Source organism: Dromiciops gliroides, chromosome 2, assembly GCF_019393635.1.
Source record: "Dromiciops gliroides isolate mDroGli1 chromosome 2, mDroGli1.pri, whole genome shotgun sequence".
NCBI classification, from domain to species: Eukaryota; Metazoa; Chordata; class Mammalia; order Microbiotheria; family Microbiotheriidae; genus Dromiciops; species Dromiciops gliroides.
Window position 1 is genome coordinate 355,767,957 of NC_057862.1, and position 1,153,433 is coordinate 356,921,389.

At 42.9% G+C, this 1,153,433-nt stretch overlaps 18 protein-coding genes across 32 annotated transcripts in view; 9 read left to right on the forward strand and 9 right to left on the reverse strand.

Moving 5' to 3' along the window:
• Positions 1-25,890: 25,890 nt before the first annotated feature.
• F12 (coagulation factor XII) lies at positions 25,891-38,119 on the forward strand. Of its 2 annotated transcripts, none has more exons than XM_043987374.1 (14): positions 25,891-25,987; positions 27,584-27,626; positions 29,722-29,818; positions 30,270-30,340; positions 30,651-30,758; positions 31,194-31,328; positions 32,714-32,818; positions 33,270-33,435; positions 33,682-33,836; positions 35,655-35,889; positions 36,217-36,353; positions 36,516-36,659; positions 37,633-37,781; positions 37,856-38,119. In XM_043987374.1, exons 1-14 carry the CDS (start codon positions 25,931-25,933, stop codon positions 37,928-37,930), a joined length of 1,677 nt encoding a protein of 558 aa, XP_043843309.1. In that variant the 5' UTR covers positions 25,891-25,930; the 3' UTR covers positions 37,931-38,119. The 2 variants fall into 2 exon arrangements, with proteins under 2 accessions (XP_043843309.1, XP_043843308.1); XM_043987373.1 differs by having other exon boundaries at positions 37,864-38,119.
• A 136-nt stretch (positions 38,120-38,255) lies between these two features.
• Positions 38,256-107,711, forward strand: PFN3 (profilin 3). 2 transcript variants are annotated; one of them, XM_043987377.1, is made up of 2 exons: positions 38,256-38,639; positions 107,612-107,711. In XM_043987377.1, the coding sequence occupies exons 1-2, from the start codon at positions 38,347-38,349 to the stop codon at positions 107,655-107,657; spliced, it is 339 nt and encodes a 112-aa protein (XP_043843312.1). In that variant the 5' UTR covers positions 38,256-38,346; the 3' UTR covers positions 107,658-107,711. The 2 variants fall into 2 exon arrangements, with proteins under 2 accessions (XP_043843312.1, XP_043843311.1); XM_043987376.1 differs by lacking the exon at positions 107,612-107,711 and having other exon boundaries at positions 38,256-39,117.
• SLC34A1 (solute carrier family 34 member 1) lies at positions 55,991-72,094 on the reverse strand. The gene is made up of 13 exons (XM_043987375.1): positions 72,050-72,094; positions 71,479-71,591; positions 71,060-71,215; positions 70,675-70,803; positions 70,274-70,417; positions 68,094-68,205; positions 67,055-67,250; positions 66,095-66,190; positions 62,111-62,180; positions 61,544-61,711; positions 57,314-57,430; positions 57,040-57,164; positions 55,991-56,494 (listed from the first exon to the last, which is right to left on the reverse strand). Exons 2-13 carry the CDS (start codon positions 71,588-71,590, stop codon positions 55,991-55,993), a joined length of 1,929 nt encoding a protein of 642 aa, XP_043843310.1. The 5' UTR covers position 71,591; positions 72,050-72,094.
• A 15,708-nt stretch (positions 107,712-123,419) lies between the features above and the next one.
• On the reverse strand, positions 123,420-150,353 carry RGS14 (regulator of G protein signaling 14). Its single transcript, XM_043989641.1, has 16 exons — positions 150,215-150,353; positions 149,813-150,029; positions 137,169-137,190; positions 136,658-136,836; positions 136,475-136,567; positions 136,199-136,342; positions 135,602-135,748; positions 135,100-135,211; positions 133,884-133,996; positions 133,410-133,619; positions 132,064-132,140; positions 131,552-131,678; positions 130,587-130,668; positions 124,728-124,774; positions 124,532-124,643; positions 123,420-124,297 (listed from the first exon to the last, which is right to left on the reverse strand). Exons 2-16 carry the CDS (start codon positions 149,855-149,857, stop codon positions 124,059-124,061), a joined length of 1,749 nt encoding a protein of 582 aa, XP_043845576.1. The 5' UTR covers positions 149,858-150,029; positions 150,215-150,353; the 3' UTR covers positions 123,420-124,058.
• A 6,540-nt stretch (positions 150,354-156,893) lies between these two features.
• On the forward strand, positions 156,894-166,892 carry LMAN2 (lectin, mannose binding 2). Its single transcript, XM_043988341.1, has 8 exons — positions 156,894-157,392; positions 157,732-157,850; positions 162,370-162,487; positions 162,839-162,918; positions 163,358-163,519; positions 163,662-163,776; positions 164,940-165,059; positions 166,056-166,892. Exons 1-8 carry the CDS (start codon positions 157,173-157,175, stop codon positions 166,214-166,216), a joined length of 1,095 nt encoding a protein of 364 aa, XP_043844276.1. The 5' UTR covers positions 156,894-157,172; the 3' UTR covers positions 166,217-166,892.
• A 2,328-nt stretch (positions 166,893-169,220) lies between these two features.
• On the forward strand, positions 169,221-172,431 carry TMED9 (transmembrane p24 trafficking protein 9). The gene is made up of 5 exons (XM_043988487.1): positions 169,221-169,457; positions 169,607-169,707; positions 170,280-170,405; positions 170,983-171,129; positions 171,346-172,431. The coding sequence occupies exons 1-5, from the start codon at positions 169,253-169,255 to the stop codon at positions 171,493-171,495; spliced, it is 729 nt and encodes a 242-aa protein (XP_043844422.1). The 5' UTR covers positions 169,221-169,252; the 3' UTR covers positions 171,496-172,431.
• Positions 172,432-176,949: 4,518 nt separating this feature from the next.
• Positions 176,950-190,938, forward strand: B4GALT7 (beta-1,4-galactosyltransferase 7). 3 transcript variants are annotated; one of them, XM_043989846.1, is made up of 7 exons: positions 176,996-177,134; positions 178,521-178,633; positions 186,461-186,811; positions 187,547-187,820; positions 188,031-188,114; positions 188,910-189,014; positions 189,591-190,938. In XM_043989846.1, exons 3-7 carry the CDS (start codon positions 186,564-186,566, stop codon positions 189,744-189,746), a joined length of 867 nt encoding a protein of 288 aa, XP_043845781.1. In that variant the 5' UTR covers positions 176,996-177,134; positions 178,521-178,633; positions 186,461-186,563; the 3' UTR covers positions 189,747-190,938. The 3 variants fall into 3 exon arrangements, with proteins under 3 accessions (XP_043845779.1, XP_043845780.1, XP_043845781.1); XM_043989844.1 differs by lacking the exon at positions 178,521-178,633 and having other exon boundaries at positions 176,950-177,134; XM_043989845.1 differs by lacking the exon at positions 178,521-178,633 and having other exon boundaries at positions 176,950-177,134; positions 187,595-187,820.
• An 8,684-nt stretch (positions 190,939-199,622) lies between these two features.
• Positions 199,623-203,691, forward strand: LOC122744377 (homeobox protein EMX1-like). The gene is made up of 3 exons (XM_043989847.1): positions 199,623-199,953; positions 201,821-202,005; positions 202,525-203,691. The coding sequence occupies exons 1-3, from the start codon at positions 199,623-199,625 to the stop codon at positions 202,690-202,692; spliced, it is 684 nt and encodes a 227-aa protein (XP_043845782.1). The 3' UTR covers positions 202,693-203,691.
• A 9,744-nt stretch (positions 203,692-213,435) lies between these two features.
• On the reverse strand, positions 213,436-220,274 carry LOC122744375 (rab11 family-interacting protein 1-like). 2 transcript variants are annotated; one of them, XM_043989843.1, is made up of 5 exons: positions 220,188-220,222; positions 218,907-219,248; positions 217,393-217,597; positions 216,682-216,775; positions 213,436-213,923 (listed from the first exon to the last, which is right to left on the reverse strand). In XM_043989843.1, the coding sequence occupies exons 1-5, from the start codon at positions 220,220-220,222 to the stop codon at positions 213,436-213,438; spliced, it is 1,164 nt and encodes a 387-aa protein (XP_043845778.1). The 2 variants fall into 2 exon arrangements, 1 of the variants encoding a protein (XP_043845778.1); XR_006355074.1 differs by lacking the exons at positions 213,436-213,923; positions 216,682-216,775; positions 217,393-217,597 and having other exon boundaries at positions 219,130-219,245; positions 220,188-220,274.
• A 76,524-nt stretch (positions 220,275-296,798) lies between these two features.
• N4BP3 (NEDD4 binding protein 3) lies at positions 296,799-308,414 on the forward strand. Its single transcript, XM_043990091.1, has 5 exons — positions 296,799-297,276; positions 303,441-303,836; positions 304,066-304,608; positions 304,840-305,082; positions 306,267-308,414. The coding sequence occupies exons 2-5, from the start codon at positions 303,471-303,473 to the stop codon at positions 306,798-306,800; spliced, it is 1,686 nt and encodes a 561-aa protein (XP_043846026.1). The 5' UTR covers positions 296,799-297,276; positions 303,441-303,470; the 3' UTR covers positions 306,801-308,414.
• Positions 308,415-317,760: 9,346 nt separating this feature from the next.
• RMND5B (required for meiotic nuclear division 5 homolog B) lies at positions 317,761-327,560 on the forward strand. Its single transcript, XM_043989380.1, has 10 exons — positions 317,761-318,102; positions 319,946-320,099; positions 322,959-323,104; positions 323,434-323,574; positions 323,996-324,096; positions 324,591-324,757; positions 325,225-325,390; positions 325,909-326,011; positions 326,093-326,247; positions 326,859-327,560. The coding sequence occupies exons 2-10, from the start codon at positions 319,961-319,963 to the stop codon at positions 326,920-326,922; spliced, it is 1,182 nt and encodes a 393-aa protein (XP_043845315.1). The 5' UTR covers positions 317,761-318,102; positions 319,946-319,960; the 3' UTR covers positions 326,923-327,560.
• Positions 327,561-328,247: 687 nt separating this feature from the next.
• NHP2 (NHP2 ribonucleoprotein) lies at positions 328,248-331,309 on the reverse strand. The gene is made up of 4 exons (XM_043985510.1): positions 331,033-331,309; positions 330,786-330,855; positions 329,048-329,153; positions 328,248-328,618 (listed from the first exon to the last, which is right to left on the reverse strand). The coding sequence occupies exons 1-4, from the start codon at positions 331,193-331,195 to the stop codon at positions 328,493-328,495; spliced, it is 465 nt and encodes a 154-aa protein (XP_043841445.1). The 5' UTR covers positions 331,196-331,309; the 3' UTR covers positions 328,248-328,492.
• Positions 331,310-393,571: 62,262 nt separating this feature from the next.
• Positions 393,572-404,356, forward strand: HNRNPAB (heterogeneous nuclear ribonucleoprotein A/B). Of its 2 annotated transcripts, XM_043986941.1 has the most exons (8): positions 393,572-393,732; positions 393,866-394,216; positions 395,829-395,997; positions 397,684-397,842; positions 399,073-399,204; positions 401,641-401,794; positions 403,927-404,079; positions 404,163-404,356. In XM_043986941.1, exons 2-8 carry the CDS (start codon positions 393,897-393,899, stop codon positions 404,234-404,236), a joined length of 1,161 nt encoding a protein of 386 aa, XP_043842876.1. In that variant the 5' UTR covers positions 393,572-393,732; positions 393,866-393,896; the 3' UTR covers positions 404,237-404,356. The 2 variants fall into 2 exon arrangements, with proteins under 2 accessions (XP_043842876.1, XP_043842877.1); XM_043986942.1 differs by lacking the exon at positions 403,927-404,079.
• An 824-nt stretch (positions 404,357-405,180) lies between these two features.
• PHYKPL (5-phosphohydroxy-L-lysine phospho-lyase) lies at positions 405,181-432,719 on the reverse strand. Its single transcript, XM_043986940.1, has 13 exons — positions 432,607-432,719; positions 426,376-426,494; positions 425,389-425,548; positions 420,914-420,988; positions 420,066-420,153; positions 419,636-419,752; positions 419,295-419,377; positions 417,914-418,139; positions 411,097-411,251; positions 410,401-410,490; positions 407,507-407,637; positions 406,484-406,559; positions 405,181-405,571 (listed from the first exon to the last, which is right to left on the reverse strand). The coding sequence occupies exons 1-12, from the start codon at positions 432,663-432,665 to the stop codon at positions 406,513-406,515; spliced, it is 1,350 nt and encodes a 449-aa protein (XP_043842875.1). The 5' UTR covers positions 432,666-432,719; the 3' UTR covers positions 405,181-405,571; positions 406,484-406,512.
• Positions 432,720-445,956: 13,237 nt separating this feature from the next.
• Positions 445,957-940,654, reverse strand: COL23A1 (collagen type XXIII alpha 1 chain). Of its 6 annotated transcripts, XM_043985180.1 has the most exons (31): positions 940,048-940,654; positions 917,106-917,172; positions 573,167-573,211; positions 558,910-558,917; positions 556,605-556,631; positions 495,121-495,147; positions 492,466-492,492; positions 491,321-491,347; positions 482,847-482,918; positions 479,753-479,869; positions 479,130-479,165; positions 478,010-478,036; positions 473,300-473,326; positions 472,075-472,128; positions 469,314-469,376; positions 468,568-468,612; positions 467,262-467,339; positions 464,293-464,346; positions 462,488-462,532; positions 462,021-462,110; positions 461,287-461,349; positions 460,621-460,677; positions 457,669-457,695; positions 456,857-456,919; positions 456,702-456,755; positions 455,143-455,169; positions 454,293-454,346; positions 454,068-454,154; positions 449,988-450,065; positions 447,188-447,226; positions 445,957-446,707 (listed from the first exon to the last, which is right to left on the reverse strand). In XM_043985180.1, exons 1-31 carry the CDS (start codon positions 940,339-940,341, stop codon positions 446,705-446,707), a joined length of 1,782 nt encoding a protein of 593 aa, XP_043841115.1. In that variant the 5' UTR covers positions 940,342-940,654; the 3' UTR covers positions 445,957-446,704. The 6 variants fall into 6 exon arrangements, with proteins under 6 accessions (XP_043841115.1, XP_043841116.1, XP_043841117.1 ...); XM_043985181.1 differs by lacking the exon at positions 556,605-556,631; XM_043985182.1 differs by lacking the exon at positions 482,847-482,918.
• Positions 940,655-948,213: 7,559 nt separating this feature from the next.
• CLK4 (CDC like kinase 4) lies at positions 948,214-969,734 on the reverse strand. 3 transcript variants are annotated; one of them, XM_043986324.1, is made up of 13 exons: positions 969,578-969,734; positions 965,280-965,440; positions 962,677-962,896; positions 961,427-961,517; positions 960,961-961,027; positions 959,493-959,609; positions 959,221-959,387; positions 959,040-959,134; positions 958,824-958,953; positions 957,594-957,676; positions 954,237-954,316; positions 950,655-950,745; positions 948,214-950,573 (listed from the first exon to the last, which is right to left on the reverse strand). In XM_043986324.1, exons 2-13 carry the CDS (start codon positions 965,438-965,440, stop codon positions 950,433-950,435), a joined length of 1,443 nt encoding a protein of 480 aa, XP_043842259.1. In that variant the 5' UTR covers positions 969,578-969,734; the 3' UTR covers positions 948,214-950,432. The 3 variants fall into 3 exon arrangements, with proteins under 3 accessions (XP_043842259.1, XP_043842260.1, XP_043842261.1); XM_043986325.1 differs by lacking the exons at positions 961,427-961,517; positions 962,677-962,896; XM_043986326.1 differs by lacking the exons at positions 961,427-961,517; positions 965,280-965,440; positions 969,578-969,734 and having other exon boundaries at positions 962,677-962,813.
• A 43,126-nt stretch (positions 969,735-1,012,860) lies between these two features.
• RASGEF1C (RasGEF domain family member 1C) overlaps positions 1,012,861-1,153,433 on the reverse strand; it is a 214,854-nt gene continuing 74,281 nt past the window's right edge. For both annotated transcript variants that reach the window (XM_043983159.1, XM_043983158.1), the window contains 13 exons: positions 1,093,914-1,094,090; positions 1,090,559-1,090,681; positions 1,086,833-1,086,970; positions 1,050,115-1,050,330; positions 1,045,781-1,045,855; positions 1,039,639-1,039,734; positions 1,039,130-1,039,232; positions 1,038,943-1,039,022; positions 1,038,711-1,038,806; positions 1,028,982-1,029,077; positions 1,025,053-1,025,176; positions 1,018,475-1,018,547; positions 1,012,861-1,018,060 (listed from right to left, as the gene is read on the reverse strand). In XM_043983159.1, coding sequence (XP_043839094.1) covers positions 1,018,036-1,018,060; positions 1,018,475-1,018,547; positions 1,025,053-1,025,176; positions 1,028,982-1,029,077; positions 1,038,711-1,038,806; positions 1,038,943-1,039,022; positions 1,039,130-1,039,232; positions 1,039,639-1,039,734; positions 1,045,781-1,045,855; positions 1,050,115-1,050,330; positions 1,086,833-1,086,970; positions 1,090,559-1,090,681; positions 1,093,914-1,094,084 — 1,416 coding nt within the window. In that variant the 5' untranslated portion in view covers positions 1,094,085-1,094,090 and the 3' untranslated portion in view covers positions 1,012,861-1,018,035. The remainder of the gene's footprint in view (positions 1,018,061-1,018,474; positions 1,018,548-1,025,052; positions 1,025,177-1,028,981; positions 1,029,078-1,038,710; positions 1,038,807-1,038,942; positions 1,039,023-1,039,129; positions 1,039,233-1,039,638; positions 1,039,735-1,045,780; positions 1,045,856-1,050,114; positions 1,050,331-1,086,832; positions 1,086,971-1,090,558; positions 1,090,682-1,093,913; positions 1,094,091-1,153,433) is intronic.
• LOC122740667 (olfactory receptor 11H6-like) lies at positions 1,116,539-1,117,318 on the reverse strand. Its single transcript, XM_043983160.1, has one exon. The coding sequence runs from the start codon at positions 1,117,316-1,117,318 to the stop codon at positions 1,116,539-1,116,541; it is 780 nt and encodes a 259-aa protein (XP_043839095.1).

Consider the following 1,153,433-nt stretch of genomic DNA (forward strand, 5'->3'; position numbering starts at 1 on the left):
CGAGCACAGGGCGCGGCGGCCTGGGTTCCGGATTCCAGGGTCCTGGTTGGCCGCGGGTCTGCCAATTACGGACGAGCCCTTCGCCTTCGGAATGTGGTTGGGAACCAGAGAAGTCCCGCCCATGATTTAATTCCCGCCCCTTGAGCTGGATTGGCATCCTGATTGGAAAGTGGAATTTCACTCAGTCTCAGATCAGCATTCCAATTAGAGATTTTAGTTAGGGGGTGGGGCAACTGGAAGGCACACCCCCGAGCGGTGGCTCCTTTGCCCCGGGGGTGGCTTTTCCGAGGGCTGGGGCGGCGCCCGCCTGGCACCTGGGGGAGTTCCTCTTGCCGCTCACCTCCGGATCCTCGGAGTCCCCGCGGGAGGTGGCTACGCTTCTAGGAGCTGAACCTCCCCAATCTAGTACCCTGGGCTCTGGGGGACCCTCTGCAGTGAGAGTCTCAGGGCACTGCATTGGGCATGCCTCTACTCCATCAGCTGCAGAGCAGCTCCCACCCGCTGCAGAGGGATCCTCTTTGTTCCTGGCGCTCTGCACAAGCCTTTCTTCCCTGTGGCAGAAGAGTGAGTTTCTCATGCCTCTCTCGCCTGCCCATAATGCATTTCCCAGGACACACCCTGGCCTCTCCTGTTCTGCCCAGCCCCGGAGCTCCAGCCCCGGGAGGTCCGGGGGCTGAAGCCCAAAGCTGTTGCACCGTGGGTGGTAGTTGCGGGGATAGGGGAGCCTTACTCTGGCGGTCTGGGCCCAGAGCCAGAATTTAGCAGGGACTAAAGTATAGCTCGGAGGGGGAAGGGAGGTCGTTCTCAGATTGGCCCCCCATGACGTCATGAAGTATCTTATCTTTTCTGCTTTCAGCCTCTACTAGAGGTCTCTTACTGGATAGAACTCTCCCTACCTACAGGCTTTCGTGAACATCCGGGGTGGTAGGTAGGCAGGGGCGCGCTTCTCCCTCCATCTGTGAACTGGGCATGATGAGCTCATCAGAGTGGGTGGTCCCAAGGCTCTATTCTAGAAGGGTCAAAGAATTATTGCAGCTGGAATAATTAGAGATCTCTGCCTCCCCCCTCCCCCCATTCTTTGTACAAATGGGAAAATGGAGTCTCTGAGATGTAGATTTGTCCAAAGGCCCATGTCTAGCTCTCCAGTTAGATTTGTGAGCACCATGAGAACATGGCTATGTTCAGTAGGGACTTTAGAGTGGAAAGAGCATTGAACTTGGAGTCAGGAGAACTGGTTTCCACTGAGCTCTCTGAGCCTCAGTGAGCCTTGTTTGCAAAATAAGAATGAAGCTTGAACTATCAACTTCATAGAGGTATCATGAAGTCTTAAAAACCCTATATAAATGAGATTCTATTATTACCGTTTGTACACAAAGCTTAGTTCAAATAGGTGAACAATAAATGTTTGCTGCTGATGATTAGAGCCTTGGGTTTCATAATATCAGTGTTAGAGTTGGAAGGGACCTTGGAGGCTACATAGTCCAACCTCTTACAAATGGAGGAATTCAGTCCCACAGATGTCAAGTGGCTTTGCCAAAGATCATTCAGGTACTGGTAGCAAAGCCAGGTTTCAAATCAAAGTTCTGTGTCATTCAGTTAACAAATATTCATTAAGTGCCTTTGTTGTTCAGTCTTGTCCAACTCTTCCTGACCCCGTTGGGGTTTTCTTGGTAGAGATACTGGAGTGGTTTGCCATTTCCTTCTCCAAGTCATTTTTACAGATGAGAAAACCGAGACAAGCAAGGTTAAGCCCAGGGTTACACTGCTAGTAAGTATCTGAGGGTAGATTTGAACTCTTCTTCCTGACTCCAGGCCAGGTGCTTTACCCACTCTGCCACCTAGCGGCTGGTGCTGAGATTACAACGAAAGGTAAAAGTCCCAGCTCTCAAGTTTTACTGTCTGATGGGGGAGACAACATGCAAGCAACTATAAACAGAGCCTGGGAAAGATCTTAGCTAAAAAAAGGCCAAGGTCTCCCACTGCATCCGGGGCCATCTCCAGTCATCCTCGTGTATATCTTGCCACTGAACCCAGATGGTTCTAGAGGAGAGAGTGAGGCTGGTGACTTTGCACAGCCCTCCCACATTTACATCCAATTCACTGCAAGTCATGACATCATCTCCCAATGTCATGGTCCTCTTGGAGAACGACGGACAAACACAACTATAAATAAACAAGCTATATACAAGATGAACTGGAGATGGTCAATGAAGGGAAAGTGCTAGAATTAAGAGGGATTGGTTAAGGCTTCTTGCAGAAAGTGGGACTTTGGCTTAGACTTGAAGGAAGAGAGAGTTCCTGGCTTGAGAGACAGTCAGTGAAAATGCCTGGATGGAGCGCTCAAACTCCAAATCCAGTGTGCTATGCTGCCTCTAGAAATAGGTTTGCAGTCTACTTCTTTCTCCACTCAGTATCTGGCTCTGCTTGGTCCCTTTGCTCAAAGAGGGAGAGAAGAGGACCACTGGGTTCTGGATCCTTAGAGTGCTTGAGGGCCTGGGTGAATGAGGCCAGCTGCTGACTTGAAAATTTACTTCTCCCTGTCCTATAGAAAGAACTCAGCGTATCCTTCCTTATGCTTAAGGTGAATTTTTTTTTTTTTTTTTTTTTTTTGCTGGGCAATGAGGGTTAAGTCACATGGCTAGTAAATGTCAAGTGTCTGAAGTCGCATTTGAACTCAGGTCCTCTGGAATCCAGGGCTGGTGCTTTATCTACCGTGCCACCTAGCTGCCCTCTCCAGGTTCTTCTTATTGTACTCATCACCAGTTCATATAAACCTTTCCATGCTACTCTGAATTCTTATTTGTCACTTCTTACTGCTATCCTAAATCTTTAACCCTTCACTCCCTAGAGGCAGAGTCATCTTCCTTCCTTATCTGGATGGACTAGTTTTTGTAAAATCATGGAAGGTGAGAGCCAGGCTATAACTTAGAGCTTGATGAAACAGAATATAAAAGCTGGGAGGGACCCTAAGACCATAGGATTTCAGAGGGAACTTGAGTAGGAGCTCCTGGACCTTAGAAATCCTCTAAGCCCCATAACAGATAAGGAAATAGATCCAAAAAGGGAAATTATTTTCCCAAGTCTTAGAGCTAATATGTGGTAGAGGTAAACCAAGACCTTTTTTTTTTTTTTTGGTGGGGCAATGGGGGTTAAGTGACTTGCCTAGGGTCACACAGCTAGTAAGTGTCAAGTGTCTGAGGTTGGATTTGAACTCAGGTCTTCCTGAAACCAGGGCCAGTGCTTTATCCACTAGTGACACCTAGCTGTCCCTAACCAAGACCTTTTTCCTTCAAATCCAGTGTTCTCTGATTAGACCAGGCTGCCTTTTTATTCTTTCTAATATACCAAGCTGCTTTTCCTCTGAGAGAGGAGCTAAGATCTCATAGGAATGTAGAGAAGGGGCCTGTGTTAGGTAGTGTGTTTGAGATGGAATGTTAATAGTAGAAAAAGTACTGGATTTGGAGTCAGAAGATAAGTTAAAATCTTGGCTCTACCACTTACTACCTCTGTGACCTTGGGCAAGTCACCTAATCTCTCTGAGCATCATATTTCTCCTCAATAAAACTGAATTGGGATTGGAGTCCTCTCTGATTCCACTGTTCTACAATTCTATGACCAAAAGGTAGAGTTAAAAAAGAACACCAGGGCTGGATTGAATATATCTTGTTCCAAGCAGGCCTCTGTTTGTTGGTTCTAAGGCCTGGCTTTGTCTATCAAGCACTGTCCTCCCTAACACTCCTTTCTTCAAAGCTCAGAATATATCTGGTGTAACTTGTGGCTCATGACCACCATCACCTCCTACAAGTTCTGTGCTCATATGGACCAGGAGCTAATTGTAAAAGTTGTCTTTGGCTTATCTGCCCCCACCAAAATTTACTCTTGGAAATCTCCAAATATAGCCTATGTATAGTTCCTGTCTAGGTTGCCACATGTAGCAGGGTCTACCACCTAAGTGGGAACTTAAGGAAGGAATGGAGCTACCCAAGGGGTCAGAAGATAGGGTGCACAATCAAGGCTCCTCTTCCATTTTGGTCTCTGTCCTTGGAAAGAACTTCCTATTCAGATGTTTCAGTTCAACCTTTCAGGATTTTCTTACATGTAGATCAGAGAGAAAATATCTCAGAGACTGGGAGCTCTTGGCTGAGCTAGGTGGTAGGACATGTGCAGCCTTTCACTGGTGCTGCTGCCACCACTCAAACTGCTGCCACCCACAGCCAAGGAGGAACTGGCATAGACTTGGAGAGCTGTTGTAGCCAGGTGGGAATGTAGAGGAATGTAGGGGAACAGCAAGATGGCCCCAGGAATTTCAGTACAGACCAGAGGCTACAGATGATATTGGAGGCCACTGTGAAGCTGTGCTGTGAGACCAGGAAGAGGAGTAGTAACTTCCAGTTTTCTCTCCCCAATTTTTCCCAAGTGCTTGTTGGGTCAACCCCTTCTCTTACCCTAATCCCTATGCCCCAGGGATTTGAAGGTGGAGAGTAAAGAGTATCAGAAGGGAGTCTATCTCTTACCTTTTCAGGTTTCAGAAAGTATCATGGGCATTAAAAATTAAACTGGGGTTGGTTAGTCACAGAATGTTTTCCTACTGTGATTTTCTTATTTTTTGCAATTCTTTATTGCATTCTGGATATTCTGCATTTATATAGAACCTGGGGCTACCTTCAGTCCTCAGGGCCTCAGGAAAACTCAGGGCAATGGGGGAGTAACCTACTTGTGTAGGCTAAGTACCCTCTATAACCTTTGAAAAAAAAGCCACATATGCACACTATCATTTCACAGAACTACCAGAGTTGTGGCTGGAATCTGGCACTACCTGGTGTTAAATATACAATACTCCCTAGTTGGTTAACTATTGATTAATTAATCAATTTTATCATTACATGCTTCTACCTAGAGGCAGCTTAGGTGGTCAAGTGGATAGAGTGCTGGGCTTGGAGTCAGGACAACCTGAGTTCAAACACAACTTCAGACACTTACTAGCTATGTGACCCTGGGGAAATCACTTTACCCTGTTTTCCTCATTTTCCTCATCTGTAAAATGAACTAGAGAAGGAAATGGCCAACCACTCCAGCATCTTTGCCAAGAAAACCCCAAATGGTGTCATGAAGAGTTGAGTGCAACTAAACAACAACAACAAATGCTTCTACATAGGCTGCAGAAAGCAGAACAAATCAAATGTGGATGCTTAAAATTTTGGTAACATCACTAAATATACTCCTGGTCCATAATACCTGTTACACACAAATCTGGGTAATATGGTCCCCAACTCCTGTAAAAGCTCTTAGGAAAATACATATATATCAGGTAGAGGACAGCCTACAGAAATGGCAGAATTTGTAAAGGGCTCAAAAGGGCCCATAAAAAAGTAAGGAAAACACATAAATCACTCATAACTCACAAATTCCTATTAATAGGGGATTGAACTTGGGGTTCCCAGAAGGACAACATCTTGATATTCTAGTGTATTTCTAGGTCTCCTATCATGTACTATGCAGTCCCTTCTAGACTCAGTGCTATTTTATGAAGAAATCTACTTTGGGGCTGTTCCTTTCCTATCCTGCATGCACTGTTCAAATAATTCACAGTAATATCAGGTCTTTGGCCCTCTCATTGCCCCTCCAGTCAAAGGGTTACTTGGGCAATCTTCTTCTTCCTCTAAGAGTACCCCTTCTCTTCATAGAAGTCAGGTCCCTTGACTCTCAAACTTGGGGTTACTTGTGAGACAACCCTGAAAGTTTGCATTGTCCCCCAAATTTCCCTTTTTCTGATGGAAAGGTAGACTCTGGGATCAAGTTTTCCAGAATATTTAAACATATATTCTTCTTCACAGCAGGCTGGGGTTTAGGAGCTTTGCTCATGAGCTCTTTTTGGATAACCTGGCCAAGCACATGCTTGCTTCTGCCATGTTGTTCTGTGGGAACTCTTGATATGCTAATCCTGCCCTGTTTGCTACCATTTCTTGAGTTAGGAGATCAACATCTCAGATTAAAAATTTAGACTGGGGGACGGATAGTCAGGCAGTTGGTCCTTGGGGTCCAAGAATTTTCCTCTTGGGCCACATAGGCCCATGTATCTCACCATATGCATCTGCCCCAAGGCACCATTAGCTGCTTCTGGTGAGGAGAGGAGAGGATGAAGAAGTCCCCTATGCCCCTGGCCCCTTTCCAGACTATGCTACAGAATAAAGGTACAAGGGAAAGGTAGAAGAAAGTACTATGTTAGCTCTCTTTTGTACAGAGGGGTGGCTACTATTCTAAAAGCATAGTCTTCTAAGAATTCTAGTTGACCAAATCATCTTGAGGGCAGTATTAGTGATAGGAAATTAAACAGGAGTTATCATTTGTCCTCTTACACATGGTGCCAATGTGGATGTCAATACTCTCCATAGGGAAGTGCCTTCCTCATCACAGACTCATCCTATTAGTTGGAGGGAAATCCCCTAACCCTTTCCCCATCTCAGTTAAATATTTACTGTCCCAACACATCAAACCAGGGTGATTTGGGGCACATTTGGTCTACAGGCCCTATTCTGGAGAACTTCCTGGGGACTTGAGGGAAGGCTAGCTGTTGTCCTCTTCTTGACTGCCTCCCTCAGGGCTTTGCACTGAGTCCTAGCAACGTGCAGAAGTGTTCTGGCAGTGTTCACTGACACACTCCAAATTAACCATCTTCTGTGTGATTCTATGCCTCCCTGGTTGAGTGGGCCTGGAGCTTATGCTGACCCCCTAAACACATAATTGTACAAATTCAACAGTTGATTTTTTGTTGTTGTTTGTTTGGTTTTTTTTACAAAGTTCTTACATTTTCACACCTTCAAGAGTGCTTGCCAGAGTCTGTCCCAACTCACCACAATAAAGAACAGGAAAAAAAAAGTTTAAAAAACCCCCCTAAATCCTAAAAGTAGCCAAAAAGCAAACCCCCTAAAGCTAAGCTTCCATCTGCAGAGGTAAAACCCTCAGGTAAACTCCACAGATTTAATCGTGTAATGAGACTTTGGGGTTTTTGCCTGAGCTGTCTGAACTCATGCCACAGGGATAGGAAAGCAACTCAGGCCTAAAAACCCCAAATTAGCCCGTTTGACCTACATGTCAGGACAAGTAGTCTAGCTCCAAAAGAATCTGCTCAATTGAATCCTTAAGATGTATAGCACTTCTCCCCAGAGGAATTTGAAAGCTGGCACCAAAGAAGAGATAGAAGACAACAACTTCCCTTCCTTTGCAGACGTGGGGCCCCACAGGTGTTGAACATGACAATAATGGCGGGGTTTTTTTAGCTATATTGATTGGTTTTACTGAATTTTAAAATCTTTTTTCCTCTTGAAATTTTTTTGCTACAAGGGATGACGCTCTTGGAGGAATAGTTTGAAGGCAGAATGTGAGATTGTATGTATGTGTGTACACACATATGCACACAGATATGCATACATATACATATGTATGTATATAATCTCACAAAAATCCCTTCTTTATATAAAAGTGACATTTTAAAAATAGGTTTTAATTGGGATCTTTTACTTTTACATTGACTTAATTTCCCTCATGTATCCTCCCCCTACCCAGAAAACTATTCTATAATTAAAATTTTTTTAAAAAAAGAAAAAGAGGAAGAAAGAAAAGAAATTCTTCAAAATCAATCAATTCATCACAAGCATCTGCCATTATGTGCAATGTTCCACATCCATGGATTTCCCTCCTCCTTACTTCTGCAAAGGACTGGGTGGGTGGCAGAAATGTTGTTAAAGAGGACTTTCTAACCCTAAGTCAGATAGAAGTCTGGAATAGAAAAGTTGCTTCTGGAGAGAAGGAAGTAGCTACAAAAATAGATTAAATGCCTGTAGACTTTACATAGCACAGGCAGTCTGTTTTATAGTCCAAAAGAGCTTAGTCCCTGGAGACAAGACTCTTCTGGTGAGAAAAGCACACACAGCTAAGACTGAAAACTGGCAGAAGTAACTTTCTACAGAGAAAAAACAGCTGAGGGTTTTTAATCTAGTCCCATAACTGGATGTAGAAAGGCCTGCCCCCCCCCTCACTAAAAGAACCAAAGCTTAAATTTTTAGTTTCTAAGTCTAAGAAAGTTGGTCAAGCCCACTCATCCTCTCATGTGAAAGAGGTAGCACCTCAGCTGAAGACTTTAGCTGAAGCTGGAATCAATCAATCAATAATCAGGCTCCACGTAAAATGCTGGGAAACAAAGGTAGGGAATGGGTAATAGTCTCTGGCCTTGAGGAGCTTATAATATTGTCAGGGGAGACAATATAGTATCACAGATTTAGAGATGGAAGAGACCTTCCAGTTCCCTAGTCCAACCCCCTCATTTTGTAGATGAGAAGGAACTGAGACCTATAGGGGTGAAGTGAGTTGCTCAAGGTCATACATGTAGTGAGCAGAGGAGCCAGCATTAAAACCCAGATCTGCTGTCTCCATAGCTAGCATTCTTCCCACAGTACTCCTCACAATATGTATATATGTATGTGTGTGTGTATATATATATATATATATATATATATGCACACTCGTACATGTGTACAATATGGCAAAGCTTTGTTATGCTTGTGTGTATATATGCCCACAATACACAGATAATAACATATTTTATTTTTGTTTTGTTTTGTTTTGTTTTTGGTGAGGCAATTGGGGTTAAGTGACTTGCCCAGGATCACACAGCTAGTAAGTGTCAAGTGTCTGAGGTTGGATTTGAACTCAGGTCCTCCTGAATCCAAGGCCGCTGCTCTATCTATTGTGCCACCTAGCTGCCCCGACATATTTTATATAATCTCACATATATACCCACAATTACATGTGTGTATGTCAATGTCTCATTATATATGTGTATATATCCATGTAGCATACACATATATAATGTCACACGGTACATTGCATATATGTGCACACACATGTACACATGACACATTTTCCTTATATGTATATATTCACACAATAATATGACATGATTTATTATATGTGTGTGCTTACATACACACATACAATCCATTTACATTGTTGTAATCATTGTGCATATATATATATATACACACATATATACTGACATATACTTAATTGCTGTTCAGTTTTTTCAGGTGTGTCTGACTCTTCGTGACCCCATTTGGGGTTTTCTTGGCAAAGATATTGAAGTGGTTTGCCATTTCCTTCTCCAACTCATTTTACAGATGAGGAAACTAAGGCAAACAGGGTTAAGTGACTTGCTCAGGGTCACACAGTGTCTGAGGCTGGATTTGAACTCAGGAAGATGAGTATTCCTGATTACAGGCCCAGCACTCTATCCACTGCACCACCTAGCTGCTCTATATTTTATTTAATGTGTGTATATGTTTATACATACATCATGAAAAGCTTTATGTAGAAGGATTGTTTGATCTGAGTCTTAAGGGAAAGTAAGGAGAAAAGCTCTACAATGCAGAGCTCTGCATTGGGTAGAGACTACACACCACATGAGACCGGCTCAGAACAGACCAAGGAGGAGCAATTCTATGCTACCCAAGCCACTGGTGACTGTAGCATCAGAGATGTGAATTGTACCTCCTCTCCACACGTGCCCTAGAATGTTTGCCCTTCTGTGAATGTTCCCTAGGCAAGTACCCTCTTCCCACTGGTAGGGTGTTTTTTGTAAGAGTGTGGTATGCTATAGGGACATAGTGCTACTTTTCTTATAATCCTATTTTATTCAAAAGCTTTTACTTTGAACTGTCTTTTAACTAACCAGCCAAAGTAAAAACACCCATGGGGGCTCATGAATCAGAGTTTTTTTCAGTTTTTTTCAGATTACCTTGGATAGAAGGTAGATTTCCTTGGGGTTTCATATACCAAGGATTGCCCACAGGGCTATATTCTTTGCATTCCTCAAACCAAGCTGGGTGCCTTGCATGTAGAAGGAACCTAATAAATATATATGGAATGGAAAGGAATGAAATTTTTAAAAATGATACACTTTTGTTTTGACACAGTAGATATATCCAAGTAAACAATGACACGAAGTACAATTCTCCCCAAAAGTTAAAATGTCCGGTAGAGTGATTGGGATCAATAGTAAATACATGACACTTCACTTTTTAAGTTTACCATGCATTTAAAAATAATAACTTTTTATGGATGCCCTTAAAAAGTATCACCAAAATTTTCTCCAGGCTCTCTTCTCCCACCTCCTTCCCAGAAAGTGACCCCTTATAAAAATGTTTTTTAAAGAGAAAAAAGTCAGAAAAACTCATGAATACATTGAAAAAATTCTGAAAATATGTGCAATGTTTTGCACTTGTGTACCTCCTACTTTTGTAAAGGAGTCATTGAGGGTATTTTCTCATAATTAGTGTGTGTGTGTGTGTGTGTGTGTGTGTGTGTGGCAGTTGGGGTTAAGTGACTTGCTCAGGGTCACACAGCTAGTAAGTGGGTTTTTTTGTTTGTTTTTTTAGCTAGTAAGTGTTAAGTGTCTGAGGCTGGATTTGAACTCAGGTCCTCCTGAATCCAGGGTTGGTGCTCTATCCACTGTGCCACCTAGCTGCCCATAGCTGTTTTTTTTTTTAAAGCAATGTTTGTTCTTTATAATTTTGCACTGTTCACTTTGGATTTTTTTGGTGGTTCTTTCCATTTACATTGTTGTAATCATTGTGCATATTGTCTCCTTAGCTGTGTTGCTTCATATAGATCTTCACATAGAAGAATTATATCATATAGATCTTTCTGTGCTACTCTGTGTTTATAATATTATATTCATCATTTTTTACAGCACAGTAATATAAAAGTAATGTGATATATGTTGACATGCTACAATTTGTTCAACCATTCCCCAATAGATGTTCCTAAATTCTTTGGTATAAATATTTTGCTATACATGAGGACTTCTTATCAATAGCCTCCTTACAGTATAAGCCTAGTTCCAGATTCTCTAGACCAAAGGACAGGGACTTTTCAGTCACTTTATTTGCATAATTCCAAATTGCTTTCCAAAATGGTTGTACTAAAAATATTTATAGAAGCTCTTTTTGTGATGACTAAGAATTGGAAATCAAAGGGATACCCACCAATTGGGAAATGGCTAAATGAGCTGTGGTATATGATTGTAATGGAATATTCTTATGCTATAAGAAATGACAAGCAGGATGATTTCAGAAAACCCTGGAAAGACATATGCATTGATGTATAGTGAAGTGAACAGAACCAGGAGAACATTGTATACTATAACAGCATTATTGTTCAATGAAGAACTGTGAATGACTTAGCTATTCTTAGCAATACAGTGATCTAAGACAATCCCAAAAAACTAATGATGAAGCATACTCTGCCTCCAGAGAAATTACTGATATAAGATGGAACACAGACTGAAATATGCTGTTTCTTACTTTCTTTCATTTTTCCCTTTTGAGTATTCTTATACAAAATGACTAATATGGAAATGCTTTACATAATTGTACATTATAACCTATATCTGATTGTTTACTGCCTCAGGGAGGAGGGAGGGGAGGAAGGGAAAGGAGGGATAGAATTTGAAATTCAAAACTTTAAATAAAAATGTTAATTAATAAATTTAAAAATTAAAACAAAATGGTTGTATTGATTTAGAATTCCACTAACAATGCAATAGTGTGACTAACCTCCCAGCCAACCCCTCTACCAATGACTTTTTTTTTTTAGTGAGGCAATTGGGGTTAAGTGACTTGCCCAGGGTCACACAGCTAGTAAGTGCTAAGTGTCTGAGGCTGGATTTGAACTCAGGTACTCCTGACTCCAAGGCCAGTGCTCTATTCACTGCACCACCTAGCTACCCCTACTAATGACTTTTTTCTTCTGCAGGTTTACCATGTGATAACGGAAAGAAATGTAATAACTAGTTGCAAAAGAAAAGATATGTACTTTAATATTTTGGTGCCAACTTTGTCCATTGTATTTAACTGGAAATTTTGGTGTTGTCTTCATTAAAAAAAATTTTTTTTGTATCTGCTGTCTCCACTCTGCATCAGTTCAGACAGTTCTTCCAATGATTCTTTGATTATTTCATATTTGTTGTTCCTTATGGCACAATAATGCAAAAGAGAATTGTTATCAAAGACTTCAAGGAATAGATAGTATACTTATAAAATTCTCAGATAACATGCATTTGGAAGGGATAATTAATGAGTTCAATGATAAAATCAAGACTCCCTCCAACACCCCTTTTCCCCCAAAGCCCAATAGGCAAAAATGCTCTCCTTAAAATTGCCAATGACCACTTAATTGCTTGATATTATGGCCTTTTTCTCAGTTCTCTTTTGGGTCTCTTGAGACAAGTGATACTGTTGGCCACACCCTCCTGGAGAAGAGCCAGCTACATAACTGAATGGCCTGCTTGACCCAGCATGGCAATTGATTGACCCATCCAACTAAGATACTATCCTCTTTAAAGAGCCAACTAGAGTGACTCATCCATCACTGATGTTACACTCCAGAGTTAACTTAATGAGGTTCCTCTAGAGAAAGAAAGTACATCAAGGCCCTGTAGTTCATGAGCTGTGAATTTCATTGGTCATATTTCTTACCTACATATATGTATCAGTACCACTGAACTTTTAAAAAATATATTTTATGACATGTATGAACTGATGTATAGTGAAGTGAGCAGAACCAAGAGAACATTGTGCAGAGAGACAGCAATATTGTTTGATGAAGAACTGTGAATGACTTGACTATTCTCAACAATATAATGATCCAAGACAATCCCAAAGGACAATTGAAACATACCATCCACCTGCAAAGAAAGAACTGATATTGATGGAACAGACTGAAACGTGCTATTTTTCACTTTCTTTCATTTTTTCTTTTACTCAAGTTTCCTTGTACAAAATGACTAATATGGTAATGTGTTACATAATCATACATGTATAACCCATATCTGATCGCTTGCCATCTTAGGGAGGGGAGAGGGAATGGAGGGAAGGAGGGATAAAAATTGGAAGTCAAAACTATAAATAAAAATGTTTATTACTTTAAATATATATATGTATATATATTTATAATTTACATCTTTAGTCTTTTTTACATTACCATAATTTCCCCAGTATACTTCCCCCTCCTCCTTAGAGTCCTCCAATATAACAAATAACATTTTATAAGACAAATTAAAAAGAAAAAGAAGAGAAAATCATTATAACTGTTTAATACATTGAAAAGGTATGAAAATATACATAATGTACACTTGTAGATCTCCAAATCTCTCCAAAGGGATGGGGTGGGAATGTCTTCTATCTCTTCTTTCAAGTCATGCTTATTCTTTATAACTATGCTACATTCACTTTTGATTTTTTGTTGTGGTTCTTCTTTCTGTTTACATCATTGAAGTCATTGTGTATATTCTTTTCTTTTCTCTGCATACACACTGCATGAGTTTATGTAGTTCATCATTTCTTATAGAATAGTAATATTCCATTATGTTTATGTATCATAATTTGTTTAGCCATTCCCCAATCAATAAGTATTTACTTTGTTTCCAAATATTTGCTATCACAAAAAGTGCTACTATAAATATTTGGGAGTATATGGAGACTTTCTTCATTGATAAAATGGCCTTGGAATATAAACTTAATAAGGCAATCTCTGGGTCATAGAGTATTGGCCTTTAAGCCATTTTATTTGTACAATTCTAAATTGTTTTCCAAAATGATTGTACTTATTCCCCACTCTGGCAACAATATACCAGTGTGCCTATTTTCCTACAACCCCTCCAACATTAGCTATTCCCATTTCCCCCCCTAATTTTCAGGGTATAAAGCTAAACCTCAAGGTTTTAATTTGTGTTTTTCTTATTATTAGTGGTTTGAGAACTGTGTTTTTTTAATACCTTTTGACTACTTATCTATTGAGGAATAGCTTTTGGCATCACACACATGCACACACATTTCTATTTTATATTGTGAGAATTGGAATGGCACCCCCTGCTGGGAAAGATATTGCAGGGAAGCTCTGCTATGAGGAGAAAGCATGCGATTTAGAAACCATGTGACTTTAGTGTCTGGAAGTTAACCGGCGTCCGGAAGTTACCCAGCATCCAGAACTTACATCTACAGAACTGCCTGTTAGTTGTGTCAATCAAAGTTACCAGCCAATTAGCTTGGAGCTGTGTGTGTGTGTGGACGGCCCTGTTTCTTGTAGGACAGGAGGCTTTTGGGAGGAGGAAGGAGGAAGGAGGAATGAGCTTTTTCGGCCCCAGACCTCGGTGTGACTGGAGGAGAGATGCTGGCTCTCTTAGATAGATAGATGAAGGAGTCTTGGCCTCTTTCTCTCTGATCACTAGCTTCTGATTGCACCTTAATAAATGCTTAAAAGTCTAAATTCTTGCTAAAGCTTCTAATTTGGGGTGACCACTCATTAGATTTTAGACATCATAGCTAGAATTTTAGCCCCTTACAATATATAAAATCATTACCAAAGAAATTTGATGCAAATATTTTTAATTCATCCTATTCTTTTCTTTTTATTTAGGTGCATTAATTTTACCTGTGAAGAAGCTTTTGTTTTCTCTAATCCAAGTTATCTACTTTAATCTTTTGTGATTGTATTTATCTCTCATTTGGTTAAGAATACATTTCTTAGGGCAAAATAGAAATTGAAAGATTCCACTGATCACCTCCTGAAAGAGATCCCAAAATGAGAACTCCCAGGAATACTATAGCCAAATTCCAGAGCTCCCAGGAGAAAATATTGCAAGCAGTCAGAAAGAAACAATTAGAATATCATGGATCCAGAGTTAGGATAGCACAAGATTTAGCAGCTTTTACATTATAGGATCAGAGGGCATGGAATATGATATTCCAGAGGGCAAAGGAGCTGGATTACAACCAAGAATCAGCTATCCAGAAAAAATCAGTATAATCCTTCAGGGGGAAAAATGGGCATTCAATGAAAGAGAGAAGTTTCAGACATTCTTGGAACTGAAAACAAAATTTGACTTTCAAATACAAGACTCAAGAGAAGCATAAAAAGGTAAACAGGAAAAAGAAATCATAAGGAATTTTATAATGTAAAACTGTTTACATTACTACATGGGAAGATGATATTTGTAATTCATAAGAGCTTTCTCATTATTAGGGCAGTGGGATGGAGCATATATAAACAGAGGGTACAGGTGTGAGTTAATATGGAGGGATGATAGCTAAAAAAAATAAAATTAAGGGATGAAAGAAGAATGCACTAGGAGGAAGGGAGGGAGAGGTGGAATGGGGTAAATTATCTCACCTAAAAGAGGCAAGGAAAAAAAAGAGGCAAGAAGATTATACAGTGGAGGGGAAGATGGGGGAGGGGAAGGGGAGTGAATGAACCTTTCTCTAATCAGAAGTGGCTCAAAGAGAGAATAACATACACACTCAATTGGGTATAGAAATCTATCTTACCCTGCAGCAAAGTAGAAGGGGAAGGGGACAAGGCAGGGTGATAAAAGAGAGGGAAGATAGGGGGAGGGGATAGTCAGAAGCAAAACACTTTTGAGAAGGGACAGGGTGAAAGGAGATAGAGGATAGAATAAATGGGTGGGAAGGGAATAGAATGGAGGAAATACAGTTAGCAATTGTAAGTGAAAATTTTTTTGAAGTATTTCTTTGAAAAAGGGCTCATTTCTCAAACATATAGAAAACTGAGTCAAATTTGTTAAAATCGGGGTAGCTAGGTGGCGCAGTGGATAGAACACCGGCCCTGGAGTCAGGAGTACCTGAGTTCAAATCCGGTCTCAGACACTTAACACTTACTAGCTGTGTGACCCTGGGCAAGTCACTTAACCCCAATTGCCTCACTAAAAAAAAAAATTGTTAAAATAAGAGCCATTCCCCAGTTGAGAAATGATCATAAGATATGAATAGTTTTCAGATGAAATGATAAAAAGCTATCTATAGTCATATGAAAAAAAATGCTCTATCTCACTATTGATTGGAAAGATACAAATCAAAGCAATTCTGGGGTATATCTCATTCCTATTAGATTGGCTAATAGAACAGAAGAGGAAAATGACAAATATTGGAGGGGATGTGGGAAAAACGAGACATTAATGCACTGTTGGTGGCTGTGAACTGATTCAACCATTCTGTATGAGGAATTTGTAACTATGCCCAAAGAGCTATAAAACCATGCATACCCTTTGACCTAGCAATACCACTACTAGATTTGTATCTGAAAAGAGATAAAAAACAAAAAGGAAACGGACATATAGGTACAAAAACATTTATAGCAGCTCTTTTCTGGTGGCAAAGAATTGGAAATTAAGGAGATGCCTGTCAATTGGTGGATGGCTGTACAAATTGTGGTATGTAATTATGGTGATATACTATATTGTGCTATAAGAAATGATGAGCAAAATGCTCTTGAAAGAACATGGAAAGACTTACATGAGCTGATACAAAGTGAAATGTACTGTGTACAAAGTAACAGCATTATTGTAAGATGATCAGGTGCAAATGACTTAGCTGTTCTCAGCAATACAATGCCCCCAGACAACTCTGAAGGACTTATGATGAAAGATGCCATCCATTTTCAGAGAAAGCACTAATGGTGTCTGAATACAGCTTGAATCGTATTTTAAAATGTTATTTTTCTTGAGTTTTTTTCATGTTTTCTTTCACAACATGGGTAATATGGAAATCTTTTGCATGTACACATGTACAACATATTGATTGAATTGCTTGCCTTCTCAAAAGTGGGTAGGAAGGGAAGAAGGAAGAGAATTTGGAACGCAAAGTTTAAAAATGGATGTAAAAATTGTTTTTACATGTAATTGGGGAAATATAAAATGCTAAATATAAAAAATAAAATAACTTAAAAAAAGAACACATCTCCTAGAAATATTAATTGCCATGGGTAGGCCAAGCCAATATAATACAAATAACAATTCTACATGTTAATTTAGTTATACAGTGACATATCAATTAAATTATCAAAGAATTATTTCATAGAACTAGAAAAATAACAAAATCCATCTGGAACAAAAATAGGTTAAGAACATCAAGGGAATCAATGAAAAAAGTGAAAGAAGGCAGCCTAGCAATATCTGATTTCAAACTATATTACAAAATAGTAATCATGAAAACAATCCGGTACTGGCTAAGAAATAGTGTGATGAATCAGTGAAATAGATTAAATATTGAATACACAATAGTAAATCCACAATACATAGTAGTAAATGACCATAGTAACCTAGTGTTTGATAAACCTAAAAATCCAAGTCTTGGGGGTAAGAACTTACTATCTGATGAAAATTGCTGGGAAAACTAGAAAGCCGTTTGGAAGAAACCATGTATAGACCAATATCTCACACCATATACCAAGATAAGATCAAAATAGATAAATGAGTTAGACATAAAGGGTGATATCATAAGTAAATTAGGGGGGGCAGCTAGGTGGCGCAGTGGATAGAGCACCAGCCCTGGAGTCAGGAGTACCTGGGTTCAAATCCAGCCTCAGACACTTAACACTTACTAGCTGTGTGACCCTGGGCAAGTCACTTAACCCCAATTGCCTCACTAAAAAAAAGAAAAAGAAAAAAAAGAAAGATAAATAAATTAGGGGAACATGGGAAAATGTACTTGTTAGATCTATGGGTAAGTGAAGAGATTATGACCAAATAAGAAATAGAGAGGATGACAGGAAAGAAAATAGATAATTTGATTACATGAAATTTAAATTTTTTTGCATAAATAAAAGTAGTGCAGGAATAATTAGAAGGAAAACAGGAAACTGGGGGAAAATTTACAGCAAGTTTCTCTGATAAATGCTTCATTTAAATATATAGAGTGAGCCATTTCCCAGTTCATAAATGGTCAAAGGATGATTATGAATTAAACAACTCTGAGATTCCACCTCACATCTATCATATTGGCTAATGTGAGAAAAAAGAAAAATGACAAATGCTGGAGGGAATGTGGAAAAATTGAGACACTAATGCATTGTTGGAGGAATTGTGAATTAGTCCAGCCATTCTGGAAAACGATTTGAAACTATTCCCCAAGGGCTGTAAAACTGTGCACACCCTTTGACCTAGCAATAATCACTATTAGGTCTGTATCTCAAAGAGACCAAAGATAAGAGGAAAGGACATTCTCTTTGTGGTGGCAAAGAATTAGAAATCAAGGGGATGCCCATCAACTGGGAATGACTGAACAAGTTATGGTATATGATTATGATAGAACACTATTGTGCTATCAGGATGAACAGAAAAACTTGGGAAGACTTATATGAACTGACACAGCAACAGCAATATTGCAATGATCAAATGTGAAAGACTTAGTTACTCTGATTAAGACAATGATCCAAGGCAATTCTAAAGGATGTATGATGAAAAATGCTATCTATTTCCAGAGAGAGAACTGATGAACTCTGAAGTATACTTTTTTCCTTTATTCTTCTTGCGCCTTTTTTTTTGGGGGGGGGGGCGTCTTCTTTTGTAACAAGGCTAATACGGAAATGTTTTGCATGACTTTACATGTATAATCAAGATCACATTGCTTGTTTTCTCAAGGGATGACAGAGGGGAGGGAAGAAGAGAATTTGGAACTCAAAATTTTAAAAAATGAATGTTAAAAATATTTTACATGTAATTGAGAACTATTTAGTGAAATAAAAAAAATACATAATACATTTCGTCCACAGCTGTGAGATGTATATAATCTGCTTCTCTTCTAATTTTTTTTTATTGTATGATCTTTGATGTCAAGTTCTTGTATCCATTTAGAATACATTGTGGAATATTGTATAAGATGTTGGATTAAATTTCTTTCAGATTGCTTTCTAGCTTTACTAGCAGTTTTTATCAAATAGAGAATTCTTTCCTAATTAGTAAATGTTTTCTGCCTAATTGTGCACTGAGTTATTGAGTTCTATTGTTTCTGATTCTCTCTTGATGTTTCTCTATTTTTTTTTTGTTTCTCTATTTTTTAATCAATACTAGATCATTTTGATGGTTGTTGCTTTATTATATAATTTGAGTTCTGGAAGGGCTAGTTCCCCATTATACCTACATTTTTTCTTTATTTCCCTTGATATTTTTCTTTTCTTTTCTTTTTTTGGTGAGGCAGACAGGGCCAAGTAACTTGCCCAGGGTCACACAGCCAGCAAGTGTCAAGTGTCTGAGGTAGGATTCACACCCAGGTCCTCCTGAATCCAGGGCCAGTGCCTTATCCACTGTGCCACCTAGCTGCCCCTCCCTTGATATTTTATTTTTATTCCCTTTATCTTTTATTTTCCCCAAGTGAATTTGTTGAGTATGCCCTTTGACAATTTGATTGGTATAACCGTAAAACTGTAAATAAACTTTGGTATTGTTATTTTTATCAAATTGGCGAGGCACAGCTATGACCACTGACTATTCCTCAAGCTATTTAAGTTATTTCTTTAAAGAGTACTTAAAAATTAATTTAATTTAATTTTTAGTTCCAAATTCTCTCCCTAATTCTATTAATTGAGAAAGCAAGAAAAATAGAACTTATTACAAATGTGTTTAGTCATGCAAAACAAATGTCCATATTAGCCATGTTCCAGAAAGAAAAAAAAGAAAGAAATAGATGAAAATATACTTTGATCTGCACCCTGAGTCTATTGGTTCTCTATTTGGAGATGGATAGCATGTTTCATCATGAATCCTTGAGATTGTGGTCGGTCATCGTATTGTTCAGAGTTACTAAGTTTTTAAAGGTTGATTATCTTTACAATATTGTTGTTACTGTGTAAATTGTTCTCCTGGTTCCACTCACTTCACTCTGTGTCAGTGTTCATACAAGACTTCTCAGGTTTTTCTGAAGCCATCCCCTTTATCATTTCTTACAGTACAATAGTAGTCCATCATATTCATATACCATAATTTGTTCAGCCATTTCCCAGTTGATGGGCATCCCCTTAATTTCCAATTTTTTGCCACCACAAAAAGAGCTATTATAAATATATTTGTAAATATGGGTCTTTTTCTACTTTGATTTCTTTCAATACCTTTCTATTAAAGGTATTGCTGGATCAAACGGCATGTATGTCTTAATAGCTTTGGGGGCCTTGTTCCAAATTGTTTTCCAGAATGGTTGGACTAGTTCACAATCCTACCACCTCTTTACTCACACCCCCTCTATCATTTGTTATCTTCCCTTTTTGTCATCTTAGTCAATCTGGTGGGAGCTTTTTTTGAGGGGCAATGAGGGTTAAGTGACTTGCCCAGGGTCACACAGCTAGTAAATGTCAAGTGTCTGAGTCCGGATTTGAACTCAGGTTGTCCTGAATCCAGGGCCAGTGCTTTATCCACTGTGCCACCTAGCTGCCCCTAAGGAGCACTTTTAAATTGAATTTCTACAAGTATTTTGTGTGCTTCGGTAGATTGATACTCAGATATTTTATGGGTTTTATAGTCATTTGGAATGGAATTTCCCTTTCTATCACTGCCTCCTAGATTTTGTTATTATTATATAGAAATACTTTTGATTTTTGAGAATTTATTTTTGTAGCCTGCAATTCTGTTGAAGTTATTATTTTAATTACTATCTTCGCTCATTCCCTAGGATTTTCTAAGGAAATCATGTTATCAGCAAACATAGATTATTTTGTTTCCTCTTTATCTATCTTTACACCTTTAATTTCTTCCTCTTGTACTGCACTTGCAAGCATTTAAAGAATTATATCAAGTAATAGTGCAGAGAGCACACAAATCATTAGTATTTCTATATATTACCTACAAAATCCAGAAGGAAGAGATAAAAGAGAAATTCCAATTAAAATAACCATAGATAATATAAAATACTTGGATGTCTACTTGCCAAGACACACAGGAACTATATGAGCACAATTATAAACCACTCCACACAAACAAAGGTGTCTCTAAATAATTGGAGAAATACTAATTGCTCATGGGTAGGTCAAGCCAATATAATAAAAATGACAATAATACCTAAATTTACTTATTCAGTACCATACCAATCAAACTACCAAATAATAACTTTATGGAGCTAGAAAAAAAATAACAAAACTCATATGGAGGAACAACAACAAAAAAATAGTATCAGGTGAATAAATGGAAAAAGAATGCAAAGGGAGGGGCCTAACAGTACCAGATCTCAAACTATACTACAAAGCTATAATCATCAAAACAATTTAGTACTGGGTAAGAAATAGATTGATTGGGGCAGTTAGGTGGCTCAGTGGATAGAGCACCGGCCCTGGAGTCAGGAGTACCTGAGTTCAAATCCGGCCTCAGACACTTAACACTTACTAGCTGTGTGACCTTGGGCAAGTCACTTAACCCCAATTGCCTCACTAAAAAAAAAGAAAAAAAAAGAAATAGATTGATTAGTGGAACAGATTAGGTACACAATATACAATAATAGTGTGAAGAATAGTCATCCTTGTTTTACTCCTATATTTATTTATTAGGAAAATTTCTAGTGTATCTCTATTGCATATGATATTTGATTTTGGTTCTAGGTAGATAATTTTTATGTTATTTATAAAACATCTATTTACTCCTATACTTCGTATTTTTTTTAGCATGTGAGTGTTGTATTTGATCAAAGCCTCCACCCACCCATATATATGTGTGTATATATACATACATACATACATACATCTATACACACACACACACACACACACACACACACACACATATATATATACACACACACACATAATGTAGTTTGGATTTTTTTTAAAGTAAAGCTAGGTCTCAATGAATTCAAATAATTAATTCATTGAAGTGGTTCCATGTACTCAAACTCATCCTACCTGAAGTTATAATTCTGTAAAATATAGTAATTTGTTCTAACCATATGGAAATATGCAATCTCCCTGTGCCATAGATATGATATGATATTTAATATGATCATTTAAGGGGATTCATTATTTGTACTAATCAGGAACTAGATGTATGATCTTTTTTGGTGGGGCAATGAGGGTTAAGTGACTTGCCCAGGGTCATAAGCTACTTAGTGTCAAGTGTCTGAGGTCCTCCTGAATCCAGGGTCGGTGCTTTATCCACTGTGTCACCTAGCTTCCCCCTAGATGTATGATTAATTGTGTTTTCCCAATGTTGAATCATCCTTACATCCCTGGTTTAAATCCAACTTGGTCATGATGAATGATTTCTTGGATAAATCACTGTAGTCTGTTTGACAGGATTTTCTTTAACTTTTTAAAAAATTAATTAATGACATAGGTCTATAGCTCTCCTTTTATACTTTATCCTTCCTTACTTTAGGTATTGGGACTATATTTGTCTCATAAAAGGAACCTGATATGATGATCCTCAGTTTTTGAAAACAATTTATGTACCATTATGCCACTAACTATTTCTGCTGTGCAGGTTATAAATTCTGCTTTCACAATTCTTATTTCACTTTTAACCTATTCTGTAATAACCTACTGTGGTTCTGTGCTCTCTTGGAAATCTACAGGGTTCTCTGTCTCAAAAGGTATTAATTTTCCTTTGTCTTATAATATTTATTTAAAGATGTCTGGACTCTTTTAGTTAATCTGGGTGGCCATATTTCTGTCTGTTACTAAAATCTTCCTTTTTTATTTATCTGCTAATGTTCATGGTCTTTAATTGAGTTTACTTTCCCCTTAGATATTTTATAATTTTGGTCTTTTATATGCCTATTGCTCATTTTTTGACTCCTTCCTCTTTAATGATGGTTTCCCTGGTGTCTGGACCTCAAAGCTATATCAGGCTCCTCCTACATTAGACAATTCACCTTTCACTGACTTCATTCTCTGCCTCAAGTGACTTATGGGGGAACAAAACTGGCCCCAACTGAACCTGGCTTCTTTCCCTCAGGCATAGCAGAGTGCCACACAGCAAAACACTTGTGCCTTTCATCAGTTCCATGTGTTCCTTAATTCTTGGTTGAGCTCTGTTGCATCATAGAACACTGCCATGCTCTTGCCCCAAAAATGCCTTTTGGTTTTCTGTGGCACATGGAAATGGGAGAGGGAGGTTGTGGGTAATTGAGTTATGTGGTAAGCCCTTGGGTATACTTGTTTAGCCCTGCCCAGGCATGGTGAGTGATGGGGAAGGGGTATTAAGTGAGGGCATTAGGGGTTAGGGATTAGCCTTCCTTATCCATTGGATTGTTGCCTCATTAGGGTTCTTGGCATCCTGGACCATAGAGGCAGCTGAAATTGTTTTATCTCTCTTGTGTATAAACCTATTTTGAAGAGGTTTCACAGGTCATTAGCATTGGATAAACTGTTAGGTCTATCTTGTTGGTCAAATGACCCAGAAGCCTACCACTGTATTCTGTTTGTGCCCACTCTTCCCCTCATGGACTCTGTATTTGTGGGAGATTGTGCCTCAAATTTGGGAAGTAATGCTTTGTAAGTATTGCTTTTATTCTATTTAAGCAAGTGTCATTGTTACCCTCTTCTAGACACACTACAGCTTGCCACTGTCCTTCCTCAAATGTATCTAGAACTGACCACAGTACTCCAGATGTAATCTGACAATGATGGAGAACAGCAGGGCTATCATCTCATTTGTTCTGGATCCATTATGTGAAGTAGAATCCCTTCAGGGCTTGCCTCTGGTTCTGGCAAATGAGTTCCTCCAGGGGTGACTTTCAACTCAGGGTTCCAAGGCTAATCCAGCAGGTAATTATCCTAATACTGAATCTCATGAGCCCATGGTTTGTTTCCCTTTAAAAATCATTCAGTAGGGGGGTGGCTAGGTGGCGCAGTAGATAGAGCACCGGCCCTGGATTCAGGAGTACCTGAGTTCAAATCCAGCCTCAGACACTTGACACTTACTAGCTGTGTGACCCTGGGCAAGTCACTTAACCCCCATTGCCCCGCAAAAAAAAAAAAATCATTTAGTAGGCTCGATTCTTTAGCAAGAGGGGAATTCAAGCTAGATCTCATGAAGATAGATGAAAGGAATTAGGAATGTTTAGCCTGATAACTTGTCATTCTAAGAAACAATTTAGGAATGACACGAACACAATCTAAAAACATTTGAAGTGCCTGGCACCAGAAATCAGAATTAGGAGCAATGGGTAGAAAGGTAGCAAGATAGATTTGTTGTTTCCTATAAGGAAAAACTTTCTATCAATTAGAAGTCTGCTATAATGGAGTGGACTGAAGGAATGAGTTCACAGGATGTCAAATTAGAAGGGCTTTTAAAAAATCATCTCTTCATAAGTTCCTAGATCTACAACTGGAAGGAACTTTGGAGTCTGACCTCCTTACTTTATAGGAAAGGAAAATGAGGCTGAGGGAGGTTAAATGACTTGCTCAGAGAGTCACATTAGAAGGTAAACATTAGAAGTATTAGAAGCCAAATCCTTGGTGGAATTCCAGAGTTAGTGTTCTTTCTCCTCCACCATGCTATCTCCTTACCAACTCTTTATTTTTACAGATGGATGAAAAAAGGCAAAGTAACTTTCCTAAGGTCCAACAGGTATTGAGTGGCAGAATTAGAATTTGGCCATTATCCAGAAAGGATTAGAGCCCAAGGCAGGGGATCCAGAAAGCCTAATTTTCCTACCTGTCCTCTTCACTGGAGTCCATCCATGACTCACACCCTCAGGGTAAGGAGTCCCAGAGATCCTATGCCATGGCCCCTTCCTTATTCACTCTCTCTAGACAAACCTAGTCCTGCCTCTTCCAGGAAGGCTGGTTTTTCTCTCTGTCAAGAATACACTGGTTATCACTGATAAAGGCCTCATTTCTCAAATATATAGAAAACTGAGTCAAATTTATAAAAATATAAGTCATTCCCCAATTGATAAATGGCCAAAGGATATGAACAGGCAGTTTTTAGACAGAGAAATGCATATTAAAACAACTCTGAGGTATCACCTCACACCTATCAGAGTGGCAAATATAATTTTAAAAAAAGGAAAATGTTGCATGTTGGAGGGCATGTGGGAAAACTGGGACACTAATCCACTGTTGGTGGAACTGTGAACTGATCTAACTATTCTGGAGAGCAATTTGGAACTATGCCCAAAGGGCTATAAAACTGCACATACCCTTTGATCCAGCAATACCACTGCTAGGTTTATATCCCAAAGACATTACAAAGAAGAGAAAAAGACCCATTTGTACAGAAATATTTATAGCAGCTCTTTTTGTGGTGGTCAAGAATTTGAAATCAAAGGAATTCCTATCAATTGGGGAATGGCTGAACAAGCTGAAGTATGTGATTGTAATGGAATATTATTGTGCTGTAAGAAATGATGAGCAGGATGACTTCAGAAAGGGCTGGAAAGACTTGTATGAACTGATATATAGTGAAGTGAGCAGAACCAAGCTGTGCACTGTGCACAGAGTCAGCAATATTGTTTGTTGAAGAATTGTGAATGACTTAGCTGTTCTCAGAAATATGATGATCAGGGGCAGCTAGGTTGTACAGTGGATAAAGCACTGGCCCCGGATTCAGAAGGACCTGAGTTCAAATCTTGCCTCAGACACTTGACACTTACTAGTTGTGTGACCTTGGGCAAGTCACTTAACCCTCATTGTCCCGCAAAAAAGAAAAAAAAAAGAAATACAATGATCCAAGACAATCCCAAAGGACTAATGATGAAACATACTATCTACCTCCAAAGAAAGAACCGATATTGATTGAACACAGACTGAAGCATACTATTTTTCACTCTTTCATTTTTTTCTTTTATTTGAGTTTTCTTATACAAAATGACAAATATGTAATGTTTTACATAATTGTATATGTATAACCGATATCTGCTTACTGCCTGGGAAGAGGGGAGGAAGGGAAGGAAGGATAGAATTTGGAACTCAAAACTTTGAATAAAAATGTTTATTATCCAAAAAAAAAAAAAGAAGAAAGAAAGAATAAACTGGCCCTGGGCCCTGAACTTGGGTCAGGGTCAGGGGGAGGGGGTTCAGCCTAGCTGGAGTTTACCTTTCTTTGACCCCAACTCTTCCCTTGGACCTTACCCCATCATATTGATCCAAACACACAGACACCATGCAGTTCCTACTGTTACTGGGAGCCCTAATGTTGGGCCTGGGGCCGGCACTTCTGGTGAGAGAGACCTGGTGGTGAACAGGGTCTAGGGGACCTTGTGAAAGTAGAAGAGTTGAGGGAGGGTGGGATTTTCAGGTTCTGGGAGAAAGGGATGCCTGGAGGGCAGGGTTAGGGTGGTTCCAAGAGAGATGAGAGTTGGGTTAAGGGCTCCTTTAGGGAGGGGAAAAGGAACTATAAGGAAAGGATTTCGGGTAGTCCCAGAGGAAATCAAATAGGGGCAGAGTTATGGTTTCAGAGGGAGCAGTTTGGGGGCTGGGTTAGGGGGTCCTGAGTTAAGGAAGCAGGCCTGTGTTATAGGGTCCCCAGTGGAAAGGAATCATGGTTTCAGGAGATCCCTAAGGGAAAGCATTCCTTTTTGGCCACAGGTCCCTAGATAGGCCCCTGCATCTGGCTGATTAGTTGCTGACTAGGGAGGGAGGAGAAGCAGGGTTCCCAATCCTCCCTTCCCCTCCCCTCCTTTTTCCAAGTGTCTGGTCCCCCCTGGGTTGGAAAGGCTTCTGCTCTGGTCCCATTCCCAGCTGAGCACCTCCAGGCACTTCACTTTTCTAGGAATGCAAGGTGTCTCCCAGTGGGAGACATAAGAAGACACAAAATGGCAAGATGGAAGAAATATATGGCTAAACAACAATCAAAAAGCTCTGGGGTTTTTAGTTCCCGGAAACGCAACATGAGTCAATAGTGTGATATAGCCGCCATAGGAAGTTAATATGATCTCAGGTTGTGTTAAGATATACAAAGTATCCTGAGATAAGGAAGTAGCCCTGATCCAATGAGATAATGTTTGTAAAGCACTTTGCAAACCTTAAAGAGATAAATGTGAGTTGTTTATTGTTATTATTTATTATTAATGTACTCTGCTCTGTTTAGACTACATCTGGAGTATTGTAAATACTCGGACTATTTAGCTACCCTGGAGAGGAAGGGAAAAAAAGACTGGGGGTGGAGACTAAGACAGCTATAGATTCAGTTATTTGAGGGGCTACCACCTGAAAGGATTAGATTTGTTCTGCTTTATCACCAGAGAAATGGGTAGAAATTGCAGAGGCAAATTCAGCTTTGATATAAGATACAGCTTCCTATCAGTTTGAGCAGTCTCAAAGTAGAATGGGTGGTCTCTGGAGGTAGCAAGTCCAATCTTATTGAAGTTCTAGCAAAATCTATAGAACCATTTGTCAGATGTGTTATAGAGAAGATTTTGTTCAGGTATGAGTAGGACTAGACAACTAGATAAGATAACTAGAAACCCTCCTGGGGGTGAAGAAGGGAAAGGGTTGGGTTTGGGCTCATGTTCCCCACACTGGGCCTCCTGAACATGGGGTAGAGGTCAAGAATGGGAACTGAGAAATATGATTCAGAGCCTAGTGGGAGAAAAAGAAATGGGGAAGCTCGGGGTCCTGACCCGGGTGATAGGGCTATGTGTGAAGAGGGTGGGCTGGGAGGGTGGTCTCTGGATCTCTGAGCTGGTGGAGAGAAAGGACAAAAGGAAAGTATATACAGAGAACACAATGAAGAGAGGATTTAGGGTACAGTAGGAGACCTGGGGGGGGGAGGCAAGGAGGTGGCACAACCTCCTCTCATCCTAACTTCCCATAGGCCCCACCCTGGAAAACTCCAAAAGAACCCATGACCACAGAAGGTGAGTCTTCTCAGCTGGACTTTTGGCCAAGTGGCCAAGGGTGAGGTGGTGGTGGGGAAGGGATAGTGGTTGGGGCTCTACAAGGATCATCCCTTCATTGGGAAAGTACAAAAGGACAGGTTGGGATAGAGACCCAGGGGGTGAATCTGGCTGTCTAGGGATACTCTAGCCCCAGTCTTTGATTGAAGGCCCAGCTCTGGAGGCGGTATGTAAATTAGTTGTTGCTATTATTGTAATTATGAGTGGGGAGGGAGGATGACTTTATACTTCCTCAGCAACAAACACCCACGTCCCTCAAGTCCCTTCTTAATGCCTCTTGCATTCCTAATACCTCCCTCCCTTCCTTCCTTCTGGGTGTCCCACTCCCTTCCCCCAAACTGGGGCCACCAATTTGTGAAGTGGAAAACACCAAAAACCTCCTTTGTGTAGGCAATTGTGTCAGGCACTCTGCGGGGCACACATTGGATGGAGAAGCATCACCAGCCCCTGGAGACCCACATTCCAGTCTTAGCACAATTACTAGTTAAGTGAAAATGACCAAATCATTTAACCTTCTGAGCTATACTCAGTTTCCTCATTTGTGATCAGTCCATCAATCAATAAGCATTTACTTAGTGCCTATTAGAGTCATGTAATAAATCAATCAACAAGCATTTATTAAGCTCCTACTATATGCCTCACTGTGCTAGGCACTGGGTAATACTTGTGCTATCTTGAAGTTGTGAGGGAAATATGTAAACTGTTAAGCACTGTGGGAACTGGAGCTTTTATTATTGTATGTAATATGCCTTTGGAGAATGAATGAATGAAGAGGCAGTGAAGTACAATGGAAAAGGCCTTATAACCCCCTGCCACCACCCTACCTTTCCAGCCCCATCAGCCATCACTCTTCTTTGATGTCTGTATAACAGAACCAAATCAGCTATGATAGCCCATATTCTGTGTTATAAAGATCCTGTCCTGTTCTGACATCCAATATTGTAAGGGTTCTCCCAGCTCTGACATTCTATATGGAGTCATGCAGAGTTGGACATGACTGAAACTCATCTCTCCTGGCTCCATTCAACAAACTCCAGTGGCTTCCTATTCCTTTTTTTTGGGGGGAATGGGGGTTAAGTGACTTGCCCAGGGTCACACAGCTAGCAAGTGTCAAGTGTCTGAGGTTGGATTTGAACTCAGGTCCTCCTGAATCCAAGCCAGTGCTTTATCCACTGCGCCACCTAGCTGTCCCTCCCTATTACTTCCAGAACATAATATAAAAACCTGTTTGACTTTTAAAGGTCTTCATAATTTAGTCCCCTCCCATCCTTCCAATTTTCTGCAAGAGACCTGACCTAATCTACCTTCCTTCCTTCCTTTCTTTCTTCCTTCCTTTCTTTCTTTCTTTCTTTCTTTCTTTCTTTCTTTCTTTCTTTCTTTCTTTCTTTCTTTCTTTCTTTCTTTCTTTCTTTCTTTCTTTCTCTCTTTCTCTCTTTCTCTCTCTTTCTTTCTTCCTTCCTTCCATTCTTTCTTCCTTTCATCCTTCCTTTTCCTTCCTTCCTTTCTTTCTTTCTTCCTTTCTTTCTTCCTTTCTCTCTCTCTCTTTCTTTCTTCCTTCCTTCCATTCTTTCTTCCTTTCATCCTTTTCCTTCCTTCCTTCCTTCCTTTCTTTCTTTCAGAGGCAATTGGAGTTAAATGACTTACTCAGGGTCATACAGCTTGTAAATGTCTGAATCTGGATTTGAACTCAGGTCCTTCTGATTCCAGGGCCAGTGCTCTATCTACTGCATCACCTAGCTGCCCCAAGCTAGTCTTCCTTAATCTTAGTGCCTTCCCCAATATTATTTCCAATTTATCCTGTATGTGTATTGTTTATATATATTTGTTTGCATGTTGTTGTGAGCTCCTTGAGAACAGGGACTGTTTTTATTTTTTGTGTTTCTTTGTATCCCCAGCACTTAGTATAATGCCTATCACAGGCACAGTTTGTTAGTGCTTACTAATGTTTGTTGATTTATGTCCTGCCCCATTAACTAGACTTCTAGTCCCTGGATAGTAGATCTGGGATCTGCTGTATGTTCTTGGGCCTCATGACATGTTTGTGGGTTAATTGCAGTTCTCACCAACGGGGATCCCTGTTACTTTCCCTTCCAATATCGAGGCCAGCTGCACCACAAATGTACCAAGAGGGGCCGTCCAGGACCCCATGCCTGGTAAGCTCCTGGCTTCCTTTCCCCTGCTAGGCTGCATTGTCTTAATTACAATATTCTACAAGGCTCCCAAATGAGAATATTACTCCACTCAAATAAACTACTTTGTTTCCCCTTGGCAAGATGGGGGAAGGTGGAATGTTACTTTGACATTGTACTAGTTGTGTGAACCTGTGTGAATAGTCTGAACCTGTTTCCTTACCTGTAAAACAGAGATGACATTTACATTCCCTTGACATTATAAAGATTTGTAAATCTTTAAGTTCTATGGAAGTGAGAAGGTACTGTCTTTATTTCCCTGTCCCAGGCCAGCAGCCTCAGAAGACCAGGAAGGCCACCTCCCCTAAGTTTAATAGTGGTGGTGATATCCTCTGGTAGGATCTGGGGGGAGATGGGGTTTTTAGGTATAGACCATCTGGCTCTGCAGAGCAGGGACGACCCTCTCTTTCTGCAGGTGTGCAACCACTGACAACTATGACCGGGATCAGCAGTGGGCCTATTGCCTGGAGTCCAAGAAAGTGAAAGGTACCTTGGGTGGAGTCTCTCCTCCTCTCTTCCCTCCCATTCCATTCCAAAAAGTCCTTGGGTACCTCCCTCACCCTACCCCCAAGCTAGGAATTTGGATACAGTTCAGGGCTTATTGCCTCACTTCTCCAATAAGAAGGGCCCTAGGGGTGACCATCCCCAATCTTAACCCTTAGGCAGAGACAAACCTCCAGGGCTACTGTCGCCCAGATTTCATTCTTCCTGTCATTACCCTTCCCCAGCCTCTCTCCTACCCTATTCAGAGACTCTGGATCCTCAGTGGTCATGTAAAAGGGCCTTCTGTCCACAGATCACTGCAAGCACAATCCATGCCAGAATGGAGGGATCTGCTTCAACTCTTTTCTTGGACCCCGCTGCCTCTGTGCCCCACACCTCACCGGGCAGCACTGCCAAAAAGGTGCCGTTTCACTGGAGATCTACTTTGTCTGACTCTGGATCCTGAGTTTCTGAGTACTCAATATAATCACCCCCACCGGGAGGCTGGCCCCAAGGCCTAGGTTTGGGGAGGGGATTCTACCCTTTGGAGCCTCAGTCTGTCAGAATCTAGATGATAATAGCATAAATTATATTATATATAATATATAGTATAAATGATATATTAGTAAATATACTACTAAACTTTATATACTTTGTATATAATAGCATTATATATTATAATATTATATATAATAGTATAAATTATATACACACACATATACATACACACACTTATGGTGTCGCAAAATATATACTTATATTTGCATATATTTCTAATTTACATATATACTTTAAAATATATACACATACTAAACACTAACCACCTGTTATTAAGCAGCGTGCTTTCTGTCCCCAGAAAAGTGCTACCAGTCTCATCTGAGGAAGTTCTTTGATGAAGATGAGACATGGCTTCGTGCAGAGCCACCAAGAGTGGCCAAGTGCCAGTGTAAAGGCCCAAGGGTTGACTGCAAGTGGTTGCCAAGCAGTCGGGGTAAGTGTTGGCCGGCACAGCCACAGAGAGACTGGAGGGAGGGCAAGGAAGGGACAAAGCCCTAAATCCAAAGACTTGGGTTTGAGTTGCAGAATGGTTACTGAATCACTTGGTGTGACTTCCTATTCACTTCTGTCTGAAGCTTCTGAGCTCTCATTTTCCCAGTGGTAAAATGGGATTTGACTATAGGGTTTCTAAGGGACCTTTTAGCTCTGACACTAATCTTTTATTTCCCAAGATCTCTTTGGAAGGCCCTTCCAGCTCTGACATTCCATGTTCTATGCCCTATTCTTTTGGATCTCTTCCACTTCTGCGTATACATTCTAAGGTCTCTTCAAGCTCTGAGATTATATTTTCTATGTTCTGTTCTGTGTCCTATAATTTAATCTCCCTTTCACTTCTGACTCTGTGTTCTAAGGTCCCTTCCAGCTCTGATGTTATGTGTTCTATGCCCCACTTTGTGTTCTCTTATCTAATCTCCCTTTTACTTCTAAGTCTATGTTCTAAGGTCTCTTGTAGCTTTGACATTTTATTTCCTAGGACTTATGGTCTCTTTAAGGTCTAACATTCTTTGTATATCTTCTCCAGTATTCTAAATTTCTTGCCCATTTTAATGGTCTTTCATCTAAGGTTCCTTTAAGTTCTAAGGTTCCAAAGGTTCCTTTGTTCTAAGATTCCAACATTCTATACTCTGAGGCACCTTTCAGCTCTAATAGTGTGTGTTCTTTTTCTTGATCCCTTCTAGCTCTAAACATCTTATGTTCTATGATTTCTATCTTCCAGATATCTGTGTTCTGTTCTAAGGTCTCTTCCACTCTAAGATTCAAAGTTCTATGTCTGACACTATGTTTTTCTGGGTCTGACATGTATGTATAAGGTCCTCTCTAGCCCTAACATTCTGCATCCTGAGTTCTAAGGGCTTTTCCAACTTTTAACTTCAGCAATTCATATTCTAAGATACCATCTACCTCTCAGGTTCTATGTTCTTGAATTGTTTCTAAATCTAACACTATGTTCTAAGGGCCCTTCCAATTCTTTTTTGTTTTTTTGCGGGACAATGAGGGTTAAGTGACTTGCCCAGGGTCACATGGCTAGTAAGTGTCAAGTGTCTGAGGTCATATTTGAACTCAGATCTTCCTGAATCCAGAGCTGGTGCTCTATCCACTGCGCCACCTAGCTGCCCGGCCCTTCCAATTCTAGACATTCTATGTTCAGGGGTCCTGTCCAGGTCTGACATTGTGCTCTGGCCTGGCCATTGTGAAAATGAGACCTATTTCAGGAATCTGGAGGAGTTGTTGGTAGAGGGAGGTTGGTTGGGGCTGGAGAGGGACACAACTTACCCTTTCTTCCAAATGATTATACTCAGAACTCTATCTTCTCCCCAGCCTGCCTGGACAACCCCTGTCTCAATGGAGGGAAGTGCTTGGAGGCAGAGGGCCAACCTGTCTGCCATTGTCCTCCAAGTTATGCAGGATACTTTTGTGAAATAGGTAGGTCCAGGTCCCTTTGAGGTCATGGCACTTGAGGTGGGTTTGAGGGGAGATATGATCACTAGGGTGTACAGAAAGGGAGCAGCACAGGGAGATGTCTGCTCCCCCTTCCCACACACACTTTAGAAGTTGACAAAGGGGGAGGAGAGAGGAAGTATGGTATAGGGGAATGAATTTTTCTCATTTGCCAAATAGGGGATTTAAACTAGATGATTTTTAAGGTTCTTTCCAGCTTGCAATTCTATCATCTTAACTTATGAAACCCACCAGATTCTAGTCTCAGTTCCTGCTGAATACATGTTACTTCTCTCCCCAAGGAAGGAAAAAAGTGGCTGGGAATGGGGGGAGAGGGAGAAATGATAAAAGTTGGGTGGGCCAGTGGAAGAAGAGAGCCCAGTTTGGGGAAGCAACCCCAGCACTTCTATCTCCAGATGACCCCTCTTTATACTAGACACCAGTGCGAGATGTTACAATGGCCGGGGACTCACCTACCGGGGAACAGCCCAGACCACATTGTCAGGAAAGCTATGCGAACCCTGGTCCTCAGAAGCCACATTCCGACATCTGCCCATGGAACAGGCGCTGACCAGGGGTTTGGGCCATCACCCCTACTGCAGGTGAGGAAGACGTGGGGTTGAGTAGGGCTTTCATGAAAAGCTGGGAGTAGGCTAGGAAATGAGGAGATGGGGAGGAAGAGGCAGGCTTGGGTAAAGTTAAGGAAGAAAAGGGAAGTGAGGATTTGAAGAGGAGCCTGTGTGGGGCCCAAACCAGGAAAGAGGTGAGAAAGGGTACTGAAGAGACTGTCGATTATGAGATGGGGAGGACCCTCACCTGTACTGAATACCATTTATATATGGTTTCAGGAACCCAGACAATGACACCAGCCCCTGGTGCTTTGTTCTCTCTGGGACCCGGATGAGCTGGGAGCACTGTAGTCTGCCCATATGCCAGGATCCAACTCAGAGTCCAGACATTGCATCACAGCACCCAACTACTCCTGCTTCAACATATTCGAAAGGTAGGATAGAGGCCAAGTGTTACCATACTAGGAAGGGACAGAAGGGAGGAGAGGGGGGAGAGCCTCCTCTCAGGTAAAAAGGGTGATCATTCACATAGAAACAGGGTCATGGAGGGTGTGGAGTGGTACATGGCAATGGATGGGCACAGACAGGCGGTAAAGAACTGTCACAAAGGACAGGGTAGGCAGACAAGATCTGAACAAATTTGGGTGGAGGCAGAGGATATAGCACAAGTACACAGGGATGTAGTGGGCACAGCAAGGCATAGATGGGCAAGGCTCCAGAAGTCATGACACTGAAAACAGCCAGGTTATGATGTAGGGTACCAGATTGAGTACAGGGCAAGCATAGTGAGCATAGATTGGGTGTAGAGGGCATGGAATGAATACAGAAACAACTCTTTAGAGGTGCTCCATGGTGGACCAAAGAATAATAAAGGCTGTGCAAAGAAAGAAGGCAGGCATATATTATGGAATGAGATGCCATATGGAAAAGGTAGAACACTGGCTCCAATACAGGGCACAAAGTGTGCATAGGTTTTGGAACAAAGAAAAAAGTATGGTGCTTATTGATAGTGTTCAGACAGAGGGCATCAATGGGCACAAGGTGAGCAAAGAGGGGATGGATACAGGTAAGAGGGCAGGAATGATACAGAGATAGTGCTAATAGAAGATACTGATTGAGCCAGACAGGAGGGACAGATACACTGACAACAAAATGGGCAGGCAGGCAGATGTCACTGGATGAGTACAGGCAGATGGAATGGAACACTGAGTGGGCATAGAAAATACACGAAATAGGAACAGAACAATACAAAGGGGTCAGCACTGACAGATGGCACAGGATGGGCGCAAGAGGACATTGGTGGGCACCAAGAGAAGTGAGGGGGTTATCATGGGAACAAACATGGACAGAAGGCATGAGATAGGCATTGGCATGAGGCTATCATTGATAGAAGGTATGAGGATAACACAAATGGATATGATGTGGACATAACTAGGGTAGTCAAAAAGAGAGGCATGGGTTGGCACAGTGTGAGTGCTAAGAGGGCAAGGTTGACAAAGAGAAGGGGGATGGGTATGAACAAAAATAAGTACCAAGATTGGATATGGTCAGGCACTGGCAGAGAGCACAAGGAATAGAATATACGTTCTGTGACAGGCCAGAGACCTTTTCATTTTATCTTTGTAACTCCCTGGCACCTAGTAAGTGCTTAATAAATACTTGTTGAATTGGATTCAATTGAAGATATAGTTGTCAGAAGAAATGGCACCATCACAAAATAGTGATTGAAAGAATAGAGCATGCCACGACATAGGATGGAGACAGGAGAAGAGGGAACTGAGTGTGCACAAGCAGAGGACAGGCACAATGAAGGGAATGGACAGGCAAAGGGTACCAACCTCAAATCATAACCGATTTCAAAGATCCCTTTCTGTTGTAGCGTTTGTTGTGACGGCTATTCCCAGTTAGGAGAGGGTTAGACTGCATTACAGTGGCTTCTGAAGGATGAAAAAAGACTAGGAAAGATAAAATTATGGGAATGGGAAATTATAGATTAAGTATAGATTAATGGATCCATTAGATCAAGAGTTCACGGTTGGGGAGAAGGCAGGGAGCGCAATTTGGGGGGCTCCCCCCTATCTAAGGGCATGGGGCAGGGACAAGCAGTATAGAGTGCCTGGCAAGTATAGTTAGTTTAGACGACAGGCTGGTCAAGGGATACATACAGAGAGCACAAATTAGGCATAGATTAAGGGAATATAAATGTCTCTGGTGGGCATCAGTCATCAGTCTTGTGCTTCGGTCACTCCCAGGATTGAGCAGAGAGAGCCTCGGGACTCGGAAGAGTCTTCGGAAGGATAGCTCTGTGACCTGCGGCCAGAGACAAAAGAAGAGGCTCTCTGGGCTGAGTCGCGTTGTGGGAGGATTGGTGGCATTCCCAGGGGCACACCCCTACATAGCAGCGCTCTACCTGGACGATATCTTCTGCGCTGGCAGCCTCATTAGCTCGTGCTGGGTTGTCACAGCAGCACACTGCCTGGAGAACAGGTGAGTGACCCAGGGCTGCTCGGCCCGAACCACTCTAAGATTTAGTTCTTCCTTTGGGGGAGGTAATACAGAGGAGGAGACCTGGGCAGCAGCGAGTTTGAGCTTGGGATGGGAAAAGCTAGATCCCTTTGTGGACACGGAAAGAGAAGGTTTAGGGTTTCCTTGCTCTCACCCTTGTCCCTCCCAACCAGGGACATTCAGGGATTTGCGTTTGAAGATCAGACTTGGAGGCCCAACTGAGAAGGTGGGGGTCGGGAGGTTGTGTAGGAGTAGGGACCTGGGGTATGTAACGGCGCTCTGCGTAGCTGCCAGCCAGTGCTCCCACAGGCCTGCCCCAGAACTGCTGAAGGTGGTCCTGGGCCAAGAGCGATACAATGAGAGCTGTCAGCAGTGCCAGGAATTCTCGGTGAGCGAATACCTGCTGCACGAGCACTTCCGGACCGACACGTTCCAGCATGACATTGGTAGGTGAGGGGGAGCCGTGCCCGGGGCCAAGAGGATAGCCTCCGCCCAAAGCGGTGCCCCAGTGCTCCGCTTAGCCAGGGAAAAGGTACTGGAGACGCGGGGACCCCTGCCCGAACCCCAATAACACTTAAAACTGTCTTGGTCGATTTCTGGGGTGTTAGCGCTGGTGCGGCTGCAGGAGACGAAGGACGGCGGTTGTGCCCAGTTCTCGCCCTACGTCCAGCCGGTCTGCCTCCCCGATACTCCAGAGCCTCCGAGTAACGTCTCGAGCTGCCAAGTCGCCGGCTGGGGTCACCAGTATGAAGGTAGTAAGCGGAGGGCAGTGAAGATGACTTTCGTTTGCCCTCACCTGGGTCTGCGCGGGACCGGGCCAGGAAGGGGCCTTGCAGGGGGCTAACGGAAAGGTCAAATTAGTGAGAGGATAGATGGCAAAAGATGCGTTGTAGGGCGGTAGGCCGGATTGAGTTGGCTTTGAAAACCAGATTCATCTCCTGTCTGCTCTGTACCACTAGGCTGTGTGACCTCGGGCACACAGTCATCTGCAGAGCAGCAACTTTCTGAGACTGTAAGGTGCAGAGCAGATGCTAATCTCCGTTGGTGGAAGGAGTGTCCTTACTGGGAGTTCTCTGGGCTGACGAAATCTAAGGTCTGGTTTGAAAAAAAAAAAAGGATGGCAAAGAGCTTTGGTTATGTAAACGTGGACCGTGGTAACCTAATGTAGTGGGAATGTTTCAGATTTGAAGTAAGAGAACTCTGAGGCCTCTCTGGCTCTGACTTCTATTAACTTAGTGTTCTTGGGCAAGTCACTTTCCCTCTCTAGTCCTCAGTTTCCCCACGTGTAAAATAAGGGGATTAGGTTAAGGTTGTTCTAAGGTCCCTTGCTGGCTCAGAATCCTATGATCCTTTGGGAGAGGAGCAAAAGGGGTCATAGATCGTGAAGAGCCATATGAGTTTCCCACATGATTTGGGGGGCCTTGCTCTAGTGCAGGGAAATTCCAGCGTTTGTTTGAGTCTTTAAGAGTCCTTGGCTCCCTATAGATTCAAACGGGTCTGGGAGAGATCCCCGCAATGCTGCTCACAACCTAACTCAGCTTCCAATCTGGGAATGACTTCTTTGGGCACAGGACTCAGAATAAGGGGGAAGGGGAAGGGGAGATGATAAGAGTAGGAAGAAAGTGAATCCCAAACACAACTAGGGGGTTCCGATTGGGCCCTCCACCCCATCCCCCCACTAAAGACCACAGTCTGGTCACCTCTCCTCGCCTTACCCCTCCGCAGGGGCCGAGGACTATTCCAGTTATCTGCAGGAGGCTCAGCTTCCGATCATTTCCTACGAACTCTGCTCAGCTCCAGACCTGCACGGGACAGCTGTCACGCAGGACATGCTGTGCGCCGGTTTCTTGGAAGGGGGCACAGATGCCTGTCAGGTGAGAGGAGAAACAGGTCACATGAAAAGGGGAGCGGGGAGGCAAGAGGCAGGGGTAAGGATCTGACATCTCAGTGGTCCAGGGCGACTCCGGTGGACCGCTTGTGTGCGAAGAGACGAAGGATCAGCTCACTCTTCGTGGAGTTGTAAGCTGGGGCACAGGATGTGGGAATCAAAACAAGCCTGGAGTCTACGCCAATGTAGCCAATTACGTAGGATGGATCCGGGAGCACACTGCATCGTGACAGACCCTGGGCTTAACTCCCCTTGGCTCGGGCACTCAGGGCCAGTGGGAGGTTGGTAAGGGGGCGGGTCTAGAATGAAGAGTGTGAGATTGCATTACCTTGGCTCCTGAGTCCTCTGTCAGCGCCGTGAGGGCAATAAAGGGGTTTGTCTATTCTCTGGCCCCACGCAAGTCCTGGAAAGTGGAGGAGACGCGAGTTCAGAACAAATTTTGGCGTCACAGAGGGCGCTGACGTCACAGGGGTCATTGAGAGAGCAGCAGCGGGTGCTAGGACACCCCCGGGGGCTGGAAACGCAGAGCAGGGGTCCTCTATCTCCGTGGAATGGGCGACTGGAAGACATACATCAGCTCTGTACTGCGCGACCAACGCATAGATGACGTGGCGGTGGTGGGGCATTCGGACAACCGCTGCGTGTGGGCCTCGAGGCCGGGAGGCCTGCTGGCTGCCATCTCCCCGCAGGAGGTGGGCATACTGACAGGCTCTGACCGTCGCAGCTTCCTGCAGTCTGGGATCAGCCTGGCAGGTCGACGCTGCTGCGTCATCCGCGACCACCTGCTAGAAGACGGCGATGGTGTTCTGGACGCCCGGACCAAGGGACTGGACGGTCGCTCTGTGTGCGTAGGTCTCACGCCCAAAGCCCTGATCGTGCTCATGGGCCGACGGGGCGTGCACGGGGGCACACTCAACAAAACTACTCACCATCTTATCAGGGGCCTGCGGTTCCAGGGTATCTAGGATGCTGGGGGCCAGCATCGAGTGGCGGGGAATAAATATGCACATAATGGAGCCTAAGCCCTGTTCTGGGAAGTGGGACAAGAGGAGGGTGGGTTTTGGGTGAGGGATTGTCCAGGGTCTCGCTCCCTGAGCTCAGAGGGGATGACCCTCCGCACTTAGAGCGTTGCCTGGAGCAGGTGCCTATTTAGAATGATGGTGCTGGAGGTCAGGGACGCTCATCCATTTGACCCAGGGATTAGAGCCATGGAAGTTCTGGGCAATCCCACAGCCAAGGCAGGATTCTGATCAAGCCTCTCACGCACAATTAGATTCATAGCTGCCTCTAGAACAAATAAATGCTAGTGATCCCAGGATCAATCCTAGTCCTGTCTTTCCAGAATGTAACCGGGTTGTGAGGTGCTCCAGAAAACAAGCTTTCTTGTAGAAGCCTTATTATATATGCCAGGCACATCCTGCCAGGCACATCCTACCAGGCGCTGTTTGTTTGTTTGTTTGTTTTGTTTTTGGTTTTTTTAAGGGGAGGCAAAAACTGTTTTCAAGGAGTTCACATTCTATGGGAAGGGAGAGGGAAAATGTTAAAATAAGCACATATGTACAAGGTATGTGTAGTGCAGAGGGTAATCTGAGAAGGAGGATATTAACTAGTACGGGGTGAAGGGTGGGGGTGGAAAGAGACTGTGAAAAGCCTCTTGGAGAAGGTAGAATTTAAGCTGTCTGAAAGGAAGCTAGGAAAACCAGGAGCCCCAGGTAAGGAGGAAGAGCATTCTAGGTATAGGTATTGTTGTTGTTTGTCCTTCATTCTCGATGAGGACCTTGACATGGGGAGGTGATGGCATGACTTGCAGTGAATTGGATTTAAGTGAGGGGGACTGTGCAAAGTCACCAGCCTCACTGTCTCCTTCAGAGCCATCTGGGTCCAGTGGCAAGATATACATCAGGACTGGAGATGCCCTGATGTTTGAGGCAATTGGGGTTAAATGACTTGCCCAGGGTCACACAGCCTAGTAGTATCAAGTGTCTGAGGCTGGATTTGAACTCAGGCCCTCCTGACTCCAGAGTCAGTGTGCTATCCACTGCACCACCTAGCTGCCCCAGGTATAGGGGATAGGGAGTTGGAGTTGGGAGCTCTAGTCAAGCTAGGCAGGCCCTGTTTGCCTCCATTGGCTCCCCCGAACTGTCTGTGGTGAATCACAAACTCAGTGGGGATCCCAGCTAAGGCTAGGACTGGGAATCCCCTGGCCACCCCAGAAGATGGATTTCTCTCTTCTGGCCTTTGAAGTCATCAGTCCTTTCTCAGCAAAAACTTCTCCCATTGGTAAGGCTCCTATATCTATCCTCACAACAACCTATTGAGGAAGGAAGGGCCAGGATCATTTTGCCCACATTCCTCAGAGAAGGGAAACTACTCAGAAAATGTCAGTGTTTTACTCAAGGTCACACAGCCAGCAAATGTCAGTAACAGGATAAAAATCTGGGACTCTCAATTCCAAAAGTCCAGAACTTTTTTTCTCTCCACACGCCAGCTCTTTTTGGAGGGGACAAGCTGGAGACTGCCAAACTTGTCCCAGTCCTTTCCTGGCACTGGGTGCTCCATCCCTTTCCTCTCATTCCTCCTTTTCTTCTTCTCCACTTCCCCTTCTTTCCCCTCCATTCCTCAAACATTTTTATTACATTCCTTTCTCTCAACTCTTTCTCCTCTCCCTCTCCTCCTCTCCTTCTCCATCCTTTCCTCCTCTTCTCCCTTCACTCACCTGGCCCTCACTTTTTTCTACCTTTCCTGTATTCCTTTTCTTCTACTTTTCCTTCTTTTTCTTTTCCTAGGGGGAAAAGGCACGAGACTTGCAGGGATTGGGTTTCTTGTAAAGGGGTCTTAGCTCATAAGTTTGGTGCCTCTTCTGACTGAGCCTGAGAGAGAGGATTGAGTGAGGGGTGTCCTGAGGCAAAGGATGCAGGGCCCAAAGTTCTAGGTGGGATGAGATGGTGAAGAGCCACCTCTTCCAGCATACAAGTCCTCTGGAGACCTGCATCAGGCTGTGAATAAGTTGCCCTGGGGACAAGGAAGAATCTGGTGAACAAGGATTTGATTAAGCTTCTACTATGTTTCAGGGACTGTGCTAAACTCTAGGGATAGCCTGCCCTCAAGGAGCTCACAGTCTACTGTGGGAGAGGACATACAAATAACTCTATACAAACAATCTCTATACAAGCATATATGTAAATTCAGGTGCATACAGATAAATTGGAGGTAATTAACAGAAGGAAGACACTAGCATTAAGGAGGAGGGGGAAAGGCTTCTTGCAGAAAGTGGGATTTTAGCTATGGAAGCAGCTTCCTTCACCCCCAGGCTCCAGGACTCTGAAGTTCCCTCTCATCTCTTTGCCCCAAGTCCCCTTCTGGGGGTGGGGAGGAGCTTGGATGTTTTATTCTGGGGGGGGGGATTCCTAATTAAGCCTTTGCTTCTCTCTCTCCTTTTTCCTAAGTTTCTTCTACTTTCCTTCTTTCATCTTCAGGGTAAGGGCTGCAAAGCATTGGGATGAGAAGGATATTGGAACTCCTGGTTTCCCATTTCTACTAAATGAAACTGCTTTATTTACTATTTACTAGTACATCTGACTAGTCTGACTATGCTTAGCCTCCCAACCCGTTTCCCTTGTTCTTTTTTCTTTTTCTTTTTCTTTTTTTTGCAGGGTCATGAGGGTTGTGACTTGCCCAGGATCACATAGCTAGTAAGTGTCAAGTGTCTGAGGCTCAGGTCCTCCTGAATCCAGGGCCAGTGCTTTATCCACTGTGCCACCTAGCTGTCCCTTTCCCTTGTTTCTTGAAATGACCTGGTGGCAGCTCCTCCTTCCCTGCCTTGCTCCACAACCTTACTAGGAACCTCTGTGGTCTGAGCAACAGGGAATATGAAGGTTGGTGCTGCCACTCAGGTCTCCAAACCCAGTTTTCCTTTGGGGAAACTTTCATAGCACCTTAGAGTTGTAATGGCACTTGAATGTTACCTAGTTCAACCTTTACCTGAATAGGAACTCATTTTCCAGTGACCCTAATAAGTAGTCATCCAGCTATACTTATGCGAACAGGAAGCCCACTGTCTTTTGTGTATGTGTGTGCGTGTGTGTGGGCAATTGGGGTCAAGTGACTTGCCCAAGGTCACACAGCTAGTAAGTGTCAAGTGTCTGTGGCCGGATCTGGACTCAGGTTTTCTTGACTCCAGGGCTGGTACTCTATCCACCGCACCACCCAGATGCCCCAAGCCCACTGCCTTCTGATGCTACCCATGTCAGTGTCTGTGGTGGGGCAGCCCCAATGGTTAGGAAGTTCTTGTGATGAACAGCTGATTTCCTCCTTTTAACCTTTACCTTTCCTCAGTTGGTCTGAGTTCTGCTGCAGGGCTAGGTAGTGTTGGCAGCACGGTGGTTCTGGACTTGGTTATACTGTTTCTTGATCTGGTCACCCCCAATCTGAGGATCAAAGAATTTAGAGCTGGAAAGAATCCTCTTTTTTATAAAGGAAGAAACTAAGTTCTAGAAAAGGGAAGGACTTTTCCGGGGTTACATAAAATTAGTTCCTGAATTGTCCCTCATAGTCCTTACATCTTATTGACACGTTGTCCTAAGATCACTCAATTCTGAAGGGAAAATCCTCCTGTTCTTCAAGTTGAATCTTCTCTTGTCACAAAGAGTAACAATTGAGCAAAAACTGCTGATGCTGTGACTCTATCTAACAATACATACAACATCCTGTCCCCAGTAGGTCCCATCTCTCAGCTAAGAGTTACTCACAACTTATTTTTTAAAATAATCAATTTTTTGCTATTTTGAATTTGACAAACATCAGTTTGCATTTCTCTCTATAAAGAACAGAAAAAGAAAATTATGCTATGAAATAACAAATATCCATTATGCACAGCTTAGTTTTTTTTAATGAAGTATTTTATTTTTTTCCCGTTACATGTAAAGATAGTTCTCAACTTTTGTTTATACAAGCTTTCCAATTTCAGATTTTTCTCCCTCCCTCCCCCCTCCCCTAGACAGCAGGTAATCTGAAATCTGATATAGGTTATATATATACACACACACACACACACACACACACACACATAATAACATTAAATGTATTTCTGCATTAGTCATGTTATAAGAGAAAAACCAGAGCAATGACAAAAAACCTCAAAATAGAAAAACAACAGCACCAAAACCAAAAGAAATAGTATGGTTTATTCAGCATCTATACTCCACAGTTTGTTTGTTTTTTCCCTGGATTTGGAGATCCTCTTCTATCATGAGTTCCCTGGAACTCTTCTGTACCATTGCATTGGTGAGAAGAATATAGTCCATCACAGTAGATCAACACACAATGTTGATGATACTGTGTACAATGTTCTTCTGGTTCTGCTCATCTCACTCATCATCAGCCCACGCAAGACCCTCCAGGTTTCTCTGAACTCCTCCTGCTCATCATTTCTTACAGCACAATAGTATTCCATTGCATTCATATACCACAACTTGTCCAGCCATTCCCCAATTGATGGGCATCCCCTCAACTTCCAATTCCTTGCCACCACGTACAGAGCAGCTATAAATCTTTTTGTACATGTGGGTCCCTCTCCCCTTTCCATGATCTCTTTGGGAAAAAGACCCAAAAGTGTTATTGCTGGGTCAAAGGGTATGCACAGCTTTATAGCCCTTTGGGAATAATTCCAAATTGCTCTCCAGAATGGTTGGATCAGTTCACAGCTCCACCAACAATGCATTAGTGTTCCAATTTTTCCACAGCGCCAACATTTATTATTTTCCTTCTTTGTCATTTTAGCCAATCTGATAGGTGTCAGGTGGTACCTCAGAGTTGTTTTAATTTGCATCTCTCTAATCATTAGAGATTTAGAGCATTTTTTCATATGGGAATAGATAGCTTTGGTTTCTTCATCAGAAAACTGCCTGTTCATATCCTTTGACCATTTCTCAATTGGGGAATGACTTGGATTCTTATAAATTTGATTTAGTTCCCTATATATTTTAGAAATGAAGCCTTTATCAGAAGTACTGACCATAAAAATTGTTTCCCAGCTTTCTGCCTCCCTTCTAATTTTGGATGCATTGCTTCTGTTTGTACAATTTTTTTTTAATTTAATGTAATCAAAATCATCCATTTTACAGCTTAGTTTTTAAAAGTATATAATGACATTTAACATGTTCCAAAGCTGTCCCATCTGTCTTCTGAACCAATTTCCACTCAGCTTTGGGCACTTTTAAAAATGCTTCATTGATGCTCTTAATTTTTTCTGTCTTAATATCTTTGCCCCTCTTGTTACCAATACTCCCCCAAATTAAAAAAAAACCACCTTGTAACTAATAAGCATAGTATCTTTAAAAATTCATTTTATTTCATTAAATATTTCTCAATTACAAATAAAAATTTTAATTCATTAAAAAAATTTTACTTCCAAATTCTTTACCTCATCCTTGCCTTACCCTACTGTTTGAGAAGGCAAGCAATATGACATCAATTATACATGTGAAATCGTGCAAAACATTACCATGTTATTCATGTTGCAAAGTAAAACATACACATACAAACAAGAAAAATAAAGCAAGAAAAGTATGCTTGCCTGCCCTCAGAATTCATCAGTTCTCTCTCTGGAGATGGCTAGCATTTTTCATCCTGGGTTCTTTGGAATTGTATTGGATCATTGTCTTGATCAGAGTAGCTGATTTTCACTGTTGATCATCCTTACAATATTGCTATTACTGTGTACAATAGTTTCCTGGTTCTGCTCACTTCACTTTACATCAGTTCATATAAGTCTTCCCAGGTTTTTTGGAACCACTGTCATTTCTTATAGCACAATGTTTTCCACCGCAATCATATACCAAAACTCCAACAAGCATAATATCTTTAAAAATATTCTGAAATTAGCACCAAATAAAATGAACATTTCCATATACATAGCAGAATAGAAAAGAAAGCACTGGATGTGAAACTTGTGAATCTCTACTCTGATAGCTTGCCTTTTCTTTTAGGTATATAATATCTATTCATTCATCAATTCATTTATTAATTTTTATTTATCTATCTATTAATTAATTAATCAATCAATTAATTAATTTGCAGGGCAATGAGGGTTAAATGACTTGCCCAGGGTCACACAGTTAGTAAGTGTCAAGTGTCTGAGGCTGGATCTGAACTCAGGTCCTCCTGAATCCAGGGCCAGTGCTTTATCCACTGTGCCACCTAGCTGTCCCCTTTTTAGGTATATAATAAATTCAACATGTGACTTTCAAAGCCAGGTTGGAGACAGAGATATCCAAACTGACAATAGTCCTCTGTGCCTTCTGACATGACTCTGCCCCAAGAAAATTTTGGTTAACATTTATAGGAATATTCAGACATCTCTTCATTTCCTACCCACTGTACTCATTTTAGATTTCTTTGACTTCTCCACCAAATCCCCAGTAAATTTATCAATAAGAAATTTCATCAGTTTGCAAGATCCAATCAGCTTGGCTACTCACATCCCATCAGTACCTTCTGTCCCTCTGATTGGAGGGTGAAGTCATAAACTACATTTAAGAACAAAGAATAGGACAGACATCTCAGAATTCACTTCATTTCCCACCCAGCTGTACTCATTTTGGATTTCTTTGAATTCTCCAGCATTCCCCTACACCAAACACCTCCCTCACCCCACACTTTTCAGCTTTCTTTTGGGTGTTATTTTCCCCCATTAGATTGTAAGCTTGAGGGTGGGGACAGGCATTTCTTTTTTTGTATTTGTGTCCCTTAACTTAGCACAATGTGACACGTTGTATTGTTGTTGTTCAGTCATTTTATTGGTGTCTAACTCTTCATGACCCATTGTCAGTTTTTTTGTTTTGTTTTGTTTTTGGCAAAGATACTGGCATACTTGCCATTTCCTTCTCTGGGTTTATTTTACAGGTGAGGAAACTGAGACAAACAGGAATAAATGACTTGCCCAGGGTCACACAATTGTATGAGGCTAGATTTGAACTCATGAAGATGAGTGTTCCTGACTGGAGGCCCAGTGCTCTATCTACTGCACCACCCAATTTCCCTTGGCATATAGCAAGTGCTTAATAAATGTTTATTGACCATTGGCTATCTTGCATGAGATAAAATATCTTGAAATACCGGATGGATTAACATTTCAGAATTGGGCAAACAAGTCACTATTCATTTCACTTGGACTACTCATTTATAGGAATTCATGGAATCCCTCACAGAGAGCTGTATCAAGAATATAAATTAAATAGGAGCCCACAAGAGTGCACACAGCATGGAGTAGACCTTAGTCTAATCACTTTCAGGGGGTAAAAAGAGGAGACTACCTTTTAAGCCAGTCAACAATTGTAAGGCTGTTTTGGCCTCTATCACAAGGCTTTCCAAAGGACTTTTCCCAGGAATCTGGAAAGGACCTTAGGCAGAATAATGTTTTTTGTCATTTACTTTTTTTTTTTTGGTAAGGCAATTGGGGTTAAGTGACTTGCCCAGGGTCACACAGCTAGTAAGTGTCAAGTGTCTGAGGTCAGATTTGAATTCAGGTCCTCCTGAATCCAGGGCTGGTGCTTTATCTACTGTGCCATCTAGCTGCCCCAAGGGTATGGATTTTAGAAACTTTATTTGCAAATTCCAAATTACTTTCCCAAATGATTGTACTAATTCACAGTTCTACCAACAATGTACCAATGTGTCAGTCTTTCTACTTCCCTTTCAACATTGACTATCTCCATTTTGGGTAATCTTTGCTAATTTGCTGGTTGTAAGGTAAAACTTCGGGGTTGTTATTTCTCTTAATATTAGTGTAGAAAGTACTCTCTCTGGCTTCACTCTCTTAAAGTAAGACCAATTATATCTTACCCTCAAAATTCAAGGAGTACCCCTGAGAAGTGTCAAGTGTCTGAGACTGGATTTGAACTCAGGTCCTCCTGAATCCAGGGTCGGTGCTCTATCCACTGGGCTACCTAGCTGCCCCCAGCTTGCAATATTCTTTCACGTGACTGTTAATAGTTTGCAATTCTTTTTTTGAGAACTGTTCATATACTTTGGTACCTCATCTATCGCGGAATGGTCTTCTATATTTCTGTTGATGGTCTATATATCTTGGACATCAAGCCATTATCTAAGAAATACGATACAAAGATTTTGCCCCTTGTTGACTGTTTTTCCTCTTATCCTAGGAACATTAATTTTGTGTCTTCTGTGTGCTCTAAAAATGCTTCAATCAGTCTCTTTTCTTTATTTTCTCTTTCTCGGCTATTCTATTGTTATTCTCTCTCCTTCTCCCCCCACCTAAATTCATTCCCCAAACAGCTGCTTTCCTGTACTTTCTCCAGAAAGTCATCATTCCAAAAGATGAAATCAACTCTGAAACTCACACCTCTTCAGCACTCTCTCTAGTTGAAGAGGGCAGGTGGGTGGACATCTAGGAGCTCCTCTCAGATCTTCAGTTTGAAGAAGGCACCCTGGGATTTCACCTCTTCATTTCCTATTTGGTTGCTTTCTTGGACTTCATGATCTCCAGAAAGTCATCGTCTGCAACATTAAATCAACTCTAAAACTTGCACTTCCAGGAACTGTCTTATGCTTCTCTTTATATATAGCTCTTAGCACAGTGCCTGACAAATACCAGGTGCTTAATAAATGTTTATTGACGCTGACTCTTGAATATTCCTCTTATCTCTATTCCCCCAACTGGAAAAAAAAAAGAAACCAAAACACTTGTAAAATATGCAGTGAGACAAAACCTGTTATTATCATATTGACAATATCTAAAAATATGTTTTGTTCGGCACCTTGAATCCATCACTTCTCATCGGTAAATATAGTCAAGCAGAACAAATCCATAGTTGGCCATGTATGAAAAAAAATGTATGTCAAGAGGTCAGAAGCATATTTCACCTTCCTTCCTTGGAATTGTGGTTGGTCATTGAATCGAACAGAGTTCTCAAGTCTTTTCAAGTTGTTTTTCTTTGTAGTTCTGTAGTTTTTTTTTAAAATAGATTTTTTGTGGGGCAATGAGGGTTAAGTGACTTGCCCAGGGTCACACAGCTAGTGTCAAGTGTTTGAGGTCAGATTTGAACTCAGGTCCTCCTGAATCCAGGGCTTGTACTTTATCCACTGCACCACCTAGCTACCCCTTGTGCCACCTAGCTGCCCTGTGCTGTAGTTATAACATACCTTATTCTCCTGGTTCTGTGCATGTCACTCTGTATCAATGTTCATACCAGGACAGTTTTTCCTGGAACTGTCCCTTTAATAATTTTCTTATAGTATGAAAATATTCCATTAAAATTCATATACTACAATAAGTTAAGCCATTCTTCAACTGATGGGCACACCCTAGTTTCCACATCTTTGCTACAACAAAAAGTGTTTCTATGAATATTTTTTATATATTGGTCCTTTCCCTCCTTATTTTAACTCCTTGGGATATAAGCCTAGTCATGGCATCATTTCCCACCTTGCTGCTCTGCTGGACTTGATCGTGGTTTCCAGAAATTCATCCTACTGAAAGATCACTTCAACTTGAAATTCTTACCTCCTTAGTCCTTCTTAGCCCTTCCTTCCTCTGGTTGGTTGGTTGTTGTCCTTTGTGCTGGAAGAAGACCAAAATGACTTCAATATGTTGGGATAAAAGTACATTGTGTCCAACTCTGGTTGATCAGACCAATGCTAGCTCAGAAGGCTCTAACGCAGGTCAGGCACAATTACTCCATAAGAACATTTGGAATGGAGATGTCTCTAAATATGCTCATCTCACATTTCTTTTGAGCTACTACAATTTTGCTTTTCTCACAGAGCATAATGGCACCTTCTTCAATGTAGGCATGCCATGCTAGGTGGTCCTGTACCAATGTCTCACAATCAATTCCAAAGTCCTTCAGGGAGTCATAGAGAGTGTGCTTGAATTGCTTCTTCTGACCTATGTGTGAGTACTTGCCTTGTTTGAGTTCTCTGTAAAATAGTTTTTTTTAGGCAAACATGTTTGTGGGCAACCCATCAGAGTTTGGTTCTCTTGAGGAGAGTTTGAATGCTTGGCAGTTCAGCTTGAGAAAGGACATTAGTGTCTGGTACCTTTTCTTGTCCAGTGATGATCAGAATTTTCCCAAGATAATTCAGATAAAAGCACTGTTAGACATGGTCCAGGTTTCACAGGCATACAACAATGAGGTCAACATAATGGCTCTGTAGACCTTTAGTTTGGTAGGCAGTCTAATACCACACTTTCCTTCAGAGCCTCCCAGACACTGAACCAGTTCTGGCAATGTGCATGAGTCAATCTCATCATCTATGTGGATATCCCTGGAAAATGTATTGCCAAGGTAAGTGAACTTATCCACAGCATTCAGAATGTCTCCATTTGCTGTAACTGATATTTCCACATATGGATGGTATAGTACTGGCTGCTGGAGAACCTCTGTCATGCACTGACTCTCCCTTCGCTTTAGTCTTTGTAGCCTTTCCAAGGTAAATCATTTATTGTCAGTGCAGTAGCTGACCTTGGTGCAGTTTTTGTACCCATTGAAGGCACCCCACAACATCACTGAAAACATGCTGAAAAGCATGGGAGCAAGCACAGAGCCCTGCTTCACTCCATTGGTGACTGGGAAAGCAGGAGAGCATTGTCCATTATCCAGAAAATATGCAAGCATGACATCATGAAAATGATGTACAATATAAAATGATGTACAACTTCTCTTGGCAGCCAAATTTTCCCTCTATTTCGAGAGGGTAGAATATAGATGTTAGATCCTCCATTTAAGGCAGGGGTGCAGAGCAGCTACCTCACCATTTTCCATTTGGCTCCAGATCTTCATCATTCCCCCCACCTCATTCTCTTCCCCCTTCCTTCCCTCCCAAACATGCCCTCCCTCTTTTCAGTTTCTTTTTTTGACATCTCCATTAAATTGTGAACTCCTTGAGGGCAGGCCTTTTGTCTTTCTTTGTATTCCCAATACTTAGTAAAATGCCTGGCATATAGTAGTTGCTTAATAAATGTTTATTGAATGACTGACTATGGTATTGCTGGGTCAAAGGGAATGCATAGTTCAGTGATTTAGAGGGTATAGTTCCAAATTGCTTTCCAGAATGGTTAGATCATTTTAGAGCTCCATCAGCAATGCATTAGTGTATCTGTTCTCCCATATCACCTTAAACAATTTTCACCTTCCTTATTTGTCATCTTTGCTAACCTGAAGGGAAATCTCAGAGTTGTCTAAATGTACATATTGTCTTATAAGTAATTTAGAATCTTTTTTATATGGTTGGTGATAGCTTACTTTTCTTTTGCAAACTGTTCATATTATGCCCAAAGGCTTATAGACTTCTGCATTCCCTTTGATCCAGCAATACCACTGGTTTATATCCCAAAGACATCTCCCAAAAGAGAAAAAGATCTATTTGTACAAAAATATTTATAGCAGCTCTTTTTGTAGTGGCTATGAATTGGAAATCAAAGGAATACCCATCAATTGGGGAATGGCTAAACAATGTGTGGTATGTGATGGTGAGGGAATATTATTGTGCTATGAGAAATGATGAGCAGGATGATTTCAGAAAGGGCTGGAAAGATTTGTATGAACTGATATATAGTGTAGTGAGCAGAATCAAGAGAACATTGTGTACAGTGGCAGCAATATTGTTTGATGAAGAACTGTGAAAGACTTAACTATTCTCAGCAATACAATGATCCAAGACAATCCCAAAGGACTATTGATGAAACATTCTATCCACTTCCAAAGAAAGAACTGATATTGATTAAACACAGAATGAAGCATGCTATTTTTCACATTCTTTCATTTTTCGTATTCAAGTTTTCTTATACAAGATGACTAATGTGGTAATGTTTTGCATAATTGCATATGTATAACCTATAATCTGATTGCTTACTGCCTCAGGGAGGGGTGGGGGAGGTAGGGAAGGAGGAATAAAATTTGGAACTCAAACTTTTAAATAAAAATGTTTATTTTTCCAAAAAGAAAAGAAAACTGTTCATATCCTTTTAACACTTATCCTTTTTTCTTATATATTTGAATCACTTCTCTGTATATCTTGAATATTAGACCTTCATTAGAAAAACTCACTTCAAAGATTCCCTCCCCACAACTGTTTTCCTTAAAAATTTAATTATACTGATTTTGTTTGTGCCAAAGCTTTTCAATTTTATGTAATTAAAATTGATTTCTGTAACTTTTATATTCCTCTCAGTCACTTGTTTAGTCAAGAATTCTTTTCCCATTTGCAATTGCAAAAGACAGCTCCATTTTCAATCCTCTAATTTGTTTATAATATGACCTTTTATGTCTAGGTCATGTAGCCATTTGGACCTTATTGTGATATATGTGGTAAATGTTTTTCTAATCCCTATTTTCTGCCAGACAGCTTTCCAGTTTGCCCTGAGAATTTTTCCTCTAGTAGTTGGGTTCTTTGGCTTTATGAAATGCTATTCTACTATTTTCATTTGCTTTTATCGGCCACTATTCTATTATTTTCATTGGCTTCATTTGCTCATTTAATTATTACCAAATAGTTTTGACAATTACTGTTCATCATAGTTTGAGATCTGGCATTACCACCACCCTTCCTTCCCACTTTTTTTCTATCATTTGCTTTGAGATCCTTGGACTTTTTTTTTCTTTCAGATGAATTTTGTTATCTTTTTCTAGCTCTGTGAAGTAATTCTTATCTAGTTAGATTGCTATGGCAACGAATAAGTAAGTTAGTTTAGATTAACAGTCATTTTTATTATATTGGCACAGTCCAATCATGAGCAATTTTATGTCTGTTTTCATTTCTGTACAGAGAGGTGTGTGTGTGTGTGTGGTTGTGTTCATATAATTATTGTGTGTGTCTTGGTAGGTGGACTCCCAAGGTAGATTTGGGAGCATACTCACCCACCACAAATTACGAGTAATTAATATTTTCCAAGGCTGAGTGGGAGACAGGGTTGCTGTTCCTCCCTCACCTGATTCTCAGGAACAGCTGTAAATAGTCCTGCCTCCTCACAGCTGTAAAGTGACACACGGGCCAGCTGCCCCTTTGTAGACCCACTCAGTTATAGCTCAACAGTCATTGGTTATTCCAGCTCCATGGCCAATGAGAAGACTTTTTGTTATCATATGGTACACTCTCCTCTGTCACATGCAGCCAGAAACAGGCTCTCTAGTCTGTCCCCAGCCCTCAGAGTTTTCATGTGGCTGCTTGGACTAGAACCAAACCTCCAAATACCATATACTAGCATTCAGGTTGTTTCCTGAAACCCATAAACACCTCTGTCCTCTCCCCCCAACTGAAAATCGCTTGCTGCTCTTTCACTGGGGAGAGATGGGAAGAAATCTTTCTTCAGAAGGATTACACCTGTGCTTCTCTTTCTCACCCGTCTCTATATCATCCAAGTTCCTGCCAAACTTGGGGTGAGGCAGATACCTGGGGGAGAGTAAAGGTAGAGAGGGAGGAGGATTTGGTGGGGGAAGAGGTGGGTGGGAATGTTGCACAAATTGGCACTCAATGCACCTGTGTCTGGGCTTTAAATGTAAGACTGATTTATTGTCTCAAAGTGAGGTGAGATTATATAGAAGTAAAGGCTTCTGTATATTCATAGAATCACATAATCTCATGGGAAAGTACTTGACAGGTCAGCCTGTTCCAACCATCTGCCCCCTCCCTTCCAGTCCTCTTTACAGCTCTTATGATAGCCCCAGTCTCTCTTTGGATACCTTTGGTGACAAGTTGCTCACTACCTCATGGAAACAACCTGTCAGGAAGACTTTTGTTACTTGGACATCCACTCTTGCAGATGTACAAGGTCAATCATGGTGTGTTCAATGGAGAAGTACCTGAGGGTGATGCCCATCCCTTATCCCAGATTCTCTGTTTGGACAGTCAGGGAATGTGTGTGTGTGTGTGTGTGTGTGTGTGTGTGTGCGCGCGCGCGCACATGCTTACCCCGTCTCAAACCCTGGGTGACAGGGATGTCAATACTATAAAAGCATCCTAAAATCCCTGTAGGAGAGCATGCCAGCCCCTGTGGAATAGCAGTATCTCAGTGCAGCTTCTCTTGGGATGATCAGGTCATTTCCTGAAATTTTTGGTTGCTTTCTAATGTTTCTGATGTCTTTACAGACATATTATTTAACCTGTATATCCTCCACAGAAACCATCTCTCTGTCTCTCTCTCTCTGTCTCTCTCTCTCTCTGTCTCTCTCTCTCTCTGTCTCTCTCTCTCTGTCTCTCTCTCTCTCTCACCCTCTCCCTCGCCCTCACCCTCACCTCACCCTCTCCCTTTCTCTCTGCCATCTTTTCCCCTCTCCCCCACTTCAAATTCTACCTGTCCTTCAAGGCTCAGCTGCCTCCTCCAAGAAGCCCTTCTTCATATTCCAAACCAGAAACGATTCCTCAGTGATCAGATCTTATAGCACTTTAAACTCCTCTTTTGCATTTAGGACATGCTAATTTGTATTATATTTATCTAATATGTGTCTTATCTCTCTGACTAGCCCCATGAGGGTCCAAACTGTCTTATTTATCTTTTTCCCTAGGAGCCTTGTGCATGTTTTTGATAGATGTCTATTAATGAATAAAAAAACAAGGATGGCTAAGTGGAATATTCAATAAGAATGCTGGTCCTAGAGTCAGGAAGAACAGAGTTTAGAGCTGGCCTTAGACACTTAGATCTTAGCAGTGACCTTGGGCAAGTCACTTAACTTCAGTTTCCGAAACTAAGATGGGGATAATAATAGCACCCACCTTGAAATGATCAAATGAGATAATTATAAAGTATGTAGCACAGTGCCTGACATATAGTAGGTACTATATAAATGCTAGCTATTATTAATCTTATTATTAAGAATAAAAATGAATCTTCTATAATATTGATCATAATCTTTAACAATTCGAGGAAGATGGAAACTTAGGGAAGTCCTGGGAGGAGTTGGTATGGGCCAGATATTGGAATGAGGGGGAAGGAGGGGAAATGAGGGTAGAGGTTGGAGAGGTAAAGACTAGGGGAAATAGGGAGAGAAGGGGAGTTGGAAATTAGAGGAACATTGGGATGGGATATTCAGAAACCTCTCATATGGGGACCCCCATCGGCAGTAAGACCCAGAGAGGCAGAGACTGGGAAGCTGTGCATCTGAGTTGTGCCCTTTCCCCTGTCTGGAAGGAGGGGCCAGGGGGACATGAGCTATGATGGAAGAACAGCAGGGCAGCCAGGGGTACGGAGCAGAGGCTGCCAGTGTTCCTAAGGGAATTGAGGCCTCAGTCTGAACTAGCTCTTCCCTTAGAGGCTCAGCTTTGATCTGCAGGGCTGTAGACAACTTTCTAAGTGTATCTATGGCAAAGAAGGTCATAGTCTGGATTGGGAGAGGCCGTATTCTCATCTGGGAATTCCCTACAGAAATGAAACCAACAGACTAGTCCCTATCCTGTAGTGGCCCGCAAGTGTCACCTCCATTTGGGGAGCCTCCTTGGCAAAGGTCCCCTGGGCTGTCTTCTTGGTGCCCTTGGTGCCCTGGCCAGTGAGATCTGGGGTCCAGGGCTAGGCTTTGCACAGGGCCAGAGAGGGTTAAAAGAGAATCTATTTCTGTGCCTCTGTAAACATATATAAACCATCAAAGCCTTGTGCCTTTTTCCTGTTCTTTCCTTCCTTAATTCCCTACTAAAGTTTTGTTTTTAACCCAGCTGCAGTTTAGGGAAATGATGGGAAGGGATTTCATTTCCCCCTTGGGCCAAACAAGCTGGGAAAATTGGAGGGAGGGAGGCCAACTGGACCAAGACTTGAGCACTGTAGACCCAAGGACCTTCCCCCTGTGGATCCTGGTTCAGGACAATTAGAAATGAAAGAAAACCTATGGGGGGCAGGGAGGGAATACAGAGCCAATTGTGGGGCCCTTCCTTCTCATCTGGAGACCTTTACATCCTTTCAAGGAATCTCCCACACCTGAGTGATTGCTGACACTCTGGTCCTGTCTGTCATTGGTCAACCTAGTCTTCTCTACTCCAACCTGGTGGGGTGAGGGCAGTAAGGATGCGATAAAAGGAAGTGAGGCCCCAGCCCTGAGCAGGGAAGCACTGGGTGCTGAGGGGGGCAGTAGTCTGATGGGTTGGCAACAGTATCTGAAGTCTCGTCATGAGCAGAAGCATGAGAAAGCAGCTTCCATAGCCCAACTCCCAGCTCTGTTCACCCTCACACAGGCCCAAACTCTCCTTAAGACAGCCCTTAGAGGGCAGATTTGGTCATTTGGGCCAATCCTGGGACTGGAGTGGGGAGGGGTCTGGTGAAGCATTGGCCAGAAACATAAATTGGGGAGAACTCCCAACCTAGCTCCTTCAGTGTGTGTGGGCACAATCTTAGATTAATTAGGAGCCAAGAGGGAAATGATGGAGGAGAGGGAGGGGAGAAGGGGGAGGAGTCTGGAGGTGATGCCAAGTCTCTTCAAAGCCCTTCCCTCCCATCTCCACATCCCATTCCCTGTCTCTAGCCCCTCCTGGACTGACTCCTTCCTGAGAGTAGGATACCAGGGTATAGGGCCTTGAGGGTGGAGAAAGTCAGAACCAAAGACACTGGGTGGGTGAGGACCAATGTTCTGGTCTCCAGAAGCCATCCTCCAGCCCTACCTCAGGTTCTCTGAGAGGTCACAAAAATCACCTTTGCAGCATCTTTCTCATGAAATGCAGAAGGTCTCTCCTCCCCTGGGCCCCCCAGCTTACAAGGACACACAGCTGTACAGATATAAAAGCTAAGGTACATGTGCACACAGATGCACAGAAGTAGATGCATGTAGATACTCATCTAGCACCAAGTCTACCAGGTGCATATACATACATGCATACCTGTGGATTCCATGCACGGACATACATGAACACTGACACAGAACACACACAGAGAGGCAGAAACATCTGTGGAAGTGTGATGGACTGGGCTGAGGCAGAAGACCTAGCTTTGAATGGTGCCTCTACCACTAACCAGTTGGGGGACTTTGGGCAAGTCTCTCTTTCCTTCTCTGGGCCTTGGTTTCCCCATCTATAAAAAGAGGTGGTGGGACTCTGGGAAATCTCTTCCAGTTCTAATATTTTATGAGTATGCGTGTGCACACAGACACTAACCATGCCCCCAATACAGACACACACCCAAACATTCATATACACACATAGACACACTTTGGCATGAGCCCCTTGGAAGAATGGCTCCCCGGACTTCCCCTTGGACTCCCATTAGAGCCTGGTGGCATTGTGCTGGGGGAGCACCCCAAGCCGTGGGGAGGGTGTGCCTGGGGGGAGCTCCTCGAGATAAACTCGGGCTGGCAGTGGGGGGGAGCGTGGCTCAGGGTGGGTGCAGCAGAGGGTGGCACGAGTGATTAGTCGGTCAAGGGGTTTCAGCGAGTGCATCCATTGGGGAAGGAAGTCCCAAGTCTGGAGCCACTTGGGCAGCCGGGCAGGGCTCCGGGTTTGGAGTAGGTTGATCAGGGTAACACAGGCCAGTAAGGCCCCAAAAGGGGCCCCTACACCCACCATGGCTCTCCAGCCTGCCATAGAAACACCGAACACCAGTGAGGGCAGCAGCAGGAAGCAGACCAGCAAGTAGAGCACAGCAAACCAGCGGTACTTGGCAGTGCGCCGGCCCAGGGCCTTGGCCATGTGGATGGGCAGCCGTGTGCACGGCAGCGGGTACCACAGCAAGATGCCCGAAATATTGAAAAAGAAGTGGCACAGGGCAATCTGAAGGCGAGGGAGGAGTGGAGCACAGATCAGCAACATCTTCCTTCAAGCACCATTCCCCCATCAGCTCCAAAAGGACCATATGCCTGGACCTAGGGGGCCTGGATTCTAATCCCAGCTCTACCCCTGACTAGCTGTGTACTCTTGGTTTACTCACTGACCCTCTCTGGGCCTCAGTTCCCTCATCTGAAAAATGCTTAGGGAGGGGAGGTCACACCCGATGGAAGGACCCTTCCAATTCTGATGTTGTATGTCTACATAAGTTCTATGTTCTAAGGTTCCTTCTGGATCTGATATTCTATCTTATAAGGACCGTTCTAGATCTGATTGCCTATGTTCCAAGGATCCTTCAAGCTCTGACATTTTATGTTGTTAGTGTAAGTTTCTTCTCCCTCTGATGGTTTCTGGCATTTACTCTCTAAGCTTCAGCTGCCCTGGGCCACTGTGTGCAGGATAGCTAGTACCCATCATCAATGTCTAGAGGACCCCATTCCTCCTTTATCTGCCCTGCTCCCAGCCCTACCTCCACTTCCCCCAACAGGTACCTGGAAGGCACTGGAGAGTTTTTCTTTGGGGCTGGCCAGGGCAGCAAGGATGGCAGTGGTGGTGGTACCAATGTTGGAACCCAAGGTGAGGGGATAGGCTCGTTCGATGCTGATCACACCCAGGCCTAGGGATGAGGGCGGTGCAGAAGGGTCCATTTCTGAGGGGTCCTGGGCCACCTCAGTGTTTCCAGCCCCTCCCATCCAGGGCTCCCTTTTAAAATTCCCTTCCCTAATTCCACAGCCTTGCCCACCCTCCCAATGCGGGAACACTCACCAATGAGTGGGGTGATGGCTGAGGTGAACACGGAGCTACTCTGGACCACAAAAGTCATGCCAGCACCCACCACCATGGCGAAGTAGCCCGTCACCCAGGTGAAGGGATGTGGGAAATCTGTAATAAGGTGCCCAAAGCCTGTGTTAGTGGGAGAGGAGCTTTCTGTGTGTCAGCCTATATCAACATTAAAGATCATGGGGAGAGGCTCATGTGGATAGGATTTAGAGTATGAAGAAACTTAGAGTTGAACTGGTCCAGTCTCTTTGACTTACAGATGAAGAAACTGAGACTTTGCAGAGGTCAAGTGACTTGCCCCAGGTCACACAGCATTCAAATACATGTCTTTTCATTCCAAATCCAATCTCTTTCCCCTAGACTATGTTTGGTTGGTAGAGTAGAGGCATCCCAGAGATAACCTAAAGAACATTCTGGCATTTGGTTGGTAACTCAGGACTCCACAGAAGACACATAGCTGGTGGCTGTTAAATTGGCACCCATACCTCACAAAGTGTTGGTGGGGGGCAGCTAGGTGGCTCAGTGGATAAAGCACCGGCCTTGGATTCAGGAGTACCTGAGTTCAAATCCGGCCTCAGACACTTGACATTTACTAGCTGTGTGACCCTGGGCAAGTCACTTAACCCCCATTGCCCTGCAAAAAAAACAAAAAAAAAAAAACCAAAGTGTTGGTGGGTTCATACCTGGAAATTGGATGGGGAGATGGGAAGCTATGATAATATCTTATGTTTCCATAATGGCCTAGGGTTTACTTAGTGCTGGGTAGCCATGAGGATCATTGGAAAGTGACCACTAAGTGTCACTGAGATGATTGGCTCCAGTCAGACTAACCTTATTTTCTTTTTTCAATAGGGTTACTAGGCCAAGGGAACACCATGAACATGGGATTCCTGGACATCAGCAAAGCATTTGACAAAGTCTCATGGTATAGCTGAGGACAAATTAGAGCAGTAGAGGCTTGATGGACAAAGAGTAAGATATAATTACAAGGGGGCATCTAGATGGCACAGTGAATAAAGCACTGGCCCTGGATTCAGGAGGACCTGAGTTCAAATCCAGCCTTAGATACTTGATAGTTACTAGCTGTGTGACCCTGGGAAAGTCACTTAACCCTCATTGCCCCACAAAAATAATAATAATTATTTATATATATATAATTACAACTGGTTGAATGATCAGAGTAGCCAAGTAGTAGTAATTACAGGACCAAAGTCAGTCCAGCCACACTTAGTACAATGTCTGACATCTCTGTTGTTATTGCGACTGTGTCCCGCACCTATGATTTCATTGGTGAATGGAACTTCTCACAGGGAAATTCTCTCTACTAATAGATATGCATATAGACAACTTGTCAGTAACCTGTGCTTTTATACAAACATATTCTTATCTCTTGATAATATAAGGAGATCAGCAAAAAGAACTAATCGAGATGCTCTATAACCAGGAAAGTTGCAGACTATAAAATAAACCCACAAAAAATCAATAGCATTTCTATGTAATAATCCTCAAATCCAAGAAACAATATTAGAAAGGGAAATTCCATTCAAAATAACAACAACAAAAAAAGCATAAGACATTTGGAGGCCAAACGTATGATTTTTGTAAAGTCGACCGGGGCATTGGAAAATTCAGTGATTAGCTTGTTGTCAGTTAGCATGTTTAAGAGGAGGATCTCAACCCAGGTTGTTTTGACTTCATGGGCAGCTCTCTCTCCTCTGTGTTATGCTGCCTCTTTCCCTAGAACAGAGTAGGGCCTTAATAAATGCTTGTTGAATCAAATGGAATTGAAGCTAAAAGGAATCTCTAGTTAAGCACCTCAGGGAACCTGTCCTTGCAGTGGTTCTGATGGCATTTTTCTCAGATGACGAAAAACTAATCTAGATAGTCAATGTGTCAGATGATGGTGTTAGTATCCAAAGAGATGTTCACAGGTTAGAAAGATGGTCAAAATATAAAGATAAAAATAACCCCCTACATTTTGGTTTCAAAAAATCAAGTACAGAATGGAAAAGTTCTAGCTTGAAAACAGTTCATATGAAAAAGAGTTGAGGGGTTTTTGTTTTTGTTGTTTTTTTTTTTTAGTAAGGCAATTGGGGTTAAGTGACTTGCCCAGGGTCACACAGCTAGTAAGTGTTAAGTGTCTGAGGCCAGATTTGAACTCAGGTCCTCCTGACTCCAGGGCTGGTGCTCTATCCACTGTGCCACCTAGCTGTCAGGAGGACCTGAGTTCAAATCTGGCCTCAGACACTTAACACTTACTAGCTGTGTGACCCTGGGCAAGTCACTTAACGCTCATTGCCCCGCAAAACAAAAACAAAACAAAACAAACAAAAAAATAGACTATAAGTCAACAGTGTAATTTGGTAGCCACAGAGCAATATTCAGAACAATGGAGTTCATAGTCCCATTGGACTTGCCTTTATTCAGAACATATCTGCATTATTGTGTCCAGTTCTGGCTTTTAGGAAGGACATCAAACAACTTGAGGACCTCTAGTGTTTGCTTCAAGGCACTAATCTTGGGGGGGGGGGCATGCAATGAACCTCTATTGAACTATCTCAGTAGCTCACAGTTATTCTTCCTGATCCTGTCCTGTGCATTGCAATCACACCCCCCCCATCTACTTTTGCCTGACCCAGACCACCACATTGTAAGAGAAGTTCCACCCTACCCCCATCTTCTGAGATGCCTTTCTCCTCTATGGCCTCCTTTGCCGTCCCTCCCTCCTCCTATGGATAGAGGGGTTAGGAATTCTTATTTATTTATATTTATTTAGCTCAGGGATTACAGAAAGATTTTCTTGGGGAATTAGCCTTCTCCTCTTCTGACTCAATTGTACTAGACCAGAGTGGATGGTTTTCTACCCTATCCCTGCCCCTAACTGAATCTGCCCTGGGCATCAAAGTTACTAGCGATAGCTCTCTTTAGAGAGTGAGACACAGACTTTCAGAGCTAAAAGAGTCCTTAAACCATTGAACATCAGAGTTGGACATGCCAAATATAAAATGTTAGTGTGAGAATAAAATTCATAAATCCCTTTATTTTATAGAGGAGGAAATTGAGGCTAAAAGAGGGGAGAGTGGCTTGCTTAAAGTCAGATAGGGCAAGAGGGGCAGAGTGGGCACTAGAATTCAAGCCTCCCTCCCAATATGAGCCATCAGAACCATGTTTCATTGGGTCTGAGATCTAGACCTATAAGAAATGTCAGAGGTCACCCAGTCCAATGCCTTCATTTTACAGATAAGGAAATGGTGAAGTGTCTTTCCTAAGGTTATACAGGACATAAGTAGCAGGATCAGAATCCAAACTCAGGTCCTCTGCTTTTAAATGTTCTGCTGCCCCATATTGCCTCTCAGTTTTGACCTCCAAGGAGTTTTAGTGAGGAGGATTAGGCAGCCTTCATTCAGGGGTGGGAACTACAAGTGAATGCTGGGGGACCATACAGACTAGAGGGTCATGTGGCCCATGCAAGGGAACATGGACTGACAGTAGATGACACCCAATCTCACTTGACCTGAGGTTCTGGTCCAGAGTATTCAGCAAGGGAAGGGAGGGGTACCTAGGAGAGCTTCAGTTTAGCCACCAGGTTGATGCAGCTAGGTGGTTCAGTGGATAGAGCATTAGGTCTGGAGCTAGGAAGATCTGTGTTCAAATGTAGCCTCAGATGCTTACTATTTGTGTGACCCATAGCCAAGTCACTAAACTCTGCCTCAATTTCCTCAACTGTAAAATGGGAATAATAACGACATTAACTTCCACACTTTTTTTTTTTTGGTGAGGCAATTGGGGTCAATGACTTGCCCAAGGTCACACAGCTAGTAAGCATCAAGTGTCTGAGGCCAGATTTGAACTCAGATTCTCCTGACTCCAGGGCTGGTGCTCTATCCACTGCGCCACCTAGCTGCCCGACATTAACTTCCCATGGTTGTTGTGAGGATCAAATAAGATAGTATTTGTCCAGTACATAGCAGGCACCATATAATTCCCTTCCCTTAGGTTGTTGGGGAATGGAGGGACTAGGCCTGCCAGAGCCTGTCATGAGGCTGAGTGTACCTGTTCTCTCCACCCCCACCCCATCCCAGGCTCTCCTTTCACTACCTTATCAATCCCCTGACCTTGGACTGTTCTCTGTGATACTGAGGCACATCTCTACCTCACCCAACTGAATTTGCCCTGTTCCCACTTTCCCCGAAGTCTCAGCCAATGCCTGCTCACCAGTGTTGATGACCTTCTGGACGACCTTGGCTACCTGTCCCTGGAGCACAGAGTTCAGCAGCTTCACCAGGAGGATGAGGCAGGTGCAGAGCACAGTAAGGGAGCCAGCGAGCAGGATCAGGCCCACGGCCAGGTCGGGCAGTGAGGTGTCCACAAACAGATGCTGACCTGAAGGAGGAGAGGGGAGGACTACTGAGAGGCTGCCCCCACCGCTGGAAACCTCCCTTCAGGAAAAGCCCTTGAGGCTCCATAGCTGGCCATCACCCTCAGCCCCCCAAGCCTTATACCCCCAACCCAGATTTTAAACCTGAACCCACAGACAGGCCTCCAACCTGAATTCCCAACTGTCTAGGAGGCAGCAGTGAAGGGGAGAATCAGTCGATAGTGCTTTCTAAGAGTCCTAAGGGAAGGATTTATGCCCTTCTTTTTGCTCTCCCAGATCGGGGAGCATCAGGGGCCTGTGGTCCAGCCTCCTGGGGATGGGCTTTAGGGATGACCCTCCTCCCCACCCTTCCCTCTGCCCATACCCATCCCCCACCAGAATCTCCCCACAATTAAATGACCTACATTTCTCCCCAGTGGTGTTCCCCAGGGTCCAGCTGATATTGGCCTCTGCCTGGGGCATGTCAGTAGTAACCTGGAGAAGGGGTGAGGGGCAAAGTCAGGGAGCTAAGGAGAGACCGGCTCAGCCAAGGATTTGTATCTTGTTCCCTCCTTGCTGGGCCAAGTCTGTGTTCTTCAGCTCTTCTCAGGGAGCCTGGGGAGCAGAAGGGAGCAGAAGGTGCCAATAAGGTGATGGAAAATAAGGTTGGAAAAGAGTAATATTGGGGGTGAGACATGGTGAAAAATAGGCTGGGGGAATGAGGGTGAGTAGGAAGATGGAGATGTGTTGTTGGATAGGAATGTGAATTAGATGAATGATGGGGTGAAGAGGGAGGTGAGGGAGTAACACCTGTTTTATGTGGGCTAAGCTGGTCCTCTGAGAGGATAGGGAGGTCATCTGGCTTCTTGGCTGCCTGTAGCATAAAAGGCCAAGCCTTGGAGTAGTTGCTGTTAGAGGCTTTACTGGGCAATGGACAAAGCCTTCCTGACCTGATCAACCATGGCTGATTGCTGTGGTAACCTGAGGCAGAGGGGCGTGACATTTAATTTGAGTCACTATCCTTTTTAACTTTAGAAATTGTATTCTTGGGGCAGCTAGGTGGCACAGTGGATAGAGCACCGGCCCTGGAGTCAGAAGTACCTGAGTTCAAATGCAGCCTCAGACATTTAACACTTACTAGCTGTGTGACCCTGGGCAAGTCACTTAACCCCAATTGCCTCACTAAAAAAAAAAAAAAAAGAAAAAAAGAAATTGTATTCTTTTAATCTCTTGTTATTAGTACAGTTGTCTTTGTTACATTTTATGGACCATGGGTGCCTCTTTGCATTCAAATCCCTGAGACTGAATCACTAGACTGCCCCAGATTTGACTTGGTCCAGAATATAGTGAAATGGAAGGTGGAGATCATATAAAGGATGGGAATGATATGGGAATAAGATGCTGGCACAATGAGAATTAGGGTGGGGTGAGATGGGGTACAGGGTTGATTTGGAAGAATAGGGGTAAGATGGGGATGACAGGGGTTCAGAACTGAATGGGGAAAATGGAGGCTAGGGATGAATTCAGGGTGGGGGGATATGGGAGTCCAAGGGTTAATTGGAGAGAGCCTTTCTTTACTATGGTACCCACTAATCATTGAGCCCTAAGTCTATGCTCTCATGAACTCCCTTTATCTATATTCATTAGCGATAAGTTATCCCCTCAGGTTGTGATTTTAATAAAAGGCATTCTTTTCATGGAAAGAGTATCATCAGGGGGCAGCTAGATGGCACAGTGGATAGAGCACCAGCCCTGGAGTCGGGAGTACCTGAGTTCAAATCTGACCTCAGACACTTAACACTTACTAGCTGTGTGACCCTGGGCAAGTCACTTAACCCCAATTGCCTCACTAAAAAAAAAAAAGAAAGAAAACTTCATCTTTAACATCCCCAGATAGTCTGGTCTAGGAAAACTTGGGTGTTTGGGCCACAAGGCCAGAGCCCTGGTGCCCTCTGGAGGCAGGCCTAAGAATTACAAGCGTGGAACCCACAAGGGACTGAACTGCCTTCTGCTGGTTTCTCAGCAAAATGGAAAAAAATGGTTCCTACTTACTGTCTGAATCACTTGTTTGAGCACCCGACATTCTGTTTACTTTCTCCCCTCTGCCATGCTTGTTGATGCTTCCATAGATCTGAATCTGGTTCTTAGACCAGCTCCTTAAGGGGAGGAGGTGTCTCCTCCTCTTTCTTCTCCTCCTACTGCCTAGTAGAACCCATTCCTAGCACTGGGCTCCTCATACAGTACAGCCTCAGTAAAGATCAGGCAATCAGTGTATGGACCGAACCCAACCTGACCTTGAGTGGTCAGGCTGGGACTCTGGAACAGGGGTAACAATGTGGGGTGTACACCTCCAAGAGGCAAAGTCAAATGGTCCTCAATGCTGAGAGACCTTCTAATTACATTTTTTTTTGTTTGTAGGGCAATGAGGGTTCAGTGACTTGCCCAAGGTCACACAGCTAGTAAGTGTCAAGTGTCTGAGGCCGGATTTGAACTCAGATCCTCCTGAATCCAGGGTCTGTGCTTTATCCACTGTACCACGTAGTTGCCCCCTGAGAGACCTTCAATTCTGGGGGTTGTGGACTCACCCCCCCCCCCCGCTGCCTTCTTCTGGACACTTTCCACCTTTGGCCAGGGTATCTTTCTCTTGGATTTCCTCCCACCTCTTGGATCATTCCTCCTGTCTGCTGGGGGATGGGTATCCCTTATCTTTTCTATTTCTATACTCTGTCTTTTGGTGATCTTGTCAGTAGTTCCCATGAGTTCAGTCACCATCTCTATGCATATGAGTGTCAAATTTCTATATCCAGCCCTAATTATTCTCCTTTATTCCCACATGACCAACTGTTTGTTAGACAGCTTTACCTGGGTATCCTGTGGGAATCTGAAATTCTACATGTACAGAAGACAATTCATATTTTCTTCCTGATCCATTCCTCCTATAAACTTCCCTATTTCTGTTGAGAGAATTACCATTCCAATTACCCCGGTGCACAACCCTGGAGTCAGCCTGGACTCTTTCCTCTCCCTCACAATTCAACTATTGCCAAGTCTTTTTCACTTTACCTCCATAATACCTTTTGCAATCATTCACTTCTCTTTACTCATAACAATAATTGCTAGCATTTATATAGCACTTTGATGTTTGCAAAGAACTTTACAAATGTGACTTCATTTTATCCTCACAACAATCCTGGGATGTAGATGCCATTATTATCCGCATTTTACAGACGAGGAAGCTGAGGGAGACAGAGATTAGGTAATTTACCCAAGAGCTACACCTAGTTGGAAGTGTTGGATTTGAACTCAGTTCTTCCTGACTCTGGACCTAGCACTTTATCCACCACACCACCTAGCTGCCTCTGCCCTAGTTCAGGACATCTTTCATCTCTACTAATAGATTAGCCTCTTAATAGTTTCTTTGCTTCCATGCATTCCTCCTTCTAATCTCTTCTCCACACAGCTTCCAAATTGCTTTTAAAAAATTGGGTTTTTGCTGGACAATGGGGATTTAGTGACTTGTCCAGGGTCACACAACCAGTAAGTGTCAAGTGTCTGAGGTTGGATTTGAACTCAGGTCTTCCTGAATCCAGGGCTGGTGCTTTATCCACTGTGCCATCTAGCTGCCCCCCAAGTAACAAATTCTTAAAATACATATCTAGTTATACCATCCTCTGACTAAAAAATTGTCAATACTCCCTATTGCCTCTATGAAAAAAATACAAAATCATCAGCCTGGCATTGAAAGTCATGGATAATATGGCTCCTGATCTCTTTCCCAGCATTGTTTTCTATTCAACATTATTCCTGCATGCTCCTCTCCAGTCAAACGGGTATGCTAAGCTGTTTCCTGAACACAATGATAGATTTCCTACCTCTGCACCTTTGCCCAGATGATGCCCTTTGTCTGGAGAGTCCTCCCTCCTCACCTCTGCCTTGTAGAATCCCCAACTTCTTTCAAGGTACAGCTCATGTGCCACAGTCTAGACAAGGACTTTTCTGATCACTTCTCCCCAGCGGTTAGCACTCTCTCCCTTGAGGAATGACTTTGTACTACTTGGTACTTACTTATCTTGATACCAGCTGTATCACCTCATGATCTGTGAGTGCAGAGATCACTTCTGGTTTTGTCTTTGCATTCCCAGGACCTAAAGCAGTGCTTAGCACAAGGCAGTGCTTAATAAATGAGTTAAATTGACTTGAGGATTCACTGCCTGGAGTCTTGGGATTCACCTTGAGCTAGACTTTACCCCTGGTATCCACTTTCTGGTCTTTACCTCCAAAGGGTCAGGAATTTATCTCTGGGTGAAAGAAGGGATTGGAGTTCTGATTTATGGTGGGATAGGGCTGGGACTCATCTAGAAGGGGGGATTGGGGGCTAAGTCTTACCTGTGGAGGGCTTGAGGACTCACCTGTGAGGGGCTGGGATCACACCAAATCCGGATGAGGCTGTGGTTTCGAAGTGACTCATCTCCAGTGGCAATGCTGTTGATCACTGATTTATCCAACTGGGGTGGGGAAGTTAGGGACAGTAAGAGAATGCTATGAGAAAATTTGCCCCTAGGTAAAAAAAAGACCTTGGACAAGTGTCAGAGGTAAGATTTGAGCCCAGCTTAGCTGACTCAGTTGAGTTAGTGTTCTTTCCCCTATATCATCCTACCTCCCAATCCTCTCTTTTTTTTTTCTTTTTTTTCTTCCAGGGCAATGGAGGTTAAGTGACTTGTCCAGGGTCACACAGCTAGTAAGTGTCTGAGGCTGGGTTTGAACTCAGGTCCTCTTGAATCCAAGGCTGGTGCCTTATCCACTGTGCCACCTAGCTGCCCCCCCCAATCCTCTCATTTTACGGGGCAGGACACAAGCCCAAAGAGGTACATGATTAACACGAGTTAGAAAGTAGTAGAACTGGAATTCAAATCCAGTTTAAATTCAAACCTGGCTCCATTTTCACCATACCATGGATGGTGAATATCTTATAGCTAAGGTTTACAAAGCCCTTGCCTCACAATTTCCCATTTTACATATTAGAAAACTGAGGCTCATTGAGGTTAAGTGTGTGGCAGTTAGGACTAGAAACAAGAGTTCCTATCTTCCACCTACACCTAGTGAAAAAAGCCTCCCACCAACACCCGGTAAAGGGAGATTTCTTTCTTTTTTTCAGTAGGGTAATGAGGATCAAATGACTTGCCCAGGGTCACACAACTAGTAAGTATCAAGTGTCTGAGGCTGGATTTGAACTCAGGTCCTCCTGAATCTAGGGCTGGTACTTTATCCACTGCACCATCTAGCTGTTCTGGGAGATTTCTTTGGAGGGGAAAGAGAGAAGAAGAGACCCTCTCTTAGCCCAAGAATAGCCTAGGCATTTCCAATCCCACCTGGATAATGAGTCTGGTGAAGGGCTCAGTGATGATCTTGAGCAGGTCTGGAGCATCCCGGCCACCTCGGATTTTGAAGGAAGTGACCACCAGGTGGGTGATGTAGTGCAGATATCCGGTGGCTACCTCCAGGGGCAGTAGGACAAGAACTGACAGCCAGTTAAAGCAGTCATGGACTGTGGCCCCTGCAAAGGCCCTGGGGTGAAGGAATGGGGAAGGACTTTGAGTCCAGAACCAGAACTGAAGAGGGAGGGAAGAAGTGGATCAGGCTAAAATTTCAGGGAGTATGTGGGCCAAGGGTAGGATGGGAGAATTTAGGGAATGGGTAATGATAGAGAAGTTTGGGAGTCTATCTTAGATGGGCAAACTGTTAAAGTCAAGGTCAGAAGCGGGATTCAGGGAGCAAGGCGAGGCTGGGAGGGAGTTTGGGGAATCACTTGTATATATTTCAGAGGCTAGGATTAATCTGAATTAAATTGGGGATTGGGAAAGTGTGTGGATTGAGTTAGAATGGGGAAGCTTGAGGGTTGACTAAAGAGTCAGGAATTTAGGGGCCAGAGTTAAGATGAAATGAGTTTGGGGAATGAGGATTAAGATAATGGGAATTTGGGGATCAGAGTTTTGATGGAAGAATTTGGATGAGATAAAGGCAATTTATTGGTCAGAATTAGGCTGGGAAAATAGAGGTGGTCGGAGCTATTCCATGAATATTTGGGATTAGGGTTAGGACAGAGGGAGTTTGGGACAAGGATCAGGGTTAACAAAGAGAAGTTGGGGGGCTAGGATTATGATATGGTAGTCAGCAGATGGGTAATGACAGTGAAGATTGGAGGTCAGTGTTAGGAGGAGCTAGCTGGGATAAGGTTTAGGGTAGAGGAGTCTGGGAAATAGATAAGGAGGTGGCTTAGAAGTGGGTCAGAGTAAGAACAGAGCCCAGAATTAGCCCTGCTGTGGTCACATCAGTCAGAAGAGCCCCAAACCCGCATTTGATCACACGACTCTCACCCCACCCAGTCAGTCTGTCCCTGTCCTTCCTCACCTTCGGAAGTCACTCCTGTCTCCAGACTGCATTAATGCCACAATGGTGTTGGTGACAGATGTACCAATGTTAGAGCCCATGACAATGGGAATGGCAGACTTGACCTCCAGCACTGTGGGCAGTAGGGGAGAAAAATCTTAGTTGCCACCTCCAGTGCTGTCATTGGCCCCCTCCCAACCTCTGTGGATGATAAAGATGCCAGACTACTCCTCCCTGTGTTGCTGGATCTGACACTTCTCCCTACTTCCAACCCACCCCAACACAGGGCTCTGAGTGTGTATGTGGGGAAGGCTACATTCCTGCCCCTCCAAGAGCTCCCTAGCTAGACCCTAGGAAGCTAGCATTTTGAGCCTTCAGTCCCTTTATTCTTTTTGTCAATCCTGTTTCCCAGCAGAAATGAAATTAATCAAAGTGTTGGGTTGAAATGTTCCCATTTGGTTTTGAGGTGATGGGGATCCTGTTTGTACCTGTTTTAGATTTCCTTGTTTTTGTCTTGGGCAGGAAGAGGATAAGGGAAAGAGGAGGGGAAATTAGCTAACAAGGCATTAAGAGAATGTGGGTTGAACCCACCATACCAGAGGAGCTTTTCTGATTGGCTGAGAGTGAGCTAAGGATGTGTTGGTGAGCATATCCCATAATGCCCAGATGGGCAGATTCCTAATTGAGGACATGGTGGGTGTGAGTTAAAAAAATGCTCTTCTCTGGGAGAAGCTAGATGCCCCTGGAATGATTCATGAGCAGGAGAAGATCATGAGCCAAGATCATGAGCTGAGGGAATCACAGCTTGATAAAATCGCTTAGGAAATTTAAGGAGATCCTTTAATGATCCCTGATTATTATTTCTGAAGTTATAGACTAGTTTGTTGAGTCATTTTTTAGTCATGTCTCACTCTTTGTGACCCCATTTGGGGTTTTCTTGGCAAAGATAGTGGAGTTGTTTGCAATTTCCTTCTCCAGCTCATTTTACAGATGAGAAAACGGAGGCAAACAGGGTTAAGTGACTTGCCCAGGGTCACACAGCTAGTAAGTTTCTGAGACCAGATTTGACCTCAGTAAGATGGGTCTTCCTGATTCCAGGCCCAGAGCTCTGTCTACTACATGACCTAGCTGCCCTATACATTACTCCTTCACATAAACTTTAGAAAATATCTTTTTCTCTCCCTCTTTTCTTCTCAGAAGTTGGGAGGTCATGGATGTGGAACACTGGATATACTGTCAGACTTAGTTAATGTGTTAGCTAACTTTGATGAACTGCTTTTTTCTTTTTTTTTTTTAATTTCTTGTTAAAAGGGATATCTCTTTGGATATAGCTGGTAGGTGAGGGACATATTGGGAAATTACAGTGAAGTAAAAGCAAAAGATATTAATAAAAGGGTTTGTGTGTTTGTTGCTGTTGTTGTTGTTTTTTAAAGAAAATACCCTTTTCTAGGAAAAAGAAGGAAGAGAGAGCAGATCCCAGAATCTGATGTTCAGTATCAATGGAAGGAGAAAGGGAAGGAGAGAAGTTAGGAATCAAGGGCAGCAGATCTCCGAGACCAAGGGCTAAACAGGCTCAGGGAGAAAGGAGCTCTGGAAGGCACAGGGCCTTGAGTCAAGGTCACTGACCAGGGACTTTTAGAAAAAAGGAAGAAGTCAAGGTCCTGGGGAGAATGGATTAGGTGTCACCTGGAGGACTCCAAGGAGGAGCTGGAATCCCAGGAAGGTGACTATATCAGTGAAGGCTGAGGGCAGATTCTTTTTTTTTTTTTTTTTGCAGGGCAATGAAGGTCAAGTGACTTGCCCAGGGTCACAGAGCTAGTAAGTGTCAAGTGTCTGAGGCCAGATTTGAACTCAGGTACTCCTGAATCCAGGGCTGGTGCTTTACTACTGCGCCATCTAGCTGCCTCCTGAGGGCAAATTCTTTTTTTGTTTGTTTGTTTGTTTGTTTTTTGTTTTTTTAGTGAGGCAATTGGGGTTAAGTGACTTGCCCAGGGTCACACAGCTAGTAAATGTTATGTGTCTGAGGCCAGATTTGAACTCAGGTACTCCTGAATCCAGGGCCCGTGCTTTACCACTGCGCCATCTAGCTGCCCCATGAGGACAGATTCTTAACACTGACTCTCTCCTCCTCCCTGTGGCCTCAGTGCTTGGGCTCACTCCCTGTTACCCACAGGCCCTCCTCCCCGCCTCCCCAGACTCACAGCCCGAGGAGACCATGCTGACGATGATGGAGGTGGACGTGCTTGAGCTCTGCACAAGGACAGTCACCAGAATCCCCACCACCAGCCCCGCCACAGGATTGGACAGGATGGCATTGTCCTTGAAGATGTCACCAGCCACCTTCCCTGGGAGGGAAAGAAGGGGGAAAAGGGATGGGGGCAAGGCCCTAGAGCACAATGACCAGCATCAGACACCCGCCGTCTGCTCCCAGTCCCCTCAACTTCCCAAACCTTCCTGGCCAAAAGATGGCCCCGTGCCCACTGAGGCCCAGTCCATGTCCTGGTTCTCTGAGCCAGAGGCTCTGTCTCTCTTGGCCCAGTCCCATGGGTTTCCTAGCCCTCTCTTCCAACCCTGCTTTCCCTCCCCTTCCTCTTCTACATACCCCCGGCAAGCTGGAAGGCTGAGCTGAGCACATCCAAGGAGCAGACAAAGAGGTAGAGGAAGACAAGCATCATGGGGACCTTGAGGAGAGTGACACAAGCCGAGTGGAGCCTCTGGGATAGTCCTGGTTCTGGGGAGACACAACCCCAGGGTGAGTCCCTCCCCTCCTCCTGCTCCTTTCCTCCCCCACCAACATTTTCAGATGGCCTGGGTCCTTCCACAGGCCACTTATTTTGTATCCACTTCCCTGGGACTCACCCCTATAGACGCCAATGATATGGGCCCCCTCTCATTTCTATCCAGAGGGCCAGCCTGGCCAGCTGTCTTCCTTACTCCCTTGCCGAAACAGTCCCATTCCTACCCCTAGCCCCTTCACATCCTTGCACCTGGCTTCTGTGCGTCCTCCAGGACCAGCTTGGGGGGCAGTGGTTCAGGCTCATAGCGTTCCAGGGTCTCTCCACACAGACAGCCACACTCAGGAAGGCTCCCTGGTCCCATGGCGGGGAAGGCGTAGGCTGGGGCTCCAGGAATCCGATGTAGAACTAGGGAGAAATACTGAGGGCTGAGTGACTTTGCTACCCCTTGGGGTCCGAGGCTCTGGGGGACTGGAGTGTAAGTGGGGGGACAGTGGAAAACAGCATGCTGACTCCAGACAGACCCTTGGAGGAGACCCCTGGTTCACTGAGAGGCGCTTGGACTAAGGCAAGATCTATGACCAGGGACCCTCACCATCCTTCCCACCACCCCAATAGGTGGACCCTCTACCAGATCAGGAAGGCTGGGCTCAGATGTATTCTGTCCTTACCCTGAGGACTGGGTGTGTAGGCAAAGGCTGCACCTCGAATCACGCAGCGAGGACTGGCAGCTGGCAGTGGGGATAGGCCAGGGCCCATGTGTCTCTCTCTATAAGGCATCATCCTGGGTACAGACACCAGAGAGGTCTCTAAGACCAGATATTCCAGCCTTCAGGTTTTCCTCTCCCCAGTGGAGATCCCCAATCTCCCCCGCCTCTGCCCCTTCCTTTTCCTTGATGTGCTTCCCACCCTCCCAACACACACATTTCCTGGGAGCTAGGGCAGGGGCCTCTTGGGACTGGAACAGTCTGGGGTTGGGGATTGATGGACTTTGGGACTGAGGTGGGGATCGAAGTTATGTGGAAGTCCTAGTTGTCTGGGATTGAGGGCCAGGAATCAGGGGACTGAAGTGAAGGGGCATTGAGAGGCTAAAAGACTGGGAAGCCAGGGCAAGGGGACTGGAGAGTGGGAGAAGGGGGCAAAGGGGAGGAGTGGGGCCTGGGTCTGCAAACTGGGAGGAAGTGCTGATGGGGAGCCTGGGGAGCCAAAGCCAACGGAGCTGCAGCCTCCTCAGCCACTCACCTGACTGCCCAGAAGCGGTCCCTGACTCCAGAAAGCTGACCGTGAAAATGCTTGGGGCCAAAGTAGAAGGGTTGGGGGGAAGCTGAGATTTTTTATAGTTTCAGGTCAAGATCAAAGTCCCTCAGAGCCTAGCCACCTTCTACAGTTACCTAATTAATCTCCTCCCTGAAATTCTTCCCAGTTAATTGCTAATCATCAGGAGGAGTCTTTCCCTATGGGGGTGTTAACCCCTGGGTTCTTTCTGAACAATCTTCCCACTCCTCTCCATGACCAGAACTGCCTGCAGAGTAACTCTCCCCAGGCCTACAGTCTTCTGTTACTGGAGTTTGAGACAATGAGGATCCTCCTGACCTTGGAAGCTCCCAGTTTCAGCATCTTTCAGTTCCTACCTCTCACCCTTCCCACAGAGAGCCCCTGTGCACTCCCTCCCCTCTCTCCTATCACCAGCCCCCCATTTCTCCAAGAAATTCTCCAAATTGACTGTCCCTTGCAACAAAGATTGTGTAAGAGAGAGAAAAAACAATTCATTCAAATTAAATATTCAGGAGGACCTGAGTTCAAATCTGACCTCAGACACTTGCCATTTACTAACTGTGTGACCCTGGGCAAGTCACTTAATCCTCATTGCCCTGCTCCTCTCCCCCCCCACCCCCCCCCCCACCAATAGCTAAAACAACCTGCCTAAGAGAAATCCTATACCTAGAAAGGAGTTTTTTGGGGCAGCTAGGTGACTCAGTAGATGAAGCACCAGCCCTGGATTCAGGAGGACCTGAGTTCAAATCCAGCCTCAGACACTTGACACTTACTAGTTGTGTGACCCTAGGCAAGTCACTTAACCCTAATTGCCCTGCAAAAAAAAAATTAACTGATCAATACATTTTAAAAGTCCAAAACCACATGTAATGTGTTACATCTGTGGCCTTACCAGCTCCACAAAGGGCTGGTTTGGGGGTTTCCTCTCATGCCTCTTCACTTGAGTCTTATTTGATTTTGTTTGTTTGTTTGTTTGTTTGTTTGTTTTTGGTGAGGCAATTGGAGTTAAGTGACTTGCCCAGGGTCACACAGCTAGTAAGTGTTAAGTGTCTGAGGCTGGATTTGAACTCAGATCCTCCTGACTCCAGGGCCAGTGCTCTATCCACTGCACCACCTAGCTGCCCCTTATTTGATTTTTATAATTTTGTTATATTTACTTTTAATTTTTTTGGTATGTCATTATTTTCATTTTTATTGTTGTAGTTACTGTATATATTGTTTCCTTGGCTCTGTTTACTTTACTCTGCATCAGTTCGTATAGATCTTTCCATGTTTCACTGTACTCCTCATCCACATAATTTCTTACAAGCACAATTATATTCCATTACATTCATGTACCACAATTTGTTTAGCCATTCTCCAATTGATTGGCATCTACTTTGTGTCCAATTCTTAGCTATCACAAAAATGCTGCTATAAATATTTTATAGTAAATATAGATTTTCTTCTTCTTGATTATTTCCTTGGGGTATGACCCCAGTAATGGGGTCTCTGGTTCAACATAAATGGACATTTTAATTACTTTCTTTGCATTTGCAAATTGCTTTTCAGAATGGCTGGACCACTTCATACCTTCACAAATAATATATCAATGTGCCTGTCTCCCCACAGCCCCTCCAACATTGACTATTTCCATTTCATGTCCTTTTTGCCACTTTACTAAGTGGAAAGTGAAACCTCAGAGGTATTTTGATTTGCCTGTCTCCTATTATTAGCAATCTGGCACAATCTTCCATATGATTACTAATAATTTGTAAGTCTTCTTTTGAGATCTGTTCATATCCTTTGACCACTTATAATATTCACTCTAATAGCAGCATGTGGGAGGTAGAAAAATACTTAGAACAGAAATATGAGCTACATATTTTAGGAAAGACATTGACACTAGAGAGTGTCCAGGAGTGGGTTACCAGGAGTATAAGGGAACCAGAGACACTATTATATGGAAGGAGTTGGGAATGTTTATCTGGAAGAAGGAAAGACTTAGAGGAGAAAGGATAACTACCTGTCTCCAAGCATTTTTCGTTAAGAAGAGCTCTTTGAAGAAAGGAATTTGATTTGTTTTTCTTGGTTCTAGAGGGTAGAACTTGGAACACAGAATGGAAGTTAGAGGGAAGCAGAGTTGGGTTCAGTTTTAAGAAAATCCTCCAAACCATCAGAGCTCTCTAAAAGTGGAATGAGCTGCCTCACTAAGTAATGAGTTCCCCACTGATGGAGGGGTTGAATTATAAGGGAAAGATAGTAGAGGTAGGAAGACCTACTAGGAGATTCTATAACTGGAAACACTCCAGCAGGGCTGGGAACCTTGTTTGGATGATCAGTTTGCTTCTGAGAAATGTATGAAGCAGCCTCAGCTAATTTTGGCTGGGGACTTTAGCCCCAAGATACATCAGCCCATCTGTGGGGCCAAGCTGGATTAATGATTGCATGGGTCTTACCAAGGGGACCCAGGGCAGAGAGATCCCATAACAGCTTCTCTGTACACAGAAAGAGCATCCAGGGGCAGCTAGGTGGCACAGTGCATAGAGCACCGGCCCTGGATTCAAGAGGATCTGAGTTCAAATCCGGCCTCAGACACTTAACACTTACTAGCTGTGTGACCCTGGGCAAGTCACTTAACCCCAATTGCCTCACAAAAAGAAAGAAAGAAAGAAAGAAAGAAAGAAAGAAAGAAAGAAAGAAAGAAAGAAAGAAAGAAAGAAAGGAAGGAAGGAAGGAAGGAAGGAAGGAAGGAAGGAAGGAAGGAAGGAAGGAAGGAAGGAAGGAAGGAAGGAAGAAAGAAAGAAAGAAAGAAAGAAAGAAAGAAAGAAAGAAAGAAAGAAAGAAAGAAAGAAAGGGCATCCACTGCATACCTGGAGCCAGGTTCAGTCCCTGAGGAGGACGTTTAGGTAGATAGGTGAAGGGAGTGTCCCCATGTCCCTATGGGGAGGGATATAGAAATAGAAAAGGAGGTAAGGCAAGTTCCTCCTATGAAATCTGCATGGAAGGTACTTTTTTTTTATTCTGAATTTTGAAATATCTTTATTGATGCCTTTTGTCATTCAAATAATATTCATTTCCCACTACTCCCCTTTCATATTGAATTCTCCTTTGTGACAAAGGAAAACAAGCAAAAACATCTAATAAAGAGACCATGTGTGACAGTGAATAGACAGGAGCCTAAAGCCAATTGAACCCATATGCACCCTAATTCTAAACCTCTACCATATTCTATCACTAAACCTTTTTTATGTTTAGAATTTTTATTTTCCAAATTACATGTAAAAACAAATTTTGACATCAATGTTTTAAAACTTTGTGTTACAACTTCCCTTCCTCCCTCCCTTCCCACCCCCCACCCCAAGAACTCAAGTAATTCAATATAAGTTATACATGAGTAGTCATGGAAAACATCCATTAGCTAGGTTGTGAGAGAAAACAGATAAAAACAAAACTTCAGATTAAGGAATTGTCAAAAAAAATGTGTTTCAATCTGTTTTCAGATACCATCAGTTCTTTCTCTGTAGATGGATTGCAATTTTCATAAGTCCTTCAGAGTTATATTGGATCATTGCCTTGCTGAAAATAACCACGTGCTTCCCAGCAGATCATCTTACACTATTGCTGTTATTTTGTATATAATACATTTCTCTCTGCTTCAGTTTATGTAGGTCTTTCCAGGTTTTTCTGATAGCATCCTGTTCATCATAACTTTTATATAGTACCTTAAACTTGACAAAGAATTTTCTTCACAATAGCCCAGCAGAGTAGGTACCATACGTTTTGCCATTATAGTCAATCATCATAACTATTTCCCTCCATCCTGTTCCCTTCCCGATATTTACTCTATTTTCTATCTTCTTTTACCCTATTCCTCCTCAAAAGTGTTTTGCTTCTGACTGCCCCCTCCCCCACTCTGCCCTCCCTTCTTTCACCCTTCCCTCCTTATCATCTTCCCCTCCTAACCTGTAGGGTTAAATAGATTACTCCTCCCAAATGGGTGTGTATGCTATTCCCTCCTTGAGTCTACTCTGATGAGGTTAAGGTCTTTGAACTAATTCTCTGTTCTAAATTTTTCTTCCTCCCTCCTTCCTCAACTCTCCCTATGAAATCAAGCAATTCAATATGTCATACATGTGCAGTTATGCAGAACATCTTCATCTTCCTCTAAAGTGTTTTGCTTTTTACTGCTCCCTCCCTTCCCTCCTTGCCCTCTTCCCCACCCCCCCCATCTCCTTCCCCTCCCACTTTCCCTCAGGGCAAAAATATATTACTATACCCACTTGAATATGTTTGTTATTCCCTCTTTGAGCCAATTCTGATGATAGTAAGGTTCACTCGCTCCCCCACTCCTTTCCCCTCTTCCCCTCCCCTCCATAAGCTTTTTTCTTGTTTCCTTCATGTGAGCTACCTCTCCCCAGTCCACCTTTCCCCTTCCCCCTCCCCCAGTGCATTCCTCCTACCCCTCAACCCTATTTTAAAGATGTCATCTTGTCATGGGTTAGCTAGGTGGCACAGTGGACAAAGAACCAGCCATGGACCCAGGAGTTCCTTGAGCCCAAATCTGGCCCCAGACATAAGACACCACACCCTACTTGCCCCACAAAGAACAAGGATAAGCCAAAAATAAATGCTTTACAAATATAATCCCTTCATATTCAGTTCAGACCTGTGTCCTCTGTCTAACTGTATTCCTTTCAGCTACCCTAATACTGAGAAAGTTCTTATGAGTTAGAAGTATTATCTTCCCATGTAGGAATGTAAACAGTTTAATCTTTTAATATCCCTCATGATTTCTTTTTCCTGTTTACCTTTCTGTGTTCTCTAGGGTCTTATATTTGAAAGTCAAATTTTTTATTCAGTTCAGGTCTTTCCATTACAAATGTCTGAAAGTCCTCTTTTTCATTGAAGTCCCATTTTTTCCTCTGAAAGATTATACTCAGTTTTGCTGGGTACATGATTCTTGGCTGTAGTCCCAGTTCCTTTGCCCTCTGGAATATCATATTCCATGCCCTCTTGTCCTTTAATGTAGATGCTGCTAGATCTTGTTTTATCCTTATTGTAGCTCCAAAGTATTTGTATTCTTTTTTTCTAGTTGCTTGAAATATTTTCTCCGTGACCTGGGAGCTCTGGAATTTGGCTATAATATTCCTTTTGGGATCTCTTTCAGGAGGTTATCAGTGGATTCTTTAAATTTCTATTTTACATTCTGCTTCTAGATTATCAGAGCAATTTCCCCTGATAATCTCTTGGAAGATGCTATCTAAACTCTCATTTTGGTCATGGTTTTCAGGTAGTCCAATGATTTTCAAATTAACTCTCCTGGATCTATTCCAGGTCAGCTGTTTTTTACAAGGAGATATTTCATATTGCCCTCTATTTTTTATTCAGTTGGATTTGCTTTACTGTGTCTTGGTGTGTAATTTAAGATTCTAAATGTGGATTCTAATCTGTTCCCCCAGTTTTGGGGGAAACTGACTAAAATCACTGATATAATGAGTTTAGGTTTTTAAGGGTTTATTGGAAAATAGAAAGAAAAAGATTAAGAACAGAATTCCAACAGCCTGGCATTCCTATCTTTCCTCAAATTTCCTGTGAAGTCCTCTGCCGCCACCACCATCAAGTTAGGAACCCAAAAAGCCCCAGAGCTCTCCGCGCAGGCTCCCTTTCCTCCTTCCTGTCTCCTCCCAAACCATAGGAGGCTCCTCAAGTTGATTGGCTGGTAGCCTTGATAGACAGCCCCCATGAGCAAACGTCATTTCCTGACGCCAAGGAAAAGCCACAATGCCTCTGAGGCATTTTCCTCATGGTGGAGCTTTCCCACAGCAAGTCTCCAGTAGGTGGCATCATTCCAATCATTACATTGGTTTCTCATAAAGTCACTAGCTTCCATTTGTTTAATCCTAATTCTTAGGCAATAATTTTCTTCAGAGAGCTTTTGTATCTCCTTTTCCATTTTGCTTTTCAGGCTATTGACTTTTTTCTCATGACTGTCCTGCATCACTCTTATGTCTCTTTCCATTCTTTCCTCCATCTCTCTAAATCTTCCTTCTATCTCTCTTACTTTCTCTTCAGAGTCCTTTTGAGTACTTCCATGGCCTGAGACCAATTCATACTTTTCTTGGAAGCTTTGGATGTAGGGGCCCTGAAATTGTTATCCTCTTCTGAGGGTGCACCTCAATCTTCCTTAACACTAAAGAAACTTTCTATAGTTTTCAACTTTCTTTGCTTGCTCATCTTGCTGTCTTTTACTTGACTTTTAACTCCCTCTTACAGTGGGGCCCTACTTCCAAGCTACACTGTCCCAAGCTTCAGAGGGTCCCAAGTGTTTTGGTTTGAGGGAGGGCAGGTTTTTCTCTCACCTGGCCTGTTCTCTGGTCTGAAGATAACTTCAAGCCAACTTGCTAATTAACCAGCCAGCAGAACTTTGTGTGCTGTGATGGTTCTTAGCTTTCCATGAGCTTGTGCCCCTCCCCCACCTGGACCTCCCACAGCTCAAGATTACTTCCTGGTTCCCTGCTGGGGTGGGATAGCTGAATTCCTCCTTAGGTCCCGAAGACACCCTTGTATTCCTCCCCCTTCCCCCAACCAGCCGTTCAGCCCTCTCACCAGACCATAAGCTTAGTTCCAGAAGATGCTGGTGCTGCAGCTGATTCAGAGGCTCGGGGGGGGGGGGGGGGGCCCGCGGGGAATTCTTTTGGCACATCATGCCTGGGGTCTGTGTTGGCATGATCGGGTTGGACTCTTCTTGCCACTCAGCATGGCCCCCTTTAATCTGTCTTTGGCTGGAAATATAATCTCAGCTGTCTTTCTGTGGGTTTTCTGCTCCAGGGGTTCTTTTATTGCTGTTTTGGGGGTAATTGTATCAGGAACTCTATGCCTGTAATGTCTTTCCTGGGGCTAACCTCAATTCTACACCCTTATGTTAGCATTCATCCTAACCCCCAAGCAAAATGGAGTAAGCAGAGCCAGAAGAACAATTTATATAGCAATAACATTGTAAAGACAAACACCTTTGGGAGACTCGAGAGCTCTGTTCAACACAGTGACTAACCATCATGGTGAAACATGCTGGCCACCTTGGGACAGAGAGATGATGGCCTCAGAGCACAGACTGGAACATTTCCCCCTCTCTGACCCTCTGTCTCCTCATCCATAAAATATGGAAAGGAATACTTGTATTCCTCATTCACAGGACTAAGAAGGAAACTTTGTTGCAAATATGTAAGCATATAAATATGAATTCTTCTTTTATTATGTAATGGGCAACTGAATAAGAAAAATGGGAAAGGGAGTCCTGAGTGAAACTGTGAGAAGAGTCTTAAGTCCTGGGTATGGACTTTATCCTTGAGGTGATGAGGAATCATGAAGAGCTTTTGAGCAGAAGAGTCACAGGATCAGAGCTGAATCTTAGCAAGATTACTCCTGGGTTCATTGAATCATAGGATTCAGAGCCAGAAGGAACCCTGGAGAGCATCGACTCCAACCATCTCTCCTGATAGATGAGAAAAGAGAGGTTCAGGGAAGGGAAACCATTTGCCTCTGATCACTCAGGGAGTAAATAATAGAGCTCGCGGCAGTGTATTCAACAGGAATGAAGGGGGAGGACTGGAGGCAGGAAGGCCAGTTAGAAGGCACTGAGGGCCTTGATTAGGATTGGGGCCCTGGGAATGGACAGGAGGACAGAGACTTCAGAAGGAAGAATGGAGAAGACTGGATGACTTGGTCAATCATTCAGCAAGCCTTTATTATACATTTGCTATGTGGTCGGCATAGTAGATGCTGAGATGCTTAGATGGTGGAACAAGGAAAAGATGTTAGGGGTGACGCTAAGGTTTCCCACTTGGGGGGCTAGGAGAGCAGCGATGCTTTTGATATGACAGGCAAGTCTAGAGGAGGAGCAGGTTTTGGATGAGTGGAAGAGGGAGACATTATGAGCTAAGTCTGCTTCCTGTGTTCAGAAGTCCCCAGCTCCTGGGTAAAGTCCCCTCAAGAAATCTATACTATTGGCCACCTGCCTGGCTGAACTGATGGGGTGCTCTCTATCTATCCCTGCCTCCTCCACTGCCAGCTTAAAAGGCTAGAGGCCGGGGCAGCTAGGTGGCGCAGTGGATAGAGCACCGGCCCTGGAGTCAGGACTACCTGAGTTCAAATCCGGCCTCAGACACTTAACACTTACTAGCTGTGTGACCCTGGGCAAGTCACTTAACCCCAATTGCCTCATTAAAAAAAAAAAGAAAGAAAAGGCTAGAGGCCGCTTGATCAGGGGTACAGACAGGAATGTTCTCCACATGGCTCTGTGTCAAGCCCTGCAACGTTCAGGATGAAGTCTTACTAGAGGTCCAGTTCTTCCCCACACCTTCCCCCAAACAAAATTCACAGTTCTTTGAGGCCTCATAGGTAAATGCTTGTCCTTAGCTCTAGGTGCTGTGTTAGGACACCAGTGCCCTGAGGAAGCACCCCAGCTGCCTGATGTTATTGGGTGAGGTCCCTCCCTGTGCCAAAGGCGTGATCTCCTTGAGTAGAAATTGAGGAATTCATCCATCCTCAACCCCACCTCAGAGCTGCTTCCTGTTCCTGGTCCCTGAGTTCAGCATGGACTTGGAGAAAAAAGACACAGAGTCTAATCCTGTCACTTCACTTATAAACTTATACAGTATAACTACAAATCACTGTCTCTTTGGCCTTAGTTTCCCTATTTGTACAGAAGATTGGACTAGAAACTTCTGGGGTCCTCTCCAGAATAACCGTCTATGATTTTTCTCTTCTCTTCTCTTCTCTTCTCTTCTCTTCTCTTCTCTTCTCTTCTCTTCTCTTCTCTTCTCTTCTCTTCTCTTCTCTTCTCTTCTCTTCTCTTCTCTTCTCTTCTCTTCTCTTCTCTCCTCTCCTTTTCTTTCCTCTCCTTTCCTGTCCTTTCCTCTAGTCCTCTCCTTCCTTTCTTTTCCATTTCCATTTCCACTTCCTTCTCCTCAATTCTACTCCTTTCTTTCTGGATTTTGCCACCATTCCTTAGCTGCCCCCTCACTCTGGGACTTTCTCAGCACCTGGGACCTTCTAATCCTGGGACATTATTCTGTCATGCCAACCACCTTTTCCTACTGAGAGGTTCCTTCTGGGGGTTCCATTTTGGGGACAGTACCAGGCCAATCACATACCATTCCCCTCTCAACTGTGCTTCTCATTCTCAAGACTTTGCCACCATCCCATCCTGGTAGATACCTTTTTTTTCTTTCTTTCTTTTTGTGGGCAATGGGGGTTAAGTGACTTGCCCAAGGTCACACAGCTAGTAATGTCAAGTGTCTGAGGCCGGATTTGAACATAGGTCCTCCTGAATCCAGGGCCAGTGCTTTATCTACTGCACTACCTAGCTGCCCCCTACCCCCTCCCCGGAGAATTACAGACTCTCAAAGCTAGAACATATGTAGCTCAGAGGTCATCTGGTTTTGCTCCTACCTCAGCACAAATGAGATCACCATCAATAGCTTGTCTGGACTTCACTGCAAAAATTTCCAATGATGGGGAGCTCACTCATCGAGGCAGCCCATTCTAACTTTGGTCAGTTCTAATCTTTGGGTGTTTTTCATCCTCTCAAACTGAACTCCTCTCAAGGCTTTGCCACCATCCCATCCTGGTAGATACTTTTCTTTCTTTCTTTCTTTCTTTCTTTCTTTCTTTCTTTCTTTCTTTCTTTCTTTCTTTCTTTCTTTCTTTCTTTTTTTTGTGGGGCAATGGGGGTTAAGTGACTCACCCAAGGTCACACAGCTAGTAAGTGTCAGAGGCAGAATTTGAACTCAGGTCCTCCTGAATCCAGGGTTTGTGCTTTATCCACTGTGCCACCTAGCTGCTCCCTGGTAGATACCTTTCTGCCCTATCCCCTTTCTTCTCCCTTTTATGTGTTGTCTTCCCTCATTAGAATATAAGCCTCTTGAGGACAGGGCATGTCTTTCTTTTTGCTTGTATTTGTATCTGCTGAGCTTAGCACAGTATCTGGCACACAGTAAGCATTTAACAAATGTTTATTGTCTTTTTTTTTTCCTTTTTTCAATTAAAAAACATTTACTTTCTCTCCCTCCCAACTCTTACCCCACTGGGGAAAAAAATAAAACAAAACCATTGTAACAAATACGTAGAGTTTAGCAAAACAAATTCCCACATTATCCGTGTCCAAAAATGTGTATCTCAGTCTGCATAGTCAATTGCCTCCTAGGTGTGAGGCGGGTGCTGTTGTCCTTCTACTGATATTTGGTGGGATTATCCCCGGGTCAGAGAACTTCACACCCAAGAGGGACTTCAGCGATCACCTTGCCCATCTCTTTCTTACCCAATGCATGCATCTACCTTACAAAACCCCCAAACAAGTGGTTGTGTTTCTGGGTCCAGTCCTAGGGTCCCTAAACAACAGCTTACCCCTCCACCAAAGGTCCCCAGGAATGGGACGAAGGCAATTTAGATGGCCTCTATGTCATGGGAGGGAAAGCCTGCTGACCTCTTGCTCTGACTCCAGAGAGGTTTGCCAGGCTTCAATGATTCTCTCAGCCTGGGCAGTAGGCCAGCAGCCTGTGTTCCCCCATTGTGGGGCAGAGTTCATAGATCAACCCTCTGAACACTATATTAGTCCTCAGATAGTGTCCTTACCACTCCCCATGGGCAGCCAGAAGGCATCCCTTGCTTTCTTCCATGTTGTACCTTGGGCCCAAGGAAAACTATCATGGTAGGCTTTTAAGACCCATTCTAGCCTTCAGTAATTGCCTGCTGCTCCATCTCAGAATTGCAAGATGCTCCACTTTATGAAATGCTGAACAAAACCCCTGAATGAATGCTGACATATTTGGGGTACCTACATAGGTAATATACTTGCATGGAGAGGTCAGAGTTAAGCCAGAAATTGAAATGATGAAAAAACTTAATTGTCCCTCTTTTCTTTGTTTTTGCCAAATTTTGTATTCCCTGAGGTTCAAAGTCCCCTTTCTAATAAGCTATAGTCATCTGTCTGGAAGAACGAACCCCCTGAACTACAAGAAAAACCTTTTTAGATAGAGACAAGGCGGGGCAACTGGGTGGCGCAGTGGGTGGAGCACTGGCCCTGGATTCAGGAGGACCTGGGTTCAAATCCGGCCTCAGACACTTGACACTTGCTGGCTGTGTGACCCTGGGCAAGTCACTTGGCCCCAGCTGCCTCACCAAAAAAAAAAAAAAGATATAGACAAGGCCATGAAAAAAAGGCTCAATAAATCTGCAAAGTCCCTTTGCCCCCTCAACCAACTACAATGCTCAAAGATCCCAAAGTGTAGATCTGGTCATGGAAGCAACAGATAACAACTTACCTCCTCACCAATCACTGCCCTAGAATCCCAGGGAAGTAAGGACAACTCTTAAAATATCACCGGCACACATCAGCCATAAAACCTTTCATGTCTAAGCAGGAAAAAACTGGTACCAGCCTTGGCACCCCCATTTTTACTATTGTGGGGTGTTGCAATCCCTAGGAACCATCTGGGTTGCTGCCACCTTTCATGAGCTAATGACTCTGCAGTGCAGAGTTCTACCCAGAAACTCAGCTCAGGGTGTTAGATGTGAGAGCTCTTCACTGCTGAATAATAATGAAAATGTTCAGGAGAGCCTTTCCAATTGCCCTCATGAAGCCCGGAAGAGAATGAATTTGGGGCCCAGTGAGAATGAGTGCCCCCTTCATATGTACCCTTTATCCTTTCCCTTTTGTCTCTTTGCACAGGGTCAACACCTTGGAGTCATTTAAAGAAATAATAGTAAATATTATTATTTATAGCTTTGAGTTCCAAATTCTATCCCTCCTTCCCTTCCTCCCCTCCCCTCTCCCCGAGGCAGTAAGTAATCAGATGTGGGTTATACATGTGCAATTATATAAAACCTTTCCATGTTAGTCATTTGGAGTCACTTTTTTTTTGAGTCACTTTTGACTCCACTCCCCACATCCAGTCAGTTGCAAAATTCTGTCCACTGCACACAGTCACCGTGTTTCTTATATCTGTCTCTGTCCACTAGTCCCATCCTATATGAGACCCAAAAAACTCTCCAAGACTATAAATTGCAAAGCAGGTGTCGACCAATGTCAGTAGAGGAATGTACTCACTGGGAGTTCCCTGTCCTCCTGACCCCCATCAGGTGAAAGGTCTGTCACTACCACAACCCAGTAGCAGCAGCTGCCATACTACTAAAAGATGAATTGCAATGTCACTTCCCTGTTCCCAGTTTGTACCAGTTGTCCTTAGGCTGGCCAGAATGCTCTGGTGAGGGAAGCCTTCCTGGGCCCCCCCAAGCCAAAGGCTAAAAGTAAGGAATTCTCTCACCAGCAGCAACTTCGAGTCCTGCAGTCTGGGCTCATACAAACAGGCTGCTGGCTCAGCATCCCTGCCAGATCTCTCTCTGGTGGGCTCTCATCCAGGCGGCCACAATGCTATCTTCAACAAGAGACAGAGACAGAGATAAAGAGAGAGATAGAGATAGAGATGATAGAGAAAGAGATAGAGAGAGAGAGAAAGAGACAGAGAGACAGAGAAGCAGAGGCAGATAGACATGGATAGAGACAGAGATGGAGACAGACAGACAGACAGACAGACAGACAGACAGACAGACAGACACACACACACACACACACACACAAGGACAGCTAGGTGGCACAGTGAATAAAGCACCAGCCCTGGATTCAGGAGACCCTGAGTTCAAATCTGGCCTCAGACACTTGACACTTACTAGATGTGTGACCCTAGGTAAGTCACTTAACCCTCATAGCCCTGCCAAAAAAAGAGGGGGGGAAGAAAAGAAGAGAGGAGTGAGTGAGGAGAGAGGGGAGAGGAGAGGAGAGAGAGAGAGAGAGAGAGAGAGAGAGAGAGAGAGAGAGAGAGAGAGAGAGAGGGAGGGAGGGAGGGAGGAGAGGAAAAAGAGAAAGAAAGAGGGAGAGAGAAAGAAAGGGAGAAAGAGGAGAGAGAGAGAGAGAAAAGCAAAATAGGTGGTTCTGCTATCTGATCAATGGGGCAACCTCCACTGGCACATTGAGCTGGTTACATAGTCTCTTTCTGACATCTCTCTGGTGTGGTGCCATCAAGCTGACCAGTCTCCTTGAATTTCTTTTATTTGAATTCTTAATTTTTGATGATGTCTTTGTTTTTACATCATTGTTCTCAGGTATATAGTCCTCTCTTCTCTGCCCAGTGAGCCAATCCTGGCAATGAAGAATAAGAAAGAAAGAAAGAAAGAAAGAAAGAAAGAAAGAAAGAAAGAAAGAAAGAAAGAAAGAAAGAAAGAAAGAAAGAAAGAAAGAAAGAAAGAAAGAAAGAAAGAAAGAAAGGAAGGAAGGAAGGAAGGAAGGAAGGAAGGAAGAAAGAAAGAAAGAAAGAAAGAAAGAAAGAAAGAAAGAAAGAAAGAAAGAAAGAAAGAAAGAAAGAAGGGAAAGAAAGAAGGAAGGGAAAGAAAGAGAAAGAGGAAGGAAGGAGAGAAAGAGAAAGAGGAAGGAAGGAGAGAAAGAGAAAGAAAAAGAAGGAAGGAGAGAAAGAGAAAGAAAGAAGGAAGGAAGGAGAAAGGAAGAGAGAAAGAAAAAGGGAAAAAGCCTTTTCAGCAAAAATAACCAACACATTAACCTCGTCTGGCAGTGGGTACAATGTTATGTAGGCACTTCTCACTCAACATCTCCAAAACTGAACTCATTATGCCCCCCACCCCAAGCTCTCCCCTCTTCTGAACTTTCCTATTACTGTTGAGGACACCTCCATATTCCAAGTCACTCATGCTTGAAACCTTTTTATACCGTCCTCCACTTTTCGCTCTCACACATCAGTGTCCTGGTAAACGTTTAACAACCTGTTCTTACAAAAGTACACAGGCCACACTTCTAAGTTTAATCCATAATAATTGATGTTTTCTCCATCACTTTTCTAAGTCTACATAATCAATAAAAGAATAAATCAAGCCCTGATTACTGATTTCTGAGGTATAAATGGTCACCCTGAAAATTTCTTTTTTTTTTCTTTTTTTTTTTTTTTTTAGGCAATGGGGGTTAAGTGACTTGCCCATGGTCACACAGCTAGTAAGTGTCAAGTGTCTGAGGCCAGACTTGAACTCAGGTACTCCTGAATCCAGGGCCGGTGCTTTAACCACTGCACCATCTAGTTGCCCCCCCACCCTGAAAATTTAACGATCAGCTCTGGCCAGTTTGCACCAGCACACTCCTGCTCTCACTCAGCCCACATACCCGAGTTGCCCAATATTGTGGTTTCTGTCCTCAAAACTTCTCTTGCCTCTTGCATTCTCTGTACTTAAATGACCACCCTTGTCCCCCTTCTGTAGGCTCTCATCACCTCTCGCTTGGATTATTACAATAGCTTTCTAATAGGGTTCCCTTCCTCAAACTTCTCCATAATCCAGCCCAGCTACCACTCTTCTGACAACGTGATTGTCCTAAAGTATATGTGTGCTGGGCTTTGGCCAGGCCCTGCTGCAACCCTTATAGAGATACATATGCTGACTGCAGGGGCCAGAGTAAGAATTTAACTAGGTGGTGGCAGGAAAAAACAAGACTGTAAAATTTAAATAGACATGCTTCAAGTCACATAGATCCTATCTTGACTTACCCTAGTAACTTTCAAGGGCTGATGCTCCAGTCTCTGGGGATAAAAGCAAATGCAGGGAGAGAAGTCATAGCTCTTCTGACTAGATAAGACCCTCGGCTTGGGCAGGCTGCTGGGAGATCTGGACAGGGGAATGAGGGAGCCTCCCAGTGGGGGAACAGAGAAGCATCAAGGGAGCTAGCCATCGATCACAGCTGTTCCTGGGCCTGATGTTGCAGCACGTATCTCTGCCCTGTGTTGGACGTTACATGCTTAACTATAGTAAAGACTCTTTGCTTGTTTTGGATTAGTCGTTTTTGTTATCTGGGTACCTGAGGTTAGGGTGGCTGCCTCAGCCTCCTACAATAGTAGATCTGCCCTTGTCACTCCCTTCAGATTTCTGTGACCTCCAAGATCAAATATCAACTCCTCTGTTTGTCATTCAAAGGTCATCACAACCTGGCCCCTTCCTATTTTTCCCAGACTTCCCGGAAGTGGGTTGTCTATCTACATTTCTTCTTTTTTTATATGTGTTGTAGGACTTTGCTGATCACACAATTGCTCGATTATGTCTTTTATGCCATTTCTTGTGTGAAAAGAATAAGTGGCAATATGCTACAGCCTACTTATGCCCATCATGAGTCACCTATAATTAGGTCACCTATAATTTTGATTCTTTGGAGATTGTGGTATTCCATGATTCATAGGCATATAGCATCAGCAAGAGAACAGTGGTGTTAAATAGAGCATTGAAGGTGCTATGCAGTGTCTCAAAAGCAATTGAATACACTGCTCAAATTCTCTTCAATTATAGATCCTGTTCATTATCCATCTGTAGTGTCTGTCCAAGTTGTACCAATCGACTAACTCAACAATGTGTCTACCCAACTCTATGTCAGTCTTGCAACAGGCATTCTTTATCCATTTAGTTTCTTCTATGTGAATTTTAGTCCAATCTCCTTTGATTATTCTCATTGAAGGAACCCTGAGTTGTAATTCAAATAGCATGGTGCCCTAACCACCTCACACCTATAAGACTGTCTAATGTGACACAAAAGAAAAATGATAAATGTTGGAAGGCATGTGGGAAAATGGAGACATTAATGAACTGTTGGTGGTGTGAACTGATCCAACCATTTTGGAGAGCAATTTGATATTATGCCCAAAATATTATCAAACTGTGTATACCCTTTGATCTAGCAATACCACTGCTAGGTCTGTATCCTAAAGAGATTTTTTTTTTTAAAGGGAAAAGGAGGGCAGCTAGGTGGCGCAGTGGATAAAGCACTGGCCCTGGATTCAGGAGGACCTGAGTTCAAATATGACCTCAGACACTTGACACTAGCTGTGTGACCCTGGGCAAGTCACTTAACCTCCATTGCCCCATTTTAAAAAAAGGGAAAAGAATGTATTTATACAAAAATATTTATAGCGGCTCTTTTTGTGGTGGCTAAGAATTGGAAATCAAATCATCAATTGGGGAATGGCTGAACAAGTTGTGGTATATGATTGCAATGGAATATTATGTCATAAGAAATGACAAGCAGAATGATTTCAGAAAAACCTGGAAAGACTTATGTGAATTGATACAAAGTGAAGTGAGCAGAATCAGAACATAATAGCATAGCAATATTGTATGATGAATAACTGTGAATGACTTGGCTATTCTCAGCAATACGACGGTCCAAAACAATCCCAAAAGACTCATGATGAAAAATGCTATCTGCCTTTAGAGAAAGAACTGATGTCTGAATACAGACTGAAGCATACTATTTTTCACTTCCTTTCTTTCTGTCTCTCTTTTTTGTTTGAGTCTTCTTGTACAAAATGACTAATGTGTAGATGTTTTACATGATTGCACATGTATAACCTATATCACATTGCTTACCATCTTAGGGAGGGGGAAGAGAAGGAGGGAGGGATAGAATTTGGAACTCAAAACTTTAAAAAGAAACAACAAATGTTAAAAAAATATTTTTACATGTAATTGGGGGGAAATATATATATATATATATATATATATATATATATATATATATATATATTTAGTGAGACAATTGGGGTTAAGTGACTTGCCCAGGGTCACACAGCTAGTAAGTGTTAAGTGTCTGAGGTCAGATTTGAACTCAGGTCCTCCTGAATCCAGGGCCAGTGCTTTATCCACTGTGCCACCTAGCTGCCCCTGGATGCACTGGATATCCTCCATAACAGAGGCTAATACTTTGATGAACATTCATCTCCCTTTTTTATGTATTGCTTAATATTTATAGTCATAAAATCATTGAATGAATTTCTCTTTGTGGTTATATCCATTAATGAATTTTGCATGTCTAGCATTAAAACCTTTACTGAGGGCAGCTAGGTGGTGCAGTGGATAGAGCACTGGCCCCGGAGTCAGGAGGTCCCGAGTTCAAATCCAGCCTCAGTCACTTGACACATACTAGCTGTGTGACCCTGGGCAAGTCACTTAACTCCAATTGCCTCACCAAAACCAAACCAAACCAAAACAAACAAAAAAACCCTTTACTGAGTCCAAGGAGACTATGATATGTACGGTACCCTTTCCTTCTCCCTAAGGGATCCCTCTGCTCTGGACCCATAAATATGGTCTTTATACTCTTCAGTCCTAGAGGATCATGACCACTTAAATAAATGGTAAGCTTTTTTTTCTCACACTCTTCAACTTGTTAACCTCCCACCCAGACATCTTGTTTTTGTTTTTGTTTTTGCAGGGCAATGAGCGTTAAGTGACTTGCCCGGGGTCACACAGCTAGTAGGGCCACCCTGACATCTTAAAGAAAAAATAATTAAGGATTAGATTTTGGCTTATGTCTAGGTTTCCTCAAAGGAAGAAAAAAATTACTCAATGTTCATCTCATAGCAGATGTGGGACAGATATTATATTTTCTATATACAAGAGAAATACTAACAGATACAAAAGACTCAAGTACACATTGACAGAACAACTTAAAACAGGCTTCTAAAACAATAACTAAACATAACTATTACAATCTGTTGGAAGTCTGATACTTAAACCACATGTAAATAAGAAGTAATGAGCAGGGGCAGCTAGGTGGCACAGTAGATAGAGCACTGGCCATGGATTCAGGCGGACCTGAGTTCAAATCCATCCTCAGACCCTTGACACTTACCCTGGGCCAGTCACTTAACCCCCATTGCCCTGAAACAAACAAAAAGAAGTAATTAGCAGAACTGCTGATTAGATTTCCATTTCACTTCATCTCTGCACTGTTTCCCTCAAAGTTCATGTCTTCTGGTAAGCCAGTCCAGGAGCTTGGGGTCCTTCTAGTGTTAGTGGTTGTCTTTTCATATACAGAAGTTTCCTTTACTGTCAGTCAGGTACAACCAATGGATTCAAGGCTTCTGAGTCTTTTAAATTTGAAAGGTGGGGCAGCTGGGTGGCGCAGTGGATAGAGCACTGGCCCTGGAGTCGGGAGTACCTGAGTTCAAATCCAACCTCAGAACATTGACACTTACTAGCTGTGTGACCCTGGGCAAGTCACTTAACCCCAATTGCCTCACCAAAAAAAAAAAGAGAGAAAAATTTGAAAGGTGACCTCTGAGCCCACAGAAATTCCTCTCCATGCCATTTGGCCACTGACTCAGGAAAGGAAACACAATGGAAAAGGCAGTTGGTAGTCTAGTCACAAACTCACCTCGTTGATTCCATGCTCCATGTGGGAGTGGTGGTGGGATAGGGTGAAAGAAAACAATCTATCTCTCCATCCTCTCATAGGGAGTGTAGTGAAAGAGCACGTTACTTGCCATGTGAGAGACTTGAAGAAAGAAACTGACTGGAAGCTTGTCTTCTTTTAAAAGGTCCTCAAAATCATTAAGTCTTCTGGCTTAACAACCAACAGTCACTTCAATGTCTCCATGGCCCATATGGCTAGAAGCAGCTAAGGAATTATTTTCCAGTGTCCTCAAGTGCTAAACCAGTATACTTGGTAAGTCAATACCCAAAAGGGCAATTATGAGCATGCTCCGTGAGATGACTCTCCTGACAAAATCTTTATCTGTACAAGGAGATATCTTGTTGCAGAAAAATCTCCAAGGCTGTGTTTTGATCTGCTGAATCAAACAGTAGACACAGAATATATTCTCCACACATCAAATCAACACTACCGCTTCTGGAAAGGACATCTCATCAATTGCTACTTTCAGCATCCTTATAACTTTCCAGGTCAAAATCCTTCTTCCTGCCCATGACTCCCCTACATATGTTGCTTTCTCCTATTAGAATGTAAGCTCCTAGAGCACAGTGGCTGTATTACTTTTTGTATTTGTATCTCCAGTTGGAGCAGCTAGGTAGAACAGTGGATAGAACACTAGCCCTGGAATCAAGAGGACCTGAGTTCAAATCTCACCTCAGCTACTTACTAGCTGTGTGACCCTGGGCAAGTGACTTAACCCCAATTGTCTTAAACATCTGGGGCCATCTTCAGTCATCCTGATACATGTAGCTTGCCACTGGACCCAGATTGCTCTGGAGGAGACAGTGAGGTTGGTGAGCTTGCCCAGACCTCCCTCATTTAAATCCAATTCAGTGCAAGTCGTGACATCACCTGATGTGATGGTTCTCTTGGAGAACAAAGGACAAACAATGCCACATGGTAAGCATTTAATAAATTCTTTGTCATTCATTCATTTCAGTGTTTGTATAGGATGGGCCAAAAGTTACAAAGGAGTCTGATATTTTAATGTGGTTTTTTTTGGGGGGGGAGGTGAGGCAATTGGGGTTAAGTGACTTGCCCAGGGTCACACAGCTAGTAAGTGTTAAGTGTCTGAGGCCAGATTTGAACTCAGGTCCTCCTGACTCCAGGGCCAGTGCTCTATCCACTACACCACCTAGCTGCCCCGTTTTAATAACTTTAAAGAAAAATACCAGTTGCTTTATTTTCAAGTTGAACTCTCAGCTTTCATGTTGACATCGAATCACTTAAATATAGGAGACTTGAGCCTAAGGAAAATTGTTGCCCTCAGGTCCTGGAACAGTCCTGCCTAAGCACCCTTCATTTAAATAAATATCCCTCCAGAGATAAGAACACATCAAAATAGTATTTTGAATAATTTCAAGCATATTGAACAGAGGAAACTATGAAAGTCAAATTTTTTCTCATATTTTTGGGTTGGGTTTTTTTGTTTGTTTGTTTTGTGTGGGTTGGGTTTGTTTGTTTTTTTGGTGAGGCAATTGGGGTTAAGTGACTTGCCCAGGGTCACACGGCTAGTAAGTGTCAAGGGTCTGAGGCTGGATTTGAACTCAGGTCCTCCTGAATCTAGGACCAGTGCTTTATCCACTGTGCCACCTAGCTGCCCCCTTAGTTACACTTTAAAAAATATTACTAAAAACAAAAAAACAAAAACAAAAACAAAAAAATATTACAGGGGACCGGCTAAGTTTTGGCTCAGCAGCCAATTGAAAAGCTTTTCCTTACCACATAGTAAGTGAACAGGAAACAGTCATTAGATACATATGCATGATCCTAAGTAAAAAGCAGGACCCTCACTATGCATGCTTGGAAGCAGGCTCACCAAACATCCACGTTGGAGATTGTATCAGGGAGAGTGCACCATGAATGCTCCTAAAAACTGGCTTATCATTGGCCAGTTCTTCATGAAATGAATATGATTTCTTCATGTTATTTTGACAATTTTTTTTCTTTAAGCAATTTCAAAAACTGGTCCCTGAGTACCTTCAAAATAGTGTTACTTCTGCATGTATTTCTTCTACATGTGTTCAGTTAGTTCTAGCTGTTCTTCCCAATTTAAGTTATTATAGTATTATTTCCCATATTTTCATGCAGTGCTTAGGTGTTAGAATCCAAATGTGATGTGCTTATTGTAATTGATAGTGAAAATAGATTGCTATAAAATTCTGGCAAATCTCTGTCCTTCTTGTTTCCTCCATAAAGATTTTATTATAACCTGGTTTAGCTGGGTCTCATGCTGAGTTCTATGCATATATGTTTTCCCCTCCACTCCTTTTTGCTATTTTGTGAGGTGATATTGCTTGTAATCTTAAGCCATTTTGCTCTGTGCTGTTTCATAAGTGAATTTTCCTTCTAAAATCAGTGTTTCCCTTGGCTACCACATCTTTCCACTTGGCAAGGAGATCATGTTTTGTTTGTTTGTTTGTTTTGCTGGATGGGGCAGTTTCTGGGCTCTTTTCACCTCTTGATTATGATGGCTATTGTTTGTTCAGTTTTCTTATTAGGTGATGACAATCAATCAATGCCATTACTTTTCATTCATTTCCCATTTTTGTTAGTCAACAGTTGGCTTAAGTAGAGTAAGTGGGAGCTGTTAATTGTACACAGTGTCTCCTCACCTTTAACCTTTCCTCTAATGCGGTATTGATTTTGACCTTTGCTCTAACTAGTCAATGGTCCAACTATACACAGACAGCTGATTCAGGGATGACTTCAATGTAAGTAACCAGTCATTTCTTGTCTGCCTAATCCTTTTTTTTCCTTTGGTGCTGTTCTTTGGTACTCACCATGTCACATATCCTCTGGTTGAACCAAAGGAAGTATTCATGACAGTGAAGTGAGAGACTTTGGATTAGTCTACAAGTTTTTGGATGGTTTCCTTAATTCTGAACTATATTTTGTGACATATTTCTCCATCCTTCCTCGTGTCCACCTTCACACTGAAGTCACTGAGCATCAAAGTATCTGCTGATTTGGCTGTGTGGCGTTTTGAAAGTTTGAGACATAATTTCTGGTTAATTTAATAATTTTATTAATAATGCCAGCATGCTTATTAATAAAAGGATGGTCATTTGATCATTTCTCTCAGACCAAAGACAATCATGGTGGCAGGCTCATGGGTTAGATAACCATTAGAACAAGGGTATTTTTGAGGGCAGCAATCAACTTTGATTGGTTAACAATTAATGAGAGAATGAACATTACAATGAGTGACTCAACCTATGCAAATGAACTTTGATTATGCCATTTACTTCTTTTTAAAAAATTTTTTAAAATAATAAACATTTTTATTTATAGTTTGAGGTTCCAATTATTGTCCCTCCTTCCCTTCCTCCCTCCCCTCACCCCTCCCTGAGGCAGTAAGCAATCAGATATGGGTTATACATGTGAGATTATGTAAAACATTACCATATTAGTCAATTTTTACAAAAAAACTTGAATAAAAGAAAAAAATGAAAGAAAGTGAAAAATAAAATGCTTCAGTCTGTATTCAATCAATATCAGTTCTTTCTTTGGAGGTGGTTAGTATATTTATCAATAGTCCTTTGGGATTGTCTTGGATCATTGTATTGTTGAGAATAGTTAAGTCTTCCACAGTTCTTCATCAAACAATATTGCTGTCACTGTGCCCAGTGTTCTCTTGGTTCTGCTCACTTCACTATATATCAGTTCATACAAGTCTTTCCAGGCCTTTCTGAAATCATCCTGCCTGTCATTTCTTATAGCGCAGTAATTTTCTATCACCATCATATACCACAGCTTGTATACCATCTACTTCTAAGTTACCCCAAGCCTTGGGCAATCTATTCAAAGTATTTATCCCCACTCAAACCTGAGTAGAGCACAATGGCTTCCCCACCTGACTGGGGTCTGAACAAGACAATTAAGAAAGTTCGTTCAATTTAATTATCAGTAACGTCCTTCAAGAGGTTGAACTTTTGAAATCAGGACATTAGAAAAAGGAGGAAACTCTGGATATCCCCAAATCATTGGTTGTTAATAATCATTTCTGGCATGTCAGAGGATCTTGGTGAGTTCTGTACATAAATTCTCTTCTGTAACAGGTCCATGGGCTGCAATGATCTTTATGGGGATCTTTTTTTGCACTCGTTATGAGCAACACAAGGCAAGATGACTAATTTTCCCATGAAACGATACTTTTCTTCCTTTGGGGTTCCTGACAAAACCAACTCCAACAAATCTTTCATTTGTTTCTTTGACTAGAACCTCCATCTAGCTGCAACTTTTTTAATGTCCCCAGTTTCAGTTGTAGCAAGAATCAATGAACAAAGCAAAGAGCTGTCCCAGGGGTGTGGGGGGCAGGAGGGGACAGACGTTTTTGTCAGGCCCCTATGTAAAAAAAATTTTTTTTTTGTTAAAAACTGTATTACAAGACTGATGGACCCATGTAAGTTATACTTGTTTATTGATGAAGACTTAGAATAATTGGCATAGAACTTTTACCTTTTTATAATTATATTGTGATTTAAACACTGAAATGTAGAGACAAAATGACTGTCTAAATGTCAATTACTATTGTAGACCATGTAACACTCACATTACAATTCTATGCATTGAGAGTAAAGAATGAATCCCTCCCACTCATTGCACCAGCTATTCGAAATATGACAGCTCACTGCAATCCCTCAAAATGCTGTAGTCATAGCTTCATATTCAGAACGTGTTTTCAACACCAATCAATGGCCAATAGCCAGAAATTAGAATACATCCACTAGCCTGCTTTCTTGTTCATTCATTTCAGTAGTGTTCAACTCTTTGTGACCCCATTTGAAGTTTTCATGGTAAATGTACTGGAGTAGTTTGCCATTTCCTTCTCCAGCTCATTTTACAGATGAGGAAATGGAGGCAAACAAGGTTAAGTGACTTTCCCAGGTTCACACAGCTGGTAAGTATCTGAGACCAGATTTGAACTCAGGAAGATGAGTCTTCCTGAATACAGCCCAGTGCTCTATCCACTGCACCACCTAGCTAACCCCTAGTAGCCTGCTATCTCTCCCCAATAAAACATAGTTCAAGAAAAAATGAAAATAATAATATTAACTAACATATATATAGCACCTAGTATAATGCTTTACAAATATTATTGCAATCGATCCTCACAACAACTCTGGGAGTTATCCCCATCTTACAGATGAGAAAACTGAGGCAAACAGAGGTTAAGCCCCTTGCCCAGGTTCACACAGTGAGTAAAGCATCTGATAGATTTGAACTCAGGTCTTCCTGATTCCAGACTTGGTGCTCTATCCACTGAACCAACTAGCTGTCAAAATGTTGCCCTTTTCATAAAAATTTGTGTCAAAAAATAAAACAAAGTGAATAAAACCTTTTTTGTTGCCACGACTCTGTTTTGGCATGGTTTTCTTGGGGGGAGAGGGGGAAGGCCCTTCTGGGAAGGCCCTTATCATGGTATTTATTTTCTTTTTCTTTCTTTCTTTCTTTCTTTTTTTTTTTTGGTGACGCAATTGGGGTTAAGTGACTTGCCCAGGGTCACACAGCTAGTAAGTGTCAAGTGTCTGAGGCTGTATTTGAACTCAGGTCCTCCTGAATCCAGGGCCAGTGCTCTATACACTGCGCCACCTAGCTGCCCCCATGGTATTTATTTTCAAGAAATAGATAATTTAAAAGATAATTCTTATTGCATCTTACACTAAAATTTAAATTGTTATTTTAAAATATTCTTCGGTGTGTTTTCAGTACAAATAAACCAGAGAGTGAAATATCACAGTACCCTGTTTTTTAAAGCTTCAGATATAAAATTTCTTGCTTGAAATTAAAATAATAATCTCTTTCTATCAAATATAAATCAAAATTATAATTTAAGAAAATGAAATCAAGTGGAGCTTACATTTCCATTGCTGATACAAACACATAACAATATTCTCATTTTTAAAATGTCACCATACATTTTCCTCACTATTGTATATGTCAGTTTAAACACATACCAAACATGGAAAGTGCAAAATTAAAATATTTCAGTCTACAAACTATCCAGCCTTTAACATAATGTTACATAACAGAAGACATTATTTTATACCATATGATGAGCTAGTGAGCATTCACACTTTAATGTTGACTGTCAATCTGCCCCTTCTTTAGACAAGAGAACTTTTCAATTCAAATTCATTATGGTTACAGTCATAACATTCCTGATTACAATATATTTTAAAGAAAAATTTGAAGAAATAGTGACTTGATTGTGAATTATTAAGAATTTTGGTAAAACTACCAGCATTTTTAAGCAGGCAATGAGTTACATACTATAAATTCTAAGAAGCAAATACAAGACTTCAAAAGCTGATCAGAACAATGAGAGTATGCTAAAATTTTAAATCTTTAAAAATATTTTAGTTGGAGCAAAAAGCATTTTGTACTACTAATAAATTCAATATTTAAAATAGTTGATTTTATTTTTCATTCCTTAATATTGATTTTTGTGTGGCATCATAACATCACTGATTATAATATATTTTAAAGGCAAATTTGAAGAAATAGTGACTTGATTTGGGAATTATTAAGAATTTGGCTGGGGGGGCAGCTAGGTGGCTCAGTGGATAGAGCACTGGCCCTGGAGTCAGGAGTACCTGAGTTCAAATCCGGCCTCAGACACTTAACACTTATTAGCTGTGTGACCCTGGGCAAGTCACTTAACCCCAATTGCCTCACTTAAAAAAAAAAAATTTGGCTGGGGCAGGATAACTAGGTGGCACAGTGGATAAAACACCGGTCCTGGATTTAGGAATACCTGAGTTCAAATCCGGCCTCAGACTCTTGACACTTACTAGCTGTATGATCCTAGGCAAGTCACTTAACCCTCACTGCCCTGCAAAAAAAAAAAGAAAAGAAAAGAAAGAAAAATAAAAATAATAATTTTGGTAACACTTCCAGAATTTTCAAGCAGGCAATGTGGTACATATTATAAATTCTAAGAAGTAAATACATGATATCCCAGGTAGTTATCCACTCAGAACAAAGAGAGTATGCTATTAATATCAAAATTTAAAGATTAAAAATATTTTAGTTAGAACAAAAAGGGTTTGTACCATTAATAAATAAAATAAAATATGTTAAAATTATTGATTTTACCTTTAGCTCCTTAATGTCTTTTTTGTGTGTGTCAGTTTCATAATATGACACATTAGTACAGTAGCATATGCATGCAATTTATAAATAAACACACTTTTTTTACTGATAAGGATGCATATTAGCCCAGGGCACCAAGAATCAAAGTGACTTGTCCATGGTCACATCACTAGAGTATGTGAGGGGCCAATCTGTTCTGTGAACCAGCTTTTAGGCAGCTCCTTACATTGAACTGAAACTTGTTTCTTTACAGATTATCTCTCTACTTCTAGTTCCCCACCTCCCTTCCACTGCCCCTCCCCTTGCCATTGAAGCAACAGAGAAGGGAAAAGGGTATTTCCAAATCCAAATTTACTATTCTAAAGTTTCAATGCTAATAACTGAGATGTGTCCAATAAGTGGTTTAGTGGAGAAAGCAATGGTGTCAGGAAGACCTGAGTTAGAATACTACTCATACCGTTATTGGTTGTGTGACCTTGGGCAAGTCACTTAACCTCTGTATGCCTCAGGTTCCTCGACTGTCAAATGGAGATAATAAATGCACCTACCTCCCTGGGTTGTTGTAAGGATCAAATAAGGTAATATTTGTAAAGCACTTAGCACAATGTCTATTGTTTCTTCTTCTTCTTCTTCTTCTTCTTCTTCTTCTTCTTCTTCTTCTTCTTCTCCTCCTCCTCCTCTTCCTCCCCCTCCTCCTCCTCCTCCTCCTTCTCCTTCTCCTCCTCTTTCTCCTCCTCCTCCTCCTCCTCCTCCTTCTTCTTCTTTTTTTGGTGAGGCAATTGGGGTTAACTGACTTGCCCAGGGTCACACAGCTAGTAAGTGTTAAGTGTCTGAGGCCAGATTTGAATTCAGGTCCTCCTGACTCCAGGACCAGTGCTCTATCCACTGTGTCACCTAGCTGCCCCATTCCTTCATTTTTGAAGAGGACCAAGAATATCATGAAAGTGATATCCTGACATGCACATAGTAGGTGCTTAATATGTGCTTGTTTCTTTCCTTTCTTCCTGTGTATGGTTGATCCATCCCATGGTGTTTTGGGGGTGGGAGCATGATGTTGGCAGGTCATTCCTATACTTACTCACTCCATCTTGCTGTTGGAGAGAATATCCTCAATGTTTTAGGATGTCATTTTTTCTCATCCATACAGGGGATTTTGTGAATTCAAAGAAAAGCCACCTGGATAGAGTTCTCAGACAGGGGGTAGCTCTGCAGCCAAGGCAGGCTCTGGAGGAGGGCTCTAGGGGTTGCTGGGAAAATCATGCAAATATAGCAGCCTGTTCTATCACTCCCTGCTTATGGTCCCCTCAGCCACTAGTCTGGCCCCAGGATTCCTGGACAGTGTGAAGGTCCTGGAACACTGTGGAAAATCCCAACAACTCATTCTTATGCAGGAAATGGAGACATCCCTCCTGCCCATATGCAGCTCACTACCTTAGCTCCCAACTGGGAGCTTTTCCCATATGGTGGTCTTTTACCACCAGCCTGCATGCTATATTTCCCCAGCCTTTGTAGAACCTTCATGTAATAGAACCCAGGACAGATGGCTGGCTTAATTTAGGTGTATTTGGATATTCCCATATTCTATTACCATGTAGTCCATATAAATAAGGTAACGTTTGCTTGTTTGCACAGGTTACTCATAATTGATGTTTTAGTCTACACATTTCATTTATATTTTGTTTTGTGGTGGGGTTTTTTTTGGTTGGGCAATGAGGGTTAAGTGACTTGTCCAGGGTCACACAGCTAGTAAGTGTCAAGTGTCTGAGGCTGGATTTGAACTTCAGGTCCTCCTGACTCCAGGGCCAGTGCTCTATCCACTGCACCACCTAGCTGCCCCCTTTTCATTTATATTGGGGCCAAGTGACTTGCCCAGGGTCACACAGCTAGTAAGTGTCAAGGGTATGAGGTCAGATTTGAACTCAGGTCCTCCTGAATCCAGGGCCAGTGCTTTATCCACTGCGCCACCTAGCTGCCCCTCATTTATATAAATATATTTTTTGAGTGAGGCAATTGGGGTTAAGTGACTTGCCCAGGGTCACACAGCTAGTAAGTGTTAAGTGTCTGAGGCCGGATTTGAACTCAGGTACTCCTGATTCCAGGGCCGGTGCTCTATCCACTGCACCACCTAGCTGCCCCCCTCATTTATATTTTAATAATTTTTTGTGCAGGGTCTTACAAAGCTCTCCCAGGTCTAAGGGTGGTATTAAACAAGCATTTGTTAAGTTTCTACTGAGTGCCAAAACTGTGCTAGATGTAGAATAGGAAGACAAAGATGAAATGGTCCCTGCCCTCTGGAAGCTTACAGTCTGTCTGGGGGGAGCAACAGTAGTGACAGTATGGCTGAGTTCCAGAGGATGGAGGCTGTAGAGATGGAGAGCAAGAGAGAGGCTGGAGATTCAGCAGGTGGTGGCTGTGGAGACCAGCAGCAGTAGGTGTGGCACAGGATGGCTTCAGTGATAACAATCACAGATGCTGAATACAGTAGCAAAACCGTGAACTTCTAAGTCTCAAATAGCATTTATACCATGCTTTAAGGTTTGCAAAACACTTCACAAATATCCTCTCGTTTTACAGTAATCCTAAAGTCAGGTGCTGCTATCACCCCCATTTTGCATATAAGGAAAATGATTCCATTCTTCTATCCCCACTATGGTTCCATATTTCTTTTGCCCTTTATGCTAAAATTTGAGAAATCCATCTACAATGGTTACCTCCCCTTCCTCTCCTTTCACCATCTTCTTTTTCATTCTTTTTTTGTGTGTGGGGCATTGAGGGTTAAGTGACTTACCCAGGGTCACACAGCCAGTAAGTGTCAAGTGTCTGTGGCCAGATTTGAACTCAGGTCCTCCTGAATGCAGGGCCAGTGCTTTATCCACTGAGCCACCTAGCTGACCCCTCTCACTATCTTCTTAACTCCTTATAAGTGACTCCCAACATTATTATTCCACTGACACTGATCTTTCCAAAGTCACCAATGATCCCCTAGCTACCAAATCTAGTGGCCTTTTTTCAATCTTCAATCTTCTTGATCTCCCTGCAGCCTTTGATGCTCAATCACCCTCCTCTCTGTGATTCTCTCTTCTCTCTACCTCTTCTGCTTCTCCTGCCTATCTGAATGATCCTTCTCCGTCTCCTTTGCTGGATCGTCATCCAGGCCATGCTCATTAATCACGAGTATCCCGCAGGCCTCTGTCCTGGGCTGGTTTCTCTTCCTCCTCTATATTATGTCACTTTGCGATCTCATCAGATCTCATGGATTGAATTATTATCTTTATGCTAATAATTCTCAAATTGACCAATCCAGCCCTAACCTTTCTCCTGTCCTCTAGCCTCACATCTCCAAATACCTTTCAGATATCTCAAACTGGATGTTCAGTAGACAAATTCCACATGTCCAAAACTGAACTCATTATCTTTCCCCCTAAACCTTTCCCACACCCAAACTTCCTTTTATTGTCAAGGACGCCGCCATCTTCCCGGTCTCTCAGGTTCACTACCTAGGAATCATCCTGAATTCCTCACTATCTCACCCCATCCCCATAATCCATCTGTTGCCAAGGCCTGCGGGTTTCACCTTTGCCACATCTCTTCTGTCTCCTTCTCTCTCCTCTGATATTGCCACCACTTTATTGCAGGCCCACATCACCTCATGCCTGGACTGTTACATTAGCCTGCTGATGGATCTGCCTGTCTCAAGTCTTTCCCCCACTCCAATCCATCCTCTATACAGCTACCAAAGTGATTTTCCTAAAGCATGGGTCTGAGCAGGTAGTTACCCAACCTAGGAAACTCCGGGATCAAATACAAAATGCTCTTTTTGGTGTTCAAAGTCCTTCATAACCTAGCAACCCCCCAAACCTCACACTGCCCCCGATATTCTTCAATCCAGTCACATTGGCCTCCTAACCACTCCATCTCTCAGCCCCCTGGTATTTTCTCTGACTGTCCCCCATGCTAGAGTGCTCTCTCTCCTCATCTCTTTTCTCCTTGGTTTTCCTGACTTAGAGTCCCAATAAAAACCCTCTCCGCTCAGGAAGCCTTTCTCAATTCCTCTTAATTCTAGGGCACCCCCTCTCAATTATCTCCTATTTCTCCTATATATAGATTGCTGTGGCATGATCACTTGTTGTCTCACCTATTAGACTAGACCTCCCTGAGGGTTAGGAGTATCTTTTGCCTCTTTGTATCCCCAGTACTTAGCACAGTGCAGAAGCTTATTGATTGACTGACTGAAACAGAAAGAAATGACAAGCCAAGGGTTATGCAGCCAGTATAGGTCTGAGGTTGGATTTGAACTCAGATCTTACTGATCCCAGATCTTGAACTCTTGTACTGTACCCAGATCTCGTATCTGCTGCGCCACCCAGCTTCCTTGAGATTCTAGGCAAAGCACTAACGACAAGGGGGTTCTTGGGCCACACTAAAGAGCTTCAAGAGGTGGAGCCAACTAGCATCGAGATTTCTGGAAGATGAAACCTCAAGGACTCAGGTAGGAGAAATTTTCTAAGTGTGACGTGAGATGGTTACCATGGAAGCCTCACTACTCTCCCACCTTGGAGTATGACTTTTCTGGGAAAATGTTTGTGGAGGCAGGTCCCAAACCCTTCCTAAGCAGTGTGTTTGTCAGTGGGAGATCTGTCCTCATTTGTATAAAAGAAGGGATGAAAACAATTCTACTGCTTGCCTTTTCCCTTTATTCACGTTCGAATTCCATCTCAATTAAATGTGTTGCTATTTGACGTGTGGTTGCTGCCTGGTCTATTAATAGAACAGGCACTGGATGGGGGCTTTAGGAATACATTAGCCCCACGTCAATCCCAGGGACATGTGGGAATTATGGAGTAAGTGGAGCATATGCATCGCATACGCATTATACTCCAACAGGCCATGGAGAAACAATTTTATTGTGGTATCTGCGTATCAAAAAGAAAATAGATGGCACTCATGTTTCTGTGGCATCCCCTCTGTTGGGAGTCTTCCATGGGCTTTAATTTGTTTCTGTGCTTGTACATATTTTAAAGTTCCATATGAGTCAGTCAATAAATCAGTCAGTCACCAAGCCGTCAGCAGCTAGGATGTGGCAGGCAACAAACCTCCTGCAATCTTAGACTGCATTAAGAGCATCTCAGGGGGGCAGCTAGGTGGTGCAGTGGATAGAGCACTGGCCCTGGAGTCAGGAGGACCTGAATTCAAAATCTGGCCTCAGACACTTAACACTTACCAGCTGTGTGACCCTGGGCAAGTCACTTAACCCTAATTGCCTCACAAAAAAAAAAAAAAGAGCATCTCAGGTTCCAAAATAAGGATGATGAAAGTCCTGTTGTCTGTGACCATTATTACTTGGATCGGACCTCAGAGTACCCAAGTATCCAGTTCGTTTTTGGCACCACATTTTAAGTACATTGACAATCTGGAGAACATCCAAAGCAGGGAAGTTGAGATGGTGAGAGGATTAGAGAGGACACCAGGACAAGAATTGGCTAATGAAGCTGGGTATGCTTAGCCTGGAGAAGACAGTGAGAACATGCTAGCTGCCTTTAAGTATGTGAAAGGTTGCCAAGTGCAAGAGGGATTAGGCTTGTTCTCTTTTGGCTCCAGAGGGCAGAACTAGGGGCAGGGGGTGAAATCTAGAGGAAGGGAAGTTTCAGCTCAATCAAAGGAAGATATTTCTAATGGAGCTGATGAATGATAGGATGGACCATTCCAGGAGGCGGTGAATTCCGGATATGGGGGGAGGGGGAGTATAGTTGTGCTCTGCTTCCACTCCCACAGCTGATGGGTGGTCCAAGTAGCAGAGGACAATCAAGGGTGGAGGAGGTGAGAGGTCAGAGAGAAGGAGTGAGCCCAGAAGGAATGTCACACTCTCCTCTCCTCAATGCATTGATCAGAGGATGACCTAGTATGTGTCAAAAAGTCAGAATTTGGGGGCTTCCCTTCCCAGCTGATTCCTATGTTTCAGGAATAATGGTAGCCCAAGGACAACTAGACATTCCAAGGAAAGGCAGCTTTAGGAAGCACAACCTCTTTAGGGTTAAAAGAATTGTAGCTGGGGCAGCTAGGTGGCTCAGTGGATAGAGCACCGGCCCTGGAGTCAGGAGTACCTGGTTCAAATCCGGCCTCAGACACTTAACATTTACTAGCTGTGTGACCCTGGGCAAGTCACTTAACTCCAATTGCCTCACTAAAAAAAAAAAAAAAAAGAGAATTGTAGTTATAGACTCTACAGAAATGCTCACCCTCTGAGACCAACAGAAAACTATCCCTCAGGGAGTTATATGAGGACTCTATTAAGAGAGAAAAGAACTTCTAATCATCAGGAATTTTGAGTTACTACTTTGCCACACATACTCCCTAAATTTGAGTCCCATTTCCCCTTGAACTCTGTATATATTTATGGGAGATTGTATCCCAGACTCTTAACTATTAACTATTCTGATTATGCCTTCTTAGTAAATATACCTAACTAAAAGGTAATTAAGACTCACTGGCTAACTGCACCACAAAGAGCGCAACAGATGGGGGCTTGTGAGCAAAAGTACTAGGACTCCGCCCTTCCAGACCCTCCCACAGGCCCCTCAGGGACACTTCCAGAACTTTGAAGGGAGGAAGAGTCAGTTGCTTTCTGGGGACATGAGGTGCCAGTGTGTGTGGAAATTGAGAAGTAGCCCTAGAGGGGAATGCTATAAAGTAACCAGAAAATATGTGGTAGGAAAAGCTGCTGGCATGTCCAGAGCTGAGCATTGGCTAGCAGTGGGGGAGGCCAGCATGGCTGGCCGAGAAATCAGTATCCAAGAGACTAGCCAAGGTTTGCCAAGTACTAAGTCTCTCAATTGACAGGACACTGACCCTCTGGAAAGAGTGGCTATAAGTAAAAAAAAAAAAAAAAAAGCCTTGGGGGATACCTGTGGAGAAATACCAGATGTTAATCTGAGGGAAAGGTCTGAGTCTAAGCATTCAATGTTCTTGAGAGTCCTGGATTTGGGCCATTCCTATAGACAGCTTTGGGTTGCTTGAGTCTGGGAGGAACCATGAGTGGGCCTCCTTATACTTGTTTAGTGAGTCAACCTTATAGTTGTTTTAATTTTGATTTTTATTATTTTTTGCTTCTTTCTTTATGAGTAAAGGACCATATGTAGTTAAACTATATTGGCATGAATGACTCTGTGGAAATATACAAAAGAAAAAGGATGGAGTCTCTTGTGGATGGAGGCACCACAAGGCCTCCAACTCTAATTAGATAAATCTACACAGCACATCTCTAAAGCCACAAGATGAGCACTGGCATCCATAAAAAGCGTGAACCGAGGAGACAGAGGCAGCCTGAGACCCATAGAGAGTTTGTTTGGCACGTCCCCAGAGAGCCCTCTGGTTTTGGTGGCATACTGTTCAGGTGAATTCGTGACTGCCGGTGTTTGGGCTTATTGTTGAACAAGATCAGTCAACTGGGCATCAGCACCCTCTGGTGGTTAAATGTGGAGGCCTGTTAGAATATAATACTTAGGGAACACATGAGTCCAAAATATTTTAGAATCCTCAGAGATCACTGAATTCAATGTGACAGATAATATATGTCTCAAGCCACTAGCCACTACTCTACCAAGAGACGAGGAAAAAGTTGTAAATAAAAGGCAGCGAGGAATGTAGTTAGGCTTTATTTCAATCCTCCCCATCCCTGTCCTCACCCAGGTCAGCTTTACCCATAAAACTTCTGAAAGTGGGCTTGACCACCTTTCTACCATAGGCGCTTGAAAGACGAGAAGAGTCTATTTGGAAGACAGTGAGGATGCACCCAGCATGCAGATGTGTACAAGGGGAGAGGGAGGAGTGGTGGGTGTAGGGGGAGTCTCTCCTCACTCCTGGCCCTGCCCTTGATCCCAGTTTCACTGTTCCATAAATGGTGAGCTTTCAGTGAGGAATGAGAAGGGTTTTGTTGAAGACAGCTGGTGAACCAGCCATTCAGGCAAGGAGTTGGAGGGCAGATTTAGAAATGGTGATCAAAAAACCCATGGGAGATGTCTCACATCCTTAGTCCTTCGAATAGATGTTGACTTTCTGGGAACTTTGACCATTAATGAAAAAGCTTGGGGTGGGAATGGAGAGGAAGCCTCCTCCCTCTCTGTGGACCTTGCTAAAAGGGAAGCTGGGGCCCTACTACCTGAACTGTATTTCTTGAATTCCTGGGTTTTCTTTGGGCATCATTAACAGACAATGGGGAGGTTTGAATCTAAGCACTAGACATATATCCCTTTAAATTCTTGGGCTGGCTTGCTTATAGACCAAAAAGTGCCTGGATTGCCAGTTCTGGGAAAAGTACGTGCATATATGTTGTGACTTGGAGGTGAGGTGGGGCAGACTGTATGGTAGTTGTTTTAATATCTTTTAATATATTTAGTTTTTTTATATTTTTATCATGTTTTATAGTATTATATTAGATATGATTATATATATGTATATATAGGTGGCACAATGGGCAGAGTGTGCCAAGCCTGGGGTCAGGAAGACCTGATTTCAAATTTGGCCTCAGACACTTACTAGTTGTGTGAACCTGGGCAAGTTACTCAAGTCCATTTACCTCAGTTTCCTCATCTGTAAAATGAGCTAGAGAAGGACATGGGAAACCACTCCAGTATCTTTAACAAGAAAATCCTAGATGTGGTCACAAAGAGTCAGACATGACTAAAATGACTGAACATATATATTCATATTTTGCATTTTAATATATTTTTTCATTCCTTCTGCTTATAAGTAAAGAATTTCTATACTTAAGCCATTCTTGCTTGCTTGACTTCATTATGTCATGCTTTGTATTAGATTAAGTGGAAATGCAGAAAGGAGGGAAGGCATTGCAATTTTCTGATGGGTGGGAGCACTATAAGCCATAAAAGTCTAATTGTATAATGCGCATGTAGCCACCCCACACACACATTCCCCCACTAAAAAAGTAAGCAGTACCACCAACACAGGGGCTACAGATCAGAGACAGAACTTGCTGGCTTTCTGAGAGCTGCAGATCTTTTGGCATTATCCCCTGCACCCTCTGGTGCTCAGCAGACTGATTTAGCTGTCAGGATGACCGTGGGACTGCCCAGCATCTGACAGATAGAGGGGAGACATGGGTGGATAAAGAATTGATTCCCACCAAGTCCAAGAATTCATTTCTGGCCTTTGCCATAGGAGCAAAGTATGTTTGGGATTATAAGTAACCTGAGATTCACTTTGGATTAAAAATTGATCCATCAAGGATATATATCTCTTTTGTTTTCTGCCTTTGAATAAACCTTTATCCTATAACACTGTGAATACTATTCCTGTCAGTGAGGCTTGCATCTCAGTAGGCCAAAGACTGGTGTCATCATGCCTCAGGAGTGAGAAAAACCTCCAAAAGGCACCTGGATTCTACATGTCATGAAAGCATCTTTTGCACAAGCGTCATGGTCCCACTTTACAAAAAAAGGTAGCTAAGCGATTCTCAGAGGAAGTGATGTGACTTGATCAAAGCCCTACAACTTTTTTTTTTTTTTTTTAGCGAGGCAATTGGGGTTAAGTGACTTGCCCAGTGTCACACAGCTAGTAAGTGTTAAGTGTCTGAGGCCGGATTTGAACTCAGGTACTCCTGACTCCAGGGCCTGTGCTCTATCCACTGCGCCACCTAGCTGCCCCAGCCCTACAACTTTTAATGCCAGACCCCAGGTCTTGGGTTCTAAGACTCTTCTCTTTCCATTTCACAGTGCCTAAGAAAACCAAATGTCTACTTAGTTTGGACTGGAGAGGTGGCGAGGGAACTTAGGACTGGTCCCTCTACTCTCTCCAGCCCCACGGGGTGCCCATGTGGGAGATGCCAGGGATCTGCTTCTGGGAAAAGACATTCCGTGTTCCACTACCATGTAGGTGGGAGAAGCTTTTCCCACTGGCCACAGAGCTAGAACAGGCTATATCTTTAAAACTGTCAGACCGGGACAGGCTGCTCCTCTTTCCCGCTGTGTCCAGAAGGAGTGAATGTCCCATTTACACACAGCACAGGTGCCACAAACTTCACTGGGTGAGGGGAAGGGCTACCTTCCTTCCCCTCTTTTACCCCCATGAACCCAAGAATCAGGCTTGGACTTATGGTCTGCTTCCTTTGCTTTTTTCAATTTTAGGCACAGACAGTTGAGTTCCCAGACGACAGAGCTTGAGCTATGGTGACCTTGAAGGCAGGATTCCAGGCTGGATGATGCTGCCAGCCCAGCAGGGAAGCCCAGAGAATCCGGAGCACCAGGACACAGGCCAAAGGGGTTTTTGGACTTGTTACTTGATGTGATTGTGCTATCTAGGAACTGTGTTAAACCATAAACCCTCTTCCCTCTTCCCTCCCTAGAGACTGAGGTGGTGTAAGTAGGTGTCATGCCCCTGCACATTGAGAGGGATGTTTGTATATTTCTTCTTACAAAGGAAATATTCCTTTGTAAAAGTGACAGTTGACTCTTATGTGGTTAAACTGGAACTAGGGTACAAGGGACTCTTAAAACTGAGGAAATAACATCGGTGGGGTCTTGAGTTAATGGCAGAGAAACTGGATACTGCCAAACTCTGTGAAAAGTAATGGAGAAGCCTGAAATAGAGGTGAGATGTAACCTTCGGGAAGTAGGAGCCAGAGTAGTCACTATTAGACATGCTAACAAAGCGGTGATGGATCTGGGGTGGGAAATGAGACATACACATATATATGTATGTATATACACATATATGTATATACACATATTTGTGTACAGTTATTGGGGGATTTATCTTGCTTAGTAATATGTATTTGTTACAAGAAATTTGCTTCTCCCTTTTCCATTTTATTTTTTGTCTGTGGGGTAGGAGTGGGAAGACAGAAAATATATTTCCATTAATTTTTTTTCAAATGGGGGGGTCACTTATATATATGAAAGGCTACCTTCAGACCAGGTCACTATATTAGTTTTACCAATATACTAAATAAATGATTTACTCTATTTACTCATATTAAATATATTTATGAATATATTAAATAAATCATTAGTTCTATTTACCTGGCCTACTTTTTACAGGAGACCTCTTATGAAGTAGGAGCACTCTGTAACTATTTATAATAGAAAACTAAAACATCAAGAAAACTGAGAGTGTAAAACTGAAGTAACAACAACAAAAGGCAGGTGCAGCTGAGACAATGTGCCCAGTGAGATCAGCACACTCATATTGCATTGCTACCAGTGGGAGATTTCTTTCCCCCATAGATTCCCCACACTTGGGCCCCTCATGCAGGATCCCTTTTCATAGTCCATTGCCCCACTATTGGTGTATATGCCAGTGAGAGAGAGTGCTCTATGCTTCATTAAATGTCCTTCCTTAAAAAAAACAAGGGGGAAGCTAGGTGGCGCAGTGGATGGAGCACCGGCCCTGGAGTCAGGAGGACCTGAGTTCAAATCCGGCTTCAGACACTTATCACTTACTAGCTGTGTGACCCTGGGCAAGTCACTTAACCCCAACTGCCCTGCAAAAAAAAAAAAAAAAGGAAAAAACCAGATTTTTGTTCACTGAGAAAATAAAATTGTTTGGTATAATTTAAAACAAAAGATTGGGGGCGGCTAGGTGGAACAATGTGTAAAGCACCAGCCCTGGATTCAGGAGGATGTGAGTTCTAATCTGGCCTCAGACACTTGACACTTACTAGCTGTGTGACCCTGGGCAAGTCACTTAACCCTCATTGCCCCGAAAAAAAAAGCTAAAATTAAAGATTGACATAGTAAAATGGATGTCTCTACAGGAGATTCCTGGTCATCAGTGCTTGCTTCCCAAGAACAGCAGGCAGGACCATAAAATCAAAGGAAGCATCTCTCTGTGGACCTTTTGACTGGTAGAGTTATTCTTGTTTTTCTGAGCTCTGGGCACACTGATGATTTTACATGTTGAACTATTGGAATCTAGTGGACAGAATACTAGGTTTGGAGTCAGAAGACTTGGATTCAAATCTCAGTTCTGTCATTTACTACCTTTGTGACCTTGGGCTAATCCTTGAGCTTCAGTTTCCTGAGGACTGGTCTGCAAGGTCTCTTGTTCAGTTGTATCCAACTCTTCGTGACCCCATTTTGGGGTTTTCTTGGCAAAGATACTAAAGTGGTTTCTCATTTCCTTCTCCAGCTCATTTTACAGATTAGGAAACTGAGGCAAACAAGGTTAAGTGACTTGCCCAGGGTCACACAGCTAGTTAAGTGTCTGAGGTTGGATTTGAACTCAAGTCTTGCTGACTCTAGGCCCTGCTCTCTACCCACTGTGCCCCCTAGCTGCCCAAATATAAATTCTCCAATTCTAGGGTCTTCCTTGGGCTTTTCTTCTCAGTCCCTTGGGAGGAACTGAGTGGAAAGAATATTTGATGTTTTTGGAGTCCAAGGACCTTGGTTCAAATCTCAGCCCTGCTTCTTACGGTCTCTGGAATCTTGGCCAGCTCCCATGCCTTCCTTAAGGTTCAGTTCCTCATCTGTACAAAGATGGGGGGGGGTGGGCAGACTCAGTGATCTCTAAGGTTTCTTTCAGTTCTAAATCTACGATTGTAGGAGGAAGAAGCAGTTGGTTAATAATTACCTAGGAACGTGGGTGGATTGCCAGAAGTCTGCCAACAATCAGCAGACTTCCTAATTGGCTGACAGGGAGTTTGTCATTCTAAACTGGGAAAGGAGCTTGGCCCAGGTGAACAGGGCCCAAGTCAGAGCCTGGGATCTTCTGGGGCCAAGGTCAACATTCTGTTTGAGAGGCAATAAGAGAAATGGATACAGGACAAAGATTCTAAGCCCATGGGGAAATCCTGCTGGGCCGGCACATACTTGGCCAGGAGAATCTGAGGGAAATAGGACGGAGAAGTAGAAATAGCACTAGATTTGGAACCAGAGGACTTGAATGGGAGTCTCAGTTCTGTCACTTACTGTGTGTGTGGCATTGATTAGGTGCAATGGAAAGAGTGCTGAGTTTGAGGTCAGATCCTGGTCCTTATTACTGTGACCTTGAACAAGTCATTTGACTTCTCTGGGCCTCAGTTTCTTGATATGTAAATCTTGGACTAGATGACCTCTAAGGTCACATCTAGACCTAAATCTTATGATGAACCAATGGCCACTCTGGTCCTGTTTCTTCATTTGTAAAATGGAGTTATTGGTCTAGGTACCTCTTTAACTTCCTTCCAAATTTAAATCTGTGCTTCTCTATGAGAGCCACCCACTTAGCCTGAATAAAAAAAATCATTTAAACCCACTTTCAGTTTCATGATTCATAGACTTGACAGAGCTGGAAGGACCCTTAGTGATCATTTAGTCTAAATCCCTCATTTTACAGAAGAGGGAACTGAGGCATAGAAAAAGGAATTGACTCACCCGTGGTCACAGAAAGAAAATGGCAAAACAATGGTTCAAGGTCATGCCCTCTGATTCCCAGTTCAGAATTCTCTCTAATGCAATATGCTTTAAGTGCCTTTCCGTCATGTTCTATTTCCAAATCAATATTATTTTTACTCTTGTAAATAAATATCCTCCCTAACACGTAAGATAGCTGGGATGTGGTAAGGAAAAGGAATAGAGGCCAGACTCTGGTATCTGCTTATAGTGGCTGCAGCTGAAGAAGGGGGAAGGTCATTCTGCATAGCAGAGGGGCGGAAGATCACTGAATTTCACAAGGTCAAAGAGTGCCCGAGAAGCCTCTTCCCTCCAAGGAGGACTTGGCTGGGAGACAGATTAAACACACAGACTTAGAGTTTGAGGGGGGTCATAATAGGTCATCCGAGGAGCCAAGAAGATTTGGGGCTGGCAAAGTCAAAGGGGCTGATCCCTCAAGCCAGGGGCTAGAGATTGGTGTAAGGTTTAGAAAATGGTAAAGGGGAAAAAGCCTGGGGCAAAATCCCCTAGATTGGTTCTGAGAGGGAAATCTGTTCTTTAGAAACTGATGGTGTTCAGCAAGGTCTGGGTCCCTCCCAATGGTTAATCTGGATATGATGGGTGTAAATAGAGAAAGTCACCTATCCAGCTTTAGAGGTATCACTCAGAGGTGGAAGCAACTGAAAGAATAAGGAAGGAACCCCTCTACCTCACTCCCAACCTCCTTCTGTAAGCACTAAGAGAGAAGATGCATAGAGGGGAGATCAAGGTAGGCAGTTTCCTCATCTGTAAAATGAGTTGGAGAAGGAAATAGCTAACCACCCCAGTCTCTTAGCCAAGGAAACCCCAAATGAGGTCGAGAAGAGTTGGAAGCAACTGAACAACAATGAGGATAATCTTATGCAAATGGACCAGACCCGAACCCCAGGTTATATTCTAATAGTTGATATTGTCTTTTTAAAATAGTTGATATTTACATAACATTTTATATACATAATCTCATTTACTCCTCAATTGCTCTACAAGTGTTACTATTTTTATAATTATTTCATATTAGTTTATACTTGAGGAAACTGAGACTTAGATGTGTCACTTGATTTGGATTTAAAAGATCAATTTTGGTTTCAAATCTTGGCTCTAACATTTGCTCTCTGTATGACCTTGGGCAAGTCACTTAACCTCTATGGACCTCAGTTTTCCTCACATGTTAAAATGAAGGGATTGAACTAAATGATTTATAAAGTTCCTTCCAGCTCTAAATAGATGATAAAAAGTTGCCCATAATCACACAGCTAGTATCAAGAGGTAAGCCTCAAACTCAGTCTCTCCTAAACCCAAATCTAGTATTCTTTCCACTAAAATAACAATCCCACCTCTAAACTCAAGCAGTGGATAATTGAAGCATTGACAAAGTTAGACCAGGACTAATTAGTTAAATGGTTGCTCTGGGAACTTGGGGGACAACTAGGTGATACAGTGGGTAGAACACTGCACTTAAAACCAGGAAGACTCACCTTCCTGAGGTCAAGTCCACTCTCAAACACTATCAATGTGACCCTGGGCAAGTCATTTAAACCTGTTTGCCTCAGTTTCCTTATCTGTAAAATGAGCTGGAGAAGGAAATGGTAAACTACTCCAACATCATTGTCAGGAAAACCCCAAAATGGGATCACAAAGAATTAGATACAATTGAAAAGTGGGCATTTAGGAGGGTGGCAACAGCTGTGAGAGCTATCCACTTGGCCTTGTAAGTTTGAAATGGTCAGGAAAATGAGCTAAATGAAGTCCAGGAGGGTGAGAATTGGGATTTTTACAGCCATTCCAGCAGCAATGACCCATAGAGGTGCTAGATGGTACAGCAGATAGAGTGCTGGTCCTGGAATTAAGAAAACTAGTTCCAATAGGACTTCAAACACAAACTGTTTGGGTTTATCATTTAACTTCTGTCTGCCTCAATTCCCTCATCTATAAAATGGAAGTAATGATAACACCTACTTCCCAGGGTGGTTGTGAGGATCAGTGAATATTTGCAAAGTGCTTGACACATAGTATGTTCTTGATAAATTATTCCTTCCTTCCTTCCTTCCTTCTTTCTTCCCTTCCTTCTTTCCTTCCATCTTTCCTTCCTTCTTTTCATCCTTCTTTCCAAGAAGCAACTATTGGGACTTATCCCAGTGGTAGTTGAGACCAGGACTCATCTGCATTTGGACATGAACTTGATAGGACCAATCCTATACAGAAACCATGTTAAATCTGAACCTCCCATCCACAGGTGACACAGGCTAGTATGTGTTGGGGGATGGGAGACATGGAGAATGATTGATTTCTGCTTTCACTACATCTATGAAGTAAATATTGCTTTGTAAAAGCTAATTGTTGCTAAGTGCTTAAATGGAACTGGAGTACTAGGCTAACAGTGAAGAGAAACAACATAGGTAGGAAGTCTTGAGCCAATGGCATTTCAGTCATCTTAGCCCCTCAGGGGTACCCTTAGAACTCTGAGGGAGTGATTTTGCCTGCTTTTTTCTGGGATGGAGAGACCAGAGAGTATTTGGTATATATAAAAATAAAACCAATGAAGTCAGAATTAGAAGAGAAGCAGTTAACTGGGGGGAAGATCTTTGCACAAATATCAAATATCTTTAATACTACATAGGATATATAATTGATACAAATGCATAAAAACGAAAGCCATCCTCCAATAGATAAATGGTCAAAGGATATAAACAGGTAGCTTTCAAAAGAATATTCAGATATAGGGAGTTCTAGAAAAGGAAAAGGCCAGGAGTAACAGCCAGAAGGAGGGGGACAGAGAGGAACAGAGAAAAAGTAGTCCCCAGGAAACCAGAGTTTTTTCACCATTATCATAATTTTCCAATAGGAATAGAAATAGCAAGATAGGAGTTGAGTAGTTCTGCCTTCTCTCTATTGTCTGTTATTGTTCCATTCACTTCGAGGAATAATCCCAAAAGAATAAATGCAAGCTATCAACAATTCTATGAAAAGATTACCCCAAATCACTAATAATAAAACAATTCTGGGGTTTCACGTCATACTCAGGGGGTTAATAAAGATGAGAAAAGATAAAAAATGGCAAATATTAGAAGTCTTTTGGAGGAAAGGAACTGTAATGGCCTGCTGGTGAAAGTATGAATTGGTCCAACCATTCAGAAAAATAATTTGCAATTATACTTTCGGAGACACTAATTAGCACTAAGCCTCTGACCTAGCAATACTACTATTAGGAATATACCTCGGGACAGCTAGGTGGCGCAGTAGATAAAGCACCAGCCCTGGATTAAGGAGGACCTGAGTTCAAATTTGACTTCAGGCACTTGACACTAGCTGTGTGACTCTGGGCAAGTCACTTAACCCCCATTGCCCCACAAAAACAAAAAACAAAAACAAAAAAAACCAAACAAAACAAAAGGAATATACCTCAAAGATATCAAAGAGGGAGAGAAAGGGTCTTTATTTACAAAAATATTTATAGTGGGGCAGCTAGGTGGTGCAGTGGATAGAGCACTGGCCCTGGATTCAGGAGGACTTGAGTTCAAATCTGACCTCAGACACTTGACACTTACTAGCTGTGTGACCCTGGGCAAGTCACTTAACCCCAATTGCCTCACCAAAAAAAAATATATATATATATATATATATATATATGTAATCAGTAATTTTTGATGCCTAAGGATGAGAAACAAAGTAGGTGCTCATCAATTGGGAAATGGCAGAACAAATGGTCATATATCAATGTAATAGGCTATTATTATATCATAAGAAAGAACAATCACGAAGAATTCAATGAAACTTGGGAAGACATATATCAGCTGATTCACAGCGAAATAAGCAGAACCAGGAGTACAACTTATATGATAATTACAATAATATAAAGGAAAACAACTTTGAAAGCCTTCAGAATTCCAATCAAAGCAGTAGCCAATTGTGGTCATCATAGGACTGATGAAAGTATGTTCTTCATTTCTCAGCAAAGAGGTAAGGGATTAGGCATGCTTTTTTTTTTTTTCGGGGCTATGAGGGTTAAGTGACTTGTGCAGAGTCACACAGCTAATAAGTGTCAAGTGTCTGAGGCCAGATTTGAACTCAGGCCCTCCTGAATCCAGGGCCAGTGCTTTATCCACTGTGCCACCTAGCTGCCCCCGAGGCATACATTTTTGGCATAGCCAATGTAGTGATTTGTTTTATTTGACTATATTCATTATTTTCAATGAAACTGCTCTTTGGTATGGATTAATAAGATGTGGCAGAGATTCAAAAAGAAATCAATAAAACATTTAAAAACAAGAAAAAAATTTAGGCAAGAATACAAATAAACAGAACAATATTGCTACTGTTGTGTTAAAATTAACATATACTTTAAAAAACTGTATGTAACAGAAATTCCTGGCTTCATATAAAATCCTTTTTGCTGGTTTTTGTGTGTTTGAATGTTTGTGTTTGTTGATAATTAAGTTCATAATGAGAAAGAAAAATTTTCATTAAAAAACTTTAAATTCAAATGAAAAATTTTGGGGGGGGAATTTGCTTGCACCTAAAGATGTTAGTGTGATAAATGGGAATCCTTGCCTAAGTCAATGCCCTGTTGCTTTCCCAGGACCAAACTCTTGATTCCTGAGCCCTGCACTTTGACTCCTGTCATTACTCTAGGATTTGGTTATGGTTTTGGCTTTTATTGATTTTCCTCAGTCACCACAATGGAATCAACAGCCCTAACCAGACATCTTGGCTTCCTCCTCAGACATCATGACTATCTGGTCCCATCAGTTGTAAGATTGGCATCACCAGGGCAGCTAGGTGGCACAGTGGATAGAGCACTGGCCCTGGATTCAGGAGTACCTGAGTTCAAATCTGGCCTCAGACACTTAACACTTACTAGTTGTGTGACCCTGGACAAGTCACTTAACCCCAATTGCCTCACTAAAAAAACCAACCAAACAAACAAACAAAAGATTGGCATCACCAGTCACCAAACCTCTGCATATTCCTATTGTGATCTTACCCATACTCTCATGCTATAGCCTGGCCCAGAACATCTGGTGTGAAACTTATCCCTTGGTCAACAATGTGGGAAGGGCTAGCACCAAGAAATCTCTGGAACTGTAACCTCTATTAGGGAAACAATACCAGGGTAGCCTGAATTCAGAAAAGTTACCTTGGAACCCTGATAAGACATTTCCTTTCTCTTTCAGAGGCCAAGAACAAGTATAGGCTCCTGAGAAGACAAGTTGACTAGTGTGAATATATCAAGGGTCTGAAACAAAAGGGAAAACCAGGGGCTGGAGTAGAGCAGAGCCTCTTTGAGAGACGCCAAATGAAAGACCACAGAAGTTAGCTTTGTCTGGGACTAAAGAATATCTTATAGTGGAAAAACTCGGGAAACCTGGTTTTTCTACTTGCTATGTGATCTATTCTATTGTGTTTACTATATACACTTATCATAGCAATATTATAATAGATTAATATTATAGACCAATTGACCAGAAGGAGGATATGAATGATGCCTTCTAGAAGAAGATCACAAAGGTAGTATAGAAGCAGACCCCACTAGTAATAGAAGATTTCAACTATACAAGAATGTTTTGTTGTTCAGCCATTTCAGTCATGTTCAACTTTTCATGATCCCGTTTGGGGTTTTCTTGGCAAAGATACTGGAGCGGTTTGCCATTTCCTTCTCGAACTCATTTTACAGATGATGAAACTGAAGCAAACGGGATTAAGTAATTTGCCCAGGATCACCCAGCTAGTAAATTGTCTGAGTCTAGATTTGAACTCATGAAGATGAGTCCGCCTGACTCCAGGCCCATTGCTTGTTGCACTATGGTGCCACCTAGCTGCTCATTCATTATTACCTATACAAGAACAGGGAGAGTCAAAAAAAATCTTAGGGATAATTAAGTCCAAACCTGCCAGTTTACATTTAACCTCAAAAGGTTAAATGATTTGCCCAAAGTCAAATAGATGGTATGTAAATATCAGAACCTGGATTCTAATCCAGGTTGTCTGACTCAGATCTCACATTCTTTACACAGTACTGTATCTGTTTCTCTGAATCTGTCTGTGTCTGTCTTTCTCTTTCTTCCTCTCTGTCTCTATATGTCTTTTGTAAAAACAGAGTAGTTAATAAATTCTTGTTACCTTGAGGATCACTTCATTCTTCCATAGGTAAAGGGAGTGACAAGGAGAACCACTCTTCTGGACCTAATTGCGACCAATAAAGAGAGACTAGTTGCTGAAGCAAAAATAATGGGAAATTTGAGGGAAAGTGAATATGCCACTTTGAAATTCTTAATGAATAAGGAGGAGAAGGCCAGGCAGAGTCTGATCTGCACCCTAGAGTTTGGGAAGTTGATTCCCAAAAGGTTCAGCAAAAGTCTAGGTAGAATTCTAGGGTCCAAAGTTCCGAAGAGGATGGAAGCTTCTTAAGAATAAAATTCTTATGTCATAAACACAGACAATTCCAAAGAGGAATAAAATGGAGAACTATCTAAAGAGACCAGCATGGTTTACCCAAGAAAGTCATTGAACCACTTGCATTTTAAAAAGACCTATATGGAAGATGGAAGCAAGGACAAGTAACTGAGGATGAATGCAAGGGTCTTGTAAGAACAATGTCAGGAAGCCCAGAATGAGTTGAAGCTTAGAATTATTAGAATTAATGTTAGGGGGGGCAGCTAGGTGGCACAGTGGATAGAGCACCGGCCCTGGAGTCAGGAGGACCTGAGTTCAAATCCATCCTCAGACACTTAACACTTACTAGCTGTGTGACCCTGGGCAAGTCACTTAACCCCCATTGCCCCACAAAAAAAAAAAAAAAGAATGTTAGGGGTGGAGGGGGGTGGAGAAGCTTTTAAAAGTCATTTAGGAGAGAGAGGCAAAAAAGGAAGACCAAGGAAAGGTTTGGGGTTACTCCTCAAAGTGAATGGGACAATAATAGAAAATAGAAGGCAGAACTACTCAACTCCTATCTTGCCAGTTCTATTCCTATTGGGAAGTTGTGGTCATTTTAAAAAACCTCTGGTTTCCTGGAGACTAGTTTTTCTCTTTTCCACTCTGTCCCCCTCCTTCTGGCTGTTACTCCTGGCCTTTTCCTTCTCTAGAACTCCTATATAGAACTCCTTCTCTAGAATCTACATTTCTGGAAACTTTTAGCTTCCCAGAAAATTATTACCTATCTGTCTATAACAGTAGAGGTGGGAAGTCAAACAAATATGACTAGACAGGATCAGCTATTCTCTATAAAGTGCTGGTCTCATGGAGCAGCCCTCTTGTGCAGCCCTGAACAGAAAAGGGGGAGTGGTGAAATCCTGGCATAATTTGGATGTTAAATAATTGATTCTTCTGCCATGATCTGAAGGTTATCTTACCCAAGGCCGAGATGCCCACTGCTGGTTGGCATACAAATGTAATTCTCCCTCTCTAGTGACTTTAATCCAACAGTGTATATATAGGGTGTCCCAAAAGTCTTACTGTGGTTTTAAACTATAAGTTTATAACTAAGACTTGGAAAGTGGGGGGTTGGTAGAGCCAAGATGGTGGAATAGAGGAAGCAGCTGAGCTCTCTCAATATTTTCCTCCAAACAACTTTAAAACAATGCCACAAAATGGCTAACCAAGTTGTATAAATTATGAATATATGGAATACTATTGTGCCATAAGAAATGATAAGCAGATGGATTTCAGAAAAACCTGGAAAGACTTATAAAAACTGATGCTGAGGGGCAGCTAGGTGGTGCAGTGGATAAAGCACCGGCCCTGGATTCAGGAGTACCTGAGTTCAAATCCGGCCTCAGACACTTGACACTTATTAGCTGTGTGACCCTGGGCAAGTCACTTAACCCCCATTGCCCCGCAAAAACTAACAACAACAACAACAAAAACCCAAAACTGATGCTGAGTGAAATGAGCAGAACCAAGAGAATATTGTACACAGTATCAACAACATTGTATGATGATCAACTGCAACAGACTTAACTCTTCTTAGCAGTACAATGATTTAAGACAATGCCAAAAGAATGAAAAATACTCTCCACAATTCAGAAAAAGAACTATGGAGTCTGAATGCAGATTAAAGCATACTATTTTCTTTTTTGTTGTTGCTTTTTTGTTGTTTATTTTTTCTTGCATTTTTCCTTTTGTTGTGCTTCTCTTTCAACATGACTAATGTGGAAATATGTTTAACATGATCGTAATGTATAACCTATATCAGATTGCTTGCTGGCTTCAGGAGGGAGGAGTGAGATGGGGGAGAAAAATTTGGAACTCAAAATAATCTTTACATGTAAGTGGAAAAAAAATTTTTTTAAAACAATGCATCAAATCAAATTCTGGAATGACAGAGCCAACAAAAGGTCAAAGATATATTCCAGACTAAGAAGCTGAGAAGGTTAGAAGGAAAGAGCTGTAAGACTGGGGTGGGGACTGGCCTGGAGTGACAACACCAGCTGTGGGCCTTTAACGTGGCAAGACAACCAGCAGCAGCTTCAAGAGCTCTCAAGCTAAAGTTGTAAGGAGATCTGGCAAATGGTAAGAAAGAGATTCCAGGGGACCACCTTAGAGAAATGAAGATTAAAACAACTTTGAAGTACCACCTCACACCTATCAGAAATGACAAATGCTGGAGGGGATGAGGGAAAATAGGTGTACTAATGAACTGATGATGGAGTTGTGAACTGGTCCAACCATTCAGAAGAGCAATTAGGAACTATGCCTAAACTCTGTATACACTTTGACCTGGCAATAGCACTGGTAGGTCTATACCCCAAAGAGGTCAAAGAAAAAGGAAAAGGACCTAAATGTACAAATATATTTACAACAGAGTTTTTTTGTGTGTGTGTGGTGGGAAAGAATTGGAAAATGAGGGGATGCTCAGTAATTGGGGAATGGCTGAACAAGTTGTGGTATATGATTGTGATAGAATACTGTTTTGCTATAAGAAATGATGGGCAGGATAGTTTCAGAAAAGCCTGGGAAGATTTATATGAACTAAGGCAAAGTGAAGTGAGAAGAACCAGGAGAACATTGTACACAGTAACTGCAATATGGTAATGATTATCAACTATGAAAGACTTAACTACTCTAATCAAGATAACCATTCAAGACAATTCCAGAGGACCTAGGATGAAAAATGCTATCCACCTCCAGAGAGAGAAATGATGAATTCTGAGTGCACATTAAACCATACCTCCTCCTCCTCCTCCTTCTTCTCTTTCTCCATCTTCTCCTTCTCCTCCTCCTCCTCATTTCTCTTCTTTCTCCTCTTTGTCCTCATTCTTCACTAATATGGAAATATATTTTGTATGACTTTCGTATGTATAGCAAGTATCTTGTTTGCCTTTTCAGTGGGTGGGGAAGGGGCGGGAGAGAGAATTTGGAATGCAAATTTTTTAAAACAATGTTTAAAATGAGTGAATGAACAAAAGAAATTGAGATTTGGAAGAAAAAAAATAGCTGATTTTTGTTCTTGCCCTTACACCCTTCACATGGCAGTCTGAAGAGAAGCACCTTCCCTTGTGTAAATTCAAACTTGCCAAACAAAAGCCTATTGCTTTTAACATCATTAGCTAGTTTGCTCCTTCTTTAAGTACCCCCAAAGTGCCCACAACACACTGGCTTAGAGTTCTAGAACAAAAATCATTGACGGTGTGTTGAATCACAAGATCAATGAGAGGATAGTTAGAGGGCACTGAATTGCTTCCAATGAGCTCAAGTCATGAGGCCCAGATGAACCACATCCCAGGGCAGCAAAAACTTGTGGTTATGATGTCACATCTATTCTTAGCAAAATTCTAGGATATATTATTAAGTAGGAGAAAATCGAATTTGTAAGATCCCTTGCTATCCAGGGATGGTTTTTAGCTATGACTTAGATGAAACAATAAAGACCGTGCTCACCAGATTTCCCAATGACATAAAACGGAAAAGAGTGATGGAATTGTGGATTCTTTTTTTTTTTTTGATGGGGCAATGAGGGTTGAGTGACTTGCCCAGGGTCACACAACTAGTGTAAAGGGCTAAAATTCTAGCTAGTCTGTCTAAAATCTAATGAGTGGTCACCAATAAATTATAAGCTTTAGCAAGAGTTAGACTTTTAAGCATTTATTAAGGAGAATAAGAATTTGGTGAAGAGAAAGAGAAAGGCCTAGATTCATCTATCTATTAAAAGGGAGAGAGTATTCTTAGCTCCCTTCTCCACCAGAGTCCTCCAGAAAAGAGAGAGAGCCAGCACGCCAGCCTCCCCCTTCCTCCTCCCACAATCAAATATCACTTCCTGATGCCAAAGAAAAGACGCATGGTCCTGCCCTCAGAGGCCCTCTCCTCATGTTGGAGCTTTCCTACAGTAAGTCTCCAGCAGGTGGCGTCATTCCAATCATTACACTAGTAAGTGTCAAGTGTCTAAGGTCGGATTTGAACTCAGGTCCTCCTGAATCCAGGGCCAGTGTTTTATCCACTGAGCCACCTAGCTGTCCCAGAATTGTGAATGCAAAAACATATTGACAGGTTGGAATAATCCAGTAAGATAAAATATCATACAGATTATATGAAGTCATACATTTAGCTCAAAAAAATCAATTACACAAATACAGGATCAGGGACACAAGTCTAGACAATAGCTGTGAAAAATATTTGTGGGTTTGAGTAGATTCAAAGTTACTATGGGTCAAAAGTGTTGTGTGGAAGCTAGAATTTAGGCACCGTTAGGAAGGAAGGAAGGAAGCATTTATTAAACATCCACTATATGCCAGGCAGTGTGGTAAATGCTGTACAAATATATATAGAATTAAATTCAAAGAAGCAGGATATGTGTGTGTGTGTGTGTATGTGTAAAACTGGAGATGGCCCCAGATGTTTAAGGCAATTGGGGTTAAGTGACTTGCCCAGGGTCACACAGCTAGTAAGTACATGAGGTGAGATTTTGAATTCAGGTCCTCCCAACTTCAGGGCCAATGCTCTATCTACTGTACCACCTAGCTGCTCCTAGCAAGCAACATAGTCAGAATTTGAACCCAGGTCCTTTGGCTCTAAATCCAGTTCTCTTTCCAGGATATCACTGTCTCCCATTACTCTGGTTGTGTTTATGCTGTTCCTTCCATCTATAATAACTTCCTCCCATCTCTATCTATTTAAATCCTCCCCAACCATTAAGTTACAGATCTGCCATGATCTCTTCTTCCAGCAACTTCTCATAGTGTCTTATCACTTTGTATTTCAGTTACGTGTGTTCATGTCATATCTCTTTTGATGATAAGTTTCCATGAGGGTAGATACAAGGTCTTATTTACCTGTGGCTCCCCTCAATACTAAGCCCTACTTACAAGAAATCCTTAAATGAAAATTCACTTCATGAATTAAGCAACTAATCAAGGGTGATGAACACACACACACACACACACACAGAGTCAAATCAGGGTCACAGTTCCAGTTATGCAGGGACACTGGACATAGAGAAGCGGCCAGTTGCCATACAGTGAGCTGTCAGCACCAGACACATTCTGTACACAGGAATGTTAGTCACATCCCAAGATTCCTGCAGTGCCACTTCCTGGTTCTAATGCCAGTGATCTAAGCTTAGGGGCAGATGGGGATGGGGGGACGTTCCTAGCAGTTTGGTGGGGTGCTCTACTGCTAAATCATGGAGCTGCAATGAGGACTGAGATGTTAGCACTGGAACTCGGAGAATTTCACAGGACTAGGTGAAATACATGGGACACACAACATCGCCCCTATCATGACAGTGAGGCATAGGAAGGCCATGCTAGCAGAGCCATCTAAGAAAGAAGGCAAATGACCAGTTGCCAGTGGACAATTAGGTGGATCACAAGCTTGATGTTTTTTTGTTTGGTTGGGTTTTTTTCCTTTTTAGTGAGGCAATTGGGGTTAAGTGACTTGCCCAGAGTCACACAGCTAGTAAGTGTTAAGTGTCTGAGGCCGGATTTGAACTCAGGTACTCCTGACTCCAGGGCTGGTGCTCTATCCACTGCACCACCTAGCTGCCCCAAGATTGATGTTTTTAGGGGACTCGTTTGAGCAGCAAAGATCAAAGCCAGGTAAGCTTCAGCCCTCAAAAAGGACATGGCCCCACGGTATGAGCTTCATGGAGAGTTTCCCTGATGTGAGTATGTCTCCAGTAACAGGAAGGCAACACAAGGTGTATTTGGTCTCCTTTCCTAGGCATCTTGTGCTCTTTGGCTGTATTACTGAGTCATTTCAGTTGTGTTTGAGTCTTCATGACCCCATTTAGAGTTTTCTTGGCAAAGATATTGGAGCGGGTTGCCATTTCCTTCTCCAGCTCATTTTACAGATGAGGAACCTGAGGCAAACAGAATTAAGTGACTTGTCCAGGGTCACACTGCTAGTAAGTGTCTGAGGCCAGATTTGAACTCAGGAAGATGAGTCTTCCTGACTCCAGGCCTGGCACTCTATTCACTGTACCAATTAGGGGCTCCTGAGACTCTGCACCAGAGTCCTAAAAAGCATTTTCGAGAGTTCCCCCCGAGTACCGCCATCACACGGGTGTTCACTGTTCAACAAGCATGGAGGTCTCTTGTCATAAACACAACACCACACATCATGGCAGAAGAATAATAATTATTATAATAACACTATTTTACATCTAGGTCCACACCTACCTGCCTGAAGCATCCACAAACTACATATTTACAGTATATATAAGTAGGGTGGTGACCTTCCACCCCAGCCCCTCAAAGCCCCCTGGGTTGAGGGGCAAGTCCGTGCTGGCGACCCACTCCTCCAGGCCAGCCTGCTGGGAAGGAGAGGGGTGGCAGGGGTCGAATGGAGGTTGCACAGCTTCCTGCACCTCCCTGTGGACCCTCCCTCTCACCCAAATAACTAGATGACTACTATCATTCCAGATATTAGCAAGTGCCTATCCTAAGCGGGAAGGATGACCTGGGAGGGAGGGTAGATGTGCAAATGAGGGATGAAGTAGGGGGACTTTGGTGGCCTCCCTCGCTCTAGTTTATCCTAGCTTGTCTCCTAGAGGCTGGTGAAGATGGGGCATCACACACACATGGGATGCATGCGCACACAGATGCGGGAGCTCATGCTGTGCCCCATACAGCGTGCCCACAATGGCATGCACAGCCAGCCAGGGGCACAGCCCTGGGCCTGGCCCCATGCAGTAGCAAAGGTGGAGAGAAGCAGCCCAGGCCCTGCCTGGGGAACGGGAGGGGAGGCTGGCTGGAGGTCAGAGGGCAAGGGAAGTTGAGGAGTCTGCTGGATCCCCCTGGGCAGGGGCAGGGGCAGGGGGCTCAGTCTGTGGTGGATGGCTCTGTGGAGCCTTAGCATGGGATTGTTCCTCAGGCAGGCTCAGCTCTTGGGCCGGCAGCTGCAGGAAGTCCGGGAGCACCAGGTCCTCTTTGCGGAGCAGCCCCCGCTGGTCATCAGCTCTGCTGCTCTGGACCCTGTTAAGCAGCTCCACCAAACCTGGTAGGGCCAAAGGAACAGGGACTCAGGAGGGGCTGGCACAATACCGCATCCCCTTATCCTCCAGCCTCCCCCTCCTCTCTTTCCTCTCCAGCTCAGCACATACTGCTCCCCTGGGTGTGTTCCCCTTCAGCCCCCCCAGTCCCAGGCCCCTGCCCCCTTACTCCCTCAGAGAGGGCCCAGAAGCTCCTTCCCTGCCCCCAGCTGTTCCCAGAACTAAGGGTGGCCTGGCACCTTCAATGTCACACGTGTGACGCTTCCCGGTGTTTCTGGTCCCCTCGGCCAGCGAGTTGGTGAGCAGGGAGGGAGGCTGTGACGTCTTTCCCTCAGTCTGGAGGGGGCCGCCCTGCAAGGACACTGCATTAGTGCCTTCTGGGGAGGTGTCAGCTTCCTAGGGGAGAGAGAAGAAATGGGCCTGGCCCAGCCTTACCTGACTCTGACTAGGAGAGGCAGATTCAGTTCTCGTGATCTTCACACCTGCAATAAAGTGGCTTTGTTGAGATCCACCATACTTTCCCCTGCCTGATCCCACCTCCCTGTGAACCCCAAGAGAGTGAATCAGGTGTGACACTCTCCCCCATTCTGGTGGCAATACAAGAGGAAAAGGAAGGAGCTTTGGGTCTCAGTTGTTCCCGGCAGACTAGAAAGATTTTTTTATATGCTACACCCTCCTCTCCCCAAATCCCCACTCCTCCTGCCCCTGGCTATGGAATGGATGACTTTGACTCCCGCTTTCTCCCCCAGCCCCCCCACCCCAAACATGTTTTAACTAGAACTATGATTTCATTGGTGTAGCAAATTCCCAGTGGGGAAACTCTACCTACCTGCACAAATTGGTACCTGCTCTACAATTTATATTATAGGGAGAGTTTCCAGGGATACTGAGGCCTGACATGATTTACCCAGGAGCACACAACCAGTATGGGAACTCAGATCTTCCTGACTCCAAGGTTGGCTGTCTAGTCACTATGCTGCCTCTTACTTTACCTACATAGAAGACTTAGAGCGGGAAGACACATTCAAAACATCTAGTTCAATTCCTGCATTTTACAGAGAAACTGAGGTCCAGAGAGGTTAAGTGATAGATAAAAAAATATTTAAATAGATAGAAAGATATAGACATATATAGATAGATAGAAAAATAGCTATAGGTACAGATAGACAGAAAGATGGAAACAGAAAGAAAGACAGAAACAGAAAGATGAAAGAGAGAAAGAAGGATGGATAGATGGATGGATGGATGGATAGATGCATAGATAGAGAGAGATAGAGAGCTATAGATAGATAGATAGATAGATAGATAGATAGATAGATAGATAGATAGATAGATAGATGATAGATAGATAGATGATAGATAGATAGATAGATAGATAGATAGATAGATAGATAGATAGATAGATAGATAGATAGATAGATAGATAGATAGTATCAGAGCTATGATTCAAACCCAAGTCTTCTGACTCTAAATCCAGTGTTCTCTCTTAAAACCCATCAAATCAAATTCATCGAGGTGGCACGGTGGCTGAAGCATTGGACCTGAAGTCTGGTAATTCCAATGTAGCCTCAGATAACTTCCTAACTGTAACCTTGGGCAAGTTCCTTGTAACCTCTGTCTGCCTCGATGCTTTTCTCTTCTGTAAAAAGAGGATAATAACAACACCTACGCCTCAGGGTTGTTGTGAGGATAAAATCAGACAATGTGCTTGGCACACCTTCAAGTGCTATCTAAATGCTAGCTTTTATTACTCTGCCTCACTTCCAGCATAGGACCTTGCTAGGGGCAGGCACACACTAAATAATGGGCACTGGGTGGATCAAATTTAATTTAAGAATCACCCACTATGGGCAGAGCCCTGTGCCCTGTGAGAGACTCAGAAATGAAAACGACATAATTCTTATCCTCTAGGAGCTCATAGTCAGAGAAGATAGAATATCACAGATCCAATTTTTATTTGTTGCTGTTTAGTCATTTTAAAAATACTAAAGAGTTATATAACAATTCAAGATTTAACACCTGACAGTTAAATAATACTAAGAGATTTAATAGGTAACTGTTCAAGATAGCACTAGAGAAGATGAGAAGCCACACCTGATTAAGGGTCAAATGAGTGGGACAGTCAGCAAGTGCCATATTTAATTGTTTTTTAGTGGTGTTCGACTCTGTGACCCCTTTTTGGGAGGGTCTTATTGGCAAAGACACTGTGGAGTGGTTTGCCATTTCCTTCTCTATTCGTTTTACAGATGAGGAAACCAAGGCAAACCGGGTCAAGTGACTTGCCCAGGGTCACACAACTACTAAGTGTCTGAGGCTGGATTTGAACTCAGGTCCTCCTGACTCCAGCCTCTGGTGTTCTATTCACTGTACCACCTAGCTGCCTAGCAGCTACCATAAGAGGGTCAAAATAAAGGCTGTTGAGACACAGTCTGGCACCAGAGAAGGAGCTTGGAGTCAGAAGGTCATTGATAAGAAGAAAGTCCTCATATACACCAAAACATTTATAGCAGCATGTGTGGTGCTGGCAAAGAATTGTAAAAGAAGGGGTAGCTAGGTGGTGCAGTGGCTTTGGATTCAGGAGAACCTGAGTTCAAATCCATCCTCAGACACTTGACACTTACTAGCTGTGTGACCCTGGGCAAGTCACTTAACCCTCATTGCCCCACACCCCAAAAGAAGAAAAAGAAAAAGAATTATAAAAGAAGTAGATGCTCATCCATCAGGGCATGGCTAAACAAGGCGTGGGACATGGACATCATGGAGTATGACACTGTACTGTAAGAAAGGATGAATGGGGGCAGCTAGATGGCGCAGTGGATAGAGCACCGGCCCTGGAGTCAGGAGGACCTGAGTTCAAATGCGGCCTCAGACACTTAACACTTACTAGCTGTGTGACCCTGGGCAAGTCACTTAACCCCAATTGCCTCACTAAAAAAAGAAAGAAAGGATGAATGTTATGAATATAGAGAAGCTTGGACAGATCAATGTGAACTGATACAGAGTGAAGTAAGCAAAGCCCAGAAAACAATATACACAGTAACAACAATGTAAATGGAAAGAACAACCATACATCAAAAAAATTAAAAATTAATGTTGCTGGGGCAGCTAGGTGGCACAGTAGATAGAGCACCGGCCCTGGAGTCAGGAGTACCTGAGTTCAAATCTGGCCTCAGACACTTAACACTTACTAGCTGTGTGACCCTGGGCAAGTCACTTAACCCCAATTGCCTCACTAAAAAAAAAAAAATTAATGTTGCAAAATTACAAAGAACAAGGAGGGGCCCTAAAGAAGAGAAATAAGAAGACACTCTGTTCCCACTCCTTTCTCCTTTGTAAAGGTAGAACCACCAGTGTGGAGCACTGCACATATTTCTAGACTTTTTTGATGTATTGATTGTTTTTTCTCATTTTTTTCCTCTTCTTCCTTTTTTTTTTTTCTTAAAAAATATTCTTTGTTATATGAGATGGCTTACTGGGAGGGGAAAGGGAAGGCTACTGGGAGACATTTTGGCAGAGTTAAAAACAAAAGATATCAATAAGAATAATTTAATTAAAAAGTACTTAGTCATGAAGAATGGGTTTGAATCCTAACTCTGACCTTTACTAACTGTCTGACATGGAACAAATGGCTTAATCTCTCTGAGACAGCTTCCTCATGTATAAAATGAGGGTAATAATAACTACACTGTCTACCTCACAGAACTATTGTGAGAAAAGTGCTTTGTAAATCTTAAAGGTTTAGGGAAATGGGAGCTATTATTATTTGGGGTGGACTGTGTATATATGTTCATGTGTGTACATGTGTATCAATATGTTCATGTATGTATATGCATGTGTGTTTAGGGGGAAACATTTCAGGCCTGGACTCCCTTACTTCTGCTTCTTCACCTCCACATATTTCTCTCTATCCTTTTCATCTTTTCCTCCATTCTCTCTCTCTCTCTCTCTCTCTCTCTCTCTCTCTCTCTCTCTCTCTCTCTCTCTCTTTTTTTTGGTTTTGCTGAGGCAATTGAGTTTAAGTGACTTGCCCAGGGTCACAGAGCTAGTAAGTGTCAAGTGTCTGAGGTCGGATTTGAACTCAGGTCCTCCTGACTCCAGGGCTGCTGCTTTATCCACTGCGCCACCTAGCTGCCCGCTTTCCTCCATTCTCAAAGGAAAGATTGTCTTTTGCTTCCTTTCCAAGGCTAATTTCTCGATGTGTGCCCCAGATCCCATCCCTCTTGTCTTTTGAGGTCTCACTGCCCCAATCATCCATCCCTTTCTTCTCCAGTCTCTTCCACCTCCCTCTCTATTATCTACAGAAAGTCCCCCTTTGACCCCCGCTACCTCTTCTAGCCACCATCCTATTTTTCTTCTTCTTTTCACTGTCAAACATCTCAAATAAGGCATCTACGACCACTGCTTCCCCTTGCTCAGCACTGTGCTTATCAAAGTGCCTAGCAAACAGTAGGGGCTTAATAAATGTTTATTGACTGCCTACCTGACCTACTCCCTTCTTAAGCTCCTCTAAACTGGCCTCTATTCCCACACTCCACTGATGTGGCTCTTTGAGGTCTTGCCAAACCCACTAGGCTTTTCTCAGTCTTCAGCTTCCTTGCCCTCCCTGTGGCATGTGACCAGTTCCTCCTGCTAGAAACTCGATTCCTTTGGCTTCCATGATACTGTTCCTCCTTGGTCTCTCTCCTACCCTTCTGATTGTTCCTTCCCTTTTCCCTTTATTGTGTCACTTCATTCCTGCTGACCCCTCACTGTGGGCATCCTCCAGAGCTGGCCCAATGACCTCCTCCTTCTCTGCCTTCTGCCTCTCTAAACTGGCCTTGCACCGTGACCGCTACCAATACCTCTGTCATGACGACTCTTAGGTGAACAAGGGACCTGGAGGTCACAACGTTATGTGGTTCAGATGAAAGGAGAGAGGATGCTGAGCCTCTGGACTAGAAGCCCTCATGGGGACACAGCCTTTTTTTAGTCAAGTGCAACTCTCTGTGACCCCATTTGGGATTTTCTTGGCAGAAATACTGGAGTGCTTTGCTGTTTCCTTCTCCAACTCAGACTGTAAAAAAGCCTTCAGGGGCAGCTAGGTGGCGCAGTGGATAGAGCATCGGCCCTGGATTCAGGAGGACCTGAGTTCAAATCCGGCCTCAGACACTTAACACTTACTAGCTGTGTGACCCTGGGCAAGTCACTTAACCCTAATTGCCCCTCAAATAAATAAATAAATTAAATTAAAAAGCCTTCAGCTTTTACAGATGAGGAAACTGAGGCCAACAGGGTGAAGTGAGTTGCTCAGGGTCATACAGCTAGTGAGTGTCTGAGGCCAGATTTGAACTCAGGAAGAGGAGTCTTCCTGACACTCTGTCCACTGTGCTGCCCTCAGGGACACAATCGCTATCTTTAAGTATTTGAAGAGGTATCCTAGGAAAATGGGTCTAGAGTTGCTTTAATCAGCCCCAGAATGTAGAAATAGAGAAGAAATCTCAGAGAGACATAAGGATGAAAAGGAAAACTTTCTTATGACTTGAGCTACCTAAAAACTAGAGAGCTTTTCCATTGGAAAAGCCAGAAAGCCCCAGGAGATAGTGAGGTCACCATGACCGGGAGTCTTTAAGCCAAGGGTGGATAGATTTGTTTGGAACGTTGCAGAGAAGATTCCTGATCAGGGAGGAGTTAGACTAGGCCCTTGCTGGTTCCGAGATGCTCTGCTGCCCATTATCTATCAAGTACAACTTTGTAAGCTGACATTCAAGGCCTTCCACCATCTAGTCCCCCCCCTTAGGATATCCTTCCAGATTCATCAAAGCCTGCCTCTCCTGTGAGACCTTCCACAACTACTTCAGCTCACATAGGTCAGAGTTTAAGTGTTGGAAAGGATCTTAAAAGTTATCTGGTTCAAGGTCCTCATTTCACAGATGAGGAAACAAGCAGAGTAAGATGAAGCGTGACTTCTTGACCAGTGATTAAATGTCAAAGCCAAGCCTTGAACCTGGCTCCAAGTCTGGTGTTCTTCCCATCACACCAAGCTGCCCCTAGCAGTAAAGCTCTTGCTTCCCTTCAACACCCCAAACCTGGCAATGACCCTAGATGACTGGCACGGTAACAAGGCCTTGAACAAAACAGGTACTTAATAATATCATTGTTGTTGTTGTTCTTGTTGACTTGAATAGATTTAAATGGAATTCCGTTAGTGCCCTGCTGGTGTCTCCCACTTCTGCACTCCCTCTGGAAGCAGCACAGGGCTTGGGCAGATTATGAGTGACAGAACCTTGGGGGCGCAGAGCCTGTGGGCCCCTGTACCTGGAAGAGTGTCCAAGACGAGTCTCTGGGCGGATACAGAGCTCACAAGCTTCTCCAGATCTAGAGTCCGCTTCTCGCCTGACTGTAGGGGCACAGGGTCAGGGGTTGGCAGAGATCATAGCTCCCTCTGGGGCTCAGCTCAAGTGCCACCTCCTACAGGGGGTCTTCCTGAATGCCCATAAGTGCTAGTGCCCTCCCCACCCCACCCCTTATCAGAATTGCTCCCCCAGCCCCACCCCCATCTAAACCTGTGATTTAATTGCCTACCTGTGTGTGTGTGTGTGTGTGTGTGTGTGTGTGTGAGGTGGGGGGTGGGGAGTGGAGGGGGTTGGGAGAATCAAATGAGATGATATATGTAAAGTGCTTAGGATGGTGCCTGGCACATAGTGGGTGCTTAATTAATGCTCATTCCCTCCTCCTTCTCTAATCACCAGAGGGAATCCTTTCTGCCAGTGTGGTTCTGAAAGGGTTTGGTCGTTTGTAATCTAGAAGAACATCCCGAGGGTTTGAGTGCTTTGTCCAGAGAGGGGACTTGCAGCCAGCCTCTGACGCCAGCTTTCTGTCCAGCACAGCTCACTGCCTGCCTGCTTGGCTTTTACTTTGGGCAGCTTTGGCATGCACTTATCTCAGCACAGGTGTGTGCCCCATTTCCTTTATAATGTGGGTTTCTTACACAGGAGCCGCTTTGAGGTTTTTGATCTCTTTATTCCTAGTGCCAGGCATGTCGGAGGCCTCAGTGCCTCCTTACCCTTCCGTCTGAATTTCCTCCCTCAGTGTCCCACGTACCTCCTCTCTCTCAGCCTCCCCCCGCCCACCCCTTCTGTTCCTTCTCCCCTGAAGTCCTTGTCTGTCTCTCCTGAGCAGGGAGGGCAGAGGAAAGATAGGGGACAATGCCCTAGGTGAGGGTTGGGCCAATACAAGCACAGGTGAGTGTGGGGATTGTTAGGGGTGGGGAGTGACCTCACCAGATGTACTGATATCTGCTGCAGGCTCAGGCCGTGTTTTCCCAGGATGGGGAGTAGGGCTTCCTTCAGCCGTTTGGAAGATTTGCTTGTGATCCTGACCACTTTGCCCAGAGCTGTGATCTCCAGCCTAGAGCACAGAATGTCGCAGCTGGAAGCAACCTCGGAGGCCTTGTCTTCCAAACTCCCCCTTTGACCCAGAAAGTATAGGTGACTTATCCCAGGTCACAGCTAGCTGATAGCAGAGACAGGCCTTGAATTCAGGTGTTCCATTCTTCAGGAAGATGGAAAAGGGTCTCTCTGTCTCTGTCTTTTCTCTCTGATTCTCCTTATCTATCCCCCAATCCCTTGGGATCTGTTTCTCTGTCTCTCTCCCATCCCCAAACACACATAGAATCCTTACCCTCACCCTGCCCCCTCCCACCCCAAAGATCCAGAGTTGGTCTTGTCTGGCAAGGCAAGGGGAAGAGATGGAGGCCTTGGGCTCCACCGTCACAGAAGGGAAGGGCACTCACTCAAAGCTGATCCTGTTCTCCAGTTTCACCTCCTGGTCAGCCAGCACCGAGCAGTCCTGATCCAGGACCAAGGCCTTCTGTGGACACAGTCCCAGGGGCTCAGTAACACACTGGAGGCCCCCTCCCTAGGCCCTGGAGAACCCAAAGGAAGAACCCTACCCCCTACTCTCTCTCTCTCTCTCTCTCTCTCTCTCTCTCTCTCTCTCTGTGTCTCTCTCTCTCTCTTTCTCCAGGAATAACTTCTAAAGGCCAGAGGACTTGGGAAAACATAAAATCCTGGTGTCTAGGTCTGATATTGTGAACCTTCTGATACCTTCAAGAACAGACAGTCCAGGGGCTCTGAGCCCTGGCATATGGAGGGTGGGGGTTAGTATTAGGAACAAGGAGAAGAATAGACCTAAGTTGTTAAGAATGGATGGAGAGGGGCAGCGAGGTGGCACAGTGGATAGAGCACCGGCCCTGGAGTCAGGAGTACCTGAGTTCAAATCCTGCCTTAGACACTTAACACTTACTAGCTGTGTGACCCTAGGCAAGTTACTTAACCCCAATTGCCTCACTAAAAAAAAAAAAAAAAAAGAATGGATGGAGAGACTGGGACGAAGGTTAGCGTTAGTTGCACTAAGCCCTGAAGTCTTTCAAATCCTTCACACCTGCCTCTCCCACAATTCTGTTTCTTCCACACCCACAGTCACGCCCAGTCTTACCATCACCTGATGCCCCCACTCATCTTCCTACCATCCATCTGCCATTCAGCCTAGTTGGCCTTGTTTTGTCAGCTATTCATTTTGTCGTTGCCCTGCGTGTGACCCATGATAGATTATAAATTCCTGGAAGGCTGGGCAAGGTGGTGTGCCAGTTGTTAACTCCTATGATCATAGAATGTTGGAGGTGGAAGACCCCCTTAGGTATCATCTTGTCCAATCCTTTTTTGTTTGTTTGTTTGGTTTTGGCAAGGCAATTGGGGTTAAGTGACTTGCCCAGGGTCACACAGCTAGTAAGTGTTAAGTGTCCGAGGTCTGATTTGATCTCAGGTACTCCTGAATCCAGGGCTGGTGCTCTATCCACTGCACCATCTAGCTGCCCCTCAGTCCTTCATTTTTATAGATGAACAAAGTGAGGCCGAGGGAGGGAAAGGAATGTGCCCAGGGTCACACACACAGTAAGAAAGTGGCAAATGCAGGATCCCAAGGATGCCGACTTTCAGAGTAGGGCTCTTTATCTCTACCACAGACCAGATCAGTAGCAGGGGCATGACTAGGGATCAGGTTTACAATTGGGGTTAGGGTTGGTATTGTGCTTGGGGGGAGGTCGGGTGTTCAGGTTGATATTTAGGGCTCAGTTCCTACCTGTTCGTTGCCCACCAGGTAAACCTTGATATCAGGCAGGGACAGGCCTCGTTTCTCGCAGATGCTGGCCAGCATAGAGCGGATGGTTAAGCCAGGGCGCACCAGTGCCAAGGATGCCGTGCCATCTGGCAGATACACGCAGCAATAACGTCCAACCCGACCCTCACCTTCTCCTTCACTGCCCCCCAGGCTCTTCCGGTGACTCTGAGTCTGGGTAGATGACAAAAACACACAGACACGCACAGACATACATAAATACACTGTGAGTAAGAGCAGGGAAATACATGGGATCACACCATGGAGAAGAGAGGGTCTGTTTACCGGGGGGAAAGGAGAGGAGAAATCACTGGGGGAGGGGAGGGCTTGCAGGTGACCAGGGCAGAGAGCCAGGGCAGAGGATATGGAGCAGAAAGCTGCCCACCCTAGGTCATTGGCAGAAGAGGTAAAGGGCAGTGGGAGGAGAGAGACCCTCACCTCAGATTTGCTACTGACAAATGCAAGGAAACCGAGGTCAAGGCTGGCAGAAGAGTTGAGGGAGCCCTGGGACTCTCGGCGAAGGGCTGAGCTCCCATTGGTGGTGCCTAACTCTGAAGGGAAGAGAGATAAGGTGTTTAAATAAGCCCCTTCCCAGCTGCCTCCTCACATGTAGCAACTTCCTATAGCTTCTTTTCCAGTTCTGCTCAGAGATGGAGGCCAAGATGTAGAGACAGGTCAGGATTATTCAAGAAAACACACATATATATGTATACACAAGCATACATATAACACAATACAGAAACATAATTATATACACAAACATCTCTGCGTTAAAGCAACTGGGGTTAAGTGATTTGTCCAAGGTCGCATAGCTAGTAAGTGTCTAAGGCTGGATTTGAACTCAGGTCCTCCCAATTCTAAGGCTGGTACTCTATCTACTGCGCCACCTAGCTGCCCCTCAGAGGTGACTTCTGAGAGAGGCCAAGAGCTTCTCTGAGGTCCTGTCATACTCAGGTACTGAGAGGCTACTTAGCACCTGAACTCTCACTAGGTGGAGGCCTTCCTTGATTTCTCCAGAAAACTGGGAGGTCGCTCTATGGTGAACTTGTGGGAGAACATAGACAAGAGTACTGAAGGATGGGCAAGAGTAGATGGGTTACTATCTGTATTATCGGAGGGAATTGTTCTAAATTGATGGGATTGCCAATCCATGGTTGCTCAGGCTAGCATCCTGTACTCTGGCCCTGTGATGACTCAGCCCAGGGGTTTGGCAGGCCCTACCCTGCTTTGAGCAGCAGCCAAGAATGGACCTGTGTCTGTCCTCTGAGGACCACTATGGCTAGGATCACAGATGGGTAATAGCAATTCCCAGAACCATCTACTAGAGCACAGAGAGGCAAAGATCTCTGCCTGTGGAGGGAGCAGAAGTCACAGTAGCTAGCATTTCTATGGCACCCTAAGCACTTTATAAATATTATCCCATTTGATCCTCACAACAACCCTGAGAGGTAGGTGACTGGCCCAGGGTCACACAGCTAGTAAGTGCTTTAGGCTGGATTTGAGCACTCAGGCCTTGGGGACTCCAAGTCTAGCACCAATCATCCATTTATAGAAACTCAGAATGTTAGAACTAGAAGAGACCTTTAAAACCACGGCTCCACCATCCCACCCTGACCCCCTATTGTCCCACCGGCCCAGGCTTTCCTTTGCTCACCCCTTCGGAAGGACTTCCTGGGCCCTCGGCCCCCAAGACCCTCAGCATTCGGCAGCTGGCCCAGCTCCTCCACTCCCAATGGTAGCGACTTTCCAGGCTTCAGCTTTGGCTTCTGAGAGAGAGCCTCATATTCAGGACCCTCCCCCTCCAACCCATTCCCAACTTCCCAATTCCTATGCAGAGGGTTGAGGGCACCAGGCGTGGTCCAACCCTTCCCATTTTTCATACTGGTCCACCCTAACACTCAGAGCTGGGGCTGGGAGGTTGGTGCATTTCTGTGCCCATGGGAAGGAAAGAAGCTGCCTGGAAAGTGGGGAACTGGGTGCAGGCCCAGGCTTCTTCTGTACTCCAGGTGGCTTTTTGTATTTAAGTGTTTTCGTGTGTGTGTGTGTGTGTGTGTGTGTGTGTGTGTTACTCAAATCAGAGCTGAGGCTCTGGGCACACTTGGATGGCAATGGAGATTCATTCTCCCCACCCAGACCCTCCCTCCCCACATGGGCACCTTCCGGAATGTGGTATTGGGGCTGGCGGGGTCCGAGTTGCCTGGCTCACAAAGGGGCCTCCCTTCTGCTTCTGCCAGGAGACATTCCCGGTACATGGGGGACTTGACGAAGCGGGCATAGCTGTCAAACTTCATCAGGTTGAAGATCTGAAGGGAGGAGGGAAAGAACAAAGAGGAGTCATGTGAAGGGAGGAGAACAAGAAAGGGATGAGGGGGAGGACAGCAGCATAGGATCCGAGGCTGGAAGGTAACTTCGAGATTATTGAGTACAGGCATTCTCAAGCTGGGGGCCACAGACCCCCAGGAGGCCCAGGGAGCCCGAGGTCCATTGACGGTGCCCAGCTCTGGGATCTTCTAGTCCAGGTCTTATCGATCTGGGGTTCATGGACTCCTACAAAGTCTATGGATAGATTTCCAGGGGGCAATGAAATAAAATGGGGAAAAAAATTACATCTTTATTTTTATGAAGGGAAAATATTTTCACTAGGGAAAAGGAAGAGAGGGAAGATGGAGAGGACGAATGAAGAGTGAGGGAGAGAGGGAAGGGAAGGGAGCCATCAGCCATCCCCCATACTAGGCCTCTCCTTAGGCCCATACCTGCAACTGCTGGACCCGGAACATGTCAGGGTTGGGGGTGGCCAGCACCTCCTCCCCAAGCCAGGCCTGCCGGTCAATATTCACAGGGCTCAGAGCCTTACTGGACAGGAACTCTTCATAGATGCACCGAGCTTCCCGAGACAACTGGAGTGGGGAGGGTGGAGGTAGCAGGGCCGTTACCAGGAGCAGCCTGTCAGCCCTGCACCTCCATCCTCTCCTTGCCCCTCTCCCTCCATCCTCAGCACCCCTACCCCCTCAGAGCCCCAAGCTTCCAACCTGTTGGGTGTCACTGGCTGGAATCTGCTGGAATTGCTCACAAGCTTTCCAGAAGGACAGATTTTCTGCACTGAACTCCTTCTTCAAGAACTCCTAGACATGGGAACAGAGAGGTAGACAGGGAAAGAGAAGGGGCCACCACAGCCACATGCCCCTCCTCACTTTCGCAGCTCCCTCACTCACCGTGAAGTAGGCAAGACCCAGGGGATCCTGAAGCAGCCGCTCAAAGGACAGTGCCCAGCTGGCCACAGGCTGTTCCTCAGGGGTAAAGGGACTGCTGGGGCCATTGGGCAGGCTGTGGACACTGAGGCTGCTTCCTCGGCCCTCCCCGGCCCCCTCCGGCCCCACCACACTGCTCAGCTCTAGGGACAGGGAGGAGAGGGAGAGAGAAACGTATCAACCCTAGCTAGGATCCAGGAAGCCAGGAAGCCCCCTCCCTCATCATACATGCATTCATTCATTCAATAAACATTTATTATTCCCCACCCACCCCAGTCAAACCTCTAATTTCCCCCTCAGCCATGCCCCTAATTCTATACACACACACACACACACACACACACACAAAATGCTTCTGGAGGAAAGCCAGACACAAGCTAGGCTGTTCTTTCCTCTCTAACCCAAACATGGGATCTGAGTTCCTCCTCTTGATCCTTTAACCAGGATCCAGGCTGGGTCCCTTCCTCTGACTCACCTCCATCGGAAACAGCCAGGACCTGTGGGAGAGAAGAGGGAAGAGGCTAGAGAATGGCCTAGGCTAGGAGAGGTGGGTAGATCTTATCCCTACTTACAGAACCTCAGGTTAGCCAGTGTTCATTGTTGTTACTCAGTTGTGTCCGACTCTGTTACCCCATTTGGGATTTTCTTGGCAAAGATACTGGAGTCGGGGCAGCTAGGTGGCGCAGTGGATAGAGAACCGGCCCTGGATTCAGGAGGACCTGAGTTCAAATCTGACCTCAGACACTTAACAATTACTAGCTGTATGACCCTAGGCAAGTCACTTAACCCCAATTGCCTCACTAAAAAACAAAAAAAGATACTGGAGTGGTTTGCCATTTCCTTCTTCAGCTCATTTTACAGACAAGGAAATTGAGTCAAACAGGATTAAGTGACTCGTCCAAGGTCACACAGCTAGTAAGTGTCTGAGGTCAAATTTGAACTCGAGTCATCCTGACTCCAGGGTCAGTGTTCTATCCACTGTACCAACTAGCTGCCCATTTAGCTGGTGTACCCAAAGTACAAAACCATTGAATGCCTGGTCACTGATGGAAGAGGTGGGGATGGGATGGAGAGAGATGGAAATGGATATGGCGCCAGACTTAGCTCATCTTGTCCTTTCTTGACCTCTCTGTAGCATCTGACATTGAATTAATCCCATGCACCGCACTCTCTCCTATCTTTAGCTACATTCAAATTCCAGGAATCCCTTAAACTCTTGAGTGGAAGCCAAACTAGATGGATCTGGAGAGAGCTTCCCCACCCATAGCAACTTCTCTCAGCCACACCTACATCCTGTAGAAAAAGCCCTACGCTCAGTAACAACTCTCTAGTTCTGACCCTCCCCTAATGCCAGACCTGACTATTGTGGTCTCCCATTACCCTGCTCACAAGACTCAAGACTTGTTCAAATACTTATACAAATGGCTCCTCGCGGGGGGCAGCTAAGTGGCACAGTGGATAAAGCACCAGCTCTGGATTCAGGAGTACCTGAGTTCAAATCCGGCCTCAGACACTTGACACTTACTAACTGTGTGACCCTGGGCAAGTCACTTAACCCCCATTGCCCTGCAAAAACAACAAAAAAAAGCTCCTCCCCACCAAAAGTTCAGGGGGCCCTGCACTATGCTATCTTGGCTTTCCTCCTATCTCTCTGACTGTTCCTGTGTCTCATTCACTGGCTTCCATTCTTCTTCTTCTTCTTCTTCTTTTTTTAAGTGAGGCAATTAGGGTTAAGTGACTTTCCCAGGGTCACAGAGCTAGTAAGTGTTAAGTGTCTGAGGCCAGATTTGAACTCAGGTACTCCTGACTCCAGGGCTGGTACTCTATCCACTGTGCCACCTAGCTGCCCCTGCTTCCATGCTTCTTGACCTTTAAGCATGGGTCCTCCCCTAACCTTCTGCTTCTTTTTTTCTCTGACCTTTGGGTATCAACTGTTGCCTCTATATGCGGAGGAATCCTCAGGTCTTTTACCCTATCTCCAGCCCCTCTCCTGAACTCCAGTCCCAAAATTCCATCTTCCTGTTGGATCTCTCCACCTGGATGGACATTCCCCTAGTACATCCAGCCTAACATGCCTATAACCATGACATGTACAGTGGATGAAAGAGTGCTAGATTGGAATCAGAGAACCAAACTTTGAATCTCAGGTCTCACCCTTACTGGCCTTGTGACCCTAAGAAAGCCACATAACCTTCTGAGACTCAGTTTTCTACTTTGTCAAATGGTGATAAAATATTACTCAAAGATGTTTAAATGGCTATACCAGGCACCACCTTTCTCCCAGGGTAGTTGTGAGGAAAGCATGTTGTAAACATTAAAGCTTTTTGAAATGCGACCTTTTGTTTGTTTTTTGTTTCTGTTTTTAAATCACAGGCCATGATTACACTGTTATAGGGAATCTCAGATGAGAAACTCCCTCTACCAATGCACATAATTGATGTTTGTCAAATTGAATTGGATAGAAATTGGGATAAGGTGGAAATAAGGAAAGTGGAAGGTAGCAATGCAGGAAGGAGAAGGGGTGAGCAGGAAGATGGTAGAGAGAACATAATGAATGATAAAGTCCAGTGTTTCACAGATTTTGAACTTCCCAAGTCATCTTCCCGTAGAGATGCATTCCCAACAACATACCTGTCCCTGAGTCTCCTAGACCTCCGGGGCTGCTTTTTATGGCCTGTTGCAGGGGAAGTGAGGACCAAAGAGACCTCACTCCACCCTGCCCAGTGGGAGGAGAAATGTGCATGAAGAGAAAGGGGAAGGAAGAGTCAGTGGAGACATTGAGGTTGGAAGGTCTGTGGCCCTAGGACACTTCCCCCACCCTCACCCAGCCTCCATACACAACTGAGCCTCAGTTTCTCCACATTCAGGAGAAGAGAATGACACTTCTCTCCTATCTGAGATGAGCTCTACAAGAACCTTGGACCCTTGGGGCAAAGATGGCAAAATGGAGGTGACAATTTTGGGGATTGAAACTATCAGTGACGACCTATGGAGACTTCCTAGGCTGTTCCAGTTTCTTCATAGCAGTCTAAACTCATTAATTGGTATTAAGGGCCCTCCACAGTCTGACTTTTAGTACCTCATACATATCCAGACACTCCCTAGTGATGCTCATAGACTCCCTGAATTCCTGACCCAGGAAACTGCCAATGCTAGCTCCATCTTGATACCATGCCATCTTATGAGGCTGAGGCAATGGCTTTTTTTTTCTTTTGGAGGCTATTGGGGTTAAGTGACTTGTCCAGGGTCACACAGCTAGTTAGTGTCTAAAGCCAGATTTGAACTCAGGTCGTCCTGACTCCAGGGCCGGTGCTCCATATGCCGTGCCACCTAGCTGCCCCAGATTCAGGCAATGGAGAGAGTGTTGATTTAGAGTTAGAGGACCTGGGTTCAAATCCCACCAGTCATTTGATCTCTTTGGGCCTACCTATTTCCTTATTTATAAGATGACTGAGTTGGGCTGGATTACTTCCATGTTTCCTCCAGCTTCAATCTATGACCAGCATCCTTGGACTGTGAAATATTGAAGGGGATAAGGCTCGGTAGGAATAAATATCACTTATAGCTGGGACACACAGGAAAGTCCCAGTGTGCCTAGAAAGAGAAATGGTGACCCTGGACTCTGCAGCAACTGCAGCCTCACCCCAAAGAATGCAGGTGCTACTTACTAGCTATGTGACCCTGGGCAGGTCATGTAACCCCTATTGCCCCGCAAAAAAAAAAAAGAATGCAGGTGCTGATCATTGTAGGACTTTGATTGTGGGGCCATCTCTGTGGACCTGGGACTGAAGCTCTGTATGTTGGGAAGAGTGACAGTGACTGTATCTGTGTGCCGTAACTTTAGGACTGTCATCCTGAGATTGTGTCTGTGAGCCTGTCGCTCTGGGTCTGTGACTGGGAGGCTATCTTTAGGAAACTGTTTCCTAAGTAACAAGTTTGGTTTTAGATGCCACTGACATCCAGGGTTTCATAAGGACAAACTGAAAAGATGAAGTCTCTTCATTCTGGAAGGGTCAGAAAAGATCTATAAAATTATGAAGGAGATCATAGAACACCTGTGTTAGAAACAACCTAACAGATAGATTATCTAATCCAATACCCACATTTTAAGCAGCAATTAGTAAGCATTATTTAAGCAGTCAGGCAATAATTTTTATTAAGCACCTACTATGCCAGGCACTGGATAAACAAAGGTCAAATACAGCTCCATGAGTCAAGGAGTTCTCGATGTAGTGAAAGAAACAACATACAAACAACTACATGAAAATAAACCATATACAGGATAAATTAGAAATAATCAACAGAGGGAAGTTGAAAAAGACTTCCTGTAGGAGCTGGGATGTTAGCTGGTATCTGAAGCAAAGTGGCAGAGATGGAGAGGGAGAGCACCTATCATGTAGCAAGTGCTGGGGATATGAAGATTAAAATGTTTTTTCCTTTTTGTGTGTATGTGTTATATTTGTCATTCTGATAGGTGTGAGGTGATACCCTCAGAGTTGTTTTCTTTTGCATTTCTTTGATCAATAGTCATCTAGAGCATTTTTTCATATGATTATAGATAGCTTTAATTTCTTTGTCTGAAAGCTGCCTGTTCCTATCCTTTGGTCATTTATCAATTGAGGAATGGTTTGTATTTTTATAAATTTGACTCAGTTCTCTATTTTTTGAGAAATGAAGCCTTTATCAGAGATAGGTGTTTCAAAAACCCTTTCCTAGTTTTCTGCTTCCTTTATAATCTTGGGTACATTAGTTTTGTTTCTGCAAAAACTTTTTCATTTTATGTAATCAAAATTATCTATTTTACATTTTGTATTGCTTTCTATACCAAAGATAAAAATGAAATAGTCCCTGCCTCTTGAGAGGCTTACGTGCTATCATGGAAAACAACATGTACCTATATGAGTACATAAAATATATACAAATTAAATACAAAACTATTTCCAAGTGGTACTGACAGTTTGAGGAGCAGGGAAAGCTTCATGTAGGAAGTGGCCTTGGGACTTAGCTCTGAAGAAAGCTATGGGATTCTAAGAAGTAAAGGCAAAGAGAAATTTAAGGAATGAGGGATAGCCGGCAGGAAGGCATACAGAAGGGAGCTGAATTTGTAAAATGAAAGACAAGAAGGACAGGACCAAAGAGGGTGTTGTGTAATAAGCCTGGAAAGTTAAAATCGACAAGACTTGGCAACTGACTGGATATGTGGAGTGAGGGAAGGAGAGAAGTGGAAGATGACTCCAAGACTGGAAGCTTGGGTACCCATGAGGACAGGGAAGTGTAGAAGATGGGTAGGTTTTGGGGGAAAGATAACAAGTTCGGTTTTGGACATGTTAAGTGTAAGATATCTACCACAAAAATCCAGGGTGAGATGTCCAATAGGATTACCCCCCTGTTACAGTTGAGGAAACTGAGGCCAAGAGAGATGAGTGACTTGCCTAGGGTCACACAGCTTGTAAATATCTGAGGTCAGATTTAAACTCAGGTCTTCCTGAATCCAGATCTAGTGCTCTACCCACAGCACCACCTACTGAACTCTTATGAAAGCTGATGAGGTTGCTATATGAAAAAAATAGAGAGAGAAGAGGTCCCAGGTTGTCCCTCAAGGTTACACTCACAGTTAGGGCTCAGGACATTCGTGACGATCCTGCAGAGGCACTGAGACAGAGCAGTTAGGCAGGAAGAGAACCAGGAGAGAGTAAAGTCATAAAAACCAGAGAGGAAAGTGTATGAAGGAGACGGGGACTAACAATATCAAACACTACAAAGGTCATAAATGATAAGCATTGAGAAAAGGCCATTGGGATTTGGCAATTAAGAGTGCAATGATAACTTTGTAGGGAACACTTTCAGCAAGTAATGAAGTTGGAATTCATATTGTAAAGGTTGGAGAAGTCATTGATGGGAGGGGAATTGGGAAAAGATAATGGGCAACTTTTTCTAGGAGTTTGGCTATGAAGGGAGAGGGGCCATGGGATGAGAGCTCTTTAGGGTGGCAAGGTCGAGTGAGGGTCATTTTACCCATGAAGAACAACAGGAGGCCCAGAAAAAGGAAGTAAGTTACCCAACGTTACACTATTTAAATTTAAGTGACAGTCAGGACACAAACGTAGGTCCCCTGACTCCAAATCTAGAGAACCTTCCACTAGACCACATTGGCTCCTCATATAAAAGGCGAAAGATGACAGCCTGCTTCTAGTAAATCCAAGTCACTAGGATGCCCTGGCTGCACTCTCCTCACCCTCACCCCCAGGAAGCTTGAGAGAGGCAAGTTTAAGATGAATAAAAGTCTACTCTAGTTTACATGTTATTAAACTCATGTAACTTACCATTCCTAGACTAATAGGGTACAACAAAAAAAGAGAAAAGGGAGCTAGGTGGCACAGTAGGTAGAGTGCTGGGCCTGTAGTCAGGAAAACTCATCTTTCTGAGTTTAAATCTAGACTCAAACACTTACTAGCTATGTGACCCTGGGCAAGTCACTTTACCCTATTTGCCTTGGTTTCTTTATCTGTAAAATGAACTAGAGAAGTAAATGGCAAACCACTCCAGTATCTTTGCAAAAAAAAAAGAAAAAAGAAAGAAAGAAAGAAATACCAAATGGGATCACAAAGAATCATACATAACTGAACAACAATGACCCTGGGCAAGTCACTTAACCCTGTTTGCTTCAGTTTCTTCATCTGTAAAGTGAGCTGGAGAAGGAAATGGCAAATCACTCTAGTATCTTTGCCCAGAAAACCCCAGATGAGGTCACAAAGAATTAGACACAACTGAAAATGACAACAACAACAACAACAAGAAAAGAGAGTTTCAAGAAAGATGTCATTAAATTAATGGATGGCAGGCACACAATCAGTCACTAAGAATGGGTGCATTGTTAGGAAGGATTGCCAGGGCTGCTGTAAACCACTCATGGGAGACATCAGAAATATATTCTTGGACTGTTGAGACCACACAGCTGACCCCAGAGGGCGCTATCACTATTTTTTCTTTTTTAGTGAGGCAATTGGGGTTAAGTGACTTGCCCAGGGTCACACAGCTAGTGTTAAGTGTCTGAGGCTAGATTTGAACTCAGGTACTCCTGACTCCAGGGCTGGTGCTCTATCCACTGCGCCACCTAGCTGCCCCCTGGAGCTATCACTATTACTATGAATGACCTAAGGCCTGTGCCTTGGTTTCTCCTTGTATGAGATAGGAGGGTCACCCTTCCCTGCCCAGCGCAGCCTTTGCAGGGTATAGGGCCAGGGCCAGGCAGGATCAGCAGCCTCTGAGAGCACAAAGTGGGGAGGGTGGCTCTGTCATGACTTTTTTAAAAAGACATGTGGAAAACTAGAAAAACCCACAGGGTTCTTAGGCATTTTTTTTTTTTTTGGTGAGGCAATTGGGGTTAAGTGACTTGCCTAGGGTCACACAGCTAGTAAGTGTTAAGTGTCTGAGGCAGGATTTGAACTCAGGTCCTCCTGACTCCAGGGCCAGTGCTTTATCCACTGTGCCACCTAGCTGCCCCATGGCATTTATTTTGCATAAGTGTTGAACTAGAGGTTCACATTTCTGGAAAGACGATAACAGACCTGCTTTTTAAAGAGGTGGCAAAATTGCATTTAAATTTTGGAGGACAGAAGTTTGGAGAGCCTGTCCAAGGTGCAAATGTGTAGTACACTTGTGTGTGTGTGTGTGTGTGTGTGTGTGTGTGTGTGACAGGCATGTATGGAAGTCATGCTATATTTAACAATAATGATAGCTAGACTTAATTTAAAGTTAGCTTCATATACATTCTCTTGTTTGATCCAGTGTCACAACCCAATGAAGCAAATGCTATGGTTCTTCCCATTTCACAGATGGGTAAATGGAAACTGAAAAGAGTTAAGTGATTTGTCCAGGGTCCCATAGCTAGTAAGTATCTGAGGCAGGATTCAAATTCAGATCTTCCTGAGTACTCCATCCACTGAGCCCGGTAATAGCTTCTAGGGTTAGGGACTATGAAGTATATGTAGGGTGTGCAATGTATGGATTATATAGCATACCTAAGGTAGGAATTTCGATGTGTCCAAGATATATAGTGAGCGGACACAGATTTTGAGAATGGTGTATCTTGCACAGATTGTCCAGATTACGCAGAGTTGCTGAGTATAAGGTTGATAGGTGGTCATGGAGTATGGGGTGTCTGTCAGTTGTGGCATGTGTAGGGGCTGTTCAGTACATGCAGGTGTAGGATGTGTACGTCTGCACTGGGCACATCAGGACTGCAGGCTGTTGGGTAGTGTGTGTCTGCCCCCCCCCCCCAGGATGTACAGGAGGCATGGGCCATGTATGCGGTGTACACGAGGTGTGTGCAGCTTATGAGAACTGTGCGGCATGTACAGGGCATAAACTACAGAGCAGTGAGCACAGGAAAAGAAGCAGGGGGGGGCCTGTTTTGGTAGCACTCTTCTGGGCTACAGAGACTTGTTATGACGTAGTAGCTTTTCTTTGGGCTGTGACTACATGGTTGTTTTGAGGAGCTGTGGTTTAAAGGGGGTTAACCAGGGCTCCCCACAGACCAGCGAGGGATTTCCAGGTTATATGTGTGTAGGAAGGGGTGACTGACTGGGAGAGAGATGTGTTAAAAGAGGTCTTCCTCACTTTGCAATAGGATGCCCTGCCTCAGAGGAAGGCCCCACCCATGCCAAGAGTTTACTCTGGCCCTCTCTGTGGGCCACTCTCCCAATTCCCAGAGCCCCAGCCCCTTCTCTACTCCTCTCTTCAAACTAAAGGAGGCTTAGCTTTCTTTAGTGAAATGCTGGTTTCCTTTCTCTTGAGTCCAGCCTTATTCAAATGGCCTGATTGTCTGAACCCAAAAGCTAAGGAACCTATTAATTCCCGGATGAAGCCCGGAGGCCAGCATCTGACTCCACCCCGACTCTGGGTGGGGCGGGGCATACTATTTACCTAGCATCCTTTATCCAACGCCTCTCAAGCTGAAAGGGCCTTTAAAAGACCTACAGGCAGGGGCAAGGGCTCTGCTGAGACCTGGCTGCTGCAAAGAGTCCCTAGAACAGGGACTCTTAAGATCAGAGTAGTAGAAGGATCAAAGACTCTTAAGATCATAGATTTAGAGCTAGAAGGAACCTTTGAGGTTATCTATTACAAATGAGGATAGTGAGGCGTAGAGCAGGTAAGTGACTTGTCCTAGGTCACTCAGAAGTGGTAGAGGAAAGGAAAAAGGCAGGCGCAGAGGAAGCTCATTTCCTGGCCTCTGCCCTCTCGTGCATATACTGAACAGGAAATCCCAGCTCAGTCACTCACTAGCTGTATGACCTTGGACAAATCACTTGCTCCCTCCCTTTGGGCCTCACTTCCTTAACCTATAAAGGAAGGGGGTGGGTGCCATCAGGAGTGTGCTGGTGAACAATTTACAGCTGCTATTGGGGCTGAGTGTTAGGACATTATTATTATTGTCTCCATCACTTCCTTTTTTTTTTCTTTTTCTTTTTTTTGTGGGGCAATGAGGGTTAAGTGACTTGCCCAAGGTCACACAGCTAGTAAGTGTCAAGTATCTGAGTCTGGATGTGAACTCAGGTTCTCCTGAATCCAGGGCCAGTGCTTTATCCACTGCACCACCTAGCTGCCACTATCACTTTCTTAAGTCTAGACAATCAACCAGACAGTAAACCAAGTCCAGATTTGTGTCATTTGCCAGTTTAGGAGGGGTCAGTGTTCACACTGAAAATGTAATATTTGGCTCTTCCTGGCCTCAGGAGTTGGCTCCAGCATCCTCCTGGGCACTTTGAATTCTAAGGCCCCTCCCCTCTAGCTCTAACGTTCTTTGACTCTAATATTCCCCTTGACCTAACTGTTAGTAACCAATGGTTCACTCTGTCCTTGAACGTTTCCATGCATGCACAACCTCCCCAGGTGGCTCACAGCCTCCTGGAGGACAAGGATGATTCTACCCCTTCTCTCGTCTTTCCCTAAACCCCCAAGCAAAGGGTGGGCTACGGAGTCCTTGCTGACTTACTTGACTCATCCTGCTTGCCTGGATGCGCCAGGCACTGGCCCAGCTGCCAGCTCCCATCCCCTACTGTTACACCAGGTGCTGACATTCTGCAGGAATAAATCTCTCTGAACCCAGAGTGTTCTCTCTTCTTCTGAGTGTTGGATGGTTGGAGAGGGGGGGATGCTTGGCTTCATTAGTAAACTTTGAAAGTTTGGTAGGAAGTCAGGGGAAGGACAGAAGTGAGCTCAGTTAGCTTTTGGAGGTATAGTATGTGTATTTTCGATGTCACATTCTATCCTCCCCCACCCCCACTGGGAAACATGTCACTTGGGGTGCCATCCTATACCATCTAACTCAGGGGGTCCTCCTCACACCTAAGCTAGAAGAGAAAGGGGCATGGGGAGAGAAAGGAGAGGAGGCTTGGTCAGTAGAGATGAGAGTTAAGGTTGTAGCTCTTCAGAAAGGATTCAGAACTAGGGACAAGATGGGGCTCACTAGGCCGTTCTCTAAGAGACCGAAGGAGGGGAAAGGAAGACACACAGCTCTGTCCTCAGGAGCTGAGATGCCTGCTGGTCAGGAGCCAAACAATGGGGTCAGTGTGGAGGGGGCTGTGTGGGAGTTGGGGATGTGAAGCATAATGGACATCTCTGCTCCCAGCTGAGTAATGCCAAATTTGCCCCGCCTCCCCAAGGGGGAACCAGGATAGATGACAAGAAACTGGCCCAGGAGGCTAGTTCTATTCTCAAGTCAATCACTTCAGTGATCTGCTGGAGCAGACCTCCCAGCTCCTGTCTCTGTTCTTGTTGATTCTTTTTAGTCCCATTTGGCAGATGGAAAAATCGAGGCCTGGAATGAGATGAAGCCAGATTGGAGAGAGAGAATAGCTGAAGGCATCGTGCAGGCATAGGCACCTGGCCATGGTGAAATGTTCCTGCTAATGGGACATTGTGTCTAGGACCCACCTCCTGGTGAAGCTAGGAATAGAGGAAGGAGCTGAACCAAGGCCCACCCCCACCGCAGCCAGCCCTATGGGCCACCCCTTTCTCACTTGTCCTCCAGTTTGGCTGCCCCAAACTTATCTAGCTACCCCACCTCCTTCCCCCTCCTGATGCTCTACAAACCCATCCCTCATGGCTGCATGTCTTTAGGACGTTGTCCCTAGAGAATCATAGTTCTAGACCTGGAAAGGATCTGAGAGTCTGTCTAGCCCAACCCTCTCATTTTACAGATGAGCAAACTGAGGAGCAGTTCGGTAGCACAGTGGGTAGAGTGCAGGGCCCGGAGTTAGGAAAGCTACTCTTCCTGAGTACAACTCTAGCCTCAGGCATTTACTTAGCTGTGTGACCCTGGGCGATTTGCTTCATCCTGTTTGCCTCAGTTTCCTCATCTGTCAAATGAGCTGGAGGAGGAAATGGAAAACCACTCCAGTCTCTTTGCCAAGAAAAACCTCAAATGGGGTCACAAAGAATCGCATGCGACTGAAAGTGACTCAACAACAACGATGATGAGAACAAATCGAGGCTTGGGGAAATTAAATGAATGGACCCAGGGCACATAGTTAAGCATCAGAGATGGGATTTGGAATTAGGCCCTCTGACTCCAGAAGCAGTGGTCTTTTCATTCTTGGTAGCCTTGAATTTGTAAAATCATGGCAAGCAGAGATAAAAGGAAGATGAGAGTCCACCCAAAAGGGATGGCGTGAGATAATTTACGTAAAAGCTTTTGCGAATTGCACAGAGCACCATAGAAATGTTTGCAATTACTATTGTTACTACTCCAATCCTATGCCCACATCGCTACATTTTACAGATGAGTAAACTAAGGGAATGACTAGTCACACAGGTAACAAGTAACTGATGTCTAACTCTGTGCTTGGATCATTGAGTCTGATTGCTCCATTCTACAAAAAGGAAGAAACTGAGGCCCAGAGATCTTTAGATGACAAAGTTAGTAAGTGGTAGAAGCAGATTTAAACCCATCTCTTGACTTCAAATCTATTGCTCATCAGTCCAGTCCAATAAAATCCAATCTAACGAGCATTTATCAAGTACCTGCTGCATTTGAGGTATTGCCTTTGGCGCTGTGTAGACAGATACAAAACTCCACAGGACACCATGCTAAGAAGTCTTGACACATTGGCTTGAGTCCATCCCACCCAACCCTAACCCTGGAGGAGGTCCTACAGCAGGACAGAGGCACAAGTCACTGAAGGGAGTTCCCAAGACCCATGGGAGGTATGGTGCACTCCATTCCCCCAGGAAGGAGGCAGGTAGTTCAGGACAGTGCCCTGTCAGGATGATCAAACTTCCGTTTTCTCCCAGGCCCTCCCTTGCCTTCCTTCCAAGAGCCTAGAGAGAAGAGAGGGAGGAGGTGCCTTCCCCCTGGTGCTATGGAGAGGTGGGCGGGGGGCATCAGGGCTCCTGGTGCGCATGGCAGCCAGGCAGGCAGCTCCCAATAACAAAGGGGGAGGAGAGGAATGAACATCAGGTAACAGAGCAACAAGATGGCATCTAGGGCATTTAGGGAGGGTGGCATTTGAGGTGAGGGTATAGCAGTTTTGTAAGGTAAACAAGATAAGGCTTTAAGGGGTATTCCGGGGACAGGGAAGCATCCTGAATGGTGCCCTGACCTATGATCATAATAATGAGGGGCACTCCCACTGAAGGGGTGGGAGGGAGGTAAAGCCCTGTGCCCACTCACCCAGGGGGTGCCCAGTGATGGGGAGGGGATAGAGACAGAGAGACAGAGAGAGAAAAACAGAGAGACACAGGAAGACAGAGAGAGAGAGAGAGAGAGAGAGAGAGAGAGAGAGAGAGAGAAGGGCGGTGGCTGTCTCCCCCCAGATCCACAGGCAGCCAAGGTTGACGGTTCCTGGGCTAAACAGCAATACCACACTGTGCCAGCCAATACAGAAGGAGTTGTTCTGGACTCTCTGAGAAGAGATGCCAACCTTCTTGCCAGCCACTGCCACCTCTTAGCTTCTCAAACCCTAAACAGAAGCCCAGCACTGTTTCTGCTGGTCCCGGATCCCTGGGCCAAGTGGCTCAGCTCGGTCCTCTTGTCCCAGGCACCGGGTCCCTCCCTGGGTGTGTCTCAGACCTTCCCTCCCACAGGCTGCTGGCCCCAGAGGCCATGTGGTCACTCACCATGCGCCCGTTGGGGACGCCCAGGTGCTTGGCTTTTCCTGGCATCCCTCCTGTCACGGGGCCCCGACGATGCGGGCAGAGACCATGGGTCCCTGGAGGGGTAGCTGGCACAGTCAAAAGGGGGAGCGCGGCAGGGCAGGCACGGGGCGACTGCTCCGAATCCCTCACATCCTGAAACAGCGCTCACTACCTCTTTTCTTTGCCACAGGAAGTGTATCTATGGAGACGAAAACCACAGAAAGAAGTAGGCTCTGAAGAGAATGCCTCTTCCTACACACTCACTCACACACACTCACTCACACACACACTCACACACACACTCACTCACACACACACACTCACACTCACTCACACACTCACACACACACTCACTCACACACACACACACACACTCATACTTACTCAGATCAAGTCCCCTTCTGTATTCACGGGCACACACTCAGGCAAGCCCCACTCCCCCTTCCCACACACATACACATTTAGCAACTTCTAGCGAACCCAAACCTAACCAGAGCCAAGGGAACATTCCCTGCCCTTCCCGTCCTGAGCGACCCCTCCCCGCCAGCTCCCAAAAGCGCACATCTGTCTTTCTGCACTTGCACAGACGCGGATGCAGACACACAAGTGTGCACATCCCAGACAGGGACAGCCACATGGAGGCTTCCTGGATATTCCATGAACTCATCAGAATATCCAGGCCAACCCTCTCATTATTCCGACAGAACAGAGATGCACAGAGGTCAAGGGACTTGTTCAAAGTCACTTAGGAAGTGCAGAATCCCAGACCTTCTAATCCTCTCTCCAGTGTAGCACACGCACACGTGGGTGTAGGCATGTACAAACACGGGCACACAGGGCCACACAGAGGCTCACGGAAAAAAACTTAGGGTACAAGTGGACATTTCACTCCCCCAAGGCAATAGAGCCTCCCAGCCCCCTAAAGCCTGGAGCAGGCTCTCAGCCCAGAGCCTCTCCTTTCCTCTACACACCCCCCTCCCCCCAGCAGTTTCCTGGCCTTTGACCTGTACCACAGCCAGGAAACAACACCCTGCTCAGTCCCCCATGGCCTCCTGTCCTTCCATGGTGGTCCAAAGCCTGCTGGAAGTCTGTGTGAGACAGCTAACCGGCAAGGGAGGCTCCCACTCACCTGGCCCAGTGCAGAGCCTTTCTCTTTTCCTTTTCCTCTGGCCCCTTCCACAGCCTTGGCAAAGACTTTTCATAAAGCACCCCTCCCCCTCTGTTACTGGAAAATCCATCCCCTTAGGAGAGAGCTCTGCTAGGCCCTCAGTACTTCTGGGTCTGCCTTCTACTCTACCCTCCAGGATAGGGGGAGAGGGACTTGCCTTAAAATGTCATTGATGTTAGGAATTCCCCAGTGAGGAAACTCCTCACTAATGATACAAGGCAGTACCTTCTGTAACTTAGAGTCTTAGAGAGTTGTCTGGAGCACAGAAGTTTTAAGTGACTTACCCAGGGTCACACAGCCAGTATGTGTCAGAGGTGGTTCAAGGTCAGCTCTCTGTCCACTACATGGTTCTACCAAAGGGCTTTTACCATGCTTCTTTTTTATCTGCCCCATATCTCATTCTCCACAACTATCCCAAACCTTTTTCTCCTCTTCCCTCCTCACTAACTATATCCACAACCCCAATATTTATCACAAATGATCCAGGATCTTACTTTACTGAGAAGACTGAGGCCTTCCAACATGAATTCCCTTAACTTCCTATCATCAAGCCTTCTCCACATTATCAATCTTTTGTTCACCCTTCCAGCATACCACAGGAGAAGAGACATTAACTGCTTTCTGGGGCCAATCCCTCTAACTGGGACCTTGATCCCCTCTAGGACCTCACTAGTCAAGCCATTTCTGTTATGCATCTTTTTTTTTTTTTTAGTGAGGCAATTGGGGTTAAGTGACTTGCTCAGGGTCACACAGCTAGTAAGTGTTAATTGTCTGACGCCAGATTTGAACTCAGGTACTCCTGACTCCAGGGCCGGTGCTCTATCCACTGCGCCACCTAGCTGCCCCTCTGTTATGCATCTTTAAGGTCTCTCACAACTGACTCATTCTTATCTATCTTCAAGTAAACATACTAAGTCCCAACAATACCTTTCCTTGACCCTTCTAACCTCCTTCATCATTCTACCCCATCCTTTTTCTCCTCCCCTTTACAGATAAACTAGCTGACAAAAAAAAGCCTTCTATGCACGATGCCTCCACTTTGCAGACTCACTCAATCCCTTGTCACCTTTCCCTATACTACTGAAATAACTCTCCTGAAAATTACAAATGAAAATGACTTCCTAATGGCTAAATCCAATGTCTTTTTTTTTCTTTAATTTCTCTTGGAAATTTCTGCAGCCTCTGACACTGGACCATCTTGATCTGCTGAATATTCTCTCCTCCCTTAATTATCCAGTTCTTGTACTTCTCCAAGCAAGTCTTCAGTTTCCTTGCCAGGCTCATCATTCTTTTCCTTATCCCTTAAGGTGGACAAGTCCCCAAGGATCTTTCCTTGGTCCTCTTCTCTTCCCTATCCTCAGTGGTTAGCACAGTTATGTACCTAAAAAATGGTTGTCGGCTGACTCACTGACTACACTCCCTTCCTCAGAAATTTTACTCACACCCACGGCTTCAACCCATGACCTCTCTTCAAATGAATCCTAAATTTCTTTCTCTAGTCCTTTCTTCTTTAGAGCTCTGAACTAATCTCTACTGCCTTCAGGACCTCTGAACGTGGATATGCCACCTATACTTCAAATTCAATGTGTTCAAAATAGACCACCTTTTCCTTTCCCCCCAATCTGCTCCTCCTTCCAACTTACCTTTGGTTTGTGGTGCCACCATTCACTCAATCTCTCGTATCCCTAACTTTAGGGCTATCATTTGCTCTCCCACTGCACTTTTCCTGTGTGTGCAGTCCATTCCCAAGTTCTATTGATTTTACTTTGCAACCTCTTTAAATCTGTCCCCTTCCTCTCTGTTCCAGACACCAGGATCCCAGCATCAGTCCTCATTTCCACCCACCTAAAACTATTGCAATAATTTCCTTATAGGTCTTCCCCTCTTTACCCTCTCCCCTCCCCCACTCCAAATGTAGTCTTCATCATACTTACAGAATAATATTTCTCATATATAGATTTAGTCTTGTGACTCCTCTGCTTAAAAAACTTTTCTGTAGCTTCCTGAATTATTTCTTTTCTTTTCTTTTCTTTTTTTTTGCTGGGCAATGAGGATTAAGTGACTTGCCCAGGGTCACACAGATAGTAAGTGTCAAGTGTCTGAGGCTGGATTTGAACTCAGGTCCTCCTGAATCCAAGGCCAGTGCTTTATTCACTGTGCCACCTAGCTGCCCCCTTACTGAATTATTTCAAATTGCTTGTTGGTATTTAAGGAACTGTGTGTTATGGTACTACCCTACCTTTCCAACCCATTTTATGTTACTCCCTGCATTCATTCTATACTTCAGCCAAATTGAACAACTCTCTGCCTTCTGAACACATCCTAGACTCTCATATTTTTGAAATTGTTCACTATACCTGGAATGCCCTCCCTTGGACTCTTGTCAATTGAATTCTTGCCTTTTTTTTAATTTTTTAATTAATTATTATTATTATTATTTTGACGAGGTAATTGGGGTTAACTGACTTGCCCAGGATCACACAGCTAGTAATTGTTACCAATCTTTTTTTTTTTTTTAGTGAGGCAATTGGGGTCAAGTGACTTGCCCAGGGTCACACAGCTAATAAGTGTTAAGTGTCTGAGGCTAGATTTGAACTCAGGTACTCCTGACTCCAGGTCCAGTGCTCTATCCACTACACCACCTAGCTGCCCCTTGCCTATCTTTTAAAGTCTAATTCAAATACCATCTCCTAATTCAAACAGCCTTCCCTGATTCTCCGAGTCAGTAATGACCTTCTCCTGCAGACTGCATCCATTATTTTGTTTGATAATTCTCTACTGCAATTAAGAAGTAGCAAGGTGGTACAGTGGATAGAGGCTAGATCTGTAGTCAAGATCAGTTCAAATCTAGCCTTAGGCACTTACTAGCTGTGTGACTCTGGGCAAGTCACTTAACCTCCGTTTGCTTCAGTAGGGTTTTCGAGAGGATCAAATAAGATAACATTTATATGGTGCTTTGATAGCTATTATTAAGTTATTATGCTACACTGCATATTATAAGAATCTGTGTTGCTATCCTATCTTCTTTACACTACTATCAACTGTAAGCCATAAGCTTACTGCAAGCTCTTTGAGAGCAGGACTTGTGTCTTTATCTAAGCTTTAAATCTTTCCTAGTACCTAGTATGATTCTCTGCACATAGTAAGCCCCTAATTTTGATCATATTATTGTACTGGACCCACCAAGCAGACCTATTCTTCCTTTAAAAACATTTTATTGATGCCCTTTTCAACATCACTGCCATTTCCTAATGACTTACCATCCCCCTCCTTTATAACAAAGGAGTACTACTAAGCAAAACAAACAAACCTATTGGCAACATCTAAAAATGTATGTCTCGTTCTTCACTGTCTGCCCTCTGAAGTCAGGATTTGTCAGTTGTGTCTAACTCTCTGTGACCCTATTTGGAGTTTTCTTGGCAAAGATGCTAGAATGGTTTGCCATTTTCTTTTCCAGGTAGTTTTACAGATGAGGAAACTGAGGTAAACTGGGTTAAGTGACTCGCCCAAGGTCACACAGTTAAGTAAGTGTCCTAAGTCAAATGTGAACTCAGGTCCTCCTGACTCAAGGGCCTATACTCTATCTACTGGGCCACTTAGATGCCTGAAGTCAAGCTTAGTCAACTGCCTTGATCAGATTCTGAAGTCTTCAAAGTTGCTTTCCTTAGAACTATTATGATAATCATATAAATTGTTCTACAGGTTCTATTCACTCAGCTTTGTATTAGTTCATACAGATCTTTTCAAGTTTCTCTGAATTCTTCATACTCATCATCTCAGTCCTCATTCTTGATCACTCTCTCCTTCTTGGTACTCTCTTCTCTCTAGGTCTTTTGGATGCCGGTTCCCCCCCACCCTTACCCCCCTCCCCTTTTCCTCCTCCTATCTGACCACTCCCTCTCTGTCTTTGCTGGATCTGCTTCCAGATTGTTCCCTCTAACCCTAGGTGTCCCGCAAGGTTCTGTTTTAGGCCCTCTTCTCTTCTATCTTTCTTCACTTGATGATCTCATCAGCTTCCACGGATTTAATTATGGTCTCTCTGCTGATGATTCTCAAATCTACCTAACCTCTTTGCTGAACTCCATCTCCAACTGATTTTTGGACGTCTCAAACTAGTTGTCCCGTGGGCATCTTTAAACTTATCCAAAACTGAACTCATTATCTCCCCCCACCTGTCTATTTCACCTTTGCAATATCCCTCAATACACCCCTTTCTCTCCCATGACACTGCCACCATTTTAGTGCAAGCCCTCATCACCTCAGGGCTGGATTACAGAAGTGGCCTACTAGTGAGTCTACCTGCCTCAATCTCTCCCTACTCCAATCCACCCTCTATTCAGCCATCAAAGTGATTTTTAAAAAATTAAATCACAAGGTCCAACCATGTCACCCTACAGCTTGCTAATTACCTTCAGAATGAAATGCAAAATTCTCTGTTTAGTGTTCAAAGCCCTTCCCCTCCTACATTTGCAGTCTTTTTATACCTTACTCCCCACTATGTATTCTTCAATCCAGTAACACTGGCTGTTCCATGAACAAGACATTCCATCTTTCAGCTCCAGGGCATTTTCTTATGCTGCTCTCCATGACTGAATGCTCCCCTTCTCAGCCTACTAACCCCTCTTTATCATAATACTTCCCCTCTTTAAATTATGTCCTAATAATCCTGTACATAGCTTGTTTTACATATTTGTTTGCTATGTCTCCATTAGATTGTGAACTCCTTGAAGGGAGGCGTTGTCTTTGGCCTCTTTTTGTTTTTGCAGGGCAATGAGGGTTAAGTGACTTGCCCAGGGCCACACAGCTAGTAAGTGTCAAGTGTCTGAGGCTGGATTTGAACTCAGGTCCTTCTAAATTCAGGGCCGGTGCTTTATCCACTGTGACACCTAGCTGCCTCCTTTGGCCTCTTTTTGCACCCCTAGCTCCTAGCACAGGGCCTGCTACATAATAGATAATAAATGCTTAATGTTTATTGACTGACTTACACATTACAATCATATACCAGTTTGTTCAGACATTCTCCAGCTTATATGGGCACTCACTTTCCTTTGACACTACAAAAATTGTTGCTAAATTTTTTTTAATGAATTAATTCCCTTTTCTGCCATCTCTGCCAGTGATTAGCCCAGTTTCCACGTTCTTACTGCATTGAGACTGGTAAAATAAACTACTAAAGAACAGCGTGATTGGGGGATGCTGAGTATACCTAAGGGCTCATTGGATGAACCGGGTGAAGGATGAGTTTGCGGAGGACCTGGAGGCAAGCAGAGTGAGTTTGGTGCTGAAGGAAGGCAGGAAGGCAGAAGAACAGTAATGATACTGGGAAGGGCGGGACCTAGGTTAGGGGCGGGGCCAGGATGGAACTGACAAGGTTTGTGGGTGTGGCGGAGGTGGAGCTGGAGGGGGCTAAACTACCGAGGTGGAACTAGGGGCGAGACTGAAATACGAGGGTGGGGCTAGAGGCGGGACTAAGGGAGCCAAAAAACGGGAGTGGAGCAACGGGGCGGGGAGGGGGCGGAGCTAAAGAGCCGCAGTTGGGCTAAGGGCGGGGCTGGAGCACGGAGGTGGAACTAAGGATTGGGAGACGAGAAGACTAGGGATTTCGTTTGACGGGCTCATCCTCGATTCTGGGCCGCTCAGAGAAGCGATCCTATTCAGCATTCGAGAGAGAGGTGGTAGACTGAGGTTCGGCGGAGTCTTAAGCCACCTGGAGAACGTATGCTGTTCTTCCTGCCACTTCATAGGAGAACGCCTCTCATTAGGACTACAAATCCCAAAATGCCCCGGTCAGCGTGCTGCCTACTGGGAGCAAGAGTCCTCTGTAGTCCGGAACTTAAGGCTCAAAGGACTCTGAAGACACACCTTCTGATTCTTTATTGGATTCGGGCCCAAACGTGCTCCTCCATGATTGGCTAACGCTTTTGTCTTGTAGGGGTTCCTCCCTCACTCCCTCGAGAAGCCGAAAGGGCTAGATTTCCAAACTACTTTGGGAGATGAAGGAAACTTGAAACATCAGAGAAATTCAACCGGCTAGGTTTTTGGCTTATAGCTGCGGAACCTGCCCATTCTGTTTTCCATCAGCACCTCTTCCTTTTGTTTCTGGCCGGAAGTTATTGGAAAATGCTCCCGGAAGGCGGAAGTAAAGCTGACGGAAGTTAGGGAGAGGCGAGGAGGATGGCGGCTGGGGTAACAGCCGGACTCCGTACAGTTTGGGGCTGGCGCTGGGGATGCCATAGCTTGAGGATGGAAGGGAGCCTGAGCCCTTTCCCTCCAATTCTCCTGTTGCTGCTGATTTTATTGGTCGCACCCGCTCCCCAACCAGCGGCCTCTGACATCACCAATGGCAACAATGAGCACCTGAAGCGCGAGCACTCTCTGATTAAACCCTACCAGGGTGAGCGAGGGGGGAGGGGGTGGGGGCGTAGCCCGAGGCGGGGGAGGGGGCAAAGGGGAGACCCTGGGGCCGCCGGATCTGACCTCGGAGCTTGGTGGAGGGGACGGGACGGAATCCCAGTATTGCTAAGAAAGTTTCCATGGACTGCCAAACTTGCCTGCGCCAGCGTTCTCCTGGCCAGCTTCTCTTTAGCTCTCTCTTAGGACTTTTAGCCATCACTCCGTCTTCAGACTTGCCCATGGAGAGAGACCCGGACCAGCAGGGTCCTTCTCTCCTCGCCCCCACCCCCGGATTCCCCATGTTTGGCAATTCTGAACCTACTTTCTTTTGCCCTTGTAGGGGTTGGATCCAGCTCCATGCCCCTCTGGGATTTCCAAGGCAGCACCATGCTAACCAGCCAGTACATCCGCCTGACCCCGGATGAGCCTAGCAAAGAGGGCTCTATCTGGAACCACCAGGTAATTTTCAGCAGGTAGCACGTGGGTTTTACTTTTGACGTCATGCAGTTTCCATGGATCAAAGAAAGTGCTCTCTTCCGTTTTCCCTTTTCTGGGTCGCCCAAGAGACATCACTCACAAAGGAGGAGTTCTCTGACTTGGGGGGAGCTTGTACAGTATAGAAATCCCTTAGGAAGGACAGGCTCAGAAAATGTTTGAAGTCTTCCTGTTAGGGTGACATTACTTAAGGGAAGGATGCCAAATATATAAATAAAGTTGTTTGTGGTGATGAGGGCCTGGCTTAGCATGTATCTCTTTTATAAAACTGGTACCATATCATGGTTCCCTGTGATCATATTTCCGACATTTCCTTGTCAGGGTAAGACCTCAAAATGAGCATTCGTAAACAGTGCTTTGAGGATACTGGAGAGTGAAACGAGAACTTTGTGGCAGGGCAGAGTTGGGCTGGGGCTCCACTTTGAGAAGAGCTGACTCTTCCTAATCCTTTGATCCCTGTACTGGAACTTTGGCTACCTGCCTAGTTTCCTCCCTCTACTTCATCTTCTATCTCTTCTCCTCTGAGTTCAAACATAACCATGAGTGCCCTGCTGTTCCTGTCTCTCTGCCTTCAGTTACAACTCATCTCATTCATCCCTTTCACATCCAGGTTTCCTCTAGAGAACATTCATAATAGCTTCCCTGCTTGAAGTTAGAATGTAGAATGACAGGGCTATAAAGGAATTTTAGATATCAGGCAGTCTAATCTCACAACAGAGTAGGAGGCTAAGTGGCCTCCTTAAGGTCATCTCCCTTTGATCCAGTCTGTTCCCCACACTTTCTACTCCAGAGATAGTGTCACTTAAAAGGGAACCTCTTTCCTCACCTTCTACTGACTTTAGTGAGGTGTATAAAGCACCTACTATGTGCCATGTACTAGGAATACAGTAAAGGTGAAAACAAAACAATTCCTTCTTATAGCCTACTGGGGAAAACAACATGTTTACAGGTAAATAAATAAACAAAACTAAAAAAATGCAAAGTAAAGGGGAGAGTACTAACAAGATCAGGAAAGGTGGTATATAGAAAGTAACACCTGAGTTCATTCATGAAGGGAGCTGGAAATTCTGAGAGATTGAGTTGAGAAGGGAGAGCATTCCAAGCATGTCAGCCAGCTCATGCGAAGGAACAGAGATAGAGATGGTATGCTACCTCTAGGGAGCAGCAGCAGGTAGCCCATTTGACTATAATGCCAATTGTGTAGGTATAGGTGGAAGGAATAATATATCAGGCTAAAATGTTAGTCTTGGGCCAGGATATGAGGGGTCTAAAATACTAAACAAACAAACAAAAAAATACCAAACCAAGGAGTTTGTAGAATCAATACAGAGCCAATGAAGCTTTTTGAGCAGAGAAGTGGCATGTGCTTTAGAAATATCAGTTTGGGGGCAGCTAGGTGGCGCAGTGGATAAAGGAGGACCTGAGTTCAAATCTGGCCTCAGACCCTTGACACTTACTAGCTGTGTGACCCTGGGCAAGTCACTTAACCCTCATCCCCCCCCATATATATATATATTAGAATAGAATTGAATATAGTAGAATAGAAAAGGAATATCAGCTTGGCAGCTGTATGGAGGGATGGATTGGAAGAGAAGAAATTACTGGCAGAGAGACCCTTTGGAGGCTGTTGCAGTAGTCCAGGCAAAAGGTGTTCCGAACCTTAATTGGAGCGATGACCTTGTGAGTGTAGACATAGGAATGGACTCCAGAAGTGTGATGAAGGTAGTAGCAACCAGGGGCTTTGGAGGCAAAGGATAGCAGAGAAGTGAACGTGACTCAAGCAGGGTGGCGCTTCCTTTTGGACATAGTGAATCTGAGATGCCTGTGGTATATCTGGGTAGATCTGTCCAGTATGAATTTGATGATGTGGGAATGGAGCTCAGTAATGAAATGAAATGAAGGCTATGTAGAAATGATATTTGAACCTGTGGGAAATGACGATGATGGGAAAGAGGAGGGAGGAGAGAGATCCTTTCCTTGAGGAAAACTCATACAGGAGGAGACACATGCTCTTTCCCTCAGCTTTATTCCACATCATGCTTTATTTACAGTGGGTGTTATATTACATATTTGATCTACATGTGGTGAAGTCAACAGATTAGTCTCTCTGGATACCTCCTTCCAATTCCCCTTCCCCATTCACCTTCTGGGAAAGGCAGTGGGAAGGCATTCTGGGCCTCTGGGGCTCAGCCCTAACTCGAATTAGCTCCATGACCATGGCCAAATCCTCTTTATGGACCACAGTATTTTTCTCCGTGTGATGAGAATATTGGACTAGATGATTTCTTTTATGCTCTTTAGCTCTGGAATTCTAGCCTCTTCTTCCTGCATTGTCTGTTCTTAATGCTTAAATGCTTTGCCATTTTTCTTTCCTAGCAGCGCCTCAGCATATCGTTGTTCAGTCGCGTCCAACTCTTTATGACCCTATTATGAGGTTTTCTTGGCAAAGATACTGGAGTGGTTTGCCATTTCCTTCTCTAGTGGATTAAGGCAAATAGAGGTTAAGTGACTTCGCCAAGGTCACACAGCTAGTGAGTGTCTGAAGCCATATTTGAACTCAGGTCTTCTTGACTCCAGGCCCAGAGCTATATCCACTGAACCCACTAGTTGCCTCTGCCTCTACATTAGCTCCCTTCAAAATTTGTAGTAGGCCTTGCATATTAACCAATTACCAATTAACACCTCAAAGTTTCAGAGATCAGCATGAGGTCATTTCCAGGGACTTCAGCATGTCCTCTCATACCATTCCCCATCCCCAAAACACCCTTGTCCTTCAAGTTCCTACTCCTCTGAAGAAACCCATAAGGCATCTTCCCCCAGGCTTCCATGACCCTCCCTCCTATCCCAGAGCTTACCCAGTAGTCTATTCTGTACCAGTGCTTCTCAATTCAGTCTGTGTACTGAGGACCAGTAAAGTAAAATCATATATATAAATACCTCCACCTTTGTATTAGAACTGAAACTTAAAACTGGGTGTGGAAGAAGCAAGATTTAGGGAAGATGAAGAAGAGTTGTCAAGTTTTGCTTCTTTTTTTAAAGTTTTGAGTTTTGAGAAATTAGGGAGTACTAGTTTTGTAGGCGAGCATAATTTATCTGTTAGCTAGATCCCTTAAACAGCATTTAGAAAACACTGTCCTGGGGCAGCTAGGTGGTGCAGTGGATTCAGAACCGGCCCTGGAGTCAGAAGGACCTGAGTTCAAATCTGGCCTCAGACACTTGACACTAGCTGTGTGACCCTGGGCAAGTCACTTAACCCCAATTGCCTCACACAAAAAGAAAAAAGAAAACACTGCCTTTCCCCCCTCCTCCCCAAATAAAAGGATAATTTACTTAAAATAGAAGCTCTGAGTAAAACAATCAGGAACAAACAATAAAACAGGAAATACTTTTTCTAGCCATTTTCCAAATAACTTCTGGAGATTTAAGTTCTAAGTTTTCACTGCCCCTGTCTCATGAGGCTATTATCTGTCTGGCACTCAGTCTAGGAGTGGAGGAAATTCAGTAATGGCATTGCTGAGTCAAAGGGTATGCATAGTTTTATTATCCTTTGGGCATAGCTCCACGTTGTTCTCCAGAATGGTTGGAGTAGTTTGCAACTCTACCTGCAAACACTGTCTTATACAACAGACACCTAAATTGTTAAAGAACATCAGTTTCAATTAACTCATTGCTTTGTAGTTGTGCCTCAATTTGTTCCTCTGTGTGTTTACATTTGTAAACATATCTCTGTGTTGCCACATTGGTTTCAGTATGCAATTTCCTGATGGCTAGAGAGGACTTTAAGTATTTCCCAGCTCGTTTCTGTATGCCTGTGGGCTCTGCTTTATATGACAGTTATATAAACTGAGCAGTCCTCCCAGAGCATGGGCTCTTTAACCCTAAGGCCTTGTCAAGCATGAATTTTGGGCAGTTCATGCTGTCACTTGTGAACTTCCGGGCACACAGGTGACATAGTTTGGCCCTCCTGGTGTTATACAAGCATTTGAAGCCAGAATCACAGACATTAAACTAAGAAGAGACCTTAAGAATTCAAAATTCACCTGAATGAAGAAGCTAAGGCCCTAAGAAGCTGTACAACTTGTCTAAAGTCAGAGAACCTTGGGGTTTAGAACTAGGAGGGATGTTTAGGGGTATCTAATCTAACCCCCTGGTTAATTTGACAGCTGGGAAAACTGAGGCCACAGGAGGAAAGTGACCGGTTGTTGTTTTGCACAAAATCATGCCCCATCCTTCTGCATGCTATCATTTTTGTGGGGGTAGAACAGAGTAGTTGTGAGGCCCAGTTTTGGTTTGGTTATGGTCCAGAACCATCCCTGTATACAGAGGTATCTGGGATTAGGGGCAGTAGATCCACCGAGCAAGTTATTGCAAGAGTGGGAGGGGAAGTAAAAAACAGTAGAAATGACTGCCTCCTGCAAAGATAGGACAAAGTCCAGCGGTTTGTGGGATGTGGCCAGCACTGACAGTCTCTGTTCTCTGCCAGCCCTGCTTCCTAAAGGATTGGGAGATGCACGTACATTTTAAAGTCCACGGCCTTGGGAAGAAGAGCCTTCATGGAGATGGCTTTGCTCTGTGGTACACCAGGGACCGCCTTATGCCAGGTAGGCTTAAGACATCCAGACCCTCCCCACTGGGTATTGCAGCAAGCATGTCATTCCTTTACCTTTGACCCCTGGGAATGAGGATCCTCCCCAGATAAGCCCAAAGCTCACAGCTGTCCACTCATTTGTATCAGTAGAGGCCAGTCCAATATAATGGCCCAACATCCCAGGAGGGAGGAGTGATATGGGGGAGGATTTGCTGGCAACTGGTGAGTGAATTCCTTGCTGGTTGGGAACCATAGAAAGTCATAGATAGGATCATCTCCATACTCTGTTAGTAACTTCTATTCTTGGGGGATAAGGAATATTTTTAAACTATGGAACTGGAATCCTCCTTACTCCCTGCTCTAGGTCCTGTGTTTGGAAGCAAGGACAATTTCCATGGATTGGCCATCTTCTTGGACACATACCCAAATGATGAAGCTACCGAGGTATGACCCTAGATATACTTGAGGAGTAGAACTAGGCTATGTTGTGGGAGAGCCAGGCCCCAAATCAGTCAGTCCTGACCTTCTACCTAATCTCTGAGTAGAACTGTTGTTTCCTATTTGATCACAGGATTTTAAACCAGAAGGGCCTTTGGAAATCCATCTAGTCCAGCCTCTTACAGGCTTCTAGATTTTGAGCTGAAGGGGCTTCTCTTCATGTTATAGGTGAGGAAACTGAGGCCCAGAGAGATTAATGACTTGGCCGTACTTACACTGGTGCCAAGTGTTAGAGCAGATATGACAGTCCATGTCCTTTGTGAATCCAGTTCTCTTTCCACCATGCTGGTGCCTTGACTTTGGACTGAACTCTCAATTTCCTTTTTGGGTAGGGAATCAATGGCTCAGGCATTGCAATGATAGGCGTCTCTGTCTCTGCCTCCAGCGTGTATTTCCTTATATATCGGTGATGGTCAACAATGGCTCCCTGACATATGATCACAGCAAGGACGGAAGATGGACAGAGCTGGCAGGCTGCACAGCTGACTTCCGCAACCAAAATCACGATACCTTCTTGGCTGTGCGCTATTCTCGAGGCCGCCTGACGGTGAGCAGGACGTGACCCCATGGACTTCCTTTTAGGAGCTGGGCATTGGCAGCTTGAGCCTGGGGCTGGGATTAGAAAGCTAAGGGAGGGCTGTGACAGGATGCCAGCCAGTTTTTCCTTATGTTTCATTTCTACACCCCAGGTGATGACAGATGTGGAAGATAAGAATGAATGGAAGAACTGTATTGACATTTCTGGAGTACAGTTACCCACTGGCTACTACTTTGGTGCCTCGGCTGGCACGGGTGACCTTTCTGGTGAGAACCTTGGAGACTGAGTGGACTGAGAGGTGTTTGGGAGAACTACTTCCAGTGAGGCATGGGGCACCTTAAGGCAGCTTCACTGTCTGGTTCCCTTGTCTCTGTGGGGGCAGGGGAAGGGGAGGTGACCTTGGTCAGCATAAAGGACCATAAAAAGTCAAGCATCCAGGCTGAGAGAGTCCCAGCTTCTACCTAAGTACAGGATAGAGGAGACGCAAGCTAGACATTTGTTTGTGTGGAAAAGACCTGGGAGTTTTAGTGCCTGTTGAGGCCAGCTTCATTTGAGTCTGGGTGACGGGGCAGCAACTTGACTGAGTCTTGTTCTTCTGCAGTTGATATCTTGATAGCAAGTCCGGCCTCTGGGAGAATGTGCTCAGTAGTAACTCATGTGGGAAAGGTCAGGAGGTTTCAGTGCATTGTAAGTTGGCTCAGTTTGGGCCAGTACTGTGGCAGAGCTGAATTACAGAGAGGGAAAGTGTTGAAAATCTGGGGGTGATCTTGCCTCTGTTTTCCTGTTAGCTGACAGTCTAATGGATGGATTATACTTATTCTGCTTGATCCCAGAGAACAGGAGCAGTGCCAATGAGGATAGTAACAGGGAGGCAGAGTTCAGTTTTGTAGATAGGAGCAACTTTATTATTAAAACTGTCAAAAAACCCTAAACACAGCTAGCTTTTTAGGAAGGTAGTGAGTTCTCGGTGAAATTATCGGAGCAGAGGCCAGAGAAACTGCCATCAGAGAAGCTTGTAGACCAGATTTATGCTCAGCGGTGGGGCTTGTACAAGATGAGCTCCTCTGAGATCCCCTCCAGCTGTGGAATTCTACTCCCTAGAGATTCTCTTTGGGGAGGTATCTGGTTGACTTTGGAATTCTTATGCTGGGAGAAAGAATGAAGGGCTTCAGGGGCTAGGCTTCATGGGAACTCAAAAGATAACATCTGAAAGAAGGGTGGAAATTCCAGCATGTGGAGGAAAATGGGATGGGGAACTGTTAATGAAGGCGTGGCAGTAGCATTGCTGAGTGTGTTCTGGTGTGCAGTGAAAGGCTCTGCAGGGCTTTCTCCTTGGCTCTTGCTCTCCTGAGCCTATTAGATGGGTAGCTAGGTACATTTATGGGAAAGCTCTTCAGATGGATTGTCACTGTCTGCCCTTATTCTCTAGATAATCATGATATCATCTCAATGAAGTTATTCCAGCTGATGGTAGAGCACACTCCAGATGAGGACAACATTGACTGGACCAAGATTGAGCCCAGTGTCAGCTTCCTCAAGTCTCCCAAAGGTACGTCTCCAGTATGCTCCTGGAACTGTTAGCTGAGAAGCTGTAGCTTTGGCTATAATAAGAGAAGCTCATGGGTGCAGCTAGGTGGCGCAGTGGATAGAGCACTGGCCCTGGATTCAGGAGGACCTGAGTTCAAATCCAGCCTCAGACACTTTACACTTACTAGCTGTGTGACCCTGGGCAAGTCACTTAACCCCAATTGCCTCACCCCCCCCCCCAAAAAAAAAAAAAGAGAGAGAGAGCTCATGTGACCACTGAGGGGAGCTTGGCACTATAGTTCCAAAGAGGACATGGGGGGTGGGGGCTGAGCGAGAGCAGGGATGCTAGCTCATGAGGTAATAGCAAGGACCCTGTATTTGGAGTCAGAGGGTCTGGTTCAATTATTGTCTCTGCTGCTTACTTACTACCTGTGTGAACTTGGGTGAACCACTCTGTGTGCCTCAGTTTCCTCATCTGTAAAATGAGAAGGTCGATCCAGAGAGCCTCTGAGGTCCCTTCTAGCTCCAAATCTATGATTTTGTTATTTATTCTAAAAGGATCCATGGCCTTATGGGGGCAGGGGTGGGGATTGCTTCCCTCAGTGACAGGATCCAATTCCCCTGTCCCCTTCCTGTTCAACCCAGCCTTAGTACATGGATTGAATTGCTTTGGTCAGAAAATTGTATCCCACCATAGCCAGCCCTCTGGCCATGAGCCTCTCCACATTTACCCACGCTCATTCTTGAGTGACGGCACAGTCCATCACTGGGCCCATCCTTGAAACCTTTCCATTGGCATTGGTAGCCTTCAGTAAGTTACGGTCATGTCCATGTCATGGCCACTGGAGGAAAACTTTAGTGGAGGGTCCTGTGCCTCTTGTGCCCCTCAAGAAAACCCAGTTCCAGCCTCCAGCAGTGTGATCTGGCCTGGCTCAGCTTTCATCTTGGGGGCTTGGGGGGCGCTGGGGAATGGCCTCCTCCTGGTGCCTGGCTCTCATTCTCTCCTCTACTTCCTCAGACAACGTGGACGACCCCACAGGAAACTTCCGCAGTAGCCCCCTGACTGGGTGGAAGGTGTTCCTGCTACTGCTCTGTGCCCTTTTGGGCATCATCGTGTGTGCCGTGGTAGGAGCTGTGGTATTTCAGAAGCGACAGGAGAGGAACAAGCGTTTCTACTGATTTGGTGTGGGGAAAGAGGATTGGGTGAGGGAGAAGGGAAGCCTGCCCCAGGGGTTCAGGCAGTAATGTGAACTTTTCTACTTGGGGATTGTATAAAAAAAAAAGACAAAACAACCCAACAACCTTATTTCTTAATCTATTTGAAAGAAATAATTTTAAAGTATTTTCGTACATTTCATTTCTAGCCCAACTTGGGGCAAGTTACAAGAACTCGGGGACTATGGCCTGGAGTCAACTCAGCTTGGAGAGTGGAGTAGAGAGAGGGAAGGAGAAAAGCCTGGCTTATCTGGTCTGTGACTGGGCCTGAGTTGCTGTCTCCTGCCCATGGATAAGGCTTCCCCATCCCAGCTCTGAGCCCAGCAACAGTGAAAGTGCTTATCCCTGCTTTTGTCCTCTGCTTGGGCTTGGGGCAGTAGGGGCACTCAGAGGAAAAACATGAATGTTGGTGACTCACCTCCGCTTGTAGGGCCTAGTAACAGAGTAGGGGGTCTATGTGCCAGCAAGGATTCCTGGTTCTGAGATGGCTTTTCCATCTACCTCCTGAACCAGGCCGAGGGCCAAGGGAAGGTGGTCAGGGCTGCAGCCCTGGAAGTGAAACAGTACAGTTAAGTGAGGCTGCAGCTCTGGAAAGCAAAGGACTGTGAAGTTTTGCATAATAAAGTGAATAACCAAACCACCTGCTTGTTAAAAAGGCCTTTCTTCCTCTGTGTCATTGTGGTATTATGACACCGTCTCCTCATTTCATTGAGCAAACACTTCTTATGTACCTACTGTGGGCAAAACATTGTCCTCGAACCTTAGAGAGATATGGTTTAAATGGACTTTTCCCTCTTAGAGTTCATCATGTCATAGGGGGAACGTGCACACACACAACTGGGGTATACGTTCAGTGCTTTTAAAACATTGCAGAAGAGGTTTCCCAGTAGGGCATAACAGCAAGCTTCCTGCAAGGAAAGACATTTGAATTGGATTATTGAAGATGGGTAGAAATTCCAGCAGTGAAGAAGGGAATGAGTTACATTTCAGGCATGTAGAACTATTAATAAAAGTGTATCAGTAACAGTGCAGAATTGTTCTGGTGAGTTCGCACAAAATAGCCAAGTTTGGCTGGAAGTGGAAGCAGAAGTGGAGGGAAGTAGTGTGACATCCAGCTGAAAAGGTAGAGTGGGCAAGGGAATTGCCAAAGAGTTTGGAGAGGAGGAATATTTAGTAAGATTGATGGTTTGGAGAAAAGAGAATATGGAGAGAAATACTTACATGGTCCAGAACTATTATTTCATTGATATAGGAAACTAATGCTGAAAAAAAATGTCCTCTATTGATGGTCAGCAATTGCTTTACAACACCTGTTAGTCTAGTGCAATTGTTCACATCGGAAACTGAAGACAATTAGATCCTTTGGGATTCATCAAATATGATTGAAATAAAATTGTAGGGGTCCAGCTAGGTGGTGCAGTGAATAGAGTACCAGCCCTGGAGTCAGGAGGACCTGAGTTCAAATGCGGCCTCAGACACTCAACACTAGCTGTGTGACCTTGGGCAAGTCACTTAACCCCAATTTCGTCACCAAAGAAAAAGAAATAAAAGTTGTAGGCTCTCAGCATTTCTGAAAACCAAAGTGGCTCATTTCCTCAGGGTTCCAGCAAACTGAAGTGCTAGTGCATTTGTAAAGCATTTTTAATTTTATAAAGCATATTCACATCTGTTCACTCATTACAGCCTTATGATTAGAGGCAGTGTAGCAGAGTGGATGGGGGTAGTTCTTGAGTAAAAAGCTTCTCTTGAGTCATCCCTGATACTGTGTACCTGCCAATAAGTTATTTAGCCTCTCAAGTGTCTCATGACTAAGTTATAGAAAGGCATCCAGGTATTTCCATGTTAGAAATTCCCAACACTGAAATCTAGTTCAGAAAAAAATAAACACTAGTGTGATCCTCTGTTAAAATAGAGGAAGTAGCAAGTTCTGGGGTTGTGACTGGACCCAGGATCACACTGCTAAGGGTTAGTGGTCAGTACTCTAACATTTCCTCTGCTCTTTTGTTGGGTTTCAGGGTTCCTTATATGCTTATATGCTTTTCCTTGTATGTAATTCCAATAACCGTAGCAATTTCCACATTTCTTTTCCCTCCCAAGTCATCCGAAGCCTGAGAATTATAGACTCTCAGCCTTGGAAAAGACCTTAAATATCACTTAGTCCCAATCTATAAATAAATTCTTGTTGAATCCATGCGAACGAAAGCTGTAATTCTCCCTAGATTGTAGTTTACAGCATCCTGCTTGAAGACCACTAGAAGGAGCCGATCCACTTTTGGAGAGGTTCTGTTTGTCAGAAACATTTTACTGACCTGAAACCTGCCGGATTACTATGGGGCCAAGTGAAATAAATATAATCCTTCAAAACACCTATAACGGTTTGTCCCAACTCGTTAACTTCACCCTTGTCTTTATGTTAATTACTTCCAATTCCTTCATTTGATTCCCACGTGGCATGAGCTCAGGTCACTTTACCATCCTGATGGCCCTCTAGAACTACTCCAACTTGTTGGGGTTTTTTGTTTGTTTGTTTTTGCAGGGCAATGAGGGTTAAGTGACTTGCCCAGGGTCACACAGCTAGTAAGTGTGTCAAGTGTCTGAGGCCGGATTTGAAATCAGGTCCTCCTGAATCCAGGGCCGGTGCTTTATCCACTGCGCCACCATTACAAGCCTGTTCTCAAACAGCATCTTGAGACAGTAATTAAAGTAGTAAAATCTCCACGCTGGTGCCAGAATTGAGTCGATAACCCGAGCTTGCAGACATCTACTCCAGTGCCGTGCCCTACCACCTCTACGTTCAACATAGCCCACTGCGAGCCAAGTATGGATTACGGACTCCTAGAGGAGCCCCGGAAACGGAATCCTAAACGGGGCGGTGCTCGGAGAACCCAAGCGCTAGGCCTCTCGGGCGTTGTAGTCCTGAGCCGCGAGACTCGCCGTCCCACAAGGCTGCGCGGCGGCGCAAGGACAGGACGTGGCAGAACGGCCGGCTGGTGGGGGAAGATGGCGGCGGAGCGAAGCGGGCTGGGGGCCGGACCCGGGCTCTGGGTCGGGGTAAGAGGCGGGAGCCGGCGCGGGCCGGCCCGCTTGTTCCCGCTGTTGCTCCTGCTCGGGTTGGCGGCCCGGAGCTCCGCTCTGTACTTCCACATCGGGGAGACGGAGAAGAAATGCTTCATCGAGGAGATTCCGGACGAGACCATGGTCATAGGTACGAGGGTCTTAGGGGTGGGTGAGGGTGAAGAGGAATTACTGGGACTGGGCGGGGTCATGTGACCCTGCAGGGCCCGGGGGGCGGGCTGGCCTAGTTGGGAGCCGCGACCACGCTTCCCCAGCGAAGCCCCTCTCCTCCTCCCGTAGGGAATTACCGGACCCAGCTGTATGACAAGCAGCGGGAGGAGTACCAGCCCGCCACCCCCGGCCTGGGCATGTTCGTGGAAGTTAAGGACCCGGATGACAAGGTGAGCCGCGAGGGCTCCGGGGGCGGGCGGGCGGGCTGGGGAGGAAGCCCCACCCAGCATCCGCTTTTGGAACCAGCTGAATGGGCCAGGATGGACAGTGCCCTAGAGGGGCCCGCCCAGATGCTCTTGTCCACCACCTTCCCCATTACGTGTGGAGCTCTGCCCCGTCCCGGCCCCCATCCCACTTCTGTATGTAGAGCTGTGCCTTCTTTTTTGGATTAAATCCCTCACCAGGGCAGAACTGCTCAGATGTATGAGCTTGGACTAGTCACTTCTCTGGACTTTAGTTTGCTCATCCTAAAGTGGGAAAGGTGGACTACCTGGTGTTCAGGCATTCCACGATTTGAACACTTTGGGAAATCAGCAGATTGGATGCTGCCCAAGACTCCTTTGCTCCCCTGCAGGTCTAAAATCTCACACTGCCTTTTCCAAATTTTTCTTTTCCCACCTGTGAGATGGGCTATGAGTATCAGCCTCTTCAAGCTTCCCAAGAGCAGGCTGATACTACAGCATATTATGAAGTTAGTAAGTCAAGTTTTTATTGTTACTACAAAAGCCTTTCCCCCTCTCAGGTTATTCTTTCTAGGCAATATGGCTCAGAAGGCAGATTCACTTTCACTTCTCACACTCCTGGCGAGCACCAGATCTGCCTGCACTCCAATTCCACCAAGTTTTCCCTCTTTGCTGGAGGCATGCTGGTAAGTGTCAGGAAGGGGCATTATCCAACTTGGCAAAAGGGGCAGGATGAAATATGGGCAATCAGGGAAAGAGTACAGAACTGGTAGATAGGAGGCTCAAGTTCTAACCCAGGTTTTATCACTGACTCACTGCTCTTGGTTAAATTGCTTTCTAGACCTCAGTTTCCCCATTTGTAAAATAAGGCATTTATTTAGCTCATCTTTTAAGCAGGTTCTCCATCAGCTCTGACATTGTATGATTCAAAGTTATTTTCTCCTTCTGCTGCCCATTTTCCTCCTTTATAAAATGAAGACATCAGATGATCTCTCTGGTTCCCTCCAGCTCTGACATTATGTAGTTGTAGGATCTTTGTACTCTTAGGACAAGTATCTGGTGGTCTCTGCGAGGGTAAAGAAATCAAGGGAGACTGAGATAGTTTTCAGACGATGACATGACATAAGAGACTGAGTAATTAGGGGGTGAACAGTTTTAGAGTACTTGGAGAGTGCATGTCCTGGACCAGTTCTGGGTGTCTTAAGTGTCTGGTGTGTGAATGGGGCTACATAATGGAGCTATTGTTTCCTCTCCCCCTACCAGAGGGTTCACCTGGACATTCAGGTTGGTGAACACGCTAACGACTATGCAGAGATTGCTGCCAAAGACAAGTTGAGTGAGCTGCAGCTGCGAGTTCGGCAGCTCGTGGAGCAAGTAGAACAGATCCAGAAGGAGCAGAATTACCAGAGGGTAAGGGACTTGCTAGAGGGTGGGAGTTGGGGTTCTTGAATGGAAAGCACTAAGTACTTAGTAGAAAGAAGTACTGTTCCTTTTTCATGGTTGGCTTACTTCTCTCACCATTGGCCCCTGGGACCTAGATTAACGCTAAAAATCCTGGGCCTCTGGGACGCAGATAAGAGGTACTGAGTATGACTATTAGCTTAAGTCCTTTTCCCTTTCCTACAGTGGCGGGAAGAGCGGTTTCGCCAGACCAGTGAGAGCACTAATCAGCGAGTTTTGTGGTGGTCCATCGTCCAGACTCTCATCCTTGTGGCCATTGGTGTCTGGCAGATGAGACACCTCAAGAGCTTCTTTGAAGCCAAGAAGCTGGTGTGAAGGGCCCAGGACACAGGGGCAAGTGGAGTTTCTTCCCAGAATGCAGGACTCATGGGACTCTTTGGCTTATCCTGCCCCTTCATCCAGCCACAGCTGATGCCCCTTCCAGCTGGCTCTCATGGGAAGTGGAAAGCCTGGGACATTTTCCTGCCTCCCAGGGCAGTCTCCCTTGTTCCCACACAAGATGGAGGGGCTTGGAGATCAGTTTCTTTCTGTCAGTGCTGGGAAGAGAATGGGTTTCCAACCAAGGGAAACCCATTCTCTTCCCCTGGCTAACTTTGCCTCTGCCTTTGACCACCACCTCTTTGGAGAGTGAATCTGAAGGCAGCTGGCATCCTCACCCTGGAGGATGCTTGCAGATAGCTTTATTGTCTTGCTGAGTAGGTGCCTGGACTGAGTGTAGCCCTTCCCACTTGGGCTTTTTGTGCCCTTTACTAGGGTTCTTTGCAGTAATGCCCCTGGGGAATGGGCCTAAGAGAAATTGCCACTGGTGAAAGGGACTATGGGCCATTCAGCACTTCAGAACACCAGTGTTAACTTTTCAGGGATTGAGAGTTAGCTTTTGATTTTCCTTTTGTCTTCCTTTGTTGGCTTGAGACTTTGAAATTGGGCTGGAGTACAGACAGCTTGGGGGCTTTCTTATTTTCTCATCTTGATCTCTTGGGTCTGGACTCTCCCTAGTGGGATCCTTCTGTCAGGTAGAGTTCCACCCCAGTGGGAAAATGGACCTTTGGCATGGGTGAATTAATTTCCTTCACCTGTTTCAGAGTTCAGTTTATCCTCTCTAGGTTCTGGGCTAGAGGGAATGGAGTCAGGCCATGTGGCTTAAGCACTGGGTGAAAGGGGATGGGGTTGCAGGAATTTTCGTTACAGATTTCATTGTGAATACCTCCTGATTTGTTACATGGATTTCCCAATAAAAACATTTTTGGCCTGGTGTCCTGTCAATCTCAACATTTACTAAGGTTTAGAAAAGCCTGTGCTGTGCTTACTTATGCTGGTGGGGGGTAATGAAGATCAATACAAACCAGTGGGCTTTCAAGGAACTTACTCTATTTGGAGACAAGAACTCTGAAAAGTTAATTAACACTCATTACAAATGCATGCTTATAGTTTTTTATATATACGCCTACAGAGAAAAAAATGACTAAGTAGGATTTAGAATTGCAAATGCTCTCATTGGGAAGGAATTGACAGCTTTTTGGAAATGTACGCAAGGAAGGCTGTAACTCCTTAAAGTTAAAGTCCTTTTATAAAAATGCCTCAATGCCATTCTCCTTGGCTTGGATCAAACTAGAGATGAATACAAAGAGGCTTGGATTGTTTTCCCCTATTTCTACAATTTCTGTATATATCCCTTCTATCCCTAAACTGTTGGGGGAAGATCTTGTTTTCACGATGGTGTTAGTGCTTAGTCCAAATAAGGTCCCACACTAAGGTGCTCCATATCCCCTTGACCCTCGTAGGTTTCCAGTTCCATAACCAGCTTTATCCTCGAGTCTCTCCCCTTGCTCGCCAGTTGTCAAATCTTGCAGTTTTCCTCCACAGCTCTGAAGCGGGACCCCTTCTCTTTTCACATAGCTTTCACTTAGATTTAGGTCCTTGTCCCCTCTATCCTGGCTCACACAGCCTCCTAATCGTCCCCAATTCAAATCTCACTCCACTCTGGTCCATCCTACAGGTCGCTGCTGACGGTTTTTCTCTGACCATGTGCCTCCCCATCTCAATCAACTCCTGTGGTTTCCTATTGCCACTAGGATAAAATAGAAACTCTAATTTAGTTTTTAAAGTCCTCCTAGTTATTGCCCCTCCTCCCAAGCTCAGTAAGCCAACCAAACTGAACTGCTCTATTCCTCTCATGTGACACTCTACCTCCCATCTCTGCACAAGTGATCCTTCATGTCCGGAAAGCATATTCTGCTGACCTCATGGAAAGCCCCTTGTCCTTCAAGCAGAAAATACTCAGCTCAAACGCCACCTCATGCATGAAGCCTTTTCTTACACCATCAACCTCCCTGTCTTACATGAACTTATTTGGTATATAATTACATAAGTACTTGTCTTCCCTATTCCCACATAAGCTCATGTGTAGGAATTATTACATTGATTGTACTTGTATTCCTGGTGCCAGGCACCTATTAGGTCCTTAAATAGTTACTGATTATTTTTCTTCTAAGCGATGAGAGGATGTCTTCTGATCCTGTACTGGCAATTATATTCAGCCAAGGACTCACCTAGAAATCCCAGGAACTAAAAAGTTGAAATATCCCTAATATGTTTCAGGCATGGGACCTTTTTTTGTACAGAGACCTGGGTTAACATGAGTATTGTTACCATCTTTACCCCACCAGCTGATGCCTCTACACTGTTCAGATAGCAAGTGGAGTCCCAACTTGAGAGACTTGAGTATCCTTTCTCATCCTTAGCTTTCTTACAGCCTACTTGCCATGAAGAATAAATCCTTAAGGATTGTATTATTTATTGCATCTGAATTCCCGGTGCTTAGCAAATGTTTGGTATATAAGGCACTTGATAAACACTTGGTAATAGGTGAACCTTAGAATTCATCAGTTCTATCCCCATGGGCTGTTTCTTCCCTGTTTGATCACTAAACCATTCATTTAGAGGAAAATTGCTGCTAAAGGTAGGAAATGAGTAGGAGAATCCGATCAATTCCCCTTATCCATTTTCTGTAAATGCCCAAAGTAACCCTAATTCATTTGGGAAAGTGAGTAAGGTACTAATGCACATACACAGTACATTCAGTGACTGAGGCTAAGGATCTGTTTCCATTTTGGTCAGAGATCCCAATTTCCTCCCTTGGTGAGAGGAAATGTCTAATCCTCTTCTGCTAATAGTGCTGTCATCCCAATGACCTAGTCAGTCTCTCAACTTCTGTATCAGCTCTGGCTCTTCTCCCTCATCACCCATAATCATTGTCACCAAATCTTATCCCTTCAGTCTTTGCAATATTGCAAATAACATCTTGGGCCAGTACTGCCACCTGCTACCATGCCAGGAAACTTTCCTCAATTGAAATCCCACTGCCCAGTTCCCAGCAGGTCCTAGACACCTCATCTCAGCTGACTGCTGAGACACACATCCCCACCTCTGCCAGAGATATTCCTGAGCCAACCTCTACTCTTTTGTTTTTATGGGTTTTTTTTTTTTTGGCAGGGGCAATGAGGGTTAAGTGACTTGCCCAGGGTCACACAGCTAGTAAGTGTCAAGTATCTGAAGCCAGATTTGAACTCAGGTCCTCCTGAATCCAGGGCGGGTGCTCTATCTACTGCGCCACCTAGCTGCCCCCTACATCCTCTACTCTGACTATAGGACTCACTATATTACCGATGGAGATCATCTTTTTTTTTTTTTTAGTGAGGCAATTGGGGTTAAGTGACTTGCCCAAGGTCACACAGCTAGTAAGTGTTAAGTGTCTGAGGCCAGATTTGAACTCAGGTACTCCTGACTCCAGGGCTGGTGCTCTATCCACTGCGCCACCTAGCTGCCCCTCCGATGGGGATCATCTTACCCTGCCATTATTCCTCAAGATCCCTGGGACTTTGTTACTGGCCCTCTCACTTTGTACTCACAGAAACTAAGTACTACTGTTTTTATCATGGCATTTCCATCTGGCATAGGGTAGCACATGTTTATGTTGCCTCATCCAATAAGAATGTGAGCTCCAGGGGCCAGCTAGGTGGCACAGTGGATAAAGCACCGGCCCTGGATTCAGGAGGACCCAAGTTCAAATCTGGCCTCACACACTTGACACTTACTAGCTGTGTGACCCTGGGCAAGTCACTTAACCCCCACTGCCCTGCTCCCCCCCAAAAAGAAAAAAATGTGAGCTCCTTGAGGGCAGAGATAATCTTGATTTTACTGTTTGTATTTCAAGCCCTTAGCACAGTCCTTGGAAAACAGAACATATTAATAAATGCTCTTCCACTTAATTATACTGTCACACACCCCACGAACACCCCACCATCTTTGCAACAGCCTCATAACCAATGTGCCCTACCTACAATGTCCCCAACCAACCTGTTCCTGTTCCTAAAGGTGCAGTGAAAAAGCGTAGGATTTGAGTTCAAACCTCAGCTTTCATTTATCTTTGTAACCTTGGGCAAGTCACTTAACCTTTATGGGGTTCAATTTTCTCATTTGTAAAGTAAGGAAATTGGTTGAGGTCCCTTCCAACTCTAAATCTGTGGACTTAATGATCTTCCTAAAATAGGTCTCATTTGCCTGCTCAGAAATTTTCAAGGTTCCCCCTTGCTTACAAGGAAATTGTCAAAATGCCTTTGTCTGGCATTCCAGGCCCTCCACAACCTGGTCCCAACCTACCATGCCAACTTTCTCTCCCATTGCTCCCCTCTTCACATGTTATCCTACAGCAAAACTGGGTTCTGGACCTCTGCTTTTTCCATTTCCTTCCCTTGAATGCCTCTTCCCCACTTCTGCCTTCTTAGATTAATTCAACAAGCATTTATTAAGCACCTACAGTTTTCAAAGCACTATGTCTAAGTTGGTGCTGGAGACACACCCACGGGAGACCTGCCTGAGAGGTGCTCCGTGGAAGTCCTGGACCCAGCACATAAAGATTTATACATCAATGGAAATACAACCAATTTAAGGAGACAGAGTTCCATGGTATCCAGATTGGACAACTTTCTGCTCACCAAATATATCTGGTGTGTAAGGACGTTTGATTAGGAGCTCTGCTGGTCAGTATAAGCAGGAAGGGGGCTTAAACTTGCTCTGTAACCTGAGGGTCTAGTCTCTCCCTCCCAAGCCTTTTTGTCTGCTTAAGTCCTAACCATCTCTTTTTGGTATTTATTATTATTATTGGGGGGAGGGGCGGGCAAGGCAATGAGGGTTAAGCGACTTGCCCAGGGTCACACAGCTAGTAAGTGTCAAGTGTCTGAGGTCTCATTTGAATTCAGGTCTTCCTAAATCCAGGGCCGGTGTTTTATCCACTGCGCCACCTAGCTGTCCCCAAGTCCTAACCATCTTTTACTTCACTCCAATGCCCCTTTCCCAGACTCTTGTCACCATTAACACGTTTCCCCTTTCTCTTTAAGTGCCCTTACGACGTCCCGCGGGCTAAATTTGGTTCTCATTCCCCTACTGAGCTGCGGGAGGTCGGGCACCAGGCTTTCCCTAAAGGCGTTTGGCAGACGTTCGCTGAATGAACGAAAGAATGAATGAATAGCCTGGGGCTGCAGTTTTTGACACCCGGAACGGGCCCTGCCACCTGCCGCTCTGTCCGGGACGGGACCGGGGGGGGGGGGGGGGGGGAGCGCTTCCCGCGCCTTCCCTCGGGCTCCCCGGGAAGCACCGGGCTCTGGCTCCGGGCGAGCCATGCCCACGTGGCTCCCCGGGCCCACTTCCGGGCGGAACCTTTGTGCCGGTGCCCGGGGGTAGCCGACGCGGGCGGACAAACGGACCGAGGGGTCCGGGGGCGGGGCAGCCGCGGTAACGTAGTGGCTTCGAGGTGGGCGGGCGTTGGAGGGGCCGGGCCAGGCCGGGGCGGGAAGAGGAGACCCCGGGGCCTCCCCTCCCTCCCTCGGAGCGCCACGGCCGCTCAGGATGTTCCCCTCCCGGAGGAAGGCGACCCAGCTCCCCTGGGGAGACAGTAGGTGAGCGCCCCGAATCCGCCCCGGACTCGGTTAGACTCAAGTGTGCGTGACTTGCCCGATGGTCTGTGTCACACTCCGCGTCTCTCGTGGGTCCGTGTCTCTGAACCTGTCAGATTCCACCCCGCTCCCTCTCCGCCAGAAGCTCCCCTCTCGTTCAGATTCTCGTTCAGATTCTCGCCGCCTCTCTCCCGGCCTCCCTGCTTTCCACTGTGGGTCGGGCGCATCGGGTCTCGGCCGTGTCTCCGTTAGATCTCTTCTGCGTCTCCCCCGCCCCCTCCTCTCTGGCATCTCTTGGATCCTGCCCCTTTCGCCGTCTCACTCCCTGTCTTGCCTCTCTCTCCGTGTCTGGCCGGCTCTTTGTATCTTCTCTGCCTCCCCTCTCCTTTCTCCCCTTCTCCCACGCTCTTGAGTGTCTCTCTTCTCTGCCTCTGTTTCTTTTTTCTCTGTTTCTATGTCCGTCTCTCTCTTTTGCTGCGTCTCTCTGTTTCATGTATCTCTCTGTTTGGTTTTAGCTTCCCACCCCCTTTTTTTAAATGGCAGGCTCAGGCCTAGCGCTTGGGTCTTTTGACTCGGGTCTGTACAGCCAAATGATCCTCCTGCATCATCATACTATCATTCAGAGAATAAGCGATAGGGATTCTTTCTCCACTTCCTTCCTTGGGGCATAACTGAGACCACAGTCATCCCATAACTCTAGTTTGATTTGTTTTCCCCTGAATACCTTACCATTTGTCTTCGTTAAAGGTGGGGATTTTGTGGAGGTCGGCATGCAGGCACTTAAAGCTGACAGCATCTGGCAGCAAACGGCACTTTACCTGGGGAAGAGAAGCAGGGTTTAGGAATCTGGCCCTCCAGTATAGGTCCTTAAGGGAGAGTCTGCCTAGGCCTCATCTCTTGCTTCTGGAAGTCATTAGGACCACAGTGTCTTCAGGAGAAGGGGGAACGTAGGGATGTTTTACTTGTCCTTTCCCCATCCCACTTCTTTGTAGTTGCAGGAAAGACTGCACATTCAGGGTCTGCCAAGAGGCTGGAACAGTTGTTAGTGGTCTTAGACCCAGGCAATTGAGGAAATTGCCAGTTTTTTAACCTGCAAAATGAGAAGGTTAGATTAGGTGATTTCTAGGCCCCTTCCTAGTTCTCACAGTCTCTGAAGCTTTGTATGTTCAGAACTCCTGCCCTCAGTGAGGAAAGTACCCAGTAGTATGTTTATGGTCCTAGAATTGGAGGTGTAGTAGGGTGGGTAGCTCAGCAGTGTTTTAGCTTACATGGTCCCCTCAGGCCCCGGGATAAGTGAGCTATGTTCTGTATAACAGCTGCTCGATTCTTTCCGCCCAAAGGTGGGGAAGGCTTCTATGTTCCTCTCCTCTCTCCCCTCCCTGCCCCCAGAAAGAGCCTCAAGTGCTGAGGAGATACAGTAGAAGTGCCAACCTTCCTAGGCAACACTCAGGACCTGCATATGCTCCTCCATATTGGAGGCCAGTTCAGCATGACGGCAGGGGGTAAGTCAGTGCCTCTTCCCAGGGGCCATTGCTTGGCCTTTCCCTAGATTGCATGTGGTGGAGCCTCACTCTTTGCTTCAGGGGCCACCGGTGTCCACAGAGTCAGCTGGGCCTGTCAGGAAGATTTACAGTTGATGTGGCTTTTAAGGCAGGAGGCACCTAATTAAAACCAACTTTGTATTGGCTCATTTTCCTTAAAGGTGACCGGCATTGTTGTTAGTCCCTTGGGCTTGAAGTCAGGAAAGCCTGGGGATTCAAATCCTGTCCCCAGTCCTTATTAGCTGTGTAAATCTGGGCAAGTCTCATAACCTCTCTGACCTTCAACTCTTAATCTTTATACAGGGGTGGTAATCATATCTGCATTATAGGGTTGTTTTGAGAATGAAATGAGATAATGTATGTAAAGTACTTCACAAACTTTAGAGCTTTATATAAATATGAGATATTTAATTAATGTATTATAGTGGAAGTAGCAGGAAGAACTGCCTTTGTCCTTGAAAGATATGTCAATCATGACATCTTAATATTAAGTCATAATTGTATACATATTACTATTTTAGGTACCTAGTAAGGAAAGTATAGGGGTGGAAATGAGAACAATAAGGCACTATGGTATAGTGCAAAGTACATACAATCTGGAGGCAAGAAGGCCTAAGTTTGAAATCTAGCTCTTCTACTTGCTGTCAGTGTGACCATGGGCAAGTCCCTTTTCCTACTCTGGGCCTTGGTTTCCTGATCTGTAAGGCTCCTTCCAGCTCTAAATTTTATGACTCAATCTCTGACAAGCAATTTATAATCTGGCTAGGAAGATAGACACAAGAAACAATAAGAAAATTGTTAGGAATTGAACTGTGGGAATTTTATTAAGTATAGCAGATAATTGAACATTTGCTAGATCCTTAAGCCCTAATAGAATCCCAGAATCTCAGGGTTGGAAGGAAGTCTCTTTTTTAGGCTAAATGTTGTCAGTTCCTTTAAGCCAAATTTATGTTATATGATATCAAATTCCTTCACCAAACTAATTGTTTGTCAGCATCCTTCCTAAATTTTGGCACCTTGAACCGAACACATTGGTCCAGGTGTGGTCTTACCAGGGCAGAGACTGACAGGACCAGCAACTTGTCCTGTAGACTGTGCTTTTAAAATAAAACCTGGGGCAGCTAGATGGTGCAGTGGATAAAGCACCAGCCCTGGATTCAGGAGTATCTGATTTCAAATCCGGCCTCAGACACTTGACACTTACTAGCTGTGTGACCCTGGGCAAGTCACTTAACCCCCATTGCTCCACAAAAATAAATAAATAAATAAATGAAACCTAAGGTCACATTAGCTTTTTAGGTTTCCATGTCATGTACTAGGGTCTCACCGACATTGTCCTCCACTAAGGCCCCCAGATCTGTTTCAGGTCAGAACTTCTTTCTAGCCACACTTTCGCCATTTTGCATTTGGGAAGTTAATTTTTTGAATGTATGTATGCTATTTTACATTTCTTCTTTTAAAATTTTGTCTTAAGACCTTAGGGTTAATGATGGAAGGGGACTCTTTAGGTCATTAGGCTCAACTTCCTCATTAGGTTTGGCCCAGGATTCTAGTCTGTTGAAATCACTTACTTGTGTAAGTTGCCTACCTGGGATCCATGCCTTAAATCCAAGTCATTAATTAAAATGTTAAACACCATAGGGACAAGGACAAGCCCCTGGAATAGTCCACTAAAGACCTTCTGTCTTGACATCAAACCATTAATAACCATTCTTTGGCTCTAGCCATTCGACTGCTTCTGAATCCACCTAATTATGCTGTTATTTAGCCCACATTTACCTCTTTTGTCCACAAGGATACCACAAGAGACTTTATAAAGCACTTTGTTAAAGTGTAGGTCAACCAAGTCTAGAGCATTCCTTTGAGTGACCAGTCTTAATAAACTTGTCAAAAAGGATATGAGTTAGGGGGCAGCTAGGAGGCGCAGTGGATAAAGCACCGGCCCTGAATTCAGGAGGACTTGAGTTCAAATCCAGCCTCAGACACTTGACACTTACTAGCTGTGTGACCCTGGGCAAGTCACTTAACCCTCATTGCCCTGCCCCCCCCCCAAAAAAAAAAACACACAAAAAAGGATATGAGGTTAGTCTGGGATGACCTGTTCTTGACAAAGCCATTCTGGCTCTTTGTGATCAGTTTCCTTTTCTAGATATCTATTAATTAATCTCTTTGATAATAAGTTCTATAATTTTTCCGGAAAGCTTACCTGCCTATAGTTTGCAGACTACATTTTTTCCTTTTTTTGAAAAGTCGAAATGTTTATTCTTCTGCAATCCTGCCACATCTCTCCTGTCTGTATGATCTTTCAGAGATCATTTACAGTGAGGGCAGTGATTTTTAAGAGTTTTGTTTTTGGATGTTTTTTCTGTATGTTATTTGTCATGGCCTGGTGACTTAAACTCAAGGAAAGTTAGACATTTCTATTCTGACCCTTCCAAGGCAAAAACTATATTTCTTTGGAAAAGAAGATGAAAACAAAATTAGAGTTGAATCATTATCTTCTCTCTGTTGTTCATTATCACCCATCTACCCCAAGCAGTGATCTCATACCTTCTTTGTAGTGCTCCCCACTGGACTTAGCTTGTTTTGAACTTTAGAGCTCTTGACATTATTCTCATAGAACCCTGCTAACAATTGTTTCCATACATCGCCTTGTCTTTCCTCTCTCTCTCTCTCTCTCTCTCTTTTTTGTCTGCATACAAAAATTCCCCGTGTATCCACCGCATAGATTTTTAGGACTGTGTAAAGTAGGACTTGCACAGCAATGGCTGCCGTCATGCTGGTAGTTCTGGAGGCCCCAGAGATGGGCCCACCATTCTGACCTTTGCTATTTTACTTCTGGTGCTTGCTGCTCTCCTGCTGGACATACCCACTCCTCTTCCGTTCTCATACTGATGATGAGGCAGTGACAAGATCCAATTCACAGTATCCCTTAATGGGACAGAAAAAGGATTATGCTGTTGTAAGTGATGAGCAATCCCCCAAGCTGGAAAACTGCCAGGCTTTCCAGAGCTTCAAGGGACAGGGAATTTTGCTTTGTCCAGGCACCTCCCAGCCTTTTCTTCCTGCAGAGCAGCAGACATCTGGTGGCTCACTTGGTAGTTCACTGGTCCTGGAGTTAGGAAGCCCTGAGTTCGAATTTGGCCTCAGGCACTTACTGGTTGTATGACCCAGCACAAGTCACTTAACCTGTGTTTGCCTCAGTTTCCTCAACTATAAAATGGGGGTGATAACAACATCTACTTCAAAGGGTTCTTGTGAGGATCAAATGGGATAATATTTGTAAAAAAGCACTTAGCACAGTACCTAGCACATAGTAGGCACTATATAAATGCCTATTCCCTTCCCTCCCTCAAAGCAAAGCTCACAGCAAAACTTCTCAGGCTGGTTTTCTGAACAATGCAAAAAACCCCAGCAAGCTCTTCATTCAACAGGATTCTTTGTGGTTCATTCAGCTTTCAGTTAATCTAGCCTATTCTCACTGCAAAGTATTCTTTCCCCCTCTCTTTTCCCCCTCTCAAATCAGAACTAGGAACCTCTTCAATTTCACCTTTTTCAAGCTATGGGTGGTGGAGGAGGGCAATAGCTCAAATTGGAGCAGATCTCAACTCTTTTTCAATCAGCTGGCTCCTGGCCTTTACTCTAGCAAAGCCACAGAACAATGCCTCTCTTCCAGTCTGCAGACTCCCAGCAAGGCAGCTGAAGCCTTCCTGTCAGCGGATTCTCCTCTGGGCTTCTTAGCTCAGTTCCTTACAGCTGGCTTTTTTCAGTACTTCTCCAGTCTTCTTAACTGCCTGTAATGCTTCAAATCAGAGCCTCCCAGTAGTAAGTGACTCTTCCTTCCCTTAGGACACAGACAGGAAATCTGCCTTTCTGTCAGTTTTGAACTCTACAATTCTTCTTTAAGCATGTCATAGTCTTCTGTCATTTAACTTAACTACTTTGTGAGTTAGAACTTTCCAAACTTTAAAAACAGCCGCATCCCAATGAACTGAAGGATCATGGTGCCCTGTGGCCTTGGGCATTTCTCTGCCCTTAACTAGGTCCTCTCTTAGTTCAACCATCTGAGTCTTTCTCTTCCCCTAAACAATCTTCTATGTCTCTCCTTCACGTTTATCTTAAAACTGTTTCTTCAAAATTGGATTTGTTTGTTTTTTCATATACAAAAGTTCTTTTTTTGCCCGTTTCAGCAACCAAACTGTTCACCTGTGAAAGGAGAAGTACTAAAATAATGATGTTTCTGTCTACTTCCATCAAATTAGTCACAATTGTGTTTGTGGTAAGGGAAAAATTATACAGGGCAGACTTGGGTAGTTCAATTCAATGAACATCTAATTAAAACATTCAATTCATTAAACATTTATTAAGTACCCACTGTGTGCCAAGCACTTGTGCTAAGCACTGGGGATACAAAAAGAGGCAAAAACCAGGCCCTGTCCCTAAGATGCTTACAACCTGAGTATATCCAACCAGTATATTAAAAGAAAGCTATATACCAGATAAATAGAATATAATGAACAGAGGGAAGGCACTAGAATGAAGAGGGATTTATGAACGCTTCCTGTAGAAGGTGGGATTTCAGTTGGGACTTAAAGGAAGTGGGGAAGGTCAGAAGTCAGAGACACCAGAGAGAAGGTCCAGAAATAAGAGATGGAACTGCCAGGAGACCAGTGTCACTGGGGGGGGGGGGAGGCAGATATGGTCTAAGGAGACTGGAAAGGCAGGAGGGGACTAGGCTATGAAGGGCTTTGAAGGCCAAACAGCATTTTGTATTTGCTCCTGAAGACATTAGGGAGCTAGTGGAGTTCAATGGGGGTGGGGGGGTGACATGATCAGATCTGCACTTCAGGAAAATCACTTTAGTGGCTGAATGGAGGAAGAATTGGAGTGGGGAGAGACTTGAGGCAGGCAGACCCCTAGCAGGTTATTGCAGTAATAAAGGTGTGAAGGCCTGTGCCAGAGTGGTGGTGGAGTCAGAGCAGGGAAGAGACCATATTTGGGAGATGAGGCAAAGGTGAGATTGAAAATCCTTGGCAATGGCTTGGATATAGGGGTATCAGTGGTAAGAGATAATGAGGAGTCCAGCATGAATCCTGGGTGAAAAGTTTAAGGGACTGGGAGGGTGGTGTTTCCCTCTATAGAATTTGGGAAGCTAGGAAGAGTGAGGTGGGTATTTAGGGGGAAAGACAATGAATTTTGTTTGGGACATATTGAGTTTAAGATGTATATTGGACATCCAGTTAAAGATATTTGAAAGGCAGTTGGAAATGCAAGATTGGAGGTCAGATGAGAGATTGAGGGAAGAAGAGTAGGTATGAGGATTATCTGCATAAAGCTGATAATTAAATCCATGGGAGCTGATGAGATTACCAAGGGAAGGAATAGAGAGAGAAGAAAGGAGGACCCAGAACAGAACCCAGAGGATACCTACAGTTTGAGGGTATGATCTGGAGAATTCAGCAAAGAAGGCAGAGAAGTATTGGCTGGAGAGGTAAGAGGAAGCCAGGAGAGGGTGGTGGGTATCTTGAGAGAAGAGTGTCAAAGAAGAGAGAGTGATCAGCAGTCAGAGGTCACAGAAAGGTCAAGGAGAATGAGGACGGAGAAAGGCCTTTGGATTTGGCAACTAGGAGATCATTAGTAACTTTGGACAGCATGAAGCACTGTCTTGGACACACAGGATTTGAGACAGATCCAACAAAGACCCTGTTTTCAAGTCACTTATAGTGGGGTGGGGGAAGACACCCAAATAAAAGCAATATAAGAGAGAGATCCAAGCAAAGTGGTCTGAGGAATTTAAGGGGAGTGAGATCACTTTTAACTAGAATCAGAGAAAGATTCATGGAGAATGTCATACCTGAATGGGGTCTTGAAGAAGGGACTTATAACAGATGAAGAGAGGCCTTGAGCAAAAGCAGAAAGAGCCGATTTTTGGCTAAGAAGTAGTAGGGGTGGAAAACAAGTCGTTTTCCTGGTTAGTTAGAACTTAGAGAACTTATGTGTGGAGCAGCAAGCATATGAGATAAGACTGGAAGGTTGGAACAAGAATGTGGAAGGCCGTGACTGCCCTGTTTATAGTTTGTTTGGTAGACCATGGGAGGCCACCTAGGGGTTTTAAATTGATTAGTGACATGATCAAAGGAGTAAATGAAGAAGCCGAGATTGGAGAGAGATTGCATAGGAGGCTATTATCACAGTAGTCTATGAGAGAGGGAATGGGGCCTTGAACTAGGATGGTTGCTATGAAATCAGAAAGTAGGAACCAGATATGAGTTATTTTGGTAGTAGAATCAATAAGACTTGCCAACTGATTAGATGTAAGGGATTGGGAAGAGTTAAATGTGACTAAACTGTTTTATTTTGTTTTGGCAGGGCATTGGGGGTTAAGTGACTTGCCCAGGGTCACACAGCTAGTAAGTGCCAACTGTCTGAGGCCGGATTTGAACTCAGGTACTCCTGAATCCAGGGCTGGTGCTTTATCCACTGCGCCACCTAGCTGCCCCTTGACTAAACTTTTAAAGCTGCATGACAGGAAAAACAGCAAGAAGTTGAAGGATGGTTAAGTCTTGGGGGGAAAGATGGTGAGTTCAGTTTTGTATTGAGTTCGTACTCAGTTTATACTGAGTTTGAGGGGTCCAAAGGACCTTTAGGAGGTGATGTTCAGCAGGCAAGTGTCAGAAGGCATGTCCCTATGCAATGGGATTTCACAGACAAGATCATTTATAGTTGCTGAAAATCAGAAGACCTCACTAAGAAAGGTGCATTCGAACTTGGCTTTGAAGCAAGGGAAGTATTTTGGTTTTTTGGGTGTGTTTTTTTTTTTTACTTTTTTTTGCAGGGCAATCAGGGTTAAGTGACTTGCCCAGGGTCACACAGTTAGTAAGTGTTAATTGTCTGAGGCTGAATTTGAACTCACGTCCTCCTGAATCCAGGGCTGGTGCTTTATCCACTGCATCACCTAGCTGCCCTCAAGGGAAGTATTTTGACAAGTGGAAGAGTATTCTGGGTGGAAGTTATGCCAAACACTCTGAGGGACTTAGAGAGTATGAGGCTAGGATAGTGTGAGACAATAGTGGAAAGGTAAATTGAGACCAGATCATGAAGAGATTTGAATCCTCATTTGAAGGGTTTGGACTCTTGGGAAGCACTGAAGGTTTTTCAGTAGGAGAATGACATGGTTCAGACTTTGGATGAAGAAGATGACTCTGGCATCATGCTCAGAATAGAGTGGAGGAAGAAAGACTAGAGGACAATTGGAAAGCTGTCATCATAATAATAATAATCGATGTCATCGTTGTCGTCATCTAATCAGGGCCTGGACCATTTGGGGAGCCATGGGAAAAGATGGGCTAGATTTGAGAGACACGGTTGAGGCAGAGCCTTTGCCATAATTAGTTCTGAGCAGGGAGAGCGTGTTATAAGCTGGTGTGTTTGGAGATCACTGTGTGAAGGAGGTAACCCTTGAAGGGTTGCTGTGTCTTAAAGGCTAGGTAGGAGTCACATGGGTGTTCTGAGCTGGAGGGAGCGCATGAGCAAAAGTATTTGAAGCTGTTTTGCACTAACCTCCCAAAGCCTCCTGAGCAAGCGTGTGTTACTAAGGCATCTTCCTGCAGTTGGTATCCATGGAGCAGGAAAGCCGGTGGTGGTGGTGCTGCTGATGTCCTGAGGCCTGAGGACGCAGATCCCCAGGCTCCAGGTTCCCATCCCTGATGGTCCATCCCCGCCTCTTGAGGCCCAATTCCTCTGTTCAGCCACCTCTCCCCTGATTCGAGCCTTTACTCCTCATCCCAGGTCTTTCCTGCCTCGGAAGTACAGCGTGTTCCAGCTCTTCTTTGCATGCCTGTTCCTGGCCTTCCTCTCCTTGCTCTGGCTGCAGCTCAGTTGCTCAGGTGACATGAGCCAGGCAGGGCAGGGGCAGGGGCAGGGGCAGGAGCTTGTCAGCCCTCCAAAGGCCTGCCCCCTTGAGCCTCCAGTCTCTTTGGAGGAGGAGCCTTCCTGGGGGCCCCACCGCCTGGCAGTGCTGGTGCCATTCCGTGAGCGCTTCGAGGAGCTCCTGGTCTTTGTGCCCCACATGCACCACTTCCTGCACAAGAAGAAGATCCGCCACCACATCTATGTGCTCAACCAAGTGGATCACTTCAGGTAGAACAAGGAGGCTGGTCCTTCTGCCCTGTGGTGGGGAGAGTGTGGAGCCAGGAAAAGGGAGACAGAGGCAGAGGGGCCGGCTTAGCGGTCGCCTTGGATTTGTGGCTGCAGTGGTCATCTCCTTTTTCCTCAGACCCTTCTCTGGGCCTAAGCTGCTCCCCCAGCTCTGACTTGGGCCAGGTCCCCACCACTCAGCACCTGCAGGAGCCATTTCGAGGCTCACAGGGGAGATGGGAGAGGCAGCCTGATGTTGGGGGAAGGCCAGGACTCTAGGAGTGAGGGGAACTGATGGCTAGGCCCGGCTCTGCTGGCGTAGTGGGGAAAATTAGATGTAGAGTTGGAAGACTAGGAATGAAATCCTGGCTCTGTAACTGGATACTTAAGTCCCTTAACCTTTCTGGGACTCAATCTTCTCATCTGTAACATGAGTGGAGTGGACTAGATTGTGTCACAGGTCCCTTCCTGGCATCACTGTTCTCTGGTTGTGTGTCTAAGGCCCCTTATAGCTCTAAAGCCTGTGATCCTGTGAGCTTACTGATGATGTGACCTTGGGCAAGTCACTAACCTCCCTTACCTGGTTTCTTCATAAGTTAACTAGGGATAATAAGCCTTGGCTTACCTCTCCGTTGGGATTGCCAGAAGGATTCAATGAAATATTGAATGTGAAAGCACTCTGAAAACTATAAAGTACTCTTATACAAATGATGGTTATAGTGTGCCTCCCTCCCCCAGGGAGTGCCCACAGTTTAGCTGCTTACATGCCCTCCTGTCCCCTGGAAGGTTTAACCGGGCATCGCTGATCAATGTGGGCTTCCTGGAGAGTGGCAACAGCACTGACTACATAGCCATGCATGATGTGGACCTGCTGCCCCTCAATGAGGAGCTGAACTACAGCTTTCCTGAGAGAGGGCCCTTCCATGTGGCCTCCCCAGAGCTGCATCCCCTCTATCACTACAAGACCTATGTGGGTGGCATTCTGCTTCTCACCAAGCAGCATTACCAGTCGGTGAGGCCTGGGCCCATCCCTGGGGAGGCAGTGGGGGAGACCAGGCTGTGATACATGGGGGCCCGGGAGGTGGGGGCCCCTGTAAGCAACTTGGAGATTCCCAGCACGCAGGGCTTTAAGTCCTCCTAGCTATGCGGGGGAGGAAGACCAGAGCTGTGGTCAGCAAAGCAAGGAAAGTCAAGCTGAGTGATACCATCTTGTTTCTGTCAGTGCAACGGGATGTCCAATCGCTTCTGGGGCTGGGGCCGGGAAGATGACGAGTTTTACCGGCGCATTCAAAGAGCCGGTCTCCAGGTAATTGCCCAAGTCCAGGCTCTCTTATTCCCCAGTCTTTATCCTCAGCAAAGTGCTGCTGGCTTGAGGCCTTGTTTCTGCCCTCATCTAGGATAGCCCTTCTTTCCCTTGAGATAGCTGCATGGCTAAAAAAAAAATTGGGGGGGGCGGGGGGGGGGGCAAGGAGTCACTCATAGCTGTGTGACCTTGGACTAATCACTTACACTCCTGGAACCTCTAAGTTCCTTTCTGATTTCAGCATTCTCTCATTCTCTAGTGGGGGTCCCTGTCTTGCCCCTCCCCCCTGGACTTTTGTCCATTTGATCTAATGAAATATTATTTATGAAAGCAAAGTGATATGATAATCATAACCATAACTCCCATTTATACAGATAATTTTTCTCACAATACTCCTGTGACGTAGTTAGTATTTGTTATTCCCACCCTAAAGATAAAGAAATTGAGGCTCACAGAGGTTAGTTGAGTTGCCCAGGAGTAGCTCCCTGGCAAGCACAGAGCTCTCACTTGAAGCCAAGTCACATGATCATAGGATTCAGAGCTGGGAAGGCCCTTTGGAGGTGACCTGACATAGCCACCCTCATTTTAGAGATGAGAGAACCAAGCTTGAGCCTGAGATTGTCCAGGGGCACTCACCTCCTCTGACTGTCCACACTCAGTGCTCTTTCCCCCAAGTCCATTGCACTTCCTTCGACATAGACATAATGCCTGATGTCTAGGACAGGGTTTCATGAAGGAGATTGTGCAGAAGTGGGGGAGGAGCCAAATTTGAAATCACTCTTTCTTCGTCTTCTCTAGATTTTCCGTCCCTCAGGAATCAAAACTGGTTATAAAACATTCCGTCACCTACATGACCCTGCCTGGCGGAAGAGAGACCAGAAACGCATTGCAGCTCAAAAGCAGGTACTCTGGGCTCCTGAAGAGGAGAGACAATGTCAGGGCGAGGGGCATGGCTGGGGGAGGCAGCTGCCTGGCAGAGACCCCCCACCCCCGCCCTGAGCTAGGAGGGGCCCAGATGGCTTTCCGTATCTTTTGCTTCTCACTCACAGCATATAGGCTCTTAGATCTGGGAGGGGTCTTAGAGATCATCTTGTCCAGCTTCCTGCCTCCTTATTTTACAGATGAGAAACTGAGGCCCAGAAAGATCACTTGACTTTTGAAGGCCTCACAGATAGTAAATTGCAGAGCTCAGTTGTTAATGTGAGTCCACTGATGCTAAATCCACTATTTTTCCATTAAACGACTTCCAAAGCCAAGTTAATTTCCCCCTCTCTTGACCATAAAGCCTGGACCTTCTTGGCCTCAAGGAAGGAAATGGATCCTTCCCTAGAAACCCCTGTGCTCTCCTTTTCCGCTCTGGGGTAGTTGAGTGCCACCTGTGCATGGTCCCAATAGCTCAGACCCCTTGGGAAACTGGAAGAGTCCCAGTAGGGCTCGTTATCCAGGTCAGGAATTTGAGCAGCTCTTCTTTCTCTCCAGGAACAGTTCAAGTTGGACCGGGAAGGGGGGCTGAACAGCGTGCGGTACCATATCGATTCTCGTACCCTGGTGTCAGTAGCTGGAGCACCCTGCACAGTTCTCAACATTGCTCTGGAGTGTGATGCAGCTGACACACCCTGGTGTGCATTTGACTGAGAGGAACATGGCTGGCACCATCTCAGTCGGCTCGGCTGGTGTCTGGCCCCAAGAGAGTGTCCTTACTGCTGGAGGGAGACCTTCAGTGCACGGGGCTGAAGCTGAGGTGCTCAGGACCCAGCACCCAGTTAGATGTGGCCCAGCTTCAGGCAATGGGAGGAGATCTGAGCCACCTAGGCCAAGCTACATAGCTGTGCTTCTTCTGGAGACCCTGCAGCCTGACGTAAAGGTCCATAAGTACTCTTGGACCAAACACCAAGTTGTTATCCCTGCCCTATGGGCAGTCAAAAGAGACTGGAGATCGGAAAGAGGCTGGGGTGTGGAATCTTTGACCCTGGTTCCGTGGGCTGCTTACACCTGGCTGCCCTCCCCAGCAGGAGGCTCCTTCTGCCTTTCGGCCTCTGCCCTTGTGCCCACTACAGGTCGTTGCACATGATAGTGGTTAATAAACATTTGAGTTTGGGATTGTCAGCCTCATTTTCCTATTAACTCAGCGATCCTCCTGCTGGGCTGTGCACAGGCTCCCCTTGCCTCCATCCCACTTTCTGGTTCTGGGAGCCCCTTCAGCCAGACTGAGTGAAAGCACACACTGTGAGGAGAGGATGGAGGGGACCAGGATCAGGGTAGCCCCTCAAGTCAACCTGGCCTCCCCTCTTTACCCACTGCGAAACTTCCAAAGACATCCTGAAGACCATCGCTGTCCTCTATCTGGGGGGGAGGGGGAGAGGCAGATGGAAAGTGCTCCCTCCTCTCTCCCAGGGCTGTCGCCTTGTAGCCTGGAGTTGGTGCCTGGCCTTGGGGAAATTTCTTAAGAAAGAGGGCAGTTGATTGGCGGCCCAGCATCATAAGAGTGGGGGGCACACACTGCTCAGGCCTCCTCCCTGGGACAACTTGAACTGCTCCTGGAAAGAAAGAAGAATTGGCAAACCCTTGGCCTGATAGCTGCAGTCAGAAGACCCTGGCTGGGAGCTCTCCAGGGTCCTAAGAGGGATGAGATCATGACACTCACCAGGGCCCAGCCTACCAACCACAATGCTTAGGTTCATTTGAGTGTGAATCCCAGCCCTTCCCTTTAGTAACTGTTTGAGCCTGAGCAAATCACTTAACCTCTCTGAGACGCAGCTTTCTCGTCTGTGAAATGAGAGCAATAATATTTGCTCTGCCTACCTCACCGGGTGTTTGTGGGGGAAAAAAGCACTTTATTAAATCTTTTTAAATAGTTATTATTATTATTACATAGGTCCTGTCTGCTTTATACTCCAAAAGACTTCTTTCTACATTACATTCTCAGCATTGGTTAGTATATGGATGATAGTATTCAAAGGAGTCTATTTTACCCTGTTTTATAGAAGTAGGGGACCAAGACTCAGGGCAGGAGAAATGAATTGCCTAGGATCCAGTATTCAGGTCACCAAGTAGCATTTATCGATTAGTTTGTGGTGATAAAAAAAAAATAGGAGACATTGTCTCTACCCTCTGTGGGTGCTCATTATCTCCTCAAGGAAACCAGGAGGTGGAATATGGTCATGTGCTGGGGAGGGGGGTACGCACAATGAAGTGATATGGGAGATCCATAAGAAGGAGGATCAGTGTGGACTAGAATAGCCCATTGAGGAAGAGAGACTAGGATTAACAATTCGATTATATACAACACCTGGGTATTTTAAAGGTTCTTGGGAGGATACAAGAATAAGTAAGATCTATGACTTACTCTGACAGAGCTCCATAGTTTAGTGAGTGTGCAAGACATGGGTACTAATAACAACAACAAGAAGCAACTAACATTTCTATGGCACTTACTACATGTCAGGCATTGTACCAAGCACTTTATAATTATCTCATTTAATTTTCACAACCACCTAGGGAGATAGGTGCTATGATTATCCCCATCTTACAGATGAGGAAACTGAGGCAAGCAGAGGTTATATGATTTGCCCCAGGTCACACAGCTAGTAAGTGTCTGATACAAATAGTTGGAATACAAAAGAAGAGGGTATTCTAAGCAAGGGGAAGGGTGGATGTGAGCATAAGTGCAGGAAAAGGAACGAGCATATTTTTGGGGCAGTAAGGAGACTCCTTGGTAGAGTAGAGAATCATGCTGAGGAGTTTGGCAATGGAGGGAGGTGACTGGAATTAGGGAAACCTTTCAAGAGACTTGCAGGTGTGGTGATAAGTCCTGAACTACAGTGGAGCCCCTGGGGGTGGGGAGGAGGGTTTGAACCTGAGAGACATCAGAAGTCAAAAATGGACAGGATTTGAGGACAGATTTAGGTTTAAAGGAGAAAGGAGAAAGAACAACTCAGCGACAACTGAAGATATGTCTGGGGAGGGGGAGTGGACTGCAATTGGTCATGGGAAGAGGAGGAGGCAATGAAGGGGACAAGAATACCCTTAGAAGTAGTTCAGAGAGGGAGGAGGAGGGAGCAATGTCATCATGGAGGCCAAGGGAGCAAAAGTGGGGGCTGGTCAGTGGTGTCAGCTGCAGTAGAAACATCAGTGAGGATAATGACTGGGAAAGGTCATGCATGAGAGCAGTTACAGGTGGATGGTGGAGGCAGAGAGCAGATCAGAGGTGACCAAGGAGGAAATAGGAAGTGGAGGTGGTGGAATTAAATAACATTAGCAGGGGGCACAGTGGATAAAGCACCGGCCCTGGATTCAAGAGGATCTGAGTTCAAATCCGGCCTCAGCCACTTGACCCTTGCTAGCTGTGTGACCCTAGGCAAGTCACTTAACCCTTATTGCCCCACAAAACAAAAACATTAGCAGCAAAATAAATTTAAAAATAGGATGAAAGCTTGGATGGACAACAGCCAAATGATTTTTTTAAAGGTAAAGCGGATATGTATTTTTCTTTTCTTTTTTTTTTTTTTCAGTGAGGCAATTGGGGTTAAGTGACTTGCCCAGGGTCACACAGCTAGTAAGTGTTAAATGTCTGAGGCCGGATTTGAACTCAGGTACTCCTGACTCCAGGGCTGGTGCTCTATCCACTGCGCCATCTAGCTGCCCCTCGGATATGTATTTTTAAGGGAAGAGGGAGATGCTGAAAAGAGGTGTGGGAAATGAATGATGGAAGGAATTTCAAAGCATTGACCGATACTTACTATGCACCAAACACAATGTTAGGTGCCTGGATGAAAATATAAAAACCAAGACCATCCTTACTCTCAAGAAGCTTATTTCTTAATAGGGGAGGAGAGCATGTATGGGAGAGGGGTCTTTTGGTTTAGGAAGTCACAGGTATGATAAGTAGAGCCAGTAGGACAGTTGATCGACAAATGGTAGTATTGTTTGATATCATTAGAAGAGCAAGAGAGGGAGGTGGTAAAGGGGAGGTATGATGAGGTGGCTTGGTGGAGAGATAGCTAGAGTGCATCACAGATGAGTCTGGGGGTGGATAGAAATAGACTCTTCAGTGAGGTGAAGAGGAGTAGGGTGGGTGCTGCTGTACAGGATTTAAGACGAAGGCTGAAGCTCAGCAATGGCAGGGAGATGGTCCTTGAGGTCAAGGTTCTGAAGAGATGGCAAAGGACAGGATCTTAGGCTCAGGTGGAAGGATCTTAGCCTTGGAGTGGAGAAAGCTTTTCCTGATGTTCATGGTTGTTTAGTGCAATCTCCCTTCTCAGACTATTTTGTGCCCATTCTCTGTGTAAATTTTTACTTTTCCCAGTGAAAGGTAAACTTTTTGAGGATAGTGTTGTTTTTATCTTTGTATCCCCAGCATCTAGCATAGTACTTTGCACATAGTAGGTGTTTAATAAATGCTTATTGAATAGAATTTTGCATTCTACTTCTGACCCTGGAGAGATGGATGCTGCTGCTCTGCTGTTAATACCTTACATGTTTAGATCACAGCAGCATTCATTACTTACTTGATTGTCACAATGACTTGTTGGATAGACAGGGCAGGGATTTGTGACTGATAGAAAACTGAGGCATAGCAAGGTTTGTGCCCAAGATTACACAGCTGGTATAAGGCACAGCTAGGATGAAGCCCCAGACCTTCCTCTTTCTGCTACTCCACATTGTTTCACAATATTTGTTGTTTGTCCTTCATTCTCAAAGAGGACCATGATATCAGAGTGATGTCACGACTTGCACTGACCAGCCTCACTCTCTCCTCCAGACACATCTGGATCCAGTGGCAAGATATATATCAGGATGACTGGAGATGGTCTCAGATGTTTAAGGCAATTGGAGTTAAGCATCTTGCCCAGGGACACACAGCTAATGTCTGACGTGAGATTTGAACTCACGTCCTCCCAACTTCAGGACCAGTGCTCTGTCCATTGCACCACCTAGCTGCCCCTTCACAATACTAACATATAGACCAAAAGCTTTAATCTCTGGCTTTCTGGTTCTTTCAACACAACTGAAGGAAAAACTTAATGCACTCTTTTTCTGTTGTGCCTTTATCCCAAATAATGCCTGTGTGTCCTTTCTGGTAGAGGCTGCTAGGTGGCACAGTGGAGGGAAATGGATCTGAATTTAAATGTGGCCTTTGACACTTGCTTCCTCTACAACTCAGGGCTGCTAGGTGGCCAGCTGTGGATAAAGCACTGGGCCTAGAGTCAGAAAAACTTGAGTTCAAATCCAGCTTCAGACACTAGCTGTGTGTCCCTGGGCAAGTCACTTAACCCTCTTTACCTCATCTGTAAAATGAACTGGACAAGGAAATGGCAAACAACTTAAGTATCTTTCCTAAGAAAACCATAAGTGGGAGCATGAAGAGTTGGACACAACTGAACAAGCCACCTCACCTCTGTCTGCCTCAGTTTTCTAGCTGTAAAATGGAGATAATAACAGCACCAACTACCAGGCCTGTTGTGAGGATTAAATGAGACAATATTTGTAAAGTGCTTAGCACAGAGTAGGTACTTAATAATTTTTTTATTTCTAGGGGGCAGCTAGGTGGTGCAGTGGATAAAGCATTGGTCCTGGATTCAGGAGGACCTGAGTTCAAATGCAGCCTCAGACACTTGATACTTATTAGCTGTGTGACCTTGGGCAAGTCACTTAACCCTCATTACCCCACAAAAAAATAAATGTTTATTTCTTCCCTTCTCCCTTCTGTGCCCAAACCTAGCAAACTCCTTAGCCTTTTCTCTTTACTCTTCTCAGCACAAGAAGTATTTCCAACACCAGATCGCCCCACTACCACCCTCTTTCTCTACATATTCCAGCTGAATGCCTTTTGAAGAAGTTCTATCACCAGGCCAACTGGGTTTATTACAAATTCATGTTCTCTACTCTCAAATGAACCCTCATTGCTGAATGACAACATTTTTATTCTCCTTGTATTGACCTTCTATATCACTTCATTAAATGGCTTTTCCAAGCCTCTTCTCAAACCCTCAATATCTCCCCGCATCACTTCTGTGAGCACAAGTCCTTATCTGCTACATCACTCAGAAAACAAAAGCCATCCATCAGGAGCCCCCTCTTTCCCCCTAATCCACACTCCCAAGCTTCTTTACGTTGTCACCTATCCCCTCCTTTATCCCTGTGTCTCAGGCAGAGGAGTCCTCGATCCCTGCCAAGACCAACCCTTCTGGCTACTCCCTCAATCCCCATACTCTCCAGTTTCCCCTAGTGGCTTTCCGGATCAACTATTCTCTTTCTGGATCTCTCTCTGACCCAACATTGCTCTTGTGTGACTGTCAGCCTTTTATACTTCTATTTCTAGTCACATTTAAAATATTCCTTTCTCAGGACAAAGCACATGACATAGGGAGTGCAAGCAGCATTATCCACACTTTACAGGTGAAGAATACAGAGCTCAGAGAGGAAAAGTTCATATGGAAAAGTGGAAAGGCCAGAGAATCAGCTTCACTCCTCACCACCCATGTGACCTTGAGTAAGTCATTTATTTAACCTCAATGGGACTGGTTCCTCCCAAATGAAGAAATTAGACTTAATGACCTCTAAGGTCCCACCCAGCTCTAACTCTTATGATCTAAGTGACTTGTCCAGCCTCCACACATCCTGCCTTGACTTCCACTTTCTATACATGTATTCTTGAAATCCAGGTTGGTTAATGACTTCCTTCAGTGCCCATACAGCCTTCCTTAGACAACTTCCTCTTTCTTCCTCTTCAGAACTGTTTGTATTGTCAGAGTTTCATTCTTTGGAGCATCACATCTCTCTGGGCTGACTTCCCCTGTAGTATTTTTTTTTAAATTTTTTTGGTGAGGCAATTGGGGTTAAGTGACTTGCCCAAGATCACACGGCTAGTAAGTGTCAAGTGTCTGAGGCCGGATTTGAACTCAGGTCTTCCTGACTCCAGGGCCAGTGCTCTATCCACTGTGCCACCTAACTGTTCCCCCCCTACACCCCCCACAGTATTTTAAACCACGGAAGCCCACCTATCTTTTCTCTGAACTCTGAAAGCTGTTCTCATCGCAAAGTATCAGACCATGCCCAGTTTTCTCCCCTATATTTATTACTTACTCTAGACTACAAGGTACCTCCACCAAAAAAAAAAACCAAAACACTTAAAGAACCTCTAGATGTGTTCCATCTTTTGGCAGACAGTGAGTTTTGGAAAAATTATAGGGAATGGGAGAGGAACAGACAGATCCCCTGGTTTTCAAAAAAAAGGAAAATGGGAGATTTAAAAAAAAACTTTAAACTGGTGAACTTGACTTCAAATCTGGACAAAATTCTAGGATATGTTTTTTAAAGGATGGTTTCTAATCATTTAGAAGAGAGTGATTGCTAAGAGTCATTATTTGTCCTTCCTTTTTTTTGTGTGTGGGGCAATGAGGGTTAAGTGACTTGCCCAGGGTCACACAGCTAGTAAGTGTCAAGTGTCTGAGTCTGGATCTGAACTCAGGTCCTCCTGAATTCAGGGCCAGTGCTTTATTCTCTGTGCCACCTAGCTGCCCCTTTTTGTTTATCTATCTATCTATCTATCTATCTATCTATCTATCTATCTATCTATCTATCTATCTATCATCCATCTATCTATCTATCTATCTATCTATCTATCTATCTATCTATCTATCTATCTGTCTGTCTGTCTGTCTGTCTGTCTGTCTGTCTGTCTGTCTGTCTATCTATCCGTTCCTTCGTTTGTTTGTTTGTTTATTTGTTTGTTTTTCTGGGCAATGAGGTTAAGTGACTTGCCCAGGGTCACACAGCTAGTAAGTGTCAAGTGTCTGAGGCCGGATTTGAACTCAGGTCCTTCTGAATCCAGGGCTGGTGCTCTATCCACTGCACCACCTAACTGCCCCATGTCCTTCCTTCTTAAAGAGGACCATGACATCAGGGTGATGTCATGACTTGCAGTGAATTGGATTTAAGGGTGAGCTGTGCAAAGTCACCAGCCTTACTCCTCCAGAGCCACTTGAGTCCAGTGGTAGATATACATCAGGACAACTGGAGATGGCCCCAGATATTTAAGGCAATTGGGGTTAGGTGACTTGCCCAGGGTTGCACAGCTAGTAAGTGTCTGAGATCAGATTTGAATTCAGGTCTTCCCAATTTCAGGGTCAGTGTTCTATCCACCTAGCTGCCCAATAGGTTGAGCAGGCTAACTGGTTAGTTCATGCCAGGCTAATCTCATTTCCTTTTTGAGTTGAGTTTGAGGGTTATTACAGGAGTATTGTTGCTATCCTCATTTCAGTTGTGTTCAACTCTTATCTTGGCAAAGATACTGGAGTGGTTTGCCATTTCTTTCTCCAGCAATTATTTTACAGAGGAGGAAACTGAGGCAAATAGGGTTAAGTGACTTGCTCAGGGTCACACAGCTAGGAAATATCTGAGGTCATATTTGAACTCAGGTCTTCCTGAGTCCAGGTCTGGCAATCTATCCCCTGGGCCACCTGTGACTATAGCAGTGGCTAGAGAGCATGCCATATCCTGTATTTTAGAAAAGTGATAAGCAAAAGTTTCTTATGATGTCCTTTGGATTAGAGACTGGATGATACTAATACAGTTATGAGACTTTGGATCTAGTTGAATTACCAGGTCACTACAAGTCAGTGATTAATGAATCTGTTCTTATCCATCTCGGTAATGTTTCCATGGGGACAGAAGAAAGTACCAAGGACCAAGCCCATTATGAATGAGCTCCAAGTGATAATGAAGCATTGCCTGGGCCAGCAACAGCAGCAGTAGCAGTGGGAGAGCAAGGCAGCAGTAGCATCTGGGGGTGCAAAACCCTAGGAGTCCTGCTTGTCTGGGATGGTAGACACCTAATTAGAGTTGAGGCTGAGTCCCTTGGGAATGTATTGAGGACTCCAGGCTTCATGCCAAACAACCAGGCAACATCAGTGAAGAGCACAGCCCAGAGCTGCTCAGCCATCCATATACCACCACCTGAGCCCAAGGGAGCTAATTAAGCTGTCCCCCTCCCCACCAAACACCAGTCTTTCTTTTTCCTTCTTTTTTCCTTCATTTGCTTTTAAAAAGTGATAATTTGGGTGTTAGGCCAGGAAAATCTCAACCCTCAGGTGGGTCGTTAGAGGACTGTCCCAATGATGGCCCTTGGCCCTGCTTTGTTCATTGGAGGGAAGAATATAGATGGCAAGTTTATCAAATTTGCCAGGGACATGAAGCTGAGAGCTATAGGGGACACATTGGATAATAGAATCCCCATCCAAAAAGCTAAAATGATGAACTGAATCTAGTGGGATTATCTTTAATAGAGATAAATATTAAGTCCTCCATTCGGCTTAAAACAATTGCCTGAGTACAAGATTCACTGTGTCATGGGGAAAATGGGGTAAGGTCTGTCCTTTGGTTTAGTTTCTCAAGGAGAAGGTTCTTTGATGTGCCCCAGAGAACTTTTGGGGTGCTATGGGCCCATAACAACTGTTCAGGTAGGGGTAGGTGATGGGGTATGGATCATAACTGCAAATTCAATATGTCAATTGTGTAACATAGCAACAAGACAAACAATCGAACAAAACAACTTTGCTCTTCCAGAATGACAGAAATGAGGGTCTTCCTGTCGTGGGTCCTGATCAGGCCACACCTGGAATGCCGTGGGGACCCGTATTAGGAAGGTCTTTGGGGGCAGCTAGGTGGCACACTGGATAAAACACCCGCCCTGGAGTCAGGAGGACCTGAGTTCAAATCCGGCCTCAGACACTTGACACTAGCTGTGTGATCCTGGGCAAGTCACTTAACCCTCATTGCCCTGCAAAAACAAAAACAAAAAAGGAAGGTCATTGACAAACTGGAGGTGGAAGGGAGGTGTTGACCATCATCTGGAGAAGAGGCCCGGAAAACACAGTATGAGGATCGTTGATGAAACTGGGGATGAAAAGCTGAGATGGGGGAGACAGGCGCGGTCATTGCCTTCAAGTGCTTGGAGGCCATTATGTGAAAGACCTAGTAGAAGTGTTTTCCTTGGCTCCACAGGGCAGAGCCTCCCATGGGCTGAAAGTTTCAGAAAGACAGGCCTAGCGGAGCTGGGCGAGAAAAGGTTCCCTCACAATCAGAGGTGCCCTAGGGCGGAATGGAGCGCTTTGCGGGGCGGTCGCCTCGAACCAGGACGTTGTAGAAAGTTGTGCAGGTTGGACTAAGTTTACCTCTGCTGTTGCTTCCAGCCGGGAGAGGCTGAGGTTCTGCACTCTGGGACGGTCTCAGAGGAAGGGAAGGAAGGAAGGAAGGTCCTTGTCAGGATGAACTGTGGCAGGACAACGTGGTGCTTGTAGGATGGAGGTGGTGGTGGCCGCTGGGATCTGAGGGGAGGGGCCCCAAGGGAGAGGGAGTAGCTGTCAAGGATGGGGCTGGGAAAAGACTGGAGAGCCTGGTTGTGTGTATGGGGGGGGGGGACCCTGGGGTGGATGGGCGGGCAGTAACCATTCCCTTCCCCTCCCTCGGGGCGGGCTGCGCATGCCCCCAAACCCGAGGTGCTGAGTGCGGATGCAGCGCAGTGGCGGCTCCGGAGTCCCGAGGGAGGTGGCGCGTGTCAGTCGGCCCTTCCCGGGCTCCGGCATGTTCACCTCCGCCCGAAGAGGCTTCTCCATCGAAGCGCTCGTGGGCACCTCCACAGAGCCCCTGCTGCGCCCGGCGCCCGCCAGACCCTGTGCCTCACCCGCCTGGGGGGCTGCCCGCTTGCTGGTCCCGGAGCCTCCTGCTGCTCCGGACCGCGGAGCCGGGGGTCGCCTGGGCCCGCCCCCGCCCTGCCCCCGGGACTTGTGCCGCTGCTGCCCCTGGCTTCTCCGAAGCCGCTTGTGGACGCCGAGCTTCCCGGGTGAGTGCGGCCGAGCCTCGGGGAGTGCGCGCCGTCGGGGAGGCAGCTCTAGGGGGAAGCGCTGGACTAGCATCGTCCCGCCTCGCCCCCTCATCATGGGACCGTGGGCAAGTCACAGCTCCTCTTTGCGCCTTAGCTTCCCCAGCCGTAAAATGCGAACAGTGGGATGGGGATTGCGTATGGAAGGCGGGTGGGGGGGGGGGAAGGGGGAGGAGGAGAAGGGGTTTGGGCTAGATGACCTAAAGGCGAGCTCTTCCATCTAAAACAGTCTGCTTCTGGTTATGGGCGCAGTGCTGACGCGATAGGGAGAGAAGGGAAGGGAGCCTGGCTTAGGTGGGGACGGGGAGAGTTGAGTCGGACCTATCCTGTTGCCCCTCGGATCTGGAGCTAGGCGCTTTGGACGGGGCGGGGCCGTACGAATAGCGCGTAGAATTTTAGCTCCAGCTGCCCGAGAGCAACTTAATTTCCTTTTCTAGCTCCGATCCTGCCGGGGAGGCAGTTCCACGGTTACCATTCCCATTTTACAGACGAGGTAACTGAGTTTCAGAGAAGGGACTATACTTGCTCAAGGTCACAAAATGAACCAAGGAACCGGTCGCGACTCAGTCTCCTCATTCAAAATCAGGTCGTCATTCCAGCTCCCTCGACCCTGTCCCACAGAACAGAAGAACCGGTAGTGGTTCTGCGGTCCACTTTGGGGATGCCAAGTTTCACCTAGGAGCTGGCTTTACCCTTGGGTAGCGGGAAGTTTATTTGTATCTACATAGCTCCCGGGTGGGAGTGGGGGGAGTTGGGGAGGAAGAAAGGCAAGAAATAAATGTGATCCAGGAAGGGAGCTGGAGATCCGGGTCCTGGACGGGGGCGGTTCCAGAAAGGAGGCAGTTGCCTTTCTTTTTCAGTTATAGAAAGGCTGGTGTGACAACTGGTTATGGAATCTGGGGGGAGGGGAGTACTAGTTTTGGAAGAGCCTGTTTCCAAGGCTCCCTCTTTCAGGACACCGAAATAGCCTTCGGTCTGAGCCACAGTCTGGGCTCCGACAAGAGCACTGGTCACCCACCACACTGATCCTTCTGTGACCTGCTAACTCCGGAGGGAAGAATACACCTTTCTAGGAACTGAAGGCAATGCTTAAGCGTCGCCTGCTACCATGGCTCTGTACTAATTCCTAGTTCTATCGTTAAACATTTAAGGAGAGCAAATAAGATACCCATTTCACAGATGAGGAAAGTTTCAGCGATGTTAAGTGACTCGTTCAGGAATACAAAGCTTGTATCAGAACCAGGATTCTTTCCCTGAGATTAAGGAGGCACTAAGGAGGGAAGAAGCAACTGTCCAGGTATATGCATACACAGACCGGTAGACCAGGGTCCTGGAGCAGCCTGAACTCCCACCAGCATCGGCAGAAGCTGGGAACTTCCATTCTCATTCTGTACCTCTCCTCCTGTGTCCTACGTTTTCCTTTGTGGAAGCAGTAAAAATGGGGGCCAAGAACTAGCTGACAGGAGTGCTCATGGGACTTGGAACTGAAAGGGTTCTTAGAGACCCTCTGGTCTAACACCCTTATTTCACAGACGAGGAAACCAAGGTTTAGGGAGCTCAAAGGGCCTTCAAGGTCACGCAGCTCAGGAATGAGACTGCTCCTCGTCAGGGCCTCAGGACTCCAGATCTAGTGCTCTGAAGTTCTATAGAAATGGGAGCTATTAATAACTATTATTGTTCCACCTAAACTTCAGGGCCAGGATGGGCATCAACGTACTGGGGAACTGGGGAGAAAGGATGGGGCTGCTACTCTACACTACCCTGGTCTCTTGGACCCTGGCTGGGAAAGGTTAACCAGCGAATACTGGAGGCTTTTCATTTTAAACAGGAGAAGTTCATTCTGCTGAGAATCTGCTGATCTGTGGGCCCTTTACTCGAAAGCCTAAAAGGATCCGGACAGCCTTCTCCCCATCCCAGCTCCTGCGGCTGGAAAGAGCCTTTGAGAAAAACCACTATGTGGTGGGAGCAGAGAGGAAACAGCTTGCAAACAGCTTGTGTCTAACGGAAACTCAGGTATTGTTTTTTGGGAGGGTGAGGAGGGGGAGAAGAGGGAAGTAATTTCTCCACCACACACATCTTCCTCTGGTTCCTCTGCTATGTCCAGGAACAAGGACTTGAATGAAAAGGAGCAAACTCGTGTCTGACACATGAGTAATGAGCACAAACTCCAGCCTGTCTGGGCACAGGCACGTAAGCTTCTGGTTTCCCAGAGGTCAGAAACAGTATTTGATTAGGGAAAAGGAAGGGATGAGAATGGTGGAAGAATTCAGAAAGGCTGTTCCAGGCACCAGGCACCAAAAAGACAATGTGGTGAGAGCAGGGAAGTACAGTCCAAGAACTGAGGGCAGAATTCCCTGGGAAGTAGAGCTGAAGTGCCCCGGATTACCCTTTTTAGGCAGAGACTAACTTCTGACACAGAAGCTACAGGCTTCTCATTGAATGCAAGAAAGGGGATGGAGGACATCTTGTCTGTTAGAGGCAGGTTAGACTATCAGGCCAGGAAGGTGTGATCTCACTGGACTCCTCCTGCAGGTGAAAGTATGGTTCCAAAATCGTCGGACAAAACACAAACGGCAGAAGATGGAGGAGGAATGCCCAACAGCAGAGGAGAAGAGGAAGAGTGGAATGCTCAGGAGTCAGTGGCAGGTGGCTGCTAGGCAGGGCATCGATGAGGACATTGATGTGACATCTGAGGATTAGACATGCTCTTGGGGACTGGAAAGTGCCTTCTCATGAAAGAATGCTTGAAGCCTTGCCCTGGGACAGGTTTGATGGCTGAGGCAGGGCCCTCTTTCATGAGGCTGATGGAGTTTAGGAATTTTCCAATGGTGTCTTAAAAAGCAACAGCCAGGGGGGCAGCTAGGTGGTTCAGTGGATAAAGCACCAGCCCTGGATTCAGGGGTCCCTGAGTTCAAATCTGGACTCAGACACTTGACACTTACTAGCTGTGTGACCCTGGGCAAGTCACTTAACCCCCATTGCCCCGACAAAATCCAAACAAAAAAAAAACAAAAAACAAAAAAACCACACACACATACAGAGCCAGGAATCTGGATTTGAGACTAACAGACACCACCCATTCAAGACTTCTAGGTAACAAAGTGGAAAAATTGATGAAAATTTTCTTCAGAGATGGGCATGAGCGTGGTGGTACATGGTGGCACAACTGACACCTTTGAGAGGCAGTGTGCCACCAATCAAGTGTCCACACTAAATCTGGCACCAATATGGTGAGTCTCCAGTACTTAGAGACCACCAGGCCAGAAACAGTAGGTCACAGCTCCCATGCTGATCAGTAGTGGGATTGGGCCTATGAATGACCACTGCACTTTTCATCCTGGATGAGATAAGGAGACCCTGCCTCAAAAAAAAAATTGTTTTCACAGGGAATTTACATTGCAAGTGAGCTGGAGCTCCAAATGAGTACACTGACATAGGAGATAGAGCTACTTCATTTAGCAGATACTCCTGTAGTGTACAAAGGTTGGAGAAAAGGCCTAGAAGAGACTGTTAGAGGAAGCTGATTCATTTCTAGGCTTGGCCTCTCTGATCCATCCTTACCTGTTTGAGCTGGGTTCTCTCAGCCATGCTCACTCACTTCCCTTCATTCTATCCATTACTTCAGGTTTGTGGTTAAGGAGTCAGAATGGGAAGAGGACACCCTGAATCTCCTCAGAGAACCCCATCATTTTTTTTTAACTGGCATATAGACACAGGAGCATCCTGGTGTTTTATTACATACATACATACATACATACATATGTATATATTTATATATGTATATCCATTGACTCTGTGACCGTGTGTATGTGTGTGCACGTGCATGTTCGCGTATGGATCCTATGCCCAGTGGGCTGCCTGTCCATTGCGGCAGATCCTTCTACTATTCTACATGTCTTTTCATCTTGTGTGACACTTCTCCGTATTCCTCCATAGATCCTCCTCAGAGTTATTTTTCAGTGTGCTTTTGCTAGGTCTCCTTTCAGGGATACCAGTGCACCACTTGGGTTGGCTATTCTGTCTTGCTGTACAACCAGACTCTGCTTCTTTTCCAAACATCATATCATCCTACATGCCACTTGGAAATGTGTGGAAATACAGCATGGCCTACGTACACCCACCACGTGTCTATACACTGAACTGTAACTCTGATTCTTTTGTTCCCAGCTTTTCAACTTTACAGCATAGCCAGAGGAATGTGTTAAAAAAAAGATGGGCTTTTGTGGCAGGGAGCTGCATTAAAAGCACTGTGCATCTATCCAACCTTCTCTCTTCCTCCTGTTGAATTCTAGGCCCAACACATCTATATGCAGTACCAGTAGCTTCCCTACTATTTCACTACCTAGATGAGATGGATACCATTCTCTGCTTATCCATTTTCTTGACTCACAGTTAGCACTTAATAAGTGCTTTTTCACTCTTTCGTAGCCTTCTGTTGCTGTGTGGGCCACGGCTAGGGAAGCAAGCTTGGATTTCATGACGTTCGTAATATTCTCTCAGGAAGTTTCTGACAATAAATCCCTCTCCCACTTGGGGATGAGTAGAAGGAGTGGTTGCCAATAATCCCTCTGCTGTATTACTGACTTTACCTCCTTCAGGCTGACAAGGAAGATGGAACAAATCTGCCTGGTTGCCTATATGAATTATACCTCACCTGTAAACAATGTTTGGCCTGTGAATTCCTCTCAAAACCATAATGCTTGAATCAGAAAGGAGTATTTTATTCCATTTAATGGAAAAATTAAATATTTTGGTGCATAAATTGATTGTCATGTCTCTTCTATGCTGGGATAATGAGGAAAGTATTTGGGGGGAAATGGTGATTTTATTGATTTAATTTGGCACTGGAGGGACAGTGTCCATTTTCAAAGATGCCTTGGGGGCAGCTAGGTGGTGCAGTGGATAAAACACTGGCCCTGGATTCAAGAGGACCAGAGTTCAAATCCAGCCTCAGACACTTGACATTTACTAGCTGTGTGACCCTGGGCAAGTCACTTAACCCTCATTGCCCCCCACACACACAAAGATGCTTTGGTATTGCCAAGAACCCCCTTACTGGTGGACACTACTTTCCAAGAGGTTTCTGATGTATATTTTCTATTCTGCTCTTGCCTTACTCCCAACCTGTGAGTGATACCTGTATGAAATAACACTTCCAGATTTAGAACCATTTCCCCCAATTTGCAATGACTGACACGTGTCAGGAACAGTTATTCACACACCTGAGTTTTTCTTTCCTTTAATCGGATGCTATTCCAATCATGTTTGCTTGTCTGCCAACAGCTGGAGTGCTCTCTACACCAGCCTCTCCTCCTTAATACCCTATTAATTAGAGCTCTGGCTCTTTGCAGAATCTCTTTTTTTTTTTTCCTTAAAAATAACCCCTCCTGGGGCAGCTAGGTGGCGCAGTGGATAAATCACTGGCCCTGGATTCATGAGGACCTGAGTTCAGATCCGGCCTCAGACACTTGACACCAGCTGTGTGACCCTGGGCAAGTCACTTAACCCCCATTGCCCTGAAAAAAAAATAACCCCTCCTTATCTCCTTAAGAGGTAGAAGCCAAGTTATTGTCTTCTCCCTCATCTTGTTAACTATCTCTGCTGAGGGAAGTCAGTTCTCTTAACTCATAGGGGTTAAATTCAGTTTTCAAGTCTGATATTGTAATTCTTGAAAGGCCATTCTTTCAGTTTACTATTTTAATACATGTTCTTGATGCCCTTTGTCATTCTATTACTGTCATTCCTGGAAACTACCCCCTGCCACACACAACCAGACTGCATCCTCCCTGATAACAAAGAAAAACAATTGAGCAAAACTGTCACTGACCAAATCTGACAATATATACAACACTTGGCCTGTGTTGTCTCCTTTCTTCCATGCTCAGAGGAGGAAGGTGTGTTTCATTATCTTTTCTCCAGGACCATATTGTTCTTTTGGTTTTGCTTATTTTATTCTGCATCAGTTTATCAAAATCTTCCCATATTGGGGCAGCTAGGTGGCGCAGTGGATAGACTACCGGCCCTAGAGTCAGGAGTACCTGAGTTCAAATCCTGCCTCAGACACTTAACACTTACTAGCTGTGTGACCCTGGGCAAGTCACTTAACCCCAATTGCCTCACTAAAAAGAAATCTTCCCATATTTTTCTGAATTCTTCATATTAGTCATTTCTTATTGCACAATCATATTTCTACTTTCATATGCCACAGGTTTTTTGACATATCTCAACTGTACCCACTTCATTTCTAGTACTTTGATACAACAACATTGCTACTGTGAATATTTTGGAATATACTGGACTTTTGTTTCTATCTTTGATTGTCTTGTGGTATAAGCCTAGTAGTGAAGTTAGGATCAAAACATATGGATTAGAGGCAGCTAGGTGGTGCAGTGGATAAAGCACTGGCCCTGGATTCAGGAGGACCTGAGTTCAAATCCAGACTCAGACACTTGACACTTACTAGCTGTGTGACCCTGGGCAAGTCACTTAACCCTCATTTCCCTGCAAAAATTAAAAAAAGAAAAAGAAATAAAACTTATGGACTTACTACTCTTACATAACTCCAAACTGAGATCTAAGATAGTTGGAAAAGTTAACTTCGACAACACTGTATTAGTGTGCCTGTCTTCCCATAGCCTCTGAACATTAATTATCTATTTTTGGTTACCTTTGCTAAATTACACAGTTGTTTTGAGTTACATTTCTCTTACTATTAGCAATGTATTTTCAAATGGTCATTTATTATTTGTAGTACCTCAAAACAGTTTCTTCACTAGACTACTTATCTATTGGAGAATGGTTCTTAGTATTTTATACTTTTGTCAATTTCCTATGCATTCTGCACTTTTACCGTTGATATTTTGTGTGTGTGTGTGTGTGTGTGTGTGTATGTGTGTGTGTGTGTGTGTGAGGCAATGGGGGTTAAGTGACTTGCCCAGGGTCACACAGCTAGTAATTATTAAGTGTCTGACGCCGGATTTGAACTCAGGTACTCCTGAATCCAGGGCCGGTGCTTTATCCACTGCGCCATCTAGCTGCCCCTGCAGTTGATATTTGATGTGATTTTTTTCCAGCTACAATTTATCTTATTATATCTTATTTCATTTTGTTTATGCAAAAGATTTTTAAATTTTCTGTAATCAAAATTTTCCATTTTATCTTTCATCATTTCCTCTATCCCTTATTTGATAAGAACTCTTCCCCTAGATTCTTTTGGAGGGGCAGGGCAATGGGGGTTAAGTGACTTGCCCAGGATCACACAACTAGTAAGTGTCAAGTGTCTGAAGCTGAATTTGAACTCAGGTACTCCTGAATCCAGGGCTGGTGCTTTATCCACTGCGCTACCTAGCTGCTCTCTCTTCCCCTCGTTTCTTAACCAAACATAGGATAGAGGTGATTACAAAAGATAAGATGTAATTTCTGTTATATGGGAGTGAAAGCTTTCATACTAACCAAATTAATGCAACTAGGATAAGGGAAGTTGTTGATAAGGAAAAATATTTTAAAATCAAATACCTCTGATAATTATCTAATAACCAAATATATAAGAAACTAACAACCATATAAGGTCAAAAGTCACTCCCCAACTGATGTGATAAAAGGATATATGAACAGTTTTAGAAAAACTGCAGTTAACAAAAACAAGAGTGATTACTCCAAATCACTGATAATAAATGCAAATCAAAATAACTCTGGGGGCAGCTAGGTGGCGCAGTGGATAGAACACTGGCCCTGAAGTCAGGAGGACCTGAGTTCAAATCCGGCCTCAGACACTTAACACTTACTAGCTGTGTGACCCTAGGCAAGTCACTTAACCCCAATTGCCTCACCAAAAAACAAACAAACAAACAAAAAACTCTGAAGTGTCATTCCATACCCAGGAAATTGGCAAAATGACAAAAATAGGAATAAGGAATGTTGCAGAGACTGTGAAAAGAGAGGCATATTTGGTGGAGCTGTGAATTGGTTCAACTATTCTGGAAAACAGTTTGGAATTATGCTAAGAAAATTACTAAAATATCCATAAATTTTGACTCAAGGATACCAGTGCTAGAAATATGTTGTAAGGAAGTCAAAGATAGAAATAAAATTAACATCCACCAAAATACTTATAATAACACTTTTTATATTAGCAAAGATCTGGAAACAATGTAGACATCATCAGCTGGGAAATAACTAAATAAATGATGGCACATGATTGTAATAGATTATTACTCCACCATAAGAAATTATGAATATTTACCAAAAATAGATAAATGGAAATTAGAACAACTCTAAGGTTTCACCTTATAGTCATCATACTGGCAAAATTAACCAAAAAAGGAAAATGACAAGTGTTGGCTTCAGGAAAATAGGCACAGTAATGCACCCTTTGACCCAGTTATACTCTATTACTAGGCCAATATTCCAAAGAGATCAAGGAAAGAGGAAAAGAACACACACACACACCACATATATATATATACACACACAAATGTTGATAGCAGCTATATATATATATATATACACACACACAAATGTTGATAGCAGCTCTTTTCATAGTGGCAAAAAAAACCCCAAACAAACCTGGAAACTAAGTAGGAGCTGATCTCTTAGGGTATGGATAAAAAAAATATGGTATGTCAATGTAATGGAATATTATTACATTCAGAGAAAACTGGGAAGATTTGTGGAAAATGAGTGAAACAAAGAGAACATTAAAAAGAAAACCACTATAAAGAAGACTTGAGAACTCTGATTAATTTGATGAACAACTATGATTCCAGAGGACTGATGAAGCAATATACCTAGTTCCTTGTCAAAGAGGTGATAGACTTCAGATGCAGAATCAAACAGGGTTAATATGTAGAGTTGTTTTACTAGGCTATGCTAATTTGTTACAAGGGCTTTTTCTTTTTCCAATGGGAAAAATTGTAGGAGGGTGAGGGAGATTAGAGATAGAATAGCAAAAAAAAAAAAAAAAAAAGATACAGCGTTGAGGTATCTTTTTTAAAAAAATGCAAAAAAGGCCAGAAAGAAATATACACAAGCCAGATATCTTTGAAAGCTACAAGTTAAAACTTATATCCTTAAAAAGAAAAGCAAGTAATAATAGAGATCTGCAATTTCTTGTTCAATCCTCTTTTTCTATTCTACTATGTATATATAAATGCCCATTTTATTTTATTTTATTTGGGGAGGGGTAGGTCAATGGGGGTTAAGTGACTTGCCCAGGGTCACACAGCTAGTAAGTGTCAAGTGTCTGAGGCTACATTTGAACTCAGGTCCTCCTGAATCCAAGGCTGGTGCTTTATCCACTGCACCACCTAGCTGATGCCCATTTTATTTAGTGTTTAGTAAGTTCTGAATAGAAATAAATTTTTATAAAGAAAAATATTAAGGATTCAGAGAAGCATGGGAAGACTTATATGAATTGATGCCAAATAAGCAGATCTAAAGACATTACAATGATTAAGATTATGTAAATATAAAGAACAAAAAAGGCAATCAGTAACAAAGTTAGACCCAGAAGAAGACATGAAAAAATAAAATTTCCCTCCTATTATCTGCAGAGGTAAGGAACTATATAGGTGTGCAAAGTTGCATGCAAAATCAGATACTAGATGTAGTTTTAATTGCTTTTTTCCCTTATGTATTTTGATATAGGGGAGAATGCTCCAGGTGAGGGGGAGGGGATAGAGGCTATATTTTAAAATGGAAGAGAAAAAACAAAAAATATCAGTAAATAAAATTGAGTTCTCCTACCCATAGTAGTAAAAGATACTTCCTCCCCATTTGCCTTTAATATTTTCATGAAAGTATCTTTTATATTCAGGTTACATATCCAATTTAAGCCTATGTTGTAAAATGCTGGTCTAACCTTAATTTCTTTCTTTCTTTCTTTTTTATTATTGAGTGGGAGATTGACATGGCCAAATCTGTGCTTAAGGAAAATCTTTAGCCACTGTATGGCAGATGGGTCAGATTAGGAAAAGACATGAGGCAGGAAGACCAGTTAGGAGGGCATCGCAATATTCCAGGACAGAGGTGATGAAGGCCTAAACTAAGCATGTGGTTGTGTGAGTAGAAAGAAAGGGTAAGATGTGAAAGATGTTGTGGAGGAAGAAAAAACAAAATCCAGCAACTGATTGGATACATGGGATGAGGCACAGGAAGGAGTCAAGGGTAAATGGCAACTTTGTGCAGCTATAACCTTAATTTCTGTTGTCTGTTTTCCCTTTAAAAAAGAAGTCCCTCCCTAACTAATTTATCTTCCCAAGTTTATCAAATACTAGAGTACCATGTTCAATTACCCCTTTTGTTTGATTTTCTGATCTGTTCCTTTAAAGAATTTTTCTGTTTTTTAACCGGTAACAACTAAACTCCTTTAATAACTGTTTAGATTCCTAGAATGCAATCGAGACTAGGTTCCTCCCTTAGTACTTTTTGTCATTTCTCTTAGAATTCTACACCTTTTGTTCCTCCAAATGAATTATTGTTTTGTCTAATGCTGTAGTTTCTCCCTTTGAATTACCAAAGGGTGACTGCTATAGCATTAAATCAGTAAGTTGATTTACATAGTATCATTTTTATTATATCACCACAGTCCAACCTGAGATTATCTCTTCAATTATTCCTGTAAAATGTTATTTCAGGGCAGCTAGGTGGCGCAGTGGATAGAGCACCGGCCCTGGAGTCAGGAGTACCTGAGTTCAAATCCGGCCTCAGACACATAACACTTACTAGCTGTGTGACCCTGGGCAAGTCACTTAACCCCAATTGCCTCACTAAAAAAACAAACAAAACAAAACAAAAATGTTATTTCAGTAAAGTGTTTTCTAGTTGTAATTATGTCTTGTGTTGACAAATCCCCATTTTATGCATTCTGTAATTTTGAATTTTTTTTTGTTAGTACCACATAGAAATGCAGATGATTTTTGTATCTTGCTACTTAACTCAAACTGTTAAGTCTTACTTTACAAATTCTCTGCGGTTTTCTATGTATATTATGTCCTTTGCATGTATCCTCTGCTATTTTTTTAAACCTTCAATTTTGTTCTCTTATATTATTGCCATAGCTAGCAGTTCTAAAATTATGTCAAATGATAGTAAGGACAGGAAACATCCTTACTTTTCTCATTTGTACTGGGAAAGCTTCTAGTGTTTCCCTATTGTAAATACTAGCTCTTACTTTCATAGATAAGCTTTTGATCATATTAAAGAAGAACCTTCTAAGGTCATCCTTGTGGGGCAGAGGAAATATAAAAGGAAACAGCAAGTTATTCAGATTGCAATATGGCACAGTATAAACATTTCATTTAGAGGACCTAGGTTTAAAGTTATGGTCTGCTACTTACTACCCATGTCACCTTGAGCAAGTTATTTCTTATAAAACAAAAGTTCTGCACTATACGGATTGTAAATTCATTATTACTAGTTCTGCCCTTTGAGGCCAAGAACAGATCTCTTAATCCCTTTGCACTGGCTTGATCTTTCTCAATCTTTAAGCTTTCTTCTTATCCCCCAAGAACCCCAGAACAGTGAACATACTGATCTTATTAGCTTCTGATAGCCACATCCCAGAGGCTTTTTGTTTGTTTTCTAAAGGCTATAGGGTGAAAGCAATTGAGAAATTTAGTGTAATATTGAGGGGATAATTTGCATATTTCCTACCTTTCCTGCCAGTAACACTACAAGGCAGATCTGGAAAGCAAGGTGAGCCAACTTATTTTCAGCTTGGGCTCTCCTTCCAGTTTAGTTGCCATGTTTGGAAATTCACTCCAGAAATGTAATACAAGAAAATTTCTGTCATATCATACCTACCTTCCTTCCTGCTGCTGTCCAAGCATTAATACATATTTTCATTTTCCTAAGTATTAACATTTCTATTTTCACAGGAATAAACCAATGGATGATGGGAATTGGGGGAAGGCTGTTAAAGTCACATCCACACACCATTCTCTGTTCCCTAGAGTCTTGAAAGGGTCTAGGAAACCTTTCTTCATCTTGCTAAAGTATAGATCATTTCCCATGAAATTTTGTGCCATTGTGTTACATACCACTGATTTCATCAATTTGGACATAAATGAGGGTTGGTAGGATTCTTGATTCAACCTTGCAGACTTCATGTCATTACACCATTTCTACAACCTGTTGTGGATAGAATGGGACAAATGATCTAAATTCAGTGACCGATATTTCTTTATAACCTTGATGTATTCTCTGTAGATTTGGCCTAGAAAAGTGGTCTAAGCAGTGGTGTCAAGCTCAAATAGAAAAGAGACCACAATTCTGTACATAAGGATCCTTGCTGGTGCATAAGGACTTAAGTTTAAAAATGTAAATTATTGATGTTTTATTTTTATTTTGTTAAAATTTTCCAATTGCATTTTCATTTGGTTTGGACTCTGGAGCATTGTAGGCCACAAAGAGCAGCACGTTCAACCCCTCTGGTCTAGGCTACAGGAAATGGATGTTTCTGAGCTAAGTGTAAATCAGTCAGAAAAATACACTGTGGCTCACAAAGAATGTGTAGTTTCTTTCCAGTGCTGGCTACTGGGTGTGATCTGGCTCATTATTATGAAACTCTTTAAGGTTACAGAGACTCTGAAATGGTCCTTGGTCCAATAAGCCAAGAAAATTTGCTGTCTTTTCAGAAAAGAAGCAAAGTAAAAATGGCCACATGAAATGACACACTAAGAAAATCCTGCATAAGTCAGAGAATTACAGATTTAGGGCTGGGTGAGATCCTAGATGTTATTTAAATCAATGCCCTTTTTAAAGATGAGGAAACTGAGGCACAGAGAGGCCAAGTAATGTACCCAAAATCACAAAGGTAGTACAGTCACTCAGATCAGGTCCTCCTTTTTATTAAACCACAAGTTGTGAACAGTACTATTGAGGACCATAGTCTGTCTGACAATGTGCTTTAGATCCATATGCATGCAGACTATATATAGATATATATGCACATACATATCCCTATCATAAAGTCAAAAGGGCTGTGTGTGCATAAAATACCCCCTACCTCTTTTCCCTGTGTGGTATTAGAATGCCAGATCAAACATACTTCTCACTTTCATGGACCAGCATTGTGTTCTGCACCCTATAACTGCATAATAAATGAATTACAGAATTCAATGTGTTTTAGGGAAATCATTAAGTTGATCTCTCCCTTACAGAGGGAGTCAGAGAACCCTGAGAGAAAATTAATAAACTCTTTTTCGTAGTTGTGCATCTTAAGTATGTAACATGGAGAACTTATGAGTCAGTAGCCCACAGTCTATACAGAAAGAACTAAGCCTGTACCAACCATGAATAGCAGTAGCATGATGATCGAAGGAACAGACATTTTCATCTACATGAAATATGGTGCATTTTAAAGACATTTAGTATGTATATACGGGTCAAGCTTTTTTTTTAAACATAGGCCAGTAATTAAAAAGGCTGTTACAGCAGGAACAGTCATGCATGAGAGGATAAACCTAAACAGCTAAGACATGAACCATAGCAACTACAGAAGCCCTTTGGTGAACTCTGCTGCTTCTTTGAAGCGGGCTCTTTAGGAAGCGGCTGCTCTGTAGAGAAGGAAGGGGCAGAGGAACAGTATGTCTTGTTAGTATGTAGACTATTCTGGGATGTACAGTCTAAGTTCTCTGAAAAGATCTCCCAAAAGTCTTCACAGTCCCTTTCCTTTGGGAGGCTTGACTTCTTTTTGTTGAATGGAGTAAGTGCCTTGCTGGCCAGGTCCGGAGGCTCTTGGTGTGGCAGCCGGAGTAAGGAAGGTGACATGGTTGGATAGCTACTTGAATGCTTTGGTATTGAACTGATACCATCTGTGCACTGATTTAAATCCTGGAATATCTCTTGGCAGGAATGAAGTCTGAACCCCAAGCCTTGAGTACTGTCTGGTGTGTTGACATCTGTTTCCCGGGCCAGCATAGCAGGTGATGCTAATGGATTTAACAAAAAAGAAAAAAAAAACACAGAAAAACTAGAGGCATAATTCACCCACTCCAAAGTTAGCTGGTTTGGAATAAAGACCTTCTGAAAACTCAAAAAGTTAGTAGAGCTTGTCGACGGTAAAATGCTGTAGAAACAACAAGCATTTGTTACGTGCCTACTATGGACAATGCAGTTTATTGGATATGGGGGTTACAAAAACAAAATGAAAAATTAACCCTTGTCCTCAGGGAACTTATGTTCTACTGGAGAAATACAATATATACCTAGAAAAGTAACTATAAAATAAGCTGGTGGGTGTGGGGGAAGGTGTAAGAGATTAATCAATTAGGGGGAATCACAAACACTTCTCCTAAGAGGTGGCACCTTGGTTATCTCAGATTCTAAGAGGCAGAAGTGAGGAGGGAATGCACTGCCAGCATAGAGGATTGCCTATGCAACGATAAAGCAGTGGGAGATGAAATGCTAAGTCTGGGTAACAAAAAGATAACTGTCTGGCTAGACTGGAGAGTACTTTATGAAGAGTAATGTGAAATAAGGCAGGAAAGGTAGACTAGAGCCAGGTTGTGAGAACCTCTGAATGCCAAACTAAAGAGTTGTTATGTTATCCCAGAGGCAACAGGGACCACTGAAGATTACTGACAAAGGAGTGGCATGGTGAGACCTGTGCTATAGAAAACTGACTTTGGCATCTTTGGATATGGCATGCAGTGGAAGCTGGAATGGATGGCTAAGGGATTTCAAGTAGGGAGACCCATCAGGAGGTGATTGCAGTAGTCCAGTTGAGAGGTGATGAAGGCCTGAAAACAAGGGTGGTAACCTTGTGAGAGGAAAGAAGGGGACCAATTTGGGAGATATATTGTGGAGAGAGAACTGAAAATATTTGTCAGCTGACTAGTTATAATGAGTGAGAGAAAGTGAAGAGTCACTGACTCCAAGATTACAAAGTTGGGTGGCAGGGAGGATGGAGATGCACTTATTAGAAACAAGGAAAGAAGCTTTGGAGGAGGCCCCTTCTCCAAAGATATAGGTTCAGTTTGAATGTGTTGAGTTTGAGGTGCCAAGGGATATAAAGGCAGAAATAACTGGTAGGCAGTTGATGAAGTGGAACTCAGGAGAGAAATTAGGGTTGGATATATACATTTGGGAGTCATCTCTACAGCAATGATGATTAAACCTGTGGGAACTAATGAAATCACCACCAAGAAAGAATGTGGGGGGTAGCTAGGTGGAGCAGTGGTTAAAGCGCTGGCCCTGGATTCAGGAGTACCTGAGTTCTAATCCAGCCTCAGACACTTGACATTTACTAGCTGTGTGGCCCTGGGCAAGTCACTTAACCCCCATTGCCCCGCAAAAAAAAAAAGAATGAATGACTGAATGAATGAATGTGGAAAAGAAGAAGGCTCAAGACAGATCCTTGGTGGATACCATTCCATGACCCCCATATCCCCAAGGGAGCAGGACATGCAAAGGAGACGAGATGGAGTACCAGAAGGACAAATAGGAGAACCAGATGAAAGTAGTATCAAGAATGCCAAAGGAGAAGTTTTCAGGAGGAGGAGGTGGAAGGTGGGTCAACAATATCAAAAGCTACAAATAGATAAAAGGATGAGACAGAGAAAAGGCCATCATATTTATCAACAAAGTGATCACCAGCAACCATCGTTTCACTGTAGTAATAGTATAAGATTGCTAAGAAGCAAATGGGAAAGTAAGAAAGTAGAGACAAATGTAGATACTTTTCCTAGGAAACTGGCTATGAAATGAAGGCAAGATATATAATGATACTTGAAGGGATAGCAGGGTCAAGTAAATGTTTTTTAATGATGTGGAGAATTTGATCATGTTTACAGGCAGCAGGAAAGGAGTCAATAGATAAGGAAAAGATTCCTATGCACTAGTGCTATCCAAGTTGAGATTAGATTAACATCAATTTGTAATGGGCCCAGTCAGCACCACTATGACTTCCTCAACTAGTGTCCTGCAGCATGAGAAGGAAAAGAGAAGGCAGATAATCAGAGTAATTCATGATTGGGGCTGGGTAAGGTACGAGAGTCAAAAGGACAAGAGTATAAGGAAGGCACAAAAGTCCTTGAAACACAGAAGCAACTAACTATAGGGTCAAGCATGGGAAGGGACAGAAATGAGAATAGAACCAGGGGATGGGTTGGAAAAGCAGGTAGGGGGCAATTAAACGGAGTACTGGGTGTACACACAGAAAAGGACTAAGAGAAGTGAAACAGAGAGAGAGAGATGGAATGAAAAGAGTTTTCAGTAACAGAGAGGAATTTGAGAGTTCTGATCAGAGATACATCTGTCAGCTCATGAGACCAAAGACGTGCTCATCTCTGTGTGTGGTGGCAGTAAAGGAATAAATCATCAGAGTTGAGGAGGTTGTTAAACTAGAGGGCCAGGGTTTTTGAGAGGGCATCAATACTCATATTCCTAATCCCCAAGTAAGTAGGTAGGGATTAAGGTAGAGATGAAGGCTTGTACTGAACTCCTTGAGAAAGGAGGAGAAATGATCTAGGGGTCACTAGATGACTGCAACAAACATTTGGATAGAGTGATACAGATGGAAGGAATAAACTTCAAAAGAGAAAAGGTTCCTGGATGACAGCGGCAGAGGGATGGTATTGCAGGGGCAGAGAGGAACAAGTAGTAAACCCCTAACCTGAGGTTAAGTTCAGTCCTTATCAGTATCAAATTAGATACTGTTCTCTTCCAACCCTCTCAGTAACAACTCACCTCGAGCTGGATATGAATATCCTGAAGAACTGGGGGCAATAATTGATGATGACTTCTCTGATTCATTCACATGGCTGTAGTCACCAATACTGGGCTGGAAACAAGGAACAAACAGAGGGTAATGGATCTTGTAGGTGTGTCATCCCTAGAGTTTCATGTGAGGTACAAAGTATATTTCATAACCATCTGGCAGGTTCCCTAAGCTGAAATCTAGCAAATTAATAAGGCTCAAGCCTGAGCGATCTGAAGTCCTAGCAACTATTAACTGAAATTTACCCACATTTTGGTCCTAAAAGAAATTCTGTCCCTGTATATGAGGATCAATGTTGCAGTGACTTAGGGGCTTCTTAAGACTGCCACATCCCCATAATACCTATACTGTGTCTTTAAAGAGTGAGCCCTTCCATATTTCAATCTTCCTTGGTACTGGTCAGAATCATATCATTCTTTTTTTTTTTTTCCTCTTGGTGAGGCAATTGGGGTTAAGTGACTTGCCCAGGGTCACATAGCTAGTAAGTGTCAAATGTCTGAGGCCAGATTTGAACTCAGATCCTCCTGAATCCAGGGCCAGTGCTCTATCCACCGTGCCACCTAGCTGTCCCAGAATCATATCATTCTTAAAGAGATTTATGTGTAACGGGTTCTTTAAAACAAGGGGAAAACTATGAAAAAAGAAAACAAAGATGTCAGGAGACACAGATTCTTTCTTACCATAGGAAAGGGATTTGCTTTATAAATCTTGCTTCTCTTGCTCATTAATCTGCTGTGTAGTTTGCCAAAGGATGACCATGACCCACTATCTCTTGGAAAAACTGGCTCCTTGTCCTGGCCTGAAATCTCCATGAATTGAATACTGAGTTGTAGACGCCCAAGGTACTTGTTGGTCTTCCTGCTTTTGGGCTGCAAGATGAACCACCTACGAGAAGGAAATTCCCAAGAAGTCACTGAAAGCTAGTACAGCCACACTACCTTACTGCCCACATACTATGCCAGTGATACCACAGCCACTGAAATCTCACCCTACACATAAAATAGCCCTTTTCTCAGGCAGCTAAAATAGAATTTCCTCCTAGCTCCATGAAACCCAGCTTCCTCTTTCACCTTCATTTCCCTTCTATGTTTTGGGTCTGCTACCAAACACATTCTCTATCTTGGTAAAAGTATATTTTGGTTTAAAGGATATGAGTAACATGTTGCTCAACAAAAGATTCCTTCATACCACGTGATCCTATAGAAATTGAACTTAATGAGAAATTAAAGAAATAGTTGATGTGCTAAATTGCCTCTTTTATTCTTTCTTTACACAAGGGTATTCTTACAGAAAGTTCTAGAAGTAAAAAGCCTGAGCTACTCTTTTTCTTTCCTCTACCTTGATCACCAGGAATCTGTTTCTCCTTCCATTAATTTCATTGTTTTACCCTTTCAATGGCCCGATCCCACCCCTCATTTTCTTCTATTTAACAGGTTCTCCTTTTGCTAAAAATGCAATTTTTAGGTTGTTTTTTCTTCTATTGTTCAAATATATTCCCAATAATATTTATAGCCCACTCTTGGTTACCCATGGTAATGGGAAACTGAAACTCATGAAGCTGTAGTCTAAACATTTCATTAAAGCTGATAATTTCAGCTTCTTCCCTCATTTAACCTTTTACCAGCCCAGATAACATTAGACTCAATTGAATTTCATCTGGTAGAGAAATTGTTAATGGGCAAGGAGTAAAGGACCTAAATAATTTACAAACTGAAAAATAATTCCCTAAATTACTTTCTTGGTCTTATGTAAATATTTTCCCATTGCTAGGATTATATAGCCATTTTCTAAAGGGATTACAGCTTCCCTCAAGCCTTCAAGGAAGGGAAAAAGATTCATGGGTCCAAGAGAGTGATACAGTTTAATATTTTATGATGTTTATTTAAAGTAGTCCTTGTATACTAGGGGTCCCCTCATATAAAATGTCCATTTTACCTTTGAAGGGGAGAGTTGATGAGAATGAAAGATTATTCTAGAGGGATGGCCCTACTAATTCACAAGGTCTTCATCCTAGACTGACAGATACCCTTGCAGAGGACAGTGACCTTGGGATGATGATGCATCCCTGTTCATTCATCTACTACCTTCCTCCCTCATGCTTCAGCAGAATGAGGAAGAGTTCAGAAATCCTGAATCTGTCCTTAAGTGTGTGGGAATCCCTTGGTTGTGTGTGGGAAAAGCCAACTCTGCTCACTCATTGTTCCTCTTGGTTTTGTCTTGGAAAAGCTGCTTCAGAGAAATGCAAATCTGGCCCAGGAACTGGTCTGCGAACCACTGTGAATGATGCTTGACTGTTAAGACGAGGTTAGGATCCTCCCAAATATCCAGTTTACCAGGCAACTGAAGGATGCAATCCTCTTTCCACTCAGGACTCAGGTTGTGACGCACCACTGAGGTCATATATTTCTGTTTCTGGAGCCGGATGATCACATAAGCATTGCTGAACCCAGAGCGTCCTTTGGCCTGTAGATTCTGAGCTCGAAGGATTGTCAACTGAACATGAGTTGGGTACCATTCTTTTTCCTTGACTGCCCTGCTGAGGAAAGAACCAGTGACCACCCCAACCACTTACCCATCCATGTTAATTAGACCCTTTATGCCAAGAAATGCCAGGTAGTGGAGACCAGCAGATTCTGATATACTTACAGATGATGTAAGGTCACTAGTGGCTCCACTTAGAGCCACTGGAGAGAGAAGGGACAGACCTTCTCCCTCTTCAGACAAGTGCTAGGAGCAGAAGCTTTCAAAAGGGAGGCCAGTCTGTGGCAAGAAGAAGGAATGGTACCTTTTGCTAAGGAAAGTTGGATGGAAGCAGAGGCCAGGGGCAAGGTACTCCCCTGGCATGAAAGAGAACAGGCCCTCAGTTCTGTTCTCTATGGCAAGGAGACATTGGGGAAGCGCTCTGAGGGGGATTGCCCTGGGGTGAAAGCAGGGGTCCCCTCGGGGGATTCTCCTTGTGAAGAAGCAAAGACGCCCGGGGGACCCTCTTGTATGAAAGCAGAGACCCCAAGGTAGGGGGGGCTCTTGGGTGGAAAGACGAATACACCCCTTTTGGAAAAGTAGAGACACACTCTTTGTGGGGAAGGAGTGTCCCTGGGGTCCCCCTTGTGAGGAAATAGAGATTCCCAAGGGTTCCCCTTGGGGGGGAGCTGAGACTTCCCCCATACCTTTGTAGCAATGCACTGACTCTCCCTCCCCCCAACCGAGGTGTTGCCCTTTGGGGAAGCAGAGACCCCCTTGGGGGGTGTCCTTTGTGGGGAAGCAGCGGCCCCACTCACTCCCCATGTGGGGAAGTAGAGACCCCCTCCAGGGGACTCTCCTTGTGGGGAAGCGGAGACGTGGGGGGGACACCCCTTGCGTGAACGTGGAGATGCTGGGGGGCCCCCTCCTAAGGACAAGGGCCAGGGGCCAGGGGCAGGTCCCTCCCGGGTGGGTGTGTTAGCGGCGGGGACTCGAGCGGCGTAGCATCCGTTACCCCTCGTGGGGCGCGCGCTCCTCGCCCTGTTCCATTCGCTCTCACGCCGGCAGCGCGCGCTCCGCCCGCGGAGGCTCGAGCTCTTCCTCCCGCCCATCCCCCCGCGCACGCGCACAAGGAGGCTCTCCGAGAGGCCTGGCCACGCGCACGTGCGCGGCGCAAGGAGCTACGCGATCTTTTTCTGAATTCCCCAGGCCACGCCAGGGACTGGAACGCCAGCATTGTAGATGGGCAAGAGCAGCAGGCCCACCGCACCCAGGGGTCAAGTGGAACGGGCCACTCGCCATAATGATTTAGATTCGGGCCTGGGTTGCTTTGCTCAAGAGGGCGTCGCATCATAACTTTCTAGTTGGAAAAGACCAGAGAGGCCATCTAGTGTGACCTCATTGTACAGATGAGGAAACTGAGGCCCAGAGGGGGAATTGCCCAAAGCCAGAGTGGGAGTGCAGGAGAGAAGAAGTGGAGTTAGGATCCAGCTCCCCACCCAAAGCCAGCACATTTCCCCTACATACTAGGCAGCCTCTTGAGGTCTTTCATAATTAGAAAGCAAGTGTCGGGAAAACAATATTAGCCTTGAAATCATGGACTCCTAGATCCCCTGGGGCTATTAATTTACAAAGTGAGCTGCAGCAAGTCCCTTAGCAGCAGTGGTTTAGTACAGAGGTATCCAACATAAGCCCAATGGCTGCGGCTGCTTGTGGCCAGCAACACGCCACAAGCGTTCCTGTAATCAGATTAAAATGTAATTGGGGGACAGCTAGGTGGCACAGTGGATAGAGCACCAGCCCTGGAGTCAGGAGGACCTGAGTTCAAATATGGCCTCAGACACTTAACACTTACTAGCTGTGTGACCCTGGGCAAGTCACTTAACCCCAGTTGCCTCAGAAACAAACAAACAAAAAATGTAATTGGGAAGGGGCAGCTAGGTGGAGCAGTGGATAGAGTACTGACCCTGGATTCAGGAGGACCTGAATTCAAATCTGGCCTCAGACACTTGACTCTAGCTGTGTGATCCTGGGCAAGTTACTTAACCCCAATTGCCTCATCAAAAAAAAAATGTAATTGGGAAGTACTTAACAAAATAAAATACAAAAAACCCCATAGATAATATTACGTTTAAAAACTATGTCAATATAACCCCTGTAAGAATCTTTATGTACTTGGTGGCTCTCCCCTACAACCCCGTTTCTATTTTGAGTTTGACACCACTGATTTTAGTGAATAGAACCTGGAACTTGGAGTTAGGAAGACCCGGGTTAAAATACTGATTCATATCTACTTTCTGTGTAACCCTGAGCAAATCACTTAGTTTCTCTAGGTCTCGGTTTCCTCATCTGTAAAATAGATTCGGCGGCCTCTAAGGTCTCCTCCAGCTCTAAATCTATAATTCTATGATTCCTCTCTGGGGCCTCAGTTAAGGGTTAGACTAAAAATTCACTAAAAGCCCTCTCAGCTCAATTTAAGATTATACAAGATCTGGAGTCAATTAATTGCCTAAATCCTGGCTTCTTCAACTGTGGGTCCCCTGAATGTGGGGGGAAGGTCTCAAAACTTTTGGCAATGGTAAAAGGTCATGTAAACCTAATTTATATACCTATATAGCCAGGGCCACATAAAAATTTCTTGGCCAAAAAGGAGTCTTGAGTGGCAAAAGTTTAGGAAGAAGCCCTGAGCTTGATAAATCCTAGTTTACAACAGGATGTAGAGAGGATTATTTAGCCAGAGGCAGCAAAACAAACCAGCCTGGGACTTGCATCCTTCCACTTTCCCATTGGCTTCTGTGAGTACAGGAGCTATCTCTCTGTTGAGTGTACACAAAGGCTCAAGTTCCCCAGCTAATGAAAGCTTTCAAAGCTCCTGGTTCTGGTAACAGATAAGAATCTGGATGCCCCCATCTGAGTCAGGAGATTAAATTGCACCAAGCCAAGAATGGAGTGCAAGGAATAAAATAGGGTCTACCCATGAATAGAGAGGAGGAATGCTCTCAAGGTTGAGTTTGGGTACCTAGGATGGTGTTGTGACATTTCCTTGGTCTTTAGTCTGTGGGGGAGAAGCAAATTGCAGGTCACCCATTAAACATTTCCTTTACTCTGCTGTTTTGGAGAAGACAGGCTTCTTCCGTTAGAGATGAGAAGTATCCTCCTGGTGCTCAGGTTTAAGCAATAAAATTTAGATCTGAGCAGAGACTTGAGAGATCAACTGATCCAGCCTTTTCCTTTTTTCTTTGATTATGCTCCTGTTTCTTTTTAATCCGGGCTTCATGTAGTGGGGTGGGTAAAACTAGAGTCAAGAAAATATGAACTTTACAGAGAAAAAGAACAAAGCAGTAGGAATTCAAGTGTTTATCAGTGTGTGTGAGTTCCTTCTCGCTCAACAGATTTCAAAAAACACATTACAGCTCCAGCTACCATTCTTAGTGCAAAGTTAACACTGCTTGTGATGATCACACATCCTCAGTGCCACTAATGAGCATATTAGCAAAAGGAGCCTTGGTAACTAGATGGAGCATCAGAACTGTAAGCAGAGGGTGTCCTGAAATGAGGCCTTCTGTGCAAAACTGACTCCTGGTGGTGTGGTCCTCAGACATAAACCAGGTCCTGATCTTGACCCCAGGCAGCCAAAGAGGCCCCATCCATTTCCTGTGCCCGGCCTTGAGGAGCATTTCTGGGAGTTGAGACAAGCTGAAAGAGAGGGAAAGGATTCATGATTTTTTATGTTTTTTCCTATCTCCTTTCCATCCTCCTTCTCTCACCTCCCACTAGATCAATGTGTATTAGCGGAGTTTAGACACTATTGATATTGGTTGTTTTTAACTTGCTAAAGCAAAATAGCTCATTTCTGCAATTCTTGCTCCTTACCCACTTGTCCCCCTGGAACAGATTGGCTCAGATTAATTGATTTCTCAGAGGTAAGAAGGTTGGATGAATTCTAGGTTTTAATCAAGGCTACTTCTGCCTCTTAGCTCTGAGTCAGGAGAATTTTCATTCATTGGTATAAGGAGAAAGAGTATAGAATTTGAAGGTAGGAAATGTGGCACAGGATCTTGGCTCAAACACTTGTTAGTTCTATGACCATTGGCAAGTCATTTCGCCTATTTGAGCCTCAGTTTCCTGATCTGTCAAGTGGGGATAATAATGCTTTCATTTTCCCTAGCTCAAAGGCAGGGATGATGTGAGTAGAATGCTTTGCAAACATTAACATGCTACAAAAATGGGTAATTATTATCATGCTGTTAATTCCAACACACTCTTATTGATCCTTTGAGTTGAATTAAATTATTTGTGTAGAGCAGTGCTCTAGGCACTGTATTCAATTCTGTTGTATGATAAACTCAGTGATAGCAATAGTAGGGGTTGCTAGGTGTCGACATAGTGCACAGAGTACTGGGCCTGGAGTCAGGAAGACTTCTTCCTGAATTCAAATCTGGCCTCAGATACTTAGTGGCTGTGTGACCTTGGGCAAGTCACTTAACCCCGTTTGTCTCAGTTTCCTCATCTGTAAAATGGGCTGGAGAAGGAACTGGCAGACCACTCATATCTCTGCCAAGAAAATCCCAAATGGGGTCACGAAGAGTCGGACATGATTGAAATGACCAAATAACAATTGTTGATAACATGGGTCTGTCTATGTTGGCATTGTTCTTCCTGTGATAACCTTCCTCTCTTCAGGACTTCCCTCTTCACAGCCTTTGACTTTTGCATCCTGTCTTCCCACCCAAAGGGGATACCTGATGGGACTGAACATATACCCCGAGAGGAAGTAACTCAGGAAGGATTTGTTTTTTCAGTCACAAATGGAAAAGACATTCCATTTATCTTGGTTAAAATTAAATTCTCCCAGTGGAGGCCCAAGGTCTAGACCAATCCTCTGCTTCCTGAGGAGTTGCAGTTATTCCCTGCAGGGCTGAATTTTTGTTCATTCATTTATTAATTTAACAAATTTATGAAGTACTTTCATGTACACTGTGGGAAATAACTTTATAAAAGACATAGCCTCTGACCTCATGGAGTTCATAGTTCGATATGAATTAGGATCCAAATAAATACGTGAACAAATCAAAGATGCTCCCTTTCCCCACTATTACTTGACAAAGTTCTACAAGAAATGCTAGCATTAGACAAAAGAAAGAAATGAAAGGCATAAATGTAGGCAAAGACAAAGATTTTCTCTATTTGCTGAAGGCAATATAGCCTCTCTCTCCCTTCTCCCATTGAATTCTGACATGACCTTTAGTGGCTAAATGGAGGATGGATCGGAGAGGGGAGACACTTAAGGCAGGAAAACCAATAAAGCTTTAATAATAGTCCCAGAAAAATTCAAGGAAGACCCAATCTAAAGTAGTGGTTGTGTGGGAGGAGAGAAGGGGACACATGAGAGATGTTCTGAAGGTAACAAGATTTGACAACAGATTAATTATGTGGAGAAAGTTCAAATGAATGGTTGAGGATGACATCAAAGTTTTGATCCTGGATGACTGGGTGGTTGACAGTGCTCTTCAGGGTAATAATGACATTCTGAAGACAGCAGGGTTTGGGCCAGGATGCAGGGGAAGATGATGAATTCTCTGCACCTACAGCCCATCTAATTTGAGCTCGGAAGAGAGACAGGGCAAGATGTATAGATCTGAGATTCATTGGCAAAGAGATGATATGTGAACCCAGGAGAGCTGATTCAATCATCAAGAGGGAAACGAAAAGAGTTGCCAGGACAGAACTTTGGAGGGTACCCATGGTTAGTGGTCATGACCCACATGAAGATCCAGGGAAGGAGAAAAAGAAGGAACAGTCAGAGTAGAGGGTGGTCAGTGATCAACAGTGTCAAAGAGAAGTCATTGAAGATTAAGAAAAGTCCATTAAACTTGGTAATTAAGAGCTCATAGGTACCTTTGGACAGAGAAATTCCAATTGAATAGTGAAGTCAGAAGTCAAATTGTAGAGGATTTAGAATAGAGTGAGAAGATAGGAAGTGGAGGCACCTAGTGCCTATACAGCTTTCTCAAGTGGTTTAGCTGAGAAAGGGAGGAGACATAGGACCACAGTTGCTTAGGTTTAAACTCTGTGACATGATCTATATTAGACATATATTCATGTGTATAGGTGTTGCATCCCCCTTTAGAATATAAGCTTCTTGGGGGCAGCTAGGTGGAGCAGTGGATAAAGCACTGGCCCTGGGTTTAGGAGGACCTGAGTTCAAATCCGGCCTCAGACACTTGACACTTACTAGCTGTGTGACCCTGGGCAAGTCACTTAACCCTCATTGCCCCGCAAAAACCAAAAACAATAGAATGTAAGCTTCTTGAGGGCACGGACTGTTTCATTTATCTCTTTGGTTTGCTGGTAGCTGTAGAAGTGAAGAGCACATAGTAGGCACTTAACAATTTTTGTTGATTGACTGAACAAAAATCAAACATTTTATACAATTCCAAAGCACTGCTTTCAGAAGCAAACTCAATATGAAAAACCACTTTTTTTTTTTTTGGTTTTTGGGGGGGTGAGGCAATTGGGGTTAAGTGACTTGCCCAGGGTCACACAACTAGTACATGTCAAGTGTCTGAGGCCGGATTTGAACTCAGGTCTTCCTGACTCCAGGGCTGGTGTTCTATCCACTTCATCACCTAGCTGTCCCCAAAACCACCTTTCTTATCTTGGATTCCCTGGCTGCAGACTTGCATCTCTTTGCATGCAAAGGCCATAGAGAGAATGGGTGACTATGGAATCTAGGCAAGACCTCCTTTCCCACCCCGCAGCAAGCAACGTGATCCCAGCTTCCTCCTCTCTGCATGCTCTAGTGTCTCAGCTAGCTCAGCTCAGTCCCCAAAGGTCAGAGGCTGCCTGGTTGATGCCAGGCACTTTGAGACCTTAACACTTCATATTCACAGGCACAAAGTCAGATGGGAACTGAAGACGCGAAATCTGGAGCAGAGGGAGAGGCGGTGGAATTCTCACCCCAGCTGCTGCCCAGATTTGTACAAGAGAGGTGTGGGTGCCATTCGATAATGAGCGTGGCAGCACGGGGAGCCTCCAGCAGGTGGCTAGCTCTTCGGAGAGGCCCCCTTCACCCTTCATCCTTCCTGCTGACATGTGAGGAAGCAAAGCTGACTTCTTTGCAGGCCCCTTTTCTTCCTGCTCACCGAGGACAGAGCCTCAGAGGCTTTTAAAAGGAGGTGAGAGGAGGATTTGTTTTGACTGTCACATCCTGGTTAATTACAATTCTAGTCCCCTGGAGGCCCAGGCAGGCTAAGACACACAAAGAAGGAAGCTGTTTGGGTTGTATGCACAGGATCAGAGCATTTATTTTATTTTATTTTATTTTTACATTGACTTTTTGTTACACTTTTTCTCAATTACATGTAAATAAACATTTTTAACATTCTTTTTTAAAAATTTGTGTTCCCTATTCTCTCTCTCCCTTCCTCCCTCCTCTCCCCCCTCTTTGAGAAGGCAAGCAATTTGATACAGATTATATACAAATCAGAGCATTTAGAGTTAGAAAGAATTGTAGATGTCATCTAGTCTCTCTGTGTGTGTATACATATACATATACACATACACATATACATATATGCATATATATATATATGTGTCCACACAGAGATTATGTGTATACATACATACATACATACATACACACACACAGGTAGGAAAACTGAAACCTAAAGACATTGGGTGACTTGCCCAAGGTTACAGAAGAAAGAGATGGTGATGCTGGAATTTGAACCCTGCTCTTTTTACTATCCAAGACTGCCACATTTTCCTCCTAATAATACTACAAAGTAGTTAGTCTTTTCCAGAGTCTGCTCTCCCAGAGTCCCCTGGCTTTACTCTCAGAGGGTCTGAACTTCCCCAGAGATCAATGTCTCTTTGGCTCGTTGCCCCTTAGAATTACCCTGGGAAAATCTCCAAATATAGTTTATATTTAGGCTTCCACAAAAGTGGGTAACAGGGTATCTAACTCCTCCTGTAAAAGTACTCAAGGTAACAAATGGTATCAGAGAAGTCAACAAGCATTTTTTAAAAAATACATTTTATTTCATCAAATCTTTCCCAATTATATGTAAAGACATTTTTTAACATTCTTTTTTTTTTTTTTTTTTTACATTTTGAGATCCAAATTCTCTCCCTCCCTAACCCTTGGAGAAGGCAAGCAATGCGATATTGATTATACATCAGTAAGCATTTTTTTTTTGCAGGGCAATGGGGGTTAAGTGACTTGCCCAGGGTCACACAGCTAGTATGTGTCAAGTATCTGAGGCCAGATTTGAACTCAGGTACTCCTGAATCCAGGACCGTGCTTTATCCACTGCGCCATCTAGCTGCCCCTTAATCAGCAAGCATTTATTAAGTGCTTACTGTATACCATGTACTGTACTAGCTACTAGGAAATAGAAATACAAATACAAATACTGACTTGGGGTGCACAGCTGCTATTCAAAGCCATCAAAACCATAAACTTGGGGCAGCTAGGTGGCGCAGTGGATAGAGCACCGGCCCTGGAGTCAGGAGTACCTGAGTTCAAATCCGGCCTCAGACGCTTAATACTTACTAGCTGTGTGACCCTGGGCAAGTCACTTAACCCCAATTGCCTCACTAAAAAAAAACAAAAACAAAAACAAAAAAGCATAAACTTGGGGCTCTTCTGTGCATCCATGCACAGTCGAGCCCTGTTGTTCTCCATTGTCTCTGACAAAAAGGAGCCAGTTCCAGTTAGGGTTGCCCTAGGAAAACCCTCTCTAACTAGGAAGCAGAGCCTCAGGAGTAACATGGTCTATGAACTCCCTTCGCAGGTAGGTGTAACTCTTTATTCCTGACATTCTCTTTGCCCAGACACCAAGCCCCCAAAGGCTTAACTATTTCATTCTAAGGCCCCTCGCCATTGATTGGTGGTTCCCTCAGGCACCAGCTCTAGCTATGCCTGGCTCCCACCATGTTTTGCTTCACTTTATCAGTCTCCATTCTGCCCTGTGTATTGTTTCGTCCCCTACCCGGCCGGCTCCTACCCCTTCCAGTTCTGGAGCCATAATTAAACCAACTCTGTCCATGGAAAGGATGTTTCAATCTGTGAGAAACTCCATGGCTCCACCATCCGTCTTCTAACTTTCCATACCAAAATCTCCCTCCCTGTGTACCACTTCCTATCTGTGCTTTTTCCCCATTAGACTATAAACTTCTTGAGGGCAGGGATATCCCCAGGCTTAGTACAGTGCATGGAACAACCCCTCGATAAATGATTTTTCATTTATCATGTACCAGTCTGGGCCATAACCCTTCCAGCTGCTGCCATCTCTTGGGCCAGGAAAGTCCACTTTTAGGTCTCTGACCCATGTTCAGAATGGGAAAAGGAAATGTAAAAGATGACTAAGATCTCTCATCTTCAGTTTTAATGCCAAGAACGTGTAGCTCCCATGGGCTTCTGCTCTGAGCCATTAATAGCTAAGCATCTGCTAAGCTTTCTCTAGAAGAAAAGAAGGGGGAAAGGTGAAAAAGAAGCCAAAAGGTATTGATAAGGTGAGTTCCCTAATCAATCCCTACAGTAGTCACTGCACCATTTACAAATAAGGAAACAAAAGCCTGGAGAAGTCATAAAACCATAGGCTTATGGCAGTTAGAGATGGAAGGGACTTTAGCCCTGAAATTCCTTAAACAAAGTTACAACCTGGTTCTGTCCTTGGAAATAGCTCTGGTGTAACACTCATAGCTAAGTCAGAGGATCTGAGTTCATATCCTGAATCTAACACTTATTATCTGTGTAATCTTGTGAAAATCACTTAAACTCTTTGGCTATCAGTTACCTCATGTATAAAAAGAGAGGATCGGACAGGATGACTTTGAATGTCTTTTCTGGGCCTAAAAAGCCTCTCCTCACTTCTCGTCCCAAGGTGCTCTGTGGGTCACGGCTATACACATAGGAAGAAGATCCTAAGGGTGGGCAATGTGGGAGCTAGGTTGTCTAATATGGGGAAATGATGCACAGTACAGTTAGGTGAGGGTTTTTCAAGGTCAAAGAGAAAGATAAAGATAGGCATCAACATGGAGACGGCCAGACCCTTGCCCTGCTGCTGCCTTTCATGATAAGACTTGGATGGTAAGTAAAGCTGTGGGATATAAGCAATTGATGTGAATGGCAGCAAGAGACTGGAGGGGAAATCAGCATCAAATCCAGATTACTGGTGTATGCCTCTCAAGGAGGTTTTCATTCAAAGGTGGCTCAGTGGATAGAGTACTGGCCCTGGATTCAGGAGGACCTGAGTTCAAATCTGGCCTCAGACACTTGACATTTACTAGCTGTGTGACCCTGGGCAAGTCACTTGACCCTCATTGCCTCACAAAAAACCCCCACAAAAACAAAAACAAAGTACTTGAACAATATTTCTCTGAACTTTTGGATTTTTTGGAGGGGGCAAGATAGATTGCTTGCAAACAATGGAAATTTTTCATCTCAGCACCTGAACTCTGTTCTTTGAACTCCTAGATTTTGTCTTGCCTACAATCCAAAACTTGCCTTCATTGTAGGGTATCTGGTCTGGAAAGCAGTCATATGTACCCAGTTTGGGCTGTACTAAATATGTTTGGGTTTTTGTTGTTCTTTTTTCTTCTAAAATTGTTAGTTAAATAACTATATATAGATGCCATCCTTACATGAACAGGGAAGGTTAGAAGGTGAAGTTTCCCATGGTTGAAAGCTGAAAGCTCAATCAAGAATCTAATTGGTTAAAGCTACTCTGACCTCTTAGACTAGCAAGAGGAATGCTGTACTTCATAAAAGATAAAGCAAAAGAATACCATACTGAATGAGGGCTAAGAAAATAAAAGGAGAAAGAAAAATAGTAAATACCTTCATCCAGCCTAGATTGGCAAAAGGGGACACCCAGAAGGCTACAGTCTACTCAGGAGGGGTCCCAGCCATAGGTACTAGAGTGAGGCAAGCACAATGCTCCAGCCAGAAAGCCCCTAGGCAGTCAAACACGACCAGCCAAACAATCTTTGAGAAGGCCCCAGCATGGTTAAGCAATTACAGAACTCTGGGCCCAGACAGAACCAGAACTTGCAAAACAACAAAGCTCTCACTGACAGGACATATTTTTTTATGAATTCAGGGACACCTAGGACACAAACCCTAGAGGAATATAATATCTTCACAATTACTATAGGCAGAGCCTCAGATAAATGCAGGGCTTACCCACAAGGCCAATTAGAATTCTTGGAAAAGATGAAACAAGAGATTAAGAAGAATATTATAAAAGAAATGAGGGCTCTATAGGAAAGATTTAGAAGGAGAATAAACAGTTTTGTACAAGTCATATAAAATGAATTTCTTGAAAATTGGAATTGACCAAACAGAATTTATTGACTCCATAAGACAATAAGAAATGTGAGAACTGGGACAGCTAGGTGGCACAGTGTATAGAGCACCGCCCTGGAGTCAGGAGTACCCGAGTTCAAATCCAGCCTCAGACACTTGACACTTACTAGCTGTGTGAACCTGGGCAAGTCACTTAACCCCAATTGCTGCACTTAAAAATAAATAAACAAACAAACAAACAAATAAATAAATGTGAGAGCAGAATCAAAAGACTGAAAAAAAATGTAAAGAAGCTTTTATCACAAACAATTCTTAGTGATTTATATGTATCTTTTCTTTCCTGTAGGATTATACTAAAGTTTTCTGGGCAAGTTATTCTTGGACGTAAGCTCTTATTTTTTTACTTTTGCAACATCATGTTTCAAGCCCTCTTGTCCTTTATTAGGGTGGCTGCCAAATCTTGTGTGATCCTGATTATTTTTCTTTAGTACTTGGACTCCTTCTTTCTGGCTGCTCACAGATTCAAAAAACAAATTCACCAGGAAGCTCTAGATTTTGACTATGACATTCCCGGCAGTTTTTGTTTTAGGTATCTTTCAGGATATGAACAGTAGATTCTTTCTATTTTCACTTTGCCTTCTGGTTCTAATAGTTCTGAACAATTTTCACTTATGATTTCTTAAAATATGATAACCGAGCTTTCTTTGATTGTGGTTTTCAGATAGTTCAAGGATTCTTAAGTTATTTCTCTTTGACCTGTTTTCTAAGTTGGTTGTTTGTGATAAGAGGTTACTTACATTTTTTTTCTATTTTTTCAGTCTTTTGATTCTGCTCTCTGTTGGCTAGAAACAGAGTAGCTCTAATTTTTGGACTTGCTTTAATCATCATTCTAAATTCCAGAAGATGTAGGAACCAACAAGGAGAAATTTAATTTTGGATCTGATTCTTGTCAGCAAGAAGGAACTGGACAAGAAATTATTGGAAAGTGGCCACTCTAATTTGTGATAACAAAAGGAGAAAACCAGAAATAATCTGACAAATATCCTAGATTTTCTTTTTTTCCTTCCTTCCTTCCTTCCTTCCTTCCTTCCTTCCTTCCTTCCTTCCTTCCTTCCTTCCTTCCTTCCTTCCTTCCTTCCTTCCTTCCTTCCTTCCTTCTTTCCTTCCATCCTTCTTTCCTTCTTTCCTTCCTTCCATCCACCTATCTATTCATCCATCTATCTATCTATCTATCTATCTATCTATCTATCTATCTATCTATCTTTGGATACTGGGTCTTCCTATTTTGTCTGACCTGGAAGTTCAGCCAGCTAACTGGTCCAATCCCAGTGCTAATTGGCATGGAAACATTGACCTGCTTAGTTTCTTTTTTCTTTCTTTTCTTTTCTTTTCTTTTCTTTTCTTTCTTTCTTTCTTTCTTTCCTTCCTTCTTTCCTTTTTTTTTTTTTTTTTTGCAGGGCAATGAGGGCTATGTGACTTGCCCAGGGTCACGCAGCTAGTAAGTGTCAATTGTCTGTGGCTGGATTTAAACTCAGTTCCTCCTGAATCCAAGGCTGGTGCTTTATCCATTGCACCACCTAGCTGCCCCCTACCTGCTTAGTTTCTAACCAGTGCCAATTCATCCCTCTTTAGGCCTCATAGTCTCTTTCTCCCAGTGCCCTGACATTATTGGTGCCAGACTTAGTGCAGATACCTGATCCACTTTAGTCCCACTACAGCTCAGAACTTCTGAATTTAAGCAATCTACCAACCTCAGCCTCCCTGTAGCAGAGATTACAGGCATGGGCCACTATACCAGGCTACCCTATCTTTTTTTTATCATAAAAGTATTTTATTATTTTCTAGTTACATGTAGAGATAGTTTTCAACATTTGTTTTTATAAGAGTTCTAGTTCTAATTTTTTTACCCTATCTTTTAGTAGACAATATTTCAAGGATTCCAAGAAAAGGATAGGTAGGATTCCACTGACTAAAATTCTACAGGGCAAGTCAACCCAGGAAAGATGGGGAAAATGAAATTTTTAAGATACAAAAAGAAACATTTTTTCCTGAGGAGGCAAAGGGGGAGTTGTTTACTTTTTTTATTTTAATTTTTTGCAGGGCAGTGAGGGTTAAATGATTTGCCCAGGGTCATACAGCTAGTTAAGTGTCAAGTGTCTGAGGCCAAATTTGAACTCAGGTCCTCCTGATTCCAGGGCCAGTGCTTTATCCACTGTGACACCCAGCTGCCCCTGGGGGAGTTGTTTAAAGAACACAATATAGAAGCGTGGGAACTCACCAACCAGCTAGGATTTTTAAAAGACATGTACAAGGAGACAGTGAGAGGAGAATATTGTCTACAGTCAGAAACAGCTGTTTCTTCAGGTGGTTTTGCTTTATTTTTTCTTGCTGAATCTGCCTTCACAATAACTTTTGCATCTGTCTCCTACTCTCCACTTAAGTGACCACCACCCTAATTTAGGCCCCCATCAACCTGTCACTGGACCACTGCAATAACCTCCCACTTGTTCACCTTTTGTCTGCTTTCTCTCCTCTGCAATCCATCCTCCTCTCAGCTGTAAAACTGATATTCCCAAAGCAAAGTTCTGACTATATATCACTTCCTTTTCCACAAAACCTTAGCAGCTTCCTATTGTCTCTAGATAAAGGACTAACTCCTCTGTTTGGCATTTAAAGCACTTCACAATATTCTCCAACCTGGCTTTCCACAGTGATTTCCCATTGTTCCTTCCTCACACACTCTATGTTCCACCCAAACTTGCTGTTCCCCATGTGCGACATGAATCCTTGGAAGCTTTGTGTCTGTGCATAGTCTGGCTGGTCTCCATGCTTGGAATGTTCTCCATCCTCGCCTCTCCCTCCTGAAATCTCTGACTTCTTTCAAGTTTGGGCCACTTCCTATATTAGGCCTCTCCTTTTTTTTTTTTTTTAAGTGAGGCAATTTGGGTTAGGTAACTTGCCCAGGGTCACACAGCTAGTAAGTGTTAAGTGTCTGAGGCCAGATTTGAACTCAGGTATTCCTGATTCCAGGGCCAGTGCTCTATCCACTATTAGGCCTCTCCTAATTCCCCCAGGGTTCTCCACTTCCACGTTCCTTTGTATTTCTTTTGCATATGTTTGATGCATACTTATCTATGTACTCTGCAGTAGTGGAAAAAGCACTGGCTTTGGACTCAAAGGACCTGTCTCTGAATCCTGGCTTTACCACTTTCTACTGCTGCGGCCTTTGGCAGAGTCACTAGTAATAATAAAGTTGTTGTTGTTGTTATTGTTATTATTATTTTTTTTTTCTTGGTGAGGCAGTTGGGGTTGAGTGACTTGCCCAGGGTCACACAGGAAAGGAAACATAAAATGGAAAAGGCATTCACAGGCCCAGCCATATGCTTGCTTCATTGAGTCCATCCCAATTAACCACCCTCACAAGGAGTCTAGAGAAAGAAAGAATTCCTTGCAACATATGAGTGTTGAAGCAAAGAGACAGAGCTGGGAGCGATCTCTGATTCAGCATCTTGTCTCCCTGGCTGCCGTTGGAGGTAGGGGAGGAACAAGGGACAAGTGTTATACTACACTTCAGGTCATCCCACCACCCCGGCAAAACCAGGCACCAAAGTTTCCAGGTCAGTTGGAACTAGGAAGAGTGGCTCCCACCCTCTCCATGAGATGGTCTTTGAAACAATAAAAATCGTGGGTTCTTAGATCTAGATCTGGAAAGAACTTTAAAGACCATCTAACCAACTTCCTCATTTTCCAGTTGAGGAAACTGAGGTGGATAAGAGGTGAATTGACTTATCCAAGGTCATACAGGTGGACAAGCTGAGATTTGATCCAGACCCTTAGAAGATGAAGGTACCAAGCAGGGGGACTAAGGCAGAAAGTCAGGCAAAGAAATGAGACAGGAACCTAGGTATTGGAGCCTGGAATTCAAACCCAAGTCTTCTGATTCCTTCAGGTGTGCTGCACTGCCTTACCAATCTCAAGGCCCTTCATCAATCCTCCTAGTTCATTTCTAAATGTGCTCTCGCTTCTAAATAAATAAAGCAGTTGGCATTCGTTTCCATGGTGATACCCAGCCTGATTGGCAGAAAGAGCCACTCATGGCCTCTGTTTGAGGATCTTCATTCTTTCCCTTGTTCCTATTGTCTCCCACCCTTTCTTTGGTTGAGCAGCATTGTGAGGAGGAACAGCTTCTTAGTCTCCCTCCTTTCTTTTTTTTTTTTTTTTTTGGTGAGGCAATTGGGGTTAAGTGACTTGCCCAGGGTCACACAACTAGTGTTAAGTGTCTGAGGCCGGATTTGAACTCAGGTCCTCCTGAATCCAGGACCAGTGCTCTATCCACTGCACCACCTAGCTGCCCCCTCCCTCCTTTCTTTCTACCGTTGGTGGGTTGTCATTGTCTCATGGTACTTTGTTCTGGTCAGATGACCTCTGGCATGTGGTGAAATCCACTTCCGGACTCCATGTTTTAGAGAGGAGATTGACAAGCCGGAGAGCATCCTGGGACCAGGATGGTGAGAGCCCTCCAGACCATGCCCTCCAAGGGAGGCGGAAGGAAATGGGGGCGTTGATCTTGGAGAAAAGAAGACTTGTTTGGGGGAGGGGAAAGAATAACTCACTTCAAGCATCTGAAGGCCCATCATAAAGATGGGAGATTAGACTTTTCTTGTCTCACTCCAAAGATCAGAACTATGAGCTGGGTAGAAAATGCAGAGAGGCAGATGTAGGCTCAACACAAGGGAAACTTCCGAACAGTCATAGCTGTCCAATAAGTGGAAGTCTTCTAGTGGTGGCTGAGGGACAACATGGGGGTGCTGTTGAGAGGATCCCAGCACAGGTACTGGTATGACTGGATGATCTCTGAGGCTCTATCAAACGCTAAATCTAGGGTCTTAAACGTTGTGATCTTAACAGTTTCCTCATCTGAAAAATAGGCGCGATAACACTTGTACAGGTTTACCTTGCAAAGTCCTTGGGAGGAGAGTGGGACAGCTGGTATGGGGGAAATGTGTGGGATTTGGAGGTAGGAAACCTCAGTCCAAATTCCTGCTCTGCCACTTAATGTTGCCTTCTTTGAGCCTTAGTTTTCCCAATTAAAAAAAGAGGGGGGATTGACTTCCCTACGTGATCTTTTAAAGTCCCTGTCACCTCTGACTCCTATGATGCTAAATTGACAAGTGAGCTTTAAGGCACCCCCATCTGGCCTGCAGCTCAAGAACCTGCAATGTTCCCATAGCTTTTAAACCCTGCTGTAGTGGAAAAAGCACTGGCTTTGGGCTCAAAGGACCTGTCTCTGAATCCTGGCTTTACTACACGCTACTGCTGTGGCCTTTGGCAGAGTCACTCAGTAATAATAAAGCTAATTTTTTTTTTTTTTGGTGAGGCAGTTGGGGTTGAGTGACTTGCCCAGGGTCACACAGCTAGTAAGTGTCACGTGTCCGAGGTCGGATTTGAACTCAGGTCCTCCTGACTCCAGGACTTTCTACTGTGCCACCTAGCTGCCCCTAGTTCACATTTTTTTAAATATAGCTTTAACTTTTGTAAAACACTTTATTATCTAATTTGATGACAAATCTATAAAGAAGGTACTACAGGTATTATGCCCACTTTACAGATGAGGAAACTGAGGCAAACATCGATTCAGTGACTTACTCAGGGCCACCTAGCTCATAACAGTCTGAGGCAGGATTCGAACCTAGGCCTCCCTGACTCCAAGTCTAACACTCTATCTACTATCACAGGATGCCTTTCACTGAATTCTCTCTGGGCCCAGTCCTTAAAACGAAGGGGGGTTGGGCTAGTTGATTTTTAAGGTCCCTTCAGGCTCTAAATCCCCTGATGAATGCTTTGAAAAAGTGGAAAGTGCTATAGAAAGGTGTATTAGTATCATGGCAAGGAGCCAGGAATTACAAAGAGCTAAACATAGATTAGCCAAGATGCCATCTGTGAGTGAAAAGGCATTAGGAAATAAACACCTTCCCAGTTGCTCGGGTGACCTCAAAAGAGGTAAGAGAGACGTAGGTGTTGGGATGATCTCATCGGTGAACGTTAGGCTTTGTACTTCTCTGCTTTCTGTTGAGGAACTTGCAGTCCTTTTGCAGGCGTTTTCCCATGAACCTTCTTCAAGCGCCCTTCTAGAATAGGTGGGTGGTGGATTTTCTTTCCCCATTTTACAAACAGGAGGATTGAGTCACCAATTGTGGGAGTGGGACGCCTAAAATCTGAGTCAGGGGTGGAGCTAAGAATAGAACCCAGGGATCTGGATGTCCTGTTTAGCAGTCAAGCCTCCTGAAATCGGGGTTTAGTGATGTCTTTAACCCCAAAGAGGGAGGAGAGATTTTCAAGGAGTTTTAAGTGATGCCAATCATGCCCTTGGCAGGCCTAAGGCTTAGCCCAGAAAAGGAAATAAGGGAGAAGAAGAAAGGGAGGAGGTTGTTCTAGTGTTTCCAGTGTCACAGAATCAGAATCACGGGATCTAAAAGATGGAAGGCCATCCAATCTAACCAGTATCTGCAGAAGACCCCCCCCCCAAAGAACAGGGAACACACACAACCGCCCCTCTCCCCCACCATTGGTCAGTGTATGAAAACCTCCAATGAAGAGGAATCCACTTTGTGCTGGGGCACAAAGAAACACAACAGTTCCTGCCCTGGAGGAGTTTCCAATCTAATGGAGCAGACTATATGTAGATAACTAGGTACATACAAGACATAGAGAGAGCCTGTGGAAGACATTCCAAGAGCAGAGGCACCAGTAGGTGGGAAAGGACTCTTTCACCAGGAAGAACTCAAGATAGGTTTTAGAAGAAGCCAAGGAAATTAAGAGGAGATAGCCCGATTCCTCTTTTTGCCTGCTTTAACTGCTTTTTCCTGACCACAAGCCTAATTCTATCTCTTTGAAACCTATAGCTGGGGGCAACTAGGTGGCACAGGGGATAAAGCACTGGCCCTAGATTCAGGAAGACCTGAGTTCAAATCCAGCCTCAGACACTTGACACTTACCAGCTGTGTGACCCTGGGCAAGTTACTTAACCTTTATTGCTCCACAAAAAAAGAAACCTATAGCCATTACTCCTACTTCTGCTCTCTGGGCCAAACAGAATACTTCCACCAGCCTGATATCATCTTCCCTTGGCACTTCAAATCCAATATAGCCCCATCCGGACTCATCATCTCTCACCCCACCTCCCCCACTCCATCACTAGGAGGCTTCAGCGAAGTTGGTTGGCCGACCACTTGTCAGGGACATGAGGGAGGCGAATGATGCTACCAGCTGGGACTGATGCTGTGGAAAGGGTGCTGGACCGGAGTCTCTTCCAAGTTTAAGATTAAATTCTATTCTAAGATCTGTCCCTGTCAAGCCTTCCTTTGAAATGTCCCACTTCTGGTCTCATGGCCACCAACCTTTTCCTGTCCCTTAATAGCTCATGACTAAAAAAACAAAAGGCCCAGTTTCCTTGCCTCAAACCTACAGCCCAGCCCCCTGAGGTTCTGCACACTGCCAATTACTTTAAAATATCAAAGATTTGTGATTTCATGAGTTGGGGGACCTGTTTTCCCACCTTCCTCCATGAGCACCTCAGCAGCAGAGGAAACAACACAAGCACAGTAATGTGGCTGAGGTTGGTAGCACCTTGGTGATGGAGGTTTGATAGAGCCAGATCCATGGGCCTCTACTGCCCTCTGGTGGCCACAGAAATGCCCTGTCCTAGAAAAGTTCTAACTATCTTCTGGGAAAGTTTCCCCACTCACAAGCTGTCGGGTACCAGTTAGGACTACCAGATGGAGGACCTCAGAGCCAATCTTTCTTCTCTAAAACTAGAAAAAAGACCAAGCATTTATTTGGGTGGGTACTCGGAAAACCTAGTGACAATCGTGTTCTGTGTTTAAAGAGAAAGAGAGATGGTGCCTTAAACAAATTCCTTTGTAGGATCCTCTGAGAACTGGGACTCTACTCCCTAGTCCAATATGCGTTCCTTCATTCATGCATGTGTAAATGCATTCATTCATTCTTCCTTCTAGCAAACTGAAGTACTCTTCCCGCAACAAGCACTCTGCTCTCTCATCTCATATGATTTTCTCTGCATTATTCACTATGACTTAGAATGACCTTCCTCTCCTACTCCAGATCTTGAATTCTTACCCATCCTTTTATTTTTTGTTTGTTTGGGGTTTTTTTGTTTGTTTTTTGTTTTTTGGTGAGGCAATTGGGGTTAAGTGACTTGCCCAGGGTCATACAGCTAGTAAGTGTTAAGTGTCTGAGGCTGAATTTGAACTCAGGTCCTCCTGACTCCAGGACCGGTGCTCTATCCACTGCGCCACCTAGCTGCCCCTTACCCATCCTTTAAAAAAAAAGTCCTTTTTATGATGAACTTAATGAACATGAAGATTTCACCAGAGGTCGACAGAAAAGAGAATTGTGAAATTCTGTTGTAAACAGCTTGAGTTTTTTTTTAAGTGTTTCTTAAATCTGACATGATAGAAACAAAACTGCCCTGTTTTGTCTCCTCAAGTCAATGCATTTTTAAAATCTTTCATGGACACTTCCCACTTCTTTTCTCCTTCTGTGTATCACTATCACTACATGCCAGTCTCCCCTTCTCCCAACTTATTTATCAACTACTCACCAAGTAGAAGTCTTCTCTTGTAACAAGTATTTTATCATTCAGTCATTTTCAATAATGTCTACCTCTTCATGACCCCATCTGTTGTTGTTGTTGTTGTTGTTTTTAGGGAGGCAATTGGGGTTAAGTGACTTGCCCAGGGTCACACGGCTAGTAAGTGTTAAGTGTCTGAGGCTGGATTTGAACTCAGGTACTCCTGACTCCAGGGCCGGTGCTCTATCCACTGCGCCACCTAGCTGCCCCTCATGACCCCATTTGGGAAAGATATTGGAACAGTTTGCCATTTCCTTATCCAACTCATTTTACAGATGAGGAAACTGAGGCAAACAGGGTTAAGTGACTTGCCCAGGGTCTCCCAGCTAGTAAGTGTCTGAGGCCAAACTCAAGTCTTCCTGACTCCAGGCCCAGTGCTCTATCCACTTCACTATCTAGGTGCCCAACAAGTAAGTATAGTCAAGCAAAATAAATATACACCTTGACTGTGTCTGAAAATATTCATCTCATTCTGCACCTCCAGACCATCTGTTCTCTGCCAAGAGGGAGGAAGAAGCTTGCTTCATCTTCAGTCTGCTGTCCATCACAATGCTCAGAGTTCTTAAGTCTTTCAAAGCTGCTTCCATTTAAACTTTTGTAATCATTGTGTAAAGTGTTTGCCTGGTTCTGCTTACTTCATTGTTCATCACTTTCCAAGTTTCTTGGAATCAGTAGTCATTTCTTACAGTACAATCATATTCCATTCCAATGTTTGCCATGATTTATTTAACCATCCCCCAACCATTTCCTTCTTTTGTTTTGTTGTCTAGTTCTTTGCTAGCAAAAGGGGAGGGGGGAGCTGCTGTAAATATTTTTGTGCATATAGATCCTTTGCTCTCTTTGGAGTTTAGAACAGTAGTAGTGTCACTGGATCAAAGGGGAAACACAATCCAGTGACTTTTCCCAGCCATCCTTTAAAGCCCAACTTGAGTCCCACCTCCTCTAGGAAGATTCTCCAGATACCTCCTGTCCAAAATAGTCCCTTTGTTTATCAGTCCTCTAAGGTACCTGGAGGTAATTGAGGAGGCCTGATGCTCTGGAAAGGGTGCTGGACTGGAGTCAGAGGAACTGGGTTTGAATCCCTGAATTGCTTTTTATCACCCAGATGACATTGGACAAGTTATCAAAACTCTCTTGGGCTCAGTTTCATCATTTGTAAAGTGAAGAGGTTCATGATTCCAGGGAGCTGGTTATGAAATGTGCTAACCCCCCTCCTAACAGTGAAGCCAGTATTTAATGAGACATTTTTTGGATACAGTTAATAAGGGTTGTAAGGGTTGTTTCTTTTGTTTTGTTTTGTTTGTTTAATGGCAGAGGGTAGAGGGAGTGAGAAGTAGGAGGGAGAAAGAATAAATGCTTGTAAATAAAGAAAAAATCAAATTAGATTGGACTGGATGGTCTCTAAATCCTTTCTATTTCTACATCTCTGATTAGATGTAATATTTTGCATAATGGTTACCTGAGTTTCATGATTGGAACCACATATGATTAAAATTTAAAAAAAATACTTAGCATGTAAATGTTTATTAATCTGTATTTGTAAGTGTAACTCTTTTGTAAGAGACACGTAAGGGGCAGCTAGGTGGCGCAGTGGATAGAGCACCGGCCCTGGATTCAGGAGTACCTGAGTTCAAATTCGGCCTCAGACACTTAACACTTACTAGCCGTGTGACCCTGGGCAAGTCACTTAACCCCCATTGCCCCGCACAAAACAAAACAACAACAACAACAACAACAACAACAAAAGAGACACTTAAGACAGGACAGATCCAGGAAAGGGATTTTCTCACTCTCTTGGCTTGTAGATGTAATAGTAGTAATAGCTAACATTTGTATAGTGTTAAGATTTGCAAAGTACTTTACACGTTTTATCTCTTTTAATTCTCAAAACAACCTTAGTAGACACAATCATTATTCCCATTTTACAGATGACAAAACTGAGGCTGAAAGATTGTTAATTTGCCCAGAATCACACACCTCATAAGCATGTCTGAGGGGTGAGTGTCTGAAGGGTGATTTGAACTCAGGTCTTCCTGACTTGGTCTGTTTTATCTACAATTCCACTTAGCTGCCAGATAGATAGATAGATATAGATAAATAGATAGATGATAGATGATAAATGATAGATAGATGATAGATATACACACATATATACACATACACACACACACTGTACTGAAATTTAATCGCTACTTGCAATCACAGAGTTAAAAATATTATAGAAGAAAGTTTTATTAAAAGGAAGAAAACAAAATTGATACACTTAAATGAACAACCCAAAGATGTATGTAAAGTGCCAGGCACCTACAGTCCTGGATGTGGCGGAGTCTACTTCCCACAAAACTTGTCTTGGCTTCCTAATTTCTTAGGCTCAAAAAGTGTGGTGGTTGGGAGATGGGCACATGTGTGGCAGTCATGTGCATGTCTGTCTATCTCTGCCTCTGTCTCTGTTTCTCTCTCCCCTGCAATGTCTCGCTGCCATTCATTTCCCCATGCAGCTGCCACTTGTTCCCTCAACTTCTCAGACCAGAAAAAGGTAAGGCTCTAGGGTCTCCAGGCTTTCCAAATAATCTTATAGGATCATAAATTAGGGTTGGAAAGGACATTAGAGACTGTTACATGCGTTGTCTTCTCCTTGGTAGATGAGGAAAATGAGACCCAGAAAGGTTAAGTGATTTGTTCCAAGGTATGACCAAGTAGTCTGAGGTCTCTGGGACCTTGTTGGAAGAAGAGTTGGGGGTGGGGAGCTTCACGAGGAGTCCAAGGTATGATCCTGGGCAAATCACTTACTTAACCTCCCAGTGCCTCACTTTCTTCATCTGCAAAGTGGGTGCAATGGAAGTCTCTTCCAGCTCTAAATCTCTGATCCTCTAAGATGTCATCGAAAGATAGAAGAGATTTATCTTTGTCTGGCTTGAGTAACTGGGTAGCAGTACTATGAAGCCATGCAGAGCAGCATGAAGAGAGAATCATAGAGAGACAGAGACAGAGACATAGATGGAGACTGAGATAGATAGAGATGGAGACAAAGACAAAGAGACAAAACAGAGAAAGAGTCGATAAAAATCCAGAGAGACAGAAAAACAGAAGGAAAGAGAGAAAGAGGCAGAGAGACAGAAGAGAGTCAGAGAAAGAGGCAGAGAGAGAATTATTCCCTAAACTTCCCTCTGTAGCCAACCAAGACAGTTTTTGTGGTAGGGACCTTTGCCAGCAGACATCTTGCATTCTGGACCATAAGTGTCTAGTGGAGGGGGAGGGAAGTAACATTAATCCCCTTGAAGACCCTTGCTTTCTTCTTCTATCTCCAATCCCTTCTAGTTACCAGACTGATACAGTATCATGCATTATTGGAGGCCATATTTTTTATCTCTCCTATCACTCAAAGAGGAGAGGGAGGGAAAAGGGTATATTATAGAGAGGCAAGGTTTTATAGTGGATAGAGGATTGACCTTGGGTTGGCCCAGGAAGACCTGGGTTTGAATCCTGCCTCTGATATATGCTCCCTGAATAACCCTGAACAAGTCATTTCTCTTCTCAGTGACTCGGGCAAGATCCAGAGCAGGTGCTAATGTGAATTGATAGAGGGAGTTTCCTTACTAGGAATAACTTAAATGAACAAAATCACGGGTCCAGTTTAGGAAAATCCCAACTCTAGCTACATTTTCCTCCTCATCAAAAAATTTGCAGTCTCTGAAAATTACATCAAACACCTATATACTCTTTGGACAAAATACATTTGCATATTGTCCATGACATACATTCTATGGTATTCACACACAGCCAGTGAGCTCCATCCTCCCAGAAGGCACTATACCATCCTTTGCCCGGAGACACTGATATACCATGTAGGTAACATCCTTACTCCTAGCTCCCCTGCTCCCTAAGTAAGCTTAGGCACCATTTGTATAGTTCAGTATACTGGTAAATGTTTAACACCCCACTCTCGGGGTGGGGGGCAGAAATAACTGCACAGTTTTAAAATTTGATCTGCGCTATTCACATTTTCTCCATCATTCACTTAAGACTAGACAATCAACAAAACAATAAGTCAAGCCCCAATTTGTAGCATCTGAGATGTAAATGCTTCCACTGAAAATTTAACAACTGGCCCTCTGGAACCAGCTCCAGCATACCCACACTCTTTAGCAAGTCACAGGTTTTCCAGACTCAGTTAAGACTATGGAATTGGGGGGGCAGCTAGGTGGTACGGTGGATAAAGCACTGGCCCTGGATTCAGGAGGACCTGAGTTCAAATCTGGTCTCAGACACTTGACACTTACTAGTTGTGTGACCCTGGGCAAGTCACTTAACCCTCATTGCCCTGAAAAAAAAAAGACTATAGAATTGGGATCCCTCTGAGTCCAGAAGATTCCTAGTGAGGTTGTAAGTGGCTTCTCCTGTGGCCCCTCTATCACACAAGGACACAGCATGCCAGCAGACAAGCATTTATTAAGTTCCTGCTACACACTAGGCACTGTACGAGGCACTTGACAAATACCATCTCGTAACTGATGAACTCTGAGTGCAGATTAAAGCATGCTTCTTCCACTTTATTTTTCTTTGTGTGTGTGTGTCTGTGTGTGTTCTTTTGAACGAGACTAATAGCGAAATGTTTTGCATGACTTCATATTATGACTGATATTATATTGTTTGTGTGTTCAAGAGGTGGGGGAGAGGCAGGAGGAAGGGAGAGAATCTAGAACTCAAAAATTTTAAAAAGGAATGTTAAATTTGTTTTTGGTTATAATTGGGAAATATTTAATGAAATAGATTAAAAGATATTATCTCATTTGTTGTTTTTGGGGGGTTTTGCTGGGCAATGAGGGTTAAGTGACTTGCCCAAGGTCACACAGTTAGTGAGTGTCAAGTGTCTGAGGCTGGATTTGAACTCAGGTCCTCCTGAATCCAGGGCTGGTGCTTTATCCATCTAGCTGCCCCCAAAAGATATTATCTCATTTTATCTCAATAACCTTAGGAGATAGATACTATATTTAATCCCCATTTTACATTTGAGGAAACTGAGGCAAACAGAGGTGAAGTGACTTTGCCTAGAGTCACACAGCTGCTAGTAAGTGTCTGAGGTCACATTTGAACTCAGGTCTTCCTTATTCCAGGCCCAGTGCTCTACCCATTGTGCCACCTAATTACTTAGAAGGCTTGTAAGGATGTCTGCTCTCCCTCTGCTTTCCGTTTTTCTGCCTCTCTGAGACTACCGTTGGGGCCACAGCAGCCGTGATGCAGCCTCAACATTCAGTTTTTGTCCCCTGCCAGGCTGCTGTTTCCCACAAGCAAAGCCAACCTTAGTGGATTTCCACGTAGCCTAATGTTCTCTCTAGAATCTGACTCCTCTTTGTCATGATCCTCCTTTGAGTCACCTCCACACTGGGTTGTATTTGGAAAGAAGTATCTGGCTATAACTTCCATATGGGAGCCTCCATGAGGCCCAATTCCTTTAGTCTAATATAGTCTTGTGTTCCTGCTTTCTTTGTGGTCCAACCGGTTCCCCTGTAGGCAGCTAGTGGTTGTGATTCATTATCTTTGTAAAGCTTGAGCTGATTTCCTGTGCTGTTCTAAAGTCTGACAGACTTCCTAGTCTCTCCTTTATTTTTTTCTAGTTTTATTGATGTTTTTTAAAATATCACTACCTAATTTCATTGACATCCCACCACCCCTACCTCCACAGAACTCTCTTTTGTAATAAATAAAGAGTCAAGCAAAACATATCAGCACATTGGCTCGTGTTTGAAAATGTACAGCTCAGGGCGGCTAGGTGGCACAGTGGATAAAGCACTGGCCCTGGATTCAGGAGGACCTGAGTTCAAATATGGCCTCAGACACTTGACACTTACTAGCTGTGTGACCCTGGGCATTGCCCCGCCCCCCCCCAAAGAAAATGTACAGCTTACTTCCCTCCCTTCTTTGCAGAGGTGGGACACTGTGGACACAGAGCACCACATATCCTATCATATGCTCAGTTGATGCACTGGATGCTTTTCCTGAATTGCTTTTTTCCCTCCTTCTTCCTGGTCTCCCCACTCCCTTGTTAGAACCTTTCCTTCCACGGTTCTCTTGCTTGTTGTTGTTTAGTCATTTCAGTCATGTCTGACTCTTTGTGACCCCATTTGGGGTTTTCTAGGCAAAGATACTGGAGTGCTTTGCCATTTCCTTCTCCAGCTCATTGTACAGATGAGAAAACTGAGGCAAACAGGGTTAAGTGACTTGCCCAGGATCACACAGCTAGTAAATGTTTGAGGCTAGATTTGAACTCAGGAAGACTCATCTTCATGATTCCAGGCCTAGTGCTTTATCCATTGCACCACCCAGCTGCCCCATGGTTCTCTCGTAGTTGACTTACATATGCCTTGTATAACAGTGTGATGGAGGGAATGGAAGCAGTATTTATTAAGTGCCTACTATGTGCTAGACACTCTGCTAAGTGCTTTATAAATATGATCTCACTCGAGATAATGAATAGATAGCCAGCTTTGGAGCCAAAAAACCCGAGTTCAAATTCTGCTCAAAGGCAGAATTGGTGGTATAACGCCAGACAAATCAATTAATGCTCGATCCTCTAGACAACTCTCTAAGCTATAAGTTTCAGAGAAGGTGATCATTTGCATTAGTGGAGGGAGTTTCTTCATCCAGGAGAACCTAATACCAATGAAATCAGAGTCCCTCTCTCTCTCCTACCCTTTCTCTATCTCTATCTAGCTTAAAAGGCCAAAGTCTCCCATTGCCATCCTGGGCCTTCTCCAGTTGTCCTGATCTATATCCTGCCATTGGACCCAGAGGGCTCTGGAGGAGAGAGTGAGGCTGGTGACTTTGCACAGCCCTCCTCCACTTAAATCCAGTTCACTATAAGTTGTGACATCACCTCCTGATGTCACGGTCCTCTTCAAGAGGTCTTTCTATTCCCAGGGCAGTGCTTGGCCTGTAGTAAGTAGGTACTTAATAAATGCTGATTGATTAAAGGGATGGCTCTCTGGGCAGGGGAGTAGTAAAGGATGTATTTAGAAAAGAATTTTATGTACAAAATAAATATACCATTTAAGCCCTGAAAAAAGAAAGCGTAGGCCACCTTTCTGTACCTCTTTGTCAGGGCAGGAGGCAGGCAAGCTTCATTCACCACCAATTCCTCTCAAGTCAGGAGTATCCCCTGGATCAATCAGAGTTTCTGAAGTCTTTGTATGGTTTTCCTTCACATTATTGTGGCCATTGTGTAAATTGTTCTCCTGGTTCCAGTTCCTTTGTTCTTCACCTGTTAATACAACAGACTACCTAGTGTCTTAGTTACCTGGTATAGTGTTTCCCAGTGGCACAAAGACTGAAGGGCAGGATTTTGATAATATGTTCAAGCACTGTGCCTCAAACATCATTTTGTTCCTCCCTGTGATCTTTGTAGGAATGTCGAGGGTTTGCAGGGAATTAGTCTTTCTCAACTGCCCCCTCTAGTGGTGTGATGTTCTGGTCTCAGGCATCTAGAGATTCTCTCCAAAGTGCAGGTCAATGGGCATGTGGAGGTCTCATCCAAACATCAATAGATCTGATGCAGAAGCTAGAGTACTGGATTCAGAATGGGGAAGAATGGGGTTCAAATTCCACCTCAAACACTTATTAGCAGTATGACCTTGGGGAAGTCACTTATCCTCTCTAGGACTCAGTTTCCCAACTGTTAAAATGGAGGGTCTGTGTTAAGTGACCTTCTAAGTTCCCTTCCAGCTCTGAAACTATGATGCTATGAAATATGGAAGAAGAAATCTATATCCGTGGCAGGATTCCTGGAGTCATTATTAGCATCCATTAGAAATGTTATAGTTACATGCTGACTGCACTTAGCCTTCTGTTCTGGCCCAGACATTCCTAGTACATCTAATGAAGTGAGATTAAAATGTTCTGGTTGAGAAAATCTCAGCAGGTGGGTGGGGGTGGGATATGGGTCACAGTACCACAAGATCATGAACTTAAAGTTATGGAGGCAGATGGTGGCACAGTGGATGAAGCATTAGACCTGCAGTCAGAAAGATCTTCAAATCCTTCCTCAGACACTTACTAGCTGTGTGACCCTGGGCAAGTCACTTAACCTCTGTCTGCCTAAGTTTCTTCATCTGTAAAACAGGGAGAATAATATCATCTGCTTCTCAGGGTTGTTGTGAGGATAAAATGAGAAAAGATTGGTAAAGCTCTTTGCAAACCTTGAAAAGTTATATAAATGTCATAGTTGTTGGGGGCAGCTAAGTGGCACAATGGATAAAGCACTGGCCCTGGATTCAGGAGGACCTGAGTTCAAATCCAGAATCAGACACTCACTAGCTGTGTGACCCTGGGTAAGTCACTTAACCCTCATTGCCCCACCCAAAAAAATGTCATAGTTGTTGTTTATTGTTGTTATTGTTGTTATTTCCTTAGAGATCATATAGTCCAATTCTCTTGTTTTACAAGTGAGGCAATCAAGGCACAGAGAAGGGAAATGTCCTGCCCAAAGTCCCACAGCTAATAAGTATCCAGGTCCTCTGACTACAAATTCAAAGTTCTCTCTACCACAGAGGGATAAAACATAGTTCTGTCCTTTTAAATTCCTCTCATGTGAGTAACTTGATCTAAAAAAAAAGAAAATGGCACTCCTGAGCAGAATGGATCCCAGCAGTAAAACTATCTACTGAGAAATACTTCTCTCACAAAGCTATGGCCACTGTAGAGGTCCCCCCCAAAACCTGGTTGGGTGGGTCTGCCCCTATCTGGGAATATAATCAGTCTAGTTTCTAGGGTGCAGGTCATGCTCCCTGATTCCTACCAAAGACAATGGCTGTGCACATCAATTCCATTAATGGCTAAGGCTCTTGACTTCCAAGTAAGTGGCTTGAGGTGGCAAGTTTCTGCTAGACAAAGTCTTCTATTTCTTTTTCTTTTCTTTTCTTTTTTTGGTGAGGCAGTTGGGGTTAAGTGACTTGCCCAGGGTCACAGAGGCTGGATTTGAACTCAGGTCCTCCTGACTCTAGGGCCGGTGCTCTATCCACTAAAGTCTTCTATTTCTTATGTGTATCAGCTGCCCATCAGGTCCAGCAGATTCTATTCCTCATAAGCTTTACAATTTTCTCTTGCCTTTGGTGTCCAAAGTCACCAGAGAAGGCTCTCTTTCATAGTTATTGATAAGTGACTATTGGAGGGGCACTATTTGCCTGCATATGCCTTCCTGGATGCCTCTATTTAATATAAGGTTCTGCTAATAATTTCTAGTTTCTGCTACTCCTGTAACAGTCACTTGGCTTTTAGGAAGGTCAATTTTCTTGTTAGCATCATCTCTGGTCATTAGCACAACTTAGAAGTCATCACCCAACTTTATTATCCAGCAACCATGGTCTACTTGAAGTTCCTTGAACACAGCTCTCCATCTCTCCCATCTCCATGTCTTTGCACTGGTTGTGCCCCACGTCTGGAATGCTCTCTCTCATCACCTCCACCTCCTAGCTTCTCTGGCTTCCTTTAAGATTAAGCCTGGGGGCAGCTAGGTGGCACAGTGGATAGAGCACCGACCCTGGATTCAGGAGGACCTGAGTTCAAATACGGCCTTAGACACTTTACACACTTACTAGCTGTGTGACCCTGGGCAAGTCACTTAACCCCCATTGCCCTGCCAAAAAAGAAAAGAAAAGAAAAGAAAAAGATTCAGCTCAACAATTTGGAACTGTGCCCAAAGAACAAACTGAGCACCCTTTGATCCAGCAATACCACTACTTAGGTCTATATCCCAAAGAGATAAAACAAGAAAAGAATCTACCTGTACAAAATATTTATAGCAGTTCTTTTTGTGGTGGCAAAGAATTGGAAATTGAAGGGATGCCCATAAATTGGTAAATGGCTAAATAAGTTGTGGTATATGAATAGAATGGAATATGTTGTGCTCTAAGAAATGATGAGCAGGCATATTTCAGAAAAAAAATTGAAAAGGCTTACATGAACTGTTGCAAAGTGAAGTGAGAAGAACCAGGAGAACATTGTACACAGTAACAGCAACATTGTATCAACTATGAAAGACTTAGCTCATCTTAGCAACACAATGATCCAAGACAATTCCAAAGGACTCATGATGAAAAATGCTATCCACTTCCAGAGAAAGAACTGATGGAGTCTGAATGCAGATCAGAGCATTTTTTTCACTTTCTATATTTTTTTCATAGCTTTTTTTCTTTTGCTCAGTTTCTTTTTTCACAAAATGACTAATATGGAAATATGTCTTACATGATTACACATATATAACCTGTATCAAATTGCTTACCATCTTAAGGAGGGGGAAGATGAGGGAAGGAGGGAGAAAATTTGAAACTCAAGATTTTCAAAAAATGAATGTTAAAAAAAGATTTAGTTCAAGTTCCCACCTTCTGCAGAAGGAGAAGATAACGGGTTTAGACAGAAGTATGTTGAATTTGAAGTGCAACTGGGACAACTACATGAAGATGACAGTGGGCAGCTGAAAGAGATTTTGTTGTTGAGTCATGTCCAACTGTTCGTGACCCCATTTGGGGTTTTCTTGGGAAAGATACTGGAGTTTGCCATTTCTTTCTCCAGCTCATTTTACAGATGAGGAAACTGAAACAGAGTTAGGTGACTTGCCTAGGGTCACACAAATAGTAAGTGTCTGAGGTGGATCTGAGCCATAGGTCTTCCTGATGCCAGGGTGGGGGTGGGAGGGGAACTCTATCCACAGTACCACCTACCTGTCCTGAAAGAGGGATTAGGTTGTTCCATTTGGCCCCAGAGAGCAGAAGGAGAAGCAATGGTTGGAAGTTATAAAAAAAGACAGAATTAGACCTGATGTTTGGGAAAACTTTCCAACAATTGGAACTGTCTAAAAGTAGAATTAGGCTGTCTCCCACTCTTAGTGTCCCTAGCTTCCTTCAAGACTCAGCTCAAAACTCACCTTCTTCAAAAGGCCTTTCCTGGTACCCTTTCCCCTCTCCTCTTCCTCCCCTCTGCCTTTCAGTAGGTGATGTCTTCCCCTCTCAGATGATCCATGACATACATAAATAGATAGGTTGCCATATATATGCATATACATCTTGTATGTACCCAGGTATTTATACGTTATCTCCCCCATTAGAACATATATTCTTTGACTGTAGGGGCTATTTTGTGTGTCCCCCCTTGCTTAACACAATGTATGGTGTATAATAAATAAGTGCTTAATAAATGCTTGTTGACTGACTGCCCGATTCATTCATTCTGTAACTGATCCCAGGGCCGAGTATTCCTGTTCAGTCTGGGTATGGGGAGTTGGCTCATGGCTATGTACTTTCCTTCCACTGTCTAGAGAAGCTGACTTCCACCCTTTCCTGTGTCAGCCATTGATCTCCTTCAACCCCCCTGTAGAAACTGCTATGGCCTCTGAAGCTGGAGGCCTCTGGGATGGACATCTTGTTCCTCATTGGTTCTTCCTGGCTATGTTGTACATTGAATTGTAGGGCACAACGGAAAGAATGGCACATCTAAAGTCGGAGGACCCGATTTTGAATCCTAGCTCTACCATAAGCTCTCTTTATGACTGTGGGCAAATCACTTAAGTGGACCTAAGTTTTGTCATATATATAATATGAGTGTTTAACTTTTGTTGTTCAGTCATGTCAGCCCCTACGTGACCCTATTTGGGGTGTTCTTGGCATGAATACTGGAGTGGTTTGACATTTCCTTCTCCAGCTCCTTTTATAGATGAAGGAACTGAGGCCAACAAGGTTAAGTGACTTGCCCAGGGTCACATAGCTAGTAGGTGTCTGAGGCCAGATTTGAACTCAGGAAGATGTCTTCCTGACTCCAGGCTGGACACTGTATCCACTGCACCACCTAGTTGACTTCTAAGGCCCTTTCAGCTCTAAATCTTTAATTTGTGATAGCCCTATTAGGTCATAGGGTCGGCTGGTTCATTGGGCCTGAAGTCAGGAAGACCCAAGTTCAAACCCAGCCTCAGACACTTACTAGCTTTGTGTCCTTGGGCAAGTCACATAAGTCACTTATTCCCTCTGTTTGCTTCAGTTTCCTCATCCATAAAGTGAGGATCATAGTAGTACCTACCTCAATGTATCTTGAGTATCGAATGAGATGATATTTGTAAAGTATTTAGCACAGCACCTGGCACATAGGAGGCCCTATTTAAATGCTAGATATCATTATTATAACCAACTATGTATCTTTGGATGGTCATTTCCAACTCGACAGGCATCAGAATATGGACTGAATGTGTTGATTTATTTTGCTCATCTGTGCTTTTTTTTGCTAAGGGAGGAGGAGCTTCTATCTGGGATGAAAGGAATCATCAAGAAGTGACAGTGATGTGAAAAGAGTGTCAATAACACATTTCAAAAGAAAAAAGAAGTATAGGCCGAGGGGCCTGTCGAAACCTGAAACTGTGCTCCATCTCAGTCTCAAAATTTTTCAGTGACAGCTCATTTCAGGCCCTAAAGCTCCAACTGTAAAATCTGATAATGGGTCTCACTTTCAGTGAGTTTTCAGCAGGGGCTGGAAGAGACTTCTGGTAGCTTAATGCTTTCCTGAGACAAAACTGCTCCCAGGCCGTCCAGCATGCCATCTGTGTGAAACAGGAAGGACTTACTTGCATCAACAAAAACCAACACCCCGTGCATGTGTGAGGCAGAGAGGCAGGTCCCTGAAGGACTGCTTGCGTCTCTCATCCCACTGACTTCCAAAATGGTGCCAAAAACCCAGTCCCTACTGCTCCTTTTGTCTGGGCTGCCATTTCTGAGTTTTTGCTCCATTTTTTTGGCTTGGGATTTCTTCCAAAAAGATATTCATGGGTGAGATCATCAGAAAGCTTTTTGAAGATTACATCTTGTCTTCCTCACATAGCTCTGATAATAATCTTCAAACCACAGAAATGTCTTCAGTTCATAGTAGTTCTTCAGATGTAACAGGGAAGAGAAGACTTAAGCCTTTTCAGGGTCAATACTGTCTCCCTGTTGAACTACTATTTGGGTGGGGATTGGGATGAGGGTGTAGGTGTTCTAAACCTGTGATTTCATCTATAAGGGGAACTTCTAGTATGGAAAATCCCTCAAGGAGTCAAGTGGGCAACTTGCCTCTAGCTTGCTCATACAGCCAGTCTTTACATGTCAGACATAAAATATGGACCCTGGTCTTCCTAACTGTTAGCCACTACTCCACACTGCCTCTCTAGGGTACTCTGTGGTCCAAATATTTTAACAGCTGCCCTACAGGACTGATACTCATCAATGGACAGCTTTAGATCAGCAATTTCCAGGCTTACACATTAGGTTTTTCTTTACATTCTTTTGATCTCTATCCCCAGCCTAAATGAGGTCGTGCAGGTAGATCATAAGCTCTAACTGGTTCTTATCACCTCTAACATTTTCTACTATTTGATGAAAAGTAGTATCCCAGAAATCCACTGGGACACACGTGCAAGTTGGTAGATCCATGTTGACCAGTTGAAGTAATCTTTTCCTTATCTTCCCTTGCCAAGGAAATCTGTGAGTACTCACTGAGAGACTCTAATATTGTTTGTTTGTTTTTTTTTTTTTTTGGAGAAGCAGCCACCTAGCTGCCCCGAGAGACTAATATTAATGTAATAAGGGGACGGGGACTGTGATAATGAGCTGAACCTGTACACTGGTTCCCTTCCAGTGGGCCTTAAGTTTGGATCTGTTATTAAAAGATATGTGTAGGGGCAGCTAGGTGGTGCAGTGGATAGAGCACCAGCCCTGGATTCAGGAGGACCTGAATTCAAATCCGACCTCAGACACTTAACACTTATCAGCTGTGTACCCCTAGGCAAGTCACTTAACCCCAATTGCCTCACTAAAAAAAAGATATGTGTGACCAGAGGCTCCTGGTTGGTCTCCATGGTTCCCATTGCTTAAGGCAGCATTGAAGATGACTAGCAACTGAGCAGAGAGAGCTGCCCACTCAGTAGGCCTTAAAAAAGAGAAACAACTTCTGTTCTGTCTCCTTCTTTCCCTCTTTTGAACCTGTGGTTTGGGACTGGGACTTCCTCACATGGGGAGGGGATTTCTCTTCCCTCTTCCTCCATGGCAGCAATCCTGAGTCTGGATTTCAAATCCATAGCTGCCTCATCTGCTTTGTGTTTCTTTCTCTGGGCATAAGTGACTGAACAGTGAGCCTGAGATGCATGATTATACCTTTGGCACCTATTTCATGAGCTTGAGAGTTCAGGAGGTCAAGAATTGGGTCCTGGTTACTTAGCATGAAGTGTTTTCTCCAGCTATACTCAGACAAGAAAATGACCATTGGGGCAGCTAGGTGGAGCAGTGGATAAAGCACCAGCCCTGGATTCAGGAGGACCTGAGTTCAAATCCAGCCTTAGACACTTGACACTTACTAGCTGTGTGACCCTGGGCAAGTCACTTAACCCTCATTGCCCTGCAAAAAAAAAGGAAAGAAAAGAAAAAAAGAAAATGACCACTGCCAGGAGAATAAGAGATAACTCAGCTGACCAGAAGACATGCGCCAAGACTTTCTGTGCTTTTATAAGTTACTGCTCAGACAGGACTGACTAAGGTAAAAGTAAAATCTGTTCATCCTTCCCCAAAGCCTCCTGAGAGCCTTTCCTACCTCCAAGGAGAATATAAAAGGAGTAATTGGTTATTGTTTCATGTTTTAAGTCTATGCCAATGTATGTTTAAGCATTTTCTTATGATGGAAAAAAATGAATAGCTGTCTTATACTTGATATCTACTTCTTTGTACACTGAGTAACTTTTCCAGAAGTGATCCTGTTAATCCATTTTGGGAGAACCTGAGACATGAGCCAAACCAAAGATTTATGTAAGAGATTTTCTCTAGGACTCTGGGGACAAGGTACAATGATCCAGAAAACGTGAGTTATTGTTGTTCAGTTGTGTCTAATTCTTTGTGACCTTCATGGGATTTTCTTGGCAAAGATACTGGAGTGGTTTGCCATTTCCTTCTCCAGCTCATTTTACAGATGAGGAGCTGAGACAAACAGGGTTAAATGACTTGCCCAGGGTCACACAGCTAGTAAGACTGTATTTGAACTCAGGGAGATGAGTCTTCCTGACTCCAGGTCCAGTGCTCTATCCACTGTGCCACCTAGCTGCCTATTCAATGTGAGACAAATCCTCAATTCTATCTACTTGGGGACAGCTCCCTCCAGTCCACATTAGCCCAGAACTGGGGCCCCTTTGTGGGAGGGGGTATCCCTTGGGCTATGAGTTACATTAAGAACCATTGACTGTTCAGCAGAAAATTCAGGGCATATAGAACTTATACCAAGCACAGTACACAGGTTGTTCCCTTTATCCAGGGTTCAATAACATATGCAGGTTGTCATGGAAAAAGTGCTGGCGTTGGAATCAGAGGACCTTGGTTCAAATCCTAGTCCTGCCACTTCTACCCATGTGACCCTGGGTATGATCACTTTATTTTTTCTGGGCGTTGGTTTCTTCATCTGTGAAATAAAAGGGTTCAACTCAGTGGCTTTATGGGTCCCTTCTAACTCTTAATCTACCATCATAATTCTCCTAGCCTTTCTGATAAATTGAATTTAAGCTCCTTGAGGAGATGGACTGGTTTTTTTTTTTGCTTAGTCTGTACCCTCACCATGTAGTACAGTCCCTTGTACACAGTAAGTATTTAATAAATGATTTTGGGATTAGATTGGATGACTGAGACTAGAGGCAAAACCTAAGGACTATGAGTCTCTAATATTGCCATTGGCTGTCAGCTGTTTCAGGCTTTTACTTAAGTAACACTACACCCACTCTCCTCCTAACTCTATGGTCTGACTTCTAATTTCATCATTCAGTAGAATTGCTCTCTTTAGAGTTAACTGAGGATCTGTTAATTGCCCAATCTAGTTGCCTCGTCTCATTCCTCATATCCTTCTTGACCTCTCTGCAGCCTTTAATCCATCGATCCATCGCTTTCTTTTCCTTGGTTCTTTCTTCTCTCTAGGTTTTCAGGACACGGGTTTTCTCCTGTTTCTCCTCCACCCCTATGTACTCTGGGATGCAATGATAATGGTCCCCTTGCTGTTCCATCTCCCCAGTGGGCATTTTCACTGGCTGTCCCCCATGCCTGGAATGCCTTCCCTCTTCATCTTAGCTTTCTGGCTTCACTGGCTTCTGTCAAATCTCAACTAAGATCTCACCTTCTTCAGGAAGTCTTTCTGAATTCCCCTTCATTCTAGTGCTTTCCCCTCAGTTATTTCCTTTTATTCTGCATAGAGATTGTTTGCACATAGATGTTTACTTGTGGTCTCCCCCATTAGATTGTGAGCTCCTTGAGGACAGGGAGTCTTTTGCCTCTTTTTGTACTCCCAGTATTTAGCATGGTGCCTGGCGCATATTAAGGACCTAATAAATATTTATTGACTGACTGATGGCTCCCCCTCATCCAAGAGTATTTTGTTGTGTACCCTTTCACCTAAGAGTCCCCAACAACTAGAGCTGAGGAAAGCGTCCTTTAGGGGAAGAGGAGTCCTGGATCCCAGCATTCCTACCCATAGGTTGCCCTGCCCTCCCCTCCTCCCCAACCTTAGATTCCCTCTCCTTCCAACCTTCCTAGACAAACTCTAGCAAAGAAGAAGGCTCTTATATCATACTAAAGGCCCAAACTCTAGAATGAGGTCAACCCAGAACCTCAGGGATGCCCCCTCTACCTCCTGTGGATTGGGCCATATTACCTCTAAGATAATTTCCAGTTATAGATCTATGATGCTATGGAAATCCCATGAACTAGGGGCAAAACTAGGGACAAAAAAGAAGTTTCCCAAGTCCACTGGCAGGGTTCCTTCATCCCACTCTAGCCCCAGGGGGACAGGTGCTCCAGAAGAGCAAGGCAACTCAATATGAAAATGGATCTGTGCTGGAGGAGGGACCACAGGCACAAAGCAGGGAGAGCCACTGGAATAAAATTCCCCTCAAACCCCCAAGTGCTCAGTTGGGAGCTATCAGCTTCCTATAGTGGCCAAACCTCCTGGGGGCAGGGGGTGGGGAAGGAGGGGCAAAGCCTGATTAAACTAAACTCTGGGAGGAGAAAGGGGATCCAAAACAGGCTCCACCTTAGGACTGGCCCTAATATTAGACTATGTCTTTAGTTGTCATTTTCTGTAATTTTTTTTCTAACATCTGTACACAGCTGAAACCTTTTACATTTTAATAATATAGTATTGTCTTTAAATAATATATCATTAATAAATACATGTTATTAAGATATATTAATATGTATATTGTTAATAATTTATTATTTAATAATACTATTTAATAATATTTATGTGTATGGTCTTTTCAGCAATCTGGCAACCATAGCTTTTGACCTCGTGTAGGAGATGAGTCAGAGGAAAAAGCAGGGATGGTGTGGAAAGTCACTAATTAGAAAAAATGGAAAGAGGGAGATCACTCTTGACTCTTCTTTTTTTTCCTTGAGGCAATCACAGTTAAGTGACTTGCCCAGGGTCACACACCTAGTAAGTTTCTGAGGGTAGCTTTGAACTCAGGTCCTCCTGATTCCAGAGCTGATGCTCTAGCCACTTCTCCACCTAGTTGTCTCGTCTTTGCCTCTGCCTCTTCTGATGAGCCACTTAGAGGAAGTGATACAACATAATACATATCTTTGTGACAGTGATATTAAGAGAACAAAGAATAGCTCTCTACTGCCTAGGGTATCTGAGAGTAGCAGTTAGTTTTCTTGAGAGATGTAGATGGGTGAATTCAAGCCATTAATTAATGTTCAGTAACTGTTGGGCATGGAGATGCCTTATCCTCTAAGTAATATGCCTCTTAGAATTTTATTCCTTTCTTAAAAATTATGATTTTTTGCAATAAAGAATTCTTAGATTAGGATGTGGGTCTGTTTCCTTGCACAGCGGAGAGAAGGATCTTAGATTATAGGAACATAGTTTTAGAACAAGAAGAGATCTTGGAGATCATTTAGTTCAACTCCCTCATTTTATAGTTGAGGAAACAAAGAAGTTAGGTGACTTACCCAAAGTCACATAAGAGCATTAGAGGTAGGATTTGAACCCAGCACCCTTGCTCTCCTCATGATATTAGTGTGTAATGTTGATTAGTATATAAACATCTCAATAGGAAATTAGAGAGGAGCTATTACCAAGCTATATTTGGGGGCTTTCCAAGAGCAAACTCCAAATGGTGATATTTATGAAATGATATATGTGAATGAGGTTTGACTTTTAAAATCCTGGATTGAGCTGAGAGAAACTGAGGCCAATGTTGGGAGAGTGTGAGTGGGCAGGCAGGTGCTTGATGCCATTAGGACAATTTCCTAAACCATTTCAAGTCACATCAACTCTTCCTTATTCTGGAGAACCAACCCTGGGGGCACCTAACAGGTGATGGATATTTTCCCTCCTAACTTCTAGAAGAAGGGGTCAGTCACAATCTCCTCCCTCTCCCATAAACTTTCCACATTATATATATAAATTTTTTTTTTTGGTGAGGCAATTGGGGTTAAGTGACTTGCCTAGGGTCACACAGCTAGTAAGTGTTAAGTGTCTGGGGTTGGATTTGAACTTATGTTCCAGTGAGGCATTTTAGCCTAGTGTGTAGAGAGCTGGTCTTGAAGCCAAAAAGACCTGGGTTCAAGTTGTACTTCTACATTTTTGTTGTGCGATCCTAAGCAAATCATAACATCGATTGAGAGTTGGAAGAGATATTAGTGACCATCCAGTCCAATCACTTCATTTTATAAATGAGGACCCTAAGCTTAAATCACTTGTCTAGTCACATGGCTAGCAAGAGCTGAGGTAGGATTTGAACTCACATCTTTCTGACTTGGAGTTCACCCTACCATGCTGCCTATCATAATTTAATACCTCAGGCAACTCTTTAAGACTAGAGGTTGCTGGGGCAGCTAGGTGGCGCAGTGGATAGAGCACCAGCCCTGAATTCAGGAGGACCTGAGTTCAAATCCGGCCTCAGACACTTAACACTTACTAGCTGTGTGACCCTGGGCAAGTCACTTAACCCCAATTGCCTCACCAAAAAAAAAAAAAAAAAGACTAGAGGTTGCAGAAAAAGTGCTGACCTGCATTAACAGAGGGAGTCTCCTCACCCAGGAGTTCTTTATATCAATGAAATCACAGGTTCATTCCCTGTCTCCTTTCCCTTATATTACGTTCTTCTTTTGGGACTTTTAGTATTTGGTGGATACCAATGTAACATCAGACTGTCCATCTGTTAGCCTTCTGTTAGTTTCAACTTCTTAATGTGTTCTGCTTTCACTTATAGCAACAATATCAATATGGATGTGGTTTAGTCCCTCCACTAATGTCAGAGACATCACTAGGAATTCTGGTGCCTAGGGCAGAGTGCAGAGGAAGCTGGGAAGAGATCAGAGAGTAGGAAGGTGCAGGCTGGGAAAGGGCTTACCCAGGGTACTAGAGGGCTTTTGGATGGTGATCTGGCCTCCAACTTCACTGTATTTTGGATGACTTTTCTGCAAGCCATTGGTGGTTAAGTATTGTCATGCTCAGGAAGGGTTGGCCCACCCCCCTGGGAATTTAGCCTGTGTCTTCTGAAGCACAACCTAGGCCCCTCAATGACCCTCAATCACCCAACCCTCCTGAAGAAGATGGGTGTGACAAGCGCAGTCATTTCCCTCACCCCAGGATTCAGGGTTCAGTTTCATCATCTGTAAAATGAGAACTTTAGACTAGATGACCTTTAGAGTCCCTCTCAGCTCCAAGTCTATGATCGTATAATCTTTTTTTTTTTTTTGATGAGGCAATTGGGGTTAAGTGACTTGCCCAGGATCACACAGCTAGTGAGTGTTAAGTGTCTGAGGCCGGATTTGAACTCAGGTCCTCCTGAATTCAGGGCTGGTGCTCTATCCACCTCACCACCTAGCTGCCCCGATCATATAATCTTATGGTTGTATGAGGAGTACCTGAAGCAGGTAACAGGCCACAGGCCCTCTCCCTGACTTGGGGATGACAGCCAGGCCTGAATACAGAGGCACAGCGCTGGGGACAGTTCAATGGGAGCTAGGAGGATTGGTCTCTTGGTTTGTTCCCAGAGTCCTCAGCCTCCTCAGCTCTCCCTCTCTGAGCTCCAGACTCTTCTGGCCCCCTTCCATGTTTCTATGGTAACCCTCTCTCATGGAGGTATCTTGAGCAGTCCCTGAATACTCAAGGTTCTAAAGCTATTCCAAAAATCTTTCCCTCCCCTCTGCTGGCCTGGGATTCTAGGAGTCAGTAGGGTGGCTGGAAGGGAATGGTTTTGGCAGCAGAGGCCTGGGCCTTGCCAAGGTCTAGGGAGGAGTTGAGGCAGAGGGCTTTATATGAATAATGTTTTCCACACCTTAGCAGGCACCCCTCCTGGGCTGGTTCACTTGGGAGGGTGGGGCTTGCTGATTCCAGGTAAATGAGGCTGCAAGGTCTAGAGCAGAATCTTTGGAGGAGTTGAGTGAAATATAGCCATGAATCTCTATTGTGACTTAAACATGACAAGGCTTTGCCTCCAAAAAGCTTTACTGGGAGATCTGCTCATAAACTGCAATGGGTTTTTTTGGGGGGGAAATGCACTGTTTTAACCCGCGAGTGGAGAAAACGTGTTTTAAAGGGTAATCTGAGCAGAGGAAGTCAGGGCCAAGCTGGAGGAACCTCTGCTCATGTCAGCCAAATAATTTGGGAGAAACAGAAGAACAATGTCCTTGGTTTTTAGGGCTGGTCTTTGCATCTGATGTCACTAAATTGCAAAGCAGCCCCCTCTAAAGTCAATGCCCCAGCAAAGCACTGTTTGCTCTCTCTTGGTTCCAGCACCAAGTAGGGAGTTTGCAAATATGCTGTTTTCCTGGGCTTTGCCCTAAAGAGAGAATCCAGTCTACCATTCCATTTCTTCTCCATTTCTTCCATGTGGCTGGGAGCAGAGAAGCTTCTGACCCCGGGGAGATCTCTGTGGGGCAGGAGATCTGCAGCTGCTCGCTATTTTTATCTCCTGCCCCAGGCGCTGAGCTGTTGGAGCCTGAGTTGACAGCCTTAAGGGACTAACCGGGACAGACTCTGGACAGCTGTGATGGTCAAAGCGGAGGCCTGAAGCAGAGGGAGAGCCTGGGCCGCAGCGGCAATACAAGCCAGACTAGCAGCCAGAGGCAAAGACAGAGGAAGATTGAGCTGGATTGGCCCCCGTGAAACCTCTACCCAGCATCCCAGTGAGGAGAAGGGCTGAGGAAGAAGGTGGGGACAAACAGCTTCTTTACTGTTCTAAAGAGATCTCAGGATCGTAGATAAAGATCTGAGAGGGACCTTAGAGGCCACCTAATCCAGCCCCCTCCTTTAACATAAGAGGAAACTGGGGGGCAGCTAGGTGGCGCAGTGGATAAAGCACCGGCCCTGGATTCAGGAGTACCTGAGTTCAAATTCAGCCTCAGACACTTGACACTTACTAGCTGTGTGACCCTGGGCAAGTCACTTAACCCCCATTGCCCTGCAAAAAAAAAAAAACAAAAACAAAAACATAAGAGGAAACTGAGGCCTAGGGAGGTTCACTGATTTGCCCAAGGTTAGACTGGTAGTCAAAATCTGAGGCAGTATTTACACTCAGGTCCTACTATGTGGAAATTCCATTTATGGTTATTTAATGTTATTGTTCTTTAATAAATCATTACTATAGAAAGTCGACTGTCTGAGTCTTGTGAATAAGCTTGGTCAATGGGATCAGGAGATTTCCTAAACTGGGGGGAGGCGAATTGAGATTTTCATAGTTCTCCTATTTCAAAGCAATATGCCATTTGTAGAGAGGCAGGCAGTGTGGCATGGCGCATGGGAGAGAGCTGGTGGAGAAAATTTGGATTCAAATACTCCCTCTGGGGCAGCTAGGTGGAGCAGTGGATAGAGCACTGGCCCTGGAGTCAGGAGTACCTGAGTTTCAAATCCGGCCTCAGACACTTAACACTTACTAACTGTGTGACCCTGGGCAAGTCATTTAACCCCAATTGCCTCACTTTAAAAAAAAAGAAAGGGAGAGAGAGAACAAATACTCCCTCTGACACATTCTGTCTTTGTGACCCGGGGAACGTCATTCAACCTGGCCAAGACCATAAGTTGAAAAGGAGGTTCCAACCCTGTGCTGGAGGGGAGAGTTTCCTACCCAGGGGTTTTCTCTTCTAAATGAAATCATAGGCACAGAAGCCATCCCCAATTCCATTCTCATACTAAGCAACCAAGCACCTTGGGGGAGAGACAAGTGGAAGCAAGCGCCAGGCATGTCAAACCATTGCTTCCACCTCCACCGCCACCTCCCACCTCCCATCAGACAGACATGGAGACAGCCCAGGGCCAGGAGCCAAAGAACCCTGGGAACATGCCAAGATTCCAGACTCTGCTTTCAGCCCAGCCTCCATACCCGTCATCTAGGGAATCAGCTCTTGCGGAGATGTGACCAGGCAATCACTGCTTTTGCGCCCCTACCTCTTCAACAGCCACAGCTACGGAAGACCAGAAAAAGAAAGTTCTCCCTACCGAAGTCCTCGGTGTTCTCAAATGATCTGTAATAATGACTACCCTGGCCCCCACTGATGAAGACCTGTATGTCACATTTCACCCCTCCCTCTGGATTTTCCGGTACCCTTAGGAAGGTCTGAGGTGTGTGTCTGTGTTCTCTGCCAAGGGCTCTCGTCCCCACTGATGGTGTTCCTCAAGTATAGGGGGGTGGGGTCTCCTATGCCCCAGTTCCATTTAACCACTAACAGTGAGAGTAGCTTCTACAAAGGAATATTTACTTCAGAAATATGTTTTAAAATATGCAGGGGGCAGCTAGACGGCGCAGTGGATAGAGCACTGGCCCTGGATTCAGGAGTACCTGAGTTCAAATCCGGCCTCAGACACTTAACACTTACTAGCTGCGTGACCCTGGGCAAGTCACTTAACCCCCATTGCCTCACTAATAAATAAATGAATAAATAAATAAATAGATAGATAGATAGATAGATAAATATGCAGACATACTGTTCCAATACATGGAGCTTAATTACCCGCCCCCCCCACACACACACACACAACTATGGCAGTCTCTGGGGAAGGGATTAGATTCATAGCTTAGCTCAATTCCTATATAGCACAGTCCCAAGTTCCAAGTCCAAAGCCGTCTTTAGGCTTGAGTCCCAGACACCTTGGCTTCTGTGGACTTCCCCGCAGAACTGACTGGCTGCAACCTCCTGTGTGCAAACCTGGCTTCAGAGTAATCGTGACATGAAATCCTGGGTCTAACAGAGATCACCATTGGCTCCTGAAACTGGGAAGGACAAATGATGCAGAATAGAAACAAACACCTCAAGGCCAGGAGAGACCTTGGAGCCAAGGGCTAAGAGGCAGTTCAGGAGAAGGAAGTCCTTGCCCTCTCACTGGTTCAGTTCATAGCAACCTGAACTGTGTGTGATCTTCACCCTCTGGGTGCAGGAGGAAAGAGAATGCAGGAAAGAGAGAAAATGTCCTAGTTTTGCCAGTTTTAAAAATTCAGTCTTTCCAGCTACGCAGTCAATCTAGGGAGGCTACCCCCACCCCCATACAGTAGGAAATGCAGAGAGCCTTCATGTTAGGTGATATTTGCATGCCAAAGACAAGCCCTGCTACACATCCAACATCATACATGGATCAGGTTTTATTAGTATAAACATATTAAAGAAGATGCATTAGCAACAGCTTTGCCACTGCACCAAGGACCATGAGACCTTTCCACATGACTTGCCGCAGAAACCTCCTATATGTGTTTTCTTTGGTTTTACATTCTGATAGAGAATGTGAATTCCTTGAGATCAGGGAATAGCTTGCTTTTCCATTTGTATCCCCAGGGTTTTGCACATACTAAGGATGAAATATGTGTTTTTTCATTTATTCGTTCATTCAGTCATGCCTCTGGATCAATATTGAATTGAAAGGCCAGTGTCTAGGGCCACAAGTAATATAAGCTTTTAGTGATGGAAGGGGAAATGCTTAAAGACCAAAGTTCTCAAATGTTTTGGTCTCAGGACCTCTTTGTACTCTTTTTTTTTTAATTTAATTTATTTATTTTTGCGGGGCAATGGGGGTTAAGTGACTTGCCCAGGGTCACACAGCTAGTGAGTGTTAAGTGTCTGAGGCCGGATTTGAACTCAGGTACTCCTGACTCCAGGGCCGGTGCTCTATCCACTGCACCATCTAGCTGCCCCCTACCCCTGTACTCTTTTTTTTTTTCCTTTTTTTTTTGCGGGGCAATGGGGGTTAAGTGACTTGCCCGGGGTCACACAGCTAGTAAGTGTCAAGTGTCTGAGGCCGGATTTGAACTCAGGTATTCCTGAATCCAGGGCCGGTGCTTTATCCACTGCGCCACCTAGCCGCCCCCTACCCCTGTACTCTTAAAAATAATTGAGGGGGGCAGCTAGATGGCGCAGTGGATAGAGCACTGGCCCTGGATTCAGGAGTACCTGAGTTCAAATCTGGCCTCAGTCACTTAACACTCACTAGCTGTGTGACCCTGGGCAAGTCATTTAACCCCAATTACCTCACTAAAAAAAAGAAAATAATTGAGGACCAGGGGAAGCTAGGTGGTGCAGTGGATAAAGCACTGGCCCTGGATTCAGGAGGACCTGAGTTCAAATCTGACTTCAGACACTTGACACTTACTAGCTGTGTGACCCTGGGCAAGTCACTTAACCCTCATTGCCCTGCAAAAAAAAATAAGAATAAAAATAATTGAGGACCGTAAAGAGGTTTTGATCATGTTGGTCATGCCCATTAATATTTACTAAATTAGGGGCAGCTAGGTGGAGCAGTGGATAGAGCACTGGCCCTGGAGTCAGGAGTACCTGAGTTCAAATCCAGCCTTAGACACTTAACACTTACTAGCTGTGTGACCCTGGGCAAGTCACTTAATCCCAATTGCCTCACTAAAAAAAAAAAACAACCCAATATTTACTAAATTAGAAATTAAAACTGATGAAATTTTAAAATATTTATTTATTCATTTATTTTAAAATAACAATAACAAACCCTGTACAAATTAACATAAATAACACATTTTTTTAAACTATGTTTTTAAAAAATTAATAAGAAGAGCATTATTGTTTTCCGTTTTATAAATGTAAATTACAAATTGCTTCTGCACCAACAGTGCAAATTTCAACACAATTTGTTCCAGAATAAACCATGAGATTCAAAAAAGTTATTCAGCACTTTGATTATTTCAGCACTACTTGTGTTTGTGCTCAAGCATTCCCATAAAAGATCTTTGATGATTAGTTAGCGCTGATACTGGATGAACAACCGAAACTGTGGGTCTAACTATGTCAGTAGATTCATCCATTCATTTGTAAAGCAAAAATATAATTCTGCAGATGAGATATTAACTCAGGCTTCATGTTTGCAGCTAAACACTTAATTTATAAGATATATAACCTCTGGAAAATATACACTAGTGAAAAAGGCAAACAATATCTCAGTATTGTTATGAAAATAGTTTTGACCTTATGATTTTCTGAGTTTCCAGGACCTTTAGGGATCCCTGGGCCAGTATGAGAACTGCAGGTCTAAGAGTTTGTAAGTCCAGCACTCTCTTACGACCCATGAGAATAGTTGGTCTTTGAGAAAGTCAACGCATGCCCATTGAATACCTTGAGTAGAACCCTTTACTGGTGGATTGAGAATTGCACCACCTAGTGATCAAATCACATACCTTACTTCAACACTGGTTGATTAATTGATTCATTAATTGACCGCCTGCTTTTCTCTAAGTTTCAGAAAAGAAGAAAAAGAACCAATTGTAGGGGATTATTACTTCTGCAGAAACTCCACGTGTACACCAAGCCCACACCAACTGTCATATTTATCAGTTTGCTGGTCATCAGAAAAGATCTCACATTTAGAGTGCCAACTGCTAACTTGATGCTTATAACTTGTTTAACAACTGTATGATTTCTAGCACTCTCTGATCCCATAGGGCAAGGATCGTTAACTTTTTCGGTATCATGAACCCCTTTGAAAGTTTGATAAGGACTTAATGGACTCCTCAGAATAATGTTTCTAAATGCATAAAATAAAATATATAGGACTAAAAAAAGAAATCGATATATTGAGTTATCAAAATATTAAAAAAAAAAAAAAGAAGTTCACAAGGGGCAGCTAGGTGGTGCAGTGGATAGAATACTGGCTCGAGTCAGGGAGACCTGAGTTCAAATCCAGCCTCAGACTCTTGACACTTACTAGCTGTGTGACCCTGGGCAAGTCACTTAACCCTCATTGCCCCCCCCCAAAAAAAAACCACCACAAAAAACACCCAAAAAAAACCAAACCCAAGTTCACAGACCTCAGGATGAGACCCTTGCCCTAAGGGTCCCCCGCCCAGTCTTATAATCTGTTTCATGTATTTTTTTATCCTTTGTGTGTATGTGTGTTTGTGACACACCTATGAGTTCATCTTTGTAGGGGACTCACAGCATGGAGATTCCCTATGGGTACCTGTTCTACAACTAAGATTCAGTTATCTGGAACACTGAGAGTTTAGGTAACTTGCCCCAGATAAGGGAGCAGCTAGGTGGCACAGTGGATAAATCACTGGCCCTGGATTCAGGAGAACCTGAGTTCAAATCTGAACTCAGACACTTGATACTACCTGTGTGACCCTGGGCAAGTCACTTCACCCCCATTGCTCCACAAAAAAAACCCCAAAAAAACCAAAACACAACACAAAAAAAACTAGCCCCAGATAACATAGCCAACAATGTATTGGAAGTGGGAATTAAATATAGCTCTTTTTTTACTCCAAGACCAGCTCTCTTTCCACTATACTATACTGCCTTAACTTAATTTTATTTGTTACAGAAAAAAGTTTTATTAAAAGGAAGAAAACAAAGCAGACACCCTTGATTTAAGAACTATTGGTTCTAAACCTGTGTCCCTTAGAGTTCCACAGTGCTGTCTTGGTGTCCTGCTCCTTCCCACTTCACCAGCCCTAAGATGGGGAGTGGGGATGGGGACCCCACTCTTAACTTCTGTTCCTCATAGCAACATGCTTGGGGTTCCCCTTCCCATTTTCTCCAGTCAGGTGAATCACCAGAATCCTCCAGATTGCTTGTGGGGATGGAGAGGAAAGTGTGAATCCAGGGGACATTTTGAAGGGGATAAATGATTACAAGACTTTTGGGTCAGTTAGGGAGCTATGTGGTAGGGGAGGTGAGAAAGGAGAACAGGGTCAGAGGAGCATTTAACAGCATTTTCCTTCTTTTTACTCCCTCTCTAAGAGCTGAAAGGGACCTTAAGGAATCTTCTCTATAATATGCCTGACAAGTAGTCATTTAGCTTCTACCTAAAAACTTCCAGTGATGAAGAACCCATGAGTCCTTGAGGGACTCATTCTATCTTCTTTTTTTTGGTGAGGCATTTGGTATTAAGTGACTTGCCCAGGGTCACACAGCTAGTAAGTGTCAAGTGTCTGAGGCTGGATTTGAACTCAGATCCTCCTGACTCCAGGGCTGGTACTCTATCCATTGTGCCACCTAGCTGCCCCTGGCTCATTCCATCTTAGGCCAGTATGAATTGTTTTAAAGTTTGTCCTATGGAACCTTAGTCTGATTCTCTTCAACTTCCATCAGGCAACCAACCTTTTAATCAGCAAGCATACAGAGACAAACAGGAAACGGTTCCTGCTTTTAAGGAGCTTTCATTCTAGGGGAAAAGGTGGACAACATTTATATATGACTATGGACAAAATCAATAGAATTTTTACCCATTGCTCCTAGTTCTGACTTCTGGGGTCAAGCAGAACAAATCATGTAATCCCTCTTTCACAGGAGGTCCCTTATTATCATTGTTATTGTCATAATTATTAAGAAATAGAAACCATTAAAATAATGGAATTATAGTTCACATTCTTTAAAGTTTACAAAGTGCTTTGCATAAACAATCTTAGTTGATCTTGATCTCTCATCTCCAGCTGCCTTTTAAAAAACAGTATCTTGTTTTTCCAATTGTATGTAAAGAGGGCAGCTAGGTTGTGTGGTGGATAAACCTCCAGCCCTGGATTCAGGAGGGCCCGAGTTCAAATCCAACCTCAGACACTTGACACTTAAGTAGCTGTGTGACCCTGGGCAAGTCACTTAACCCTCGTTGCCCGGCCAAAAAAAAAAAAAAGATAGTCACCAATTATATGTAAAGACAATTTTAAACATTCATTTCTAAAAAATGAATGTTATAGTAATGTTTTACATAATCATACATGTATAACCTATATCTGATTGTTTGCTGCCTCAGGGAGGGGAGGGGGAATGGAAAGAGGGATAATAATTGGAACCCAAAACTATAAATAAAAAAGTTTATTTAAAAAAAACATTCATTTCTACAAAATTTTTCTCCCTCCTTCCCTCCCCTCCCCTCTTCCTTAAACTGTAAGCAATTTGATGTAGGTTATATATATATACAATCATGTAAAACATATTTCCCTATTAGTCATCCTGTGAAAGAAGAAACAGACCAAAAGAAAAAAAACATGACAAAATAGTGAGAATAGTATGCTTCCATCTGCATTCAGAGGCCAAGAATTCTTTCTCTGGATTCCAAATGCCTTTTAGACATCTTAAACTCAAAATGTCCAAAGCAGAATTCATTATCTCTCCCCCTAAATCCTCCCACCCTCCTACCTTCCCTATTACTTTCTAGTCCCCCAGGCTTGAAATCTAGGAGTTATCCTCAATTCCTCATGCTCTCTCACCCTCATAACCAGTCTATTGCCAAGCTCTGTGGATTTCACCTTTGCAATACTTCGTGAATACAACCCCTTCTCTCCTCTCCTCTGGCACTGCCACTTCTCTGGTGCAGGCCCTCATCACCTCACACCCAGACTATTGCAATAACCTGCTAGTGGTTCTGCCTCTCTCTCAAAACTCTCCCCACCCCAATACATCCATCTTCTTCTTCTTTTTCTTTTGGTGAGGCAATTGGGGTTAAGTGACTTGCCCAGGGTCACACAGCTAGTAAGTGTTAAGTGTCTGAGGCCAGATTTGAACTCAGGTCCTCTTGAATCCAGAGTTGGTGCTCTATCCACTACGCCACCTAGCTGCCCCCATACATCCATCTTCTATTCAGCCACCAAAGTGATTTTCCCAAAATGCAGGTCCGACCATGTCATCCCTTCCAATAGCCTCCAGGATGAAATACAAAATCCTCTACGTTGGCATTCAAAGCCCTTCATAGCCTGGCCCCCTCTAACTGTTCTAGTCTTCTTACACCTTACTCTCCACCACACAATCTTCCATCCAGCGACACTGGCCTCCTGGCTATTCCATGAATAAGACACTCCATCTCTTGGCTCTGGGCTTTTTCTCTGGTTGTCCCCCATCTCTTGAATGCTTTCCCTCCTCAACTCTGCCTACTGTCTTCCCTGGCTTTAAGTCCCGACTAAAATCCCACCTTTTACAAGAAGCCTTTCCCAATCCCTCTTTTTTTTTGGGGGGGGGGTGGCAGGGCAATCAGGGTTAAGTGACTTGCCAGGGTCACACAGCTAGTAAGTGTCAAGTGTCTGAGGTCAAATTTGAACTCAGGTCCTCCTGAATCCAGGTTGGTGCTTTATCCACTGCTCCACCTAGCTCCCCGCCCCCCAATCCGTCTTAATTCTAATGCCCTCCTGTTAATTTTATCCTGTATGTAGCTTGTTTGTATATATATATATATGTTTACATGTTTTCTACCACATCAGATTGTAAACTCCTCGAGGGCAGGGATTGTCTTTGCTTCTTTTTGTACCCTCAGTGCTTAGCACAGTGCCTGGCCCATAGTAGGCACTTAATATGTTTATTGATTTATTGATCTTCACAACCACTCTGTGAGGCAGGTAAATTAGGGGGTCAGACTAGATGATTTCTACACTTCCTGCTCTAAATCTATAATCCTATTATCCTATCTTACAAAGGAGGAAACTGGGGTTCAGAGGGTTTTAGTGATTCTTCTGTTGGATTGTGGATTGGATTTCTTTCCTTAGAGAAAAGCCTTTTTCAGTGGGTCTGTTTATATATGTAACCCATTGTTCAGTCCCCAAACTCTGGGGGCTTGATTTTGGGGAACACCCCTCTCAATAAAATTCCAATAACCCCCACCAGAAGACTCCTTCAGAATCTCAAACAATTAATTGCTCACTACTTCTCTAGGATAAACCCACTGGGTAGAGGAGGAAACTCCCTTGGATCAACCCTTTGCAAACAAGAAGGCCAATTATGGGATGTACAAGTCTCCATTGCTTAAATGGAAATGAGCACAGGACTCCAATAGGTTCTAATTCTGAAAGAAGTTTTGAGTGATCCAGGGCAAGTGATTGCCCCTCTTTAGGCCTCAGTTTCCACATCTGTAAAAGGGTGCTCATAAGATTTGCAGTTCCTACCCTCACCGGGTTATTAACAAAACATTTTACCACTGAGTATCCGGGAAGCCCAAGAGCCCCAGGAGTGGCAGCTCTGCCCAATCACCAGTCCTTCTCCCAGCACTATGGCCATCACCCTTGGAAGCAACCCCTGTGGACATTAGGTCTCGCAGTTGCTTCTCTTGGTGCTACAGCTTTGCACATAGCAAATCCTCAATAAATGCTTTTCCATTCATTCATTCATTGTAGACGTGAGACTTACTATTATATAAATCACAACGTGCAGACGACGGCAACAATGACTCCTTTTGTCCTCCAGGGGGTGCCAAGCTGCTGGTGAACCCATGGCCTCTGATCAGATGAATTCCATTGTCTCTGATGGAGAATCCTGTTTCTTCAGCTCGCTCCTCTTTCCTCTGCTTTCTTTCCCTGAGAAGACTCATCTGTTCTTAGAGTTGTGGCTGCTACCTCTGTGGGTAACTCCCAAATCCATCTTTTGCATAACCTTGGAAGGATGGGCCACACCAAGGATAGTTGGGACCAGACAGGTCCACGGGGGCAAGTTTAGGGGCAGGTTAGGTCTCCTTCGCTGGGTCCTAATCCCCTTCACAACTCCTTAAAGTGAAGGACACTCAGTCCTCTTTAGAGTTTCTAACTCTCTCTTGTCAATTTCATTCCCTCACTTGCTTCCTCTACAATGATTTTTTTTTTTAGCCAGTCAATTGGGGTTAAGTGACTTGCCCAGGGTCACACAGCCAGTAAGTGTTAAGTGTCTGAGGCCGGATCCGAACTCAGATATTCCTGACTCCAGGGCCAATGCTCTGTCTACTGCGCCATCCAGCTGCCCCGTAAATGATTTCTAAATGGATGAAGGATTCACAAACTTTAAAGGGCCACTATTTTTTTTTTTTTTTAGTGAGGCAATTGGGGTTAAGTGACTTGCCCAGGATCACACAGCTAGTAAATGTTAAGTGTCTGAGGTCAGATTTGAACTCAGGTACTCCTGACTCTAGGGCCGGTGCTCTATCCACTGGGTCACCTAGCCGCCCCAAAGGGCCACTATTAATGTCTATTTTTATTATTGTACAAGTGGGAGTCACCTGTTTCAGACTGTGATGGGGATTCCAAAAGGGGAAGGAACAAGTTAAGTGACTTGATGAGGGTCACCCATCTAGTAAGTGTCTTAGGCTGGATTTGAATTCAAGTCTTCCTGATTCTGGTGCTTTGTACTCTACATCACCCAGCTGCTTCTGAAGTTGACCAGAGATCAGAACTCTGAGAAGTGTGGAAAACTGAGTTGGGTCCCAATGCATGTATACGGTGAGTCAAGGAAACCTACAGTCTCAGAGATGATAGGCCTGCCTGGAGGAGAAGGCCAGAACTGGAAGGAAATCCTCTTAACACCACAATTAGGATTTTGTTTTTGTTTTTGTTTTTTTGGTGAGGCAATGGGGGTTAAGTGACTTGCCCAGGGTCACACAGCTAGTAAGTGTCAAGTGTCTGAGGCTGGATTTGAACTCAGGTACTCCTGAATCCAGGGCCAGTGCTTTATCCACTGCGCAACCTAGCTGCCCCCACAATTAGGATTTTGATGGTGTCCATGAGACCTTGTCATCTGCCCTATTGTGGAAGCTTTCTGGGAGAGTTAGTCCTCTTGGCTCTTAAACTCTTGCTCTGGGCCCCATACCACACTAATCAGTGAGCCACAGGGCCCCAGGTTCCACATTCCACCTAGTAATCCTCTTGCTATTTTCCCTACTGCTCTAGAACCTTTCCTTCATCTCCCTTCCTGCCCACCTTTCATGTTTGGGACCACAATCAAGTCATTCCAGCCATGGCTGCTTGAAAGTGTCAACCAACTCCCCAGAGGCTCCACTTACCACACTTATGACTTCCCAAACTAAAATCCCCCTTCCTATCCACCACTCCCTACAGTGTCTTCTTCCCCATTAGCATTTAAGCTCCTTCAGGACAGGTATTCTCTCAATTTTGCTTTTGAATCCCTTGGAGCTACCTAGATTATAAATTGCAGAGAAGGTACTAACCTGTGGTGGCAGAGTTTCCTCCTCTGAGTTCTGTCTTGAAATCATGAGACCCATCCATCCCAATCCCCAAGACTTAGCATAAAGCTTAGCATATAGTAAGCACTTAGTAAGTGCTTTTTCATTCTTTCATTGATTCAAAGACTACTTGTTTGCACCCTATCAAAGAGATTTCATCAATGCCTTGTTTAGGGAGTGTTTAGGGAGGAACAATATTATTCCTTAATATTGTCCAATTGACTGTTATACTGTATGTATGCACAGTCCTGACTTCAAATCTGAACCACAGACTTGAACAAGTGACTCAAACCACCTCCCCTCCGATTAGCGTGTTGTCTGTCTCATTAAATTGTGAGCTTCAAAAAAAATAAATTGTCAGCTTCTTGAGAGAAGGGACTGGCTTTTTACTTTCTTTCCCAACTCTTATTACAGTGCCTGGCCCATAGTAGCCACTTAATAAAAACCCTAGTTGACTTGACTGACTCTTTGTTGTCCTCCCAGTAAAGGTGAATCTCCCTTGGCAATCCATAGGCAATCTGACAACAACAACCTAGCTTCCTAGCCTTATCTCATACCATAGGAGTCCAACCATCATCCCCTCTAGCATTAATTGCACCCTCTTATTACTCCCACACACTTCTCTGGGACTTCTTATCAGGTACTTCTTTCCTCCCCATGCTGGATTTTTCAGCTTCCTCTGGTGTGTTGTCTTCATTCACTACATCCCAGTGCTTAGCACAGTGCCTGATACGAAGTAAGAGCTTAATAAATGTTTAGCTGTTGGTAACATTAAAGGAGCATTTATTAACTACCATCTATATGTCAAGCACTATCAACTGGGGAAGCAGGATAGATTTCCTGTAGGAGATGGCACTGGAGCTAAGCTTTGCAGGAAGTTAGGGATGCTCCAAGGGACGAGGCTGGGGGGAGGGGGGAAGGAGGGAATGTTGCATTCTAAGAATAAAAAGAAGGATACTTTGGTTGGAATGTAGAGTTCATGAAGGCATTTGATGTGAACGAATACTCAAAAACTGGGAAGAGAACAGATGGTGAAGGGCTTTAAAAGCCAAACAGAGGGGCAGCTAGGTGGCGCAAGTACCGGCCCTGGAGTCAGGAGTAGCTGAGTTCAAATCCGGCCTCAGACATTTAACACTTACTAGCTGTGTGACCCTGGGCAAGTCACTCAACCCCAATTGCCTCACTAAAAAAAAAAAAAAAAAGCCAAACGCCAAACAGGAGTTTGTACATATGCTAGATGCAAGAAGCTACTGGATCTTCTCGAGCTGGGTTATGATGAGGTCAAACTTGTGCTTTAGGAATACAATTTGGTAGCTATGTGGAGAATGGATTGGGAAGGGAATACAATTAAATGCAGGGAATACAATTAGGAGGTCATTGCTACAGTCCCTACAAGAGGTGATGAGGATCTGAGCAAGAGTGGTGGCTGTGAGTACGAATAGAGAGAAGGACAGGCAATACTAACACTTTCTCCATCACTTTCTTAAGTCTAGATCATCCATAAAACAGTACATCAAATTCTGATTTGTTGTATTCGATTTCTAGGCATAAATGCTCACACTGAAAATTTAACAATTGGCTTGTGACTGTAAGAAATGGCTTCAGCACACCAGACATTTGTTAATGTGTGAGACTGGAGTTCTGGCTGCATATAGAGAGCTGAATGTTGTCTATATAGAGTTGATAGTTGGACCCATGGGTGTTGGTGAGGAGAGAAAGACAGAGAGAGAGAGAGAATGGGAAGTGAGAGAGAGTTCAGGACAGAGATCAGGGAAACCACCCCCTTCAGAATTTTGCCCCTGAACCCTTTACTGCCTTCCATTGCCCTCACTAGTAACCTTGTCCACTTGAAGATGTCTCCCGGGGCATGCTCGCCTGATTGGCAAATCCCTGTGCCAACCTCCCTTATTCCCCCAACCCCTCTCCTTTATGTTTTGTTTTCCCCTATTAAAATGTAGTGTGTGTGTGTGTGTGTGTGTGTGTGTGTGTGTGTGTGTGTGTATGAGGCAATTGGGGTTAAATGACTTGCCTAGGGTCACACAGCTAGTAATTGTTAAGTGTCTGAGGCTGGATTTGAACTCAGGTCCTCCTGAATCCAGGGCCAGTGCTCTATCCACTGTGCCACCTAGCTTCCCCCTTAAATGTAGTCTTAAGAGTAAGAGACCATTACTGTATTTGAAGCACTCAATCCATGGTAAACATTTAATAAACATGCTCTCTCTCGCTCTCTCTCTCCTCTCTCTCTCTCAAATCAGATGAATGGAATCTCAGCATTAGAAGACACTCCAGAAGTCATACAACAACCCACCCATCCACCCACCCAACAAATCAATCAACAAAGCATTTATTAAGGACATGCATGACAGATACCATACAAGGCTCTAGAGATACAAGTACAAAAATGAAATTCCTGCCCTCAGAGAGCTTACATTCTCTAAAAGGGGAAACACAAAACAAGGGATTGGTGTTTTGGAAGGGGTGTTTTGGTTGGGAAGCCACCTGGTTAGCCTGTGAAGTCAAGGGGTATTAGATTGGTTCAGCCTTCCCAGGATCAATGGAATCATTGATTTAATTAAGGTTAAATAAGGTTGATTTAGTTAAGTGGAAAACAGGGGTGGGGAGAAGGGGAGCATACCTTGGCTGGAGGGTGGATGGCAAGGTCCAGGGGTCTGGAGGGTACAGCTGCAGGAAGGGCAGAGGTCAACAAAATGACCCCCAAAAAATGGCCATGGTGATTAGGAAGTTCTTCCTTGCATTGAGCCAAAGTCTGGCTCTCTAGAATTTCCATCTGTTCCTTCTAGCTCTGCCCTCTGGAGCCACACAGAGGAAGTCTACTCCTTTTACCCCACAACAACTCTTCTGAAGGCAATGGTGGCTCCCAGAAGGCTTTGTGGTCCCCTTGTCATCCCAATCATCCTTCTGTGACTGGGCTAGAGCCAATGAACTAAGTTCCTCCTGAAATGTGAACAAGGATTATAAAATTAACTCAGGATCCTCCATGAGCTCTAATGGAGACAAAGGCCACTCACCAACCTGAATCTAATCAAATTTTCTTTTCTAAATACTTGTTGTTAAACATTATCATCTCTTTTTTGAAAATCAGCTCAAAAGGTAGTGAAGCTTGGATTGGTAGATTTCTCACTAGGCAGGGACAGGAATCCGTCTTAGACTACTGCAAGAAAGATAATTATAATTCACCTTTCTATATTATATAAGGTTCACAGAGCCCTTTTCTTACAATAATCCTTGAAGTTGTTAGGATAAAAGTTATTAGATGAGAAAATGTAAAGGAGGAAGAGTCACTTGCCAAGGAATAGGAAGGAACAAATAATAATAATGATAATAGCTAGCCTTTCTTTTGCCTTTTAGAGTTTGCGAAGAGCTTTACAAATATCATCTCATTTGATCTTCACAACAACCTTGGGTGGTAGATACTATTTATCATCTCCATTTTAGAAAGGAGGAAACTGAGAATGAAAGAGATAAGATGACTTGCCCAGGGAAATGGAGCTAGGAAGTATCTGAGCCAGGATTTGAACTCAAGTATTCTTGATTTCCAATCCAACACTCTATATCCTCTGTGCCACCTAAGAACAAAGATGGGAAAGTGGCCAGGATGAACAACCCAATGGAATTTTAAGAGATCCACCTTGAGTGGAACCCAGAACCCAGAACTGAGAGTAATAGGGAAGCAGGGGGGGGGCAAATTTTGATTTTGCTTATTGATTGTAAAAATTGGTCTTGGGCTCTTGGGGTACCTGTTGATGTTTTCAGGATTGGACAGATACTGCAATTTCCATTTCTAGTAAAATCCATTCAATCCACTGATGCTTGAGTGACGTGAGCAGAACCAGAAGAACATTATAGACACTAACAGCAACATTATGTGATGATCAACTTTGATGGACTTAGCTCTTCTTAGCAGTATAATCATCCAAGACAATTCCAAATGGCTCATGATGGAAAATGCTCTCCACATCCAGAAAAAGAATCATGGAATCTGAATGCAGATCAAAGCATACTGTTTTCACTTTTTTGGGGGGAAGGGGGTAGCTTTTCCTTGACAAAAGCAATCGATTGAGAACTGACTGACTTGTTCTCAAACCTGGGGTGGACCAGACTTTGTCAATTCCAGTCTCTGATTATTTTGTAGATCTCTCAAACTCTCTCCACCAGAGTACCCAGCTTCCTCTGCGTACATTTGCTTGTTATATAAAACAGCTTACCTTATGAAACTATTTGATACTGAAGTTCCCCCTCCCCCCCCCCCACTCTCAGCTTGTTATGTAAAAGAACTTACCTGGTGAAACCTAAGAGGTAATTTACCCTCTCAAAGGAAGTCCCTTGACTCTCTCTGTTCTGGTACCCCATATAAACCCTGTACCCAGTTCCCATCTTTGGGTACTCCTAGCATTTGCTATGGCAGTATCAGGAGTTATAACTCCTCTGCCACAATTAAAGACCTTAATTTTGTCAGATTGATTGTTTTATGAATTTTCAGGTTGACATCCCTTTTCTTCTGTTTCTTCCTTCACAATATGACTAATGTGGAAATATGTTTACATGATTGCACATGTATAACCTATATCAGATTGTTTGCTGTCTTGAGGAGGGGGGATGGGAAGGGAGGGAAGGAGGGAGAAAAAATACGAAACTCAAAATCTTATAAAAAATGAATGTTGAAAACTATCTTTAACATGTAATTGGAAAAAATAAAATACTATTTATAAAAAATAATTAATTTAAAAACAGTTTAATTTTAAAAATCAATTCAATCACCAAGCATTTATTAAGTACCTATTATATGCCAAGCACCATGCTAGGCAAGTGGGATATAAAGTCAAAAAGAAAACAGTCCCTGACCTTAAAGAGCTTGCATTCTACTGAAGTGAAACAACATGTACACGGGCATTACATAAAAAGTAAATACAGGGGGGCAGCTAGGTGGCGCAGTGGATAGAGCGCCGGCCCTGGATTCAGGAGTACCTGAGTTCAAATCCGGCCTCAGACACTTGACACTTACTAGCTGTATGACCCTGGGCAAGTCACTTAACCCTCATTGCTGGACAAAAAAAAAAAAAAAGTAAACATAATGTAAAGGGGGGTGGGGCAGGGCAAGACCACTAACTACTGTACTAGGAGTTCTTAACCTTTTTTTTTTTTTTTGGTAACATGAAGCCCTTTGATGGTCTAGAGAAGTGTATAGATCCCTTTTCAGAATAATGTGTGTTGTTTCAATTCACAATGGAAGGAAATGCTAAATTCCAGTTAGAGGTAACAAAATATATCATTTTTTTCCTATCCAAGTTTATGGACGTCTCTGAAATCCGTCCGTGGACCTGAGGTTAAGAACCCCTGAACTAGTGGGGTCAGGAAAGGTCCCTTGTAAGAGGTGGCACTGAACTGAACCCTAAGGAAGTGCCTTATTCTGAGAGAAGTGAGAAAGGAACACTTCAGACTTGGGGACCAAGGCATAGAGGTGTGAGATGAATGCTGAATTCAGGAATAGGCCAATCTGGCAGCAAAGTAGAGTATGTGAGGGGGTGTGATGTGAAATAAGCCTGGCAAGGTAGGCTGGAGCCACATTATGAAAGGCTTTTCATGCCAAGCTGAGCTTTTATTTTATCCTAGAGGCATACACGAGGAAGTCACTGAAGGTTCTTGGGGGAAGGGGGAGATTATGTAGTACAATACAATATGTATTTATTAAGTGCCTACTATGTACCAAGTACTGGAGATACTTGTTGCTTGTCCTTTGTTCTGGAAGAGGACCATGACATCAGGGTGATGTCATGACTTGCAGTGAATTGGAATTAAATTAGGGAGGACTGTGTAAGGTCACCAATCTCATTCTCTCCTCCAGAGCCATCTGGTTCCAGTGGCAAGATATAGATCAGGATGACTGGAGATGGCACCAGATGTGTAAGTGACTTACCCAGGGTCACACAGCTAGTAAGTGTCTGAGGTGACACTTTTAACTCAGGTTCTTCTGACTCCAGGGTCAGTGCTCTATTCACTGTGCCACCTAGCCACCTGGGAATACTAATATGAAAAAGCAAAGAGGAGGGGTAGACATGATGAAATCTGTGCTTTAGAAAGATTATTTTGGTATCTCACTGATAGATTGTCAAGAGAAGAACCTGGGAACAAGGAGGACAATTAGGAGGCTGTGGTAGTAGTCCATATGAGAATGAATAAATGAATGAATGAAGCATCCCACCCAATCCCAGCCAATTAATCAACAAACATTTATTAAACACTTATTTATGTGCCAGACACAGCCTGGGGATACGAGGACAAAAATGTAATAATCCCTATCCTCGAGGAGCTTACATTCTACAAGGAGGAAACAATACACACACAGGAGACTAGACTGGTGATTGAGGGTGGAGTGTTTGGTTTTGGAAGTGATTCGTACTCAACACACATGGAGTCAAGAAGGCCTGGGCAGGTTATTTACCCCCTGCTTGCCTCAATTTCCTTATCTGTAAAATGGAGCTAATAATATTTACTTCCTAGGGTTGTTGTGAAGCTTAAATGAGATTTTATATATATAAAGAAATAAAGTACTTTGAAAATCTCAAAATATTAAATAAATGCTAGCTATTATTGTTATTTAACAAGAAAGTTTGGAGGAGGGGATATATTTAAGAAAGAATGAATTACATTGTGGGCATGTTGAGTTTGAGATATATATGGGACACTGAGGGAGAGATTGCTAGCAGTCAGTTACTGATGTCGACTGTTCTATAGAAGAGAGGTGAGAGCTGTACGTGTAGCTCTGAGAAATATCTCCATAGGAAGATGACTGAAGCCATGGAAGCTAATGAGATCACCAAGAGAGAGTACAGAATGAGAAGGAACAACATCCCAGGACACCCACTTTTGGGGGAGGGAAAGGGATAATGAGCCAAACATCAAAACATTTGAGAAGGAGCAGTCAGACTGGTAGGAGAAGAGCATCTAGGAGGAATGGCTGGCCAACAGTATCAAGAGCTCAAGGAGGAGGATTGAACAAAAGCCATGGCATCTGATATCTAAGAGACTGTGAGTAACCATGGAGTGCACAGCTTCAGTCCAGCTGTGGGGCTGGAAGCCAAAACAGAAGATAAATGGTTGAGAAGTGGGCAGGGCTTCAGCTGAGTAAGGGACTGTAGCCATTGGAGATGAGAAGGGAATGCATTCCAGGTAATGGTGCAAAGGCGTAGCTATATCATGTGCCACGTCTAAGGACCAAGCACAGAGAGGTGAGGAGTGTTTGCAGTGTGCCTAATTTGTGTACTCCTCAAGAATGAAATTCTGATGACACAAAAAAGGACAGTTCTGATGAAGAAGACCAAGGAGGGTTGTCTAAAAAGTTCCATTTGGATACAAAGGGCACTCACCAACCTAGTCTTTTCTATAATACTATTGCTTTGGTGGCAGGTAGGTGGTGCAGTGGATAAAGCACTAGTCCTGGATTCAGGAGGTCCTGAATTCAAATCCGACCTCACACACTTGACACTTACTAGCTGTGTGACCCTGGGCAAGTCATTTAACACTCATTGCTACACAAAACAAAACAAAACAAAAACAAGAGAGAGAGAGAGAGCGCGCGAGCGAGCAAGGGAAGGTAAGAGAACATCAATAGAGTCCTGGCACAGTCCTTGACACAGTCCTGCGGGGATAATGTCAGACCGCTAAAGTTCAGAATGAGCTGAGTCTGTCAAAAACAAGTACATTATCCCCAAAACGGGGGGTTTGTCTCTGTTTTTAGCTGTATTGTGGAAGAAAGGGAGATCCAAGAAGGCATAGCCCTGCTGTGTGGAGGGGGATGAGAAAGCGACCTCAGAGAGAAAGCAGAACTTTCCAACTCTTTATTTCACTTCTGTTTTCTCTGCCAAAGAAAGAAAGGAACTAGAAAGGACAGAACAAACATGGCTAATAGAGGGCTGATGTGCTGGATAATTAAGGAGATAGTAATAAAGCACCTAATTAAAGTGCTATTTTTTTTAAAGGCAGCATGGCAGGGGTTAGAGAACTGGCTTCAGGGTCAGGGTGATCTGGGTTCAGAAGTCCTCTCTAACACACACTGGAAAAATCACTTAACTTCTCTGTGACCCAGGAAACTTTCTAAGACTCTAAATGGTAGGAGAATTGCTGATTTGCATTGACAGAGGAACTTTCCTCAACAGGAGAATGATTCTATCCCTCTAAGGATGGCATCACAGGTCCACCCTTTTTTTTTTTTTTAGTGAGGCAATGGGGGTTAAGTGACTTGCCCAGGGTCACACAGCTAGTAAGTGTTAAGTGTCTGAGGCCAGATTTGAACTCAGGTACTCCTGACTCCAGGGCCGGTGCTCTATCTACTGTGCCACCTAGCTGCCCCAGGTCCACACTTTAAAAAAAAAAAAAAGAATCAAAGAGAGCTTAGTGAACATTTTAAAAAGGAAGTGGTGATCCCAGCTCGGCGATCTGCTTCATCAAGAACAGGTCATGCCAGACTAACCTTATTTCTTTTTTTGACAGTGTTACTAAACTGGTAGAACAGGGTATATTACTGTATATACACATTACCTACATTTTAGCAAAGAATTTGATAACATGTCATTATCATTTTCTTTTGGAAAAAATGTGTGGTAGATGATAGCATAATTAGATGGATTTGAAAATGGTTGAATGGTCAGACCCTCAAAGTAGGCATTGGTAGTGAGATATCACCTTGGGGGAGGGGAGCTTAGAAGTAGAGTGACCCCCAAGGATCTCTACTTCGTTCTCTACTGATGGCCACTTTAACTATGTTTTATCAATGACATGAATAAAGGAATGGATGGAATAGAATAAAGGAATTTGATAATATTTTGTTGTTGTTGAGTCATGAGTGACTCTGTGTCCCCATTCGGGGTTATCTTGGCAAAGATACTAGAATGGTTTGGCATTTCCTTCTCCAGCTCATTTTACAGATGAGGAAACTGAGGCAAACAGGCTGACGTGATTTGCTCAGGGTCACACAGCTAGTAAGTGTCTGGCACTGGATTTGAACTCAGGAAGAGGAGTCAGGCCCCCTTGGTCACATACAACAGTGTAACAAATCAAATAAGAGAAGTCTAACAGAGACTTGCACTTGGAGTCGAAAAATCAACTTCACAAGTACAAGATGAGACAAACATAACTTGAAAGAAACTCATAATAAAAAGGTCAGGGTTCTAATTAATCTGGGATGTTTAAAAACATTTTTACCACAATTAATCAAGCATTTCTTTTCTCTCCTTCCCTTTTTCTCTCACCTCCACCCCCCTGCACCCCCCAAAACCAAAACAAAACAAAACAAAAAAACCTTTATAACAAATATGCATAGCCACACAAAACAAATTCTCATATTGGCCATGTCCAAAAATATCTGTTGCATTCTGCACTGAGTCCAGCACCTCTCTGACAAGAGGAAAGTAGTATTCTCTGGAATTAGGATTGATCATTGCATTGCATTGATAAGAGTTTGTAAGTCTTTCAAAACTGCTCCTTTTTTTAAAAAAAATAGTATACTTAATGTATAAGTTGTAGATACCAATTAAAAAAAAAAAACCCAGTCCCTGCCCTCAAGGAGCTTATATTTTAGAGGGGAAGACAACCTGTAAATAACGAGCTACACATACAAGGTATATAAAGAATAGATAGGGGCAGCTAGGTGGTGCAGTGGATAAAGCACCAGCCCTGGATTCAGGAGGACCTGAGTTTAAATTTGGCCTCAGACACTTGACACTTACTAGCTGTGTGACCCTGGGCAAGTCACTTAACCCTCATTGCCACCCCCCACAAAAAATTTAAAATAAATAAAAAATAAAAATAAAGCAAGAATAGATGGAAGGCAATAGGAAGAAAGGTCCAAACTGCTGGGGGGTACCAGGAAGGGCCTCCTGCACAAGGTGGGATTTGAGAAAATAGAAGCAGGGGGGCGGGGTGCTTGTGTGGTTTGTGCATGGTGTATTTGCTGGAATGTTGTATGTGTGTGGTGTATGTGTGTATACAGCATGTGTGTGCTGTATATATGTACAGAACGTGTGTGTTTAGAGTGTGTTCACTTGGAGGTGTGTATGGAGGTGTGTGCAATGCAGCCATGCTGGAACATTTGTATATTAGGAGCTAGTTGGTAAATAGCGGGGGTGTGGCTTTGTCAGGTGTGTGCCTTGTGCCAGGGCATGGGGGGTTGGGGTGCCCCACCTGTCTGGTTCTCCTGGGCTGGAAGATGCAGCCAATGGGCGGGTATCACATGGGTCCTGTTTGTGGGATAGAAGCCAAGGCAGGGCGGGCTCTGCGTCAAGTCTTGCCATTCCATCCCTGGCACGTCTGTCCTACCCCTAGCCTCGGGAGGCGGATCCAGCTAGAGGTAGGCTGTGGAGGTAAGGCTGATCCACAAAGGGGACACAAAGTGACAGCCACACTGGTGGAGTTTTACTAGCTGGGTTACCAGGGCTGGGTCAGGTCAGGAGAGGGACTCCAGGCTACCTGGCTCAGTGAGTAGCTGGGTGGGGTACTCCCGGATGTCAGGCAGTAACTGGTCTAGGCTGTGGTTTCCCTATTCCCATATAAGCCTCTTAAAACCCAGGACTCTCCCTTCCTCTTCTTGGGGACTCTTTGCCAGGGTGTGGTGTTGAGGGGGTCTTCCTGCCACACTGAGCCTTCCCCTTTCCATTGGATGTGTCCCTGGATGGAGCTGAATAAGAACAACAAAGGGAATTTTCAGAATGTTAGAACCAAAAGGCACTTTGTTTATGTTTTTTGTATTTTGTTTTGTTTTGTTTTGTTTTTGCGGGTGTTATGGGCCTAGCACCCCAGAAGTTTTCTGGGACACATCAAAGAACCTTCTCCTTGAGAAACTAAACCAAAGGACAGACACACCTAAAGAGATAAGTGGCACCAGATGGGACTGAGCTAGCCCCAGGACCACCACCCTTCATTCCAGTCTCCCCCACCCCTGGGGAGATAAGATTAGATGTGGCTGCTGCCTTTGTGGCAGGAGGAGGAGATGGCTTGAGAGATCTGAAGCCACCCCTCACCCAACTCCTCCAGCCACCACCAATGAGGGAGGGTCCTCCCTCAATAATGGAACTTTCCACAGTCAGATGATCACCCCCATCAGTTCTCTATAAAAGTATCTGCTTGTCTCCTGCTCGAGGAGATTGGTATCTCAGAGCCACACTCTGTGCCATGCCTTCTTCCCATGAGAAGTTCAAGGATTTCTCTCTTGGTTTCCCTTCCCCAGCTCCTAAATAAACTATTATCTTATTCTATTGGATTTGTGTGCAAGAGGATGTAATTTTTTTTTTTTTTGGTGAGGCAATTGGGGTTAAGTGACTTGCCCAGGGTCACACAGCTAATAAGTGTTAAGTGTCTGAGGCCGAATTTGAACTCAGGTCCTCCTGACTTCAGGGCTGGTGCTCTATCCACTGCGCCACCTAGCTGCCCGAGGGTGTAATTCTTTAAAGAGGTATTCCTAAGGACCCCAAATCCCTAACCCCTATCCCAAACCCCCTACCCTATTTCCCCATAACATGGGGCAATGAGGGTTAAGTGACTTGCCCAGGGTCACACAGCTAGTAAGTGTGAAGTGTCTGAGGCTGGATTTGAACTCTGGTCCTCCTGAATCCAGGGACAGTGCTTTATCCACTTCACCACCTAGCTACACTGAAAGGCACTTTGGACGTCATCATTGTACAGCTGGAAAAAGTAAGAGAGAAGCAAAGTGACTTCTTTCCCAAGATCACACAGCTAACAAGTGTCAGAACCAACGTCAAAACCCAGATCCCTTGACAGATATTACAGTGTTCTCTCTACTAATGTGGGGGGAAATAGGGTAAGGGGTTCAGGATAGGGGTTGGGGGTCCTTAGGAATTCCTCTTTAAAGAATTATACCCGGGGGCAACTAGGTAGCACAGTGGATAAAGCACTGGCCCTGGATTCAGGAGGACCTGAGTTCAAATCCAGCCTCAGACACTTGACACTAGCTGTATGACCCCGGGAAAGTCACTTAACCCTCATTTCCCCGCCCCCCCCCAAAAGAATTATACCCTCTAGGGGCAGCTAGGTGGTACAGTGGATAAAGCACCAGCCCTGAATTCAGGAGTACCTGAGTTCAAATCCAGCCTCAGACACTTGACACTTACTAGCTGTGTGACCCTGGGAAAGTCACTTAACCCCCATTGCCCTGCCAAAAAACAACAACAAACACCAACAAGAATTATACCCTCTTGCACAGAAAAGCCATTAGAATAAGATAGTAGTTTATTTAGGGGCTGGGGAAGGGAAACCAAGAGAGAAATCCTTGGACTTCTCATGGGGAGAAGGCATGACACAGAGCGTGGCTCTGAGACACCAATCTCCTCGAGCAGGAATCGGGCAGATACTTTTATAGAAGACTGATGGGGGTCATCATCTAACTGTGGAAAGTTCCCTTGTTGAGGGAGGACCATCCCCCACTGGTGGTGGGGGGCTGGAGGAGTTGGGTGAGGGGTGGCTGGGATCTCTCAAGCCATCTCTCTGCTCCTCAGGCCACAAAGGCAGCAGCCATGCCTTATCTTATCTCCCCAGGGGTGAGAAGGACTAGAATGAAGGGTGGGGGTCCCAAAACTAGCTCTGCTGGGCTGCAATCCGGTTCCACTTATCTCTCTAGGTGTGTCTGTCCTTTGGATTAGTTTCTCAAGGAGAAGGTTCTTTGATGTGTCCCAGAGAACTTCTGGGGTGCTCTGGGCCCATAACACTACTATATTGATAAAGTGAGGGTGCATTGGTACCTAGCTTTCCTTCCTTCTTCCCTCCTTTCCCTTCCTTCCTTCCCTCCCTTGCTTGCATCTTTCCTTCCTTCCACCCTTCCTTTTTTTTTTTTTTTTTAAGTGAGGCAATTGGAATTAAGTGACTTGCCCAGGGTCACACAGCTAGTAAGTGTTAAGTGTCTGAGGCCGAATTTGAACTCAGGTACTCCTGACTCCAGGGCCGATGCTCTATCCACTGCGCTATCTAGCTGCCCCTCACCCTTCCTTTTTCTCTCTCTCCCTCCTTCCTTCCTTCCTTCCTCTTTCCCCTTCTCTGTCCCTCCCTCTTTCCTTCCTTCCCTCCCTTCCTTGCTTCTTTCTTTCCTTCCTTTTTCCTCCTCCCCTCCTTTTCCTTCCTTTCTTTCTTCTTTCTTTCCTCCCCTCCCTCCTGCGGCAACCCTGGGTGGCAGTTAATTCAATGATTACTGTACCGCACTGTTTTTACAAATGAGGAAAGCCAGGGCAGTTAAATGACCCAGCCAAAGCCATCCTTTCAAGGAAGGGGGGTGGGATTCAAACCCAGGACCTTTCCACAGGGCCGAAGGAGCCATCCAAGGTGTTTGAACAGAACAATGACCCTCCCAGCTCTGGACCCAGGGCTCCTGGCTTTCCTTACTCCCCAGTGACCTGTAGCTGACTTGGCAAACCTTGTTGGCTCACTCCTCCAGTCTGGCTCACTGGGCTTCCTGTTGTCTGCCCCCAGTGGGTTTCACAATGGGAATCCCAGCTCCAACAGGGCTGATAAATCTTTCAAGGTACTTACTTAGAGCTGACCTCCGGGCCCCAGGGCCAGGTGCTGGAGCAAGTCCTGGCAGGGTTTTGCAATCGGAGCTCCCTCCCACCTCCCCACCCCCACCCCTTGCTGGGAGCTGCCCACTCACCTCCTGGAGGGGTACATGCAAAGCAGCTTCAGCAGAGGGCTAGGGTTTATGAAGGTTGCTTAGGATCATAGTATCCAATTTGAATTCAGATCTACCAGACCATGAGGAACACCATAGTATCTTAATATTTAAGGCTGGAAAGAACCTCAAAGATCATCTGGAAAGGACGTCAGTTCTAGCATCAGGGGTCTTGAGTTCAAATCCTACCTCTGCTGATTACTCCCTAATACAGGCCCCTGGGCAAATCACTTCCTGTGTTTGGAGCTCAGTTTTCTGAACTATAAAATGAGGAAATGGGATGAGATGGCCTCTGAGGTCTCTTCCTTCTCTAGAGCTATGATGCTCTGCCTAGTCTGACCCTCTGCCTTGAAAGATGGGGAAACTGAGGCTCAGAAGGGAAGTAAGGTTCACCTCACACAGGAGTCCATAGCGACTCAATTTCCTTTTGTAGTCCAGTTCAGTGAAGGTCTCACAGCTCAGCAAGGGCAGACTTGAGTTCTCTGGATGTGCACTAGAAGAAGAGATTTTCCCATTAGGTGCCTGCCCCTTCTCTTTCCTCCCCTTCTATCCTACCTGGCCTGGATGTGTCCCTGATGCCTCCATCAGTACAGCCTGGGTACTCCCTCAGGAGTCCAGTTCCAGAGAGAGAGTGGAGAATGGGCTTCCTTAAGCATTTCCTGGGACTTCGGGGTGCCCAAGTATTGTGCAAGGAGGTTGATGGAGTTCCATGGGAAGGACTATTGTAGCATCAGAATCTCAAAATGGCAAGGAAGCCCAGATCCAACTCCCCACCACAATAGTCCCACCAAATGGTCATCTTGTCTCCAAACAAACATTTTCATCTTTGGGGAACTCACTACCTCCCAAGGAAACTCATTATCCTTTTCGGTGGCTCTTTGATCAGGTGAAAAGGTCTCCTTTAGGTGGAATGGGTTCATTTGTGACTTTTCCTCACTGATCCTTGTTCTGCCCTCTGGTGCCTCACAGAATAACCTCTTTCCACTTTCCCGTGAAGCACTTTGGATGTGTGAAGACAAGGCTCATGTTTCCTCAAATCTTCCCTTCTCCATAGTCAACAGCCTGATTTCCTTTGACTGAGCTTTGTATGATGTGGTATCCAGTCCCCTTCTCATCTCGGCCATCCTTCATTGGCCAAGCTCAGGCTTATCAGTGCCCCTGTTCAAATTCAGTACCCAGATGTGATCTGACCAAGACAGAACTATTACCCACACACATACACACACACCTTATTTAGGATTATTACACCTTTATCAAAGCAGTCCAAGACTGCAGCTGGTAGGGCAATCAAGTGGTGCAGTAGATAGAGCACCAGCCCTGGACTTAGGATGACCTAAATTCAAATTTGACCTCAGAAATTTACTAGCTGTGTGACCCTGGGCAAGTCATTTAACCCTGTTTGCCTCAGTTTCCTCATCTGTAAAATGGGGTCACGAAGAGTCTGCCATGACAGAAACAATTCAACAACAACAACAAAATTGCAGTAACGTTTCTAGCTGCCACATCACACAGTTGAGTCACAATAGGCTCTCACTTCACCAGAACCTCCAGGTCTTTTCTTCTGAACTATTGCTTAGCCATAGTTTCCCCATTCTTTACTTGTGCAATTGATTTTTTTGAACCTAAGTGGAAGAGGTAGGATGGTGTAATCAGAACAGCATGAAGATTAAAGAGTCAGAAGATCTGGGTTCAAATCTAGGCCCTATCACTTACTTCCTGTGCAACCACTGGCAAGTTGCTTGCTGTGTCTGGGGCCTCAGTTTCCTCCTCTGTAAAATGAGGGGGTTGGGTTAGATGATATCTTGGGTCTTGAAGATCCTGTGATTTTTACCTTAATCACAGTTAAGTTTGTTTGTTTGTTTTGTTTTTTGGTGGTTTTTTTCTTTGTTTTTGGTGAGGCAGTTGGGGTTAAGTGACTTGCCCAGGGTTACACACCTAGTAAATGTTAAGTGTCTGAGGTCGGATTTGAACTCAGGTCCTCCTGAATCCAGGGCCAGTGCTCTATCTACTAAGCCACCTAGCTGCCCCTCAATCCCAGTTAAGTTTTACCTTAGAGGAGACCTTGGGAGATATTGATTCTCTCATGCTACCTTGCTAATTCTCCCTTCTAACTTTCAACTCAGCAAAGTCATTATGTGTGCATTACGTGCAAAAGTTTCTGAGTAAGATACAGGTAAGGAAGCAAAGACAAGTCCTTGTCCCTAAGGAGCCCGCTATTTAGCTGATAGAGGACTGAGCCTGCAATCAGGAAGATCTGAGTTCAAATCTATCCTCAATCACTTACTAGTTACTCCACCCTGGGCAAGTCACTTAACCTCTTTTGCCTTAGTTTCCTCAACTGTAAAATGCAGATAAGGCTAGCACCCACCTCCCAGGGCCATCTGAGATCAAATCAGATACTATCTGTGAAGCATTGAACACAGTGTCTGGTATATAGTAGGATGCTTAGCGAATGCTTCTTTCATCCTTCCTTAGTGGGAGAGAAAAGATATAGGTCAAATAAACATAACACAAAAAAGAATGTGATATGGGAAGATCTACCAAAGTGCAAAGGATGCATTCTGACTCATGTGGGAGCTGAAGTCAGAGAGCCTGCATTCAAATCCTGGCTCTGTTCCTTATTTTGTATGACCTTGGTCAAGTCATACAACTTCTATGGTTTTCTCTTCCCCCACTTTGTATAATGAAAGAATTGGGCCAGATGTCCTCTAGAACCCCTTGCAACTATCAATCTTATGATTTATGTCGAAAAGAATTAGAGCCAGGGTCAGATTCCTAGAGTTGTCCCAGAGGGGACACTCTTGGGTGACATTGGTTTACGAATTAACTCTCTTTAAATGTAGTTGTTCAATCAGCCACAAAATAAGTAACAATTGCCTTTGAATGCTGCCTTTTCCCATAGGATGCAAAAATCTGGAAGTGAGAGAGCCTGAGATTGAAGTGATTGACAAGCCCTTTGGGGTTGGCAGAGGTGAGGGAGGTTCTTGGCTAATATAGAACTGTATTTCTCATTCCCCCTCCTTCCCCTTGGGATGGGCAGCAATCCCAGAGTTCTTGGCCCACACACATTATACCATCTTGCCCCTTGCTCCCCTATGGGGATTAGCGATGCCTCAGCCATCCAAGTGTTCATTCTGTGATTCTCTGACTTCCATCTAACTCTGATTGCAAGCAGGGCTAAGAGCAGGGAGGGGGCAGAGAAGAAAAGGGAGAGAGAAGAGGAAAAGGAAGGGGGGAAGAAGAGGATGGGGAGAGGAAAGGGGAAGAGTGGGAAGGTGAAGAGAAAGCAAGAGGGAGAAGGGGAAGGTTATGGGGAAAAAAGGGAGAGATAGAGGGAGAAAAGGGGAGAGGGGGAGAGAGGGGAGAGGAAGAGTAGGAGAGGAAGACAGGAAGGGAGAAGGGAAAGGGAAAGAAAGAGAGATGGAGGGGGGCAGAGTGGAGAGGAAGAGGAGAGGAAGAGTAGGGAAGGGGGAGGAGGGAGGGAAAGAGAGATGGAGAGGGGGAGAAGAGAGAGAGAGAGGAAGAGAGGGGAAGGGAGGAGAAGAAAGGGACAGGGAGGAGAGGGAGGAAGAAAGGGAGACAGGGAGGAAAAGAGAGAAAGGGAAAGACAGAGACAGAAAGGAAGGCAGAGACAAATTCTCTGAGTTTCAATTTTCTCATCAATAAACTGAGGAAGTTAGACTAGATGATCCCTAAAGCCCCCTTTCAGTCCTGAGAACCCATAGTTCTTTGAGGTAGGGGTCTGGTTGAGTCTTGAAGGAAGAGTAGATGAGAATTTTTGAGTAGATAAAGAAGGAGGGGAGAGGTATTTTAAGTTGTGAGAAAAACATGAGCCAGTTCATGAAGACAGGAGACTGGGATGCCAAAGATAACAAGGTCTCCCTTTCCCAGGACCTTGTTGAGCAAGGTGGGCTGGCTACAGTGGTTTCTGAATTCTCTGATTGCTGCCTGTGACTATTCGAGGGACCAGAAGAACATTGGCTGGCTTTTTTTGGGGGGTGAGGCAATTGGGGTTAAGTGACTTGCCCAAGGTCACACAGATAGTAAGTGTCAAGTGTCTGAGGCAGGATTTGAACTCAGGTCTTCCTGACTCCAGGACCAGGGCTTTACATTGGCTGGCTTTTTCGGTGGGCAGGATGATGAAGATGGGAGTACTGCAGAGAAGATCTGAGTGAGTTTGCCTCCCCTTCCATCCTACCACTCCCTGCACATAGCTAGCCATGTTCTCTCATCACAAGGCCCTCTGAAAGTTAGTAGGTTGTTCACAGGCTTGATGAGAAACTCAGGTAGGCCCAGGCAGGGTGAATGGACACCATTCCTTTTCCTTTCTACCCTGCCTTCCTGTACTCTGGCCAAGCATAATATCTGGATGTTAGGGTCTTGGCTCGTGTGAAGGGGAGGCTGCCACTGGATGCAGCTTTCCCACAAGGTTTCCTCCCTTGCCTTTGCTGTCAGTTGACAGCCTGTGTTTTGGCTCTCCTGGACCCTCTTACCCCAGGGGGTAAGAGTTCTCCCTGAGGCAGCGAGCCTGATCCATTGTGGGAGCAGACAAAGCACTGAGCCAGGAATTAGAAAGCCCCAGGTGCATTTCTTCCCCTGGCTTTGGCCTGCCAAGTTCCTTGACCCTTTGCTCTTCTTCTCTAGACCTTACTTTCTCTCCCTCTGTAAAATGGAGGTCATGGTCTCTACCTTTTCTCTCTGTTTTTCAGAAATATCAGGGCTGGGAGGTCCCTCTGGTTGAGTGATTTTCAGAGCATCACCCTGGCTTTAAAGCTGGTCTGGGAGGGTCTTCTAGACACTGGACTGATCATAGCAACGATTACATAATGGCATGCTTCAAACTTCTGTCTCTGGCATGAATTAACTCAGTTGGGAAGAGTTCAGGAGTCTGAAATCCGAGGCCCTGGGTTCCAATCTGTCCCCATTTCCTATGTGACTGACTTTGGGCAAGCCACTTAACCTTTCTAGGTCTCGGTGTCTTCATCTACAAAATGAGGTAGATAGATTCAATGATCTCTAGGGTTCCTGGTGGTTCTAAGTCATCTGAGCCTACAAGACAAAGGAAGAGAGACAGAGATAATGACAGATGGAGACAAGGACAGGAAAAAAGAAAGATACAAAAAACAAGTGGGGCTGTCCATATTGCATTCTGCTGTAACCTTAGGTGTCCTTTGACCTCTCAGTTTTAGATTCCCCTCTCCCCCCCATAACAGGGAACTCAGAGTTGAACTGCTTTCCCAGGTGCTAAAGGAGTAGCCATTACTGCTCAAACCTCTGGCCCACCTAGGGAGGCTCCAGCCAGAGCAGAATAAGGCCTGAGGAGGGGGGAATGTTATATTTAGCTCGTTTTTATCTCCTTTTGTCCCTTGCCCTAAAATCCAGAGTGTTTCCTCTATGTCTAATGTCTTAAATTCCTCTAGGTCCTTCCCTCCCTTCTCTAGGAGGCCTTGAGGTCCTGTAGTTCATACCTGGAGCCTTTCCTGACTTCTCTCTGTTCCATGTCCCCTCACATTCATGCATTTCAGAATCCTGTCAATTCAATTCTTCAAAAAAAAACCTAATAATTTTTAGCAGGAAGGGTGGAGGTAAAGAAGGAAACAAGCATTTATTAAATGCCAGGTAATGCACTAGTACTTTACAAATGCTATCTCATTTGATTCTACCTGTGAGGTAGGTACTATTATTATCCCCATTTTACGGTTGAGGAAACTGAGGCAGACAGGCCAAATAACCTGCCCAAGGGTTACAAAGCTATTAAGTGTCCGAGGCTGGATTTGAACTCAGGTCTTCCTGATACCAGGTCCAGCTGGTCTACTATACCACCTAGCTGCCCCTAAAAGGAGTCTTAGAGATCATCTAGACTAGCTCCTGGGCAGCTAGGTGGCGCACTGGATAAAGCACCAGCCCTGGATTCAGGAGGACCTGAGTTCGAATCTGACCTCAGACACTTGACACTTACTAGCTGTGCGACCCTGGGCAAGTCACTTAACCCCCATTGCCCTGCAAAAGAAAAAGAAAGAAAAAAAAATAGACTAGCTCCTTCATTGTATTGTTGGGGAAACTGAGGTTCAAACAGTTGAAGTGACTTATTCAAGGTCATACAGATAGTAATTCTAACACTGATCTTCTGACTCCAAATTCAGTGCCCTTCCATCATGCCATCCTTTGAAATGTTTATCCCAGCTATTTCCTCCTTTCTACTGCCTTGATGATCACCCTAGTACAGGTTCCCATGATCTCTAGCCTAGACCATTGCAACAGCATCTTAACCAATTCCCCCGCCTTTAGCCTCTTCCTGTCCAATCCATCCCACACAGACTACAGCGTTCAACTTCAGAAAGCACAGGTCCGTGCAGTGCCATTCAATTCAACAAGCTTTTATCAAATGTCTGTCATGTGAGAGGCATCCTGGCTCCAGATCGGGAGCTGGCCTCACAGTCAGGAACACCTGGGTTTCAGACCCTGCTCTGATCCATCCTGGCTGTGTGTGACCCTAGGCCAGACCCTGCGCCTCAGTTCCCCTTCTGTCAAATGCGGGGGCGGGGCTGAACTCGCTGCCCTCTAAGGTCTCTTCCATCTTTTTTTTTTTTTTTGGGAGCTCCTTCCATCAATGACATCACAGGTCTGGTCCAAAACACTACCACCACCATGCTAGACATCGACTCCGTGGCTCTCCTGTTCACTCCCCTCTCGTCTCCTTTCTGAATTTTCCCATTGCCCACAGGATGAAATCCAAAGTCCATAGCCCGGCATTCCAGCCCTTCCCCAATTGGGGGCCAACTTCCCTTTCTAGCCTTATTTTCCACTGCCCCCTGGCACATACCCTATATACCCAGCCACCCCACCCCAGCCAAACTTTATTACTCACCATTATCTGAGCATGGGGCCCAAAACTTGGAATAGGAAACTTTAGTTGAGGGGTTTGATTGAGGAGGAGGCAGGCAGAGGAGGGTGTGTAAGGTATCAGCACTTTTATGTATGGTTATGGTAGACTGGAGACAGAGGTAAAAGTTGTTGAGGTGGTTTTGGAACTGAGAGGTCAAGGTGTTTAATGAGGGCAGGGTTAGGGTGGGAAAGAATGAACTTAATGAGGAGGAAGGAGATTCAACCGGAGATGCCCAGAGGACAGCAGCAAGGATCAGGACAGACTGCGGTGAACAACAGTCCAGTGAGGAGAGGTGATGCTGAGGGGTGGGCAGAAGGAGGGTCTGAAAGGTACTGTGATGTATAAGAAGTATGCCAACACTTCCTTATGACCCTGATTGTCAGGGGGGCTTGTGAGAGAGGGAGCAGCCCACCTTGGAGAGAATGCCATGAGGTGTGATGTCTTCAGGGGAAAGATGTATTTTCCATGAACACCAGGTGATGAATCAAAAGTGTGAGGAAGGAAGCAAAAGGTGACTGGGAGCTTGTTGACAATAAGGAAGCTTCTTGAAGTTTCAGTGGCAGGGTGGAGCAGAGGAGACTCAGGCCTGGGGAGAGATAAGGCTGGCTGGGATAAGGACGATTGTGTAGGGAGAGGGTGACAGAGGAAAATGTTTCTCTTAGGCAGAGGGTGGTTTTGAATCACAGGGATGGGGGGAAGGGGAGTCCCCAGAGGCAGACATTTGCTAACCATGGTGCTTGGGGCATGCTCAGTCCACTCCAAGGTTTTAATTAGAATGGTATGCAACAAGGCTTTCAGTACCCCCTCACTTTGAGCTGACATTATAGTGGAAGAGGGAGAGGATTATTTGTTTGACAGGAAACCTATCAACTCTTGTCAATCATTGACAAATATTTACTGAATGTTTATTCTGCTCGGGACACTGTACTTAGTGCCAGTCCAAGAAAGAGCTATGAGGCACAGTCATTTCCCTCACACAGTTTACTTTAGAGGAGGGGAATGCTTTTTCTGTGCTTCCCATTTGGCACAGGTTCCCAGGGTCAGGTAGCATCAATAATTGCAGTCCATTGCAGTGGAAAGGCAGTCCTGAGAGTGACCAACATGGAACCCTGGGAGAAAGCAGTCTGGGGCTAATTGAATGGCTGGTGTTTCCCTAAAGAGGGTGAAAAATTCTGCCTCCTTTGGATATCAGGGCCAGGGACAAAGCCCTGATTGCCTAATGCTAGTTCTGACTTTATTTGAACAGGCTTCTCCCTGTCCTGCTTCTGTGCCTTGCTCATATTGTGCATTCTGTTTGGAATGAACCTCCAACTTTCAAGGCCAAGCTCAGGTGCCATCTCTGACAGGTGGCTGTCTCTGGTCCCCCATGGTATATATATATTAGATATATATCATTCTCTACTTTTCTTCTGCCTTATGACCCCTAACCCTGTTCTTCATCCTCAATGTGATCCCCAATCCTTCCACCCCTCGGGATTTCCTAGGCCATTACTCCTGCTCTGGCTATATTCTTTTTCCTTTCCAATCTTCAGGATGGTGAACCGGCTCAACTCTGTGCTATTTTCTGCACTTGCCCCTTTATTTATCCATTCATTAATCAAGCCTTGCCAAGTCCCAACCTAGGGTTACTCTAACCACAACCTGCCTTTATGCCTATTCACATGTTGCTGACCAAAACTGGAGGAAAGAGTGAAATGATGTGGACTGGGAATAGTATGAATTTATATTATATAATCTCAACCAGGCCCTTATTGTGGTAATACAATCCTTTTTTATCTCCCTAATTGATTCACTCTCCCATCCACCATTCCTTTTTACCCCATCAGTCCTAAACTTCTCTTACACCTTCATCTCAGTTGAGGACTGTGCCAAATATTTAACCAAAAAGTGTGAAATCATTTGCTGAACGCTCCCTCTCTTCCCTCCTCCTCATCTTATATCACTCAAATATCTTCCTCTATCTCCTTTTTCACCTGTCTCATATGAAGAGGTGGTCCTTCTCCATGCCAAGACAAATACCTCTACATGCATTCTTAATCCCATTTCTTTGGAAATGAATCTCCAGGAGATTGTTCCCCCACTCTCTCACTAATCTTCAATCTCTCCCTATCTACTGGTTGTTTTTCTTCTGCCTAACAAGTGGGCCTATCCTTCTCCATCCTTAAAAGACAAAACAAAACAAAACAAACAAAACCCTACCACACTACAGGCAGGTAGGTGGGGAAGTAGATAGCATTCTGAGCCTGGAGTCAAGAAGACTTGAGTTCAAATCTGGTCTTAGATACTTATTATTGGTGTGACCCCGGGCAAGTAACTTAGCCTCCATTGACCTGTTTCCTCAACCTTTTGAGGTAGGTGCTGTTATTAAACCCATTTCACAGGGAGAGAGGGGATCCAAAGGCCTACCAGGCAGGCTTGTGAAGATCAAAGGAGATAGTATTTGTAACAACACTTAGCAGAGTGCTTGGCACACAGTAAGTGATATATAAATGCTTATTCCTTCTCCTCATCTCCACCCTAACCCATCTTGCTTCTCTTTGTGGTTAATCTCCTTGAGAATTTCATCTACAAGTGATGCCTCCACTTCCTGGTCTTTCACTTGCCAGCCCTCTGAAATCTTCCTCCTGACTTCAATTATCCAACCAAAACTTTCTCCCAATTTACCAGCAATCTCCTAATTGCCAGATCTAATGGCCTTTTCTTGACCTCTCTACGGCTCTGAAAGGGTCATGTACTTTCTCTAGGTTTTCTTGACATTTCTCACTCCTTCTGCCTGTCTGATCACTCCTCAGTCTTCTTTGCTGGATCTTCATCCCTGTCACAATGGCTAACTGTAGGTGTTCTGGCCTTGGCCTTCTTCTCTCTTCCCTCTGAACTACCTTGCTTGTTGATCTCATCAGCTCCCATGGGTTCAATTATAACCACTATGGAGATGATTCTGAGATCTACTAACTCAGGGCTTCTTAAACTTTTTCTACTCAAGATCCCTTTTTACCAAAAAAATTTTCATGTGACCCTGCTTATATAGGTATACATGACCTTTTACTGTTGCCAAATTTTTCAGGACCCCCACATTCAGTGGGGTTGCCACCCACAGTTTTAAGAAACTCAGTACTAACCCCCTACTCAGATCTGACCTCAGATCTATGGGGTTCTAGATTCGGAGAGTGGGAAGTAGGGGATGCCCTGGTTCACAGCTTCCTCACAATGAGGGGCAATGAGGGAGATGGTGCTGCCAGACCTCAATTGTCCTAGACCTCTTATCCAGCCTTAACCTCTTTCTTGACCTCCATCATTAACTACCTGTTAACCATCTCAAATTAGATGTCCCCTAGACAACTCAAACTCAACATGTCCAAAGCTGAATTTGTTATCTTCCTCCCTGACCCTTCCCCATCCTCCCTTCTTCTGAACTTTCCTAGTATTTCCAATTACATCTTCACAGTATCTCTGGCTAACCACCTAGCTTCCTAACTCTGTGTACAAGTGTGTATATTTGGGAAAGTATACACTGGCTTTATTTTATTTTATTTTATTTTGCAGGGCAATGAGGGTTAAGTGACTTGCCCAGGGTCACACAGAATCTGAGGCTGGATTTGAACTCAGGTCCTCCCAAATTCAGGACCTGTGCTTTATCCACTGTGCCACCTAGCTGCCCCTACACTGACTTAGAAAGTATTCACTGGCCTCCAAGAAACCCGTCTGGAGTTCCAGTTCTTCCACCTCCTTGTCAAGTGACTATAAGAAAGACAACCCCTCTGAGCCTCAGACTTTTTTTCCCCCACCTCTAGAATTGGGAGAGGAATATTAGTACTAGCTACCTAACAATGTTATTGTAAGAAAGCACTTGTAATCCTTAAAATGTAAAGTGTTGGGTCAGCTAGGTGGCACAGTGGATGGAGCACAGGCCCTGGAGTCAGGAGTACCTGAGTTCAAATCCTGTCTCAGACACTTAACACTTACTAGCTGTATGACCCTGGGCAAGTCACTTAGCCCCAATTGCCTCACTAAAAAAAAAATGTAAAGTGTTATTATATGGACTGCCAACTTCTGAGTCAGGAAAACTTGGGCTCATATTCCTTCTCTGCCCCATGCTAACTGTGAATGTGTGACCTTAGATAAGTCACTCTCTCAGTTCCTTAGGCTCTCTCGGACACCGGGAGTTAGAGAAGGTCTCGCAATATGCATTGGTTAGAGGGCGTTTGTATCAAGAATACCACCAGACAAGCAAATGTTCCAATGGCTCTGAGATCTCTCCAACAAAGCAGATGCCAAATGCATATATATATATATATATATATATATATATATATATATATATATATACATACATACATACATACATACATACATATGCATGTATATTTATGTATGGGTGTGTGAGACTTGTGTATTTTTTGAGCTTGTACGCCTGTAGGGTTCTTTTCAGAATCTCAAAGAAAATCATCTTTGTTTCATATGCAGTATTACTGGGTGGAAGAGGGAAGAAAAAATAATAAAGAGGTAGGCTAAGGAGTACTTTACTTTTAATAGCCGGTTCTGCCAGGCGTACAACTCAGAAATTCACAACTCCCAAGCATGGGCTCTGTCCCACCCACCTCCTGCAGCTGGGTCAGGAGGGGTGTGCCTAGGGCGCGCCATGGGGGCAGCCGGATGGGGCAGGAGCAGCACTTGAATCAGTATATTCGGAAGAGGAGGGGTGAAGGAGATGGTTCTAGGAATCTGCCTCGGCTCGGAGAGTGGGAGGCGGGGGATCCCTTGGCCCACAGCTTCCGGACAAGGGGGGCGGTGGTGTTGCCGGACTTCGCTTTCTCCATTCTCGCTTTCCCGGAGAGGCTGGCTGGCTGCCTATTCTGGGACGGGTCCAGGTCTCAAATTCTGGGACTGAGTCAGGCCGGGTTTTCCCTCTGCCTCTGGGAGCAGAGCAAACGACTCGAATCACTGGCTTTGGCTCCGGTTCCTGAGCCGGACCGCGTTTTCTCAGTGCCCCTGCGGCAGAGCCGGTGGCAGGGGTTTCAGTGCCTTCTAAAGCCGGGAGCCTGGAGCAAAGAGGGTTCGAATCTCGGAGAGGGAAGAGGCTGCTCCGCGGTTTGGGAACTGGGATCCCGAAGCCTGGTCCCAGGTCTAGGACCCGACGAGCTGGCAAGGAACGAATGCCGGCGCCAACATGGTGAGGACTGTGGGGCAGGGCAGGAGCTGGGGGGAACCGTGCGCAGCAACTTATCCCGCCCTGTCCCCGGGACCCCCAAGGAAGACAGAGCTTTCTGTGTGACCTTGGGCAAATCGCCCCTCCTCTTGGGGTCTCAGTTTCCCCGTCTGTAAAATGGGGTTGGCGGGGAAGGAGGAGGCTAGATTTAAGAAATCTCCAAGTGCCCTTCCAGAATTCTTGCTTATTGAGGGTTTTCAGTGGCTCCGTCCCGCGACACCAGCGGGATGCTGCGGAAAGGGGGTTTGGGATTCTGGGCTACAGGACTCGGTTGGGGTTTTCCTTTGCAGCCTCGCCAGCCTCCAGCCCCCAGCCGTACTTGGCTTCTAAGAGCTCTGGCAGGATGATGGTTCAATCTGGCCGGTCAACCTTGGGACTCAAAGGCCAGCGCCCCCTCCTCCCTTCCTCAGTCCCAGCCCTGGCTCAGCCCTTAGGACCATGGAAGGTGGGAGGGGCAGGGAAGGGCTTTATTATACCCCAGGTCTGTTCAGAGGGAGCAGCTGCTCCAAGAATGCAGGCTGGCGATCTGGGGTGGCCCGTCTCATCTGCCCTACCCATGGTCAAGTCTATTTGCATCCTGTGAGACAGCCTCTGGGGGAGCCCCACGCCTGACCTTGCCTTGCTTCCCCATACCCCCGCCGGCTTGCCCCCAGCTCCCCAGACTGACCGGGAGGGAAGACACCCCCCCCATCCCTCACCCCAGGCATAGTTGCCGAGAACCTCTTTGAGAGTTCTAGGTGACCTCGACCTAGACCTAGGTAGGTCACCTTCACCGGCATGTAAGTGATAGCTGTAGCGCAAGGTTGGGTGGGCTGGGACAGGTGGCCTGGCACGCTGACCAAAATCTGGTCTCCCAGTGTAGGAAGGTTTGTGAGGTTGTCCTGGGCTGGGCGCCTCCTAAAGCGGCGCAGACATGGGTGGGGACTGTTCCCTCCCCTGCCTCTTGGGGCTGGCCGTTTGGCTGGGTTACCTGCTGGGGACTGGACTTGCCTGCTGAGCCACCCCTTCCTTCTGACTATCGGAGAAGGGGAGTGGAGGCTGGAAGGGGTTGGAATTTCCTGGTGTGGGGTGTGTGCGTATGTATATGTGTGTATGTACACTACACATATACAAACATACACATACATATGCATATATATACCACGCTTATGCACGCATATGAGTATGTATGTACAAGTGTATCTGTAGGCATATAAACGTTCCCCAAATGGTATTGCATGCATAAAGGCATATATGTGTGTATATATATGTTTGTATATATATATATATGCACAAACATACATGTATAAATATATGCCTATTTCCTCCAAAAGCTGTTTTCCCCTTCCTGCAGGTAGGTAGCCCAGGATTTCACAGGTGAGGCTTTCTGGTTTTGCCTTGAGGCTCTGGCCTGTGAGGGAGGTATTTGGACTTTAGGGTCAGAGTGGGATATGGTCTCTGTTCACTACAGGAGCCCAGCCAGAGCTCTCGGAGCCCAGGGAACTTTATTGACCCCATTGTTCAGATGGGGAAAGTTAAGGTCCTGCATAATGGGACTGGTGGAAGATGGAATTAGAATTCTGGGAGTCCCCTTCCTCCTGCCCCCCCCTACATTCCGAAGCTAGAGACCCTGGGGACTAGAAGTCCCCCAGGGAATTTTTCCATCTCCCTCCTGGGGCCTCAGCCTTCCCTGGCTGAGCAATGGATAAATAAATGGAGCCGTCCCACTTCAGAAGCTCTGAAGGCTTTGGCTGGGTGCCTGAAGGATAGGAGAGGACCATACCCAGCCCGGGGCCTGGAATTTCAATTTAGTTTGTCAGTGATCCATAGAATCGTCCTGGAAGGGACCTTGATATTTAATCAATAGCCCTCTCAACCTTCTCCAGAGAGACCTGTAGGGAGGGAAAGCTTGCATTCTCTGCATCAAAAGGATGTCTCTTCCCTCTGTCTTCATTCCTGTCCCGACTTGGGGGGGGGTGGCTCCTATCCCCTCCAGTCGTGGCCTCAGCTTCAGAGTCTGAGGTGGGGATGTAGTGTGAGGGAGATGAGGCGGCTGGTTGTTGGGATCAATGTCCCTTTGAAGGGGTCCTGCCCCCTCCCTAGCCCCAGCCTCATATCTGGAGCCACGGTGACATTCTGGACCCCTGCCCAACCCCATTCCTCTGGAAAGTTGCATTCCCAGTTTCTTCTCTCAGCTTTGCCCTCTTCCCCTCAGGCCAGAGCTGTCTTTACAAAACAATCCGTCCAGCAGGTGGTGGGGCCCTTCCCTGACTGAGACCCCCAGCCTTCTGGAGTTAAGGGGCTGGCCTCCTCCTATCCCATCCCCCTAACCCAACTTCATCTCCCTGCTCACTAAGGCTTAGCTAGGAGTTGGGGTGGGGGTGGAAAGACTAACTGAACAGTCTGTGATCCTCAAGAGCTAGATCTGATTGGTCTTCAGGTTTGGGGGATCTCGCCCCTGGAGTGGAGCCACACTCCCCCAGGGAGTGAGTTCTGTGGGTCAGCTGTTGTGTCTCAGCCTGTAGAAAGGAGCTAGCATGGGACGTGAAGGTGGCCCTGTTGGGCTCAGATGTTATGGGGCCCTGTCCTATATAGAATCATGCAAGGATGTCATCTCAGAGCTGGAAGGAATCCTGGACACCATTCAGTCCAGCCCCTTCCCTTTGCAGAGGAGGAAACCGAGGGCCGGGAGGGATCGGGCCTGGGCAATACCGGGAATGAGGAGCAGAGTTTTAGTCTGGGGAGGGTAGAGGGGACACTGGATTTGCCCTACCCAAGGAAGCTCCCTCTGGCTGCCTTTGGAGGTGGTGAGGAGGCCCTGATTCACCTCCACCGCTCCAGTTCACTCATCCTAATCCCAGGAGCTGGTCAGGAAGTTCCTTTCTTTCCTTCTTCCCTCCCTGCCCCCCTGGGTGGCTAATCCCAGGTTGTTCCCCTTCCTGCCCTACCCAGAGTTTTTTTTTGCTCTGATGCCTCTAGGCAACAGCCTGGAATGTGTGTGTGGGAGGTTTAGGGGGTGGAAGGTGGACCTCCGAAAGCAGCTGAAGGCTTGGGGGAGGGGCTGAGGAACTGGCCCCCTGAGCTCCGCATTCCTTGGAGTTCCGTCTGCCCCAGGACCAGCCTGGGAACTTGGACCACTCCTCGAGCAGGACCAGTTGGGGGTCCTGGGGGAAGACTGAGATTAGAGGATGGGCCTGAGATGGGCTCTTTCCTTCTCCAGCCAGCCCAGCCCAGTTCAAGTCACCAGACCTTTATAGAATTCATGGTGCAGTGGAATGGGGACTGGATTTGGAGTTAGAGGACCTGAGTTCAAATCCAGCTCTGCTACTTACTACCTGAATGACCTTGAGTAAGTCACTTACCATCTCTAGGTCTCATTTATCTCTGAAACGCAGGGATGAGAGAACCCTGCTTTCTTCCCTTGTCTATAGCACTGGGGTGTGTGTGTGTGTGTGTGTGTGTGTGTGTGTGTGTGTTAGTATGAATGTGCACTCATGTTACCCTGTGTGTGCTTGGAGCTTCAACCAAAGGACTCTCCCTTCTGCTGCGGCTGTCCTACCTCTCATTTCCAGGCTCTGGGACTCCTGGGAAGACAGTCTGGCTTATCAGGGTTGTGTGTCTCCCACCCCACCCCAATCCCCTAGGAATTCAGTGTCTGGACGAAGAGTCAGGAGGAATGCCAGGACACAGTCCCTCTCTGTTAGTTGGATGCTAGAAAATGGCCTTTGGTAGCGGGAGTCTGGCCCTTTCGGCCAAGCAGGGATCCAGAGGATGACAAACTGTTTTCCTTCCCTGTGAATCCCCTCTGGATGTTGAACGCCTCTGGATGGGAGGCAAAAGTGGGTAGGTTGTTGGACTTGGAATCAGGAAGACATGAGTTCAAATCCCATCTCAGACCCTTACTAAGTGACCCTGGGCAAGTCACGACTTTTCTGTACCTCAGTTTACCAATAAAACGAGAGGGTTAGGCTAAGTAGCCATGAAAGCCCCTTCCAACCCTGCTTCTCTGAGTCAATGCTCCATGATCCTGTGGTTGTTAGAAGAGAAACAAAGGCACAGAAAAGCCCAGGCCTGTGTGAATGCAGTGCAGAACGGAAATGAAGAGCCCTGGCTCCTGGCATGCCTTTGAACAGAGTCACTTCGGGGCTTCCCCAGGCTCTGCCTCACCCTCTCTCTGCCCCTCCCTCCGTTTCCACTCTCCCGCTCAAACTTCCCCCCAGGTCCCTTGGTGGCTGGGGGTTGCACAGGCAGGGGCAGGAATATGCTCGAGGGTGACTCGGTGAATGAGGCCCGGGTCATCATGGCCTAGGAGGCGGGGCTGGCTCGTGTGGGTGCCTGTGTGTGCATGTGTGCACTGTCTCCTCTGAGGAGAACATATCTGCTAACACAGAAAAGGGACTTGGAGTAAAGCACTGATTTGGAGTCAGGATGGAGGCTCAAATCACTTGGTTCTCTGCTGTGTGACCCTGGTCAAGTTACTTTCCCTCTCTGGGCTCGTTTACTTTTCTTTAGAATTAGAGGTTCGAAGCTGGGGTTCTCCAAGGTCATTTGTAGCCCTAGTTACTGTGATCCAAAGCAGGAGACAGGACTCCTGGGTTCTCGTTCTATTTGCAGGAGGTACCCTGCTTCATACACCAGCACCCCCAACCCCTGCCATGTGGGGGCCTCAAAATCCTCCCACACCGAGAGCAACAGTCAGGAAGGAAGGCAGGCCTGGGAAATAAAGGGGGAGATTGGAGGGGAAACCTGCTTCCCAACCCCTCAACCCCCACCCCAACCAAGGTTTCTCTGTTGTTGTTGTTTGTTGTTATGCAACACTGGAAAATGTGTGGTGGGGGAAGTCCCCAGGGTGGGAAGAAAAACAAACAGGAATCTTTCCCCAATGTTTGTACCTTTCATTTTTTTAAAGGCTTTTTAGTCCCTGACTTGAGGGTGGGAGCTCATTGATTCATAGATCTCCCCATACATACTTAACGTCTTTCAAAAACACAAAAGCTGGAAATGGTTCAGGAGAATGGAGCCTGGGGTGGGGTAGGCAGTGGGGGGAGCTGGCTTTGTGGGGGGGGGGAGGGGGGGGACAGGGAGGAAGGGGGGGATCAGGAAGTGCAGCAAGGGACCAAGCTCCCAGGTGTATCCCCTGCTGCCCCTGAGTGAGTAGAAGAAGCCTGGGGTCTGAGGATCTGAGGAGCTGAGGGCTGTGTGTGTGATTGTTTGCTTGTGAGGGTGGTATGAGTAAGTAAGCAGCTCCCCCACCCCCCACACAACACACCTGCTCCGGATGCCACTGCCCATTGTCCAGCTCCATCCTTCCTCCCTCCAGGCCCTTCCTGTTTGTGTCTCCCCAGCTGTGGGACCCAGGGCCCTACCCCCTTCCCTGTGCTTCCCTTGGGGCCCTCCACCAGGGAGAGGGAAGCCATACACTGGAACGTATCTGCCCCCCTACTCCATGTTCTGCCTCTCTGCACCCGTCCCCACCCCAAGTCCTTTGGCCTAGGCTCAACGGGGTCTCAGAAGGAGAAGAAAACAGAGGACAACTCTGCAAGGAGCTGGTCTGGGCTCAGGGAGGACCCATTGGCCACACCCCTACCTAGCCCACTGTGTAACTAGAGCACTCCTGTGTGTGGAGGTGACAAGCCTGAGCCTGGTCTTGGGTTCTCAAGGGCAGCACCTCCTTCCTTGGCCCTCCCTGCGCCCTTCGGAGTAGATCCAGTTTAGAATGTGTAAGGGGGGAAACGGAGGGGACACAGGCCCTGGGAGTCTTGGTTGTACTCCATTATTCCCGCTGGCTAGGACACGCCACAGGGAACGGGAAGAGGTGGTCAAAGGCCTCCCCCTCATCTCCCACTCCCGAGAATCTGGATTTGGGGGGAGGTGGGAATTTGGATTGCCAAGACTGGAGACTCTGCTCTGCCCAGTATGGGGAGGGCAGGGGTGTGAAGGGGGAGTGGGTGGGGGCACCTTAAGCTGCTGTTCTTTGCAATGGTGATGGCATTGTAGGCCCAGGTAGGCCAGAGCTTCTTGGGAATGGGGCAGCAACTGACAAAGAGTTCTGTGCTTCTAAAGGGGTACATGCCTAAGGGAAATGTCTGCCTTCGAAGGGGTCGGGGTGGTGGGGAATTCCCCTCTGAGCCTGCCTTTGATCTTCCCAGAGCCGGCCCTTTAAGTCCTGCTGAAGCTTCATGGCCACAGCCCAGAGAGCTCCGAGAAGCAGTGACACTGCCCTCCACATCATGGGCAGCGTGGGTAGCCTGCTAGAGAGACAGGACTTCTCCCCCGAGGAGCTGCGGGCTGCCCTGGGTAGTGCCCGAAGTTCACGCCAGCCGGATGGGCTCCTCCGAAAGGGTCTGAGCCAACGAGAGCTCCTCAGCTACCTTCACCTGGCGAAGAAGGACTCCAAGACCACCAAACGCTGGCCTTCGGGGGGGTCTCACCGGCAGGGGGACGATGACCTCCACAGCAACTACTCGGGCCTCTACTACCGGGAACACCCCCGAGGGGCCGACTTCACCAAGACTTCCCTGCCTGAGCGGGGCCGCTTTGACAAGGTGAGGGAGCAGCACCTGGAGGCTGCCGAGTGTGGGATAAGAGGGGGCTACTTCTCTGCTTGGATGGCTGGGGAAACTTCACCAATAGGGAAGGGAGCCCAGGCCGGGATGCTGAGACAGGGAAGCAGGAGGCTCTCCCTCTAGGGGTGTCCCCTACAAGCAGCTGGGTTGGGGAACCTCAGAGTGGGCAGAGGACAGGGCCTCACACACCGTCCTTTTCTCCACCCAGTGCCGCATCCGCCCATCAGTCTTCAAACCAACGGTGGGTACAGGGAAGAGCTTCTTGTCCATGCAGAGCCTGGCGGCCCATAAGGGTCAGAAGCTATGGAAGAGCAACGGGAGCCTCCACACACTTGTGTGCAACCCACCTCTGAGCCCTGGGCCCCAGGCCAGCCGGGCCCGTGCCCAGCTGCTGCAGGCGCTTAGTTTGGATGAAGGCGGCCCCGACCCAGGCCTGTCAGATTCCTCCAGTGGTGGCAGCGGTGGTCCTGGTCCCTTCAGTGCCTCCCTGGGACACGTCAACCACCTGGGGGGCTCCCTGGACCGAGCTGCCCGAAGCCCTAAGGAGCAGGCCATGGTGACCGCTGGTGAGATGGGGCCGTTGGCCACTCTGAGTTGCCTGCCTGAGCCCCCGCCCCCCTACGACTTCACTTACGGTGCTCAGCTGACCCAGGACTCAGTGGCCCTGCGGCAGGGGCAGCCCGGGGTCGGGGGGCTCTCCGAGCTGAAAGGAGGGCTCAGTGATGACGATGGTCCCAGCCCTTTTGCACAGGTGAGGGCTGCACCGCCCCGTGCCTCTTCCATCTCTCTTGCCATCCTGCCCTCTCCTCACATTCTTTCCTCTCTTCGTCTCTTCCTCCCACCATCCTCTCCTTCTTGCTCTGTTGGGATGCTTGTGGGTTTCTGGCGGAGCCTGCCCTCAGGAGGGCTGTGTTCACACCCAGGGAGTGGGGTTTGTGTCTGTGGGCCGGTCTCCCCTGAGGCCTCGCTCTCCCCCCACCAGGAGCTGGAGGACAGGCAGCAGCTGTGGCTGGCTGAGCTGAAGCGTCTCTATGACGAGAAGCTGCAGGAGCTGGCCCAGAAGGCTGAACGGAATGAACGGAGCCTCCAGCTGCAGCTCTTCATGGCTCAGCAGGAGCAGCGGAGGCTGCGAAAGGAGCTCAATGCCCGGCAGGGGCTGACCAAGGAGCCTCCACACTCCCCGGACCGCACCAGCCCCAGCCTGGAGGAGGAGGCCAAGTGGGAGGTGAGGGGGAGCTGGCAAGCAGCAGTCACTGGAGGCCCTGCCCAGAGCAGCCCCTGTCCCAGGGCTAGAAGACTGTGACGGAGACCCACTGACCCCTTCCATTAGAAGACCCTGCTTTGCTTTGAGGAAAGAATACTGGTTCTAAAGTCAGATGCTTTAGGGGCAGCTAGGTGACACAGTGGATAGGGCACCGGCCCTGGAATCAGGAGTACCTGAGTTCAAATCTGGCCTCAGGCACTTAACACTTACTAGCTGTATGACCCTGGGCAAGTCACTTAACCCCAATTGCCTCACTAAAAAAAATAAATGATGATTTGGGTTCAAATCCATATGTTACCTGTGATACTCTGGATAAATCACTTAGCCTTACTGAGCCTCAGTTTTCTCATCTGGAAAATGAGGGGGCTGGACTAGATGGCCTAAGAGATCTCTTCCAGCCCTAAATCTATGATCCTAACTGGTGACCTCTAAGGTTTGCTCTCAATTTCTGAGTCAGTGAGCTGTATGACCTTGGGCAAGTCACTTCTTGCCTGGTCTCAGTTTCTTCCTCTGTAAAATGAGGGGGTTGGACTAGACCAGGAGTGCCCAACTTGGTCTGTGTGTATATATACCCTAAGATGGCACAAGAAGCTTGTCAAAGGGCTATGGAGAATACTTGGTAAATAGCCACCCATTGAAATGAATATGTTTTATTTCTCATGCACATATGCATGCTAAACTCCAGAATTTGTTTCCTTATATTTTCTCTAGGGGGTACAAGAAGATTAACCAAAAGCCATTGGGCACAATGCCCCCAAAAGACTGGCAAAACCTGTGTTCTAGATGATCCTGTGGTCCCTTTCAACTTCTAGGTCCTATAATCTGCTGATCCTTCCCCTAGATATCAGATGGGGAGGAAGGAGCTGTGCTGGGGGAGCCATGGACCTGGGGAAGAGGGTCATGGGCAGGATTAGCTCCCAAAGGTGAAAACACCTACAAAGGAACAGCTCGCACTTCTGGGGCACTCCAGAGTTTACAAATCAATATCTGCAACAAGCCTGAGAGAGCTGCATTATGTTATTCCAGTTTTACAGATGAAGAAACTGAGTCCCAGGGAAGGAAGAGCCCTCCTCCTGTCCCCTCCAGTCCACCCCCCACTTCCTCTCTGATAACCATCTTCTCTAACGCCTCCCTCTTTCTCTTAGGTGGGTCAGAAGACTTCAGAAATCTCTCTCCTGAAGCAGCAGTTGCGGGAGGCCCAAGCAGAGCTGGCTCAAAAGCTAGCAGAGATCTTCAGCCTGAAGACAAAGCTCCGGAGCAGCCGGGCCCAGGCCGAGGCCAAGGACAGTGAGCTGGCCCGGCTCCGGGACACCCTGTGCCACCAGAGCCCCCAGGATGGCCCTGGCCCGGGGGATCTTCCTGATGGGGGCTGTGAAACAGATGATTCCAAGAGCCAGGGACTTCGGGGGGAGGTGGGCAGTGGTGGGGCGGAGCGGCTGTGGACTGAGCTGCAACGGGAGCGCCAACAGGGCAGGGAGCAGGCCTTGCTCTTTGAGCAGGAGCGGAGGACGTGGCAGGAGGAGAAGAACAGGGTCCTTCGTTACCAGCGGGAGATCCAGGTGAGCTACATGGAGATGTACCACCGCAATCAGACTTTGGAGCAGGAGCTGCGCGAGCTGCGCGAGCTGCGGGCACCACAGGCGCCCTGGAGCCCAAGGCTTGAGTCGTCCAAGATCTGAGTGACCCTGGAGCTGAGTAGGTGGCTGCCACAGGACCCCGCAGGGGGGATAGTCCTTGGAAAATGTTGGGAGGGTGCCCCCTTCTCTCCCCCATTCCTCTGCAGGGTTCCAGGCCCTGATGAAGCATGGGATGGATAGCCCCATGCAGGGCTAGGCCAGGCTCAGGAGGTGGGCTTCCAGTGTGGGCACTGCCCTCATTTTGGTGCTTGGAAGCAAAAGATCAGGGGGCTTTTCTCCCCTTTTGTCATATGTCCTAGTGTGTCCTGGCCATGCCAAGCCTAACCACTCCCTGGATTGGCTATGTGATCTGCATCCCAGGCCCAGTGAAGAGGCTGGGAGGGTTAGAGTGGAGCCCCCGATAATACAGAGCTTAGTGGGGGGAAGGGCTGGAACGGGAGAGGGAGCCTGGAGACCATGAGCCCCTGTGTCATGTCCTCCCTGACCCAACATGGTCCAGGGAGAGGAGGCTTGGACACAGGTGCCTGCCCCTCAAAGAATAAAGCCAAGGTTTGTTTGTTTTTTTTAAATTGGAGACTCTGGTTGCTTTATTGAGGCCTATTTCTGTCTAATGTGCCCAGGAGGAGTGCATTTGGAGAGCGTGAAAGAAACCCTTGCAAAGATGACCCAGGTGAGGGGGGACAGAAAACCTGACCCAGCTTTAGACCCCTTTCCTATCTGGGTTTATTTCCTCTCTCATAGGCCTGGATCCAACTCCACTGGGTTAGAGGAAGAAAGGCACTCCCTCAGGCCTTGCTGGGCTTCTGGGCTGCACTGATTGATTGTCCCACCCTTCTGGTCTAGGTGAGGACTGAAGGTCTCTCTTTCCATAATCCTACCAAGACACGGGTTAAACACACACACACACACACACAACATGACTAGGGACCTTAAGGGAGGGGACTTAGGGGGAAGAACTGAGCAAAAGGAGATAGAAAGGACCAATGTTTACCAAGTTTACAAAGACACAAAGGCATGGGGTCCTTCGATGGTAGCTGATGTTTCTATGGGGACCCCACTTTCCCCTCCCCACACTGGCAGGCAGTTCAGATCCATCCTGGGGGATCTGGAGAACCCCAGCTTGAACTGATATCCATCGGGACTCGATTTCCACCTTCCCAGTGAGGGTGGGCTGCCCCTCTAAAGCATCTCGAGGATTCCCAGGCCCTGACATTGGCCATTATCTTTGGGGCCTCTAGGTCTCTCCTCAGTCCGGTCGCTGAACTCTTTTGCCCATTTAGGGTCACCTCCTTGAGAACCGGGGGAGGGGCAGGCTGCTTTCTTTTTCTCTTTGTATTCCACATAATAAATGCTTTTTCTTTCATTAAGGTTTGCAAAGCTTTTAGAAAAAAGTCCATTATCTCACTTGACCGTCACAGGGCTATTATCCCCATTGTACACATGAAGAAACTGAGGCACAGGAGGCTCAATGGCTCTACGTTCATTTATCTTTCCATGATATAATAGCCTCTCTGACCCTGTTTCAGTGGGAGAAGGAATTTTGGCCCTTATCTGGACCGGAAAGGCATTTCCTATAACTCAATTGAATTCAACCATCATTTATCACCCACCTATTGTGTGTGAGACAGCTTGTCTCAGATAGGGTGCTGCGCTTGGAGAGGAGAAAACCTGGTTTCAGATGCTGCCTCTGACACTGAGATTCTGAGCTAGTTCCTTAATTAATAATAATAACAGCTGGTATTTATATACAATTATATATTAAAAGGCTTGTGAAAATGTCTTACAAATGTTATCTCACTTGATCCCCACTGCAATCCTCGGAGGTAGGTGCTATTATTATTCCCATTTTATAGATGAGGAAATTGAGGCAAACTGACTTGCCCAGGGCCACACAGCTAAGTGTCTGAGGCTGGCTCAAACTTATTCTTCCTGACTCCAGGCCCAGCCTTCTAGCCACTTCACCACCAGCTGTGTCTAAGGGCATCAGGCGAGCCCCTAGGAGGTCTCTGTTGGGTTATAGACTGGGTGGTTCGAGTAATGGTAGGGAAGTTCTAGAAAGGAAACTCCCTAAACTGAAGAAATCACAGCTCTAATGTGTCAGGCCTTGGGGACGAAAGGACAAAAACCAAACCCAAAGCTGCCTTCAAAGAGCCTCTGTTCTGTGGAAAGGCATCATGATGTCTTGGATAGAGCATTGGCCAGTTGAGAGTTGTGTGACCCTGGGCAAATCACTTAACCCTCTGGTCTTTGCTTTCCTCATTTGCAAAATGGGGGGTGGGGGTAAGACTCATCTCGGAGAGTTGTTGTGGGGCTCAAATGAGCTCATGCGTGAGGCATCTCCAAAACCTCAAAGCACTATGTACATAAATATCTGCTAGTGTTATTTTTTTTGTGCCTGGGGCTATGACATCAGCCCTTGCCCAGTGCAGCTGGGTTTGGGTCTGTTTGGAAGAAGATTCAATTCAGGAAACATGTATTAGGGCAAAGGCCTGGACGTCAGTTGGGTCTGCCCTCTCCCTTCCACCTGGACTAGGCTTTTACTGGTGGTAACAGCAGCAGGATTGGGTTTGGCCAATCCTGGCGAGGTACCCAGGGCCAGATGGTGGAGAGGGTTGAGGTGGCTTTGTTAAAATGAAAGGATGAGAATGTATGTGGGGTGGGGGGAGGGCTCTGTATGGGATCTACATGCAGGGTGAGGTGGGAGTGGGCTATATAAAAGGAAAAGCCAGTGTGTCTGGGGGTGGGTGTAATGCCGGATGTATGTGATAAGGAAGCATGTGGGGGGCCCAGTGTACGGGGATAGAGCTGGGTGTGAGTGCATGCTCAGGGTGGGTCCAGCCTTTTTGACATGAGCTTCTCTCTGTAGTGGAAGGACATCCTGACAGTGCTTTGAAAGGGGGTGGGATGGAGGCTGGGCAGATGGAGGGGGTGCCTGGGAATTGCAGCCTGACTGCTCTCTAGAAGATGGAAGCCAGGCTGGAGTGGGGCTGTTTTGTGAGCAGTGAGTTTCCCAGGGATTTCAGCACATCTCCTGAAACTGTCTTGAAGGTTGACAGGGTCCAGGGGCTTTATTGGTGAGGCCTGGCTCTTTTGCCCCAGTTTCCATTCTTGAGTCTAGCCATAGCAGGACTGTTAGGGGCTTCAGCCAGTCTGGCCCTAAGACAACAGTGTGGGCTCAGTCCTTTTCTTGTCCTGCCTCCCACAAGGTCAAAGGGGAAGGCAGGGCAGGGTGAGCTCTGAGGTGCCACCACCCCTTCACCAGCCACTGGCTCCTCTTCCAGGGTGGTGGCTGGCTCAAGCTCCTGGCCTCAGCACCTCGGCTGGGGCCCGAGCCTCTTCACAGCTTCTGCATACCCACAGCAGCTCCCCACCCAGCAATTAGTGTGCCGGGGAGTCGGGAGAGGGCCCACAGAGGGAGGCGGCACCAAAACTTGGCAGAGGCGCCAGAAACCAAGCTCCAGCCTGGCCCAGATGTGTTGGGGGTGGGGCCTGGAGGGGGGTGGGGCAGAAAGGAGTCGATGGGTCTCAGGAAGAAACTGGATCTTAATTCATCTGCTGCTCAACAAACCAGTTTCCTCTATTCCTGAAGCCAAATCAGCGACAGGGATGTTGTGACGGGTGAGTCCCAGGGTAGATGGACCAGATTCCCTAATGCCCTGTAGCTGTCTCCCTCTCCTATGACCCCCTGACTTTCCCCAGGTGTCCCTCCTTTCCCAACCCCCCTCCCCCTTTACATACTCTTCTATCCAATACAGACCCAGGACTTTCCCAAACCCCAACTTTTCTCTGAAGGCCACAGACCATATCTGATTTTTGTGTCTCTCCCAGCACTGAGTACTATACTTAGAAGATAGCTGACGAATGTTTGTTGAGTGAATAAATGATTAGTCTTGGTCCTGGACAGAATGAGTTCAAATGTATATAGTGCTTTAAGGTTTGTTAAGCACTGTACCTATATTAGCTCATTTTATTTTCATAATAACCCTGTGAGATAGGTGCTGTTATTATCTTCATGGTGACCCTGGGCAAGTCATTTAACCTGTCTGCCTCAGTTTCCTCAACTGTAAAATGGAGACAATAAAGGCACCCAACTTCCTGGGTCATTGTGAAACTCAAATGAGATAATATTGTAAAGCACTTTGCAAACCTGAAAGTGCTGTGTAAATGCCAGCTATTATTACTTTACAGATAAAGAAGCAGTCTTAGGGAGGCTAAGTGACTTGCCCATGATTAGGTTAAGTATCTGAGAGGGGATTGTAGCCCAGGTCTTCCTGCCTCCCAATCTAGAACACTGTCCATTGTACCACACTGTCTCTCCTGTTTGTCTCCTTTCTCTTATTTTAATTTTTTTTTTTTAGTGAGGCAATTGGGGTTAAGTGACTTGCCCAGGGTCACACAGCTAGTACGTGTCAAGTGTCTGAGGCCAGATTTGAACTCAGGTATTCCTGACTCCAAGGCCGGTGCTCTATCCACTGCGCCACCTAACTGCCCCTGTCTCCTTTCTCTTGTTCCAAAGGTCTATATTTCCTAACTGCATCAATTCAATTAAAAAAAAATACACTTTATTGGTAGCTTTTGTTTTTCTACTACTAGGATTTCTCTCAATATTCCCCCTCCTGTACAGCCATCCCTTATAACAAATGATATTTATATAGGAAAGGAGGCAGCTAGTGTCACAATAGATAGAACGCTGGGTCTGGAGTCAAGAGGAACTCAGTACGGGGCAGCTAGGTGGTGTAGTGGATAAAGCACCGGCCCTGGATTCAGGAGGACCTGAGTTCAAATGGGACCTCATACTGTTGACATTTACTAGCTGTGTGACCCCAGGCAAATCACTTAACCCTCATTGCCCTGAAAAAAAAAGAGGAACCTAGTTTAAATTATTAGCTTATGACCTTGGGCAGGTTATTTCACCTCTTTTTGCCTCAGTTTCCTCAAATATAAAATGGGAATAATAATGGCCCTTACCTCACCACACTCTTGTGAGGATCCAATGAGATAATAATTATAAATGACTTAGCACAGTGCCAGTATACAATCCATATGTTCTAGCTATTTTTAGTCTGAGGCATGTCTGTCAACATCTGGAGAACCATATGGGAGCCTGGGTGGTCTCCAGCTAGCTAAGCAGAAGCAGTACTTTGAAGGGAATGACTCACTGGTGGGGATGAAAAAGAGGAAGAAGAGAAAAAAGAAGAAAAACCAATCAATACATTGAAAAAGTTTGGAAATATATGCAGTTTGACACATTCATTAAACTATCACCTCAGCAGAGGATTGGGGTAGGAATATCTTCCCCTGTCTCTCCTTTGGGACCATAATTGCTCTTTATAACTTTGCATCATCCTCTCAATGACTGTTTTGTGGCTGTTGTTTCTATTTACATTGTAGTCATTGCATATATCATTTTTTTCCCTTGGCTCTGTTTACTTTTTCTGCATTGGTTCATGCCAGTCTTCCCATCCTTCTCTATACTCATATTCATCATTTCTTATAGCACGGTAATATTCCATTACATTCATGTACCACAGTTTGTTCAGCCATTCCTGGGTTGTCAGGCATCAATTCAATGTTAGCTAGCAGTTATTTTTAAAAAATTAATATTTTATTTTTTCCCCAATGACATGTAAAAAAACCTTAAACATTCTTTTTTCAAATTTTGAGTTCTAAATTCCCTCCCTACCCTCCTCTCCATGCTGCCCCCCCCAATGGAAAAGGCAAGCAATTTGACATAGGTTATGCATGGGTAACTGGGCAAAACACATTTCCATGTAATTCATGCTGTGAAAGAAAAACACAAACAACAACAACAACAAACCCAAGAAAAATTAAGTAAAGGAAAAGTGTCTTTGATCTACATTCAGATTCTACTAGTTCTGGCTCTGGAGATGGATAACACCTTTCATCATGAGTCCTTCAGAATCAGCTTGGATCATTGTATTGCTGAGAATAGCTAAGTTACAGTTGATCATTGTACAACATTGCTGTTACTGTGTACAATGTTCTTCAAGTTCTACTCACTTCACTTTGCATCAGTTCATATGTCTTTCCAGATGTTTCTGAGAGTATCCTTTAGCAAGCATTTGTCAAGCACCTACTGTATGTAAGAGGATATCTTTGATGCTTGGGATACAAAGATAAGAGATGAAACTGAGGTCCCTGACCTCAAGGAGTTCATATTCTGTTTCAGAAGTAGGGGCCCAGTTAAATTAGCCTCGCTCATAATGTGCTCCTCAGAAGATTGACAGGTTGGGTGAATGAAATGTGAGACAGCCCCACAATAAAGCCTTTCCTGCAGAGACTCTCCTTACCATGTCTTCTAGTTAACCTTGCTCTACTCACTCCAGAAGCCCACATGCTTAAACCCCAGCCAGGAGAACAATGATCATAGAGAACCAGAAGGACCTCAGAATCCAACCCTTTCATTTTACAGATAAGCAAACTAAGGCCCAGAGAAGAATTGTAAGCAGCAGAGCTGGGATTCGGATCCAGGTTCTCTGATTTCAAATCCAGACCTCTTTTCTGCTTTATTTCTCTAGACTTCAGTTTACTCCCCTGTAAAAATGAAGGGTTTCCACTTATTAGCTGTGTGACCCTGGGCAAGTCATTTAACCCTCATTGCCCCACAAAAAAAAAAAAAGAAAAAAAAAAGGGTTTGGACCATATGAATCTCCAGGTTTTCTTCTTGTTTTAACTTTCTTAATCATACACTACATGTAAGGCCCTGTCTTGGGTGTTAGAGGAGATACAAAGATAAGAAAGCCCCCTTCCTGCCCTCAGGGACTCACAGTTTAGCAGTTGAATCTAGATCTCTGTTGAGTGTCTACTGTCAGGCAGGACCAGTTGCCCCTGAAGAGAGAAACAGAAGCAAGGGGTGTTTTGAAAAAGCCGATGAGGTCATTGCTGTTCCCCTGGCTTTTCCGGTCGGCCTCCTGTATCTTTATTTGTTCATCTGTCCAGCCTCTGTTCAGGCCCCTGGGGTGGTGATTCCTTTAGCTTTGCGACCTTCTAAGTTCACACACCCCCACCAGTGAGTCATGCCCCTCAAAGCACTGTTCCCTCTTGGCTGGCTTGGGACCACCCAGGCTCTCATACGGCTCTCCAGATGTCGACAGATACACCTCAGGTATTTATTGCATTGTTTTAGAATAAACCTCTTGGCTCTTGGGGTAAAAGGAAGAGATGGATTCCTGTGTTCCCAGCTTGAGGCCTCTAAGATACTGATTGGACTTTGAGGCCCAGGACTCTGCTTCCATAGTCTCTTTTCCACAGCACCCACTCAGCCCCGAGCCAGCCAGCGAGTGAACGACTCCACGGGAGAGACAGACTCTGAGTGGGAGAAAATTATCATTCACTTTCTCAGTCTTCCACTGCCTGCATCCTGGTGAAGAAAGAACACTGCCCCCGGATTTGCTCTGTTAGGCACACATGTACTGCCCACATCATGAGGAAGTGTGGGGGAGTCAGGGAGGGAAGGAGGCATCCAGGCATCTCTGGAGTTCCTATAGACTCTGAGGTGCACTTTCAGGCCTGCTTTGGCACCCCACCCTGCTACTCTTCACCCTGGCATTCAAGGCCCTCCATAGTATGTTACCACCCTACCTTCTAAACCTTATCTCAAACTATTCCTTTTCATATATTGTGCATCCCCTAAAATGGCCTGCTATATATCTCCTAGCTGCTTCTTCTTCTTCTTCTTCTTCTTCAGGTTAAGCCCAGGGTCACACAGCTAGTAAGTATCAAGTGTGTGAGATCAAATTTGAACTCAAGTCCTTCTGAATCCAGGGCTGGTTCTTTATCCACTGCGCCACCTAGCTGCCCCTCCCTATCTTCTTTTAAAAATATTTTTAAAGGTTTTATTTGTTTTTGTTTTGAGGGTTTTTTTGCACCAGAGTTGCTTTCTGATACCAACCCACAAATGATTCCTTTCTCGTGACAACAACAAAAACCCCAGCCAATCAGAACTCACAACCAAAAAAACAAAGACTTATTTATGACAGTTTATGCAAAATCTGTGGATTCCTACCTCTTTACAGAGATGGGAAGAGTGTTTAGCCATCTTATCCAATTTGATAATATGCATAAAGCACTTTGTAAACCTTAAAGCACTATATAAATGTTAAATATTATGGTTATTATTAATGGTTCTCCATCCCCAGCCTTGATTCAGTTCAATTAAACAAGCTCAAAATGCCTGCTATGTGCCAGGCACTGTATTAGGGAATAGATACCCCTTTCCCCCCCCCCCAAAAGAGGTTCCTACCTGCCAGACACTTACTGGTGATACGAGTATTTAGAAAATTCAATACAAAATCATTTAAGAAGCCAGAGAGCACCAACAAGAGAGGAACGAGGGGGAATCAGGAAGTTTTGCTAAGTAGGGCTGCCCTGAGCTGAGCCTTGCATGAAGTGAAGGATTCTGGGAGGTGGAGATGGGGAACGAATCCATTCCAGGAATGAAAAGGGGAGATAGAATGCCAAATTTATAGGAACATATAGGCCAGTTCTGCATGAATATAGAGTGTGTAAATATGAAGGTAATGCACAATTTCTGGAATATAGGATAGAGCCAGATTGTGGAGGGCTGATATTGGGATAATAACATCATATGTCTAGGGTTGAAAAGACCTCAGAGGCTTCCCAGTGTCTTCTCCTCATTGTACAAATGAGGATCACACAGCCTAGAGAAGTGAAGTCTTTGTTCAAAGTCCTAACCAGGCTGAGGAGTTTGCAATTTATCCTCAGGAGGCAATAGGGAATTACTGAAGATTTTGAAAATAAAATTTTTGTTGTTGTTGTTTTTGGCGGGACAATGGAGATTAAGTGACTTGCCCAGGGTCACACAGCTAGTAAGTGTCAAGTGTCTGAGGCCAGATTTGAACTCAGGTACTCCTGAATCCAAGGCCGGTGCTCTATCCACTGCGCCACCTAGCTGCCCCTAAATTGATCTTCCTAAAAAGCAGGGAGTTGTTGTTGTTCAGTCATTTTCAGTTGTGTCCAACTCTCTGTGACCACATTTGGGGTGTTTATGGCAAAGATACTGGACTGGTTTGCCATTCCCTTATTCAGCTCATTTTACCATCTGTAAAGGAGGAAGCTGACGATATCACCCATCAATTCAGTAAACTCCAATGGCTCCCTATCACCTTCAGTATCAAATATAAAATCCTTTGTTATCATTCAAAACCCTTCATAACCTGCCCCCTTTCTATTTTTTCAAGCTTACACCTTTCTCTTCCATGTATTCTGTCATTCAGTAACACTATTTTTCTTGCCTAGTCTCACACAAGACACTCCACCTCCAGACTCCAGATATTGTCACTGATTGCTCCTTATACCTGGAATACTCTCCCTCCTCATCCCTGTTCCCTGACTTCCCTGTGTTCCTTCAAGTCCCAGCCAAAATCCCACCTTCCACAAGATTCCTTTTCTTGATCCCCCTTAATGCTAGTGCTTTCTCTCCATTGATAACCTCCAATTTATCCTATATCCATCTTGTTTGTATGTAGTTGTTTTCCTGTTGTCTCCTCTATTAGACTGTGAGCTTGTTGAGGGCAGTGACTGTCTTTTGCCTCTCTTTTTATCCCTACTACTTAGCACAGTGCCTGAGACATAGTAGGTCCTTAATAAATGCTTATTGATTGACTGATTTTTTGACCAGTGACTCTGGCCTCTGTTCCCTCACAAGACACTCCATCTCCCAACTCTAGGCATTTTCATTGGCTACTCCCAAGCCTGGAATTCTCACTCTCCTCATCTCTACTTCATGACTTCTTCGAATTCCCAGCTAAAATCCATCTTTTCTAAGAAAACTTTCCTTATTTCCTTAATCCTAGTGCCTTCCCTCGTTTGATTATTTGCAATTTATGCTGTATACGTCTTGTTTGTACTTAATTGTTTGTATCTTATCACCCCCATTAGCAGGAACTGCCCTTTTTTGGGGGGGAACTTTTATTTCCCCAGTGTGAGCTAGAGAGGGTGCATTATTATGCCTGGAGCATAATAAGTTGGTGTGTTTTTGTTGTTGGGTTTTTTTTTTTTTTGGTGAGGCAATTGGGGTTAAGTGACTTACCCAGGGTCACACAGCTAGTAAGTGTCAAGTGTCTGAAGTCGCATTTGAATTCAGGTCCTCCTGAATCTAGGGCCGGTCCTTTATCCACTGCGCCACCTAGCTGCCCCAATAAGTTCTTTTAAAATGCTTGAGACTGTCTGACCTCTATGAAACCTTTTCTGTCGCACCCAGGGTATGTTTTCTTCAAATTTCTCCTCAAACTTTGTCTGCAACTCTCTGTTGACTATATTCACTCTCCTTTGTAGCATCGTTATCTGTGTACATGCCTTGTATTTGATTATAAGCTCCTTGACAGCAGAGTGACATATCCCACCTGTTATTGTACTATCCTCAGCTTTAGCACAAGATCTCGGTCAAAGCAGGTAAGTGATAAAATGTAATAGGAGTCATTGAATGGATTATTCCTAGATCCGTGGTGGTGGTTCATAAATTCTGTCCTATCCCAGGTTCAGGATAACACATATGCATCTCCAGTGCTGTTTCCAAAGGGATGGGACTGGATAGAGACAAAGAATTTGGGGTTAGGGATAGGGAGAGAACAGGGTGGAGACAGAGGAAATGGGATTACAGAATAGAAAACCAACGGTACAGGATGGCGATGGAGGGAATGGCATTGGGGATAGTGGTTATGGCATAGGACATAAAGACATGGGGATGGGTTAGGGACAGAGGAAAACACGTGAGAATGGATAGGGTGTGTAGGGGCCAGAGGACATGTGGCATGTGATGATTTATGGAGATGCAGAGCATGGTCTGGGATGGACAACGGAGGACTGGATGGAGGATAGTGCACATGGGATGGGATATAGAGGATAAAAAGCCAGGACCACACGTGATGCTTTTTTTGGTGCGGAGGATGGAAGCTGCTTCCCCCAAGTCGGGGCGGGGCAGTCCTTCCTCGGTTGCTATGGCTACATTTCTTCCGCAAGCCCTCTTCTGCCGGTGGCTGGGACCTGCTCTTCCTCTGGAACGGTCCATTTTTCTGCTCTCCTCTTCGTCCCCCCTCCAAGTGGATTCGAATGGTTTAGTCCCACTCGCCTAGAGCCGTCTCCATTTTTCCCAACCGGAAAGGAACTCTCGAGGTTTGGAAGGGTCTGTTCAGCCCCTCCTCAGGCTCCGGTGGACGGCTCCATGCTCAGTACGTAGCAACACCCACCCCCCTGCGGAAGCCGGCGCAGTGGACGAGTCCGAGGCCGTCGTAGCAACCGCCTCTGTTTCCGGTTCTGAGCTGACAGCGGCGCCGGAATTGGGCCGGGGCTAAGGTGGGCCGAGGTGAGCGCCAGCCCCGACCCCCGAGGCTGAGCTGGGTCGGCCAGGTGGACGAGGCGGTCCGCGGTGGGGCTGGGCAGGGACGGCTGTATTGTCCAAGCAGCCGGGGGCCTGTCTGACCTGGGGAGCGGGGCCTGGGCCTGGGGGACCCGGGAACCAGGACCGGGGGAGGCCCAAGCGAGGGAGGGACCTGGGCAGGATGAGGTGGTCCCGGATGACCCTCGGCCCCGGCGGCGGCGAACGCCAAGAGCCCCAAGTTCGGTGTCGGAGGACCCCGTGTTGGGCGGGGGCTCCTGCCTCCGTACATCCTTCCATCAGTTGTGTGAGAGGAGACCTTAAGAGACCCTCGAGTTAAACACTCACATTTTATGGTTGGAGAAACAGAGGCCCAGAGAGTGACCAAAGTCACAGAAGGAGGTGCCCGGCCTCCAGTCTTTAGATATCTTCCAGGGAGGCTCCTCACCTTTTCTGTCGTTTGTATCCTCTTCCTCTCCAAGTTATTCATGACTGCCCAGCAGGTGCCCTTTAGATGAGTCGAGCTATTTGCAGAACAAGTTTTCAGCCGACTAAAAATCACGCTCCTCATAATGCCTCAGTTTTAGTGTTGGGGTTAGTTAGGTCCAAGGATGGGGTAGAATGGAGACCTGGCCTTTTATGGACAGAGTATGAGGAAGGACATGGTCTAGGTGTTTGTAGAGACAGAAAGAACCCAAATAGGTTCGTCGCCAGGGCCTAGGATGAGAAACGAATGAATGGAAAACCATTTAAGTACTTACTACGTGCATAGTAGTGCCGTGTTAATACATTGAGTGAGACTGTGAAGGGGATAACAGTGTTATAAAATCAAAGGATCTTAGCACTGAAGGAAACTTTAGAAATCTGGCCCAACCACTCCATTTTAAATATGGAAACATTGAGATCAAGGAGAGGGAAAGGAGTTTGCTCAAGGCCACCGATGGAACCAGAGGCTGACCTAGGACCAGAACTTGATCTTTTGGATGTCAGTCCAGGGTTTTTTTTAGCTAATTGGGGTTAGGACTCCGAAGAGCAGATACTGAGAGTTACTTGTAAAGGTTCAGAAGTTGAAGGGGTCTAAGGGATTGTGTAAAGACATGATAATGTTATTCTGTGACGGGAAGGGAGAGTGTTGGAGATTTGGGCATAAAATGTGAATACAGCAATTACTAGCTTTGTAATTGTGTACTTTACTCGGTTGTAAAATGAGGATAATAGCACCTATAGCTTCTTATTTGTGGAGTAGTTGTAAATAAATTGTTATGTAGACTTTAAAGGACTTATAGCAATGGGTTATTTATTCAGAAGCATTTCTTTTTTTCTTTTTTTTTGGTGAGGCAATTGGGGTTAAGTGACTTGCCCAGGGTCACACAGCTAGTATGTGTTAAGTGTCTGAGGCTGGATTTGAACTCAGGTACTCCTGACTCCAGGGCCGGTGCTTATCCACTTCGCCACCTAGCTGCCCCCAGAAGCATTTCTTATGTGCCCATCACCGTGCCTTGCACATTGTTTAATAAATGGTTGTTGTGTTGTATTGAATTGAAGAGGTTCCCCATAATAGAAGCTTAGGGGTTCATGTTTCCGTGAGAGGTTGCTTGGCGTCATGTTATAGGTAGCTGGAGAGTTTAGATCCTAGAACTGAAACTTTCAAAGACAAACGGCAGTGTTGGAGGCTGTCGAAAGCAAATGAGAAGAAAAGACCAAGAGGACATCAAAAGTCCAAGATCCTTGAGGCTGGGGACTGGATTTTTTTTGTTGTATTCCCAGCCCCCAGTACAGTATATGTGCTTAATACATGTTTGTTGAATTGAACCACTGATGCTTTCTTTAGGTTGGGGGCCCAGAAATGGAGCAGTGTGCATGTGTGGAGCGAGAACTTGACAAAGTTCTGCAAAAGTTCTTAAGTTACGGGCAGCACTGTGAGAAGAGCTTAGAGGAGCTGCTGCACTATGTGAGCCAGCTACGGGAGGAACTCACCAGCGCAGGTAACCACTGTCACTGCCTTGGACCTCCGAGATGAAGTATGTTTTCAGTAAATACTCATTGGTTGATTGAGGTTGTCAGTGCTGTGGGCTGGGGTCCAGGACGAGGTTGTTTCCTGAGACCTAGTAGCTGTGTCTCAAAAGGGATTTGGCCAAGCCTAACTTATCTATTTCTACAGTTATCACGGCACTTGAAGGAAGTAGTATATCAGTGTGTCTAATTTGGGTATCATACAGGAACAAAAAGAGAATGTCATAAGTCTGATGGATTAGCCATATGGATCACTGTGATTTCACATTTATGTTTCTACCTCCATCCAGTAATAATAGTTCATCTGTATATGACCCTGCTTTGAACCTTCACCTTCTTTCAGTCATAATTAGTCATTTATATAATATTTAAAGGTTTATAAACTACTTCCTTTCCAACTCCCTACAACAAATTTGCCACTTAGATATTCCACTGGCATTTCAAAATCCCACATATCCAAAACTGGTTTTATCTTTCTCCTTAAACCCACTTTTTCTTCTGTCAGCACTGTTTTTGTCAGCACCATCACTTTCCCCTATTTCTCTAGTGTTTGAAATGATAGGAGGGTATTTTTGGCTCTTCCCTTTTGCTCTCATATCCAATTAGTTACTGGCTTTGTTGATTCTACCTCCACAATATCACTTGTATTTCTCCTCTTTTGTTTCTACTAACTCCACCTACCTGGACTATTGTGATCTCCTAACAAGTCTTCTCCTTCATACTGATGCCAGAATAATCTTTCTTATATGTAGATATGATTGTGCTATGCCTCTGCTCAGAAATCTTTAGTGGTTTCTATTGCTTACCAAGTTTATATTTATCTTCCTTCTCAAGGCCTTTCACATTCTAAGGACACCCTACTTTTCCAGCCTTATCTCATATTAACTTCCTTCCACAAACTCTAAAACCTCATTTGAATTTTTCTCTGCTCACCCAAACACAAACTGCACTTTCTTACCTCTTGGCCTTTGCTCACACTATTCTCTGTCTAAGATGGTCCCTCTCTCCTGTTTGCCTATTTTTACTCATCTTTTTTTTTTTTTTGGTGGGGCAGTGAGGGTTAAGTGACTTGCTCAGGGTCACACAGCTAGTAAGTGTCAAGTGTCTGAGGTCAGATTTGAACTCAGGTCCTCCCGAATCTAGGGCTGGTGATTTATCCACTGCACTACCTACCTGCCCCCTCTACTCATCTTTTATTTGTTTTTTGGGGGTTTTTTTTTGCAGGGCAGTGAGGGTTAAGTGTCTTGCCCAAGGTCACACAGCTAGTAAGTATCAAGTGTCTGAGGCCACATTTGAACTCAGGAACTCCTGAATCCAGGGCCGGTGCTTTATCCACTGTGCCACCTAGCCGCCCCCTCTACTCATCTTTTAAAGCCTAATTCAAATGCAACCTTCCCTAGGAAGTCTTCTTGTTTTTCCTGCCTTCAACCCTATGTAGCACTTTGTTTAATACCCGTTTAATGCAATGACTGTATAATATTATGTATTGTAGTTAGATCAGGAAGCCATCTCTCTGCTTCATAAAGGTCCAGAAGGGTGAATCACAGTTCACCTTGTGATTTTTTTTCTCCTACATATGTTTTATGACATTTTCCCAGTATTGTGGTAATTTGTGGACCTGCCTTGTCTTTCCAGTTATACCAGCAGCTCTTCACAGCTTCTATATGAAAATAACATCAGTAATTCATTTATTGTAGTACTTTGAGGTTTAAATAGGAATCATAGAATCCACAGATGTAGAGCTGGAGAGAACTTTTATAGGTCATTTAGTCCAACTTGCTCATTTTACAGATGAGAAACTGAGACCAAGAGATTCTTTTCCTCCAAGAGACATTAAGTGACTTGCCCAAGAACATATAGGTAGTACATAGCAGAGGCAGAATTTGAACCCAGGTCCTCTCACTCTAAATCTAGTGTACTTTCCACTGTACTATACTGCCTTTTATGGTTTTCCTTACCATATTCCTGTGTGATAGGTAGTACAGGTCTTATATCTGTTTTACAGGTAAGAAAATATGCAAAGAGAAGTAAAATGACCCGTTCGTGGCAACTGTCAGTCATGGGCTTTGAACCAAATTCCCCAATTCCAAATCCATTGTTTTTTTCACCACACAATTGCCACTTTTCTGTTTTCTGTTTCTCTGTCATGGTTTGGGTCATATGGGGTTCAGTGCTTGGCATCAGGCTCTACATGTAACTGATGCTCAGTGAATATTGGTTGATAGGGATAAAAGGGCAGCTTTGTTCAGTGTATTCCACTCCTTTGAAGTTTCTTCAAAAGTTTACTAACAAGGGGCAGCTAGGTGGCACAGTGGATAAAGTAACCAGCTCTGGATTCAGGAGTACCTGAGTTCAAAACCAGCCTCAGACACTTGACACTTACTACCTGTGTGACCCTGGGCAAGTCACTTAACCCCCATAGCCCTGCAAAAAATAAATAAATAAATAAAGTTTACTAACAAGGGGCAGCTAGGTGGCACAGTGGATAAAGCACCAGCTCTAGATTCAGGAGGACCTGAGTTCAAATCCAGCCTCAGACACTTGACACTTACTAGCTATGTGATCCTACACAAGCAACTTAACCCTCATTGCCCTGTACAAAAAAAAAAAAGTTTACTAACATTAGACCCATTCGTTACTTTCATTACTTTTCCCCCTTGTATCATGCAGGGATCTCTGCTAATCAGGAAAAGACAGGGCTACTTCTTGTTCAGGCAGGAAAGAAGGAAAATGGCCTGTGTTAGAGCAGATCTCACACCTGGGGCCTCTTTGGGGCTCTGTGCATTCCTTCTGGAGTGATGTCCTGACTTAATCCTTGCTTTGCTCTGTAGCTCTTCAGGGGACGCCTCTCTCAGCCACACTTTCTGTAGTGATGTCCCAGTGCTGTCGGAAAATCAAGGACACAGTACAGAAACTTGCATCAGACCATAAGGACATTCACAGCAGTGTTTCCCGAGTGGGCAAAGCCATCGACAGGGTAAGTGCCACTAGTCCCTTGAAGCTCAGTGTCCAGGTTGTCATTTGTAGTAGGAGATACCCCTAACAGGAACTTAAGAAAAGATTCTCAAATGTTAGAATGAATAAGATGAAACAAGGCATGGTTCAGAAGTTGGGGAAAGGTAGGCTTAACCAGGAAAGTCTCTGGTCCTTCTCCTCAGTGGACTTCAGTTATTCTTCCTGTATATACTCTAGGTTGAGGGGTTTGGGGTTCTTAGACACAATTGTGGGAGCATAAGAGAGGAAGGGAAAATACACAGTGAGAGGCTGAGAGGATTCAACAGGCTCTCTCCCCTCTTTGTTGTTCAGAACTTTGACGCAGAGATTTGTGGCGTGGTCTCAGATACCGCGTGGGACTCTCGTGAGAAGCAGCAGCAGATTCTGCAGATGGCGATTGTGGAGCACCTGTACCAGCAGGGCATGCTGAATGTTGCTGAGGAATTGTGTCAGGTGCCGAAGGCTTCTTCTTCTTCTTTTTTTTTTTTTAGGGCAGTGAGGGTTAAGTGACTTGCCCAGGGTCACACAGCTAGTAAGTGTTAAGTGTCTGAGGCTGGATTTGAACTCAGTTACTCTTGAATCCAGGGCTGGTGCTTTATCTACTGTGCCACCTAGCTGCCCCACCCCCACTCCCACCCCCACCCCCAAGGCTCCTTAAACTACCTGCCAGTTAATTTGGATTGGAGCAGGTCCCAACGTATAGATAAGAGGGAATGACAGAGTTGGGCAGAGGTGGAGATTTAGTCTATAGACAAACGGAACCTCGGCTTTAAGTGTCCTCCCCTCCAGACTTATCGCCATCTCTAATGGCACCTAACAAACAGAATGCAGGGAAGGTTCTATACACCCCTCATATGATCTGTTTCTCCCTAAGGAATCAACTCTGAATGTGGACTTGGATTTTAAGCAGCCTTTCCTAGAGCTGAATCGGATCCTGGAAGCTCTGCATGAACAAGACCTTCGACCAGCTTTAGAGTATGGAGGCGGGGCAGGTTACCATGCGGGACTCATGGGCTCCTGGTTGGGCTTTAGAGCTCTAGGACACCTTTAGAAGGAGCCCTGGCTTTGCGGTCGGAAGACTATAAAGTAGGTTTGGGTCCCTACTCTGGAAAGCTAGTTGTCTAGCTCTCTAACTCTGGGCTCCTCACCTAACTTTTCTGAGCTTGTATTACCTGAAGAGAGCTGGGGAAAGTAGGTCTAACCATGCCTTTGCTGCTCAGCATCCAGGCCCCTAGCATTGAATGCAGATGACCTGCCTGCTCCCTTTATTTAAATTCCCATTTCCCTAGGACACTTTAAATCTCCAGCCCCTCTCTTCTGTGGGTGATTTGCTCATTTGTCAAAGGCCTCATCTTTCTGTTACTTATTTTTTCCTAAATTATAGCTGCCATCTCAGTGGTGATATGGAGTTCAGGGAATTCCCTCTGGGACACAGCTGAGTATTGAGGTAACCTATCTCTCCTTCCCAGCTGGGCCATTTCAAACAGGCAGCGCCTGCTGGAACTAAATAGTTCCCTGGAGTTTAAGTTGCACCGACTGCACTTCATCCGGCTCCTGGCAGGGGGCCCCGAAAAGCAGCTGGAAGCCCTGAACTATGCACGGCACTTCCAGCCCTTTGCACGGCTGCACCAACGGGGTAAGAGTGCTAGGGATCCAGGGTACTGAGAGCCCAGCATGGAATCAGCGGGTCGGTCTGGATGTCTCTGGAAATTAGCTCCTGATTTTCTCACTAGACCTTACTTAGAGTGAGTAATGCCAATTTTTGCCCCCTATTTAACTTGGTACGTTCAATTTTCTACTCAATTAAAATAGTTAGGACCCACCTCTCTCCAGGAACCTGGAGCTGTATGGTGTCGTGGAAATGATGCTGCGTCAGAGGACCAGGGTTCAGATACTCCCTTTGCAGCTTATTACCTGTCTGACCTTGGGAAGTCACATCTCTGGGTTGAAAAATGAGGGAGATGGATTAAATTCCCTTCCAGTTCCAAACCCTGTGATTCCAGGACTTGGTGTAAAGAGGAGGCTGTTATATGTAGCTTTGGTGCTGATCAAGCTCTCAGCATTCCTAGGCACTTCCTGAGCTGCCTGTGTGTTGCTTTGCAGAGATCCAGGTGATGATGGGAAGCCTTGTATATCTCCGGTTGGGCATTGAGAAGTCTCCCTACTGTCATCTCTTGGACAATAGTCACTGGGCAGAGATCTGTGAGACCTTTACTCGAGATGCCTGTGCTCTTCTTGGATTATCCGTGGAGTCCCCACTCAGTGTCAGGTATAGCGAAGTCCCTTAGATACAAGTGAGAGAGGAGAGCCCAGCCTTTTGGGTAGTACCAGGACCTGGGCTTACCTGTCTCAGGAGACCAGAGGACTATAGATTTACATAGAATTTAGAGCTGGAATGGATCTCTTCATTTAAAAAAATATTTTGTTTATGTCTCGTTTTCTTTCCCCAAATTGAATCTTACCTTATTGCAAAAACTTCCCTTGCAATAATTACACTGGACATTATAAATATTTTGTTCTGATAGTCCTTGACCTCACTGCTATGGAAGAGAGAATATATTTTAGCTTCCAGTGGTATTTCAGGTAGTTTGGTTTCCTTTTAGGGATCTTTTCATTTACATTGTTGTCATTGTGTATATTGTTCTTTTGTCAGTTTCCTCATTTTAGAGGAAAGTGAGGCTCAGAGGGGAAGTGACTTGCTCAAGATCACCCAGCCAGTAGGTGGCAAAGCTCGAATTCAAACCTAGGTCTTGTGACTCAGGGCAGTAAGCTTTTTCCTTTCTGCAGCTTTGCCTCTGGGTGTGTGGCACTGCCTGTGTTAATGAACATCAAAGCGGTGATTGAGCAGAGACAGTGCACGGGAGTCTGGAGCCATAAGGATGAACTGCCTGTAAGTCCTGGCTGGACATGATAGGGTGGCAGCCACAGGGAGCAGAGGGGGATGGAGCTCAGTGCTCTCTTTTCTCAACAGATTGAGATTGAACTGGGCATGAAGTGCTGGTACCACTCGGTGTTTGCCTGCCCCATTCTGCGCCAGCAAACTTCAGATTCCAATCCACCTATCAAACTCATCTGTGGTCATGTCATCTCTAGGGATGCCCTCAACAAGCTCATCAATGGAGGAAAGTAAGTTATATTTTGCCTTCTCTGAGAACATGAATTTATGCTCATCTGTGTGTTAGATAGCAAATGCTGTCTAAATTCACTTCAGAAATTGCTTAACTGTCTCCTTGTATGCAAGGCCCTATGCCAGGCACTGAGGATTAAATGCAAGATAGGCCCTACTCCCCCAAAAACATTTTCTAATAGGGGAAGGACAAGTACACCAACTACCATTTTATGAGAAAGGTCCAGGCAAAATGCTACGAAAAATTCAAGGAGGTAGAGATTCCTTTCATCTGGGCTTTAGTAGACAGGAGTTGGGGGTAGAAGAAACATATCTGTCTTACAGATATGTGAAGGTAAAAGAGTATGAGATAAAGCTAGAAGTGTAGGTTGGAACCAGATTATAGAGGGACTTGAGTGGAGGATTATATTTTTATTTTGTAAATTCTCCAACTGCCTGTTTCTATAGCACCTGAACAGTGCATTAGGAAGACTACTTATTGTGGAGGCTGGATTGGAGATGGGATACCCTGGAGGCAGAAAGACCAGTTAGGCAGATCAGCTGCAATATTGACAGATGTACTGTTTCCATTTCTGGTCTCTTAACCTTTGCCGTTTTCTTCTCTCCTCAGACTGAAATGCCCTTACTGCCCCATGGAGCAGAACCCAGCTGATGGCAAGCGTATCATATTCTGATAACAAGGAAGTCAGCTCATTTGGTAGAGGGGACATTCCCAATATGCCTTGGCTGGTCTTTTGTAGGGGAGATGGGACCCAAGGATGGACATGCCGTGAGAGCCCCTTCTGTGCTGTTTTGAAAAGCTGAGAATAGCACTACGTAGGAATTGGGGAGGCAAGGTCCTTTTGTTAGCTCCAAAACATCTGTCACAAAGGAAGATCTGTGGTCTGGGAGGGTTTCGTCACTCTTTGGCTGTTGTCTGCTAAAGCAGAGAACTGAACTCTAGTGGATGGCTGCAGGTTGGGCACAGACACTATCCCTGCTCCAGCACCTCTTATGCCTTTCCTTGTTCTGTTCTCCCTTCCCATATCTTATATGCACTTTCCTGCCAGTTGTTTTGCCTAGTGTCTGTTTAAAGTAGCAACAACCAGATAACATCAAGGTGTATTTCTACCCTCCTTCCCCTTGTCATCTTGCACTGCAGTTTGTGTATCTAGATCTAGCTCTACAACCTAAGGCCAGCCCAGGTGTGGTGCCAGCCACTTGCTACTGTACAGTGTTTCAATTGTATTTACCAGTTTTACAATGTAAATAGCTTAGTTAGACTTGGATGCAGCTGTTTTATAACTTTGAACAAATAAACCACTTCCCTTCTCTGTAATTGCTCTGTCTTTGCATTGCACTTACTACAAAAGATTGAGTTGCATAGGTAAGATTAGTTCCTGGGCCACTGGCTGTCTCACTTCTAACTTAAGAAAAATCAAATGTATCACATTAAGGCTAAGGGGGAGAAAACTTTAGCAAGAAGATAAAAGCAGCAAGAGCTGTTTTGGGGACAGAAGGAATGCAAAGCAACCTCTTCTGATGAACCTTTTCTTCCCTGGAAGGTACTTCCAATTAGCTCTATGTTACAGTATCAGGGGACCTGATTATGGGATCCAGCAAGGTGCTATGATGCTGCCAACAACCATTACATTTACTATGACTTGGGTCTGAAAACCTCTTTCAAGCTGTGTAGGCAGGTATCCTGATCCCAATGCTGGGTAGAATTATTTGGGACCCCTGTGGCAAGGAGAAAAATGGAGTGGGGGGTGTTAGCTTCCAGTTAGACACAGAGAATCAGAGCTCTCACTGTTAAACGAGTGGAAGTTGAATGGAGGCAGAGGCCTTGCTCTGTGGCTTGCTCATTTTAGGGGTGGGTGGTGGTGGAGTCAAGGATTCCATTAGTCTTTCACTAATGCATGTATGTCAGCGTTTTCCCTCTTCAGGAGCCACGGTTCCATTTGTTACTGCACTTAAAAGAAACCAGAATCCTCTTACCTCCCACAGAAACTACCAGAAGTTATTTTCCAAAACTTTATTTCACCGCTTGGTAACAAATAGCTTTGACAACCATGATACTATTGGCCAAAGTTTTGTGAAATTATTATTTAAACTATCATAAAAAAAATCTCTGGGAATACCAGTGGGGAGATGATGGAGGGCTGCCTGCCCCTTGGAGGCACAATGAAGCTGTTTGCTTGCACCACTGTCTTTTGCAGTCAAGAAGAGTCTCCTAAATAAGCATGAATATCACACAACTTTTCTTTACAAGGGGACGGGAAGAGACTCTACTTCCTCTAAGCACTCATCATATGTAGACTGGTAGTCCTCATGTGGTTTAATCATGATCACACAAGTTGGGCGCTTAGAGCCCGCAGCTGCTCCCAGATCCTGTAAGGTGGGAATAAAAGAAAGAGCTAGTTTTTCTTCAAAATTTTTTCAGGGAAATGGGGGTTAAATGACTTGCCCAGGGTCACACAGCTAGTAAATGTCAAGTGTCTGGGGTCGGATTTGAACTCAGGTACTCCTGAATCCATGGCCAGTGCTTTATCCACTGCACCACCTAGCTACCCCTCAAATTTCTTTTAAAAAGTTATTACTTGCTAAGTAATTTCAAGTAACGACCGTGTCAACTCTGCATTGTCTTTTCAGGGGTTCAGGAATAAGTCAGGAGACCTAGGGGTTCAGGACTGAGTCAGGAGACCTAGTATCAATGAACTTTATTCTATTCCTGCCCCTAAAATATCTTCTCATTTTCACTTGCTTTTATACTGTTAAAATGGGCAACACTGCAGACAGCACCTACAATAAAGTTCTTACCGTTTTTGAGGGAACGTAGGCATAAGGCATACTCAGATCCTCACACATAATGGGAAGATGGCAGTATACCTCGATGGGTAGTGTGTCCCCAGCCAAAACCATAATCCTGTAATGAAAGGAGTAATTTGTTTTCATCTACTACAGAATGAAAATCTACATTCAAGAGGGTTTTCTTAAGGTCAGGAACATAAGGGGGGTTAGGGCATAGATAATTCTTGGCTATTATGCTTTTGAAAAGCAGTGCAGTGGAAAGGGCACTAAAGTCAGCCAGATGACCCAGCAAATGGGTCCCACTTCGGCCCTGACTTTTGGGACCTTGAACAAGTTACTTTTCCTTTTTGGCTCTCAGTTTTTTCTTTGTTCTGAAATTCAGGGGTTGAGCTCAATGCTAAAAGACTCTCTAGCTATAACAATCCATGACTTTATCTTAACATCGAAACCTAAATGTGTGGGGTTGCTTTCTCTTCAGCACATCCCATTTCACTGTTAGGCAATGTTTATCAATCCACCCCCAATATATACCTCCCCCCCAAAAACCAATTTGTTCCGTCCACTGAATAAAACCCTTGTCACAAGCATGCACAGTCCAGCAAAACAAATCCCTACATTAAGTATGCCCCAAAACAAATGTCTCTCTTTGCATTTTTTGGTAACTTTTTTTTTTTAGTAAGGCAATTGGGGTTAAGTGACTTGCCCAGGGTCACACAGCTAGTAAGTGTTAAGTGTCTGAAGCCGGATTTGAACTCAGGCACTCCTGAATCCAGGGCCAGTGCTCTATCCACTTCACCATCTAGCTGCCCCTCTCTTTGCATTTTAAGTTCTCTTGAAGGAAGTGAGTGGCATGTTTTATCAAGCTTCTGGACTTACAGTTTATCACTGCATTGGCCAGAGTTCTAAAGTGTTTCAAAGTTGCAATATTGTTTTCAAATAAATTGTTGTAGTTTTGTTCACTCCAACAAAACATTTTCTTGGTAATTATCAGGCATTAGATTTTACAAAATAAGGCAATATACTCAATTTCCTCTGACCCCCCCCCCCCAAATTATATGTATTTTGGTGACAATTTTGACTTGCAAAAATGATGGCTGATATATCTATGTCCCATCTTCCCTGCTAGACTGGGAGGGCAAGATAATATGCATTTAGATATCTGAAGCCAACTCCCATATTTTAAAGATGAGGAAGCTAATGCTCAGAGGGTAACTTGTTCAGAGTCACAAGCTACTAAGTGTCAAGGTAGGATTTGAAAGCAAAACTTCTTTGCTATAGATCCAGCCCTACCGACTGGTGCAGGTCACCTCTCATGGCTTACTCACTCATCTATGTATTTAATTTCACAAAGTAGGTACTCAATAAACATTCGATGGCAGAACAGATAAAGGAGTGAAAATCTTAAAATTTTAATGTGCTTACCTGTGTGGAATGCACTATTACTAAACCAGCCTTGTTTTTGGCGGAAAGGCCTTAGAGAAATGCCAGGTTATTAGGAATTTACCTGGTGATCCTAACTCAAGACAGCTGGAGGGAGGATGGAGTGCTGGACTTGGGAGTCAGAGCCCTGGGTGCAAATCCTGACTCCGATGCTAGCTGCGGGACCCCGAGCAAGTCATTTATCTTTGGAGAGAATACCAGCACCTACCTCACAAGGTTGCTGTGAAGCTCAAACGAAATAGCGTATGCAAAGACCTTTGCAAGCCTTAAAATCCTACGTAAACGTTAGCTTTTATACGATTCTTACCCCTTTTCTCCTTTGTTAAGGAATTTCTGGACTTCCTTCACGCCTCGCCGGATCTGCTTCTGCTTCACGGCTGCAAGGATCGGGAGTCAGTTCAGGGCCCGGGGCTGCAGCGCGGCCTCCCCCTTCTCCACCCCCATCTCCCCCCTCTCTCGCCTCTGGCTCCCCGCCTCGCCCCTCCGGCCCTCTCCTCGGCTTCCCCTCCTTTCCCCACAGCCACGACCGCAGCCTCTCCCGCTCCCTGAGCCACCTTTCTTGATGCACTTGTACAGCTTCCGAGTCAGGCGGCGAGACGCCAGGGGCTGCGCAATGGGGTTCAGGTTCGCCAGCATCTCTTCGTACGTGCGCTCAGGACCCCCGGAACTCTCCGGCGCTGCCTCCGACTCCTCCGCTTCCCGCTTTACTTTGGTCATCTCAGCGACACCGAGAGCTACCGAGACCGCAGGCTCCTGACGCTCGCGAAGCACGAGCGAGCCACCACGAGAACAACTTCCGGGTTGTGCGGCCACGCCTCGAGCGAACTCGGCGAGGTCACGGTCTCCAGGCAATCAGAAGCGAGGCACAGGAAAGTTCCCGCCTCTTCCCCCTTCTCAACCAATTGTGGTGGCTTCTGGATCTCGCGGCTGTGGCAGTGGGCGGGACCTATAAGGCAAGAAGCGGAGGAGGGCGGGCTCCAAAGCTCCGGGAGCCCGGAGGCGGGGCCTGGAAAATGAAGGCGGGGCCAGGGCCTTGGGTTCTAGGCGGAGCCCAACGTGAAAGGAGTGGGGAGGAGGAAACGGGATGAAGTGAGAAATGAGTCTCGGGAAGAGGCTTGAGTTGTGGAGCAGGAGAAAGTGCTGGAGAATAGTGCGGGACAATGCTTGAAACCGGGACGGCAATGAAGCCGCTCTCGTGGAGAAGGGACAGCATTCTGGGACTTAGGAAGGCGAGGGGCGGAGCTCTCGGTCACGAAGGGGCGTGGGCTCTGGAAAGTAGCACTGAGGCCATGCGGGTCCTTTGCCCAGTCACTGGCGCACTAGCGGGGAGGAGGCGGTGCCAAGAGTAGGATTGCCCCCTGAAGGGAGAGGGGGCCGTACCGTGGGAGTTCAGGGACGGGCGGGGACTTCAGGCAATGCTAGGGAAATGGACAGGGCCTGAGGCAGTAGGGGGCGGGGTCCTGGAAGGGTGGGGCCTGCAGGAATCTCTGGAAAGGGGATAGGCCCTGAAGCAAGGGGGCGGAGCCTTCAGTCAGTGACTGAGGAGGGATTGGGCCCGGTGTCAATAGGGGCGGGGCTCCGAGGGGGTTGGATAAGGTTGTGTGTTTGACTCTTTCGGGTGAGGTGTTAGCTGAGCTGGGGCTGCCTGACGTCTCTGGGTCTGGTAGCTAGCTTCTACCTGCCTAAGCCTTGCTGGGTCGGGCCTCTGGGAGATGGCAACTCTTCCTTCCCGTGCGTCCTTCTTGGCCTCTTCCGCCTGGCACCCTCTGCCCTCGAGGCAGGATGAAGTGGTCTGTCTAGAAGTGCCCCGGACGCCTCTACGACCTGCTAGGCTGGACTTGCCCGGCGCGTCTGCAGCCCTGAGCGTCCTCCCTTCCCGGCCAGATCCCGGAGACTACAGGACTGCCTGGGAATGACTCAGAATCTGGGACTCCTAGTTTTCCGTCACCAAACCCCGCGGCTTCACGTGGGTTTGTGCCCCTGAACCCCGAAAGGCAGTTTTATTGGTCCATTTGGTTTTTCGTGGTTTCCAGGTATCAAAGGAAGACGCATCAGTTGTTTCTTCCTTACCTGGAAGGGTTTGTGTCTCCGGGTCAGGATTGATAAAAATGCTCATCACACTTTTTTTCACCGCTTTGGGTAAGTAATATATTGCTACAATCTCGGCTTTGCCGTTTATTGTTTGACCGAGATTTAACGTTTTTGTGCCTCAGTTTACTCATCTGTAAAATCAGTTTGACAAGATGGCCTCTGACGAGCTTCCAGCTCTAGGCTGTGATGCTAATTTATGATGTCCCAATGTGAAATGAATTGCTTCTGGAAGTACTAAGTTGTCAGTTACTTATTAGACTTAAAAGGTTATGAGATTGGATGACACCTTCCCTGCCACCCCCTCCGTGGGGGATATGTAGAGAGGACTTCTGAACTGGGGGCAAGCTTGAATTAGCTGACCACCTAGAACCCTTCCAGCTCTGTATAATGCTATGAAATCATTGTACTTGTGATGTCTCTCCCCATTCTTCTTCCCCAAACAAGGGTAAGAACAACTAGCTGAGAAATACATATTTAAAAAGGGATTGTAAAACACTTTACTAGCCCTATTGTTTTAAACTAGAGAAATGTTAACGATAGGAAAAGTAAAAGTGGAGTAAACTTGCTGTATATGGGGAAAGTTTACCCATATTTCACGTATTCATCAAGTCAATCTTGTCACAAAACATGAAGCCTATGAGGTAGTGCTTGCCACATAATAGCTACTGCAGTAATGAGTTGGGCTGAGAGAGAGTCTGTCCAACTTGACTTTGTTTTACTCAGTTCTGGGCTGATTGTTAAATATGCATAAAAACCTGAGGTCTGGGGCAGCTAGGTGGCGCAGTGGATAGAGCACCGGCCCTGGAGTCAGGAGTACCTGAGTTCAAATCTGGCCTCAGACACTTAACACTTACTAGCTGTGTGACCCTGGGCAAGTCACTTAACCCCAATTGCCTCACTAAAAAAACAAACAAACCAAAAACCTGAGGTCTTTTAAAGCCTTCTAGTCTCCTTTTTCTTCCTTCCTTCCTTTTCTTTCTTTCTTTCTTTCTTTCTTTCTTTCTTTCTTTCTTTCTTTCTTTCTTTCTTTCTTTCTTTCTTTCTTTCTTTCTTTCTTTCTTTCTTTCTTCTGGGCAATGAGGGTTAAGTGACTCGCCCAGGGTCACACAGCTAGTAAGTGTCAAGTGTCTGAGGTCAGAATTGAACTCAGGTCCTCCTGAATCCAGGGCCAGTGCTCTATCCACTGTGCCACCTAGCTGCCCCAACCTTGGACAGTCTTAATGATGTGATGTTATGGCTGAAAAAAATCATTCACCTAGTAGTCAGCATACCCTCGTCTTGAGTTTCTCCACAATTAGTCTGTCTGATGATTGGAAGACAACTACATACCAGAGACTTGAGCTCTGTTGGCATATAGCTTTGAAGAACCCAAAATTACTTCCTCTGGTTCCTTATTATGATACAGTGGGCTTTAGTGAGGGTGAGAGGAAAGATTTTTGAAAGTGCTGATAGGATGGTAAGAAGATTAAAATTGATTCATTCATTTATTGATCCCATTTATAAGTACCCGTAACTGCTTGCCATGGTTCTTTGTCTCTGAACTTGGTTGAGAATTCAGCTTGCCCGTAATGGGTTAAATTTAGACATCCAACTCTCCTGCTAATGCTGATCTATTCTTGCCTCCAGGAGTTTAGCTGGCCTTGGGGGTGGCTTCTAAACACTAGGGAGCTCAGTCTAATATCTTTGCACCATCAAGCTATCCTTTAAGGTTGTCTGTTTTGGGGGCAGCTAGGTGGCGCAATGGATAAATCATCAGTCCTGGAGTCAGGAGGACCTGAGTTCAAATCTGGCCTCAGACACTTGACACTTACTAGCTGTGTGACCCTGGGCGAGTCACTTAACCCTCATTGCCCCGCCAAAAACAAACAAACAAAAAAAAGGTTGTCTGTTTTGTCTTGCAACCTGGACTTTTGGGAGGGGAGGTTTGGGAGGTTTGTTGTTAGCCCCCGTTACCAAACTTCCAACCAGTCTCAGCTCTGTAACCAATCATGTTACCTTCAACCATATGATATCACCTACCCTGTTCTGTTTTTTTTTTTTGGTTCTGTACTCCCCAAAACACAAAAAAAGGGCGGGGGGAACTGTCCTTTTGCTCAAGGTCTTTGGCATAAATGAAGGCGATCCATTTATTTGGCAGGCAGCATGCCCCTGTTGATAAGTGTTATCTTGTTCAGAGAATTGCCTCAGTGTACCCTTTTGTTAAGTTTCAGTCATGACAGTGGTAATAACTACTGTGTATAGTATTGTTTGGTTTACAAAACACTACACATATGTTCCCATTTAATCTTCACAACAAAATTGTGAGGTAGGTAGTATCTTCAAATAAGGACAACGAAGAGCTATCTAATAAGTGGCAGAACTGACACTCAAACCCAGGTCTTATGACTCAAATCCAATATTCTTTCTGTAGCTGCTTCTTGAGAATTAGATAGCCAACTTTATCAAATTACTAAATTTTTGGCACTCTGGGTCAAGAGATGGACCTTCCATATCATTTTACTGAGGAAATCAAAATTTAGACATGGAAAGGAATTAGAGTACTGGAAAGTATCTGTGTGTGTGTGTGTGTGTGTGTGTATGTACACCATATACTTTCTTAAATGTAATAATAGTATTTTAGGGAAAGGTATTCCTTGTATGGGCTGCATAAAAAGTAAAGACTTCAGAACTGATACATTGACTTGGAATCAATAGGAGGAAAGTATTTTAAGAGGAGGAAAAAATGATCAATGGCAGGGAGATCAGAATGGTCACAGAATTTTGGAATTGGAAGGGACCTTTGGGACCATTTAGTTTAATCCATACCCCACAAAGAAATCCCACTACAACATATCTGATAAGTAGTCATCTAGATTTACTTGAAGAATCCAGTGACAGGGAGCTCCCTTCCGTCTGGTGACTCATATTGAGTTTGCTGCCTAATATAAGTTCCGGATCTTTTTCAGAAAAACTGGTATCTAGCCACCCTTTTCCATCTTGAACATGTGAAACAGTTTTTTTAAAAATCTCAAGTATAATTCTTTACATTTCTCTCCACTAAATTCCATCTTATTAAACCCAACCCGGTGTTCTATCCTATTACCCAGTGTGTTAGTCATCCCTCCCACTTCTGTCATCTACAAGTTTGGTAAGCATCCATTTATGCCTTTATCCAGGTCATTGATAACAACATTGATAACCAAGTCCTTGGGACTCTTTACTACAGACCTCCATCCAATTTGATACTACTTTGGGTCTGACCATTCACCCAGTTCTGAAGCTGTGTAACTGTTCAATAGTACACATGTTCCTCCATCTTTTATATCAGAGAACATGAGATGTTCGGTTCTCTCTCTCTCTCTCACTCTCACTGTCTCTGTTCCCCCCATATATATGTATATATATGAGAGAGAAAGTTATATGTGTATGTGTGTGTAGTTGGTCTGGCATGCCGTACTCTTGCTAAAGCCGTGTTGACTCTCTCATCACCACTTCCTTTTCTAGGTGTTCGCTAATCAATCATTTAACAAGCATTTATTAAGCACCACCTGTGCCAGGCCCTGTGCTAGGTGCTGGAGGTAAAGAAATGTAACAAGAGGAGATGTGTACATAAGTTGATCCAGAAGCTATGCAAAAATGGCAGCAAAGTACTTTGGGGAAGATTAGCTATAGGGTTAAGACTATAAAGGAAGGAAAGTGAGACTAGAACAAAGGGGGTGGCAGGATTGAAGCAAGTTTAGGAAGGGTGAAGCAATGTGTTCTTCATACATGAGAGGTTTGGAGATTATGATCACAGAGAAGAGTTTCAGTATCATAGAGGTGCAATATTTATGGGTTATGAGGGCAAAGGTATGACGCCCAGCCCTGTGTGGGTGACTGAGGTAGAATAGATATGGAAGAGTAGGGGAAATTGATGAATTGGCATTCTAGGATGTTTAAGGGGAGGGAAATCCACATGAATATTGAAGTCACCAAGAATGAGATCAAGGCATATGGGGTAGAAAGGAAGACTGTCAGTCAAGTACTGGTTGAGGAAGGAGGGAAAGAAACCTGGAGGAGAGTGGGCCCAATTCAGCAAACATGTATTAAGTATTTACTATGTGCCAGGCACTGTGCTTAGTGTTGGACATACAAAGACAAAAGGAAAAAGAATCCTTGTTCTCAAGGAGTTTATATTTTACTGGACGGTACAGGGTGGGGAGGGGATGCAACATGCAAACACACACACACACAGAGGAGTTAAGTTGAGGAGCAAGACAACAGTAACCACAAGGGGATCGGGAAAGTTTGCCAAAGCCTATGGCATAAGAGCCAGATTATGAAAGAAACAATAGATTCTAAAAAGTAGAGATAAGTGCATATATTCCAGGAATGGGGGATGATATGTCTTAGGAGAAAGTCATATTTCTGTGAAGGTAAGAAGATGGAAAGAGGATAGGATGATGGGGAGCTTATTAAAGAACAAGGGAGGGAGGCAGCTAGGTGGCGCAGTGGATAAAGCACCAGCCCTGGATTCAGGAGGACCTGAGTTCAAATTCGACCTCAGACACTTGACACTAGCTGTGTGACCCTGGGCAAGTCACTTAACCCCAATTACCTCAGCAAAATAAATAAATAAATAAATAAACTAACCAATTAATTAATTAATAAGAGCTAATGATGTCTCCTAGATAGAGTACCCTTCATTATGAGCAGTGGTCAAAAGGGCTGATGGTGATGGACACTGTGAAGGAGGTTTATAATCTCAGGCAGTATGAGCAGCCATTTCACTCTCATATCCACTGCCAGCTCTCCCTCAACCCCTTATCGCTCCAGAGTGTTTCCTTCATGAAGAGCTACTCACTGTTCTGTGGGGTGTGAGTAGGGAAAAGTGTCCATTAAATGTACAGTAGTTCCTAAACTTTTTGGATTGTGTATTCCTATCAGTTAAAAAAAACACCATTGAGCATACACTCCAAAATATGCATATTTACTTTCTTATTGATTATGTACATGTACAACTAGAATTATAAAACTTACATAAAAATAGGAAGCCACTGAATTTGAATAGAGAAGTAATATGGTCCAACCTATGCTTTAGGAAAATTACTTTGTCAACTTGTGTGGAAGATGAAGTGGAAAGGAGAGAGATTTGAGACCAGGGTGTCCAGACTAGGAAGAGACTAGGAAGCTAGTGGTTCTCAAAGTATGGTCTGTGAACCCCCGAGGGTCCCTGAAACTCTTTCGAGGGTCCTTGAGGTCAAAACTATTTTTATAATTAAAATACTCCTCCCATTCATATATCTTTATATAACAACATGTAATATTACACATTTCATATCATAGCCAGATTTTCTCCATATACTACAACCAAAACAACATATTGTAACTGATTAAATACAGAAGCAGGTATGAGAATCCAACTCTCTTTTATTAAGCCAGATATGGAAGACATTTACAAAAAAATTGTAAAATCATGCCACTCTTCTCACTAAATTATTTGTTTTGGAAAAAACAGTTGTTTTTCTTAAAAAATGTTATTTATGTTAACATGTACTGGGTTTATTATTGTTATTTTAAAACTAATTAAATGTTTTAAAAATTTGTCAATTTAAATTTCTAATATGGTAATTATTAATAGATATAATTGATATCAACAAAAACTATTTGGGGTCCTTAGTAATTTTTAATTTATTTATTTTTTATTTTTTAGTGAGGCAATTGGGGTTAAGTGACTTGCCCAGGGTCACATAGCTAGTAAGTGTTAAGTGTCTGAGGCCAGATTTGAAACTCAGGTACTCCTGACTCCAGGGCCGGTGCTCTATCCACTGCACCACCTAGCTGCCCCCTTAGTAATTTTTAAGAGTGCAAAAGGTCCTGAGACCAAAAAGTCTGAGAACTACTGGTCACGGGAAGAGGTAATGAAGGCTCCTATTAGGAAGGTGCCTATGTGAAGAAGGGGACAATTGCAAGAGATATTGTGGTATGACTAATAAGATTTGGCAACTGTGGTTGGATGTGTGAGGTGAGAGACAGTGAGGCACACAGGGTGACAACTATATTTTCAACCTGGGTAAGTGGAAAAATGTTTTGCATAGAAATACAGAAGTTTGGAAGAAGGGTTGGTTTGTGGGGAAAGAACATGGAATGCTATCTGGGATGCAAACTGCCACCCATCCATGCTGGCTCATCCTGTAAGGAGTCACTTTATCCTACCAAAAAGAAAAAGTGAAACTTGGCTTTTATAGACCATACCCCAGAATGCAGAGTCTGCCTGACCCACCTCCTCTCCAGGGATGCCCGACACAGTTGCAAGGTGATTTGGGGCATGGTGTTGGTGTGGACAACAACAGAAATTTTCCTGCATAGTTGCTGGTGTGTGCTGGGGTTAAAGTCCTAAGGAGCCAATGCCCAGTATAGAAGTAAAGAAATTGGAGTTTGCATGGCCACTGGAAGCCATCTGTGGCACTGATAAGGGGTAGTGTAGCTGTGTTGAAGACAAGCCCAGTGATTAGCTATTATGGAGATAGTGGGATGTTGCCCATCTTCTACCTTCTGATTGGTTGATCATGCACCCCTTTGGGGCCATACCATGTCCCCCAACTTTGGAGACCACTGGGCCAGAAAACTATGAAGATTCTTTTCAGCCTGGATATTTTGTGATTATGAATTGACAGGACCATCCTATTGTAGGCATTCTCTTCCTCCTAAAAAGCAGATTTTTCGACCTTTTCTTTCTTTTGGACAATTAAAAAAAAAATTCTGAACTTAACAAAAAACCCCAAACCTGAACATATCCATATACAAAGTAGAACAGAAAAAGAGGTTTAAATGTGAAGTCATGAGTATCTATGTGGCATATGGTTTGCTTTCTTAAAAATTATATAGTACATTTAACATGTTACTTCAAAGATGTCCTGCTTCCATATTTCCTTTTGAACTTTATTCTCTTCAGTTCATTTTATTTTATTTTTATATATTTATTTTTTAAATTATTTTTTGGTGAGGCAATTGGGGTTAAGTGACTTGCCCAGGGTCACACAGCTAGTAAGTATTAAGTGTCTGAGGCTAGATCTGAACTCAGGTCCTCCTGAATCCAGGGTCAGTGCTCTATCCACTGTGCCACCTAGCTGCCCCAGTGCATTTTTAAAATGCTTCAATTAACCTCTTTTTTCTTTTCATTTTTTTAGGGGGGGGGAACAACATTGCTAATTCCCCTCTGACCCATCAGCACACCCCTCTTTTGAATGTTTTATATTTTTGTTTTTGGTGGGACAATGAGCGTTAAGTGACCTGCCCAGAGTCACACAGCTAGTAAGTATCAAGTGTCTGAGGCCGGATTTGAACTCAGGTCCTCCTGAATCCAGGGCTGATGCTTTATCCACTGTGCCACCTAGCTGCCCTATTTACATTTATTTTAATGTATTGTTAGAAAGGCAGCTAACAACTCAAATAGTGTTGTGCAGCTCAAATTTTGCTAGCAGCTTGCAGCTCACAGCTCAAAGAATCCAAGCAGGCAGCAGAGGGTAGGTGAAGTCGTCTTTATTCATCTTCAAAGATGGGCACTCTAATGAATGTGCCAAAGAATGCACTGAAGTGAGATCCCACACTGTCATTTATACCCACCAAGGGTCCCTCTCAACTAATCACATTACAGATCTCATTTACATACAGCATTACAAAAATGACCAATCACAGCATGTTGTACCAACCTCCCATATATGGTAACTGTAAGGACCAATCAAACTTCCCTGTTAACAACCAATCAGATTGTACCAGTCGACCAATCAGATTGTGACCCTAGGCCTTAACCTTATTCTGGGCAAGAATGTCCCCATTCCTCACTAGAACAGTGCTGTGTTAACATAACTTGTCAAGAAATAAAACTTAAATCGGGGTTTGAATATCGAGGTCACATGGGAATCACCTCAGGCGCCTCAAGATGAACTTCCAACTTAGCTTGCCTCCCACAAAGTGCAGGCCCCATTTGAGGCCCTGCTCTGGCCTAAGGCCCAGGGGCCTCTGCTCCTCAGAGCTTTGTGTGCTGGGTGGCCCCCTGCTGGGAAGCTGGGTGGGGGGAACAAAGTTGAGGGGCTTGAAACTAAACTTACTCTCTGTCTTTAGGGCCTCTGAGAAGAGTCCAAATAGGGTCTTTTCTCTCACTATCAAAACCTAAACAATGAGCCACTGAGGTTTGGGCTGGGGACTATTATTGGCCATTCAAGGAAAGCCAGAGTGATTTGAGTTTAAAGTCAGTCAAATAGTTCCATTTTTAATACCAAGGGCTTTATAAAAGCCTGTTTTTCAAGGAATCATAAATGTAAATTGTACAAGATGAAAAAGTGAATTGCCCCAACTTTTTGAAAAAAACTTAAAAAAAAATAAAATGAAAATAAAACAAATCTAGCCCCCAAACCCCATTTTCCTTTTCTGTCATATTAGTCAGTCTGATAAGAGTAAGGGGGTATCTCACATTTGTTGTTTTAATTTGTATTTTTCTAATCAATAGTAATTTAGAGCATTTTTTTCCATATAATTACAGATGGCTTTGATTTCTTTTTTTCTGGAAACTGCTTGTTTATATCCTTTGACTATTATCAATTGGAGAATGACTCCTATTCTTACAAATTTGACTCAGTTGTCTATGTTTGTGAAACGAGGCCTTTATCAGAGAAACTTGGTGTAAAAAGTTTTCCCCCAGTTTTCTGCTCTTCTTCTAATCTTGGCTACATTAGTTTTGTTTGTGCAAAACCTTTTTAATTTAATATAATCAAAGTGTAGGAGGGGTGGATTTGATTGATCAAATTGATTGTGAGGCATCCCAAAGAATTACAAGACTCAGTGACTCAGTTTCCCAAGTTTAATTAGAATACTGTGAAGCCACAGGGAGAAATCACCCAAGGAGGGAGCTATCTCGATTTGGGAGATGGAAATGGTTATATTTATAGTGAGAAAAAGTAGGTTATCTCCTCATTATCTTAATCTCCTCCTTAAGGAGGTTCATGGGAAGTCTTATCCTAATTTGGACTTCCTGGGGTCCTAAGACAACCCACAAGACGGGTACCTTTTTCCTTGCAGGTGTGTTTTTGGGGTTTACATATCATGAGGTGAACCTAAGGACACATTTGGTCCTTTCTGTGCATGTTCCTAAAGACATGCTTAAACTTGTCAGACCCAGAGGGTTTCTGTGTTTATGATATCTCTTTAGTTAAGATCTGGTTTCTAGGTGTCCTGTCAGCTCGGAATATTAATGCTATTAATGGTTAATGGTCCCTAAGTTACTGTCTCTGTTAGATGGTGTTGGTTGATAGGGACTTGAACTCTTTAGGTTACAGTACTGTTGATAAGAACACAAACCTTAGTTTCTCTATTAACCCTTTTAGGTACTATTGATCTTTGGTTATCTCTTAACCTCCTTTAGCTACAATTGATAGGTTATCTATTAGCCACTTTTAGAGCTCAGGTCTTAGTTAGAGCTCAGATCTTAGGTTGTCTGTTAACCCTTTTTAGCCTCCTCCATCAAAAGTATTCATTTTATATCCTGTAATGCTCTCTATCCTTTTTTTGTTAATAAATTCTTCTCTTATCCCTATATCTGACAGGTAAAACACTCCATGTTCCCCTAATTTGCTTATGGTATTGTCACAGGGGAAATGGGTGATGTGATGGTCCTTGGGTATTCCTCTTTAAAGAATTACACCCTCTTGCACACAAGTCCAATTAGAATAAAGTAATCTTTTATTTAGGCGCTAGAAAAGAAGAACGAGGAGAGAAGTCAAAAACTTCTCTCTAGAGGAGATGGCACAGAGCCATGATTCTCTGAGATACCTATCTCCTTAAACAGGAGAAAAGCAAAAGCTTTTATAGATGGTAGATGGTGGTGATCACCTGAGGGTGGAATATCCCTTATTGGGGGTGGGTTGGGAGAAGTTGACTGAGGGGCAGTTGTTCTGATTTCTGAAGCTATCTCTGTCTCCTTGGCACTACTCAAGTATCAGCTATGCCTAATGGGCTTATCTCTCTTGCTTCTCAAGGTGTGTCAGTCCTTTAGTTTAGCTGGCCAATTTATGTCCTAACCCCATAACAAGGTATTATCCTTTATGTCTAAATCATGTACCTATTTTGACTTTATCTTGGTATATGGTATGAGATATTGGTCTATACCTAATTTCTGCCAAAGTGCTTTTTTGTTTTCTCAGTAGTTTTTGTCAGATAGTGAGTTCTTGTCCCAAAAGCTTCGATCTTTTCGTTTATCAAACACTAGATTACTGTGGTCATTTACTGTGTGTTGTGTAACAAATCTATTCCATTGATCCACCACTCTATTTCTAAGCCATCACCAGATTGTTTTGATGATTACTACTTTGTAGTACAGTTTGAGATCTGGTACTGCTAGGCCACCTTCCTTCACATTTTTAAATTGATTTCCTTGATATTCTTGACATTTTGTTCTTCCAGATGAATTTTGTTACAATTTTTTCTAGCTCTAGAAAATAATTTTTTAGTAGGTTGAGTGGTATGGTACTGAATTGAGTAAATTAATTTAGATAAGACTATCACTTTATTACATTGGCTTGGCTTGACTATGGGCAATCAATAATTCTCCAGGTGTTTAGAGCGAACTTTATGTGAAAAGCAATTTGTAATTGTGTTCATATGGTTCCTGGGTTTGTCTTGGCAGGTACACTCCCAAGTATTTTTATATTGTCTACAGTTTCTTTTTTTATCTCTTGCTGCTGGACTTTGTTGGTAATATATAGAAATGCTGGTGATTTATGTGGGATTATTTTATATCCTGCATCTTTGCTGAAGTTGTTAATTATTTCAACTAGTTTTTTAGTCGATTCTCTAAGCATACAATCATATTATCTTAAAAGATTGATTGTTTTGTTTCATCATTGCCTACTCTAATTCCTTCAATTTCTTTTTTCTTCTCTTATTGTTATAGCTCGAATTTCTAGTACAATATAAAATAATAATGGTGATAATGGATATCCTTGCTTCATTCTTGATCTTATTGGGAAGACTTCTAGATAATGCTTGCTGATGGTTTTAGATAGATAGTACTTATTTTAAGGAAAGCTCCATTTATCCCTCTGCTTTCTAGTGTTTTTAATAGGAATGAGTGTATTCAGCTTTTACTGCATCTATAAGAGATAATCATATGATTTCTGTTGGTTTTATTATTCAAATGGTCATTATGCTTATAGTTTTCTTAATATTAAACTTGCTCAGATATTGGATATAAATCCCACCTGGTCATAGTGTATTAGCTTTGTAATATGTTGCTATAATCTCCTTGCTAGTATTTTATGTAATTTTTTGCATAAATATTCATTAGGGAAATTGATCTATAGCTTTCTTTCTCAGTTTTTGTTCTTCTTAGTTTATGTTTCAGTGCCATATTTGTATCACAAAAAGAATTTGGTAGAAATTCGTCGCCTATTTTAAAAAAATAGTTTATATAGTATTGGAATTAATTGTACTTTAAATGTTTGGTAGAATTCATTTGTGAATCCATGTGGTCCCGGTGACTTTTTTGTTAGGGAGATCACTGATAGCATGTTCAATTTGTTTTTCTAAGATAGAATAGAATTTAAGTATCCTATTTCCTCTTCTGTTAATCTGAGCAATTTGTATTTTTGTAAATATTCATCTATTTCACTTAGATTGTTAGATTTATTGGCATATAATTGGGGAAATAGCTCATAATAATTGTTTTAATTTCCTCTTTATTGATGGTGAATTTACCCTTTTCATTTTTGATGCTGGTAATTTGGTTTTCTTCTTTTAAATCAAATTAACCAATGACTTATCTATTTTAATGTTTTGGGATTTTTTTTCTCATAAAACCAGCTTCTAGTTTTATTTATTAGTTCAATGGTTTTCTTACTTTCAATTTAATTAATCTCTCCTTTGATTTTTTAAGATTTCCAATTTGGTGTGTATCTGGGGATTTAAAATTTGTCCTTTTCCTAGGTTTTTTAGTTGCATGCCCAATTCATTAATTTTCTCTTTTTCTATTTTATTGATGTGTTTAGAGCTATAAATTTTCCCTTAAGTATTTGACTGCATCCCATATATTTTGATATGTTGTCGCATTGTCATCATCTTTTTTTTTTTTTTTTTAGTGAGGCAATTGGGGTTAAGTGACTTGCCCAGGGTCACACAGCTAGTTAAGTGTTAAGTGTCTGAGGCCAGATTTGAACTCAGGTACTCCTGACTCCAGGGCTGGTGCTCTATCCACTGCGCCACCTAGCTGCCCCAAAATATATATATATATATATATATATATATATTTATTTATTTATTCATTCATTCATTCATTCATTCATTCATTTATTTATTTATTTATTTTTTTTGGTGAGGCAATTGGGGTTAAGTGACTTGCCCAGGGTCACACAGCTAGTAAGTGTTAAGTGTCTGAGGCCGGATTTGAACTCAGGTACTCCTGACTCCAGGGCCAGTGCTCTATCCACTGTGCCATCTAGCTGCCCCTGTCATCATCTTTAATGAAATTATTGATTGTTTCTATGATTTGCTCTTTGATGCACTTATTTGTTAGGATTAGATTATTTAGTTTCCAATTTATTTACTAATTTTTAAATTTTTGTTCTTTGGATTTTTTGCGGGGCAATGAGGGTTAACTGACTTTCCCAGGGTCACACAGCTAGTAAGTGTCAAGTATCTGAGGCTGGATTTGAACTCAGGTCCTCCTGAATCCAGGGCTGGTGCTTTATCCACTGTGCCACCTAGCTGCACCCCCTCCAATTATTTATTTATTTATTTTTTAGTGAGGCAATTGGGGTCAAGTGACTTTCCCAGGGTCACACAGCTAGTAAGTGTTAAGTGTCTGAGGCCGGATTTGAACCCAGGTACTCCTGACTCCAGGGCTGGTGCTCTATCCACTGCGCCACCTAGCTGCCTTCCCAATTAATTTTTAATCTATGTTTCCATGGCCCTTTATTGAATGTAATTTTTTATTGCATTGTAATCTTAAAAGGATAGATTTAATAGTTCTGCTTTTCTGCATTTGGTTGTAAGGTTTTCATACTCAAATATGTGTAGGTGCCATGTACAGCTGAGAAAAAAATGTATACTCCTATTCCCATTCAATTTTCTCCACAAGTCAATTATATCTAACTTTTCTAAAATTTTATCCATTTCCTTAACTTCTTTATTGTTTATTTTTTAGTTAGATTTATCTAGTTCCGAGAGAAGAAAGTTGAGGTCCCCCACTAGTATAGTTTTACTATTTGTTTCCTCCTTTAACTCATTTAACTTGTCCTTTAAGAATTTGGATGCTATACCATTTGGTGCAAATGTGTTAAGTATTGATATTCATAAAAGGTAGTTTACCTGCTTGACTCTTTTAATTCGATCTATTTTTGCATTTGCTTTGCTGAGATCATGATTGTTACCCCTGCTTTATTTTAACTTCAGCTGAAGCATAATAGATTCTGCTCCAGCCTCTTAAATTACTCTATATATGTTTCTCTGCTTCAAGTATATTTCTTGTAAACAACATATTGTAGGATTCTAGTTTTTAGTCTACTCTGCTATCTACTTCTTTTTTTATGGGTAAGTTCATCTCCTTCACATTCAGTTCTGATTCCTGTGTATTTCCCTCCATCCTATTTTCCACCCTTTTATCCTTCTCTCTCTCTCCTTTTACTGTCTCTCTTCAGAAGTCTGTTTTGCTTCTGATCCCTACACCCCCAATCTTTCCTATCTTCAATCCCCATCCCCCTTTCTCTTATCTGCTTTCCCTCCTACTTCCCTGTAGGGTAAGATAGATTTCTTTTTTTTTTTTTTTGTGGGGCAATGAGGGTCACACAGCTAATAAGTGTCAAGTGTTTGAGGCCAGATTTGAACTCAGGTCCTCCTGAATCCAGGGCCAGTGCTTTATCCACCACACAACCTAGCTGCCCCCACAAGAAAGATTTCTATGCCCAACTAAATGTGCATGTTATTCCCTCTTTGAGCCAGTTCTTATGAGTGGGAGGTTCAGGTGTTGCCTGCTACTCCCCCTACCCCCATTTTCCCCTTTACTATAAAAAACTCTTGCTTTTCATGCCTTTTTTATGTGATATAATTTACCCCATTCTACCTCTTCCTTTCCCCTTCTCCCAGTGCATCCCTCATTCTCACCCATTAAATATTATTTTTTTAAAAACCATTCCATCATAGTCGACTCAAACCTATGCCCTCTGTCTTTGTATACTCCTTTTAACTGCCCTAATAATGATAAAGTTCTTACTTATGAGCTACAAGTATCATCTTCCCATGTAGGAATGTAAACTGTTTAACCTTTAAAAATCTTTTATGATTACTCTTTCATTTTTACCTTTTTATGCTTCTCTTGAGTCTAGTATTTGAAAATCAGATTTTCTATTTAGCTCTGGTCTTTTCATCAGGAATGCTTGAAAGTTCTGTTTCACTAAATGTCTTTTTTTCCCCCCTGAAGGATTATACTAACATTTGCTGGGTAGGTTATTTTTTATTGTAATCATAGATCCTTCGTCCTTTGGAGTATTGCTTTCCAAGCTCTCAGATCCTTTAGTATAAAAGCTGCTAAATCTTGTGTTATCCTGACTTTGACTCCATAATACTTGAATTTTCTTTCTTGCTGCTTGGAATATTTTTTCCTTTACCTGAGAGCTCTGAAATTTGGCTATAATATTCCTAGGAGTTTTCATTTTTGAATCTCTTTTAGGAGACAATGGATTCTTCCATTTTTATTTTATCCTCTGGTTGTAGGATATTAAGACAGGTTTTCCTAGGTAATTTTTTGAAATATGATACCTAGGCTCGCTCGCTCTCTCTCTCTCTCTCTCTCTCTCTCTCTCTCTCTCTCTCTCTTTCTCTCTCTCTCTTGGCTTTCAGGTAGAATAATAATTCTTAAATTATCTCTCCTCAATCTATTTTGCAGGTCAGTTGTTTTTCTAAAGAGATGTTTCACATTTTCTTGGTTTTTTTTTTCTTTTCACTTTTTGATTATATTTTATTTCTTGATATCTCATGGAATAAAGCTTCCACTTGCCCAATTATAATTTTTGAGTTCTTTTTTTCAGTGAATTTTTGTACCTTTTTTTCCATTTGGTCCATTCCACTTTTTGAAGAGTTCTCTTCATTGGATTTTTGTGCCTATTTTACCAAGCTTTTGACTCTTTTCATGATTTTCTTGCATTACTTTAATTTCTTTTCCCAATTTTTCCTCTACCTTTCTTATTTGATTTTGTTTTGTTTGGGTTTTGTTTGGTTTTTTTTGTTTTTTGCAGGGCAATGGGGGTTAAGTGACTTGCCCAAAGTCACACAGCTAGTAAATGTCAAGTGTCTGAGGCCGGATTTGAACTCAGGAACTCCTGAATCCAGGGCTGGTGCTTTATCCACTGCGCCACCTAGCCGCCCTCTTATTTGATTTTAAAAATCTTTTTTTGAGCTCTTCCAGGAATCCCTTTTAAGCCTGTGACCAATTCACATTCTTTTAGGCTTTGCATGTGGCTGCTTTGATTTCATTGTCTTCTGAGTTTGCTGATCTTCCCTTTTGTGAGAAATAATTATTAATAATTAATATCTTGTGGGACCCAGAGATCTCTATTTCTTAACTATTCCTCTCCCTCCACTCAAAAGACCAGCTCTCCTTGAGAGATTCTGTCATCTTATCTAGGTCAAATCCACTGGACCCTAAACCTCACAAAAGGAGCCTTAGGTGGAGACAGATTCTTTTGTCTACTTTACTTTACCTAGATGAATGGACCAGCTTGAGTAGGGGTCTTTCCATTCCTTTCTCTGATGTTATCCTTGGACTTCATTTTGGTATAGCCTACCTTCGAGTCATGTTAACCAATTAGATTCCTTTGATGCATAATGACCCAATTAGATTTAATTGATGTATAACGACCAGCCTCTTAGCAAAAAAGTATAAGAAACCTGGACAGGTAGCCATATTGTCTCTGGGTACCACATACACTCTTGGGGCCACATGCATACTCTTGGGATATGAGAAGTTAAAGAGAGGCTTGGCCAATTCCTTATTGGTAGGAACTGATAAATTGATAATATGCGTACCCCAAACTTTTGTCTATACTAATTATTTTCACCAAAGTAACTTTCTATGCTCCGGCTCTTTTTCTGTGGTTGCCTTTATTCTGCCATCTTGGCTTTGACTCTACTCAAAGATCTCTTAATTGCCAACTCTCATAGTCATTTCTCAGTTCTAATTCTTTTCAACCTATTTGTTGCATTTGACACTTTTGACCACTCTTTCTGGACATTCTTTCCTCTCTGGGTTATTGTGACATTATTCTCATGCTTCCCCTTTCTGGTCATTCCTTCTCAGTTTCTTTTGCTAGACATATCATCCAGTTATTATTGTTTGTTTTGTTTGTTTTTGCAGGCAATGGGGGGTTAAGTGACTTGCCCAGGGTCACACAGCTAGTAAGTGTCAAGTGTCTGAGGCCGGATTTGAACTCAGGTACTCCTGAATCCAGGGCTGGTGCTTTATCCACTGTGCCACCTAGCTGCCCCCTCATCCAGTTATTATTACCTCTAAGAGTTGGTATTACTGGTAGATCTATCCTGAACCTTCCTGTCTTCTCCCTTTTTCATTTTTCTTTTGATAATCTCATCAGCTTCCATAGGTTTAGCTATCATTTCTATTCACGTGGCTTTGAGGTGTATATATCTAGTCCTTTTTCTTCTCTTCCCCTAACTTCAGTCTCATATCACTAATTGCCTATTGGATATTTCAAAATGGATGTCCTAAAGATAACTTAAATTAAAAAATTCTAAAACTGAACGAATTTCTTTCTTCCTAAACTCTTCCCTTTTCCAAACTTCCCAATGTTTGTTGAGGGTGTCTCAGTTTTGTAATCTTGACATTATTCTCAATTCTTCATTCTCATTCATCCCTTATATCCACTGAGTTGCCAAGTCTTTCCATTTCTAACTTCACAACATCTTTTAGAGCTAACTCCTCTCTATTAACACAGCTACCACCCTAGTTCAGACTTTCCTTACTTCTCAACTAGGTTATTGCAACAGCTTCCTCATTAGTCTCTTTGCCTCAGATCTATCACTACTATGATCCATCCAATGAACAGCCACCAAAGTAATTTTCCTTAAGTGCAGATCTGACCATGTAACCTTCCTTTCCTACTCAGTCAGCTCCAGTGACTTCCTATTGCCGCTAGCATAAAATACAAATAAAGTCTTACCCATCACCCTCCTGAGGGATCCCATTCCATTTTTGGACAGTTCTTATATCTGGCCTAAATATGCCTCTTCATCTACCCATTGTTATCAAAGATAACAAGTTGAATCCCTTTTCCATATAATATCAAGTTTCTTCTTAAGTCTTCTCTTCCCCAGGATCAACATTCCCAGTTTCTTCAGCTAATTCATGTCATGTTCTCCAGTCCCTTCACTATCCTTCCTCAGAGGAATGTTGGCTTATCAATGTCCTTACAAAAATTTCCTGCCCAGAACTGAGCAAAATACTCCAGACATGGCGGGTCCTCTAGCAGAGACTGGATTACCATTTGTTGGGAGTGCTGAGGGAGGGATTATTGTTCAGGTCTGAATTGGCCTAGATAGTTGGAGTAGACAGTTTCTGAGGGACCTTCCAACTCAGAAATCCTGTGATTCTGTGGGTACCAAGGTACATGGTTTTTTGCGGGGGCAGCTGTATCTGAAGTTGTATAAAAGAAAGATCAGTGGAAGGAATTAGGTATGTTTAATTTGGAGAAGGCCTAGGGTGAGTTCCTATTCATTGAAGACATTTTAAGTTGATGCTGAATGACCAATAATCAGGGATGTCGTAGAGGAATTATTGCTCACTATGGTTTTGACTAGAGCCTTCCAAAGTTCCTTTCAACTCTTGAGATTATGTGATTTTAAGATATGGCATTCACATGGAAGGAAACTTGGTCTGTGTATTAGAAATCAGTACTTATTCTGTTGTAGGCTTATTGTAGGAGGCGTTAGTTGTGGAGATTGATGGAAAGTTAAATTGGAGTTTGATTTGATTGATTACAATAGGTCTCTCTAGGGACAATTGAAAGCCTTTTTAAAGTCCTACTGAGAAACCTGCCAAGATTATGAGGGCCGGGGCAGCTAGGTGGCACAGTGGTAAAGCACCGGCCCTGGATTTAGGAGGCCCTGAGTTCAAATCTGGCCTCAGACACTTGACACTTGCTAGCTGTGTGACCCTGGGCAAGTCACTTAACCCTCATTGCTCTGCAAAAAACAAAACAAAACAAAACAAAAAAAGAAAAAAAAAGATTATGAGGGCCATGCCTAAGGAAAATGAACAAATACATTGTTATGTCACACTGAGAATTATGACCAGACTTAAGACTCCCTCAGAATGAATGGTGGGGAGTGGCTAGGTGGCATAGTGAATAAAGCACTGGCCCTGGAGTTAGGAACACCTGAATGCAAATCCAGCCTCAGATACTTCCTAGCTGTGTGATCCTGGGCAAGTTACTTAACCCCAGTTAGCTCCAAAAAAACCCACTCCCCCACCCAACCCAATAAAAACCAGAATGAATGGTGGTGCCTTCAACTTAGCTCTCCTGTGTTCATCTAACAGTGCCATAACTTGTATTTGCTGTATTTTTATGCCTTTTTGTGATTTTTCTTTTAATTCTACTGCCTTCTCTCTGTTGATTGTTTCTAGTTTTTCCTACATATTGCTTGTTTATTTATAGTTATTTGGAAGTTGTCTGCTCCATGAGATTGTGAGCTCCTCAAGAGCTATCTTTAATCTTTCTTTGTATCCCTAACTCTTAGCATAGTGGCCAGTTGATTCACCATATCCAACAGTGCCCTATCTGGTACTACAAAAAGATCGCTTTTCATTTTCACCCAATTTTTTGGTCCTGGTATTTGACTTAGGGTCATAGGTCAAAGAAAATACTTTAGAGATGATCTTGTCCAACTTCATTTTACAGGTGAAGAAACTGAGGATTAGAGAAATGAAGTGATTTGCCCCAAATAAAACAAGCCAGGGAGGCAACCAAACTGAGGTATTCTGATCTTTTGAAGCTTTATGGCACCTTCTAGTCTGTTACCTTGCTTGTGCCTGGTCATGGCTGGTTATGATTGGTTTTGGTTTTAAATCTTAAAGAATTATATTTGCAAAAATATTCTCTCTAGCCAGGTTGTTTGTAACTGCCTGAGAAGGACCTTTTCCTGTTCTAATACTCAGGAATCAGTTTGATATATTATCTCCCATTGCCCCAGCGCTTCCAGACTTTATATTGAATTAAGGCACTTTTCTTAGGCTTCACAATAAGGCTGGCTTCTCTTAGATAGCAAAAGAATCCTTGAGCTAGAGCCACTGACCAGCAAAGGATGTTCCACAACTTTGACAGCCGGTCTGTTGGAGAGGTTGGCAGATTTGCTGGCAACTGGTCCTTCTCATACTTGGTAAATAGTTGAACCTGTTGAACATTGTATCCTCATCAGTCTGTTTTCTTCCTGAAAATGAGTGGCTGCTCAGGGCTCATTCACCATATTCATTGCCACCATAACTATTTAATATTATAGTTGGCATTAACAAGAATGTATAGTACTTTATCATTTATTAAGTGAATAGGATATGCTAGCCTAACCACATTTCCTTTTTTGATAGGTTTACTAAACTTGTCAGATCAGGGGAATTGAGAAAACATAGTTTACTGGATATCAGTGAAGCTTTATAATGTAATTCAGTGGAGATGGAGACTCAGACTACATGATAATATAGTGAGAGCACTGAACTGGAGTTAGGAAGGCCTGAGTTTGAATACTGACTTGGACACATAGTTCCTGTGTGACCCTGAGCCAAGCCACTTAACAGGCTCAGTGACTCTAGGCTACTCTCCAAGACTGTAAGTTGTAGTGAAGGTGCCAACCAGTCTTGGTAGAAAGTGTTTCCTTACCAGGATTTCCCTACATCACTTAATCACAGGCTCATTCCTTATTCCTCTCCCCAGATAAAGGCACAAGGGGCATGCTTATTAAAATGGTTTGAATCTGAGGACAACCAGAATTTTGCATAATTGAGTCAGGATCCAAAAAGATCTTGACAGTAAGCAGATGGATTTCAGAAAAACCTGGAAAGACTTACATGAATTGATGCTGAGTGAAATGAGCAGAAGCAAGAGAACACTGTACACAGTATCAACATTTTGTGATCATCAGCTGTTATAGACTTAACTCTTTTCAGCAATACAATGATCCAAGACAATGCCAAAAGACTTAATGGTGGAAAAATGTTCTCCACATTCAGAAAAAGAGCTATGGAGTCAGAATGCAGACTGAAACATACTGTTTTCATTTTTGTTGTTGCTTTTTTTGTTATTGTTCTTGTTCATTCTTGCATTTTTTCCTTTTGTTCTGATTAATGTGGAAATTTGTTTAACATCATTGTAATGTACAATCTACATAAAATTGCTTGATGGCCTCTGGAGAGGGGAGGGAAGGGAGGGTGGGAGAAAAATTTGGAACTCAAAGATATCTTTACATATAATTGAGAAAAATAAAGATAAAATAAATATTTAAAAAAACCAATAAAACCCAAAAAGATCTTGACAGGCTTAAAACAATGAGTGGAATCTACTAAAATGAAAGTTAATAGGCATATTAACTCTATGGGTTGTAGGATAGAGGAGGAGGATGTAGCTGGTATCTGCGCAGTAGTTTCTAGGAAAAAAGCAGAGTTCTAGTGAACTACAAGATCAGCATGAATCCAGGAATGTGATATTATAGTAAAAAAAAAAAAAAGCTTAAGTGATTTTAGGTTATATTCAAAGAATAAGGTGTTAGTGCCTACAATATTGTCTTGGTTCTGAGTTCTGCACTTTATCATGGATATTGATGACCTGAATCATGTCTAAAGGCGGTCATCCAGAATGGTAAGGAGATTAGAGAGTTTGGTATACAAGGATCACAGAACTAATGATGTTTAGTCTAAAGAAGAAAAGATTTTGTGGCATATAATAGCTGTCTTCAGCTATTTGAAGGGGTACTCTCTGGGAGAGGGATTAGATTTATTCAGTTTGGCCTCAGGAGGAATAGATTACAGTTGCAGAGAGGCCAATTTTATGCTGAATGCAAAGAAAATTTCCTTCCATTAGAGCTGCTCCAAAATGGAATGTGCTGCCTTTAGAGGCTGTGGGTTCTCAGCCATCAGGATCTACCAGCAAAAGTTGGGTGATTTCTTATCAGGAACTTTGGCAAAGGAGACTCCTATTCAGGTACAGAATGAACTACATATCCTCTGAGATCCTTCTGACATTTTCTGTGATTTTCTTATAACGACCATGGGACTTGGTTAGGGCAGACATTGTTATCCCCCCTTTCTAAGGAAACAGGATCCCAAAAGATAAATGACTTGTCCATAATCCAGTGGTTTACAAATGGCAGAGTTTGGGCTCATAGACAAATCTTATACTGACTCCAGTGATTTTCCTCCCTCACTACCCCACACTTTCCTTTCCAGTTTATTTTTTCAGTTCCTAAATAAAATTGTCCCCAACCAGAATTTGAGGGCATTAGGGTTATTCCAAAAGGCCGGTATATTTATTTCCTTAATGCTACAGTAATCTCACTGGGCTACACTCCCACCCTGTGGCTCTGTTTGGGATTACTGGGCTGCCCTAGTGCCTTACTAATATTGATTTTTTACTTTGTCTCAGAAAGGTGGTTCAATGATGGTAGGACTTTTACTTTGTCTCAGAAAGGTGGTTCAATGATGGTAGGACTTTTTCCTTACTTCTCAGCCCCTGACCCTTGGCCTTTGATTTGGATCTACATAGGAACTTCTGTGCCAGAGGGGAAACAGCATATGTATAATTTTATTGTTATCAAATTAATGCCCCAAGCCTCTGAGAAACTGAAAGTTAGTGATTTCAGAGACATAATAATACTTGGATCTCAATGCTGGGGATTTCCTTTGGAGCTTTGTGGTATAGAAGCATGCAAAGGTGGGGAACATCTTTTCATTCAGGTGTCTTTAACCCACAAAAGAAATCAATTCAAAACTAGATTCTAGTCAAAAGCAACTTTTAGGTATTTAAGATGAATCTATGATTTTTGTCCTTGTAAGTATTCCCTTTACTGACAGATTGCAACCTCTAGGACCTCATTCTGTGTGATTTTTTTTCTTTTTTTTTGGTGAGGCAGTTGGGGTTAAGTGACTTGCCCAGGGTCACACAGCTAGTACGTGTCAAGTGTTTGAGACCGGATTTGAACTCAGGTACTCCTGAATCCAGGGCCGGTACTCTATCCACTGTGCCACCTTGCTACCCCTATCCTGTGTGATTTTTGTATGTATTTTCCAATGATCTATCTACCCATACCCTGGTTCTCTGGGGTTGGCACTACTGTTACATTTGGTTACCTCATTCTCAGTACTCTTACCAACCGGCTTCCTTTGTCCACAAGTAAATATACAATAGATATAATTTTATCTCCCAGGCTTCATTCTCCATCTTCGAATTTAACATTGCTAGTTAACCCTCTTTCAACTTAGAGCCTTAGAGAGTAACCTAGAGTATTGAGAGGCTAGGCCATTTGCTTAGTATCACAAAGCCAGCATGTGTCAGAAGTAAGCCTTGAACCCAGGTCGTGCTGGTTTTGAAGAGCACTCTTTCAGTCTCTCATGCCGCGTTGCTATTCACTAAAAATGCTCTTTATTTATATACTAAAAATATGCTTCATTCAACACATCTTTGGAGTGCTATGTATAAGTATTCTGTGCACTGTGGGAGATTCAAAGAAGAATAAAATATGGTGCCTAATCTAGAAGGAAAACTAAGGCATAAACAAATAAAGTGAAAGTTCAAGAGTTTACAAAGTAAAACTTGCTTTGTGTGCTCAAAGGAGGGAAAGAGTATTTCTGGCTGGTGGATCAGGAAAGGCTTTGTTAAGGAGGTATTTGAAAAAAGATAGGAATGAGACAGGAGCATCTAGGTGGTTCAGTGGAGAGAGTGCTAGGCCTGAAGTCAGGAAAACTAATTTTGAGTTTAAATCTGGCCTCAGACACTTATTAGTTCTGTGACTTTGGGCAAGTCACTTAACCCCGTTTGCCTCAGTTTTATAGAACTGTAAAATGAGCTGGAGAAGGAAATAGCAAACTGCTATAGTATCTTTGCTAAGAAGATCCCAAATGGGGTCACGAAAAATTGGACATGACTGAAATTATTGAACAACAACAACGAGGAATGAGACATTTTCTGGAGCCTAGAAAAAGGGGAGACATAAGTAGAGATAGAAAAGTACATAGTGTTTTGGGGGAAGGGTAGTTTTTTAAAAATAGCATTTTTGTGATGTATAGAGCATTTTCCATCATGAGTCTATTGGTATTGTCTTGTATCATTGTATTACTGAGAAGAGCTAAGTCTGTCTCAGTTGATTATCACACTGTTGCTGTTACTGTGTACAGTGTTCTCCTGGTTCTGCTCATTTTACTCAGTATCAGTTCATTTAAGTCTTTCCAGGTTTTTCTGAAATCTTCCTGCTCATCATTTCTTATAGCACAATAGTATTCCATTACATTCATATACCATAACTTGTTCCGCCATTCCCCAAAAGATGGGCATCCCCTCAGTTTCCAATTCTTTGCCACCACAAAGAGCTGCTTATCATTTCTTACAGCACAATAGTATTCCCTTACATTCATATACCACAACTTGTTCATTCCCCAATTGATGGGCATCCCCTCAATTTCTAATTCTTTGCCACCACAAAAAGAGCAGCTGTAAATATTTTTGTACATGTAGGTCCTTTCCCCTTTTTTGTGATCTGTTCGGGATATTGACCTTGTAGTGGTATTGCTGGGTCAAATGGTATGCACGGTTTTATAGCTCTTTGGGTATAGTTCCAAATTGCTCTCCAGAATAGTTGGATCAGTTCACAACTCCACCAATAATGCATTAGTGTTCCAATTTGGGGGGATGGTAGTTTTGAGTTTGGTTGCAGTATATCGTGTAGGGGAACAGAGGGCAATACATCTGGAGGGGCAAGCTGGGGCAGTTTAGGAAGCTTCTCAAGTGTCAGACTAAGGAGTTTGGACTTTATTCTATGGGACATAGGGAACCTTTGAAGATTTTTAAGTTAAGGGCTGACAAGAAAGCAATAGGGAAGGGGAGTTAAAGAGCTGGTGAGGGGGAGAGAGAGCGCGCCAAATCAACCAATAATCAAATGTAGAGCTCTGTCTATGATGGCATGAAGTATAAACCCTATTCTCAAGGAGTTTATAGTCTAAGATAAGACATTTAGCATAAAAAATTAGATAAAAATGGTACATGATCTAGGTTTCAAAGGAATGGAATAATCATTAAGTGCTTTAAGAATTTAGAGGAGGGAGTGCCAGTTTAGTATGGACTAGGCTGAGAAGGCTTTAGAGAGACAGTTCCATATTAGGACTGGAAGGAAGGATAGGATTTGGATAAGTGCGAAAGGGAGAGTATTCATTGGAAATACAAAGGCACATTGGGGAGAATGAATGAAGCATTGGGGAAAGGGCAGTGAGGAGACTAGACAGGCTGAAACAGAAGAGGGAGTAGTAAGCGATGTGTCTAGATTTTAAGGGTTAGGATGAAAATAGAGGTGGAGAGATAAGATATACAAGGTAAGAGGAGATCAGGACAGAACCGAAACCCAAAATACTTCTCAAAATTAAGGGGGGAAAAATAACAGTTGTTAATGATACCCAAAGGATAAAGAAAGAAATAAGACAATTTACAAATTCAAGAGATGATCTATTTATTAGCTCTCTCATTAAAATTAGTTAGCTGAATCCTGGATTGCTACAGTTTTTATATTTGATTCACAGTTTCAAATAAGGCAATAATTACTGTATTTTGTTCCATTTAAAAGCTTTGGGTTATAGCTTCAATTATTAAGGAGGGTTTTTTCCTTGAAGAATTATTTTCTCTATAATAAGATAAGGCATCGGATAAGCAAGGCTCGATTATTACTACTTTATATTCAGAAATGACTACTTTTATTTACTAAACTAGTCACTGAATGTTAGCAATTCTGTCACCTTATTCTTCTCTTGTCAGGGTTTCTATTTGGACTCCTGCTAGCTAACTTCTTGCTTCAAATTCAACAATGACCAGTCATCTCTATATTAGACTAGTCATTTAAAAGAATGAAAATTATGTTGTGGAATGTTTTCTGCCAATGGACATAATGAAGGCCCATGAAATTAAATAGATTCAGTGTGTTTTGGATTCATGGCAAAAAAAAATTAAATGCCCTCAACAACTTTATGGACATTGTGGCACTAGTCTATACAATAGTTTTCTTTATCTTTTTCTCTCAATGGCTGCTAATGAAACAAAATCCTAATTGAAACAAAAAACCCACAAATGAATTTCAAGGACATTCTTATTAAAGATCTCACTGATTACCTCAAATTTTATAAAATATTACTTGCAAAATCACAGAACGAAAGGATTCTCAATATTTGCATTTGTGTAAAAAATTCAAAACAATGACATTTTGCACTCCAGTACTACACAAAATGAGTTAAGAAATGGGGAAATGAGAATAATCCACTGTATTTTGTTTATTAGGTTTACAAAACTGTACATTTTTCTTAAGAAAAAATATTAGTTTAGTACTGGTATCAAGTAGACTAAACATTAACAGGAAAATATTCTGATTTTCATTTTTGCACATTAAGAATTAGATTTCTTGGGGGTAGCTAGGTGGCACAGTGGATAAAATACCAGCCCTGGATTCAGGAGGACCTGAGTTCAAACCTGGCCTCAGACACTTGACACTAGTTGTGTGACCCTGGGCAAGTCACTTAACCCTCATTGCCCGGCAAAAATAATAATAATAATTATTATTATTATTATTGTTATTATTATTAGATTTCTTACCCACTGATCTAAGCTCTTGTATAGGCTGAGTATCTCTAAGCAACCAACCTCCTTATGAGTTTTACTTTGTATATTTTTGTATATTGTCACTTTTCTTCACCAGCCAGAAGCATTCTCCTTTTCTGTTTCAGATCCCCTGGACTCCCTCTTGGTCTTCTATATCTGAAGAAAGCCTCCTGCAGCCCTGAGCTGTTTAGTAGAACAGTAATGGCTAGTGTTCTGTCCTGAACCCAGCATGTCAGTCAGCCCCACATTTACATAATCAGCTCCAACCACTTCCTAGGATACCTCATCCCAGGTTGATGGAACCCCAGGAAACTGGGGCTGAGCCTGTCTCCGGATGGGTTTGCCAAAATCCTGTCATTCTGGCTTTATCATACAAAAATGCTTCAAATATATGTCCTGGGTAACCCCCACAAAATTCCTAGTAAAAGAAAGGAGGATCTTATTTTGCTTCAGGTGCATTCAGATGTTACATTTGGTCCAAAACTGGAGTTCTGGGTTTATAGAGACCAGGTTCAAATCTTGGGATACTTTCTCACATCTTATTTTTTAGCTTATTGATCCACCCATTGTTTCCCTTGGGAACATCTAGATCTTCATGACAAAAAGGAAAAGGCCCTCCGATTTTGTGCAGGCACTAGGTTAACAGTATATCTGATATAGGACAGGTTTTATTTAACCTGACAAACACAAAACAAAGGGTCATACCTAATCTTGTGCACCATCAAAACAACTCTCCATCCCTCTTTGTCATGTCTCTCCGTTCCTCAGGGACTTAAGACAGCCCTATTCTGCATGAGATAACACTCAGAAGTATGAGAGAATCAAGCAGCCCCCTTCTTCTAGTGAGCCCCACCTTCACAGCCACTTATTATTTTTTTTGGTGAGGCAATTGGGGTTAAGTGACTTGCCCAGGGTCACACAGCTAGTAAGTGTCAAGTGTCTGAGGCCAGGTTTGAACTCAGGTTCTCCTGAATCCAGGGCTGGTTCTTTATCCACTTCGCCACCTAGCTTGCCCCTTCCCAGCCACTTATACAATCCTCCACTTATAGTAACTACCCAGGAGTTGAGGTTGCCCCACCAGAAGAAGGTGCTTAGAGTCACTAGAGAGTCAATCCTTTTCTCCCAGACTTACACAGTTCATGATTCAGACTACCATTTGAGGGGTAGGATCCAGGTTTACTCTTCTCCATCTTGGTTCAGTCCCTTTGCTTCTCCTTGGCTCTAGCTTGGCTCAGTTCAGGAGCTTTTCCAACTGGTACAGACACTCACCATCATCCAGGAACTTCTCTGAGCCTGGAAGACTTGGTCCAAGAATGCCTCTATCTCTTTGCCATTGCACTGCTCTGGTACCAGCTTGTGGCCTAGCCTAAGGGCTTCTCTGCAGGGAACTGGATGCTTTGTGTCCCACCAGCTTCTCTCTGTCAGGTCTCCCTTTTAAAGGCCAGATCCAGGGAGACACAGATACATACATATGTATATATGCATATATATATATATATATATATATATATAGACATACACACGTGTACATACATATATGGATGCATAGTCATACAGAGAGAGTGTGTGTATGCCTAGGTACTTAAGAAACTAGCAGTGACTCAGTCTAGATCTTCATGTGGCATCACTGGGGCAATTAGTACCCATAGTAAGGTAGGCCAATTTGAGGCAGATGGTGGGTGCTACCTTATCTACTGACACCACATTAAAGACTGATTCAACTACTGCCAGTGAATATTTCCTGCCTGTAATCCAGAGTTTTCTGACATCCTCCTTCGAGGTTCCTTTGACAAAATTAACAGAGTTAGCCATGTCTTGTTAACAGTCAGAAATGTTTAATTTTTTAAAGAGCACTATGAAGTCACAAGATCTGAGTTCAGTTCTGGCCCTTAGTCTCAGTTTCCTTATCTACAAAGTAAGTAAGATCTTGCAGATAATCTATTCTACTTAGTTGTGAGTATCACATGAGGTGACATGTAAGATGCTTTTCTAAATTGTAAAATGATACACTCATACACATATAGAAGCTTATGGAAAGAGCCCTGACTTTGTAGTCTTAAGTACCGGAATTTGAATCTTGGCTCTGGTGCTTATTTTCTGCCACCTTCTCTGGGACTCAGTTTCTCTATGTGTAGCTCTAAGCCCTATTAATAATTCAAATAATGTAAAGTATATCAGAAAATAAGATAAGTATCTGGCAGCTCAGGATGGAAGGAGAATAGAACAAAGAAAATATGAGGTTGGGCGTGTTTGTCCTGTGCTTAGAGATGGAAGGTGGGTCTGAGAATCTAGATGGAGAGGTAGGATGTAGAAGACAGAGCTGCTCCTAGAGAAAGCCTCCAGGAATTCCTGGGAGAAGGTGGGGACCATGCTTACAGTAAATATAATTTGGATGATAGTCTGGCAAAGATTATTAGACTTATTAAGTTGAAGCTGCAGAGGGGCAGAGCCAAGATGGTGGAGAAAAGACAGGAACTCCCCTGAGCTTGCCCCCAAACCCCTCCTAACACTATTAAATAATGCCCTAAAACAAATCCTTGAGTGGCAGAAGCCACAAAAAGATAAGGTGAAACAGTTTTCCAATCCAAGATAACTTAGAAAGTTGGCAGGAAAAAGTGTGTCTCACTCAGGTGAGAGTGGAGTGCAGCTCAGCCCCAGCCCCAGCCCCAGCCAACCAGGAGAAGGCCTTGGGAGCTATTGAATCAGCAGCAGCAGCAGCAGCAGCTGCTGCTTCTGGAGTTCTCAGCCCACATATGGGGGGGGGGGAGGGTCGGCGAGGCGAGGTTTGAACAACTGGTCAAAAGGAGATTATAGGGATCTCTTTGCTGGTACTGGGGGGCAGGACTCTTGCTTTTCCCATACTCAGATAGGAGAGCTTAGAATATGATATTCCAGAGGGCAAGAGAGCTAGGATTACAACCAATAATCATCTACATAGCAAAACTGAGTATAATCCCTTAGGGGGAAAAATGGATATTTAATGAAACAGAAAACTTTCAAGCATTCCTGATGAAAAGACCAGAGCTGAATAGAAAATGTGACTTTCAAATACAAAACTCAAAAGAAGGATGAAAACATAAGCAGGAAAAGGAAATCATAAGGGACTTAATAAGGTTAAATTGTTTACATTCCTACACAGGAAGATGATACCTGGAACTCATAAGAACTATAGACTAAAGCATAATTTTAAAAAACTTTCTTTATTTTCTTGGGTTTTAATTTTGATATGTTTTCTTTTATAACATGACCTGTTTTGCATGACTATACATGTATAACCTATATCAAATTGCTTGACTTTTCAGTGAGGGGTTTAGGGAGAGACAGAATTTAGAACTCAATTTTAAAAACAAATGTTGAAAATTGTTTTTAAATGTAATTGGGAAAAAATAAAATACTAAATAAAAAATATTCTAGAAAAAAAATAAAATTGAAGCTGCCTGAGGTCAGAATCTGTCCCCCAGCACTGTTAACAGTTTCTCCCTGGAGCTTTTGATTTCTTCTTCTCCTTCTTTCTCTTCTTTCATCCAACCACCTAATCATCCTTCAGGGTGGGCCCTTACAGCAGGTTCTCCCTTCCCTTGTCACCTGATCAATGATGCATGAAATTCTTTTAATAGGGATGAAGCCATTCAGTGCAGAGACAAGGACTGGCAAGAACCTTCCAGCAAATGGAGTGATGGACTATCCTGGCCAGAGGTTTCTTGTCTGTTTTTTAATTGGATCTAGTGGCTGCTTGTGCAAAGTAGACCATCAGTCCCCTAGCTGAGCAAAGTAGCCAACCAGTGCCTGTTGAATGTTCATACCTGAGGAGACTATTTGGGCCTAAATCCCAGTTTCTGTGGGACCCTGTCTCCTATATCTCTATGACTAGTAGCCTAGATGTAACATTCCTAAATTAAAGTTTCATATTCCATCAACATGGAATATGAACTTCTTTCTCTTCAATGATCCAAGTATTTACTTCATTATTACTAGGCTGTACTTAAACATGACCTGATTTCTGTGATGTAGGTTTTTCCTTTAGCAATGCAAAGGGCATCACCTATATACCTCAGTACACTTGTTTTGTGAGTTGTGGTCAAAAAATGCATTATTTGGGCAGCCTGATGTTGATCAGTGTCTTTGTACCCAGCTAAGTTCTTGATCACTTAACCATCTATTACTGATTTCATACTCCAATCTTTTCCAGTTTAGTACGGTTACTTCCCTGCCAGTGTGAGGCTTTTGAAGAATATTTTAATGAAGGGTCAGGTTCTTAGTCTCTGGAAATAGCTGCTAAGAGCCATGGTTGTCATCATTTCTACTTTTGTCTTAGAAGGAAAGAGAAGCACTCAGACCTCCTAGAACATTCAGATAAATCTCACTACTGTAACTACAGTCTGGTGTCCCTTCAATGAATGATATAGCACCAGAGGTGGTGCAACTGACTTAATAACAGAGCTGGTGTTAAAAGCAGAAAGATGGGGTCATATGACCATTCAATCTACAGTCATTTATTAAACACCTTTGTTTTGAGTTGAACAGGGAAGGCTTAAAGAAAGCAAGGGAAAAGGAGAAACTTAAGTTCTATTGAAGAGTTTTTTACAACTCTGAAGAATGCATTTTCCCCCTTTTAAGATTAGAAGCCCTGGGGCAGCTAGATGACGCAGTGGATGGAGCACCGGCCCTGGAGTCAGGAGTACCTGGGTTCAGATCCCCTCGGACACTTACACTTACTAGCTGTGTGACCCTGGGCAGGTCACTTAACCCCAATTGCCTCACTTAAAAAAAAAAAAGATTAGAAACCTTTTGGAGGCAGGACCTCTGTTTCCTTCATCTCTATATCTTCCACAGCACCCTGCTCAACCCAAGGATCTTATATGCTTCCTAGGAAGCATCTCCATCCACATGACCATTACCCTAATTCAAGTTCTAATCCCCTCTTGCTTCAATAATAGCCTTCTAATTTGTCTCTCTACTCTCCAGCTCTCCCCATGCCAATCCATTTCCTATACAAGTGCTAAAATAATATCCCTAAGGCACAGTTCTGATCTTGTAATTCTTGGGCTCTGAAACTTAAACAACTAGGACAGAGGTTCTTAATAATTTTTTTGTGTGTCATGGACTTTTCTGACAGTTTGGTGGTCTATGAATCCCTTTTCAGGATAATGTTTTTTGTTTTTTTGCAGGGCAATGAGGGTTAAGTGACTTGCCCAGGGTCACACAGCTAGTGAGTGTCAAGTGTCTGAGGCTGAATTTGAACTCAGGTCCTCTTGAATCCAGGGCTGGTACTCTATTCACTGCGCCATCTAGCTGCCCCCCAGGATAATGTTTTTAAATATATAGAATAAAATACATAGAATTACAAAGGCAAAAAATTATATTGACATGCAGTTATCAAAATACTTTTTTAAAAAGTCCACAGACTCTTAAGAATCCCCTCTTCCGTAATAACATATAAACATCATCAGACAGGCAAGCCTGTCTTTACTTTTCCAGCTTTATTTCATACTATGTCCCTTAATGAGTATGACCTTTTAATTTCATACCATATCCCTTAGTGAGTATGACCAGATTTAGCATGGACATCCATTTGGTTTAACCCCTATTGCAGCTCAGAACTCTTGAACGCAAGCGATGATCTACTTACTATCTTCATCCTCCCCAGCACTGGGGATTTTAAAGTATATACTACCATATTTGGTGCTGAATAGTACTGTAGGAAAAAAGAAAACTAGTTTTCTGATCATTTCCAATTGGAAACAAAAAGGAATTTTCATACTTCTTTGACTCATAGGATCTTTACAAAAATTAACATAGGGAATAAAAAAATTAAAAATAAAAGGAGAAAATCAGAGATTACTAAACACATCCTTCACTGACCCCAGTATGATAAAATTATACTTAATAAAGGGCCTGGGGCAGCTAGATAGCGCAGTGGACAGAGCACCAGCCCTGGAATCAGGAGTACCTGAGTTCAAATCTAGCCTCAGACACTTAATACTTACTAGCTGTGTGACCCTGGGCAAGTCACTTAACCCCAATTGCCTCACCAAAATAAATTAAAAAATAAATAAAATAAAATAAAATAAAGGGCCTTTAAAGAAAGAATTAAACTTAATGGAGGCTAAATAACTAAATCCTAAAATATTGGTGTGTCAAAGAACAAATTATAGACACAACAGAAAATTTTCTTAAAGACAATGATGAGACAACATACCAAATTTATAGGATGAAGCAAAAGCAGTACTTATGGGAGAATTTATATCTCCAAATGCTTTATCTAAAGAGAAAAAGAGTTAATGTGTTGGGCAAATAAATTTGTAAAAAAACAAGAAAAGCAATAACTCAAAATATCCCCCATCTTAACACTAAAAAAGAAATCTTAAACATCAAAAATTAGATGAACAATTGAAAGCAAAGTCTCACTAAAATAATAAAACCAGAAGTTTTTAAATTAATAAAATAGATTAACTAATAAATAGTCTGATTTTAAAGAGAGAAAACCAAATTTTATTAGAATTGAAAAAGAATTCATAGCATATGAAGAAGAAATGAAACTATCAAATTATTTTGCCCAATTATATGCCAGAAAGACTGATAACTTACTAGAAATGGATGAATACTTAAAGATATAAACTATTTATTAATATAAGAATTAGATTATTTAGACAATCCAGAATCAGAAGGAAAGATTCTATCAAACAAAAGAACAATTCATTCTAACATTTCATAAACTGAAAAAAATAAGCAAAGGAGGGATCCTATCAAACTCTTCCTATGATACAGATATAGTCTTGACATCCAAAGCCGGGACATACAAAGCAGAAAAAGAAAACCATAAACCAATACCCGTAAGGAACATCAATGCTAAAATGTTAGTGAAGAGGATACAATATACTTAAAAGTTTTTACACTATGACCAAATTAGAGTTATACCAGGAAAGCAGGGTTAGTTCAGTCTAAAGAATTTTATTTGGTCATTCTGCTGATAACCAAGAAAACTTAGCAAACATAAACACCATGAAACAAAAAGCTGAAGCAATACAATAACAATCATTAATACTGAATAACATCAGATCTATTTCATAATCTGGTAATCCATTTCCAATATTCATTAAATCTTTCTCTTTGTTTTTTTGGGGGGTTTGTGTGAGGCAATTAGGGTTAAGTGACTTGCCCAGGGTCACACAACTAATAAGTGTCAAGTGTCTGAGGCTGGATTTGAACTCGGGTTCATTTAATCTTTACATTTTATCTTTAGTCTCATATGTCCCAGGTCTTTGTCTGGTTCCTGGAAACATTTTCCCTTGGACATTCTGGAATAGGCCTCATCCTCAGGGCAGCTCTGAAGTGGGGCTCCTGTAGATCTGTTTCTCTATTTCCAAGTCACCTACAGAGATATCTAGGTAATTCTGCTAAAATCTGCTAGTAATAAGACTCAATACAATTTAGTACAACCTCCTAAACTTGGTTTTCCGTTGACTAGTTCATATGATAAAAACCAGTTCAAACTAACCCTATTAACAGAGCTATAAGAAAATCCATAATTCATCCAAAACCTCAGAAAATTTCAGTTTTTACATACCACTGGCTGTTTCCATCTTTACCTAACTCTGACCTGATATGGATACTGCCATCAACAGACTGAAGGAAGAATCTTTTAAAAAATCCATAAGATGGCTTGGAAAGTGAGCCCTTCTGTTTTTTAAAATTATTGGACAGAGACTTTAAAATAGGAAAATAATTTTACTTTCTTTACAATTATCAATTCAATTTTCTTTTCTTTCGTTCTTTCTTTCTTTCTTTTTTTTTTTTTGTGGGGCTATGGGGGTTAAGTGACTTGCCCAAGGTTCACAGCTAGTAAGTGTCAAGTGTCTGAAGCATGATTTGAACTCAGGTACTCCTGAATCTAGGTCCAGTGCTTTATCCACTGCGCCACCTAGCTGCCCCGTCAATTCAATTTTTACATATAAAATCCTTAATCCAATTTTGAGAACTTATTACTAAAACATATTCAAGGCCTATATATCCCATTAGAAACATTTGGAAATCGATCATGTATGTATGTTTGTCTATGTGTATGCATGTATGCATGTATGCATATCCTAGTTCCTAAACAGTCTGATCCTGTTGCTTTCTCAAAATCTACTTTTCCATTTTATTAGAAAACTTCTAAACTTTTATATCTTTGTCTTATTTCCTTCTTTTGAGGATATTATCCCCATAACATCCTGAAAGAATGAGATATTTCAAGGACCCAATTTTACACATGAATATATATATAACTAGTAGCCAGGGATGGCAAAGCTAAGAACTCATTTACCTAGTTACTTAGGATATGGAGTTAACCAAAAATATAAAGTAACAATAGTAAGATCTTTCATATTTGCATCATATTATAACAACTTAGATGTCTTCATATTAATCTATTAATTAATTGATTTAGTGTTGCAATGACAAAAACTTTCACTGTTTACCTAACCTGATTATAGAAATCTGCTATGAAAAGAAAAGCTAGGGACACGGGTATGATGATGATCATATCAAGGCTGTCCCTTCCAGGTCATGGATTGACCTGACATAAACCATAATACCATAATAAGTCCTTTAGCTCTGTTTGATTCTAGTCAAAAGTCATATTTGACAGCCAATCGTAGCAAAATTCCATGTTATTCCTAGGGTATGATAGCCGGGCTCAGAATTAACCAGGTGGGAAAATTTCTGAACATAAAGGAAATAGCACAGTGGGGAAACTTGAGTCAAGAGGCTCTTACATTAGCCTACACCAAGGTCATCTCCTCAACTTTCCCCAGGGCCACATATTCAACTGTAACAGTTCTCAGACTGCATTCCCTTTGGGCAGCATATGACCTTCTCCTTGAATAGCAGACTATTGGTTTTATGACAATTCAGGCAACTATACCTCAATTATAGTCCCATGAGATTTTACCTGAAATAGCAAAATTTCATGAATCACAGCTTAGGGCTAGGTAGTTCTTCTTATGTCACAACAACAATTAATGAGCAATATAAGGACATTTCATTTATAAATTAAGAATAACCACATTCTGGAGTTTTGACACATATAGTGAATACCTGATAGTTGACTCAAATCCCTCCAAAATGCTGACTACAGTAAAGCTTCCAATCTGTATCGCCTATTTACCCCTTTGGCAACATTGAAATCTTTGAATCTAAGGTCTGTTGTTACTAAGTTGGCTCAAAGATGTAACTTCAATACATACTATTTTTTAACATGTACAATTTTATAATTTCCATAAATAACAACTAAATAATCTATCTGATATAACTCATTCTTTTTTTGTTTTTGGTGTTTTTTTGCAGGGCAGAGGGTAAAGTGACTTGCCCAGGGTCACACAGCTAGTAAGTGTCAAGTGTCTGAGGCTGGATTTGAACTCAGGTCCTCCTGAATCCAGGGCTGGTGCTCTATTCACTGTGCCACCTAGCTGCCCCCTAACTCATTCTTTATTATAAGCAAATCTTTACATTTTCCCTAGTTTGTCTGGGACAGGTCCTAGTTTCTCAAACTTCAGTACTTCAGAATATTATAACACATGGCTATATAGAGCTAATAAGATCTTATGACCTTGCCCTAGGAGAAAGTCCCAAGTAACCTCACAGATAAGGATGACTTTAGGAAGATTTTGCTATTTTTCCTCCAACAGTAAGTTATTATTACTATCCACTTTAAAGCAAAATATACCCCATCATATATTTTAACAGTTTTCAAACATTTTACCCCACTTTTCTCAAATTTATTTTTATTTAATTTTTAGCATTCTTTTCTTTTTAAATTTTGAGTTCCAAATTCTCTTATTCCCTTCCAATCCCTCCCTCACTCACTGAGAAGTCAAATGATATATCAATTATACATGTTGAAATCATGCAAACCATTTCCATATTAGCTATATTTTTTAAAAAGCAAGAAAAATAGAGAAAATTATACTTCAGTTTGCACCCAGAGTTCATTGGTTCTCTGGAGGCACATAGCATTTTTTTCATCATGAGTCCTTTGGAATTGTCTTAGATTACTGTATTGATCAGAGTAGCCGGGTCTTTAGGAATTGATCATCATTACAACATTGCTGTTGACTGTGTATAATGATCTCCCAGTTCTTCTCACTTCACTTTGCATCAGTTCATATAGGTCTTCCTTGTGTTTTTCTGAAACCACCACCCTCATCATTGCCCATAGCCATTCCCTAATTGATGATCATCTCTCAATTTCCAATTCTTTGCCACTACAAAAAGAGGTGATATAAGTATTTTTTGGTACCTATATGTCCTTTTCCTTTTTCTCTGATCTTTTTGGGATACAGACCTACTAGTGGCATTGTTTTCTCAGAGGGTATACATGGTTTTATAGCCCTTTGGCCTTATCCAAATTATTCTCCAGAATGGTTGGACCAATTTACTACTCCATTAGTGTATCTATTTTCCCCTCATCCTTTTTCATCATTTGTTATTTCTGATAGGTGTGAGGTGGTAACTCAGAGTTTTAATTTACTTTTCTTTAATCAATAGTGATGTAGAACAGGGCTTCTTAAACTTTTTCTACTCATGACCCCCTTTTTCCCAAGAAATTTTTACATATATAAAATGGATATAAAAATCAAACTTTTACTGCCAAATTTTTGTGACCCCCCCCCCCACAGTTGGGGTCAGTTACATGACCTCATATGGGGTCGTGATCACAGTTTAAGAAGCTTTGATTTAGAGCATTTTTTCCATATGACTATAGATAGCTTTGATCTCTTCTAAAAACTGCCTCTTTCTATCCTTTGACCATTTATCAATTGGAGAATGGCTCTTATTTTTCTAAATTTGACTCAGTTCTATACTCAGTATATATTTGAGAAATACTGTAAAATGTTTTGATATTCATCATCTGTGGTACTTTCGAGTTATATGTAATTTCCTTGATTATCCTTTTTAATTAGGTTTATTTTTGCTTTTGCTTTGTCTAAGATCATGACTGCCACCCCTGCCTTTTTTAGTTCAGCTGAATCATTTATTATTCTGTTTCAGCCTTTTATTTTAACTCTCTGTGTGTCTTTCCATTTCAGATGTGTCTTTTGCAAATAACATATTGTTGGATTCTGGTTTCTAATCCATTCTACTAACTGCTTCCATTTTATGGGTAAGCTGGCTCATTCCATTCATATTCATTTCCCTCCATCTCAATTTTCTTTTGTTTCTTCTCTTTCTCTTTTTATCCTGTATCCTTCTAAAAAGTCTATTTTGTGTCTAACCACTGTCTCCCTTAATATGTCCTCCCTTTTATTCTCCCCTCCCCCTTTTCTCTTATTCCCTTACCCTCCTATTTCCCTTTTGGGTAAGTTACAGTTCTATACACAACTGAGTTTGTATAGATATTCTTGCCTCTTTGAACCAATTCCCTTTAATTTAGTATTTTATGTTTTTCCCAGTTACATGTAAAAACAGTTTTCAACATTTGTTTTTTAAGTTTTCAGTTCCAAATTCTTTCCCTCCCTCCCCACCCCCTTGTTGAGAAACCAAGCAATTTGATATAGGTTACACATGTGTATTCATGCTAAACATAGTTCCATATAAGTCATGTTGTAAAAGAAAACATAGAACAAAATAAAAAACTAAGAAAAATAAAGAAATATGCTTTGATCTGTCATCTTGATAAACTTTTTGCCACATTCTTTTAACAGCTTAATTCATAATCTAACAGCATCTGGATTAAAAGAAAAGTTACTTTTCTAACAACATTTTTGATGCAATCATTTCCCAAATTTCACAATATAAGAAAATTTAGAAACACAATATTAACATATATATCATGTGTTTAAAACATGAAAGAAAAAATATTACCAGTCAGGTGACATCAATTCAGTTTAATGCATTTCCAAATTATCGTACATAGAAAATCGTTCATTTGATCACTTTTGGGCAATATTGATTGCATTGAAGAGTACTTACATTTATTAATATTTATATATAGTTTGTGCCATATTCCAGGTACTGTGTTAAGCACTATATAATCAAGTGATCTCACACCAACCCTGACAGGTGCCATCATTATCCCATTTTACACATGAGGAAACTGAGGCAAGCAGGTGAAGTTACTTCCTGAAGATTACACAGCTAATAAATTTCTGAGACCAGATTTTAACTCAGGATCTCTGATCTATTTAGTTTTCTGAGCATGTCTTCTCATTGTCAATATCAAATGTATCTTGCATTGATTTCTAATTTGCCAGAGTTATCCTGGTAGAACAGATCTTACTGTAATTGAAACCACATTATGATTTAATTACAGAATTAATTTTAACCAAATCAGGTCTGGATTTATAATCACTAATGGTAACACTTAAATTCTCAATTTTCCCAAGCTCATATTAAAAAAATTTGTGGTGGCACTCCCAGCTCCCCACAACTTTTTCTTTATTTCTTTTTAAAGTGCCCCCAAAGCCAAAAAAAAAATCCTTTTGTTTTCTCAACCTAATCTAATCCTGCCTTTCCTCAAGGCATCTACTATTCTCTGCTCTTTTAACCCCAGGAAACTTTGAACTTCCAATTTCCATACCCCTGCTTTGGAACCCAAGAGGCCCCAAATATTGGGACATGCCCTTTGAATGGTCATCCAAGGACAGTGTCAGTCTGCCATTTAAATAATTTCATGCTGCAAATTTACTTCTAAGAGTTTCTATTTGGTAAATGCTATAACTGGATAAAATATTGTCTGTCTGAAATTGCTAACAGGCATTTCTCTAAAAAAGTTTCTCAAATCCTTATCTTGAATGGATCAAAAAACTCCAAAAATTCTAATTGGTTTGCAGTTAAATAAATTTCTTCAGACTCGGAGTAAAGATTTCCTTCCTTCATATCTTTGCCTGTTGTCTGCTTTCCCAACTTGGCTAGAGTTGGAGAGAGAGAGAGAGAGAGACTTTCTTTTTGAAGATTATGAAAAGTTTTCTTTTTTTTTTGATACTTTTTCCATTGGCTGATCAGGCCACAGGAAAAAGTTTGATTTACCAAGACACAAAATTCATAACATGGCAATACAGACACATAGAAGCTGAGTTTTTCCTTCTCATCTCCCTCTAAGAGTTTAATCAAAAAGTCCCTAAGAAAATCCGGCCTCAGATGCTTAACACTTACTAGCTGTGTGACCCTGGGCAAGTCACTTAACCCTAATTGCCTCACAAAAAAGAAAGAAAGAAAGAAAAAAGTCCCTGAGAGTAAGTCCTTGTTTGTTATTATCAATAGCTGGGAGAGCTGTTTTTATATAATTCTCTGATTTTCCCCTACAAAGTAGGGAGAGGGAACGTGTGAGCACTAGCCAGTGCTAGAGCGTTCTCCCTCCCTCCCTCCCTTTCTGTCTCTATTTCTCTATCTCTCTTTTCTCTCACATTATGCCTCTTTTGAGGCCTTCCTAGAGCTCTATCTTTAGTCATCCCCTTCTGAATGAGAAGTTTCCTCTGTCCTGTGTCCAATAAAAACTTCCCTAAGGGGGTCTCCGTCCCTTCTCAGGCACCATTCACCTCTAAGGAGGTACTGTCTGGATATTCTTCCTGAGGACATGGAAGTCCAAGGATAGGCTGAGGAAGTCCATTGGTAGAGATCTTAACAGAGCACCCTCAGATGTTCCTTAACAAAGGTCTGGCCATCACTCAGATACTCAGTGTGGGACCAAGGTTCTTAGTAGTCTAGGACCCAGAACCTTGGTTTCTACATAGTTAATATACAATTTTCTTCTGTTCTCTTTTATAAAATGTTTATTGACACTCTTTTCTCTCTTTTCTTTCTTTTTTCTTTTCTTTTCTTTTTTTGTTGAACATTACTATCTCTAGCTCACTTCTAGCAAAAGCAAAAGCAAAAAAAACCCTCCCTTGTAATGAGTAAGCATGGTCATTCGGAGCAAAGCCATTGATTTGCCTTGTCTCATTCTGTATCTCTAGGCCATGCCTTTTCTGTTGAATGGTGGGGAAATAATTTTTAAAATGGTTTTTCATTGGATTTCTGGATGGATAGGGTTTTTTTTAGGTGACTCATTTGTATTGCTTTTCCCAAAACAAAAGCATAGTTTGTAAAAATCTTGCTAATTAGTATAAAAGTTCTTAACTTTTTTTGTGCCTTAGACCCTTTTGACAGTTTGGTGAAACCTATGCTTGCCTCAATAATCTTTTAAAATTATTAAAAGAAATGCTAAATTACAGTTATAGTTTAGTGAAAATAAAGGGTTTTTTTTTCTATATCTAGCTTCATCGACCTCCTGATATTTGAGGGTTTCATAGACCCTAGATTAAGAATCTCTGCCTTTTTGGCAAAGAATTGGAAATTGAGGGAATTCCCATCAATTGGGGAATGGTTGAACAAGTTGTGGTATATGATGGAAGGGAACACTATTGTTCTATAAGAAATGATGAGCAGGCAGATTTCAGAAAAACCTGGAAAGACTTATATGAACTGATGCTGAGTGAAGTGAGTATAACCAGGAGAACATTGTACACAATAACAACATTGTGTGATGATCAACTATGATTGATTTAGCTCTTCTCAGCAATACAGTGATCCAAGACAATTCCAAAAGACTCATGATGGAAAATGCTCTCCACATCCAGAGAAAGAACTATGGAGTGTGAATGTAGATTGGAGCATATTTTGTTTTTGTTTATCTTTCTTATGGTTTTTCCCTTTTGTTCTGATTCTTCTTTCACAACATGACTAATGTAACTAATGTGGAAATTTGTTTAACATGATTGTATTTGTAGGGAGGGAGAAAAATTTAGAACTCAAAATCTTATAAAAAAATCAAAATCTTATGAAAATGAATGTTGAAAATTATCTTTATATTTAATTGGGGAAAAATAAAATAATAGTACATTTTTAACAGAATCTCTGCCTTTTGAGGGGATGCCCATCAATTGGGGAATGATTGAATAAGTTGTGGTATACAATTGTGATGGAATACTATTAGGCTCTAAGAAATTATTAGCAGGACTCATATGAACTGATACAAAGTGAAGTGAACAGAACGAGGATAAAATTGTACACAGTAATAGCAATGTTGTTTGATTATCAAGTGTGAATGACAAATATTCTCAGCAATATAATGATATTTTTATTTTGGGGTTTATGTCAGGAAGTGATTAATTGGTGGACTCTTTTTCTTTTTACTTTGGCCTCTGGTTCTAATTGGTCTGGAAAGTTTCATTCATAATTTCTTGAAACATTATATGCTAGGTCTTTTTTTTTTAATCTTAGCTTTCATAGTCCAGTAATTCTTATTTATTTTTCCCCTTGACCTATTTTCTAGGTCAGTTGCTTTTTATGAGATATTTTACATTTTCTCTTTTTTTCCCTATAGTTTTGAATCTGTAATCATAATTTTTGTTGTCTTATAGGCATTGATTTCTATCTGGACCATTCTGATTTTTAAGGAAGTCTGTTACTTTGGTAAGGTTTTATACCTCTTGAATGAATCAAGTTGTTAATTCTCCTCCCAAGTCTTTTTAGAGTTCTCATTTCATGCACAATATTATTTTTGTGGTCAAGCTATGCTTTGCTTCTGGCTTTCCTTATAGATGTTGTAGTATTATTGTTCTTTTCTTCTGTGCTTGAGTTTTGAGAGTCCTTGGCTCCATCAAAGTTATTGATTATCTGTGTCTATTTTCATTTTCTTATTTTTCCAGCTTTACTTCCTGAATTAGTATTTGGTGTTAGGGCCACACTTTGCACATTTCTGGAGGGAATGCTAGAGATCTTGATTTGTATTGTCTTAGGTATTGCCTTTTCTTTCTTTGGGTATTGAGTTGCTTCTTTAGTGTGTAGCTCAGGATAGGGAGCTGCAAACTTTCTGCATGCCCTAACTGGTCTGTTCCAGGGCATGGTCTGATCATTACTTTTCCTTTCTGAGCTTTGCTGGCCATGGAAACCAGTGTGGGTTAGGGAGATGCAATCGAAGGCTTGCTTTTTGTTTTAGCTCCAGGAGACAGCTGTTGGCCCTGGCACCTGTCAGCTTGTTGGAAGGCCCTGTAGATTGAGCGACAGAAGTGTAGGTTCGCCTCTAGTCTTAGATCCCTGTCTTATTTACTTAGCTGTAAGCATTAGAGGTGGTCTGTGGGCTTAATCTGTGATCCTACTCCAGAGTGAGAGTGACAGAACTATAGGCTCTGTTCTCCTAGCCCTGGTCATAGCCAAAGGCCCCACCCTTTGAGTTTCTTCAATTCTGCTTCAGGGTCAGAGCAACACAGTTGCAGGCTCACCCCTGATCTACACTTTTCCTCCTTATACAGCTGCAGACCCCAGGCCCTATTCCTAGCCCTTGTATGTATGGGCTTTTCTTGCTGAACTCCCCCTCCCAGTACCCACAGACCCTCTAGCTATCTCCCCACTCTCTTGATTAGTGTTTGTTGTAGTAGTTTTGTGAGAGACTTGGTCTACATTACTACTTCTTATTCCACCATCTTTGCTGGTCTCCATTCTTTTAATGACCTCTTAAAGAAATATTAAAACTGTGTATTGTAGTAGTGTAATGTCATCAGCAGGGAAGCTTGTTACTAGTTTGAGAGAAATGCCAGCTGGTATTTTTGGTGCTTGAATTTAATTGTGTAAAACATGTTCGATCTTAAAACTACATTTGCTAAAAATTATAAACTGGAGGGACTGGGACTATTGTACAAAGGTGTCATTTTTGTTGCTTCCAAAGTAGTAGTGCCTGAAAAGGTAAATACTGATGTGCCCTTCTACTTAACTGTATGTAATGCAGTTAAGATTGGAATTCAATAAACATTAATTAATTGTTCACTATGTGCCAGGCACTGTGCCGCACTGTGTTGGGGATTCAAAGATTATGAAATCTTTGCGGGCTGGGACTTTGTAATTTTATATGGAAAGCTTTTGTTTTAGTTGGAACAGTGATTTTAATGACCCCAAGCTTCTCAACGAAATAATAACCCAAATTTTTAATACCAGTAATCTTCCAGTAATACTATATAACTTAATTATGGAATACCACAATCTCCAAAGAATTAAATGTGCAGGTCACTTAGCAGGGAATTGAGACACATAGTGAGTGTAAATAGGCTACAGCACATCAATAAAAAAGAAATGCTCATAAGAATTCATAAAAGGTATCTTTAAAAACCGTGTGTGCCTAGAAATAGAGGTGGGCCAGCCATCATGTAGAAAAAGAAAAGGATGATGAATGTTCAGCTTGTGTGCTCAATTATAATTTACATAATGTAAAGAGGCCCAGAGCACATTGGGTGGATTGCCTGTGGAGGATTTATGGGAAGACAGAGATAATAATTGTGAGGGATGAAGAGGCCTCGATGGGTTTCACACTGCATTGTTTGAGAGCCAAGTACTCACATCAATGGGATCATAGATCTATGAAAGTAGGGGCAATTCTTGGTCACATATAGATACTACTAGATGGGCTCAGAAGTCTCTTCGAATTCAGATTTTGTTATTCAAGTTATATAACATGCACACAATAAATACTTTACAAGTCTAAATGTCATAGGGATAAAGAAGAGAGAGAATGTGTTGTAAGAAAAATCTGAGGGAGAGACCACTTTTCGCTGAGAGATTCATGAGACGGAGTCACCGGAGCTGGGCCTTAAGGAAGAGAAAGGTTTTCAGCAGGCATAGATGAGGTGTGTGTGTGTGTGGGGGGTGATACAAGCATCAGGGAAAGCCTCCAGGAAGGCACAGAGGTGGGAGGGGACAGAATGAGATCAGGGAAGTGCTGGCAGGCTAATTTGACTGGAATGTAGCACACAGGAAAAGAAATAATGTAAAATATACTGGAAAAATAGGTTCAAGCAAGACTGTGGAGAGCCTTAAGTCCTTTTAGGGGACGATTAAAGGTTTACATTTAAAAAATGAATGCCTTTGTTCTTCTATCACATTGATTTCCAAATATCTCTTCCCCAATATACTCAGTTTTCTCTTGTAATAAAGATTAAAGAAGGGAAACAAAAACAGTTCAGTAAAACCAACCAACATGTCACCTGTTTATGGCAGTATTTGTTCTAATTCTTACTTATATTCCTCCACTTGGGCAATAAAAGGAAAGAGTTGTTTTCTCAATTCTTCTCTCCTCACTATAATTATGCAGCATTCAGCCAATGAAGGTTTTTGAGTGGGCGAATGACATGATTAGACCCATGCATTAAGAAGATTAATTTGACTGATGAATGATGATGGAATAAAAAAGAGACTGGAATCAGGAAGACTAGTTAACAATCAATGAGAGTAATAGTCCAGAGGGGATGTGATGGGGCCCTGAATTAGGGTAGTAAGTACTTGTGAATGGAAAAGAGGGAACAGATTTAAGAGATATTACAGAAGTTGAATTGATACGACTTAATGACCAATTGTACAAAGAGATGAGGGAGAAAGTCAGAAGCCACTCTGAGATTTTTAGCCAGGGTGACTAAGAGAATAGTTGTCATCAGTAGAAATGGAGAGGTTTGGGGGAGGGGCAGGCTTGAGGTGGATGTGTGTGTGTGGGGGGGAAGGGTAGAGATTAGTTCTGCTTTTAACATGTTTAATCTGGGAAGACATCAATACAAAGAAAGAGATGGACAAGGAGAACCTGAGAGATCAGTATTATTGAAACTAAGACAGGAGACAATATCAAAGAGTCAGTGGTAGGGGTAGGTGCTATGGAGTAGTTCAAAGAGCATGAGGTTTTAGAAAAGTCCACTGAATTTGTTAGTTTAGAGAATATGAGACAGTTCTTTGCAGAGAGCACTTTGAAAGGAGTTGGAATAAATAGGATCCTTACAGAAAATTCTTTGGAGGAAGTCAGTCCAGGAGAGAAGGAGAGTTTTCAAGATGAAATTCTGAAAACACAAGGAATAATAACTCCAGTGAGGAATAAGAGGAGTCACCTAAAGAAACTGTTTGTTAATTCTTTTCTTTCTTTTTTGCCAGGCAATGAGGTTCGAGTGACTTGCCCAGGGTGTCACAGATAGTGTCAAGTGTCTGAGGCTGGATTTGAACTCAGGTCCTTCCGAATCCAGGGCAGGTGCTTTATCCACTGAGCCACCTAGCTGTCCCCTGTTAATTCATTATTTTTTTTTGTATTTTTTTTTCTGGGGCAATGGGGTTTAAGTGACTTGCCCAGGGTCACACAGCTAGTGTTAAGCGTCTGAGGCAAGACTTGAACTCAGGTTCTCCTGACTCCAGGGCCGGTGCTTTATCCACTGTGCCATCTAGGTGCCCCCGTGTTAATTCATTTTTAAAAGGTATAGTAGGGCAGCTAGATGGCACAGTGGATAAAGCACCGGCCCTGGAGTCAGGAGGACCTGAGTTCAAATCCGGCCTCAGACACTTAACACTTACTGGCTGTGTGACCCTGGGCAAGTCACTTAACCCCCAATTGCCTCACCAAAAAGAAAAAAAAAAAGAAAAAGAAAATAAAGAAAAGGTATAGTAGAAAAAGGGGAGGGCAGGTTAATATGATGAATTCAAAAGTGTGGTATGGGATGTGTGTCAAGATTATGGAATGTGATAGATGAGATTTAGCAGATACTCTGGGGTGCCACCTTGCCTTAGGGCAGTGGCGGCCACAGCCCTTTCAGTAGAAAAAGCCTCTGATTTGGTCCTAGGTAACCCTCTAATTGTGCAATGCCCTCATGAAGTAGAGGCTTTCTTGCTATGTCATAGGACACAAACCTTTTCAGGTTTGGCTAAGTATGTAGTCCTGTTGGGTAATGAGAATATCACTCTAAAATGCTGTACAGTCCTTAATCCAGCTACACTGCTCCCTAACTTACCACTCTTGGGGGAGCCATTGCATGACTGTGCTTCTTTAGTTGATATGGCTGAGAAACCCTGGGATGATCTTTTGGATACACTTTTAGAGAAGACTGATATTGTCCTCTATACATATGGTTCTTCATTTATGAAAGATGGGACCTGTTTCAGTGGGGCTGCTGTAGTTTCTGATTATGATACAGTCTGGGTAGCTTCTCTGCCTTCCCATTTTAGTGTGCAAGCTGCTGAACTTGTGTCTCTTACACAAGCCTGTAATATAGCCAAAGGAAAGAGTGTCACCATTTTTACTGACTCGAAATATTGTTTTGGAATATGCCACTCAGTGGGCATGCTTTGGCTACAAAGAGATTTTTTTTTTTTTTAACATCCTCGGGCAAGGCCATTGCTAATGGGGACCTTATCAAGGACCTCCTAGATGCTCTGAAACTGCCCTCTGCTCTAGCCATTGTACATTGCCCTGCCCACACAGGAAGTAATGATCCTGTTTCAAAGGGGAATGCATGAGCTGATTCTGCAGCCAAGCTCACTGCTTTAGAAGCTCCTGAACATGTATTTAACATCTCACCTTCTGAGGATGTTCCTCTCAAACTAACTTATGATGAAAAATGGAGAAAGAAATTTAGGGCAGAACAGATCAATGGCGTCTGGGTGTCTCTGGAAGGTAAGCCACTTCTTCCCTGGAAATTCTATCACCAGGTATGCCTCTCTGTTCACAAAACAGGCCATTTTGGTACACAAGGCATTGTGGACTCCATTAAGAGGACCTGGAAATACCACTTTTGAGTCTTTTCCCAAAGATATTATAAAAAAGGGAAAAGGACCCACATGTACAAAAATATTTATAGCTGCTCTTTTTGTGGTGGTAAAGAATTGGAAATTGAGGGGTTGCCTATCAATTGGAGAATGGCCATCCAAGCTAAAACTTCTCCCCCAGTTTATACATCACTGGTGGGAGGTGATACTTCTGTTGCCTCCTATATACAGGAATTACAAACTAGGCTATGTGAACTCCATGAGGCAGGAGATGCTGTACAAGCTGGTCCTTTAGATTTTTCCTTGCATGATTTAAATCCTAGAGACAATGTATATATTAAGAATTTTCAGCTATCCAGTGGGACACAGCCTGCTTGGGAGGGACCTTTTCAGGTATTACCGACAACTCCTACTGCTATTAAAATTGGAGAAAAAGAATCTTGGATTCATTGTTCTCATGTAAAGCCCGCACCATTTATAGGTAAAGAAATTTCAAATAAAAATCAAGCAGATGCTAAAGAGCAAAAAACCCTAACAATAGCAGCTGTTAAAGAAAAAAGAACCCTAATAGAGCCCAAGGACAATAGACAGTTCCCATTTGATAATCCTACTAATCAGTTACATGCTTTGGGACTCAGTCTTGTAAAGTATTGGGAGATGGAAATTGCCTTTTTAGGGCCTGGGGGATCAGCTGGAAGGCCATCCTAGAAATCATCTCAGACACAGACAAGAAACTGCTGCTTATATGCTTAAGCATAGAACTGATTTTGAGTCTTTTAGGGTGAATAACCCTCCTTTTGAAGAATATGTTGCTGAATTGAGACAACTGGGTACGTGGGGTGACAATGATATGATTGTAGCTTTTGCTAAACATAACCAGCTGAATATAATCATTCATCAGTTGAATAAGCCCCTATGGCAAATCCGTGGCACAGACAAAGCTGATGCTAAAGAACTCCACATTTTCTACCATAGAGAACATTATGACAGCATTAGAAAAATCAGTGACAATTCGGAAACCCCTGCCACTTTGGTGTGAGGAGAATTGGGGAACCAGTTAAAATGATGTGGTATACCCCAAAACTCTAGCAGCATAATAACTTAACTTTAACAAGCTTTTCCTTCTGCAGGCAAACCACTGAAGCACATGGCCTTGTTTTCTGGCCTACCTCAATTTCCCCCACTCCTTTTCCCTTCCCCCTACTTAACCTTTGTTCCTTGAAACCACCTTGTTTTTGTGTGTTTTGTTTTTTGAAAGACATTGAAAAGGCCTGGAATTCACTACATACTTAAGTTTCCTCAGGAGCACAAAAGGATACTTAGAAAACCTTTTGCTTTTTTGTTTTTGGTTTGGGTTTTGCTTTTGTTTTGCTTTTGACTTTTGTTTCTTTTGTTTTCTTTTTAACTCAATCCTGTAAACTGAGTGAATTTCAAAGACATTTTAAGTATATACTAGGGGCCCTTGGGTCTCAGAAGCTGAAGAGAACCATGGATTTAATGAGTTTGTTTATGATATTATTTTTTTAAAGGGTTATTGAAACCTATTGCTTGATTTATCGATAAACATATTGAATATTGAGTCTTGCTGATTGAAGTTTTATTTCTTTTTGATAAATTGATTATCACTTTAATTATCTGTTATTGTCATACTAGATAGAGAATTCATGTACAAGATGATGTGGTTTACTTGCTAAAAGAAGATTATGTAATAATGTCTAATATTATCAGTCATTTACATTCATTTATCATTTATATGTCATTGTGACTATGTATACTCTGGGTATGGTTTGGAATCATTTGTTAAGGGCTAAAATTCTAGCTAGTGTGTCTAAAATATCTAATGAGTGGTCACCAATAAATTATAAGCTTTAGCAAGAGTTAGACTTTTAAGCATTTATTAAGGAGAATAAGAATTTGGTAAAGAGAGAGAGAAAGGCCTATATTCCTATCTATTAAAGGGAGAGCACATTTCTAGCTCCGCTCTCCACCAGAGTCCAAAGGAAAAAGCCCAAGTCAGAGCGCCCAGCTCTTCCTTCTTCCTCCCACTAGCAAATGTCACTTTCTGACGCCAAAGAAAAGACACATGTTCTTGCCCTCAGAGACGCTCGCCTCATGGCACAGCTTTTCTACAGTAAGTCTCCAGCAGGTGGCATCATTCCAATCGTTACACGTTGTAGATATTACAAGTATATCCTCAGTTATGCAGCATAACATGCATTTTTACCATCATACTGTCTTTGGTGAAATTAATGTAAGATTTATGAATTATGGAAACTTATCATTTCAGAAGACTAATTGCTCTTACAATGAGCTTGATGCGGGCCCTAGAGAGAATACATGTACAACAGGAGGAGAGAAAGGTAAACATAAGTCCATGGTTTGCTTACGATGGTGACTATGTAGACCAAAATTGCTAGACATAATCCAGTTTCTTCCTCTCTCCCTCCTAATGATGGCATAGTTAGAATCTATCCACCTGTGGCCTAGAACAATTGTTGGATGTCTTGGAACCATGAGATGTGGTATGGTAACCTTTCCATAATATTTTCAGGTGTCATCATAGACATATTACAAAATTTGGCCTTGATCCAGACACATGGTAGTAAGAAGTGTTATAGATTGTATAACTGCCTCAACTCTGTATTATATGAGTATAAATCCTCCAAAAGGGAGGGAATATAATATGATTTTATATATATATATAGTTTGAGTATGAGTTATATTGTGAAGAGCTCTCACTGTTTAATTTGATCATTGACAATGCTATGCTAAGAATTAGTGAAAATCGGGGCACCTAGGTGGCACAGTGGATAGAGCACTGGCCCTGGATTGAGGAGGACCTGAGTTCAAATCCGGCCTCAGACACTTAACACTTACTAGCTATGTGACCCTGGGCAAGTCACTTAACCCCAATTGCCTCACCAAAAAATAAAAAAATAATAATTAGTGAAAATCCAGCAGTTCAACAGCTAAAGAAGTGAGTCCAGAGACAACCAGATTCCAGACCAGAGTCCAGTTTTCCTGATGACATCCCACCACTCCAAGAAGACAAGATCTTAAAGACTTTGAATGAAAAATTTTGTTTTGTTGTTTTTCTTTTTTCCTTCTGTAATATGTAATATTCACCATCTGTAACATGTACTCTCTGCAGAGACCCTCCCTCTGCAGGCCAGTTTCAAAGCACCAGTTCATGAGGGACCACCCCTCTGGACAAAACTTTTCTCTCTCCCTTTTCTATATTGTTATTAACATATTGTTTGTTAGCATACAGTGTGTTTCATCAAGGAACACCCTGTTCCTAGGAGAAACAAAGTGGGGAATGTGTCAGGATAATGGAATGTGATAGATGAGATTTAGCAGATACTCAGGGGTTTAAACTGATTGAATTGGATAAGGACTGCTAACTGGATTACTGGCTTACTTCCCTGGCTGGTACTTAAGAAAGTAATTGTTCTCAGAAGCTAACAACTTTGAACTTTGACCACCTTCGGATCCAGTGAACCAATGCATTTGAATGACACTAGCCAATCAACTTGAAGAACCTCTCATTTCTGGGACGGGAACAGGAAGGAGGAAATGGACGCTGGTGAGAGAGCTCGGCCTCTTTGGCTTCGAGACATTGGCATGGTGGCAGAGAACTTCACGGGGGAGTTTAGGAAGGCGAGGATTTCAGGCTATAAGAAATCTGTTCTCAATCTTTCTCTTTCTTTTACTATCTTTCAATAAACCCTTATAAAACCTAAACTCGTTTATCAGTGATTTTAGTCAGTTTCCCCCCAAAACTGGGGGGGACAGATTAGAACCCACATTTAGAATTTTAAATTACACAGATGTTAAGAAAGTGTCAGAGTGCTAAGAATAGTGTCGGGATTGCTAAAGCTCAGAATGAACTTACAAGGTTAGGAAAGCTATAGAAACAAAGGTGGTGTTATATTAAAGTTGTATTGGGGGGTGTAGCTAGGTGGCAAAGTGGATAGAGCACCGGCCCTGGATTCAGGAGTACCTGAGTTCAAATTCAGCCTCAGACACTTGGCACTAACTGTATGACTCTAGCAAGTCACTTAACCCTCATTGCCCCCCCCAAAAAAAAGCTGTATTGGGGGAAAGTGATTTTTAAAAAAGGATGGGACATGGTCACTATTCAGCACAGGATGATTGTAATGGAGAGAAGATGGAGCTATTAAACTCTTGTTTTTGTTCTGTATTTGCCAAGGAGAATGATTCCGGAACTCTAAAGAACAGAATAAAAATGAATAATACAGGGTTGAAACCCAAGACATATAGGGAGATGATGAGAACACCTTTAGTTAAACTTGATGAATTTGTTACCAGGTCCAAATGAACTACATCTCAGGTTACTACAAGAACTTGGAGATGTAATTGCTGGGCCACTGTCAGTATCAGAAAGATTGTGAAGAATGAAAGAGGTGTCATAGGGTTGAAGAAAGGCAGGTGTCCCTAACTATTTGGGGGGTCTATTCTGCTTGGCTTAAGAAGGGAAAATTAGTAGCGATAAGTAGAAATTGCTGCAAGGCAAATTTAGGCTTTACCTAAGGGCAACTTCTTTATATCTATAGTTGTCCAAAAGTGGAATGAATTGCCTTTGGAGATGCTGAGTTAGGTCTTCAAGAAAATACAGGTTGGACTACCAACTTATTGCAGAGGTCTCTTTAAATGCTGAGATCATATTGAATCAGAAGTCTTGCTTCATGTTCAATCCTTTTAATATTATATTGTGCTTACTATTTTAGGCAGTGTTTTCTTTGGGATAAAGGAATATTTATCGAAATTGTGTCTGATTACAAAGCTGAGAGGAATAGTATAATAAATAAAAATACTGAGCTCTAAAAAGTTCTCTCTATATTAAAACAATATGCTGAACCTAATAAATGAAATAGAGATAAATACAAAGTCCTTTGCTGATATTTAGAGAAATGAAATGCACAAATCTAAGAATAGGAGATGTAAGCAGACAAGAATTGGTGTGTTTTTTTTTTAAAGACCTAGATGTTTTAGTGGACTTGCAAGCTCATTACTAATTGACAGTTGGCAGACAAAACAATCCAATACAGTATTAGGCTGTATTAACCAAAGTATAGTGCCCAGAATGATGGAGATTATAGTCCTATTGTACCCTGTCCTATCATACTGCTGCTGGGGACACCCAGAAGAATGTGTAGCTGGAATTCACCCTAAGAAGAGTGATTAGGATGGGAGAGGGTCCTGAAGTCATGTCAAATGAGATTGGTCAGTGAACCTGCTGATGTGTTTCTTAGAGAATAAGATACTTAGAAGATAGGATAGTATCTTTATCTGTGCTTAAGGCTGTCACGTAGTAAACAACCACAGAATGACTGTGATTGAAGGGACCTCAGTGGCCTCTAATTCTCTGAAAGAGAATTCCCTCTACTACCTATCTGACAGAAGGCCAAGCACAGCCTTGGCTTGAAGACCTCCAGCCAGGCCATCCCATGATAATAAGCTGCACTCTATTACACTCTTGGATAGCTGTAATTGTGAGTAAGTTTTTCCTTATATCAAGCCCAAATTTGCCTCTACAATTTGTTCCCATTTTTCCCATATCTATTCTCTGGGACTGGGTGAAAAAAGTCTATACCCTCTTTCATGTGTCAGCCCTTCAAGAACTTGAACATGGTTATCATGCCCCACTGAGTCTTCTCATCCATAGTTTCCTCAGCTGTTCTTTATGTGACATAGACTTCAGATACTACCATCCTGTTTGCCCTCCCCATGACACACTTCAGCTTAATAATAACCTCACTGAAATGAGGTGCTCTGATTGCTTCAGGGGCACCCATGGGTACTGAAATAAGGCGTCCAGGACTAAACACGCTATCACAGATGTGGTCTTAAGAGAGTAAAGCAGGACAATTACCTCCTTGTTCTTAGAGGCTGGGCTTCTTTTAACTTGGATCTCATTAAGCTCTTTGACTGTCCTATCACACCATTAACTCAGGATGGAGCTTGCCATATATTAAAACCCCTAGATCTTTTCCAGAAGAATTGCTATCTAGTAATTCCTTCCCCATCTTGTGTTTGAGAAGTTGTACCCTAGACTGTCAATCTTTTTGAATTTTGATTCTCTTATCTACTATGATAGTTTTGACTCATCTCCAAGTTTTAGAATAAAAATGCCATCTATGCCTTTATCCAAGTCACTGATAAAAATGTTCAGTGGCACAAAGCTAAGAACAGGTCCTTGGGGCATTCCACTGGAGACCTTCCAATTGAACAATTAATGAACGACTAATGGTTATTTTTTTAGGTCCAGTCATTTGGTCAGTTCCAAATTTAGCTATATGTAATCTCATCTAGTTCACGTTTCTTTTTTTCCCATTAAATTAAAACAAATTTTTGTAATAAACATTTTTATTTAAAGTTTTGGGTTCCAATTTTTCTCCCTCCTTTTCTCCCTCCCTTCCCCCCTTCCTGAGGTGGCAAGCAATCAGATATGGGTTATACATGTATGATTATGCAAATTATTACCATATTTGTCATTTTGTACAAGAAAACTTGATTAAAAGAAAAAAATGAAAGTGAAAAATAGCATGCTTCAGTATCTAGTTCACATTTCTCCAAGATTTTTATAAAAATAGCATGTGAAGCCATCAAAATCCTATGTTAAAATCCAAGTGGACATTATCTACAGTATTCCCTGATCTACCAGTCTAGTAACCCTATGAAAGAAAGAAAGAAAGAAAGAAAGAAAGAAAGAAAGAAAGAAAGAAAGAAAGAAAGAAAGAAAGAAAGACAGCTAGGTGGTGCAGTGGATAAAGCACGGGCCCTGGATTCAGGAGGACCTGAGTTCAAATCTGGCCTCAGACACTTGACACTTACTAGCTGTGTGACCCTGGGCAAGTCACTTAACCCTCATTGCCTTGAAAAAAAAGAAATGAAAGAGATGAAAGTTGGTTTGGTTCTAGCATAACATTCCCACTTTTAATTGGACCATAAATTTAGAACCAAATAGGACCTTAAGAGCCAATCTCATTTTACACGTGTAAAGATAGGCCCAGAAAGGCTAAGTCACAAGGACTTCTGACTCCAAAGCCAATGTTTTTTCTACTGTGCCACATATTACTTCTCTATTGATGAAGCCCTTTTGGTCACTGCTTCTATCATTTTTTCAGGTATCCAAGTCCAGCTTATTGGCCTGTAGTTTGCTCTTTAACCTTTTCTTTTCTTTCTTTTTTTTTTAAAGATTGAGAAATTTGCCCTTCTTCAGTCCTGTTCTCCATGATCTTTCAAAGATGAATGATAGTCAAGTAGTAGGTCAGCAACATTTGCCATTTCTTTTAGTACCCGAGGACATAGTATACTTGGGGCAAGGGACTTGCATTTATCAAGAGAACTCTGCTCACTGCCTAGCTCCACTTCTCTTATATATTCACTCCCTTAAGGCCACACTTGTTCCAGCCTTTCTTCTCTCTGGCAAAAATCTTTCTCCTGGGCAAAGAAAATAAAGGCAAATTGAGAATGAAGTAGCTCTACTTTCTTTCTGTTGACAATTATCTTTGTCCCATCTACCTAGTGGTGCAGTGTTGATAGATTTCTGGGCCTGGTGTTAGAAAGAACTGAGTTCAAATTTGGCCTCAGACATGTTCTAGCAGTGTGACCCTGGACAAGTCAATAATTAATCTCTGCCTCAGTTTCCTCATCTGTAAATGAGATAATAATTGTAAAGCATTTAGCTAGCAACATCATAAGTGCTATATAAATATTAGCCATTATTACTCTCTAAGTAGCATTTTTCTTCCTTTTTTAGCTTCCTCATTTCTCCATTATAGCTTAAGGACCTCATACTTGTTGTCCTTGGCTTCTCTCTCTAGCCTCAGCTTATTCTGAATTGTAGCATTCTTAAGACTTTTATTAAGGAATCATGTCAAATGTTTGTGTTTCACCCTCTGTGCCCTTGCTTTCCTCTTCCATTTCTCTCTCTCTCTCTCTTTTTTTTTTTTGGTGAGGCAATTGGGGTTAAGTGACTTGCCCAGGGTCACACAGCTAGTAAGTGTCAAGTGTCTGATGCCAGATTTGAACTCAGGTCCTCCTGAATCCAGGGCCGATGCTCTATCCACTGCGCCACCTAGCTGCTCTTCCATCTCTTTTAAAAAACTGAGTTCTGGGGCAGCTAGTTGGCGCAGTGGATAGAGCATCGGCCCTGGATTCAGGAGGACCTGAGTTCAAATCCGGCATCAGACACTTGACACTTACTAGCTGTGTGACCCTGGGCAAGTCACTTAACCCCAATTGCCTCACCAAAAAAAAAAAAAATTAAAAAATTAAATTAAAAAAACCTGAGTTCCATATGTATTCACATTGATTTCTTTTTTCTTTCCTTCTTTCTTTCTTTCTTTCTTTCTTTCTTTCTTTCTTTCTTTCTTTCTTTCTTTCTTTCTTTCTTTCTTTCTTTCTTTCTTTCTTTCTTCCTTCCTTCCTTCCTTCCTTCCTTCCTTCCTTCCTTCCTTCCTTCCTTCCTTCCTTTCTTTCTTTCTTTCTTTCTTTCTTTCTTTCTTTCTTTCTTTCTTTTTTTGGTGAGGCAATTGGGGTTAAATGACTTGCCCAGGGTCACACAGCTAGTAAGTGTCAAGTGTCTGAAGCCGGATTTGAACTCAGGTCCTCCTGAATCCAGGCCCAGTGCTCTATCCACTGCACCACCCAGCTGCCCCCAAATTAATTTCTTTAGACAACTTCCCCATTTTCCCCTCATTGACATTTTCTTGGTTTTTTAAGGATTTAATTTTAAAAATGTTTTAATATACATTATTATTAGTTGCCCTTCCCCAAAACACTTCTTCCCAGATAAAAATTAAAAGTCTTTAAAATTAATGAGCTTAGTTAAGTAAAATAAATCTATACATTTTCCATGTCCAAACATATATGTCTCATTCTATACCTTGAGTCTATTACTCCTGTCAGTAGCATGTTTCATCATTAATCCTCTGGAGCAGAGGTGTCAAACCCATAGTCCCCAACACTCAGTGCTGCCTGAACCAGATCAATATATTATTGGAAAAAATATAATATTGGAAAATATTTAACAAGAACTATATGTAGCCCACAGGGATCTATATGTACGTTTTAGTGGCTATTTCTGGTTGGGTTTAACACCACTGCTCTAGAGTCACTGTTCATCACTGCTTTTATAAGACTTCTTTCAAAGTTTTTCTTTAAAATGTTTATGTTACTGTTTAAATTGTTCTTCTGGTACTACTCACTTCAGTCTGTATTCATCTACATCTTCTCAAGTTTCTCTGAAGTAATCCCTTCATTTCTATAGTACGATAATATTACATTACATTCATTTGTCATAATTTGTTCAACCTTTCCCCAATTCATGGGCACATCCCATTTGTTTAAAGTTCTAGTAGTAGTAGTATTTCTGGGTCTTGATTTAGTGACTTTGGGACATAGTTCCAAATTATTTTCCACAATGGTTGGATCAGGGCGTAGCCAAGATGGGGAAGGAAAGGCAGTGACTCACCTAAGCTCTTCCAAAGACCCCTCCAAATACCTTCAAATAATGCCACAAGACAAATCCTGGAGCAGCAGAACCCACAAAAGGATAGGGTGAAATAATTTTTCAGCCAAAGACAACTTAGAAGATTGGCAGGAAAAGTCTGATACATCCGGTGAGAGTGAAGTGAAGTCGAGTGTTGGCACAGCAGACCCGCAACAAACAGCAAACCAGGAGCAGGCTTTGGGAGCCACTGAATCATCATCATCAGCAACTGCTTCTGGAACTCAGCTCATAGATGGTAAGGGGATTGAACAATTGGCCAGAAAGAGAATACAGGCGTCTTTTTGCTAGCACTGAGGCAAAACTTTGTTGTTTTTCCCATACTCAGATCCAGGTTGTAGTCTTGGGTGGCAGTTCCCAGGCCCAGGAGCAGCACTAGCACACTGGAGCTTGCAGCCACAGTAGAGCAGGATGCTTCTCATAATTCCAGGGCAGAAAATCAGGCTTGTGGTTACTTGCAGACCAGAATATAGGACAGGAGGGTAGCAAACATACTTCTCCTTAAATCATACCACATTCAAAGAACTGAAAATGTACAAATTCCTAGAAGTATCTCTGAAAACAGCTGCACAAACACCCTTAAGCTTGGGACAGTGCACACTTCACCATGGAAGCAGTACCCCACTTTAATGGAGTTAAAAGAAATAGGCTGGGAAAATGAGCAAACAAAAAAATGTGACCATAGAAAGTTACTATGGTGGCAAGGAAGATCAAACTATACCCTTAGAAGATAAAAAAGTCAAAGCTCTTACATCCAAAGCTTCCAAGAAAAATATGAATTGGTCTCAGGCCATAGAAGGGCTAAAAAGAACTTTGAAAATAAAATAAGAGGGGGCAGCTAGGTGGTGCAGTAGATAAAGCACCAGCCCTGGATTCAGGAGGACCTGAGTTCAAATCCAGCCTCAGACATTTGACACTTACTAGCTGTGTGACCCTGGGCAAGTCACTTAACCCTTATTGCCCTGCAAAAAGAAAGAAAGAGAAAGAAAGAAAGAAAGAAAGAAAGAAAGAAAATAAAGTAAGAGAAGTAGAGGAAAAATGGGAAGAGAAATGAGAGTGTGCAAGAAAATCATGAAAAAAAGTCAACAGCTTGGTAAAAGAAACACACAAAAAAATACTGAAGAAAATAACACTTTCAAAACCATACTAGGGCAGCTAGGTGGCACAGTGGTTAAAGCACCAGCCCTGAATTCAGGAGGACCTGAGTTCAAATCTGGCCTCAGACACTTGACACTTACTAACTGTGTGACTCAATTCACTTTAACCCTCATTGCCCTGCAAAACAAACAAACAAAACTACCAGACTAGGCTAAATGGGAAAAGAGGTATAAAAAGCCAACGAGGAAAAGAATGCCTTGAAAAGCTGAATTGGCCAAAAAGCTCACTAAAGAAAATAACTCCACAAAAACATCAATTAATGGCTCCACCAAATAGTGTATCAATAGGTCTGTTTTCCCCACAAACCCCTCCAACAGTTGTCACTTTTCCTTTTTGTCATCTTCTGCCAATCTGATAGATATGAGGGTAAACCTCAGAGTTGTTTGCATTCGTTATTTGGAACATTTCTTTCTTTAAGAACTACCTGTTCACATCCTTTGATCTATTGGAGAATGGCTATTATTCTTGTGTACTTGAGTTGGTTTCTTATATATTTTGGCTCTCAGACCAAGATTTAATACCCAAGAGCTTCCTAACCTTCTTGGGCTAACTTCTCTGTGGAATTGCAGTTCAGTGGATCCTGGATGTCCTTCCTTCGAATTCCCTGAAAACTCTTCTCCAACAAGCCAGGTGCATACCACGTCGTTTCTAATTTCCCTTTCCTTTCTAAGGAGTAGTTAACTATGCTCCAACTTCCTTCTTGTTGGTGAAAGTCAGATAGCATTTTTGCACACTGGCTGCTCCGTCTTTTGAGGGATGAAACTATATTACAGCATATCAAGAAATGATTAGGTGTTCTTTTTTGGCCAAGGAAAAATTGCAGGACTTATCTGAATAATTGAAGTCTACCACTACTGCTGTGCTAGATCTCTATTCTAGGCTTGCAAAATATGCTTTCCAAAATTTTCAGCCATTTCGTCTTTCCAGTTGTCTATATTATATTCTAATAACAAAATCATTTGTGTTTCTCTCTCTTCAGTGATCTTTACCCCAAACCTGCCCATCATGCATCCACTCTGTGGATTCTAGATTTCCTTACATGAGTATAACTTCTTTACATACAAGGCTACCTCTTTGTGCCTTTCATATGTTCTGTATTCTCTAACCTTCCCAGAGCCATATTCCAGTCATGAGTCTCATCCCACCAAGTCCCAATGATACCTCTTTTTTTGGGGGTGGGGGACAGGGTAATGAGGGTTAAGTGACTTGCCCAGGGTCATACAGCTAGTAAGTGTCAAGTGTCTGAGGCTAGATTTGAACTCAGGTCCTCCTGACTCCAGGGCCAGTGCTTTATCCATTGCACCAGCTAGCTGCCCCTCTCAATGATACCTCTTAAATAAAATTTGCCTTTCTTGTATTAGGACCTCTAATTTATCTTGCCTATTAACCACTGTTTGTGCATATGTGCATAGACAGCTGAGACTGGGTTTTACTCTTTCCTTTCTTGGATTTAATACCCTTTGGACTTTTGGGTGTCACAATTGCTATTCTTTTTCTTACATTGTAGGTATTCTCATATCTAGCTTGGCACATATATATATATATATATATATATAAATAACAATTTTATTTTTCTCTCTTCCTTTTCAGTTTAAAGGTTTATTTGTTTTTAAGGTTGGAAGTCTGGGCTTGTTTGTAGATATACGGGTCATGGGTACTCAAATATATTCCAACATTTATGGCAGTAGAGCTGCTCTAGGTGCCCCCTCTTAAGCAGAACACCTGAGCCGGCACCCGCAGACTTCCTGCAGCTCCTAGGCTAAAAAAAGCCAATTGGATTAGGAGAGGATGAAAATTAGGGGAAAACTCTTCTTTACAGGGGTTACCATGGATACAGAAAGGGCAGCTAGGTGGCAAAATGGTTAGAGCACTGGCCCTGAAGTCGGAAGAACCTGAGTTCAAATCTCAACTCAGATACTTACTGTGTGATCCTGGGCAAGTCACTTAACTCCAATTGCCTCAAACTTACAGAGCCATCTCCAGTCATCCTGATAAGTATCTTGCCACTGGATCCAGATGGCTTTGGAGGAGAGAGTGAGAGTTGGTGACTTTGCACAGCCCTTCCTCACTTAAAAATCCAATTCACTGTAAGTCATGACATCAACCTGATGTCACGGGTCCTCTTCGAAAATGAAGGACAAACAACCACTACCATAGATATGGAATATTACATATTATTGTTTGTCAGTTGATATAGTGGTGAGTTTTACTAAGCTGCTTTTTATTTCTTTTTTTATTCTTTGTTACAGGAAATAACTCCTTGGGTAGGGGAGAAGGGAGGCATATATTTAGAAATGAAGGTGACATAAAAACAAGATATATCAATAAAATACAAAAAGAAAAAAGAAAGGTGATTGAAAGTGAAAGCTCTTGGAGGAAACAGGAGGGGATAAGATCAAAGACAACATGGGCATTGGAGTTAGTGTTGACAAGAAGAAGACAACTTTTTATGCATTATTTTTTTTTCTTGGTGAGGCAATTGGGGTTAAGTGACTTGCCCAGGGTCACACAGCTAGTAAGTGTTAAGTGTCTGAGGTCAGATATGAACTCAGGTCCTCCTGAATCCAGGGCTGGTGCTCTATCCACTGCGCCAACTAGCTGCCCCTTTTTATGTGTTATTAAATGACTAGAGAGAATGGGAGCTTAGGTTGAGGTGACTGGGAGTGTGGGATTGTGGAGAGGGAGTTCAGTTGGATGGCCTCAATTTTTTAATTGACATATAAATCCTCTGCTGAGAGGAAATGGGAAGTAGGTGAAGACAAGTTTTGGGAAGACAAGAGGTCCGTCTTATTATCAGATTGATAAATAACTTTAGTACCATTCTGCAGAGAATCATGGCTTTTCTTCCTTTGACCCTTACTGGACAATCCTCCTGATAGCACCATTAGATCCACATTGATTTCCTACAAGACAAGCAGCTACTTCTCCCTTAGACTATTTAGTTCCCTCCTTTTCATGGACATGATCTCTGTATGCAGTTGTTTGCGTTATTGTCATGAGGAATTTGATTTGTTCTATTTATTAAATTGAAAACTTTGTAAACACAAAGGTAAGACCTTCGAGGCACAGACTCTCTGAGCCCAGTGCTCTGCATAAAGGGACTGCACCCTAGAATTAATTGCTATGGGGAATCCTTTGGTGAGGAAACTCGCCGTACCCCAGTAGGTAAACAGCATTTCTGTCACTTAAGTCTTCTGACTAGCCTAGTACACCGCTAAGGGTCACTCAGGAGGGACTTGATCCTAGCTTCTTGGCTTTGTGGCCAGCTCATTGTCCACCACCTCTCACTCTGCATAAAGCGGATGCTAAATTGAGGTTCATTACGGTAGTATTTGTTGCTTGACCTAAATGGTAGCCAGGAACTCCAGCTCTAAGTTGCAAAGTCTAAGACTTTGTTAAGACTCTTAAATTGCAAAGTCTAAATTCCCTGCCATTGAAAACTTTCACACAGAGTCCGGATAATGTCATGTTGGGGATCCTTTTTTCAGGTAAGCATTGCACCATCGGTTCTCAGGGAGATTTTGGTATTACGGGTCATGGGTACTCAAATATATTCCAACATTTATGGCAGTAGAGCTGCTCTAGGTGCTCCCTCTTAAGCAGAACACCTGAGCCGGCACCCGCAGACTTCCTGCAGCTCCTAGGCTAAAAGACCGTTCCGCCGCCGACCCCCAATCCGGAACGGCAAGATAGGGTGAGCCCACAAGGAGGCCGCCCGCCCTTCTGGCGTTCGCGGCCTAAGCCACGGGCGTGCGTCTAAGGTGAGGGACAAAGCCCAGCCCTGGGCCGAGACCGCGCTGCGCAAGCTCAACCAATGAGAGGACGGGAAGTGGATGAATGGCAGGGGCTGAGAACCAGTGAACGGGCGTCTTGTTGCGATGTGGCCCGGGGCTCCGGTATTATAAAGGGCGCCACGAGTTGGCATTGTCAGGCGGCCGAACAGCACAGGGGCCGGGTGGAGGAGGGTGGGAGGAGCGGGAGCTCTGCGCCGCCGCCTGCCGGGGTTCGGAGCGAGGGGCCGGCGTCTGCGCCGCGGCGGAGCCCGAGGCCGCTTTCCCCGGGCCGGCCCGAGGCCCGTAACGTCACTGGGCGGCGAGGTGAGTCGCGGGCGGGGATCCGGCCGGGCCGTGCTGGGGGGAGGGGGAGCGGGGCGCCATCACCGCCGCGCCCGGGCCCGCGTCCCTTGTAGCGGGGCCTGACCGAGCTCATTGTCCTGCTTCCTCCTTGCAGGCCTTTCCCCGCCGCCGCTGCCGGGGCCACCATGTCTGAAGCGGCCGAAGAGCAGCAGCTGATGGAAACGGCCGCTACTGAGAACGGCCATGAAGCCGCCCCCGATGGGGAGCCTCCGAGCGAGGCCGTGAGCGAGACTGGAACCGCGACCGCGACCCCGACCGCGACCGGGACCGGGACCGGAACCGGGACCGGGACTGGGACTGGGACCGGGACCGGGACTGCGACCGGGAGCGGGAGCGGGTCCGGGGCGGCGGCCCCAGTGGCGGCGCCTCCTGCCGCCCCAGCCGGGAGCCAGAACGGGGCCGAAGGAGACCAGATCAACGCCAGCAAGAACGAGGAGGATGCAGGGTAAGGACGGACGCGGTGGCTCCGCTCGTACCCCCCCCACTCCCCCTCCTCTCCGCTCGGCTCACCCCTCCCCCACCTCACCCGCTCCCCTCCCCCACCCGCTCGGGGGGGGGGGCCCTCGCGGCCCCGGGCCCGGCTGGGGGGAGGCGTGGGTGCGCGGGCGGGGCGGACAATGCGCGGGCCGAGCCGGCCCCTCGGCGGCGGCGGCTCCTCCTTTGTTCTGGGGCTGCCTTTTGTTGGCGCCATGTGGTTGGGGGGAGGGGCGGGAGATCTAATTTGTGCCAAAGGAAAAGGCCCCTCTCTCTTCCTGCCCGGCCTTGTCGCCCGCCCGCCTCTGACGTTCCTCTGGGCCTGGAGGCCGAAGCCCCCCATCGTGGTGGGGCTGCTGCGGTGGCTATGGCTCCAGCCTTACGAGCTGGTCCTTGGCACTTAAGGTCTTGGCGGGAGCCTGCAGTCACTGCCTTCAGTTAGAAAAACTTTAACTTTGCTCGCCTCCTAAATTTGTTTGGCTGAGACTGCTTTGGTTACTGAGATGCCTCACTCATGCCTCAGATGAATACTGGAGGTGCCCCGAGGTCTCTTTGTGAGGATTTCCTCTTTTGACCGGCTGAGAATGGGAAGGAAGACTTAGTTGTCTGGCCTGCACTGCGTGGTGCTTGACTTAGTATGGAAGGTGCACTTAAGAATGAGTGAAAGAAAAAGTATTAAGTGCTTCTATGTGTGCTAGGTGTGGTCTTGGTTTTTGTTTTGTTTTTTTTTTAATTAATTTGTCCCCTATGAAATCCCTCTTTGTTAAAGCTGTATCTTTGCCTTATTAGGACTACAAATGTGGATGGCTGATAACCCAAGGCCTTGTAGTTCGTTTATAAATGTTCGTTAAATTGAATAAAACAGAAGAAAATGACTTAGCTCCTTCTGACTGACCTTGGGTGTATTTTACACAATTTCAGTGTCTAGTACTGCTTTTCACTGAAAGAATCTGCTGGAATAAGCACTTTTGAGTTTTTCAGTGATGTAAGGGAAGAGTTTTTGTGGGCTTTGCCTTTTTTTTTTTAACCGTAGAGGTTATCTGGAATGGGGATCTAATACCAAGTTATCAGAAAATCGATGGCTTTGGTAATTGTTGCTTTTACAATCTTTCCTTTTCTGGGTGTGATTACAAGTAGTAAGCTCTGAATTCTTACTCTTACTAATTTAGAGGCAGTTTACTTTTCCCTTCCTACTTTGGCTCTTCTTTACTTTTTGGTTATTTTAATCTCTATTCAACTCCTGGAGATGGTTTTTAAAGAAGAGGGAAAAGAGGGGTTGGTTTTATTATTTGTTTTTTTTTTTTTAACTTTTTGCTGCTCTCTGGTAGTTCTGAAGGTTTAATGGAGTTGGAAGTTGAAATTAGTAAAATTTCAGTAGTAGAGAATTCGCTTGGTTTCTTTTCCATGGGATGGGGTAGTTATTTTCTTTGGATCAGTTATCTACTACATAAGCCATTTCTGTTTTGGATTGTTACTCAATATCTTAGACCTCTCCAAATTGAACTTAGAGCTTTTATCTCATTTTCCTATCTTTGGGTAAGATGGACTATTCTAATACTTCCTTCTCCCTCATGCAATTTCAGGAAAATGTTTGTAGGTGGCCTGAGTTGGGACACAAGCAAAAAGGACTTAAAAGACTATTTCACCAAGTTTGGTGAGGTGGTTGATTGCACGATAAAGATGGATCCTAACACTGGAAGATCAAGAGGTTTTGGGTTTATCCTCTTTAAAGAATCTGCAAGTGTTGATAAGGTAAGAAATTTATATCATATAAATATATGCAATTATATAAACAACTCGTTTCTTGAAACATCAAACACCTATTTGTTAGTCTCACTAACTGCTGCTTTGAGGGATACAAAGAAGCATCAGACATGGTCCCCTGCCCTTGAGATCACCATTCAGCTGGGGACAACATTTACACATATAAAAAAGAGGATGAGATTAAGAACCCAAAAGACATTAAACATAGTAGGAGTTGAAGGGGAGGGAGGTTCACACAGAATACAAGTACCTGAATGAGCATTATTTGTTGAACAGTTGAATATTGGAAGAGATAACTCAAAGTAACTCTTATGGGATAGGTCTTGTTGTTTCTTAAGCACTTTTGTCCTGATTTCTATCTTATCTATGCATCCTGTTAGATTGTAGACTATTTGTGGGCCAGAATATAGGTTTGTGCCCTAAGAAGGTTATCCTAAAGTTTGTAGTTGAACAAATAGAAGACTGAGAAGAGAAAGTAACAACGAAAATCTATTTTGAAGTGGTGAGAGTGATTAAAATGAAGACCCTTTATTGAGAAAAATGTTGCTTAAATAAGGCTAGAAAGGAGGTAGTGTGGGGGTCAGGTTGTAGAAGACCTCGAATGTTAGAATATAAGGGGTTAACACTTTTACATTGCTTAGAGGATAAAACCCAATTATAGAAACAAAAATGACAGCTGGGAGGGGATTTAAAGACCATTGTTCCCCCTTTTCCCCTATTCCATATGAGGAAAATTGGCTGGGGGGGTGTGGAATGACCACTTGCTTGGACTTAGCACACATTAGATACCTACTATGTACAGACCACTGTGTGGGGGGCGGGGGGCGGGTATTGAGCAAAATACAAAGATAAAATAGTTCCTGTCCCAAATTAGCTAGCTTACCTGCTACTTGGAAATACAGCATGTACAAAGATGTATGTTCTTTAAGTTCATTTGTGACCATCAGGAAAAACACTTTCTGGGCACCTGATGATTCAGTTCCATTAAATAAGAATTTATTTAAGCACTATATGCCAGGCAGTAGGCTAGGAGCAGTGAATTTAAATCTTGCCCTTCGAGGAGCTTACATTCTGTGTAGAGGTAATAATTAAAACCCATGGGAGTAGATGAAGGGTGTCTCTGAGGAGAGAAGGGGATGTTCAAGTGTTGTGGTTTTCAAAAAAAACTACAGTAGGAAGGCTGAGAAGAGAATTTGACCTTAGAGAGTAAGCAGTGTCAGTAAAGTCTTTAGATGATAAGATTTGAGGTGGGAGGAAATACTTCAGGAAGTAGTAAGCAGTTACTATGTTTAGAGAATGGTAGGAAAGTCGAAGCAAGTTGGGGAGGGGCTCACAGAGAGAGATCATGGAAACTTAAGAATCTTAATATTAATACTAGAGGGGAAAGGATCAAGGGCACACAGATGGAGTTAGCTTGGGCTAGGAGGCTGGCCACCTTATCCTCTGAGATAGAAGGTATTTTTAGATATGAAAAGAAAAATCAAAATCTGTTGGGAGAAGTTGGGAGCTTAAGGTGATAGAAGGTTTCTCTTGGATTTCCTCATACTTCTAGCCTGTTCACCTTATACTTGATTATGTAAGGTAGATGATTCTTTGTGGGGCTGGGCCAGAAACTTCTGTGAGAAGTAGATATGGACCTTCTAAGAACTTGAATTTTCTTCTCCATACTTTCAGGTTTTGGATCAGAAAGAACACAGATTGGATGGACGGGTAATTGATCCCAAAAAGGCTATGGCCATGAAGAAAGATCCTGTGAAGAAGATCTTTGTTGGAGGACTTAATCCAGAAGCTACAGAAGATAAAATCCGGGAATACTTTGGAGACTTTGGAGAGGTGTGTATTTTAACAGAATAACTACATTCAAATATCCAGGTAGGGGGAAAGGGACTATTAATTTCAGTCAGAAGTCTAAACTTTAGTGATGGGAAATTGATTACATATAATAAGGCAGCCCATTATACTTTTGGAGAACTTTTTTATTATTTGATTGTGGTATAGTGAGGGTTAAGTGACTTGCCCTGGATCACAACAGCTAGTGTCAAGTGTCTGAGGCTGGATTTGAACTCAGGTCCTTCTGAATCCAGGGCCAGTCCTTTATCCACTGCGCCACCTAGCTACCCCTGGAGAACTTTTAATTGTTTGGAAGCATCAGAGTTTAAATAATGGTAAGCTCTCTAGACTTGGAGCTATGCAATCTGGGTTTGAGTGTTGTCTCTGATACATAACTAGTTATGTGACTGAGTAATTGACTTAGCCTCTCAGTGACCAATTTTTCCTCATCTACAAAATGGGGCTATTCAATACAATTGTGAGTTAAAGGGCTTTTGCCAACTATAAAACTGTGTGCTGAAATCTGCCTCTGCAATTTCCACCAATTGTTTTACTTAATAACTAAGAATAAATATGAATCCTCTTTGATATGACAGCCTTTCAGTCTCTTTTGAAGACAACTTTATTCTTTTTCTACCCCTGTAACACACTTATCCCTCAGACACTTGACACCAGCTGTGTGACTCTGGGCAACTCACTTAACCCTCATTGCCCTACAAAACAAAACAAAACAAACCAAAAAGATGTCATTCCTAAAATGTGTCCTGAGCAGAATGTAATAATCTCAGGTATTGGCTGAGGCAGAGAAGAGGACAATAGGTCTAACACCCTAATTGTAGTTTTTATTAACAAAAAGTATTCTTTCACATGTACTATTGTCTAGTCAAATTGTTTACTTAAAAATCAACTGCATATTACCCATATTCAATCAAGTCCTCATTTCGTCCTCAATATATTTTCCCTCTCTGGATCATAGTTATATTTGATGAACTTTCTAGATCAGCTTTTACCCAAGTCCATGATAAACATATTGAACAAAATGAAATCAAATAAACTCATCTAAAACACATTGTTTTTCTTTATAAAACCAAAGTTGTATTATAGAACCATTTCTAGATTTTGTTATGCATATTTTTGTACATAAGACCTCAAATTTAAGTAACTTGCTAAGTGTCAGGATCAGACTTTACATCTAAGGAATTTATTTTGAGTTCTTTTGTACCATGTTTCCAGATTGAATCTATTGAACTTCCAATGGATCCAAAGACAAACAAAAGAAGAGGATTTGTGTTCATCACCTTTAAAGAAGAAGACCCTGTTAAGAAGATTTTAGAAAAGAAATTTCATAATGTCGGTGGAAGTAAAGTAAGAAATCCGGATTTATAACTAGAAGATTATTTCTTTTCTCCTAGGGAACTGCTACTGTTCTAGATTTGCCTCAATCTAGTCATTAATGTTTGCCTTAGTACTTAATGGGCTCTGGTATTCTGTCACTTCCATTGATTGACTATACTGGATAAATTCCCCACTTGACAGTTAAGGCTTTCAAAATCTAAGGAACAGCAGAAGGTTGAAAATATGAACTGAACTTCACCTTCTGGTATTTACTGATCACCTCTCACATACGTGTACCTTGGTTTGTGCTAGGTGATGTGTCTAAGGTGAGAAGTTAGTCTCTAAAGCACTTATCTTCTCATCACTTCTCAAGCAGCTTAAAGTCTTTTGGGGGAGATAAGATAGATGGTTTTGTTTCAAGTGTTAAAACAAAATGGTTATCAAACCTCCCCTTCTCCCCTCCCCCATACCCCAAAAAAAGAAAGAAAAGGGAAAAGCATATCATGGGCTAAGGGGTGATTTGCAAAGGTGAGCTTGAATTAGTATTACTTAGAAAAGAAGGCATTCCATATGTCTGCATCATCTGAGCAAGAGCCTAGAGGCAGGAATTAAGTATGATGCCTTGAGGGGGTGATAGGAAAGCCAGGACACAAGGCCCTGGGAGGTAGGGTAGCTGGGTAGGATGGTCCCAGGAAGCCTTGAATGAGTATTTTTTTTTTTTTTTGCGGGGCAATTGGGGTTGTGACTTGCCCAGGGTCACACAGCTAGTAAGTGTTAAGTGTCTGAGGCCGCATTTGAACTCAAGTACTCCTGAATCCAGGGCCGGTGCTCTATCCACTGCGCCACCTAGCTGCCCCTGAATGAGTATTTTTAATGTTCGATTGCCTGAGGTGTACAGTAGAGAAAATGTTTGAGGCAATCCTGAAGATGTAGGTGAGGATCTGGACTAGGGGTGTGGCATTTCGTACGGTTAAATGGTTATCAGTTAACAGAATTTTAGAGCAGGAAGAAACCTTGGAAATCATTCAGACTGGGGTTCCCAAATAGTATATTGAGAGACTTCAAACATTTTATCCCATTTCCCAAGGCTTGTTAAGAATCTCAGCAAGGAGGAGCCTCTGTCTGCATCAGGATACTGTTGAATTTGAAGGAAAAGGGAAATAGCTCCCATCCTAGTTTTGGGGCAGAGGGAGATCTTTTGAGCTAATCTGGGCCCCTCATTTTACATATTAGAAACTTGGGCCTGAGTATGGGTAAGGTTACTCATTCAGGTCCCAGAGTGAGTGATGGCAAAGTTGAGCTGAATAACAAATGTTCTTTAACCTGAATTAGGTGAGTCCTTTGGGTTTGGAGTTCTGTGTCCAGTAGAGAGGCAGATAGCTACTTCTTGATGGCCCACATCTATCTTATTTTGGAAGACATGTTGGATTTCAGATCCTGGATCCCTAATTAGAATGTCATGCCTTGAGAATCATCAGAGATCATGGCTTCTGACTATAATTTTCTTTTTTTCCTTTATTTATTTTTTGGCTGTATATAATTTTTACATCTTTTCCCATATCAAGGTTAGGAGAAGAGGAGGTATCTTACATTAGTCCTCTGAAGCTATTTAATCTGAATGTGTTCTTTCCATTGATGTCATTGGTCATTGCATGTATTCTCTTGATTCCACCTTATTTTGCTCTTTCATTTCACACTGTTCCATGTTTTTCATTGAATTTCTCATTTCTTAAGGTAGAGTGATTCTGTTGCATTTACATACTAGTTTATTCAGCCATCCTTTAATCAGTGGATAACCACTTTGTTTCCAGCTTTTTGTTATCACAAAAAAATGTTGCTATGAACGCTTTGCTAGGCAGGTATGTATGGCCCAGTGGGATTTTGCTATATATCAAGGTTTATGTCAGCCCTGAGCTCTACAGAAGGTGCTTGGCAGCCTTGCAGTATTAAGACCAGATGTGTTAACATGTAAGTCTAGCTGAGCTTTGTAGATGAGGAATCCCTTGGGCTCCTTAGTCCCCTGGCTCAATCTGAAAATCTCTGGAATGTGCCTTAGCACTACTGTCAAAAAACCTCCCTCTAGGGAAACCTTCCCCAGTTAATCACTACAGTCCACTGCCAATGAATTGGCCCTTCTCTTGGAGACCTAATCCTTTTTTGTACAGATGAGAGAAACAACACAACTGCTGCCCCATGGAAAAGAAGTCTTGTTTTCTAGGCAGGTGATTTGGAGGTTTGCTAAACTGAGGTAGTGTGACCTTGCAATGTGCCCTCATTTGGGGAGAATCATAAAGGCCTTCTAATTGTTCTGGCCATATCTGTGGGACTATCAACAGTCCCACAGACTACTTGAGTTCATTAGAAAAAACTCATTTGATAGGGTCATTTTTTTAGTTGCCTCCTGGAGAAAAAGTGCAAATGTTCACTATTTCAGAGCTTGATGGGTGTTTTCCTTTTTCCTTTCAGTGTGAGATCAAGGTGGCCCAGCCTAAAGAAGTGTACCAGCAGCAGCAGTACAGCTCTGGGGGCAGCCGAGGAGGCCGGAGCCGAGGAAATCGAGGATCAGGCGGTGGCGGAGGAGGCAGTGGGAGTGGTGGCAGCGGAGGCAGTGGAGGGGGAGGTGAGTGAGACATGGATGTCACTCAGACTTCCTAGCAAGGCAGCTTTCTCTGGAATTCCATTAGAGTTGTAGCTGAGGCCGTGGCAGAATCCTGGAGTAAGATGATGGCCCTCCCTGCCTCTGGTTTTCAGTTTTTGGCATGAGGCTTTTTTTTTTTTAAAGTTCCTGGTGACACCTCAAGTTCTGGATTTTTGCCCCATTTCATGCAAGATAAAGAACCATGAGGCTTTTGGTGTGGTGGTGGTGGGAGAACGATGGCATGTCAACTATGTGTCCAGTCTGGTGATGGGGCCATCATACTGGAGACATAGTGAAATTCATTTGTCGAAGGTGTGGGGTAAGAAGGAAGAGAGGAATAGCGGAAGTTTGCTCAAAAACAAAACAAAAAACAAAAACTAGAAAAGGGGTCCTTATGCTGCAACTCCCCTTCTAAATTTAAGGTGATTTACCATTTGTGGGAAGCATCTACCATGGACAAGGCACTGAAGGGATAACTGGAAAAAGAATCTTAAAGATTATTCAGTCTTGTCCCCCATGATAGCAGAGTAGACAGGTCCAAAGAAGAGAAGAAAGTGATTTGCCCAAGGTCACACAGGCATAGCTAGGATAGAGGTTCTGTTTGTGCCTCATGGCTTTTCCTACTTTTCTCATTGATGCTCAGGCTCTTCCCCCTTGCCTGAAATGGCTTCTCCACTTATCTGACTCCTGTCCATCTTTCATAGAGGAAGTGGGACTTTTTTGCCTTGAAGTGTTTCCTGCCCAGTACCTACCATGCTTAAATTACAAGCTATAGTTCTTGTTTGCTTTACGGCTCCATTAAAGACAACTGGTCAGCATCCTCTTTTAATTGAAGGTCATTATTAAATGGACACTCAGCCTCTTGGTTCTCTTAAACTGGCTTCCTATGGTACATTTTATTAAACTTGGGCCTATGCTAAGTAGCCAGTGTCACCTGCTTTCCTTGATTTTGACTTTGAAACATCATTATTACTACTTTATTTACTCTCTAGCTTCCTGACTGGGTTAGGTTTGTCCTCTCCTTCCTAACCTCTTAAGTATACTGTGGTGCAGGTGAAAACTAGAACATTTTTTTTAAATGTAAGGAATAGGGGAAAATCAAGATAGTTTTGAATTTTTGACCATGGGCAAGTCCCTTTCCCTCTTTTGGAACCTGCTTCCTCTTTAATGAGGGAGTTTAGCTACATCATCTCTTATGTTTCTGGTAGTCTTGAGTCCTGGTTTGTAGGTTTATTCCCATCCCTGTAAACACCCTTCCATTTAATGTCCCCTAATACCTCATGGTGTTAGGGGTGAATCTGGGTTCTTTGAGGTGGTGCCAGAAAAGTTTGAACTGGCAGGTTTGACTAAGCTATAAAAGGCTTCAGTTCCGGAGCCAGCCATGTGTACTGTATGTTTGTCTGAGGACCAGCACAGCTAAGAATGGAGAGATTCATCGCCTAGGTTGGCCTTTGGGATGAGTGAAATTTTTGGTCACAGCAACTCTTGAAGACCAAGTAGAGAGGGTTGTGGTCTGTGTTGGAGAGATTGCACTGATAGGTCAGATTCTTGAGGTAGACATTCTAGCTTTCTTCTTCATCCCTTTTAGGTTTTGAGCCTGCTAGAGCTGGACCTGGCATTCTATCTGGTTTAACCCTCCTTGTTTCACAGATGAGGGGAAGGGGCTTGTGCAAGGTGTCATACTGAATTAATGGCAGAGCTGGGACTCAAACTTATGCCAGTGTTTGACCGTATGACTCTTCACACTTTAGTAGGATCTGATGTCTTAAGACATCCTAAATGGCTAATTAATTCTTCTGTGCTGGGGACAGTATCCGCTTTACTGAGGTTTAGGATTAATTACCCATTTGGACAGTCTTGGGTACATATACCTCCTACCTATCTTCTGTACGGTGTTCTGATCCTTAATCAGGATCAGTGTGATACTGGTACTCAGTGCCTAAGTGCAGTTTTGGGTTAAAAGAGCCTGTATGGAGAGGTTGCAGGAACCCCTCTGTCTTGGGCAAACTTGGTCAGAGGCATGGTGCTGCAGGCAGGTTGGTATGCCTTGGTCCCTTTTTAGCTTCCCTCTTTACATGGGCTAAACAGAACCCTGGGCCTTGCTTCCTCTGCAGCTCAAAGTCAAAATTGGAATCAAGGTTATGGCAACTATTGGAATCAGGGATATGGCAACCAGGGCTATGGCTATCAGCAAGGCTATGGCGGTTACGGCGGCTACGACTACTCCCCTTATGGCTATTACGGCTATGGACCAGGCTACGACTATAGTAAGTAAAGACCAGTGTGGGGTAGAGCAAGCAAGTGTCCTGTGCCGGGCTTCTTTAATCAATCTGTAATGTTTTCTTTGTAGGTCAGGGCAGTACAAATTATGGAAAGACTCCAAGGCGTGGTGGTGGTCATCAGAATAACTATAAGCCATATTGAGGCAGTCCTGTGCGGTATGCAGCGGCATGCTCAGTGTTCAGAGGGACTGCACACGTTTTATACGGAAATGCTCTAGGTGGACATTAAAATTATGTACCAAATTTAACTTTGCAAACTTTCTATGGCCTGTTCAATGTGCATCTTATTTAAAATTCCCCCTTGGAAAATGTCTTTCATGTTGAATATTTACAGATCTCTAGTTGTCTTAGACAGTGTGTGGTGTGTAAATGCCAGTCTTAAGCAAGATATTAATGAATGAATTTATTAATAGGTTAAACAGCAATGATTTTGAGGGTCTGCTTAAAGCCCAGCTCAGCCTCTTGGCTTGAGCATGGCCTCTGCAATGCTCTGGTTGTACAGATGAAAAATGCCTCCTTTTTTTCACCTTTTTATTTTATATTGTTTGTGTCATACATTTCCGACAATGGAAGTGTTAATTTTACTGTACTTTTTGGTACCTTTTGGGAATCTAATGTATTGTAAGGTATTTTACATGTGTCCTGATTACCATGACATGGATATTGAAGCTATCCTAGCTTTTGAAATAAAAAATTAACAAAAAACACACCCCAAACCAGCTAGTTGTGCCATTTCTTAATTTTCCAGCTATTGAAAGAATATAGACAGATCTCCCTGACATCTGACCACACCCTACCTAGCCTGCTCATCCTGGGGGCACTTGGGGAAGTCTATTTCAGGGAGTAGGATAGTCTCCCAGTATGTAGCCAACTGTCCTTGGGGCAAAAGTCAATGTGGGATAAAAGGTACAAAACTTTGAATAAATAAATGTTTGACATGTTTTGATTTTTTCTTTTTTTTTTTTTTTTAAGAAAATAGGCATTTAATGGTAGCTTTGATTGTTGAAGCAAATTTGGACAGACATTTTAAAAGCATTCCATTGAAGACATTTAAGTCTTCAAGTAAGACCAGAGCAAAGTTGAGTCATTTGCCTTAAGGCAAATGGTAGAAACCATTGTTATATTTAGGAATTCATCTTCCTTGTTTTCTGACCTGCTATGTCTAATGGGACGTTTTCTAGCCAGTTTGACCCAATGTCTGCTTTTAATAAACAGTAATGGAGCAGAGTGTGGTTAGAATAGTGTGTTGTATATATACCTAAAAATATTGGGGGGGGTTGGCATGGGGAATTCAGAAGTATGGGTCTCACTTAGCCCCCTCTGCCTTCCAGCATTTTGCACAAACACTTGTTTGGTTTTCATATATCCAGTCATGTTACAAGGTAAATTGTGAATGGGTTGAGTTAAAATTTCTTGTTATCTTGGGGTGGACTGGCAGGGCTCTCCCCTTTCGCGTTTCAGAATGTTCTTTTTGAACCTATAAGCAAAAAGGGACAGGGTCAGGGCAAAAAGGTGGCTTTCAAATTATTGGCCGGTAATGAGACTTCACTTGTTTTCTTTATTTGGACTAGTGAACTTTTATCACTCCATGGACTTGGCAAGCTCATCCTACAGCTTTATGCAAAACCCTTTTAATGAAAACATTGTTACATCCACATCTTAGCTCCTTCATCAAGTGAAACCATCCCTCGAACAGCCAGAAGCTTTCTGAGGTTGACTATTCAACAATGCTATATCTCTCTATATATTAGTTCGGGGGGGAAGTAGAGAAAGCCAGTCAGAAGAAAGGTTGCCATGGACCTAGGGATGAAAGAAAGGACTATTGATATCCCCTGGGGTGGGGTGGGGGGTGTCTAGAGATTCAGGGTTGTCAGCTATAAAATTAGAGGGTTGGACTAGATGATCTTATCTAATCCATACATAGTTCTCTTCAGCTCTTAAATTCCACAGCTTTTCCTATGCTCATGAAAAGAGCAGAAATTGTACTGCTTCAAGATTTGTCTCAGTTGGGACAAAATCCCAGATCTTTGAATCGGGGTGACCACAGGGCACTGTTGGGTCTCTTCACTCAGTCATAATACACTGATGTAACACCCTGCCCAGCTTTAGGTGCAGCTCATTGGAACCCTAACCACCCAGTGTTTCACGTTTGGGACATTTGTGCATTTCCTTCCTTCCCTCAAGTCCTCAAAGGCAAGGAAGATAACAATGGGGACTAAATGAACATTTACCATATAGAGGTGGTAGGAACACCATCTCCAATATTGCTCAGACTTAGTACTTCAATAAAGTTGAAAAACTCTGGATGACATTTCATTTGCCTGCTGGGCAAGAAATATTCGGATGGTTATAGGACAACTGTCTGTTTAGATTTGTGAGGGGCACTCACCCAGGGTTCCCAGGGAAGACCTGGCCAGGTCATTGGGGAATTTGAAGGGTTTCACAGCTTCTCATCTTCTCCATTTCTGGGGATTCAGAACAAGGTCAGCTAACATGCAGAACTGGCTAAGTTTTCAAGTTATAAGAGGTTGGGGCTGGTGGGGAGGGAAAAAGTAGGAGAGGTATGTAATAAATGAACCCTGTTAGGTGGGGGTTAGGGAATTACATAATGGGTTGGTTCTCTCTCCCCTCACTTGAATATGAGATAGCCCAGGAAACACAGGCAGACTGCTGACCCTGCAATTATACCTATGACCAAATAGTAGGGTCTGTTTGGGAATGTTTTTCACTAGATCTAGTGGCTTCTAGCCCACAGTAATCTACTTGCCAATAGCATAATCATAGTAACCACTACCATTTGTATGGTACTTTTAAAGTTGGCAAAACACTAAATACCTCATTTGATCTAAGATGGTAGGTGCTATTAACCCCCATTTTACAGATGAAGAAACTGAGGAAGTTAAGTGACAACTCAGATCTTGGCCATAGCTGATCTGGGTCTTCCAGACTCCATTCACTGCACTACAAGTTTGCCTAACTTTGGTGTGGGCTCCATTGCAATTTGATGTTGAACACAGTAGGGGCATAAAAGGCAAGCTGAATTCTGGATGGAATTAGAATTCACTTGGGGAAAGAACAAAATGTTCTTAATCTAGGTCTTCCACTAAAGTTTTCAGGAGCCAGAAACACAGTGGGTTTTCTTGAACCCTCTTAACACCGCAGAAGTGATATTAGACCTGAAGTCGACAAAAGCTTCCTGCATATATGCCCTCCACCTGGGCAGCAGGACTAGCCTTGTCCCCTGAGCACTTGACCATCATGCTCTACAGTAGGTGAGTTTCAGGGATGAGGATACTGCCTGGAAAACAAGTCATGCCAAATGAGGGGTGTTTCCAGGTTCCCCAATTTCATCAATAAATACTCAGTACCCACAAAGTGTGATGACTTAAATAACTACTGGTTAAAGTCTCACCTGTTAAAATGGTGTCAAGTTTGTTGACAACAATTCTGGCATCGTCCGTGTTGAAGCACATTGGAGGTTTAAATTTCAGGACATTTCTTCCAGGTCCATCAGTGCTCAACAAAATACAGGCATCTTTTAGCCTGGAAGAACAAAAAGATACATATCTGAGAAGGCAACCTGTGTTGGAGTTTGCTTCTCTTTCAGAAGATGTTTGGGTGGTACAAAGGCATCAGTCTCTTCTTACATCAACCTGGCTCTGAAATATGGGGGCAAAGGCTACAGAGAATTGAACATTTCAGGTGTCAGCTTCCCATATGGCCTATCCTGAAGCCATGCCAGTGCTGGGCAGAATATTTGTCTTTTGTTCTATTCCCTTGCTGTTAGGGAGGAGAGGGAAGATTGTCCTAGTCCCATGCTCATGCTACCAAATATCCAGTGACCCAGGGTTTTGCACAGTGAGATCCCGTTAATCGATCTTCCTCTGGAGAGGAAGCTCCAGATACTATGTCCAGATCCTGAGGACACTTCACTCAAAGCTTAACGCAGCTAAGGGTTTGTTGGCGAGATTAGATCTCAGTGGCACAATTCCGGGCTCTAAATGTGGCCAGATCTCATACATCCCATAAATCCACAAAAAACTGAAGTGCTTTGGGAGAGGGGTCACCTTCTGGATTGAGGGTGGTTTCAAGTTTTGACCATCACGTGGGAGCCATTTTGTTTAATCAAGAGTGAATGAGTGCAAAGCTAGAAAGAACTTGATTGATTCTGGTGGACTCAACAGAGGTCCCCAGCCTCCTTCAGAGTTGTCTTTTTTTATCACAGGCAACAAACTTAGCAACCAGAATCTACTGAAAGACCTTTGTTGATCACCTACTAGGTGAAAAGGGGCAATCAGATATACTGCTGTAAGGGAACTTAGACCTCACCCCATCTACTCCTGATCTACAGATAAGAAAAGTTAAGTTTCCCCAAAGGTAAAGACTTGTCCAAAAGCCAAGCAACAAGTTAGTGAGAACCCAGACTAAAACTCCACACTTCTGATTCCTAGTCGTGTTTTCTTAACAATCGTGCCTTGCAGTATGAGCCTGGTGACACTAAAGACACCAAAGGGAGTAGGGGAGGGAAGGAGGAGGAAGCAGATGACTCCGAAGGAATCAGATGCTCACATTAACAGTCATCAGGAACATGGTGGGAAGGAAACATGGAGAATACTCTGTAGAACTAAGAGTCAGTCCCCAGAGCCCCTGCATCATTGAGAAAATGGTTTTAACTTGTTCAACAGAAGGGGTTTGGGAAAGAAGTTGGACTGTGGTGATTTCTAGCTCCTACATACAGAGGCCTATAGCTGGGAGGGACCTTAGAGGCCTAGTCCAACCATGTCATTTTACAGTTGAGACTCCAGCCCAGGTTGCTTGAAGTGACCTGCACAGGTAATAGCAGAGCTGGGATTTGAACCCAGGTCCTCTCATTCCAAGGAATTACTCATCACTCCCATGTACTGTGCTATTTCATAAGGCTGATAAGGACATTGATGAATTAATTCCCAAGAGCTAAATAAAGCAGTATGGTGCAATTAGCTGATAGTCAGCTAGACCTGGGCTTGAGTCCCATCTCTAACACATCCTGGCTGTGCGACCCTGAACAAGTCATTGTCCCCCAAACAACTCTTAAAACTGAAACTAAAGAGAAAGTGGGTGTTCTATACTGAGAGAAGAAATTCCTCAGTGGGAGCTACCAGCACCAATAAAATTAGAAATTGAGTAAACTTTTCTCTCCCCCCCCCCTTCTGCCCCCAGCCCTTTTTTTTTTTTTTAAGTCCCAAAGACTGAAAATGTTTATCAGATGCTTTGGGATCTGAGTGAGGTAGGTTTTTGAGAAGGGGTAAAAGCAGTTGTTTCATAGCACAGGGTTCTAAATTGACAGTGTTACAAATGATTACTAATGACTTAATATTTGTCCATTCCAAACTCCTAGGGCCAGGGAAATAAGCATTTTTGAAGAGTGAGAGTTAGTTTTAGGAGCACTGAGAGGGTTCTTCTCATATATATTCTTTCTGTATATTCTTATTTATGTATGTGTAATCTCCCATCAGAATGTGAGCTCCTTGAGGGCAGGGTCAGTTTCTTGTTTGTGTCTGTATCTCCAGAATCTAGCATACAGTAGGTACTTAATAAATGCTTGTTGGTTGGTTATATCAGTTGACTCTGAACATTCAGTTGGATCCCAGTTCAAGTAGGGGATGAAACTTCCCATTGAAAACCCACTAGCCCCAGTCCCAGTCTCTTGGGGATTTGTGTACTCCTGACAGGGACAAGCTCACAGAAGGAGCTCCCACAAACAGCAATTTATAATGGCTTTTAGGTCCTGGCCCTGACTGGTCTTGTACTTCCCTGTGGGGCTCCCACCTTAACCCCCTTGGCCATGGTACACACATACTGAATTTTTTCTCTGGTCCCAAAATTACTTTATGCCTTTATGCCTTTTTCTTTTTAAGCACCCTGCCCTCTAAACTCTTCTTTCATACCTTGAATTTCTCGCAGCAGCAACAGGATGGGAGCTGAGGGACAGAGAAGGATCCTTCCCAATCAGGGACCTCCTCAGTTTTGACAGAGGGACCCTTTGGGTGTGGGAAGATAGGTATTTTAAAATTTTTTCTTTTGTTTTTATACAATTTCATTTCCAACAACTCCTTCCAACAAAGTATACAAAGGGAGGAAAGGTCAAACCTAACCATGAACAACAAGTGCAATATGCCCCACCCATAGTTCCTTCACTTCTTCAAAGAAGGGAAGGAGGTACGTCTTTTCCTCTCTTTGGGGGGGACAAGTTAGTTTATTATAATTACACAAAGTGCAAATGCAAGAAGATATTTGAAAGAGGGAGAAGGAAAAAAACCTACATACCTAGAAACCAAATAGTCAGCTTCTTCTGTTGCTGGTGCCCTTGTTGCCTCATCTTTGATTAGATCCACACCAATGAACAATCCAACCCCCCTGGAAAAAACAGCATTTTACCTGACTTTGAAGGCCTGGCTCCCATCTTCCTTGTTGGAAGATGGAGTATGGAATTCAGTTTACACCTCTTGAAAATTATTAAATAAATTATTTAAGCTTTGTGGTATGTAGAGCTGGAGAAGACAGAGACTATCTAGGCCACCCCCTTCATTTTACAAGTGAGGAACTAAAGCTCAGGGAGGTTGTGACTTGCCCAAGTGTCAGGCAGGCTTTGAACCCAGATCCTCTAGCTCCTGAATACTACGGTAATGACTTTCAGACTCCACTGGCATACCCAGGTCTGTCCCCTAACCCCTAAGAAATGAGGTAGCTAAATAATAGTTATAACCAACAAACATCAGATCCAGTGCCAAGGAACCAGGGGACTTTTCCATCATCCAAATCTCTCTGGTAGAAAGGGAACTTTGGGGTAGGTGAAACCACCAGAAAGAAATAAGCGTGTTTCAAAGAAGAGACAGGAGGCCAGTTCTGTGGTGATAGGAAGATTAGGTAACTGGGTGACTCAGCCTTTGTGTGCTCTGCCTGGGGAGGGGGAGGAGAGTGGCCAGGAGCCGCCAGGGTTGAGGGCCGAACCGTCAGACTAACCTGACATCACCAATGATGGGATGCTTGGTCTTCTGCTGGTTCAGCAGCCCCATGAGGAAGTCTCCTACCAGGGCAGCATGGGCCTGGAGGTGCTCCTTTTCCAGGACGTCCAAGACCGCCAAACCCACTGCACAGGAAACAGGACTTCCCGCAAACTTGAGTCCAAGAGATGGGAGACAGAAATCAGGGCCGACAGCCAACGAGGAAAAGAGGTGGCGAGGGGAAAAGGGAGGGTGTTGAAGGCCGGGGGCAGAGGACAACTTGGAAGAAGGGGTTTGGTTGGCAGGCAGTGTGTAAGATACTTGGAGAAAATTAATCTGTCCTCTTTGAATAAAAATTGGGTTCCAGCAAGGGTCCAATAGGAGATGTTAGAAACCAATTTCCTACTGAACATTTCAAACTGGATGCCAGTCCTCAAGCTCAGCATGGCCAGAACAGGACTCGGTATCTTTTTCCCCTCTTCCAAACTTCCCTAAGGCACCACCATCTTTCCAGTGTGTCCTGGGTTTGTAACCTTGGCACGAGCCTCTTGACATCCCTCATGCCCCTACAAAGCCAACCAGTTTCCAGACCTTGTCGTTTGTGTGACCTCTTCTTTACACTCACATAGCTTCCACCTTAGTGCTGGTCTGCCTCCCCTTTCACTTAGATAACTTCCTACACGACTTCCTTAAGTGAGAGCAGTGACTCAGTGTGATTCGGATCACCTCCAGTGACTTGCCTGTTTCCTTTGGGATAAAATATCAACTCCTCTTGTTAGCTTTTTTTTTTTTTTTTTTTTTTTTAGTAAGGCAATTGGGGTTAAGTGACTTGCCCAAGGTCACACAGCTAGTAAGTGTTAAGTGTCTGAGGCCGGATTTGAACTCAGGTACTCCTGACTTCAGGGCCGGTGCTCTATCCACTGCGCCACCTAGCTGCCCCCTCTCGTTAGCTTTTAAACCCCCTTCACGACCTGGCCCCAGCCTATCTGTCCAGCCTCACTGAATATCAAACTGACTTTCCTGCTGTTCCTCAAACATGATCCTCCACCCCCATCTCCGTGCCTTTGCCCTGGTCAACCCACATGCCTGCCTGTGATTAACTCCCTCCTTATCGCCACCTTCAAGTGTCTACTCAGACCCCACCTTCTGCATGAAGCATTTTTCTATTCCCTCGACTACTAGTGCCCTCCCTCCTGAGCTATCTTGTACTGAACTCTCTTGTATTTATTTAAATTTATTCACTTTATGTTTATGCTGCACCTATTTATATATGTACTTGTCTCCCCATTAGACTGGAAGCTCCTTGTGAGTAGGGATTGTTAATATTCTTTACACTTGTATTCCCCAGAGCTCAGCATAGCACCTGGCATATAGTAGGCGCTTAATAAATATTTGTTGATTGATTGATTGAAAGGTAGGTTGGTCTCTTCAGTCTGTTACAAAGACCTATTTTGTTGTTGTCTAGAATGTCTCAGAATCCACCCCAGCCCCTCCATTCCCATTTCCAGTACCTGGGTCCAAGTCCTCATCCTCTCATGGGTGCATGACCCATGGCTCCCTAGCTGGTTGCCTGTCCCCCAAAATGCTGCCAGACTTACCATCCTGAAACACCACTTTTGGAATAGAAACAGCGCTGGGCAGTGAACAGAGTGTCGGGCTTGGAGCCAGTAGCAAGATTCGGGGCCAAATATTACCCCTGACACGACTACCTGTTTGCCCCTGGGTGAGGCACTTAGCCCTCTCAGCCTCAGTTTTCTCAGCTGCAAAGTGAGTATAATAATAGCACCTACCTCACAACATGGTTGCGAGCATCAATTGAAAAAAAAATGTAAATTGCTTTGTAAACCTTCAAGTGCTATATATAAATGCTGGCTGTTATCGAGGCACTACGTAAATGTGAGGTAGTTTGATGCTTATGATGTCCCAGTTCCCATTCAACCACCAGTGCTAGCCTCCTCCAGGCCCTGGAGAGCCTGCTGTCTTCTCACCCTCCCTCACTGACTGACTGCATTCTCTTACAGCCACTTCTATGGGGAACATGGTCTGAACCCCTGGGACTTTCAGCAAACTGCCAAAACTCCTGCTGGGTCTGTTTTCTCATTTTTTTAAAAAAATGAGAGGTGGAGGGGGCAGCTGGGTGGTGTAGTGGATAAAACCCTGGTCCTGGATTCAGGAGGACCTGAGTTCAAATCTGGCCTCGGACACTTGACACTTATTAGTTGTGTGACCCTGGGCAAGTCACTTAACCCTCATTGCCCCGCAAGGGGAAAATAAAGAGAGATGGATCATCTCTAACATTCCTTTTGGGAGAACCCAAATCCAAGGATCCTCTACACTTCCCATGTGCCCCTCCTTCCCATCCATCTAAGCTCACCCAGGCCCTAAATGCCCACCCCCACCCTGAAGTCGCCTCTATATTTCTAGTACCCCTCCCCAACCTTGTTGAGATTTCCTGACATCATTATTATTAGATTAGGGTCTGTACCACTCCATGGAGCACTTAATCACTCCAGTTGTAGAGTATGAGGCAGTTGGCTCTGACCACAGTGTCTGTGGAGGCAGGGGCTTTTTCCTATCTTCCTCTTTGATCCTCTACAAGGTTTTGATTCAGTGCCAGGTACAGAGCAGGGGCTGAATTACTTAACCCCTGTCACCAGTCCTTGGAATGGCAGGGGACATAAGGATAGATCGCTTTCTTTAAATATTTTACCATTTTACTATTAAAAAAAAAAAAAAATATATATATATATATATATATATGGGGGCAGCTAGGTGGCGCAGTGGATAGAGCACCGGCCCTGGAGTCAGGAGTACCTGAGTTCAAATCCAGCCTCAGACACTTAACACTAGCTGTGTGACCCTGGACAAGTCACTTTACCCCAATTGCCTCACAAGAAGAAAAAATATATGGCTATCACCAAATAGCTCCCTCCTCTTCCTCTCCCCACAACAAATAAGTATAGCTAAACCAAACAAATCAACACATTGGTCTCATTCTGCACCTGTAGTCCACCACCTCTATTAAGGGAGGTGTGCTTTACCTACAGTACAGTGAAGTCCTGTCATGGATCAGAACTCATGCCTTTGGACACGATTTTCCTTTGCATTATTGTGGTCATTGAGTCAATCATTCCTCTGGTTCTGTTCACTTTTTGCTTTGTGCCAATTCATATAAGGCCTCTCAGGGCAGCTAGATGGTGCAGTGGATAAAGCACTGGCCCTGGAGTCAGGAGGACCTGAGTTCAGATCCGACCTCAGACACTTAACACTTACTAGCTGTGTGATCCTGGGCAAGTCACTTAACCCCAATTGCCTAACCAAAAAAAAAAAAAAAATAACCCAAACCAAAAAAAACCATATAAGGCCTCTCATGATTCTCCCCATTCCTTATAGTCATCATTTCTTACCACTCAATAATACTTCGATTCAGTTAATTTCCACAATTTGTTCAGTCATTTAAGCCCTCACTATAACGTTATGCTCAGGGTAAATGCTGTATAGAGGGGTAGCCAAGGTGTACTACTGTGAAGTGGACTAAATCTGAATGGGGGGTGTGGGGGTGGAAATTTGACTTTGTTACCTTAGACAAAAGCACTCCCATAAACTTTTGCCTCAGTTTCCTTCACCTGGCACCTCTGTGACCTTTAGGCAAGTTACCTAGCCTCTTGGGCCTCAGTTTCCTTTTCTGTAAAAAGAGGAAGTTGGACTACATGGCATTTGAAGCCCCTTTCAACTCCTTGGATAGCTCAGCTCCAGTACCTCCATGGAGGGTTGACTCCATGTGTACCCCCTACTCTGACCTCAAACCCAGAAAAATTTAACATTGAAAACTTGTTAATCTTGCCTACAAACCAACTCTTCCCAACCTCCCTATTCCTGCTGTCATCTTTTGTGAACAAGCTCAGAACTTCAGAGTTGCCATGTCGTCAATCACTGCTAATTCTTCACAATATATATATATATATATATATATATATATATATATATATATTTTGGTGAGGCAGTTGGGGTTAAGTGACTTGCCCAGGGTCACACAGCTAGTAAGTGTTAAGTGTCTGAGGCCGGATTTGAACTCAGGTCCTCCTGACTCCAGGGCCGGTGCTCTATCCATTGTGCCACCTAGCTGCCCCCACAATATTTTAATAATTTCTTTTTTCCCCTCTCCATCCCCATGACCACCAACTACTCCAGATAGCCTCTTGCTTCCAATCTTTCCCCCTCCAACTGATGTTGCAAATGTACTGCCTAATTAAGCATCCTAAAAAAAACACTGAGAAACATCATGGGATAGTACAGAAAACCAGGCAGAGAGGGAGTCTGGAGGTCCGAGTTCTAATGTAGGTCTGGGCTCTGCTACTAATTAAAATATGGTCTTAGGTAAGTCATGTAACACCCAACGGGCTCAGGGGTGGGTAGGTGGAGCCCACCCCTGTCCTCACTTTGAGGAGAGGCAGCATGGATGCATGGTAGAAAAAATATTGGACTTGGCAGTCAGAAAGACTGGGGTTCAAATTCCACTTCTGATACTTATAGGGTGTGTGAGCACAGGTAAGTCACCTATCTCCAAGCCTCAGTTTCCTCAACTGCAAAATGAAGGGTCTTTAATTCCAAGTTCCCCTCCAACTTGGAATCTGTGCTCCTCAGCCGAAGTGGGTCAGGGGTTGGCAAACTACAGCCCCACCCACCTGCTGCCTGTGAGCCAAGAGTGGTTTTTATCTTTTAAAATATTTATTACATTTCAAACTGTAAAAACCGCTCTCAGCTCTAGGGCATACAAAAACAGGCCAGATCTGGCCCCTGCAGGCTCTAAAATGCTACAGCTCATTCTCCCAGCCTCAGTGGCTCTCCCCTCTGCCTACAGGGGAGGGAGTTTACCCTCCTTAGCTTAGGGTTCAAAGTCCTACAATTCTGTGGCTCTTAACTTCCTTTTCAATTTTATTTCTAAGCACCTTAGTTTCACGGACACTCAGTTTGTCCAAATGAGGCTCCTTTTGGGGGTTCAGTCATTCATTCATGTCCTATGACAAACCAATACTGTCCATGGGGTTTTCTTGGCAAATGATACGGACTAGCCATTTGCCATTTCCTTCTCCAGTAGATTAAAGCAAACAGAGGTTAAGTGACTTGCCCAGGGACACAGTGCTAGGAAGTGTCTGAGGCTCCTTACCCTACATATCTTAAGCTAAAACCTCCAAGTGTTTGTTGTGACATACCATGCCCTTTCCCCATCTAAATGCTAATTTGGGAGGACTTCGAGCACAGGTCATCCTTTCCTCCTGGAAAGGTCATCCTGAAGACAGAACTCCTGTGTGCCAGGAAGGTCCTAGCGTCCGGGACAGATGCAAAGATAGGAAGGACATGGTGGCTGCCCTCACAGCTTTGAGGACACAAGAGGAGAGAAGATTAATACAGGAATAACTACAATCTAAGACAGAACACCATAAGTGCAGAACAAAGTATTCCCACAGTGCCTGATCCTTCCCCTGAACTCCTGTAGCTTTTATTATCTGGCCGAGGCACTGGACCATTACTCACATATGGCCTGGTGAAACCTACTTCATTCGATTGTTCTTTTTCTCTCCCCTTGTTAACTTTTCAGAGACTACTGATTAATGGCTCGTTTCCCCAGGTGAACTCCTTAAGAGCAGGAGCCCCGTCTTGTACAAAGGTGCTATACACAGGCCTGAGCAGCTCCCACTAAACTAAGTACTGGGTGTTTGCTGGCCCCATCCTAGGATCACAGAGGCTAGGGCTGGAAGGGGCCCTTGGGCCATGTAGGCCAAGGGCCTCATTTTACAGAGGAAGAAAACAGGGCCTGGGGAGGTCAGAGAACTTGCCTGACCTCACATAGATAGTAATCATCAGAGGTGGGTTTCTGAAGCTGGGTCCCTTGTTTCTCTACACCAGAGAGAGCTCTCCCCTCAGCAGGGCTCAGGCATCCCACATGCAGGCCACCCTGGGCCAAAGGGGGCCCACCTGACACCAGGAGGCCACTGGATTATTTTAGCAGCCATGACTTTTACCTAACGAGCCAGCACACACCACATGAGCTGGGAAAGGTCGGCAGCCCATCACTACTCCTGACGGCTGTTAGGTTTCATGCTAGCATGTTTGCAAAGGCGTGATATGGTAGAAAGAGTGCAGGCCTTGGAGTCAGGAGACACCTGGGTTCAAATCCCATCTCTGACTTACTACGTGAGCAAAGTCCTGCTTCTTTTGGGGCCTTGATTTCTTCATCTATTTACTTTTTTTCTTAACCAGACCTACAATTTCATCATTATAGGGAACTTCTAGTGAGGAAATCCCCTCTACATGAAGGTCAACATTTATTTGCTCTACAAATTAGTCTTAATTGAGAGGGTAAACGATTTGCCCAGGCTCACAGAGCCAAGATGTGGCAGAAGTGGGCCTTGAACGCTGGTCTTCCTGACTTCGAGGCCAGCTCTCTGTCCACTACCCTATTCTGCCTTCCTTCTCATCTGTCCCATGTAGATAATAGTACCTGCACTGCCCACCACCAAAGGCTGTTATGAGGACCGCATCTGTAAACCTTAAAGTGTTCTAGAGAGGGAAATTACTATCATGCATGGTAATCATATCAGCAATTCCTGAAGGCCACACACAGAAGAAATGGTGATCATGTGTCTTATTATTGGGGGAAAAAAATTGCTAGGAAATTCCTCCTCTGCCTGGTGTCGTTGGAGCTGAACCAGAGGAACCCTGGCCACCTGCCCTCCCAAGACAGAGCATTCAAGAAGGAAGGGCAGAAGTGAGGCCCAGAGAAAGGAGGGCCTCAGACTCCCAGGAGGGCATTGGACCCCCTGGGATTTCCTTACCGTGTTGAAATACTCGACGCCAGTGCCTGCAAACGCTTCAGCGATGTCCCGGGTTGTGGCCACACAGGCGATGGGGTGGCCATTGCCAATGGGCTTGCCCATGGTGACAATGTCGGGGACGAAGTCGTCCCCCTGCAGCTGGAAGGCCCAGAAGTGCTTGCCTACTCGGCCAAAACCAACTTGAATCTCATCAGCCACAAAAAGCCCTCCAGCCCTTCGGACGTGTCTGCAGAAAAGTAAGGTTGGGGGTGATTTGGTGCTTCCCCTCTGCCCAATTATGGAATAAGGTAATGTGAGAAACCCTGAGAAAAGACTCCAGTTTAGTCCTTTAGGCCATGGAAACGCTATGTGGTCTCTGACAAGGCACCTCCCTCCCCCACCAGGGAGTCACTGTCATGTTGGAAAGATTCAGATTTGGAGTCACCACAGGATCATGGATTTAGCAGGTTCAGGAAGGACCTTAGAGGTCATCTCGTCCAACTGCCTCCTCTTACAGGTGAGGAAACTGAGGATCAGGGAAGCAAAGTGACTTGTTGTAGGCAACAGAGGTCAAATTCAAGCCAAGACTAAATCCAGAATGGTTTCCGCACCACCACATTGCCTCGTAAGCATCAAAAGATTCTGGTACGGGACAGCTAGGTGGCGCAGTGAATAGAGCACCTGCCTTGGAGTCAGGAGTACCTGAGTTCAAATGTGGCCTCAGACACTTAACACTTACTAGCTGTGTGACCCTGGGCAAGTCACTTAACCCCAATTGCCTCACTAAAAAAAAAAAAAAAAGATCCTGGTTCAAATCTTGGCTCTGCTGTTTTATTAGTTGCTCTTTCTTCCAAGGCCTCACTTTGTTCATCTGTTAAATGGCAGGCGTTAGTCTAGATAAGTTTCTTTCTTCCACCCAATCCTGTGATCTCTTTGGGCCTCATTTTCCTGATCTACAAACTGGAGAGGGCCAGGGGTGATAGGTTTCTAAGATTCTTTCCATCCATCTCTGGAGATACATTTTTTAAAAATAGTTTTTTTTATGTAACATTTTAATGATGCTCTTTGTTTTGCACGGCTATGATCTCACCCCCACTTCTGACCTCCCCACCATCTCCAGAATCCTCCCTTTTAAAAACAGATCAGTGGTCAAGTCAAAAAGAGCAAAACCACCAGCTATGTCTGACAACGTATACCTCATCCTGCACCCATAGTACACCACTTCTCTCCTGAGAGTCTTGGAACTGAAGATCTACTTAAGAGTTTTTGACGGACAGCCCTGCTCTAGGCTGGTAATCAAGAATAAGGACCGAGGGATTAAGACTTCCCACATTTGATATCCTCAGTGAGACACAGATGCTCTCATCTACCTCCCACTGTAATTCTGTAGTGACCTACTTACTCCGCTGCCTTCTGGAAATAGCCAGCCGGGGGAATGATCTGGCCTCCCACGCTGGGCAAAGACTCGATAAAAAAGGCCGCTATCTGTGGACAGAGAGAGCGAAGCTAGGTGGCGGCTTTGTTAACAGCCCAGGTACAATGTCAGTACTTTCCCTGGAAGGAGCCCTGGGTGCACAGGCTTAAGGTGGTTCTGTGCCGGTAAAGGGGGGGAAGCGGAGGTCTCATCTTTCTGGGCTGGAGCTCCTCACCCCCTCTCTGTGCCTATGTCCTGCTAGTCTCCCCACTACCCTCTCCCACAGAGCCTCAGGTCCTTAGCCAGTGGTTCAGGGCCAAAGCCATTACCTTCCTGCCTTTCTCCTGCGCACAGTCAATCACCTGCTTCACCTCTGCGGCATAGGCACTGGCTGGCTCTGGGTGGTCTTCCCGGTAGGGCCCTCGGAAGGTATCTGGGAGAGGGACCTGTGCATAGAGAAATGCTCTGGTACATGTAAAGGGCCTCGGGATGGAGGGAGGGACAGGTCCAGACTGTGTCAGTGTAGGGAATTCCAGGTGGGGAAATTCCCTCTCCCAGGGCACGCTGGCCCCTTCTCTGTGATCTGCCGTCTTAGAGAGTGTGCTTTGAGGCATTGGGAAGTTAAGTGACTTACCCAGGATCACACATCCAGTATGTATCAGAGGAGAGACTTGAACGCAGGGCTTTCTAACTCACAAAGCCTGCCCTGAGCTGTTACTATTATCATCATTGCAAGGATATTGGATCGGGGTTACATACCACGTGTACCCACTCGGGCTGTCCTTCCAGACTGCGGAACTTATAAGGGCTTATGTCAATCAGAGAACTCAGGTGCCCGTGGTACGCACTGCAGAGAGAAGGAGGAATCAGCCCTTCCCCGGCCCCTGGGGGACATCCCTCAATAGGAGAGGGGCAGAGCACTCAATCTCCCTTGTATAGCTGCCCCTGCTGACTTCCCCAGGGTTGGCTGCTTCCTCCTGGACTGGGCCTCCTTATATGGCACTGAAGGTTTCCAGAAAAGAGCCCGAGCTGTGCATTAGGAGACCCAGAGAGAACACAGGCTCTGATGCTTCCTGAGCTGCGAGCCTCAGTTTCTGAATTTATAAAACGGGGATACCAATGCTGTGATTCCTCACATGTTCAAAGTGACAGAAATGGATCACCATGATTATTATCACATGCAGTGGGACAGGAGTATACATGAGAGGAATTCTGTCACCTCCCCTGCCCTTCCCAGTCCCTGGGCAGCCCTTCCCTCCCCCCCCCCATAGCAGATCTGGAACATGGTAGGAATAGGGGACCCCACTCCCTTCCCCTCAGGTGCTCCTGTCACCTCGAGTAGACTTTCCTGGCCTAAGGCATTGGAAATCAGGGCAAGACTGTCATCCTTAACTCCCAAGAACAGTCCAGAGCACATGTCTTCCTTCAACTGTGGTAACAATACTAGCAGCTTATTTCCAGCACACTTAACATCATATCTATGGTCCAGAGTTGGGAAGGGCTTTTTTGAAAGTCCTCTAAATCCAAATTCTCCCTCATTTTGTTGATGGGGAGACCCAGGCTCAAAGAGGCTTCTAGGAGATCTTTTAGAAGAATCTGGCACTTACTGGTCAACGACCACCACATCTCGATGTCCGGTGTATTGACGAGCCAGCCTCAGGGCCAGGTCATTGGCTTCAGACCTACAAGAGATGGCGATGACCTCCAAGACTGCTGACCAGCAACTGGGTTTCCTTCCACTGCTGGGCTTCTGTAATATGTATTAAGCACCCACTATGTAGCAGGTACTGTGCTAAATCCCGGGGATACAAAAAGAGGCAAAAGAGCCCCTGCCCCTAAGGAGCTCACGGTCTAACCGGGGAGACATCAAGCAAATGTACAAGATATACAGGAGATATAGGAAATAGTTGTTTGTCCTACATTCTCAAAGACGACTGTGGCATCAGGGGGATGTCATGACTTGCACTGAATTGGATTTAAGTGAGGGAGACTGTGCAGTCACCAGCCTCACTCCTCCAGAGCCATGTGGATCCAGTGGCAAGATATACATCAGGATGACTGGAGACGGTGCCAGATATTTAAGGCAATTGGGGTTAAGTGACTTGCCCAGGGTCACACAGCTACTAAATGTGAGGTGAGATAATAAAGAGAGGGGAGACACTGGAATTAAGAGGGGCTGGGGAAGGCTTCTTGTAGAAGCGGCCGGTCCCCTGCTTGGATTTCCTTTAGTCCTAGCTTCCAAAACCAGGGTGGGTGGAGGAAGAGCCAAGCACAAAGACATCGAGCTCAGAAGGGATGCCTTCCCTTCTTCCAGCCCCAGAGAAGCACCACTAACCAGCCGCCTCCTCCAGGCTGGCTTCAGTTGGACAAAAGTCTATTAAGCCTTTACAGTGATAGTAATTGTGCTAGGCCCAGAGCAGAGCAAGACACAGTCCCTGCCTTCATAGAACTCACAGTCCAATAGGGAGTTAAGACATAAACATAGTTAATTAGAGTATGCAATAATACTTGATAATTAGGTCAGAGAAACTGTTTTTAAAAAGGCAAGATCGGATCATTTCATCCGCAAAGCTGTGCTTTCCATCCACTCCAAAGGACTTCCCATGCACAGGGCATCTGTCACCTCCTGCTGCCACCTTATAGCCTGCTCAGGTGAAGAGACCTCAGACGGGGTTTGCTAGCACACTGGCCCCTGAGGAAAGGCTGCCAGGGGCTGGGCCAGGCATCTCCCATCTGCCCCAAAGCAACCATGCCAGTCCAGGGCAACTTCTACCTCCTTGCTGCCAGCCAAATCACCCAAAATGGGATGTGGAGACCCTCCCACCAGTGCAAAGAAGAACCCTCCCTCTGACTCCTGGTCTCCCATCTCCTGCTGTGCTTGTCCTTTGAGGGTGGAGGAGGGGCACCTTCTACCCAGTAATGAACATTCTCCCACCCGGTCCTACTTTCCGTATCCCGGTGATTCAACTCCTGTGGGTCATTATCCAAACCCCACTCCCCACCTCCCACCACCTGATTCCTCATTCCCATCCAACAGGATCCTCCCACCTCCAAGTTTCAACCCAACTCCAGCCCTTCCTCTGGGCCCTCTGAAATGCCTGTTCTATAAGCAACAAACTTCCCTTTGTCTTAAATCTTCTTCTCCCACCCTTTCTGCCCACTAGCTTTTATTGAAACCTGATGCCTCACCCTTGACACAGCCTGACTGACCACCTTTTCCAGGACTGACTACACCTTCACTCATTCTCCTTGACTCACAGGTTGGGACAGGGGAGTTAGAATACTTGTTCCCACTGCCACTTCCAGATTCCCCCCCCCCCCCATCTCAGTAACCTCTCTTCCTTTGAGATTCATGCCAATTAGTCTAACACCCAATCAAAATCCTGGTAGCTATAGACTGACACTGCCCACCCCGCCCAGGTTACTCCCCTACCTTAATGAGTTCAGAAGCTGGCTCACAACATTTCTCTATTCTCCAACTCATGTCTTCCTACTTGGAGACTTTCACATAGATTTGATTCTCCCTCAAACACTTAAACCACTCAGTTCCTCAATTTACTCATCTCCCATCTCATCTACTCCTCTACCCTACCTCAGCCACACACAAAGATGGTCATCCCCCACAAATGTGCTGCCCCCAAGTTCAAGGATTCTGAAATCCTCTTATCTGACTATGGTTGGTTTTTTCCCCTCTCCTTCTGCCTTCCCTTACAAAGCCCTACTCTTTGTCTGCACCATGACCTCCAATCCCTTGATCCCTCAGTCCTCTCCCAGGCCACCTCCTCTTTTCCCCATCTTTACCCCTTGGGTGAAGCAATTAAACTAAACTGTTTCTTCTCTTGAATCCTTAGCTCCCTCATCATATTGCTGATTATGCCCAGCCAAATTTCATCCTTGGATCACTCCCACCACTCATCTCCTTCATACCTACACACACACACACACACACACACACACACACACACACACACACACACACACACACACACACGCTGAACAAGGATGGAGAAAAATGACCAAACTGTTCTGACTGGATCCACTACAAATTTATGTTATACGACCTCAACTGGGTCCTACTATACATACCTTCCTTACCAACTCACTATTCCCTTCTCCACAGTGGAGTCATCCTCAGCTCCTCCCCATCTCTCACCCCGACATGTCCAGTCTGTTGCCATGGCCTGCTGAATTCACCTTCGCAAATTTCTCAAATATGATCCCTCCTCTCTTGACACCACTAGGCCTTCATCACCTCATACCTCAATTACTGCAGTAGCCTGATGCTGGGTCAGCCTGCTTCGAGTCTTTCCTCCACACCTATACACTCTTCCTCTCCCCCCCAACTCTCTCTCTCTCCCCCACTCTCTTTCTCTCCCCTACTCTCTCCCCCACTCTCTTCCCCGCTCCCTCATTCTCCACTCTCCCCTGACTCTTTCCCCTACTGTCTCTCTCCCCCACTCTCTTTCTCCCCCCTGCTCCACTCTCTCTTCCCCGCCTCCCCCCTCTCCCCTCCCTCCCCTCCAGTGCTCTATTTGGCATTCAGAGCCCTTCATGACTTTACCCCCTCTTACCTTTCCCATTTTCCGACACCTCACTCCAATATGTCCCCTTTTACTCAATGACACTGGTCTCCTGGCTGTTCCACAAAGAAGAAACTCCATCTCTGGGCTCCAGGTATTCTCTCTGGCTGGCCCCTGTGCCCTCCTCCACTCTGACCTCCTCCCTGTCCTCCCTGAAAGTCCCAACCAAAAATCTCACCTTCTCCCAGAAGCCTTTTCCAACCCCTTCCAAAGCCTCGAATGGTCAGGTTTGTTTATCAGGTATGTGGGCTGTTTTGTACACATTCGTTTGCTTGTTATTTCCATCATTAGAAAGTAAACTCCTGGGGGCAGCTAGGTGGTGCAGTGGATAAAGCTCCAGCCCTGGATTCAGTAGGACCTGAGTTCAAATTTGACCTCAGACACTTGGCACTTACTAGCTGTGTGACCTTGGGCGAGTCACTTAACCCCCACTGCCCTGCTCCCCCCCCAAAAAAAAAGATAAGAGAAAGTAAACTCCTTGAGGGCAGGGACTGGGTTTTGCCTCCTTTTGTATCCCCGAGCACTTACTAAATGTAGATTACTAACTAGGGAAAGTTCAGCTCTACAATTCATCAAGTACCTATTAAGCATTGCTCCAGTTTTGGCTTGGCAGGAGTCCAGGAGAACAGGGCTCAGGTCCCACCTCTGACACACCCTGGGCATGTGGTCCTGGGTGAGTCCCAACTTTCCAGGGCTCTGAGTGGTTTTCTGAGATGCCTAAGTTGTGGAGCTATTGCTGTCTGCCTAGGTAAAGGAAGCTTCCCAGGAGAGCTCCTTTATCCATAAGATCCCAGGTTCAGATTAAAAAAAAAATTGTGCCTGGCACTGGGGGCCGTGGCAAAGGCATTGCTGCATGTGGGAATTCCAAGTTCCAGGGGAAAGGAAGCTATTCCAAGGACATGGAATAAGGTGGACAAAGACAAGGGGCAGAAAGCACAGGGCATCTGTAGGGGTCAGAGAGAGTCCAGCTGGGTTAGAGTAACAAGTGTAGAGAGAGTAGGAGTACCAAGCAAGGCTAGAAAGTCAGGGTGACATGTTGGACAAGTCTCAAACTGTTGTTTAGTCATAGCCAACTCTTCATGACCCCCCTACTTGGAGTTTTCTTGGCAAAGATACTGGAGCGGTTTGTATTTCCTTCTCCAGCTCATTTTACAGATGGGGAAACTGAGGCAAACAGGGTGAAGTGACTTGCCCAGGGTCACACAGCTAGCAAGTGTCCAAGGCCAGATTTGAACTTGGGAAGCTGAGTGTTCTTGATTCCAGGCCTGGTACCCTGTGCACTATGGCGCCTTCTGGCCGTCCACTTCCTGTAATACAGAGCCCCGGGCAATCCAGGAACATTCATTAAGCACCTCCAGGATCTGTGCTAAACACTGGAGATACTGAGACAAAAAAAAAAATCATCCCTATCAGGAATGGAGCTTCCTCTCCCCTGGCCTAGTTAACAAGGCATAGCCCTCTCTGCGGGGAAGCGGGGCATCCCTGGTGGCTCAAACACTTACCCCGAGTTCAGGAAGTAGAATACGCAGAGCTCCTTGGGCAGCGTTCTGGACAGCCTCTGCGCGTAATCCACTATGTTGTCATGCAGGAAGCGGCTGTTGGTGTTTAACGCCTGGTTTTGTTTGTGTGCAGCTTGCACCACATGAGGGTGGCAGTGCCCCACTGAAAGGGACCGGAGTGACAGGGTAGAGCTGAGGGGGCCCTGGACGGGGTGAGCTTCCACCTCAATCATGTCACCCTATCCGCCTCCATCGGGTATCCCATCCCTTCCCACCCACGTGGAGAAACAAGCAAACAGAGGTAGAAAGAAGAAGCCTGGATGCCCTTTACCCCAGATGGGGAAAAAATGCTCCACAAAAGAGAGGAGTTGGTGGCAAAATGGATAGAGCACTGGCCCTGGAGTCAGGAAGACTGGAATTCAAATCCTCCCTCAGACAAATGTCTCAAAAAAAAGAGGGGGGAGTCTCAAGACACCAGGAGCATAAGAAACAGGGGATGTGGGGTAGCTAAGGTGGCACAGTGGATAAAGCACTGGCCCTGGATTCAGGAGTACCTGAGTTCAAATCCAGCCTCAGACACTTGACACTTACTAGCTGTGTGACCCTGGGCAAGTCACTTAACCCCCACTGCCCCACAAAAAAAAAAGAAAGAAAGAAACAGGGGACATGGGATGAGTGAGAGCTAAGGGATAAATACTAAAAGTGCACCATGAAAACTGCAGAGAAAAGGTGTTAAATTTGGAGTCAGAAAACCTTGCAAATCCTGTCTGCCCCTTTGGAGGTCATTTAAACCTCTCTGGGCCTTAACTTTCTCATCTGGGAAAGGGAAGGGGTTGAACCAGAAGGTTCTAGGTCTATGATCCCAAGTCAAATCAGGGGCTAAAAAAGGGTCGTTGGCAGGACAGGAGACAAGGGGGCACCACTAGTTCTCCTGCAGCACCCCTGGGGTCCCAGAAGCCCTTGGCTTGTGACCCACTCTCCGGTACCTACCGTGAGCCACGTTGTTGATGCAGTCAATGTACTCAGCTCCCTTCTCATCATACATGTACTGGCCCCGGGCCCGGACAATCTTCACAGGGTCCTCAGAAAAAAAGAGCCTGCAGGAGGAGCTGCAAAGAGACACCACAAAGGGCGCAGGCCCCTTTAGCTACAGCCAGAACGCCTCCTTGTCTCAGGATTCCCAGTTCCCCCGACTTCTTCCCCGGTGCATCTGTATGTGGGCATCTGAGGCCCACAGCTGGATTGCTGGCTCTGGTCTCCTGGGAAGTCCTCCCTGCTGTTCTTCCTCCTCCTATGCTGAATGGGCTCTTCTCTGGGAGCCTGGCAACGCAGGTCTATGAGGGCAGTCCCCCCACCCCTTTTCTGTCTATAGAGTCATCTCAGTTGTCTGGATAGTACTCCAAGCAAATACGACCTTATCAGCCCTGGTTAAAGCACACTTCATTTCTTGTCAAGAACCCATCATTCTTATGTTTTAAGCTGTGGTCCTTAAGGGAACAACATGTATGGTAGGTGGTGCAGCGGACAGAGCGCCAGGCCTGGAGTCAGGAAGACTCCTCTTCCCGAGTTCAAATCTGGCCTCAGATATTTACTAGCTGTGTGACCCTGGGCAAATCACTTAACGCTGCCTCAGTTTCTTAATCTGTAAAAAGAGCTGGAGAGGGAAATAGCAAACCATTCCAATATGTTTGCCAAGAAAATCCCAAATGGGGTCATGGAGAGTCAGACATGACTGAAACAACTGAACAACATAGGAATTCTCATTTACAAATTCAGTTTCTTGTGAGTTTGGTGACCACTACTGGGGAGGCTGATGGAAGGGGGATGGAAGGAGTCAGACCCTTAAACTAAATGGCGCTGCTGGTATGAGAGGACTCAGTCTGAGGAGCCAGCCAGCCAGCCTAGGTTCCAAATCTCCCTGAAGTCAGCAACATCCTTGGAGCAATGGGAAAAAAGCTGGGTCACGCCTCAGACAAGGAGGCTCCCTCCTCTGGATCCGATTCTTCATCTGGAAGGGTCACTGCCCAGTAGGGGAGGGGCACCCTGCTCATCTTCATCCCTGCCCAAAGATACAATGTGATGTAGTGAAAGAGGGCCAGCTTTGGAGTCAGAAGGAGGCTGGGGTCATATGGCAACAGACACGTACCAGCTATGGGATCCAAGGTAAGTCACTTCTGAGTCTCTTTTCCTCATTTGTAAAATGGGGGTAATCACATTCATGCTACCTACTTCACAGGGTCGGTTGTGAAGAGAGCACTGGATAGATCTTAGAGAACTACATAAAGGTGAGTGTTCTGTTTCCTGCAGGAAGAGAGGACCTGGGTTCAAATCCTGAATGGGCTGGGGTGGGGGGTGGGGGGTTAAACCTGATGATCTCTGAGGTCCCTTTGAACTCTAAATCTGTGTAGATCTGACCACAGGGCCCAGTGATTTTTTTTTTTTACCTCAGCCTCCCAACTCTTTGAGGATCAATTAATCAACAAGCATTTATTAAGTACCTACTGATTATCAGGCACTCATAATACAAATATAAGGGTAAGACAATCCCTGGCTTCAAGGAGCTTATATTCTCCAGAGACAATACATGTTGACAGATAAGTAAATATAGGATATGTCTAAAAACAAAAACCAAGCATTTATTAAGCACCAACTGAATGCCAGGTACAAGGCAGTCCCTGGCTTCCAGGAGTTTATATTCTTTAAGGGGATACAGCAGCTTCACAGATAAGTAAATATAGGATATGTTTAAAAACAAACAAACAGGGGCAGCTAGATGGAGCAGTGGATAGACCACCGGCCCAGGAGTCAGGAGTACCCGAGTTCAAATCCTGCCTCAGACACTTAATACTTACTAGCTGTGTGACCCTGTGTGACCCAATTGCCTCACTAAACAACAACAACAAACAAGGAAAGTGTTGGGGGAGATGAGGTGACTGGAACTGCCCAGGAAAGTCTTAGCCGAGTTCTCCCCAAGGGACTAGACAAGCAAAAAGCTTTTCTTCCTCGTGTTTTTTTGGAGTTTTCCAAGAGAAGCTTTTCCTATTCAGATCCCTGGCTGCAGGATTCCCCAAACACCCCATCCTTACACCCTCACCCAGCAGTTCTCCTCCCAGGCCCCAGGAAGGGAGATGGCCCTAGCTGAGGGCAGGCAGCCTCTCCCACAGGTACTGATCACCTTCACTCCCTGCTACCCAGAACCCTCTTACAAACTCCTCCTCCCCCGGACCTTTGGCCCAGTGTTTCCTTCTTACAGGCAGAACAAAAGTGCCCATGGCACGGCGTGGCAGTGGCTTCAAGATGGAAGGGAGGAGAGGCTGACTGTGTCCCAGGCACCAGGCCAAAGACCTTGGAATCTTTGGCTTACTTCTCTTGTGGGGGAGCTGGAGGGGGCTAGCCTGAGACAAAGAATCCCAACCTGCCGTTCCCCCAAGTGTGAGCAGCTACCTGGGCGGGGTGGGGGGGGAGGGGAGGACGGACACAAGCTCCTCTCTGGCAAGGTCAGGGGTCGGGGGTCTGGAAGTCAGGAAAAGGTCTGAAAGGAAGCCTCTGGGGCCTCAAGCTCTGGTGTGTGTGATGCTGAGGGTAAGGGATACAGGGCCACGAGGGGAAAGGTGTTAAGGGCAGGGGCTAGGCATGAGGTCCTCTCCTATATCATCTACCTTTGTAGATGATAGTTGAATGAATATATGAATGAAAGGGGTGGGGGGAGCAGCTGGTAAGGAGGGAGGGAGGAGGACAGTAGGAGTCTGGGAAAGAGAAAACCAGGAAGGTGGGATTAAGGGCAGAGAGGTATAGGGCCAGGAGTGAGTGAAAGTAAGGGGGAAATTTGGAACTCTAAATCTTATGAAAATGAATGTTGAAAACTACCCTTACATGTAACCGGAAAATAAAATAGATGTCTGTTGCTGAAAAAAAAAAAGGTGTAAAAAAAAAAAAAGAAAGTAAGGGGGGCGGAGTTTGGAGCAGGGCACGCATGTGGAAGAAGATGGATGTACGTGTAAGGGGCAGATTTAAGGGGTTGGGGGAGGCTGCGTACATGGGAAACAGATTTGAAGGGTATCTGCATGAAATGGGGGGGGGTGTTTAGTGCCTCCACAAACTGCATTAGGATTTGGAAAAGATGGTGTGGGGAGGTTACCACAAACTGTATATTCCTTGTGGGGAGTTGGGCCAATGCAGGGTTGTGGTAACCGACAGGATTGTGAGAGAAGTTTGGAAGAAGGGGTTGGATGGGAAGAATGGTGTGTGCTGAGGGAGACTGGGATAGGGAAGTGGGTGGGGTGTGTGTGAATTCTGGCATGGGGGATTGGGAGTAGTTTGGCTGGGAGTGGGATAATGTGCCTATAAATGGTAGAGTAGGCTGGTGTGGGAGAGAGGGCAGATGAGGTGACGCTATGTCTACAGTTTGAAGGGAGGGTTAGGATGGTTTGGAGGAGGGGCTACGTGGAGGGTGGGGTTGGGGAAGGAGGTAGGATGGTATCTATGGGGAGATTGGGACTAGGGTCTACATAGGATTATAGAGGAGGGGCTCTGGGGAAAGCTGAGGAGGATGGGGTATGTGGGGAGTTTGGGGGACCTAAGGAGGTAGGGCACACAGGGTGTTTGGGGTAGAAGCTAAAGGGAAAGTGTGTATGAGTCTGTGACAAAGGACTGAAAAGTCCAGGAAGCATAGTGCAGGGAATATGTGGTAAGTATTTGGGGGGTCTGTAAGGGACATTCAAATGTTGGGGGTAGTCTAGGAAAGTGAGAGGGGATGGAGTAAATGAGAATCGGGCCACAGGTGTGAGAGGCCTGGGGAGACAGGGAGCAGCTGTGTTCATAGCATGTGGAACATCTGATAGGGCCTGGGCAGATGGGGACACCACCTTTAGGAAGGTAGCCAGAGAAGGGAAAACTGGATGCTGAAGTGCCTTGAATTTATAGCACAGATAATAGGCTGGAAGATTTGGGAACATTCAGCCTGGCAAGAAGAGCCTTCCCACAGCTGAAGACCACTATTCCTTCCCCTGCCACCCTCTCAATGATTAATGATTATAATATAGTGCCTTAAAGTTTGCTAAGCACTTTACACCTATTAAGTTATTAAATGGGAGTGGGAAGTGGATCTCAGACTTGTTCTGCCTGGTTCCCAGAACAAGGAGCCATGGGTAGAAATGGCAAAGAAACAGACTTGATATGAGGAAAAACACATCTCAAACTCAACATGTCTAAAACCGAGCTCATTATCTTTTCCCCCTAATCTTCCCCTCTTCCAAACTACCCAATTACTGTTGAGGGCACCATCGTATTTATTCTCAGGCTCCCAATTTAAGTGTCATTCTCAATTCCTCACCATCTCTCTCAGCTCTCCCCCCCTCATTCAATCTTTTGCCAAGGCCTGTCGATTTTTACCTTTGGAAAATCTCTTGAATATACCCCCTTCTCTCCTGTGACACTGTCACCACCTTGGTGTAGGCCCTCTTCACCTTCAGGTTGGACCATTTTCATTTATTTATTTAAAAATCTATTTATCTATCATCTATCTATCTCTTTATTTATTCATTTATTTGTCTATTTATCTATCCATTCATTTCTTTTTGCAGGGTAATGAGGATTAAGTCACACAGCTAGTTAAGTGTCAAGTGTCTGAGGCCGGATTTGAACTCAGGTCCTCCTGAATCCAGGGCTGGTGCTTTATTCACTGTGCCACCTAGGTGCCCCCCAGGCTGGATTATTTTGATTGCCTGCTGGTCAGTCTGCCTTCCACAAAGCTCTCCCCACTTTAGTCCATTTTCCAGCCACCAAAGTGACTTTCCCAAAACACAAGTCCAACCATGTCACTTCCTCCTCTTGATCAATAAACTCCATGGGCCCTTATCACCTCCAGGATCAAATATAAAATCCTCTTTTTGGCATTTGAAACACTTTATAATCTGCTCCCCCCCCCCACCTGCCCCATACCTTTCCAGTCTCCTTACACTTTATGCCCCTTCCCCCTGTACTCCTCAATCTAGTGACACTGCCCTCTTCTTGGCTGTTCCAAGAAGACACTCCATCTCCCAACTCTGGGTATTTTCTCTGGTTGTTTCCCATTCCTGGAATGCTCTCTCCCCCTCTCCACCTAATGCCTACTGGCTTCCTTCAAGTCCCTGCTAAAATTCCACCACCTACTGATCACTCTCCATTCTCTGTCGATTATTTCCAATTTATTCTGTATATGGCTCGTTTGTACATAGTTGTTGATACGTCTCCTCCGTTAAAACTGTAAGCTTCTATAGAACAGGGACTGACTTTTACCTATCTTTATATCCTCAACGTTTGGCATAGTGTCTCGTACACAGTAAATGCTTAATAAATGTTTATTGCCTGGTAGACAATCAGCTACCCCGAAATGATGCATGCTGGTTCCAGGAAGAAGTCAGCTTCCCCTCCCCAGACAGCTTCGAGCAAAGGCTAGATGACCACTTGTCTCGTATGCTGTGTAAGGGAATTCCTGTTTATGTTATGCATTGGACCAGAAACTCTGAAGGCTGTCACAACTCTGAGGTTCACGGACCCCTGGTCAGAGATTTTTAACCTTTTTAGTGTCAGGGACCCCTTTGTGCATCTGGTAAGGACCCCTTCTCAGAAGGTTTTTAAATGCATAAAATAAGATGCATGGAATTACAAAGGAAAGCAATTATATTAATAGAATGTTACTAAAACATATCTATTTTTAAAAGTTCAGGGACCACAGGATAAGAATTCCTGTAACTGTGGTCTTGTGACTGCTAGCCCAGTTCTCCTCTCCCTAAGCCTTCAAGTATAGGCAGGGCTGTCACTCAGAGAGGAGAAATTCTGCTTGTTTTGCCTGGTCCCAGAGAGCAGAACTAGGAGGAATGGGCAGAAGTCGAAGAGAGGCAAAATTAGCCTCTCCGTCGAAAAGTTTCCTAACAATTAGAACTGGAACCCGTTGTCTCGTTCTTGGAAGTGTCCAAGCAGCGGCTGGTCGGAATGTTGCAGAAGACATTCTCGTTCAGGCACTGGTGGAGTCTTGGGGTGAATGGAAGGGGAAAGAGGGGGACAGTGGGCTAGGGTCAAGTGTCTTGGCGTGGAAGGTGTCCCGCAAGCTGGGTGCGGGAGCCCACCCTCGCTGACCACGTGGCACCCTGGCCTAGCCTGACCTGACCTCCCCGGCATCCCACTCGAGCTTCTGCAGAGACCAAGTCCTAGGTCCCCAGTGCCCTCTGTGAGCCTTCCTACCCGATAAGCTGCCTCCGCAGGGCCAGGGTCTCCTCCTTGTTGTGCCCCTCCAATGCCATGGCGCCCGGGAAGATCCCTGGAGGAGTGTGCCAGGACCTGGGAGCTGAGCAAAAACTGACTCCTCCCGACCCGCCTCCTAGTCCTGGCCCCGCCCCCAAGGGCAGCCCCACCCGCCATGACTTCATCCCCACCCAGCCTAGTCTCAATCCTGCTTCTTGTTCCACCTCCAGTCCTATTTTGAGCCTGGTCCCTCCCTACACCAGTTCCCGCCTATGCCAGTTCAGTCCTAGCCACGCCCATCCCGATCTAATCCTGCTTCTTGCTCCACTTCCTATCCAATCCTGGGCTTGGTCCTTCCCTACACCAGTTCCCGCCTTTCTCAGTCCAGTCTTGGCCCCGCCCATCCTAGTCCTAGTCCTGGTTTTGCCACACCTCCCATCCAGTCGTGGGTTTGGCCCCTCCCTACACCAGGCCCCACCTACCCCAAGCCATTCCTGGCACCTCTCCCTCCCTTTCCCTTTTTCGATTTCAGGTTTAATTCCCAGTTCTTTCTTTGCTCTGGCCCATCCTCTCTTGTCTTCTCTCTCTAGGATGGGTCTGTGCATGCGCAGCCCCAGCAGAATTCAGTCCGAAGTCTTTTGCTGCCACTGTGGTCCGACTCTGCAAGTGTCGAGTAGGAATGGGATGGGGAACCTGCCTGCCCTCCCCCTCAACTGGCTGCTTGGACGAGAGGCAGCTTTATTTCTATAACAAATACACCTGGGCACCCGAGAACCACCTTCAAAGAGTCCCCCACCCCTGCCCAAAGACAGTCTCCCTCCTCCTCAGTCACCGTCTCCAAATTTGGAAAAAATATAACTCATCTTTCCCTCCAAACACTCTCCTGTTCCGAACTCGTTCTGCTTGGTAGAACTAGCCGCGAGGGGGAGGTGCAAATTAAGATGAAGATGCAGATTATTCCTGTGTTATGTTAGGCAGAACTTCCTGACAATTATAACTGACCCAAAGTGGAAAAAGTAGTCTGGGGAGATGGCAGTCCTAAGAAATCTTCGACAGAATGACTTGTTCAAGTACAACATGGTAGTTAGGTTGCAGATCCTGGGTAATTCGGTAGGAGGAGTTCATAGTTGGCTCCGGAGGCCCCATCTGACTCAGGGGACAGGAAGAAATTTGTGGAAAGAGCTCTGGACTCGGAGTCAAGAAACTTGGGTTTGGTCTCAACATTTAATATCTTTGAGGACATAGGCAAAATAATTTCCTCTTTTAAAAAATGAAAATACTAATACCTGTCCTGCGAGGAAAGAACTTTGGAAACCTTAAAATTGATATAGAAATGGAGCTGTTATTATTATTATTTTTGGTGAGGCAATTGGGGTTAAGTGACTTGCCCAGGGTCACACAGCTAGTAAGTGTCAAGCGTCTGAGGCTGGAATTTGAACTCGGGTACTCCTGAATCCAAGGCCAGTGCTTTATCCACTGTGCCACCTAGCTGCCCCTCAGTATTATTTCTATAGAACACATATTGGAAAGCAAGCACATCTAGAGTCTCTCTAAGGTTTTGGATTCTAACTCCACCAACACAAATGCCTGGGTGGGTGCAACAGGAGGGGAGATCCTTGTCTGCCTACTTATGAGAGTAAACACAAACTCCCTTGTGATTACTACTCAGACTTGTGTTGACAGACTTGTGGACTTAGACACTTTGAACTCTGGGTTTGGCACCACTGGCCCACACAGTCCAAGTGTCTGAATGAGATCAAGACTTAGGTTAAAGGAAGGAGGGTGGCAAAGACCTGGTAGCTGCTAAGGTGTGTCCTTTGCCCAGTCTTCCAGCCAGACATGAGGGACTCTGCATAGTTAAACCTATAGACCATGGCTTAATCCTTGTGCCCAGGGTTTCAGGGGACGTGTGGTGTTACCAGCCATGATTTGAATAAATTAGGGCTTCAGGTGCTGACTAAAACAATTTCCTTTCCTCTAGTATCTGGGGAAGGGAAGGATGCTAAAGCTGGCTGTCCCTACCATAACATGTCAGCAGCAGCCTGAAAAAGGGGAAAGCAATTATCTAGAGTCAGAAGAGCTTGCTCTGGATTTTGAATCTCAGCTCTAGCAATTTCTAGCAGGGCAAGTTACTTACTTGACCTCTCCAAGTTTGTCTTCTCTGCAAATTGTTGTGTTGTCTACTTCAGGGTATGGGGTTCTTGGAAGATCGTGTGTATAAGGAGTTTGTAAGCCTTAGAATGCTATGTGGCTGTGAATTATTTTATTGTCATCATTATCATCATTGTCATCTCTGCGTGGGTGGCCCACAATCTAGATACCCAGCCCTATTCTCTCTCCTGAACTCTAGTCCCACATCACCGACTGACTATTGTATATCTCCAACTGGATGTCCCGAAGAGAACTCATTATCTTCTCCTCCCCTAACCCTCCCTCTTCTTAACTTCCCTATCATTATTGAGGGAACCACCAGCCTCCAAGTCACCCAGGTTCCAACCTTGGTATCATCCTCCACTCCTCACCTTCATTCATCCCTTATATCTAACTGGTTGCCAAATCTTGTTGTTCCTACCTCCACATCTCTCAAATCAATCTCCTTCTCTAAACTCACATAGACAGCACCCTAGTCAAGACTTCCATCATTTCTCCCCTGGACTATTGCTGTACCCCTGACTGTTCTCCCTGGCTCCAGTCTGTACCCACTCCAGTCAAAATGTTGCCCAAATGGTTTCCTAATGCCTAGGTCTGACCATGTCACAGCCTCCCCTCAGCTCCACTACTCAATAGACCAATGGCTCACTCTTACCTCCAGTATCAAATATAAACTCCACTGAAATTTAACACTTCACAACCCAGCCCTTTAGCTCCACTCTTCTTATACATTATTCTCCAACACAAACTCTAAAAGTCTCAGCAAACTGGCCTATTTGTCATTCTTCACCAATGACACTCCATCTTTGGTCTACATGCCTTTGCACTGGAATGTTCTCTTCTCACTTCCTAAATCCCCTTCTTTATGGATTCCATTCAAAAGCAACCTTTGGCAAGAGACCTTTCTCAGTCCTCTCAGCTGCTAGACCCTTCGCCTCTCAGGGGACAATCCCTGTATGTATCTTGCACATATCTATGTATATGTTTCTCCCATTAGAACCGGGATTCTTAACCTGGCATCTGAATTTTTAAAAAATATATTTTGGGGGCAGCTAGATGACGCAGTGGATAGAGCACCGGCCCTGGAGTCAGGAGTACCTGAGTTCAGGTCCAGCCTCAGACACTTAACACTTACTAGCTGTGTGACCCTGGGCAAGTCACTTAACCCCAATTGCCTCACTAATATATATATATATATATATATATATATATATATATATATGTAGTGGAATACTATTGTACTATAGGAAATGATGAGCAGGATGCTCTCAGAAAAACCTGAAAAGACTTACATTAACTGATGTAAAGTGAAATGAGTAGAACCAGGAGAACATTGTACATAGTAACAGCAACACTGTAAGATGATCAACTGTGAATGACAGCTGTTTTCAGTAATATAATGATCTAAGACAATTCTGAAGGACTTTGGATGAAAAATTCCATCCATCCCCAAAGAACTGATGGAGTCTGAATATAGCTCAAAACAGACTTTTTAAATGTTATTTAATTTTTTTTTTTTTTAGTGAGGCAATTGGGGTTAAGTGACTTGCCCTGGGTCACACAGCTAGTAAGTGTTAAGTGTCTGAGGCTGGATTTGAACTCAGGTACTCCTGACTCCAGGGCCAGTGCTCTATCCACTGTGCCACCTAGCTGCCCCTAAATGTTATTTTTATTGGATCTTTTTTTGGTTCTATGTTTTCTTTTACAACATGACCAATATGGAAATATGTTTTTTCATGACTACACATGTATAACCTATATAAAATTGCTTGCCTTTTCAGTGAGGGGAGTGGGAAGGAAAGGAGAGAATTTAGAACTCAAAATTTTAAAAACGAATGTCAAGAATTGTTTTTACATGTAATTGGGGAAAAATAAAATACTAAACAAAATTTTAAAAAGAAAAAAATTGATTATTGTATTTCAAGATAATTAGTTTCCTTTGTATTCTTTTTTTTTTTTTTTTGCTGGGCAATGAGGGTTAAGTGACTTGCCCAGGGTCACACAGCTAGTAAGTATCAAGTGTCTGAGGCCGAATTTGAACTCGGGTCCTCCTGAATCCAGGGCCAGTGTTTTGCCATCTAGCTGCCCCCCCTCCTTTGTGTTCTTAATGTATTTAAGAATGCTATTCTGAGAAGAGCTCCATAGACTTCACCACACTGCTAAAAGGATCCATGACACCCTACATTAGAGTAGAAACCCCTTGAGGATATGTAATAAATATTTTTTATTGGTTTTCTCATTATTATTAAAGGTAGGAGGGCCCAGAGAGATTACCTTTGATTGTACAGAAGAACCCAGGGTGGGGACCAGTTTTATGCAAGGTCACACAGCTATGTGCCAGGCATGGTACTAAGCGCTGGGGTTACAAATAAGAGAGACAGTGCCTGCCTTCAAGGAGCTTCCAATCTAACAGCACCTGATACCCTGAGGATTCAGTCAAAAGGGAGACACCATGCAACATAGATGTTAGGAGAATTCTAACAAAAGCACTTCCCTAAGCCACTAAACAGTCCCCAAATTCCAAATAAAACCGGTGGCCCCAGGGAAATAAGGCACCAGTGATCCCACACAACCATGAGGACCTGAACCGCTAGATGGCGGCAGCTGTCCAATCATCATGGTGCCCATTCTAGATTTAAGAAGTTCTAAGGGAGTTTAGCGATCACTTACTCCAACCCTTTCAGTCCCTGGGAGACAAAGGGGATTTATCCAAGATCACAAATTAAATCAATGACAGGACCCAGACTAGGATTATAGATTTAGATCTGGGAGGGACCTCAGAGGTTCATAATTCTACAGACGAGGAAACTGAAGTACAGGGAGGGGAAGTGATTTGTCAGAGATCATGCAAATAGTAATAAAGAGCGCCAGGATTTCAACACCTTCCCCTTCCCCCTTTCTACTCCACCACACCAGCCTTTGTAAATTGGGGATCGTAATCTGGGAAATACAATCTCCTTCACCAGGCTGCTACTGGGAGGACCCCGTGAAAAAATGCATGTTCAAGTGCTTTGCAAACCACAGCGCACAATGCAGATTTTAGTAAATTGGAATCAAGGTCTCCTGCCTCCAGTTCAGGACTCTTTCCAGCTCTACCAGTTGGTTTGAGTACTCCCCCAAACTTCCACCACGAGTTTAAAATACTTTTGCTAGCAAGAGAGCACACAAACGAACCGGAACCCTGAAGGGCAACAGATGCAGAAGTTGCTATTTTGGAAGCTGCAGATGGCATCGAGCGCTTTTCTGAAAACCACGGCGGTCATCGCTTTCAGAAAGACTCATTTCTGGGGTCTCTAACTGACCGGGAAAACATTCTGTTTTAGGGAGTTTAGGAAGCTCCCTGAAGGCAGGAGCACTTAGCACAGTGCCTGGCACATAGTAAGTGCGATATAAATGTTAGCTTTTGTTATAATATCGCTATCCTCAGCACCCTTGGGTACTCTATGTGCACCATTCACTTAATCGGAGGGTCTTAGTCCTGACCCTAGGAAGGGTCGTAAAGGCCATTTAGCCCACCCCCCAACATTTTACAGCATTTTGGATTCAGACAGATGGAAAAGATCTTATTTCTGGAATAAACTACCCACACAGCATCATTTCTTTATCATGCAGACTGGAGAAGTCAGACTCAAAAGACTTGCTGTGCGATTGTGGAAAGACAAGGAAATTCTGAGAGTCAGAACAGAACACCGGGGTTCTGGCCCTAATCCGACTTTTAACTTGCTGTGTGACCTCTTTTCTCTTGTGGAATTCAGCCTCCCCATTGGCAAAACCAGGAGGTTACACTACATCTCTTTTTGGCCCTTAAAATTTTTTTTTTCTTCTAAAATTGAGTTTGTTGCCCCTTTTAAAAATATGAAAAACAAAACAAAACAAAACAAAACAAAACCAAAACCCCACAGCATTTTAAATTTACCTTAATCTGAAGTTTTTGGAACTGTCGGAAAGAGGAATACTTATCACCTTATCAGCCTTTCTGTAAGTATCTATTCTGAAATCACCCAGGCTCCGGGTCAAATCCGCAACAAGAAAGACTCCTCCCTTCAAGTAATTTGGGCAATTGACCAGACCTAGAGCCAGATTAGGACCCCTTGATGGATTCACCTGAAGGCATTAGAGTATGCACTCACCTGAAAGTAGTACCCTCTTTCTCCATTTCCCGGAGGATTGGGATATTCTCTTCTCTTCTTCCTTTTTTTTTTTTTTTTGCTGGGCAATGGGGGGTTAAGTGACTTGCCCAGGGTCACACAGCTAGTAAGTGTCAAGTGTCTGAGGCCGTATTTGAACTCAGGTCCTCCTGAATCCAGGGCCGGTGCTTTATCCACTGCGCCACCTAGCCGGGGGGGGGGGTCCCCCCCCCCCATATTCTCTTAAGAAGTTCTATCTAGGGGGCGGCTAGGTGGCGCAGTGGATAAAGCACCGGCCCTGGATTCAGGAGGACCTGAGTTCAAATACGGCCTCAGACACTTGACACTTACTAGCTGTGTGACCCTGGGCAAGTCACTTAACCCCCCATTGCCCAGCAAAAAAAAAATAATAAAAAAGAAGAAGATCTATCTATTCGAGTCGCTGGAGACCAACTTGGGAAAAGGCCCTGAAGGGTGTGATAAAAGAGAAATTGATTTTTTTAGGATGATTCCCCATGGGCATCCTGAAAGAGTAAGTGACTATTGTTCTGTTCTGGGGAAGAAGAATGTTAATCCAAAACCGGTGTAACTATGTTTTATTATAAAATTTGCCTCGCTCAAGATGACTCAATGTTACTTCAAACATTTTGTGTTAGAAGGATATCTGAGGACATGAGGGCACTATATTAGCTCTCCCTTAGGCAGAAAAGTTCTTGAATATAGAATGATAAATTAATAAAAAATGGTTTTGGTACGTTGATGCCTAAAACATGCAGTACTGTGTCACTGGTGTGTGTGTGTGTGTATGTGTTTTGCGGGGCAATGGGGATTAAGTGACTTGCCCAGGGTCACACAGCTAGTAAGTGTCAAGGGTCTGAGGCCGAATTTGAACTCAGGTCCTCCTGAATCCAGGGCCGGTGCTTTATCCACTGCGCCACCTAGCTGCCCCGTGTGTCACTGTTTTTTCTTCAATTTTTTTTTCTTTTATATCACCTTCATTTTCCACCTTCCTCTATCCCTTGCTATCTCTTGTTACAAAGAATAAAAAAAGGGGAAAAAAGCAAGTTAGCAAAATCAAGTATCTGAGAGTATTTGCAATATATCACACCCAGTCACCCATATCTGCAAAGAATGGCAAGAGGTACTTTGAAAAACTTTTCTTTGGGGAAAAACTCAGTCATTATAGTTATAAATTGGTTAGTTTTGTTTGTTGGTTTTTTTTAAATTCTCTCTGGATTGTTATAATCTAAATGATCTCTAAATTCTCTCACAACTCTAGAACTTCATGACTATACTAATTATAGCCTACATTTCCATCTCTTTAAGATTGAACAAGCTGGGGCAGCTAGGTAGCGCAGTGGATAAAGCACCGGCCCTGGATTCAGGAGTACCTGAGTTCAAATCCGGCCTCAGACACTTGATTAGCTTGACTAGCTGTGTGATCCTGGGCAAGTCACTTAACCCCCATTGCCCCGCAAAAAAAAAAAAAAAAAAAAAAAAAGATTGAACAAGCATTCTCTTCATGGTAACTTTGTGAAGCAGATAGTGTAGGTATTATGGCTCCATTTCACAAATGAGGAAACTGAGGTCCAGAGAGGGGAAGTCTGGGGAAACACAAGTACTAAATGGTGGTGCTAGGATTTGAACTTGAATCTTCTGGCTCGGAGTCTAAGCTTCTTTCTTTACGATGTAGTCACCATATGGGAAGGATCTATGGTTAGTCAATATAGGAATTCTTTCTGTGGTTTTGGGAATTGCCTGAGGTTCATTGTTCCTGTCCCTTACTTGCTTTGCTTCTCAGTTTACTCACCTATAGTGTTAGAAGACAAATCCTGTCCCCCTGCTTTCCTAGCAAGGAGGTTAATGAAAGAAATTAATTGTGGTAAGTTCTGAAATTGCTTCTTAGTTAATGCTTTAGAAGCACAGAAAGTTTGGGAGGGATTTTAGAGATCCTTCTTGAGATCCTTTGGAGAAATGTTTATAGATCTCACATTTACTAACCAAGCTGGTTTTATTTGGGGTGGGAGATGGGGGAGGGGGTGGTCACACTGCCTAGATTTGAAAAAAATAATTAGAAACATGTGCTATAAAGGATGCTAAATTCCTACCTTGGGGCTCTAAGTATAGGCAATAGTCCATACAATTGAAAAAAGGCTTAGCTCTTTGTTCAGGAAAAGGGGAGGGTGGGGCAGCTAGGTGGCATAGTGGATAGAGCACCGGCCCTGGATTCAGGAGGACCTGAGTTCAAATCCAGACTCAGACCCTTGACACTTACTAGCTGTGTGACTCCGGGTAAGTCACTTAACTCCAATTTCCTCCCCCCCCCAAAAAAAAAAGGAAAGGAAAAGGGGAGGGTTTGGAAATATTTTGCTATGTCGAATTTCCACAATGGAATTGCTAGATAATGCAGTGGATAGTGTCCTGCCCTGGAGTCAGGAGGACCTGCGTTCAAATCCTGCCTCAATCACTATCTCTGTTGCCCTGGGCAAGTCACTTAACCCTGTTTGCTTCAGGTTGCTCACTTATAAAATGAGCTGGAGAAGGAAATGGCAAACTTCTCCAGGATCTTTGCCAAGAAAAGCCCCAATGGGATTGTGAAGAGTCAGACACTACCAAACAACAAAAAATTTCACAAGGACAGATGTGCTAATTTCTAGGTGATGGGAAAATTAAGTTAGTTAGAACATAAAATTGACTCTACTGGGATATAAATGCTTCAGGAGACTAAAAAATTGTTTTCACCTATCTTTCCCTTGTCCCTCAACATAATAGTCCCACTTAAATCAATAGGTGGTTGGTTTTTGCTTTTGTTTGTTTTTATTAATCCTCTCTCTTTTTTAAATAAAAACTATGTCTTGGTGGATCTGTGGTTTCCTAGGGACAATTCTGATTTTCTAACACTCCCAGTCCTTTGCAGTACTTTCTAGAATTAAACCCTGGGTCCTTCAGGAAGACAGAAGTTATTGTCAGTTTTCCCTGAATATGGGTGCATGCATGTGTGCATGTGTGTGTGTGTGTGTTTGTGTGTGTGTGTTGAGAGGCTTGGGAGAAAAAAGTAGGTCTAGGTTCTAGTCCCAACTATGATTATCTGACTTGGGCAAATCATTTTACCTTTCTGTATACCCATTTCCTCTTCTGTAAAACATGTAGTTTGGAATCCACATCTCTTAAGGTCCTTTCTAGTTCTAATAAGTATGGAATGATAAAATCCTCAATTTGAAGGGGATCTCAGAAGTCATCTAGTCTATGGCATTCCCATCAAGGCTTTATCCTGTCTCTGCTTGAATACCTCTGGTAATGGGGAAGGAAAAGAATAAACGTTTACATAGCCCCTGCTATGGGCCATGCACTATATATTAAGTGCTATTTGCAAATATTATTTTATCTGATCCTTCCAACAGCCTTGTGAGGCTGTTATTATCCCTAATTTATGTTTGAGGAAACAAACAGAGGTGAAATGACTTGCCCATGGTCACCCAGCTAAGTATCTGAGGCTAGATTGGAACTCAGGACTTCTGACTCTAGGCCCAGCCATCTATCTATCTACTGTGCCACTTAGCTACCTAGTGGAGAAGTCATATTCTTTCTGTGTCTCTGTCTCTGACTCTGTCTCTCTCTCTGTTTCTGATTCTTTCTCTGACTCTCTGTTTCTCTCTGACTCTGTCTCTTTCTCTATCCCCCCTCCTCCCCAATATAAAATGCTTTGGAAGAATCATATGCAAATGGAATGAATTAATGTTATTATTATCATCCCAAATGACTTTCTGTGATGGCACTAGGCCCCCTTGCTAGGTCCTCTTGCATGCATTTCTTTAGTAGCTCTCATTGCAGCCTCATGTCAGAAGATTGGACTACAACTCCTAAGTTTTTTTTTTTCTTTTCTTTTCTTTTTTTGGTGGGGCAATGAGGGTTAAGTGACTTGCCCAGGGTCACACAGCTAAGTAGGTGTCAAGTGTCTGAGGCTGCATTTGAACTCAGGTCCTCCTGAATCCAAGGCTGTTGCTTTATCCATCCACTGTGCCACCTAGTTGTACACAGCTCCCAAGTTTTGAGAGAGGTATGGTACAGTAGAGATGAAAGTATTTTGCTCATAGAATGGAAAGAAGTTCCCTCCCGTGGCTGTCCTGGTTGATTGTGCAGGTATTCTTACAAGAGTGTGAGTGTCTAGGAATGCCAGGGAAAAAGAAAGGTAGGTGGTGGTAGTAGAAGCAGGGTCTGGACACAGTTTGGGGATTAGCAAGTGAGTTGCAGCAAGCATGTGGGTCTGCAGAGGAGTGAGTGTAGGGAAGAGAAAGGATGAGTCATAGCAGCATCATAGATTTAGACCTGGGAGGGAATGTGGATATCATTTAGTCAAAACCCCTAATTCTATGGATGAGGAAATTGAGGCCCAGGGAGATGAAAAATACTAGCTAACATTTATATGTGTCAGCATTTACCATGTGCTGAGCACTTTACAAATATGATCTCATTTGATCCTCACAATCCTGGGAGGTAGGTTCCATTATTATTTCCATTTTACAGAAGAGGAAGCTGAGGCAAACAGAGGTGAAGTGATTTGCTCAGGGTTCTGCAACCAGTAAGTATCAGAGCACGTTTGAACTCAGGTCTTTGTGACTCCAGGCCCAGTGCTCTATCCACTGCACCACCTGGCTATCCCTGACTGTTAAGTGACTTGCCTGAAGTCACATTGGTTATAAGCATCGGAGGAAGAATCTGACCCTAAGTTTCTGATTTCAGAGTCAGGACTCTTTCCAAAGAACCATGAAGCCATTCCCTGCATGTTAGTTTTGTATCCTCTACAGGTCTCCATTGTGGTCTACAACATACCTTCTGCAGGTCCTTAGCCTATGCACCTGGCAAATATTGGGACAGGTAGCAACTGATCTGTTATATCAGGCTTAATCAATATAACGTCATACTCCAAGAAAAACTGAAGTGCCTACTGATTCCTGTGTTTGCACAGCAAGGGAAACCTCCCGGAGGAGATGCTAGAGATCAGCTATTCGGGCTAAGATCATACAAAGGGGAAATCATTATACTTGTACATGATGCAGTCGCGCAGCCTGTAAATATTTCACATCCAGAAATACCACTGTAGTTTATTACATTCTTAGACATTAATTTACAAAAGAAAAGGAAGGCAATTAGTAGTAAATGAAGCCAGTAGCATTGTACTTTTGTTAGATGAGGGACACCTTTTTTTTTTCTTGGCCTAAATAAAAACCCTTTATGATTCAAGTCCCTCCTAATTTTGGTTGCAGAATCTATTCTCTTAGTCCCGAAAAGCTGTTAGATTCATCAGGAGCAATGCTTAACCAGTACAGATGCATGGTCCCGAGGGACATCCATAAAGGCCGGCAGTTCGGGCCAAAGCAACATGTTAGCACAACTGGGGAGGCAAGGCAGTTGACCTTTGGGGGCAGGAAAGTAGGAGCTGATGCCAAGATCCTTAGAAAGGCATCAGCCTCTTTCCTATTGGGAGACTGACTTGAGCCAGCTTAGAATAAGCATGGAAAACCCAGGCCGCTGCAGTGATGAGGTTTTGTTTATTTTTTAATCCTGACCCTTCTCCAGTCGCTGTAGAGCTGAGATTGTTGCCAGGAGGAAGAACAAGAGAGGCCGGGAAGACATCAGCTCCGAGGAGCATGGGAACCTGTGCCACTTTCCCCATATGCTCGTGTTTATGTTCTTCTAGGTTGTATACATCTTTTTGGAAGTCCTGTGCATTGGGCTGGGCAGCAAGTGGCTAGAGGACTGAGGCTCAGAGTGCCCCAAAAGGCAGGGCCCAGATGACTCTGGGTCACAAGGTCAGCAACAATTGCGTCCTTGAAAACCTTTCGAGCCCTCCTCCTGTCCTGTTCCTTTGAGCATGCCTGTGTCGGGGATCATGGGACACTGACAGTCATAGTTCACAGAACCCGGGTACACGACGCACGTCAGATTGAATGACTATCTCCCAAAGCCTAAAGAATGTCTGCAAAGGAGTATGGGATTCCCACCTGCAACCCCGAGCTGCTGGATTTTTGGTGGTCCTCAGTAAAGAAAACCTCTCTCTGATACACTCCATATAACATGCATTTGAGTTTTCCATGCAGGAGTTAGTTCCCTCTGCCCCTCCCGCCCCCAATGCCTAGCACACTGGGTGTGCCCAGAAAATGGAAATGTACTTTGACACCACTTCAAGCTGGAATTGTGAGAGGGCAGGAGAGGTTCTGCCAGGAATCTGCCAGGCTCTGTGGCGGGGAGGATGTCTGGATGAAATAAATCTTCGAGGGCAGATCCCAGCACCTAACACAGTGGCTGGTCCTGAATAGGATTTTAATAAATGTTTGGTGATGGATGGATGGCTTTGCGCCAGAACTCCCTGCCGGGAGGGGAGAATGAACAGGGTCTGGGGCCCAAGCTTTGCCACTGAACTCAGCCAGAGGGAACAATGGCCAGAATACTTCAGTCCCGAGTCAGCATGTCATCCTTTCCTAGGAGCAGGGTGTGGTGGAGGGCTCCATGAAGCTGTCACTGAGCAGGGAAGCCAGGGAGGATGTGACCGGCAGAAGGTGGGGAGTGAAGGAGGAAGGGATGGGGCAGCAAGTGCACCCAGAGAATGGGGGGATGGGAGGGGGGAGCGGCTTCACTCTGACCTGCCAAAAGTCTGAATGGACTTTTCAAAAGGAGTTTTCCTGATGGGGATGGCCAGGATGGAAGGTTATGGTGGCTGTGTATGAGTGTGTGTGTGTGTGTGTGTGTGTGTGTTCTGTTGTGTTGTGTGCGGTATGTGTGTAGGGGTGTGTGTTGTGTGTGGTATGTGGGTATGGGGGGGTGGGGTGTGTGTGTTGTGTTGTGTGTGGTATGTGTGTGTAGGGGTGTGTGTGTTGTGTGTGGTATGTATATGTAGGGGTGTGTGGTGTGTTGTGTGCGGTATGTGTATAGGGGTGTGTGTTGGGTGTATGTGTGTTGTGTTGTGTGTGGTGTATTGTGTGTGTTGTGTGTGGTATGTGTGTAGGGGTGTGTGGGGTGTATGTGTGTGTGGGGTGTGTGGTATGTGGTTATGGGGGGTGGTGTGTGTGTGTGTGTGTGTGTGTGTGTGTGTGTGTTTGTAGAAGTGCTATCAGGGGAAGCTGCCTTTGTTCTCTCCCAGCTCTTCAGGAAAGATAGGCCTAGAGAGCTGCCCCTTAACTGAGGCCTTGAAGATTCTCCAGCCTCTGACACCAATCCCAGCAGTTCCAGGAGTCATCTTGAAAGATGTGGATCATCTCTGGTGCCATATTCTATACATTGGCTTTGGGGTGAAGGGCACACAAAGGATGAAGACATGGGCTGGATTTTGGGAGGGTAGTTGGAAGTCTTATTTTTTTCTTTGTTCTTTTTCAAATGGGAGGTGACCTGATGTGCCCAAACCCGGCTGTGTCTGTGGTCTCCAAGCCTGAGTTCTTCTGCCCCTTTTTCTTCCCCAAATCAGGATTGCTTTCCTTTGTTTCATGGAGAAGTAGAGGGGATGACAGGTCATAGTTCCCAGGATTCTTTCCTTCCCCACAAATAGCCCAGGGGCCCATCTCTTCTGAGCGGGAGATGGGGACTAAGTCCTTTAACTGTAAGATTCCATGCCGGTCAAAGCTCAGGCCAGTCTGAGCCAAGTGTATACGGTCACTTCTCAGCCATTCTGGAAACTTAAATTTTTTTTAAAATCCATAAATGGCAACATCCATCAAAAAAAATCAATATATTACTGTTTGTTTTGTTTCGTTTGTTTTTTACAAAAATTAAGTAGAGCAAAGTATGTCACATGAGTATGTACAAGCTTCAGGTGGGGAGAGCAGGAATCACTGAAAGAGAACAGAGAGATGTGGACTTGGTAAAGGGGTTTCTCTAAGTACCTCAGCCAGAATCATCCGGACCAAACCCCACCCTCCTCTGTCTCTAAGCCCCACCAGTTGGGGGGAGGGGCAGGTTTCCAAAAATATATCTAAACTAGTTTGCCTTCATTGTAGTCAGTTTTCCTTTAAGAAAACAGGTGATTTCCAAACTCCTTCCTCCTCTCTCTCTCCCAGATGCAGTGATTTGCTGGGGCTTCCTGGTCAGCTTCCCCGTGGAGGGGAAATGGATCTGGGGAGAGCCTGCAAGGGAGAGAGAAGAGGGGAGGCTGCTTCCCTCCTTTGAGTGCAGCAGGGAGGATCCTGGCATGTGTGTGGCTGATTTATTCACTTCTGGATGATTCAACAGTTACAAAGCAACCTTACCCGGATTGTCCCTGGAAGCTATGAGGGAAAGTCCAATCAAAAAGCCTTAGATGTTTGTTACCCTACCTTGTGCCAGCAGCCTGCCACAGGTAGTCCATCAGCCCCCTGGAGAAGAAGAGAGAAGAAAGTTTCAGCCCCCTGGAGAGCCAGGAACCTCCTTGGGAACATCTAGCACCAAAGGTAGATGAGATGGGGAAGGGAGGGAATTCAACCAACAACTCAAATCCATATACTCAATTCACATTCTGAAACTGAGGACTGTGTTAAACTATTTCCCAGAAACTTTGACATTTGCCCAGAGTGGGAGAAAGGCTGCTAATGACTTTCCTTCCCCTCCATCTTTGGGCAAATTCCCCACTTCAATCAATCAATCAATCGATCAACATTTTTTTTTTATGTTCATATTATATGCCAGGCACTATGCTAAGTGCTGGGGATACAAAAAGAGGCAAAAGGCAGTCCCTGTTCTCAAGGAGCTTACAATCTAATGGGGGAGACAACATGCAAAACAAACATATACAAAGCAAGCTATATGGAGGATAAATAGGAAATAATTAAAAGACAGAAATCACTTAAGAAGGTTTTCTGTGGCAGGTAGGACTTTAAGGAAGCCAGAGAGGTGAGGAGTTGGAGCAGAGAAGAGAAATGTTCCAAGAATGGAGAATAGCCAGAGAAAATTGTCCGGAGCTGAGGGAGGGAGCATCTTGTTTGTTGTAACAGCCAGGAGGCCAGTGTCACTGGATCCAGGAGTAAGGAGTAAAAAGACTGGAAAGGCAAGAAGGAGCTAGGTTGTCAAGGGCTTTGAATGCCAAACAGAGCATTTTGCATTTGCTCTTGGAGGCAATAGGGAGCCACTAGAGTCTACTGAGTTGGTGTGTGTGTGTGTGTGTGTGTGTGTGTGTGTGTGTGACATGATCAGACTTGTGTTTTTAGAAAAGTCACTTTAGTGGCCCAATGAAGAATGAATTAGAGTGGGGAGAGACTTCCCTCAAGGGCAATCTATTTCCACTTCGTCAATGGAGTCTTCATTGAAACCTCTACACAAGTCATCCATTCTGCTCACATTTTCAATTAAACCCCATTTGATACAACTTTATGAAGCACTAACAATGTGTCAAGCTCTGTGCCGGGGAGGGATGGAAGAGGCTATATTACTTAGACCAATCCTTACTGGGAAACCACAAAGAATGGGAGGGAGGTGTAGGTGGCAGAGAGAGAGCCACGTGGTTTGTAGATGGAAGCGGGGCTCCTCATTGGGAACCCCAGCTAGAGCTGCTTGTTTCTAGCTAAGGGCACACTGTGTGCAAAGGCTCCCAGGATGGGAGGGTCAGGCTGGGAGTGGGTGGGTGGGGGAAGCCACATTCAAGTCTTTGGGGGAGGGTGGCTGTAGAGTGAAATCTGATCTCTTTGTATCCTGTTTCCAAATCGGGGCCCTCACCTTCCTTTCCTTGGCCAACCCGGGGAGAATTCGACCTGAGGGGACTTGTCTGGGGAATGGGTTCAGTGGGTTCAGTGGAGGGAGGGGAAGCAGAGGAAGTGAGCCCTCTTTGACTAAAATCGTGACCTTGCCCAGGCCTTTCCCAGTGAGAGATCTTGGCTCCCTGCCTCAGTGGTACTCCATGAACACAGCCTAGGATCCATATAAATGGGGCCATGGGGCCGGAATCTGAGGCAGTCGGGAACATGGGGTGGGGGGATGGGAGGGGGAATATCTCATGTCCTGATCCTTCTGCCAGGGTTCCCTCACACCCATTGCCACCATCCCAGCTCCTAGGGGAGGATGGTAGACTGATTTACTTCTGGATGCTTCCTGGGGATTGATCTCCCTTCTCCATTCAGTGCACTTCTATGAACAAAACCCCAACAACACCAAATTTCTTTTTTTTATGTTTTACTGTACTTTTATTTATATATTTTTTCTAGCTTAATAGTATTTTTTTCCAGTTACATGTAAAGATAGTAAAGCTCGTTGGTGAGCCAATTTATATTAAATTGGGCCCATTCCATTACAACTAAGTGCGTTAATGGGACATAATTGCTAACTCTCACTCTCTTATCCCAAGGGGAAATAGGGTCCCCTATATCTGCCCAACATCTATGGGCCGGCCTTGATCTCAGGGCCCAAGGAAAGTGGGCAGATTAGCAATGGAATCTTTTCCCTGGGAGTGGCTGCCGCCACCTCTTGTCTGGCAGGAGTCTCTGATGGCTTAATTCCTTAATTTTTATTTTAAATATTGAACTGTCTGACCGTAGGCTTTCCAGGACCAGCTGGAATTTTTTTCCGGAAATATTTCTAGGAGTATTTGATATGGCCAAGGCCCAGCCTTATCCACAACCAACGAGAAATCCTTTGTAATGGGATCTGACTTGCTGAGGTCAAAAGCTCTGGTTCAATTAGGATGAATATTGAGCATTAGCCAGGCACTGTCTGGGTTCTCCCACCCAGGTTGCCACCGTCCCCAGCAAGTGTTTCCAAAAGCCTGGGACCTGGTCCCTAGCCCAGGAAGAGGACACACACTCTCCAGTTTGAATAGACTGGATGCCACGAGGAAAGGAAAGGGGGCAGGACCACAACTTGGGTGGGGAGTTAGGATGGGGTTGATTGATATGGAACACAGATGCATGTGTATATAACAGGTGCGTATTTTCTGGGGACACATTTCTGTGTACCAGACAAGGAACAGTCTCAGGCTGGGAATATTTCATTCAGATCTGGGAAGGAAGGCACTCTGCAACCGAGGCAAGTCAGCAACAAGTCCCATGCAAGGAAGAGATGGGAAGGGAGAAGAAACAGAATAGGCAGGAACATATAGGGAGGGGAAAGCAAGGGAGGGAAGGACAGGAAATAGGAAAGCAGATACTATACCACAGGACAGGGAGCCTGGGCCCTATCCAGGCCCAGGAAGCCTGACTCTCCTTTCATTCCTTTGTAATTTGGATTTTCCTGTTTTGAAGACAATAGCTTATTCATACAGACAGAAACCAGGAGCAGGAGCTCGAGCAGGCGGGGAGGTAAACAGGGCTGGGAGGCTATATTACTCAGTGACACAGGATGAAGTTAAATTATAGATTACATTTCTGAAAACACACGCACAGAGGGGCATGGCTGGGGGGGGGGGGAGAGAGAGGGTGGGCGAGCGAGCTCGCCAGCCCGTGAGCTGGCCTGGGAGCTGGTGGAAGAGTCTTGCCTCCGATACATACTGGCTGTGTGACTGCCCAAGTTATTTAACATCTCTGTGCTCTAGGGCAAAGCTTCTTAAATTGTAGGTCAGGACCCCATGTGGGGTAACTGAATGAAGGGGTTGTGAAAAACTTGGCAACAGTAAAAGGTTATGTATACACCTATTTTATATACCTATATACCCAGGGTCCCATAAAAATTTCTAGGGCAAAAAGGGGTCGGGAGTGGAAAAAGTTTAAGAAGCCCTGTACTAGGGAACTCCATAAAACTCTAAGCCGATGAGAAGGTGGTGATCTTCTTAGGAAGGCAGAGTTTCCCAACCTGGGAGTTTCTTACATCAGTGAAACAGGTCCAGTTTTCATCCCTATCCCTTAAAACAACAAATTGCAACTAACAGAAGTTTATGGTTTCTTACATAATAACCTTCTTTCTTATTCTTTTTTTTTTGGTGGACTGAAATATTTCTTGAATTCACAATAAAAAGTAAAAATTGAAAAAAAAAAGGCTTCCATAAAATCACATTCTTCCCCAGGACCAAGATACTGGAGTGATTTTGCCATTTCTTTCTCCAACTCATTTGATAGATGAGAAAACTGAGGCAAATGGGGTTAAGTGACTTGCCCAGGGTCACACAGCTAGTAAGTTTCTGAGGCCAGATTTAAACTCAGGAAGACAAATCTTCCTGACTTCAGACCCTATCCATTCTATCCACTGTGCCACCTAGCTGCCCCCAACATAGCTTTAAAAAGTCTTTTTTATCTTTCATAATTTGTGGCTAACTCCAGCCTGTTCTGGATCTCAGACTTTCTCACAGTATCTCTTTCTTCTAGCATCAGGCCCCTCTTTAGTAACCCTCTACTCTGAAGTGCCCTTGTTTCCATCTTCTGAATGTCTTTTAAAAAGCTGCATTTGTTAATGAGTTAGTTCTTTTTTCTTCCTCATCAAAATTATTTGTGCTTGGGTTATGAGAATTTTCTCCTTCTCCTTCCCCTCTCCCCTCCCTTCCTCTCCTCTCCCCTCCCCTCCTCTCCTTTCCTCTCCCCTCCTCTCCTCTCTTCTCCCCTCCCCTCCCCTCCTCTCCTCTCCCCTCCTCTCCTCTCCCCTCCCCTCCCCTCCCCTCCCCTCCCCTCCCCTCCCCTCCCCTCCCCTCCCCTCCCCTCCCCTCCCCTCCCCTCCCCTCCCCTCCCCTCCTCTCCCCTCCTCTCCCCTCCTCTCCTCTCCTCTCCCCTCCTCTCCTCTCCTCTCCCCTCCTCTCCTCTCCTCTCCCCTCCTCTCCTCTCCTCTCCTCTCCTCTCCTCTCCTCTCCTCTCCTCTCCTCTCCTCTCCTCTCCTCTCCTCTCCTCTCCTCTCCTCTCCTTTCCCCTCCTCTCTTTTCTCTTCTTTGGAGATTGGGTTTCCCTATCTCCCTCAGGCTGGAAGTTTGGACTCCAACCCACTATTGATTGATTGACATACAAACTCTGACATGCTCTGTTTGCAGCTTGGACTGGTTCACCCTCCTGAGGCAACCTGGTAATTCCCTTGTTGATGGGGGCTCACCATATTGATGCTGAATTTGGTGTGGACATCTGATCTGCAAAGCCAATTGCATCTTAGAGCTCCTGAGCTCAAGAGATCCACTATCCTTAGCCTTCCTAAGAGCAAAGATTCCGGGTGTCTGACACATACTCAGCCAAGGCATAATCCTTGAGCACCTTCCCTACAAGAAGATCTCCAGTTTAATCTATATCTTCATTGTATATAGTTGTTTGCAAGTTGTCTTCCCATTAGACTGTAAGCTACTTGAGAGCAGGGACTGCTTTTTGCTTTTCTTTATATCCCTAACACTTAACATAGTTCCTGTCACACAGAAGGCGCTTAATAAATGCTCGTTGACTGCTGACTGACTGACTGACTGACTGACTGACTCCTGGGCCAAATTCCCCTTTAGAAATTCCACTTAAAAATCAAAGGCTATGGGACTGCCTAAATTCTTTGAAAACTGCTCTCTTATCATCAGACTATGTTTGACTTCACTCTTCTTATCTGAGATCAGGAACACAAAGATCTCAGGTCATGAACTCTGAGAGAGTCTGGTCCCATCCTTCCATGGTTCCTGTTATTTCTATTTCATTAACCAGACTTGGGGCTAGAGAAGCATTTCCTATCATTGCTTCATCCACCTTTGGAAGAACGAAAGGTAATTCAAGGATGCATTTGTTGCTCTGATTTCAGCAAAGGAAGAGTTTCTGTAGGTGGTCAAGTAGTTAAAGATCCCCATCACTACCACTCAACACCTCTGCCCCAGCTTTGTGTTCTCTATCAAAAATTCAGCAGCTACTTCCTGCATCTGGCTAAAGAGTTGCCTAAGGATGATGAACCAGACCAAGGTGCAAACAGAGCAGATCAAAGCTTGTATGTCAGTCAATCAATGGTGGAATTGAGCCTATGAGTAGCCACCAAACTTCCAGTCTGAGGGGGACAGGGAAACCTGGTATCCAAAAAGAGGAAAGGAAAGGAAAAGATAGGAAAGGAAAGTCTGCAGCATATTCCCACTGCAATATGGCTTTGGTTCAGCCCAAATGCTTTTCATCATACTTCCCACACCTCCCTCTTGTTCAAACATTTCCTCACAAAGATTTCTTGACAAACAATGCTACTCTGCTACTTTTTTTTTTTTTTGGTGAGGCAATTGGGGTTAAGTGACTTGCCCAGGGTCACACAGCTAGTAAGTGTCAAGTGTCTGAGGCAGGATTTGAACTCAGGTCCTCTTGATTCCAGGGCTGGTGCTCTATCCACTGCATCACCTAGATGCCCCTGCTACTTTTTTAAAAAATCAAATCTGTTCCCTCAGAAAATGATGTAAGATCTTGAGGTCAAAGAAGATTTGGGTTCAAATTCTTTCTCTGCTGCATACTGGTTTTAAGATTATGGGCAAAGTTACTATATGCCTTTGAGTCTCAATTTTCTGATCTGTAAAATGGGAATAATAATACACCACCTGCCTCACAGGGTTTTGGGAAGAATGCAATGAGATAACATATGTAAAATGTTTTGTAATCCTTAAAGAAATGCTTGTGCTATTGTTGTTGCATGCAGGAGACTGTGTGGTAGCTCCCTCTGCCAATAGAATGAATGACTTGGTAGATAAATCTTGGTAAGTTGCCTGAGGTGTAGCTCTATGTTAAATACCTAATTGGAAACCACAGAGCTAGTGTCAGGGGCAGAATTTGAACTCGGGTCTTGGGGACTTCAGGTCCAGCACCAATGCCACATTGTCTGGATAATGAGCATGATTGTCTCATTTCAGATATCAGTCATACTTCCCCAAGCCTCAGAGACATCTGTGAGATCAAATGTACTTCTTTGCCTTAATTCCCCCTGGCCTGGGTCACCGAGTCTGTATCCTCAGTAGCCCTGAGGGGACTTGCTGAAGAAGCTAAGCTAGACTTAGGGTAACCGTGGTGCTATCCAGAGGAGCATGATTTGCTGCTTTCTAAGTGACTGCTGAATGCTGGGAATGAATAATGATGACTGCCCTGTATCTAGGTAAAACCTTCGTAGGACAACCTCTCAGCCCTGGCTGCTGTCTAGCAATCAGGCACGTCTTAGCTGTCCAGTAGGAAGGAGGCAGAGAGGGTCCCAACAGCCTGGACAAATGGCCTTCTACAATGGAGAAGGGATCCACCACAGGGGATTTGTTTTCAGGGTGGGCACAGAGCCTTAACTCCCCCTCCCCCACCCCCACCGCCACCTACTTGCTCCCCACTGGCAGGGGTCACATACCACTGGACATGGCTGATCCAATCCAGGAGGCCCAGGCTCTCCCTTCTGCCCCTTTGCTCCTTTTCTTCCGGGAACCCCTCGATCCCCCTATGGATAAAAGATAGTCTGGTTTAGGAATGGCTATTCTGAGAGGCCTGTGTGGTCCCAGCTCAGGGAGGTCACTGCTGTCCTGAGGTCAGTCACCCGACCCCATTTTCCAGAGGAGAATTGGACCCCGGCTCTGACCTTTTCTCCTTGCTTGCTCCTCTCTCCCTTCTCTCCTCGGGGCCCTGGGAAGCCCTAAGAAAAACAGAAGATCGAATGGGAGTTTGTAGAAATTGACCTGTCCCTCTTGCTAAGTTGAACACATGCTAGGACACAATGACCCCAGGACCAGGGAAAACATACACAAATGTGACATAGAGACACGTGGGTTTTAGTGGAGTCAGGAAATGATCATCCTTTTTCCAAACAGAAACATCATGCATGTCTTTGGGGAAAGGCCTGAGGTAGAGATGTGAGCAGCATGTTTTCTGTTAAGTCATGGCTCTCCCCAGGCAGCTCCTGGACCTAGGATGGTGCAGGGGTGTGAGGAGAGGGCTGAGTGAGTTGTCTAGTTTAGAGACTGGGTAATTCTGGGAAGTTCATCTGAACTTCTTGGAGACCTGAGCCAGAAGTGGCTCAGGTTTTTCCTCTTGCTTCAGGTCAGACCTCTTGCCTCTGCCCTGATCTCATCTCCCCAGGAGGTAAAAAAGGCCCTAGATGTCCCCATGTACTCTGTTGACGGTCAGTCATGGACTATATGTCTGGTTTCCCCTGAGGACTAGGCCAATCTTAGAGGCACAGTGGTTCCATCATCCATGAACACACTGACTGGAGCCAATTGGGCCGCTGGCATGATTCGGTATGTGCTATCCATCATCCATCAGGAAGTGGATTACTCATACATGGCAAGAAGAGAACTTCTCGTGCCCAATCTCCACCTCCCCTCCCCCCATCCCCAAGAGGGACCATGTGACAGGGGCATGTTCTGGGAAGTTCCAGAGGATGTCACTGATAATGCCAAGCCTGGGTGAGGAAGCAAGGAGAAACTTACATCCAATCCTGGCTCACCGGGTCTGCCCTGGAATAAAAGGGAGAGGACAGAAACAAGTTATTTTTGAAGGCCCTGCTCAGGTTTGATAGGGTCACATATCTAGAGCTAGAAGAGACCTCAGAGGCTATCTAGACTAACCCTCTCATTTTACAGGAGAGGAAACTGAGGACCAGGGAGGTAGTGACTTGCCTAAGGTCACACTGGTATTAAGAAGGCAAGCAATGCTAGGTAATGCAGACAAGGTAATATTTGTTAGTGCAGCATTTTAGATGACATCCATGTAAGAGATCTAGTTAGTGAATGTCTCATATCTTTTCAGGGGGTTGCTTTTATTTTCCTAAAAATGCATTTTTGTTCCTATATTGTACCTTTATATGACCTACATTTCCCAGGTTACCCTCCTCTCCCTCACCTTCTCCTTCCAGAGAGCCATCCCTTAGAGCAACAACAAGAAGAAAAACTAGTCTGGCAAAACTAACTAACACAAGTTTGCTCATCTGCTAAATAAGGGAATTTGAATGAGATGGTTTCCAAGACCCCTACCTGCCCTGATGGTCTATGATCCTATGTCCCTAAAGGAGATTAAGACTATCCAGCCTCGCCAGATACTAGCAAATTGCTTAGCTCTTCTAATCCTCAGTTCCTACCACCTGTAAAGTTGGATAATGATACCTATACTACTTTCTTTCTTTTTTTTTTTTTTTTTGTGGGGTAATGGGGGTTAAGTGACTTGCCCAAGGTCACACAGCTAGTAAGTGTCAAGTGTCTGAGGCTGGATTTGAACTCAGGTACTCCTGAATCCAGGGCTGGTGCTTTATCCACTGCACCACCTAGCTGCCCCACCCCCTATACTACTTTCTTCACAGGCTGTTGTGAGAATCAAATGAATGACAACATTTGACAGTTGGAAGAGACATCAGTGCCTAATGAATCAAACCCACACGTGAAAGAAGTATGTGCCTCACTAAGACACCCATCAAGGAGCTAGCTGCCTTTTGACTGAAGGTCCCCAAGGAGGGGGAACCCTTTCCACTTTGGGGCAGGTGTGACTGGTAGAAGGTTTCCCCTAATATCTAGTTTAAATTGATCTCTTTTGCAACCTCTTCCCATTGCTCCTGGTTCTCTCTGGGACCAAATATAACAAGGTTAATCCTTTCTCCATATGATAATAATAATTAAAATAATTACATTTGTATGGTACTTTAAGGTTTGCAAAGCACTTTATAAACATCATCTCATTTGATCCTCACAACTCCCCTGGGAGGTAGGTGCTATTATTACCCTCTTTTACAGATGGGGAAGCTGAGGTAGATTGAAGTAGAGTGACTTGCCCAGGGCCACACAGCTAGGAAGTGTCTGAGGCTGTATCTGAACTCAGGTCTTCCTGATTGCAGGTCCAGTGCTCTATCCACTGTGCCACCCAGCTGCCCCACAGTGGGAATACCACCTTTCTATTCCTAGTAGAGGAACCTGTGTCCAGAAGTTTCCAGTAAAGGTCTGTTGAATGAATAAATATATGAATGAAAACATGTAGGACTGGTGGACACAAGGATTTTTACCTTCTCTCCTTTTGTTCCCGGTAATCCAATTAGGCCAGGTGGGCCAGCTGGTCCCTAGACAGAAAAGGACAGGATTAGGAGACCTTTGGGAACATAGGATTGGATCACACAAGTGAAAAGTGAATGTTTGAATTTGCATTTGATAGTCAACTCACGAGCAGCCCATTGGAGCCTTTCTCTCCGGTGGAACCCTTCTCCCCCTTTGCACCATCCAAACCCTGGAAAGAAAAGACGGTGCTGTGCTTGGTGCTAGAGACACTCACAAGGATGAGAGCAAGGTGACACTGTCTTTTAAAATCAGGAGGGTCCAACAAGTTTAGAAACAAACCACCCGTGGTGCTCTGAGGAACAATTCATGTGCTACTATTTTTTAACCTTTATTAATTTTTTTGTTGGTGTAGAGAGCTACAGGTGAGAAACTTCTTTTACCAACTGAGATCTTCCCTCATAGCCTTAGAGAGTTGCTGGGCCATTGACATGTTAAGTGACTTGTCCAGAGTCACATAGACAGTATGTGGGACTTGAATTCGATTCTTCCTAACTTTGAAGTCAGCTCACTATGTCATCCTGCCCATTATCTGCTGTCATCATCAAACTTAAAAGCTTTTATTTGAAATAACATTTTTGGGTTTTCCCCCCCATGCCAGTCTGGAGATTTTGCCCTAAGCAATGGGTAGGTCTCAGCCCTGTTCTAAGGGAGAGCTCTGGGCTGATGGTCCATTCATTTGTTTACAACACTTTCCCTCTCCCTTTTCAGTGATTCCTCCATGCCTTTAACACCTTTTTTTTTTTTTTTGTGGGGCAATGGAGATTAAGTGACTTGCTCAGGATCACACAGCTAGTAAGTCTCAAGTGTCTGAGGCCAGATTTGAACTCAGGTACTCCTGAATCTAGGGCCGGTGCTTTATCCACTGCACCACCTAGCTGCCCCCTTTAACACCTTTTTATATCAAATTTACTTACTCACCTTGGGACCCTGGATTCCCTGAGGACCCTGAGGGAGAAAAGGAAAAGCCATTAGATGGAATTGAGGAGGCAGAATTTTGAGGCAAAAGAAATGAATAAGGGTCCAAGGCTTTCCTTTATTCCTCCTAACCAGCCACGTTGCTACTTGCCTTGGGGCCCTCCTCTCTCACCCAGTGATTTTGTTCTTGGACCATCCTTTTAGGAAGAACTTCAGTCAGGCTTCATCTCACTCAGGTCTGGAATCCTCCCCTCTTGCCACATCTCCCTTTCCCCAAGCACCCTTCTTCCACTCCCCCCCTTCAGTTTCCCTTTACGTGTTATAGTTTTCCATTCAAATCTAAGCTCCTTGAGGGTAGGTACTGTCTCAATTGCCTATATTTGTATCCTGAGCATTGTACTAGGCAAGCAGGATATGCTTAATAAATGCTCTCTCTCTCTCTCTCTCTCTCTCTCTCCCCTCTTCCTCCTCCTCCTCCCTCCCTCTCTCTCCCCTCCCTTTCCCTCTCTCCCTTTATCTTCTCTTCTGTCTCTCTTCTTTTCTCTCTTCTCTCTCCCTTTCTTTCTCTTCTCTTTCTTCCTTTCTCTTCTTTCCCTTTCTCTGCCCTCTCTCCTCTTCTCTCCCTTTTCCTTCTCTCTCCCCCTCTCTCCCTCCCTCCCTCTCTACCCCTCTCTCCCTCTTCCCCTCCTCCCTTCCCTCTCTCTCCTCCTTTCTCTTTCATGCTCTCCCTTTCTTTCTCTTTTCCTTTCTCTTCTCCCTTCATTTCTTTTGTCTCTCTTCCTTTCTCTCCTCTCTGTCCGTCCGTCTGTCTGTCTCTGTCTCTGTCTGATCAGCAGATGCTTCTGTGAGGGAGCCAGGCAAGGACTTCCTACACCCAGACTCTGAGTCCCTCCTGCCCACAGCGGTGAATTAAGATCTCTGGCCTTGTTCTGGAAAATGTTTAATAACTGGCTGGGGAAAAAAAGTGTGCATGACATACTTTTCAGTTTAATCCGCATTATTAACATTTTCTCTTCTGTCTAGATGATCAACAGCACAACAAACCAAGCCCTCATTTCTAGTGTTTACCTATATGCTCATCCTGCACGTTTAACAACCAGCTCTTCCTTGAGCACATCCCTGATCTGAGGGCCCTCAGGCTCAAGTATTCCAATGTAATTTTCCAGTCTCCCTCCTGCCCTTAGCTAAGAGGATCAGATCAGTGAGATGGAGCCAAGAAAGTGCCAAGGAAGCTTCTTGGTAGCAAGGAGATGGCCAGCCCTGCCCCTGCTCCTCTGTCAGATGCTCCTGTGAGTGGCATGTGGGTCTCTTCACCCCCCTCCTCACCCTGTCCCTCAGGCCCTCCCCTGATGCCACAGGGATGGGGCCAGGCCCCTGCTCAGGAGCAGGGAAGGGAGCCATTGCTCTGGTTCTCAGGCTTTCCTGAGCCTTGGCCACCACCTTGGCCCTTCACCTGTAAAAAAGGAAATCCTCTGCTCCCCCCCACCACACACACACACCCGAGGGCCCAGTGACTTGCCCAGGGCCAGGGAGGTAGTGATTGCCAGAGCTAGGATGAGAACCCAGTTCTCTGACTGCAGCTTCATTGTTCTTTCCACTGAATCACTCGGCCCCCGATTTACAGAAGGGAAGGCTGAGGCCCAGAAAGGTGAAGTGGCTTATTCAGAGTCACATAGACAGTAAATGTCAGAGCAGGGATCAAACTCAGGTCTTTTGCCTCCAAACCCAGCTCCACTGTGCCTAGCAGCCTCTCCTTGGATCTTTTCCTCCCTCCCTCCTCCTCTTCCTCCTCCTTCTTTTGCCAGGCAATGAGAGTTAAGTGACTTGCCCAGAGTCACACAAACTAGTAAGTGTCAAGTGTCTGAGGCTGGACTTGAACTCAAGTCCTTCTGAATCCAGGGCCAGTGCTTTATCCACTGTACCACCTACCTAGCTGCCCTCCTCCCTTCTTCTAGGAAAGTGAGGACTCTCCATTTTTAGCTCCTTCAGAATGTGAGTGAGATTTTCCCCGTCCCTTAGTTATAACTTAGTTATAAGAGATTTACTATAGTTTTAAGTGCTTTAATTAAAATAATATTCAATATATTAACAAAAAATAATTGTGATTCATATAGATTGCATAAGGTTAGTAGGTCAAGTCCTTTTTCCATGTTTCTCAATTTTCCTATGACATAGTGTAGTAGATCTTGTGATATCCACCCTAGGAAATGTCACAGGGTCTGTAGGTGGTCAGTAATACTGTTCACGCCACTTTACACTGGCCTACTGTTCATGCCGCTTTACACTGGCCTAACAATGATCCACCCTATTGATATCATAGTGCTGATCCCTTGTTATTACTCAAGACTATGTCCTAATTTTAGATAATGCCCCCCCCAGGGTATATAAACCTATGTAGTTTGTATTTCTGGGTCTTTCAGGCCCAAAGCCTGGATGACCGGTTTAGTTGAGGGACTGGCCCTCTCTCAATAAACCTATTTGCTTCAGCCTGGAAACTTTGTTATTTTCATTCTTCCGTCGGACTTAAAATTTTTTCCGCGACAAGAAGGAGGTATGTTTGTATATGCATGCACAGATGTCTCACTAGGTGGGTTGGAGGGGGTGAGGGGGTGTTCCCACCACACTCCCTTTCCTCTCCTAGCCCCAGGCTATCCTCCTTTCCAAGATTCCCCACTAGGATTTAGGGCTGGAGATGACTTTGAAGATCATCTATCCCAACCTTTTCTCTTCCAGATAAGGAAACTGAGGCCCGGAGGGGAAAGTACCTTGCCCAAGTCATATATATACACACACACACACACACACACACACACACACACACACACACACACACACACACACACACACTAAGGGACTGAGCTGGCATTCAAACCCAGGTCATCCAGTACCCCTTCCCTCGTATCATGCTGTTCTCCAACTACCCCAGGTCAAAAGTATGTAGCAAACGGCTCTTACCATAGGACCTGGGGGGCCAGGTAAGCCAGGTGGCCCTGGTTCAGCTAGAATCTGGGCCTGGGAAATGGAGACCAAAAGCAAATTAGACAGAATTCAAAGGCAAGATGTAGCTTCTGTGTGTGTGTGTGTGTGTGTGTGTGTGTGTGTGTGTGTGTGTGTGTGTGTGTGTGTGTGTGTGTGTGTGGCTGGGAGCACAGAATGTCAGATGGAGAAAATGTGTTCAGTCCTAAGGCTGGCAAATTAGCTTTGAGATTACTAACCACACCTGACTCCTAGGCCCCTGTCACTGAATGCACAGACAAATGAAGGACTATGGGCTCAGGAATTTCTGGTGGTTCTCTGTTCCATTCCTGCCCCGTGAGTCTTTGGGGAGAGGTGAGACTGGGGCCTTCTGGAAAATGGTGTTTAGGGACCCCTGGTCATCAAAGGGCTCTGGGGATAGGATTCAGACCTAGCACCCACTTGAAGGAAGGACACTTCCTAAACAGAAGTCTTGTCAGCCCATAGTGTGTGAGCCAGAGTCATTTAGAGGCAAGAGCTACAATGACCCCTCCAACCATGCCATGAACTCTAGGGGTGGTTGGTGGTCAGCTGTGTATGACTCTGGGCCAGAAATGGTTGTAGGAGCAGGAGGGTAGGGGAATGTTTGACTCTCAGGCTTCTTACCAGGCTCTCCTGAAGACTTGCAGACCCGGATTCTCCCTTCTCGCCTTTGGGGCCATCAACGCCCTGTATGGAGATTACATTTAGGTCCTTCTCATTTGAGTAGTAAGAATAACAAAAATAAAAAATCACAACTCCTATTTGTAAAGCACTTCAAGGTTGGTTACAAGCTGCTTTATATCCTCTATCTCATTGGAGCCTCAGGATGGAGCCTGGAAAGGAGGCAGGGCAAGGATTGTTAACCCCATTTTACAGATGAGGAAACTGAGGCTCTGAAGGATTAAGTCATTGTCCAATGCCACAGATCTAGGAAGTGGCACCACTGGGATATCCCAACTGCTGATTCACTGTTCTTTTCATGGAGCCAGTTTACAATGATATAGAAATATGGTAGATAAAATGTGGGAGGCTTTACATTTATTGAATCAGAGGTTTAGACCTAGAAAGGACCTTAGAGGTCATTGAGTCCAGTGCTTTCATTTGACAGATGAGGAAACTAAGGCCCTGAGAAATTAAGTGACTTGCTCAGGGTCACATAGGTGGTAGGCAGAAGAATCAGGATTTGAACTCATGTCCAAGGACTCCATGTTCAGCTCTCTTTCCACAGCACCATGCTGTCCTTGGGACCTAGGAGTTGGGCTTCACAAGTAATTTATGCAGAGTTCAGCCCAGCTCAACTGACACTCCAAGTACCCAGTGTCCAATGCCCAGAGTCCAACCACGTTCTGTCTACGTACCGGGGGGCCAGACAAGCCCATTTCTCCAATCTCTCCTTTTGGTCCCATCAGTCCTGGTTGCCCCTGATCTCCTTTAGAGCCCTTTGGCCCCTGAAAGACACAAAAGCGAAGAGCCCAGGGTTGGAGCCCAAATCCTGAAAAAAGGCTTTGGCCTTCTCTACAAGGTCCAGACATATCCCAGACCAGCCATAGCCCCGATAACTGCACAGCCTTGGTATCTCAACACTGACTGACAGGCTGGAATCTCTCCATCAAGGTCCCATAGAAGGTGTATGCCCTGTCATTTACAGGTCCCTCTCCTGGAAATGAGATTTCTGTGACTTGGAACCACTTGATAAATGGATTTGGATATATGAAATTCACAGTAGAAGGTGGCTTTGATTATAAGTAGGTCTGAGCTCTCAAGTGCCTCTCCCCCAAACCAAGACCATTCAAAAGTGACATCATCCGGAACAAAGGGACAAGACCTTTTCTCCATCAACTCCTGGAGGACCCGGCAATCCAAGCTCTCCCTAAAGTCAGAAAAAACAGAGGTAAGAAGAATAAGAATTCCTCATATGTGCCTAGTACATTTCCAAGTGCTTTGTCATTCATTTTCTCATTTGAGCTATATAACATCCCTGTTGGCAGGGGTGGGGGGGGTGGGGGGGTAGGGGAGGGAGAGGGCAGGGATTCTTGTCTGATTGATAGACATGAAAGTGATGATTAGGGAGGGGCATGTGTCCTGTTCAAGATCTCACAGTGATTTAGCATGCAAATCTTATAACCAGCTAGCTCAGGCTCTCTTCATTGCTCCATGGCCAGTTCCATTAAAAATGTCTTATAGATTCTATAATAATTTCTGCTCAGTGTCAGATTCTCCTGGGATCAGGATTATAGGACTTAAAGCTAGTCTCACCCATTCATTTCTTTTTTTGGGGGGGCAGGGCAATGAGGGTTAAGTGACTTGCCCAGGGTCACACAGCTAGTAAGTGTCAAGTGTCCGAGGCTGGATTTGAACTCAGGTCCTCCTGAATCCAGGGCCGATGCTTTAACTACTGTGCCACCTAGCTGCTCCTCACCCATTCATTTTAAAAACAAAAGGAAGATAGTAGTCTAGTAGATTCTCTGACGTGGGCCTCAGCCCCCTGTCCATAGACTGTTATCTCCTTGAAGGCAGGAACTCTTTCCCTTTTGTCTTTGTCTTCCCAAGCTCTAGCACACTGTCCACACATAGTAGATGCTTAATAAATGGTGTTTATTGATCAGAAAACAGAAACCAATCCATAGAAGATACCTATGTCAGGAGACTAACATAATCTTCTTTTATGTTTTTTCCCTTGCTTTTCCTTTCCAACAGAAGCTGGGGGATGGGGTGGAATGGAAAAAGAGCATTTTGGGAAATGTTTATTAAAATTAGGATGAGACAACTTCCATGAAGAAGGCCGGTTAAGTTACTATGGTATTATGGTATTAGGGAAACTGTTTAATACAGTTTCCAGGGGCACTAGATCTATATAACAGTCCTGAGACAACTTTTACTTGTATATATCCACTGATAGGGGGCTCACTGCTTCCAGAGGGAACTTCTCATTATTAGAAAATTCTTCATTACACTGAACATCTGTCTCCCTACAACTCCTTCCTTTGGTCCCAGTTCTAATCTAATTCCTCTCCCAAAAGACTGTCCTTCAAATATCTGAAGCTGAATATACCTTCCCACTTCCTGCTAAGCTTTGTCTTCTCCAAGCTAATAATCTGAAGTTCTTTTGATTGATCTTTGTATAGTGTGATTTCTGGGATCTTCCCAATTCTGGTTGCTTTCTTCTGGTTGATCAATTTGTCAATATCTATCCTAAAATGCAATGCCTCAAACAGGTGGTCTGACCAGGGCGAAGAACAGTGAGACTGCTTACTTCCCTTGTTCTGGACACTAGACTTCTATTAATGTAGCCCAAGAATGATTAGCTATTCCAGTCCCCACATAACAGCTGATTCATATTGAGCTTGCAGACCACTAAGACCCCAAGGTCTTCTTCAAATGAACCACATCTTATAGGAAAATTTCATGGTATTTTATTGGCCTCAAGGAGTTAATATGGCTTTACAATGTGTATACAACAAATATGAAGCATATTGCCTTTTCTTCCCTTTAGTTTTTCTTTTTCTGAAAGCCAAAGAATTCATCTGGCTCTTAAACTTAGGGGCTGGCCCCTTGCTTCAAAGGCATATCTGTTTAGCTCTGGATTAGGACATACATGACTGAGATAACCAAGGACAGAGTTAAACCAACCTTTGCTCCAGGGTTTCCTGGAGGACCAGGTGGGCCTTGAGGACCTGGAGGACCCTGTGGGAAAAAAAATCAAAGTAGTGTTAATGTTGCCACAAAACATCTCACTTGTCACCCAAAATGTGCACACACACACACATACACATGCACACACACATGTGCATGCATATGCACATTCCAGATACCTCTGCTACCGCTTCTGCTGAGAGCACGGTGGAGGGAGGGTTAACATCACTGCTTTCATTTTACAGATGGGACAACTGAGGCAATGGGCCGTTAGTCACTATTTTTGTGACTAGCATGGAAGAACCAGGTTTAGAACTCTAAGTCTCTGAGTTCCCCGGCCCACTAGGGAAATCCTTCTAGATTGCCCTCTTGTATCATACCCTGGAGAAGGCATCGATTTCACCATTGACTAAGGGGGAGGGGAGAAAGCATCTAGGACACAGTTGCTCACCAGGGCTTGTCTTTTTTTTTTTTTTTTTTGGTGGGGCAATGAGAGTTAAGTGACTTGCCCAGGGTCACACAGCTAGTAAGTGTCAAATATCTGAGGCTGGATTTGAACTCAGGTCCTCCTGAATCCAGGGCTGGTGCTCTATCCACTGTGCCACCTAGCTGCCCTCCCATTCTACCTTTTTTTTTTTTTGTGGGGCAATAAGGGTTAAGTGACTTGCCCAGGGTCACACAGCTAGTAAGTGTCAAGTGTCTGAGGCCAGATTTGAACTCAGGTACTCCTGAATCCAGGGCCAGTGCTTTATCCACTACACCACCTAGCTGCCACCCCCTGCCTTAAAAAATGTGTTATTTTATTTCCCCAGAGATGCAAGTATGATACAGTAGAGACCATAATGGCCCTGGAGTTAGAAAGTGCCTTTGTTTGTATTCATTGTTGCTATCGGTCTACAAGGCAGAGAAGATTTGGATCCCTGCTTCCGTTTTAGTGGTGGGCCAGCCAAGGCACTGGGCAGCCAGCTGAGTGACTAGCATGGAAGAACCAGAGTTAGAACTCACAGCCTCTGAATTCTCTGGGTCAAATCCCACATCTGAAACTTACTAGCTGGTGACTGTGGATAATTCATTTAACTTTTCTGAGTCTGAGTTTCCTTATCTGTAAAAGAATATTGTAGGATCAACTTTATAAGGTTTTTGTAAGGCTCAAAAGGGGGCAGCTAGGTGGCGCAGTGGAAAGAACACTGGCCCTGAAATTGAGAGGACCTAAGTTCAAATCTCACCTCAGATATTTACTAGCTGTGTGACCCTGGACAAGTCACTCAACCCCAATTGCCTTAAACATCCAAGGCCATCTCTAGTAGTCCTGATAATATTGGACCCAGATGCCTTTGTAGGAGTGAGGCTGGTTACTTTGCACAGCCCTCCCTTGCTTAAATCTAATTCATTGCTAGTCATGACATCTGTCACGCTCCTCTTTGAGAATGAAAGGCTGTTGCTTGAGTTCTTAAGGCGGGGATAGGGAGGAAGGATGAGAATTTGGAAGACAAAGTTTTAAAAATCGATGTTACAATTTGTTTTTACATGTAAGGTGGGGAAAATTCTAAATAAATAAATAAATGAGAATGAAAGACCAACAAAAAGGCTCAAATGAGATCATGTATGTGAACCGCTGTGTAAATATCAATGGTTACTATTCAGAGACTCAAAGAGTGTCAGACCTAGCCCCAAAGACCTAATTCAGCATTCATTCCATTTGTAGAAGAAGAAATTGGGGTCTAGAGAGGGAAAGAGAAGTGAGCAGGGTCACAGCGAGTCAGGGCCAGGCCTGCACTCCTCACACCCCACATTCTGGTGAACCACCCAACATCACTCTCTCCCACATGACACACACAGGCAGACGGGGGCAATTACCATCAGCCTGTACTTCCCAGCAGCCTATGTAAAATAATTGGAGATTAAATCATGGATTTTAGTCAATGTTTGCCTTCAGTCTGGCTAATTGGGTTTTTTGGCTTCTTGGCACTTGGCCATTCCTAACGCCTTTAGAGCTATCTCACTATTTCTGAATGCTGCAACCTGCCCCGTCTGGGCCGCTGTGCAGGCACTGCAATTTGAGTCCATCTCAAAATTCCTGGGATGGGTATTCAGACAAAAATCTGTGTATAACTTAGGGTCGTGACTTAGGATCCAGTGCTAAAAGGGCCTTCCAAGGCCACTTAATTCAACCTCTTCCTTTTACATAGAGACTTGCCTGAGGTCACACACATAGTAAAATATTAGGGGCAGGAACTGAACCCAGGTCCTCTGACTGGATAACTAGTTCCCTTTCAGATGAACCACACTGCTTCTCCCACCTGTGCTGCTGGGACTGTGGCATCAGTAAGGCTGGGGGTCTACAGCCTCCAGGATGGGCTACTCTTCCTCCATGCTGATCTAGACTTCCTCCCAATAGGTCTGCTCCAGGGCCAGAGGCAGAACGGAGCGGGGGATAGTTAATTACCATAATAGAGAGACAGGCCACTGGAAGGACCAGTTGCCCCATATCTCTTTTTTTTTTTTTTTAGTGAGGCAATTGGGGTTAAGTGACTTGCCCAGAGTCACACAGCTAGTAAGTGTTAAGTGTCTGAGGCTGGATTTGAACTCAGGTACTCCTGACTCCTGGGCCCGTGTTCTATCCACTGCGCCACCTAGCCGCCCCCCCATATCTCTTATTGGATCAGAGGACCATAGAGCTACAGCTGGAAGCAGCCTTAGGAGTCATCAAGTTATAAGAGCATAGAACTAGACCTGGAAAGGACCTCAGAGCCCATCTAACCAATCCCTTATTTTTACAGATGAGGAAATGGAGGCCCAGAGGGGAAGTCATGCAGATAAGTGGCAGAGTTAGGATTGGAGCCCAGCTCCTCTGACATCTAATCCAATTCTCTTTCTAATGGGCCACACAGTCTAACCAGGGACCTAGTCAAGAGGCTCTGATAAAACAAACACACCCTCCCTCCCCCAAACCCAAAATGACTTACTTTCAGAGCATCCAGGATTCTGCCATCATAGTCAATCACTACTGTGTCTCCTTGCTCCCCTTTTAGGCCAGGTGGACCCTGAGAAAAGAGAAGCCCACATTTCAGAGGCCCGCGGACCATGACCCCGACCTGTGGCTCCTTCTCAGCCCTGCAGTTTTCTAATGCATGTACCTGGCCCCACACTCTCCATTGCCAATGCTGAGTTTAACTTTTTTCCAAATCTGAGAAAGAAGGCTACTTGTTTATTTCTTAAGGCAAATACATCAATAGGCTATTCAAGTCTCCTATTAACTTTTTGTAGGCCAGCAGTTCTCAAAGAATGCTTTAGGGATGTTTGAATACCCTTGAGATCCTTTTGAGGTAGCCTGTGAAGTGTAAAGCTATTTTCATAACTATACCAGGAAGTTTCATTTCTTTTTTTTTTAAATTTTTGTTTTTGTTTGTTTTTATTTGTTTGTTTTTTGCAGGGCAAAGAGGGTTAAGTGACTTGCCAGGGTCATACCACTAGTAAATGTCAAGTGTCTGAGGCCAAATTTGAACTTAGGTACTCCTGAATCCAAGGCCAGTGCTTTATCCACTATGCCACCTAGCTGCTCCCAGAAATTTCATTTCTAACAAGTAAGATCTAAAACTCACATGTAGAAAAGCTCTTTGTGGGAGGGTCCTCAATATATATATATATGTATATATATGTGTATATATATATATATATGTATATATATATATTTTTTTTGCAGGGCAATGAGGGTTATGTGACTTGCTCAGGGTCACACAGCTAGTAAGTGTCAAGTAGTATCTGAGGCCAGATTTGAACTCAGGTCTTCCTGAATCCAGAGCTGGTGCTTTATCCACTGCGCCACCTAGCTGTCCTCCTCAATTTTTAAGAATGTAAAGGGATCCTGACACCAAAAAGTCTGGCCTAGACCAATATCCTCTCTCCTAGTTCTCAGGTCAGAGATCTCTTTGGCCATCAACCATTCTTAGGATTTCAACCTAGGCCTGAGAGCCAAGGGACTATCAGAACCAACTTGTTGGCCACTATCCCACTGTAACGCCATCCCCAACCCTCCCTTCCCAGCCCTCAAACTTAGGGAGAAGACCATGTTCCCCTTGCTGGGGGCTGGAGTTCTCTGTTGGAAGAGTTTCATTCTCCCTTCCATCTTCCCAAAGGCTAATCCCACAAGCTCCTTTAGTCACTTGTAGAGGTCCATCCCAACAGCCTGGTATGCCCAACTCAAGAGGCTTAGTCCTGTTGGCTCATCCCCTGAAGCAAAAATGGACAGGTCACCATAATGTGTCTGCGTACCCTGGGCCCAAGGAAGCCATCAGATCCTCTCTCACCAGGCTCCCCCTGGGGAAAGAGAAATTCTGATGATTAGTTCTTCTTGGCTCCAAACCCTGGAGAGCCTTCACCTTATCTTGTTCCAATGAGGCATTTACCACATTTCCCAGATACCAAGTCCAAACCAAGCTGATTTCTCTGCCCTCCACCCCAACCCATGTTTCCAGGTTCCCTTTATGTGTTTTCTTCCCCATTAGAAGGTAAGATCCTTGGGGTCAAAGACTTGCTTGCTTGTTTGTTTGTATGTATAATTCCATTGATAAGAACAGAGTTTAGTAAACAGTAAACACTTAATAAATATTCCTTCCTCCCTCCTGCCCTCCCTCTTTCCTTCCCTCTTTCCTCCCTCCCTTTCTCTCTCCTTCTCTTTTCTTTCTTCCTTCCTTCCTATCATCTATCTATGTCTAGTTATGCCATCTGATCTCCATTCCCTGCCCCTTCACCTCTCTTTCGCTTCCTTCTCTTCCTTTTCCCTCTTCTCCTCCCTCTCCCCATTGTCTTTCTACTTCTTCACTCCTTTCCCCTTTCTCTCTCTTCTGTTCTCTCCATTTCCCCCTCGCCTGCTCCTTCTCCCCTTCCCCTGGTCTCCCCAAGTTCCTAGATATACATAAGAAAAGTAGAGGCTATTGTTGAGCCTTCCATTGACTCAGAAACAGACATTAGCCCAACTGGGAAGGTCACACACATGAAAAGTGTGGATCAGAAATTACCTTGGCTCCTGGTGATCCATCAGTTCCATTATTTCCTTGAGGCCCTGGGCTCCCTTCCTCTCCCTGGAAAGTAGAAGATACAGAATGATCCTGGCTTTCAGGTTAATCACCATCTCAGGATTCAGTGAAGGCCAACAAGTTTAAGTGACTTGCCCAAGGTCACACAGGGAGAACGTGGCAGAGCTAGGCCGAACCCTGCCAGAGAGTTTGGCCCGGTCTTTCTGTCTTTCCAGCAGTAAGCTATGCTAAACCAGAGCCATTGGCCATTATTGCCAGGTCTCAGCACACCAACAGCATTTATGAAATACTTGTTGAATAACTGGAATGAATGACCCAGCAGTAAGCCTATCACCATGTTATCTCATAGCCACTACCCAGAGCATGAGAGAAGGGGCTTTCTATCCTCTGAGCATATAATGACAAGTAGCCTGTTTGCATCAGGAACCTCAGCAGCCTCTATTGAAACCCTACTTCAATGTGAGAGTGGAGTACAGGTGAGCCAGGAACCACCCAGACAACGACAGGGAGAGGGAGGGCAGAAGCTCTGACAGGCACTACCATTCTCAGAGAGGCTCCATGTAGGGGTCTGGTGATGGGCTATGTGGGTTATTGTCCTAGGAAGAGCCTGGTGAAGGTGCCATAAACTCACCACTTGGTTGGCTGCGGGGGGATGAACTTTTTAGTTACAGGGACACAGAGAAACCATCTATCAAGGCACCGGAGGACTGTGATCTGTGGTGATGAAGGGAGCAACACCCCCTCTATACCTCACTGACAAAATCACAGATCCTTGAATAATAATAATAATAGCAAGCATTTATGTAGTGCTCTAAAGTTTACAAAACACTTTACACGTTATCTCACTATTATCTTCATTTTACATAAGAGAAAACTGAGGCAAACAGGATTAAATGACTAACCTAGGGTCATGTAGCTATTAAGAGCCTGAAACCAGATTTTTAAATTTTTTTTTTTTTTAGTGAGGCAATTGGGGTTAAGTGACTTGCCCAGGGTCACACAGCTAGTAAGTGTTAAGTGTCTGAGGCTGAATTTGAACTCAGGTACTCCTGACTCCAGGGCCAGTGCTCTATCCACTGCGCCACCTAGCCCAAGTGACTCATCCAGTGTTATATAGATAAATGTATGAGGCAGGATTTGAACTCAGGTCTTCCTGACTCCCAGTTCAACATTCTCACCACTGTACCATAGTTCTCCTTTTTTTAAAATAGACTTTAAGGTTTAAAATCATAGAAATAGAGCTAGAAGGAACCCAAGATATCATCTAGTCCAATACCCTCATTTTATAAATGAGGAAACCAGGATTCAGAATGGAAAAGAGACTTGCCCAGGGTCACACAGCTGGTGAGGCTGAGTGAAGGGCTCTCTGACTCCTCTGACTGCTGCTCTCTCCACTGTCCTTCCCGAGGGGATGTGTAAGCCATGAGGAGACGAGCTGAGACTGATGAGCCTTTGTCTGCCTCTCTGGTTCAGTTAGAGTCAAATGATATGGGATGATCATTTGTAAGGGCTGTAGTAAAGGTCATTCTTGCTCAGGTCCAGGTGAGACTAGACACCTCAAAGGTCACTTGCAATTCTGAAAATACTGTGAATTTTGCCCTTTCAGCACAGACATTCTTTGCTTCTCTCTGTTTGTTCACCTATTCGTTTATCATATATTTATGAATGTCTTGAACTATGTGCAAGGCAGGAGGATGCTCATCTGGAGGAGATATAGCATTTAAAGAAGATAAGGCTCCCCTCCTCCCCATGAGTTTATAGCATAGGAGATTATGGACTTTAATAGTAACAGGCTTTTTTTAAAGCCTAAAGTCTTTTTCTTTCTCTTTTTCTCTCACCCTTCCTCCCTCCTTCCTTTGTTTCTCCCTCCTTTTCTTCCTCCCTTCTTCCTTCCTTCAGGAAGATGTGGTAAAAAGTTTTAATAGTCGGTTAGCGATAATGGAGAGGCGCCAGTTTTTGAAGAACCACCCTTTCGGGGAGGAGACCGACGGCCGTGCATGGGCTACGCACGTCAGTCCGGCTGCTAAGCACTCCACTTCCGGGGTGCGAGCTTAAAAGGCAAGGAGAGAATGGAAGTGGGATCTCTTTCCTGCTCTCCTGGTCCGAGGACTGGCATGACACACAGACAGACGCTGACTGGAGTTGGATGTGGCCCGGCTGGCCGTTAGCAGCATGTGCTTGACTCGGCTCTCTCCCCCAAAGGTGGCCTTGGGCTTTTGGTGAGTTTTATACAGAATATAGACTAAGCTTAGACTTAAGACTATTTGTTTTGTATTTCCCTCTAATCAATATCACCTTGTAACTACCAAACAATAAAAGTTCTAACTAGAGACCAGAGGTTTCTTCCATTTACTAGTCTGGGAGATAAATTAAGGGAAAGGTTAAAGAGGGGAGATTAATGCTCTAGTATCCAATTTTAAATCTCACAAAGATAAGGGGAGGGCTGTATACATGACTAAATGAAGGGAGTGGTGCTCAGACACTAGGTTCTGAGTAATACCTTTCCTTTCTGTGGGAAGAGTGAGATAACTGGAGATGGGGCAGAGTTGTGCTCAGTTTTGAAGCATGACAGCAGGGCCATTATTGTGCCACACCAAGTCCCTCATAGCCTGGGGAAAAGGATGGTGAAAAGGGGAAATCTCCCAGTAGTTTCACTGGGAGAGAATTTTTCAGAATCCTAGGAGCTTAGAAAGAAAATGGGCAGAAGAAGGTAGATTTTTTTCAGGGAGGAGAGAAGTTATACCTTTGGCCCAATGGATCCCTGGAGTCCTGGTTGTCCTGGCAATCCATCATCTCCCTGAGGAAACATGAGTTTTAGTCCAGAGCCAGAGCCTGAGGCAACCCCCTTACCCCCCAACCAGTCTGTGATATTTCTATTTCCCAGGTGACCACTTTAAAGCAACTTCTCTGGTTCACTTTGAGACAAGGCTATGCACCAAGAGGATCCCTCAGAGGCCTTCCTATGAGTGCTGGGTTTGCTAATTCCAAGTAGAGGGAGAGGTCATTCTGGATAATGGGGTTAGCCTGTGACATTCGTTCCATGAATAATTATCAAACTTTGAATGATTAATGATTTTTATGCTATTATTGTCCCGTCATTCACTTGTGTCTGACTCTCTCTAAGACCCCATGGCACTGTCTAGGGGGTTTTCTTGGCAAAAATACTGGAGTGGTTTGCCATTTCCTTCTCCAGTATGTCACAATTTTACAGAAGAGGAACTGAGGCAAATAGGGGTTAAGTGTTTTGCCCCGGGTCACATAGCTAGCAAGTGTCCGAGGACAGATTTGAACTCAGATCTTCCTGACTTCAAGTCCAGTGCTCTATCCAACAGCACCATCTAGCTTCCCCAATGATTTTTATAGTATGTTACTAATACCCAACTTGACAAGTATCTCAAGTAGTCAGCCCCTACTTTATTATTATTCCCCTCATTATTATGGGTATTCTTAATATTATGGGTATTATTATTCCTACTTTATAGATCAGGAAATTGAGGTCCAGAGTGATATGGCAGTCATAAGATTAGGTATCTAGTAAGCAGGAGAGCCAAGACTAGAACCTAGACCCAGTCTCTAAATTGATCCCTCTTTTCACTCCTCTACTGTTTGATCTGTTGATCTAAACTCTGAGGCTTTAAGACTTTAGCTTTGCTCATATGCAAGAAAGGCCAGTTTGATGAAGAACAGGGAGTCTTTGAATCCTTCTCTCTCTGTCTCCCCACCCCACCCCCCAGGACAATGGCTTCTCTCTTAAAGTTTAGTTGGAAGGTAAGGGGCCTAGAGGGTCCCCTTTGGACTGATTTGATTCTCATGGGAGGGACTCCATGTGTTCTCATTCCCCTCTTCATCCTCCCTGCTGGGCAGATGGTGCCTAGAGGCCTTCTTCCTCCCCAAACCCAAATATTCCTTGGCTCCCTAGGAAGGAAGCAGAGGGGACATTGATGCTCTGAGATGAGCCCTTTGCTTACCTTTCTTCCTGGCATGCCAGGTTCACCCTTAGACAAAGATAACAGGAAAAGGGAGCAGTTAGGGATTGAAGCAGAATCATAATATTTTTATCCAATTAAAATATCTCAAATTCTGGTCCCCCTCCATCTCTTCTAACTTTATATCTTCTTCTATTCAAGTCCCCACTACTTCAGCCCAACTGGACAACTCACTGTCCCTCAAACATGACAAGAACTTTCCTGCCTCCCCATCTTTATTCCCCACATCCATGATGACAGGTACCCAAAGTCCAGTTGAAAGACTTCTAAAGCCATAGAAATGACTACTTTTCATTTGTGGGACAAAAAGACTTAAGTAATGAGTTTGTTTATTCATTCATCAAACGTGCTGAGCACCAATGATGTGCAAGTCCAGTTTAAAGACTTCTAAAGTCATAGAAATGAGTACCTTTCCTTTGTGGGACAAAAGCACTTAATTAATGAGTTCATTTATTCTTTCATTAAACTCATACTGATTATGTGCAAAGCCCTATGCTCAGAAATGAGGTTGCAACAAAGAGGAAGACATGAACCTTGCTCTCAGTGTGCTTTCAGTCTAGTATGGGGGATAAAACATGGCCACAAGAAGCCAAAATAGAAACGAGCTAAATTGATATGTAAGAGATACATGAACAAAGCACCACGACTCTTCAGAGAAGTGAGGGAAGACTCTTACCTTCAAGTAAACCTTCCTTCCCATTATTTGTGTTCTGTTTAAATCTCATCGAAAGAGTTTTAAACTGGAAAGGAGGGGAAGGGTAAAAGCTGCATTCATATATCTAGATGGCATAAAGCAGGAATTCTGAAAATTTTTTTTGTATCATGGATTCCTTTTGGCCATCTAGTGAAGGTTATAAACCACTTCCCATAATAATGTTTCTAAATGCATCAAATAAAATACCTATGATTACAAAGGAAACCAATGATATCAAAATATTAAAGGAGATTCATGGATCCCAGGTTAAGAACTCCTACCACAGAGAACCACAAGTAATATACAGGAAGAAATATAGCAATAGAGGGGCAGTTAGGTGGTGCAGTGGATAGAGCACAGGCCCTGGATTCAGGAGGACCTGAGTTCAAATCTGGCCTTTAACACAACACTTACTAGCTGTGTGACCCTGGGCAAGTCACTTAACCCCAATTGCCCTGCAAAAAAACCCAAAAAATAAAAAGAAAGAAAAGAAATATAGCAATAGAGATGCCCAGAAATTCACAGGAGATACAATCTAAGAAAAGAGTCCTTGTGCTCAACTATTTGTACATAAACATACAAACTATGGGTAACAAGCAAGGTCATCTAGGGATTCTAATGCAAGGAATCAAATTTGACTTCAGAAGTCTCACTTGGTGGATTAGGGTCTGTTATTAGAAATATATAGTTCTGCAGTTTATAATTTATTCCAAAGGAAGAGAAGAAACATGTTTATGTGAGGAAATCCAGGATCCAGATTGGGGGCGGGAAGCACAGTGGAGAATACTTGGTAGCAGATGAAAAGAGGAAAAAAATAGATGTCACAGAGATGTACCATAGACCACATGGGCCACAGGACCCAGATTTGGAGTCCAGAAATCAGGTCACAAGCCTGATCCAAGGCAGGATAATGTAGTGATGGGAGGCAACAATAATCTGGACATCAGCTGGAGCCTTCTTTTTGCCTCAAGAAGAGTGGTTAATAATTTTTTTTTTGTGGGGTAATGAGGGTTAAGTGACTTGCCCAGGGTCACACAGCTAGTAAGTGTCAAATGTCTGAAGCCTGATTTGAACTCAGGTCCTCCTGAATCCAGGGCCAGTGCTTTATCCTCTGTACCACCCAGCTGCCCCCGGGTTAATAAATTCTTGACCTGCATTAATGATAACTTCATGCTTCAAAAGATGGAGAAAGCAACAAAGGAAAATCCTATTCTTACCAAAAAAATTAAAAAATCTGACTCTTGCCAAAGCATGAAGATCTTTTTCTTTCTTTCTTCCTTCCTTCCTTCCTTCCTTCCTTCCTTCCTTCCTTCCTTCCTTCCTTCCTTTCTTTCTTTGCAGGGCAATGATGGTTAAGCGACTTGCCCAGGGTCACACACCTAGTAAGTGTCAAGTGTCTGAGGCTGGATTTGAACTCAGGTCCTCCTGAATCCAGGGCCAGTGCTCTATCCACTGCGCCACCTAGCTGCCCCAAGATCTTTTTATTAAAGAAGAAATGATGTGAATTGTGGAAGGGGCCCTTTGTTGCATCATAGAGTTTGTGACAGAGAAGGATAAGAGGTCTAGGAATTGTCTGATATTCAGTTTAGATTTGAGGAGAATAGATTTCAAAGGTTATAGGTAGGCTCTCAGGACCTAACATTCTAGGGGGAATTGACAGGGGAAGTCATCTCAGAAGGGGTAGATTTGGGCTTAAGAAATCAATTTCATAAGGATAAGGTGGGGGGGGAGTATATCTAAGGAACATTTTGTGTGAAAAATATTTGCAAGTTTTGGTGGATTGCAAGTTCCATAGGAGCCTGTTTGGTGTTCAAAACCCTTTATAACTTGGCCCCTTCTTACTTTTCCTGTCTTCCTACATCTTTTTTTTTTTTTTTTTTTTTTTTTTGCGGGGCAATGGGGGTTAAGTGACTTGCCTAAGGTCACACAGCTGGTAAGTGTCAAGTGTCTGAGGCTGGATTTGAACTCAGGTACTCCTGAATCCAGGGCCGGTGCTTTATCCACTGTGCCAGTCTTCCTACATCTTACTTAGCAAGCCAGTGACACCAGCCTCCTTGCTGCTCCTTGCGCAGGACTCTCGGCATTTTCACTGGCTCTCTCTCATTCCTGGAGCTCTCTCCCTCCTCATCGCCACCTCCTGGATTCCCTGGCTTTTCTCAATTTTCAATTGAAGTCTCACTTTCTACAAGGACCATTTTTCCCCAAAGTCCCTTGATGTTCATTCCTTCCCTCTGTGGGTTACCTCCTGGATACAATGGCATAGTCTACTGCGTGCTGTCTCTCCCATTGAACTATGAGCTTCTTGAGGTCAGGGACTGTTCTTGTTTGGTTTTGGCCTTTGTTTGTATCCCCAGCACTTTGCACAGTGCCTGGTACATATAAATGCACATTGGCTTGGCTTGAGCCAACAATGGTAGAAAACAATCAACTCCCCTCCTCCCCAAACTAGTGTAATCTTAGATGAATAGAGAAGCATGATATTCAGAGCACTGGAGGTGATTGCCCTCCTATATTGGGAACTGGTCGTGTCATGAACCATAGTATTGTGTTCTGCTCTGAGAGTCCTGTTTTAGGAAGGGCATCGGCACACCGCAGGCACCAGCTGGGTGAGGGACCTTGAGATCTCAGTGTGTGATATTTGGATCAGATAAAGGCCCTGGGGAGGTTTAGCACAGAGGAGAGAAGAGGTGGTACCGAATGGTTGCCTTCATGCATTTGAAGAACTTTCAAGTGGAAGAAGGATTGTTTGTGCTGTCTGACTCCCAAGGGGCAGAAGGGAAGCTGTGGGTAGAAATTACCCAGAGGCAGATTTGGTGTGATATAAGGAAAAACATCCTCAAAATCTGAGCTTTCCAAAAGCGGAACGGACTGCCTTGGGATTTCCTGGGCTCCCTTCCACCAGAGGGCTTGGCTCATTGGCCCAGAGCTAGGTGGGACCTTAGACGCCATCTGATCTCACCCCCACATTTTACACTTGAGAAAAATGAGGCTCAGGGAGAGGTTAAGTGATTTGCCCAAAGTCACCTGGGTCAACCAGAAATCATTTATTAAGTTCCTACTATGTGCTAGGAAGAGTGCGAGGTGTTGGGGATGCTGGCAGTATTTGGAGGGCAGGGGTTGTGTCTCCTCCATTCTTTGTCTCCCTCTCAGTGTCTAGCATTTGGCCTTATAATAATATTATTATTATTATTATAATTAGCATTCACATGGTGTACTTTGCAAATATCTCATTTTATCCTCACCTTGGGAAGTGGGTGTTATTATTATCCCCATTTTACAGATGAGGAAACTGAGGTATAGAACACTTAAGTTATTTACCCAGGGTCATACAACTAGTAAGTATCTGAGGCTAAATTTGAACTCAGGTGTTTGTGACTCTTGGTCCATTGCTTTATCCACTGCATCTATTTACTGGCTGCCTCTACATAGGACATGCTCAGTAATGAATGAATGAATGAATGAATGAATGAATGAACAAACTAATGAATGTCACTTTGTCTCAAGGGGGAAGAGTACTAATTTCCATAGTAAACGATGGCTTATTCAACTAAATTCAGATGCATGCAAATTGGAAGCAAATTGACTCAGGATGGAAATAGACATTTTCACCAAAGGTCAGTATTTCAAGGTAATTGAAAACCCTAAAATTTCAACCGAGGGGGTTTAGAGCAGAGAGTCCTTTGGCAACCTAGGAAAGTCTATGAAACCCTTCTCAGAGTTACATATATATGCATATATATGTATATATCCACATATACATATACATATACATGCATCTTTATATAAAATTCATAGTGGAAGGACTTGCTAAATTTTAGTTCAATGTTAGCGATAATAAAGACCTTTTCCACCATCCAAGTTCATGGTGCTGCCCCCTCCCCGAATCTATCCATGGAACCCTTGGTGGTCGATGGACTCCAGTTTAAGAACCCCTCATTTAGAAGGAAACCTGACTTTGGCTTGTTACAAGACTGACTAGTAGCTGATTTAGCTCTTACCTTGAGTCCTGGAGGTCCTTTTGGGCCCTGTCAGAAGAAAAGCAGCTATGATTTAGGTTAACTCCCACTAGGAAAACATTTTAGGGGGCAGGAGGAAGGGAGCATGTCGCAATGGGACTGTCAGTGCTGCAGTAGGCAGGAGGCACACATAGGTACTGCCAGAGACCCATTCAACAGGAGGGTAAAGTGGGGTCAGGAGGGTTGGGGTGGGCACTGCCAATGTTTCTGAGATAATGTCTAGTCCTGGGGTGGGGTTAGGGGGAAGAATTTTCTGACTATGGGAAATACAAGTAAAGATGAAAGGACCAGCATCTCATGGCCGTGGGCAGTTGTGAGGTCAGAGGTATGTAGGAGGATGCATGTGTGGGGTGTGGAGCTCAGGACAGTAGGGAGCAAGGCCTGTTTGAGAGGATGGTCTTCACGGTGGTGAGGTGGAAGTGGGGGGTCCATTGATACAAAGCACCAACATAGGTGTCCAGCCTGGGGAGAGGGTATGGGGGAAGTACTCCTGTCAGAGATTTGGGATGTTTTAGAAGGTCAGCTCCTGGGTACTGACCCATAGTCAACTGGTGGCATGTTTCAGGATATTCAGGGACCCATTCCTATGGAAGGTTCCAGCGGCCCTTGCTACCCAGTCACAGTCACACACGTCCATACCTACTCCCACGCACAGACAGCTTCCACATTCCACACAAAACATGCCTACCCAGCACCCTGTGACTGATATGGAAGGTACATCACACACCTCACCAATGTCCCTCATACTACAAGCAACTCCCTCCACTCCAACCATTGCAGCACACATGACCCACAAACACACACACACACGCAGGCCCTATGGACACACAGCTCACACATGCACTCAACATCGGACACACGCATGGGCAGACACCACACACACACCTCACATACATGCAGAGAGCCACAAACACCCCACTTGCACGCTCTTGCCCCCCTCCACTCCAGGATGCCTGGGCTGTAGGGCTGTTCCCTAGTCTGCTGAGTCCTATCTAAGACACCATGCACCATCTCTTGCTCTGGGCTTCAAGTCATATCACATGTGAAAAGCTATGGTGGATGTGGTCAATGCCCCCTGAAGTGTCAGCTTCTGGGTACTGACCATCATTCCTCCCGGTCCTGGCTCTCCTTTTAGACCCTGGGGAGACACAAAGTTTACAAAATATGTTAATCTACCAGTGTTACTGGTCCAGTGACAGTGTCAGGACAGAGCAGCTCCTTAGTTTCTATCGTCAGGACAGAAGTCACCAAGCTAGTCCCTCAAGGCTCCTTGTATTCAAGGAGGTGGGCCTTTGGGGGAGTCCTGCCTAACTTGCTGCAGAGGTCGGGGGTGCCAGAAGTACTCTCTAAGGCTGGAAAAGGCAAGTGGCACCCAGGGAGGACCAGAGACGCACTAGCAATAACTGGTGCCAGGACAATTCACACCATTGGGGGAGGAGCTGGTCCGGGAGGCAGCCACAAAGGGCAGCAGCTTTCTGGTCCCTTCCTACCTGAGTCTTGCTACTCAGGGGCTGGAAGGGCTGCTGATGCAGGTTCAGGGGTTGGGACCGAGATAAAATTAAGTTTGGGTTTCGGGATTGGGTTTAAGATTAGGGTTAAATTTTGGGATAAATTTCAGATTAGGAAAGGGCTGGGTTTAGGAACTGAATACAGGTTAGAACTAGGTTTCAGGTTAGGGTTGAGATTAAGAATGGAATTCTTGTTAGGTTTCAGTTTTTCTCTTACATCCAGGCCTTGCAGTCCTCGAGGACCATCTTTTCCTGTATCTCCAGGGGGCCCTCTGGCTCCAGGAGGACCTGGGGGCCCAGGTGGACCAGCAGCTCCATCATGACCTCGATCTCCCTGCAAGATATTCATGTCTTTCATTACACCTGTGTGGAGAGGCGGCACTGAGACAGCAGCATGGAGCACATGTGTTGGGTCCAGGTGGGAATATGGACATTCATTCATCCATCATCCAGCTGGGGCATACATCCCCCACTTTCCATGCTGGATGGGGCCTAGGAGTGCCTTTTAGGTTGATCTAGGAGAAGGAGAGGAAGCTTCCTTTCAAAGGAGACACAATGAGCAGGTGATGCAGGCCATTTTCTGAACCCTACCTCTGTGGATAAAGGCATCTTGGGGAAGAAGAGCCAATGGGCCTCTTTCTCTCAAACTTCCATGTTGAAATAAAGCCACTCACAACACAGCACAATTTCCCAGTGCGGACAGGAGCCCTTTGCCCAGGGAACCTGATGGGATCCTTAGAATCCCGAAGGACACTGAAGTGTTGGGACAAAAGGACTGGGAGCATGCAAGGGAGGCAGTAAGTAGGAAGGAAAAGTGAGGCTGAGAGGAGAGTATTCTGAGAGAGCTGCCAGCTTTATTGAAGGAATAAAAGGACTTTGGAGAACCAAGGAGATGTGGCTTGCTGTATAAAGTTAGCTAACGTTTAACCATGTGAATAGATCGTCAGATTATAGACTTAAAGCTAGGAGGGACCTCAGAGCCATATGATCCAACCATTTCATTATATAGATGAGGAAACTGGAGTCCAGACAGGTCCAGGGAAAATCATGATTTTCCTAAGGTCACGAAGGTAGTCAAAGAATCAGGATTTGAACTCAGGACCATTGATTCAAAGTCAGTCTTGTTTCTAGGTCCTCTAAAAGAAGCCTTATAAAAGAACCTCTTCTGCCCCTACCATTCTGATGGTTCCCTGGGGGGCAGCAACACCGTTAGACATTGTATCTGCTTTGTCTGAGGAAGGCAAGACTGTTGGTCCCCTCTGCCTTCTGAGAGTTTGAGGCTAGGCAATGAGGCATTTCCTGGGAGGACATTTTGATTAAGAGCTGATGGGGAAACACAGATACTTCCCAACATAGAGTCCTGGCAGGTGTCTGTCTCTAGTTTGCAGATGAGTGTGACATCCGGGGGTTTAAAAGCAGGCCAACAAGACCTAGATAAGGCCCATGAGGCCCTGAATGATGAGATGAGAGCTTGGCCAGACAGGCAGGTGAGCAAGGTAGACAGCTGCTCGTCACCCTCCTTTCGTGGGCTCAGCGCTGGATATCCTGGGGTCCTACCTCTATAGGCCAGAAGGCATGTGAGAAATCGGGGCTATTGCTATTTTCATCAGGATTCTCCTGTAGACGTCTGGCCAGGTCATCTGACTGATGCTACAGAACTAGAATTAAACGTGTTTAAAACTGGGCAACTCTCAGTCCCCCCCCACTCCTGTTTGGTCCTCACCATGGGGGCTATTTAGCAAATTCTGCCATTTTCCCCAAGCAATGTGAGGATGAGAAGGGGTCCTTTCTCATGCAGCAGGCAGAACACAAGACCCAGTGTGGCAGCCAAACTTCGATTAACCAGAACCCTCAGTTCCCGGGCTGGCTCTTCCTCTTCTCCCTCCCTCTCAACCCAACCACTGTGCTTTTCAGAGGAAGAGGGAAGCCACAAGAAAGGATACTGAGGTCAGGGACTTTCTCAGAAACCACAAGACTGAGAGTGGCAAGGGACCTTAAAGAGTGTCGTCTTACATCTCCATTTTACAAATGGGGAAACTGAGTCCCAGGGGGGCAGAATCACTTGCCTGAGGTCTCAGAAGGAGTAAATGGCAAAGCCAGGGCTCAAACCCATGTCCCCTTGCTGCCATTCATGTGGTCTTTTTTTTACACTGTGATTTCTAGGCCTCTAGAGATATGTGGAACTATGGACCCAGAGACTTTAGAACTGGAAGAGACATAGAGGTTGTCTCTCTGTTCCAGCCCCTTCATCTTACAAAAGAGAGCACTGAACCCAAGAGAGAAGACATGATTAAGGGCTGAGCTTGGATCCCATGTACTCCTCCCAATCTCCCATCCCCAAATTGCATAGGATTTTGAGCTTGAGGGCCTTGGTTTAAATTATAGATGTTATTTATTTTTGACTTTAGGCAACTCCCTTCTCCTCTCTGGACCTGTTTTCCCATCTCTAAAATAAGCAAAGGGAATTGAAATAAATAGACTTTTATATTCCCTTCCAGTTCTAGGGCCAATGATGTTACATATAACTTGGTTCTATGGGGCCAGACATCCCAGAACAAAGAGTCCTGGGCCTGGGAGTCAGGAGCATCCCTGGCCTTCCCACTTACTAGCCATGAATGACCCCTGGCAAGTCTCATCCCTTCTCTGAGTCTCAGTTTTCTCCTCTGTAAAGTGTGTGATTGTACTACCTACCTCAATCTCAGGGTTGTTATGAGGAAAATACTTAATAAACCAGAACTTCTATGGTCATGTGAACCATTTTTTACCCCAGATCCTTGAACACAGGGACCAAAATGCTTGAACAAAATGAGATGATGAGCCTGAGATGATAAAGGAGCCTGGTTATCAGAGAATGATTCCATTATACTGCCCAAGCTCTATTCCTCCAGAGAGACAGAATGATATACAGGATAAAGAGCTAGCCTCAAAGCCAGGAGGATCTTGGGTCAAGTTACACCTCTTACATATATTTATGATGTGACCCTTCATAAGTCACTTAACCTCTCAGACAAATTTCTCAGACTCTTAAGTTACAGAGAAAGTTCTGTCCTGTATAGAGAAGGTTTTCTCACAAAGGAGGTCCCTAGATAGATGAATCACATATCCTCTTCTTAGTAAGTGGTCCGAGGCATTCTAGGATCATACTGAGCAAAGAAGGTTAAGTGAAAGAGAGTTTCCATTTTGCCCTGTAACACCCAGGATACCCCATTCCTCAAGCTCTCTGGTTAATGGAGGTTTGGCTGAGTAAGGGAAGACAATCAGAAAGGCAAAAATAGGAGGAAGCAGACGCCCCACACTCACACCACAGCTACCTTGAGGATACGGCGATTAAACACGTGCTGTTCTCTAGAGAGAAATCCGTGACCGAGGCGGGGAAAGACCATCTGGCCAGACGAACAGCGTGGACAGTCAGAAGGATCAGAGAGTCAGAAGTACAGAAGAGCAATTTATAAAACCACAGAGTTATTTCATGGGTCACAGAGCAGGGAGTGAAGAGAAACAGGGAAGAATCCAAGAACAACAGTTACGGACATGTAACTCCAAGGATTTTGATTGAAGAAGTTGGAACAGGCTTTTCTAGGAGATATCTTTTATCTAGTATAACAGAGGAAGGGGAATTCTGATCTCTCAAGGCTTGGAAGGGTCCCACACTTGGAAGACCAATTCTTTGGCTCTACTAGAGAGCAAATAAATGAATTCTTCCCTCACTGAAGAAGTGAAAACAAACAGAAACCCTCTCCTCTGGCCTCTGAGAAATCCCACCAGCTTGGTTGTGGAATGAACTCTGGATCAGATGACTGACATTCATTATGCCCAGGAAAAACCTTGTTTGCTCAGAGGCCAAGGTGGGGCCCTCTCCTCTCACTCCTGTGTTTGTTGGGGGAAAACCTCATTTCATTTGTCCTGGCACAGTCATGTCTCCTCAGGGGGGCATTGGGCATAGATGGGGCCTTCAGGAGGGAAGTGTGGCTGTTTGAGTCTTTGCCTTGCCGAGAAGGACCCAGAGGGGGTTTCACAGAACATTCATGTCCACATTAGAAAGAAGACCTTTATTTCATAATTCAAAATGCCACTCACTGCCCAGAGACCTCAGCAAGTGAATTAACTTTGGGGAGTGACCAGGACTCTCCCCAGATGATCAAGTAAGCACTCAAGAATATTTTAGTACTATTGTTGGACTCTTTGGTAGGTGCTGGGGATAGAAAGGAGTGAAAATGTTCCTGCCCTCAAGAAGTTTTCAATCTACTTGGAATGATGAAGTTCAGCAGGTCCAAAGTTGAAAAGGACCCAAGATGGGATGTGAGGGGCTGAGGGGGAGTTCAGGCAAGGTTCACACAGTGCAGTGTAACGATTGGAATGATGCCACCTGCTGGAGACTTACTGTAGAAGAGCTCCGCCCATGAGGTGAAGGTCTTTGAGGGCAAGAACATGCGTCTTTTCTTTGGCGTCAGGGAGTGACGTTTGCTAGTGGGAGGAAGAAGGAAGAGCCTGGCTCTCTGACTGGGTCTCTTTCCTGAGGATGCTGGTGGAGAAGGGAGCTAGAAAGGTGCTCTCCCTTTAATAGATAGATGAATATAGGCCTTTTTCTTTCTCTTTACCAAATTCTTATTCTCCTTAATAAATGCTTAAAAGCCTAACTCTTGTTAAAGCTTATAATTTATTGGCGACCACTTATTAGATATTTTAGACAGACTAGCTAGAATTTTAACTTTAACAGCAGGTAGATCAGGCGATGGGGGTGCATAGAATCTCCAGAGACTCTTGGTGTAACTAAATTGTGACCTGGATATTGCTTCCTGGTAGTGACCTGTTTTCTTAGTCCTAACTTAAGGCAAATCCTAGCTGGCATTAACATGTATGGGGAAGGGGCCTTTAGGTACCAAGATTCTGTCCTGTGAAGTATGAAGAGGGAGGTGAGCAGAAGACAGAGATACTTCAGAAGCAGCATAGTATAATAAAAAAAGAGATGGACTTATAGTTAGACCTAGCTCTGACACTTGTTAACTACATGGTCTCTGGACAAATCACTTAATTTCTTTGAGTCTAATTTTTCTCATCTGTAAAATGGGGGTGTTGATCTGACTGCTCCTCCATCCCTTTTAAATTTTAAATTATTTATTTTTTGGTGGAGCAATGAGGGTTGAGTGACTTGCTCAGGGTCACACACTAGTAAGTGTCAAGCGTCTGAGGCCAGATTTGAACTTAGGTCCTCCTGAATCCAGGGCTGGTGTTTTATCTACTGCGCCACCTAGTTGCCCTCCTCCATCTCTCTTTTTTTTTTTTTTTTTGCGGGGCAATGGGGGTTAAGTGACTTGCCCAGGGTCACACAGCTAGTAAGTACCAAGTGTCTGAGGCTGGATTTGAACTCAGGTACTCCTGAATCCAAGGCCAGTGCTTAATCCACTGTGCCACCTAGTCGCCCCCCCTTCCATCTCTTTTGATGGGTCATCATCCATATCTTGTCAATTCTACCTCCTTCAAATCCCTTACATACATGCCTTCTGGCACTCCTAAGATCACCACCCTGATTTAGGCTTTCACCATCTCTCTCCTAGACTAGAAAAACAGCCTCCTAATTAGTTTCTACTCCGATCCATCTTCCACACACTTGCTAAGGTGATTTTTCTTATGTTGGTATATGGTATAAGATGCTGGTCTATGCCTAGTTGCTGCTATACTGTTATCCAGTTTTCCCATCAGTAAAATGATTTTCCTAAAGCACAGTTCTGATAACATCACTCCCCTACTTGGCAAACTCCAATGGTTCCCTGTTGACTTTAATATCAAATGTAAATGTCTCTGATTTTTAAAGTCCTTTCCATCCCAGCCCCAATTAGTCTTGCCACCATTTTTATATATTACTCCCTTGCTTACAATTTAGTCTAGCTAGACTAACCTTCTTGCTCTTCCTCACACAGCCCTTCATCTCCTATCTCTGTGCCTTTGCATTGTCTACGTCGCCCTACCCCTATCCCCTCCTCATCCCCACCTGGAATGCTCCCCCGCCTCACCTCTGCTTTTACTTAATCCTTTGTTTCTTTAAAAATTGAGTTCAAGTGTCATCTTCTACATGAAGCCTTTGTTCATTCCCCTTAAATGCTAGTTACCTACTTCCCCCCAAATTAACCTGTATTTATTTCATCCATACTGATGTATGTGTGTATACATGTCTATGTGTATAGATGCATATATAACTATATATGTGGAAATATAAAAATATATGCATATGTATGTATGTATATGTGAATACCTGTCTCCCAGATAGAATATGAGCTCCATGAGGGCAGGAATTGTCTTGTTCTTGTCTCTGTATCCCCCAGAACCTTGAATAGTGCCTGGCACGGAGTGGGTTCTTAATAATGAACTCTGGTTGATTGATGATCATGCCGGCATTACCAGTGAGAAGAGCTTTGTAAACCACAAAGAGTTATGGGAATAGGATTTCTTGCCATCCCTCCAGTGATCTTTTGGTGGTGAGCTCAGTGCCCTGCACATGGAAGTCACCTATGAAGTGTTAGGTGAAGGGAACTGCATTGTTGAAATGAATCCCTCCTTAATGTGGTGTGATCCAAGTATGATCCAAGGAATAATAATAGCCAGTGTTTATAAAGTACCTACTATGTGCCAGGGCAGTTAGGTAGCATAGTAGAAGGAGTACTGGGCCTGGAGTTAGGAAGACTCCTCTTTCTGAGTTCAAATCCCAGATACTTACTAGCTGTGTGACCCTGGGGAAGTCACTTCCCCCTGTTTGCTTCAGTTTCCTCAGCTATAAAATGAGCTAGAGAAGGAAATGGCAAAGCACTCCAGCATCTTTGCCAAGAAAACCCCAGATGGGATCATGAAGAGTTGGACATGACTGAAAAAATGACTGAACAAGAGCACTCAGCTAAAAACTTTATTATCTCTTACTATTATTATCCCCATTTTCGTGAGAGGTATTCTTCTTCTCCCCATTCTACAAATAAAGATACTGATCCTAGAGAGATTATGTGACTGGTCTCTAGACACACAACAAATGAGTATATGAGGCTGGATTTGAACCCAGGCTTTCCCGATTTCAAGTGCTGAACTTTATTCACTATTCTGTGATTCCTCTCAGTGAATGAAAATGTATGTGATTTTCTTCAATAAACCACCTCCATCCATTGGAAATGTTTGTTTACACTGTTAGATTTAGACAACAGAATCATACATTTTTTAACATTCTTAACCCCATTTGCCACAGGTGCATATTTAGCTACATGTTTAGTTTCTGCCACCTGGAAGAGAAACTCTATTTTTTGAGGGGAGAGGAGAGGAAATAGTGTCTTTGACTTGTCTCTATAAAGGACCATCCAGTGCTGGGGCCCTTGGCAACAGAGAGGCACCAGGTTTCCACAGTAGGCCTTAGTGGTTATCAATACTTGTGAGCCAATGGCAACAGGGGCAGGCATTGGGCAGGATGCATGCCAAGGGGCAGGGAGTAGGAGTAGATGTAACCATGGGCAGCAGGACAGTGAGAGAGTAGTAGAGTGTAGTGGAAAGGACATGGACTTGGAGTTCAAAGGTTTGGGGGTGGTCTGGGCTCCGCTGTATGACCTTGGACAAGTCATTTTATGTCTTTAGGCCCTAGGCTTCCCATTGTCCCCATTTTACAGATGAGAAACTGAGACAAATAAGGTTTAAGTGATTTGCCCAGGGTCATAAGGCAAGTAGGTGTCTGAGGCTGAATTTAAACTCAGGCCTTCCTGATTCTAAGCCCAGTGCTCCATTCACTGTGTCACCTAGCTGCTCTAAGGAGTTCTTTATCATTGTTGTTTAGTCATTTTCAATCATGTCTAACTCTTCATGACCCCATTTGAGATTTTCTTGGCAGAGATTCTAGAATGGTTCATTAGCTCCTTCTCCAGCTCATTTTATAAATGAGAAAACTGAAGCAAATTGGGTTAAGTGACTTGTCCAAACATAGCTAGTAAGAGTCTGAGGCCAGATTTGAATTCAGGAAAATAACTCTTCCTGACTCCAGGCCCTTAAGGAGGTTGCATTAATAGAAAGTCTTGTGTGCAGATATATAATTAAGAGATAGAATAGGATAGTGGATCAAAGGCTGGTTATGGAGCCAGGATGATCTGGGTTCAGGTCTTGCCTCTAACACATCCTGGTTGTATGACCCTGGGTAAAGTGCTGAACTTTTCAGCACTTTGGGCAATTCTCTAAATTGCAGAGAAGATGCTATCCTGCATTGGAAGAGGGATTTCCCTCATAGGAAGGTCCTTATCTGAATGAAATCACAGTTCTATCCCTAGTCCAGAATGAGGAAGGGGGTAGTCTCATTGGCCTTTGCCCTCACCAGAATCCATCTCTGTCCACTTTGGGTCACCACATTTTTGGAATGATGGTGACAAATTTTGGCAAGTCCAGAAGAGGGTGATCAGAATGGAAAAGAGCCTTGAGAACATGTTATGTAATCCATCACTTAATCTGCCAACAAGCATCTGTTAAACACTTATTGTATACCAGGCACCCTGCTAAGTTTTGGGAATTCAGAGAAAAAGTGGAAGCAGTCCCCACCCTCAGGATTTACATTCTAATTGAGGGAGAAAATATATACCTAAAGTGGAAGCCATGAGCTACAGAGTAGATGGAATATAGCCACAAAAGGGATGGTCCTAGCCGCTGGGGGAATCTGGGAAAAGCTAGGAACACTCAGGCTGGACAAGAGGCTGAGGTGGGGAAGGGGATGTTTTTGGTCACTGTTTTTAACTCTCTGAAGAGCTGCCCTGGAGATGAATGATTAGCCTTGTTCCCCTCGGCCTCGTTGTGCAACAATAGGGGCAGTGGGTGGAAGTCTCAGGGAGCCAGAAACTGGCTCAACATAAGGAAAGATTTCCTACCACTTAACTTAGTGCTGTGTCTAAGGGTGAGGTAGTTTGTTCCCTACCTCTGGAAGTCTTTAAGCAGAAGCTGGAGGGCAGACTACTTGTTGGGATATTTGAGCTTGGCATGGGTTGGCTTAGATAACCTTAAATTTTTCTTCCCGCTCTGATATTATGTGACTTTAGAACTGACTGTGGGTATGAAACCATAAGAATGAGAAGACCCGACAGGGCCTTCACAGCACTGCACACATCCTGTGCAATTGTGGAGCTGGCTGACCCCACGGGCACAGGGTCATGGGGGTCAGAGGGCATAGGCACTGGCCCCCAGAGTTTGGAATACAGCAGGGGGCTGAGCATTGAAAGAAGCCTTTATATGCTGTTGTTTTGGAACAGAGAAAGGGAATGACTCAGTTTAATTCAAATGCAGACTCTCTTTGTTCTTTCCATATGTTTTACCCATGTGCTCTCTATTTCCAGGGGTCACTTCAAGACCCGTCAACAAGGGCTAATCTAGCTCTACCATTGGCTGGGAAGACTCAAATCTGGAACTCAGTATCTCTCTCTTTCCGGTTTCAGTAGGAACTGATGCTTGGTGTTAATATACACCACTATGAGGTATGAATTCCAGAAATGTCCACCGCTCTCAAACCTTTGGCTTCAAGGGTGAATGGGATCTTACTATTGCCAGTGATTCATAACAAACAACAAGGAAGAATTCTTTTGGGGAAGGCAGATGTGTCAAAGTTACCATCAGAGAGTGGTTAGGCAAGATCTAGCCATAGTTCATCCCCCTACCAAATTTCCAAAATATATGGGTTCATCCAGTCTTGGATGCATTAAGAGAGTCAATCAAAAGGCAGAACAGCAAACAGAAAGTCGCACGCTCACCATCCTCACTGCGCAAATACTTTGAGGATTCAGAGTCAACACATCTCTGCTGGTGATTAGGGACAAACAATGGGGCCGAAAGGCAAAACTCTCTTGGGGAAAAAGGACATGGTCAGAATCATGAGGATGGGAGGATAAACCAGAGGGAATCTAGGGTAAAGCAGAGTGTTCCTGAAGTCAAAGGGAGGTAAGTGGTAGGAAATGGAGTTTGCAGGAACAGTTCCAAGGCTGGGGGTCAGTACTGAGTATGTTGGGGAGTGCAAGAGCGTGCTATGACTGGGAGAAGATGTGCCAGAGAAGATGATTTGTCCCACATGACTTCCTTACCCCAGACAGTATTTTTTAAATGTCATTGCTAACAATTAGAGCTAATGATTTGCCAGCTTAGTACTTATTTGAGGAAAATGCACTGCAGCAAACTGGTTAAAACCAAATGGTGAACAAACACCACACTATTATGTCCCAGTCTGCCTCTTTTAGGTGCCAACCACACAGACAGCCACCCAGTGCTGGGCACCCTCATCTGAGCAAACATGGAGAGCCTGGCTTCCTGTTAACCATTCTGACATAGCTCCCACCTAACTACAAACACACCGTGTCTTATGAAAATTATTGTACTTTCCTGGAGAAAACCTGATGCACAGATTTGAAAACAGACCAGGGAAAGTAGTTATTCATCACTTAATACAGAGAAGGGTTAGAAATGAATCTGCATTTGTTCTATTGAAAAAAGCTTTAAAAAACTACCTAATTACCAAATACTGTCTGTAAAAGGGAGGAGGTGAATCTCAAAGGAGATGGTGGGTACAAAGCACTTTGGAACTCTTAGAGGGGAATAGAAATGTTAAACATGGCAGTGGCCATCCCATGGAACATGCTCAGAGTTCCTGGTTCAGGCCAATCCCATGGGAGCTTTAGGGATTACTTCTGGCCATGTGCTGACCCAGTGTTGAAAGGACTTTGTGTTTGGGTATGATTTGACAAACCCTGAGTGGCCCTTTGTCTGGTATGTTACAGTGTAGGGGTTGGGTGGTGGTTCTGGGTCAGTTAAAAGAAGAAACAGCTTTGGGTTCTGGCTCTCTTGCCTCAGCTCTTGGAGTGGTATCATGTCACTTGGAAACTTTCCAGTGAATGTGGAATTTCTACTAGATTATAAGCTCTTTGAGGGCAGAGACCATCTTTTGCTTCTTTTTGTATTCCCAGAGCTTAGCTGGCACATAGTAGATATTTAATAAATACTTATTGATTGATTGATTGAATGCATGGCCTTTTCCATCTCAGCATCATGGAGGCCACATTAAGGTGTCTGCTAGTACAGGGAGGCTTTTGAGCTTGTACCTGTCTGGGTTCCTCACTGCCTTTGCCACTTTTGTATTCCCGCCCCCCTGATCTTAAGGCAATGGTTATGGACTCCTCAATGGATGTATCTGGACTTGGAGGTAACCTTGTGAGTCTGAGGGGTCCAGAGGGCCCTGGGTCCCATTGGATCAGAGTTAAATAATGGCAGGGGAGAAGACCCCCCAGCAACTACTTTAGCTCTCTTGGCAATGATAGCTCTATACAGCGGCTAGCATTCCCACAAATGTATTTGCCTTGTTTGTATTTTTTACTTACTCATATGTGTATACACTTTTCCTGAGAAAATGTAAATTTCTCAAGGGTGGCAAATCTTTTTTGTCTTTGTAGCCCCAGAATCTAGCACAGTGCTTGGCACACAGTAGGCCCTTAAGTGCCTGATCGACTGATTGATCGATTACATCAAATCTATCTGCCTAAGTTGACTGACTGATTACATCGAAATCTATGGTGTGGGTGGGTTTTCCTAATTAGCTACCAAGCTCACTCAGTAAAAGAGAATTCTGGGATAATGGGTAGAAAGTGCTTCGAAAAACTTTAAGATTTTTTGGAAATGTCAGTAACTGTTATCATTGTGGTTGTGATAATGATGATGGCATCTGACCACTCAAGCTTGGCCTATAAAGGAGGCCTATGCTCCAGGGTTTCAGGCATGTCAGAGTTCATTCAACGGGGGGGCTTACCCGTGGGCCGAAGTCTCCTGGTTCTCCCTGTGGACCACAAAACAATGAAAAGTTAGTATTCAGCAATGGTAAGAAGATTTTGCTATTAGCCAAATTTCCTAGCAGGATCATGGAATCTGGAGCAGGAAGGGACCTTAGACAGCCTATAGTCTAGAGGTATCAAACTTGTAGTCTGCAAAACTCCTGAGTGCTGCCTCACCTAGATTAAAATGTAAATGGGAAATATTTAACAAGATAAATAAAAATACAATACAACACAGTTAATGTTTATTTGTGGTTTTCTAAGTCAATTGTTTCAGTCCTGTCTGACTCTCTGTGACCCCATTTGGGGTTTTCTTGGCAAAGATACTGGAGTGGTTTGCCATTTCCTTCTCTAGCTCATTTGTGTTCTTATTACTTTTTTTTTTTTATGAGGCAATTGGGGTTAAGTAACTTGCCCAGGGTCACACAGCTAGTAAGTGTCAAGTGTCTGAGGCTGGATTTGAACTCAGGTCCTCCTGACTCCAGGGCTGGTGCTCTATCCACTGTGCCACCTAGCTGCTCCTATCCTATAATTTCTTTTTTTTTTTTTCCAGGGCAATGAGGGTTAAGTGACTTGCCCAGGGTCACACAGCTAGTAAGTGTCAAGTGTCTGAGGCTGGATTTGAACTCAGGTACTCCTGAATCCAGGGCCGGTGCTTTACCCACTGCGCTACCTAGCTGCCCCCATATCCTATGATTTCTACTAAACCACCCAAGCTGTTGTGTCATCTGATGTTGTAATCTATCACCATTTCCTATACCAGGATTGTTTCATCTGAACAGCTCTTTTAAAATATCTGCTTCTGAGGAGAACTAAACAGCAGGGAGCAGTTTAGTATAAGGTATACTTTGTGCCAGAGGGAGCTTTATGCCTCATGGTGAGGAGACCTGTGCCTTAGCTGCTAAGCAACTGTGTGACCTTGGGCAAGTCTCTTCCCTTTACCATTACCTCAGCTGGAGAAATGGGGGGTACCTGACTAGATGGTTCCTAAGGGTCCTTCTAGCTCTAATGGCCTATGGTTCTATGAAGTTCTAAGAGGGCCTATTCCCCCTTTCTCTACTCTTTCCTCTCCCGTATATTTGCATCCACTTAAACAGATCCTTCTGTTCCTGTGCCAACTTACCTTGTCGCCTTTGGGCCCCGGCAATCCCTAAAGAAACAAAGACAGAACAAGACAGGGGCTTGTCATCTGGGAGGATACCGAAATACAGTCGTCCCTTTAGCTTCTGGCCTGGGATTTTTCTTGCTGTCTGGTTTGGACGTCCCTGAGCTTGGAGGGTCGGCTCATTGGACGCCAAATAGAGCCAGACCAAGGCTTAGCAGCCATTTAACAAGCAGTGCACGTGTTCAGAACGGGATCAGTCTCTTATCCCAGGCCTAGAAGCAAGCCTCCTCCTCTCTTGCTCGGTCATCCATGATTGACGGCCAGAGTTCCCAGCATCTGGCCAGCCTTGGGAGCCCTGGGAGTGGGCCTTGGTGGTGGATCCCTGGCAAGGACACACCTGTTTCCTCTCTCTACCCAACAGAGTGCCCCCAGACTGAAGAGGGAGAGGGAAAAAAAGCATTTTTCAAATTACAACATCACGTGCTGTGAACTTCATTTAGGGTCTTTGCAAAGAGAAAGAGAAAACCGTTTCTGAGTGCACGTGCTCAGCAGGGACTGATTCGAGCATGTTTTTCCCAGTTAGCCATCTGTTTGAAATAAGCCAGGCAGATGGGCAGCTTTTTCTTTCCTTTTTTACAAGCCTGGTGCTTTGAGTTCATGTCTCCTGAAGGGGATCTCTGAGGACAGAGGCAGAGAGGCTAAGGGGAGCCCTGAAGTGAGGCCTGACTTTGATGGGCTCCAGATTCTATCTTCAGGGCCAAAGGAGCCCCTTTCTTTCCATTCACTGCAATGACCAGGATTTCCTCAGTAGAGACCTTTAGAGGAAGCTGGGCGAGAAAGTGGCCACATGCAGGACCACACAAGGATCTGACCCAGGGGTACATTGCCCTCCTGGTCAGCCTCTTTCTATGGCCCTGGGTTCTAGGCATGCTCTTTGTTATCCTGGCTAATGATTGGATTTGGGATGGATCCAGTGGGGCAATGTATGTAAAGGGCTTCACAACCCTTAAAGTGCAATAGAAAAGTGGGTCATTATTATTATTATTATTGTTATTATTATTAACAATAATATCACCCAAACCACACACACAAAAATAATAGTGGAGTAGCAGCTTGTGCCAGGACTGCCCCTAGCTGAGCTCCATCAAATAGAAAGATGAGATGATTGGAATAATAATGGATTGGCGGGGAGCTTCCTGCCCCTGGACATCATAACTGTTAGGGCTGGACGGGATCTAAAAGCCAGGACTCCAAATGGAGGCCCATAGACTGGTCCTGTCTAGGGTTACTTGAGTGGTCAAGAGGAGTGAGATTCAAACCCAGGTCCTGTGATATCACATACAAGGCAGGGATATGGTAAGGGGGACCCACACCTTGGGCAGGGTTTGGACTACAAAGACTAGAATGTCCCTTCCACTTTTAAAATAATTTTATTTTTTCAATTTTCTCCATATCATTATTATATCTGTTATTAATAATAATTATTAACAACAACAATGATTATTATTATATCCATTAGGTAGACTGGGTCTCATAATGCTTTTTTTGTTATGATACTGCGAATCTCTATTATATGTAATTTTTTTCCAAGAAAAAAAGATATTCTTTAATGTGATAATATCAAGATTGCCCTGATTATCTTAGTTATTTTCAATTTCCTTCTGATTTCTTCTGTATATTTTTTGTGTGTTTCCAGCTTTTAAATATTTTCTTTCTTTTTAAAAAAATTTTATCTTCTCTCCAGTTACATGTAAAGACAATTTTTAACATTTATTTCTAAAAATTTTGATTTCTGAATTTTTTTCTCTCCCTTCCTCACCTCCCCCCTGGGTCTCATATGCTTTTACAAGAGGCTTTAAAACACAAATTATTAATTAACCCCCCCAACTCAGGGAAGGTAGGAGCTGGCAATAGGTTGGTCTTAGGGAAAACAGGGTCAGCTGGGGCTTCGCTTTGGTTGGCACTTTGACCAGTCTGAGAGGTGGTGGTTAATGCTCAGTGTGGAATAAGGAACAGGCAAGAGTGAAGAGCAGAAGAGAGACACCTACCCCCAAATGGCAGCAGATTCTAGGCTGGGCATTCATTATGGGGCTCCTTTAGTTGTATAGGAATTCCCAGAAGATAGACACCCCCACATTCTTTTTGTTTGTTTTTTTGTTTGTTTTTTGGGCAGGGCAATGAGGGTTAAGTGACTTGCCCAGGGTCACACAGCTAGTAAGTGTCAAGTGTCTGAGGCCAAATTTGAACTCAGGTCCTTCTGAACCCAGGGCCAATGCTTTATCCACTGCACCACCTAGCTGCCCCAATGCCCCCACATTCTAATGTGAATATAAAGAACCCCAACAAATCCTAATGCCAAACGCAACTGATCTGTAGTGTTAACTCCAGTTTGGGAACATCTGGGACTTGGCTTTCCTGCCTGGATAATGGAGATTGATAATGGAGAATGGAGAATGGAGAATGGAGAATGGAGAATGGAGAATGGAGAATTATCAGTTAACTAATTAAGAAAATAATGAAGAAGGAGCATAGGGTGGCTCGTTCCGACTTTGGCACTGTTGGCAGGACCCCTCTTAACCTATCGGCATCTCTGAGGCAGATCACAGCCCAGCAGAGATGGTCTAGTCAATGCTTTCATCATGACCTTTCCCAGTCTGTCTCTGCCATACTTACCGGCTTGCCGTCCAAACCCAGTGGCCCCTGGAAAACAACAGAAAGTCCAGATGTTACTAAGAGTGGGAAAAGTTTGCATTCATTGATTTTGGATGATGTCTTTAAACAAGGAAACAAAGGCTTGGTCCTGTTGCTCTATGCATTCAGAGTCTGGGACTGGGGTTTTTGTTGTTTATTTTTGGTATCCTCCTGGTCATGGGCTGTGCCAGGGAACAGCAGAGCAGGGAAGATGCCAAAGAACACAAGATATAGACCCCTGAGAGTGGGAAGGCTCCGGATAGGAGATCCTGGCACCTCCTCAAGGAGGCATGGAGTTTGAATCTCCATGACCCCAAGACTGCCCTTGGGATGTTTCTGGGCACTGACACCCTGGTTCAAGGGATTCTGGCATCCACCCAAGCATGGTCCCTCCACAGTGTAGCTATGCTAATCATGAGATGATTGAATGAAATTTCCATCATCATTCCCTTTTATTCAAATGGGCATGAATTATAATTAAAATCCCCCCCAAGTCTTCCTAGAAACATGTCCACACACAGCCTGGACAATCATGGGCAAAGCACTTCATTGGAGGCTGGAGATCTGGGTTTAAGTTCTTGTTTGGTCACTTATTAACTGTGACCTTGGGAGAAGTCAATGTGGTGTACTGGAAGGAGCACAAAGGCAGGAGACCAGCTTCAGATGTGGTCTCTGTCACTCATTAATGTTGTGACCCTAGGTAAACCACTAACCTCTCTGAGTCTCAGTTACCCCATCTGCAGAATGGGAAGAATACAGTTCAGACTCCCTACCTCGCAGGGTTGTTATGAAGAAATTGCTTTGTAAAACTAAAAATGGGGGGCAGCTAGGTAGTACAGTGGATAGAGCACTGGCCCTGGAGTCAGGAGGACCTGAGTTCAAATCTGACCTCCAGACACTTGACGCTTACTAGCTGTGTGACCTTGGGCAAGTCATTTAACCCCAATTGCCACCCCCACACACATACAAACTGAAAATGATATGAAAATGTCAACTATCATGATTATGAAAAAGTCACTTCCTCCCTCTGAGCCTCAATTTCCCCAGTTTAAAAATAAGTCCTGTTTTGCCTCCCCTTCAGGGTCTTTGTGATGATGGTTGGGAAGTGCTTTGGAAATTAATTGTAAAGCAGCATGTGCATCAGAGCTAGGGATGGTGCTTATTTCTTGGTATTTTCCTCCGCTCAGCTTGGCGGCAGCAACATGGGGTAGGAGGCTGGCTCCCCATCCCCATCATCCCCGGGCTCCTGGGATAATCCTCACCAGGCTGACTGGGAGTGGCCTCTCCTGTAGGGTCAAGTGGTAAATCACCGGTTTCCTTGGCTCAGTCTTTTAGGCTCTCCCAAGCGATGGAGCAGAGACGGCCAATTTGCCCAATTACATCAAATGATGTGTGACCATTCCGGAGGTGCCTCCATGCCCCCGGGGACTTAATGCAGGAAATCTATGCAATTTTGAAAATTGGTCATTTAGGGAGCCTATTAAGTGCTTTCGGCTGGTCTGAGGAGGGACACAGCTGCAATTTCACCGTCTGCAGGATATCCAGAGAGGAGACAACTATCCCTTGGGAGAGTCCAAGGACTCTTCTGCCTAGGTCGCTTCATGCTACACACATACCACCTCAGAGACAGGAGGGGACCTGCGAGGTCATCAGGTTCACCAAAGCTGTCATTCTCAGCTTCCTCCTCCTTTGATCAATTCACAATTGATTTGGCAAAACCTTTTGTCTTATCCATTGTATCGTCTCTACTTCCTGGCCATGTAATTGCTCTGTAACCCCTTGCCTTCTGGCTTCTGTCCCTACCGTATGACTGGGATTTCTCTCTTCCAGGTCATAATATCGTCCTAATGGCCAAATTCAATGCCCTTCTCTAAGCCCTCATCCACCTTGAACTCTCTGTAGATGAGGACACCACTGACCATCCTTTCCTTCTGGATGACTTCTCCTCCCTTGGCTATTGGTGGCAACACTATTCTCTCTTAGTTCTCCAAGCTTCCCATCGCTCATTCTCAATTGCCTTCACTGGATCACCTTCCAAATCCCCACTCCCTAAATTTACTGACCCAAAGGCTTAGTCCTCAGGCTCCTCTTCTTTCTGTACCTGGCAAGTTCATCCACAGTCCTAGTTTTGACTATTACCTCTGTGTAGAAAACTCACTCCCAAATCTCTGTTTCAAACTCTGACCCCTCTCATGAGCTCAAACCTCACATTTCCAGCTTACTATGGGACATCTGCACCTGTTTATGGGAATGTATCATCGGCACCTCCAACCTAACAAGTCTCAAACTGAACATAACATCTTCACCTGCAAACCAGTGGTCCATCTGGATTTCCCTATTCTTCATTCTTCAGGCTAGGTGGTACAATAGATAAAGAGTTGGACCTGGAGTCAGGAAGACCTGAATTCAAATCTAGCCTCAGACATTTACTGGATAGCTATGTCACTTTAGGCAAGTCATTTAGCCACTTTCTCTGTCTTAACCACTGTCCTCAATTGTTAAAAAAAAATAGGGGTAATAATAGTACCTCCGGGGGGCAGCTAGGTGGTGCAGTGGATAAAGAGTTGGCCCTGGATTCAGGACGACCTGAGTTCAAATCTGACCTCAGACACTTGACTCTTACTGGCTGTGTGACCCTGGGCAAGTCACTTAACCCTCATTTCCCCGAAAAAAACAAACAAAACAAAACCCAACAACCCCCAAACCAAAACCAAACAAAAAGAAAAAAGAAAAAAAAGAATGCTTTCTAGGGTTATCGTGAGGTTGAAATAAGATATTTGCAAAGTGCTTAGCAGTGTCTAGGACACAGGTGCTTAATAAATGCTTGTTTCCTTCCCTCCTTGATATCTTGGAAATTACCTTGATTCTTCTCTCCTCCCACATTCAGTCTGTGACAAAGTCAATTAGATGCTCCCTTTCCAAGGTCTCCCATGTCTATCCTTTTTCCTATAATAGATCTTTATTACTTCAGGCCTAAATTACTGCAATAATCCTATTAATCTGTGAGCTCAATGGTAGTATAATAATCCTTCTCTAATCTCCCTCTTAGGCTCTTGTGAGGAGCAAAGAAGAAATTGAGGGGGAAGAAGTGTTCCATAAACTAAAGTGTGAAGTAACAATGCATGATATGGGGTGTGAGATGAAGACAAGTAGAGGCTCAGCAATGGCTTTTTGCTTGGACCCAATGAAGGCAGAATCTCCAACTGTGAGGGATGGGGGTAGGAAGAGGACAAAGCCAATCTGGTTCCTACAGTAGTCCCAGGGGCCAGCACCAATCTTCCCTTTAACTCTCCCTCTGACTTTCCCTCCTTTCCTCCACCTCCCTTCCTCCAGCCCACTCTGTGCTGGCCCTTTGAGAAAGAACACCTTTAATTAATTAAGCTGCTCAGTCCCAGCTGAGGGCAGTCATTTCCATCTGGGGCAAAGTGATTTATCTGTGGGGCCTGCTTGGCCTGTTCAGTCTGCTCAGCCCAGGCCATCACATCACAGAGGAAAGAAAGATCCTCCTTCAGCTCTAAACTCTACTTTAATCTCTTTTTAATCTTTGTTTGAATCATGGGTTTAAAAAAAATCCACTCAGATTTATAGATTGAAATTTTTCCTCGATTTCCCAGCACCGTGAGCATGTGCGTGTGCCATAGGCCCAGACTAGAGAGAGAGGCCTGGCTGCACACAGGGAGCACTGTGCCCAGGGTACACAGGAGAGCAGTGTCATCAGGATACACGAGGGGCATTGATTGGGCTCAGGAGCCCGCCAGAGTGTGGTATACTGCAGGAATATGCAGGAATGGAATTTGCCTGGGAGACAGGGTGAGCATCATGTCTGCTAGACAGAGAGGGCATGATGCCCAGGACATGTAGGATTTCAATGCGGTTAGGGTGCATAGAGGGCACTATGCCCAGAACACACAGAGAGCATCATGCCCAGGACATATGAAGAAGGCTACCTGAGCCAAACCGTGCCCAGAGCACCTCTGAGGATCATGATGTCCTAATGACATATAATTGCACCCAGGAAACATAAATGAGTATCATTCCCCAAATTTGCTGGAAGGTAGTATGCCTGGTACACAATATTCAAGAGGGGCTATGTCTGGGATATATGGGGGCATTTTGCCCATGACCTATGGAAGGTGTTGTACTTAGAGTGCAGCATGCTCAGGACAAACCCAGGGCACAGCACGGCACGGTGCCTGAGGGTGGCATACTGGATTCCAGATAACCTGACCCAAAGACCTCAGAGGAATCAAGTTTGAAACCTGATAAATAAAGGTTGGGGAGGCAGAAGGAAGCCATGGTCTCCAGGCTGACTGAGCCTGTTACTGGGATGTCTGGAGCTAGAATACATTCTTTCTAGTAGTCAGGGGGAAAAAATTAAACAGGAATTTAAAGACACAGTACTTTCATTTTTGTTCTGCTACATCTGTCTTTGATCACTGGTTGGTACCAAGATACCAAGTAGCATCTCAGGAAGAGCAGGAGGGGGTTGCTGCCTGGGGCCTGGGAAAGGCAGGGCCATCAGACCTTTGACCCTTGCCCTCAGCAGTACATTGGATTCCTATTCTATCCTCCAGTTTGTTAGCAATCCCTTCAGCTTTCTGTCACATAAAGATGTCATGTATGCCACCGTCCAACTTACTGATGAAAGTATGTAACAGAAAAGGGCCAAGGACGGAGCCCTAAGGTCACCACCAGAGAGAGACCTCCCTCTGGGCTGGCACCGAATTCTTTGAGCAGAAAAAAGGTCTCCATTTCATTTTAAAGCAAATGTTTAAACTCTACAATAAATTCAAATTCCTTTTCAATAAAATTTTTGCCTTCAAAAACCTTAGAAGCAAATCTATTTTATACCTTCTCTTAAACCTGCATGCAAAGGTTTTAAAACAAAAAGAGGGACTAGATTAGGTGTCCAACAAAAAACTTGGCATGAAAAACCATGTCCTTCCATAGACATAAGATCAATGGATAAAAGTCGGCACCATGGGAACTCAGACCCTACTTATACAGGGGACATTTCAGCAAGAGTGAATTTATGGAGGAGCTGGTTTGTGAAGGTGAAATCCACTTCTAAGCAACTTCTTCTGTCCTGCATCCCACCCTGCTCTATTCAGAAAAATGAGCTGCAGACTAGAAATGTGACCTGACAGGACTTCTTAGGAATAATCTTAAGGTCAACTCCCAGCAGTGCCTGCCTCACTTAGCCTGGCCCCTTGAGGCACCTCAGAACCACTCATTCGTTTATTTATTCAGCATTTATTAAGTGCCCATTACATGCAAAGCCTTGTATTTGGTGCTGGGGATAAAGAGATGAAGAAAAATTAATGCTACAGACCCTGCCTTCAAGAAGCTTGCAATCTAATAGGGGGAATATTGCATGAACTTATGTAAATATAACCCAAGTTAGGGAATGGCGAGGGGGGGGGGAGGGGATGTAAAGGAAAGATCCAGACATCCAGACAAAGGGCTCCAGGAACATATGAAAACCTACTTTCAGCTGGGTGCCAAGGGAAGGATTCTTGGAGGTGGTGATGGAGAAGGCAGCACCTGAGCGGTGCCTCACTACACACAAACCTGTTTTGATGAAAATGATACTTTTTACAGATCCAAATGGCAGCATAAATATCAGAAACCTGCTCTTCTCTTGGGGCGACCCAGCCTATTTGCGGAGGCCCCAGACCTTGGCTTACAGGCCTTGGGGTTTAGAAAAAACCAAATGGATATTGTAGCCTCCCAACAATGACAAGAGTGTGCAGTTATGAATAGAGCCTTGGAAATTCTCAGCCCTAGATTCATAGGAAAAGCCATTTCCAATTCCCGGAGAAGCCCGAACTTAGATCTGTGTGTGGTTTAATCTGATGCAGAACAGACGTCCTGAGCCCAGCACGAGAAATGCCAAATATAAATATTTACACAGTAAAAGATGCCGCCTGGGACAGGCCTTTGGAATACATTAAACCAGAGCCTTGGCCTTCGGTTCACAGGGGATGCTGTCCACTCATCCCAGATGGTGTTGCTCTGGCGACAGCCACTTTCCCTATGGGCAACCAGGACAAGCCTAAAAATCAGAGATATAGCTTCACTGCTCCCCTCTCTGATGCATGGGGGTGAGAGGCAGTAGCCCTGGGTTCTAGTCCCAGCTCTGACACTAATACACCACGTGACCTCCCCTGTCTGAGCCTCACTTTACTCTTCTGTGAGATGAGGATGGTGGACAAGATGCTCCTGGGCATCTCTCCTGGCTCTGATGGTCTATGATGCTAATTTCTGGTTAGATGGCAAGCTCCCATGTGCAAGTCCAGGCAAGGGACTTGCTTTTGGAACCACCCAACATATGATTAATTAAAGCACCTGGGAGTGGTTAGATTAGAGAAGATGTATGATATGGAATCCTACCCCTAAAGCTGGAAGGAGACATCGGAAGAGATCTAGTTAGGTAATTATTCTGTAACCTGGGGCTCAGTACTGCTGCTTTGGACTTATAGAGAATGGTTTCCACCTTGGAGGCTTCTTATTTTTAACTCCACATCCCAGGTTTAGGCCCTGGGAAAAATCTGAATTTGGTTTGTTTCTAGCTTCCTACTGGGAGGGGTCTTCAATTCCTTCTGCAAGCTTTAGGCTAGCAGTCATCATTTTAAACACAGGACAGGTTTATTAAAAGGCCTATAAAAACCAGAAACACATATCTGAATGTGGTTAGCAAATTACAGTCTACCTTCCTCCCTATGCTGCTTCTTCCTCCCTTAACCCATAAACTCACAACACTAATTTTTTTGCAGGACAATGAGGGTTAAGTGAATTGTCCAGGGTCACACAGCTAGTAAGTGTCAAGTGACAACACTAATATATAAATCCCAATAGCATGAATGGGGTGGAGGATATCAATGAAAAGGAAGAATCTATGTTTCACCACTTGCTTCCCTCTGGGATCTGCTCCAGTGTCCCCTGCCATCTCCCCAACATCACCGCCACCTTCTCTCAGCTCTGCTCCAAAGTTGTACCAGTCACTGTGGCCCTGAGTTAATCCAGGAACTTCTCTATGCTCACCCACTAGCCTCGACCTCTACCACTGCTGACTCCTGTTCCCTCATAGCCCTCTCCTGCTCATGCACTGGCCCTTATCCATCCCCTCTGAACATTATAGAAAATAGCTGTCTGAAGCCTTTTGTGGTATTTGGTTCCTCTCTACCTTGCACCTGTAGCATTCTTGGAAAGGTGTGCCAAAATTCCTTTGGAGCACGCCTGCTAGAATTCCAAAATACTATAAAGACATGGAATAAGTCTATGATGTGAAAAGGAATTGGGCTGGTCTTGTAGTGAGAATGAGGAAAAATAGTATGTCCAAGAAAATATGAAGAGAACCAGAGGAAGTCCTCGAGCAGCAATGTCAAATTCATGGCTCAGAAAACTCCTGAGTGAAGTCTGAACAAGATGAAAACATAATTGGGAAGTGTTTAATGAAATACATAAAAATACAACATAGATGATGTTAAATTTTGGTTTTCCAAGCCAGTATATCGCCCATAGGGATCTGTTTCTATTTGGGTTTGACACCTAGTATATTAGGCAGATTTCCAATAAAGGATTTATAGAGGTACATGGACAAGAATTAGATAAGATGAGAAAGTGCAGTTGGATTGGAATCTACACCAGCAGATGGTGTGTCCACATTGATTAAACCACTGACACAGAGTCAGGCTCATAGAGTCCAAAGGAACCTCAGAGTTCATTTCATCTAGTCCATACCTGATTAGAAATGCCCTCTACAACATCCCTGGTAAATAGCCATCCAAGTTATACTTAGATACCTACATTAACAGGGAACTCACTACCTACTGAGGTGGTCCATTTAATTTTTGGACAGCTCTGATTTTTAAGAAGTATATTCTTAGGGGCGGCTAGGTGGCGCAGTGGATAGAGCACCGGCCCTGGAGTCAGGAGTACCTGAGTTCAAATCCGGCCTTAGACACTTAACACTTACTAGCTGTGTGACCCTGGGCAAGTCACTTAACCCCAACTGCCTCACTTAAAAAAAAAGAAGTATATTCTTATATTGAACCAAAATATGCCTACCTACCCACTGCTTCTAGTTCTGCTTTTGTGAACCAAGGACAACAAGACTGGTAAGTGTGCTCTAGTGGAAAGAACGCTGACTTTTGAGCCAGAGGACTTGGGTTCAAATCCTGCCAATGTGACCTTGGGCAAGTCACCAATCCTCTCTAGGCCTAGTTTCCTCATCTGTTGCATGAATAGATTGGTCTAGATGGCCTCCAAGGTTCCTTCCAGATCCGAATCTACCAAGTCATGCTCATTCCAATAAGTTTAAAAAGGAGCTGATGTTCTGGGAGAACTCTGCTTGGAGCTCATCTTTAGTGGCAGATTCCTCCTACACAGCAGAGAATGAATGACATGACAACTATGGATGTTGCATATGCATCTGGAGGAGAAAATGTCCGTGGGTTAAGGCTAAGTATTCTCAGGCTAGGCAGGTTTCCATCTTCATCAGTTCCAATCAAACTGTATTTACTGAACCTCCCCTGGCCTGCTCTCACCCTGTCTCTTTTCTCATGTATATATAGCAAGAACATAAAAGTCGAAGACTGCACCAAAGGCTGACTCCTAAGCAATGAACTCTCTGGAGTGTCTTGTGGATCCCAACCCAGCTATACCTTTGGGGCACTGGGTGTGTGGTAGAAGGGATTCTCCCTTTGCCCACCCAATCCAAGCATCCTTGGAGTACTGTCCCGACAGCTGACCCTTCAGGGAGAATGTCTGATGGCCCCCAGCTGTTGCCTGGGGTGGGGTGGGGAAATAGTTCCATGTACCCTGGTCTACTGGAAGCCCTGGGAATGGGCCAAGGTTGTCAGCACTTGCTGTCTGTCTGCCGGCTTCCTTTTAGCTTTAAATAACTTCTTTCAACCATGATGAGCCACGAACTTCAGCAATGTTCCAAGACATGTGGGGATATGGGCAAGTCCTCTATGGCATCTGAATTACAGATGGGGAGTGCAGATGCCATCTTGAATTTCTTCTCAGAAAGCAGGCACTCGCCGTGGTTCTTTTTTCTTCTTCTCTTGCCTGGAACTCATATCTCTCATGGGAGAAGTTCAAGATGACTGGGCATGGATCCATGCCAGCCACATGATGACTGAGTTATGTCAAGTCTTATGGCTCTTTGAAATCCAAGCTTGCCACCCACCCACCCACCCACCCTTCTTTAGGATCATTCCCTCTTGCCCCCAAAACCACCTTCTCCTGTATCAAGGCAGTCGCTCTACCACATCCCAACACCCCGTGCTTGGTCCTACCTCTGAGGTTCCCCTCAACGATCACAGGATACAGAACTAGTCAGGGCCACAATAAGAAAACCTAGGTGCAAATCCTGCCTCTTCTGTTTGTTGTCTGTGTGGCTTTGGGCAAATCAGTGACTCTCTCTAGGCTTTGGGTTCCCTTCTTCAAAATAAGGGTGTTGGATCAGATGAATCAGAGGGTTTAGAGTCAGAGGGGACCTTAGGGAGCACGTGACACAAAGCTTTCATTTTACAAATGAGGAATCTGAGACCCAGAGAAGTTAAGTGACTTGGACAAGAGCTAGCAGCTGAGTTTCAAACCCATCTTCTTATCCCTCAATCTTGGACTCTTTTATATTCATTTGCAGTCAGCTAGTCAACAAGCATTTATTCTGTACCTACTATGTGCCAGGTAGGCAGCTAGGTGGCTCAGTGGATAGAATGGCCAGTCTGGGAGTCAGGAAGATTCATTTTTGTGAGTTCAAGTCTGGCCTCAGATACTTACTAGCTCTGTGATCCTGGGCAAGTCACTCAATCCTGTTTGCCTCAGTTTCTCCTCTATAAAATGAGCTGGAGATGGAAATGGCAAACCACTCCAGTATCTCTGCCAAGAAAACCCCAGGTGGGGAGGGGGTCACAAAAGAGTTAGATATAACTGAACAATAGCTGAAAATGTGCCAGTCACTGTACTAAGTGCCAAGATACAAAGAGAGGTATGAGACACTTCTCATTCTCAAGGACCTTCCAGTCTAATGGTTTATAAAGTGCTTCCCTCATAACAACCCCATGAGATAGGAAGCACAGAGCTGTTGGCTCCATCTTCTAGATAAGGAAATGGATTTTAAAGAGGTCACTTGCTTAAATAAAATATTTTGTATTTATTATGCATTTGCATATATATATATATATATATATACACACACATGTGATGTTTCTTTAATAGACTGTAAGATTCTTCTCTTCTTCTTCTTTTTTTTTTTTGTGGGGCAATGAGGGTTAAGTGACTTGCCCAGGGTCACACAGCTAGTAAGTAAGTGTCAAGTGTCTGAGGCTGGATTTGAACTCAGGTCCTCCTGAATCCAGGGCCGGTACTTTATCCACTGCTCCACCTAGCTGCCCATAATAGACTGTAAGATTCTTGAGAGGAGGAAATGATTCATGTTTTTGTCTTTGTATCCACAGCACCTAGCTCAGTACACTACATGGTGGACAGACTTACTGAGTCATTATCCAAGTTCATGCATTTAGAGAACAGAAGTCCTTAGGATCGCATTGAAGCACCAAAGTTTTCTGTGAAGGGACTAGGAGGATCTTTCTTTCACTCTGCATTTCCAGACATATGTCCTAAGGGGATGTCCTAAGGGTGGGTGGGGAGGGGAGGAGATTTCTAGTTGGAATTGAAATTCAGAATTCTTGCCACTACACACTCCATGGGAGGATGGCTTTCAATCCTCTTTGCCTGTGCAGGTGAGAGATGGGACTGAGTGCTAAGGGAGAATACAAAGAGTTAAAAAAGCCCTGGAATGAAATGGAACTATAAGGCAGCCAAGCTCTCTATTTTACAGATGAGAGAACTGAGCCCCAAGGTCACCCGGCAGGGTGGCAGAGCAGGGTTTAGAATCCATGTAGATGGGCCATCTTCTTTTCCCTCCTTCTTCCTTTCCATTTAGATATTATCATAGTTGTCCTTTAAGACCTACTTTAAACCCATGCTGATCCCTCCCTCCAGCAGAACTGGAGCATTTTGTCCTGACTCAGCCTCCTTCCTCCTCACCTCTGTTCATGCTACTTCCTCTGCCAAGAATGCCTTTCTCTTTCTTCACCAGTGGAATTCCTACCCATTCTTTAAAACTCAACTCAAAGTTACCTTCTCCAGGAAGCCTTTTCTGATTCCTCTGTCCCCTTCCTTATATCTCACATATAACTTGTTAAAAAAACACACAAAGAAATCCACTCCAAATGCTCTTGTTACATAATACTCTATCATTTTTATGTGTCCATGAGATTATTTATCTCCACAGATTCAACTCTATGAGATCTACTGTATGCAAGGCACTGGGTGAAATGCTAGGGATTACAGAGGTGAAAATGACAGTTTCTGCCTTTGAGATTTTGTTCTAATGGGATGGGAGATATAACATGTCTACAGAAAAGTAAATACAAAATAATTTGTTGGAGGGAAGGAGAGAGAGAGAAAAAGAGAGGGAGAAAGAGAGGGAAGGAGAGGAGAGGAGAGGAGAGAGAGAGAGAGAGAGAGAGAGAGAGAGAGAGAGAGAGAGAGAGAGAGAGAGAGAGAGAGAATGAACAATTGGAGTTATCAGGAAAGAATTCCCTTGGGAGGGGGTATTTGAGCTGAGGCTTGTTAGAAACAAAGGGAGACAAGAAGGAAGAAAGTGTCCCAGGGGACAGGGGACAGGGGACAGACCTTGAGAAAGCAAGGGGCATAATTCTGAGTTCAAAGAACAGTAAGGAGGCCAACAGGTATGAAGGATAAAGGTATGAAGTAAAATCAAAATGGGAAGGTAGGCTGGAACCTGATTGCTTTAAGTGGCAAGCTGAAGGGTTTGTATTTTATTCTGGAGGCAATAGGGAGCCACTGAATATTCTTGGGCAGGGAAATGACATAGCTGGAGATGGGCATAGGAAGATAATTTTTTTGTTGTTGCTGTTGTTTTTAGTGAGGCAATTGGGGTTAAGTGACTTGCCCAGGGTCACACAGCTAGTAAGTGTTGTGTCTGAGGCTAGATTTGAACTCAGGTACTCCTGACTCCAGGGCCGGTGCTCTATCCACTGCGCCATCTAGCTGCCCCAGGAAAATAATTTTGGTAGCTATGTGAAGAATGGATCACAGAGGAGAAGGACTGGAAGTATGGAGACCAATGAAGAGAGTGTTCCAGTAATCCAGTTGAGAGATAAGATAATATAACACATAAATATAGAGGAGAAGGCCGAGGATAAAGCTTTGAAGATTAGGATTGGGACCTGATGATGATCCAGCAAAGGAGACTGAGAAGGAAGGGCCAGACATATAGGAACCAGGACAAAGGAATATCATGAAAACTCAGGTTCAATTTGAAAGAAGGCTGGGAAAAGGACTCAGGATTTTGCAATGAAGACATCACTCATTTTAAGTAACTATGGAGACTATGAGCTCCACAAGGTCAGGGAATGTGCCTTATTAGACTTCACATCTTCTTCTAGAACATAGCACAGTATTTTGCAAAAAGCAAGTGCTGAATGTTCAGTGGACTAAACTGCAGTCTTCTGATTCATCTTTTTCTTGTCTACCCCACAGGGAGGAGTCTTGATATGTGTTCTGTTCTCTTGCTGACTGCATGATCCTGTTTAGTATTTTATTGTATAATTCATGGTCTTTGGGACTTGCCTAAGGCATCTCATGGAGAAAATCTTATTGATTATGTTTAAGCTGGTCTTTTAATTCCTGGGAGGCCTAGGATGAGGCCTTTGGGGGAAGAGCACTCTTTAGTGAAAGGCTGGCAGGATACCGTAGCTGAGCTGAGGCAGAGTCACCCAAGGAATCTGTGTGATCAGTAGCTATGAGTCCCCTAGTCAACTCAAGAACGAATAACATTCTGCAAGGAGAAACCAAAGCCAAGTTCTCAACCATCTTCTGTGCCTGGGTTTGAAGAGCCATATCCCTATAGTAAGAGTCTTTTAAGAGGTCTAAATCAGGAGGGAGCTGTCCAGGTTAGCCTGCAGGTTAGCTTGTGGATACAGAATCCTGTAAACTGTGAAGGTTTTGAATAATCTAATGGATTATTAATGATGGGGATGGAGTGAGTCAGGGAAACTCCTGGGAGTTTTGAGTTGGGCTTTAAAGAATGGGCAGGAATTCAATAGTCAAAGAAAGAAGAGCATTCCTGGTGTAGGCAATGAAATGATGGTAGGACACAGTCAGAAGACAAAGTATTCCAGTTCAGATGGAGGAATCAGTGTTAGTTCAAACCAGGTCTTGGAGACTGGATATATTTAAATGGGAGAGAAGAAGAAAGGAAAAGGAATGGAGATGATGTAGTGACCAGAGCACTGAATTTGGAATCAGAGGACATAGATATCTGGGTGAACTTGGGCCTCACTTCTCTCATCTATAAAATGGGGAGGCTGGACTAGCTGTCCTCCTGGGTCCCTTTCATTACAAGGCTTTTCATGCTCTTTGTATTCTGCCTTAGCACTCAGTTCCATCTCTCACCTGCACAGGCAAAGAGGACTGGAAGCTATATTCCCATGCAGTAAGGAACGGGAGGAGTGTATAGGAGTAAGAACCCTAAATTATAATTCAAAATAGAAATTGCACCCCCCACCCCATGACCTCTCTAGTAAAGGAGCATCTCTAAATCCCTGATAGTGGCCCAGGACAGCAGGACATCCCCCTCCATGGATCTATCACTTCAGCAAGTAGTAAAGAGCAGAGGCCATTGTCCGCTTCTCGCCAGCAGAGGGCAGTGCAGGCCGCTGGAGCAGGCCCTGGTTGGCCATCGTAAGTGGCTTGAGGGATACCCTGAAGGAAGAGAGTGCTTAGACTGATCACATATTATCCATTACATTCTCCATCTATAAGAGCATGCTCTGGTGCCACACGGCCAGTGTCCTTGTAAGCGGGAGAGCGCTGGGCTCTCCCAGAGCAGTGTGCAGACGAACATCTATAGAGATTGTCCATAACAACCAACTTCTACTTGGTGCTTTAGGCTCACAACGTATGTCTACATATATTATCTCACAGTCATGATTTCCTGTCATTTCTCCAGTAAGCAAAGCCCTTCTTGCCACATAGCACACTACTTGGCACAAAGCAGGATTTAGAGCTGAAAGAGACCCCAGAGGTCTTCTTCTCTAACCGCCCCTCATTTTATAGATGAGAAATGGAGGTCTGAGAAGTCGGGTGATTTGACCGAAGTTGCAGAGGTCCTAAGTAGTTACAGGTGTGACTTGAACCCAAAGATTCTGATTCCAAGTCCTGGGTACTTTCCACTGTACATACTGTCTTTGTAAGTCCCAGGACATTACCTGAGGAGCACAGGTGTTAAGTGACTTGTCCTCGGTCCACAGCGAGTAAGCATCAAACACAAAATTTGAACCCAGGTCTCCCTCTGCTGTGTCTCCTATGTTACTATCCTTGTGTCCAAAGTAATAGGAATGGTAACTGTTATTTTTCTTAAGGTCTGGAAAGCTGAAGATTCACAAGGGGCTGGTCACCCCTAGATGGCAACACATGTCAAGGAAATAGGAGGGGGTCCTCCCTGCTGCTGACATTGATGCAAACCTGGCCAGTCACGGGCAGCATCTGCTCATTTGGAGCTTGGTAGTTTACGAAGCTTAGCAAGAGTGTTGACGGGTATCTCATTAACCATTAGGAAGGGCTGACCCCTTCCTAAGATGCAGAAGAGCTAGACTGAGAGAGGAGGGAAGGGGAGGAGTGGTGGAGGAGGACTTGCTGGCAGGAACTTATAGAGGATATGCCTGATCGTCCCCTTAGGACAAGAATGTTTCTTGGCACTATCCAGGTGGAATTCATTTGCAAGAGAAACCTTAGCAGCTTTTCTCCCAGGGCCAATCCAAAAGGTGGCATATAGAATGGGGACCAGTGATTGCTTTGGCTTCAGGCAACCAATCCACACGCATTTATTAAGTGCTTTCTGTGTACCAAGAATTATGCTAAGGGCTAGGGTTACAAAACCAAAGTGAAACCATCTTTACCCTGAAGGAGCTTATACCCTAATGTGGGAGATGACGTGAACATGTCAAGAGGTGTTGAGGGATGGTGTTCCAGGGGTGGGAGACAGCTGGTGCAAAGGCCTGGAGATGGGAGTAGACTGTTTTGTGTGATGAATACAAGGTAGATCAGCATGAGCACATCTCAGAATGTGAGGAGGGGAATAATGTGTAAGAAAATCAGACTGGTAGGAAATGGCCAGGTTATGAGGAGATTTAACATCAATGGCCTCTTCAGGGTGCCTGGGTTAAAATCCACTAGTTGCGTGACCTTGGGAAAGTCCCCTCACCCTCTGGGACTCAGTTTCCTTTTCTGTCAAATGAAGAGGTTGAACTAGATGATCTTTAAGGTTCCTTCAATTCTAAGGCTTCACAAACTTGCCAGTCTCCCCTCTATGGGCCAAGAGGATTTGAAGCCATAATCCTGTGGTATTGGTGCAAAAGAGGGGGGAGATTTCAGGAACCTGAAATGCATATCCATAGCAGAAATCCTACCTTTGTCGGGCCAAATCTCTGGCCCCAGAAATGTCACCAAGATGGGCTGGAGGGGAAGAATCTCACTGTCTTTTGGTGGAGATTTTCTCTCATGGTTGCTGGGTCTTAAAGGACTTTTTCTTGTTAACCATATGGATGGGTCACTGTCACCACTTTGCTATTCATTTTCTCATCTGGAAGATGGGGATAATGATGCCTGACCTATCTGTTTCACAGGGCTTTTGTGAGGAAGGTGCTTTGTAAATCTCATAGTGAGTCCTCTATAAATCTGAGTCATTTTATGGTCTAAAGTACAGTGTAATGGGAATCTGGAGCGAAGAGGCCTGACTGTGAATCCCTGCTTAGCAACTTATCAGAAATCACAGCCTCTCTGGGCCTTAGACATGGAGGTCCTCTCTTGAGCTGAACTGCCAAGCATTCAAACTCTACTGCAGAGAGTGCCACTGGATGGGCCGGTCATGTGTGAATGTCAAAAGTATGTTTTCCTAAAAGATTATTTTCGGGAGAACTCGTACAAGGCAAACATCCACATGGAGGTCAGAAGAAAGGGTACAAGGACAAGCTCTAGGGAGAACATTAGAAATGATCGTGAGACACAGGAGACACTGGCACAGAACCGCCCAGCATGGTGTGCCCACATCCAAGAAGGTGCTGTGCTCTAGGTACAAAGCAGAATTGCAGAAGCTCAAAAGAAGCATGAGATGATCAAATTTAGAGACATCTCCACTCCCAACATTCTTATGGACTATCTGCCAACCTGTGGCAGAGCCTTCTGAGCTGCTTTTGGTCTGTGTGTTGACTCTGACATAGTGATGTCATTCTGGTTCTCTTTGAACAGGAAGGACAACAGCCAACCAACTCCTCTGTGAATTGAGGAAGTTGGTCTAGGTTACAGGATCCAGTCTTGTCCAACCTTCTCATTTTACAAAGGAGGAAACCGAGGCCCAGAAACACACAAATAACTTGCGCAAAGACATACAAGGATTAAGTGGCAGAACTAGAGTTTTTCCTGGTCCTGTGTTTTTAAATCTAAGTCCTCTTTATTCTGTGCCATGCTGCCCCCCACCCTTAAAAGTTCCTTTTGGCTCTAAGTCTATGACCCTATGACCTTATAAAACTATAGGAAAAAGGTTCTGGAAACCCACTTCCTTTGTTTTCAGGCATCTGAACCAGTCATTTGAGATCATCTGGGGAAGAGGGTAGGGAGCAAGAGGGGCTAAAGAGACCACCCACATGTCAGATCAAGGTATCCTAAAACACAGGGGAATGAATCCTTGGGGACAGGTCAGAAATACTACCTTCCTTTTTCAAGAGGCTAAGGATGGGAGAGTCTCTGACAGAGCCAGGGTAGTGAGAGAGAGAGAGAGAGAGAGAGAGAGAGAGAGAGAGAGAGAGAGAGAGAGAGAGAGAGAGAGAGAGAGAGAGATGGATGTATGGATGTATGATAGATAGATACAGAGATAGATGATAAAATATTTAGTAAATACTTACTATGTGCCAGACTCTGTGCTAAACACAGAGGCTATAACTATAACCAAGCAAGACAGTCCCTGTCCTCAAGGAACTTATGTTCTAATGGACGAAGAGAACACTTAAGAGAAGCTAGACAGGAAAGAGGACGGATGAGTGACATCATGGCATGGAATGACCTGGGAATGCGCTACAGCCATGAATCTGGGCAAGATGGGGCCATGACTGGCTCAGGGTGATCTCATGGGGGACATCCAAGGTTCTACTGGAGAGGAGGTAGAGATGATGGCTCTGACATAGGGCTATCCAGGAAGCAGAAGTAAACTTAGTCCAGGCCCAGAGGGACCACCGGAGTTGCCTGCCTTAGGTAAGCCTGAGGAGCAGATTGGCAGGACTGAGGATCACACAGACTTGGGAGCAGATGGGAGTCCTGTAAACTGTCCCATTCAAGCCAGTCTTTGGCTGTGTGTGACAGAAACCTGGTCGCTGTCAGCTTATTCCTGTTTACTCTTTTTGTATTTGTTGTGTTTCCCTTGGTTTCTTAACAGAGAAATTCCAACCTTGTCTGGGCAAAGCTGAGAGATCATACACACCCGTGTCAGGCCAGGTGAAGAGATGGGAATCAATGCATCTAGAGTACAGGGGGAGGCGACAGTTCTGGCACCGGGGATACCTGGTGAAGCTGAGTCAGAGAGAGAAGGGGAGCTGGGAAGGATAGAAGAAGCCAAGGTCAGCCGGCATCATTGATTCCTGGACTGAAATCCTGACTTTGCCACTTCTTGCCTGGGTGGCCTTGGGCTAGTCCCTTTGTGGGCCTCCATTACCTCTTAGGGAAAATAAGGGAATTGGGACTGAGGAGGGGCTCCACAAATTCTGGCATGTGAATGTAACAGAACGTTATTGTTCCCTGGTGCTCTAGGCACCTCTTCAAGAATATAAGGAGCCCACTTCAGGGCTAGTACCTCCCTCCACCCCTCCATCCCTTGCATTTATTTATCTGGGCATGCATTGTTTCTTTTTGTTCAAGGTAAACGCCACGAGTGCAGGGCCAGCTTTGTTTTCATTTGGGTATCTCAGGTCTAGCACAGTATGTGGTATACAGTAGGTACTTCTACTATAGTAGAAAGAATTTCTGCCTGGAGTCAAAGGGCCTAGGTTCCCAGCCCACCTCTAGACCATCTGTGTGACCTTGGGCAAATTCCTTTTTTTTTTTTTTTTTTTTGCAGGGCAATGGGGGTTAAGTGACTTGCCCAGGGTCACACAGCTAGTAAGTGTCAAGTGTCTGAGGCCGGATTTGAAGTCTGGTCCTCCTGAATCCAGGGCCAGTGCTTTATCCACTGTGCCACCTAGCTGCCCCGCTTCATTTCTATAAAATGAGGGAGTTAGGATCCTATGAGAAAGTTCCAGAAGAGGTGATGACCTTCATTGGTAGAATTTCCTCATTGAGATTCCCCAATGCCCATGAATCCACAGATCCAGAATGAGGGGGTGGGGTGGGATGGAGGTTGGGAAGGGAAAGGAAAAAAAAAAAACCCTCAAAAGAAATGAATAATATAAAGACTACAAAACATATGGGAAGATGGATGTGAAGAAAGCAGAAGCAGGACAATACACATGGATTATAATTATGGTGGGGGTTTTTTTGTCTGTTTTTGCAGGGCAATGGGGGTTAAGTGACTTGCCCAGGGTCACACAGCTAGTAAGTGTCAAGTGTCTGAGGCCGGATTTGAACTCAGGTACTTCTGAATCCAGGGCTGATGCTCTATCCACTGTGCCACCTAGCTGCTCCTATAATTATGTTTTTTTGGGTTTTTTTTGAGGGCAATGAGGGTTAAGTGACTTGCCCAGGGTCACACAGCTAGTAACTGTCAAGTGTCTGTGGCTGGATTTGAACTCAGGTACTCCTGAATCCAAGGTCAGTGCTTTATCCACTGTGCCACCTAGCTGCCCCCCCTATAATTATGTTTTTTAAAATGAGTTACCTTATCTGCAAAGTCAGGGGGATGCAGTAGATGATAAATTATATAGAGTTTTAAGGTTTACAAAGTGCTTTACAAATATTATCTCATTTCGTCCTCACAAGAGCCCAGGGAAGGAGGTGCTATTATTATCCCCATTTTCCAGATGAGGAAAACTGAGGCAGACAGAGGCTAAGTGACTTGCCCAGGGTCACACAGCTAATAAAGGTCTGAGGCAACATTTGAACTCAGGTCTTCCTGACTCCAGGTCTGGTGCTCTTACCCACTACACTATCTACGTAGCACAGGATCTTTAAGTACCTTCCTGGCTCTTCCATTCTGTTTTCTGGTCTCTTTCAGCTCCAAAATTCTATTAGGATTTGCTTCTAGGTAGCCCCCTGGTCCCCAGCATTTGAGAGTTCTATGAAATGGATGAAATGATGGTGCCAAGGTCCAGACCAGGATGTCTTTAAATACACTGTTGAACATTCCCACTTGAAGCAGAGGCAGACTTGACAGCATCACCATCAGCACCTCTCCGGACTCTTGGTGGCACAATGGGATTGGGGCAGCTTTTATTTATTTATTTATTTATTTATTTATTTATTTATTTATTTTTTTGTGAGGCAATTGGGGTTAAGTGACTTGCCAAGGGTCACACAGCTAATAAGTGTCAAATGTCTGAGGCCGGATTTGAACTCAGGTCCTCCTGACTCCAGGGCCGGTGTTCTATCCACTGTGCTACCTAGCTGCCCCTGGGGCAGCTTTTATGCACTAATCATGTTTTAAACTGGCTAAACTGTTCCTTGTGTACAATGTTCCCTCTTCTGACTGTCCCTCTGCACAGGCTGTGCCTCACGCCTGGAGGGTACTCCTTCCTTACCTCACCTAGCTCTTAGAACCCCTGGTTTCCATCAAGGTTCAGCTCAGGGACCACCTCCTGGACAAACTCTTGCCTCTCTTCCCATTTGGTTGGATCCTCCCTCTCTCCATCGCTTGCATTTATTTATCTGGGCTCGTGTTGTTTCTTCTTGTTCAAGGTAAGCACCATGAGAGCAGGGATGGCTTTGTTTTCATTTTGGTATCTCAGGTCTACCACAGCACATGGTATGCAGTAGGCACTTAATAAATGCTGGTTGAATAAATGAATTTTATTACATCAAATTGGGGTGGAGAGATGGAGAGAGTGCTGAGAGTCCGAAAGACCTGAGTTCAAATCCAGCCTCAGACACTCACTAGTGTTGTGACCTTGGGCAAGTCACGTAACCTCTGTCTCAAGTTTCTCATCTGTAAAGTGGAGATAATAATGGCACTTACCTCCCAGGGCTGTTGTGAGGATAAAATGAGCTAATAATTGTAAAGTGCTTAGCAAACTATAAATACCATAAAAATGCTAGCTACTTTTATGAACTGACTTCACCTTAGTCCCTATTTTCTTTAAAATATTAGGGACCATACTTTATTCCATGGAAGTGATGAATTATTCTCCATGTCCATATTTGATCCTTGCTGTGAGTATTTGGGGAGCCAAGAGAGAGTCAGAACCAGGAATTTTCAAAAGTCTTGCCTCCTAAGTCCATGCTGAGTGACTGAACATAGCCCTCTCTCCTTTGGAACCAAACTAGGGCTGAGTAGATGATGCTGACAGTGCCCCAGAGCTGCCATCCTCCTCTGGGCAGGGCAGCCCAATTTTCCCACCAGGGGCAGGCTCCTCTTCATCCTGGAGGCATGAACAGAGGCTTGGTTCACTTGGCCAGACTGTACTGCTTGGCTAATTTGTAACCAAACCCTGAAAGGTCGCTCGTAGCTTGCTAAGACAGGACCAGACAGACCACGCCCTACTTTCTTTCTTTCTTTCTCTCTTTCTTTCTTTCTTTCTTTCTCTCTCTCTCTCTCTCTCTTTCTTTCTTTCTTTCTTTCTTTCTTTCTTTCTTTCTTTCTTTCTTTCTTTCTTTCTTTCTTTCTTTCTTTCTTTCTTTCTTTCTTCCTTCCTTCCTTCCTTCCTTCCTTCCTTCCTTCCTTCCTTCCTTCCTTCCTTCCTTCCTTCCTTCCTTCCTTCCTTCCTTCCTTCCTCTTTTTCTTTTTTTTGTGGGGTAATGAGGGTTAAGTGACTTGCCCAGGGTCACACAGCTAGTAAGTGTCAAGTGTCTGAGGTCAAATTTGAACTCAGGTACTCCTGAATCCGGGGCTGGTGCTCTATCCACTGCGCCACCTAGCTGTCCCTAGCTCAACCATTTTTTGTGCCCTGAATCCCTTCAGCATTCTGGAGATGCTGATAGGCCCCTTCTCAGAAAACCTTAAAAAAAAAAGTATATATATATATTAATATTATATTAAATATATTATATTATAATGATATATTAAGTATGTTATATATACATTTTGAATTCATGCTTGAAAGAAATTCTAATTTTTAATTAAAGGTTAGTGAAAATAAAGATGCAATTCTTTTTCCTATCCAAATTTGTAGACCCTCTGAAATCTGTCCATGGTGGGAAGGGTGAGGATCACAGGTTAAGCACCCCTTCTTTAGATCTTGTGGTCTATTACTAGATCACCCCAGCTCTGTCCCTACATGCTGATACAGGACTTTACAGAGTATGAGCTTAGAAAATACTTCTTGAATTTAATGGAAGGAAAAATCTTCTAGCAAGGGTAACCATGCGATCTTCTGTTTATACCACAGACGGCACCCTGAATGAGCTCTGGGTACCGCATTTTAGGAAGTAGATCGATAAGTTGAGACAAGTCCAGAAAAGGATAATGAGGCTAGTGAGCCAGCTTAGAGAGTATGTGATACAAAGATTTCCCCAAGGAACTAGGGCTATTTTATCATGTGGGTAGGCCCACCTACCAATTTTACAGATGAAGAATCTGAGGCCCAGAGAGTCGGCATGACTTGCCCAAGATCACACAGTTAGTGGATTGGAACCCAGACCCTGTGAAGACAAAGCCATTGTTCTTTTTTGTTTTTTAGTGAGGCAGTTGGGGTTAAGTGACTTGCCCAGGGTCACACAGCTAGTAAGTGTCATGTGTCTGAGGCCAGATTTGAACTCAGGTCCTCCTGACTCCAGGGCCGGTGCTCTATTCACTGCGCCACCTAGCTGCCCCTCAAAGCCATTGTTCTTTCTGCTGAACCACACTGGTCCTTGGGCTGGCCCTGGGAGAGTGGCTGCTAAGTTTTCTTATCCATGTGACTTCCACCCAGCTAGAGCCAAAAAGAGAAGCTTGGGTAGTCCACAATCACTGCCTTGAAGTATTTAACGATCTGACATTTAGAAGAAAGCCTAGACTTGTTTTTTCTATTTGGACCCAGAGAGCAGAACCAGGAGTACTGGGAGGGTTGGGGTGGGGGGAAACATTATAGAGAAGTAGCTTTCAGCTCTGTGTAAGGTTAGAACTGTCCAAAAGTGGGCTGGGCTGTCTTGGGAGGTTGGGGGGGTCTCTTCTCACTGGAGGATTTCACATGGACTAGATGACCATTTGTCAAAGATGTTATAAAACATCATGCCTGGTCAAGTGTGACTGGATTAGATGGGCTCTGAAGCCCCTCCTAACTCTGAGAGTCTATGATTTGGGGGTCAGTAGGAAGCTTTTCAGTCTCATGAAGACATTATAAAGTTGCCTAGGGTTGGAAAAACTCCTTTCCAATCTGCTAGGAATGGGTGGCCATCTGATCCTGGCAGACCCAGCATTCTCGTGGGAGGGATCCCCCACAAGCCAGCCAGCCAGTGCAGATACTCCCTTCACTAGCAATGGGGGTTCCCAGTGGGGTTTGGTCAGTGGCTTGCAGCCTTCATTTCTGGAGCTCAGGTTGTCTGTATCCTTAGCACATCATCCACAGGGAAGAAATGAGCTATTCTTTGGAGAATGATCTTTTCTTGCTCAGATTCCTTGTCCTAAGAGGTGGGGGTGGGAGCTTGGGTGGGCGGGGCAGAGAATCCCACTGAGTTGTGAAGTTCAAGGTCTTGGCTGCCAATTCATGACCTCACTGAGGCACAGGATTTCTGCATTAGTATGATTAGGTTAGGGAATGGCTGGGCTTGGATTGGGTAGTGTGGTAAGCATGTCTCTGGGAACATTGAGCCACATTCCAACCTTAGAAAAATAAATAAACCAGTCAATCCATAAACCAGGCAGTCTTATGGAGATGGAGGGTGGGGAATACTCTGAGTGAAGGTAATGTTTACATTAAAGGCAATTACACTTATGACTGGATTATGTATTATTATATTTTGTGGTTATAAGTTATATTTCTAGTGTTGTGTCTTGGGAACAACCCCCCCCCCAATTATACTGTTTCAAGTAAATTAGTTAACTATAATTTATTGAGAAGAACTAGTTGTGTGACCCTGGGCAAGTCACTTAACCCTACCTGCCTCAGTTTCCTCATCTGTAAAATGAGCTGGAGAAATGACAAACCACTCCAGTATCTTTGCCAAGTAACCCCAAATGGGGTCACAAAGAATTGGACATGACTGAAAGTGACTGAATTGAACTCCAAAAATTCAAGACACACTTGTAAGTTTAATCTGTATCATTAATACTTTCCTGAAATCTAGAAATCATCAGACCAATAAATCAAGCCCCGATGTGGAACATTTGCTGATCTCTAGGTGTAAATGTTCACACTGATAATTTGACGAGCTGTTTTTAACTGGTTCCAGCACATCCATGCATGCACTATTTATATCTCTCATCTCCTCCTACTCCCTTGATTTAAAAAAAAAAAAAAACTTGTCCTGTGATTTCAATGGTGCAGGAAATGCCTGTTACCAATGCAGCTTGGCACCTTCTCTGCAATTTGTAAAGTTAACTCAACCAAGCTGACTCAGAGCCAAGAGTCCAGGCTGGCTCAAGGAACCTTGGCAATGTTCAGGTCATTCTGTTTTAGGATCAAGACAAGGAGAATTGCCTGGGCAGGGGCCAAGAGATAAGCTACTTGAACCCAGGGCTTCCTAACTCTGAGGCAAGCTCTCCATCCATTATACACATACTGTCTCTCATTGATATGTCTCCATCAAACTAAACCTGGCTCTCCACAACTTCCTCCCACTGTTTCTAGTCCTGCTTTCTGGGGTCAAGCAGGATATTCCCAATTCCTTTTCCTGAATGACAATCCTTCAGATACTGAAAGACAATTATCATGTGCCCCCACCCCTACCCCAGGCTTCTCTTCTCCTGGTCTGGTATGTTAAGCTCTTTCAATCAGCCCTTACTGTACAGGTAAACTGGCAATATAGAACAAGAAAAAAGGGAAAGCATCTAATTGGCTGAAGTCATTAAGGAAGACTTCTTCAAGGGTATGAGACTTTCTGGAGCTGGTTCTCAGAGGACGGCTAGGACTTGGGTAGACCAAGAGAAATGAGGAGAGAAGAAAAACTCCAATTCTACCATCTTTTTCTCTTTCACCAAGTACCAGAAGGAGACTATTAAGCACTGAAATGTTAATAATCTCCATACCACATGGTGGGAGCAATTTCTTTCACAAACAGGGATAACAAGTTAACAGTCCATTGTCTCCAGCGGAGGATAGGCCATGACCTCCCCATCTGGGGTGAAGAAGAAGAAGGGAGCCAGCCTGATGACTAAGAAGGGCCTTTTTTTTCTTGTCAGGGTTCCCCAGACCAGGGAGGATGGGGAACAAACCCAGTTCTCTGGGATTGGATGAACCAATTTGACCCAGAGCCAAGCAGCCAGGCTGGCTCAAAGAACCCTGGTTATATTAAGATTATTCTGTTTTAGGATGAAGACAAACATGAAACTCATCTCCCATGGAATTTCCCCCTCCCATTTCCTTTTCAAATACATTTGAAAACTTCTCATCCTCTGGGTGTGGAGCAAGGTGAATGGTTTCCACTCACTGGTGACAGAAGAGGTAGTGAGGAAATTCTTCCTGGCCTGAAGTGCAGGAGAAAATAGAAGCAATCTGTCTATCACCAAGCACTTATGAAGTGCTTATTACTGTGCTGGGCCCTGTGCTAAGTATGGAGAAACAGAGACATAAGCAAAACAGTCCCTTCCCTCGATACAGGGGAGCAAGTACTGGCTGATAACCTTCACGGATTCTGCTCTGATTTCTAATATAATTCCAAGAAATCCCAAGGAAATAGTGAGCTGACCATCATTGGAATGATTCAAGGAGAGGCTGAACAACCTTAAGGACTGTAAAATAGGTTGGACTAGGTGATATCTATAATACTCTATGTCTCTCCTATAATATGAAGATAAATTTAAAAAGCCTTTCATCTAATGAAGCAGAACCCAAACCATTTCCTGGGTCATTTTTCAGGCTGATGGGTAAGTGGTCAAGGAGAGGAAATGGCACCATTTTGCAGGGTTGATCCCCTGTCACAGACAAGCTGGCTGACTTTCTCCTGTGATTCCTCTACCTGAAAACAGCTTACAGAATTCCAGAGTCTCAAGGTTAGAAGGCGTCTCACTAACTCACCTTGGTCTACCCAGGTGGCAATTTCTCTGATAAATGGTCATTCAGCCTTCATTTGAATACCTCCAGGGAGAAGGAACTCCCTACCTCTGAAGGCAATCCATTCTACATTTGGACAGCTCCAAGGGTTTTCATGGCTTTCCTTGTAGTGGGACTGATTTTGACTCTACATTCACTTTTTTTTTTTTTTTGGTGGGGCAATAAGGGTTAAGTGACTTGCCCAGGGTCACACAGCTAGTAAGTGTCAAGTGTCTGAGGTCACATTTGAACTTGGGTTCTCCTGAACCCAGGGCTGGTTTTTTTTCCACTGTGCCACCTAGCTGCCCCTCTGCATTCACTCTTGCTGGTAGTTCTGCTCTGTGGGGCCAAACGTTGGCTCTTCCACATAAAAGCTCTCCAAATACTTAAAAGCAGCTCTCATGTTTCCCTGAGGTCTTCTCTTCTCCAAGCTTGGATAATCCCTAGTGCCTTAACCACTTTTTATATGGTGTGATTTTAAGTTCCCTCTCCAACCTGATCTAGACTTTCTCCAGATTGTCAACATCCTTTTTTTTTTTTTTTGGTGGGGCAATGAGGGTTAAGTGACTTGCCCAGGGTCACACAGCTACTAAGTGTCAAGTGTCTGAGGCTGGATTTGAACTCAGGTCCTCCTGAATCCAGGGCTGGTGTTTTATCCACTGTGCCACCTAGCTGCCCCAATATCCTTCTTAATAATTTGGTGCCTGGAACTAGATGGAGAAGGAAATGGCCAACCACTCTAGGATCTTTGCTCAGAAGACACCAAATGGGGTCACAAAGAGTTGGACATGACTGAAATGACAACAACAACAGAGCTGGACACATTATTCTAGATGTGGTATGAATAGAGGAGAGGCCATTAGGACTCTCATCTTCCTCCATGTGGGCACTGCACTGGCCTTGAACCCTCCAGACTCCAGTCTCAGGGGTGGGGTTGTGATCAGTCAGGTGTCATGGCCGGGCAAATACTGCAACACTGGCTGAAGCTCTCCTGGTGACAGACTGGGGGGGAGAATGCTGTAACCAGGAAGTTCTTGTACAAATAGGGGCCAAAATGTCTGTGTGAAAAACCCAATGTTAGTAAAAGGATGCAGGGTACATGGTTTATATGTTTTACATGACTGAACATGAATATATCAAAGTGCTTGCCTTCTCAAGGAATGGGGAGGGTAGGGAGGAAGGAAGGGAATTTGGAACTTAAAAATCACACAAAAAGGTTAAAATGGTTTTTATCTGTAACTGAGAAAAAGTAAACTAAAAACTTTTTTTTTAAAGGATGCAGGTCATAGAGTTGAAGAATAAGGGGGCAGAAAGCAGCCTCTAGATTGGAAGCAGAATCAATACTAGGGTCAATAGAGTCTGTGAGTTTGAATGAGAAGCAAGGTAGTCATACTGGACAGTGGAAAGAGCACTGCCTCAGCAGTCAGAAGCCCTGGGCTCAAATCCTACCTCTGTCGCTTACTCATATGATTTAAATAAATCCATGGGCCTCAGTTTCCTCATTTGTTAAATGAAAGAGTTGGAGTAAATGGCCTCTGAAATCCCTTATCGATCGGAAAACCTTTATTAGAATGCCCAGGGTGAGACAGCCAGGGTTCCATACTCAGAGATAACTCCTTCAAATTTAGATTCGCTCTCATCTTGCTGCGTTCAATTCATTGTGGCAGACGTCCGGAGGAGACAGACACAGCCTAAGGCCATATTAGCTTGTTTGGTAGGTACAATGAACTTTCAGTCCCCTAAAGCTGTTCACTCCCTCCCCAGGCCTTTTTCCTATGAATGGCTTCCAGCTTCCCTGTACTGTTCTTGTGTAGCTGATCTTCAGAACCCAAAGGTAACTCTGCAGTCTGGCAGTGCTCCAAGATGGATAATTGATCAGTCAGAATGCACTTCTCCCATAGGAAACTTTGCATGCATTAAAGGTTAGGGCCCAGGCTGATTAGCCTCCCTCAGAGGGCTAGCCAAAGTACAGACAAGCCTGGTGTGTTGCCATCTGGTCTTTATTTTCCTTTATCCAGATCCAGCTGTCTACAAGGCTAATAGAGTAACAGACAACACCATCTCGTGGCCTCTTAGAACCATTTTGTATATTTGTTTCATTTTTATGAGAATGGATAAGTGGTGGCAAGCTGACACAGTCAGTGGCATCCCTAACTGGCACTCCTGGGGCATGTCTGCAATGCTGTGCTCCTGGGGAAACTCTGGGGCTGGGAATGTTTTTTTTTTTGGTGAGGCAATTGGGGTTAAGTGACTTGCCTAGGGTCACACAGCTAGTAATTGTTAAGTGTCTGAGGCCGAATTTGAACTCAGGTCCTCCTGAATCCAAGGCCGGTGTTCTATCCCACTGCACCACCTAGCTGCCCTTTTTTTTTTTTTAAATGAAAACTAGTATAGCAATTTTAATAAACTTCAAAGGTCATTATGATAAAATCTAATCTAATATGTACAAGAACATTTTCATTATCTAGTTTTTGTAGTGAAATGGCAATTTAAAAGGGCCAAATGAATGGACAAGATAAAATTTCCACTTGTAACAATCAATATACCAACATCAAACTTCTAGATTTTATTCAGTACTATGACGAGTTTCCTTCTACCCCAACCAAAAATCCTGCCCAATGTCTACAAAGAGTCACACCCAAAGAAAAACCCTGACAAGAGCTACTGTGCAACATAACCAGAGAACAATGGCACAGGATCAGCAAGAGCAGAGGAATGCTGAAGAGGAAAGACAATGCATAGAGTCTGACTTAGAGATGCAGTATCAAACATCCAGTGCTAGACTGTGTACTCCTATGTCATTGTTAGGATGTTCATGGACCCCTAGGGATTTGAGCACACTCAGAAATGATCCTGGGCACCCAGCAGAAGTCATTCACACCTGCAGTACCACTCCTAATGTCCTCCTCCAATGCCTCATTATGGTGGGGAAGGCCCTGGGCTCCGGAGAAGCACAAATCCTGACATAGCATACGAAGACGGATGGGCTTCAGATGAAAATAGTGGCTTATAGATCGAGAGCTGGAAGTAATCTGAGAGGTCATTTAGTGCAACCCCTTCATTTTACAAATGAGTAAACTGAGGCATATATAGGGAGTTTAAGTGACTTCAAATCACAAAGATATTAAGTAGGGGCCTGGTGATGGACTGCGGGTGTGTATCTTTCATTTAAAGATCAGATTAACCTTTGTGTGGAGAGGCAAGTCACTAGAATGATGACAACGAGCATTTGTAAAATGCTTTAAAATACATTTTTTCTCTTTTGAGGAGCTCTTTATCTGACTAGAGCCCCAGTACAACCTTCTGAAGTAGTTGCTATGTGTATTATGCCCACTTTACACCTGATGAAACTGAGGCTTACATAGGTTAACCAACTTGCCAAAGGTCACACAGTAAGTGGCAAAGGTGAAATTCAAATCCAGGTCTTCCTGAGTCCAACTTCGGTAAGCTAGCCAATGTGCAAGGCTGCATTTAATGTTAGAGTGTTAGTCTGATAGTTAAGGAATACCAACATAGTCTGGGTGTAAGGTATGGGGATGATTGCATAGCAAGTAACTGCACTGTCTTTTGGGCAAGTGAATGCATGTTTAGCTACTGAAACTGTTCTTTCAAAGGTCACTAGTGATCTCTGAATGACCAAATTCAGTCTTCAAAACCTCATCCACTTTGCTCATTGTGTAGTGTTGGCTTTTGTTCATAATTTCTAGGATCCTCCTTTTCCTTTAGCTTTTGTGACATTGTTTATTCCAAATCTCTTCCTATTTGTCCTTCTCAGTCCTTCTCTCCCTCCCCCTTTCCTTCCTTCCTTCTTTTTTCTCTTTCTCCCCTTCCCTTCCTCCTCTCTCCCTCCTTTTTATCTCTCCTTTTTTCTCTCTGTAATATCTCTGTCTTTTTCTCCCCACATCCAATCAGTTGCTAAATTCTATACATGTTATTTCCACCATATATTTACCTTGCATCGGTCCCTCTTCTTCACTCATGTTGCCACAATCCTATCTCAGGCTCTTACCACCTCTGGGCCAAACTATCAAAACAGTCTTCCAATTGGCTTTTCTCTTCTCTATTCCATCTGACTGATGAACTGGAGAAGATGTGCCCAATTAAATCTTTATCACGCATGGATATGATCATGTCATTCTTCTTCTAAAAAAAGCTTTAGTGGTTCCCTGAGAAAATACAATGCCTTTATCCTGGGGTTTATTCCTTTCAATGCTCATGTTCTCCACAGTGTTGTTGGCTTCTCTGAATCATGGCAACATAGAATCATTGACTACTGGTACTTTGAGGATCTCTGATTTTCTCAGTGTGGCCATTTCCTCCACAGATACAGGTCCAGGTCTCTGGGAAGTAAGTGATCTTCTGGAACTTTCTGTGGCTGAGAACTTCATCACCTGGTAGCCAGGCTCCTATGTTATACCCAGGCCTCTTTAACACATGAAGAAGGTGATGTGGATTGATACTTAAAACAATCACCCTTTCAGATCTAACCCTTCAACAATATGACTCCAACCTGGGTTTTTAGCCTTATTTCATATTATTCCATTACCCACATTCCAGCTAAATTATACTATTATTCTCTAATCTTGACCTGCCATTTTCTGTCTCCCTTAGGTCATCCTCAGGTCCACTTATCAGACTCCCCTTCATTCTTCAAGTCTCAGTTGCCAACCCCTCCATGAAGCCTGGCCCCCAGATGAAAATGATCTCTTCTCTCAGATTTTCCTAGAGTACTTTGTCTGAATTTTTCCTTCATACACATCATACTCTATTTTCATTATACATATGTGTTTTATTTCCTTGGTAGATTTTAAGCTCTTTGAGGACATTTTTCATCTTTCTTTTTCATTTTTCATCTTGGTATTCATAGAGCTTAGCCTGGTATCTTGCACACTTAATAAACATGGAACTGAATTGAATTGAGAAGGATGAATGGTTAATATCATCAGTGCCTACAAGAGAGGGCAGAATTCTGTTGCTCATGGGTGAGAGTTGGCTCATCAGCAGAGAGAAGATTGAGCTCAAGTAAGTCTTTGAGGCTCAAGGAAGGCCACAACTGTTGTGGTGTGTATATATCCCAGGGAATGCAGGGAAAAAAATGACATTTTCTGTGCACTCTGTTGGGTGCAATGATTCCCAAGCAAAGGCATCTGTCTCTCCTCCCAGGTACTTTATGATCCATAATTGGGCTTGGTAGCCTCTTGGAGCAGGGAATCAAGCTACCAGGTGAGGCTGTGATGATCTGTTAATTATGATGCAGTCCAGGCTGATTTTCTGATAGGGTGATTGTTCTGGGTCTTGACCTCACCATTCTACCAGTTTGTTTGAGAATAACCTGGGAATAATACAGAAGCCTGGGTACTAGATAATGACTGTTTTCAGCCACGGAAAATCCTGAAGACTGTTTATTTCATGCAGGGGCTGGGATCTCTGTGTGTGGAGGGAATGGCCACATTGAGGAAATCAGGGGTCCTTGATGTACAGTAGTCAATTGCTTCCATGTTACTGTGCTTCAGGGAAGCCAGAAACATTGTGGAAAACTAGAGCACTGAAAGGAACAAACACCAGGTGCAGAATTAATTTCTGCTAATTAGGCTTGTAATGAAAGGCTGTGGGGGGAGGGAGAGCAGTATGAAATGAGCAAGGTCACACAATTGGAATCCTAGCTGAGGGAGCTCTGACCGGAGGCGTGGCTGCTGAGGAATTCCGTTATTACCTGTGGGTAGCTTATGAGTTAACAATGGGCCAAGGTAGAACCAGATGACTTTTGGGAGACCTTTCCATCGAGCTCACCAGCCACTCTGCAGGATATGGTGATATCAGGAGGAGAAAGTCAGTAACAACAATAAGAATTACAGAAGACTCGGAGAGCACTAGAGCTGGAAGGGACCAGGATGTTGGATTTGGAATCAGAGGGTCGGGGTTCAAATCCTGACTCTGCTATTGAGTAGCTGGATGGACAACTCACTCAATCTGTCTGGTCCTTAGTTCCCATGTTATTTTACAGATGAGAGGGTTAGACTGGATAGCTAAGGTCTAAGGAAGATCTCTTACTCCTGTAAATCTAGTCCAATGACCTCATTTAACAAATAGGAAAACTGAGACTCAGACAGGATTATACATCCTTGCCAGAGGTTCCACATTGACTCAATGAGTGAGCTGGGGCTGGAACTCAGGTCTCTTGGGCCAGTGCTATTTCCACAATACAACACTAATTCTCGAAAACACCCAGTTTCTCTAGGCCTCTGTGAGCCTCAGTTTCCCCACCTGTTAAATACAAGGGTTGGGCTCCATGACCTCTGAGAGCTTTTCCAGCTCTAGTCTAGCTCCTCTTACAACTCTTTTTATTTATTTACTGTTCATCTTTTGGCAGATGGGAGCAGCAGTCTATGCCATATGTTGTTCACACCCTTTCCATCTATGTCAGCTCTGACAGGTACTGTGAGTGATACGCTGGGAGAATTCTGCAGGGACAGAGCCAGGGAGGTGGGGTCAGTGGAGGGAAATGACTTTTGTTGCAATCAGTGAACCTGTATCTGCTGGGGGTGGTGGAGCTGGAAGCCCATACAGCCAGAGCTGGGACTTCAGGTTCTGTGTAAAATAACATACTGCTGAGTGTAGTGAAACACGCCTGTAGTCCCAGCTACTGCTTGGTAGGTGGAGGCTGACAGGTCTGTTGCATTCAGGGGCCCTGAGCCACAGCAGTTAAGGCAATTGCGTGCCTACACTAAGTCTGGTACTAATATGAGGAGCCTCTGGGTCAGTGGATGGGACAATGAGGCTGCTTAAGGAGGCTGGAACAGAGCAGACCATTTGCTGATTGAACTAGAACTGGGCCTGTGAGTGGCTGGTGGAAATGGGATACCCTGTCTTAAAAACAGAGTGGGGCAGCTAGGTGGCGCAGTGGATAAAGCACTGGCCTTGGATTCAGGAGGACCTGAGTTCAAATCCAACCTCAGACACTTGACACTAGCTGTGTGGCCCTGGGCAAGTCACTTAACCCTAATTGTCCTGAAAAAAAAAATGCTAAGGATACAAAACCTAAAAAAAAAAAAAAACAAAAAAAAAACGGAGTGAAATAAAAAACAGAAACAACAGGTTCCCTTTCCTCAAAACATCTGTATCTTCAAATTTTCATCTGTAGCTAAGGTTTGGAAGGAGGGCTCAGTTTCCTCATGTGATGCAGGGAAGGCCCACTCTGATTGGAAGCCCCATTGTGTTCAAGGCTCTAATGATCATAATAATGTCGTTGTTGTTGTTGAGTTGTGTCCAATTCTTCATGACCTTTATATGGGGTTTTCTTGACAAAGATACTGGAGTGGTTTGCCATCTCCTTCTCTGGCTTGTTTTACAGATGAGGAAACTGAGGCAAACAGGGTTAAGTGACTTGTCCAGGGTCATACAGCTAGTAAGTGTCTGAGGCCAGATTTGGACTCAGGTCTTGTTGACTCCAGGCCTGTCACTCTATCCACTGTACCACCTATTTGCCCTAATGATAATGTTAAGGGCAGTGAATTAGGGTCTTACACTAAACATTTAGTCATTATACATCTAGTACCTTAAGTGCTTGATGGGGGAGTAGCTGGGGACACTGCTACTCATATCTGGGGAACCCTACACAAGAGATATACTTTGATTTTTCTGGGACAATGAACCAGTGACAGAAACCAAGTCTCTAAGATTAGCTTCCAGCACTGAACCCTGGTCCACATGAGCCTAGTATTTCTGGGGGAACCCTAAGCCATGGATTGCAATAATAATGCATTATCTCATCTGATCTTTATAAACACTCCAGATGGCACCAGAGGTGAGGCCATCACCATTTACAGACAAGGAAACTCAGTTTTAGGAAGGTTAGGTGACTTGTTCATGGTAGGTCACGGAAGCCCGTAGAATTTGGATCTGGTTCTCTCTTGACTTCAAGTTCAGACTCTTTACTGCATCATATTATCTCCCTACCATACTATCTCTATGAGCAAGATGCTTAATTTCTCAGCAGCCCAGAGTAGCTAAGACTCTAATTCAGGGGGTCAGCAAACTATGCCCTCCATGGTTTGGGGTTGCCAATCCCTGTTCTAAGTGACAAAATTACTTATTTGAATCTGCAGCCCCTCCTCAGGAGCACCAATGAAATCACAGACATGAATGATTTTTTTTAAATCTCATTTCTATAGCAGTCAACAATTTACGAAACTTTCCTCAGAATAGTTTGAAAGATGGGTACAGTATTATTCCACCCTCACCCTCTTTCTCCATTTTATAGATGAAGAAACCAAGGCTCTGCGGGGAAGCCCATGGTTATGTTGCTACTAAGTGGCAACCCCAAGACTTGAAGCCAGGTCTTCTAGCTTTTAAGTCCAGGGTTATCACCAATTGACCAAATCTGGAGTTTACAAATACACCAAAGGGATGCCATTTGAATGAATGGAAAAAATGTTTTTTGAATAGGAGACCTGGGGGGCAGCTTGGTGGCACAGTGGATAAAGCACCAGCCCTGGATTCAGGAGGACCTGAGTTCAAATCTGGCCTCAGACACTTGACACTTACTAGCCGTGTGACCCTGGGCAAGTCACTTAACCCTCATTGCCCCACAAAAAGAAACAAATGAATGAACGAATGAATAAATAAACAAATGAATAAATGGATAAATAAATAGGAGACCTGGAAACAACAGCAGCTTTTCATACATCCCAGAGCAATGCTCTAAGGCAGGGGCATCAAATTCAAACAGAAATGGAGCCCATTAATCTGTATATGAGGATGCCTGTGGCTGCATTTTGACTCCCTTTTAAAACGTGATAGTGTCTATGTTTTATTACGTTTTTATTTATTTTGTTAATTATTTACCAGTTATATTTGAATCAGCCTCGGCTACCCTTGGAGTGTTGTGGGTTCCATGGTAAGCCACATGTTTGTATGATGACAATCACAGTTAACATCAATATCGATATATTATTTAATGTTTTAAGGTCTGCAAGTCACTTTACATATATTACCTAATTTTATCCTCACAAAGTCCCTGCTAGGTAAGTGTTATTATTGTCCCCATTTTTCAGATGAGAAAACTGAGGCAGACAGAGGTTAAGCAATCTGCCCAGGATCACATAACTAGGAAGTGTCTGAACCTGTATTTGAATTCAGACTTTCCTTATTCCAAATCCTGGCTGTGCTATTTAATTAAGATGCCATTTTCAGCAGTCATTTTCCCTCCCTGAGCCTTGGTTTCTCTACCTGTAAGAAGAGATGGTTGGACTGTATGAGCTCTTAAGTTTCTTCCAGCTCAAAATCCCATGATGCTAAAGAGGACCCGGTTGTGTAGTATAACTGGAGAGCCCGGGGAGCCTCCAGACCAAGAATCTCACTTGGAAGTTTTTACAGGGCCTGTAGACACACTGGCATTTCCCCCTTCACTAATGTGTGGCCTCTTATAATTTGGCACCATAAACATTAGGGTCTCACCTCACTTCTCAGGAAACACTTCACAGCAAGGTCTTGAGAACAGTTTCGTGTTACCAACACTTCATCACAGCTTATAAATGCTACCCTCCCAGCTGCCTCGCATACATGCCTGCCCACCTGCCTGCCCTGGAAGGCAGGAATCAAGGACAGGGCAGCAAGCATCAAAGGTAGCAACCACCCCACCCCCTACACATACACACACACACACACACACACACACACACACACACACACACTGGGGAGAAGTATGGGTAGTTCTGTTCAGGTCACTTTTCTCCTTGCTTCATGTGTGAAAATAGCTTTTTCTCAGGAGATCTCTCTACTGGGAGTGAGAAAGAGGGAAGTGAGAAGGGCACTGGGCGAAATGTAAACCAGCTTGGCACTGCAGCAACAGCAGAGGCAGCAGGCATGAAGCATGGCTCCTAAAAACAAAGCAAAACAAAACCCAACAACCAACCCAACAACCAAACAAATAAACAAGAGCCTGGGGAAGTGGTGCTTTGGACATTCATAGATTGAGAATCACCAGAGGCAACTTTGGAATTGCCAAAGGCTGTTTCCCATAGAGATGGTGCCTAGTTTCTACCAGGGCGGGAAGGGTGAAAAGTGTCAAAAGCAGGGGGAAGTGTCTACACTGACCATTGTGGCCTCAGCGTTGTGCACTTAAGAAAAGGTAGCCCCTTAACTATCTCATGATTCCTTGTGAGCTCCCCTGACTTGCTGAGCCTCAGGCTGTGCTGGGAGCACTTTTAGGTAAGTCAAGTCAAATGAAGTCAACAAGAATTTGTTGAACACCTGCTATGTATCAGGAACTGTGTTAAGTGACGGGGATATGAAAAAGGACATCTTCCCTCTCCCTTCTCCTGCTAAAACACCAAAAAACTAGTCCCTTCTCAAGGAGATCACAAACTAATGGGAGAGACCACCAATAAGTAATGATATATAAGCAAGACTATCTGTCTATCCATCCATCTATGTGTGTATAATATATACACAAATATGTACATGTATATACATATGATGGAACCTTAGCTAAGACTTGATGGAAGCCTGGGAGGCCCTGAGGCACAGATGAGGAGAGAGAGAATTCCAGGCATGGAGTACAGCCAGTGAAAATACACAGAGGCCAGGGATAGAATGTGTTGTTCTGGGAATGGTAAGGAGACCAATGCCACTGCATCTCAGAGTACATGGATGGGAATAGGGTGTTATAAAGGCTGGGAGGGTAGAAAGAGTCAGTTATGAAGAGTTTTAGAAGCCAAATACTGGGCTTAATATTTTATTTTGGAGGTAGGTAATACGGAGCCACTGGAGTTTGAGTAGGGAGGGTGATGTGGTTAGATCTTTGATTTAGGAAGATCACTTTGACAGAGAATAGACTGGAGTGGAAAGAGGCTTAAAGCAGGGAGACCAACCAACAGCTGATAGCAATAGTCCAAGCATGAGGTAATGAAAGCCTGCACCAGGGTCGGGGAAGTGTCAGAGGAGAGAAGGAAGAATATTTGAGAGATGTTATGAAGTACAATTGGTTAGCCCTGACAATGGATTGGACATGGGAGTGAAAAACAGTGAGAAGTTGGAGATGATACTTATTTTGCAAAACTGGGGAACTGAGATGGGGTATTCTCAACAGTAGCAGGAAAATTAGGAAGAAGGGAGGATTTTGGGGGAAAACAATGAGCTTAGTTTTAGACATGTTGAGTTTAAGATGTCTATGAGACATCCAGTTCAAGATGCCTAAATGTGAGACTGCAGGTCAAGAGAGAGGTTAGGGCTAGACAAACAGATTTGAATAGATATTATAATTGAATCCATGGGAACTGATGAGGTCACCAAGTCAAACAGCATTGAGGAAGGTTATGAGTAAAGTTGCAACCAGTGATAAAAAGGGTGGCCAGGGAAACTGTGTCATCAGGAGGGAACCAACCAGGTCTCAGTGAGTGAGTGCAAGACGATGGAGGAAAAAAGATGGAAGATGAAAGCCAATTTTTTACCTATGAATCAGGCATTCCAGAAGAGTGGAAGGAGAGGGGAGCATTGGAGTGGGACGTTGGTAGGGTTAGGTTGGAGGAGATATGAATAAGGGAGAGGTCAGTATGTGGAAAATGTGGTTGGAGGTGTAGAGGGTACCTGGAATGGGACTGGGCAAATGCAGAGGATATGTAGGTGGCTGGAGAGGACATTTGGAGCTCAGTGGAATGGCTGATCAGGGAGGACAGGAAACCTTCCCAGGATGGTACAGCCAAGGTAACTGCTGAGGGTGGTATAGGTGACCGGAGAGGGTGCCTGAAGAATGATGGGATGGTTTCTCAAGGAGGACAGGAAGCCCTCTTGGGCAGGGGTGAGGGATGGGGCAATCGAGGCAACTGCATATATGAGGTCATCTATACAGGATTTAGAAGGCTATCTTTCTGAGTCTATCAGGATCAATGGGAAGAGTACAGGCCAACCCTGGTAGATGTTTCCAAGGATCACAGAATCCTAGATTTAGAGCTGGTAGAAACCTCAGCAGATATCTTGTCTAACCCCTTTGTTTTACAGTTGTAGAAACTGAGGATCATAGAAATTAAATGACTTGCCCAAGGTCACACTGTAGAGCTAGGCTCTCATTCCAAATCCAGTCTATTGCACCATGTGGACAGCTAGGTGGTGCAGTGGATAGAGCACTGGCCCTGAAGTTGGGAGGACCTAAATTCAAATCTCACCTCAGATACTTACTAGCTGTGTGATCCCAGGCAAGTCACTTAACCCCCAATTGCCTTAAACATCCAGGGCCATCTCCAGTGGTCCTGATGTATATATTGCCACTGGACCCAGAAGGCTCTGGAGTAGAGAGTAAGGTTGGTGATCTCGCATAGCCCTCCTTCACTTAAATCCAATTCAGTGCAAGTGATGACATCACTCTGATGTCATGGTCCTCTTTGAGAATGAAGGACAAACAACAACAACAACAATAATTGCATCACACTGGAAGGGTGCCCATTGTGTATCAGCTTGATGGTGGGGTTTTAAAGCAGTAACCAGTTCCTCTAGACTTTGTGGACCAGCTTTTCAGAAAGGCTTCGAGGCTAGTGAGACAAAGAGACTGAAAGATACTGGGCCCGAGAGGCCTCCAGGGGATGCTCTAGTCTTGAAGTCAAACCTGGTAGTGGGGGGTAGGGAATGGCAGGAGATCAGAAGGGAGGAAACAGCAGCAATGGGACCTGTCCCTGGAGAGTGCCATGCCTGAGCTGCCCACAGATTCCAATCTGGGGACCATTAACAGGAAGGCTCCGAAGTCTGCTTTCATCCCTGCTCCCAACTCCACCAGGACTTTGGAAGTTGGGAAGTTGCACTGCAGGGGTCGAATGAAAATGAGATGTCAGATTTCTAAATCTCGAAACAGATGAATTTGGGATATTACAGATGAATCATTTGACTAATTACGTTTCTATAATCAAAGATGTTTTTGAACTATTAAGAACCCAAGAAAACCAATGAATGTGTGGTGAGCAGTCCTGCCTTCTTCTCTGCTCACCCTAATTCCAAACAGTTGAACCAAATTGGTCCCAGGCTGAAACCCTGTCTCCTGGACCACATTTTGGTCTGAAGTCAGTTTCAGTGGCTCAGAGAGTGCCCCCTAGCAAATGCCAGCAGGTTTGGGGAACTGTCCAGGAGAGAATGGTTAACAACACTTGCTACCAAAATTCTTGTTTATGTCCAGCCCGATGGGTGTGACTGACACACAGTGGGATGGACTGGGAGCCCTTTGGTGTAGGGACCCTACTCAATAATTCAGTATTGATTGTCTGTGGTGTGTAAGAACCTAAGATTTGCAGGGAGAACTGCTTAGCTTTGGGGTGAGAAGTACAGTAACTGTGTGGTCCTGACTCCACCCCCTTTGCCAAGACCTCCTTACACACAGTAGTTCTTTTTTTTTTTTTTTGGTGAGGCAATTGGGGTTAAGTGACTTGCCCAGGGTCACACAGCTAGTAAGTGTTAAGTCTCTGAGGCCGGATTTGAACTCACTTCCTCTTGACTCCAGGGCTGGTGCTCTATCCACTGAGCCACCTAGCTGTCCCTCAGTATTCTTTTGAAGGTGTCAGATGCTATCAGAATTGAGCTCACAAAGGCCTTCAGGACTGAGTTGAAGAGAGTGCTAAACTAATGACTATTTCATGGTTTCACACTGAAGAAGGCATCTAGTCCACCCTACATCCACACAAGAAATCCCCTTGACAATCTCCTCCCCAGCCATATTTAGCCTCCGCTCTAAGCTCTCATGAGTGACAAGGGACTCATTCTCTCTTGAGGCAGCCCATTTCATTTTTGGACAGCTCCGACTGGTAATGTTTTTTCCTGACTTCCAGATTAAATCTGCCTCTGCACCTTTCACCCATGCCTCCTAGTTCTGTCCCCTGTGGTGGAATATTTCTGTGTGGGGCTGGTGGAGGGGGCAGACAAGTAAGACAGCTGATGGTTTCCATCTTTCCAACCAAAGAGAGGGACAATTTTTATGGGCTTTAGATTGTCTGCATTTATTTGCAAAGTGGTCCCGAGGACTGAAACCTGAGCCTGAGAGCTGAGGCAGCCAGTCAGTCTCTACATTGACCTCCTAGCTGTGATCATCGCAACCACCAAAGGCACCAGCACCTGGATGACATGAGTAGGGTAGCCAGCACTGAGGACTCAGCAGCACTGCCTGTCCCTGCAAGGTGGTAGGGGTACTTTTGTTGAGATGCAATTCCCAAGTGAAATACTAGACAACAACTCTTCAAAACACATGATGTCAGCTGGAAGACAATATTTTTTAAATTTTTTTATTTTAAATTTTTTTTTTTAGTGAGGCAATTGGGGTTAAGTGACTTGCCCAGGGTCACACAGCTAGTAAGTGTTAAGTGTCTCAGGCCAGATTTGAACTCAGGTACTCCTGACTCCAGGGCCGGTGCTCTATCCACTGTGCCACCTAGCCACCCCTGGAAGACAATTTTAATGGCCATTTAACTCAATTTCACCATTTTGTAGATGGAGGAAACTGAGGCCAGAGAAGGAAACTGATTTAAAATGAAAGGATTTGGGAATGGGAAGAGAGCTGCAAGGCTAACTAAGTGCAACCAAGACCTAAGAAGGAACTTCATTCATAGCACCCCTGTCAAGGAGCCTCCAAGGTTCTCTTCAAAGATCCCCACTGATATACTGGGGTACAGTGGATAGAATGCTGGATCTGGAATCATGGAAACAGAGGCTCCAAATGTCCTGGACATTTACTGTGTCCCTGGGCAAGCCAATTAACCTCTCCGCCTCAGTTTCCCCTTTGTTAAAATGGGGTAATAATGGCATCTACTTCCCAGGGTTGTTGTGAGGATAAAGTGAGATAATATTTGTAAAGTGTTTTGCAAGCCTTAAAGTGCTCTATACATGCTGGCTGCTATTATTAGTACCTCCTGAATCATTCCTTTTGAACAGTTCTCGTTGGCAGGAAGTTTTTCCTTATGCCAAGTTGAAATCTTCCATGCCACTTCCACCCACCGCTAGTCATTTTTCTCCTTTCTGAGGCCAAGCAGAACAAATTGAATTCTTGCCTTAAGCCTCCCCCCAGCCCCTTATTTCATCCTCCACATCACTGCCAAAGAGATTTTCCTAAAGCCTGAGGATGAATGTGACATCCCTTTGCACAACAAACTCCAGGGCTTCCCCTGTTGCTTCCAGGGTTAAATATAAACATCTTTGTTTGACATTTAAACCTCATGGTTTCCCTCAAGACTTGGCTTAAGTGCCACCTTCTCCATGAAGCTTTTCCTGATCCCCCTGGCTGCTAGTGTTCCCTCTCCCCAAAATACCTTGTGTTCATTTTGTATACATGTACATAAACGTATACTGTGTTGTACATATATGTTGTTTTTGTTGAGTTGGTCAATTGTGTTTGACTCTTTGTGACCCCATTTGGGATTTTTGTCACAAAGATACTAGAGTGGTTTGCCATTTCCTTCTCCAGTTCACTTTACAAATGAAGAAATTAAGGTCAACAGGGTTAAGTGACTTGTCCAGGATCACACAGCTAGTAAGTGTTTGAGGCCAAATTTTAACTCATGAGGATGAGTCTTCCTGATTCCAAGCTCAGTGCTCTATCCACTGCACCGCCTACCCTGCCATTATATATCCATACCACTGCCCATTATACATATATGATACTTGCAAATATGTCAAGTGGATCCTATATATGTTTGAGTGTGATCTGTATCTCTCTCCCCCATTCAAATATAGGTTCCTTGAAAGCAGGAAGCTGTTCCACTTCTGTCTTTGTAAATCCGGCACCTCAGACAGTGCCTAGCACAAAGTAAACACTTAAAGTTTGTTGATTAATGAGTTAATTCTGAATCAATTAGTTAATTGATTCATTTTTCCCAGCCTTTCAGGTACTGGAAGACTACAATTGACTGGTGGCATGAATGTTTTCTTTCTTTTCTCCAGGCTAAACATTCACAGTTTCTTTGGCCCAAAAATGCCCAATGAGTTGGTCATAGAAGCGGAACTGGAACTCAGGTTTCTTCCTTCCCCTCCAGGCCAGGGCTCTTTTTGCAACATCCCGCCCTGCGTCCCTCCTTCTAGCTGCTTCTGTGCTAGTCTGTCTACAGTTACTGTCATTGTTGATCTGGGATTCTTATTTAGGTGTGACCCGTGTTGGACTACCTGGCCTCTGAAGTCAATCAACAAGTATTTACTAAGCTCCTATCATGGGCCAGGCCCTGTGCTGGGCCTGGGGACACAGATGGAAATGCTCCTTAGTTAGATCCCATCTAACTAAGATTCTGTGACTCAGTGTGAGTGAAGAAGGGTGAAAGAGAGACAATGTGATACAGCAGACAGGATGCTGGCAAGGAAGTCAGGAAGGCCTAGTTCAAATCCTAGCCTTGATACTTATTTGCTGGGTGATCCTGACTACATTTGTTTGTGACTTGGTTTCCTCATCTACGAAATAGGGGACTGAATTTGATTGCTTCCAAAGTTCCTTTTAGCTCTGATCTTATTTTTTTGTTTTGTTTTGGTTTTTTGCAGGGCAATGGGGGTTAAGTGACTTGCCCAGGGTCACACAGCTAGTGTCAAGTGTCTGCGACCAGATTCGAACTCAGGTCCTCCTGAATCCAGGGCCAGTGCTTTATCCACTGTGCCACCTAGCTGTCCCCTGATCTTATTTTATAAACACTTGAACAGCCTTGCCAAGAGGTGGTCTCTTTTTATTTTATTTCATTTTGATCAGGTTGCCATTTATTCATAGAGCATTTATAATACGTCCAGCTCCACAATAGGTATGGAGGAGCAAGACCAAAAAAGCAATAGACCTATCCTTAAGACACCTAGAATCTACCTGGAGTGATGCTGGACAGCCAGCAGACACGTGGGCAGCACAGTTTAATGGGATGAGTTCTGGGGCTGGCTGCCAGGAGAAGTGAGTTCTAGTTTCAGCTCAGCTACCGACTTCATTTTTTTTTTTTTTTTTGGTGAGGCAATTGAGGTTAAGTGACTTGGCCAGGGTCACACAGCTAGTAAGTGTTAAGTGTCTGAGGCCAGACTTGAACTCAGGTACTCCTGACTCCAGGGTCAGTGCTCTATCTACTGCGCCACCTAGCTGCCCCCTGTATGATGCTTTTTTTTTTTTTTTTTTAGTGAGGCAATTGGGGTTAAGTGACTTGCCCAAGGTCACACAGCTAGTAAGTGTTAAGTGTTTGAGGCCAGATTTGAACTCAGGTACTCCTGACTCCAGGGCTGGTGCTCTATCCACTGTGCCACCTAGCTGCCCCTGTATGATGCTTTAAAGTTTGCTTACCGCCTCATGGACATGGGAGGGGAGAAAGGGAAGGGAAGAATTTGGAACTTAAATAATTTTTTTAAATGAATGTTAAAAATTATTTTTACATGTAATTGTAAAAAAATAAAATATCATTCAAAAGTAAGTTTGCAAAACACTTTAGACATTATCTCATTTAATCCTGTGAGGTTAAGTGCTATTATTACCTTCATAGGGTCATGTAGCTACTAGGTATCTAGGGCAGGATTCAGAAAACTCAGGGCTCCTCTCTATTAGATTTTACATGGCACTTTAAGATTTGCAAAGCACATTTCAAGGCACCTCATTTGATCCCTACAATAATCTGGAGGCAGATACTATTACATTTCTGGTTTGTTTTGTTTTGTTTTGTTTTTCGGGGCAATAAGGGTTAAGTGAGTTGATCAGGGTCACACAGCTAGTAAGTGTCAAGTGTCTGAGGCTGAATTTGAACTCAGATCCTCCTGAGTCCAAGGCCAGTACTTTATCCACTGCACCACCTAGCTGCCCCCACATTTCTTGGTTTTTATAGATAATAAATTGAGGCCAAAAGATTTAAGTGACTCTCAGGATCACACAACTTTAAGTATCTGAAGCAGAATTCAAACTCAAATCTTCCCGACTCCAAGGCCAGTCCTCCATTGGCTATGCCATTAAAAAATCACTCCTCAGGGCAGCTAGGTAGCACAGGGGATAGAGCACCGGTCCTGGAGTCAGGAGGACTTGAGTTCAAATATGGCCTCAGATATTTACTAGCTGTATGGCCCTGAACAAGTCACTTAAATCCGATTGCCTCTAAAAAAAAAGTCACTCTTCTTCCAGCTTCAGTTTTTTCTTCTGGCAAATGGAGATAATAATCTCTGCCCCTGCTTCCCTTCCAGAGCTGTTGTGAGGATCAAATGAGGTAATGGATGCAAAGAAAGTGTTTTGTAAACTGTACAATCTTGCACATATGTGAGAGATTGGTCAATTATATGGTTCCTATTAGCAAACAAATGGGGTTCTGAACAGCAAAATGTAACCTTCCATCCCCTCAGCCTGGGGAATAACATTTTCCCCTTGAACAGCTTCCAATATCCGTGGGCAGAGAGCTGGCAGCCAATTATGCCATTTCCTCGATAGAGATGTGAAGGGAAGTGCTGCCACCAGAGCCTAGGGTAAGGTCTGACTCTATGGGAATTTTCAGGCATTACCAGCATCCTTGCCCAAGTCTGGGGGCAGGACACAACAGGCAGGGTCACATTCAGGTGATGGCTCGGGGGTGTCTCTTCTTGGGGTTTCTGCCAATCACATCCTTTCCCCTAAGGCCAGAAACCCAGCAGAGCAGAGGAACCAGGAGATACTGAAATGTTATCCAAAGTTAAACTAGTTAAACTAGGAATTTCGTGGCTTTTGCAAATTTTTCTTCCTCATTCCTAAGAGGAACAGTGATGCTAATCAATTTGTGTCTGAACTCGGAAATATGAAACCTAGAGAGGAGTTTCCTTCTCTTAGTTAGATTTTTTGGGGGAAAGTGGTAAAATATTTTATAGATTTGATAAGAACATTTTAGATCAAAGTAAGTAAGCTGGTGCTGGATTTTAGCCTGGGGAGATGGATATAAGGTCCAGGACAGATTGTGATGAAGAGGAGGAACGGGACATGGAGAACTTCTCTGGAGGAGGAGATAAACCATGAGACCCCTCCTGACCCAAACACCACCCCCCACCTCTGCCCCCAGTCACTGTAATGAAAACAACTGCCCCTCTGCACCAGCCCCATCTGAAGCCAGTGCTTTCATGGATCTGACAGCTGATCTCTGGAGGCCTCAGATCCAGGCAAAGATGAGAGGAGGTCAAGGAGAACCTGCTTTTTACTCGCTGTGCCTGGAGAAGATATTCAGAGACAGGCTCTCAAGGCCCTTGGTTAAACAGCCCCTATCTGTCAGGGAGCTGGCTAGTTTCATAAATTCAGAGCCCACAGTGCACACTTGCTGCCCTTCCCCTTTCCAAGCATCCTGAAAAGCTCAATAGTTTCCAATTTTAAACCCAAAGATCTAAACTTCACACCCAATGGTGTGGGGCCAATATCCTGTCCTGACAGCCAAAGGCGTCGTTAATGAGTCCCCCCTCATTAGCTGACAGCAAATGGCACAAAAAGCACGATGAGGATAATTTTAAAAAACACTTTGACCAAAAATAGGAGCTCTTTAATCAATTCTAAATTAATGAGGGAAAAAGAAAAAAAAAAATCAACCCCACCTCCCATCCCCCAGTCTTCCTTCTGTTATAATTTAATGCTCTGTTTTTGCCCGGGGTTAAGTAATTGTTTCTTCTCTGGGCCATTTCGTGCCTCAGGGCTCTTTCAGGAAAAACAGCTCATAGAGTTCTGCAGTGCCAGAACTGGAAGGGATTGTCTAGTTCAGTTTTCTGGTTTGGAAGATGGGGAAACTGAGACTCAGAGAGGGCAAGGGTATGCCCAGGGTAGCGTAGCAAGTCAGTGGCAGAGATAGGGCTAGAATTAGGACTGACCAGCTTATCAGGAAGTGAGAAAATTACTCTTTGGCAGCCAGTGCCATGGATTAAGGGCTGGACTTAGAACAGGGAAGACCTGCTTCCAACACTGATTAAATGTGTGAACGTGGGTAAGTCCCTTAACCTCCCTGAGCCTCAGATTTGACAACTAAAGAATGGGGATAATAATGTCATGATATTTAATTAATCAGGTTCTTGTGAGGCTCAAATTGTGTTATCTGTGAAAAGTGCTATACTTCAAAAACCTTGATGTATTAACTGAAAGTCAGTTATTATTATTGTTATTGTTATTATTTAAACCCAACTACCCACTATCGGATATCAGTATTACCTGCTTGCTGCTGCCATTATCTCTATGTTCTTCTGGCCAAGAAATTACCTCATCTGTTCTGAAGCATTGATGACTTTCAGTCTGTTACTTGGTGAATTTAGTTATGAATGTAGTTACACAAGATACATTCTCGAATGTGGCAAGCAGCATGGTACAGATGATGGGGTGCAAGGCTCAGGCTCTGTCATATAATGAATGGCTATAGGACCCTGGGAAATTAATTTAATTTTGACAAATCTCTGTTTTGTCTTCTGCAAAATTTGGAAGTACTGGACAATGCTTGGATAATACTGCCGGATCCAATTCTCAGAGATGTTGTAAGACTCAGATGAGATAATGTGCTTTGCAAATTTTCAAGTATAATGTAAATGTCAATTAGTACTGGTATTACTACTGCTACTTCATTTGGAATGGAAAGGCTTGGCTTTTAAAACTAGCTGTTATGTCTTGCAACCACAAAACAGAGCCCTACAATTTGTTCATTTCTGATCTTAAAGGGAGAGAAAACAAAGATAACAGAAACAGGGTTAGTAAGAATGTCATGGCTTTGGATGGGATAAGGAAAATGGAGTCTCTCAATTGAGCAAAATATGTGAAATAAATACAGTCAGTTTCAGCTCAAGGTCAAAATCTTTAGTGTATTGTTGCTATGAACCACCATTCAGGGTAGATAAAATGAGATGACATAAGTATGTCTTAATTACAAATCTCTTACTGGTCAGATGACTTTATCAACATGGTACATGGTGGGAGGCAGTGTCAAGATGGTGGAGGAGCTGGAAGATGTACAGACTAGCTCCCCTAGCAAATCTCTGTTACAAAGAGGTAAAAAATGCACCATATTGAATTTTTATTGGGGAACCTAAAGAAAAGTCCCAATGAGTTATTTTTTGTAGTCCAAGGTCGTTCAGAGAGACAAAGAGGTCTGCAGATATCTGGGGCAGGGTCTGGCCAGGAATGCAGCCTGGGCAGAGCATTTAAGCATACTGGGACTGAAAAAAGAGCCAAGAATGGGCAGCAGGGCAGGAAGTACTGAGGCAGGAAGAGATCCCAGGGGATCCTTGAACCAGAATGAGTCAAAGAGAAACAGGTGCTTTCTGGCAGCTCTGTCCCCGCCTATCCAGTTCCAATCAGACTGAGGGAGGGGTCTGTGCACACGGGTGGTGGAGAAAAAAGGTCATTAGTAGGACTTAGGTGTGAACTGAGCAAGAGACAAGTGTTTGAAGCAAGTGGTAGCCATGTGGCTCTGGTTCTGGGAGCAAAGCAGGGACTTGGCTTTAGCTTCTAGGACAGCGCTGAAGCCTGTAGTGGAACGGCTAAGGCAGGGATGCCAGACCAAAGCGGAGTTTGGAGTTAACTCACTCTGAACCTGCAGAGCCTCCAAGTGGGTTGACAGTATTTGAGTCTGGCAACAGTCCACTGAAACTCCCAATCACGGACAAGCCAACAGACCCAAACTTGAATCAGGAACTTGCAGAGCTGAGACCAAGAGGGCCATGAGCAGACTTTGCCCTGGGTCACATCACTTTGGAAGCACTGAAAATTTGCAGGCCCCCAGCCAAAGCCATGAGAGCAGCAGAAGGACATACAAGAACAGAAACTTTGGATCATACATTCCCTCCAGAAGTACACAGAGCCCACCAGCACTAACATAAAGCCCTAAGTCAAGAAGCAGGCTGGAAAAATGAGCAAACAAAAAAAGATTCCTAGTGTAAAGACCCATTAAGGAGATAGGGAAGCTCAAGAAACAAACAGAAAAGACAATGATTTGAAAACATTTATGAGCAAAGCCTAAAGAAAAATGTAGCTTGGACACGAGTTTGATCAGAAGAAAAAAAGAGATTGAGAGACCCACAAGAGGTAAAACTGTCAATTTTGATTATATAACATTAAAAAGGTTTTGTACAAATAAAAACAAAAAAGTTAACTTTAGAAAAGAAGCAGGAAAGTGGGGGGAGAATCTGCAGCAAGTTTCTCTGAGAAAGGTCTAATTTCTAAGATTTATAGGGAACTGTGTCAAATTTATAAGAATAAAAGCCCCTCCCCAAATGATAAATAGTAAAGCATATGACTAGGTAGTTTTAAGAGGAAGCTATCCAAACTATCATTAGCCATAGAAAAACATGCCTTAAATCACTAATAATTAAATAAATGCAAATTAAAACAACTATGAGGTATTGTTTCATACCCTTTAGATTGGCAAACTCCACAAAAAAAAAAAAGAAAAATGACAAATGCTGGTAGGGTTGTGGGAAAACACATTAATGCACTCTTGGTAAAGCTATGAACTGGTCCAGCCATTTTGGAAAGCAGTGATGCCCCCAAGGAGATTAAAGAAAGAAGAAAAGGACTTCTATGTACAAAAATATTTATAGCATCATTTTTTTTGTGTGGTGGCAAAGATTTGGAAAATGAAAGAGTTCCCATCGATTGGGGAATGACTGAGCAATTTATGGTACATGAATGTGATAGAATATTGTGGTGTAAGAAATGATGAAAGGGATGGGGTTCCAGAGAAACCCAGGAAGACTTGTATGGACTGATACAAAGTGAAGTGAGCAAAACAAGGAGCACAATTTATACAATAAAAACAACAACATAAAGAAAAACAACTTTGAAAGATTTAAGAGCTCTGAACAATACCATGACCTACCATAATTTCAGAGGATTCATGATGAAATATGTTCTCTACTTCATAGTGCAGGTTGAAGTATGTATGTGCTTGTGTGTATGTGTGTGTATGTATGTATGTTTTGAGATACGGTTAATGCAAGAATTTGTTTTGCTTGACTGTACATATTTCTAACTGACTTTGCTTTTCTTGCTTTCTCAGTGGGTATAAGAAGAAAATCTGGAACTGAAAATAAAATAAAATTGAATTTAAAAAACAAGTGTAAGTTTTAGAAGGCATCCTTTCCCAGAATAAGCTTGTTCCATCCACAAAAATTTGTTGATCAGTGTAAAAAAAAACTCATCAAAAAACCATCCATGATACAGAGTGGTGATGTAACATTGAACAGTGCTCAGCAACTCAAGAACTCTTAGTAGTTTGGGGCCACAGATCTTTTTGAAGGGTATTAATTTGCTTGTGCTCGTTAACTTCCTAAAGTGTCAAGCTCAGAACTCTCTCCTCCCCCTCAACCCATTAGTCTGCCTTCTTCCTTATCACACAAAGGTGGAGATTCAGATATAGATAGGAAATTTCTTATTACAGGTCACAAAATAGGAAGAATCGGTAAGGCGTATGTACCTCTTAGAGAGGTTGATTATTTCTTCCTGAGACTAAAGTTGCTACCAAATGATGGTTAAGGTAGTACAAGACTCCTTATAAAAGACACGGTCAAGTGAGATTCGACTAAATTAGTAAATACTACTACTTGAATATGCTTTTCCCCCTTATAAAATGGATTCTAAAAACTTAAAACAAGAATATGAATTATTTCTAATAAGAGGAATAAATGCAGAAATAAACAGCAAGATTTAAAAGGAATAGAAACTCCTAGGCACAATAGAGTACCTTCCTTTAGTCTTTTTTTTTTTTTTGGTTTGGTTTTTTGTGGGGCAATGAGGGTTAAGTGACTTGCCCAGGGTCACACAGCTAGTAAGCGTCAAGTGTCTAAGGCTGGATTTGAACTCAGGTCCTCCTGAATCCAGGGCCAGTCCTTTATCCACTGTACCACCTAGCTGTCCCAGTTTCCTTTAGTCTTTTTTTTTTTTTTTTTTTTGCGGGGCAATGGGGGTTAAGTGACTTGCCCAAGGTCACACAGCTAGTAAGTGTCAAGTGTCTGAGGCCAGATTTGAACTCAGGAACTCCTGAATCCAGGGCCGGTGCTTTATCCACTGCACCACCTAGCCGCCCCAATTTCCTTTAGTCTTAACTGCTGTTAATCTAGTTCAATGTTAAATTTTGCTTGATTTAGTTCGGTCTAAACCTCTTATAATTAGAAATTACTTTGAACATTCTTTTGGGATCAGAAGACATATGATTTGCTCAGAACTTTGGAGTAGCAGCTGCTTAAAAATGTGCCAATTAGAACTTAGCCTAATCATCATTATTAGAGCTCTATGTATGTCTATTTCTCCATCCTTCTCTCTCATGTAAAGTAGCCAGGAGTATCCAGGTCTTTTCATCCTTTCTCTCTTTGTGGCTCCAACTGCGGAAAAATTGGGTTCCAAGGCAAATGTGGCTACAGTGTACTTAGCAGGGTAGCTCTCATGAAAATCTACTTTTTCCATCCTAGTGAGTGTTTCCTATCTCTCTCCTTGCTTTTATCTCCTTTTTCTAGTCAGTACATTTTTAGTCCAGTGAACCATCTCTCTGTTGCAGGCACTGGGGTTCTCTAAGCTGCTGTTGACAGAGCTCTGCTCTTCCATGGAGTGTCCTCACAGGAAGCCAGGCAATTTGCTTTGGGGAATATTGTAAACAAATTTCAAACACAACAGAATCCTTTTTAGACGCTTCATTTCCCTCATATTGGCCTTCGAGAAGTGCTCATGGTCGGTACATCCTACTTACAAAATGACACTGAATGAGAAGGCAGCCATCCCTGAAGATGGCTCGTTCCTCTCTCACAAATAAATGTTTGCTATATTTCTACAAAATATCAGGTAAGCAGGAGTTTCTCCCCCTGCTCCAGCTCAACTTCTGGTATCTTATGGAAAACACTGGGGTAAGCTGTCGTGCTTATGGTCTTGCCCAAAGCCTAGGGAGTCTGCCCAGAAAAGGCAGCTGGCCTCATACCACCCGAACCCAGAGTACTTGAAAGCAAACAGCTGAGCTGGTCTCCACGACAGTGTTTCCCATTTATGGGATAAATTCAGCAAAGGGCATCCTAGCTCAGTGAGGATTGCTAAAGTCTGTGTGCAGAGAAGCTGGAGTTTGCATGCAAGCCATCGCAATACTTGCCTGGCTTCTAAGTGGAGGGATGCAAGCTAGCTCCTTTGGCCTTGTGTAAGCCATGAATTGGGCAGCCAGCACTCCTGCAGCTCTGTGAATGACCACGAGTCCTTAATCTCAGGAACGCTCAGGTCCAGCTAGCTCTGGTCCCAGTAGCTTGGATCAGGTGGATTGAAGTGACTCTTCCTATGGGAACCCACTAGAGAAACAAAAGTCTGAGTATGGCCCAGGATTGCTATTAAATCACAAGCTCCTGTCCTCTCCTCAATGTGTTCTAACAGGCCAAATCTGCACCTTCATTTCTTTTTTCTTTCCTTCTTTTCTTCCTTCCTCCCTCCTTTCTCTTTCTTTCTTTGTTTCTTTCTCTCTCCTTCCTTCCTTCCTTCCTTCCTTCCTTCCTTCCTTCCTTCCTTCCTTCCTTCCTTCCTTCCTTCCTTCCTTCCTTCCTTCCTTCCTTCCTTCCTTCCTTCCTTCCTTCCTTCCTTCCTTCCTTCCTTCCTTCCTTCCTTTTTCCGGGGTAATAAGGGTTAAGTGACTTGCCCAGGGTCACACAGCTAGTAAATGTCAAGTGTCTGAGACCAGATTTGAACTCAGGTCCTCCTGAATCTAGGGCTGGTGCTTTATCTACTTTGCCACCTAGGTGCCCCTGCACCTTCATTTCCAGCAAAAGTCCACATACCTCTGTTTGTACTGAGTGCTACCTCAGGTTAGCTAAGAAGCAGACCTTGAAAAGGGCTAACTATGATAGGATACCAACAGAGCCTCTCCCAGGCTGGGATCAAGGCCAAGCTGAAGGATTCTGTGTCCTCTCCCTCCCCCCAACCAGCCACTTGGTGTATCCTGAGCTCACAGTCAGGGCTTCAAGCTGTTTTTGGTTTCAAATGGAGTGAGTTCATTTATTAAATGCACTTGGGCGGCAAAGAAGACCAAGAATTATTTTGTGAGATTTATCAAAGAGATCTGGTTCTCCTTCCTGCCATATCTAGTTAAGCTTGGCCACTGGCCAGGCCCCTCCAGGAAGCAGTCCGCTTCATGCCCACAGCTCTTGCTTGCACGCTGCCTGAAAGAATGAGCATACTCAGCAGATCCAGGGAGTTCATAGTGATTCAGTTCTTTCAGATTCTATTGGGGGTAGCAATAGACACAAGCAATGGGCAGCTCTTGGTCCATTCCCCTCTTGTGAGTGGGGGGAAGGAAGGGCTTCACTCTAACCTCATTAAGTTGAACTAGTCGCTGTTTTCCCTGAGTTTTCCTTTTTGGGGGAGGAGAGGGGCAATGAGGGTTAAGTGACTTGCCCAGGGTCACACAGCTATCAAGTGTTTGAGGTTGGATTTTAACTCAGGTCTTCCTGAATCCAGGGCCAATGCTTTATATATTGTACCACCTAGCTCTCCCTCCATTCTTCATCAATAAGCCAGGGCTCTGAGGATCAGGAGCTCTCTAGGCTGAGCACTGTGCTTAGGTCCTCTGCTTAAAAATCTCCAGTGTGTTCCTCCCATTTTTCTGAAAGAAACTTCAGAATTCTTTGCCAGGCTTTCAAGGATCTTCACAACATAGCACCACCTTCCTTTTTCTGCCTTACCTAGTATTCCTCTCCTCCGCCTACTCTATGTCCCTGACAATCTGGACCACTGTTGGCTCCTGAATGCACCCTGCACTTTCCCATTTCTGTGCTTTTGCTCCTGAACATGAGCACATATGTACATATAGACAGAAGGTAAGTTCCTTGAGAACTCCCAGAACCTGGAGAAAATAGAAATACTTAAATGCTTACATAACCCTATCTTTGAAAAAGAAATTGAACAAGTCATAAATGAGCATAGAAAACCCACAACCAGATGTGGATTTATAAACTAATTATACCAAATATTTAAAGAACAATTAATTCCAACACTACATAAACTCTTTGAAAAACCAGATAAGGAAGGAATCCTACCAAATTCCTTCTATGACACAAATATAGTCTTGATATCTAAACCAGGGAGAGTCAAAAGAGAGAAAGAAAACTATAGACCAATTCCCCTAATGAATATTGATTATAAAAATTTAAATAAAATATTAGCAAGGAGATTACAGCAATAAATCACAAAGGTCATAACACTATGACCAGGTTGGATTTATGCCAAGAATGCAGAGTTGGTTCAATATTAGTAAAACTAGAAGTATAATTGACCACATCAATAACAAAACAACAAAAATCATGATTATTTCAATAAAAGCAGAAAAATCTTTTGACAAAATACAACACCAATTCCTGTTAAAAAACATTAAAAAACACAGGAATAAGTAAAATGAAGAGCAGGTATTATCTGCAACGGGGATAAGCTAGAAACCTTTCCAGTAAGATCAGGGGTGAAGCAAGGATGTCTATTATAATCATTTCTATTCTACTGTACTAGAAATGGATTGAGCAAGGGGTCTGGAGTTGGGAAGACTTGAGTTCAAATCCAGCTTCAGACACTTACTAGCTATATCAACCTGGGCCAATCACTTAACCTCTGTTTACCTCCGTTTTCTCAACTGCAAAATGGGTATAACAACGGAACCTACTTCACAGTGTTGTTGTGAGGATCAAATGAGATATTTGCAAAGTACTTAGTGTAGTGCCAGGCTCATAGTGGGTGCTATATGTATGTTTTTCCCCTTCTCTTTCCCCTTCCCAATAAAACAAGAAAAAGAAATGGAAGGAATAAGTATCTGTAATGAGGAAACAACACTATTATTCTTTGCAAATGATGAAATGGTTTACTTAGAGAACCCTAGAAAGCCAACTAGAAAACTAATCAAAATAATGAACAGCTTCAGTCTATTTGCTGACATAAAATAAACCCATACAAATCATCAGCATTTTTGTACATTGCCAACAAAATCCAACAGAAAAAGATGGGAAGAGAAATTTCATTTAAAATAACTACAGGAGGTATAAAAAAGCTACCTGCCACAACACACAGAGGATCTATATGAACTCAATTACAAAATACTCTTCATGCAAAGATATTCAAATAACTGGAGAAGTATTAATTACTCATGTAGAGGTTTAGTCTCTATATAACCCTTATATAATGAAAATGAAAGCATTACATAAATTAATTTATTTATTAAGTATCATACCAATCAAACTATGAAAAATTACTTTATAGTGCTAGAAAAAATAATAACATTCATCCAGAGGAACATAAGGTCAAGAGTATCATGTGAATCAATGGAAATAGAATAGAAGGAAGGGGGCCTAGCAGAACCAGATCTTAAACTATACTACAAATCTGTAGTGATCAAAACAATTTGGTACTGAGTAAGAAATAGAGGTTGATCAGTGGAACAGATTAGATACACAATATATTGAAGCAAATAAGTACAGTAATCTAGTGTTTGATAAATCAGAAGATCCCAGGCATTTGGGGCAAGAATTCACTATTTGGTAAAAAACTCTTTGGAAAACTGGAGAGCAGTCTGGTAGAAACTAGGCATAGATCAACATGTCATACTATACATTAAGATAAGCTCAAAATAGGTACATGATTTAAACATAAAGGGTGATATCATAAGCAAATTAGTGGGGCATGGAAGAAATGACCTGTCAGATCCATGGACAGGGGAAGTACTCATGACCAAACAAGAGAAAGGGAAGTTCACAAGAGGTAAAGTGGATAATTCTGATTATATAAAATTAAAGTCATTGTGCAAACAAAACCAATGCATCTAAAATTAAAGAAAAAAATAAGAGCAGGAACCCAGGAAAAAAATCTTTGCAGCAAGTTTCTCTGAAAAAGGTCTCGCTTCTCAAATATATAGGGAACCGAGCCAAATGTATATGAATGATAGCCATTCCCCAATTCATGAATGGTCAAGAGATATAACAGGCAGTTTTCAGAGGAAGAAATCAAAACTATCCATAGCTGCATAAAAACATGCTCTAAATAACTGATATTAAATTAAATTAAATTGCAAATTAAAACAGCTGTGAAGTACCATTTCACACCCATCACGTTGGTTAAGATGACAAAAAAGGAACATGAGATGAGCCTTCCTGACTCCAGGCCTGGCACTCTATCCACTGTGCCACCTAGCTGCCCATTTTATAGATGAATAAACCGCTATTCCTGCATGCCTGGGATTATTCTCTCTCCTTACCTTTGCCCATTGAAATGCTCCTCTGCCTTTGAGGACCAGTTTAGGTGCCTCCTCCTCCATGAAGCTCTCTTGGATTCCTCCAGGTGAAAATGATGTCTCTCCCTGTAATTTCCCTGAAATAGTTGGTCTAGAGCTCCCCTTTACTCCTGTATGATACTCCTTGTATCAGAGTTGTTTGTGTTGATGTTGTACTGTCCTTATTGGCAGGGTTGGGACTATACATTTTTTTTTTTTGGTTTTGTTTTGTTTTGTTTTGTTTTTAGTGAGGCAATTGCGGTTAAGTGACTTGCCCAGGGTCACACAGTAAGTGTTAAGTGTTTGAGGCCAGATTTGAACTCAGGTACTTCTGACTCCAAGGCTGGTGCTCTATCCACTGCGCCACTGAACTGCCCCAATACATTGTTTCTTACAGTTGCATCTGCAGCACTGGGCATGTTTAATAAATACTGATGATGTTTAAAAATATTTGTTGTTTGGAAGTGAATTGCCCAAGGTCACACAGCTGGTAAGTGGCAAAGCCAAGCCTCAGACCCAAGCCTTTTTACTCCTCTCCCCGCTGAGCTCTCTCATCCCAGCCCCTCTTCTAGCCTCCTAATGAGAGCTGTCCTAATCAAGTCACAGAAACCAATCAGGACCCAGGGATCAGTGGGTGCTGAGGGAGCTCACTCCCCTGCCGGGCTGCTGATCAGATTGTAGAGAACCCTGGGACAGATGGCTACAGGGACCAGGAGAGGGAGGGTGACGATAGGAGAAGGGGAGGGCCTTTGTGGGAAGCAGCCAGATCTTCCACCACTCCTTCCAAACAGAAAGTTTTCCCTGATAAGAGACTCCCTTTATCCTTCTCTTTTCCCCTTGGATCAGTTAGAATCCTTCTCTCTTTCCTAGACCTTGCTCAGGCTTCCTGCATGAAGCCATTCCTGGTCCACCCAGACAGATGTGACCTCTTCTCCTCCACCAGTCTCTCCTCCTTCTCTGGCCTCTCCTATGCAATTATAATGGCATGAAGAGATAGCATTCATCTATGGAGCTTATAAGGATTGTAAAATACTTTACATGTTTGATCCTCACAAGCAACCCTGTGAAGTAGGTGCTATTATTATCCCCATTTTGCATATTAGGAAACTGAGGCACAGAGGTTAAGTGGCTTGCCCAAGGTCACACTGCTAGTAAATGTCTGAGGCAGGATTTGAATTCAGGTCATACTGATGCTAAGTCCAGCACTCTATACTGCCTAGTTGCCATGAGAACATCTTCTGTTAGGGATAGTTAGGTGGTGCAGTGGACAAGGCACTGGCCCTGGATTCAGGAGGACCTGAGTTCAAATCTAACCTCAGACACTTGACTCTTAGTAGCTGTGTGACCCTGGGCAAGTCACTTAACCAACCCTCATTGCCCTGCCAAAAAAAAAAACAAAAACAAGAACATCTACTGTTATTTATTTTTTAAAAGAATTTTTACTAAATTAATTTTTGTTATATTTTTATTAAATTAAAAAATTAAAAATAATAAAATGTATTAATTTAAAATAAATTGTATTGATGTCTTCTGTTTCTTACATCATTGTCATCCCCAGTATGCTTTCCCCTTTCCTACCACTGGGTTTTTGGGGGGATTTGGGGGCAGGGAAATATGGGTTAAGTGACTTGCCCAGGGTCACATTGCTAGGAAGTGTCAAGTGTCTGAGGCCAGGTTTGAATTCAGGTCTTCCTGAAGCCAGAGCCAGTGCTTTATCCACTCACTGCGCCACCTAGCTGCCCTCCCTACCATTGTTATTTTTTTTAAGTGAGACAGTTGGGGTTAAGTGACTTGCCTAGGGTCACACAGCTAGTAAGTGTTAAGTGTCTGAGGCCGGATTTGAACTCAGGTCCTCCTGACTCCAGGGCCGGTGCTCTATCCACTGCGCCACCTAGCCGCCCCCCCTACCATTGTTATTTATATGTACACCACATCCCATCTAGGAGGCTATAAGTCCCTGAAGGTCAGGGGCCTGTAGGGATGATGGACTCTCGGGAGCACAACAGTACCAGCCTCCACACTACCTTAGAGTCACAGGAATGAAGAGTTAAGGATAATTTTACCTCTTGCAAAATATCTCCTCTCTTCTCTCCACCCACATGGCTCCCACTCCAGTTAAGGCTCTCATCATCTCTCATCTGGACTATTACAGCAGCTTCCTCATTGGTCTCCCTGCTTCTAGTCTCTCTCATTGCCAATTCATCCTCTGCAAAGTGCCCAAAATAACCTTCCTAGAGACTAGCACAGGTGTTGACTCTTTTGTTCAAGAACCTTTGGTAGGGGCAGCTAGATGGCGCAGTGGTTAAAGCACCGGCCCTGGATTCAGGAGTACCTGAGTTCAAATCCGGCCTCAGACACTTAACACTTACTAGCTGTGTGACCCTGGGCAAGTCACTTAACCCCCATTGCCCCGCCAAAAAAAAAAAAAAAAAAGAACCTTTGGTGTCCCTCTCTTGACTCTGGGATAAAATATAAACTCTTCAGCTTGGTATCCTACAGCATGTCTCACATTTCACATTCTTCCCCTTCATATACATGTTGCAGACAACTGGCCTCCCCACTGTTCCGGGTCCTTCCCTTCTACCTTTACACAGACCATGCCCTAGGCCTGGAATGCACTTCCTCCTCACCTCCACCTCCTTGGTTTTCTTCAAGGCCTCTTCCCATGCACAGCCTTCCCTATTAGACTCCTCCAGGGGAGGGACTGTGCTTTGGCCTTTCCTAGTATCCTCAGTGCTTTGCACAGTGACGGTATATGGTAAGCACTAGACAAATGATCATTTGTCGATGATGATCATGTTTGTGTACCTCCTCCCTTTAGAATGTAAATCCCCTGAAGGCAGGGATGGGTTCATTTTCATCTTTGTAGCCCTAGAGTTTAGCCCAGTGCCTGGCACATAGTAGGAGGTTAATAAAACCTTGTTGGATTGGTTTGAACCCCAAAGTCAACAAAGTCACGAGCGTCTGGCATTTCCAGGTTTTAGGAATCTGAGGTCAGCAGAGCAGTAAGACAGTTACTGAAAATATTCCCCACAGCACTCTGAGAAATCCCATGGCCCTGAGGGGCTACTGCTAGCACCCTAGTCTCTTAATGTTGGTCTTCATAGATTTATATTGAATTTCAATATACTTGCATTTTTTTTGGTAAACTAGCCTCAGAGGAGCTAATTATGAGAAAAGCCCAAACATCAAACCCAGAGTAAAATCATTACAGGACCTTTCCTAAATCTCAGAAGCATCAACCAGGGGCTAGTGTGAGGATGCCAGCAAGGATGGGTCTCCTACTTGACTTGTTCCTACTTTGTCCTTTTCCTCCCCTCAGGAGACACAAGTGCATACAGCTGTGCTGAGTCTCCTGTCTCTAGCAGCAGCAGCAACTTTGCTAGCCTGCCAGGACAAGGAGCCAGGCTGGGCTCTGAGCTCTCAGCCCCAAGGCTAAACTGAATGGGCTGCCACATTATTAATAGAAGCCAATGATTCCAAGGAAAGAAAAACAATAGCTCCACTGTCCTTGACTCTTGGCAGATCATATAATATCTAATAACAAGAGATTTTTAAGGTTTGGAAAACACTTTATAAATATCTCATTTGATCCCCAAAACAACCCTGTGAAGTAAGTCCAATTATTATTAACCCCATTTCACAGATGAGGAAACTGAGTGTGAAAGAGGATAAGTGACTTGGCTAGGTCACACAACTGGTAAGACTCTAAGGCTGGATTTTTTTTTTTTAACAAGATACAAAAGATTTTATTAAAACCCAAGCCTACTTTGATCAAAAGATTATCAGCTTCCATATCTAGCTGATTATTCTCTGTCATCACTATCTGGCTAGAATCTATTAAAACTCTCCCTAAGGGCAGCTAGGTGACAAAGTGGATAAAGCACTAGCCCTGGATTCAGGAAGACCTGAGTTCACATCCAGCCTCAGACACTTGACACTCACCAGCTGTGTGACCCTGGGCAAGTCACTTAACCCTCATTGCCCTGCAAAAAACCCCAAACAAACAAACAAACAAAAAACCTGTCCCTAAGGCCATGTTTAACACAACCTGTTTATTTATTTAGTTATTTATAATTTTTTGTTTTTGGTGGGGCAATGAGGGTTAAGTGACTTGCCCAGGGTCACACAGCTAGTAAGTGTCAAGTGTCTGAGACCGGATTTGAACTCAGGTCCTCCTGAATCAGGGCCAGTTCTTTATGCACTGCTCCAACTAGCTGCCCCCTATTTTTTTATTTTAAAGGAAATAATGTCACCTCTATTATATTCACTAAATTGATAGAGATTCTTGAGAAATATATGGTACTACTGAACAGATCAGTTTCACATTCACCTTATATCTATATTATCTTAGCAAATAACAAAGTTTTGATATTTTAGCTAGCCTGGCATGGCTTCAGCTGAATTTCTTTTCTTTTCTTTCTTTCTTTCTTTCCTTTCTTTCTTTCTTTCTTTCTTTCTTTCTTTCTTTCTTTCTGTCTTTCTTTCTTTCTTTAATTCTTTCTTTCCTTCTTTCTTTCTTTCTTTCTTTATTTCTTTCTTTCTTTCTTTCTTTCTTTCTTTCTTTCTTTCTTTCTTTCTTTCTTTCTTTCTTTCTTTCTTTCTTTCTTTCTTTCTTCCACATTTTTATTTAAAGTTTTTAATTCCAAATTCTATCCCTCCTTCCCTCCCTCCTCTCCCCACTCCCTGAGGCAGTAAGCAACCAGATATAGGTCATACATGTGCAATTATGTAAAACATTTCCATATTAGTCATTTTGTATAAGAAAACTTGAATAAAAGAAAAAAATGAAAGAAAGTAAAAAATAGCATGTTTCAGTCTGTGTTCAGCCAATATTGGTTCTTTGTTTGGAGGTGGATAATATGTTTCATTGTTAGTTCTAAGGCAGGATTTGAACCCAGGTTTTCCTGACTCCAAGTCCAGTGTTCTAGTTCTAGTTTGGGACATCAACATTTTAGGAAAGATATTGACAAACTGGGGCTTTTTGAGAGAAGGGCAACCAAACTGGGAAGGAGACTAGAAAGCATATCACACATTACTTGAAAAAACTGAGAATGTTCCTGGAGGGGAAAAACAACCAAACCAAGAACAACATGATCTATAAGCATATTATAGTCCTGTCCCTACCCCTCATTAGTAGAATGTAACCTTCTTGAGAGCAGAGATTACTTTTCACTCTGTCTTTGCATCACCAGTGGCTAGCACTGACTGTGCCTTACACATAGTAGGTGCTTATGGGTTGGTTTGCATTGAATTTAGGGGGCTCATGAAAACTGACTTTAAGGAGGTGAATGGCTCTCATGGAGGAGAGGGTTTACACTATTTAACAAGGTTGCAAAGGGCAGAACTAGGAGAGTGGGTGGGAGTTAGAGTGCAGCAGATTTTGGCTCAATACAGGGAAGAACTTTCTAACAATTTAAATGGGGCGGGGTGAGCTTCCTTTCATTGGGTTCTTTGGATGGACACTTGATTTTCTGATCATATATGACTTGGACAAGATGCCTTCTGAGGGCTGAGAGTCTGTAATTCTGTAAATAATGCCCTCCCCATCCCTACCTCAGAACAGTCTAGTTTCCTATTCCTCAAAATGGGAAGTTTCCGATCAAGATTTCTCCATCAGAGACTAAGGGACACAATTAGCAGCCTCAAAATTGTCCCTAAGACACAAACAACTGAACGCTATTTTTTCTTTTTTTCTTTTCTTTCTTTTTTTTTTTTAGTGAGGCAATTGGGGTTAAGTGACTTGCCCAGGGTCACACAGCTAGTAAGTGTGTGTTAAGTGTCTGAGGCTGGATTTGAACTCAGGTACTCCTGACTCCAGGACTGGTGCTCTATCCACTGTGCCACCTAGCTTCCCCAGAACGCTATTTTTCTTACTGGCCTTTGTTGACTCTTGCTCAAATCCCAGATGCAGGTGGTGCCCAGAACTGAGCACAGTATATCATATATGGTTCGACCCCTTTTCTGGACACTAGCTTCTGTGGATGTAGTATGAGACTGAGGTAGGGTTTTTGTTTTTTTTAACATCCATGTTAGATTGCTAACTCATACTGAGCCTGTGGTCCACTAAAACCCTCAGGTCCTTTTCATATGAATTGTCCTATAGCCACATGGCCTCCTCTATCTTGTATTTGAGCTGCTGATTTTTTGAAGTGAATAATTGGACTTTACATGTATCCCTCATGCAGTGGAGTTTTGAAACTCCAATTCAGGAGTTAGCATTTCATCCTATTGTTTTGGGTAATTTTGCTTTTATTTCCACTGATTTACTAAGTGGGTGAATTGGACTCTTTATCCTTTAGGTTTTGGCTGTAGAAATTGATTTTATATAATAACTTTGGGGAGGGAATGAAAGGAAAATAATAGAATTTTGCTAGTGGCCCTTTTAGGCTTATTTCATATTTTAGTTAATTTTAAAAGACTAGAAAAGTAGCCAGGCTGTGTGTGGGCAGAATTCATACCCAATGAATCTTTTTTCCCCCCAAGTGGTGAAAGGTGGCACAGAGATTGATACTGAATGTCTATACTCTATAGTCAAGTGAGGATTCAGTCCCGGGTATGTTAGAACTTAGGCTTGGTCAAGGGAGCAAGGTTTAAAAATGGAAAGGGCAAATGTGTTCAGATTTCCTTCCGTTCTTTCCTGTTTCTGCTCTGGGAAAGCCAGAGCCATGGGCAGCCCCTTACCTGGCATGGGCCCGCAGGTCAGTGCCTCAGAAGTACAACATCTCTATTCTCTAGCATGAAAAGTTCATCCCATTCCCTTGCCCTTCCCACCTCCCTTGAAACCGAGGATAGGACGATTTCAGAGTAGAAAAAAGCGTGAGAGAAACAGGGCAAGAAAGAAAATAAGGAAGGCCATAGGTTGAAAATATAAAGGCAAAGAAGTTTTTTAAAAAATGGAATGTTAAATTACCGGATAACCATCTCGTCCTGCTTGCCCCTGTGGTAATTAATAAGTAATTAACAATCAGACTTTCAGCACAACATATGGCCACATTTATAATTTAATCAGGGGCTTAGCCAACCCAGCAGAAACTTGTGAATGATAATGCTTTACGGAGGGGAGGGGGGTGGGGTGGCGGTGGAGAAAGCACTTTGGAACAGCTGGGCTAAAATATGCTTTCTGGGAAGAAGTCCCCACTCCATCTAGCAGGCAAAAGGGAACTAGCTGAAAAATTCCGGGATTGGTAGGTGGGTGGGTGACTAGTAATGGGTACTCCTGTTAAAGCCAATCGAGCCTCCAGATTTCACTTTTGATTCAATGAGCCCATTGGAGGCTTGACTGGCCCAATATGTAGTATACGATTAACCTAACCAGGCCCAAAGACCCAAGTCTGAAGGCACCTGCATCAGCAGATGGCTTCTCCTAGGCACGTTTTTTTACCCTGGTCTCAGTTGGATGAAGTTGTGTTTAGAAGGAAAAAGTCAGAATCTTGAAGTATTTCTATTATTACCAGATGTTTCCTGACTGTGAGGGGTTAGTCAATCCCTGAGCCAGTGTAGAGGCCAGGATGAGATAGCAGAAGAAATCTCCCACTCAGCCTGAAGCCTTATCATGACTCGCAAAGGATTCTGTGTAAAGGTCATGCAGTTACTTTATGACAAATCTGCTCTTGGGTCTCATGGGATACACTTTGATGAGTTAACATAAGGAGCTTCTCTGTGGCTGTTAAAAACCAAGCATAGGGATACAGCTGCTGGTCCCCAATTGGGTTGCAAATGTCTTGGGGGCTTAACATGGTGTTTCATGTACATTTAGGAGCCTGGCAATTCCTAATGGTGCAGATCAAGAGATGAATCATCTCCAGTGGAAGTAGAAAAAAAACCAACCCAATTCAAACTCATCTGGAAAGAATTCCATTTGAGGTTAATTTTGGCTAAAGCCAGAATTCAGTGTGCTCTTTGGATTGATTCATCAGGATTTATCAGGCTTTAAACATTGACAGGAGGAATCAACGCCAGACATCTCGCATTTTAGGAGGGGAGGAGAATTGGGGAAGCTCAGAATAGCTCCTTAAAGGTTGCCCCTGGAGCCAGGGAAGAAATATTCAGGAATTTTCTTCCCTTCTCTCTCCCTTCCCCCCTCTTCTCTTTCCTCCTCCATAAAAAAGCAGGAGAGGTCTCCTTAACATCCAGGGTTAGGGAGATGTTAAATGTATGTCCTGACTGAAAACCAATCATCTGCTATGTTCAGCAGCTTAAACTTCATATACCTTCTGCATATACCTTTTAGCAGAGAGGTGGTGGCCTGTAGTTGCTGAATGAGGCATACATTTTGAGCCTGTTAATTTGTTTGACTGGACTATACTGTGCTGTTTTTTTTTGGGGGGGGGTCACAAGACAGTGTTCCATAGGGAGAACCTGTTAGTTCTCCGTGTAGAAGGTATAGGAGTCATTATGAAGTGACAATAATGTTTTTAAATAGATTATCAATAAATTATATTTTTAAAAACTTCAAAGGATTCCACTTTCCAGTTTGGGTAGTAATATATTTTTGCTAGAGATGAAATTGAATTTTCAAATGGGGTGCCTGACAGGGGGATCTCTGCATGAGTCTCTGAGTCTGGCTTGGAAATGTTTGGAATATGACATGAAAGTAACATTTTAAAGGACCATGAAGTCAATAGATTGCCTGGTTTCCAACAAATCACTATGACTGCCTTGAGGGGAGCATAGTCATATTTCACTTAATCCAAGGACCTAATTAGTCCTATGAAATTCTTACCGTGGACACTCTGGAGAATGTGTGTATGTTAGGGGGTGGGGGTGAGGATGGGGGAGGGGCTGCCACTCAGTGGACTGGACTCCCATCCCTTAATAGACATGGGTTCTTTTAATTGGCCAACTTTGGGTAGCCAGCAATGTTTCCAAGTACTGATGGCCAAGGCCCATCTTTAATGTTTTCTTATGCTCCCATCTGTTATAGTCTGAGATTGATTGGCAGGAGATAAGCAAGGGAACTCTAGATATCTGCTAGTTTTCCAAGGATGACAAACTCTTGGGTGGGTGGGAACAGTTAAACATTTTTAAAGCCTCTTTTTACTACGCGTCTACAATCAGAAAAACGGAGCCACATCTGGTACCAATTTTCCTTCCAGACACACCTACTCCTATACCCCACCCCCCAAATGGACAGCAGCTCAAGGAAACAGTGCAGAAAGAGAACAGTAATGTCTTATCTTTGGGGATCGTTGGTGAGTGAAATCCACGATACTTACTGCAGGCCCTGCAATGTAAAAACAAGAAAGCCACAATTAGAATTGAGTCCAAAGAAAGAACACATAAACTAGCACTCTAGAGCTTGTTGAGCAACAAGACCTCATGTCTACTCCCAGAAGCATCCAATTGGCTGTGGCAACTCCCTTTGATGGCTTCCACTTCTGCCTAGTTTTTCTTTTTTTTGGGGGGGGGGGAGAAGGGAAGCAATTGGGGTTAAGTGACTTGCCCAGGGTCATGCAGCTAATGAGTATCTATGGCTAGATTTGAACTCAGGTCCTTCTGACTCTATGGCTGTGTTCTAGCCACTGTGCCACCTACTTGTCCTTACTTCTTTTTTGATAATAAACATTTTTATTTAAAGTTTTGAGTTCTAAATTCTATCCCTCCTTCCCTCCCTTCCCTCCCCGCTCCCTGAGGCAGTAAGTAGATACAGGTTACACATGTACAAATATGTAAAACATTTCCATTTTAGTCATTTTGTATAAGAAGACTCAAATAAAAGAAAAAAAATTAAAAAGTGAAAAATGGCATGCTTCAGTCTGTGTTCATTTAAGTTCAATTCTTTCTTTGGAGGTAGATCATATGCTTCATCATTTGTCCTTTGGGATTGTCTTGGATCATTGTATTGCTGAGAATAGCCAAGTCATTTACAGTTCTTCGTCAAACAATATTTCTGTCACTGTGCTCAATGTTCTCCTGGTTCTGCTCACTTCACTATATGTCAGTTCATACAAGTCTTTACAGGTCTTTCTAAAATCATCCTCCTTGTCATTTCTTTGTTTCTTTTCTTTCTTTTTTTTTTTTTTGGTGAGGCAATTGGGGTTAAGTGACTTTCCCAGGGTCACACAGCTAGTGTCAAGTGTCTGAGGCTGGATTTGAACTCAGGTCCTCCTGAATCCACTGCACCACCTAGCTACCCCCTTGTCATTTCTTATAGCACAAAAATATTCTGCCACAATTATATACCAGAACTTGTTTAGCCATTTCCCAATGGATGAGCTGCCCCTACTTCTAATTGGCTTAAAGGCTTATAAGGCACTTTCCTCACTATAATAGACCCACGAAGGAGGTAGAATGTCATGTTTCAACTCTTCAATTCAATTATTGACTTCTCTCCCCTGGGAATCACTTGGGTCTGGGTGGCACAGTCTTACCAGTAAGTCACTTGGAGTCAGAAGACCTGGGTTCAAGTTCTGACTTCCCCACTTAATCTCTGTGTGGTTTGCAGTAAGTTCCTTCTCCTCTACGTAATAGAGTAGAACACTGGGCCTGGAGTCAGGAAGATGAGTTCAAATACAGCCTCAGATACTTCCTAACTGTGTGAGCCTGGGCAAGTCACTTAACGGCTGCCTGTCTCAGTTTCCTCAATTGTAAAATGGGGATACTGAGAGCACCAACCTCACAGGGTTGTTGTGAGAGGCATGAGGTAATCTTTGTGAAGCTCTAGGCACAGTGCCTGGCACATAGTAAGCACCTAGTAAGTACTTGTTTTCTTCTCTATGAAACGAGGGGGCCAGATCAGATGCACTCTGGAATCCCTTCTAGCTTTGACATTCGGTGTCCTTTGAGGAAGCAGAGTGGGCTCAGCCTTAAAATCAGGGAGGCCTGAGAGTGTGGCTCAAGGCCAAGTAGCACCAGGCCTGGGTTTGAGGTTTGGATCTCCCCGTTATTAGCTGTGTGACCTTGGCTAGACCTCATCTGGTCTGTGCATTCTCTCATGGAAAATGATGAAGGTTGGATTGGGTGAGTTCTTGAATTCTCCTTGAGCTCTGAACAAGCATTTATCCAAAGGAGTAGACTGTATGTCATATTTAGATTTGTGTAGTGTCTATGATATGTCAGGTACTGTGTAGAGTGCTTTACAAATTTTATCTCATTTGATCCTCACAGTGCCCCTGGGAGGTGGGTGCTATTGTTATTATTCCCATTTTACGAATGAGAAAACTGAAGTGAACTGAGGTTAAGTGACTTGTTCAAGGTCATACACACCTAGTAAGTGTCTAAGGCTGGATTTGAATGCAGGTCTTCCCAATTATAGGCCTGGCGCTCTATCTCCTAGACCACCTGAGTTAAAATCCTTTCTCAAGACACCAGGTGCATGACTCTGGGCAAGTCACTTATAGATGAAGAAACTGAGTGTGAAAGAGGTTAAGTGACTTGTCCAGAGTCATGCAGCTTATTATGGGCAGAACTCATACTGTCCTGTAGGAGAAACAAAATAAGCTGTCTCTGAGCTTCCTAGTTCAAGGGGGGACTGAGATGTGAGAACAACAGCTCACATTTCTAAACTTCTTTAAGATTTACAAAACATTTTCTGTGCAACAGCCCTCCCTGCGAGAGAGAGAGAGAGAGAGAGAGAGAGAGAGAGAGAGAGAGAGAGAGAGAGAGAGCATGGACCCTCAGGTCAGCCTCATTGTATACCTGAGGAAAGGCTCACAGAGGGAAAAGTGGCTTGCTCATGTATATGTAGCGAGTAAGCCTCAAAGCTCAGGATTTGAATCCAGTTCTGTTTTGTTTTGTTTTAAACTCAAATCAAGCAATTATCCAAGCAATCAACCAACATGCATTTATTATGCACCTATTACATGTGTGCACCCTGATAATCCCAGTTCTTAAGGAAGGGGATGAGGAGGAGGGGGAGGAGGTGTGTGTGTGAGAGACAGACAGACAGAAACCCAAAGACAAAAAACAGAAAGATAGAGACAGTGATAGAGCAAGACAGAAACAGATAGGTAGTGACAGTGACAGAGTGAGAGACAGAGAGATGTACAGCCAGCCAGAAACAGAAAGACAGCGACAAGCAGTGACAGAGTGAAAGAGAAGGAGAGAGAGATCGAGAGAGAGGGGAGACTGAATTTATTTGCTGCCAGGAAAATTTCTTTGTGCTCACTGACTGGGTGCTGGCTTCTGTGAGGCTCAAACAGGGGATGAATAGGGACTTCAAAAGATCACAGAATCATGGATTTAGAGCTGGAAGGGAAGTCAAAGGTCATCTAGGTCAACCCTCTTATTTTACAAGTGAGGAAACTTGAATTCCAAAGGCATGAGATGGCTTGTTCAAGGTCCCATGGTAAGAGTCAGAGACATACTAGGATTAGTACCGGGGTCTCCCGACTCCCAGTCCCAGGTTTCTATGCTATTTTATGTCAGAAGCCTAATGAGCTCTTCCTCTGAAACTCCTTTAAAGGTTTGTCATTGGATTTCCACCCTTTTGAAGAGAAGTGGGGGATCCTGATCACCCTCCACTCACCTGCTCCCTCCAAATGTACCCAACTCAGAGCAGCCTTGTACCGCTCACTTTGCTTAGACTTTATGTATTGTTATTTGGGTTTGTAATTTGCCTCCCTAGTAGACTATGAGCTTGCTGAGGGCAGGGGCTGCTTTTGAATGAATCGGTATCTCTTCCAGGATCCAGCACATTAAGCACTTAGGATCATAGATTTAGAACCAGAAGGGACAACAAAGATCATATGGTCCCCTCGTTTTACAAATGAGGAAACTGAGGCACAGGGCACAAAAAGGACTTGCCTATGTTCCCATAGGTAATAAATGGTGGAGTTGAGATCATAGGATAGGATCAAAATAATAGTTTTTAAAGTTGGAAGGAGCCTCAGAAGCCATTTATCACCACCCTGCCCCCTACCCTGAATTTTATAGATGAGGTAAATGACATCCAAGATCACAATGGTAGTAAAAGTGACAGAGCTAAGATTTGAACCCAGGTCCTCTGTGCCCAGTTTACTATTTTCCCCCTTGTACTATTCTGCTCAATAAATGTTTGCTGAATTTGAATTTATTGTAAAGAAGCCCCAAATACTTAATAAAGGAACAATAAGGTGGTGCAGTGGATAGAACACCAACCTTGGAGTCAGGAGGACCTGAGTTCAAATCCAGTCTCAGATACTTCCTAGCTGTGTGACCCCAGACAAGTCTCTTAACCCTGTTTGCCTCAGTTCCCTCATCCGTAAAATGAGCTGGAGAAGAAAATGGCAAACCACTCCAGTATTTCTGCCAAGACAACCCCAAATGGGGTCAGGAAGGGCTGGCTATGACTGAAATGACTAAACAGCAAAGAATGAATGAGGTTCCCCGGGAGGGCTCCTCCCAGCTCTGCAGGCAGCCTCAGCCAGGTAAAACCTGGCTTCTGAAGGAGTACACCAGCTTATTATCCTGCCGGCCAGAGTGAATTATTTTCACTACTCTGTAAAGGATCTCAGACACGTGAAAATTGTTATTACAAATAAAAATTGGAAACATATTCTAGAGGTGTCCAAACTAAATGATTTTCAGGGCATCATTCAGGAATGAAATCTAGAAACTCATGGGAACACAGGCAGAACAGCAGCCATCGGTAATGAACCCACGTCTCTCTGAAGACCTGCCGATCTGGTTCTCCCCCCGACCCCACAACTACCTCATTAGTTCAGTTCGAAGCCTCAAAGCCACAGCATGTGGAACTGGTGGAGCAAGGAGAGGGGCCCTAAGAGAGCCTGGAAAGAAGCAGCATGCTCTCGGGAGGTGCGCATCGCTCATACTGATGTTGCCTCTGCCTCCCCTGACCCTCCTCTCACCCTGCATTCAAGATGGAATGTAAGTTCAACACTAACGAGTCCACTCTGGCTGTCTGAAAGCCTGAGCCATCACCTGCCTCCCAGGAGCCTTATGGACTTCCCAGGGATGGGTGGCTTCATCCCTGAGCTCTACTCTATGGCTATATTCCTGCTGTCTCCAGGTGGACATACTCCACACTGCCTGCCCTCATGGCTTGACACCATCCTAGGACACAGCATAGTATAGTAAAGAGAATCTTTTTTTTTCCCTTTTTCTTTTTGGTGGGGCAATGAGGGTTAAGTGACTTGCCCAGGGTCACACAGCTAGTAAGTGTCAAGTGTCTGAGGCTGGATTTGAACTCAGTTCCTCCTGAATCCAAGGTCAGTGCTTTATACACTGAGCCACCTAGCTGCCCCCAAGTAAAGAGAATCTTAAGTGGTGCCAAAAGACCTAGCTTTGAATTCTGGCTCTGCCACTTAAATATCCATGTGACCTTGCCTCTCTGGACCTCGGTCTCTTCATCTGTAAATGAAGAGGTTGGACCACAGGACTGCTAAGGTTCTTTTCCAGGTCTAACATTCTATGTTCTAAGGTTCCTCTTAGCTCTGACACAGAGGAGAGGCACCGTGGTGTACCAAGGAGAGGGCTGGACTTGGAACTGGGAAAAATGGGATTTAGATCACAGTCTCACCTCAGGCACTTGTTGGCTATGTGAAGCTGGGCAAGACATTCAAACTCACTGAGCTTCAGTTTCCCCATCTGGAAGATGGGGGATGATAATAGCACTTCCCTTGCAGGGCTTTTGTCTTAAGGATTAAATGACATAATGCATATAAAGGACTTTGCCAAATTTAAAGCATATAAATAAAATGCAAGCTATTGCTTTTATAAGCAGACCATTAGAACAGAGCCTTCCAGAAGGATATGGAGCCTCAGAAAACCTCTAGGGAAGCAGGGAGCCAGGAAGGGATTCTCTTGGCTAGGGGCAGAGATGGGGGTGAAGCAACGGCTTCTGAGTGAGCATCGTCTGAGCCTTTGCCTTAGGTTGAGACGCCTTGGCCAGATCCTTGGGGCATCTCTATGGGCTCTGTCCATTCTGCCACAGCCACATCTTGTTGAATGTGTGTTTGGGGGCAGGGTAGGTGACAGTGGAAGGAAGAGGTTAAGGGCAAAGTAAAAGAGAGCTTAATAAATGCTGATTGACTGCTCTTTATCCAATGACCAGCAAGTGCACATGCTGTTGGAAGAGCTGAACCAGAGCAGTTTTGTTATTCTTTGTGTGTGTGTGTGTGTGTGTGTGTGTGTGTGTGGCAATTGGGGTTAAGTGACTTGCCCAAGGTCACACGGCTAGTAAGTATCAAGTGTCTGAGGCCGGATTTGAACTCAGGTACTCCTGAATCCAGGGCCAGTGTTCTATTCACTGTGCCACCTAGCTGCCCCAGTTTTGTTATTCTTGACTGGGCTGGTGAAGTAGCCAGCCTCTGTATTTGCAGTCTGGTCAAGATAGAGAGCCCTAGTCTCTCACTCTCACACACAGAGGCATGTACTATAGATCAATACAGATAGGTATGGATCGATACTTATATTTATGTAATCTATATTATCTATGCCATCTCTAAAATTTTAAAACATTCATCTGAGAAGGGACCTGTGAGTGTCACTACTGCCAAAGTGGTCCACAACACAGAAAAGTTAAGAACCTCTGCTCTAGAGGAAACATATCAGATCTTTCCAAGTGAAGACATTTAAGTGGTCCTAGTAAAACACAAGCCAACAGTGTGACAGAGCGGCCCCAAATACTAATGCTACCTTAGGCTATAACTAACTGGAGTTTGGTGTCCAGAATGAGGGTCTTATTGTCCTCTTCCCCTGTCAGATCACAACTGGAGAATTTTGTTTGGCTCTGGATGCCACATTTCAGTAAGCACACTGACCCACTCAAGTGAATTCCAAAGGAGAGGCAACAGAATGGTGAAGGGACTCAAAACCAAGCCATAAGAAAGTAGGTGGAAGGCAATGGATATTTAGTCCATAGAAGAGAAGAGTTAAGGAAGATGTGAGAGCTTCCTGAAGGTTTCTGAAATGTCATCATGGAAAGCAGGGCAGACTTGTTCTTTGTAACTCCAGAGCATAGAAAGGTGGGAATTATAGGGAGGAAGATTTCAACTCACTATAGGGAAGAGCTTCCTACAAATCAGAATTATGCTAACAATGGTAATGGATGGCCTTAAAAGGGAAGGAGCTCACCACCGACCAAGGCTGAATGACTGATAATCTAGGGATGCTCTCTAGGTGATTCTTACACTGGATAGGAAGCTGGACCAGATGACTTCTAATCTTCCCAACATCTGTCATTTTATGATACTCCAATGAAATGGAGAGAGGGAGGGAAAGGTGATAACTTAGAGCCAGAAGTCAGTTTTGTTTATGGCCATGGAGGTGAGGCTGATACAAGAGACAGAACAGTGTGGTCTTGTGCTCATTGTTAGCTCTTGGCAACACCCAGTGTGAAGAGAGCTATGTGGAGAGGTCTTTTGGTAAAAAGTCTCCCAACAGGATTGTTTGGGGCATGGGCTAAGCCACTTAACTTTTGTATCAGGTTGGTAGGGGGTATGATGTACATGATCAAGTAAGCCTCTCCATTGACTTATGCGCCCATTTTGCAGATAGATAAAATGAGTCAAAGAGATTGATCAAACTAGGTCAGATGATGAGTTATTAGGGAAGCAGGAGCCTTTAACCCATGCATGTTTGGGTCACACAAAATACTTATTTGATGAAGGAAAGAAATAGGAATGTTTCATGTCTGTATTCACAAGACTGACCTAGCAGGCTATTGCAATAATCTTTATTGACTGACTTAACCTCTCAGTGTCCCAGGCAACTCCCTAGTATCACGTTAGAGAGAAGTTGGTGATCTACACTGATGAAGGGAATTTCCATACTGAGAATCCTCACACACCAATGAAATCACAGGTCTGGAACCAAATACATCCACCCCCTCCCATCCTGCCCCAAACAAAAGCCTGTCCTACCCCCTTGACAGGGTTTTGAGGAGAAAGGTGCTTGTCTTTCCCATTAGGGGAGAGGAAAAAAGCATTTATTAGCACCTACAGTATGTCTGGCATTGTGTTAATTGCTTTTACAAACATCATCTCATTAGGAAGCTCCTTGAGAGTGGTGGCTCTTTCATTCTTTATATTTGTATTCCCAGTGCCTAGCACAGTGCTTAGAAGCACTTAATAAATGCCTGTTGACTTACTCAAGTGTTAGAGAAATGGGAATGTGAATTGTCCATGTGTTTCCATTTGGAAGACCTGAGTTCAAATCTGGCTTCAGATACTTACTAGCTGGGTGAGCCTGATAAAGTCACTTGACCTCTGTCTGCCTTAGTTTCCTCATCTGTAAAAAGGGGATAATAATAATGCCCACCTCCTAGAGTTGTTGTGAGAATCAAATGAGATAACACATGTAAAGTACTTTGCAAACCTTAATGTATTATATAAATGCAATGATGATGATGATGGGAGGGGTATCTTTTTTGTACCTAGTAGGGTACCTTGGGGATAGAACCTCATCACTGCAACTCTCTAAGAATCCTTGGTTTCCTCAGTTTGGGTACACCATCCACTGATGGAGACTGGAGCTTCTCTCTGACCTTGTAGGAGGTCACCAAGGGTGATCCCATATTTCATTTCCCTGTAGCCATATGGACCTGGTGAAGAGGCTGGATGGTCCTCAGGGACACCCCCTCCCCCATTCTCCCGAGTGCATTGCTGGGCTCATATGAAGCCTTTTCAGCTTGGTATGACCCATCGAGACCCTCTCCCCATGATAAGGTATCACAGAAGAGCTCTAGTGAAGGTGGGTGTAGAAGGGGCTTCAGAAATGTGTGTTGACATGTACAAAAATATTTATAGCTGCTCTTTACGTGGTAGCAAGGAATTGGAAGTTGAGGGGGTGCCCATCAATTGGGGAATGGCTGGACAAGTTGTGGTATATGAATACAATGGAATACTATTGTGCTGTAAGAAATGATGAGCAGGAAGAGTTCAGAGAAACCTGGAGGGTCTTACGTGAGCTGATGATGAGTGAGATGAGCAGAACCAGAAGAACATTGTACACAGTATCATCAACATTGAGTGTTGACCTACTGTGATGGACTATATTCTTCTCACCAATGCAATGGTACAGAAGAGTTCCAGGTAACTCATGATAGAAGAGGATCTCCAAATCCAAGAAAAAAAAAGAAAGAAAGAACTGTGGAGTATAGATGCTGATTGAACCATATTATTTCTTTTGCTTTGGGTGCTGTTATGTTTTTTTTCTATTTTGAGGTTTTGCATCACTGCTCTGATTCTTTCTCTTATAACAGGATTAATGCAGAAATAGGATTAATGTTATTATGTGTATATATATATGTGTATGTATATATCTATATCTATATGTATATGTATAGATATAACCTATATCAGATATAGATATAACCTATATCAGATTACCTGCTGTCTAGGGGAAGGGGGAGGGAGGGGAGGGAGGGAGAAAAATCTGAAATTGTAAAGCTTGTATAAACAAAAGTTGAGAACTATCTTTACATGTAACGGAAAAAATAAAATACCTCATACATTAAAAAAAAAAAGAAATGTGTGTTGAATGAATGAGCAGGATGATATTCAATTAAGAATTAAGAAAAGTAAATAGCCCCACAAAGAGGAAGGAGCTAGGCAGCCATGGTGTTTACTTAACAGTGGCCATTCTTCCTGAATTGAAGTGGAGTACTCTATCCATTGAGCTACCTAGCTGCCTGTGAAATGCATCAACCTTCTTCTCCCCTGCCCAGAACCCCATCCATATACACATTTTCCAGGAGAAAGTTCCCTTCCCAGGGTTCAGGGCTTCCTGGCACAGAGACAGTCTCAGATCTTGCCTTTGGGAAGCTATGGACACAGGTCTCTAAGGCTGCCACTATCACACCAGCTAAACAAAACCGTATTCATCTGCATGGGCCTGGGTGGGAACAGGGACCTGGCTGGAGCGTGCCAACACCCAGAAGCCAATACATGAGGATCTGTGAAAACATCCATCTAGGAAATGAAGTTTGGTTTTGATTTGGTGAAGGAAACAGGGATGTTTGACTTGGAGAAGAAAAGACTTGGGTACAGAGGTGCGTCAGGCTCAGGACATGATCCCTCTGTTCAAGAATTGGAAGGGAGATTAGATTGGTGCTTTAAGGCTCCAGGGCAGAATGAGAAGCAATGTGTCAAGGTTGTGGACAGGCAGGTTTGCTGCTCTAGATAAGGAAAAAGCTTCTCATGGTCAGAGCTCTCCCACAGTGAAATGGGCTGTGGTCACAGTGGGCTCCTCATCACTAAAAGAGGTTGGGTAGCCACTTGGAGATGATGTAGAAGGGAATCTTCCTTAGGTATGGGGTGGGATTTGGTGCTCGTGAAAGCTCCTCCCAACCCTTTGATTCTGTGACGCCAAAATGGACCCAACTTTAAAGCACCTGTCACTCATCTGAACAGGTGTGACTGTGCTACTCTTGACACAGGTGAGTTGTTCATGACATGGATCCAACATGTGGGAGTTTGTCATTAGCAGAGTCACTTAGTAGTGGTCAGTAATCAGCTTCATCCACGGGTGGCATCTGTGGCAACTGGCTTAACTGGATCTACTCCAAATTTATGTTATATAACTTCAAGTGGGCCCTCACTGCTGCTAGGCAATCTTTAGCAATTCACTCTCTCATTCACCGCAGTGGTTTTTCCATAACTTTTCAACCCTCTCCAAATATTCCCAAGCCTCTCTCCTCCCTGAACCTTGCCTCAGATGAAGACTGTGCTTCAAATTTCACTGAAAAAACTGAGGCATTCACTGAGAGCTTCTGGTCTTCTCCTCGTCTCATGTCATCTAAACATCTGCCCTCACTATCTCTTCCTTCACCTCTCCCCCATGAAGAGGTGGTCTTTCTCTCTGTCAAGGCAAACCCCTCTCTATATACTCCTGATTCCATTTCTTCCCATCTTTTCCAGCAAACTGCTACCTCTAACATTGCCATTCTCTCACTTGTCTTTGATATCTCCCTGTCTACTGGTTGCTTCCCTGCTGCCTATAAACACATCCATATCTCCCCCATGCTCAAAAAATCCTCACTTGATCCTTCCATCCATCTCCACTACCTATCTTCACATATCTCTCATTTTGTGGACAAGCTCCTTGAGAAGCCTGTCTATGACTGGTACTTCCATTTCTCTTCTTAATTCTTGACAGTCTGTCTTCTGGCCTCATCATTCAATGACAATTATTCTCTCTAAAGTTACCACAATCTCTTTTTTTTTGTTTTGTTTTTTTGGTTGTTTTTTTTGTGGGGGAGGGCAATGGGGGTTAAGTGACTTGCCCAGGGTCACACAGCTAGTAAGTGTCAAGTGTCTGAGGCCAGATTTGAACTCAGGTACTCCTGAATCCAGGGCCAGTGCTTAATCCACTGCGCCACCTAGCCGCCCCACCACAATCTCTTGACAAATCTGGTGGGTTTTTCTCAGTCTTCATCCTTCTTGCTTTCTCTTCAGCCTGTGATACATGTTGATCACACTCTTCTCCTTGATAGTCTCTTCTTTCTAGGTTTTCATGGCATTGTGTCTCCTGGGTCTCCTCCCCCCTGTCTGACTACTCTTGCTTGGCCTCATTTGCTGGATCTTAGCTAAACAGAGACATCCCCCAAGCCTTTGTCCTGAGCTCTCTTCTCTTTCTCTATTATTTCACTAGGTGATCTCATCAGCTCCCATTGATTCTACGATCATCTCTATGTAGATGATTCTGAGATCTGTTTGTCCAGCCCTAACTTGTCTCCTGACCTCCATTCTCACCTCTCCAGTTGCCCATTAGACATCTTTCAGGGGAAGTAATATGTGCACATATAAGCATAAATCGTATGTGTTCAAATAAGCTTAAGGCAATTTCACAAGTATTTAGTAAGTGATTGTTGAATTGAATTGCATCATAGAATCTCTGAGTTGATGAAACCTCCCAGGACCCATCTAGTGCAAACCCCTCATGGATAACCCACACCCGAATCAGAATCCCCTCCACAACATTCCCCAATAGATGACATTTAGACTCTGCTGGAAGACTTCCTAGGGCAGCTCAATCCACTACAGAATAGAAATAATTGTCAAGAAGCAGCTTCTTTTAGGGAGTCAGATCTGCTCTCAGTGCTGCCTTTGAAGGCCTAGGAGAATGAACTTTTATCCAAGGCAGCCTTTCAAATACTTGAAGACTGTGGCCAATTTCCTACTAAATCCTCCTCATCCTCCTCCTCCTTCTCCTTCCTTCCTTCCTTCCTTCCTTCCTTCCTTCCTTCCTTCCTTCCTTCCTTCCTTCCTTCCTTCCTTCCTTCCTTCCTTCCTTCCTTCCTTCCTTCCTTTCTTCTTCTTCTTCCTCTTCCTCTTCTTCTCTTCCAAGCTAAATATCCCCAGTTCCTTCAGCTGATCATCACAAGGACAAATTCTCTAATTTTCTTACCATCCTAGTTACAAGTCCTGTAGACTATCTCCAGGTTGTCACTATGCTTCCTCAAATATGGTGCCCATAAGTTAACGCAGTACTTTAGCTATGGTCTGTCCAGGGTAGAGCACAGTGGGACTGACCTACCTCCAATGTTCTGTGATGAAATAATGAGATTTAGCAGATACTCAAAGACCCACCTGAAGATTAATCTAGACTGATTGACTCAAGTGAGAGTGATTAACTGCTGATTAGCCTACTTGAAGTTAACTGGATTGTAATCACACCTTGAGAACACCTTCAGAACCAATGGATTTGGATGATGCCAACCAATCAGCTTGAAGCAGTGTGTAAGGACCACCTCTGTTCCAGACCTATAAAAAGCTTCCACAATCAATTTGCTGGAGAGAGTTTGTGATTGAAGCAGGCTTGTGGCAGAGGACTTGAGGAAGAACCCAACCAGGCTAGAACTCTAGGCTACATAGGCTTTTTCTTAACTTTCTGAACTCCATGGGATTATCTGTATGCTTTAATAAATGTTTCATGCCCAAGGACTGGTGCTAAAGCTTCTAATTTAAGGCGACCACAATTTAGATTTTAAACATCACGGTTCTAAGTGTGATGTTCTGTTAACACAGCCTAAGATCACAAGGGTTAGAGAGCAGCACGTCTGAAAAAGATCGGGAGTTATTAATGGCCTGCAGGTTCAATATGAGCAAAGAGTGGGATATGGTCTGCAAAAAGCCCATGTTAACCTCAGGCTGCATTCAAAATCCAGGAAGAAGGAGGTGACCATCCTACCATACTTGGCCCTGGTCAGATGACACCTGAAAACAGGGTATTACAGTTTTGAAGGAGATGGATAAGCTGAAAAGCATCCAAAATGACAGCCTGGAGGAAGAGCCTTGAGTTCATGGAATATGTGGATCAGGTGAAGGAGTTGGGAAGTATCAGTCTGAAGAAGTGTGGGCTGGGGAGGGGGGTATGTCAGTTATCATACAATATTTGAAGGATTATCACCTGGAAGAGAAGTTTAGGTCTATTCTGTTTGGCTCCAGAAAGAAGAACCAGGAATAGGGTGGGGAGAGAAAGGGCCTGTTCATGTGGGTTAGTCAGCTATCCATATCTCTTCTTTCTCTTAAATTGCGTGATTCTGTGATGCTTCCAAGTCACCCAAAGGCAAACTTTGGCTTGATATGAGGAAAAACTTCCTAAGTTTGAACTGTCCCAAGCTGAGGAGGAATCAGTACTTGAGGGTAGAGGAGTTACCAGAATTTCCTGAGATGTAGAGTAAGCTGGTAAGACTTGTGTCCCAACCCAGGTGGGAGGTGTGATTCCTCAAGAGGCAAATGCCATGGTTACTTAACACCCCCACCCCAGAATTGTTGACCTTGAAAATGGCATTCTCTAAAATTGAGCCTAAAACTTTCTGATGTGATGAACTCACATTCTTTTGTAGGGTTCTAGAGACATCCTTGCTAGAGTTCTCTCAAAGGTTTTAGAGTCCTATGTTACAGATGGAGAAACTGAGGTTTAGAGAGATGAAGTCAGTCAGTCAACAAACATTTTGCTGAATGGTGGGGAAGCATAGGAAGGCGCCACATGATCCCTACTGTCAAGGAAAGCATTCCTACATTCTTATGGGAGAGACAACAAGCAAACAACTACATACACACATGACATAGACAATGGAAATGGAAAATGATCTAAGAGAAGGCATGAGGAAAGTGACTAGTCCAAGGCCATACAGCTCGTGAGTGGCAAAGCCAACATTTGGACTTCAGACCATCAGGCTCTAATTTCTGTGTTCTTCCTACTAGACTAAATTATTACATGGATTTCTTCTTGGAAGATGAAAAAAACAAACAAAAACCCAACGACAATAAAAGGAAGTAAGGATCGGAGCCAGTGAATGGAAAGGGAAAAGGCCAGAGCCATGGAAGAGGCCCAGAGGGAAGGCTTTCCAAAGTTCAATGTGAAAATCGCCCCCATAGTCAGCTAGGGCCCCAGCCCCATGATCCTCTTGCCCTCAAGATGACTCTCAGGGCCTGGGAGTGGGAGTTAAGTGTCTCAGATAAGGATTCCAGCCTCTACTGATAATCTCATTTTTACTATCTGACTCTGTGTTTGCTGTGGTTTCCCTCAGGGGGTGGGGGGGTGAGGGGGGAAGGAATTTCAGAAGCAGAGAAATGGGAGGCTTACCAGTATCTCCTCTTCTTCCAGGTTTTCCACGCCTCCCTGGGGGTCCTGTGAAAATGATAGACAAGAGGACTGTTTAGTCATGAAACAAAGTCTGTGGGCCCAGACGTGGACCAGCCTTGACCTGCCCTCCCTCCCACCCCAACTCCCCTCTGCCTTGAGCTTCTTCAGGGCAAACCAGCTGGGAAAGTGCTTCTGGGTGGGATCTTCCCAGCAGCCCAGAAGACTGGTCTCCCACTGGGAGAGGAGAGAAAGGTAAGGGAGAAAGATGCCCAGTTTCCAGCTCACTGTTACCCCCAGGAAACTTTTCCCTCTTGTTTGTACCCCTTCTGCTGTAGCCCAGCCTCGAGGAGTAGACTGGATGGGTGGTTATGCAGACCTTAATTCCAATTCTTCTGGTCCCCAATTGCTGCTTATTCATGTATTATAAAGGGCTGTTAGGTGGTGCAGTGGATAGAGGGCTAGGCCTGGAATCTGACTCATTTTCATGAGTTCAAATCCATCATTAGACACTAACCAGCTGTGTGACCCTGGGCAAGTCACTTAACTGTTTGCCTCAGTTTCCTCATCTGTAAAATGAGCTGGAGAAGGAAATGGCAAACCATTCCAGTATCTTTGCCAAGAAAACACTAAATGGGGTCACAAAGAGCCAGATACACCTGAAATGACTGAATAACAGCAACAACGAAAGCATTTATAAAGCCTATAAGGTTTACAAAGTGTACTGTGAATATTATCTCATTTGATTCTCACAATAACCCTGGGAAGTAGATGCTATTATTACCAATGTTTTAGGAGATGAGGCAGACTAGGGTAAAGTTGATGTAGGAGGCCCAAAAAAGGGTTAACAGAAAAACCCAAGACCCAAACTCTAATTCAGATATGAGCTCTAAGAGGGATTCAGACCCCAGTTAATGGATAACTTACAAGTCAGGATGCTAAGTTCTCTTACCCACAGTAATCAGTACCCATAAGGGAACATAAACAATGAGACACAAGACAGGGTATAGAAATTCTAATGAAAAATGAAGATGCTTTGAAACTAAGCATGGGAACCAGAAAGAGATATGTGCAGAAAAGGCCAAATTTGTCTCCAGATTCACCTTATGATGTGTAAACCCCCAAAACACACCTCCACAGAAAAAGGTAACCCACCTGGTTTAGGACCCCAGGAACTCCAAATTAGGATAAGCCCTCCCTTGTACCTCTCTAAGGTAGAGATTATTATAATGAGAGACTGATAATCAATTTATCCATACTATAAATATAACTGTTTTTCCTTTCCTTATTTGAGAGTTACCTTTCCACTATTCTGGTTCTCTCCCCATGGTCACCCACAATATTTCAATAAAACTTGGGAAAATGAATCACTGAGTCTTGTAATTCTTTTAGGATGACTCACGATCAATTTGACCCTAATTCCATCCCACATCAAGGTGATTTGCCCAGGGTCACACAGCGAGTAGGTATCTCAGGCTAGATTTGAACTCAGAATTTCTTGACTATAGGTTCAGTACTCTATCCACTGCACCACCTGCAAAATATGTTTCTGTCATACTGGTTACTACCAAGGCAATGATAATTCTTATTTCTTTTTCTTTTTCTTTTTTTTTGATAATTCTTATTTCTATAGTGCTTTTGTGTATGGGGCATGGTGGGTACGAACTTGTGATTTCATAGATAAAGAGAATGATGGGTAAGCAGACTGGCGGCTGATAAAGTAAAAAGAACACTAACTCTGGAGTCAAAAGGTCTGTGTTCTAATCCTGATGCTTTTGTTTCTTTGGTCAAATTCTTGGGCCTCACTTCCAGTTATAAAATGAGTGAGTTGTACTAGATGGTTTCTGAGGTCTCTCCCAGCTCTAGACCTATCAACAACTCTATAACTTGTAGTCATAGAATTTCCTGAGGACACTGAGAGGTTAAGTGACTTTTGTCACTGGTGTTTGATCATTTTCAGTTGTGTTCAACTCTTTGTCACCCCATATGGGGTTTTCTTGGCAGAGATACTAGAATGGTTCACCATTTCCTTCTCCAGCTTTTTATACCGATGGGGAAACTGAGGCCAACAGAGTTAAGTGACTTGTCCAGGTTCACACAGTTAGCAAGTGTCCGAAACTGGATTTGAACCAAGGTCTTCCTGACTCCTAGCTCACACTCTGTGCACCATGGTGCCCCCTAGCTGCCTCCAACTTGTTGCTGTTGTTTGTCCTTCATTCTCTCTCTCTTTTCTTTTCTTTTCTTTTCTTTTTTTGGCAGGGCAATGAGGGTTAAGTGACTTGTCCAAGGTTATACAGCTAGTAAGTATCAAGTGTCTGAGGCCAGATTTGAACTCAGGTCCTCCTGAATCCAAGGCTGGTGCTTTATCCACTGTGCTACCTAGCTGCCCCCATTTGTCCTCCATTCTCAAATACGACCATGACATTAGGGTTATGTCATGACTTGCACTGAACTGGACTTAAGTGAGGGAGGGCTGTACAAGGTCACGAACCTCACTCTCTCCTCCAGAACCATCTGGGTCCAGTGGCAAGATATAGATTAGGATGATTGGAGATGGTCTCAGATGTTTTTAAGGCAGTTGGGGTTAAGTGACTTGCCCAAGGTCACACAGCTTGTAAGTGTCTGAGGTGAGATTTGAACTCAGGTTCCTTTGACTCCACGGTCAGTGCTCTATCTACTATGCCTCCTATTTGCCCAGCTGCCCCTAACTAATTAATATCAGTACTTGAACCTAGGTCTTTCTTACTTGGAGGCCAGATCTCATTCTGATATACCATAATGCCTCTTGTAGTGCTTTATAGTTAACAAAGAACTTTGATTCCAACAATCCTATGAGGGAAGTAGTTGGTTATTACCCCCATTTTACAGATAGACACACTGGGACATGGCACAATAAAGTGACTTATAGTTAGTTACACAGCTGGGCAGTGTTAGAACCAGAACTCAAATTCAGGTCTTTAGGTTCCTAGTTTAGTGTCCTATCATTATACCATGTCTAATAAAATGCAAGCTCCTTGATGACAAGAACTTTTATTTTTATCCTTATGTCTCCAGGTCCTAGCATAGTGTCTGACACATAGTGGGGGTGTAATAAATGCTTGTTAGATTGGAGTGGAAATACACACCCTTCTGACTACTCATGGTGAGTGTCCAGTCACTAGTTTTCAGTCGGGGGTGGGGGGTATGAGAACAGTACTGGGATGTTAGCACGGATTGGGTGTTTTTCTTGTCGTGGCTCCAGTGAATGAGACCCCCGACTTTCATCCATAATGACAACGAGGCATGAAATCCCCCCACCCTTTGTTCTCTGCCCAGGAAATGTGTCCCAGTGGTTTCCCCTCAGCTCTTCTGTTTCTCCTCTGATTGATGTGTCTGAAATGTAGGGAAGAAAAGCTGGTGAACCTGAGGAAGGAGGAGAATGGGCCTCAGCATCAAAGTTGCCAGCTCCGATGGCGCAGCAAGTGGCCCCTGAGCGGGGCTGCTACTGACCTTTTAACTCAAACCAGATGGAAAAAATCCTTCTTCCGGGAGGTGGCTGAACTAATGGATTGGTTAGGCTTATTCTCCTTTGGTGGCATATTTTACCTACGAAAAGACTGCCTGATAGCAACTCTGAGCCATGCGTCTGCGCTGGGGAGAAGGGACTCCCTCCAGAACCTAAAACAAACCTCCAAGGTCCCCTTCCCCCCCTCAATCTCTCCCCGCAAAAGGATATAGTCAAGGCAGTCTGCACAGTGTTCCCAGAGATGCATCAGGGAACTGACCAAGGCGTCTCCACCTGCGAGAAAGCCTGGGCCAAGGCTAAGGAGAGTTCTTCCTCTCCATCCCCCATCTCCCCCCCAAGCAGCAGTCGGTGCCTCTTGGCAAGGTTCCTCCATTCCTGGCTGGCTGTTTTCATGGTGGTTTTGCAAGGCTTCAAGTCATTCTGAGAGGCTCTGTCTTGATGGTCTGCTTATAAAAGCAATAATGTATCTGCTTTAAATTTGGCAAAGTCCTTTAGACATTATATACATCACTGCCAGGGAGGTGCTATTATCATTCCCATCTTCCAGACCAGGTAACTGAGGCTCGGAGAGGTTACATGATTTACCTTTTTTACAGATATTTACCATCTGTAATATTTACAGATGTTTGCTATTCAAAGAAAGCAAAATACCAGGAGGTGGGATTAGGTCTTTTGGATGCCATGTCTAGCATTCTATCACTTCTCTTAGCTCAGTGCATTTTTAAAGATGAGGACTTCTTTTCTCAGTGTCCACTAGGGCAGTGCTCATAGGACAAGCCCTGCAGGTGGGGGCTGGGGAAAGGAGAGCTGTAATCATGCAGAAAAGGGCTTGTTTCTCATTTCTGAATAGAATGGCAGCCCAGGAAGTAGCCAAAAGCCAAGTCGTTCACCTGGCACTTAGAATTTGTGGCTTCAAGTCCTTGACCACACAAACGCCACCATCTCTTCTTGGTGACAGTTGATCGAGGCAGCCATCTGGCCAAGGGAGCAGACAGCATGTACCCTCTATTCCCTAGCTCTCTTCCTCCAGTGCGCTGGGTCAGTGGGTAGAGGATTGATTTCCGCCTTCCATCAATCAACAAGCAGTTTTTTTGGTGTGTGGGGCAATGAGGGTTAAGTGACTTGCCCAGGGTCACACAGCTAGTAAGTGTCAAGTGTCTGAGGTCAGATTTGAATTCAGGTCCTCCTGCATCCAGGGCCAGTGCTTTATCCACTGTGCCACATAACTGCCCTCAGTAAGCATTTATTAAGTGCCTACTACATACTAGGCACTGTGCTAGGTACTGGGGATATGATTATAAATGGAGAAATGATTCCTCCCTCAAGGAACTTCCATTCAATCAGAGTGAACCATCTTTCCAACTGGATCACCCAAAGGCATCTCAAACACAGCATCCCCCAAACATAACTCATTATCTCTCCACCCAAGCCTATCCTTCTCTTTCACACTTCCCTATTACGTTAATAGTAGCACCATTCTCCCAGTCCCCAGAGTTGGCAACTTCAACATCATTCTCACTCACCCTCCCATCTAGACAGCTGACAAATCTTGTTTCCATGGCCACACCATGTCTCATAGCTGTCCTCTTCCTGCTGTTTCTACAGTCACTAACCCTCCTCACCTCTCCATTGGACTGCTGCAATAACCTCCTCATTGGTAACTCTGCCTCAAGTCTCCCCTTGTACACTTAGCTGCCAAAGTGACAATATTCCTAAAGTGTGGGTCCGACCGTTTGCCCTCTCACTCAATAAACAAAAGTGTCTCCCTATTACTTATTTTCCCCTTTGGTGAGGCAATTGGGATTAAGTGACTTGCCCAGGGTCATACAGCTCGTAAGTGTCAAGTGTCTGAGGCTGGATTTGAACTCAGGTCCTCCTGACTCCAGGACCATGCTTTATCCATTGGGCCACCTAGCTGCCCCCATATTTAATCCTAAAAGTAATAGAGGGACAGCTAGGTGGCGCAGTAGATAGAGCACCGGCCCTGGAGTCAGGAGGACCTGAGTTCAAATCCAGCCTCAGACACTTGACACTTACGAGCTGTGTGACCCTGGGCAAGTCACTTAACCCTCATTGCCCCATACACACACACACACACACACACACAAAATAAAAGGGATTAAATATGAACTCTTCTGTTGGACATTTAGATCTCTTCCCAACAGGACTTCTTCCATATTACTCCTCTCCTTGTGTTCTGGGATCTAGCCACAATAACCTACTTGCAGTTCTGTATACATGACATTCCACTTCCCTTCTCCGTGCCTTTGCACCAGCTGTCCCCCACCCCAGGAGCACACTCTCTTTTCATCTACACATTTTAGAATGCCTGGTTTCCTTTAAGTCACAGGTCAAGTGCCTCTTTCCACAAGAAGCCTTTCCTGACTCTCGTCCCCCAATCCCCAAGCTGGCTGCATACTCCCTCCTAAAATTATGTTGTATTAAATTTTAATATTGTGATGTTTAAAATCTAAATTGTAGTCGCCTTAAATTAGAAGCTTCAGCACCAGTCTTTGGGCATTAAACATTTATTAAAGCATACAGGTATTCACAAGGAGTTCAAAAAGTTAAGAAAAAGCCTATCTAGCCCAGAGTTCCAGCCTGGTCTGATTCTTTGTCAAGTCCTCCACCACGAGCCTGCTTTAATCAGGAACTCCCTAGCAAACTCATTGTGGAAGCTTTTTATAGGTCTGGAACAGAGGTGGTCCTTACACACTGCTTCAAGCTGATTGGTTGTCGTCCTCCAACTCCATTAAGGGCTAGCCAGGTGTGATTACAATCTAGTTAACTTTGAAGTAGGCTCATCAGCAGTCAATCACTCTCACTTGATTCAATCAGTTTAGATTAATCTCCAGGTGGGTCTTTGAGTATCTGCTAAATCCCATTATTTTATCACAATATTCATATACAAATCTATTGAATTATCATGTAAATTTCTTTTTCCCCTTTTTTTCTACCTTCTCCCCTCTATAGATGGCTACCACTAGACCCAAATATTCATAGATATGTAAAATCATTCATCTATAAGAGTGATGGGGCTGGTCAGTGCCTGACAGGGAGTAGTTACTTAATAAATGAATGAGGGGAGGCTGGATGACCACTTGATGGGGATTGTAGCGGGGCTTGGGACTCTGGTAGGGTTGGAGTAGACCAGAGGTTCTTAGCTTTTCTGGCATCACGGACCCCTCTGGCAGTCTGACAAAGTCTAGGGACTCCTTCTCAGGAGACTATTTTCAAATGAATAAAATAAAATACATGGGATTAAAAAGAAAATTGATTACAGTGACTTGGAACATATAAAATACATGGATGAAAAGGGCATCATATGGGATATTACATTTTTGGAAGTAGGTGGGTTTGAAATAACGAGGCTTGCAATACAGACTGTGCAGAATGAAGAATAAATCTACAAGCATCGGTGATGGCTTTAGGTGAAACTGGGCCACTTACTCTTTAAAGCAAAACAAAAAATTGTACCCCATCTTCTCGAGATTATCCCCAAATATTTTCTCTAAATATAGGCTAATCAGCTGTTCTTCCCCCCAACAAAAAATCAAAATAATATTTTTTTAGAGTTCATGGATCCCAGGTGAAGAACCTGTGGAAATGGTTTCTTCCATTCAGTCCAACCAGAGACTCAATTATTCTCTGTTTAAGCAACTCCCCCCATCTCCCATCATCTGGCACTGTCATCTGTGCATGGGTGGGGAAGAGGGAGTTAATAAATAATCCCAAAGATAACGAATCCCTGCTGGGACACTTTTGGAAAGTTCAGCCCTAGAAAGGAAGATGGAGACAGAGAGAGAGGAGAGAAGGAGGAAGGCAGAGAAAGAAGTAGACAGAGGTAGAGAAAGGAAAGGAGAGAGGGGGAGAGAGAGAGGGGGAGAGAGAGAGAGGGGGAGAGAGAGAGAGAGAGAGAGAGAGAGAGAGAGAGAGAGAGAGAGAGAGAGAGAGAAGGCAGCAGATTGCTTGGACTCTGCTGGCTGGGCCAGCCTGGGGGCAGGGGCAGGAGGAAGTGCCGCACACTTTCCCCACTTCATTACAAATCAGTCAACAGTGTTTATCAAGCCCTAAGAGCTGCTGGGCCTTGTGCCAGGTGATGAAATGGCTGCTTCAACATGAAGGATATATTAACTGTGAATTACTTCTGTGGGACACATCACTGGTGGATTCTGTACAACCACAGACTTAGACAGAGCCTTAGAGGTGGTTTGTTTAGTCCAACCAGACTGCTCATTTCACAAGAGAGGAACCTGAGTAATAATAATGACGATGATAATAATAATTAATGAGAAGAAAAAAGGCAGCTGGGTAGTTCAGTGGCTAGAGTGTTAGACCTGTAATAAGAATCAGGAAGACTGGAGTTCAAATCCCACCTCAGACACTTATTAGCTGTATCACCCCAGGCAAGTCACTTAACCTCTCTTCGCCTCAGTTTCTTTATCTATAAAATGGGGATAAAAATAAAACCAACCTCATAGGGTTCTCCTGAGGATCGAATGAGGTAGATAACATATGTCAAATACCATGTAAGTGTCAGCTATAATTAATAAGTATTTAATATTAATAAGATTTACTTTTTGTTGTCATTCAGGGGTTTTTCCATTCGTGTTCGACTCTTCATGGCCCTGTTTAGGGTTTTCCTGACAAAGATATTGGAGTGGTTTGCCATTTCCTTCTCCAATTCATTTTACAGATGAAGCAACTGAGGCTGAGAGTGACTTTTTCAGGGCAAATATCTAGTAAGTATTAGATGCTAGATTTGAAATTAGGTCTTCCTGACTCTAAGCCCAGCACTCTAGCCACCATATTGGACTGCCTCAGGAGTCATGGGAGGGAAAACAACTTGCCCAAAATTGTACCAGGAGCAGGGGGCTGAGTTTTTCTCAGAAGTTGTGTTATATCTGGGTGGCCCAAAAGCTGATCCATGAGAAAATTTTTTACTGACCTATTTGCCTTCATTCACTTCACAGGGCCCCGGAAAACATTGAGACCTCTGTCCCAGTGGTTCCTCAGCTCTGACCTAATCAGCACAACATCTGGCCCTGATTTTGTGAAGGAGCAAGTCATGTAGCCCAAGGCATCATACGCAGACCAGACGGGACACATCTGGGCTGTAGCCTTTCTAAGGGACTGGGCCTTTTCCAGGCTATCAGTCAAAAGGTGATTGTGACAGGCGGGTCTTCAGTGACCCATTTCCCTGCCTCATGCCCCTGAGTGCTGCTCTTTCCTCCTGGGGATGCACCTGGGGATGCTTTGTGAGTCCGGCTGCTCTGACCAGACACAGGGACAAAGAAGGGGAAAGAGGATCACTGCTTTAGGGCTGGAAGGAACCATGGAGGTTGTCAGGAGAGGACACTGAAGACTTGAGAGATTAAATGATTTATCCAAAGTGATACTGGAAGTGAGAGGCAGTGCTAGGATGTACAAGGAGAGTAAAACAAAGCTTGATTTATCTGGACTAACCATAAGAGCCTACTGTGCTCGTAGAACGTGGTTTTTCCTTTGTTTAACCTCCAATGAAAAAGTCTAGTGCAGTGAAACTCATCCTTGCAGATTGCATAGTGACATAGAAAACCACAAATTAAATTATCTATGTTGTATTATATTTTTACTTGTTTTGTTAAATGTTTTTCAATTACATTTTAATCTGGCCCAGGCCATACTCAGGTGTTTGACACTTGATCATCAACATTTTCCTTTGTGCTTTATCTTTAATATTTGCAGACTCCTCTACAGCATTACCTTTATCTAAGTGATGTCACTGGAGGCTTACAATGATCCTGAGACACTGAGGAAGATACTATGGGTATTATTACCCCCATTTTATAGATGAGGAAACTGAGGCCCTGAAGAAAGGTGAGGTGCCCATGGCCACATGGCTAGTTTGATGTAAGAGGAAGAATTTCAACACAGAACATCCTGATTCTTCAATCCAGCACTCTACCTACTGTGATGCTATGCCAGGCTGGCATGCTCACATGCCATCTGCTCTTCAGGAGGCTCACCTAATCTCCCCCACGATGATTTCTTCTTCCCATATTTTTCTGAGATCATTTTGTTTGAATCTTTCACTTTAAATTGCAGTACATGTTTTTGTGTCCATGCCTAATCTTCCTCCCCAACCCTATCCCCCCTAGATTATAAGCTCTTTGAGGGCAGGGACTATATTATCTTTCATCTTTATTTATTCTCAGGTACCCAGAACAATGTATATCACATTCTTGTTGTTAATTGTTTTAAGTCTGACCCTGTTTAGGGTTTTCTTGGCAAAGATACTGGAGTGGTTTGCCATTTTCTTCTCCATTTTACAGATGAGGAAACTGAGGCAAACTGGGTTAAGTGACTTGCCCAGGGTCACACAGCTAGTAATGTCTGAGGTCAGATTTCAATTCAGGAAGTTGAGTCCAGGCCTGGCCCTCTATCCACTGCACCACCTAGTTGTCTTGTATACCGTGTAGGAGGCACTTAATGAATAATGCAAGACAAGAAAATGCTTTTTTTTGTTTGTTTCAGGGAGAAATGGCTCGACTGGATCCTGTGAGAATAAGAGAGAAAGAGAAACTGCCCTCCAGCCTTCCTTAAGCATTTTCTTGGAGACGGGGAATGTTTCCTAAAGTTCAGAAAACATTAAAAAAGCTACAGGTTCTAGAGGATCAGAAAAATACCATTTATAGAATCCCTGAGTGGGCTGTTTGTGACCAAACTCAGTGTTTGATCCTAGGGTTGTATGCTGGTGATTACATAGATAGTATGGTTGGTCAATGGGATGTTTTTGTTAATCAAATATTCTGAATAGAAAGTGGTACATCAAGAAGAAACCTGGATTTGAAGAAGGAAGATATATATGGGTTTGAGTCCTTGGGCTCAAACCTTTGGGTGAATCATGTTCCCTCTTTAGGCCTCAATTTTTCCATCTATAAAATGGGAATACTATATAAGACCAACACCATAGTCAGAGGGATCCCTTATGAGGGATGTTGTAAGGGTCAAATGAGAGAAAAAAAGGTTCCTTATGTGCTCTGTAACCATAAACTGCTATAGAAAAGGGAATAATCAAGTGATTGATGATAACTTGCTGAAATATGGAAAATTAGAGTCTTATGGGAGTGCCTGAGGATTGAAATCCCCTTTAGGCACTATTACAGCTGCCACAAATACGGTTTAATCTTTCTGTTGTCTTTTGGTGTTCCCGTGATAAATATTTCTCATTTTCTCATTTCATTATTCCCATCTCCTACAATTGTTAGTGAATCCACACTTTCAGAGTTGTGTTCCTAACCTGGCCCACATGTTGTAGCTATAGCGCTGTGTGTGAAGGCAGGATGGAGACCAAGAGAGGCAGGTAAAGCCTTGTCATGGCAGAACAACACTGCTCAAGAAGTTCATTTGCTTGGGTAGGTTTCCCATTTTTGTTCATGTTTGTGTTCTTTTGTGTGTCCCTAGAAAACCTTTCTTTTTTTGTTTTTTTGCACTGGGCTTGGTAGCTCACGGCCTGACATCTTGGGCACAGAGAACACCAAACAACAGCACGCTGCACTTGTATCACAAGGTTGGCAACACTTGTATTCTCGATCATACCTTCTGATCATTTCCCTATTCTCTTGGGTGAATCACAAGTCACGGGTTCCTGGCAGTCAGCAGTTGGGAAACCCTGATGAAAAGCACCAGGGAAAAGGCAGAAGCTTCCAGAGACTCTAACCCCACAATGGAACCATGGCATTTTTACCTAATGGCTAAAATGTGGCTGCCACTATTAGGGAAAATATATTTACGCACTTAGTTAGTACCTATTATGTGTCAGGCAGGCTACCTGTACTAGGTCCTTTACAAATGTTATCTCATTTAATCCTCACAATAACCCTGAGAGATGGGTGCTACCATGATCACATTATACAGTGAAGAAACTAAGGCAGACAGGGTTAAATGACTTGCCCAGAGTCATACAGCTAGTAGGTGTCTGAGGTCAGATCTGAACTCAGGTCTTCCTGACTCCAGGCCCAGCACTCTATCTAATGTACCACCCAGTTGCCTTAGCTTCTGGAGGAACAGAATCCTGGGGAGTTCTTCTCTATCATGGCTCTAGAGAAGGCTCTGAGAACTTCTGAGGTCCCTGGTGAGGTAGGGGGAAGAAGGGCTGGGCTTAGGTCATGGCCCAGACTCCCTCAAAGACAGGTCTGGTCAGTTTGAATGTGACTGGTTGTTTAGAGAGGGTGTATTTCCTGCTCGCTATACTATCGACTTCTTCAGGAATACTGCCTCCCAGGGAAAAGAGGAGGCTCCCAGGCCTGATAGGGCTAGGACCAGACACACAGGACAAGGCAGGGCTGCGGCTTAATTGGGATGAATGTAACATCAATCTTCATTATAGGAACTAGCATCAAACCACATCACTCTTATATGAGATCCCATAAATGCATTACTGATTTGGAATCCTGGGTACTTATCTTCAAGAATACTCCCAAAGCTTCCTCCTCCATGCAGATTTTAAACTGGAGAAGAAGCCAGAAAGGGATTAAATCTAAAGCCAAAGAAAAGGAATGGACTTAAATCCAGATCTGACCCCTGCTATTCACACTGGGCTGAAAAATATGACCATTATTCTTGTCCTGAGAGAGAGGGACTGTTTTTCTGCTATAAAATAAGCTAATTCCCGTCCCTTCAAATCCTTATGAAGCACCCAGTAACCCTGAATGTTGTGTGCAGTACTCTCCATCTCTTGTGCCTGGGACACGTGCAGAGTCTCAGCCGCTTCTTGGAACTCTCTGAGGGAAGACACAGCCAGTCCTGGAGATGGGACATTTGCTATGATAGGATCTGTGATCCAGTAGCAATAATTAGTGCATATACCCAGAGATATAACTGTGAATTCTGGTGGCTGGGGCAAGTTTGGCTGAGTTTAGGGGAAGAATAGAGGACAGTCTACCCTGGTTGGGCATAGTCCCACCTGGGCAGGAGGTAGAGGAGAGGAAGGAATAGGGTTATTTCTGGGAGAAAAAAAGGACATTCTCCTCTGGTCAGATTCAGTCATGGAAGCTAGTCCTTCCACCCTGTCAAGAACAGTCATATGGGGCATTTACCAGAGGGAAGTCCAGGGGAGTGGGAGGCAGGAGAAGGAGAGGGACAGTTCCTTCCTGTTGATGCATTGTGTAGGCCATAGAGAACCATAAGATGCTGGGATAGCAGGAAGGAAGACTGCTCTGGGGAAGAAAAGTAAATCCTGAATGTTGGCACCTTGGAAAAAAGCTCTGGTTGTTCCACCCTAGTTATAGCTCTGTAGCCATGGCTAGGGCTATAAGGTCTTAGATGCAAAGAACTGTAAGACGTAGTTATTATCCTTGAAGAGCTCATGCCTGGCCAGGAGTGACTAACGTGCAGGAAACAATTAGAAACAATTAAGCTAGACCATGTTGTACTGTGACCATGACTGTTTGTTGTTGTTTAGTCATTTGTCGGTCATGTCTGATTCTTTGTGACCCCTTTTGGGGGCGGATTTCTCGGCTAAGATACTGGAGTGGTTTGCCATATCCTTCCCTAGTTTATTTGACAGATGAGGAAATGGAGGCAAACAGGGTGATGTGACTTGTCTAGGGTCGCATAGCTAGTAAGTGTCTGAGGTCAAATTTGAATCCAGGTCCTCCTGACTCTAGGCTAGGTGCTCTATCCATTGCACCATCTAGCTGCCCTGCTGAAACAAGAATTTTTCTGGCAATATTTAAGCCCTTCTCCATGCTGGACAGACCTAAAAATTCATCAACTTTGACTCTTTACTGTAACTCAAGTTCTAAAAGTGTTCTTTTATATTTAAAAAAGGTTCAGATAACCCTAAAATCTCTTAGCAGATTGGTTTCTGTTTTGTGTCTGTTGTCTTTTAGTCACATTCAGGCATTCTCTCACTCATATTTGAATAGCACATGAAGGAATTCAGTAGTAGTTGTCTTATAACAACCCTGTAAGTTATGCCTGTGGGTAGATGAGAAAACAAAGCTAAGATAGATGAAGTGATTTGCTAGTGATCACACAACTAATATGGCACAGTGAATAGAGTGCTGGGACTGGAGTGAGGGAGAATCATCTTTCTGAATTCAAATTCAGCCTCAGGCACTTATTAGCTGTGTGACCCTGGACAAGTCACTTCACCCAAATTGCCTTAGTTTCTTCATCTGTAAAATGAGCTAGAGAAGGAAATGGCAAACCCCTCCAGTATCTCTTCCAAGAAAACCACAAATGGAGTCATGAAAAGTTGTACACAACTGAAAAACAACTCAACAACAACAACAACAACAACAACAGCAACAACAACAACAACAACACTATCACCACACAGCTAGTAAGTGTGAGGGGTATGATTCAAAACCTGGTATTTTGATTTCAAGTCCAGGCCCCCACTATGCTTCTCCTAAAGTCAGGATCTGGCTTAAGTGGATCTCACACTATTTTCTTTTTAAAATTCCTTTTTTTAAAAAAAAATTTTATTACTATCTTTTTTATATCACTTAAATGTACACCACCTAACTCCTCCCCCCTTCCCACCTCTCCCAGATGGCCTACTCTTACAACAAAGAATTTTTTAAAGAAAGAGGAAGAGAGAAAAAAATTCAGCATAACCAATGAATATTTCCCCCAAATATAACATTCTACATGACGTTCCGCACTCATGGATCTCCCACCTCTGTAAAGGAGCTCGGGGAAGCCATGCCAAGTTGTCTGCAGGCTCATTTCCCCCTCAACTGCTTTTCGCTGTTTTATGAGACAACACTGCTTGTCATCTTCTTCTGTGGTGTTTTGTAAGATGTATGTGTAGAAGGGGGTCGAGCCAGATCACATCTGGGGAAATTATGCTTTCCGTGATCCCAAACTGCTCCCCGATGCAAAGGCCCATCTCTTTGAATGGAGCCATAATTATGCATTTTTGTGCCCAGAGCAATTATTTCAAATCCTGCTGAGGACAAGCAGCTCAGTTGAGCAGGGACGGGGTGCTGGACACCATACTGTAGGGGAGGGGGGAGACACAGACTCTGGGATATTGACACAAGGCCCCTGCAGGGGAGGCCTTCAGCAGGTGAGGAACAGCTCACTCTGGCCTACCATCTGGTAGCTTTCCATTTAAACTAATAAGTCTTCCTAACCAAGTGCTAAGTTTTGCTATTTCTATAATGCTAAGAGATTGCAAAGGCCTGGGACAAATTCCCAATCACCTTGCTCTTGTTATACTCTGCATCAACACTAATTTTCTCCTGGTGACACTATGTCTGCAAATAAGAGAGCATCATGCTCTTGTAAGTATCAAAATGACAGAAACCAAAGAGCAATAGTGGGCATAATCAATTCTCAGCAGAATGACGATGGAGATTTGTATGGGAGAGTGGCATGAAAGCCCCTCTTTTCCTCCCCACTTGTGCTTTCCCTCTGAGATTGTCTCCAATTTAACCTGTATATATATACATATATATGTATATACATACATATATATATATATATATATAATAGGTACATATTTATTTGCTTTTGTCTCTCTAATTAGAATGTAAGCTCCCTGAGGTCAGGGCTATTTTTGCCCTCCCCCCCTTTTTTGTATCCTCAGCACTAAGGATAATAACAGGCACACAGTAGGTGCTTAATAAATACATGTTCACAGGGCTGGACTGATCAAGGGCGGGATGATCAGAAAAGGAGGTGAGTCACTCATATACTGACAGTAAGGATCATAGACAGCTTGAGTGCTCAGTGGTAGCCCTTAAGATACTGAAAGAATAGGAGGAGGGGCAGCTAGATGGCACAGTGGATAGAGTATCGGCCCTGGAGTCAGGAGTACCTGAGTTCAAATCCGGCCTCAGACGCTTTACACTTACTAGCTGTGTGACCTTGGGCAAGTCACTTAACCCCAATTGCCTCACCAAAAAAAAAAAGAAAGAAAGAATAGGAGGAAGGCTCTACTATGTTGGAGATCTTCTATGGAAGACTGAGGGGGAAACAGAGGCAAGAATCCCACGGGATGAGAAGCCATCATGGTATCATCATCATCATGGTAGCATTGGGAAAGACATATCTGTCCAGGTGAGAAGGTGGATACATCAAAGCAAGAAGTGTACAAGTATTTGTGGAGATGAGGGGACAGGGGATCTAGCAGCAGATGGAACCATAGAGAATTACACAAGGATCATTTGCTGCAACCCCATCATTTGATAAAAGAAGGAAACTGAAGCCCAGAAAGAGAAAGTGGACTCTGGCCACTGGCCAAGTCAGACTCCATCTGGGTCACTGTGGCTACCCTCTGGGCACCACATTTTCAGAGACATACTGATAAACTGGAGCATGTTCAAGAGGAGGGGAACGAGGAAGGGGAAGGAGATGTGGACCAAGTTACATAAGAATTGTTGGAAGGTTTAATTTGGAGGAAAGACAGCTTGGGGTGGGGGAACATAATTGAAGTCTTCAAATGTTCAGAAGAGGGACTTATTCTGCTTGGGCCCAGAGGCCAGGACTAGGAACAATGGTTGGAAGTTACAGGGAGTCCAAATTTGGCTCAAGATAAGAAAGGCAGCTAAGTGGTGCAGTGGGTAGGGTTCTGGGACTGGAGTCAGAAAGCCCTGAGTTCAAATATGGCCTCAGACCCTTGTTAGCTGTGTGACCCTGAACGAGTTGCTTAACTCTGGTTGCCTCAGTTTCCTCATCTGTAAAATGAGCTGGAGAAGGAAATGGCAAACTACTCCAGTATCTTTGCCAAGAAAACCCCAAATGGGGTCATGGAGAGTCAGACATGACTGAAACAACAAGAACACGACTGCAACAACACGAAGGAAAAAACTCTCTAATAGAGATATTTGACAATGCAATGAGCTTCCTCAGGGAGCAATGGACTCCCTGACGATGCAAGTTTTCATGTGGAAGCTGGGAGTCTAGTTGTCAGGTAGTCTGTGGAAGGTAATCCTGAACCACGTGACCACAAAACCTCCTTCCACATCTGCTTCTCTGAAGGTCTTCCAGACTCAGGACTAGATACCAGTCTCCAGGCTCGCCAGCTGCAGCTGCTTTGCCAATCTGCTCACTAGGCTATTGTTTAGATTAGACTCACAGAACGTTGAGTTGAAAAGGACCCTAAAGGTCAGCTAGTCCATCAGGCTTTTGCCTTCCCTGATTCTTTTTCAGTGTGTGAAGTCTCAAAGACCACTCTTAGGAGAAGCCGGAAGGCCTGGAGGCAGCCAGCCATTCCCTTGTTCAGTCATTCTCTGCCCTTCCCTGACAGCCAGCAACACTCAGTTTATCCACAAAGACCTGCTGATAAAGAGTATAATATTTTATCAGAAGGTTTCAGGAAAGGGGGCCTGGAATGAAGCCACAATTGTACTTAAAGCTTAAAAAAACAAACCCCATGGACTTTTCTCCAGCTGTTCTTTTCAACCTGTTGTTTTACCCTGTCTCAGTTTGGGCTGATGGTGGTGAAAACAGTCTGTAAGAGAAATGTATAGGCTGGCTCTTTCTTTCTTTCTTTTGTTCTTTTGTTCTTTCTTTCTTTCTTTCTTTCTTTCTTTCTTTCTTTCTTTCTTTCTTTCTTTCTTTCTTTCTTTCTTTCTTTCTTTCTTTCTTTCTTTCTTTCTTTCTTTCTTCCTTCCTTCCTTCCTTCCTTCCTTCCTTTTTATCTCTTTCCCCTCTCTCATTATACTCTCCCTCCTCCTCCTCCTCTTTTTCCTCCTCCTCCCTCCCCCCCCTCTCCCTTCCTCTCTCTCTCTCTTTCTTGGTCTCTCGCCTCTCTTCCCCACGTTGGGGCTACTCATTGACTCAATCTCATTCTGATCAGCACAGAAGCTTTGACTTGCTCGATTTCTGACTTAGGCCGGTTTTCTCCTCCTTAGGAAACCCGTCAGCCCCCTACTTCCAGCACCTCACCATATTAATGTCAAACTTAGTGCAGACACCCCAAAGACTTAGCTCACTTCAGTTTGCAAGCCCTAAGCTCAATAGATCCTGCAGGCTGGAAGCTGGGCTAAACCCTCTATGTGTTTTGTCTTCCTCATGAAGTTCCTTTAGGGCTGAGATTGTCTGTTCCTTCATATAGATCTCACAGATAGCCTGTAGTCATTCATTAAATACTGTTGCCTAACAAATATTTAGGAATCTATTGGAATGAAAGGTTATTAGTAGACATGTATTGCATAGAGGCAGTTGGTTCATACTCTAGTGGTCTATGAGTTAGTGGTAGATGGTTTAGTGATTTAGGAGCTAGTGATTCATGAGTTAGTGGCCTTTCATTTAGTAATACATGTTATTGGTTTGTAGGATTTAATACAAAGGAGAATGGTTGATATTTTTTGCTCTTGTTTACAAAGCTCTTTATGCCCATGATGTCAGTTGCTCTTACAATAGCCATGTGAAATAAAGAGGGCAAATAAGAGCCTTCCTATTTCACAGGTGAAAAAAATGATGGGACAAAGAAGGGGAAGTGACTGGCCCAAGGTCACCCAGGTCCTAAGTATAAGAAGCAGAACTTGAATCTGGGTCTTTGGACCACAAGAGACATATTCTTTTCCTTGCACTACAGCTGTGTAGGTTAGTGGGACAAAGGTTTGTGGTGTATAGACACAAATCCAGTTCCCAGTTCTGCACAGCATTATCTTGGGGACCTAGTGTTTCCTGCGGGAAAACAGGCACTGGGAAGAAGGGCAAAAGCATGACCTCAAAAATTCACATAAACAAGCAAGACCCGAAAAAGGCAGAGACTGAAGTGATCGATTCACCCTGGGCCTTAATCACTCACACATGGCCTCCATCAATGTTCCAAATGTAACAAAAGGCAGGATTGAGTGCTCAAAGAGATGAGAACTATTTGCTTTTATCCTTGGAAAGGTCCTATGTAGGTGCTTTGATCTGTATTCAGAGCTGCAGTAAATAGAGCAATGAATTTGGAGTCAGAAGGCCTGGATTCAAGACTCAGCTCAGTTACTAATTCCCAGCACAATTCTGGACGAGGCCTTTCCTGTTCTGGGCCTCAGTTCCCCTGCTTTCCAAAATGAGCAGGTCTGATTGGATGATCTCTAAAGCTCCCTATCTAGTAACAATATTTTTCTTAAACAAACAAACAAAAACAACCACAAAAATACAAACTCTGAGAGGTAGATAATGGAAGTGATACCACTCCCATTTTACAGATGAGGAAATAGAGGGGTGTAATGGTAAAATGACTTACTCAAGGTCTAGCGCACAACCTTGGATCTCCTGATTCTCAGTAATGTTTTTTTTTCTATTATAATATATCATTCCTCATAATCCAACAACATATATGGTCCTGTCTTACACTGATTATTTAGTTGCCCTTCCCAGTGTCCCTTGTTTATGTTTTCCTTGTGCCTCATGAGAAAAAAATGGAAGAAAAATTAGGGTGTATTTAAGGGTTCTGGGAAGTTAAGGTTTGGTCTCTTGGGAAAGAGATGCCCATACTTCTACTCTAACATCAGGGCCAGGGTAAGACACAAATCACCTTGAATATGGCTCAATGACAAATTTAGATTCAATCTTAAAAGCATCTGGGTGATGCAGTGGATATAGTTTAGGCAGTCTTGGAGTCAAGAAGACCTGAATTTGAATCCTGCCCTAGACACATACAAGCTGTGTGATCCTGGGCAAGTCAATTAACCTCTCTGAATCAATTTCCTCATCTGTAAAATGGAGATAAATGAAGCACCTAGCTCCTAGGGTTGTAGAGAGGATCAAATGAGTAAACATTTGTAAAGTACTTTCCATACCTTAAAATGTCCCATAAATTATTATCATTGTTATAATCTAAAGGAAAAATTAGAGCCATCCAGAAGCGTAATGGGTTGTCTGAGAGGAGCAGTGGGTTCATTACTCCTTAAGGGCTTTAAGACAGATTAGCGGGGCAGCTAGGTGGTCCAGTGGATAAAGCACTGGCCCTGGATTCAGGAGTACCTGAGTTCAAATCCAGCCTCAGACACTTGACAAGTACTAGCTGTGTGGCCCTGGGCAAGTCACTTAACCCCCATTGCCCCGTAAAAAAAAAAAAAAAAAGACAGATTAGCTGACTGTGAGTCAGTCATTCTACAGAGAGAGGTTGCCTTTTTCAGGTATGGTTTGCTCCAGATGGTCCCTCCCTTGAGATTTACTGTATGATCTTTCCACCCAACCTTGTTGGAATTGGGACTTCAGATGGAAGAGTACAAAGAAGGAAAAAAACCCGATGAGAATATCTTTGGTACTTTTGGCTTCTCATGACAAAAAGACAGGACTTTAGGACCAGAAGATGCAATAAATGATTATGACACAAGATGTAACAAATATGAACAATTCTGGGAAACTTGCAAAGACTTCCATGAGTTGATGCATGGCAAAGTAAGTGGAACTAGAGCAATTTACACATTGACCACCGTGATATAAAGGAAAACAACCTTGGGAAGTGTCAGCACTGCTTAGGGCAGAGCCTCATTGTTGTTATTTTAGCCACTGGGAGTGAGGGAAACATTCTTCCCTCTGATGGTTGTGAGGTAGTGGACTACAGGTGTAGAATAAGGCATACCTTGTTAGATATGGCTAAAGTATGGATTTCTTTTGCTTAACTATACTTCTGTGTTGTGAGAGAAGGTTCTGTTTGGGGTGGGGAGTCATTGGGAAATGACAGAGATAGAATAAAAGAAAATCAGTACATCATTTACTTAACAACTTCCCAAAAGACCCAACAAGTTTCTAAGGAATGGACAGGGCTTTCTTTCTTTCTTTATCACTCTGGGCTCTGGAATGCTATAGGACTGTAGGATGCTGCATAAGGGAAATAAGGAAACTCGGAAGTGTCTGTCTGCCTAAAGGAGCCAATGGCTGCCAGGGAATTCCTGGATTTTTAAATTGGGTGCAGAAACTCTTACTCCTGTTCCCAGGCTTGGTAAACAAATGGCTTCTTGGATTTAAACTTCCCACAAGCCATGAGCTGATGGAACCCAATCCTGCCACCCAGGGGACTTAATATTTGTGAATCACACAGGCTCAGTCAGGAAATGAGCCCTGCTAATTCCACCAGACACATTTGGGAGCCTCTTGGTGAGGCTTTGCTGGCATTGACTCCTAGATCTGCTCAGGCTGGTGAGGGAAGGCCCTGGACAACTGGAATAATTTAGAGAATTTATCTTTAGGTATCAGCTCCTTCCTTTCTTCTGAGAGTGAATTCCAAGCAGCCAGTAGCACCCCCACCACTGTATTGTGGATATCTGGTTTTACAGTCTTGGACTGCCCGAGGCCAACTCATTCAATCACTTAGTTTATTCAGCACCAACCCTATATGGAACCTAGTGTTCCACCTGGGAGCTGGGCATGGTGAGGTTAAGTAGAGATGAGACACTGATTGCCTTGTCCTCAAAGAGCTCATATTCTAGTCCTATGTGAAGTACAGAGAGGAAAACTCACAGGGAAGATGAGGGAAGACTTTCTGAAAAACATGTTTGCGTGAGGTTTGGAAGGTTGGAGAGAGATTCACAGGCAAACAAGGGAAGGGAGGGCATTCCAGAGGGAGGATCAGGATGAGCAAAGATACATAATTTGGAGAGTAGAGAGTGTTTTTGGAGAGGCAGAGGATAACCTAGGTTGCCTAGAGCATAGAATATATGGAATAAAATAACAGCAATTCTATTCTAGTATGTATAAGTTTGGAAAGGCAAAAGAATGCTAGGCTTAGGGGATTTTGAATGCCAGGAAAATGAAGCCTTCCTCCCAAACTGCTATTCTGAGGTCAAAAGGAGGCCATTTGATGTAGGGATGGATTTAATTGATCAAATTGATCATGAGGCACCCCAAAGAACTACAAGATTCAGTGACTCAGTTTCCCAAGTTGTATTAGAAGATTGGTGGCCAAAGGGAGAAGCACCCAAAGGAGATAGATGTCTCCAATAGGGAGAGGAAAAATAAAATATATTTATAGTGAGAAAAGTAGGTGATCTCCTCATTATTTTAACCTTTTACTTAGGGAGGTTCATATCCTAATTTGGAATTCTTGGAGTCCTAAGACATCCCCCCAAGGTGGGTACCTTTCTCACTAGGGGTGTGTTTTGGGGGTTTAAACATAATAAGGTGAACCTAAGGACACATTTGGTCTTTTTGTGCATGTTCATAAAGACATGCTTAAACTTGTCAGACCCCAAGGATCCCTCTGTTTATTATAGCTCTTTACTTTAAGATCTGGTTTCTAGGTACAGTTTCTGTTTTCTGTCATCTAGGAATATTAATGGCTATTAATGGTTAATGGTCCCAAGTTACTGTCTCCTTAGGCTTCTGTTGATAGAGAACTCAAACCTTAGTTTCTCTGTTAATGCTTCTAGTTATTATTGATAAAAATTCAAGCCTTAGTTTATCTATTAACCCCTTTTAGCTACTGTTGATTAGAGCTCAGATCTTAGGTTACCTGTTAACCCTTTTTAGCCTCCTCTATTACACTGGGTGATAAGCTGCCTCTCCTTGACCAGACTTGCTTGAGAATCCACCCGTCCCTAGAAAATTCATGACCTAAATGCATAAACATAAGAATGGATGGGTGGCTTTATGACCCTTGTTCATGTTGTCAAGCCGCCATGGTGCACAAAGTTAGGAAGGCACTAGGCATTTCACCCAATGCACCAGAAGGAGTGATTAAAGCTCAGTGTGATTTAGATGAGCCAACTCTTATGGGACCATCACTGATGCCCACTTTTTTCCGGCCATGCCCTTGAGATTGTAACGATTGGAATAACGCCACCTGCTGGATACTTACTGTAGAAGAGTTCTGCCCATGAAGCGAAGGTCTTTGAGGGCAAGACCAGGAGTCAGGAAGTGACGCGGGCTAGTGGGAGGAGGAAGGAAGAGACTGGCGCTCAGTCTCGCGGGGCTCTTTCCTCTGGACTCTGGTGGAGAGCGGAGCTAGAAATGTGCTCTCCCTTTAATAGATAGGAATCTAGGCCTTTCTCTCTCTTTACCAAAATTCGTATTCTCCTTAATAAATGCTTAAAAGTCTAACTCTTGCTAAAGCTTATAATTTATTGGCGACCACTCATTAGATATTTTAGACAGTTTAGCTAGAATTTTACCCCTTAACAAGATCCTCACACCTGAAGTTCTATCGACATCTTTGGTTCTATCACTTCAGCTACTCTTACAATATAGATTTCATTTTGTGTTTTATGTCTTCTCTTGGGGGAGTAAAAATGTGCTAACAAAGGCCTCTTGCTCTCATTATTGCAAAATGTGTTACCCTTTTTGTGAAAATCTAAGTCCCAAACAAAGGACTGAGAGTCACTAGGCAGTAGGGAGCTATTGAAGATTTTTGTGCAAAGGTATGCTATGAAAAGGCCTGTAAATAACAAAGATGATTCTAGAAAAGGTATGGGAGCTATGGATTACAGGGTGGAGAGAAGTGATTGCTTTAGACAGTAAGGTGGGTGTAAAGAGAGCTTAAAATAGGATAAAGGGGAGGGGGTGAATTTGAAAGAAGCTGCTGAGGTAGCATCAGCAGGATTTGGAAATTAAGTAGCTATGAAAGGTGAAAGAGTGAAGAGTTAAAGATAACCATGAGAAACTGTGTGGGAGCACTGGCAGAAAGTGATGTCAGAAGCAGGTACAAGTTTTTGGGGAAAAGCCTAGCAGTAAGATATATTTCACATGTGACATCCATATAATGATGCTCAGTGGAGGTTTTCTTTGTTCAATTCAACAAATCTTCCTATCTTCCTTACTTTCCCCTTCTCCCCCTTCCCTTCCTCCTTCTCCTACCTTCCCTCCCTCCTTTCCTTCCTTCCTTCCTTCCTTCTTATTAAGAATATACTTTTACACATTTTGCATTTTTCTGTTTTAGGCAAACACATTTCTATACTCTTTACAACTGATACCAGATAATTCCCTTTGACTTTATGGACAATAGAATAAAAAAAAATTAACTTAAGGGCCATCAACTCCAGTGATTGAGGATGTGAAGTTATACTCTGTGATGTTATCAAGATTTGGGATTTAAATTTATCAATAAATCTTTCTTGAGCACCTTTCTGTATGCAAGGCATTGTGTTTGGCATTAAGTAGGCTACAGAAATGCATAAAACAGAGGGAGCTCACAGACTAGTAAGCAGAATCAATCCTATATATGAATAAATTAATGACTAGTCAAGGAAGGTTGTAGTAAGTGCAAAGGGGGAGTATGAGCAAAATGTCATGAGGCACACAGGAGGGAGAGAACACATTTGGCTGAGTGGGAGAAGGTCAGGGAAGGCTTCTTGGAATAAGGGATATTCATCTAGGCCTCAGAGGAATATGACTGATAAAACAAAATTAGGGACAGTGGTAGGGGCTCTTTGAGGCATAACAAGCAGAGAGAACAGATTGAGAAAAGGCAAGGAAGAAGAAAGGCACAAGTTGTGTTCTGAGAATGGTGAAGGGTCCAACTTGGTCAAAGTAGAGGGTTCATGAAGGGGAATAATGGGAAATAAGGTTAGGAAGGTAGGTTGGGGCCAGATCAAGGAGAGCCTTGAATATCAAACTCAAGATTTTAGACTTTATCCTTTATGGAAGAGGAAACATTGGAAATTATATTTCTCAGTGGAAGAAAAATGCTTGTACAGAAAGTTTGGTGTAGAAGAGAGGTTTTAAAGGCTCTGTAAAAACCATAAGGATTAAATAACTGACATATAAACTGCCAATCTAGGGATAAACTTTCCAAGAGGAAATTTTGGTGTTTTAATATTTTATGAAATGAGAGTCAGTCATGACGGGGCACACTTGGGTCAGTAAATGCCCTTCTGGCCAGCTCAGCGGTCAATAGCACAAAGGCATGGGCCCACATCCTAGGCCTGCTGAGACTAGGCAGTGTTTACCATTTATTTACCAACAGGACTTTGAGAATCAATGACCCTTCCATGTTAGATTCTCATGAGATAAAACAGCTTTAAGGCCTATAATTTCATAATCTTCACATAAAGATGGAATGGGGTACATGATGGGCACCTTCTATCTCTCCCCAGGTAAAGTATGAATCTGTTTGAGCACAGGAGACCAGATGGAATTCTTCCCCAAACTCATACATAGGCACTTCTGATATTTCTGTCACAGGGCCAGGACCACAATAGCAGGGGGTTTCAGATTTCTTTCAGCAATGGGACCTCACGAATCTAGGAAATCAATAGCAAAGTACTTTCTGATGAGGTTATTCCCCCTGCCCACATGCCCCCCCATCTCCTTTTCTGGCTCACACCTTACGATCTATGAAACCCCAAATTCCACAGTAACTAATTCCTTCCAGGTGTCTAGTAACATCTACTTTTATGCTACTTTTAATTTTTTCTTTTTTTTTTTTTTTACTTCTTCTGTCTTCATGTCTTTTATAACTGAGCTATTTCAAATTCTCTTTGGAGGCAGGTGGGATATTAACCTAAGATGAATGAATGAGTAACAAATTAAATAAAAATTTGGAAAGAGTTTCACAAATGCTGTCCTTCTGGTTATGATTCCAGGGAATCAAGGAGAATTTTAACTAAGTCAGGATATAAGGATTTTCTCCAAAGCATTTAATTTAGAGGCTGTAGCAAATGCTTATGGTGATCTCTGTCCAGGAGTTTTGGCTGGAAAAAGAGACAAGGGACAGGAATTGCCATGAACTTGTGTGTTCCCTGCTCTATAGTATGCAGGGGCTGGTGAGGCTGTGGGATCTTGGGCTTGTGAAGTTATTAGCCCATGTGTCCCAGGTCCCAGGGAGTCAGAGCTTCACATCACCTCACCTACGTGAAATCCTAGGCACCCATCTCTCCTTTTTTTGTGCCGATGGTGGTTGGGGCCTAGAGCTAAGCAGGGAGTGGCAAAGGACCAGGACTCTGATTCAGTTATTTAATATCCATTTTTACTAAGCAATAATTATGATCCACACTCTGTATTAGTTGCAAAGGATATAAAAACCAAGATAACCCAAAACAGTCCCTGTCCTCAAGGCGCTTACAATCTGGAACAGGGCTGGGGCTAAGTATGGAAAACAGCATGTGTACAGAGAAATAAATACAAAACATATATAAATTAATTTTTTTTTGAGGTAGGGGAGAGGCCAGTAGAAACTCTGGGAATCAAGAAAGGCCTCATGCAAGAAGTGGATTTTGAGCTGAGCACTGAAGGCAGCTAGAGTGTCAAGAGACAGAGCTGAGGAGGGAGTGCATTCCAGGCTCTGGGGAAGCCTGGACAAAGGCAATCAAGAGTGAGAGAGCAGAGCAGCTAGGTGGTGCAGTAGAGGGAGCACTGGCCCCAGAGTCAGGAGGCCCTAAATTCAAATTCAGTCTCAGACTCTTACTAACTGTGTGACTCTGGGCAAGTCACTTAATCCCAATTCCCTCCAAAAAAGAAAAAAAAAAGAGTGAGGGGGAGTGTCCTGTAAGAGAAAGTGCAGATTGGCCATTTGGGCTTGTATGTAAAATACAGGAGGAGGAGTGATGAAATCACCCTGGAAAGGTAGGTGATGTGAAGCTTGTGAAGGGTTTTAAATGTCAAACAGTGGAGTTTGTATTTTATCCTAGGAGCAAGAGGAAGCCACAGGAGCTTTCTGAGCTCCTATGACAGGGGAAGAAGAACTGAAGAAGGGAGATAACAGAGGCACGGAGGCCGACTAGGAGGTTACTGCAATAGTTTAGGCCAGAGATAATGAAGGCCTGAAATGGGGTCATTGTATGAATGGAGAGAATGAGGTGGATGAGGGAGATATTATAGAGGTCAATTTGACAAGAATTGGTAACTAATTGGATGTGGGAAAGGGAAGAGTGGGTGGTTAACTCAGAGATAGACAACAGAAATAGGAAAGTTAGAAAGAAGGAAGGATTTGGGGGAAAAGACAATGAATTCTATTTTAGATGCACCGAGTTTGAGATATATGTGGGAAATTCAGCTGGAAATGTCCAACAGGCAGCTGGTGATTTCTATGTGACTAGCTCAGGAGAGAGAATAGGGCCGGGAGTCATCTGTGTGATGACATTTGAATTCAGGGCAACTGCAGACATCACCAAGAGAGAGAGTGAAGAGAAAAATAAGGGACCAGGTAAGGACGTAGATGATAATCCAGTAAAGAAAACTAAGAAAGAATAGAGGAGGGGCAGCTGGGTGGCCCAGCAGATAAAGCACTGGCCCTGGAGTCAGGAATACCTGAGTTCAAATCCAGCCTCAGACGCTTGGCACTTACTAGCTGTGTGATCCTGGGCAAGTCACTTAACCCCAGTTGTCTCACCAAAAAAAATCCCCCAAAAACCAAAAAAAAGAAAGAATAGAGGACAATAGACAGGAAGATGACCAGGAGAGCGCCACGTCATGGAAACCCAGGGAAGAGAGAGTATCTAGGAAGGTGGACAACTGTGGTCAGAACTGCCCCATCAAACTCAAATAGAAAGGAGGCAGAGGAGGATCCTTGCTGGCTGCCCAATGACTTTGAAAACCATGCATCCACATTATCTATGTTCTATTGTATTTTTATTTATTTTATTAAATATTTCCCAATTACATTTTAATCTAGTTCAACCTCACTTGGGAGTATTGCTGATGCCAATGTGTTTGAAACCTCTGCTGTAGAGAGGTCAAGGAGGATCAAGATTGAGATGAGGGGAGATAAGGACATCATTGGTGACACTAGAGAGAGCATTTTCCATGGACTGGTGAGGTTGGAAGCCACAAGCAAAGTGAATGAGAAGAGAGGAAGTTGAGACAGGTGTAATAATAACAACAACAAATATTAATAGTAGTTAATACTCATGTAAGGCTGTGAGGTTTTAAAGCAATCTCTGTATGCCATATCATTTGTTCAGCTTCTTCTAGGAGTTTGGTTATAAAAGGGAGGTGAAATATGGGAAGATGGTTTGAGGATGTGGTAGGATCAAGGCCAGGTTTTATAAGGATGGGAGAGGCACGGACATGTTTTCAGACAGCAAGGAAAGAGGCAGATTTTCCGGACCAGATGACTTTAGCGATCCCCTACAGTTCTAAATCTATCACCCTTTGATTCTTTGACCTTTTTTTGGTCTTTTTTTTTTGGGGGGGGGGCTGGCAATGAGGGTTAAGTGACTTGCCCCGGGGTCACACAGCTAGTAAGTGTCAAGTGTCTGAGGCCGGATTTGAATTCAGGTCCTCCTGACTCCAGGGCTAGTGCTCTTTCTACTGCGCCACCTAGCTGCCCCTCCTCTATTCTTTCTTAGTTTTCTCTACTGGATTATCTCTAGGCATTTTGGAACGTTTTTTTTTTGGGGGGGGGGGGAGGTGTGCATAAAATGTGATCTGGTGAGTTTGGGAGCAAGTGTCCTGGAATATGGGGCTGACTCAGCCAGCTGGGCTCTTGGTGGCTTATGCCTTTGGTCTAACGGGAATGGACTTGTCATGGCGGGGGTGGGGTGGCAAGCACAGAAGTCATCAAGCCAGAATCCAGTTTATTTTTGTCCCCTGGACAAATACTTGAACCAGATGAAAGGAAATTCTTTGGGGGAAAATCAGAACTTGGGTGCAGTTTGAGCATCTGCTGGGTCACCACTCACTTTCTGGCAACTAGAAATATTTTCACCAGAGGACAACAAGAGCCCTTTCTTTCTCAGTGATCCTGGCTGCTCCCCTCCAGCCTTTTCTGACTCCTTGCCTCCTTCGCCAAAGGCTGCACTGCTCCTGAGAGTAAACAGCTTCTCAGGTCGGTGCTACATTAAGCCCCCTTCTACACTTGCCAATATCTAAGCATCTTCTTGGGTGGTTTTCCCACTGCCTTATAACCAGCCCTTACTATTCCAGGAAAATCTGTCATCTTGGTTGAGTAAATCTGGCATGGAGGACAGTAGACTGGAAGGCCACTTATGGACCCATCCCCAAAGCCACCGAGTTTGCTTCTGGAACAGGCAACCTTCATTTCCTTCCATTTGACTTTTCCCTGACAGAGCTTCTCTAGTTCATTTTACAGATGAGAAAACTGAGGCAAACAGGGTTAAGTGACTTGCCCAGGGTCACATAGCTATAAAGTATCTAAGGATGGATTTGAACTCTTGAAGATGAGTCTTCCTGATTCTAAGCCCAGTGCTCTAGCCTATTGCTGGGTTTATGAAGTAGAGAGCTCAGTCCTGCCTCATTCTCCACTCTTGGACAGGTATATGGACTCACTGACAGTCCTGTAGCTTCCAAGCCAGAGTCAGGTCCCCCATGTCCTCAGAGTTGGGGAGTGGCTGGTTAGGAAGAGTGCACCTTCATTTCCTGGCCATGCTCATACCATATAGTGTATACTCTTCTGGCCCTGGCTCCTGTCTATTCTGGTCCTAAAGTGGCATCTACTTCAAGGCCATAATACTTGGGATAAAATAAGCAATAGGAAATAGAGCCGACAACTGTTACCAATCCTAAACCAATCAAGACTCCTGCCCCCTACCCCCTAAGAGCTGTTATGTTTTAAGTTTCTGGTGTTCTTCCCCATCTGGGCTTTGTTACTGCAGTATTGAGATCACAATCATTTCTGATTAGGAAAATGTCAAACAGAAGAATACCCACACCCTGAAAAATCATGGCAAAGAAGAAAAAGGCAGAAGGCAGTGTGGTAGAGTGGAATGAAGGTTGGAATTGGAGTCAGAGGACCTGGATTCCAATCCTGCCTCTACCATCTATCTATCTATCTATCTATCTATCTATCTATCTATCTATCTATCTATCTATCTATCTATTTATCTATTTATGTATTGTTTTTTGTTTGTTTGTTTTGTTTTGTTTTGGTGGGGCAGTGAGGGTTAAGTGACTTGTCCAGGGTCACACAGCTAGTAACTGTCAAGTGTCTGAGGTTGGATTTGAACTCAGGTCCTCCTGAATCCAGGGCTGGTACTTTATCCACTGAGCCACCTAGCTGCCCTAAGAAAGGAGAAACAATCTCTATTTTTGGGGGGTGGGGTGGGGCAATGAGGGTTAAGTGACTTGCCCAGGATCACACAGCTAGTAAGTGTCAAGTGTCTGAGACCAGATTTGAACTCAGGTCCTCCTGAATCCAGGACTGATGTTTTATCCACTGCGCCACTTAGCTGCCCCTTCTACCGTTTATTAACTGTCACCTTGGGTGAGCCATTTGACATCTCTGGGCTCTATTTTCTCATCTGTAATGAACTAGGTGACCTCTAATATCTCTTTTAACTTTAAGATCTGTGATTGGAGAAGTGGGAGAAATGTCCTGATTGTAAAAATAGGGAAGAAGGTAAGCTCTTTAAACTCCAGGCCACTAAGTTTGATTCTTAGTAGATTCTAGAATGCACATGGTAAAGCACAGATCCCTGGGGACACTGGAGACCCTCTTTCAAGATGGCATCAACCCATAATGGACAAATTTCTAGAAAAAAACTTTGTTTATCTTTGTATTCACTTCCTCATAGCCAATTATTTCTCAATCACCTTTAATCTGTTTTTTCACAATATCACTCCACTGAAACTGAACTCTCATCTCCATGGTTATCAATAATCTCGATTACTAAAGCCAGAGGTCTTTTCTCAGTCCTCATCCTTCTTGATCTTTAGGAAGAATTTGAGGCTATCATCTACCTCTCTGATTACCCAGAGCCAGAATGTATTCATTAAGAAAAGTCATGGAGAGACTGGTCACTTTCTCTTTTGATAAGCCTTTGGAACTAGTAAGAGGGGAATCCTGGCATGGTAAATAGAGAGCTGGCCTTATAGCCAGCAAGATGTGGGTTCAAATCCTGCCTCTGACGCCTACTGGCTGTGTGACCTTGGGAAAGTCACATAACCTCCAGGTACTGGAGGCAACTCTCTAAAGTATCAAGTTTCAGAGAAGGTATTGACTGGCACTGGTAGAGGGAGGTCATCACTAGTTACTCCCTATACCAAGGAAATCACAGACTAGGTCTGAATCCCTACGCCAACTAGTAAGCTCACAGCGGCCGTGTTTCAATGAGCCGTCATGGTGTGGCGGTGACACTTCTGCCAGGGGAGTGCCAGCCTTGGGACTGGGACGTAGATCAGGATGGCACCTAGGAGGGACAGAGGGTTGGTGGAAGAGGCTTAAGGCAGAACCTTTTTCTGTTTCTGTGCTTGCCTCCACTGGGTGGAGCAGAGGGGCCAGCTGAGCCAAGGGAAGGAGGCACAGTGAGTGTACCAGAGGGCCTGGGGAGAGGGCAGTGGCCCTGGTGGGTGCCATACTTCCTCCCTTCCACAACAAGGGACTGCTGGCACAGAATGAAAGCAGGATGGTAGAAAAGCCGGGGGTGGGGTATGTGGAGATAAACCAAAACAACCATGCAGGAGTTCAGTTTCTGTGCTGGTGACCTGGAGGGACCAGAATAGAAATGCTACTTGCTTCTCAGAGCAGCTAGAGAGGCCCCGTGGCCTCCAGGGAGAGTGATCCTGGAAAATCTGAGCTCTGAGCAACAGAGAGCATCCAGCAGGGGCTGGGCTGCAGGACATGAGCTACTGGCGGATGATGGGCCAGAGAAAGTGATGGGCAAGGAAGGGCTGCCTCTGGAGAAGATGGGGCCTGGGCTAGCTGAGGGTGAGAAGAGAGATGAGACGGGTCACTCCCCTCCCACCCCCCTAGAGAGAAGTCTGGGCATCAGGTCTGGCCATTGGAGACTCGCTCTCCAAGCTTATCTCCCCCTCCCCTTCTGGAGATTGTTCTTTTGAGGGGCTTCCCATTGTGGAAGGAATGATGACTCACCCACTGAGAGAGGTAGGGGGAGGCTGGGAGCAAGTTACAAGGATTTACCAGGAGTTCAGATCAAAAGGCTTCCAAGGAGCCATGATAGGGTAAAATGACAGATTTATGAGCTCTTAATCAAGTGCCTGCCCATCTCTCCAGGCCCAGAGATGTTCCCTGGGGGCCCTGTGGGCTCCCATCCATTTGTGAATTAACAAATTGCCTCCTGATTTGGTTTACAATGTTTACCCGGCTCACTCTCTAGATCTTGGGTGATTAATAGCTTGTTGGAGTTGGCTGCCAGGGCTTAAGCTATTGAATGATGGAATCCCTTTGGAAAGGATTTCAGTAGTTATGAGAGGTATTGTCTAGGGACTGGCTTTCTCTCTACTGACTCAAAGACCACTGGAATACTAGGGCAATGTGGGACGAAGGAAAGAGCAGGGACTTGTGAGTTGGAGGGCATAGGTCCAAATCCCATCTGAGATAATTATTACCTGTGTGGCCTTGTGGAGATCACTCTTCTCTCTGGGACTCAGTTTCCTCATTTGTAAAATAAAGGACTTAGACTAGATGGCTTCTGGCCACAAGCCTGTAGACTAGCCAGAAGCACCCATAGAGACATCTAGTTCCTTTTTACAGCTAAGGAACCTGGGAAGCAGCATGGTGTGGGGTTAACAACACTGTCTTTGGGGTCATTCAGTAGTATTTATAGAATGTGGGCAGGTGGCTGGAGCTGGCCCAGAGGCCAGGGTTGTGGGGCTTGGGGCAAGGCACCTCTCTGGGTCACCATCTCCTCACCTATCAAATGAGGGTTTGAACCAGGTGACCACTCAGGCCCCTTCCAGCTCTATAAGCCAGAGTGGGCCAACATCTCAGCTGGATTGTGGTAGAACCAAGTAGCAGAGATGTAGAGCAGAACGTGCAGTCCCCCCAACTATTTTGCTTGTCTTTGAAGCCAAGTGAATGCAGGCTTTTGCAGAGGAGGAAGGATTTGACCTTTTCTCAAAGCTTCTTGGGATGACACTGACTGACCTGGCAGCCCCACCTCAGACTTCTAAGAGCCCTGATTTGGGCCTCACCAAGCCTGGTGGCCACCACAACTAGATGGACAGTGACCTGGTTTCTAAGGTAGACATCTAGTAGGGGAAGCCTGTGTGGCTCCCTAGGGGCAGAATACTTCTGTGGGGCAGCACATTCATACCCTCTGATTTTTCCCTCTTCTATGCTCTTGGACAATCAGTCCTTTGAATCTGACTATTTTAATTCAATCCTATCTGATCAAAAACATTTATTAAGTGCCTACTAAATGCCAGGCACTGGGCAAGGTTCCAAAGGTAGCTAGACAGTGCAGTGGATAGAGAGCTGGGCCTAGAGTAAGGAAGATCTTAAGTTCCAATCTGTTCTCAGACACTTACTAACTGTGTGACCCTGGATGAGTCCCTTAACCTCTGTTTATCTCCATTTCTACAACTACAAAATGGGGGATGATAAGAGTACTTACCTTCAAGGGTTGTTGTGACGATCAAATGAGAAGCCCTTAGCATAATGCCTGGTACACGGTAAGGGCTAGATACATGCTTATTCCCTTCCCTCTCCCCCACCATGGATACAAAGGCAAAAAACCCAAAAGTCCCTCAAGAAACTCACATTCTCTTGGTGGGAAGCAGCATATATGTTGTTATTCAGTTGTGCTGAACCCTTCATGACCCTGTGGAATTTCCATAGGGTTTTCTTGCCAAAGATACTGGAGTGGTTTGTCATTTCCTTCTCCAGCTCATTTTACAGATGAAGACACTGAGGCAAATGGAGGTTAAGTGACTTGACCAGGGCCACACAGCTAGTAAGTGAGGCCAGATTTGAACTTAGGTTTTTCTTACTCCAGGCTGGGTGCTCCATCCACTGAGCCACCTAACTGCCATCCTTTAATACCTTTTCTTTTCTTTTTCTTTTTCTTTTTTTTTTTTTAGTGAGGCAATTGGGGTTAAGTGACTTGCCCAGGGTCACACAGCTAGTAAGTGTCAAGTGTCTGAGACCAGATTTGAACTTAGGTCCTCCTGAATCCAGGGCTGGTGCTCTATCCACCTAGCTGCCCCCATCCTTTAATACCAATCACAAATGCTACCTGCTTCACAAGCTTCTTCCTGCCTGTTGCCACCCTCCACCAGAGCAGAAGGAACCTCAGAGGCCATGGAGTCCAGCACTTTCATTTTACAGATGAGGAAATTTAGGCTCACAGGAGCCAAATGACTCGCTGGAGGTCACACAAGGTGCATGCGACAGAGCTGGAATTATTTGTCCTGGGATCTTGTAACTCTCTGATCATAAACTTAACACATGAGTGAGATTGTGCATTATACTTATTTCTGGATGTGTCTTACTCCCCCCTACCCTCCCACCTCCCAGACTGTAGCCTCCATGAGTGCAAGGATGTGTCAAATCTAAACTGCTTATCTGCCCCAGTAGTCAGTACAATGCTCTGCACGTGGGGAGGCACTAGAAAAAAAAAGGTTTGTTGTAAATGAATGAATGAATGAACGAATGAAGCTGCTTTAGATTCCTACCTGGACAAGAGTTCGCCTTTCCTATAGTGCCCCATTTATTCCTCCTCTCCCTCTATGGGAGCTGGTTTGCCTATGAGAAGATCAAACATCTACTCATGAATTTGCAAGCTGTGCCCAGAATGGAACACTGAGTGGTCAGGGGGCAGGTCCTGGGTCTAGTGGAGGTTGAGTGTTTGTGACAAGGGGGTGTCATCCAGACAGTCCATCAGGCTCCCAGCCTCAGTGGCCTCTTCATCCCTGACTCCACATGTCTAATCTATTGCAAGTCTTGTATTTTCTACTTTCGCAGTTATTATATGCATCCCCTTCTCTCCATTTACAAAGCCGCCACACTGGTACAGGCCTTCATCACCTCTGACCCTGAAGCATCGCCATAGCTCTACATCAAGCCTTTGTCTACTGCAAAGTGATTTCTCTGAGGAACAAGTCTGCGCAGGTCACCTTCCCCCTTCTCAATAAACTCCAGTGGCCCCCTATTAACTTCGGAATCAGATCTAAAATGCTTAGCTCAGTCCCTTTCTACCTCCTTACCTTACACTTGGCTCCCCTCCAAGAGCGCTACAATCCCCTGACGCTGTCCCCTTACTGTTTCTCACAGAGGACACTCCACCTCCCTCTTTGGGCCTCTTCCGTTTTGGTCCCCCCTGTCCAAAGCTTTCTCCTTCATCGTCTTTGCCTCCTGCCTTCCCAGACCTTCCTCAAGACCCAGCTCGAACCCTAGCTTGTGCAGGAGGCTTCGTCTGGTCCTCCTCCCTGACACTGCCTCCTGTGTGAATCTTGTATGGACCCAATTGTTTGCACCTCCATTACGATGTGAGCTCCTTTGAGCACTGGGGCCAGCCTTTTTCCTTTCTCTGAATTCCCAATGTTTAGCACAGTCCTAATAGTCCTGAATTAGGTCCTGGCACATGGCAGGCACTTCATAAATGCTAGTTAACTGACTAAATGACTTTATGGGCTGGTAAGGCCACATGTGAAAACAGCATTTTATAGTCCCCTCCTTCCTTTTTTGTCAAAGTGCTTTCCCCTTTGAGGACTGGCTGCAAGATGCCAAGCGAGCGTGCGGGCAGTTCTGCAGTGGGCTCTGAGACACTCCAGCCTCAGCAGAGGCCCCTGCCTTGCATCCTTCCCGCTGAGATTGAGTTCACTCCTTCCTACCAAAAAAGGCCCCATTGCTGTCTCTGGGTCATAGAAAGCCATCAATGCAATTTGACTTTATTGGGGGAGGGGGGCTAGTTGAACTAAGCCGCATTCCCATGTGTGCTGGCTGCAAGAAAGGAGAGTCCGGCCAAAGAGAGGCAGTTGGCTACCGCGAGCTGGGGGTGTCGCAGGCACAGCAAGGCCATTTTCAATTTGAGACCGTGTTCCACTCTTGGGATTTTTATTTTACCTTTGTTCCTGTATTGGAATTACTGATGTTAGCAAGCAGACAGGAAAGGTGACCCACCTTTTCACTCCCTTGTGGGGCCTTGGAAAACTTCCTTCTCCTACTGTATCCTGAAAGTGCCAGCCTCCTGTCCTCCAGGGATGCCCTCCTTGAGAGTCTTAGGGTTCTTAGCAGGACAGCTTGGTAAATTTAGCCTTGGAAAATGAATGCCTTGAACAATAGAGGACAGCCTCTTCTTGGTGAGGGTATAGAGGGGGCTCCAGCCCTGCCTCCCTCAAGCCATTACCCTTTGCTGGGGTCAGAGTACCATGCCTGAGACTGTGTGGTTGGGAGGGAAGGGGGCCTGCACTAACTGGAGGGACAGCTAAGTGGTAGGCCTTTTATTGCTTGTTTAACTCAAAAGAGAGAGAGATTTCATAAAGTCACCCTGACTCATAGATCATCAGTACTGGAAAGGAACTCAGTTGTCATCAGGTCTCTCTATTTCTAGACTTCACCCCTCTCTAATCCATCTTCCACACAGCTGCTGAAATGATTGCTCCAGGACACAATTTTTGGAACTCTGCTGCTCCAAAACATTCAGTGGCTCCCAGTTTTCATTGGAATAAAAAATAAGGACTTTTACATCTTGTTCCCATCACTGTCAAGCCTTATTTCTCATTATTCCACTTCATATACTCCAAATCCAAGGCTTTGTTTCCTACCTCATGGTGTTATTTCCCCTACCATCTCAGGTAGGAGATATGGACTTGTTATTAGCTCAGGAAGTGAGCACACAATCAGGAGATCTGGGTTTGAATCTTAACTGGGATATGATTAGCTTTGTAGCCACCAGCAAGTCACTTATCCAGGTGTGGCTCTACTACTAACCCTCCATTTGTGACCTTGAACAAACTACTTCCCCTCTATGGGCCTCAGTTTCTCCATCAATAAAAGGAGGGTATGAGCCTAAAAGACCACCACATTCCCTTCCAGATCCAACATGCCATGAAAATATCTAAATGGCCCACCTTGGACATTTGGAGAAGTCTCTGGAATCCAGAGCTTCCTGCCTGTTTTCTCTCCCTCCCTTGTGTTTGAGGGCTGATAATTACTGAATAATTAAAAGCAGGTAACAATTTGGCCCTTTCCCTTCTTTCTTTCTTGCTGCCAGGCCAGTCAGTCCGTCCTCAGCCCATGTGAATGAGAGTAATACAATTTACTCCATTTGGGAGTGAAGCCCCTCAGCCTTCCCAGTACACAGCATACCAGGCCCTAGAACCTAGTCCTCCCAACTCCCCCAGGAGACTTCAGATCCAGAGATAATTGGCTGCATCTGGGCAGGAGACAAGGCCGCTTCCCCCCCCCCCCCAGGATTTATGAGAAGAGGGAATATTCTTATTGACCTCTGGTGCAGGAAAGGCCCCTTTCTGGAACACTTACTGCATATTATATCAACAATAAAGCACACATGTCATCCTGCAGCATGAGCCCGACATCGTCCTATTGGTCATATGGTTCTCGTCTCAAATGCATTTTAACACTAGCTTGGGGGACGACATATATTTCTTAAGGCTCTTGAAGAATGCTTCTCATAAAATGCTTATAATTCACTCTTCGTGAAGGTTCTCGCTGTGCTTTCCAAACACACTTGGGAAGAGATTCAAAGTTTATTTAGAAAACTTTTTGTTAGTGGCAGGGGAATAGCCTGGGTCACAGGATCCTTTTATCCCCAGCTCTGCTCTTGTCTTGCTGAGACCCTGGGGACGTCACTTTAACTGACTGTGCCTGAATGACCCTAGGCAGAGTCTGGGGAAGGAATCATGGGGCATAAAGTGTGGGGAAGAGGTAATTTGTGTCAGGCTCGCACACTCATAGAATTCAGAATGAAAGCTTCTTCAGGACAGGAACCCTTTCCTTTTTTCTTTATATCTCCAAAGCCTAAGCACAGTGCCTGGTATGCAGAAGGTGCATAATAAATGCTTGTTCCATTTGTACTGGATTACAGGATGTTAGAAGCAACCTTGAAGCCTAGCACAGCATCTTATATACAGAAGGTGCATAATAGATACTTGTTCAATTGGACTGGATTACAGAATGTTAGATTTTGAAGTGACCTTGGAGCCTAGAACAGTGCCTTGTGTACAGATGGTGCATAATAGATGTTTGTTCAGTTAGACTGGATTACAGAATATTAGATCTTGAAGTGACCTGGGAGATTATATAATTCTTCAGTTTCTCAGAAGAGGAAACTGAGGCCTAGAGAGGAGAAGGTGCTCATCTAAGGTAATATAGGTAGTAACAGAATTTGACTACAGTGCCAATGTTGGGTACTTGGAATAGGTATATGTTTTGGCATGTATTTGGGGGGACAAACTCCTGGCTCCCCTACATGTCCTTGGTCTCATTATGGTTCCCCTTTGAAAACATTTTTGGGAGGGGGGCCTTGAATGGCTGCCACAAAGTCAAGACTATGCATGGGAAAACAAAAACCCAACATCTTTAGATTTGGCCTCAGAGGATCTGGGCTCAAACTGTGGCTCTGCTACTTGCTGGCTGTCTGACCTTGGGCCACAGTTTCCTCACTTATAAGATGCGAGGGAAGACTTCCAAGACCCTTATGTTCCCATGGTTCCAATGATTTTCCAGGGTACTAAACTTCAGTGACCCCTGGAGAATCTCCTATCAGCACCAAGGACCACTTTTCTGGCCTAAGTCCAAGAGAAGATGCCCTCTCTGCCAGAGAATGCATACCTGCAATGACTGGCCAGATTTATGCATTCAAGAGGTAGTTCTTAAATGCCTACTATGAGACAGACACCGTGCTAGGCTCTGAGGGCTCAGTGACAGAGAACAAAAACATTCTCTGCCTTCAAATAGCTCATATTCTATTGGGGGAAAATAAATTTTAATAGATAAATACAAAGTATACATGAAGTAAGTACAGTTATCCCTTCCACATCATGGGGTTTAGGGGTACAGCACCCCTATGATCTGGAAAATCCATGTAAAAATTTTTGCCCTCCCTTCTTACCAGAGAAGAAGTCTGAATTTTTCTTTTTCTTTTATGGGGTGTTTACAGTCCCTTATTGTAAAATTTGGGTTAAATATTTGGTCAAAGGCTCTATGTTGTCCCTGGCTTCTGCTACTCCCCCCCCCACTTCATCCCATCTAATTTTTCTTTTTTTTTGGTGAGGCAATTGGGGTTAAGTGACTTGCCCAGGGTCACATAGCTAGTAAGTGTTAAGTGTCTGAGGTTGGATTTGAACTCAGGTCCTCCTGACTCCAGGGCCGGTGCTCTATCCACTGTGCCACCTAGCTGCCCCCCCATCTAATTTCTTATGCTGGCCTGTGATATATCCAAGCCATGATAGGGAAAGTTGCAACGTGGAAGGGATAACTGTATAAATAATTTGGTTAGTTGGGGCTTTTGGGGTGTGTGTGGCTAGCAACGGCAGAATTTGGGAAAGGCCTCTTGTAGGATATAGCCTTTGAGGTGTGCCTTTAAGGAAGCTAGGGACTCTAAGGATGTGTAAGGCACAGGGATGAGGGATGGGAAGTCCTCTCTGGGGAATGGCAAGTAGGCCAATTTGACTGGCACACACAGCCTGTGAGGGGAATAGGGGGCAAGTAGCTTAGAGAGGTAGGCTGGAGCCAAATTATGAAAGGCTTCAAATGCCAAAGAGAGGAATGTGCATCCTGCAATAGGGAGGCACGGTGCCTTCCAATCTAGTCCCTTCAGTCCTTCAGGCAAAGGGCTTCTCATCCAGGGGCTAAGGATATGGACACAGTAATAGAGAGCCCCAAATGCCCCATCCCTCCTGCACATGGAATTCTGGAGGAAGGCCTCAGGATACACCCAGTGGGAGGGACTTTATGAAGATAACACGCAGAGAGAAGGGCCTTTTCAGAATTTTGAAACAACCTGTGTACTGGGAAAAAAATAGGTGTCTTTTTTTTCCCCTCCTGTTGAACCTTATCACCCTGTGGCTGGGTCAGCTGTACACATTTTAGCATCTGCAGCTAAGGTGTCAGGATGGCAGATGTTTCAAAGCTCTCCAAAGAGCACTGTTGGTGATAAATCACATTAAGTTCTAGCCACAGTCCTGGTTTTCACCGAGAGTAGAAGGGAAGGGCAACTCAGGCCTCACTGCATAGAGAGAGGGACTTTTCTTTCCTGCTTTGCCCATTGCCTTCCAGCTCCCTAAGGACACCAACAGACACCTGCCCCATCAACATCCCACAGATAATCGGAAGATGGTTGATAGACTCACCTACAGCTGAGGGATGAGCTAAGAGAGGCTGTCGGTGCCTTCTAGTAATTCTTGGAGAGACAGGCCTATTTCCTGTCCTCCCTCCACCCATCACTGGGGAACAGTGCGGGGGTGGGGGTGGGGGAACAGGGATGGAGATAGATTGTTCACAGGTAGGGATTTTCACAGCAGAGAAGGGAGGCACACAAAGCACCTAGATCCTATTTCCAGTTTATAGCCCTCTAAGCCCCAGAAGGCAAAGTAGATTTTCACCAATGTGTGGAAAACACCTGGATGAGGAGACCAGGATTTTAGTTGGCGCCTGGATTAATTTCCTTGTACACCCTTGAGGCAAGTCCCTTCCTGTTTGGGGTCTTAAGTTTCTTCTTCTGTAAAATAAGAGGAGGGTCTATGCAAGCTCCAAGGCCCCTTCTAGCTTTGCCATTTGCCATTTGTAAGATCATGGACGAAGCTGGAAGGCATATTAGAAGCCATTGAGTTCAATCATTTTAGAGATGAGGAAAGTGAGGCACAGAGATGTTAGGTGTTTTATCCAGAGTCACACAGCAAGTAAGGAAGGCTCTGATTTGGAATCTGAACCCAGGTCTTCTGCCCATTCCACTATATTGTGGTCTCTTTCAGCTCTGGCCTTCTTTGTTCTAAATGAAGCCACAGTTCCATTATTAAGCACCAGTCTCTTCCTAGCTCTCAGGCAAGTCGCAGACTAAAGGAGACCCCTCTCCAGGCTTGTGATGCAGGGTGGCCCATTGCAGGGTCTGAATATGTTGACTCTTAGCTACCTGGCTGTTGTCTTTGATGAATCTGTTTTCCCCTGGAGCCCCTATTTAAAGACCCCAAACCATTCCTCAGAACCGATTTCATGCTCTCTGCGTTCCAGCCAATCAGGACTACTAGCGAATTCCTAAACTTGATCTCTCCTAGCCAATCTCTGCACATTTGGACAGGCCCAGGATGCAATTCCTTCACACTGCAGCCTGAGAAAATTCTTCCATTTCTTTGGAGGCTCAGCTCAGGTGCTACCCTTTCCCCTGGGCTCCCCAACACATCCCACCCTGTATTACACTTCTCTGTGTGTATGTTGGATTTTCCCATCCCCAGAAAACTGCATTCTATTTATATCCAGAAATACTGAATTTTAGAATTGGAAAGGCCTTCAGAGACCTTCTAGCTTAATCCACACCTGAAAGGAATTCCTATCATGACATACTTAAGATGAGGTGTTAGTCCAGAATCTACTTGAAGACCCTTAAGGACCAGGGGACTCACCCTTTCTGGAGATAGCACATTTTACTTTTGGACAGCTCTAATTGAGGCAGCTAGGTGGCGCCATAGTGCAGAGAGCCAAGGGCCTGGAGTCAGGAAGACTCATCATCATGAGTTCAGATCTGGCCTCAGACACTTCATATCTGTGTGACCCTGGGCAAGTCACTTAACCCTTTTGGGATTTGCCCTCTGGGGCCAAATAGAACAATTAGTCTAATCTTTCCAACAGGCCAGTTCTTCAAATACACAAAGACAGCCATGGCATAGCCTCTCCTCTCCATCCCTTTCCTTTCCAACTCTCTCCTTTTCGAGCTCCTTCAACCTTTCAGGATGGGGCTCTGATATGTCTAACCTTGTATCCCCACCACTGAGCACGAGGCCTCATCCATAGTCAGCAGGTAATAAATGCTTATTGAATGCTTGTTACAATTGTCAGGAGAAGCCAAGATAAACTGAAACTGTTGACCCACACTTTATATATTAGAGATGGACATTAAGGAGGCCAATGCTTCTCTCTTCTATTCATTCCACATATCCGGTCTATTGCCAAGCCTTGTCATTTCTGCTTTCACAACATGTCTCCCCTTCTCTCCATTTGTGAAATTGCAACTCTGGTGCAGACCCTCGTTACTTCATGTTTGGACTATTGAAATAGGTTTCTGGATGATCTCCTTTCCACCACTCAGCTGCCAAAGTAATCTTCCCAAAGTGCAGATCTGGTCCCTTGTTACTCCCCTGCTCACTAACCTCCTGTGGCTCCTTATTACTTCCAGGATCAAAAATAGGCCACCCCCAAAGTCTTAATGCAGTTTCAAGATTTATGTTTTAAAGACTTTTGTAACACCCTGTATAAACACCTGGGACTTTTAACGACTTCCACTACCCGGCCCCTTCCAACCTTTTCCTCCTTTACTTTACTTCACTCTGCAAACTCTATGATCTTCATAAATGAAGTTCCATCTTCTGGCTTTTTGCCTAATTAATGACTACCTTCTCCATACCTGGAATATTTTCCCTCCTCATCTTCACTTTCCATCTTCTCTGGCTTCTTTCAAGAATCAGCTCAAATAATAATGCCTGTTATATGAGGCATTTTCTGATCCCCTCTTCCCCACTGTTAGCGTCTCCCCTTTCAGATTGCCTTCTGTCTGTTTTGTACATGTCTTATATGTACCAACATCTTTACCTGTTGTCTTCCTCAGAAGAATATGAGCTCTTGGAAGACAATGGCTGTATTTTTTACTTTCTTTGTATCCTAAACACTTAAATGTTTGTTGATTGACTTTAGGGACTAATGAAAGGCACAGCTGGCCCTCCCTGTGGTATCAGAAGATGTGCTTATCACCATTGCTACAATACAATAGGCTCCTTCCCTTCTTCAACCCTAAGAGTTCTAAAGAATTCCTTCCAATGTGGTGGCTACTAAAGTTCAGTGGACCCCGGAGGTTCAGAAAGCATGGATATCTGCTCCAGGGAATTGACAAGAGCCTAAGGGACCAGGGAAGATACAGAGACCATCAGAGAGGAGATTCTAAGAGATTTCGGGCAGCCCCTACCTCCTCGAGATCCACATGCCTTACACTCTAGAATCTTGTAATATGAAGAGTCAGAGAGAGGAACTCAATCATTTGCCTCCTATTCTTTAGTGGATATGAGATCTCCTGGCTTCCCTCCTGTCATGCAGAATAGGCCGTCTCCCATGCCTTCTCAGCCTGAATTGCTATTATCCATATCTTCTGTTCCTATGATGAAGGGTGGGGCCTTGAACTGCCCAAACCTCCATTTACAGGGGAAGCTCAGCTCAGACATCTGCTCATCTCCCACATTACTCTGAGGCTTCTCTGATGTCTCCATTGTGCCCCCACATTAGGTACCATATGATCCTCACAACAGCCCTGGAAGGGAGGGCAGAGATCATGATCCTACAGAGCCTTCAGTGGCTCCCTATTGCCTTGATGATGAAACAGATACTTTTTAAGCTGGTATTGAAAGCGTCCTCCCCCGCCACCCCCCCCCCCCCACTCGAGTCTGGCTCCAGGCTATTATTTCCAGTCTTCCTGTGCTTGACTCCCCTTTGTGAACTCTGTTCCAGCCATTCTTTTGCCTGGTTATTCCCCACACTAAACACATCATCTCTTGCCTCCTCTTCTACCTAGGCTATTATCTGAGCCCAGAATGCACCCTCCCCTCATCTCTACCTCCTTTGTCAAGATCTACCTTAGGCTCCACTTCTCCCATGTAGCCTCCCTGGATCCATCCCTCCAGCAGAAAGAATTCTTTCCCTCATCAAATATTCCTAGAGAATTTCATCCAGCTCATAATTAGCTCCCTCCTGGATGCTCAACACTCCCAGCTTGTTTCATACTTGACCTGTGTAAATATGAGTGTCCTCCTGAAGTAGAATATAAGCTCTTTGAAAGCAAGGACGATCTTATTTTTTACCTTTACGCACTCAGCACTTAGCACTGTGTGCTGCTCATGTAAGATGTTTTTTAATGTTGTTGTTGTTGAAGAAAGGCAGTGGTCCAGTAGAAAGAGTACCAGGTCTACAATCAGGAAGACTTGAGTTCAAATCTGACATCAGACACTTCCTAGCTGTGTTACTCTAGGCTAGTCACTTAATCTCTGCCTTCCTCAGTTTCCTTAACTGTAAAATAGGGTTAATGGTGGCATTTACTTTGAAGGGTTGTTGTGAGGGTCAAATGTGATACTATTTATAAAGCATTTGGCACAGCGCCTGGCATGTGGTAGATACTAAATAAATGCTCCTCTCCCTCCCTTCCACATTTTACAGACCACAGGACCATAGCTGTAGGTCAGGAAGGGACTTCTGTTGGTTGTAGAGTTGTTTCAGTTGTGTCTGACTCTTCTTGATCCCATTTGGGGTTTTTTTTTTGGCAGAGATACTGGGGTGGTTTGACATTTCCCTCTCTAGCCCATTTTACAGATAAGGAAACTGAGGCAAACAGAGTGAAGTGACTTGTCCAGGGTCACACAGCTAGTCAGTGTCTGAGGCCACATTTGAACTCAGGTCCTTCTGACTTCAGGGATGGAGCTCTATCCACTGAGCCACCTAGTTGCTCACCTCAGATGCCATTAAGCCCAGCCCCTTCATTTTACAGATGTGGAAACTGAGGGCCACATTTGCCTCAGGTTAAAAAAGAAGTAAGTGTTCTAGGATTTATTTGAACCCAGGATCTCTGATTCCAAAGTTGTGTTCTTTCTGCCATATCACACTACTACTTCAGCATGGGAAACTGAGTCCTCAAGAAGCAAGCTAACACCTCAAAATCACATAGCTAGGATAGTTGGTCATAGAACCAAGATGAGAGCCTGAGTCTCTGAGCTCTTGGCTTATTGCTTTCTCCTCTGTAGATAATAACAAATAACATTTGTATGGAACTTTAAAGTATGCAGAATTCTTTGCATATATTAACTCATTTGATCTGCGCTAGGCGTCACAATGCTCTGCTGGCTTTTGGTTAGCTATGGGCCACTGATGGGGCCAGGCGGCTGCAACTCAACCAGTATTGAGCTTTCTCAGACATGTTGCAGTGAAGTAAGATTGATTCACTCGGATCTCTGGAAATCTAATTAAAACCTTTTCAGGCCCAAGTGGGGTTTCCTGTCACAAGAGGCTGCGGATGCACACAGCAAAGACAATGTGGCAATCCTTGGCTGGGCCAGGGTTGGGCAAGCTCATTCTCCCAAACTTGCTATAGCATAATTCCCATTTCCAGGCAATTCCACGGGCATGTAAACCTCCCAAGGAGGTTTTCAAAAGGAGGCTTCAAACACATTTGGAATCATTTAAGTTCCTGACAAAAGAAAAAAGGAAGTTCTTTTAATAGACATAGAATTGGAGCCAAATTGTAGAAATGAAGATCAGTGTAGAAAATAAGAGAAGAGCCCTAATTCCCAAAAATGGAAGATCCTGGTAAGAAAGGTCAAGGTGAGGGCAACCAAGGAATCAGAGAACTTCAGACTCTAAATTAAAAGTAAGTTTCATCTAACCTAGGGGCTTCTTAACTCTGTGTGTGTGTGTGTGTGTGTGTGTGTGCGCGTGCGCGTGCGCGTGCGCGTGCGCGCGCGCAAGCACATGTTTGTGAGAGAATTTGGGGAGGGGGGAGGGATAATGAGGGTTAATTAAGTGATTTGCCCAGGGTCACATACCTAGTAAATGTCAAATGTCTGAGTCTGAATTTGAACTCAGGTCCTCCTGAATCCAGGACAAGTGCTTTATCCACTGTGCCACCTAGCTGCCCCTTGTGAATTTGTTTTAAAAAATATTTTGATTACTACATTTCAATGTAATTGGTTTCCAATGCAATCCTACACATTTCATTTTATGCTTTTAAAAACCTTATTCTGAGAAGGGGTCTCCAGAGGCTTCACCAGTTTGCCAAAGGGGTCCATTATACAAAAAAGATTAAGAATGCTTGGTCTAAGGGGCAGCTAGGTGGTGCAGTGGATAAAGTACCAGCCCTGGATTCAGGAGGACCTGAGTTCAAATCTGGCCTCAGACACTTGATACTTACTAGCTGTGTGACCCTGGGCAAGTCACTTAACCCTCATTCCCCCCCCCCAAAAAAAAAAGAATGCTTGGTTTAACCTTTATCTCAATCATGATTCCATGATGAATACTCATCCAGCCTTTGCTTAAAGTCCTCCAGTGACAAAGGTCTCACTCACCATATTGAGAGGTGGCCCATACCACTCCTTGATAGCTTTAGTTCTTAGAAAATTCTTCCTTGTGTTGACCTTACCACCTTGGTAGGCCTTCTAGGGCCAAGCAGGGCAAGTCTAGTCTCCTCACATGGTTAAAAGGATGTTTGGCCTGAGGAGAAGAGAAGACTTGAGAGGGGAAGGGGGCAGGATGCGATCACAAGCTGAAAATATCTGAAGGGTATAAAAGATGGGATTAAATTTGTTCTATGTGGTTCTGGAGGGAAGAGCTAGGACCCCTGGAAAAAAGTTACAGGAAGAGAGATTCTGATGTAATACAAGGAAGACATTTCTAACAATCAGAGCTATCTATCAATGGACCAGGCTGGGTTGTCTTTTTTTTTTTTTTTAAAGTGAGGCAAAGTGAGGTTAAGTGACTTGCTCAGGGTCACACAGCTAGTAAGTGTTAAGTGTCTGAGGTCAAATTTGAACTCAAGTACTCCTGACTCTAGGGCCAGTGCTCTATCCCCTGAGCCACCTAGCTGCCCCTGGGTTGTCTTTTGAGGTAGTGAGCTTCCTATCACTAAAATGGTGTTCTGAGGAAGGTGACTCTACTATAGGGGGTTTTTGCCTTGGTGGTCCTTTTTTTCCTTAAAAATATTTCTTTCTTTCTTTTTTAAAAATATTTTTTTCAAATAATTCAAATCTACCTTCTTTTTCTTCCATTTCCTCCTCCTCTTCATTGGAAAAAAGAAAAACCAAAATCCTTATGACAGATATGTATAGTCTAGAAAAAAAAATTCTGGCACTGGCCTCTAACGTCCTCTCCATTACGGAGGTCCTGTGGTCTTACGACAACTTTACGAAGGTCATCTGCAGCAGGGACAATTACTTATTCAGGTTGAGTAGAATTGACAAACGACTCAGGCTGGACGGGACTGTCAGAACATGTCAGGCCAAAGACAAAGGCTGGTACTTAAAGCTACCATATCGGGCTTCACATTCCTTCATCCAACAGCGACTGTTCACTCCCCACTCTCAAAGCTCTTTTGTCAGGTTTCAAACATTGGCCGACCTTCTGGCCTGCTGTCCACAAGGCTTGCTTTTTTGGCACACGTTTCTTAAACCTTTCTGCCAACTCATTTCCCAAATTTGGTGAAACAAATCCATCCCCAGGTGAAAACTTATATATCCAATTTCTGCCTAGATTTTTGCAGCCAGAACAAAAGACCTTAAAAATAACAATAATTAACCCCTCCCCCCTCCACATTTAACTTTGGACTCCCAATGGAAAGACATCCTGAAGTTGTTTTTAGTTGCTGGGCCAAACTGACCCATGCAAACCGCCTTCCTAAGCTCTGGTTGATTGATGTAAATCCCCACTGGTCACCCCTGGCCTTGCCCAGCTAGTCACAAGAGCAGTCAGCATTCCCAGGAAGTGATCCCACTGAGACATCCAAGTGTCTCAGTCAGCATCTCCTAGGGCTCAGCCCTAGGCCCTGCCAAGCTGCCCTTCCCCAGACTAAAACACAAACATCTGGAAAGGCCTCCCCTGAGGAGAGACCCACATGGTTCCTTGGGGTAGCCAAAAGTTATCAATGCATGCAAACAGGATCTGACCCTTTCTTTCATGGACCACACTCACCCCACCCTTGGGCTAGAGAAATAACACTCCAATAATCCTACCAGCTGTTGTGTCAGCCCATTCCTGGGCCGAAATCTGACCCAATGTTACTTCAAAGTTCAAAAGAATTACAAGACCAGGTGACTTCCTGGGTTGAGCTGGTCCCAGGGGCAATGTGCAATTGTTAGAAGTAGAATGGTTTGAAGGACTGAAAAAAACAACAACCAAAAAACCCAAACCCAAACCAACTGAATCTGTCATTTCAATGATTTATGGAATTCTCAGTGAGAAAACTTCCTCTACCCACACTGATTGGCAAGTATTCTGCAACTTATCATCTTAGAGAGTGAATCTTGGGTACTCAGAGGTTAAGCAGTTTGCTTAGGTCATGCAGCCAGCATATGTCAGAGGTGAGACCTGAACCTGGGTCTTCCTGACATCAAGGCTGGCTCTGCATCCACGACATCATGCCGCCTCTCTAGAAGGAATCCCTAGGTGTCAAGTATTATGTCTGTTCCCCTGGGATTTCTAAAGCAGAACATCTCAGTCGAGAACTTACATTTGAGGTGGCGTTATGAGAATTCAAATCCCTCACTCCTCAATTTAAAGTTTCATGCAAGAAATAGGATTAATGTTATTATGTGTATATATATGTGTGTGTGTGGATATATATATATCTATATGTATATGTATAGAGATATATAGATATAACCTATATCAGATTACCTGCTGTCTAGGGGAGGGGGGGAGGGAGGGGAGGGAGGGAGAAAAATCTGAAATTGTAAAGCATGTATAAACAAAAGTTGAGAACTATCTTTACATGTAACGGAAAAAATAAAATATCTCATAAAGTTTCATGCAAAAAATGCAAGACACAGATTTAAGCATTTCAACCCTGTCCTGGCACAGAGGATACAAAAAAACTGAGGCCAAGTTTTGTAGGGGAATGAGAAGTGTGCTGGGAGACAAGGATTCTTGGCTTTGCCACTAATTAACTCCGTGATGGGGGGGGGCAAACCACCTCCCCACTCTGCGCCTCAGTTTCCCCAAGTGAGGGATTTGGGCTAAATATTCCTTAAGGGCCCTTCTCATTCTGACATTCTATGGTCTATATTCTAAGGTCCCTTGCAGCCGTGACATTTGATATTCTGTCTTTTAAGGTCCCTTCTCATTTTGACATTCCAAGTTCTAATTCACTAAGGGCCTTTCTAACTCAAAAATTCTGTTATTAAGTCCCTTCTAACTTGGACATTCTATGTTGTAAGGTCCCCTGCAGCTCTGCCATTTTGTGATTCCACAGAAAGCAGGTCCTCTCTGTCCTATATGTGATCGTGGAACCTTGTAAGAAACTTGTCCTGAAAAGTTGGCTCATCTTTAGTAAAACCACTTTAAAATGAGATTTATGGTTACTTCAACTATAAACCCTTTGAATGGATCCAGGATAGGCTCGCTCATTCATTTTCATTCTCATTCTCTCCTCTCTCCTTCCTCTCTCTCTCTCTCTCTCTCTCTCTCTCTCTCTCTCTCCATTGCTTCTTCTCCCTTTCCCTCTGTGTCTCTTTGTTGGTCTCTGTTTCTCTCTCTCCTTCTGTTTCTCCCTCTCCTCCCCTCTCCCCTCTCCCTCTATATCTCTCTTTGTCTCTGTTTCTCTCTGTAGCTTTCTCTGACACTGCCTACAAAATTCTGGGTTAGTGATGAAGGGGGCATGTGTTTATTAAGAACCAATGGGAGAGTACCACTATTCTGGGTATTGTAGATGAAGATGTTCTAAGACTCCAGCCCTCATAGAGCTCACAGCCTCAAAACCCAGCACCAATGGGAGAGTACCACTATTCTGGGTATTGTAGATAAAGATGTTCTAAGACTGCAGCCCTCATAGAGCTCATAGAGCTCACAGCCTCAAAACCCCAACTACAGAAACAGAAAACAAAGGGTTTTCCTCCCCTCTTAATTCAAGAAAGTAGGGAGAAGAGCTACACAGCCTCAAGTCATTTTGGGGGGGCGGGGCAATAAGGGTTAAATGACTTGCCCAGGGTCACACAGCCAGTAAGTGTCAAGTATCTGAGGCTGGATTTGAACTCCTCCTGAATCCAGGGCCGGTGCTTTATCCACTGTGCCACCTAGCTGCCCCCTTCCTCAAGTTATTTTTAAAGATTGTAATTTTGGGGAAGATGTTTTTTTCATCTTTATAGAGGTTGAATAAGACAGGATCATGAGTGGCTCACGGATGGAATCCATCAGTCAATCAACAAGAATTTATTAAGCATTTACTCTATGCCAGACACTGTGCTAAGCACTGTAGACATAAAGAAAGGCCAAAAGTGTTCCTGCCCTCAAGGAGTTCACATTCTAACAACAACCAGATGTACAAAGAAGATACATACAGTGGCAAGAACCAGTTAGGAGGGAGGCTAGGGAAAGACATGAGGGAGCCTAGGGAGGCAGATTCTTAAGAAAGAGCCCAAGGGACTTTTTCTCCTGGTCAGAAATGCTTGGCCTTCCTTTTGTTTCTGCCCCCAGAACCTCCTCTGTGTCAGGGGATCATGTATGGGGCACAGGCATAGGTGTTGTAACACCCAGGCTCCAGGCCCACTTCTGCCTCTAGCTTAGTACCATGACCTGCAAGTCAATTCACCTCTTTTGGGCCTCATTTTCCTCATCTATAAAATGCAGTTAATCATCCCCCACCCCGGCTACCTCACAGAACTAATGGGAAATCAAATAAAATGTCTGTGAAAGCACTTCTATGCTATATTTACATTTAAGAGGTATTTTCATTATTATTCATCTCATTCTCATCATTCTTTGATGGAGTTCAGATGGAAATGGTCCTGCAGTTTGTCAGCCTTGGTGCCTATTCTAAGAGAGTATGGTGTCTATTCTTGGTGTCTAACCTCTATTCCTCACTCTGAGTTACTTCACATATTTAACCAGTTGCCCAGTCTCGTAGTTTCTATCTCCACATCTTTTCTCATACATGTTCCTTCTCTCCTCTCATGTAGCTATCACCCGAGTCCAGTCCTTTATTGCTTCTCTACTGGGCTATCGTCATATTTTCCCACTCGGTCTCCTCATCTCAAGTCTCTCTGATTTCTGATCCAGCCTCCACACGGCCACCAAAACAATTCTCCTAAAGCAGGGATTGGACAATGTCACCTTTCCAGGCAATAAATTCCAGTGGCTTCTTATTACCCCTGGGATAAGAAATAAACTCCTCTCTGTGACATTTAAAGCTTTTTTAACCTGGCTCTTTCTTACCTTCCTAGACTTCTTACATGTGATTCTCCTGGATTTACTCTATGATTCGGTCATATGAGCCTTCTTCCTATGTCTCATAGAGCACACAGTCTCTGTCACTGCACCCTTTACAGGGGCTGCCCCCTCTCCCCTCTCCCCCTTCCATAGACTGCCCTCCCTCCTCATCTCTGCCTCTTGGAATTCCTGGTTTCCTACAAGACTCAGCCCAGGTCCACAGCTGCTGGTACTTTCCTCTCCAAGGTTACATTGTGTCTGCTTTCTATGTATCTTACATATGTGTGCCTTGTCTGTTAGAACATAAATTCCCTGAGGGGAAGGACTATTTCACTTTTGTCTTTGCATCCCTAGTTTTTAGAGGTGTCTGGTACACAGTGGGCACTTAATCAATGCTTACTGACTGATTGATTGAAGTCACTATCCTGCTTTTATAGTTAATGTTCTGCAAGCTACTGTACAAATGGATAAAATAACTTTTTGAATTGAATAAAAGTGTTGGGATGCAAGGAGTAGCTAGGTGGTGCAGCAGATAGAGTACCAAGCCTGGAGTCAAGAAGTCTTATCTTCCTGAGTTCAAATTTGGCATCAGACATTTATTTACTATGTGACCCTGGGCAAGTCACTTCACCCTGTTTGCCTCAGTTTCCTCATCTGTAAAACGAACTGCAGAAGGAAACAGCAAACCATTCAGTATCTCTGGCAAGAAAACCTCAAATGAGGTGACAAAGAGTTGGATATTATTGAATCAACTCAACAACAATAACAATGTTGAAACATAAGTACATCCTTTGTAGGCTCACTGAAAACATCTTTGGCCTAACTCTAGTAGTGGGCAAGATCCTGTCCATGCATCATCACCACCACCACTACCACCACTACTGATGATTACTACTGATTACTGGAGATAGCCAAGTGGTTCAGTGGATAGAGCACTTGGCCGGGAATCAGGAAGATCTGAATTCAGATCCTCCCTCAGACATTTACTAGCTATGTGACCCTGGGTAAATCACTTAACCTCAGTTTGTTTAACTGAAAAATGAGAATAATAATAGCATCTACCTTGCAGGATTGCAGTGAAGATGTTCGAATAAATTAATCCTGATATATAGTAGATACTATACAAATGCCTATTGCCTTCCCTACTGTTATTTTAGTGGAACAGCTAGGTGGCGCAGTAGATACAGCGCCAGGCCTGTACTCGGGAAGACTCATCTTGCTGAGTTTAAATCTTTCTGTGTGACCCTGGGCAAGTCACTTAACCCTCTTTGCCTCTGTTTCCTCATCTGCAAAATGAACTGGAGAAGGAAATGACAAACTATCCCAGCCAAGAAAACCCCAAATGGGGTCATGAAGAGTCAGACATGACTGAAGAGTGACTGAACAACAACACTGTTATTTTAATTCATCTCATTCTTTTCATCTTTTCCCATTAAAGTTTTTTGTTTTGTTTTTCCAGGGCAATAAGGGTTAAGTGATTTACCCAGGGTCACACGGCTAGTTAAGTGTCAAGTGTCTGAGGCTGGATTTGAACTCCGGTTCTCCTGAATCCCAGGCCAATGCTTTATCCCCTGCACTACCTAGCTGCCCCTCCCATTGAGTTTGGATAGAAACCTTGTGCTATTATTCTGTTATATTTATTATTGCTATTATCATTGCTAACCATATCCTGAGAGATGTGGATGTCCGTCAGGAAGGGCCAAGGCTCCGCAGAGAGGAGTCACAGTATCTCCACAGAGCTGAGAATGCCCACAGTCAGTGCCTGCCTGCTCTGGTTCACCCTTCCCCAACCAGTGACAGCTTAATGGAGGAAGTGAGGACCATGGAGTATGTAAGCAGCATCCATCCATCTGCTGGCCCTCGGAAGTCTTCAGTCTCTCCCCTCCCCTTCTCTCCTTACAACTACACGGGGGGAGGAAATTCATCTTTCTCAAATAAAAAACACTCAAGCAGGACACAGTCTGTTTATACAGTTGTAACTAGCAGACCATGCTGAGTCGACCTCTAGAGTCAAAGCCTCAAGATGTTTGATGAACCACTGGTTTTCCAAGTCTTTGTTCCCAGTCACAAAGGGAGAAATCAGACTTGACACGGGTGGTTCCTTTGGAGCAGGGCCACATGTCCGTGTTCCAAGGCCAGAGTTGGTTTTTGACTGATGACGGACGATCACAACTCAGCTTGGGTCATCTGAAGTGTCTGCTCATGGCTGTAACTAATCTCTGTCTGAGTTGATGAATTCGAGGGCTTCCTGCCATTGGCCTCATCCAGCCCACCACTGTCCACAGGCCTCCAGAAACCAGGCCTTCCCGATTCCCATAACCACTCATGTGTTCTTTCCCAAACTACTTTGTATTTAATTACTCTGTAGTTATTCACTTTGTAGTTATATTGTAACTGTCTCCTCTACTACAATGGATGGTCCTCTGAGAGTGGGGATTGTTTCATTCTTTGTATTTGGATCTCCAGGGCCTGACACCATGCCTGGCACACAGAAAGCACTTAATAAATGCTTACTGGCTGACTGATTGTCATTAGGCTGTCCTTGGTTATCTGGGACTGGGACTTGATATGAGTGACAGGACCATGAATTCCTCCCAGCCCTCCCACACATCTCTGTTCTTAGGTTCTCTCAAGAACCTAAATCTAGTAGGTATCAGGAAAAGACTTAGATACCTGAAGTCAACAGTCTCAAGGTCCTGGAGGGGAGGGGGCTACACTTTGACCAGATAATGGGTGGGAGGAATTAAATTACATCTGACACAAGCAGATCCAGCCCTTCGTCCAGAGGAATTAAGTCACCCATGATTTTTTGACAACAGACCCTCTATTTCACGGGACCTTTTTTGAAGGCAGTAGGAAAGCCATTAGATTGGGAGTCAGGAGATCTTGGTTTGTGTCCCAGATCTTCCACCTACTAGCTGGATGGCCTTGGGCTGTGATCTCACTTCCTTGAGCCTCAGTTTACCCCTCTAAGAAAATACAGCTATTATCTTTGCCTTGTCCGTCCGTCCTTCCTTCCTTCCTTCCTTCCTTCCTTCCTTCCTTCCTTCCTTCCTTCCTTCCTTCCTTCCTTCCTTCCTTCCTTCCTTCCTTCCTTCCTTCCTTCCTACCTACCTTCTCAGAGTTGTGAGGATCAAATGAGATGATAATTGTAAAGTGCTTAGCTCAGTTCCTGGCACATATCAAACACTATGTAAATGTTAGCTATTAGAATGTCATATGCCACATCCATTCATGTCCATGTTAGTTTTGCTGATTTCTTCTTCTTCTCCCTTTTTTTAATCCTTTAAAAATATTTCATTATAGAACAAGAGATGGCCTCCTGGGCAGGGGAGTGGGAAGAGATACAGTTAATCTTCAACTTTTGCAGGGTAACATTCCTAAAAAATGGCACAAAAGTAAAAAATGCAAATGTGGATACATTAAACCTATGGCAAACAGGGGGTTAGGTTTCTATGACCACCCCAAATTGTTATCTTTAACTAGAGACTGCTAAAAATGTACTTTTCTCCATACAATTCTTTATTTTGATTCTGATAATATATGCTTTTCCTAACACATTAACCATGAAATAACCCATAAAATGCAGTACACAAAATAAAATTGGTAGCACACAAAACATTTTTGTCACTAGTAATTCCCTAGAATCCTGTGACCTTTCACTACTCTCTGGAGGCTCAGTGACAGATTTTCATTTACTGTCATGTTGGGCACTGGGCTAAAACTCTGGAGCTACAAAGAAAGGCAAAAGCAGGACCTGCCTTTGATGAGTTAACATTCTAATAGAGGAAACAATATGTAAATAACTAAGTCCATAGAAGATATGGACAGAGTAGATGGAAGATAATTTCAGAGGGGGAAGAGTGAGTGAGGGACTAAGGAAAGACTTCCCATAGAAGGTGGAACTTGAGCTGAGTCTTGTTTTGTTTTGCTTTGCTTTTTATGGGGCAATGAGGGTTAAGTGACTTGCCCAGGGTCACACAGCTAGTAAGTGTCAAGTGTCCAAGGCCAGATTTGAACTCAGGTCCTCCTGAATCCAGGGCCAGTGCTTTATCCACTGCGCCACCTAGCTGCCCCTTGAGCTGAGTCTTAAAGAAACAAGGGTAACTAAAAGGGGGAAAGCACTTCAGGTATGAGGAATATTCAGAGAGGTAAGTGATTTAAAAATGAAAGATATCAATAGAATGAAAACAAATAAACAAAAAAGATTGTCATGGGCTGTCTTCTCATCAGGATTGGACAAAGGAAGAATGGCAATTTTTGAAGAAAAAACCACTTTGGGGAAACGCCTTTGGGCCAATGTTTAGGTCATGAGACTTGGTAGCATTTTCTGGCAGTGGAGAAAGGCTTGGGAACTGGGGGGACTACTGGAGGTCAGAGGGCACACCCTTCTGTTCCCTAGCCAGGAATTCTGGGCCTCAGGTATCATTAAGGCTGATTGGGGTGAGTCTCACAAATATGAGGGGTGCCAGGCATTTGGAAGCACAAGCTTAGCCCTTCACTTTCCAAAAGCAGACTGAACATCTGCATCCTGATTCATTCTTTAATCCCAGATGTTATCAACTGCATGAAAAGAATTGAACAGAGCCCCCAGGTTGGCACACTGTCCTTTCTACATTCCAGTGAAGCAAAAGAATGGTTGGGAAACAGAGATGCAGCTGCTCCATTCAGGTCCCAAGAATGCTGGGAACGGTGATGGAGGGTCGGTGATGAAGCAGTTGTCAGGGGGAAGAAGACCGGATTTGGAGTCACAGGACCCAGCTCTGAATCCAAACTCTGCTCCTTATGACATTGGGTAAGTTCAGCCTCACTGGGCTTCAGTTCTCCCCCACAAAAAGTAAGGGATTTGATCAGAGCTCTCAGATTCTAAATTCTATTATCCCATAATTATCTCCCTCTGGCTGTACTTTGGGCGAGTCCCTGCTATGTTAGATTTCAAGTCAGAGAGACCTGGCTTTAAATTCCACCTATGACCCTTCTCACAAGTAAGCCTGTGGGCAAGTCACTTAACTCCTCTGAACCTCAGTTTCCTCATCTCTAAAATGGAAATGATGATAACTAGAGTACCTATTTCACATGGTCTTTGAAAGGATCAAATGCGAGGAACTATTTAAAGTGGTATTCAAAGTTCAAAATGCAGTCACTAGGCAGTTAAACTGTGTGGTGCCTTTTTTCTTCTTCCTCTCCTTTCTTTCTCTTCCTTTCTTTCTCTTTCCTTGTTTCTTCTTTCCTTCCCCTACTCTCCTTTCTTTTCTCCTCCTCTTTCCCCTCTTTTCTTCTCTTTTCTCCTTTCTCTTCTCCCTTTCTTTTGTCCTTTTTTCTTTCCTTTCTTCCCTTCTCTCTTCCCTTTCTTTCTTTTTCTTTCCTTCTCTTTCCCTCTTCTTTATTTCTCCTCTTTTCATTCTTTTTCTTTCTTTGCTTCTCCTCATTCACTCTTTTTTCTCTCTTTTTATTTTTTCTCATTCACTCTTGTCCCCATTCCCTTCCTTTCTCTTTTCCTCTTTTTTCTTTTCTCTCTTCTCCTCTTTCCTTCTTTTTCTTTTTCTCCCTTATCAGCTTTCCTTCTTTTTCTTTCTTCTCTTCTGCCTCTCACTCACTCTTCTCCCCATTCTCTCCTTTCTCTTTTCCTCTTTTTTCTTTCCTCTCTTCCCCATCTTTCCTTTTTTCTTTTTTCTCCCCTTATTATCTTTCCTTCTTTTTCTTTCTTCTCTTTCTCTCTTCTTTTCTTTCTCCTTCATTCTCTCTCCTTATTTCTTTCCTTACTCCTTCAGCCCCTTTGTTATGGAAGTATAGACCTTCTTCAGGAAGTAGGACAAACATGGAGACATGGGAGTGAGCCTGTACTTGGAATGACTCTTCAGGAGAGCTCATGCTTGAGAGAGGCAGATAAGAAGTGGGAAGCATCCTGTTCTAAGAGAAAGGAGCTTTGGAGTCAAGCTCTGGCTCTTCCACTAACTTTGTGTGACTGAACAAGTGACTTCCCCTCTCTGGGTCACCCAGGAAGCAATGACACTTAATCTTATGGTTGCATGATTTCTAAGGTCCCTTCCAGCTCTGATGGTCTATGTTCTATGACTATCGTAGCCAGATGTTCTATGTGGGGTCACCCATGTCCACCCTGAGGCACTGTTGAGACACTGAATGTCTCCAAGGCTGTTTTGCAAAGAGCCAAAGACAGCTGCCTTCAGTGTGGAGAGAAGAAAGGGTCTGGGGCTAGTTTTTCCCTGCTGAAGTAGAGGGAGAAATTAGGGTTGATAAACTCCCAACAGAGAGGGCAATAGAGAACATTCCTCTTTAGGATCATAGGTTAAAGCTAGAAGGGCCCTTATAGGCCAATCCCCCCATTTTACAAATGAGGAATTTGAAGACTAGAGCGGTTAAGTGACTTGCTCAAAGGCCCCCAGAAGAATCAAAGAGGACCTTGATTGACCCAACAATTCGCCTCCAAATACAGGACTCTTTCCATTATACCATACTGCCTCTAACCTCAGTGACCCAGAATGAGCCAAAAGAGGGAAAAATATGACCTTGTGTTGATCGATGGACTTTCCCCACCTCTTCTCCTCTCCTCTTCTCTCCTTTCTCTCTCTTTCCTCCCTGCACTCCTTGGTTTCCACATCTGTAAAATGAGGGGGTTCGACTAGATGGCCTCAGAGGTCCTTGCTAGCTCTAATGTTCTGGGATTCTGGAAGGCTTCTGGGTCAGCCAGGCTGCTGACAAAGAAAAAGGGACAGCTTCTTTCTGTATGACTGTACTTCTAGGCCCTCTGGGTTCTTCTATCCCTCTAGCATTTTTGTTTGTTTGTTTTATTTGTTTGTTTTTGCAGGGCAATGAGGGTTAAGTGACTTACCCAGGGTCACACAGCTAGTAAGTGTCAAGTGTCTGAGGCCAGATTTGAACTCAGGTCCTCCTGAATCCAGGGCCGATGTTTTATCCACTGTGCCACCTAGCTGCCCCCCTCTAGCATTTTTACCCATCTATGATGATGATGATGGTGATAATCTAACATTTATATAACACTTACTAGGTGCTGGGTACTGTGCTAAATGCTTTACAATGATTATCTCACTTAATCCTTACAACAACCCTGGGAGGTAGGTGATACTATTATCCTCATTTTTTAGATGAGAAAATTGAGGTAGACAGAGATTGAGAGACTTGCCTAGGGTCATATAGCTAGTAATAGCTAAAATTTATATGCCAGGAACTGTGTTAACCACTTTACAATTATTATCTCATTTGATCTTTACAATAACTCTGGGAGGTAAATGGTATTATTATCCCCATTTTATAATACCTTTTTATTATATTTTTAAAATTATTTTTAGCAACAAAAATTTATTTTATTTTTTCCAGTTACATGCAAGGGTAGTTTTCAACATTCATTTTCTTTCTTTTTTTTAACATTCATTTTCATAAGATTTAGAGTTTCAAATCAAATTTTTCTCCCTCCCTTTCCTCCCCCCTCCACAAGACAGCAACCAGGTTTTTTGCTTTTTTTTTTTTAACCTTCCTTTTTTTCTTGTGGGGCAATGAGGGTTAAGTGACTTGCCCAAGGTTACACAGCTAGTAAGTGTCAAGTCTCTGAGATCATATTTGAACTCAGGTCCTCCTGAGTCCAAAGCTGGTGCTTTATTCACTGAGCCACCTAGCAGCCCCCATCCCCATTTTATAGATAAGGAAACTGAGGCAGAAGGAGATCAAGTGGCTTACTCAGGGTCAGGCAGCTAGTAAGTGTCTGAGGTTGGATTTAAATTCAGGTCTTCCTGACTCCAGGCCTGGTGCTCTATCCACTGGGCCACCTAACTGCCTATGATCCTATCTGTCTCCTCGAAGGCAGTACAGATTGCCCTGGAAAAGACAAATTCTGGAGAAGCTTCAATTCTTCCATATGTCCCCTTGATCTGACTCTGTTCTGGCTGTGCCAATTACCAGACTCCAGAGGAAACATCAGTGGAGCCCTGACAGTATGTGCTAAGAATGGCTTCTTTTAGTTTGGATTTGCTGAGAGCCAGGACTGCCATAGAAACCATGGGCAAGCCCCTTTCCCCTCTGCCCCATTTATCCATCTCTTGTTAGACCAGAAAGGGGCCAGGTACACTGGGAGGGAGGGATGCTCTTAGTGGAGTCAGGTAGAGTAAAGGAGAAACACAGTCTTGTTTCTCCAAAAGGAACCACTGCAGACCCTGGGAAGGAATGATGATAACGTTAGGTACTGGACAGCATGTTATTGCCTCCTGCTCCTAAGTTCAGATGAGTTATTGGGAACACGTTACTGTTAACACTTCAAAGGCAAATCCAGCTTGGTTATTACTGTTTGCATATGTGAAAGTTTCCATCTGGCAGCAAATATTAAGGCAATATCCACAGTTTGGAATTTTTCAGTGTTCTACATGAGATTTCTAGGGTGGGGAGAGGAGAGTTAAGAACTAAATATCCTCATAATAGCACACATTTATACAATGCTTGTGAAGCACTTATCTCATTGGAGCCTTACAAGAACCCTGAGAGGTAGATGCCATTGCAGGTTTTACAGATGAACAAACTTGGGTTCAAAGTGATTTATATAGGGTGATCCAGTTACTGGGCAGCTAGAACGCCTGGCCTAACGTCAGGAAGACTCATCTTCCTGAGTTCAAATCCGGCCTTAGGCTCTTACTAGCTGTGTGACCCTGGGCAAGTCACTTAAGCCCTGTTTGCCTCAGTTTCCTCATCTATAAGATGAGTTGGAGAAGGAAATGGCAAACTTCCCGTATCTCTGTCAAGAAAACGCCAAATGGGGTCATGAAGAGTGTGACACGACTGAAACGATTAAATGACAACAACATTCAGGTTCTTGAGGAGAGATTCAAACTCAGGTCTTCTTGGCTCTGACTCTAGTGGACATTTAACTGGATTGAGAGGAATCAGAGGGGTTTTTTTAAATGGGAAAACCAGAAAATTTTGAAGGGTCACTGGGGAAACAGAGAAATGGAACAGAAAGAGCCCTGAGACGTGTAAGAATCACAATACCGGGATCCCTCGCTTAGTTTTGTCATCACATTGCTGTGTGTTAACACGTGAGCCATGCTCTTTCTCCGGGTCTCAGTTTCCTCATTTGTGAAAGAAGGGAACTGGATTTCAATGGGCAAAAAACCTGGACCAAATCAATAAAACCATAATAAGAATAACTCATATTCATAGCCAGTTTTAAGGTTAGAATGGTGCTTTTCTCAGAATTTGGGAAGCAGCAGACACTGCAAGTATTATTATTCCTTTTTTTTTTTGGTGAGGCAATTGGGGTTAAGTGACTTGCCCAGGGTCACACAGCTAGTAAGTGTCAAGAGAAGAATGGCATGGGGCATAAGAGCTATCTTCAAGTTGTCCAGAGGGATCGGACTTGTCCAGTTTGAACTTAAAAGGTTTGAGCTAAGCTTTGATCCAGTGAGGATAAGGGTGTTTGCACTGTTTGCACTTTTCTCATTGTACCTTTAGTGCCTGGCAAAGTACCTGCCTGGCATGTGACGGGAATTGAATAAATGCTTATTGAATGGAATTGAGCTGAAATTGTTTAGATACAAAAGTATAGATTTTGTTAAACCTCACGCATCTTTCTGAGGTCAAAGCCTATTTCTGTTTGCTGTGACATGTATGGCATTTACCATAGCAATAAGCAAATAAGAACTTCATCAATGCTTTGGTGGGGGACAGGTTTCAGTCTGGGTTTAGGCTTGTATAAGTCAGCACAGGCTGACCCAAGTCTCTGACCAGACAGCTGGGTTGCTAGGAATCAAAGAGGGTGACTGGAATTGAATCTCCAAAACCTTTATTACTTGTTAACAAATTCAGTTGTTTTGTGTGTGTGTGTGTGTGGGGGGCAATTGGGGTTAAGTGACTTGCCCAGGGTCACACAGCTAGTAAGTGTTAAGTGTCTGAGGTCAGATTTGAACTCAGGTCCTCCTGACTCCAGGGCCAGTGCTCTATCTACTGCGTCACCTAGCTGCCCCAACAAATTAAGTTTTAAAAATTAAGTTCCTACCATGTGCAAGAGGTTGAGCTGGTCACTACTGACACAAAGACAAAAATGAAAGAATTCTTGTCTTCAAGGAGCTTACATTCTACCAAAGATATAAAATGGACACACAGATAAATAGATACAAAGTAATTTTTTTGGGGGGGGGAAGCACAGAAACAACTAAAGGGTGGGGGTGGGGGAAAGATCAGGGAAGGCTGCTGTTGAGGGAACACCTGAACTGATCCAAAAAAAGAGGAGGATTCTAAGAGGAAAGGATGGGGAGGGAAGACATTGTAGGTTTTGGGGATACTGTGCAAAGGCTGGGATACCAAGGTCAGGGAACAGCTACTAGACTTCTCTGGCTGGTACAGGGAATGTGTGAAAGGGAATAATATGAAATAAGTATGGAAAGGAGGATGGGAGCCGCCATATTGTGAAGGACTTCAAACACCAGGACAAGTAGTTTGCATGTTATCATAGAAGTAATGGGGAATCACCAAAGATTTTCAAGCAGAGTCGGTGTGGGGGGTGATATGTTCAGACCTGTGCTTCAGGAAGATTATTTTGGAACCTCTGTGCAGGACTTCCAGCCAGGACACCTGTGAAGGCTCAACTAGAACAGTGGTCAGGTTGAATGGAGACAAGGGTATGGATACAAGAGGTGTTGCAAAATGGAAAAAAAAAACAAAAACCTTGGCAACTAATTGGATGTTGGAGATGAGGGAAAGTGAAAGGTTCAAGATGACTCTTTGATCTTATCCACTTATCCAATTCATATAATTGTGCAGATAACAGAAGAAGGAGACCTCTACATTCAGCCCTATTCTCTCCTGATTTCCCCTCCCACACCACCAACTGCCAATTAGACATTTCTTTTTCTTTTAATAAATAAAAATGTTTATTACCCTAAAAATGTAATTGGGAAATTTTAACAAAATAAATAAAAATACATTAAAACAGATAATATTTTAAAAGTCAGCACAATATTAATAACATCTTAATAACTGCTCAAAAAACCTTTTATGGATTCATATTCCTTACAAAGTTAGATACAAGTGACTTTTCATTCATTCATTCATTTATTCATTCATCCATTCATTCATCCATCTATCCATCTATCTATCCATTCATTCATTCATTCACTTGTTTATTTATTTTTTGCAGGGCAATGAGGGTTAAGTGACTTGCCCAGGGTCACACAGCTAGTACCTGTCAAGTGTCTGAGGCTGGATTTGAACTCAGGTCCTCCTGAATCCAGGGCTGGTGCTTTATCCACTGTGCCACCTAGCTGCCCCAATACAATTGACTTATGTTGGTAACTAACACTATTTATATTCACACAGCTGTTAGACATTGCTAAATGGATATCCCATTGGCATCTCATGTCCAAAATGGAAGTCATTATATTATTCCCTAAATCCAGATGTTTTCCCAAACTCCTGATGGGTCACTGTCACCTAGGTTTATAGTTCCAAAGTCATCCTGAACTCTAGAATCCAGTTTCTGTTATACCATGTTTGCTCCCTAGAAAGATATAATAGGAAGAATGATGAATTCAGAGGCAGAAAACCTGGGTTCAAGTCCTGGGTGCGGGTGGTTTTGCCACATCTATGACTTTGGGCAAGTTGCTTCTTCTTTCTGGGTCTCAGTTTCCTCATCAGTAAAACATAAAAGTTGTACAGGATGACTTCTATGATTTCTTCTAGCTCTGATATTTATGATTCTAGACCCACTAACTCACTGTATGACCTTGGGCCATTCACTTTCTCTCTATGGTTCTCAGCTTTCCAAGGAAAAGTCTCTAAGAGACTCCTACCTTTAATGTTCTATCCTCCTAGGATTTGGATAGGGCCTGTGCAATACTCCATTAAAGCTACTGACCCCTTATCAAAAAGACTTATTTGAAAATAAAAATCTGACACAAAGGTTTTAGTTTTATTTATTTTTTTCTTTTACTTGGGGGTGGGGAGGTATGAAGAGAGGGGGAGAGAAAAAAAAGTTTTCATTGAATGTTTTTTTTTTTTAAAAAAAGAATCAAAATCTAAGAATCAGAATGTTCTCCAGGGCTTCTAAAATTGCTAATGATTGCATAATCATCTTTAAACAACAAAACCAAAACCAAATCTTCCAAATTTCACAAATTATCTAAATAAACTAAATTGAATCGCTATCCCCAAAACAGCATTTGGGAAATAGTCATCAAGCATTTATTAAGTACCTATGGGCCAGGTATTGCAGCAAGGGCCGTCTTCCAAATATTGCTAGAGAAAACTCTAGTCCCCATACCAAGGGCAGATGTGCTGGCACAACCAGCTAATCCTGAGGCTCTGAGCCAGAGTCGTTTCTGGACACGTCTGTTTTATTTACAAATCTTCCTCCATGGAGCTGTCAGGAAATCATTGCAAAGTGTTCCTTTTCCCCAGGACTCTTGATTATGAGCCCACAAATGTGAAGAGATCTCAAAATAGATATTCATAATGGTGACGAGCGAGCCTGCTCTAACGGAAAGAGTACGAGATTGGGAGTCAGCAAAATCAGGCATGAGTCCTGGCTCTGAACCTTACTAGTTGTTTGGCTCTGACCAGGCTGCCTCCTCTCCCTGAGCCTTGGTTTCCTAAACTGTAAAAGAAGTGAGTTAGATTCAATGTCAAAGGGCTCTTCCAAGCTCTCTATTTTATGACCCTACGAGGATGGAATTAAATACCGCGTACAATCCCATCTGGTATCCACCCCTTTTGTTTTCCAGGGCTAATCAATTATTCCTAATGTTCTTCATCTGTGACAGGAACGTCCCACCCACTTGGGATGAGGGCTTTAAAATGTGGTTATTTGAGGCTCAGACAGAGCTGGTTTGGGGAGAAGCTTGAGCTGGGATTCACAGATGGGTTCATCTATTGCATGGTGCTAGATCATTTATGAGTATAACAATCCAAAATGAGACTCCTCTATTCTTCCTCCACCCCCCCATCCCCCTCCAAGAAAACTTAGTTACATAAAATAGTAATTATACCAATAATAGTAATAATAACAATAGGCCCTCATATGTGTTCAGCATTTTCCATTTAGAAACAATTTTCAAAATACTCTGTCTTGTTTGATCCTCATATTAGCCCTGTGAGGGAGGCATGGCAGGAATCATTCTCCCCATTTAACAGACAATCAGGCAATGAGCATTTATTAAGCGCTTATTATATGCTGGGCACATGATGCTAAGTACAAAGAAAGGCAAATTCACAGTCTCTGGTGAGGAACAGTGAAATGATTTGCCAAAGGCCCATAAAAACTTCCTGGCAGAGCTGGGATTGAAATCAAATCTCTAATCCAACGGAATCCAATCTAGTACACATTTATTAAGCCCCTACTGTGTACTAGGTACTAAATTCTGGGGATTCAAAGACAAAAATGAAAAGCAGTCTATGGACTCGGGGGCTTACATTTTATTCCATACTGTTGTTGGTTGAATTTATTAAGTGCTTCCTATGTGCCACATACTGTGCTAAGGCTGGAAATATGAAGAATGGTAACAAACAGCCCCTGCTCTCAAGGAACTCACTAATGACATGTCATTTTATTTATTTATTTATTCATTCATTCATTCATTTATTGGTGAGGCAATTGGGGTTAAGTGACTTGCCCAGGGTCACACAGCTAGTAAATGTCAAGGGTCTGAGGCTGAATTTGAACTCAGGTCCTCCTGAATCCAGGGCTCTATCCACTGTGCCACCTAGCTGCCCTGACATGTCATTTTAAAGTCTAAATATGTAGGGCTGATCTTCTTTGGTGGAGGTTTCTGCATATTTTAGGGGTGGGGTAGGGGTGAGGGTGCATTGTTCATTCAGAATAAAGGTAATGATTCAGCCAAACTCAATTAGCTTCATTTGTAGGGGTTGCTGGTTCAGCTTTTAAGAATAACAACATCCCTACTGCAAAGCCTAGCACTTGATCCCTACAAAAGAACCTCTCCTCCTCTTGCCTGGTCATAGGACTGGTGGAAATCCTCTGTGAGACCCCTAGGAATTCTTTCCCAGTCCTTTTATCTGATGGTATCCACGCACACAGCAGCCCCCACCACACCATAGAAGTCTCGAGTCGAGTCTGGTCCTGGACAGCTGCTTCCCTCAAGCCTTGGAACTCCCCTCCTATTCTTGTCCAGCATATGAAGCCCATCATTAAGCTCCCCACAGGGGCAGCATGTGTCCCCAACTTAGAAAGAAAGCATCTCAGTAAATGACCAGGACATATTTCCAAAGTTCAACAGAAATCCGGAATGGTGGAAGTCTGATTAGATCACAAATAGCTCACGGGAAGACAGCGTGGGGTTTGAATGGACTGAAAAAAGTGTCCAAAGTGTGAACTGGCCACCAAAAAAGGCCAATGGGCTGTCCATGTGCACCAGTACTAGAGGAAAATTATACAGGGTGAGGGAGACAACAGCCCCACTGTCCTCCGACCTGTCACACTGTTTCTGATTCTGGGCATCACATTTTAGGAAGGAGTGGGGAAGCTAAAGCATTATCTAGAGGCCGGAGGGTGAAAGAGAACGGGGAGGAGATCTAGAATCACATAAGGTGGCAATTGGTAGAAGAAACTAGTGGGGAGCAAACCTTTGGGGGGGAAATGGCTCTGGAGAAACGGCAGAGCCATCTGAAGTGTCACAGGGAAGATGGATTAGGCTTGTTATTGGCCCCAGAGGGCAGAGAGAGAAATGTTAGACTGAAGTTACAGCGAGGCATTTCACGGGATCATAGGAATCAGAGCTAGGCCTTAGAGAGGATCTTGTCCAGGGGTTTTAAACTTTGGTCATGAACCCCTTTGGCAGTCTGGTGAAGACCACGGACTCTTTCTTAGAATAATGTTTTTAACTGAATAACAACATAAAATACATTGGGTGCCAAAGGAAATGATTATATTGAAATACAGTTATCAAAATATTTTTTAAAACAAAGTCACAGATCCCAGGCTAAGGGCTGTTAATGTAATTCAATCCTTCTACAAAATGATGGAACCAAAGTTCAGAGAGACTAAAAGACTTGAGTCAGAATCTGAATCCAGATCTTAACTCCATATCCAGTGCTCTTTCTAATTGTGTCCTGCCAGATTCTGGTCAAATGTAGGGAATTCCCCTGCCCCCAATAACAACAGCTGTGCAGAAGCAGAATGCTTTGTTAGCCTACATACTAGGGCAGTGATTTTCCCATCCCTGGAGGTCTTCATGCAGAAACTGGATGACCACTTGCCAGGAACAGTAGAGACTACTGCTCACACAGGATTTAGCCTAGATGGTCTCCAGTTGACAAGGAAGCTCTGTGATGTCATGATTGATTACTTCTGACTATTAGGCCTCTCCTCCTTGACAGCCAGCTACTCGAAGGAACAGAAGTAGAGGCTGGGGTAGGGTCAAGGTCAGGGGCTACCAGTCCTTTACAGAGGCCCAAGCAAGGAGAAGGAAGACATTGCCAGGAGGACACTTGGCAGCCGTGGCACATTACATGACTAACACATGAGCCTTCCCAGCTCAACCTCAAAGAGATGTTTCCCTGAAAAACATTCTCTTTCCCCTGGACAGTGGGAGGAGGATCTTGTGTGAATAGTCTGGGCCTCAGCCAAGCTCCTCAACTCTAATCAGATTAAAGACCGGTGACTTCAGATGTTGGGGCATGTCTATCATTAGCATTAGCTACACTGACACAAGGTTGGCTTGGTTACGGGATTCTAGCTAAGATAAATTCCCTGTCTCATTTTAACTGAGTGATCACATCTATGTATCCAAATCCAAAGAATATTCTCTTGTCGATTCCCTGAATCTAGGAAACAATGAACTGAGAGAGGTGGAAGATCAGCTCAATCAAGGAATTTCCAAGAATGTGTCAATCACACAACAGGAAACCCAGGAATATAGACTGGCCAAGGTGGAAGGAGATGTAGAGAGCTGCTGGTCCAAATCCTTTATTTACCCAAGAGGGAACTGAGATCTAGAGAGGAGAAGGGGTTTACTGAAAGTCATTGTTTGTCCTTTGTTTTTGAAGAGGACTAATGACATCACAGGATGATGTCTTGATCTGACCAAGTTCTAAGTCCCCCATAGTGCCTGTGTCAGTTGCCTTCATCTGCCCCTTCTGTGGGGAGAAGTCTTCACGTGCTTGGGATAGGTGTCCCCCAACTCACCAATGGGTTTGAGGCCTGTTGGTTACCCTCAGCCTGGTTCAGCCTGTCTGCTGAGACAATTTTACCAGGGTGTGGTGCTTCTTGGTGCCAAAGGCTAGTGACAGCTGGACACCAAATGTGAGCAATAATTATCTTGGGGAGAGGGAGGATAGTGTTCTCCCCTTCTTTCTTAGTCCTTTCTTTCCCCCAGTCTGAGGTCCAGTTCTCCTTCAAAGTAAAATTCACCTTGGTCAGGCCTATCCAGACCACACTCAGGTGAAAGCTATTGTGCTTCTGTCAGCTTAGGTGTGGTCTACTTTCTCTGATGTCTTTTTTTTTTTTAAGTGAGGCAATTGGGGTTAAGTGACTTGCCCAGGGTCACACAGCTAGTAAGTGTTAAGTGTCTGAGGCCAGATTTGAACTCAGGTACTCCTGACTCCAGGGCCAGTGCTCTATCCCCTGTGCCACTTAGCTGCCCCTCTGATGTCTTTTTGACCAAGATTTGAGTGACCTAAGTCATATATCCCAAGACTTCATAACCCACCTCCAATCATATCAACCAATTGCATTTGATTACTGTTGACCAATTAGGTTTGATTGGTATGTGATGGACAACCTACATTTGGAAGGGCATATAAGCTGTGACCCCACTGCCATTAGGGTTCTTTGGTCAGAGAGAGATGGTCATTGACCATCCTTCTATTAATGACCTGCTGGCCTATTAATAAAATGATTAAATTACCCAGAGACTATGTCTCATTTTTTTAATCATCACACAAAGGTGGATGAATAGCCCTGAAAAGGGCTCCTTAGATGAGGGGAATAGTGAAGAAATACCACATAGTCCCTGGAGAAGTTCTAAGCCTTCAACTCCTTCCAGTCTAGGAATGGTTCTGTGGGGAGAGGTGAATGAAGTTCAATTGACATTAATACAGAGGTTATGGTAACTCAAAATTCCACATATCCACTTCTTGGAGTCTTTGGGATTGACTAGGACTATTGTAAGGGCTAAAATTCTAGCTATACTGTCTAAAATATCTAATGAGTGGTTGCCAATAAATTATAAGCTTTAGCAAGAGTTAGACTTTTAAGCATTTATTAAGGAGTATAAGAATTTGGTAAAGAGAGAAGGAAAGGCCTACATTCATCTATCTATTAAAGGAAGAGCGCATTTCTAGCTGCCTTCTCCACCAGAGTCCTCAGGAAAAAGCACAAGTCAGAGCGCCAGCCTCCCCCTTCTTCTTCCCACAAGCCAACGTCATTTCCTGACACCAAAGAAAGCTGCATGGTCCTGCCCTCAGAGGCCCTCTCCTCATGTTGGAGCTTTCCTACAGTAAGTCTCCAGCAGGTGGAGTCATTCCAATTGTTACACTATCCAGCTCCATCATGGTTTTGATATTCCTCACTCTTGACCAGAGCAGCTAGGTGGTGCAGTGGATAGAGCGCTGGGCCTGGTGTCAGGAAGACTCATCTGCCTGAGTTCAAATCTGGCTTTGTACACTTCCTAGCTATGTGACCCTGAGCAAGTCACCTAACCCTATTTACCTCAGTTTCCTCATCCATAAAATGAGCTGGAGAAGAAAAAGGCAAACTTTTCCAGTATCTTTGCCAAGAAAACCTCAAATGGAGTCATGAAGAGCCTGAAATGACTGAACAACATGCTTGACCACCAATCTCTGCAATGAGGACCTTCTGTGGCTGGGGAGGGTTCCTGACAGCACACCCCAGCTCCTCCCTCTGCTCCTGTTTCCAGGTTGGTCCCTACAGCACGGTCACTCACTCACTCATTAGGGGAAGTGGATCAGAGACTGTGAGGGCTGAAAAGGACCTTAGTTTAGACATTTAGTCTAATCCTCCCCTTCTGGTCCAATGGAAAGAGCCCTAGGTTTCAAGTCAGAGAACCTGCTCTTGAATCCTAGCTTTTGTATTATAAAGGCTATATGTAACAAAAATTTCAATTAAATATTTGAATGAATCCACAAATGAAGGACAAACATGGCCAACCACCCCCATCCTGTGAAATAACAGAAGTTTGAGTGCCTCTGAGCCTTACTTACAAAAAGTCACAGAATTCAACAGTACCTGGTCTCTAGGCATTAAATAGCCAGGGTTCTTAACCTGGGCTTTGTGGAATTGTTTAAAATTTTTTTTGGGATAATTGTCTTTCAGTATCAATGATTTCCTTGTAATCCTATGCATTTTATTTCATGCATTAAAAATATTATTGTAAGACAGATGCATAGGCTTCACCAGACTGCCAAAGGGGTCTGTGCCAAAGTTTCCTAAACTGTGGGTCATGACCCCATTATGAGGTCACATAATTGAATGTGGGGGTCATGAAAAATTTGGCAGTAAACTTTGATTTGTCTACCTATTTTATATGCCTATATACCCAGGGTTGCATAAAAATTTCTCTGGCAAAAAGGGGTCACGAGTAGAAAATGTTGAAGAAGCCCTGGTCCAAGCCACAAAAAGGTTAAGAAATCCCTGAAACCAGGGGTGGCTAGGTGGTGCAGTGGATAAAGCACCGGCCCTGGATTCAGGATTCAGGAGTACCTGAGTTCAAATCCGGCCTCAGACACTTGACACTTACTAGCTGTGTGACCCTGGGCAAGTCACTTAACCCCCATTGCCCTGCAAAAAAAAAAAAAAGAAAAAAAAAAAGAAAAAAAAAAAGAAATCCCTGAAACCTAGGAGAGAAGAAGGGGGTGGTCTTTCCTTCTCAAAAGCCTTTTCTAAAGTATAGACTTTGAGAGTTCCCTTCAGAAGGGCCCATGGATCTAGATCTTATCTCAACAGTCAGTATGGTGTAACAGGCTAGAACACAGAAGAAGAGGATTCACTTCCCTTCTCTAAACTCTGACTTTCTCCTCTGTAAACTGAGGCTATTCATACCTGCCCACCACAGGGCCATCATGGTATAGTAGTGGAAAGGGCACTGGACTATGTTTTCAGAGAAGTCGAGTTCAAATCCTGCCTCTATCACTTCTTCTTCTTCTTTTTTTGGTGAGGCAATTGGGGTTAAGTGACTTGCCCAGGGTCACACAGCTAGTAAGTGTTAAGTGTCTGAGGCCGGATTTTCAGGTCCTCCTGAATCCAGGGCTGGTGCTCTATCCACTGCGCCATCTAGCTGCCCCTCTATCACTTCTTTGAGAATAGGGATTTTTTTCATTCTTGGTGCCTGCTATACAAAAAGTGTTTAATAAATATCTGGTGATTGCTTTGTGACCTTACATAAAGCACTTTGGGACTCAGTTTCCTTTTCTACAAAATGAGGGGGTTGGACTAGATGGGCTTCTAAGATCCCTTCCATCTCTAAATATATAATTAAGTGAAATCATGGCCATGGTAGAGGCTTAGTAAATTGTAAAGTAACATCCGCTTGTCTCTCACTTCTTATACTTGCTTGGGGCTGGGGTTGAGGAAACTTCCTGACAATCTTTCCAGCAGCTACTTTAAAAGATCTTTAGTGTTTCAACTCAATCCAATGCAATAAAAATCAACTCCTTCCAAAGTGGAGAAAGAATCCCAGAGTATACAGACCCCAGGCTTGTTCCCACTGAGAAATGCAATGTTGCCAAGAATAGATTCCCTGATTCTTCATTGGAATTTATCTCTTCTTTGCTGGACCCTCTGCCAGGCTTTAGGGAAAGTAGAGGTATTCCCCCAAATGAGAGCAAAGATTTAACCATTGGAAAGTCAATTGATTCAGGAGACTTAGAAGAGATTCACCCACCTTTGGACTTCTGACTACATGATGATGATGAAGAAGAAGGTGATGGTGACAACTAGTATTTATACAGCATTTTAAGGTTTACAAAGGAGATAGATACTATTATTATTCCCATTTTACAAATGAAGATTTGTGGATGTTAAGAAAAAGGATGAGCGAGGTCAGGAGACTTGTCCAGAATCATAGAGCTAGTAAGTTTATTTGAGGCAGAATTTGAATTCAGGACCTCCTGACTCCAGGCCCAGCATTCCATCCCCTGAGCTATCTAGTAGCGTCAAAAAAGTGAAAACAAAACAGGGTCAAGGGTAGGGGAGCTAAACACAGCATCTATTTCCTCCTGGAGCATTCATAGCTGCTCTATTAGAATGTCAGAACTTAAAGAGGTCAGCAGTTTTAATGGCTACATTTTGTAGGTGAGGAAAGTCAGAGCACTGGATGGAATCTGATGAAATTCAGTAAGGATAAGCATAAAGTTATACACTTGAGTATGGAAACTAATTTCAATAGTAAGATGGGGGAGGTATGATTAGACAAGCAAAAGTTCTGAAAAAGATCTGGGGTTTTTAGTGTACTATAAGGTCAACATGGCGGGGGCAGCTAGGTAGCACAGTAGATAAAACACTGGCCCTGAAGTTGGGAGGACCTGAGTTCAAATCTCACCTCAGATACTTCTTAGTTGTGTGACCCTAGGCGAGTCACTTAACCCCAATTGCCTTAAACATCTGGGGCCACCTCCAGTGGTCCTGATGTATATCTTGCCACTGGATCCAGATGGCTCTGGGGGAGGGAGTGAGGTTGATGACCTTGGAGGGCTATGGCCCTCCCTTACTTAAATCCAATTCACTGCAATGTCATGGTCCTCTTTAAGAATAAAGGACAAACAACAACAACAACAACAACAAGGTCAACATGAGATGGCAATGGAATATGGTGGCGAAAAAAAGCTATTGTGATCTTGGGCTGTTTGCTTCTAGGAACAAATTGGTGACAGGGGCTCTGAGGCAGGGTGATATAATTGAAACCAAACACGGCATTTGGAGTCAGACAGGGTAGTTTCCAATTCTCGCTTTGCCCCTAACTACCTGAATGACCATGACCACAGGCAAGTCACTGATCTTCCATCATGGTTTGTGCATATGTGAAAATAGAGACTTGGACCAGATGACCTCTGGAATCCTTTCTAGGTCAAGATTTATGATCCTATGAACACCTCTTACATTTACCCTTGTTTCTCTCCCCTTTCCTAGTATAGACCTTTATTTCTATCTCCTAATAAGCCTTCTTATTTTTTTCCTTTTTTTTTTTTTTGCAGGGCAATGAGGGTTAAATGATTTGCCCAGGTTCACACAGTTAGTTAAGTGTCAAGTGTCTGAATCCGGATTTGAATTCAGGTCCTCCTGAATCCAGGGCCGGTGCTTTATCCACTGCACCATCTAGCTGTTTCCTCTTCCTTTCATTTTTACCCCCAATCCAAGTCTTCCTTTACATCATTCCCAGACAAATCTTGTTTCTGTGGAAATCTAATCTTGTCATTTTCTGCTCAAAACCTTTCCATACTTCCCTATTTTGCCTTGAATTCAAGGCTCCCTTAGATTTGACATAACAGCCTTACCACCATCACCACCACAACTGCTTTTTACCATGATATTCCCCTTTATACATTGTTTTCCAGACAAACTAGACCGCCTACCTTCTTGACTTCTTTGTTTACATTCTCGGTCTTTTGGGGCACACTGCTTTCTATTTCCAAAATGCCTTTCCTCCTGTTCTTGGCCTTTAAGTGCTTGATAAAAGCCTGTTGCCTTGTCTACTCGATCTGTTGACGACCAACTTAAATGCCACTTCCCTGAGGAAGACTTCCTTGATTTCCCCAGTCAATAATGACCTCTTCTCTTTGGGCTTCATTTTGTTTGCCCCTCTCTCATAAACTTATCATAGAGTATAGCACTGAAGACACCCTAGAGACCATTTAGATCATTTAGGAGAGGAAGCAAAGGCAGAGAGGTTACATGACTTACGTAGGGACACACACACACACACACACACACACACACACACACACACACAGTAGTAGAACTTGAACTTGAACCCAGGTTTTCTGTGTCCAAATTGAGTTCTTTTTCAATTTAAGCATTTGTTAAGTAGACAGAATGAAAAACAGTTCCTGTCTTCAAGAACCTTACATTCTAACAGAGTAGAGGGTCTTAACCATTTGTGTTGGTGGGAGGGGGGAGGAAAGGAGGAAGGAAAGAGACAGAGAGACAGACATATTTCTCTTCGACAGGCTTGTGAAGTCTATGGATTCCTCCTCAGAATAATTTTCTTAAATACATAAAATGCATAGCATTACAGAGGGAAACAATTACATTGAAATAAAGATTTTCCCCCCATCCAAATGCATGGACCCACTGAAATCTGTCCATTGACCCCCGGACCCTAAATTAAGATTCCCTTTATCAGAGGAGTGCAGCATGTAAGCAGAAAAGTCTATAGGGGAAAGAGCCTTAACAACTGGGATAGTGGTGGTGTCAGATCAGGAAAGGGCACAGTACCTGAGCTGAGCTTCGAAGGAAGCCAGGACTTCTAAGAAGTGGAAGAGAAGGGGGAACATTCCAGGTATGATAGAGAGTCTGTGCAAAGGCACATTTTTATGTATGGAGGACCTAGGAAAAAATTTTTTTAACATTTAAAAGTGTTATTTATTAGTATTTTGGAGTAATAACTTCTTTGTTTTTGCCTGCATGTTTTATTCTGTTCAATTTATTTTTTATTATTTAGAATTTTCCCCAAGTTACATGTAAAATTTTTTTTCACATTGATTTTTTAAAACTTTGTGTTCCAAATTTTCTTCCTCCCTCCCTCCTCAATCCTCCCTAAGAAATCAAGCAATTCAATATAAGGAGGACCTAGTTTAATTAACAAGCATTTATTCAGCACCTGCTGTATATCTGGGGAGACAAAGAACCAAGTGTGGTACCGGCTCTCAAATTTATCATCCAGTAGGATGATAACTATAACAAAAATAGAATGTGATGAATTTATAACGGAGGTACAAGGTGTTATAAAAAGGAAGAGGCAGAATAGCTTTCGTCTAGGAAAATCAGGGAGGCTTTCTTGGAGAAGACATTTGGCTTCTTGGACAAGATATGGGCTAGGCTTTTTGCTGGACATCAGCTGAACAGATTCTGTGGGGTTAATCTAACCCTCCTCTGATTGGGAAGAGAGTAGAGAGGACATAGAACAGAGAAGTCCCACACAGATGAATTTGAAAATGAAATGCATTAATGTAGCATTAAGAACTAGGGCAGCCAAGTCAATGAACTGCGAAGGACCAGTGGCGGGAGATGGTGTCAGAGGCAGAAGCCAGGTACAAACTAGACTTCACAACAGTGTCCAGGAAGGAACTAGTGAGAGGCAGGGTGTGGCTTTCAGGCTGCAAGGGTTTAGTGTTGGCGAATAACTGATGGGTCAGGCTAGACAAAGAGCATGGTTTCAATATTTTACATTCAAGGGTCTCACAGGTCTGGATCTTGCCCTCCAGTCTACCCAAATGACATTACCTATAGCCCATCAGCTTGCGAATCCCCTCTGCTGTGTCCCCATCATGACCTCCTTGGCATCTATGGGGCTATGGACAGATTTTGACAGAGATGGGACAGAAAGACAGAGGCTCATAAGTTTTAGAGATCATTCAGTCCAACCCCATGATTTTATAGAGGAAGAAACCACATCTCAGACAGATGAAGGGACTTGCCTGTGGACAGTCAGAAGGAGCCAAGGTCTTCTAACTTTAGACTCACTCAGTACTCACTGCAGTAGCACACCACAGCTGCCTTCCGTACCTGCATTCCAGGTGAAGGGAAGGCTTGGGGGAGGGCAGAGGAGGAGGAAGGGACAGAGACTAAGATTTGGCTAATGAGAAACTTTAGCCTTTCCATAGCAAGTTCCAAAGGCCTGATTTTTGTTTTCAAAGGATGTTCTTAAGTCATAAAAAATAAAAATACCATGATCATGTAGCCGACTGATCAGGGTCAGAGAGAGACAGGAACATGGATCCCACAACTGGGTTTGTCCCCTAAATTCCACCCCCATTTCCAGTGCGACCTCAAACTTTGGGCAAGATTGGGGTAGGGCAGGCATTCCTCTAGCAAAACTGTCTCCCCATATTATGCTGAACACATGACATGACCCTCTCACTTATCACATGGTTTTTGTTTGTTTGTTTGTTTGTTTAATTTATGCAAAATGAAATAGCCACACAGTTACTGGGGGTTAGCCTGGCACCTGTTATTCAAACTTCAGATAGAGGCAGAGTGGGCAGAATGGACAAAGTCATGGGTTGGCCCCAGGAAGCCCAGCTGCTGGCTCTGCCTGTCAGTGACTCACTGAATATCTCACTGGTACTTAGTGTCCTCCTAGGAAGGTGAGCTTCTGAGTTGTTAGAGGTTACCTAGTGAAACCTCTCCTTTTTTTTTGAGACAGCGTGTCACAATGGCAAGAAAGTTGGAAAGACCCGAGTTCAAATCTTGCCTCTGACACTAACTGAGTTATTATGGGGCAAGTCAATTAACCTCTCTGAGCCTCAGTTTCCTCATCTGTAAAATGAGGGTGATAATGCCTATAGCATCTACCTCACATGCTATCATGAGGCTCAAATAAGGCATACAAAGTATTTTGAGAAAATTGAAGAGCTATATCAGTGTTGGTTATTATTAATAACTATTATTATAATTCAAAAGAGAAAGCTGAAGACCATGGGGTTCAGATGACTTGTTCAAGGTTACACAAATAGGAAGCATCAGAGGCAAGATGTGAACCTAGGAAGTGACTAATCTAAGGACACTTAGGTTTGATAGAGCTCTGATTCTAGCCAGTTTTCCTAATTCCAAATTCAATTTTCTTTTCACTACACCACAGCTACTTCTACTACCTGAATTCTAGGTAGAAAAAAGGCCAAACGATTTACAAAATATCAATAAAGTGAAGCAATTGACTATGACCCCATGTGGGCTTTTCTTGGCAAAAATACTGGAGTGATTTGCCATTTTCCTTCTCCAGATCATTTTCCAGAGGAGGAAACTGAGGCCAACAGGGTTAAGTGACTCACCCAGGGCCACAAAGCTAATAAGTGGCTGAGGTCAGATTTAAACTTAGGAAGATGAGTATTCCTGACTCCATACCTGGCACTATCAACTACACCACCTAGCTGCCCCAAAATTGTTGTTGTTCAGGCATAACTGACAGAGCTGCAAATCAAACCCACATCCCTTGAAACCAAACCTAATGGGGTGAAGGGATTGGGGCAGAGCTGGTCTTGTTTTATTGGTCCTGAAGGTTCCTTCCAATTCTAATCTTCTAAGATTGGCAAGTGATTTGAGTTTGTTAAAAAAAAAAGTCCAATTCACTTAGTGAGTTTATGATGCAGAGTGTGCAAATCATAATGAAGTCACATCTGATTTCCCTTTAATTCTTTCAATCTCCCCATCAGAACAATCATTTCCTTAAGCTCAGGACTCACACAGCAGTTTGGGAGGGCATTCTCATCAGAATGTCTTTGATAGAAAAACATGCTTCACACACGTTTTGGGTTTAAGTCAGTAACCAAGGATATGTGTATGGCAAAGTCCAGACGTTGCCTTGCCCTGCTTTTAAAATCAAAGTCAAGAAGAGGAGCAAAATCCGACACAGAGAATACCCGGAACAACCTCAGCCCACCTGTTCTCCCCTTTCTCATTCAAAAACACTTTCTCATTTGGTGGTCGGCAGGACAATTGGGCCCCCGGCCTTGGTAGGACAGAGGTTTGGGGTGCCAGGCGAATGTGGTTACATAGAGACAAGCAAGAATAGATTGTGGCATTGGAAGGGAGCCCATACATCATTGACGCCAACCTCCCTACGTGAAGGGAAATCTCATGGAATTACAGAATTTCAGAGTTGAAACAGATCCTAGTGGTCATCCAGTCTGACCCCTACTTAAAAAAGAACCCCATTTGTAATGCACTCACTCCACAATGCGACTGTGCTTGCAGACCTCCAATGAAGGAGAGCCCACTGCTCCCTGAGGCAGCCCACCCCACTTTGGGACAATTCTCATCATCCTGACATCAGCCCTAAACTTACCTCTTTGCAACTTCCACTCCTTGTGATGCTACTGGTTTTGCCCTCTGGGGTTGAACTGAAGAAGCCAAATCCCTCGAGCAGATGAGAACCTTTCACATACTTAAAGACAAATCATATATTCTGTAAGCCTGCTTTTCTCCAGGCTAAACAGGCTTCCCATGGCGTGAGCCAACGGTCCTTCACCATCTTAGTTGTTCTCTGGATGCTTTCCAGCTTCTCCATGTTCTTCCTAAGTATGATGTTTTGAACTGAGGACAGAGGAACTACTGACTCCTTATTCCTAAAAGCGATGCCTCCCTTAATAGAACCCAAGACTACATTTGCTTGCTTGGCTGTCATATCCCATTAGTGACCCAGTTTGAGGTTGCAGACCATCTAAAGCCCAAGATCTTGTTCAGTCTTAACAACATATATCAATTGTACATATCTAGTCTCCTCCTCAATATCTGTAAAGGTGGGGGACTCACTACCTCCTAAGGAAACTCATTCCAGCTTTGTCGGTAAGGAGGTTTTCCCTTCTGTCATGTTGCCATCTGCCTTCCCTGTAACTTCCCCAAGGGTCCTAGTTCTGCTTTCTCAGGTCAAGCAGATCTAGTCTAGGGTGTGCTCTACGTCTTTGTAGCTCCTTATTCTCACAAAGCAATTTCCCATCCATTATTCGATCTTATTTTTATAATGTCTTCATGGGACACAGAGGGCGGAGATAATTATCCCCATTTTACAGAGAAGGAAACTGAGGCTGGGAAAATGAATTGACGTGCTCAAGGGTGGTACAGCAAGTTAGTGACAGAGCTGTGTTAATTTCCTCAATATTTAGATGAAGAACTCAAAGCTTGGAGAGGGAGAGTGATTTAGGATCCTAAAATTTTCAACAGAGTAGAACTTCAGAAACCACCTAAACAAAACCCTTGCTAACTGAGGCTCAGAATGGTGATGTGATTTTTTTTTCTAAGTAAGCAGAAGAAATTATTAAACACCTACTATGTGCCTGTCACTGTGCTAAGCACCTGGGACACAAAGTAAGGCAAAAGACAGTGAAGGAGCTAATTGAGAAGACAACATGTCAGTTTCATGGACAATCATTTTTTTCTTCCCTATTTTACTATATTACAGGAAATGCTTTTATTTCTTAAATTCATAATAAAATAAATATTTTTAAAAAGAGAAGACAACATGCAAAGAACTCTGTATAAGCAAGATATAAACCAGATAAATTGGCGAGGGTGGGAAGCACCGATTCAAAACCTGCAAATCCACCACTGCTCCTTCTATTACTTCTGCTATTACAAGGTCACATAGCTAGTTGGTTTTGTAAATTTATTTTTTCATTTATTTAGAATTTTTTCCCCCCAACTACATGTAAAAACAATGTTTAATGGCCATTTTTAGGACTTTGTGCTCCAAATTCTTTTCCTCTCTCCCCCCTTAAGAATGCAAGCAACACATAGCTAGTTGGGAAGAGAAGGTTGGGGGATAGTAAGAAAATCGAGTCACCAAGGAAAAAGGGTATATGGGAGAAGAATGGAAGATGAAACTGAGTTGTGAGGAATGGAAATTATGAATTGAGGGTAAAGGAATCCTGGAAAACGAGGGATGTAATTTAATGAAGAAATGGATGTTTGCTCCTGCCAGCTCAGCCTCTATCTTGCTTGTTTCAAATTGTCCTCGTCCGTTAGACTCTGAGCTCCTTGTGGGCCAGGATTGTCTCTTGTTCCTCTGCAGGACGACCCATAGATTTGTAAAGCATTCTGTATTTTAAAGACATTATATATATTTTCCTTTCCTTTTTTTTCTGTAGGGCAATGAGGGTCAAGTGACTTGCCCAGGGTCACACAGCTAGTAAGTGTCAAGTGTCTGAGGCCGGATTTGAACTCAGGTCCTCCTGAATCCAGGGCCGGTGCTTTATTCACTGCGCCACCTAGCTGCCCCCAGACATTTTATATTTTAAAGATTTTCTTTCTCCTTACTTTAGGCATTTTCTCTGGCTGTCTCCCATAGCTAGAATTCTCCCCCTCCTCATCTCTGCCTCCTTGTTTCCCTGGCTTCCTTCAAGTCCCAGCTAAAATCCCACCTTCTGCAGGAAGCCTTTCCTGACCTCTCCCCACAGGCCCCCATTTATCCTGTCTACATCTTGCTGTTCACAGTTGTTTCATGCTGTCTTCTCAGTTTGCTCTATGGGGACAGAGACTGTCTATATTCCTAGCACAGTCCCTGGTACATAGTAGGTGCTTAATAAGTGCACCCCAACTTGACTTACCATCTCCCTACATTCTTTTGCTCATGGTTTTGCTCCTTCACCTCAAACACTAGCCCATCACTGCCAAATGTCCAAATCTCAAAAGCCAGAGCATATGCAGAGGTAGGTGATGAGGAGAGGAAGGAATTTGAAACTGTCTGTGAAAACAACTTGGTGTGCTTATCCTAGAGAAGAGATTCAGGGGGTAATAAGCAGTCTTCCAGTCTCCTTTAAAGGACTCTCAGGAAGGAGAGGGATCAGACTTGTTCTGCTGGGTGCTGGATACGATTAGCAAAAGAGGCGCCCTTGGAGGCCTTCTAATAGTAAGGAGCTCATATTTCTATAGCGCATTAAAGTTTGCAAAGCACTTTATGGATATAATTCTATTTGACTCTCAGCACAACCCTGGGCAGTGGCCATCATTATGCCCATTTTACAGATGAGGAAACCGAGGCCAACAGGGATGAAGTGACTTGTCTAGGGTCACAAATATCTTGAGGCCAGACAGGAACTTGGGTTTTCCTGACTCCAGCCCAGAGCTCTATGTACTATGCCCCCCAGCTTCTCAGACAGAAGCTACAGAGACACAGATTTTGGCTTGAAATAAAAACTTTCTAACCATTAGATACAAAGAGAAAAGCAGAATAAGCCCCTGCTATCAAGGATCTCCTGCTTCATGGGGAGATAACACACAGAAGGGATTTGCTGCAAGTTTGACGGCCAGGCTGGGGGACACTATCAGTGATAATGCATCTTGTAAGATGTCATATCCATTGCTAAAATCTGAAAACCCATTTCCCGTATTGAATAATTTGATGGTGGTAAGGAATGGACGTGGAGAATTTTCTTTTCTGGGTCTTCAGTAGCGATGGCTGAAGAGGCAGGGGTTACAGCACTCTGAGAGGCAGCTCAGCTGACAGGTCACATCTCCACAACCTCAAGCCTCCCTGACTGGTGTGTGTGGTGGGGTGTGCGAGCTCCCCCAATTCACTGTATGTGTAGCTGGCTCCAGACCAAGCTTCACATCCCATTCAGATATCCAACAGTATACCAGGCAAAATTCCTCGACCCTCTCAGATCCCCTCTCCCCTTTCCCCTTCCCTTTCCCCTTTTTATTGCTCTAAGAAGAAAAATAAAATTCAGTAGCATTGTTACTGGAAAAAGAAGAATAATCTAATCTGCTATCCTCTGTCTTTACTCAGAATCCCTGACTGCCTAGATGAAAACTCCCTTCTTTGGACATCACTCCCCTATATGTGTCTCTTTCTCTATTAGAATACAAACTCCCTGAGGGCAGGGTTGTTTCACTTGTCTTTGTATCCCCAGCATTCACCACTAGTCTGGTACCCAGGAAGACCTTAATAAATTGTTGTTGTTATTTGTCCTTCATTTTTTTTTTTTTTGGTGAGGCAATTGGGGTTAAGTGACTTGCCCAGGGTCACACAGCTAGTAAGTGTCAAGTGTCTAAGGCTGGATTTGAACTCAGGTCCTCATCCAGGGCCAGTGCTCTATCCACTGCGCCACCTAGCTGCCCCTGTCCTTCATTCTTGAAGAGGACCATGACAGATGTCATGACTTGCACTGAATTGGATTTAAGTGAGGAAGAGCTGTGCAAAGTCACCAGCCTCACTTCCTCTTCCAGAGCCATCTGGGTCCAGTGGCATGATATACATCAGGACAAATGGAGATGGCCCTGGATGTTTGAGGCAATCAGGGTTAAGTGATTTCCCCAGGGTCACACAGCTAGTAAGTGTCTGAGATGAGATTTGAACTCAGGTCCTTCCAACTTCAGGGGCAGTGCTCTATCCACTGCACCACCTAGCTGCCCCCTTAATAAATACTAGTTGACTGAATGACTCATCGGACCACAGTGTTAGTAATGTAGCAGACATACTGAGAAAGGAGATATCTTGAGGGACGCCTAAGATCAGGAAGGTCAGAGAGGCCAGGGCCTGAGTGCCCCCAAACAGGCATGGATATACACTCACAGATACACAGACATACAGACACACACCCTGGGGTCCAAGCACCTCCTCAAGGGGCTTTCCATGGTGCTCCATCAGTATATCTCCTTGTCCCCTCTTAGCTCAGGGCTCACAGCTCAAGCCATCCTGGCTCCAAATAGCCTGGGCTATGGGCAGTGGGGTGTACTGATTGGCTCTGGAGAAGGTCAGGGAAGTCATCCAGGCTGTTTGAAGCTCGGCTCTCTACAGTGTGTTATGTGTTCTGGAGATAGGAAGGGCTGGAAGCCAGGATCCATTTTAAAACTTTGGAGGACATCACAGAAAAATGCTCTCGTGTAAGTAGAACCGAAAACTTCCTACAGGCGGTGTGTTAGAACATGCTGTGCCTGACTCTTGGTGAATTTCCAGGGCTGAGTCTTGTCAAGTGCAGTTAGGGCTCAGCTCTTCTTTGTAAGAAACTCTCTGATGCTATTGTCTCTCTCAGCTGTGAAAGCTGGTCCTCTGATCCAAGCTGGGAAAGAATGGCTCTTTCAACACATTTCTCTTTAAATCCAAGGCTCCAGCCAACTTTTCCTTCATGTTCTGAATCCCCCAGGTGCCACTGATGATGGTGGCTAAAGCATAACTCATGCTTATAAGGTTTGCAAAGGGCTTTCTCTACAATAACTCCGAAAAGTAGGTAGTATGATATTAATGCCCCTATTTTATAGATGAAGAAACCGAGGTCTAGAGAAGTGAATTGACTGGCACTGGATGACATGGCTGCATCACAGAATCTCAGAATGGAAAGAGACTTCAAAAGTTGACTAGGCTAACCCATCTCTAAGGAGGGATCCCCCCTATCGAGACAGCTAGTGAGGGGGAACCCTTTACTTCCCAAGGGAAGCCCATTCCATTTTGAGACAGTTCTAATCATTGGATAAATGAATGAAAACACATGTATTACATGCTTACTATGTGGCAATATCCAGAGAAGTTTAAAACCCAACACAGAGGGGCAGCTAGGTGGCCTTGGATTCAGGAGGACCTGAGTTCAAATCTGGCCTCAGATACTTGACACTAGCTCTGTGACCCTGAGCAAGTCACTTAACTTCCATTGCCCCACAAAACAAAAACAAAACCCAACACAGAGTGTTCTAGTTTAAAGACAGCCACAAAAGCCTAGACTAGAACCACAGATCCACAAAATGTTAGAGTTCTAAGGGACCTTAGACCACAAGATGTTAGAATCTTAGAATTTTAGAGTAGGAATAAATGAATGAAAAAAACATGTGTGAAGAGCTGAGTATGGGCATGTGAAGAAGTAAGACAAGCTCTCAAAAAGCTCACAATCTAATGGGGGAGACAACACTTGGAGGAGGATTGGGGTTCAGATAGAAAGTTCTTCCTTACATCAGGATTAAATCTGATTCTCTGCTGCTCCTGTTTCTGTGCTCTGTGAGTCTATGAAGAATGAGTCTCAATGCTTTTCCCCATGACAATTCTTCAATTCAATTCACATGAACAAACCTTTATTAAGCATCTACTATGGGTGAGGCACACAGAGATGAAAAGGAAAACAATTGCTGCTATCATGTCTCCCTAAAACGTCTCTGTTCCAGTCTATCAATATCCCAATTCCTTCAGTTGATCCTTCTATAACATGGTCTTGAGACCCTTTTCCACCACGGTTGTTCTCACCTAAAATACGGCACCAAGAACTGAACACAGTATTTTGGATGTGTGTGGACCAACAAGCACAGAACATATGAGGATGGTACCCTCCTCTTTCTGGAAGCTGTGCTTCCTTTAATGTAGCTTGTGAGCATGTTGGTGTTTTGGAGTTGCCATGTCATGCTCCTGGTTCATAATGAGCTTGCAGTTCATTACACCCTAAGATCTTTTCCTGACGAGTGTGTTTCTAGCCAGCCAAAACTCCCTCATCTTGTACTTGTGAAACTGATGTTTTGAACCAGAGAGGAAGACTTTACATTTATCCTTATTAATTTTCATCGTAATAGATTTGACCTAACATTTGAACATCTCCCCTTGGGGCTCAACAGTGAGGCTGCAGTCTCAGAAGGGAAGGGCATAAAGGAAAAAGACAATTTTTCCTCTAGTTCGCCTTTAACGAACAATGCATATTATTTCATTTGGCTGCATGTTATTAATTCATTTTAATTGGAAACAATTGTAGCTAATGTTGGGCAGCCTGGAAATGATGATCAGCCTGCTATAGTCACGGCAGAGTTCCCTGTTCCATTCTCTGGGACAGGCGCTGGTGATAAGATGCCTCTTTCAGAGCCAGTAAGAAACAAAGTGGTGACGGGAGACATGGAGCCAGGGAGGCCTGTCTGTTTCTATGTGGGTGGGTAGGAGGAGGAAAAAGATGGTTACAGGCTGTCTCTCTATATGTCAACCTCAAGAATGACCTCCTTTAGACACCTTTGTTTCTCAGCACTCTTTAGTTGTTTTCAATGAAAAACAAGCCCTTTCCCCAATTGATTCACTTTTGCCCTCATTTCCTTACAGACTTATGAAGAACTTTTCCTTTTAACATTTTATCTTAAGTCTGAATTCCTTGGCCTGATATGAAGCAAGAGTATCAACACCCCAGACCATGACCAGGGCTAAGACTCAGTTTTGGGATGGCATTCGCCAACACAGATGAAGAGGTCAAAGTTTCAAGAAGTCCAAAAAAGGAAAATATGATGTCTTTGCTCAGGGAGGAAGGAACTTCTCATTGGTCACTACATACCTGATGACTCAATGGCAGTATCATAGCTGGTGGATCAATGGTGGTCCAATATCTGGTGGCCCATTGGTGACATCATACTTAATGGTTGGCTCATTGATGGAATTATTCCTGGCATTGAACATCATACCAAAATGGCATGCACCATAAGGACCAGAGAAAAATCTTCCTCTTTGACTATTGTATTGCCCGTTTCCCCTTCCCTACCCACAGTTCAGGGTGTTATTTCTTGTTTTTTTTTTGTTTTGTTTTGTTTTGTTTTTTTAAGTGAGGCAATTGGGGTTAAGTGACTGGCCCAGGGTCACACAGCTAGTAAGTGTTAAGTGTCTGAGGCCGGATTTGAACTCAGGTCCTCCTGAATCCAGGGCCGGTGCTCTATCCACTGCGCCACCTAGCTGCCCCGAGGGTGTTATTTCTTATTGCAAGCAAGTTGAATGTACAGATGAATGCCCTTTTTACAGGACCTTGGGATCAGGTGGCCTTACCCTTGCAACTCCCTTTATATTTCCCACAGGTGGATTTTTTGTTAGGCTAAAGATTAAGGATTTAAGTTGCTAGTTCAAGACAGGGGGTGTCCCAAGTAAGTCGCTCAGAATGATATGTCAGCCTAGAGTGGTTTTTCATTAGGCAGTCAGCTACCACTGCCAGGGATATAGTTTCACCCAGGAACAGTGTTTGAGGCAGAGCTAACCTAAGACTACTAATGGGAAGGTCATCTTACCTTCTGAATACCACTGGGTTTAGTTTTTATTTTGAAAAAAGGATGTCAGCTAATATGCAAGGAAAATCTATTGTGGATCCTACTAATAAAGTAGCTTTGGAAGCAAGGACCAAACATCAACCAGCCCATACATTAGTATCAATTTTCTCTCCTGCATTTATTAAACATCTACTGTGTGCCAGGAACTCTCAGAACTTGGAATACCAAGACAAAAAACTGAAATATTCCCTGTCTTCAATTAGGATGTACATAGATCAAAAAATTCAAGCCCTAAGTAGCCTTCACAACTTCCATGGAACAAATCTAACTTTTCCATCAGGTAATGCTCCATTGAAGGATTATCACTCAAAATTAGCCCATTTAACAACACCTCACCTTTAGGACAGCTCTTAAATGGGTATGCAGGGGCAGATTTAAGATGCTAGACCCCAAACTGTTAACTGATTTGTTGCTGAAATCTTTTTGAAAAGTTTATCAAAGTCATTAGCAAAAGTTCAAGTTTATACAAATAGAAGAACTAAAGGCTTCCAGCTCCAGGTGCCATCTCAGATTTCAATAAGCTTTCTTCCTAACAAAACTGATAAGCACAAGCAAGTCTTAGTTTTACTGCTGACAGTCTTGTTATATACACAGAAATACTGATACTGTGCCAAGAGGAGGCAGGGTGGAAAACCTAGAAAGCAAATGGAGAATTCTGTCTTGTCCTCTACAAGAAGTCAGTTCGGTTCAGAAGGTAAGGACTCTCCTCTGAGTTGTCTTTTGAACCTCATCAGGTACCTGAGCAGGGGATCATGGGATCATAGCTTTAGAGGCAGGAGAGACTCTAGAGACCATGAAATCCATTCAACTTACTCATTTCACAGGAGAGGAAGTGGAGGCATTAAAATGACTTGCCCGAGGTCACACAGTTAGTAAATATTTGAGGTGGGATTTAAACCCACTAAAGGTGGGTTTAGTTTAAATTAAAAGGTCCAGAATTCTATTTACTGCACCATGGCTCTGAGATTCAGTAATTTTTCAGTTGTGTCTGACCCTTTGTGACCCCATTTGGGGTTTTCTTGGCAAAGATACTAGAGCAGTTTGCCATTTCCTTCTCCAGCTCATTTTACAGATGAGGAAACTGAGGCCAACAGGGTTAAGTGATTTGCCCAGGGTCACACAGCCAGTAAGTATCTAAGGACAGATTTGAACTTAGGAAGATGAGTCTTCCTGACTTCAGGTCTGGCGCTTTATCTACTGAGCCAGGCACCTAGATACTGTTTTGTTTTATATAGAGTGTGGAACATGATGGTGATTATTTTAAGGATGAGAACCAGAAGGCAGGTTTTCTTCAGATTTTATATTAAGTGATCAGGGAATTCATTCTGGCATAGCCATTGCCAGGCTAGTTGTGTGATTCACCTTAGAGGTCTTAATGGTCTTTCTTAGAACTCCTGAGATCCACCAGAATGCTTCTGGGAGAGTTCACTCATGTTCATTCAGGGGAGCTGAGGGAAGAATCCCGGCCCATGGGGTGGACTTGAGAATCAGGCAGACTTTTAGGGCTAGAAGAGACTTTATAGAGATCTTCTAGTGACTAGTAGAAGGGTCCTTAATATATTTTTTGTATCGGTCCCCCCTCCCCACTTTGGCATCCTGGTGAAGCCTATGGACTCAGAATCATGTTTTTAAGTACATAAAATAAAATGCACATGACTAAAAGGGGAACCAATTATATTGTAATAAGTTATCAATTTTTAAAAAATGAGTTCATGTATCCTAGGTTAAGAATACCTACTCTAGGGGCAGCTAGATGGCGCAGTGGTAAAGCACCGGCCCTGGATTCAGGAGTACCTGAGTTCAAATCCAGCCTCAGACACTTAACACTTACTAGCTGTGTGACCCTGGGCAAGTCATTTAACCCCAATTGCCTCACTAAGGGAAAAAAAAACAATTAAAAAAAAAAGAATACCTACTCTAGTGTATTCTCCTCTTTTGGGATATAGGGAGACTGGGACTGAGAGAAGGAAATTTCAGGATCATATTATGGATTGTGATCTGAAAGGGACCTTGGAAGACATCAATGGAAGACAGTTTCCTTATTTGGGAATCCCTTAAACCAATGAAATCACAGTTCTAATCCAAAAAAAGAAAGAAAGAAAGAAAGAAAGAAAGAAAGAAAGAAAGAAAGAAAGAAAGAAAGAAAGAAAGAAAGAAAGAAAGAAAGAAAGAAAGAAAGAAAGAAAGAAAGAAAAAATGAGAAAAGGAGGTTCTTGGGAGGGTCCCAACCAAAGTCGATGCCTATTGCTTTTCCCTTCTTGGCAGTCCAACTTTCATATTTCATTTCAATTAGATTGGCTCCTCAACAGACACCTAGAACATAGAATGTCAGAGGTGGAAGGACCCTTGGACCATACAATAGAAAGTTTCAGGATACCATCGAACTGGAAGGGCTCTCAGATCATAGAATCTTAACCCTTAAAAGCACCACAGAACATAGAATGTCGGAGGTGGAAGGGACCTTAAAGATTAAAATCCAACACCATAACATTCATCTTCTAAGACCCAAAGATAAGACGTGCCTTGTTCAAGGGCACACAGTGAGTTGGTCGGCTTCTCTGGCTATTTTGGCCCTCTTTGCTCTCCTCCTCTGAGAGCTGGGGCAGCCACGTGGTGAAGTGGATAGAGTACCAGAACTCATCTTCCTGAGTTCAAATCTGGCCTCAGACACTTACTAGCTATGTGGCCCTGGGCAATTAACTTAACTCTGTTTGCCTCAGTTGCTCATCTGTAAAATGAGCTGGAGAAGGAAATGGCAGACCACTCAGTATCCTTGCCAAGAAAACCCCAAATGAGGTCATGAAGAGCGGGACAAGACTGAAACAACTCAACAATATCAATAAAACATTCACAGAATAGTCACAGTCAGTAGTTCTCAGTGATGAATTTGGTTATGCTGTCTCACCTGTAGTGTCTCAGGGTGCCTCATTTCTATACTCAGATGGATTATGGGCACTTGAAGGGTAAAGACCATGTCTTGTATTACTGTATCCCGTATCCAAATCCTTGTCCTCCCCTCTGAGGAAGAGAGTTGGATTGTATATGGTCCTCAAGAGCAGGGACTGCCTTTCGACTTCCTTAGAATCCCCAACACAGTGCCTGGCACATTTGTTGCTAGTTAGTCCTTTCAGGCATGACCAACTCTCTGTGCCCCCATTTGGGGTTTTCTTGGCAGAGATACTGGAGTGGTTTGCCATTTCCTTTCTCTAGCTCATTTGACAGAGGAGGAAGCAGAGGCAAAGTTAAGTGATTTGCCCAGGGTCACACAGCTATTATCTGAGGACAGATTTGAACTTGTGTTTTCCTGACTCTAAGCCTGGTGTTTTATCCATTATGCCACCTAGCTGCCTACTTGGCACATAGTAGGTGCTTAATAAATGCTAGTTGACTGACATAATGTGCTTGGTAAACACCTGTTGACTGTTATCTGTGGATATGACCTTCTCAAAAGAGGGATGAGTCAAGGGATATAGTTCTATCCTGGGTACAAGGGCTGCCAAGGACCCCCAGTGAAATCTGATCTTGGCATGGCTCAGCTATGAACCAGCTCAGGGTCATCTCCTTAGTGTTGGTAACAACTGCCCTGTTTCTCCCTCCCTCCCCTGACACCCTTTCCACTTCCCAACCACACTGAATCTCAAACAACCTTTAAGATTGCCTGCCTCTAATTCACTTATCCCATAACATTGGCTATTGTGGCTATTTGTGTGGGTCTTTCCCTCCTATTAGAAGCCAGGGACTGTGGCTTAGCCAAATGTGGATCTCCCTCAGTGCTTGACAAAAGACTTTATATAGAGCCAGCACTTAATAAATGCTGACTTGAATTGAGTATCATGGAACCCACAGCCTATGTTTCTAGGAGCAAGAGAACAGATATTTTAGGATGATAATACCAGATACAATGCAGAGGAGTGAGGGGGGAGACCAGGAGACCAGCTGGGGGGAGTGTAAGTGTTCAGCTGAGAGGTGATATGGGGCTGTGCTAAGGATGGGGTCCTGAAGATGGAGAAGAGAATATGTCTCGGATAATCAATTGTTGGATTTTCTTTCCTGATTCATTCTGTTCTTTTTTTTACTTCTTTTGTGGAATGGTTAACTCATTCATATTTAAAGTCAGGATAGTGAGGCTTGTGTTTTCCTCAATTTATTTCTTCTGTATTGATTTCTATCCCCTTGGAAAGGAAATGGATGAATCCAAGAGTCATTTCAAAGGAAGGAATGACAGACCTTGTTTGGTTTGCAAACCTGGAAACCAATAAAAAAAGTGATGGCGTCACTAATAGGAAAGGGAAATGGCTTGTGAGGGATAAGTGAACTCAGCTCTGTCATCAGCCCCCTTCCTCTCCCCAGCCTGGATTATGAGAAGTTTTGCAATGACTATAAGCACCCTGAATTGCTTTCACAGCCCATCCCACACAGCTGCCTTTTACGTTGTGCTGCGTTCCTGCCAAATGGAACTTCTTGTCATTCCCCCAACCCTCTGGGGACATTGTCAAACTCGGGCTATTCCCCCTACCTAGAATTCCTCCTGGGTCCAACCCAAGGAATAAAAAAAAATCCCTTGCCTTGAGAACCCCCAATGGGCAATATTCTCCTCTCCAGGACAGATGGAGTCTGAATCCAAGCCCAGCACCGTCCTTCTTAGGAAGTCAGGCTGAAGGAAGAGGGCTAGGAGGAGCTTCCTCAGGGCCCCCTGACCCCAGCCTCATCTGAACAGCAGTGACATTTCCATCCTTCAGTGAAATCCCCCTGTTTGGGATGGAGCCACCGTGAGTCACAAGGATATAGATGGAGCCTCGGGGAGCACAGTCAGCCCAGCCCTGTAGGCTGAACGCTTTCCTACACTGTCACTTGGTCAGCACTGGTAGTGTAAACATCATCAGGGCCTGCCAACATGGGAGGAATTGCTAGGTTGCTGACCTGAGAAATCGCATGCGTGCCCTCCCATCTCCTCAGGTGTTGTTAATGTATGTATCCTGGGTACATGCACGTGTGCTGGCCTTACAGTCAGCAGGGCTGGGCTCAAATCTTGACCCTATTATTGACCAGCTATGGGATGCTGGTCAAGCTCCTGCCTCACTCGAGGATCCAGTTTCCTCCTCTATAAAACAAAGGGGGTGAATTTGATCTGGAATGTGTGATATTCAAGGACTCTGTGACACGGTATCAAGTGCGCCTGTGTCAGTCTGTAAAGACACAAGTACGTGGGAATGTGTATGTGTGTGTATGCGTGAGCATGAGTATATACTGTGGGAGCCAGTTTTTCCCCAGTTGCTCCCCATGGCAGAGGCACCTCCATCTTTTGGTTCCCTGGGTCGGGGAAGCTCAGATTCTCCAGAAAACATTCCAAAGTTGCCACCAGCTCTATCTCCTCCAAACTGTCAATGAAAAAAATTCCAAAGGGATATTGAAACCAAGCCAAAGGGCAGTTCCCAGAGCTGCTCCTGCTAAGAACAACTAGTTCTAATTGCAGCTCAAAGAGGCTTCGATTCTGGCATATACCTGCTGTCCAATGCCAGTGATTCCTGTGCTTCCCGGGAACGTCGGGACCTTCCCTGCCCAACACTCTCTGACCACATCTCTCCATGCTCACAGCCATCAAATCCAAACCATAGCCATGCCTCTTTAATTCAGGCCCCACTTCGGGGGAGTGAGTGATAACTCCCATTCCTTTACCACGACTTAGACACAATTCTGTAAGAAGGGAAAAGTTTAACATACAGAAGAAACAAGACATTGGGAAGCAGCCGTGATGCATATACCAAGAATGAACTATACGCATTAAGTACCATTGATGCCAATCCCTTTTCTCTTTCCATGGAATCATTATTATAAGAAGTCCTCTCATGGGGGGCAGCTAGGTGGCGCAGTGGATAAAGCACTGGCCCTGGATTCAGGAGGATCTGAGTTCAAATTCAGCCTCAGACACTTGACACTTACTAGCTGTGTGACCCTGGGCAAGTCACTTAACCCTCATTGCCCTGCCAAAAAATAAAAAAACAAAAAAGAAGTCCTCTTATGTGTATAGCACATCACAGTTGACAAAGAGCACCTCAAACTCCTTTGATTTAAAACAAAACTCTTCACCTCCATCTCTCTCCCTAATTTGCCCTCCTGTTTATCAAGAGACCACAGATCTAGAACTGGAAAGGAGACATTTAATCCAAACCTACTTCCTTTTTTTTTTTTAGTGATTAACAATTCTATTTATTTATCTATCTATCTATCTATCTATCTATCTATTTTTTTTTTTTGGAAAGGCAATTGGGGTTAAGTAACTTGCCCAGGGTCACACAGCTAGTAAGTGTCAAGGGTGGTCTGAGGCCAGATTTGAACTCAGGTCCTCCTGAATCCAGGGCCGGTGCTCTATTCACTGCACCACCTAGCTGCCCATGACTAACAATTTTTAAAACTTTTTAAGAACATTTTTTGCGGGTCAATGAGAGTTAAGTGACTTGCTCAGGGTCACACAGCTAATGTCAAATGTCTGAGGCTGAATTTAAACTCAGGTGTTCCTGAATCCAGGCCGGTGCTTTATCTACTGGGCCACCTAGCTAGCTGCCCAGTGACTAACAATTTTTTAAATTAAATTTTAAAAAGCAGGATTGAAAGGTGTGGACCTGTCTGATCAATTTAACTTAAAACCCAAAAGAAAAAAGAAAAAGAAAATCTTACTTTTAAAAAAATTAATTTTTTTTCATGAACAAAAATCTATTTTCTCTTCCTTCCAATTGTACCCTCCTATTAAAAGACAAAAGAAAAATAAAAGCCCTTAAACATACATTGTCAAGCAAAACAAATTCCTATGTTGGCTAAGTCCAATATATGTATACATATATGTGTGTATGTATATATATGCATGTATATGTCTTATTCTACACCCCGAGTCCAATGCTTCTCTGTTAGATGAGTAGTATGCTTGATCATTAATAATCATTAATACTTATATATATGTAGTTTACTATTAAAAAAAATGATGAGCAGGATGTTATCAGAAAAACCTGCACTTACATGAACTGATGCAAAATGAAATATACTATATACAAAATAACAGCAATATTGTGAGATGATTTCCTGTGAATCACTTAGTTATTTTCAGCAATGCAATGATCCAAGACAACTCCGAAGGTCTTATGAAAAATGCAATCCATCTACAGAGAAAGAACTGATGGTATCTGAATACAGATGGAAGTATATTTTGTTGTTGTTGTTAGTTTGTTTTTCTAAAGGTTTTTTGTCTTCTATGTTTTGCACGACTGCACATGTATAACTTATATTGAATTTCTTGAGTTCTTAAGGGGGGGATAGGGAGGAAGGAAGAGAATCTGGAACACAATGTTCTAAAAATTGATGTTACAATTTGTTTTTACATGTAAGGTGGGGAAAAATTCTAAATAAATAAATATTACAAAAAAAATAATCATTAATACTCCGGAATCATGATTGGTCACTGGATTGTGTAGAGTTCTTAATTATTTTGAAGTTGTCATGTCTCATCTTACAAAGAGGAAACTAAGCTCCAGAGAGGGCAAGTGACTTACTCAAGGTCACAAAGTACATGCCAGAGACAATCTTCCTAATCATCCAGATTCAGATTTGTTTTTTCTTGGATCCCTCCCTCTCCCTTGCCTCCAACTTCTTATCACTTGCCAAATCCTATCAGTTCTGAAATGTAACATTTACCTCCTACTTCTTTATCCACCCCAGCCCCACTCCATTTAGTTCTTGATTTCCTCTCCTTTGGATTATTACCCCAACCTCCAAAATTATCTCCCTGACTCCAGTCTCTCCCCTGAGAAGCCACCCTAAATATTCGGTCAGAGTGAACTCCTTAATGCACAGCTCTGATTCCCTCCTAAAAATCTTTCCATGGCTGCCCATTGCCAACAGATTTAAGTACAAACTCAGCCTGACATGGAAGGTTTCACACAATCTGGTTTCAACCTGTTATTCTACTTCAGGGATCAATGTCTGATTTGTGGCTAGATTTCAAGGGTTCTGTGAACCCGGGTGGGAAAAATTATATTTTTAATGACAATAATGCATAATTTTATTGTCATTAGCATAATGCATAAGCATTAACAGACTACCAACGGGTCCACGACACACAAAAATCTTTAAGACCCTCTGTTATCTCTGTCTTTATACAGCCTTTACCCCAGCCAAGCTTGAAAACTTGCTTTCCCTTGAACAAACTTCCACGGTTTCTTTCCTCTGAACTTTTTGTTTTGTTTTGTTTTGTTTTTGGTAGGGCAATGAGGGTTAAGTGACTTGCCCAAGGTCACACAGCTAGTAAGTGTTAAGTGTCTGAGGCCGGATTTGATCTCAGGTCTTCCTGAATCCAGGGCCGGTCCTTAATCCACTGCACCACCTAGCTGACCTCCTCTGAACTTTTATTCAAACAGTTTTCTATGACTGGCATGTCCTTTTCCTATCATTGACTCTTTTTTTTTTTTTTTTCAGGGCAATGGGGGTTAAGTGACTTGCCCAGGGTCACATAGCTAGTAAGTGTCTGAGGCTAGGTTTGAACTCAGGTCCTCCTGAATCCAAGGCTGGTGCCTTATCCACTGCGCCACCTAGCTGCCCCCTATCATTGACTCTTAAAATTCTATCCATACTTGCTTCAAACCTCACCTCAAATGTTACTTTCTCTCTGAAGCCTTCCTTGATCCCCATAACTTTCTTGAACCCACAGAGCACTTTGTACCCCTTTTTCAATCTTCACACTTTCCACCTTGTATTGTAGTTCTCTTTGAATTCATGGAATCAAAGGATTTGGGACCTTGGAGGGAACTTAGGGGATCAAATACTCCAAACCCCTCATTTAACAAATAAGGGAACTGAGGTCCAGAGAGGGGGAGTGGGTTGCCCAAAGTCACACAGCTAGTAGACCTGGGATTCAATCACAGGTTTTTTGACAACCCCAGTGCTCATTCTCTCTTACTTCATCTTACCAAGACTGTAAGCTCCTAGAGGGTAAGACCACTTCTTATCTATTTCTCCCTCTCAAGGAGAATGCACAGGTCCTATACATAAAAAGCATTTGGCAAATGTGTACTGAACTGAATTAGTTTACAACAAAATAGATTCAAATTCAACAAAGTTTATTGAGCACCTACTGAATACAAGACATTGTGCTAGGAGCCAGGGAAGATACAAAATTTAGATAAGATACTATATCTTTCCCCACAGAATTCCAACAGTCCAGTAGTGGGAGCTGTGTGAGGGGAGGCAGAGATATGGTACAAACACAGATGACTCTGTTTGTCATAGATAAAATTACATGATAAGTGTATGAAAAAGATGTAAAATAAAACACAATGTGAGACAGCCTGGTAATGTAATGAATAGAGCATAATACTTAGAATTTGGATAGACCTGAGTTCAAATACTGCCTCAGACATTTACTAGCTGTGTGACTCTGGGCAAGTCATTTCACCTTTCCCTGCCTTAGTTTCCTTCATCTGTTAAATGAGAGGGTTGAACTTGATGAACCATAAGGTCCCCTTTCAATTCAGAATTGATGATCCTATGATTTAGGGAGACTCTTGTTATAGGTGGGGAAAATGGCATCAGAACCCAAATGAGTTAAGCTGCTGGTGGCATATGTAGGATGGAGTTAGTGAATGGAGGCCATGCAATCTTTTTTATGGGGAAAGTTCCTGAAGAAAAAAGATATACTTTTATTGTGCTCTGTATGGAAACAACTAAACAAAATAGCAGTTCTCTCTTCCCCGCCCTGATGACATCTTAGACACAACAGCTGCCTTGAGATGAGGTGCTTTCTGGGTAACTTTCTCTACATTGATTGAGGCTGATTATGAATTGGAAAAAAATGTGAAATCATTTTTTCTGTAGCCAGAGGCTACTATAAAGGAAATTTTTAAAAAAGAGCTGATGATTTCCAAAAGTGAAGGAAGGGATGGGATAGCTAAAAACAACCCATAAGAAATCAATTACCCAAACATTAGTGAACCTAGATTGGATCCTTAAAGTACTTAGCACATGGTGGAAGATAATCCTAGGAAATTCCAAAAAATCCGGAATGGCTCAGGTTCAAGAGGATGGATTGTTTTATTTCCAAGGCTGGATCACAAATATAGGTCAGAATAATTGGCCACTCTGGGCCCTGCTCAGAAAAGGGGGAGCAGTGTGGAGATTGGCCTGGGGGTTTGGCTGGGGAGCCCATTTCTCAGTTCAATTTAGCAGTGGTGGAAGGGGGCAACCATAGAAAATGAGGTGACTTCATGAATATCTAAGTATCTTCCCAAACTATGCATAGTCAGGTCAGTGTGTGTGTGTGTGTGTGTGTGTGTGTGTGTGTGTGTAGTAGAAAGAACAAGGATAAAGAGTCAGGAGACTTGGGATCTAGTCCAGGTACATCTAACAATACTTGAAGGCTGCCATTGTGGCAAAGCAAGACAACATGGCAGGATCAATGGGATTGAATGGACAACATGCTGGATTTAGAGTCCAAGCCTGGAGTTGAATCTTGGATCTGCTACCTTTACTCTACCCCTGTGAACCTCAGCTTCCTCCTCTGTAAAATGAGGGGGTTGCTTACATTCTGTGATGCTAAGAAAGTTCGATTTGCCCAAATTCACAGGGCAAAGTCATTCATTCAACAAATGTTTATGAAGCACCAACTGTGAGCAAGGCCCTACGCAGGTCCTTTAGCAGAGTTGATAACCACAAAGCTGTTACCTATATATAAACTGATGGATGAACCTTAATATAAAAATCTTGGGCAGCTAGGTGGCGCAGTGGATAGAGCACCGGCCCTGGAGTCAGGAGTACCTGAGTTCAAATCTGGCCTCAGACACTTAACACTTACTAGCTGTGTGACCCTAGGCAAGTCACTTAACCCCAATTGCCTCACTAAAAAACAAAAAACCAAAAAATCTCGTTGGTGAAAACATTTGCTTAGAATGGGCTGCTAAGAGACCAGCTACCTTGGCCTCTGCTAATGGATTCACCTTATCCCTGCTTTTATAATTGCATAGAATGACACAGCATTAACATTCAGTGAGGTGAATCAGGAAAGGACTTCTTAGAAAGGCACACACCATCAACCAATTTCCTTTCCTGGATGAACAACTGGAATAACCTCCAAGTAGCAAGGCCCAAGGGAGGAGATAGGGTAACATCTGCCCTTCCAACCTTGTTCCTGCTAACATGGCACACACTCCTTATGTGGTCCCTGAAGCCTGTCAACCATGAAGCACAAGATGTTCTGATGGCTTGTAACTTCCTGTCTGAACTGATGTTTGACAAAAGGCTTTCAACACACAGTAGATTTCCACCCTTCTCCCCCCCACCCCCCCGCCCCGTTTCCAATCAGCTATGTTTGAGGATCTCATGTGCCCCCAAGAGTCCCACTCTTGGTATGGTTGTCATCAGACAAAGAGCTACCAATCAGTCCTTGAAGAAGGCCCTGGGTGGGGTGTGGAGAGCAACTCTCTTGCTGTGACTTCCATTGTGGTTCCATGGCCTACTGTGGTGAGGCAACGTTTTGGAAAGTTCTGTGGCAGAAGAACAAAGTGTAGGCCATTCCTTGGGCTACCCTGCTGAGGCTGAGAACCTCTGGGGATAAGGTGACTGGCTCCTTTCTGACCTAGCTGGGTGAGAAGAGGACAGGATTTAGTGAGTAGAGTGGGCATGGGGCCCGCTCTGGGAAAACAGAAAGAATGTGAGGACCAGGCCAATTTTCCTTTGTGATTCTGTCGCTTTCAGCTGCTTTTCAGCACCAGCATGTTTAACTAAACAGAAAACACAGGAGAACAGCTTACATAACCAGGGCTGGAGAGAGATTTCACGAGGCAGGATGAATGTCCTTGTTGTCTACCTGCCTTCCCTTTGCAGAGAACAGCAGGGATGATGGGGACCTGGTCCTTGGATGGCTTATGAAATATTCAGCTCCTCAGATGAGTGCTGAAGTGATTGATGCAGGGAAGAACACTGCCACCATCCTCTTCATCTGGGACCTATTAGGAGATTTCTACTGTTTGCATTTCCCCCCTCCTCCCCAAGGTAAAAACTAACAATGAATATGGGGCCCAGGGGACTGCAGCTAAGGGCAATCATAGAATCTCTGATTAGGAAGGAATCTAAGAAGTTATCAAGTCTAACCTTTAATTAAACAGCAATCCCCTCTACAAAATCCTTGAAAAGTGGGCGACCATCAGTGATTGCGAGCTCACAATCCCCTAGGGAGCTCTTTCACTTTGGGATATTGTTAGGAAGTTTTTCCTGGCATCAAGCCTAAATCTGTCTTTGCAATTTATACTCATGGTAGTTTTGCCCTCTGGGCCTGAGCAGAGCTAGTCTAATCTTTCCTCCTCATGTCAAGCCTTCAAATACTTGAAAGCAGTTATCATGTCATCTCTCCTCCCAGCCTTCTCTTCTTCCGGTAAAACATCCACAGTTACTTCAGTTGACTCTTGTATTCAACAGACTTAGAGCTAGATGTGGCTTGACTGAGGTGGGATTTGAACCCTATCCACCACACCACATTACCACTCCCTAGAGCTCCTCACCATTTTGGCTGCATTTCTTTGGATCTGTTCTGGCTTGTCCATATTGTTTCTAAAATGTGATTCCTGGGACTGGAAATGATACTGTAAATGGTATCTGAACAGGGACAGAGGGTATTCTGGCCACTCTATTAAAATAGCCTTAGATTGCAATGATGTTGTTGTTCAGTCATTTTAATCATGTCCAACTCTTCATTACCCCATTTGGGGTTTTCTTGGCAAAAAAAAATACTGGGGTGGTAGTTTGCCATTTTCTTCTCTAACTCATTTTTTCAGATGAGGAAACTGAGGCAAACAGGGTTAAATGACTTGCCCAAAGTCACACAGCCAGGAGAGATGTCTGAGGCTGGATTTGAACTCAGGTCTTCTTGATACCTCTCAAAATGAAAGGGCCTTTCCATCTCTAAGTCCTATGACATGAAAAAATGCTCAAGTATTACAAAGGATCCATAATCTCATTGACAGGGGAATTCCCTCTAAGGATTCATATATCAACCTAGACATGACTACCCATCTTGCTTGATTCTCATCCATTCCCATAAGTTTGACTCAGGGTGCTCCACCCAATGTTCTGGGGACCTTCCTTGGGTTCTCCTCACACTACAATGAGAATGATCACTAGAGCTTAGCAAAGATGTTCCCATTAGAATCTGATGGTTTTGATTCAGTATAGTTTTATGAAAAATAAAGCTTTTGAGAATAGCTCTTAAACAGGTTTATATGTAAGAATTCTGTACCGACGGTACAGGCAGCTAAGATGACATAGTAGATAGAGCACTGGGTCGGGAGCCAGAAAGACTCCTTTTTTTCTGAGTTCAAATTCAGCCTCAGACACCCACTAGCTCTGTGACCCTGGATACGTCACTTAACCCTGTTTACCCCAGTTCTTCATCTGTGGAATGGGCTGGAGAAAGAAATGGCAATCCACTTTAGTATCATTGCCAAGAAAACCTCAAATGGAGTCATGAAAAGTTGGACACAACTGAAAAATGACGAAACAACACTCTAAAATTGTAAGTTCAGCTACATGGCACAGTGACACAGTGCTGGGTCTGGAGTCAGGATGACTCATCTTCCTGAGTTCAAATCTGGCCTCAGACACTTATTAGCTGTGTGATCCTGAGCAAGTCACTTAACCCTGTTGGCCTCATTTTCCTCATGGGTAAAATGAGCTGGAGAAGATGGCAAACCACCCCTGTATTTCTGTCAAGAAAACCCCAAATGGGGTCATAGAGAGATGGATATACCTGAAACAACTGAACAACAATCACCAATGGTACCCCCAAGGGAGTTATGGGACAAAAATATAAGTAACTGGGGTGGAAGGAGGGAAAAAGAGAACTTTCAGATGGGGATCAGTGGGTTAATACCCCATATGGGTCAATGGATCCAGGTTCTCCACTATTGGCACATCTGTGTCTATGCTAAGTGGATGTTCCCTTCAATGATGTGCATCTATACCCACCATGTGTGTCTCTTTACCATGTCCTCTCATGATGGTCTCATAGGGAATCCACCCAGTGTGCTTGAGTGAAGGCTCTCCTGGCTTTCTCCTCACATTGTGAGGATACCAGGGGAGCACTGTCCCACATCATGTGTGACCAGCCCACTATCTCCATCAATCCTCCATTTCCCAGATGGCATCTTTTACTCCCATCCATCTTATAAGACAATCACTTGCTATCTCTTGCATCCTGCCCATCCCTGGCATATGCCTCTCCATTGTCCTCAGTATAGTTCCCTTTTTGGTTCCTCAGAGACTGTTGCCTTCTCTGTCGTGTGGCCATATCATAAAACTGGTAGAATGTTCAGCTTCAGTTTTAGGGAGAAGAGTAGGGTCATTAAAGGAGCTTTGTAATTTCCTGAAAGCAAAGTAGTTTACTCTCATCCTGTTAAATTTAGTGTTCAACCCATAGCCCCTTTGTATCATCTGTCTCAGAGATATAGAGGGAAGGGCAGGGTGGGTAGGCTTGTCCATCCATGTGTCATAAACAAGGCAAGAGACATTCTTCAGTCACATGATTTTTCCTGTGTAGATAACCAGGCCAAACTCTTGAGTGATTTCAACTTTCTCCCAGAAGGTTCTGGAACATTCTAGGGCTTGTTACAATTGGCACAATATTGTCCACAAACAGCAAAAGAAGGACCTTATCATCCATACAAAAGAGCTCTTTAACCTGAATTCTGGGTGGGCTCTCCTCTGTCACAGTGCAAACACTTTTAGAGGCATATATCTTCCCCACTTTATGCTTTGCCTGATGTATATATTCAGAGAGCAATTGAACAAGGTTAGCTCTGTTATTATATCCTTCAAGACATCATGAATGATTTGGATGTATGGATGGGTGGTACCTTGATGGAAGATAGCCTTTAGAGGAATATTTTCTTCTACCAAGCCAAAGCATTTTGATAATCAATAAACAATAAGCAAAGCATGATTTTGTATTACTTACCTCTTGCTGTCAATTGCATTAGGGTAAAGATGTATGTATTCTGGGGCAGCTAGGTGGTGCAGTGGATAGAGCCCTGGCCCTAGAGTCAGGAGGAACTGAGTTCAAATCTGGCCTCAGACATTTAACACTTACTAGCTGTGTGACCCTGGGCAAGTCACCTAACCCCAATTGCCTCACCAAAAAATAAAATGTATGTATTCTACTGTGGAATATAGCATGACATTCTGCCTTTTCCCCACTTATAGCCTCATTAAGAATGTCTTTGATGGGGGCAGCTAGGTGGCACAGTGGATAGAGCACCGGCCCTGGAGTCAGGAGTACCTGAGTTAAAATCTGGCCTCAGACACTTAACACTTACTAGCCGTGTGACCCTGGGCAAGTCACCTAACCCCAATTGCCTCACTTAAAAAAAAGAATGTCTTTGATGTATATAAATGATTCTTAGGGTAAGCCTGTAGGTCCCTAGTTATTGATGTTCTCTTGACCACATTTCTGAGTATTAATAATGCCCAAGATTTTTTACACACTTTTAGTATCTCCCTTTCCCTTCAATAACCCAAGAATACATTCTTTCATTTTCTTGTAATCATGCTGATTTTCTCTATGTCCATTTGGTTGCTTTTCTTGTTTTCTTTAGTGCTACTTTTACCTTCTTTATCAGAATATCTGTGACTACTATGGTGTAGTCCAAGCTAAAATTGATTGTTCTTGATGATAAGAACAGTTTGTTATAAAAAGAAATCTTTGCAGATCTTTTCCATTTTTCTTCTCTTTGTTGTCCTCCCATTTTCTCTCCTCTCTAAAGTGCCTCAGATTTGAGGGCTGCTTTGAGTTTCCCCATTGCTGATGAATAAGAATAACTCATGTTTCTGTAGCCCTCTAAGGTTTCTAAGTCAGTTTCCTCCCAACAGTCCTGTTAGGTAAGTAGGATAGGTATTTTAAACCCTGTTTTACAGATGAGGAAATAGGTTCAGAGAGAGAAAGGGACTTGCTTAGGATAATATAGCTAGTGAGTGCTGTGGTTGGGTCTCAAGCCAGGGTCTCTTGACTCTGAATCCAATGCTCTCACCACTGTACCTACACTGCCTCTTTCTAGCCTCTCTCTGAGTCTCCTTAAATTCAAATCTCTATACCTTGAATAAGTCTGGAGCTTCTGAGGGGGCAAGATACTCCAGGGAAGAATTTTCCAGTGAGAGGAATTTGAGTAGGAGGTTGTAGTGTCAAAGGTGGATCCTCCATATTCTTAAGGTCAGCAGGTCTCCTTTCCCTGTTTGCTGACCTAGCAGCATGTGGGTAGAGGATCTCAAAAAGGTTTGTCTTTCATTAGCTTCTTACATCTCATGGGTATGTGCACGTTTATGAGCCCATAAAACCCGAATTATTGTTGCTTATAATTCTTACTCTGTTTATACCTCAAGTAAAAGGCCCAAGGCCCAAGTGAATCATAATAGGGGCCTGATCTCCAGCAGCCTCGTCTGTGACTGATTTGGCTCACAAGGATACTTGTGGAAAGGGCTGCCTTAATGAGCTGGCATGGAACCCACAAAACATTCTTCCACGTTGTTAGCACATCAAGAAACCCCAATTCCATGCAATTGCTCATGAGATCCCCAAAGCTCTCTGTGCGTTGGCAGATAGTAATTCTATTTGGAAAGAAATTTGCTCCCTGCTGGGGAGTGGTATACTTTGGAAAACTCATACATCAGCTCCTGAAAGGGAGAGGGGTAGATGAGTGTCCTCAATTCCCTCTTCCTGTGCTCTTCAGGCAGATGACTCTTGTTTCACTCTACTGAGCATCAATAGGGTCCCAGGCAGGATGGAGGCAAAGTTTGATGATTCTGTCTGGAATTTCCTTTGTGACATAGAGAGGGCACCTCTTGGAGTTGGCTGGGTGGCATAGGGGGTAAAACATTAGAATTGGAGTCAGGAAGGCCTGAAGTAAAATCTAGCCTCAGACACTTAATTTTTCCTAGCTTCAGTTTCCTCCCCTGAAAAATTGGGACAATAACACCTGCTCCTTAGGGTTGTTGTGAGTATGAAATGAGATAATATATGTAAGATCCTTTATAAATCTTAAAATACTAGGTACTATTCCTCTTCCTCCCCATCATCACCATCAGTCAAATAGAGGCCACCTATCTGTTCTGGAGTCTTAGATATGCCCACATTCACAAGGAGCTGGATCCTGGGGGAGGAGGAAGAAATCCTGGGTCACTTTGTGGTGACTGCCACTCTCTTCCAAGGGCAGAACATTGGATCTAGAGTCAGAAGACCTAAGTTCTGGTCTTGGTCACTGATCTGCTGTGTGATGATCATGGGAAAGTCACTTCCCTCTCTGGGCCTGTTTCCACCTGAAGAGTTTCTCCCAGCTAGATGGTCTGTAAATTCTTTTCCGACTCAAGAAGGCTATGATTCTGTGGTCATCTTTCACCTCGGGGCCTTTAAGAGTCTCCCAACTGGACTTCATACTTCTGTAATGCTTCCCTTCTAATTCAAACACAAAAGACTAATAGAGTAATCTTCCTTAATCAACATTTGACTTCTTTGCTCAGAAGTCTTACATGGCTCCCTATTGTCTACAAGACAAAAACTGAAAACTTTAGCTTGGTGGCTGAGACCCTTACAATTTGACTCCTCTCTACCTTTCCAGGTTCATTTCTCTCTGCTCCTCTACACACAACCTATGGCCCAACCATCCTGGTTGCTTCAATTCCCCAAATACCTTCCAAGCCTCCATCCTTCCTGGTTCAAGGGCTTGTGACTAGCACCTTTGGGGAAACCAAGCCCACCCTACATTTTATAAACCAAGGACTAGAAAACTAAAAACAACTTCTCTAAGGCAACAGAGTGAGTCAGATAGTTAGCACCTCTGCTGTCCTGGTCAGAGTGTGAATCCTGCAGTCTGTCCTTCATGGCAAAATATAAGACCAAAGAGTGTCAGGAAATGTACCTGACCTCAAATGCTGCTACCTGACCTTTGGCTAATGAAACATGAACTATGCCTGAAATGGAAGACTGTAGTAAGTGGCAGGACCTTTTCCTTCCCAAGGGCCCTGGCACACAATTACCATCCAGTTTCCACACTGGACCCATTTTCTAATCTTAAGGGAACTTGCCCGGTGCCAAGGGAATTCTCACTAGTAAACCAGAGGCTGCTTAGAGGAGCCAAGCCAAACCCTAGGACATTTACTCACACATACCAGTACATGTTGCTTCTTCATTCGTCAGCAAATCACTCATTGTGCGCAAATAACAGAGGCCACCAGGATATAATGGTGTTTCATTCAATTCAATTCCAAAAATCCATTAGATAATAAGCTCCTTGAGGGCAGGGTCTACCTTTTCCCTCCTTTTTTTTTGTATCCTTGGTGCTTAACACAGTATCCAACACACAGTAGGCATTCAATTGATGTTTGTTGATCGATCATCCATAAACCTATCCTGAAGTTCATTCAGCCTGATGGTCGATTGTTCTAGAACAAAGACAGGAGAAGGTCTAGACCATATTCTCAGGAGCTCGTAAGCAGCCTAGTGAAGCTTGGGAGACAGACCCCACACACCTAAAACAAAGACTACGACAAGGCAGGATGTAGTCGGGACCCCAAATGAGTGGGGCAGCAACAACCTTGTATGATGGAATGAACACTAGATACCTCTGAGGCTTCTTAGTTAAGTAACTGTAGGCCAACCCATGCAGTCTGTTTGGGCCTCTCTTTCCTCATCCTAGACTAGATGACCCATTGGGTCCCTTCCGGCTCTAAATCTATGGCCCCTAAGCTTGAGCTGTGGGAGTTCACAGGTTGGAAAAAAAATTCCCTTTCACCCAGTCCAGTCACACAAAGCACAGTCATTTGCAGCCCCAGGCCCAGCCCCAGCTGCGTTTCTGTATCGTGACAATGGAAGCCACAGAGCATGGCCCTACAGGAGGGATCCAAAGCCATCTGGCTGTGTCCCCTCGCCACAGGACAATGCCGTGGGATCTGTCACCTCTTCACAGCCCTATCCATACCTGCAGAATGCTAACCCTAGGCTTCCAGCTGAGCATTCCAGCTGTGGTTTGCAGCTGTGGGGGCCTGGAAGGGGAAGATGCATTCAAACACCAGTAGGAAAGCCCACCCAGCTTCAAACAAGCTTCCTCCAAGAGAACCCCTGGAAGCAAATCAACGATCCCAGGGGCGAAACTGCCTCATTGAATCTGCCCAGAAATATTTGGTTTCTTCCAGCTGCTGATGCCCAGAAGCACTTCTAATAGCACATCTACTTGGGATCATGCCTTATTTGTAGAATGTGGGAACAACTAAAAGGAACTCTGGTTACTCTTCCTAGACCACTGAACACCAAACACTCCCACCCGAAAAGTCAGTTCTCCCTCAGCCCAAACTTGTTAATGTCTGGGAATTCTGGAGGCATCCAAATACACAAGATCAAATAGGAAACGGCTTCAGCTTTTAGATAAGGCTGGTGAGAAAGTCGGGCCTCCTTCTTAGTGCTTCCTTCTATCAGTAGTCAGATGTCCTGAGGCCCTGAAGGACCCCTGAGACTGAGTCATTTCTCCTCTCTGGCCCTTAGTTTCCTCACCTGCAAAATGAGTCTGAGATCCCATTTTACCTGAATGGCTCTAACATTCTCTTAACTGGTCTCCATGATTCCAGGCTTTCCCTCCCTTCATGGTCTATATTTATCACAGGAAGGCTTCTTGCATGCTGATGCATGCCACTCCATTGCTCACCAACCTTCAGTGGTTCCCCACTGCCTTCAAGAGAAAGTCCCAGCATCAGAGAAGTTCAGAGGTGGATGGGGCTTTAAGAAACCAATCTGTGGGACAGGAAGGCAGTGGTTGTTGCTGCTCATACTTATGAAGGTGGTCACCTTTTCTCTTCCTCATCTGTAAAATGAGGCAGTTGGAGCAGATGGCCAGTTCTCCATTTCTGATGCTGTGGTCCTCTGGAGATAGTCTGTAAAATCAGAGAGCCAGAGAAGCCGGCCCTCACAACATAGAACTGGCAGGCAACAAGACAGCAGGGAAGGTGAGAAGGAGAACAGGGTAGCACCGGGGAGACTGATTACCTGAATAACAAGTCCTGCAGTCAGTGAGAGGTCTGAAGGTACAGCACACACCAAAGGCTTTGTGTTGCAAGGTCAGTAATTGCTGAGTCCTTGACAGCCCCCATCTGAGACGTCTCCTGTTCCGTCAGGAGAGCCCAGACCATAGGTCGAGAATTTGCAGACAGAGGTCATGGTTCTTATGTCTCCCCAATATAGAGGAATAAGCCCTTTCAATCTTTTAAATATTTTTTTTGGAAAACCATTTCCTTTGAAAGACTAGTAAAACAAACTCTTTGATCGTAGTCCAGGAATAGGGAAAACTGTTCTATCAAGGGCTACGGACCCATTAAAAAAATCAACTGAGGTACACATAAGTAAAAAGCCTTTAAGTTTAGCATTATTTAAAAATCCCAGAGGAATGCTAAACATTTTCATTCATCCTCTATCTGAAATTAAGAATGGGGCATGTAGGAGGAAGCTGGGTGGTACAGTGGATAAAGCACTAGCCCTGGATTCAGGAGGACCTGAGTTCAAAATCGGCCTCAGACACTTGACACTAGCTGTGTGACCCTGGGCAAGTCACTTAACCCCCAATGCCCCCCCCCCAAAAAAAAGAATGGGGCATGTAAAATTCTGGTCAACAAATATGGTACGTGAGAGGTGGAAAGGACTTCAGTAGCCATCCAGTCCAGCCCAAGAGCTTCTACTGTAAAAGTAACTCCTTAATATAATGAAATAAAAAAGAATAAGAGAAATCTAGGACATCAGAACTCCGCAGGGGGTTCAGAGATCATGCTATTAAACCCGTTCATTTTGCAGACTAAATTGGTTGTACATTATGACCATTTAATGAGGAGAGAGAGAGAGGAGATGGAAGTCAAGATGCCAACTTAAATTGGCCTTTGAATCAAACTCAGCAGATGCTTGCTGAAGGTTTGTTCAGTGAACATAATAAGAAAAGGAAGACAGGAGAGAATCAGAGAAACAAACCCAAAAGAAGCACAGATCTAATTATTTCATGACTCTGCTCTTTCTTTTGTGGGGTTAGGGAGGGAGAACTAATTCCAATTCTGTCTTTCCCAAGCTGCCTATTTCCTCCTTTGAATTTGGGATAGTGACAGGATAAAGATTCTCTCAGGACTCAAGATTTTTTTTTCCTTTTGTTATAGGGAATTCCCTATGCGGGAAAACTCCCCCTACTAAAGCAAATCAGTAGCTTCTCTATTTTGAGAGTCTTAGAAAGTGGCTTGGGAGCACTGAGGGGTTAGGTAACTTGCCTTGGCTGCCATGGGTCAAAGGCAGGACTGACCCCAAGGGCATCTTCTATTTCCTATGAGATAGGTGGCACAGAGCATGGGAGAGCTGGACTCAGAGCAGAGTTTGAATCCTGCTTCAAACACTCATATCACCCCCTCAACACAGATCACATCACCCCTTTCAGCCTCAGTTTCCTTGTCTGTAAAATAAAGATAATAATGACTTCTTTACAGGGTAGCCAGGAAGCTCAAAGGAGATGACATTTGTAAAGTGTAAAGTGTAAGTGTATACAGTGTATACACTATACAGTGTAAGTATAAGTGTATACATTCTAGCTCTAGGGGCAGCTAGGTGATGCAGTGGATAAAGCACTGGCCCTGGATTCAGGAGGACCTGAATTAAAATCTGACCTCAGACACTTGACACTTACTAGCTGTGTGACTCTGGGCAAGTCACTTAACCCTCATTGCCCCGCAAAAAACAAAAAACACAGAACACATAAAAAATAAATTCTAGCTCTTATTATTATGCCTTACTCCCTCTCAAATCAGTAAGATTTATGGAAGCAACTAATACTCCTGTTTCACACCTCAACATATCGAAAAAAAAAGAAAAAGCAATGTCCAAATGACGGCAACAACAAAAATAAACAATAATCACTCCAATAAAAACCCCACATTGTGAGAAATTTGCTTTCTTCACCTCGCAAGCTGGGGCTGGAGGAAGGCCGGGCCACCAGACATCAGAGTCTTTTCAAGGCTGACGGACAAAGGACAGACAGCATCATTTTAATTCTTTAGATGATTCAATTCCTTTTCTCAGTGGAGTTTAAAGGGAGGGAAATGATGCTGAAGAGTTCCAAACCCACCTCTCGTCTTGCAGTCCCTAATTTCCTCAAACATTCACTCTTCCGGTGATCCCAAGTTCTCCAATGGGAAGTGACCTCAAGGCTCAAACACCCGGTCATCTGTACTTTGAAGTCCTGGAAGCTTCTCAGGCTTCTGTGTGACACCTACTCCTGGATCCTTCTTCTGAGCACCAGATTTTGACCCCCGCTTTGACTTTCTGACTCCTGACCTCCTCCACAAGAGAATGTCTTTTCTGTGCTTTGATAAAATGGCCTCAAGTTCCCGGCTTCAAATAGACCATCTGTCCCAAGGAGTTGAACCAGCCTGGTGGCATGGCTGGTGATCTCACTCCGCCTGAGCTCTGGTTGCATTTAAAACGAAGCTAGGTCAGGTTGGGTCAGACACGATATAGTCAGGAGCTTTGTTTGGAATTAATAGACACTGGAGAATTACTTTCCTATGGGGTCCTGACTATGGCTTGGGTGAATTCTTTACTAACTTTTTGAAAAGAAAGTGTATTTCTGTAGGAATTGTGGGTCGCATTCTAAAGACAAACAGAATATTTGTGGGTCAAATCTCTGGACTGCATCAAAATCAGACTGAAGAGGATCATGTGAAAAGCAAATTCTGCTCCCCTCACCCCAGTTTCAAACTTTTTCCTCTTAAATACACAAATGGGGTAACTGGTGAGACAGTTTCAGTGACCTTGTCAATACATTGGGGAGAAAGAAGTGCAGGGATGAAAAAGCAAGTGGAACCCTTTGTGCACACTGTGGGGCAGGAGGGAAGTGAGGGTGGAAGGGTAGGTGGGTAGGTAGGGACTAGCCTAAGAAAGAATCATGCTGATTCCATCAACACTTCTGTCTGAAGCTACCCGGTGGAGAGCTGGTGCATCTTTGTTCAAACCAGCCATGCCACTTTCCTGCTTAAGAGATTTCACTGGCTCCCCAGTGCCTCTAGGATGAACTACAAACTCTTCAAGTTGGCATTGAAAGTCATTCATACTCTGCCTCCAAACTATGTCTCCAAACCTGTTTTACATGATTCTCCTTCATAAACTCAATTATGACCAAACTTGCTAACTTGCTATTTCTCCAAATGGGTATTCTTTCTCCACACCTTTGCATTAGGCTGACTCAGAGGCTTGTATAACATTGGTCTATAGGATCACAGTGTAGCTTGCAGGTTCTTTTATTGAAACCTACTTTGGCCTGCTGCCAGAGAATTTGGGCAGGTGACTGTCAATCACTCAGTCCCCTATCTCTCTCTGTGAAGGGACAGACTTTTTAGCTAGGAGCATCTGTCAATCAAGACCTGTCACTCTGCAGCCCAGATCCCACTTACTGGCCATTTCTATTTCTTCCTGATCTAGTGCCTTTTCTGTGCAAAACAGTCCCAACTTTCTGACTTCAAATGATGATGTTCTGTCTCAGGGAGTGAGGCCAGCATGTGGGTATGACTGGTGATCTCAGGCAATTTAATCTCTGGTTGCATTTCAAGTGAAGCTAAGACAGGTTGGGTCAGACATGAAATAATCAAGGGCATTTGGGGGAATAAAAGACACTGGGGAATTCCTTTTCTTTGAGATCTTGACTATGGTTTATACAAGAAATGCTAAAAAAGAAAGCGTACTTCTATGGAGAATTTGAATAACATTCTAAGGAAAAACAAAACACTTGCCAAATCCAGTCACTTAAACTTCAACAGTCTCAGTTAAATGAACAATTTAATTAGATTAGAAAAAAGCAGCCATTTTATCATAAAACATAACACCCCAAACACTTCCCAGTCCCGCCCCAACTGCGAATTGGCCTGTCAGGTTGGAGATCATTAACGATGAATATAGACGATCTTATCCTGTAAAGTGCTTTTTATAGTGACTGAGGTCCCATTCAGGACCCCCACATTCCTTGCCTCAAAGCCTTCTGGGAGAGGTAGTGGAGAGGGAGGGTACTTGTCTACCCCAATGCTTTTTGGGATACATGGCTCCCTTACACCTGGAATGCGCTCCTTCCTTGCCTAGCGCTTTAGAATCCCTGGCTTCCCACCAATCTCAGCTCATGCGTCACCTACTCTCTGTAGGAAGCTGTTCGTGATTCCCCTCTCTGTATGTTCTCTCTCCCACATGAAATTATACTGTATTTATTTGCATCAATGTTGGGTCCCCTCATTGGAACATAAGCTCTTTGGTTCCTGTGTTTCCCGTGCCTAGGATGGTGACTTGCACATAGTAGGCACTTAATAATGCTTACTGCCTTGAGTTACATTGATGGATGCTGGGTGTTAAGGATGGTCCTGGTACCAGAGAGTGTATGGGAGGGTGCCGTAGGCACAGAAGATGGGTGAGAACATGGGCACATAGGCCAGACCACATTCTCAGAGTGTATCAGGCAAGTGCAGACTGGGAAGAGGTTTTGACAGTAGGGATGATGCACGAGTGATATTGGGACTCCTGGACTTTCTCCCCTGCTATCATGTTCTTGGTTGCCTGTGAGGGTCCGGAGCTGAACATTTATGCTGTGTCAGAGCTCAAATACACTATTAGATTTTGGAGTGTGTGTGATGAGCCATACTAATGAAGAAGTGGCCCCAGATACAACCTCTCTGTACCTGCTGTGTTTACTCTCTGCTCCTTATCCTAGAGAGGTACTCCTTGGTGGGCCCCAGAACGTGGCAAAACCATACTTAAAATCCCGCCCAGTAGCCTCACTTTTGATAGTGAATATTAAATCAAAGCCTGAGCTACAGTGAAGGTTTCTGGAAGAAAAAGGATCAGCCTTGTGATGAGAACAGTACACGCGCATTCACGGTGTGAGGACTCCGCATCTTTCTTATGATGCAGGGCTGGGGTTCCCAGGTCCCTGAGTAGGTCTAGAGCAGGCCATTCCAGTCTCTGAGCCCTATTCCTTCCCTGCTGGAGAACAGGACTCTGGCCCTGAAGTCACCCTGGCTTTTGAGAGGTTGGCCTGATCTTTCTTGGTTCTAGGTCTCCCCTTCCTCACATTTCCAGTCCTGCTATCGTATGTCCCAATGTCCTTTCCTTTTCTTCTACTTTGTGTGTTGTCTTCCCTGGTAGCTCTATAAGTTCCTTGAGTATAGAGATTCTTGCTTAATTTTATCTGTATGCCTTGCATTTAGCACAGTGCCTGCAAAATGCTCTCTCCATTTGTCTGTCTATCTGAGCTTTTTCTGTAATTTAAAAAAAAAAAACACCTGTGTGGCTCAAGATAAATTTTGAAAGAACTGAATGGGACCTAAGTCACTATAAAAAGCACTTTACAGGATAAGATCATTTGTATTCATCGTTAATGATCTCCAACCTGAGAGGCCAATTCACAGTTAGGGTGGGACTGAGAAGTGTTTGGGGTGTTATGTTTTATGATAAAATGGCTGCTTTTTTCTAATCTAATAAGAATGCTGGAACTGGAAGGGAGCTTAGGTGTCATCTAATAACAACTGTATTAATAATTAGCCTTTATTAAAAATAATACTAAGAAATAATAGCTTGCACTTACATAGCTCCTCAAGGTTTGCAAAGCACTGTTCGTGTTATCTTATTTGAGCCTCACAACACCCCTGTGGGCCAGGCACTATTATTATTCCCATTTTACAGATGAAGAAACTGAGGCTGAGAGAGTTTCTGGGGGTCCCATTTACTAGTAAGTGATAGAGGAAGGATTCAATCCCTAGTTTTTTGATGCCAAGTCCCCCGTTCTAGCCACTCTACCACTTTAGTCCTGAAACTTTATTTGCCTTATGGGGCAAACTGAGTCTCAGAGAAAAGGGTGTTGTCAAAGATCTAAGAGCAAATTCAGTGGAGATAAAACTAGAACCTAACCCTACATGTTTCTTTCCCAGGGCTCTTTCCACAATGTCGGGGCTACAGTGGGAAGCTAAACCACTGTTGGTGAAGTTAGCTGAGACTGTGGAACAAACTTGTCAGGGACAGTTAAGAAAAAGAAAGGAAAAGGAAAAGCCAGGAAGGAGAAGAAAACTTCAGGTCACTTGGAGAAGCATGTTTGGACTATTTCCAGAAGCAAAAGTCTTACAAAAAGTGGAACTATGGAATTATTGCTGAACTAGGAATCACAAGACATCAAATCAAATTACAGTTCTGTTAGTGACATGCTGTGTGACCCTGGGCAAGTGACTTGCTCTCTTTGAGGCCATGTTTCCTCATCTGTAAAATGAGTGGACTAGATGGATGAAGGCAAGGAAGGACTAAGATAAGAGGTGAGGAAGGAGAATAGCATTCTAGGCACAGGGATAAAGGTTCAGGGGATAAAGCTGATAAGTTCCCCAGGTAAAGGTCCTTTGGAAAAGAAAAGTAGGATTTCATGATATGAATGCCCAAGAGAATTAGTGGTATGATGTTAGAAATGCCCTTAGAAGGCCCTGCTCACTGTCAGAGGCGAGCAGAGCAGAGAACAGAGCTTGGAGTTCCAAGAGGGTCTGGAGTTTGTTTATATCTTAATTTTAAAAGTCAGATTTCTAAGAATTTTTCTTTAAAAGAGAGGATTGTTTTTTAAACGTTAGAGATTGTGGGTCTATCTTCATAAGTGGCTCAAGTTAATTAAAATGACCTTTTTTCTGACACAGCTGTTTAAATGGGCCTTCAGATCCCTGGTTAACTTGTCTGTACAGACTGTCAACTGAAGCCTTCTTTACAACATTTCCATTGTTAAACAAGGTCAATTCTTAATGCCCTCTGGGAGCCTTGCCTCAAGACTTTTCTTTGCTTGGTAGGAACATTGATTCTTTATGACCCCGTTTGGGGTTTTCTTGGTAGAGATACTAGAGTGGTTTGCCATTTCATTCTCCAGATCATTTTATAGTTGAGGAAACTGAGTCAAACAGGGTGAGGTGACTTGCCCAGGGTCACAAAGCTAGTGTCTGAGGTCAGATTTGAACTCAGGTCTTTCTGACTCTAGGCCTGGCTCTCTATCCACTGCACCACCTAAAAGCCCCATCCTGGTGGTACAATAGGCAACACTAATAACACTTGGGATCTTGGAATTGAGTGTATGACTCTCTTTTCCAATCTATCCTCCACATGGCTGCCAAAACAATATTCCTTTCCTTTTGGAGACAGTATCCCTATCTTGTCCAGGCTCAAAGTAGAGAGGACATTCTTGGGCCTGATCCCACTGCTTGCAGGTCCAAAAACTTTGACCTGTTCTCTTTTTTTTTTTTTTTTTTTTTTTTGCAGGGCAATGAGGGTTAAGTGACTTGCCCAGGGTCACACAGCTAGTAAGTGTCAAGTATCTGAGGCTAGATTTGAACTCAGGTCCTCCTGAATCCAGGGCCGGTGCTTTATCTACTGTGTCACCTAGCTGCCCCTCCAAAGTCATTCTTGGCCACAGCACTGAACAGTGTTCTGAAGTCTTTCCGAGTTTTTTTCCTTCACATTACTGTATATCCCTATTACTTTGTTACTGTGCTATTAGTTCCTCAAATCATTGTGTATTTATCTCGTTTCCATTTTGTATATATCTACAGTAGAATGTACTGAGAGCAAGGACAGTTTCCCTTTTGTCTTTGCATCCTCACTGTTCAGCACATTGGCTGATAAAAGCTTAATAATTTTTTCTTTAATTCAATTGGACTGAAAGTCTCCTAATTCTCTATGATCATCCTATAACCTAAGACTTTTTTTTTAGTATGAATTGGAATATGGTGTATGTGTGTGTGTGTTTGTGTGTGTGTGCGTGCGCACGCGCGCGTGTACTACTTGAGTACGTTTTAGGGTGGGAAGGACAATGACCTAGCATAGTCTTTAGCAATTACCCTGCAGATTTACAGATTTAGAGGTAGCTCAGAGGAGAGGATTTCTCCAGGCTAGAAGCCCTGAACACTGCTATATAAGTACTGAAATCTGAGGGACCAGCATCTGGGCCAATTCATTCATCCTATAAACAAACATCTCATAAACAAGAGTTGCTACAAATAAACAGAGAGAACCCACAGATTAACCAAGAAAGGAGAAAAAACCTGGATGACTTGGAAGCTGTTCATTCCAGCACTTCCCAGATCAAGTACTGGGCGTCTTTAGTAACTAAACTTCTCCCTTCCTGCTTTCTTTATATTGGAAAAGATGAACTTTTATTTGCATGCAAGTGAGCCACTGTCATGAATCAGAATCAAAGGAAATGTCTTTAGAATAACTAACCTTTGTTTCTATCTCTAGCTCCTCAGTTTCAAGAATTTCTTATCCTTTCTCACAGTCTCTTTGCACTGCCCTGTTCAATTTTGATTGATAAGCTACCCAGATGTTAGTATGGACAACCAACCTTCCTCCCTCCCTTCCTCCTCCTTCCTCCCTCCCTTCCTCCTCCTTCCTTCCTTCCTTCCTTCCTTCCTTCCTTCCTTCCTTCCTTCCTTCCTTCCTTCCTTCCTTCCTTCCTTCCTTCCTTCCTTCCTTCCTTCTTCCCTCCCTCCCTCCCTTCCTTCCCTCCTTTCCCCACTTCTCTCTCTTCCCTCCTCTTTCCTTCCATTCATGAAGCAGATCTTGTCTAGGGAGTACTCATAATCATCTAATAATAACAGTAGTAATCATAATAGTCTCTATAGCTTTTTATGTTCACAAAGCAATTTCCCATCCATTACTGCACCTCATTTTCATAATGCCCTCATGAGGCACAAGGGACAAGGGGGGGGAGAACAGAAGTTATTTACTCAAGGTGGTCCAGAAAGTTAGTGACAGATCTGGGTTAATTCCTCATTTTATAGATGAAGAGCCTAAAACTCAAAGAGGGACAGTGATTCAAGATCGTAGGACTGTGAGCTGGGTAGAACTTCAGAAATCACCTAATCAAAGTCCCTTCCAAATGAGCCCCAGAATAGTTAAATTGTAGAGAAGGTGCTGACCTGTACTCATTTAGTGAGTCCTTACTTGGGAGTTCCCCCTACCAATAAAATCACAGGCACAGTACCTATCTTTGCTGTTCCTGAAACAAGGAACATCTCCTTGACTCCACCTCCTGACCCTGGGTATTTTCACTCAGGATAGCAAGAGTCCCTTGATCTCAAGGACCTGGACCCAGCTACAGAGAGACAACGGCATGTTTCAGTTGCATATACTTTCATACACAAGGTTCCAGGAGAGAAGAACCACATAGCCAAGTGGTAGGAATTCATGAACCCTTAGATGTAGAGATCCTGAAACCCCAGCCTTCTGGAAAAGCATCAGGAATTCCTAGAAAGATTTCTTTCATGGTCTTGGAGCTGGGGGGAGCAAAGAGGGATTGGGGCACAATGGGAAGGACCAAAAAACCCTGTACTTTGTCCGCTAGTACTACAGTGAATTATTCAGACAACGTAGTTCCAACAGAAACGGGGAGTGCCTCTTTATCAACCCCAAGTGTGTTTCCCTTCTGAAAGAAGTTCAAGTCCTTAAGGTAAAAAAAGCTGGAGGCCTATACCAGTCCCTGGTGTAAGGAGAAGACCTGGCTGGACCATCAAGGGCTTGCCTTTCTAGCAACGTCACTTCCATTTCCCTTCTAACAGAAGCCCAGAATACAAAATAGCATTATGAGTCTAGAGGATTATTTGGGTCCCTGGGAAAGGAGTAGCAGGTGGAACTAAGGGAGAGTGAGGAAGACTGTCAATTGTTTTTTTTTTTCTGTCAATTGTTTTTAACCTTTTGTGAGTCCTTTATATGATGTTTTATATTCTGACTGTGGGGGTAAAATAATGATTGTCCTGTATTTTATATATATCTTGTTTCTGAGAATGCTTTAATGGGAGGTGGGACCATTTTGTCTACCACTCTGGAGATCTAAATGCTAGCTACATTCATGAGATTCCCAGAGAAAACTCTGGGTAGGGGCAAAATGAGCCAAAGAGACTGGATTTTTGAGAAGTCCCCAAGATTGGTCTATCATATTGGTATATGCCCAGAGCTGATAGTCCTGGACCCTAGGCGACATATGCATAAAGGGAGAGCAGGACAATTAGCCCAGACCTTATGAGCATATGCAGCGTGCTGGGCAGATGAAATCCCTAAGTGGACTTTGGAGCATGTGTAGACATTCTGTAGCTGGTTCTGGTCTGCTAACCATTCAATGAAGAGGAGCTTTTTGGATTAGCAGTGGATGAAGAACTAGGGCACATTCAAAAAGGCACTGACCACCCAAAGTGAGTCTCTTGCTGGACTTCATTCTTACCAGCTGTGTCCAAGTGAGGAAGCAAGAATTCAATTCTCAGTGGGGAGAGAAACCTCAGGGTTATATCTCCACTGTGGCCATGTGGCCCCCAAACCCATAGACCCACTGTTGCTTTTGTTTCTCTTGTATCCATTCTTTCCTGCTTTTAGGTAGAGGAGATTAGAAATGCTTATGAACTTGTAAGCTTTAAAACTGTTGGAGAGCAAACTACCTGAAGTCCAAGAGCTAGAGTCCATGCTAGGATTTCCTGAGAGCCAGAGATATGGAATTCTCAAGTGACCTATTTAATCCAGCCCACAGTAGTGGAGAAACAGGCTCATCCATTCCTCAGCCGTGTCATGTTTGGGAATGAATTTGTTGGAGTGAAAGCTATGTAAAAGCTGTGTTAAGGCTGAGACCACCTTTCCCAGGGAACAAAGTGGTATGGGGAGAGTGTGTTCCAGGTGCTGGGTGGTTGGTTGTGGGAGGGGGGATACTTTATAACTCTGGCTCTTGCTATATCTTCACATTACATTTTTTTTTTTGTAAAAGCTAACCAATGTTAATTGGTTAACCAGAACTAGGGCATTGATCACTGGTTAACGTGTGTGTGTGTGTGTGTGTGTGTGTGTGTGTGTGTGTGTGTGTATGTCAGACAGACAGACAGGGAGAGAGGGAGGGAGGAAGTGAGAGAGAGAGAGAGAGAGAGAGAGAGAGAGAGAGAGAGAGAGAGAGAGAGAGCGAGAGAGAGCGAGCGAGCGAGCAGGAGCGCACAGCAGAATGGAGGCTTGAAGCAACAGTATTATAGAAAAGACACCCCAAATGACTCCTCTGGGATAGCCTTAGAACCTTGGAAGATGTAGCCAGCCATGCTTTGGAAGAGTGAATCCAAAGTCTGTCTTGCTACATAAGATTTAAGATGTCCCCCTTCTGCTGGCTTGGTCACCAATAAGCCAATAATGAAGGAACACTATTAGTAAAGATTTTATGCTAAGGAACTATCGGTATGTATATTTCACTGAGTAGTCTACTTAGTCTAATCCCAAAGAAACCTTTCCTTGACTGGATCAGGTGGTGGTGACTGGGGGGAATACCTGTTTCTTCATTAATTCACCTTGCTCTTCATCTACTTGAACAATGAAATTAGCTGTATGTGCAACAGGAACTCACATGGATTTTAGGGAACATACTTTGTCATCCTCAAAAGGCTAAACAAATGTCAGCTTTAATTATTTTTGTGGTTCTATCATATTATTACTATCGTTGATGTTATTATTTCGAGTGCAGGGATGTAGGTTGAAGCACTACACTTATTTACTAACCACAGTTTTTGAAAAATGCCCCCAAGAATTTCTCATGACTACCTAGACAGCCATCAAAGGCTGAAGGCATCTGGATCCAGATTCTCTTTCTCTCTGAAATTAGGGCCTAATACACTGTTGAGTGTACTAATACACTTTTTTTGGAAAGAAAAGAAATTTTTAAAAAATTATTATTTAATGGTATTGATACTGCTGATCATCCCTTCTTGAAAAAGCCTTTCTTTTCTAGGCAGCTAGGTAGAACTGGATCTAGACTCAGGAAGACTTGAACTAAAATCCAAAGTTATACACTCACTATCTTTGTGACCACGGGCAAGTCACCTAACTTCTTTCTGCCTCAGTTTCCTCATCTGTAAAATGGGGATGACATTAGGATTATACTAATACACTCTTGTTGGGCTTTGGAATAAACCCTTTTATGATACAAGCATCCACCATGATCTTTTTGTTGGGAGGTGGCAAATACACCTGTAAAAGCTATCGCATCCACATGGGTTACTTTTCTCTAGAAAAGCTTTTGTCTTTGTATCACTGGTACCTAGCAGAGGGCCTAACACACAGCAAGTGCTTAATAAATGCTTGTTGTTGAATTAAATTGAAAAAGATTGATCTAAAGCCAAGATTCACAGTCACAAGCCTTCTCTTTGTGTAAGACACACTCCAGAGAAAGAGTTTGATTTGTTAGGACCTCCAAACTCCCTAGCATTCTATAGTGACAGCCCCAGAGAGCTCTGCCATATGTGCTGCTTTGGAAATTTTAAATTATTTGGGACATGTGGCCATTTAGATGAGCTCTTATGCCTTAGCCCACAACAGCTGGCTTGGCTCAGATAGTAGGGCTGTCCTTCGGGAACTCAAAAGGAGCTGAACTTTGGGCACAGTTCTGGATGAGCTTCAGCAGGCTGGATTGTCAAGGAAATGTTAGGAATATTAGAGGTTAGAAAAAAGTTCTAAGTAGAGAAGTCTGAATTTCTGTGCCTATCCAAAAGATAAGAGCTGACTATACAGGGGGAGTTGATCTCCCCTATTAAGGATGCTCTTTACTGCCTTTTATATAGAGGTCTCAACAGACAAAGAATAAAATACCTCTACTTTACTCAGTAAAAGTACATAAGCCTGGAAACCTATGGATTTGAAAAAGGGCCTTAAACTGAAAATGAAGAGGGGGAAAGAGGGGAAACAAAGAGAGACAGAGACAAAGAGAGAGATGCACAGAGAGAAACAGAGAGACAGAGACAGAGAGAAACAGAGACAGAGAGACAGAGAGAGGAACAGACAGAGAAACAGACAGAGACAAAGAGACACACACACACACACACACACACACAGAGAGAGAGAGAGAGAGAGAGAGAGAGAGAGAGAGAGAGAGAGAGAGAGAGAGAGGAAACCTTGCTTGATATGTTTGTTCAGCCAGAAAGTTGTCACTGAAGTTGCAGACATGACATAAAAAATATCAGAGAGGCCAAGGAATTTATAGGAGATAATTTAGGTGGCACAATGAATAGAGTATAAGACTCTGAGTTCAAATCCAGCCTTAGGCACTAATTAGGGCAATTCACTGAACCTCTGTCTGTCTCAGTTTCTTCATCTATAAAATGGAAGTAATTAGCAACTACCTTCCAGGGTAAGATCATATTTGTGAAGCACTTTGAAAAACTTAGTGTTATATAAATGCTAGTTATTATTACTATTATCATTCAAGAAGAGGCTCAGTAATCATGGTCATGACTTCAGACATCTATGGACTTGGGATCAGAGTATAGAAAATTTAAAAAGTGAACTAGAGGTCTTAACACAAGGAAGTGAATTTAGCATCATGAAGGCACAATGTGGAGTTACTCATACTTGTATATACTAATGGAAATTAGGGAGGATAGGATAGTCATCCAGTGAATAAACATTTATTAAGTATGTACCAGGTAGTGCATTTTTAAACACTGGGGATGCAAGGAAGGGCAAAAGATCATCCCTGACTTCAAGGAGCTCACAATCTAACGGGGATCAACATACAAAAAAACTATGGACAAACAAAGCTGTATAAAGAACAAATTGGGGCAGCTAGGTGGCGCAGTGGATAAGGCACTGGACCTGGATTCAGAAGGACCTGAGTTCAGATCTGGCCTCAGACACTTGACACTAGCAGTGTGACCCTGGGCAAGTCACTTGCCCTGCAAAAAAATCAAGAAAATTTTAAAAAAGAATAAATTATATGATGGTGATGGAATATTATTGTGCTATAAGAAATGACAAGCAGGATGAATACAGAAAGGCCTGGAAAGACTTGTGTGAACTGATGTATAATAAAGTACACAGAACGAAGGGAACATTGTGCACAGAGACAGCAATATTGTTTGAGGAAGAACTCTGAATGACTTAACTATTCTCAGCAATGCAATGATCCAAGACAATCCCAAAGGACTAATGATGAAACATACTATCCACCTCCAAAGAAAGAACTGATGTTCATGGAATGCATACTGAAGCAGGCTATTTCCCCCTTTCTTTCATTTTTTCTTTTATTTGAGTTTTCTTATACAAAATGACTAATATGGTCATGTTTTACATAATTGCACATGTATAACCCACATCTGATTGCTTACCCCTTCAGGGAGGGGGCAGGAGAGGGAGGCAAGGAGGGATAAAATTTGGAACTCAAAACTATAAATTAAAATGTTTATTTTTTTTTTACAAAAGAATAAATTAGAAACAATCAACAGAGAAAGGACACCAGCCTTAAGGGAGATTGAGAAAGGTTTCTTGGAGAAAGTGGGATTTGACCTGGGACTTGATGGGAAACCAGAAGGCAAAGATGAGGAAGGGGAACATCCCAGCAATGGGGGACAGCAAGGGGAAATGACTGAAGTCAGGAGATGGAGTGTCTTGTCTGAGGAACAATAAGGATAGGGATGTGATTTTATTGGTACAGAGAACTCAGTGCAGGTCAGCACCTTCTCTAAAACTTAATTCTTAGTGCCCCAGAGAACAGAGGGGTTAAGAGGAAGTATCAACCTTATTCCAAAGGAACAGATCACATCAAAGAGGGGTGAAATTCCAAAATATACCTGCCCATGTTCAATCTTCTGGAAACTATGCTATTCTCCATGATTATTCAAAAGACCACTGACCACAGTTTTGTTGTCCCATCTGTAAGTCCATTCATTACTCTGGGATGCCATCAATAGAGGCCAGGGGTCTTGAACTCATCAAAGCAGCTTGATGCTCTTCCATCATCTCCTTACTTGTCTTGATCTTCAATTTCTTTTGAACCACATTTATTCTAACTTTTCCAGTCTGAAAAATTCTTCTTCACAGAAAAAAAATGTAAGACAACTTGTTGTTGTAGGAATTGAGTAGTGCTACTTTCTTTCTGCTATCTGTTACTACCTCTCTACCCACCCTAAGTGGAGGACTCATCGCTTCCTTATTTTTATTTTACCCAACAGATTAGGATGAAAAGGTCTGTTATATTATTCTTGGCACTCTCCAAGGGCTCAGCTCATTTGGGTCACCAGCTTTCTGCTTGTTAGTCACTATTCTTACAAGCTGATGCCATTCTTTTCTATTTATCTTTGGTTACTAACCCTTGCTTCCACTGTTGGTGTATAAGGACACTGGAAAACTCCCTATGCATGCTACCTCTTCTATTGCCTGTTTGCCCCAAGTTAGAAGGGTGTTTGGGAAATGAATTCTGAGCAAACATTCTTAAGGAGTGATAGAAGTAGGCAGTGATGAGTGAAGGGTAGCAACAAGGTCAATGCTAGCTAGGTAAAAGAACTATTATATGATGACTTATTTTGTTGTTCAGTTTTTTTCAGCCATGCCCAACTCTTTGTGACCGCATTTGGGGTTTTCTTTCTAACGATATTAGAATGGTTTGCCATTTCCTTCTCCAGTTCATTTTATAGATGAGGAAACTGAGGCCAACAGGGTTAAGTAACTTGCCCAGGGTCACACAGTAAATGAGTGTCTGGGGTCAGATTTGAGCTTGGAAGATAAGTCTTCCTGACTTCAGTCAGGTGCTCTATCCACTGTGCCAACTAGCTGCCCCTGATGACTTCTGACAGTCTCCAAAAAGCACTGGACTTCAGGGGTCTTGAGCTCTCGTTCTGAAACTGACTTCCTGGGTAACCTTGGGAAGGAGGAATTCCTATGACCTCAAAGAGGAGAAGAAGAACTTTTCTGAGGATGACTCCTTTTGAACAGAGGAGTCAAATTAGGTTACTAATTTTTCTCTGAATTTGACACTAAATCTCTCACCTCAGACTTTTGGTTAGTAGAGTAACACAAAAGGTTAGAAAGAAAGCCAGGTCTACCATATATGGAGGAAAAAAACTGGAAAAATCTAAAAATAGCCTCATATTGAAGAATGGTTAAGAAGTCCAAAGAAAAATGACAGCAAGCAATATCTTCAAGCCTAGGACAGCCAGAAGCCTGCAAGATTCTTCAACTACGGAAGCCAGAACAAGAAACAGGTAAATAAGGCAGCTAGAAGTTTGTCAATGTTTGTACCAGAAACATTCCAAAGGCACTTGGAAGCCTATATTTTGGAGGTTGGGGGAAGAAAGTCTAGAGTGATTGGACAGGGAAGCCTCAGGAGCCTTGGAAATGTATAGTAATCTGGCCATAGATGCAGGGATAGGAACTAGCAATATTCTGACAGGGGTGTCCCCAGGGTCCAGAAGTCTATAGCAATTTTATCTGAAATGTTACAGAAGGTCTTGAAAACTGAAAAAACTCTGAACTTGGGTGGTCCAGGTGGGGGGGGAGGTAAGAGAAGGAACTCAAATATACTAGTAATTGAGGTTAGGACCAGACAAAATCTATTTCATTCAGCAGAGTAGGTTGGGGACTGGCCCTGCCAAAAAAAAACCTGACTTAATCAGGAACTGAGGGTTGAGAGATGAGTAAAGAGAAGAAGACACTGAATACTATGAAGAAATAATATGGGTCGAGAGACACTCCAGAGATAGACCAAGAAGAAAAAATATAAATCTGCAACAATTATAAGCAGAGCCTCAGGAGGAGAAATGGTTTGGCCATGAGGACTACAAGAACACCAGGGAAAAAAGAAGCAAGAGATATAATATAAAATTGTAAGTGAAATGAGAACCCAGGCAGAAAAAAAACAGGGAAAATAAATTAGCCCAAAACAGAAGGTAGAAAATTTCATCAAAGTAATAGACGCCCTGAAAATTAGAATGGAATAAACAGAATTCAATGATTCCATGGAACAAAAAGATATAATAGAACAAAATCAAATGACTGAAAAATAGGAGAAAATTTAAGACATTTACTATAAAAAATTACTCACCTCAAAAATAGGTCGAGGGGAGATAACATAAAAATCCTTAGACTCCATAAAAACCACAACCAAACAAAAAACCCTGGATAGTATATTTTTAAAAAATCTTTAGTGAAAACTGCTCAGACATATTAGAAAACAGAGGGCAAAGTAAAACTAGAAAGAATCCACCAGTCACCTCCCAAAAGAACCCCTCCAAATGAAAGCTTCCAGGAATTCATGGCTGAAATTCAGAGTTTCTAGGTCAAAGAAAGAACAATATTGCAAACAGCTAGAAAGAATGAGTTCAAGAACTACAGAAACATGAAGAGGATCACACAATACTGAGTAGCTTCTGTAACTATAAAGAATGGGGGAGGGGAAAGTGCATAAGCAAATAGAGAACAGCTCTCAAAGTCAGAAAAACTAGGGTTCAAGACTTACCTCTGCTACATACAAGCTATGACTGTATGACCCTGGGAAAGTCCCTTAAAAATCTCTTAGTGTGCTAGGCAGCCCTTTAAGGCTATATGTTATAGATGAGGTGCTGACATCGGTAATGAGAGTTTCTTCATCTAATAGTCTCTATAGCAATGAAATCACAAATTTGGTCCCTATCACTTTAATATTTCAAAAAGCAAAAGATGAAAAATAATTTACCCTGCAAGACTGAGTATAATCTTACACTGCTCCACCTAGCCGCCCTGGAACTCAAAAATTTTAAAAAATGAAGGTTAAAGATTGTTCTTTCATGTAATTGGGGGGAAATAAAATATTCAACGTAAAAATCTATGACTCTCTGATTCTAATAGAATAATATCAAGTTTCTCCCCATAAACAAACTCTTCTGGATAATATATGTAGAAAGCAATGAATTTCAGGTGTTGGACTAGCTATAATGTTCAGTCTAGCAGAGGTCCATAATCTGGGAGTCCCTGAATTTTATTAAAAAAAAACATTTTTGATGACTGTATTTCAATATAACTGGTTTCCTTTATAATCCTATATATTTTATTTAATGCATTTGAAAGCATGACTCTGAGGAGTTTATAGCCTTCACCAGACTGCAAAGAGGTTGACGACACAGAAAAGATTAAGAACTCCAGTTTCTAGCCTTTGAATTTCTTTTTTTAAATAAATTTTATTATGTATACTATAAAATATACAGAAATATAAATTTTTAAAGAATAGAAGATGACATCATATTGATCCTAGAGTCAATAGGAAGCCACTGGCATTGGGTGACTGACTACAAGAGTGACATAGTTAGGCCTGTAAGATCTCTTTGGCACTCGTGTGGAGAATGGATTGGAGTGAAGGACGACTTGAAATAGGTAAAATGATTAGTAGGTTTCTGGACCACTCTGGCCAAGAAGCAATGAGAACATGAAGTAGGGTGGCTTCTCTATAAGACGATATCTTTATAAAGGGGATATCTTTTTCTTTTTTCAACAAACAAGTATTCTATTTAATTAACTGTTCTGATTGTGAAACTCTTGTCCAAAGCCTTCAGTGTCTCCCTACTGCTTACTGTGCTTACTGAAAAATTGTAACTTTTTTTTCAATACAGTCTATTTTTATTGCAGACAAGGGAAGGTTAAGGTTAGGAGATGTCAAGGAATATTTTAGAGATTTCTCTAATTTATTGTTTATTCTTTTTTTAGTTAAGTCTGACTCTTTGTGACCACTTTTGTAGTTTTCTTTGTAAAGATACTGGAGTAGTTTTGCCATTTCCTTCTCCAGCTCATTTTACAGATGAAGAAACTGAGGCAAACAATGTTTAGTGACTTGCCCAGGGTCACACAGATAGAAAGTGTCTGATAGCCTTTGAATTTCTCAAAGGCAGGGAGTCCAATTCATACTTTTGTCTGGCTCTGACATTTTTTTGGGGGGGGGGGCAATGAGGGTTAAGTGACTTGCCCAGGGTCACACAGCTAGTAAGTGTCAAGTATCTGAGGCCGGATTTGAACTCAGGTCCTCTTGAATCCAGGGCCAGTGCTTTATCCACTGTGCCACCTTGCTGCCCCCCTGACATTTATTTTCTACCTGATTTTGGGCAAATCATTTCCTTTCTCTGAAACTCGGTTTCACCATATGTAAAATGAAAGAATTCTTTCTGGAACTTCCATTTTGAAATGGCCAAACCATGCACTTTCTGGCCCCGCTCATGACTCTCCATCCTTTGCCATCACGTACCTTCTGCTTTCCCCCACCTCCCACTTTAGTTCCCTTTTATGTGCTGTCTTTCCCCTTTAGAATTTAAGCTTCTTGAGGGCGGAGACTGGCATTCTGTTTGTGTTTGCCTTCCCAGAGCTTAACACAGTAGCTGATCCTTAGTAAGTAAGTGCTTAATAAAATGCTTGTGTCTCGTTAACTCGAACAGATAATCCCTAAGGTCTTTTCCAGGTCTAAAATCCTATGATTCTAATACTCAGGCCTCAGGCCTCAGGAAGCCTTTATTGATGATCCAAAGCCATTCCCCATTGGCATCATCACAGGGGAAAAACCCTTCTCCACTCTCAAATTGTGTTTTGCTGTCTCAGAGTGTGCATGTTACACTCCTGGGGTTTTTCCACATAAAATATTTTCATAAAACCTCCACTGGGCATATGAGTTCAAGAATTGTCAAAACCCTAGTGCTTCTGAGCTGCTCCCTTTTTCCCCCCCACAGACAGTCCAACTATTTGTCTGTGCAATGAGAAGCAGATTCGTCTTGGGTGGTGCCCAGATGCTCTGTCCAGTGCTCTGTGTGGCTTTATCCAGTGCACAGCAGCTTCTGAGGTACCACAGGAGAGACATGCAAGGGTAGGTCTTCATTCCAAATGGTTTCCTCATTGCCCCAGGGCCTGGCCGCTTTCTATGACAATAACATTCCTGTGGATTTGGGGTGTTTGGGGATTTGGGGGAACTGGACCTTAGAATTTCATTGGCATAGGGAATTCCTTGTGTGGACAATCCCTCTCCCAACTCAAATGATCAACTACTCTGCAACTTACCCTCTTTTTAAAATTTAATTTTAATTTTTTTCTCAATTATATGTAAACAAAAATTTTAACATTCATTTTTTTAAAATTTGAGTTCCAAATTCTCTCCTTCCATCCCCTCCCCTCTCCTTGAGAAGGCAAGCAATTTCATATAGATCATACATGTGTAGTCATGCAAAACATCTCCATGTTAGCCATATTGTAAAAGAAAATGCAGACCAAAAAAATAGCAAGAATAATAAAGAAAGTTTAAAAAATGCTTCAATCTGGGGCAGCTAGGTGGCGCAATGGATAGAGCACCGGCCCTGGAGTCAGGAGTACCTGAGTTCAAATCAGGCCTCAGACACTTAACACTTACTAGCTGTGTGACCCTGGGCAAGTCACTTGACCCCAGTTGCCTCACTTAAAAAAAAATGCTTCAATCTGCATTCAGACTCCATTATTTCTTTCTCTGGAAGTGGACAGCATTTTTCAACATAACTCCTTTGGAATAGTTTAGAATTATTTATAGTTAAGTCATTCATAGTTGATTATTGTTACAATGTTGCTGTTACTGTGTATACTGTTCTCTTGGTTCTGTTCATTTCACTTTGCATCAGTACATGTAAGTCCTCTCAGATTTTTTTCTGAAGGCATGCTGCTTGTCATTTCTTATAACACAATAGCATTCTATCACAACCACATACACTTGTTCAGCCATTCCCCAATTGATGGGCATCCCCTCAATTTCCAAATCTTTGCCACCACAAAAAGACCTGATTATAAATATTTTTGTATATGTAGGTCCTTTTCCTTTTTCTTTGATCTCGTTGGGGTACAGAACTACTAATGGTATTGTTGGATCCAAGGGTATGTACCATTTTATAACCTTTTGGGCACAGTGCAACTTGTCCTCTTGAAGAGTTTCCTAGCAACAATGTGAGATGAAGTGTCCAGGGTCACACAGCTACTATGTGACAGGGTTAGGAGTTGAACTCAGATCTTCCTGGCTTTAAGGTCAGCTCTCTAGCTACTATACCATGATACCTCTGGCTTCTCATTACTACCACATATTTGAGAAATGGCTGACAGGGCCTGTAGTCATCTGCTCTAGTGGGACTATGAGACAAGGGGAGGGTTACACAGCAGCTGTTTTCAAATCTCACAAGTGTTTATGAAACTACATTAGAAATATTTATATAACCTATCATGTGGGTAACACAGTGAGAAACACCCAGATCAGGCCCTAATAAGGTTTACAATGTCTCCTTAGCCACTGGGGCCAATGAGCAAAGACTGACTGGAACAATGGAAAGAGTCTTGATCAGAGAATCAGGAACTCTGAGTTTGAGCCCCAGCTCAACTATTAACTAGCTGTGTGATCCTGGTTGTAAATTTTTTTTTGCCTCTCTAAACATAGTTCCTGGTATACAGTAGGCACATAATAAATGCTGGTCAGTATCTCCTTCTGGAGTTTGACTTCCTGGACATGTGACATAAGGAAAATTTATTCTCTGTACCTCAGTTTCTTCATTTGCAAAATGGGGATCATAATACCTGTAATCACCTACGTCTCAGTATTTCTGTGAGGTTCAAATGGAGTCTGTGTGTGTGTGTGTGTGTGTGAGCGCGCGCGCGCGTGCGTGCGTGTGCATGTGCATGTAGTGCTTTGTTGTGATACACTGTTAATGTTAGTTCTTATAAAACAGGGTGTTGGGCTGGAGGATTTCTAAGGTCCTTTACCATTCTAAATCTCAGGATTTGATTACAGCTCTAACATTGTGTTTTAAGGTTCACTGGAGCTCTGACATTCTGTGTTCTAAGAACTCTTCTGGTTTTAACACTCTACAGGCTAAAGCCTCTTCTAGTTCTGAAAGTGTCAGATTCTACGATAGGAAATCAAAGCAGGAGCCAGTGAGTTATTGTTTAGATTTCAGGTGAGGCCATTAAGGTCTGGTATAGACTCAAGTTTTACCCAGAGGAGGCAGAATAGAGGAACCTCAGAGGTCATCCAGCATGACCCCTTCAATTTACAAAGGAGGAAGCTGAGGCCCAGAAAGGTTAAGTTCTTTTCCCAAAGTCACAGGGGTAGGAAGAAGCAGAGTGAGGATTTGAATCCAGCTCCCCTGACTTCTGTTCAGCATTCTTTCCCCTATGCTACACTCGAAAGCTTCCTGTTTTACCTCTGTGTCCATAGTTTAGTACCTTAGGTGACAGCCTCCAATTGGATCTCAACAAGAAGGCCCAAATCTTTGTATAATAATAGCAAAGTAGAACATAGCATGAAGTTCACTGGAGTCTTTTTTGAAATTCGAACATTAATTTCCAAGTTAAGTCTTGGGCCGTGGGTTTGAATTCAGACACACATGGGACTTGGGAGTCAGAAGGACCCCTGGAATCATAGACTGATGGGACCTTACTGCTGAATGAAATGTTAGAGGACAGCTAATACAATCCTCTCATGTTACAGATGAGGAAAATGAAGCCCAGAGAGGGCTCAAAGAGGCTAGTTCAAGGGAACCCAGTGGGATAAGAAGGGGGAAGCTGAAGGTCTCTGGGGGGCAAGGTGGGTTTGCAGGCCACTTTAAGGATTCCCCCCCCACACTACAAAAGCAATAAATTAAGTACCTACTATGTACAAGGCCCTGTGCTAGTTTTATTCAAGACTCTCTGGTCAATTTCAGTTATTTCTTAGAATGACCCAGACCATGAGGCACCCCAGAACCAGTCTACCTTTGAACTTAGCCCCTCAGGCTAGGAAAGTGGATACTTTAGAAAAGGGACACCCTTAACCCACATGTCCATCTCCTAGTCTCCATTGGAGGCTCAGATGTTCACTTCACAGAGAAGATGAAGTCCTCTGCCTGGGAGAGAGACCTCAGAGGACTGCCACTGAATGCCCAGGTGAGAAGGAGGAGTGAACATTGTCCTCTGAACTTATAACAACGCTCTTGGCAAAGAAGGAAACTACCCTGTGGGGTGAGGCCAGAGGCTGGAAACTTTGGTCTTCAGGTTTCCAAAGTAGATTCTAGGAGGGATTAAAAGTGTCAGTCACTTTGATGACTTCGTAGTCACCCCACTGGACAGGAATTGTGTCTGCCCTGTTCCTCTCAGCTTCTGGAGTGAATCCACTTCACAAAAAGTCTTTCCATCCTGGTGCCACCATTGTGACTTCATGCCCCTAGCCCTGAGTGTGGGCAGTGCAGTCCAGAGATGCTGGAGTGGGTAACTCAAACCTCTAAGGCTCCCCACCCAGCCCTTCACTAGGAACCTGCTTAAGTGTCCCCATGGCAAAACAACCCCAAGAAACCTTTACTTTATGGCTCCCTCCTCTCCTTACTGCCACATTCTGAGTGGCTTTTCCCCAACTGATGAAGGAGACCCCACCAGCTTAATTTGTTTCCCTTCCCTTGCCCTCCCCTCCCCATCCCCACACAGGCTTTAAAAGTTATTGATGCTTAATTACAAACAAACGAAAAATAAGTTTTGATTCTCAAATGGCTGAGTTTGGCTCTGCTCCTTCCCTGTTTCTGTTTTCCCTTTAGAAAAAGTGCTCTTGGTTTGTGTTTAACAAAAGCAACATGTGAGTAGTAACGAGCACATTTCAAATGAACTGAGACAGACATCCCATTTGGTGGATATGCAAGACGCAGTGGGGAAGCAAGGAATGGAGAGTTCCATGCTGGGAGCAGGGCATCTGACCTGGGTTCTAGGCCTTGCTGCAGTACTAACTTGTCAAGTGACCTTAGACAAGTCCTTCCCCCCCCTCTGGTCCTCTGGTTTTCTTCTCTGCAGAATGAGGTAGCTGGAGGAGATGATCCATGTGATCCTGCCCAGCTCTGATAGTCTTCTTCTAATTCTGAGCACTTTAGGACACAAAGAAAGCCAAAGGAATGAGATTTCAATATGACCAAAGTAATTGACAGGATGAAAGGTCAGTTTGTTCTTCAGCATTTTTAGTGTTCAAAATAAGGGATAGTAAAGAGGTGGCTTGGCATAGAAGATGGAGCTCTGGGCTTGGAATCAGGAAGGTCCAGGTCCAAATACCAGCCCAGACATGAATTGTAGAAGCCTAGGATAGCCAAAGCATCACAGATCTAGGACTGAAAGGGACCCCAGAAGTCACCTGGCCAAACTCCTTTTTATAAGTGAAGAAAGAGAAGAGCAGGGAGATGATTGATCCGCCCAATGTCAGTCAACTATTAAACACCTACTATGGGACTGATTTGCCCAATGTCAGTTAATCAGTTATTAAACACGTACTATGTGTCAGGCACTGTGCTAAGTGCCAAGAATATAAAGAAGGGCAAAAGACCATCCCTGCCCTTGAGGAACTCACAATCTAATATCACATAGGCAGTAAGCATCAGAATCAGGATGGGAATTCATGTTCTTTTACTCCCTGTACCAAGCTGCCTCCCCAAGTTTCCTAACCTTTATAAGCCTCAGTTTCTTCATTTGTGAAACAGGGACAATAACAGCACTTCGTTCACATGGTTTTTGTGAAGATCAAATGAGATAATGTATGTAAAGTGCTTTGCACTACATTTGTCAGCTATCAGGATTGTTGTCGTTCTTGTGACATAGGTGTACTGTTATAGGGTAAAAAGGGCTTCAGATGGAAAGCCAGAGGTCTAGCCCAATAGACTGACTAGCTATGGAAGAGACAAATCATTTCTCCTCTCTAAAGCTCAGGTGCCTCATTTGTAAGACAGGGATAAACATAAATAGACGTGTTAAATACTCACCTACTTCAATGGGGGTGTAGTGAGCAAAGCATTTTGGAAGCTTCAAGTGTTATCTAGATGTAAATGAGTAGTTTCCAGAGGAGAAAGGCAAAGAGATAAACTGAGGCAAAGATCTCAAAGCAACATTCACCACTGAAAAAGCATCATTGTGATTCTGAATACAAAGGACAATGATAAGCCAATGTTTGGCAGAATGCACAGATGTAGAGAGAGACCAAAGGAATTCTAGAACATCAGAGCTGGACAGGGCTCCAGAGGTCATCTATTCCAACCCCCTCTTTTCACAGAGGACACAGAGAGGGGAGGTGATTTGCCTGCAGCCACACACAAGGGAGTGGGAGAGCTGGGGCCAAGGCATGGGACTCCCGACTCTCCATTTCCATTCCTGGGCCTCCAAGTCCCTTTGACCTAGAAGAAACTTTAATAATTTCCCCTTCAGTAGTGAAAAAACCTATGTCTTGGATTCCCTGTTGAATAAGGGGAGAGAATACCCTTTCTTTTCTTTTCTTTTCCTTTCTCTTCTTTTCTTTTTTCTTTTTGGAGGCAATAAGGATTAAGTGACTTGCCCAGGCTCACACAGCTAGTAAATGTCTGAAACCTGATTTGAACTCAGGTCCTCCTGATTCTAGGGCCTAGCTGCCCTGATACCCTTTCTATATTGGGGAGGGAGGCAAGGGAGGAAAACAGGAAGAAAAAAAAGAAACTCAGAAAAGCAGGGGGTAGTTCTTGTTTCAAGGAAAGGAAGGGAGGAAGGAGAAGAGAATTAGCATTTATTAAGCAGTTACTATGTGCCTGACACTCTGCTAAGTGATTTGCTAATATTTCATTTCAAAGGAAGTGCAGGAAACCTGCCCATTCCCCTGTTTGGAAATGGCCTTCAAGAAAGGCACCTTGCTTTCTAAGCCACTGTGATTCTTGTTTGGTCAGGGACCTTGGAGATCACAACGAGCCCTTCCCCTTTATTTTACAGAGGGCAGGGAGAGAGGAAGTGCCCTGTTCAAGGCTACACAGTGAGTTAGTGGCAGACCCAGGCAGGAATAAAATCCCCGTCTTCTGCCTTCCAGTCAGGATCTCTTTTTCCATTCCTTGTGTTGTTAAAGGGGAGGGTTTTGATTCTGAACCAATATCAACAGTTGGCTGTGTTTCGGTGATTAAAGCCAACTAGCTTCATTCTGGCGGTTGTGGCGAGCCCGGGAGCTCCGGACTCAGGGACCATGGCTACAGAAGGGCTAAGTACTCTTCTGGATGCCTTCCATTTGATTTAGGCTTTTTTTTATTTGCAGCTGATTACCCTTCCAAGCACTCAAGGTATCCTGTGGTTTCCTGCTCTGTAAGAAGAAAGGATGGGCTATTGTGAAAATGCTCCCTTGATGCTCTCTCACTCATCCATCCCTTCTTTTCTATTCCCAGTGCCAGTACCCTCATTCACATGTTCATTGTCCCTACCTGGAATATGGAAATCACCTCTGACTGGTGTTCCCACCGCTAGTCTCTCTTCTTTCCATTCTTTCATACTATGACTAGAATAATCTTCATACATAAGATTTTAGGGCAGCTAGGTGGCACAATGGATAGAGCACTAGACTTGGAATCAGGAAGACTCATCTTCATGAGTTCAAATCCTGCCTCAGACAATTATTAGTTATATGACCCTGGGCAAGTCACTTAATTCTGTCTCAGTTTCCTCATCTGTAAAATGAGTTGGAGAAGAAAATGGCAAACCATTCCATCGCCTTTGTCAAGAAACCCCCAAATGGGATCATGAAGAATCAGACATAACTGAAATGACTGAACAACAGCAACATAGATCTTGTATTAATTTTCAACTAAAAAAAGGCAGTGGCTCCCTAAGTAACATTCAAATTCTTTTGCCTGGCATGTGGAGGATCAAAGCCCTCTACAATCTCACCCAGACCTGCCTCTTCAGCCTAACCTCTTATCATTCCCCTTCTCACATTCACTGCTCCAGCCAAACTGAACTCCTTTCCTTTCTCCAAGCACACTCTAAGTTCTCTTACCTCTGGGTATCTGTTCATGCCATTCCCTGCGTCTGTAACATCATTCCTCCTCCTTTTGTCTCTTGAATTCCTCACCATCTTTTAAAGTCCAACTCAAATAGCATCTCTCCAGCGAAGCTTTCCTTGATGTTCCCTGTAGGTCTGCAGGCCTTTCCTGTCAGACTCTATAGAATACTTTGTTTTAGTCCTCTCAATGCCACTTATTGTATATTCTTGTATATTCTAGTTATCTGTTCCATTTCCTCCTATTAGGCTGTAGGTTCACTAAGGGCTTGTTGATGTTGTTCAGTTGTTTCATTCTGACTCTTCCTGACCCCATTTGGGGTTTTCTTGGCAAAGATACTGGAGTGGTTTGCCATTTCCTTCTCCAGCTCATTTTACAGATGAAGAAACTGAAGCCAACAAGGTTAAGTGACTTGCTCAGGGTCATACAGCTGGTAAGTATCTGAAGCTATATTTGAACTCAGGAAGGTGGGTTGTCCTGACTCCAGGTCTAGTGCTCTGTGCCTCCTGGTGCCACCTACCTGCCCCATTAAGGACATGGATTGTGTATTATCTCAGCTATGTACTGTCTCTCTCAGAACAGTTTTCTGGCTACAGCAGACAATCAGAGTTTGTCAAATGAATGAATGATTGCATCAAATGATCTCTCAGAGCCCACCTGGCTTTGATGTTTTAAGGTTTTCTGCATTTAATGCTGAGCCCCAGGGAATAAAATGCTACAAATATGAAAAAGAATATTCTAGTGTGTGACAGGCCCATTCTCTAGGCCACAGGGCTCCCCAGTCAATAAGGACCCCTTCAACAGAATTCTGGAAAATGGCCCTTTTCCACACCAACCCCACAATGTTCCTTCAACATCCAAGCGCTTCATTACTCTGACCTGATAACAGCTCTTGCTTTTGTGTTTCCAAGTTTACAAAACACAAAAATAGCAACCGTTTCAAAAACTCTTTTCCTAAAATTAATTCCAGGCCTGAGGTGGTATAGGAGATAAGAGGACTGAACACGGAGACAAGCAAGTGTAGAATGCTGGACAGGTCTTGTGTTCTTTGGGACTCCCTTTCCTCATCCAGGAGAAGGTTGAACTAGAAGCATTTGTAGAGTAAATCACAAGGTCAGAGCCAAGGTTAGATTTAGGCCAGGATTGAGTGGAGACTTAAAGACTAGGGTAGCTGCCAAGGTTGGGATCTAAAACACGGCCTGGGGCCAGGTGGGTATCAGGGCTCCCTTAGGGTTGGATCCAGGTCAGGGTCAGCCGAGTAAGGAGAGGAGGTGGCAGTATCCTGTCAAGTTTAAAGGATGCTTACTGCCGTAGGTGGAAGACATCACTTCCCCCCAATCCATCACTTTTTGGCCTCATAAAGTCTCAGGGCTTCACGGATCTTATTTCGGGCTACCTCCACCTAGCTTTGGAACTGATGCTTTGGACTCTGTTTCAGGGCTCTGCCTCGTCGTCAAGATGGGCTCTGTTTTGGGGTTTGGGCTTTTGACCTTAGATCTGGCCTTGAATTGTGCCCTATCCCCACTCTTTGGGCTTGCAAGTTGAGAGGCGATGGGGCAAAATGGATCGAGTGCTGGACTTAGAATCAGGAAGTTTTGGCTTCCAATCCCACCCTCTCATACTTACTAGCTGAGGGACCATGGCGAGTCATTGAATCTCTCAGAGCCTCAGTTTCCTCATCTGTAAAATGAAGATAGCGATGCCTATAGCACCTGCCTCACAGGGTCATCTTGAAGTTCAAATGAGATAATGGATGTAAAGTGTTTTGCAAACCTTAAAGTACCATGTAGCAGCAGCAGCAGTTGCTGTTCTCCTCCTCCTCCTCCTTCTCTGCCTCCTCCTCCTTCTCTGCCTCTTCCTCCTCCTCTTTCACCATCTCCCAGGAGGAGTATTAATTACCTTTAATTAGAGACAAGGTCTTAGACCTAGTCTCTTATCTCAGCAGGGGATGACTATCCAATACCGGGTAAGGATTTAGCTCAGGGTCCTGTTCTGGCTTAGAGTTAGGGTCTGAGTTCATGATTAGCCTGAGGAAGAGACCTGGGTTTGCACCTATATGCTGATCCCGTAGAACTTCAGTCACTTTGCTCTGGCTACACGCCTTGAACCTCATACCTCCATCTTCCAGCTCTGACAACCCACCAGAATTAGGCTTAGAACTCAGGGAGTGTGAGGCAGGGAGGGGTTCGCTTATTTCCACATGAATGCAGACTGGCCAATGAAAGAAGAGAAACGAGATCCATCCATTAAACACAAGAGCATTGGGATTGGAACTAAGGAATCTCAATCCCAGCAGCATCTACTATACCTGACTTTCTGCAGGTCCTCTCCCAGGTGTTATTCACAGGAAGTGGGCATCTCTCTTCTACACGTCATATGGGCTGCTTCTTTCAGATATTTCTTCACATTTCTTTTTAGCAATCAGATTAAAATGAACTCATGGTCAGATATGGTTTTCCCAGTGACCAAGTAGGATTTGAGGACACAGCTAAGAATAAATCTTATTATCACATCTCTTTGCACCCACCTGACCCCCATGCTCTGAGTCCTATTTAGGACTATAGATGTCAGCAGTTGTAAGGGAATGCAGGAGGTCAAGTTGTCTTACCCTGTCATTTTACACAGAGTAAACTGAGGCCCTGAGAGCTGACTTCCAAGGTGACTCTATGGGAGATAGTGGCTTGATCTCAAAAAAAAATTCTTTCCTTCTTATCAGATCACTTAAAATTTTTCCTTCCTTTCCAGATTGAACCCTCCTTTTGAAATCTGCCCTTCCCAATTCTCTCCATTCGATGTGTATGCAATCATTCCATTATTTATTAACAAAGGCTAATATGGTGCTCATTTTTATGTGTCATCAGGTAGACTGAGGATATATCCCTGAGCCATACTGTGTTTGTTTGCCAAATGTGCCAGTGGAGAGGGATACAAGGTGGCAAGCAAAGGTGGCAGGAAGTAAGGCAAGTATATGTAGAAAAAGGAGGCAGTGGCAAGAAGTGGGGTCTGCCCACCGTTACCTTAAAGGGCCTTGTGTGAGGAAGCAGCTTGGAAACCCTAAAGCATTATAGAAATGGGTGTCCTTATCATTACAGTCTCACACAAAAGGCCGACAATGCAGCCCCAAAATGCCATGCCACCAGTCACAACTGCTGAGAGGTAAATCTTGAGATCACAAGAATGCTCTCAGAGCCAGCCTGTTTCCTCCCAATTTGCTTCCTCACGTGCATCACCTCGATGCTAGTTCCCGTACATTCAAGGTTTCCCCTGAACAGGCAAACAGATGGTCAAGGCCAACCAAATGACGAGTGTAATATGCTGACTCAGGCAGGAAATGAGATTCAAGGCTCTATTCTGGTCCAAATTTCTTGGGCCAGTCCTGACCTGGTTACAAGATCAGTGATTTTAAATGGAAGGAAATAAAGAGGCCCTCTGATCATGGGATCACAGATTCAGAGCAGGAATGGACCTTAGAGATATGCTAACCCAATCATCCCATTTCACAGAAGAGGAGATTGAGTCCCAAAGAGGTTAAGTGATTTGCCCAAGTTCACATAGGCATTATTAAGTGGCAGACCTGGGATTTGAATCAGGTCCTCTGACTCTAAAATCCTGGCACTCCTTCATTATGTATTATGCTGGGCAACTGGAAGCTGGGTCCTTACAAGCTCTTCCCCGCACCAATGGGGAAGTGGCAAATCAGTCGACACATGTACTTCTTGAAAGATCTGTTGCATGTCCACATCCTTTCCCCTCTAGAATACTCTTCATGTGCCATCTCGAAAGGTAAGGGGAGAACTGCTGAGAGAGAGAAAATGCAGAAAGAGAACTCTGGCACAGAGTCCAAGAAAGGGGGGCGGTGTTGGAGGCATAGAGGGGAATGGGAAAGGAGAGGGTGATGCAGCCTCTGACTAGAAACCAAGACTGCAGCTGTCCACTGTGCTGCCTGCCAGAAAACAGAGAAGAGAGCCACAGGGCTGAATGGGAGTTCTGGAAGCATCCCTCCAGATGTAGGTCCTTCCCACAACTTTTAGTCTAGTGATGAAACTTGGAAGGAGAGTTAACACCTTAGATGACAGGATCTAAAAAGACCTTAGTTGATTAGGGTAATTGGGCCAAGTCTAAGGTATGGGACGTTGTCCCCTTTTTCAATTAAAAAAATTAATTTTTAGAATTATTGACCATTTATTTTTTTGTCTATCTCCCTACTTGCTTTTCAAACACTGGGAAAAAAGAAGAAAAACAAACCCCTTGTAATAAACATGAATAGTCAAGCAAAACAAATTCCCATATTAGCCATATCCAAAAAATATATATCTCATGCTGTATATTAATGCATTATCTCTCTGTCAAGAGGTTGTTAACATTATTCACCAGCTGTCCTCTAAAATCATGGCTTATCATTGCAATGATCAGAATTCTTAAGTCTTTCAAAATTGTTTTTATAATGTTGATGTAAGAGTATAATTTGTATAATGATGTAATATATAAATTGTTCTCTTGGTTCTGCTCACTTCACTCTGCATCACTCCACACAAGTCTTCCTATACTTCTTTGAAACCATTCTTCATTTACTTATAGCACAATAGTATTCCTTTACATTCATATATCATAATTTGTTCAGCCATTCCCCAATTGATGGACACCCTCTTAATTTCCAATTCTTTGCCACCACAAAAAAGAGCTTTTATAAATGTACATGTACATGCAGGTCCTTTTTCTCTTTCTTTGATTTCCTTGAATATATAGGTCTAATAGCAGGCATTGCTGGGTCAAAGGGTATGCACAGTTTAGTAACTTTTGGGACATAGTTCTAAAATTGTTTTCCAGAATAGCTAGATTAATTCACAATTCCACCAATAATGTATCAGTGTACCTCTTGTCCTGCAGGGCTGCCCCTTTTTAAGGGATGCATCAGATTTCAGTTAAGAAAGTCCTGCCCTGGGGCAGCTAGATGGCGCAGTGGATACAGCACTGGCCCTGGAGTCAGGAGTACCTGAGTTCAAATCCGGCTTCAGACACTTAACACTTACTAGCTGTGTGACCCTGGGCAAGTCACTTAACCCCAACTGCCTCACTAAAAAAAACAAAAACAAAAACAAAAAAAACCCCAAACCAAAAAAGAAAGTCCTGCCCAGTAAACAACAGAAAGCTATCTCTTCAATTTGGTCACATAATAATAACTGGGCTTCTGATTGGTGAGCATTTACCTTATTCAGACCCAGACTTACCAGGTCACTTCCTGGTCAGATGGCCATGTTGCTCTGGCTTTTCAACTCTAGCTCAGGGAACAGTAATCAAATCAATATTATAATTCCTGGAAGGGGTATAAGTGTGTTAATCAACTACCTCATGACTCACACACCATTCCCTCTGACTTCCCAGCCCCAAACGGTTCCCTGACCCCTACTTACTGATATAATAATTAATAATAAGAAGATAACATTTGCATAGTGCCTTAAAGTTTGTAAAGTGCCTTACATATGTAATCTCAGTTGATCTCACAACAGCCCTGTAAGATAGGTACCATTATTGTCCTGATTTTATTGCTGAAGGGATTGAGCCTAAGAGAGGTTACATGATTTGTCTAGGGTCACACGTCTAATAAGTGTTTCAGGAAAGGTTTGAACTGTGTTTCCCTGACTCAAAGTCCAGTACTTCATGTGTTGTCTTCTCCTATTAGAATATAAGCTTATTATATTTGTATTCCCAGCTTTTAGCACAATCCCTGGCACTTAACTCGATTTTTCATTCATTCAAAAACTAATATTTATATAGTGCTTTAAAGTTTACTAAGTACCTTGCATATATTAACACATTTGATCCTCACAACAAGTGAGAGGTAGGTATTATTTCCATTTTATGGATGAGGAAACTGAGGCCAAGAGACATTAACTGACTTGTCAGGAGTCACACAGCTATGCTATGGTGTCTATGGTGGAATATGATCCTTTGTCACCCACTTTCCTAAGGCCCTGGAGGAATTAAGTATGTTACATAAGGGAAGAGAACACATTATTACACTACCACCTTTCAAATAGAAGACAAACGGATCATTACAACATGTCCAAGAATAACTTAGCACTCAGGTTCTTCTTTACAGGAGGCAGGTTCCTTGGAGAGATAAGAGAAGGATTTGAGCCTGCCCACAGCTCTGGGGTCTGGGCAGCTCTTTGTTTATTCTTTGCTCTGGCTTGTGCTGTTAGTCATTCTTTCCTTGCGGATTCTTTATTTCCTACTGCTGGGCAATTTGTTTTTCCTTAGGAAACTGGGTTGTTCCAGTTCTTAATGAAGAGAAAAGTCAGGACCTTGAAAAGCCCTGGGAATGAGCATCCGTCATTCTCCTAAAGGTGAGGCAGAGTTAAAAGTCTGTGCCTCTCATTCCCAGCCTCTCTCACCTCCCTCCCTCCCATCCTCCCCAACCTCATCCTCATCCTCATTTCCATCCCCAGCCCCATCTCCACCAAGGGAATTTCATGCTTTGTGTTTTCCCTACCTATGAGGGAAAAGTGAGCCCTTGAGTGAATTCAAGTCAGAAATTGTTATTTAATGTGAGCAGGTATATTTATTTGTATCTTAGAAAGTAAAGGCATTTTCAGGATTTGCTCCAGAGTCAGATCCACTGGACCTTCTTAGTTTAGGACAAAATCCAACCAATTTTATGCCTCTTACCTCCACAGATTAATGACAATAATAAATAGTAATAATAACAATGAGAGAGAGCACTTTGAGGCTTTCAAAACATCTTCTTTATAACAATTTTATGAAGTGGGAAATCTGAATATAATTATCCTCATTTTACATATGTGGAAACTGAGTCACAGAGATTAAGAAACTTGCCTAAGAACACATGGCCAGCAACTGTCTGATTCGGAAACTGAACTCAGATCTCCTGACTCCAAGTCCGACTTTATACCATGTTGTAACTTCCTCTTCTTGTTTAGGACTATTTTAAAGTGAACCATTGTCTTTAAAACCCAATGTCCAAACCACCTACCAGCCTCACTGCAGAGCCACCTAATGTGTTTTGCCATGAAAAACAATGAACTTTGCGTTAGAAAAACTTTTCGGCAGTCAACCATGTTGCTTTTATGGACCAGTGTCAGAATCGTGCACCTTCAGATATGAATTGAAATAAGAGCTAGTTTTTGAAAACACCACAACTAACCTCTTACACTTTAACAGTGTGGGGTTATTTGCATAGTGCTTTCTCCTCCATGATCTTATTTGACCCTAATAGCCACCTTGACCCCCTTGGAGGGAGGCAGAGCATGAATTATTGACCCTATTTCGTAGATAGGCAAAGTGATACTCAAAGAGAATATGAAATAAAATGGCCAATGATGGTGATGATGATGATGATGAAGAAGAAGAAGAAGAAGAAGAAGAAGAAGACTATAGCTAGCATTTAAATAGTGCTCTGATGTTTATAAAGCACTATAAACAGAGCAAGGACTTGAATCCTTTTCTCCCTGAAGTTGTATTTTCTCCACCTAGATAAAATATTATATTGAACCAATCTCATAACAACAAATAAGTACCTATACTTAAACCTCAATGCAACAGATAGGAAGAAATGCACACTACAGAGTCTTGTTCAGGACAGGCACTTAATATATCCTTTTATAATAAGCCATGATCCATTGCCAAAGCTCTGAGCTCACACAGAGTTTAATGTTGGGGATCGCTCAATAACTGCCCTGTTTCATGCCCCAAACCCAGGGTTGGAATGAATGAGTTGGTCGTCGAACGACTGGCTGATAAGCTCCATCAGCTCCTCTGATCCTTATGCCTGTTCCACCTTTTTGCAGAGTTATAATCAAATGTGACTCCTGACACTAAGACATAGATGTACAATCAGGGTGTGCTAGCTATACCCAGGCACATCCTAATGTCTCATTTTGTGTCTTGTTTTTAAAGATAGTATGTGCACATGCATAACTTATTTTGAATTGCTTGAGTTCTTAAGGAGGGGGAGTGGGAAGGGAGGGAGGAAGAGAATTTGGAACACAAAGCTTTAAAAATTGATATTAAGGGGCAGCTAGGTGGCACAGTGGATAAAGCACCAGCCCTGGAGTCAGGAGGACCTGAGTTCAAATCAGGCCTCAGACACTTGACACTTACTAGCTGTGTGACCCTGGGCAAGTCACTTAACCTTCATTGCCCCACCCACAAAAAAATCTGTGTTAAAATTTGTTTTTACATGTAACTCAGGGAAAAATTCTAATAAAGATAGTATGTTTAAAATAAAGTTCAGTTGTTTTTTAATGAAAAAACTTCAATTTCTTTAATTTGATGGAGTAGTCAATAAATGTTTGCCTTTTAAAATGAAATAGAAAATCCCTTGTGTGCAAACCCTAATCAAATATGCTGCATATGCCCATCACACATTATAGGATTCTACTCCTGTCACTCTGCATGACTTGGTATACATCTCTTTCCAATTCTGCACAGTTGTCGCAACTATCACTTTCTGTATCAATAATGTCACTACAAGAATTTCTACAGACAGCCTAGCCATTCCTGGATTCAGGACATCCGGAAAATTCTGAGTTTTTCAGTTTTATAAAACCAGCAACTGTAAACATCCTTGGCCAAACAGACCTTTCTCTTGTGAATTATTTCCTCAGGATGTGTTCCCAGGAGTGGGATGACTGGGTCGAAGGGCATTGTCGGTTTGAAATCCTTTTATTTTTATTCCAGGGCAATGAGGGCTAAGTGACTTGCCCAGGGTCACACAGCTACTATCAAGTGTCTGAGGCTGGTTTTGAACTTGGGTCCTCCTGAATCCAGGGCTGGTGCTTTATCCACTGCACCACCTAGCTGCCCCCTAAGTGTTTACAAATCCTTTTTTTTTGGCTTGGCCAGTTTCGGGGCTCTATCCTCTTAGATGCTGCCTTGGAGCTCACACACATATGTGAGGCATCCAGCTCTGTAGAAGCAAAGGCTGTGAAAGAGCCTCAGTCCTGTTTGCCCAAGCCTGGATCTCAGCAGTCTGCTTTCGTGTGTGTGTGTGTGTGTGTGTGTGTGTGTGTGTGTGTGTGTGTGTGTGTACGCGCGCGCATGCGTGCTAATTTTATAGGTTATACTGTCTCTGAGATGTTTTCAACTGGTATCTTTATTAGTGAAAATGAACATTTTCCCAGACATTTTTTTTCCCAATAGGCACAGGATCACGCATTACTAAAGTGCACCAGAAATGCGATTAATGAATTCCCTTTGCCAATGTCAATGCCTTGAATGTAGTAGTCACATGCTTCCTATATGGTCCTTAAATTAAATAGAAGCAGCCCCCTAAGAATATAAAATGTAGGAACTAGAGGAGGGGGAGCAGTCTTTAGAGCCCTCATTCTATAGGGGACTGAGATCCAGAGAAGGTAACGTGTTACCTAAGGCCACAGAATGAAGTCAGTAGCAGAGCCTATTATCCCCACCAAGTCCCTTCCTGGACTAGAGCTCCAGTGTCCTGAGTAGCTGTGCATGGAAAGCTATCTTCATTGTTTTTGCTTCTGTCTGCTTATCCATCTTTTCATGGTCCCTTTGGAAAGCTGGGAAGTGTAGTTGCCACATAGCTGGAATCTGTTTGAAGTAGCAGCAAAGATAGTTCGTATACAATAAATAAACCTATCCCTGTTTTGGAGGCTATTACATGCACAGAGGTGGAATTTGCATGCAATGCAAGCAATGGCAAAGAAACCACCCATCCCTAAACAGGAAAACTGGGGAGAGCATGTGCATGTCAGCCCTGACACTGACTGCTTGTTAATAATGATGTTGTAGGGACCTCATCCCTGCCAGCCCGGATCCACTTGGACACTTTGGATCCAGAACACAGTCCCACAAAATAGGCTTCCCAAGTGTCTGCTGGTCCTGATGTCATAAATTACCATCTGGTAGAGGTGTGACTTCCTCCAAGTTTTCTGTTTCTTGTTACACATTTTGGGGAAAGGGTTCCTTGGGGACTAAGGGGCAAGAGCAACCCCCAGACTCGTTAAAAGGAAAGAATAAAGCCAAGAGGAAATGAAAAAAGGCAAAAAATGCAAATGGCCAACAACTGAGTTAAGACTCAAAAGCAAGGCCTGGGAGAGTCTTTGCTAAAAACAGAAAGTTCTCCCTGGCAGTGGGAGTTGGGGGAGGGTCTAGGGGACCATCAGTGTGGTTGGCTCCTCCCAGAGGGTGATGGGGAGCCTGTACTTTCTGAGGCAGCCCTGCTGGTGCCACAGAGGATATCAGTCATTCTCCCTGATTGCTCTTGTAAAGAAATCCTGCTCTTTTGGGAGAGGCTCCTTTAAAAGCCAGCTGGGGATGCGGACCAGGCCTGAGACACAGCCAGTGGGTTGTTACTTTGAATGTTTCCATTCCACAGACCAACCCTATTATTCCCATCAAGCCTCCTTCTTAAAGTCTCAGGGGGCTGTAATCTGCTAGACAGGACACCCCAGGTTACCGGCCCCAAGGCTGCCCTCCTGTCTCAGAAGCCTATAGACGAAACCGCACTCTTACACAACCTCTAAGCAAACGTCTAAATGATGCTGCCCCATCCATGTGAAAATACAGTCTGTAGGCCTGAAGGCAGCCAGATCATTAGTTACCTAGTTATTAAACAGGAAGGTAATGCAACTATGCCATCGGTAGTCTCTCTGCTAGTCTGTAATCCTCCCAGGCTGGAAACTGGCTTCTCTTCAAACTGAAACCTGGCTCAGCAATGGATTATATTTTCTGGGGTACGGGAGGCAGGTTAGCCAGTGGGTGGGCTGGCAAACCGTAGCCCTGGAAGGAAAAACAATGGCTTGAGCAGAGGGAAGAGGGCAGGGATCAAGGTTAATAAAGGGGGCGCTTCATGTTCTAGTTTCTCAACCAAACTTGAAATAGATGTCCTAGGTACATACCTATAACTGCAGTTATATTCACCAGATTGTCAGACATCTTGGGCAAAAATCCCTGGCAGTATTGTTGAAACACATTCTAATGAGACATCAAGCTAGGAACTGTGGGAAAACCCCAACCTGAGTGGCAGGTCCCTTTGGAAGGTATGAGCATAGAGGCAGAACTGCTGGACCCCTAGAGTTTATTAGGTTGGAGTTTGTGACTGGGCTTTCTTAAGGGCCAAGAAGCTTCAAATACACATTCGCATAAATCTAATATATGTTTACAGAAAAAACTAAATATAAGCAGTATGTATTTATATAAAATGTTTATATATAAATATACCAAATATATTTACAGAAATATTTTTATAGATAGATGTAGAGGCCTTTTACAAATATCACAGTCATTTAAGGATATGCCTTACTCCCAACTAAAACCTTCCATATAAAAAAAAAAAAAACAGTTAAGAAAAAAAAAAACTGACAGTGACTCCATCTGACAAAATATGCAAGATTGTTCCTGAATTAGTCAGTCTGTCCCCGGCACCTCTGCCAAGAGGAAGGGAGTCTTTTTATTCTCTGTCCTCTGGGACCATTGTTGGTTTTCATTTGTCCTGTTTGATTTCCTTTTAGTGAACTTTTCATTTGCTGCATCATGGTCACTGCATATATTTGGTTTGGGGTTCTGCTCATTTCACTCAGCATTAGCTCATACAAACCTTCCCATGTTTCTCTGAATTCCTCCCATGTGCCATTCGGTTCCTTTCATATAGCTCCCTTTGTTCATTCATTCCCTAATGCATGACTACCCCCTAACCACTTTGTGTCCAGTCTTTATGGACACAAAGGCCTGATACAATGAGCTGCTGGAAATTCTTTGGTGTACAATGGACGTTTATTTCTGTCTATAAATCAAATAATCAATCAATATTTATGAAGCGCCTACTGGTGCTGGGAGCTGTGCTAAACTCCAGGCATACGAAAAGAGGCAAAGACAGTCTCTGCTATCATATGCTCACTAATGGGATCACCAGGGAAAAGCATATGAATAGTAAAGTTGCTTTCCTTACATAATTCCAAATTGTTACCTAGAATAGTCAGATCCCAAGGAACCTTTTTAAATATTAAAGAGAACCCACAAAGAGATAAGAAAAGATAGCCCACTTCCCTGCTCCTTTGCAAAGCTCAAGGCCAATGGATGTGGAACAGGGTATATAACATCAGATTTGATTGATCAGTCTCTTTTAAAAAAATGCTAAGGGGTTCTTAAAACAGACAAAGGAGAGAGCAAAAATGAAGTTGGGGAATGGTGGGGTTGGGTGAGGGAGGGAGCAGGGATCGGCTACTGGGATCCATGACTTGATCACATTTTAGCCACTTAAAAGCAAAAGAGACAAACAATTTTTGGCACAGAAAGCTTGCAGGGGGGTTGGTGGGAGGCCTAAACCCTTCTGAAGGAAACTCTCAGCAAGTAAGGCCTGTTTTGTTTATGACCACAAGATAAGCACTGGGAAATGAAGAAGAGGCTCTACAAGCCTAAATTAGGACTTTAGAGGAACTAAAGAGGAAAATCCACAGGCTTCCTATCATTACATCATTAACACAAACATTTGGGCTTTTATCTACCCCTTTTAAAAATCTATTATCAGCTAAAAGGGTCCCCAGACCTACATGGAGAATGCCCTGAGTTACCGTGATAACATCAGCTAATTGGGGCATTAATGGCCAGTTTATCCACTTGAAAATGGCCAAAGGAAAAAATGGGAGCTCCCATAAGAAACCACAAAGAGGAGTAATTCAGGGAAACCAAGGCAAGACTTCTATGAACTGATACAGAGCAAAGAGAGTAGAGCCATAGGGCAATACATACGATGACCACGTCAATGTAGAGGAGGAAGCAGTTGGAAATTGCAATGGCCAATCCTGGTTCCAGGAAAGAGATCATTAAACACTCGTATCCTTCTTAGTAGAGAAGTGGGGAATGATGGGTATAGAACATTGCAAACAAACAGTATGCCATCTGACATGGAGCGTTGTTAGTTGGTTTTTCTTATTTTTCTTTGTTATGGGTCCAATGGATGTGGTATATTGGGAACTAGGATATAAAAATCTAAAGGCTCAATAAAACATTTTTAATGGATAAGTTCCATATTATATTTTATAGAATAGGACAGGATAGGAAAGAAAGCCAAGCCATCCTATAAATTTTTTTTTTTTACGGTAACAAAAACAAGTTGAGCCATTCATCAAAGAAACAAAAATACTTTGTGACATTATTCTTATTCTTAAAAATGATTTATCCACTTGGGCTATTTTTAACATAATTCAAACAAATAATATTGCCTTTATGCATCACTTCTGCCAGAGGTATGAAACATGTATTCATTAAAATAACATTTTTCTTTTTTCCAGCCAGTCAGAGGCACGGATCTCAACTACTTTTTCTTTCTGACAAAGGAGAAAACCCATTGCTATTGTGGTAAAAATTATTTGTGGTAAAGATTAATATCGATGCTCCATATATCAAATTTTGGCCCTCACACTATGGCATTTGGAGGCAAGATTCTGACTTCTGTTTTACAAAGTGTACACCTACCGGTTTGTTAGTATATATCAGGCCTCTATCAGGCTTGTTGATCTTACTCCTGTTGGAAAGCTAGTCCAATGATTACACATTGGGTACCCAGTGAGGGACTGTGGTATACCCAGGAGAAGAAGCTATCTAGAAATCAGGATCATAGGGTTGAAGATTGAAAGGGACCTTGAAAGTCACCTAATCCAATATTTCCATTTCAGAGATGAAGAAAGTGAGAGCTAGAAAAGTGACTTGTCCAAGATCATACAGGTAGTAAATGTGAATTTGAATGCCAGATCTCTGGCACAAAATTCAGCACTCTTTATACTACCCCAAAACCATAACTAAGAATTGTGGGGCTGGGGGCAAGTGTCTCACACAGAGTAGGTACCAAAAAAATGCTTGTTGATTGACAACTTACTGGACTCCTCCTGGCTCCTTTTGCCCAGACCCCTGATCAGGATGTAGACAGGCTACTGTTCTACAGCCAATTGGTCAAAGCCAATTACAAACACTGGAAACATAAAGAGCAACATTTTCACGCTAATTTGGACAGGGCTGTGTGTTTATATTCTATGTCTCCAAACAGGAATGCCAGAAAAGGCCAATGGCCTTTGTTAATGATTGCAGGAGACGGCTCTTCAGCAGAGAAAGGGGCCTCCTTCAGTTGGCTCTTTTTAAACACAGAAACTGCTTCAGAGATAGAAGATATTAATATCATCACTATACATTTGTATAGTCTCTGGCCTTCCTATCCATCATGTCATTTGCTTCATCCCAGGTCCCTACTCCTTGTATAAGAAGGTAAGGGATTGATATAGTGCCTGCTATGTGCCAGGTGCTGTGTTAAGCACTTGAGTTTTGTTTCTTTGTTTGGACGCAATTGGGGTTAAGTGACTTGCCTAAGATCACCCAGCTAGGATGTGTCTGAGGCCAGATTTGAACTCAGGTCCTCCTGACTTCAGGGGTGGTGCTCTATCCACTATACCATCTAGCTGCCCCAAGCACTTGTACAAATATTTTCTCATTTGATGCTCAAGACAACCTTGCAAGGTATCGTGCTATTATTATCCCCATTTTGCAGTTGAGGAAACTGAAGCAGACAGAGGTTAAGTGACTTGCCCAGGACCACACTGCTAGTCAGTGTGTGAGGCTGAATTTGAACTCAGGTCTTCCTGATTCCAAGTCCAATCAGTACTCTATACACCATACTACCAGCTGGCCTTCTTGTCCCTCCAGCAAACACTTAGCCAATACTAAGGCTGACTCTGGGAAACATTGGTGACACACTAAAGGAAGATAAACAGGAAATACACAGCTTCCAGTCATCACATCTACTTCATTGCTCCCCACACCCATGGCTGATGAAAGCTAACATGCACAATGGGCACATTTCCAGGCTTCTAAATAGAAAAGATTTCCCTCATAACCTGTTGCAAGCTTTGTGAGTTTTGTGAGTCCCAATTAATAGTGATGTTTTGGTCTTCAGAGAGTTGTGATCTCCCACGACAAATGGAATTGGAGGAAGAACTGGTCTTCTTGGGGGATCTTGATTATTATAGAAACTCAGAGCTGGAAAATATGTTGGAGATTCCTGAAATTGGAGATCTAGAGTGCGGAGGGACCTCATACCACATCTAGTACAACCCCTCATTTTATATATGGGGAGAGAGAGAGGCCCAAGGAGTCTTAAAGTGACTTGCTCAATGTCACATGGCAATAGGCATCAATGGTAAAATTTGAACTTAGGTCCTGACTTGAGAGATGGTCCTCTTTCCACTATATTGCACAGCCTCAGGGATCCATCCCTTCAATACCTTTTCTGACCAGAGGTAACAGGAGGTTGAGGGTAAAAGTGTCACCAAACCCTCTCAGCTCTCTCTCTCTTTCTTCTTCCCTTCCTCCCTTCCTCCCTTCCTCCCTTCCTTCCTTCCTTCCTTCCTTCCTTTTTTTTCCTTCCTTCCTTCTTTCCTTCCTCTCTGTCTAGCTCAGGTTGGAAGTATGGAGGCTACGCATGGGTCCAATCTCACAGTTTATCAGCATGGAAGCTTTGACCTTCTCTGTTTAGGACATGATTAGAGAGCCTGGTAGCTTCCCACACTTGGAAGCTCATCACATTGCTTCAGGACTTAGTGCAGAATCCAATTGCCTTACCCCTATGGCTGCTCAGAGCTCCAAAGGACCCCCCAGCCTCTGCTCCCCCAGAGCAGAGATTGTAGACATTTGCCATCAGGACTGACACCAAATTTCTTTCTGAACACTTCTAGCTACTTCCTGAAGCAACACATTTATCAACCACGATTATTAGAAAATGCTGTTTTCAAGCTGCTTTCCTATCAGAGACATAACTAGCATGGGGCTAATGGGGCTTTGTCCCAATGAGCTAAAATATATGACCATGAGGGGGCACAAATGCCTTCTAGCTACCCTCCCCTAAGGTGCCACTACTGTGGCACCACTGTAGTGGGAGCATACCTTTTTCTCCCAAGCCCTTTAAGAGAAGCAGCTGGCACCCACCCCTTCCCCTTGGCATAACTGTACTCCCTCTTCTCCTAATCACTTCAACCATTAGTCTTTGCCCCAGGTGAATACAATTTTAGTTATTCCTCTGCTTCCTGTAGCTTCTTTCCATTGGTCCCAGTTCTGCCCCCTGAAGTGAAGCAAAGGGAAATAATTAGGAAAAATGTAAGAATGCCAAGTCCAGGGACTTTGACAGTCTGACTTATGGGTGCTCAGAATAAGGACTGTGGAATTTTGGTAGACAGTTTTCTCTCCTTTTAAAAATTTTTATTTATATTTATTTATTTGTTTGTTTATTGATTGATTGATGACAATTTTCTCTTTTGAATGAGTTCTAGTTCCCTTGTTCCTACACTGGCTTTCCCAGAAGACCCATCTCTTCATAAGAAAAGTCGAAGAGCACACAGACACATATCCCACAAGCATGGGGTCATATTGGTTTGCTACAGGGCCAGTGGTCACAGAGGCTGTTTCTCGTGCAAACTGGTTGGGATGGAGGCAATAAGAATTCTCCTCCTGGATCTGAAGCTAGATATTATCCAGGGGGAGGGAGGGCAATCCAAGGAAATGTCTCTCTTGAAATGCCACTATCATCTTTGTGTCCTTTGTGAGTTGGAAATCTGGGTGGCATTTCTGCTTCCACAATATCCATGGTTGCTTATATTCCCATTGTTTTTTCTATATGAACTCTTCCCTACGTTTATCATCTAGAAACAGAACCTCCATCCTAGACACTTCATTATCCTTTGTGAATAAACAGTGCCATGTATGTACATGTTGGAGAAGAAAATGGCAAACCACTCCAGTATCTTTGCCAAGAAAACCCCAAATGGGATCACAAAGAGTTGGATACCACTGAAAATGACAGAACAATAGCATGTACATATTCATTTACATGGTACTTTAAGGTTTGCAAGATGCTTTGTATAGGCTCTCTCATTTGTGCTTCCTATCAACCCTTGGGTGAATTCTATCATTATCCTCATTTTACAGATGAGGTAATTAAAGCAAGAGACCAAGGGACTTGCCCACAGTCACACAGTCTGGGGAAGGGTTTGAGCTCAGGTTTTCTCGACTCCAAGTCCAGTGCTCTAGCACCTGGGTTCAAGGCTTGCCTCTATTACATACTGATTATGTGACCCTGGAGCAGTTACTTAATCTTTCAGTGCTCTAGGAAACTCTATAAGACTCTCTATAAACTATAAATTGTAGAGAAGGTGCCAACCAGCATAGGTAGAGGGAATTGCCTATCTGGGGAGTTCCCTGTGTTGATAAAATCATGAGTCCAGTCCCTATCCCCTATGTATACCCACAGACATACATACATACATAAAAAGGTGTGAATAGACACACATACATAGTATCGTGTCAGTGCAATAAGCACATCAGTACAACAGTAGATCACACTATCAGTATATCAAGGCTCTGGGATTTCATAGGGGAAATACCAGGGTGGATCACAACCCATCCATAACTTAGCAGATAAGTCTGAGTTGCCAGAGGCTGAAAGACCCTAAATGACCTCCCCATGATCACACTGAGACTATCAGAGTTGGGATCTGAACTCAGGGTTCTTCTTTCCTTTCCTCTAATTCAACTTTATTTTATTTTCAGTTCTGAATTCTTTTACCTCCCATCTCCTCCTCCCCAATACAATGGGAACGAAAGAAAAACAAAACCTATTACAAATACGTATGGTCATGTAAAACAAAACCCCACATTATACACGTCCAGAAGGATGATAAAGAAAGACAAAGAATGAAACAGAAAGACAAAATGAGGAAAGAAGGAAGGAAGAGAGGGAGGGAGAAAGAAAGAAAAGAAAAGAAAAAAGAAAGAAAGAAAAAGAATGAAAAGATAGAAATACAAAATAAGGAAAGAAGGAAGAGAAGGAGGGAGGAAGAAAGAGAGAAAAGAAAAAAAGAAAGAGAGAAAAAGAATGAAAAGACAGAAAGACAAAATAAGGAAAATAAGGAAAGAAGGAAGGAAGAGGAGGGAGAAAGAAAGAAAGAAAGAAAGAAAGAAAGAAAGAAAGAAAGAAAGAAAGAAAGAAAGAAAGAAAGAAAGAAAGAAAGGAAGGAAGAAAGAAAGAAAGAAAGAAAGAAAAAGAAATATCAGGAAAAGAAAGAAAAACATTCTTTAATCTGCACTCTGAGGATGGATCATCACTTCTCTACCTGGAAGTGGAGAGCGTGTTTCACCACGAGTCTTTTGGATTTGTGGTTGGTTATCGTGTTGATAGAGTGAAGAAATCTTGAGTTCATCTAATCTACTCTGGCTCTCTGCTTTCATTCTGCAATCCTCCAGAGAACAGAACAGAAACCTTCTCACTAATAACCTCTGTATCTCCCATTCTATAACACAGAAAGCACTTAATAAGGAAGGAAGAGAGGAAAGAGAAGATTGAAAGGAGGAAGGAAGGAAGGAAGGAAGGAAGGAAGGAAGGAAGGAAGGAAGGAAGGAAGGAAGGAAGGAAGGAAGGAAGGAAAAAGAGGGAGGAAGGGAGGGGCATTAGGTGCAGCATTGTGATCAGTAGAACTAGCTTTTGCCCCTGACTTTGCCACTAACTTTCTCTATCACCTTGGGGAAAGGCTCCAAATCCTCTTGACTCCTTGTTCTCATCTTTCTGATGAAATCCTCTATTTACCATTAGAAGGGACTGCTCCTTGAGGGTGGGGACTATCCAGTTTTTGCCTTTCTATCCCCAGCATTCAGTGCAGTACTTGGCACACAGTTAAGTGTTTAATCAGTACCTATTGATTGATCTCTGATACTCCATTTATTTCAATTTCTTCATTTTACAGTTAAGGAAACAGCCCCAGAGAGGCTGTGACTTGCCTAAGGTCACACAGATAATAAGGGGCAAAGCCAGATCATGAACCCAGGTCCTCTTGCCCTTCCGCAGGTGGGCTTTCCCACACTGAGCCTCCAGGCAAAGTGCTTCCTGGCGAGCTCGCTCTGTTCAGCCCAGCTCTTCTTCTTTGCTCTGGGTCCTGGAGACTGCTCCTCTGTCAGGGCAGGGTGGCCCTTTTTTTGCCAAGGAAATGTCTTTTCTCCATTGCTCCTCTCATTAACCTTCCAGTTTATTTAACTTCTGCTTATTTTTACAGCTCCCACAAGGTTCCTCCTGACTACACTGTTTATGTTTTTAGAAGCTTTTTTTTTTCCTCTTTCTTTGCGTATTGCTTACTTTAATCTTTAGAGCCTCACTTAACTCCACAGAGCTGCCTCTCCCTTACCTCCCTCCCTCTGCAGCTTTAATAGGACAACTGCATTGCTGATGGCTCTTATGGGAGGTCTCAGATGTTTTCAGCCTTTCCATAGTAATCAGTAATAGTGATCAGCATAACTCCCGTTTCCATGCCGCCAATGTATTGCCCTAACAGTGATTCTGTGAAACTGAGGTGGTATTATCCCCATTAACAGAGGAGGAAACTAAGGCTCAAAGGTTGTAAAATAACTTTAACAGGGTCATAATTAATTTCATTTTGATCCCTCCAATTATATAAAGCATTTATTAAGCACTTACTATGTGCTGGGCAGGGCAGCTATGTGACACAGCAGCTGGAACATGGAGTTTGGAATCAAGAAGACTTGAGTACAAATTCAGCCTCAAACACTGACTAGCTGTGTGGCCCTGGGCAAGTCACTCAACCTTGTTGGCTTCAGTGTTCTCATTTGGAAAATGAGTTGGACAAGTAAATAGCAAACCACTCCAGTAATTTTGCCAAGAAAACCCCAAATGGGGTCACGGAGGATGGGATACGACTGAAATGACTGAACAACAATGTGCCAGGTCCTGCACTAGGTGCTGACAGTCCTTGCCCTCTGCCCTCAAAAGGTTTACATTCTACTTGGAAGGAAATAATATGTACAAAGGTAAGTAAATACAAAATGAAAGCATTAACAACTGGAAGAGAACAATAGAGATAGAAGGTGGCACCTGAGCTGCCTTGTCTTAAACCTTTTAAGGGGGAATACTGATCTCTTGATTCCAATTCCACTGCTCTTCCCAGGATACCTTGCTTCTATGTAGTGCAGGGGAAAGAGTGCTAGATTGGAAGTCAGAAGAAGGGGGCTCAAATCTCAGGCCTGTGTGACCTTGGGGACAACCTCTCAAGGCCTCAGTTTCCATCTGTAAAATGGTGGGAGAGTGACCTCTTAGTTCTCTTCCAGCTCTAATTCTACGATCCTGCTGCCTTTCCAATTTATTAGGACAATCCCCATTCTCACAAAATGGCTTTCTAAAATTAAAAAGAAAAAAAACACGACCAACCCCATTATTCTTTTCTGTCTTCTGAATTCCAAATGGGGTTTAAATTTCTAATTAATTAGGAGTCATTATACCTTAATGCTCTCTTATTTCTACCTTGTTTCCTAGACTTAGTTGCTCCTATCCAGCTCTGGCCCTGACCAAGTGATCCCAAGAATCTCCCAGGTTTAATCTAGAATTCCTATCCAGGGCCTGCCCCCTCCCCTCCCCCCCCAAATTGATCAGGACTGCCTTTCTTCAAACTCCTCCTCTTCCTCAACTTTCACATAATTTTACATTATTAACTTCCAAATCATGAAAAACAAAAACACAACAGCATCAACAACAAAAAAACCCCGTGGACTTTTTTCATGTCTCCCTTGAGAAAGAAAGGGCTTCACTCCAGCTGCCACCTGGTAGGTAGGTTGCTAGGTTGAGGAAAGCAGAGGAATTGATTCAGGCTGCCTCTGCTGGGTCATCAAAAATGCTAAATAATCTTTGATCTCTTTCAATGCTATACTCCTCTCTCTGCCCTGACTCAGTTGATCCATTCTGTTTATTCCTTCCAAAAACTCTTCCTATAGCAAATTCAGTGATTTTTTTTGTCACTTAGATGTTATCCCCCAAATGACTTCTGTTTGGAAATTGATTTCCTAGATAGCTCTTAATTCCACCCACATGCTCTTCAGAGAAGTTTGGATAATTTGCTTTGGTAGATTAGGTGTTTGTGTACCATATATATATGTGTGTGTGTATACATATGTGTGTATGTGTGTACATGTATGTGTATATGCACATGTGTGTATGTGTAAGGGTATAGGTATATATATATTGTGTGTATGTGTGTATATATATATACATATAATGTATATATGTACACCCCCACACACACTACATATACCCTGGTGGATGGTCCATTGATAAGTCAAATTCACACCCATTTTCATTCCTCCTGAAGTCATCTTTCTGTTATCAAGACTAGAAGAGGGGGAGATATTTAATATACTTGATAACTAGATTTCCCACCACATCTTGCTAAGTTTGCTTTATTCCAAATCTGTTGGGTAACAGTATTCTTACGATTTTCTAGGTACTGGCTACTGGTACCTGGTAGCTGATTCATATTAAATTAAGACACAATCTTACTTGTATACACAAGAGAGGGAAGAGACAGAAAAAAAGATATCGCATGAAGGAATGAAAAGGCTTTTATAAAATACCTACCATGTGATAAGTACAAAGTATCAAGTACAAAGATACAGGGGAATTCTTAGCTCAATAACATACCTAGTATAAGGGGAGCTCTACCAAGCAATAACTAAAGCTCAAGAGAAACAACTCCTTTGTAATAAAAATTGAATGAAATGAGTCCTATATAATGAAAATAGAATTATTAACAATTCTCATTTTTTTAAGAAAAGGGATACAATTACTCCTGAAAGAAGGATGGAAACAGATTATCAATCAATACTTGTTGGCCCAGTGGGGACTGCAATGCAGTCATCTGAGAAGTGTGCCAAGCCAGAAGTGTTTCTTGGTCCACCAGAGAAAAGAGGGAGAAGTGGGACAGAGAGAAAGCTCTGCTCTTTTGACATGCTGGAAGAGAAGAGAGTCAGGAACAGAGAAAGCTGAGCCAAAAATGTTTCTTACTCTGCCGGATGCCAGGATGAGAAAAGAGCTGGAGCAGGACCAGGAGGCTGCTGTTCTAGTGGCCAACTGGGAAGGAAGAGAGAGGGAAAGAAAGTATGGGAGTCTGAGGAAAGAGTTCATGGTCAGAGGGAGCAGCTAGGTGGCGAAGGGGATAGAGCACCAGCCCTGTAGTCAGGATTGGAGTTAAAATCTCACCTCAGACACTTACTGGCTGAATGGGCAAGTCACTTAACCCCAAATGACTTTAACATCCGGGGCCATCTCCAGTCATCTTGATGTATATCTTGCCACTGGACCCAGATGGCTCTGGAGGAGAGATTGAGGTTGGTGACCCATCCAAATCACTGCGAGTCATGGCATCACTTCTCTTCAAGAAGGAAGGATAAACAACAATGACAACAATACCAACAACTGGCTTTATGGTCAGGAGAAAGATCCCAGAAGCCCTATTTAAAAAACTCTACCTAATGCCTTCACTCTAGGCAGGTCACATGTCCTTCATTACTTTTCTCCTTGTTAGGAAATAAACCCTTGCCGTAAAGCTGGGGAAATAATCTTGTATACCCCTAACTAGGGGCATAGAGGTTGGGCAGTAGATAGAGCACTGTCCTGGAGTTAAGAAGATTTATTTTCCTGAGTTCAAATCTGGCCTCAGATACTTACCAGCTGTATGACCCTGGGCAAGTCACTTAATCTTGTTTGCCTCAGTTTCCTCATCTGTAAAATGAACTGGAGAAGGAAATGGCAAACCACTCCAGTATCTCTGCCAAGAAAACCTCAAAATGGGATCACAAAGAGTTGGACATGACTGAAAAATGACTGAACCCATACTAAAAACTCTGAAGCTCCAATGGTCCACAAAAGTGGTTTTTCTTTTCCAAGGAAGGAGTCAGTTTTGCATCAAGGAGATCCTGCCCTATTCATAAGAGAAATCTGCCTCCATATCTCATGCATCCATCTCCTCTTTTCTTCCTTTGCTGCCACCATCACTAGTTCAGGCTCATTTCCCCCGACTCTCAATCCAGTGTTTTTACCATTTCCCCACAATACAGTGGATGAGAGGAGGAACACATAGTCCTGATAACAGTTTTTGTTAAAGCACCATTAAGCTTTTGTTAAAGCACTCTAAGGTCAGGAAGAAACCAAAGATTCCCCAAGGGAAAAAAAAAGAGTTTTGAGCATGCATTCAAAGCTGGTGAGCTCTGTTTGATAGCACCCTCTGGGCCCCGTAGAAAAATAGGACATGCAAAAAAAGAGCATGCAGGAATCGAGTCAGCTGTGCCTGATGGTTGCCTGGTTCCTGCTCCAGAACCGGTGCCAAAGGCAGCTGAAGTCGATCCAGCTGGTGAATCTGGCCCCAGCACTCTCAGGGATGAACCTGGCGGATCAAAGGCGGATGAGATCATTAGCAGGGCAGCTGCTGTTGCCTCTAAAACTAACCCAACTAAAAGACCAATTAAGTTACAGGAGCCACATGGTCTTGTTTACCAGGGATGTCTAACTTTCTACTCTAGGCCTTCTCTGATGAGTGGATGGCTGGTTACCTCCATGGTCTGGGTGAACAGGGGGCCTCAGTTTCCACATCTAAAACATGAGGGGCTGGGACCTGATGATGTCTAAGGTGCTTTAGGAGGTGAAACCTCCTTGTGTCTTCCCCATGAGGAATGAGGAGGAAGGAGAATTTGTATCGGCCCCCATCAACTCCAGCACCAGCTTAGGAGGCTCAGTGGAAGAGACCCAAGTTTCCCCAAGAACAAAAGGGCTCTAAAGCGTGGCTGAGGGTCAGCTCTCTTCTTGGCTTTCTGCTGTGGTCCTGGTGTCAGGGCTTTCTGAGACTGGATCTCCAGCAAAAGGAGGGTGGCACAGACTTTCCTTCAGAAGCAGACTCTACTTTTTCATGGCTTTCTTAGCTCTGGAGTTGTTATTGTTTTGTCTTTCATTCTTGAAGAGGACCATGACATTGAGAGATGATGTCATGACTTGTAGTGAATTGGATTTAAGTGAGGGAAAGTCAGCCTCACTTTCTCCTCCAGAGCCATCTGGGATATATGTCAGAACTACTGGAGATGGCCCCAGATGTTTAAGGCAATTGAGGTTAAGTGACTTGCCCAGGGTCACACAGCTAGAAAAGTGTCAAATGTCTGAGTCCGGATTTGAACTCACATCCTCCTGACTCTAGGGCCAGTGCTCTAGCTATTGTGCCACCTAGTTGCCCTAGCTCTGGAGATCAGGTCTATGTAGGACTGAGTAAAGGACTGGCAATCCCTTGGTAAATGACAGCAGGGATAGTGGAGGGTTTTTTTCTTTCTATGTGTAAAGGGTCTCTGATTTCCATTTATCTTGTACTCTATAGATTGGTTTTTCTGAGGCCCACCTTGTTTTATTCACTTTTGGGTTCTCAGTGTGGAGTTGTGGTATTGAACTCACATAGGAAAGGGAGCTATGAAACTGTACATAAGCCCTGTGGGTTCATAGTGACTTAGAAAACCATATACTAACATTATCTATGTTTTACTGCATTTTGTTAACTATTTCCCAATTACATTTTTATCTGGCTCAGCAGCAGAGTGTTGTCAGCCCAATGTTGCCTGCAAGGGGTTATGTTTGAAACATGCAGAGGTGGGATGGGGGTTACATACATTAGGCCCAAAGGAAAGGTCTATTGAATCGAACTAGATTCTTGCACGGGGGGCCTCTGGGAGATGTGGTGGATGTACTCAGAGTGGTAGAATTGTAAGGGAGGGCAGGGTATCTTTTCCTGGGGTTGTTAGTTGCAGCAACAGTGGGGAGGGAAGAACACTCCAAAGGTTTGGTGGTAGCATTAAAGAGATATGACCATTGGGTGAATGCTCAAGGTTCCTTCGAGGAGACAAAACATCACCTAATTGCCGATTTTATTGAGTCCCTTTCTTAATGCTTTTTTTGGCCTTTAATTAAAGGATGGCTGCTGTCTTTACATGGACCATTAACATATCAAAGTGTTGGCTAGCAGCATGATAGTAATTGAAAAGACAGAAGATCTGGGTTCAAATCCCAGTGGGTCACTTACTACCTATGTGTTGTTGTTGTTCAGGCATTGATCATGTATGACTCAATCTGACCCCATTTGGGGTTTTCTCGGAAAAGATACTGGAGTGGTTTGCCATTTCCTTTGCCAGCTCATTTTATAGATGAAGAAACTGAGGTAAAGAGGATTAAGTGACTTGCCTAGGGTCACACAACTAGTATCCGAGGCTGGATTTGAATTCAGGTCTTTCTGACTCCAGGCCCAGTGTTCTATCCATTGTGCCATGTAGCTGCCCACAACCTAGGTGATCTTGGGCAATCTGTTCTTACCTCTCTGAATCTTGGTTTCTTCATCTATAAAATCAGAAGGTTGGATTAGACAACCTCTAAGGACCCGACCATCTTGAAAACTATAATCTTCTTAAGCAAGGAAATGTATTTGGTTTTTCTTTATTCTTGTGTCCTCAAGACTAACAGTAGGACTTTAAAAAGAGTCTTTTTTCTATGTGTTCAAAGAGCTGAGTAATGGGAATTAAATATACAGACCATTATCTAAAGGTCAGGGCAGCTAGCTGGCTCAGTGGATAGAGTCAGGAAGACCCCTTTTCCTGGGTTCAAATCTGGCTTCAGACATTTACTAGCTGGGTGACCCTGGGCAAGTCACTTAACTCTGTTTGCCTCAGTTTCTTCATCTGTCCACTAACTTGCTGATTGTGAACTGAGGGAAGAAATGCTCAAGAATTAACCTCCTGAAGTTGAATTCAAACTGATAACTCAGAGAGAAAATCTTACAACCCTTAGCCATACCCTTCATCATCCAGTCTAAATGACTGGATTATTTCCTCATAAAATGTTTTTCATGAGGTATCAACTGTTCCTCAGTGACATAAGCTGAGGCAGAAGGAAATCTCTGTGGTGTTCAGCTGGATAGTAAAAAGCAGCTGGGAGATTTTAAGGGCCCCATTGCTTCTATGTGACCTAGTCCAAGTCATCTCTCTTATAGGGACCATATGTCAAGTTCTGTAAGAGAAGGCTCAGCTATCCACAGCCAACCACTTCCTTGTCTGCAGCCCATGTCTGCAAGGACTTCCCAGCAGTAAACATGGGGTCTTGGAACCAACAGAGCAAAAGAGAAAACAACCACCATCAGATGGGCCAGAAGGACTTAGTGTGCTCTGAACACAGTGCTGGTTCAATAAGTACTTGGTGCTTGATTGGAGGGAGGGCTGATGTTCTCTGGCCAAGGGCCATACCTCCCTTGGGGTATTTGGAGGCACTCCTCCATCTGGGAATGCCTAGGCCCCAGCAGGGAACCATCCTGGCTACAAGGTGGCAAGGGGAATATCCAATAACAGCCCAGGAGTTCACGAATCAACAGCACACTGTTCATCCTTGGGATGCTACCTGAAACCAGTTTCCTGTATTGAATCAGCAGAGGCAAAGGGAAGGACCAAGATGCTACCACAGTCATCCATTTCACTGGCTGGCTGAGCTGTCAATCAAACAGCAGACAAGCCAGAAATAACATAACCAATTATAAAATGTCGTTGGCTTGCCTGACACTGACTGACAGCTCACCCAGCTACTGACTTTGATGGAAAGTGGGAGAGAACATGGGTTCTTTTTCCCACATTTTGATGTGCCCCCTAATTATTTTCTGGGGTCCACATCACACCTACAAAATTCCTGCCCTCAGCTCTGTTCTGAAGATAAAGTATTGCAAATCAATGGAAACTTCCTCAGAGTCACCTCAGGCTTCATTTATGAGAACAGATGACGTTTGCCCTGCCCCACATCCAGCGGAAAATTTCAAAATAGAAAATTTGGCAATGATTTGTTTGGGGGAGTTTTTCAAGTTAGATGGGGATGGGAGAAAAACAACCCAAGATTCTTTTGGACCAGCACAGTAGAGTCCCTGCATCTGATCTAGGTTTCTTTAAACAATGACCTGTAGGAATAAATATGGGGGCTGGGCAGCTAACAGACAAAGGGGTTTTGATTTTCACTTTTGTTGAAAATGTACGACCACCAAAGAAATGGTGCTTTTGGAGTGGTAGCTGAAGCGGTCAAGAACCCTAGAAACAAAAAAGGAGGTAGACCTGATTAACTCTTTTTTGTGTGTGAGGCAATTGGGGTTAACTGACTTGCCCAAGGTCACACAGCTAGTAAATGTCAAGTGTCTGAGGCCAGATTTGAACTCAGGTCCTCCTGAATCCAGGGCCAGTGCTCTATCCACTGCACCACTTAGCTGCCCCACCCCCCTGATTAACTCTTAGCCTCCTGTTTTTCTGTTATGATGAAACAAGTTGCAGGTGACTGACATTGTTAGGTGTTTTTTTCCCCCTAGACAGAGAATCTGACCCGAAGTCAGGAATACTTGAGTTCAAACCTAGCCTAAACACACTGACTAGATGTGTGACCCTGGGCAAGTCACTTAATCTCCACCTGAAAAATGGGGATAATAACAGCACCTCCCTCCCAAGATTGTTGTGAGGGTCAAATGAGACAATATTTACCTGGCACATAGTAAGTGCTATATAAATGTTAGCGAGAAATGATGTGGAATTAAGAACAGGTGGACTTGCTATGTGCATATAAGATAAAATGCAAGGCTTCTTAAACTTTTTCCACTCACAACCTTTTTCGCCAGGAGAAATTTGTATGTGGCCCCAGGTATATAAGCATATAAAATACATAACCTTTTACTGTTGCCAATTTTTTGCAACCCCCAGATTCAGTTACCTGACCCCACCCACAGTTTAAGAAGCTGTGATATAGTGGGTGAGGGAGAGGGACAAGGCAAAGAAGATCTCCAGGTAACAAAGTTGGGATCCCAGGAAGATGGCAGTGTCATTGATAAAGCCAAAGAAGTTAGGGGAAGGAGCACGTTTCAGAGTGTCCATGGGATATTCATATAGGGCAGTCCTGCAGGCAGCTAGTGGGATGAGATGAAGCTGGCACTCTGGGCAGATGTTGTGGGTGGAGACAGAAATCTGGAAGTCATTGGCCTGGAGGCGATTGCTAAAGCCAAGGGAGTAGTTGAGTTTATCAAAGAAGCAAGTGTAAAGGCAGAAGCAATCAACAACTCCAGTCCTTTCACTTTACTGTGTTTTAAGGATCATACAGGGGAGAAGGGGATTCAGTTGTAATGTGGTAAAACAAAATGCCTCAGGAAAATTTCTTTAAAACATACAGACAGAAGAAAAGGCAAAGGACAGAACCTTGGAAAAGACCCGCTGGTAAGGGCTGTGGAAGAAACTGTCTGAGGGGTAAGGAGGAGAACCATGAGTAGTAATGGAAGTCAAGGGAGGAGAGGGTGTAAAGAAGAAGGGGGTAGTCAGCAATGTGAAATACCACAGAGAGCCCAAGAATAATGACCATTGGTTTCAGGATTAAGGAGGTCATTGGTGACTTCGGTGGAGTTACCGACAGAAGCTAAATTGCAAGGGACTGAGAAGGGTATAAGTTATGAAGTTGAGGTAGTGACCATAAATTTGTTGTTTTGGTTCAGTCAATTGTCAGTTAAGAAAGCCCAGGGGCTTTCTTGGCAAAGATACAGGAATGGTTTGCCATTTCCTTCTCCAGATCATTTTATAGATGAAGAAATGGAGGCAACCAGAGTTAAGTGACTTGCCCAGGGTCACATAGCTAGAAAGTGTCTGAGGCTGTATTTGAACTCAGGAAGATGAGTCTTCTTGATTCCAGGCCCAGTACTCTATCTATTGTGCCACCTAACAGCCCCATTGAGAATAAATTACTTTTTCTGTAAGTCTAGCCTTAAAGGAGAGGAGAGGAATATAATGCCTTGAGACTAAGACCAAGTGCAGTCAAGTAAATTAATTTCCTTCCCTTTCTCTCCCTCTCCCTTCCTTCCTTCCTTCCCTCCCTCCCTCCTTCCTTCCTTCTTTCCCTCCTTCCTTCCTTTCCTCCCTCCCTCCTTCCTTCCTTCTTTCCTTTCTTTCTTTCTTCCTTCCTTCCTTCCTCTTTCTTTTTCTTTCTTTTGAGAAAGGGGAGACCTGAGCATATTTTTATAAAGAGTCAGCAGAGAGGAAGTGATTAAAGACGGATAAAACAGAGAGGAGTTAAGTTATGGAACAAGGTCCTAGAGGAGATGGGAAGGGATGGGATCGAGGCAAAAGGAGACTCGGCTATCCTTAGTAAGGAAAGGGGTGAACTTAGCCTCTGTGACTGTAGAGACAGAGGACTAGATGAGGACACTGGGACTTTCATGGATAGAGAAGGGGTGCTGAGGGAATTCACATGCCTGGCCTCCTCTTGTAAATCTCTTACAAATCTGTGATTTTCTCCAAGTCCAATTTGACCCAACAGGATGGCAGTGATTCAGGCCATTGTAATCCTTTATTTCATGTTTACGCAAACCTGAGCCTGAATGTTGAAGTGACTTAGGAAATACTTAATCCAATATGGTCTGTCTCTCAGGGGCCTCAGGCAGGCTCTCACACACAAAGCAAATGCATCTGCTTGTAAAACGAGGATTACAGGGATCAGAAATATCCCGCTTTGGCTGCCAAGATTTTCCAGAGAAGTGTTCAAACCACTTTAGTCTCAATTGCATAGAATCTGTCTTTCTTCCTTAATTGATACTTTTTCTATTTGAACACAACAAACACATAAACAAACCCACAGCAGAGTAGACCCTATAAAATGATTAAGCAAAACAACACAAAAGTGACCAACTGTAAGCCCATGTACAGTACCATTTTGTAATTTCCCATTTGTTAAAAGAAAGGAAAGTTACAGGCTTTGCCCATGACAAGGTAAAAGAAACCTCTTCTGTCGTTGGGTTTAGCCTGTTTTTGCACACAATCTTTCACTGTTTTTCTCCAGATTCACAGTAAACCTGATTTTATTTGTTGCAAAATGAAACCATTAAAAGTGGGGTTTTTTTGCATAAGTTAGGAATTCCCACTGTGGAAACTCCTTCTATCCATGCAGACATAAGCAACTCCTTCATAACTCACATAGTCCCTGAATATATAACCCTGTAGTCACTCCAGCCCCAACTGTGTTTGATAGCTATTTGTAAGAAACAGCTGCAGCAAAAACTTCCTGTGGATAAAATTTAAAGAGAAGTACTTTAAAAATACCAAAAACCCTTTTTGAGTTCCATGACTGGCCCATGGTCTCATAGCCAATACGTGTCAAAGGGAAGACTAGAATCCAGGTCTTCCTGTCCCTAAGGCTGGTCCTTTGTCCACTCAGCCATACTATTTCTCTTCAAAAGGAGTTAATAGACTGAAATTCAGAATCCAAGCCGGAGACAGGTGGCCAAGATGGAGAGATGCATAGAACTCAAAAATTCTCAACCTGGGACTTTACAGAGTCCTGCTTTTGTCAGCAGCCTGCTGGGTAACTTTGGGGAAATTGCTTCTTTATCATCTCCTCCTCTGCTAAAAGAGGGGGTTGACGGAGATGACCCCATTGAAGAGAATCGCAGAACCTCAGAGCTGGAAAGGATTTCAGAGCTCCTCTTCTTGACCCCTCATCCAGTCTTGGCCAGAAGACTTCCAGTGATGATAAAGTCGCCACTGTACGAGCTAACCAATCCCAGTTATTATTAAGCTACTCTTTCATAAATTTAAACTGAAACCTATCTCCTCACAACTTCTACCCACTGGTCAGAGTTCTGTCCTTTGGAGCCAAGAAAAAGAAATCTATTCTCTTTTCTACACAACAGCCTTGAAGTCTGTCTTGATGTGCTTGTGGACATGATGGGAGTTTTTGCTCATTTGTAAAATGAGACTGTTGGACTAGCTGAACTTTGACCTCAAAATCTGTGTTCCTGTGGTTCCGAGGCATGGCTTAGACAGTAATACAGATGTAAAACTTTGAAAGTGGGTAATAGATGGGCCTAAAGAGTGGCAACCTTTGGGGACACCTCCAGTGCTGCGTTTGTCCTTGTTAACTGTTCCGTTTCAACATTTTTTAAATTCAATTTTTTTTTTTGCAGGGCAATGAGGGTTAAGTGACTTGCCCAGGGTCACACAGCTAGTAATTGTCAAGTGTCTGAGGTCGCATTTGAGCTCAGGTCCTCCTGAATCCAAGGCCAGTGCTTTATCCACTGTGCCACCTCATTGCCCTCCAATATTTTTATTAATGACTTTGATGAAAACCTAGATGGTGTGTTTATCAAAATGGGATGGCCTGAAGCTGACAGGGAAAAAAGACACACTGGATAGAAGAATTGGGATCCAAAAAGATCTCCACCAGTGGAGATGAAGGACTGAATCTATTGAGATTTAATAGGGTAGGGCAGCTAGGTGGCGCAGTGGATAAAGCACTGACCCTGGATTCAGGAGGAGCTGAATTCAAATATGACCTCAGACACTTAACACTTCTTAGCTGTGTGACCCTGGACAAGTCACTTAACCCCAACTGCCTCACAAAAAAAGAGAGATTTAATAGGGTTTAAGCGTACAGTTGGGTTAAAAAAACAAAAACAAAAACAAAGGGGCAGCTAAGAGGTGCAGTAGTTAAAGCGCTAGCCCTGGATTCAGGAGGACCTGAGTTCAAATCCAGTCTCATTCACTTGACACTTACTAGCTATGTGACCCTGGGCAAGTCACTTAACCCTCATTGCCCTGCAAAAAAAAAAATAAAAAAAAAACCCCAACTATATCATACAGAAAAAGGGAGAAGTGGGTAGAAAATGACAGAAAATCTGGGACTTTTAATGGACTGGAAGGTCAACATGAGCCAGCTGGGTGACATGGCAGCCCATAATGTTGTGTTTTTAATCTCTTATTACACCATCTTGTGAGTGTCCCTTAAAGTGATGTCTAAATTAAAGCACCCTGATTTTCTTCTGCATATAGGTATATATGTGGACGTAGAAGCCCAAATCACATGTGTCCTTGTGCAGAAACAGCAGCAGTGTAATGTTCCTGCTAACAAAGTTTAATGATAGGTCCTTTTAAAAGACTAGAAACTCTTTCGGTGCTGTTTCCCTTAATTCCCCCAAAGATGGGATTTTATGGTTAGGAATTTGACAGTTGGAGCTGCTAATGCCTTACTGTATTTCCTCACATACTTTCCTCTTTTATAATCACATACTCAGAACAGTTATGAGACCTGAAGTTCCCTTCAGTGATGCAGAGAGTTGGTGTAGCAATAGGAGTGTGAATTTGGGGGGGTGGGGGGCTGGTGAGAAGTTCTCCAGTTCTATCACTCAATCCTAATGGTGGCAGCCCGGGAATGCACAAGAAAGTCCTCCCTCTACACTGCAGTGCTCTGGGCCAAAACTCAAATCACCTGACCCGAATTAGGTTTTACCGAAGCCCTCATAGGGCTTCAGGATCTCTTTGGAGCTCAACCCTCCCTGTATTGGATGCAGCACCTGTGGTGGCTGTTGTTGGGAGTGGTGTGTGGCAGACAGTCTGGTCTGATCCACCACCCACCCAGAACACTGTCTTAGGTGGGAACCTTGAGAAGAAAAGATCTTGCCCTTTCTCTATTTGATATTCCAGGAACCTTCACATCCACCCAGCCCCAGCTTAGCATTACTTGCTCCTCCCATGACTCAAGCTATTTCCCCCATGAAGGCCTTTTTTCCCTTGAGGCCACATGGATTGCTCTTAATTATCAGAACCTTTGAGGCTGGGTTCAGACATGGGAGAGAAGAGTTGATGAGCTCCCATCATATCCTATAAAACTTGTAAGATTGTTCAAATCTACCTCTAAGGAAGTATTTTACAGTGATCTCCAAGCCCTGTCTTCTTCCCTATGAGACTCACAAACACTCCTCAAACATCGCCAGCCTCTTTCCTGAGAGGGATCGCATCTAACGGCAAAGAGTTTCACAAGAGAGAACGTCTTAACTAATTGCGGATGCCAAATTGTCCCCCCTCATGACAAAGGCACTGCTCATACTGGATGCTCAAATTCATTTGCACAATGGAATCAAGCCTCTTCCTCTTCCATGGCTCAGCCCCCTATAATACAACAAACCCAGAGCAAACAACAGACTTACTCATCAAGTCCATATATATATATAATTAGATCATTGGACAGAGAAGACAGCTCCAGCAATGAGGAGGCATGAGAATCTCTGTCTTATTGGTATACTGACCATTGAGAAAAGAGGATATGTGTGTGTGTGTGTGTGTGTGTGTGTGTATTTTTTTCTTTTTTTGACTGAGCTTTCAATTAAAAGGGCACATTGGGAGAGACACATGCCCATACCTTTATACCTTGGGAGCAGCCCAACACAACTAGGGAAAGACATTCAAACACTCTAAATATCCACAGCTGAAACACACAGATATTGGAATTATCTTCAGCATGACAGGCTTGAAATAAATCACACAAATTTATGAGAAATCCCACCAACATATCACAGGTTCTGTGTCATGTAGCTGGCAACATCCGTCGAAGGACATTCACTTCTTTACAAGAGAAGGTGAATTAACAGGGGCTGACGCCCCCACACCATCTCACCAGTCTAGCCCCACTGGGACTAAGAGTACATGTGAAAGAGTCAAGGGCTCAGGGGCCGGAGCCAGGGATTGAACCCGAGGTTCTGGCCCCAGCACTACTGCATCTAAACTACAGCTAACCCTCTCATGCATTCAGGAGGTGAGGCTTTTCAGCCCTGTAGCCTGGTATCACTCTCAGAAGTAGCACTCGTGTTGCTTTGATTGCTCCAGCTAAGGTGACAAGCTGTTCATGACAGCCATATGTTGTAACTTTCAGACTATTTCATGGAGATACAACAAATTGCTTAGTTTGATAAACAACAGAAACATCACTAGAAGCAAAATTCTAAAAAGACATATAAATGATTACCTGAAAGTTGAGGATTCATTGGAAAATGCCATTTTAGCAGAAGAGTTTCAGAAGGCAGGAAAAGAAATTTCAGGATGCACCAAAAAAGAAAAAAAACGAAAAATATTAATAATGCAACAACAACAACAACTGCTCATGTTCACAGCTTATGAGAGACAGCCTCGAAGTCAGGAAAAACCTGGGTTCAAGTCTCACCTTTGATGTTCAGACTCTCTGACCCCAGGCGGTTCTCTAAGGCCAGAGGTGTCAAACACTCAGACTCACATGTGGCTGCAATACTCCTTAGAGCAGCTGAACCAGATTAAATTGTAATTGGGCAATATTTAATAAAGTAAATAAAAATACAATAAAACACAGTTAATACTTTTGTTGTTGCTATTCCGTCGTTTTGGTTGTGTCTGACTCTCCGTGACCCCATTTGGGGTTTTCTTGGTGGAGATAATGCAGTGGTTTGCCATTTCCTTTTCAAGCTCATTTTACAGATGAAGAACTAAGGCAAACGGGGTTAAGTGACTTGCCTAGAGTCACAGAGCTAGTAAGTGTCTGAGGTCAGATTCAGGAAGATGAGTCTTTCTGACTTCAGGCCTGGTATTCTATACACTGCACTGCCTATAATAATGTTACTTTTACATAGATAATATTACATTTTTTTTTTAGAAATAAGTTGATATGTAGCTGACTGGTATCCTTATTTAGGTTTCGTTGGCCCATTCCTAGAACAGCTAGGTGGTGCAATGGACAGAATGCTGGTCCTGAGTTCAGATATGGCCCAGGATACTAGCTAGCTGTATGATACTGGGCAAATCACTTAACCCCATTCCCTCAGTTTCCTCATCTGTAAAATGATCTAGAGAAGGAAATAGAAAGCCACTCTAGTATCTTTGCCAAGAAAACACCACAAGGGGTCACGAAGAGTCAGTCGCAACTGAGCAACAACAATAGGATCTGTTTCTATTTAAATTTGACATCACTGCTCTAGGTAACTCTCTAAGATTATAAATTTCAGAGAAGGTGCCAACCAGGCAATTTCCTCATCTGAAGGTTCCCTATATTAATGAAATCACAGGTCTAATCCTTATCCCTGTTTCTACTCACAGATTCCATTCATGTTTGCTAAGCACTTTACATACATAATGAGAGAACCCACATTTGCCCATTTGCCCCACTGTTGCAGTAGTGGTTCCCTTATACCCTTGTTGTTTCTTCAGGCAGTCGCCTAGAAACATCAGTGTGTTCCATCCTGTATCTCTTCCACCTCCAGCCCATAATCCTATCTCCCCAGGCACTTTTTTGTTAGTAGATGCTAAAATGCCTCCCTAGATTTCTATACACTGTAGAAATCCTTAATTTATACAAGATACAAGGAGAATACCACAGCAAAACAGGAGCAGTGATTTAGAGTTGAAAAGTACTTCAGAGGACTTTTAATCCAACCACCATATCTTACTGAGGAGGAGATGAAGGCCCACGGAAACTAAGGCCGAACAGGGAGTATGAGGAAAAGGAGAGTTTTGATCTCAGGTGTTCTACCTCTAGAACCAGCCTCTTCCCACTATACCGCATTGCACCAGACATTTAGAGGTAATTAAGTATGGAGCACATGATCATGTCTGTAAAATCCACACCATCGGGTCTTTGATGTTAGACCCTGATTGGGTGAATACCCAACCAAACCTGGCTTTGATGGCATCTCTCTAAGGTCAGTTGAGGGTCATCACACAGAAAACCAGTGTCTACCCTAACACAGTGGCTCAAGGGTGGGGGTGGGAGCGGAGGTATACACAGCTACCATAAAAGGTTGAGGCTTTGGGGAGGCAGGTGGAGGCAGTCAGTCAGCTTCCTGACAGTTTCAGTATCCTGAGCCCTTAGCTGCTACTGACTTCCTGGCCTGAAGCTCTGTCCTTGGAGTCAGTGCCCTGTTTCTGCCTCAACCCTTTGATTTTTGACCTTTCCAAAGAAACTCAGGCCTAGTCTTGCTTTTTAGTTGACACTTGGATCCTGATTTAGAACATGCCCCTCTTTCCAGGAGAGGAGTCTTATGCCCACCTTAGGCTTGCTCCAATCACAGACACATGTTGACCCTCCCCCAGGAGCATTCTGACCCCCAGTTAATTCCAATTGCCATTCACTACCATTTCACCTGGAATTCATTGCTCTAATTCACTCCTCATTTAAACCTGACCTGACGCCCAGCCTTTCCTTCCTTGGACCTTTGCCTTTTGAACTTTTCAAGGAGGATGTCCTTTTCAAGGTTCCTAAAGGCAGCCAGGTGGCACAGTGGATAGAGCACTGGCCCTGAAGTTGAGAGGATCTGAGTTCAAACATGACCTCAGACACTTACTAACTGTGTGACCCTGGGAAAGTCACTTAAACCCCAATTGGTTAAACATCCAGGGCCATCTCCATTCCTCCTGATAATATATTTTGCCACTGGACTCAGATGGCTCTTGAAGAGAAAGGGAGACTTTGCACAGCTTTCCCTCTCTTAAACCCAATTCACTGCAAGTCATGACATCTATCATGGGCCTCTTCAGAACGAAGGACAAACAACAACAACAGAGGAGATAACCTGGTAGTTATCTAGACCGATGGAATCATCGGGTCAGTCCCTAATTCTATTGTATGAACCAAGAACTTTCAGGCTTGCAAAGTGAGAACAATATGAAATAATTCACAGAATCTTAAACTTGTAGAATCATCAAATCCTCATATTTTTACCTACTTCTTAAACAGCTGACAATGCTTTTCAGAAAGCAAAATGTCCTTATTTTTCCCTAAGGCAATGCTGAGGTAATCTCTGGAGGCTTTGAGAGAAAAAAATGCCACGTGCAAAGTATTATTTGGGAGACTTATGACAGGGTGAAAAGTTACAAGGGTGTCTAACTTTCCAAAATCCCCTTTGCAAATAGCAACAGACACACCCAGAAGAAGAAAAACTGCCAGAAATCCTAAGAAAATTAAAAATCACCCCAAACAACAAACTGAAGGGTTTCATTGAAATAATGGAAAATAAAAAATGTAACCCAGGTTTCCAGCCTCATCTGGTGCATTTTGCATGAGAGAATACTATGTGTCTACATGACAGGAGGATTTTGTGTCAGTACTTTGGAGAGGAGAAACATTCTTTATTCTACTTTGAGAGACACACATGGTTTTGGACTCTCTTTGGGATCAACTCCAGGGAAAGGAAAGAAAAGAAAGAAGGCTTTTTTTGTACAGGAATAGAGGAAGTTGGCTCCTCAAAAATGTCCCTAATTTCTAGCTTCTTTCCAGAGAGAATTTGGGGGAATTTCCCCTTGGGTGAAACGGGATTATCTCTTCTTTAAGATATTTTGCTCCCAGAAGGGAACGAATGTTCATTCACTGTTTATTTTCTGGTATGTTATAATCTATCTAACTGCTCTGATTTCTGCTTTCTATTTGCTGGGATAAACGGATTTATTCACTATTTGTGATTATCTTTTGTGTAACTTGGGTTTGGTGGGAAGGGGTCAAGACAGTGAGTGTAAGCCAAGGAATACCCCTTTATCCTTTAAGGTATAGTCATCAAGGAGCTTTTTATTTTGCACCACTCATGCCTTTAGGTGAGCATTATTTTCTAATGTAGTAACCCTTGTCTCAGAGGAAAACAAATAACTTCTAGTAGCCCTTTTTCCGACAGGAATTAAAGCCTCCCTTAGAGAGAGAAATCTATCAATGCCTTTCAAAAGCTGCATTTACACAAGCCATGTGGACATACCTATCTTACATGGGCAGTACACAACTTATACATATATCATCAAATAAAAACAGAAGCAAAAACAGCAAATGAAAGAAGTAGCATTGACAGGAAAAAAGCAAGGAATTTCTAAAGACATAATAAACACTTAAGGAATTAAGAGAAGAAATGAAAATTTTAAATGACAAGAAGAATTAAGGGATGAACTAGATATTGCTAGGGAATCTTAGGCCAGGATGATAATGAAACTCAACAGTCTAGAATTAGTGTAGAAAACATAAAATAATAGAAAGGATTAAGGAAGGAATCAAAATGTCAGAAGACAGAAAGGTAGAAGGCACCTTTGAAAAAAACAACTTCATAAAATCACACCACTGGGAGGACGAATAAGTAATACTGATGAAAGGATGGATTTGGCAGCAAAGAATCAAAGAAATGATTGAGTTTAAAAAAAAACAAAACTCTTGTTTTTCTGGGGAAGGCAGAGTTTCTTTAAGACTGCATCAGGTAGGGGCAGAGTTTCTTTAAGACCGCATCAGGTAGGCACAGTGGATAAAGCACCAGCCCTGGATGCAGAGGGACCTGAGTTAAAATCCAGCCTGAGACACTTGACACTTACTAGCTGGGCAAGTCACTTAACCCTCATTGCCCCGCATCAAAAAAAAAGACAGCATCAGGTATTGAGGGTGCCCAGTGGCACACAGAGTCCAGCCCAGAAACCTTTGTTTGCTCTCCAGGATTCTAGGCTTACTATCTAATCGGGACTTCAAAGGAGCAGGACGTTTTAACACCAGGGCCGTGAATGCTGGAGATGTAAAATGTGTCAAAGTATGTGGCCACCTGCTCTTGAACTGAGGTTTCCAAAGAGGGAGGCTAGCCAGGGATCTCATCCCCTGCTATTGTTATACCCGAGGGCCAGAATGCTTTGCTACCAGTAAGCCTGGGCTTGGCTTTATGCCAGCATCTGGAAACATCAGTGCATCAGGTGCAGGGGGCTTCAGGAGAAGTACAGTGGTCACACTGCTCCCCACCAGAGACATCACAGCAGAGGTGCAATAAGTGTCCTGACATAAGAACTCTAAATCAGGGACCCACCAAGATTTAAAAAAAAAAGAAGGGAGCCAGGCATGCTAGCCCACGGGATATATAGTGATGGATAGGGGTGAACTGTGCTGAATAAACATCCATGGCTGCAGGGAATCTTCACATGTCATTTGTTTTCACATCACTTTAATATCTACAAAAATCCTTTTCTTCTCGTTACCCAGAAAGTCTTTTTTAAAAAAGAAATATTTTTCGGGCAACTAGGTGGCGAAGTGGATAAAGCATCGGCCCTGGGTTCAGAAGGACCTGAGTTCAAATCTGGTCTCAAACACTTGCAACTAGCTGTGTGACCCTGGGCAAGTCACTTAACCCTCATTGCCCAGTCCAAAAAATAAATATTTTTCAAAAGAATTAAAATAAAAGATAGTTCATCAACACCAACCAATACTTTAAAAGACTACATCTGACAGTATATTTGATATTGCCATTCATAGTCCTCTAGCTTTGCAATGAAGAAGGGAAGTGCATTTTCTCAGCTTTTTCTGTGGGTCTAAACTTGGTCATTATGTTTACCCTAGGGCAGCTAAATGTCGCAGTGGATAGAATACTGGCTTAGAATCAGGAAGCCAACTTCCTAAGTTGAAATATAGCCTCAGACACTTCCTAGCTATGTGACCCTGGGCAAGTCACTTAACCCTTAAGCCTCAGTTTCCTCATCTGTAAAATGAGCTTGAAAAGGAAATGGCAAACCACTTCAGAATCTCTACCAAGAAAACCCCACATGGGGTCACAAAGAGTCAAATACAACTGAAAAACAACTGATCAACAAATACACACACAGGAGTTGGTCTTGTTTTATTGGTTTTTTCCATTTACATTGTTGGAGTACTTATAAATATATTTTCCTGGTTCTGCTTCACTGTGCATCAGCTTATATAAGTCTTCCTATGTTTCTCTGGATTCTTTATATTTGCAATTCTTTATGACACATGAATATTCCATTATACCCATGCACTATGATTAGCCCTTTCTTAATCAACGGACACCTGTTTATTTCCCGATTGATTCTCTCTCTCTCTCTCTCTCTCTCTCTCTCTCTCTCTCTCTCTCTCTCTCTCTCTCTCTCACACACACACACACACACACACACACACACACACACACATCCATCCAGCAGCAGCAGCATTTCAAGGTCCTTGAGGTAATCGCCAACTTGTCTTTCCTACTCTGTGACCTTGAACAACTTATTCATCTTATGGCTTCAGTTTCCCACTTTGGGCTCTTCTGGGTGAGTGAATCAGGACAAGGGCTGGCAGGCTCTGCCCAAAAGCATTTGCATCATTGGTACCAGTTGGGAAAGGAAAGGGAAAGGAAAAAAGAAAGGAAGGAGCTGCATTGGTACAAAATTGGCCACATTTTGAGACATACATATCAAATTACAACATTCCTTTCTTTTTTTCCTTTCCCTTTCCCTTTCCCTTTCCCTTTCCCTTTCCCTTTCCCTTTCCCTTTCCTTTTAGGAAACCATACCCTTACCTGCAGGGCCTCTGCCCAGAGGAATACAAATCTGCAGAAACCTCACAATGATTTCTTGGGGTTTACTTGCCAAGATGTCTTCTAAGGATCACTCCTTAAGTCTAGATAACACTGGTCCTCATTGATTAGGTCTCAGCCCAGGCCTCATTTTGCCACTTTTTGGCTTTTTGATGGCTCAGAGTGGGCCTAAATAGCAATTGTATCTCTTTAGGTCAGAAACCCTGAAGTCTTTCTCCCCACTCCCCAGCCCCCTTTTATTATTTTTTTTACTAGGTAAAAAAGGCCTTTCTTTGCCTCCCTTCTTACCTAGCCTTAATCAATGACTGAGCTTGACCTCAGGCAAACTGAGATCTGTGAAAGGCCTTAGCTTAAAAGGCCAAGGTCTCCTGCTGCATGGGGGCCACCTCCAGTTGTCTTTTTTTTTTTTTTTTTAGTGAGGCAATTGGGGTTAAGTGACTTGCCCAGGGTCACACAGCTAGTAAGTGTTAAGTGTCTGAGGCCGGATTTGAACTCAGGTACTCCTGACTCCAGGGCCGGTGCTCTACCCACTGTGCCACCTAGTTGCCCCGAGTTGTCTTAATAATATATCTTGCCTAGATGACTCTGGAGAAGAGAGTGAGGTTGGTGACCTTGCACAGCTCTCCCTCACTTAAATTCAATTCACTGCCAGTCACGACATCACCCGATGCCATGGTCCTCTTCAAGAAGGAAGGACAAACAACAATAGCCAGTTGGGAGCAGATTACACGGACAGCTTCAGTAAAAAGACCTAATTTCTTGAATCAGACAAAACGTCAGCTTTTGGACACTCAGCATTTTGACTTCTTTATTTACATAATCAAAGCCCTGATCAGCTTTGGGTTCAGTTCCTCATCTCAGCCCTTTGGATCTTGATGCCATGAAAACACTCCCATTAACTAACCGGACTAGCTTTTTGGATCATGCGCCTGCTTCTGATTCAAATATCCCTTCCTCCACCACAAGCAGGGCTCACCTCTCCATCTCTTCCTAACAATGCAGAATGCTGTTATTGTCTCAGAAACCAAAAAGGCTGAGGCTGCAAGAGTCGGGCTGTCCTTTGATCTTCTAGCACCACTCCCACCCCCACCCCCACTACCACCAGCTGGTGTTCTAGGCACCACGAAGCCACAACAGCAGCTTGCTCAGTCCTATGGAAAACCATCCATGCTATAAGAATTGCTCAGTACAAGAGACTCTGAAGGTCACAAATTCTTAACTAAGTCAGTGCTTAGAGAAAGCAGCCCTGGCCCCCAAGGCACATGGAGTCCTTCTAATGTTTTCCACAAAATAGAAGATTTCCCAAAATTCTTGGCCCAGTTTATGGATTTCCACTTCTGAGGAATCCCCACAAGAGCCCAGGTCAACTGCACAATGCAGTGATGACAGTTGCTTCTATTTCTGTTTCCACTGATCTTCACCCAAATGCTCTTCATCATACTTCCTCCTCTAGTGCCTAGTTCATAGGATTTTCTTCCATGACCCCCTCATGAATATAGCCAATGTTACTTCATCCCATCACCTTTCACCTACCTCTCCAGACCCTTCTGATTAAGGTATGCCGTTCTGGAACTCTACTCCAATAATGCCTTTCATCCCATTCAGTGATGCTTCGGAGGTCCAGCCTGCATCCTTGCAAACTTCTCCTTGGATCTCTGGTCTGCCTTGCTTGTTGCCTACATGTGCATTGTGCATACTATTCCAGTTTGAGCAGATGGGATGAACAAATGGGTCCCAAAGCAGCATCCCTTGCCTAGCATTTCTTTTGTTTTTTGATGTTTTTTTAGTGAGGCAATTGGGGTTAAGTGACTTGCCCAGAGTCACACAGCTAGTAAGTGTTAAGTGTCTGAGGACAGATTTGAACTCAGGTCCTCCTGACTCCAGGGCTGGTGCTTGATCCACTGCGCCATCTAGCTGCCCTCCTGCCTAGCATTTCTAACCATTATTACAATTCAATTCACTTGTCTTCTCCTCTATATGACTCATGGTTACTATAGGATAATAATAATAATGATAATAATAGCTAGTATTTTTCTAGTGCTTTAAGGTTTGCAAAGCACTTTATAAATACTACCTCCTATACCTATACCTCCTGCTACTATATAAATCTTATTATAAGTATTACCTCCTCTCATTCTCCAAGCTTGGGAAGTAGGTTCTATTATTATTCCCCTCTTTTATAGATAAGGAAATTGAGGCAGACAATGGTTAAATGATTTGCCATGGATAACTTAGGCTAAATTTGAACTCAGGTCTTTCAGACTCCAGATCCAGTGCTCTAATCCACTGTGTCACCTAGCTAGGACAATAGTTCCTGAGCTGTAGGGACCTCAGAGGCCACCTAATCTAAACCTTTCCTTTTTTAGAGGGGCAATGAAGGTTAAGTGACCTGCTCAGGGTCACACAATGAGTATGTGTCAAGTGTCTGAGGCTGGATTTGAATTCAGGTACTCCTGAATCCAGGGCCAGTGCTTTATCCACTGCGCCACCCAGCTGCCCCCTAAACCCTTCCTTTAACAGATTTGGAAAATGTGGCCCAGGAAAATGATGCAACCCACTCAAGCTGGAAATCAGGACCCCTCTCCTCTTAACCACATTTCCTTTTTTAAAAAAAATAGTATTTTAATTTTCCCCATTTATATGTAAAGAAAATTTTAACATTCATTTTTATAAAATTTTTGGTTCCAAATTTTACTCCTTCCCTCCCCTCCCTTCTTCCTAAAACAGTAAGCAATTTGATATAGGTTATATATGTGCAATCATGTAAAACATATTTCCATATTAGTCATAGTTACGAAAGAAGAAACAGACCAGAAGGAAAAAAACCACAAAAAAAAAAATAAAGTGAAAATAGTAAGCGTCGATCTGTGTTCAGAGTCCGCCATTTCTTTCTCTGGATGTGGAGAGCATTTGCCATCGACCACATTCTCCATCTCAATTATTTCATTGTACTTACTCAAGGTGTGGCAGTTTCCACAGGTGACAACCACCTGGTAGAGTTGGACCCACCAAAGCTGACATGTAGTACCCCCTTAAAAGAGGCAGTGCGAAGAAGGCTAGATGCGGAGTCACCCAGAGCTGTCTGAATCTGGATTCTACCTGTGTGACCTTGGGCAAGGCTCTCTGGGCCTCAGTTTCCCTTTTTATAAAATGAGGAGATTGGACCAGATGGCCCCTGAGGCCCCTTCTAGCTCATAATCTGTAGTCCTCTGAGTAGGTGAAACAGCTTGGAGGGTAGAGATGCCATATGACCTCATGGCTTATCAGGAGAGATTGAGTAGAGAGGAGGTATGGCAGGTTCTGCCTGGGACACAGTGGGGCATGAGTGCCAAACAGGAAGTGGGGCGTAAAAGGTTCAGTCATAAAAAGGACCTAAAATTTCAGAGAAGCAGCTTGAGTCGGACAAAATGTCAACTCCCTGGCACCTCCCCCGTTTTGGCTTCCTAACATCCAACAGATTTCTTAAGCCCTAAATTCTCTGATCAGCAGTAGATTTACCACTCAGCCTTGGCCCTCAGCCCAGAGACCGAGTTATCTTGATTGAAACCCCTACTTACCCCCACCTCCTGGCTTCTTTCAGATTAAATCCCACCCTCTCTAAAAGCCCTTTCCCTGGCTTTTCCCATCCAAACTTCCATCCAGTGCCTTCCCTCAGAGAAGACCTCCCATTTGCCCTGTATGTACATCTTGTATGTACTTACTACTTTGCACTGTCTCCCCCATTAGAATGGGAGCTCCCTGAGGACAGTGACCAAGTTTTTGCCTTTCTTTGTATCTCCAGCTCTTAACACCTTTCACACTTTTTAGTGCCTTTCACAAAATAAACATTTAACAATGCTTGTTACCTCACTGAGGGACTGGTGTGTGAGAGTGAAAAGTCAGGGGCAGGTAGGTGGCGCAGTGGATAAAGCAATGACCCTGGAGTCAGGAGGACCTGAGTTCAAATCCAACCTCAGACACTTAGCACTTACTAGTTGTGTGACCCTAGGCAAGTCACTTAATCCTAACTGCCTCACCAAAAAATTAAAAATAAAATTTTTTTAAAAGAGCAAAAAGTCATTTAACCCTGGATATTTAGCTGGTCATATATATCACATATACCATATATCACAGCACATTCCTTCATCCATGTCACAGGAGATAGGTGGTGGTGGATCCTTAGATATTCCTCTGTAAAGAATTACACTCTTGGGGCAGCTAGGTAGCACAGTGGATAGAGCACTGGCCCTGGATTCAGGAGGACCTGAGTTCAAATCCAACCTCAGACACTTAGCACTTACTAGTTGTGTGACCCTAGGCAAGTCACTTAATCCTAACTGCCTCACCAAAAAATTAAAAATAAAATTTTTTTAAAAGAGCAAAAAGTCATTTAACCCTGGATATTTAGCTGGTCATATATATCACATATACCATATATCACAGCACATTCCTTCATCCATGTCACAGGAGATAGGTGGTGGTGGATCCTTAGATATTCCTCTGTAAAGAATTACACTCTTGGGGCAGCTAGGTAGCACAGTGGATAGAGCACTGGCCCTGGATTCAGGAGGACCTGAGTTCAAATCCAGCCTCAGACACTTGACACTTATTAGCTGTGTGACCTTGGGCAAGTCACTTAACTCTCATTGCCCCGCAAGAAAAGAAAAGAAAAGAATTACACTCTTGCTCAAAGTCCAATTAGAATAAAATGGCTTTTTATTTGGGTGCTAGAGAAAGTGACTGAGAGGGAAGTCAAAGACTTCACCTAAAGAGAAGGAGATGCCTTAGAAACATTCTCCTCGCAGAACAGAAGAAAAGCCAAAGATTTTACAGAGGCTAGGAGGGGTGACCATCTGGCAATGGAAAGTTCCTTTTGGGGGTGGGGAAATTCAATGAGAGGTTGGATGGGAAAGTCTTGAATGAGGGGTGGTGGTCCTGACTTCTGGAGCTATCTTTGTCCAGCGCGCCACCTATCTCCCCCTACTTCTTAGGTGTGTCTGTCCTTCAGTTTAGCTTCTCAAGGAGAAAACCTCTGAGTTACCCCAGACCCATATCAATCCACCAGGAAACCAGGGCCTGTACAGTGTGGGCATCTTATCATCACCTCCATTCTGCCTTCCCCTGCCGACTCACTGCTCTGGGAATAATTAAATCAGTGTCATCATTGCTACTGGAGAGGGCATCACCCTCTGCTGTGCCATGGCTTCATTGACAATCCTGACAGCCCAGGCTAAGATGCCCTTTTCCAGCCCATCTCCCCTACTCCCTACCCTCCTTGAGGCACTTAATAAGTACTTCTTCATTTGGTCATTCGAAGGGCACTTGCAGGATCTAGGAAGGGGACAGAAGGCCTTCTTTTCATGCAGGCAGTTTGAGTGAGGCCACAGAAAAAGACTGTGTTTAGAGGCTTGGGCTCCAGCCTCAGCTTTGCTGTTCACTCTGTGATCTTGGGTCCATACTGCCTCCTCCGTACACTGAGAAGTTTGGACTAGAACAAGTGTTTTAACCTGTGCGATATAGGATAAGAAAAAAATCTAAATCATCTTTATTTTCACTAAATTCTACCCCAAACTTAGCATTTCCTTCAGGTATTAAATAATGTTATTCTGTAAAGGGGTCCTTGGGCTTCACTGGACCACCAAAGGGGTCCGTGACCCCTCAAAGGTCAAGAATCTCTTCCAAGATGGGAAAGGTCCCTCCTGGTTCTTTATTTCTGTGATCCTTTGGTTCCCAGGACATGTTTGTAGCTCTCTTCCCAGATGGAAAGGGGAAAAGAGGGTCATTATAAACTTTCTCAATGAGAAAAAAGGGGAAAGGCCCAAGAGTAATGATTCTTGCTCTTCAGGTCAAGCCTCAAGGAGAGATGACTGTGGCTACTCTGTTCTCTCTGCCAGGGATACTATTTCCCACACTGGGCTCCTCGACCTCAGCAAATCTTGCGTGTGAAGTGAATCAATTGGGTTGGCTACTGAGTAATCCTGCCCATGTGCGCCACAGCACACAGCTGGTGCTGGGCCCAGCACTGACCCCTTGTCTTGGCAAGGGGAGCTTTCAAGCACAGAGCTAGTTCTCCTCTAAGCTGGGAACATCCATCTGTCTTTGGGGGAGGACACAAGGGAAGGGATGGGCCCCAGGGAGACACAGATGTGATGGGTAGTAGATACTTATGTATTCTAATGTGCAGCTGGTCAACATAATACTCGGACTGCCATCACGGTCTGAAAATCCTTAGCACTTCTAAGTGGTCTTAATTCAATTGTTCTATTCAGCAAGCATTTACTAAGTTCCTTCCACGTATTGGTTGCTGCTTATACAAAGACAATGAAGCAATGCCTGCCACCAGGGAGCTTGTATTTTCTTGGGGGAAAATGGCAGTGTGACACATCACATACTTACAACTGTAAGGGACCACAGAGGGTTAAGAAGTAGAGAGGCTATCTAATCCAACTCTCTCATTTTACAGATGAGGAAACTGAGGCTCAGAATAATTAAGTGATTTGCTCAATCATGCATGGGTACTTGATAAGAGAGTCAGGATTTGAACTGGGGTTTTCTGACTAGAGATGTTCTTTCCACTACACCTCCAAAACAGTACAGGGGCATGACATGTAAAACTCCCCCCTTCTTCCACCATCTCCTCACAATAATCCTTTCTTAAAGCCCCATGAGGAGTGGAAGGAACTTAAGAGCGGAGTCAGAAGATCTGCAATTGAATCTCAGCTCTGCTTACTTATTAACTGTGTCAGTCAATATAATATTTATTAAGCACCTACTATGTGTCAGGCACTGTGTCAAGTGCCAGAGATACAAAGAGGCAAAAGTTAGTTCCTTCCATTGAGGAACACACAGTCTAATGGAGGAGATGGTTTGCAAATAACTAAGTATAAACAAGCTCCATAGGAGATAAATGAGATATAATTAAAATTGGGAAGGCACTAGCATTAAAAGGGATTGAGAGAACTTCCTACAGAAGATAACCTTCGGGAAGTCCTTGTCCTTCTTTGGGATGATCTCGTCTCCCTCTAGCTCTAACACCTATGTCTCAAGGTCCAATGTCTTTGCCTCAGGCAAATAAGGGTTCTAAATATGTGGGTTTGTCTTGCAAGAGTCAAGAAGCCCCGCTAGGCTCAAGGTAATTTTCGGGGTCCTGAAGTAAAGTCTCAGAGGAGAGGTCCTGATCTTTGCTTACAAACATGAGGCTTGAGAGGAGCCTATGCACACATTACTGGCACGGATGAGGGAACCTAATTAAAAACATTTAAAATTACTTTTCAAGAAAAGAAAATGACTGGTTTGAATTGCCTGGATCCTAATCAACAGCTCTCCTCTGGGCCTTGGTCCAGCCCCTTGTTCCCTCCTCCATCCCCCTCCTCTCCAGCATTCTCCACTCTCTTTTTGGGTTTCAGAAAACCCTTTCTCCTGGTGATGGATGGATGTTAACTGGGCTGCAGTCACTTAGGGCTGGGAGCTGGGGTCTGGAGCCATGTTGATGGTGCAGCCCAAGCTCCCCCTACCCCAGTAAGGGAAGAAGGGATTTAGCTGTTCCACACATGTGCACCCCAGGAATTCCATGTGGAACTCAAGAGGCCTCTCTAAGGCTGCTCTTGGCCCTACCAGGCTCCTAAGCCCACTTGCCCTCTCCAAAGACAGGATTCGCTGGGCTGAGATATGCATGGACACTGCTCCCCCCTCCCTCCCTGTCTTCTCACTAGCTGCCCCAGCAAAATATCCATTGCCCATGCTCCTGGGGACTCAGAAGTGCTTCCAGGTACAAAGGAAATAATGGAGGTTGTCTGCAAAAGCCAGCCCCACCAGAAGGGAGAGGATAGACTGAGACCATATACCAGTAGGAATAAGAGCTAGAAGGGACTATGGAGAGAACATCTGGTCTAACCCCCTCATTTTACCACCTAGGAATATGAAGCCTTCATGGAGAAAAAGATGACCAAGGTCCCACAGGTCACAGATGGGCAGAGAGGGTCTCATTCCTACAAATTAATGACTATTTCTATTTCTAATGAAGTAAAAAGGGCCAAACTTATTGTATTGATATAGGGAATCACCAGATTGGAAATGTCCCCCTGCCAATGCAGGCCTACACCTTCCTCTGCAACTTAAAGAAATGTCCAGAGTACCAAGGGGTGAAGTTATTTGTCCAGGGTCACAGAGCCTGACTGTATTAGGTCTTCGTGGTTCCAAAGCTGCTTACCTATCCACTATACCATGGTTTGCCCGCCCCTTCCTTCCTTCCTTCCTTCCTTCCTTCCTTCCTTCCTTCCTTCCTTCCTTCCTTCCTTCCTTCCTTCCTTCCTTCCTTCCTTCCTTCCTTCCTTCCTTCCTCATTTCCTGCTTCACTCTCCGATTTCATGGCATCTCCTCTGACTTCCTACTGCCCTCTCCAACTTCTCTATGACTCTTCACAGTCCCTTGCATCTTTTCTCCTAGGTCCTCCATGGTACTATTCTGAGGTACCGGACTCAGGTCCTACTTCTCAGAGTGCTCCATAAGCCTGATTAAATTCTATGCCACCTCTTAATCAAAGCTCCTGTTTCTTCAGTTCAGCTGTTTCACCCAGAACCACCACCATCCGCATCATCATCATCACCAAGCCTTTCCTAATCACCCTTAATTCTAGTCCTTGCCCTCTGAGATCATCTACACTTTATCATGTGTACATCTTATTTGTACAAAGAAGTTTGCTTGTTTTCTTCTCCATTAGATTGTGAGCTTCTGGAGGGCAAGGACTATCTTTTGCCTTGCTTTGTATCTCCACTGTTTAGCACAGTGTAGGTGCTTAATGATGCTTATTGTTGTCAAAAAGAAGTCAATTATTGAACTAAATTATAACGGCATGTATATAACTAAGAGCCCCCAAGCCCTTCCAGTTATACCTGCCTTTCTAAAAGAAGATGCTCAGTCTTTCCCAATGAATCTCTAATCGGCAGTTTAGGCACTGTATGTAACAGAGTTAAAGAAAAGAGAGTGATAACAGTGGAAAGAGAACTGGTTCTAGAGTCAGAAGACTTGGGTTTTGAATACTGCTTCTGATTCTTACTACCTGTATGACCTTGAAAATGTCATTTAATGCCCCTGGCCCTCAGTTTCCTCATCCCTAAACTAACAAGTTGTACTATGTAGCTTCTGAGATTCCATCCAGATTTTGTTTTATGATCCTATGAATGAAGAAAATTCAGGCAATAATCTCTATTGATAAGATATATATCTTGAGGCTGAGTGGTCAGGTCTGCCCAAGAGTCCATTTGCACTGGGTTTAGGCCTGGTCTTTTGCATTGTTTGTTTTTTGGGGTTTTGTGGTGGGCAATGGGGGTTAAGTGACTTGCCCAGGGTCACACAGCTAATAAGTGTCAAGTGTCTGAGGCCGGATTTGAACTCAGGTACTCCTGAATCCAAGGCTGGTGCTTTATCCGCTGCGCCACCTAGCTGCCCCATTTTGCATTGTTTGGACAAAACTTTTGGATAATTATAGGGAGGAAAAACTGGGAAGTATAGCTATTTAGGTTTTTTTATTACTATTTTCACAACCTAAGCACAAGGCTTTGCATTCAGTAAATAATGAAGAAATTATTTTTAAATGACTGAGTGAATTATTTTTGTTATAATGGCCATCACATGAGAGCTCCCCTATCCCCACCACAATTCCTCAAACTTCATAGTAGCATTCATTACCCATTCTCCTCTTTCTCTCTAGTTGCAGGAGAAGCATCCTTAAATCATCACTAAAGCTAATCCTCTATTTATGTCTTTAATCCAAGGCTTTCTGGCTTCTCTGGGATTATGCCTCCAGCATTGTGCTTTCACTCCTTCCTACACGCATACACATATTCTCAGGTTTCCCCAATACTAAAAAAAAGTTGTCTTCTTTGCCCACCTACTGCATCTAGCTCCATCCACCTCCTCTTCGCTGATATACTTGAAAGAGGCATTTCTGTGCAATTCTAGCACTTTCCCTGTAGCCTGTCTTTTGCACCATTTGACTTCCATTCTTTCCACTGGAGATTGCTCTCTCAAAGGTCACCCGTCACCTCAAATTCACCAAATCCTCTTTCCATCCTCAACCTCCTTGACTTGTTCTGATGCTGCAGACCACTCACTGTATTCCTTTGGTTTGAGATATGTTTTAAGATTATGAACTTATCAGTCAGTGAACATTCTAATGCATTAAAAAATGAGGCTTGCATAGGAAATTTAACTTCTGTTACATAGTTTACGTGTGTGTGTGTGAATTGGGGTTAAGTGACTTGCCCAAGATCACACAGCTAGTAAGTGTTAAGTGTCCAAGGTCCTATTTGAACTCAGGTCCTCCTGAATCCAGGGCCAGTGTTCTATCCACTGCCACCTAGCTGCCCCTATAGTTTACTTTTAAAAAGTGTAAATAAGGGGGCAGCTAGGTGGCACAGTGGATAAAGCACCAGCCCTGGATTCAGGAGGACCTGAGTTCAAATCTGACCTCAGACACTTGACACTTACTAGCTGTGTGACCTTGGGCAAGTCACTTAACCTTCATTGCCCCACCCAAAACCAAAACCAAAATAAAATAAAAGTGTAAATCAGCAACATCACCGCCCCATTTGCTTGTGAACCTTCCTGAATTTCTTGTTTCCTTCTAAGTATTTTTATGTTCTATGGATGAGCTTTCCTTTGTTAACATCTCAATTAATTAATTTGGCTATCTCTATCACTTCTTATTAACTCCCCCTCCCCCTTCTCAATCCTCAAGAATCCCATCTCTGATATTTACTACCTGTGAGACCATGGGCAAATCACTTAACCTCTTTGGGCCTCGGGTTTCTTCATCTGTAAAATGAGGGGCTTAACATGGGTAACCTTCTTTGCTGTCATTGTCACTGACTGGATTAGTTATTTTTATGTCTTATACCATGAGATGGTAATTTCCAAGAGGACAGAGTTGTTCTTACTCAAATTTTGTAATTACTCCAGTCTCTCAGCACAGTCCTCTGTGCACTGTAGCGATTAATAAATGTTCACTAAATGAATCCTTAGATTCTCTCTCACCATCTTGTGAGTAAAGAGAGAGAAGGACCTTCCTCAGGGGTCCAGGGCATACTCCAAACATAACAGTGGCTCTCCATGCCCCAAGGTAATCATGCATGGCCCTGTTTCTAAATGGGTAGAGGAGATGTGCTCTGACCACTAAAGGCCTGATCAGAACACCCGAGCTATTCCTAATCAAACTCTGCCCAGAATCCAAAAGAAGCATGAAGAAAAAGCCTCTGGTTTTTAAGTTGTTTCAGGAGAATACTTATTGAAAAGGGATCTGAGAAAACATGAAAGGCTTTCAAGACCTCCAGGAGTGTTTGTCTCAGAGGAAAAACTCAATGACATGATTTTTATCTCAATGATGGTGTACAAAGGCCACATTGTTCTAATTTTCTTCTCAAACTATAACCACTAATTATTCCACTTAGCAATTGCACCCATTCCAGACAAGCTGCCTGAGTCCAATGTTAGCCCTTCATCCCATTTCTCTTTACCCCTTGAAAGCTGGATAAGGGCATAAGAAATATAGGCTTTGAGATATTCAACTGCATGAGTAGACAGCTTCACAACACAGCAAAATGGGCCTTCATAATCGGGCCAATGAATGACAACAACTCAAGTGGTTCCCATAACTGCACAGTATGTCTCCTAAATGGGCAGCCATTGTTCCTGCTGGCTGCCTTTGGGGCCAGATGTGCACAACATCTGCAAAGTTCTGCAGAAAAGACAATGCAGGGCCAGAGAAGAGAAAAGAAGATGCTCTAACTTTAAGCTGTTTGTGGGCTTTGGGTGCATTTGTGAAACAGGTCCAGGATACAAAGGGCCAGGACCACAGACCTGTCCAGTTTCTCACTACTGAAGCATCAAAGGCATTTAGTGAAGAATTTTTTCTTTAATTTTCTCTTTTCTTTTGTGAGGCAATGAGGGTTAAATGACTTGCCCAGGGTCACACAGCTAGTAAGTGTCTGAGGCTGGATTTGAACTAAGGTCCTCCTGAATCCAGGGCTGGTGCTTCATCCACTGTGCCACCTAGCTGCCCCAAGAGGTTCTTTTATAAGACTTGCCCTCATTATTACATCTCTCCACCTTTCCCTCCCCAACCCCAAAAGTACAGGTTGCTTTTGTCAAATCCCATCTTATGTAAGAGGCCCTTCTCAATTCTCCTACTGTTAGTACCTTCCCCTCTGAGATTACCTTCCATCCCCTCTGTTTCTATCTCAGCTCAGCTATTTACAGGTTTCCCCTTCCCTCAGAATGGAGATTCTTTTTGCCTTTTTTTGGTACCTTTGGCACTTAGCATAGAGATATAGTCAGGCCTTAATAAATGTTTGCTGACTGACTGGTAATCAGGAAGGCTGCAGTTCCTGAAAATAGTTAGCATTTGGTACCTCACACTCTGAGGATGCCTAGAGGCAATAGATAAAAATAGAAAAAGCCCAGGCTACCAGGCTGATGGTATTCTCTAATCTGGTCCCTGTGCTGTGTCTATAGAGCGCTCTGGGAGCTAGGCTGTCTCTTATTATTATGTTAGAGCATCCTGGCTGGGGATGTTTCCTGGGTGACCTTGCAGTGGGTGTATTGTCTATATTCCCCTTTGCCTTGGGTGTCCCTGGGAAAGCCTTGTGCCTTGGGCTATGCCATGGGCTACTTGAAGTTTTAGCCAAGGCAAAGAATAACTAAGGACAGTGACAGACACATCCTGGGTAACACCTTCTGGTACTTTTCCTATGCTCGCAGGTGTGCCCGCACCAGAGATGGTGGGACTCTGTTGGTTAGCAGTTATAGGAGTTGGCCAAACAGCACAAAGTGGAAGTGATTTCATGGAGGTGAACAGTCCAGCAGTACAAGATGACTAGAAATCACAATAGTAAGTAATGGAAACAGGAGACCTGAATTCTACTCCCCAATTTTCAAGCCCCTTCCCCTACCTGAGCTTCACTTTTCTCATTAGCCAGATGAGGGAATTGAATAAGATCATAGCTGTCCAATATGCACTCTGGGAGCCACACATGCCATGCCTGGCTTTAGGATGTAGCCTGTAAGAGACTATTAGAAAAATTTTGAAAATCTAACTAGCGGGGGCAGCTAGGTGGTGCAGTGGATAAAGCACTGGCCTTGGATTCAGGAGGACCTGAGTTCAAATATGACCTCAGACACTTGACACTAGCTGTGTGACCCAGGGCAAGTCACTTAACCCTCATTTCCCCGTAAACAAATAAATGAATGAATGAATGAACAAACAAATGAATGAATAGATAAAAGAAGAATTAAAATCTAATTAGCTAGCACACTGAACTGGTATGCCAAGAGGACCTAACCTGGAGAATCTAGGTAGTTAGGTGGTGCAGTGGATAGAGTGCTAAGCCTAGAAGAGAACACTTGAGCTAAAATACAATTTTAGAAGCTATGTGACCCTGGGCAAGTCACTTAACTTCTGTCTGCCTCGGTTTCTTCAACTGTAAAATGGAGATAATAATAGCACCTACCTCTCAGGGTTGTTGTGAGAATGAAATGAGAGGATATTTGTAAAGCACCTAGCAGATAGTTAATAAATACTTGCAAACTGATTGCTAGTAAGGATCATTGCACATGAGGAGGGATTGTAGATGCACACAATTATTAGTATTAAGTTCTTTGCAAGAAGCAGCTAGGTGGCGTAGTAGATAAAGCACTGACCCTGGATTCAGGAGGACCTGAGTTCAAATCCGGCCTCAGACACTTAATACTTACTAGCTGGTGACCCTGGGCAAGTCACTTCACCCCCATTGCCCCGCAAAAAAAGAAAGAAAGAAGTTCTATGCAAATCCTGGAAAACCACGAATACTCATGAGACTGCCGCAAGGGCCCTTCTCACAATTCATGGCTCCCCTCCCTGAAACTTGGGGCACACCCTCTGGGAGTCTTTTTCTACTAGTGGTCAATTGGCTTTATATGCTATAAGTATCCTTTTTGCCCCCATTTAATTCGGTGACTACTACCTTCTCTGCCGGCTGACCCATGAAGTAAGTCTTGGGGGATCAGAGATGAGAATTATTGTCTCTGTGTCCTGAGAGCCATTTGGGCTATTGGCCGAAGGGGTATATGAGGAGTAATAATGATGACAACAACGATAATGATAACAAACATTTATATAGCGCTTACTATGTGCCAGGTACTGTGATAAGCACTTTGATAGTTATTATCTTGTTTGATTCTCACAAAAGCCCTGGGAGGTAGATGCTACTATTACCCTCATTTTACAAATGAAGAAACTGAGGCAGCCAGAGGCGAAGTGATTTGCCCAGGGTCACACAGCCGGTAAGTGTCTAAAGTCAAATTTGAACTCAGGTCTTCCTGACTCCAGGTCCAGTGCTCTATTCGCTATACCATCCGGCTGCCAACATTCTGGTTTTTAAGTATGCAGCAGCAAATATGTGTGGCTCATAGAGTCTGCGTTGGGTAGAGTGTGGCCCACCTCTCAGAGAGTGAAGATACGCTTCCTAAAGATTCTGACATCTGCTCCAAACATTTGGTTATATCTTATCCTTCCCCCGCTGGGGAGGAGCTTCATCAGGCAGATTACATGATACATGGAAATCAACTTTGCTTTGGCAGTTCTGTGAAGAAAATTTATGCTGGCAGAGAAGAGGCTGTTGGCTTCTTGGCCCACTGAGGTGAACTGCATGTATCAGGCTCCAAATTACCATAAAATCCTAAAACACATTTATTGTCTCTTCTGAGAGGCTAGGAAGAAAAGACACAAAACCTCACCCTGAAGTTCATGGAGCATCAGTTCTGTAGACCTGCTTCCATACAACCAAGGAGGCAGTAGGAACAATAGTGAATTAACTTGCCCCAGACAAGCCCAAATAAAGCCCAGATTGGAGGGAACTCATTCCCACCATTGTTGAAATGTGTGGCCACCTCAGGGAACAGACAAATTTGGAAAAACAGCTTTGATGGGTAAAGAGACTGCAGGCAGGGTGGAAGATTTTGACAGAGCTGTGCATTGAGGGATGATGCAGGAATCCTGGAGTTCTACCAGGTGCCTAATGCAGGCTGAGCAGGGCTATTCCAGAGGGAATGGTACAGGATGCCTCAGTTAGTACATAGGAAGGGTCCGGGGGCATCAAGGTTATCACAGGGAGATGGTGCAGCAAACTTGCATCAGTTCAGAGGCCTGGGTTAACAAAGAGGAAAGGTACAGAGGACCCAGGTCAAAACAGAGGAAGAGTTCAAGGGGCCCTGGGTTATCTTAGAGAAATGGTCCAGGGGGCCAGGGTTAACCCAGAGGAAGGGTAGAGGGGGCCTGGATTAGCTCAGGAGATGATTCAGGGGACCTGGGTTAGGTCAGAAAGTTGGTCCAGGGGGCCTGGGTTAGCTCACAGGGATGGAGCAGGGGGCCTGGGTTAGCTCACAGGGATGGAGCAGGGGGCCTGGGTTAGCTCACCAGGAGGGTGCAGGGGGCCTGGGTTAGCAGTAGAGATCTTTTCCAAAGCTGGGTGCAAGTTTAATGGAGTCTTCTAGGAGGTCACCATAGACCCTAGGAATCATTACAATATACAAGGGGAACATTTTGAAAGTGTTTGCCTGAGAAGAGCCTTAGAAGCCTTGAGAACTTGACAGCTTATTCTTCCAAGCTACTGAACCCTTCATTGTGGCATGGATTTGGCCTTAAGTATCTACATTAGTGGCAAGCAGTTCTCACCAAGCTGGAAAGGCTTTGGAGACAGATCTGGGACTGACAGTATGTCCATCACCTGATGACTAGTCTAGCTAAATCAGAGAAGCTCTTGGGCAAGTTTGCTGCAAAGTGACGTATTTTTGCCAGCACTTATAAATTATCAGCCAAGTCTCAGAGATGTTGGTTGTGATCAGCATCAATGGAGGTGGGGCAGAGGGGTGCGGAAGACATGCATCCCAATTAAATCACAGGTTATAGAAATATTTAAGAACTGAAGCAATATTTAGATATAACCACATGGATGTCTGGTGCTCCAATCATCCCAATGAGGTAGTGTGGCAGACTCTCTTAAAGGCCCAAAGCAAGTTGGTTTCTAGTGAAGGGCTAACTAAACCTTAGAGTCAAAGAGTTTGCTACTAGGTGGAGAGGTCCCTCAGTTTCTGCTCTTGTCCTCCCTCCAATGTATCTTTCATGCTACTGTCAGAATAATTTTCTTTATCCATAGACCTGTTTGTGTCACTCTTCTGCTCAAAAACTTTCACTGGCTCCCTATCACCTACAAAGTTAAGTTCATATCCCTTGACTTGACATCCAAGGTCTTTCAAAATTTGGTGCCATTTCCAGCGTATGCTTATATTATTCCTCTTCATGCATTCTCTATCCTGACCAAACTCGACTACTTTCTGGTCTTCTAATATGCCTAGTATCTTTCTTCTGCCATGTTTTTCTTCCAGTTGTTTTCTATGCCTATAAAGCCATCCCTTGGATACTTTGTCAAATGCCTAGTCATCCTCTAAAACTCAACTCAAATGTCATTCTTCCATGAAGTTTTCCCTGATCTTATTGTCAGTAACACCCCACCCACCCAACTTCACACAGCTTTGTGTTCATGCTTTTAATGCTCATTTATTATGTATTGTGAATTATAGTTATACATAACTGCTTTGTATTTTTGTTTCTTGGATCAATTTGACCAAAAAAATCCAATCCATTAGAGATAAGCCCCTTCCTACAAAGGTTAGTTATTACCCACATAATAGACACCATCTGTTACCAGGTCCATGATTGAAATTTTGTCACCTTGATAGAATACACCAGAACCTGTGTATAACCTGATGTGGCACTTAAGGAGGACTTGGCTGGAATTTTCTATCTTCACAATATGCCTCACATTTGACCATTTCTCTCTGCTCATGAAAGCATCATTTGGGTTCTCATTTCCACTGCCCTAACTAATCACAATAGGCTTCTAATCATTCTTCTGCCCCAAATCTCTTATCATTCCAAGCCACCCTCCACACAGCTCCCAAAGGGATTTTCCTTATGCATAGACAATTGACCACGTCATTACCCTACATAATCAAATTCAGGGATTCCATCAACTCTAGAATCAAATATAAATTCCTCTGTTTAGCTTCTAAAACCCTTTACAACTTGGCCTTAACCATCTTTCCAACCTTGATGTATGTACATGACCCTCCCTCCCCAATACTCTTTTATCCAATCAAGCTGTCCTTCCTTCAGTTCCTCACACATGTCTCTCCATCTCTGGCCCCTAGACCTTTGCACTGGCCATCCCTCCTGCCTGGAACCCTCCCTCCTCGTTTCTGCCTCTTAGAACCCATCTCTTCCTTCCAGAAGAAGTTCGAGCACCATCTTCTAGGTGAAGCCTTTCCTGATTTCTACAACTCCTCGAATTCACCTTCCTAAACTACTTTGGCTTAATTTTGTTTATGCTTATTCTGTACTTGTCATTTCCTCTAACAGGATGTAAGCTCTCTACGAGTAGGGGTTGTTCCATTCTTTGTCTTTGTATTATCAGCACCTAGGACAGTGCATGGTATAGAGCAGGCACTTCATCAATGCTTGTTGATTGGCATTTGAAGAACCTGAACTAGGTCTCCAGGGCATTGGGTAGATCCTCTATGGAGAATTAATGGGAAGATAAGGACACACAGTCAATCAGCCAACAATCATTTATTAAGCACCTACTATGTGCCAGGCACTAGGGATACAAAGACCAAAAAGAGGGCCCATGCCCTCAAAGAGCTTATATTCTAAACATACATACATAGATATGTGCCAAATCAATACAAGGTGATTTGGTATGGGAAGAGGAATCAGCATTTGCGGGATTTAGAGAGCAGTGCCAAATGGAAGGGTTTACATTTGATCATTGGGGACCTACCTGATCCCTTCCAGCTCTAGGTCTATGATCACCTATCAAGTAACAAGTGCTTTGTATACATAGACCCTAAAATAAATGTGGTATCTGAACTGAACTGAGCTGAAGGCTCACTTCCTTGTGACTTTCCCTGTAGTCAAAAGATCCTTAGAGTGCCAGTGGAACTTTAGAGGAAACTGAGTTCAACCACTTTATTTGACAGATGGAAAATGGAAACCAGTGGGGAGGAGTGATTTGTCCAAAATCACTTGGGTCAATGAGAGAGGTCCTGGCTCCCAGGCCAGTGCTCTCACTCTCCCACTCCTTCTCTCTTGTGGGCTCAGGGTCTCTCTCTCTCTCTCTCTCTCTCTCTCTCTCTCTCTCTCTCTCTCTCTCTCTCAAATCCGATCTCATACACTTAACACTTACTAGCTGTGTGACCCTGGGAAAGTCACTTAACCCTCATTGCCCTGCAAAAACAAACAAACAAACAAAAAAACCCCAAACAAACAGAAATGTGATCTCTTCTTATTTATGTATACCATCACTCTCGACCAGGATACCTGGCATTCCCAGACCCAAAGACTATCACGATGATGTGATGATCTGCTTTCAGTGGGGACTGACATATTCATTATTTTTCTTTCATATTCAGTCCTCACCAAGTTTCAGAGATCCAGTATCCAGAAGAGGGAGTGAAGGTGAGTCCCACAGATACCCGGATTTAATAAAGTCCAATGGTCCTCTGTTACCTCTAGGATCAAATATAAAATCCTGTTTGGCTTCACAATTTGAGTCCCCTCATGTGGAAGTTCCCTATATCAATGAAATAACAGGTCCTATCCCTTTCCCTATCTCAGGACTTCCGAAGAAAAAAAAATGGAATGGGCAGCCTTAATATGGTAGTGAGCTCAGTCACTCACTGGAAGTTCTCAGGCAGTCTGGAAAACCAAGATCCCAGAATCCCAACCATGCTTTCAGGCAGCATCATACCACCAGAAGGGGGGCATAGCCACCGGTCTTGGGAGGCTCTCTATCATGTCCTGAAAAGCAGCAGGCTTGTCTATTGCTAATGTCAGATGGACAAATTGCTGCTTCCTTAGCAGAGATACTGACCACCATGATTTGTGTCTTCTTCCTCTGATACGTTTTAGATGATCTGCCACTGGTTGTGTATTTGATCTTTCTTTCTTGGCCTCACACAGCTGCGCCTTCCCTTCCTCTCTGTTCTTCATGCAGTGCTTCCCTCCAAGGCTTCACTGGTTCCTCTCTTCCCTTTCTCCTTTGTCACATGTCCTTCCACCTTCCAGCCTCCTGAAGTAGCCAGATGCCTCTTCAGAACCCGTTTCTTCTTTGTTTTTATATCAAACCCTTCTTCTGTTTGGTAATGGAACATTCTCATCTCCTTGATAACTTAAAGAGCCCAGAATCACTTTCCATTTCCATTTGGGTGAGAGGTGAACTTGGCATGACTAGATTGAGGGGCAGCTGGGCATAGGGAACAGAATGCCAGGGTTCAAATTGCACTTTGTGCGGGGCAATGAGGGTTAAGTGACTTGCCCAAGGTCACACAGCTAGTGTCACGTGTCAGAGGTCAGATTTGAACTCAGGTCCTCCTGACTCCAGGGCCAGTGCTCTATCCACTGCACCACCTAGCTGCCCCAAATTGCACTTCTAATATTCATCAACCGACTAAACTTGAATAACTTCCTGGTTGGTCTCCCTGCCTCGAGTTTCTCCCCAGTCCAATCCTCTACTCAGCTTCCAGGGTTATCTACCAAAAACACAGGTCTGACCATGTTCCTCCCCTGCTCAGTAAACTCTAGTGGCTCCCTGTTACCTCCAAAATCAAATGTAAAAAAATCTGTTTGGGGGCAGCTAGGTGGTGCAGTGGATAAAGCACTGGCCCTGGAGTCAGGAGGACTTGAGTTCAAATCCAGCCTCAGACACTTAACACTTACTAGCTGTGTGACCCTCAGCAAGTCACTTAACCCCAACTGCCTCACCCCCCCCAAAAAAATCCATTTGACTTCCCAACTTAACTATTTCTTACTTTCCAGTCTTTTTATACTTTACAATCACTTAGTCTTTATCTCTCTTCCTACAAGAATTGTAAGAGATACTTCATCCAATATTTTGCTAAAGTCTAGATAAACTATATTTACAGCATTCCCTGCATAAAAGAGAAGGGAATCAGGCCAGAATGGCCAGGATTTTAAGCCATGTTGCTTCTATTTCCAGATATTCTATATCCATCTGTTTAGTGATCCCTTCTAGAATTTCTCTAGTAACCAAGCACACTTCCTATTGTTTCCAGGCTCTATTGTTTTCTCTTTATTTGGAAAATCAGAACATTGGCTCCCCTCTATTCCAGTGGTACTTCTCCCATCTTCCATGATCTTTTAAATATCATTGGCAGTGGCTCAACAATCATAACTTCCAGCCTTTTTGGTACATGTATATCTAGTTCATCTGGGCCAGATGACTTGAATTCATCAAGGGCAATAAGGTGCTTGCTTAATATCTCCTTTTATGCCTTAGGCATCAACTCCCTGTTATGTTATTGTTTTTTGTTTTTTGCAGGGCAATGAGGGTTAAGTGACTTGCCCAAGGTCACACAGCTAGTTAAGTGTCAAGTGTCTGAGGCCGGATTTGAATTCAGGTCCTCCTGAATCCAGGGTCGGTGCTTTGTCTACTATGCCACCTATGTTATTGCTGTTGAGCAGTTTTTCAGTCATGTCTAACTCTTTATGACCCCATTTGGGGTTTTCTTGACAAATGTTGAAGTGGTTTGCCATTTCCTTCTCCAGCGCATTGGACAGGAAACTGAGGCAAACAGGGTTAAGTGACTTGTCCAGGGTCACACAGCTAGTTAAGAGTCTGAAGCCAGATTTGAACTCATGAGGATGAGTCTTCCTTATTCCATGCCCTTCCCTATTTCGTAAAGTCATGTAAATACAATCTCCCTCTTAATTCAGGAGTTCCTTCTAGAGACAGTTGTCCAGTCTTTGCATGAACCCTTTCAATGATGGGATCGTGTTTCTTTTCTAACAGTTCTAATTGCTAGTCCTTCCTTTTTTTTTTTTTTTTTTTTTTTTTTGGTGAGGCAATTGGGGTTAAGTGACTTGCCCAGGGTCACACAGCTAGCAAGTGTTAAGTGTCTTAGGCCAGATTTGAACTCAGGTACTCCTGACTCCAGGGCCGCTACTCTATCCACTGCGCCACCTAGCTTCCTCACTAGTCCTTCCTTTTAATGAACTTCCATTTCCTCTTGCTATCTCCCATCCACTAGTTATTCCCTCTGGAGCCAAACTAAATAAAGCCAGTCTCTCATTCCTATGGCATTCCTTGAGATACTTAAAAAGAACTATCTTGTGCCCCCTAAATCATCTCTTCTTCATCTCCTCATGCCACCCCTCAAAGCGTCAGTCCTACAGACACACTTCAGTTTATCAGTGTCCTCATCTCCACCTCCTGGCTCCCCAGGCTTCCTTCAAGTCTCAGCTAAAGCCCCTTTGAATGCAGGAAGCCTTTCCTAGGTCTCCTCAATCTTGGTGCCTTCCCTCTGAGATTATCTCCAAGTTAATCCTTTATATACCTTGTCTGTTCCTAGTTTTATATAGCTTCCCTCCTCCATCAGGTTGTGAGTTCCTAGACAGCATGGGCTGATTTCATGTTTTGTTTTGTTTTTATTTTGGGAAGGCGGTTCTTTGCACAGTGTTCTGGCAAACTTAAGTACTTAAAGACAACGTTGTTAGCACTTATTAAATGCCAGTTGATTAATATGTCATGCCAAAAGTTGATGTGGCCTGCCAAGACAGATAAGATTTGATTAGGACAGGGGAAAGTTAGACCATCACTTCCCTTTTTTGAACGTGTGATTTCTATTAATGAAAGCTAATACTGCATTAGCTTTTTAGCTGGCACATCACCTTTGATTTATGTTCAATCTGTAGTTCACCTGAAATGCTAAGCCACATCTCTAATTATTTTATACAAATGCAACTCATTTTTGAACCCAAATAAAGGACTTTACCTTAAATCATGTTATAAATGTGAATTATGATTACTGTTATCATTTCATTGTAATCTTTCTCATTGAAGTTCAGATAGACATGATTCTAGGACATGTCGCTGTCCTCCTATTTTTCTTTTATCTTTAATGTTCTATGGACTACTAAAGGTGGTTAAACTGCTTTATGTAGTTAATAATATTGATAATAAAAATAGCTAACATTTATGCAGCATTTGCTTTATGCAAGGCACTGTGCCAAGTGCTTTACAAATATTATCTCATTTGATCCTCACAATAACCCTGGGGAGGAAGTGATGTTATTCTCTCCATTTTACTCATGAGGAAACTAAGGCTGACAGAGGCAAAGTGATTTGTCCAGGGTCTGTGTAGCTAATAAGCACCAGAGGTCAAATTTGAACTCAGGTCTTCCTGACTCACCGTGCCATCTAGCTGCCTATAAAATTATTAGAATGTAAGTTCATCCTTTGTAGGCTCCCTGAAAAGCATCTTTTAGTACAACCAGGAGAGAACAAGGCACCAGGGAGGATAGGGATTTCATCCTCTTCTCTCATGAATTTAATCTCCTTGGCCAAGTAGAGTCTCTATACCTTGCAGCTTAGAGGTTTTAAGTACTGAGGATAATGACATTTTTTTTAAAAACACTGTTCTTAAGTTTTTATGAATCAATAGTATGTCCAGGTGATTGTAGAAAACAACTCCATCTGTGATAATAGTCTTGTTCTCCTACAGTTTAATGGTTGAGTTGTCTAGGCTATTTTGCATATGTAGCATATGGATTTATCTGTCAGTGTACTAAAAATAGTGAGCTTCTGATGCATAATTCTGGCTTCTGGGTCTTGTCTTGGTAAGGATTTGCTAAGAATGAAATTTCTAGACTGAGGTGATATGTTGCAGTAATTCCACTGTTTCCTTGTATAGTCTATACTAATCATAAAGGCTGGACTCATTCCCTAGGGATAATTAGTGCTTCTGTAGTTTCTGGGGGCCAGACCTAGTCTGGAATTGCCATCATAAACCTGTTTCCACAAACAAATGCTTATGACTCAGCCATTTGTTTGATATTAAAAAAAAAAAAAAAACAACATGTTGGCTAAGGTCATGTGGGTTTTACTGATCAAGAATCTTTTGATTTCACTTTCAGGTCCTGGTCTTTTTATAGGCATCTTATCTTATCCAACCCCAGCCTTCTCCTTTGACATCTTTGCCTGGAGGAAACTAACATATCTGTAGGTGTCATCTTTATTCGCTGGTTCAATGTGTCCTTCAGATTCAAACTTAAAGTCTTCAGTCTCTATCTTTATTTGGCGCACTTAAGAATTTTATGTTTATTGAGCCTAGATGACATTCTGATACCACTGAAGAAAGATTTGTGGCGATAAAGGAACTACTTATTTTGTGTTTTTTTTTTTTTTTGATGAAGCCATAAAAGCTGAATGCATTCATAGACATAAAATAGTTGATAAGATGTTTTGGTTCCATTTCTATAATTTGGAAGGCATAATTAGTTCTATTTAGGTGAGATGACAATGGATTTAAGGCTAGGCAGAACTATCTTTAGCTTGAACTGTTTCCCTGAAATTCCTTACTTTATATGAATAATTGTTGACAATATTGTGTTGGTGGCATGTTTTAGATAGAGAATAGTTTTCTATGTGGGTATCACATACTGTAACATTCTAACATTGTTCAGTTGTTTTTCAGTTCTGTCCAACTTTTCATGGGGTTTTCTTGGCAAAGATACTGGATTAGTTTGCCATTTCCTTCTCTAACTCATTTTATAGATGAGGCAACTGAGGCATAAAGAGATTAAGTCCAGGATCACACAGCTAGTAAGTGGCTGAGGCAGAATTTGAACTCAGGTCTTCTTGACTCCAAGTCCAGTGCCCTATCCATTATTCTACCTCTCTAATATTTCCTACCAAGAAAGGGGATATCAGGTTTACATCTGAGAGGAAGCTGGTAAAAAGTCTTTAGTATTTCATTTATCACTGTGAAGTATTTGAGATTATGTCATTTTTCCAGCTTTTCCCCTTCCCAGTTTTCCAGAAAGGCTAAGATTTCAATGATTTCTTTTGACATAATTGATCTGTCATTCATTGCTGGTGCACAAGCTCTTCTTTCTAATTTGATCCAACTTGTATTTCTGGTTTGTTGGACTTCTTGGAATCATATAGATACAGAAATTTTCTGCAACCTTCTTTTTTTGGCAGTTCTGTCTTGCCCTTATTTCTTTATTTCTCCTGCCTTTAAAATAAAGTGAGATAGATTTTTTTGATTGTTCATATTGTTCTTGGAATCACTTTTTGATATGCCCATTTTTTCAAAATTGTTTGAGACTTCAGCATTCTTTGTCAAGTTTCATTAGTAGTAGTATCAAGTGGAGATTTTTAATAATCTTTTAATACCTTTCGACTTTTTCCAGGTTGTAGTAACTCCTTGAGTTCATCTAATATAGGTTTAAAGGTGAAGTTTGGTTGGTTTTTTGTTTTTAAGTTATTGCCCTGCCCTGGCCAGCAATAGATTGTTGAGTGATATGGAGCTGAGAAAAAGCAGCAGGAAGCTCCTGACTAGAACTGGTGAGATCTGTTTCCAATTTTGTTATGATGTAGCCCTGGCACATAATGAAAGTGCTCATGTCCTCAGTTCATTTTCTCCACACTCAGTGGTCAGAACCTTAGCATTTCTATGAAGCAGGGTACTGATATTTCTGATGTGTTCCATTGTATCACCATTATTATATCAATTATTAAAATAAAATATTAACCATACAAAATAATAATCAATAGCAACAACAACAATAATGTGTAATGGATAGAAACTTGGTCTCAGAGTCAGAAAGTCCTGCGTTCAAATCCTGAGTCGGACATATAATAGCTATGTGACCCTGGGCAAGGTATTTAACCATTCAATGCCCCCATGTAACTTTCTAAGATTTCAAGTTCTAGAAAAGTGGCTGATCTGATTAAAGTATGATTTTTTTCAGTTGAATTAAAGTTTCACTTTATTTTTCTTACTTTTTCCCCCAACAAGGCTATTATGGAAATATCTTTTTCATGTTTTAACATATATAATGGATATCATATTGCTTGCCTTCTCAATGTGTAAAGGGAGGAACTGGAGGGAGGGAGATAATTCTTCTTCTCAGTGGGGGGAGGAGGGAGAGAATTTGGAACCCCCAAATTTAACAAAAATTTTAAAAATTGTTTTTACATATAATTGGGGAAAATATTAAATTACAAAGTAAATGTTAAAAATAAATTATTATTTTAAAAGTGGCTGATCTGTATCAGTAGAGGGAATTTCCTTAACACTAATATAATCACAAGTTGTCCCCCTCTCCAAAATGATTATCTGTCTGAGCTTATCTAATTGTCCTATCATTCAGCCTATGTTTATTCTCCATCTTGTCCAAAAAGATATGGTAAGAGGAAAAACACAAGAGAACCAAGGTGTTTTGTTCAGAGTCACAGAATCTCAGAGTCAGGAGGGATGACAGGGGTCTTCTAGTCCCATATCCATACAAGAATCCCCTATATAATATCCCCAAGTGGTCCTTCCACCCTTAACCTGAAGACTTGTAGTGAGAGAAGCCCATTATCTGAAGATGTCATTTCTGGCCATTGTCACACATACAGGTTACATACATTGTCATACAGGTTCTGGGGAGTGGGGAGGAGTTTATTTCCCACATTTACTTTCTTCTCTTTCTCCCCTGGTGATCCATGGTATGCAGATTTATAGCTGCCCCAAATTGGAGATTCTCAAGTCTATGGTCACAAAACAATACCATTGACTCCTAAAGCCATCCGACTTAGGATACCCAGTGCCTGACACAGAGATGACCAGCTAGTTAAGTGGAACTGACCAGCTACTGTTGTTCTAGTATATTAATTCTCTTCTATAAACAATAAGACATTATAATTGTGAGACTGCATGGTAGAGTAGAAAGAGCACAGGTCTGGGGACAGCTAGGTGGCACAGTGGATAAAGCACTGGCCCTGGATTGAGGAGGACCTGAGTTCAAATACAGCCTCAGATACTTGACACTTACTAGCTCTGTGACCCTGGGCAAGTCACTTAACCCTCATTGCCCTGCAAAAGAAAAGAAAACAAACAAAAAAGAGCACAGTTTTTGGAGTCAGAGGTCCTAGATTTAAAATTGGGCTCTACCAGTTCTTATCTGTGTGACCTTGGGTAAGTCATATAACTTCTCTGGGCCTCAGTATCTTCCTTTGTAAAATCTGAAGATATGAAAGGTTTCTTTCAGCTCTAGATCTATGATCCTATAAGAAAGACACACTGTTCAGGGATGCCATTTAACCAGAGACTTTATAAAAGTCAACTGAGGGAAAAAGGAAAGGATCCCATAGCATCTTGGAATCTCATTTTATAAGGTCACTTCTTCAGCGTGTAATTCTATTAGTGAGCTTAATAAAGAAAATTTCAAAATATACAAGTCACTGGAAACAGACGATTCTTTTACTATCTACAGCAATTGAAAAATTGAACCTCTTAGGCTGAGTCTCCAAAGACATGAAGGGATTATATTATGGTTCTTTACCCCCAAGGAAATTCCCATATGGTAGAAAAACATCCCCCATGTGAACTAAGTGACTTAACACTAGATGATCCAAAAAGTCCCCTCTAGTTCTGAGACAGCAAGAGTCAATTTAATGAAAATTTATTAAGCCCTGACTATGAGCAAAGCGCGCCTTTATTTTCATGCCAAAGCATGAAGAGCTGAGGTTTCCTTCTGGAGACTCAAGCCCTAACCTTTATACCTGGTGGGGAAAACCTGCTGACAATTCAGTGGGTATCCCACATCTGGAAGCCCTTACAATTCACTCATTGGACACAGGGAATTGGATGAATATAGACTCTCACTCACTCTTATGGCCTGCCATATACAGTAGTGCTCAAAGAACCCAAGATGCAGAAGAGTCCTCTAAGAGTCAATGGGCAGATGTAAATTACTTAGTAGGGTGTTCACAGTCCAGGACACAGTTCTTTTTTTCTTTTTTCTCTTGGAAAGCTTTTCCTCTGATGTTTGGATGTGTTCTACTATTGACAAGGGATCTCTCTCTTAAGAAGTACAGATTAGCTGTTTTCTAATCATTTTTGTTCAATGTTCTTTTGTTTGTTTGTTTTTTGCGGGGCAGTCAGGATTAAGTGACTTGCCCAGGGTCACACAGCTAGTAAGTGTCAAATATCTGAGGCCGTATTTGAACTCAAGTTCTCCTGAATCCAGGGCCAGTGGGAGGAAAGTATCCCTTCCAATGATGCAGACCTATCCATGCCTGTCTATTCTGGGCTACTCTCATGCCACCCAGTTGCCCCTCAATGTTCTTTTGAGACCTGAGTTAATAGATTGTAAATGTATGGGCAGAAGGTTGTCAGATTTCTCCAAAGAGCATTGTTAGCCGGAGTTCTTAACCTTCTTTGTGTCATAGACCCTTTTGACAGATTAGTAAATCCTATGGGCAGCTAGACAGTGACATGGATAGAGTGCTGGGCCTGGAGTCAGGAAGACTCATCTTCAAATCCGGCCTCAGATACTTCCTAACTGTGTGACCCTGGGCAAGCCACTTAAGCCTGTTTGTCTCAGTTTCCTCAGCTGTAAAATGAGCCAGAGAGAGAAATGGCAAACCACTCTGCCAAGAAACTCCCAAAAGTGGTCACAAAGAATCGGACACGGCTGAAAACAATTAAACAACAACAAATTCTATGAACCCCATCTCAGAAAAATGTTTTTAAATGTACAAAGCAAAATAATACAAAGGAAATCAATTATACTGAAATACAACTATCAAAATATTTGTTAAAGTTCACAGATGCCAGGTTAAGGACCCTTGCTCAATATCTTAAGGTGAAATGGTGGAACTAAATCAGGGGTGCAGTGTCCCATGTCATATACGTCAGCTCTTATTCAGAGGAATGTGTATCTAACAGATTAACGGGTCTTCATGAAGAGAAAATATTTTAATAGAAGTTAAGCAATGAGATAAATGACATTGGAGATCACGGAATTAGACCATTTTAAGGTTCTTTTCAGCTTGACTTTCTAGGTTCAAGATTTGGGGACTTATGGGTAAGGGAGGGCTCTTGACATGTCCTCCCCATTTCCACTCTCCTCCTTCAGAGCCCACTCTACACCTCCCAGCAAACAGAAGCCATATACTCTGGGTGCAAGTCAATCCCAGTGCTATAATGGCTATATTTCATTATGCCAATAATGATCTGTGATTTTATGAGCTCTGTCATCTCATCTGCATGGGGGGGGGGAGTATCCCTTCCAAAGATGCAGACCTCTCCATGCTTCCCATACATTCACTTCTGAGGGTCTCCTCAACATGTCCCCTCAATCTCTTGACATCCCAAGGACAGCAATGGAATGCATAGGCTGTCTATCAACCACCTTATTCTCACAGTGTACATTTCTCTGAGAACACAAGAGGAATTGTGGTGTACTAAAGTGCTGGACTTGAGGTCAGCAAGAAATACCTGGGTTCCAATCCTGCCTTGGATACTCTCTGTGTGACTCTGGGCAAATGTCTGTTTGAAATGGCAGAGATTCAGCATCTGGTGCAATGTATCCCTCAGAGCCCCAGGGTCTAAGCAAACAGTCCACTAACTAAAAACATATTCCAATACCCCCAGGTGGAAGCAGTCCCCAACTTACCCCCCTAAAAACAGTTTAAGAAGATAAAAACAGATAAAAGCCTCCCACAAGGAGATAAGCAGCAGTTGGCAAGAAGATTCCCTGGGGTCTAAGAAGCTCTGTGCCAAAGTCCTAAAAACTGCCTTTGTATTCATTTTGCCCAGCTGGGGGCAAAGCTAACCTACACCACTTTCTTCCCCCACAACAGTCCTGGCTGGTTTTACAGGGGTGTAGGGGCCTGCCCAGTTCCACCAGTATCTCAGCCAACATGAGGATCTCTTTGGGCCTCAGGTTCCTCATCTTTAAAAGAAGGAGTTTGGGGGCAGCTTGGTGGCGCAGTGGATAGAGCACTGGCCCTGGATTCAGGACGACCTGAGTTCTGTTTCATCAAGGAAACACCTTGTGTGACCCTGGGCAAGTCACTTAACCCCAAGTGCCTCACAAAAATAAAAAATAAAAAAATTGGGAGGGGAAGGTAAGATGGGAATTCCAAAAGAAGGAGGTTGAACTCAATGAGTTCTAAAGCCCTTTACAATTTGGAATCTATGATTTCATGACATCCTTTTCACCTCTTCACCTTTGTATTTTCTCAGATGCAACGCATGGCTGACTGTTCCCACTCGCAATCTCTTCACTGCTCTCTCTCTCTCTCTCTCTCTCTCTCTCTCTCTCTCATTCATTTTATTTTCCACATAGTACAACAGGTCTTTATAAAGTGTCCTACCTGATGGTCCCTTTATTAGACAACAGGAATAATAAGGCAAAGAAAAAGAACATTGCACTGGATGGAAACAGAGTCCACTAGAATTTGGGTGGCCAGTGGATTCTACCAAGGACCCCTGTGAACATCTACTCAAATCTCAGGGACCATGGATAAAATTCATTTCCAATACACTATCACTAGTAGAAATTCTGATGAATGAGAAATTCTGAAAAGCTTAACCAGAAAAAAGGTGTTTGACCCCACCATCTCTTACCTCTCCCTCCCAAATGTTTTGTTTGCGCCTGGTCTCTACTCACTGCCCTGGGGAGCCTGCTGGGCAAAGCAACAAGCCCACTTTATCTGCCCTCTTGGCTTTGTCAACAACCCTGTGTTTGAGCAGGGCTTTGAAGCTTACTCACCAAGAAACCAATTACAAGGCACAGCAAACAGAGCGGCCCCTTTCTGAAGAGGCCGCCGGCACCCTGCACCAGCCATGTCACAGGATCCGTTCAGCTGACATAACAGCAGTCTGGGCTACCCCACTGATCCTGCCCTGCCAGGCAGTGTTTGCATTGCAAGTCTATTGGAAACAGATGACAGATGCCATTCCCACTATGGAGGAGCCACCTGCAGCATCCGGAGGCTGGCCGGGATCTTCACAAAGCTTCAGGACATATAGAAATGACAGGAGAAGGCTCCCCAGGTCCAGAGGAAGACCGTAAGTCCTTTACAGTGCCTTCAAGGGGGCAGCCAGGTGGCGCAGTGGATAGAGCACTGGCCTTGGATTCAGGAGTACCTGAGTTCAAATCCGGCCTCAGACACTTAACACTTACTAGCTGTGTGACCCTGGGCAAGTCACTTAACCCCAAATGCCTCACTAAAAAAACAAAACAAAACAAAAATACAGTGCCTTCAAACTAGCAATCTGTGGTCTATAATGCCATTGAGACATTGAGGAGGCAGAATTCCTATCTCCCCCTGGCCACCGGTCCTCCTCACCCCTGCAAGTTTGTGGTAACTAGACATTAGGCAGCTTGGGTTTTCCAACATGGATGGCTGAGCCATTCTCTTTAGAATAACGGAGCTTTCTCAGTGGAGGCCTGCAAATGTTTCAGGGTTTAATGTATCAGCATGTCCACTCCAGTATAAGAACATCTGGAAGACTTTACCATTGCTAGGGAATCCCTCTTCCCTTTGGATTTTGCATAGTCCATCCTCCCAGGCAGTGGTGAATAGCCAGTGGACAAGCACATATATATATATATATATATATATATATATATATATATATATATATATATATACCTTGGGGTTTGTGATCTGAACCTTGCAGAATTTGAACTCAGGTCTTCCTTCCTCTGAGGCAGGCAGGCAGGCAGCCTGGTACATTACGATAGGCAAAGCAGGCTCTTTGTTAGAGTTTCATTTGTATGTTCACAAAATTGTATCATGTGTGCCATTGATTACATCCCCAATTTATCTGGCATTAATTCAATTCAGTGAAATAAACATTTATTGAGTGCTTAATGTGTGCTGGGAAGTATGCTAGGGCAGGGTATACAAAGACAAAAATGCCTTGACCCTAAGGGACTTACATTCTACTGTATAGAACAAAATGCAATTCTAAAGGTTTTCCCCCAAAAAAGGTGTCTCTGGAGAGCAATATGGTACAATGCAGATTTGGAGTTGGGGACTTTGGGTTATTTCCTCTCTGGGCCTCTCTGTTTTCTTATCTAAAAACAAGGGAGTTGGGCTTGATAAACGTGGTGATCCATTGAGTTGTGTCTGAGGCTGTGCGGGAACTCGGGTCTTCCTAACTCTAGGCCCATTTAGCTATCTCTAGATGCATAGACCATAGGCAAGTCATTTAACCTCTCTGAACCTTAGTTTCCTCATCTGTAAAACGGGAATAATAATAGTACCTATCTCCCCAAGTTGTTGTGAAGAGCAAATGAATTAACATTTAAAGCTCTTTGCAGACCTCGAAGTGCCATATAAATGTGTACTGTTATCATTATTGTTACTTCTAGATAATGGTTGGGGATACAAGATGAGATAAACGACAGTCTCAATTCATATAACTCACTGTTTCATGGGGGACAAGGCCCTAATACAGAGAGCTATAATGCAAAATAATGGCTCATTATTCTCCTTTACACACACAAACACACACACATGTCTAACTAAATTAGCTCTCTAGGATCTATTCTATATCTATTAACATAAGCACAAGGTCTACTCCAGGTAGATCAGGGCTTCAGGCTCTGTGACCCTTTGACTTTGAGGACACCTTCCTGTACTCCTATTTGATACGAAAGGAAATAAATCCTAGGCTTAGAATACCATGCATATGCACAAAAGAAATAAGACTAATTCACTTCAGTAGGATGATATAGTTACCAAATACTTCTTGTCCCTCCTTAGTAAGTTTTTCATACAAACACTGTCCAACTCCAGAGAGAGAGAACTGATAAACTCTGAGTGCGGATTGAAGCATACTTTTGTTTTACTTTGCTTATTTTTCTTGCTTTTTCTTTCTTTCTTTCTTTTTTGCAACATGGTTAATATGGAAATATATTTTGTATAGCTTCACATGTCTAATTTGGAACTCAAAAATTTTTAAAATAAATATTAACAAATTTTGGAAATGTAATTAAGAAATATTTAATGAAGTAAATTTTTAAAATTTAATAAGTTTTTCATACCCCCTGGGGACATGTAAGAATGAAGAGTAACAATGAACTGGACTGCCCGTGCTAGACTCATGTCAATATCTGCCATGCAGGCTTACTTGCTGTTTCTCACATATGACTCTCCATCTCCCATCTCCAAGTCTTTGCACTGACTGTTCCCCATGCCTGGAATGCCTTCCCTCCTCACCTCCTCCTGGTAACTTCGCTGGCTTCCTTCATGACTCAGTTCAAGGAGGACTCTCCCAATCCACCAGGATGCTAGTGCTTTCTCCTCTGAGATTACTTTCCATCTACCCTATACATGTTTTGTTTCTGTACTTAACTGTTTTCTTCTCCATTAGAATGTAAGCTCCTTGAAGGCAGATCCCATGTTTTTGCTCCTTTTTTATTTTCCTAGTACTTAGCACTGTGCCTGCTGGGGAGTAAGCAGTTAACCAGTTTGTTGTTTGAATGATTGAGAAGACACTGACATCATCCTTGAGACTTTTGGTTCATGGGACTAAGGCTCTGGCCACTGATGGAACTTCCTGCTGCTTTAAGTATGAAGACTCGGCCTCAATCTTCATAAGTCTTTCATAAAATTTTGTTTTTACATGTATTTTGGAAAATAAAATTCTATTCAGAGAAAAAAAAAGAGTCGGCCTCCAAGAAGTCAGCAGCAACTTTAGCAGGCCAAGCATGGCTGACACAGAGGCTGGGAACCTTCACCTCCCCCTCCCCCTGAATCTTTGCTGAACAATTTTTCCTTGCTATTGGAAACCTTTGGTTAATTAATAGATGGTCTATGCGTGCCTCATTTCCTTTTACTTCCAAACCTGAGACACCAGATCCGCCTGGATCAATAACAGATATCTAGAAAATACAAAGACCAAGAAGGCCTACAAGCACCTCTGTGGAAGACACCGTGGAAAGACATGAATAAGAATGGTACAGGAGGAGGAGGTAAGGCTTGGCTGTGAACTACACCACTGGAGGGCAGGAAGAGATCAAGAAACCATCAGAGTAAATCAAAGTGAGACAGGTGAACAATTCCACTTCCACCCACCTTGAGTGCCCAAGGATCCTCCTCCTTACAAGCCCTGGTTTAAATCAGTCTGTAGGGAGAAATCCTAATCTCAGAAGCTGATCTGCTCCTTCCTCTGGGCAGGGAAGGGGGATATCAGTTTTGTCTTCCAACTGCAAAAATCTCCCCAAACTAAACCCTGCCACAACATAAAACAATTCCCCCAAAAGACAGATAAGGGGAAAGATACTGGGGGCCCTGCCTTGCCTTGTCCTAGGGGGTTTTTCACATACTGAATCCTTTCTTTTATTTCTTTCCAAATTTATTCCCTCCAAATTCCAAAGCTGGACTACTTTCCCAAGGAAAACAGAAGTCTGATTACCGAGGATGTGGGGGCGGGGAGGAGGAGGAGGAAGGCCTGCAAAAGAAAATAGAAACTCCTCCCCCTCTTCAACCTAAAGTAAAAGGAGACCATGGCTACTACATCTAGTTTACTGAGCTTAGCATGAAAATGCAGTATCTGTAATTTAGTATTTGCTAGTTCAAGACTGAAAACAATGGTTATTATTCCTTCACCTCCTCCCCACCAAAATTACACTGCATTTATTTTGTTATATAATTGGTATTTGCTTATCTGCATAGATGTTGTTTTCTGCCAGTAAAATATAAACTCCTTGAGGACAGGTCTGTTTTTGTTTGTCTTGGTGTTCCAAAGCTAATACACAACCTTTCCCCTCCTCAATAAACTTCAGTGGCTCCCTATTACCTTCAGTTGTTGTTTAGTCATTTTTCAGTCATGTCTAACTCTTTGTGATCCCACTTGGGGTTTTATTGGTCAAGCCACTAGAATAGTTTGCCATTTCTTTCTCCAGCTCATTTTACAGATGAGAAAAATGAGGCAAACAGGGTTAAGTGTCACACAGCTAGTAAGTGTCTAAGACTGGATTTGAACTCTGGTCTTCCTATACATTGTGCCACCTGGCTGCCCTATTATGTGCAGAATCAAATATAAAATCCTGTGCTTGGCTTTTAAATCCTTTTGTAACCTAGCTCCTTCCTACCTTTCCAGTCTTCTTATACTTTACTCCCTTCCATGTGCTCTATGAATGATCCACTGACACTAGCCTTCTTGCTCTTCTTCCTACTTTACCTTCCATCTCCTGCCCTCAAGGAACTTAAATTCTACCACAGCCAAACTTTCACGTCAAACTCAGTCATCAGAACTATCCAAGACACAACAAAAGAAAAGTGGAATGGCATAGGAGAATGGCACAATGCAAAGGCCGAGAGATGAGCAAACCCAGGCTGGGGTTCTCCCCACCAGCGTAAATCAGGCAAACAGTAGCTCCTCAGTCCATTTGCCTCAGGACTGGATGACTTGGCAGACAGAGAGAATGCACACTTCTGTGCCGTCTCTGGACAGCTACTCCTCCTTTCTGTAAGGTCCAGAAAGCTTGTGTGTGAGGACAGAGACAGAGTACTGGAGGAATTGTGTTGTGCTGTCTCAGAGCTGTAGACATCTTGCTATCTGGGCTAGCAAGCTGAGCCTCAGGTGCTGAGGTTTTAGAGCCCAGAGGGAAGAGTTGAAATAATAAGATGTCTGTTTGGGGTCACAGAAATTACTTCTCCCTGAACACACATTCCAAGCTCCATGATCATCTTAAAGGCCAACAATTGTGGGACCCAGTCATGAAGAGACCCTGCTGGGGGCAGCTAGGTGGTGCAGTGGATAAAGCGCCGGCCCTGGATTCAGGAGGACCTGAATTCAAATCCAGCCTCAGACACTTGACACTTACTAGCTGTGTGAGCCTGGGCAAGTCACTTAACTCTCATTGACCCACCAAAAAAGAAAAAAAAAGAGAGACCCTGCTACAGAAAGAGCACAATTAAAACACTAGAGACATGCTGTCAGACCACCTGGGCTACTCACACACTGTTTTAGGATTTGATTATCTAGAAAAACCGTGAGAAATGTCTTTGAACTACTGGAAAGAGCCCTTGATTTAGAATTCTAGACATTTTGGAGAAATGTCTTTATTTTTTTTTTCTAGAGGGGTTTCCCCCCATCCCCTAAAAAAGCTTCAGGGTTCTCAAAAAATAGATGGCACCAGGTAAGGGGTTTGAGGGCAGAAGGGACCAGGTGACCTCAACTACTTGGAGTTTTTGAAGGACATTTGATCACAGCTATTTTCTCTACTTTGTCCCAGAGATAGCGAGGTCTCTTTTCCAGGGGAGTGATTCCTTTCTCCCTTTATGGCTCCAACTTCAGGATATCAGTTTTCCTTTGTGATCTTTGCCCATACAGATGCTACTGCTGCTGGTGCGGCTATCCCTGGGAGTGCCTGAAGATCTGAATCACATTAGGATAAAAACCACACTGCCTTTTGTCTTTCACCTGGATCCTTGCTGGAGCCTGTACAGGCTATGTTTGTAAGAAATTGGAGTGTTTGCCCTTCAGGATGATGTGGTCCAATCATGGGCGTAATGGGCGTGATCACTGGTGTGGGGACTGAAGATTGAGGGTGTAGGTGCAGGTCTTCCCTCTTACACAGTGGATGCGATTCATGCTCTCTACTGTGAGAAATCACTTTTACACTCTCTTCTCTTCAGCTTTTCCTCTACATCTCTGCGAATGGAATCTCTTTCCAAGCAGACACTAAGCCTTTGATTTGACCCACAGAGTACTCAGCACACTTAATACCCCTGTTCTAAGTGGCAGCAAGACAACAGAGGACTTATTGAAAATAAAGGAATCTTGGGGCAGCTAGATGGCGCAGTGGAGAGAGCACCGGCCCTGGAGTCAGGAGTACCTGAGTTCAAATCCGGTCCTCAGACACTTAACACTTACTAGCTGTGTGACCCTGGGCAAGTCACTTAACCCCAATTGCCTCACTAAAAAAAAAAGAAAAGAAAAGAAAAGAAAAGAAAAAAAGAAAATAAAGGAATCTTGAATTCAATTCAACAAACATTCACTGAGCTCCTGAGGATAGATCAGTTTCAGAAAAGTAGATTTGGGCCCATTGTAAGGAAGAGCTCCTTCACAACCCCAGCCATTCAATCATGGGATTCATTCATTTACTCACCCATCGAATATTTATTGAGGACACCGTGAAAGCTCCTGTATGTGCTTGGTGTTGGGGGAGACATAAGACATGGTCCTGCCCTCGTGGGGGTTTATGGTGTAGGAAGTGGGTTAAAATGTATACAGCAACTTTGATTCCAAATCCACCATTTCTTCCACTGCCCCACAGTGCTTCCCATTGAATTCACATGCGGCAAGAAGAAAACCTCTAAAGCCACTTCCAACTGGGCTCTGACATTTACTAGTTTCATGACCAATGACAAGAAATTTTCCCATGCTGGCTCTGTTTTCTCATCTGTAAAATGAGACTACTTGCCTCAAGGATTTGTTGTTAGGAAAATACTTTGTTGATTGTAAAGTACAATGGAAGCATGTGATATTATTAATGTTTGTATCCCTCAAAGTCTTCTTCTGATGAGGCAGCTATGTGGTATAGTGGGAGGACCTGAGTTCAAATCTCACCTCAGACACTTACTAGCTCTGTGACCCTGGGCAAGTCACTTAACCCCAATTGCCTCAAACATCTGGGTCCATCTCCAGTCATCCTGATGTATATCTTGCCACTGGACCCAGATGGCTCTGGAGTAGAGAGTGAGACTGGTGACTGCACAGCCCTCCCTCATTTAAATCCAGTTCATGCAAGTCATGACATCACCTCCCCTATGTCATGGTCCTCTTTGAGAACAAAGGACAAACAACAACTTTTTCTGATACTACTTATTATTGAAACATCAGCCTTAGAGCTCAGCCCAGATGACTCATTCCAAACTAGCATTCTTAGTCTATTCTATTTACTATTCACTTTAGACACCCAATAGTGCTTCATCTTCCCATCCAGCCATTCATTCATCTATCCAGACCATCTTACCATCTACCTGCTGCTGCCAAGAGCATTCCCTTTGTGACTTCCCAAACTAAAATTCCATCCCCTGGCCACCATCCCTCTATATCTGTTATTGTCTCATATTGCAGGCAAGCTCCTTGAAGGTAGGGGCCATCTCTCTTCCAATATTTCTGTCTTATTGTATTATGCCTTAATAAATCCTTTTTCATCCATCCATCCATAACTCATTCATTCATCTCAGCATGGAGATGGGACCCTGGTTTCTGAAAGTCTGTGTTCTATAAGGACCAACTAAGATAGAGAGGTCCTAAAAATGGACCTAAAGACAGACCAGAAATGACCATGAACTGATGTTGACTTAGAGGAGCAGAACCAGGAGAACATTGTATACAGTAACAGCAACATTGTGTGATGAACAATGGTGATAGACTTGGCTCTTCGCAGCAGTGCAATGATCCAAAACAGTTTCAAAAAACTCATGATAGGAAAAGTTCTCAACATCCAGAAAAAAGAACTATGGATTATGAATGCAGATTGAACCATACTGTTTCTACTTTTGGACCGTTTTTTCCCTTCTTTTTTGAGGTTTTTTCCCTTGTACTCTGATTCTTCTTTCACAAGATGACTAATGTAGAAATATGTTTAATGTGATTGTACATATATAACCTATATCAGACTGCTTTCTGTCTTGGGGAGGAGGGGAGGAAGGGAGGGTGGGAGAAAATTTGGAACTAAGAGTCTTATGAAAACAAATGTTGAAAACTATCCTTATATGTAACTGGAAAATAATAAAATACTTTTTAAAAAAGACAGACCAGACATCTGTCATAGGAGAAATAGCCAGAAAGGCTCAATATCAGTCAGGGAGTCTGTTTCAAGCACCTACTCCATACTGTGCTAAGTACTGGGGATACAAGGAAAAGAAGAAGACCGTCACTGCTCTCAAGAAGCTCAGATGTTTAGCTAAGAGGGAGGAGTATATTTTTAGTCATAACAACTTATTAAGATGGTCCACTGAGGCATAGTGAACATACACCTTTTGCTGGTGAAGGTGGCACACTCACAAAAGAAACTGCGGGGGGGGGCAGCTAGGTGGCACAGTGAATAAAGCACTGGCTCTGGATTCAGGAGGACCTGAGTTCAAATCTGGACTCAGACACTTGACACTGTGTGACCCTGGGCAAGTCACTTAACTCCCATTGCCCTGCAAAAAGAAAAAACAAAAAACAAAAAGCAAAAAGAAACTGCAGGACTTTGGGGCTTCTCAGAACTGCATCACCTCTGAACTGGAAAGGACCATGAAAGCTCTCCGGTCTAGCCTATACCTGATCCAGGATTTCCCCACCACCACCACACCCCAACAATGGCCATCCAGCCATGGCTTGAAGAGCTCTAGGGAAGTGGAACAAACTACCTGTGGAGCTCATTCTAATTTTGGCTACTCCTAATTTATAGGAGGGGCAGCTGGGTGACCCAGGTCCTCCTGATTCCAAGGCAGGTGCTCTATCCACTACACCACTTAGCTATCCTGGAGGGCTTTTTAAAAATAGAGCCTGTGCTTTAACTGGCATAGAATCAACAACTGAGGGATGCTCTTTGCCACTGTGGATCAGCACCTGCTCTGCAACTTAAACCATTAGAGAATCATCCAGGGGCCGTGAAAGGTCAAGTGATTTGCCCAGAGTCACACGGGCAGCATGTGTCACAGAGGCCTTCTCGACTCTGAGGCCAACTCCCTATCTGCTACATCAAGCTGCTTGTCAACAGGTTAGCCCTTCAAATACCTGTCAGCAGCCACCATCTCACTAAAGACATCTTTCCTCCTAGTTAAACACTTCCAGTTTCTTCAAGTGATCTTCAAAAGTTATGAACTACTGAAGGTCCTTCACCATCCTGGGTGACCCCCTCCAGTGTTTGCTCTCCAGCTTATTAACATGCTTCCTTAAATGTGATGAACTATTATTATTATCTTCTTCAAATTCCAAGGAAGGTTTGAATTGTAACTTAAAATCACACATTTAAATTGTAATCTATTGAAATGTAATATAGAAAAAAAGACTTCAACTCACATTGCTATTTCAAGGCCAGATGAAAAGCCTCAGTAAGGGAAGTTCACAGACCTACATGTGAGGCCAAACCAAAGCTCACTGAGAGGGCAGGTGATGGATGCTTCAAAGACAAGTCCTTTGAGTAATCTCATTGGTTCTTCCCCTTGGAAAGCATCTCATTAATGTTTATCCTATCCATGCCTCCCACAGAAGTAATTGCTTTACCATCTTTTCACTTTGGTCTTTTATCCCCAGGGCCCACCACAGAGCCTAGAACAGAGCAGGTCCTTACTATATGCTTGCTCATCGAATGATCTTATTCAGTCATCCCAACAGTGGAGAATGGCAGCTTGGTCTCGATAAAGTCAAGACAAGTCAACAAGCATTTATCAGGAACTTACAATGTGTCAGATGATATGCTAAACGTTGGGCATACAAAGAAAGGAAGAAAAAATAATCCCTGCTCTCAAGGAGCTCACAGTCTAGTGGGGGAGACAACTTGCAAACAATGATGTACAAATAAGATATAGAGAGGATAAATAGAAGATAATCATAGAAGCAAGGAAGCAAGATTAAAGGAGGACTGGGAAAGGCTTTTTAGAGAGGGTGGGACTTTAGCTTAGACTTAGGAGGTGGAGATGAGGAGGGAGAGAGTTCCAGGCATGAGAGATGGCCAAAATGTCTGCTGTGAGGAGATCTCTGAGGAACATCCAGGAGGCCAGTGTCACTGAATCTCATGAGATTGCCACCAACTGGCAAAGTTACAAAGTGAGTATTTATACCTCAGAAATGGGTAATCTGCTTGACTTAACTATTATATTGGCTTCTAGACTTAAGTAATTATTAAATAATGCAGATTAATTTTTTAAGTGCACATGTATACATTTTTCCAGTTGTTAAACATTTCCTATCAGCCACTGGGAAAGTCCAGCTGTCCTCTTCCCTAATGGGACTGCATCTGGATTGTGTTTAGTGACAACATGAGTATCCACAGGATGGTGACTGGATAGTTAGGACACTGGTGAACATGCCATAAAAGAAATGGCTAAAAGAAATTTATTCTAGAGGAAAGAAGACTTAGGGAAGTACCAGGAGGACAGCCATATGAGGAAAGAATTGAGCTTTCTCTGATTGGTTCAGGGGATATGAAAGAGACAGACAGAAAAGGAATGAAGGAAGGAAGGAAGGAAGGTAGAAAGAAAGAAAGAAAAAGAAAGGAAGGAAGAAAGAAAGGAAGAAGGAAGATTGAGGATAGTGAAGAGTCAGATTTAGGTTCAACATAAGAAAAATTTCCCAGTAATTAGGGCTACCCAAAAGTAAAACAAGCTGCCTTTAGGAGGCAAGCTTCCCATCCTTGGAGGACTTTAAGCAGAAACTCCTTCTCTGGGATTTGTAGAGCAGAGGTGTCTCCCTCACCCTCCAAGTTGACAAAAATGTGACCAGAAACAGATTAAAATGTAATTGGGGAATGTTTAACAAAACAAATAAAAATACAATATTACATAAATAATATTAATTTTGTGATTTTCTAAGTGATTTTGTAGCCTGCAGGGATCCATTTCCATTTCAGTAAGGATGTCTTGCTCTGGTATGGGCAGGATTGGAGACTTCTGTAGTTCCTTCTAACTCCAAGTTTCTAGAATTCTAAAATATGATTCATCAGAAATGACCATGGTCCCACCCTGCGTAGGACGAAGGTTGTTACTGCCCTTAACTCACCCTCACTGAGGGTTATGTCATCATCAGGGACTAATTCCTCCACCTGCAATTTGTACAACTGCTCACTTATGAGCTGCCACTTAGGGAAAGCCTTCATTTAACTGTGTAGCATCCAACAGTTACAGCAAATTGGATTTAAGTGGGGCAAACCTCTGCAAAGTCATCAGTTTCACTCTCTCTTCCAGAGTCCTGTGAGTCCACTGGCAAGACATAGATCAGGATGACTAGAGATGACCCTGGATACAGTGAGAGACCCTGACTTTTATGTATAAAAACATAGAAAGCTCTTTTTGTGATGACAAAGAACTAAAAATTAAGGTAGGGTGTGGGGGATCTATCATATGGAAAATGACTGAAGAAGTTGTGGGATATGAATATAATTGAATATTAATGGACTGGAAGAAAAGATGAACGAGATGGTTTCAGAGAAACCTGAGGAAACCTTTATGAACTGATGAAGAGTAAAGTGAGCAGAACCAGAACAAAGGGAATAGATTACAAAAGTATGACACTGAAGTAAGCATAACCAGAACAGTTTATACAATAAAAACAACGTTGCAAAAACAAATAACTTTGACACACTTAAGAACTCTGGTCAAAGCAATGACCACCACAATTTTAGAGGATCAATAGTGAAGAATACCATCTGCCTCCTGAAAGAGAGGTGATGAACTCAGAAGGCAGATGAGACATATTTTTTGGACCTGGCTAATATGGGAATTTGTTCAGTCTGACTATGTATATTTATTATAAGTGTTTTGGCTTTTCTTTTTTTTTTCCCAAAGCGGGGAGTGGGATGGGAGAGGAAATACATTTTTTGTTCATTGAAAAAAAAAAGAAAATAAACAGTTCTACTTCCCTACTACATACAACTTTTTACTCATTTGCTCAGGTGCCAGAGTGACTTTAAAATCCCCTCCAGGTTGAAGGGCATGCATCAGCTGGGACAATGTTTTTCAAACAGCTTTGCTTCCCTGGGCATGGCATGTTACTGAGCTGTTCTGGGAATTTTAGGGTGATTCTGTTCCCCAGGACATAGAAACCAAAGAGCAAGCCCTTCAGAGACATCCCTTTGATCGAGTTCCCAGTTAATAAATGCACTTCACTTGACACCCTGAGAGAGTAGTAAAAGTGTGCAGAGCCACAGGAGAAGAAAGACCAAACATTTCCCCAACCTCTGCACAGAGGGGAATCGTCCGGATGAGAAGCTTTGCCAACATATCCCCAAACGAAATTACTCTGCATACCTCCAGTTGTTTTGGGTGTTCTATAAGTCAGTCCTCAAAGGCCTAGTCTTTCTTCTTTTTCTTTTTTTTTAAACCTCCTCAAATTAACCTCAATCGTTCACTTCTATGTTGTAAGAAATGCATCGTCCTGGAACAGAACACAGTCTAAGCTATGCATCCCTCTTGTGGTTGGAAACCTATTGCAGTACCCAACCCTACAGTCCCATCCTGTTGTGTCCACCAGCTCCCAGAGTAAAGGTGTGGCTGTATCATTCTCCTAGGCAGGCTTAACTCTAAGTTAATATATTCATTCAGGGCCAGGGAAAGAGAGAGGACTGATAGACTCCAGGGCTGAGTCCATCTGTACTTTCAAAAGAAAGCAGAGTATACCATCAACATCTGCATCCAGTTAAGATCTGATTTTCTATCTATTATGTGTTTTTATTTAGAAAGATGCTTTGATGTATGACAATCGATAAAATATGGAAGATAAAATGTACTAGAAATATGCTGGGATGGGTAGAGAGTGCCCCCCCTACAATTTGCCAATAGGTAACTGTGCTAATTAAAACCATTGACCCCACAACCTCTCCTCTCCATTCCCCACCTTCAACCTACACAATCAAGATAAGACTAACACGAGGGCAAATTGCACCTAATTGCACTGACTAATCACAAGTCTCAGATTAAATGATGTGAATTCCCACAGCTGGGTAGTTGCACTCACACCATGCACCCTGTAGAGGTCTCACAGAAATTTCCAGAAAATAGGCTTAATATTTCCTTCCTTATTGATCAATGCTGCAGTGCCCATAGACTCAGGGTTGAGGCACTATAAAGAATCAAACATTACTAAACCTTGTTCCACTGTTAAGAAATGACAAATACGCATAAATAGGAAGCCATGTATAAAATAATACAAAGTGATATGAATAAAACCACAAGCATGTACATGATGACCACAATAGCATAAAGGAAAACCCCACTGAAAAACTTCAGAACACTTATCAATGCCATCGCTAATTATTATTTTAAAGAATTAATGGTGAAGTGTGACTCCCTTCCTCTTGGCAGAGGATGGGCAGATCACAGATAGATTCCGAATTCAGAAATCAGGGACACACACTGTCACACACAGCCAGTGAGTTGATTGGTTTTGTACAACTGTACTTTGTGACAAGAGAGGATTCTATTGGGAGTCGGGGAAATTATTGGGGAGTAAAGTGATGCCAGAAAATAAAACCAGCTACTGTTGTTTATCGAGTGGTTTTTTTTTTTTTTTTTTTTTAGTGAGGCAATTGGGGTTAAGTGACTTGCCCAGGGTCACACAGCTCGTAAGTGTTAAGTGTCTGAGGCCGGACTTGAACTCAGGTACTCCTGACTCCAGGGCCGGTGCTCCATCCACTGCATCACCTAGCTGCCCCGTTTACCGAGTGTTAAAAGAGAAAAGAAATAAACTTGAGGCTGAAAAGGGAAATGAGAACATTAATCTTCCTACGTACTCTGATTCATCCCTCAGGGATGGCAGTAATGAAGAGAAGAGAATCCCTGGACACATTACAACCATCCCCTAACCATTTGGAGCTGTGGTTCCCAGGACTCTGATATGGTGGATAATAACTATATATGGCCAAGACCAATAAGGTCTCAAAATTCTGAGGAGTCCCACAGAAAGTGGAAACTTTCAGAACTCAGGGCCCTGATGCCACATCCACCATGAAGCCTTCCTTGATGGTCCTAATTAAAAATGGTTCTTTTCTCAAATTTCTCATACTGCCCAATTTGGCTTCTATTATACATTTATCATATTCTTATTTGGGTTATAACTATATCCTGTCTTCATATGGTATTATAGATAGCTTTGATTTCTTCATCTGAAAACTGCCTGTTCATATCCTTTGACAATTTTTCAATTGGGGAATGACTTCAGCCAGGTAGCCAAGCTTGGGACATGTTCTAGCATCAGCTGGAGTGTAGAATGGGTAAAAAGAAGTGCTGGGAGATAAGGCAGCTGCAAGCCAGATAGTGATTCTCCAGTGCCATACTCCAGTGCATCCTTATAAATTTGATTTTTTTCCTTATATAGTTTAGAAATGAGGTCTTTATCAGAAACATTGGCTGTAAAAATTGTTTCCTAGCTTTCTGCCTCCCTACTAATTTTGGCTGCATTGCTTCTGTTTATACAAAACATTTTTAATTTAATGTAATCAAAATCATCCATTTTGCATTTCATAATATTTTCCATGTCTTTTTTGGTCATAAATTCTTCTCTCCTCCATAGATCTGAGAGGTAAACTATTACTTCCTCTCCTAATTTACCTATGGTATCACCCTTTATGTCTAAATCATGTACCCATTTTGACTTTATTTTGGTATACAGTATAAGATGTTTGTCTATGCCTACTTTCTGCCATACTATCTTCCAGTTTTCCCAGGAGTTTTTGTCAAATACTGAGTTCTTATCCCAGAAGCTGGAGTCGTTGGGTTTATCAAACAGTAGATTACTATAGTCATTTATTACTGTGTCTCCTGTGCCTAACCTATTCCACTGATCCACCATTTCTAAATTACTGTTGATTAGAGAAATGCAAATTAAAACAACTCTGAGTTACCACCTTACACCTATCAGATTGGCTAATATGAAAAAATGATAAATAAAAATTATAAATGTTGGAGAAGTTATGGAAAAATTGGAACACTAATGCATTGTTGGTGGAGTTGTGAACTGATTCAACCATTCTGGAGAGCAATTTGGAACTATGTCCAGAGGGCTATGGGACTGTTCATACCCTTTGACCCAGTGGTACCATTGTGAGGTCAAAGGGATCAGATCATAGAGAAAGGAAAAGGACCCACATGTACAAAAATATTTATAGCAGCTCTCTTTATCGTGGCGAAGAATTGGAAATCGAGGGAATGCCCATCAATTGGGGAATGGCTGAACAAGTTGGGGTATATGGATGTAATGGAATCCTATTGTGCTGTAAGAAATAATGAGCAGGCAGATTTCAGAAAAACCTGGAAAAACCTAAGTGTACTGATGCTGAGTAAAGTAAGCAGAACCAGGAGAAAATTGTACACAGTAACAACACCATGCACCCTGTAATTGTACACAGTAACAACAACATTGTGTACTGATCAACTGTGATAGACTTAACTCTTCTCAGAGATACAATGATCCAAGACAATTCCAAAGGACTCATGAAGGAAAATGCTCTCCACATCCAGAACAAAAAAATGTGGAATCTGGATGAAGATTGAACCATACTGTTTCTACTTTTTTTTCTTTTTTTTGAGGTTTTTCCTCTTTGTTCTGATTCTTCTTTCACAACATGACTAATGCAGAAATATGTTTAATGTGACTATACATATATAACGTATATCAGTTTGCTTTCTGTCTTGGGAAGGGGAGGAAGAAAAATTTGGAACTCAAAATCTTATAAAAACAAATGTTGAAAACTACTTCACATGTAAGCAGAAAATAAAATACTTTTATGATTAAAACACAATAACATCAAATTCAGAAAATATCTGAAAGTTAAATTACCAAGATGCATTCTAGACATTAAAAAATATGACAAAATAGTATTTTTTTTAAAATAAGGAGGGGGGGCAGCTATGTGGTGCAGTGGATAAAGCACCATCCCTGGATTCAAGAGTACCTGAGTTCAAATCTGGCCTCAGACACTTGACACTTACTAGCTGTGTGACCCTGGGCAAGTCACTTAACCCCCATTGCCCCACAAAACAAAAAAAAATAAGGAAGAAAAGTAATTGGAGGGGTATTCATTGTTCATGGTTGGGCAGTGCCCAAATAATAAAATTGTGATCCTGCTAAAAGTACTTTAGTGTTATGTCAGTTTAGCTACCAACAGGTTATTTTTCAGAGTTAGACAAAATAATAAAAGCCATTTGGGGAAATAATGGGGGAAAATGGAATAAAGGGAGAACAGCACTTATAGATCTCAAAACAGTAACTATAAAAACTATTTGGTCTTTTAAAGTAGCTAAGTAGAACAGACTAGATAAGCAAGAATAAGAAAAAATTCAATTCAATAGACCAAGTTCAATAAACCCCAAAGCATAACCTACATAACCTACTAGAGTAATGAGTCCCTATTTGGCAAGAACTTCTAGAAAAAATTGAAAGCACATTGGCCAACAAAAGTTTATATGAAAAACTTATACTACAGACCATAGTAAATGCCAAATGAATACTCAATTTTAATATAAGAAGCTTATAATACTTTAAAAATGAGAGGGAAATGGGGGAGATCTTTTCATAGCTATGGTGATCAAAAAAGATAAATCAGAACATTTTGATCACATGAAACTAAAAGTCTTTTACAAGAATAAAATCCATGCACCCAGAACAAAATGGAAAACTTTGTATTAGGGAAACTTTTACATCAATTATCTCTCTTAATGGTTTAATTGTTAAGATATGTGAAGAATTAAAAGAAATATACACAAACAAGAATCATTCCTCCATAGGTAAGTAGTCAAAGGACAAGAACAAATGGCTCCCAAAAGAAGAACTATAATCTTTTAACAAACATATGAAGGCATACTGGAAATCACTAATAGTAAGAGGAATTAAAAATAAAACAATTCTGACACACTCAGGAAATTTGCAAAAATAACAAAAAATGGAAATAATTTCTATACATGACCAACAAAGTCCAGCAGCAAGAGATAGAAAGAGAAATTCCATTTAAAGTAATGGTAGATAAAAAATGGAAATAGTCGGTGTTGGAAGGGCTGTAGGAAAACAGGCAGGCATTGATACCTTATTAGTAGAGCTATGAATTGTCCCAAGCATTCTGGAATGCTAAAAAAAAAAAAGTGGCTAAAATGTTCACTCCTTTGGTCCAGAGAGACTATTGCTGAGCCTCTTTTGATACTGGCCTAAATTCCAAGGAGGTCATAAACAAAAATAACAACTTGATATATGACAAATTATTCACAGAAACACCTTTTCTGGTTAAGAAGGAAAAACAAACAAATTAATAAAGAACCATTTATTAAATGTCTATTAGGTGCCTAGTTCTATTCTAGGCACTGGAGATGAGTTGCTGCCCTAAGCAGCCACTGATTGGTGAATGGCTAAACAGATTATGGTATGTGAATGGAATGTTATTATTCCATAAGCGACGACAGGTATGAAGAATCCAAGCAAGCATGGACCTCTCATATGAATTGAGGCAGAGTGAAATAAGTAAAACCAGGAAATGCCCTTCCCTCCCTTTGTTGAAAAAAATGGGAGAACTACGGGTATGGAATGCATCGTACGTTGCCAGATACTGTCAGTTGGTTTTGCTGAACTGTTTTTTTCCCCTTTGTCACAAAGGAATACATACTGAGTAGGGAAACAGTGGAGGTCCAGATTCAGAAAGGAATATGATGTCAAAGAAAAAGGAATCAAGATTCTTTTTTGTTGAAGAATTCAACGGAGTTGTGCTGGCCAGCAGTGAGCCCATCTTCAGTCCTAGAAGCTCAGGAATGCGGTGAGGCTTTGCTTCTTGGCAGAATGCCTGGGTAAAGATTTTTATGAGATGCTGAATCGAGCCCCAAGATCCTGAGCTATATGATCAAGCCTGGCCAGCTGATTCAGGGAAGAACATTAGGGAAAGAACCTGCAAAAATGCAGTGTCGGGTCTTTATTGGTGTGAATTGCACAAAACAGAGGGTGCTAATGATAGAATTGCTAATAAGAATAATATCGATGGCGATGACCTACTGGATTCTTAAACAGCAGGACACTATATTAAGTCCATTCCCCTTATTTTATAGAGGAACCAATGCAGTTAATGGACTTGCACAGTTACATCATGGTAGTATCAGGACAGAACCCAAGTCCATAATGATCCTAGGATTCTTTCTGCTACAACAAATTGCTTCCACTATGCACCTGACTTGACTAAATGTAACATGTTGCCAATCTTTGTCCCAGAGAACAGATGAAACGTTCTACTCCTTTTGGTAGAAAAATAGGGGTGAGGAAAGAAGGACTTGGGAGAGTAGAATACTGTATATGTTAGCAGACTTGGCTGGTAACTGGGGAAAATTTAAATCACGGAAAGTCTGTGATCTTTTTTTTTAAAGGCATTATTAAATTTGTTAAATTAAAGTTAAACATTCAAATTTGAAAAAAGAAGCAATGCCTTAGTATCGAAAGAAAAATATGAAGTATGAAGAAGAAATTACCCCCACAGGGCCTCATCTTGGTGATAAATAGATATGTGTTAACTGTCTACACATGGGGCTGCTGTTTCTCATTAGCAACTATGCCAAAAAAAAAAAAAAAAGATGCTGATTCCTTTTCTTATCATCCCAAGTGAATAAAAAAATATCCCAGGCTAAAAAAAATGGCACCAGTAGCTTCACAGGAGGAAAAAAAAAAGAGTGTTTTCAGGTTTACAAAGTGTTTTCCTTCCTTCCCCTTCCTCTCCCACCCACCCCTCCTTGAGACAGGCAGGGCAAGTATGATTGTCACTATTTGACAATGGGGAAACTGGGTCTCTTTCAGGAAGTAACATGACCAGGGTCACACTGTGAGTAATGGCAAAGCAGAGACACTGAAATCAATCCAGAAGACTCCAAATTTTGGGCTCTTCCCCTGCTAGAGTCTAACACTGGCAAGAGAATTTCTTAAACTATTGAGTCAAACTATTGAAGGAAGGCAGTGATGTTGGGGCTGGCCCTTCACAGACTAGCTTTTGAAACCCCCCCGGGTTCATGATGAATATTCAACACCCCCTCCAGGAGCTCCCTGGCCAGCTCCACAAATGTGTGTTTTTCATTAGTTTTCCAACACTTAACTCAATTAAGCAAGAGTAATTACACAGAGTAAGAATCTAAATATCACACCAGAGGGGATCATGGTGCCTGAACAGGGACTGGGCACACAAAATTTGTCCAGAGTGGAAGATACTACTTTAATTCAGGAGTTCTTAACCTGGAGTCCATGAACTTCATCTTTTTTTTTTTTAAAGATATTTTGATTGGTTTCTTTTGCAATCTGATGTATTTTATTGAATGCGCTTAAAAATTATTGTGAGAAGAGGTCCATTAGCTTTACCAGACTGCCAAAGAGATACTCAACACACACAAAAAAGGTTAAGAACCCCTGTTTTAGCTTCCCACAGCACCCAAAACAAAGGCTATTTTTGTTGGAGTTATTTCTATCTCAGCCAATTCCTCATTGGCGAGAGCAGCAGGGGGTGGCAGCGTCTCCAGTGTGTGACCTCCACAGTGACATGGTAGTTGAGTCCCTATGGCCTTGGCCACGTTGGTACTAAAAAAGGGAAAAAAGTTCCCCTCTCCCCCATCTTCCCAAGACACATTCTGCTAAGTGCTGGCTCCTAAACTTCAGATGAAAATGCCTGGCTAATGACTGATAGGATAATTCCCAAAAGTCACACTATTGTCCCAATGCCGTGGATTTGAGAAGCAGCTGAAAGTCACAGTGGGATCCAAGGGGCCCACTGTCCCTTGGAGGTCTGTTCTTTTGGCCCAGCTGCCCACAGGCTGTAACTGGACCCAGTTACCCTGAGAGGCTTTTCAGCCCTCCACGCAGGATGCCAATGGTTTTCGACTGACCTCATTGTGTCACTGACTCCATTTAAAGTTACACGGGGGTGGCCAAGTTTGGGGACAGCATGTCTCTAATACCACAAAGGGTAGGCGCCATCTTCTTGAGCCAATGAATTTTAATGTGTCCATTTCATTCACAAGTTGGGCCATTTGTCTAGGACTTAACACCAGAACTTCTAAGGTAGGTGCTTTGAAAATGGATAACAGAGCTTAGTCTCTTGTCTTTGGGTATTTGGACAGTTGGTTCACCACTCAAGATCTATCATGAAGCCTAGGCAAAGTTCCCTGGGCTAGTGACCAGGCCACTAACTGATAGTTACTGACCCTCAAGAAGCTGCAGTGGCTCCCTTTGGCCTTTATCATAAAATACAAACTGCTCCAGCATTTAAAGCCTTTCACACTCTGGCTCTAAGCCCACCTGGCTCCAGGTATGCCACACACTATGCATGTGCTCTATTCTGCTTTCTAGTCAAACTGACCTACTTCTTTTTCCCATACTCAATCCTTGCTAGCTATGTGACCCTGGGCAAGTCACTTAACCCTCATTGCCCCATCAAAAAACACAAAACACAAAACCAAATATTATTAGAAATGTAATCTCCTTAAGGGCAGGGGCTACTTTTGTTTTTGTCTTTGTGTTCTCAGTGCACAGTGCCTGCACACAGCAAGTGTTTAACAAATGTTTGCTGAAAGAATAAAAATGCCCTAAACATTGTTCATTCTGTAAATAACAACATTAACAATAACAACAATCATCTAGGTGATGAAGTAGACAGAAAGGGGCCAGGAAGGAATCATGAGTTCAAATATGGCCACAGATACTTACTAGCTGTGTAACCCTGGGCAAGTGGCTTAATTCTCTTTGTCTCAGTTTCCTCATCTGTAAAATGGACTGGAGATGGAAATGACAAACCATTGCAGTATCTTTGCCAAGAAAACCCCAAATAGGGTTACTAAGAGTCAGACACAACTGAAACGATTGAACAACAACAAATAACAACTAGTGTTCATATAGCACCTACTATGTGCCAGGCACTGTGTTAAGTGCTTTATGGTAGAGACAGAGAAGCATTTCAGTTCTGTTCCTATCCCTGTTTATAGAACCATAGACTTTTAGAACTGGAAAAGGACTTCAGAGACTCTTAGTTCGACCCTCTCATTTTTACAGAAACATTAACTAATGTCCAGAGTTGGGGAAAGACTCAAGTGACCAAGTCAGAATTTGACTCTGGGTCTTCTGATGTCTGACCTAATAGTTTTCCCATTGTATTATGCCACACAGGACCCTGAGCTGGGGGCTGGGTCAACAGATATGAAAATGACCATTCCTTGCCCTCTAGGATCTTACACTTTACTGAGGTTAGGGGATGGGGAGGGGATGCAAACATGTGCAGAGATAAGGATAATAAACTACAATACTCGAGTATAATAAAAAGAGGAGTGCAAAGGAGAAAAGGCAGAAAAAGGGCAATCTCAGGAAAACTCAAGGGAAGAGAGAACACTTTGAGGCACAAGGGTCAGAGAAAGCTTCCTGGAAAAAGTGGTAGCTTAACTATAGGATCATAGATTTCTAGCTAGAAGGGACCTTAGAGGACCTGTTATTTTTCTTTTTACAAATATTTTATTTTTTCCACTAATTATATGTAAAGACAATTTTAAACATTTATTTAAAAATTTTTGGGGGGTTCCAAATTTTCTCCCTCCCTCTCCAGTCTCCTCCCAAAGAGAGTAACAATTTAATATAGGTTATACATGTTCAATGCAATTTAGCCAATCAAATGTATTTTGAAGTCTGGTGCCATGAGTAGAAATTCAGATTTTATGCGAGACAAATTCCCCACATAAAAATTTGATGCTCTTCAAACTCAGATTTGAAGCCCATTAAGGATTGAGCTATTATATCCTTATCAGATCCTGAGTCCTGGGACACAGTTCCTTCAAAGTCTTTTGTCTTCCCCTTCAAAAGGACCATTGTGGGGCAGCTAGGTGGCGCAGTGGATAAAGCACCAACCCTGGATTCAGGAGGACCTGAGTTCAAATCCAAACTCAGATACTTGACACTTACTAGCTTTGTAACCCTGGGCAAGTCATTTAACCCCAATTGCCTCACCAAAAAAAAAAAAAAAAAAAAAAAGGACCACTTTTCAGTTGAAATCATGATGCTTGTGGCTTGTGCTGGAAGCAGGAGTTGGGATGTTAGAGGCTGCTTTCTCCTCCTGACAGGAGTATGTGATAATAATTAATAAATAATACCACCACCACCAATAACAACAATACATAATATAGTACAGGGTGGCCCAAAAGTCACAATGTTTTAATAACTTTTTTAAAATTATTTTTTCCTTATTTTTTACCATTTACAAAATTTGATTTTTATCACATAATGTAAATTCATTTTTTATATATTGTATATGATGCTATGGGATTGTAAATTAAAAACAAAAAATAAAGGAGTTATCAAGTATTAAAACCCCTTTGTGACTTTTTTTTTTTGGTGAGGCAGTTGGGGTTAGGTGACTTGCCCAGGGTCACACAGCTAGTAAGTGTCAAGTGTCTGAGGCTAGATTTTAACTCAGGTCCTCTTGACTCCAGGGCTGATGCTCTATCCACTGTGCCACCTAGCTGCCCCGCCCCCTTTGTGACTTTTGACCCACACTGAACAATATATTAATTGTTTATAAATCATATAATGTATAATTATATAATATATAGTAATTAATATGTTATATGTAACAATGAAGTAACTCAAGAAAATGGCACTTTAAGATTTTCAAAGTGCTCCCCTTACAACTTTGTGAAATATTACTATCCTTATTTTATAGATGAGGAAACTGAGGTAAAGAGAGGCTAAGTGATGGATGTGACCAAGGTCATGCAGGCAATAAGTGAGAGACCTGGGGAAATAACCATTATTATTACTACAGTATAATAATAATAATAATAACAATAACAACAACAACAACTACCCTGTGTGATACTTAGTTGTCTATTTACCTAAAACACATGTCAAACTGTACATTAAAGCTGCCAATATTTGTGTTTTGTTCCCTTCATAAACTTTATAAAACTCCAACCAAACTGAACCACTCTCTGCTCCTCCGCTTCCACGTAAACACACCCAAGGCTCTCTCGTCCGAACCCTTTTTACTTCATGCACCTGAAAAGGCTTTTCCCAGCTCTGAGCATTTTCCCTGGCTGTCCCTCAGGCCTGGAATTCTCTCCCTCCTCACCTCTACCTCCCCGCTTCCCTGACTGCCTACAAGAAATCCCAATTTCCGCAAATTCCTTAACCTCCTTAATCCTAGAGTCTGTAATGATTGGAATGACGCCACCTGCTAGAGACTTACTGTAGAAAAGTTCCGCCATGAAAGGAAGGTCTTTGAGGGCAAGAACATGCGTCTTTTCTTTGGCGTCAGGAAGTGACATTTGCTAGTGGGAGGAAGAAGGAAGAGCTGGGCGCTCTTTCCTGAGGGCTCCGGCTGAGAAGGGAGCTAGAAATGCGCTCTCCCTTTAATAGATAGGAATCTAGGCCTTTCTCTCTCTCTTTATCAAATTCTTATTCTCCTTAATAAATGCTTAAAAGTCTAACTCTTGCTAAAGCTTATAATTTATTGGTGACCACTCATTAGATATTTTAGACAGTTTAGCTAGAATTTTAGCCCTTAACAAGTCTTCTTTTGGAGAGGATCTCAGATTCCTCTTCCTTCCTGGGGCCACCAGATGATGCTGCTCTCCTTATTCCAGAATGCTCCTGCTCATTTACTCAGCCCTGAAACATCCCCTACACTCCCCCATTCCCTCTAAACAAACACTATTCCTGCCACACACAGCCCTGAGTCAAGGCCCTCTTAATGAGACACTTTCCCAGTCTTGGATGAAATCTTTGGAGATGACCCTCTCCTTCTTCTAACTGCCCCCCTGGAGCATGGGCATGTCAGGAATGGACCCTTTGGTGATTTAGGGAATGGCCTGTTCAGGTTCCAAAGTCTCTCCCAATAGTACCCGGCTCCCCAGTACTCTGTTTTTGAATCTTGGTGAGTTAGGCTAAGTTTGTAATAAAAGTACGTTATCTTCCATTACTTCAATATTATACCATATAAATAAATCCAGAGAAGGAACCCTGGGGGGCGGGGGGCGGTGCTTAAGCTGCCCCAACGAGGCAGGATTCTGTGAAATTTCTTTATCTTGAGATTCAGAGAGAAACTCAAAGCTTATTCTACGAAAGAAAATCAAGACCACCACTTATAAACTGCAGTTATCCCCCAGGGCCTCAGCAACAACTTTAACCTTCTGCCATTCTTCCCTCCTGAAGTTTTGCTGATCTCCAGAGAAATTACTCTGGGATCACAAGGAAATGCTAATGATGGTTAATAAAAGGCCCTCCTTGTTCCTGGAACAGAACCCTGGGGTCTAGATTTGTCCCTTTTTTAAATCACCAGATGGAGAAAGGAAAATGCCTGAGTATGAATTTCCCCTGGGCCACGTTTTGTTTTCATGCGATGGGACACACAGATTCATCCAGGTGGAAATGGATAACCTTTAGAGGTAACCTTGGCCAAGCCAGTGGGCAAGCAGGCACTCATTAAACACCAGGAAGGCATTGCGCTAAGTGCAGGAGATTCAGAGACAAGGCAAACCATCCCTGTGGTAAAAGAGTACACATTCTATGCCTGAGGAAACCTGCACATAAAGTGGTATATGTGAATGAGGCAAGGGGACTATTGCCTGGGGGCAGAGGGGCAGACAGGAAAGGCCTCATTCAGAAATGGTGCTGGAGCTCAGGCTTGATGGAAACCAGGAATTCTATCAATGAAGGCACTGAGGGAGATCACTCAGAGAATGGGAGGAGGCCAGAGCAAAGACAGAGATGGGAAATGTCATGTGTGAATATGACAGACAAAATCCTGGCAATTAGGCCAGAACAGCTGGACTGAAGGATGTGTGGGAGGAAGTAAGATATAAGAAGAGTAGAAAGATAAGTTGAGAGAAAAGTAGGAAAGGCCTTAAAATGCCCAACAGAATATTTGGTCTGAGAGCTAATGGGAAGTCACTGGAGTTTATTGAGTAGGGGGAAGCCGTGTTCAGACCAGGCCCTTCATCTTTCTGAGAAAGAAACTGAGACCCAGAGAGGGGGACGGTCAGAGAATCACAGAATGTCTTAACTGGAGCCGACCCTGACTCAGAGAAGGAACTAGCATGGGGTAACTGGAGCTTCGTCTCAGGTCCTAAGTCTCTGAGGAGTAAAAGAGTACTGTCTCTCCCCTCCAGTGAAGTTGGCAAACTCTCTCTCACCCAGCCCCCTGGGCCCTGAGGCAACTGTGCCCCACCTTCAGGGCGGTCTTCTCACTGGGGCAATTGCCTCTGAGATACTGCCTGGCTTGAGGAGCAGCGCTGGGAATGTAGGGATCAAAAGGAATGAGCAATGGTGGGAAGTGGTGGGAAATAGAGGCAAAGCAATGTGTGGGGCTCCTGGCTCCAAGAGCAAACTCAGTCCTGGCTCTCTGCAACCTCTATTCTGCTCTGCCCTTCTTTTTCCCAGTGCCTTTGTAATTCTCCTCCATTGTTAACAAGTCCCCTTCATCCTCATTCGCTTCCTCACACATTTTCTCCATCATCTGGTGATCTGGCTTCTCTCTGGACACACCACACAGTTTAGCATCCTCTCCAGGGCTGGCTGCTTGTTCCCTCCCTGCTCACACCCCCATGAGGTGAGGAGAAGCTCCTCTGCTCCCTACCCACTGCCTCTGTCACCCAGCAACCACCCCTGTCCCTTTAAAGTTCATTCCATCCTCATCAATGGAACTCCAAGGGACTCTCCCGCTACCCCAGGAAACTCAATAGCTGGTTCACAGCCTTTTTCTCTGCCACAAGCTCTCACCCTCTCTAAATTCCCTGGCTTTTAGTTCTGCAACATCCCAAACACCTATCGCCTCTGGTCTCTAGTCTACCTTAATCATGCACAGAACTCACAATTACCTCCCACCTGTGTTAAAACCGAGGTAGGTACAAATCTCTTTCTCTTTTCTTTGGAGCCAAGCTTGATCATTAGAATACCCACCCACCCCTAAGGTTTTCAGCTTGTTCAGTCTTTTTCAGTCATGACTAACTCTTCGTGACTCCATTTGGGCTTTTCTTGGCAAAGATACTAGAGGGGTTTGCCCTTTCCTTCTCCAGTTCAAAGTGACTTGCCCAGGGTCACACAGCTAAGTATCTGAGGCCAGATTTCAACTCAGGAAGATAAGTCTTCCTAACTCCAGGCCTGGCACTCTATTCACTGTGCCCCCTATCCCCAAGTAGTGAGTTATCATCTTTATGTCTTCATATATTTTATAGAAATTTTTTGGTTTTAGATAATTTACATTTCCCAATGTATTCTTTTTGCTTCCCTCTTCTAGAAGATAATTTCTTATATAAAAGATTTTTTAAAAGGGAAAAAGACAGTAAAACAAATATATATTTAAAAGCCTGATACATGCAATGTTCCACATCCATAATTCCAAAGAAGGGGCAGAGGTGCCTTTTCATATTTCCCCTTTGCAGTCAAGCTTGGCCATTCTAATTTTACAACATTCTGTTTAATTTATTTTGCAGCCTGGCTGTTCTTGCCATCTGCATTACCGTACCCATTCTGTATATATTTTTACCTTGTTTAGCTTACTTCGCTTTGTAGCAGTCCATGTAAGTCTTCCTATATGACCCAGAGCTCTTGCCACTAACTTTGCTTCTATGGAGAAATGCATTCCATATTTCCAAAAACTGACTTACAAATGAACTCTTGCAAGATCCCTAGGTGGGCACTGCCTACAACACATGAAATGCTCCCGCCTCCTGTGCTATTCTATAAATAGCTTTGCCTTAAGCATAGCAATATGATATTATGAGGTGCTGGATGAACTTTCCCTAGAACCACACAGAATGTGAGAGCTGAAGGGGCTCTTAGAACACACAACATAGAACATTAGAACTGTCGAGATGAATGGAATTGAAGGAATCTCGAAAATGTCAGAGCTGAAATGGATCTTGAAATCAGAACTGGAAAGAAGCTTAGAACATCCATCCCTGGGCTTGGGGGTCAGGAAGATCTGACATCAGTTCCTGGTTCTCTCATCTATTGCCTCAGAAATTCCCTTAGTCTATCCTAGCCTCAGTTTCCTCATTTGTAAAATAAAGAGATTAGGCTTGATGACTCCTTGGGTTAAAGTCTCTTTGAGAACAAAGCATGAACAACAAGCCAAGCTAGGGACTACAGAGAATAGAAGACTAGCAGGAGGGAGATGCAGAAATCCTCAGAAGATAAAAGACTGGAGCCAGCAATAAGAGCAGGCAGCATATGATGTAGAAGAAAGGATTCTGGATTTGGAGTTAGAAGTCTTGGATTTGAATGCTGGCTCTGACACTTACTACCCGAGAGGTCAGCACTAGCTCATGTAGAGGTGACCCTTTCAACCTAAAACAGCAGAATCAGGGTCCCAGAGGAGTTCAGAGCTATCCTCAGGCCAGAGGCTGGGGTAGCTCTGGGCTCATTGGAGGGTATGGATCTAAAGTAGTTGGGCTCAGACCTCAATGGGTAGGTAGGGTGCGGGATTCAGCACCAGGAAGGTCTGAAGACACCCTGTAAATCTACCTCTCAGAGCTTTGGTTTCCCCTTCTATAAAATGAGACCAGATGATCTTTATGCCCCCTTTCAAGTCTTTTTTCCTTTTTAAAATTGTTTTAATTTTTTTTTTTTTTTAGTGAGGCAATTGGGGTTAAGTGACTTGCCCAGGGTCACACAGCTAGTAAGTGTTAAGTGTCTGAGGCCGGATTTGAACTCAGGTACTCCTGACTCCAGGGCCGGTGCTCTATCCACTGAGCCACCTAGCCGCCCCTAAAATTGTTTTAATTTTAATAGTATTTTCTTCTCAATTACGTGTAAAGGCAGCTTTCAGCCCTCTTTCAATTCTGTTCGCACCATGATATCAACACACCCAGGCCTATAATACCAGGCACTTCCTGATCTGCTGTTGGGGGTAAGGAGTGGAGAGGGAGATACACGGAATAACCCAAATCATTCCTGGGCCTCTCTAAACCACTTAAGCCTTAGTCTGTACATCTATAAAATAGGGGATGTTTTGTCACATGTGATAGTATATGCAAATCTTTAAGCCTGAGAGGCAGCCTGGCATAATGGATACCAAACTGCTGTAGACTTGGGTTCAAGTCCTGCTTTGAACACATATTAGTTGAGTGGGAAATTCATTTTAACCCCTCAGTATCTCCCCAGGGAACCCTCTAAGGCCCTAAGGTGCAAAAGAATTGCAGGTCTGGGATGGTTCCCAATGTGTCTGTGCCCCCAGATACCACAGTCGGGAGAAACAGCTACAAGAAACTGGGGAAAAAAAAGAGAAAAAGAAAAAAAAAACAAGAAAGAAAAAAGGAAAAAAAGAAACAGGGAGAAGCATGCATGTGGCACCACCATCATTGCCTAGCATCTCCACAGTTGCCCCATGGTGGCAAGCATGCCCAATACAATGCACCTGGCATGAACTCCTCCAATATTAAGCTGAAAATGTCACTTCAGGAGGGAGCTATTAAGCAGGGAGATCTAACTCAGCGGGGTTTTTTTTCCCCACTGAGACAGCTAAGAGGCTCAGCAGAATTGAGGTGAGTCGAGACTCATTCACAGCTTGAGGGGGAAACAACACAGGTGACCTAGGCCCCGGTTCTGATGTGTTTCAGTCTGTCGGAGAAAATTATACAGATGCAGCCCAGTGTGCATTTGGGAGTCACAGTATCTAGCTTTGAGTGCTAAACCTGCCACTTGCAGTTTCTTCATCCGTAAAATGAGGACAATAATCCATAATTCACAGTTATCCTAGGGGATGATCAGGTCAGAGTGAAGGAGGAGGCACCATCAAGAGAACTTAATTATTTGGTAGACTAAAAGACCATTTGATTTCACTTGGGATAAAAAAAAAGCGCAGGCTGGCTGGAGCCTCCTCATCAGGTTACCTCTCTGAGAGTCAGGAGGCATTTTCATTTCATGCACAGGAATGCACAAATGCCGAGCACCTGGAGCGGTGTGCCTCCACAGCCTTTGCTGTGTTTATTTAATTTACTATCTGAAAACGTCTGGCCAGAAAAGGTATGTGGAGGAAGATGAACTTCCCAGGATGAAGGGCACAGGTTCTGGCCCAAGGAGCTGTTTTATGTAGAGGTGCGCATTTCATGATGGACATGTGATTTCTATTTCTGTTTCTCTGTGTTTGTGTAGACCCCAGAGTGCAGCACCTACAGCCAATGCATCATGTGTATATGTTCGGGCTGGTGTTTTGTTGGTTTTTTCCCCTCAAACCCAAAGATATCTTTACATTCCTCCAGGTCCCTATTTGTAAATATTTTATGTGAACCAGATGCATCGACTGAACAAATTCATTCATGTCTGGTTTTATTTTTTAGGTTCATGTTTTATGAAAAATGTTTTAGGGGGAGAAAAAGAAATCTCTAAGTTGAAAGAAAGGGAAGATTTCTTCAAGCCATTTTTCAAGTGCAAGAAAGCCAGGAGTACTGATCATGGGTCAAGCTGGGACTCAAAATGTATTCTGCTTAAACATGCTAGGTTATTTGTGGCTTTCCCCTCTACCAGACAGTGGGCTCCATGAGAGCAGAGGGCTACATTGTATCTATACTCTGTATCTCTCCCGGCCCAGGCCCCAACACCTAATGCAGTGTTCTGTAAAAGGTGGGCAGCTGAGTAACGTTTGTTGAATGAATGAGTGAGTGAATGATTCCTTTTCTTCCAGACTGTCAACTTCATGAGCACAGGGACAATATCTCTACTGACTTTTGCATTCCAGACCATCACTGGATAAACTCTGTGAGGATGGGGCTAATAAAATAAGCCACATCCCCATGATGCCTCTTCTACCTCCAAACACTAGACTATAAGGGCATGTAAGAGTGGTTGTGTTTAATTCATCTCTGCGTCCTTCCAACAAGACCTCATACAAGGTCCTACACAGAGCAGCTGCTCACGGTTTGTTGACTGATTCATTTTGGTGAGCTGCCTGAGAGTAGATGACCTGGTCATCCATAGACTTTTTGTTTTTTGCAAGGGGCAATGGGGGTTAAGTGACTTGCCCAGGGTCACACAACTAGTAAGTGTCAAGTGTCTGAGTCTGGATTTGAACTCAGGTCCTCCTGAATCCAGGGCCAGTGCTTTATCCACTGCGCCACCTAGCTGCCCCCCATCCAGAGACTTTTAACAGATTTTTTTCCTTCCTCCATCTGGAATGCTAGCTTCCTAAAGTCTTTCTGAAGAACTGAGGCAAACAGAGTCACCAGTATAATGCTAATGGAGAGTTTGCTGTTTTGGTTTCTCAACTGATGCCACTGGGTGATGATGGCAACATCAGATCCGTCATGCTAGGAAACTGAAGGCTATGGGAGCAAGGTTAGAAGGCAGGCAGGATGTGGGATCTCAGAAGGAAGGGCTGGTAGTGCAAAGCTCTATGAGACAGATGCTAACCAAAATGAGGCCCTGCCCTGGCCTTGTATGATCCATGTTAAAAGTATAAGTTGGAGCCCTCATGTAGGATTTGCCAGCTGGTAAGATTTGTCATTCAGAGATTTAGAGAGAGCAGAAAACTTTAAAGCTACCTCCTTCCACCTCCCAAACTCCTCATTTTCCAGATGAGTAAACTAAGGTCTAGTGACTTTCCCAAGGATATACAGAGAGACAGGTTTTTAAGCCCAGGTTCTCTACCACATCATCTGCCTTCATCTGAATTTTCACCTATTCCCTTCTCCACACCTGCATTTTTCCTACCATTAACTAGACAACCAGTGACAGCTTACTGATAGGTGAAATCATCTGGAAACTTTGGGTGGAAGTCGTCACTACTAATAAAGCCTATTAATAAAGACTATGCAAAAGAAAAAGAAATTATGGAGTTCAATGTTAATAAAAGCAAAAACCAAACAGTTTTCCAAAGTGCACATGGAATAAATTTTTTAAAAAAGATTATCTGGGGGGCAGCTAGCTGGCACAATGGATAAAGCACCAGCCCTGGATTCAGGAGGACCTGAATTCAAACCCAGCTTCAGACACTTGATGCTTACTAGCTGTGTGAACCTGGGCAAGTCACTTAACCCTCATTGCGCCCCCCCCAAAGATTACCTGATGAGCCACAAAAAAAGATACAGTAAATTCAGGAAAGCAGATTTTTAAAATACTGGATGTAGGTATCATAATACAATACATCTACAAGTAAATAATGCCACTATCAGTAATATGGAAACTAATACTAAATGAATAAATAATGCTTGAGGGAAAGAGGAAATTATTTTTTAAAATAGCTGATTCTATGAAAATAGCTGCAATACAGATACCATATATCAAACTATGGAATGCAGCCAAAGAAGTACTTAGAGGAAAATTTATAGTGCCAAAAGCCCATATTAATAAGAAAGAGAAAAAAAATCTTGGCAAGTTAAGTCTGTACAATGAAAACTTAGAAAAGGAACAAAGCAGAAAAGAGAAAAAATAGACTAATATGCAAATTGTAAAAATTGAAATTGTAAATAAAAAAACACTTTTCAAAAAGGAAAATATCAGAATTGATGTCTAATCAAAAAGGAGAGAAAAAACCCAAATTATAAACAAGAAAAAGGTGCTCGGGAGAGAGAAAAAAATCAAGAAAATTGTCAGACTGCCATATACAGCCGTATAAGAATACATTTGACAACTTATGAGAAATTGATGAATATTTTTGAAAATATAAAATACTAAAATGAACAAAATAGAGAATGGATATGATATCCAGATTAGTCTCAGGAGGAGAAAAAAAGCAGAACTACTTAGCAAAAAGGTAACTAGACCAAAGTCACAAATAAAATCCACTAAACTTTCAAAGAACAAGTAATTCCTATACATGGACTTAAAAAAAAAGAACAAAATGAAAGACTGCCCAACTCCGTCTATGAATATATGGTTTTGCTTATCCCTAATTCTGACAAAAGTAAGGCCCTAAAGGGAAAAACAACATGCTAATACCATTAATAGGAATGAATATAAAATAAATTTAGGGTTGCTTTATGTTAAACATTGAAATATATACACATGAAGATTTCAAAAGATGATTTTTAAAAGTTTATAGTTTCATCTAGGAGCTGGTAATTTATACCATGAAGAAATAATAAAGATGTCTCTACTAAAAGCTCAGGAAAAGACTTGCCCATTGTCACAACTTCTACTTAAAGTTTAGTCTCAGCAATACCTATTTACCAAAGGTATGATTATATATTGGAAAAACTAAATGAAACAACAAAAAAATTAATAGAGCCCAGTAACAGACAATGCTGTCTTGGAGCTGGTTGTACTAAGCTGATTGTTAAATTGCCAGTGTGAGCATTTATACCTCAGAAATCTGCAAATTAGGGCTTGATTTATTCTTCTGGGGATTGTATAGACTTAAGAAAGTTGGGGGGGGATGTTAATAATGAAGAATAAGCTTTAAAATGTTTCATGTGTACAGTTTTTGGTTTGTTTTTTGGAGTGCTGGTTGTTAAACATTTTCCAACCATGCCTGGTAACAGATCATAGGGCAACTACATAAAAGTCATCCATATTTCTATATAACTATTCACATAAATTAAGAGAAGTATATAGAAAGAGAAATCTCATTAATAAATAAGACAAAATAAAATAGTTGGACATTAAACATTCAAGGCATACAAAAGATCTATAGAAAGATAATTGTGAAATGATTTTGGCAAAAATTAGGATTATAGACTAGAGCTAGAAAGCACATTAGAAATCATCCAATATACTACTGCCCCCCCGCCCATTTGAAAGGTGAGAAAACAGTTTTAAAGAGGTGAAACAACCTGGCCAAAGTTACATGGGGAGTATGGCAGACTGAGAATTAGAATGCAGGTTCTCACATTCCATTCAGTTTTCCTTCCAACTACATCTTTTCCCTTGCACAGTTAGGTCAAGCAAAGAAAGTTAGGTCAAAATGCAGAGTACTTTCTGAATTGATTCATAGGTTCAATGCAATGTCATCAAAATACCAATAGGGTACTTCAGAAATTTAGATAAAGACATCACAGTATTAACATGAAAAAACTAGACTGGCAAGAACAGTAAGACAGAGGATGGACAAGATACCTGGTAGAAGGGGATTCCTCCCATTAGATTTCAGACCATCACAAAACATAAATTATAAAAATTGGCATGAGAAAAAATTGAGAAATGGGATAATGCAAAAAAATAGATCTCAGAAATGCAGCCCAATGTACATGAGAGATTAATAGGTTTTTTGGGTTTGGGGTTGTTTTTTTTGTTTGTTTTTGTTTTTGTTTTTGTTTTTTTTGCGGGGCAATGAGGGTTAAGTGACTTGCCCAGGGTCACACAGCTAGTAAGTGTCAAGTGTCTGAGGCCGGACCTGAACTCAGGTCCTCCTGACTTCAGGGTCAGTGCTTTATCCACTGCACCACCTAGCTGCCCCTGAGATTAATGTTTAATAAACATTAATGGAGACTGGAATTTGTATCTTAAACTGGTGGGAAGATTAGATAATGAAAAACAGTTTTAGATCTATTTCCTGAACCATTTTCTACAATGAACTCCAACTGCATCAATGATCAAATATTTTAAAAAACACTTAAAAACTGGAAGGAAAAAGGAGTATTTGTCTCATATGGAGAGGAGGGAAACGTTCAGACAAATGGAAGAAGTTATTGGAGACAAAATAAATGGCTTGGGTTATGCAAAGATAAAAGGGTTTTGCACACACACACATTCAACCAACAAGAGCTCTAAAACTAAAAGAAAAAGAGAGATTGGGAGAAAATATTTGCAGCAAATATAGCTAATAAAATCCTGACAGCCAGAATTTATAACGAACTGATACACATCTATAAGAATAATATCCACTCCCTGATGGGAAAATGGTTCAGACAACACAAAAAAAAATTCAGATTTCCTCAGTCAAAGTAATGCAAATCAAAACAACCTTAAGATGCCAAATTATACCTATTAAATAGGTAAAAATAGCAAAAAGTTATACAAATTCACTGAAGGGAAGCAGGCACTCTATCATGGAGTCATTATCAAAAAGTTGGACCTGCAAACTTTTTGGAGAGCAATCTGGCAACATATTGTTGAGTTGTTTCAGTTGTGTCCAACACTTCATGATTCCATTTGGGGTTTTTTTGGGCAAAGATACTGGTTTGCCATTTCCTTGTCCAGCTCATTTTACAGATGAGGAACTAAAGCAAATGGGGTTAAGTGACTTGCCCAGGGTCCAACAGCTAGTAAGCTTTTGATCCTAGATTTGAACTCAGGAAGATGAGTCTTCCTGACTCTAAGCTCAGAGCTCTATCAGTTGTATCACCTAGCTGTTCACAACATAACTTGGGGGTTGATTAAGTGAGGTCCTTCATCAACTTGATGAACTTTTATTTGAAGTAAGTGAGCCTTTATCTGGAACTTTGTATCCCTCTTTGAAAAAATGTCAACATGCCCACTTGATACATTATTAACTCAATATGGATGTATTGGGGGCAAGTCGGTTGTATAACAATTGGAATGACACCACCTGCTGGAGACTTACTGTAGAAAAGCTCCACCATGAGGTGAAGGTCTCTGAGGGCAAGACCATGCGTCTTTTCTTTGGCGTCAGGAAATGACGTTTGCTTGTGGGAGGAAGAAGGGGGAGCCTGGCGCTCTGACTCGTGCTCTTTCCTGAGGACTCTGGCGGAGAAGGGAGCTAGAAATGCGCTCTCCCTTTAATAGATAGATGAATGTAGTCCTTTCTCTCTCTCTGGCTTTTCAACTTAGCCATGGCAGCGCATGAGTTTTGTGCTTGGCTTTTGGGTGTGCTGGTTCTCAGCCTGGCAGGCAGTTTGGGATTCAGTGAGTTTTATAAAGGAATATAGACTAAGCTTAGATCTAAGATTATTCATTTGTATTTCTACTTTCCTATTTCCCTAATTGGTATCACCTTTTGTTGTCTAATTAATTCCCAAGCAATAAAAACTAATCCTTCACTGATTAAAGCTCAGAGGCTTCTTTTTCTTAGTGGTCTGGGAGATATAGATATAGATATAGATATAGATATAGATATAGATATAGATATAGATGTAGATGTAGATGTAGATGTAGATGTAGATGTAGATGTAGATGTAGATGTAGATGTAGATGTAGATGTAGATGTAGGTGTAGGTGTAGGTGTAGGTGTAGGTGTAGGTGTAGGTGTAGGTGTAGGTGTAGGTGTAGGTGTAGGTGTAGGTGTAGATGTAGGTGTAGATGTAGATATAGATATAGATGTGTGTGTATATATATATATATACATATATATATGTATATATATAAGGGAAAAGTTAAAAGGGGGAGTTTAATGCTCATATATCCAATTTTAAATCTCACAGTTTGCTCGGGCTATTATGAACTAGACTGCTACAGACTGCTACTTTAAATAGCCCATAAAAGGGAATTTTCATTTCAGAGTTGGCCTTTAGCCTTTTTGACTTTTCCAAGCAAATAATCATATAGTAGAGAATGAACTTTGGTTATTGGGGTATGCCTGCACATAATCTCCTGGGGACTGACTGTGACCATCCCCAACCCAGGCAAGGGCAAAAGGCAGGGTAACAGTGAAAAATTGAGAGTTCCTGGACTCAGAGTCCCAGAACTGAGCCCCAGAGATGCATTGGCAAAGACATAGATGGTCTCAATCCCATAATAACCATGGAGAGTGGAACCACAAGGCCTAAATAGGCCAAGTTCCTAAACCTCAACTTTCTGGAAGAGTATCAAGAGTTCCTGAGCCCCTTGCTTTGTGGGTAGGGTAGGGGTAAGCTCTGGGGCAGCACAACCCCAGGGTCCAGCCTTCTGGAGAAAAGAAAGACAATAGTCTTAGAGTTACTTTATTGGAAATCACAAGCACTAGAGGTCTAGGACCCAGCCTTCTAGAAAGAGGAGAATTCCGATGCAGGTTCTTGGACCTTGGGTCCCTAAACCTAGCTCTTAAGAGGTTGGAGAGAGAACAGAATCACGCATGTGGAATCTCCCCCACTCTCAACAAGTGGAGAAGAAGCAAGGAAATCTAACGCAATAGGGAAGAGGAAAGACCTGGACTTTGCTTCCCACAATACCATGAATTACTTAGATGATGAAGTTACTATAGAAAAGGCTTTGCCCCTTTAGCAATTGCAGGGTTGTTTTCATAATGAGAGAATGCAATCCCTTAGAGTACTCTAAGTTTGGATGTCTCTATACATCTCTGTGGTGAAAATAGGACTCACTAGATAACTGGGGAGTTGTCTTTCCAGCAATTCCAAGTGCTTTGCTCTGGAAGGGAGTCAGAATCACATTATGGTAATATGGAAGACTGAAAGGGAAAAGCAAGACCCAAGAGGAAACAAATTTTATCTGTCAGATGTTTATGACTGGCTGTGAGTTTTTTGTGTATTCTTTATTCTGTATCATGATTTTTTTTCTGTTGGGTAGAACAAAGGGTATCTTATTCCAGATTTATGCACTGTTACCTTGAATGCTTGTACAGGATCTAGGGACCCTTTTATGTACATCCATGGAGAACTAGACACAAGATATCTTTGTCCTATATTTATATTCTAAGATTTTCCAGAGGCCAAAAGAGAGAATGGTTGGTTCTTTTGTTTGTTTTGTTTTTAGTATCCAAGATTTGATCCAGTCTATGTAAGCCCTTTCTGGAATTCTGACTCATAGTTTACTAAAATGAGATTCACAAAATTGAGTATAGCCTTTGACCTAACTATCTCATTGCTGTGGATTTATCCTAAAGATATAATTTTAAAAAAGAAGTCATCCTGGGGGCAGCTAGGTGGTGCAGTGGATAAAGCACTGGCCCTCGATTCAGGAGGACCTGAGTTCAAATCCGGCCTCAAACACTTGACACTTACTGGCTGTGTGACCCTGAGCAAGTCATTTAACCCTCATTGCCGAAGAAGAAGAAGAAGAAGAAGAAGAAGAAGAAGAAGAAGAAGAAGAAGAAGAAGAAGAAGAAGAAGTTCATCCTTACAAAAAGAAGTTATAACTACTTTCTAGGAAGGAAAAGAAATGAGGGATCTCAGAAATCATGGAGAAGACAGAATTCAGAAAGCCTACCTTTTCTCAGTTCTCATCTTCTATGACTTGTCTGTAGAAACTGATACTGTTGAACACTCTCTTTCTGCCTTCTGTGACACAACTCTCTACAGGTTTTCCCTTTCCCTATATCTGACCACTCCTTCTCAGATGCCTTTGCTGGGTCATCAACTATCTCCTAATCTCCAGACCTCAGATTCCTCCTAGGGAAATGCATGCTTTGTTTCCCAACTCATGATATACAATCAGATTCCATGTCCTGTTATTTCTTTTGTTGTTGTGGTGGTAGTGGTGGTGATAGTTTAGTCATTTCAGTTGTATCTGACTCTTTGAGACCCCATTTGGGATTTTCTTGGCAAAGATACTGGAGTGCTTTACCATATCCTTCTCTAGCTTATTTTACAGATGAGGAAATGGAGTCAAACAGGGTTAAGTGACTTGTCCAGGGTCACACAGCTAATAGTGTCCGAGAGCTAGGTTTGAACTCAGATCTTCCTGACTCCAGGTCCAGTGCTCTATTACCACACCACTTAGTTGCTCTTGTCAGTTTTACCTCCCTAACATCTCTCTTGTAGGAACCCTTCCGTTTATTCACACAGTCCTCACCTGACTTCAGGCCCATATATCCTTTAGTTTAGCTTCCTGATTGATCTCTTTGCTTTCAGTTCTACCATTTTCAATCTATTTTCCGCATAGTTGCCAAAATAATCTTTTCAACTTAATGATCTGATTATGAGATACCCTGCTCAAAACCTTCAGTGGCTCCCTACTGCTTGCAGGATAAAAGTCAAAACTCTTTAGACTGCCATTTAGAAACCCAATCAGCCTTCATAGCCATAAATCACCTTATGTTTTATAAATGTTTGTTAGCTTGACCTGCCTTCATATGCTCTATATTTTAACTCCACTAGGATTACTTGACCTAGAATGCATTTCTTCTTCATTTCTATGTTTCAGAATCCTTGTTTTCCTTCAAGGCTCAACTTAATTGTCACTTTCTCTTTGAAGTTTTTCTCCTTCTTGATTCCTCCTGGATGATAGTTCTCCTTCTCTAAAATCTTGTATTATACTAATCTGTGAATCTGTTTTATCCTCTTAGGGAGATGGAAGCTCCTTGGGCAGAGGCTGTTCTTTCTTTTTATCTTGGTGGCTAGACCAATGCTTTGTGCACAGCAGATGCTTACTAGATACTTGTTGAATTTAATTGAGTTGAAAGAGGGTGATGGGCAGCTAGATGGCGAAGTGGATAGAGCACCGGCCCTGGAGTCAGGAGTACCTGAGTTCAAATCCGGTCTCAGACACTTAACTCTTACTAGCTGTGTGACCCTGGGCAAGTCACTTAACCCCAATTGCCTCACTAAAAAAAAAGAAAGAGAGTGATGTTTAAATGCTACAAATTAGTGAAAAAATATGAGATCTGGAAAAAACCAACCCCACCAGCATTAGATTTGATCTATATATGAGGTTACCTGTGAGAAACTTGTTTCAGTTGAGTGGTGACTGGTGGAAATCAAATTACAAGGACACATTAAAAAATAATTTGAGGCATCTAAACATGTTTGTAGGCATATAGGAAAGCCAGTGGAAAAGAGGCTGAAGTAGACAGGATGATATCAAGAGAAATCAATCCATCAAAATGCCTTTGTTATTATACTATGTGCCAAGCACTAAGTTAGACACTGGGGATAGAAAGACCAAAATAAAGCAATTCCTGCCCTCATGAAGTTTACATTTTATGATGGAGATAACATATACAAAATAAATAAAGGGTAAGGGGGGGGTGGTTTTGGCCGGGGAGAATAGGAAAGGACTCAAGATAGGAGGTGTCACTTGACCTGAGCGTTAAAGGAAATAAAAAGTCCTAAGAGATGGAAGTGTACATTCCAAGCACAATCCAATGTCAGAAAACAAGAAGGGCACAATCACGGGTGTGAGTGTGGATTACCTTTAGTGGGAAGTAGAGAGACTTCTTCCTCCATGGTGGGAGGGAAGGAGGAGAAAGCGGATGATTCTGCACAGTAGTATTAAATATGAAAGAAGGGAGATGAAGGAGCTCCAGTCAGATTTCCAGTGAAGGAGGAAGCCAAGCCATCTACCCTGTCTGAGGGTATTAGGAGAAAGAGAAAGAATTCTTTGGTTCCCAGTTTCACTCACAGTCAAGGCTGCCAGCAGACAATGGGAGAGGACAATTCACATGTGAAAAGCCCTGGTGAGTCTGTGATTCTTGATTCCATACCAAGTGCAGACAGTGGAAAGAATTCTTCATTCTGAGCACACAAACCATGGCAAACATATTCAAAACTTTCTTTTGGCTGAAATTTCTTTCACTTGGGAAAGAATCCCAAGATAAGGGGCTTGTGGGCTTTCAACCACCACAGTAGAGCCATACTGGGGAAGGGGAGACCTGGAAGGGCCTCTTCTGATATAGTGAGGAAGCCCTCAGGGCAAGGGAGAAGCAGAGGCATATCACAACTATATCTGCTTTTTAAAGTTCCATTTTCTGTCGGTTTCATGCGGAAAATTGTTTTTGACTTACTTGAACAAATCAGGTTTGCAAACAGTTCAAAAATTACAAAATAAACCCAAACTTTACAACCTATACCAGTGAAAATGTTGTCTTTTTTAATTAGTTAAAACTTTATTTTTAAAACTTTTGCCCTTAACATGTCAAAAATAATTCTCTTTTCTTAAAATTCTGTCCTTGGTCCGTCTGAAATTACAAAACTGCATTTTTTTTTTTTGGTGAGGCAATTGGGGTTAAGTGACTTGCCCAGGGTCACACAGCTAATTAGTGTTAAGTGTCTGAGGCTGGATTTGAACTCAGGTCCTCCTGAATCCAAGGCCAGTGCTCTATCCACTGTGCCACCTAGCTGCCCCAGAACTGTATTTCTTACTGAGACACAGCATGGCAGAGAAGATTGAGGGCCAATCAGACTCAGGAAGCCAGGTGTTCAAGTCCTGACACTGACACATATTATTTATATAATGATGGGAAAGACTTAATATCTCAGAATTTGCTTGGGGCCATTAAGAATGATAAGAGAGGAGATTGGTGGAGGGAGTTTCCCACAAGAAAGATTCTCCTCTCTCCAATGCGTGTGTTGTGTGTGTGGGTGTGTGTGTGTGTGGTGTGTGTGTGTGTGAGAGGAGTAGAGAAGAGAGAGAGAGAGGAGAGAGAGAGAAGAGACGCATAGGTAGATACAGATTGACATCTATTGATCTATCTTGCCAAACAGTTAGAATGGATAGGTTTTATCTAGGGTGAGTGGTGGCCCTTAAATCCAGTCCTGTTTGTAAATTGAATTCAACAGCTCAGAATCTACTATCTGTGGCACTCTGAACCCCCAAACATGTTCATCCTGTTTACTACTTCTGGGCCCATAGTATTCAAAGGTTAGTCATTTATGTCAATCCACAGCTCATGAGCCCCCATTTCCACTGAATCTATTCTTTGTCAGGGAAACATTTTAGGTCTTCTAACTGTATTCTTGATTTTTGGGGGGACGGGGCAATGAGGGTTAAGTGACTTGCCCAGGGTCCACACAGGTCCTCCTGAATCCAGGGCTGGTGCTTTAGCCACTACACCACCTAGCTGTCCCCTAAATCTATTCTTTAAAAAAAAATAAACATTTTTTACTTAGAGTTTTGAGTTCCAATTTTTATCCCTCCTTCCCTCCCCGCTCCCCCTTCCCTAAGGCGGCAAGCAATCAAATATGGATTGTACATATGTGATTATGTAAAACATTACCATCACTGAATCTTTTCTGATCAGGCTAGAACAAATAGAGACTATTGTAAAGCAAAGGATATTAGAACAGAATGAAAGGTAAATAAGAACGAATCAAATAAAGCAGCAAGCACTCTAACATCTCATTTCCTAAGGTTACCACTTCCAGAAATGGAACCTATGAGTTCTCTCACTCTGTATTTTCAACACAGGGTCAGTAGCAATTACACTCATATGCTAAATGCTAGGGAGTGGCATACACAATCTTTGCTTGACCTCAGTCTTGGAAAAGCAGTTAACATATATCACCTGCTCTGACATCAGAGCTGCCAATGTCAGGGCTACGCTGCTGCCGCCACTATCACTAGCCTGCCCGGTCCTCCTCCTCTCGCTCCCACCGCTTGCAGTCTCCGGGTTCACTTCTGCACATTGCCCACCTTTTACTAGAGAAACACGAAAAACTGCCTACCAGTAGGTCTCATTCTGCAATTATAGACCAGACACTTGAAGGGTTAAATACTTCCTTCCCCTAGCACTGGTATGAACGAGTACCCTTCCATTGTTCTATGCGGGCCCTCCCAGTCTGGTCTCCAGTTTGCAAATTTTGAAGCAGCAAATATTTTCCCCCCATCGTCCTTTCAAACTGGGTACACTGAAAGATATCAGAATAACTCACAGGCTTTTCTGGGAGATCTAGTTCCCACAGAGAACTTCATCCAGACCATATTGTCCACCCGTCTCATTCTGTACTTGAGGGAGTGAGGAGGACACAAACTGGCAGAAATCACAATCATTCACAGGTGTCAAATGGGCATACCTTCCAAGAAAGGAGAAGCACATTTTCTACAATTCCTGGGAGATGTTATAGCTGTTCATCCCCTTACTGCAGATGGCTGAAACTTTCTTAAATTAAATCCTGTCTAACTCTGTTCGGAAGCATTTCTTTTTAGATCATTTATCCCCATTCCTACACCACTCTCATGCCTAAAGCATAGAATAGGGGAAAGCCTCTATTCCTTTAACTTAGCTTCCCAAGAAAAGGTTCTGGGTCTCAATGTCCCCTCTCAGTACTTCATGATCACCTCCTCACCTGTCTGGAAGAGAGAATTAGAACCTAACAAAAATGCGGATGGGTGGGAACAAGAGGATAAATCTAACAAAGTAGAATCAACAGGGAAAAAACTTACATATGTAGATTCCAAAAATCAACTAGAAAATATGAGATAGGTGGAGAATGTCTAGAAAACAATTTGGGGGGAAATGCCTAGGTTTAATGAATCTACAGTTCCAAGATGAGGCAGCAGTGTGACATGATAGTCCAAAAAGCTAACAGAAACTCCAATGGCAGTAATGGAAGCTCTCCCAAATGAGAAGGGGGATATTCCTGCTCCTTTCAGCCCCAGTCTCAATAGACTGTGTTCACCAGATGCTACATTTTAGGAGAGCACTGAAAAACTAAAAGACTGACCAGGATATCTTGGAGGCCTGGAAGCTGTGTCACATGAAGAGCTGTTGAAAGAAGAGGGCATGTTTAGCTGGCAGAAGAAGAGACTGAGGTCAGATAGTGGGCAAGAAAATCACCACTGGGCAACTAAGTGACACAGTGGATGGAGAATTGGACCTGAAGTCAGGAAGACTTGAGTTCAAATCCAGTCACAGACACTAACTGTGGGACCCTGGGGAAGTTGTTTAACCTCTGTCTGCTTTAGTTTCCTTATCTGTGAAATGGAGGTGAATAATATCAACTAGCTCTCAGGGTTGTTGTGAAGATAAAACAATATTTGTAAAGCATTCTGCAAACCTTAAAGTTCACTCTGTAAGTGCTAGCTATTAGTTAAATATCCAGAGGGTTGCCATGTAGATAGGGAATTGGACTTTTGGTTTACCTTCTGAGGCCTAAATTAGGTCCATTGGATGAGAACCCCACAGAAACACATTTAAGATCAGTTGAAAGGAGGCAGCTAGGTGGCACAGTAGATAAAGCATGGGTCCTGGATTCAGGAGGACCTGAGTTCAAATCCGGACTCAGACACTTGACACTTACTAGCTGTGTGACCCTAGGCAAGTCACTTAACCCCAACTGCCCCACCAAAAAGAAAATCAATTGAAAGAAGACTTTTTAATTAATAGAGTTAACAATGGAACAAACTATCTCTGGAAGCAATGACTTTCTCATTACTAGAGAATTTTAAGAAAAATCTGAAGTGAGCAGAACCAAGAGAACATTGTGCACAGAGACAGCAATATTGTTTGATGAAGAACTGTGTATGACTTAAATATTCTCAACAATACAGGGATCCAAGACAATCCCAAAGGACTATTGATGAAGCATACTATCCACCTCCAAAGAAAGAACTGATATTGATGGAACACACTGAAGCATGCTATTTTTCACTTTCTTTCATTTTTTCTTTTATTCAAGTTTTCATATACAAAATTACTAATATGGTCATGTTTTACATAATCGTACATGTATAACCCATATCTGATTGCTTACCACCTCAGAGAGGGGGGGAGGGGAGGGAGGGAAGGAGGGATAACAATTGGAGCCCAAAACTATAAATAAAAATGTTTATTCCTTTAGGAAATTCCTTTAGAAAAAGAAAAATCTGGTTGACAGGATTGCAGAGGACAAGTGACAAAATAGAGCACCTACCTCCTGGATAAGTAAGGTAATGAACTCAACGTGCAGAATAAGATAGGGTTTTTGGAACATTGCCAAGGGGAAATATGTTTTGACTTGGCTTGATGGCATCAGATATGCTTGGCTGTGCTTGTATCAAGTTATACCTGATGTGTATTTGACAAAAGGGTTTGTTTTTCTTTCTTTTAAATTTTGGGGAAGGTGGAGTAGAGATATTGATAGGGTTATAAAAACAAAAATAAAAGAAGAAAACTAAGAAAAAGGAAGGGAAAGGAACAAGCTTTTATAAATACATACTATGTACCAGGCACTGTGTTATTGCTTTTTTTGTTGTTGCTTTTATAAATCGTATCTCATTTGATCCTTACAACAACCCTGTGAAGTAGGTGCTATTATTATCTCTATTTTACAGTTGAGGAAACTGAGGTAAGCAAAGGTCAAATGGCTTACCTAAGGTCACACATCTAGCACGAGAGTTATTGAAGCATTTTTAATGCACAGAGGGAAGAAAAGGAAGGGAAGTGGAAAACACAAAGTAGGAATTTGGGGGGGGGTTGGTTTTCTTTTCTTTCTTTTTTTTTATGTGGGGCAATAAGGGTTAAGTGACTTGCCCAGGGTCACACAGCTAGTAAGTGTAAAGTGTCTGAGGTCTGATTTGAACTCAGGTCCTCTTGAATCCAGGGCCAGTGCTTTATCCACTGCACCACCTAGCTGCCCCCAGCAAGAACATTTTCAAAGGAAAACACTGAACATGTATGCTTGGAAGCAAAAAGCAAGCTGTATATGGGAAAGGACTTGTGGCTGCATGCATAAACATCTTTTTTAGTCCTTCTTGCATATAAACACACTGATCCTATTTGGGCAGGTTGTGAAATTCAGAATTGAAAAAAAGGAGATTGATTGAACATTTGTCAGATATATTATAGAGAGAATTCCTGCCTTTAGATTGAAATTTGGACCCAAGAACTTTTGAGATCCTTTCCTTCCAGCTTTAAGATTCTAGCCATGCTATCCTCATCTCCGAAGTCAGTAAATGTTGACTTTGGAAATCTGGACAAAAAACAAACCATAAAAAGGTGATACACAAGTTTAAAAAAAATCAGCCCCCCCAAAAGCATATTTTACAGTGTTTTCCCTGTGGCATTCATGGGGAACTCTGAGCCCTATTTATGCCAGCTACTGATCATAAACTTCCATTCAAACGACCCTGTGGGGTTTTGAAGCAAAATTGATTCAAATCTTCTATGAAGAAGGAATCTGTTCATGGAACATAGAAGTTGCTAACTGTACTACATAACAACCTATTAAGACTACAGTTTCATTGTGACCCTGGCCTCTTCCTTAGGGGAGGGGTCATCAAAGACACCGTCTTCTGTGTGTAAAGATGGTGACAAAATCTTGACTCCTGCTAAGGAAACACCCTGCCCAGGGGCACTGAAGTTGTTTTGTTTTATTGGGGAGGGGCATATTTGTTTTTTAAAAAATGTGAATAGTTCCCCAGAAAAATGTGGTATTTTTTGTGGACAGGGGTTAGGGTTTGTTTCCTTCTGTAATATAGCCATGGGAAAAGTTTCTTTCTTCTCAATGAGTTCCCCAAATAAATATGAATTATCTGATTTAACCCATATCACCTGGAGAGGGAGCCTTCCTGACCAAGATGCAAACTTGAGATTTCTGACCACAGGCCACTTTGGGCCAAAGAGCAAATAGACATTTTCAGAAAAACCAAAGTGAATAGAGTCCTTTATTCCCACTGAAATGAAAGAGTATTGAGAAAGCTGGATTTAGAGTCAGAGGTTGTAGTGGTTGTTCAGTTGTTCCAGTCATGGACGACTCTTCATGATGCCATTTTGGAGTTTTTCTTGGCAAAGATACTGGAGTTGTTTGCCATTTCCTTCTCCAGTTCATCTTACAGATAAGGAAACTGAGGGCAACAAGGTTAAGTGACTTGCCCAGGGTTACACACCTAGTAAGTTTCTGAGGTCAGGCTTGAACTCATGAAGATGAATCTTCCTGATTCCAAGCTCAGTGTTCTATCCACTGTACCACCTTGCTGCCAAAGCAGAGCTGGCTTAACACAAACATGGCTTGCCAATTATAAAGAGGGCCCTCAACACTTTCCTCATCAAAGAAAGGTCGGAGAGACGGGGACCCTCTGGCCAATGTATCTAAAGCAGCTGCTCTTCGGATCATATTCCTTGGGCAGCACGTTCTCTTTCCCACACGTTTCTGAGGTGAGAGGAATATGATCTGCTGTTTCCTGAGCTGTGAAATGAAGACAATAATAGCATCTACCTCCAAGGGGGGGCGAGGGTGTGAGTCTTACATGATATAATGTATATAAAGCTTTTTTACAAACCCCACAGTACTATACAATGTATAATGATGATAACTTATCATCTCCTCATTTTATCAATGGGACTCAGATGGAAATGGTGCTGGGACAAGTCATTATCCTGACATTATTCTTGTATATTTCTTGTCCTATTGCACAGGTGGATAAAATGACTGCTTTTTGGAGTTGAGTAAGAGTGCTAGGATGCAAGCCCAACCTTCAAGGCTTACAGAAAGTAGCTTCAGTACCAGAACTCCAGTGGCAGACGGGATAACGGGGGTGATAGGAGTGGCATTCTTTGCCTGTATGAGTCTGATTTCCCTGCTGGGTCTCTGTATGTTTAAAGCTTCTTGTTCCACATGCCCCAGAAATCATAAATCTAAAGTACGGTGACAACTCTGTAAAAATGTTATGGACCAGCCGTCTATCAGGGAGATTGTGGGCAATAATAGTTCAGTTTGTGATAATGCTCTGGTACCAGTAAGTAGTTTTTTGGTTGGATTCTCTGGGATATTTCAAGGATGGTATTTATAGTATGGGGATTTGTTGCCTGTCGGGCCATGAAATATGATAGCAACCTTGTCACATATAATCCTAGTCATTAGATTGGTCTTGGTGGGGGATGTACAGGGGTGCTCGTTTTATAGCCCTTTGGTGAAGGGCTGCATACTTTTCTACCGTTTTCTTGGATCACACTGATCACCATGTCTGGGTTCCTTTAGATAATCTTTGTGTAATTTCTTGTGGCAATAACCCGTTCCCGAATTGCCACCATAAACTCATTTCTATAAATAATCCTGCATGACTTAGGCATTTGTTCATTCTTCTTTGTTGGCATACTGATTGAGTTCAGGTAGATGTGGCACATAGAGGAACTTTTTGATTCTATTCTTGGGTCTTATCCATTTCATAGGAACCATCCAGGGGTAAACTACTTTGGGTTCTACATTATTCATAACCTGATGTTATGGCTTAACTGGTATCTGTGATTAGCATTGAGTATTGCTCAATGAAGTAAGTCTGCTTGTTCCAAAAGTAATTCTGTATGTTTAAAAATCTATCATGTGATATAAGATGATCATTTTTTTCTCCTTTCTTCCAATGAAGTGCTAATCTTTCTACAGCTGCTTTAAAGTGATAGGCCCTGTGCTTTGTTAGATATTTTTGTTAAGATACTTTTTGAATCTGTTACAATCCCATTTTTTTTTTTTTTGCTGGGCAATGAGGGTCATAGTCACACAGCTAGCAAGTGTAAAGTGTCTGAGGCCAGGTTCAAACTCAGGTCCTTCTGAATCCAAAGCTGGTGCTTTATCCACTGTGCCACTTAGCTGCCCCCCTACAACCTCATTTTACAGTTCTAAAAGTATACATCAAGATTGGCAATACATAAGTGTTCAATGCTTTTAGTATATTCCTACCCATTTAGCTTTGATTTTAGGATGCCTATAAGTCTCTTAACATATTCAGCCACAGCCTTCTCTTTGATATCTTTATGCTTGATGGGTTTTCCCTGGATGAGAACAAGGTATGTATGAGTTTCACATTCATCCATTGGTTCACTGTAGCTTCCAGATTCAAACTCAAGTCCTTCAGCCTCTCTCTCTCTCTCTCCTTGAGGAAATTTAATAATATTATACAAATGACATTTTGATCTTGCTGGAGAAAGATGCCAAGAAATGAATGGAGATATTTAATGGGTTTTTTAAAACCATACAATATAAACTTCATCCATAAACATCAAATGATTAATAAAATGATTTGGGTTGACTTCTTTAATTTAGAAACCATGCTTAATTATATTTAAGGGAAATAATGATGGATTTAAGGCCAAGAACAACTGTTACAAACTTAAACTGTCTCTGTGGAAGATACCACATTTCCTATCAATTACTCTTCACATTATTATGTTGGTGTTAGAAGGAAATATCTATCTAGTAAAGGTGATTTAGGTTAGTTAACTTCCTAAAGAGTGATAAGAATTATAGAATGGAAAAATAGACTTCACTGAATGGATACCTTAGGCAACTAAAGTATTTCTTTGAGCATATTAGTAATTAGTTATGTATAATTGAATTATTATACATGCCTTAGAAAGACTTAGCAAAAATAAATTCCGGGGGCAGCTAGGTGGCACAGTGGATAGAGCACCGGCCCTGGAGTCAGGAGTACCTGAGTTCAAATCCAGCCTCAGACACTTAACACTTACTAGCTGTGTGACCCTGGGCAAGTCACTTAACCCCAATTGCCTCACTAAAAAAAAAATAATAAATTCCATCAAAGACCCAAGAAACTCCACTATGGGCACTTGTTCTCTGACTCAATCCTTTATGCTTAAAAATGCCCATGAATCCTTAAGTATCCTATGGTTATGAGGGTTAGTAGGAGAGAGGGGGAATTGGTTGAAACAACATTGGATATACCATTTCAGTTAGGAGCTCTGAGTTTGAATCTTTACTGCTACACTTACTAATTTTATGACCTTGGGAAACTCTTTCTCTCTCTGAGACAAAAAAAATTATTCATACATACATCACCTACCTGTCCAGTGTTGTTGTGTGGAAAGCAGTTTTAAGTTGTTAGAGCTAGATGAATGGGAACTATTATATTATTATAGTATCATGTTATATTATCTACTATTATCATCTTTATCTCTAAGTATCTATCCACACAACTGGAAAAAATAACTATGAAGATTTACAGATGGTGGTTGAATGGTATCATCTTCATAAACCAAAGACAGAAGATTATTAGTGGTCTGGTGGGAGGTAACATATCACAGTGGAAAAGAACTGGCTCTAGAGCAGGGCCCCTTTGGCAGTCTGATAAAGGCTATGTTTTCATCAGAACAATGTGCTTAAATAATTAAAGGAAAAGCTAAATTTTAATTAGTGGGTAGTGAAAATAAAGATGCATTTTCCCCATTCCCCCAGTTCAAGGATCCCAAGAAATCTGGCACTAGAATCAGAGGCCCTGGGTTCAAATCTTAATTTAAACAACTATTATGTGTCCTTGGGCAAGTGACTCAATCTCTATGGACCTCAGTTTAGTCTTTGAGATGTCTCCAACTCAACAGCTAGGAGCCTAGGGTAGCCATAGCCAGCCCAATGATTTGACTCTATAATTATGGGTAGAATGTACCCTTTTGAGCCTTCATGCTATGAACATCCAACGGTTCAATGTCCAATGAACTTAACATAGTCAAATTAACTTTCTTTTGGTACTGTACCATTAGGAAACAAGCTAAGTGACATTATAGTTTAGCAAACCTCTTTTTTGTTTCTTAGAGTAAGACTCATGTTATACTAGAGACAAAACATTTCTAAATTGCTAGTTGAATACCATATCCCCTGGGTGTGTTGGGCAGGAGGGGCAGTGATCACAGAGACCAATGGGAAAATGTTAAACTACATGCCAATAACAGGTTAACCATCGTGCCTGGTGCTGCAGAGCTGCTGACACAAAGTGAAAAAGCAGAGAAAAAGCAGATTACAGAACTTCATTCCTACCAGATGTCTTTAAAATTGGGAATAGGTTAATAAGCTCAGCTGGAATGATTCCTATAGGCAGCTCTGGTCTGGGAGCAACCATTCACAGTTCATTTCTTATAACTCAAACTCTCCTGTGTTTCATACATGGGCTCTGGAGTAGCCTGAGCCCAAACCATGGACTCATAAAACTGATACAGATACCTGTGGCTATCCCCTCCCCAAAATGACACAAGGAAAGAAAGATCTAGAGGTTTCAACACCATAGATGGATGCACCATTTCTTCCAACCTCAGTTGGACCCTTCCTTCCTTCATAGGTCATGCCCTCATCAGGTTCTGCTCACCATCACAGGTAGACTAGCCTGATCCAAGACCCACTAGCTTTTTTTTTTTTGGTGAGGCAATTGGGGTTAAGTGACTTTCCCAGGGTCACACAGCTAGTAAGTGTCAAGGGTCTGAGGTTGAATTTGAACTCAGGTCTTCCTGAATCCAGGGCCGGTGGTCTATCCACTGCATCACCTAGCTGCCCCCCCCCACTAGCTTTTATTATCATGTCCTAGTATCCTAATACTGCATCCTCCAAACCAAGGGCTCTTAAACTCTGTGTGTGTGTGTGTGTGTGTGTGTGTGTGTGTGTGTGTGTGTGTGTGTGAGAGAGAGAGAGAGAGAGAGAGAGAGAGAGAGAGAGAGAGAGAGAGAGAGAAACAGAGAAACAGAGAAACAGAGAGACAGAGAAAAGGGGAGGGAGGGAAGGAAAGGAGAGGGGAAAGGGGGAGGGGGAAGAGGAGGGAGAGAGAGAAGAGATCCCTTTGGCAGTCTGGAGAAGCCCATGGACTCCTTAGAAAATGGGCTTTAATCCTGGAAAGATGCTAAATTTCAGTTAGAAGTTAGTTGAAAATTAAGATGTAATTTTTTTCCTCATTCAAGTTCACAAATGCCCTGAAACCTATCCCCCCAGTTCAGGTTAAGAATCCTTAACCTGTAAATTATCTGACACAAAAGAGGCCCCAAAGAGATTTTACAGTGGAGGGGAAGATGGGGGAATGGGGAGGGGAGCACATGAACCTTAGTCTCAAAAGAACATCGGACTCCTATGGTTGACAGCTCATGACAATAATTCAGTGACAGCCCTGGGCAGCCAGGAGGCGCCCCCCCACCCCAACTCAGAGCCAGGAGAAATGGTTGGTTCTCCTGTGACCATAGAGACTCTTTTTTAAAGACATCATATTCATAGACTTCACAGAAGATGACGAGACCTCCTGAATTCAGGCTTATTAAGGAAGAGGTCAATTGAAATAAATGAAAAGCCTAAATTAGACCAACTTTCTTCATTCAACATATATTTTTAGGACTTTATTATGGAAAACAATATATACTGTGATTATAATCATATAAATGAACAGAACAATAAAAACAAAACTGGATGCCATACAATTATGATGGGTAATTTTCATCTGAGAAAAGAATGAGGAAATGCACCTCTCTGCTTTTGCTGGGGAGATAAGGGACAACTGGTAGAGAATGTGGACTATGTGGACAGATATGATCCCTGTGCCAATTGGTTTTCCTTAATTGTTTTCCTCTGTTACAAGGAGAGGAGGGGGAGAGGCCTGTCAGGAAATGACTGCCATAAAAACAAAAGATATCAACAGAAATTTTATAAAACAAAAATGAAGAATTGCCAAAAAGGGAAGAAAAAAAGAAACGATTCTCTATTATTATCTAACCTATCCTCTTTTTTTCTGGACCATCACTCCCACAGTCATCCACTGTCTCTCAAGCATCTTCCATATTTCTACCTCCACTGACTCCTTTCCCTGTATGGAAACATTATCCTGGAAAACAATTTTGATTGACTGGATACTTCCCTCTTAATATTTTCTTCCTCTCACAATCAAACTGGATCACAGAGTCTTAGAGTTAGAAGGGACATTATAGCAGAATCTTAGTCAACATTCTCCTCAAAGTATGGATCTGATCCCCAGCAAGGGGCCATCCAACATGTGCTAGAATGGTTATGGTGACAGGATGGCTTGTCCTCTCCTATATGGCAATACCTAGCTGTCCCTCAAGGGCTCTTCAAACCCTACCTCCATCATGAAGCCTTCTCTTGGCCAAGAGACCTCTCCTTCATTTGAGCCAAATTTGAAGCTAGGATGTAGAGTTGAAACTAACTCTAGGGGGCAGCTAGGTGGCACAGTGTATAAAGCACTGCCTTGGATTCAGGAGGACCTGAGTTCAAATCCAGCCTCAGACACTTGACACTTAACTAGCTGTGTGACCCTGGGCAAGTCACTTAACCCTCATTGGCCTTCCAAAAAAAAAAAAAAGTAACTCTAGAGATGATGAAATCCAACCCATCAATTTTATAGATGAGAAAATGATGACAAGTCAAAGGTCACCCAAATAGTGGAGAGATTTAAATCTAGCTCTTCTAACTCCTAACCCAATGCTCTTTGCACCATACCACAATTTTCACAGGCACTTATCCTATCCGAATCTGTATTATAATTGTTTGTGTACATGTCTTACCCGTCCTACTAAAAAATAAGTTTTGTGAGAGCAGGGCCATATCATTTCTTTTTATAGTTTCCCCCCCAACCAACCACATAAACTGGCTCACACAATGTACTCACTCAATAAATATTTGATGAATGAGTTCTATTTTGGACCTCATAAATTGTTAGTAAGTTCTTTCCTATATAGGGCCCAAATTCACCTCTCTATATCTGTGCTCCATCCTCAGGAGTTGAATGAACATTTGTTAAACTGAATTTTCCTTAAGTCCCCCTTCGTTTTCAGCTAGTATTCTGTGTTCTCCTTGCCATTTCCAGTAGAGGATCAAGTTTGAGGAGTAATAAATGGAAGCAAACAAAGGCTTAGAAAAGAGAGAAGGAGAAAAAGAGAGAGGAAGGCATGATGTGGGGCAGGGCAGTGGGGAGGAGGGAAGGAAGGAGAAAGAGAGACAGACAGAGAGAGAGAGAGAGAGAGAGAGAGAGAGAGAGAGAGAGAGAGAGAGAGGTAGAGACACAGAGACACAGAGGGAGACACAGAGTGAGCACCAGCCCAAGAATATTTGCAAAGTGGCTTCTCTCCTCAAAAAAGATGACTTACAACCAATGGCCAGTTCAGTGGACTTTCCCCTAAACCCTGAGTTTCCCCTTCCCTTCAGTCCTTACTCCTAGGATCAAACACATCAGACCCACGATTAGACCTCATCACACTGAAGGGCAAACATTCCAATTTGTTACAAACATATCTTGTACAGGTTCCGGCAGCAATCCCAAGTGAAAAGTAACTCTGCTTTTATCCTAATGTGGGCCAGTTTCTCAGACATGCCCAGGGATAAGAGCATTTGGATTGGCAAAGATCACAAATGAAAGTTGATATCTTGTAATTGGAGCCCTGAAGGGATGTGGGATCATTCCCTAGGAAAAGAGACCTTGTTATGGGGGAAAGTGGTGAAAATGGTTGCGATCACATGCCTTCTTTCTCAAGAAGCCTCAGACAAGGTACCCTGGCTCATCTCAGTGCTCCTAGTGCCCACAGTTGGTGCTGAATAGCCCTCACGAATCACAATATCTCAGAGTAGGAAGGAGCTCATCTAGATCCAAGCAATTCTTTGATCATGAAGTCTTGGGAAAAGGTGTATGTGGGAAGATGAGGAGGAAGGAGGAACATTCTCCGAGGGGGGAAAAAAAAAGAAAAGAAAATGAGAGGGGAAATGGAAAACATCTGCAATAATTAGCCTTTGATTATTATTGTTTCTAGTGCCCTTTATGTATTTGCAGTTGCTTTGCTAGGTTAGGGACATAAAATATATAGTCCATAACTCAAGTTTGCCCATAAAATGCTCAGGCTTGGTACACTAAGTATAAAAGTGTCTTGTTCACACAATAATGACTATTTTGTACCCTGAACTTCACTTTGAAATTTTTTCCCCTTTTTCTTTTTTAAACAAATGGAGCTGACAGCTGCTAAACTGCTGAATCAAGCATCTTTATGTTGGCCTGTTTATGTGATTCAAGCCAAAACTCAGGACCATCAGCATTACAGTAAAACAGAGGAAGTTACGCTTTCTGAATTTAGTCAGAAATGTCAAGCAGGTAGAGAGAGGCCTCACATTGAGAAAAGGCACTGGGGACATAAAGATGCCATCAATTACATGGAGGGCTAAGGGGGTATCAGGAGGGGGAGGGAGACTTGAAAACCTTGCTACCAGTTTTCAAGAAGGATAAGATAACTTGGGTGGCAGCCGAGGCATCACTCTCAGGCCACATACCTGATGATGTAATAAAACCTCTGTAAGTAAAGACCTTGATCAAGCCCAAGTCCTGAATGTCTCTGTTCAAAATCCAGCCCCTTGCAGGAGTGGGGCTTCAGCTACTCCTCCTCACCTACACTTCCCTTCTATTTGGGAGCAAAGAGAACTGTAGGAATATGCGTTCCTCTGGGTGACAGAAGTATAATGATCCAGTTCCTTAGGAAGTATTCCACCCCGCACCGCCCCCCCCCCCCACAAATCTTCCTGATATATAGATTTTGCTAGTAGAGTCAGAGACACAGGGGAATTGGGAAGCTGGAAAGCCAACAGCTGAGGTCAATAGCCCTGATGAGGGTACCAGACATTCTCCTACTCTGAGGTTACCTGTAGGCAATGGATAAAAGAAAGGGAGAGCAGTAAAAGTTGCAAGAAGCTTATTCCAGATGCTGGCTTTTGTTGGAATGTAGTTTTCCTTGCTCATTTGTCAGTCTAGTAAGGAGAATAGGGTGCTTGGGATATGCAGGGGCAAGAAGGCACAGATGGTATCTTTCAGAGTGTCAGAGACTCCATTGAATCACAAAGCACTAAAGTTGGGACCTCAAGGACGCTCTAGTCCAAATTATACCTGTACAACGAAGATCTCTTCCAAGGCCTATGACCATGCAAACCTTGACCTGAAAGCCTAAGTAAAGGTGAACTCACTACCTCCTTACCACCTGTGACCGGCCCTAATTGGTAAGAAGGTTTTCCTTCCTTTAAGCATACACCTATTTCTCTGCAACTTGGACTGATTGCTTTAAATTCTGCTCTCCCCTGGGGACCAAATGGAAAAAAGTCCAATCATCCTTCCTTGTGTCAACCCATCAGAAACTTGAAGAAAATTATCATGTCCTCCCTTTGTCCCTTCCTCTTCAGTCCAAATATTCCCAGTTCTCTTCTAAGTTCCTCACAGGCCACGAGATGCAGTCTTCTTGTAATCGTTAGAGTATGAGGCTTAGAGCCTTATATTCAAAGTCCACATCAGGGGCAAGTCACTTAACTTAGCCTTGGTTTTCTCGTCAGTAAAATGGGGATAATAATACCTGCAATACCTACATCAGAGGCCTGTCATGAGGTTCAAATGCTTTGAAAATGCTAAAACAGGGGGCAGCTAGGTGGTGCAGTAGATAAAGCATGGGCCTTGGATTCAGGAGGACCTGAGTTCAAATCTTGCCTGTGACCCTGGGCAAGTCACTTAACCCCACCATTTCCCAGGGAAAAAAAAAAAAAAGAAAGGAGATAAAATTCTAAAACATCCTGTAAATGCCAGTGGTGATAATAAAGAAAATTATGTTGATGATAATGATAATTCCTCCTCTGACACCTTCCAGCTTGTCAGTGTTCTTCCTAAAGCATATTTCTACTGTGCTGTAGTTGTGGGGAATCTAGAAGAAGGGAGCAAGTGAAGTTGCTTTACAGGCAATTTTGGAGGGGCAAGGGGACACCGTTGCCATTTTTCCAAGTGACATTTAACTAAGGGATTAAAAGAGAAGGTGAGGTCATTTCTATTGTTGATAGATAAAAGACTAGCTCCAACCATATTTTCTTTGGACTGATTAGAATGGTCAGTGAATAATAATTAGAGAAAGGTAAATTAAAATAAACCTAAGGTACCACCTCACATCCATCAGATTGGCTACAAACAAGGAAAATGACCAATCCTGAAGAGCCTGGGGAAAAACAGGTACGTTAATGGACTGTTGGTTGGAGCTAGTCTGAACACTTTGGAAACAGTTTGGAACTTTGCCTTCAAACCTATTAAACTGTGCATATCCTTTGACCTAGTGATACTATTACTAACTAGGTGTTTATCCCCAAAGAGATCAAAGACAGAAGGAAAAGACCCATTAAAAATATATATATATATATATATATACATATATATATATATATCTCCACTCTTTTTGTAGCAGCAAAGAACTGGAAACTGAGAGGACGTTCATGAAATGGGGAATGGCTGAACAAGTTATGGTATGTGAAAGTGATAGAATTCTATGGTGCTGTAAGAAATGATGGAGATGGGGGACAACTAGGTGGCGCAGTAGATAAAGCACTGGCCCTGGATTCAGGAGGACCTGAACTCAAATCTGGCCTCAGACACTTGACACTAGCTGGGCAAGTCACTTAACCCTCATTGCCCCACAAAAAAAAAAGAAGAAGAAATGATGGAAATGGTGTCAGAAAAACTCAAGATCTGTATAAATTAATGCAGAGTGAAGTGAGCAGAAGTAGGAGAACAATTCATGCAATAATAATATTTTAAAGAAAACAAACTTCAAAAGCCTTAGCAACTTTCATCAATACAATGACCAACCAGTTCTAGGTGAATGAAAATACTATTCAACTTCGGAAAGGGAATTGATGGACTTAGTGTAGATTGAGGTCTTCCCTCCCCTCCCCTTTGATGTAGCTTATATGGGAATTTCTTTGCCTTGACTATACATATTTGTAATGGATTATGTTTTTCTTGCCTTCTTAATGGGTAGAGAAGATGGAGGTGGAAAGGAGAGATTTTCAAAACTGATTTTTTAAATTGGATTTTTAAAAAGATAGCAAAAAGGGCACTAACCCAATGTAAGACTTAATTAAGTACAGAATGACACAACTGGGACTTTCCCTTTTAGAGGGTTCTAGGTGTTCTATCAGTGTCCCTTTTTCTCTTCTCCATCCAAGAAGTTTTGTGTATTGTGGATATGTTTAGTACCTGCCCTGGGACTGGGGACCAATTTACCAAAAGTCCATGATGACACTATAATTAACATTCATTCAGCTTGGGCTACATAACAAAGTGAACAGAGGTATTGCCCAACCTCTTTAGGGACACACTATCTCTCTAGAGATAATCCAGGATGAAACAAGCACTACCACTGTTCAGCAAGGACTGCTGTGTCAGATGAGGTGACTTGTAAAATATGTTCTTGTTCTTGTTCTTGTTCTTGTTCATCTCCATGCTGATTGTTCAGATACAAGACAGGTCTTTGCCACCCCTAAATGAACTTCCAGATTTGAATAGCTGTTTCACATCCTATGCTAGACTAAATAGCAGTGGTGGTGTTCAGTCCTAACCAAACCATCAGTAGGATTCCCGGCGGGGGGGGGGGGGCGGAGGGAAAGGAGAGGATAGAATTTGGAACTCAAAATTTAAAAAAGGGGGCAGCTAGGTGGCGCAGTGGATAAAGCACCAGCCCTGGATTCAAGAGTACCTGAGTTCAAATGCAACCTCAGACACTTGACACTTACTACCTATGTGACCCTGGGCAAGTCACTTAACCCCCATTGCCCCGTTAAAAAAAAAAAAAAACTTTAAAAAAACACAAAACAAATGTTAAATGTTATTTTAAGTGTAACTGGGGGAAACTAAAATGTTATTAAAGTAAATTATATGAGAAAACATATATTTGGGTTGCAAAAAATATATATATTTGGGTTGCAAAAAAATTGGTAACAGCAGAAGGTTATGTCTACCTACTTTATATACCTAGATACCTGGGGTCGACTAAAAATTTCTCAGGAGAAAAGGGGTTGCCAGTGGAAAAAGATTCAGAAGCCCTGCTGTAGAGGACAACACCGTCCTCCTAGTCCCTCAGGCTTACAACTCAGGGACTGTCTTCAACTCCTCTCTCTCTCTCTCTCTCTCTCTCATCCTTTTTAGCCTGTATATATCTTGTTTTTATATTTTTGTTTGTTTGTTGTCTCCTTCATTAGACTGGGATCTGCTTGAGGGCAGGGACTACCTTTGCCTTTCTTTGTACCCCAAGCACTCAGTACAGTGCCTGACACATTGTACTTAATAAATGCTTATAGACTGACTCATTGACTTAGAGTCAGGAAGAACTGAGTTCAAGCCTTGACTCTGACATATATTGATTCTGCATGACCTTAGGCAAATCACTTAACTTTTTAGTCCCCTAGGCAACTCTCTAAGACTATAAATTGCAAAACAGTTCCTTATACTAATAAAGTATAGGTCCTATCCAAATAAAAGTTTAAGAAACAGTAAAATAAAGTAAACCTCTATGGGCAACCTAAGTACAGACTACAGGAAAAGGCGCCATATCTTAGTATCAGCACAGGAGGGGTAGAGAAGAAATGGGTTCACAAAACCTAGTATCCAGTGATCAAGTCCTTTACTACAGGAGACACTGTTGAAGCATAATCCCAAAGTAGTCTGATGCCTCCTTGTGGTGTGGAGGTCACCCCAGGCTGTCAAAAACAATGTCCAAAGAGTACAAACTCTAGCTGATCTTTCCAAGCTGGAAGGCCTTTAAGTTCTGCGTATGCAACAGATGGTATGTCTATTGTCCAAGAATTAATCAAGTTCAGATGAGCTGAAGCTCATTACCAAGGACTTGACCACTGGGTGATCACTTGTTTTGTACATAGAAACTCTTGCAGTATAGAAAAGTTGCTATCAGCTTCTGTGGCAGGGATGCTAACGTTAATAGTATCAGCTTTTTTGAGGTACTAAATAAAATAACACATTTATATAGCATATTAAGGTGTACAATACAATTATAATTCCTCATAATTCTAAGAAGTAGGTAGGATCAGTTCTTCTGATCCTGAAACCGCTGCCTCTCCTATTGTCTCTTGAAATAATCACATATTGATCTGAGCAAAACCTCAAGAGGCTTTGAAGTGGGTAAAAGTTAGCATAGCCAGAGGAGTTCCTCTGAATGCAAAGGAGACCACAGTCTCCCATACACTAACAACAACCTACTGTTCCATCAATTCCCCAGCTCAGCTTTGATACCCACTTATCTGGTACCTAATCTGATTTTTTAAACAATGACTATGCTTGCACCTTATCATTCATTCATTCATCCAAACATTTATTAAGTCCTTGCTATTTGCTAGGCATTGTGCTAGGCAACAGCTATACAGAGATCTATGTGACACGTCCTGTTATCAGAGAGTTTACAAACTTTTAGAGAAAGGCAGCATTTCACACCTTTATTTTCTTCCTCCATCCTCCTTTCTTTTTTGTAAACCAGATTTCAATCCTACAAAGCGATCAGATCCCAAAGGAAAGGTGCCCAAGTCTGGTATGAGTTACAAAGATGGAGCCGCTTTGCCAACTCAAAGCTGTAGTGAGCACTTCAGAAGTCTATTAACCAATCCACGAAGCGTGGAAATAATGGAATTCTTATTGTTGCTCTTGCCTTTACTATCCATAACCTGGGCCTCCCTTTTCAGCAGCTGGCTCAGGGCCCTTCCCATAGAAGGCACTCTCATTAAGTGTTGGCTGGAAAGAACAAACTGGTGTTATAGTATCTCCTCTTGTTCATCTCTGCCTCCTCTCACTAGGTTCCATTGTTGTGTTAAATAAACATCTGCAGAATAAATTAAACTTTTCTATGATTTACAAAACTGGATACAAATTGAAAGTCTGATTCTTAAATCACTAAACTCTTAGATAAAAATGCAGTCTTTCATGCAAATTTCCCAGACTTGTTACCAAATAACCACGCCTACTTGTTTCTCATTCTTTCTAATCCCAAAGGATCACTACATGATAAAAATGGAAGACACCTTAGGAGAAAACTGAAGTCCAGAAAAGTTAAGTGGATTGCCCAAGGTTATACAGCTAGTGAGGAGAGGAGCCAGGCATAGAATCTTTGAATGAATAGAAAGGGAACTTAATTTGGAGTATGAGGATCTGGGTTCAAATCCTGGCTCTACTACTGACTACATATATGACCTTGGGCAAGTGAAGGAGTTGGACTCTATGACTGTGAAGGTCCCTTCTAGCTCTAAAACTGTGATCCTATGACCTAGACTTTCTAGCCCTAAGTTCAGTGGTTTTTCCATTACACCACGTTGTCCTTGCCCTTCACTTTCTTCTGAAACAGAAGCATAGTTTTTATCAGGTCTAATGGTGACCATGCACAAGAAAGTGACCACTGCAAGTAAAGGAGGGAAAGAGATAGGCAGGCAGCACTTATAATTGATAGGGAGAAAGGTGCAAAGTAGACGACGGTTTGCAAATGTGTGCCAGATGAACCTTCATGCCAGCACTGAGGGAAGGACAGAGCCTTCAAAGCCCTTTCCTTAAGTCCACAGTTAGGACTAATTTCATGCCTCATTGCACAGCTAAATAAATAGGAATATTTTTCTTGAGTGTAATTGGCTTCTAACAGGGCTGGCCTATTTGCACCCAGGCCCTGCTCAGTCTATTGAAGCTCATTTGGTGGGCCCCATTCCTAAAGGAGCAGCTAAACTAACTTTACACAGTATACCATGCAATATAGATCTGAAATAAATGGGGTTTTTTTTACATCAGTGGAGGGAAAACTAAACATTTCTGAACATTAGAGGCTGATGCATCTGGGAAGGCTCTGGTTTGAGTTAGAATCATTGAGATTTGTTTATGTTTTTGGGAAGTCTCAGATGTGTACAGATCTTATTTTCTTTCACTAAGCTGGGGGTTGACATGAATTAGGTAAAACTGCTTGAAATTGTCTTTGGAAAGGAAATCCTACCCATCCAGCAGAGGCCCACTTCCAGTGCCATCTAGCCTATGAACCTATTTTTGATAGCCTCTTCTCACCAGCTGAAAGTGATCTCTTCCCTCTGAGACCCCATGACACTGTATTTATTCTTCTCTCATGATCCTTATCGAATTCTGCCTTGCATTATAGAGGTAATAATAAGTTCCCACTTCTGTAGTGCTTTGAAGTTTACAAAGGATTTTCTTCCAAATGACCCTATCAGGTGGTAAATATCCCCATTTTACTGTTGTGAAAACTAAGGCTCAGAGAGAGCTGACATGATTTCCTCATATTTAAATTGCTAGTAAACATCACAAGAGCCAACAATTAAGACCCAAGTCTCACGAGACTCTAATTCTAGCGCTCCTTCCAGATTCTTGTCCTGTCTCCCCTATTAGATAGTGAGCTCCAAGAGTCCAGAGGCTATCTTAGGACCATACATTTAGAATTGGAGGGGACTTCAGAGGCTATTGAATCAAACATAGGGTTTCTTAGTTGAGGGCCCTGAGGCCCTGAGAGGCTAAGTGATTTGCCCAAGGTCACAAAAGTAGAAAGCATGGTGGGTGGTGATAGAGATTTGAACTCAGGTCTTCTGACTTAATGTGCTCTCTTCAAAATACCACATTGCTTTTCTTTTTCTTTCCACTTCTGCTTTCATAGTACTGAACACAGGTACCAACGAAGCATTTGTTGAATTTGAAAAGAACAGAACAGAACAACAGAAAGGAGCAGGAAATTGATGAGTTTCCTGAAACATCTTCTCCATCTGTGATTCTGCAGTATGTAAACATCAAGAGGCCCGCCCCCACCTCCATGATCCAGTAAACACAGGAGGGTTCTCTGGGAACAGACATTTCATTTATAAACAAGGACAAGGAGTGGAGCATCTGGCCTACACTCTGCCTGGAAGTCATGGTAGACAGGTATGAACTCTTCTGGTCCATTCACAGAAGCCCATCCCAGGGTAACTTTAGAAATACCAGGAGACCTTGTTTTCCTTATTAAAATTCAAATGGATATGAGCCTGAGTTTTATAGGATAGCAGATGGGGAACCTGCTTCATTCTCAATGATGCTAAAGAGTGGCCCCAACACTATTCAGGGATAGGTGGGGATCTGTTCAAAGTCCAACCAAAGCACATCAGTTAAGAAACAATAAAGTATTCTCATTAGAAATAATGGACATTTTAATTCTCTAAATCTCTAATGATTAGAGAGATGCAAATTAAAACAACTCTGAGGTACCACCTGACACCTATCAGATTGGCTAAAATGACAAAAAAGGAAGATAATAAATGTTGGAGAGGCTGTGGGAAAATTGGAACACTAATGCATTGTTGGTGGAGCTGTGAGCTGATCCAACCATTCTGGAGAGCAATTTGGAATTATGCCCAAAGGGCGATAAAGCTGTGCATACCCTTTGACCCAGCAATCCCACTTTTAGGTCTTTTGCCCAAAGAAATCATGGAAGGGGGAAAGGGACCCACATGTACAAAAATATTTATAGCTGCTCTTTACGTGGTAGCAAGGAATTGGAAGTTCAGGGGGTGCCCATCAATTGGGGAATGGCTGGACAAGTTGTGGTATATGAATACAATGGAATACTATTGTGCTGTAAGAAATGATGAGCAGGAAGAGTTCAGAGAAAACTGGAGGGTCTTACGTGAGCTGATGATGAGTGAGATGAGCAGAACCAGAAGAACATTGTACACAGTATCATCAACATTGAGTGTTGACCTACTGTGATGGACTATATTCTTCTCACCAATGCAATGGTACAGAAGAGTTCCAGGGAACTCATGATAGAAGAGGATCTCCAAATCCAAGAAAAAAAAAAAAGAAAAAACTGTGGAGTATAGATGCTGATTGAACCATATTATTTCTTTTATTTTGGGTGCTGTTGTTTTTTTTTTTTCTATTTTGAGGTTTTGCATCACTGCTCTGATTCTTTCTCTTGTAACAGGATTAATGCAGAAATAGGATTAATGTTATTATGTGTATATATATGTGTGTGTGTATATATATCTATATGTATATGTATAGAGATATATAGATATAACCTATATCAGATTACCTGCTGTCTAGGGGAGGGGGGAGGGAGGGGAGGGAGGGAGAAAAATCTGAAATTGTAAAGCATGTATAAACAAAAGTTGAGAACTATCTTTACATGTAACAGAAAAAAATAAAATACCTCATACATTAAAAAAAAAAAAAAAGAAAGAATGGGCATTTTAGATCCCTAATACCTATCTGAGCTAATGCTGGCATGAAATACTTTACCCAACTATGGAAACTTCCCCTGAAATTGTTTTTATAACCTGTTTCACGTTTTAAACCCCAGTGGCTCTCTGTTGCCTCTAGGCTAAAATAGAAATTCCTATGTTTGACTTTAAAAGCCTGGGGAGGGGGGGCAGAGCTAGGTGGCGTGGTGGATAGAGCACCGGCCCTGGATTCAGGAGGACCTGAGTTCAGATCTGGCCTGAAACACTTGACACTTACTAGCTGTGTGACCCTGGGCAAGTCAATTAACCCCCTTTGCCCCACCAAAACAAAACAAAACAAAACAAAAACAGAAAAAGCCTCCTGGTCTCAACTTACCTTTCCATACTTATTCTACATGGCTCCCATTATGGTACTCTGGGCTCCCACCAAACTGGCCAGCTGGCTTGTATCCCCTTGTACCCCAGTCCTTAGCACAGCATCCACTGCATAATAAGGGCTGAATCAATGCTTGTTGCTGGCCTGTTTTTCACATATTAGGCCCCACGTCCCATCTCTGTCCCCAGAGTAAGAAAAAGAAACCCCCATCCCCTCTGCCTCATACAGAATCACTCACTTCCTTCATAACTTGGCTCCAGCTCTACACAAAGCCTTTCCTGATCCTGCCCATTGCTGATGCTTTCCTTCCCTAAACATACATCTTTACTTAGTATTTATTCTGTATATACTTTTGTACTTTTCTCTCCCAAAAGGATATAAATTGTAGCAAAGTGCCTGGCAACATTATCAAGTGCTAATACGTGCTTGTTGATTGACTGTGTGACCTTGGGCAAGTCACTTCCCTCTCTGGGATTTATTGAATTCAACTGCTTTATGAGGGGGCTGAGTGAAATGACCTCTTGAGGACCCCTTTCAGTTCAATGGGTATATAACTCTCTATAAAGATGCCCTGGGGGCAGCTAGGTGGTGCAGTGGACAGAGCACCGGCCCTGGATTCAGGAGGACCTGAGTTCAAATCCCATCAGACACTTAACACTTACTAGCTGTGTGGCCCTAGGCAAGTCACTTAACCCCAATTGCCTCACTAAAAAAAAAAAAAAGAAAGAAAGAAAAAAAAAGATGCCCCATCTTATATATAGATCAGGAGCTCAGGATTTATTTCCCCTCAAGTTCTTCAATCCTGAAAACTTCCATGGTTCCACTGATGATGGCACTGGGGATAGACCAACATCTTCCAGCCTTTACCAAGATAAGGTCAGAATGGATATATGACCTTGATATAAAGAAAGATGTTACAAGAAAATTAGAACATGGAACATATTTCACATCACACTTATGGATAGTTGAACAATTTATAAACAAACAAGAGACAGAGAGCAAAGGTAGGTGTAAAATGGACAATTTCAACTATATTAAATTTAAAAGTTTTTGTACAAATAAAACAAATGTAGCCAAGATCAAAAGGGAAGCAGAAAACTGGGGGACAGGATTTTATAGACAGTTTCTCAGATAAAGGTCTCATATCTCAAACACATAAAGAACTTTGTCGAATCTTTAAGAACACAAGTCATTTCCCAATTGATAAATTGTCAAAGGATATGAACAGGCAGTTTTCCAGTGAAGAAGTCAAAACAATTTATAGTCATATAAAATGCTCTAAACCATTATTGATTAGGGAAATACAAATTAAAATAACCTTGAGATATCATTTTATACCCACTAAGGCTTACTGCAATCCCTTCACACCTCAGCAGATGGTTTTATGAGTTGTCATGGCCAAAAGATTCATCCCATGGTGGTCAGTCTCTCCGCACTTAGCTGGGCTGGTTTTTGTATAACATGCCATGATTGTGCCCTAATTCAAAGTCTTTCTAAGTTGGCAAAAGCTGCCAGAGCCTGCATGCCCTTCCCATAGCCTTCAAAAATCCATGACTATCTCCACGCCATAATGAAGACTATGGGTGTGGCATCAGCAGGCATTCTCAACAAATACTGTGCATTAAACATGCCGGTCACTTTATTCTCTTAAAGCCTTTCAAACCACCAAAGAAATTCCTCTGGCAGTACACCCAGCAAAAGATCACAGAATCATGGATCTAGCACCAAAAGGGATTTTGATAATCCCATTTCATAAAGGAGGAAAACTAAGACCTAAAGACGTTAAGTGATTTGCCCAAGTAACACAACTTTTAAGTGTCTAAGGTGGAATTTGAACCCCAGTCTAGCATTCTATCCACTACATCAGAGACGTACAGTCAGAAGGGAGCTTAGAAGTCATCTAGTCTAACCTCTTAATTTTTAAGGATGAGCAAACGGACACCCACAGAGGAGAAGGGATTTGCTCAAATTTATACAAATAGCCAGTCAGCATCTGGATTCAAACCCAAATCCTCTGAGTTCAGATTCAGTGCACTTTCCATAGCAGCATGCAACCTCTCCATTCAACAGCACCAGAATCATTCTACTTGGAAATAAAGCTACAGCTTCAAGAGTCATTTCATCAAAAATGTAGGTGCTCTAGCCAGCAGGAACTCAGGAGGGAAGCAAGGAAATGGTGAGTAATTAATGTTGGTGTCTACCCAAAGCTCTTAGAGTCCAAGAGAAAAAGCTTGGAATTCCCAGCATTCCCAAAAAGATAAGAATAACAGTGCTTGATATTTGTATGACAGTCTACAGTTTAAAAGGGACCCTATAATTTAGAAAGTCAGTTAGGTGGCCCAGTGGATAGTGTTGCCCCTGGAGTCAGGAGGACCTGAGTTCAAATATGGCCTCAGACACCTATTAGCTTGTGTGACCCTGGGCAAGTCACTTAACCCTGTTTGCCTCAATTTCCTCATCTGTAAAATTAGCAAGAGAAGGGAATGGAAAACCCTTCCAGTATCTTTGCCAAGAAAACCCCAAATGAGGTCACAGAAAGTCAGACATAATCGAAACAACTCAACAACATAGTTCAAAAGGCAATTTCACTCACACTCATTTCATCTGATCCTTGTAACAGTCTCGGGAGGAAGACAGTATGACTATTAACCCCATGTCACTAATGAGGAAACTCAGATACAGGGAAAGGAAGTGATTTTCCCAAAGTGAAAGGACAGTTAAGTGGCATTACTGGAACGGGGACTCTCCAACAAGTGGCTCTACACCAGAATGAAAATTCTAAAAATCAAGTGGTGGATATATCTGGCAGTAAATAGTTCAGTGTGTGAACATGCTTTATTAAGCACCAATTATGTATGTGACAGTACTGGGGACACAAAGAAAGGCAAAAACATGGTCCCTGCCCTAACCAAGTTCCCATTCTAACGGGGCAGACAACATGCAGGAAATTGTCCAAGCAAAAATATCCTGGACAATATAGGAAATAGATGCAAGTGAGTCTCTTAAGGGAAAGCACTTAGCAGTGGGGGGACTGGGGAAGATGGTATTTGAGCTGAATCTTGAAGGACGCCAGGAGGCAGAGGTGAGGGGGAAGAGCATTTCAGGCATGGGATGTGGCAGGGCAGGTACAGAGTGAGGAGATGGACTGTTGTGTTTGAGGATGAGCAAGGGGGACTGTTCATCTGCATTCCCTCTACACAGGTCAGAAACCGGGTTGAGGGCTTTAAAAGCATTCCTCACACAGCTGGAGATAACCTTGATGACACTGGCCAACCTGATCTGTTCCATGTTTAGCCTGGTGGCCTGGATCATGACCATACTCACTAGACTGCTGTGCCAGGTTTGATAAAGTACAGTTTCAAAGGCCAAACATTATGTAGACCCATGGCCCTGGCTGATGAGTCTTGGAAAACCAGATGGAGTAATCTCTGCCGATCTGTTAAAATGATGTCAAGAGCACTCGCCTTCAGAGAGGCTCTTGGGCCCTTTTCGGCTCTCCTGTAGGCAAACTGTGCAGAGAAAGGTCTGCCATGAGGAAGGGAACAGCCAAAAGAAAGTTAAGGAAGAGAAATAGAGAATAAGTAGAGAAGCGGAAAAGGAACATAAGTGAACAATAGAGAGACAAACAGCAAGAATGAATTGAGGGGCAGCTAGGTGGCACAGTGGATAAAGCATGGGCCCTGAATTCAGGAGTACCTGAGTTCAAATCCAGCCTCAGACACTTGAGACTTCCTGTCTGTGTGACCCTGGACAAGTCACTTAACCCTCATTGCCCAGCAAAAAAAAAAAAAAAAAAAGAATTAATTGAGGAATACAGCCATCCCTTCCACAACATGGGGATTAGGGTCACAGCACCCCTACAATCTGGAAAATCTGCATAAAAATTTTTGGCCCTCCCTTTGCACCAGAAAAGAAGTCTGAATTTTTTCTTTTTCTTTTATGGGGTGTTTACAGTATCTTATTGTAAAATTTGGGTTGATATTATCTAATACTATACATCGATTTTATGCATTTCTGAGTCTCTAAACTTTTTCTGTCGTCTGTTGGGCTTTGCATGTCGTCTGCAGCTTCTGCAAAACTCCCCCAAAATTCCCATTTAATTTTTTTATGCTGACCCTTGATATATAAGAACCGCTATGGGAAAAGTCATTATGTGAAAGGGATAACTGTACAGCAGGACAACCAGAGAAGGGAAGAAGCAGGATTAGATCTGGGAGATGAGGAGATCGAAAGAATCCTGATTCTACTACTATTGGCTACTTCTACAACCTTGGCTGCGTCCTTAAACCACTCTGCCTGGTGATCTCCTTATTTGTAAAAGAGGAGATTGAACCAGATGACTTCCAAGTTCCCCTCCAGCTTCAAATCCTGCGTATTGTACTTCACGCGTTTAAAAACATTATTCTGAGAAAGGGTCCCTTGGCTTCACTAGACTTCCAAAGGGGTCCAAGATATGCATACAAAAATGTTAAGAACCTCTATTTTAAGCACTCAGACCTTTCTGAAACTGAAGATTTCATGGCATGCAGCTTTATCTTCATGGCCCTATGAAAGAAAGCCTTCTTAGTTCACTGCTAGGGGTTAAGGTTCCTCCTGCCAAAGGCCTTTTGAGAATATCAGAAAATAGCCTGGACAACCACACTACAGCATGTGCCAGCACTCTGGCAGATCTAAGCCAGATTCCACTCACATAAAAGGGCCACACTGGAAGAACAGACCCAAATATGCAAAGGTGAGGCATGCTGGGAAATAGGCACATAAGAAAGAGTGAGACAGCTAACATGTTTGAATGACTGAAGTCACAAGAAAGAGAGAACATGGAAGCTCCTGGCGTGCTTTTCTATTTAAACTCCTGGCACCTTAGAAAACCTCTAGATCCAAAACTGCACATTTAATTCTGCATCTTAAGTCCGCCATCACTTCTCTGTCATGAGGCGGGTAGTCTTCACCATCAGTCCTCTGGAGTCCTACTTGGTCACTGCATTGATTAGCTGTCCTTAAGTCTTTCAGAGTTGTTCATTTTTACAATGCTATTGTTACAGTATAAATTGTTCTGCTGGGTCTGCTCACTTCACTCTGCATCAGTTCATACAAGTCTTCCCAGGTTTCTCTGAAACCACCCCTTCATCATTTCTTATAGCATAATACTATTCTAAAGCATTCACATTCTATAATTTGTTCGGCCATTTCCCAATTGAGGGATACCCCCCTAGTTTCCACTTCATTGCCATCTCCAAAAAAGAGCTGCTATAAATGCAATTGTACATCCAGGTCCTTTCACTGGATCAAAAGGCATGCATACCACAATCAAATTAAGCTGACCCTTACTTCCAAGCTGAATTTGACATAGGACTTTTCATGAAAATGAGAACTTAAGCTCTAATAACATCTGAGTCTTTCCTGATCCCCCCAACAAGTGCTGTTCCCTTCAAACCACCCTACATTTATTCTGAATATATATTTTGTATATATTTATATATGCACATATTGTCTTCCTTCATTCCACAGACTGTAGTTCATTGAGAACAGGGACTAAATATCTGCAGCCCCTGAGAGGCATTATAGCACAGATGATAGGGTCTTGAAACCAGGCAGATCTGGATTCAAATCCTGCTTCTAAGACATAGGGCAAGTCTCTTAACCTCTCAGTGATCTAGGCAACTCTCTAGGACTATAAATTTCAGAGCCTGCATTTCTCACCTGGAAGTTCCCTACATCAATGAAAACACAGGTTCATCCCCTATCCCTAGCATAGTTCCTGGCACATACTGGATGCTTAATAAATGTTTGTTGATTGATTGATTGCTTGATTAGCAAAATATTTTTGGCTGGAGTAGGACAAATTATCTTCTCAATGATCTTAATTAGAACTGGTTAGCATAAGGAAATAAATGTAACTGATCTTCACAGAGAACAAAGAGCCCTCGGAGAAATTAGCCCATTAATAAGTACTTATTAAGGCCTTACTCTGTTGCAGAACTGTGCTAGGCCCTGGGGGAAAAGGAAACAAAAATTACCTAAACAAAATTAACCTAAACTTTGTAAAACAAACAAACCAACCAACAACAACTAACAGTTCCTGGACTAACAGGGTAAGAAGAGGAAACTGTGATTGCAAAGGACACAAAAAAACATATGTTTCAACTCCCTCATAAAAGATGAGAAAATTGAGGCCTGGGGAGGTCACATCATCGGAGGAAAGGGCCAAAGTTTTAATTTCTGCTTCAGAGCTTCTTCTGTGCCATGAAGTTAACTTTGTTCTTTCCAGATCTTCCAAGGATTGCTTCAGGCTGAGGCAAGGGATTTAATTTAATTTGACACAGTTAATTAAGTGCCTGCCATGGACAGGGCACTGTGCTAGGCACTGGGTGAGTGAAAAAAAAATGTATATCATAATCACTCCCTGCTTCCAGTCCAACGGGAGGACAGGACACAAATGTAAGCAGCAGCAGTAGGACAGAAGAACCCATAAGCGCATTAGAGAAACACATGCCATGAGGGGGTCCACTAGTGTTTGTGGGGACCAGGGAAGGTGCCCCTGAGGGTTGGGGATCTGAGAATTGAGCTGGAAGAGTTGGATGATGCTTTGACAATTGAAGAGAGGAAAGAAAAAACATTCAGAAATGGGTAGAGATGGGAAAGGCCAGGGTCATGTCCAGCGAGAGTGAATATCTCAGTTTGGACTATGGGGATGGGGAGTAGTGTGAGATGAGGTCAGATAGTAAGTAAGCCTTGCTTACAAGGAAAAGGCATCTGTACTTTGTTCAGTAGTCCACGGAGAGCCACCGTAGGGTTCTGAGTGGCAGAGTGGCAGAGTGACACTCGTAAAGGAATCCCAGCAAGCATCTTCCCCTGGGGTGGCAGCCGTGGGAATAGAGAAGAAGAAACAGATGGGAAATGTTGTAGAAGGGGAACCGACAAGATCTTGTGATCATCTGTACACAGGAGCAGAGGGAGTGGGAGAAGAATCCGAGATGAGCGAGGGTCAAGGATCACGGGAGATCATGGATGGTGGTGGATGGTAATGACAACACTGGGAACGGTACAGCCAGAAAGGGCAATAGAGAGAGCGGAACAGACACTGAGATCAGCTTGGGACGTGTGGGGTCGAAGGAGCCAGAGGGTACAGGACGCTCTGAGCCACAGGCTCCCTCCTCTCTGAAATCGGGAGGCTGGATGAGATGACCTTGTAGGTCCATTCAGGCTCTAAATCCTAGGATGCTCATAATCCTATTAGGGATGTCAGTGGGGGTGCCAGCTATGTGGCAAAGTGGATAAAGCACTGGCCCTGGATTCAGGAGGACTTGAGTTCAAATTCGGCCTCAGACCCTTGACACTTATTAGCTGTGTGACCCTGGGCAAGTCACTTAACCCCAATTGCCTCACAAAAAAAAAAAAAAAAGGGATGTCAGCAGCTCAGGAGGAGGGCAGGTCAGGATGAATGTAGTAGAGCGGGGAAAGTACTGGATTTGGAAATGGCTCTGAATTCCTGCTCTAATATGCAATCTCCAAGGGACTGGGAGTAAGTCACTTAACCTCTGCCTCAGTTTCCTCATCTGTAAAATGAAGGGGTGGGGTTGGATGCTCCTATGGTTCCTTCCAGCTCTGTATCTATGAGGATTGTGGGCTAAGGTTAAATATCCAATAGATCATGGATACAAACAACCCTGATAATAACATGGTATTTGTATATATCGTGCTTTAAGGTTTGCAAAGTGTTTTATCTATGTTCTTCCAACTCCAAGTCACAACTATTCATGCTGTCCCACCTCATTGCCTATGCCACAATCCTCTGGAAGCAGTGGATCTGCCCCTTTCCCAGCCTATTCTGTTTTTCCAAAGATCATTTATGTACTAGTCCCATCCCCCATCAGATTACAGGTTTCTTGAGGGTAGCTTTGTCTCCTTTCCTCTCTCCCCCTCCCCCTTCCATCTAGTAGAGGGCACTCAACAAATATTTATTGAATGGAATCAGAAGGCTTTTTCATATTAAACAGAGAATGACTAACATTTCCACTTTAAACATGTGCTCATCTGTTTAAAGTCGGGGGCCCCAAGGAAAATCCCAGAGAAGGGCCTCTCTTACTCTTGGTTAATTGTACCATAAACAAACACAGAGGCTAGGGCGGCCTCTTTCTTTCATCAGCCCCCTGCTGCCCAGGGTTTGCTCTGGCACAGGATATGGACGTCCATCCTCAGTAATCCTCCTCTGCAAAAGCACAAAGGCCCTTGTGAAAATACACCAGGTTTCCTTGGAGAAGTCTCTTCCCTGAGATCTCTATGATGATCAGAACTGGTGAGTTATGATGGAACATGTCCCAGGAGAATGAGGGTGCACGGCACCATTCCCTTGTTTAACCAGGGAGACTGACGAGTAGCCCTGTGGTCCAGGAAATGCCGGGGGTGCAGCTGTTACCTGCACTGGCGTATCATGAGCGATGGCCCTCATATCTGTTGACATTTCTAAAAACAAAGCACCAGGCTGAACAGAGTACTTCGACCATCTGCCGGTCCTTATCACAACCTCCAAACTCCTGTGACAGCAGAGAAATCCATCTGACCATAACCAGGACTCGATCCTGGCAGGGCAGGAGCAGAAGGGGTTACTGAAGTGTGATTTTGTTTTTATTCTTTCTAAAAGCCTCCCCAGACTGGCCTTCCTTCTGTCAAGTATCACTCGGGCTCCTGTGACTAATTACGGGCACATCATTTATGAATAATTACATTTCCATTTGGCTAACAGCCTATAGTCATGGCAAGCAGCTCAGAGAAGGTCCCTTTAAAAATCCAACCTGGAAATTTCAAATGTTGCCCCTACCTAGTCCGGTGACTGGGATGGACAAAGTCCCAACATGTGTCTGACAAATACTGTACAGCTGTTTTACCAAACTTGTAAATTAATGAGAAGTTCTTGTTAAGAACATCTGGTTCAACTTAGCTCTCAAGGTGCACTGCTCAAGACTCAATTTTCCAGTTTAACTTAAAAAAACATTTATTAAAGACCTACTGTGTACAGAGTATGGAAAAAGTTAAAATGCTTAGACATGGGGGGGACAGCTAGGTGGCACAGTAGATAAAGCACCAGCCCTGGATTCAGGAGGACCTGAGTTCAAATACAGCCTCAGACAATTGACACTTAACTAGCTGTATGACCCTGGGCAAGTCACTTAACCCTCATTACTCTGCAAGAAAGAGGAGGAGGAGGAGGAGGTGGAAGAGGAGGAGGAAAGACGAAAAGCTCAGACACGGCATGGTGGGTCTTGGTACAGTGAAAAGAACATTGGATTTGGAATCAGGGGACCTGGGTTTGAATTCCTACCTCTTAATACCTGTCAAATTTTGGACATGTAATTTAACTTCTCTGGGTCTTGGTTTCTCCATCTGTTAAATAATGAAGTTGGGCTAGATCCTAGCTTCTTAAACTGCAGGTCATGATCCCATATGGGGTTATGTAACTGAATGTGGGGGTCACAAAAAATTTGGCAACAGTAAAAGGTTATGCATGCCTACTTGATATACCTATATACCTAGGGTTGTGTAAAAATTTCTCAGGCAAAAAAAGTGTTTCAAGTAGAAAAAGTTTAAGAAGTCCTGGGCTAGATGACCTCTAAGGTGCCTTCCTTCTCTGGAGTTCTGATCTTATAACCAGAGATATTGATTCAGGATTTACATCCAGTAGAGTTGAAGCTGTGGGAGTGAATGAGATTGCCAAGACCTCTGAAAGAAGTGACATCTGAGTCAGGCTTTAAAGAATGGCTAGAGGGGCAGCTAGATGGCGCAGTGGATAGAGCACTGGCCCTGGAGTCAGGAGTACCTGAGTTCAAATCCGGCCTCAGACACTTAAAACTTACTAGCTGTGTGACCTTGGGCAAGTCACTTAACCCCAATTGCCTCACAAAAAAACAAAAAACAAAACAAAACAAAAAAAGAATGGCTAGAAATTTAACAGGTAAAGAGAGAGGGCATTCCAGGCATAGGAAGCAGTACAAGAGAAGGCATGAAAGTTGGAGAGCACAAGACTTTCTTGGGCATAGGAGTATTTCAGCATGGGTGGAATAGAAGATTTGTGGAGTACAGAAACATGAGATGAGGGCTAGAAAGATGTCGGACTGTGGCAGGTCTCATACACCAATGAGATCAAAGAAAGAGGAGGAAAAGGAACTCTAAGTACCAAGATATTTATAGCAGCTCTCTTTGTTGTATTAAGGAACTAGAAACTATGGAGATACCCAGTATTTGAGAAATGGTTGAGCAAATTATGTTATATAAATGAAATAGAATAGTATTGTGACCTAGGAAATTATGGAAGAGATGGTTTCAGAGAACCTTAGGAAGACTTGTATGAATTGATTCAGATGGAAGTGAGTAGAACCAGAACAATAACAAACAACTTTGAAAGACTTAAATCTGATCAGTGTAATGACCAACCATAATTCTAGAGAAACAGTAATGAAGTATGGTACCCATTTCTTGACAGAGAGGCAATGGATTCAAGATATGGAATAAGACATATGTTTTTAGATGGAGCCATTCAGAATTTATTTTGCTCCATAGTGAAACATTTGTTACAAGGAGTTTTTTATCCTCTTTTTTTTTTCATTTTTTCAGGGTGTGATGCAGAAAGGAAAGAAGGATAGGAAAAGGGTTTCCAAAAAAGAAAGAAAAGAGAGCCTCTAAAACATTTTTAAATGCACAGGAGAGAATAGAAAGCCAGAAAAAATCATGGGCAAGCAGGGCAGCTTTGAAAGTTAAATTCTGAATTTAACAGAAAAAGAAAATTTATTATATACAGAAAAAGAAAATCAAGCTGTACATAATAGAAATCTGAAGTGCCTCTTTTTCTCTTCTACAACACAAATGAAAGCATTCATTTTATTTGGTGTTTGTTAAACTCAGAATAAAAAGAAAAAAATTTCCTTAAGACTTTGGCAAGCCTTGGATACCAGGAAATTTCACTCAGTAGACAAAAAAGAGGTAGAAAATACTTCTGAAGAGAGGAGTCAGATGGCCAGATAGATCTATGTAAAAGAAAGATTATTCTGGCAGTGGGATGGAGCATGGCTTGGAGAAGGAAAAGGATATAAACAGAGATGCACAGAATCCCAGGATCCTAGAGTCTGGGGCAACCTCAGAGGCCATGCTGATCAACTTGAACTTGAATCCCTTTTACAGTCAAGTCAACAAGTGGTCATCCAAAATGCTTGAAGACCTTCTGTGAAGGAGAAACATACCACCTCATGAGATGGTGCTTTCCATTTTTATTAACATTTTTTCTTACGGCAAGCCAAAAATCTGTCTCTCCAAAATTTTCATCCTTACTTCAAGTTCTGCTCTGTCCTCTGAGTCTACACTGAACAAAGCTAATCTCTCTAGAAAGTGAGAGCCCTTCAAATGGGACAGTGTTCATGTACCTCCAAGTCTTCTCTTCTCCAAGCTAAGCTTGCCTAGCTCCATTATCAGATCTTCAGATAGAATGATATCAGTAGTCTTCACTAGTGGAGCCAAAGGACTGGAGTTCAAATTCTGTTGAGCTTGCTAGGTGTGTGACCTCAGGCAACTAAGTCCCTTAACCTCCCTAAGCTTCCTTTTCCTTATCTCTAAAATGAAGGAATTGGGCAAGACAGCTTTTCAGTTTCCTTTCAGCTCAACATCCTGCTATCCAGTGATCTTGGCTGTCTTCCTCCAGACCATGTCCCAGTGACCAATGTTCTTCCTAAATTGTGGCATCCCAAACTAAATACAATACTCCCGATGTGTTCTGCCCAGGGCGGGGGTGTTGTTCAGTCGTTTTCAGTCAAGTCTGACTGAATTGGGGGTTTGGGAATGGTTTGCCATTTCCTTCTCCAGCTCATTTTACAGAAGAGGAAATTGAAGCATACAGGGTGAAGTGACTTGCCCAGGGTCAAAGAGCTAGTAGATATCTGAGGTCTGATTTGAACTTAGAAAGATGAATCTTCCTGACCTCAGGCCCAGCACCCTGTATGCTATGGTGCTACCTAGCTTCCAGGGCAGGGTACACAGAGACTATCATCTGTTTCTCTTACTGAAGCCTAAAGTCACGTGGGGTTTTGGGGTGGCCATATCACATTCTCTTGTGGAGCTTATAGTTCACTATAATCCCCAGAGCTTTTTTCCAAAGTATTGTTTAGTCATACCCACTCCATCTTATACTTGGGAAGCTGATTTCTTGAAATGGAATATGATACTTTATGTTCCCATCTTTTAAATTTCACCTCATTAGGTTCAGCCCAGTACCTTAGCCTGTCAAGATCCCTTTGTATGATGGCTCTGTCATCTGCGTGTTAGCTTTTCCTCCTAGATTTGTATCATTTGCAATGTTGATCAGCATGCCTTCTGTGCTTTTATTTAAAATGTTGATTTAAAAAATTCTCAAGTCCAAGCACAGAGACAAAGGGTTTCTTCCAAGTTGACAAAACCATTAGTAGTCCTATTGTCCAGCAAACATCTTTACATCTCATTGACAAGACTAGGATGAGAGATTTTGCTAAATGCATTGTTCAAATCCATATCTCTTTCATTCCCCAAGTTAGCAATCTAGTAACCCTGAGAGTGGTTAAGAGGTTGCAGTAAGAGCAGAGGCAGCTAAACAAGAGTGCTGGCAGTGAGGGGGGTGTGGGGGGAGGGAGAGGAAGAGGGAGAGGGAGAGGGAGAGGATAAACATAAGAGATGTCATAGAGGCAGAATCAACAGGATTTGGTCATTGATTGACCACAAAAACTGAGGTAAAAGTAACCCCAAGGTTTGAACATAGGAGACTGGATAAATTGCATTGCCACAGAGGGCGATCTTGATTTTATACATGCAGAATGTGGGACAGTTGGGATCTCTTTCATTCTATGCAACCCTATTCTGAGTCTTTCTTCTTTTCTTTGGGTTAGTTAGCATCCTTGCCTTTGCTCCCCAGCTTGGATGCAGAGGCTGACTTTGTCAGCTCGCTAAGTTTCAGGATCTGACCTATAGGATTTGTGTCGAATAGAATCCTGTACCTAGAGCTGAAAGGGGCCTCCAAGGACATTGAGTCTAGCCCCTTCACGAGGCCCAAGGAAGTTAAATGACTTACCCAGGTCCTCTGAGTTCAGGATCAGCACTCTTTCCCCTATGCCACATTGTGTTTTCCAGTTTCTCTAGGTCAGAAGGGCGTCACTTGAGTGCCAAAGGATTAATTGCCAAATCCAATGGCCTTTTCTCAAGCCTCATCCTTCTTGATCTCTCCATGGCCTTTAATATCCTTGATAAATTCCAATTCTCTCCCTTTACAGGTGAGAAAACTGAGGCTCAGGGAAGCTAAATGGTTTCCTCAAGGTCACATAAGCAGCCAGCATGGGAGGCAGAAGTTCAGAATCCATAACCACTGCTCTTTCCAGTATACCAGTATTGGTCTTGGCTGGTACCACTGTCTCATTTTTTAAAAGTCCTTAGAGGACAGTGAACCTTTGCAATATCCTTTGGTAAACCACACGGCATGATATTCTCCAATATTAATTGCTGTTGATTTTTCCTCTGCCTAATTTTTTCTTTCATGTTCATTTATTTTCCGTACTTTTCCAAAACACAACAGAGACAAAGCTTTGACTGGTATTTGATTCACCAAAAAGCATCATAAGGCATCAATAGACTATATGTAACCCTGGAAAAACTGGAACATTTCAATCCCATATACATTTATTAGGTGCCTACTATATGCAAGGCACTAGAGATAGAAAGACTGAACGGCATGGTTCCATGGGAAAAAATGAAAAGGTTTAGAGTCTGAGACCCTGACAAGTCCTTGTCCTACTAGGGCTCTGGAGACAAGACCTGGGGCAAGTCACCTCAATTCTCTGGGTCAGTTCTAAATCTCCTCATCTGTAAAATAAGGAGGTCCCTTCCAGATCTAAAACTATTACTAACCACCTCCACCCTCCACACATGTATATTACACTAGGGAGATCCATTCCTTTACTTGATTCAGCATTTCTTTCACTTCGGGGTTAGAATTTCCGGGCTGATTTTTTTCCCCCTTGAGTTAGCATTTTTGAGTGAGTGACTGGAATGAAAATGAAATACTCAGGGGGCAGCTAGGTGGTGCAGTGGATAAAGCGCTGGCCCCAGAGTCAGGAGGACCTGAGTTCAAATCCGACCTCAGACACTTGACACTTACTAGCTGTGTGACCCGGGACAAGTCACTTAACCCTTATTGCCCCGCAAAAAAAAAAAAAGAAAGAAAGAAAGAAAAGAAAAAGAAAGAGAAAATGAAATATTCCTTTTCAATGAATACCTATATTTAGTGAAACTCAATAGATGATAGTTTCAATTTTATTCTGAAACTCAAGCCAGGGGGGCTCTATCTACCTCATCTTTCTATTAAAACAAGAAAATGTAAATTCTATTGGAAGATGCATCCCTAAATATGCATCATCACTAACTCTCAGAGTCAAGTGACAGAGCCCAAACCTTTGAGGTCATCTCACCCAAATAGCCCTGCCTGATACACAAGTGTCCTCTATAACATCTCTGACAGGTGACTGCCCAGCCTTTGATTGAACATTTCCTGTGACAGGGAACTCACTATCTCACTTTTGGACTATTAAGAATTTGTTTTTATTCTCATAGCTGATTCCTTGTAACTTTATTTGATATGTCAATTAAAAAAGCATTTAGTAAGCATCTATGTGACATAAATGAAGGTCATGTGGAGGGCATGGAGAGATAGACCAAGGGACAAGAAGATTTGTCCTTGAAATATATAGGTGGGCAGGTCACTTAATTTCTCAGTGCCTTAAGCAACTCTCTAAGACTAAGTTGTAGAACATATGCCATTGTGCATTGGTAGAAGGAGTTTCTTTCCTGGGAGTTCCCTACAGCAATGAAATCAAGGTGTAGCTAACACAAACCAAAAAAATGTATGAAGGGCACTATGCTGGGAGCTGGGAGCAAGGAAAGAATGCACCATTATGGCTATGCACGATTGCAAGTGAACTATTCAAACCATTTCTAGTTTCTCAAAAGAACCTTCAAGAATCCTTCAAGTATCTTCACCCCATAGGCTGAGCACTGTGCACATTAATGAAACACACCAAGGTCTGTGGTTTTAGCTGGGAAGAGACATGGCTGGCACCTAACAGGAAACCAGGAAAGTCCCTCGTCTGGGGACAGTCTTGCTTGTATGGTCTGTTTCCTATTAAACAAGCCATTTATTCTTAAGAATTATGAATTGTTGAATTATTACAGTGACAACATTTTTTCAGAAATCCTTTGGCAACACTCAAAAGCTTCTGCTCACAAATACTTCTGGGACCAGAAAGGGAGAGTCTACTGGTCTACTCAACCATATCACCTCTACTTTGGGACTCATCTACAGAAGGGAATACAGGGCCTCAAACACTGTAAATGCTCATAAATGCTTGTTGACTCCCTGTCTGAATGAACACAGCAGATCTGTCCCCTCTATCATATGTGCTCATCTGAATGGCCAAGGACTCCTATTTTAGGGGTAATTAACTATTCAATGTTGGTTGTTTAAAAAAACACAAGAAAAGGGGACATCAGTGCCCCAGATTCTGTCAGAAGCACATCCTGAGTGACAGAGGTGAATGACCCATAGTTCTCATTCTGCTTGTGGGTACCTGAGGCATCTCTGCTTTTTCCTTATCACCTGTACCTTCAAACCCACTTTCTGTCTAAAGCCCAGGTCTGTCCATGTCAACTGCCCCCTCAAGAAACATCAATGGTTCTCTATGGCATCTAGGCTAAAATACAAACTCCTCTGTTTGGCATCAAAAACACATCACAAGAGGGCATCTAGGTGGCACAGTGGATAAAGCACCAGCTCTGGATTCAGGAGGACCTGAGTTCAATCTGACCTCAGACACTTGACATGTATTAGCTGTGTGACCCTAGGCAAGTCACTTAACCCTCATAGCCCCCAAAAAACAAAAACAAAACAAAACAAAAAAACCCAAACACATCACAATCTGGCTCCAACCTCTTTCTAGGCCCACATCCTACAACTTCCTCCCTCTTGCTCATTCTAATTTCAGCCAAACCCACCTGCTTGGTGGTCTCTGGACTCAACAAGGCCGATGGGATTGCTGAACCCTAGTCTAAGCTCCCATCCTGGGACATTCAGCCTGAGAACTAGAGAAGAGAAGCACTTCATCCCAGTGCTCCAGAATGTTGCACAAGATGCTTGGCACCCCACACAAAACTTCAAGAGTGATTGGGACATGTACAAATAAACTAGGATTATTCTGGACAAATAGGAACAACTGTTCCCCTGGGCTGTACTTCTACCTCAGAAAGCAATCAGGCGCCTAACTCAAAACACAATCAAAGCTATTTTTATATAATTTGCATGTTATCCATGTATTATCTAAACCCAGAGAAATACTCCAGTTCTTGTCCCTTTTTACATTAAAGTCCTCTGATCCCCCAGATCTCCAATATTCCCCCACTACTTAACCTGAATTGCTCCCAATGTCAATAATTAGGATCCCCAAGTCTTACCATCAAACTAGCTAGGCTCCACCTGACTATACTGGGTATTTACAATCATTTTTAACCCTTCCCCATTACTAAGACTTGTCTACTTTCAAAAGGTAGAATATGGGGGAGGGGGCAGCTAGGTGGCACAGTGGATAAAGCACTGGCTCTGGATTCAGGAGGACCTGAGTTCAAATCTGGCCTCAGATACTTGACACTTACTAGCTGTGTGACACTGGGCAAGTCACTTAACCCTCATTGCCCCAGAAAAAGGTAGAGTATGTAGGTCCTAGGTTAAGAGAAATTAGAGCAACATTTCAAATTAATATTTTAAAAATTCCTTTTTTCCAAGTGCACTTCATGAGAGAGGGCTTAGAGTTTGTAGCTTTTATGCTTCAGCCTCCCACAAAAGAACAATTGACTCAAATTTCAAAATTAGCAAAGAGTCAATTCTGTGCAGGTCTTTGAGGGAAGAGACTATGAAGAAGGCATGAGCCACTGAGTAAAGACCCTCAGAACTCAAGGCATTTCTGTGTGAATTGAAATTGGTTCCAGGTTCCTTTGGGAAAATTTCTTGGCTTGGCTGTAATTTATGGCAACCAAGCATTCCTTCAAGAAGAAGACACTGTAGGAACACTCTGATGAGTATAAATGCCTCAAGGCATCAATAAGTGTAGTCTAATAAAAAAGCATCACCCTGGAAAGCATCCCAGGAACAGTTTGTGAACATTTAGGAAGGGAAGTAGTGATCACCAAGCAGTGAACCCAGCATGGGTTCATCAAGAACAAATCCTGGCAGATTAACTTTGTTTCATTTTCCCTTAGGGTTACTAGGCTGGATTTCAGCAAGAGAAATCCAGTGGATAATGGATGACTGGATTTCGGAAAGGTATTTGACAAAGATTCTCAAGGTATCCTTGAGGGAAAGACAGGGATGTTAGCTAGAAGACACTTGAGTTCAGTGGATTCCAAACTGGTTTACAAAACTGAAACAAGAGTAGTGATTTATGCAAATTTATAAGAATCCAAGTCATTCCCCAATTGAGAAATGGTCAAAGAATATGAACAGGCAGTTTTCTGATGAAGAAATCAAAGCCATCTATTTCCATATGAAAAAATGCTTTAAATCACTATTGATTAGAGAAATACAAATTAAAATAACTCTGAGATACCACATCACACCTATCAGATTGACTAATATGACAAAAAAGGAAAATAATAAATGTTGGAGAAGCTGTGGAAAAATTGGAACACTAATGCATTGTTGGTGAAATTGTGAACTGATCCAACCATTCTGGAGAGCAGTTTGGAACTATGTCCAAAAGTCTATAAAGCTGTGCATTCCCTTTGACCCAGAAATACCACTATTAGGTCTTTTTCCTAGGGAGATCATGGAAAAGGGAAAAGGACCCACATGTACAAAAATATTTATAGCTGCTCTTTTTGTGGTGGCAAGGGATTGGAAATTGAGGGGCTGCCCATCAATTGGGGAATGGCTGAACAAGTTGTGGTATATGAATATAATGGAATTCTATTGTGCTGTAAGAAACAATGAACAGGCGGATTTCAGAGAAACCTGGAAGGACTTACATGAACTGATGCTGAGTGAGATGAGCAGAACCAGGAGAACATTGTACACAGTATCGACAACATTGTGTGTTGATCAACTGTGATAGACTTGATGCTTCTCAGCAATACAATGGTCCAAGATAATTCCAAAGGACTCATGATGGAAAATGCTCTCCAAATCCAGAAAAAAAGAACTATGGAATCTAGATGCAGATTTAACCATACTATTTCTATTTTTTTTTTGTTTTACTTTTTTGAGGTTTTTCCTTTTTGCTCTGATTCTTCTTTCACAGCATGACTAATGCAAAAATGTGTTTAATGGGGGAAGCTAGGTGGTGCAGTGGATAAAGCACTGGCCCTGGATGCAGGAGGACCTGAGTTCAAATTCAGCCTCAGACACTTGACACTTACTAGCTGTGTGACCCTGGGAAAGTCACTTAACCCCAATTGCCTCACCAAAAAAAAAAAAAAAAAAAGGAATTTGTTTAATGTGATTGTACATATATAACCTATATCAGATTGCTTGCTGTCTTGGGGAGGGGGGAGGAAGAGGAGGGAGGGAGTAAAATTTGAAACTAGAAATCTTATAAAAACAAATGTTGAAAACTATCTCTACATGGAACTGGAAAATAATCAAATACTTTTATGAAAAAAAGAGTAGTGATTAATGAATCAGGTTCCATCTGGAAGGAGTTATCTAGGCATCTTAGCCCTATGCAATTCAAGTTTTATCAATGACTTAGATGAAAGCATAGACAGTATACTGATTAAATATGTAGATAACATCAAATAGAAAAGGGCAGGTAACTTCCTGGATGATGAAATGTAGGTTCCAAAAGGCTACAATGATTGGTCAAATCTAATAAAGTAAAATTTAGAAAGACTGCCCAATCTCAGACCTAGATTCAAAGATCAATTGCATGATTATAGGGTGTGTGGTGTGTGTGTGTGTGTGTGTGTGTGTGTGTTGGGAGGGAACTTGGCTCAATAGTGATTTATGGGAGGAAAGATTCGGAGGTTTCAGTGGATTTCAGGCTTAATATGAGGCAACAGTGAGACATGGCAAACAAGCAAAGATAATGTGAAATTTGGCTGTATTAAAGAGGATAATGTTGAGAATTAGGTAGGGGACAGACCTGCAGCCTACTATGTTGATCAGTCCCACAATTGGTACATCATGTTCAGTTCTGGGCACTACATTTTAAGACCAACATTAATAAAGTAGAGAGCATCCAGAGAAGGGCAACCTGAATGATGAAGAGACTTGAACCACATAATGGAGGATAGATAGAAGGAAGAGGGTCCATTAAGTTTGTAGAAGACAAGGTATAGCAATACATGTCATCACCATCTTCAAGTTTTATGGGCTGGTCATGTGGAAGGGAGATTCCACAAGTTTTTTGGTTTTGGTTTTGGTTTTGTTTTTTTGCGGGGCAATGAGGGTTAAGTGACTTGCCCAGGGTCACACAGCTAGTAAGTGTCAAGTGTTTAAGGTCAAATTTTAACTCAGGTCCTCCTGAATCCAGGGCCAGTGCTTTATCCACTGTGCCACCTAGCTGCCCTCCCCCCCAACAAGTTTTTAAATGGCCTGAGAGGGCAGGACCCAGAGCCACAGATGGAAGTTACAGAGAAGTCAATTTCAGTTTGATAGAATGAAAAACTTCCTACTGATAGTACTGTCCAAAAGCCATGAGCCCCCTCAGTACATTGGGCAGTGATTTCCTCCTCACTGGAGGTCTTACAGTAGATACTGGTGACTTATCACAGATGCTACGAAGGGTATTCCCGCTCAGACAGGGAATGGACTAAGTGGTCCCATCCAACTCTGGGCTTCTGTGATTTCTCCAATTGTTAAGTAACTCTTAAGAACAAGGCTGGACATATTTTTAGTCTCTGCCTTTGCACAAGCCTGCACTTCCTACTGTGTTCTTAGCACAAATATAGGCACTGACCTCTGTGTCCACTAAAGAGCACAGAGCTCCCAGAGAAAACTTCATGGAAGAAATTCTCAAGATAAATAAAGGCCTAATTGTTTCAATTAATATCCTGCTATCTACTCAATCTGGATTTTATAGCAAAACATGAAAAGCCACATAAATCTGTCGGGGGACCGTGGAGATGTTCGCAAACATTTGGAAAACTCACCATTTAGGTGAGTAAACAAAGAGGTCACTGAGAGCTGTGCTGGGGCCACATGTAGGGAGGCAAATGCAGAGCTTTGAGCTGGGCGGGCAAACGGAAGCACAAAGTTTGCAAGTGACTCAACATAATTTGGTCTCAAAACTGGCCTCTCTTGAAACACTCCTGGAGAATTCCATAGGATTTTATAAGACAGACAATGACTCTTGGCCATAGAAGAGGGGCTTTAGAGATTGAATGGCAAAAAGGCCAGACAGCTTGGTGCCAAAAGGAGCCCCCAATGGGGCAGCTAGGTGGCGCAGTAGATAGAGCACTGGCCCTGGAGTCAGGAGTACCTGAGTTCAAATCCGGCCTCAGACACTTAACACTTACTAGCTGTGTGACCCTGGGCAAGTCACTTAACCCCAATTGCCTCACTAAAAACAAAAAAACAAAAAGGAGCCCCCAAGTCAGATGCTCTTGGAACTTCAACTTTGATCCCTGAGAGCAAGACTCCTTGTGAGACTAGTGTTTCCTGCCTCTGTTGGGCCAGGTGAGATCGTCCATTCAGCATTTGGGAAGAGGCACAGGAGAAAGGACAAAAAGAATGAACCTAAAGTTTTGGGGAACTACTGGTGTAGATTTGAATTCCAGTCTGACTCCCCATTGCCTGAAAAACACAGATCTAACTTCACCTTACCTTGAAGATTATGGGTCTAAGGGAAAGATGTGTGTTTCTCCAAATAAAATTATCATCCCAGGACAGAGAATGGAGAAGCTGAAAGTGTCAGAGGTCAAGTAAAGACTATAAATTAAGCAATCAAAAAATAATTTAGGGAGTATTCTAGGACTTGCTATATCAGAAAAAGATGTTTACTGCAAGAAGAGATGGAAGAGAAGAAAAGGAAGGGCAAGGAGAAAGGAGAAAAGAGAAAGGAAATTGGAAAGAAGTAAAAAGGGAAAGGAAAGGGCATGAGATTTGGCACCATGCAGGCATGATAAGGACAGGGTTCCCAAGGAAGATGGTTATGGAGCAGTAGGGACTGAGCTGACATTTCCCATGAAAGCACACTCTCTGAATCCTGTAATGGAACTAAGAACTGCTCATGTCAGTCCTTGGCCATCAGGAGCATCTGGAAGATAGAGCATTGACTTGGAGGTATGAAGATCTGTGTTCAAATCCTACCTCAAGGGGCATTTAGGTGGCGCAGTAGATAAAGCACCAGCCCTGGATTCAGGAGGACCCTAGTTCAAATCAGGCCTCAGCCACTTGACACTTACTAGCTGTGTGACCCTGGGCAAGTCACTTAACCTTCACTGCCCCTCCCCCCCCAAATCCTACCTCAGACACTTAACTAGCTGGGTAACCATGGGAAAGTCCCCTGAACATCTCTGTTCTGTAGTTTCCCCAACTGTAAAATGAGAGGTATGGGTTTCATGGTCTCTGAGGTCCCTTTTAGCTCTCAGCCAATGACCCTATGATTACCTCCTTCATTCCCAAACTGGAGGTAATGGAAGTCACCCATAATAGTGATGTCTTCTTTTCTTATAAAGTCAACAGAGGGCATTGTGTGTTTTTGTTCTTTTTTTTTTTTTTTAAGTTGCAGACCCTTCTTCAAAGGCCACAGAAAAGCAGACAAGGAGCTATGGTGGAATAGAGTGGAGTGAGCCAAGGATTAGGGGTCAGGAGACAAATGTTCTCCAAGCCCTGTGGCTCACTGGCTGTGAGTCTGGCAAAATCTCTTCCCATCATCGGGCCTTGGTTTCCCTAGATATAAAAAGAGGGGTGATTGGACAAAGTGATCTCTGTCTGGTGTCCCTTCAGCTCTGACAGTCTGTGTTATAGGATCAAAGATTACACGTCTCAAAGATTTGTAGCTCAAAGAGACTACACAAAGTCACCACCCAGATTCTATACGGTAGCCCCAGGATTTGAACCCAGGTTTGAACTGGCCCCTGACTTAAAATCCAGCCCTCTTTCCACTATGCCAGGCCCTTCCAGCTCTGACCCACTATGAAAGCATAGAGCTCTTTGACACCTGAAAGGCATGGTTAGTGACAGCATTCTTATGCATTTCTTTTCTTCTGCAGCAGAAAGCCGGAAAATTTAGAGTTGGTTTTCAGGTTTGTGGTTTGGGGAGAATTCTGTTGCAAAAGCTAGGAAAAACACAATTTTACTCCTCATTTTGTTAATTTAATAATGGTTGGTTTTCTGCCCCAATTTTTGAGAAGTTGCATAACGCCAAATCCATTTTAGCTTAGATTTCATTTGTCTGTGGAGGCTCTAAGAAGAGGGGGGAAATGTCAGTTTCTGTACCTCAAATGATCTTGAGCTAAGAGGAGCTTTATTTTTATTGGGGGGTGGGGCAAGGAGGGCTAAGTGACTTGCCCAGAATCACACAGCTAGTAAATGTCAAGTGGCTGAGGCCCAATTTGAACTCAGGTCCTCTTGAACCCAGGGCCAGTGCTTTATCCACTGCACCACCTAGCTGTCTCCTAAGAGGAGCTTTAGAAATCACCTCATGCAACCTCTTCATTTCACCAATGGAAACAACACCCACACAGGTTAATTGATTTGCCCAAAGTCACACAGCTTTTAAGTATCTGACTCCAACTTAATTGTTCCCCTCCACCTCACTGCAAGCCTAATAGACTATGAGCTCCTGCTACAAAGTAAATAAATGTTAGTTGTTATTGTTATTATTTTTATTACTGCCATGTTGAAGACTTTGTGCCAAGAGCTTTACAAATACTATCTCATTCGATTTGCACAATAACCCTGCAAGGTAGGTTCTATTATTATTATTCCCATTTCACAGTTGAAGAAACCGAGGCAGAGGATTAGTGACTTGCCCACTGTCACACTATTAAGTTTTTCTTCCTGAATATGTGGAGCTCTATCCACTATGCCACCAAACTGCCTTAAAGGGAAAAAGGGAATCATTCCAGGTATCTGGAATAGCTTGTACAAATGCTTGGAGGCAAAAAGAAAAAAATGCATGGTGGTAGGAGACAGAGTATTGAGTTCAGAGAATGAATAGCTATCCAGGTGGCTGGAATATTGGTTCATGAAAAGAAACCATGTGAAATAAAGCTAGAAAGTCCCTTAAATTGCAAGGCTATGGAGTTTGCATTTTATCCCAGAGGCAATGGGGAGACACTGAATGTTTTTGAGCAGGGGAGTGACATGGTCTGACCAGTGCATAAGGGACATGGAATATGACAAATGTTTCTTTGTCTCAGGCAGCGTGGTAGGAAGTGACAAGAGATGGACACCTGAGGCTCAGTTCTGCCACTTAACTAGCTGTATGGAAGGAACCTATGGGATTATCTAATTGAATCCCCTCATTTCATAGATGAGGAAAGTGAGGCCCAGAGAGGGTAAGTGACTTCCCCAAGATCACATATCTAGTAAATATCAGAGCTGGGATTTGAATGAGTTTTCTAACTCCAAGTCTAGCATTCTTTCCACTGTACCACAGTGAAAGGGAAGGACTTGGAAGAAATAGTTAAGTGACCCACAGGGAGCTTGAATAATTTTCCCCAAAAACACCTCATTTCCAATGATAAACATGAATGTCAAAGGTCAAGTCCTCAAAACAACTCTTCATGGCTCCTGGCTGTTTTAGGGAAAGATGTGTGTTTCTCCAAATGAAATTATCATCCCAGGACAGAGAATGGAAAAGCTGAAAGTGTCAGAGGTCAAGTAAAGACTATAAATTAAGCAATCAAAAAATAATTTAGGGAGTATTCTAGGACTTGCTATATCAGAAAAAGATGTTACTGCAAGAAGAGATGGAAGAGAAGAAAAGGAAGGGCAAGGAGAAAGGAGAAAAGGGAAAGGAAATTGGAAAGAAGTAAAAAGGGAAAGGAAAGGGAAGGGGGAAAAGAGGAAAGAGAAAGAAAAAAGAAAAAGGGGGAAGGAGAAAGAAGAAAGGGAAGAGGGAGGAGAAAGGGGGAAGGAGGACCAGAGAAAAGGGAAGGAAGAAGATGGGGCAGGGAAGAAAGGAAAAAGGGAAGGAGAGGGGAAAGGGGGAAATAGAGAAAAAAAGGGGGGAGGAAAAAGAGAAAAGGGAAGGGGAAAGAGAAAGGGGAAGGAGGAGCAGGGAAAGTGAAGGGAAAGGTGGGAGGAGAGAGAATGAAGATGAGAGACAGAGAGACAGACGGAGACAGACAGAAAGAGAGAGGGGGTGTTGGTTGCTGGTTATACAATCATGAAAGGCATGAATAACAGACACTCAGCAAATCTTGGAATTCCAGGGACAACTTGGAAACTTGGAAAAGGGAGATACTTAAGCCAAATAAAAGGGGATACAACTTCACACTGAAAGGCAGGATGGTACAGCAGAGAGAGGGAGGGTCTTGGAATCAGGATGATGGGTTCAAATCCCATCTCTGTCACAAACTGTTTTTGCAACCCTGGGCAAATTAATGAATCTCTCATCCCCCCCACACACACACACACCTTCACTAAAGCTACAAATTACAGAGGAGTCACTGATCTACTCTGGTGAAAGGCGCTTTCATACCCCAAGTTCTCTACATTGAGGGAATCCCAGGTCCAGCCCTTCTCCACACCCCAATGGAAATCCTACTTTGCCCATAGCATAGGATATACTGAGAATGCATCCACAAGGGGCAATGAAGAATGAGAAAATAAATGAAAAAATGTTTAGAGAAATTAATAAAAACAGATTCTAATAATAACTGTGCAGTTATCCACTGAGTTCCACGGGCAAAAAAAAAAAATGCTAGACTACAGCAATACTAACAGCTAACGTTTATGTAACTTTACAGACTTTAAGGTTTGCATAAATAAATAGCTTTATTATGCAGCTTTTTTTCAAACTTTAAGGTTTACAAAGTGCTCTACATATATCATCTAGTTGATCCTCACAAAAACCATGAAGGTAGGTGCTGTTATTATCCCCAGGAAACTGAGGCTGAAAGAGGTTTGAGATCATACACAGTAAGTGTGTTTGAGGGACTTCATAACTCCACATCTGGGCAGACCCATGAGAACATTCCTTGTGCCTTTATAGTCAATCTGGCTATTTCTATTTTCTGAAGGGAGGTAAAAAAGTTAGATAATTGAATTAATTCCTTTATAAGTTATCCCCTCTGTTTTTGTTTTTGTTTTTTGCGGGGAAGTGGGGGCTAAGTGACTTACCCAGCATCACACAGCTAGTAAGTGTCAAGTGTCTGAGGTCACATTTGAACTCAGGTCCTTCTGAATCCAGGTCCTGCACTCTATCCACTGTGCCACCTAGCTGCCCCCCTTTATAAGTTATCAATCCCAATGAAATCATTCTAATTGTAGAAAAAAAAAAGATAGCCTAACCAGAACCACTTCTATTATCAAACACCTGGCTTTCCATCCTGGCTCTACCAATGATTACCTTCATGCATTTGGACAAGTCACTTGACCGTTCTGAATCTCAGCTATCTCACCTGTAAAGGAAGGGATTTGAATTATATTATCTCTAAAATCCCTGCCAACTCTCAATTTAAGACTATGAATTAGAATCGATTTTTTTCCTTGTTTTTTTTTCCCTTTCATTTAAATGGATTCAGGGGGCATCTAGGTGGCTCAGTGGATAAAGCACAAGCCCTGAATTCAGGAGGGCCTGAGTTCAAATCCAGCCTCAGACACTTGACACTTGCTAGTTGTGTGACCCTGGGCAAGTCACTTAACCCTCATTGCCCCACCAAAAAAAAAGATAATTTAAAAAATAATCATTCAGGGGCAGCTAGGTGGCGCAGTGGATAAAACACCGGCCCTGGATTCAGGAGTTCCTGAGTTCAAATCCGGCCTCAGACACTTGACACTTACTAGCTGTGTGACCCTGGGCAAGTCACTTAACCCCCATTGCCCTGCAAAAAAAAAATAATAATCATTCAAATGGATTCAGATAGGTTCAGCTCCTGGCTCTTCAACTTTATACCTGTGTGGCCATGGGCAAATCCTTTCAATTCAATGGGTTTCAGTTGTTGGGTGGGTTGGGGGTGGGGGTTCAGTGGAACAATAAGACCTGCCCTATTTTTTCCCCAGGGATGTTGTGAGTATGATAGGAAAATCAAGTGTAAGTGCCATGGAATCTCTATGTGACTATCAAAGTGCAGATATGAATTCCTATGATAAGTTCATCTAATCTGTCTGCAGACTTTTAGCCGCATCTTTCATCTGTTTTATTATTTTAATGCTTTTAAATAATCATTTAATTATTTTAATCTCTACTTTTTATCCTCATCCCCCAAATTCATGGGATATAACCTCAAAGCTGCAAGAATTCAATGCAAATCTGGTGCCAGCCACTCCCTTTTCACATTTAAGGATACTGCTAAGTGAAGGAGTGGCTTGGATTTTGCCACCTATATCAACAATAAAGAGAGACTGTACCCAGGGGGATTTCCAGGGACTCAGTCCTCTGCACTAGTATGCCCCACCAAGCCAAACAACAAGAGGGCACAGAGAAAGGACACACAAAGAAAGCTCCCATTGTGACCATGTCCTTTAGAATCAGGGAAGCCATAAGCATGCCCCACTCAGTGCCTCAGTATGACAATTCAGTGGAATCTGCAAAGACCCTTTCCAGACCAATAAAGCACTTCTTGGGGCTCCACAGAAGATGATCTTCCCTTCCCTTAATGACTTAAACACAAGAATTCTAAACTGTGGGCAAAACCAAATTCCAGGGGCTGATGCCAAAATATTCATTCCTTCTTGCCCAGCCAACAAGTCAATTCCAGTAGAGAATTGTACTCCTTGCACAAATCCCAGAACAGCTTTTTATTAGGTATGAGCTACTAGTGTGAAGGTCCATCGACGCTACTTTAAGAATCACCATCTGCCTCTTTCTCTCTGTGGGGAATATTTGCTTTGGCAGTCTGGTCTGTTTCTGATATACCCATCAGGAAAACCACAGCTGGCCAGAGGTGAAAGGTACTCATGGCGGAGTGTCAATCACTGATTCCCAGCTTTAAGTTTTGCAACAATCCAGAGTGTCTCCCATTATCTCAAGGGATATTCTGAAAATCCCTCAAACTTCCAAAATAAATTAATTTCAATTTATGTGACTAGAATGAACACTATCAAATTCCTGCTATAAGACAATTATAGTCTTAATGACTCCGAAATTGAAGGATAAAGTATAGAAAGGAAATCACCATCACTAATGAACATATAGATATATAGATATAGATACTGATATGAAACAAAATACTGGCAATAAAACAAAATAAACATATGAGAAAAATTATTCATTATTACCAATTTGAATTTAAACCAGAACTGTTAAGAAATGGTGAGAAAACAAGTCGCATAATAAATAATATTGATATGCTTAGAAACACACTGAAAAGCCATGTGACACAATGTAAACAACTCTGGACTTGGGGTCAGAAGACCTGGTTGGATTCCCAAATGTGCCATTTACTACCTAAGTGAACTTGAATAAATTCATTAATGTCTCTGGACCTCAGTTTTTTCAAGCATAAAGAACAGCAGGTAGAGCACTAAACTTCAAGTTGGGGAGACCTGAATTCAAATCTTGCCTCACTAGTTATATGATCCTGGGCAAGTCACCAACCCTCTGCCCATCACTTAACAGAAGAGAAAACACTATCTCCTCATTTGTAAAATGAGAGGACTAGACTCAAAAGTTTCTGAGATCCCTTCCAGCTCTAAATCTATGATCCTATGAATAATAATGCATAAAACAAAATGACATGATTATATTTGTAGAGTTAGGGGAAACCTTCAAAAAGACAAAACTCACTTAACTTATAAACACTAAGAGGTATAGTAATTAATTAACTTTTTAATTTTATTTTTTTTGTAGGGCAATGAGGGTTAAGTGACTTGCCCAGGGTCACATAAGCTAGTGTCAAGTGTCTAAGGCCGGATTTGAACTCAGGTCCTGAATCTAGGGCCGATGTTTTATCCACTGCGCCACCTAGCTGCCCCAATTGATTAATTTTTTAAAATATGTTTTAAAATATCTATAGAAAACCAAGAGCTAGCAGCATTACTTGTAGCAGAGAAACACTAAAAGCTGTTCCACTAAGATTAGGGGTAAAACAAGGATACTAACGAGCATTGTGGTGATTTAACATAGTGACGAAAATCTTAGCTACAGTAATAAAACAAGAAAGAGAAATTCAAAGAATAATCATGGGCAAAGAGGAAGCAAAAATATCTTGTGGACAATATGACACTTTAAGTAGAAAAGCCAAGAGAATCAACAACCAAAATAAACAGCTTCAGCAAAGTAAAGAATGAAGTCATAAAAATTGATCAGTGTTCCTATTACTATGAACAATGACAAAAAAGGGGGTGGGGGATGTATAGCGGCCTTTCCCCACTTCCTGCTCTTGGTGCCAGGGCTGGAAAGGAGGAGGGAGTAACCAAGCTTGGCTATCAAAGTAGAATAAGGAGGAGAATTGAAGGATCAGGGAAGAAAATGATGTGGTATTCAATCAGCATGTGAACCAAGTTTGAGGAAGAGAGAGTAAAAGAGATAAAAGAATGAAGAAAGCAAACAGAATGGAGAGAGCATACTATGGCCTGGTATCAGTTTATCTTGTTCAATCTACTATAGCAAGACTATGCCTGGGAGCAATGCAAGCAAAGAGGGAGGAGACTAAAGAAGAGTAGCAAGAGTGGGGGAGCTGGCAGTGAAGGGAAGCTGCCAGAGTGGAATCTAATGGCTCTATCTAGGTTGTGGTCCCTGCTCTTGAGTTCATCAGCCACAAAAAAGGAGCCAGGTCTTTCTAAAGCATGAGCTCCCCCCAAATTGACTGTAACCCTTCTGAAAGTTGTAAGTGAAATTGCATCTGGATATGTTTACTTGTTCCCGGTGGGAACAGTTGGCAGTAGGCTGGAGCTCAGCTCTGAACTGTGTTTCACTAAATTCTTTCACTTTGGAACATCCTTAAACTCTAGTTATATACTATATTGGACCATGCCAATATGGTGAAGGCAGTGGTATTCATCTACAAATTTAATGTTAGACCAACCAAATTGCTGAACAGACACGTTATCAAATTAGACAAAATAATAAAATTCATATGGATGAATAAAAAACTTTAAGTATCACAAAAATAAAAAAACCTCAATTAGAAGGGACCTTCAGAAGATATCTAGTCCAATCCCTACCTGACTTAGAAGTCACTCTACAACAGAGTTGATAAATGGTCATCCCTTCTTTGCTTGAAGACCTCCAGTGACTAGAAAACCCCTACTTTCCAATGAAGCACAGCTAGGTGATACAATGGATAGAGCACTGGACCTGGAGTCAGGAAGACCTGAGTTCAAATCTCACCTCAGTCACTTACTAGCTGTGTGATCCTGGACAAGTCACTTAACCATGTTCGTCTAAGTTTACTCACCTGTAAAATGAGCTGAAGAAGGAAATGGCAAACCACACCAGTATTTTTTTCAAGAAAACCCCAAATGAGGTCATGAAGAATTGGGCATTACTGAACAACTCAACAACAACAACACCTTCCAATGAAGCGCAGTCCAATTCTGGATAACTCTAATCATTAGAAGTGTTTCCTAACATAGAGGAGAAATCAGTCCTTATGTGACTTCTATCTGTTGCTTCTAATTTTCCCTCTGTTGGCCAAGTAGAGCAAATTAAATCCCCTTTCCCCATTAAAGCCCCTCATAACTTCTGCCACAGTATCCAGAACTAGAGGAGTATGATAGTCCCACTATATGCTGCCCTGGTTAAATACCATCTAGAATGGTGTGCTCAATTCTGGGTACCACCTTTTAGTAAGATCATTTACATGCTAGAGATATTTAAGTGTCCAGAGGAGCAGAACCAGGATGGCAAAAGGCCTTAAGATAATGCCATGAACATCAGTTGAAGGAAAAAGACATATTGAGCCTGGAGAAGACTTGGGAAGCATGATAGCTATTTTCAAGTTTCTGAATGGCTATGAAAGAAGGTTTAGACTTATTCTGCTTGACTCCAAAAGGCATAAACATAGGAGTAATGGGAGGAGTAATGCAAAAGGCATAAACATAGAAGTAATGCAAAGAGGTAGATTTCACCTCAATATAGCTTTAAACTTGTCGTTGTTCCCAAATGGAAGGAACTATATGTCCCCTTGTTGGGAATATTGTATAGGAGATTTCTACTTTTATATTTTGGGGTTAAATTAGATGCTCTCTGAGGTCCCTTCCAACACTGAGATTCTATGATTTTGTGAATGAATATTATAAGGAGTACCCATGATTGAATGATAGGGACCATCTGGACAGGCACAGAGCTTTTTTCCAGGAAATTAAATTAAACACTAAAAGTTCAAAATAATCATATAGTCAAATAATAGTGAACCTAACTGTAGTTTGCAGGGAGGAGAGCGTACTACCAAGACACTTTATAGAGCATTTTCCAATCTATGACCTCCTATGACTTCTCAATCGCTTAATGAGGCAGATAACTAGGTTTATCTTCATCATTTCATGGATAAGAACACTGATGTGAAGCCCATAGAGTTAAAGTGACCTTGCCCAATGGTACAGCTCCAATGCATGGCAGAATCGGACCTCAAACTGAGGCTCACTCTTTCTACCATTACTCATTCAATAATCATTTTGAATAAATCTCTGCAGCTTGGTTTCTCCCTCTATAAAATAGGTACAATAAAGGTTTCCTCACCTTATTTAGCAGTGATATTCTAAATATAGTATACACTGATCCTAAGAAAATCTACACCATTGCCTTAGTCCTTATTGCTGTTTCTGAGAAGGACACAGTTATGGCCTAATTCTGGTTGATGTAGGTGGAAAAAAAAGACCTTTGACCCATTAAGGTAACTGAGTGATATTTGATAACAATCTTTCCTTTCATATCACTTCATATAACAATTTTTTTAGGTTTATGATGTATGTCATATTTATATTATGCATTATATTTGAGTTATAGCATGCATTATTGAAGTAAGGGATGCTCTAACACCCTTATATAGTTGTGTGAGCCTGGGCAAGTCACTTGACCTCTGTATGCCTCAGCTTCACCATCTGTAAATGGATATAACAATAGCACTTACCTCCCAGGATTGCTTTGAGGCTAAAATGAGATATTTTTAAGTGCTTTACAAAACATAAATAAATGCCATTTATTATTATCATTATTACTATTATTAAAGCAATAAATCTAAAAGTCCTAGGTACAAGTCAAGACATCATCCTTGTGATGTCGTTAGTCCTCTGTGAGAATGAAGGACCACCACCACCACCAGATATAAAAGAAATAACACTAGATTTAGAGTCAAAGACCTGAGTTCAAATCCCATTTTTGCCATCTAATTCTTGGCAATTAGTTGGCACCATGGATACAATACTGGACCTGTAGTAAGACCTGAGTTCAAAGTCTACCTCTGATGCTTAGTAGCTGTATAACCCTAGGAAAATCATATAACCTCTATCTAATTTTCATCTATAAAACTGGGTGGGGGCAGCTAGGTGGCGCAGTGGACAGAGCACTGGCCCTGGAGTCAGGAGTACCTGAGTTCAAATCCGGCCTCAGACACTTAACACTTACTAGCTGTGTGACCCTGGGCAAGTCACTTAACCCCAATTGCCTCACCAAACAAACAAACAAACAAACAAACAAACAAAAAAACTGGGTGGCTGGGTGGGGTAATAATAGTATCAACCCACAGGGATGCTGTGAGGACATGTGTAAAGAAAGGTCTTTGCTTAACTTGAAATATGATGTGATGGAAAATGTTCTCCACATCCAGAAAAAAGAACTGTGAATCCTGAACCATACTGTTGAGCCATACTATTTCTACTTTTGTTTTGTTTTTTGTGTTTTTTTTCCCTTTTGTTCTGATTCTTCTTTCACAACATGAGTAATGCAGAAATATGTTTAATGTGATTGTACATATATAACCTATATCAGATTGCTTGCTGTCTTGGGGCAGGGGGAGGAAAGGGAGAGAGAGAAAAAAATTTGGAACTAAAAATCTTATTAAAACAAATGTTGAAAATTATCTTTACATGTAACTGGAAAATAATGAAATACTTTTATGATTTAAAAAAAGGTAAAGAGAAAAAAAACTTAAAACATGATGTTAGCTCTGATAAAGCTTTAATGTTAAGCTCTGATAAAAAGATGACAATATGACCTTGGGCAAGTCACTTAACTTTTCTGGACCTCAGTTTCCTCATCTGTACAATGAGAAGGTTGGACTAGATGATCTTCAAGTACATTTCCAGCTCTCAATTTATAATCCCATCGTAATGCACATGGAGGGTTATGAGTGCTTTTGTCTCATCTCTCTACAAAGGTATGTTCGATGAGGTCAGGGCCTGTCTCGCCTGAAATCTGCATTTCTCCAACCTCAGTCTAGCACAGTGTTCTTCACCAATAGGCAGACTCTTACCACTTCCTGCCTGGACTATTGCAACAGCCTCCTAATTGGACTCCTTGGATCTCTAATCCATCCTCTAAACAGCTGCCAAAGTGGTGGTCTTTAAAAACAGGTGTTTACCTCTATTACCTCTGGCACCAATCATTCAATCAAGAAGTATCTTTCAAGCTCCTGTGAGGGGCCAGGCACTATACCACATGCTGGGGGTACAAGGGCAAAGAATGAATCATTCCGGGGGCGGCTAGCTGGTGCAGTGGATAAAGCACCGGCCCTGGATTCAGGAGTACCTGAGTTCAAATCCGGCCAAACTCCTCTGTTTAGCAATTAAAGTCTTTCACAGTTTGGGTCCTAACTTGCCTTTCTGACCTTATGATACTTCTCTACATGCATGCTATCTATGGTCCAGGCCCAGTGGCCTTCTTACTTGTTCTCATACACAACAGTAATCTCTCATCTTGATGCCTTTGCACCGGCTCTTCCCCATTCCTGGAATGCAATCCCTCCTCACTTGGACCTCTTAGAATGTCTAGCTCAACTTATACACTTTTTCACATGAGACCTTTTGTGATCATCACTCCCCTTCCCAAAGTGCTAGTGCCCCCTCCCCTCCAAAAACCTCTTGTATCTATCTTGTACACAGTTCTACATGTACATGTTGCCTGCCTTTCTCTTTCTATCTCTCTGTCTCTCTGCCTCTCTCTCTCTCTGTCTCTCTGTCTCTCTGTCTCTTTGTCTCTCTCTCTCTCTCTCTCTCTCTCTGTTTCTCTCTGTTTCTCTGTCTCTGTCTCTTAAGCTCCTTGAGATCAGGGACCATTACAATTTTTTAATCCCTGCCAATAAGAACAGGCACATATTAAATGCTTGCTGATTGATCAATCAGTGTTGACAGTGGGGAGAGAAAAGATTTGACTACTACAAGAGACACTGAAGAGGCCAAATAAGAGGACTGGATAACTAATTGACCATCAAAGATGATGGGGAAAGAAGAAGCAATGATCACACCAAAGTTCTGGACACAGAGACAGGGTGGTGCCCTAGCCAGAAATGCAAAAGTCAAGAAGAAACTGGGGTTAACTTAAATCCTGGATTTTGTGTTCAGTTACAAATACTTGACTCCATGTGTTTGCTGAATATGAATTGGGTTTTTCATTGCCCCCAACCCCAAATAACCCTTCTCTACCACCCCCACTTTCCAAAGCAAGGCCAGAGAATCATGCCTTACAAAAGTGGTTCTTCCACAGGCCTCTCCACCTGTGCCACTCCCAGAATACTCACCAAGGCACCCACCAGGAGCAGCCTGGCATCCACAGTGCTCACCCCAACCCACCACTTGGGCTCTTTTGCAATGAGTTTCCAGCTGCTGCTGCTCTGGTCTTTCCTGTCAATCCACAAAGCAAGGCCGCCTTTCTAATCAGCAAGTTTCCAGCAAAGCAGCTGAAGAGGCAGCTGTCTCAGCTGGAAGCTTTCTGTGTTTCCTGTCCCTGGCTTCTTAGGAAGTCTCCTTTGCTCAGCTTCCCCTCCAACTTCTGTCTTATAGCTTCTCCTCTTATTTTTTAAACTGCTTCTATCAGCTTGGTAACACAGCTGATAGAGAGCTGGGCCTTCAGTCAGGAGGATCTCCTGAGTTCAAATCTGGCCTCAGACACTTACTGGCTGTGTGACCCTGGACAAGTCACTTAACCCCCTTTGCCTCAGTTCCTTCATCTCTAAAATGAGCCAGAGAAGGAAAAGGCAAACCGATCCAGCATCTTTGCCAAGAAAACCCAAATGGGGTCAAAAAGAGTCAGACATAACTGAAATGACTAAACAACAACAAAAACCACCTCAAATTAAACTCATCTTTACCTTTAAAAGTCAAGATGCGGGGCGGCTAGATGGCGCAGTGGATAGAGCACCGGCCCTGGAGTCAGGAGTACCTGAGTTCAAATCCGGCCTCAGACACTTAACACTTACTAGCTGTGTGACCCTGGGCAAGTCACTTAACCCCAATTGCCTCACTAAAAAAAAAAAAAAAAAAAAGTCAAGATGCCCAGTATAAGCTAACTTCCCCATTGTCCCCAAACAGTTATGTGATTTATGATACTGACACTTGTAAGCTTCAAAACTCCTAAGACTGTCAGATGCAAATGAACTGTTGGATCGCCATGCCCAATAGCCATCATCCCATCTGTCTTCAAACAGGCCCCACCACTACATTCATCTGAAGGCAGTTCTCTCTCCAGCTCTCAGAAAAGTAAGAATCTCTCCTCAACATTTTATCTGAGAGACTATTTCTTCATAAGTTGATTTTTAATATTTTTCCTTACACAAAAGTTGGGGTTTTTTCCAACCAAACTGTTCACACACAAAAAGGACAAAACAGTACACTGAGATGCTATGACTCTTTCTAAGTGGTAGGGGCTCTTATGTTGTTTCTATGCTGTTGGAGTTACATAAGTGTTGTCATTAACCACTAAATCCAGTGCCCTCTAAAGTTGGCACCCTGGGCCAAAGCCCCATCACTCTGCCTTGGTTATGGCTCCACTTTCAGATGTCAAAGGTGGGCAAGCCCTAAGAGGGATGAAAATAGCCTTCACAAACCTCTCCCTGAGGGACATATAGGGCATTGAGCATCATGATAGTCCTATACTTCTTCCCATGTTCCCACTGCTTAACACAATCTGGTCACACAGATAATTCAATAAATATTTACTGATTTGAGTGAACAAACTTACCTAAACTTTACTTGAATTTGTTTAATCACTTCCTTTCCCTGGGTTCTACTTCCCTATATGTGTTGACTCCCTAATTAGATATAATCTCCTTAAAGAAACCATATGTACAAAATTATTTAAAGCTACTCTCTTTATAGTAGCAAAGAACCAGAAACTAAAGCAGTAGCCATCTATTAGAAAATGGCTGGAAAAATTGTGATATATGAATGTAAGAGAATGTAATTGTCCCATAAGAGATGCTGAAAAGAACAGAATAGTTTCAGAGAAACCTGGAGGAAATTGCATGAAAAGATGCACAGTGAAGTGAGCAGACCAGGCAAACAATTTATAGAGTGACAAAAAACATTACAAAGAAAAATAACTTTGAAAGACTTGAGAACTCTGATCAATACAACAGTGAGCTACAGTTCTAGAGGACTGAGGACAAAGCATGCTATCCACCTCTGAAAGAGAGGGGGTGGGCTCCAGATACATAAGACATACATTTTCAGACACAGAATTTATTTTGCTTAACTATGTATATTTGTTATATGGGATTCCCTCCCCGCTAAATTTGGAAAGAAATGGTAGAGGGTATAGATATGGACATGGACATGGAAATAGAGAGATAGTTATGTGTGTATGTATGTGTATGTATGTGTGTGTGTGTATACACACACATACATACACATACTTATACATATTTTTTCCCAGAAAATTGGCAAAAATGAGAAAAGACTGGAAGAGTTTATGTTGCAGAGGTTATGGAAAGACAAGCATACTAATTCTTTACTGATAGAGCTGTGAATTAGTGCAACAATTCTGGAAAGCAATTAAAGTAGAAATAAATTAAATTAAAATAAAATATAAAACCCTTTTAAAGCAATTAAAGAGTAAATAAAGTGGCTAAAATGTCTATACCATTTTTAGAGATGCCACTGCCAGGCATATACCCCAAGGATTTCACTGACAAAAATGCTCCATATACAACAAAAATATTTATATATCAACACTCTGGGGAGAAGAGAGGAACTGGAAACAACCCACCTCAAATGCTACATCTTCCAGGAAGCCTTACCCATCAACTGGGAAACAGTTAAACAAAAGGTGATGCATGAATGTAATAGAATATGACTGTGCTGTTACAAATGACAAACATGATTAATACAGAGAAGGATGGGAAAACTTATGTAAAGTGATGCAAAATGAAGTAAACAGGAAAATAATCTACATAATGACTACAAAATATAAATAGAAGCACACCCAACACAAAGAAATCTAAAATGAATGTTCCAAAAGAACAAGCTTCACCCCATAGAAGAACTATAAGAACACAAACATCTTCCCCAACTCCACTGCAGAGTTGGGGGTGTGGAACGTTGCATATAATGTCACTTTTTTCCAATGTATTGATCAGTTTTGCTGATTTTTTCCCCTCTTATTCCTCTTTATTTTTTCTTTAAAGAAAATCTGGAAGTGATAGGGAAAGGACAGGGTCAAGGGAGGAATCTAAGTGATATAAGAATAACAATTACCAACTAAAAAGTAGTTTTTTAATAAAAAAGAAATCATTCAGTCCATCGCCCTCAAGTTACACAGGAAAAAACTGAGGGCCAAAAGGGAGACAGACTACCACCCAAAGTCAGACAATGAATGGAACAGCTGGGACTAGAACCCTAATTTCTTGTTCCTCAGTTCACCACGCCACACATGTTCAATTTCATCAAATTAGCCCAGACACTGCCAGGTCACAGGTGGCACCTCTGTCACTTGCACAGAAAATGCCATTAAATGCAATTCATCTTGAAGTTCTGGAGAATAATCAGGTGGAAACACAAGTCATTTAGATACATCTGGCAACATCTGTTTATCACCAGAGGCGTGTAAGTAGCGTGACCAGTCAGTAGTCTTACCCTTAATGTTCTCGCCAGTGGCTCTGCCACGTCTATGGTCATCCCATGGGCGTCCCCATCACATGGCTCATTAGAACTAATGAATCACCCACATTACCAAAGTCAGAATCTCAAATTGGGTTTTGTTGACATGCAAAAAGAAGTATAGCCCTCTGCCCCAGCACCAAGATGAAATGCAGACTCTGAGGACAGATATGCAGTCCTGAGGCCCAAGCCCACAGAAGGCTAGAGGCTCTGCAACCTTGGCCAAATATTGCATCTCATTGCTAAGATGAAAAAACACGAACTAAATAAAAGTGCCTGGGGTTTCACGAACATGAAAATAACTCTTACCAAAAATAAACAAAAATAGAGGATATAAGAGTAAATGAATAAGAAACACATGGACAGCATTTTTCATAAAATATAATTAAATTTTAAAATCAAGGGGAAAAGTAAAAAGCATATTGGGATTTTTTTATCAGATCCAAGATCTTTAATGCAAAGGGAAGCTGAGTCACAATATGATTGTTGATATCTGGGGCTCCAGCCAGGAATGAATAATTCCCTTCTCTGGGCCTTTTTCCTACCAGTCGTGCCCCCCCCCCCCCAACACACACACAGACTTCCCCTTGGCAAGAGCTCTCTTCCCTCCTCCCATATTCAGCTTCCCTTCTAAGGCTACACCTCCATCCTTCCCTGACTCAGCAGATTGACTCATGTCCTTTCTTTACTCAGAAACCTGCAGGAACTCCCTGTGCCTCAAGCTCCAATGTCTTTGCTTCATGTTCAAGGCCCTCCACAGTCTGGTACCTCATTACATTTCTGGTCTTATATCATGCTGTTCCCAAGCATGAACTCTATGAGTCAGCCCTAATGGATTACTCTCTGTCCTTCAAACATTCCCTGCAGTCTTCCATCTCTATTTTTGCTTGTGATCTTCCCTTTGCCCAGATTATCCTCTCTCCTGTTCTTTGCCTGTTGAATTTGTACTTATGTACTCTAAAAGTGCCTCAGATGCTACCTCTTCCAGGAAGCCTTCCCTGGTTCCTCCAGCCAACAAATGTTTTCCCTTCTCAGCCTTCCTTTTGTTTGTATCTCTCATTGTAAGCTCCATGAGGGCAGAAACCAGTGTTTATTTTATTTGTCTGGCTTCCTCAGCTCCAAGCACTGCACCATGCTCTGCTTGGAATGGGCACTTAAGTGTTTGATGGATGAATGAATGGATGAAAAGTAGATTTCTGTCTACTTTTGCCTTTAGGTAAAAGGCACATGACTGAGAGGCAGCATGGTATAGTGCCTTGGAGCCAAGAAAACATGGATTCAAGTCCCATCTCTGATACATATTGGCTGTGTGACCTTAAACAAGTCACTTAACTTGTTACTGGCCCCAGGTAACTACAACTCTAAGTTCCAAAGAACAAAAGAAGTGACTAGCGTACTTTACAAGTATTATTCCATACAATCCCCACAACAAACTCACTGAGGTAGGTGCTATTATTATCCATATTTTACAGATGGGGAAACTGGGTCAATAACCATTAAGTAACTTGCCCAGGGTCACAGAGTGAGTGTCTTAAAATCAGATTTGAACTCAGGTCTTCCTGATGCTATCCACTGTACCATCTAACTACTAATGCAGGTACTGACTTGCACTGAGAAAGGGCATTTACTCCTTGAGCATTTCCCTAGACCAGTGAAATCTCAGGTCCCGCCCCTACCCTACCTAATATTCATACAAGGAAGCTCATGATGTCAGAAAAGCTCAGATATGAAACAGCTCTCAGGAGTTATCAAGACCCAACAAGCATCTGATTGCAAATATCGGCTGTAAAATCCCCAACAAGCAGCCTTTGTTGGAAGGTCTTCAATGAAAGGGAGCCCCCCCCCCCCCCACCTTGAGGCAGCCCATTCTACTCTGGGACTGTTCTGTTAGGAAGTGTTTCCTTACATCAAACCAAAATCTGCCTCTCTGTTACTTCTACCCATTACATCTAGTTCAGTACTCTAGGGCCAAGCAGAAAAAAACAACCCAATCCCTCTTTCCCAGTCCTTTAACTACTTGAAGCTATCACCATTCCACCTCTTCCCCATCCCCCAAGTCCTCCCCAAATCTTCAGTTTTTCAGGCTAAAAAATCCTAGTGCTTTCAGTTGGTCTTCAGATAACAATAATCAATACTGACAGACTGTTTGATTTTTGAGACCCTGGCCCCACTTCTCCAGACCTTCTCCAGCCCACGAATGTCTTTCTTAAAAAGTTGCCCCTCCCCCAAACTAAATACAATATTCTTAGGACCTGTGGCCAAGGGTCCTATCAAGAACAAATATTCAAAACTGATCAGGGAAAGCCCTTTAGACTCTAAATAGAGTCTGTCCGAGGCAAAACACAGCAGGCCTATCATTTCCCTGAATGTCTCTCTTAATGCAGCCTAAGCAGGCCTTACCTCTTGGGCCACCATGTCAGTTGGCTTACTGAGTTCATGGTCCATTCAAATATATTGTTCTTTTTTAAGGCAAACTGCTGCTGAGCCAGGCCTTCCCTACCTTTTACTTTCTGAAGTTGATTCTTCTTCTTAACCTAAGTGCAGGTTAGTATTTCTCTCTATTAAATTACATATAACTAGATTTGGTCCCGTGTTTTAGCTTGTTAGGAGATCTTTGGATCCTAACTGTCACATAAGGGGTTAGCTATCTCACCCTATTTTGTGTCGTCCTCCAACTCCATCATCAATGACCATACCTCTACAATGTCTGATATCCTCCACTGTGGACAGAGCAAGTGCTGGACTCTAGGAAGACCTGGGTTTGAATCCTTCCTCACACCCATGCCCCTGGGCAAGTCACTCAATTCAATAAACATTTATTAAGCTCCCACTCTGTGCCAAGCATTAGGCTAGACACACACACACACAAAAGCAAAAGACAGTCCCTGCCCTCAGGGAGCTTACAATCTAATGGGGGGAAAAACATGCAAACCAATATATAACAAAGCAGGCTATATATAAGATGAATTGGGAATAATCAAAGAAGGGAAAGCACTGGAATTAAGAGGGGTTGGGGAAGGCTTCCTGTAGAAGGTGAGATTTTAGTTGGAGCTTAAAGGAAGCTAGTCATCCTCTTCTATGTCTTGCCACTGGACCCAGATGATCCTAGAGGAGAGCGTGAGGCTGATGACTGCACAGTTCTGACTCACTTAAATCCAACTCACTCGCAAGTCAAGACGTCACCTTCTTGATGTCATTGGTCCTCTTTGAGAAGCACAAACAACAAACAACAAAGGAAGCCAAGGAGGTAAGGAGTTGGAGTGGAGAAGGGAAAGCATACCCAGTATAGGCCTCAGTTTTCTCATCTCTAAAATGAAGATGTTGAACTCGATAGCTTCTGGGGTCCCTTCCAGCTCTAAACCTGTGATCCTGTCATCCCTAGTCTGGTGATATTGTCTGCCCCACTATCTCTTTTTTTTTTTAATTTAAAATTTTAATTTAATTTTTTATTTTTTAGTGAGGCAATTGGGGTTAAGTGACTTGCCCAGGGTCACACAGCTAAGTGTTAAGTGTCTGAGGCCGGATTTGAACTCAGGTACTCCTGACTCTAGGGCCGGTGCTCTATCCACTGCGCCACCTAGCTGCCCCCCCACTACCTCTCTTAAAAAAGAAAAGAAGGGGCAGCTAGGTGGCGCAGTGGATAGAGCACCGGCCCTGGATTCACGAGGATCTGAGTTCAAATCCGGCCTCAGACACTTGACACTTACTAGCTGTGTGACCCTGGGCAAGTCACTTAACCCTCATTGCCCTGCAAAAAACAAAAACAAAAACAAACAAAAAGAAAGAAAAGAAGGGATGGTAGTTTACTGTCAAAGTGACTAATTGTTTAGATGGCATGGTTTGATGGATAGTGTGTTAGACCCAGAGTTGGGAAGATGTCAAATCCTATCTCTAGATATTTACTAGCTATGTAACCCTGAGCAAGTGACTTAATTTGTCAGCCTCAGTATCTTGTGATACTGATCCATGTAAAATGGAGGTAAATTCCTCCCATTAGATTATAATCTCCTTGAGGGCAGGGACTGCTTTTTGCTTCTTTGTATCCCAGATGCTTAGCACAGTACCTGGCACTTAGTGGGCACTTAATAAATGTTTACTGATTAAAAAAAACCTAACAATAGAACTTACCTCATAAGGTCACTGTGAGGAACAAGAAAGATGTAATGGTCTTTGCAAATCCTAAAGCACCATGTAAATAATTACTTATTGTTACTTTCTTCTATACCTCCCCTAAACTAGACAGTACAATGGATAGAATGCTGGGCTTGGAGTCAGGAACATCTAATTTCAAATGCTGCCTCAGACATTTATTAGCTGTGGGACCCTGGAGCTGTCTCCTAACTTCTCTCTGCCTCTGTTTCGTCATCTATAAAATGAGGGGGTTGGTCTCAGTGGCCTCTTGAGGTTCCTTCCATTAACATTAATAAATAAAAAACAAACCTTCAGTCCTGATAAGCACAGGCAATCTATTTCCCTTCTCCATCTACCTTCCTATCCCAGACAAGGGCAAGAATCTCTGACCCATGGAGAATAAATCAGATAACATCCATGAAATCCTTGGGTGAAACAAATTAAAGCCACTTAGTTTGTTTTCCAGCATAAATCATTCCATGGGCTTGTACATGTCCAACAAGCTACAGGAATTCCGAGGAGAGGTCAATTAGTAAGGAATGGGGCAATCAGAGAAGGCTTCCCAGCAGATGGGGGACGAGAATGGAACTTAGGAGAACAAGGTTTGTAAAGAAACAGCAGAAGGGTGGGCTCAAAGGCAGAGGAGCTAAGTCAGATCACAGAGTATGATTCTTCATGTAGGGAGAGGGCAGTTTAGAGAGTGGCAAAGCATGATTTGGGGATACTTCCTGCTCTTTTCATGTTATCTACCTCATCCTTCCACTTACAAGAGAACAAAGGTAAAAAGTAGATTGGGATCGCTAGTGAGCATGGCACTGCGCGCTCTCTACCTGTTTCTGAGCCCGTACCAACATGAGACAGTTTCTGTGCCTGAAGCAACCAGTCAGCCATGGACCACAACATGGGGCAAGAACCAGACCAGGATTCTTGCCAGAGAGTAAGAAAGCCAGGGAATGAGCTGGAAGCAAATTGAGAACCTCTCGGGTTCTGTATCATGGCAACTAACCCATATGCAAACAGGGAGAGGTATCCTGATTTTCCAGAGAATGACATCAAAAGCCACCACCCCTTTTCTGGGTGAAAGGTAACTGCTCCACTAAACTGTAACTCCAAACCCAAGTCTAGAACCATTCCCTCTTCTCTCCCATCAGGCAATGCAAACAACTAGGAATAGCAGTACATGAGGCAAATTGGGCAGGTAGGGGGGAAGAATCAGGGGAGAGTAGCAACACAAAAGATTCTTAACTTGGAAAGAAGGGCAGAGAGTTTGGCCTCGTGCTCCTACAAGGGCCAAGGGAGAAAGCAGATCCAGAAGAGATGTGCCTTAGCAAAAGAAACTGGGAAGGGGTCACTGGTGTGATTGTAACATGCACGTGCCAACCCTTGGAAAACTGCAAGGTGAGGCAAAGGGCTGGTATTTCCATACTACCTCCATCATGTCTATTCCCTGGGCCAAAGTCCTAGTCACCCCAAGCTAGTTACAGCTCTGCAACCAGGAAAACATACAGCCATTTCTGCTTCCCATCCTCCTGCTGATCACTTCTTCTCAACATTTTTTTTCTCTTCTGATCTTCCAATCTAAGGGGGAGGTATTTGTGAGTTCTAAAAGACAACCAATTACTCACACATCAGAGGGCCAAATGTACTTTGGGGATTTTTTTAAAAAGACTAAATAAAAATCTAGTATTTGGAAGACAATTTGAATTCAAGAGTTCATACTCTAAGGGAGGGGAGGTCTTCAAAGGGCTTTTGAGAGGAACCATCCAAAATTGGGGCAAGCCAAGAAGGAGACAAAAGGTCTCTTTATTGGTATAGATTACAAACATATTAGGGCTCTAGTCCCATTTTTTACACAGACAATATGGCCCCTTCACATTGCTGGCATTGGTAGAAAAGAAGAAATCTGACTGGTGCTTCTGGATCTGGGGATTTGGGGAAAGCTTAGGAATGCACCTTTGAACAGACTTGGGCTTTTAATCACCAAAGACATCTCCAGAACTTGACTTCCCAGAAATCACCTAGGGGCAGGCACACCCAGGAAGCAGCTAACCACAGACTACTAAGGAAAGAGCTAGTTTAATTAATAAAGGTGTCAGTTTCTCTCATCTCAAATTTCAAGTTGTTTCTTTTGGGGGGGGGCTGGCAGCCTATTGGTTTGTTTTGTTTTGTAAATAAAAGATAAATTCACCACCTCACTATAGGTTTTAGGGTGTTTTTTTTTAATTTTTTGGCAGGGCAATGAGGGTTAAGTGACTTGCCCAAGGTCACACAGCTAGTAAGTATCAAGTGCCTGAGGCTGGATTTGAACTCAGGTCCTCCTGAATCCAGGGCCGGTGCTCTATCCACTGGGCCACCCACACTACAGGTTTTAATCACTTGTTACCTGACTGTTATTTAACTGTTTCCTGAGTTTAAGGTAAATTTGCTTCTCAGAATATGTATATGGGGTAGCTAGGTGGTGCAATGGATAGAGCACTGGCTCTGAAGTTGGTGGGATCTGAGTTCAAATCTCAATACAAATACACACTAGCTGTGTGACCCTGGGCAAGTCACTTAATCCCAATTGCCTTAAACATCTGGAGCCGTCTCCACATGTCCTGATGTACATCTTGCCACTGGACCCAGATATCTCTAGGGGAGAAAGTGAGATTGGTGACCTTGCACAGCCCTCCCTCACTTAAATCCAATTCACTGCAAGTCATGACATCACCTCTTGATGTCACTGGTCCTCTTTGAGAATAAAAGACAAACAACAGCAATGTATATAATCATTCACTGTTTCAACATATTTTTGTGGAGAACATAGCCTACTGCACTAGAAGAAAAACAAAGTGTCATTAAGAGTCACATTAAGAAAGAAGAAAAAGAACAAGAAGAAGAACAAGAAGAAGAAGAAGAAAAAGAACAAGAACAAGAACAAGAAGGAGGAGGAGAAGAGAGGAGAGAGAAAGAGGAGAGAGTTGGAGGAAGGAGACAGAAGAGAACTAAAGAGATTAGTATTTTGTTGTTGTTGCTTATTAGAGATATAGAATGAATCATTGAGTGGAACCTACTGAGGAGCAGATTTCAGCTTAAAATAAGGGGAATTGTAATTATCAGAACTGTCCCAGAGCAAAATGGGATGTCTGTCTGGCAGTAGTAAGTTTCTTGTCAATGGATATCTCTAAGCAGAAGTTAATCATTTATTAGGGCTGCTGTAGAGAGAATTCATGGTTTTAACTCCAAGATAGCTCAAGCCATCACCTTCTGCAGCAAAGCTTTCCTGGTCTACCTCCCACCCACCCCCTATCCCCACCTCCTGGTACCCTTCCTTCTAAAGTTACCTTTTGTATGTTTCATATGTATCTACCAATATATAGATAGATAGATCTCTCTATGTATACTATATATATAACATATATGTATTATATTAGAGAATGAAACAATGTGAGGTCTGAATAATGAGGTAGTTATTTACTAGGGAGGATCAAGGAGACTGCATAAAGGAGGTATATAATATATGTATTTTAATGAATTAATTGTTATTTGAGGTTTTTATGACCCCATCTTTTGGCTAGAATTTAAAAACCCCCTGAGCAGCGCCTCTGCCATGCCTCGGTGCTCCACCCACTGGTTGTAGCCGTTGCCATGGCACTGGCACCTCATGTCATCACAACTCGATGACGCCTATATGGGCCTGGCAAAATTATAATGACTGGAAGCCCAGTGGGGGCAGTCATGTGACTGTCAGTCAGGGCTGCCAGCCAATTGGCTTGGGGCTGTGTATGGTCAGCCTGGGGTCTTGTGTGTTCTCAGCTGATCCCTGGGCAGTGGTGTTATTCAGGTTGTATCATTTCCCTTCCCCCATTTTTTTCCTTTCCCTTAATTCTACTGATCTTGCTTGTGTTTTTAAGTTTGTTCTTGTTAATAAACCCTGTTCTGTTTTTGAGGGAGGCTGTTGGTCTCCTTCCTTGCCCCAATATTGCAGCAAGCCGTATAGCTAACGCTCCCCAATTAAAAATTGTCCCCTACAGTTTACATGGATACATATATGTACATGACATCTTCCAAAATAAAATATAAGCTCCCCCGTGTCAGCGACTGTCTGAGGCTCACTTTTGTAAGCTCAGGGCTTAGCACAGCATCCACCACATAGTAAATGTTTAATAAATGCTTGTTTGTTGATTGGTTATGGTCCCTCCAAACTCTGCAATTCATAGAATCCCAGATCTGGAACTGGAAGAGACTTCAGAGTCCACCTAGTCCTACCTCCTCATTTTATAATTTGTCCAATGTCACCCAGGTAGGAACCATCAGAGGTGGAATTTGAATTCAGGTTCTCTGACACCAAAGCCAGTGTTCTTTCCCCTCTACCACACCACCTTCCAGTCCTCTGATTCTACCATATTCATTTTCTTCAGTTTTGAATAATCAGTCTATCTTCAAAATAAAAAGAATTTTAAAATGCATACATACACTTTAAAGCTGAGAGGTCCCTCAAAGGTCATCTAGGCTGACCTTCTACCCTACACAGGAATTTCCTCTGCAGCTTTCTTGACAAGAGGAGGTTTGCCAGTCTCTGCTCAGACATTCCCAATGGGGTGCTCAGTAAAGGATTTCTCACCAACATAAATTCTTAATGGAATACCTTATGCAGGTGTACTTCATTTTAAGGAAACTTGATATTTGAACATCTGGATTTACACAACGGATAACCAAGGGGATTCTTTACTGGAGTCATAAATAAACTCACTGCAAAGATTGCTAACCATCCGCTTTGTCTACATCTTACATGTACCTATTTCTTTTCATGTTGCCTCCCCCACCAGAATGTAAACTCCTCAAAGGCAATTTCTGCTTTTTCTTGTTCCCCCAGTGCTTAGCACAGGGCCTGGCACACAGTAAGTGCTAAGAAATGTTTATTGACTGAGTGTGGCCTTGCATTGGGCTTCAGAGAATGAAATAGAAGCATGACTTTAGAAAATGGATGACAAAGCTTGCCTCCCACCACTTGGCAGAGGTGCAAAATGCATGGGTGTCCTGATCCTAGCTCCGCATCTGGTATAATGGGCTACTTGGAGCCTAAGGGTTAAGATATTTAATTCTTCTAATAAAACCATTCAGTAACCCCCAGGCAAAAGCAGTCCGTAAGGCAGTCAAATCAGATAAAAGCAGCCTGCAAGGAAGTAAAAGCAGCCCATAAGGAAGGTCTCTAGGATCTTATGAGCTTTCCAGCAGAGGCTAGAGCTGTCTCTATATATGCCTCCCTTAGAGGACCTATATAGCTGGGTCCCAGAACAAACCATATGTGGGAAAAATTAAGTTAAATTATAAGAGCCATTCCCCGGTTGATAAAATAATCAAAGGATACAAATAGGCAGTTTTTAGAGGAAGAAACCCAAAATATCAATAGCCATTTAAAAAATGCTCAAAATCACTAATATTAGAGAAATGAAAATTAAAACAACTCTGAAGTTTTACTTCATACCTATGAGACTGGCAAAGTTGATTAAAAAAAGGAAAATGACAAACGTTGGAAATTCTGCAGGAGAAGAGGTATATTGATGTACAGTTGGTGGAATTGCAAATTGATCTAGCCATTCTAGAAAGCATTTTGGAACCCCAAGGTCACTAAGTTATGTGACCCATCACTATGTGACCCACTACTACTCTGATAAATATGACAATGGGATCAAAAAGGAAAGGGACCCAGAAGGACAAAAATATGGAGAGCAGCTCTTTTTATAGTGACAAAAAACTGAAAACTAAGGAGGCACCTATCAAGTAGGAATGGCTGAACAAATTATGGGATATGAATGCAATGGGATATTATTGTGCCACACATAAGAAATGATGAAAGGGAAAGTTTCAGTGAAAATGCCAATGACAGGGGGCAACTAGGTGGCACACTGGATAAAGCACTGGCCCTGGATTCAGGAGGACCTGAGTTCAAATCCAGCCTCAGACACTTGACACTTACTAGCTGTGTGACCCTGGGCAAGTCATTTAACCCTCATTGCCCTGCAAAAAAAAAGAAAAAGAAAATTGCAATGACTTGTATAAACTGCTATAGAGTGAAGTAAACAGAACCAGGAACAAAATTTGTACTATAACAAGGAAATTGTAAAAATGGACAGTTTCAAAAGACTTAAGAACTCAGATCAATACAATGATCAACCATGATTCTAGGAGACTCTTGATGAAGCGTACTACCCATCTCCTGACTAAGAGGTGAGGGATTCAGGATGGAGAATGAAACATATTCTTGGATCTGGCCAATACAAGAATTAGTTTTGCTTGGCTGTGCTTATTTGTTATGAGGGTTTTGCTTTTCTTTTCTTTTTTTCTTTTTCCCCAGTGGGGAGGGGGAGACAGGAGGGACAGAAAATAGATGTTTTGTTCACTGGGGAAAATTTTAATTATAAAAATAAAAACAAAGTTAATTCAAATGGCTCCAAGTCTGTTCTACAGTGTCTTGGCTCACACTGGTCCCAGTTGGTTTTGTGGAAGAATGAAGGTTAATTCAAACTGTCCCAATTCCACCAGAATCCTGGTCGACAACAATACTAATCAAATACTCTTTCAGTGCTTTACCATTGACTGGAGGTGATTCTGGGTCCTGCCAACTGAGGAAGCCTTTAAAGATAAGCCAATTGGTGGACTACGGGCCAGACATCAGAAGACCAGCCCAGCTAAGTTTGAAGAATCTCAACATCAGGTTGGAGGAGAGAGGAAGTTTTCACCACAGTAACTTTCATAGGATAATAGATTTCATGCAGGAATACTGGAAGGGTGATAGATTTCACATTTAGCCCAACCCTCTCATTTTCTGGATAAAGACACTGAAGCCCAAAGAAGTTACACATCTTATCCAAGGTCATGCAGGAAGTAAATGACCAAGATAGGATTTGAATCCAAGTTCTCTGGTTCTAAAACCCAGTGTTCTTTATCCAACCCCTTCATTTTATAGATGAGAGAACTGAGGCTTATTCATTTAACAAACTATTAGTGAATACCTAAAATCTGCAAGAAGCTATGATAAGTGCTCTAAAGTTTTTTTGTTTTGTTGTTTTTGTTTTTGTTTTTTGGTGAGGCAATTGGGGTTAAATGACTTGCCTAGGGTCACACAGCTACTAAGTGTTAAATGTCTGAGGCTGGATTTGAACTCAGGTCCTCCTGAATCCAGGGCTGGTGCTCTAACCACTGTACCATATAGCTGCCCCCTCTAATGTTTTTTTAAAGGGATAGAATGAAGTGAGGTAGGGAACAGATACATTCCATGCCCTTAAAAAATTTAACTAAATAGTGAACACACATGGCCACATGACACGTAAATAAAAATACAAAAGAATGTCCATTCATTCGCTGAGTATTCACTTTGTACAAAATCCTATGGTTAAGTACAAAATTAATCACTCAGGCCCCAAATCCTTGTAGGAATTCAGAAAGATAATTTGGATTGTGGTGGTTAGGAAGAGCTTCAAGGAAAGAAGGGGGACCTAAACTGACCTCTGAAGGGTGGGATGTCTGGCAGATAGGAACATGAAGGGCAGAAGTTATAGGGATTATAATACCACACATCAACTTCAAGGCTAGAAATACAAACCCAAGGGCCTTAGACCCAGAATTCTTCTCAGATCTTTTGACCTTGCTGTCTAGGATAGTTTATGAGTTTATTAGTGGGCACCGTGTGTCTTGGCTGCTGTCAACTACTGACCTCCAGGTCACATGGCCAACTTTCTCAATGACTCTACCACATGGTTCTTGTATTCTTCCAGTCCCCTTGGGGACTTCAATATTCATGATCATACTATTCCTCAACCTCCCCCTCAGTTGGAATCACCTCCTTCTTTCCTCTATTTCAGTCACACACTAGCATGGTCACACTCTAGACTTCACCAGCTCATAGAACTGTATCATATCCAAGATTCAGGTGCATTCTCTGACCACCATCTTCTATCCTTCCATCTCTTCTACTATCTCATTCACTCTAAGTTTGTTACATCCATCAGTTTCTCCATTTCATTCTATTCTATTTTGTTCCAAAAAAACCTTCTTATAATCTTTCTCCATAAATTTGCTCCTCTTTCTGACTTCACAATTTCTGACAATAGCACACTACCTTACATCTAGTTTCCCAAGTTTGAAAACTTTAGATCAAGAGCTCTTAACTTTCTTGGTGTCATGGATCTCTTGGGGAAGTCTGGTGAAACCTCTAGCTCCCTTCTCAGAAAAATATTTTTAAATGCATATGATAAAACACAAAGGATTACAAAGAAAGCCAATTACATAGAAATACAGTTATGAAAATATTTTAAGACAAGTTTATTGATCCTTTCATTTTATCTTTGACTGCCCTCTTTTACCTCATATCCAACTGTTTGCCAAGATTTGAAAATTCTATGTCTATCATCTTTTTCATAACTACTCTTCAATAACCAAATACGTTTCTCCTGCTCCTGCCCAATGAAGGTCCCTCATGACCACTCATGTGAATTATTGTAGGACCTTCTTAACAGATTTTCCCATCTCTATTCTCACATTCATTGACTTTGTACTTCTTATTGTGACCTGCCTACCTTCCCTAATCTTCCTGATTCTATTTCATTGCTCTCCCAAAGGGGCTACTATCTCTCTCCCAAAATCACTCTGCACTTTCCATTCTTGATACTTCTCCTCACAATGTCTCCTCTGCCTGAAATGTGTCCCCTCCCCAACTTTTCCTGCGTTGAGTTTCTGACCTATATACCCCCTCCTTCTCATTCTTTAATGGCCATTCAAATGTTTCTACCTCCTTGAAGTCTTCCCCAACCCTGCAGCCCCCTTGGTAAGGGGTCACGTCCTTTCTCCCTTGGAATTCAGATAGCACTTTATTTTCCACATCTCTGATGCATTAATTTGGGAGCTCAGGTAAATCCCCATCACTACGATTACAGAACAATTGCCAATTGGCCTTGGTAGAGGGGGTTTTCTCATCAGGACAGCCATCTTTCCCCTGAAGCTGATCAGATAGTGTTCCCTAAAGAATCAGGAAACCTGCACACAAGCCCTGATGTGAGCTAGGGGCCATGCTATGGACCCAGGGAGGCTGCCAATAAAATCACAGGTTTGGACCAAAAAGAAAAGGAATTCATAATACATTATTTTGTATATCTGCTTATCCCAATAAAATCAGAGAGCTGGTACTACCCTACCCCCAGGGTTAATTCATAATGCATAATTTTGTATTATATTTATTTGTTAATTAATTTTTTCCCTTATTAGAGAGTAAGCACCATGAAGGTAAGGGCTGTAACATGTAAACTTTTCACCTCCTCCTCCATTGCTTAGGATAATATTGTGCCGACTGCAGGTGCTAAATTAATGTTTGTTAAATCCAATTGGGTTCCTGGGAATATAGAAGGGTGGATACCAGCTGTGGGTTAATTTATACACACACTAAATGTGCACTGGCTCTTAAAATGTTTACATTTTTTCCTCATCACATCTTTGCTCCTGTTTACATCATACAGAAACACACGTAGCCTTGGAATCAGTCAAAATGTTGCCACCTTTCATGAAGGGGCAGATGTGATGCCCATTCTGACAATGGAAGGAGGTTGAACAAGAGAAAAACAGAGAGGGACAGAGGATGACAGGAAGAGACAGACAGACACTGAGGCAGAAAGATAAGGGGGTTTGAACATTCCTTTAAAAGATGTTTGGTGGATAGAGCACTGACCCTGGAGTCAGGAGTACCTGAGTTCAAATCCAGCCTCAGACACTTGACACTTACTAGCTGTGTGACCCTGGGCAAGTCACTTAACCCCAAATGCCTCACTTAAAAAAAAATTTAAAAAAAAAAAAGATGTTTGGAACGAAAGGGACAGTGGGAAATGAGGGGAGGAAAACTCCATTATTTAGGCCATAAAATCACAAGATTTAGAATTGAAAGGGAACATAGAGCTTATTTCCTCAGACCCCTTCATTTTAGAGGGAGAAAATGACATCCAGATAGGTTAGAGGACTCAACCAAAGTCACACAGGTAATAACTAGCAGAGATGACAAACATATGTGCTCTGACTCCAAAAATGGGGCACATGGAAGGGAGCAATGTGGGTACTGAGGGGAGAAAGATCCCAGAGGATGACAACGTAGAAACACAGAGTGAGGGCACTGGTGACAGTGGATTCTTCCCAAAGGTCCAGCTTCCCCTTGCACAAGCTGACAGAGGGACTAAGATGAATCTTCCAAGCCTTTTTTGGGTCATGTCAACCTTTTGGCAGTTTGATGACGCCCATGCGCCACCCTCTTCTCCAGACTAATGTTTTTAAATGCATAAAATAAAACACATGGAATTACTAGGGAAACCAATCATATTGAAATTCAGTTGTCAAAATATTTCTTTAAAAAAAAAACACGGACCCCAGGTTAAGAACTCCTTGTCTTAAGCATTCTGCAGAGGTTAAACCACTACCCTGGGTGGCCCCTGAACTGCAGACAAGGTTCAGAAGAAAACTTAGAGGAGCGAAAATAGTGCTGGAGTAGAATTCCAGGTAACATCCCCCTCAGCCCCACCCCACCCCCAGCCTGGCCTAATGTGACTTGAGTCATGAAAAAGAGATTTTACAAAATCATATACATATATTTTTAAATTTTCTTTTGCCTCTCTGGCTGGCAAGCTAGGAGTCTGACATACAGCATATGCTGGACTTAGTAAAAACACATCTGGACTTCGTAAAAAGCTTAGACGCAACCTGCACCAGAGAAGAAAGAACTGGGCTGGGAGGTCCAAGCCCTTGGTTCTAAAAATGCCTCTATCACTCCCTAGCCATGTGACTTTAAGAAAGTCTTTCACCTCTCTAGGCCTCATCTCCATCATGGGTAAAATGTGGACTTTGGACTTGATAATCTTTGAGGTCCTTCCAGTTTCAGCAGTATCTGTTCTAGACAACGAGGTCCCTTTTTGGCTTGACATACTAGGATCAACAAGTAGCAATCTCAGGCATGTCCTGATTTCTCTCTCAGTCAGTATTTTTTTAATTATTTAAAAGAAAACACTCCAGAAATCTCCAGACCCAACATCAAAACATGGAATTGGCCTGTAGGCTTGTGCCTTTATTGAGAAGGAAATATCCTGATCTTTCAACTTCTTTGTTTTCAACCCCTTTTTCTCTGTTCCCTCCCCTCTGATAGTTCCTAACTTAAGCTCATCTTTCCTTCCTGATTTAGCTTTGAACTTCCCTGGCGTCTCAGAGAAAATGGGCTCTAAGGCCTAACTATTAAATGGAGTTATTTGTAAAGCAGTGTCCAGACAACAGGGTACTTTAGATCCATTAGATCCTGAGTCACAGCCTCCCAGGGAGGGGTGGCCCCTTCCCTGCCCCCAACACATACTCACACATGGCCAGAAAGGAAGGACTTTAAAAAAGAAAGAAGAAAGGAGATTCTTAGTGATGGTTATAGTAAACATTAGAGCCACAGAAAAGAAAACAATAAGGAATATACGGCATATGGTAACGGCTCCACAGTATCAAAACTAAATTAAGCCCAAAGGCCGGCCTCGGGAATTAGTTTCTCCTCATTCCCAATCTGAGTCCCCGGTGATGTCTTCCCCACCCCCTTCAAAGAAATAAACTCAGCAGAGACTTCATTAAGGGACATTAGTATCAAAAAAGAAAACTGCAATGGCCCAATAAACTTCAAAAAAATGAGATTGTCCAGCCAAGGCAGCCCCCAAACATAAAAGCCTTCCCCCATGCTTCTCTTCACTTGGGTAACTTTCCACTCTTATCATCCAAGGGAATCAAGCTTTCTCCCAGAGTACACTGTGGGTCCCATTCCCTCCTTCTGTGGAATCTTTCCCCACCCCACCTATTCATCCTCTGAGCATGCCCCCATACACTCACAGATGCTCACAGCAGTGTTTCCCAGCCCAAACGATGCTGCCTGCAATAAAACCCTTAGGTCAAACAACATTGAAAGACTTCAGAACTCTGATCAACACAATGACCAAACATGATTCCAGAGGCCTGATCATGAAGTATGTTACTCACCTCCTGACAAAGGGCTGACGGACCCCAGATGCAAGTGACACATATATTTAGAGGGCATAGCCCCAAAATTCTGTTTTGCTTGACTATGCATATTTATTACAAGGAATTTGGGTTTTTTTCTTTTTCTTTTTTTTCCAATGTTGGGAGGGGAGTAGGTTGAGAGGGAAAGAAAATAGATTTTTTTGTTAAGTAAAAAATAATTTAAAAAATTAAGTCCCTTGAAGAAGCGGTCAATTAGCATTTATTAAGGGCTTGGCTATGTTAAATCCTAGGAATATAAAGGAAGGCAAAGACAGAGTCTCTGACTTCAAAGAGCTGGCATCCTAATTCCAGGAGATGATATGCAAAAAATGGTACACACAAGATATCACTGGGTAGATGGAAGGAGGCTCAGAGGGAAGGCACTGGAAGGATGGGGAACTGGGAAAAGCCTCTTGCAGAAGCTAGGTTTTGAGCTGACTCTTGAAGGAAATCAGAAAGGCCCTGGAGGTGTAAGGAAGAAGGGAGACTATCCCAGGCACAGTGGACGGCCTGTGAAATGGGGTGTCCTATGTGAAGACCAACAAGGAGGCCAGCATCACTCAACGGTAGAGTGTGGAGAGGGAGCAAAAAGAGGACTGGAGAGGTAGGAAGGGGCAAGGTAAGATGGCAAACCTTAAATCAGGAAGACCTGGCCCTTATCAGCTGAACAAACATGGCAAGTAATTTAACTTCTCTAAGCTTCAGTTTCCTCATCTGTAAAAATAAGAATCAGGGGGGCAGCTAGGTGGTGCAGTGGATAAAGCACTGGCCCTGGATTCAGGAGTACCTGAGTTCAAATCCGGCCTCAGACACTTCACACTTACTAGCTGTGTGACCCTGGGCAAGTCACTTAATCCCCATTGCCCTGCAAAAAAAAAAAAAAAAAAGAATCATACTTGTACCCAGCTAGGAACATAGATTTAGAACTAAAGGAGACCCTAGAAGTTATCGAGTACCACCCCCTCATTTTACAGATGAGGAAACTGAGGCAAACAGAAATGACTTGCCAGGGTCACACAACTCAACAAGATTTCAGCCCAAGTCTTCCTGACTCCAAGTTGGATGCTTTGTCCACGAAGCCATGCTGCCTCCATATGCTGTACAAGGCTGTCATGAAAAGAGTTTACGTAAAAGAAGGTATGCAGACTACTTTGCAGCCTTAAAGTGCAATATAAATTCTAGCTATTACTCTTCTCTTCCCCTGCCCCAGCATCATTACCATAACATTTGCCAAATCACAGGAAGGCAGAAAGATCAACTGTCAGGGAGAACGAAAAGCCGTCATCGGGTTTTTTTTTAGGCCCATATGTTTTAGCCAAGTGAAATGACTTGCCCAAAGCCCCACAGCTGGGAAACAGCAGAGCCAAGATTCAAACCCAAGTCTGTAGGCTACAAATGCAGTCCTCTTCCTATTGTATTAGGTACCCTCAAAGGTTAAAGTTTTGTGGACCAGTTAAAATTTGCTACGGATCAGCACTGATTCCTCAAACCAGAGTTTGGAAACACTGGTTTAGGGCCCACTAAGGACTTCATTCTTGGGCTACGACTCTGTCCAAGTGTATCATTACAAATCAAGGTTCATCACTCTGGCTTGGCACGGGATAACACACACACTCGGCTTTTACAGTTGTCCAGAGCTGTGTGCTCTATGGAGCACACAGCAGAAACTGAACCTTCAGGTAAGGTTGAGCGAGGCAGAGTTCTGGAGGAGAGAGAAGAAGGGTTAGGGTATGTTGTCCCATGAAGTAGAGACAGAGGACGCCAGTACAAAGTATGTGCATTCAAGGAATAGGCAGACCAGGACAGGGACATGCTAGGTAGTTTGTTCCAGTCCAATATCTGATAGCTTCTTATTTTAATTAATTATATTTACTAATTAGCTGCTAAGTGCTGGTGTTTGTGTCTTCTGATTGTTGTTGTTTAAGTAATTTTTTAAGCATGTCCAACTCTTCATGGCTCCATTTGGGGTTTTCTTGGCAGAGATACTGGAGGGGTTTGCCATTTCCTTCTCCAACTCATTTTACAGATGAGGAACTGAAACCAACAGTGTTAAATGACTTGTCCAGGGTCACAAAGTTACTAAGTGTCTGAGGTAAAATTTGAATTCAGATCTTCCTGACTCCAGGCCTACCACTAGCTACCATCTAGCTGCCCTCCCCTTCTGCTTAAGGACTACAGATGCCAATGCCCTCCAAATTCAGTGCCCTGGGCCAATAGTCTAATCATCTCACCCTAATTAGATCTCTGACTCTACTTCCACATTCTAGTTCACTTTACCTCGACTTTTCCCCTCTCTACACTCATGGTCTATTTCTCTCAACATCCCAGCTCCCTAAGGAGAAGAGAGTCCTTTTTTCCCCATGTCCATGGCCCACACACTGGCCTTTCTAGGTTCTGCTCCCAGAATCCCACTGAATCAGATTCTGACTTGTCTGAGCCCAGCCTGCTGGTCAGCCCTTGCAAGCTGCTCCTGCGATCAGTTTTTGATGGCCTTGCTTTCACAAGCAGGCAGTTGTACTGTGGTAGAAAGAACATAGAATTTGAAATCAGAGGATTTGGGTCCAAATCCCAGCTTTACAATATGCATAATGTTGGGCCTTAATTTCTCTGGGGCTTGGGTTCAATATCTAGATGTAAAAGGACCCAATGAAACAAGCTGAACGCCGAGGTCTCTTCTATCTCAATCAACAAATACTCATTAAACACCTGCTATGTGCCATGAGCCACACAGGGCACAGAAGGACAACTAGGTGGTGCAGCAGATAGATCGCCAGCCTCAGACGCTTACTAGCTATGTGACCTTGGGCAAGTCACCTAACCCTTATTTGCCTCAGTTCCTCATCTGTAAAATGGCACAATCCAGAGCAGGAAGTGGCAGGCTACTCAAGTATCTTTGCCAAGAAAACCCCATGGACAAAGTCCATAGATCACATAGGGTAGGACACAACTGAATAACAATGTGTCAAGAGACTGCATGGAGTTATGGACAAAGAGTTGGCCTTGGAGCTAAGAAGACTCAAGTTCAAGTCATGCTACCTATATGACCCTAGGCAAGTCATTTAACTTCTCAGGTACTATCATTTGTGGAAAAGGTGTTAACTAACCTACATCAGTAGAGGCAGATTTCTTACAAGAGGGTTCCCTTCCCCACTGGCATCACAAGTCCAGGCCTTTACTATGGGGTAGGCACTGTGGATAGAAATCAATTGCTAAGAATTTATTAAGCACCTACTATGTGCCAGGAACTTGTGTGAAGGGTACAAAGGTAAAAATGAAATAGACCCTGCCCTCAAGGAGTTTATATTCTATCCTAGGAATTTAATCAAGTCACTCTTCTGTTTAAAACCTTTCATTCAGCCACTGCCTTGGTCCACTCAGTAAGGGGGTAGGTAGAGCTGGGGAAGAGAACCCAGGAATCCTGACTCGAGGTCTACGGAACACTCATTCTCTAATATTTCACTGCCCTTGGCCTCTGTGGTGGAAAGGATGTTTACAGTTTTCCAGAAGAGATTCTGGTAATCATTACTATGTGTACTTTCCCAAGTCTTCCGTCTTGGGAAGCATTAGGCTAGGAAAAAGTGAACTCTCTGCCTCCGGGCTACTTCACTAGAAATGTTGGTTCCATGTGGTCCCAGGCTCCTGGAGCCTTCTTCTGGGGGGAACATTTCCGGAACAGAGGATTTTACCCTTCCCTTCTGTGATGAATAGTGACCTTGCTCACATGGGTATTGCCTTTGCTGGTAGAGATCATGCACATCATTCGAGGTATTTATAAAGTGCTTAGCACAGTTCCTGGTAACATAGGAAGCGCCACACAAAGTGTCTTTACTCCCTCCTTTTCTGCCCCTTTCTTCCTTCCAGACCACTTATCCTGTGTGAAGAAAATGTGTCTTCTCATAAATCCCCCCAGGAAGAGCTGCCCGACATACTGCAGGCAATTCTAGGTAGGACAATGGATGGAGTACTGGAGCTGGACTCGGGAAAACCTGAGTTCATATCTTGCCTCAGACATTTATTAGCTGTGAGACCTGGGCAAGTCACTTAACTGCTCTCTGCCTCAGTTTCCTCAACTGTAAAATAGGTATAATAGCATCTACCTATCTCCCACAGTTGTCGTGAGGATCAAATGAGATGCTATTTGTAAGGTGTCACTTTTTTTGTGTGGGGCAATGAGGGTTAAGTGACTTGCCCAAGGTCACACAGCTAGTAGTAAGTGTCAAGTATCTGAGTCCAGATTTGAACTCAGGTCCTCCTGAATCCAGGCCCGGTGCTTTATCCACTGAACCACCCAGCTACCCCCATGAGATGTTATTTGTAAAGTGCTTAGCACAGTGCCTGGCACATTGTTGATACTGAGTAAGTGCATGTTCCTTTCCACTGCCTTTGAGACCACCTGAAATTGTTAGTTCTTCTATAATCCTAGCTTTGACAGACTACAAACTCAGTTCAATTAAGACGGCCTCTTGTACTTTTTCCTTAGATCAGGACAGAATATCCACAGGGAAGGTGCTCCAGAAAAAAACAGTAAAATTAATTAATGAACAGACACTTACTGAGCATCTATAAGGTCCTATGCTAGAGCTTAGGAACAGAAAAGGAATCAGAGTTATTGCCTTCAGGGAGCTTCCTCCCTGGTTTTTAATATATGTTTTCCTGTCAAGTAAAACTAATAGTACCTGGCCCCAAGATAACCATTAAGGAAAAAGTCTAGACAATAAGCATTAAACAAACAGCCTAGACACTAGACAATGATAAGCTTTAAGTAAACAGTCTAAGCAATAAGTGTGGGAGGAGTTTAGATGTTTAGCTGGCCAGGAGAGGCTTCGAGAGAGAAGAAAATCTGTTCATGAGGAAGATGAATTAAACTTGTCCTGCTTGGCCCCAGAAGCCTGTTGTTTCTCCTTCGTTGACCATGGCATCCGGAAGTGATGTCATGACTTGCAGTGAACTGGATTTAAGGGAGGGAGGGCTGTGCAACGTCACCAAGCTCACTCTCTCCTTCAGAGCCACCTGGGTCCAGTGGCAAGATATACATCAGGACCATTGGAGATGACCCCTGATGCAGTGGGAGATTTTGGTCTCTTAAGCTAAGGCCTTTCCCAGGTCTCAGTTTGTCTAAAGCAGCACCTATTCAGTGACTAAAGCTAGGTGAGAAATGAGGTAAAGAATTGCCTCTTTTACCTAGTCAAAAAAAAAAAAGGCAGAAATGGAAGCAATGAATAGGAGTTGGAGAGGCAAAGTTTGGCTCAATATAAAGAACTGTCCATTTTGTTGTTATTGTTTAGTGTCCAACTCTTCATGACCCCATTTGGGGTTTTCTTGGCAAAGATATTACAGTGGTTTGCCCTTTCCTTCTCCAGCTCATTTGACAGATGAGGAAACTGAGGCAAACAGGATTAAGTGACTTGCTAGGAAGTATTTGAGGCTGGATTTGAATTCATGAAAATGAGTCTTCCTACCTCCAAGCACGGCACTCTATCCATTGTGTCACCTTGTCACAAAGTTCCTAAGTGAACAGCAATGAGCTATCTAGGTCAGGTTGCAAGTTCCTGACCCCTGGAGGTCCTTAAGCAGAGGACTTTTCTATAGTTGTGGGGACAGAAGACCATAGTTGCCCCCTAGATGCCCACCTAGATGACCTGTGGGGTGCCACCTGCATCTGGATCAGAGAAGACAAGAAGCAGGGTCAGCTCTGCTCTTTCCTCAGGTGTCCCCATCTTTTGCAGTGTTCACTGGACCGTGAATGGGAAGCACGGGTGGGCTCCAGGGATCTGGGTGCCCCTCACTGCTGGGTGTTATGTGCTTTCCCGAGATATTTGTCCCATGTACCCCGGCTGCTGACCCTCAGGGACAGTTCATGTGGTGTGTCTAATGTTCCTGGTTTGCGTGTCAGTCTGTGGTCCCACACTATGCTACTGCAACCCCAGAGTGAAGGACATCAAAGAAGGGATCTGCAAGAGGGTGACCAGTACTGGGGAATGGGCTCAGAGCCTCATAACTTGGGCTTTGTGACTAAATTCAACTCTCCATCCCTGGAAGGGGTGTCCAGTGGCATCGTAAAGTGCCGAGCACATTAGCCCTGATGGAGCTGTCTCCTTGGCACATTACAAGGGGGTGACCAGGATCAGCAGAGGAATTTCTGGGGTCTCAGGCAATGACTGCCTATGTATATAACTTAGCAGAAGTGATTCAGCAAAAGTGACCGAGATGGCCCCTCTCCCTCCTTTCCCATAGCAGGAGGTAAGGGCTTAAATACCCACTATAATGTTCTTACCAAGTCTTCAGAATCAGAGAATCACATGTAGAGCTGGAAGGGACCTTGGTGGTTGTCTAGTCAGACCCTCTCATTTGACACATGAGGCAACTGAGGCCCAGAGAAGGAATGACTTGTCCAAATCCCACAGGCAGCAAGTGATGGAGGCCTTCAGACTCCAAATCCAAAACATCTCCCACCATACCATTCTACCCCTCGATGCATCAAATGCCTTTATTTTTTTTTTAGTGAGGCAATTGGGGTTAAGTGACTTGCCCAGGGTCACACAGCTAGTAAGTGTTAAGTGTCTGAGGCCGGATTTGAACTCAGGTACTCCTGAATCCAGGGCCAGTGCTTTATCCACTGCGCCACCTAGCTGCCCCCCATCAAATTCCTTTATTAAGAGGCATCCTAAACCTAAAGAAATTTTCTAAAAAGAGGCAGGACTTCCATGTTGGAGTAGCTATGGTCAGGTCTCAATAAAGTTCTCCTGAAAGTTCATCTTCAAGCAAACTAGGCCTGTTAAAAAAAACAAACCCAAACCCAATATTCTCATTAGACTCTAAGCCCAATGAAGGCAAAAACTGGTTTCCATTTTTTCTTTGTATCCCTAATCACAGTGTCTATCTTTGAATTTCCCCCAATGGTACTAAAGATGTGTTTGTGGCAAGTGCCCCAGAAACATGTATGTATGCGGATCTGTAGAATAAAACCCATAGCTCACCTACCACCCCCAGGGCCCATCGTGATTAATAATTGCTTATTGATTGATTAAAGAGTGGATTGATTTTTCCAGTGCTGTCATAGTCATAGAACTCTACAGTCTCTACCATCTCTGAAGAACTGAAACTGAGACAGTATGCCTGAGCAGACTTACAAATAAGGAGAAGCCATATAAAGGATGTCACACCCCCCGACACACACACACACACACCCCCACACCCCCCACACACACACACACTAGGCCGATCTCCTAAAGAGAACAAAGGATAATTGATAGACATCTTATATTCTCTGTATGTGATCCTGGGAACATCAAGAGAAGGAGAGAAAGGTTCCCAACATGGTGGGCGGACACCCTCTGGCAGACTGATTGAGAGGAAATAGCGTTGCAAAGGATGAACAGATTGGAGAGGTCAAAATCTGCATCATCTGAGGGAATGCCCCATGGATAAGATCACAGATCCATATAAGTATATCCTATTATCTTATAAGAAACTGAGGTCCCGGATGAGAAGCCATTATGAAATCAGAATACTCTATCTAGGAACTTTAGAAGGAAAAGAAAGAGACTGGGGGGATGATAGTACTTGCCTAATTAAAAAGAGATGAAACAAAGAGGGAAGAATGGTAGTACTTGTCTAATTAAAAAGATATGAAAAAAAGAATTGCCAAATGTTTTTGTTTTAGAAAATTGACCAAGGGGCAGCTAGGATAGAGTAACAGCCCTGGAGTCAGGAGGACCTGAGTTCAATTCTGGCCTGAGACACTTGACACTTACTAGCTGTGTGACCCTGGGCAAGTCACTTAACCCCAATTGCTTCTCTCTCTCTCTCTCTCTCTCTCTCTCTCTCTCTCTCTCTCTCTCTCACACACACACACACACACACACACACACACACATTGACCAAGAATTGCCTGGGAGCTCTCTGGAGACTTAGCCAAGCTTTTCCTTCCCAGGAAGGGAAGGTAAAGTGTTGGCTGTACCACACGTGTCTCCAATCATTGGTGTTTCTGGGGCATGTGCCATTAACACCCCTTCTTTACCATTTGGAGAGAAGTCATCTGATAAGCATGGGTTTCATCATGACAGGTGCAGGGCTAAATGAGATACAACAGCCATTTGTTGTAATTCTACCAGGAGGAAAGTCTATGTAGTGATGTGGGTTTGCACAAAAAGGCGTTTTGAAATTCTCTGAAGGGATAATCTCCTGAATCATCAGGTTGAGCCACAGACTCTGAGGGCTGGAATCTCCACTTCAAAGATCATTTACTTCAGCCCACACATTTGAAAAACAAGGAAACAGAAGCCAAAAGTGGACTAACAGTCAGAAGAATCCTGCATTCAGTCCCATCTTTGCTGCTGATTTGTTTCATGACTTTGGACAAGCCAATTCCTAGCCTCTGGCTTTAGTTTCCTGCTCTTCAATGTAAAGCACTTGAAATGGACGACTACTAAACTTCTCTCCATCTCTAGCTTTCTGTGATTGCAGGTGATGTGACTGGCCCAAGGTCACAGAGCTATCCAAAGGCAAAGCTCACTCCAGAACTTAAATCTCCTAATGTCCATCCGATATTTGCAGGGCAAGGTGGGAGGGGGTGTACTGGAGGGAGCTCTACATTTGCATTCCCAAGGTCTAGGTTTGAGCCTTTCCTCTATCCCTCACTATCAACTCGACTTTGGGCAAATTACTTCATCTCTACACGACTCCATTTCCACATCTGTGAAATAATGATGACAATCTTTGCATAACCTTCCTCCAGGAACCATTATAAGGACTGAATGAGATCATGGATGTAAGAGTAAGGGCATTGGGGCAGCTAGGTGGCTCAGTGGATAAAGCACCGGCCCTGGATTCAGAAGGACCTGAGTTCAAATCCGGCCTCAGACACTTGACACTAGCTGTGTGACCCTGGGCAAGTGACTTAACCCCCATTGCCCCACAAAAAAAAAAAAAAAAAAAAAAAGAGTAAGGGCATTTATACACATGGCTGTAAAGATTAGAGAAACTGTTATTTAGGAGTGAAAGGTTTGTGGTACAATTCTCTCTGACAAGATTTCTGTACAAGTTGAAAGGAATTAAGGTAGAAAGAGCACTGGGCCAAGAGTCAGCAAGATCCAGCTTCAAATCTTGCCTTGTTTTACTAATCATGTAACCCTGCACAGGTCACTTAACCTCTAGAGACTTCAATTTCCTCATCTGTAAAATTGAACTGGGCTATCCATAAGGTCCATTCCAGCTCAAATCTACATCATACTATAATTCCATGTAACCAATAAAAGGAATTAGGTCCCTTGCTTAGTGAACTGTTATCATGTTTCAATTTTCCTTGCCATCAAAGGACAAAGGTTTCACTCAATTCATTCAACCAGAATTTGCTAAGAGTTTGCTGTACCCAAAGCATCACCCTTAGGTTAAGAGAGATTCAAACATGGTTTCTCCTCTCAAAGCCTGTAAGTCTAGTAAAGAGGTAACTCCAATAATTATAGCGCACAATACCACAGTGTAAGTGCCTTAGAGAGATGCAAATTATTATGTGAGGCCTTGGAGGAAGACCATTACTGAGGGGTTGGGGGAGGGGGGAGAGGAGAGCAGAGAGGAGCACGGGAGGCTTTCTGAAGAAGGAGGCATTTCTAGTGGGCTTTAAAGGATGATCAGAATCATTCTTTTAATTTAGAGGATTGATGATGAACAACGTCAGAGAGGTGACTGCACAGAGATACAGCAGAAAGCATATATTTTCAGGCTTATTTGTTACAAGGGAGGAAAGAAGTTCCTGGATAGTGACAGAAATGCAAAAATAATAATAAACCAGCATCAATAAAATACTTTTTAAAACATATAGAAGAACAAATAAAAGGCCAGGAAGGGACACAGTCCAGACAGGTTAGTCAGTACCTTATTCAATTTAATGCATATTTTAAAAAAGCAAACTGTACAAAACCAAAGTTCACAGCCTTATGGGGGTGAATGGGGTGTGTGTCGTACATTAAAATGTTTGTTAATGGGAGCAGCTAGGTGGCGCAGTGGATAAAGCACAGGCCCTGGATTCAGGAGTACCTGAGTTCAAATCCGGCCTCAGACACTTGACACTTACTAGCTGTGTGACCCTGGGCAAGTCACTTAACCCTCATTGCCCAGCCAAAGAAAAAAACAAACAAACAAAAACCTTTGCTAATGTATGTCTGTTAAGTTCATAATAAAAAAGAAGTCTATTCTCAGAAATACAGAATGGGGCCAACTTCAGCAAACAAAGAGGGAGAGGAGGCTATTCTAGAAATCGGGAAGCGCGTAAGCCAAGGCACAGATAGGGGAGAGCACAGGGAGCAAGGGTTTGGGGGGATCCTGTAGGACAGTTGTGCCGGAGTGCACAGCCTGGAAAGGGAGACAGAGGCTGCAAAGACAGGCGCTACCATGGGGGCTAGAAGGAGCCTCAGTCATCTACATCAGCACCCTCATCTGACAGCCGGATTGAGGGGCTCACATCCTATTTGATAGCCATTTGAAAGTCATCGAAGGTGTTTGAGCACAGCCCAAACAAGACCGAGTCTATGCATAAAGCCGAATAGCCCAGGACTTGTGTGAAGGCTGGATTAATCGAGGAGGGGCAGGAGACAGGCAGCAGTCCAGTAATAAGGGCCCGTAGGGCATGATTGGCAGAGGGAGCAGAGAGTAGGGGAAATGTAAAATGAGACAGGAGCGGGGTGCGATTTGTGGGCTCTAAGATCCCTTCTAGCTCCAAATCCATGATCCTAAGGAAGAATCAAAGATACCCCCAAGGTTTCCATTGCAAGAGACTGGGTTTAAGCATGTTACCGTTAGCCATTGCTTGTCTCCACTGTTCCTCTGTCAAGCTCGAGTTATAACTACTCCCACCATTGATAGATGAATGATGAGGATGATGTAATGTAACCTACCCTGGATTCAGGAGGACTTGAGTTCAAATCTGGCTTCAGATACTTGACACTTACTAGCTGTGTGACCCTGAGCAAGTCACTTAACCCTCATTGCCCTGCAAAAATAAAATTAACGGTCTCCCTAGACCCACACGGCAGAGCTGAATTGATTGTGCCAAGTGAGTCATTGGTACTATGGGAAGCAACACAGCCCACTGGAGAGAGCCCTTTAGATTCTGACTCCAAGGACCTGAGTTTGAATCTTGGTACTGACTGTAGGACCCTGGGCAAGTCACTTCCCTCTTTGGGCCTCTATTCAGGGAGTATTGCATTTGGAAGAATTGAAAAATTTTCTGTTCTTATGTTCTAAGGGGTCTTCCAACTGTAAATGATATATTCCTCAATTGGATACCAAATCAAACACAACCTACTTCCAAGAATTAGTTAGACCTCTCAAACCAAGTTAAAACCCTCATTCATTCATTCATTCATTCATTCATTCATTCATATATTCTATTCAATAAAGCACCCACTATATGCAAAATACTATTCTGGGCAATATAGGGTACAAATTTAAGGAAGATATGATCCTTGCCTTTGTAACCCAGGGCTCAAGCCTGACTGTGTAGCATAAGATCATCTTTGAAGAATGAATCGACTTTTTATTATTATTATTATTATTATTATTATTATTATTATTATTATTATTATTATTATTATTTGTGAGGCAATTGGGGTTAAGTGACTTGCCCAGGGTCACACAGCTAGGAAGTGTTAAGTGTCTGAGGCTGGATTTGAACTCCGGTACTCCGGAATCCAGGGCAGGTGCTCTATCCACTGCGCCATCTAGCTGCCCCATGAATCAACTTTTAATGAGTAGCTATAGGGATAGAGAGGACCAAATTCCAGACATAGGCCACATGGGGCAGGACAATTCATGTTATTTATAGGGAATGTCACATTAGCCTGGAGCATATAATAAATATAAGTGATAGGGAGTATTATAAGGTTGGAAATGTAGGGAGATAGCAGGGTATGGAGAGCTACAGAAGTTAGGCTAAGAAGCTTATACTTTATTTCATAGATAATGGGTGGCAATTAAAGATTGGCAGGGATGTCTCATTCAAAGAGTATTCTCTGTCTCTATCTTTCCTGGAGCAGCAGCAACAGCGTGATAAGAAGTAGCCCAGGGGCAGAAACCAGAGAAAATCTCAATTCCTTGCCCCCTCAGGGTAAAATCTCATTCCTTGTTCACTTTCCTACTGCTTCTGGTTTAAGTAGGGGAGAAACAAGGAAATTCACTTTTTTTCCCCACTATACCAACTACCAAACACTCTTCAGAAAGTAGACAAAATTCATAATGGCTCAAATCTCTCGTATTTTCAGGTTTACCAAGCACTTTCTTCACTATGATCCTCTGAGTTAGCAAGAACAAGGATTATAATTATCTTTATTTTACAGTTGAGGAAACTGAGGCTCAGGGCAGTGAGAGGACTTGTCCAAATTCTCACTGTGTTAGAGCCAAGATACAAACATGTATGCTTAAGTTCCTTCCTCTATTTGACTTTAAGACAGCTATCGTGTCATTCCCCCCAACCCCAGCTCCAAATCGTGCCACTTCTAAACTCCACCCTGATGGAATAAACCCAGGCTCTAGGGGCACACTTTCTTTCACTTTACCTTACCCAGAACCAGGCTTCTATATGCCCCCCCCAGCTCTAAACCATACCTCCCTGACCCCCTTTCCAGTTTCCCTTTATGCCTTCTGATTTTAGAATGTAAGCTCACTGAGGGGAGGGCTGAGGGAGGGCTGTCTTCCTGCTTATTATATGTGTAGCCCAAGTGTTTGGCGCTGTACCCAGCACAAAGAAAATGCTTAGTAGATGCTCTGCTGCTCTAGGTCTTTTCCAGACTAATCACCCTCAGATCCCTGCCCTGGTTCTCATATAACAAGAACTCTAGGCTTGTCATCATCTTGGTCACCCTGCTGCAGCTTATCAATATCCTCCCTCAAATGTGGTGTCCAAAACTGAACATAATTCTGCAGGTGTGGACTGTCAAAGGCAGAGGACAGTTAGAATCATCACCTTCCTCGTCCAGGCTACTATACCCCTCTTAATGATACCTAAACTGCATTACTCTTACTTCCTTTTTTTTTTTTTAAGCTGCATTACTCTTTTTAATTTGGGGGGGGGCAATGAGGGTTAAGTGACTTGCCCAGGGTCACACAGCTAGTAAGTGTCAAGTGTCTGAGGCCGGATTTGAACTCAGGTCTTCCTGAATCCAGGGCTGGTGCTTTATCCACTGAGCCACTGAGCTGCCCCAGCTGCATTAGCCTTGAAGCAAAGCATTATTATAAGAAATGCAGTGAACTTAGGCCCCATGAGGTTTTAGCTTCTGTGGCTAATATATCACGCTGCTTGAAGCAGTTCATGGCTAAAGGGTAGCTAGGTGACTCCGTAGTGCACTGAGCACTGGGCTTGCAATAAGGAAGACTCATCTTCTGGGTTCAAATCTGGCCTCAGACACCAGCTATGTGACCCTGGGCAAGTCACTTCACCCTCTTTGCCTCAGTTTCCTCATCTGTAAAATGAGCTGGAGAAGGAAATGGCAAACCACTCCATTATCTCTGCCAAAAAAAATGGGGTCACAGAGAGTTGGATACGATTTAAAGGACTGAAAAACAACAAAGGAATAAATTAATAATAGACTGCCTAATAACCAGAGCCATAGCTAACAATATACACTAGGCAAGTAGCATTAAATGTGCCTGCAGCAAGCATCACAAAATACACCATCAAATCAACCTTTTAAAACTAATTCATTTGCGAGTGGGGTAAGTGAGGAAAGACTCCAGAGGACTCCCTTGTGGGAATAGACAAATCCTAGCCATCTGCTGGGGGAAAGTGCTGAAAAAGAAGAGAGGAAACAGGACTGGACGGGGCCAAGAAGGAACTTACTTGGGGTTTGACTTCTGGGGCAATGGGGACAGGGGAAAGAAATTATCAAAGAGAATTTGATAGATAGATAGATAGATAGATAGATAGATAGATAGATAGATAGATAGATAGATAGAAAGAAAGAAAGATACACTCTCACACACACGCACACAGTCTCTACAAACCTTAAAGCACTGCACAAATTTATTATTTATCTGCTAGCTTCCCATTTGACTGTTGTAGCTAATTATGGAATAAGTTATACTCCTAAACGATTGTCTTTAAAGACCCCTTTAATTTAGTTGCCCTGGGGCAGAGCTCTGACTTCCCTGCCCTGGTTATGGCTCTGCTAATAACTCAAAGAACCAATGCCAAATTCCTTTATCGAGAACCATCCTTTCCTTGCAGAAACTTTTCGAAGTATGCAGAACATCCATGTTCAAGTAACAACGTTTGGGTCTGATTAAAGTTTGTCCATGGGTTCATCTTGATGCAAACTTGGAAATTCATTTGGTTTGGAATTTAAGAGCTTTCCAGTAAATGTTTTCAAATTGTTTCACTTTTTTTTTTTCTTTGCCATTCTCATTTCTATAGAATTCAAGAAATATTATGAGCTCCCTCTAGTGGTCAAAATATTTTTGGGTTCACACATTCCAGAGTGAAATTAACCATTTTTCATTTTGGAGTAACTGATAGAGTTCAAAATTAGTTAAATTTACTAGGTTTTTCTTTTTGGTGAAAGAAAATGAATGAAAGCAAAATTTTCCCTTCCAGTCAATTCATTTTGCAAACTAGAATGGGCTACAAGAGGCATGTAACTGAGACAATTAGCCAAGTAACAACAACAAGAAGCACCTTTAGGTAACTGCTATTAAGCAGGTGTGGTGCTAAGTGCAGCACAATACAAAAACAAGAATGAAACAGTCCCTGCCCTGAAGGTGACCAGGAGGAAATGACATGTACACAGATAATGGAATGTAAAATCATTTTCTGGGAGAGGGCACCAGGAACCGGGAGGATTCCTGGTACTGGAACCAAGCTTTGAAGGAAGCTAGGGATTCCATAAGGAGGGAGGTCACTCCAGGGGGTGGGTATAGAGTGGGCAAAGGCACAGAAGTGGGAGATGAAGAGCTATACTGGGCAGAGGAAAGAAGCGGGCCAGTGTGGCTGGAGCACAGAGTGTGTGAAGAAGAAGAATGTATAAGAACCATAGAAAGGCTAGCTGGAAATACTGTGGAGACTTTCAAAAGCCAAACATGAAGAGATGCGATGTGATCCTAGAAGAAATAGGGAGCCAGTGAAACTCTGATATGTTCAGACCTGTTTTAAGAATATCAGCTTAAGGAGGCAGCTAGATGGCACAGTGGATAAAACACCAGCCCTGGATTCAGGAGGACCTGAGTTCAAATGTGGCCTCAGACACTTGACACTTACTAGTTGTGTGACCCTGGGCAAGTCACTAACCCCCAATGCCCTGCAAAACAAACAAACAAAAAACAAACAAAAAGAATGTCAGCTTAGCAGCTGTGTGGAAGATGGATTTGAGAAGGGAAAAGATTGGACGCTAGGAGATAATCAGGAGACTGTTACAGTGGTCTGAGAGAGGTGATAATGCCCTGAACTAGGATGGTAGCTATGTAGGTTGGGAGTATGGGATAAAGAGAAGATGTTTTTTGTGGAGTAGAATCAGTAAGACATGGCAACTGATTAGATGTGAGGAGTATGGGAAAGATCAGAGTTGGGACGGATTCTAAGGTTCTGAACCTAAGTGACCACAAGGATGTTGGTGCTTTCAATAGGTAAAAAGGGACATTAGGAAGGCAGAAGAATTGGAGGAGGGGAGAGAGACTTGTTTCTGTTTGGGACATGCTAAGTTTGAGATGCCTTTGGGAGCTCTGGCTGGAGATGGTCAGTCACCAGGCAATTGGTAAGGCAGCATAGCGTTCAGGAAAGAGACAGGCTGGATATATAGATCTTAGTGTCTTTTGGCTAAAGGTGATAGCTGAACCCACAAATCTGAGGATATCACCAAGAAAGAGGAGGGAGAAAGAAGAGAGCCAAGACAGAGCTTCTGCCACACCCACACATAGAGAATCTAGCAAAAAACAGGCAGATAGCTAAGAAAACCAGGAGGAAACAGTCACAAAAAGCTAGGGACAGAGGAGGGATTAATCAACAGCATCCAATAGTATGGACAAGTTGACAAGGATAAAGAATGAAAAAAAAGGGGGGTTGCAATTAATAGAGGACACTGGTAAGCTTTGAATGAGCTATTTCAGAATCCAGAAGGCAAGGGGCTGAAAAGAAAGTAGAAATAAATTCTACAACATTTATTAAGCAGTTCCTATAGGCCAGCACTAGGGATAGAAATATAAGCAAGGAAGATAGTCCTTGCCCCGCCCTCGAAGAGCTTACATCCTAATAGCAGAAGATTACATAAAAGGGAGCCAGAGGAATGTTCCAAGAAGGGCAGCAGAGTTTGGAAATGGCTGGACAGTGATTTCAAGGTTAGGTTCTGGGTAAGATAAGGCAACAAAAGCTCACCTGTCAGAGCCCTTTGTTCTAGGGTGAGAGCTCAAGGTACCTGTGGGACGGGGAAAAGGAGTATAGCAGGGGTACTGATGACATAATTTGGAAATGGACTGGAAATAGCCAAGATTTGGAAAACTAGAGGCAAGTAGTACACATACAGTTTTTCCTGAGAATCTGGCTCAGATCAGAAGGCTGAAATTATCTCATTTAGAGAGTGGGGTTGACTGAAATCCCAGAATAACCACTCATCTTCAATCTCATTTGTCCCAAGTATCTCATTTCAAAATTCAGCCCCAAAGCAGTATAGTGGCCTGGGGCTCCAGCATCCAAAGGGAGCCACTTGTGATAGAATAAACAACATCTCTGGCAGTCTGTTCCAGTGAACAGCATTGGTCCAAAAACTCTCAGTGACATTTGCATGACACCTGGTCACTTCTGCATCACATTTTTTTCCAGGCAATGCCAAAATTCACTTCTCCACTTGTGCTTCAAACACCTTTCTAAGCATCAAATTTCATTCACAGATGAATTTATTTTCCAAGCACCGCCCCCTCTACCTGCTCCCTTCCACATGTCCCAAACACAGGTCCAAACATTTGGAAACAGTATGTAAAGTTTTTGAAATGCCATCGAAGCCAACAGGTTCAACACATTTCTTTTTTTTTCTTTTTAAAAAAAATTTGTATTTAAAATTTTGAGTTCCAAATTCTATCTGTCCCTCCCCTCCCCCTTCCCTGAGAAGGTAAGCAATCAGATATAGGTTATACATGTGTAGTTATGTAAAACATTTCCATATTAATCATTTTGTATAAGAAGATGAATAAAAGGAAAAAAATGAAAGAAAGTGAAAATAGCATGCTTCAGTCTGTGTTCAATTAACACCAGTTCTTTCTTTGGAGACAGATAGCATGCTTCATCATTAGTCCTTCAGGATTGTCTTGGATCGTTGCATTGCTGAGAATAGTTAAGTCATCCACAATTCTTCATAGAACAAGATTGTTGTTACGGTGTGTGATGTTCTGGTTCTGTTCACTTCACTATGCATCAGTTCATGTAAGTCTTTCCAGGTTTTCTGTTTAGCACATTTCTAAACAGGACCTTATAATTTCCAGTGCGTATCAAACAAAATTGGAACAAAGCTGAATTGTGAGCAAAGATGTGGTGTCCAAACTTATGGTGACTTGGGGTTTTCATCAGGACCTCCATGTTAGGTTATTTCATGTGCATGTTAACGTCAGTTTTCTTTACTGAGGTACTCAGGAGGCAGTGATTCCTAAATGTACCAGATATCCAAATTCTCCCTCTTGAAATTAATTTGTATGTATTTTGTACTTAATTACTTTTATTTACTTTGTATTTACATAGGCAGCTAGTTGGTATAGTGGATAGAGCACTGGGCCTAGAGTCAGCAAGATCTGAGTTCAAATTCAGCCTCAGGTACTTCCTAGCTGTGCAACCCTGGGCAAGTCACTTCATCTCTGTCTGCCTCAGTTTCCCCAACTGCCAAATGGGGATGATTGTAACACCTATCTCCCAGGATTGTTGCGATGATAAAATGAGATAATAATTGAAAGGCATTTAACACAGTGCCTGGCACAAAGTAAGCACTATATAAATGTTAGCTATTATTATTACTTATGAGATATAATGAATAGAGAGCCAGCCTCAAAACCAGGGAGACCTGGGTTCCAGCTCTACCTCTGACACACATGGCTGTGTAATCACTGTTGTTGTTCTATTGTGTTTAACTCTATGTGACCCCATGGACATTGTCTGCAGGGTTTTCTTGGCAGAGATACTGGAGTGATTTGCCATTTCCTTCTCCAGTTCATTTTACAGATGAGGAACTAAGGCAAATAGGAGTTAAATGACTTGCCCAAGGTCACACAGCTAGTAAGCATCTGAGGCTAGATTTGAATTCAGATCTTCCTGACTCTAGGCCCAGTGTTCTATCCACTAGACCACCTAGATACTCCTGTGTAACCACAGGCAAATTTATTTAACCTCCCAGAGCTCTAAGTAACTTTCTAAGACTATAAGATGCAGAGAAGGTACTGACCTACACGAGTAAAAGGAGTTTCTTCACCTGGAATTCCCCAGCCCAAATGAAATCACCAGTCTCTTCTCTCTCCCTACTTATTTGCTTATATGTTATCTATCCTGGGGAGAAGGTAAGCTCTTTGTGGGCAGAAACTACTTTGCTTTTATATTTGTATCTTAAATGCCTGACTCAATATTTTGGACATAGTAGGTACTTTATTGTTATTATGATTGCTGCATTATTGAATTAAATTTCTTTACCCAAGAAATTGCTCCGTGTTTATGAAAACACTCAACTAACAACTACCAAATTGTCTTCCCTTTTTCTTCCCTACTATCTCCCCCACAGTTCCTCTCCTTTTCCTCTGCCTGGCCGAGTCTGACATCCAAGGTAGCAAGGTCGGATGAAAAGCCACTGACCCCTCTTCCTCCGCCACAGATGGAGAGAGAACCTGGTTTGCCACTAGAATCCCAGTCTTCTGTCCCTGTCCACACAGTTCTGCTGCCTCTAAATACCTATTCCATAGCCTCCTGAACACCAGGAGCCCAGGGCCCAAGGACCCCATTCTCTTGATTGGCCGCTTCCTCTCCAGGACCATTCCTTCCTACTTTAGAATGGAAACTGCTTGAGGACAGAACCTATCTTTCCTTTTGTATACATTTCCCCAGGGATTATCAGTACTGTGCTTAGTGTATAGTAAGTGCTTAACAAAAGCATCTTCATTCATTGATTTACTAGTATAACTGCATCAGAGTAGGCTTGAATCTAGCTCTAACACTTTCTAGCTCTCTGGCAATAGTGGGTGTGACTCTGAACCTCAGGTTTCTTCATCTGCGGAATGGGGATAATACTCACAATATTTGTCTTACAATTGTCCTAAAAATGATTAGAGTGCCTTGCACACAGCCAGCGACTGATAAATGTTTGCTGAATTTCACCGAATTGGACATTACACAACTCTTATTATAAAAGAGGTACCGGGGCAGCTAGGTGGCACAGTGGATAGAGCACTGGCCCTGAATTCAGGAGGACCTGCGTTCAAATCTGGCCTCAGACACTTGACACTTTTAACTAGCTGTGTGACCTTGGGCAAGTCACTTAACCCCAATTGCCTCACCCAAAAAAAAAAAAAACCAAATAAAAGAGATACCATCCTGGCCTCTTGTGTAGGGCTGAGAAGATTGAAGATCTAACCAAAGCTTTTGTTGTTGTTGAGTTGTTCAGTAGTGTCTAACTTCCTGACCCCATTTGGGGTTTTCTTGGCAGAGATACTGGAGTGGTTTGCCTTTTCCTTCTCAGGCTCATTTTACAGATGAGGAAACTGAAGCCAATACGGTTAAGTGACTTGCCCAAGGTCACAGCTAATAAGTGTCTGAGGTTGGATTTGAACTAAAGCTTACATAAAGTTTAACTAAAACTCCATGGGCTATAAGTTTTAACTTGATTGTTTTTCATTTGGCTGATTTACAAGGAGTGAAAAAATGGATGCATGAGAAATATTTGCCTTTACTTACTCCACTTCCAGGCTCTGACAAAGTACAAAAACAATCCCTGGGCATTTTCCAGGACACCAGTGATGTCTAGCCAACAAAAACTGCTCCTGTGGGTGAGGAATACTGGGTCCTGATCATCCACAGATACTGAATAGTCAGGGAATACATCAAATGCGGAGGAAAATTAGAAGGAAGACTTCTTTTTTTTTTTTTAGTGAGGCAATTGGGGTTAAGTGACTTGCCCAGGGTCACACAGCTAGTAAGTGTTAAGTATCTGAGGCCGGATTTGAACTCAGGTACTCCTGACTCCAGGGCCGGTGCTTTATCCACTGTGCCACCTAGCCGCCCCAGAAGGAAGACTTCTGAATGGAAGGCAGAACCTTCTCTTCCCTCTCCAAAGGGAGGGTCTTCCTTACCGGTCTCTGTCATTCTATGCTACAGTAAAAGACCCTCCATGTAACACAGAGACATTAACTCTTGGATGTCATGTGGCAAGAGACAAAGCAGCAGGCCTTGGAGCAAACAAAGGAATGGGTTTTGAAATCCCTCATCTACAATGTGACTCTGGGCCCCTTTTAGCCAGAGATGCTTGTCTGCTCAAGCCCTACTACCCTTCAGTCAGAGGAGCTTTTCTCAATTTCTTACAGATGTTTCCCCCCTCCTCTGGACAGAGTGAATTACAAGCATGGAACTGTCATCAACACCTTCCTTCACAATTGCAACTCATGCGGCACACATCTGGGGGACACATCTGGACCATGTTGGTAGCAGGTTCAGTTTTAGGTGTTTTGGTTCCCTCCTGAGTCATTTCAGACTCATAGAAAACCAGGATGCTAGAAGGGACCTTGGAATATACAATATGGATTCCCCAACTGATAAATGACCAAAGGGTATGAAGAGGTGGCATTTACAGGAAGAAATCCAAGTGGACATATAAATCAATAGACATAATAAAATGCTTAAAATCACTAATAATTAGAAAAAATGCAAATGAAAGCAACTCTGAGGTTCTACCTCACACCCATCCAAGGTGTCGAAACAGGAAAATGACAAATGCTGGAGGGTCTGCAGGAAAACAGGCACACTGATATACTGTTGGTGGAGTTGTAAATTAGTCCAGCTATTCTGGAGAGCAATTTGGAACTATACCCAGAAGTCACTAAATCGTGTATGCCCTTTGACCCATTGATGCCACTCCTAGACCCATATACACCCTAAAGAGATCAAATAAAGAGGAAAAGGACCCAGATATACAAAAATATTTGTAGCAGCTCTTTTGTGGTAGCAAAGGACTGTAAATGAAGGGGATACTCATCCACTGGTAACCCCTAAAACCCATATAGATAACAACCTGTCCATGCCTCAATAGAGTTGTTATAGCTGATGGGGGGAGGGATCATCATTCAGGTACCAACACTAGCATAGTCCTCTCTGCAGGTCCTCAGGGGACCAACACAGAGTCCATCACAGGGTCATACTCAAAACCTTTCCATCTGTATAAGAACAAGAAACAGCTAACACTAACACTTACAGGCACGTCAGTGCTTACAAAGCACCATACGGTACTTCATTTGATCCTTACTACAAGCATCTTCATTTATCAGGTGAGAAAACTGAGGCACAGGGATGGTGAGTGATTTATACATACATGGCCACATACCTAGGCAGCTAGGAGGTACAGTGGATAGAACACCTGGCCTGGAATCAGGAAGACCTGCATTCAAATATGGCCTCAGACACTAGCCATGTGACTGTAGGGAAGTCACTTCACCCTGTTTGCCTCAGTTTCCTCATCTGTAAAATGAGATGGAGAAGCAAATGGCAAACCACGCTAGTATCTTTGCCAAGAAAATCCCATATGGGGTCATAAAGAGTCAGATGCCACTGAATAACAACACTACCACATAGCTAGTAAGTATCCAAGGTGGGATTCAAACCTAGGTTGCTGCTGACTCAAGTCTCATCTTGTTGTTGAGTCATTCCATTGTGTCTGATTCTTCTTGACCCCATAGACCATACCATCCATGGGGTTTTCTTGGCAAAGATACTAGGTTGTTTTGCCATTTTCTTCTCCAGTGGATTAAGGTAAATGGAAGTCAAATGACTTGCCTAGGGTCACACAGCTAGCTAGTAAGTATCTGAGGCCAGATTTGAACTCCTACAATACACCACACTACCTCAAAAGCTAATGCTTTGCTGGCACAGGCATCAAAATCTCTGGGTGAGTTCTCCACTATGATTAGACTACAGAACAAGAAGACATTAGAACTCATACACATCACATTCTACCAGTGGAGGTGTCCATGACATCTATCACATTAATGTCCATGACAGACACAGGAAATATATGTGTAATAGTTATTTTGTATGTAGATAGATGCAATTTTATAGATTTTATACATGTTTGTAGTTAGGTAGAATATATGCAATTAGCTCCCTTTTATTAATAATAGAAAAGTAGTGTGGTATTATGCGTATAGGACCAACTTCATAATCAAGAAGATCTGAATTCCAGTCCTGCCTCTGACATCTACTAGCTGTGTGACCAAAGGCAAGCCCTCTCAGTGTGCTAGGCAATTCTTTAAGATTACCTTTCAGAGGGCAGCTAGGTGGCGCGGTGGATAAAGTACTAGCCCCGGATTCAGGAGTACCTGAGTTCAAATTTGGCCTCAGACACTTGACACTAGCTGTGTGACCCTGGGCAAGTCACTTAACGCTCATTGCCCCACCAAAAAACCAAGACTACATTTCAGACACATGGCAGACCTTCATTAGTGAAGGGAGTTTTCACAGCAATGAAATCACAGTTTTGGATTTTTAAAAGACATAAATATGTAACACACAAGATTTTTGCAAATTTGAATCCTGGCTTGCTTTATATACTGGCTACTCCTTCAAATTTCTGAATTTTCTAATATCTAACAGCATAAAATGTCCTGAGGCAGCTAGGTGGGGCAGTGGATAAAGCACTGGCCCTGGATTCAGGAGTACCTGAGTTCAAATCCGGCCTCAGACACTTGACACTTAGCACCTAGCTGTGTGACCCTGGGCAAGTCACTTAACCCCCATTGCCCCACAAAAAAAAAAAAAAAAATCAATGTAAAATGTCCTCTCCACTTTTGCCTTTTAGAAAGAGAACCAGGATGGGGTGACAAGGGTTTTGTCCTAGGACGCCAAAATTTAGAGAGCATAAAATTTTTAAATTATGATTCTAAAGATCATACAGTTGTAAATATATTACATTTATATTTTGATAGCACCTTCACTCCTTCAGTTGTATAAAATCTAGTTAGAAAAAATAATGAGATAAATCAGAAAGTTCCCTGGTGTGCTTCCTCCCTCTGTCTACTCCATACCAGATAAATTCTTTCACTGCCCTGTCCTACCTTGCTTCTCCCCAGGTGGTAGCCTCCTGAGCAATAACCCTCCTTTCATGGGGATAAGGTGTCAGTATCTCAAGATCTTTGTCCTGTTCTAATAGGGTAGTATAATCATCCCTTGCCTTCTATGAGGAAGCATTCTGGGGTCAAACTGCACAACCACTATTACAGTTGAACTGAAGGTATGTTTAGTGCAACCTGTCACATGCACCAGAACTACTTGTTACAACTCTACTCTCCATCTAGTCAAATCTTATCCATTGCTCAAGTCCTAGCTAAGTTCCCCATTTACCATGAAGCTTTCTGGGACTGCTCAGGCCAACAGACTTCCCTCCTCCTATTGCACCTGGAGTCTACTCCACAATTTAATATTATATTATATACTAGACTTTATTCTTCACTTGCTTATCTCCACACTAAAGTATCAGGCACCTGAGAACAGAGCCCTCCCGGTCACAGGATCATAGACTTAGAGCTAGAAAACCTGGAAGAGACCAAGGATGCCACTGAATGCAACCTCTTCATTTTACAGATGAGGAAAGTGAAGAACAAAGAGGTGACTGGCAATGCAATCCATCCCACTTTGTGATAGCTCTCATTGTCAAGTTCTCCTTCACATCTAGCCTAAATCTTCTCCTTGGCAATTTCCTCTCCCATGGTTCCTAATTTTGCTTACCCTAAGTAGGTCAAGTGAAATCCCTCTTCCTTAAGACAGCCTGTCGGATACTGGGGTAAGGAGAGCCATCCCAAGGAGCATCCTCTGAGTCTCCCTTCCTGATTCCAGCCGACCAAACATACTGGCTCAGCATGTGGATACTCCCTGGATGCTTCTGACCTGGTTGCAGCTCAGTGCTGAAAGATATGGGCACTTTGACATGATAAGGAGATTCCTGTCCTTGGCTACAGAATTAGACAAGGTGATAGATGACTGAGGGGACAGTTTCCAGACTGGTCTCTTGCTTCGACTCTCCTGTGTAGCAAGTAGAGTACTCTATCTCTAGACTAGCCTGGAGGGTCCTGAGGTAGTGGGCTCTACTCTTACCTTCTACCCCACCACCCATCTATCATAGGGCGCGGAATCAACTAGGTAAGCTTGTGCCTGAGCATTGGCTGCCTTTTCCACCTTGCATTCCCTTTCCTGAGTATGTAATCACACATCATTCTTTTTTTTTTTTTGGCTGGACAATGAGGGTTAAGTGACTAGCCCAGGGTCACACAGCTAGTAAGTGTCAAGTGTCTAAGGCCAGATTTGAACTCAGGTCCTCCTGAATCCAGGGCCAGTGCTTTATCTACTATGCCACCTCACTGCCCCTACACATCATTCTTAAGTAGATGTGTGAGGATGAACTCACTCTTGTGGATTTGAGATGTCCAAATGTCCTGGGTTGGACTGATAACAGGAGGAGTCCATGGCAACCATTCCAATCTTCTTGGAGAAGATGACCACCAAGAGGATGATTTGCTCAAGACTAGCCCATTTTTACAACACATACATACATACATGTATATCTGTGTGTATACACAGGTACATATATACATATATACATGCATGCACCAGGAACATTTGAACAGTGCAATGATGAGATGACATGTCAAGTGCCTAATCAACAGTTGCACATACTTCCTCATGTTCTGAAAATAATAATGATAGCTAACATTTATAGTGCTTACTATGTGCCAGGTGCCGTGCTAAATGCTTTACAATTATCTCATTTGATCCTCACAACAATCCTGGGAAGTAGGTGCTATTATTACAAATCTTACAAATGAGGAAACTGAGGCAGACGGGGAATAAGTGATTTGCCCAGGCTGACACAGCTAATAAATGTCTGAGGTTGGATCTGAATTCAGGTGTTCCTGACTCCAAGCCTAGCACTCTATTCACTAGGCTTCCTGAGAGAGTATAATAATCATAGCTACCAATTAAGTGATTGAAATGTGTTTTAAATTCTGTCAATGCATGTTTTGAGTCTTCTATATCCATGAACATGGCTTTTGTGTATAGGAAATGAATATCCCTGAGTTGATTTACATTGTATATTGATTACCTTTCTACTTTTCCTTTTGGGAGACCCAGACATGAGCCTATAACTAAGCTTTAATTAATTGGTCCCCAGGGTGCTGGACTGAGAATAGGGAAGCAGGGGGTGTTAATAAGCTGAACAGTATGAGAAAAAGAGGCTCACCCCATTTTCCATTAGAGCCTAGATTCTCCCAGTAGTAAGCTTGATAAGGACCACATAGCTGGGTCTGTAACAGAAGGACCCCTCAGTGAGAAAAGAAATAGGCTCAATGCCTTAGCCCCTTGGGTCCAGCTGCATTTCTACTATTACACTTAGAAACAGCAGATCATGTTCCCCCCAAGTCTTCTCTTCTCCAGGGTGAACATCTGTGCCCCTTGCTCTAATGTTCACCAGAATCCTAGAGGTGTCAGAAACCACTGGGCTGAGAGCTACGGCTGCTACATAGCTCGGCTACTTAAGACGCAAACAGAAGACTCACAAAAACCGTCCCAGGTAACTAACAATGGCAATGACTGCACCAAGTTATTTTGGCCCATGCTATTCCAGAAGTGGGGGAGTGGGTTGTTCCAGGGTTTTTGTTTTGCTTTGAGGTCACGATGGAAAGCTTCTTTCCAGAGCTATAACCCCTCCCAGAGTGCTTCAGACCCAAGGCTCCAAACAAGAGGCCCTTTGCTCTCATAGACTTAACAAAGAGCCCAGCAGGTATTCCAAGGGCAGCTCTCAGATTCAAAGCTTAAACTGAGCTCAGAGCTAAACACTTTGGGGGAAGGGGGAATCAAATCTCCATCCTGGGGGTATAACTCATTTTCCACTTTAAAAGACCTAATTTCCTTTGAGGCAATCACAACTATGATGCTAGAGAATGACATAGGGATCCGTAAACCCTAGCACCTACCTCTCTGTCAAAACCCATCCAGAGATGCTCATTACCAGGCAAGAGGAGGCATTTTTTTAAACTAACTAGAGAGGGTGCCAAGGACCTGCAAGGAGGGAGGCAGATCAAAGTGAGGACTGATCGATTTTGATTCCTTGCCTCGATGCTAAAAGATTTCTGGTCTGACCTGTTTGGAAAACCCAGAAATGCCACTCTTCTACTAATGTGTTGCCCTGCTGTGCATTTTATGAGATAATTCAGACCCCAAAAGAAGATCTATTTAGTTAAAGACTTAAGTTTTCTCAGATAGCCTTGGAGGAAAAATATGTTTGGTCTTTGTGGAAAGAGTATTGGCTCTGAAGAGAACCTGAGTTCAAATATCACCGCTGGTGTTTACTACCTGGGGTGACCTCGGTTGGGCAAATAACACGCTCTCTGGGCCTCAGTTTTCTCAACTGTAAAATGAGAGGATTGGGCTAGATGGCTTCCGAGGTCCCCTCCAGCTCCTGGCCAATGGAGAACAAGCTTTCCTGGCACAGTTAAGAGTCTGGATTTGAGCCACATGGATGAAAAGTCAAGATAGCTTAGTGTTTATATATAGCTAGTATTACCTGAACTATCTGGTCTACACTAGCAAAAGAAGTGAATTATTTGATCATTTTAACCACAGACCCTGATTAAGCACCTACTATATGAAAGACACTGGAAAAAGGCACATGCTCCAAGCAGGACTATAGTATAGATACCGATCGATCATAGGGGATCATGCATTTTGAGCTGGAAAGGCCCTTAGAAATCATCTAGCCAAAAACAAAACAAAACAAAAAAGAAATCATCTAGCCTAACCTTTTTATTTTACAGATGAGGAAATTGAGTTCCAGAGAGAAAAAGTGATTTGCCCACCACCAGAGGTGGCAGAACTGAGCCTTGAACCCCCAGTCTACTGATTCCAAATTCCAAATCTAAAGCCACATACAATTCTCAAGGAGATTTACAATTTAATGGGGGAGGGGGAAGGGGAGTGAAGAGAGAGAAGGTCAGGTCAAGTACACAAATAACTACGAGATCAGAGCAAAGAAGAGTCTAGAAGGGTTCTGGGAGATGTCTAAAGAAATAAAGACTATTTTCATCCAACAGAACGAGGAGGGTTCTTGGAGGAGTAAGCACCTGAGTTGGACCTTGAAGAAATACCATTCAATTTTGCATGGAGTGGAGTGGACTCCCCCCATATCTACCTCTTGGCTTAGGGACTTGATACTCCAAGGATCCTTATCCAAGGCAGACATTAACTTTACTCACCATCCTCCCCCCCACCAGCAGGAAACTCTGCCCTAGCCTTCCCCCAGTCACTGTCCTCTTTCCTCCCTTTCTTTAATATTTTCCCCTCCCCAATATCGTAAACTTTACCAGCTACTCTCTCCACATTCCAGTCCTATGTAGAATGAACTCTGTGCCGAGTTTTGCCATCCCAGAATGGAGACAGGACTTTCTCCGGGGCCTTCTGAAGCTCTTTTAGGTACTCTGAAGCACTGTCTGAGTTTCTCCAAGTGAAAGCATTCACAAACAACATCATTTGTCAACTAAATGTTTGGGGTTAATTCACTTTATCAGAAAACCTCAAATCAGGCAGGCTTGGAGGCTACTGGGATAAATGGGCGAAATAGACAACTTGCCCTAGGTCTTGGGCCAAGGCAATCTTCCTGCCAGGCCAAGCTGCCTTCCTAGCCCCCACCCCCACAGACACACATGTAGTCCTGCTCTCAGCAGGCCTCGCAGCATGGGGCCTGCCCCAATCCTACCTCAATAAGGGAATGGGATTAAGCCCTCCGGAAACAGGCATCCAACAAGACTTTAACCTTTCACTTACCTGGGGGGCAGAGACACTCAGGTAAAACTTCTCGGGCTTTCCGGTGCTTGGCTAGTCCTTCCAACTTCTGAATGGAGGAGAAACAGAAAAGACAGAAGAAGAAAAAAAAATGAGCGAGTTCCTCAGGGAGGAGAAAACAACAACAAATAAACTGACTCAGCCAAAGGTCTAGGGGTTTCCTTTAAGAGAATGTTTAACAGTTTATTAAATTCCTTGGGAAAATCTGCAGTCGGGCGCAGAAACAACAAATCATTACTAGTCAGTCACCGAATAGGACTCGACATGTTTCCACTTCATTTCAACATTCTCACATACCGCACCACAGCTAAAAATAATACTGTAGATCAGGAAAGACGAACATGGGTCTGGCCCAGGCTGGCCAGAGCCACCCAGCAAGGAAGGGCTTGTGATATGGAGCCAGAGTGAACAGAGGGGGCAGGTCACCGAGTCAGAGCAGTCCTCTGACAAATCACGGAGCTTGCTCTTGGGCAAGTTCACGGGACTATTTGTGGCTAAAATGCTGGAGGAGTCCAAGCAGTACAGTACAGTACTCAAATGCCACCTTCTTAAGTACCCATGTGACCCTGGGCTCAACCTAACCTCCCCAGGCCTCAGCTTTCTCATCTGTCAAAGGAAGGAGTTGTACCAGATAGCCCCTGAGGTCTCAAACTACAGCCCTATAAGTGTTATAGAAATATTACTTATGTTGGTATCTCCACACGCGCGCTCACACACACACACACACACACACACACTTCAATGAACCTACGATCTTCATTGACAAGAGTATTCACCGAGATGTCACTAGAAATTCTGGCATCTGTAGAAAATTTGTTTGCAGGGAGCATGGAGGAGGGAGGTATAATCGCTCCTGTGCTCCTCCTATTCCTTAGGTAGCCTGGAGAGGGAGCTCATTGAAGTTGAGAGACCTGAGGGCAGGATATCTGTAGCAGGACCCGACAGAAGGTTCATTTAATGGAGAGGTAGCTACTGAGTGGCAATGGTGGCAGAGGGAACAAGAAACAAGCCAACCTTGGAAAGCGTGTCAAAATGTTTACTATCTTCAGGAGGAAGCTCGGCTTTTAATGAGCACCATAAGAGGAAAAAATGTGAGAGGAGGAGATCTAAGGCCATGGGATCATAGATCTGGGAGGGACCCTGGATATTAGGAGGAAGCTGACTTCCTTTGACAGAAAAGGAAACTGAGGCCACGGAGAGGACCATTCTCAAGGTTACAAAGTGACAAGAGCCAGGATTCGAACCTAAATCCAGCTCTCTTTCTACCATGCCACAACAGAGGAAGGCTGTCAGAGGATAAGGGGGAGAGGGAGGGGACAGGAGGATACTCAGTACATTACCTAACCCCTTGGGAAGTGAGCATATGAAGCATAGTCCCAGCCTAGCCATGCTAGTTACTGTTCTGGCTAATTCCTTCAATTGTAGATCCTGCAACCTGTCTGTGTTCTTACACCCTTCGCAGTCCCCTATAATTCTTCTGCAGTGGACCTACCCAATGTGTTGGGGGACTTGCTCTAAGAATGTGCATAGATATGTGTGTATAGACACATATATGTTTATCTGCATATTCACACACATAAAACATTCATCAGAATCAGGAAGCATTTGCTGAGCCATTGCCTAGAGCTTGCTGGGAGCCCCAGATGAAAGAAATGCATCCCAAAAGACTCTTACAACCATGGGATCTCAGAGCTGGAAGAGGCTTCAGATAACCACTAATCCAACCCATTCAGGGATTTCTTCTTCATCAATGGAACCCCACTGCTTACCAAATAAAATATATACTCCTCAGGCCAGTCTCCATGCTCCTCCACAATCAGCCTCCCACCTCACCTCCCTTACAAGCTCTATCACACACAACTGCAAACATTGCATTTCAGCCAACCCAGACTACCAGCCACTGCCCATCATCAGACTTCTCCTACCTCTTCCAATCTCTGTGCCTTTGCCCAGGTCCACCCCAAATGCTGGGTATGATGTTTCACATCGCTTATCTATTGAAGTTCTTTTCTTTCAAGGCCCACCTACAATGCCACCTCTTCTATGAAGAGGCAATCAGAGACTTCTGGACTCTTATCACAGTTTGGACCTCTCCTATATATGCTGATCAAAATTTACGCGATAGTTATGTCTATATTTATCTCATATCTGTCACACATACCACCAAGTATTAGAACAATGGGCAAAATCTAAATGAAATTTAAAATAGATAAATGTAAAGTCTACACTTGGGCTTGGGGCAACTGAAGTCAGGAAGACTCATCTTCAATGAGTTCAGATCCAGATTCAGACATTTACTAGTTGTGTGGCCCTGGGCAAGTCACTTAACTGTGCTGGCTTCAGTTTCCTCATCTGTAAAATGAGCTGGAGAAGGAAATGGCAAACCAGGTTCTGGGCATAAGAAAATGAAATAAGTTATGGTCCTTGATTTCAGGGAGCCTAAACCCATGGAATCATTGCATCCCAGAGTAAGAAGAGACAGGGAGGGGGACAGCTAGATGGCACAGCGGATAAAGCACCGGCCCTGGAATCAGGAGGACCTGAGTTCAAATCTGGCCTCAGACACTTGACACTTACTAGCTGTGTGACCTTGGGCAAGTCACTTAACCCCCATTGCCCCACAAAAAAACAAACCAAAAAGAAGAAGAAGAAGAAGAGACAAGGAGTCCAACCTGACCCAACAAGAGTTCATCCAGCTTTTTTTTGGAAAGACCTTTAGTGATAAGAAACCCGCTATCTCCCTAAATGAGGTCACAAAGAGTTAGACATAACTGAAACAACCGAATACGCTTGGGTTTAAAAGAATCACCTTTGCATGTAATGATAAAAGAGATAGCATAGTTCAGGGGGGAAAAGAGTCAGGCGTTTTAAGTGGGGCACATGCTCGATACGTGTCAACAGTGTGACAAGGAAGCTGACAAAGATCATGTGGAACTTAGACTTCTTTAGTAAGGACAGCAAGCCTGGTGTTGAGAACAGGAGAGATGGGGGTTCTTCTGTCCCCTGCAGTGATCAGAGCAGGTCAAGAGGAGCAACATCCCCAGCTATGGTCATGCCAATTTAGGAAGGGTATAGACAAGCTGTGGTGCATCTAGAGAGGGGTGACCAGGATGATGAGGGTCCTAGGAACCCTGTCATCAGAGGACTCTTCATAGGAAGCAGGGATGTTTAGCCTAGGAAAGACTTGGTGGGGGGACTCATTAGCTGTCTTTGAGCATTTGTTTTGTTTGGCTCTGGAAGGCAAAGCTGGGACCAATGGCTAGGAGCTGCAGAGAGGCCATCCTTGGCTGGATAGAAGAAAGAGCTTCCTAACAATTCAAACTGTCCCAAACTGGAAAGAACTGCTTTGGGAGATAGTGGGTTTCTTATCACTAAAGGTCTTTCCCAAAATAGCTGGATGAACCCTTGTTGGGTCAGGTTGGACTCCCTGTCTCTTCTTACTCTGGGGTGCAATGATTCCATGAGTTTAAGCTTCCTGAAATCAGGGACCATAACTTATTTCATTTTCCTATGCCCAGAACCAAGAACAATGCACTATACACAATGCCCACTTAATAAATGTTTGCATTAAAAAAACCAAAAACCCAAACTAAATTGCATTGAATTATAGTCTCCAAGATAAGGCAGGTCAAATGAGATAACTTGCAAATGATCTTGCAAATCTTTAAGCCCTATGTCAATGTTAGCCATTATTACTATTATCGTTATCACACCTCCCCCATCAAAGCCTCTGCTGCCATTTTATTATCTTGTCTCCCAGTCTCCCAACCCCACTACAACACCTAGAGCTCTTTCCTGGAAACACAGAAGAGCAGAGTAAATGGCAATTGTCCATCTGAGTAGGTTGGATTTATCTATACTTCAAGGCTCAGTTAACTGTTCCAGGAAGCCTCGCTTAGCTCACAATGGCCTGGCCTTCCTCTGAGTCACTGGTGTCTCTTATTTGACACTGATCATATACTTCTTGGCATGTTTAATTGGAAGAATTTTGTCTCCCAAACCAGATTATGAGCTCCCTTGGTGGCAAGGACTCTTGCCTTAAATTTATGAATATGAATACTACACCCTTCCCCACCTCAGCCACCCTCTCCCTCCCCTTCATCTGTCTACCCCATCCAGTGACTCAGTACCTTTCTTAAACACCTTGGATAGAAATCCATTTGGAAAGACTTCATATGTATAATGGGCATATTTCTTCTAATCTCCATGATGGGGGACAGGAGGGTGCAGAAATTTGTAACTGAAAAGGCGCAGGCCCTGTGCTGGAAGGGGGGGGGGGGTGTCAAGGCTTCCTGGAGGAATTGGTATTAGAGCTGGGCCCAGGGATACAGGATTTCCACAGTGTGGCTTCTCTTTACCCATCTCAATCCCTCTGTGATTTAGGAGGCAGGGAAGCTTCATCAGTGTCTGTGGCTCCAAACTCCTTGGCCTGTGGCTATCTTCTGGGCATAAGCTCTTAGCACTCAGCTGAGTTGGGCTTCAGACCCCAGGCAGGAGTTAGTCAGCCCGTCAAATACATTATGAAGCATCTTTCATGTGCCAGGCACCACAGTGTCTGGAGATACAAAAAAGGGGCAAAAAACAGTTCCTGCTCTCAAGAAACAGATCTCAAAACACAGCCCTATTCAGCACTCAAAGCCCTTCCTAACCCCTCTCTCCAGTATTCTTATAGCTCACTCCCTAACATCTATTCTCAGATCCAATGAACTGGCCTCCCTTGGCTATTCCACAAACAAGACACTCCATCTCCTGCCTGGAAGGTTCTCCCTTCTCTGCTCCAACCACTGGCATCTCTGGCTTCCTTTGAGTCCCAACTAAAATTCCACCTTCTATCCCCAACCCCCTTCATTCCAAGGCTTTCCCTCCCTTAAAAATTTCCTGTTTATTCTGTACACATCTCCCTTTGTATATATTTGTTTGCATGTTGTCTCCCCCAGGAGCTCCTTGAGGGATTGACATTTTCTTCTTTTTGCATCCCCATTGCTTAGCATTGTGCATGGCCTATAGCAGGCATTGTTGGCACAGTGGATAGAGTGCCACGCCTGGAGTCAGGAAGACCTGAATTCAAATTCAGCCTCGGATGCTTACTAGCTGTGTGACCCTGGGCAGGTCACTTAATCCTGTTGGCTTCAGTTTCCTCATTTGTAGAATGAGCTGGAGAAGGAAATGGCAAAGCACTCCAGTATCTTTGCCAAGAAAACCCCAAAATGGGTCATCAAGAGTCAGACATGGCTGCAATGTCTGAACAACAACAAAAAATTGATTTACTGAATCTCACCTGGTCGGCCATTGGCCTCACTCTAAACTGCCCTGAATAGAAGCAGGCCTTCTTCCACCACCACCCCCAACCTCCACAATCCACATCCCAAACCAGCTACAAAGTCTTCTAAGTGAATTCTTGGGTTGGTCCCAGAGAAATCCTTCACTTATACTAACCCACAACTTCTACTCTACAAATTCACCGGAGATGCTGAAATGATGCATAACTCACATTTTTTTCTATTATACTCCTAAGATTCTAAAACAGATTTTTTGTGTCTTTTAAAATATAATAATCATCTAGCTTTACCATTTGAGGTTACACGATTCCTTTTGGAAGGAAGTGTTCCACACTACAAGGTCTGACTAAGCAATTTTATTTGACCAAAGCATTTGCTGCTAAAGAAATGAATGGTCTCCAGCCATCACTATCACATCTGGGCTACCCTGCTAGGAAAGGGTTTTATCAGGACTGATAGGGAACACAAGCTTCCTGACTTACCTTTTGGTTAAAAAATGTTCTGTTGCTACAGAAGCAGTCATTAACAGAGGTATCATCAGCCAATTTCATCTGAGTTTTGTTTCTATTCCTCTTCTGCTTGATTCAGATGCTTCCTAGCAAAACTTGGAGGACATATTTAAATAAAAAACTCAATCCCACTATCTGCCTGGTTATTTATTGTTTTTGTAAACATGATTGAAAAAACTCCCTCTGATCAATGATGAAGCATCTCCTGACAGAGAGGTGATGGATTAATCTGCAGAATGAAACACCTGTCTGGGGTCACTGCCACTGGGGGAATGTGTTTTGCCTGATTAGGATTATTTGTTACCAGGGGTCTGTTTTACTTTTTGGGAGGAGGAGGAAAAAAAATGCTTGATTGTTGAAAAGAAAAGCCTCCTCTCTTTTCCATACATCTATCCAAGGATCTGGCCTGGTTCCTTCCAGCTGCAAACAATGCGGCCCTAAATTTCCATATGCAAACAAGACAGTATTTCCCAGGAGCAAATAGAGGCGGAACCTCTGAGAAAACACCCAAAACTCTGGAAAAGGTCCTTTCCTAGAGTCTTCGGATCTATAAGTCTTTCAAAAGTAAAACAATGAGTGTCAGAAGCCTTGGGATCATCTCAGAATAAAAGAGGGATGGGTCAAGCGGTGGTGAAAAGGCTTCCTAAAAAGAACAATGCTTTTTACTTAAAAGCTTCTTAAAGACTTGAAAATACTAGAGTCTGCAGCAGAGGAGCCTGGCATCGTGTTATTACCTCTGCCTAAGACAAAACCCATGTGTAAAAGATTGTATTCCAGCTCTGGGTGTTTGATAGGACTGCCTTCTTACTGCTCTTCAAGGCATCTGCTGGAAGGGACCTAATTCAGCTAAAGCTCCTTGTTTTATACCTGAGCTCCAGCAAGGCCAAGTGAGTTACCCAATGTGCCGTGGGTAATGAACGGCAGAGCCATGGCTGCTGTCGTTCCCACACAGCCACACTGGCTTTCCCCTTCTGGCTTCAGTGACATTGTTTTTTTGGACAAAGCTCCTCTTTCTAGGGAGTTCTGCTCCTGTAAGACTGGGCAGCAATAGCAATGGTTACTCCTTCAAGAAGCTCGGAAGCATCTGAAGACAGTCAAGAGTCAAGCAACGGTCACTTGGATTAAATGGAGAAGTCACAGCCAGATCTTTGATTCACATAAACTCACATCAAGAGACTGAAAGCCAGCCGGCTAACTCTCTAGCCTGCCCTCCCCTGTGTGTGTGTGTGTGTGTGTGTGTGTGTGTGTGTGTGTGTGTGTGTGTGTCTGTCTGTCTGTCTGTCTGTCTGTGTCTCTGTGTGTGTGTCTCTCTCTCTGTGTCTGTGTGTCTGTCTGTCTGACTGTGTGTCTGTGTGTCTGTCTGTCTCTCTCCTTTCATTAATTCCTACCCCTCTGGAGAGAAGGAGCCCTGAGATTTAAAAATAGAGACATCACTGATAAAAGGCCAGGAGGAAAGTGGCAGGTATGGAAACCAGCAAGTTTTCCCTATTAATATGCTTTTTTGGTTAATTTTCTACATCCAATCTACCTTGCCAACCATATAAAATTTATTCAATTAGGTCCGCTCAGGGGACCTAATCCTACCAAAGTGGATTACTTACCAGCTGGTCCCCTTTCTGGCCCTATCCTTTCCCACCTCTGTGCACCACCTGCTGTGTCTCCATTACCAGAAAAGATTCCCTATCCATGTCAGTCTGTTGGAATCTTTCAGTTCCTTCCAGACCCAGATCAGAAGTCAGCCTCACTCCATGAAACGTGCATTGATACCTCTCCTTACCCCAGATCCTATTCCCTAATCTCATTCCATGCTACATATTTGCCATGTTCGAATTCATAGTATATTATATCTCTTGATCCTGTACTAGATTATAAACTCCTTGTGGGCAGGGTCTGCATCATTTTTCATTTTTGTATCCCCAGCACCGAGCAAATGCATTGCATAATCTCAGAACCTCAGGGCTAGAAGGGGCGTGGGAAGCTATTAGTGAGCAGTAATGCCATCCACAACATCCCCAAGGAGGCATCACCACACGCTCCTGAGGGAAATGACAAAAACAGCATTCTACCTCAGAGATGGAATCTACTCCCTGAGTAGATAGATCGATCACCCAGAGAAGAGATCTGAAGGGCCTGGTTCCTATTCCCTGCATTACCACTCTCCTAAAGGTTTTCCTGATCTCTAACACTTTCTCTCAGAAGATTGAGGGTGAAAGTGATGCTTCCACAGTAAGGATAATCCCTGCCGTTTTCCTAGTGCTTTCTGAAAGCATTTTCCTTACCATAATGCTATGAGGCAAGGAGTTCAAGGTTCAGAAAAAAAACAAGTTACTAACTCAGTCACACAGCCAGGGGTGCAGTGCGATAAGATGGTTAGGTTTAGAATTAAGGGACCCGGGTGGGAAGCCTGGTTCTGTTACTTACTACCAAATAATGGGGGGGTGAATCAGGACTTGGGGACTTCAACTGAATCAAGCTTACAAACAGAAATATTTGCCTCGTTTAGTAATTTTCTTGCACTGTGGCAGCTGCTGCACCATTCTGTACACTTTTAATGATGGCACGGCTTACCAATGATTAAAGGTTCCACATCTTGCAGAATAGCCTACCAGCCGCTACAGGAGAATGGATATTTTCCAGGGACCTTGAGGGATAAGAATGGTGGGATTGTGGAACCCAGTTCCCCTGAGTCTTGGGCAGACCACCAGGGGGTTTCTGGTGGTCAACTCTCTTACTAGGGCAATCTAATTTCATTCAAAACCTACTGCACCTTTTCTTTCAACCTCCCTCCCCCCCCACCCCCTCACTTGCCCCAAAGCAAATCCGTCCAAATCCGTTTGGGAAAGGAACACCCCAGTAAGTGATCGAGACTTTCTAAAAACTCATAAGAAAACTTTTTTTTCCCTTCCTCTTCTCTTTGTTGAATTTTGGAAGCTAAGGAGAGAAAAGAGAGTGTGCCAAGGAGTAATTGGAAGGAAATTTTTTTTGGATTTAGAGCCAGGAAGTAAGGGGGTGTGGGGAGGGGGGGAGAAGGAGGAGGGGGAACGCTGCTATTATTTATACTTCGGCTCACGCTGGGGCTGGGGCTTCAGAAATAGACGTCTTTATTAAAATGTATACAGTAGAGTACTTCTGACAGATGACAAACTGCTGGGGGTGGGGAGCCCAGTTACACTCAACTCAAAGTTATACTTTGTTTGAACATATATAGGCAGGGGGTGGAGAAGGGAGACATCTGTACTTTTCCCCTCCTCTCCCAAAGAGTGTTTCTGCTCCTCGGGCTGATTAGTCTGGACAATGAAAGGCTAAGAGGCAACAATCGATCCATTGTCAAGGGGAGAACGTCCAGCTCTGTATGCAACAACTAAATATTGCTTTAATCCGCGCATTAAAATTTTTACTACAGTATAAAAATTACGCGCCGCGGCTGCCGCTGAGGAGTTGCAGCCTTTGTTCCCGCCTCGCCTCCCTCCAGGTACTAGCTCGCCAGTGCCTGCCAAGGGAGGACAGCCAGAGGCAGACAGCATCCCAGCCTCCCTTGTGGTTTTCATTTTTTAACTCAGTTTGGAGAGGGTTTTGTTTGTGTTTATGCTAGGTACAGCTCTGTGATCCTTTGGGGGCAAAATGTTACTGGAAATGCAAGTCATTTATATATCATTTGTTTGTTTGTTTGGTGAGGCAATTGGGATTAAGTGACTTGCCCAGGGTCACACAGCTAGTGTAAGGGGTAAAATTCTAGCTATACTGTCTAAAATATCTAATGAGTGGTTGCCAATAAATTATAAGCTTTAGCAAGAGTTAGACTTTTAAGCATTTATTAAGGAGAATAAGAATTTGGTGAAGAGAGAAAGGCCTAGATTCATCTATCTATTAAAGGGAGAGAGCATTCATAGCTCTGCTCTCCCCCAGAGTCCACAGGAAAAAAAAGCCAGCCAGAGTGCCAGCCTCCCCCTTCTTCCTCCCACAAGCAAACCTCACTTCCTGACGCCAAAGAAAGCATGGTCCTGCCCTCAGAGGCCCTCTCCTAATGTTGGAGCTTTCCTACAGTAAGTCTCCAGCAGGTGGCATCATTCCAATAGTTACACTAGTAAGTGTCAAGTATCTGAGGCCAGATTTGAACTCAGGTCCTCCTGAATGCAGGGCCGGTGCTCTATCTACTGCACCACCTAGCTGCCCCTATATATCATTTTTAAAAGTCGCCTAAACTGAAATGACCTGCCCAGGGTTACACATCCAATATGTGGCAGAGGTGGGATTTGAATTCTGGTCTTCCTAATTCTGAGGCTGACTCTCTACCTGCCATGAGATACTACCTCACCATTTAGTTTCTGTTCATCATCATACCCAGATGGCTTGTTTTCATCCGGTGTTTAATACAGTGCCTGGGTCAGAGTAGACGTTTAGTAAATATTTATGGACTGTTCCAATTTATCCATCTTCCTATAACCAGTAAGAGGCAGGGTGATGGTTAAGAATCAAGTTCTCAAGCAGTTGTTTTGTTTTGTTTTGGTTTTTTAGTGAGGCAATTGGGGTTAAGTGACTTGCCCAGGGTCACACAGCTAGTAAATGTTAAGTGTCTGAGGCCAGATTTGAACTCAGGTACTCCTGACTCCAGGGCGGGTGCTCTATCCACTGCACCATCTAGCTGCCCCTCAAGCAGTTTTTAAGGGATTATACGATTATAGATCGGATTTAAGGAGCCAGAAAAGACATTAAAGATCCAGTTGCCCCACCCATCTTTTTACAGGTGTGGAAACTGAGGCCCAGACAGGTGAAGTCTACTGCTGTAGTCACACAGGTCATTATGTTGAGGAGCTGGGATGGGAATCCAAGTTTTCTGTTGGCTGAGTCCTAAACTATGCTGTGGTGGATTTCCATGGAGAAATTCTCAATGGACCCTCTCTAAAGGCCTTAAAGTCTGGTTAGGCAATTCACATTGAAAAGGATGACTGGGCTAGACCCTAGCTATGTAGTAAAAAGACTTGTTGTTTAGATTTTTCAGTCTAACTCGTCATGACCCCATTTGGTCTTTTTCTTGGCAAAGATACTGGAATGATTTGCCATTTCCTTCTCCAGCTCATTTTACAGATGAGGAAACTGAGGCCAATGGGGTTAAGTGACTTGCCCAGGATCACATACTTAGTAAGTGTCTGAAGCTAGATTTGAACTCAGATCTTTTTGACTCCAGGCCTGGCACTGTATGCACTGTGTCACTTCACTGCCCCTTTTGAAAGGCCTATGAAACAATTCAATAAGTATTTATTAAGCACCTAATATGTGCCAGCTCTACCACTTATTGGCTATGTGACCTTAGGAAAGTCACAAGTTCTCATTGTCTCTGCAAAATGAGGTTTGTCTAACTGAACTATCAGATCTCTTCTAGCCTCTACAGAAATTAATATAAGTGGCATACTTTTACCAAGAGACAATACAGTAGGAGGGAGTACCTATATTAACCCTGGCCAGAGCCTGTTTCCTTACCTGTGAAATGGAGGAAGAGGTGGAAATTGTGGCAAATGAATGGAATGGATTATTATTACTCCATAAGAAATTATGACTATGAAGAACACAGAAAAACACTGGAAAATATTTGAACCAATGCAAAGTGAAGTAAGCAGAACCAGGAAAGCAATATACCCAATGATCACAACAGTGTAAATGGAAAGAATAACAATAAAGCCTTAATGTTATGTAATTGGAATGAGTGAGATTATTTTCTCATCTATCTTGGGGGGGGTGTCAATCTCTCTCTCTCTCTCTCTCTCTCTCTCTCTCTCTCTCTCTCTCTCTCTCTCTCTCGCTCTCTCTCTCTCTCTCTTTCTTTTTGCAAAAGGAGAGGACTATGTATTTCATACACTTTCAGAGTTGGTTGATATGTTGGTTAGTTTTGCTGAACTGCTATTCCCTATTACCTCCACTTCCCCCCACATTTTTATCCTTTGTTACAAAAAAAAATTTCTCTTTGAGAAGAAGAGGAATATATTTGGAAATGGAGTTAATGTAAAAACAAAAGATGAATGAAATTTAAATTTAAAAATAAGCGGATTATACTAGATGACCTTTAAGCTCCTCTCCATGTCTAAATCTCTGGTTCTAAAACTAAAATGGGGTAAGGATAGACAAGGACATCTTTTCTTAATGTAGAACCCTAAGAATTCCCACAAAAATAATAATCAGAAGCATCATCTTCCAGTTGGAGGGAAATAAGGGTATGTACATTGTGATAACTTCTTCATCTAGCAAAACCAGTGTTTGTGCCTATGAGGGCTAGAAACAACTTCACTTCTACAATTCCACCTTCATTATAAACGGGTGCTGACCTTCCTGATATCATGATCCTCTTCGAATGAAACCAGTGCTATAAACAACAATCAGACCTGACAAACCTTACGTTATCCAGATTCCTCTGTCTTCTGTTTCACAGAGTTTAAAGGTACAACTTTTACATCCATTCCTATTAAATGCTTCGACAAGTCTTTCCTTCTGTTTGGAACTCGATTACTCCGTCTCGTCTCGCTGTATTGGCGGCTTCCCTCCATCAACATCTGAACAGTCACAATAGCAACTTCCCACACTCCACTAACCCCAGCACGGGGCTTTTCAGCTGCAGTCCCAGGACTGTGTACATTTCCCATCAAAAGGCATTCACTAAAGAAAAGACAGTAAGAGAACTAACTGCCACTCTGAGTAACCGCTCTCCTGACCATTGGGAGAAACCCAAAGAGTGAGCCATTCAACCATAAGAGCTGCCTTTTCCTCGAGTATCCAGCCTGGAGGCCCCCAGGAGCATCCTGTTTTAAAGGCTAATAATGCCTCCTTCTCAGGGGTTCTTGTGGGGATCAAACAAAATGATGCATATAAGGTATGTTGCCAACTTGAAAGTGGAATATAATTGTCACATTATTATTACCATTAGTCTTCTTGTCTTGTTCAACAGAGTTCCACTAGAAACCATCCTGCAATAGATCATGATCAGATTCTTTTATAACTGATGTTCCATGGACTCTTGAACAAGTGGGTTGGTTAGTTTGGTAGTTGAATGAGAGGATATAAACTTGAGAGAAGGGACTTGTATCTCCAGAACCTAGCATGGTGCCTGGCACATGGTAGGTGCTTAACAAATGCCTGATGTTTAATTGATTGAATAAAAGCATTTAAAGGTCGGCTCATCTTCTGTAGGATCATTGAAGGCATCCTCGGTCCAACTCTAGTAATGGAGAGTATGATGAGAATGACTGACCTTTTCCAAATCCTGTTCCTATTTGATTTCTTTGACTATATTTTGAGAGTTTTTCATTCTATACATTTCAGAGATGACAAGTATTTGCTAGGGTGACAGTCATTAAAGTGACATTTTTTTTAATCTATCAATATCTGGAAAATTGTAGGCAACAAGAATTCAGTCTGTGATAATGCTCTGGTCCCAGGACCATTTAAGGGATGAGTGCTTTGGAATATTTTGAGCTGTAATTGTAGGGTAAGGATTATTGCCTCTAAGTTCATGAAAGACATCAAGCTTCTGATGTATGATTCTAGCTTCTGGGTCATGTCTTGCCAGTATTCAGTACATGTGACATTATTTTATTAATGATGTTATTTTGTTGTTGTTGTTGTTGTTGTTGAGTTGTTTCAGTTGTATCTGACTCTTGGTGACCCCATTTGGGGTTTTCCTGGCAAAGATACTGGAGTGGTTTGCCATGTCCTTCTCTAATTCATTTTACAGATGAGGAAACTGAGGCCAAGAGGCTTAAGTGACTTGCCCAGGGTCACACAGCTAGTAAGTGTCTGAGGCCAGATTTTAACTCAGGACTTCCTGACTCCAAGCTCAGCATTCTATCCACTTAGCCACCTAGCTGCCCCTGATATTATCATTACATTATTATTACTACTACTACAATTACTATTATTAGGGTCTGACTGCCAAAGCTTTGGCCACAACATTCAATTCAATTCAGCTAGCATTTAATATGAATCTGTGGTATGCAAGACCCTAATTTAGGGGATGGTAAAGATGTTTTTTTTTAAAAGGATACAACTGGGGCAGCTAGGTGGCACAGTGGATAAAGCACCGGCCCTGGATTCAGGGGGACCTGAGTTCAAATCTGGTCTCAGACACTTGACACTTACTATCTGTGTGACCCTGGGCAAGTCACTTAACTCTCATTGCCCTGCCCCCAAAAAGGATACAATCCCTGTCCTGGAAGTCCTTATATTCTGTTAGACCACTGGACAAACGGATACAGGTAAAGGAACACTGACTTGGGAATTAGAAACACTAGGTCCCCATATACCTCTGGTGCCTGCTCCCTGCATGGACCAGTTATTTAACCAGCCTGGGCCTCAGTTTCCTCACTGTAAGAAGGAGGAGTTAACCTAGGTGGCATATGAGGTGCCATCCAGCTCTAAATTTCTGACCTTCTGACCTTCAAATGTGAGGAAGAGTCAAGACAGAGATCTCTTATGGCTGGCCATGTTGATTGGTTTTTTTCTTAGCTGCGATGGAATGCCAGACTTGGAGTTAGGGAGATCAGGGTAGGGAAGCAGATCCTGCTTCTTACACTTCCTATTTACTTGATGTTATCTTTAATATGGCTACAGTAAAACCTGTGCAGCATCCATCCTATGGGGTTGTTGTGGGGCTCAAATGACTTCAAATGCTTTCCAGGCCTTTAAGTACCTTATGCTGTCAGTTGCTGTTACTCCTTGTAATAAGGAAGGAAAGAGTAAATCAAGAAATAATAATTTAAGAAAGTAATTCAATGTGCATTTTTAACAACCTTTTTCTTTCCTGGTCAGAAGTCTGGAAGAAGGGGAAACAGTACAGCAGAAATGCTGAAGCTTCTAAATTAGGAGACCTGAGTTCAAATCCTGGCTGGTTCACTTTCCAGATGAATGAATTTAGCCAAGTGTCTGGGTCTCCGTTTCCTCTTCTATAAAATCTGGTTGGTCCATATGGTCGTAAGGGCCTTTCCAACTCTGCCATTCTATATTTCTATTGTTCTTTGAAAGTCTGCCTCTAGTTGAAAGCACCAACAGCTCTCTGGGCTGAGAGGCCCAGAGAAGTGTCCCCAGCAAGAACAATTCTTAGGGGAGAGAGGGTAAAAGAACAACAAAGAAGTCTTTCCAGCCCAAGTCTTTCCAGCTCTCCAGCCTCAGAATGAAGAGCATCAGAGATGTGTTTGCTAGAGGCCTTTTCACTCCCCAAACACCATTTCTGGCCTCTACCCCCAGGACAATTCAGACTTTTAGAATGTCTGTTGAAGTGAATTAAATTGTGGCTTTTTAACTCACATTATTCAAAAGTAAATTGTTACTCTTTTTCAATAAAGGGGAGGGACCAGACTAGAAAATATAATAGCTAGAGACAGACTTTAAACTTGTGGGGGAGAGACCAATTACCATCATCATAATTATTAATACTCACATTTGTATAGTGCTTTTAGGAATACAAAATGAGGTCCTCACAATACATCTAGGAGGTCAGTATTATTAACCCTATTTTATAGATGAGGAAACTGAGGCTTGGAGGTATCAAGTGACGTTCAGGGTTGCATTGGTAATCTATGATCTCATCGATGTGTGTCCTCTCTCCAGTGGTTACTGGAACTGAGACTTCTGATTCCAAGATCTTGTTTCACACTACACCAACCTGCCCTGTGGCTACTGGAGGAACAAGAAGTGATTTTTTGGGAATGAATAGATAGGTGAATGAATGAGTGAGTCAAATCAATAGTTCAAAAGCCCTCTAGACACTTCTGATCAGTTCCAAACCTCTGTCCTGCTGGAATCTTTGACTGGCTGAAGAAACAATGCTGAGCAATTATAAGATCTTCAGGTAGATCATTTGCCACAAGAGCTAAAGATGAAACTATATAGCTACTTTGCTATAAGAAATGGTGACCCGGGGCAGCTAGGTGGCACAGTGGATAGAGCACTGGCCCCGAAGTCAGGAGGACCTGAGTTCAAATCCATCCTCAGACACTTAACACTTACTAGCTGTGTGACCCTAGGCAAGTCACTTAACCCCAATTGCCTCACCAAAAAAAAAAAAAAAGAAATGATGACCTGATTGGTTTTAGAAAAACATGGAAAGACTTGCATGAAATAATGAAGAGTGAAATGAACAGAACCGAGAGAACGGTGGATACAGTAATAGCAATCATGTTTGAAGAGTAATTCTGAATGCTTAAGCTATTCTATATCCTAAGTAACACGGATATTCAAATCAACTTATGAAGGAAGATGCTGTCCACCTCCAGAGAAAGAACTGATATATGGAAATATGTATTGTATGGTTCCACATACATACATACATACATACATACATACATACATACATACATACACAGAAAAAGAGAGCAAATCTTGGCCTCCTGTAAAGAATTGTTATTTGAGGTTTTTATGCCTCGGTGCGCACTGGCCTGCACGCCAAGGCATAAAAACCTCAAATAACAATTAATTCTTTACACTTCTCTAATGCAGGGTTGGGAGGGAGGGAAAGAAACAAGTAGGAACTCAAAACGTAACAACAACAACAACAAAATCTTAAAGATATAATACACAGGGACCAGAGGAAATTGATTCAGAATGAAATGCAGTGACAGTGGTCAAGAACAGGCTTGAACACACAGGAATATTAGCTTAGACATGAAAAGCAAGTGGAGTGATGATTTCTCTTCTCTCCTCAAGCGAAAATTGGCAATGGCCAAGCCAAATTCAGTGATCCATTAAATGATGGTGACCAGTCCGGAGACTTCCTGGTCATGAATCAGCATCATGATGCAGCAAGGAAAAGAGAGGACTTAGTCTTCACAAAGATTGGAATTGTCAAGTAGGAAGTCAGCAGGCACCCAGTCCAACTCATAAGAATGGTATGACTTGGGGCAGCTAGGTGGCGCAGTGGATAGAGCACTGGCCCTGGAATCAGGAGTACCTGAGTTCAAATCTGGCCTCAGACACTTAACACTTACTAGCTGTGTGACCCTGGGCAAGTCACTTAACCCCAATTGCCTCACTAAAAAGAAAAAAAAAAAAAGAATGGTATGACTTCCAGGAATAGTGAGGTGACAGTTCCACCATATTCCACCCAGATTTTATCTGGAATATTGTGTTCAATTATGGGAGTCAAGGTTTAAGAAGGATTAGCATAAACTGGAGAGGGTCCAGAGAGGAACAACCAGCATGGTGAAAGGCTTTTGATCCGTGGATCAGCTAAAGGAACTGGAGATGTTTAGGCTGGAGAAGAGCAAGGTTCCAGGGGAAGCCAAGAATTGTTGTTGTTGTTGCTATATTTTGAGTTCCTTGTTGTCTCTTTCCTTCCCTCCTAACTTGGAATTAGAGAAGGCCAACATTTGATAAAGATACATATGTGGAACCATGCAATACATATTTCCATATATCAGTTCTTTTCCTGGAGGTGGACAGCATCTTCCTTCATAAGTTGATTTGAATATTCATGTTACTCAGAATAGCTTAGTCATTTGCAGTTACTCTTCAAACATTATTGCTGTGACTATATCCAGTGTTTTCTTGGTTCTGCTCATTTCGCTCTTTGTTACTTTGTACAAGTTCATCCATGTTTTTTCTAATATTACTGAGATCATCATTTCTTTTAGCACAGTAGTATTCCATCACAATCAAATACCACAACTCATTTAGCCATACCCCAATTGATGGGCATCCCTTCAATTTCTGGTTCTTTGCCTCCCCACAAAGAAAGCTACTATAAATATTTTAGAACATTTAAGCTCTTTTCCTTTTTCCCCTGATCACCTTGGGAAGCAGACTTAATAATGGTATTTCTCAGTCAAAGGGGATGCACAGTTTTATAACTCTTTGGGGTCTCCGAAAATTCTAAGGACTGCCATGTGAAGGAGAGATTATACTCCCCCATCCTCTTAATTCTAGTGCCTTCCCTCTGTTAATTATTTGCTATTTATCTTGTATATAGCTTGCTTTGTTTATATTTGTTTAATGTTGTCTCCCTGATTAGAATATAAGCTCCTTAAAAAAAAAAGAATATAAGCTCTTTGAGGGTAGGGACTAGCTTTTGCCTCTTTTTGAATCTCTAGTGCTTAGCACAGTGCCTGCACTGAGTCAGCCTTAATAAATGTTTATTGATTGATTGTTCAACTTGAGAGGGCAGAACCAGGAGCAATGGGGAAAGTGGCAAGTTGAGATGTTAGAAAATATTCCAAGCAATTCAAGCTATCCATAAATGAAATGGCCTGTCTGTAGAGGTCGCGGTTTCCCTCTCCTTGGAAGTCTGAGCAGAGGCTAAATGACTGTATGTCTGGTATGTTGTACTGGGGATGAGCAATATAACTCTGAATGAGTAATTTAATCCCCCTACCTCAGTATCCTCATCTGTAAAATGGGGTTATCATTCTTGGCCTCCCAGGAGTATTGTAAAGACAGAACCTTGTATTCCCAGGTTTAAGTTAGACTAGCTGCACTAAAAGACTAAGGTCCTTTCCAACTCTCATATTTGGTGTTTCCTATAACTGGTCTCAGTTTTACCAGTCCTGTGCCCTACTCCTCTTCCTTGATCCACAGTCTCTCTTATAAATTAAGAATATATACTTTTAGGGGCAGCTAGGTGGCGCAGTGGATAGAGCACTGGCCCTGGATTCAGAAGGACCCCAGTTCAAATCCGGCCTCAGACCCTTGACAGTTACTAGCTGTGTGACCCTGGGCAAGTCACTTAACCTCAATTGCCTCACCAAAAAAAAAAAAAAAAGAATATATTATTACATTATATATATATAATTATAATTATATTATAATATATTATTATATTATACTTTTTTGTGGGGGTGAGGCAATTGGGGTTAAGTGACTTGCCCAGGATCACACAGCTAGTAAGTGTCAAGTGTTTAAGGTTGGATTTGAACTCGGGTCCTCCTGAATCCAGGGCCAGTGTTCTATCCACTGCGCCACCTAGCTGCCCCAGAATATATACTTTTTAGAAGTCATTTTGCAAACCATTGTTTGAAATCATTTTAAAATGATCATTTACCATTTCTCTAGGGCCTTAAGGTTTACCAAGTATTCTTGCAACACCCCTATAACATAGGTCCGGCAAGTATTAGAAACCCTATATCACAGATGAGGAAAGTGAAGTTCAAAGAGGTGAGTTAACTACCTGGCCCAGGGTCCATTAGTTAGCTTTTGAGCCTGGATTAGAGTCCACGATCTCCTGACTCCACTATACCACACTGTGCCTCTTACGTGGCCCCCACAGCAGTCTCCAAAATGCTTTGGAAAATAAGATGTGACTGCATATGGTCCACAGCAGAACACATGTCCCAGGGCTGAGCATATTAGGCAGGAACTCTGAAAACTGGACCCATCTTGGATAAATTATTCAACCTTAATTTATCTATCATCTTATATTTTTAGTACTCAGTTGTTACATTAATGTAACATCACTTTGGTGTAACATTATTAAAATAGATGTTTCTGACTTAGAGTCAGAAGATGTGGGTTCAAATTCTGACTAGTCCAGATTATGAATTTAAGGAGGGGGGGGGGAGGAAATACAGAAAGTAGTAATATTGACTGAAGGCACCTGGTCCTGCCCATTAATTCATTTTGCAACCTCAGATAAGTCACTTTTCTCAGAGCCTCAGTTTACCCATCTATAAAATGAGAGGGCTTGAATAAAGTTTGATCAGTCTCTTAGCATTTATGAAGTGCCTATGTACCAGGCACTGAGGAAAGAGATATAAAAGTAAGACAATCCTTTCCCTCAAGGAGCTTACATTTTAATAGGTGGAAGTGCTCCATAAAGACTTGCTTCTTTGTCTGTGACAGGCTTAGGAAATTAGAAATTCCTCCGAGGCAGGGTCCTGGGAGTCAGTGTTTTCTATATCTCTGCACAGGTCTGGTTCAGCCCAGAAGTGTCTCCAACCATAATTCCTGGCTGGCTTTTCAAAGATACCAGCCATCATGATTCAGGATAAATATCACCCCTCAAATGCCCAGAGCTTTTCACCCAGTAATTCCATTGCTAGTCATATACCCCAAGGAGGTCAAAGACAGTAAGAAAGGTCTCATCTACTCAAGAAATATGCATAACAGCACTTCTGTGGTAGGAAAAGAGCCAGAAACAATATGGATAGCCATCAGCTCTGGGGAATGGCTAAACTAATTATGGCACATGAATGTAAATAGAAGATTACTATACCACAATAACTTGAAATTACATAGGAAGACAATATAAACAGATGCAAAATGAAGAAAGTCGAACCAAGAAAACAATTTACATGACTACCACAATGCTAATAGAAAGAACAATCATAAAAAACCACACCCCAAACCTGAATGCTATTTAATTTTAATGGCCAAAGTTGACATTTGAAAAGAGACATGAAAATACACTTCCCTCCCTTCTTTGCAGAGGTGGGGGATTAGGGGTGTGGAAAATTGCAGACACTGTCAGACTCTGTTGATATGTTGGTTAGTTTTGCTGAACTTTTTTCTCTACTTTCTTTTTTATTCTATTACAAGGAATGACAAAGAAAAGTGATATAATGGAAAACGGAGGTGATACGAAAATAAAATATATCAATAAAAATTTCAACAAATTTAAAAGATAGATAAATGTCACCCATTCCGCATTTATTGCTAACTCATACTTCCAGAAACCTAAGAATGTTCAGGAAGGAAGAGCTCTGGCCTATGACCTCCATTTCTACTTTGGCCATCCTCAAGGGTGGTCACTCTCAGACTCTGACACAATCTGAAACTGCTAGACTCCCCATTCTTATTTGCATCCCCACTGTCTGATCCTGATCTTGGCAAATTCCCCTCTATCATTCTAACCTCTTCTTTTTCCCCTTCTCCTACTTCCCTCCTGAGCCTGGGCTTTGTGCTTTTCACTCATTCTTTCCTCCTCTCTCACTTCATCACCCATTCTAGCTTTCCATGTTGACCTTATAAAAGAAGGCAGCATCTTCTAGCCTTAAATCCCTTCTCTGAGTGTCCTTCCAAGATCCCTCCCCCTTGTAAATCCCCAACCCTGGGTAACTCCCACCATCTGCCTTCTCCATTTCGGTTCCCAGACTGCCTCATTCTGCTCAAGGAAGTCACAGAATTGATTTGCCCAGGTCCAGGCAAATTCATGTCATCTAACAAGAGCTGGGTCCTCACTGCTACATTGCAATCCATCTCTGATTTGACACCCTAGCACACTCACTCCACCAGCTGTTCCAAACTATTTCCTCTCTCCTCAAGCTCCCAGATATACTCTCCTTCCCAAAGATACACACCATCCCCCCAACCATGCCTTTGATCCCATGCCCTCTCTTAACTCCAGTCTCTCATCCCCAGTCTCTGTCCTCTACTGGTTCTGTCCTTTCTGCATACAAATAAACTTAGGTAATTTTTTTTTCTTAATCCATAAAAAGTAGTATAGTACAGCGGGATGAGTGATTGATTTGGAACCAAAGGATTCAGGTTCAAATCCTACCTCTGACTTTTACTATAGGACCTTGAGAAAGTTACTTAACCTCCTTGGGTCTCAGTTTCCTCATCTGTAAAATGAGAAGTTTGGACTAGATGGCCTCTAAGATCCCAATATATAAAATCCAATGTTCATAGGATCTGTTCAAAGACCTTCAGGATCTCTCTATTCTCCATAAGATAAAATAGTAAAATTCTCAGACTAGCATTTAAGTTCTTTTAGCGTCTGGCTTCAACCTGCCTTTTCAACCTTTGTTGTTCAGTTCATGACCCCATTTGGGGTTCCTGGAGTGGTTTGCCATTTTGTTCTCCAGCTCATTTTACAGATGAGGAAACTGAGGCAAATAGGGTTAAGTGACTTGCCCAGGGTCACACTGCTGGTGTCTGAGGACAGATTTGAACTCAGGAAGATGAAACTTCTTCTTGATTCTAGGCCTGGCCCTCTATCCACTGGGTTACTTGGCTGTCCTTTTTCCAGCATTAACTCTCTCACCTTTTCTATGTTCCTTCCTAATACAGACTCTTGCCCTACCTTCTACCCGATGTGGCCCCGCTACTGAAAGTTTTCTATCACTTCCTCCAGGAAGCCCTCTTTGATCCCATCTGCCCAACTTTAGGCCTTGTTAAGTACTCCATCTAGACAAACCTAGTAAGTCTTCCCCCTACCCACCTGGACTTTTCTTGGCTTTGCACCTTTGTTCTAGCTGTTTTCCATGCTTAGAATGTCCTTTCTGCCCTTCTTTGCCAGCTGAATTCCTAGGCATCTTTTAAAGCCCAATTAAAATAGAACCTCTTTCAGGAAATCTTTCTTAATCTCTAGGGAAGTAATGATTTTTTCTTCTTACATATCACTTTGTTTTACACCTCTCTAATGTCCTTATTGGGAGATATCTACCTATGCTGAGTCTTAATTCCCCTAATAAACTGAAAGATCCACCTTTGCAGGCACCCTTTTACCTGAACACAGTTGTTTCAACTCTAAAATCCTAGCGCTGGCCTAGTGTTCTGCATACAGCAAGTGCTTAACACTTGCTTGGTATACTTTTTAAATCTGTCTCTTGAAGCTTAGCACAGTGTCTTCCTTAGGGCAGGTCTGATGTTCCCCAGCACTTCTCTCCTACTAGCTGCCAGCTCTTCACACACGTGAAGGTTTTTCCTTATTTCCCAGAGAAGGTGATGCTCCTGGGAGAGGTCAGGACTCTTTCTACTCCTTCTACAACTGGGGCCACGAAGGAGGTGGACTGGGGGAGTCCTCGCTTTATTCTCACTGCGAGTGGGCAGAGCCCGAGACCAGAACTAGGCATCTCACTTCCCCACTGCCCCACAGGAGCCCCTGGAAGCTGTCCCTTCAGTGAGGGGGGCTGACAGAAAGTACAGATGCAAGACCTAGGTTCTAGTCTCGGTTTCCTGTGTTGTGTGCCCCTGGGTAAGTCAGTTTCCCTATTTATAAAACTGCCCTCAGTTTCTCCATATAAAATGCCCCAGCAGACTGGATGGCCAAGATCCCTTCCATCTCTAAGATACCACCTGGCTGACAGGGTCCAGACCCCGCCCCGGGGCGGCCACAGGACCCTAGAAGACCTCTTCCGCCCCCAGCAATGACCCCGCCGATGGAAGCCCGTGTTCCCCCCATCTAGGAAGCTCCCGGTCCTCCCTCGGCCAAGCCGGACTCACCTCCTTCAGGAGCCTCTCCAGGTGGGGCTCGGCCCAGGAGATGAGGGCGCCGGGCGCCTCGGGGGCCCCCCAGCCTGCACGCCGCTGCCGCTGCTGTTCCTCTTCCAGAGCGGACACCCTGCCCTGCAGTTCGGACGCCCGGGCGCTGAGCAGCAGGCAGGCGGCCACTGAGCCCAGGGACAGCAGCAGGCAGAGCGCGCTCAGCGCCAGCGCCGCCGCGCCGCCGCCCCACGCAGGACACGCGGGAGCCCCCGCGGGGCCGCCTCTCCGGGCGCCCGGCTCCCACGCGCCCATCGAGATGAGGGGACGAGGGGACGAGGGGAATGGACGCAGTGGCGGGCAGGCGGGAGGGCTCGGGGCAGCGTTACTTAGTGTCGGCTCTGCTCCGGTGGGGCTCGCGGAGGGGGCGCCCTAGGCGATGGGGATGGGGCTGGGGTCTGAGGGATCGCCTTAGAGCGTTCCCAGAGCGCCCGCGTTTCTGCGCTCACTGCCCGGACCTCCGGGAGCCGAGGAAAGAGCTGGGGCCCATCCGCTATCGGGGTGGAGAGCCACTGGGCTTTACAAGGGGACTCGCTACGCCCTCCTACCCAACTACTCAGCGGACACTTTCGGCAGTTTCCTCTATGCAAATAAACCCTGCCCGAAAAGGAGCCCGGAACCACCCAGGGGAGGGGCGGCCAGGGCTGGGCCGCTGCGGGATGGCTGGGCTGGCTCAGAGCGCGCTACTCCCCTTTGCTCCCCTCTGCTCCCCTCCCTTCTGTCTCTCTCCCCCCTGCTGGCCCCGGCCTGTGTGCCTGGACCCGAAAGCTAAGAGCGCAAGGACTTCTCGCCTTCTCTTGGGCTTCTGAGCCAGAGTAAAGAGCTGGGACTGCCCTGGGCTTCGGTGATTGCCCAGATATTGGGTAATAAGCAATGGGATTCCCGGCCCCCCCCCCCCCAATCCCCGCAACCTCGAACCCCGTAGAAGAAACTGCGGGTGTATTCAGCCCATTACGGACATGAGGGTAAAGTCAGATCAAATTTATCATTCACCGGGCTCCTTCAAGCTGGCTGATTAAACTTTTCTTTGCAGATGCAAAATTGTTTGCAATCACCTACTTCTCCCAAACTCTATTGGAAACCCCGTGGATAGAGGGCGTTATCGCCCCCTTGTGGTGATGGAAATGTGGCCCAAATGGTAGGACTAAGGACAAGACTGCCCCGGGGTAACACCTTTAGAGGGAATATCAGATGACTCTTGCATAACGCTTTATCTTTACAAAGCGGTTTGAGAGCATTATCATATTTGGTACTCACAACAATCCTCGTGAAGCAGATACTGCAAGTGTCATAATTTACAGGTGACGGGAAAGCGCCAAAGAGTCTATGACTGGTTACAGAATCTGTGAGTGATTGAACTGGTGCCTTCTGCCTGAAAGCCCAGTGCTCTTCTCTCTGTGTTCGTATCACACCACGTGGATAGTTAGCAACCACAGCTCTTTTGGATAAGAATTTGCCCCCCAAATCAAGACCTAGTTTTTTGCAATGAAATTGATACTAATCTAATCATTAAGAAGGTCCCATATGTAATGTTGCAATAAATATTCTAAGATTTCGGAGCTGGAAGGTACCTTGATCATCTGTTCAACCTACTCATTTTACAAAATTGAGGCCCAGAGAGGTGCTATGACTTACCAAAGGTCGGGTTGACAGGATTAAGTACCTAGGTCTCCTGACTTTCTGCATTCCATTTGGTTCCAAATTTCTAAAATTGTTAACTTAAAATTATTTCATATTTAATCTTTTACATGTAGCTCAGAGACCAGCCAACTTGGATTATTGAGTAGCCTGAATGTTTAATACACATCAACTTAACTGACATTTAGGTAATACTTTAAGCTTTTATAAACTACATTCTTTACAGCAACTATGAAATATGTAGTACAAGCATTATTTAACAGTGTAAAATACTAAAAGCTCAGAGATTAGAATAGTGATTTGCCCAAGGTTGTAGCAGCTAGGCAGCACAGTGGATAGAGCCCCAGGCCTGGAGTCAAGAAAACTCATTTTCCTGAGTTCAATCCCTGGCCTCAAGACACTTACTAGCAGTGTGAACCTGGGGAAGTCACTTAACCCCATTTGCCTCAGTTTCCTCATCTGTAAAATGAGCTGGAGAAGGAAATGGCAAACCACTCCAGTATCTTTGCCAATAAAACCCCAAATGGGGTCATGAAAAGTCAGATACAACAAAACAACAAATGTGGGAAGGAAGCATGCTAACTTTAGAAAGGAGTTTCCAGAAGGCACAATGGAAGAAGAGGACAGAACAGGACAGAGACTTGAAATGAGTAGAGCTGAAATGAATTGGAATGGGAGAGGGGGTACCAGCGGAAGGGAATCTAAATAGCTAGGAATCACAGGAATCAGGGAAGGTAATTTTTGACTGGGGCTTCTACTCTTCAGTCCCGTGATGATCAGCTTGCTTGCTCTCAAGCACCAAGAAAGGGAGAATGATGAATTCAGTTCACTAGTTCCTTTACCCCATCCCAAGACTAAATACTGCAACCACAGACCATCCTGCACAGAGCCTACACTTGGTTTCTGGTCTTGGCTAGCATCTGAAACTCTGCTTCTAGAAGGTCACTATCAGTAAGAAATCTAGTGCCTGGGTCATCAGTGGTTACAGTTGGGTTTCTTGTCGATTCAGTAAAGTTGAATGTACTCAATGACGAACAATCCTTGGGCTGGCACATCTTGTTCTGGGGAAGTGGTAAGAAAGGGTTGCAACCTTGTTGTTAGGGTCTTAGGGCAGAATACCTGCAGCCTGAGGACAATCAGTTCCCCATAGGGGAAATCTCCAAATCCAGACTTCAAGCAAGGCCAGCGCTAGAGCATTCACTTCAGTCATCAAGCAACTGCTTCTGCTGGAGCAATATTTATTTTGTAGAGGTTTGTTTAATGGTAGGAAATAAACTTTATTGGTACCCAAATTCCTTTTATTTGGGGAATGACTGAGATTCAAAGTGGTGTGGTTGTAAAGTCTACAAAATTTCACTTTTGATAGTTGGGGACCAGGACAGAACTTTTTTTTTTTTTTTAGTGAGGCAATTGGGGTTAAGTGACTTGCCCAGGGTCACACAGCTAGTTAAGTATTAGGTGTCTGAGGCTGGATTTGAACTCAGGTACTCCTGACTCCAGGTGCGGTGCTCTATCCACTGAGCCATCTAGCTGCCCCCAGGACAGAACTTTAAAGGCATAGAGTAGTTCGGTAAAAAAAAAAAAAAGGACCATTAGCTGGGGTCATCTATAGGAGTTAGGGAAGGGTTTATGAAGGAGGTATTGAATGAGAAGTGACTTGGTTAAGAGGGAGCTCTAGGTGGGCTTCACATAGATGGGCATGACTTATTTAGGTCATCAAGGAAGGGGAAGGAGTGGGTAGTAAATCAAGATAGCCATACACATGACCTTGAAAACCAGGCAGTGGTATTTAGGATACAACTGTCTTGCACATGAGACTAGTCAGGGTTCATAGAACACACTCCCTTGTGTATCTTTTTTTTTTTAAAAAAGGAACCAGCAGTAAAATTAGATCTCCCTCAGCATTCCTCAATGTTATTTAAAGATAGCCAAGGGAAGACATCAGTTCATTTTCTGTCTTTACTGAGTAGGCTAAAGCGGTTAAATCAAGATGAGTAAAACCCAAAGATAAAGTTTCATTTAAACAGGCAAAAAAGAAAGGATGGAGCCCTGGACTATTTTATCCCATAAAAACTCTTCCTTTAACTGAAATACTCTTCAAAGAACTAGGGAATCATTTATCTAAACTATTTCATATCTAAAATGGCAGTCTAATTTGATTACATCTTTTTCACAAACCTATTGAGTATTTTCTTGGTTTTGTGGTCATTTTTGTCCAACTTTATTATAACAAATACTCAAATAGGGCCTCAACATTTAGAGGAGGAAGGGGAAGCTAATCCTGTAGAACTTGGAGGTGACTCTGGGTATATCAAACTCTCACCCATCCTCCCCGTTGCTGAAATTGCCCCTTTGACACAGGAAGGGATAAGGACCCTATCCCAGTGGCTTGAGGTTGAGAGCCATTATGGGAGCAGCCGGGTACTGTAGACAATGGATACCCTCTTTTGGTGAAATTACTAAACCTCTCATAGCTGTAACAAAAAGTTCTGTCCCAGACATTTTACAATTGGATCCCCAGCATCTCTCAGCCATAAAGGAATTAAAACGGGCCTTGTTATCAGCACCTGCCCTAGGACTACCAGATTATAGTAAGCCTTTCACTTTGTGCATGAACAAAGGGGGGTGGCTTCTGGAGTTCTGACTCAATCACTGGGGCCTAACCAACGCCCTATAGCCTACTATTCAACTCAGCTGGACCCTGTAGCGGCTGGAGCGCCACCTTGCCTTAGAGCAGTGGCGGCCACAGCCCTTTTGGTAGAAAAAGCCTCTGATTTGGTCCTAGGTAACCCTCTCTCCCCAAAGGTGGCCTTGGGTTTTGGTGAGTTTTATACGGAATATAGACCAAGCTTAGACTTAAGACGATTTGTTTTGCATTTCTACTTTCCTATCCCTCTAATCAACATCACCTTGTAACTACCATACAATAAAAGCTCTAACTAGAAAACCAGAAGCTTCTTCCATTTACTAGTCTGGGAGATAAATTTAGGGAAAAGTTAAGTAGGCGAGATTTATGATCTAATATCCAATTTTAAATCTCACAAGGTAAAATTTCAAGGAAGCATTTTGCCTAGGGTATTATTGAGGAAGGAGATGGAAGGAGAGCTGCCATAAAGTAGACATTGAGATTGGGCCTACCAATTAGGTAACTATGTCAGCTCATGAGAACTATTCAAAATTGCAGAGCCTGGTACCTGAAGGGGAATGGCTGTCATATTAGGAATCAAATTACCTGAAAGAGATCCTTATTTCCACCTTTAAGGACTGGGCAGCAATTTCAAAATACCTTCATGATTACAAATTTTAAAGGCATATTTCAAAAAACTCATAAGAAAAATCATATTTTTCCTTTATTATACCATTTCCTCATTTTGTAGTCACCACTGAACATTTTACTTAGAAGGATCCATGTATAATAACCCTTTGCATAAATATTATGGATCTCATAAGTAAATGCTTTTGCTAAATGCTATGGAAAAATTTAATACAAATATTTTCCTACAATCTTTTTAAGAGGAAGCATTGTTTTGTTTCTATTGATTTGATAATTTTAACTATCACATCCTTCAATTTATCCCAAATTCAATTATGGGGTGGGAGAAGAGTAATAAAAAAAATCAATAGGAACTCTAATACTAAATTGAAAAATAAATTCAATAGCAAATACATTATCAAGCTACAGTCAGTGAGTAATTTTGCAAACATAAGGAAACAATACATTCAAGTTTACAAAGCATTGCCAATAATGAATTTTCATTAAAAACCTAGGCTGTCATTCTGTATTCCATGTGTCTTAAACAGGTTCATCTTTAAATGCTTGATTTTTTAATACTGTTTCTGGTTGCTAATAACTATACTTTAATTTATGGTCTTCTATAATCAAGGCTTATAATGGAAACAGCCCTCAAATCATCTACTTGTGGATATATGCAATGTTTTCAGATGAGATGAGTTCCCCAATGATTTTCCTCACATGACCACTAAGATTTTTTTCTTTTGAGACTTGGTCCCAGAAGTCTACTCAGTTTTTTCTATGCATCTCTACTACTCCCACTGAAAATGTCTCAATTTGTATGATTTTTTTAAAAAGAAAAACTTTTGCTAAAGAAAACTTGGAAATTTTCTTGAGACCGATCTTCACACCTCCCTAGCTCCAAATTACTAAGGTTTACAATAATTAGTTAACAGAGATACCTTAAACAAGATGCTTGACAAAGCTAACAGGTCTATTGATAGGACTGATGACTGTTCATGAATAAAGCAAATTTTAAGTATGAAAAAAGTAAATTGCAATTAATTGGCATGTTTTGCTAAAAGGGGAGGGAAATCAAGCTCATCTGTACTCAGAATCAGGAAGGAAACAAAAAGAACTAAAGAGCCAAAATAATCCTTATAGTCTACTAAAACCCACATAAAATGCCTTTCAGTCTATTTGTTTTTCCTTTACATATGTTGTTTCCCAGTCTATAGCAAATTAGAAACAGCTAATTGGAGCCATGGGAGAAAGAGGTCAGGTCTGAGAGTAATGTATGGTGGTTAGAGGCACACACAGCAAAAAGTGACATCTGACAGTAAGGAGGCAGAAAAACTACAGAAAGCAAACATTAAAACAGCTTATGATGGGGGCAGGTAGGTGGCGCAGTGGATAAAGCATCAGCCCTGGATTTAGGAGGACCTGAGTTCAAATCCAGCCTCAGACACTTGACACTTAACTAGCTGTGTGACCCTGGACAAGTTACTTAATCCTCATTGCCCCCCCCCCAAATAATAATAATTAAAAAAAAAACAATAAAAACAGCTTATCGGGCTAGCAGGAACACTATGGGAGTCTCCTTTCTGCTGTACAAGTGTAAGAACAAATTGGGTAATCATGGTGTGTTGAATATTTCTTATAGGCTAAATCTTACCATTATTCCTTAAGACCCTTCTGACTCATTCTATTATTTATGAAAAAGATGACTTCTCTCTGCTGAGTTTAAAAGTACCCATATAAAATTAAGAAAACTTCAAATCTCATATTTGTAAATGGTAAAATTCTTAATTAAATTGACCTGAAAAAATTCAAACAAAACCCCAACATCTACATATGGTCTTTAATTCAATTCATTGTACTTAAATATTACTCCATGCAAGTGCTGTTAATTACATCTGAAATAACTAGGCCCACAGGGCTTTAACTTCAATGTTCGAAGGTTTGTGGGTTTCAAGTTAGACCATGATTCTTAAACCTAGTTTTCAGCCCTTTAATTATCTATGATTTTTTCCATAATTGCAACATTTAAAACCAAACAAAAAACCCAGGAGAGGGAATGTTAGGAAAACAAATAAAAATATTTATACAGTAGACATTATTTTGACTGGTCAAAACTGAACAAGTTTCTATAGAAAATTTATTTCTCTTTCCCAATATGAATGACATTATAAGAAAGAGCCCTATTTTGAATTTAGATTAAAAAAATTCAGTTCTCAGTATCGTAACTTCATTTACTATACCAACAAAAGAATGTTTATTTCCTCAAGAATAGAATGGCATTTTATAAAATGGTAAACTGTAGATGGATGATCAAATTTACCACTATTGGTGTGCAAGTATATCATGCACTGACTGAGAGAAAATAAAAACAGAAAAGGGGAATTGGCAAATGAGGAATTGCTTTAAAATTTCAAGACCATTTTTAAAAAGGAAGCGACTCAAATTGCTGTCTATATATTATCCAGGTTTCCTGACTTCTGGCTCAGATCACTTTTAAACTATGCTACCTACTATAAAAATAGACTAAAAACATATTAATACAAAGGCTGTGAAATCCTAGTATTAACTTTTTGGTTAAAATCATCTCTGATGTCCTCATAATTAAAAGAATAAAAATTCAATTACTGCTTGAGTACTTAAGCCTATCTGCCTGAAAGTTAAGGGTAGAACAATAATCAGAATGCTAAAAATTTTTCCCTTACCCCAATACTCAGTAAATGAAGAAAAATTATAGATCCCAGTATCCCCATAGAACTATTGTTGAATATTCAAATGAGGCATTACCAGTCTAGAAAACACCCTCCCTATAACCACCTGATGAAGCAAGTGTTACAAGTATTATCCCTGCTTTTTTAGGAGAAAATGAGGCTCCAAGGAGTAAGTCGTAAAACTAATAAATGGCAGACCATGGACTTAAACCCAGGTTTCATGACCCCCTACCTCCACTGTTCTTTCTCCTACACCACATTACCTTGGCATACCCAAGTCAATGTAGTCAATTTTCGTTTTATTATTGGTGGGTTTTTTTTTTTGGGTGGGGCAATGAGGGTTAAGTGACTGCCCCAGGGTCACACAGGCTAGTGTCAAGTGTCTGAGACCAGGTTTGAACTCAGATCCTCTTAAATCCAAAGCCAGTGCTTTATCCACTGCGCCACACCTAGCTGCCCCAATAGTTTTCGGCTTATTTTATTTTATTTTATTTGATGGGGCAATGAGGGTTAAGTGACTTGCCCGGGGTCACACAGCTAGTTAGTGTCAAGTGTTTTGAGGCCAAATTTGAACCCAGTTCCTCCTGAATCCAGGGCTGGTACTTTATCTACTGCACCACCTAGCTGCCACCAATGCAGTCAATTTTCAATTAGCTATTCCAATTGTAGGGATAGGTGTTTCAACTCCAGTTTTATATTTGACAGTTTCTTCAATAACTTTGGAGAAATTTAATTTTTCACTAACTTTGGTATGCTTCCAGAAGATAATTATAACTTGTTTGATTTGTGTCTCAATTTGCATCTTGAAACAAAAAAGCAGCTAATATATTCTCCTATGAAGAAATTCTGCAATTTTAATAAATTTAATGAATTCTAGTTTGTGGATAGGTGTTAAAGTCTATATTTCACAGAATTCCTACTTTAGGAATAAGGATGAAATCCAGATAAAAACAACCTGCTTATTCTAGCCAATATTTTTATTTCCCACCTCCCCAAACACACACTAATAACTTTTTCCTAGGACTGTTAAAGGAGAGTAAAAACTAATCACTTAGTTTCAAAAACTGAGATAGGCAGAAAAAAGGAAAAAGCCTTGATTGATAATTAAATTTTTTTTGTAAGAAACATTTTTATAGAACAGCCAAATTCTGTTTGGCAGTTTGGTGCAGTTTATAGAAGCAGTAAGCTGCTTTACTTTTTTTTTTAAAAGTGGTTAGATTTTAATAAATATACAAGAGTTGCAATATTGGAAAATAAAATTATCCAGCTATTACTATTTCTTACAGTTCTAAAAAACTTCACATAGCATACACCTAAAGTTTATTGGAAATATATAAGCAGGTATGAAAAAAAAATTCAGTTTTAACGTCAATATATAACTTCCATAATTTAGCAAAGCATCTGAGCAAAACAAAACAAAAAAAGCCTCATTTCCAAAAGGGCAACCGATTATGAAATTTTTTATGAATGCTATGCTAAAATAAATTCCTATCTGGTAGATGGAATAATTTTAATAGAATAGATCTGATCAACGAAGGATATTCAATTGATTAAGATTTTAGTGGCTCTTAAACATATTGAAGTTATATCTTTAACAAGAGTATCTACCAATCCTTTAAGCTCTGATTTTTACTGGGGTGCTTTAGTATCTTGTTAAACAAGTTTTCTAATTAGGCCTTTTAATTATCAGAAATTTTTAGTATACCTTATTAATATTAGCTGCTTAATAATACTGTGGGTCAACAATAAACTCCTGAGGTATTTGTGGTCTTTCATTTTATACACATGAAGATAGACAGAAGTGAAAATATCAAGACTACAAAGGAATCAAGACTAAACTTCCTTAATTGGGTACCAGAGTCCCCATCCCTGTGCATTATACCTTACATACGATAATTTCTAATGGAAATTCTTTCCCTGTTGGCACAAGTCTGTTTCAATGTTTTAATCATTAAAATTTCTTCTGGAAGCCCAACTAAAAAGTGCTAAAATTACCTGCATTTTCTTTCACCTCCACTTATGCACCCTAATAAGGAGGTAATTAATAAATTACCACATTATACAGATAGGGCATATATTTACATATTCCCCTTAAAATGAATACTGAACAAACTGGAAGCCTTTTCTACTGCCTGCAGAATTTCACCATGGCCAATGTTATCTTTCACTAGATACAAAAATTACAATTTAATAAAATGTCAACTGTAAACATGTCCTATTGATACAAAGGAAAATATTCCCTAAGAATCAGAAACCATTGGCATATTAGATTGCAAAAATCTGCTTAGCTACATCAAAGCAATACTTATCTGCTTAACAATTATAGGAAGTTTTAAAGGCTTAAAAAAAAGTTCACATTCCAAATTTTTGGTAAAGAATATTCATTTTAAAAATAAAGTAGTCAAGGTCACCCTTTGCTCAGAAAGATCACCTCAAAGAGTCACCCTCCATTTACAAAGAAAACTAGATCAAACATTTACACTGGACAAACGTTACCATGCCAAAGACCTCTAAAAATGTAACTAATTTTTTAAAAAATGAAAATTAACTTTAATTTTTTACATTAACATTCATTATCAAGACCATACTTGCTTATATGGCATTGATACAAAACATACAGTATTTACATACTTAACTGTACAAAATAATTTAATGTTTACAAAAATATTAGAATGTTTAGTTGACTGACACAGTCTTATGTAATCTCCTCTAGAGAAGTTATATAGTAAGACCACCGATTGTACATTTCATTTCTTTTTTAATAAATCAAAGAAAGGATGTTGTAATGCTTCATCCAAGGTAATTCTTTTAGCTGGATCATACTCTAACATCCTTCGAACCAGGTCAAATAGATTTTCATGTTCTGCATCATGACAAAGCATGAATTCCTGAAAGAAAAAAAAAAGTTTTTAGAAGAGGGATGGGCTTAAGGATTCAAATACTGAAAAATGTATCTCTATTTACTTTACCTTTAATGGTTTGCAACGTCTCCTAACATATCTACCAGCAGAACTATGCTCATCCCAATCCAACTGATTGTGGTGAAAATACTTGCGTTTTCTAAAAGAAAAAGTTCAGATTTTTACCAAAAGCAATTTATGGATCATAAAAAACCATAACAATTTTCATTAAACATTCTGATAGCTATGCAGGAAAATACCTTTATAAAAAGCTCATTTCAGTTCACTACACCTTTGTACTACAAGTAAACCTAATTTTAAGTTTTAACTTGGGTAATGTGGATATGAATACACACACACACACCCCTATATACATACCCTTCTAAGATGTGATTACAATCCGGCACAAAAGATTAAGTGCCTGCAATCTCTGGACCAAAGACTTTAGGTCTGGACCATAAAGTATCCACTGTATGGTAAATTCAAGCACTGTAGTTCCCCATCAGCCATTCCTGTGCTTCTAAAAAGCTTTTTAGTACCACCACCTACCCTTTCTTTCAGGTCAAAGAATAACAAGGTAAACCTGCTATTCACTAAGACTATAATATCTGCACCTTTGATTCTATTTCTTCTTTAGGACAAGAACCTTACTTTAAGAATCACCAGCAATACCACAACCACCCGGACCCACCAGGCATCTTCAATCCACCAAAGATCATTCCTATCAGCCTGCAAATATACTTAAGTCTCTCAAATTCTAAAATATCATTCTTCATTTTTTTTTGCCACCTATACCATGCCTCCCCTTCCCTTAAGTTCTCATCATCTCAAAGACTGTGTATACCTGATGCCTCCGACTTCCTTATTACCTACTCATTCAAACCACAGAAGTCTAGTTTTTGCTTTCTTCACTCTACTGAACTTTTCTCAAAGAGCATTCTTAGTCACTAAATCACAGAATAGTCAGAAAGAACCTTTTGAGGATGAAGAACTAAAGTTAAAAAAAGTTAAGTGAATTCCAGTTGCCTTTTCCCTACCGCAGTCCTCATCTTCCTTAATATCTCTACAGCATTTTTCCCAATTTTTTTTTTAAATTCCAAATTCTCTCCCTCCCACTCCTCCACTTATTGAGAATGTAAGAGAAACAAAGCCCACTATGAATATGTATAGTCATACAAAATAAATTCCCACATTAGCTATGGTCCCAGTACCCTACCTCACCTTACAAAAGAACATATGCTTCCATCTGAACTCAAATCCATTAGCTCTCTATGTGGAATTTAGTAATATGTTTCATCATGAGTCCTTTGGAATTGTAGGTGGTCATTGTGTTGATCAGAGTTGCTAAGTCTTTCAGAGTTGACTGTCCGTACAATACCATTATTATATAACTTGTTCTGGTTCTGCTCACTTCATTCCAACTTTGCTGCATTTAACACTGTTGGGCATTTACCCATCTCTCTTTGTATGAGTTCTCCTCTCTTGGCTTCAGGCATCACTTTTCCCTAGTTCTCCTAACCACTCCTATTTCATCTTCTTCCCAATTAAAATGAATATTCTTGGCCCTCTTCTCTACATATATTTTCTCCCTAGTAAATTTCACCCACTGCCCTAAATTCAGTCTCTGTGTAGGTAACTCCCAACACTAGACCTTCAGTCCTGATGTCTTCTTAGTTCCAGACCCAGATATCTTCCCATAGGACATTTTACCTACCTATTCCAAAATACCTCAAGCTAAACATTCCCTAAGTGACAAGGCTGAAAAGGTAGGGTGGCACCTTAATGGAGAACCTTAAATATCTAGCAAAGGAGTTTGAACTTTACTATGTAGACAATGAGGATTTTCTAAGCAGGAATGACATGAAAGTTGCATATGTTAGTTTGGTCTGGCAGTGGTATAATGGGAGATATGAAGACCAGTTTGGAAGTTATTCCAATAGTCCAAGAGGGGATAATGAGAACTGCTAATAAAGAAAAGGTTCTTTATATATTAAAGGCATTTTCTCAAAAGTCTAAGTCAAAGGCCATCTCACTCCATGAAATCTTTCTTCATTACTGCTGTTAGCAATAACTTTCCCCATTTCAGATATCACATAAGCAAGCACTTTGTTTTGCAGCTAATATATTTTTGTATAAATGGTATATATTTGTGTGAGTATTATATCCCCCAAATTTGAGTGTGAGGCAGGGACCAAGTCTTTAAACTTTTATCTCCCCCAATACTTAGCACAGTGCTTGGAATGCAGTAGTCAATCATAAATGTTTAAGTGAATTTAACATACCCATCTTTTGTGTGCCATCTGCACTATTTTGTTATTGATAACAGCTTTCTTGCCCTATAGCACAATCTACACAGAAACAATTATTTCCTTTCTTACTACTCAGTTGTCCCCCCCCCCCCCCCCCCCCCCGTGGCTATGTTTTCCACAGATATTTCTCCAACTTCCTCAGCCTCCTGCTTTTGCAATCACACAACTCCATCCAAGAAAACAAAAATGGCAAAAAGTTACGTATTTTGAATATATACTTTTCCTTAATTCACTTTGCTTCAGATAAAAACATAAAAAGAACGTGTTGTGTACCATTTTTCAAATAACCAATGAAATTTTCAGAATACAGCTGTAAAAAATGAGTCTGTTGCTTATCACATATTTAGTAACCCAATGCTCTGAGGTATAGGTCTGACCATTTAAAATAATCTGAAGTATTTGAGATTAGTAAATTAAGTTCTATCAAAATCCAAGTTACTTCTAAGTTCCATGAAATCTAGCATAAACATCCAAAATTTTTAGTCTACATTATCATTTAAAAATATTCCCCATAAGAAACAGGCCTGGGTCTTCAAACCCTCTAGACTAATTATTTCTCTACAAGAGCCTAAATAGGAAAGTAGCTACAAAAAGTACTTAAAGAAAGCACACTCCCCACTCCACTCACTACACCTAAAGGGGGAAAAACAAAAGATTTCTTGAGAATCTGAAACCAAACACCTGCCTGAGCTACTTTCAAACCAATTGCTCTAGTGGTCAAGAATTGCTAAAGGTACCCATGTCTCTATTTCTAAATAAAAGTCTTATTGCTCCAATATTCTATTATTTAAATAAAAAACCATGGGGTCATAAAAGCCTATGACAGCACAACACACGCTCTAGCAGGTCCTACATCAGGATGGAGAAGTTTTCTGACAGGTCAGGCAATAAACCATACATCTCCTAGTCTCGATAATTAGAATGAAACATCACCAGGTTTGCCCAGGGAAAGTGACTAATTTTCAGTCACAGCAATTTTCAAAAAGTAACACTGGAAAGAGGTCCTATGCCAGTAACAAAGTTCATCAGGAACAAAGAAGCAAAGCAGGGTATTTCTACCTGGGGCCATTACTTTCCTTGGAATGGAGCAGAGAATGCTTTTAAGTCAAATGGGCCTGTTTGCTTGCCATTCTCCATGGGATGACATTCTATTTCCCACTCCTGTGCCTTTGTAGGCACACTGTGACCCTCGCCCCTCTCCAATGCTTGGCACTACAGGCCAATACTAAAAAGGGCCTTCAATCTGATACTAAATCCTACTCTTAGCAAAACTGAGTCTCAACTCTAAATCTACTCCCACTTTATGTACCCATCAAGGCTGCTGGTCTTGAATCATACTCACCTTGTTTTCTGGATCATGTGTGTTGGTATAGGTCCTAATATCCGTTCCATCATTGCTAAGTGTTCTTTACTATCATGTGTCTATAAAAAAAGGAAAGCCAAAAATCAAAATCAAAATGATCTTACCTTGCTGTATATTTACATTAAAATAGCCATCACCAAATCTACAGAATATTTTGAAAATATCAAATGTTAGATAAAGGGCTGAGTTAGCTGGAAATAAAAAATTTCAAAATTGTGCAGTTCATTTCCATGAGCCACATTGTTTGGTCCATACCACCTCTCACCCCCCAAAAAGGGTCATGACTCTCTCTTAGGATTTAGTACTTCTGAAGTAGAGAATTGAGGTTTAGGGGCAATGGAAGGTACAGACTTTTTTTTTAAAGGAATAAGTTTAATGTAGATATTGAAACTACTTGGAAGTCTTATCAGTCTATAGCCTGAACTGAAAATTAATCTCTACAGGATTTCTTCATTAAAGTCCTTGTACTATCCTCTACCTTTTTTTAGCTGTAATGCCACTGACTGGGTGAAATCTGTGGATAACTCAATGCAAAATATTTGAAAAACAACTTAATAGTTTTGTCTTTAAAATCACTTTTGCTTGACCCTACTTCTGACAACTTGAAAACCATGGCTATTGTATTTTTAAAAACTGATTTAAGAGAATTATTAAAATTTATGTAGTTCTATAAAGTGTCCATAGAATCAGCTAGCCCTCAACGATGAAGATATTAAAACCAGTTACACTCTGTTACAAGTTAAAAACCATTCACAGCAGAATACTTCTAATCACTCACAATGCTAATGACCTGGCTTGGTTCAGGCCCTCATCACTGCTTGCCTAAACTATTGCAATAACTTCCTGATTGGTCGACCTACTTGGCCCTTCAGTCTCACCTCTCTTCAATCCATCCACCATACAGCGGTCAGATCAGTATTCCTACAATCCAGGTCTGACCATGTCACTGTACTAGCTCAAGAAACATAAAGTGGCTTCTCAATGCCTCAAGGATAAAATACAATGTCCTCTGATTGGCATTTAAAATCCCTAATATAGGGCTCCAACCTATCTTTAAAGGCTGATTACATATTACTTCCCACACACTCTTCTGTCCACCCAAAGTGGGACTTGTTCCTCATACATGACATTCCATTTCCTGCGTCTATGTATTTACATGGACTACCTGTTCCCAATGTCTAGAATCCTCTCCTCCAAAACCCTAGCTTTTCATTGCTTCTCCTTCCAAGTATCATCTCACTTGCATACTCCTTCAAGAAGGCTTTTCTAATTCTCCCAAAGTTGTTACTCTCATCTCCTGCTCCATGCCAGTCATTTTAACTTTTTACATTCTGTATTTATGTACTTCTCTGCGACTATTTTGTATTCTGCACAGTAGAATGTAAGCCTAGAAAGCAGGGATTTCCATCTTACTTTTGTATTTTTATTCCCAACAGTGAAAAGCTGTTTAATAAATATTTGTTGATTGCTGATATCACAGCTAAGAGAGTTTTGGTTAGTAAATGAATATTGCACATAAATGCACCTAATATATAGACACAATTTAGAATGATCCAACTGCTGTGCTAGTTCAATAAATATATGTGTGTGTATATATATATATGGAATATTATACATAATATATACATGAAAAATATAACATTTAAATATTATATATTATACACATATTCAACTTTTTTTTAAATTAATACCACAGTTATGTTAAATCAAGCATTAATGAAGTTACTTGGTTCAAGAATTTTTTTTTGGGGGGGGGAGAAATGGGGCAATGAGGATTAAGTGACTTGCACAAGGTCACACAGCTAGTGTAAAGTGTCTGAGGCCGAATTTGAACTCAGGTCCTCCTGAATCCAGGGCTAGTGCTTTATCCACTGTGCTACCTAGCTGCCCCTGGGGTCCAAGAATTATTTTAGTGGGTAAGATTAAAACAAAATTCAGACAAGATTTGTAACCCAAGCTAATAATCTACACTGTACAGAATACATCAAAGCTCTTTATAACCACTAAACCTAATGTTTTCATACAGGAACTATATACTGGGAGTAAAACTAACTAAATGTATAAGAAGGCATCTTATTCTAACTTTAGCTATTAAATTTAATTACTAATCCCTTAATTCTTTGGTTGTCAACAGAACAACTAAAATCATGGAAATGACCATTATTCATCCTTCAAAAATGTCTAAAACTGGTTTTAAAAAGAACCACAGGGGCAGCTAGGTGGCACAGTGGATAAAGCACTGGCCCTGGATTCAAGAGGACCTGAGTTCAAATCCATCCTCAGACACCTGACACTTACCAGCTGTGTAATCCTGGACAAGTCACTTAACCCTCACTGCCCTGCAACAACACCCCTTCCCCCCCAAAGAAAAAGAACCACAATTATCTTTCTTTGAATGTATTTGTACCTTGAATCCTCCCCTATATGATTTGCACGGCCCCTATGGAGAAGCAAGTTGGAGGAGGACCTTGTACAATAGCCAGTAAAAACTCAAAACATTAGCTACTAATGATCACCCTGCCTCCGCCTCCCCCTTCCCTTAACTGAGATTAAGTAACTTGTTCAAGGTCACTTTCACAGTCATACACAGTCAAGTGTAGACTTCAAGTCTACCAGGTTAAGGTATATGTAAATTCAGAAAAAAAATGTTTTAACTGAAAGCATATGTAAATTAAATTTTTTTCAACTTGAAACATAACACATAATTGTACAACTATTATGTATGTTATAAGAAGTAGATGGTGATCATTTTATGTGTATAAGAATAAAAAAGGCAATTTGGTCAGCTTTAAGAGTCAGGGTTTCAGTGCCGCTGCTGATACAGACCAGCATGTGATTGTGGGCAAGTCACTTAACCTCTCCATTCCCTATATCACTCTAAGATTATAAAGGATTGATGAACTGACAATTTGCATTGGTAGATGAGTTCCCTTTATAGAGAAAACCAGAGGTCTTCCTTCCTTTCCCCAAAGGATCATGCATATGAACTATATGAAATTACTAACTACTAATCCAATATGTAATGGACTTACCTCATAGTTGTGTTGTGGGATGAAATGAGTGTGTTCAAAGAGTGCTTTAAATTATCAGCTATTATTTAAAAAAAAAAAAAAGTAAGGGGCAGCTAGGTGGCACAGTGGATAGAGCACCGGCCCTGGATTCAGGAGGACCTGAGCTCAAATCTGACCTCAGACACTTAACACTTACTACCTGTGTGACTCTGGGCAAGTCACTTAACCCCAATTGCCTCACCCCACCCCCAAAAATCAGCTATTATGATTTTTACCTTTGTCATACTGATTTTAATAAATTATATTCTCAGTATTAGGTACTTACTTGAAATACTGTGAAACCAAGATAATATTCAATAAGAATGCAGCCAATGCTCCAAACATCACACGGCTGAGACCATCCCAGTGCTAGTGTAAAAAAGAAAAAGTTACTTATCTTTTAAACATTGTTTCCAACACCAACATTTACTATCTAGGTTCCTCTGTTGCGTAATTAAATGTATATATGTGTGTATATATGTATTGATTCATTAACAATTATCACTGTCAGTGACAATTCCAATAGAATCACAACCATTACAAGATAATGAAATTTAGCTCACTGTACAACTTGTTTTGATCCTAAAAAGGGGGGGGGGGAGGGAGAAGGAAGCTGCTTCTTTTAAAAATAAAGATTTTAAATGCAAATTTAAATGACTATCAACAACATGAATATGTTTATGAAGAAATAAGATCAATTATTATAGAAGTTAAAAGATATGGCTTAGAAAGGTCAAAATTTCAGAGCTAGAAAGGACCTTAAGACATCATTTAGTTTAACTTTTCTCAATTTGCAGAGGATGATGAAGCATACATAAAATGGCTGAGTGACTAGACCAGTTATAGTGAGTTAGAACCAGAGCTACAGTTTCTTAACAGCCAGCTGAGTACTCTTTCTACTACCCCTTGAAAGCAGACATACTGCAAAAGATTATTCAGGAAAAAAAGTAGTTCTGACAGAAGAGCAAAGGCAAATATGAAACTGGGGAAACAAAATGTGAAAAGGGTGACTTCATATAAATCATGAATTCCCAACTTTTTTTTTTTTAAACACTACCTAAAGGGGTAAGAAAAGAAAAAAAGAATGGATGGCATGGGCTGACACTCTGTAATCAATGAAATCAAGATTCATGATTTACCAAAGGAGGAGCTTTAATACAACCAGCAAAGGATCTTATGAAAGTGGCAACCTTATGTTCCAGTAATGTTACAGAAAGTAATACTTGTAAACACCAGGATTTTCTGACGTTATTACCTGTTAATATCACTCACTGTCCAAAAAGAGTACAATTTTAATGAGCCCATATACCAGATTTACATACATTCTTGAAATATAAACATCTGCTATTTATACTGTTACAGATATCATACTTTAATTCACAACCACCCTAAAGTACATGCATATACCAAATGTCAACATATACAGTATATACAAATACTTAAGGATTTTCCTTAGAGCTACATGTAACAAAACTTTTCAACTATAATGAAATTAAGAACCCCAACGTCTACTAACCTAAAATGACTTCTGGAGCTCTGTAGTGTCGTGTAGATACTAAAGTGCTATGATGTTCATCATCGTATGTCGCACTTCCAAAGTCAACAACTTTGATATCTGTATTTTTCAGTGTACGTTCATCACGTTTCTGAAAGAGACTACAAGTTAACTGTACATGAAAGATGTTAAGATGAGTTAAAGACATCACACCATATTTACAACAAACCAACATACCATTTTAGAGTTGTACTTGACTACATAGTCAGACTTAACAAACAAAATATTTTCAGGTTTCAGATCTGTATGGGTTAACTTATTATGATGCAAAACTACAAGAAAACAGAAAGGTGTTTGTTAGTTTTTATTCCTTAATTTTGTCTTCAAATTCCAGAAAATTAACATAAAACATACTTACAATTTATGGACTGGCAGATCTGATATGCCATCTGCCTGATATGGTCAAGCTGAAATGGCAAAAAACTATTTTCTTTAATAAAATCATAAGTACTGAGTCCCAGCAGTTCAAACACAATGCAAACATGACCATGATGATCAAACCATTCTAGCATTTGGACACATCGGCTGAAAATACATAACAAAAAAAAAAAGAATTTCAATTTTTAGTTTCATAGGATACACAACTTCCTACATATAGCAAGACAATTCATAGTCCTAATTCATACTTACAACACACTATTGGGATCAGTACTGTTTAAATGCTCCAATACTTGGATTTCTGAACGAGCAGCTTCCCGGTATCTACCAACATTTTTTACAATTTTCACTGCAACATGTGTATCATCCCTTAAAAACAAAAATCAAATATTTATCAAGTTCTATTAGACAAAAATGCTACAACCACAATAACATAGCTGGCACTAGCAACCCAAAGCTTTGCTTTAAAACCATGCTATTTGATAGCACAAGATATAAGGAAATGTATGTTGGCATGTTTACTGACAAAAAGAAAAGTGGAAGGTAGGTTGTTTCAAAACCTGACACATGTTCCCTACTGAAACTATTCTAAAGTTTTTCAGGATTACACACATTTTCCTAACCTATTTCTCCAATGAAATCCTACTCCAGTGGCTCATCATGGCACGGAGATCACTCATTATACCAGTAGAAGGCAAGTTTTGCCAAGCCCTGAATTAAACTGGAAAGACCCTGGGCATGAACCAAGAAACCAACTAACCAAATCTGTTGAAGCTCATCACTAGGTCGGTGGTAGAGTGACTACACTTTTTGGGGGCAAGGGGGAAAAGCATGCAGTATGTAGAACACCAAACTAGGGGTAGCAATTCACATTTCTTCTTCTTCTTTTTTTTTAAATGGGGCAATGAGGATTAAGTGACTTGTCCAGGGTCACACAGCTAGTAAGTATCAAGTGTGTGAGGCCAAATTTGAACTCAGGTCCTCCTGAATCCAGGGCTGGTGCTTTATCCACTGTGCCACCTAGCTGCCCCCATACAGCCTAGCTGCCCCCTGCAATTCACACTTAAGGAAGGAGTACTGTATACCAATAAAATCACAGGTGCTTGAGGTCTGAAGTGAAATACAATATAAATCTGTTCTCCAAAAGGCTTCTAGCTAGCTGCCTTAAGTGAGTCATATGTTGATATTTACTGCATTTCATTTTTAGCCATTTTCAGAAGTAAATACTATACTTCGATTTCCTACAATGATGTAAGGTAAAAATCAAAAAAGGAAGACTAAAAATTTATCTTGGGCAAAGTGTTTACTATCACCGTGAGCAATCTAACATAAATATCTTTTCAATGCCCTCCTCCCCCAAAACATATTTGGTCACCCAACACTTTTAACCTCCCTGCCAAATGCCAAATGGATCCAAGAACACCTCTCCTTCCTAGAATTAACGTACTAAAGACAAGGAAACACTAGTCCCCAACCTGCCAATGATCTGCATAAAGGCTTTAATTTCATAGAATTCTACCTGATTCAGTATATCTAGTCACAATCTGATCCATCCAACCAGCAAGACAATTAACAAAAAGCTTTCATTTGGCCTACTCCCCAGAAAACAAAAAAAAACAATACCTCAATTCCTACTCTCAGAAGTCAATAATTGTCCCCATTCAAAATAACATAGTCCACAGTTTTCATACGGATGTTCAAAGACAAATTAAAAACTTACATGTCACGATCAATGCACTCTACTACTTTGCCAAAAGCTCCTTCACCCAAAGTAGCAACAATTTCATCTAAAGTAAAGAAAAAAAAAAAGCTTTAAGTTTCAGAGCAACTGATTAGCAATTTATTCAAACAATAAAATGCTATCAATATAGATTATTTTCAAATGTCACTATTAATGTATAACTAAGGTCTCAGCACTCAAATAAGTTATTTTATTGTCAGCTGCTACGAAAACAATTAGATACAACTATCTTTCTTGCTCTAAGCTCAAATTCCATCATCTATTTTGAAACTTTAGAATAGGAATATTTAAATTCTACAGAAAAGAAGAAATGCAAAACAAACAAACCCACAAAAAACAAAACAAAAAAGCAATGAAGAGTTTTTTTTAGCCCCCCGCTGACATACTATTCTTAACAGATTATTCTGTCTGCAAAGTTAAAAAAGTGTTGAAAAATATTCTATACATCTTGCTCTTAGTACGTCTCCACTTTGACAGATCAGGTGACCCTCCTCATCATCCTCTATACTCCTGGATCTTTTCCTTCGGTGACTCTTCTGGAACGGCAAGTGGGCAGCACCAAGATCGTCCAGCCAATCAATATATCAGAGTGAATTCAGGGCAGAATACGCAATTCATTCAGCGGGGAGATATTCAGGCATTCAGATACGCACCAGGCCACGAACAGTTGGCAGGAGCAATTTCAAATTCAGTCCCCAGAAATTCACAGGGCACAGTTTATGTTACAGAAGAAAAACATGGCAAGGAACAGATTTTCAGATAAGATACTTAAAGTGGCAATAGAAAAAACAACACAATTGTTTCTTTAAACACTGATATAACTGAAGTCTGAAATTTAAAGAATGCAATGTCATGATTTACTAATCTTTTGCTATCAGGTTTATTTAAAAGTTTATGTGTTGAGAGGTGAGTTCTTTAGTTGTCAAAAAGTTTTAAAATGCCAAGATTTGAAAGTAGCTCTTATCAAGCAATATTTTAAAACATACATCAATAAAAGGGGAAAAATAAATGCTATTTAATTGCACGTTCAACCTAATAGATGCTGTGTTACTGAATACCACTTGGGGAAGAAAATAAATTTAAAATTGACATGTGAAATAGTGAAGATGTTTAAAAGTAGGCAACACTTTCAGATCACAAATTACACAATCAGCACCCATTTTCAGAAACTCAACAAGACTTGCTGCAGACCCTGAAGCACTGTTTTGTGGAACTATCTATCTCCACATTAATAGGTTTTAGTTATCCACCAGTGCTGTTTTTCATATTTCTTCCTGAAATTTCAGGAAAAAGATGCATGTCTTTAACTTCTGAGTTCTATGAAGGGCTTTGATTTATAGGCATGAAGGGTGCTTTACTTTATTATAATAAAATTTATGCTGATGATTACATGATAAATACAAAACCAAAATATCTTCTGGCATTAGTTGAAAATAAGTAGAAACTCAACTATACCAAACCTAAGATTTGGCCTGTTGAAAATGAACAAGTGTAGATAAATGAGTGTTAGTTAACAGGGATTACTTATGGAAATCAAAACAGAAAATTTCATTTAGGGATCCATATAATGCATAAATACAGCTGTAACATATTTTCAATTAAAAATTACACATATCATGAAGCTTTCCCAAACTCTTGTGCTCATAAAGAGCTCTTACAAGAATCTAGCCAAAATAAAAAAAAAATCAATCATACCGAATGTGATTGATGGCTTGAACAATGTCTATTACGCTTCCTTTTTGGACTACTTCTCCTGCTTCGGCCTGAAGATTTACTGCAGTGGTTGTGATAACTGCTTTCATAGTCTCTATAATGTCTATGATCATATCCTTCACAGTAGTCATTTCTGTATTCATCAACATATCTCCGCTCACGATAATCTCTCTCATTTAAGGATCTTACTTCCAAATAATGACTGAAAACACATTTAAAGTACATGCTAATCATTCTTTTGCTTTAGATACAGCAGTTCTAACATAAGTTATACCAAGAGCTTCTGGTGTCACAAAGCTACTTTGCCAAGGGAAGAACAACTAGCAAATTAATTTAAGTTTACATTTCTCCCAAACATAACTGCTAAAGAAAAGAATCTTTCTTAATTACAGCTAGACTAGTAAAAGAAAAATTTGCTTGCCTTTCACAACTACTTGTAGATCTCTTATTGTTTTCTATTTCACAGGGAAGGAACAAATTTTTAAAAATTTGGACAACTATATTACACAATCAGATCCCACGATAAAAGAAAAAAAATGGCTAAGGCAGACAAAATAGTAAACTGTTCTACAGCTAATAGTCTTTTTAAATCGTGGGATTATTTACCATTCACTAAAGAGAAAGATTAGATTTTTTTTCTATTAAGCATATAAACTAAGTTACTAAAAAACACTTAAAACTGTATAAGGCATTATCACGAAAAGCAACTACCACAAAATAACTTTTCCCTTAGTGCCGCCGTGAAAAAATTACTGGGCTGGATGTAAACTAGTCTAAATATGAAATGCTTAATTTTCTAATATGCATAACTATTATTATTCAATCTCATCCCTTTTACACATATATATAAATATGTTCAATGGAGCATGTAGGAGAACTTTGCAATCAGCAATAATTGAGAATCCCAATGGACTCTCCCACTGCTCAATGTTTTACACCAGAGACTATTTTTCATATATTAGTCATTAGTCTGATGGAGGAACTCCAAAGTTGCATTAGCACTGGAATTCAACATAATTGTTAGCATCACAAGTTAGTGTAGTATAGGGGAAAGAGAACAGAACATGGAGTTCTAAGACCTGGGTTCAATTCCTAGATTGGACACTTAATAGTGATGTGCAAGGCAGTTCATCTCATCTTCACTTTCCACATCAGCAAAATGGGGATAACACTTAAGACCAGTTGTGAGAAAAGCATTTTGTAAGCCTTCAAGGCCTATATAAATTTGAGTTATCATTACTATTTAAAAATTCTATCACAAATGAACCATATTTTGCAGCTTCTTGGAACAAGCCTAAGTACAAGCTCAATGTTCTACAAAATAAGTCGGCTTAAGAAAAAGGAACAACAAAAATCATATTGCTCTACAGTAACCCCTACTGGCTAATTTAGAATACCTCCAATTCCCCAAAGGTTCTCCCCATTCAAAGCAAAACAGAACAAAACAGATATGAAAAAAGGAAATCTCTGAAGACAGAATTAAACATCAACTCTTGAAAAATTGATATTTAATTCTTAGAGTCCATCCTCCTTAAACTGTTTAGAGAAAACCTCATTTTGGTTACCTCAGTACCCAAATTCTCTGCACCAGTAAGGATGAAATAAAATAAGTTTCAATACTATTGAAAATTTGTAAAAACCAAGATTTCTTTTTATATATATATACATATACACACACATCTGTGAAGTATATTACATGTTTTATGTGTAAATACATTTGTATATACACACATATGCATATATGTTTAATAAAAAATACTCCTAGTGAGGAATTTCCTCTATCAGTGAAGATTTAAGAGTCAAAAGAGTTGCCTGAAGGTTAAGTTACTTGCCCACCTGGGATCACAAAGCCAGTATAAATCAGAACAGGGTCTTGAATCCATGTCTTACTGATTTAGAGATCAATTATAAATACACTATAGGCCATGCCTCTGTTTTTGTTTTTTTCCTAGGTCACTGACATACATATTACCAGAGTGGCTTATTATACCTTCCATTCAACAAATGTGTGAAAGGCACCATGTAATGCACTAGAGACAAAAACAAAAACAAAACCAGTCTATGCCATCAAGCTTAGATTTCAACAGGGTAGGAAATAAAGCATGTACAGAGACAGGCATAATATAAGGTAATTTGAGGAAAAGGGCTGGAGGGATTAGGGAAGCATTCCCACAACCTTCAGTGGATGAGTTAAACCTTGAAAGAACATAAGGATCCTGATCTTTCAGCACTTCTAAACATTATGGAATTTGTTCTCTCCATTCCATTCTAACCTTTCAAAGTCCAATTCAATTTGTATCTTGTTCCATAAAACTTCTCCTTACTATTCTATCACCTTCTAGCATTTATGATCTGTATTACTCATTTAGCACTTATATACTGATTTACAATACTAGCTATCTTTTTATGCATGTTTTATTTATTTTATCTTTCTTCTTGGGATTACGCCACTTGACATGTAAGTGCCTTACACAGATCAATATAGGCTCAATAAATATTTTTGACACTGAATTAAAATGGTAAAAGCTGAAAACCTGCAATTTACATTAACAAGTGTCACAACTTTATTAATGAAAATCATTTACCAATCTGCTTCTTTAAACTGTAGATGTGGTTTACAGTGCCTGTTCTCTTGTGTACTACTGTGGGATCTCTTCTTGCGTTTGTGACTGCTACTGTAGCTTTCATGACCCCAGCTTTCTCTACCATCCCAATCAGGACAGTGAGTTCGTTTTGAATGCCGCATCTATAAACAAAATAGAGAGGGGGGAGAGGAAGGATTAAAGGTTATATTCTAGGTGTAAATGATCACACTTAATAAAAAGGAATTGTTATCACTTCAGAATGATGCTTTATTTCCACATATTATCAAATGTTACAAGGAAAACTGTATCAAACAAATGTTATCACTGGCCTCCAATAATTTATATAATGCTATTCAGCCTACAGTGATTTAATTTCATTTCCAAGGACTGATAGATTAAATAATTTAAATGATAAGGAAAAAATTATGAGGGAGTTTAAAAGTCCTCAACATCTTCTAAAGACATATGTATTAGAGATAAGACTAACCAAAGGTAAAAAGCTATTGAAGAAATCTTTCTGCAAAGAATTTTACAAAAAATATAATTTAACATACAATCACCCTCATTTTATCTGCCTTTGAGAGGTCTTATCCACATCCAACCAAATAGAGGACATATCCAATCTCCCACCATCTCTGTCAAAATGAAACATTCTACCAAGCAATTAGGTGCCAAGTCTTGTTGATTCGACTTCCACACCTCTACAAGCTGTTTCCTATTTATCAAAAGCCACCATATCCTAGTCAGGCCCTCATCACTTCTCCCCTGAACTATCACAATGGCCTATATGGTTTTCCTACCTCAAGTATTTCCCCTCTCTAATCTATTATTCTCAAAAAGATGCCAAATTGAAATTCTTAAAGCACAGGTCTGACCATGTATTTATTCACCTACTCAAGAAATTCCAATGGCCCTCTATTACCTCTATGATCAAAAGTGAAGTCCTCTAGCATTTAAGGTCCTTCACAACCTTACAAGACATCTTTCCAACTTTATATATTAATAATTCCCTCTAAAGAATTCTGCAAAACTGGCCTTTCTTGCTATTACTACTCATACAACATTTTCCACCCCTTTGGGTGCCTTTGTGTAGACTATCTCTCATGTCAGCAATGCACTCCTTCCATCACTACCACCTCTCAAAACTCAGATCAAATACTCATTTTATATGGAGCATTTTCTGATTACCCCAGCTTTTAGTGTCTGACTATCCCATTACCTTGTATTTACTTTGTATATATTTTGCATATACTTACACAGTCCTAATCCCACAGAAGGTAAACTCCTAGAAAGCAAGTACACTTTGAATTTTTGTCTCTAAAGCCTAACAAAGTGACACATAGTAAACATTAAGTAAACCCTTGTCAACTACTGTATTTGCTTCACTACTCTATCTTCCACTGAATGGAATTTCCCTACAAGTTCAGTCCTTAGGTTCAAACCAACTCTTTCTCTCCTCCACTGCAATTAATCTAGGATAGTAAAAGCCAAATATTGGAATTTTTATGGGGCTGAGCCAGTAGGCTCAGAAGCCAAAAGTCATTGGGTTGTAAATAAAAAGCTGCATAACAGGGAAAGCAAAATTTTCATTATTTACCAAAAAGAGCTAGCCCAAGCCAAGGAGCAAACCAATTCAAGGATCTGAAATTAATTTCAAACTCTTTAGAAAAAAGCATTCAATTGAGACAATTCCAATTTTGACTTAGGATCTGATCCCTACTCTGTCATTCAGAAGCTTGGTGACAGGGCAAATGTCTTCCTCTGAGTCTTACTTTCCTCATATATGAAAAGGCTAGACTAGATGATCCCTAAAGGGACCTTCCAGATCTAAATCCCATGGCTCTGATGTCTTTCTTCTCCTGTTACATTTCAAAAGTTTTTAAAAAGAACTTATAAATTATTCTACTTGTGATCATTTATATGTATGAATTAATGTTACACTATAAATGTATTTTGAGTTTTAAAAAGTCAGCTATCATTTTATTTCATAAATTAAAAATAATTTTTAAAAGACAGCTATCGTGGGGCAGCTAGGTGGTGCAATGGATAGAGCACCAGGCCTGGAGTCAGGAGTACCTGAGTTCAAATCCGGCCTCAGACACTTAACACTTACTAGCTGTGTGACCCTGGGCAAGTTACTTAACCCCAATTGCCTCACCCAAAAAAAAAAAAAAAAAAGACAGCTATCAATCATCAAAATAATCAATTTCCTTTCTCAAGGAATAGCCTACACATAGTTGACAATATTTATTTTAACTATTGGGGCTAGAAATCCTTTGTAAAATAACTTGTATATTTCTTTGCCTTCTTAAACAGTGGAAATCTGAACTATTTTCTTTATGGCTAAGGGTTGTTTATGTTGTTTCAATATACTGCAGGTCTATAGATGCTTTCTGACCACCAAAAAACTAAAACAAACAACCCAAACCTGTCTCTTTACACTGTTCACATCTTGCCTGTATCTAACTAACAGCCTTCCAACTCCCTTTTCCTTTGTTGCTTCTAATTTATTATGGGGAAGGCAGAAAACATAAAATTCTGAATACAATTGGTTATGAGTCTAAAGAGAATCTGACTCTTATAAACGTGTATGGTTTTACTGCTCAGGCTTTATTTCAAATATTCAGCCCTTTTACATCTGAAGGACTGAGACCCTCAAGTCTTTTGTCAGGACAGAGTGCTATGCTATTTTACTTTATTTAACATATTCAATTATTAAAATTTGGGAAGGTAAGTTACTCTCCAATTTTCAGACTATCAAGTAAACCTAAACTCCCTTAATGTATATAATTTCATAGATTGGAATGAATCTCTTTAGAAAGCTATATCTGTTGGATTATACAAATTTATATGCAAGAGTTTATTTCTGTTGGGCAGCAAATTGTTAAACAATACTAGATGTCTGGCCTCATCTGTATCAGCTGACTTCTAAGATGATCACAATGATTTGTTAAATATATTTGTCCCATCGCTATGGAAGTCACTGTTCCAACCCACAGTAAAGAGTGGTTCATTGTCACAGTATCATGCTCTACCTAACAATTAAAGAGTCATCATACAAATAGATCCAGGTTAATTCACCATCAACTCTGCAGAGGCAAGCTAAATTCTATTAAGTCGAAGAGACCTGAGGTGATTTTTAGGTTATAGGTGAGCTAGGTAAGGCTGAACACAGGGTATCAATTACCAACACCCCCCCAAAAAATTTAAAAGCACATCACCTACTACCTCACACACTTTCTGGAATACCAGAAATCCCCCCCCTCCACACACACACACACACACACACACACCAAAAACAACAAAAAAAAGAAAACCTCTGGTCACACTTAAAGCCTTAATTTAAAAAAAAATGCTTAAGACGTAACAAACGTGGGGAAATGGGTGACTTCAGGATCAATAGCGTCAGGCTTCCTTAATAACACGGCTCACTGGACAGCTTGCACAAAGCTGGAGCGCTTCCACCCGCAGGGGCACGCGGGCACGCGCGCACACACACACACACACACACACACACACACACACACACACACACACACACACACACCGAGGCACATACACACGGGGGTGGGGGAGGAGGGAGCTTGGGGGGGGGGGGGGGGTTACACAGCAATTTCAAGCTCGCAGGATCGCTCCGGTCCAGGGACCCCAGCAAGGGCATCTCCTCTCGCCCCGCCCCGCCCCGCCCCTCCCATTGTAAGCCCTACCAGTGCAGGCGAAGTATAGGAGCGCTACTTTTGATACTCCCCCTCCCCACTCGCCGCCCCCAGTACTCTGACCCGCGGGCTCCGACTCCCGGGTTACCTGGGGCCTTCCAACCTGGCTGCGGCCGCGCGGGAGGTGGGGGTAGGAGCGCTTGCATTATTTCTCGAGCCCTAAGACCTGGGTTCGAATCCTGACTCTGACACTCAGCACCCGTGTTCTCTCGGTCAAGTCGCATCCCTGCTAAATCTCAGTGTCCCCGTTTGTACGGCGAAGGGGCTGGAGGCTCGATGACCTCCAAGTTTCCGTGCCCTCCCGGGGTCCCGTCCGCTCCGGGGTCTCAGCGGCAGCCCCGGGACCAACCGCCGTCAACCCCGGGCCGGGTCGGCGATCACGTAGAGGGCTCGCGGCTGCACCTGTGCCCCGCCCCCGGTCCGCACTCCCCGGCAGCTCCTCAGGCCCCCGCCCGCCGCCCCTCACTCTGGCCCCGGAGCCCTCGGAGCAGCACCCGGGTCCCAGAGGTGAGGCCTGGAGCACAGGTCCACCGCCCGCCCGAGACATCCCTTCCCTGCCCTTCCGCCTGCCTGGGACGTTACCTCGGTGCAACCCAAGGGTCCTCCGGACGAGCGACACAGCGCAGCCTCCGCCTCCCCTTCCCGAGCCGCAGCTATAAGCCCTAGACAAAATGGCGGCCGCGCTGTCTCCTGGGCCCTCCAGGAAGCCGCGGACGCCTTCGCCGCCGCCCACGCCGCGCGAACGCGCCTGCGTGACAGAGCCCTCTCGTCGGGCGACGCGACGGAGCTGGGGGGCGCGCCGCGGCGGAGGCGCGCCTGGCGAGGACTACCGCAGGCGCGCCCCCGATCCAAGACGCGGGAGCGAGTCCGGGGCCTCTGGCTCCTCCTCCTGCTCTCGCTCTCTTCATTCCTCTAGTAAACACCGGGGCAGGGAAACACTTGGGGCATGGAAGATTAGCCGCAGACTCTGGCCACACCCAGGGGCGGGTCCGAGACCAGCCCCAGGTGGCCCAATAAATAACCCTCTCGGGATTCTCTTCCGGGAGTGGGGGCGGGTTATCTGTGAGATGACCAATGTGGTCAGCGGTCCCCCTTCTGTGCGCAGGCAGGTTTTTCACCCTACTCCGCAAGAGCTTCTGACGGAGGGCCGGGAGGCGGAGGATGCCTTTGCATAAAGTTGTGCCCTCGTCAGCGTCTTACCTCTGTCACCTGGACCCCCAGACCCCTTCAAGGCTGAGCTCAAGTGCCACCCCATAAGGAAAGTCTCCTCTCCTCCATCCCCTCAAAATTTGACGTTCCTTTATATTTTTGCACATTTTTAGAATTTACTTTACTAAAGTTGCTAGGATGAAAAGTTTTGAGCTGGAAGGTACCTTAGATGCCATCTAGTTCAATCCCCTCATTTTACTGATAAAGAAACTGAGGCTCGGAAAAGTTAAATGACTGCCTGTGATTACACATCTGTTGGGTGTCAGAAGTGGGATTGGAACCCACGTATGTGATGTAATGGATAAAGTGCAGGACTCGGAATCTGGATGGCCTGAGTTCAAATTCTACCTCAGATACTTACTAGCTATGTAAGCCCTGGCAAGTAACTTTTTAAAAATATGTTTGAAATGTGTTTAATGTGATTGTACATATATAACCTATATCAGATTGCTTTCTGTCTTGGGGAAGGAAGGAAGGGAGAAAAATTTGAAACTTGAAATCTTATAAAAACAAATGTTGAAAACTATCTTCACAAGAACTGGAAAATAATAAAATACTTGCATGATTAAAAAAAATGTTTGCCTCAGTTTCCCCATTTGTAAAGTGGGGGTGACAATAGCACCTACCTCCTATAATTATAAGGATAAAATGAAATCATATTTGTAAAGTATTTTATAAACCTTAAAATGCTCCATAAACCCTAATTACTCTTAATATCATCATCATTAGTATTCCTTATCTCAGAACAAGCTTTCCCTAAGCCTCACAGATGTTGTATCCCCTCAATAGAATGTAAGCTTCTTGAAGGCAAGAACACAGTTTGGGTATTTTGGGGTGGGAGTTGTCTTTGTAGTCCCAAAGCTTAGGACAGTAACTGGCACATCCTACATGTTTAATAAATGCACGCTGAACTTCATTGAATAGTAGACAAATAATCATAACACTAAGTGTGGTGAATCCACTAGGATAGTCTTTCAGATTAGGAGCATTTCTGGAAGGAAGTGGCACTTGGGTTCAGTCTCAGGATGGGTCAAATTTCTTCGGTCCTGTGAGATTTCTCTTTGCATCTCCTTGGGGTCTGCAAAAACATTGTCAGGGGGGTATCTCTTCTAAGAGATGCAACCCAACAGGTTGTGCAGCAATTACTTCCTCACGGATCACAACAGTGAAAACCCCCAAAAGAAAAGCCTGGCCAACCGGCCAAATAGATCACCTTCAGAAACTGATAAGGTTACAGTTGCAACTGCAATCTAAGGTCCCTGGACTTTCCTCCCCTTTCCTACAGCTGATTATTAGCAAGCTCCTTGAGAACAGGGATGGTCTTGACTTTGCTATTTGTACCCCTTCAGTAGAGAGCTTTTCAAAAGCATGTGATAAATACTCTTTCATTGCTTATTTATTTTGTTACAAATAAATTTTCTATAAATTTATTCTTTGTTATAAATTCCTTATTTGTATTTACGTATCAAGTACAGGAGTTTTGTCTTTACTCTGCAGCCCCTGGCTCAGTGCCAGACACAAGGTACATTCTTTTATTTTTTTCTTGGTGGGTCAATGAGGGTTAAGTGACTTGCCCAGGGTCACAGCTAGTAAGTATCAAGTGTCTGAAGTTGGATTTGAACTCAGGTCCTTCTGAATCCAAGGCCGGTGCTTTATCCACTGCACCACCTAGCTGCCCCCACAAGGTACAGTCTTAATAAACACTTGTAGAATTGACCAGAAAGTTTTAAAAATCAAAGAGCTACATGAAAGATTTGAGGACATCTAAGGCAACTGTTACCTGACAGAGGAGTCAGAGGAAGCTTCTTGGAGGAGGTAACATTTGAGCTGAGCTTTAAAGCATGGGTAGAAACTTAACAGGCAAAAAAAAAAAAAAAAAAAGGAGGGACGGCATAGGGAGCCACACCCTGAGCAAAGTTATGGGGGGTGTGAGAGTGAAGTACCATAGAGAGTCATCCAGTTTGTCAGAAGGATAAGGGGTCATGGAAAGGAATTATAGGAAAAGTAAGGTGCCAATTACATGAGGCCTTGAATGTCAGATGGAGGAGTCTGAAACTTCTCCAGGACTCAATTTCTACATCTGTAAAATGATGGGATTGGTCTAGATAATCACTAACATTCATGAAGCTTTAAGTCCTAAAACCCCAAAAGGTAGAGCTGGGGTCACGTGATGTCAGTGCCATTCAGGCAACATTTAGTCCTTTGGAAAGAAGGTAAAATTTCCCTTTTCACTAAAGTCCAAATTCCTCCTCCCTCTACCCCCCCCCACCCCCGCCAGACTAGGCACCCACTGACATCATGTTACCTTCTGACTATCCATAATTTCACTCTAAAATTGACCTTCCAAAAGTGCCCCAACAAAACTTCTCCAAACACACCCCTCATCAAAACTAACATGCCTACAGTATGGCTGATTTCAAATAACGGGGGGGGGGGGGGAATTTTAATTTAATAAAATAAAATTTGGGGGCAGCTAGGTAGTACAGTGGATAAAGCACCAGCCCTGGATTCAGGAGGACCTGAGTTCAAATTATACCTCAGACACTTGACACTTACTAGCTGTGTGACCCTGGGCAAGACACACAACCCTCATTGGGCCTGAAATTAATTAATTAAATAAATAAATAGTAAGTAAATAAATAAATAAATAGTAAGTAAGTAAGTAAATAAATAAATAAACAAACAAATAAATAAACAAATGAATGAATGAATGAATGAATGAACAAATAGATGATAGGTAGGTAGATGATGGATGAATAAATAAATGGACAAACAAATTAATGAATACAAAATAAATGTATAAATGAATAGATAGAAGAATGAATGAACAAATAAAATAGATGAATTAAAATAAAATTTCAAAATAACTTTTTAACCCTATTAAGTTTCTCATTGATACAAAGTGTAGAGAAATATTTTTGAGCAAGAAATTCTGAAGATTGTTCCTAGCTCTGTTCCCCCAGCCCCATCACAAATTACATCATAACAGTCAACCAAGCATTAGACTTATGAAAGATTGGCAATCCTTACTGTTAGCCATCAAGACCCTTTAAATGATAGGGTTTTGTGTGGAATCCAATGATGAAAGCAGTGTTCTGGGAAAAATTATTCCTGTGAATGCATGATAAAAATGACCCTCATACTTTTGGTGGGAGTTTTATGTACAGTATTTGTTACTGCATGTATCCTGTATATGCGTTGTGAAATCACAATGGGCTTTGATGGACTCCATGGAGTGCCTCAAGGATCTTCTCTTAGCCCTATGGTATTCAACCATTTTTGTCAGTGGTATGCATGAAGGCGTGGGCATGCTTTTCATATTTGCTGATGAAATCAAGTTAGGAGGGAAAACGGATTGGATGGCAGAGAAGGATCTAAAATGTTCTGGGCAGGCTAGACCAATGGGCTGAGCTTATTAAGATGAAAATTATTAATAGAGAGAAATATGAAGTCTTACCATTGGGTCCAAAAAGTCAGTTATACTGATGTAGCATAAAAAAGACAAGGTTAGATAATAAATTAATGTGAAAAATATATAGAGGCTTTTGAAGACTGTAATCTTGGTGTGTAACAACACCAGGACATGGCAATCACAAAAAGTTAAATTGATCTTAGACTTAATCAATAAAAGCCCAGTGTCTAAAATGAGGAAGGTGATAATTGTGAGTTGAACTTTGCCTTGAATGGGACGTATCTGGGATATTGCATTTAGATCTGTGTAGGAAAGACATTGACAAACTGAAACAGGTCCAAAGGAAAAGACCAATGGATGAAGAATAGATGGCAGACCATGCCAGTGGAAGATTGATTGAATGAACAGGGGATGTTTAGCTGGAAAAAGAGAAGATTTATGGAGGATATAACTGTTTTGAGTATTTCAAAGGATGTCTTGTGGAATAGAGATGATATTTATTCTTCTTCGCCCTGGGGGGGCAGCATGAAAAAATAATGGAGGGGCAGCTAGGCGGCGCAGTGGATATAGCACCGGCCCTGGATTCAGGAGTACTTGAGTTCAAATCTGGCCTCAGACACTTAACACTTAGTAGCTGTGTGACCCTGGGCAAGTCACTTAACCCCAATTGCCTCACCAAAAACAAAATAATAATAATGGATACGTATAACCTATATCTGACTATCTACTGCCTCAGGGAGGGGTGAGAGGAGGAAGGGAAGGGAGGGATAGAATTTGGAACTCAAAACTTTAAATAAAAATGTTTATTATTTTTTAAAAATAATGGATAGAAATGGCAGGGAGGCAGAATGCAGTTCAATCTAAATTTCCTAACAATTTTGAACTGTTCCAAATGGAATGGGCTATCTTAGACAGTAGAGAGTTTCCCATGACTGAAGGATCTCTTATACCTGTCTCAGCTAGCTTCATTAGTCAGTACCATATATTTCTACTGCTTTGACATCCCCCACAGTTTGAGTTTATCATAGCAATCTTTATTCCTGTAGAAAGTTAAGCCAGGATGGAACAAGTTAATATCATTCTTAATTACCATATTGTACCTGCAGTTATTGTACTGGCAAGTGCAACCCCCATTTAAGAGACTTCCTATGCAGAAGAGATGTTTGCATTAAGTATGACTATATTGTTTCCCTCTTTGCTTGTATGTGAATAGTTTTGTTTGGAGCATGGTAGGCTTGTAACTTCACAGTTTGTATGCTAAAATTTGACAGTTTATTTTTTTCTTTGTTACATATATAAAATGCTTCTACTTCAAACTCCAAGATAAATGTGGTTTCTTCCAATGTCATTCTCAGGATAATTACTAATACCTGAACTGGGCAGTTCGCCTATCTTGAGATAACAGCTGCTTCCCAAACACTGGTTGTTTGTCATCCTTAGTCAAATTTTACAAGCATAAACATGATAGACTGCCCCCCCCAAATAATAACCACTGAGGCTGTTGAATGTGTTCCAGGGCTAAATTTTCCCAAAAGATCAGTCATGAGTTCAGAAAAGATTGTCTATGAGCTCAGTCATGTGTACTCTAGTCAATTAACATTCCCAAGTTTTCAAGACCTTAGGTGAAAAGAGACAATGACAAGGTACTTCAGAAGCAAAGGTTTTCATTATACAGAAAAATCAAAATAGTTCTATCCTCCAACTACATTGCTGATCTAGGTGCCTTCTGAAGCCCTCAATGATGCTGGTGCTTATTTATATTTGCTTGTTAAAGGCTGGTCAGAGAAATAGGAACTCCACAGGTCTGAAGGAGCATATCTGTCAACTGGAAGCACCCTCATAGGATCCTGGCAGCTTTCACATTCCATTCATTCTCATCCACCTGACTTACTATGGTTTTCTTTACCTTTTAGTGAAGTGAAGGTAAGATTTACCACATTAAGTGTTGCTAAAAGTTGGGGAATGGGGAGGAGAGCTTGATCATCTCTCCAACTCTTTGGAATTAGCCCCACAAACTTAAGATAAGGTCCCACTTCTCCAACTCTGAGATTATGTGATTATTCAACTGTGCAAGTACACAGTGTGAGGGCACTGTGAGATGTTTAATGGGATGCAGCTGGTGTCAATCTGGCCTGTCCTTGCAAGGAAAGACCTGAAGTACTCTGATGATAGAATGATAGACGTAAGTGAGACAGGCCCAAGTTTTACTAGCTTTGAAATTAAAAGGGATTTGGGGTTTAGGGTTGACGTTAAGAGTAGGGAACATAGTCTAGGTTCAGAGGCAGCAAGGTGACTGATCACACCTGGAAAACTAAAACCAGAAATTAGATGAGAAAAAAGTTAACCCCAAGAGGTTGGTCCAGCTCTTCAATTATGATGCAGTTTTTGATATTTCAGGTTTAGATTCTACACCCAAGTAATTTATTTTGTGCTGGTTGTTTCCTTTATTTTTCCTTCTTTCCTCTAGTTGCTAGTAAAGTGCTTTTTGAAAAAATCCATCTTCTTCCTTGGCTGAATTATAGACAGGAAAGGAAGGGGGCATTTGTGGGAAGGCCAAAAGAAGCCATGAGGGAATTAGGAATCTCTAGATGCTAGTCAAAAACTAAAAGCACTGTTAGAGACAGAATGCTAGTAGTCTCAAGCATCTCTCAGTTGTAGGTGTAGAGTAAATAGAGAGTAAATAAAGGGAAAAAACTCCAGGTGGGCCTGGATTTCTCCTCAAGGTTATTTTTCAACTGGGTAAACTGGAGGAATGGGAGAGACGGAAAGAAATGAGACTAGTTAGATTGGTTTAGAGACTAGTTAGAAGGCTACAGTAATAGTTCAGGCAAACTGATTCAGGCCTGAATTGCAGTCATGGCAGTGAAAACAGAAAGGGAAGGATGAATGAATATTGTTACAAAGGAAGAACTGACTATAAACTTACCGATTTACTATTGGAGACCAAGGAGAGGAAGAAATCAGAAATGATGCCAAAGTCTCATATTTTGGTGATTGAGTCATTATGCCATTGAAAGAACTAGAGAAGTAAGGAGGGAAAACCCCCTTGAGAGAATGATAGTAAATTCATTTACATTTTTAGTTATGTTGACTTTTAGGTAGAGTGTACCTGAATTTAAATATTTACCAGGCAATCTGTGCTATTTACTCAGCATGGCCTATTAGCCCTCTCCAATTAGGATACTCACCTCCTTCAAGAGACTCTAACCCTCCACCCAATGGTCAGCTTAATCAAATATGGAGATCTTAAAAATTTCAACATTTAACTGAATGAGCCATGTACACATGAGGGTTGGGAGAGCAGCAATATTAGAAATCCAGAAATCTGCCCTGGGATGACAGATTTAGAGCTAGAGATAACATTTAGAGATCATGCTTAGTATGCTAGCATTCATTCTTCTAACACAAACCTGTAGTAAGTTCCTACCCTACAATGTAGAAAACACAATACTAGGCTTGAAAGAGAAACAAATCAAGCGACAAGGACTCTGCATTCAAGGAGTTTGTAATATGTTAGTTGTGATAAAATATGGAGACATGTCTAAAATGTGAAGAGAACATAAAATCAAATAGAAGTACAGAAAAGACAATGAAAGTTCTGAGGAAGGAATATGGTGCTTAAGTACATTTTCTGTGGCTCAGTGTCATTCAGTTTAGAAACAAAATGAAATTGTAACACTGCCCCTGCATAAGATTCTTTCAAAAGTCTCTTCTAAGCCTAAAGTTCTATGGTTTCTTAACCTTTAAAGCCAGAGCCTGTCTATCCACAAAAGGAAGCAAGACAAAGAGAATTTCCTTTGATAACAAAGTTCATGTTTTCCCAAGCCTGTCATGGTATGAATATCAATCATAGTAATAAGATTAGCAAATTCATAAAAGAAATATGTACATTCCACATGCCACATTATAATCTGTGAGCACCTAAGCACCAACATATGAATTCACTTACAGTTCCAAATGAGAGGTCTAAGTTTTATGAACAGGCTTTAACATGAGCCAGTTTGTAACTAAAGTCCAGAAATCCTGAAAAAAAAGCAACAGGCTTAAATAAAAATGCAAACACCTTTGACAAATGTGTTAATTTTTGCTACTACTTTTAAGTACTATTCTTCATTTCATTAGAATTTCCAAAAATCCGAAATCCCAATGCTGCTGATTACTTACATTCCTTAGTCATTAGCAAATCGATGCTGAATTCATCTTTCTGTGAGAGGAGTGTCTTTCAAATTGCCAGTTCCTGAGGCAACAGCTAGGTCAGTATCCTTCATGATAACAGGACAATGGCTCAATTTATCTTCCCGCCTTCTTATATCATCAAATGTCACAATATGTCTAACTTGATAATGACCAATGAGTCACAAAAAGGCTTGAAGACATCTGCATCACTGCTATCCCTTATTAGGATGTTTCTTGACTACAATTAATACATAACAAACACCTAAGAAGGATTCTGTTCCAGAATCTTAGAGCTGGGAGGTCGTTGAGTCCGCCTTCTACCTGAACAGGAATCCCTTTGACAACATTCCTGACAAGTGGTCAGTCAGCTTCCATTTGAAGACTCCCAAGTGATAGGGAACCTGCTAGGTCCTGGCGAAGGTCTCTCCACTTATGGGCTCAACTCTGTTGGGAAGTTTTTCTTACATCAAGTTGAAATCTGCCTCTGCCATTTTTCTCACATTGCTTAGTTTTACCTACTGGGGTCAGTAGAACAAATCAACATGCATTGTGTTTGATCATGCATGAACAAATAGTTTGAGTCTGTAGACTATAAGTTTTTATGGACAACTTAGGGTTTTATGGGAAAATTTTACATAAAAACCTTTTGTTATAGCACTTCTGAGCTGTTCCCACCTCTTGTTCATAAGCTGGATCCCCTTGGGGATGACTACTTCAGGCCAAAGTACTCTGTGGGTCTGTAGTTCTAAAACTAGGACTCACAAGCCTCCACCAATACATTCTCTTCATTCTAGTCATCTGGAGGACACAGTTCAATACAAAGGAATTGACTGAAATGGCATGGTAAGAAGGTGATAGAACAATAGAGAAAAGCACAGATTTTAATTTAGAAAGAAACTTCATCACAAAGACTCAAGTTTTGAAACATACTCGGATATTCTGCTTATATAAGTACTTTCTCTGGGTATACAGTATTAAAACTCTGATCAAACTTGATAAAACATTGACAAACATTAAAAAGTGTTATAAGCCATAACTTTGCTGCATAGTTGATCACTGTAAATTGAAACAATGTTGAAGCAATATGAAGCAATATTGTCAGCTCATTGAAGCCTTGAAGTTTAGATAAGTTCCATGATTACCTCTGGCAGTGTGTGTTGTCTATACACACTCAGCATCAAAACTTTCTTTCAAGTGGTCTAAATTGAATTTCTCAAATTTCCTTTGCAACTTTTACTTTTATGAGGCTTTTTGCCGAAAGAACTCATATTTACATAAAACTCTAAGTGTAACCTCATCTTCTACTAGAAGGAATCGTCAAGTAGGGCAATAGCTACATTAGTGACCATGAACAAGAATTCTGTGGGAGGGTGGCAGTATTCGGAACACAGCCTTAATTTCAAAGGTTCTGTAGTGAGCATGGCGAGTCAATCTTTTCCATGGTCACTTGATCTCAGTGCCAAAGGCAAGAGGGACTCTGAGCCAAGGTTCACTTCTCAGGTTATGTCTGGGCTCACAGCCACAGCCATAGCTTTCCAGGTGGGAAACTATCCTCCTGGAATTCCGACTTGGAATCCATTGAGTAATCCATGACCAATGCTTGGCAGTGGAGGCAGATGAGCAATTTATCATAAATTTCCTCCTTCCATTTTCAAGACAAAAGGGGCAAAACTATGTGAGTATATTTTAGTAAATGACTTTTAGATAATCTTTTATTTTGGATCCTGTGTGTCATGGTTCTTTGCTTTGTAAGTGTAGATAATTGGATGTGTAATGCGGACCTTTTTCTTGCTTCAGTTGCCAGATTGTTACTGATTCCATAGTACTGATAGCACCAACAGTTGGGTGGTGGTGGTGTTGTTATTGCTGATTTTCTGATGTTTGATACTTTTTTACTCTATAGGTCACCTTGCCCATATTGAAATCACTAAATTGGAAAGATCTTCATTTCATTCCTCAGGTGATGTATTTTCTCTACTGAATCTATTTAATAAATGATTTTCTCTAGATTCCTATATTTGTCTGTGCTGTCTACTGAGTTAACATCATAACTTGGGGATCATACTGAAAAATTGGCTGGAAACTTATTTGACAGATTTACTTTTATATAAAGAAACCCCTCAGACCCTTGACATTTACTAGCTGTGTGACCCTGGGCAAGTCATGTAATCCCAGTTGCCTCAACAAAAAAAAAGAAAAAGAAAAAGAAAAAAAAAAGAAACCATTGCTTCATTTAAGCTTAAAAGGAGTAATTTCTCATCCAAGTTGCTAAGTTATATCCCCTAGGTCTCTAGCCATAATTAACAATAGCTACTAAGAATTTTCAGACATTAAAAGATAGTGTGGGAATAGTAAAAAGATTTGGGAGTATGAGAACTTGTTTTTGGATCCCATCTCTGATACTTGTTACCTATTTTTGACCATTCACAAGTCACTAAACTCCTCTGGGCCTCAGTTTCCTCACCTGTAAAATGAGGAAGTTGTATTGAATGCCTTCTAAGGTCCCTCTTCACTCTAAAACCATAATCCCACAAGTATTAAAAGAAAAGTAAATGTACTTAAATTCAAAAGGAAAAAAATCCCTATCTATATCACTTCTCTGGTGGGAGTGTAAATAAAAGAAATCATTAAAACATATAATGTTATTTCTCATAATAAAAGAGGAATGTTTAAATAGTAATCATAACTAAGATTATAACACTCTAAAATTTACAAAGCATTATACACATATTATCTAATTATGTACTCACAATAGCCCTGTGATGTAAGTGCTGAAAACAACTTACAATATGACCATTCTCCATTGTGGTTTTCAATTTTGCCCCTGATTCCTTCAAGTTCTGTTATGGTTACTTTGGTTTATAATATAACTGCTTTCAAGCACCAGAAAGACCATTATCTAGAAAAGGAATTAGATTTATTCTTGGTGGCTTCAGAGTATCTAGTACTAATAGTTGAAAATTACAGGTAGTCAAGTTTTAGCTTTATATAAGGAAGAACTTTTTATTTTTTCTTTTTTTTTCCTTTTCCTTTTGCAGGCAATGAGGGTTAAGTGACTTGCCCAGGGTCACACAGCTAGTGTCAAGTGTCTGAGGCCGGATTTGAACTCAGGTCCTCCTGAATCCAGGGCTGGTGCTTTATCCACTGCACCACCTAGCTGCCCTCAAGGAAGAACTTTTTAAGAATTTAAGAATAGGGACAGCTAGGTGGCAAAGTGGATAAAGCACCAGCCCTGGATTCAGGAAGACCTGAGTTCAAATCCAGCCTCAGACACTTGACACTTACTAGCTGTGTGACCCTGGGCAAGTCACTTAACCCTCGTTGCCCCGCAAAACCAACCAAACCAAACCAAACCAAAAAAGAATTTAAGAATTGCCCCCAAATAGAATGGTCTCTCTCTTGGGTTATCAAGTTGCATGGGACTATTGAAAAAAAAAAAGGCAGGGTGTTTTAGTGGAAAGAACACTGGATTTTGCATTGGGTTCAAATCCCAGCTCTGTACTAACTACCTGGGTGATGTTGGGTAAATCAACTTCCCTCTCCACTTCTTAGTTTTACAATATGTAAAATGAACATTCCAATATCTAAATATTAAAAAACCTATTGGACTAGGTAATCTCTAAATTCCATAATTCATGGATTATATGACCAATTGCCAGGGATATTATATAGCAAATTCATGCATAAAGTAAGAGATTTGACAAGATGCTCTCTAGGATCTCTCGGTTCTGAGTATGATTCTAGTTTCTTATTTGTAAATGAGATAGCTTTACTACCTACTGATTGTTATTCTTAGATAGGCTTGAACACAATAAAGACAAAAAGAAAGACAAAAAATGATAGACTCATACCAATACCTCTCAGACCTACTTGTACTCTCACAGCTGCTGCTCTTATTAAGCCCTAACCCTTGCAAATTTCCACTTTGACCCTATTTTTTATTGTTCTGTTTCCCTTAATTGATATCCCAACCTAGGTCCACTGACAATCTAATACCTCAAGAGGGGCCTATATTCAGGGTTTGTACACTGCCTTCCCCATAATAGGTACTTCCTAATGTTTGTTGATGCTGATGAATCATAGTCTTAGATTTGGAATGGATCTTGTCATCTTGACCTGACTTCCACCTAATGAAACATTTGCTCTATAACGCTGCTAATAACAATCTGCTCGTCCAATCTATAAAAGCACTCTCTGATTACTAGGCTGGTATGAGCAGAGGTAGATAGAAATAAAATGCATTAGAATTTCTGCTTCAGCACTCTCAGTCATAGGGAATTCACCATTTGGGGAGGTAGCACATTGAATTGCTGGACAGCTCCAATTGTCTTTCTGTCCCAGCATTCCTTTGCAGCCAAATCTATTGGAGTAGTCATGTCCTCTGGAGCTACATGAGGTAAGTTTAATTAATTATAAGCCTTTACAATTGTAGTACCCTTATTGAAAGTATAGGAATATAATCATGATTCCGCAGATAGGAGAAGTACTTGATTATATCCCTGAACACTTTCTGGGAACCCATTACAACAATTTCACTTTTGGCTATCTCTGATTTTTTAGGAAATGAGCTAATTCAGCCTCTTCATATTGCAGTATCTCTACACTTGTGCTTCATGGCCTCAGTTTCCTCACCTGTAAAAGGAGGGGGTTGGATTCGATAAACTCAGAGGTTCTTACTACCACTAAATCTGTGAAACTGTCTACTTGTCAGAAGGCAGAACAAAAATTTGGCAACAAAAGATTGTTGTTAAGGAAAAGGACAAAGTTGCTATTCCTTTTCAGTACTATATGTCTAGATCAGCACTGAAATTTACATAGAACAAGAGGAGCCATAATTGGGTAGGAAAATGGGGTTAAAGGAATCTTCCCCATGATAACCACCTGGTCAAAGGAGGTAGCAGAAGTACAGGATATTCAAAAGAATATACAATCATCCTAGTGCTTTTTACTAGCTTTTGCTGGTTGGCTAACTGGGTCAGGTGGCTCATAGTTATGCACAAAAAAAGCTACACCTCTTGCCAGGGAGAATTACTCACCACTGGACTGCAGAAGGTAAGTAGAAGAATGTAGTAGATGGGCCTGAAGTGGATGACTGGCTAAAGCCTAGTCAATAGTGGCATGATGATATTGGTAGTGCTATAGTACTGGAGGTGTTAATTGCCTTGATCTCACAGCATCCCAGTGTCTGGTTGCCTCTGAACAGATGTTCCGTGGTCATATGTTCTCTAGGTATGTGACCTCCACACATCTTGCCTGCTTATATGTATAGCCTACATCTATGATGTCCTCCTGGTGGTACAGTATGCTGCAGGCATAACACATATACAATTTGTGCATCTTCTTCTTGTCATCCAGTTTGAAATATCTTTTTAAAAAACTAATGTGGGGGCAGCTAGGTGGTGCAGTGGATAAAGCACTGGCCCTGGATTCAGGAGGTCCTGAGTTCAAATCCGACCTCAGATACTTGCCACTTACTAGCTGTGTGACCTTGGGCAAGTCACTTAACCCTCATTACCCTGAAAAAAAAACCCCTAATGTGTCTTTGGGTTGGCTGCTAAAAGTAAACACATCATTAAGGGTACATGAGCTTATGCTGACTCACAGAGTGCTTTAAACCTTTTGTTTTTGTTTAGTCATCTCAAACTCTTCTTGACCCCACTTGGGGCTTTCTTGGCAAAGATACTCATGTGGTTTGTCATTTTCTTCTCCAGCTCATTTTACAGAAGAGGAACTGAAGCAAACAAGGTTAAGTGACACAACTAGGAAGTGTCTGAGGCCAGATTTAAATTCAGGAAAATGATTCTTCATGACTCCAGGCTGGGTGCACTATGGTGCCACCTAGCTGCCCTTGCCTTAAACCTTAGAGCAGCCCATTCTGAGATAGGGCTTGGAAGTCATACTGATTGATAGGGAAACTTAGAGCTGGGTAAGTGATCCTGCAGGCATAAACTTTGTTTACCTTTCCCATTTAAGGGAGAGCCCTCAGCAAAGCTAACAACTTTGTTAATTTTCAAACTAAAAAAAAAATCATGCTTCTACATCAGCAATGTTTAGAGAAGACAGATGTAATTTTAGTTCAGTACCTTCTCTTATCACTGTCAAGAGAGAACAGAGTGGCATCCTTGTGGGCCACCTTCTGCTTCACTCAAGTAAAAAAAAAAATCAAAGTAGCCTTCAGAAAGGGATGGGCAAGATTCCAGAGAAATCTATTCATGCCCTTCCCCATGCATAGCATTTAGACAATCCATATGGGTATCTTTATCTTTGGGGGGGGGAAGCAATTGGGGTTAAGTGGCTTGCCCAGGGTCACATAGCCAGTAAGAGTCTGAGGCTAGACTTGAACTCAGATCCTCCTGACTCCAGGGCCAGTGTTCCATCCACTGTGCCACTTCACACCCCAACATCATGATCTTTTTAAAAGAATAGTAAAACAAAATTGAGAACTATATAAGATAAAAAATAAAATAATGAATAAAGGGGGGAAATGGACAATGACAGTAATAAAATGCTTGAAAATAGTTTACTCTTGGGGCAGCTAGGCGGCACAGTGGATAAAGCACTGGCCCTGGATTCAGGAGGACTTGAGTTCAAATGTGGCCTCACACACTTGACACTTATTAGCTGTGTGACCCTGGGCAAGTCACTTAACCCTCAATGCCCCACAAGAACGAAAAAGAAAATAGTTTTACTCTTTTTAAAATTGTGAATTTTCCCAAATTTAATTTAATCCCCCCGACTAACAAGCATTTATTTTCTTTCTCCTACTCCTCACCAATTAAAAAATAAAAAATAAAACACAAAACAAATATGAATAGTTAAACAAAAGAAATTCCAATACTGGCCATGTCCAAAAATGTGTGTCCCATTCTGCATCTTGAGTGTATAACCTCTCTGACAGATGGTGGGTAGGAATCTTCATCTTCAGTCCTCTGGGGGCATTGCACTAATGAAAGTTCTAAAAACCTTTCAAAGTTGTTTTTCTTTATAATATTGTCATTGTATGAAATGTTCTCATTCTACTCACTCCATTCTTCATCAATTCATGCAGGTCTTTCCAGTTTCCTCTGAAACTATCCATTTCTCTATACCTTATGGCACAATAATACCCAATTACATTCATATACCATAATTTGTTTAGCCATTCCACTATAGATTTATACTCTTTTTTTTTTTTTGGTGAGGCAATTAGGGTTAAGTGACTTGCCCAGGGTCACACAGCTAGTAAGTGTCAAGTGTCTAAGGCTGGGTTTGAACTCAGGTCCTCCTGAATTCAGGGCCAGTGCTCTATCCACTGCGCCACCTAGCTGCCCCAATTTATACTCTTTTAATTTCCAGCTTTTTTGCTAATCTGAAAAGAGTGACTATGAATGTACATCTTGTTCCTTTTCCCCTTTCTTAGCTCTCTCTGGCATATATGCCTAGTAGTGGCATTACTGGTTCTAAGGATATGTGCCGTTTAGTGACATTTGGGACATAATTTCAAAACGACTAGACTAATTCACAGTTTCATCAGCAGTGAAATTGTGGATCTATTTTCCCATAATCCCTCTAATAGTCATCACCTTCCTTTGCTGTCATTTGTCAGTATGATGAGCATGGGACAGAACCTCAGAGTTACTTTAATTTTCATTTCTCTATTATTAGTGACTTGGAACGCTTTAAAAATATCGTTATTGATGACTTGGATTTCTTCCTTTGAAAACTGCCAGTTATATCCTTTTGACTTTATCTATTGGGAAATGGCTCTTAGTCTTATGAATTTGAATCTGTTCCTTACAGATCTTGGATCCTTTATCAGAGAGACCTAGTACAAAAATTCCCCCCCCCCTTACCTGCTTCCCATGTATTTTTTAATTGCATTGGTTTTGTTTATGAAAACCTTTTAAATTTTACATGATAAAAATGTCTTTTATCTCTTGTGATCCTTTCTATCTCTTGTTTGTTCATGAACTTTTACCCTATCCATATATCATAAAGGTATTTTTTTTCCTTGTTCTTCTAGTTTGTTTGTGCTGTCACCTTTATTCTCTTCTGTAAAGTGGTAGCTGCCAAGTTTTGTGTGATCTTCACTGTGCCTTGATACTTGAACTACGGTGTTCCTGGAAGTTTTATTTTGGAAGTTTCTTTCAGAAAGTGACTGGTGGATATGTGTATGTGTGTGTGTGTGTGTGTGTGTGTGTGTGTGTGTGTGTGTGTGTGTATTTTGTATTTCACTTTGCCCTCTGTTTCTAAGAGATATGGGTGGTTTTCATTTATGATTTTTTTCAAATATAGTATCAGTGGCTTTTTTGGGTTATGATTTATAGGCATTCTGACAATTCTTAGATTATATTTTCTTGACCTGTTTTCCAGGTCATTTGTTTTTATATATTATATTCCTTAACATTTTCTTCTGTATTTTTATTGTAATGTTTCATATTGTCTTATTGAGTTGTTTTTTCTTTTATTCATTCTAATTTTCTTTTTTTCTTCCTTTTTTTTTTTTTTTTTTAGTGAGGCAATTGGGGTTAAGTGACTTGCCCAGGGTCACACAGCTAGTAAGTGTTAAGTGTCTGAGGCCGGATTTGAGGCCGATGCTCTATCCACTGCGCCACCTAGCTGTCCCTTCTAATTTTCACATCATTCCGTTCTTTAGTAAGGTTTCCCACCACCTTTTCTAAGTTATCAATTCTCCTTGTTAATCTTTCTTCTGTAGTGATTCCATTTTTAATATAATTTCATTGCTTCCAGATACTCTTGTACAATCCTTGTGGCTAGGATTATTTTTCCCCTGAGGCTCTACCTGGAATTATTGTGGTATTACTTTCTTCAAAACTAATCCCTTGGGCCTCACTCAATCCAAGGGATTTCTATATAGTATTTGGTCTTTTCTTTGGTTTGCTCATATCACCATTCTCTGTGTGCAGGTTCAGATTTCATGTCTGTACTTCTGGATCATTTCAGCAGTTTTTGCTTGGTCCTGAGTGCCATAGCTAAGACTGGTCCCCAACTTCTGCAGGGTTGCTTAGCTTTGTATCTTGCTATGTTTTAGGCCTAGACTGCCTGGATGCCAGATTGGGCCAGTTCTGCCTGGATTATGGTTGGGGTCTTTCATTGGCTTTTGTCAAGACTCAAGACTGCTCTGCTGCCAAGACCTTTTTCTCCTACTGTCACAGGCCATCGAGAGTTAGCCTTTCTTCCCCTCTCTGTTTTCCCAGGGCTCCAGGCCCATTTCCCCCCAGGACTCTGCTTGGGGCTTTTTTTCTATTGCAAACTTCAGGTGTTCCCCGCTGCTGAGAGTCTTTCTCCCATTGCTTTGAAGGCTGCTTTTCTATTCATGCACCTTCCACCTACCCTGGATCATCTAAATTCTTCATTTCTACAGATTTATCTTTGTGCAACTCTGGGTGGAAAAGTTTATAGCTCTCTCTCTCTCTCTCTCTCTCTCTCTCTCTCGCTCGCTCTCTCTCTCTCTCTCTCTCTCTCTCTCTCTCTCTCTCTCTCTCTCTCTCTCTCTCTCTCTCCATTTTCTGGATGTTTCTGGGGAATCTGGATTCCTCTGCCAGTTCCCCACACTTCTCTAATTTTACTCTCAAGTAGGTTTATAATCCTTTTGTAATCTCATTTGCATTTAAGATTAGTTTATTAAACTATTGTTATTAGTAGTACAAAAGTATCTTTAAGCTCTGTACAAGTTCAATTTTGCTAAATTACAAAATTTTGTTGTTGTTCAGTCATTTTTTTTTAGTTGTGTCTGACTCCCTGTGATCCCATTCTAAACTTTTCTTGGCAAAGGTATTGGAGGGGTTTGCCATTTCCTTATGCAGTTTATTTTATAAATGAGGAAACTGAGGTCAACAGGGTTAAGTGACTTGCCCAGGGTCACACAGCTGGAAACTGTCTAAAGCCAACTTTGAACTCAGGAAGATAAGTCTTTCTGACTCCAGGGCCAGTACTCTATCCTAGCTGCCTTAAAGTATAAAACTGGAGGCTAAATAAATGAGGCTATGCTGTATAGCTCGGCTGGGTAAAAACTTTGATGAACTGTCTTCTTACAAATTATATTTTTTCCATCAGTAAAAACAAATGATTATCAAGACTTAGAAATAAAATCATATTTAATTTCAAGCCTTCCTTCCCTTTCTCTACAGCAGATGGTGCTAGGAGTATGAGCAGAGATGGATTGAAGTATAATGTACATGAATACCTCGCTTTATCAGGGTAGACTGAGCCAGCTAACGGGCTGATTTCTGTTGACTTTTTGTCCATTTATGCAGTAGCCAGCCCAAGATATCATCTTACGATGGAAAAACCTTTGATTGATCTGTAATGTATTTCAGGTGTGTTGGTCACAAAGTCCTGATGATTCTTCCTTTGAAATCAATATCATTTCTGTCCCCATTTCCCCCCATTTCTACTGCTGCTTCCGTAGTACTTCAACATCTTATTCTTGGATGAGTGTAGCAGGGACCATGTCTTATACTGAGGTCTCTATTCCCACAAGGGCTAGGCACAACGGAAGCTACAGGAAGCACTCAATAAATACTATAAACCTTTGTTGGTCAGGAGCCTGGAGTATAGGAAGACTCATCTTCCTGAGTTCAAATCTGGTCTCAGACACTTACTAGCTGTGTGACTCTGGGCAACTCACTCAACCCAGTTTGTTTCAGTTTCTTCGTCTGTAAAATGAGATGGAGAAGGAAATGGCAAACCACTCCAGTTTCTTTGCCAAGAAAATCCCAAATGGGGTCATGAAAAACAACTGAACAAAACCAGAATTACAGACAGTTTGGTATAGAGCACAGAAAGTTATGCTTTGGAGCCAGGAAAACATGGGTTCAAGACCAGCCTCTGAAGCTCGCTGGCTGCTTGACCCAGGGCAAGTCTACTCTCTAAGACTATACATTGCAGAGAACATGCCGACCCACATTGGTCAAAGGAGTTTCCTATATGTAATAAAACTATAATTTTTCTAGGTTGAAGGCAGAGAAGTACAAAATTTCAAAAGTTCTTGGGAAATCTATGTCCCCTAGTTTACAACCAGTTTTCCCACATTTGTCATAGAAATTTTCCATTTCATACAGATTTTCCATTCACTGTATGGCCCCAGAGAGCTATAGTTTACCTACCTGAAATACTTCAAAGTGACTTTTGAGATTTTTTTTTCTTTTGTCTTAAGGTTCCAGGCAAGCAGTTTTTGAGTACAAACCTTTGGGTCTTCTTGGGCTACTTTGTCTCTTCTTACTTTGGGGTTCATGACTAGTTTGAAGGATCTGGTAGATTGAATATTTCTTAATTGGTATCAGCCAATCAATTAGGAAGCATTTATTGAGCTTTCTCCTGGGTGGCATACACTGTGCTGTGTGCTGGGGGTGGAAAGACAAAAATGAAACAGTCCCTCCCCTGAAGGAGCTTACATTCCATTTTCATGACAGGAGATATTCTCAGAACATTTAATGATTTTTTTTCTATGAACTGTTTTAGCTGACTTATTCCTTTGTTCTCTTTTAAACAGTATTTTATTTTTTACAATTATATATTAGGATAATTTTGAACATTGATATTTTTTAAAATTTTGAATTATAAATTTTCTCACTCCCCTCTCTAAGACAGTAAGCATTTTGATATAGGTTATATATGTTTAGCTGAATTGTTCTAATGAGTATGGCTAGTGTTGCTGGAGTTGTCTTAAAGTATGAATCTTATACCTGTCTTTTTTTGTTTTTGTTTTTGTTTTTTGTTTTAGTGAGGTAATTGGGGTTAAGTGACTTGCCCAGGGTCACACAGCTAGTAAGTGTTAAGTGTCTGAGGCCGGATTTGAACTCAGGTACTCCTGACTCCAGGGCCGGTGCTCTATCCACTGGCCACCTAGCTGCCCCTCTTATACCTGTCTTAAACAATATATTGTGTAAATAAGTCAGACACAAGTCTCAGCTCAAGTGGATAAACTGCTAGTATCTTATCTTTCTTTCTGCTTTTAACTGGGTTGCCCTTTTTAGTGGTTTATTTACTTAACAAATAACCCTAATGAGGGTTTTCATCCTAATTAGGGGCTCTTAGCACATTAAAAGATTGCTCCCAGTCTTGTCTTTACACTTTTCTCTTTCAAAGTTTTGAAGAACACTGGCTGAATCTACATCTCACAAATTCCAATTGTCTGTTTACTTAAATGAACCAACATTTAGGGTAAGAATACAGAGAACCCTATGGCTATTCAAGTATCCAAAGTCAGAGAACTTTAGCTGTTTAACAAACATACCTTAGTACCCATCCCTGTCTCTCCCCCCCCCCCCCCCCCCCAGCAACAGCCTCCTTTGAAAGTGGTTTATTGTTTACTCTTCAGGAAAACCGCCAATTAATTGGACCAGCCTCCTAGAATGAAGGTGATGAGATTACAGCACTTGGATCTGTTTTCAGGGAGAGGGATATTCTTTAGCCCCTGCTAAGAAGACTATGAGAATTCCTATGATTGGTTCCTACTGCCTTGGCTGCTACAAGGTGACTATCGAACCAAGTAGGACAGACTATTTTTGAAGGAATCATTCTTCTTCTTCTTCTTCTTCTTCTTCTTCTTCTTCTTCTTCTTCTTCTTCTTCTTCTTCTTCTTCTTCTTCTTCTTCTTCTTCTTCTTCTTCTTCTCCTTCTTCTTCTTTAAGTGAGGCAATTGGGGTTAAGTGACTTGCCCAGGGTCACACAGCTAGTAAGTGTTAAGTGTCTGAGGTCAAATTTGAACTCAGGTCCTCCTGACTCCAGGGCCATTGCTCTATCCACTGTGCCACCTAGCTGCCCTAGGAATCATTCTTTTTTTGTTTTGTTTTGTTTTGTTTTTTGTTTTTAGTGAGGCAATTGGGGTTAAGTGACTTGCCCAGGGTCACACAGCTAGTAAGTGTTAAGTGTCTGAGGCCGGATTTGAACCCAGGTACTCCTGAGTCCACGGCCTGTGCTCTATCCACTGCGCCACCTAGCTGCCCCCCTAGGAATCATTCTTAATGTAAGAATGAGCTGTAAAAATGGCTCCACCCCCCTGTAAAATTTTTCCGAGACTTCTCTCCTGTGGATTTTTAGACTGGAATGTAACAAGGCAAGCAGAGGGTTTCTCTTCTGTCCCCACCCCCAAGAAAATGGTACCTCACAGAAGGAAGAACAAGGAAATGTCGAGCAGCCTCCAATTACCTAGGCAAGGCTAATCCTGGAGTTTTTTTGACTTTTGAGTTTCTGGGTAACTTTCTCTGCCTTTTTAGGTGATATAGTGGATAAAGTGGTGGATTTGGAGTCAGGTAGACCTCAATTTACATTCTGTCTCTGACTCTTACTGTGTCACCCTGGAAAAGTAACAACTTCTAAGCCTTGATTTCTTGTTTGTTTATAATTTTATTTTCCAAATTACATGTAAAAACAAATTTTGACATCAATTTTTAAAAACTTTGTGTTCCAACTTCTCTTCCTCCCCCCTTTCCCACCCCCATCCCAAGAACTCAAGCAATTCAATATGTTATATATGAGTAGTCATGGAAAACATCTCCACATTAGCTAGGTTGTGAGAGAAAACAGATAAAAACAAAATTTCATATTAAGGAACTGTCATACACACACACACACACTTCAATCTGTTTTCAGATACCATCAGTTCTTTCTCTGTAGATGGATTGCAATTTTCATAGGTCCTTCAGTTATATTGTATCATTGCATTGCTGAAAATAACCACGTGCTTCCCAGCAGATCATCTTACACTATTGCTGTTATTTTGTATACAGTACATTTCATTCTGCTTCAGTTCATGTAGGTCTTTCCAGGTTTTGCTGATAGCATCCTGTTCATCATAACTTTTATATAGTACCTTAAACTTGACAAAGAATTTTCTTCACAATAGCCCAACAAAATAGGTACCATGCGTTTTGCCATAATAGTCAATCATCATAACCATTTCCCTCCATCCTATTCCCTTCCCATGATATTTACTCTATTTTCTATCTTCTTTTACCCTATTCCTCCTCAAAAGTGTTTTGCTTCTGACTGTTCGCTCTCCCCCCTCGGCCCTCCCTTCTTTCACCTTTAGCTCCTTATCTTCTTCTCTTCCTACTTTCCTGTAGGGTTGGATAGATTACTCCTCCCAATTGGGTGTGTATGTTTTTCCCTCCTTGAGCCCACTCTGATGAAATTAAGGTCTTTGAGCTAATTCTGTGTTCTAAATTTTTCTTCCTCCCTCCCTCCTTAACCCTCCCTACGAAATCAAGCAATTCAATATGTCATACATGTGCAGTTATGCAGAACATCTTCACCTTCCTTGAAAGTGTTTTGCTTTTTACTGCTCCCTCCCCCAATCTGCCCTTCCTTCCTTCCCCTCTTCTCCCCTCCCAGTTTCCCTCAGGGCAAAAATATTATTATACCCACTTGAATATGTATGTTGTTCCCTCTCGGAGCCAAATTCTGATCATAGTAAGCTTCACTCACCCCCCACCCACCCACCCACACACACTCCTTCCTTCTCTTTAAACCTTGATTTCTTCACCCGTAAAATGGGATTAGTAATAGCAACTCCCAGGGTTGTTGTGATGATCAGATGAGGAACTATGTATAAAGTGCTTTACAAACATTAAAATATCATATCATTAACAGTTATGTCTATTACTTTTTCTGATCTCAGGTCAACAACTAGCAATACTGAGAAACAAATGTTTTTAGTATTGGGTTCTCCCTAGTTCTGTCTTGCTCAGTCATTAGCCTATAAGCTCCTTGACAGTAAACATTGTCTTTTGCCTTTCTTTTTATCCCCAGTATACTATGCATAGTGTCTGGCACAAGGTAGCCACTTAATAAATAGGTGCTTGTTGACTGTTACATTTTAGCAAATCCCACTGTCGAGAATCACTGAGTCCAAGAGCTTGGAACTAGCTATTCAGAGATCAGGAAAGATGTCATTCTGTAACTGGAATCCTGAGGCCCTGAGATGAATCACCAAGAGATCTGGATCTTAACCATCCTCCATGAAAATGTCCTGTCTGAGCTCAGACAGTGCAGGCCTGAGGTGAATGGAAAATATTTGCTCCGTATTCCCACAAAGGATCTTTACCTTCTGGGACAAATATAATGAGCGTACCGACTAACTGAATGTTTTCTTTCCTATTTGTGTCCATGCAGACCTGAGTCCTTTGCATTTTATGCATGATCTGCACTAGGGAAAAATTTTAAAAGCTGATTTATACCTGATATTAATATTGTACATCAAGTATTTTTGTAGAAGGGCCTTATTCCCTGAATATGGAGAAACCACAGGCACAAATCACCTCTAAGCTTTGTTTTAGAGTTTTCTGAGGGAGGGTATCAATGATCCAGAGAGAACTACCTTTGGGAGCAGGTCCCCATGATCAAACTGGATATGTGTGAGCCCAGAGTCTTTGGTGATGGGGGAGAGGGGGAGGAGAAGAATAGGAGCCTAGGTCAAGGGCTGTATCATATCAGTGAAATGTAAGTTCCTTGAGGGCAGGGACTTATACATACTTAATAAGAATTTGTTAATGATTGAATAAATGGCATAGAGCTGTAAGAAACAACAGAGATTATTTAATTTGACCCTCTCATTTCCAGGTGAGAAAACTAAGTCAAAAGGAGGTTAAGTATCTTCTAGGTCACACAGAGAGTAAGTAGCTGGTATTTGAACCTAGGTCCTCCAACTCCAAGACTCTCCTGAGGCAGGGACACAGGTCAGCTGACTTCCTTTGGTTTCTAGGGTGAATTCTAATACTTCCTAGGCAATTGTCCTCTCCTGGGGTGCCAAAGAAAATTCTACCACTCCCTCCTGAAAGTAGTTAATGATATCCTAAGGGAAGTTGGCTCCTAAGGGGCTCATATGCAAATAAAATTACAGGAATTGCTCCAGAGCTGGATGTGCAAAATAAATTCAACTAATGGCCTTGGGTTATATGTATATACATGTGTCAATATTTATATGGAATTAATTATGCTGAATTTTAATATACAGAAATTTGATATAGCTAAATGCACGAATCAGGGACCTGATTCACCTCCTATTACCTTAAGACCACTAGGATTTTCTCTACCCTCAACCATGTATCTCCACAACCACATCTCTTCTTTCTTTCATTTACTGGATGTTTTCCAACATATGAAATTTCTGCTTATTTAAGAACCTTTATATTCCTTAATTCCTTAATCAGCTTCTTCAAGCCAGATCAACATGTTGTTTGAGAAAAGCCAGTGGCTTAAAAAAAAAATGGGGATGGGGCCCTGGCTTCAAATTCCAAATGGCTCCTCCACATATAACAATTATAGGCTCTGGATTTACTCTCCCAACCCCCCTTCACTGGTAGGTTAGGTCCCTAGAGCAAGGCTTCTTCTCCCCTTCAGGTTTGAGGGGGTAGATACCCTAAGGAATTAAGGTTGTCTTTCTCTAATGCTATTGCCAATAATACCCTAATATAATTTAGCCATTTAGCATCTCCCCAATAGCAGTTAAACCCATTGTTATTTCATCAATATAATCTGTTGCTTCTTGTTATTCATCCTTTATTCTCAAAGAGAACCGTTGATATCAGGAGGGTAATGTTTTGACTTGCAAGTGAATTGGATATAAGTGAGCAGAGCTGTGCAAAGTCATCAGCCTCACTTTCTCCTCCAGTCCTCAAGAAGACTGCCTATGAATGATTTCTTGAAATATAGCTCTGAAAAATCAGGCTTTGATAAAACCCACTGGGAGTCAATGGAGCTACTTGACTGTGCCTTTAAACCCAAATCATTCTGGCTCTCACTTATTGGTCAATAATAGGTCCCAGACCAAGTTTCACTTGATTATTGTTTGCGTTTTGCTGGCTCTGAGTGAATGTCACTAGCAATTGTTTCTGTTCTAGTCAGAAACCCTGAGGGTCTTCCCCTCTTTTTCCTCCGTTTTTACCTAGCCTTTAATTGCTGAATTGGTGTTGCTTCAGACAAACTGAGACCTGGGAAAGACTTTGCTTAAAATGTATATATGTGTCTACACACACACATTATACATAGAGAGATAGATAGACAGACGGGCAGATAGATAGATAGATAGATAGATAGATAGATAGATAGATAGATAGATAGATAGATAGATAGATAGATAGATAGAGACTAATACTTCAATTAGAGGCAGCCTGGAAGTGTGGTAGATAGAGACCACCAAGCCTGAAGTCAGGAAGACCTGAGTTCAAATGTGACCCCAGACACTTACTAGCTTTATGGCCCTGGGTAAGACATTTAAGCTCTATTTGCCTCAGTTTCTTCAACTATAAAATGGAGATATCAATAGCATCTTACCTTACAGGGTTGTTGTAAAGATCAAATGAGATAATATTTGTAAAAAGCTCTTAGCACAGTACCTGACACAGTAGGTGCTATATAAATGCTTATTCTCTTCCCAATTAACACCAATTAGCTTTAACAAAGGGATATTAACTGAGAAAATATAACAAGATTAAAAATATAAAACTGGGAACCAACTCTCATCTACCACTGCCTGAGTCCCTGGGCTGGAGCTAAGTCACACGGGTTGCTTCTCAGTGCTTACTTCTGCCCTTGCTCAGCGGCTGTTTCTGCCCGCAGACCACTATCAGCTCCATAGCTGAACCTTTTGTGGCTCTTCTGATTTTTAAAAACTCCTTAGGTTATAGCATAGTCCATTCCTTCTCTAATATTTACTCCCTCAACATCAGGAAAGAACAAACACAACAGACACAGAAAAAAACGGGTGCCAGGTATCACAGTCATACGGCACCAAGGTGTGAGAGAGACCTGAGGCTCCTTCCCTACTTGGTGAGCTACAGTTCTTCTTTGCTTCAGTGTTGCTGGGGAAGAGAAGGCCATTTTGCTAGTTCATATCTTCTGTATATTCACTTAGCAGCCAATTAAATGGATTTCTATTATTATGCATGTGCCAATAAGAAACAGTCACTTAACACTTAGGCCCCAAATCAGGGCCAGGGACCCTCAATCATGCACCTTTATGCATTCCCAGAAGCTCACTAAATCTCTACTCAAATGGCCAGCAGAAAGATTATACTAACTATGCTGAAAGGTTTGGGTCCCTATTGTTACACTAGGAAACAGGGTTAGCATATGAAAAGAAAATTGTTATCTTGCAGTGGAATTACAGTTTGTGATTAGACTCAAAATGACTTTTCTTTTCAGGATCTTGATCACTAAAAGCTATTGTAACACACAGTTAAATGGCAATAGTTATTTTCTATACCAATTATATCTATTACTTCAGGAGTAGTATTTTGACAGAAAATGATCATTTTTCTTGGAATTTTTCTTTGGAAAATGTGATTTCGGCCAAAGAGCCTCATGTCTGAGTTACTTCAGAAACATCTTCCCAAAACTTATGTGGATTTGGTTGTATTTTTTTTGGGGTGGGGCAGGGCAATAAGGGTTAAGTGACTTGCCCAGGGTCACACAGCTAGTAAGTGTCAAGTGTCTGAGGCTGGATTTGAACTCAGGTCCTCCTGAATCCAGGGCAGGTACTTTATCCACTGCACCACCTAGCTGCCACCTAGCTACCCCCAGTTGTACTCTTGAGCTACTTGCTGGGCTTTCTCTTGCTTTTCCTTTTCCAAGGGATTTGGTATTTTCAGTTCTGGATCCCCACTTGAATTCTTCTGGAAAGAAAAATGGCTATTTGTTAAGTAATGAAGACAAAACAGAAACCAATGAAAATCAGTTAACAAAATCTCACCCTCAACTGTTATCTCAACCTGAGATAATTGCAAATGTGACACAGCTGAGAGAGGTAACCCCTTTAAAATTATGTTGACAAGAGTTACATCAAATTTTTGCTTCAGGATTGTCATTATGACACTCCTGGGGTTGGGTCGGTGGTGGCTGATTCAATTGAAGTTTCCAGGAAACCCAATGACTTAAAAACTTAGATATTTTTATATAGCATGAGTAACACTTTCTATTTTTAATAGATATCAATGTCTTCCCTTTTTCTAGGCTATAATATTTTAAAAACAAATTAATAAGCTCTGTCTATTGAGGAGGGGAAAACACATGTAGATTCTTTTGCATAACCCTATTTCTTTTTATTCTGTTTTTAGAGGCTCTGAATTCACATTTTCACAGTAAATTCACAAAGCACAGAGGTCCCCCCCCCCATTTTTTCTTTTCTTTCTTTCTTTTTTTTAGTGAGGCAATTGGGGTTAAGTGACTTACCCAGGGTCACACAGCCAGTAAGTGTCAAGTGTCTGAGGCCATATTTGAACTCAGGTCCTCCTGAATCCAGGGCCGGTGCTCTATCCACTGCGCCACCTAGCTGCCCCCCCCCCCCCGTTTTAATGTGGAATTTCCCCACTTATTTAAAATCTTTCCCCCTAAGGATATTCTTCTTCTTCTTCTTCTTCTTTTTTTTTTTTTTTTTCAGAAATTAACCTAGTAAAAGCTAGCAAAAGTGTAATATAGTTTACAAGGTATTCAGAAGGTATTCCTATGATATTATTGTCTGTTAGGGATTAAAGCTAACTCCTACATATTATCTAGAAACTTCCATCTAAATGCAATCTAGCCTTCCTGTTTGCAAAAGACCTAAAGCACCCTTTAACAAGGGAGACACTCCAAACTTAATCCAGACTTTAATTACTTAAGGGCACTCTAGGTGCATTGCAATTTGTAGCATCCTACTCTTCATCTTTTAACCAAGTCTTATGCTCTTTTCCTTAAATTGTCATCTATTGAGTTCCATGCCTTGTCAAAAAAAAAAGAAAGAAAGAAAGAATGAAAAGAAAAGAAAATGTGGTTTTAGGTTTGTTGTAGCCTTGCTGTATTCTTTCTCCACTAAAATATTGCTTCAATGCTTCCTTCATTTGGGCACTTGACCATGAATTCACAAATGCTGTGACAGTAGAGCTCAAGATAAGTCAGTTCCTACCAAGTTGGAAAGGCTTTAAGTATTGGCCCAGCCAGTGACTTTATGCGTGCCATTTGGGGACCAGCTTAGCTAAATTAGAAAAGGATTATCCTGTGTAGGTTGGCTCTCAGGTATACAAATTTTTTTTGAGCTACAACAGTTACTCACAGAAATTGTCTACTTAAGTGCAGAGGGGTTTTGATATAAATCCCACATCAGTAAAATCTTGGATTCTTGATATATTACACCTATACATCAATGTTGTTTTGCTGCTTCTTGTAGCTCTCACATTCTCCGTACCCCCAACAATCTTATAATGAAAATAAAATTGACAATCTTATAACGAAGATAAAATTTAAAACTAGCACAGTAAAAACTTGCTCTACAGGTAAATTTAAAGTAATACATTTCTTCAGTAGGTCTAAATGTATGCTGGCTTTCTGTTTAGGAAGTGGTCACCTCGAGTTATTTGAATGTGTTGAATTATGGCTAAAAAGACCAAAGATGACTAACAGACTTTTATGTGTAAAGATTTTCCTTTTGTTTACAGATAACACTTCCTGACTCTCTTGCAGTTAGCAGTCATGTCTCTTTGTTTTATACCAAACCAGTTCAAGAGAATTGACTGTTAAAATTTCAGTGTGAACATTTACACCTCAGAAATTGACCAAAACTAAAAACAGGGCTTGATGTTTGATTTGTTGATTCGATTCCCCCTCTATCCCCTGAAGGCCTTTCCCCCTTTTAAATAATTGGGGTTTCTTTTTTGGGGGGTGGTGGTAGGGGATGTGATATAGCCTTTATATTACCACTACCCTAAGTGCAGAGATACAGAAGATTCATAAGAACTCTTAAACATACAGAAACAGATGTGGTCCTCAAATAATCTATCCACTCCCCTTGGAAAGAAATTGAACTTGGGGTAGCCATTGGAGCAACCTCTTAACATTCTGATGAATACCTATCTATCCCCCATACAGTCCCTCCTGGGCCAAATCCACTCTTGGGGATCTCTCCTCTCAGGTTCTGTGCAAACACATATAACTCATGTGTTTCTATGCTCTTTAGACCCATGACTGCAGATCTCATGGGGCTTCCTTTCCCTGGGCTAGGCTGGCTCTAAAGTACAGTTTTGTCTTCTGAAGGCAAAAAGTGAGTCCAAGAGAGAACTAAAAAAATATGTTATAGACTTATTACTCTCACCCAGAGCCATAACGAGGATAGGGTGACTAGGTCTTTGTCCATGGAGCCAACACGTGAGTGGTGGAAGGGTGTCACACTTCTTCCCTATAGCTGCTATCTCTTCTCCTCAAGATCCTCTGCTGCTCTTCATGACTCCTCTTCCTAACCCAGGCTCCTGTCCCCCAGTGTCCGATCACCATGGCACCCCCTTTTAAGGTCTACCTTTCTTCTGAACCCTATCAAATGTTCTTTGTAACACGTCTGCTGCTCTTGGGTTACAGATCTATTCTCATTCAGTTGTTTACAGATCTATTCTCAACAAATATAAGTAAATTAACACAACATGGTGTTGAATCACTAGTAAAACAATGAAATCTGCACTTCATTATATTTTTTATTTTAAAAATATGTTTTAACAAAATAACAATACTAATTTATTTGTTTTTTGTTCCTTTTACATTTCTTTTCTGTCTAGCTATATAGTTCTATTGTCTTCACTAGTTGTTTCCCATTTGGTTGGAGTCAATGGATTTTTTTTCTGCTTACCTCAATTTGCAGCACTTTGTAGAAGTTTTCTATTTATATTTGCATTCTTCATATTTGTCATTTTTAAATAGCACAATAGGATTCCATTTCACTGACCTAACACCAGTTTCTCAGTAAAGTCTCTTTTGGCCTCATTCCACAATTGTTCATATAGGTTATTTCTAGCTTTTCACTGTTGCCATTAAGACAGCTATGAGGGGCAGCCAGGTGGCGCGGTGGATAGAGCACTGGCCCTGGATTCAGGAGAACCTGAGTTCAAATTTAGCCTCAGACACTTGACACTTACTAGCTGTGTGACCCTAGGCAAGTCACTTAACCCCAATTGCCTCACAAAAAACAAACAAAAAAAGACAGCTATGGCATTTTGTACAGATCCTTTTGTCCTTTTGATATAACCATTAGGTTCTAGTGCTAACAATGAGATTCCTGAGGTCAAAGGTTCTAATGAAATCCATCACTTAACACATATTGACAGATTGCTTTCCAAAACTTTTGTTCCAATTTAAAGCCCCATCAATAAAGGAATAAGGCTGGGTGTTAGAGTATAGCCCTGCCAACCTTAGATGTTTATTGTTTTTAATTATATTTGTTAATTTGATGGGTGTAAGATATCTTAAAGTGGTAGCTTGGTGCATTGGATAGCATGCTCAACCTAGAGTCTGGAAGGCAATCACAGGCTAAACCCTACTGAGCCTCAGTGTCCTCCTCTGTAAAATAGGGGAAAATAACAGATAGTTGGTGATGTTTAACTGGTGGTCAGTAAAGTCTAAAGCTAGGTATGTAGATTGAGGAGTCAACTGCATAGAGATGATAATTGAACCCACGGGAGCTGATGATGTCACTAAGTGAATCTAGAGAGCAAAGGGGACACAGGATAGAGACTTGGGGTATTCTCAGGGGTGTGTTGGAGCCAGCTGTTCTTACCTGTCCAAGAGAATTGACTGTTTAAATTTCAATGTCAACATTTACAGCTCAGAAATTGGCCAAAACTAAAAACAGGGCTTGATATTTGGTGTGTTGATTCGATTCCCCCTCTGTCCCCTGCAGGCCTTTACCGTCTGCTTGTCCAGCTTCAATGGGAAGCTGGCTTGTGAATGACACCCCAGACCCTGGCCCACATGGGGCTGGCCCCCAATAAAGTGCTACCTTCCCTCCTGCAAAAGGCAGCAGTTTTAAAGTGAGGTATTTTTCATGAGGATCTTAACATACTGAAAAACAGTGGAAGAAGTTCTTTCCTTTCTTTTTTTTTTTGTTGGGGAAGGGAAGGAGGCAAAATTTTTTTTTCTTCTAAAAAATAACATTAAGCATCTGAAAAAAGGCAGCCAGATGACATGTGGATAGAGTGATGGCCTTGGAGTTGGGAGGACCTGGATTCAAATCTGGCATTAGATATAAAAGAACCAGAACAAACGGGAAAAACCTCAAAAACAAAAAGTAGAAACAGTATGGTTCAATCTGCATTCAGATTTCACGGTTCTTTTTTTCTGGATGTGGAGAGCATTTTCCATCATGAGTCCTTTGGAGTTGTCTTGGATCACTGTATTACTGAGAAGAGTTAAGGACAAAGCAGTTTCAAATGGAAGTCAAGGAAGTTGAGAAGATTGAGGATCTGAAGTGAAGGTATCCAAAGGGTTCATTGAAGTTTTGGAGCATGAGGGGAGGGAATGGGGTAGAGAGGAACACTATCATAATCTAAAGGCATTGAGGAAGATGGGAAAATTATCAGGGCTTCTGTTCTATCCCCTCCATCTGTGGGTATTTCATCAAGAGGAAGATGTTAATGGTTGTCATCATGTAATATATCTGAATCAAATATACTCTTTTATAATGTAATCTAGGGGTCATGGGACCATAGTATGGTACTCAAAATCATTTGGATTGCAAAGCTCACAACTTGAGTTATTGTTCGTTAGGTTGGGTACAGTTTGATTTAATAATATTTCCCTTATTGGCAATACGGAGAAACATCAGGGAAATTGTTCAGATATAGGCCTCACTAGGAGCAAAGAAAATTTTATTTAGAAAAGCATTGTTACAAAGTGCATTTAAGGGGGCAGCTAGATGGCGCAGTGGTAAAGCACCGGCCCTGGATTCAGGAGTACCTGAGTTCAAATCCGGCCTCAGACACTTGACACTTACTAGCTGTGTGACCCTGGGCAAGTCACTTAACCTTCATTGCCCTGCAAAAAAAACAAAAAACAAAAACCAAAAAACACAAAGTGCATTTAGTGCAGGACAAAGGGGGGAAAACTTTCAAAGTTAAATACAAAATTCCCTCTTTTTTCCCTGTGTGATTAAGAGCAAAGGAGGTAATTAACCTCTCAGAGACTCAATTTCCTCTTCTGTAAAAGAACAATAACATTTGTACTTCTACCTCACATGGTTGTTATGAAGAAAGCACTCCGCAAATCTTACAAAAAGGTACATAAAAGCAAGTTATTATTTTTCTTACTTTGTCTTTAGATGATTAATAAATCAAAGCAGAAGACAGACTTTTCTTTTGCACTTCGCTGTTTTGTTCCCCTGAAGACATTCATGATTTTCATCAGGATACCTGTCAACTGTTATTTTGGAGGGGGCTTGAATTTAAGTTTGAAGCACTGGGGAGAAATTACATGGGGAATAATAATTTTCACCCCATGCAGGAATCTCATTGTCAGTACTATAACCTTTTGTCAAAAGGACAAAAGGACCTATCTGTACAAAAATATTCATAGCTGTCTTATTGGTAACAGTAAAAAGCTAGAAAGAGCCTTTATGTCCAATAATTGGGGAACAAACCAAAAATGACTTAGCCAAGTGCCTGTTATCAGAACACTGAATTCTTGGTCTGATCTGTTGATAAGATTTGAGAATTGGAAAAAGTGCTTAAGGATGCACAACCATAGGGCAGCTAGGTGGTGAAGTGGATAAAGCACCAGCCCTGGATTCAGGAGGAGCTGAGTTCAAATACGCCCTCAGACACTTGACACTAGCTGTGTGACCCTGGGCAAATCACTTAACCCTCATTGCCCTGCAAAAAAAACCAAAACCAAAACCAAAAACCAACCAAACAAACACGGATGTACAACCATGGCCAGTCTCACAAGACTGTCATCACATTTTCATTTTTACATAGAGATTCTAAAATAAATAAATAAATAAAGCAATTTTTATATGGGCGATTTCACTTTATTTCCAAGAAGGTTCTTTTATTTCTTTTCTTTTCTTTTCCTTTTTAGTGAGGCAATTGGGGTTAAGTGATTTGCCCAGGGTCACACAGCTAGTAAGTGTTAAGTGTCTGAGGCTGGATTTGAACTCAGGTACTCCTGACTCCAAGGCCGGTGCTCTATCCACTGCACCACCTAGCTGTCCCCCTTTTATTTCTTTTAATGATGATATAAAAACCTTTGGTCATCAGAATTCAAAAGGAAGCTTAGCTATCATGTATCAGGGGTTCTTAAACTGGACCATGAACCATTGGGGTCCATAAACTTGAATAGGAAAAATTATTTTTATTTTTGCTAACTTCTAACCAAAACTGAGCATTTCCTCAATTATGAATGTAGGCAACAAAGCATAGAAGCAGTATTAACTATAGCAGTATTAATTATTTTTGACTTCTTATCAATACAAACAATATCTATTTTTCTATCACATTATTGCTAAAAATTTCCTAGGTTTCCAATATGACATGCATGCATGTTGTCTTGTCAACGGTCATCTCACTTTTTAATGCTCTTATTTAAGTTAAACAACAATAGACTTCTTACAGATATATCTTCAAATTTTTTTTAACTTGCATCTATTTTAAGTATATTTTCTTATTTAATATGTTAACAAAGGAACACATATATATCTATTTCATAAATTTGTTTCCTAATTATTTGGATAAATGTATTTCAACACAATTAGTTTAATTCTTAATGCATTTGATTTTATGCATTAAAAACATGATTCTAATGGGTCCCCAGACTTCACCAGACTGTCAAAGGGGTCCATGACCGACAAAGGGTAAGAACAGTTGATTAATATAAAGTGTCAAGATACCATAAAGGTAACTGAGGCAACATATATTGTAGTAGAAAAGGCACTAGAATGGGAATCAGGGACACCCGGCTTCAAATCCTATTGTCTGACCCTAGGCAAGTCATTTAACTTCAGAATGCCTCAGTTTCCTCATCTGTAGTTGGAACCATGACCTCTAAAGTCCCTTTCAGCTCTAAATCAATGATCCAAATCCAATCACCTCACTTTATAGATGAGAAACTAAAGTCCGGACAGATAAAATGTTTTGTCCAGGGTCCCACAAGTAGTAAGTAGAATGCAGAAAATTATTAGGTAAAATCCCTCCTGAAAAAATCACATTCATTGTCCTTTTTTTCCTGAGGATTTTGGGTTGTAATCTTAAATATATTTGGATGCTTGTTTATTTTTTCCTGTTGGTTTTATTGCTGAAGTCACAAACATTATTAGGTTGAAATCTGCTCTGAGATGGATAGAAAAATTTCCCTTCATTTTTCCTAACCGCTGAAAATGAATGTCTCCATGTTTTCCCAAAATAGTTAGTAGGTCAAACTCTACTACAAGCTACCTGGGTACCTGCATTAATTTTGCAGAGATGAGTAAAAATAGGAAAGTGCTTTGGGGCCAGACTGTGAAGTTGAATGGCTTGTGGAATCCGACTGACTGTGCGTAATAGTATTCAGAAGTGTAGAGAAAATAGAGATGAGAGTATGCAGGGGGTTAAGGGCTACGCAGAATATGTCCAACTCTCTCTACGGAGCAGAGATTGGCACATCAGATGCTTTCTTTCAAATAATATCATGATCAGACTGGTAGTGCATGGGACATGATTTTATAAAATAACAATTGATCGATTTCAATGAGGATTGTCAGTGCATTGTATTATATCCCATTGCATGTAATGGGATGATGGAGTCTTTCTCCTCTCCTTTTACAGACTACTCATTAGGTGGCTCTTCCTGGTTCAATGCAATCATCCTTGACCCCCCCATCCCCCAATGGATCAATAAAGGATTGATGTGTCATCCCAAAGCATAAATCCTTTGACATTGAGACAAGCACATGTCTGTCTCCAAGGAACCAGTGTATCCCTAGCTCTACAGAGCCGGTATTCTAGTCCTACAAAATAGGAGGGAGGCCTTCCCAATCACTCCCATTATATACACTTTTGGAAAGATTTTGGATACTATGGGAGGTACTTTTGAATACTATTACCTTAGTTAATGTAATCACAGGAGAACCAGACCCCTCAATTGTATTAATCAAGCAACAGACTGCAATCACAAGGTGTAATTTAAGTGTTAATTTTTTTTGGCTACAACTCAACCAAAATGGGTGATTAGACTTTAATAATTATTTGGGGAGGATTAAAAGGCACCAGGTTTCCTAGAGATTCTTGACTCTAGGTTCTTTAGTTCCCACTTTCACTCCCTCATTCTTAGTGGTCCATCACAAAGAGTACTTTGGAATTAGAGGAGTTGGGTTCAGAGCTTACTCCAACATTATCTATTTGGCCTAAGGAAATCACTTATCTATGGCCTGTTTCCCATCTGTGACATGATGGGTTTAGCCTCTGAGGTTTCCTCTTTTTTTTTTTTTTTTTTTAGTGAGGCAATTGGGGTTAAGTGACTTGTCCACGGTCACACAGCTAGTAAGTGTCAAGTGTCTGAGGCGGATTTGAACTCAGGCCCTCCTGAATCCAGGGCTGGTGCTTTAACCACTGTGCCATCTAGCTGCCCTGAGGTTTCCTCTTTTTTAAATTTAAAATTTAATTTCTTTATCTTAAAAGTATCTCATTATTTTCCAGTTACATGTGAAGATAGTTTTGAACATTTGTTTTTTTTGTGAGGCAACTGGGGTTAAGTGACTTGCCCAGGGTCACACAGCTAGTAAGTATTAAGTATTTGAGGCCGGATTTAAACTCCGGTACTCCTGACTCCAGGGCTGGTGCTCTATCCACTGCGCCACCTAGCTGCCCCTGAACATTTGTTTTTATAAGATTTTGAGTTCCAAATTTTTCTCCTTCCCTCCCTTCCCTCCCCTCTCCCCAAGACAGAAAACAATCTGATATAGTTTATAAATGTACAATCATATTAAACATATTTCTGCATTAGTCATGTTGTAAAAGAAGAATCAGAACAAAAGGGAAAAACCTTAAAAAGGAAAACAAAAACAAAAAACAGTAGAAACAGTATGGTTCAATCTGCATTCAGAATTCACAATTCTTTATTCTGGATGTGGAGAGCATTTTCCATTCTGAGTCCTTTGGAATTGTCTTGGATCTTTGTATTGCTGAGAAGAGCTAAGTCTATCACAGTTGATCATCACACAATGTTGTTGTTACTGTGTAAAATGTTCTCCTGGTTCTGCTCACTTCACTCAGTATCAGTTCATGTAAGTCTTTGCAGGTTTTTCTGAAATCTGCCTGCCATTCTTTCTTATAGCACAATAGTATTCCATTACATTCATACACCACAAGTTGTTCAGCCATTCCCCAATTGATGGGCATCCCCTTGATTTCTAACTCTTTGCCACAAGGTTTCCTCTTGAACTAGATCATATAAACAGAAATTTGAACCATGTTCCATCCTTAGTGGCAGGACCTGGATGCTAGGGACTGGATGGTGTCTTTTAACCAGTCTCCTTGCTACAAATGTCCCCTTCCCAATTAATCTTATTGATCACTTAATTTTTCCTAAAAACCCTTTTCACTTTATTATTACTCCCTGTTACCTTAAGAACCTTAAGAATCATGACTCCCAATCACTTATTGGATGAAATCTAAACTTTTCAATCTGGCATTCAAGACCCTCCATCATCTTACCTAGTGACCCTACAGCCAACCCTAAAATGAATGTTGCTCCAGTCAGGTCATGCTCTTTTCTCCATTCAAGGCCCAATACAAGTACCAACCTTTCCAAATACTTCCCTCACTACTTAAGCCCACCATGATCTTTCAGACCTTATCTGACCTTTAATAGCATTTACAGTTTATACCATAAAATCTAGCAATTCATTATATACAGTCTTGCATTTTGTGGTGGTTTACATATAGTAGGTACTCAATAAATGGAGTTTTCCTTTCCTTTGCAAACATATATATATATAAAGAGTGATGAAGGGAGGTCTCCCTCCTATTTTGTTGGACTGGGCTACCTGTTGGGGGGTGAGGGGGGTGTCAAGGATGATTAGCAACTGAACCAGGAAGAGCCACCTAAGGCGAAGTCCATAAAAAGGAAGAAAGGCTCCACCATCCCATTGCATGTAATGGGATATAATGTAATTTAAAATACATGCATGTGTGTTTGTGTCCTTGACAAACTCTTAAAGGCTCAGGAGACTGTGATCTTCTGCTTATTTTATATTCTTTTTTTTGCAGGGCAATGAGAATTAAGTGACTCGCCCAGGGTCACACAGCTAGTAAGTGTCTGAGGCTGGATTTGAACTCAGGTACTCCTGAATCCAAGGCCAGTGCTTTATCCCCTGCACCACCTAGCTGCCCCCTATATTCTTTTTTAAACAGGGGTTTAATAACTATTTGTTTACTTGATTTCATTGCTATTGCAAATAATATTATTTGTGGAAGTATAGGAAGCTAGAAAGAGAATCAATCAAAAAGCACTTATCAAGTGACCACTTGCTTGTTTCACTGTGATAAGGGGGGTGGGGGGGAGATACAAGTATAAAAGTGATAGTCCTTGACCTCAAGGAACTTATAGTCTAATAGAGGAAAAAATATGTACATATATATGTATAGGTGTGTGTATATATAGATAGAGAGATAGATAGATAGATAGATATAGTGTGTGTATATATATGTGTGTATATATTCTTTGAGTCACTCACCCCATCACTCAGCCCTGATACTTTTATCAGCTGAGAACATATTTCAAGAATTTGGAGGTTTGAATCGGTGTGAAAAAAGTCTAAACCTCTGTTGGCTCAATCAATCAATCAATCAGTCAATCAATCATTACTTTCAACTGGATTGTATTAAAGTCTGTGTGTTCAGAGTGGCTGAGGGACTTGGTCAAGCCCTCTGGGGCCATCAAGTTAGTTTGAAAGTAGGGATCTGATTATGTTGCAGCTCAGCGGTGGAACCTTTCTAGCCAACCCCCAAGGAGGAATCACTTGAGTGGATCTCCTCTTCATCCCACCTCCTCTTGACCAGAGAAGGAATTTATGAACTTTCAGAGCTGGAGGACTTGGGGACTTCCGTTCAGTGTCCTAGTCCTAGCAGTATCCCAAGAACAATCAATGACAGTGTCTGCATTGAGAGTCAAGGACAAACTAGATAGATTGGGGAAAGACAGCCCTGGTTTAAGACTGTTCAAGGAGTCCCAAAGAGAAGCTACACCTTGGCTAAAGGGAAGTTCACCATGAAGAGAGGGAAGAAGACTTCCAACAATCAGGACACATGCTACCCCTTTGCTACATGTATTTTCCAAGCTCAAGCACACTTTCTCCTGAACTCTGTATGGACTGGTAGCAGAATTTCTCAGACTTTTTTTTTTGAGGTAACAGGTAGGGGAGGATATTTCATACCTACTATTCTTATTATACTGCCTTAGTAAATACCCCTTTCTTAAAACCAATTAAATTTGGATGGCTCATTGATATCAACTAATAATTATTAGGTGGAAGTGTATCATGGGGGTTCCTGAGCTATAGCATTAGGAAGACACCACCCAGTCACTCAGAGTAAATCCTAAGATCTTGTACTGACAGTACAAATTAGCATTGGAAGAATAAGCCCAGAGCTTACATATAGTGTGTGACATATATCGACATATGAGGAATAAATACAAAATCAATACAAATAATTTGGGGAGGGAATGCCTTAGGAATTTAGGAGATTAGGAAAAGCTTCATGAAGAAGAAAGTACTGGAGTGGAGTAATAAAGGAGACTCTATTCCAAGAGGCAGAGATGAAGCTGGGAGTCCATTCTTTGGGCTGGTCAGCACAAAGGAGTAGAGAGAGAAGAGACAACATCATGTGTCAGAAACAGTGATTAGTCTTGTATGGCTGGACCACTGAGTGGAAGGAGGAAGGGAAAACTTGTAAAAAGACTGGAAAAATAGGAAGAGGCCAGGCTGTAAAAGACTGAATGATGAATAGTTTATATTTGATCCTGGATGCAGTAGGGAAGGAGTCACTGGAGTAAGGTGATAGATAATACCTGAAGACGAGTACCATGCAGGACTTTGTATCTTTTAGTTTTTTGAGAGAAGAATTTGGCGCATCTGGACGTCATAAGGAGAGGGGCTAGGGACATTTAATAAACAACAGCAATATTACAAAAAGGCCTCAAGGTGTCTTCTTTGGAAGATACCAGCTAACTATTCTGTTTTAATTAGGGCTGCCATTTCAATGCTATATTTAAGAACAACATGGTCATGAGATGAATATTCTTATATGTATTCTGGATTAAGGCAATAGGGCCAGGCATTGTCATACTTCATACAGTTGCAGTGTCATTGTGGGAAAAGCACTAAATCTGAAGTCAGAAGACCTGACTAAATCACAGTCATGAATTAGCCATGAATTAGTATGAATTAGTAGTCACTAGCCATGATGATATTGAATGAATCACTTAATTTCTCATAGAATAATTGTGAGGATCTAGTTGGAATGTATGTACATTATAAAGTACCATACAAATGTTACCCATTATTACTTTGGAAAGTTATCTAATTCATTGTGGCCTTTGTTTATTTATTTTTTATTTTTTTATTTTATTTTATTTATTTATTTTTTTTTTAAAGAGAAGGTCAGCTATAGTTAGCCTCATTTATAATTCCTTGCATGTGTACTTTCTTCCTATGGAGGCTGATGAGTATCAAAGAAAGGAGTCTAGCCCTGTGTTTTTGTCTGTGCCAAAGTTATTAATAAATTCCACTCAGTAATAAGACAAAATTTCGAACTAGGAAGTAAGCAGCATACACATGATTTCAGTGATATTTTTTATTGGACGAACACATTACAAAATTTAGAAACCAGAGACAGTTCAGGCAAACTGTTAAAACACAGTGTAAATTAATTTTTAATATACAAACTATGTATACATATAAATTAGCTTGACATGACTGCAGAAAAAAAATTCTATGATCATTTTACCGAGGTTGTAGGAAAGGCATCAGAATGGGGTAGACACTCCAATGATGGTTGCAAATTAGACTTTTTTTTTGCAACAACTAAAAACATACCAATGACTACACTATTATTGCTGGGTTAACGAAGAATACAGGAGGCTTATCACTATTGGAACTTGTTAAGAGCTATGTACAGTTTTAAAATGAGCCACTTTCAAAGTAACTTTACTGCCACCTGGACAAACAATAAATCAAGTGTCAGTTATCATGTGAGACAATGAACACTATTATACAGCGACTTAGAGTTGAACTGAAAATGGGGAACAATATGGAACTAAAGAAACAGACTTTTTAAAAGACTGAGTATCCCTATCTTGACCAGGCAAGAAGCGACAGGGAATGTTCATGAGCCTAGTCCCACTGTTGATGAGCAGGGGAACTCTGACCTGTTCCATTTCTGACCTGAACTTCTTAGGTGACCTGGTGGTCCCCTGCTCTTGGTGGCTCACCATATTGATGCTGAACTTAGTGTGGACACTCGATTGGCATAGCTCATTCATTACAGTTCAGAACTCCTTAACCCAAGAGATTTGCTCATTACAGCTCAGAAGTCCTTAACCCAAGAGATTCTCCAGCCTCAGCCTCCCAGAGAGCTAGGATGCCAGGCTTACAACACCACCCCTTGCTGAAGAAACATCTTAAGACAAACGTTTGGGAAAACCCTCCTTTTGTGTGTGTTTGAGAAACATTGCAAACCTTACTTCTTCTGCTACTCAGGCTTGATGATTGTGTTCATGTACTGGGACTGTCCATCCATATGAGTACTCATCATCAAATGCAGATCATGATCCTTCTTTGGCAAATAATCAGTCTAATGAGTTACTATGGCCAAAAACAACAACAAAAAATCATTACTTGGTGGCCATCAACCTGGTGATGATTTTTTTGTTTGTTTGTTTTTTAACATTTAGCTATCCTGGTCCCCAATTAATGAATACAGGGTTCATACTCAAAATCTGTTTTTAAAACACTGACCACAACATTTAGATTTTGCTAATGAAACTGTAGACAAACTATAGGAAAGGTACTAAAACGAACATTTAGAGACTTGGCAAATATAAATATAGTCTTTCAGAATGTTACCTAAGTTACCTAAGTAGTATGAAACATAGGATTAGATGTTATGCCATCAAGCTGTTATGAGTTGATCAAATATTGCTTAAAATAGGTTTCTTTACTGGGTGAATGGAGTGCTTACATCAGCTGAATAATTATTTCATCAGAATGCTCTGACATAGCCAACTTTGTAATAATCGAGGCCTAATCCTCAGAATTCTGCACAAGAAAAGGCAGTGTTTGTTTTTTTTTCCCTCCCAACTTTAAAAGATGTCAGCACACTTTCAGATAACATTTCACGATGGTGGAGGCTGAAGTTGAGAAATAGTAGAGGCAGATATCTAGATGACTGTTTTTATTCTATGCTGTGACTGAATCTTGGGGTTATGAATTTACAGTAATGGAAAATCCGCAAGAAGTTCATGAATGTAGGCCCAACTCTTAAGGGCACCTAGGGACAGCTTTGACACCTTGTTCAAATTCCCCCCTTCAGATTCTCATTTATCCTACATGAAATCAAGTGGAAACTCTGAGAACCTGGTGGGTCCAAGGGAATAAGATGGCCCCAAAGAAGTCCCCATCGTGTTATAGATTGAATATACATTTTCAAATCCAAAGAGTTGGACTTTTACACTGCATTTAACCTTGATTGTCTTTATAGTAATGGCTGTTTATATGTGTACTCAGGAGAGCCACAGTGAGCCCTGACTGTCAATTAAGAAGAACAAAGCTTAGAATTCTAGGATTATTGTTCTAGAGTTGGAAGGGACCTCAGAGGTCAAGACAATCCAACCTCCTCATTTGACAGATGAGGACACTGAGGCCCAGGGAACTCATTATCAAGGAACATGTTCCTTGCCCAAACTTTTTATTATGTTGACAAAACACATTCAACAAAGTACCATATAGATTAGCCTCTTTTTTTTTTTTAAGTGAGGCAGTTGGGGTTAAGTGACTTGCCCAGGGTCACACAGCTGGTAAGTGTTAAGTGTCTGAGGCTGGATTTGAACTCAGGTCCTCCCGATTCCAGGGCCGGTGCTCTATCCACTGTGCCACCTAGCTGCCCCAGATTAGTCTCTTTTAAGAAAGACTAGAACTCAAAAGGGATAACTTGTTTTATCCACACACCTGGGGCCTGTTCCACATCAAATGTTGTAGGAACAAAATAACCCTATTTAAAGAATACCAATTGACATTTTTATAGTACATTACAACTACCGAGTACTTTCACATTCATTTTTTCATTAGATCCCCACAACAACCCTGTGAGGTAGGTAGTGAAAGGAGTATGTCTATTTTACAGATGAGGAAACTGAGGCTCAGTCCCTATGGTCACAAGGCTAGGAAGTTGCAGAGCTATGACTCAAACTCAGGTTTTTCAAATTTTGCCTGCTTTTTTGTGGGGCAATGGGGGTTAAGTGACTTGCTCAGGGTCACACAGCTAGTAAGTATCAAGTGTCTGAGGCCGGATTTGAACTCAGGTCCTCCTGAATCCAGGGCCAGTACTTTATCCACTGTGCCACCAAGCTGCCCCCAATTTTGTTCTCTTTGCAACACAACATACTGTCTCCTGTCAGTAGGGGGTAAGATGGCACACTTGCTGTTTTATAAATACAGTCACTTGAAATACCATAGCCCAGATAAAGATTGGATAGTCAACGTGAAGGGGATGCTTTTATAACTGCTGCATGTCTTAGGATGTCTAGGAGCCTATTTGTGAATATACAGCAGTAAAACATCTGCATGGGAATTCAGTTCAATTCAATAAACATTACTGAATACCAACTATGTGCAAGGCACCACAAAAGGGATGGATGACCAAAACAAACCAAAATATATAGAAGAAAACATCAAAAGGGACAAACAGGACACTTTAAAATGATTTTCTTCATGTTGATATTTTTTGGTCTAGACCTGTGGTTTCATCTAAGGAGGAAACTCCCAGTTTAGAAATGTCTTCTAACCTCACAGATCAGCAACTCTGCAACTTAGATGGTTGGTTACTCGGGGCATTAAGAAAAACTGGGGTCCCATAACCAGTATATATCAGAGGCAAAACTTGAACTCAGATCTTCCGAATTCTAAGGCTTGGCTCTCTGTCCTCCATGCCACACTACCTCTCAGAGGATGCTAAGCACCAAAGCAGCTAGGTGGCTCAGTGGGTAGAGGGCTGGGACTAGAGTCAGGAAGACCTGAGTTAAAATCTAGCTTCAGACATTTACTAACTGTGTAACCCTGGGCAAGTCACTGAACCCTGTTGGCCTCAGTTTTCTCTTCTTTAAAATGAGCTGAAGAAGGAAATGGCCAACCACTCCAGCATCTTTGCTAAGAAAACCCTAAATGGGGTCACGAGGAGTCGACACAGCTGAAACTACTGAACAACAATACACAGAACCACTCTAGATTTCCTGATTTCCAGCTACAGCAGGATAGGCAGAAAGCTCCCATCAGGCTTTTGGCTAAGATCTTCCTTGATTTGTTCTTCACGGTGAAGAATGTTGGCTTTACCCAACCAAGTCTAATCAATGTCTCAGTGCTTTGGTTTCAGAAGCCAAAGGGACTCGGGAAGGACCACAGAATTGTAGTTGTCAAGCTGTAAAGGACCTTAAAGGTCATCGAGCCCAAACTGTGGGTTGTGACCCCATATGAGATCATGTAACCAAGTATGGGATTCATGAAAGATTATGTATACCTATTTTATATACCTATATACCCGGGGTCACATAAAACTTTTTTGGACAAAAAGGGTCATGAGTGGGAAAAGTTTAAGAAGCCCTGATCTAGTTGAAGCTGCTTAATAAAGGCAGCAGCTTGCCTCTGGACAGCGAATCTAGGTGATCTCTCATCAGAGGAAGATGTTCAATAGGGGACTGATCCTGGGAATTTCATTTAACCTATTCCATCTGAATTAGCTGCACCTAGAAATTGGTGAGTTCTGGGAATCTGAATGCAGAATTTCACTGACCATACTTGTACACAGGTTGTTTTCTTCATTTCTGATAGCAAAGGTTGTCTGTCTAAAGGGAGAACATCACTGGAAAGGGTTGTTTTTGTCTAGGATGCAGCAAAATATGGTGGGAACAATTGTGGATCAGGAGTAGAACACATGGCTCATCCTGACTCTCCTCCAGTAACAAGCTGTCATGGATCTAGAACCAATCACTTTACTTTCCAGCTCCTTAATTTCCTCTTCTGGCAAATAGAAGGATTTGCCTAGATTATATCTAAGATCCTTTCCAGCTCTAAAATCCAGTGCTGCAGAAGACAAGTAGGGTTAAACAAATGTGGAAGAAGGATTTTTTTTAATTAAAAAATTATTTTCACTATATACTTGAAACTTAGAGAAAATCCAAATGGAAATCTATTCTCTTTCCTCCCCAAAAGTATTTGGGCTAACAGATTGATTGTGACTGCTAATGGACCCAGCCTACCCTTTCTTCTGCTTTTACAGAGGTAGGTAACAAGGTAAATTTCCCAAAGAAAATTCTGAAAAATGGAAGTGTTTGTGTACTTCGAGTAATGCCTACAACTCATCCTGCCATTTTCTTTTTGTTGCTTAATGGTAAGAGGCAACCTGGAGAATTGGACAGAGAAATAGCCTCAGAGCCAAGGAGGGCTGAATTTCTTGTCTTGCCTCTGATGCATGTTAGCCTTGGCAAGTCACAAGCCCTCCATGTTCCTGCCAATTCTCTGAGACAATTCATTGTAGAGAAGGTGCCAACCTAAACTGGTAGAGAGAATTTCTCATACAGTGGTTCCCTATATCGATGAAATCACAGGTGTAGTCCCTATCTCTATCCTACTCAGAAGTGCTACTGATTACGTTGCTGTTTTTTAATTGTCTAATATGAATTGTCTTCCTTTTAAGAGAGAGAGAAAAAGTCCCACCAGGGCCTTGGCACTGACCAGTTAGACATTCAGAAATCTGAGACACATCCTTGGCTGGCTTGACTATCATGAACTGTGTTTTTTTAAAAAAATATATATATTAAAACAACATATTTACAACAAAATCCCATTAAAGGTAGGTGAATGTTAATAAAGACCTGAATCCTTTTCTAAAGTGAAATAAGCTCATTATCCAACCCCTTCCTCTGATGTCTCATCAAAAGGGAGAGAAGGAACCCTGTATCTCATCCTCATGCTCAGTGTATATACAGGCAGAAAGGGCGAAGAACCATCTCTCTGTGCTTGGAGCTAAGCCACTGACCACCTGGAACTGAATTCAGCATTCAGTAGCCACCTGTGGAATCTGTGTTCTTTGTGGAAAACCCCTTTTGCTAGAAGGGAGCGTATGGGATAATGTATGGGCAATGAGGGGGCCACAGAAGTGGCTGGTGTGCCCCCTAGAGAGGGGCAGGGCTCCTGGCAATCTTCCCAGAGAGAAGCCTCGAAGGCTCATTTTCTCATATTCACTCTGTACCCAGAGCTGCTGTGAAGAATATGTGAATAATTCATGCTACGGTTTCAGGAAAGGTCTTGCTTTCCCCAGAGCTCCAGGATGCACACTGCTGAGCTGCACATGCCTAGATTCTCTTTGTTCTGCAAGATAGGTTCAGTGTTCAGTGTTTTTCACAGACAAACCCCCTCAAGAATGCAGTTAGATAAGAATCCGCTGATTCTGGTGACCTGTGATTGAGTGGGCCTTGTGTTTTGCCATAGCAGGACGGGAAATATGAATAACTAGTTATTTAAGTTGCACACAAATGATATTTAACTACGGACAGCTACAGTTTGATATTGCATCCATACCAAAATAAGGAGCTACAAGATTGGGCACTGGTCTTCTAAAACTGCAGAGAATGGTAAAAGTAATACGTCCTTTACCAAACTTAGTTTTGCTACAGTAGAAGAAAAAGTGTTAATAAAGAAGGGAAATTAATGATTTTGCTTAATGTCTAAATCTGTTTCTGCAAGGATCTGCATGGGGTATACTTGGGGATATTGGTGTAAATGCAGAAAGTTCCTCATTCTCAGTAGCTACAGTTTCTTGTTTATATGGTCAATGTAATATATTGTGATATATCATTTCCCATGTTGCCAGGAGGGGAGAGGAGATATGTTTAGCATTTTGCACAAGACAGGATTCCAATAAAGTCTTCCAGCTATGAGACCTTTGGATGGCTTGGCCTTTCTTATCTAGCGCTGCCCCCCCCCAAGAATCTTGAGGGAGCCCAGTCCTATTGGTGGAGCAGGTTGACCTAATAATACCATGTACACCTGGTTAAGGGGCTTCATAATGAACAGACTAGTATAAATGGAATAATCATTCATTATCTTGGAATGTGTTCCCTTTTATTAGGAACTGTGATGAATCTTTGTCTATCTAAAGGAGGCCATTCCCATGGTGAGTTTAAGCTAAACTCTCAAAATGAATGAAAATGTGGTAGGGCGACAATCTGATATACAGACAATGGGATCCAGGCCCAGCATCAGGTGGTAACTAAGTACTAATGTCAGCTGGCATTGCCCCAGTGGAGATCCTGTTATTCCCAAAGGCTTCCACTGGCCTTTTGGGGATATTCCAGGAGCTGACCATGGGCCTAGGTCAGCTGCTGAGGAATCACATATAGATTACTTCTAGAGCCTCTGACATTTCAGTTTTACATTGGATGAAGCTAAAGATTACAAGATTGAACACTGCCTTTTGTAATATGTCTACATGGACAAGGAACCCCAGGACTGGAGGCCTAACACTGCTAACTGCCTAGGGATTCTTCAAAATGGATTTATTCAGATCAGATTGGCCAGGATGCGACCAGGAAATTGATTCTCCCAAACTAGCATTTTGTACCAGGCAATAGTAGGACTTTATGCATCCTATGTTTTTTATTAATGGGGTGACATAAATGGCCAGCCACTTGAGGATACAAACAATATTTGGATATGCCACTAAAACATCTATGAAAACACAGGACTCCTGCTCTATGCTCTTTGTTCAGGACAACTACTCACCAAAGGCATGGGCTGATATGTAGCCCCTTGACATATCTAGACTTTCAACTAGTTCATTACAATATCATTATCAAAATGATCCCATTTCACTGGATCTTTTAACCAAATTTTCCAAGAAACATGGACTGTGTGTTTGTATCCAAACCCAGTCTCTGAACATGGCTGTTTATAATTGACTGGACATTATCATGGCCAATTCTGCTCAATGAGGCAATCCCTATCGATCATCAAAATGGCCAAAGTGATTGGTTCAATTATTCTGTGGACTGTTCATTTCTCCAAGTAAAGAACTATGCTCTATATTCAATGGAACAAAAATAAGACAAGCATGGGTTATTAGTGGAGCATTTGAGTGAATGTGGCAGATATGTTAATTACATTACAGGATGGTGCTCCATTTATTTCTCATAAGTGCATGATTGTTTTGCGCTTGTTATAATCTATACAACATGAACGCTTATGGAGAAGAAATGCTAATCACATTCAATCTCCACTTCCAATAACTTTGACTGTCTAGGAGCCCTAACTTGATGAGGTTGTGGGTATTTATGCCAAGTTCATCTTGGATCCAAGGGATAAATATATATATTTTAAAATAACGATGTCACATCAGAACTAAACTCCACAAAATTTAACTTATGAGTTATCTACAGAGTGAAATCCGCTTTGGCCCACTGACCTGTTTCACCCAGTTATATTTCATCATATGTCATGGAAGAGATTTCATAGCATCAGCAGAACCAGGGAATGACCCACATGCCTTAATTAGAAGTAAACCCATCTTTCAGAGCAATGTGCTTCATCAGCAGAAGCTGAAGGTACAATTGATACGGCCAGTATTGTTTCACGCTCAACCAGTCCTCAGATTTGAGTTCCAGAAAGAGAAGCAATGATTAAGGAAGGAAGCCATGAATGGACAGTTCCTGTCATGTTGTATTTGTGATATCAAGACTCCCCGGGCCTTTGTCTCAGTAGTTGGTATGTTTGACTGCAATGCACTCATTACCCAACTAGGCTGGTTATCCCTTTTGGAGGACAAAGTTTTTATTCAAGACGGAACAGAGTTAGACACAATGAAATTTCATGGTCCTGGGAACACACTTAGAGGCTGCTTCTTGAAGCACCTACTGAAGGATTTTTTTGTTTCCATTTGATCGTGTGAGCTTCGCAAAGTTTTGGGGTAGCACCGTGGCATGACTCGCTGTCTTCAGAGACAAGGGAACCATCAGCCCAGGCCGTCTTGGTGCCCCTGGGTGTGAGTGACAGCCACTGTTGTTTCCAGGATAGAAACATTTAGAAAAGGATAATTGTGCAGAATGCTGTCAATTTCAGTAGAGAATGCAGTTCATCATGTTTTGCGGTTCATCAAAAAAAGAGAAAGAAATTGACACCTAAATCCCCAATAGGCATCTTTGGAATCAGTAGTGCAAAGTATTTTTGCTGTTTTTTTTTTCTTTTCCTACTTTTTCAATTCCTTGTTCTTCAAGTCTTTCCTAAAATAGTAGACCTGCAATTTGAAACATTTATAGACAAAGATGAAACAAAATCATTACAGTTATTCTATTGGTTTTTTAAAAAAATTCTTTGAATTCATGGTTTGATATCGAATCTTCTCTTTATGTTCTTTTTTCTCATTTTGTATTTAAGCTTAAAATGAATAAATTATAAAAACATTTCTTTGGCATTTCGTTTTTTAAAAATATAGTGATTTTACTCATATGTAGTAATTAAAACAATGCTATTATATGCCTAGTCACAAAAGAGACTCTGTTGAGAAGTCTTCTGAATAATTCTCATTACCCATTGTGAATCATTTCTGACATATATCCTCTAGAGTGAGGGTACTGAAGATAAAGTAAGTTGAGTATTAGATTTTTGTATACATGAGCATTAGTGAAAGGGATTAGAAAGGAATGATTACCTTAAAGACTTCCACCTCTCTTTTTCTACTTGGTTCTCTGGACTTTCACTTTCATAAGAAGCCAGATAAAGACCTAGACAGAAAGGGTTTTATGATTAGATCCCTGGAATCTTCTTGCATTTTTTCTTCCATGTGGGACTCTACTTTGTGTATTACATTTCCATGTTTGTATGATTTTTAAATCAGTTATTTGGTCAACAGTTCCTCATTTGGTTTTGTACTTTTTAAAAAAAGTATCTATAATATAAAAATACTAATTATAAAGGAAGAAAGGTCAAAGAGAAACACTAGATTTATCTGTTTAATTAGAAATCACCAAGTTTTAGAACTGGAAGGATACATAAAGGTTGCCTAATCTAATCCCTTCCATTTACAAAGGAGGGACCCACATGAGGCCTAGGGACTTGACCAAGGGGGCATAGTCAGTACTAGAAACTAAACATCCCAGTCCAGTTCAGTCTGCCACATTTCTTCTAGGATGTATTTAAGAAAGAATTTAATTTTCCCACACAAGTAGACAAGCTCATAGGAAACCAGTTTATTAAGTAGTTGGCATTTAAACATCAGGCAGCTAGATGGTACAATGTATAGAGCCCTAGGCCTGGAGTTAGGAAGACTCATTTTCATGAGTTCAAATCTGGCTTCAGACACTTACTAGCTGCGTGACCGTGGGAAAATTACAACCCTATTTGCCTCAGTTTCCTCATATATAAAATGAGCTGGAAAAGGAAATAGCAAACCACTCCAGTATCTTTGCCAAGAAAACTCCAAATGGGGTCACATGACAACTAAAATTTAAATAGAGAATTGCAGTTTACAAAGGGCCTATCATCTAAATACCTTGTGAGGCAGGTAGTGTAAGTTAAACTCCCTTCCCCATTTTACAAATGAGGAAATTTAGGCTCAGAAAAGTTGAATGTCTTGCCCAAGTTCACACAAAAAATGATTCACCAGATAAGATCTGTGGGCAGAGCTATGATGAGGCTCCTGTCAGATGAAGCAGGAAAGCATATAGAATGATGGTGCCCTTCCCTATACAGATGAAATGAAAAGAAATCCTTTCTTTTTATATCACCATCGGCACTCTCAGGGTTCCAGTGGATGGGTGGGTGGGTGGGGGCGGCTTTTGGCTGTTAGGAAAGAATGGGGCAGATGAGATGCTGGGATAAGGAAGAAGCTTCAGCTTTCTTCTGAGCCCAGCTGGGCCTTCAACAGCCCTAAGGACAGAAGCTGTGCTACTAGATATGAGCAGAGAGCCCTTTAAGGTAGGGAGGGCCTGTTTCAGAGGAGCTGCTTAGGGAAGCTCAAATCTAGCCCAGACAAAGGCTATTCATATAACCCCTGCTGGGGACCATCCCCCAGTGCTATCTAAAGACACAGGCTTCAGCTTCCAGTTTTTCTGGCTGTGATAAACAAACATCTTGCTGACCATGCTTGCCTGTCCTATTCAGCCCAGGGGCTCTGTTTTCTCCCTGCCTGTGACCCTGCTTGTGTCTGTGTAGAGTCCCAGCCCTACCTGCCTGTGAATTCCTGGCTTTGACACCTAACTCTTCCACCAGGTTCATGGGCAATGGTAATCCCTCAGTCACCTGGTCACCTCCTTTCTATCCCTGCCCCTATCCCAATGCCCCTATCTTGAATCCCTCTGAAACTGGGGCTAAAAAGGACAAATTCAAAAGAAATGGAGTACTATGGGGGGCTTCCTTTGTTTTTGGTATGGGCAATATGTGCTAACCATTCAGGGCATAAATAAATCTATAGTAATGAGAGTAACAGGAGAAGCGAGAGCCCAGATCTATCCCTCTCTGCTGGGGGTCCTCAAACACCCTGACCCTCTTCACTCATCCTTCCATCCATCCTCTTTAAACACCATGAAAGTTGGAGGACTGCAGCAAAGGGGGCCTAGGAGGGGCCATGGCAGCTAATGCCTAATTCCTGGTACTTTTTCTGAACTTGACAGTGAAGCATTTGACTTGGGACAATCATAAAAGCTGGCATTGTGCTGCATCTCACCACCCACATCTGCACACAGCTGGCTTCTTCAATTACATGAGTAAGTGGCATAGCCTTTAATGATCCTAATTACCAAAGTTAAATATAGCCTTCCTCCCACACATGCTTGGTTCAGGAGCGTGACTAGGTATCCTTGCTGACTGCCAAATAGCAGCACCCACCAATTTAATGACACCTGAGTGATGTACACCCAGTATACACCAATGGCAATCCCTAATGCTGCAGGGGAGAGCTCTCCTCGGAGTGAAATGTGTGTGTTTCTGGCAGGTGTTTCCTCCTGTGTGTGTGTGTATAAATGTGCACGTGTGTGTGTGTGTGTGTGTGTGTGTGTGTGTAGGGGGGTGGAGGTGGGATTTACCCTTAAATTTAATTTAATTAACGTAATTATAATAATTTAATTAAATTTTAGGGTATGGTGCTCTGAAAAGAGAACTAGACTGGGGATTTGGGAGACCTGAGGTCATGTCCTACTTCTGACACTACCTAGCTATGTGGTCTTTCACAAGTCCCTTTTCTATGTTTTACATGAGTGCACATGTATAACCTATATTAAATTGCTGTCTGAGGGAGGGAGGAGTAGAGGGAAGGAGGGAGAGAGTTTGGAACTCAAAAATTTAGAAGAAGTTTTAAAAATTGTTTTGACATGTAATTGGGAAAAATAAGATATTATTAAAACAACACCAACAACAAATTCCCTTTCCCTCACGGGACCTCAGATTCCTCATATGGAGAATAAGGAAGTTGAACTAGATGACCTATAAAAGGTCCTCCCCACTCTGAGCAATGCCTAGTCCTTTGTTCAAGGGCATACAGTGTCATTAGGAGTGCAAATAGCTGCTGTGGTTATATTTTGGGAATGGGAGGAAAAGACAAGGAAAGTAAAACCTGTTCCTGGTATTGCTATGTTTGCTCCCCACCCTACCCCCCCAGCCCCCCTTTTTTAAAATCAATTACTGGTGTTTGGTTTATTGCTGCCAAAGAGATACATTTTCAAATGGCCCACAATGCACTGGGAAAGATAGTGACTTTCTTTTCAGACACAGTAATGAACCATTCCCATGCACATGTGGCTTTCTGTGGCAAGCTGGCTCTCTTTATTTTGGGCTCCACAAAAACTACCACATGAAAGCCTGAAAACAATGCTAAAGGGCATGGCCAAAAAAAAGACAATCCCAGTGTAGTCATTTTCTTACAGGTAGATGCTATTTAAGATTTAACGAGTGTCTTATTGATGCTCTTTTCCCCCATTAACATCACTTTCTAATGACCATTCCACTCCCCAGGCCCACAATAGAACATAATGAAATATAGCTAATGAAAATAAATCAATGTTTGCTGGCCACACCTGACAACGTATGCCTCGTTCCATACCTATAGTCCTCCACCCTTCTGCTGAGAAAAGGGAGGTATGTGTGTTTCACCATCACTCCTCTTAAGTCATGATTAGTCACTGTTTTGAAATATCTTAATGTTGTTTGCCTTTGCTGTGCTCATTACTTTATTCTCTTGTGGGGACAGGATGGATGTTGGAATATGAGCCCCAAGGGTTTCATCTAGGATGGGTCTGGGTGATGGGGGCCCAGAGATGCCAGATGGTAGGGATCCAGGGAGGGTGGCAAGTGGAAACCCAGCCCTACCATTCAGTCTCTATTCATGTGGACTTCTTACCCTTAATCGTAAACTTCCTCCTATCTCCTCCACTACTGAATTCCTTCAGGTCTCTTCATTTCTGTCCCTGCCCTTTTTGTGGCTATGGCTAGATGCCTATATGACAGGGAAGGGTCATTTTCCTGTTCCTTTCTTGCCATGTACAACATAATACTTCTCTTCACAGACATGACTTTTAATGGTGAATTCCTAGGCTAGCTCCATTAGCATATTTTACCCCTCAGGCTGCCAAGTGGTTTAATGGATGGAGCAGGGACCTACAGTTGAACCTGAGTTCAAAACTTGAAAAAAGACTTACAGCCATGATGGGAGGTAGTTAGAAATCATAGTGGACAGAGCACCTTACATGGCAACAGCAAGACCTGAGTTCAAATTTTGCCTCAGACACTCACTGACCAAGTGACTTAACTTATCTGCCTCAGTTTTCTTATTTGGAAATGGAGATAATAATAGTTAGCACCTACTTCCCAGGATTTGCCTCAGTTTCCTCATCTGTAAAATGAGCAAATCACTCTGGTATCTTTGCCAAGAAAATCCCAAATAGGCTCACAAAGAGTCAGACATGAGTGAAATAACTGAACAACAACACCTCCCAGGGTTATTTTAAGGACAAAATGAGGTAAAAATTTAAAAGTATTTTGCAAATGCTAAAGCACTATATAAAGGATTGCTATTATGTAGTAGAAATGCTGATCATGTACAACTATTGTTTTCTATTATTTTTCATTTCGAGTGAATAAGGTTTTTTTTTTCAGTTACAATGGGAGCTTTCATTTACATGAAAGAGGAATTTTATTTTAGTTTAAATAGATGATTTGGGGACTAGGGCTAGAAGAGTCTAGGAACCAAACTCTATTTAAAGCATTAATTTTATTGGAAAATCTGCCAATCTGTCAATCAATTTACAAGTGAACTTTTGGAATACAACTCAGTTGTAAATTAGACTCTTTCTGTGTAGGTGTGCCCCAATTTAAGAAAACCTGCTATGTAAAAACTGGAGTTTATAAAACAGACCCATCCAAGGATGATGATTTCTATTATGCAACGGTGAAGATAAGTGTGGAAAAAACATACATATTGGTCACAACTAAGTAATTACATACATATGAATTAGTAATCTCAAAGACTGAAAGGGGATAAGTAAGGAGAAACCACAATTGGTTATTGTTACTTGCATATTGTAGCATTCTAAAATTATAAATCATTTTTAATCTCTTTGTAAGGCAAAATCTAAACCTGTAAGATCTGAGATTCTGAACTAGAAGGAAACTCAGAGGTTATTTAATCCACCCCACTCATTTCACAGAAAAAGAAACAGAGGCCCAGAGAGGTTAATTGACCTTTGTGAGGCCAGACCTCACACAGAGTTGCAATTTGAACCCAGGTCTTTTGACTCCAAATCCAACATATTTGCTTAAAAAGAAAAATAATAAAACTTTGTTTTTTTTTAAAAAAAAGCCAACTGACTCCCTTAGTGAATTTTAAAGGATCTTAACATTTTTTATTAAAAAATTTTTTTTACAGACATTAGATCTGCCCTTGACTTGCCTAAACCAAAGCACACCTGTACATTTCTCATTCTGGCCGGGCTGTGGAACAGCTGTGTGCTCTGTGGTTCCTTCTGGTCTATAAATATATATTTCCTCCCACATCTTTTAGTATTCCTTCCTTTTCATTATGGAATACATTCTGCACTTTTTTTTTCTCTGTGGGCTTATAATCGGATCAGCTCTGGCTTTCCCTCCCCTTCATCTTCTCCTTGCATTTCAGCCTTGGTGGGGGGTGCAGGTCAAGTGTCCTACTGACTTGAAATGTGGCCCTCTCCTTGAAGCTAATTTGAACCGGCCTTGTAATGGGAGAAAAGGGAGTGGAAGTAATGAAGGGCACAGAGGTTAGTTCCTATCCCAGCCTGGTAACCTTTGAAGGCCAGCAGGAGTTAGCCACGTCTTCCACCTACCTACCCTCAGGACACTAAGCCTGGCTACAGTTAGCCTAGTCTGTCCCACTCCCTTTAATCATGTTAATGACTGCTTTTAGGCAATCTGCTGAGCCTAATTTTCCTTGCTATGTTGTGACTTTCATGCATTCTGGGGAGGCACAGATGCCTATCCTGATTAACTTGGATGGGTCCAAAAACCTTTCAAAATGAAAGAGAATTATCAATGCTGCTCTGACAGGAGAAACTATACCAAAGTAAAACCATCAGGATTTTGACAGCTGGAGTCAGAAGACCTGGCTTGGAGTCCCAGCCCCACTAGAACCATCTGTGTGACCCGGAGGAAGTAACTTCAACTAACTAGTTCTCAATTTCTTCCTCATTAATAAAATAAGGGGATGGTACTATGAAATCTTGTAGTTATGACTTTCTATGTTCTACTTTAGAGCCCCTTCCAGTTGTCATATTCTATGTCCTAAGACCCCTTCCAGCTCTGTCATTTTGTCTTCAAGGGTCCCTCTCAGCTCCGACTTTCTAAGTTCTAAGACCCCTTTCAGCTCTGCCAATCTACATCCTAGATCTGGGAACAGGCTAGAATTTGGTTCATCATATTATTCCAAACTGAGGGCCCAAAAGCACATCTTTTAAAACTCATCTCTAAAGGGAAAAACTCAATCCAATTAGGATTCCTGTCCCATAGAACAGCTGAGTCTATGAGTCATGACTATGAGAGTGGTTGCTGGGACTAGAGAGGTCAGGGCTGTGACTACAGAAGGAATATTTCCTGTCCTGTCTAGGACAAGGCTGAGTCTTTTATGCAATTGTTGAGATAAAAGGGCCAAGAATACTGCTATAATTAACAACAACAATAATAAAAGGAGGAGAGGAAGAGAAGAAGAAGACAACAGAAACAAAGGCAGAGACATACGCCATGTATAAAGGGAGAAAAGAGACTACTTACCATCCTCAGTGAAGATGGGAGCCGTGTGTAAGTAGTGGGTGATGTTGGGATCTTGTTCAAATGGGCATTCCACTTGTTTCCATGTTATAAATTCCCCAACTTGTTTAGACAGCTCCAGAAATTTCTAGGAAAAATAATTTTTAAAAAAGGTTGATAGGAGGCAAATATAAATTTCATTTGGCATTTAAAATCCTTCACAGTTTGGCTCCAACTTACCTTTCCAGGCTTATTATGCATTACTCCCTTTTGTGGACTCTATAGTCTGGCCAACCTGGCCTTCTTGATAACATCCTATCTTCTGTCTTGTGTCTTTGCACAGGCTGTTTACCCATGCCTGGCATGCACTTCTGTCTTGCCTCTGCCTCTGTGACTTTCTAGCTTCCTCCAGAGCTTAGCTTAAGAATTATCTCCTACACGAAGCCCCGATCTGGTAATGTTTCACACCAGACTGATTAATGTTCAAAAAATTCATTGAGAAACTACATTAAATGACTTCCTCTACATCATAACTGCACAAAAGTCAGCCATCAGTCCAATAGAATGCCAGGAAAGCCAGTGCCAGCACAGACAAACATAGCTTTCTGGGTTGACACATGTAACCTGTAGGGCTCTGACAGAGAGCCCCTCATAGTAATATATGAGGGGTCCCTGGAGAAAGCTCTAGGGTGGTTGAAAACCCACAGCTGGGGTGTTTTCCCCTTTCATTCTCCCATAATGCAAAGTGATTAGTGGTGATGATATACTAACCAGTATGAATGTGGATCAGATTTGGATAACCAAGGGTTCCAAGGACCCTAGCACTGTGTTCTGTTGTGCAAGAGGCGGCCCTAAAGATCCAGTGCTATGAACCTCAAAGATCCAATGTGGCCTAACCCTAGTAGAAGGAAGTGAGGACAGAAACCCAAATAGGGCTGTTCACCCTATCCAAAAGTATGGGGAGGAGCAGAGCTTGGCTCTGGTATAAAGCTCCAGTTCAGGAACTAAAGATGGAGAAATGAGTAAGCTAAAGGAAACATTGATAAAAATTTTAAAATATTATAAATCTAGAGATATCACCAAAAGAGGAGAGACTAACTCTGTAATTATTGTAGGCAGTGACTCAATGGGGAAAAATGGGTTTCTATACCTAGAATTGTATACTTAGAAGAAATGAGGCCAAGAGGTAAAATAAAAAGGTCTTAAGAAAAGAATAAGGAGGAGACTAAATAACTTAGAAGAGAAAGTGGAAAACTAAACCAAGTAATGGACTCTGTGAAAACCAGAATAGTCCAAACAAATCAATGATTCCATGAGACAGCAAGAAATATTAGAACAAAATCAAAAGCTTGGGGGGAAAAACCTCTGAAGAAAATGTAAGTTATTTGATAGCAAAAACAACTTATCTAGAAAACGGGTCAAGGAGAGATAATTTAATTATCAGAGTCCCTGAAACAGATGAAAGAAAAACCCTGGATAAGAAATCACAGATTGCCCAGATCAAAGTAAAGATAGAAAGAAACCATTGATAACCTGAAAAAGTCCCAGAAATGTCATAGCCTATATCCTGAGCTTTTATGTCAAAGAAAAAATTTTGTTAAGCAGCCAGAAAAACAGCAGTTCAAGTACCAAGGAATCATAGTCAAAATAATACATGATATAATAGCTTCTACAAAAAAGGAAGAAAAAGAAAAAAGAGGAGATATTGGAGTTTAGTTTTCCAAAAAGGCAAAATAAATGGGCTTATAACCAAGAATAACTTACCCTGCAAAGCTGAGTATAGTCCTATAGAGGAAAAAAAGATTCATAATGAAATAGAGAATTTTTAAGCATTTCTGAGAAAAAAAGACCAAAGCCACATAGGAATTTAAAAATTCAAATAAGTCAAGAGAAATCTAGAAAAGTAAATTTATTTGAGCAATTGGAAGGGACTGTGTGATGTTTTGGTGCTAACATTCTAATCGGGGAGAAGAAACAAGTATTCTTTCAGATCTAAGGGAATTAAACAAGAAAAACAGCATCTGGGAGTGGACTGGTTCTGTTCTGAGGATTTGAAAAGAAGAAAGAGAATATAAAGGGAAGGAATATAGTGGTAGAAAAAGGAGGAGGGAGGGGGTAAAACTTACTATTTCTCACAATTGAGAAGTATGAGAAAATGGGTATACAAAAAGGGATGAGAAATTGGGCGTCACTTTTGTCTGAAACAGAGGTGTTGAAAACATTCACACATACACACAAATATATACTACATACACCCAGTTTGGTGTAGAAATCAACTTCAATAGGGAAGTAAGAAGGGGGTGGGGATGATGTTAAAAGGGAAGATATAATATTAGAAAAGAAATAGTCACAAGAAAAACAGTTTTCTGATTCTGAAATGGGGCTGGAGGTGAAGGGGGAAGAATCAAAAGAAGGAAAAAAAAATCAAAGACCTGGAATCTAAGGGGTTGCTGATCAATTGGGGAATGGCCCGAACAAATTCTATATGAATGTGATGAAATATTACAATGCTGTAATATATAACAAACACATTTTTAAAAATTAGAACTTTTTTTTTGTCAAGACAATGAGGGTTAAGTGACTTGCCCAGGGTCACACAGCCAGTGTCAAGTGTCTGAAGTTGGATTTGAACTCAGGTCCTCCTGACTCCAGGGCTTTATCCACTGTGCCACCTAGCTGTCCCTACCCCAATTTTTTTCAGAAAACCCTGGTTAATATGAATTAATGCAGAGTGAAGTACATAGAACTGGGAGAACAATTCATGATAACTCATACTTATATAACACTTACTATGTGGTATGTGCTGGCTGTGCTAAGTGCTTTACAATTATCTCATTCGATCCTCACAATAACACTGCAAGGTAGGTGTTATAATTATCCTTATTTTACAGATGAGGAAACCAAGGCGAAAAGAGATTAAAGTGACTAGCCTAGGGTTTCATAACTAGTGTCTAAGGTTAAATCTGAACTCAGGTCTTCCTGACTCCAAGTCAGATGCTCTATCTACTGTGCCTCTTGGCTGCCCCTGGACACAGATAACTAAATTGCAAAGAAAAATAACTGCAAAAGACTTAAGAACTTTGATCAATGCAGTGACTAAGCATGTCTCCAGAGGACTTATGGTGAACCTTGTTATCTTGCTTATGACAGAGAGATGATAGATTCAAGGCACGGGAACAGACACACATTTTTAGATATGGACATTGTATGGAAACATTTTGCTCAACTATGCATATTTGTTAGAAGGGTTTTTTCCCTTTCTTTGTTTTTCTTTTAAATTGGAGAGGGGAGGTTTGTTGAGAGAGTATAAGTTAACAATAATAATGCCCCTCAAAAGGAGGAGGGCATAAAACATTGTTTTGAGTGCACAGAAAACAAAAGGAAGATGAAAGGAAGTCCAAACAGGACGGTTTTGAAAGCATTTTGTAGCATTTCTTACACAGTTTTTAAAAAAATAAAGAGGCATATAAGGTGATCTTTAGTTTTGTATATAATCCCTTTTGTGTTCTGTTGTGCATATAGAAATGCTCTTTTTAGGAGGTATTTAAGTTCAAAATAAAATTATCAAACTCTTGATCATCAGAGTTTGTCTTCTAATGCAGATTGGCTTCCCTCTTACCTAGCTGTGTATTTTCACAAGCTGTGTCATCCTGGGGGAAAAATAATTTCTCTGAGTCTGTTTTCTTATCTAAAATTTGAACTATCTTGCATTCATTGTACTGATTGTCCTGATTCCTATTTATTCAGTATATACTTATGTAGGTATTTGTTGTCTCTCTAGATAAAATGACCATTTCATTCTTTGTATTTGTAACCCACAGTGCCTAGCATACAGTAGGCACTTAATACATGCTCATGACTTGCTTGCTTTGTTGGGATGATAGAAGTTGAGATATTCGGCACCAGGCAGAATGCCAGAAACAGAGAGGGTCAGGAGAGGTTTTCAATCTTACTTCAAAGTTGACGTGTCCATTTGGAAGGCGGTTGGCACATCCTTCGTTCAGAAAGTATATGTCTTTGATTAGCAGGCTGAAGAAAGGAATGACAATCTGTGAAGCAAAGGAGAGAGGAGCATTTTTTCATCTGAAGGAGAGAGTCAGTTGAGAGAAAAAAGTTATTGAAACTTTTCTACCTCATGCAACAGAAGTAAAACAAGCAGTTGTCAAAATTCATTTGCTCTTATAAATTATAGTTGAAGGCTGCAACAGTGACAATCAGGCCTTGTGTACAGCACTTCAGAGTTTATAAATCAGCTTCCACCCTTCATTTCAATAGCTCCTCCAAGCATCGGAACTGCTACAAACCTTTTAGAGCCTAGACAAACATCAGAAAAGTAGACTGGGGGAAGCAGCATGAAAAATACCCTCAAATCTACTTTAAAAAAATATTTAAAGTTTTAGTTCCAAATTCTCTCCTCCCTGCTCTCTTCCTCATCTATTGAGAAGGCAAGAAATATGATATCCATTATACATATGAAGTCATATAAAACATATTTTCACATTAACCTTGTCGTAGAGGGAAAAAGAAAGAAAAATAAACAAAGATGAAAAAAGTATGCTTCAACCTTTACTCAGTTCTCTCTCTTGAGGTGGATAACATTTTTTCACCTTGGGTCCTTTGGAATCATCATGGATCATTGTACTGGTCAGAGTAGCTAAGTCTTTCACAGTTGATTATTGTTACAATGTTGTGGTTACTATATACAATGTTCTTTTGGTTCTGTTCACTTCATTTTGTATCAGTTTATATAAATCTTCCCAGGTTTTCCTGACACTATCTTACTCATCATTTCTTATAGCACAATAATATTCCATTGTAATATGGTAAGATCATATACCACAACTTGTCCAGCCACTCCCCAATTGATGGGCATCCTCTTAATTTCCAATTCTTTGCTACCATAAAATATCTGCTACAGATATTTAAATCTGTTTTTATGGAAATTCAGTTAGGGTGAGGGAAACAGATCTAGAGATCTAGCAGGGCCACTCCACTATAGAGGAAAACAAGGTAACAGGTGGGCTTGTTTTGTATTCCATCTGGGAGTTTCCTACTCTATTCCTACTAAGTATATGCTAAGTTTAGCTGTTTCTATGCTGCTGAATGAGAAGAAGTGGTATCAGTACTGTCTTAATTTTGCCACCCTTAAGCAAAGGCCCAGCTACCCCACCCTAGTTACAGTTCTGCCCAGGAAGTAGGCAAGGGATTATCATCTTTATTTGATGGTTAAAGAAACAGAGTCAGACCATATAGGTTCAAATATTGCCTCTGATGCTCACCACTTGCACAACCTTGGGTAAGTCATCTAATTTCCCTGAGCCTCAGTTTTCTCATGTGTAAATTGATGGTGATAATAATGATGATAAAGTATTTATATAGTATTTTATGGTTGGCAAAGTGCTTCATATATATTATCCAATGCTGTGATGTCGGTACTATTATTATCTTCATTTTACAGATGAGGAAAATAAAGCTGAGAGTAATTAATTTCCTCAATTTACAGATGGGGATGGAGGCCCAGAATAGAGAAAAGGCACACCCAAGGTCACACAAGTAGTAATGAGCAAAGTTGAGTTTCAAACCCAGACTATCTGACTCTAAATCCTGCCTTCTTTTCACTGAACCCCACTGGATTATTGACACCCCCAATGTGTTAATCTGTAAAACAATGAGTGAAAGTATTTATTGCATACTTACTATGAGGTAACCACTGCTAAGTGTTGGGAAAATAAGTATTTGAACTCTAATAGGGAAAGATATCACCTATGGTTAGCTAGGGTTGGAAAGAAGCAAAGGAAGTGATATAGTGTCTTGGTTCCTGGCTCACCTATCAGAGCCCAGGGACATAGGATGGAGTATAGGCAGCTTACTTTGGAGGTGTCTAGGCTCCATCAGCAAAGATAGTGCATCAGATAAAGATGTTGGGGTCAAATAAGAAGGAAGTGACAGTAAATCATAAATTGGGAATTATGCTGAAATGGTTTAAGGGGAGACAGTTGGATTTTTAATCAGAAGAGGGTAGCAGCTAGGCGGCACAGTGCTTAGAGTTCAGGGACTGGGGTCAGGAAGATGATCTTCCTGAGTTAAAATCTGACCTCAGACAGCTAGCTGTGTGACCCTGGGTAAGTCACTTAGCCCTGTTTGCCTCAGTTTCCTCATCTGTAAAATGAGCTGGAGAAGGAAATAGCAAACTGCTCCAGTATCTCTGCCAAGAAAACCCCCAATGGAGCCACAAAGAGTCCGACAAGACCGAACAACAAAAGAGTCAGAAGAACTGGTTTTGAATCCCAGCACTGTCACCCTGTGTGATTTCAGGGAAATCACTTAACCACTCTTGGCCTCAGTTTTCTCATCTGTAAAAATGAGAAGGTTAGGCTAAATGGCCTTTAAGCTCCTTCTTAGCCCTGTATCTATGATCCTATGATCCCTCTACAATTCTCAGTTTCCCCATCTATAAAAATGAGGAATTTCTACTACATGGTCTCTTAGGGTCCTTTAATGGCCTACAATCTGACTGCAGGAAGGCTTAATGAATAGTCAGTTTAGAAGAATCCACAATTACTCGGTACTTTTCCATGGCAAGAGGGTTATTTGGTTTGAATCAAATTCCTTCACTAGGAAATAGTTGCTGAGCCCCAGCTCTTGAACTTGATGTGGTGTCTGTAGCAGCCTCTACCCAAGTCTTATTCTTCCCCTGCTTGTCTCCTTGTAAGCCCTGTTTTAAAATGCGATGCACGCCAAGAGCCCTTGCTAGTCTGTTCATGTGCTCCTTTAAAAGCATGACCCATCTGCATGTCAAATTAACCAATCAATTAGAGCCTTAAGTTATTCATCTCACAGGTTCTGCTCTGAAAAGCTACCCTGAGCTTTATCTCAATCTTTTGTGTGGAGCTCTTAAAAAAAAAAATCATTCAAATCCCAAACTCAGCAAGCTGAGTAATTTAAACCGCATTTGTTCAGGGTCTCAATAGCTATAAAAATTATCATTCCAAGATGTATGCATTTGTTTGGTGGGGCTGAGCTGGTTAGAATCTGCACTTTCTTGAAATTCTAATTCAAAGTTCTGGTGATCCCTGAAGTGAATGACAAATGATGGGCAATTCTTCATTCCCCCCAAACAAACAAGAATTAGATTTCTTTGGGGTCAAGCATGATCTTTATAATTTTACAACATGTGTTTTTGATTATTTTGTGATGGTTGTTCTCTGTGTAGCATATTGTTTATATTGTTGTAGTCATCTTGTATATTATTTTCGTGGCTCTGTTCACTTCACTTTGAATCAGTTCATGTAAGTCTTTCCAAACTTCTTTGCAATCATTGTATCTGTAGCTTCTTATAGCACAGTAAAGGGCATCTAGGGGGTGTAGTGGATAAAGTGTTGGGCCTGGGGTCAGGAAGACTAATTTTCTGAGTTCAAATCTAGCCTCAGTTCAAATCTAGCTGTGTGACCTTGGGCAATTCACTTAACTCTGCCTCAGTTTCCTCATCTGTCAAATGGGCTGGACAAGGAAATGTCAAACTGCACTCTAGTATCTTTGCCAAAAAAGGGGCCATAATGAGCCATAACTGAATAACAACAACAGCACAGTAATATTTCATTACATTCCTGTACTATAATTTGTTTATTTCCTAATGGATGGATATCCACTTTGCTTATAATTCTTTTCTACTACAAAAAGTTCTGCTAGACATATTTTGAGGTATATGGGATCTTTCTTCTTATCAATAGCCTCCTTGGAATATTAGAATCTCTGTATCAAAGGGCATGGGCAGTTTAGTTATTTTATTACATAATTCCAAGTTGCATTTAGAATGGTTCTATTGATTCACAGCTCCACCAACAATGTACCAGCACACTTATCTTCCCCCACTTCTCCAATACTGACTATTCCCATCTTCATCTACATTTATATACATTGAGGCAAAAAAGAACTATCAGCACAATCAGTTTAGCTCCACACACTGTCCCTCTATCTTGAGCATCTTCTACATTACCAGGCCTCTACTATTCTTTTAATGACCCAGACAGCAAAGCCTGCCTTAGGCAGAATCACAGAATCATAAGGAATCCCAGAAGCCCTCTAAACTCATCCCTGACTAAGGCTTCCCTCTACAACCACACTATCCCCTTACATCAAGCTGAAATCTTCTCTTCAACTTTCATGCCCTTTTCCTAGTTCTGCTCTCTGGAGCCAAGAAGAGTCTGTTTAATTGTTCTTCTGCATGATGGCTTCTCAAATATTTAAACACAATTATCAGTGACCACATCCCTGACACCTCTTCTCTTCTCTAGGGGGAACATCACCAATTCCTTCGAATGATCCTCCCACAACTTGGTTACCAGTTCTCTTATCATTTTGGCTGCCTTCTTCTGGACCCATTGTTCTAGCTTATCTAGATCTTTTTAGATCCTGACATTGAACAATAGCTATTCTTCCAGCTCTGAGTCATCTGAAAATGGACAAGCAGAGTGGGATGGTGGAAGGGTCAAATACAAATTCCTCTGTTTAGCACTTAAAGTCCCTTATACTCTGGTTCTGACCTCCCTTTTCTAGCCTCAGTATACATTGTTACCCGTCCCACCATCTCTATAATCCACTGAATTCGTTTTCTTGCTGTTCCTTACACATGATACTATTTTTTCTATTTCCATATCTTTGGAGGGGCTGGATGTTCCATGCCTGGATGTATTCCTTTACCTCCACCTCTTAGAATCTCTTGTTTCTTTCAATACTCAGCTCAAGCACCACTAGGAAACTGAATTCCATTTGAATTGTCTTAGGAAGATTCTGAAGATCACTTGGCAGGATAAGATACCAGACACTGAGGTCCTTTCTCAAATTAAAGTGCCAAGCATTCAAACTCTACTGCAGAGAGCACAACTCTAATGGGCTGGCCATGTTATTTGAATGCCAAATGTGTGATTGCCTAAAAGACTATTTTATGGAGAACTAATACAAGGCAAGCACTCACATGGTGGTCAGAAAAAATGATACAAGTACACTCTCAACGGCTCTCTGAAGAACTTTGGGATTGATTGCATGATATGGGAAACACTGGCACAGGAACTCCCAGCATGGTGTGCCCGCATCAGAGAAGGGGCAAAATACTCTATGAGCAAAGCAGAATTGAAATAGCTCAAAAGAAACTCAAAATGCACAAATTTAGAGAATCCAACTCAAATATTCATGTGGGATTATTTGTGCCTGACTTGTGGTAGAACATTCCGAGCTCGTATTAGTCCGATCAGCCACAATCGGACACACTGTAACTTGACTCTAGCATAATGATAACATTTTGGTCATCTTCGAGAAGGACGAACAAGAACCAACCAAGCACCACCTTACACATTAGCTTTTCTAGATCCCTTCCACCCAATTATCATGTATTTCTTTTATATATTTCTCATAGGTACTTATATATGTGCATGTTTTTCTCTAATAGAAGGTAAGATCCCTGAAGGCAGGAGCTATTTCATTTTTGTCTGTGTTTTATAGGCAGTAGGTGATGCAGTGGGTAGAGTGCTAGACTTGTAATCGGGAAGACTTGAGTTCCAATGTGGCCTCAGACATTTATTAGCTTGTGGCTATAGGCAATTAGCCTCTGTCTGCTTCAGTTTTCTCATAATAGTATCTATCTCCCAAGGTTATTATGAGGATTAAATGAGAATATCTGTAAAGCAAACCTTAAAGTGGTATATAAATGCTAGTTATTGTTCTTGATTATTATGATTATCCCTAGCATGATCCCTGGCACATAAGAGACCCTTAATAAGTGTTTACTGATTGATTGATTTATTCATTCTTTTTGTTTTTTGGTGGTGCAATGAGGGTTAGGTGACTTGCCCAGAGTCACACAGCTAGTAAGTGTCAGGTGGCTGAGGTTGGATTTGAACTCAGGTCCTTTTGAATCCAAAGCCAGTGCTTTATCCACTGCACGACCTAGCTGTCCCCTGATTTATTCATTCTTAACTGAATACCACATCTCCTCTTTACAAGGATGCAGAGAGTTTTTTTTTCACTAAGTCCTCATCCCCATGTACCTGAGTACCAGCATGCAATAGTGGATACCTGGACTTGGAGTCAGGAAGACCTGGATTCAAATGCTATCTCAGATACTGAATAACTTTGGGTAAGTCACTTAATCCCTCTCAGACTCAGTTTCTTCACCTTTAAAATATCAGGGATAATAATAGCACTGATCTCACTGGGTTGCTGTGAGACTCCAATGAGATTATATGTCTAAATAAATAAAGTTCTTTGTAGACTTAAAGTGCTCTATAAATGTCAGCTATTACAAGTTAAAAACAAGTTAGAAGGGAAAGGGAAATGACCATGCATAGGACTACAGGTAGCTGAGGTGGGAATACCTATTCCAGAGGATTCTGTTAAGGAATATTTTTTTGCCCAGTGGTACTGAGATTAGGGGGCAGCTAGGTGCCACAGTGGATAGAGTACTGGGCCTGGAGTCAGGAAGACTTGAGTTCAAATTCAGCCTCAGGCACTTAATAGCTGTGACACTAAACAAGTCACTTAACCCTATTTGCCTCAGTTTTTCATCTGTAAAATGAGTTGGAGAAGGAAATAGCAAACCACTCCAGTATCTTTGCCAAGAAAACCCCATAATAGAGTCACAAAGAGTCAGACAAGACTGAAAATGACTGAGATTAGGGGAAGGGAATATGCATTTTTTATGTGCCATGCACTATAGTAAGCACTTTACAAATATCTACTTTGATTCTTACAACTGTAGGATGTAGGTGCTTTTGTGATCCTCATTTTATAATCAAGGAAACTGAGGCAAACAGAGGTTATGTAACTTGTTTAGGGCCACACAAATGTCAGAGTCTGTGATTTGAATTCAGGTTTTCCTGATCCCAACACTCTATCCACTGTGGCCTCCACACCATGTATGAGAAGTCCAACTGAGAAAGTGGGTTAAAAAACATATGACTGGGTGCAGCTAGATGGCACAGTGGATAAAGTACTGGTCCTGGATTCAGGAGGACCTGAGTTCAAATATGACCTTGGACACTTGACACTAGCTGTGTGACCCTGGGCAAGTCACTTAATACTCATTGCCCTGCTAAAAAACAAAGAACCAAAAAAAAAATCCCATATGACTGCTCTCTTGGTCCAGCATGACTCAAGAGTAACATCATGGTATACTGGACAACACTCTGGGCTCAAAGTCAAGGCAATGGGAGCCAGGCCTAGCTTCCTCAACCTAGGCAAGCTATTGTGCCTCAATTTCTTCATCTGTAAAATGAGAGGGCCTGCTAAAATGCTCTCCAAGGTCCCTCTTATCCCTAAATCCATAGTCCTGTGAAGGGAAACTCTATCTCCTGGGATATCCCATTCTATTTCAGGGAAGCTTTAAATGTCAGGAAGTTTTTCTCAACATTGAACCAAATTTTTCCATCTTCTTACTTTCTCCCATTGTTCTTCATGTGGTGCTATATGGCCAGATAGGACAAGTCTAATCCATTTTTCACTGGAGAGCCCTTCAAATACTTGAATAAAGCTAAGACTTCTCCCTTCCCCTAAATCTTCTCTTCTCCAGGCTAAACTGCCTCAGGTCTTCCATGCAATCCTTCACTGACATGGCTTCAAATGATTCCAGTGACAGCAGAGGGATGGAGAAAAAGGCCTTTTGGAACCTCCAGTCCCAGCATCCTTTGCTCTCAGATTCTTATGATTAACCATGGCTGTTCCAGGTGTCTGGGGGGAGGAGGGGATGCATGTTTTCAGAATAAAGTAGGTCACAGGGTAGACAAGTGAAGCCCATTGTGCAGAGATGGGCCATTCCTGAATCACTCAAGAGGAAAAATTGAAATTCTGGCCCCAGATCACTTCTGACAGTTAAAGACCAGCTGGTTCTAAACGAGACTGTAAACAAATTTGCTGAGCGAGGAGACTCCTAACTCACTGGGTATGAGGTCACCTAAAGTGGAGGTTCGGAATTTCCACAGGGGCTTTGTCCTATTATCTTTTCAAGGGGGAGAAATGAGACCACATAGTTCACTGCAGATTTTCTTCTGTTGTGATAGATATCAAATGGGAAAGTGACACACATCCCTAGAAGCATGGTGTTACTCAAAGGGAAGGGATTTGCTACATATAGATCAGTGGGACCAGTTAAAAATGTTGGGGGGAATCATACTAAGTCCCAGTTCTTCTCCCCTCCTTCCTCTCTCAGTGAGACTACTGGGGGAAGATGAGAGGACAAACCAAGGGTTTAGCCTTGGTCTCAGATCCACAGCTCCTTTGGAGGGGCTGAGTTGGAATTGTCAAACCTGTTGGCTCTATCTGGGTTCGTCAGAGCTCATGTAGAAAGACTGGAATTGAAGTTGGACCTGAGAGGTGGAGTCCTACCCCTCTCATTTTACAGATGGGGAAAGTGAGGCTCAGAGGGGCTAAGTGGTTTTCTCAGAGTCACACAGCTAGTAAGTATCTGAGGCAAGATTCAAGACTCAAGTATAGGACTCTATCCTCTGTACCATGTTGCTGTACAGGAACTTTCTTCACAACAATATTCTGGGGTAGGTCCTGTGGGTCTAAGTTTTTGGATTTTTCAGATTGGGAAACTGAGTCTGAGAAAAGTGAAGTGAGGATGCTCCCATGAAAAGAGAACTGGATTTGACATTGTGAGATCGAGGGTTTGACTCAAAGCTCTGTCACAGTGGATAGATAGTATAACTATCTGACTGGAGCCAAGTCATTTCCCCTTCTCTGTGCCTCAGTTTTCTCATCTGTAAGGTGAGGAAACTGGATCAGATGGTCTCTAAGGTCCCCTTCAAATGTAAGTTCTCTGATTTCCCCAGTTATCAGCTAGTAAGTGTTAGAGATGGTTCCAAAGGTTTGTCATGCCGGGGTGGGAGTGGGGATAAGCTCCCACTCTCTATGAAATGCTCCAATAGCGTGAGTCTCAAATAGCCTCTGACAACTGAAGCCCTATTCCTGGCCTTCTCGTGGCGGAACTGTTTCTACTAACAGGAGAAGGGGTGAAGGCGAGTCACTGGTGCCTTAAAACCAGTTGCTTTGGGAAGGTGGGGCTCCTTAGCCTTGGCAGTCAACCCACCTAGGGGAAGGAAACCCTGATTGTAAACCTCCGCTGCCTTGCAGCTATACCCATATATGGGAAAGACTTTGGGAGTTAACCCCGAGGAATAATCAGGAGTCGGAGTCCTTTAGGCAGTTGGATGTTGGACATTACACCCCTCTGGCAACTCCTGTGACAGCACTGGTGCCAAACTGTATTGGCTCTGCCTCTCCTTTGGATCCACCAATGTCGAGGAGAGAGAAAACCTGCTGCATGGGCAACAGCTTGTTTTCCAATTGATCTGCCCAGGGCAGCACCCTGGAGAGGACACTCCAGCTACTCCTCATGGGGTAGATACAACATGGGATGCGGAAGTTACCGGTTATAAGTCACTCAGGAGCTTCGGCTCCCTTATCAGACTGCACAGCCACACTGTGGCCTGTGGCTCTTCAAGGCGCTGATCCATGGTCATCCGCGACTGGTGGAGGCCTACTAAGTGTTAGAGCTGAGAACCAAACCAAACTCCCCTGATTCCAAACCAAGGGCTGTCTCTGCGCCATGCACTTGCCACAGATCTTTACTGGCTACAGAGCTCATGGATAGGGGGGCTTGGAGCAGTTTGGCCCTCCCTCACACTTACCTTCTCCCTGTTGCTGTGGGCAGTGAGAGATCGATGGGCCGCCCCTCTCAGTGCTGTCCGGTAGTTATAGAAATTGCCCGTAGGGTCCATCTGGTGCTGGAAATGAAACCGGAAGACATCCCTATTACTCCAGCAACACACAAGGGTGGCTGGGCTTGCTTATAGTTTAAAAAGACATTCTTTAAAGCACATCCAGAGCTGAGTCAGGAAGCAGGGGTTCCTTTCTCTTTACCTCGAGGATGAAAAACTTGGCTGTTTTCACTTTGGACCATGTCTTCTTTAGCCTGGAGACAGGACTCATGTTCATACCAGCTGGAAGAGAGACACAAGGGAGAGGAAAAAGGGGGTTGCTCAGTTGCCTGTCTGCCTCCTCTTCCTCACCCCCAGGGCAAATGCCACATTTAGAGGCAGCTACTCACAGATGATTGCCATCAGTGAATTGAAATTCCCAATGTTGAAGCATTCCCGAGCCACATCGATGAAGAACTCAATCACCTGTGCTCTCTGCTTCTTTTTGGCCGGCTAGGGAGAAGCAAAGACAAGGGCGCCTGCTGTCAAGGAGGGAAGACCGGCTCCCTGAGGCCGACTGGAAAGTGGCATCTCCTGCTTACTACCTGTGTGACCTTGGGCAAATGACTCAGGCTCTCTGGGCCTGGTTTCTGCTTAGTAAAGTAAGGAGATGGAGCTGTAAAAGTCTTTTCTATGAATTTGGGACCGCTATGGATCTTAACAGAGGTGATGGCTCATTGAACACTGTCAGGAGAGGCTGGCGGAATCTGGATGCTCTCTGCTGTGGTCAGATTAGGCTTCTGGGGGCTCTTTGCTTATTGATGCAAAGACTCATTCCTGGGCTTGCTTATTCCTGGACCCCAAGGGGCTGAACAGGACAGAGGCAGGGGTGGGGGTGGGGGTGGGTTGTTTCGCTCACCATGCAGATTTCAGTTGCCACAAGGTAACACAGACGGTTGAACCATTTCACATAGGCTTCAAGGTTATTTGTTTTGTTCTGTTCACTGAAACAAGACTAGAAAGATTTATGTATTATTTAGAGATGCTGGAATTGCCTAAAACAAAGCTAAATCTGGGGGGCGGTCATGAAAAATTTGGCAACAGTACACTGTTAGGTATACCTATATAGCTAGGGTCGTGTAAAAATTTCTCGGGCAAAAAGGAGTCATGAATGGAAAAAGTTTAAGAAGCCGTGGCCTAAAACAGACAGGAGGAGGGAGGATGATGGCTACACATTAAGGATGTGGTCAAGGGACCATTTCAGGGAAGAGTTTAGAGTAGATTAAATAGGGCAAGGGTGTTGCAGGAATAGAGAAGATAACTGACCTAGAAGATCCATTCATTCAATAAGCATTTATTAAGCACCTGTTTTCCAATGTGCTCGACCCTGGAGATACAAAGACCAAAAACCCAAAACGACCCCGACCCCAGGAAGCACATGTCTAATTACACCACAGTAGAAAATGTCACTGACTTTCTGCTCATCCCCCTTAAACCTAAGCCAACATGAAGGCTTGATTGCATAAATCTCAGCTCCATATTAACCCTAACTCCCCTTATCCCCTTCTCACTTCAACTTTATTTTCTTTCCTCCTCTCCATCAGTTTCTTCCTTTCAATGTAAATATAGGACTTCATTCCACCACTGGGACTTTAGCCTTTATCCTAAACCTATTTGGGCCCAATAAGAAGCAAAGGATGGAGGGGCAGCTAGGTGGTACAGTGGATAGAGCACTGGCCCTGGATTCAGGAGGTCCTGAATTCAAATTTGGCCTCAGACATTTGACACTTACTAGCTGTGTGACCCTGGGCAAGTCACAACCCCAATTGCCCCACAAAAAAAGAAGCAAGGGATGGAAGATGCAGAGAGGCAAATTTAGTCTGAATATCAGGGGAAAAACAGAACAAAATAAAAAATATCTTCCTCACTTTACAGCAGCCTTTGTAAAGGGTGAATCTCCTTACTGAAGGTCTTCAGACACTGTGGGCTTGTTTGGGACGCTTGTTCAGGAATGAATTGGACTAGGTTCCTTCTAACTCTGATGCTATTAGCTCACCTTTTTCTTCTATGTGTTTGACTCAGCAGAAACTTGGCTTTCTTTACATACTGACACATCCTTCCCCTGTGGAGACCTCACCTGCTCCCAATCATACTGACTCAGTTTTACCTTCACAACAGTTCTTGCATCCAAACCTTTCTCTTCACCCACATAACTACCACGCAGTTCAGTCCCTTCAGTGTCTCTCCCCTAGATCATCACACCCCATTAGTGTCCTTCTCTCAGGTCTCTCAGCGTTCCCGTCCATCCTACACGTTGTTACCAAATTTGACCATGTGGCTCCCCTGCTCAATCAACTCCTGTGGCTCCCTATTGTCTCCAGGACAAAATAAAAACTTCTTTGTTTAGCTTTTAAAGCCCTATACAACCTAGCTCCAAATGATCTCCTCTGGCCTCAGTGGATACTACTCCCTCTCCTGTACTTTGGAATCCATCCAAATGGGCTTTTTCTCTGTTTTCCAATACAATAATCCATTTCCCACTTCTGTGCCTTTTCGCTAACCATCCCACATGTCCATCATTCACTCCTTCTTTATCTTTGCTTCATAGGGACCCTATCTTTCTTTACAACATAGCTCAAATACCGTCTTCTACATGAAACTTTCCCAATTCCCTCAAATGCTAGTGCCCCGCCAAACTATTTTGTATTTAATGATTTTGTATTTATTCACAATATGCACCTATTGTCTCTCCCTCTTGAGGATGGAAACTCCTTGACTGTTTCCTTGTTTGTTTGTTTCTTAGTATTTGTATCCCCATCAGTTAGGCACAGTGCTTAGGTAGGAACTTAATAATACCTGTTGATTGGTTGTCCACATATGAGACGACCTCCCTTATCCCACGACCTCTGACGACTTTAGTTTTGACTCTGATCATTCTCTGACCACAGTCTCCCCTCCCCGCCACCTCTCCCATAGTCACTTAATTAAACCTATTGTTTTTTTCTTTGCTGCATCTATAGAACTGATTCTTTCTTGGCCACTCCTACAGTACTGCTCGGCTTGTCCATCCTCTTTACTTTTGTTACTAAAAGCAACTACTCTCTCTGCATCCAGTCTTTCCTCTTTCACTAATGTCAGCATGCTCCTGTCAGGTTATTTTTTGTCTAAGATGCCACTTTGTTCACATCTCTGCCTTATTTGATGACTGATTCACTGAACAAACATTTACCAAGTGCCTAACTCTGTGCAAGGCTTTGTGCTACTGGTTAAGAAAGATACAGTGATGATAAAGATAGAGGATTTACCCTCAAAGAATTTACAATCATGGAGGGGAGATAAGAAAAGAACACAAATACATGATAAGATAACCACATCAGAGAGTTCTTTCTCTATCTCCGTGCCAGTCAGTGGTTCTCAGAGTTTTCAAACTCAGGATCCCTTTATGCTTTTCAGAATTATTGAGGACCTCAAAGAGCTTTTGTTTATTTCAGTTAATACTTATTGACATTTGCCATATTGGAAATTGACAATGCTCATTAAAATTTTTATTAATTCTTTAAAACAACAAAACCCATTATGTTGCATAAAAGCCATATTTTTAATGAAAAATAACTACATTTTCCAAAGCAAAAAATAGTGAGATAAGTGACATTGTTTTATCTATTTTTGCAAATCTCTTTAACATTAAAAACATTTTAAAATTTATTTTTAAAAATCTCTTAACAGGAATGAGTATAAAACCAGAGGTACTTCTGTACTAGAAGACAGCTGGATTCTGCTATCTCCTTCTGCATTCAATCTGTTGCAATACCTTGTTTAAGTTGAGGTATATGAAGAAAATCCAGTCTCAAATAGATATGTTGTTGGAAAGGGAAGGAATATTTTAATGGGCAAATAACATCTTAGTATTATTCTGAACATAGTTTTGACCTTAAGGACCCTCTGAAAGAATCTTAGGAACTCCAAAGAGTCCATGGACCACACTTTGAGAACCATTGCACTGTAAGAAGAGAGGAAAGCTAGGACAACTTCTGACCGATGAAACTAGGGAAGGTTTCATGGAGGAGAGAACGTTTGGGTTAGCTTTTGGAGAATGGGTGAGATTTCAGCAGGTGAAGACTGGGGGGATAGAAAAGTGGTAGGAAGGAGAATTCTAGAGGGAGGGAATAGAATGCAGCTGCCATTCAAGACAGTCAAATCATCCGGTGTGGTTGAAGCAGTTCAGTGAATGAAGGACAATAGTAGGAAGCAAGGTTAGAGAGGTAAGTTGAGGCCAGACTGTAGAAGGTCCCCAGGCTAAGGAGTTTGGGACTTTCTAGGATATACAATAAAAAGCCACTGAAGGTTATGATATTCTGCGATATAGCAAATCTCTATCTGATCTATATCCATATCTTGCCTCCTACTGACTAGGTGGCTCAGTGGTAAAGACTTGAGTTTAGGGCAACTAGGTGGCGCAGTGGATAGAGCACCGGCCCTGGAGTCAGGAGGACCTGAGTTCAAATCCATCCTCAGACACTTGACACTTACTAGCTGTGTGACTCTGGGCAAGTCACTTAACCTCTGCTGCTTCAGTCTCTTCAACTATAAAATAAGCACAATAGTAGCACAACTTCTCTCGCAGGGTGGTTATGAGGATAAAATGAGATTTTATTTGTAAAGTGCTTTTTGAATCTTAAAGCCCTGTATAAATTCTAGCTATTGCTAGTAGTACTGCTGTTGTTATTAGTATCATGAGCGCCAGAAGGGCAGAAACCCTATAATTAAGAGAGATCACAAGATCACAGATGCCATGCCTAATTCATCTTTGCATCTCTTCTGGTGACCAGCACAGGATCCTGGACATAACAGGGACAGGAAACATTTCTTGAGTGAATGAACAAATGAATAGTGTTCGTTTTAATGTCTAGTGCTTTCAGTAGGTCTTTATTCTTTTTTTTTTTTTTTTTGGTATTTGTATGTATTTAAAAATAGCCACTAGAGGGCAATCTACACTAGAGTTGTATACAAACTATTCCATTTAAAGTGAAATCGGTTTTCTTTTTCATGAGAGTGTGAGGGTTAGGTTGTGGGAATTACAAGATAGATAAGATAGAGTCTAAGGGGCTTTAAAGGTCATTTAGTCCAACCCCCAAAATTTTATAGATAAGGAAAATGAGGCGACATGGGCCAGGAGGGAATACTATAGGGACACTAGTCCAATCCTCTCAGTTGGGAACCTGAGGCATGGAGTGAGGAGAGGACTGGGCCAAGGTCACACAGCCAGCTGTCACAGTATATGGAGAGCTGTACCTAGAGTCAGGAAGACCTGAGTTTGAATCCTACCCTTGACACGTACTAGCCATATGGCCCTGGGCAGGTCACACCTCAATCATCTGTGACATGGGGATAATCAGAATTCCTATCTCACGAGGTTGTTGTGAAGACTGAATAAGATAATACTGCGAGGTTGTTATAAGGATCACATAAGGTCATACCGGTAAAGCGCTCAGCCTAGGGCCTGGCACATAGTAGATGATTAATAAATGCTCCTTCCCTTCTTTTCCTCTTTCCTCATGGCAGAGCTATGGATAAGCCTGAGGGTAAGATACAGATACACCACATCATCCCTCTACAGCTCAGAGACAGCTTCTTTCTGTCTGTGTGTGTGTCTTCTTTATAAGGTGTTAAAGGGGATGGGTACAGTCAAGGTTGACCACGGTTGTGCCTGCAGGTCTTTAGACACTGACATGAGGCTTCTTCTTTTCCTATACTACATCCACTTCCTAGCCCTACCCCAAACAGCCTACTCTTTTCTGGGTCAGAAATCTACCCAGACTTTCAGTTGGCATAACATTTCTATTGTGCTTTGAGGTTTGCCAAAGACTCTGCAACCTTATCTCATTTGATCCTCACAATAGGCCCATGAGGTAGGTGCCCCCATTTCACAGATAATGACACTAAAGCAGAGAGAGGCTAACCGACTTTCCTGAGCGCCATAGCTAGTATGTGTCTGACACTGGATTCAAACTCAGGTCTTCTGGCTCTTAAGTCCAACTCTCTAGCCACCATGCCACCTTGCAGCCTCCTAGAATCTCAGAACTGGATGGGCCCAACTTCAACTACTTTATTTTCCAGGTGTGAAAACAGAGATCCAAAAAGTCACCTGACAAAAGACATACAATAAGTGAGTGGCAGACTAGATAGAACCCAGGTGTCCTGATGCCCGCCTGGTCTCTGGCTCTTTTCTTGGCATCATGCTTACTTAGGACACAGAGTCTTGTGATACATGGCCATGGAGGCTTTCATGGAACAAGGTGAAGGGATAATTCCAAGGTTCTTTTCCTAGAACAGGATTTTTTTTTTGTGGGGGAATGGGGGTTAAGTGACTCACCCAGGGTCACATAGCTAGTAAGTGTCAAGTGTTTGAGGCTGGATTTGAACTCAGGTCCTTCTGAATCCAAGGCTGGTGCTTTATCCACCGTGTCACCTAGCTGACCCCAAGAACAGGAATTCTTAACCTTTTCTTATCTCATGGAACCCTTTGGCATTCTTGTAAAATTGATGGTCCCCTTCTCAGAATAACATTATGAAATGCATAAAAGGGAGTTCATAGGATTACAAAGGAAACCAATTATAGTGAAGTATAATCATGATAATGACGGCCAATTTTTATATTGCCCCTCATAGGTGCCAGGTACTGTGCTGAGCACTTCACAAATATTATTTCATTTGATCTTCACAACCACCCTGGGAAGCAGGTGCCATTTTTATCTTTATTTTATAGATGATGAACCTGAGGCAAAGAGATATTAAGTGTTGCTGCTAGTGAGTGTCTGAGGCTGGATATGAACTCAGATCTTGTTGACTCCAGACTCTATCCACTGAGTCCCCCAGATAGTTATCAAAATATTAAAAAGACAAGTTCAGAGATACCAAATAAAAAACCCCTTTCCTAGAGAAATCTGCAGTTCTTATGATAGGGCCTTGTACCTAATAGAGAGGCTATTGTCTTTTTCTTTTTCTTTTTTGTCTGTAGTGGGGGAGGAGAGACAGGATAGAATGAGTGAATGCCTCCTTACCTTTGTGCTGTCCAAAGAATCTTTATGCACAAAAGCCTGGACAAATTCTTCGGGTCCAATGTGACTCAGCCTTTCCTGGAAAGAGAGGAAGAAGAGGAGCTCTATGACTCAGAACTGATACAGCCAAGGACGCTGATGCTGATGCCACTGTGTGACCAGAAACCTGTGTGGAGGCCATGTCTCCCCTCCCCCATCCCCCCCATCCTCTCAACTTCCTGTGTACGGTCTGGATCAGTCTAGAAACAGGGGATCGGGAAAGCCTCTCATTTACCCTCAGGATCTGCCCTGATTAGCCCGAGTATCACTTACGGTAAACTGGATGGGGGGTGGGGGGGTGAAAGTAGGGTGGGAAGGAGCAGCCTCTGCTCTCAGGCCAGCTGCCTGCCCACATCTGCGCCAGCCTTCGGCCCAGAGGGACCCAGACAGATTTCTGGACCCGCCAAGGCAATGACAACCTTAGCAAACCTGTGACTTTTTCATCAATAATATCATTATCAACAACCACGGACCTTTATATAAGGCTTCCATATTTATAGAGCATTTTACGTTGTAGTGGAGGGTGAATCGACTAGGGGAGGACAAGAGCAGAGGGTGAGCTGGCCTATAACAGGCAGGTCAAGTGTATTGCAGTGTCCCTGAGTGCAGCCAAACTAGATAAAAATATAATTGGGAAATATTTAACAAAATAAAAATTTCAAATACAATAAAACATAGGCAATGTTAGTGTTGACACTGTCAGTATGTGACCAGCAAGGATCCTTGTGACAGATTTAGGGCTGCTTTTCTATTGAGTGTTGACGCCACTGGCTGGGATGGCCCAGCTGGACCAATTCCATCTCCATGACACATGTGTCATCTTATCTGAGCCTCATAAGAACCCTGAGGGACAGGTACCCTTTGTGGTAACTACAGGTATTATTAGCCGCATTTTACAGATTAAGATATTCAGGTTCATTCAATTCAATCAATAAAGATTTATTTGTTGTTGTTTGGGTGTGTCCAGCTCTTGGTGACCCCATTTGGGGTCTTCTTGGCAGAGATACCAGAATGGTTTTGCCATTTCCTTCTCCAGCTCATTTTACAGATGAGGAAACTGAGGCAAACAGGGTGCAGTGACTTGCCCAGGATCACCCAGCTAGTAAGTATCTGAGGCCACGTTTGAACTCGGGTCCTCCTGACTCTAGGCCTGCCATTCTATCCACTGTCTCAAAACATTTATTAAGCACCTACTATATGCCAGGCACTGGGCTAAGTGCTGGGGATATAAACAGAGGCAAGGGATAGTTTCTGCTCTCAGGGAGCTTTCTATCTAATGGGGAAGACAACCTGCAAACAAACATATACAAAGCTAGGATGAATAGGAAATAATTAAAATAGGGAAAGCACTGGAATTAAGAGGGCTTAGACCTTCCTGTAGGAGGTGGGATTTGAGTTGGGACTTATTTTTATTCATTCATTCATTCATTCATTTATTTATTTTTGTGGGTCAATGGGGGTTTAAGCGACTTGCCTAGGGTCACACAGCTAGTAAGTATCAAGTGTCTGAGGCCAAATTTGAACTCAGGTCCTCCTGAATCCAGAGCCAGTGCTTTATCCACTGCGCCACCTAGCTGCCCCTTGAGTTGGGACTTAGAGGAAGCCAGGGAGGTCAGAGTGGAGGAGGGAGAACATTCCATGCATGGAGGATCACTGGAGAGAATGTCTTGAGCCAAGAGATGGAACAGCCAGGAGGCCAGTGTCACTGGATCAAAGAGTATATATCAGAAAGCAAGGGACAGGAAGGCTGACAGGCAAGAGGGGACTGGCTTAGGTAGGGCTCTGAAGGCCAAACAGAGCATTATGTATTTGCTCTTGAAAGTGACAGGATGCCTAGCGATTAAGCCTGGGTGAGGTTAAGGGACTTGCCCCCGTGCTCACACAACTAGTAAGTATCCGAGGATAGACTCAAACTCAGGCCTCCCTGCTTGCAAGTCTGACTCCTATCCACTATTAACTGCTGCCTCTTTCTTGCCTATACAGACACATACCTTATCATAGACACCTACAGTTTGCCTTATAGGGCTTTTATAGCAGATTCAGTATTTAATTTGTTCAGTGTAATGAAGGGTCTTTGAGATAATAATAACCTCTCATACTTTACTCTGCTGTCAAATGAGAGAGAACGATCAACAAGTGCCCTGTAACTGCCAAACAATTGAGAAAGTGAACCAGTATCACTGTGGCCCCCTGAGAAGGGCTCTGCTCCGGGAAGGACACCTGTCAACATGCCAGTCAGCCCTGAATAAAAACGCCATTTAACAAGCTCTCTTCAGCAAACTCCATTGGTTCACCATTGGAGGGTTAAGGTGTGCACACATATGTAAGTGTATTGTGAGTGAGTGTGTGTGTGCGCATGCATGCATGCGAGAGAGACAGACAAAGAGAGAGAATGGATGGAGAGAGCAAAGAGGGAATAGATGGAGAGAGACAGAATAAGACAAAGACAGAAAGCGACAGGGACAGAGAGACACAGAGATGGAGACAGAGAGACAGACACACATAGAGACAGAGAGAGATGGGATGAAGAGAGAAGGGGGAAGGGAGGGAGAGACAGAGAGACAAAAAAGAGAGACAGAGAGACAGAGAGAAAGTATGGAGAGATAGAAGGGAAGGAAAGAGAGAAGGGAGGGAAGGAAAAAGAGAGAGAAGCAATGAAAAAAGAGGGAGGAAAAGAGAGGGGGAGAGAGAGAGACAGAGAGAAGGAATGGAGAGATAGAAAAGGGAGGGAGGGAAAGAGAGAGTAGGGAAGGAAGGAGACAGAAGGGAGGGAGGGAAAAAGAGGGAGATAGAGACAGAGAGGCAGAGAGAGGCAATAATTCCTTTTCACAGACAACTGGGCAGGCACATGAAATAGTGACCAGAAGGTCAGATTTGGAGTTAGGAAAATCTGCATTCAAACCCTGCTTCTGATACACCAGTGTGTCTGTGGACAAGTTATCCTCCCCACCCCACCCCCAGTTTCTTCATTTATAAAATGGGGACAATAGTACCTTTAGTAGCCACCTGTTGTTTTGAAGTGCAACTGACACAGTATAATAAAGCATGTTGTGAAGTTTAAAGTTCTTTACACCTGTCAGTTCTTTCTCTCATTATTAATACATTGACTACTAATCTTGGGGGAGGGAACAAAAATCCAATACAAAATGGCGCAACTAGCAGTTTTCAGACATCCTCAGGAAGAGAAATGCCCCATTCTGGGCTTCCAGAAGCCTCTGGTCTGGCCTGTTGGGCCTATTTGCAGAGCTCCAAACCCCACAGAGGCTGAGAGCTGGGGGAAGGGAGTCTCAGGAGGAAGTATTTTTTTCTCCGCTTTAAGGGGTATAGTAACCTCATTTACAGGAGTACTGGATGGAGGCCCAAGAAACATCAGAATTTAATGCTTAAGACCAAACATAAACAATAAGCCTGGTCAAAGCTATAGATCTTGCTGAATTCTTGCTATTGGTCTCCAAATGAAAGAGGAGTCTGCTATGAATGGTGTTTCCACCGGAAGAACCTGTTATCCACCCCATTCTTCTCTTCCAGACCAAGGGTTGGAAGGAATCTTAAGGGCTCAAATGAGATAACATATGTCCTGCTCTTTATAAACCTTAAAGTGTTCTATAAATGTTAGCTATTCTCTTGTCCAACTCCCTCATTTTACAGAGGAGGAAACTGAGTCCTAGATAAGGGAAGGGATTTATTCGAGTTCACACACCTAGGACATGGCAGAACTGGGACCAGAAACTTGATTCCTTGGAGGTTCGATGAGCCCTTTTGCATCTCTGGTTCAAAGTGGATCAAAGGCTAAATTTCTAAAATTGCTATGGGGAAAGAATGAGATGGGGAACCATAGTATCTCCTCTATCTCTCTGAAATGAAAATTAGACTCTGAAAAATTCCATTACTTGTTGGTAGGCTCCGATTTATTATTCTTAAGCATTTATATAGCACTTCAAGGTTTGCAAAATGCTTTAGATATGTGATTTTATTTGATCCTCACAACAACCCTGAAGTAGATTCTATCATTACCTTGATTTTGTAGATGAGGTTACTGAGGCTTGGAATAGTTTAGTGACTTGCCTAGGGTCATATCTCAACTCTGGTCTTCCTCACTCCAAGTCTAGTGCTCTCTCAACTAGACCTCCCAGCTGCCCCCCCCCAACTCCTCATTCCACAGAAATTGACAAGAGCAGTAATTCAACACCCAAATTGTGGGAAGGGTAGCTATCTCCCCATCCAGGCAGAGAGAATAATCCCTGGGGCTGGGTGTAGACATTGTGGAAAATTCCTAGTGGTCCAGGGCTTCCACTTACCAGTTCTACATGAGTCAGCTGCTGGGCCAGAGTGTAAGGGTCACTGCAGACACTCAGGATCTCCCGCTGAATTGAGGGGGGCGGCTTCGTCTTAAAAGAAACAAGCTTGTCTGAGACGGTGGCATTGATTTTGACTAGACCTTCCTGTCCATGGCTAAGCGTGGCAAGCTTCTGATTCAGTGCCTGCAGGAGTTGATTCATCTTTTTCCAGTAAGCCTGAAGGGAGGGAAGAGAAAGAGAGGGGAAAAGGGGAAGGAGAACAGAGAGAAGGGGGAAAGGGAAGGAAAGGAGGAGGAAGGGGATAGAAAGAATGAGAAAGAGGAGAGGAAGAGAAGAAAGGGGAAGAGAGGAGAGAGGGAAAAAGATGTGAAAAAATACTTTGGCAACCATAAGATTATAGAATTTTAAGGCTGGAAGGGACCTCAGGGATGATCAGACATGAGGCAATTTTCTAGCCCTAGAACATTCCTAACTTCTGAGTTCATCTTCAGCAAAATTGTGGCACAGTAGAAAGTCTATGATACTCAGAGTCCCAAGACCTGAGTACAAAGCCCAGTTGTGCCAATTATTGTATGAACAGAGGAATAGAAAAACATCTTTTAAACAAAAATCTCTTAAAGACAAAGGGGTGGGGCAGCTAGGTGGAGCAGTGGATAAAGCACTGGCCCTGGATTCAGGAGGACCTGAGTTCAAATCCAGCCTCAGACATTTGACACTTACTAGCTGTGTGACCCTGGGAAAGTCACTTAACCCTCGTTGCCTGGCAAAAAAGGGGGAAACAATTTTCATCCTAATGAATGAAAAGCTTTAAGTTCTTTTATTTAAAAAAATGAAATCCACATACTAACACATCCAAAGCCCAACAGTGATTCCCTAGAAACCATAATGCTGGAATAACGTCTAAGACAGAGATGTCAAACCCATGGCCCCAGGCCACATGCTGTCTCCAATACTCCTGAGTGAGAGACCCCAAGCAGATTAAAATGTACCAGGGGAATATTTAACAAAACAAAGATACAATGAAACACAGACAACATTACCCTTTAAAACAAGTTAGTATGCAGCCACGGCCTTCCTTTCTATTTGTGTTTGACAACATTGGTCTAAGGCATCTGTTTTTCTTATCTCTGATTTTTCAATTTGCTCGGGGGGGGGGGGCGCGGGTCGGGGGGCGGGGTGCAATACCATGGACAGCTGGGAGCTTAGAGCCAACAAGCAGACAGTCTAGAGCAGGGATTCAAGAGTCTGCAGCTCCTGCATCCTCCTCTCCCTGTTAGCCCTGTGCTACCATGTGGTTATCCAGCCACCGGAGCTGGACAAATGTCTCCCCCTCAGCAGTTCTTCGGGGTTTCCATGGAAGCTTCCACTTCCTCCAGAAAAGAGGCAAAAAGGGGCCTAGAGGTGGAGCTTCAACACAGAAGACCAACATGCAAACCCTTTTTATTCACTGTCACCAATGTCACCAGGGAGTAGCACAGTACTGGGGACGGGTTATCCTCATCAGACAGCTGCTTGCCCCCAGAGCCCCTAAAGAATACAGAGCAAGACCAGAATTCCTCCCTCCCTCCCTCCCTCCCTCCCTCCCTCCCTCCCTCCCTCCCTTCCTCCCTTCCTTCCTTCCTTCCTTCCTTCCTTCCTTCCTTCCTTCCTTCCTTCCTTCCTTCCTCCCTCCCTCCCTTCCTCCCTCTCTCCCTCCCTCCCTCCCTCCCTCCCTCCCTCCCTTCCTTCCTTCCTTCCTTCCTTCCTTCCTTCCTTCCTTCCTTCCTTCCTTCCTTCCTTCCTTCCTTCCTTCCTTCCTTCCTTCCTTCCTTCCTTCCTTCCTCCTCCTTCCCTCCCTCCCTCCGTTCCTTCCTTCCTTCCTTCCATAAACATTTCCTAGTCACCTGCTCTGTGCAAGAGCCTGTGCTCAGCTGTACCATAGAGAACACAGGGAGGAAGAAGAGGCAGCCCATGGAGCTGGCAGACTGGTGAGGAAATGACAGTCATTTGTTTGAAATTCAGCAAATACAAAGAAGCCAGTGCAAGGTGCTGGGGAAACAAAGATCTACAAGCCATGGTCCTTGGCCTCCAGGAGCGAATCAAGAAAATAAATGTGAACAAATAAATGTGGAAAATGTGAAAATAAATGAAATGTAAGAAATATCAACGTGAGACAAATTAGAGTACGACAAGTACCTAAGGGGTGGCAGTGTGCTACAGTGGACATGGGGTCAGCACTAGTGGCAAGAAGACCCAGGTTCAAAACCTGCCTCTGCCACACACTGGCTCTGTCACCCTAAGTCACTTATCCTCTCATTGCCCCCAGGCAACTGGAAATTACAAATGAGTTGCCAACGTGCATAGGTGAAAGGTGTTTCCTCAATAAAAGGTCTCTTTACTGATGTAATCATCACAGATCTGGGCCAAAAATAAAGAGCATAAAAGATTGTAAAGTTGGATTATATCAGCTGAGAATTAGATAACTCAGTGGTGTCAAAATCAAATAGAAATAGATCCCTGCCAAGCTGCCTACTGACTTAGGAAACCATAAATTAACTTTATCTATGTTGTTTTGCATCAGGAAGACCTGAGTCCAAATCAGCCCCAAACATTCACTAGCTGTGTGACCCTGGGCAAGTGACTTAACCCCTGTTTGCCTGAATCTACTGTAGAAGGAAATGGCAAACCACTCTCACCTCTTTGCCAAGAAAATTACATGGACAGCATCGATGTGTTATTGTTCACGGGGTCATGAAGAGTTGACATGACTGAACAACAGCAAATTGCATTTTTATTTATTTTATAAATATTTCTCAAAATAACATTTTAATCTGATTTGGGCTGCATTTGGGAGCTTTGTGGCTTCTGGTCTAGGCCATCCAAAGACTTACTATTTTGGGATCTGTGAGGTTTGCTGCCTTCATTGCTTTGTGTAGAAAGTGATTTTCATGGCTGATGACATTTGGTTGGGGGTCAGGGGACCTTGACAAAGGAGGAGACATTTGAGCTGGACTTTGAAGGCTCAATAAGGTATCAATAAACTGAAAGAGAGGTCATATTTCAAAGTGTAGGACACAGCATGAGCAAAGATATGGTGGTAGGGGAAGAGGGGAGAAGGGTGTAGAGAGAAATTTAGGTAGAGAAAAGAATGGGTGGAAGGGAAGGCTTGAAAGGTTGGGTGGGTACCAGTTAGTCAGTCAATAAGCATTTATTAAGAGCTTACTATGAGTCAACTACTGTGCAAAGTGGTGGGAATACAAATATAAGCAAAATGAAATAGTCCCTGCCTTCAAGGAGCTTATAGTCAAATGTGAAAGAAAACGCATAAAAAGAAGCTGAAAAGGAAGAGCAACCTGGTAGGAAATGAAGAGATGGCTGGCAGTAGCACCCTCCTTAAATGGAGGTTCCAGTAGGAGTTGTCCAATGACAGAGAGTGACAGAGGGTTCTGGGGGCAGGCAGAGGGAACTTCAGTTTTGTGAGGTCCAGAAATGAAGTGATCTAGGATGAAGAGGTTGGATTGCTAGACTGTGGGTAGCTTTTAATGTCCAGAGTCTGAGGAATTTGATCTTTATTCACAAGGCAATGGAAAACCATTCAATGTTTTTAAGCAGGAAAGTAACATTTTTCAGCCTGGCCAAATCAGTACACAGAAAACTAGGCTAGAAATGGAGTGTGATAGTGATAGAAAAGGAAATTGGCAAAGATGACAGAAAGATGGGAATGGTCAATGTTGGAGGGATTGTGGGAAGAAAGTTCCATTAATATATTGTTGGTAGAGCTGTGAATCACTACAACTATTTTGGAAAACAGTTTGGAATTACATAAAGTGACTAAAATGTCCATATCCTCTGACCTAGAGATTCTAATACTAGGTTGATACACCAAGGAGGGAATTGGTAAGAAGAAAGTCCCCATACATACCCAAATATTTATAGCACCACTCTTTGGGATAGCAAGAATTGGAAACAAAGTGGATACACATTATTGGGAATGGCTTTACAAATTGTGTTACATGAAGTTAATGGAATATGGCTGTGCTATAAGAAATGACAAATATGATACACACAGAGAAGATGGAAAGAACTTCATTAATTGATGCAGAGTGAAGTAGGCAGTGCCAAGAAAATATTATATACAATGACTACACCAATGTCAATGGAAAGAACAACAACAAAAAAGCCAAAAGTGAATTAATTGAAAATTACAAAGAATAAGCATGGCTTTCATGCCTCACTCTACCCCTCTGCACAGAGTAGGACCATGAGTGCAGACTTTTTCTATGTATTGATTACTTATACTGTTTTTTTAAAAAAACTACTTCTTTTTCTTTTCTTTTAAAACATTATTTGTTATATAGAATGGATCTCTGAAAGGGGAAGTTGGAGGAAATAATGATGAAATACTGGAGGAAATTATGATGAAAAAAGACAACAATGAACACTTTTTTTTGGTAATAGCAATAAAGCAGGAGATAGAGAGCTATAAGCAAAGTGCCATGGGGTCTCAGAGGAGACAGATTTCTTTGAGCTAACAGGGTCAGGAAGGAATTCATAGAGGTGAAGACTGAGAGCTTTAGTAAGAGCTGCATGCAGCCCAAGCTCACAGCAGTATAGAGTGATTGGGACTTTGCCTGTGATTGCTAAAATGGATGTGGGGTAAAGGGAGGCTTCCTCCTTGTAGTGACCACTGTCCCTTGCCTTGCCTCATAATCTTCGGCTGGATAATGCCACTGTCCCCAAGGCACTACCTTTCTCCTAAGGCCTGCCTTCCCAACCAATTCCCACAAGGGTATGGATCAGAGTCTCTGGGGGAACAGGTCATCTCATCTCCCTGTGGCTGCACCACCACCAACTGACCCATCTCCCTTTTCCAATCAAATCTTCTCCAATAATTCCTGATGATGGCTTTACGTGAGTCAAAGGCTTCAAAGATGTGGTCGTGTGTCAGTTATTTTGATGGAACTATTTATCTCCTTTTTAAAATTTGTTGTTATTAGGGATGGCTCTCTGGGAGGCTAAGTGGGGAAGGATGCAGTGGGAAACAGAGCTGTGATTCAAACAAAAGATATCAATAACGTTTTTCAAAAAGAGGTCATTCAACTGGCCTGGGAAAGGCCAGTGATGCTGCTCCTCACCCCTGGACCCATGATGCTACCAGCAAGGGCATGAGGACTGTTCTGAGTCCTGACTTCATTCTGTTCTATGGGGTCTGCTCCCTCTACCACTTCCTACAGATGATGTTTTTCACAGATGAACAGACTGCTGAGAGGGAACTGCTTAAATTGGCACTGTTTTAATTACAGTAAACGCAAATGACTGTAAATCTTTAAAACACACACACACACACACACACACAACTACAGCATCTTAACAACACCCACTATGTAACTTTAATTATCCTTCCAGCTTTCTAAAGAAGGGAATAGAGCCCTGCCTAGAATTACCCGGAATTCCTTAAGAGGCAGCTGCGGCTTGTGGAGAATTCCAAAGAATCAGCCCTTGGAGCAGGGTGGAGGCAGGGAGGAAGGGGGCTCCTCCTGTGCTGTCACATTTCTTGTGCTATTCTTTCCCTTTTCCCTCAGGGTCTGGGAGAGAAATGGTGTGTCTGAGTGTTCTGGATCTCCTGCTGATTCTGCCTTCTGGCAAGGGCTCCCAGCTCCCAGCTAAGCCACGGTGGTCCCTGTGATGTCCTTCATCTTGAAGCTTGAGCCACAAAGGCCACAGGCGGGTAGGCCAGTGGGGTTTCAGAGACACTGAAGACTGGAAGCCACTCTGAAAATAGGATCTGGCAGCAAATGTGCTTATGGCCTCATGGGACTGGCCAGGACAGGCTCAAACTGCACCTGAGCTCACTGCAGTACTGAGCTGAGCCTTGGACTGAGAAACTTACAGCTATAACCTTAGAGAGGAGTCTAACTCTCTCTCTCTTTCCATCAGAAGAAACTAAGGTCTGATCAATGAACATTTATTTAGCACATACTAGATGCTTGGTACAGTCAAGCCTGGAGTCAGGAGAACCTGAGTTCAAATCTGGCCTCAGACACTTACTAGCTGTGTGACTCTGGGCAAGGCACTTAATTCCAAATTGTCTCAGTTTCTTCATCTGTAAAATGGGGACATACTGGAGAAGGAAGTTGTAGACCATTCCAGTAACTTTACCAAGAAAACCCCATGGACAAGTCAATGGCATCATGAAGAGTCAGACCCAACCGAACAACTGAACAACAAATGTGTCAGGCAAATTCCCAGAGAGGGGAACTCATATAGTGCATTTGTTACAACCTGGGTCTTCTGACTCCCAGCCTAGGGCTCTATCAATCACCTTATATTGCCTGCAAGTATAGGGTTGGGTACCATGGACAGTAAATACGAAAGTTAAGTGAAGACACTTAGTCTCTTTCTTCTCCAATTCACCCTTCACCCAGCTGCCAAAATGATTTTCCTAAAGCATAGGTTTGATCATGTCACTGCCATGCTTAGTAAACCTCAATGGCTCCCTATTCCTTCTTCCATAGAACAAGATACCAACTCTTTTTCTTGGCTTTTGAAGCCCTTCACAGAATTTCCTAGTCTGCTTAAACATTTGTCTGGAGAAGGGTTCATCAGGAAACTTAAGGGTCTCCTTTCACAGGCGACACAAGACAATATTTCTCCTATAAATTGACTATTGAAGGCAGGAAACGGATATGGGAGGAGCTACTCCTCACTAAAGCTGCATATGAGGGCTGAGGTGCCATTTGGAGAGAGTGTGGTACCCCCTCATCATCCACATCCTGCATTACAACACAGAGCACCCTTGGACTGCCCAGTATGCCAGCTAACACCAGATCCATGGCTCCCCCAACCTCTCCTGCCTTCCTCCCCGCAGACTTAACTGCACCATCGCTTGAATTCCAGGAGACCACAAGCTCTGGACTGACATATTGTGTATAAACACCAAGTTTGGTCACTTGGCATAATAAACATCCGGAGAGGCCCTCCCACAGACACATTCTGCCACAACTTAGCCTAAGTCACACCTGGCCCACTAACAGTGGACATAAGATATCTCCTAAACCCACTTCTTTCGATATTACAAAGACAAACAATTCTGAAAGATGTCAGAATTTGACATCTGCTCAGTACAAAAATCAGCTGGAATTCCAGAAGACGCATGATGAAACATGCCATCCCTCTCCTGACAGACAGGTGATGGTCTCATGGTAAAGATAGATGCATTGTTGTTGGTTTTTTGGATATAACTCATGTGGGAATTTGTTTTGTTTGACTATACAATATTTGTAATGGGTTTTCTTTTTCTTGCTTTCTCCATGGGAATGGGGCGGGGTGGCAGGAAGGGGAAGGTAGGAGGGAGAAAACTAAAAATAAAATGAAATGGAATTTAAAAAATAAGTCTAGTTGCTTGCCCTGTGAAACTTGATGCTCACAGAAGTAGGAGGATGAGTATACCACAGATTCTAATTTCTCTTCCTGTGCCTGTATGATTTCCTGGTAAGGTTTGGTAAGCAGTATTTCTATTCTGCTATAGCAGCCCAGCACGGCGAATGTTTCTGTTCAAAATGTTACATGGGCACATGGGACTCTTTGATGGTCACACATGGGCCATAACATCTGCTGCTAGATCCACTCTTGTGAGTTAAATGCCTAGGCTTAGAATCTGGTGAGCAAGTGAGCAGTCCTGATACAAACCTGCAGACTTGGCTCTGTCCCAGGACAAGATTAATGCTAATCTTCATCAGCGACTTCCTCCGGTCCCTGGGGGATGATGTCATTCTGGTAGCGGCTTGCTTCCTCCCTTGTGCTGAACCTCTTACTAGCACCAAGACCACCCACTCATCGTGAAAGGTTTTCCAGTTTTGTAGTCTCCCCTTTCACATTACTGCCAGTCGAAGCCCCCAGTTTCTCTCATTTCTCAAAAGAATTTTTCCTGGCCCCTCAGCTTAAGATTCACTCCCCCAGTTCAATAGGCAGATGAAGCAGGCCTTTGAGCACTACCATTTCAGGTGTTATATTTTGTCATCAAGATGGCAGCTTGCCTGTCCCCTGGCCTCCAGCAGCATTCAGTACAACAATGTAGCTCACTTGTCCACTTAGAGACCATGCCTTTTTTTCTTTGGTGAGGCAATTGGGGTTAAGTGACTTGTCCAGGGTCACACAGCTAGTAAGTGTTAAGTGTCTGAGGCTGGATTTAAAATCAGGTCCTCCTGAATCCAGGGCTAGTGCTCTATCCACTGCACCACCTAGCTGCCCCTAGACCATGCCCTTTCACATGAACTTTGGGTTCCATCTTTAGTTTTTCCCTGTAATCACCCTGAATATATCACTGTCCTCATGGTCAATGACTATCTGGGTGAATCAGAGACTATCCAAGCTGCCTAGCAATGCTTCCTACATTGCTTATACAATGTATGCATAAGACTGATGGTCATCCCATCTCTTCAATGCTTTTTGGCATAGGAGGCTTGGTCTTTCCATACATAACCCATTGACTAATTGACTATCTCTGAAGCTGGCAGAGAGAATGACAGCCCCCTTCTTTGTCACTTGAGGGGTAAGTTCTGTGACACATCTACCAGCTATGATTACTCTCTACCCTTTGTTCTACCAAGACTTTTATCAATACTTACTTTTACCATGACTTTTTTTTATACCAATACTTACTTGGACCTCAAGCTACATCATCAAAACTTTGTCCAGCCATAATAATTTTGAATTTGAGCAATATATAATCCAGGAAATCCTAGACTTAAGGGACAGGGCTGCCTCTAAGTATCTGGTAGATTGATACAGTTATGGTAAGTATTTGGCATAGAGGATAGAAATTAGACCTGGATCCACAAAGAACCTGAGTTCAAATCCAGCCTCAGACACTTACTAGTAGTATGACTATCGGCAATTCACTTACCCTTTCTGTACCTCAGTTTCCTCATCTAGAAAATGTGGGTAATAATAACATCTACTTCCCAATGCTGTTGTGAAGACAAAATGAGATAATATTTTTAAGCTTTCTAGAAATTTTAAAGCTTATATAAATGTTGTTGTTGTTGTTGTTGTTAATCTCTCAGCCCCTTTGACTGACTGAAATCATAGTCATGAACTAACCCTGTCACCCAGGGCCCAAGAATCTAGTACCCCTAATCTTCTCTTTACCCAGTAAAACACTTCCAGTTCTTTCAGACATGCTCCTACAAAATGGCTTCCTGATCCCTTTGCTTGTTGTGTCCCCATTAGATTGTAGGCTCCTTGAGGGCAGAGACTGTCTTTTGACTCCTTTTGTATCCCTAGCACTTAACACAGTACCTGGCTCATAGCACATAATAAATGTTTATTGACTTAAATGGATTCCACCCACTAAGCAAACACTTTTGATAAGTGAACATAATTCTCTACTGAATTCAGGGCTCTGCCATCTCCTCACCTTTTCTTGGGCCTTCTATTTATTTCTTCCTTCTATTTATTTACCATTAGTTCTAGGATATTCTAGACTATGAATGTTATGTAGCCTCAGTGACTAAGAAAGAATGATAGGGTCACAGACAGAGGACACATGAAGATTCAGGTTAAGGGACTTCCCCAAGGTCACACAGCTAGTTAGTATCTGAGCTAGGATTTGAACCCAAGCCTTCCCGACTCCAACTCTAGTGCCCTATCCACTATTTCTGTTTGTACTTTCTGGTTTTCCAAGATAATACTCCTACTTGGAGGAGGGAGAGGAATGATATGAGTGAGGAGTGTTGCTTCTCTTAGGCACTACCCCAGCAGCAAGCAGCTCATCCTTCCCAGAGGAGGCCTTGCTGGAACACACCTGAGAATGCCTTTTGTTACCCTTTTGTACCTTTTCCAATCCTAAGCGCATCTTGGGCTGCTAACCTTCCAGGCCATCCATGTTCAACCTTGTTGAGTGCCCTTTCCTCCATCTCTTGTCCAAGTCCTTGTTAAATCAGAGCTTATTGAGAAGTCCCTGTGTAGATATGGATATCTTTTGATCAGGGTCTCTCACAATTGAATTCAGAGGGTCAACAGAGCTGTAGTTCATCTCCTTCCTGAACAGGCATCTTCTCTACAATATCCATGATAAGAAGTTACCCAGGCTCTGCCTGAACACTTCCAGTGATGGAGAAATGGTGTAGCCAACTTTTTGTACTTCTAGTTGTTAAGGAGTGTTCCCTTATATCAAGCTTAAATCATCCTTTCTCTTTGAGACTTTCACTCAATGCTTCTTATTCAGCTGCCTGGGGTCAACAGAAGACTCCTAATTACTCTTCCCCATGATAGACTTAATCTTTTTTTAGGCAACCAGGGTTAAGTGGCTTCCCCAGGGTCATACAGCTGTGTTTGAGGTCGAATTTGAACTCAGGTCCACCTGACTCCAGGGCTGGTGCTCTATCCCTGTGATAGACTTTTAAGTACTTGAATACAGGCACATGTTCCCCCTAAGACTTTTCTTCCCCATGGTAAATGTCTTAAGTTCCTCCACATAGTCCTCACAGCATCATGGGATCTTAGGCCTAGAGAAAACTGAGGCACAGAGAGGTTAAGTTGCCAGCCCAGGGTCATACAGCTGATGTCTCAGGTAGGATCTGAACCCTAGTCTTCTTACCTCAAAGTCCAATGCCGTACATACTATGTCATGCTGCCTTTATCACCATTCTGGCAATCCTCCTTTGTCCATAATCTGGGTTGTCTATGTTTTTACTAGAACATGGCACCTACCACTACATCTAATATTTCAGATATGTTCTGACCAGGGTGGATAACAACTGGCTTGTCAACACTCCACCCTTGTTCAGATACCACACCTTTATAAATGCAGCATAAGGTTTTTTGCTGTCACGGTCATAATGTTGATTCATATCTAACATGTAAGTCCACTAAAGCCCCCAAATCCTTTCCCCACATACTGTTGTTTACTCATACCTCCCTCTTGAACCCTGTCCTAGCGAACCTTTTTATCCATAATTTGGATGAGGCTATAGATGGTGCACTTAGCAAATTTGCAGATGACACCAATTTTGGAGGGGGCAATAACACATGGAACAATAGATGATGGCTCCATAGAGATGTTGACAAGCTAGAATGATGAACTGGATCTAATAACATGAAATTTAATAAGGATTCATGCAAAGTCCTCCACTTGGGAACAATAATTCCTTGCGTAGCCTTATAAGAAATGCTTTCTAGGATCCTATTGGCAGTATCATCCATCTGTACACGATTCACTAGAAATGGGTGGCGTTTATCAAGTTTGCTCAATGCTGGGAGTCTTTCTGACAGTTCTGGAATATTCAGCCTGGGAGGAAAGCACCCTCCTCCCCTCTCCTGGTTTACATGCATGAGACACTCCATTTCTCAGCTCCAGGCATTTCTTTGACTGTCCCCCATGCCTGGAATGCTCTCTCTCCTCATTTCTCCACCATCCTGGCTCTGCCCCCTCTCTCTCCTCACTTCTGCCAGGCTTCCCTGGCTTCCTTCAAGGCCCAGCAAAAATCCCATCTACAGGAAGTCTTTCCCAACCTCTCAAGTCTAGCGCCTTCCTTCTCTTATTTACTTCCCATGTATTGTGTATATGGCTTTCTTGTACATTTTGTTTGCCTGCTGTATCCTTCATTAGTTCATGAGTGCTCTGAGGGTAGGGACTTTCTTTTGCCTTTCTTTTGATCCCCAGTGCTTAGCAGCATGCCTGACACACAGAAGGAGTTTAATAAATATTTACTGACTGACTGGCATCAGGCAGGTAGATGATGGCCCCAGAACCCCTCAAAGCAGGGATTTGCCAGCTACTACTCCTCTGGCCAGTACAGGAGAATTTGTCTGCCGTAGCACAGGCAGATCCATGCACATCTTTCATGTTGAGAGGAGTGTCACTGGGTGGGAAATGTTATTGTTCACTCATTTTTCAGTTGTCTCTGACTCTTCTTGACCCCATTTAGGGTTTTCTTGGTAGAGTTACTGGAATAGTTTGTCATGTCCTTCTCCAGCTCATTTTATAGATGAGGAAATGGAGGCAAACAAGATTAAGTGCCTTGCCCAGGGTTACACAGCTAGCATCTGGGTAGGAAGTGAGAGGTATGTAAAAAGATCATTGGTACAGCCTTTCCAGAAGAAAGGGATGTCTCTTTCTCACCGGATCATTGAGTAGAAAAAAATGTTACTTGGAAGAATGGAAGGCAAACTTGGTTCTTTCTTGAGATGCAGCTTTCCCCTTAGGATCCATTCCTCTTTATGAAAAAGAGCACCATTGTATTTATTTATTTATTTATTTTGGGGCAGGGCAATTGGGGTTAAGTGACTTGCCCAGGGTCACACAGCTAGTAAGTGTTAAGTGTCTGAGGTCGGATTTGAACTCAGGTACTCCTGAATCCAGGGCCAGTGCTCTATCCACTGTGCCATCTAGCTGCCCCACCATTGTATTTATTAAAGAACTCCAAGTGTCCCATGGTCTTTCTTCTTCCCTTCCTTTTTTGTGTCACTTTCTCCCACCATCCAGAATTCTTACAGGTTATGCCTACTCTTCTGATTTTTCAGGTTCATTCTCCCTTAGAAAGACTGCCCCTACTCCATTTCTCCAACTAACACTTCATTTTCTTTCTTTCTTTCTTTCTTTCTTTCTTTCTTTCTTTCTTTCTTTCTTTCTTTCTTTCTTTCTTTCTTTCTTTCTTTCTTTCTTTCTTTCTTTCTTTCTTTCTTTCTTTCTTTCTTTCTTTCTTTCTCTGTGGGGCAATGGGAGTTAAGTGACTTGACCAGGGTCACACAGCTAGTAAGTGTCAAGTGTCTGAGGCCGGATTTGAACTCAGGTACTTTTGAATCCAGGGCCAGTGCTTTATTCACTGCACCACCTAGCTGCCCCATTTTCTTGAATAAGCTAGAGAGAAAGAACCATTCCTTTCTTTGGGAAATGTTGTACTAATAAGTATTTTAAAAAATGCTTTCTTCATCCCTCTCCAGGTTGCACTCCTGACTCATCTCTACACAGAAAGCTCTTTTTCACCCTTGGAAGTTCACTCCACCCTTGGGCTTCTTCTCACAGTGGAAATGCCCTCTGCTCCTGTGACCTTACTTTCTGATTATTTGGTTTCTCTCAGAATTTTCAATTTAAGGAGGTAGTCCAGGCCAAAGATGTCTTCATTCTTCTCTAGGTGCACAGAACTTTCTCTACTCTCTTACCACCCCATGCTTTCTCCTCCCCCCTTCTTTCTCAGCTTCCTTTTTATGTGTTGCCTTACTCAGTAGAGTGTAAGCTTCTTGAGGGCAGGGATTGTCTTTCTTTCTCCTTTTTTTGTATATTCAATGCCTGGCACAAAGTAAGCTCTGAATAAATGCTTGTTGACTGACTAGCACTTTCCAATGACACCCCCCGCCCCAAACACACGCACCCAAGAGAACACTCCCTTGTAACAAATTATAGTTAAGAGAAAACAAATTCACCCTTTGGCCAAGGTGTGCCCTTCTTCAGCATCTTTAGTCCACCACCTCTGCTGAGAAGTGGGGTATAGTTAATACTCAGAAGCCACCATCAGTCCCTGCACTGATCAGAGTTCTGAAGTCCTTCAATATTCTTTCCCTTTCCATTATGGTTGTCTTCCTCTTGCTTTGCTGCAAAAATTCATACAAGTCTCTCAACATTGGAATGAGACATTCCTCCAGCCCTTTCACCTTCTCCTCCTCCGGAGAGAGAGAGACCAAATAGCACTTTCTACATCCACCCCTGTTGTTTGGTACCAAGAGAGAGAGGTCAGGCGTACTCTAGGCAATTCACTTCTGAATTCTCCTTGCTTTTCTTACTTGTACCATCCCCAGGGCTTAGCTGCTGAACCCTTCGGCACTGAGCATAGTGCCTGGAACATAGTAGGAGCTTAAATAAATGCACCTTGACTTCTGCAAGCTTTCTTGCCTGTCCTAATTTGCTGTCTGCTTAACCCTAGTCTGGTAGATTCCTGCCAAAGGCACCATCATCCTTTGTCGTCATCATCATCACCACCACCACCACCATTGTTAGCATTTATATAGCACTTTCAGGTTTGTGAATTGCTTTCAAATATTGACTCACTTGATCCTCACAACAACCCTGGGAATAGGTGCCATTATTATCCCCATTTCAGGTGAGGAAATTGAGGCAAGGAAAGGTTAAGTGACTTGCCCAGGGTCATACAGCTAGTTAGTGTCTGAGGATGGATCTGAACTCCAATCATGGTGACTCTATCCACTGCACCACCCAGCTGCCAGTGCAACTGGCAGCACTTGGCACTTGAATTCAACAAACAGGCATGGAATGAAGGCAAGTGCTCTCTGCATATGGACTCAGGAGGGGCCTGCCCGTAACACTTAGTAGCTACATGACCATGGGCAGGCTCTTTACCTGTCTGAGCCAGAGTTTCCTCATCCATGAAATGGAGACAACAATACCTAGAGTAGCACTGCTCCTGGAGTCAGACAGGCTTGAATTCATAACAAGCTTCAGACACTTAACTAGCTGTGTGACCCTGGACAAGTCCTTTAATCTCTGTCTACTTCAGTTTCTTCAGCTATAAAATGGAGAAAAAACCAGTGCTTAATCCTCAGGGTTGTTGTGAGGACCAAATGGGATAATATTTGTAAAAAGCCCTCAGCATAGTGCCTGGCACATAATAAGTAGGCACTTAATAAATGCTTGGTTCCTTCCTATTGCACAGGTGAAAAAAATAGCTTCATTCTGTAGTTTAAAAACAAAAAAGCTCTAGCATGTCTCTGATCCTCTGCTGGCTCACTGAAAACAGCCTTGGTACAACTCTAGGGGGAGACAAAGATGACATCCACATCAGCCTTTTCCCGTATGCTTTGGACCTCCTCAGATATCTCTATATCTAGCATTTAGCACCTTGTCTGGCACTAAGCAGGTGCTTAATAAATGTTTATTGATTGATCAAAAGCTTTTCATTCCACATTGTTGTTGTTTGTCCTTCATTTTCTCTTTTTTCTTATTTTTTCTTTTTCTTTTTCTTTTCTTTCTTTTTTTTTTTTTTGCGGGGCAATGGGGGTTAAGTGACTTGCCCAGGGTCACACAGCTAGTAAGTGTCAAGTGTCTGAGGCTGGATTTGAACTCAGGTGCTCCTAAATCCAGGGCCAGTGCTTTATCCACTGCACCATCTAGCTGCCCCTGTCCTTCATTCTCAAAGAGGACCATGACATTGGGGTTATGTCATGATTTGCAGTGAACTGAATTTAAGTTAGGGCTCTGCAAAGTCACCAACCTCACTCTCTCCTCCAGAGCCATTTGAGTCCAGTGGCAAGTTATATATCAGGATGACTGGAGATGGTTCCAGGTATTTTAAGGCAATTGGGGTTCAGTGACTTGTCCAGGGTCACACAGCTAGTAAGTGTCTGAGGTGAGATTTTAACTCAGGTCATCTTGACTCTAGGGCCAGTGCTCTATCCACTGTGCCACCTAGATGCCCCTTCATTCCACATAATTTAGGGATTACAAGTGTTTGGAATAGTGACAGGAGACATATTGTTCTTAATTTTTATTTTTTTTAGGAATTTTGTTGATATTTATAAGGTCCTTTCATGGCTATTTAGGGTACAAGGAAAGATATGACCATTTGCTCAAGGATATTGAAGTTTAATGGAAAATTGCATGTGTGGCAATAACTAGGACAAAAGGGAGAATCATAACATGAGATTTGAGGCAACATACCAGAAGAAATGGGAAGGTGATGACTTTTTTTTTCTTTTTTTGGTGAGGCAGTTGGGGTTAAGTGACTTGCCTAGGGTCACACAGCTAGTAATTGTTAAGTATCTGAGGCTGGATTTGAACTCAGGTCCTCCTGAATCCAGGGCTGGTACTCTATCCACTGAGCCACCTAGTTGCCCCAGGCAATGACTTTTGAGGAAGGGAAGTAGGTTTCATGGAAGAGATGATACCTAAAATGGGTCTAGATCAGAGGTTCTTAGCTTTTGTAAGCTTTCATGGCCACTTTTGGTGATCTGATGAAGCCTAGGAACTAATTTCTCAGGATAACATTGGTAAATTCATGAAAATCTTCCAAAAGCACAGGATTGCCAAGGAAAGCAATTCTAGTGAAAACATATGATTTCCTCCCATTTCAGTTCACCAACCCCCTGAAAAGGGGCCATGGATGCCAGGTTAAGAAGCCCTGATCTAGAAGAAGGGTTGGAATGCAACAGATGGAGATGGGGGATGGAGTGGGAGAAGCCAATCTTACATAAGAACTATGAAGTCTGTTCCTCACAGACAACAGCTGAGGGCACGGGGGATGTTGTGAGCAAAGGGACAGAGACAGGAGAGGCAGCAGGGGAAAACGGAGTAGCCCAGTTTGCCTGGAAATAAATATTCAGCTGTTTTGTGTGAAAAAGACTGATGGAGAACTCTAACGGCTAGTCCCTTCTCACCTCCTCGCTTTGCTTCTCTGTTCTCGTCACCCAGCAGACTTCAGATACCATCTGCTTGCATCCTCCCTCTTTGGAATTTCCTGGTCTCCCATGCTTTTTCTCATGGAGTTGCTCTCAGCTACTGCCACAAAGAAAGCCTGAACTAGGGAGCATTTTCTCTTTAATTTCTATTGCTCAAGTTTGCATCCACAGAATTTCAAATTTCCACTGTTTTCATTCCTTTTGAAGTTTCTGGCTCTGTGACCCTATCTACCCTTTTTTTTTAACTTGAAAAAATCAGCTCTCTAGACATTCCTGAACTACAAAGATGACATGGTCACTTTCTACCAAGGGTCCAGCCCCACTTCCTGTCACCAATTAGCTTTTTTTTGGGGGGGGGTGAGGCAATTGGGTTAAGTGACTTACCCAGGGTCACACAGCTAGTAAGTGTCAAATGTCTGAGGCCAAATTTGAACTCAGGTCTTCCTGAATCCAGGACCAGTGCTTTATCCACTGTGCCACCTAGCTGCTCCATCCAATTAGATTTTTTAGGTAAGAATCAAGGCTAGAGGAAGAGGTGCCTTGATTACTCCACTATTTTTTTGAGATAGGGAATAACAACAACAATATTGGAAGTTTGTAGCAATTTAAGGTTTGCAAAGCAATTTATTTACATTAGCTCATTTGACCCTCACAATTCTGTGAGGTAGATGCTATTATTAGATCCGTTTTACAGATGTGGACATTGAGGATAAGAGAAGTGACATGACTAAGTTCATACCACTAACATGTATCTGAAGCAGGATCTGAACTTGGTTCTTCCTGCCTTCAAGTCCAAGTCTCTAGCAAGGCAACTTGGATGCTCAATTTTGGGCACAAACTGCTAGAGGATCCCCAAATAGATGACATCCCACATAACTGCTACATTATGTCCTCATGCCAGTTTGGCGACAATGTTCCAGTTAATAAAGGGTTCCAGAGAATTGTTTTGTAATTGATTTCAATTCAATTTAACACACTAGGTGTGCTTCTATTCTGGACACACAAATTAAAAACAACACCATCCCTGTTCTCCAAGGGCTTACGATCAATCAGGAGGGGATAAAGGTCATGAATAAGTACAATGCAGGGTAGAACGTGACAAGGGCAAAGGGGAGATGCAGAAGAAGTATAATAACAAACCTGAGGACAGAGATAGAACTTTCAAGGCATTGTAGGGGTAAAGAGAACTTGTCATAGAAGTCAGCAACTGAATTGGGTCCAGAAGAAAGATTTCGATGGAATTGGAGGTGGGGTGTGCTCCAAGATGAGGGAACAAGTAGTAAGCAGTCCAATTGGGCTGGAAACCTTGGTTGGATACAGATTTTGGAGGGCTTCTGAAATCCTGGATCAGTGGTCTATCATTTATTTAGCAAGTGAGGAGTGATGCAATTAGATTTATCCATAAGGGACATGGTTCTGGTCACATGGAGAAGATGGATTAGAAAGAGAGAGACTAGAATCAGTGAAGCCAGTTAGGAGGGTATTGTCAAAGTACACGAAAGAGGTAAGAGGGACCTGAGTCAAAGCAGGACATGGATAAGTAGGGAAGAAAGGACAGATGGGAGAGAGAAGCAAGACAGACTTCCAACTGATGGGTGACAGAGTGTAAGGAGGAGGAAAGAGACAAAGATGGGTCTAAGGTTTTAAGTCACATTTGTCAGGTTGATCAAAATAATTTCCAGTAGTCCCATGCCATTACAGTTCAGGCTACACATTTAGGATCTAAATCAGTGGGGGACAGTTTGAGTCATGGAAGGAGTGATGGAAATGGCATGTACACAGCACTCCTTTCTTTAAGCATGGTCTGATGGCCCAAAAGAGGATTTCCTTTCTAGAGAATCACTTCTGGAGAGGTCCAGTACAAGCAGACTCATGGAATCCAAAGTACATTTGGTACCACTTTTTCTCTTTTGTCTTGGCTCTTAAAATCGCATACAGCATCATCTCTTTATATTTTTCAACTGGTCCCATTTCTCTGATGTAAGTGTCATGGGATTTCCAGCTCCCACAGAATAGGGACACTGGAGCATGAACAGGCTGAATTGGAGTCCAGTGGAATGCTTTAGGGCCAGATTAGTGGGAGCAGGGGAAGGTGGGCACAGGGTATGTGGGCAGCAGGGCAGGGAAGACCCCACTGATCACTCACGCCCTGGCTAAGCCTAAAGGGATTCAGAAATCAACGAGGCTGAGTTGTGGAGAACAAAAGAGGCATCATAGTATAAGACTAGGGCTGATGTCTGAATTTTAAGAAAGAAAGAAAGAAAGAAAGAAAGAAAGAAAGAAAGAAAGAAAGAAAGAAAGAAAGAGAAAGAAAAGAAGGAAGGAAGGAAAGATGGGAGGGAGGGAGGGAGGAAGGAAAGATGTGAGGGAGGAAGAAAGGGAGGAAAGAAGGGAAGGAAGGAAGGGAATCTGTAAATTATATAGACCAGTGAATTTGACTTTGATTCCTGGCAAAATTCCAGAATATATTATAGAGATGGCTAGTGAACACCTAGAAAAGGAAGTAATTATCTTAAAGATCAGGGCTTCAACAAAAACAGATCAGGCCTCTCTTCATTTAATTTTCCTAAAGGCAGATCAGAGGAATATTCTAGATTCAGTTTACCTAGATTTAAGAAAAGCATATGATTCAATTCAACTTAACTATTTGCAAACCTACTAAGTCCTACTAGGCTAAGTGTTAGGGATATAAAGACACAACTGAAAAGGCCCATGCCTCCAAGGAACTTACACTTTACTAGAAGGAGACATCGCACACCTAGCTACGTATACACTGTACATGTACAAGCAAATATAAGGGAATTTGGGGGTGGAGGGAGAATTCTCCCAGCTAGGGGGATTAGGAAAGATCTCTTGATCCTTGAGTTAAACTTTAAAGGAAGGAGGTGGTGCAGTGGATAGAGTACCAGACCTGGAGTCAGGGAGACTCATCTTCTGAGTTCAAATCCAGTCTCAGACACTAACTAGCTGGGTGACCCTGGGAAAGTCACTTAACCCTGTTTGCCTCGATTTCCTCTTCTGTAAAATGAACTGGAGAAGGAAATAGCAAACCACTCCCATATATTTGCCAAGAAAACCCCAAAAGGGATCATGAAGAGTCAGAAAAAAATAAAAAATGACTGAACAGGGACTCTGAAATAAAAGTGAGAAGGGAAAGCATTCAGCCCATGCAGAGATATGAAGGTGGAAACAGAATTGACTGAGAACAGCAATAGTCAAGGACTAGTCATGTTTGGCTGGAATGTAGACTGCGTGAGGGCTGGGAATGAATGTATGATCAGTCAGGAAAGCTAGGCTGAAGCCAGGCTGTGAAAGGCTTTATTTGCTAAATGGAGGAGTCTGTACTTTATCCCAGTGACATCAGGAAGGTTCTTGTCCGGGGGAGTCATATAGTCAGACCCTAACTTTAGGAATATCAGTCTGGCATGTGTGGAGGATACAGAGGAATAAAGGAGAGACTAGGGACAGGGAGAGGTGACTGCAGTGGGTATGGAGAGAGGGTCTGAGGCACATAGTAGGTGCTCAACTGTGCTTTGGATTGAATGGACTTGAATGTGATTCATGTGGAGAAGGTGAAGGGAGGCAGGGCTAGATAATGTCAGATGGATCACCACTGGATGAATGACCAGGTACAAAGAGTTGTCACTGATGGTACAATGCCAGCTTGGAAGGGAGTTTCCTGTGAAGGGCCCCAGGGATCTGTGCTGGGCCCGCGTTGTTGCACATTTGTATCCATGACTTGGATAAGGGCCCAGATGAAATACGGATCCTATTCTCAGAGGACGCCAAGCTGGGAAGGATAGCAAACATCCTGGATGACTGTCCCAGACTGAAAAAAGATCCTGATGAATGTTGGGCTGAATCTAATGAGAAGATATTTAATAGGAATAAGCATCAAGTCTTACAGTCTTACATCAGTCTCAGAAGTACAAGATGAAAGAAGCATGTCTGAAGAATGGTTTGCCTGAAAAAAAGATCTGGGGTTTTAGTGGACCACAAACTCATTCTGAATGATTCAGGTGGTAGCCAGAAAACCTAATGTATCATCCTGGTCTATATTCAGAAATGCTTGTAGGAAAAAGGAGGCTGTAGTACTTATGGATTCTTTCCAACTTAGAGCACATTTAGAGTATTATGTTCAGTTCTGGGTAATACATTTTTAAAAAATAAATTTTTATTGATTACATTTGATAGGCAGCTAGGTTGTTCGGTGGATAGGATTTTGGACCTGGAGTCAGAAGACCTTAATTCAAATCCAGTCTCAGATACTTACTAGCTTTGTGACCCTAGGCAAGTCATTTAACCTCTGCCTGCCTCAGTTTCTTCATCTGCAAAATGGGGATGATAATAGCACCTACCTCCCAGGGTTGGGGGCAGCTGGGAGGAACAGTAGATAGAGTTCAGGGCCTGGAATCAGGAAGATCTGAATTCAGATTCAGTATTAGACACCATCTGTGTGACCCTTGCTGAGTCACTTAACCCTATTTACCTCAGTTTCCTCGTCTGTAAAAATGAGCTAGAGAAGGAAATGGAAAACCACTCCAGTATCTTTACCAAGAAAACCTCAAATGGAATCACAAAGAATCAAACATGACTGAAATGACTGAACAACAACAACCTCTGAAAGTTTTTATGAAGATAAATGACATAATATTTGTAAAGTGCTTTGTAAGCCCTAGTGTGCTAGATTAATGCTAGCTATTTTATTTTTATTTTACATCATCTACAATTCCCACTATATCCCTCTCCTCATCCCCTCCTAGAGAACCTACCTTATGACAAAGAAGAAAAGGGAAGAAATAAAGGTTCATCGAAACTAACCAACATATTGCAATAGTCTGGTGTTATATGGAGTATTCCGCATCTGTAGTTCCCACTTCCCCCCCTGCAAAAAAGTGAGAAGTGCTTTCTCCTATCTTTTTGTTGAGGTTAAACTAGGTAATTTTAATTTTGAAGGATTCTGTTTCAATTGCTTTGTTGCTATTATTATTTTTATTTATACACTGTTGCAGTCATTGTGCATATTGTTTTCCTGGTTCTGTTTACTTCACTCTGCATCAGTTCATTTAAGTTTTTCTGTATTTCATAGTTATCATTTTTATAGCACAGAAATATTTTGTTCCATTCTTGTGCCACAGCTAATTTAGCCATTCCCTGATCAATGAGTATCTACCTTGTTTCCAATTCTTTGCTATCACAAAAAGTGCTGCTATAAATATTTTGGTGTCTCTGGAGTCTTTCTTTTTGTCACTGACCTCCTTAGGACATATATCTAGAAGTACAATCACTGGGTCAAAGAGTATGGCTATTTTAGCCACTCTATCTAATTCCAGATTGCTTTTACAAAATGATTGGGAACCAGATAGTGAGGACATCAATAAACTGGAGAGGCTTCAGAGAAGATCATGGAGGAGAATGGTGAAGTGTTTCAAGTGAAAAGTAGAGGAGGGAAACTGCAAGCATTTACTCTGGAGAGAAGATTCAGGAAAAATAATAGCTAAGTTCAGGCATCTGAAGGTCAGTCTTTATTCTGCTTTGGTCCTCAGAGGGAAGAATGAGGAAAATTAGGTCAAAGTGTTGCTTTTGTTGTTGGTTATTGTTGTGATGACTGTTTGCTATTGTTTATTGTTGCGATTGGTGGTGGTTGTGGTTGTTGTTATTATTGATGATGAGTTGTATCCAACTCCTTGTGAGACCATTTAGGGTTTTCTTGGCAAAAATACTGGACTGGTTTGCCATTCCCTTCTCTAGCTCATTAGAAAACTGAGGCAAAATAGGGTTAAGTGACTTGCCCAGGGTTACACAGCTACTAAGTGTCTGAGTCTGAATTTGAACTCGGGTCTTCCTGAGTCTAAGCCTGGCATTCTATCCATTGTGCTCCCTAGGTACTAGTAAAAGTTGCAAAGAAGCAAATTTAGGGATGATGTTGGGGAGGGGATTTCCTAACAATTAGAAGTATCCCAAAGCAGAATAGATCACTATTTTGGGAAGTGGTGAGTTTCCCCTCATTGGAGGTCTGTCTTTAAGCAAAGACTCATCCAGGGTGCTGAGGTAGGGATTCTTTTTGAAGTCGAGGTTAGACTAGATGGCTGCTGAGGTCCTTACTAACTTGAACTTCTCTGGTTCCATGAGAGAAGGAAGGTCACAATTGTTGCCTAGAGCCCTGAAGAGGACACCAGCCTCTCTTCCGTGCAGTTCCTCTAGATTGAGAAGGATGATGAGGAAGGACAGCAAGGCAGCCTGATGAGAGCTTGTCTTAGCAGAGCCATTCATTCCCAGGGAGCCCTGTTACCCGAGTGGCTTTGCTGGCAGGTCTCTGTCTTTCCCACTGGATTGTGTGGGGAGAAATCTTATGCCAGTGTCTGTGTTTTGGAACCTGAGATCTTAAGAGGACTCACCAAGGGGTTGGTCAAGAAGAACTCTGTCATAAGCTCTGTAACAGCTGTGAATCCTTCTATCTTGTCTTAGATAGACCCTTGTCAGTGGTTATGGGACCGGGACAGAAACAGTTCCTGCATTTCCCATTACACAACAATTGCTAACAGCAACAGCAACACTAGACTTGAGTCTTTTTCCCGGGACCTAGTTGTTCTCATCCCCTCAGCCTTTCTTATCACAGAATCACATACTGTTCTGAATGAAAAATGTCTCGGATCTCACTTAGTCAGACAATTAGTTTGCATGCATTTACTTTCACCCCCTCATTTTACAGAGGAGGAAACTGAGACCCACAGAGTGACTAGTTCAAGGCTTCAGAGCTGCTTATGTGGCAAAGCTAGGAGGTGAACCCAGGTCTTTGGTTCAACATTCTTTCCATCAGGCCACAAAGCTTCCTTATAAGAGATATCCCCTGCCCCAGGGCCATCATGTCACCCCTCCTCCAATTTCCTTTTATCTTCTTTCTGTTTGGAAGCACCAGAATAACACTGAATGTAAAATCAAACCCATCTCATGCAATCCTGCCATCTCTGTACCAGTTCTCTCAGAGGTCAATCTAACCTCTGATTAGAGGAGGAAATCAGCACCAGGAAGCAGGGGCTAGAGAAGTCTGGGGAGGCTCCAGTTGCCTCTAGGTATCAGACGAGACTCCAGACTCTCAAACAGTTGTGCTCTGCAAACCCCCAAACAGATGTGCTCCACAGAACCTGCCACTCAGACAGATGTGCCCGGCAGAACCTCGGTCTCCAAAACAAAGGTGCTCTGAGACACGAGCTCTGGGACCAACCGTTGTCTCTCTGACAAAAGGAGATAAGAAGAAACTCTTTGTCCTAGAAGATTTCCTTCTGCAAATCATGAAAACAATGTTGTCACCACTGCTATCTTGACAGCCCATTCAGCCTGCTCTATATTTCATTTCTGCCATCATACGGTGAGAGGAAACTTGGCCAGCACACACCTGGAATGACAAAGAGGAGCCCTGGAGACAGTGATGGGCTCTAAGGTTTGGAATGGAGCTGGGTGGGAGCTCACACCAAATCTCAGCTCGGGTCCCTTTTTACGGTAAGGAAGAGGCTGTGAATGGTCTCTTTGGAAGGAGAGGAGCAATGCAGTCCAAGTCTTGTGACAAAGTGCTAACGTTTGGTCTGTTAAACATCCAACACAGAATTAAAAGGTAAAAATCCCACAGATCAATCTCACAGAGCTGTAATGGCTCACCTGTTACGAAGCCTGTTACTGATTTGGATTTGAGTCCCAATTCTGTCACTTAAGTGGGTGGGTGACCTTGGGTAAGTCCCAGAATAGAAAGCTGAAAGGGACCTAACACTTAGAGGCTACTGAATCCAACTCCCTCATCTTGCAAGTGAGGAAACCAAGGCCCAGAGAAGTTATGCCCCGTGTGCCACAGAGGACGAGCTGCAGATTCAAACCCAAGGCTTCTGACTCCAAATCCAGTACTCTTTCTAGCTTATCATGACGCATGTCAAGAATTTGGTCTTCTCATTTACAAAGTAGATAGAGTTATACCTGCCCTTTCCATACCAGAGGGTATTTTGAGGGTCAAAAGAGATGATGCGGGCAGCTAGGTGGCACAGTGGATTAGAGCACCGGCCCTGGAGTCAGGAGTACCTGAGTTCAAATCCAGCCTCAGACACTTAACACTTACTAGCTGTGTGACCCTGGGCAAGTCACTTAACCCCAATTGCCTCACTAAAAAAACAAACAAACAAAAAGGCTTTGAAAATTATAAAACACTATATCTTACATGTAAGCCACAACCAATTGCCATTGTAAAGTTTAAGGGAAAATAAAGCCCAATTAGTTGGAAAATACTCTTTGCACTTTATGTCTGTCTTGTGACTTATAAAGATACTGCAGAGGACTGTTAGGGAGGAAGCCCTAGAGGGAATGGATTTTGGCACCAATAATCTGTGCTGTATGACCCGGAACAAGTCATTTCCCCTTTCTGGGCCTCAGTTTTCCCATATGTAAAGGAGCACACTAAATGAGCTCTAAGGCCCCTTCAAGATGTAGCTCTCAGTGAGTCTATGAGTTGCTTTTGACTCTGGAAACCTAAAGTGCCCACCCTGCTTGAATGTTGTGATCTCAACCTGCACTGCTAGGCACAAGGTGTATGACTTGGTCTCTTGGTTCAGTATCAAGCTGGATGCTTTCTCCTCAGCTGACTATCTGCTGCCTCTGTGGATGACAGGATGTGCTACTCACACCAAGGTTTCCATAGTAACTGCTAGGCGTCAGAGCAGTGGGAGAAATCCATCGGATGATAATTTGAGGAAAAAAGGGTCAAATATGACCTTACTGATGCTGTTAGGGGATGGGGGATGGGGGATCAATGTGAAGTTGGCATCATCCCTCACTTGGGCAGAAGCAGCTTCCCTCGGTTGTGCCCCAGAGCAGCTGATGTAGCTAGCTGCTGCTCCACAGTGACTGCCCCTGGACCACTCCTTTTGGAGTCTCTCCTGGGTGGCCAGGCCAGGGCCAGTTGTCCTCCTGACTCCACCAGTGCATGGGCTGTGTCATCCTCCCCACAGCTGCTTCTCCTTCCCCATTTCATGTGGCTGGCCAGCTGGCTGGGTGGGGTAATTTTACTTCCTTTATTCCACTAAGATCAAAAGTCCTTTTTGACTTATTGCCCTTTTGGTAGCCACAAGGCCAGGCTCTGCCTTTCTACACCTGACCAACCAATAGAGATCCATTTGCATTACACTGCAAACCAGAGGAATTTCACAGTAACTCAAGATGCCAGGCCACCGCCCCACAACTCACTCTCTGAAGGCTCTCCATGGTGTTGCAATGATTTTTGAGTTTTTTTTTTTTTTTACATATAAGGTATTTTATTTTTTCCGTTACATGTAAAGATAGTTCTCAACTTTTGTTTATACAAGCTTTACAATTTCAGATTTTTCTCCCTCCCTCCCCTCCTTCCCCCCTCCCCTAGACAGCAGGTAATGATTTTTGAGTTTTTAATAATATGCTTTTTTAGAAAGTCAATTTGAAATTATAAGTAACTAAAATGTTCATCATCTCTGACTCAGAGATCCTACTTCAAGGCATGTGATATATCCCAAAATATTTTTGTAGTGAAGTGGACACAAAGTAGATGCCCATTGATTAGGGTATCTGTTCTCCAATCTGTGCCCTTTAGGAATGTAATGTATGGTCACTGTACTATATGAAATGAAGAATATAAATGCTACAGAGAAACATGGGAAAACTTGTATGACCTGATGCAAAGTGATATAAGCAGGAACGGAAAATAATACATACAGTGGAAACAATGTAAATGGAAAGAACAAAAACAAAACAAAACTTAATGCTGGGTCATCATAATGACAGAGTTTAGTTCCAAAGAAGAACCTAGAAAATGCACCTTCCTTCCTTCTTTGAAAAGGTGTGTGTGGGGGTGACTATTTGTGTCAGAGATTGGATATACTGTCAAACTCAGCTGATGTGTTGCTTAGTTGTTTGTTTTTTTCTCTCTTATTCTTTGTTACAGGGTATGCCTCTTTGGGAGGGGAGAGGAGAGGAGAGGGCTATATATTAAAACATAAGTCGGGGGCAGCTAAGTGGCACAGTGGATAAAGCATTGGCCTTGGATTCAGGAGGACCAGAGTTAAAATCTGGCCTCAGACACTTGACATTTAATAGCTGTGTGACCTTGGGCAAGTCACTTAACCTCCCTGCAAAAAAACCCCCCAAAACAAAAAAACCCCAACCCCCCAAAAAACATAAGCAATATAAAAACCAAAGATATCAATAAGATATTAGAAAAATATGTATTTTTTTCTCATTCGACAAATCAGAGAAGAGGCTGTGGGAGAACTAATGGAAAGAACACTGGCATTGGAGTAAGGCTATCTTGGTTCTAGGTCTAGCTCTACCACTGACTTTTTATGTGACCAGATCTTCTTGATTTCAGTTTCAACATTTATTAGGCACCTACTGTATACAAGGATCAAGGGCAGCTAGGTGGCATAGTGGATAGAGTGCTAGGCCTGGAGTCAGGAAGATGAGTCTTCCTGAATTCAAATCTGGCCTCAAATAGTTCCTATATGTATAACCCTGGGCAAGTCACTTAACCCTGTTTGCCTCAGTTCCCTCTATGTAAAATGAGTTGGAGGAAAAAATGACAAACCATTCTGGTATCTTTGCCAAGGAAACCCCGAATGGTGTCAGGGAAAGTCAAACACCACTGAAAAACGACCAAACCACAGCTTAATGTACAAGGAGCCGTGCTTGGTGCTTGGAGATGCAGAGTAAACAAGAGAGTGCCTGTCTTCAAGGAGCTTACCATCCACTGAGGAAACAACATGTAGCCAGAGAAGCAATGTGAGGAGGAAGAGAGCACCCCTCGCACTGAGGAGGCTCAAATAGATGGTCTTCAAGCTCCCTTCCATTTCTACAATTCTGCAAGTCTACATAGACATGAGGCTTCCTATACTTGTGGAAGAGAAGACCTATAGAAACCTCAGGGTGATCCATGGAATGGGGACAGATGAGCATATCCAAGGAAGGTAACCAGGATAGTGACGAGCCTTCAGTGCACACCGTAAGAAAATTAGTCCAAGGAAAGAGGGAGAGTTAACATTGTGGAAGAGGAGACTCCCAGCTCCCAGATTCTGAAAATTCTGTGCTTTTGTCCCAGGTGCCCTTGTATCTGGGACTGTGGCTGTAGATACGCTAAGAAGATATAAGAAGGGACAAACAAAACAGGGGGAGATACTGCCCCCCAATACCTAGCTTTCTTCCCATGTCATTTATCCTCCCCTCCTTGTTATTCTCTTTCTTTTTTCCCCCTTAGGCCCTCAATCAATCTCATGGATGATGAGATTTGGCAGGCCTAGAGTGGCCTGTAGGGTAAGTATAGAGCATAAAAAAAGGAGAGATAACTTGGCTGTACTTTAGTAAACAGGTCCAAAATGATCAACTTTAGCTTAATTCTGGCCTTGCCACCTGCAGGTGAGTTACAGGGAAATTTTATTTATTGAAGTTTATGGAGAAGGTAAAGCGGCCAGAAGAATGGGAACAGTGTGTGCCTAACTCAAAGTAGAGGGGCAGAATTCACCTCCCAAAGCATTAACATGTCTTCCCCTTTCCACATTAAATAACAACCTTCCTAGGAAGCCCCCAGGGCCTCACACTGGAGCGCAGACCTTTCTTTGTCTTGTTTGTTCATTCAGCAAGGATTCCTGGACAAATACTGGCTATATTGCTTGTTTTCTCAATGGGTAGGGGAGGGACAGGAGGGAGAGAATTCAGAACTCCAAACTTAAAAAAAAACAAATGTTAAACATAAATATATTTATGATTTTTTAAAAAAGAATGAATTATATCAAACTAAAATAAATACAAATACTGTGCTAGGGCCAAGATCGAATAACAACAAAAAAGGCCCAGACATGGTCTCTGCTTGGACTGAGTCCAACCCTGGATCAGGGGAGATGAAATGGACACATGTCAAACTGAAAACTAAACATGGAGGGGCACTTTTTCACTGTGGTATCTTAGGGAGACCCCCTTCCCCACTCTGACCTTCAGTTTCCTCTTCTCTAAAATGATACAATTGAACTAGATGGATGATCTCTAAGGATTCTGGCTCTGCTCCCTTGTGATTCTATGATGATGCCCTGTGCCCATTGGCAGGAGCCAACAGTAAGTTCTGGATAAATCCAGAGGAGGAAGAAAATCCTGTGGGCTATAATGAGGGCAGAGGTGGGAGAGGGAGACCTTCGAGATAGAGCTAGGCCTTGAAGTATGGGTATGATTTAGACATGGAGAAGGAAGGACATACCAGGAGGGAAGGCTGGTACAAGCAAAACCTTTGCATGGGAATGAGCACATTACATTACCCCTCTTCCCAAAACTTGTGGGCTTGGGGCCCTTCTCCTTAGGACTTGGGACAGGGGCCTTGCATGGCCTAACACTTGTACCTGGCTATATATGTGGTATCCTCCAGTTAGGATGTAAGCTCCACGAGGTTAGTAACTGTCTGATTTTGTATCTCCAATGCCTAGCCCAGTGACTGGCACATAGTACATGCCTAATGAATTCATTCATTCATTCATTCATTCATTCATTCATTCATTCATTCTTTTTTGGGGGGGCAATGAGGGCTAAGTGACTTGCCCAGAGTCACACAGGTAGTAAGTGTTAAGTGTCTGAGGTCAGATTTGAACTCAGGTCCTTCTGAATCCTGGGCCGGTGCTCTATCCACTGCACCACCTAGCTGCCCCCATTCATTCATTCTTTCATTGGAATTGAATATGGACTGAATTGAGTGGAGCAAGATATGTGTGGAAGGGAGGAAGAGCCAGGATGGGGTCAGGGTAGAGGCCACAAGTGCTGGAAAGCAACTTTTGTTACTTTATTCTGTGAGCAGTGAAGAGCCACTGAAGATTTTTAAAAAGCGATATCTTCCTAATAATAAAATACGTTTTACAAGACTGTACATGTATAACCTGTAAGTAGATTGCTTGCTTTCTCAATGGGAGGGGAAGGAGGGAAAAATTTCGGAACTCAAAATTTAAAAAAAATGTTAAAAATGTTTTTCATATGTAATAGGAAAAATACTCTTTTAAATAAATAGATAAATGAATAAATGAAAGAAGTGATATATTTAAAGACCAGTCGGCCAGACCCGTAATGGTTGATTGTTGTCCTTTGTTCTCAAAGAGGACCCAAATGACATCACTATGTTGGAGTTAGACTCATAATAGAGGCAGCCTGGCAGGGGATATGGAGAAGTATCCCAGGAGTCATAAAGACCTGGGCTCTGGTTTCACCTTTGACACAAACTAGCTGCATGACCCTAAGCAGGTCAGATAATTTCTCAGGGCCCCAGACAGTACTACTCTCAGCTTATAAACTGCATAACAGTTGTCAATCTAAATTCAATCAAAATGGAAGACCCACTCCATGCCAGGTACTATGCTTCGCATTACGGATACAGAGACAAAAATGGAAAAAAATCCCTTGAGGAGCTTAAATTCTTTCAGATGGATGAAGGGAGTTTCTTCACTGGGAGTTACCCCAATAAAATTACAGGTGCAGTAAAAACAAAAGAAAAAGGGGACCATGGGACATCAGTGCTCAAAGGCACCTTAGAGGGGGCAGCTAGGTGGTACAGTGGATAAAGCACTGGCCCTGGATTCAGGAGTACCTGAGTTCAAATCCGGGCTCAGACACTTGACACTTACTAGCTGTGTGACCCTGGGCAAGTCACTTAACCCTCACTGCCCCAAAAAAGAAAGAAAGAAAGAAAAAAGGCACCTTAGAGATCATCTAGTCTAACTTCCTCATTTGACAGATGAATCAACCAAAGCACTGGAGCTACCCAACAACACATAAATGACAAATGATAAAATCAGAATTTGAATTCAGTCCTTTTTTCCAATTCTGCGTTCTCGGCCCTATGACACACTAAACTGTTGTTGGTTTGTTGTTGTTTTCTTCCCCTTTATTCCTCATAGGATCTTGCTGGACAGATTTTCTACCTCAGGACTTCTGTTCATTACCACACTGTAAGATTTTCATCATACCCAGCACAGAAGCAATCCTGTTGCTTGGCTATTACTATTTTAAACTGGTCATTTCAAATTCTGTAGGATGTAGGTCAGTCACTTCCTGCCATGGATCAATATGGGAGATTCCAATATTGATGGCGAGCTTTGCTAAAACATCATCAAACAGGGTATAGAACACAGATTAAAAGCATTTGTAGATTTTTTCAGAATAAAAGCCACAATGTGAATGTAAATATCAATTATTAATAATCTGGTACCTGAATCTCTACTTCATCCCTTGAAATTCTAGGCAGTGAGAAAGAAGGCTCATCAATAAGAGATGGAGATTTCTGATGGGTTCTGATTTTTCTCTTGTTATCTGTTGAATTTTTTAAATGGATCCATTCATTTTGTTACTTAGTAAGCCCCCTATTTGTGACACTGTGTGCAGAGAACTACATAAAGAGCTGAGGGATAGAGATGGGGGTTGGAAGAAGAGGAACTTTTATTTGAGAATATTCCCAAACTAGAGTCACAGAATGTTGAACCTGGAAGAGATTTCAGGGGCCATTTATCTCAGTCCCCTCACTTTACAAGATAAGGAAACTGAGGTCTAGAGAAGAAAAGTGATTTGCCCAAGGTCACACAGCAAGTTAGCTACAGAGTCAGGACTAAAACAAAAATTCAGGGTCACCTTAATCCCAGTCCAGAATTATTTACATTAGTCTACACCATTTTCAGCAACTTTAATGCCCATTTCTCTTTTAAAAAAATTTTAAATTGCCATGTTTTGTTATTACATGACCTATATTTCCCACTGCATCCCCTTCCCTGAAAGCCAACCTTTAAATAAATACATAAATAATACTAATAGCTAACATTTATATAATACTTAATGTGTGCCAGGCACTGTGCTAAGTGCTTTACAATTATTATCTCACTTAATCCTTACAACAACCCTGGGAGGTAGGTGCTATTATTAGCTCCATCTTATAGATGAGGAAACTGAGGCAAATAGAGAATTAAAAAAAAACAGTAAGGAAAAAACTTACCAATAATCAAAAAAGTGTGACATGATTTAATATTTCACATCTGTGGTCTCCTTTATCTTCAAAGAAGTAAACTAAGGGGATGGGTCTTCTCATATCTTTTCTTTGGAATCAAGCATGGTTGCTATAATTTTGCAGATTTCAGTTTTTATTGTTTTGTTATTTATGTTTCCATTATTATAGCTGTATGTGCTGTTTTCCTGTTTCTGCTTTCTTTACTTTGCATAAGTCTTTCCATGGAGAAGGGGGATCCAAGATGGAGGATTAGGGGGAAGCTGCCCAGCTGAACTCTCCCAATATTCCCCTCCAAAAAATTTTAAAATAACCAAGTCAAATTTTGAAGCATCAGAGCCAACAAGAGGTCATGGTGAGACATTTTTCCAGCCTAAGAAAACTTAAGAGGTTGGCAGGAGAAGTCTGTCTCACTGGGATGGTGGTCTGATAAAGGTCTATCTGGTGCCCACACACATAATGGCTGCTGCTACTGCTTCAGGAGCTTTCAGTCCAGAGATGGTAAAGGGACTGGACAACTGCTCAGAGAAAGAATAGAAGGAATCCTTTGCTGGCACTGGGTACAACTGGTGCTGATTAGCAACTCTGTTGCACCTATGCAATTCTGATTTGCAGTTCCAGGGTAGAGAGAAGAGCTGATGATACATCATAAGGGAGCAGGAGTCCTATTCACAGTTCCAAAGCACAAAGGGTTTTTAGATTTTTAGCTAGAATTTGTGGCTGCTGGGGACTAGAGGACCTTCCTGGATAAAGACTAAAGTGCAGACCAGAAGAGAAGTGACTGCACCTCTTCCAGGATCACACCACCTTGGAAGCACCAAAAACTTGCAGACCTTCAGAATTAGCTCAGAATAAAAAAAAAAAAGTTTGAAGCTTGGGACAGTGCCTTCCTACCCCCAGGTGAGCAGAGCTTAACTTTAACATAAAGTTCAAAGTAAAGAAATAGCCTGGAAAAATGAGGAAACAAAAACAACAAAAATAATTTAACAATAAAAAGCTACTGTAGTGGCAGGGAAAAAAAACAAGACATAAACTTAGAAGAAGACAACAATGTGGAAACACCTAACAAAAAGCCTCAAAAAAGCTAATTGGACACAAACCCAATAAGAATTCCTGGAAGAGTAAAAGAAAGAGATAAGAATGGTAGAGGAAAAACTGGGAAAAGAAATGAGTGATGGAAAAAATTTATGAAAGGAGAATTAAGAGCTTGGTAAAAAAGGCACTAAAAACCACTGACGAAAATAACACCTTAAAAAACCAGAATTGGCCAAATAGTAAAAGAGGCATAAAAATCCACTGAAGAGAAGACCTCCTTAAAAGCAGAATTGGTCAAATGAAAAAGGAAGTACAAAAATTCACTGAAAAAAAGAACTCCTTAAAAACAGAATTGGCCAAATGAAAAAAGGTACAAAATCTCACTTAAGAAAATTAGAATTGGGCAAGTGGAAGCTAATAAGTACACAAGACATCAAGAATAAAATAAAGTCAAAAATGAAAAAAGAAGGTAATGTGAAATATCTCATTGGAAAAAATGATCTGGAAAATAGGTCAAGGAGAAATAATTTAAGAATTATTGCATTACCTGAAAGCCAGGCTCAAAGAAAGAGCCAAGATATCATATTTCAAGAAATTATCAAGGAAAACTGCCTTGATATCTTAGATCCAGCGGGTAAAATAGAAATTTAAAGAATCCACTGATCTCCTCCTGAAAGAGATCCCAAAATGAAAACTCCCAGTAATATTATAGTCAGATTCCAGAGCTCCCAGATGAAAGAGAAAGTACTTCAAGTAGCCAGAAAGAAACAATTCTAATATGATGGAGCCACAGTCAGGATCACACAAGATTTAGTGATGTCCACGTTAAAGAAGCATAGGGCTTGGAATATAATATTCCAGAAGGCAAAGGACAGAAAACTGAACATAATTCTTTATGGGGAAATGAATATTTAATGAAATAGAGGACTTTTAAGCATTCCTAATGAAAAGATCAGAACTGAATAGAAAATCTGACATTCAAAGACAATAGTCAAGAGAAGTGTAATCATAAGGGACTCAATAAAGTGAAACTATTTACATTCCTATAGAGGAAGATGATACATGCAACTTCTTAGAGCTTTATCATAATTAGGGCAGTCAAAAGGAATTTGCATAGACAGAGGGCAAGGGTATAAATAAGTCCATTAAATTGATCTCAAAAGAAAAATGAAAGGGCAAGAAAAAGGGGTGCATTGGAAGAAGGGGGAAGGGAGAGGTAGAATGGGGAACTTTTTTTCACATAAGAGAAGTGCACAAGGAAGATTCTTTTACAATGGAGGGAGAATGGGGAGGTGGTGGGCAATGCTTGAAATCCATTTTCATTGGAACTGGTTCAAAGAGGGGAGAGACTATCTATGCACACTCAGCTGTATATAGAAATGGAACTTACCCACTAAGAAAACAGGAGGGGAAGGGGATAAGGGAAAAGTAGGGAATGATAAAAGGAAGGGTTAGGGAGACAGTGGTTAGAAGCAAAACAGTCTTTTGAAGAGGGACAGGCTAAAAAGAGATGAAGAAAAAGAAGAAAATGGAATGGAGGGAAACACATAATAATCATTGTGAATGGGAATGGGATGAGCTCACCTATAAAACAGAAGTGGATAGCAGACTTAATTAGAAACCATAATCCAACAATATGTTGTTTATAAGAGCCACACTTGAAACATAAAGACACACACAGAGTTAAAGGGCTGGAGCAGAATCTAAGATACTGTAGCTAAAGCAAAAAAGGCAGGAGTCATAATCATGACCTCAGACAAAGCAAAAGCAAAAATAGACCTAATTAAAAGACACAATTAGGGAAACTACATTTTGCTAAAATATACCATAGAAAATGAAGTAATATAAACAAATTTTACAGCAAGTTTCTCTGATAAGTCCTCATTTCTCAAATATATGCTGAGTATAGAACTGAGTCAAATTTATAAAAATAAAAGCTATTCCCCTATAGATAAATGGTAAAAGAATATAAGCAGGCAGTTTTCAGAAGAAGAAATCAAAGCTATCTATAGTCATATAAAAATGTTCTTACAAAAAAGGAAAAATACTCTAAATCATTATTGATTAGAGAAATACAAATTAAAACAACTCTGAGGTATCCTCACATCTCTCAGAAATGACAAATACTGGAGGAGATAAGGGAGAAAATGGGTAGACTAATGAATTGCTTGTGGAATAGTGAACTGGTCAAATCATTGTGGAGAACAATTTAGAACTATGCCCACAGGGCTATAAGATTGTGCACACATTTTAATCACTTTTTTCTATTTCTGTTTTAATTATTAGTATTGCAACAATATTAATTTCTACTATATTTTATCATGAATACACATTATTTCAGTTATGTTGAGGGTTAAGGAGGTTATCTGTGAATTAGTCTTGGAACCTAACCACCATTTATAACATTTTCTGTGAGAAAATGTAAATAGAATACCATATAATCTATTTTTACTGCTGGGCCACAATCCATTTGCCCCATTCAGAACTCCTCTACAATCTGAGAAAACTAATCAAGGAACCAAAAATAACAAGAGTTGAAACAGTATGTGAAGAATTCCTTTAAATCACTCTGTCTACAAGTTAATCTACAACTAATGGTTTGATTTTCTAATCAAATTTGCTTAATTTAATTATAGTTCACTATTCTCTACAATAATTTAAGATTTTAACTTTCTCTGGTTTCCATGTTTTATAGTCTTTGTGCTGCTCAGTGATATCTGACTCTTCATGACTCCTTTTGGGATTTTCTTGGCAAAGATACTGGAGTGGTTTGCCAATTACTTTTCCAGCTCATTTTACATATGAGGAAACTGAGGCAAACAAGGTTAAATGACTTGCACAAGGTCACATACCTAGTAAGTGTCTCAGGCCAGATTTGAACTCAGGAAGATGAATCGTCCTGACTCCAGGTCCCACACTCTATCTATTACACCACCTAGCTGCCTTTAGACATTTCAAAAATCTGCAGTATCAAAACACTATTCCTGATGCAATACATTGAAAAAGACTGAATTATTTTAGTAAGACACTTAGTCTGTGCATACATTTTGACCCAGCAATACCACCACGAGGCCTGTATCTGAAAGATATCAAGGACAAAGGAAAATGACCTATACATACAAAAATATTTATGGTAGCTCTTCTTGTGGTGGCATAGAATTGGAAATCAAGAAGATGTTCATCAATTGGGAAACAGCTGAACAAACTGTGGCATATAATTGTGATGAAATAATATTGTGCTGTAAGAAATGTCAAGAGGGTGGTTTCAGAAAAACATGGCAAGAAGTATGTGAATTGATGCAAAGTGAAGTGAGAAGAACCAGGAGATCATTGTGCAGAGTGACAACAATGTTGTAATGATGATCAACTCTGAAAGATCGATGCAGTGATCTAAGACAATTCCAAAGGACTCATGATGAAAAAAATGCTTATCTGCATCCAGAGAGATAACCGATGAACTCGGAGTATAAACTCTCAGTATAATTTCTCAGTTTACTTATTTTTTTTTGCTTTTCTTTTTGAAACATGGCTAATACAGAAATGTATTTTGCATGATATCACATGTATAATTGATATGATATTGCTTGCCTTCCCAATGAGTGTAGCAGAGAGTGGGAGGGAGGGAGATAATTTGGAATTCAAAATCTAAAAAGAAAATAATGTTAACATAAATTAATTAAAATGTAAAAAAAATAAGTCTTTGCATGCTTGTCTGTATATTTCTTATGGTATAGTAATATCTCATTACATTCATGTACCATGATTGGTCTAGCCATTCTCCATTCAGTAGGCAGCTACTCCCAAATACCCATTATGAGTGGTTGGCCACAATGTAGATTCCTGTTGTTTAAGACTGTCAGCTCCTGCTTCTGAATCAGGAACATCTACACAGAAATCTCTTTTCTGTAGACCATACTTTCCCCACAGAAAACTCAATTTTGTTATTTGGCATCCTTTTCTTAGTTGGAAATGGTTGTTAGGGAGGGGGTGATAAAAGGAAAACCCTTTAAAAGCTGCCGGTCCCTAACGGTTTCATGTTCATCCTTGATGTTTATGATCCGAATTTAATGGGACACAAAATGAGCACATGTTCCAGCTCATTGATCCTGTGGCCTTCAACAGGAATCACCCTGGTATCCGTCAAACCAGGACAGAAATGAATCATGTTCTGTATCTGGTCCCTTCCTAGATCCCAGTGACATGAGATTAATCAAGGGAGTGATAAAATGTGTGATGGTCTCTGGAGCAGCCTATGCCTGTCCACTTCCTCACCTCATCACAGGGAGCAATTCGGCGAATCATGTCCTTCAGGTGGCCGACCATCTTCTCTTCCTGAAAGTCATAGGGGAATGTTTCTGTCCACTCTGCCAACAGCTGCAGGAGCTTGGGACCAAATTTTCGGACCCGAGCCTAAAACATAAACATGATAGGATAGACAGGAATTGAGACCTCCCTACTGTGCAAGGAAACAGGCCATGGTTATTTATTTCCCACCCTCCATCCCCTTCTCCCTCAACCACTTGTTTGTCCGTCCTACCCCCATGAAAAAGACTTTGTAGGAAAATGTGAACACTGGGTAACAAACAGCTCCTGGTGGGCTCCTAGCAAAGAGGCCAGATGCTCCTGTGGTGGGGGAGTACCTATTGTTCTTTCTCTGCCTTTTGCCTTCTGTGATAGGGGAGCAGGTGGAAGGAGTCAAGAGCTTATGTATCTCAAAGCAAGTCTTTGAATCCCTATGTATTGAAAAACGGCTATCTGGGCATGGAAGTAGCACATGCAGCCTGAGGCAGGTGGGGTTCCCTGGGTTCACTGGAGCCAAAGACTGGGAAGGGAGGCCAGGCCAGTGCCAGTGCCAGGAAGGAAGAAAGCATGAGCTAAGTTTGAACGTCCTTGATATTTACCTAAGCACAAAGCCTGGGAGGCCACAATTTCATTTGACTAAAAACAAATGTTGGGGACGGTTAGGTGGTACAGTGGATAAAGTACTGGCCCTGGATTCAGGAGGACCTGAGTTCAAACCCAGCCTCAGACAGTTGACACTTACTAGCTGTGTGACCCTGGGCAAGTCACTTAACCCTCAATTACCTGCAAAAAACAACCAAAAAAGTGTCCAGGCACTACAGACCTCCCTGAGGTTCAAAAGCATCTGATAAAAGAACAAGTGGTCATTCTCATGTCCCTCCTGACAATTCTCAGACTATAGCCAGAGCACCCCAAGGCTAGGGAAGGGGCAGGGTGAGGATGAGAATTAGTATGACTGAAAGGACTAGACTTTAGGGGGCAGCTAGGTGGTGCAATGAATAAAGCACTGGCCCTGGATTCAGGAGGACCTGAGTTCAAACCCAGCCTCAGACACTTGACATTTACTAGCTGTGTGACCCTGGACAAGTCACTTAACCCTCATTGCCCCACCAAAAAAAAATAAAAGGACTAGGTTTTATATCCACTATCTGATGTCTTCTCTGTAACAGTTAACTGTGGGACTTAAAACTAGGAAAACCTGGGTTCGAATCCCAACTTGGATGCCTAGTTTCTTTGTGACCACAGACAAGTAATTTAACCTTTTCTTGGCCTCTATTTCTTCATCTGTAAAATGTAGAAAATACCCTGGCTCTTATCTCACAGGTTTGCTATAAAGAATAAATGTGGGGCGGCTAGGTGGCACAGTGGATAGAGCACCAGCCCTGGAGTCAGGAGTACCTGAGTTCAAATATGGCCTCAGACACTTAACACTTACTAGCTGTGTGACCCTGGGCAAGTCACTTAACCCCAATTGCCTCACTAAAAAAAAAAAAAAGAATAAATGAGCATGTAAAGCATTTCACAAACTTTAGAACACAATGGAAGCATCAATTTTGTCCTTCTTCCCTGGTCCAGACCTGTGATTTCATTGGCATAGGGAACTCCCAGTATGGAAACTCCTTCTGCCAATGTTCTGCAGAGAGTTACCAGGGGCACTGACAAGTTAAGTGACTGAGTCACTGCATGGCAAAGGCAGGAATTAAACCCAGATCTTCCTGCCTCCAAGGCTGTCTCTTTCCACTGTGCCATACTGCCTCTCATCATCATCATCATCATCATGATTACCATTATCATTATTATCTCCATTTTATGGAACCTGAGGGATCATAGGATTTAAATGACTTATTCAAGGTCACACAGCTAGCCTTAGAGCTGGTATCTCAACCTAGGTCTTGTGAATTCAAATGCAGGGCTCTTGGCATCTCCACACTGTCAATGTGCCCCCTTGTCTCCAGGCACTGTGATGAGGCCTGAGTAAGTGGGAGGGACCACAGGCCCCCCTCACCCTGCCTCCTCCCCCGATGTTGCTGGTGCCGGTCGAGGTGTGCTCCGGTCTCACCTACTCAATAACTCTTTAATTAGTTCCTTGGAGAACCCAAGTGACCTTTTCAAAGCTAGGCCGGGGCTTCAGAGGAGCTGGCACAGCAGGCTGTGAAGCACATATCCAGATTGCTCTTAGCACCTTGGAAATGAGATTCAGATAGAGTTTGGGTGTGACTTCTGCAGCTTCCCACATATCAGGAAAGATAGCATTTAAGAGAGGAGAGGAGAAAAATGTTGGGCAGAAAGTCTTGTGGTCAAATTCTCAGGACCAGTTATAAAATCACAGAGTCTCAGGGTTAAGAAGGATCCTGGAAGTCATCAAGTCCAACCCATCTCTGAGCAGAAATTTTAAAAAATCCTAATTTTACAAGGATGAGGGATACATGGCTGGGCAGCAGTTTGTCTGAGAAAGATCTGAGGGTTTTAGTGGACTGCAAGTGCAATATCAGATAGTAGTGTGATGGGGCAGCCAAAATGTGGTCTGCAGTGAGAGGAATATCTTCTGAGCATAGAGGGGTGATAGTTACCTCTACTCTGTCTTAGTCTCAGTATATCAAGAAGCCTGTGTTCAGTTCTGGGGGCAATAGATTATTTATTTATTGGTGAGGCAATTGGAGTTAAGTGACTTGCCCAGGGTCACACAGCTAATAAGTGTCACGTGTCAGAGGCTAGATTTGAATTCAGATCCAGTGCTCTGTCCACTATGCCACCTAGCTGACCCCAGCCACTATTTAAAAAGAACACTGATAGCATTCAGAAGAGGGAAACCAGGAGGTGATGGGCCTTGGTTTTATATTACATTAGGATCATCTGAAGGAATTGGGGACAATTAGGTTAGAGAGAAGAAGTCTCAGATTAGACTTGATAGGTCCTTCAAGAATGTGGCAGGTGGTGGTTCTGCATGGCCCTAGAAGGCAAAGCCCAGAGCAGAGGGTTGGAGTGACAAAGAGAAAGAATATAGGCTTGGTGTCAGGGGTAAAAATGACCCCTATCCCAAATGTAGTGAGATGCTTTAGGAAGCTGTAGGTGCCCCATTACTGGGGGTGCAGCTTCCAGACATGGCCCGATGGGTACTTCCTGGGGGTGTTGTTGAGAAGGTTTCTAATAAGGTATGAGTTGGATAGCTAAGGAGTTCCTTCAAGCTCAAAAACTCTAGGATTCTGTGATCCCCAACAAGTGAAAGGATCCCCAAAGTTGGCCATCCAGCTACTTTCTCCTGACAGCCTATTCTACTTTTGAATAGCTCTAATGCTTCTCTGGCCTTTCCATCCCTTGTTCCTCATCCTGCCCTTTGGGGTCAAGCAGAGCGAGGCTAATATCTCACCTAGATGAAAACCAGCTTGGAGAGGATGGAGTGGGAAGGAAGCATTAGCCTGGCCCCAATGGCCAACATACTCCTCTCTGGGCTGAAGAATGAAAGAAAGCACCTGGAGCCACGAGAAAGGACCCCCAGCTGTTTTAGGGGACTGAACTGGAGGGTCACTAGATCCTGTCCAACTGCCCAGTTCTGTGAATTTATGACCCATACTACTTGAGAGGGAGAATTAATTAGAAGCATCCTGCTGATATGACTCAGTGGCAGAAGCCTCCATGCTAGCCTCAAGTGCCTCCCAAGCTTGCTTAGAGCCCAGACTAGCCCCCAGACTAGCTCACCTTGTCCAGCACAGGTTCATCCAGTCTTTGCTGTTCAATGCATTGGTGGCAGACTCGGGCCAAGAGCTCATGGGGCTCGATGAAGAGTCTGGAGCTCAGCAGAAAGGTAAAGATGTAGGCTTTCTAGGGAAGGACAAAAAGGCACAGTCACAGGCAGGCCACTCACTTGGGGAAGGGAAAATTTATCTTTCACCTTTACTTCTTCCTCCTCTTGATTCCCCTTCTTTCTTTGATGTTGCTCCCTTCCCAGTAGAAGACCGGAGGGAGGGATGGCTAGATTTCCCCCTACCCCACACCACAGTCAAGTTGGCCAAGGGACTCCACTTCTTGCCTTTTCTTCCCTCCACAGCTAAGCATCACAACCCTATAGGATTCCCACAATGCAGTGTAGGAAAGAGCACCAGTCTAGCAACCAGGTGACCTGCGTCTTCCTCTGACCTCTGCTACTGATTCACTTAATAGTCTCTTAAGAGGGGTGGTGTGACACTGTGGGATAAGCACTGAATTTGGTGTCAGAGGACCTGGGCTCAAATCTTAGTTTTGCCAGTTACTACCTGTATAATCAAAAGCATGTAATTTAACTTCTCTGGCCATTAGTTCTCGTTTTCTCGATCTCTCTCTCTCTCCCCCCCTCCTCCCCCCTCTGGGGCAATGAGTGTAAAGTGACTTGCCCAGGGTCACACAGCTAGTAAGTGTCAAGTGTTTGAGGTCGATTTGAAGTCAGGTCTTCCTGAATCCAGGGCTGGTGCTTTATCCACTGCGCCACCTAGCTGCCCCCTGTTTTCTCATCTTTAAAATTAAGAGGGTGGACTAGATAACCTGAGGCCCTTTCCAGCTCCTTGCCTTGACCTTGATTTCCCTAAATTCCTTCAAATCTTGGCTAAAATTCCACCTCATGTAGGAGGCATTTCCTGGTCCCCCTAGCTGCTGGTGTCTTCCGGTCAGATCAGTCTGTATTTATCACGTATTTACATATCGGCCCCTCTCTCATTATAATGTGAGGTCCTTTGAGGGCAGAGACTATTTTGACCATTCTTTGCATCCGCAGCACTTAGCACACAGAACCTGGCATACAGTAAGTGCTAAGTAAACGGTCGACCGAATTTATAATACTTCTCCTTTCTTAGCCCCTCAGTTTCCTCATCTGCAAAATGGAGATAACAGCATCTGCTCCAGCTAGCTCACAGCATGATTGCTCTTTTCTAAAGAGGTAAGGGATGCAGAAGTATTTTCATTCATAAGGTCTTACAGGCATCAGCCCATGGAACATTGCCCAGATGTGTCTGCTGGCCCAAGTGAGAATTCGCAAGGCTTATGCAGGGTGGTTTTAGAGTCCAGTTGGGTGGAGTTTCCTAATCCTTTTTGTTTATCACTAAAATGGCCTGATTTTAATTTTTCACTAAGATTTCTTACCCTAGTGCCCCAAACCTCCCTTTCTCTCCTGCTTGGAGAGGATGATGCTGTAGCTACTGTTTTTAGGGGATGCCTCCCTACAGCCTCTGGGGTTGGAGTGAGTTTGCATACAATTATTTTCCATTGATGGGGGGAAGCTGATGTAGAAACTCCAGAAGTACCCCAGATTTCACAGCCCACATAATTTTCCCCAGTCCACTGTGTCTTTTGCAGGTGTACATTGACTAAAATCACAGGCTCATAGACCTAGGGTTGGAAGGGACCTTAGAAACCATCACATATGACCTCCTCATTTCTCAGATGAGGTAACTGAAGCAAGAGAAGTTAAGTGATTCATCCAAGATCACCGAGCTATTAAGTGACCCAGGTAAGATTTGAACCTGGGGTTTCCTGATTCCAAGTCCTTTACTTTATCTACTGTCATGCCTTCCTGTCATGATTAACCCTCCCTGCTGTGACTTTAGCCACCATGTTTATTCATAAGAGTATAGAATTAATTAACTTTAGATCTGGAGCGGACTTGGGAGAGGCATCTAATCCAACACTTTTTTTTGTTTTGTTTTGTGGGGCAATGAGGGTTAAGTGACTTGCCCAGGGTCACACAGCCAGTGTCAAGTGTTTGAGGCTGGATTTGAACTCAGGTCCTCCTGAATCCAAGGCCAGTGCTTTATCCACTGCGCCACCTAGTTGCCCCTAATCCAACACTTTTAATCCTCAGAAGAGAACCAGAGAGGTTAAGGCACTTGCATGAGGTCCCATGGGGGTGTGTCTTTACTATTTTCCCGAGCATATCTCTTTACTGGGCAGCTAGGTGGTTCAATGGTTAGAGCACTGAGCCTGGAGTCAGGAAGATTCCTATTCCTGAATTCAAATCTGGCCTCAGATACTTAATAGCTGTATGATGTTGGGCAAGTCATTTAACCTAGATGGCCTCAGTTTCCTCATCTGTACAATGAGCTGGAGAAGGAAATGGCCAACCACTCCAGTATCTTTGCCAAGAAAAACCCCAGAGGGGGTCAGGAAGAGTCAGACATGATTGAAACGACTGAACTACAACACTTTACTTGGTGTCATGGATTGGGTGCCTGACTCGCAGTCAGGAAAACCCAGTTTCAGCTCCTGCCTCTAACACTAACTAGCTCTGTGACATTGAGTAATTTGAGCCTCATTCTCTTCATCTGCAAGATAGGGATAATACTTAGTACTTACCTCATGGGGTTATGATGAGGCCGAAATGAGATATATAATAAGCTCTTTGTAACTGTAAAGCACTATATAAATATCAGTTGTTGTTATTATTATTATTATGAAGAATTACTCTTATTCCCAGGTGAAAGGATGAGTGATTAATGGTGATCTCTTTGAATCAGCTAGTTCACTGGTATTCAATCCCATCCCCTAAACACACATGTGCTCACATATGCATGCACACACACAGACACACACATACCATTTCTGGACAAGCATAAGAGTTACAAGAATGAAGTTGACTTGGGGCTTGTCTAGGCTCTGATACCTTTTCTGATGCTTTATTACTACTGTGTGATCAGGAGCAAATCACTTTACCTCTTTGGGATTCAGTTTCCTCATTTGTAAAAAGAGGGGGCTGAACTAGAATGGCCTTGGAGATCTTTTCCAGCTCAAAGATATGATGTTTGGCCCTATCATCCAGGTGTTCAATACAAAATACCCAAGGGCTCACTGCCCTGGGAAGTTCACAAAAAATAGTCCCCCACAACGTGCCAAATTTGAGGAGTCTGTGTAGCACTCCCTACCCTCTTTTTGTTCTCTAATTCTGGTACAGTAAATGCAAAATCTTTTCCCCAATTCCTCAAAACTTGCTGGGATTTCTTGTGTGTGTGTGTGTGTGTGTGTGTGTGTGTGTGTGTGTGTGTGTGTACAGGTGCCCACCATCCCACTCCCTGGTCAGTTGATCACTCACTTCTGGGTAGTAATCTGTGGTAGGGATGAGGTGCTGGATCAAAGCATCGAGTGACGCTGAGCTTAGGTTTCCATCCTGAAAGATCAGTCCTCCTTGCTCCCCAGATGAATGAAGGTGGGGGCTGAAGCCACAGGGAGTCACCATGCTTGTGGTGCTCAGCGTCTGGGGCATCCCTTCCTGAAACACCAAGGGAAATGAGTTAGAAGGTGGGCTCTGAGACAACAACATCAACAATAATAACCCCTATTGATACAGCAGTTTAAGGTTTGTGCAGTGGAGAGAACTCTGGGCCCAGAGTCAGGAAGAAACCTTCCTGAGATAAAATCTGGTCTGAGACACTTACTAGCTGTGTGACCCTAAACAAGTCACTTAACCCTGTTTGCCTCAGTTTCTTCATCCTCAAAATGAGCTAGAGAAGGAAATGGTAAAACCACTCCAGTATCTTTGTGAGGAAAATCCCAAATGGGGTCACAAAGAGTCGGACACAACTGAAAAATGATAAACCTCCTTAAGGTTTGCAAAGCATATCACACATAGATCTCATTTGCTCTTCAAATAACCCTGGGAGGTAGGTGCTATTATTATCCCCATTTTACAGATGAGGAAACTGAGGTTGAAAGGAGATAAATGACTCACCAAAAGTGCTACAGCTCATAAGCATCTGAGCAAAGATTCAAACTCAAGACTTTTCAACTGCAAGTCTACTATTCAATATATTATACCGTGCTGTCTCCCAAAGGACAGTATTAGCAAAAAACATATTTGAAGGGGAGAAGACAGTCAAGTGGTTTGGGAAATTTATCTCCTAGGCAGGGAATTGATATACTATTATTGTCTCACACAGTACATACTTTTAGCTTTGAATCTACTCTTGCAAGAACAGATCCAGAATTAAAAACAGGCCCATTTCCCATAGTGTAACTACAAAGGGAAATGTGAGTAAATAAGACAGAATGAGTGTGCTTATGGGAACTTGACCGATGATTTTTCTTTTCTCTTAAATAGTATTTGATTTTTACCAATTACATGTAAAAACAATTTTAACATTCATTTTTAAAATAAAATTTTGAGTTCCAGATTTTCTTCTTCCCTCCTTCCCTTCCCTCCTCTCTAAGATGGTAAGCAATTTGATATATTGCTTGATGATCTTAAACATTACCCCAAGAAATAAGCTGCTGGGAATGCTTCCTTGCCCTGATACAACCTAGTTATGTGGAGAATTTCATACCTGTCTTCTATGACTAGTTCAACCCATACTTATCTTGACCTTGGATGAACTCTCCCTTCTCTGCTCTGATCATCCCCCCTCCCCCTGCTCAAAACCCTTCCATCTCTCCCCACCCTGCCCAACACATACACAGAGGGTAACAATCCAAATTCTTCTGCTCGGCATTCAAGGCATACAAGCCACTTTGCCAATCTTCTGTCATCACCCTCCCTCCATGCACTAGCCAATGAAATCTGCTCATCATTCATATATAATAACCTGTGATTTAGCTCTCCATTTGATTTACCAGACTCCTTCCCCACAAATGAAAAAGAAATGGCCATTACCATCAAGTTCTATGTCCGAGGATATCTTTCTTTCTTTCTCCCTCCCTCCCTCCCTTCCTTCCTTCCTTCCTTCCCCTAATTCAAACACAGGCTCTAACTCAAATAAATATCTGCTCTACAATGAATCACATTCTCCATGGTGGGGTTCCTCAGCAGGTTGCTTACCATTGATCAATCCATTGAAAGCAATACCTGAATGATCCCTCTAAGCTGGCCACAGTCACTGTGGTCCCTCCCCAGAGTTTACAAGGTCCAGTTTACTCCCCTCGCTCCCTGCACCAAGAGTTAGTATCACCGGGACCTTTGGGATGGGTACTGCACTCGTTTTTGTCTCTGTATCCCCTAATGCCTAGCACAGTATCTGGCCCACAGTAATTGCTTAACTGGATTCTCTGCTGTTGGAAGGAATTTCTCACCTTCCCTTACCTACCTCTCCACTAGATCAGGCATCCTCTTCCTCTTAATTCCCTAGAGAGCACTCTGTACCTCTCTTGTCACATCTTGACTTGTATGCATCCATGTCTCAACCCTCCAACACACACATTCACACTCACATATCCCTCCATTTAGACTCTGAGCTTCTAGAAGACAAAGCCAATGTCTCATGCCTCTATCTCTCCCAGAGCACCCAGGAGAGGGACCTGCACAGGTTGCATGCCTCAATGTCTATTGAAAAGGTCGGAGATGGTTCCCACAGGTGATCATTGGGAATCCTTCTTCACATCCTTAAAGACTCACATTTGGTCATCTTTGCACAAGGGCACATTCAGATTCCTTTCCTATTCACTGCTTGGTTGTCATCTTTGGGAGGATTATCTCCATGGTAACAAGATGCAAGGCTGAGGGCTAGAAGGAACAAGCAGGAAGGGGTGGTGGTCCTTTATTTCCCAGGCAGCATCCAAGCTGCCCCTGAATACAGCAATTACTCGCTATGGGGACCCCATTGGTGAGTGCATCTGCACAATTTGGACTGGATGCCAGCACTGGCTCTTGTTAGGAGTTACACTGTTGGTGTAACTCTTAATTAGATACCATTATCAAAAATTCCGCCTGCATCCCTCAGCAGTTTGCTTTTTCCCTATAATTAAGAAGAGAATTTTTTTGTAAATAAATGTCTCCAATAATCCAAAAGGTATCCATCCCTGAGCTAAGCTGGTTTGAACACAGACCAGGTAGTTGCCTCTTGCTATTTCCCAGGCTAGAGACGATATAAAAACATCTCATCTCCCCCGTGGGAAGCCAACCTATGGCACCTCCAAGATTCTCCCAAAGAAGACCAAGCATTCTCTTCTCTGAGATCTGCCCTGTGGGATGCTGTGCCTGAAAGCCAAAAACTTCAGCAGCATGCCAGCCATGCCCGTGCACATGAAAGTGTGCCAGGAGGGAGGGATGGGTGAGCTGGTTCCCGCTCTCCTTCAGATCCCCACCTACAAACAGCAAAGGCAAACGAGAATCCTACTTCCAGGGCTGGGCTTTGGGGAGGCCAGGAACCCACCCCTAACATACTTAGAGCCATGCCAGGAGAGCATCCAGCTGAAGAGGAGGAAGAGAGCTGAGAAGATATAGAAGGAGCACAGGGGCTGGCTATGAGAGAGCTGGGGAAATGTTTTCCTCTCAAAAGCCAATGGGGCACAGCAACAACCAGTTGTTACCCTCACAATAATAAGCACAACTCAGTTCAGGGAAGGTGGAGGCTTCATTTATCACCTGGCAGATCTTCATCTCCAGCCCCAATCATTTTGCTGAACTCTAGCCTCACATTTCCAATTCCCTGCTGGACAGCTCTACCTGGATGTCCCAATCAATCTACAAGCAATTATTAAGCACTTACTGTGTGTCAGGCACTATTTTAAGTGCTAGAGATAACAAAGAAAAAACAAAACCAGTCTCTACCCTTAACATTCTCATGGGAGACTCCTTCCTCTGAGGGGTGACAACAGCAGGGGACCAAGATGGCAGCCAGCAGTTATTAGCATTTCTTCAAGCTTTGTGAGGAGTGGCCTTTGGACTAGACCAAACAGAGCCTAGTCTTGGGAGCTCAGTGGGTGGCATAGGTCTTTTGGGAGAGAGAGAATACACAGATTGGGAAGCCTGACACCTGTGACCAGGGAAGGCTGTATGGGAGCTTGGTACAACTCCACACTCTCTATTTCAAGCACAAGTATCCTTGTCCTAAAGACATAGGCTTCAGTGAACAGAGAGTATAAGAATGTAGGATTGGACCAACTACAGAGACCATAGAGGAATTAAAGGAAAGGAATAAAGATTTGTGGGAAAACTGCTAGAAGTGAGACACCAAAAGTCGTGATGAGACTAAGGATTAGCCCCTGTCCTTTTCTTTCTTATACATTCCCTATAATGTCAAAACCTTGTAAATTACCGACTAAAAATGTCACTCCTTCCCAAGGGAAAACTCATAAAAACACACACACACACACACACACACACACACACACACACACACTCTCTCTCTCTCTCTCTCTCTCTCTCTCTGTCTCTGTCTCTCTTTCTCTCTCACACACACATACTCACATACATTACTCACACACATACACACATACATTCACATACTCACACACATATTCACACATGCATATACACATATACTCCCCCCCCACATACATACATACACATGCACGCACATACACACACTCACACACATGGAGTGGAGGAGACACTATGTATATAAATAGGTCCACACAAAATGTATAGAGAATAGATATATCACTATAAATGGAAGGGTACCTTCAAAAAGATTTGGAAACCTTTTTTTTTTCCTATCACCATCTTTTTCAGATATATCTCCCTGCCACCCTCTTTACAAGCACATGCCCTCCTGTCCCATAACAAAGAAAAATTATTACACAGAACTGACAGAGTGGATATTTCTGACAGTAGATGCTCCCCTCTGCATCCGTGGTCCCCTGCCTCTCTGCCAAAAGAAGTGAGACCCCCCACTGACAGTTTAAACACAACAAAGTCCAGACAGGAGGTGATGAGGATCTGAATTTGAGTGAGTGGCCCATTTTTGTGGAGTGGATAAGAGATGTAAAATTGTTGAAGTGAAATTTGTTGAGTCAAAGTGAATACTGCCCCAACTTGAATATGAACACTGAAGTACTTCTCCACCTTTAAGGACTACCTTGAAAGCCCCGTTCATTTTAAACCTACTGTGGGAAGCTTAGCCCTATTTTCCCTTTTCAGAGGTGGGGGTGGGGAGGGAGAGGGCTGTGAGGTGGGGCTACTGCCAATCTCAAGCCGATGCCTCAGGAATCAAGCAGCTCTCTAGGGCCTCAGTGAAGGAACAGCAGCACATCTACCCCAAGTAGGTCAGGTTGCCAAAAACTGCTCAGCTTACAATGAGTCTTTTTTTTGATAACAGCCTGTTTGAAAGCCTGTAACGCGTGCCAGGGTTTTATACCCGTTCATATGCCATCCTTGGCACGGTGATCCATCACAAGCATGGGATGGGAGCAAGTCTTCACGCACCTGGCAAGGCATAGATCCAGAAAGAAATAGCACATCTGGCTCCACACATCAAGGGATTTGGAGCCCAGAGATCCCCAGGGGACCCGAAGGAGTAGTGGGTGGATGTCCATCATCATACCTCACTTGGTGTGGTGCCAAACTGAGCCACGGTTCAAGGGGCAGGAGGCCCCAAGCCTGGATGATGCCTCTTCCCACACCACAAACTGCAGACAGGTGGTGCTGGTGCCAGTGATGAGTGAGAAACCCTGCCCAAAACAGCAGCAGCTGGCAGGAAGGAGTGTGCAAACCTCTAGGCCTGTTTACAGAAAAGAGGCTTTTAAAAATAGCCAATTTTTAGAGGTACTAATAGAGGCTGGGAAACAAGCCCCGAGAGTGAACAGACTCAGCTGCCAGGAATAGGACCATAGATTTAGAGTTGGGAATGAATTCAGAGGTCACTGAATGCAACACCCACTCTTTACAGATAAGGAAACTGAGGCCTGGAGAGGTTATGTGATCGGCTCAGGGTCACAAAGCTACTGAGTGTCTGAGGGAGAATTTGAACTCAGTTCTTCTGGATTTCAAGTCCAGTGCTCTGTGCCGCTGACAATGAATTGCTATATAACTTAGATGCTCCTTTAACGTGGAGACAAAAATCCCCATTCTGCCTCCTTCACAGGATATGGCATGTGGCTCAGAGGAATACACAGATGGAGAGCTATTTTGCAAATAGAAAAGCAATAGGGAATAATGGCAGTAATTATAGCTAGGTGGTGCAGTTCATGGAGTGCTGGACCTGAAGTCAGGAAGACCTGAGTTCAAATATAGCCTCAGAAAGTTACTAGCTGTGTGATCTTGGGCAAGTCACTTAATCCTCTTTGCCTCAGTTTCCTTATTTCTAAAATGAGCTGGAGAAGGAAATGGCAAAGCACTCCAGTATCTATGCCAAGAAAAACCCAAAGTGGGGGAGTCACAAAGAGTCAGACGTGACCAACGCTTGACCAACGGCAGCAAAATGTTTGTGGGGCACTTTCAGGTCTCCAAAGCATTACAAGCATCATTTCACTTGTTCCTCTTAACCGCTCTGAGGGGTAAGTATCCTTATGCACTAAAGAAATACAGATATAGAAACTGAGGCACAGAAAAATTAATCCACTTGCTTGGGCCCACATAGCCCACATAGCCCACATGTGAAGTAGGATTCAAATCTGTTTTCCCTCCAAGTCCATCTCTTTAAGCATGAAGGTGTCATTCTTTCATTCCCCCCCCCATCTTTGGAGGGGGTGGTAAGGGCAATATGAATCTAATTGTGGTCCCTCTGAGATGCTGACTCATCATTCTGCATCCCGGCACCCCACAGCCCCCTGTTGAGAGGTGCTCAGAGACACCAACACTGATTTGTGGGTCACAGTGGAGGGGAAATGAAACATAGCACCCTCTTTCAGCACAAGCACACCACTGCTGGGCTTCCTCTTTCTTCCTCAGGCCCCGTTGGAGCATAGGCCTGACCTTGACCTCCGGGTTCTGTGTGGCAGTAGACCTTGCTTGTTATCCACACTCTGATGGCCACTTTGTGCTGGGGAAAAGAAAGTATGGTACAGGGGAAGGGGTGCTGGACCTGGGAACCAGGGCCCCAGGAGCTCTGCCAGACACTCATTGTGTGACCCTTAGCAAGTCACTTACCACTTCATGTTGATATAACACCTTAAGATTTGCCAAGAACTTCCCTCACAGCCACCTCAGGGCAAGTTTCATCATAGCCATTGCACAGGTAAGTAAACACAGGCTCAGTGGGTGTGACTTGTCCAAGGTCACGTGGCTAACATATCAAAATTGCAGTTTGAACCCTGGTCATCTGACGCTAAGTCCAACACACTTTCTGTGACACCATTCTTCTTTCTACCCAGCGAAGGATCCAGAAAAGTTCCTTTTCTGAGCCTTTGTTTCCTCATCTACACAACGAGGGAGTTGAATTATATGGCTTTTAAAGTCCCCATCCAGCAGTGGTAGTCTCACTGGATCCCATCACACCAGATTTCTTTTTTTCCCTTTCTTTTTTTGTTTTTGTTTTTTGGTGAGGCAATTGGGGTTAAGTGACTTGCCCAGGGTCACACAGCTAGTAAGTGTTAAGTGTCTGAGGCCGGATTTGAACTCAGGTACTCCTGACTCCAGGGCTGGTGCTCTATCCACTGCGCCACCTAGCTGCCCCCAGATTTCTTTAAAAACTGAAATCTGCTGAAGCTTCAATGAGTACCTTCCTTGTTCGAGTCCATTGAAAAACAGCATCAGACAGTAGATAGACCATTGAACTTGAAGTTGGGAAGACCTGAGTTTAAATCCTATCTTAGATGTTTACTAGCTGTGTGACCCTGGGCAAATTACTGAACCACTCTAGGCTTCAGTTTCCTTATCTTTAAAGTGAGGGGCTTGGATTTTTATGGCCTCTGAGGTCCCATCCAACATGAAATCCAGGCTCTTAAGCTCTTAAAGGAACACGTGATCCTGGATCTACAGAAATTTTGTGTTGGGAGAGGGGTGAGGATGGGGAGGGCTGGGCTGCAGGTTAACATTAATACAAAGATCTTCTGGGAGGAGGAGGAAGAGGACAGAGGAAGAGGAGGAGAGGGGAGAAGGAAGAAGAGAATGGAGAAGGATGGAGGAGGAGGATGGAAAATGAAGGAGGAGAAGGAGAAGGGGGAGAAGGAGGAAGAAAATAGAGAAGGATGGAGGAGAAGAAGGATGGAGAATGAAGGAAGAGGAAGGAAGAGAAAGATGGAGAGGAAGAAGAAGAGAATGAAGAAGGTTGAAGAGGAGGATCGAAAAGAGGGATAGAGGAGGAGAAGGATGGAGAATGAAGGAGGAGAAGGATGAGGAAAAAGATGGAGGAAGAGGAGGAGGTGGCAGCTGGTTGGCCTAGGAATGAGAAGCTCTGACTTTGCTGAGTAGCAGAGAATGGGGCTTCTTCAGCAGTAGGAGCCTCAGGCTAGTCCCCTCATATCTCTTTGCCCCAGCCCTAACAGTTTTCCAATTGGGTTGCCTTTTTAAATTCAGCTTTCATCTTCTGAGTTATGTGTGTGCCATAGAAACATCTCAAACCCTTTGGTTTTTCTAGGTAGCTGTAGCTGTAGATTAGGGCTGAGGGACTAGGAGGGAAAAGATGAGGAAGAAAGGAGGGGCATAGAAAAACCCCATGCAGCAAGATTTTGGATTTGCCCAAGTAGTTTTGGCAGAGCTGGATTTGTGCAAGGTCATTGCTTAAGTGTGCTGGGTACCCCATTATGGGGCAATAGGAATGGAAAGGTACCTGAGGAAAACCTTGCAAAATTGATACCTGCTCCTTCCTTCCTTCCTTCCTTCCTTCCTTCCTTCCTTCCTTCCTTCCTTCCTTCCTTCCTTCCTTCCTTCCTTCCTTCCTTCCTTCCTTCCTTCCTTCCTTCCTTCCTTCCATCCTTCCTTCCTTCCTTCCTTCCTTCCTTCCTTCCTTCCTTTCCTTCCTTCCTTCCTTCCTTTCCTTCCTTCCTTCCTTCCTTCCTTCCTTCCTTCCTTCCTTCCTTCCTTCCTTCCTTCCTTCCTTCCTTCCTTCCTTCCTTCCTTTTTCTCTCCTTCCTTCCACACTCTATTTTATTGAGTTTGATTATTGTTGCCTTTGTAATTTTAGAATTTAAAACAAAATAGAGAGTTTTTTAAAAAGCAAATGTCTTTGGGGCTAACATAAGTGTCACCACATCAAGATTCTGTGTCTTCACAAACCAAATGTTAGCATCCCAGACACATTAAACCTCCACCCCAGAGCGAGCAATGGTGACAATCTATCTGAAAGCCTGGGGGCCTAGAGGAAGTAGGAAACCCTTCCCCAGCACAAAATCAAAGACTTAGAGACCGTGGAACTCAGCCTCCTCCATCTTCCTGAAAGGAATCTGAGAGTTCTCCATGGAAGTGATTTGCATTGGTGAATCACCCAGGGGTTCAATGGCAGAACTGGGGGTCCTAGCATCCAGGGCTCCCTGCGCTGCCACACAATTGGCCATTAGAAATGGTGCTAGAAGATGTATGCTTATCCCAGACAGGCTGGAATAAATGGGCTGGGACCCAGGAAGACCACTTGTAAACTTCAGGTCTTCCCTGAGGGCCTCTATCCCAGAGTCTAAAAGTATTTCTGGCCCCATTAAAATAATAATAGTAGGGGCAGCTAGGTGGCGCAGTGGATAAAGCACTGGCCTTGGATTCAGGAGGACCTGAGTTCAAATCCAGCCTCAGACACTTGACACTAGCTGTGTGACCCTGGGCAAGTCACTTAACCCTCATTGGCCTGCCCCCCCCCCAATAATAATAGTAGTAATGGTAATAATAATAGCATTTATATAGTACTTTAAGGTTACCAAACATAAGTAAACAAATAAATAAATAAATGGATGAATAGATGAGTGAATGAATGAATAAATAAATAAGTAAAGAGTAAATGAAAGGATGATCAAATAATTTTTTGAATAGAATTTTATTTTCCAAAATATATGTAAAAACAAAATTTTAACATCAATTTTTTAAAATTTTGTGTTCCAACTTCTCTTACCCCCTCCATTCCCACCCCCCACCCACAAGAACTCAAGCAATTCAAAAGAAGTTATACATGAGTAGTCATGGAAAAATTGGGTCACACTCTTGTCTGAGGTGAGATCTGAACCTATGTCTTCCTGACCAAGTGACCTAGTCACTCCTCTATGATGAGTTTAAATGGATAGACCACACTGAACATAAAACATTTGGGTAGGGGCCCCTAGATGGCACAGTGGATGCATTGGCCCTGGATTCAGGAGAACCCGAGTTCAAATCCGGCATCAGACATTTGACACTAGCTATGTGACCCTGGGCAAGTCACTTAACCTTCATTGCCCCACAAAAAAAAAATTTTAATTTAAAAATTGGGCTCTCCAGTACTCCTCTCTACTACACCCCTACATGAACCCTCAGTTTTAGCAAGATCTGTCTCCACTGAACTTATCACTTCCAATATTCCTCAGGTGTGCCTCTCTCTATGATTCCTACCCTTCCTTCCAGTCCTAACTTAATCTTGCTTCCACCACAGACACTTTTCTGACACCCCAGCCCCTAGAACCCTTTCCCTTCTTCAAAGCTACTTCTTCATTTACCAGGAGCTTAGCATATACTCCTTTAAACTGTTCAATTTTTAAAAAATATTTTATCAATACTTAAAAAAAAAACCCACTGTGACTTCCCAAGGACTTCCTCATATTCCCAAACAGCGCCCTCTCTTGCCACGAAGTACATTTAAAAACCGAACCAACACATCTAACAAAATGCATGCCTCACTGTGCATTTCCCTGCAGTCCCCCACCTCTTTGCCCTCAGGATGGAGGTTCAGAGTGAAGTCTTCAGAAGTGAAGAGCGGTCAGTACTTGATCTCTGTTTCACATCCTTCAATGTTACTCCTGTGAGGATGATCATTGTATAAACGGTTTTCTTCTTTCTGCTCCTTGTGCTACATCAGTTCACACAAGTCTTAAACCTTCTATTTTATATAAGTCATAAACTTACATTTTATGTGACTGTCTTGTCTCAGCTCCCATACAGTGAGAGGCCCAGTGTCCTGATCTATCCCTGATATGAGTGGGATTCATTGTTCCCAGAAAATTACTTTCTATTCATTTGATATTTACTTATTTGTGCACATATTATTTTCCCCTCATAGAATATAAGTTCCTAGAGAGCAAGGGCTATTTTGTTTTGTCTTTGTCTCTCCAGAATTTTAACAGAGTGACTAGTCCTCAACAGGCATTTAATAAGTAAATAGAATTAAATTGAAGTCATCCATTCCCTGCCCCCATCTCAGTGACCAGAACAGGGCCCTGCGCATAGTAGGTACTTAAGAAGATCAACTGCCCGACTGATTAGCATTAGGGTTCTTAGGCCATAAGCGTCTTTTAGGTAGATACAGAGTGTCCCAAAAGTCTTAGTGCAGAAACAGCCCCATTAACTAAACTGTTAAATTCTAAGTGTACAAAGAAAAAACAATCCCCTGCCCTCTAGCAGCTTACATTCTATTTAAGCTTTAATAGCTTCTATTCTATTAAATTCTAATATAGGGGCAACTAGGTGGCGCAGTGGATAAAGCACCAGCCCTGGATTCAGGAGGACCTGAGTTCAAATCCAGTCTCAGAACCTTGACACTTACTAGCTGTGTGACCCTAGACAAGTCACTTAGCTCCAATTGCCTCACTTAAAAACAAAACAAAACACAACAAAAATTCCAATACATAATATATTCTACTTAAGCTTTAATAGCTTAAAACTGCACTATGACTTATGGTACACCCTGTATTCATTCTCTAACTTACTAAACTTCACCTTTTAGTATGCTGTACACATTTGCCAAAGCTTTTCTTCCAAGGAGCAAGCTATTTGTTTAGTCAAGAACAAATCAACAAGCATTTATGAAGTGGCTACTAGGTGCCTACCACTGTACTAAGTCCTGGGGATACTAATGGAGGCAGAAACAGTGCCAGCCCTTAAGGAGCTCACAAAATGGGTAGCAATGTAGGTATGAAAATCTTAAATTAAATATCTTCCTTTTAACATTCTCAGTTTCCTCATCAATAAAATGGGAATAATAATAACACCTAGCTCGAAGTATTTTTATGAAGTTGAAATGAGAGAATATTTGTAAAAAATAAAAAGCTTTTATATCAGTTCCTGGAACATGGTAATTGTAATATAAATGTTTATTCCCTTCTCTTCCATTCCTCCCCTTATCTCCTTAGTTTCAGATGATCTCCCCCTGGACTTCAAATGCAATGGACAAAATGGTTATTGGACTGAATTAATTGGTCAAACAATGTTAATATGAGTTGTGGTTTTTTTCCTGTTTCATTGTTGTTATTTAGATATCTTCTGAGCCATAGTCAATCACTACCCATTGCAATACTGGCCCATGCATGCAGACTGGCATAGTGTTGGGGTGAAGATGACCAGCGTTTGAGTTCTGTCTCTGACACATTCTGTCTGTTACCCTAGGCATATCACTTTACTTTTCATTACTCTGAGGCAACTCTCTAAGACTACATACAGCTGGGTGACCCAATGGATAGGGCACTGAATCTGGAGTTAGAAAGACCTTAGTTGAAATCAGACCTCATACACACTAGTGGTGTGACCCTGGGCAATTCATTCATACTCTGTCTGCTTCAGTTTCCTCATCTATAATATTGGGAATGATAGCACTTACCTCTCAGGGTTGTTGTGAGGATAAACTAGATCATATTTGTTAAGTGCTTTGCAAACTTTACAAGGTTATATACTGTGCTAGGAGGGTACAGTAGATAGAATGTCAGGCCTGTAGTCAGGAAAACTCATCTTCATGAGTTTAAATCTGGTCTCAGACACTTACTAGCTAGGTGACTCTGGTCAAATCACTAAGCCCTATTTGCCTTAGTTCCTCATGTGTAAAATGAGCTGGAGAGGGAAATGGCAAACCCTTATCTCTCCCAAGAAAACCCCAAAAGGGATCAGGAAGAGTCAGACATGGCTGAACAATGAGTAAACAACAATAAAAAGAATTATTTGTAGAAGGATTTTCCTCAGATTTCTCATTTGGGAGTTTCCTAAACTGATGAAATCCTAGATCCAGATCAAGGGTGGTGGTGAAGAAAAGAGGAGCAAGAGAAAAACAGAGAGGGAGAGAGGGATGGAGGAGGAAAGGAAGAGAGGGAGAGAGGGTGGTATGGAGGACAAGAGAGATGGAGATAAGTGTAGATATAGTCAAGATCCACATATAGGTATAAATGATTTAGATAATATAGGTATAGGTATTGATATAGACATATTTTTAAGTGTAGGCATAGATAATATATCTGGCAGCTAGGTGGCATATTCATGGTCCATGGGGTCATGAAGAATTAAAGAGTTGGACACTAGTGACTCAACAACAACAACAATGACAGTTTTCCTCCTAGATTTCTTTGACCTACTTTCCTCTCTAGCTACTATGTTCTAGGGAAAACTACTAGTCATGAGCAGGGAAGTCTTTGAGAAAAAATGCTTCCTCTTAACTAAGTTAAGTTAGGGAAGGTAAGTAGATTTCCTTGGTTTAGGAGCAAAACTATTGTTCTGGGGGATGATGGGAGAAGTTGCAGATAGATGCACTTGTTAGTTAAAGGGGTAAGTTCCAAGTCAAGAAAATTAACTGTCTTAGGGACTAATCAAAATTGGGCAGAACACAAACTCAGGTAGTGGTAGGAAGCTAATATTACGACAATAAGTGTATCTTTGAGGCAACAGAGTGCAATGGATAGCAAGCCACCTTTTTTGACATTTGATCTTATTTTTTCTTAATTACATGTAAATAAAAAAATTTAATGTAAAAATTCTTTTTCTACTCCACCCTCCTTGAGAAGGCTAGTAATTTAATATAGATAATGCATTACAATCATGCAAAACGTTTCCATATAACTATGTTGCAAAAGAAAACACAGACCCAAAATACCGAGCATAATAAATAAATTAAAAAAATACTCATCAATCTGCTTTCAGATTGCATCAGCTCTTTCTTTGAAAATGAATAGCATTTTTCACCATAAGTCTTTTGGAATTGCCTTGGATCATTGTATTGCTGAGATAAGCTAAGTCATTCATAGTTGATCACTCTCCGATATTGCTGCTACTGTGTACAATGTTTTCCTATTTCTACTAACTTCACTTTGCATCAGTTCATTTTATTCTTCATGGGTTTTTATGATATCCTACTGGTCATTTTTTACAGCACAATAGTACTCTATCACAATTACATGCCACAACTTGTTCAGCTATTCCCTAATTGATGAACATCCCTATAATTTCCAATTCTTTGTCCCCATAAAAAGAGTTGCTACAAATAGTTTATCTATCTATCTATCTATCTATCTATCTATCTATCTATCTATCTATCTATCTATCTATCTCCTTTTTCTTTTTCTTTCATCTCTTTGGGATACAGACCTAGTAGTGGTATTGTTGGCCCAAAATATATGCACAGTTTTATAGCTCTTTGAGACTTTTTCTGAATTGTTTCCAGAATATTTGGATAAGTTCACTACTCCACCAAGAGTTTATTAGTGTACCTATTTTTCCCTCATCTCCTCCAGCATTTGTCATTTCTGATTGGTGTGAGGTGGAACCTCAGAGTTATTTTAATTTGTAGTTCTCTAATCAAAGTGATTTAGAGCATGTTTTTTCATATGATTATAGATAGCTTTGATTTCTTCATCTGGGAATTTCCTGTTTATATCCTTTGAACCCTTATCAATAGGGAATGGCCTGTATCTTTATAAATTTGAATTCATTTTATGCTCAGTATGTATTTGAGGAATCAGCCTTTATCAGATCAACTTGCAGAAAAAAATTGTTATTACTTCTTTGTCTATGGTACCTTTTAGCAAAATATAGTTTCCCTGATTCTTCTTCTTTTTTTTTTTTTGCAACATTTATTTTATTTTTTCCAGTTACATATAAGGGTAGTTTTCAACATTCATTTTCATAAGATTTAGAGTTCCAAATTTTTCTCCCTCCCTCCCTTTCCTCCCCCCTCCACAACACAGCAACTAGGTTATCTATGTACAATCCACAAGAGCTCTTTTTATCAGTTTTTTCTATGGGGGTGGATAGTAAGCTTCATCATTAGTCCCTTGGGGTTGTCTTGGATGACTGCATTGCTGAGAGTAGTTAAGTCATTCACAATTGCTCATTGAATAATACTGCTGTCACTATGTACAATATCCTCCCAGCTCAGCCCACTTCACTATATATCAGTTCATGAGTTTTTCCAGGTTTTTCTGGGATCATACTGTTTGTCATTTCTTATAGCATAATACCATTCCACCACAATCATATACCACAGCTTCTTCCATCATTCCTCAAGTCATGAACATTCCCTTGATTCTCAATTCTTAGCCTCCACCAAGAGTTGCTATAAATATTTTTTGTACAATGTTTCCCCCTTTTCTCTTTTTCGTGATTTCTATTGTTAACTGTTTCCCTTCCATCTTGATGTCTTTGTTTTTTTTAATTTTTAGTGAGGCAATTGGGGTTAAGTGAGTTGCCCAGGGTCACAAGTGTCTGAGGCTGGATTTGAACTTGGGTACTCCTGACTCCAGGGCCGGTGCTCTATCCACTGCGCCACCTAGCTGCCCCTTTTGAACCAATTCTGATGAGTGTTAGGCTCATTTACTACCCAGATTAAATAGATTACTCCACCCAGTTGGGTGTGTGTGAGTGTTCTGATTATCCCTTCTAATTAGGTCTATTTTTGCTTTTGCTTTGTCTGAAATAATGATTGCTACCCCTTCCTTTTTTAGTTCAACTGAAGCATATTAGTTTCTACTCCAGCTCTTTATTTTAACTCTTTGTGTATCTTTCTGTTTCAAGTGTGTCCCTTATAAATAACATATTGTTGGATTTTGCTTTCTGATCTATTCTGCTATATGCTTCTGTTTCATTTCATTCACATTAATAGTTATTATTACTGTGTATTTCCTTCCATCCCATTTTCTTTTGTTTCTTCTTCTCTCTCTTTTTATCCTGTCCCCCCTCAGAATTCAATTTTGCTTCAGACCAGTGCCTCTCTTAATATGCCCTCCCTTTAACCATCTCCTTTGTTCCTTTCCCCCTATTTCCCTATTGGACAAGTTACATTTCTAATATGCAACTGAGTGTGCATATACATATTCTTTTTTTTTTTAAAGCTACATTTCCCCAAATATATGTAAAGATATTTTTTTGAGTTCCAAAATTTTCTCCCACCCTCCCTTACCTTCCCCTTCCCAATGCCAGCAAGCAATTTGATATAGGTTAGTGTATATATATTCTTTCTTCTTTGAACCAATTCTGATGAGAGTGTGGCTCAAGTATTACCTGCTACCCTCCATTTTCTCCTCCATTGTAAAAGCTCTTCCTTGTATGATTCTTTTATGTGAGAAGATTCCTCTCATTCTTTCTCTCCCTTCTCCCTTCTCCCAGTGAATTCTTTTTTCTCACCCCTTCATTTTTCTGGAGAGCATGCTAACATAATTGTATCACATCCATGCCTTTTGTCTATGTAGAATTCTTCAAACTGATATAATAATGATAATGTTCTCAGGGGTTACATGTATCATCTTCCTGCATCAGAATGTAACCAGTTTAATTTTATTGAATCTTTTGTTTACCTTTTCATGCTTCTCTTGAATCTTGTGTTTGAATGTTATCTACTCAGTTTTTGTCTTTTCATCAGAAATGTTTGAAAGTTCTGCATTTCATTATATATACATTTCCCCACCTCAAAGGATTAGACTGAATTTTGTTGGATAGGTGATTCTTGGTTGTAGTCCTAGCTCCTTTACATTCTGGAATAGCATATTCCAAGCTCTCCACTTCTTTAAGTTGGACGCTAAATCTTGTGTTATCCTGGCTGTGACTCCACAATACTTGAGTTGTTTGAAGTATTTGGCTGCTTGAAGTATTTTCTCTTTGACCTGGGAGCTGTAGAATTTGGAAAAAATATTCCTGGGAGTTTTCATTTTGGGATCTCTTTCAGGAGGTAATTGGTGGATTCTTTCAGTTTCTATTTTGCCTTCTGGATTTAAGATATCAAGGCAGGTTTTTTTGTTTTTGTTTTTGTTTTTGTTTTTGAGGCAATGGGGGTTAAGTGACTTGCCCAGGATCACACAGCTAGTAAGTGTTAAGTGTCTTAGGCCAGATTTGAACTCAGGTACTCCTCAGGACTCCAGGGCCGGTGCTCTATCCACTGTGCCACCTAGCTGCCCCACCTTTTTTTTTTTTTTTTTTATCATGGCTTTCAGGTAGTCCGACAATTCTTAAATTGTCTCACCTTGATATATTTCCCAGGTTAGTTGTTTTTCCAATGAGATATTTCACATTTTCTTTTATTTTTTCATTCTGCTGATTTGGTTTTATTGTTTCTTGATGTCTCATGGAGTCTTTAGCTTACACTTGCCCAACTCTAATTTTTAAAAATAAATAAATAAAAGTATTTTATTATTTTCCAGTTACATGTAGAGATAGTTTTCAACATTTGTTTTTATAATATTTCCAATTTCAAAATTTTCTCCCTCCTTCCCCTCCTCCCCTCCCCAATAGTGGTATTGCTGGGTAAAGGGTATGCACAGCTTTCTAGCCCTTTGGGCATAATTCCAAATTGCTCTGTAGAATGGATGGATCAGTTCACAGCTCCACCAACAATGCATTCGTGTTTCAATTTTTCCACAGCTTCTCCAAGATTTATTATTTTCCTTTTTGTCATATTAGCCAATCTGATAGGTGTCAGAGCCCAACTTTAATTTTTTTTTTTTTTAGTGAGGCAATTGGGATTAAGTGACCTGCCCAGGGTCACACAGTCAACAAGTGTCAAGTGTCTGAGGCCAGACCCGAACCCAGGTACTCCTGACTCCAGGGCCGGTGATCCATCCACTGTGCCACCTAGCTGGCCCCCAAATTAAATTTTTTTTGTTTGTTTTTTAGTGAGGCAATTGGGGTTAAGTGACTTGCCCAGGGTCACACAGCTAGTAAGTGTTAAGTGTCTGAGGCTGGATTTGAACTCAGGTACTCCTGACTCCAGGGCCAGTGCCCTATCCACTGAGTCATCTAGCTGCCCCCCAAGTTTAATTTTTAAGAAATTATTTTGTTCAGTGAGATTTTGTACCTCTTTTTCTATTTGGCCAATTCTTTTTTTTTTTTGAAGAAATTCTTTTCTTTAGTGCATTTTTGAACCTCTTTTACCAAGCTGCTAATTCTCTTCATAATTTTATTGCATGAGAGAATCACAAAAAAGGACCAACAGTTTGAAAAATGGAGCAACAAAAAATGGAAAAATGTACAAAAATTTACTGAATAAAATAAGTCCTTGGCCAAATGGAAAAGGAAGTAAAAGGCTAACTGAAAAAAACACACAACTCCTTAACAATTAGAATCTGGCAAGTGCAAGCTAATTACTAGATGAGGCATCAAAAAATAATAAAATAAAATCAAAATAATGGAAAAAATAGAATAAAATGTGAAATATCTCATTGGAAAAACAACTGATCTGGAAAATAGATGAAGGAGAAATAATTTAAGAATTATTGTCTATTTGAAAATCATGATAAAAAAGTACCTGGACATGATACTTCTAGAAATTATAAAAGAAAAGTGCCCTAATATCCTATAACCATAAGGTAAAATAGACATTGAAAGAATCCACTGATTACTTCCTGAAAGAGATCTCAAAACAAAAACTCCCAGGAACATTATAGCCAAATTCCAGAACTCAGAGGTCAAGGAGAAATTTTGTAGAACTGTAGTTAGGATTACACAAGATTTAGCAACTTCTACTCTAGAGGAGCAGAGGGTTTGCAATATGATATTCTGGAAGGAGCTAGGATTATAACCAGGATTTACCTACCCAATGAAATTGAGCATAATCCATTAGGGAAAAAAAAAACATTTTTCTTAGATAACTCTCATTTCTTTCCCCTGGTTTTCCCTCTACTACTCTTGGCTCTTTCTTTAACTGTTCCAGGGATTCTTGGTGGGCTTGGGTTCAAATACAATTTTTTCTTGAATCTTTGTTTGTAGCTGTTTTTACATTGTCTTGTTCTGAGTTTGTGTCTCCGTCTTCCCTGCCTCTGTAGTAGCTTTTTATGTTCAAAACTCTCTTTTTGTTGTTGTTTGCTTATTTTCCAGTCTATTTCTTGGCTTTGAGCTTTTTTTGGGGGGAGGGGGGCAATGAGGGTTAAGTGACTTGCCAAGGGTCACACAGCTAGTAAGTGTCAAGTGTTTGAGGCTGGATATGAACTCAGGTTCTCCTGCTTTATCCACTGCACCACCTAGCTGCCCCCAGGTGGCTTTGAACTTTAAGTTAACATTGGGATTTGCTTACACAGGTGTTGTGGAAACACTATCCAAAGCTTCAGGCTTTTTTGTGCTGCTGTTTTCAGAGCTAGTTCTGGGGATCCGTAAGTTTTTGCTTCTTTCATGGTGGTGTGATTCTGGGGGAGATAGAGTCAATGTTCTCCTGGTTTGCACTCTGGTCTTTACCCAGGAAGCACTCCAGTCCCATGCAGCCACAAATGCTAGCATTCTCTTTTTCCTGTAACTACAACCAGGGCTCCTAGTGCTCTTCTTGGGCTTGGAATTGTGACTCAGAACTCTGTAAGGGCAATAGAATTGCCACTTAGTACCAGCTGTACTCAGTTCCAGCAAAGAGTCCCTGTAATCCTTTTCTGATCAATTATCTGACCCCTCACCCTCACCTCACCATTTCTGGGCTGAGAGCTCTCAAAGCTGCTGCTGTGGCTGTGGCTACTTGGCTGTATTATTTCTTGTTCATTCATCTTATTTACTTTGGGTAGATTGACATCTGAGGGTTATTAGAAATACAATAAAATCAGATTCTGGGGGAAATCTTTGTGTTAGGTTCCTCCTGAGAGCCTTCTGTCACCTGGTACCAGGTCAGATTACTCTCTACACATTCCTCTGTTATTTAGAGTGTGATCATTGTCTGAGGGTGCACCTTGATCTTCCTTGTTGCTAAAGAAACTTTCTATTAGTCTCAACTTTCTTTGTTTGCTCATCTTGCTATTTTTTACTTGACTGTGGGGCCCTACTTCCAAGCTACACTGTACCAAGCTTCAGAGGGACCCAGGTGTTTCAGTTTGTTTGAAGGAGGGAAGCTTTTTCTTTCACCTGGCCTGTTCTCTGGTCTGAATGTAACCTCAAGTTTATTTGCTAGTTAACCAGCCAGCCAGCTAATGTGGTTCTTAGCTTTGAGGAACATGTACTCCTCCCCCATCTGGGCCTCCCTCTGTTTAGGATTACTTCCTGGTTCCCTGCTGGGGTGCGATAGCTGAATTCCTCCTTAGGTTCCACAGACACCCCTGCACTTTCACCCCTGGTCAGCTGTTCAGCCCTCTCACCGGACAGTAAGCTTAGTTGTAGAAGACACTGGTGCTGCAGCTGATTTGGACGCTCTGGGGTAAGTTCCTCTTGTGCCTCGTGTTTGGATTCTTTGTTACCGGATTATGGGGTTGGACTCTTCCTGCAGTCCAGTATGGCCCCCTTTAATCTGGAAAATAATCTCAGGCATCTTTTTGTGGGTTTTGCCACTCAAGGGCTTGATTTATTGCTGTTTTGGGGGGTAATTGAGTCAGGAGCTCTGTGTGTTTAATGTGCCATCTTGCCTCTGCCATCTTGGCTCCACCCCTCCTCTCTATTTAGAGTGTGATCATAACCAAAAGCTATCTCCTCCATTTTGGATGTGCTGGCCTTACAGTGGCTGATCTGACCTGCAGGTGTTAATTATTTGGCACAAGTCTGCTTTTGGTATTTAAACTTTGCATAATTTTTTTGTATGTTTGTTTTGCAGGGCAATGAGGGTTAACTGACTTGCTCAGGGTCACACAGCTAGTAAGTGTCAAGTGTCTGAGACAGGATTTGAATTCAGGTCCTCCTGAACCCAGGACTGGTGCTTTATCCACTGTGCTACCTAGCTGCCTCCTTTGCATAATTTTCTTTGGAATTTCACCTTGATATATATCATAGAAGGGAAATTGCCTTTTTTGAGTAACAAATATGAAGGAAGCTAAATTTAATCCCTACAGAAATAAATTCATGGTCCTTGTTAATTTTTTTTGGGGGGGGCAGGGCAATGAGGGTTAAGTGACTTGCCCAGGGTCACACAGTTAGTAAGTGTCAAGTGTTTGAGGCTGGATTTGAACTCAGGTCCTCCTGAATCCTGGGCCAGTGCTTTATGCACTATGCCACCTAGCTGCTCCTGGTCCTTGTTCATTTTTTTAAAAAATCAACCAAGATTTATTAAGACCCATTATGTGCAAGGCATTGTGCTAGGTGTTGGGGGCTATAAAGACATAAATGAAAGAGTCCCTGCCTTCAAGAAACTAACATTCTATGGGAGTCATAACATTTGATAATGGAACTATTGAGGTAGCTAGGTTGTATAGTAGATAGAGTACTGGGCCTAGAGTCAGGAAGAAAATGCAAATTCTGCCTCAAACATTTACCAACTGTGTGAACTTGGGGAAAGTCACCGAGGTTTATGTGTCTTAGTTTCCTCACAACTGTATAAGTGGGGATGATAATAACATCTACCTCCTTGGGTTTTGGTAAAGATCAAAAGAGATAATATTGTTAAAGTCCTTAGCACAGTGTCTGATTAGAGGTGTTATATAACTTCTAACTAAAATATTATTCCTGTTATTATTGAGTTTTTAGGGACTAAATCTCTCTCAGAGCTTGCAGGAAAAGGCAATTTAGGCTCTCCTCAACAGTTTCTACAGGGGGAAAATTCTTGGAAATGAGTATGAGACTTGTAGATAGGATGTCTTTCCTTTATTTGAAGAATGTGTAATTGAAATTTTTGTGAGAATACTTGGCTTCTCAGCATCTCTTTTGAATCCATCCTAGGAAACTGTGCTCTGGGACTTTGGGAAAATCACTTCCCCAAAAGACTGTCTGTTATACCTCAGTTAAATTAGGTGACAGACACACTTCTTTTCTAATCAGATACATCCTGAATGATATTTTTTATGCCACTTCTTCCACTTAAATAATTCTTGATAATATTCAATAGCTTGTTATCATTATTATTGCTTATATGCATTATATTTCTGTTATTTTTTTCTCTAGGCATTCATAATTTTGATTATTTGGGGACTATATTTCAGGATTCATAGTCTTATAGCATCACTGGAAGAATGTTGCTATGAAATTTTTTAAAAAATTAATGTTTCTGGGAACAGCTTATGATTATGGATTTTAATAGGAAGGGAAGATAAAAGTATTTATATAATTCCTAATTTTTGCCAGGTACTGTGTAAAAGGATTTACAAATATTGTCTCATTTGCTACTCACAACAATTCTGAGGTAGATGCTGTTATTATCTCCATTTTACAGTTGAGTATATTAAGGCAGATAGGGATTAAGTAGCTTGCCTGGGGTCACTCCACTAGGCATATCAGAAGCTGGATTTGAACTCAAATCTCACTGATTTCAGGCCCTGACTTCTATCTACTGTGCTACCTAGCTATAGAGTATAATACTCAATCTAATGAGTAGACTGGCTAATGGGGATCCAGTCCTACAACCATGCGTAGGAGATGCTGCCCCTCCTCTCCTCCCCAGTGTGTGGGGTTTGACTTAGCAGAGTAAACCATTGTTTTATAGTCTTTTTTTTCCTTTCCTTTCCCTCTCTTTCAAGAAAGTAATTCCACCCATATTTAAATTTATTCAAAATTATTAATGGATTTGAACTCCCTCTACTTGGTTGTCAGAAAGAACCAAAGGAAAGCCTTTGGTGTACTTACTAGTTCCTCTATTAGAGAAGCCTGAGATTAAAAAAGAAGAAATCACAGGATGAAAAGGCATGTTAGGTTGTGATTTGCAGTGGTTAAGGAAATATGAGATCTCAGATCCTTCAAAGTATTGAAGCAGATCCAAAGAGTAATCTCATGGTCATCTTCCCCTTCAAATAATTCTCATGAACTTTGGCTAATTTTCAATTGTTCTACGACTTTCCTCAGGGCATTTTTCATGTCCTTGTTTCGTAGACTGTAAATTAGAGGGTTTAATTTACTGCATACACCAGTGTGACAATCTTTTGCATCCCAGATGGATTCCATGATGTTGGGCTTACATACATCACCATGAGGGTGCCATAGAATAGAGACACAACCACCAGATGGGATCCACATGTGGAGAAGGCTTTATGCCGGCCAGCACCAGAGGGAACACGCAAAACAGCTCTGAGGACCAGGGTGTAGGATCCAAGGATGGAGAGGAATGGCCCAAAGATAATCATGGAGTTGAAAGTGTAGCAGATGAGTTTAATAAGAGGAGCAGGTACACAGATGAGTGCAAATAATGGGCCTGGGTCACAGACAAAGTGATCAATGATGTTAGGGCCACAGAAGGGCAACTGGGATATAAGAGCAATGGGAACTGGGTAACATAGGAATCCACTCACCCAACAGGCAGATATCAAGGTGGCACAGAACCTCCCTGTCATGATGGTGGGGTAGTGTAGTGGTTGGCAGATGGGTAGGTACCGATCATATGCCATGACTGATAGGAAGAAACACTCTGTAGTACCCAGGGAGAAAAAGAAGTAGAACTGGAAGAAGCAGCCGGAGAAGGAGATGGTTTTGGTCTCAGATAGGAAGTTGGCCAATATGTTGGGAACAGTAGAAGACACATACCATATTTCAAGGAAAGCAAAGTTCCCCAAGAGGATGTACATGGGTGTGTGGAGCTGCCTGTCCCACTTCACTGCACAGACAATGGCTCCATTCCCCAACAAAGTCAAGATGTATACCACTAAGATCAAGGAGAAGAGGAGATTCTGCATTTCCCTGTGACCAGGAAAACCCAGGAGGACAAACTCAGTCACAGTGTGTGTGATTGACTGGTTAGGCTCCAAAACTGTGGAAAAGACAGACAAAAATGACACAAACTATCTTGTTTCCAAGTAAGCATCCTAAGAGGAAAGTTTAAATTTCATGGGGAAGCACACTGGCCCATTCTGAAACTAGATGTCCTGTCCTTAGCTCCTATGGGACGTGCATACCCCAGTGGAAGGATTAGTATCAGGATTAAGCAGATTTCTGCTAAATTTGAAGGCAAACTAGTATCATAAATTTACTCCAGAATAGTGCCAGCTGTAGCTGATTTCTGAGGGAAAGCATATCATACTCACACTCCTGGCTGCCTTTCCAGCAGAACACATTTAGTCTTTACAAAGGACATGAACTCAGCAACCCAAGATGACCAGAGTTCATAGAAAAATACATTTACACCTACAAGGGATCTTTGAAGCTATCTAGGGCAATGATCTAATTTTTCAGCTAAGGAAACTGAGGCACAAGGGTGCTAAGTGATTTGTCCAAGGAAAGATACTTATATAAGTATATAAGTATATATAAGTAAGTACTTATATAAGTATATAAGTACTTATATATAAAAGTATATATAAGTATATACTTATGTATATAAGTATATAAGTACTTATATGAGTAAGTACTTATATATAAGTATATATAATATATGCATATTATATATACTATATATCATATTATATATTACATATAATGTATGCATATTTATTATTGCACATTTATGCCCCCATAGTCATCACATAGTTTTAAGCTTTAAGAGCTTAACTAGTAATATATGGTCCAATTACATATACTATTTAAATGTATATATACTTATATATATATAAGTACTTACTTATATATACTTACATGCATAAGTACTTACATATACTTATATGTACTTATCTACTTATATATAAGTACTTACTTATATAAGTACTTATCTACTTATCTATAAGTATATATAAGTACTTATATACTTATATATACTTATATATAAGTAAGTACTTATACTTATATACTTATATATAAGTAAGTACTTATACTTATATACTTATATATAAGTACTTATATAAGTACTTATATACTTATATACATAAATATATACAAGTACTTATATATACTTATATACATAAGTACTTATTCATATATACTTATATATACTTATATAAGTACTTATATACTTATGTATAAGTACTTACTTATATATACTTATATATAAGTACTTACTTATATATACTTATATATAAGTACTTACTTATATATACTTATATATAAGTACTTACTTATATAAGTAATTATATACTTATATATACTTATATACTTATATATAAGTAAGTACTTATACTTATATACTTATATATAAGTACTTATACTTATATATAATTATATACTCACATATATAAGTACTTACTTATAGAAGTACTTATATACTTATATACATAAGTATATACTTATATATAAGTACTTACTTATATACTTATATAAGTACTTATATATACTTTTATATACTTATATATAAGTACTTATATATAAGTATATATAAGTAAGTACTTATATATAAGTATATATAAGTAAGTACTTATATATAAGTATATATAAGTATATTAGTATTTACTATGTAGTCATTCTATATAGCATTAGAAAGATGAGAATATACATTTAAATAGTAATTGGACCATATGTTACTAGTTATGCTATTAAAGCTTAAAACTATGTGATAACTATGGGGGCATAAATGTGTATATATAAATATGAATAGTATATAAGATGAAGTTCACCCAAATCAGGCTGAAAAGGAGCTAATTAATAAGGATTAAAACCACAATATCTTTTTCTGTTTTCATTTATTGCCAGCCAGAGGAACAGAGGGAAAGGCTTGTGGGAAAGCGGGAAATGAAAGTGGGCCCTGAATGAAAGTTGTTCAGTGGTGACAGGGCAACCGGAAAGGTGGGGGGGGGGAAGCAGCGAGTGGGGGCTCAGAGGTACTTTCTTCCCAATAGGGAAGCCCGGAAAGCCTCAAGACATTCTTATTACAGGCATCTGACTTGGAGAGTGATCAAGAACTCAACATACCCAGCCTGGGAACGACGTCTAACAACCTAAGGTAATAATGAACTCCCCGAAACGGAAAATATAGTGACATTGGAAAGGGTAATGGTCACAGGATAAGAGGAGGTTTAGAGTTCCAAGGAAAAACCTTCAGGCTCACCTACCAGGATTTTAATTTTTTCATTTTAATATATATATTCATTTATTATTTTATATATATTTTTGTTTTTGTTTTGTTTTATTTTGTTTTTTGCAAGGGGTTAAATGACTTGTCTAGGATCATATAGTAGGTAAGTATCAAGTGTCTGAGGCGAGATTTGAACGTGGGTCCTCTTGACTCCAGGGTCCATATTCTATCTGCATCCTATCATCAGCAGGGCTTCTTAACTGGGAGTCTGTGAACTTTAAAAAATCTTAATTTGTAGTTTTCTTTTCTCTTCTTTTTAATTTTCAATTCCAAATTCTTTATGTCCTTCCAGTGTGATGGATAATTAATAATAACTGAGGAAACAATTGGAGCTATACAATTTATTAGTAAAACTGGCATGATAAATGGATCAATGGACTCTCCAATCAGTCTAAATACCCTGAAAACAGGGTGAGACAGATTTTTATGTATTAAAGCAATTAATCAAATAAGACCAATTAATTAAAAGAAAACAATTAACCAAGATGCAAACTTAGGCAATCTGATTTCTAATTGGAGAAAAGATTAGGAATTTTCCAAGTTGGAAGGGGGAGGGTGAACAGGTACAATTCCCTGAAATCAGAAAAAGAGGCATCCCACTCCTGCCAAGTGGCTGTATTCCATCAAAGGAACATGGAAACTGTAACAAGGGGCAAGTTTTCAGATAAGACAAATGGGTTGCCTGAGATGTGTAATTGCAAGAAAACTCCTTGCATCAATCTTCAGATCTGATGAGGTTTCCAGTCAGCATAACCTGAGTCCTTAGATAAGGGTCTCTAAGCAACAGGCAGAGGTGGTCCACTTTCCAGGGCTAGGTTCAAACAATGTGATAAAGTTTTCACACAATTCTCATAATTAAATAAAGTTTTCACACAAGACAGAAATTGGATTAGACCAATAATTGAATAGAAAGGGAACTGAGCCATATCCAGAATTGAGTCAAAAGATGGTCTCAGTGTGGTTCACTCCTCACCCACTGAGAAGGCAAAGAGTACAATACTCATCATACATGCAAAACATATTTCTACCTTAGCCAAGTTGCAGAAAAAAGGTAAAAAAATATGGAAAGAGAAAAAATATGATTGAATCTGAAATCATCAATCTGGAGGTGAATAGCATTTTTATCATGTAATTGTGGTGGAACAGCATATCAATCAGAGTTTGTTACAATATTGCTGTTATTATGTACAATGTTCTCCTGGTTCTACTCATTTCACTTTTCATAAATTCATACAAGTCTTCCCAAGTTTTCCTGAAATTATCGCCTTTGTGATATAGTGATACAATATTTTGTCACAATCATAAACCATAACTTGTTCATACATTCCCCAATTGATGGGCATCCCTTTAGTTTCCAATTCTTTGCCACCACAAAAAGGCCTTCTAGGAATATGTTTGTACATGTGGGTCCTTTTCCTTTTTCTTTGATCTCTTTGGGATATAAACCTACCGGTGGTATTGCTGGGTCAAAGGTTTCAGAGCCCTTTGGGCATAGTTTCAAATGGTTCTCAAGAATGATTGTACCAGTTTGGCCTGTGAACTTAAAAAAAAAAACATTTGCTAACTGTATTTCGATATAATTGATTTCCTTTGTGATCCTATGAATTTTTTTATTTTTTATTTTTTAGGGTTTTTTTTTTTTAGCGAGGCAATTGGGGTTAAGTGACTTGCCCAGTGTCACACAGCTAGTAAGTGTACCTTGCAGAACCAGGAAAATAATATACCCAATGGTCCCAACAATCTCAACTAAAGAACAAGATAAAACTGAGTGCTATGTAATTAAAATGTAGGAGAGATGAAAAAGCACTTCTCATTCTTTCCTTGGAAAGACCTATGGACATGAGGTGTTTCATATGCCATCAGGCATAGTCAATGTGTTCATTAGTTTTACTCAAATGTTTCCTTCCTTCTTTCCTTCTTTTTTTCTTCCCTATCTTTCTCTTCCTCTTTCATCATGGGGGAGATTTACTAGATAGGGAATAGTGAGAGGGCTAGATTCAGAAATGAACATGACATAAATAATAAAAGATTAATAAAACAAAACAAATTTTAAATATTTTTAAAAGCACATGGAACTAGACTATAATTCAGGAAGAAAGGAAGAAGGAAAGAAGGAAGGAAGGAAAGGAGGGAAGGAAGGAAGGAAGAAGGAAAGAAGGAAGGAAGGAAGGAAGGAAGGAAGGGTAAAATATCTCTGCCCTCAGAGAATCTGTGTGGCTGGAAAGGTTCCTTCCTTCCTCCCCAGTCTCACACCAAGCATTATCTGAAAGTTCTCATTTAGAGACTTTTTCCACCAGAAGCCCAGTTCAATTTCCTAAAACAAGATTCAACAGCACTGATAGAAATGGCTTCTGTAACCTTAGTCCGTGAATGAAGAGAGACTCTTATTTACCTGAAACACTGGAGGAAACAGACTCCAGAGAGATCTGCTGGGAGCCCTGGGCCAGGCCTCTCTGCCAAATCACATTGTCTATCAGCAGCAACCACTGAGCTTCCATCTTTCAGCCTGACAAGGGGATGATATGGGTAAAGAATGAATGTTTCTCTAGGGAAACGTGTCCACAGCAGGGCTCAATAGGAAAGAAGGAAACCACATGCTTTCAAGGAGGATGGAGTAGTAGGAAGAGGGCTGGACTTGGAAACAGAATTCCTGGCTTCATATCTGAGTTCTAATACTTCCAACTGGATTCAATTTATTTTAAACATTTCTTAAGCATGCACTATATGCAGAGCAGCATGCTGGTACAGGGTATGCTTACTAAGACAAGAATGAAAATAAACCTTTCCTCCAAAGAGTTTACATTCAACTAAGAGAGCAGCATGGCATAGTGGGAAGAGCACTACCTCAAAGTGGAGTCCAAGGACCTGAGTTCAAACCTTGCCTCTGATGCTGTATGACCTGTATTGTTGTTTGTCCTTCATTCTGGAAGAGGACCATGACATCAACATGATGTTGGAACTTGCGATGAATTGGATTTAAGTGAGGCAGGGTTGTGCAAGGTCACCAACCTCACTCTCTCCTCCAGAGCCATCTGAGTCCAGTGGCAATATGTATGTATATCTGTTTGTATGTGTATGTGTGTGTATATATGTATATATATGTATATGTGTATGTGTATTGTGTGTGTATGTGTATGTGTATCACAGGAGATGGCCCCAGATGCTTTGTAAGTGTCTGAAGTGAGATTTGAACTCAAGGTCCTCTTGACTCCAGGGCTACAGCTTTATCCACTGTGCTACCTATATAATATTGGGCAGGTCACTTAACCTCAGAGGGCCTTAATTTACTCATCTGTAAGATAAAGGTGGGGAGGGGGTTGAACTAGATACTTTCTGACGTATTCTCCAGTTCTAGACCATTGCTAATATGAACATATATACAGGTAAGTAAATATAAGGCAATTTGAAGGAATAAAGGTGTGGGATGGGAGGTAGTCAGGGAAGGCTTTATAGAAGAGGAAATTTCTAAGCTGAGCCTTGAAGGGAGATAAGGATTCTGAGAGGAAGCTCTGGAGAGGGAGTGTACAGCTTATACAAATGCATGGAGGCCAGAAATGGAAAGTCAGGCTTGAGAAGTAGCTAATGGTCCAGTATGGCTGGACAGCAGAAAGAAACTGGGTCAGAAAGGGAACTTGGAAGCACACTGGGGAAGTGATTCACCAGTGATTTGGAGCCAAGGCAATGGCAATGACTTCTCATTTCTAGTTCCCTCTGATGCAGCCAGGAATCCTCTACCAGACTGAATGGTAGCCCAAACTACCCCCTTTCTACGGCACCCCCTGAGGGGCAGGGTGCTTGGAACAGTGAGGAAGCTGTCTTTACACTCAAGGAAGGAAGGCCGTGGTCACACCTTAGAACTCAGGAGGTCAATATCAAAGAATTCATTCAGAATCACAGAATTTCAGTTAGATGGGATGCCAGAGGAGAGTCATTACAATCCAAGTCCACTCATCTAGAAGACAGCATGGTACAGTGGAAAAGATGCTGAATTTAGAGTCGGAGACCTGGATTCAAATCTAGCTCTCTCCCTTACTACCCATGTGACCACAGACAACTTTTTACTTCTCCAGGCTGAAGTTTCCTCATCTGTAAAATAAGGGGTCAGACTACAGCAGTGGTGTTGAACTTAGATAGAAAAAGGGGTCACTAAACCATACACAAGGATTCTTGCATATTGACTTAGAAAATCACGTATTACCATCATCTGTGTCTTTTTTTTTTTTTTGCAGGGCAATGAGGGTTAAGTGACTTGCCCAGGGTCACACAGCTAGTAAGTATCAAGTGTCTGAGGCCGGATTTGAACTCGGGTCCTCCTGGATCCAGGGCAGTGCTTTATCCACTGTGCCACCTAGCTGCCCCGACCATCATCTGTGTTAAATATGTATTTCTCAATTATACTTTAATCTGGTTTGGTGAGAGTATTGCACTGGATAGATCTCTAAAGTCCCCCCAGCCCATGTTTCCTACCTGGATAGGAATATCCTCTCCAACATACCCAGTGAGTGGCCATATTAAAGCTTTTTCTTGGTAGGCTAATACACTTTCTGATGGCTTTAATGGTTAGGTAATATTTCCTCATATTAAGCCTAAATTTGCATCTTCACAGCTTCTACCAATTGCTCTCTGGGGCCCAACAGAAGAAACTCAATTTCTTTTCCACATGACAACCTTTCAAATACTTAAATATAACTATTATGTTCCTCTAAGTCTTTTCTTCTCCTGGTTAAACACCCCTAGGTCCTTGGATCGATCCTCAAATGGTAGAGGGCAGCTAGGTGGTACAGTGGATAAAGCACTGGCCCTGGATTCAGGAGGACCTGAGTTCAAATCCGGCCTCAGACACTTGATATTTACTAGCTGTGTGACCCTGGGCAAGTCACTTAATCCTCATTGCCCAGCCAAAAAAACCCCAAATCAATCCTCAAATGGCATGAACTCAAACTCCTCTACCATCTTGGCTATCTTCTTCTGGAAATTCTCTAGTTGATCAATATCTTTCTTTTGTGTGTGTGTGTGTCAAAGTATTTTAGAATTCTGAATTTGTCATCCAATGAGTTAGCCATCCCTTCAATCACTCAATCAATTAATAGGCCTTCTGGGTGTCAGGTTCTGGGAATACAAGTGCAGAGAATGAAACAATTTTGATGAACTATGGTGGAGACTACAAATACATATAAAAGTCATATAGCATACCCATAAAGTAAGTATATATGTGTGCATGTGTGTGTGTGTCTATAAACATTTCTACACAAAGAAGTTAAATACCAGGTGGTTTGGGAGGGAGTGCACTAGCATGTGGGGGAATCAGGAAAGGCTTCATGCAGATTGTGCCTGAGCATCATATGAAAGAAAGAAACTCTATGAGGCAGAGGTAAGGAGGGAATAAATTCCAAGTATAGGGGATGGGCATGTACCATCTGCAAATGAGATAAGCCTCCCAGCGATATCTTTATCCAAAGGGGTTCATGTCAGGATTTCCAGACATGTTAAATCTTGTGTTAGGAAGGAGAAGGGGAGAGATTAAGTCTCACCTCTTCATGCTCCCCACATCTCAGCAGAGAGGTGATGAACTTACAGATGCAGAATGAGACGCATTTTTTTTTTGACAAAGCCAACAGGGGAATTTGTTTTGATTGGCTATGCATACTTGTTAGAAAGGTTTTGCATTTCTTTTATTAGGAGGAGAGGAGTGGGAAGGAGAGAAAACAAATACTTATTAATTAAAATGTTTTTTAACCCATCATACTTTCTTCATGAAGCTTCCCTTGAGTCTCCCCAACCAAAAGTGATTCTTCTCACTTTTGAATTCTTATGGCACTGTCTGTGCTCATAGCACAGAATTTATTGTTTTCTGCTTTTCCATTATTTACAATGCAACAAACATTTGTTAAATACCTACTGTGATCCAGTCTATGTACTGTATACAAGGCTGTGGATACAAAAATGAAAAAAAAATTGTTCCGTTCCTGCTCTCAGAGAGCTTCTGATCTAATGGGGGAGGTTGTCAAGGGGGTACACAAACAAATATACCAGGTAGAGTGCGGTGCATCCAAAGGAGAGATATCAAGGCAAAATGCTGTAATTGGGGGAGAGAGAGAGAGAGAGAGAGAGAGAGAGAGAGAACGAACGAGAACGAACACGAACCTTCCACTGGGAGAATCAGGGAAGGCACTTTGGAAAGGAAATTATACCTGAGTTGATCCGGGAAGGAAGAAAAAGAGTTCAATAAATGGAAATGAGAAGGGAGATTATGAAGGCACAATGGCGAAAAAGATCAGGGAACATTTAGGAGTCCAATTTAGTTGAAATGTATCAGAGACGAAGTAACCTTTGCCATATTCCAACTCGCAAAGCAAGGTATCCCCCAAGGAAATAGCCCCCTACTGGAAAATGTGATGGGGTTGCTTGAGGAGCTCAAAGAAATTTCTGACACACTCACTTAAAACCAAAAAGTCTCAATGATGTTCAGTCTTTTGTCTTGACATCAGTCATTCTCCCTACCACCCCGCCCCAACCTTCCTTTGTGACAAAGAAAACCAATTAAACAAAAGCATTTCAGAGACTCTGTCTGACAGTGCATCCAAAATTCTCTCCTAGTAGCCCCCTCCCCCAAATCGGCTATGAGAAAGGAGAAATATTTCATTTTCCCTTTCCTGAGACTGTTTCTGGTTTTTCCACTGCTCAGAGTTCAGCTTCAGCTCCTTTTTAGGGACCTATTCATTTATTTCCACTGTTGTAGTCATTTTGTGTATCATTCACATAGTTCTCTTCATTTTACAAGCCCTTTCTGAATTTTCTCTGAATTTGGATTTTCTCATTGCCTAATAATACTCCAGGAGGCAGCTAGGTGACTCGATGGGTAGAGCATCTGCATTTAAATCTGGCCGCAGACACTTACTAGTCCTGTGACCCTGGGCAAGTCACAATCCTATTTCCCTCAGTTTTCTCATCTATAAAATGAGTTGGGGGGGCATCTAGGTGGCACGGTGGATACAGCACCCACCCTGGATTCAGGAGGACCTGAGTTCAAATCCAGCCTCAGACACTTGACAGTTACTAGCTGTGTGACCCTGGGCAAGTCACCTAACCCTCATTGCCCCACAAAACAAAAACAAAAACAAAACAAAAAAATGAGTTGGAGAAGGAAATGGCAAACCACTTTAGTATCATTGCTAAGAAAATCCCAAATAAGGTCACAAAGAGTCAGACATGACTGAAATGACTGAACAATAAAAAACGATATCTCGTTCCTTTCATATACCACAGGATTTTTTCTTGGTCATCTTCCAGTAGACAGGTCTCTACTTTGCTTCCAGTTCTCAGTTATCAGGGGGCTACTACTGATAGCTTGGCATAGATTGGCCCTTTGTTTCTGTCTTCAATTTCCTTGGCATATATGACCAGTAGCAAGATTATGAGGTCAAAGACTATGGACAGGTTAGTCACTTTTCTTACATAATACCAAAATGAAATCCAGAAAAGCTGGATCATTTCAATTCTATCAATGGTCTGTCAATTTCTTCTGTTACAGCTTCTTTGGAGCCAAAATTTCTTACCACCCAATTTACCAGCTCAGAAAGTGGTGTGAAATAATTTTGGGAAGGTGGGCTATAGCCAGACTGTGTAGGGCCTTAAAATGGCAAGGTGACAAATCTGTATTTTGCCTGATAGCCAATAGGGATTCTCCGAAGAGCTTTGAGCAGAAGAGTGACATGGTCCCAATGTAGGCATTGGAGATAACATTTTGGCAGCTTCCTGAAGGATGCACAGTGGAGGGATGGTGGGTTATACTTTCTTAAATCTTATCTTCTCTCCTAGATCATGAACTCCTTGAGGTCAGGGATTGGGTTTGATTCAACTGTCTACCCCCAGGTGCCTAACACAGGGCTCCCTAACACAATAGGTATCAATAAATACATAATAAATTTAATTATGCCCGATTAAAATGTCACTTAATAGGGTGACCTACTAAGAATGACAAGGGAGCTTTTTTCTCGCACTGGGATGATTTTAGGTTCAGAATATGGGGAGATCTAAGAAGACTGAGGGGAAAGATTTTGTACCATGACATCAGGTCCCTGGGGAGAAATTCTCTTTTTTTGGAGAAGGTCCCTGGACTATTGACTCAGGCAGTCTTTATCACTAATGTGTCAGAGACATTCCACAGACAAAACAGTGAAGATGGGGGAGGGAGATGCATCTCCTTTGCCCAGGATCAAATAGTCTGCCCATAAGCACACTATTGATAAAGACCTGATTTACAGGGTATTTCCAAGTGGAGTCAATTTCCAACCTGCTCCTTACAGCAGCAAGGTCACCTTGCCCGAGGAGCATTTCTGTTTACATGCATGTTTTTGAATTTCATCTGACGGGAAAACACGAGGCCTGAATTAGAAGGGATTTGGTGGTCAGACTGCAAATCACTACTGCTAAGATTTATGAGCAATTACACTGAACTCCAATCCAAACCCCATCTCAGCCACAGGCCCCCAGGGGCTTCCACAGGCCCCCAGAGCCTTAGCACCACATTTTTAATAACTTCCATTTTCACCGACGTCGGCAATAATAGAAGCACTTCAGTAACAACCAGTGGGGAAAATATGTGATTTATCTTCATAGGTCATCATGGGCAGGGACTCCAGGGAGCCAGAGCTGAGCAAGGAGACCTGACAGGACTGTAGAGGAGTTGGCAGATGGATACACACAGGGCATTCTTGGGGACGTCGGGACAGGCGGTCAGAACATCAATGTCACAGGAGTAAAGAGAGCCTGGGAAATGCTACCTGGCTATGGGGGCTGGGGCTGTGAAGCTAACGTGGCATAAAGAAAGTCTAGCATTTAAAGGATGTTGCTGGGGTTTGTCACTGCTCCCCCGCAAAGTACCCCCCAGGACTATGGAAACAGAAACAACAACCCTCTGTGTGTGTGTGTGTGTGTGTGTGTGTGTGTGTGTGTGTGTGTGTGTGTGTGTGTGTTGATGTGTACTTCCATCATCTCATAGGAACCTCTCAGTGACACTGTGGGACAGCCAGTGCACAGGGACTATTAACCCCATTTCGTTGATGGGGAGATTCAGACAAGTTAAGCCATCTGCTTGCAGTCACAGTTAGTATCAGACACAAGACTAGAACCCAGATATCCTGACTACAATGCAGTATTCTTTCCCCTCTGTCATCCTGCTTCTCCATTCAAATGACTGGCTCAATTAATTCCAATTCAATCAGATGCCTCCTAGTACTTGAGATAGCTGCACCGTGCCTGGCAGCAAGAAGACCTGAATTGATTTTTTAAAAATTTTAAATTCTTCTTTTCAGTTTCAAATTCCCTTGCTCCCTCCACCCCCTACTACCTGGAGAGAAGGCAAGAAATAGGATGCTCATTATACACAGGCAGTTCTGCAAAACATATTTCTACAGCAAGACCCGAAATCCAGGCTCAGACACAGCTGTGTGACACTGGGCGACTCACTTCACTTCTGCCTACCTAAGTTTTTTCATTTGTGAAATAACAGCATCCCCTCCCAGGGTTGTTGTGAGGATCAAGAATATGTATAATATCACGCATTATCTATAATATGTATAAAGAGGTCAGCACAGTGCCTGACACATAGTAGGGGCTTAATCAATGCTTATTTCTGTCTTTTCTCCCTCTGCTGGCTCTTGCTCTGACATAGTAGAAAGCTGGCTTCAGAGTCAGGAATAGCCAGGCATTCAAGCCCTTTCTCTGAACATATAATGGCTATATGACCCTAGCCAAGTCACTTAACATCTCAGTGCCTCAGACATGTCATTAACACTGTAAACTTCAGAACTCTAGCTGAACAGCATTAGCAGAGGGAGTCTCCATATCTGTGAACTTCCAGGGCTGTATCATGTGTAAGCATGTGTAAAACATCAAGTTCTAGGTGAGGAGGTATAAGAAAATAATACCAGGGAACTCCCTGGGAGAGAGCCTGGAGTCTAAAATAGAGCTAAAATATGCACACAAATCAGTACAGCATGGGAATAGAAGCCTCTCTCTTGGGCATTATGGAGAGATGAACAGGGAGCAGGTGGAGACAGGGCACAGATTCTCCTTTCCAGTGAAGAAGAGAACAGGGAGAGAATAGAAATTGACAAGATGCTAGTGGTGGGTGTTATATGGTGCATTGAGGATCACGAAGTGCTTTACCTACTTTTCTCAGGTGATCCTTACAACCAAGTCTGTGAGGCAGGTAAATACGCAATACCAGAGGCAGCATCCCAGAGTGGATTTGGAGGTCAGAAGACCTGAGTTCAAAACTCAGGCACTGAGGGGCAGCTAGGTGGCGCAGTGGATAAAGCATCAGTCCTGGATTCAGGAGGACCTGAGTTCAAATATGACCTCAGACACTTGACATTTACTAGCTGTGTGACCCTGGGGAAGTCACTTAACCCCAATTGCCTCACCAAAAGAAAACAAAAAACAAACAAACAAAAAAACCCAGGTACTTTCTACTTGTCTGATCTAAAGTAACTCCATCATTCTTCTCTCACTTGTGAATTAAGAAGGTTCAACTAGATGGCCTCTGAGCTCTCCCCTAGCTCAAAATCCATAATCCTTTGCTCCCCTCATTTTTCTGCTTAGCAAACTGAGGCTAAGAGAGCTAACTGTCATGTCAATGGTGACATAGCTACTGACTATTAGGGGCATGGCTTGAACCCAGGTCTTAGTTAACTCTGGGAACCTAGGTGGCTCAGTGGATAGAGCTCTGGACCTGGAGTCAGGAAGACCTGAGTTCAAATCCATTCTCAGATACTTACTAGTTTGTGACCCTAGGCAAATCACTTAACTTCTGTTTGCCTTAATCTACTGGAGAAGGAAATGACAAACCACTCCAGTGTCTTTGCTCAGAAAAGACCATGCGCAGTATTAATGCACTATGGTCCATGGGGTTACAAAGAGTCAGATATGACTGAACAACTCTCTTAATTCTTTTTTTTTGGGGGGGGGTGAGGCAGAGTTAAGTGACTTGCCCAGGGTCACACAGCTATTAAGTGTCAAGTATCTGAGGTCACATTGGAACTCAGGTCCTCCTGACTCCAGAGCCAGTGCTTTATCCACTGCGCCACCTAGCTGCCCCTCCCTTGATTCTAACTCCAGCATTCTTTCTCCTGTACTAGTCTATCTCTCAAATATAATAGGATACCACGGTCAAAGAAAGATGTCAGAATTTTTTGTTGTAGTGGTAGTGGTGGTTGTTTTTGTTTGTTTGTTTGTAAGGAAATCAGAGACCTGCACAAGCTTGTAGGAGGGGAGGGGGAAAGAATCTAGTAGATATGGAACTGATGATGAGAAAAATGGAATAATCAATGGAGAAAGGTCCCAGAGAGGTCAGAAGGGGATGGGATCAAGAGTATAAATAAAGCAGCTGGCCTTGGCAAAGAGAGAAATCCTCGTTCTCTGAGACTGGAGAGAGAAGCAGAGAGGGGGAGATGATGACATGCAGAGGTTTTGATTGGTAGAAGAGAAATCAGGGAGCCCATGAGGGATGCCTTCCGTCTTCTCAGGAAAAGGCAAGGTCATTGCTGAGGGAGAAGGCGGTGGTGGTAGAACTGGGGGCTTGTAGAGAAGGCTGAGAACAGCTTCCACAGGGAATGTGATGAAGAGTCAATTAGAGCTAAATAAATGATTTTCATCCATTAGACTGTGCCCAGTTGAGGTTAAAAAGCATGAATTCTAGCGGACCCCATCAGCGTGATTTGTGACTTCTCTCGGCAGCATCCGACAGTTCAGGAGGATGAGAAGAGAGAAGGAGGATGGTGGGGGTGGCCTAGGGACTGAGGATTAGCTGCAGGAAACAGCAAGAGGAGGGGGAGGGTGAAGGATTCAAGGTTGGAGGACCAGGCCTTGTTGACATGGCATGAATTAGGAGCGGATCCAGTCAGCACCGAGTCATGTCTTGCTTCTTCAAATGTTTTATGTAGATACTTCTCTGAATAAGCCTAGATGGCTATCTATAGGCAGCCCCCTGAACTGGGGATTATGACTATCTGCTGGGACACCCACCTGTGCCCACTGACAGATATCTCTGACAATGACCAATCATCTGCTTAACCTGCTACCTGTTGTCTTGTCTGGACTCCTGAATATCATCTGCTTGATCCAGTTCCCCATACCACCCAGTCTGATCTCTGATTCCTGACCATTTCTCTTTTTTCTTTTGTTTGTTTTTTGTTTTGTTTTTTGCAGGGCAATGAGGCTTAAGTGACTTGTCCAGGGTCACACAGCTAGTAAGTGTCGAGTGTCTGAGGCTGTATTTGAACTCAGGTCCTCCTGAATCCAGGGCCAGTGCTTTATCCACTGTACCACCTAGCTGCCACCCCCTCCCCGAGCCCTATTTCTAACAAGAGTCACACTCACCAGGGACTTGTAACCTTTCTGCTTTTGCCAAACTCATTCTGTCACTTCAGTTTCCCTAGATACTAGGTGTGATGGAGGTAAAAGGAAGAAAGCTTCAATATGGAAAGTAGATTGTTCTGCCCTTCTTTCAAGACCTCAAGAAGGTCTCAAATGGAGCAGTTCTAAATAAAAATGAGGCCTGTAGTGCGGCCATCTTTGTGGATCATGAAGATGGAGTGGGAAGGGAGGATGAGGTGCATGACTGAATGTGGAAACAGGTTTCTTTATGAGGTTGTGAGTTTCTTTTCAGAGTATTTAAACAGAAGCTCTATGCTAGGGAGGAAGATTCCTATTCTGCTTGGGAGGAAGGCCGGATGAGCTGCCCTCTGATTGATACAAGCCCACCAACCCTGGGAGACTATACACTCAGGGCTTCTGTCTTCACTAAAGAAATCAAAGTATCTTATAATTAGAAAGCTGGATTTAAAAAGCAATGGTTTTCCTGGCTTGAAAGCACAGGAACCTGAGCTAGGGAAAGTGGGGATGATGGCAATGTTTCAGGTTTCAAAATCCAGAGGCTGGCTTTACTTACCCTGCCTTTGTCCTCTCTAGATGCAGTTCTCGGCAGGTCTCCCTGATTATCTGGAGGATGTGACTACTGTGTGGAATACCAAGCTTGTACTCTGGTATTTAAAAGACACGGACAGTGATGCTTGCTGTTTCTAAAAATGTATCCTAGCCCAACGCCTGGCTTTTGACCTCCCCTCACTAAGGAGGCTCTAGGATGCTGCTGGCTCCAACTCAACTCTCCAAAGTGCTTCCAGAAAACTCTGGATGAATCTCCAAGACTCCTAAAGCACTATTTTTCTTGGTTTTTAAATTGATGACTTCTCTTTCTGTTTCACTATAGTTATCCCATTGATCCCTCTCTCTCCCTATCACAGAGAGCCATCCCATGTGACAAATAATACTTTTTTAGAGAGAAAAAAAACTAGCAAAAGTGTTCAATACATTGAAAAAGTCTGAAAACATGTGCAATGTGTAAAACCTGTGGACTTTCCACTTCCAAGGAGGAGTGAGTGGGAGTGTCCTCTCACATCTCTTCATTTGAGTCCGGTCTGATAACTGGATTTTTGTTATATTCGCTTTTGATTTTTGGGTGTGTAATTGTTCTTACATTGTTCTTACTGCGTATATTGTTTGCTTAGCTCTATTCACTCTGTACCAGTACATATACATCTTTCCATGCTTTTCTGTATTCATCACACACATGATTTCTTGCAGAAGAGTAATATTTCATCATATTCATGTACCACAATTTGTATAGCTATTCAGCAATTGATGTGCATCTACTTTATTTTCAATTTCACAAAATGTGATGCTATAAATAGTTTGGTGTCTATAGGGACTTTCTTCCTATCAATGGCTTCTTTGGGGTATAAGCCAAGTAATGGAGTCTCTGGTTCAAAGGACATGGACATCTTAGTCACTTTATTTGCATAATTCTAAATTGTTTTCCAAAATAGTCTCACAACTCCACCAACAATGTATTAGTGTGCCTATCATTCCACACAATCTGTCCAACATTGAATATTGCTATTTTTTGTCATTTTTGCCAAATTGCAGGGTGTAAGATAAAATTGCAGGGTTGTTTTGATTTGCACTTCTCTTAGTAGTAATTTGGTGCATTCTCTCAAGTGGTTGTGAATACTTCATAATTCTTCTCTTGAAAACTGTTCATATTCTTTGGCCACTTATCTATTGGGGGATGGCTATTAGTCTAACATATATTTATTAATTGTTTACAAATCTTGGATACCAAAACCATTATTAGAGAAATCTGAAAAAAGTTATATTTCTCCCCATTCAATGTCTATGCAGAAGCTTTTCAATTTCATGTGATCAGAGTTATCTATTTTATCTTTTGTAATAACCTTTATCAGGGCAGCTAGATGGCGAAGTGGATGGAGCACTGGCCCTGGAGTCAGGAGTGCCTGAGTTCAAATCCGGCCTCAGACACTTAACACTTACTAGCTGTGTGACCATGGGCAAGTCACTTAACCCCAATTGCCTCGCTAAAAAAAAAAAAAGAAAAAAAGAAAAAAAAATAACCTGTATTTGGTTAAGAATACATCTCCTACCCAAAGCTGTGAGATGCATATGATCTATTTCTCTTTTAGTTTTTTTTTATAGTATGATTTTTTTTGGGTGGGGCAATGCAGGTTAAGTGACTTGCCCAAGGTCACATAGCTAGTAAGTGTCAAGCATCTGAGGCTGGATTTGAATTCAGGTCCTCCTGAATCCAGGGCCGGTGCTTTATCCACTGTACCACCTAACTGTCCCCATAGTATGATTTTTAATATTAAGGTTGCATCTCCATTTATAATGCATCATGGGATAAGCCTAAATTCTGTCAGACTCCTTTCCAGTTTTCCCAACATTGTTTTTTATCAAATAAGGACTTTCCCCCCACCCCCAAGGATTTAAGTTTGCCACTTTATCAAACATTGAGTTATAAAGCGCTATTCCTTCTGAATCTCTCATCTGGTTTACTCCATTCATCTGTCTCTATATTCTTTAACCAATACCAGATGGTTTTGATGACTGCTGCTTTATAATATAGTTTGAGGTCTGGAAGTGCTATTATCCCTTTATCCCTACTTCTTTTCATCATTTCCCTTGATTTTCTAGATATTGTTTTCCAAATGAATTTTGTTTATTATTTTATCAAGTTTTATAATGTATCCCGTTGGTAACTTAATTAAAAGTGTAAATTAATCTTGGTAGTATCATCATCTTTACTATCTTGGCACAGCCTAACCATGAGCACTGAATATTCCTCCAGTTATTTATGTTGCTCTTTATTTCTTTAAGGAGCACTTTGTAATTGAGTCTATACAAGGATTTTTTCTTACTCTCTTCATTATCTATCCTCTCTGTCTCCTCTAGACTTTCATTTTCTGGTTCATGCCCTTATAATTATCTAGTTTCTCTCTAGTTTCTGTATTCCTCAAGCAATTAAAAAGGGCTAGCATTGAGGGGGAAGAGAAGAGCCTAAAAGCATGAAATCCCCCAGACCACACCCAATCTCCCTTCATAGAATCTCTCTCTTCATCTATAGGAACATTCATCAGTGGAGCTCCTTCCCACCACTAAAGTCAAGCCTTCTTCTTTTCTCCCCCTTTTCAATCCTTTCCCCTTCCTCCTTACCAATTCTACCTTAGGCTCTTCTCTTCCCCTCATTGCTAGCCCTTGTTTTGATCTGGGCAAATCACAAATTCCTCTCTATCCCCCTGTTCCCCTCTCCTGCCCCCTTCCTGTATCCTCTTGTGTTGTACTGTCATCCCACAAAAAAACCTTTATTCACCTGTAGGCAAGGCATCACCAGATCCTGTCCATAATGCAACCCCTGCCCCTGGTTCTACCACTTTCCTCTGACCACCACCAAAGTTCTGCCTTCACTCCTGTCTCCTTGTGTACATTTAGAAAGAAGTATTTTACTAATTTATCTGCTGTCAATCTGTTACGGTTGCTGTCCTTGATTGTTTTATTTATTCACTTACCCTGCGTTTCTATTGTCTAGGGTGTTTGAGAAACAAATAATCTCTCCAGTTTTGGTTTTCATTTAAAAAATGTTTTAAACAATTCTTCATCTATCTTCTTTCACTTATAATTAAGCTCAGATTTTCAGAGTAGGTTACCCTGGGTTGTATCCTGAGTTCCATTGCACTATGGAACACATTATTCCATTCCCTCCTACATTTTCTGGTGAGTGAAGGATAATCTTGTGTTATTCAAATTTCCTTTCCTTTGTATTTGAAAGTCTTTCTCCTGATTATTAGCAGAACTTGTTTATGAATTGAATAAAATCATTAAATTTAACTACTATGTGTCTAGAAGTGTGCAGACTTGGTATTTTTATTTTCTGGGGGCAATCTAAGAATTCTTTCAATGCATTTTCTGTCTTCAGAAGTTTTGGGTAGTTGTTTCTGGCATTTTAGTATTCATGGGTTTTTTTTTTGTTTTGGGGGGGGGTTTGCAGGGCAATGAGGGTTAAGTGACTTGACCAGGGTCATACAGCTAGTAAGTGCCAAGTGTCTGAGGTGGGATTTTAACTCAGGTCCTCCTGAATCCAAGGCCAGTGCTTTATCTCCTGCACCACATAGCTGCCCCCCATTCATTTTTGGTTTTTTTTTTGTCTTCTCATGTTCTTCTGGGATACCTACAATCCTTAAGTTGTCTCTAGGCATCTTATCTTTAAGATCTCTATATGTTGCTTGCATAGTAAGCATATTTTCTTTTAATGTTTTTGTTTTTGTTTCTCTTCTTCCAGATTGTCCTTTATTTCTATGTATTTGCATTCCCAATTTATTATTCTCCCTCCCTCCCTCCCTCCCTCTCTCTCTCTCTCTCTCTCTCTCTCTCTCTCTCTGTTTTGGTGAGGCTTGCCATTGTAAATTCTGTGGGTTTTTTTTATATTCTGTCCATTATTTTTGCTGAGTAGGCTGTAAATTCTGCTCTTATAATCCTCATTTCTCTTTTAAACCATTCAGAAAAAGCATTTTGTGGTTTCATGTTCTCACATTTGACAGGGTCCTCCATCTCATCGAGTGTTGTAACATTTCCCTTTGTTTTACAGTATTTATTCTTAGATGCCTGAATTTGTTTACTAGATCTGGGGACTGTATTTCCTTCTGCTGTTACTGTTTTCCCTGTTGATCTATCTGCTTACGTTCAAGGTCCTTGTGTTTTCCTTTTCCTGAGATCTTTGACAACTTCAGTCTTTCCCTGCCTTGTTTTCTATCATTGTACACTTTCTGACTATCTCCCTTTTGACAGTGGTTTCCTTGGGGACTAGTTCTCAAAGTGACTAAGCTTCCATTCATGCTGGGCAATTCATGGTTCACCAACCCAAATCTCTGACCCAAGTAACTTTGGAGTAGTGAACTGACAGCCCTCTCTCCAACACACACATGTTGTCCTGTCCTGCCCCTCTGTTCCTTGGTTCTTTGGGTAGCAGTTCAGAGAGCTGCTGCATGGTTGCTATGGCATTGTCTGCCATGGTCCTGGCAGCTCGGAGCTTTGCAGTGCTGGTGCTATGGGGTTGTCTGTCTCGTACCAGGCACACTTTTACTCCTGGAGGGCTCCCACAGCTCTAGTTGTCATTATGGCAAACTTCTGCAGCCTGGAGTTAGGGTCTCCACAACTTAACTACTTTTAGCCTCAGTTCCTTCATTTGTAAAATGGGGGTTGGGCTCATTTTACAGATGAAGAAAGTGAAGCTGAGAAATTTAGTGAATTGCTCGGTTACATAGTTCATAAGTGCCTGAGCCAGATCTTTCCTACACTGAGTTCAGCAGATCTTTCCTACACTGAGTTCAGCGATCTCTAGACTATACCATATGGCCAACAAATGGAAGCCCAATGGAGTTAGGTGACTTATTTCAGATAGTGTCAGAGATGGGATTCAAACCCACATCCTCTGATGCCAGAGTCAGTGTTCTTGCCATGTAGATTCTCAGTCTCTATTGGATCTTCATCCAGGTCATGCCCACTGTGGGTATTGCCCAGGGCTCTGTCCTGACCCTCTCCTAATCTCTCTTTATACTACCTTCTTTGTTGATCACAACAGCACCTATGGGTCCAATTATCATCTATATACTAATGATTCTCAGAAATATATCCAGCCCTAACCTCTCTCTTAAGCTCCAGACACACATCCCTAATTGCATTTTGGACATCTGGGATTGGTTGTCCTATGGGCATCTCAAACTCAATGTATTCAAAACAGAGCTCATGATCTTTTCACCAAATCCTCCTCTCTTCCAGACTTCCCTATTGCTCTTGAGGGTCCCACCATCTTCCCAGTTACCCAGATTTGAAACCTTGTTGTTATCCTCAACTCCTCACTTGCACTCACCCCACATATCGCAGCTTGGTCAGAAAGACTCATCTTCCTGAATTAAAATCTGGCCTTAGATACGTACTAGCTGTATGACTCTAGGCAAGTCGCTTAACCCTGTTTGCCTCAGTTTCCTCATCTGTAAAATGAACTGGAGAAAATGACAAACCACTCAAATATCTTTGCTAAGAAAACCCTAAATGGGGTCACGGAGAGTCAGACACAATTGAAATGAATGAATAAAATATGCATATCTATCTTTTATGTAGTTATTTACACATCTCTATCCTATAAAGGTATGTGTGTGTATGAAATCTCTTTTCTATATGCTTAGTTATTTACATGTCTCTTCAGAACGTGTACTCCTTGAGGGCTGGAACTATGTTTTTTCCTTTCTTTCTCTCCCTAGTGCTCAGCACAGTGTCTAAAACAAAGTAAGTGTTTAATAAATGCTTATTGACTGCCTATCCCAGGCTGCCTCCCTACATAAGAGACCTTTAACAAATGCTTTTTGATTGAGTGATTGATTCTGTCTTCACCCTCAGCAGAGCTAAGTACAGGGGCCTAAAACAGGACAGGTGTTTGTCGAGTGGCTGAATGGCTGTCACCATCATCTCCTTTTCTGTCCTATAGATGGTAATTTTCTCATCAGTGTTTGGTGAGAAGGACAAAGAGAAGAGGGTGTCTTGCTCTTAGTGTTTTCCTGCCCTTTTTCCAAACCAATCCTAGTGATGAAATACATTCCCTGAAACCAATAATGATGAAACAGGCTCCACAAAGCCCCAGCAAACCAAAAATTGTCAGACTTAAGGAAGATCCCAGGAGAACCTGGTCTGGCTCCAACCTTCATGGCTATACTTGGGTTGGGCTGACAACAGGAACCTTTGTATGTGATCCTCTTTCCTCTCTACCCCGCCCCCAAAGGCCAGGGCCAGGCTGGCCCACTTGGTGCCCATCTGTGACCAGTGGTCACCCATGCCAGCAACTTTCTGCTCCTCAACAGCTGGGAGGACAAAGGCTACATATGTAATGAAAGGCAGCCCTCTACTAATGTGGCTTCGACCGTCTGGGCTTGGGCTCATCTCCTTGTTTCCAGACAGCCAGTCAGGTCACAGCTCAGATTTGAAAAGGGAGCTCTGCTTTAAGGGAACCATTCATTCCCTGAGGCACAGATCCATCAGAGCCTGGCAAGACACACCAGGCCTTGATTCCTGATCTGAATGGGAAGGGTTTATTCATCTCCTTCTCTTTGAAAAGAGGGAGGCATTTGAATGATATTCTCCCCCCTCCCTGCTAAAGGATTTGCTAACTGCTCTTGACTCCAAGAGAGAAGAATTCGAGGCCACTGGGATTGAAACACAGCTTGTTCAGGGGTCATTTCATCCAATCCCCTCATTTATTAAATGAAGAAACTGAGGCTCAGAGAAGTTAAGTGACTAGTAAACACAGGACCTGGCACATAGAAGGTGCTTAAGAAATGCTTCTTGATTGATTGATTGATTGATTGATTGATTGATTACTCAACTAAAGTCAAATAGTCCCTTCCTGGCAGGGCTGGGACCAGAACAGAAGTCTCCTGAGTGCCAATGTGGTGCTCTTTCCATTACCTTCATTGCCTTGGACCAGCGTAAGAACCTCCCTGGGCCTCAGTTTCCTCCAATGTAAAATAAAGGGGTTTGACTAGGAGGCCTCTGAGGTGTGTTTCAGCTCCAAATCTCTAATTCTATGGTCTTAGTTATTGGTCTTTTTGTTTTCAGAGGCAGTGAAGGTCAGTCCTTGTGCTGGGTGGACACTTCCCTTGTATATAAATGTGGATCAAGGAAGCTCTCTGTGTTCCAGGTCTCTGGTAAAAGGGAAGTCATAACCTCTCTCCCAAGTCAGCCCATTCTATTTGGGGGGCAAATCTAATTGTTCATAAATTCATCCCTTATATCAAGCTGAAATCTGACTCTTTATACCTTCTAGGGGCATCTAGGTGGCGCAGTGGATAGAGCACCTGTCCTGGAGTCAGGAGTACCTGAGTTCAAATCCGGCCTCAGATGCTTGACTAGCTATGTGACCCTGGGAAAGTCACTTAACCCCAATTGCCTCATGCAAAAATAAATAAATAAATAAATAAATATAACTTCTAACCATTCCTCTTATCTCTGTCCTCTGGGGTCCAACAGAATAGATATCACCCCCTCTTCTACATTCTGAAGGCAGAGACAACATTGTCTCAATTCTTTTCTCCAGTATAAACAACCCCAAACCATTCATAAGATCATAGGAGAGATGCTCCCTGTTCTTGTCTGGGGCCCATTCCTCTCGTAATCCTGGTCCCCGTCCTTCTGAAAGTGAGGTACAGAATTGCCCAGGCCTGACTAGCATGAAGATAGTGAGGTGGTCAGTCACCTTCCTTCTTCCAGTTATCATGGGCCTCAATACTATTTAAGATTATTTTAGTTTTTCACTCCCATAGCCTATTTCTGGCTCATCTCATGCTTGCAGGCTGCTGAGATTTCCCCAGGTCTTTTTTTGCATGAATTATCTTGCTGCTCACATCCTAGATTTATGATTAAAAAAAAAAACCCAAGCTCAGAACACTTCCTTTTTTGTTAGTCTAGACCTGTGATTTCATTGGTGTAGGGTCCTTAAGGTAAGGAAACTCTGTCTACCAAAAGAGCTCAGCACCTGCTCTACAGTTTAAAATCACAGAGGGCTGCGAGTCAGTCAATAAACATTTATTAAGTGATTACTATTTAGAAGAGCTTATTTTTTCTCTTTGAAAAGAGGGAGACCATTTTAATAGCAATTCCCAGCACCCCTCAGTGCCAGGCACTGTGCTAAGCACAGGGGATATGGTGAGAGGTAAAAAGACAGGCTCTGCTCCCAGGGAGCTCACATTTTAACCAGAGAATCAACCTGGAAATAACTGTGTACATACAAGATTCATATGGTGTAAATGAAAGGTGATCTCAGAGGGAAGGATGTGGCCAAGGCACGGTGGGAGAGAAGGAGGACCCAGAAAAGCCTTCTTCAGAAGGTGAGACTTGAGTTGAGCCTTGTAGAAAGTTAGGAGGTAGAGATGAGGATGAAAAGCACTGGAGAGGGGCACCTAGGTGGCGCAGTGGATAAAGCCCCGACCCTGGATTCAGGAGGACTTGAGTTCAAATCCAGCCTCAGACACTTGACACTTACTAGCTGTGTGACCCTGGGCAAGTCACTTAATGCTCACTGCCCAGCAAAAAAAAAAAAAAAAAGCACTGGAGATATGGGGGACAGTCAATAGAAGGCAAAGAGAATGAAACAAAGTCCTCCACCCAGCGCCAGCAAAGAGACTCCCGTTATTTCCTTCTGACCACTTGTCTGACCCCCTTACTGTCCAGGGACTGAGAGCTCCAGAAACCGTCCCTGCCACTACTGATTCAGTCGCCCCCAAGGCCCACTGCTGGCTTGCTGGGTTGCAGCCTGCGGTGGACAGAGCTCCACTCTCACCCAGTGCGACAGATCTTTCCTGACAACGTTTTAAGTTGTCTTTGGGCTGGAAAATTGTTTCACCCCATCCTTTTATGGGTTCTGCCACTCCAGAATTTGTTTTGAGGCATTATTTAAAGTTGTTCAGAGGGGTTAGGGGGAAGAGCTCAGGCAAGACCCTGCCTTTTCTCTGCCTTCTTGGCTCTGCCCTCAAAAGGAAAACAAATGGGCTGTCACATTTGAAGAACAGCAGGTGGGCCAATGCAGTTGGATTGCAGGGTATAGGGAGAGGAAACAAGTATAAGAAGACTGGAAAGGAAGGAAGGAGCCAGTTTGTGAAGGGCTTCACATGCCAAAGGATTTTTTTTTGTCTGATCCTCGGGCTAATAGGGAGCCACTGGGGTTTGGGTAGTGAAGGAAGAAAGAGGAATATGGTGACATGATTGGATCTTCCCTTTAGGAAAATAGTGTTAGCTGCTGAATGGAGGATAAATTAGAGAGGGGGAGGCTTGAGGCAGGGGGGACCAAACAGTAGGCCATTGAAATAGACCAGGAGTGAGGTGATGAGGTCCCTAGCCAGGGTGGTTGTTGTGTGAGTGGCAAGAAGGGGACACACACATGAGATGTTGTGAAAGTAGAAACAAAGTCTTAGCAACAGCTTGAATATGTGGGGTGAGAGTGATCCTTGAGGGTGATGTTAAACTGGGGAAGAGGAGAATTTGGGGAAAAGATGATGATTTCTGGTTTGTACATGTTGAGTTGTGAGGTGGCTTCAGGACATCCAATAAGCATCTGGCCCCCCCCACCCCCCCCTGCCCAAGCCATGGTCTTATCCTTCTTTTTTTTTTTAGTGAGGCAATTGGGGTTAAGTGACTTGCCTAGGGTCACACAGCTAGTAAGTGTTAAGTGTCTGAGGCTGGATTTGAACTCAGGTACTCCTGACTCCAGGGCCAGTGCTCTATCCACTGTGCCACCTAGCTGCCCGGTCTTATCCTTTTTTAATTTTCTTTTTTTCTTTTACGTTGTTTGCTTTTTGCCGTTCTACTGGTATGTGAACTTAACTTTTAAAAAGCTAATTTTGTTACCCTAGGCACAATTATCAGCCTTAGTTCATTCTGGTTTTAGCTTTCTGATACAATTTCCCCAGGACCATTGATGCTCCTATTGTATTCACCTCCCCCCCCCCATTTCTTGCCCTTATTTCCATCTTTTGCACATTTTTAAGAATCTAGGTTGGATGCATCCACCTCATCTCTTTAGATGGTTTCCCTGGCTACACTGGTCTTTTTTGGGGAAAATTCCCTCTTTTTTCCCTTACCAGAATCATTTGTATTTATGTCTTCAGAATTTCATTTGTTGGGAATCTGAAAGCTTTCTTTTCCTATAGAATATTAGATAATAGGATCCCACTTATCTTTTCTCTGAATTTCTTTCATCCTATACTTGCAAGATCTAGGATATATGTGACACAATACTACCTTTCCTCTCCTCTAGCAGGGCAGTGAGGTGGAGCAGTGGATAGAGTGCTGACTCAGGTAGACTTATTTTCCTGAGTTCAAACAAATCTGCCCTTAGACCTTTTCTATCTGTGTGACCATGGGCAAGTCACTTAACCCTGTCTACCTCAGTTTCCTCATCTGTAAAGTGAGCTAGAGACAGAAATGGCAAACCACTCCAGTATCTTTGCCAAGTAAACCCCAAATAGGGTCACAAAGAGTTGGACATGACTGAAAAACAACTAAACAACACCATGAATTCTTTTTTTTTTTTTTTTAGTGAGGCAATTGGGGTTAAGTGACTTGCCCAGGGTCACACAGCTAGTAAGTGTTAAGTGTCTGAGGTCGGATTTGAACTCACGTATTCCTGACTCCAGGACCAGTGCTCTATCCACTGCGCCACCTAGCTGCCCCAACACCATGAATTCTAAATTGAAGTGGCCCTTTCCTCCCAAAGTTCCCATCTTTCCCACTTCTACAATTTGATTATCTTTATTGGCCAGAATCAGGTCTGGAATAACAGTTCCCTCCTCACTGTTTTCTTCATCTTTTGAAGAATGACATTATCATGAAGGGAGGTCAAGAGTTTTTGAATAGTTTACTTTTTCACAGAGATGGAGCTTCAGCTGATATCCCTCTGACTAAAGTCCTGTACCACTAATATATCATGCCCTTTGAATCTAGGAGTGCTGGCTCAAAATTCAGCCCCTTCCACCATACCATCTCCATAACAATAATGACAGCCAGCATTTATATGACACTTTAATTGACTTAATTAAACTTCAGTGACTCCCTATTGTCTCCAGGATCAAATATAAAGTTTGCAAAGAGCTCTACAAATATTATCTAATTTGACCCTCACAAACCTGGGATGTAGGTGATATTATCATCTCCACTTTACAGAGGAGGAAACTGAGGCACAGAGCAGTTAAGTGACCTGCCCAGGATCCCATAGCTAGTAAATATTTGAGGCTGGACTTGAACTCAGGTCTACCTGACTCCAGGGCCAGTGTTCTTATCCACTGTGCCACCTAGCTGCCATAATAATAATAATAATGATGTGGTGGTGGTAGAGATGATGATGATGATAGACATTTATACAGGCCTCAGGTTAAAAGCACTATATATGTACTATGTCATTTGTGCTTTACAACAACCCTTTAAGGGAGTTCTCAGGAACAACACAGTATGACCCTAGTGGAGAGGATGCTAGACTTGGAGTCAGGAGGAGCTGGGTTTGAATCCCACCTCAGATACTTACTAGCCATGTGACTGACCTAGGCAAATCACTTCTGAGTAACTTCTCTGAGTTAACAGTTTTCTCATTTGTAAATAGGAGGGTAAAAATAAAAATCAACTTTTATATATCATGACTCTACATCAGATTTGTGATTTGTTTCTTGGATTCATCTATTTCTTCCTTCTGACTAGGTAGTCTGCAGTATACTTCTTGATGTTATTAATTCTTCTTCTCCTTCCATTGACCCTCAACCAAACTCTTTCCACCATCTAGTGAAATAGCATGATCACAAAGAGCTGTGCTGGTTTCGGCACAAAACTAGAAAATGACCCACTTATGTCACCAAGATTTGGTAGGATGGGATGCGTGATTGGAATCTGACTCTGGGAGGTGTATACTGTATTCAAAAGGAACTCCATAGATAAAAGAAGAAGTGGAGGGGCAGCTAGGTGGTGCAGTGGATAGAGCACCAGCCCTGGAGTCAGGAGGACCTGAGTTCAACTCCGACCTCAGACCCTTGACACTTACTAGCTGTGTGACCCTGGGCAAGTCACTTAACCCCAATTGCCTCACCCCCCCCCAAAAAAAAAGAGGAAGTGGAGTTGTCTTGTATATTAAGAAGAGGAACTCTGAGATACCTATTGATTAACACCACTGACCTTCAGCCATAATGCTGAGTAGTGTGTGTTTCTTGCCCTGAGCAATCCTACAAAAGCTAAATCCAGAGTGGGACAAGGAAGAGAGCATCTGATTTAAGATTCTGAGAACATGGGTTTGAATCTTGGCCCTTCTCCATATTACCTGTCTGCCTTTGGGCAAGTCATTTTATCTCTCTAGATCTTAGTTTCTTCATCTATAAATTAAGGGGGTATAAGGCGGGAGGGGGGATGATCCTGTGTCGCATCCATACCCCAAAACATGGGACAAATGGGCCTCTAGAGAACATTCCAGGCAGCCAGTTCAGTGGATCTAATGCTGCTTACAGTATAACAGCATCAGGGCCATGCATGAAGAAGAGAATGAAGAGATGGTGCAGGGTGAACGACGGACTAACCCACTGGAACCCAGGACACTGATCTGGGAGAGTAATCAGCAGCTTAGAGGAGGGAGAAGTCTAAGGGAGGGGAGGCAGAAGCATGATAAAATAACTCCAGTGGATTTCATAAATGTCCATTGAATTAAATTTCCCCTCCCTGGCCTCCAATTTCTACAGCACTCGTTTATCACATGGAGAAACCCTGCATCTCATTCTCTCCTTTGTGGTGGGGGCCTTCAAGCTCCTGGTGCTCACTCTCTTTGTTGAGGATCAACATTCTGATGCCTACATTATCCCAGACAGCACCTGGGTGGGCCTGCTCAAACAGTCTTCATGCGTGCTCCATTATAGACTCAGAGACACTCAGAGTTGGAAGGAACCTCCTTTGGCTCCTTTGACATTCAAGGCGCTCCACAAACTGGCAATGCCTGCCCTCATCTCATACTATCCCCTTCCCTATACTTTATGTTCCACCCCAATTGCACTATGCAACATCCCCTCCCTAAACATAGCCCATATTTCCTTGTTCCTCTATATGTGCTTGTACTGTTTCCTATCCCTGGAATGTCAGCTTGAGGGCAGGGGCTAAGTACTGTATGTTTGTTGAATCTTCTGACCTATTAAGTCCTACTGAGTTCAACCCAGAATGACATAGTGAAAGGGATGCTAGATTTGGAGTCAGAAAACCTGTTATTGAATCCTGCCTCTGCTACTTTATAACTGGTGACCTTGGCCAAGTCACTTCATGCCTAAAATAAAGACAGAAGAAATGGCCAGAGAGTGGTACCAGCAACAGCAGCAGCCCTGCCCCGAGGCCACTCTGCCCCTGGACACTCTCCTTCCCTTGGAAGCAGCTGGAAACAAGCAAACAAACAAAACAAAAACAGGAAAAATTACCCGAATCCTATTAAAAAAAGTTTTTTCCATCAAAATGTGTAGGCTTTCCTTAGCCAGAAGTCCTTATCCTGGCCCACAAACCCTGCCCACTAGCCTAGTATAAAGAGAGGCTTGGGGGCAGCTAGATGGCATAGTGGATAAAGCACCCTCCCTGGATTCAGGAGGACCTGAGTTCAAATCCAGCCTCAGACACTTGATACTTACTAGCTGTGTGACCCTGGGCAAGTCACTTAACCCCCATTGCCCCACAAAAAATAAAATAAAATAAAATAAAGAGAGGCTTCCTGGAACTCTCTGCGGTGCTTCACCCAGACCAGATCATTTGATTCCTTTGAAAACGATTGTCCAGATCTGCCAAAAAAATCATCTTCTCTCCTCTGCCTCCTCACTGCGTCCAATGGGTAAAAACCTCCTGCTCACTGCACCTGTTTTCACTCATACTACTCCTCTAACTTCCTAATTGAGCTTTATCAATCAATAATGACTCAATAAGGAGCAGCTGGGTAGCAAAGTAGATTAAAGCACCCTCCCTGGATTCAGGAGGACCTGAGTTCAAATCCAACCTCTGACATTTGACACTTACTAGCTGTGTGACCCTGGGCAAGTCACTTAACCCTCATTGCCCTGCAAAAAAATAAATAAAAAATAAGAATTATTATCTCATTTGTACAACATTATCTTTTTAAAAAATAAATCAATAAACATTTATTAATCACCTACTATATTCCAGGGATATAAAAAAAGCCATAAATACTCAATTAAAAAGTTGTGGGGCAGCTAGGTGGCGCAGTGGATAGAGCACCGGCCCTGGAGTCAGGAGGACCTGAGTTCAAATCCAACCTCAGACACTTGACACTTACTAGCTGTGTGACCCTGGGCAAGTCACTTAACCCCAATTGCCTCACTTAAAAAAAAAAAAGCTCCAATCACTTTTTTCTAAGGACAGTATTGGTCTGATGCATCTCTTATGGTAGAACAAGTCCTGAGCCAAACACACTGAAGACACCTCACTTCTCTGTCTCAGTTTCCTTATCTGAATATGGGTAGGATTGCACCAGATTCTAAGATTCCATTCAATTTTAATGCACATCTTCAAAAGCGAGGAGAAATGGATCCCTCTCCCCCTTAGTGCACTGAAATTCTCCCCATTCTTCAATGCCCAACTCAAATACCACTTCCTTCAAGAGATCTCTAATTGCCCAAGTGTTAATGAGTTTTTGTCCCTTGGACCTCACGGAGCATTTTGTCTATACTCCTCTCCTACATTTACCTATTACTTTGTTATCACAGTTATTTAGTCATGTATCATATCCCCTTCCTAGTTCCATGAAACCATCAGACATTGGACCATGTTTTAACCAAACTTTGTTTACCTCCTACCTTTTTCAAGTGGAATTGAATAGAATCTAGTCCAACCTGAGCCCCAAACAGGAGTCTGCTTTACAATATTCTTGGCAAACACTTACCCAGACCCGACCCAGCAATCAGCCATCAAAAAATGCCACTGAAACCGATCCAGGCTACTTTATGTCTTCTGGGGCCATGTTCCCCTTCCACTGTGGCGAGGCCAGGTGCATTCAGCCCAGCCTGGTGCCAGGAGAAATTACTGTACCAGGAAACCTCATTCCCCCACCCCTGCCTCTTGGATAAGCAAATTGAAATTCTCTGCACCACTAGCTTGGCATTCTGCATAAATTATTGTGGTCTTTTTTTCCTTCTCTATCTCTTCCTTTCTCCCCCTCAGTAACACACAGTGATAAGATATGAGTTTTATTCAAGTTTCTGATTAATTGACTTCAAAGGTTCATATTATCTGAGCTAGATCTGGCTTCCCTCTGCTCCTCTGTCAAGACTCCCTTTGAAGCAGAGGCATGGATATGGAGAAGAGGGGTGCTAGGCAGGGCTACTTTCTAAGGCTCAGTTTGGTTTTCCACTGAAGCGTTCAAGTTTAAATCTGAGAAAATCCCCATGTAGTAGAGTGGAAAGGGGGTGGATTTGGAGTCAGGACCTGGGTTCGATTCTTCTCTCAGTTATTTACTATCTGTGTGACTTTGGCCAAGGTCCTTAAACACTGGACTTCAGTTCTTCACCTGCAAAACAAGGAGTTTGGACTAGATGGCTTCTGAGGTCTCTTTCTAAATCTGTGGTCCTATGGTCCATCATAAATCCTTGACATTGACATCTATGCAGGATTCTCAAAGTTTAAAGGTCATAGGATATCTGACCTGAAAGAAGCCCTTAGGAATAATCAAATCTATGATTCTTGTCATTTCAGTTGTGTCTTATTCTTTGTGATTCCATTTGTGGTTTGTTTTTTTTAAGATACTGGAGTGGTTTGCCATTTCCTTATCCAGCTCATTTTACAGATGAGGAAACTGAGGTAAACAGAGTTAAGTGACTTGCCCAGGGTCACACAGTTAGTACATGTCTGAAGATGAATTTGAACTCGGGTGTTCTTGAGTCTAGGCACAGAACTCTATCCACTGCAACACCTAGCTGCCCATCTCTTACTTTAGAAATGATCAGAAGAAGGTCCAGAGACAAGAAGCACCTTGTCTATATCCACACAATTAGTGTCAGATATGGGTCTAGAACTTAGGTCTTGTGGCATTCAGTCTGTGGCTTTCTCTGTCACATGGTCCTGCCTCTTCAGAAATACAGTTTCTGGGGAATATCTAAGTCTGCAGTTGAAAATAACCGAAAGAAAATGAATTATCAGAAATTCAGGATTAAAATGGAAATTCACCCAACAGTGGGAATTGAATCTCCCTTTGGCATCCCTCCTGGGGGGCACTGCCAAGGTGCCAATGGAAATACTTCAGGGAGCCAGGTGGCCAGACCCTTACAAACACAATCCCTGTGCCAATTATACGAGCTCCTTATATTAGTGAGAAGATGGAGAAGCAGAGCTGTGTTTTTTTTCTTGTCCTTCCACAAAGGTCTCTCTGGATGCCACCTCTATATAAAGCTGGGGTTCTTCCCAAGACAATCACAAAGGTCAACTTTAAACACAGCTCAGTCCTAATTATCTTGGGACACAGAGGGGAGACAGGAATTTTAATCAAGCATTTGCTTCATCTGGTTGGCTTCTAAGGGCTACAGGAGAAACTGTCAGGTTTATTTAAGCTTCAACAGTGTCATCAGCAAGTTGTAACAAAGAAAGCCGGGCTTGTTCCCTCCCTGTGACTTTGCAGAAAATCACTGATGTGAATTCTCATCTTGTAATAAAGAACTGACTAGAAGAGAGAAAATCTCTCTGCAGAAATCTGTAAATAGGCCAATGGCTCTAGAGAGGTGCTTGGTCATCCTTCAGCACTAGCACTCCTTGGAAGAGGTCAGGTGTGCTAATAAATCATTCAAACATGCCCTCTCCCCCACCCTCCCCCAACCCCAGCTAGCCCCAAACCTATGTCAGCACCAACTCCTGGGAACTATTACCATGCCAAATGTTCAGCCTGTACAGAAGACAGTGTGGTGCAGTCAAAATAATGCTGCCTTTGGAATTAGAATAGGCAAGGAGGAAACAAAACTATCACTCTTTGCAGATGATATGATGGTATACTTAAGGAATCCTTGAGAATCAACTCAAAAATTATTTGAAACAATTAACAACTTTAGCAAAGTAGCAAGATATAAAATAAATCCACATAAATCCTCAGCATTTCTATACATGACCAACAAAGTCCAGCAGCAAGAGATAGAAAGAGAAATTCCATTTAAAGTAACAGTAGATAATATAAAATACTTGGGAGTCTACTTGCCAAGACAAACCCAGGAACTCTATAAACACAACCACCAAACACTCTTCACACCAATCAAATCAGATCTAAATAATTGGAAAGATATCAATTGCTCATGGATAGGCAGAGCTAATATAGTAAAAATGACAATACTGCCTAAATTAATTTACTTATTCAGTGCCATACCAATCAGACTACCTAAAAATTATTTTATAGAGCTAGAAAGAATAATAACAAAATAATGCTGCCTTTGGAACCAGAGGACCTAGGTCCAAAATCCCAGCTCTGTTATGTATCATCCATATGATCTTGGGCAAGTCATTTTCCTTCTTGCCTTTTAAATTAGAGGGTTGGACTAGAAGACATGTTATTTCCAGTTTTCAATCTATGATCCTATGATCTGATCCAGTGTTAACAAGATCTTAGAGAAGCTCACAGGATCCAGTGATTTAGTAACAGAAGAGCCACATTATCTAGTCTACCCCTCCCCCCATTTTACAGATTACAATGTCAAACAGTTATAACCAAGGACACCACCTACAAGAACCCAGGCATGGCCTTCAATCGCAATGACAGATATTCCAAGGCTGCTTGACAACAACGTCAGCATGCACGGTGCAGGGTTTGTGGGGCGACATAAATATTTGGTCTTCCCCTTGGATAGCCATCATTTCATGTGGCTGATTGAATGGAACCCCCGGGGGGCCATAAACAATGGCTCACTGCCACAGTGAGTTTGGATAAAGAACCACGGGCACTCTGAGCAAATATGCATTCCATATTTCATTTTTAACCCAATTTCCATATTATCTCCAGAGGATACTTCTTACGGGCACATATTAGTTTTGTCTCTGAAAAAAATAACACCCGTTCTTTTAGATAAGCGACCTCAACGGTTGAACACTCTTGTTGTTGATACATATAAGTTTAAGGATGCCTTTTAAAAGCCTTTAAAGTTAACAAATATGAAATTAATATTCTAGGCAGTTGCATGGACTGAAATAGGGAAGAGAAATATCAATGGTTTCCACAAAGATTTCACAGCATCAAAAAGCTTAAAAGCCTGCTCATAAAACAATATGGCTCCACTACTGGTATTAATATAACATCCTTGCAGACAGCTTAAACCACTGTCATCTCTTATGATGTATTTATTTGCATAAGTATAGATAATATGATATAATCTTTGGGGACTTGGGGGTTGAAAGGGGGAGATGACAAAAATCAGAAGACAGGCAAATGTCTCAATAGTTAAAACTAGATTTCTCCCAAGTTAAGGTTGATTCTTGTTAAATTTTGAGAATGGATTATTAACTACATGGTCTCTGAGCCTTTAGAAGAAAAAGTGATAATTACCAGGAGTCAGCATTAGTTCACTGAGAATGAATCACACCACTATCTCTGTCTATGTCTCTTTCTCTTGGCAGGTTTACAATCTGGTAAATCAGAGGAACTACAGGAATTCTAGACTCTTTCAGGAATCACAGACCGAGAGCAGGAAAGGTCTGTGAAGCAGCCACATGGTCCGACCCATACTCCAAAGGGATCCCCGATATAATATCTCCATCAAGTGGCCATCTAGCCTCTGCTTAAAGATGTCCAGTGTGGGCGAACCCGTTCCACTTTTGGTCAGCTCTTCCTTGTTATAAGTCTCTGGCTTTCAGCCTCAACATGCCTCTTCAATTTCTACCCATTCATTGCTCCTGGTTCTGCTTTCTGGGTCCAGACATAACAAGTCCAATCCTTCTCCACTCTATCACCTTCAATAGCACCCTCTTCACAGGCTTCTTCCCACAAGCCTACAAACCTGTTCAAGTCTCCCCAATGATCAAACAAACAATAAAACCATCTTTCCTTGACTCTCTTAGCCTTCCCAGGTACTACCTTCTTTCTCCTCTCTTTAACAGCTCAATGTTGGGGGCAACTCATTACCCTGCAAAACACACACACACACACACACACACACACACACACACACACACACAAATAGCTCAATGTCTTTTTTTTTTAAGTGAGGCAATTGGGGTTAAGTGACTTGCCCAGGGTCACACAGCTAGTAAGTGTCAAGTGTCTGAGGCCGGATTTGAACTCAGGTCCTCCTGACTCCAGGGCCGGTGCTCTATCCACTGCGCCACCTAGCTGCCCCCAGCTCAATGTCTTAAAGCTTTCTACAATCTATATCATTCTGAGATGCTATCACCACTCAATCTCTCCCCAACCTTTTGCAATCCAGTTTTCACCAAAACTTCACTGATATTGTTCTCTCAAAGGTCCCCAACCATTTCTCAATGGCCAAACCTCTTCTCATTCTCTTTGAATTCATGGTAGAATGTCTGTGGCACAGAGGAAAGGACATTGTTCTTGGAGCAAGAAGATTTGTATTCAAGTCCTGACATTCACTAGCTGTGCATCCATGAGGAAGTCACTTACCTTCTCTAATTAAAAATGGCAATAATACTACTTAAAATCTTTATTCATAGATTTGTTGTGAGGAAAGTGCTTTGCAAACCTACTTTTGATTCTCTCTCCTTTCTTGACTTCAGAGACAGTAAATTCTTCCAGGCCTCTTCCTACTTTTCTGTTTCTATCTTTTTTTCAGCTCCTCATCCTCTTTCTGCCTTTTTAAGGTTCTGCCCTTGACCTTCCTCACTTTACTTTTTACTCTTTCTTCTTTTTCAATTGCATTCACTCTTCAAGTACTTTTCTAGACAGATGATGCTTGGATCCATATTTCTAATCTTCATCATGTTCCTGAGCCACAGATTCACATCTTTTGCGGGGGGGGGGGCGCGGGGGGAATGAGGGTTAAGTGACTTGCACAGTGTCACACAGCTAGTAAGTGTCAAGTGTCTGAGGCCAGATTTGAACTCAGATCCTCCTGAATCCAGGGCCAGTGTTCTATCCACTACACCAGCTAGCTGCCCCCTAGATTCACATCTTTATCTCCAGGACATCTGTACTGTGACATTCAATTTACACCTTAAATTGAACATGTACAAAACAAGGCTTTTTAGCTCTCCCCCTAAACCTGCTCCTCTCTCCAGCTTTACTATTTCTTTCTTTGGTGCCACCATTCAATTTCTCCCACATTTAAAAGTTTGTGGCTATCTTTGATTGTTCCCTTTTCTTCACCTCTCATATTCAATTAGCTATCAAGACCTGCTGATTGCTCCCTTTCAACACTTCTTAAATATCTTTCCTCAGTCATTCATTCAACCAGCCTCTACTGAACACTCATTGCCATGCACTGTGCTGGGTAGAGGATATGAAGGGAAAATGAGACAGCCTCTGACTTCAAGTAGCGGATGTTCTATTGAAGGAAATAGAAGCAATTTAATAGAAAATCGAATCAAAGTATTATAAAATCTAAGGTCCTTTTCTCAGTCCTCCTCATTTGAAGTTCTTGACATTGTCCATTACCTTCTTGTTGATTACTCTGTTTTCTCTTGGCTCTTTCAGTATTTATCTGACTTTTCTTATTTACAGCTAATTCTTTGACATCATGGGGGTGCAGCATCCCCATAATCTGGAAAAACCACGTAAAAATTTTTGAGACTTACTTTGTACCGGCAAAGAAGCCTGAATTATTTCTTTTTCTTTTATGGGGTTTTTCCAGTACCTTATTGTAAAATTTGGGTTGATATTATACAATACCATAGATATATTTTGTGCATTTCTGAGTTTTAAAACTTTTTCTCTGTCATCTGTGCCTTCCACAACCCCC

Bases quoted from the DNA above. Each gene is read 5' to 3' on its own strand.
- LOC122744377 (XM_043989847.1), top strand. From the start codon at position 199,623: ATGCAGCGCAGTGGCGGCTCCGGAGTCCCGAGGGAGGTGGCGCGTGTC. The intron at 199,954-201,820 runs GTGAGTGCGGCC...CATTTTAAACAG, and splicing joins GTGGACGCCGAGCTTCCCGG to GAGAAGTTCATTCTGCTGAG. The intron at 202,006-202,524 runs GTATTGTTTTTT...CTCCTCCTGCAG, and splicing joins TGTGTCTAACGGAAACTCAG to GTGAAAGTATGGTTCCAAAA.
- RMND5B (XM_043989380.1), top strand. From the start codon at position 319,961: ATGGAGCAGTGTGCATGTGTGGAGCGAGAACTTGACAAAGTTCTGCAA. The intron at 323,105-323,433 runs GTAAGTGCCACT...TTTGTTGTTCAG, and splicing joins TGGGCAAAGCCATCGACAGG to AACTTTGACGCAGAGATTTG. The intron at 326,248-326,858 runs GTAAGTTATATT...TTCTCTCCTCAG, and splicing joins AAGCTCATCAATGGAGGAAA to ACTGAAATGCCCTTACTGCC.
- PFN3 (XM_043987376.1), top strand. From the start codon at position 38,347: ATGGGCGACTGGAAGACATACATCAGCTCTGTACTGCGCGACCAACGC.
- PHYKPL (XM_043986940.1), bottom strand. From the start codon at position 432,665: ATGGCATTGGAGGGGCACAACAAGGAGGAGACCCTGGCCCTGCGGAGG. The intron at 420,154-420,913 runs GTAAGTGCCAGA...TTCTCTCTGCAG, and splicing joins GATGTGGTGGTCGTTGACCA to TGCGTACCACGGGCACCTGA. The intron at 419,753-420,065 runs GTATGTAACCCC...CTCTATGCACAG, and splicing joins AGCCCGAGTGGGTACACGTG to GTCCCTCTCCCAGATACCTT.
- SLC34A1 (XM_043987375.1), bottom strand. From the start codon at position 71,590: ATGATGCCTTATAGAGAGAGACACATGGGCCCTGGCCTATCCCCACTG. The intron at 70,804-71,059 runs GTGCAAGGATGT...GTGTCTCCCCAG, and splicing joins GGAGGACGCACAGAAGCCAG to AACCAGGACTATCCCAGAGG. The intron at 67,251-68,093 runs GTGAGGAAGGAC...CCTTCACCCCAG, and splicing joins GACAGGAGTGACTTCCGAAG to GGCCTTTGCAGGGGCCACAG.
- F12 (XM_043987373.1), top strand. From the start codon at position 25,931: ATGCAGTTCCTACTGTTACTGGGAGCCCTAATGTTGGGCCTGGGGCCG. The intron at 33,436-33,681 runs GTGAGGAAGACG...ATATGGTTTCAG, and splicing joins GGCCATCACCCCTACTGCAG to GAACCCAGACAATGACACCA. The intron at 36,354-36,515 runs GTAGGTGAGGGG...CTGGGGTGTTAG, and splicing joins CACGTTCCAGCATGACATTG to CGCTGGTGCGGCTGCAGGAG.
- TMED9 (XM_043988487.1), top strand. From the start codon at position 169,253: ATGGCGGCGGAGCGAAGCGGGCTGGGGGCCGGACCCGGGCTCTGGGTC. The intron at 169,458-169,606 runs GTACGAGGGTCT...CTCCTCCCGTAG, and splicing joins GGACGAGACCATGGTCATAG to GGAATTACCGGACCCAGCTG. The intron at 169,708-170,279 runs GTGAGCCGCGAG...TCCCCCTCTCAG, and splicing joins TTAAGGACCCGGATGACAAG to GTTATTCTTTCTAGGCAATA.
- N4BP3 (XM_043990091.1), top strand. From the start codon at position 303,471: ATGGCCACAGCCCAGAGAGCTCCGAGAAGCAGTGACACTGCCCTCCAC. The intron at 304,609-304,839 runs GTGAGGGCTGCA...TCCCCCCACCAG, and splicing joins GTCCCAGCCCTTTTGCACAG to GAGCTGGAGGACAGGCAGCA. The intron at 305,083-306,266 runs GTGAGGGGGAGC...TCTTTCTCTTAG, and splicing joins AGGAGGAGGCCAAGTGGGAG to GTGGGTCAGAAGACTTCAGA.
- LMAN2 (XM_043988341.1), top strand. From the start codon at position 157,173: ATGGCGGCTGGGGTAACAGCCGGACTCCGTACAGTTTGGGGCTGGCGC. The intron at 163,520-163,661 runs GTGAGCAGGACG...TCTACACCCCAG, and splicing joins ATTCTCGAGGCCGCCTGACG to GTGATGACAGATGTGGAAGA. The intron at 163,777-164,939 runs GTGAGAACCTTG...CTTATTCTCTAG, and splicing joins TGGCACGGGTGACCTTTCTG to ATAATCATGATATCATCTCA.
- NHP2 (XM_043985510.1), bottom strand. From the start codon at position 331,195: ATGACCAAAGTAAAGCGGGAAGCGGAGGAGTCGGAGGCAGCGCCGGAG. The intron at 330,856-331,032 runs GTGGCTCAGGGA...CGATCCTTGCAG, and splicing joins GTACAAGTGCATCAAGAAAG to CCGTGAAGCAGAAGCAGATC. The intron at 329,154-330,785 runs GTAAGAATCGTA...CTTTCATTACAG, and splicing joins CTTAACAAAGGAGAAAAGGG to GATTATGGTTTTGGCTGGGG.
- B4GALT7 (XM_043989844.1), top strand. From the start codon at position 177,085: ATGTTCCCCTCCCGGAGGAAGGCGACCCAGCTCCCCTGGGGAGACAGT. The intron at 186,812-187,546 runs GTAGAACAAGGA...TCCCTCCCCCAG, and splicing joins AACCAAGTGGATCACTTCAG to GGAGTGCCCACAGTTTAGCT. The intron at 188,115-188,909 runs GTAATTGCCCAA...CGTCTTCTCTAG, and splicing joins TTCAAAGAGCCGGTCTCCAG to ATTTTCCGTCCCTCAGGAAT.
- HNRNPAB (XM_043986941.1), top strand. From the start codon at position 393,897: ATGTCTGAAGCGGCCGAAGAGCAGCAGCTGATGGAAACGGCCGCTACT. The intron at 399,205-401,640 runs GTAAGAAATCCG...TTTTCCTTTCAG, and splicing joins ATAATGTCGGTGGAAGTAAA to TGTGAGATCAAGGTGGCCCA. The intron at 401,795-403,926 runs GTGAGTGAGACA...CTTCCTCTGCAG, and splicing joins CGGAGGCAGTGGAGGGGGAG to CTCAAAGTCAAAATTGGAAT.
- COL23A1 (XM_043985180.1), bottom strand. From the start codon at position 940,341: ATGGGCGCGTGGGAGCCGGGCGCCCGGAGAGGCGGCCCCGCGGGGGCT. The intron at 573,212-917,105 runs GTAAGTGAAAGG...TCATTTTCACAG, and splicing joins TGAGTGTCTCTGCCCCCCAG to GACCCCCAGGGAGGCGTGGA. The intron at 482,919-491,320 runs GTAAGCCCCCCC...TCGTCTGGCCAG, and splicing joins CAGGAGACTTCGGCCCACGG to ATGGTCTTTCCCCGCCTCGG.
- LOC122744375 (XM_043989843.1), bottom strand. From the start codon at position 220,222: ATGGAACAGGGCGAGGAGCGCGCGCCCCACGAGGG. The intron at 219,249-220,187 runs GTAACGGATGCT...TTCTTTCCTCAG, and splicing joins GAGCGCGCGCCCCACGAGGG to CAGGGCAGTCAAGGAAAAAG. The intron at 213,924-216,681 runs GTGAGTTGTTAC...TAAATCCATTAG, and splicing joins ATATTCATATCCAGCTCGAG to CATCACCTGCTATGCTGGCC.
- LOC122740667 (XM_043983160.1), bottom strand. From the start codon at position 1,117,318: ATGCAGAATCTCCTCTTCTCCTTGATCTTAGTGGTATACATCTTGACT.
- RGS14 (XM_043989641.1), bottom strand. From the start codon at position 149,857: ATGCCAGGAAAAGCCAAGCACCTGGGCGTCCCCAACGGGCGCATG. The intron at 136,568-136,657 runs GTGAGTGAGGGA...TCCCATGTCTAG, and splicing joins TGGGTCTTGCCTACTTCACG to GAGTTCTTGAAGAAGGAGTT. The intron at 133,620-133,883 runs GTGAGGGTCTCT...TCATCTACCCAG, and splicing joins TTGTCAGTAGCAAATCTGAG to ACTCAGAGTCACCGGAAGAG.
- CLK4 (XM_043986324.1), bottom strand. From the start codon at position 965,440: ATGCGGCATTCAAAACGAACTCACTGTCCTGATTGGGATGGTAGAGAA. The intron at 957,677-958,823 runs GTTAGTAGACGT...TTTTTACACTAG, and splicing joins AGCTCCAGAAGTCATTTTAG to CACTGGGATGGTCTCAGCCG. The intron at 950,574-950,654 runs GTAAAGTAAATA...TTTTTCTTTCAG, and splicing joins GACGTTGCAAACCATTAAAG to GAATTCATGCTTTGTCATGA.